The sequence below is a fragment of the Calonectris borealis genome, chromosome 13 (genome assembly GCF_964195595.1).
Source record: "Calonectris borealis chromosome 13, bCalBor7.hap1.2, whole genome shotgun sequence".
Lineage (NCBI taxonomy): Eukaryota > Metazoa > Chordata > Aves > Procellariiformes > Procellariidae > Calonectris > Calonectris borealis.
In genome coordinates, this window is record NC_134324.1 from 11,626,050 (window position 1) to 12,745,013 (window position 1,118,964).

The 1,118,964-nt window shown below is 51.8% G+C and overlaps 38 protein-coding genes, 2 long non-coding RNA genes, 5 other non-coding genes and 1 pseudogene across 83 annotated transcripts; 22 read left to right on the forward strand and 24 right to left on the reverse strand.

Moving 5' to 3' along the window:
- Positions 1-184,971: 184,971 nt before the first annotated feature.
- On the reverse strand, positions 184,972-192,602 carry BRCC3 (BRCA1/BRCA2-containing complex subunit 3). Its single transcript, XM_075162193.1, has 8 exons — positions 192,455-192,602; positions 191,895-192,015; positions 191,169-191,255; positions 190,397-190,485; positions 189,692-189,747; positions 188,973-189,104; positions 188,368-188,411; positions 184,972-187,415 (listed from the first exon to the last, which is right to left on the reverse strand). Exons 1-8 carry the CDS (start codon positions 192,557-192,559, stop codon positions 187,264-187,266), a joined length of 786 nt encoding a protein of 261 aa, XP_075018294.1. The 5' UTR covers positions 192,560-192,602; the 3' UTR covers positions 184,972-187,263.
- Positions 192,603-196,718: 4,116 nt separating this feature from the next.
- Positions 196,719-203,511, forward strand: MTCP1 (mature T cell proliferation 1). 2 transcript variants are annotated; one of them, XR_012675560.1, is made up of 5 exons: positions 196,719-196,938; positions 197,040-197,210; positions 197,364-197,415; positions 198,615-198,682; positions 202,013-203,511. XR_012675560.1 is itself a non-coding variant. In XM_075162195.1 (4 exons), exons 1-3 carry the CDS (start codon positions 196,831-196,833, stop codon positions 197,409-197,411), a joined length of 327 nt encoding a protein of 108 aa, XP_075018296.1. In that variant the 5' UTR covers positions 196,719-196,830; the 3' UTR covers positions 197,412-197,415; positions 197,497-197,679. The 2 variants fall into 2 exon arrangements, 1 of the variants encoding a protein (XP_075018296.1); XM_075162195.1 differs by lacking the exons at positions 198,615-198,682; positions 202,013-203,511 and adding an exon at positions 197,497-197,679.
- Positions 198,615-203,511, forward strand: CMC4 (C-X9-C motif containing 4). The gene is made up of 2 exons (XM_075162196.1): positions 198,615-198,682; positions 202,013-203,511. Exons 1-2 carry the CDS (start codon positions 198,625-198,627, stop codon positions 202,180-202,182), a joined length of 228 nt encoding a protein of 75 aa, XP_075018297.1. The 5' UTR covers positions 198,615-198,624; the 3' UTR covers positions 202,183-203,511.
- Positions 203,512-204,225: 714 nt separating this feature from the next.
- On the reverse strand, positions 204,226-211,437 carry FUNDC2 (FUN14 domain containing 2). Its single transcript, XM_075162194.1, has 5 exons — positions 211,364-211,437; positions 210,739-210,889; positions 209,296-209,371; positions 207,810-207,944; positions 204,226-207,144 (listed from the first exon to the last, which is right to left on the reverse strand). The coding sequence occupies exons 1-5, from the start codon at positions 211,380-211,382 to the stop codon at positions 207,067-207,069; spliced, it is 459 nt and encodes a 152-aa protein (XP_075018295.1). The 5' UTR covers positions 211,383-211,437; the 3' UTR covers positions 204,226-207,066.
- Positions 211,438-220,743: 9,306 nt separating this feature from the next.
- On the forward strand, positions 220,744-247,504 carry F8 (coagulation factor VIII). 3 transcript variants are annotated; one of them, XM_075161807.1, is made up of 26 exons: positions 220,744-220,892; positions 223,961-224,085; positions 224,387-224,509; positions 225,034-225,246; positions 226,252-226,323; positions 226,786-226,893; positions 228,827-229,048; positions 229,328-229,562; positions 230,654-230,828; positions 232,358-232,456; positions 234,013-234,219; positions 234,515-234,665; positions 234,815-235,024; positions 236,249-239,021; positions 239,332-239,500; positions 240,355-240,561; positions 241,117-241,345; positions 241,442-241,624; positions 241,831-241,947; positions 243,209-243,280; positions 243,612-243,697; positions 244,190-244,345; positions 245,175-245,319; positions 246,205-246,353; positions 246,677-246,853; positions 247,090-247,504. In XM_075161807.1, exons 1-26 carry the CDS (start codon positions 220,744-220,746, stop codon positions 247,243-247,245), a joined length of 6,708 nt encoding a protein of 2,235 aa, XP_075017908.1. In that variant the 3' UTR covers positions 247,246-247,504. The 3 variants fall into 3 exon arrangements, with proteins under 3 accessions (XP_075017908.1, XP_075017909.1, XP_075017910.1); XM_075161808.1 differs by having other exon boundaries at positions 232,358-232,451; positions 234,008-234,219; positions 239,335-239,500; XM_075161809.1 differs by lacking the exons at positions 220,744-220,892; positions 223,961-224,085; positions 224,387-224,509; ... (8 more) ...; positions 234,515-234,665; positions 234,815-235,024 and having other exon boundaries at positions 238,533-239,021; positions 239,347-239,500.
- A 6,863-nt stretch (positions 247,505-254,367) lies between these two features.
- On the forward strand, positions 254,368-272,640 carry MPP1 (MAGUK p55 scaffold protein 1). Its single transcript, XM_075162202.1, has 12 exons — positions 254,368-254,625; positions 260,273-260,416; positions 260,755-260,833; positions 261,861-261,946; positions 263,105-263,173; positions 266,128-266,324; positions 266,598-266,704; positions 267,625-267,705; positions 268,272-268,352; positions 268,824-269,026; positions 269,662-269,736; positions 271,292-272,640. The coding sequence occupies exons 1-12, from the start codon at positions 254,524-254,526 to the stop codon at positions 271,466-271,468; spliced, it is 1,401 nt and encodes a 466-aa protein (XP_075018303.1). The 5' UTR covers positions 254,368-254,523; the 3' UTR covers positions 271,469-272,640.
- Positions 272,641-273,092: 452 nt separating this feature from the next.
- Positions 273,093-289,384, reverse strand: DKC1 (dyskerin pseudouridine synthase 1). 4 transcript variants are annotated; one of them, XM_075162201.1, is made up of 18 exons: positions 288,752-289,384; positions 287,391-287,445; positions 286,776-286,895; positions 285,570-286,362; positions 284,316-284,377; positions 283,945-284,031; positions 283,266-283,357; positions 282,541-282,725; positions 281,977-282,041; positions 281,273-281,399; positions 280,759-280,889; positions 279,620-279,763; positions 279,051-279,171; positions 277,648-277,766; positions 276,419-276,522; positions 275,902-275,968; positions 275,008-275,166; positions 273,093-274,497 (listed from the first exon to the last, which is right to left on the reverse strand). In XM_075162201.1, exons 7-18 carry the CDS (start codon positions 283,334-283,336, stop codon positions 274,426-274,428), a joined length of 1,365 nt encoding a protein of 454 aa, XP_075018302.1. In that variant the 5' UTR covers positions 283,337-283,357; positions 283,945-284,031; positions 284,316-284,377; positions 285,570-286,362; positions 286,776-286,895; positions 287,391-287,445; positions 288,752-289,384; the 3' UTR covers positions 273,093-274,425. The 4 variants fall into 4 exon arrangements, with proteins under 4 accessions (XP_075018302.1, XP_075018301.1, XP_075018300.1 ...); XM_075162200.1 differs by having other exon boundaries at positions 285,570-285,641; positions 286,263-286,362; positions 286,776-287,445; XM_075162199.1 differs by lacking the exons at positions 285,570-286,362; positions 286,776-286,895; positions 287,391-287,445; positions 288,752-289,384 and adding an exon at positions 284,639-284,726.
- On the reverse strand, positions 277,272-277,347 carry LOC142087937 (small nucleolar RNA SNORD83). Its single transcript, XR_012675675.1, has one exon. It is a non-coding gene; the product is annotated as a small nucleolar RNA SNORD83 (small nucleolar RNA).
- Positions 278,547-278,793, reverse strand: LOC142087932 (small nucleolar RNA SNORD17). The gene has a single exon (XR_012675672.1). It is a non-coding gene; the product is annotated as a small nucleolar RNA SNORD17 (small nucleolar RNA).
- LOC142087930 (small nucleolar RNA SNORA36 family) lies at positions 280,458-280,592 on the reverse strand. The gene has a single exon (XR_012675670.1). It is a non-coding gene; the product is annotated as a small nucleolar RNA SNORA36 family (small nucleolar RNA).
- On the reverse strand, positions 280,993-281,068 carry LOC142087936 (small nucleolar RNA SNORD83). Its single transcript, XR_012675674.1, has one exon. It is a non-coding gene; the product is annotated as a small nucleolar RNA SNORD83 (small nucleolar RNA).
- Positions 281,625-281,871, reverse strand: LOC142087931 (small nucleolar RNA SNORD17). The gene has a single exon (XR_012675671.1). It is a non-coding gene; the product is annotated as a small nucleolar RNA SNORD17 (small nucleolar RNA).
- Positions 289,385-291,742: 2,358 nt separating the features above from the next.
- On the reverse strand, positions 291,743-294,149 carry LOC142087691 (40-kDa huntingtin-associated protein-like). Its single transcript, XM_075162203.1, has one exon. It carries the CDS (start codon positions 293,030-293,032, stop codon positions 291,956-291,958), a length of 1,077 nt encoding a protein of 358 aa, XP_075018304.1. The 5' UTR covers positions 293,033-294,149; the 3' UTR covers positions 291,743-291,955.
- Positions 294,150-294,333: 184 nt separating this feature from the next.
- On the reverse strand, positions 294,334-297,892 carry LOC142087913 (putative G-protein coupled receptor 34; annotated as a pseudogene).
- Positions 297,893-299,943: 2,051 nt separating this feature from the next.
- LOC142087693 (40-kDa huntingtin-associated protein-like) lies at positions 299,944-301,242 on the forward strand. Its single transcript, XM_075162210.1, has one exon. The coding sequence runs from the start codon at positions 299,950-299,952 to the stop codon at positions 301,027-301,029; it is 1,080 nt and encodes a 359-aa protein (XP_075018311.1). The 5' UTR covers positions 299,944-299,949; the 3' UTR covers positions 301,030-301,242.
- Positions 301,243-301,334: 92 nt separating this feature from the next.
- Positions 301,335-312,061, forward strand: TRMT2B (tRNA methyltransferase 2B). Of its 6 annotated transcripts, XM_075162205.1 has the most exons (14): positions 301,335-303,366; positions 303,532-303,853; positions 303,966-304,233; positions 305,540-305,594; positions 306,090-306,209; positions 306,623-306,722; positions 307,741-307,811; positions 308,267-308,413; positions 308,554-308,648; positions 309,191-309,405; positions 309,521-309,622; positions 309,803-309,922; positions 310,888-310,987; positions 311,806-312,061. In XM_075162205.1, exons 3-14 carry the CDS (start codon positions 304,052-304,054, stop codon positions 311,930-311,932), a joined length of 1,434 nt encoding a protein of 477 aa, XP_075018306.1. In that variant the 5' UTR covers positions 301,335-303,366; positions 303,532-303,853; positions 303,966-304,051; the 3' UTR covers positions 311,933-312,061. The 6 variants fall into 6 exon arrangements, 5 of the variants coding, with proteins under 5 accessions (XP_075018306.1, XP_075018305.1, XP_075018308.1 ...); XR_012675561.1 differs by lacking the exon at positions 303,532-303,853 and having other exon boundaries at positions 309,803-309,972; XM_075162204.1 differs by lacking the exon at positions 303,532-303,853.
- A 1,937-nt stretch (positions 312,062-313,998) lies between these two features.
- Positions 313,999-317,552, forward strand: TMEM35A (transmembrane protein 35A). Its single transcript, XM_075162211.1, has 2 exons — positions 313,999-314,239; positions 317,036-317,552. Exons 1-2 carry the CDS (start codon positions 314,120-314,122, stop codon positions 317,420-317,422), a joined length of 507 nt encoding a protein of 168 aa, XP_075018312.1. The 5' UTR covers positions 313,999-314,119; the 3' UTR covers positions 317,423-317,552.
- Positions 317,553-320,240: 2,688 nt separating this feature from the next.
- CENPI (centromere protein I) lies at positions 320,241-350,065 on the forward strand. Of its 2 annotated transcripts, none has more exons than XM_075162214.1 (21): positions 320,241-320,387; positions 322,149-322,475; positions 322,770-322,907; positions 323,882-324,000; positions 325,149-325,256; positions 326,492-326,540; positions 326,858-326,904; positions 327,607-327,696; positions 336,245-336,373; positions 336,637-336,801; positions 337,064-337,184; positions 337,390-337,481; positions 337,815-337,932; positions 338,032-338,096; positions 338,582-338,679; positions 339,110-339,245; positions 341,054-341,178; positions 342,250-342,298; positions 342,455-342,688; positions 344,343-344,384; positions 345,214-350,065. In XM_075162214.1, the coding sequence occupies exons 2-21, from the start codon at positions 322,277-322,279 to the stop codon at positions 345,343-345,345; spliced, it is 2,256 nt and encodes a 751-aa protein (XP_075018315.1). In that variant the 5' UTR covers positions 320,241-320,387; positions 322,149-322,276; the 3' UTR covers positions 345,346-350,065. The 2 variants fall into 2 exon arrangements, with proteins under 2 accessions (XP_075018315.1, XP_075018314.1); XM_075162213.1 differs by lacking the exon at positions 320,241-320,387 and adding an exon at positions 320,660-320,955.
- A 5,653-nt stretch (positions 350,066-355,718) lies between these two features.
- On the forward strand, positions 355,719-382,997 carry DRP2 (dystrophin related protein 2). Its single transcript, XM_075162212.1, has 23 exons — positions 355,719-355,871; positions 364,139-364,292; positions 368,790-368,923; positions 369,705-369,861; positions 371,034-371,154; positions 371,678-371,946; positions 372,453-372,599; positions 373,125-373,203; positions 374,419-374,479; positions 374,893-374,954; positions 375,237-375,311; positions 377,261-377,462; positions 377,658-377,743; positions 378,480-378,637; positions 378,777-378,943; positions 379,256-379,367; positions 379,749-379,885; positions 380,098-380,163; positions 380,959-381,024; positions 381,322-381,465; positions 382,131-382,368; positions 382,512-382,632; positions 382,779-382,997. The coding sequence occupies exons 2-23, from the start codon at positions 364,185-364,187 to the stop codon at positions 382,913-382,915; spliced, it is 2,847 nt and encodes a 948-aa protein (XP_075018313.1). The 5' UTR covers positions 355,719-355,871; positions 364,139-364,184; the 3' UTR covers positions 382,916-382,997.
- A 3,601-nt stretch (positions 382,998-386,598) lies between these two features.
- Positions 386,599-390,964, reverse strand: LOC142087697 (uncharacterized). The gene is made up of 6 exons (XM_075162215.1): positions 390,499-390,964; positions 389,587-389,766; positions 389,294-389,482; positions 389,041-389,217; positions 388,768-388,909; positions 386,599-388,236 (listed from the first exon to the last, which is right to left on the reverse strand). The coding sequence occupies exons 1-6, from the start codon at positions 390,592-390,594 to the stop codon at positions 386,966-386,968; spliced, it is 2,055 nt and encodes a 684-aa protein (XP_075018316.1). The 5' UTR covers positions 390,595-390,964; the 3' UTR covers positions 386,599-386,965.
- A 187-nt stretch (positions 390,965-391,151) lies between these two features.
- On the reverse strand, positions 391,152-397,083 carry TAF7L (TATA-box binding protein associated factor 7 like). Of its 2 annotated transcripts, XM_075162219.1 has the most exons (11): positions 396,664-397,083; positions 395,880-395,958; positions 395,584-395,717; positions 395,069-395,195; positions 394,802-394,860; positions 393,703-393,775; positions 393,175-393,291; positions 392,787-392,975; positions 392,590-392,702; positions 392,216-392,275; positions 391,152-391,606 (listed from the first exon to the last, which is right to left on the reverse strand). In XM_075162219.1, the coding sequence occupies exons 1-11, from the start codon at positions 396,727-396,729 to the stop codon at positions 391,562-391,564; spliced, it is 1,062 nt and encodes a 353-aa protein (XP_075018320.1). In that variant the 5' UTR covers positions 396,730-397,083; the 3' UTR covers positions 391,152-391,561. The 2 variants fall into 2 exon arrangements, with proteins under 2 accessions (XP_075018320.1, XP_075018321.1); XM_075162220.1 differs by having other exon boundaries at positions 392,590-392,975; positions 396,664-396,963.
- LOC142087698 (magnesium transporter NIPA2-like) lies at positions 397,038-401,595 on the forward strand. Of its 2 annotated transcripts, XM_075162217.1 has the most exons (6): positions 397,038-397,215; positions 397,812-397,868; positions 398,605-398,695; positions 398,836-398,996; positions 400,284-400,898; positions 401,430-401,595. In XM_075162217.1, the coding sequence occupies exons 1-6, from the start codon at positions 397,077-397,079 to the stop codon at positions 401,549-401,551; spliced, it is 1,185 nt and encodes a 394-aa protein (XP_075018318.1). In that variant the 5' UTR covers positions 397,038-397,076; the 3' UTR covers positions 401,552-401,595. The 2 variants fall into 2 exon arrangements, with proteins under 2 accessions (XP_075018318.1, XP_075018319.1); XM_075162218.1 differs by lacking the exon at positions 397,812-397,868.
- A 913-nt stretch (positions 401,596-402,508) lies between these two features.
- TIMM8A (translocase of inner mitochondrial membrane 8A) lies at positions 402,509-403,970 on the reverse strand. The gene is made up of 2 exons (XM_075162221.1): positions 403,750-403,970; positions 402,509-403,353 (listed from the first exon to the last, which is right to left on the reverse strand). Exons 1-2 carry the CDS (start codon positions 403,870-403,872, stop codon positions 403,192-403,194), a joined length of 285 nt encoding a protein of 94 aa, XP_075018322.1. The 5' UTR covers positions 403,873-403,970; the 3' UTR covers positions 402,509-403,191.
- Positions 403,971-404,074: 104 nt separating this feature from the next.
- BTK (Bruton tyrosine kinase) lies at positions 404,075-416,109 on the reverse strand. 2 transcript variants are annotated; one of them, XM_075162222.1, is made up of 20 exons: positions 416,029-416,109; positions 414,746-414,812; positions 412,606-412,788; positions 412,337-412,435; positions 412,003-412,071; positions 411,346-411,427; positions 409,642-409,770; positions 409,469-409,536; positions 408,754-408,935; positions 408,373-408,435; positions 408,069-408,123; positions 407,658-407,740; positions 407,418-407,545; positions 407,194-407,268; positions 406,666-406,837; positions 406,182-406,398; positions 405,491-405,555; positions 404,890-405,008; positions 404,617-404,774; positions 404,075-404,480 (listed from the first exon to the last, which is right to left on the reverse strand). In XM_075162222.1, the coding sequence occupies exons 3-20, from the start codon at positions 412,744-412,746 to the stop codon at positions 404,409-404,411; spliced, it is 1,977 nt and encodes a 658-aa protein (XP_075018323.1). In that variant the 5' UTR covers positions 412,747-412,788; positions 414,746-414,812; positions 416,029-416,109; the 3' UTR covers positions 404,075-404,408. The 2 variants fall into 2 exon arrangements, with proteins under 2 accessions (XP_075018323.1, XP_075018324.1); XM_075162223.1 differs by lacking the exons at positions 414,746-414,812; positions 416,029-416,109 and having other exon boundaries at positions 412,625-412,713.
- On the forward strand, positions 404,948-411,352 carry LOC142087704 (uncharacterized). Of its 2 annotated transcripts, none has more exons than XR_012675563.1 (4): positions 404,948-405,031; positions 405,664-405,801; positions 409,413-409,560; positions 411,223-411,352. It is a non-coding gene; the product is annotated as an uncharacterized LOC142087704 (long non-coding RNA). The 2 variants fall into 2 exon arrangements; XR_012675562.1 differs by lacking the exon at positions 411,223-411,352 and adding an exon at positions 409,661-409,749.
- Positions 416,110-416,654: 545 nt separating the features above from the next.
- Positions 416,655-419,470, forward strand: RPL36A (ribosomal protein L36a). The gene is made up of 5 exons (XM_075162225.1): positions 416,655-416,761; positions 417,076-417,181; positions 417,430-417,497; positions 419,194-419,316; positions 419,401-419,470. Exons 1-5 carry the CDS (start codon positions 416,759-416,761, stop codon positions 419,419-419,421), a joined length of 321 nt encoding a protein of 106 aa, XP_075018326.1. The 5' UTR covers positions 416,655-416,758; the 3' UTR covers positions 419,422-419,470.
- A 2,876-nt stretch (positions 419,471-422,346) lies between these two features.
- On the reverse strand, positions 422,347-428,457 carry GLA (galactosidase alpha). The gene is made up of 7 exons (XM_075162226.1): positions 428,263-428,457; positions 427,749-427,923; positions 427,341-427,518; positions 425,741-425,832; positions 424,673-424,834; positions 423,854-424,051; positions 422,347-423,631 (listed from the first exon to the last, which is right to left on the reverse strand). The coding sequence occupies exons 1-7, from the start codon at positions 428,430-428,432 to the stop codon at positions 423,368-423,370; spliced, it is 1,239 nt and encodes a 412-aa protein (XP_075018327.1). The 5' UTR covers positions 428,433-428,457; the 3' UTR covers positions 422,347-423,367.
- A 611-nt stretch (positions 428,458-429,068) lies between these two features.
- Positions 429,069-432,372, forward strand: LOC142087706 (uncharacterized). Its single transcript, XR_012675564.1, has 3 exons — positions 429,069-429,276; positions 429,364-429,432; positions 432,346-432,372. It is a non-coding gene; the product is annotated as an uncharacterized LOC142087706 (long non-coding RNA).
- Positions 432,373-433,264: 892 nt separating this feature from the next.
- Positions 433,265-442,221, reverse strand: LOC142087507 (glycine receptor subunit alpha-4). The gene is made up of 8 exons (XM_075161810.1): positions 442,143-442,221; positions 441,688-441,755; positions 440,689-440,912; positions 440,474-440,556; positions 440,081-440,221; positions 439,783-439,997; positions 439,322-439,471; positions 433,265-435,568 (listed from the first exon to the last, which is right to left on the reverse strand). Exons 1-8 carry the CDS (start codon positions 442,219-442,221, stop codon positions 435,281-435,283), a joined length of 1,248 nt encoding a protein of 415 aa, XP_075017911.1. The 3' UTR covers positions 433,265-435,280.
- Positions 442,222-458,553: 16,332 nt separating this feature from the next.
- Positions 458,554-465,646, forward strand: PLP1 (proteolipid protein 1). 2 transcript variants are annotated; one of them, XM_075162227.1, is made up of 7 exons: positions 458,554-458,692; positions 460,794-460,980; positions 461,470-461,731; positions 462,546-462,714; positions 462,930-463,003; positions 463,114-463,179; positions 463,614-465,638. In XM_075162227.1, the coding sequence occupies exons 1-7, from the start codon at positions 458,689-458,691 to the stop codon at positions 463,683-463,685; spliced, it is 834 nt and encodes a 277-aa protein (XP_075018328.1). In that variant the 5' UTR covers positions 458,554-458,688; the 3' UTR covers positions 463,686-465,638. The 2 variants fall into 2 exon arrangements, with proteins under 2 accessions (XP_075018328.1, XP_075018329.1); XM_075162228.1 differs by having other exon boundaries at positions 458,556-458,692; positions 461,470-461,626; positions 463,614-465,646.
- A 5,089-nt stretch (positions 465,647-470,735) lies between these two features.
- On the reverse strand, positions 470,736-477,474 carry RAB9B (RAB9B, member RAS oncogene family). Of its 5 annotated transcripts, none has more exons than XR_012675565.1 (3): positions 474,713-476,567; positions 472,574-474,161; positions 470,736-471,388 (listed from the first exon to the last, which is right to left on the reverse strand). XR_012675565.1 is itself a non-coding variant. In XM_075162229.1 (3 exons), exon 3 carries the CDS (start codon positions 474,124-474,126, stop codon positions 473,521-473,523), a length of 606 nt encoding a protein of 201 aa, XP_075018330.1. In that variant the 5' UTR covers positions 474,127-474,161; positions 474,713-475,645; positions 477,368-477,474; the 3' UTR covers positions 470,736-473,520. The 5 variants fall into 5 exon arrangements, 4 of the variants coding, with proteins under 4 accessions (XP_075018330.1, XP_075018334.1, XP_075018333.1 ...); XM_075162229.1 differs by adding an exon at positions 477,368-477,474 and having other exon boundaries at positions 470,736-474,161; positions 474,713-475,645; XM_075162233.1 differs by adding an exon at positions 476,790-476,883 and having other exon boundaries at positions 470,736-474,161; positions 475,015-475,084.
- A 15,813-nt stretch (positions 477,475-493,287) lies between these two features.
- On the reverse strand, positions 493,288-956,762 carry LOC142087719 (thymosin beta-15A homolog). Of its 2 annotated transcripts, XM_075162254.1 has the most exons (4): positions 956,750-956,762; positions 494,775-494,799; positions 494,263-494,367; positions 493,288-493,780 (listed from the first exon to the last, which is right to left on the reverse strand). In XM_075162254.1, the coding sequence occupies exons 3-4, from the start codon at positions 494,360-494,362 to the stop codon at positions 493,743-493,745; spliced, it is 138 nt and encodes a 45-aa protein (XP_075018355.1). In that variant the 5' UTR covers positions 494,363-494,367; positions 494,775-494,799; positions 956,750-956,762; the 3' UTR covers positions 493,288-493,742. The 2 variants fall into 2 exon arrangements, with proteins under 2 accessions (XP_075018355.1, XP_075018357.1); XM_075162256.1 differs by lacking the exons at positions 494,775-494,799; positions 956,750-956,762 and adding an exon at positions 504,053-504,142.
- On the reverse strand, positions 495,623-516,015 carry PRPS1 (phosphoribosyl pyrophosphate synthetase 1). The gene is made up of 7 exons (XM_075162253.1): positions 515,740-516,015; positions 512,659-512,842; positions 512,227-512,325; positions 506,844-506,968; positions 504,907-505,080; positions 504,053-504,212; positions 495,623-502,001 (listed from the first exon to the last, which is right to left on the reverse strand). The coding sequence occupies exons 1-7, from the start codon at positions 515,859-515,861 to the stop codon at positions 501,909-501,911; spliced, it is 957 nt and encodes a 318-aa protein (XP_075018354.1). The 5' UTR covers positions 515,862-516,015; the 3' UTR covers positions 495,623-501,908.
- On the reverse strand, positions 529,197-557,093 carry FRMPD3 (FERM and PDZ domain containing 3). Its single transcript, XM_075161811.1, has 10 exons — positions 556,986-557,093; positions 556,315-556,446; positions 555,639-555,758; positions 555,357-555,493; positions 554,397-554,520; positions 553,596-553,685; positions 551,886-552,065; positions 540,496-540,640; positions 532,860-533,681; positions 529,197-532,060 (listed from the first exon to the last, which is right to left on the reverse strand). The coding sequence occupies exons 1-10, from the start codon at positions 557,088-557,090 to the stop codon at positions 529,197-529,199; spliced, it is 4,719 nt and encodes a 1,572-aa protein (XP_075017912.1). The 5' UTR covers positions 557,091-557,093.
- On the reverse strand, positions 623,227-635,591 carry DNAAF6 (dynein axonemal assembly factor 6). Of its 5 annotated transcripts, XM_075162243.1 has the most exons (8): positions 635,065-635,591; positions 634,723-634,834; positions 632,951-633,014; positions 631,298-631,403; positions 629,366-629,462; positions 628,497-628,582; positions 625,924-626,083; positions 625,280-625,732 (listed from the first exon to the last, which is right to left on the reverse strand). In XM_075162243.1, exons 2-7 carry the CDS (start codon positions 634,813-634,815, stop codon positions 625,954-625,956), a joined length of 576 nt encoding a protein of 191 aa, XP_075018344.1. In that variant the 5' UTR covers positions 634,816-634,834; positions 635,065-635,591; the 3' UTR covers positions 625,280-625,732; positions 625,924-625,953. The 5 variants fall into 5 exon arrangements, with proteins under 5 accessions (XP_075018341.1, XP_075018342.1, XP_075018339.1 ...); XM_075162240.1 differs by having other exon boundaries at positions 623,227-626,083; positions 635,379-635,591; XM_075162241.1 differs by having other exon boundaries at positions 623,227-626,083; positions 635,295-635,591.
- On the forward strand, positions 635,617-653,553 carry LOC142087710 (nuclear pore glycoprotein p62-like). Of its 4 annotated transcripts, XR_012675567.1 has the most exons (13): positions 635,771-636,195; positions 637,043-637,431; positions 638,150-638,260; positions 638,656-638,784; positions 640,171-640,266; positions 641,392-641,497; positions 641,644-641,788; positions 642,046-642,095; positions 648,844-648,978; positions 649,677-649,788; positions 650,665-650,731; positions 650,840-650,998; positions 653,328-653,407. XR_012675567.1 is itself a non-coding variant. In XM_075162236.1 (12 exons), the coding sequence occupies exons 1-12, from the start codon at positions 635,915-635,917 to the stop codon at positions 653,417-653,419; spliced, it is 1,713 nt and encodes a 570-aa protein (XP_075018337.1). In that variant the 5' UTR covers positions 635,617-635,914; the 3' UTR covers positions 653,420-653,553. The 4 variants fall into 4 exon arrangements, 2 of the variants coding, with proteins under 2 accessions (XP_075018337.1, XP_075018338.1); XM_075162236.1 differs by lacking the exon at positions 650,840-650,998 and having other exon boundaries at positions 635,617-636,195; positions 653,328-653,553; XM_075162237.1 differs by lacking the exons at positions 640,171-640,266; positions 650,840-650,998 and having other exon boundaries at positions 635,769-636,195; positions 653,328-653,553.
- LOC142087709 (nuclear pore glycoprotein p62-like) lies at positions 655,558-665,024 on the forward strand. 3 transcript variants are annotated; one of them, XR_012675566.1, is made up of 13 exons: positions 655,558-655,989; positions 656,837-657,225; positions 657,944-658,054; positions 658,450-658,578; positions 659,965-660,060; positions 661,186-661,291; positions 661,438-661,582; positions 661,840-661,889; positions 662,012-662,146; positions 662,845-662,956; positions 663,835-663,901; positions 664,025-664,183; positions 664,803-665,024. XR_012675566.1 is itself a non-coding variant. In XM_075162234.1 (12 exons), exons 1-12 carry the CDS (start codon positions 655,709-655,711, stop codon positions 664,892-664,894), a joined length of 1,713 nt encoding a protein of 570 aa, XP_075018335.1. In that variant the 5' UTR covers positions 655,558-655,708; the 3' UTR covers positions 664,895-665,024. The 3 variants fall into 3 exon arrangements, 2 of the variants coding, with proteins under 2 accessions (XP_075018335.1, XP_075018336.1); XM_075162234.1 differs by lacking the exon at positions 664,025-664,183; XM_075162235.1 differs by lacking the exons at positions 659,965-660,060; positions 664,025-664,183.
- RBM41 (RNA binding motif protein 41) lies at positions 666,227-673,898 on the forward strand. The gene is made up of 7 exons (XM_075162244.1): positions 666,227-666,298; positions 667,265-667,381; positions 667,973-668,165; positions 670,432-670,636; positions 672,017-672,393; positions 672,944-673,091; positions 673,450-673,898. The coding sequence occupies exons 1-7, from the start codon at positions 666,291-666,293 to the stop codon at positions 673,605-673,607; spliced, it is 1,206 nt and encodes a 401-aa protein (XP_075018345.1). The 5' UTR covers positions 666,227-666,290; the 3' UTR covers positions 673,608-673,898.
- Positions 675,945-708,654, forward strand: RIPPLY1 (ripply transcriptional repressor 1). Of its 5 annotated transcripts, XM_075162245.1 has the most exons (14): positions 675,945-676,160; positions 677,697-677,886; positions 682,351-682,530; positions 682,720-683,741; positions 685,735-686,411; positions 693,131-693,332; positions 700,754-701,056; positions 701,472-701,547; positions 702,170-702,240; positions 702,325-702,563; positions 706,361-706,402; positions 706,606-707,256; positions 708,188-708,372; positions 708,456-708,654. In XM_075162245.1, exons 7-10 carry the CDS (start codon positions 700,965-700,967, stop codon positions 702,545-702,547), a joined length of 462 nt encoding a protein of 153 aa, XP_075018346.1. In that variant the 5' UTR covers positions 675,945-676,160; positions 677,697-677,886; positions 682,351-682,530; positions 682,720-683,741; positions 685,735-686,411; positions 693,131-693,332; positions 700,754-700,964; the 3' UTR covers positions 702,548-702,563; positions 706,361-706,402; positions 706,606-707,256; positions 708,188-708,372; positions 708,456-708,654. The 5 variants fall into 5 exon arrangements, 1 of the variants encoding a protein (XP_075018346.1); XR_012675570.1 differs by lacking the exons at positions 675,945-676,160; positions 677,697-677,886; positions 682,351-682,530; ... (5 more) ...; positions 702,170-702,240; positions 702,325-702,563 and adding exons at positions 703,566-703,908; positions 704,382-704,477 and having other exon boundaries at positions 708,188-708,654; XR_012675571.1 differs by lacking the exons at positions 675,945-676,160; positions 677,697-677,886; positions 682,351-682,530; ... (5 more) ...; positions 702,170-702,240; positions 702,325-702,563 and adding exons at positions 703,566-703,871; positions 704,382-704,477 and having other exon boundaries at positions 708,188-708,654.
- Positions 696,780-698,069, reverse strand: CLDN2 (claudin 2). Its single transcript, XM_075161813.1, has one exon. The coding sequence runs from the start codon at positions 697,934-697,936 to the stop codon at positions 697,241-697,243; it is 696 nt and encodes a 231-aa protein (XP_075017914.1). The 5' UTR covers positions 697,937-698,069; the 3' UTR covers positions 696,780-697,240.
- On the forward strand, positions 710,375-713,473 carry PRRG3 (proline rich and Gla domain 3). The gene is made up of 2 exons (XM_075162700.1): positions 710,375-710,605; positions 711,144-713,473. The coding sequence occupies exons 1-2, from the start codon at positions 710,375-710,377 to the stop codon at positions 711,678-711,680; spliced, it is 768 nt and encodes a 255-aa protein (XP_075018801.1). The 3' UTR covers positions 711,681-713,473.
- Positions 714,550-725,432, forward strand: LOC142087715 (mitochondrial fission factor homolog B-like). 2 transcript variants are annotated; one of them, XM_075162249.1, is made up of 7 exons: positions 714,550-714,644; positions 717,933-718,160; positions 718,729-718,895; positions 719,696-719,784; positions 720,736-720,897; positions 724,641-724,719; positions 725,193-725,432. In XM_075162249.1, the coding sequence occupies exons 2-7, from the start codon at positions 717,965-717,967 to the stop codon at positions 725,322-725,324; spliced, it is 825 nt and encodes a 274-aa protein (XP_075018350.1). In that variant the 5' UTR covers positions 714,550-714,644; positions 717,933-717,964; the 3' UTR covers positions 725,325-725,432. The 2 variants fall into 2 exon arrangements, with proteins under 2 accessions (XP_075018350.1, XP_075018351.1); XM_075162250.1 differs by having other exon boundaries at positions 714,630-714,648.
- Positions 727,386-739,338, forward strand: CNGA2 (cyclic nucleotide gated channel subunit alpha 2). 2 transcript variants are annotated; one of them, XM_075162247.1, is made up of 7 exons: positions 727,386-727,465; positions 730,475-730,631; positions 730,828-730,938; positions 731,446-731,616; positions 734,584-734,691; positions 735,135-735,241; positions 735,927-739,338. In XM_075162247.1, the coding sequence occupies exons 1-7, from the start codon at positions 727,456-727,458 to the stop codon at positions 737,348-737,350; spliced, it is 2,088 nt and encodes a 695-aa protein (XP_075018348.1). In that variant the 5' UTR covers positions 727,386-727,455; the 3' UTR covers positions 737,351-739,338. The 2 variants fall into 2 exon arrangements, with proteins under 2 accessions (XP_075018348.1, XP_075018349.1); XM_075162248.1 differs by lacking the exon at positions 734,584-734,691.
- Positions 807,995-848,968, reverse strand: LOC142087716 (gamma-aminobutyric acid receptor subunit gamma-4). Its single transcript, XM_075162251.1, has 9 exons — positions 848,831-848,968; positions 843,332-843,480; positions 843,061-843,128; positions 820,445-820,665; positions 819,764-819,846; positions 818,234-818,371; positions 816,535-816,687; positions 811,559-811,761; positions 807,995-810,444 (listed from the first exon to the last, which is right to left on the reverse strand). The coding sequence occupies exons 1-9, from the start codon at positions 848,884-848,886 to the stop codon at positions 810,151-810,153; spliced, it is 1,365 nt and encodes a 454-aa protein (XP_075018352.1). The 5' UTR covers positions 848,887-848,968; the 3' UTR covers positions 807,995-810,150.
- GABRA3 (gamma-aminobutyric acid type A receptor subunit alpha3) lies at positions 876,536-956,878 on the reverse strand. The gene is given in 11 exon segments (XM_075162252.1): positions 876,536-885,032; positions 892,853-893,064; positions 895,664-895,816; positions 897,355-897,498; positions 901,224-901,306; positions 911,067-911,287; positions 915,171-915,238; positions 942,598-942,719; positions 947,117-947,245; positions 956,713-956,851; positions 956,854-956,878. Coding segments are annotated over 11 exon segments (1,626 nt in total). The 3' UTR covers positions 876,536-884,702.
- A 40,932-nt stretch (positions 956,879-997,810) lies between these two features.
- Positions 997,811-1,073,751, forward strand: LOC142087720 (gamma-aminobutyric acid receptor subunit beta-4). 2 transcript variants are annotated; one of them, XM_075162258.1, is made up of 9 exons: positions 997,811-998,798; positions 1,002,862-1,002,950; positions 1,025,927-1,025,994; positions 1,049,389-1,049,609; positions 1,063,148-1,063,230; positions 1,067,536-1,067,673; positions 1,069,318-1,069,470; positions 1,072,222-1,072,466; positions 1,072,967-1,073,626. In XM_075162258.1, the coding sequence occupies exons 1-9, from the start codon at positions 998,719-998,721 to the stop codon at positions 1,073,342-1,073,344; spliced, it is 1,455 nt and encodes a 484-aa protein (XP_075018359.1). In that variant the 5' UTR covers positions 997,811-998,718; the 3' UTR covers positions 1,073,345-1,073,626. The 2 variants fall into 2 exon arrangements, with proteins under 2 accessions (XP_075018359.1, XP_075018358.1); XM_075162257.1 differs by having other exon boundaries at positions 997,824-998,798; positions 1,072,222-1,072,478; positions 1,072,967-1,073,751.
- Positions 1,073,752-1,118,964: the final 45,213 nt, after the last annotated feature.

Below are 1,118,964 nucleotides of genomic sequence, written 5' to 3' on the forward strand. Positions count from 1 at the left end.
TTCAGTACCTGAGCCCCATGTAGAAGGTGGCCTCTTCTGAGCTCGGCCCTGATGAGGGTCAGGGCTAGGTTGAGGATAGGAGGGAGAACAGAGACAGAGTCCCGTGTTGGTGCGGCTGAGCAGGGGCTGCCAAGAGATCGTGAGGGCCAGCATCAGCCTTGATTCCTGGCTACTTCAGTGCCTAAGCCCCACGTGGAGAGTGGTCGCTTTGGAGCTTGGCTCCGAGGAGGGTAAGTGATAGTTTGATGTTAGGTGCGAGCGGAGACACAGAGCCTCGGTGTTGATGGGGACGATAACGGGGTGTCAAGAGATCGTGAGGGCCAGCTTCAACCTTGGCTCCTGGCTACTTCAGTGCCTGAGCCCCATGTAGAAGGTGGCCACTTCGGAGCTCGGCCCTGATGAGGGACAGGGCTAGGTTGAGGATAGGAGGGAGAACAGAGACAGAGCCCCGGTGTTGGTGCGGCTGAGAAGGGGTTGCCAAGAGATCGTGAAGGCTAACATCAGCCATTGTTCCTGGCTACTTCAGTGCCAAGCCCCATGTGGAGAGTTGTCGCTTCGAAGCTTGCCCCTCATGAGGTTCAGGGCTAGGTTGAGGTAGGGTGGGAGAACAGGCACAGAGCCACGGTGTTATTGGTGCTGATAAGGGGCTGCCAAGAGATCGTGAGGGCCAGCATCAGCCTTGATTCCTGGCTACTTCAGTGCCTAAGCCTCACGTTGAGAGTGGTCGCTTTGGAGCTTGGCTCCGAGGGTGGTAAGAGATAGGTTGATGTTACGTTCGAACAGTGACACAGAGCCCCGGTGTTGGTGGGGACAATAACGGGGTGTCAAGAGATCGTGAGGGACAGCTTCAACCTTGGTTCCTGGCTACTTCAGTACCTGAGCCCCATGTAGAAGGTGGCCTCTTCTGAGCTCGGCCCTGATGAGTGTCAGGGCTAGGTTGAGGATAGGAGGGAGAACAGAGACAGAGCCCCGGTGTTGGTGCGGCTGAGCAGGGGCTGCCAAGAGATCGTGAAGGCCAGCATCAGCCATGGTTCCTGGCTACTTCATCCCCTAAGCCCCACTTGGAAGGTAGTAGCTTGGCTCCGACGAGGGTAAGGGATATGTCGAGAATAAGTGGGAGAACATACACAGAGCCCCGGTATCGGTGTGGCTGAGAAGAGACTGCCAAGAGAGCGTAGGTCCAGTATCAGCCCTGGCTCCATCAGTGCCAAGCCGCATGAGGAGCGTGGCCACTTCGGAGCTTGGCCCTGATGAGGGTTTAGGTTAGGTGGGAGAACAGAGACAGAGCCCCGGTGTTGTTGGGGCTGAGAAGGGGCTGCCAAAAGATCGTGAGGGCCAGCATCAGCCTTGATTCCTGGCTACTTCAGTGCCTGAGCCCCATGTAGAAGGTGGCCTCTTCTGAGCTCGGCCCTGATGAGGGTCAGGGCTAGGTTGAGGATAGGAGGGAGAACAGAGACAGAGCCCCGGTGTTGGTGCGGGTGAGCAGGGGCTGCCAAAAGATCGTGAGGGCCAGCATCAGCCTTGATTCCTGGGTACTTCAGTGCCTAAGCCCCACGTGGAGAGTGGTCGCTTTGGAGCTTGGCTCCGAGGAGCGTAAGGGATAGGTTGATGTTAGGTGCGAGCAGAGACACAGAGCCTCGGTGTTGATGGGGACGATAACGGGGTGTCAAGAGATCGTGAGGGCCAGCTTCAACCTTGGCTCCTGGCTACTTCAGTGCCTGAGCCCCATGTAGAAGGTGGCCTCTTCTGAGCTCGGCCCTGATGAGGGTCAGGGCTAGGTTGAGGATAGGAGGGAGAACAGAGACAGAGCCCCGGTGTTGGTGCGGCTGAGAAGGGGTTGCCAAGAGATCGTGAAGGCCAGCATCAGCCATTGTTCCTGGCTACTTCAGTGCCAAGCCCCATGTGGAGAGTGGTCGCTCCGAAGCTTGCCCCTCATGAGGTTCAGGGCTAGGTTGAGTTTGGGTAGGAGAACAGGCACAGAGCCACGGTGTTATTGGTGCTGATAAGGGGCTGCCAAGAGATCGTGAGGGCCAGCATCAGCCTTGATTCCTGGGTACTTCAGTGCCTAAGCCCCACGTGGAGAGTGGTCGCTTTGGAGCTTGGCTCCGAGGAGCGTAAGGGATAGGTTGATGTTAGGTGCGAGCAGAGACACAGAGCCCCGGTGTTGGTGGGGACGATAACGGGGTGTCAAGAGATCGTGAGGGCCAGCTTCAACCTTGGCTCCTGGCTACTTCAGTACCTGAGCCCCATGTAGAAGGTGGCCTCTTCTGAGCTCGGCCCTGATGAGGGTCAGGGCTAGGTTGAGGATAGGAGGGAGAACAGAGACAGAGTCCCGTGTTGGTGCGGCTGAGCAGGGGCTGCCAAGAGATCGTGAGGGCCAGCATCAGCCTTGATTCCTGGCTACTTCAGTGCCTAAGCCCCACGTGGAGAGTGGTCGCTTTGGAGCTTGGCTCCGAGGAGGGTAAGTGATAGTTTGATGTTAGGTGCGAGCGGAGACACAGAGCCTCGGTGTTGATGGGGACGATAACGGGGTGTCAAGAGATCGTGAGGGCCAGCTTCAACCTTGGCTCCTGGCTACTTCAGTGCCTGAGCCCCATGTAGAAGGTGGCCACTTCTGAGCTCGGCCCTGATGAGGGTCAGGGCTAGGTTGAGGATAGGAGGGAGAACAGAGACAGAGCCCCGGTGTTGGTGCGGCTGAGAAGGGGTTGCCAAGAGATCGTGAAGGCTAACATCAGCCATTGTTCCTGGCTACTTCAGTGCCAAGCCCCATGTGGAGAGTGGTCGCTTCGAAGCTTGCCCCTCATGAGGTTCAGGGCTAGGTTGAGGTAGGGTGGGAGAACAGGCACAGAGCCACGGTGTTATTGGTGCTGATAAGGGGCTGCCAAGAGATCGTGAGGGCCAGCATCAGCCTTGATTCCTGGCTACTTCAGTGCCTAAGCCTCACGTTGAGAGTGGTCGCTTTGGAGCTTGGCTCCGAGGGTGGTAAGAGATAGGTTGATGTTACGTTCGAACAGTGACACAGAGCCCCGGTGTTGGTGGGGACAATAACGGGGTGTCAAGAGATCGTGAGGGACAGCTTCAACCTTGGTTCCTGGCTACTTCAGTACCTGAGCCCCATGTAGAAGGTGGCCTCTTCTGAGCTCGGCCCTGATGAGTGTCAGGGCTAGGTTGAGGATAGGAGGGAGAACAGAGACAGAGCCCCGGTGTTGGTGCGGCTGAGCAGGGGCTGCCAAGAGATCGTGAAGGCCAGCATCAGCCATGGTTCCTGGCTACTTCATCCCCTAAGCCCCACTTGGAAGGTAGTAGCTTGGCTCCGACGAGGGTAAGGGATATGTCGAGAATAAGTGGGAGAACATACACAGAGCCCCGGTATCGGTGTGGCTGAGAAGAGACTGCCAAGAGAGCGTAGGTCCAGTATCAGCCCTGGCTCCATCAGTGCCAAGCCGCATGAGGAGCGTGGCCACTTCGGAGCTTGGCCCTGATGAGGGTTTAGGTTAGGTGGGAGAACAGAGACAGAGCCCCGGTGTTGTTGGGGCTGAGAAGGGGCTGCCAAGAGATCGTGAAGGCCAGCATCAGCCATGGTTCCTCGCTACTTCAGTGCCTAAGCCCCACGTGGAGAGTGGTCGCTTGGTAGCTTGGCTCCGATGAGGGTAAGGAATATGTCGAGGATAAGTGGGAGAACAGAGACAGAGCCCCGGTGTTGGTGGGGCTGAGAATGGGCTGCCAAAAGATCGTGAGGGCCAGCATCAGCCTTGATTCCTGGCTACTTCAGTGCCTAAGCCCCACGTGGAGAGTGGTCGCTTTGGAGCTTGGCTCCGAGGAGCGTAAGGGATAGGTTGATGTTAGGTGCGAGTAGAGACACAGAGCCCCGGTGTTGGTGGGGACGATAACGGGGTGTCAAGAGATCGTGAGGGCCAGCTTCAACCTTGGCTCCTGGCTACTTCAGTACCTGAGCCCCATGTAGAAGGTGGCCTCTTCTGAGCTCGGCCCTGATGAGGGTCAGGGCTAGGTTGAGGATAGGAGGGAGAACAGAGACAGAGTCCCGTGTTGGTGCGGCTGAGCAGGGGCTGCCAAGAGATCGTGAGGGCCAGCATCAGCCTTGATTCCTGGCTACTTCAGTGCCTAAGCCCCACGTGGAGAGTGGTCGCTTTGGAGCTTGGCTCCGAGGAGGGTAAGTGATAGTTTGATGTTAGGTGCGAGCGGAGACACAGAGCCTCGGTGTTGGTGGGGACGATAACGGGGTGTCAAGAGATCGTGAGGGCCAGCTTCAACCTTGGCTCCTGGCTACTTCAGTGCCTGAGCCCCATGTAGAAGGTGGCCACTTCGGAGCTCGGCCCTGATGAGGGACAGGGCTAGGTTGAGGATAGGAGGGAGAACAGAGACAGAGCCCCGGTGTTGGTGCGGCTGAGAAGGGGTTGCCAAGAGATCGTGAAGGCCAGCATCAGCCATTGTTCCTGGCTACTTCAGTGCCAAGCCCCATGTGGAGGGTGCCCGCTCCGAAGCTTGCCCCTCATGAGGTTCAGGGCTAGGTTGAGGTAGCGTGGGAGAACAGGCACAGAGCCACGGTGTTATTGGTGCTGATAAGGGGCTGCCAAGAGATCGTGAGGGCCAGCATCAGCCTTGATTCCTGGCTACTTCAGTGCCTAAGCCCCACGTGGAGAGTGGTCGCTTTGGAGCTTGGCTCCGAGGGTGGTAAGAGATAGGTTGATGTTACGTTCGAACAGAGACACAGAGCCCCAGTGTTGGTGGGGACGATAACGGGGTGTCAAGAGATCGTGAGGGACAGCTTCAACCTTGGTTCCTGGCTACTTCAGTGCCTGAGCCCCATGTAGAAGGTGGCCTCTTCTGAGCTCGGCCCTGATGAGGGTCAGGGCTAGGTTGAGGATAGGAGGGAGAACAGAGACAGAGCCCCGGTGTTGGTGCGGCTGAGCAGGGGCTGCAAAGAGATCGTGAAGGCCAGCATCAGCCATGGTTCCTGGCTACTTCATCCCCTAAGCCCCACTTGGAAGGTAGTAGCTTGGCTCCGAAGAGGGTAAGGGATATGTCGAGAATAAGTGGGAGAACATACACAGAGCCCCGGTATCGGTGTGGCTGAGAAGAGACTGCCAAGAGAGCGTAGGTCCAGTATCAGCCCTGGCTCCATCAGTGCCAAGCCGCATGAGGAGCGTGGCCACTTCGGAGCTTGGCCCTGATGAGGGTTTAGGTTAGGTGGGAGAACAGAGACAGAGCCCCGGTGTTGTTGGGGCTGAGCAGGGGCTGCCAAGAGATCGTGAAGGCCAGCATCAGCCATGGTTCCTCGCTACTTCAGTGCCTAAGCCCCACGTGGAGAGTGGTCGCTTGGTAGCTTGGCTCCGATGAGGGTAAGGAATATGTCGAGGATAAGTGGGAGAACAGAGACAGAGCCCCGGTGTTGGTGGGGCTGAGAATGGGCTGCCAAAAGATCGTGAGGGCCAGCATCAGCCTTGATTCCTGGCTACTTCAGTGCCTAAGCCCCACGTGGAGAGTGGTCGCTTTGGAGCTTGGCTCCGAGGAGCGTAAGGGATAGGTTGATGTTAGGTGCGAGTAGAGACACAGAGCCCCGGTGTTGGTGGGGACGATAACGGGGTGTCAAGAGATCGTGAGGGCCAGCTTCAACCTTGGCTCCTGGCTACTTCAGTACCTGAGCCCCATGTAGAAGGTGGCCTCTTCTGAGCTCGGCCCTGATGAGGGTCAGGGCTAGGTTGAGGATAGGAGGGAGAACAGAGACAGAGTCCCGTGTTGGTGCGGCTGAGCAGGGGCTGCCAAGAGATCGTGAGGGCCAGCATCAGCCTTGATTCCTGGCTACTTCAGTGCCTAAGCCCCACGTGGAGAGTGGTCGCTTTGGAGCTTGGCTCCGAGGAGGGTAAGTGATAGTTTGATGTTAGGTGCGAGCGGAGACACAGAGCCTCGGTGTTGGTGGGGACGATAACGGGGTGTCAAGAGATCGTGAGGGCCAGCTTCAACCTTGGCTCCTGGCTACTTCAGTGCCTGAGCCCCATGTAGAAGGTGGCCACTTCGGAGCTCGGCCCTGATGAGGGACAGGGCTAGGTTGAGGATAGGAGGGAGAACAGAGACAGAGCCCCGGTGTTGGTGCGGCTGAGAAGGGGTTGCCAAGAGATCGTGAAGGCCAGCATCAGCCATTGTTCCTGGCTACTTCAGTGCCAAGCCCCATGTGGAGGGTGCCCGCTCCGAAGCTTGCCCCTCATGAGGTTCAGGGCTAGGTTGAGGTAGCGTGGGAGAACAGGCACAGAGCCACGGTGTTATTGGTGCTGATAAGGGGCTGCCAAGAGATCGTGAGGGCCAGCATCAGCCTTGATTCCTGGCTACTTCAGTGCCTAAGCCCCACGTGGAGAGTGGTCGCTTTGGAGCTTGGCTCCGAGGGTGGTAAGAGATAGGTTGATGTTACGTTCGAACAGTGACACAGAGCCCCGGTGTTGGTGGGGACGATAACGGGGTGTCAAGAGATCGTGAGGGACAGCTTCAACCTTGGTTCCTGGCTACTTCAGTGCCTGAGCCCCATGTAGAAGGTGGCCTCTTCTGAGCTCGGCCCTGATGAGGGTCAGGGCTAGGTTGAGGATAGGAGGGAGAACAGAGACAGAGCCCCGGTGTTGGTGCGGCTGAGCAGGGGCTGCAAAGAGATCGTGAAGGCCAGCATCAGCCATGGTTCCTGGCTACTTCATCCCCTAAGCCCCACTTGGAAGGTAGTAGCTTGGCTCCGAAGAGGGTAAGGGATATGTCGAGAATAAGTGGGAGAACATACACAGAGCCCCGGTATCGGTGTGGCTGAGAAGAGACTGCCAAGAGAGCGTAGGTCCAGTATCAGCCCTGGCTCCATCAGTGCCAAGCCGCATGAGGAGCGTGGCCACTTCGGAACTTGGCCCTGATGAGGGTTTAGGTTAGGTGGGAGAACAGAGACAGAGCCCCGGTGTTGTTGGGGCTGAGCAGGGGCTGCCAAGAGATCGTGAAGGCCAGCATCAGCCATGGTTCCTCGCTACTTCAGTGCCTAAGCCCCACGTGGAGAGTGGTCGCTTGGTAGCTTGGCTCCGATGAGGGTAAGGGATATGTCGAGGATAAGTGGGAGAACAGAGACAGAGCCCCGGTATTGGTGGGGCTGAGAATGGGCTGCCAAAAGATCATGAGGGCCAGCATCAGCCTTGATTCCTGGCTACTTCAGTGCCTAAGCCCCACGTGGAGAGTGGTCGCTTTGGAGCTTGGCTCCGAGGAGCGTAAGGGATAGGTTGATGTTAGGTGCGAGCAGAGACACAGAGCCCCGGTGTTGGTGGGGACGATAACGGGGTGTCAAGAGATCGTGAGGGCCAGCTTCAACCTTGGTTCCTGGCTACTTCAGTGCCTGAGCCCCATGTAGAAGGTGGCCACTTCGGTGCTCGGCCCTGATGAGGGACAGGGCTAGGTTGAGGATAGGAGGGAGAACAGAGACAGAGCCCCGGTGTTGGTGCGGCTGAGCAGGGGCTGCAAAGAGATCGTGAAGGCCAGCATCAGCCATGGTTCCTGGCTACTTCATCCCCTAAGCCCCACTTGGAAGGTAGTAGCTTGGCTCCGACGAGGGTAAGGGATATGTCGAGAATAAGTGGGAGAACATACACAGAGCCCCCGTATTGGTGTGGCTGAGAAGGGACTGCCAAGAGAGCGTATGTCCAGTATCAGCCCTGGCTCCTGGCTACATCAGTGCCAAGGCGCATGAGGAGGGTGGCCACTTCGGAGCTTGGCCCTGATGAGGGTTTAGGTTAGGTGGGAGAACAGAGACAGAGCCCCGGTGTTGTTGGGGCTGAGAAGGGGCTGCCAAGAGATCGTGAAGGCCAGCATCAGCCATGGTTCCTCGCTACTTCAGCGCCTAAGCCCCACGTGGAGAGTGGTCGCTTGGTAGCTTGGCTCCGATGAGGGTAAGTGATATGTAGAGGATAAGTGGGAGAACAGACACAGAGCCCCGGTATTGGTGGGGCTGAGAATGGGCTGCCAAAAGATCGTGAGGGCCAGCATCAGCCTTGATTCCTGGCTACTTCAGTGCCTGAGCCCCATGTAGAAGGTGGCCTCTTCTGAGCTCGGCCCTGATGAGGGTCAGGGCTAGGTTGAGGATAGGAGGGAGAACAGAGACAGAGCCCCGGTGTTGGTGCGGGTGAGCAGGGGCTGCCAAAAGATCGTGAGGCCAGCATCAGCCTTGATTCCTGGGTACTTCAGTGCCTAAGCCCCACGTGGAGAGTGGTCGCTTTGGAGCTTGGCTCCGAGGAGCGTAAGGGATAGGTTGATGTTAGGTGCGAGCAGAGACACAGAGCCCCGGTGTTGGTGGGGACGATAACGGGGTGTCAATAGATCGTGAGGGCCAGCTTCAACCTTGGCTCCTGGCTACTTCAGTGCCTGAGCCCCATGTAGAAGGTGGCCTCTTCTGAGCTCGGCCCTGATGAGGGTCAGGGCTAGGTTGAGGATAGGAGGGAGAACAGAGACAGAGCCCCGGTGTTGTTGGGGCTGAGAAGGGGCTGCCAAGAGATCGTGAAGGCCAGCATCAGCCATGGTTCCTCTCTACTTCAGTGCCTAAGCCCCACGTGGAGAGTGGTCGCTTTGGAGCTTGGCTCCGAGGAGGGTAAGGGATAGTTTGATTTTAGGTGCGAGCAGAGACACAGAGCCCCGGTGTTGGTGGGGATGATAACGGGGTGTCAAGAGATCGTGAGGGCCAGCTTCAACCTTGGCTCCTGGCTACCTTAGTGCCTGAGCCCCATGTAGAAGGTGGCATCTTCGGAGCTCGGCCCTGATGAGGGTCAGGGCTAGGTTGAGGATAGGAGGGAGAACAGAGACAGAGCCCCGGTGTTGGTGCGGCTGAGAGGGGACTGCCAAGAGAACGTGAGGGCCAGCATCAGCCTTGATTCCTGGCTACTTCAGTGCCTAAGCCCCACGTGGAGAGTGGTCGCTTTGGAGCTTGGCTCCGAGGAGCGTAAGGGATAGGTTGATGTTAGGTGCGAGCGGAGACACAGAGCCCCGGTGTTGGTGGGGACGATAACGGGGTGTCAAGAGATCGTGAGGGCCAGCTTCAACCTTGGCTCCTGGCTACTTCAGTACCTGAGCCCCATGTAGAAGGTGGCCTCTTCTGAGCTCGGCCCTGATGAGGGTCAGGGCTAGGTTGAGGATAGGAGGGAGAACAGAGACAGAGTCCCGTGTTGGTGCGGCTGAGCAGGGGCTGCCAAGAGATCGTGAGGGCCAGCATCAGCCTTGATTCCTGGCTACTTCAGTGCCTAAGCCCCACGTGGAGAGTGGTCGCTTTGGAGCTTGGCTCCGAGGAGGGTAAGTGATAGTTTGATGTTAGGTGCGAGCGGAGACACAGAGCCTCGGTGTTGATGGGGACGATAACGGGGTGTCAAGAGATCGTGAGGGCCAGCTTCAACCTTGGCTCCTGGCTACTTCAGTGCCTGAGCCCCATGTAGAAGGTGGCCACTTCGGAGCTCGGCCCTGATGAGGGACAGGGCTAGGTTGAGGATAGGAGGGAGAACAGAGACAGAGCCCCGGTGTTGGTGCGGCTGAGAAGGGGTTGCCAAGAGATCGTGAAGGCCAGCATCAGCCATTGTTCCTGGCTACTTCAGTGCCAAGCCCCATGTGGAGAGTGGTCGCTCCGAAGCTTGCCCCTCATGAGGTTCAGGGCTAGGTGGAGGTAGGGTGGGAGAACAGGCACAGAGCCACGGTGTTATTGGTGCTGATAAGGGGCTGCCAAGAGATCGTGAGGGCCAGCATCAGCCTTGATTCCTGGCTACTTCAGTGCCTAAGCCTCACGTTGAGAGTGGTCGCTTTGGAGCTTGGCTCCGAGGGTGGTAAGAGATAGGTTGATGTTACGTTCGAACAGTGACACAGAGCCCCGGTGTTGGTGGGGACAATAACGGGGTGTCAAGAGATCGTGAGGGACAGCTTCAACCTTGGTTCCTGGCTACTTCAGTACCTGAGCCCCATGTAGAAGGTGGCCTCTTCTGAGCTCGGCCCTGATGAGTGTCAGGGCTAGGTTGAGGATAGGAGGGAGAACAGAGACAGAGCCCCGGTGTTGGTGCGGCTGAGCAGGGGCTGCCAAGAGATCGTGAAGGCCAGCATCAGCCATGGTTCCTGGCTACTTCATCCCCTAAGCCCCACTTGGAAGGTAGTAGCTTGGCTCCGAAGAGGGTAAGGGATATGTCGAGGATAAGTGGGAGAACATACACAGAGCCCCGGTATTGGTGTGGCTGAGAAGAGACTGCCAAGAGAGCGTAGGTCCAGTATCAGCCCTGGCTCCATCAGTGCCAATCCGCATGAGGACGGTGGCCACTTCGGAACTTGGCCCTGATGAGGGTTTAGGTTAGGTGGGAGAACAGAGACAGAGCCCCGGTGTTGGTGGGGCTGAGAATGGGCTCCCAAAAGATCGTGAAGGCCAGCATCAGCCATTGTTCCTGGCTACTTCAGTGCCAAGCCCCATGTGGAGGGTGCCCGCTCCGAAGCTTGCCCCTCATGAGGTTCAGGGCTAGGTTGAGTTTGGATGGGAGAACAGGCACAGAGCCACGGTGTTATTGGTGCTGATAAGGGGCTGCCAAGAGATCGTGAGGGCCAGCATCAGCCTTGATTCCTGGCTACTTCAGTGCCTAAGCCCCACGTGGAGAGTGGTCGCTTTGGAGCTTGGCTCCGAGGAGGGTAATGGATAGGTTGATGTTAGGTGCGAGTAGAGACACAGAGCCCCGGTGTTGGTGGGGACGATAACGGGGTGTCAAGAGATCGTGAGGGCCAGCATCAGCCATGGTTCCTGGCTGCATCAGTGCTAAGCCGCATGAGGACGGTGTCCACTTCGGAGCTTGGCCCTGATGAGGGTTGAGGTTAGGTGGGAGAACAGAGACAGAGCGTCGGTTTTGGTGGGGCTGAGAAGGGGCTGCCAAGAGATCGTGAAGGCCAGCATCAGCCATGGTTCCTCGCTACTTCAGTGCCTAAGCCCCACGTGGAGAGTGGTCGCTTGGGAGCTTGGCTCCGAGGAGGGTAAGGGATATGTCGAGGATAAGTGGGAGAACAGACACAGAGCCCCGGTATTGGTGGGGCTGAGAAGGGACTACCAAAAGATCGTGAGGGCCAGCATCAGCCTTTATTCCTGGCTACTTCAGTGCCTAAGCCCCACGTGGAGAGTGGTCGCTTTGGAGTTTGGCTCCGAGGAGCGTAAGGGATTGGTTGATGTTAGGTGCGAGCAGAGACACAGAGCCCTTGTGTTGGTGGGGACGATAACGGGGTGTCTAGAGATCGTGAGGGCCAGCTTCAACCTTGGCTCCTGGCTACTTCAGTGCCTAAGCCCCACGTGGAGAGTAGTCGCTTGGGAGCTTGGCTCCGATGAGGGTAAGGGCTATGTCGAGGATAAGTGGGAGAACAGAGACAGAGCCCCGGTGTTGGTGGGGGCAATAAAGGGGTGTCAACAGATCGTGAGGGTCAGCTTCAACCTTGGCTCCTGGCTACTTCAGTGCCTGAGCCCCATGTAGAAGGTGGCCTCTTCGGAACTCGGCCCTGATGAGAGTCAGGGCTAGGTTGAGTATAGGAGGGAGAACAGAGACAGAGCCCCGGTGTTGGTGCGGCTGAGAACGGATGCTAAGAGGTCGTGATGGACAGCATCAGCCATGGTTCTTGGCTACTTCACTGCCTGAGCCCAATGTTAAGGGTGGCCTCTTCGGAGCTTGGCTCCGATGAAGGTGAGGGCTATGTCGTGGATAAGTGGGAGAAGAGAGGCAGAGCCTCGGTTTTGGTGGGGCTACCAAGGGAATTTGAGGGCCAGCATCAACCTTGATTTCTGGTGACCTTAGTGCCAAACTCCACGTGGAGGGTGGCCACTTCGGAGCTCGGCCCTGATGAGGGTCAGGGCTAGGTTGAGGATAGGAGGGAGAACAGAGACAGAGCCCCGGTGTTGGTGGGGCTGAGAAGGGGCTGCCAAGAGAGCGTAGGTCCTGTATCACCCCTGGTTCCTGGCTACATCAGTGCCAATCCGCATGAGGACGGTGGCCACTTCGGAACTTGGCCCTGATGAGGGTTGAGGTTAGGTGGGAGAACAGAGACAGAGCCCCGGTGTTGGTGCGGCTGAGAATGGGCTCCCAAAAGATCGTGAAGGCCAGCATCAGTCATTGTTCCTGGCTACTTCAGTGCCAAGCCCCATGTGGAGAGTGCCCGCTCCGAAGCTTGCCCCTCATGAGGTTCAGGGCTAGGTTGAGTTTGGGTGGGAGAACAGGCACAGAGCCACGGTGTTATTGGTGCTGATAAGGGGCTGCCAAGAGATCGTGAGGGCCAGCATCAGCCTTGATTCCTGGCTACTTCAGTGCCTAAGCCCCATGTAGAAGGTGGCCTCTTCTGAGCTCGGCCCTGATGAGGGTCAGGGCTAGGTTGAGGATAGGAGGGAGAACAGAGACAGAGCCCCGGTTTTGTTGGGGCTGAGAAGGGACTGCCAAGAGAGCGTATGTCCAGTATCAGCCCTGGCTCCTGGCTACATCAGTGCCAAGGCGCATGAGGAGGGTGGCCACTTCGGAGCTTGGCCCTGATGAGGGTTTAGGTTAGGTGGGAGAACAGAGACAGAGCCCCGGTTTTGTTGGGGCTGAGAAGGGACTGCCAAGAGAGCGTATGTCCAGTATCAGCCCTGGCTCCTGGCTACATCAGTGCCAAGGCGCATGAGGAGGGTGGCCACTTCGGAGCTTGGCCCTGATGAGGGTTTAGGTTAGGTGGGAGAACAGAGACAGAGCCCCGGTGTTGTTGGGGCTGAGAAGGGGCTGCCAAGAGATCGTGAAGGCCAGCATCAGCCATGGTTCCTCGCTACTTCAGCGCCTAAGCCCAACGTGGAGAGTGGTCGCTTGGTAGCTTGGCTCCGATGAGGGTAAGGGATATGTCGAGGATAAGTGGGAGAACAGACAAAGAGCCCCGGTATTGGTGTGGCTGAGAAGAGACTGCCAAGAGACCGTAGGTCCAGTATCAGCCCTGGCTCCATCAGTGCCAAGCCGCATGAGGAGGGTGGCCACTTCGGAGCTTGGCCCTGATGAGGGTTTAGGTTAGGTGGGAGAACAGAGACAGAGCCCCGGTGTTGTTGGGGCTGAGCAGGGGCTGCCAAGAGATCGTGAAGGCCAGCATCAGCCATGGTTCCTCGCTACTTCAGTGCCTAAGCCCCACGTGGAGAGTGGTCGCTTGGTAGCTTGGCTCCGATGAGGGTAAGGAATATGTCGAGGATAAGTGGGAGAACAGAGACAGAGCCCCGGTGTTGGTGGGGCTGAGAATGGGCTGCCAAAAGATCGTGAGGGCCAGCATCAGCCTTGATTCCTGGCTACTTCAGTGCCTAAGCCCCACGTGGAGAGTGGTCGCTTTGGAGCTTGGCTCCGAGGAGCGTAAGGGATAGGTTGATGTTAGGTGCGAGTAGAGACACAGAGCCCCGGTGTTGGTGGGGACGATAACGGGGTGTCAAGAGATCGTGAGGGCCAGCTTCAACCTTGGCTCCTGGCTACTTCAGTACCTGAGCCCCATGTAGAAGGTGGCCTCTTCTGAGCTCGGCCCTGATGAGGGTCAGGGCTAGGTTGAGGATAGGAGGGAGAACAGAGACAGAGTCCCGTGTTGGTGCGGCTGAGCAGGGGCTGCCAAGAGATCGTGAGGGCCAGCATCAGCCTTGATTCCTGGCTACTTCAGTGCCTAAGCCCCACGTGGAGAGTGGTCGCTTTGGAGCTTGGCTCCGAGGAGGGTAAGTGATAGTTTGATGTTAGGTGCGAGCGGAGACACAGAGCCTCGGTGTTGGTGGGGACGATAACGGGGTGTCAAGAGATCGTGAGGGCCAGCTTCAACCTTGGCTCCTGGCTACTTCAGTGCCTGAGCCCCATGTAGAAGGTGGCCACTTCGGAGCTCGGCCCTGATGAGGGACAGGGCTAGGTTGAGGATAGGAGGGAGAACAGAGACAGAGCCCCGGTGTTGGTGCGGCTGAGAAGGGGTTGCCAAGAGATCGTGAAGGCCAGCATCAGCCATTGTTCCTGGCTACTTCAGTGCCAAGCCCCATGTGGAGGGTGCCCGCTCCGAAGCTTGCCCCTCATGAGGTTCAGGGCTAGGTTGAGGTAGCGTGGGAGAACAGGCACAGAGCCACGGTGTTATTGGTGCTGATAAGGGGCTGCCAAGAGATCGTGAGGGCCAGCATCAGCCTTGATTCCTGGCTACTTCAGTGCCTAAGCCCCACGTGGAGAGTGGTCGCTTTGGAGCTTGGCTCCGAGGGTGGTAAGAGATAGGTTGATGTTACGTTCGAACAGAGACACAGAGCCCCGGTGTTGGTGGGGACGATAACGGGGTGTCAAGAGATCGTGAGGGACAGCTTCAACCTTGGTTCCTGGCTACTTCAGTGCCTGAGCCCCATGTAGAAGGTGGCCTCTTCTGAGCTCGGCCTTGATGAGTGTCAGGGCTAGGTTGAGGATAGGAGGGAGAACAGAGACAGAGCCCCGGTGTTGGTGCGGCTGAGCAGGGGCTGCAAAGAGATCGTGAAGGCCAGCATCAGCCATGGTTCCTGGCTACTTCATCCCCTAAGCCCCACTTGGAAGGTAGTAGCTTGGCTCCGACGAGGGTAAGGGATATGTCGAGAATAAGTGGGAGAACATACACAGAGCCCCGGTATCGGTGTGGCTGAGAAGAGACTGCCAAGAGAGCGTAGGTCCAGTATCAGCCCTGGCTCCATCAGTGCCAAGCCGCATGAGGAGCGTGGCCACTTCGGAACTTGGCCCTGATGAGGGTTTAGGTTAGGTGGGAGAACAGAGACAGAGCCCCGGTGTTGTTGGGGCTGAGCAGGGGCTGCCAAGAGATCGTGAAGGCCAGCATCAGCCATGGTTCCTCGCTACTTCAGTGCCTAAGCCCCACGTGGAGAGTGGTCGCTTGGTAGCTTGGCTCCGATGAGGGTAAGGGATATGTCGAGGATAAGTGGGAGAACAGAGACGGAGCCCCGGTATTGGTGGGGCTGAGAATGGGCTGCCAAAAGATCATGAGGGCCAGCATCAGCCTTGATTCCTGGCTACTTCAGTGCCTAAGCCCCACGTGGAGAGTGGTTGCTTTGGAGCTTGGCTCCGAGGAGCGTAAGGGATAGGTTGATGTTAGGTGCGAGCAGAGACACAGAGCCCCGGTGTTGGTGGGGACGATAACGGGGTGTCAAGAGATCGTGAGGGCCAGCTTCAACCTTGGTTCCTGGCTACTTCAGTGCCTGAGCCCCATGTAGAAGGTGGCCACTTCGGTGCTCGGCCCTGATGAGGGACACGGCTAGGTTGAGGATAGGAGGGAGAACAGAGACAGAGCCCCGGTGTTGGTGCGGCTGAGCAGGGGCTGCAAAGAGATCGTGAAGGCCAGCATCAGCCATGGTTCCTGGCTACTTCATCCCCTAAGCCCCACTTGGAAGGTAGTAGCTTGGCTCCGACGAGGGTAAGGGATATGTCGAGAATAAGTGGGAGAACAGACACAGAGCCCCCATATTGGTGTGGCTGAGAAGGGACTGCCAAGAGAGCGTATGTCCAGTATCAGCCCTGGCTCCTGGCTACATCAGTGCCAAGCCGCATGAGGAGGGTGGCCACTTCGGAGCTTGGCCCTGATGAGGGTTTAGGTTAGGTGGGAGAACAGAGACAGAGCCCCGGTGTTGTTGGGGCTGAGAAGGGGCTGCCAAGAGATCGTGAAGGCCAGCATCAGCCATGGTTCCTCGCTACTTCAGCGCCTAAGCCCCACGTGGAGAGTGGTCGCTTGGTAGCTTGGCTCCGATGAGGGTAAGGGATATGTAGAGGATAAGTGGGAGAACAGACACAGAGCCCCGGTATTGGTGGGGCTGAGAATGGGCTGCCAAAAGATCGTGAGGGCCAGCATCAGCCTTGATTCCTGGCTACTTCAGTGCCTGAGCCCCATGTAGAAGGTGGCCTCTTCTGAGCTCGGCCCTGATGAGGGTCAGGGCTAGGTTGAGGATAGGAGGGAGAACAGAGACAGAGCCCCGGTGTTGGTGCGGGTGAGCAGGGGCTGCCAAAAGATCGTGAGGGCCAGCATCAGCCTTGATTCCTGGCTACTTCAGTGCCTAAGCCCCACGTGGAGAGTGGTCGCTTTGGAGCTTGGCTCCGAGGAGCGTAAGGGATAGGTTGATGTTAGGTGCGAGCAGAGACACAGAGCCCCGGTGTTGGTGGGGACGATAACGGGGTGTCAAGAGATCGTGAGGGCCAGCTTCAACCTTGGCTCCTGGCTACTTCAGTGCCTGAGCCCCATGTAGAAGGTGGCCTCTTCTGAGCTCGGCCCTGATGAGGGTCAGGGCTAGGTTGAGGATAGGAGGGAGAACAGAGACAGAGCCCCGGTGTTGGTGCGGGTGAGCAGGGGCTGCCAAAAGATCGTGAGGGCCAGCATCAGCCTTGATTCCTGGCTACTTCAGTGCCTAAGCCCCACGTGGAGAGTGGTCGCTTTGGAGCTTGGCTCCGAGGAGGGTAAGTGATAGTTTGATGTTAGGTGCGAGCGGAGACACAGAGCCTCGGTGTTGGTGGGGACGATAACGGGGTGTCAAGAGATCGTGAGGGCCAGCTTCAACCTTGGCTCCTGGCTACTTCAGTGCCTGAGCCCCATGTAGAAGGTGGCCACTTCGGAGCTCGGCCCTGATGAGGGTCAGGGCTAGGTTGAGGATAGGAGGGAGAACAGAGACAGAGCCCCGGTGTTGGTGCGGCTGAGAAGGGGTTGCCAAGAGATCGTGAAGGCCAGCATCAGCCATTGTTCCTGGCTACTTCAGTGCCAAGCCCCATGTGGAGAGTGGTCGCTCCGAAGCTTGCCCCTCATGAGGTTCAGGGCTAGGTTGAGTTTGGGTAGGAGAACAGGCACAGAGCCACGGTGTTATTGGTGCTGATAAGGGGCTGCCAAGAGATCGTGAGGGCCAGCATCAGCCTTGATTCCTGGCTACTTCAGTGCCTAAGCCCCACGTGGAGAGTGGTCGCTTTGGAGCTTGGCTCCGAGGGTGGTAAGAGATAGGTTGATGTTACGTTCGAACAGAGACACAGAGCCCCGGTGTTGGTGGGGACGATAACGGGGTGTCAAGAGATCGTGAGGGCCAGCTTCAACCTTGGCTCCTGGCTACTTCAGTACCTGAGCCCCATGTAGAAGGTGGCCTCTTCTGAGCTCGGCCCTGATGAGGGTCAGGGCTAGGTTGAGGATAGGAGGGAGAACAGAGACAGAGCCCCGGTGTTGGTGCGGGTGAGCAGGGGCTGCCAAAAGATCGTGAAGGCCAGCATCAGCCTTGATTCCTGGGTACTTCAGTGCCTAAGCCCCACGTGGAGAGTGGTCGCTTTGGAGCTTGGCTCCGAGGAGCGTAAGGGATAGGTTGATGTTAGGTGCGAGCAGAGACACAGAGCCTCGGTGTTGGTGGGGACGATAACGGGGTGTCAAGAGATCGTGAGGGCCAGCTTCAACCTTGGCTCCTGGCTACTTCAGTGCCTGAGCCCCATGTAGAAGGTGGCCTCTTTTGAGCTCGGCCCTGATGAGGGTCAGGGCTAGGTTGAGGACAGGAGGGAGAACAGAGACAGAGCCCCGGTGTTGTTGGGGCTGAGAAGGGGCTGCCAAGAGATCGTGAAGGCCAGCATCAGCCATGGTTCCTCGCTACTTCAGTGCCTAAGCCCCACGTGGAGAGTGGTCGCTTTGGAGCTTGGCTCCGAGGAGGGTAAGAGATAGTTTGATGTTAGGTGCGAGCAGAGACACAGAGCCTCGGTGTTGGTGGGGACGATAACGGGGTGTCAAGAGATCGTGAGGGCCAGCTTCAACCTTGGCTCCTGGCTACTTCAGTACCTGAGCCCCATGTAGAAGGTGGCCTCTTCTGAGCTCGGCCCTGATGAGGGTCAGGGCTAGGTTGAGGATAGGAGGGAGAGCAGAGACAGAGTCCCGTGTTGGTGCGGCTGAGCAGGGGCTGCCAAGAGATCGTGAGGGCCAGCATCAGCCTTGATTCCTGGCTACTTCAGTGCCTAAGCCCCACGTGGAGAGTGGTCGCTTTGGAGCTTGGCTCCGAGGAGCGTAAGGGATAGGTTGATGTTAGGTGCGAGCGGAGACACAGAGCCTCGGTGTTGGTGGGGACGATAACGGGGTGTCAAGAGATCGTGAGGGCCAGCTTCAACCTTGGCTCCTGGCTACTTCAGTGCCTGAGCCCCATGTAGAAGGTGGCCACTTCGGAGCTCGGCCCTGATGAGGGACAGGGCTAGGTTGAGGATAGGAGGGAGAACAGAGACAGAGCCCCGGTGTTGGTGCGGCTGAAAAGGGGTTGCCAAGAGATCGTGAAGGCCAGCATCAGCCATTGTTCCTGGCTACTTCAGTGCCAAGCCCCATGTGGAGGGTGCCCGCTCCGAAGCTTGCCCCTCATGAGGTTCAGGGCTAGGTTGAGGTAGCGTGGGAGAACAGGCACAGAGCCACGGTGTTATTGGTGCTGATAAGGGGCTGCCAAGAGATCGTGAGGGCCAGCATCAGCCTTGATTCCTGGCTACTTCAGTGCCTAAGCCCCACGTGGAGAGTGGTCGCTTTGGAGCTTGGCTCCGAGGGTGGTAAGAGATAGGTTGATGTTACGTTCGAACAGAGACACAGAGCCCCGGTGTTGGTGGGGACGATAACGGGGTGTCAAGAGATCGTGAGGGACAGCTTCAACCTTGGTTCCTGGCTACTTCAGTGCCTGAGCCCCATGTAGAAGGTGGCCTCTTCTGAGCTCGGCCCTGATGAGTGTCAGGGCTAGGTTGAGGATAGGAGGGAGAACAGAGACAGAGCCCCGGTGTTGTTGCGGCTGAGCAGGGGCTGCAAAGAGATCGTGAAGGCCAGCATCAGCCATGGTTCCTGGCTACTTCATCCCCTAAGCCCCACTTGGAAGGTAGTAGCTTGGCTCCGAAGAGGGTAAGGGATATGTCGAGAATAAGTGGGAGAACATACACAGAGCCCCGGTATCGGTGTGGCTGAGAAGAGACTGCCAAGAGAGCGTAGGTCCAGTATCAGCCCTGGCTCCATCAGTGCCAAGCCGCATGAGGAGCGTGGCCACTTCGGAACTTGGCCCTGATGAGGGTTTAGGTTAGGTGGGAGAACAAAGACAGAGCGCCGGTGTTGTTGGGGCTGAGCAGGGGCTGCCAAGAGATCGTGAAGGCCAGCATCAGCCATGGTTCCTCGCTACTTCAGTGCCTAAGCCCCACGTGGAGAGTGGTCGCTTGGTAGCTTGGCTCCGATGAGGGTAAGGGATATGTCGAGGATAAGTGGGAGAATAGAGACAGAGCCCCGGTATTGGTGGGGCTGAGAATGGGCTGCCAAAAGATCGTGAGGGCCAGCATCAGCCTTGATTCCTGGGTACTTCAGTGCCTGAGCCCCATGTAGAAGGTGGCCTCTTCTGAGCTCGGCCCTGATGAGGGTCAGGGCTAGGTTGAGGATAGGAGGGAGAACAGAGACAGAGCCCCGGTGTTGTTGGGGCTGAGAAGGGGCTGCCAAGAGATCGTGAGGGCCAGCATCAGCCATGGTTCCTCTCTACTTCAGTGCCTAAGCCCCACGTGGAGAGTGGTCGCTTTGGAGCTTGGCTCCGAGGAGCGTAAGGGATAGGTTGATGTTAGGTGCGAGCAGAGACACAGAGCCCCGGTGTTGGTGGGGACGATAACGGGGTGTCAAGAGATCGTGAGGGCCAGCTTCAACCTTGGCTCCTGGCTACTTCAGTACCTGAGCCCCATGTAGAAGGTGGCCTCTTCTGAGCTCGGCCCTGATGAGGGTCAGGGCTAGGTTGAGGATAGGAGGGAGAACAGAGACAGAGTCCCGTGTTGGTGCGGCTGAGCAGGGGCTGCCAAGAGATCGTGAGGGCCAGCATCAGCCTTGATTCCTGGCTACTTCAGTGCCTAAGCCCCACGTGGAGAGTGGTCGCTTTGGAGCTTGGCTCCGAGGAGGGTAAGTGATAGTTTGATGTTAGGTGCGAGCGGAGACACAGAGCCTCGGTGTTGATGGGGACGATAACGGGGTGTCAAGAGATCGTGAGGGCCAGCTTCAACCTTGGCTCCTGGCTACTTCAGTGCCTGAGCCCCATGTAGAAGGTGGCCACTTCGGAGCTCGGCCCTGATGAGGGACAGGGCTAGGTTGAGGATAGGAGGGAGAACAGAGACAGAGCCCCGGTGTTGGTGCGGCTGAGAAGGGGTTGCCAAGAGATCGTGAAGGCCAGCATCAGCCATTGTTCATGGCTACTTCAGTGCCAAGCCCCATGTGGAGAGTGGTCGCTCCGAAGCTTGCCCCTCATGAGGTTCAGGGCTAGGTGGAGGTAGGGTGGGAGAACAGGCACAGAGCCACGGTGTTATTGGTGCTGATAAGGGGCTGCCAAGAGATCGTGAGGGCCAGCATCAGCCTTGATTCCTGGCTACTTCAGTGCCTAAGCCTCACGTTGAGAGTGGTCGCTTTGGAGCTTGGCTCCGAGGGTGGTAAGAGATAGGTTGATGTTACGTTCGAACAGTGACACAGAGCCCCGGTGTTGGTGGGGACAATAACGGGGTGTCAAGAGATCGTGAGGGACAGCTTCAACCTTGGTTCCTGGCTACTTCAGTACCTGAGCCCCATGTAGAAGGTGGCCTCTTCTGAGCTCGGCCCTGATGAGTGTCAGGGCTAGGTTGAGGATAGGAGGGAGAACAGAGACAGAGCCCCGGTGTTGGTGCGGCTGAGCAGGGGCTGCCAAGAGATCGTGAAGGCCAGCATCAGCCATGGTTCCTGGCTACTTCATCCCCTAAGCCCCACTTGGAAGGTAGTAGCTTGGCTCCGAAGAGGGTAAGGGATATGTCGAGGATAAGTGGGAGAACATATACAGAGCCCCGGTATTGGTGTGGCTGAGAAGAGACTGCCAAGAGAGCGTAGGTCCAGTATCAGCCCTGGCTCCATCAGTGCCTATCCGCATGAGGACGGTGGCCACTTCGGAACTTGGCCCTGATGAGGGTTTAGGTTAGGTGGGAGAACAGAGACAGAGCCCCGGTGTTGTTGGGGCTGAGAATGGGCTCCCAAAAGATCGTGAAGGCCAGCATCAGCCATTGTTCCTGGCTACTTCAGTGCCAAGCCCCATGTGGAGGGTGCCCGCTCCGAAGCTTGCCCCTCATGAGGTTCAGGGCTAGGTTGAGTTTGGATGGGAGAACAGGCACAGAGCCACGGTGTTATTGGTGCTGATAAGGGGCTGCCAAGAGATCGTGAGGGCCAGCATCAGCCTTGATTCCTGGCTACTTCAGTGCCGAGCCCCACGTGGAGAGTGGTCACTTTGGAGCTTGGCTCCGAGGAGGGTAATGGATAGGTTGATGTTAGGTGCGAGTAGAGACACAGAGCCCCGGTGTTGGTGGGGACGATAACGGGGTGTCAAGAGATCGTGAGGGCCAGCATCAGCCATGGTTCCTGGCTGCATCAGTGCTAAGCCGCATGAGGACGGTGGCCACTTCGGAGCTTGGCCCTGATGAGGGTTGAGGTTAGGTGGGAGAACAGAGACAGAGCGTCGGTTTTGGTGGGGCTGAGAAGGGGCTGCCAAGAGATCGTGAAGGCCAGCATCAGCCATGGTTCCTCGCTACTTCAGTGCCTAAGCCCCACGTGGAGAGTGGTCGCTTGGGAGCTTGGCTCCGAGGCGGGTAAGGGATATGTCGAGGATAAGTGGGAGAACAGACAGAGAGCCCCGGTATTGGTGGGGCTGAGAAGGGACTACCAAAAGATCGTGAGGGCCAGCATCAGCCTTTATTCCTGGCTACTTCAGTGCCTAAGCCCCACGTGGAGAGTGGTCGCTTTGGAGTTTGGCTCCGAGGAGCGTAAGGGATTGGTTGATGTTAGGTGCGAGCAGAGACACAGAGCCCTTGTGTTGGTGGGGACGATAACGGGGTGTCAAGAGATCGTGAGGGCCAGCTTCAACCTTGGCTCCTGGCTACTTCAGTGCCTGAGCCCCATGTAGAAGGTGGCCTCTTCTGAGCTCGGCCCTGATGAGGGTCAGGGCTAGGTTGAGGATAGGAGGGAGAACAGAGACAGAGCCCCGGTGTTGGTGCGGCTGAGAACGGATGCTAAGAGGTCGTGATGGACAGCATCAGCCATGGTTCCTGGCTACTTCACTGCCTGAGCCCAATGTTATGGGTGGCCTCTTCGGAGCTTGGCTCCGATGAAGGTGAGGGCTATGTCGTGGATAAGTGGGAGAAGAGAGACAGAGCCTCCGTTTTGGTGGGGCTACCAAGGGAATTTGAGGGCCAGCATCAACCTTGATTTCTGGTGACCTTAGTGCCAAGCTCCACGTGGAGGGTGGCCACTTCGGAGCTCGGCCCTGATGAGGGTCAGGGCTAGGTTGAGGATAGGAGGGAGAACAGAGACAGAGCCCCGGTGTTGGTGGGGCTGAGAAGGGGCTGCCAAGAGAGCGTAGGTCCTGTATCACCCCTGGTTCCTGGCTACATCAGTGCCAATCCGCATGAGGACGGTGGCCACTTCGGAACTTGGCCCTGATGAGGGTTGAGGTTAGGTGGGAGAACAGAGACAGAGCCCCGGTGTTGGTGCGGCTGAGAATGGGCTCCCAAAAGATCGTGAAGGCCAGCATCAGTCATTGTTCCTGGCTACTTCAGTGCCAAGCCCCATGTGGAGAGTGCCCGCTCCGAAGCTTGCCCCTCATGAGGTTCAGGGCTAGGTTGAGTTTGGGTGGGAGAACAGGCACAGAGCCACGGTGTTATTGGTGCTGATAAGGGGCTGCCAAGAGATCGTGAGGGCCAGCATCAGCCTTGATTCCTGGCTACTTCAGTGCCTAAGCCCCATGTAGAAGGTGGCCTCTTCTGAGCTCGGCCCTGATGAGGGTCAGGGCTAGGTTGAGGATAGGAGGGAGAACAGAGACAGAGCCCCGGTTTTGTTGGGGCTGAGAAGGGACTGCCAAGAGAGCGTATGTCCAGTATCAGCCCTGGCTCCTGGCTACATCAGTGCCAAGGCGCATGAGGAGGGTGGCCACTTCGGAGCTTGGCCCTGATGAGGGTTTAGGTTAGGTGGGAGAACAGAGACAGAGCCCCGGTGTTGTTGGGGCTGAGAAGGGGCTGCCAAGAGATCGTGAAGGCCAGCATCAGCCATGGTTCCTCGCTACTTCAGCGCCTAAGCCCAACGTGGAGAGTGGTCGCTTGGTAGCTTGGCTCCGATGAGGGTAAGGGATATGTCGAGGATAAGTGGGAGAACAGACAAAGAGCCCCGGTATTGGTGTGGCTGAGAAGAGACTGCCAAGAGACCGTAGGTCCAGTATCAGCCCTGGCTCCATCAGTGCCAAGCCGCATGAGGAGGGTGGCCACTTCGGAGCTTGGCCCTGATGAGGGTTTAGGTTAGGTGGGAGAACAGAGACAGAGCCCCGGTGTTGTTGGGGCTGAGCAGGGGCTGCCAAGAGATCGTGAAGGCCAGCATCAGCCATGGTTCCTCGCTACTTCAGTGCCTAAGCCCCACGTGGAGAGTGGTCGCTTGGTAGCTTGGCTCCGATGAGGGTAAGGAAAATGTCGAGGATAAGTGGGAGAACAGAGACAGAGCCCCGGTGTTGGTGCGGCTGAGAAGGGGTTGCCAAGAGATCGTGAAGGCCAGCATCAGCCATTGTTCCTGGCTACTTCAGTGCCAAGCCCCATGTGGAGAGTGGTCGCTCCGAAGCTTGCCCCTCATGAGGTTCAGGGCTAGGTTGAGTTTGGGTAGGAGAACAGGCACAGAGCCACGGTGTTATTGGTGCTGATAAGGGGCTGCCAAGAGATCGTGAAGGCCAGCATCAGCCATTGTTCCTGGCTACTTCAGTGCCAAGCCCCATGTGGAGGGTGCCCGCTCCGAAGCTTGCCCCTCATGAGGTTCAGGGCTAGGTTGAGGTAGCGTGGGAGAACAGGCACAGAGCCAGGGTGTTATTGGTGCTGATAAGGGGCTGCCAAGAGATCGTGAGGGCCAGCATCAGCCTTGATTCCTGGCTACTTCAGTGCCTAAGCCCCACGTGGAGAGTGGTCGCTTTGGAGCTTGGCTCCGAGGGTGGTAAGAGATAGGTTGATGTTACGTTCGAACAGAGACACAGAGCCCCGGTGTTGGTGGGGACGATAACGGGGTGTCAAGAGATCGTGAGGGCCAGCTTCAACCTTGGCTCCTGGCTACTTCAGTACCTGAGCCCCATGTAGAAGGTGGCCTCTTCTGAGCTCGGCCCTGATGAGGGTCAGGGCTAGGTTGAGGATAGGAGGGAGAACAGAGACAGAGTCCCGTGTTGGTGCGGCTGAGCAGGGGCTGCCAAGAGATCGTGAGGGCCAGCATCAGCCTTGATTCCTGGCTACTTCAGTGCCTAAGCCCCACGTGGAGAGTGGTCGCTTTGGAGCTTGGCTCCGAGGAGCGTAAGGGATAGGTTGATGTTAGGTGCGAGCGGAGACACAGAGCCCCGGTGTTGGTGGGGACGATAACGGGGTGTCAAGAGATCGTGAGGGCCAGCTTCAACCTTGGCTCCTGGCTACTTCAGTGCCTGAGCCCCATGTAGAAGGTGGCCTCTTTTGAGCTCGGCCCTGATGAGGGACAGGGCTAGGTTGAGGACAGGAGGGAGAACAGAGACAGAGCCCCGGTGTTGTTGGGGCTGAGAAGGGGCTGCCAAGAGATCGTGAAGACCAGCATCAGCCATGGTTCCTCGCTACTTCAGTGCCTAAGCCCCACGTGGAGAGTGGTCGCTTTGGAGCTTGGCTCCGAGGAGCGTAAGGGATAGGTTGATGTTAGGTGCGAGCAGAGACACAGAGCCTCGGTGTTGGTGGGGACGATAACGGGGTGTCAAGAGATCGTGAGGGCCAGCTTCAACCTTGGCTCCTGGCTACTTCAGTACCTGAGCCCCATGTAGAAGGTGGCCTCTTCTGAGCTCGGCCCTGATGAGGGTCAGGGCTAGGTTGAGGATAGGAGGGAGAACAGAGACAGAGTCCCGTGTTGGTGCGGCTGAGCAGGGGCTGCCAAGAGATCGTGAGGGCCAGCATCAGCCTTGATTCCTGGCTACTTCAGTGCCTAAGCCCCACGTGGAGAGTGGTCGCTTTGGAGCTTGGCTCCGAGGAGCGTAAGGGATAGGTTGATGTTAGGTGCGAGCGGAGACACAGAGCCTCGGTGTTGGTGGGGACGATAACGGGGTGTCAAGAGATCGTGAGGGCCAGCTTCAACCTTGGCTCCTGGCTACTTCAGTGCCTGAGCCCCATGTAGAAGGTGGCCACTTCGGAGCTCGGCCCTGATGAGGGACAGGGCTAGGTTGAGGATAGGAGGGAGAACAGAGACAGAGCCCCGGTGTTGGTGCGGCTGAGAAGGGGTTGCCAAGAGATCGTGAAGGCCAGCATCAGCCATTGTTCCTGGCTACTTCAGTGCCAAGCCCCATGTGGAGGGTGCCCGCTCCGAAGCTTGCCCCTCATGAGGTTCAGGGCTAGGTTGAGGTAGCGTGGGAGAACAGGCACAGAGCCACGGTGTTATTGGTGCTGATAAGGGGCTGCCAAGAGATCGTGAGGGCCAGCATCAGCCTTGATTCCTGGCTACTTCAGTGCCTAAGCCCCACGTGGAGAGTGGTCGCTTTGGAGCTTGGCTCCGAGGGTGGTAAGAGATAGGTTGATGTTACGTTCGAACAGAGACACAGAGCCCCGGTGTTGGTGGGGACGATAACGGGGTGTCAAGAGATCGTGAGGGACAGCTTCAACCTTGGTTCCTGGCTACTTCAGTGCCTGAGCCCCATGTAGAAGGTGGCCTCTTCTGAGCTCGGCCCTGATGAGTGTCAGGGCTAGGTTGAGGATAGGAGGGAGAACAGAGACAGAGCCCCGGTGTTGGTGCGGCTGAGCAGGGGCTGCAAAGAGATCGTGAAGGCCAGCATCAGCCATGGTTCCTGGCTACTTCATCCCCTAAGCCCCACTTGGAAGGTAGTAGCTTGGCTCCGACGAGGGTAAGGGATATGTCGAGAATAAGTGGGAGAACATACACAGAGCCCCCGTATTGGTGTGGCTGAGAAGGGACTGCCAAGAGAGCGTATGTCCAGTATCAGCCCTGGCTCCTGGCTACATCAGTGCCAAGGCGCATGAGGAGGGTGGCCACTTCGGAGCTTGGCCCTGATGAGGGTTTAGGTTAGGTGGGAGAACAGAGACAGAGCCCCGGTGTTGTTGGGGCTGAGAAGGGGCTGCCAAGAGATCGTGAAGGCCAGCATCAGCCATGGTTCCTCGCTACTTCAGCGCCTAAGCCCCACGTGGAGAGTGGTCGCTTGGTAGCTTGGCTCCGATGAGGGTAAGTGATATGTAGAGGATAAGTGGGAGAACAGACACAGAGCCCCGGTATTGGTGGGGCTGAGAATGGGCTGCCAAAAGATCGTGAGGGCCAGCATCAGCCTTGATTCCTGGCTACTTCAGTGCCTGAGCCCCATGTAGAAGGTGGCCTCTTCTGAGCTCGGCCCTGATGAGGGTCAGGGCTAGGTTGAGGATAGGAGGGAGAACAGAGACAGAGCCCCGGTGTTGGTGCGGGTGAGCAGGGGCTGCCAAAAGATCGTGAGGCCAGCATCAGCCTTGATTCCTGGGTACTTCAGTGCCTAAGCCCCACGTGGAGAGTGGTCGCTTTGGAGCTTGGCTCCGAGGAGCGTAAGGGATAGGTTGATGTTAGGTGCGAGCAGAGACACAGAGCCCCGGTGTTGGTGGGGACGATAACGGGGTGTCAATAGATCGTGAGGGCCAGCTTCAACCTTGGCTCCTGGCTACTTCAGTGCCTGAGCCCCATGTAGAAGGTGGCCTCTTCTGAGCTCGGCCCTGATGAGGGTCAGGGCTAGGTTGAGGATAGGAGGGAGAACAGAGACAGAGCCCCGGTGTTGGTGGGGCTGAGAAGGGGCTGCCAAGAGATCGTGAAGGCCAGCATCAGCCATGGTTCCTCTCTACTTCAGTGCCTAAGCCCCACGTGGAGAGTGGTCGCTTTGGAGCTTGGCTCCGAGGAGGGTAAGAGATAGTTTGATGTTAGGTGCGAGCAGAGACACAGAGCCCCGGTGTTGGTGGGGATGATAACGGGGTGTCAAGAGATCGTGAGGGCCAGCTTCAACCTTGGCTCCTGGCTACCTTAGTGCCTGAGCCCCATGTAGAAGGTGGCATCTTCGGAGCTCGGCCCTGATGAGGGTCAGGGCTAGGTTGAGGATAGGAGGGAGAACAGAGACAGAGCCCCGGTGTTGGTGCGGCTGAGAGGGGACTGCCAAGAGAACGTGAGGGCCAGCATCAGCCTTGATTCCTGGCTACTTCAGTGCCTAAGCCCCACGTGGAGAGTGGTCGCTCTGGAGCTTGGCTCCGAGGAGCGTAAGGGATAGGTTGATGTTAGGTGCGAGCAGAGACACAGAGCCCCGGTGTTGGTGGGGACGATAACGGGGTGTCAAGAGATCGTGAGGGCCAGCTTCAACCTTGGCTCCTGGCTACTTCAGTACCTGAGCCCCATGTAGAAGGTGGCCTCTTCTGAGCTCGGCCCTGATGAGGGTCAGGGCTAGGTTGAGGATAGGAGGGAGAACAGAGACAGAGTCCCGTGTTGGTGCGGCTGAGCAGGGGCTGCCAAGAGATCGTGAGGGCCAGCATCAGCCTTGATTCCTGGCTACTTCAGTGCCTAAGCCCCACGTGGAGAGTGGTCGCTTTGGAGCTTGGCTCCGAGGAGCGTAAGGGATAGGTTGATGTTAGGTGCGAGCGGAGACACAGAGCCCCGGTGTTGGTGGGGACGATAACGGGGTGTCAAGAGATCGTGAGGGCCAGCTTCAACCTTGGCTCCTGGCTACTTCAGTGCCTGAGCCCCATGTAGAAGGTGGCCACTTCGGAGCTCGGCCCTGATGAGGGACAGGGCTAGGTTGAGGATAGGAGGGAGAACAGAGACAGAGCCCCGGTGTTGGTGCGGCTGAGAAGGGGTTGCCAAGAGATCGTGAAGGCCAGCATCAGCCATTGTTCCTGGCTACTTCAGTGCCAAGCCCCATGTGGAGAGTGGTCGCTCCGAAGCTTGCCCCTCATGAGGTTCAGGGCTAGGTTGAGTTTGGGTAGGAGAACAGGCACAGAGCCACGGTGTTATTGGTGCTGATAAGGGGCTGCCAAGATATCGTGAGGGCCAGCATCAGCCTTGATTCCTGGCTACTTCAGTGCCTAAGCCTCACGTTGAGAGTGGTCGCTTTGGAGCTTGGCTCCGAGGGTGGTAAGAGATAGGTTGATGTTACGTTCGAACAGTGACACAGAGCCCCGGTGTTGGTGGGGACAATAACGGGGTGTCAAGAGATCGTGAGGGACAGCTTCAACCTTGGTTCCTGGCTACTTCAGTACCTGAGCCCCATGTAGAAGGTGGCCTCTTCTGAGCTCGGCCCTGATGAGTGTCAGGGCTAGGTTGAGGATAGGAGGGAGAACAGAGACAGAGCCCCGGTGTTGGTGCGGCTGAGCAGGGGCTGCCAAGAGATCGTGAAGGCCAGCATCAGCCATGGTTCCTGGCTACTTCATCCCCTAAGCCCCACTTGGAAGGTAGTAGCTTGGCTCCGAAGAGGGTAAGGGATATGTCGAGAATAAGTGGGAGAACATACACAGAGCCCCGGTATTGGTGTGGCTGAGAAGAGACTGCCAAGAGAGCGTAGGTCCAGTATCAGCCCTGGCTCCATCAGTGCCAAGCCGCATGAGGAGCGTGGCCACTTCGGAGCTTGGCCCTGATGAGGGTTTAGGTTAGGTGGGAGAACAGAGACAGAGCCCCGGTGTTGTTGGGGCTGAGAAGGGGCTGCCAAGAGATCGTGAAGGCCAGCATCAGCCATGGTTCCTCGCTACTTCAGCGCCTAAGCCCCACGTGGAGAGTGGTCGCTTGGTAGCTTGGCTCCGATGAGGGTAAGTGATATGTAGAGGATAAGTGGGAGAACAGACACAGAGCCCCGGTATTGGTGGGGCTGAGAATGGGCTGCCAAAAGATCGTGAGGGCCAGCATCAGCCTTGATTCCTGGCTACTTCAGTGCCTGAGCCCCATGTAGAAGGTGGCCTCTTCTGAGCTCGGCCCTGATGAGGGTCAGGGCTAGGTTGAGGATAGGAGGGAGAACAGAGACAGAGCCCCGGTGTTGGTGCGGGTGAGCAGGGGCTGCCAAAAGATCGTGAGGCCAGCATCAGCCTTGATTCCTGGGTACTTCAGTGCCTAAGCCCCACGTGGAGAGTGGTCGCTTTGGAGCTTGGCTCCGAGGAGCGTAAGGGATAGGTTGATGTTAGGTGCGAGCAGAGACACAGAGCCCCGGTGTTGGTGGGGACGATAACGGGGTGTCAATAGATCGTGAGGGCCAGCTTCAACCTTGGCTCCTGGCTACTTCAGTGCCTGAGCCCCATGTAGAAGGTGGCCTCTTCTGAGCTCGGCCCTGATGAGGGTCAGGGCTAGGTTGAGGATAGGAGGGAGAACAGAGACAGAGCCCCGGTGTTGGTGGGGCTGAGAAGGGGCTGCCAAGAGATCGTGAAGGCCAGCATCAGCCATGGTTCCTCTCTACTTCAGTGCCTAAGCCCCACGTGGAGAGTGGTCGCTCCGAAGCTTGCCCCTCATGAGGTTCAGGGCTAGGTTGAGTTTGGGTAGGAGAACAGGCACAGAGCCACGGTGTTATTGGTGCTGATAAGGGGCTGCCAAGATATCGTGAGGGCCAGCATCAGCCTTGATTCCTGGCTACTTCAGTGCCTAAGCCTCACGTTGAGAGTGGTCGCTTTGGAGCTTGGCTCCGAGGGTGGTAAGAGATAGGTTGATGTTACGTTCGAACAGTGACACAGAGCCCCGGTGTTGGTGGGGACAATAACGGGGTGTCAAGAGATCGTGAGGGACAGCTTCAACCTTGGTTCCTGGCTACTTCAGTACCTGAGCCCCATGTAGAAGGTGGCCTCTTCTGAGCTCGGCCCTGATGAGTGTCAGGGCTAGGTTGAGGATAGGAGGGAGAACAGAGACAGAGCCCCGGTGTTGGTGCGGCTGAGCAGGGGCTGCCAAGAGATCGTGAAGGCCAGCATCAGCCATGGTTCCTGGCTACTTCATCCCCTAAGCCCCACTTGGAAGGTAGTAGCTTGGCTCCGAAGAGGGTAAGGGATATGTCGAGAATAAGTGGGAGAACATACACAGAGCCCCGGTATTGGTGTGGCTGAGAAGAGACTGCCAAGAGAGCGTAGGTCCAGTATCAGCCCTGGCTCCATCAGTGCCAAGCCGCATGAGGAGCGTGGCCACTTCGGAGCTTGGCCCTGATGAGGGTTTAGGTTAGGTGGGAGAACAGAGACAGAGCCCCGGTGTTGTTGGGGCTGAGAAGGGGCTGCCAAGAGATCGTGAAGGCCAGCATCAGCCATGGTTCCTCGCTACTTCAGCGCCTAAGCCCCACGTGGAGAGTGGTCGCTTGGTAGCTTGGCTCCGATGAGGGTAAGTGATATGTAGAGGATAAGTGGGAGAACAGACACAGAGCCCCGGTATTGGTGGGGCTGAGAATGGGCTGCCAAAAGATCGTGAGGGCCAGCATCAGCCTTGATTCCTGGCTACTTCAGTGCCTGAGCCCCATGTAGAAGGTGGCCTCTTCTGAGCTCGGCCCTGATGAGGGTCAGGGCTAGGTTGAGGATAGGAGGGAGAACAGAGACAGAGCCCCGGTGTTGGTGCGGGTGAGCAGGGGCTGCCAAAAGATCGTGAGGCCAGCATCAGCCTTGATTCCTGGCTACTTCAGTGCCTAAGCCCCACGTGGAGAGTGGTCGCTTTGGAGCTTGGCTCCGAGGAGCGTAAGGGATAGGTTGATGTTAGGTGCGAGCAGAGACACAGAGCCCCGGTGTTGGTGGGGACGATAACGGGGTGTCAATAGATCGTGAGGGCCAGCTTCAACCTTGGCTCCTGGCTACTTCAGTGCCTGAGCCCCATGTAGAAGGTGGCCTCTTCTGAGCTCGGCCCTGATGAGGGTCAGGGCTAGGTTGAGGATAGGAGGGAGAACAGAGACAGAGCCCCGGTGTTGGTGGGGCTGAGAAGGGGCTGCCAAGAGATCGTGAAGGCCAGCATCAGCCATGGTTCCTCTCTACTTCAGTGCCTAAGCCCCACGTGGAGAGTGGTCGCTTTGGAGCTTGGCTCCGAGGAGGGTAAGAGATAGTTTGATGTTAGGTGCGAGCAGAGACACAGAGCCCCGGTGTTGGTGGGGATGATAACGGGGTGTCAAGAGATCGTGAGGGCCAGCTTCAACCTTGGCTCCTGGCTACCTTAGTGCCTGAGCCCCATGTAGAAGGTGGCATCTTCGGAGCTCGGCCCTGATGAGGGTCAGGGCTAGGTTGAGGATAGGAGGGAGAACAGAGACAGAGCCCCGGTGTTGGTGCGGCTGAGAGGGGACTGCCAAGAGAACGTGAGGGCCAGCATCAGCCTTGATTCCTGGCTACTTCAGTGCCTAAGCCCCACGTGGAGAGTGGTCGCTCTGGAGCTTGGCTCCGAGGAGCGTAAGGGATAGGTTGATGTTAGGTGCGAGCAGAGACACAGAGCCCCGGTGTTGGTGGGGACGATAACGGGGTGTCAAGAGATCGTGAGGGCCAGCTTCAACCTTGGCTCCTGGCTACTTCAGTACCTGAGCCCCATGTAGAAGGTGGCCTCTTCTGAGCTCGGCCCTGATGAGGGTCAGGGCTAGGTTGAGGATAGGAGGGAGAACAGAGACAGAGTCCCGTGTTGGTGCGGCTGAGCAGGGGCTGCCAAGAGATCGTGAGGGCCAGCATCAGCCTTGATTCCTGGCTACTTCAGTGCCTAAGCCCCACGTGGAGAGTGGTCGCTTTGGAGCTTGGCTCCGAGGAGCGTAAGGGATAGGTTGATGTTAGGTGCGAGCGGAGACACAGAGCCCCGGTGTTGGTGGGGACGATAACGGGGTGTCAAGAGATCGTGAGGGCCAGCTTCAACCTTGGCTCCTGGCTACTTCAGTGCCTGAGCCCCATGTAGAAGGTGGCCACTTCGGAGCTCGGCCCTGATGAGGGACAGGGCTAGGTTGAGGATAGGAGGGAGAACAGAGACAGAGCCCCGGTGTTGGTGCGGCTGAGAAGGGGTTGCCAAGAGATCGTGAAGGCCAGCATCAGCCATTGTTCCTGGCTACTTCAGTGCCAAGCCCCATGTGGAGAGTGGTCGCTCCGAAGCTTGCCCCTCATGAGGTTCAGGGCTAGGTTGAGTTTGGGTAGGAGAACAGGCACAGAGCCACGGTGTTATTGGTGCTGATAAGGGGCTGCCAAGATATCGTGAGGGCCAGCATCAGCCTTGATTCCTGGCTACTTCAGTGCCTAAGCCTCACGTTGAGAGTGGTCGCTTTGGAGCTTGGCTCCGAGGGTGGTAAGAGATAGGTTGATGTTACGTTCGAACAGTGACACAGAGCCCCGGTGTTGGTGGGGACAATAACGGGGTGTCAAGAGATCGTGAGGGACAGCTTCAACCTTGGTTCCTGGCTACTTCAGTACCTGAGCCCCATGTAGAAGGTGGCCTCTTCTGAGCTCGGCCCTGATGAGTGTCAGGGCTAGGTTGAGGATAGGAGGGAGAACAGAGACAGAGCCCCGGTGTTGGTGCGGCTGAGCAGGGGCTGCCAAGAGATCGTGAAGGCCAGCATCAGCCATGGTTCCTGGCTACTTCATCCCCTAAGCCCCACTTGGAAGGTAGTAGCTTGGCTCCGAAGAGGGTAAGGGATATGTCGAGAATAAGTGGGAGAACATACACAGAGCCCCGGTATTGGTGTGGCTGAGAAGAGACTGCCAAGAGAGCGTAGGTCCAGTATCAGCCCTGGCTCCATCAGTGCCAAGCCGCATGAGGAGCGTGGCCACTTCGGAGCTTGGCCCTGATGAGGGTTTAGGTTAGGTGGGAGAACAGAGACAGAGCCCCGGTGTTGTTGGGGCTGAGAAGGGGCTGCCAAGAGATCGTGAAGGCCAGCATCAGCCATGGTTCCTCGCTACTTCAGTGCCTAAGCCCCACGTGGAGAGTGGTCGCTTGGGAGCTTGGCTCCGAGGAGGGTAAGGGATATGTCGAGGATAAGTGGGAGAACATACACAGAGCCCCGGTATTGGTGTGGCTGAGAAGAGACTGCCAAGAGAGCGTAGGTCCAGTATCAGCCCTGGCTCCATCAGTGCCAATCCGCATGAGGACGGTGGCCACTTCGGAACTTGGCCCTGATGAGGGTTGAGGTTAGGTGGGAGAACAGAGACAGAGCCCCGGTGTTGGTGGGGCTGAGAATGGGCTCCCAAAAGATCGTGAAGGCCAGCATCAGCCATTGTTCCTGGCTACTTCAGTGCCAAGCCCCATGTGGAGGGTGCCCGCTCCGAAGCTTGCCCCTCATGAGGTTCAGGGCTAGGTTGAGTTTGGATGGGAGAACAGGCACAGAGCCACGGTGTTATTGGTGCTGATAAGGGGCTGCCAAGAGATCGTGAGGGCCAGCATCAGCCTTGATTCCTGGCTACTTCAGTGCCTAAGCCCCACGTGGAGAGTGGTCGCTTTGGAGCTTGGCTCCGAGGAGGGTAATGGATAGGTTGATGTTAGGTGCGAGTAGAGACACAGAGCCCCGGTGTTGGTGGGGACGATAACGGGGTGTCAAGAGATCGTGAGGGCCAGCATCAGCCATGGTTCCTGGCTGCATCAGTGCTAAGCCGCATGAGGACGGTGGCCACTTCGGAGCTTGGCCCTGATGAGGGTTGAGGTTAGGTGGGAGAACAGAGACAGAGCGTCGGTTTTGGTGGGGCTGAGAAGGGGCTGCCAAGAGATCGTGAAGGCCAGCATCAGCCATGGTTCCTCGCTACTTCAGTGCCTAAGCCCCACGTGGAGAGTGGTCGCTTGGGAGCTTGGCTCCGAGGAGGGTAAGGGATATGTCGAGGATAAGTGGGAGAACAGACACAGAGCCCCGGTATTGGTGGGGCTGAGAAGGGACTACCAAAAGATCGTGAGGGCCAGCATCAGCCTTTATTCCTGGCTACTTCAGTGCCTAAGCCCCACGTGGAGAGTGGTCGCTTTGGAGTTTGGCTCCGAGGAGCGTAAGGGATTGTTTGATGTTAGGTGCGAGCAGAGACACAGAGCCCTTGTGTTGGTGGGGACAATAACGGGGTGTCAAGAGATCGTGAGGGCCAGCTTCAACCTTGGCTCCTGGCTACTTCAGTGCCTGAGCCCCATGTAGAAGGTGGCCTCTTCTGAGCTCGGCCCTGATGAGGGTCAGGGCTAGGTTGAGGATAGGAGGGAGAACAGAGACAGAGCCCCGCTGTTGGTGCGGCTGAGAACGGATGCTAAGAGGTCGTGATGGACAGCATCAGCCATGGTTCCTGGCTACTTCACTGCCTGAGCCCAATGTTATGGGTGGCCTCTTCGGAGCTTGGCTCCGATGAAGGTGAGGGCTATGTCGTGGATAAGTGGGAGAAGAGAGACAGAGCCTCCGTTTTGGTGGGGCTACCAAGGGAATTTGAGGGCCAGCATCAACCTTGATTTCTGGTGACCTTAGTGCCAAGCTCCACGTGGAGGGTGGCCACTTCGGAGCTCGGCCCTGATGAGGGTCAGGGCTAGGTTGAGGATAGGAGGGAGAACAGAGACAGAGCCCCGGTGTTGGTGGGGCTGAGAAGGGGCTGCCAAGAGATCGTGAAGGCCAGCATCAGCCATTGTTCCTTTCTACTTTAGTGCCAAGCCCCATGTGGAGGGTGCCCGCTCCGAAGCTTGCCCCGCATGAGGTTCAGGGCTAGGTTGAGTTTGGGTGGGAGAACAGGCACAGAGCCACGGTGTTATTGGTGCTGATAAGGGGCTGCCAAGAGATCGTGAGGGCCAGCATCAGCCTTGATTCCTGGCTACTTCAGTGCCTAAGCCCCACGTGGAGATTGGTCGCTTTGGAGCTTGGCTTCGAGGAGCGTAAGGGATTGGTTGATGTTAGGTGCGAGCAGAGACACAGAGCCCTGGTGTTGGTGGGGACGATAACGGGGTGTCTAGAGATCGTGAGGGCCAGCTTCAACCTTGGCTCCTGGCTACTTCAGTGCCTAAGCCCCACGTGGAGAGTAGTCGCTTGGGAGCTTGGCTCCGATGAGGGTAAGGGCTATGTCGAGGATAAGTGGGAGAACAGAGACAGAGCCCCGGTGTTGGTGGGGGCAATAAAGGGGTGTCAACAGATCGTGAGGGTCAGCTTCAACCTTGGCTCCTGGCTACTTCAGTGCCTGAGCCCCATGTAGAAGGTGGCCTCTTCGGAACTCGGCCCTAATGAGAGTCAGGGCTAGGTTGAGTATAGGAGGGAGAACAGAGACAGAGCCCCGGTGTTGGTGCGGCTGAGAACGGATGCTAAGAGGTCGTGATGGACAGCATCAGCCATGGTTCCTGGCTACTTCACTGCCTGAGCCCAATGTTAAGGGTGGCCTCTTCGGAGCTTGGCTCCGATGAAGGTGAGGGCTATGTCGTGGATAAGTGGGAGAAGAGAGGCAGAGCCTCGGTTTTGGTGGGGCTACCAAGGGAATTTGAGGGCCAGCATCAACCTTGATTTCTGGTGACCTTAGTGCCAAACTCCACGTGGAGGGTGGCCACTTCGGAGCTCGGCCCTGATGAGGGTCAGGGCTAGGTTGAGGATAGGAGGGAGAACAGAGACAGAGCCCCGGTGTTGGTGGGGCTGAGAAGGGGCTGCCAAGAGAGCGTAGGTCCTGTATCACCCCTGGTTCCTGGCTACATCAGTGCCAATCCGCATGAGGACGGTGGCCATTTCGGAACTTGGCCCTGATGAGGGTTGAGGTTAGGTGGGAGAACAGAGACAGAGCCCCGGTGTTGGTGCGGCTGAGAATGGGCTCCCAAAAGATCGTGAAGGCCAGCATCAGTCATTGTTCCTGGCTACTTCAGTGCCAAGCCCCATGTGGAGAGTGCCCGCTCCGAAGCTTGCCCCTCATGAGGTTCAGGGCTAGGTTGAGTTTGGGTGGGAGAACAGGCACAGAGCCACGGTGTTATTGGTGCTGATAAGGGGCTGCCAAGAGATCGTGAGGGCCAGCATCAGCCTTGATTCCTGGCTACTTCAGTGCCTAAGCCCCATGTAGAAGGTGGCCTCTTCTGAGCTCGGCCCTGATGAGGGTCAGGGCTAGGTTGAGGATAGGAGGGAGAACAGAGACAGAGCCCCGGTTTTGTTGGGGCTGAGAAGGGGCTGCCAAGAGATCGTGAAGGCCAGCATCAGCCATGGTTGCTCGCTACTTCAGTGCCTGAGCCCCACGTGGAGAGTGGTCGCTTTGGAGCTTGGCTCCCAGTAGCGTAAGGGACAGGCTGATGTTAGGTGCGAGCAGAGACACAGAGCCCCGGTGTTGGTGGGGACGATAACGGGGTGTCAAGAGATCGTGAGGGCCAGCTTCAACCTTGGCTCCTGGCTACTTCAGTGCCTGAGCCCCATGTAGAAGGTGGCCTCTTCTGAGCTCGGCCCTGATGAGTGTCAGGGCTAGGTTGAGGATAGGAGGGAGAACAGAGACAGAGCCCCGGTGTTGGTGCGGCTGAGCAGGGGCTGCCAAGAGATCGTGAAGGCCAGCATCAGCCATGGTTCCTCGCTACTTCAGTGCCTAAGCCCCACGTGGAGAGTGGTCGCTTGGTAGCTTGGCTCCGATGAGGGTAAGGGATATGTCGAGGATAAGTGGGAGAACAGACACAGAGCCCCGGTATTGGTGTGGCTGAGAAGGGACTGCCAAGAGAGCGTAGGTCCAGTATCAGCCCTGGCTCCTGGCTACATCAGTGCCAAGGCGCATGAGGAGGGTGGCCACTTCGGAGCTTGGCCCTGATGAGGGTTTAGGTTAGGTGGGAGAACAGAGACAGAGCCCCGGTGTTGTTGGGGCTGAGAAGGGGCTGCCAAGTGATCGTGAAGGCCAGCATCAGCCTTGATTCCTGGGTACTTCAGTGCCTAAGCCCCACGTGGAGAGTGGTCGCTTTGGAGCTTGGCTCCGAGGGTGGTAAGAGATAGGTTGATGTTACGTTCGAACAGTGACACAGAGCCCCGGTGTTGGTGGGGACAATAACGGGGTGTCAAGAGATAGTGAGGGACAGCTTCAACCTTGGTTCCTGGCTACTTCAGTACCTGAGCCCCATGTAGAAGGTGGCCTCTTCTGAGCTCGGCCCTGATGAGTGTCAGGGCTAGGTTGAGGATAGGAGGGAGAACAGAGACAGAGCCCCGGTGTTGTTGGGGCTGAGAAGGGGCTGCCAAGAGATCGTGAAGGCCAGCATCAGCCATGGTTCCTCGCTACTTCAGCGCCTAAGCCCAACGTGGAGAGTGGTCGCTTGGTAGCTTGGCTCCGATGAGGGTAAGGGATATGTCGAGGATAAGTGGGAGAACAGACAAAGAGCCCCGGTATTGGTGTGGCTGAGAAGAGACTGCCAAGAGACCGTAGGTCCAGTATCAGCCCTGGCTCCATCATTGCCAAGCCGCATGAGGAGGGTGGCCACTTCGGAGCTTGGCCCTGATGAGGGTTTAGGTTAGGTGGGAGAACAGAGACAGAGCCCCGGTGTTGTTGGGGCTGAGCAGGGGCTGCCAAGAGATCGTGAAGGCCAGCATCAGCCATGGTTCCTCGCTACTTCAGTGCCTAAGCCCCACGTGGAGAGTGGTCGCTTGGTAGCTTGGCTCCGATGAGGGTAAGGAATATGTCGAGGATAAGTGGGAGAACAGAGACAGAGCCCCGGTGTTGGTGGGGCTGAGAATGGGCTGCCAAAAGATCGTGAGGGCCAGCATCAGCCTTGATTCCTGGCTACTTCAGTGCCTGAGCCCCGTGTAGAAGGTGGCATCTTCTGAGCTCGGCCCTGATGAGGGTCAGGGCTAGGTTGAGGATAGGAGGGAGAACAGAGACAGAGCCCCGGTGTTGGTGCGGGTGAGCAGGGGCTGCCAAAAGATCGTGAGGCCAGCATCAGCCTTGATTCCTGGGTACTTCAGTGCCTAAGCCCCACGTGGAGAGTGGTCGCTTTGGAGCTTGGCTCCGAGGAGCGTAAGGGATAGGTTGATGTTAGGTACGAGCAGAGACACAGAGCCCCGGTGTTGGTGGGGACGATAACGGGGTGTCAATAGATCGTGAGGGCCAGCTTCAACCTTGGTTCCTGGCTACTTCAGTGCCTGAGCCCCATGTAGAAGGTGGCCTCTTCTGAGCTCGGCCCTGATGAGGGTCAGGGCTAGGTTGAGGATAGGAGGGAGAACAGAGACAGAGCCCCGGTGTTGGTGCGGGTGAGCAGGGGCTGCCAAAAGATCGTGAGGCCAGCATCAGCCTTGATTCCTGGGTACTTCAGTGCCTAAGCCCCACGTGGAGAGTGGTCGCTTTGGAGCTTGGCTCCGAGGAGCGTAAGGGATAGGTTGATGTTAGGTGCGAGCAGAGACACAGAGCCCCGGTGTTGGTGGGGACGATAACGGGGTGTCAATAGATCGTGAGGGCCAGCTTCAACCTTGGCTCCTGGCTACTTCAGTGCCTGAGCCCCATGTAGAAGGTGGCCTCTTCTGAGCTCGGCCCTGATGAGGGTCAGGGCTAGGTTGAGGATAGGAGGGAGAACAGAGACAGAGCCCCGGTGTTGGTGGGGCTGAGAAGGGGCTGCCAAGAGATCGTGAAGGCCAGCATCAGCCATGGTTCCTCTCTACTTCAGTGCCTAAGCCCCACGTGGAGAGTGGTCGCTTTGGAGCTTGGCTCCGAGGAGGGTAAGAGATAGTTTGGTGTTAGGTGCGAGTAGAGACACAGAGCCCCGGTGTTGGTGGGGATGATAACGGGGTGTCAAGAGATCGTGAGGGCCAGCTTCAACCTTGGCTCCTGGCTACCTTAGTGCCTGAGCCCCATGTAGAAGGTGGCATCTTCGGAGCTCGGCCCTGATGAGGGTCAGGGCTAGGTTGAGGATAGGAGGGAGAACAGAGACAGAGCCCCGGTGTTGGTGCGGCTGAGAGGGGACTGCCAAGAGAACGTGAGGGCCAGCATCAGCCTTGATTCCTGGCTACTTCAGTGCCTAAGCCCCACGTGGAGAGTGGTCGCTCTGGAGCTTGGCTCCGAGGAGCGTAAGGGATAGGTTGATGTTAGGTGCGAGCAGAGACACAGAGCCCCGGTGTTGGTGGGGACGATAACGGGGTGTCAAGAGATCGTGAGGGCCAGCTTCAACCTTGGCTCCTGGCTACTTCAGTACCTGAGCCCCATGTAGAAGGTGGCCTCTTCTGAGCTCGGCCCTGATGAGGGTCAGGGCTAGGTTGAGGATAGGAGGGAGAACAGAGACAGAGTCCCGTGTTGGTGCGGCTGAGCAGGGGCTGCCAAGAGATCGTGAGGGCCAGCATCAGCCTTGATTCCTGGCTACTTCAGTGCCTAAGCCCCACGTGGAGAGTGGTCGCTTTGGAGCTTGGCTCCGAGGAGCGTAAGGGATAGGTTGATGTTAGGTGCGAGCGGAGACACAGAGCCCCGGTGTTGGTGGGGACGATAACGGGGTGTCAAGAGATCGTGAGGGCCAGCTTCAACCTTGGCTCCTGGCTACTTCAGTGCCTGAGCCCCATGTAGAAGGTGGCCACTTCGGAGCTCGGCCCTGATGAGGGACAGGGCTAGGTTGAGGATAGGAGGGAGAACAGAGACAGAGCCCCGGTGTTGGTGCGGCTGAGAAGGGGTTGCCAAGAGATCGTGAAGGCCAGCATCAGCCATTGTTCCTGGCTACTTCAGTGCCAAGCCCCATGTGGAGAGTGGTCGCTCCGAAGCTTGCCCCTCATGAGGTTCAGGGCTAGGTTGAGTTTGGGTAGGAGAACAGGCACAGAGCCACGGTGTTATTGGTGCTGATAAGGGGCTGCCAAGATATCGTGAGGGCCAGCATCAGCCTTGATTCCTGGCTACTTCAGTGCCTAAGCCTCACGTTGAGAGTGGTCGCTTTGGAGCTTGGCTCCGAGGGTGGTAAGAGATAGGTTGATGTTACGTTCGAACAGTGACACAGAGCCCCGGTGTTGGTGGGGACAATAACGGGGTGTCAAGAGATCGTGAGGGACAGCTTCAACCTTGGTTCCTGGCTACTTCAGTACCTGAGCCCCATGTAGAAGGTGGCCTCTTCTGAGCTCGGCCCTGATGAGTGTCAGGGCTAGGTTGAGGATAGGAGGGAGAACAGAGACAGAGCCCCGGTGTTGGTGCGGCTGAGCAGGGGCTGCCAAGAGATCGTGAAGGCCAGCATCAGCCATGGTTCCTGGCTACTTCATCCCCTAAGCCCCACTTGGAAGGTAGTAGCTTGGCTCCGAAGAGGGTAAGGGATATGTCGAGAATAAGTGGGAGAACATACACAGAGCCCCGGTATTGGTGTGGCTGAGAAGAGACTGCCAAGAGAGCGTAGGTCCAGTATCAGCCCTGGCTCCATCAGTGCCAAGCCGCATGAGGAGCGTGGCCACTTCGGAGCTTGGCCCTGATGAGGGTTTAGGTTAGGTGGGAGAACAGAGACAGAGCGTCGGTGTTGGTGGGGCTGAGAAGGGGCTGCCAAGAGATCGTGAAGGCCAGCATCAGCCATGGTTCCTCGCTACTTCAGTGCCTAAGCCCCACGTGGAGAGTGGTCGCTTGGGAGCTTGGCTCCGAGGAGGGTAAGGGATATGTCGAGGATAAGTGGGAGAACATACACAGAGCCCCGGTATTGGTGTGGCTGAGAAGAGACTGCCAAGAGAGCGTAGGTCCAGTATCAGCCCTGGCTCCATCAGTGCCAATCCGCATGAGGACGGTGGCCACTTCGGAACTTGGCCCTGATGAGGGTTGAGGTTAGGTGGGAGAACAGAGACAGAGCCCCGGTGTTGGTGGGGCTGAGAATGGGCTCCCAAAAGATCGTGAAGGCCAGCATCAGCCATTGTTCCTGGCTACTTCAGTGCCAAGCCCCATGTGGAGGGTGCCCGCTCCGAAGCTTGCCCCTCATGAGGTTCAGGGCTAGGTTGAGTTTGGATGGGAGAACAGGCACAGAGCCACGGTGTTATTGGTGCTGATAAGGGGCTGCCAAGAGATCGTGAGGGCCAGCATCAGCCTTGATTCCTGGCTACTTCAGTGCCTAAGCCCCACGTGGAGAGTGGTCGCTTTGGAGCTTGGCTCCGAGGAGGGTAATGGATAGGTTGATGTTAGGTGCGAGTAGAGACACAGAGCCCCGGTGTTGGTGGGGACGATAACGGGGTGTCAAGAGATCGTGAGGGCCAGCATCAGCCATGGTTCCTGGCTGCATCAGTGCTAAGCCGCATGAGGACGGTGGCCACTTCGGAGCTTGGCCCTGATGAGGGTTGAGGTTAGGTGGGAGAACAGAGACAGAGCGTCGGTTTTGGTGGGGCTGAGAAGGGGCTGCCAAGAGATCGTGAAGGCCAGCATCAGCCATGGTTCCTCGCTACTTCAGTGCCTAAGCCCCACGTGGAGAGTGGTCGCTTGGGAGCTTGGCTCCGAGGAGGGTAAGGGATATGTCGAGGATAAGTGGGAGAACAGACACAGAGCCCCGGTATTGGTGGGGCTGAGAAGGGACTACCAAAAGATCGTGAGGGCCAGCATCAGCCTTTATTCCTGGCTACTTCAGTGCCTAAGCCCCACGTGGAGAGTGGTCGCTTTGGAGTTTGGCTCCGAGGAGCGTAAGGGATTGTTTGATGTTAGGTGCGAGCAGAGACACAGAGCCCTTGTGTTGGTGGGGACAATAACGGGGTGTCAAGAGATCGTGAGGGCCAGCTTCAACCTTGGCTCCTGGCTACTTCAGTGCCTGAGCCCCATGTAGAAGGTGGCCTCTTCTGAGCTCGGCCCTGATGAGGGTCAGGGCTAGGTTGAGGATAGGAGGGAGAACAGAGACAGAGCCCCGGTGTTGGTGCGGCTGAGAACGGATGCTAAGAGGTCGTGATGGACAGCATCAGCCATGGTTCCTGGCTACTTCACTGCCTGAGCCCAATGTTATGGGTGGCCTCTTCGGAGCTTGGCTCCGATGAAGGTGAGGGCTATGTCGTGGATAAGTGGGAGAAGAGAGACAGAGCCTCCGTTTTGGTGGGGCTACCAAGGGAATTTGAGGGCCAGCATCAACCTTGATTTCTGGTGACCTTAGTGCCAAGCTCCACGTGGAGGGTGGCCACTTCGGAGCTCGGCCCTGATGAGGGTCAGGGCTAGGTTGAGGATAGGAGGGAGAACAGAGACAGAGCCCCGGTGTTGGTGGGGCTGAGAAGGGGCTGCCAAGAGATCGTGAAGGCCAGCATCAGCCATTGTTCCTTTCTACTTTAGTGCCAAGCCCCATGTGGAGGGTGCCCGCTCCGAAGCTTGCCCCGCATGAGGTTCAGGGCTAGGTTGAGTTTGGGTGGGAGAACAGGCACAGAGCCACGGTGTTATTGGTGCTGATAAGGGGCTGCCAAGAGATCGTGAGGGCCAGCATCAGCCTTGATTCCTGGCTACTTCAGTGCCTAAGCCCCACGTGGAGAGTGGTCGCTTTGGAGCTTGGCTCCGAGGGTGGTAAGAGATAGGTTGATGTTACGTTCGAACAGAGACACAGAGCCCCGGTGTTGGTGGGGACGATAACGGGGTGTCAAGAGATCGTGAGGGACAGCTTCAACCTTGGTTCCTGGCTACTTCAGTGCCTGAGCCCCATGTAGAAGGTGGCCTCTTCTGAGCTCGGCCCTGATGAGTGTCAGGGCTAGGTTGAGGATAGGAGGGAGAACAGAGACAGAGCCCCGGTGTTGGTGCGGCTGAGCAGGGGCTGCAAAGAGATCGTGAAGGCCAGCATCAGCCATGGTTCCTGGCTACTTCATCCCCTAAGCCCCACTTGGAAGGTAGTAGCTTGGCTCCGAAGAGGGTAAGGGATATGTCGAGAATAAGTGGGAGAACATACACAGAGCCCCCGTATTGGTGTGGCTGAGAAGGGACTGCCAAGAGAGCGTATGTCCAGTATCAGCCCTGGCTCCTGGCTACATCAGTGCCAAGGAGCATGAGGAGGGTGGCCACTTCGGAGCTTGGCCCTGATGAGGGTTTAGGTTAGGTGGGAGAACAGAGACAGAGCCCCGGTGTTGTTGGGGCTGAGAAGGGGCTGCCAAGAGATCGTGAAGGCCAGCATCAGCCATGGTTCCTCGCTACTTCAGCGCCTAAGCCCCACGTGGAGAGTGGTCGCTTGGTAGCTTGGCTCCGATGAGGGTAAGTGATATGTAGAGGATAAGTGGGAGAACAGACACAGAGCCCCGGTATTGGTGGGGCTGAGAATGGGCTGCCAAAAGATCGTGAGGGCCAGCATCAGCCTTGATTCCTGGCTACTTCAGTGCCTGAGCCCCATGTAGAAGGTGGCCTCTTCTGAGCTCGGCCCTGATGAGGGTCAGGGCTAGGTTGAGGATAGGAGGGAGAACAGAGACAGAGCCCCGGTGTTGGTGCGGGTGAGCAGGGGCTGCCAAAAGATCGTGAGGCCAGCATCAGCCTTGATTCCTGGGTACTTCAGTGCCTAAGCCCCACGTGGAGAGTGGTCGCTTTGGAGCTTGGCTCCGAGGAGCGTAAGGGATAGGTTGATGTTAGGTGCGAGCAGAGACACAGAGCCCCGGTGTTGGTGGGGACGATAACGGGGTGTCAATAGATCGTGAGGGCCAGCTTCAACCTTGGCTCCTGGCTACTTCAGTGCCTGAGCCCCATGTAGAAGGTGGCCTCTTCTGAGCTCGGCCCTGATGAGGGTCAGGGCTAGGTTGAGGATAGGAGGGAGAACAGAGACAGAGCCCCGGTGTTGGTGGGGCTGAGAAGGGGCTGCCAAGAGATCGTGAAGGCCAGCATCAGCCATGGTTCCTCTCTACTTCAGTGCCTAAGCCCCACGTGGAGAGTGGTCGCTTTGGAGCTTGGCTCCGAGGAGGGTAAGAGATAGTTTGGTGTTAGGTGCGAGTAGAGACACAGAGCCCCGGTGTTGGTGGGGATGATAACGGGGTGTCAAGAGATCGTGAGGGCCAGCTTCAACCTTGGCTCCTGGCTACCTTAGTGCCTGAGCCCCATGTAGAAGGTGGCATCTTCGGAGCTCGGCCCTGATGAGGGTCAGGGCTAGGTTGAGGATAGGAGGGAGAACAGAGACAGAGCCCCGGTGTTGGTGCGGCTGAGAGGGGACTGCCAAGAGAACGTGAGGGCCAGCATCAGCCTTGATTCCTGGCTACTTCAGTGCCTAAGCCCCACGTGGAGAGTGGTCGCTCTGGAGCTTGGCTCCGAGGAGCGTAAGGGATAGGTTGATGTTAGGTGCGAGCAGAGACACAGAGCCCCGGTGTTGGTGGGGACGATAACGGGGTGTCAAGAGATCGTGAGGGCCAGCTTCAACCTTGGCTCCTGGCTACTTCAGTACCTGAGCCCCATGTAGAAGGTGGCCTCTTCTGAGCTCGGCCCTGATGAGGGTCAGGGCTAGGTTGAGGATAGGAGGGAGAACAGAGACAGAGTCCCGTGTTGGTGCGGCTGAGCAGGGGCTGCCAAGAGATCGTGAGGGCCAGCATCAGCCTTGATTCCTGGCTACTTCAGTGCCTAAGCCCCACGTGGAGAGTGGTCGCTTTGGAGCTTGGCTCCGAGGAGCGTAAGGGATAGGTTGATGTTAGGTGCGAGCGGAGACACAGAGCCCCGGTGTTGGTGGGGACGATAACGGGGTGTCAAGAGATCGTGAGGGCCAGCTTCAACCTTGGCTCCTGGCTACTTCAGTGCCTGAGCCCCATGTAGAAGGTGGCCACTTCGGAGCTCGGCCCTGATGAGGGACAGGGCTAGGTTGAGGATAGGAGGGAGAACAGAGACAGAGCCCCGGTGTTGGTGCGGCTGAGAAGGGGTTGCCAAGAGATCGTGAAGGCCAGCATCAGCCATTGTTCCTGGCTACTTCAGTGCCAAGCCCCATGTGGAGAGTGGTCGCTCCGAAGCTTGCCCCTCATGAGGTTCAGGGCTAGGTTGAGTTTGGGTAGGAGAACAGGCACAGAGCCACGGTGTTATTGGTGCTGATAAGGGGCTGCCAAGATATCGTGAGGGCCAGCATCAGCCTTGATTCCTGGCTACTTCAGTGCCTAAGCCTCACGTTGAGAGTGGTCGCTTTGGAGCTTGGCTCCGAGGGTGGTAAGAGATAGGTTGATGTTACGTTCGAACAGTGACACAGAGCCCCGGTGTTGGTGGGGACAATAACGGGGTGTCAAGAGATCGTGAGGGACAGCTTCAACCTTGGTTCCTGGCTACTTCAGTACCTGAGCCCCATGTAGAAGGTGGCCTCTTCTGAGCTCGGCCCTGATGAGTGTCAGGGCTAGGTTGAGGATAGGAGGGAGAACAGAGACAGAGCCCCGGTGTTGGTGCGGCTGAGCAGGGGCTGCCAAGAGATCGTGAAGGCCAGCATCAGCCATGGTTCCTGGCTACTTCATCCCCTAAGCCCCACTTGGAAGGTAGTAGCTTGGCTCCGAAGAGGGTAAGGGATATGTCGAGAATAAGTGGGAGAACATACACAGAGCCCCGGTATTGGTGTGGCTGAGAAGAGACTGCCAAGAGAGCGTAGGTCCAGTATCAGCCCTGGCTCCATCAGTGCCAAGCCGCATGAGGAGCGTGGCCACTTCGGAGCTTGGCCCTGATGAGGGTTTAGGTTAGGTGGGAGAACAGAGACAGAGCGTCGGTGTTGGTGGGGCTGAGAAGGGGCTGCCAAGAGATCGTGAAGGCCAGCATCAGCCATGGTTCCTCGCTACTTCAGTGCCTAAGCCCCACGTGGAGAGTGGTCGCTTGGGAGCTTGGCTCCGAGGAGGGTAAGGGATATGTCGAGGATAAGTGGGAGAACATACACAGAGCCCCGGTATTGGTGTGGCTGAGAAGAGACTGCCAAGAGAGCGTAGGTCCAGTATCAGCCCTGGCTCCATCAGTGCCAATCCGCATGAGGACGGTGGCCACTTCGGAACTTGGCCCTGATGAGGGTTGAGGTTAGGTGGGAGAACAGAGACAGAGCCCCGGTGTTGGTGGGGCTGAGAATGGGCTCCCAAAAGATCGTGAAGGCCAGCATCAGCCATTGTTCCTGGCTACTTCAGTGCCAAGCCCCATGTGGAGGGTGCCCGCTCCGAAGCTTGCCCCTCATGAGGTTCAGGGCTAGGTTGAGTTTGGATGGGAGAACAGGCACAGAGCCACGGTGTTATTGGTGCTGATAAGGGGCTGCCAAGAGATCGTGAGGGCCAGCATCAGCCTTGATTCCTGGCTACTTCAGTGCCTAAGCCCCACGTGGAGAGTGGTCGCTTTGGAGCTTGGCTCCGAGGAGGGTAATGGATAGGTTGATGTTAGGTGCGAGTAGAGACACAGAGCCCCGGTGTTGGTGGGGACGATAACGGGGTGTCAAGAGATCGTGAGGGCCAGCATCAGCCATGGTTCCTGGCTGCATCAGTGCTAAGCCGCATGAGGACGGTGGCCACTTCGGAGCTTGGCCCTGATGAGGGTTGAGGTTAGGTGGGAGAACAGAGACAGAGCGTCGGTTTTGGTGGGGCTGAGAAGGGGCTGCCAAGAGATCGTGAAGGCCAGCATCAGCCATGGTTCCTCGCTACTTCAGTGCCTAAGCCCCACGTGGAGAGTGGTCGCTTGGGAGCTTGGCTCCGAGGAGGGTAAGGGATATGTCGAGGATAAGTGGGAGAACAGACACAGAGCCCCGGTATTGGTGGGGCTGAGAAGGGACTACCAAAAGATCGTGAGGGCCAGCATCAGCCTTTATTCCTGGCTACTTCAGTGCCTAAGCCCCACGTGGAGAGTGGTCGCTTTGGAGTTTGGCTCCGAGGAGCGTAAGGGATTGTTTGATGTTAGGTGCGAGCAGAGACACAGAGCCCTTGTGTTGGTGGGGACAATAACGGGGTGTCAAGAGATCGTGAGGGCCAGCTTCAACCTTGGCTCCTGGCTACTTCAGTGCCTGAGCCCCATGTAGAAGGTGGCCTCTTCTGAGCTCGGCCCTGATGAGGGTCAGGGCTAGGTTGAGGATAGGAGGGAGAACAGAGACAGAGCCCCGGTGTTGGTGCGGCTGAGAACGGATGCTAAGAGGTCGTGATGGACAGCATCAGCCATGGTTCCTGGCTACTTCACTGCCTGAGCCCAATGTTATGGGTGGCCTCTTCGGAGCTTGGCTCCGATGAAGGTGAGGGCTATGTCGTGGATAAGTGGGAGAAGAGAGACAGAGCCTCCGTTTTGGTGGGGCTACCAAGGGAATTTGAGGGCCAGCATCAACCTTGATTTCTGGTGACCTTAGTGCCAAGCTCCACGTGGAGGGTGGCCACTTCGGAGCTCGGCCCTGATGAGGGTCAGGGCTAGGTTGAGGATAGGAGGGAGAACAGAGACAGAGCCCCGGTGTTGGTGGGGCTGAGAAGGGGCTGCCAAGAGATCGTGAAGGCCAGCATCAGCCATTGTTCCTTTCTACTTTAGTGCCAAGCCCCATGTGGAGGGTGCCCGCTCCGAAGCTTGCCCCGCATGAGGTTCAGGGCTAGGTTGAGTTTGGGTGGGAGAACAGGCACAGAGCCACGGTGTTATTGGTGCTGATAAGGGGCTGCCAAGAGATCGTGAGGGCCAGCATCAGCCTTGATTCCTGGCTACTTCAGTGCCTAAGCCCCACGTGGAGAGTGGTCGCTTTGGAGCTTGGCTCCGAGGGTGGTAAGAGATAGGTTGATGTTACGTTCGAACAGAGACACAGAGCCCCGGTGTTGGTGGGGACGATAACGGGGTGTCAAGAGATCGTGAGGGACAGCTTCAACCTTGGTTCCTGGCTACTTCAGTGCCTGAGCCCCATGTAGAAGGTGGCCTCTTCTGAGCTCGGCCCTGATGAGTGTCAGGGCTAGGTTGAGGATAGGAGGGAGAACAGAGACAGAGCCCCGGTGTTGGTGCGGCTGAGCAGGGGCTGCAAAGAGATCGTGAAGGCCAGCATCAGCCATGGTTCCTGGCTACTTCATCCCCTAAGCCCCACTTGGAAGGTAGTAGCTTGGCTCCGAAGAGGGTAAGGGATATGTCGAGAATAAGTGGGAGAACATACACAGAGCCCCCGTATTGGTGTGGCTGAGAAGGGACTGCCAAGAGAGCGTATGTCCAGTATCAGCCCTGGCTCCTGGCTACATCAGTGCCAAGGAGCATGAGGAGGGTGGCCACTTCGGAGCTTGGCCCTGATGAGGGTTTAGGTTAGGTGGGAGAACAGAGACAGAGCCCCGGTGTTGTTGGGGCTGAGAAGGGGCTGCCAAGAGATCGTGAAGGCCAGCATCAGCCATGGTTCCTCGCTACTTCAGCGCCTAAGCCCCACGTGGAGAGTGGTCGCTTGGTAGCTTGGCTCCGATGAGGGTAAGTGATATGTAGAGGATAAGTGGGAGAACAGACACAGAGCCCCGGTATTGGTGGGGCTGAGAATGGGCTGCCAAAAGATCGTGAGGGCCAGCATCAGCCTTGATTCCTGGCTACTTCAGTGCCTGAGCCCCATGTAGAAGGTGGCCTCTTCTGAGCTCGGCCCTGATGAGGGTCAGGGCTAGGTTGAGGATAGGAGGGAGAACAGAGACAGAGCCCCGGTGTTGGTGCGGGTGAGCAGGGGCTGCCAAAAGATCGTGAGGCCAGCATCAGCCTTGATTCCTGGGTACTTCAGTGCCTAAGCCCCACGTGGAGAGTGGTCGCTTTGGAGCTTGGCTCCGAGGAGCGTAAGGGATAGGTTGATGTTAGGTGCGAGCAGAGACACAGAGCCCCGGTGTTGGTGGGGACGATAACGGGGTGTCAATAGATCGTGAGGGCCAGCTTCAACCTTGGCTCCTGGCTACTTCAGTGCCTGAGCCCCATGTAGAAGGTGGCCTCTTCTGAGCTCGGCCCTGATGAGGGTCAGGGCTAGGTTGAGGATAGGAGGGAGAACAGAGACAGAGCCCCGGTGTTGGTGGGGCTGAGAAGGGGCTGCCAAGAGATCGTGAAGGCCAGCATCAGCCATGGTTCCTCTCTACTTCAGTGCCTAAGCCCCACGTGGAGAGTGGTCGCTTTGGAGCTTGGCTCCGAGGAGGGTAAGAGATAGTTTGATGTTAGGTGCGAGCAGAGACACAGAGCCCCGGTGTTGGTGGGGATGATAACGGGGTGTCAAGAGATCGTGAGGGCCAGCTTCAACCTTGGCTCCTGGCTACCTTAGTGCCTGAGCCCCATGTAGAAGGTGGCCTCTTCTGAGCTCGGCCCTGATGAGGGTCAGGGCTAGGTTGAGGATAGGAGGGAGAACAGAGACAGAGCCCCGGTGTTGGTGCGGCTGAGAGGGGACTGCCAAGAGAACGTGAGGGCCAGCATCAGCCTTGATTCCTGGCTACTTCAGTGCCTAAGCCCCACGTGGAGAGTGGTCGCTCTGGAGCTTGGCTCCGAGGAGCGTAAGGGATAGGTTGATGTTAGGTGCGAGCAGAGACACAGAGCCCCGGTGTTGGTGGGGACGATAACGGGGTGTCAAGAGATCGTGAGGGCCAGCTTCAACCTTGGCTCCTGGCTACTTCAGTGCCTGAGCCCCATGTAGAAGGTGGCCTCTTCTGAGCTCGGCCCTGATGAGGGTCAGGGCTAGGTTGAGGATAGGAGGGAGAACAGAGACAGAGTCCCGTGTTGGTGCGGCTGAGCAGGGGCTGCCAAGAGATCGTGAGGGCCAGCATCAGCCTTGATTCCTGGCTACTTCAGTGCCTAAGCCCCACGTGGAGAGTGGTCGCTTTGGAGCTTGGCTCCGAGGAGCGTAAGGGATAGGTTGATGTTAGGTGCGAGCGGAGACACAGAGCCCCGGTGTTGGTGGGGACGATAACGGGGTGTCAAGAGATCGTGAGGGCCAGCTTCAACCTTGGCTCCTGGCTACTTCAGTGCCTGAGCCCCATGTAGAAGGTGGCCACTTCGGAGCTCGGCCCTGATGAGGGACAGGGCTAGGTTGAGGATAGGAGGGAGAACAGAGACAGAGCCCCGGTGTTGGTGCGGCTGAGAAGGGGTTGCCAAGAGATCGTGAAGGCCAGCATCAGCCATTGTTCCTGGCTACTTCAGTGCCAAGCCCCATGTGGAGAGTGGTCGCTCCGAAGCTTGCCCCTCATGAGGTTCAGGGCTAGGTTGAGTTTGGGTAGGAGAACAGGCACAGAGCCACGGTGTTATTGGTGCTGATAAGGGGCTGCCAAGATATCGTGAGGGCCAGCATCAGCCTTGATTCCTGGCTACTTCAGTGCCTAAGCCTCACGTTGAGAGTGGTCGCTTTGGAGCTTGGCTCCGAGGGTGGTAAGAGATAGGTTGATGTTACGTTCGAACAGTGACACAGAGCCCCGGTGTTGGTGGGGACAATAACGGGGTGTCAAGAGATCGTGAGGGACAGCTTCAACCTTGGTTCCTGGCTACTTCAGTACCTGAGCCCCATGTAGAAGGTGGCCTCTTCTGAGCTCGGCCCTGATGAGTGTCAGGGCTAGGTTGAGGATAGGAGGGAGAACAGAGACAGAGCCCCGGTGTTGGTGCGGCTGAGCAGGGGCTGCCAAGAGATCGTGAAGGCCAGCATCAGCCATGGTTCCTGGCTACTTCATCCCCTAAGCCCCACTTGGAAGGTAGTAGCTTGGCTCCGAAGAGGGTAAGGGATATGTCGAGAATAAGTGGGAGAACATACACAGAGCCCCGGTATTGGTGTGGCTGAGAAGAGACTGCCAAGAGAGCGTAGGTCCAGTATCAGCCCTGGCTCCATCAGTGCCAAGCCGCATGAGGAGCGTGGCCACTTCGGAGCTTGGCCCTGATGAGGGTTTAGGTTAGGTGGGAGAACAGAGACAGAGCGTCGGTGTTGGTGGGGCTGAGAAGGGGCTGCCAAGAGATCGTGAAGGCCAGCATCAGCCATGGTTCCTCGCTACTTCAGTGCCTAAGCCCCACGTGGAGAGTGGTCGCTTGGGAGCTTGGCTCCGAGGAGGGTAAGGGATATGTCGAGGATAAGTGGGAGAACATACACAGAGCCCCGGTATTGGTGTGGCTGAGAAGAGACTGCCAAGAGAGCGTAGGTCCAGTATCAGCCCTGGCTCCATCAGTGCCAATCCGCATGAGGACGGTGGCCACTTCGGAACTTGGCCCTGATGAGGGTTGAGGTTAGGTGGGAGAACAGAGACAGAGCCCCGGTGTTGGTGGGGCTGAGAATGGGCTCCCAAAAGATCGTGAAGGCCAGCATCAGCCATTGTTCCTGGCTACTTCAGTGCCAAGCCCCATGTGGAGGGTGCCCGCTCCGAAGCTTGCCCCTCATGAGGTTCAGGGCTAGGTTGAGTTTGGATGGGAGAACAGGCACAGAGCCACGGTGTTATTGGTGCTGATAAGGGGCTGCCAAGAGATCGTGAGGGCCAGCATCAGCCTTGATTCCTGGCTACTTCAGTGCCTAAGCCCCACGTGGAGAGTGGTCGCTTTGGAGCTTGGCTCCGAGGAGGGTAATGGATAGGTTGATGTTAGGTGCGAGTAGAGACACAGAGCCCCGGTGTTGGTGGGGACGATAACGGGGTGTCAAGAGATCGTGAGGGCCAGCATCAGCCATGGTTCCTGGCTGCATCAGTGCTAAGCCGCATGAGGACGGTGGCCACTTCGGAGCTTGGCCCTGATGAGGGTTGAGGTTAGGTGGGAGAACAGAGACAGAGCGTCGGTTTTGGTGGGGCTGAGAAGGGGCTGCCAAGAGATCGTGAAGGCCAGCATCAGCCATGGTTCCTCGCTACTTCAGTGCCTAAGCCCCACGTGGAGAGTGGTCGCTTGGGAGCTTGGCTCCGAGGAGGGTAAGGGATATGTCGAGGATAAGTGGGAGAACAGACACAGAGCCCCGGTATTGGTGGGGCTGAGAAGGGACTACCAAAAGATCGTGAGGGCCAGCATCAGCCTTTATTCCTGGCTACTTCAGTGCCTAAGCCCCACGTGGAGAGTGGTCGCTTTGGAGTTTGGCTCCGAGGAGCGTAAGGGATTGTTTGATGTTAGGTGCGAGCAGAGACACAGAGCCCTTGTGTTGGTGGGGACAATAACGGGGTGTCAAGAGATCGTGAGGGCCAGCTTCAACCTTGGCTCCTGGCTACTTCAGTGCCTGAGCCCCATGTAGAAGGTGGCCTCTTCTGAGCTCGGCCCTGATGAGGGTCAGGGCTAGGTTGAGGATAGGAGGGAGAACAGAGACAGAGCCCCGCTGTTGGTGCGGCTGAGAACGGATGCTAAGAGGTCGTGATGGACAGCATCAGCCATGGTTCCTGGCTACTTCACTGCCTGAGCCCAATGTTATGGGTGGCCTCTTCGGAGCTTGGCTCCGATGAAGGTGAGGGCTATGTCGTGGATAAGTGGGAGAAGAGAGACAGAGCCTCCGTTTTGGTGGGGCTACCAAGGGAATTTGAGGGCCAGCATCAACCTTGATTTCTGGTGACCTTAGTGCCAAGCTCCACGTAGAGGGTGGCCACTTCGGAGCTCGGCCCTGATGAGGGTCAGGGCTAGGTTGAGGATAGGAGGGAGAACAGAGACAGAGCCCCGGTGTTGGTGGGGCTGAGAAGGGGCTGCCAAGAGATCGTGAAGGCCAGCATCAGCCATTGTTCCTTTCTACTTTAGTGCCAAGCCCCATGTGGAGGGTGCCCGCTCCGAAGCTTGCCCCGCATGAGGTTCAGGGCTAGGTTGAGTTTGGGTGGGAGAACAGGCACAGAGCCACGGTGTTATTGGTGCTGATAAGGGGCTGCCAAGAGATCGTGAGGGCCAGCATCAGCCTTGATTCCTGGCTACTTCAGTGCCTAAGCCCCACGTGGAGATTGGTCGCTTTGGAGCTTGGCTTCGAGGAGCGTAAGGGATTGGTTGATGTTAGGTGCGAGCAGAGACACAGAGCCCTGGTGTTGGTGGGGACGATAACGGGGTGTCTAGAGATCGTGAGGGCCAGCTTCAACCTTGGCTCCTGGCTACTTCAGTGCCTAAGCCCCACGTGGAGAGTAGTCGCTTGGGAGCTTGGCTCCGATGAGGGTAAGGGCTATGTCGAGGATAAGTGGGAGAACAGAGACAGAGCCCCGGTGTTGGTGGGGGCAATAAAGGGGTGTCAACAGATCGTGAGGGTCAGCTTCAACCTTGGCTCCTGGCTACTTCAGTGCCTGAGCCCCATGTAGAAGGTGGCCTCTTCTGAGCTCGGCCCTGATGAGGGTCAGGGCTAGGTTGAGTATAGGAGGGAGAACAGAGACAGAGCCCCGGTGTTGGTGCGGCTGAGAACGGATGCTAAGAGGTCGTGATGGACAGCATCAGCCATGGTTCCTGGCTACTTCACTGCCTGAGCCCAATGTTAAGGGTGGCCTCTTCGGAGCTTGGCTCCGATGAAGGTGAGGGCTATGTCGTGGATAAGTGGGAGAAGAGAGACAGAGCCTCCGTTTTGGTGGGGCTACCAAGGGAATTTGAGGGCCAGCATCAACCTTGATTTCTGGTGACCTTAGTGCCAAACTCCACGTGGAGGGTGGCCACTTCGGAGCTCGGCCCTGATGAGGGTCAGGGCTAGGTTGAGGATAGGAGGGAGAACAGAGACAGAGCCCCGGTGTTGGTGGGGCTGAGAAGGGGCTGCCAAGAGAGCGTAGGTCCTGTATCACCCCTGGTTCCTGGCTACATCAGTGCCAATCCGCATGAGGACGGTGGCCACTTCGGAACTTGGCCCTGATGAGGGTTGAGGTTAGGTGGGAGAACAGAGACAGAGCCCCGGTGTTGGTGGGGCTGAGAATGGGCTCCCAAAAGATCGTGAAGGCCAGCATCAGTCATTGTTCCTGGCTACTTCAGTGCCAAGCCCCATGTGGAGAGTGCCCGCTCCGAAGCTTGCCCCTCATGAGGTTCAGGGCTAGGTTGAGTTTGGGTGGGAGAACAGGCACAGAGCCACGGTGTTATTGGTGCTGATAAGGGGCTGCCAAGAGATCGTGAGGGCCAGCATCAGCCTTGATTCCTGGCTACTTCAGTGCCTAAGCCCCATGTAGAAGGTGGCCTCTTCTGAGCTCGGCCCTGATGAGGGTCAGGGCTAGGTTGAGGATAGGAGGGAGAACAGAGACAGAGCCCCGGTTTTGTTGGGGCTGAGAAGGGACTGCCAAGAGAGCGTATGTCCAGTATCAGCCCTGGCTCCTGGCTACATCAGTGCCAAGGCGCATGAGGAGGGTGGCCACTTCGGAGCTTGGCCCTGATGAGGGTTTAGGTTAGGTGGGAGAACAGAGACAGAGCCCCGGTGTTGTTGGGGCTGAGAAGGGGCTGCCAAGTGATCGTGAAGGCCAGCATCAGCCTTGATTCCTGGGTACTTCAGTGCCTAAGCCCCACGTGGAGAGTGGTCGCTTTGGAGCTTGGCTCCGAGGGTGGTAAGAGATAGGTTGATGTTACGTTTGAACAGTGACACAGAGCCCCGGTGTTGGTGGGGACAATAACGGGGTGTCAAGAGATAGTGAGGGACAGCTTCAACCTTGGTTCCTGGCTACTTCAGTACCTGAGCCCCATGTAGAAGGTGGCCTCTTCTGAGCTCGGCCCTGATGAGTGTCAGGGCTAGGTTGAGGATAGGAGGGAGAACAGAGACAGAGCCCCGGTGTTGGTGCGGCTGAGCAGGGGCTGCCAAGAGATCGTGAAGGCCAGCATCAGCCATGGTTCCTGGCTACTTCATCCCCTAAGCCCCACTTGGAAGGTAGTAGCTTGGCTCCGAAGAGGGTAAGGGATATGTCGAGAATAAGTGGGAGAACATACACAGAGCCCCGGTATTGGTGTGGCTGAGAAGAGACTGCCAAGAGAGCGTAGGTCCAGTATCAGCCCTGGCTCCATCAGTGCCAAGCCGCATGAGGAGCGTGGCCACTTCGGAGCTTGGCCCTGATGAGGGTTTAGGTTAGGTGGGAGAACAGAGACAGAGCGTCGGTGTTGGTGGGGACGATAACGGGGTGTCAAGAGATCGTGAGGGCCAGCTTCAACCTTGGCTCCTGGCTACTTCAGTGCCTGAGCCCCATGTGGAGGGTGGCCACTTCGGAGCTCGGCCCTGATGAGGGACAGGGCTAGGTTGAGGATAGGAGGGAGAACAGAGACAGAGCCCCGGTGTTGGTGCGGCTGAGAAGGGGTTGCCAAGAGATCGTGAAGGCCAGCATCAGCCATTGTTCCTGGCTACTTCAGTGCCAAGCCCCATGTGGAGAGTGCCCGCTCCGAAGCTTGCCCCTCATGAGGTTCAGGGCTAGGTTGAGTTTGGGTGGGAGAACAGGCACAGAGCCACGGTGTTATTGGTGCTGATAAGGGGCTGCCAAGAGATCGTGAGGGCCAGCATCAGCCTTGATTCCTGGCTACTTCAGTGCCTAAGCCCCATGTAGAAGGTGGCCTCTTCTGAGCTCGGCCCTGATGAGGGTCAGGGCTAGGTTGAGGATAGGAGGGAGAACAGAGACAGAGCCCCGGTTTTGTTGGGGCTGAGAAGGGACTGCCAAGAGAGCGTATGTCCAGTATCAGCCCTGGCTCCTGGCTACATCAGTGCCAAGGCGCATGAGGAGGGTGGCCACTTCGGAGCTTGGCCCTGATGAGGGTTTAGGTTAGGTGGGAGAACAGAGACAGAGCCCCGGTGTTGTTGGGGCTGAGAAGGGGCTGCCAAGAGATCGTGAAGGCCAGCATCAGCCATGGTTCCTCGCTACTTCAGCGCCTAAGCCCAACGTGGAGAGTGGTCGCTTGGTAGCTTGGCTCCGATGAGGGTAAGGGATATGTCGAGGATAAGTGGGAGAACAGACAAAGAGCCCCGGTATTGGTGTGGCTGAGAAGAGACTGCCAAGAGACCGTAGGTCCAGTATCAGCCCTGGCTCCATCAGTGCCAAGCCGCATGAGGAGGGTGGCCACTTCGGAGCTTGGCCCTGATGAGGGTTTAGGTTAGGTGGGAGAACAGAGACAGAGCCCCGGTGTTGTTGGGGCTGAGCAGGGGCTGCCAAGAGATCGTGAAGGCCAGCATCAGCCATGGTTCCTCGCTACTTCAGTGCCTAAGCCCCACGTGGAGAGTGGTCGCTTGGTAGCTTGGCTCCGATGAGGGTAAGGAATATGTCGAGGATAAGTGGGAGAACAGAGACAGAGCCCCGGTGTTGGTGGGGCTGAGAATGGGCTGCCAAAAGATCGTGAGGGCCAGCATCAGCCTTGATTCCTGGCTACTTCAGTGCCTAAGCCCCACGTGGAGAGTGGTCGCTTTGGAGCTTGGCTCCGAGGAGCGTAAGGGATAGGTTGATGTTAGGTGCGAGTAGAGACACAGAGCCCCGGTGTTGGTGGGGACGATAACGGGGTGTCAAGAGATCGTGAGGGCCAGCTTCAACCTTGGCTCCTGGCTACTTCAGTACCTGAGCCCCATGTAGAAGGTGGCCTCTTCTGAGCTCGGCCCTGATGAGGGTCAGGGCTAGGTTGAGGATAGGAGGGAGAACAGAGACAGAGTCCCGTGTTGGTGCGGCTGAGCAGGGGCTGCCAAGAGATCGTGAGGGCCAGCATCAGCCTTGATTCCTGGCTACTTCAGTGCCTAAGCCCCACGTGGAGAGTGGTCGCTTTGGAGCTTGGCTCCGAGGAGGGTAAGTGATAGTTTGATGTTAGGTGCGAGCGGAGACACAGAGCCTCGGTGTTGGTGGGGACGATAACGGGGTGTCAAGAGATCGTGAGGGCCAGCTTCAACCTTGGCTCCTGGCTACTTCAGTGCCTGAGCCCCATGTAGAAGGTGGCCACTTCGGAGCTCGGCCCTGATGAGGGACAGGGCTAGGTTGAGGATAGGAGGGAGAACAGAGACAGAGCCCCGGTGTTGGTGCGGCTGAGAAGGGGTTGCCAAGAGATCGTGAAGGCCAGCATCAGCCATTGTTCCTGGCTACTTCAGTGCCAAGCCCCATGTGGAGGGTGCCCGCTCCGAAGCTTGCCCCTCATGAGGTTCAGGGCTAGGTTGAAGTAGCGTGGGAGAACAGGCACAGAGCCACGGTGTTATTGGTGCTGATAAGGGGCTGCCAAGAGATCGTGAGGGCCAGCATCAGCCTTGATTCCTGGCTACTTCAGTGCCTAAGCCCCACGTGGAGAGTGGTCGCTTTGGAGCTTGGCTCCGAGGGTGGTAAGAGATAGGTTGATGTTACGTTCGAACAGAGACACAGAGCCCCGGTGTTGGTGGGGACGATAACGGGGTGTCAAGAGATCGTGAGGGACAGCTTCAACCTTGGTTCCTGGCTACTTCAGTGCCTGAGCCCCATGTAGAAGGTGGCCTCTTCTGAGCTCGGCCTTGATGAGTGTCAGGGCTAGGTTGAGGATAGGAGGGAGAACAGAGACAGAGCCCCGGTGTTGGTGCGGCTGAGCAGGGGCTGCCAAGAGATCGTGAAGGCCAGCATCAGCCATGGTTCCTGGCTACTTCATCCCCTAAGCCCCACTTGGAAGGTAGTAGCTTGGCTCCGACGAGGGTAAGGGATATGTCGAGAATAAGTGGGAGAACATACACAGAGCCCCCGTATTGGTGTGGCTGAGAAGGGACTGCCAAGAGAGCGTATGTCCAGTATCAGCCCTGGCTCCTGGCTACATCAGTGCCAAGGCGCATGAGGAGGGTGGCCACTTCGGAGCTTGGCCCTGATGAGGGTTTAGGTTAGGTGGGAGAACAGAGACAGAGCCCCGGTGTTGTTGGGGCTGAGAAGGGGCTGCCAAGAGATCGTGAAGGCCAGCATCAGCCATGGTTCCTCGCTACTTCAGCGCCTAAGCCCCACGTGGAGAGTGGTCGCTTGGTAGCTTGGCTCCGATGAGGGTAAGGGATATGTAGAGGATAAGTGGGAGAACAGACACAGAGCCCCGGTATTGGTGGGGCTGAGAATGGGCTGCCAAAAGATCGTGAGGGCCAGCATCAGCCTTGATTCCTGGCTACTTCAGTGCTTGAGCCCCATGTAGAAGGTGGCCTCTTCTGAGCTCGGCCCTGATGAGGGTCAGGGCTAGGTTGAGGATAGGAGGGAGAACAGAGACAGAGCCCCGGTGTTGGTGCGGGTGAGCAGGGGCTGCCAAAAGATCGTGAGGGCCAGCATCAGCCTTGATTCCTGGCTACTTCAGTGCCTAAGCCCCACGTGGAGAGTGGTCGCTTTGGAGCTTGGCTCCGAGGAGCGTAAGGGATTGGTTGATGTTAGGTGCGAGCAGAGACACAGAGCCCCGGTGTTGGTGGGGACGATAACGGGGTGTCAAGAGATCGTGAGGGCCAGCTTCAACCTTGGTTCCTGGCTACTTCAGTGCCTGAGCCCCATGTAGAAGGTGGCCTCTTCTGAGCTCGGCCCTGATGAGGGTCAGGGCTAGGTTGAGGATAGGAGGGAGAACAGAGACAGAGCCCCGGTGTTGGTGCGGGTGAGCAGGGGCTGCCAAAAGATCGTGAGGGCCAGCATCAGCCTTGATTCCTGGGTACTTCAGTGCCTAAGCCCCACGTGGAGAGTGGTCGCTTTGGAGCTTGGCTCCGAGGAGCGTAAGTGATAGTGTGATGTTAGGTGCGAGCGGAGACACAGAGCCTCGGTGTTGATGGGGACGATAACGGGGTGTCAAGAGATCGTGAGGGCCAGCTTCAACCTTGGCTCCTGGCTACTTCAGTGCCTGAGCCCCATGTAGAAGGTGGCCACTTCGGAGCTCGGCCCTGATGAGGGACAGGGCTAGGTTGAGGATAGGAGGGAGAACAGAGACAGAGCCCCGGTGTTGGTGCGGCTGAGAAGGGGTTGCCAAGAGATCGTGAAGGCCAGCATCAGCCATTGTTCCTGGCTACTTCAGTGCCAAGCCCCATGTGGAGAGTGGTCGCTCCGAAGCTTGCCCCTCATGAGGTTCAGGGCTAGGTTGAGTTTGGGTAGGAGAACAGGCACAGAGCCACGGTGTTATTGGTGCTGATAAGGGGCTGCCAAGAGATCGTGAGGGCCAGCATCAGCCTTGATTCCTGGCTACTTCAGTGCCTAAGCCCCACGTGGAGAGTGGTCGCTTTGGAGCTTGGCTCCGAGGGTGGTAAGAGATAGGTTGATGTTACGTTCGAACAGAGACACAGAGCCCCGGTGTTGGTGGGGACGATAACGGGGTGTCAAGAGATCGTGAGGGACAGCTTCAACCTTGGTTCCTGGCTACTTCAGTGCCTGAGCCCCATGTAGAAGGTGGCCTCTTCTGAGCTCGGCCTTGATGAGTGTCAGGGCTAGGTTGAGGATAGGAGGGAGAACAGAGACAGAGCCCCGGTGTTGGTGCGGCTGAGCAGGGGCTGCCAAGAGATCGTGAAGGCCAGCATCAGCCATGGTTCCTGGCTACTTCATCCCCTAAGCCCCACTTGGAAGGTAGTAGCTTGGCTCCGACGAGGGTAAGGGATATGTCGAGAATAAGTGGGAGAACATACACAGAGCCCCCGTATTGGTGTGGCTGAGAAGGGACTGCCAAGAGAGCGTATGTCCAGTATCAGCCCTGGCTCCTGGCTACATCAGTGCCAAGGCGCATGAGGAGGGTGGCCACTTCGGAGCTTGGCCCTGATGAGGGTTTAGGTTAGGTGGGAGAACAGAGACAGAGCCCCGGTGTTGTTGGGGCTGAGAAGGGGCTGCCAAGAGATCGTGAAGGCCAGCATCAGCCATGGTTCCTCGCTACTTCAGCGCCTAAGCCCCACGTGGAGAGTGGTCGCTTGGTAGCTTGGCTCCGATGAGGGTAAGGGATATGTAGAGGATAAGTGGGAGAACAGACACAGAGCCCCGGTATTGGTGGGGCTGAGAATGGGCTGCCAAAAGATCGTGAGGGCCAGCATCAGCCTTGATTCCTGGCTACTTCAGTGCTTGAGCCCCATGTAGAAGGTGGCCTCTTCTGAGCTCGGCCCTGATGAGGGTCAGGGCTAGGTTGAGGATAGGAGGGAGAACAGAGACAGAGCCCCGGTGTTGGTGCGGGTGAGCAGGGGCTGCCAAAAGATCGTGAGGGCCAGCATCAGCCTTGATTCCTGGCTACTTCAGTGCCTAAGCCCCACGTGGAGAGTGGTCGCTTTGGAGCTTGGCTCCGAGGAGCGTAAGGGATTGGTTGATGTTAGGTGCGAGCAGAGACACAGAGCCCCGGTGTTGGTGGGGACGATAACGGGGTGTCAAGAGATCGTGAGGGCCAGCTTCAACCTTGGTTCCTGGCTACTTCAGTGCCTGAGCCCCATGTAGAAGGTGGCCTCTTCTGAGCTCGGCCCTGATGAGGGTCAGGGCTAGGTTGAGGATAGGAGGGAGAACAGAGACAGAGCCCCGGTGTTGGTGCGGGTGAGCAGGGGCTGCCAAAAGATCGTGAGGGCCAGCATCAGCCTTGATTCCTGGGTACTTCAGTGCCTAAGCCCCACGTGGAGAGTGGTCGCTTTGGAGCTTGGCTCCGAGGAGCGTAAGTGATAGTGTGATGTTAGGTGCGAGCGGAGACACAGAGCCTCGGTGTTGATGGGGACGATAACGGGGTGTCAAGAGATCGTGAGGGCCAGCTTCAACCTTGGCTCCTGGCTACTTCAGTGCCTGAGCCCCATGTAGAAGGTGGCCACTTCGGAGCTCGGCCCTGATGAGGGACAGGGCTAGGTTGAGGATAGGAGGGAGAACAGAGACAGAGCCCCGGTGTTGGTGCGGCTGAGAAGGGGTTGCCAAGAGATCGTGAAGGCCAGCATCAGCCATTGTTCCTGGCTACTTCAGTGCCAAGCCCCATGTGGAGAGTGGTCGCTCCGAAGCTTGCCCCTCATGAGGTTCAGGGCTAGGTTGAGTTTGGGTAGGAGAACAGGCACAGAGCCACGGTGTTATTGGTGCTGATAAGGGGCTGCCAAGAGATCGTGAGGGCCAGCATCAGCCTTGATTCCTGGCTACTTCAGTGCCTAAGCCCCACGTGGAGAGTGGTCGCTTTGGAGCTTGGCTCCGAGGGTGGTAAGAGATAGGTTGATGTTACGTTCGAACAGAGACACAGAGCCCCGGTGTTGGTGGGGACGATAACGGGGTGTCAAGAGATCGTGAGGGCCAGCTTCAACCTTGGCTCCTGGCTACTTCAGTACCTGAGCCCCATGTAGAAGGTGGCCTCTTCTGAGCTCGGCCCTGATGAGGGTCAGGGCTAGGTTGAGGATAGGAGGGAGAACAGAGACAGAGCCCCGGTGTTGGTGCGGGTGAGCAGGGGCTGCCAAAAGATCGTGAAGGCCAGCATCAGCCTTGATTCCTGGGTACTTCAGTGCCTAAGCCCCACGTGGAGAGTGGTCGCTTTGGAGCTTGGCTCCGAGGAGCGTAAGGGATAGGTTGATGTTAGGTGCGAGCAGAGACACAGAGCCTCGGTGTTGGTGGGGACGATAACGGGGTGTCAAGAGATCGTGAGGGCCAGCTTCAACCTTGGTTCCTGGCTACTTCAGTGCCTGAGCCCCATGTAGAAGGTGGCCTCTTTTGAGCTCGGCCCTGATGAGGGACAGGGCTAGGTTGAGGACAGGAGGGAGAACAGAGACAGAGGCCCGGTGTTGTTGGGGCTGAGAAGGGGCTGCCAAGAGATCGTGAAGACCAGCATCAGCCATGGTTCCTCGCTACTTCAGTGCCTAAGCCCCACGTGGAGAGTGGTCGCTTGGGAGCTTGGCTCCGAGGAGGGTAAGAGATAGTTTGATGTTAGGTGCGAGCAGAGACACAGAGCCTCGGTGTTGGTGGGGACGATAACGGGGTGTCAAGAGATCGTGAGGGCCAGCTTCAACCTTGGCTCCTGGCTACTTCAGTACCTGAGCCCCATGTAGAAGGTGGCCTCTTCTGAGCTCGGCCCTGATGAGGGTCAGGGCTAGGTTGAGGATAGGAGGGAGAACAGAGACAGAGTCCCGTGTTGGTGCGGCTGAGCAGGGGCTGCCAAGAGATCGTGAGGGCCAGCATCAGCCTTGATTCCTGGCTACTTCAGTGCCTAAGCCCCACGTGGAGAGTGGTCGCTTTGGAGCTTGGCTCCGAGGAGCGTAAGGGATAGGTTGATGTTAGGTGCGAGCGGAGACACAGAGCCTCGGTGTTGGTGGGGACGATAACGGGGTGTCAAGAGATCGTGAGGGCCAGCTTCAACCTTGGCTCCTGGCTACTTCAGTGCCTGAGCCCCATGTAGAAGGTGGCCACTTCGGAGCTCGGCCCTGATGAGGGACAGGGCTAGGTTGAGGATAGGAGGGAGAACAGAGACAGAGCCCCGGTGTTGGTGCGGCTGAGCAGGGGCTGCAAAGAGATCGTGAAGGCCAGCATCAGCCATGGTTCCTGGCTACTTCATCCCCTAAGCCCCACTTGGAAGGTAGTAGCTTGGCTCCGACGAGGGTAAGGGATATGTCGAGAATAAGTGGGAGAACATACACAGAGCCCCCGTATTGGTGTGGCTGAGAAGGGACTGCCAAGAGAGCGTATGTCCAGTATCAGCCCTGGCTCCTGGCTACATCAGTGCCAAGGCGCATGAGGAGGGTGGCCACTTCGGAGCTTGGCCCTGATGAGGGTTGAGGTTAGGTGGGAGAACAGACACAGAGCCCCGGTATTGGTGGGGCTGAGAATGGGCTGCCAAAAGATCGTGAGGGCCAGCATCAGCCTTGATTCCTGGCTACTTCAGTGCCTGAGCCCCATGTAGAAGGTGGCCTCTTCTGAGCTCGGCCCTGATGAGGGTCAGGGCTAGGTTGAGGATAGGAGGGAGAACAGAGACAGAGCCCCGGTGTTGGTGCGGGTGAGCAGGGGCTGCCAAAAGATCGTGAGGCCAGCATCAGCCTTGATTCCTGGCTACTTCAGTGCCTAAGCCCCACGTGGAGAGTGGTCGCTTTGGAGCTTGGCTCCGAGGAGGGTAAGAGATAGTTTGATGTTAGGTGCGAGCAGAGACACAGAGCCCCGGTGTTGGAGGGGACGATAATGGGGTGTCAATAGATCGTGAGGGCCAGCTTCAACCTTGGTTCCTGGCTACTTCAGTGCCTGAGCCCCATGTAGAAGGTGGCCTCTTCTGAGCTCGGCCCTGATGAGGGTCAGGGCTAGGTTGAGGATAGGAGGGAGAACAGAGACAGAGCCCCGGTGTTGTTGGGGCTGAGAAGGGGCTGCCAAGAGATCGTGAAGGCCAGCATCAGCCATGGTTCCTCTCTACTTCAGTGCCTAAGCCCCACGTGGAGAGTGGTCGCTTTGGAGCTTGGCTCCGAGGAGGGTAAGAGATAGTTTGATGTTAGGTGCGAGCAGAGACACAGAGCCCCGGTGTTGGTGGGGACAATAACGGGGTGTCAAGAGATCGTGAGGGCCAGCTTCAACCTTGGCTCCTGGCTACCTTAGTGCCTGAGCCCCATGTAGAAGGTGGCATCTTCGGAGCTCGGCCCTGATGAGGGTCAGGGCTAGGTTGAGGATAGGAGGGAGAACAGAGACAGAGCCCCGGTGTTGGTGCGGCTGAGAGGGGACTGCCAAGAGAACGTGAGGGCCAGCATCAGCCTTGATTCCTGGCTACTTCAGTGCCTAAGCCCCACGTGGAGAGTGGTCGCTCTGGAGCTTGGCTCCGAGGAGCGTAAGGGATAGGTTGATGTTAGGTGCGAGCAGAGACACAGAGCCCCGGTGTTGGTGGGGACGATAACGGGGTGTCAAGAGATCGTGAGGGCCAGCTTCAACCTTGGCTCCTGGCTACTTCAGTACCTGAGCCCCATGTAGAAGGTGGCCTCTTCTGAGCTCGGCCCTGATGAGGGTCAGGGCTAGGTTGAGGATAGGAGGGAGAACAGAGACAGAGTCCCGTGTTGGTGCGGCTGAGCAGGGGCTGCCAAGAGATCGTGAGGGCCAGCATCAGCCTTGATTCCTGGCTACTTCAGTGCCTAAGCCCCACGTGGAGAGTGGTCGCTTTGGAGCTTGGCTCCGAGGAGCGTAAGGGATAGGTTGATGTTAGGTGCGAGCGGAGACACAGAGCCCCGGTGTTGGTGGGGACGATAACGGGGTGTCAAGAGATCGTGAGGGCCAGCTTCAACCTTGGCTCCTGGCTACTTCAGTGCCTGAGCCCCATGTAGAAGGTGGCCACTTCGGAGCTCGGCCCTGATGAGGGACAGGGCTAGGTTGAGGATAGGAGGGAGAACAGAGACAGAGCCCCGGTGTTGGTGCGGCTGAGAAGGGGTTGCCAAGAGATCGTGAAGGCCAGCATCAGCCATTGTTCCTGGCTACTTCAGTGCCAAGCCCCATGTGGAGAGTGGTCGCTCCGAAGCTTGCCCCTCATGAGGTTCAGGGCTAGGTTGAGTTTGGGTAGGAGAACAGGCACAGAGCCACGGTGTTATTGGTGCTGATAAGGGGCTGCCAAGAGATCGTGAGGGCCAGCATCAGCCTTGATTCCTGGCTACTTCAGTGCCTAAGCCTCACGTTGAGAGTGGTCGCTTTGGAGCTTGGCTCCGAGGGTGGTAAGAGATAGGTTGATGTTACGTTCGAACAGTGACACAGAGCCCCGGTGTTGGTGGGGACAATAACGGGGTGTCAAGAGATCGTGAGGGACAGCTTCAACCTTGGTTCCTGGCTACTTCAGTACCTGAGCCCCATGTAGAAGGTGGCCTCTTCTGAGCTCGGCCCTGATGAGTGTCAGGGCTAGGTTGAGGATAGGAGGGAGAACAGAGACAGAGCCCCGGTGTTGGTGCGGCTGAGCAGGGGCTGCCAAGAGATCGTGAAGGCCAGCATCAGCCATGGTTCCTGGCTACTTCATCCCCTAAGCCCCACTTGGAAGGTAGTAGCTTGGCTCCGAAGAGGGTAAGGGATATGTCGAGAATAAGTGGGAGAACATACACAGAGCCCCGGTATTGGTGTGGCTGAGAAGAGACTGCCAAGAGAGCGTAGGTCCAGTATCAGCCCTGGCTCCATCAGTGCCAAGCCGCATGAGGAGCGTGGCCACTTCGGAGCTTGGCCCTGATGAGGGTTTAGGTTAGGTGGGAGAACAGAGACAGAGCGTCGGTGTTGGTGGGGCTGAGAAGGGGCTGCCAAGAGATCGTGAAGGCCAGCATCAGCCATGGTTCCTCGCTACTTCAGTGCCTAAGCCCCACGTGGAGAGTGGTCGCTTGGGAGCTTGGCTCCGAGGAGGGTAAGGGATATGTCGAGGATAAGTGGGAGAACATACACAGAGCCCCGGTATTGGTGTGGCTGAGAAGAGACTGCCAAGAGAGCGTAGGTCCAGTATCAGCCCTGGCTCCATCAGTGCCAATCCGCATGAGGACGGTGGCCACTTCGGAACTTGGCCCTGATGAGGGTTGAGGTTAGGTGGGAGAACAGAGACAGAGCCCCGGTGTTGGTGGGGCTGAGAATGGGCTCCCAAAAGATCGTGAAGGCCAGCATCAGCCATTGTTCCTGGCTACTTCAGTGCCAAGCCCCATGTGGAGGGTGCCCGCTCCGAAGCTTGCCCCTCATGAGGTTCAGGGCTAGGTTGAGTTTGGATGGGAGAACAGGCACAGAGCCACGGTGTTATTGGTGCTGATAAGGGGCTGCCAAGAGATCGTGAGGGCCAGCATCAGCCTTGATTCCTGGCTACTTCAGTGCCTAAGCCCCACGTGGAGAGTGGTCGCTTTGGAGCTTGGCTCCGAGGAGGGTAATGGATAGGTTGATGTTAGGTGCGAGTAGAGACACAGAGCCCCGGTGTTGGTGGGGACGATAACGGGGTGTCAAGAGATCGTGAGGGCCAGCATCAGCCATGGTTCCTGGCTGCATCAGTGCTAAGCCGCATGAGGACGGTGGCCACTTCGGAGCTTGGCCCTGATGAGGGTTGAGGTTAGGTGGGAGAACAGAGACAGAGCGTCGGTTTTGGTGGGGCTGAGAAGGGGCTGCCAAGAGATCGTGAAGGCCAGCATCAGCCATGGTTCCTCGCTACTTCAGTGCCTAAGCCCCACGTGGAGAGTGGTCGCTTGGGAGCTTGGCTCCGAGGAGGGTAAGGGATATGTCGAGGATAAGTGGGAGAACAGACACAGAGCCCCGGTATTGGTGGGGCTGAGAAGGGACTACCAAAAGATCGTGAGGGCCAGCATCAGCCTTTATTCCTGGCTACTTCAGTGCCTAAGCCCCACGTGGAGAGTGGTCACTTTGGAGTTTGGCTCCGAGGAGCGTAAGGGATTGTTTGATGTTAGGTGCGAGCAGAGACACAGAGCCCTTGTGTTGGTGGGGACAATAACGGGGTGTCAAGAGATCGTGAGGGCCAGCTTCAACCTTGGCTCCTGGCTACTTCAGTGCCTGAGCCCCATGTAGAAGGTGGCCTCTTCTGAGCTCGGCCCTGATGAGGGTCAGGGCTAGGTTGAGGATAGGAGGGAGAACAGAGACAGAGCCCCGGTGTTGGTGCGGCTGAGAACGGATGCTAAGAGGTCGTGATGGACAGCATCAGCCATGGTTCCTGGCTACTTCACTGCCTGAGCCCAATGTTATGGGTGGCCTCTTCGGAGCTTGGCTCCGATGAAGGTGAGGGCTATGTCGTGGATAAGTGGGAGAAGAGAGACAGAGCCTCCGTTTTGGTGGGGCTACCAAGGGAATTTGAGGGCCAGCATCAACCTTGATTTCTGGTGACCTTAGTGCCAAGCTCCACGTGGAGGGTGGCCACTTCGGAGCTCGGCCCTGATGAGGGTCAGGGCTAGGTTGAGGATAGGAGGGAGAACAGAGACAGAGCCCCGGTGTTGGTGGGGCTGAGAAGGGGCTGCCAAGAGATCGTGAAGGCCAGCATCAGCCATTGTTCCTTTCTACTTTAGTGCCAAGCCCCATGTGGAGGGTGCCCGCTCCGAAGCTTGCCCCGCATGAGGTTCAGGGCTAGGTTGAGTTTGGGTGGGAGAACAGGCACAGAGCCACGGTGTTATTGGTGCTGATAAGGGGCTGCCAAGAGATCGTGAGGGCCAGCATCAGCCTTGATTCCTGGCTACTTCAGTGCCTAAGCCCCACGTGGAGATTGGTCGCTTTGGAGCTTGGCTTCGAGGAGCGTAAGGGATTGGTTGATGTTAGGTGCGAGCAGAGACACAGAGCCCTGGTGTTGGTGGGGACGATAACGGGGTGTCTAGAGATCGTGAGGGCCAGCTTCAACCTTGGCTCCTGGCTACTTCAGTGCCTAAGCCCCACGTGGAGAGTAGTCGCTTGGGAGCTTGGCTCCGATGAGGGTAAGGGCTATGTCGAGGATAAGTGGGAGAACAGAGACAGAGCCCCGGTGTTGGTGGGGGCAATAAAGGGGTGTCAACAGATCGTGAGGGTCAGCTTCAACCTTGGCTCCTGGCTACTTCAGTGCCTGAGCCCCATGTAGAAGGTGGCCTCTTCGGAACTCGGCCCTGATGAGAGTCAGGGCTAGGTTGAGTATAGGAGGGAGAACAGAGACAGAGCCCCGGTGTTGGTGCGGCTGAGAACGGATGCTAAGAGGTCGTGATGGACAGCATCAGCCATGGTTCCTGGCTACTTCACTGCCTGAGCCCAATGTTAAGGGTGGCCTCTTCGGAGCTTGGCTCCGATGAAGGTGAGGGCTATGTCGTGGATAAGTGGGAGAAGAGAGGCAGAGCCTCGGTTTTGGTGGGGCTACCAAGGGAATTTGAGGGCCAGCATCAACCTTGATTTCTGGTGACCTTAGTGCCAAACTCCACGTGGAGGGTGGCCACTTCGGAGCTCGGCCCTGATGAGGGTCAGGGCTAGGTTGAGGATAGGAGGGAGAACAGAGACAGAGCCCCGGTGTTGGTGGGGCTGAGAAGGGGCTGCCAAGAGATCGTGAAGGCCAGCATCAGCCATGGTTCCTCTCTACTTCAGTGCCTAAGCCCCACGTGGAGAGTGGTCGCTTTGGAGCTTGGCTCCGAGGAGGGTAAGAGATAGTTTGATGTTAGGTGCGAGCAGAGACACAGAGCCCCGGTGTTGGTGGGGATGATAACGGGGTGTCAAGAGATCGTGAGGGCCAGCTTCAACCTTGGCTCCTGGCTACCTTAGTGCCTGAGCCCCATGTAGAAGGTGGCATCTTCGGAGCTCGGCCCTGATGAGGGTCAGGGCTAGGTTGAGGATAGGAGGGAGAACAGAGACAGAGCCCCGGTGTTGGTGCGGCTGAGAGGGGACTGCCAAGAGAACGTGAGGGCCAGCATCAGCCTTGATTCCTGGCTACTTCAGTGCCTAAGCCCCACGTGGAGAGTGGTCGCTCTGGAGCTTGGCTCCGAGGAGCGTAAGGGATAGGTTGATGTTAGGTGCGAGCAGAGACACAGAGCCCCGGTGTTGGTGGGGACGATAACGGGGTGTCAAGAGATCGTGAGGGCCAGCTTCAACCTTGGCTCCTGGCTACTTCAGTACCTGAGCCCCATGTAGAAGGTGGCCTCTTCTGAGCTCGGCCCTGATGAGGGTCAGGGCTAGGTTGAGGATAGGAGGGAGAACAGAGACAGAGTCCCGTGTTGGTGCGGCTGAGCAGGGGCTGCCAAGAGATCGTGAGGGCCAGCATCAGCCTTGATTCCTGGCTACTTCAGTGCCTAAGCCCCACGTGGAGAGTGGTCGCTTTGGAGCTTGGCTCCGAGGAGCGTAAGGGATAGGTTGATGTTAGGTGCGAGCGGAGACACAGAGCCCCGGTGTTGGTGGGGACGATAACGGGGTGTCAAGAGATCGTGAGGGCCAGCTTCAACCTTGGCTCCTGGCTACTTCAGTGCCTGAGCCCCATGTAGAAGGTGGCCACTTCGGAGCTCGGCCCTGATGAGGGACAGGGCTAGGTTGAGGATAGGAGGGAGAACAGAGACAGAGCCCCGGTGTTGGTGCGGCTGAGAAGGGGTTGCCAAGAGATCGTGAAGGCCAGCATCAGCCATTGTTCCTGGCTACTTCAGTGCCAAGCCCCATGTGGAGAGTGGTCGCTCCGAAGCTTGCCCCTCATGAGGTTCAGGGCTAGGTTGAGTTTGGGTAGGAGAACAGGCACAGAGCCCCGGTGTTATTGGTGCTGATAAGGGGCTGCCAAGAGATCGTGAGGGCCAGCATCAGCCTTGATTCCTGGCTACTTCAGTGCCTAAGCCTCACGTTGAGAGTGGTCGCTTTGGAGCTTGGCTCCGAGGGTGGTAAGAGATAGGTTGATGTTACGTTCGAACAGTGACACAGAGCCCCGGTGTTGGTGGGGACAATAACGGGGTGTCAAGAGATCGTGAGGGACAGCTTCAACCTTGGTTCCTGGCTACTTCAGTACCTGAGCCCCATGTAGAAGGTGGCCTCTTCTGAGCTCGGCCCTGATGAGTGTCAGGGCTAGGTTGAGGATAGGAGGGAGAACAGAGACAGAGCCCCGGTGTTGGTGCGGCTGAGCAGGGGCTGCCAAGAGATCGTGAAGGCCAGCATCAGCCATGGTTCCTGGCTACTTCATCCCCTAAGCCCCACTTGGAAGGTAGTAGCTTGGCTCCGAAGAGGGTAAGGGATATGTCGAGAATAAGTGGGAGAACATACACAGAGCCCCGGTATTGGTGTGGCTGAGAAGAGACTGCCAAGAGAGCGTAGGTCCAGTATCAGCCCTGGCTCCATCAGTGCCAAGCCGCATGAGGAGCGTGGCCACTTCGGAGCTTGGCCCTGATGAGGGTTTAGGTTAGGTGGGAGAACAGAGACAGAGCGTCGGTGTTGGTGGGGCTGAGAAGGGGCTGCCAAGAGATCGTGAAGGCCAGCATCAGCCATGGTTCCTCGCTACTTCAGTGCCAAGCCCCATGTGGAGGGTGCCCGCTCCGAAGCTTGCCCCTCATGAGGTTCAGGGCTAGGTTGAGTTTGGATGGGAGAACAGGCACAGAGCCACGGTGTTATTGGTGCTGATAAGGGGCTGCCAAGAGATCGTGAGGGCCAGCATCAGCCTTGATTCCTGGCTACTTCAGTGCCTAAGCCCCACGTGGAGAGTGGTCGCTTTGGAGCTTGGCTCCGAGGAGGGTAATGGATAGGTTGATGTTAGGTGCGAGTAGAGACACAGAGCCCCGGTGTTGGTGGGGACGATAACGGGGTGTCAAGAGATCGTGAGGGCCAGCATCAGCCATGGTTCCTGGCTGCATCAGTGCTAAGCCGCATGAGGACGGTGGCCACTTCGGAGCTTGGCCCTGATGAGGGTTGAGGTTAGGTGGGAGAACAGAGACAGAGCGTCGGTTTTGGTGGGGCTGAGAAGGGGCTGCCAAGAGATCGTGAAGGCCAGCATCAGCCATGGTTCCTCGCTACTTCAGTGCCTAAGCCCCACGTGGAGAGTGGTCGCTTGGGAGCTTGGCTCCGAGGAGGGTAAGGGATATGTCGAGGATAAGTGGGAGAACAGACAAAGAGCCCCGGTATTGGTGGGGCTGAGAAGGGACTACCAAAAGATCGTGAGGGCCAGCATCAGCCTTTATTCCTGGCTACTTCAGTGCCTAAGCCCCACGTGGAGAGTGGTCGCTTTGGAGTTTGGCTCCGAGGAGCGTAAGGGATTGTTTGATGTTAGGTGCGAGCAGAGACACAGAGCCCTTGTGTTGGTGGGGACAATAACGGGGTGTCAAGAGATCGTGAGGGCCAGCTTCAACCTTGGCTCCTGGCTACTTCAGTGCCTGAGCCCCATGTAGAAGGTGGCCTCTTCTGAGCTCGGCCCTGATGAGGGTCAGGGCTAGGTTGAGGATAGGAGGGAGAACAGAGACAGAGCCCCGGTTTTGGTGCGGCTGAGAACGGATGCTAAGAGGTCGTGATGGACAGCATCAGCCATGGTTCCTGGCTACTTCACTGCCTGAGCCCAATGTTATGGGTGGCCTCTTCGGAGCTTGGCTCCGATGAAGGTGAGGGCTATGTCGTGGATAAGTGGGAGAAGAGAGACAGAGCCTCCGTTTTGGTGGGGCTACCAAGGGAATTTGAGGGCCAGCATCAACCTTGATTTCTGGTGACCTTAGTGCCAAGCTCCACGTGGAGGGTGGCCACTTCGGAGCTCGGCCCTGATGAGGGTCAGGGCTAGGTTGAGGATAGGAGGGAGAACAGAGACAGAGCCCCGGTGTTGGTGGGGCTGAGAAGGGGCTGCCAAGAGATCGTGAAGGCCAGCATCAGCCATTGTTCCTTTCTACTTTAGTGCCAAGCCCCATGTGGAGGGTGCCCGCTCCGAAGCTTGCCCCGCATGAGGTTCAGGGCTAGGTTGAGTTTGGGTGGGAGAACAGGCACAGAGCCACGGTGTTATTGGTGCTGATAAGGGGCTGCCAAGAGATCGTGAGGGCCAGCATCAGCCTTGATTCCTGGCTACTTCAGTGCCTAAGCCCCACGTGGAGATTGGTCGCTTTGGAGCTTGGCTTCGAGGAGCGTAAGGGATTGGTTGATGTTAGGTGCGAGCAGAGACACAGAGCCCTGGTGTTGGTGGGGACGATAACGGGGTGTCTAGAGATCGTGAGGGCCAGCTTCAACCTTGGCTCCTGGCTACTTCAGTGCCTAAGCCCCACGTGGAGAGTAGTCGCTTGGGAGCTTGGCTCCGATGAGGGTAAGGGCTATGTCGAGGATAAGTGGGAGAACAGAGACAGAGCCCCGGTGTTGGTGGGGGCAATAAAGGGGTGTCAACAGATCGTGAGGGTCAGCTTCAACCTTGGCTCCTGGCTACTTCAGTGCCTGAGCCCCATGTAGAAGGTGGCCTCTTCGGAACTCGGCCCTGATGAGAGTCAGGGCTAGGTTGAGTATAGGAGGGAGAACAGAGACAGAGCCCCGGTGTTGGTGCGGCTGAGAACGGATGCTAAGAGGTCGTGATGGACAGCATCAGCCATGGTTCCTGGCTACTTCACTGCCTGAGCCCAATGTTAAGGGTGGCCTCTTCGGAGCTTGGCTCCGATGAAGGTGAGGGCTATGTCGTGGATAAGTGGGAGAAGAGAGGCAGAGCCTCGGTTTTGGTGGGGCTACCAAGGGAATTTGAGGGCCAGCATCAACCTTGATTTCTGGTGACCTTAGTGCCAAACTCCACGTGGAGGGTGGCCACTTCGGAGCTCGGCCCTGATGAGGGTCAGGGCTAGGTTGAGGATAGGAGGGAGAACAGAGACAGAGCCCCGGTGTTGGTGGGGCTGAGAAGGGGCTGCCAAGAGAGCGTAGGTCCTGTATCACCCCTGGTTCCTGGCTACATCAGTGCCAATCCGCATGAGGACGGTGGCCACTTCGGAACTTGGCCCTGATGAGGGTTGAGGTTAGGTGGGAGAACAGAGACAGAGCCCCGGTGTTGGTGGGGCTGAGAATGGGCTCCCAAAAGATCGTGAAGGCCAGCATCAGTCATTGTTCCTGGCTACTTCAGTGCCAAGCCCCATGTGGAGAGTGCCCGCTCCGAAGCTTGCCCCTCATGAGGTTCAGGGCTAGGTTGAGTTTGGGTGGGAGAACAGGCACAGAGCCACGGTGTTATTGGTGCTGATAAGGGGCTGCCAAGAGATCGTGAGGGCCAGCATCAGCCTTGATTCCTGGCTACTTCAGTGCCTAAGCCCCATGTAGAAGGTGGCCTCTTCTGAGCTCGGCCCTGATGAGGGTCAGGGCTAGGTTGAGGATAGGAGGGAGAACAGAGACAGAGCCCCGGTTTTGTTGGGGCTGAGAAGGGGCTGCCAAGAGATCGTGAAGGCCAGCATCAGCCATGGTTCCACGCTACTTCAGTGCCTGAGCCCCACGTGGAGAGTGGTCGCTTTGGAGCTTGGCTCCCAGTAGCGTAAGGGACAGGCTGATGTTAGGTGCGAGCAGAGACACAGAGCCCCGGTGTTGGTGGGGACGATAACGGGGTGTCAAGAGATCGTGAGGGCCAGCTTCAACCTTGGCTCCTGGCTACTTCAGTGCCTGAGCCCCATGTAGAAGGTGGCCTCTTCTGAGCTCGGCCCTGATGAGGGTCAGGGCTAGGTTGAGGATAGGAGGGAGAACAGAGACAGAGCCCCGGTGTTGGTGCGGCTGAGCAGGGGCTGCCAAGAGATCGTGAAGGCCAGCATCAGCCATGGTTCCTCGCTACTTCAGTGCCTAAGCCCCACGTGGAGAGTGGTCGCTTGGTAGCTTGGCTCCGATGAGGGTAAGGGATATGTCGAGGATAAGTGGGAGAACAGACACAGAGCCCCGGTATTGGTGTGGCTGAGAAGGGACTGCCAAGAGAGCGTAGGTCCAGTATCAGCCCTGGCTCCTGGCTACATCAGTGCCAAGGCGCATGAGGAGGGTGGCCACTTCGGAGCTTGGCCCTGATGAGGGTTTAGGTTAGGTGGGAGAACAGAGACAGAGCCCCGGTGTTGTTGGGGCTGAGAAGGGGCTGCCAAGTGATCGTGAAGGCCAGCATCAGCCTTGATTCCTGGGTACTTCAGTGCCTAAGCCCCACGTGGAGAGTGGTCGCTTTGGAGCTTGGCTCCGAGGGTGGTAAGAGATAGGTTGATGTTACGTTCGAACAGTGACACAGAGCCCCGGTGTTGGTGGGGACAATAACGGGGTGTCAAGAGATCGTGAGGGACAGCTTCAACCTTGGTTCCTGGCTACTTCAGTACCTGAGCCCCATGTAGAAGGTGGCCTCTTCTGAGCTCGGCCCTGATGAGTGTCAGGGCTAGGTTGAGGATAGGAGGGAGAACAGAGACAGAGCCCCGGTGTTGGTGCGGCTGAGCAGGGGCTGCCAAGAGATCGTGAAGGCCAGCATCAGCCATGGTTCCTGGCTACTTCATCCCCTAAGCCCCACTTGGAAGGTAGTAGCTTGGCTCCGAAGAGGGTAAGGGATATGTCGAGAATAAGTGGGAGAATATACACAGAGCCCCGGTATTGGTGTGGCTGAGAAGAGACTGCCAAGAGAGCGTAGGTCCAGTATCAGCCCTGGCTCCATCAGTGCCAAGCCGCATGAGGAGCGTGGCCACTTCGGAGCTTGGCCCTGATGAGGGTTTAGGTTAGGTGGGAGAACAGAGACAGAGCGTCGGTGTTGGTGGGGACGATAACGGGGTGTCAAGAGATCGTGAGGGCCAGCTTCAACCTTGGCTCCTGGCTACTTCAGTGCCTGAGCCCCATGTAGAAGGTGGCCACTTCGGAGCTCGGCCCTGATGAGGGACAGGGCTAGGTTGAGGATAGGAGGGAGAACAGAGACAGAGTCCCGTGTTGGTGCGGCTGAGCAGGGGCTGCCAAGAGATCGTGAGGGCCAGCATCAGCCTTGATTCCTGGCTACTTCAGTGCCTAAGCCCCACGTGGAGAGTGGTCGCTTTGGAGCTTGGCTCCGAGGAGCGTAAGGGATAGGTTGATGTTAGGTGCGAGCGGAGACACAGAGCCTCGGTGTTGGTGGGGACGATAACGGGGTGTCAAGAGATCGTGAGGGCCAGCTTCAACCTTGGCTCCTGGCTACTTCAGTGCCTGAGCCCCATGTAGAAGGTGGCCACTTCGGAGCTCGGCCCTGATGAGGGACAGGGCTAGGTTGAGGATAGGAGGGAGAACAGAGACAGAGCCCCGGTGTTGGTGCGGCTGAGAAGGGGTTGCCAAGAGATCGTGAAGGCCAGCATCAGCCATTGTTCCTCGCTACTTCAGTGCCAAGCCCCATGTGGAGGGTGCCCGCTCCGAAGCTTGCCCCTCATGAGGTTCAGGGCTAGGTTGAGGTAGCGTGGGAGAACAGGCACAGAGCCACGGTGTTATTGGTGCTGATAAGGGGCTGCCAAGAGATCGTGAGGGCCAGCATCAGCCTTGATTCCTGGCTACTTCAGTGCCTAAGCCCCACGTGGAGAGTGGTCGCTTGGTAGCTTGGCTCCGATGAGGGTAAGGGATATGTCGAGGATAAGTGGGAGAACAGACACAGAGCCCCGGTATTGGTGTGGCTGAGAAGGGACTGCCAAGAGAGCGTAGGTCCAGTATCAGCCCTGGCTCCTGGCTACATCAGTGCCAAGGCGCATGAGGAGGGTGGCCACTTCGGAGCTTGGCCCTGATGAGGGTTTAGGTTAGGTGGGAGAACAGAGACAGAGCCCCGGTGTTGTTGGGGCTGAGAAGGGGCTGCCAAGTGATCGTGAAGGCCAGCATCAGCCTTGATTCCTGGGTACTTCAGTGCCTAAGCCCCACGTGGAGAGTGGTCGCTTTGGAGCTTGGCTCCGAGGGTGGTAAGAGATAGGTTGATGTTACGTTCGAACAGTGACACAGAGCCCCGGTGTTGGTGGGGACAATAACGGGGTGTCAAGAGATCGTGAGGGACAGCTTCAACCTTGGTTCCTGGCTACTTCAGTACCTGAGCCCCATGTAGAAGGTGGCCTCTTCTGAGCTCGGCCCTGATGAGTGTCAGGGCTAGGTTGAGGATAGGAGGGAGAACAGAGACAGAGCCCCGGTGTTGGTGCGGCTGAGCAGGGGCTGCCAAGAGATCGTGAAGGCCAGCATCAGCCATGGTTCCTGGCTACTTCATCCCCTAAGCCCCACTTGGAAGGTAGTAGCTTGGCTCCGAAGAGGGTAAGGGATATGTCGAGAATAAGTGGGAGAACATACACAGAGCCCCGGTATTGGTGTGGCTGAGAAGAGACTGCCAAGAGAGCGTAGGTCCAGTATCAGCCCTGGCTCCATCAGTGCCAAGCCGCATGAGGAGCGTGGCCACTTCGGAGCTTGGCCCTGATGAGGGTTTAGGTTAGGTGGGAGAACAGAGACAGAGCGTCGGTGTTGGTGGGGACGATAACGGGGTGTCAAGAGATCGTGAGGGCCAGCTTCAACCTTGGCTCCTGGCTACTTCAGTGCCTGAGCCCCATGTAGAAGGTGGCCACTTCGGAGCTCGGCCCTGATGAGGGACAGGGCTAGGTTGAGGATAGGAGGGAGAACAGAGACAGAGCCCCGGTGTTGGTGCGGCTGAGAAGGGGTTGCCAAGAGATCGTGAAGGCCAGCATCAGCCATTGTTCCTGGCTACTTCAGTGCCAAGCCCCATGTGGAGAGTGGTCGCTCCGAAGCTTGCCCCTCATGAGGTTCAGGGCTAGGTGGAGGTAGGGTGGGAGAACAGGCACAGAGCCACGGTGTTATTGGTGCTGATAAGGGGCTGCCAAGAGATCGTGAGGGCCAGCATCAGCCTTGATTCCTGGCTACTTCAGTGCCTAAGCCTCACATTGAGAGTGGTCGCTTTGGAGCTTGGCTCCGAGGGTGGTAAGAGATAGGTTGATGTTACGTTCGAACAGTGACACAGAGCCCCGGTGTTGGTGGGGACAATAACGGGGTGTCAAGAGATCGTGAGGGACAGCTTCAACCTTGGTTCCTGGCTACTTCAGTACCTGAGCCCCATGTAGAAGGTGGCCTCTTCTGAGCTCGGCCCTGATGAGTGTCAGGGCTAGGTTGAGGATAGGAGGGAGAACAGAGACAGAGCCCCGGTGTTGGTGCGGCTGAGCAGGGGCTGCCAAGAGATCGTGAAGGCCAGCATCAGCCATGGTTCCTGGCTACTTCATCCCCTAAGCCCCACTTGGAAGGTAGTAGCTTGGCTCCGAAGAGGGTAAGGGATATGTCGAGAATAAGTGGGAGAACATACACAGAGCCCCGGTATTGGTGTGGCTGAGAAGAGACTGCCAAGAGAGCGTAGGTCCAGTATCAGCCCTGGCTCCATCAGTGCCAAGCCGCATGAGGAGCGTGGCCACTTCGGAGCTTGGCCCTGATGAGGGTTTAGGTTAGGTGGGAGAACAGAGACAGAGCCCCGGTGTTGGTGGGGCTGAGAATGGGCTCCCAAAAGATCGTGAAGGCCAGCATCAGCCATGGTTCCTCGCTACTTCAGTGCCAAGCCCCATGTGGAGGGTGCCCGCTCCGAAGCTTGCCCCTCATGAGGTTCAGGGCTAGGTTGAGTTTGGATGGGAGAACAGGCACAGAGCCACGGTGTTATTGGTGCTGATAAGGGGCTGCCAAGAGATCGTGAGGGCCAGCATCAGCCTTGATTCCTAGCTACTTCAGTGCCTAAGCCCCACGTGGAGAGTGGTCGCTTTGGAGCTTGGCTCCGAGGAGGGTAATGGATAGGTTGATGTTAGGTGCGAGTAGAGACACAGAGCCCCGGTGTTGGTGGGGACGATAACGGGGTGTCAAGAGATCGTGAGGGCCAGCATCAGCCATGGTTCCTGGCTGCATCAGTGCTAAGCCGCATGAGGACGGTGGCCACTTCGGAGCTTGGCCCTGATGAGGGTTGAGGTTAGGTGGGAGAACAGAGACAGAGCGTCGGTTTTGGTGGGGCTGAGAAGGGGCTGCCAAGAGATCGTGAAGGCCAGCATCAGCCATGGTTCCTCGCTACTTCAGTGCCTAAGCCCCACGTGGAGAGTGGTCGCTTGGGAGCTTGGCTCCGAGGAGGGTAAGGGATATGTCGAGGATAAGTGGGAGAACAGACACAGAGCCCCGGTATTGGTGGGGCTGAGAAGGGACTACCAAAAGATCGTGAGGGCCAGCATCAGCCTTTATTCCTGGCTACTTTAGTGCCTAAGCCCCACGTGGAGAGTGGTCGCTTTGGAGTTTGGCTCCGAGGAGCGTAAGGGATTGGTTGATGTTAGGTGCGAGCAGAGACACAGAGCCCTTGTGTTGGTGGGGACAATAACGGGGTGTCAAGAGATCGTGAGGGCCAGCTTCAACCTTGGCTCCTGGCTACTTCAGTGCCTGAGCCCCATGTAGAAGGTGGCCTCTTCTGAGCTCGGCCCTGATGAGGGTCAGGGCTAGGTTGAGGATAGGAGGGAGAACAGAGACAGAGCCCCGGTGTTGGTGCGGCTGAGAACGGATGCTAAGAGGTCGTGATGGACAGCATCAGCCATGGTTCCTGGCTACTTCACTGCCTGAGCCCAATGTTAAGGGTGGCCTCTTCGGAGCTTGGCTCCGATGAAGGTGAGGGCTATGTCGTGGATAAGTGGGAGAAGAGAGACAGAGCCTCCGTTTTGGTGGGGCTACCAAGGGAATTTGAGGGCCAGCATCAACCTTGATTTCTGGTGACCTTAGTGCCAAGCTCCACGTGGAGGGTGGCCACTTCGGAGCTCGGCCCTGATGAGGGTCAGGGCTAGGTTGAGGATAGGAGGGAGAACAGAGACAGAGCCCCGGTGTTGGTGGGGCTGAGAAGGGGCTGCCAAGAGATCGTGAAGGCCAGCATCAGCCATTGTTCCTGGCTACTTCAGTGCCAAGCCCCATGTGGAGGGTGCCCGCTCCGAAGCTTGCCCCTCATGAGGTTCAGGGCTAGGTTGAGGTAGCGTGGGAGAACAGGCACAGAGCCACGGTGTTATTGGTGCTGATAAGGGGCTGCCAAGAGATCGTGAGGGCCAGCATCAGCCTTGATTCCTGGCTACTTCAGTGCCTAAGCCCCACGTGGAGATTGGTCGCTTTGGAGCTTGGCTCCGAGGAGCGTAAGGGATTGGTTGATGTTAGGTGCGAGCAGAGACACAGAGCCCTGGTGTTGGTGGGGACGATAACGGGGTGTCTAGAGATCGTGAGGGCCAGCTTCAACCTTGGCTCCTGGCTACTTCAGTGCCTAAGACCCACGTGGAGAGTAGTCGCTTGGGAGCTTGGCTCCGATGAGGGTAAGGGCTATGTCGAGGATAAGTGGGAGAACAGAGACAGAGCCCCGGTGTTGGTGGGGGCAATAAAGGGGTGTCAACAGATCGTGAGGGTCAGCTTCAACCTTGGCTCCTGGCTACTTCAGTGCCTGAGCCCCATGTAGAAGGTGGCCCCTTCGGAACTCGGCCCTGATGAGAGTCAGGGCTAGGTTGAGTATAGGAGGGAGAACAGAGACAGAGCCCCGGTGTTGGTGCGGCTGAGAACGGATGCTAAGAGGTCGTGATGGACAGCATCAGCCATGGTTCCTGGCTACTTCACTGCCTGAGCCCAATGTTAAGGGTGGCCTCTTCGGAGCTTGGCTCCGATGAAGGTGAGGGCTATGTCGTGGATAAGTGGGAGAAGAGAGACAGAGCCTCCGTTTTGGTGGGGCTACCAAGGGAATTTGAGGGCCAGCATCAACCTTGATTTCTGGTGACCTTAGTGCCAAGCTCCACGTGGAGGGTGGCCACTTCGGAGCTCGGCCCTGATGAGGGTCAGGGCTAGGTTGAGGATAGGAGGGAGAACAGAGACAGAGCCCCGGTGTTGGTGGGGCTGAGAAGGGGCTGCCAAGAGAGCGTAGGTCCTGTATCACCCCTGGTTCCTGGCTACATCAGTGCCAATCCGCATGAGGACGGTGGCCACTTCGGAACTTGGCCCTGATGAGGGTTGAGGTTAGGTGGGAGAACAGAGACAGAGCCCCGGTGTTGGTGGGGCTGAGAATGGGCTCCCAAAAGATCGTGAAGGCCAGCATCAGTCATTGTTCCTGGCTACTTCAGTGCCAAGCCCCATGTGGAGAGTGCCCGCTCCGAAGCTTGCCCCTCATGAGGTTCAGGGCTAGGTTGAGTTTGGGTGGGAGAACAGGCACAGAGCCACGGTGTTATTGGTGCTGATAAGGGGCTGCCAAGAGATCGTGAGGGCCAGCATCAGCCTTCATTCCTGGCTACTTCAGTGCCTAAGCCCCATGTAGAAGGTGGCCTCTTCTGAGCTCGGCCCTGATGAGGGTCAGGGCTAGGTTGAGGATAGGAGGGAGAACAGAGACAGAGCCCCGGTTTTGTTGGGGCTGAGAAGGGGCTGCCAAGAGATCGTGAAGGCCAGCATCAGCCATGGTTCCACGCTACTTCAGTGCCTGAGCCCCACGTGGAGAGTGGTCGCTTTGGAGCTTGGCTCCCAGTAGCGTAAGGGACAGGCTGATGTTAGGTGCGAGCAGAGACACAGAGCCCCGGTGTTGGTGGGGACGATAACGGGGTGTCAAGAGATCGTGAGGGCCAGCTACAACCTTGGCTCCTGGCTACTTCAGTGCCTGAGCCCCATGTAGAAGGTGGCCTCTTCTGAGCTCGGCCCTGATGAGGGTCAGGGCTAGGTTGAGGATAGGAGGGAGAACAGAGACAGAGCCCCGGTGTTGGTGCGGCTGAGCAGGGGCTGCCAAGAGATCGTGAAGGCCAGCATCAGCCATGGTTCCTCGCTACTTCAGTGCCTAAGCCCCACGTGGAGAGTGGTCGCTTGGTAGCTTGGCTCCGATGAGGCTAAGGGATATGTCGAGGATAAGTGGGAGAACAGACACAGAGCCCCGGTATTGGTGTGGCTGAGAAGGGACTGCCAAGAGAGCGTAGGTCCAGTATCAGCCCTGGCTCCTGGCTACATCAGTGCCAAGGCGCATGAGGAGGGTGGCCACTTCGGAGCTTGGCCCTGATGAGGATTTAGGTTAGGTGGGAGAACAGAGACAGAGCCCCGGTGTTGTTGGGGCTGAGAAGGGGCTGCCAAGTGATCGTGAAGGCCAGCATCAGCCTTGATTCCTGGGTACTTCAGTGCCTAAGCCCCACGTGGAGAGTGGTCGCTTTGGAGCTTGGCTCCGAGGAGCGTAAGGGGTAGGTTGATGTTAGGTGCGAGCAGAGACACAGAGCCCCGGTGTTGGTGGGGACGATAACGGGGTGTCAAGAGATCGTGAGGGCCAGCTTCAACCTTGGCTCCTGGCTACTTCAGTGCCTGAGCCCCATGTAGAAGGTGGCCTCTTCGGAGCTCGGCCCTGATGAGGGTCAGGGCTAGGTTGAGGATAGGAGGGAGAACAGACACACAGCCCCGGTATTGGTGCGGCTGAGCAGGGGCTGCCAAGAGATCGTGAAGGCCAGCATCAGCCATGGTTCCTCGCTAATTCAGTGCCTGAGCCCCACGTGGAGAGTGGTCGCTTGGGAGCTTGGCTCCGATGAGAGTAAGGGATATGTCGAGGATAAGTGGGAGAACAGAGACAGAGCCCCGGTATTGGTAGGGCTGAGAATGGGCTGCCAAAAGATCGTGAGGGCCAGCTTCAACCTTGGCTCCTGGCTACTTCAGTGCCTGAGCCCCATGTAGAAGGTGGCCTCTTCTGAGCTCGGCCCTGATGAGGGTCAGGGCTAGGTTGAGGATAGGAGGGAGAACAGAGACAGAGCCCCGGTGTTGGTGCGGCTGAGAACGGATGCTAAGAGGCCGTGATGGACAGCATCAGCCATGGTTCCTGGCTACTTCACTGCCTGAGCCCAATGTTAAGGGTGGCCTCTTCGGAGCTTGGCTCCGATGAAGGTGAGGGCTATATGGTGGATAAGTGGGAGAAGAGAGGCAGAGCCTCGGTTTTGGTGGGGCTACCAAGGGAATTTGAGGGCCAGCATCAACATTGATTTCTGGTTACCTTAGTGCCAAGCTCACGTGGAGGGTGGCCACTTCGGAGCTCGGCCCTGATGAGGGTCAGGGCTAGGTTGAGGATAGGAGGGAGAACAGAGACAGAGCCTCGGTGTTGTTGGGGCTGAGAATCGGCTGCCAAAAGATCGTGAGGGCCAGCATCAGCCTTGATTCCTGACTCCCTCACGGCCAAGCTCCACGTGGAGATGGTCGCTTCGGAGCTTGGCTCCGAGGAGGGTAATGGATAGGTTGATGTTAGGAGCGAGCAGAGACACAGAGCCCCGGTGTTGGTGGGGACGATAACGGGGTGTCAAGAGATCGTGATGGCCAGCATCAGCCATGGTTCCTGGCTGCATCAGTGCCAAGCCCCATGTGGAGGGTGGCCACTTCGGAGCTTGGCCCTGATGAGGGTTTAGGTTAGGTGGGAGAACAGAGACAGAGCCTCGGTGTTGGTGCGGCTGAGAAGGGGCTGCCAAGAGATCGTGAAGGCCAGCATCAGCCTTGATTCCTGGCTACTTCAGTGCCTAAGCCCCACGTGGAGAGTGGTCGCTTTGGAGCTTGGCTCCGAGGAGCGTAAGGGGTAGGTTGATGTTATGTGCGAGCAGAGACACAGAGCCCCGGTGTTGGTGGGGACGATAACGGGGTGTCAAGAGATCGTGAGGGCCAGTATCAGCCATGGTTCCTGGCTGCATCAGTGCCAAGCCGCATGAGGACGGTGGCCACTTCGGAGCTTGGCCCTGATGAGGGTTGAGGTTAGGTGGGAGAACAGAGACAGAGCCCCGGTGTTGTTGGGGCTGAGAAGGGGCTGCCAAGAGATCGTGAAGGCCAGCATCAGCCATGGTTCCTCGCTACTTCAGTGCCTGAGCCCCACGTGGAGAGTGGTCGCTTGGGAGCTTGGCTCCGATGAGAGTAAGGGATATGTCGAGGATAAGTGGGAGAACAGAGACAGAGCCCCGGTATTGGTAGGACTGAGAATGGGCTTCCAAAAGATCGTGAGGGCCAGCTTCAACCTTGGCTCCTGGCTACTTCAGTGCCTGAGCCCCATGTAGAAGGTGGCCTCTTCTGAGCTCGGCCCTGATGAGGGTCAGGGCTAGGTTGAGGATAGGAGGGAGAACAGAGACAGAGCCCCGGTGTTGGTGCGGCTGAGAACGGATGCTAAGAGGCCGTGATGGACAGCATCAGCCATGGTTCCTGGCTACTTCACTGCCTGAGCCCAATGTTAAGGGTGGCCTCTTCGGAGCTTGGCTCCGATGATGGTGAGGGCTATGTCGTGCTTAAGAGGGAGAACAGAGGCAGAGCCTCGGTTTTGGTGGGGCTACCAACGGAATTTGAGGGCCAGCATCAACCTTGATTTCTGGTTACCTTAGTGCCAAGCTCACGTGGAGGGTGGCCACTTCGGAGCTCGGCCCTGATGAGGGTCAGGGCTAGGTTGAGGATAGGAGGGAGAACAGAGACAGAGCCTCGGTGTTGTTGGGGCTGAGAATCGGCTGCCAAAAGATCGTGAGGGCCAGCATCAGCCTTGATTCCTGACTCCGTCACGGCCAAGCTCCACGTGGAGATGGTCGCTTCGGAGCTTGGCTCCGAGGAGGGTAATGGATAGGTTGATGTTAGGAGCGAGCAGAGACACAGAGTTCCGGTGTTGGTGGGGACGATAACGGGGTGTCAAGAGATCGTGAGGGCCAGCATCAGCCATGGTTCCTGGCTGCATCAGTGCCAAGCCCCATGTGGAGGGTGGCCACTTCGGAGCTTGGCCCTGATGAGGGTTTAGGTTAGGTGGGAGAACAGAGACAGAGCCTCGGTGTTGGTGCGGCTGAGAAGGGGCTGCCAAGAGATCGTGAAGGCCAGCATCAGCCATGGTTCCTCGCTACTTCAGTGCCTAAGCCCCACGTGGAGAGTGGTCGCTTGGGAGCTTGGCTCCGATGAGGGTAAGGGATATGTCGAGAATAAGTGGGAGAACAGACACAGAGCCCCGGTATTGGTGGGGCTGAGAAGGGACTGCCAAGAGAGCGTAGGTCCAGTATCAGCCCTGGTTCCTGGCTACATCAGTGCCAAGCCGCATGAGGACGGTGGCCACTTCGGAGCTTGGCCCTGATGAGGGTTGAGGTTAGGTGGGAGAACAGAGACAGAGCCTCGGTGTTGGTGCGGCTGAGAAGGGGCTGCCAAGAGATCGTGAGGGCCAGCATCAGCCATGGTTCCTCGCTACTTCAGTGCCTAAGCCCCACGTGGAGAGTGGTCGCTTGGGAGCTTGGCTCCGATGAGGGTAAGGGATATGTCGAGGAAAAGTGGGAGAACAGACACAGAGCCCCGGTATTGGTGGGGCTGAGAAGGGACTGCCAAGAGAGCGTAGGTCCGGTATCAGCCCTGGTTCCTGGCTACATCAGTGCCAATCCGCATGAGGACGGTGGCCGCTTCGGAGCTTGGCCCTGATGAGGGTTTAGGTTAGGTGGGAGAACAGAGACAGAGCCCCGGTGTTGGTGGGGCTGAGAATGGGCTCCCAAAAGATCGTGAGGGCCAGCATCAGCCTTGATTCCTGGCTACTTCAGTGCCTAAGCCGCACGTGGAGAGTGGTCGCTTTGGAGCTTGGCTCCGAGGAGCGTAAGGGGTAGGTTGATGTTATGTGCGAGCAGAGACACAGAGCCCCGGTGTTGGTGGGGACGATAACGGGGTGTCAAGAGATCGTGAGGGCCAGCTTCAACCTTGGCTCCTGGCTACTTCAGTGCCTGAGCCCCATGTAGAAGGTGGCCTCTTCGGAGCTCGGCCCTGATGAGGGTCAGGGCTAGGTTGAGGATAGGAGGGAGAACAGAGACAGAGCCCCTGTATTGGTGCGGCTGAGCAGGGGCTGCCAAGAGATCGTGAAGGCCAGCATCAGCCATGGTTCCTGGCTACTTCATCCCCTAAGCCCCACTTGGAAGGCAGTAGCTTGGCTCCGATGAGGGTAAGGGATATGTCGAGAATAAGTGGGAGAACAGACACAGAGCCCCGGTATTGGTGGGGCTGAGAAGGGACTGCCAAGAGAGCGTAGGTCCAGTATCAGCCCTGGTTCCTGGCTACATCAGTGCCAAGCCGCATGAGGACGGTGGCCACTTCGGAGCTTGGCCCTGATGAGGGTTGAGGTTAGGTGGGAGAACAGAGACAGAGCCCCGGTGTTGTTGGGGCTGAGAAGGGGCTGCCAAGAGATCGTGAAGGCCAGCATCAGCCATTGTTCCTGGCTACTTCTTTGCCATGCCCATTGTGGAGGGTGCCCGCTCCGAAGCTTGCCCTTCATGAGGTTCAGGGGTAGGTTGAGGTTGGGTGGGAGAACAGGCACAGAGCCACGGTGTTATTGGTGCTGATAAGGGGCTGCCAAGAGATCGTGAAGGCCAGCATCAGCCTTGTTTCCTGACTCCCTCACGGCCAAGCTCCACGTGGAAATGGTCGCTTCGGAGCTTGGCTCCGAGGAGGGTAATGGATAGGTTGATGTTAGGAGCGAGCAGAGACACAGAGCCCCGGTGTTGGTGGGGACGATAACGGGGTGTCAAGAGATCGTGAGGGCCAGCATCAGCCATGGTTCCTGGCTGCATCAGTGCCAAGCCGCATGTGGAGGGTGGCCACTTCGGAGCTTGGCCCTGATGAGGGTTTAGGTTAGGTGGGAGAACAGAGACAGAGCCTCGGTGTTGGTGCGGCTGAGAAGGGGCTGCCAAGAGATCGTGAAGGCCAGCATCAGCCACTGTTCCTGGCTACTTCATTGCCAAGCCCCTTGTGGAGAGTGGTCGCTTGGTAGCTTGGCTCCGATGAGGGTAAGGGATATGTCGAGAATAAGTGGGAGAACAGACACAGAGCCCCGGTATTGGTGGGGCTGAGAAGGGACTGCCAAGAGAGCGTAGGTCCAGTATCAGCCCTGGTTCCTGGCTACATCAGTGCCAAGCCGCATGAGGACGGTGGCCACTTCGGAGCTTGGCCCTGATGAGGGTTGAGGTTAGGTGGGAGAACAGAGACAGAGCCCCGGTATTGTTGGGGCTGAGAAGGGGCTCCCAAAAGATCGTGAGGGCCAGCTTCAGCCTTGATTCCTGGCTACTTCAGTGCCTAAGCCCCACGTGGAGAGTGGTCGCTTTGGAGCTTGGCTCCGAGGAGCGTAAGGGGTAGGTTGATGTTATGTGCGAGCAGAGACACAGAGCCCCGGTGTTGGTGGGGACGATAACGGGGTGTCAAGAGATCGTGAGGGCCAGCATCAGCCATGGTTCCTGGCTGCATCAGTGCCAAGCCGCATGAGGACGGTGGCCACTTCGGAGCTTGGCCCTGATGAGGGTTGAGGTTAGGTGGGAGAACAGAGACAGAGCCTCGGTGTTGGTGCGGCTGAGAAGGGGCTGCCAAGAGATCGTGAGGGCCAGCATCAGCCATGGTTCCTCGCTACTTCAGTGCCTAAGCCCCACGTGGAGAGTGGTCGCTTGGGAGCTTGGCTCCGATGAGGGTAAGGGATATGTCGAGGAAAAGTGGGAGAACAGACACAGAGCCCCGGTATTGGTGGGGCTGAGAAGGGACTGCCAAGAGAGCGTAGGTCCGGTATCAGCCCTGGTTCCTGGCTACATCAGTGCCAATCCGCATGAGGACGGTGGCCGCTTCCTTCGGAGCTTGGCCCTGATGAGGGTTTAGGTTAGGTGGGAGAACAGAGACAGAGCCCCGGTGTTGGTGGGGCTGAGAATGGGCTCCCAAAAGATCGTGAGGGCCAGCATCAGCCTTGATTCCTGGCTACTTCAGTGCCTAAGCCCCACGTGGAGAGTGGTCGCTTTGGAGCTTGGCTCCGAGGAGCGTAAGGGGTAGGTTGATGTTATGTGCGAGCAGAGACACAGAGCCCCGGTGTTGGTGGGGACGATAACGGGGTGTCAAGAGATCGTGAGGGCCAGCTTCAACCTTGGCTCCTGGCTACTTCAGTGCCTGAGCCCCATGTAGAAGGTGGCCTCTTCGGAGCTCGGCCCTGATGAGGGTCAGGGCTAGGTTGAGGATAGGAGGGAGAACAGAGACAGAGCCCCTGTATTGGTGCGGCTGAGCAGGGGCTGCCAAGAGATCGTGAAGGCCAGCATCAGCCATGGTTCCTGGCTACTTCATCCCCTAAGCCCCACTTGGAAGGCAGTAGCTTGGCTCCGATGAGGGTAAGGGATATGTCGAGAATAAGTGGGAGAACAGACACAGAGCCCCGGTATTGGTGGGGCTGAGAAGGGACTGCCAAGAGAGCGTAGGTCCAGTATCAGCCCTGGTTCCTGGCTACATCAGTGCCAAGCCGCATGAGGACGGTGGCCACTTCGGAGCTTGGCCCTGATGAGGGTTGAGGTTAAGTGGGAAACAGAGACAGAGCCCCGGTGTTGGTGCGGCTGAGAAGGGGCTGCCAAGAGATCGTGAAGGCCAGCATCAGCCATTGTTCCTGGCTACTTCTTTGCCATGCCCATTGTGGAGAGTGCCCGCTCCGAAGCTTGCCCTTCATGAGGTTCAGGGGTAGGTTGAGGTTGGGTGGGAGAACAGGCACAGAGCCACGGTGTTATTGGTGCTGATAAGGGGCTGCCAAGAGATCGTGAAGGCCAGCATCAGCCATGATTCCTGACTCCCTCACGGCCAAGCTCCACGTGGAAATGGTCGCTTCGGAGCTTGGCTCCGAGGAGGGTAATGGATAGGTTGATGTTAGGAGCGAGCAGAGACACAGAGCTCCGGTGTTGGTGGGGACGATAACGGGGTGTCAAGAGATCGTGAGGGCCAGCATCAGCCATGGTTCCTGGCTGCATCAGTGCCAAGCCCCATGTGGAGGGTGGCCACTTCGGAGCTTGGCCCTGATGAGGGTTTAGGTTAGGTGGGAGAACAGAGACAGAGCCTCGGTGTTGGTGCGGCTGAGAAGGGGCTGCCAAGAGATCGTGAAGGCCAGCATCAGCCATGGTTCCTCGCTACTTCAGTGCCTAAGCCCCACGTGGAGAGTGGTCGCTTGGGAGCTTGGCTCCGATGAGGGTAAGGGATATGTCGAGGAAAAGTGGGAGAACAGACACAGAGCCCCGGTATTGGTGGGGCTGAGAAGGGACTGCCAAGAGAGCGTAGGTCCGGTATCAGCCCTGGTTCCTGGCTACATCAGTGCCAATCCGCATGAGGACGGTGGCCGCTTCGGAGCTTGGCCCTGATGAGGGTTTAGGTTAGGTGGGAGAACAGAGACAGAGCCCCGGTGTTGGTGGGGCTGAGAATGGGCTCCCAAAAGATCGTGAGGGCCAGCATCAGCCTTGATTCCTGGCTACTTCAGTGCCAGAGCCCCACGTGGAGAGTGGTCGCTTTGGAGCTTGGCTCCGAGGAGCGTAAGGGGAAGGTTGATGTTATGTGCGAGCAGAGACACAGAGCCCCGGTGTTGGTGGGGACGATAACGGGGTGTCAAGAGATCGTGAGGGCCAGCTTCAACCTTGGCTCCTGGCTACTTCAGTGCCTGAGCCCCATGTAGAAGGTGGCCTCTTCGGAGCTCGGCCCTGATGAGGGTCAGGGCTAGGTTGAGGATAGGAGGGAGAACAGAGACAGAGCCCCTGTATTGGTGCGGCTGAGCAGGGGCTGCCAAGAGATCGTGAAGGCCAGCATCAGCCATGGTTCCTCGCTACTTCATCCCCTAAGCCCCACTTGGAAGGCAGTAGCTTGGCTCCGATGAGGGTAAGGGATATGTCGAGAATAAGTGGGAGAACATACACAGAGCCCCGGTATTGGTGGGGCTGAGAAGGGACTGCCAAGAGAGCGTAGGTCCAGTATCAGCCCTGGTTCCTGGCTACATCAGTGCCAAGCCGCATGAGGACGGTGGCCACTTCGGAGCTTGGCCCTGATGAGGGTTGAGGTTAGGTGGGAGAACAGAGACAGAGCCCCGGTGTTGTTGGGGCTGAGAAGGGGCTGCCAAGAGATCGTGAAGGCCAGCATCAGCCATTGTTCCTGGCTACTTCTTTGCCATGCCCATTGTGGAGGGTGCCCGCTCCGAAGCTTGCCCTTCATGAGGTTCAGGGGTAGGTTGAGGTTGGGTGGGAGAACAGGCACAGAGCCACGGTGTTATTGGTGCTGATAAGGGGCTGCCAAGAGATCGTGAAGGCCAGCATCAGCCTTGTTTCCTGACTCCCTCACGGCCAAGCTCCACGTGGAAATGGTCGCTTCGGAGCTTGGCTCCGAGGAGGGTAATGGATAGGTTGATGTTAGGAGCGAGCAGAGACACAGAGCCCCGGTGTTGGTGGGGACGATAACGGGGTGTCAAGAGATCGTGAGGGCCAGCATCAGCCATGGTTCCTGGCTGCATCAGTGCCAAGCCGCATGTGGAGGGTGGCCACTTCGGAGCTTGGCCCTGATGAGGGTTTAGGTTAGGTGGGAGAACAGAGACAGAGCCTCGGTGTTGGTGCGGCTGAGAAGGGGCTGCCAAGAGATCGTGAAGGCCAGCATCAGCCACTGTTCCTGGCTACTTCATTGCCAAGCCCCTTGTGGAGAGTGGTCGCTTGGTAGCTTGGCTCCGATGAGGGTAAGGGATATGTCGAGAATAAGTGGGAGAACAGACACAGAGCCCCGGTATTGGTGGGGCTGAGAAGGGACTGCCAAGAGAGCGTAGGTCCAGTATCAGCCCTGGTTCCTGGCTACATCAGTGCCAAGCCGCATGAGGACGGTGGCCACTTCGGAGCTTGGCCCTGATGAGGGTTGAGGTTAGGTGGGAGAACAGAGACAGAGCCCCGGTATTGTTGGGGCTGAGAAGGGGCTCCCAAAAGATCGTGAGGGCCAGCTTCAGCCTTGATTCCTGGCTACTTCAGTGCCTAAGCCCCACGTGGAGAGTGGTCGCTTTGGAGCTTGGCTCCGAGGAGCGTAAGGGGTAGGTTGATGTTATGTGCGAGCAGAGACACAGAGCCCCGGTGTTGGTGGGGACGATAACGGGGTGTCAAGAGATCGTGAGGGCCAGCATCAGCCATGGTTCCTGGCTGCATCAGTGCCAAGCCGCATGAGGACGGTGGCCACTTCGGAGCTTGGCCCTGATGAGGGTTGAGGTTAGGTGGGAGAACAGAGACAGAGCCTCGGTGTTGGTGCGGCTGAGAAGGGGCTGCCAAGAGATCGTGAGGGCCAGCATCAGCCATGGTTCCTCGCTACTTCAGTGCCTAAGCCCCACGTGGAGAGTGGTCGCTTGGGAGCTTGGCTCCGATGAGGGTAAGGGATATGTCGAGGAAAAGTGGGAGAACAGACACAGAGCCCCGGTATTGGTGGGGCTGAGAAGGGACTGCCAAGAGAGCGTAGGTCCGGTATCAGCCCTGGTTCCTGGCTACATCAGTGCCAATCCGCATGAGGACGGTGGCCGCTTCGGAGCTTGGCCCTGATGAGGGTTTAGGTTAGGTGGGAGAACAGAGACAGAGCCCCGGTGTTGGTGGGGCTGAGAATGGGCTCCCAAAAGATCGTGAGGGCCAGCATCAGCCTTGATTCCTGGCTACTTCAGTGCCTAAGCCCCACGTGGAGAGTGGTCGCTTTGGAGCTTGGCTCCGAGGAGCGTAAGGGGTAGGTTGATGTTATGTGCGAGCAGAGACACAGAGCCCCGGTGTTGGTGGGGACGATAACGGGGTGTCAAGAGATCGTGAGGGCCAGCTTCAACCTTGGCTCCTGGCTACTTCAGTGCCTGAGCCCCATGTAGAAGGTGGCCTCTTCGGAGCTCGGCCCTGATGAGGGTCAGGGCTAGGTTGAGGATAGGAGGGAGAACAGAGACAGAGCCCCTGTGTTGGTGCGGCTGAGCAGGGGCTGCCAAGAGATCGTGAAGGCCAGCATCAGCCATGGTTCCTGGCTACTTCATCCCCTAAGCCCCACTTGGAAGGCAGTAGCTTGGCTCCGATGAGGGTAAGGGATATGTCGAGAATAAGTGGGAGAACAGACACAGAGCCCCGGTATTGGTGGGGCTGAGAAGGGACTGCCAAGAGAGCGTAGGTCCAGTATCAGCCCTGGTTCCTGGCTACATCAGTGCCAAGCCGCATGAGGACGGTGGCCACTTCGGAGCTTGGCCCTGATGAGGGTTGAGGTTAAGTGGGAAACAGAGACAGAGCCCCGGTGTTGGTGCGGCTGAGAAGGGGCTGCCAAGAGATCGTGAAGGCCAGCATCAGCCATTGTTCCTGGCTACTTCTTTGCCATGCCCATTGTGGAGAGTGCCCGCTCCGAAGCTTGCCCTTCATGAGGTTCAGGGGTAGGTTGAGGTTGGGTGGGAGAACAGGCACAGAGCCACGGTGTTATTGGTGCTGATAAGGGGCTGCCAAGAGATCGTGAAGGCCAGCATCAGCCATGATTCCTGACTCCCTCACGGCCAAGCTCCACGTGGAAATGGTCGCTTCGGAGCTTGGCTCCGAGGAGGGTAATGGATAGGTTGATGTTAGGAGCGAGCAGAGACACAGAGCTCCGGTGTTGGTGGGGACGATAACGGGGTGTCAAGAGATCGTGAGGGCCAGCATCAGCCATGGTTCCTGGCTGCATCAGTGCCAAGCCCCATGTGGAGGGTGGCCACTTCGGAGCTTGGCCCTGATGAGGGTTTAGGTTAGGTGGGAGAACAGAGACAGAGCCTCGGTGTTGGTGCGGCTGAGAAGGGGCTGCCAAGAGATCGTGAAGGCCAGCATCAGCCATGGTTCCTCGCTACTTCAGTGCCTAAGCCCCACGTGGAGAGTGGTCGCTTGGGAGCTTGGCTCCGATGAGGGTAAGGGATATGTCGAGGAAAAGTGGGAGAACAGACACAGAGCCCCGGTATTGGTGGGGCTGAGAAGGGACTGCCAAGAGAGCGTAGGTCCGGTATCAGCCCTGGTTCCTGGCTACATCAGTGCCAATCCGCATGAGGACGGTGGCCGCTTCGGAGCTTGGCCCTGATGAGGGTTTAGGTTAGGTGGGAGAACAGAGACAGAGCCCCGGTGTTGGTGGGGCTGAGAATGGGCTCCCAAAAGATCGTGAGGGCCAGCATCAGCCTTGATTCCTGGCTACTTCAGTGCCAGAGCCCCACGTGGAGAGTGGTCGCTTTGGAGCTTGGCTCCGAGGAGCGTAAGGGGAAGGTTGATGTTATGTGCGAGCAGAGACACAGAGCCCCGGTGTTGGTGGGGACGATAACGGGGTGTCAAGAGATCGTGAGGGCCAGCTTCAACCTTGGCTCCTGGCTACTTCAGTGCCTGAGCCCCATGTAGAAGGTGGCCTCTTCGGAGCTCGGCCCTGATGAGGGTCAGGGCTAGGTTGAGGATAGGAGGGAGAACAGAGACAGAGCCCCTGTATTGGTGCGGCTGAGCAGGGGCTGCCAAGAGATCGTGAAGGCCAGCATCAGCCATGGTTCCTGGCTACTTCATCCCCTAAGCCCCACTTGGAAGGCAGTAGCTTGGCTCCGATGAGGGTAAGGGATATGTCGAGAATAAGTGGGAGAACAGACACACAGGCCCGGTATTGGTGTGGGTGAGAAGGGACTGCCAAGAGAGCGTAGGTCCAGTATCAGCCCTGGTTCCTGGCTACATCAGTGCCAAGCCGCATGAGGACGGTGGCCACTTCGGAGCTTGGCCCTGATGAGGGTTGAGGTTAGGTGGGAAACAGAGACAGAGCCCCGGTGTTGGTGCGGCTGAGAAGGGGCTGCCAAGAGATCGTGAAGGCCAGCATCAGCCATTGTTCCTGGCTACTTCTTTGCCATGCCCATTGTGGAGGGTGCCCGCTCCGAAGCTTGCCCTTCATGAGGTTCAGGGGTAGGTTGAGGTTGGGTGGGAGAACAGGCACAGAGCCACGGTGTTATTGGTGCTGATAAGGGGCTGCCAAGAGATCGTGCAGGCCAGCATCAGCCTTGATTCCTGACTCCCTCACGGCCAAGCTCCACGTGGAGATGGTCGCTTCGGAGCTTGGCTCCGAGGAGGGTAATGGATAGGTTGATGTTAGGAGCGAGCAGAGACACAGAGCCCCGGTGTTGGTGGGGACGATAACGGGGTGTCAAGAGATCGTGAGGGCCAGCATCAGCCATGGTTCCTGGCTGCATCAGTGCCAAGCCCCATGTGGAGGGTGGCCACTTCGGAGCTTGGCCCTGATGAGGGTTTAGGTTAGGTGGGAGAACAGAGACAGAGCCTCGGTGTTGGTGCGGCTGAGAAGGGGCTGCCAAGAGATCGTGAAGGCCAGCATCAGCCATGGTTCCTCGCTACTTCAGTGCCTAAGCCCCACGTGGAGAGTGGTCGCTTGGGAGCTTGGCTCCGATGAGGGTAAGGGATATGTCGAGAATAAGTGGGAGAACAGACACAGAGCCCCGGTATTGGTGGGGCTGAGAAGGGACTGCCAAGAGAGCGTAGGTCCAGTATCAGCCCTGGTTCCTGGCTACATCAGTGCCAAGCCGCATGAGGACGGTGGCCACTTCGGAGCTTGGCCCTGATGAGGGTTGAGGTTAGGTGGGAGAACAGAGACAGAGCCCCGGTATTGTTGGGGCTGAGAATGGGCTGCCAAAAGATCGTGAGGGCCAGCTTCAGCCTTGATTCCTGGCTACTTCAGTGCCAGAGCCCCACGTGGAGAGTGGTCGCTTTGGAGCTTGGCTCCGAGGAGCGTAAGGGGAAGGTTGATGTTATGTGCGAGCAGAGACACAGAGCCCCGGTGTTGGTGGGGACGATAACGGGGTGTCAAGAGATCGTGAGGGCCAGCATCAGCCATGGTTCCTGGCTGCATCAGTGCCAAGCCGCATGAGGACGGTGGCCACTTCGGAGCTTGGCCCTGATGAGGGTTGAGGTTAGGTGGGAGAACAGAGACAGAGCCTCGGTGTTGGTGCGGCTGAGAAGGGGCTGCCAAGAGATCGTGAGGGCCAGCATCAGCCATGGTTCCTCGCTACTTCAGTGCCTAAGCCCCACGTGGAGAGTGGTCGCTTGGGAGCTTGGCTCCGATGAGGGTAAGGGATATGTCGAGGAAAAGTGGGAGAACAGAGACAGAGCCCCGGTATTGGTGGGGCTGAGAAGGGACTGCCAAGAGAGCGTAGGTCCGGTATCAGCCCTGGTTCCTGGCTACATCAGTGCCAATCCGCATGAGGACGGTGGCCGCTTCGGAGCTTGGCCCTGATGAGGGTTTAGGTTAGGTGGGAGAACAGAGACAGAGCCCCGGTGTTGGTGGGGCTGAGAATGGGCTCCCAAAAGATCGTGAGGGCCAGCATCAGCCTTGATTCCTGGCTACTTCAGTGCCTAAGCCCCACGTGGAGAGTGGTCGCTTTGGAGCTTAGCTCCGAGGAGCGTAAGGGGTAGGTTGATGTTATGTGCGAGCAGAGACACAGAGCCCCGGTGTTGGTGGGGACGATAACGGGGTGTCAAGAGATCGTGAGGGCCAGCTTCAACCTTGGCTCCTGGCTACTTCAGTGCCTGAGCCCCATGTAGAAGGTGGCCTCTTCGGAGCTCGGCCCTGATGAGGGTCAGGGCTAGGTTGAGGATAGGAGGGAGAACAGAGACAGAGCCCCTGTGTTGGTGCGGCTGAGCAGGGGCTGCCAAGAGATCGTGAAGGCCAGCATCAGCCATGGTTCCTCGCTACTTCAGTGCCTAAGCCCCACGTGGAGAGTGGTCGCTTGGGAGCTTGGCTCCGATGAGGGTAAGGGATATGTCGAGGAAAAGTGGGAGAACAGAGACAGAGCCCCGGTATTGGTGGGGCTGAGAAGGGACTGCCAAGAGAGCGTAGGTCCGGTATCAGCCCTGGTTCCTGGCTACATCAGTGCCAATCCGCATGAGGACGGTGGCCGCTTCGGAGCTTGGCCCTGATGAGGGTTTAGGTTAGGTGGGAGAACAGAGACAGAGCCCCGGTGTTGGTGGGGCTGAGAATGGGCTCCCAAAAGATCGTGAGGGCCAGCATCAGCCTTGATTCCTGGCTACTTCAGTGCCTAAGCCCCACGTGGAGAGTGGTCGCTTTGGAGCTTAGCTCCGAGGAGCGTAAGGGGTAGGTTGATGTTATGTGCGAGCAGAGACACAGAGCCCCGGTGTTGGTGGGGACGATAACGGGGTGTCAAGAGATCGTGAGGGCCAGCTTCAACCTTGGCTCCTGGCTACTTCAGTGCCTGAGCCCCATGTAGAAGGTGGCCTCTTCGGAGCTCGGCCCTGATGAGGGTCAGGGCTAGGTTGAGGATAGGAGGGAGAACAGAGACAGAGCCCCTGTGTTGGTGCGGCTGAGCAGGGGCTGCCAAGAGATCGTGAAGGCCAGCATCAGCCATGGTTCCTGGCTACTTCATCCCCTAAGCCCCACTTGGAAGGCAGTAGCTTGGCTCCGATGAGGGTAAGGGATATGTCGAGAATAAGTGGGAGAACAGACACAGAGCCCCGGTATTGGTGTGGCTGAGAAGGGACTGCCAAGAGAGCGTAGGTCCAGTATCAGCCCTGGTTCCTGGCTACATCAGTGCCAAGCCGCATGAGGACGGTGGCCACTTCGGAGCTTGGCCCTGATGAGGGTTGAGGTTAGGTGGGAGAACAGAGACAGAGCCCCGGTGTTGTTGGGGCTGAGAAGGGGCTGCCAAGAGATCATGAAGGCCAGCATCAGCCATTGTTCCTGGCTACTTCTTTGCCATGCCCATTGTGGAGGGTGCCCGCTCCGAAGCTTGCCCTTCATGAGGTTCAGGGGTAGGTTGAGGTTGGGTGGGAGAACAGGCACAGAGCCACGGTGTTATTGGTGCTGATAAGGGGCTGCCAAGAGATCGTGAAGGCCAGCATCAGCCTTGTTTCCTGACTCCCTCACGGCCAAGCTCCACGTGGAGATGGTCGCTTCGGAGCTTGGCTCCGAGGAGGGTAATGGATAGGTTGATGTTAGGAGCGAGCAGAGACACAGGGCCCCGGTGTTGGTGGGGGCGATAACGGGGTGTCAAGAGATCGTGAGGGCCAGCATCAGCCATGGTTCCTGGCTGCATCCGTGCCAAGCCGCATGTGGAGGGTGGCCACTTCGGAGCTTGGCCCTGATGAGGGTTTAGGTTAGGTGGGAGAACAGAGACAGAGCCTCGGTGTTGGTGCGGCTGAGAAGGGGCTGCCAAGAGATCGTGAAGGCCAGCATCAGCCACTGTTCCTGGCTACTTCATTGCCAAGCCCCTTGTGGAGGGTGCCCGCTCCGAAGCTTGCCCTTCATGAGGTTCAGGGGTAGGTGAGGTTGGGTGGGAGAACAGGCACAGAGCCACGGTGTTATTGGTGCTGATAAGGGGCTGCCAAGAGATCGTGCAGGCCAGCATCAGCCTTGATTCCTGACTCCCTCACGGCCAAGCTCCACGTGGAGATGGTCACTTCGGAGCTTGGCTCCGAGGAGGGTAATGGATAGGTTGATGTTAGGTGCGAGCAGAGACACAGAGCCTCGGTGTTGGTGGGGGCGATAACGGGGTGTCAAGAGATCGTGAGGGCCAGCATCAGCCATGGTTCCTGGCTGCATCAGTGCCAAGCCCCATGTGGAGGGTGGCCACATCGGAGCTTGGCCCTGATGAGGGTTTAGGTTAGGTGGGAGAACAGAGACAGAGCCTCGGTGTTGGTGGGGCTGAGAAGGGACTGCCAAGAGAGCGTAGGTCCGGTAACAGCCCTGGTTCCTGCCTACATCAGTGCCAATCCGCATGAGGACGGTGGCCGCTTCGGAGCTTGGCCCTGATGAGGGTTTAGGTTAGGTGGGAGAACAGAGACAGAGCCCCGGTGTTGGTGCGGCTGAGAAGGGGCTGCCAAGAGATCGTGAAGGCCAGCATCAGCCATGGTTCCTCCCTACTTCAGTGCTTGAGCCCCACGTGGAGAGTGGTCGCTTGGGAGCTTGGCTCCGATGAGGGTAAGGGATATGTCGAGGATAAGTGGGAGAACAGAGACAGAGCCCCGGTATTGGTGGGGCTGAGAATGGGCTGCCAAAAGATCGTGAGGGCCAGCATCAGCCTTGATTCCTGGCTACTTCAGTGCCTAAGCCCCACGTGGACAGTGGTCTCTTTGGAGTTTGGCTCCGAGGAGCGTAAGGGATTGGTTGATGTTAGGTGCGAGCAGAGACACAGAGCCCTGGTGTTGGTGGGGACGATAACGGGGTGTCAAGAGATCGTGAGGGCCAGCTTCAACCTTGGCTCCTGGCTACTTCAGTGCCTGAGCCCCATGTAGAAGGTGGCCTCTTCGGAGCTCGGCCCTGATGAGGGTCAGGGCTAGGTTGAGGATAGGAGGGAGAACAGAGACAGAGCCCCTGTGTTGGTCGGGCTGAGCAGGGGCTGCCAAGAGATCGTGAAGGCCAGCATCAGCCATGGTTCCTGGCTACTTCGTCCCCTAAGCCCCATTTCGAAGGTAGTAGCTTGGCTCCGAAGAGGGTAAGGGATATGTCGAGAATAAGTGGGAGAACAGACACAGAGCCCCGGTATTGGTGTGGCTGAGAAGGGACTGCCAAGAGAGCGTAGGTCCAGTATCAGCCCTGGTTCCTGGCTACATCAGTGCCAAGCCGCATGAGGACGGTGGCCACTTCGGAGCTTGGCCCTGATGAGGGTTGAGGTTAGGTGGGAGAACAGAGACAGAGCCCCGGTGTTGGTGCGGCTGAGAAGGGGCTGCCAAGAGATCGTGAAGGCCAGCATCAGCCACTGTTCCTGGCTACTTCATTGCCAAGCCCCTTGTGGAGGGTGCCCGCTCCGAAGCTTGCCCTTCATGAGGTTCAGGGGTAGGTTGAGGTTGGGTGGGAGAACAGAGACAGAGCCACGGTGTTATTGGTGCTGATAAGGGGCTGCCAAGAGATCGTGAAGGCCAGCATCAGCCTTGTTTCCTGACTCCCTCACGGCCAAGCTCCACGTGGAGATGGTCGCTTCGGAGCTTGGCTCCGAGGAGAGTAATGGATAGGTTGATGTTAGGAGCGAGCAGAGACACAGAGCCCCGGTGTTGGTGGGGACGATAACGGGGTGTCAAGAGATCGTGAGGGCCAGCATCAGCCATGGTTCCTGGCTGCATCAGTGCCAAGCCGCATGTGGAGGGTGGCCACTTCGGAGCTTGGCCCTGATGAGGGTTTAGGTTAGGTGGGAGAACAGAGACAGAGCCTCGGTGTTGGTGGGGCTGAGAATGGGCTGCCAAGAAATCGTGAGGGCCAGCATCAGCCATGGTTCCTCGCTACTTCAGTGCCTAAGCCCCACGTGGAGAGTGGTCGCTTGGGAGCTTGGCTCCGATGAGGGTAAGGGATATGTCGAGGAAAAGTGGGAGAACAGACACAGAGCCCCGGTATTGGTGGGGCTGAGAAGGGACTGCCAAGAGAGCGTAGGTCCGGTATCAGCCCTGGTTCCTGGCTACATCAGTGCCAATCCGCATGAGGACGGTGGCCGCTTCGGAGCTTGGCCCTGATGAGGGTTTAGGTTAGGTGGGAGAACAGAGACAGAGCCCCGGTGTTGGTGGGGCTGAGAATGGGCTCCCAAAAGATCGTGAGGGCCAGCATCAGCCTTGATTCCTGGCTACTTCAGTGTCTAAGCCCCACGTGGAGAGTGGTCGCTTTGGAGCTTGGCTCCGAGGAGCGTAAGAGATAGGTTGATGTTAGGTGCGAGCAGAGACACAGAGCCCCGGTGTTGGTGGGGACGATAACGGGGTGTCAAGAGATCGTGAGGGCCAGCTTCAACCTTGGCTCCTGGCTACCTCAGTGCCTGAGCCCCATGTAGAAGGTGGCCTCTTCGGAGCTCGGCCCTGATGAGGGTCAGGGCTAGGTTGAGGATAGGAGGGAGAACAGAGACAGAGCCCCTGTGTTGGTGCGGCTGAGCAGGGGCTGCCAAGAGATCGTGAAGGCCAGCATCAGCCATGGTTCCTGGCTACTTCATCCCCTAAGCCCCACTTGGAAGGCAGTAGCTTGGCTCCGATGAGGGTAAGGGATATGTCGAGAATAAGTGGGAGAACAGACACAGAGCCCCGGTATTGGTGTGGCTGAGAAGGGACTGCCAAGAGAGCGTAGGTCCAGTATCAGCCCTGGTTCCTGGCTACATCAGTGCCAAGCCGCATGAGGACGGTGGCCACTTCAGAGCTTGGCCCTGATGAGGGTTTAGGTTAGGTGGGAGAACACAGACAGAGCCCCGGTGTTGTTGGGGCTGAGAAGGGGCTGCCAAGAGATCGTGAAGGCCAGCATTAGCCATGGTTCCTCCCTACTTCAGTGCCTGAGCCCCACGTGGAGAGTGGTCGCTTGGGAGCTTGGCTCTGATGAGGGTAAGGGATATGTCGAGGATAAGTGGGAGAACAGAGACAGAGCCCCGGTATTGGTGGGGCTGAGAATGGGCTGCCAAAAGATCGTGAGGGCCAGCATCAGCCTGATTCCTGGCTACTTCAGTGCCTAAGCCCCACGTGGACAGTGGTCTCTTTGGAGTTTGGCTCCGAGGAGGGTAAGAGATGGTTTGATGTTAGGTGCGAGCAGAGACACAGAGCCCTGGTGTTGGTGGGGACGATAACGGGGTGTCAAGAGATCGTGAGGGCCAGCTTCAACCTTGGCTCCTGGCTACTTCAGTGCCTGAGCCCCATGTAGAAGGTGGCCTTTTCAGAGCTCGGCCCTGATGAGGGTCAGGGCTAGGTTGAGGATAGGAGGGAGAACAGAGACAGAGCCCCGGTGTTGGTGCGGCTGAGCAGGGGCTGCCAAGAGATCGTGAAGGCCAGCATCAGCCATTGTTCCTGGCTACTTCATTGCCATGCCCCTTGTGGAGGGTGCCCGCTCCGAAGCTTGCCCTTCATGAGGTTCAGGGGTAGGTTGAGTTTGGGTGGGAGAACAGGCACAGAGCCACGGTGTTATTGGTGCTGATAAGGGGCTGCCAAGAGATCGTGAGGGCCAGCATCAGAGCTTGGCCCTGATGAGAGTTGAGGTTAGCTGGGAGAACAGGCACAGGTATTGGTGGGGCTGAGAAGGGGCTGCCAAGAGATCGTGAGAGCCAGCATCATCCTTGAGTCCTAGCTATTTCTCTGCCTGAGCCGGATGAGGTGGGTGGCCGTTTCGGAGCTTGCCTTTGTGGAGCATAAGGGATAGTTTGAGGTTCTGCGTAGATAAGGAGATCCTTCTGCATTAAATGAGGCCACCCACAGCATGGACTCCAAACGAGCAGTAGCCCCTTCCCGGCCCCACCACCCCTCTCCCTTATTCTCAAACCTAAATATCAACCTTTGCCTTACCATCAGGAGAGCCCATTCCCTAAACGGCTTCCCACCAGAGGGCGCTCCAACACAGAAAGAACCAGCATTGAAAGCTGTTTCTTGCTCTTGCCTTTCGTGGCAGCCCTTTCAGAGGGAGCTGCTCCTGCTCTACCACCCAACCAGCAACCTTACCACAGCCCAACTGCAAAGCAGCCGATCCCCTCTTCGGGCTCCCATAAACTAACAGGCAGGACTGAAAGATGTTGGTGGCTCTCACCTTCCCTTGATAGACCCTTCTCAGCTGCCCAACACCCAGCCAGGTCCAGCACCCCAAATGTGCCATATCCACCACACCTAGCACTCCTTGCTACACATTGGTGGTGCCTGGTGCTAGGCTTGTTCCGTTGCTGAGTCGTGGGGGTGTTGGATGGTGGGGACTGGCTTCTTGTCATATCCTGGTGCTGGGTATTCTGGGTGCTGCGTGCTGGGCTCCGGGGCTGCTGGGCATGTCGAGGTGCTGTGCATTGGCGGTGGGTGTGCTGGGTTGTGTGCATGTGTGGGAATCAGTGCTGGGCCATGGGAGTGCTGGGCCCTGGCAGTGCTGGGTGGAGGGTATGATGGGTGCATGTCATGGTTTAACCCCAGCCAGCAAATAAACCCCGCGCAGCCGCTGGCTCACCTCCCCCTCCCCACCCCGTGGGATGCGGGAGAGAATCGAGAAAGCACGAGTAGGAAAGCTCCCGGGTTGAGATAAAAACAGTTTAATGATTGAAATAAAACGAAGTGGAACAGTAATAATAACAATGAGAACCACAACAACAAGAGACGATACAAAGCAGGCAATGCACAATGCAACTGCTCACCGCTGCCGACCGCGTGTCATGAACTGGGGGGAGGGGGGGAGGGGAGTCGTTCCCCCCCCCGCCCCCTTCCATTTTTTATACTGAGCATGATGTCACATGCTATAGGATACCCCATTGGCCAGCTGGGTCAACGACCCCGGCTGTGCTCCCCACCCCTCGCCCCCCCCAACCCCCCCCCACCCTGAGCCTCCTGTGGGAGGCCGAAAAGAGAAAACAAAAGTCTTCTCGGTGCAAGCACCGCCCAGCAACAGCCAAAGCGTTAAGGTGCCATCAAGGCTCCTCTCACACCAAACCCAAAAGCCAGCACACCCCCCAAGCTACTGGGAAGAAAGTTAACTCTGTCCCAGCCGGAAGCAGGACAGTGCTGAGTGCTGTGTATGTCCGGGTGCTGGGCATGTCTGGGTGCGGGGTACTGAGCACTCGGGGTGCTGGGTGGTGGGGATGCTGGATGGTGGGTGTTCAGTATGCTGGTTGCTGGGCACAGGGGGTGCTGGGTGTGAGATGTGTGGGGGTGCTGGATGGTGGGTGTTGGGGGTGCTGGTTGCTGGGCACAGGGGGTGCTGGGTATGAGACGTGCGGGGGTGCTGGATGGTGGGTGTTTGGTGTGCTGGGTACAGAGCACTGGGGGTGGTGGGTGCTGAGCGCTGCGGGTGCTGGGTGCTGGGCATGTCCGGGTGCTATGTGCTGATCACTTGAGATGTTGGGGGCTGGTTTGCTGGGATCTGGGCAGTGGTGTGTTGAGTGCTGGGCATGTTTGGGTGCTGGGCATGTCTGGGTGCTGGGTACTGGGTGCTGGCTGTGTGGGGCAGTGGTGGTGCTGTGTGCTGGGCATGTCCAGGTGGTGGGTGTTGGGCAGTGGGAGTGTTGGGTTCTAGGTACTGGGGTGCTGGGCCCTGGTATTGCTGGCTACTATACATAACTGAGTGCAGGGTATGTCTTGGTGCTGGATGCTGGGTACTGGAGGTAATGGGTGCTGGGTGTTGGGCATATGCAGTGCAAGGTGCTGGGCATATCCGGTGCTGGGTGGCTGTGCTGGGGTTGCTGGGTGCTGTGCTGTGAGGGTGCTGGATTCCTGGCATGTGCTTGTGCTGGGCCCTGGTTGTGCCGGGTATGTGTGGGTGCTGGGTGTTGGGCAGTGTGGGTGCCGTGTGGCGGGGCCGGGGCATGTCCGGGTGCTGGGCGGTCGGGATGCTGGGCGGTGGGCAGCAGAGAAGCTGCCTGCTGGGCATGTCTGAGTGCTGGGCATGTGTGGGTGCTGTGTACTGGGCAGTGGGGTGGTGGGCGGTGGTGGTGCTGTGTGCTGGACATGTTGGGCTGCTGGGTTTTGGGCAGTGGGCGTGCTGGGTGCTGGGTGTGTGCGTGTGTTGGTTTCTGGGCGCTGGGGGTGCTGGGTGCTGTGCACTGGGGTTGCTGGGTGCTGGGCATGTCCGGGTGGCAGGCATGGCTGGGTGCTGGGCCCTGAGGTTGCTACGTGCTGGGCACTGGGCTTGCTGGTGCGGGTGCTGGGGGCTAGGTGTTGTCCGAAAAGCGGATTCGTGCCCGGTGTGGAAGGAACCAATTCCACACGCTCAGGAGAGAGATTGTTTTATACATCATCCTAGACACATGCGCACTAAAACCTTTAGGGTCTCCTTGAGGGTCTCGGGTGGTCTCTGGTGGTCGGCAGGGTAGTGAACTCTTTGTGAACCTGTTCCTTTCTTTCCTTATAAGGTCGAGGTTTGTCTCCGAACACCTCTGGACCACGTTTGTTTATGGTTCTCGTTTCCAAGGTTACTCTTCACTAGAGTCTAACAATGCTTCCAGGAGACACGATTCAGACTACAATTCCACACACCTGCAAACACCACACCTGCTAGTTACCTAACTTCTAAGCCACAAGTCTTCATTGTGTAGAATTACAGAAGCGAGCAGTATGGAACAGTAGATACTGTACCTACTGCATCAATCCCCCCCTTTGAGACTTACAATGTTGAGCATCATGAGTCTCACATCATTTAGTTACAAGCATTTGGTCTACAAAAAGATATACATTGAATCATACAACAAGTAATTAGAACTAAGATGACGATCAGTATTGCAAATAAGAACAACTATCTGAGCCAATTTAAATTTGGAAGCCACGAAAATAACCAAGAAAGATCTTACCCTTCTCGTTCCTTAAATCCACAGGCTAAGTCCTTTAATTGTTGAATTTTCTTCGCAGTTAACTGTGAATTATCACCTAGGTTCTGCAATACAAAAAGAAGACATGTTGGTTACTTCTCGGGCTAAAAGTTCTCACATATTTTCATTTCTATCCTATTTTGGCAATAGAAATTGGGATTCAGATTTACTGAGCGTCATAATTAATATCAACAGGCTCCACATTTTCTACTCCTAAACCCACAATTTCCTCATTAATTTGGTTTCCTTTCTAACAATAAATATTTTAAATATCACAGATAATTCCGCAACAGCTCTGGTAAGTCATCAAGTACGCCTTCAAATTAATTGCAATGGTTCCTTAGGTGTAGATGTCCACGGTCTAGGAGGTATTTTGTTTATTCTGCTGTAATGAATCCAAGAGTCTATTTCTTCTAATTTTACAGCAGTGGTTGTTGTTAATAACGCTTGGAAGGGTCCTTTCCACTTTTCTCCAAAGGGGTCGTCCTTCCATCTTCGCAGGTAGACTTGGTCTTCTGGGCTGAATGAATGTACCAGAAATTCTAGGGGTAAGTGTGTCCTCAAAAGAACATATTTGTGTAAAGAACTCCCATTTTACTCAAAGACAAGAGAGATTCAGTTAACGCTTTTTCTCCTATTACGTGCATTTTTTCAAACCTTCCTGTTAGATTGACATTAGAAGGTTTACCACCCAGAATTTCAAATGGACTTACTTCTTCTTTAGCTCTTGGGGTTACCCTAATTCTTAACAAGGCAAGTGGTAAAGCTTCAATCCGTTTCAACTGAGCTTCCTGACATATTTTAGAAATTTGTCTCTTTAATACTTGGTTCATTCTCTCTACTTGTCTACTAAATTGTGATCGTCTTAGTGTCTTAATCACATTCTTAATAACCTCCGCTACAAAATGTGGGCCTCTATCAGAGGACATCTCTAAAGGGACTCCAAATCTTGAAATAATTTCTTTCCATAAGTGTTTTGTTACCTCTTTTGCCTTGTTGGTTTGCCACGGGGTGGGGGGGGAGGTGAGCCAGCGGCTGCGTGGGGTTTATTTGCTGGCTGGGGTTAAACCACGACATGCACCCATCATACCCTCCACCCAGCACCCCCATGGCCCAGCACTCATTCCCGCAGATGCGCACAACCCAGCACACCCACCGCCAACACACAGCCCCTGGACATGCCCAGCAGCCCCAGTGCCCAACACTGCATCGCCCAGCACCCCCAGCGCCCAGGACCCTCACTGCCCACCACCCAGAATCCCAAGTGCCAAGCACACAGCATCCGGACATGCCCAGCACCGGGACACACCCAGCACCCACAAGACCCAGCACCCGGTCATGACCAGCAACTGGAAATGCCCACAGCCAGCACCTCTAGCTCCCAGCAGCCACCCACCCCAGTGCCTAGCACTCAGCACCCAGTCGTGCCAACCACTCGGACTTGCCCAGCACCCAACACCCCAGTGCTCAGCACCCCGCACCCGGTCGTATCCAGGGCCCACCACACAGCACCTACACTGCCCAACACCCAGCACCCACACGTTCCCGGCACAACCAGGGCCCAGCACACAGCCCACACACGTGCCAGGAATCCAGCACCCTCACAGCACAGCACCCAGCAACCCCAGCACAGCCACCCAGCACCGGATATGCCCAGCATGAAGCACCGCATATGCCCAGAACCCAGCACCCAGTAGCTCCAGCACAAGGCATCCAGCACCAAGACATACCCTGCACTCAGTTATGCAGAGTACCCAGCAATACCAGGGCCCAGCACCCCAGTACCTAGCACCCAACACTCCCACTGCCCAACACCCACCACCCGGACATGCCCAGCACACAGCACCCCCACCACCGCCAGCGCCCAGCATGCAGCACCCAGAAATGCTCAGCATCCAAACAGGCCCAGCACCCAACACACCAGAATGCAGCAAACTGGCCCCCAACATCCCCACTGATCAGCACATAGCACCCAGAATGCCCAGCACCTGCAATGCCCATCACCCGCAGCGCTCAGCACGCAGCACCCCCAGGGCCCAGCAGCCAGCACCGCAGCAACCAGCATCCCCAGCGCCCAGCACCCGGTCATGCCAAGCACCTGGACATGCCCAGCACCAAGCACGCCTGTGCCCAGCACACAATATCCCCAGCACCCAGTAACCCCAGCACCCAGCATCCAGCAGCAAGAGATACCCTGCACCCGCTTACGCATAGTACCCAGCACCCACAGCGCTCCGCAGCCAGCATCCCCAGTGCTCTGTACCCAGCACCCCCAACACCCACCATCCAGCACCCCCACACGTCTCACACCCAGAACCCCCAGTATCCCGCACCCAGACATGCGCAGCACCGGGACATACACAGCAATCAGCACTGTCCTGCTTCCGGCTGGGACAGAGTTAACTTTCTTCCCAGTAGCTTGGGGGGTGTGCTGGCTTTTGGGTTTGGTGTGAGAGGAGCCTTGATGGCTGTTGATGGCCCCTTAATGCTTTGGCTGTTCCTGGGCAGTGCTTGCACCGGGGAGACTTTTGTTTTCTCTTTTCGGCCTCCCACGGGAGGCTCGGGGTGGGAGGGGGTTGAGGGGGTGAGGGGTGGGGAGCACAGCTGGGGTAGTTGACCCAGCTGGCCAATGGGGTATTCTATAGCATGTGACATCCTGCTCAGTATAAAAAATGGGAGGGGGCGGGGGGGGAAACGACTCTCCTCCCCTCTCCCCCCAGTTCATGACACGCGGTCGGCAGCGGTGAGCAGTTGCATTGTGCATTGCCTGCTTTGTATCGTCTGTTGTTGTTTTTCTCATTGTTATTATTACTGTTCTACTTCGTTTTATTTCAATCATAAACTGTTTTTATCTCAACCCGGGAGCTTTCCTACTTGTGCCTTCTCGATTCTCTCCCCAATCCCACGGGATGGGGAGGGGGAGGTGAGCCAGCGGCTGCGTGGGGTTTATTTGCTGGCTGGGGTTAAACCAACACATGCACCCATCATAACCTCCACCCAGCACTGCCAGGGCCCAGCACTCCCATGGCCCAGCACTGATTCCCACACATGCACACAACCCAGCACACCCACCGCCAATGCACAGCACCTCGACATGCCCAGCCGCGCCGGAACCCAGCACACAGCACCCAGCATCCCCAGCACCACATATGACAAGAAGCCAGTCCCCGCAGTCCCACCACCCAACACCCCCACGACTCAGCAACGGAACCAACATCTTTCAGTCCTGCCTGTTAGTTTATGGGAGCCCGAAGAGGGGATCGGCTGCTTTGCAGTTGGGCTGTGGTAAGGTTGCTGGTTGGGTGGTAGAGCAAGAGCAGCTCCCTCTGAAAGGGCTGCCACGAAAGGCAAGAGCAAGAAACAGCTTTCAATGCTGGTTCTTTCTGTGTTGGAGCGCCCTCTGGTGGGAAGCCGTTTAGGGAATGGGCTCTCCTGATGGTAAGGCAAAGGTTGATATTTAGGTTTGAGAATAAGGGAGAGGGGTGGTGGGGCCGGGAAGGGGCTACTGCTCGTTTGGAGTCCATGCTGTGGGTGGCCTCATTTAATGCAGAAGGATCTCCTTATCTACGCAGAACCTCAAACTATCCCTTATGCTCCACAAAGGCAAGCTCCGAAACGGCCACCCACCTCATCCGGCTCAGGCAGAGAAATAGCTAGGACTCAAGGATGATGCTGGCTCTCACGATCTCTTGGCAGCCCCTTCTCAGCCCCACCAATACCGGTGCCTGTTCTCCCAGCTAACCTCAACTCTCATCAGGGCCAAGCTCCGAAGTGGCCACCCTCCACATGGGGCTTGGCACTGATGTAGCCAGGAACCATGGCTGATGCTGGCCCTCACGATCTCTTGACACCCCGTTATCGTCCCCACCAACACCGGGGCTCTGTGTCTCTGCTCGCACCTAACATCAACCTATCCATTACCCTCCTCGGAGCCAAGCTCCGAAGCGACCATCTCCACGTGGAGCTTGGCCGTGAGGGAGTCAGGAATCAAGGCTGATGCTGGCCTTCACGATCTCTTGGCACCCCCTTATCAGCACCAATAACACCGTGGCTCTGTGCCTGTTCTCCCACCCAAACTCAACCTACCCCTGAACCTCATGAGGGGCAAGCTTCGGAGCGGGCACCCTCCACATGGGGCTTGGCACTGAAGTAGCCAGGAACAATGGCTGATGCTGGCCTTCACGATCTCTTGGCAGCCCCTTCTCAGCCCCACCAACACCGGGTCTCTGTCTCTGTTCTCCCTCCTATCCTCAACTTAGCCCTGACCCTCATCAGGGCCGAGCTCCGAAGTGGCTACCCTCCACGTGGAGCTTGGCACTAAGGTAACCACAAATCAAGGTTGTTGCTGTCCCTCAAATTCCCTTGGTAGCCCAACCAAAACCGAGGCTCTGCCTCTGTTCTCCCACTTATCCACGACATAGCCCTCACCTTCATCGGAGCCAAGCTCCAAAGAGGCCACCCTCAACATTGGGCTCAGGCAGTGAAGTAGCCAGGAACCATGGATGATGCTGTCCATCACGACCTCTTAGCATCCGTTCTCAGCCGCACCAACACAGGGGCTCTGTGTCTCTGCTCGCACCTAACATCAACCTATCCCTTACGCTCCTCGGAGCCAAGCTCCGAAGCAACCACTCTCCACGTGGAGCTTGGCCGTGAGGGAGTCAGGAATCAAGGCTGATGCTGGCCCTCACGATATCTTGGCAGCCGCTTATCAGCACCAATAACACCGTGGCTCTGTGCCTGTTCTCCCACCTAACCTCCACCTAACCCTGAACGTCATGAGGGCCAAGCTTCGGAGCGGGCACCCTCCACATGGGGCTTGGCACTGAAGTAGCCAGGAACAATGGCTGATGCTGGCCTTCACGATCTCTTGGCAGCCCCTTCTCAGCCCCAACAACACCGGGGCTCTGTCTCTGTTCTCCCACCTAACCTCAACCCTCATCAGGGCCAAGCTCCGAAGTGGCCACCCTCCTCATGCGGCTTGGCACTGATGTAGCCTGGAACCAGGGCTGATACTGGACCTACGCTCTCTTGGCAGTCCCTTCTCAGCCACACCAATACCGGGGCTCTGTGTATGTTCTCCCACTTATTCTCGACATATCCCTTACCCTCTTCGGAGCCAAGCTACTACCTTCCAAGTGGGGCTTAGGGGATGAAGTAGCCAGGAACCATGGCTGATGCTGGCCTTCATGATCTCTTGGCAGCCCCTGCTCAGCCGCACCAACACAGGGGCTCTGTCTCTGTTCTCCCTCCTATCCTCAACCTAGCCCTGACCCCCATCAGGGCCGAGCTCCGAAGTGGCCACCCTCCACATGGGGCTCAGGCACTGAATAGCCAGGAGCCTAGGTTGAAGCTGGCCCTCACGATCTCTTGACACCCCGTTATCGTCCCCACCAACACCGGGGCTCTCTGTCTCTGCTCGCACCTAACATCAAACTATCTCTTACCCTCCTCGGAGCCAAGCTCCAAAGCGACCACTCTCCACGTGGGGCTCTGGCACTGAAGTAGCGAGCAACCATGGCTGATGCTAGCCTTCACGATCTCTTGGCAGCCCATTCTCAGCCCCACCAATACCACGGCTCTGTATCTGTTCTCCCACTCATCCTCGACATATCCCTTACCCTCATCGGAGCCAAGCTCCTAAGCGACCAACTTCCATGTGGGACTTAGGTACTAAAGTAGCCAGGAATCAAGGCTGATGCTGGCCCTCACGATCTTTTGGCAGTCCCTTCTCAGCCCCGCAAACACCGGGGCTCTGTCTGTGTTCTCCCACCTAACCTCAACCCTCATCAGGGCCAAGCTCCGAAGTGGCCACCCTCCTCATGCGGCTTGGCACTGATGTAGCTAGGAACCATGGCTGATGCTGGCCCTCACGATCTTTTGGCTGTCACTTCTCAGCCGCACTAATACCGGGGCTCTGTCTCTGTTCTCCCTCCTATCCTCAACCTAGCCCTGACCCTCATCAGGGCCGAGCTCCGAAGTGGCCACCCTCCACATGGGGCTCAGGCACTGAATAGCCAGGAGCCTAGGTTGAAGCTGGCCCTCACGATCTCTTGACACCCCGTTATCGTCCCCACCAATACCGGGGCTCTGTGTCTCTGCTCGCACCTAACATCAACCTATCTCTTACCCTCCTCGGAGCCAATCTCCGAAGCAACCACTCTCCACGTGGAGCTTGGCCGTGAGGGAGTCAGGAATCAAGGCTGATGCTGGCCCTCACGATATCTTGGCAGCCGCTTATCAGCACCAATAACACCATGGCTCTGTGCCTGTTCTCCCACCTAACCTCCACCTAACCCTGAACGTCATGAGGGGCAAGCTTCGGAGCGGGCACCCTCCACATGGGGCTCTGGCACTGAAGTAGCGAGCAACCATGGCTGATGCTGGCCTTCACGATCTCTTGGTAGCCCTTTCTCAGCCCCACCAATAACGGGGCTCTGTCTCTTTTCTCCCTCCTATCCTCAACCTAGCCCTGACCCTCATCAGGGCCGAGCTCCGAAGTGGCCACCCTCCACATGGGGCTCAGGCACTGAATAGCCAGGAGCCTAGGTTGAAGCTGGCCCTCACGATCTCTTGACACCCCGTTATCGTCCCCACCAATACCGGGGCTCTGTGTCTCTGCTCGCACCTAACATCAACCTGTCCCTTACGCTCCTCGGAGCCAAGCTCCGAAGCGACCACTCTCCACGTGGAGCTTGGCCGTGAGGGAGTCAGGAATCAAGGCTGATGCTGGCCCTCACGATATCTTGGCAGCCGCTTATCAGCACCAATAACACCGTGGCTCTGTGCTTGTTCTCCCACCTAACCTCCACCTAACCCTGAACGTCATGAGGGGCAAGCTTCGGAGCGGGCACCCTCCACATGGGGCTTGGCACTGAAGTAGCCAGGAACAATGGCTGATGCTGGCCTTCACGATCTCTTGGCAGCCCCTTCTCAGCCCCAACAACACCGGGGCTCTGTCTCTGTTCTCCCACCTAACCTCAACCCTCATCAGGGCCAAGCTCCGAAGTGGCCACCCTCCTCATGCGGCTTGGCACTGATGTAGCCAGGAGCCAGGGCTGATACTGGACCTACACTCTCTTGGCAGTCCCTTCTCAGCCCCACCAATACCGGGGCTCTGTGTATGTTCTCCCACTTATTCTCGACATATCCCTTACCCTCTTCGGAGCCAAGCTACTACCTTACAAGTGGGGCTTAGTGGCTGAAGTAGCCAGGAACCATGGCTGATGCTGGCCTTCACGATCTCTTGGCAGCCCCTGCTCAGCCGCACCAACACAGGGGCTCTGTCTCTGTTCTCCCTCCTATCCTCAACCTAGCCCTGACCCTCATCAGGGCCGAGCTCAGAAGAGGCCAACTTCTACATGGGGCTCAGGCACTGAAGTAGCCAGGAGCCAAGGTTGAAGCTGGCCCTCACGATCTCTTGACACCCCATTATCGTCCCCACCAACACCGAGGCTCTGTGTCTCCGCTCGCACCTAACATCAACCTATCTCTTACCACCCTCGGAGCCAAGCTCCAAAGCGACCACTCTCCACGTGGGGCTCTGGCACTGAAGTAGCGAGCAACCATGGCTGATGCTGGCCTTCACGATCTCTTGGCAGCCCTTTCTCAGCCCCACCAATAACGGGGCTCTGTATCTGTTCTCCCACTTATCCTAGACATATCCCTTACCCTCTTCGGTGCCAAGCTCCCAAGCGACCACCTTCCATGTGGGACTTAGGCGCTGAAGTAGCCAGGAATCAAGGCTGATTCTGGCCCTCACGATCTTTTGGCAGCCCCTTCTCAGCCCCACCAACACAGGGGCTCTGTCTCTGTTCTCCCTCCTATCCTCAACCTAGCCCTGACCCTCATCAGGGCCGAGCTCCGAAGTGGCCACCCTCCATGTGGAGCTTGGCACTAAGGTAACCAGAAATCAAGGTTGATGCTGGCCCTCAAATTCCCTTCATAACCCCACCAAAACCGAGGCACTGCCTCTGTTCTCCCTCTTATCCACGACATAGCCCTCATCTTCATCGGAGCCAAGCTCCGAAGAGGCCACCCTTAACATTGGGCTCAGGCAGTGAAGTAGCCAGGAACCATGGCTGATGTTGTCCATCACGACCTCTTAGCATCCGTTCTCAGCCACACCAACACCGGGGCTCTGTGTCTCTGCTCGCACCTAACATCAACCTATCCCTTACGCTCCTCGGAGCCAAGCTCCGAAGCGACCACTCTCCACGTGGGGCTTAGGCACTGAAGTAGCCAGGAATCAAGGCTGATGCTGGCCCTCACGATCTTTTGGCAGCCCATTCTCACCCCACCAACACCGGGGCTCTGTGTCTGTTCTCCCACCTAACCTAAACCCTCATCAGGGCCAAGCTCTGAAGTGGCCACCGTCCTCATGCGGCTTGGCACTGATGTAGCCTGGAACCAGGGCTGATACTGGACCTACGCTCTCTTGGCAGTCCCTTCTCAGCCACACCAATACCGGGGCTCTGTGTATGTTCTCCCACTTATTCTCAACATATCCCTTACCCTCATCGGAGCCAAGCTACTACCTTCCAAGTGGGGCTTAGGGGATGAAGTAGCCAGGAACCATGGCTGATGCTGGCCTTCACGATCTCTTGGCAGCCCCTGCTCAGCCGCACCAACACAGGGGCTCTGTCTCTGTTCTCCCTCCTATCCTCAACCTAGCCCTGACCCTCATCAGGGCCGAGCTCCGAAGAGGCCACCTTCTACATGGGGCTCAGGCACTGAAGTAGCCAGGAGCCAAGGTTGAAGCTGGCCCTCACGATCTCTTGACACCCCGTTATCGTCCCCACCAACACCGAGGCTCTGTGTCTCTGCTCGCACCTAACATCAAACTATCTCTTACCCTCCTCGGAGCCAAGCTCCAAAGCGACCACTCTCCACGTGGGGCTTAGGCACTGAAGTAGCCAGGAATCAAGGCTGATGCTGGCCCTCACGATATTTTGGCAGCCCATTCTCAGCCCCACCAATACCGGGGCTCTGTCTCTGTTCTCCCATTTATCCTCGACATATCCCTTACTCTCATCGGAGCCAAGCTACCAAGCGACCACTCTCCACGTGGGGCTTAGGCACTGAAGTAGGGAGGAACCATGGCTGATGCTGGCCTTCACGATCTCTTGGCAGCCCCTTCTCAGTCCCACCAACACCGGGGCTCTGTGCCTGTTCTCCCACCTAACCTCAACCTAGCACTGACCCTCATCAGGGCCAAGTTCCGAAGCAGCCACCCTCCACGTGGAGCTTGGCACTAACGTAGTCAGGAATCAAGGTTGATGCTGGCCCTCACGGTCTCTTTCCAGACCCGTCTCAGCCCCACCAATACTGGGGCTCTGTGTCTCTGCTCGCACCTAACAGCGACCTATCCCTTACCCTCATCGGAGCCAAGAGCCGAAGCGACCACTCTTCGTGTGGGGCTTAGGCACTGAGGTAGCCAAGAATCAAGGTTGATGCTTGCCCTCACGGTCACTTCGCAGCCCCTTCTCAGCTGCACCAACACCGGGGCTCTGTGTCTCTTCTCCCACCTAACCTCAACCTAGCCCTGATCCTCATCAGGGCCAAGCTCCGGAGCGGCCACCACGTGTGGCTCAGGCACAGACGTGGCCAGGAATGAAGGCTGATGCTGGCCCTCACGATCTCTTGGCAGCCCCTTCTCAGCCCCACCAACCCCTGCTCCCTTCTCTTTGGTCTCCCACCTAAACATCAACCTACATCTTACATTCATCAGAGCCAGACTCTGAAACGTCTACCCACTAGATGGCGCTCCAACACAGAGGGAACCAAGATGACTGGTGTTCATTGCACTCGCCTGCCCTGGCAGCCCTTTGAGGTCCCCACCAACACCGGGGCTATGCGCTTGCCGTAGCACTCAACCGTAAACCTTGCCGCAGCCCAACTGCAAAGCAGTCAAGCGCCCCGTCGAGCTCCCACACACATTTAGCCAGGACTGAAATATGTTCGCGGCGCTCACCTTCCCTTTACAGCCCCTTCTCAGTTGCCCAGCACCCGGCCATCTCCAGCACCGCAAATGCGCAACATCCAGCACACCTAGCACCCCTTGGGATCATTGGCAGTGCTTGGTGCTGGGCATGCGTCGGTGCTGGGTCGTGGGGGTACTGTGTGCTAGGCCCTGAGTGTAGTGGGTTGTGGACATGTCTGGGTGCTGCGGTTGCTGGGTGTTGGGCATATCTGGGTGCTCAACATGTCCCTGTGCTGGGCACTGGGAGGATTTGGTGCTGGGAATGGGCAGGTGATGATCGTGTCTGGGTGGTGGATGCTGGCTCCAGGCAGTGCTGGGCACTGGCTGCGCTGGGTGCTGGTCATTGGGGGTACTGGGTTCTAGGCACTGGGCGTGCGGGGTGCTGGACATCTCTGGGTGCTGAGCATGTCCAGGTGATGGGTCCGGGGCACTGGGACTGCTGGGCAGTGGGGGTGCTGGGGACTATGCATATCAGGGTGCTGGGCATGCCTGTGGACTGAGTGCTTGGCGCTGGGTTCTGGATGCTGGCTGGTGGGCATTGTCTGTGTGCTGGTTATTGGGCACTGGCGGTGGTAGGCATGGGAGTGCTTGTTGCTGGGCATTTCCTCATCCTGGCTGTTGGGTGTTGGCTGTGCTGAGCACTGGGCATGTCTGGGTGATGGATGGAGGGAGTTTTGGGTGCTGGGCACTAGGGGTGCTGGCTAGTGGGTATGTCCGTGTGCTGGGCATGTCCATATGCCGGATGCTGTGCGCTGGGGATGCTGGGCACTGGGGTTAGTGGGTGCTGTGCACTGGGGTTGCTGGGTGCTGGGCGGCGCGAGTGCTGGGCCCTGGGAGTGCTGGGTACTATGCATAAGCGGGTGCAGGGTATGTCTTGCTGCCGGATGGTGGGTTCTGGGGCTACTGGGAGCTGGGGGTATTGGGTGCTGGGCACTGGGGTTGCTGGGTGCTAAGTCCTGTGGGTGCTGGTTGCTGGGCCCTGGGAGTGCTGGGTACTATGCATAAGCGGGTGCAGGGTATGTCTTGCTGCTGGGTGCTGGGGGTATTGGGTGTTGGCCACTGGGCTGTTGGGTGCTGGGCATGTCCTCGTCCTTGGCATGACTGATGCTGGGCACTGGGGGTGCTGGCTGCTGGGAGCTAGAGGTGCTGGCTGTGGGCATTTCAGTTGCTGGACATGACCAGGTGCTGGGCGTGTCCAGGTGCTGGGCATGTGTGGATGCTGTGTGCTCGGCACTTGGGGTTCTGGGTGGTGGGCAGTGAGGGTGCTGGACGCTGGGGATGCTGGCTGTTGCGGTGCTGGGTGCTGGGCACTGGGGCTGCTGAGTGGTGGGCATGTCCAGGTGCTGTTTGTTGGCGGTTGGGGTGCTGGGTTGTGCGCCTGTCCGGGAGTTAGTGCTGGGCCCTGGGGGTGCTGTGTATGTCTGAGTGCTGGGCATATCTGGATGATGGGTAAATGGGTTCTTGGGCTGTGGGGGTGTTGGGTATGCTGCTTTCTGGGCACTGGGGGGTGCTGGCTGCGAGACCTGTATGGTGGTGGGTGTTTGGTGTACTGGGTGCAGGGCACTGGGCATGCTGGGTGCTGGGCATGTTTGGGTGCTGGGCATGTCCAGGTGCTGGGTACTGGGCGCTGGGGGTGGTGGTCCCTGGGGGTGCTGTGTGCTGGGCATGTCCGGGGGGTGGGTGTTGGGCAGTGGGGTTGTTGGGTGCTGGGAATGTGCGGGGGCTGGGGGCTGGGCCCTGAGGTTGCTGGGGGCTGGGCACTCGGGTTGCTGGGTGCTGGCTGGTGCGGTTGCGGGGCCCTGGGAGTGCTGGATACTATGCATAAGCGGGTGCAGGGTATGTCTTGCTGCTGGGTGCTGGGGTTACTGGGAGCTGGGCATATTGTGTGCTGGGTATGTCCGGGTACTTGGCATGACCGGGTGCTCGGCACTGGGGGTGCTGGCTGCTGAGAGCTAGGGTTGCTGGCTGTGGGCATTTCAGTTGCTGGTCATGACCGCGTGCTGAGTTTTGTGGATGCTGGGCGTGCCCAGATGCTGGGCATGTTTGGATGCTGTGTGCTTGGCACTTGGGGTTCTGGGTGGTGGGCAGTGAGGGTGCTGGGTGGTGGGCGCTGGGGCTGCTGGGTGGTGGGAGGGCTGGATGCTGGTTGTTGGGTATGCTCGTTTCTGGGCAATGGGGGTGGTGGGTATGAGACCTGTGGAGGCTGGATGTCAGGTGTTTGGTGTGCTGGGTGCGGGGCACTGGGGGTGCTGGGTGCTGAGTGCTGCAGGTGCTGGGTGCTGGATATGTGAGGGTTCTATGTCCTGATCACTGGGGATGTTGGTTGCTGGTTTCCTGCGTTGTGGTGTGTTGGGTCCTGCGCATGTTTGGGTGCTGGGCATGCGTGGGTGCTGAGTACTGGGCACAGCGGGTGGGGGTGCTTTGTGCTGGGCATGTCTGGGTGGTGGGTGTTGGGCAGTGGGGTTGCTGGGGGCTAGGTACTGGGGGTGCTGGGCCCTGATATTGCTGGGTACTATGCATAACTGAGTGCAGGGTATCTCTTGGTGCTGGAGGTACTGGGTGCTGGGCATATCTGGTGCTGGGTGTGTGCTCTGGGTTTGCTGGGTTCTGTGCTCTGGGGGTGCTTGTTTCTTGGCACGTCCGTGTGCTGTGTGCTCTGCCCTGGTTGTGCTGGGTATGTGTGGGCGTTGGGCAGTGTGGGTGCTGTGTGGTGGGCACTGGGCATGTCTGGGTGCTGGGTGATGGGTACTGGAGGTTCTGGGCGATGGGGAGCAGGGAAGCTGCCTGCTAGGCATTTCCGAGTGCTGGGCACTGTGCGCTGGCAGTGGTGGGCAGTGGTGGTGCTGGGTGCTGGGCATGTCCGGGTGCTAGGCAATGGCAGTGCTGGGTGCTTGGCGCTGGGGGTGATGGTCTTTGGGTGTGCTGGGTGCTGGGCATGTCCCTGTGCTGGGCGGTGGGGGTGCTGGGCATGTGCGGGTGTTGGTTGCTGGGCCCTGGGTGTACTGGGTGCTGGACGCTGGGGTGGTTGGTTTCTGGGCACTGGGGGTGCTGGGTTCTGTGCCCCTGTGTTGCTGGGTGCTGAGCATGTCTGGGTGCTGGCCATGTCTAAGTGCAGCGTGCCGGGCACTGGGTGGTGGGGGGTGGGGGTGCTGGACGCTGAGTGTTGGGTATGCTGGTTTCCGGGCACTGGGCGGAAGTGTGTGAGACCTGTGGGGGTGTTGTATGGTGGGTGTTTGGGGTGCTGAGCGCTGCAGGTGCTGGGCATGTCCAGGTGCTATGTGCTGATCACTGGGGTTATTGGGGGCTGGTTTGCTCTGTTCTGGTGTGTTGGGCACTGGGCATGTTTGTCTGGGTGCTGGGCATGTCTGGGTGCTGGGTACTGGGAACTGGCAGTGTGGGGCGGTGCGCATGCTGTGTGCTGGGCATGTTGGGGTGCTGGGTACTGGGCAGTGGGAGTGCTGGGTGCTAGGTACTGGGGGTGCTGGGCCCTGGCATTGCTGGGTAATATGCAAAACTGAGTGCAGGGTATGTCTTGGTGCTGGATGCTTGGTGCTGGAGGTACCGGGTGCTGGGCATACACAGTGCTGGGTGTTGGGCATATCCGGTGCTGGGTGGCTGTGCTGGGGTTGCTGGGTGCTGTGCTGTGAGGGTGCTGGATTCCTCGCATGTGCGTGTGCTGTGTGCTGGGCCCTGGTTGTGCTGGGTATGCGTGGGTGCTGGATGTTGGGCACTGGGGGTGGTGGTGCTAGGTGCTGGGCATGTCTAGGTGCTGAGCAATGGTGGTGCTGGGTGCTTGGCGCGGGGGTGGTGGTCCCTGGGGCTGCTGTATGCTGGGCACGTCGGGGTGCTGGGTTTTGGGTGGTGGGGGTGCTGGGTGCTGGGCGTGTGCGTGTGTTGGTTGCTAGGCCCTGGCGTGCTGGGCGCTGGGGCTATCGGTTACTGGGTGCTGGGGGTGCTGGTTTCAATGCAGTGTATGCAGGTCCTGGGCAGTGGGTGTGCTGGAAGCTGGGTGTTGGGTATGCTGGTTCCTGCCCCTGCGGGTGCTGGGTGTGAGACTTGTGGACGTGCTGGATGGTGGGTGTTTGGTGTGCACTCTCACTGCCCACTACCCAGAACCCCAAGTGCTGAGCACACAGCATCCGGACGTGCCCAGCACCTGCACACACCCAGCACCCACAAGACCCAACAACCAGCACCTGGTCATGACCGGTACCTGGAAATGCCCACAGCCAGCACCCCTAGCTCCCCGCACCCAGCACTCCCAGGGCCCAGCACTAACTCCCAGACATGCGCACAACCCAGCACACCCACCGCCAACACACAGCATCGAGACATGCCCAGCACCCAGCAGCCCCAGTGCCCAGCATCCACCAGCAAGACATACCCTGCACCCAATTATGCATGGTACCCAGCACTCCCAGGGCCCAGCAACCCGTAGCCCCAGTACCTCGGCTCGCTTCTGTAATTCTACACAATGAAGACTTGTGGCTTAGAAGTTAGGTAACTAGCAGGTGTGGTGTTTGCAGGTGTGTGGAATTTTAGTCTAAATCGTGTCTCCTGGAAGCATTGTTAGACTCTAGTGAAGAGTAACCTTGGAAACGAGAACCATAAACAAACATGGTCCAGAGGTGTTCGGAGACAAACCTCGACCTTATAAGGAAAGAAAGGAACAGGTTCACGAAGAGTTCACTACCCTGCCGACCACCAGAGACCACCCGAGACCCTCAAGGAGACCCTAAAGGTTTTAGTGCGCATGTGTCCAGGATGATATAATATTATAATCGGTTCTCGGAAATTTAAGGAATATGTAAAAGAGAAACTTAAAATGTGTATGAGAAGCATGGATACAAACAGAAAGGTGATTAGACCACGTGTGCTTGATTTGTGGCAAGTCCACCGAGCACCCAGGCCTGAATAAAACAATCTCTCTCCTGAGCGTGTGGAATTGGTTACTTGCACGCCAGGAACGAATCCACTTTTTGGACGACAGTTTTTGGCGACCCAGATGGGAGTGCTGTGAAGCCTTGCCCACATCGACTTGCCGGCTCTCGGTGGGGAGACCCTGCTCTCCGGACTCCAGTGCGCATCGCCCTTTTGATCGGGGACTCCGTGAGTATTCTCCCCAACCAGAGCAGGTGAGCGACTCAACAGTGCAATGCTAAGGTAAAAGAGATGTTGTGCTGGGGTGTAAAATTGTGCATGCATTTGGTAAGGAATTGTGGCCAAAGGTAAAAAGGTTTATTCATATGCGTTTGACAGTGACGACTGGAGTATATGAAATCATGGTTAAGAACGTTCTTTTTGGGCAAAAATATGGGAACTCAATAGTCTAAAGTAACACCTTGCTCTCCCCTTGGATGCATCATAAAATATTGGGGAACATTTGGGGGAGATCCTTTGAGAAAGGAGAAATTAATTGAGTCTTGTATTAAATGGTGGCCAATGTATAAATTAGACGATGAGGAAAAACGGCCAGAATTGGCAACTCTGCAATATAATACTACCTTGCAACTGATGTTATTTTGTAGACAACAGGGCAAATGGGATGAGGCCCCTTCTGTGGACTTGTTCTTTCCCTTGAGAAATGATCATGAAATTCGGAAGGAATGTAAACTTTTAGACTCAGATTCTAATGTGATGATGATGATGATGGAGGACAAAACCACATTGTTCTTCTGCTTGTAGTCTAGGAAAACGGTGTTTAAAACTAGGAGAAGAGGAAGACGATACACAGATGTTAATGGCACCGAGTGAAAATGAAAGTTTTGAAACTGAAGCAAGGGGAAGTAATCCATTTAGTCCAATAGCTGGCAGAACTGGGACCCAAGAGGGGTCTGTTTTATTAGCACCCCTTCGTCAGGCTGTGGGCCTAAGGGGGGGACCAGTGTTTGCGAAAATACCTTTTACTACTTCTGATTTGATGAATTGGAAAGAATTGGCAGGATCCTATAGGGAAAATCCTGAAAAGGTGTATAGATCTTTAAAAACAATTATTAAAAGTCATAATCCCGATCAGCAAGATATTCAAATTCTTTTAAATAATTTGTTAACTCCTGAAGAAAAGAGGGTCGTATTGGAAAAAAACTAATACGGAAAATGAAAGAAAAAAGGGGGAAACGGAAAGCTGCAATTCTTGCGGCTGCTTTTGTGAATGCCCAAGGATCTGCTGGAGGTAGGGGCAGAGGATTTTGGAGAGGTAAAAGCAAAGGGTACTTAAGGGGCAGAGGTCGAGGATGTGGAAACATATTTGAACAGTCTACTCCATTAGGGATCAATCAATGCGCTGTATGTAAGAAGCAAGGACACTGGAAGAATGAGTGTCCAGAGAAGAAGAAAGTTGCTGTGATTCGGCCACAGCAAATTCCACCTGAAGCTGATCTCCTTATGATGGGAGAGGATTCTGAAGGATGGGGACTGGGGCAGAAAATTATATTCTCCCAGCCGAGGCCCTGGTTCCAGTAAAGCTGGGAAATAAAAGAGTCCATTTTTTAGTGAACACTGGTGCAAAATATTCTGTTATAAATACATGTAAAGGACCAATGAGTAAATTTAATGTATCTGTTGTTGGGGTCACGGGAAAGAAAGAGGTAAGGTCTTTTTTTTGAAAACTTTAAACTGTCAAATCGGAGGAAGAACATTGATGCATGAATTTTCATATATACCGGAATGCACCATGCCTCTCTTAGGACGGGATTTATTGAATAAGTTGGGAGCACAAATTAACTTTGAAAAAGGAAAAATCCATTTTTCTTGGATCCAAACAAAAGGAAAAGTTCATTTTCCTGAAGCTAATGCTTGGCAAGCCGAAGTTTATTTATTACAGACAAACACAGAAGAATCTGAAGAAATCAGTTTACCCTTCTGTTTGGGCGACAGACAAACCAGGAAGAGCAAACAATGTGGAACCGGTAAAAGTTGAATTGAAAACAGGAGTTCGACCGCTCTGGAAAAAAACAGTCAAAAGATTTTTGCCTTTGAATGGGAAGATCTGTCGACTGGGAGGAGAACTCAGCTCTGCTGGACTGTGCTGCCACGAGGGTGTAAAAATAGCCCAACCATCTTTGGAGCAGCCTTGACCAAGGAACTGGAACACTGGTCCGGTAAGGAAGATCAAATCACCCTCCTTCAGTGTATTGATGACATCCTATTGGGAGCAGATGCTATTGGGATCTGCAAAGAAAAGACTGTTAGCCTCCTCAACTTTTTGGGAATGACTGGGTACAGGCTGTCAGAAAAGAAAGCACAAATTGCAAAACAAACTGTAATTTATTTGGGATTTGGGATTTCCCAAGGACAACGAAGACTGGGAAATGATAGAAAAAAAAAGTCCATTTGCAAGATGGCACCCCCTCAATCTACAATATCAAGCTCCGTTAGTGGAACAAGATGACATCATTTTGAAGTAAGTGCCATTTTAAATCCTGCTTCTTCAATGCCAAGTGAAAAAGAGAGCGATCCTAACCATGACTGTTTACAAGTTATCAAACAGGCATATGCCAGCAGGCCAGACCTGAGAGATGTCCCTCTCCAGACTCCGGATGAAGAATTATTTACCGATGGAAGCAGCTTTGTTGTGAAAGGAGAAAGGAGGGCTGGCTATGCCGCGGTAACTTTAACCGAAGACCAAGAAGTAAAAGCATTACCTCCAAATACATCCACCCAGAAGGCCAAGATAACAACTTGGACAAGAGCTTTAGATCTGGCTAAAGGTAAAAGAGTTAATATTTAGACAGACTCTAAATATGCTTTTGGAGTTGTTCATGCCCATGGAGCGATATGGAAAGAGCGAGAACTTTTGTCTGCCAGTGGCTCACCTATAAAGTATGGAAGAGAGATTTTAAATTTATTGGAAGCAGTACAAAAAACCCCAAAGAAGTTGCTGTGATTTCTCGTAAAGCGCATCAAAGAGGAAACTTAAAAGTGATACAAGGAAATTGAAAGGCAGATGAAGCTGTCAAGCACGTGGCGCTAAATACCACAATCCATGTTTTAATTCCATCCAAAGAAATTCAAACAGAATCCCCAAATTACAATGAAAAAGAAAAGAAATTGGCTGAGCTATGGCAGTGCAAAAAGAATGATCAAGGATGATGGATTACTTCACATGGACAATGTATAGTAACTCCTGAAATCATGAAGAAATTGATGGTCACAACCCATGCTGAGACACATACGGGAGCAGAAGCAACGGTCGAGTCGGTAAAACGGTATGCAAAATAGGGACTAAAATGTTATTGATTGCTAAAAGTGTGAGTAATAAATGTGAGATTTGTCTTAGGAACAATCCGAAAATACAAATCCGACACCCTCCTGAAGAGGTAAGGGAAGGCATAACTCCCGGTGAGTATTGGCAAATAGATTTTTCAGAATTACCAAGGTGCAACCAATACTGATATTTATTGGTATTGGTAGATACCTTCTCTGGATGGCCAGAAGCTTTCCCATGCCGAACCAACAAGGCAAAAGAGGTAACAAAACACTCAGTTGAAATGGATTGAAGCTTTACCGCTTGCCTTGTTAAGAATTAGGATGACCCTGAGAGCTAGAGGAAAAATAAGTCCATTTGAAATTCTGTATGGTAAACCTTATAATGACAACCTAAGAGGAAGGTTTGAACAAATGCACGTAATAGGAGAAAAAGCGTTAACTGAATCTCTCTTGTCTTTGCGGAAAATGGCGAGTTCTTTACACAAGTATGTTCTTTTGAGGACACTTTTACCCCCTGAATTTCTGGTACATGCATTCAGTCCAGGAGACCAAGTCTACCTGCGAACGTGGAAGGACGACTCCCTTGGAGAAAAGTGGAAAGGACCCTTCCAAGTGTTACTGACAACAACCGCTGCTGTAAAATTAGAAGAAATAGACTCTTGGATTCATTACATCATAATAAAGAAAATACATTCTAGACTGTGGACATTATACCTAAGGGACCATTGAAATGAACTTTAAGGCGTACTTGATGAGTTACCGGAGATGTTGCTGAATTATTTGTGATATTTAAAATATTTATTGTTAGATGGGAAACCAAATTAATTGGGAAATTGTGGGTTTAGGAGTAGAAAATGTGGAGCCTGTTGATATTAATTATGACGACCAGCAAAGCTGAATCCCAATTTCTATTGCCAAAATAGGATAGAAATGAAAATATGTGAGAACTTTCAGCCCAAGAAGTAACAAACAGGTCTTCTTTTTCTATTGCAGAACCGAAGTGATAATTTACAGTTAGTTGAGAAGAAAATTCAACAGTTAGACTTAGAATCTGGATTTAAGGAACGAGAAGGATAAGATCTTTCTTGGTTATTTTCGTGGCTTCCAAATTTAAATTGGCTCAGACAGTTGTTCTTATTTGCAATACTGATCATCATCTTAGTTATAATCACTTGTTGTATGATGCAATTTTGTAGACCAAATGCTTATAAGTAAATGATGTGAGACTCATGATGCTCAACATCATAAGGAATTGATGTAGTAGGTACAGTATCTACTATTCCATACTGCTCGCTTCTGTAATTCTACTGCTCGCTTTTGTAATTCTAAACAATGAAGATTTGTTGCTTAGAAGTTAGGTAACTAGGCAGGTGTTGTGTTTGCAGGCGTGTAGAATTGTAACTGGTATAAATCGTGTATCCTGGAAGCATTGTTAGGCTCCAGTGAAGAGTAACCTTGGAAAAGAGAACCATAAACAAACATGGTGCAGACGTGGCTCGGAGCCAAACCTCGACCTCATAAGGAAAGAAAGGAACAGGTTCACGAAGAGTTCACTAACCTGCTGACCACTAGAGACCCCCAAGGAGACCCCAAAGGCTTTAGTGCGCATGTGTCTAGGATGACGTAATATTAGAATTAGTTCTTGGAAATTTAATGAATATGTAAAAGAGAAATTTAAAATATGTATGAGAAGCATGGATATAAACAGAAAGGTGATTCAACCAGGTGTGCTTGATTTGTGGCAAGTCCACCGAGCACCCAGGCCTGAATAAAACAATACGTCTCCCGAGCGTGTGGAATTGGTTACTTGCACGCTGGGCTCGAATCTGCTTTTCGGAGAATACTGGGTGTGTCCAGGTGCTGGGCATGTCCGGATGCTGTGTGCTCAGCACTTGGGGTTCTGGGTGGTGAGCAGTGAGGGTGCTGGGCGCTGGGATGCTGGGTGCTGGGCACTGGGACTGCTGGGTCGTGGGCATGTCTATGTGCTGTGTGTTGGCGGTGGTTGTTCACATGTCTGTGACTTAGTGCTGGGCCATGGGGGTGCTGGGCCCTGGGAGTGCTGGGTACTGGGCAACGGGATTTCTTGGTGCTCAGTGGTGCGTATGATGGGTGCATGTCATGGTTTAACCCCAGCCAGCAAATAAACCCCACGCAGCCGCTCACTCACTCCCCTCCTCTCCCACCCGTGGGATGGAGGAGAGTATCAGGAGGGCACAAGTAGGAAAACTCCCAGGTTGAGATAAACACAGTTTAATGATTGAAATAATACGAAGTAGAACAGTAGTAATAACAATGAGAATAACAATAATAACAGAATATACAAAACAGGCAATGCACAATGCAACTGTGCACCGCTGCCGACCGCATGTCACAAACAGGGAGGGGGGTGGGGGGTGGGAGACCTCCACACTCCTGGTTTTTCTACTGAGCATGATGTCACAAGGTATAGAATACCCCATTGGCCAGCTGGGTCAACCATCCCGGCTGTGCTCCCCCTGCCCTGAGCTTCCCCTGCACGTGGCAGGACCTCAGGTCGAAAAGACAAAACAAAAGTCTCCCCAGAGCAAGCACCGCCCAGCAACAACCAAAGCATCAATGGGCCATCAACGCTCCTCTCATACCAAACTCAAAAGCCAGCACACCCCCCAAGCTACTGGGAAGAAAGTTAACTCTGTCCCAGCCAGAAGCAAGACAGTGCAGTGCACTGGCGTTCTGAGTGCTGGGTCCTAGGGGTGCTGGGTGCTGCGTATGTCTGGGTGCTGGGCATGTCTGGGTGCGGGGTGCTGGGTAATGGGCACTTGGGGTGTTGGGGGTACTGGATGCTGGGTGTTGGGTATGCTGGTTTCTGGGCACAGGGGGTGCTGAGTGCTGCGGGTGCTGGGCCTGTCTGGGTGCTAGTGCTGATCACTGGTGATGTTGGAGGCTGGTTTGCTGCATTCTGGTGTGTTGAGCGCTGGGCATGTTTGGGTGCTGGGCATGTCTGGATGCTTGGTACTGGGCACTGGGGGTGTGGGGCAGTAGGGGAGCTGTGTGCTTGGCATGTCCAGGTGCTGTGTGTTGGGTGGTGGAAGTGCTGTGTTGGGCGCTGGTGCTGTTGGTTTCTGGGCGTGGGGGTGCTGGGTTCTGTGCACTGGGGTTGCTGCGTGCTGGGCATGTCTGGGTGCTGGGTGCTGGGCCCTGAGGTTGCTGGGTGCTGGGCACCGGGTTTGCTGGGTGCTGGCCGGTGCGGGTGCTGCGGGCTAGGTACTGGGGGTGCTGGTTGCTGGGCCCTGGGAGTGCTGGGTATCATGCATAAACGGGTGCAGGGTATGTCTTGCTGCTGCGTGCTGGGGCTACTGGGAGCTAGGGGTATTGGGTGCTGGGTACCGGGGTGTTGGGTGCTGGGCATGTCCAGGTGCTTGGCAGCACCGGGTGCTGGACACTGGCAGTGCTGGCTGCTGGGAGCTAGGGGTGCTGGCTGTGGGCATTTCCCAGTTGCTGGTCATGACCGGGTGCTGGGTGCTGGGTTTTCTGGATGCTGGGCGAGGTCCAGGTGCTGGGCATGGCTGGATGCTGTGTTCTTGGCACTTGGGGTTCTGGGTGGTGGGCAGTGAGGGTGCTGGGGATGCTGAGTGCTGGGTGCTGGGCACTGAGGCTTCTGCGTATGTCCAGGTGCTGTGTGTTGGCGCTGGGTGTGCTGGGTTGTGCGCATGTCCGGGAGTTAATGCTGGGCCATGGGGCTGCTGGGTCATGGGGGTGCTGGGCAGTGGGGTTTCTTGGTGCTGGGCGGAGAGTATGATGGGTGCAGTGTGGTGGCATCCTGAGTGCTGGGTCCCGGGGTGCTGTGTGCTGTGTATGTCTGGGTGCTGGGTATGTCTGGGTACGTGTGCTAGGTGCAGAGCACTGGGGGTGCCGGGTGCCGAGCACTGTGGGTGCTGGGTGCTGGGCATGTCTGGGTGGTGGGTGTTGGGCAGTGGGAGTGCTGTGTGCTAGGTACTGGGGGTGCTGGGCCCCGGCATTGCTGGGTATTATGCATAACTAAGTGCAGGGTATGTCTTGGTGGTGGATGCTGGGTGCAGGAGTTGCTGGGTACTGGACATATCTGGTGCTGGGTGCTGGCCATATCCGGTGCTGGGTGCATGCTCTGGGGTTGCTGGGTGCTGTGCTCTGGGGGTGCTGGATTCTTGGCACGTGCGAGTGCTGTGTGCTGGGCCCTGGTTGTGCTGGGTATTTGTGGGTGCTAGGTGTTGGGCAGTGTAGGTGCTGTGTGGTGGGCACTGGGCATGTCTGGGTGCTGGGTGTTGGGCGCTTGGGGTGCTGGGTGGTGGGCAGCAGGGAAGCTGCCTGCTGGGCACGTCTGGGTGCTGGGCATGTCTGGGTGCTGGGTACTGGGCAGTGGGAGTGGTGGGCGGTAGGGGTGCTGTGTGCTGGGCATGTCCAGGTGCTGGGCATTGGCGGTGCTGGGTGCTTGACATTGGGGCTGGCAGTCCCTGGGGGTGCTGCATGCTGGGCATACCAGGTGCTGGGTGGTTGGAGTGTTGGGTGGGTGCGAGTGCTGCTTGCTGGGCCTTGCGGGTGCTGGGCACTCGGGCTGGTGGTTTCTGGGTGCTGGGGCTTCTGGGTTCTGTGCACTGGGGTTGCTGGGTGCTGGGCATGTCTGGGTGCTGGGCAATGGCTGCCTGCTGGGTGCTGGGCCCTGAGGTTGCTGGGTGCTGGGCCCTGAGGTTGCTGGGTGCTGGCTGGTGTGGGTGTAGGGGGCTAGGTACTGAGGGTGCTGGTTGCTGGGCCCTGAGAGTGCTGGGTACCATGCATAAGTGGGTGCAGGGTATGTCTTGCTGCTGGATGCTGGGTGCCGGGGCTATCGGGTGCCGGGGCTATCGGGTGCTGGGGCTATTGTGTGCTGGGCACTGGGATGTTTGGCGCTGGGCATGTCCAGGTGCTTGGCATGACCGGGTGCTGGGCACTGGGGATGCTGGGTGCTGTGCGCTGCGGGTGCTGGGCATGTCTGTGTGCTATGTGCTGATCACTGGGCATCTTGGGGGCTGGTTTGCCGGGTTCTGGTGTGCTGGGCGCTGGGCATGTTTGGGTGCTGGATATGTCTGGGTGCTGGGTACTGGGCAGTGGCGGTGTTGGGTGCTGGGTGCAGGGCATTGGGGGTGCTGGGTGCTGGGCCTGTCCGGGTGCTAGGTGCTGATCACTGGGGGTGCTAGGTGCTGATCACTGGGGATGCTAGGTGCTGGTTTGCTGGGTTCTGGGCACAGGTGTGTTGGGCCCTGGGCATGTGTGGGTGCTGGGCATGTGTGGGTGCTGGGTGCTGGGTACTGGGCACAGGTGTGTTGGGCCCTGGGCATGTGTGGGTGCTGGGCATGTCTGGGTGCTGGGTGCTGGATACTGGGCACTGGGGCTACTGGGTGCTGGGTACAGGGCATGTCCAGGTGCTGCGTGTTAGGCAGTGGGAGTGCTGGGTAATGGGCGTGTGCGAGTGTTGGGTGCTGGGTCCTTGGGGTGCTGTGTGCTGTGTATATCCGGGTGCTGGGTATGTCTGGGTACATGGCGCTGGGTATCCTGGTTCTGGCTAGGACAGAGTTAACTTTCTTCCCAGTAGCTTGGGGGATGTGCTGTGTTTTGGGTTTAGTGTGAAAGTGTTAATGTTAGTTACATTCAACTCTAATCCTCAAAGTGTTATTGTTCTGTCTATAGCCCTCGCCCAGAACTGGGTTAAAAACCAGTTAATAAGAAATCAGAATGATGAAGTTAGTGAGTGTGTGTTTGATTGGAGGAGATCAGGATGTATATGTTTTAATTTAAGAACACTACGGTGATAGATAGTTTAGTTTGTTGTGGATTTTATATTGTTTGCTTCTGTAATTTTAAACAATGAAGACTTGTTGCTTAGAAGTTAGCTAACTAAGAGGTGTGTGTTTGTAATTGTGTGGAGTAGTAATTAATTATAAACTGTGTGTTTTAGAGGCATTGTTAGATTTAGTGATAATGAATTTTAGCTATGGAAACTATAAACAAACGTGGTCCAAGCACGGCTCAGGGACAAATTGCGACCCTATAAGGAAAGGATGAAATCAGTTCATGAAGAGTTCACTACCCTGACGACCACCAGAGACCACTCGAGACCCCCAAGGAGACCCTAAAGGCTTTAGTACGCATGTGTCTAGGATGATGTAATATTAGAATTAGTTCTCAGAAATTTAATGAATATGTAAAAGAGAAATTTAAAATATGTATGAGAAGCATGGATATAAACAGAAAGGTGGCTAGACCAGGTGTGCTTGATTTGTGGCAAGTCCACCGAGCACCCAGGCCTGAATAAAACAATCTCTCTCCTGAGCGTGTGGAATTGGTTACTTGCACGCCAGGCACAAATCCGCTTTTCGGACAACAGTTTTTGGCGACCCAGATGGGACTGCTGTGAAGCCTTGCCCGCATCGACTTGCCGGCTCTCGGTGGGGAGACCCTGCTCTCTGGACTCCAGCATGCACCCACCTTTTGATCGGGGGCTCCATGAGTATTCTCCCTAACCAGAGCAGGTGAGCGATCTCAACGGTGCAACGCTAAGGTAAATGAGCTATTGTTCTGGGATATAAAATTGTGCATGCACTTGGTAAGGAATTGTGGCCAAAGTTAAAAAGGTATATTCATATATGTTTGACAGTGACGACTGGAGTATATGAAATTGTGGTAAAGAACGTTCTTTTTTGGTAAAGATATGGGAGCTCAACCATCAAAAGTAACACCTTGTTCCCCCTTAGGAGGCATCATTAAACATTGGGGAAAATTTGGGGGTGATCCTTTGAGGAAGGATAAATTAATTGAATATTGTACTAGATGGTGGCCAATGTATAAATTAGAAGATGAGGAAAAATGGCCAGAATTGGGAGTCTTGCAATATAATACTATTTCACAATTAATGTTATTTTGTAGAAGACAAGGAAAATGGGATGAGGTACCTTATGTAGATTTGTTTTTTTCTTTGAGAAATGATCATGAAATTTGGAAAAAATATAAACTTTCAGATTCAGATTCTAATGTAATGATGATGATGATGGAAAATAAGGAACCAAAAGTTCATTGTTGTTCTGCTTGTAGCATAGGAAAACGATGTTTAAAACTAGGAGAAGAAGAGGACGATACACAAATGTTAGTACCACCAAATAAAAATGAAACTTCTGAAACTGAAGCAAGAGGAAGCAATACTTTTAGTCCAATAGCTGGCAGGACTAGAACCCAGCAAGGGTCTGTATTGTTAGCACTCCTTCGCCAGGCAGTGGCCCCAAGGGGGGAGCCAGTATTTGTGAAAGTGCCATTTACAACTTCGGATTTAATGAATTGGAAGGAGTTAGCAGGATCATATAGAGAGAATCCTGAAAAGGTGTATAGATCTTTTCGAACAATTATTGAAAATCATAATCCAGATTGGCAAGATATTCAAATTCTTTTGAATAATTTGTTTACTCCTGAAGAAAAGAGGGTAGTATTAGAAAAAGCAAATATGGAAAATGAGAGAATAAATGCAAGAGAAGGTCCTGCTCATTTTATGCCAACTCAAGACCCAAACTGGAATCCTAATAGTAATGATGGGAAATTGATGATTAAACAGTATCAACAATTAATTTTGTATGGAGTAAAGAATGGAATATCCTGCCCAAAAAATTTGGCGAAATTGACTCAAATAATTCAAGGAAAAACAGAGGACCCATCCACCTTTTATGAACAATTATGTGAGGCAGATAGGAAATGGACAGACTTAGATCCTGAGAATGATGAGAATAGAGCAATATTTACTACTTTGTTTGTAGGGCAAGCTGCTCCAAATATTCGAAAGAAATTGCAGAATGTGGATGGGGTTACAGGAATGACTATATCACAGTTAACTGAAATTGCTTATAAGGTGTATAATAATAGGGAAGAGGAGGAAAAGAAAAATCAGGAAAAAGAAAAAATAAAAGACAGGAAAGAAAAAGCTGCTATTCTAGCAGCTGCTTTTGTAAATGCCCAAGGATCAGCTGGAGGAAGAGGTAGAAGATATTTGAGAGGTAGAAGTAGAGGATATTTGAGAGGAAAAGGTAGAGGAGGTAGAGATATGTTTAAACAATATACCCCATTAGGATTTAATCAATGTGCTGTATGTAAGAAACAAGAACACTGGAAGAATGAGTGTCCAGAGAACAAAGCAGCAGTCATGACTCAGTCACAGCAGATACCACCTGAAGCTGATTTACTTATGATGGGAGGATATTCTGAATGATGGGGACCAGGGGTAGAAAATGATGTTTTCCCAGCTGAGCCCCTGGTTCCAGTAAAGCTGGGAAATAAAGTAGTTGATTTTTTAGCGGACACTGGAGCAAAATGTTCTGTTATAAACACATGTAAAGGACCAATGAGTAAATTTAATGTATCTATTGTTGGGGTCACGGTGAAGAAAGAGGTAGGGCCTTTTTTGAAACCTTTAAAATATAAAATTGGAGGAAAAACATTGATGCATGAATTTATATATATACCGGAATGCACCCTGCCTCTCCTGGGACGGGATGTATTGAATAAATTGGGAGCACAAATTAACTTTAAAAAAGGAAGAATCCAAGTTCATTTTCCTGAAAGTAATGCCTGGCAAGCCCAAGTTCATTTCTTACAGACAAACACAGATGGATCTGAAGAAATACCAGAAGAAATTGAAGATGCAGTTTACCCTTTTGTTTGGGCGACAGAGAAACCAGGAAGAGCAAAAAGTGTGGAACCGGTAAAAGTTGAATTGAAAACAAGAGTTCAACCTGTAAGAAGGAAACAATATCCTATTAGTAGAGAAGCTAGAAAAGGTTTGGAACCAATAATAAATAATTTTCTCAAATATGGACTTTTAAGAGAATGTCAATGTGATTATAATACTTCTATCCTTTCAGTGAAAAAGCCACATAACCAAGGATATAGGCTGGTTCAAGATCTAAGAGCGATAAACCAGTTAGTGGTGGACATTCATCCAGTAGTCCCTAATCCATATACGCTGCTAACAACTATCAATGAATCAAGTGCATATTTCTCTGTTATAGATTTGAAAGATGCTTTCTTTTGTATACCTCTGGAAGAAAACAGTCAAAAGATTTTTGCTTTTGAATGGGAAGATCCGTCGACTGGGAGGAGAACTCAGCTCTGCTTGACCGTGCTGCCACAAGGCTTTAAAAATAGCCCAAGCATCTTTGGAGCAGCCTTGACCAAGGAACTGGAACACTGGTCCGGTAAGGAAGATCAAATCACCCTCCTTCGGTATGTTGATGACATCCTATTGGGAGCAGATACTATTGAGATCTGCAAAGAAAAGACTGTTAGCCTCCTCAACTTTTTGGGAATGGCCAGGTATAGGGTGTCAGAGAAGAAAGCACAAATTGCAAAACAAACTAATTTATTTGGGGTTTGAGATTTCCCAAGGACAGCGAAGATTGGGAAATGATAGAAAAGAAGCCATTTGCTGGGTGGCACCCCCTCAATCCAAAAGAGAGCTGAGAGGATTTCTAGGAATGGCTGGATGGTGTCGCCTTTGGATTCCAAATTATCGTTTGATGGCAAAACCATTGTATGAGGCAACCAAAGGCCCTGAAGAATTGTTAGAATGGACTCCAGAGTGCCGAAAAAGTTTTGATGACATTAAACAGACTTTAATGAAAGCTCCAGCTTTAGGACTCCCAAATCTGACCAAACCCTTTGAGCTATTTGTTCATGAGAAGAGACATGTAGCTATGGGGGTTTTGACTCAACTTTTGGGAGACTGGAGAAGATCAGTGGCTTTCTTTTCTAAACAATTAGATAAAGTAAGCTCAGGATGGCCTAGCTGCTTGCGGGCAGTTGCGGCAACGGTTCTTATCATTCAAGAAGCTAGAAAATTGACATTGGGACAGAAAATAAAGGTTCACATCCCGCATGCGGTACTTGCAGTACTGGAACAAAAAAGACATCATTGGCTAACCCCTAGTCGTTTGTTACAATATCAGGCTTTGTTAGTGGAACAAGACGACATCATTTTGAAAGTAAGTACAATTTTAAATCCTGCCTCTTTAATGCCAAGTGAAAAAGAGAGTGATCTTAACCATGATTGTTTACAAGTCATTGAACAGGTATATGCCAGCAGGCCAGATCTGAAAGATGTCCCTCTCCAAACTCTGGATGAAGAATTATTTACTGATGGAAGCAGCTTTGTTGTAAAAGGAGAAAGGAGGGCTGGCTATGTCGTGGTAACTTTAACTGAAGATCGAGAAGTAAAAGCATTACCTCCAAATACATCCACCCAGAAGGCAGAAATTATAGCCCTGACAAAAGCCTTAAATTTGGCTAAAGGTAAAAGGGTCAACATCTATACAGATTCTAAATATGCTTTTGGAGTTGTGCATGCTCATGGAGCAATATGGAAGGAGCGAGGACTTTTCTCTGCCAGTGGCACCCCTATAAAATACGGAACAGAGATTTTAAATTTGTTTGAAGCAGTACAGAAACCTAAAGAAGTTGCGGTGATTCATCGTAAGGCTCATCAAAAAGGGGACTCAAAAACAATACAAGCAAATCAGAAAGCAGATGAGGCTGCTAAACGTGTAGCATTAAATACTATGATTTATGTTTTAATTCCATCAAAAGAAATTTAGGTGGAATCCCCAAATTATAATGAGAAAGAAAATAAATTAGCTATGCTATTACATTGTAAGAAGAATGATCAAGGATGGTGGATAACTTCACATGGACAATGTATAGTAACCCCTGAAATTATGAAGAAATTAATGGTCAAAACCCATGCTGAAACACATATGGGAGCAGAGGCAATGGTGGAATCAGTAAAACGATATGCAATAGGAATTAAAATGTTATTGATTGCTAAAAGTGTGAGTAATAAATGTGAGATTTGTCTTAGGAACAATCCAAAAATACAAATCCGACACCCTCCTGGAGAGGTAAAGAGAGGCATAATGCTCGGTGAGTATTGGCAAATAGATTTTTCAGAGTTACTGCGATGTAACTAATACCGATATCTATTGGTATTGGAGATACCTTCTCTGGATGGCCGGAAGCTTTTCCGTGTCGAACCAACAAGGCAAAAGAGGTTGTGAAACATTTGTTGAAATAAATAATGCCAAGGTTTGGAGTCCCTTTAGGAATATCCTCAGACAGGGGTCCACATTTTGTAGCAGAGATTGTTAAAAACATGAGTAAGACATTAGGGATTAAGTGGGATCTCCATACCCCTTGGAGACCTCAATCTAGTGGGCAGGTGGAAAGGATGAATCAAACATTGAAAAGACAAATTTCTAAAATATGTCAGGAAGCCCAATTGAAGTGGATCAAAGCCTTACCACTTGCCTTGCTGAGGATTAGGGTGACCTCTAGAGCTAAAGAAAAAGTGAGTCCATTTGAAATTTTATATGGAAAACCTTATAGTGTTAATTTGACAGGAGGATCAGAACAAATGCATGTAATAGGAGAAAAAGGACTGACTGAATATCTTTTATCTTTGAGTAAGGTGTTGAATTCTTTGCATAAGTATGTCCTTTTGAAGACATCTTTACCTCTTGAATTTCCAGTACACTCATTTAGTCCAGGGGATCAAGTTTATTTGCGAACATGGAAGGACGACCCTCTTGGAGAAAAGTGGAAAGGACCTTTCCAAGTGCTGTTAACAACAAGAACTGCTGTGAAACTAGAAGGAATAGACTCTTGGATTCATTATACGAGGATTAAGAAAATTCCTCCTGGACTGTGGACATCTATATTTAAGGAACCATTGAAGTTAACTTTACGGCGTGTTCAATGAGATACTGGAGATGCTGCTAAATTAGTGGAATTATTTGATTTTTTGAAAAGAATTAAATTAGGTAAAGAGGGACGATGTGGAATTTGTTGCTGTTAATAATAACGATCAGCCAGATTGATTCTCAACTTTTGTTACCAAATATTAGAAAATAAGTGTTATGAGACTCATGATGCCTAACATCATAAGTCTCAAGGGGGAAATTGTTAGTGTTAATTATAATCAACTATAATCCTCAAAGTGTTATTGTTCTGTCTATAGCTCTCGCCCAGAACTGGGTTAAAAACCAGTTAATAAGAAATCAGAATGATGAAGTTAGTGAGTGGGTGTTTGATTGGAGGAGGTCAGGATTATATGTTTTAATTTAAGAACACTACGGTGATAGATAGTTTAGTTTGTTGTGGATTTTATATTGTTTGCTTCTGTAATTTTAAACAATGAAGACTTGTTGCTTAGAAGTTAGCTAACTAAGAGGTGTGTGTTTGTAATTGTGTGGAGTAGTAATTAATTATAAACTGTGTGTTTTAGAGGCATTGTTAGATTTAGTGATAATGAATTTTAGCTATGGAAACTATAAACAAACGTGGTCCAAGCACGGCTCAGGGACAAATTGCGACCCTATAAGGAAAGGATGAAATCAGTTCATGAAGAGTTCACTACCCTGACGACCACCAGAGACCACTCGAGACCCCCAAGGAGACCCTAAAGGCTTTAGTACGCATGTGTCTAGGATGATGTAATATTAGAATTAGTTCTCAGAAATTTAATGAATATGTAAAAGAGAAATTTAAAATATGTATGAGAAGCATGGATATAAACAGAAAGGTGGCTAGACCAGGTGTGCTTGATTTGTGGCAAGTCCACCGAGCACCCAGGCCTGAATAAAACAATCTCTCTCCTGAGCGTGTGGAATTGGTTACTTGCACGCCAGGCACAAATCCGCTTTTCGGACAACAAAAGGAGCGTTGATGCTTTGGCTGTTGCTGGGTGGTGCTTGCACCAGGGCGGGGCAGGAGCTGGGGGGAGCACAACCAGAGTGGTGGACCCAGCTGGCCGATGGGGTATTCTATACCATGTGATATCATGCTCAGTGTAAAAACCGGGAGGGGGGGCTCGTCCCCCAGTTCGTGACACGCGGTCAGTGAGCAGCTGCATTGTGCATTGCCTGCTTCTATATTTTGTTACTGTTGTTGTTCTCATTGTTATTTTTACTGTTCTACTTCGTTTGATTTCAATTATTAAGCTGTTTTTATCTCAACCTGGGAGCTTTCCTACTTGTGCCCTCCCGATTCTCTCCCCCATCCCACCGGAGGGAGGGTGAGGGAATGGCTGTGTGGGGTTTATTTGCTGGCTGGGATTAAACCACGACAGTCCTTTTTGGCGCCCAATGTGGGGCAGCGAAGGGTTGAGATAACAACAGATGAATTAGAGCATATGAAGGAATTTATATCTGTTAACATATTAATTTGTTCTGCACCATGCTCTTGTTTTTACTGTACCTGTTAAAGATTGAGTTGGGTTTTGTAGTCTGCTGTGCTCTGCAGTGATTAATGATGTTTTGCCTGGGAGATTTGTTACTAAAACGCTGGCATTGGGGGTTATTTGGTATTTGGGATTTGTAATGAAGCCGTTTCTGTATTTCGGGTACTACCTCATGGAAACCATTAGTATTTATACCTCTTCCTCTGAGAGATTTTTTATGGAGGAAAGAGAGAATGGCACCCTCACTACCTTCCTCTATGATGTCGTCTCCTTTGTTAAAATAACTTGTCAGTACCTTAAACATCCCTGGGTAGTTAAGATACATCTATTGGTGCTCCTGGGGTCCGCAGTGTTTCGACGGGGGCGGCAATCGCGCCAGGGCCCTCTTGGCAGTCCCTTTTATTCTCATTCGAGGGCTGCAGTTTCCATGGCAATGACACATCTCCACATTCCTGAGTCTTGACCGTCCAAGCACGTGCCAGCCAGAGATCTTTCACACCTCGCAGCCGTTCTCAGCAGCCAAAGTAATCCTCACCCAGATCTACAATCCAGTCTTTCACACCTTGCCAGCCAGAGATCTCTGTGGCCTTGCAGCCATTCTTATAATATTCAGCAGGCAAAGGAAGCCTCGCCCAGATCTTTCAAACCTTGCAGCTGATCTTATCACATTCAGCAGCCAAAGGAATCCTCGCCCAGATAAGCAGTCTTTGAGACAACAGTTCTACAACTCAGTCTTTCACACTACCCCAACCCCCACGGCAGGCCCTGCGGCTCTCCCACCCGCCACGGCAGGCACGGCAGCTACTCCGCCCCCTGCGACAGAGAACCAACCCATGCTGGTATCAGTCGCCCCTATACAAAAAAGAAAATGCACAAGGAAATCAGCTCGTTTAGTAAGGGATGAAAATGAACTAGGGCCATCATGAGAACAGGAGGAGGAGGAGGCAGAACCCGTAAATGAGATGGTAACCACTCGATCCCTATCCCTGGTGGAGCTGCGAGATATGCGAAAAGACTTCAGTCGTTATCCAGGCGAGCACATTGTCACCTGGCTACTCCGATGCTGGGATAACGGGGCCAGTAGCCTGGAATTAGAGGGTAGGGAAGCGAAACAGCTGGGATCCCTTTCTAGGGAAGGGGGCATTGACAAAACAATTGGACAAGGGGCACAAGTCCTCAGCCTCTGGAGGCGACTCCTGTCAGGTGTGAAGGAAAGGTATCCCTTCAAGGAAGATGTTATATGCCACCCAGGCAAGTGGACCACCATGGAGAGAGGTATCCAGTACCTGAGGGAATTAGCCGTGCTGGAAGTGATTTATGATGACCTGAACAACGAGCAGTTATCCAAAGACCCAGATGAAGTCAAATGCACCCGACCCATGTGGCGGAAGTTTGTACGGAGCGCACCAGCGTCACATGCAAACTCATTGGCAGTAATGACCTGGAGAGATGGAGAGGAACAAACAGTGGATGAACTGGCTGGCCAACTCCGGCAGTATGAAGAAAGCCTCTCTTCCTCCCTACGGGCCTGTGTCTCTGCTGTGGAGAAACTGTCTCGGGAGGTCCAGCAACTCGAAGAGGATATGTCCTGCTCCCCACCTGCACGGGCCAGTGTTTCAGCCATTAGGAGCAAGCATCCCTCTGCTCAAGAGAGGAGACATCGTGGGTACACACCCCGGGGCACCCTGTGGTTTTACCTGCGTCACCACGGAGAGGACATGAGGAAGTGGGATAGAAAATCCACCTCAGTCCTACAGGCACAGGTACATAAGTTGCAAGGAAAAATAACCACAAAAGGGGCTTCTTCCAGGAAAACTGCTGCCCCAGTCTCCAGTGAGCAGTTCCCCAGACAGAGTAGAAGGGCTGATTCCACTTCCGACCTTAACAAAGGGACCTCTGATTCATACTTACAAGAAGTGGATAGCGAATATGATGACCAGGACCTTTTGATCGGGGGCTCCGTGAGTATTCTCCCCGACCAGAGCAGGTGAGCGACTCAACGGTGCAACGCTAAGGTAAATGAGCTATTGTTCTGGGATATAAAATTGTGCATGCATTTGGTAAGGAATTGTGGCCAAAGGTAAAAAGGTATATTCATATGCATTTGACAGTGACGACTGGAGTATATGAAATTGTGGCGCCAAAGCTAGAAAGGGTATATTCATATACGTTTGACAGTAACAACTGGAGTATATGAAATCACGGTTAAGAACGTTCTTTTTGGGCAAAAATATGGGAACTCTAAAGTAACACCTTGCTCTCCCTTTGCCCCTTATGATGCATCCTAAAATATTGGGGAACATTTGGGGGAGATCCTTTGAGAAAGGAGAAATTAATTGAGTCTTGTATTAAATGGTGGCCAATGTATAAATTAGAAGATGAGGTAAAATGGCCAGAATTGGGAACTTTGCAATATAATACTACCTTGCAACTTAGGTTATTTTGTTGACAACCAAGGTAAATGGGAGGAGGTCCCTTATGTGGACTTGTTCCTTACCTTGAGAAATGATCACGAAATTCGGAAGAAATGTAAACTTTTAGATTCAGATTCTAATGCGGTGATGATGATGATGGAGGACAAGGAACCAAAACCACATTGTTCTTCTGCTTGTAGTATAGGAAAACGGTGTTTAAAACCAGGAGAAGAGAAAGAAGATATGCAGATGTCGGTGGCACCGAGTAAAAATGAAAGTTTTGAAACTGAAGCAAGGGGAAGTAATACATTTAGTCCACTAGCTGGCAAACAGGGGTCTGTCAGGCTGTGGGCTCAAGGGGGGAAACAGTGTTTGTGAAAATAGCTTTTACTACTTCTGATTTGATGAATTGGAAAGAATTGGCAGGATCATATAGGGAAAATCCTGAAAAGTATATAGATCTTTTAAGACAATTATTAAAAATCATAATGCAGATTGGCAAGATATTCAAATTCTTTTAAACAATTTGATAACTCCCGAAGAAAAGAGGGTGGTATTGGAAAAAACTAATATGGAAAATGAAAGAAAAAATAAAAGAGAGGAAACAGAAAGCTGCTATTCTTGCGGCTGCTTTTGTGGATGCCCAAGGACCTGCTGGAGGTAGAGGCAGAGGGTACTTGAGAGGCAGAGGTAGAAGATGTGGAAATATATTTAGACAATCTGCTCCAGTAGGGATCAATCAACGTGCTACATGCAAGAAACAAGGACACTGGAAAATGAGGGTCCAAAGAATAGGAAAGTTAGCCAGCCACAACAAATCCCACCTGAAGCTGATCTATTTATGATGGGAGGGGATTCTGAATAATGGGGAGCGGGGGCAGAAAATTATATTCTCCCAGCAGAGCCCCTGGTTCCAGTAAAGCTGGGAAATAAAGTAGTTGATTTTTTAGTGGACACTGGAGCAAAATATTCTGTTATAAACACATGTAAAGGACCAATGAGTAAATTTAATGTATCTATTGTTGGGGTCACGGCAAAGAAAGAGGTAAAGACTTTTTTGAAACCTTTAAAATGTAAAATTGGAGGAAAAACATTGATGCATGAATTTTTATGTATACCGGAATGCACCCTGCCTCTCCTGGGATGGGATTTATTGAATAAATTGGGAGCACAAATTAACTTTAAAAAAGGAAGAATCCAAGTTCTTTTTCCTGAAGCTAATGCCTGGCAAGCCCAAGTTTATTTATTATGGACAAACAGAAGAATCTGAAGAAATACCAGAAGAAAGTAAAGATTGCTTGGGTGACAGAGAAACCAGGAAGAGCAAAAAATGTGGAACCGGTAGAAGTTGAACTGAAAACAGGAGTTCGACCGGTAAGAAAGAAACAATATCCTATTAGTAGAGAAGCTAGAAAAGGTTTGTAACCTGTAATAAATAATTTTCTCAAATATGGACTTTTAAGAGAATGTCAATCTGATTACTCCTATCCTTCCAGTGAAAAAGCCACATAACCAAGGATAGAGGTTGGTTCCAGATTTAAGAGCAATAAATAAATTAGTGGTGGACATTAACAACTATCCGTGAATCAAATGCACATTTCTCAGTTTTAGATTTGAAAGATGCTTTCTTTTGTACACCTCTGGAAGAAAACAGTCAAAAGATTTTTGCCTTTGAGTGGGAAGATCTGTCGACTGGGAGGAGAACCCAGCTCTGCTGGACTGTGCTGCCACGAGGGTTTAAAAATAGCCCAAGCATCTTTGGAGCAGCCTTGACCAAGGAACTGGAACACTGGTCCGGTAAGGAAGATCAAATCACCCTCCTTCGGTATGTTGATGACATCCTATTGGGAGCAGATACTATTGAGATCTGCAAAGAAAAGACTGTTAGCCTCCTCAACTTTTTGGGAATGGCTGGGCGTCAGAAAAGAAAGCACAAATTGCAAAACAAAGTGTAATTTATTTGGAATTTGAGATTTCCCAAGGACAACAAAGACTGGGAAATGATAGAAAAAAGGCCATTTGCAAGATGGCACCCCCTCAATCTACAATATCAGGCTCTGTTAGTGGAACAAGATGACATCATTTTGAAGTAAGTGCAATTTTAAATCCTGCTTCTTTAATGCCAAGTGAAAAAGAGAGTGATCCTAATCATGATTGTTTACAAATTATCAAACAGGTATATGCCAGCAGGCCAGACCTGAGAGATGTCCCTCTCTAGACTCCGGATGAAGAATTATTTACTGATGGAAGCAGCTTTGTTGTGAAAAGGAAGAGAAAGCAGAAAGCAGAAAGGAGAGAGGAGAGAGGAGAAAGGAGAAAGGAGAAAGGAGAAAGGAGAAAGGAGAAAGGAGAAAGGAGAAAGGAGAAAGGAGAAAGGAGGGCTGGCTATGCCATGGTAACTTTAACCGAAGATCAAAAAGTAAAAGCATTACCTCCAAATACATCCACCCAGAAGGCAAAGATAATAGCTTTGACAAGAGCTTTAGAACTGGCTAAAGGTAGAGGAGTTAATATTTAGACAGACTCTAAATATACTTTTGGAGTTGTCCATGCCCATGGAGCGATATGGAAAGAGCGAGAACTTTTGTCTGCCAGTGGCTCACCTATAAAGTATGGAAGAGAGATTTTAAATTTATTGGAAGCAGTACAAAAAACCCCAAAGAAGTTGCTGTGATTTCTCGTGAAGTGCATCAAAGAGGAAACTTAAAAGTGATACAAGGAAATTGAAAGGCAGATGAAGCTGTCAAGCACATGGCGCTAAATACCACAATCCATGTTTTAATTCCATCCAAAGAAATTCAAACAGAATCCCCAAATTACAACGAAAAAGAAAAGAAGTTGGCTGAGCTATGGCAGTGCAAAAAGAATGATCAAGGATGATGGATTACTTCACATGGACAATGTATAGTAACTCCTGAAATCATGAAGAAATTGATGGTCACAACCCATGCTGAGACACATACGGGAGCAGAAGCAACGGTCGAGTCAGTAAAACGGTATGCAAAATAGGGACTAAAATGTTATTGATTGCTAAAAGTGTGAGTAATAAATGTGAGATTTGTCTTAGGAACAATCCGAAAATACAAATCCGACACCCTCCTGAAGAGGTAAGGGAAGGCATAACTCCCGGTGAGTATTGGCAAATAGATTTTTCAGAATTACCAAGGTGCAACCAATACCGATATTTATTGGTATTGGTAGATACCTTCTCTGGATGGCCAGAAGCTTTCCCATGCCGAACCAACAAGGCAAAAGAGGTAACAAAACACTCAGTTGAAATGGATTGAAGCTTTACCATTTGCCTTGTTAAGAATTAGGATGACCCTGAGAGCTAGAGTCCAGATGCTGTGTGCTCAGCACTTGGGGTTCTGGGTAGTGCTCGGCACTTGGGGTTCTGGGTAGTGGGCAGTGAGAGTGCACACCAAACACCCACCATCCAGCACCCTCACAAGTCACACTCAGTACCCCCAGTGGCAGAAACCAGCATACCCAAAACCCAGCATCCAGCACCCCCACCGCCCAGCACCTGCACACGCCCAGCACCCAAAAGACCCACCACTCAGCACCGGGTCATGACCAGCAACTGGAAATGCCCACTGTCAGCACCCCTAGCTCCCAGCACCCCCAGTACTCAGAAGCCCCAGCATCCAGCAGCAAGACATACCCTGCACCCGCTTATGCATGGTACCCAGCACTCCCAGGGCCCAGCAACCAGCACCCCCAGTATCTAGCCCCCAGCACACGCAGCAGCTAGGTGCACCTGGCAACCTCAGTGCCCAGCACCCATCACCCAGCCATGGGCCGGACATGCCCAGCACCCAGCAACCCCAGTGCATAGAATCAAGCACCCCCAGCGTCCAGAAACCAACAGCCCCATCGCCCAGCAACCGCACATGCCCAGCACACAGCACCCCCACCACCCAGCACCCGGACATGCCCAGAGCCCACCACACAGCCCAACACCCAGCACGCACACCTGCCCAGCAAAACCAGGGCCCAGCACATAGCACATGCAGATGCCACGAATTGAGCAACACCCAGAGCACAGCACCCAGCAACCCCAGCACTGGATATGCACAACACCCAGCATGCAGTACCTCCAGCATCCAGCACCAAGACATACCCTGCACTCAGTTATGCATAGTACCCAGAAGTGCCAGGGCCCAGCAGCCAGCACCCCCCGCTGCCCAACACCCACCACTCGGACATGCCCAGCGCCCAAACATGCCCAGCACTCCACACACCAGAATGCAGCAAACCAGCCCCCAACATCTCCAGTGATCAGCACATAGCACCCAGACATGCCCAGCACCCGCTGCACTCAGCACCCAGCACCGCAACACCAAGCATCCCCAGCCTCCAGCACTGCCCACCACCCAGAACCCCAAGTGCCGAGCACACAGCAGCCGGACTTGCCCAGCACCTGGACATGCCTAGCATCCACAAAACCCAGCACCCGGTCATGCCCAGCAACTGGAAATGCCCACAGCCAGCACCCCTAGCTCCCAGCAGCCAACTCTCCCAGTACTTAGCCCCCAGCACTCGCACTGCCCAGCATCCAGCAACCCCAGTGCACAGCACCCACTAACCCCATTGCTCAGCATCTGCAGGACGCAGCACCCGGCATATGGACATGCCCAGCACACGGACATACCCACCAGCCAGCACCTCTGGTGCCCAGCACCCAAAGCTCCCTCCATCCATCACCCAGGACCCAGACATGCCCAGTGCTCAGCATCCCCACCACCCAACAGCCAGGATCAGGAAATGCCCAGCAACAAGCACTCCCATGCCTACCACCGCCAGTGCCCAATAACCAGCACACAGACAATGCCCACCAGCCAGCATCCCCAGCACCCAGAACCCAGCGCCAAGCACTCAGTACACAGGCATGCCCAGCACCCTGATATGCATAGTCCCCAGCACCCTCACTGCCCAGCAGTCCCAGTGCCCAGGACCCATCACTTGGACATGCCCAGCACCCTGCACTCGCAGTGCCTAGAACCCAGTACCCCCAATGATGCGCAGCCAGTGTGCAGCACTGCCTGGAGCCAGCATCCATCACCCAGACATGATCATCACCTGCCCTTTCCCAGCACCAAGACATCCCAGTGCCCAGCACAGGGACATGTCGAGCACCCAGATATGCCCAACACCCAGCAACCGCAGCACCCAGACATGTCCACAACCCACTACACTCAGGGCCTAGCACACAGTACCCCCACGGCCCACCACCGGCACTTGCCCAGCACCAAGCACTGCCAATGATCCCAAGGGGTGCTAGGTGTGCTGGATGTTGCGCATTTGCGGTGCTGGAGATGGCCGGGTGCTGGGCAGCTGAGAAGGGGCTGTAAAGGGAAGGTGAGCGCCGCGAACATATTTCAGTCCTGGCTAAATGTGTGTGGGAGCTCGACGGGGCGCTTGACTGCTTTGCAGTTGGGCTCGCGCAAGGTTTACGGTTGAGTGCTACAGCAAGTTCATAGCCCCAGTGTTGGTGGGGACCTCAAAGGGCTGCCAGGGAAGGCAAGTGCATCGAACGACATTCAATCGTGGGTCCTTCAGTGTTGGAGCGCCATCCAGTGGGAAGACGTTTCAGCGCCTGACTCTAATGAAGGTAAGCCGTAGGTTGATGTTTAGGTGGGAGACCAAAGGGAGGGGGGCGGTGTTGGTGGTGCTGAGGAGGGGCTGCCAAAGGAAGGTGAGGGCCACCATAAACCTTCAGTCCTGGCAACTTCTGCATTGGAGTACCATGTGGAGGGTGGCTGCTTTGGAGCTTGGCTCTGATGCTGGTAAGAGCTAGGTTGAATTCAGGTGGGAAAACAGATAGAGAGCCCCAATGTTGGTGGGGCTGAGGAGGGGCTGCCAAGGAAAGGTGAGGGCCAGCAGCAACCTTGAATCCTGGCTACTTCTGGGCCTGAGTCCCATGTGGTGGGTGACGTCTTCGGAGCTTGGCTGTGATGAGGGAAATGGATAGGGAGAGGCTATGTGGGAAAAAAACCACACAGCCCTGGTGTATGTATGTCGGGTGGCCAAGCAAAGGTGAGGGCTAGGATCAACTTCAGTCCTGACTAATTCTGGGCCTGAGTCCCCATGTCATGGGCGGCCGCTTCGGACCTTGATTCTCATGAGGGTAAGAGATAGGGTAAGGTTAAGAGGGAGAACAGACACAGAGCCCCGGTGTTGATGGCCAAGGGAAGGTGAGGGCCAGCAGCAACCTTGAATGGTGGCTACTTCTGGGCCTGAGTCCCATGTGGTTCTTTACCTCTTCGGAGCTTGGCTCTGATGAGGGAAAGGGATAGAGTGAGGTCAGGATGGAGAACAGACTCAGAGCCCCAATGTTGTTGCGGCTGAGAAGGGACTGCCAAGCAACGGTGAGGGCCAGCATCCTACCTTGAATCCTGGCTACTACTGTGCCTGAGTCTCATGTGGTGGGTGGCCTCTTCGGATCTTGGCTCTGATAAGGAAAAGTCTTAGGCAGAGTTTAGGTAGGAGAACGGGCACATATTCCCAATATTGGTGGGGCAGAGAGGCGGCTGCCAAGGGAAGGTGAGGGCCAGTAGAAGGCTTCAGTTCAGGCAACTTCTCTGCCTGAGTCCCATATGGTGGTTGGTGGTGTCGGAGAGTGCTCTGATAATGGTAAGGGCTAAGTTGAGGTTTGGGGGGAGAACAGACACAGAGTCCTGATAATGGTGGGGCTAAGGAGGGAATGCCAAGGGAAGGTGAGGGCCAATAGAAGGCTTCAGTTCATGCAACTTCTGTGCCTGAGTTCCATGTGGTGGTTGGCGGCGTCGGAGAGTGGCTCTGGTGAGGGTAAGTTGTGGCTTGGTGGGAGAACAAACACAGAGCGCCGATATTGGTGGGGCTGCCAAGGGAAGGTGAGGGCCAGCATCAGCCTTGAATCCTGGCTACTTCTGGGCCTGACTACTATGTGGTTCGTTACCGCTTCGGAGCTTGGGTCTGATGAGGGTAACGGAAAAGGTGAGGTCAGGATGGAGAACAGACTCAGAGCCCCGATGTTGTTGCAGCTGAAAAGGGACTGCTAAACGATGGTGAGGGCCAGCAACCTACCTTGAATCCTGGCTACTTCTGTGCCTGAGTCCCATGTGGTGTGTTATAGCTTCGGAGCTTGCCTCTGATGTGGCCAAGGGATAGGGTGAGGTTAGGTGGGAGAACAAACAGAGACCCCCCCCACACACACACCCACTGTGTAGGTGGGGCTGAGAAGGGGCTGCCAAGCCATGGTGAGGGCCAGCTTCAGCCTTGAACCTTGGCTATTTCTGTGCCTGAGTCTCATGCGATGTTTTGCGGCCTTGGAGCTTGGTTCTGATGAGAGTAAGGGATTGGATGAGGTTAGGAGGGAGAACAGATGCAGACTCCTGGTGTTGATGGTGATGAGGAGGGGCTGCCAAGAGAAGGAGAGGGCCAACAGCAACCTTGAATCCTGGCTACTTCTGAGCCTGAGCACCATAAGGTGGGTGGCTGCTTGGAGCTTGGCTGTGATGAGGCTAAGGGGTAGGATGAGGTTAGGTGGGAGAACGAACACAGAGCCCTGGTGTATGTCGGGTGGCCAAGCAAAGGTGAGGGCCAGCATCAACTTCAGTCCTGGCTACTTCTGGGCCTGAGTCCCCATGTCGTGGGCGGCCGCTTCGGACCTTGATTCTCATGAGGTTAAGAGATAGGGTAAGGTTAAGAGGGAGAACAGACACAGATCCCTGGTGTTGATGGGGCTGCCAATCGACGGTGACGGCCAGCATCAACCTTGAATCCTGGCCAGAATCAACTTCACTCCTGAATCAACTTCACTCCTCGCTACTTCTGGGCCTGAGTCCCATATGGTGGTTGGCAGCGTTGGCGGGTGGCTCTGATGAGGGAAAGGGATAGGTTGAGTTTAGGTGGGAGAACAGACACAGAGCCCTGGTGTATATTGGGCTGAAAAGGGGCGGCCAAGCAGTGTTGGGGGCCAGCATCAACTTCCGTCCTGGCTACTTCTTGGCCTGTCTCCCATGTCGTTCGTGATCGCTTCGGAGATTGGCTGTGACAAGGCTAAGGGATAGGGTGAGTATAGGTGGGAGAACAAACACAGAGCACCGATTTAGGTGGGGCAAGAAGGGCCTGCCAAGGAAAGGGGAAAGCCAGCATCAGCCTTCTGTCCTGGCTACTTCTGTGCCTGAGGCCCAAGTAGTGGCTGGCTGTTTCGAAGCTTGGCTCTTATGAGGATAAGGGTAGGCTGAGGTTACGTGGGAGAACAAAGGCATTGCTTTGCTGTTGTTAGGGCTGCCAAGGGAAAGTGAGGGCCAGCATAACGCATCAGTCCAATCAACTTCTGGGCTAGAGCTCTATTGATGTGTTGCCGCTTCGGAGCTTGGCTCAGATGTGGGTAAGGGATAGAGTGAGGCAAGGTGGGAGAACAGACACAGCACACCAGTTTTGGTGGTGCTGAGAAGGGGCTGCCAAGGGAAGGTGAGGGACAGCATCAACTTCAGTCCTGGCTACTCTTGGGCCTGAGCCCCCATGTTGTGGGCGGCCGCATAGGAGCTTGGCTCTCACAAGGTTAAGAGATAGGGTAAGGTTAAGAGGGAGAACAGACACAGACCCCCAGTGTTGATGGGGCTGAGAAGGGACTGCCAAAGGAAGGGGAGGTCCATCAGCAACCTTGAATCCTGGCTACTTCTGTGCCTGTGTCCCATCTGGTGGGTGGCGGTGTCGGACCTTGGCTCTGATAAGGGAAAGGGATAGGGTGAGGTTAGATGAGAGAACAGACACAGAACCCCAGTGTTGGTAGGGCTGAGAAGGGGCTGCAAAGGAAAGGTGAGGGCCAGCATCCTACATTGAATCCTGGCTACTTCTGTGCCTGAGTCCCATGTGGTGTGTTATAGCTTCGGAGCTTGCCTCTGATGTGGCCAAGGGATAGGGTGAGGTTAGGTGGGAGAACAAACAGAGACCCCCCCCACACACACACCCACTGTGTAGGTGGGGCTGAGAAGGGGCTGCCAAGCCATGGTGAGGGCCAGCCTCAGCCTTGAATCCTGACTATTTCTGTGCCTGAGTCTCATGTGATGTTTTGCGGCTTCAGAGCTTGGCTCTTTTGTGACTAAGGGATAGGGTGAGTATAGGTGGGAGAACAAACACAGAGCACCGATTTAGGTGGGGCAAGAAGGGCTTGCCAAGGAAAGGGGAAAGCCAGCATCAGCCTTCTGTCCTGGCTACTTCTGTGCCTGAGGCCCAAGTGGTGGGTAGCGGTTTCAGAGCTTGGCTCTTATGAGTGCAAGGGGTAGGCTGAGGTTAGGTTGGAGAATAAATGCACTGCTCCGCTGTTGTTAGGGCTGCCAAGGGAAGGTGAGGACCAGCATAAGGCATCAGTCCTATCAACTTCTCGGTTAGAGCTCTATTGATGCGTGGCCGCTTTGGAGCTTGGCTCAGATATGGGTAAGGATAGGTTGAGGTTCTGCGTTTGATAATGAGACCCTTCTTTGTTAGATAACGCCACCCAGCGCATGGGGATCCAACAGAGACGTTGCCCCTTCCCGGCCCCCTCCCTTAGTTCTCCCAACTAAATATCAGCCTATGCCTTACCGTCACCAGAGCCCATTTCGAAACGTCTTCCCACCAGATGGCGCTGCAACACAGAAGGAACCAGGATTGAAAGCTGTTTCTTGCTCTTGCCTTTTTGGCAGCCCTTTCCAGGGGGCTCTGCTTTCGCTCTCGTTCTACCACCCAACCATCAACCTTGCTACAGCCCAACTGCAAAGCCCCACAGACAAGTAGGCAGGACTGAAAGATGTTGGCGGCTCTCACCTTCCCTTGATAGCCCCTTCTCAGCCGCCCAGACCCAGCCACCTCCAGCACCCCAAATGCGCCATATCTGCCACACCTAGCACCCCTTGCTACACATTGGTGGTGCTTGGCGCTGGGCATGTTCTGTTGCTGAGTGGGGGCGGTGCTGGGCACTGCGGGGGCTGGCTTGCTGTCATGTCCTAGTGCTGGGTGCTAGGCGGTGGGGGTGCTGGGTGCTAGGCCCTAAGCACAGTGGGTTCTGGACATGTGTGGGTGCCAGGCATCTTTGGGTGCTGGGCATTTCCAAATGATGGGTCCGAGGCACTGGGACTACTGGGTGCTTGTGGTGCTGGGCATTTCCAAGTGATGGGTCTGAGGCACTGGGACTAATGGGTGCTTGGGGTGCTGGGCAGTGTGGGTGCAGGGCACTAGGTACTTGTGGCTGGGCTCTGGGAGTGCAGGGTACTATGCATAAGAGGGTGCAGGGTATGTCTTGCTCCTGGTTGCTGGGGGTATTGGATGGTTGGCATGATCGGGTGCTGGGCACTGGGGGTGCTGGCTGCTGGGAGCTAGGGGTGCTGGCTGTGGGCATTTCCAGTTGCTGGTCATGACTGGGTGCTGGGTTTTGTGGGTCCAGTTCTCGGCATGGCCGGATGTTGTGTTCTCAGCACTTGGGGTTCTGGGTGGTGGGCAGTGAGGGTGCTGGGGATGCTGAGTGCTGGGTGCTGGGCACTGGGACTGCTGCGTATGTCCAGGTGCCGTGTGTTGGCGCTGGGTGTGCACATGTCCGGGAGTTAATGCTGGGCCGTGGGGGTGCTGGGCAGTGGGGTTTCTTGGTGCTGGGCGCAGGGTATGATGTGTGCAGTGTGGTGGCATTCTCAGTCTGGGTCCTGGGGTCCTGTGTGCTGTGTATGTCTGGGTGCAGGGTATGTCTGGGTATGGCTGCTGGGTGCAGGGCACTGGGCGGGCCAGGTGCTGAGCGCTGTGGGTGCCGGGTGCTGGGCATGTCTGGGTGGTGGGTTTTGGGCAGTGGGAGTGCTGGGTGCTAGGTACTGAGGGTGCTGAGCGCTGCAGGTGCTGGGCATATCTGAGTGCTCTGTGCTGATCACTGGGGATCTTGGGGGCTGGTGTGCTGGGTTCTGTGCACAGGTGTGTTGCGTGCTGAGCACGTCTGGGTACTGGGCACTGGGGCTGCTGGATGCAAGGCATGTCCAGGTGCTGGGTGTTAGGCAGTGGGAGTGCTGGGTAATGGGCGTGTGCAAGTGTTGGTTGCTGGGTCCGTGGGGTGCCATGCATGTCCAGGTGCTGGGTCTTGTGGGTGCTGGTGTGTGAAAGACTGAATTGTAGGACTGTCGTCTCAAAGACTGCTTATCTGGGCGAGGATTCCTTTGGCTGCTGAATATTTTAAGAATGGCTGCAAGGCCACAGAGATCTCCGACTGGCAAGGTGTGAAAAGCACTGAACTGTAGATCTGGGCGAGGATTCCTTTGGCTGCTGAGAACGGCTGCAAGGTGAGAAAGATCTCTGGCTGGCACGTGCTTGGACGGTCAAGACTCAGGAATGCGGAGACGTGTCGTTGCCATGGAAAGTGCAGCCCTCAAATGAGAATAAAAGGGACTGCCAAGAGGGTCCCGGCACGATTGCCGCCCCCGCCGAAACACCGCGGACCCGCAGCTGCCGCCCACTGCCGAAACACCGAGAGACTTGGACCCCTCGGGACGCTGCGGATCCATGGTGGGGACTATTCTTGCAAGTCTATTCTGAATACTTGCTTGACTTCTGTCTTTTTACTCTATTCTATCCTATTGCTACTAATTATCTACTTTTGATATTAAAAGTTGCTGGTTTGGGTATATGGCATTTGACGTCGTTTTGTGTCTTAATCTCACTCTTGGGATCATATCGAAACCTCCCCCGATATCGGATCGGGACATTCCCAACATCGGATTGGGACATGGTGATGCAGTAGGTACAGTATCTACTATTCCATACTGCTCCTTACTGCTTGCTTCTGTAATTCTAAACAATGAAGACTGGTTGCTTAGAAGTTAGGTAACTAGCAGGTGTTGTGTTTGCAGGTGTGTAGAATTGTAACTAGTACAAATCGCCAGCTACGAATCCGCTTTTCGGACAACGGTTTTTGGCGACCCGGATGGGACTGCTGTGAAGCCTTGCCCGCATCGACTTGCCATCTCTTGATGAGGAGACCCTGCTCTCTGGACTCCAGCGCTCACCCACCTTTTGATCGGGGGCTCCGTGAGTATTCTCCCCAACCAGAGCAGGTGAGCGACACAACGGTGCAATGCTAAGGTAAATGAGATATTGTTCTGAGGTATAAAATCGTGCATGCATTTGGTAAGGAATTGTGGCCAAAGGTAAAAAGGTTTATTCATATGCGTTTGACAGTGACGACTGGAGTATATGAAATCACGGTTAAGAACGTTCTTTTTGGGCAAAAATATGGGAACTCTGTAGTCTAAAGTAACACCTTGCTCTCCCTTTGCCCCTTATGATGCATCATAAAATATTGGGGAACATTTGGGGGAGATCCTTTGAGAAAGGAGAAATTAATTGAGTCTTGTACTAAATGGTGGCCAATGTATAAATTAGAAGATGAGGTAAAATGGCCAGAATTGGGAACTTTGCAATATAATACTACCTTGCAACTTAGGTTATTTTGTTGACAACCAGGGTAAATGGGAGGAGGTCCCTTATGTGGACTTGTTCCTTACCTTGAGAAATGATCATGAAATTCGGAAGAAATGTAAACTTTTAGATTCAGATTCTAATGCGGTGATGATGATGATGGAGGACAAGGAACCAAAACCACATTGTTCTTCTGCTTGTAGTATAGGAAAACGGTGTTTAAAACCAGGAGAAGAGAAAGAAGATATGCAGATGTCGGTGGCACCGAGTAAAAATGAAAGTTTTGAAACTGAAGCAAGGGGAAGTAATACATTTAGTCCACTAGCTGGCAAACAGGGGTCTGTCAGGCTGTGGGCTCAAGGGGGGAAACAGTGTTTGTGAAAATAGCTTTTACTACTTCTGATTTGATGAATTGGAAAGAATTGGCAGGATCATATAGGGATAATCCTGAAAAGGCATATAGAACTTTTAAGACAATATCATATTGCAGATTGGCAAGATATTCAAATTCTTCTAAACAATTTGATAACTCCCGAAGAAAAGAGGGTGGTATTGGAAAAAACTAATATGGAAAATGAAAGAAAAAATAAAAGAGAGGAAACAGAAAGCTGCTATTCTTGCGGCTGCTTTTGTGGATGCCCAAGGACCTGCTGGAGGTAGAGGCAGAGGGTACTTGAGAGGCAGAGGTAGAAGATGTGGAAATATATTTAGACAATCTGCTCCAGTAGGGATCAATCAACGTGCTACATGCAAGAAACAAGGACACTGGAAAATGAGGGTCCAAAGAATAGGAAAGTTAGCCAGCCACAACAAATCCCACCTGAAGCTGATCTATTTATGATGGGAGGGGATTCTGAATAATGGGGAGCGGGGGCAGAAAATTATATTCTCCCAGCAGAGCCCCTGGTTCCAGTAAAGCTGGGAAATAAAGTAGTTGATTTTTTAGTGGACACTGGAGCAAAATATTCTGTTATAAACACATGTAAAGGACCAATGAGTAAATTTAATGTATCTATTGTTGGGGTCACGGCAAAGAAAGAGGTAAAGACTTTTTTGAAACCTTTAAAATGTAAAATTGGAGGAAAAACATTGATGCATGAATTTTTATGTATACCGGAATGCACCCTGCCTCTCCTGGGATGGGATTTATTGAATAAATTGGGAGCACAAATTAACTTTAAAAAAGGAAGAATCCAAGTTCTTTTTCCTGAAGCTAATGCCTGGCAAGCCCAAGTTTATTTATTATGGACAAACAGAAGAATCTGAAGAAATACCAGAAGAAAGTAAAGATTGCTTGGGTGACAGAGAAACCAGGAAGAGCAAAAAATGTGGAACCGGTAGAAGTTGAACTGAAAACAGGAGTTCGACCGGTAAGAAAGAAACAATATCCTATTAGTAGAGAAGCTAGAAAAGGTTTGTAACCCGTAATAAATAATTTTCTCAAATATGGACTTTTAAGAGAATGTCAATCTGATTACTCTTATCCTTTCAGTGAAAAAGCCACATAACCAAGGATAGAGGTTGGTTCCAGATTTAAGAGCAATAGGCATGTCCGGTTGCTGGGTGATGGTCACTGGTGGTGCTTGGTGCTGGGCATGTGCAGGTGCTGGTTGCTGTGTGGTAGATGCTGGGGCTACTGGGTGCTGGGCACGTCCCGGTACTGGGTGGTGGGCACTAGGGCTGGTGGTACTGGGTCCAGGGCCTCTCCGGGTGCTGAGTGCTGGGGTGCTGGGTAATGGGCTCTGTGGGTGCTGGTCATGTCCGGGGGCTGGGCACGTCCAGCTTCTGAGTGCTGGGCATGTCCATGTGTTGGTGCTGGGTGTTGGTTACTGTGTACGGGGAGCTGGGCATGTCCATGTGCTGGGCACTGGGGGTGCTGTGTGCTCGGCCCTGGAGGTGCTCGGCGCTGGGTAGTCCGGGTGGTGGGCAGTGGGGATGGTGGTTGGTTGCCACTGGGGTTGCTGGGTGCTTGGTCTGTCTGTGTGCTGTGTATGTCGATGTGCTGAGTGCTGGGCACTGGGCACTGGACATGTGCTGGTGCTGAGCCTGTCTGGGTACTAGGTACTGCATGTTGAGTGCTGGGCATGTCCAGGTGCTGGGTGTTGTGCCCTGGGGGTGCTGGGTGATGGGCATGTCCTGGTTCTGGGCATGTCCGGGTGCTGGGTGCTGGGTTCTTGGAGTGCTGGGCATGTCCTGGTTCTGGGTGATAGTACTGTGTGTGCTGGGAATGTAGAGGTGCTGGGAATATCGAGTTGCTGTGTGCTGGGCGCTGGGGATGTTGGCCACTAGGCATTTCTGGGTGGTGGGCATGACAGGATGCTGGGTGCTGGGCATGTCCGGCTACTGGGCATGTGCTGGTGCTCAGTGCTGGGCTCTGTATGTGCTGGGTGCTGGGCATGTATAGGTCCTGGAATGTCGAGGTGCTGTGTGCTGGGCGCTGAGTGTTGGGCACTAGTGGTGCTGGGTGCTGGGCGCTGGACATGTTGGGTACTGGGCATAGCCGGGTGCTGGGCGCTAGACTATGGCAGAAATGCGTGCTGGGCTCTGTGCATGCTGGGCATGTCCCTGTGTTGGGTACTGGATGCTGTGTACGGGGTGCTGGGCATGTCTGGATACTGGGCGCTAGTTGTGCTATGTCCTGGGTATGTCCAGGTGATGGGCAGTGGGGGTGCTGAGTGCTGGGCATGTCCAGGTACTGGGTGTTGGGTGCTCGGCAGTGGGGACTGCTTGGTGGTGGGCTTGTCCTGGTGCTGGGCATGTGCAGGTTTTGGGTGATGGGTCCTGGGGGTGTTGGGTGCTGGGCATGTCCGCGTGCTGGGCGCTGTGTGTGCTGGGTGCTGGGCCATGGAGGTGTTGGGTGCTGGGCATGTCCAGGTGCTAGGCAGTGGGGGTGGTGGTTGATTGGCCCTGGGTTTGGTGGGTGCTGGATTTGTCCGGGTGCTGTGTATGTCTATGTGCTGATTGCTGGGCACTGGGCGCTGGGGGTGCTGGGTGCTGAGCATGTCTGGGTGCTGGACATGTGCAGGTGCTTGATGCTGTGCCCTGGCTGTTCTGGGTGCTGGGCATTTCCAGGTGCTAGACATACCCGGCTGCTGGGTGATGGGCGATAGACTGTGGGGGTAATGTGTGCTGGACTCTGTGGGTGCTGGCCATATCCCTGTGTTGGGTGCTGGATGCTTTGTACACAGTGCTGGACATGTCCCGGTGCTGGCACTGGGGCTGCTGGGCCCGGTGGGTGTGGTGGTTGCTTGGCGTTGGTCTGGTCACTGGGTGCTGGGTTCTGGGCTCTGGGGGTGCTGGGTGCTGGGCATATCCGGGTGCTGGGCATGTCCGGGTGCTGGGCACTGCGTGGTGGGCGCTTGGAGTGCTTGGTGCTGGGCATGTCCCCGTGTTGTTTGCTGGGGTGCTGTGTGCTGGGCTTCTCCGGGTGCTGGGTGCTGGACGCTGGACATGCTGGGTGCTGGCCATGTCTGAATTGGCACTGGGGTTGCTGGGAATGTATGGGTGCTGGGCACGTCTAGGTACTGGGCAGGTCTGTGTGCTGTGTGCTAGACAATGGCGTTACAACGTGCTGGGCTCAGTGTGTGCTCGGTATGTCCGGATGCTGGGCATGTGCAGGTGCTTGAGTGCTGGGCATGTCTGGTTACTGGGTGGTGCACCCTGCACCCACAGAACCCAGCCACAAGCACCCGCACATGCCTAGCACCCAGATATGCCCCACACCCACAACACCCAGTGCCCAGCACCCGGACATGCCCAGCACCCAGCACCCCCAGCATTCAGCCCTCAGCACGCCCAGTGACCAGCACCAAGCACCAGGACGTGCCCAGCCCCGCGACATGCTCAAAACCCAGCACCACAAGTGCCCAGGACCCAGTACCACTAACACCCAGCACTGAGAACTTGGACATGCTCAGCACCCACCCATACCCAGCACCCGGACATGCCCAGCACCTGGACGTGCCCAGCACTCCAAGTGCCCAGCACCCATCAGCCAGGACCTGGACATGCCCAGCACCCAGATATGCCCGGCACCCAGCACCCCCAAGAGCCCAGAACCCAGTGCCCAGCACCCAGCGACCAGACCAACGCCAAGCAACCACCACCCCCACTGCCCAGCACCTGGACATACGCGGCGCTGAGCACCCCCAGAGCCAGCACCGGGACATGCCCAGCACCCGTACACAGCATCCAGCACTCAACACAGGGAAATGGCCAGCACCCACAGAGCCCAGCACACATTGCTGCCATAGTCTATTGCCCATCACCCAGCACCCGGGTATGCCCACCACCCGGAAATGCCCAGCACCCAGCATAGCCGGAGCACAGCACCGAGCACTCACACGTGCCCAGCACCCAGAAATGCCCAGCACCCAGCAACATCAGCGTCAAGCAACCACCACCCCCACTGCCCAGCACCCAGACTACCCAGTGCCCAACACCTCCAGGGGCAAGCACCCAGCATCCCCAGCACCAAACACATGGACAGAACCCAGCACACAGAAGCCAGACATGCCCAGCACCCGGATATGACCAGCACCCAACACTACCCAGCGCCCAGCACCTCCAGGGCCAAGCACCCAGCACCCCCAGTGCCCAGCCCAAGGACATGTCCGTGTCCCCATACACAGCATCCAGCACACAGCACCAACGCACGGACATGCCCATAACCTAGCAAACCCAGCGCCCAGCACAGAGGAGACAAACATGCCCAGCACCCAGCATCCACAGAGTCCAGCACTCAGCACCCGGAGAGGCGCAGGATCCAGTATCACCAGCACCGGGACGTGCCCAGCATCCACAGAGTCCAGCACTCAGCACCTGGAGAGGCGCAGGATCCAGTATCACCAGCACCGGGACGTGCCCAGCACCCAGCATCCAGTACCCGGACATGCCCAGCCCCCAGACATGCCCAGCACCCAACACCCCCAGGGCCCCACACCCAGCACCGCCAGTGCCCAGCACCCAGCGCTCAGCACACAGCACCTCAAAATTCCCAGTACCCAGCACCCCAGTACCCAGCACCCGGATTATCACACACTCAGCACCGCCAGTGCCCAGCACCCAGTGCCCAGCGCCAAGCACACAGCACCTCGACTCTCCCAGCACACAGCACCCCAGTAGCCAGCACCCGGATAATCACAGGACCCAGCATCCCCAGTGTCCAGTGCCAAGCCCCCAGAACCCGCACATGCCCAGCACCAAGCAACCCCAGGGCCCAGCACATTCCGAAGCCCAGAACACAGTACCCTCATCTCCCAGCGACGAGCACCCGGACATATCTAGCACCAAGCACACGCAGGACCCAACACCCACAACCCACACGTGCCCAGCACAGGGACATGCCCAGCACCAAGCACCCCCAGTGCTGAGCACCCAACTCTCAGTACCTGCACATGCCCAGCACTCCCACCGCCCAGCACCCAGTACCTGGACGTACCCAGCACCCCCACTGCCCACCACCCAGACAAACCCAGCACCCAGCAACCCCGGCGCCAAGCAACCACCACACCCACTGCCCAGCACCCAGACTACCCAGCACCCAGCACCTCCAGGGCCAAGCACCCAGCACCCCCAGTGCCCAGCACACGGACATGTCCAGCTCCCCGTATACAGTATCCAACACCCAGCACCACACACGGACATGCCCATAAGCTAGCACACCCAGTGTCCAGCACAGAGAAGATGAACATGTCCAAGACCCGGACATGCCCAGCACGCAGCATCCACAGAGCCCAGCACCCGGCACCCCACCACTCAGCACCAGGACATGCCCAGCACCCAGCATCCAGTACCTGGACATGCCCAGCCTCCGCACATGCCCAGCACCCAACACCCCCAGGTCCCACACCCAGCACTGGCAGCGCCCAGCACACAGAACCCACAGGGCACAGCACCCAGTACCCGGACATGCCCAGAACCCAGCACATCCAGCGCACAGCACTGAGCACCTTGACATGCTCAGCAACCAGCACCCATAGTGTCCTCCGCCCAGCACCTGGGCATACCCAGCACCCGGGCATACCCAGCACCCGTAGATGCCCAGCACACAGCACACCCAGAGCGCACCACCCAGCACCTGGACTTGCCCAGCACCAGGACATGCTCAGTACCCAGCACCCTGCATCCCAATTGCCAAGCAGCCAGCATGCAGCATTCTGAATCAAGCACTTGGACATGCCCAGCAGGCCCAGCGGCAAGCACCCAACTCACCCAGAGCCCACCACCTAGCACCTGGCAACCCAAGTGCCCAGCACACAGCACCCACTCTTGCCAGCACCCAGCACTTGGACATGTCCAGCCCCCGGGTATGCCCACCACTCAGCACCCGGACATACCCGCCGCACACAGCACGCAGTACAGGGACACGTGCAGCACCCAGACATACCCAGCACCCCCATGTGCCCTGCACCTGGATGTGCCCAGCACCCCATACCCATCATCCAGCACCCTGCACCTGACAGCTGGACTGCCCAGGACCCAGCACACCCAGCGCCCAGCACACTCAATGCACAGCACCCAGCACCCTCACTACCCAGCACTCGACTCCCCAGTGCCCAGCACCTGGTTAATCGCAGGACCCAGGACCCCCAGTGCCCAGCACCAAGCACCCGACACCCGCACATGCCCAGCACCTGCACATGCCCAGCACCCAGACATGCACAGCACACAGCACCCCAAGCGCACAGCACCAGGGGAAGCCCAGAACCCAGTAGCCCCAGCTCGCAGCGCCATGTCCAGCATCAAGCGCCCCCATCGCCCACCACACAGTACTCAGCACCCCAACATCTCAGCATAAACCAACCCCAGCACCCACCACACAGCTCCCACACATGCCCAGGACCCGGATATGCTCAGGAACAAGCACCTCCAGAGCCAATCACCCAGCAGCCAGACATGCCTAGAACCCGAACGTGCCCAGCACCTACCACCCCCATTGCACAACACCCACACCTGGACGTGCCCAGCACTCAATACCCGCAGGGCCGAGCACAAAACACCCAGTGCCCGGACGTGCCCAGCACCCACCAGACCCATTACCCAGCACCCCAGCAGCTGGAGAGGGCCAGGACCCAGTACCACCAGCGCCCACCACCCACCACCCCACCACCCAGCCCCCAGACATGCCCAGCACCCAACACCCCCAGGTCCCCGCACACAGCACCACCAGCGCGCAGCACACAGCACCTCGACATTCCCAGCACACAGCACCCCAGTAGCCAGCACTCGGATAATCACAGGACTCAGCACCCCCAGTGCCCGGCGCCAAGCCCCCAGCACCCACACATGCCCAGTACCAAGCAACCCGAAAGTCCAGCACATGGGGAAGCCCAGAAGACAGTACCCCCAGCTCCCAGCGACCAGGACCCGGACATATCTAGCACCAAGCACCTGCAGCACCCACCAATGCCCAGCATTTGTGTGCCCAGCAACAAGCACCGCCAGCGCCCATCACCCAGCAGCCAGACATGCCTAGAACCCGAATGTGCCCAGCACCCCCAGCGCACAACACCCAGCACCTGGACATGCCCAGCACGCAGCACCACAGAGTCCAGCACACATTACCGCCATAGTCTAAGGCCCATCACCCAGCACCCAGCATCCAGTACCCAGTAGCCAGACATGCCTAGCACCCCCAGTGCTCAGCACGCAGCACCCACAGGGCACAGCACCCAGTTCTCGGACATTTGCAACACCTGGACATGCCCAGAACCCAGCACCACCAACGCACAGCACTGAGCACCCGGACATGCCCAGTAGCTGGACATGCCCAGCATCCAGCATCCACAGAGCCCAGCACCCAGCACCCGCAGAGACCAGCACTCAGCACCCCCTCCACCTAGGACCGGGACATGCCCAGCACCAAGCATCCCCAGCACCTGCACATGCCCAGCACTGGGACATGCCCAGCACCCCCAGTGCCCAGCACCCAGTACCCGGACATGCCTAGAACCTGGACCTGGCCAGCGTCCAGCACACAGCACCTCGATATTCCCAGCACACACAGTACCATCACACAGCACCGGGACATGCCCAGCACCCAGCACTCCAAGAGCCCAGCACCTGGACATGCCCAGAACTAGGACGTGCCCAGCTCCCCCAGTGCCGAGCAACAGCACCTGGACATGCCCACCACCCACAGTGCTCAGCACCCACAGGGCACAGCACCCAGTACCCGGAGATACCCAGAACCCAGCACACCCAGCGCACAGCACTGAGCACCAGGACATCGCCAGTAGCCAGACATGCCCTGCACCCAGCAGCCACAGTGCCCAACAGCCAGCACCCACAGTGAGCAGCACCCAGCACTCCCAGCGCCCAGCATCCAGCACCCCCAATACTGAGCACCCGCACATGCCCAGTACCTGGACATGCCCAGTACCCATCACCCGAACATACCCAGCACCAAGCAACACCACCCCCACTACCCAGCACTCGAACATACCCAGTGCCCAGCAGCCCCAATGCCCAACATCCAGTTAGGCCACTACCCAGCAACCCCAGTGCTCAGCACCAAGCACCCACAGAGCACAGCACCCAGTACCTGGACACTCACAACACACGTACATGCCAAGGACCCAGCTCACAGCAATGAGCACCAGGACATGCCCAGCAGCTGGACATGCCCAGCACCCAGCAGCCACAGGGCACAACAGCCAGCACCTGCAGTGACCAGCACCCCCTGCACCAAGCACCCACCACACAACAACAAGAACCCGCACGTGCCCAGCACCGGGACACGCCCAGCACCCCCAGTGCCCAGCACCGGGATATACCCAGCACCCCGTACACAGATTCAGACGCAAAACAGGGAAATGGCCAGCACCCACAGAGCCCAGCATGCATTACCGCCATAGTCTAGTGCCCAGCACCCGAGTATGCCCAGCATCCAGTACCAAGTAGCCAGACATGCCTAGCACCCCCAGTGCTCAGCACCCACAGGGCATAGCACCCAGTACCCGGACATTCGCAACACCTGGAAATGCTCAGTACCCGCACATGCCCAGCACAAGGGACATACCCAGCACCCCCAGTGCCGAGCACCCAACTCCCAGTACCCGGACATGCCCAGCACTCCCAGCACCCAGCACCTGGACATACCCACCACCCAGCACCCCCAGTGCTGAGCACCCAACACCCAGTACCTGGACATGACCAGCACTCAGCACCCCAAGGGCCCAGCACCCAACAACCCAGTGCCCAGGACCCCAACATGCCCAGCACGCAGACATGCCCACCCCAGTGACATACCCAACACCCATCACCTCCAGTGCCCAGCACTCAGCATCCAGCATACTGCACAAGGGTATGCCCAGCTCCCACCGCCAGCACCCAGACATGCCTAGCACCCGGACGTGGCCAGCACCAACCACCGCCAGCACCCAGCACCCAGCACCCGGACATGCGCAGCACCCAGACATAGCCAGCACCCCCATATTCCCTCTACCCGGACGTGCCCAGCACTTATCATCCAGCACCCTGCACCCGACAGCCGGACATGCCCAGGACCCAGCACACTCAGCACCCCCAGTGCACAGCACCCAGCACCCAGACATGCGCAGCACCCGGACATACCGAGCACCCACATGTGCCCTGCACCCGGACATACCCAGCACCCAGACATGCCCAGAACCCTGCGCCCAGCACCCAGATATGCCCAGCACCCCACGCCTATCATCCATCACACTGAACCCGAGAGTTGGACATGCCCAGCACCCAGCACGGAGCACCCAGCACAGGGACATGCACAGCACATGGACAAGCCCGGCACTCCCCAGTGCCCAGCACCCAGTACTCACAGAGCGCAGCAACCAGCACCCGCACATGCCCAACACCCAGATATGCCCAGCACCCAGCAGCCCAGCACACAGCAGCCAGCAACCGGATGTACACAGCACCTGGACATGCCCAGCACCCAGCGACCCTAGCACCCAGACATGCCCAGCACCCAGACATGCCTCGCACCCCCAACATCCAGTGCCCAACACCTGGACATGCATAGCAAACTGTACACAGCACCCTACACCCAACAGGTGCACATGCCCATCACCCAGCATCCCCAGTGCCCACCACACAGCACCCAGCGCCCGCACATGTCCAGCTCCCAGATATGCCCAGCACCCAGCACCCCCAGCGCACAGCAGCCAGCACCTGGACATACACAGCACCCGCACATGACCAGCACCTCGCACCCCCAGCACCCAGCACCCAGCAACCCCAGTGCCCAGCACCAAGCACCCAAACATGCCCAGCACCTGGACATGCCCAAAAACCAGCACCCAGACTTACACAGCACCCGCACATGACCAGCACCTCGCACCCCCAGCACCCAGCACCCAGCAACCCCAGTGCCCAGCACCAAGCACCCAAACATGCCAAGCACCTGGACATGCCCAATAACCAGCACCCAGACTTGACTAGCACCCAGCAACCCCAGCGCCCAGCACCCCGACATGCCCAGCACCCAACACCCACACGTGCCCAGCCCCCAGACATGCCCAGCACACAGCACCGCCAGTGAACAGCACCCAGCACCTCGACATACCCAGCACCGCCAGCACTCAGCCCTCAACACCCCAGGTGACTAGCACCAAGCACCCGGATATGCCCAGCCCTGCAACATGCTCAAACCCAGCACCGCAAGTGCCCAGGACCCAGCACCCAGCATCCAGCACTGAGAACTTGGACATGCCCAGCACCCGGACATGCCCAGCAACCAGCACGGCCAGTACAGAGCACCCGGACATGCCCAGCACCCTGTACCCCCAGCGCGCAGCACCCAGCAATCCCAGCACCCAGCATCCAGCACCGAGAACTTGGACATGCTCAGCACCCAGCACCGCTAGTGCCCAGCAGCTGGATGTGCCCAGCACCCAGAAATGTCCAGCACCATGACATTCCCAGGAAGGAGCATCCCCAGTGCCAAGCACTCAGGACCCAGCATTCAGCACCCACCACCTCGACACACCCAGTACCCGGACATGTCCAGCATCCAGCACCCCCAGCGCCTACCACCTGGCACCAGGAAATGCTCAGCAACCAGCACCCACAGTGTCCACCACCCAGCACCTGGACATGCCCAGCACCCAGCACCAGAACATGCTCAGTACCCAGACATGTCCAGCACATAGCACCCCCAGCGACCAATACCCAGCATCCTGAGTGCCCAGCAGCCAGCGTGCAGCACTCTACATCAAGTACTTGGACATGCCAAGCACCCAGCATACCCAGTGCCAAGCACTCAGCTCACCCAGAGCCCACCACTCAGCACCTGCAACCCCAGCGCCCAGCACCCAGAACCCGCTTTTGCCAGCACTCAGCACCTGGACATGCCCAGCACCCGGACCTGTCTAGCACCCTGCACGTCCAGCATCCAGCACCTGGAGAAGCCCAGGACCCACTATCCCCAGTTCCCAGCGCCCAGCTCCCAGCGCCCAGCAAACAACACCGGGACATGCCTAACACCAACCACTCCAAACGCCCACGACACAGCACCCAGCACCTGGACATGGCCAGCACCCTAAGTGCCCAGCACTCATCAGCCAGGACTTGGACAAGCCCAGCACCCAGATATGCCTGGCACCCAGCACCCCCAGTGCCCACCACACAGACATTCCCAGAGACAAGCACTCCCAGCACCCAGCACCCAAACGTGCCCAGGATGCCATATCCAACATCCAGCACCCGGACATGCCCAGCACTGAGCACCCCAAGGGCCCAACACCCAGCAACCCAGTGCCCAGCACCTGGACATGCCCAGCACCCCGCACAGCTGGAGCACAGCACCCAACACCTGGACATGCCCCGCATGCAGCAACCCCAGCGTGCAGTGTCTTGCAGCCAGCACATCGACATTCCCAGCACCCGGACATACCCAGCACCCAGCACTCAGCACCCCCAGTACCCAGCACCCGGACATGCCCATCACCTAGCACCTGAGCATGCCCAGCAACCAGCACCCCAGTGCCCACTACCCAGTATCCAGACATGCCCAGCACTCAGTACCTGCACATGCCCAGCACCCAGACATACTCAGCACCCACTGAGCCCAGCGTGCAGTAATGCCATTGCCTAGCACCCAGCACCCAATACACGGACGTGCCCAGCATCCAGACCTGCCCAGCCCAGCGACATACCCAACACCCAGCACTCCCAGTGTCCAGCATACCGCACAAGGACATGCCCAGCTCCCACCACCAGCACCCAAACATGTCTAGCAACCGGATATGTCCAGCACTCAGCACCCCTAGCGCCTACCACCTAGCCCCAGGAAATGCTCAGCAACCAGCACCCGCAGTGTCCACCACCCAGCACCCGGGCATACCCAGTATCTGTACATGCCCAGCACCCAGCACCCAGTTCACCCAGAGCGTACCACCCAGCACCCGGAAAGGCCCAGCACCCAGCACCAGGACATGCTCAGCACCCAGACATGTCCAGCACAGAGCACCCCCAGCGATCAACACCCAGCATCCTGAGTGCCCAGCAGCCAGCATGCAGCACTCTGCATTGAGCACTTGGACATGCCCAGCACCCAGCACACCCAGCGCCAAGCACCCAGCTCACCCAGAGCCCACAACTCAGTACCTGGCAACCCCAGCACCCTGCACCCAGCACCCAGACATACCCGCCACACACAGCATGCAGTACATGGACATGCCCAGCACCATGACATACCCAGCACCTTGCACTCACAGCACACAGCAACCAACACCCAGACATGCCCAGCACCCATTAACACCCAGCACCCAGACCTGCCCAGCACCTGGACATGCCCAGCACCCAGACATGTCCAGCCCGGCGTCATACCCAACACCCAGCACCCCCAATGCCCAGAACTCAGGACCCAGCGTCCTGCACAAAAACATGCCCAGCTCCCAGCACCAGCACCCAAACAGGCCTAGCACCTGGACATGGCGAGCACCCACCACCCCCAGCGCCCAGCACCCGGACATGTGCAGCACCCAGATATGCCCAGCACCCAGATATGCCCAGCACACAACACCCCCAGGACCCAGCACCCAGCACCCGGACATTCCCAGCACCCAGCACCCCCAGCACCCACCACACAGCAGCACCCACAACTCACACATGCCCAGCACCAGGACATGGCCAGCACCAAGCACCCCCAGTGCCGAGCACCCAACACCCAGTACCCGGACACACCCAGCACTCAGCACTCCCTGCACCCAGCGCCCAGCACCTGGACATATGCAGCACCCAGACATACCCAGCACCCATGACACAGCACTCAGCACCCGCACATTCCCAGCACGCGGAGATTCCCAGCACCAAGCACCACCAGCACCCATCACTGAGCCACTGGATATGCCTAGAACCTGGACATGACCAGTAGCCCCAGTGCCCAGCACCAAGCACCCCCAGGACCCAACACCCAGCCCCCAGACATGACCAGCACCCTGTTATATCCAGCAACTGAAAAGCCCAGTGCCAAGCACCCAGCACCCAGCACGTCGACATACCCAGCACCCTGTTATATCCAGCAACTGAAAAGCCCAGTGCCAAGCACCCAGCACCCAGCACGTCGACATACCCAGCACCCGGACATACCCAGCACCCAGCACTGCCACTGCTAAGCATCCACTACTCCCAGTGCCCAGCACCCAGACATACCCAAAGCCCAGCACTCCAAGGGCCCACCACCCAGCAACCCAGTACCCAGCACCCAAACATGCCAGCATCCAACACCCCCAGTGCTAGACATTCCCAGAGCCCATCTCCCAGACATGCCCAGCACCCTCTACCCAACATACAGCACCCAACACCTGGACATGCGCAGAACAGAGCACCCCCAGCACCCAGTACGCTGCACCCCCAGTACGCTGCACCCAGCACCCACAGTGCTCAGCACCCGGACATACTCCACGCCCAGCACCCCAACGGCCCAGCACCCAGCAATCCAATACCCAACACCCGGACATGCCAGCATCCAACACCCCCAGTGCCCACCACAGGGACATTCCCAGAGCCCAGCACCCATACATGCCCAGCACCCTATACCAAACATACAGCACCCACCACCCAACACCCAGACATGTGCAGAACAGAGCACCTCCAGTGCCCAGCACCCAGAGCCCGGACATGCACAGTAGCTGGGCATGACCAGCACCCCCAGTACGCTGCACCCAGCACCCCCAGTGCCCAGCACACAGCACTCCAGACGCTCATCACCTAGCACCTGAACATGCCCAGCAGCTGGACATGCTTAGTACCCAACACCCCAGGGCCCAGTACCCAGCACCCAGCACACAGCACCTCAACATTCCCAGCACCCAAAAATGCCTTGCACCCGCACATACCCTCACAGGCAGCAACCAGCTGCCGCACATGCCCAGCACTCCCAGAGACTAGCATCTGGCCACTTCTGTATCGGAGCTTAAGGAGGTGGTTGTCCGTTCTAGAGCTTAGACTCTAACAAGGTTTAGTGTTGGGATCAGAGCAAGTTGGTGGGCTGTGAAAGGGCTGCCAATGGAACCGCATGAGCCGCCAATATCTTTCAGTCCTTGCTAATTCTGTGCGGGAGCCTGATGGGGTGCTGGTCTACTTCGGGCTTGGGCTCCGGCAAGGTTGATCGTTGAGTGCTACAGCAAGCGCAGAGCCCCGGTGTTGGTAGTGCTGTGAAGGGGCTGCCGCAGAAGAGGGCATGCCGCCAAGAGCTTTCAATCCTGGTTCCTTCTGTGTTGGCGCGCCATCTGGTGGGTATCCGTTTTGGAGCTGGGCGTCTGGTGACGGTAAGGGATAGGTTGATGTCAGGTGGGAGAATAAACGCAGAGGGCCGATGTTGGTGGGGCTGCCAAGGGAAGGTGAGTGCTAGCAACAGCTTTTGCTCTAGACAACTTCTGTGTGGGCGGCCGAGGCACCCGTCACCCGGACATGCCCATCACTTCCAGCACCAAGCATCTACACATGCCCAGCACCTGGACATGCCCAGCAGGCAGCACCCGGATTAGGTTAAGGTTAGCATCATGAGGATGAGGTTTAGGGATTAGGGTTGGCTTATCATGATGGTTTATGGTTTGCTTAGGGTTATGGTTAGCAGCAAGGCTTATGGTTAGAATTAGGTTTTGCTTGCCGGTTGGTGTTTCTGGTCCAAGCCCAAAACGCAGAGCCAACATCTTCAGCAGAAGTGGCCACCACTGCACAGAAGTGGCCAGGAATGAAAACGGTTGGTGGCCCTCATCCTCCCTCAGCAGTCCGTTCTCAAGCCCAACAACCCGGCGGCTCTGCGCTTGCTCTAAGCCTAACCCCAAACCTCGCTAGAGTCCAAGCCCAAAACGGACACCCACCACTTTAAGCTCCGATACAGAAGTGCCCAGGGATGAAAACTGCCTGTGGTCATCACATTCCCTTCGCAGTCCCTTCTCAGCCCAACCAACATGGGGATTCTGCTCATGATGTACAATTTCGACCTCATTATCTCCAGAACTCAGCTCCAAACCAGATACAAACCACCTCAGGCTGCCCACAGAGGTGGCCAAGACTGAAAGCTGTTTGTGGCTTTCACCTCTCTTTGATAGCTCCTTCATAGACACACCAACAGCTGGGCTCCGTGCTTCCTCTACCCTATATCTCTTACACTTGCCGGAGCCCTGATTCTACCTGGGAAACCAGTGCCTCGGATTTCCAAAGAGAACTGGGCAAGAGTGAAAACTGTTGCTGGCCCTCACCTTCCCTTGGCAGCCTTTTCACAGTAACACCTTTCAGTCCTGGCTACTTATGCATGGGAGCTCAAGGTATTGGTTCTGAGTCTTGAAACTAAGTGCTAGTGAATTTCAGAGGTACAGGGTAGAGGAAGTAAAGAGCCCTGTGTTTATAGGACTGCAAAGGGGTTGCCAGGGAAGGTGAGGGCTACAAGCAGTTTTCTCTCTTGGCCACTTCCATATCGCACCTGAAGGTGGTGGTGTGCTTTTTGGGCTTGGACTCTAGCAGGATTATGGTTAGGATTAGAAGAAGTGCAGAGGCAAGGTTTTGTTGGACCTGTTAATGGCGTGCCAAGGGAAAGTGAAGACCACCAACATTTTTCGGTCCTGGCCACTTCTGCTGAAGTTGGTGGCTCTCCATTTTGGGCTTGGACCAGAAACCCTAATCCTACACTAATCCTCAACCCAAGTCCTAGCCCCAAGCCTTAAACCTACCCCCTAAGTCTGACCGTCAACCTAGCCGTAAAACCTAATCCTTTGCTCTACCGTAAATCCTAAACCAAAAAATAAATCTTTCATATAGGCATACCCCTAACCACTAACACTAAACATTCCCTAATCCTTAACTCTAACACAAACCCTAAGCCAACAGTAGCCCTCACAACGAACCCCATACCTGACTCCAATGACCCTAACCTTAATGATACTAAACCTAACTATAACATTAATCCGGGTGCTGGATGCTGGCTGTTGTGTGCTGCGCATGTCCCAGTGTTGTTCATGCTGGGTGCTGGGCATTTATGGGTGGCGGGTTCTGGAGGTGTTGGGTGCTGGTCACTGTGGGTGCTGGCTGCTGGGCCCTGTGGATGCTGGGTGCTGACCAATGCGGGTGCTGGCTGCTGCTCATTTCCGGGTGCTGTTCATGTCCGGGTTCTGTGTGCTGGGTTCTGGGCATGTCCATGTTTTTGGTGCTGGGTTTTGGATGCTCTGTATGGGGAGCTGGGCATGTCCGTGGGCACTGGGGGTGGTGGGTGCTTGGTCCTGGGTGCTGGGTATGTCCGGGTGCTGAGTGCTGGGCGCTGGGGGTGCTGGGTGCTAGACAATGGCGGTAATGTGAGCTGGGCTATGTGGGTGTTGGGTGCTGGGCATGTGCCTGTGTTGGGTACTGGGTGCTGGATGCTGTGTATGCGGTGCTGGGCATGTCTGGGTGCTGGGCACTGGGTTGCTGGGTGCTGGGCCCTTGGGGTGCTGGGCGCTGGGAATGTCCAGGTGCTGGGCACTGGGGGTGATGGATGCTTAGCAGTGGCAGTGCTGGGTATGTCCGGGTGCTGGGTATGTCAACGTGCTGGGTGCTGGGTATGTTGATGTACTGGGTGCGGGGGGCTGGGAGTGCTGCGTTCTAGTCATGTCCAGATGCTGGGTGCTCGGCACTGGGGGTGCTTGGTGCTGTGCACTGGTGGTGCTGGGCATGTCCGGGTTCTAGGCATATCCAGCTGCTGGGTGATGGGCGCTGGTGGTGCTTGGTGCTGGGAATATCCGTGTGCTGGGAATGTGCGGGTGCTGGGTGCTGGGCATGTCCTGGTTCCGGGCATGTCTGGGTGATGAGTGATGGGTGCTCGGAGTGCTGGGCATGTCCTGGTGTGAGGTGCTGAGCATGTCCTGGTTCCGGGCATGTCCGGGTGATGGGTGCTTGGAGTGCTGGGCATGTCCGCGTGCTGGGTGCTCTGTGTGCTGCGTGCTGGGCACGTACAGGTGCTGGCAATGTCAAGGTGCTCTGTGCTGGGTGCTGGGCACTGGTAGTGCTGGGTGGTGGGCCCTGGGGATGTTGGGTGCTGGGCATGTGAGGGTGCTGGGCACTGGCAGTAGTGGGTCTTGGGCCTCTCTGGGTGCTGGCGTGCTAGGTGCGGGGCTCTATGGGTGCTGGGTGCTGGACATGTCCGGCTGCTGTGCATGTCCTAGCGCTCAGTGCTGTGTGTTGGCGGTGCTGGGTTCTGGGCATGTCGGGGTGTTGCAAATGTCTGGGTACTGGGTGCTGTGCTCTGTGAGTTCTGGGTGGTGGGTGCTGGGCACGTCTGGCTACTAGATGATGGGTGCTGGGCATGTCCAGGTGCTGGGTGCTCCGCACTGGGGGTGCTGGATACTGCGCTGTTCCTGGTCTAGGCAGGTCCGGGTGATGGGTGATGGGCGCTGTCTGTGCTGAGTGCTGGGCATGTATAGGTGCTGGGAGGGTCGAGGTGCTGTGTGCTGGCTGCTGAGTGCTGGGCACTGGCGGTGCTGGATGCTAGGCCCTGGGGGTGTTGGGTGCTGGGCATGTCCGGGTGCTGGGCATGACGGGGTACTGGGTACTGGATGCTGGGTGCTGGGCATGTCTGGGTGTTGGTGTTGTGTGCACTGGTTGTGCTGGGTGCTGGGCATGTTTGGGTTCTAGGCATGTTTGGCTGCTGGATGATGGGCACTGGCGGTGTTTGTTGCTGGGCATGTCTGGATGCTGGGTATGTGTGGGTGCTGTGTGGTGGGTGCTGGGGTTGCTTTATGCTGGGTATGTCTGGGTGCTGGGTACTGTGTGGTGAGCAATGGGGGTGCTTGGTGCTGGACACGTCCGGGTGCTGGGTGTGGGGTGCTGGGTGTTGGGAGCTGGGGGTATTGCGTTCTGGGCTTCCCCTGGTGCTGGGCACTGGAGGTGCCGTATGCTGAGCATGTCCGGGTGCTGGGCATGTGCGGGTGCTGAGTGCTTTGCGCTGGGCACTGGAGGTGCTGGGTCCTGTGGTTATCCGGGTGCTGAGTACTGGGGTGCTGGGTGCTGGGGGTGCTGGGTGGTGGGGGTGCTGGGTGCTGGGCATGTCTATGTGCTGCGTACTGGGGTGGTGGAGTTGGGCGCTGGGGGTGCTTGGTGCTGGACATGTGCGGGTGCTGACTGCTTGGCATTGGGCACTGAGTGGTGAGTCCTGCGATTATGCTGGTTCTGGGTGCTGGGTGCTGGGCACTGGGGGAGTCGGGTGCTGGGTATTGGGGGTGCTTGGTGCTGGGCATGTCCCAGTGCTGGGCATGTGCGGGTTCTGGGTGCTCTGTGGTGGGTGCTGGATGCTGGGCATGTCCGGGTGTTAGGCATGTCTGGGTGCTCAGTGCTGTGCTCCAGCAGTGCTGGGTGCTGGGCATTTCCGGGTGCTGGGTATAGCTGGGTGCTGGGTGCTAGACTATGGCGGTAATGCGTGCTGGGCTCTGTGGGTGCTGGGTGCTGGCCATGTCCCTATGTTGTGTGATGGATGCTGTGTACGTGGTGCTGGGCATGTCCCGGTGCTGGGTACTGGGCGTGCTCGGCGCTGGCTATGTCCAGGTACTGGGCAGTGGAGGTAGTGTTTGCTTGGCGCTGGCGGGGCTGGGTGTTGGGTATGTCCAGGTGCTGGGTATGTCCAGGTGCTGGGTTGTCGCGAGTGAGTCGTTTAAAGGCCGCTTAAAGAATCACCGTCAAAGAAATTAGTGGAAAGTGATTTTAATAGAGATTTATAAAGGTGTGACCTAATAGAATTCGATGGCAAGGTTCACTCTATTACTTATTACATGGGTGAAACATATAAGGAAAATCATCTAAGGGTTTATATTTCAGGGACAGTCTAGGTTTCATTCACAATCTAGCAACACTTAATTATCAACTAATCATTAACAAACTTTAGTAACGCCTAATCATTAACTATTCAATATTTGCAAAGTAGGTTAGTAAGTCTACTACAATCACAACTTAATTATAGATTATGCTTACTATTAGTTCACACACACAGAGAAACATATATATATATAACAAAATATACAGAAGGTATACCTGTTAAAAATTCCCCTCGATTTCAGTGAAGAAATATTCATGTCGAATGTCTAGGCATTCCCTCTCAACAGGCGAAGGGTTGAGCTTCAAAAGGGACTCACCCAGGACCCAGTGGTCCTCCAAATATTGTAGGCCTGAAAGATCGCAAGCTCCGAGAGGCGTCCCACTCAGAGGGAGATGCTGGGTGCAGCCGCTGCAGTCCAGGAGAGCTCAAAGGGCCTCACTTAGGACCACCATTTATCAGTTCGCAAGATGGTTGGCTTTAGTCATCCGTAAATTTCCATCCTGGCCACAGTCCCAGGTGGTAATTACTAAAAAATTCTCAAGGTTTCAGTGTTGTTCTACTGGACACCTGGGCCAGACAGTAGGAGTATGTTCCCAGCCTCAGCTATGCAGAGTTTCTGATACAGTCAAGGAGTGCTCAACTGCCAGACTCAATACACCAAGGCTGAGGTTTCATGGAAATTTCTGAGATCAACAGGCGGCTCAGATCAACAAGTGGCCCAGGGAAGAAAGGGAGGGTATGAATGCACCACCACATGGGTGCTGGGTGCTGGGGGTGCTGAGTGCTGGGCATGTCCAGGTACTCGATGTTGGGCGCTGGGTCTGCTATGTTGTGCGCATTTCCAGGTGTCGGGTGCTAGGTGCTGGATGCTGGGTACGGGGTGCTGGGCATCTCTGGGTGCTGGGCATGGGGGAGTGCTGGGCTCTAGGAATGTCCGGGTGGTGGGCACTGCGTGTGTTGGGTGCTGAGCAGTCTGGGTGCTGGGCATTTTGACGTGCTGGGCACTGGACGCTGGACATGCTGGGTGCTGGCCATATCCAGGTGCTGGGCATGTGTGGATGTTGGGCACTGTGTGGTGGGTACTTGGGGTGCTCAGTGCTGGGCCTGGGGAGCTGGGGATACTCAGTCCTGGGCTTCTTTGTGTGCTGGGGTGCTGGGTGCTGGACGTGCTGGGTGCTGGGCATGTCCGGGTGCTGGGAACTGGGGTTGCTGGCATGTCTGGGTGCTGGGTATGTCCAGGTGATCAGTGCTGTGCGCTGGCTGTTTTGGGTGCTGGCCATATCTAGGTGCTGGGCATGTCCAAGTGCTGGATGCTGGGTGCTAGGCAATGGCGGTTACTGCGTGCTGGGCTCAGTGGGTGCTGGGTGCTGGGTATGTCCGGGTGCTGGGCATGTGCAGGTGCTGAGTGCTGGGCGTGTCTGGGTACTTGGTGTTGGGTGGTGGGCACTGGGGGTGCTGGTTGCTAGGCATGCTCGGGTGCTGGGTGCTGGGCATGCACGGGTGCTGTGTGCTGGATACTGGGCACATGCTGGGTATGTCCAATGCTAGGCATGCCTGGGTGCTGTGCATGTCTGGATGCTGAGTGCTGGGGACTGGGGCTGCTGGGCATGGCAAGGTGCTGGGTGCTGGGCGATGGATGCTGGGAATTTCCAGATGCTGGGCATGTGCAAATGCTGGATGTTGGGTGCTGAGTGCTTGCACGGGGGTTCTGTGTGCTGGGCACTGGGGGTGTTTGGTTCTGGGCGCTTCATGTTCGGTGTGCTTGGCATAGCATCATTAAGGTTGGAAAAGACCTCTAAGATTATTGAGTCCAATGTCAACCCAACACCACCATGCCCACTAAACCATGTCCCTAAGCGCCATGTCTTCGCGTCTTTTAAATACTTTCAGGGATGGTGACTCAACCACTTCCCTGGGCAGCCTGTTCCAATGCTTGACCACTCTCAGTAAAGAAATTTTTCCTAATATCCAATCTAAACTTCCCCTGGTGCAACTTGAGACCATTTCTTCTCATCCTATCGCTTGTTACTTGCTAGAAGAGACCAACACCCACCTCACTACAACCTCCTTTCAGGTAGTTGTAGAGAGCGATAAGGCCTCCCCTCAGCCTCCTCTTCTCCAGACTAAACAGTCCCATTTCCCTCAGCTGCTCCTCATAAGACTTGGTCTCCAGACCCTTCACCAGCTTCATTGCCCTTCTCTGGACACGCTCCAGCACCTCAATGTCCTTCTTGTAGTGAGGGGCCCAAAACCAAACACAGTATTCAAGGTTCGACCTCACCAGTGCTGAGTACAGGGGCATGATCACCTCCCTACTCCTGCTGGCCACACTATTTCTGATACAGGCCAGGATGCCATTGGCCTTCTTGGCCACCTGGGCACACTGCCGGCTCATGTTCAGCCGGCTGTCAACCAACAACCCTAGGTCCTTTTCCTCTGGGCAGCTTTCCAGTCACTCTTTCCCAAGCCTGTAGCGTTGCATGGGGTTGTTGTGGCTGAAGTGCAGGACCTGGCACTTGGCCTTGTTGAACCTCAAACAGTTGGCCTCAGCCCATTGATCCAGCTTGTCCAGGTCCCTCTGCAGAGCCTTCCTACCTTCAAGCAGATCAACACTCCCACCCAATTTGGTGTCATCTGCAAACTTACTGAGGGAGCACTCAATCCCCTCATCCAGATCATTGATAAAGATATTGAACAAGACTGGTCCCAAAACTGAGCCCTGGGGAACACCGCTCGTGACCGGCCGCCAACTGGATTTAACTCCGTTCACCACAACTCTCTGGGTCCCACAAAACATTTTTTGTTATCTCTTATGACAGTGGCCAGATTGAGTTCTAGCTGGGCTTTTGCCGTTCTAATTTTCTCTCTGCATGAGAGAATTAACGAGATCCCTGTACTCTTCCTGAGTTGCCTGCCCCTTCTTCCAAAGGTGGTAAACTCTCCTTTTTTTCCTAAGTCCCAGCAAAAGCTCCCTGTTCAGCCAGGCTGGTCATCTTCCCCGCCCGTTCTTCTTACGGCACATGAGGACAGCCTGCTCCTGCGCCTTTAAGACTTCCTTCTTGAAGAATGTCAAGCCTTCCTGGACCCCTTTGCCCTTCAGGACTGTCTCCCAAGGGACTCTCTCAACCAGTGTCCTGAACAGGCATGTCCTGCTGCTGGGAATGTCGAGGTGCTGGGTAGTGGGAAACAGCCAGGGGTACCACAGCCAGCGGCCACCGAGAGCTTGTCCCACCTGCTCAGGGCATCCGTGGTGACCGAGGCACAGCTGCGAAGCTCAAAAGCCAGAGGCCTGCCACGCATGGCCTTGCAGCCTGTGCCACAGCTCTACAGGTCACAACCTGGTGCCTCATGAGTGAGGTCCTGGGCCAGGCTGTAAGTGCAAGCCGGGAACCCAGCCATCAGTTGGTGGCACAGCGGGACCGGGCACGTAGCACAGATGTGTCGAAGGCAGCAAGAACAGCCGAGGTCCGAGCGGCTGACGGTGGCGAGGTCCCTGCAGCTCAGCCCGCGCCTGATCCCCATGCACGTGGGGGCACCAGTGCTGCCGGCAGGGCCCCTGCATCAGCTTACCCGGGCAGGGACACAGGGCCAGGGCACTGGGAATGAGCGGCAGAGCACGACCCAGCAACACTGGCAGTGCGCTGGCAGTTACCTCAACGGTAAGTCGCTGCAGGTGTACCACGAGGCTGTTGCAGAGCATTTGGCCGTCCTACCCATCAAGACGGAGCCGCTGGAGGAGCTGGAGAGGAACTGCCTGGCCCGCACTGGGCACAGCCTGGCCCAGCTCAGGCAAGCCGGTCGGCAGGGACAGCAGGATGGCCCAGAGGAGAGTGCGCTCCAGCATCAGGAGGGTGAGGGGCAACTTTTCTCCCTAATGCGATTGGGGCAGCTCAATGTTAGACCCAGGCAGGTGAGTGCCAAGGATGGGACAGGAGAGGGCGGTGAGTCCCCCTCTGCCTGGTGCAGCACCACTGCAGCCGGATCATCCCTCATGTCCCTGTCTCAGCAGTTGTTGCTGGCAGGTCCTGGCAGGCATTTGCTGGTGGGAGCAAGGCTGCCTTTACAAATCCCCCTCTCTCCTTTCAGATCTGCAGGGTGAACTCATTTTTCAACCGGTGGCAGCTGGCGCTGACACACGTGGAGCTCCTGAAGGACTCCAGGAGCAAGCAGGATGTGCTGGAGTGCCAGTAGCCCATGCCCCCAGGAAACAGTGGGAATGGGCAGCAGAGGGGGCAGTCCTGCAAGTGCCGGAGGATGAGCCAAGGGCCTTGGCCAAGGAGGACGAATAGGAAGACAGCAGCGATGAACTGCTGCCAGAAGAGGAAGACATTACCGTGTCTTCAACACCTGGGTCAAGCCCTTGGTCGCGGAGCTCTTCCAGGACCCCCACGCTGGCTCCTGGGAGGGCCCCAGTAGCATGGGCACAGAGGCGGCAGGAGAGGCAGCTGGCGATGTGAAGAGCGCACCTCCTGTCCCAGCGGGTCCCACGACACCGAGCCGGCAGCTTCTGCCCTGGCTGGAGCTCCTGAGGGATAAGGGCACCACGTGCCTCTCACCCCTGCAGCACCTCAGGACACAGAGTCTCCATTGGCTGGAGAGCCTCAGGGAGAGGCCAGCCCAGCCCCTCTCTCCTTGGCAGAGCACAGCGCTGCAGAGGAAGCGGCATCTTTATTGTCTGGAGACTCTGAGGGAGAGGCCAACATTTCCCCCTTTGCCCCAGCAGGGCCTGAGGAAGGAGAAGTGGCTTCTCCTGTGTCTGGAGACCCTCCATGGGAAGCCTGGCTGAGAGTGCACGCCCTCCCACTGGAGAGGCCGGATGGGTCCCGTGTGCCTGTGGGGCAGCCATGGGAGCGAGTGGAGTTGTGCGATCACTTGTTGAGAACGCAAGATCAAGCCGGATGAGCTAGTGAACATGTAAAGTGGCCTGGGAGTCAGGGGGTGAATGGGTCGGTAAGGGCAGCTCTGGGTATGAGAGCGCCTGCCTGTCTTTCTCTAGGAGGAAGAGCATGGCGGGGGTTGGCAATGGGACACAAAGAGTTTTTCCCACGTGTGGGATCTGCAGTCCTGCAAGCACCAGAGGATGCGCCAAGGGCCTTGGCCAAGGAGAATGAGTGGGAAGACAACACTGACAGAGAGCTGGTTTGTGCATGTCCAGTTAGCGCAGTAGGTATTTCCAGCACGTTTGTACCTATTCCAGTTAGTGCAGCAGCTTTGTGCATATTCAGTTTCTGCAGCATTTTCGCAAATGGGCCATCTAGGACACTTAAAGAATCACTGTCACAGATATCAGCTAAAGTGGTTTTATTGAAATATGGTGTTGTAAAAGTGCGACTTAACAAAGTTCGATGTCAAGGTTCACTCTATTACTGTAGTGCACAAAGGATGTAACAATGATTCAAAATTACCAAGACAAAAATCAAAACTACCAAGACACAAATCAAAGTCACCAAGACACAAGGTTATGCGCAATATTGGTCGCTTACCAAAGATCTCTCACTGGTGAAAGCTCTCTCTGCCTTGAGGAGCAACCTTGAGATGTGTCCCAGCTCAAGGGAAGATCACCGCCATGCAGCCATGCTGCTTAGCAGGGAGAGTTCAAAGAAGGCTCACTTAGGCTGTCATATTTACGGAATAAAGTGGTTGGCTTGTAGTCAAATTACATGTGATGGAAAAGGTATGCATGAGAATCCTTGTTCCACAACTGTCTTTGTTCCTTGATAAATGAGTCTTGGAAAAGCCACCCACTAGTCATGTGTTAAATCGCATGATTGGTGTTCCAAGCTCATATGCATCGATGCTCACTGTGTCGCTCTGTTCCTTTGTGGGTTTTCAGATAACAGATTGGAATTATACAAGCTCTTGGCCTGGTTACGGCTTAGGCCTTTACCTCCTTTGGAGCCTGTACCAAACTACGAGTAGTTTGGTTAAGGAGTTGAGTGCATCCGTCACAAGCATATTTGTGCAGCAGATTTGAGCATAAACACTTGGTGCAGCAAGTTTTTGCGTATTCAGGCTGTGAAGCAGGTTTATGCAGCATGTGTGTGCATGTCCAGTTAGTGGAGGAGGCATTTGCAGGGGGATTGTGCCTATTTGGATTGTGCATCCTGATTCTGCAAATTCGCTTTCTGCAGCAGGTTTGTGCAGCAGGTTTGTGCAGGAGGCCTGTGCCTGTTCCGTTTGTGCAGCGGGTTTGTGACTAGCAACAAATTGCAGCAGCTTTTGCAGCAGGTTTTTGCATACTCTTCCTCTGCAGCTGTTTTTGTGCATATTCTGGTTGTGCATCAGGTTTCTGCATATGCTGCTTGTGCAGCAGGTTTCTTCAGCAAGTTTGTGCATATTCAGTTTGTGCAGTAGGTTTGTTCAGATTCAGTCTGTGCAGCCGGTTTCTGCAGAGGTAGTGTGCATAGTCAGTTTCTGCAGCAGATTTATGCAGCCAGAGTTTGTGTAGCAAGTCTGTCCTTATTCAGTTTGTGCAGAGGGTTTGTGCATACCCAGTTAGCATACCAGGTTTGTGCAGCAGGTTTCTGCATCTGCTGTTTTGCAGTAGGTTTGTGCACGGTTAATGTGTGCAGCAGGATTCTGCAGATTAAGTTTGTGTAGCAGGTTTTATGCAGCAGGTTTCAGCATATTCAGTTTGTGGAGATGTTTCTTTCAGCGCATTGCTGTGTATTCTATGGTTGCAGGCGGTTTGTGCCTTTTCAGTTTGTGAAGCAGATGTTTGAAGCTGGTTTTGCATACTCTGTGCAGCAGGTTTCTGCAGAATGTTTCTGCTTAGTCAGTGCAACTGGTTTGCACTTACTCAGCTTGCGCAGCAGCTTTGAGCATATCCAGTTAGCACAGCAAGATTTTGCATATTCAGGTTTGCGCAGCAGGTTTGTGCAGGTGGTTTGAGCATATCCACTTGGTGCAGCAGGTTTTTGCGTATTCAGGCTGTGAAGCAGGTTTGTGAAGCAGGTTTATGCTGCGGGTTTGTGCATGTCCAATTAGTGAAGGAGGCATTTGCAGGGCAATGATGGCTATTCAGATTGTGCATCCAGATTCTGTAAATTCACTTTCTGCAGCAGGTTTTGCTTAGTTTGTTTTACTTGCATGTTTCAGCGGCAGTGTGGTTACAGGTGTCAAGGCACGTAGGAGAATATGGGCAGGTATGTAGAAAGCTTGTCACCTCCGATGGTCTGGGACTTCACTCCCGAACAAGTGCGGGATCCTGATGAAGTGAGAGAATATTTGTGTTGTGGTTTAACCCCAGCCAGCAAAAATAAACTCCACGCACCCGCTCGATCATCCCCCCCCGGTGGGATGGGGGAGAGAATCGGGAGGGCACAAGTAGGAAAGCTCCCGGGTTGAGATAAAAACAGTTTAATAATTGAAATAAAACTAAGTAGAACAGTAATAATAACAATGAGAACAACAACAATAACAGAATACACAAAGCAGGCAATGCACAACGCAACTGCTCAGTGACCGCCGACCGCGTGTCACGAACGGGGCGCGAGCCCCCCCCCACCTGGTTTTTATACTGAGCATGATGTCACATGGTATAGAATACCCCATTGGCCAGCTGGGTCCACCACCCCGGCTGTGCTCCCCCCTCCCGGTGCAAGCATCACCCAGCAACAGCCAAAGCATCAATGGGCCATCAACGCTCCTTTCACACCGAATCCAAAACACAGCACACCCCCCAAGCTACTGGGAAGAAAGTTAACCCTGTCCCAGCTGGAACCAGGACAATATCCACCCCTTATTCTATACCATCTACATCATGCCCAGGTCTCACATTTTCCCATACCTTCCAATCAGTCACTACTACTTTTCCTGCCTTTTGATATGTACACACACAGAGATATCATTCCCTTAGTCTATGGGCCATCCCTCTAAAACGTCCGTTGAGTTCATTTAGTCCATGACTTCGGGTTCCATCTGTCATAACAGTCTTTCAGGGCAGGAGAGATGGTGTGTGGTGTTGGGCTCTTGCATGTGGAGGCCAGTTCTGGGCGCTCGTCCGGTTCTATCATTGCTGCACCTTGCTCAGTTTCATGGGAGTTCATCCTACATTAATCTGGGTGATTCTTACTGTAATACTGTTAATATGGCATATAGTAACCATAGAAGTGATGACATACAGTACTATGTAATAACTAACATCATACAATTCAGTTCATTGGTTATTTTCACCCAAAATTACCCTTGAAGTACACACCAGACTTCCCCATCCTTTCGCATCACCCACCAAGTGCACCCAGGTCCCTGAGCAAAAGCAATCCCATGGATGGGTTTTCCCCTGCCAGAGGCAGGAGTAACCCAGACTGTCTTCCCCAGCATATTTCTCATATGCACGACAGGGACTTATCCCCCTCTACAGTACGTAAGGGTTTGGATTGGGCAGGGCCAGCTCGAGTGACAGATCCCCTAGTGTTGACTAACCAGGTGGCCTTTGCTAAATGTGTGTCCCAATGCTTGAATGTCCCACCACCCATTGCCCTCAGTGTTGTCTTTAACAGCCTGTTGTATCGTTCAATTTTCCCAGAGGCTGGTGCATGGTAGGGGATATGATATACCCACTCAATGCCATGCTCTTTGGCCCAGGCATCTATGAGGGTGTTTCGGAAGTGAGTCCCGTTGTTTGACTCAATTCTTTCTGGGGTGCCATGTTTTTTTCTGGGGTGACTTGTTTTTCAAGGCCCAGGATGGTGTTCCTGGCGGTGGCATGGGGCACAGGATATGTTTCCAGCCATCCTGTGGTTACTTCTACCATGGTGAGCACATAGCGCTTGCCCTGTCAGGTTTGTGGGAGCGTGATATAATCAATCTGCCAAGCCTCCCCATATTTATACTTCAACCATCGTCCTCCATACCAAAGAGGCTTTACTCGCTTGGCTTGCTTGATTGCAGCACATGTTTCACATTCGTGGATAACTTGTGCAATAGTGTGCATTGTCAAGTCCATCCCTCTATCACGAGCCCATCTATATGTTGCATCTCTTCCTTGGTGGCCTGAAGTGTCATGGGTCCACCAAGCTATAAATAATTCACCCTTATGACCCCCCCTCCCGGTGCAAGCATCACCCAGCAACAGCCAAAGCATCAATGGGCCATCAACGCTCCTTTCATACCGAACCCAAAACACAGCACACCCCCCAAGCTACTGGGAAGAAAGTTAACCCTGTCCCAGCCGGAACCAGGACAATATCCACCCCTTATTCTATACCATCTACATCATGCCCAGGTCTCACATTTTCCCATACCTTCCAATTAGTCACCGCTACTTTTCCTGCCTTTTGATATGTACACACACAGAGATATCATTCCCTTAGTCTATGGGCTACCTGAGCTACCTGAGCTACTTCGATCTTAGCAGCCTGATCCACCTGCTGGTTGTTTTGATGTTCTTCAGTGGCCCGACTCTTGGGTACGTGAGCATCTATGTGACGTACTTTTACAACCAAGTTCTCTACCCGGGCAGCAATATCTTGCCACAGTACGGCAGCCCAGATGGGTTTACCTCTGTGCTGCCACTTGTTCTGCTTCCACTGCTGCAACCACCCCCACAGGGCATTTGCCACCATCCATGAGTCAGATAAAGTACTGGCCATTTTTCTCGTTCAGCAATATCCAAGGCCAGCTGCATGGCTTTCACCTCTGCAAACTGACTCGATTCACCTTCTCCTTCAGCAGTTTCTGCAGCTTGGCGTATAGGACTCCATACAGCAGCCTTCCATCTCCGATGCTTTCCCACCAGTGAACAGAGCATATTGCTTCTCATTTTCCGGTAGTGTGTTATATGGTGGGGCCTCTTCAGCACGCGTCACCTCCTCCTCTGGGGATATTCCGAAATCTTTGCCTTCTGGCCAGTTCGCGATCACTTCCAAGATTCCTGGGCGACTGGGGTTTCCTATTCGGGCCCGTTGTGTGATCAGCGCGACCCACTTACTCCATGTAGCATCGGTTGCATGATGTGTAGAGGGGACGCTCCCTTTGAACATCCAGCCCAGCAATGGCAGTCGGGGTGCCAGGAGGAGCTGTGCTTCAGTACCAACCACTTCCGAAGCAGCTTAAACCCCTTCATACGCTGCCAATATCTCCTTCTCAGTTGGAGTGTAGCGGGCCTCGGATCCTCTGTATCCCCGACTCCAGAACCCTAAGGGTCGACCTCGAGTCTCCCCTGGTGCTTTCTGCCAGAGGCTCCAGGTAGGACTATTCTCCCCAGCTGCGGTGTAGAGCACATTCTTCACATTTTGTCCTGCCTGGACTGGCCCAAGGGCTACTGCCTGAACTATCTCCTGTTTAATTTGTTCAAATGCTTGTCATTGCTCAGGGCCCCATTTGAAGTCGTTCTTCTTCCTGGTCACGTGATAGAGAGGGCTTATGATCTGACTGTAATTTGGAATATGCATTCTCCAAAAACCCACAACGCCTAAGAAAGCTTGTGTTTCCTTTTTGTTAGTTGGTGGGGACATGGCTGTTATTTTATTGATCACATCCATTGGGATCTGACGACGTCCATCTTGCCATTTTATTCCTAAAAACTGGATCTCCTGTGCAGGTCCCTTGACCTTACTTCATTTTATTGCAAAGCCGGCCTTCAGAAGGATTTGGACTATTCTCTCCCCTTTCTCGAAAACTTCCTCTGCTGTGTTGCCCCACACGATGATGTCATCAATGTATTGCAGGTGTTCTGGAGCCTCACCCTGTTCCAGTGCGGTGTGGATCAGTCCATGGCAAATGGTAGGGCTGTGTTTCCACCTCTGGGGCAGTCGGTTCCAGGTGTACTGGACGCCCTCCAAATGAAAGCAAACTGTGGCCTGCGCTATGCCACCGAAGGGATTGAGAAGAACGCATTAGCGATATCAATGGTGGCGTACCACTTGGCTGCCTTTGACTCCAGTTCGTATTGAAGTTCCAGCATGTCCGGCACGGCAGCACTCAGTGGCGGCGTGACTTCGTTCAGGCCACAGTAGTCTACTGTTAGTCTCCACTCTCCATTGGACTTTCGCACTGGTCATATGGGACTGTTGAAGGGTGAGTGAGTCTTGCTGATCACTCCTTGGCTTTCCAGTCGACGAATCAGCTCATGGATGGGGATCAGGGCGTCTCGGTTGGTGCGATATTGTCGCCGGTGCACTGTTGTGGTAGCGATTGGTACCTGTTGTTCTTGGACCTTCAACAACCCCACAACAGAAGGATCCTCTGAGAGACCAGGCAAGGTAGACAGCTGTTTAATTTCCTCCGTCTCCAAGGCAGCTATACCAAAAGCCCACCAGTACCCTTTCTGGTCCTTAAAATACCCTCTCCTGAGATAGTCTATGCCAAGGATGCACGGAGCCTCTGGGCCAGTCACAATGGGGTGCTTCTGCCACTCATTCCCGGTTAGACTTACTTCCGCCTCCAACACAGTTAACTCTTGGGATCCCCCTGTCACTCCAGAAATACAAATGGGTTCTGCCCCTTTATAGCCTGATGGCATCAGGGTACACTGTGCACCGGTGTCTACGAGAGCCTTATACTCCTGTGGATCTGATGTGCCAGGCCATCGAATCCACACAGTCCAGTAAACCCGGTTGTCCCTTTCCTCCACCTGGCTGGAGGCAGGGCCCCTCTAGTCCTGGTCATCATATTCGCTATCCACTTCTTGTAAGTATGAATCAGAAGTCCCTTTGTTAAGGTCGGCAGTGGAATCAGCCCTTCTACTCTGTCTGGGGAACTCACTGGAGACTGGAGCAGCAGTTTTCCTGGACGAACCCCCTTTTGTGGTTGTTTTTCCTAGCAACTCATGTACCCGTGCCTGTAGGACTGAGGTAGGTTTAGGTTTTCCATCCCACTGCCTCATGTCCTCTCCGTGGTCACACAGGTAAAACCACAGGGTGCCCCGGGGTGTGTACCCACGATGTCTCCTCTCTTGAGCTTGCTTGCTCCTAATGGCTGAGACACTGGCCCGTGCAGGTGGGGAGCAGGACATATCCTCTTTGAGTTGCTGGACCTCCTGAGACAGTTTCTCCACAGCAGAGACATAGGCCCATAGGGAGGAAGAGAGACTTTCTTCATATGGCCGGAGTCGACCAGCCAGTTCATCCACTGTTTGTTCCTCTCCATCTCTCCAGGTCATTACTGCCAATGAGTTTGCATGTGACGCTGGTGCGCTCCGTACAAACTTCCGCCACATGGGTCGGGTGCATTTGACCTCATCTGGGTCTTTGGATAACTGCTCATTGTTCAGGTCATCATAAATCACCTCCAGCACGGCTAATTCCCTCAGGTACTGGATACCTCTCTCCATGGTGGTCCACTTGCCTGGGTGGCATATAACATCTTCCTTGAAGGGATACCTTTCCTTCACATCTGACAGGAGTCGCCTCCAGAGGCTGAGGACTTGTGCCCCATGTCCAATTGCTTTGTCAATGCCCCCTTCCCTGGAAAGGGATCCCAGCTGCTTGGCTTCCCTACCCTCTAATTCCAGGCTACTGGCCCCGTTATCCCAGCATCGGAGCAGCCAGGTGACAATGCGCTCACCTGGACGACGGCTGAAGTCTTTTCGCATATCTCGCAGCTCCACCAGGGATAGGGATCGGGTGGTTACCATCTCATTTACGGGTTCTGCCTCCTCCTCCTCCTGTTCTCGTGATGGCCCTGGTTCATCTTCATCCCTTACTAGACGAGCTGATTTTCTTGTGCATTTTCTTTTTCGTATAGGGGCGACTGATACCAGCATGGGTTGGTTCCCTGTCGCAGGGGGCGGAGTAGCTGCCATGCCTGCCGTGGGGGGTGAGGGAGCCGCTGTGCTTGCCATGGGGGCTGGTGTAGCCACAGGGCCTGTTGCTTTGTCATCAGCTGCAGAGACGTTTCCTTCCCCTTGGGGGTTCTGAGTGGTGTTGAACAGGGCTCGGTAGGCATGGCCCAGGCCCCAGCACATTGTGATTTGTGTCTTCCTAGAATGGCCAGGGTGACAGCCTACTTCTTCCAAATATTCTACTAATTTTTCAGGGTTTTGCACTTGTTCAGGGGTAAAGTTCCAGAACACTGGGGGTGCCCACCGTCCTAGGCATTTGCCCATGCTATCCCACTCGCCCTGCCACTCATAACTATCCAGCCTTGGGGCAGATCTCTGGATGACATTCTTGAATTGCTTACTAACCTTGGATAAAACCACAACAATATTCCCAAGGAGCACCAATAGATGTATCTTAACTACCCAGGGATGTTCAAGGTACTGGCAAGTTATTTTAACAAAGGAGATGACATCATAGAGAAAGGTAGCGAGGGTGCCATTCTCTATTTCCTCCATAAAAAATCTCTCGGAGGAAAAGGTATAATTGCTAATGGTCTCCATGAGGTGGTACCCGAAATGCAGAAACGGCTTCATTACGAATCCCAAATACCAAATAACCCCCAATGCCAGCGTTTTAATAACAAATCTCCCAGGCAAAACATCGTTAATCATGGCAGAGCACAACAGGCTACAAAACCCAACTCCAGTTTTTAACAGGTACAGTAAAAACAAGAGCATGGTGCAGAACAAATTAATATGTTACCAGATATAAATTCCTTAATATGCTCTAAATAATCTGTCGTTATCTCAACCCTTCGTGCCCCACGTTGGGCACCAAAAAGGACTGTCGTGGTTTAACCCCAGCCAGCAAAAATAAACTCCACGCAGCCGCTCGATCACCTCTCCCCCGGTGGGATGGGGGAGAGAATCGGGAGGGCACAAGTAGGAAAGCTCCCGGGTTGAGATAAAAACAGTTTAATAATTGAAATAAAACTAAGTAGAACAGTAATAATAACAATGAGAACAACAACAATAACAGAATACACAAAGCAGGCAATGCACAACGCAACTGCTCAGTGACCGCCGACCGCGTGTCACGAACAGGGCGCGAGCCCCCCCCCCCCCGGTTTTTATACTGAGCATGATGTCATATGGTATAGAATACCCCATTGGCCAGCTGGGTCCACCACCCCGGCTGTGCTCCCCCCTCCCGGTGCAAGCATCACCCAGCAACAGCCAAAGCATCAATGGGCCATCAACGCTCCTTTCACACTGAACCCAAAACACAGCACACCCCCCAAGTTACTGGGAAGAAAGTTAACCCTGTCCCAGCCGGAACCAGGACAATTTGGAAAAAAGATGCCCTGGCTATTCCAGAGAGGCACAACGCACTGTGCTGGGGCCTGGCCTGCACCTACCGAACACTGCTCAGTACTATTCAGCACCCTCAAGAAGAAGAGACAATCTCTTGATCTGAAGACATACCAACAGACACCGTGGCTGAACCAGAGACCCAGCCTTCAACTATACCTGTTGCCCCTATAATTAAGAAGAAACAATGGAAACAGAAGTCAACTCATTTAGTAAGGGATGAAGAAGCTTCTCCTAAGAGGGAGCAGAAGAGAGAATCAGAAGAGGCTGCCTGTTCTGCAGCAGAGCAGTCACAAGAACAGGAGGGGGAAAGGACTGAAATCATAAATGAGGCAGAAACCATCCAATCCCTATCCCTAAGTGAGCTGCGATATATGCGAAAATATTTTGGTGGTCAACCAGGCGAGCAAATTATCAGCTGGTTACTCCGATGCTGGGATATTGGGGCCAGTAGTCAGGAATTAGAGGGTAAGGAAGCCCAGCAGCTATGGATAAGGCCATTGACAAAAGGACTGGCAAAGGGGCAGGAGTCCTCGGTCTTTGGAGGCGACTTTGGAGGCGAGTCCTCTCGAGTATGAGGGACAGGTATCCCTTCAAGGAAGATCTTGCAAATTCCCGAAGCAAGTGGACCACCACTGAGGGAGGTATCTAGTATCTGAGGGAATTAGCCATGGTGGAGGTGATCTATAGCAACCTGTACGACAACCAGGTATCCAAAGACCCGAATGAAATCCAGTGCACATGGTCCATGTGGCGAAAGTTTGTACAAAGTGCACTGACGTCATATGCCAACACAATAATGAGTTGGACGGACACAGAGGCATCAACTGTGGATGGATTGGCCAGACAACTCAGAATTCAAAGAGAATCTTGCCTCCTCCCTACAGACCTGTGTCTCAGCTGTGGAGAAGCTGTCCCAACAACTGTCCCAGCAATTAAAGGATAGGTCTTCCTCACCCATACCGACCAAAGTCTCAGCTATTAAGTCAGCTTTTTTCTGTTCAAGGGAGAGGGTACCAGTGGCACACACCACATGCCACCCCTGCGTGACCAGGGAAGGGACATGAGGAAGTGGGATGGTGAGCCTACCTGGAGACTAGAAGCTCGCATACAAGAACTGCAAGAAAAAACAACAGCCAAAAGGCATTCATCCAGGCAAATTACTGCTCCAGTGCCTGTGGGGCAGAGTAGAAGGGCTGATCTTACTTTTGACCCTGATGAAGGGACTTCTGGTTTGCAGTTAAAAAAATCAAGTAATGAATACTCTGACCAGGAATAGAGGGGCCCTGCCTTCGGCCAGACAGAGGAAAGGGACAACCAAGTTTATTGGACTGTGTGGATTCAATGGCCTGGCACATCAGCCCCACGGCAGTATAAAGCTCTAGCGGACACTGGTGCACAGGGTACTCTAATACCATCAGATTACAAAGGGGCAGAATCCATCTGTAGTTCTGGAACGACAGGAAGATCCCAACAGCTGTCTGTGTTGGAGGCTGAAGTAAGCCTAACTGGGAATGAGTGGCAAAAGCATCCTATTGTGACTGGTCCAGAGGCTCAATGTATCTTTGGCATAGACTACCTCAGGAGAGGGTTCTTCAAGGACCCAGAAAGGTACCACTGGGCTTTTCGTATAGCTGCCTTGAGTATGGAGAAGATTAAGCAGTTGTCTAGCTTGCCTGGTCTCTCAGAGGATCCATCTGTGGTGGGGTTGCTGCAGGTTAAAGAAGAGCAGGTGCCAACTGCTACCGTGACAGTGCACTGGCAACAATATTGCACCAATTGAGACTTCCTGGTTCCCATCCATAAGCTGGTTTGGTGATTGGAGAGTCAAGGAGTGTTCAGTAAGACTCATCACCCTTTAATAGTCCCATATGGCCGGTGCAAAAATCTTGCGGAGGGTGGAGGCTAACATTGGACTATCGTGGCCTGAACGAAGCCATGCCACCACTGAGTGCTGCCATACCGGACATGCTAGAACTCCAATATGAACTGGAGTCAAAGGCAACCAAGAGGTACGTGTTTTTCTTGATCCCTTTGGCAGCAGAGCTCAGGCCAGAGTTTGCTTTCACATGGAGGGGTATCCAGGACTGCCCCAGGGGTGGAAACACAACCCTACTATTTGACATGGATCACTACAGACTGCACTGGAACAAGGCGAAACTCCTGAACGCCTGCAGTGTATTGATGACATTATTGTGTAGGGCAAGCTGCCCCTAGGGAGGTCCCACTGTATGTGCTGACACAGACTCCGAGTCATGTGAGGCTCAATTAACCCCTTGGTCTTGGGTGCCAGGAGGGCTGCAATAGCACTGAAAGCAACTTTATTCATGTTTGTTTCGAGCAGTGCCTCGCTTTTACAGTGTGTCTCGTTCTGGACTCAGGGCTTGCATTGGCTCTGCCAGGTTGCGGTGCCTTCTTGAAGGCCAGGACAGTCCTTTCCGAAAAGCCCTGCTTGCACCTGAACCATTGCCTTCCGCCATGCAGCAGACTGGGGAGCTCATGAGGGTTGTGACTGGAAGGGGCGAGCCATGGAATAGGCTCTGCTCTTGCCAAGGACTTGATGCTACCTCCCCACCTGCTTTTTGTTTAGAAGAATGGTTTGCTCTATTTGAGTCTTGTAGGTCCATGTCCTTTGGATTGAAATTGATTTGAAATTCTTTTAGAAAAACTTCTTACTGCAGTATTGCTCTCCTCTTCAAGCCAATTCCAACTGTAAAAACCTTTTGCAGCCTCTTGTGTTCAGGTTTTGGTGGTGAGGGAAGGGTATTTTGGTTTTAAGTTCAACACTCTTCCTCAGGGAATGTAAATGAGACAGGTGTATTATTTACATTAGAGCTTCCCTGCTGGGCTTTTGTAGGACAATTTCTGTTTGGCCAAGCTCTGGGAGGAGGATTTTGCCCCTTTTTCTTCCTGTGAAGGAAAGCTCTGCTCCCACCTGGGTTTACTGATGGGACATGGCTCCTTCTCCCTTGTTTTTCAGTGTGTCAAGCTGTGGCTTGTCCTGCTCTGCTAAACAAGGATCTGCCTGATCACCACTGAAGAGAGACAGATGCCAAATAGCGCACAGGTAAAGTCTCCAGTCAAGGAACATTTATTGAGCAGGGTATGGGTGGTGGCGGGGGTAGTGTGCCCTATGAGGCAGGAGGCCAGGGACTGCCCTGCACTGGTCAGTCAGCCCAACACAAAGAGGCCAGAGGTACAGAGGTGCAATAAGCTGTATCTGCTGGACTGAACAGCTGAAGGGCACTCACACATTTCAGTGCACACACATACTGCGGCCATCTGATGAAGTCCAGAACCCAGCTCTGCCGGCTGGAGAGCCAGGCTGTGGATCAGCACAGAGTAATTAATAACTCATTCTTCTGTCATTGGGATTACAATACAAAAATCACCATTCTAGCCATGCTTTGACTGTGCTCCAATCAGAGCAATGCCCTTCTTGCAGGCTGCATCCATGGGCAAACGCAGGATTTCAGCTTTGTCCTGGAGCTCAGACCACATACAGCTCCCATCAAGTATTGGGAGTCTGAAAGGGCAAAACTTGTTGCTTGGGGAGTGGATAGGGACTGATTATGCTCAAAACCAAACTGCCACCGAAATTGAGAATAAACCTCTTAATGCTGCATTGGGATTAAGAAGCAGGCATTCTCTTTATTACAGCGCTGAATGCACAGGGGATCGTTCCACCTAACGTGCATGCAGCATGTTGCATCAGTTAAAGCTTATATCATCCTACATCATATATATACACATCGATTTCCCTGAAGAGTTATACATAATTCATTCTATTTCCAGGAACTAATTGTCATATTTACATAGTTATTACGCATGCGGCTTGGGTCTCTGAGGGACCTCCATGGGGGTCTTTGGTGGTCTCTGTGGGCCCCTTGTAGTTGCTGAAGAGGTTTCTTTTAGCGTCCTTTCCATGAACTCTGAGTCTTCTTTTCCATATATGGTCTTGTCTTTGCTTATCTCTCTGTTTGTAAAAGTTCTCAAGTTCCTTATCTTGGGGTCAATTGGTGTCTGCTGGTTTATCTACACTCCTCCAGGATGTACCATTCACAGTTGTAAATTATGTCTTTGGGTGCATTCTTGTTTGAGGCCCCTTATAACAAAACTAGCTTCTATCTACTGTAGGCTGTCTGTAACCTCAAGTGGGAATGGCCCCTAGCCTCCCTAGAGAGGAATGACAATCCAGAGATCCTGGTTGGGATCTTGGGAGAAGCAAAACAAAACAAATAACGGAATTGCAGGCCTGGACTGCAGAAGAGCTCCTTTCGGCTTTATCTGGGATGTACTTGGCAGGATGCCCTGTGAGATTGCACTGGAGGGCCATGAGGCCCAGAGCTGCTGGGTGATCTCCAAGGAGCTCTCATCAAACCTGGGGGCAGTGAGGCACCCACCCACCTTCCTCAGCAAAGATCAAGGTAAGGAGCACTTGAACTAGAAAACAGTAACAAAAACAACAGAACAAAGACACTGACCCTTCAAAAACTAATTACAGAAAAATACCATTCACAGCACTTTTAAGGAAAAAGAAAAGCAGTGAGCATTTTACTTCAAATTTTACTTCAAAGTTCTACTGTTTGGACTTTCGCTAATATCAACGCAGAAACATTGAAAAACAACTTTTACAACTTCACATGTCAGTGAAGTCTGACAAAAACAAGCTGGCTAAAAGGCTTCCAGGTCTGACAGCAATTTACAGTTGCTAATCAATATTGGCTATTCACTGGAAAGGGAGTACCTCTTTCTCAGCTATGTTACTTTCATCCTCCCAAAACAACAGTCAAGCTAATGAGTTGTCAGGAATGTCACAACCTCCATTGCAGTAATGCGGGCAGCTCATTTTCATCTACTTGAGCGTGTAAGGATTTAGATTAGAACCAAGGAGTTGAAACAAGTTTTAACTGTGCTGTTGGTTCCTTCACTCACATGAGACAGACTTCACATTACAGAACGCAGATGATGATGTACCTTATGGGGGATACTCTGAAATGCAACAGCAAGAACATGTAAAGGATTAGTTCAACAACAGCTATTTTGTTTCATTTCAGTCTAATGAAATTTCTGCAATTAAGTTCAGCATGTAAGAATGACAGGCTTGCATATCTATCAGTTCTCTTCTCAGCGTCTTAACCTTTTTCCCGCTGGGAAGGAATCACACTCCTCCCACCGAGCCAGCAGAAACAGTTCATTTTGTAGAGATCCTCAGTGCTGGACATGCAATAGCATTACATGAAGTAAAAGAATACAGACTGTGTCCAAAAAATGCAGGCACTGGCACTTCATAGCATCCATTTCATTTCTATTCCAAACAGCTCTGGTTTTGGAATTCTTTATTTGGTTTGAAGTATGCTGAACACAGATCCTATGTCAAAGTTCCGCCAGGTCTCTTCCCAAGCATCCCTCCCACCTCTTACCTGCCTGGGTGGATAACCAGTAATCCAGAACATTACTAGATATAAGATCACAGTCAACTGAAGCTACTAAAAGAAGGCAGAAGTTGGCAGCATCAGATATGACTGCAGGGACACATTTTTCCCCTCTAACCCTCCTGTTCTAGGCTCCTGGAATACATGTAAAGCAGTAAGACTTCTGTCACAATATAGGGGAGGGAGAAACAACATGTTCCCTAGGCCTGTGCCCTCCAGAACTGAAGTCTCTTCAGGTGCTGCCCAACCCCACCACTGAGGTAGAATTGCACTGCATCATGCAGCACCTGGAGAGATACCACTGCTTTCCATCAAGCTGGGGCGGATAAAGCCCTTATCCTTTGGAAGTGCTCTTTGCTGCATGGGGCAAGAGAAGAGGCACAGCTAGTATCTTCACTGGAAGGCAATGTAGGGCCACCCTTCAGGCAGGAGTAGGTCTTGTAGAGTTTTTTCCATGTCTCTTTTCTGAAGGGTCTGCATTTCCTCCTTCACTCTAAAGCAGCTAGTTCCTCCAGGAGCTGCTCTTTCTCCTGCTGCAGCTCCTGCACCCGCTGTTTGTTCTGCTCTAGTCTGTCCTCCAGCCACTGAAGGAGCGGCCCACTGATGGCAGACATCTGGCTGCAGAGGTTCTTTGTGAACACTGGAAAGAGCAAGAACATATCATGCCAGTGCAAACACACAAGACACCCAGTGTGCTACAACAACCCCAAAGCCAGGAGCATTAGAGACAGCCAAGGAAACCCTCCAACATACTGTCCAAGGCAACCAGACATCCCCACAGGAAAGTCAGAATCAGCAGCTTGCTAAACAGGGAAACAAGCTATTTTAATCTGACCTTTAGACACCCAGGGGAGGGATGACAGATCTACAACAGAAATCTGGAAATCTGCATATAAGTCATCATTGATGCTAATTAATTTTTAAATTCAGAAGCAAAGAATGCCTCATTTATTGAACAGGTGAGAATGGACAATGGGGTATTTATCTGGGAACAGAAGCAGGATTAGGATTCACCCTATGTCACTGGCAAAAGCAAAGATGTCATATGCACATAATATACAGGAAGTGCCAGGAGATGCAAGCATGCGTATAGCTCAGCCAGACACTACTTTAAGATTCACCAAATCCAAAATCCCCTTGCTGTTATAACAGCAAAAAAAAAAAAAAATCCAACCAACCCAAAAAAAACAACCCAAAGTCTATTGTAATTTTAACCAATTGTACAAAGGTCAAACAATACAACAGGATTCATAAACCCCAGGATTGGGTTATTTTACAGCCCTTGATGTTTTCCTTTAAAACATTTAGTTACAATTCTGTTCCTCCACTAGACTTTATGTAACCAGGTACCAGTCTCAGGGAATTCTCTGGGTTACACAGTGTTTGTGATTGGAAGTGAACTGTATGGCAAAGAAAAAGACATGCTTTTATAGTTACTTACAAGTGCCTTTTATGGCAAAGGGAGGACTGTTACACAGCTGTGGTCTACCGTTCCCCAAAGTTAGAGCCAAACCAACTCCTGCTCAAGACTCTACTGTTTTGACTCTGGGAACAGCATCCTGGATTCTCGCATGCCGAAAAAGAATCCTTACCTGAGCCATTATGAATCTTGGTTACAGAGTCTAGATGGGTGAGGCTAAGAGAATGAACAGAATGCAAGTGAGTGACAAGACAGCAGTGAATTGCATATTAGGCAAACCCAGGCTATAGAACCAGCTACCTACAAGTCACTGACACTGCAGGCACATCTAAACCTCTTCACTTGTTGAAGCCCTGTACATTCACAAGGATAACAAAGAGCTTACAGCACAGAAATATCAATGTTGAGCACCAGAGGCAGAACAGAAAAAAACCTGATATTTAATCTCATTTTTCAGACTTCTTCTCAGCACTCTTACCCTGGTTAAACACTAATTACTGTCACACACAGGCACATCACTGAAGTGCCACCACACGCTCTAGCTCTTTTTCTGTTGCAGCAAAGGAGCAGTTACGCTTAGCTCTTGTGTGCAAGGCTGAGAGAACTTGAACTCCTTAATGTGAAGGTATTCAATCAGTTCTCCTACAAAGGCACATGAGCTGCTAATGCTTCTTATTTTCTATACCCGTGCTAAGGTTATGATACTTTAAGTACAGCAACAGTAGAACATGTTAGCAAAGACAGTCTTGGAGAGGGGTGCAGCCCCAGTGTTGTTACCTGTGAATTCTCCTGTAGGCATCTTGCTCTTCTTGGCAAAGGATCTTGGGCAGCTCTACAGCTGATTCCAGACACACTTTCCCAATGGTTTCATGGGGGACAACATGAATAGGAATTTCAATCCTTTCATATCTAAAAGGATATCAGATACAATTAACTTCAAAGCAGCAGAGGAAAAAAAAGGACTTCTACAAACCTGCAACAGTCTGTCCAACACATGGCATTGCTGCAGGTTTACTTTTGGGAACACATGCCTGAGTTGATAGGCAAATGGAAGCCTTTTATAGCCACGTGCTTATCTTAAATTTTAATGATAAAATGCTAAAGCAACTAGATGGCCAGTACTGACAATATGATGCATAGCGTGTGCAGTTGGTGACTCTACACCATGCAACCTTGAAGCCTCGACCTCTAGAGTTGAAACCAAAGGGTGGGCCTTCTACACAACAGATTACAGCACAAATTCAAAACCAGACTACAGTGTCCTACACCAAATCTTAAGCTACTAAATTATCTAGGCTAGATTAATCAGTTCTAATCTTTAGATTCTCCTCAAGCAGCCTGCATTAGCAGAAGTAAGGAGACCTCGTTCAGCCATCTCTATACAATATTTGCTCCTCATGATGAACCCAGAAGCCACTTATTTGAGACAACCCAGAAAGGAGAGACAAGACAAAATACAACCTGATGCTGACATAATATTCTTCTGCTGTACTCACTCTGAGCTCTTCTGGGCCTGAATAGATTGGAAACAGGTATAGAGAATCCTGCCTGTCTAAGAGAGACAGCAGAAGGTCAGATTCCAAGAGCAAAAAATCATCTAAAACCACACATTCCTTTAGGAAGCAGAATATGCTTTCAAATAGCATTTTAACAGGTTGCAAAGGTACAATGCTTTTCGCTTTGATTGGTATGCTGGAACTGTTTACAAGCAGATACTGACAGACCCATTAACTATGAAAAAAATCTTAAACAGTAGCTTCCTTGAAAACCTAGACACAACGCAGCACTGTCAGGTTATCTCACACTGTCAGCTTATCTCACACTATAGCAACATCTCCTAAAGAGGCTAGAGGCACAGAGGTGCAATAAGCTGTATCTGCTGGACTGAACAGTCGAAGGGCACTCACACATTTCAGTGCACACGCATACTGCAGCCATCTGATGCAGTCCCAGAACCCTAGTACCAGCCCAGATCTGCCGGCTGGAAAGCCAGGCTGTGGATCAGCACAGAGTAATTAATAACTCATTATTCTCTCATTGCGATTATGATCCAAACATCACCATTCTAGATGTGCTTTGATTGTGCTCCAAGCAGAGCTCAGTGCTTCTTGCAGGCTGCATCCAAGGATTTCAGCTTTGCCCTGGGGCTGATGTTTCTCATGAGTTCTTGGAGGGTTTATTGCCATTTTTAAGTTGCCTACCTTTGTGTTTTTGTCCTCAATGAAGCAGGAAAAGATAAGCCCTACAAAACCTTGGTCCATCATCTGATACATAGCTTGTGTGCGGACATCTGCAGACAAAGAAGTAAGAGAATGAGAACTGCACCGGTCACCTGAAGGAGCGGAAAAAGATTTGCCACCTTCTGAAGGGTGACTTGGAATTTGGTAACAAATGTCAAAAGCTTTATTTTAAAGTACTTACTCAGGTGACTAAGTTAAAAAAAAATTGATCCAATTTAAAATGTAATTAAATAGCAAATCTTTAAAAATACAAGATGAGTTAACAAAACAAGAAATGATCTTAGCATCAGCCTGGTGCCACAGATCACTATATAGCCATAATGTCCAACACGTATAAGATACTCATGCAATTCTTTCAAAAAAGTTTTTGGTTTTGCATTAACACTCACAGTTGTCAAAAATCATCATAGCAGGTCTATGATTCCCATAGCTTGTTTTTTTTTTTTTGGCTATTCCCCACACCCTAGCTCTAGTTTTCCTGCCTGGAAGAACAGTAGTACTAGTAGTAGCTGATCTGTGACTACTGAGTCACGTGCAGTTTGAGCACCAGGGGCATACAGGCAGGAATGGGACTATACTGAAGCCCACCCAGACAATCTTGTCCTACCAGAGGACGTCTGAGAAACCAAACCTTGATAGTTGGGATGTGCAGCTCTGGAAATCCAGTAAATTGAGTAATACAATTAGCCAGCTGTGAGTTTTCATATAGAACCTAAAACAAGAGTGCTCTTACCGACATGCGATGGCCAGACAGTAATATGAGGATGAGAGTGATACCAGCCCACAACTCTCATGGGACGTCCTGTCATTTCAGCCAACCTGTGTGTGAGTCAAGGTGCTTTTGAAACCAATAGACCAAATGGAAGTCAGTTTTTGTACAAGGAAAACCAGCAGAGTTTTAAAAGAGTTTCTCATCAGTCAACAGAATTCCAGATTCCTTCAGAGGGATGACAAGATACGCAGCAGGAAGCTGATGGAAGCCTCTTCCCCAGCACTAGCAGGATGCCACTGCTGCAGAAGCAAATTGGATTTTGTTTGCACGTGGCAGTAAGTGACATGGCAGCAAGCTGTCCAAAACAGCATCCTTGAGTGTATGTAGGGGAAATGCTCTCCAGTGCGCCACACTTGGAAATAGAGATTTGTCAACCTTTCATCTTCTACTAAGTCTCCCTGCGGAACTGCTGCCCTCCCCCAAAAACATACTTCAGTTTTACTTGTGACCAAATAACGAAGAAATTATAAAAAACAGTTATAACACAATTCCACTGCAAACACTGGAACCAACAAAGATTCCAGAGAATGGCAACTGCCAGCACAGCCCTCCAAACCGAACAGTTGTAAAAGGGAAACAGCAGACAACTTCAAGCCAACTAGAACAAGTCTAAAACACAGCACATAAAAAGACGTCTGAGGTAAACCACTCCACTGGCGAGTTTGCTGCTGCCTCTACTAAAGGATATCTCTGCTTCAGTAGAAGCAGCTGAAAGCTGCTCTGGCGAAATTTCCACACGATCTTTTCTCTTATCAGAGCGGCGCAGGATGATCACAGAATGGATATGAACAATTCGGCTGGTATCAACCTAATGACACAGAAGGAAAAATCGATCATTCCTCTGCTAAAGAAATAGCCACCCTCAAAGAAAAGGCCGGCTCCTGTACCTTCAGTAGGGAAAAGGTAAGCATGAGAGTACAGTCAAGCGTGCAGATGGGAAGCTTTCCTGACTCTAAGCTTTGGCTTTCACAGCAGCTGGAACTATGAGTCGGCGCTAGCCAGGAGCGGAGAGCGGAGGCCGGAGGCGGAGCGGCACGGCTCTGCCGGGGAATCGCCCCCACACAGGCCTGTACAACGCTCCCTGCCGCAGTGACCGAGCCCCGCTAGGAAGGTAAGAGTCCGCAGACGGCTATCCCACGGCTCGCACCAGCGCAGGCCATGAGCCCCGCCCGGGCAGCATCTCCTCCCGCTGTGTCCCCCGCGAGCCGCCCGTCTCTCCCCAGGGCAGCCCTGTCCGGCCCCAGTACCTCGCCGATGCAGAGCCCCATGACCTCCTCCTTCTCGGTGCTCAGCGCGTGGTTGAGGCACACCAGGAAAGCGTCGGCCTCCAGATGCACCGCCTGCACCGCCATCTTGCCGCCACCCGCCCGTCTTCCCTCACCACCCCGGAAGTAGGCGGGGACAAGCCTCTCTTCTCCCTCCCGCACTCGGCAGCAGGGCCAATCCCAGCGGGGCTCGCTGGCCCTTCCAGCCAATCGGCGCGGCCAAGGTGCAGTCTGGCTTCCGGAGAGGCGAGGGGTGCCGCGCGGCGGAAGCGCCGTGTCGCCCACGCGAACGGCGGCCCCGGGGTTCCGTGCTGCAGCCGCTGCCCGGGGCGGGGCGGGACAGGGCGGTGCGGTGCGGTGCGGGCGGTGGAGCGGAGGGGGACGGGACGGGGCGGCGCGACCCGACCCGGCTCGGGGCGGCGCTCCGCTGCGCGCCGGCCTCTGGGGCCTGCGAGCAGCCGAGGGGAGGCTGCGGGGTCAGAGGGGAGGGCGGGGGAAGGCTTTGCTCGGTGCACACGGCGCTGGCTGTCACCTGGCGCGGGGCTGCAGGTAGGTCACGGGCGGGCGGCCCGAGGGGCCTGGCCCGGCGCCTCCCGCTCCGCCTGGTGCCGTCTGATGCCGAGGGGCGGCCGCCGAGCCCCGCAGGCCCGGCCCGGGTGGGAGGCGGTTGCTATGGAGACGTGCTGCGCCCTCTTCCCGCCGCGGCGGCCGAGCCTCCCCGGCCCTTCCCGCCTCCTCCCCGCCACGGCCGGCCCGCCGTCCGCACCGGTCCCACATCCCCTCCCCATCCTGCCCTCCCTGCTCCCCTTGTCGCCATCACCCCCACACGCCCTCCTCGGCCTGCCCTTCACTAGGCCCGGCTGCCGCACCCCTTTCCTTGTCCTCCCCTTCCTTCTCCGGGGCTCCCCCACACACTATGTCCATCTCTTTTTGTCTTCCTGTTTCTTTAGATCCTACCAAAGCTAGACCTTCCCTCCCCAAACTGCTGGACAGCCCCGGCTGGTCGGTGAGCATCTGCTACCCCTCAGTAGGTCGGGTGGAGCGGAGAGTGGAGTCCTGGAGGTGCTTGCTCGTGGCGAGTGCTCCAGGCAGAGTAGAGTCCAAACCCCCAAGAAGAAGCTTTAGAGTGAGTCAACATGTTCTTACATCAGCAGACAGCTCATCTGATCCCTGACTTGTTGCAAGACGCAGGCTGGGTTTTTCAGGAACGCTCAGCTCCCTTTTAGCTCCCCAAAGGCTGCGTGCACAGAGGTGTGCAGGCAGCTGCACAGTCTCCACCGGAAGGCCAAACTGGTCAGCCAGCCTTGGTCAGAAGCTGTGTGGCTGTGTTAGCACAACATCGTGCCCAATTCACTAAGCCTCAGCATTGCTTTTTTTCCTTGGCGCCTAAATGGCAGCTGAACTCTTCTAACAATCTGACCCAGTCCCCTTTTAAAATAGAATGTAATAAAGGGTGGAATTTTTTCAGCATGCTGAGCTCCAGCTCTGGGGATGGTCCAAGCGGCAGCTGGAGCAATTTCTTTCACTGTTTTCGTAAAATATTTTAATGTACCCAATTTAAAAGCAAATAAATTGTCTTCACCACAAGATGCAGTCCTCCTCCTGGCCGTTTTCACATTTATTCATATATTGTATAGCTCAGAAATCCACCCAGGTCCCAGAACAGCATTAAACTTCCAAGGCCTGATGCTGACATGGACAGAATACCTGCAAGTCTTGTTCCTGTCTGTGGGGATTGGGCTTTAAATCTCCCCAAATCAATACCTTAAACAGCTCAGACTTCTGCAATTATATTGATGGGAACATTAAAATCTGTGTCAAAGGATGATGCTGCAATCCTGCAAATTTAAGCTGATTGATTGTTTTTTTGTTGGATGTGGTGTTTTTTTAATAGATTATGAAGCAAGCAATATAAGAAACAGGTTTTACAACTTGTTTTAAATATAAGTAAGCTTACTTCTCCTTTCACCCATGTCTTCCTTCAGGCTTTTTTATTGCTTTCTGATAAAATCTGCAAAAATAGGAATTGTGTATGTTTTTCCCTTCTTAAAGTTTCAGGTGCAAATGTCTAAGCGCATGCTTTTTCAAATCTCTTTGTTTCTTTTGTATGTTTGAGTACTAAAGACAGACCTGTCTTACTTGAAACCCAATTGACGGTTTTGCCTGACTTCAAGATTTTATTTGTGGCACTAACTGGGCACCTTCATAACAGTCTTAGAGACTGTTGAAAAGAGAGGCCAGACTGGGCCATTGAACTTTGGCAACTGAACTCAGACCTATGGAGTTCGGAGGAAGTTTAGGACAAATTAGTGGGGCAAAGGGTGAAAACACATGTGAACTGCTGCCTATTCTGCACAGTGTCCTCTGCATGAGACCTTGTTCTGTCGGTCCTGTACCTATCATTACTACCATGTTCATACACAATAAACAAACATACATGTTGTGCTTTAGTCCTCCGACCTGTAGTTCAGCAAGACTGAACCGGGTTAGTATTTGGATAGGAGACCTTCCAAGAGAGTTTACTTGCTGTAGGAAATAGTGTTCACTTACTGAGTAATATTTTTCCCATACTGAAGTCAGTCTTGAGTCTTCTGGTTCTGGGGATGATAGGCTGTAGAAATTCCGCTTTGAATGGAATAAAAGCAAGTTCTTGAGCATTTTTGGTCATGATGGAGCTTTTGGCAGTTTACTGCAGAGTAGGAGAGTATCCTGGCCGAATTCCAACCTGGGTGATTACATTCAGCTGACTGAAAATTAGCACTGGCGATTGCTGCATTTCACTGTTGGGCAAAGTGATTTCCACACATGGGCTTAAATTTGTAAAGTGACTTAGGGTAAAGCAGAATGAAAAGGGCTTACAGAAATGTCCCTTTAACTCTCATAGCTTATTCTTGAACGCCTTGTGAGGCTTGTCAGTTTGCTGTCACATTCCTCTAAATGCCAGTGATCCAGCTGCTGGGGCATTGCTTGGAATGGCTGTACCGCATCACAGGATGGTCTTCAGAACAGTGGTGCTTTTTATAATGCACATACACATTCCCACACATCAAGCAAGGAAACAAACAGAATGGCAGAAAAAGAAATAATAAAAAAACATTCAAAGTTTTCTTTGTTAGAAATTAAAATACTGTGATAGTGCTGTTCAGGCTGATCCGTGGTTGGTGTTTTGTTTTCAAAAAGGCTAAGTGATCCTTTGATTCAAAAAGGTAGAGAAGCACTGATGTTAGATATAGAAGGCAACATGGAAGTGTATTTCCTGTTATATATGTATACCCCAATGTATAATAATTTTTTTCTCTCCCTGACTTTCCCTACTTTATTTTGTACCCAGATTTTCTTGCTCCTGTCTGAAATATGCCTTATAACTTTACAAGTTTTCAGAAGACCACTGTGTTTCACTGGGATAGGAATATTGCATCTGCTTCATAGCAGGAGGATGTTATATGTATTACAGCTTAATTCTGTTCTACTTTAAACCTAGATAAAGAATGAAGACTGTCTGTACCATTTTGATTACCTCTTCTAGGGTTCAAAGAGAGAGTCATTTCCCCTGACCTTCATTTGCTAATGGCTCAGCTTGATCTAACTGGTATACAGATAAACTTGCTGTTAAACAAAAATTCCGGTAGGAAGAACCACCTCAATGTCCAAAATTCCTTTGCCCCTGCTGGTATTGGTGGCTCTCTGTAACCATCTAAAAGCCGAACTACGCAAAGTCACGAGAGCTAATCACGAGAAGCTTGTATATGAATGGACAATGCTGCCATCCTCTTGAGAGATCAGACGAAGGACCCTTCACAATGAGAGTTCTGCAAGTTCCAAATATGAGAGTCGTGCATACGGAGTTTCATGCTTTGTCTCCAGAGTGATCTTCGTTCTTGTTAAGTTAATTTCACCTCTTGTCACAAGTTTTGCTTTTGGGATTTAGACCATCATTAGCCACGGAACTCCTGTGTAAACCGCTTTTTTCTTTTTCTTTTTTTTTTCCCCTATTTTACACAAAGACTGTTAATAGGACTGTTAGTGGAATAAGCAAAGCCAATATTCACAGGGTTTAACTTTGTACCAATAGCACCTTTTGCCCCAGAATGCCTTACAAATGCCATACAGCACGCATGTCCCAGTGTACGGCTTGTCATGAAATTTCTATTCACTTAGGCACCACCTTAGTTTCCCAAGCTGACTTTTAGGGACATTTCAGCACATAGCATCTCATACAATAAGTCAGACGCCACCCAGAGGTGCCTTTCAGGTCGAGAGCTTTCTCCGTGAATGTATTCAGAGCTAAAGAGACCATGTGTGCATCCTGCGGGTTGATGCCGTCCACCTAACGGGAGCATCCTGAAGTGACTGAGGGAATGGCAGAAGGAGGGCACGCTGGCGCTCCTCCTGTCCGACTGTGGGTGCGACGCGTAGGTGTTTACTGCGATGAGCACCGCAAAACGTGGCTTGTGGCTGCGGAAGAGGCAAGTGTCCTTTGAGCTTCCCAGTGATTGTAGCTTTGCTATTGCAGGTGCCTCTACTGCATTGCCAGTAACTGCCTGCTCTTTTTGTTACTTTCCCCCAGGAGGAAGGTATGCTGAGGGCTCGGATCCAAAGAGTTCAGGTTCCCCTGGGTGAGGCGCTGCGACCCAGCCAGCTCCCCCCATCCCGGCTGCCTCATATGTGGCAGCTGTCCCAGGGTGAGCAGTACAGGGATAGTAACTCTCGCGTTTGGGAGATAGAGCACCATCTCATGGTAAGGATGGTGGCAACAATAGACCATAGTCATGCCTGTTTGTGAAGTCATTTGAGACCCTTGAGGGACGGCAAAGGACTGTTATTTTGTTGAAGTCCATTAGCTCAGCCACAGTAACTGTAGACGTATTGAACTTTTCCTTGTCGCTTACAGCTTGGTGGTGTTGAAGAACTGCTGCTTAAACTCGTGCCTGGTGATTAATCTGGTATGTGTAGACATTACCCCTGCTTTGTACTGTGCTCTGTTTATTCCCAGTCATTCTTTAATATGAATTTTTGTCTTTCAGGAGCAGTGGCTCTAGGAAGATGTCGTTGTATATTTTGTACAATAAATGATTCTCTCTCCACTGAAATGCAGCCACCTCTGAGGTGGAAGCAGTTAAACAACACACAGCAACATCACACAAGAGTTTAGGACAGGCAGTGAAGAGGAGTATTGTGTCCAAGTGAAACATCAGGGGGAGTTCTAGGTAGGCAGAATGTAATTGCCCCAAGTGGAGTTTGGCCAGGATGCTGGAAATAATGCCCTAGCGATACTGAAAAGTGCTGTGGGCCGGTGAATTATCAGAAATTTGAAAGGCAGCACCTCCCTAGCTCTGGGCAGGGGCAGGAGCTGAACTGTGGCTCAGAGGGAGCTGACGTCCCACCACCGCTTTCAGTAACAGCGGTGCTTTCCTATAGAGGTCTCCCATCCAACTACTAGTACCACCCGTTTTTGCTCGTCTTTTGATCTCTCACGGAAGATCACAGTTACAGGTGTCACAGCTGAAGAAAGTCAAATTGAGTGTCTGAAATCCTGCTTTCTAGGGATTTGAACAAGATGAGCTGTCCTCCAGTCTGTTTTTTTTTGGGGGGGGGGGGGATTTCCAAGAGACTTTCTTCTGGAACAAAAAAAAAAGCTCTCCTTGTTGTCTTTATGGGACATACACAACTAAGTTGTTTTGTTTTGTTGTTTTTTTAAATGCCTCCTCCAGCTGCAGTTGTATGACTAACACCAAATCCTTGGTTGTGTAGAGCTCACACAGAGGGCTTTTACATAAATATGTGTTTTAGTATAAGAACTGTTAAAAATTAGTCAGCCATGTTAATTTGAATCTTTGCTGGAATCTTTGTGCATCCAAGTGGAAAAGGACACATTTTGACCAGAGAAAAGAAAAAGGCCTTCAAGCCTAGCAACATAAAACTTCCCGTATTCATTGTCGACATTATCATCCTTTAGCCAGACAAACGGAATTCTTGTATGTGTTGGCAGGCATCTGCAAGCAGCAATAGATGTTTTCTGAACTGTCTGTGACAGAGAGGGAAATTAGGAGCTCTTTAAAGCCTTGGCTTTAAGACAGTGTCTTGCCCCTCTGCCCTCTGAAAAGCACGTTGTTTCTACAGTAACATTTTCCTATCATTTTAGTTCTCTGAACATGTCCCAGAAGGATCCCTGCCAGAAACAAGCCTGTGAAATACAGAAATGCTTGCAAGGTACCAAGTGTCATTTTGTCTTTTTGGTGTCTTGATTTTTTGTGATAAAGTTAATTTTTTTAACTTAACCCTGTTCTCCTTTCACCTTGAGAAGGAAGAAAGCAAGCACATTAGCATCACCTGGTTGCAAAGCAAACAAAATTATAATGTCTGGTTTTAATAGAATTCCTTTGTGCTTGATTGTAAATAACGAGACACCATTAGTACAAAACAGAGCGTTTGTAACAGTAATGGGCTTATTTGAGTATACTCCATGCTGGTAGTGAGATCCCGTGTGTAGTCTTGGGACTCAGTTGTAGGCGGGGAGAGCTAGACATTATAATAAGCTCTCTCACAGAGTGGGTAGTGAGGTAGTGGGTGGATTGTATGAGAAGACTGCAGAGCTTCTAGCTCCAGGGGTATTTTAAGAGCAGGTCAGACAGATGTCTGTCAGGAACGGGTTAGGTATATGTGATCTGGCTTTAAGGTATGAGATGGTCTCCCTCCGGAGACCTTTAACAGCTGTTTTGTATTAGCTTAGCTAAATATTTGTAGGGGTGAGGGAGACTATGTGATAATGTGTTTTGGGAGCCTGAGTTGGGGAGAGCCGGCTTGTTACTTGCAGAGGACAGTATTTTTTAAAAAATTTGGTTGCTTCTTGGAAACGGATTTGCCTTATGGAATGAATAAGAGAAAACATTCATCTGTGTCAAGGCAACTCAGCCATATGGGAAAGAGTTCTTCCTAACTCACCTGGTGGAGCCCTTAGCCAGCATGCTCTGAGCTTCACATGAGAATAACTCATGGTGTCAGCCCAAGGACAACGAGGCAGGAGGCTAGCGATGCCACAGCTAAAATTAGCCAGACCAGTTCCACAGCAACTCATTTCTGCTTTTAATTTATTTGCAGACTACAAGCAGGTTAGCTAAAATACAGCAGGGAGGGAGGAGGGGGTCCTGCTGGGGAAGTAGCGGGATGGCTTTGCAGGCTGCAGCAAACAGTGATTGCAATCTGTGCAGATAACACAACAACCCCGGTGGCTGGGGAGGAGCATAGGAAGAAAAGCATGTGGGAAAAAGTAGGGAAAAGCAATAGTCAGTTATTGGTAGATGTCTGTCTTTCCCAGGATTGTTTTTTGGAAGCTGTGCTCAGCTCAAAGCAAGAGCTCAAATAACCCCCTCTACACGTCCCCAACATTTGTCTAGATACTACCTTTTACTCTCTTTGTGGTTTGGAGCCTTCTCCGCCCATAGTAACTGCACTTAAAAGCTAGTGTTTGACCCTGTTTTGGTCCCATCTGTGACAATGTTCTTTTTATAACATTCATGGAGATTATTCCAGGTGTTTTACCTGTCTAGGTTTGTGTACAGATTTGATCTGAGTGGTTAAGTGTTAGCAAAGAAGCTCTTTGACTCTGCTACATGCACTCTCCACTGTCCACCACTTCTTTAGCTATCATTTTGGAGTGCTGTTTATGTTTTATCGTGCTGTGGAGTTGTCTGAGTTGCACAGATGAAGCAGCTGAGTTGACAGCAAAGCAATTTTCCCCTGTAAGAATTAATGTGATAGAGAATGTATACAGAGCCTTAACTGACAAATACGCAGAGACAGTATACACAGTGTGGAGGATGGAGGGCGGAAGCAGGACCTTTGGGAGGTGCTGGCTTTTCAAAGGCTGGTTTTGGAGTGGGTCATTGTTCCAAAAGATCTTGCCTGCTTCCTCTGTGAGACTGAATGCCCACTGTAAATTTATTTTGTGTTTTGCTTATCCATTGTATGACTAACCATTGTGCTTTTCAGGAATGCATCCCTGACAGATAGCAGGGTGTGCCTGTACATAGCTGTAGTTTTAGAAACAAACCTGCACAGGCAGAGGAACAGTTAGGAGAGCCTTGGAGCACTCATCACCGGCAGGTTATGGCAGAGAGAGATTAGCTCTCCTCTCCAAGGGCCTGCCATGCCTCCTAGGCTGCCAGCTTGCACAAAGCAGTAACATCACCATAACCTTTTTCTCAGGGGTGGCTTCTGTGCTTGTGTTACAGGTCACTCACCAACACAGTTAGGGAATTCATAGCCCAGCGATCAGAGCAGGCTGGCTAGCTTGTTAACTGGAAAGTGTTCACTGCTGCTTTCTGGGCTCTCCAGCGGGTGCTGTGTTTGTCTCACATTGGGTTGCTGTGGCTTCTTTTAGTCTTTTAAAAATCAAGGGCAGGTGAGGGGGGTGAGTGCAGCTTTATTGTAGTTGTGCAGCTCATCCAAGGCAGAGTGGGTAGCTCTGCATGCCCTGCGCTTCTATGCAGACAGGCAGGTAATTATTAATTCAAGCCACAGACTCAGTCTGCTCACATACCCGCAGGGCTTCTCTCTGAGAGCCTGGTGGCCAGCCTTGCAAAGCACTGTGGGCTTTGCCACCTCAGCCAACAATGGCAGCCAGCAAAGTGCTAGGGCAGAAAGGATGCTGGACAAATCACCTGTGTCCTGCAGTGCCTGAACCTGCCAGCGCAGTGAAATCTCTCCAAGTCTGAAACAAAGGCAATATGGAGAAAGTACAGAGGTGGGCGTAGCTGTGCTGTGCACAAAGACGTGAGCCCAGTCATTCCAGGTCAGACGAGGAGTTTATTTAGCCCTGTGTCCGAGCTCTGGCAGTGTCCAAGAGGAGAAGCCTAGGAAGGAAAGTGAGAGGAGGTCAAGGAACAGTTGTGTGGCTAAGGGACCTCCTGAGCTAGAGGTGGGACCTTTGTGTGGAAGGTAGTTGTGTCACTGGCTCTGTGCAGTTGGATTCAGCTGCTGGCGTCTGGCTAAGCATTCCTGCTAGCGTGCTGCCTGCTTTGGTTATGCTGCAAAGCTACAGCCTGCCCACAATAGGCCACCGGTAGGAGGTTGGCAGTCACGCTCCTCACTCCTTCCTTTTACAAACCCCGCAGTGCTGAAGGGTGCACATGTCCCTGTTTATACCAAGTCCTCTTTGGATGCTCTTACCTGTAAACCTTACAGTCATATGGCAGCTGGGTCGAAGACCATGGATGACAAGATCCAGCTTAAAAGCACACAGGCTAAAGAAAGTAAGGATTGAATGGCAGCAATAAGTGAAACCTCATTCTTACTGTAGTGAGATGCGATAGCTACAAAACTGGGGGACTGAAGATGCTCCCAGATGCAAGGCTGCATTTGCATGGCTTTAGATAGCTGAAACTAAAGAGAGATTTTTATAGAGCAGAGAAAGTGATGAAATGCTTGTAAGCAGCTCTTGCTTTTCAGAGAAACCCACTGAAGGGCTGGGCTAGATGTGTCCCCTCTGGGGACAAAACCTGTTCCCCTCTGCAGACTTAGTGTCTCCTTCTTATTTTCCAGTGAACAACTACATGGAGTCTAAGTGTGAAACCATGCTTCAGGAAATGCGGAAGTGCTGCGCCCGGTACCCCAAGGGCAGATCCATCTGTTGTTCAGGGTTTGAGAAAGAAGAAAGGGAGAGAGAAAAGTTTAAGATGACTTCAGAAGGAATTCCCCCACCACCTCAGTAACACAATACAGCTCCAGCAGGTGCCGGAGCACAGACTCACCTGCAGAGCTCGTGTGTGTTTTTTGAAGCCTTCTTTAGACTTCCAGGAAAGCCAGATCGCTCCTAGAACACACCATCCGGCACACCAAAAAGTATAATGCAGTACCAACAGATGGCCTGGTTAACAGACTTTATTTTCTGTACCAAAACATCATCTACATTGTCTTTGCATCGCACCTGTGTCTGTGAAAAGTCAACTTGATGTTTTTAGAATGCTTACCTTACTCTAATCCATCCTTGCTCTCAAAATGGAGAACTGGAACCAAGTTATTCTGGCTTTTGGAGCAAGAGGTACAGGAAATGAGCTTAGAAGAGTGAGTGAGTTTAAGCGTGACACATTAAACAAGCCCATCTTGACACAGCAGAAGTATTGCTGCCATCATGCAGTAGTTCCAGACAACATTTGCCTGTCCAGTGGTTCAAGCTCAAGAATGGGAATCGGGTCTGGGGATTGTTCCTAGGTCTTGCATAGATCATGAGTGACTACAAGTCACTTTGCCTAAGTGCCTCACTTTCCCACTGGACAGACTTTTGGTTACTTTATATTTGAATTGCCTACACGCTGCTATTTGCATGACAAAGATGTTACAGAAACATTATTTCAGGGATTGCTACAGGAATAGGATTTTTTTTAAAAAGCAATATTCATTTGAAAGATCTGACTGTTGATATAAAATTTATAAATTTATGTATAGTTGAACACCTTTAAGCAATATGTAACGAACCCAGCGTACTTCAACCCGCTGGTACCCAGAGGCCTGTCACAAAGCCCTGGGCTAGATCCAAGAACCGATTTAGGTGCTGCTTACTGAACAAGCAGTTGTAGGCACTTGCTTTCAACACAGCATTCCAGACTCACTCACAAGCTGGCTGTGTCTGGACCCCAGAGAGAGATGGCTTTTCAGAAGCTCTCACCTGTGCAGCAGAATTTCCTGTGACCTGTAGGAAGAGCTCGATAGACAGGTTCCTGTGTCACCCTTCAGAGCTGCCTAAGTCTCTCCGTCCCCTGTAGCAGGAGTCCAGGCACCTCAGTGGGTGCCAAGTCCATTACAGGGCCTAAGCACCTAAAATTCAGACTTCGAACCCACTAGGCCCCTATCTCTGTCATTAGATCTAGCCGTAAAGGACTTTTGTGCTGTGATCAGGTACAACTTACTCATGAAATACAGCTTCTATAAACAGACCACTGTAGTCTAGGCACAATAGTTGAGTGTATTGAAGCCTAGAAGAGGAAACCATCTGTATTCACTGCTCTGAAATACCATGATACAAAATAAATGACTGGAACAAATTGTAGTCTCAGTTTGGTTGTTTATTGAGAATACAACATAGCTGCAAGCTGGGCAGCTTGGCTGCCATTCACAGTCCAGAGCTACATGTGGTATCATCATGTTTAAATAGAAGCTGCTTGGTATTTTTATAACCGGGGCTCAAGATCAGAATAATTCAGGGCTAGCCTTCCCCTCCCACTCCCCTCCCCCCAAAAAAAAACCCCTTAAGACAAAATAGGGGTTTTAGTATTCTTGAAAAGTAGGGGAAAGTGATGACAATGTTGTGAAGCAGCTCAAACACTTGATAAGTAGCTTATTTTTCCCTTTTGCTCTATCTGAGGAGCAGCAGTGGAAAGTAAGTCACTAATAGATGATAAAAAAAAAAATATTTAGGCTTCTATTGCACCTATTAAAAATAAAAGCCTCATCTCCATGCCCATTTTACTGAGGTGGAGCAAACTTGATCAGCAGGGAGGGGCTGAAGCCAGGCTAACAGCAGAATCACTTCCTGCTGCAGAAGCATCCCACCTTTTGGGAACATGGGCGATTGGTGCCAGGATCATCAAGGTGAGGGATTTATTAAGGCAGCCCTGGTTACCTGCAAAGAGGGAAGGCTGGTGGCCTCATGCTACCGGACAGGTTTTAACTGCTCCTGTGGGTCAAACGCAACATGCAGGGCAAGACAAAACCATGCTGGTTCCCAAGAAGTCAACAGACCTCAAACATAGAAGCTATTAGAGCAAAACTGTTTAATAAAATATCACTTCAACAAGCATTTACATACAATATATAAAAACACTTTAAAAGCCTAGTGTGTTTTAAACCTTCTCATACTGGAACAGACACCAAAAGTTATTGAAACAAGACCAAAAGGAGCAGGGGCGGGGAGGGGGGGGAACACCTCATCTTGGCACCTGCAACAATGAAAATGCATCCCCACAGAGGTTGATTCAGCATCAAAGCTTCCGGTGTGGGCCCACAGCATCAAACGGTGCCAGCCACAAGCCTGACGCTGGCACAGCAGAAGCCAGATCCTGATGTCCATTCCCTGCCTGCATTCACATCAAACTCAACATTAATTTGTCATTTGTTTCCCCTTCCAGCAGCAATTGAGGCGTTTTAGCTCCCTCTCTGGGCCGTTTCTCTCCATAGCAGCAAGTCGGGACCCTGTGGAGCAGAACCCAGTATACCTGGGGCTGGGCAGAAATAGTGACTTATTCGAGCCTGAAAAACGTCCCTAGGGTCTGTTAATGATTTACTTTGAGCTTTGTCGTTGGAGAAAGCTTTGTAGAGTTTAGTGCATCTCACAAGAAGTTGTACTATGCAGCACACCAGGCAGAGGGGCAGCAATGCTGTTTTCCTACAGAAACAAGAGATACACTGCAATGCAAATGTATCAATTCATGCACGTTCAGCCCTGCAGGGTTCCAAAAAAAAAAAAAACACCCACAAACAAACAAACCAACCAAAACCACCACCACCATCATCTGTCACTCCACTCCCAAACACCAATTTACTGAAGATCTACTTGTGGCATCACATTACTCCTGCAGTCCTGGATGGCTTTTAGGAAGACCATCATTAACAGGACGTGAACCCATTCTCCTTGGCCATGTATGGCAGGACAGGAGCAAAGATACCAAGTTCTGTTTCCTGATTACCAGCAGCCTCTTTTCAGATCCTGATGGTAAGAAAACCTCAGATAAATCAATGTGTTGCTACACTGACACTTCAATCAACAGAGCTGAAACAAAATTAACAACTGCAAGTGCTCATCCCAAAATCTCTGGTGGAAGAACCCACAGTTTCAGCTCTTCCAGCAGCTCTTGGGGGAAGCTACCCATTTCTAGCCATACTGAGAGCAGCAGCGGATGACCAGAAAGGCACTACTGGAGCACTGGAGATGGGGTGCAGCCGCTGAGCCAGGTGCTGTGTCCTGATCACCCATGCACATCATCATTCCCTAGCATGTTTCCCATTGAAGGATGGGAACTTTCACATAAAAAAAACATTCTTGGCAAGAACTCCTACATGTACCTGCTGGAGGACATCACCCCACTGTCATGCAAGTCCCCGCGCTCTGAAAAGTAGTAATGCCAGTCTGGCACAGCCAATGCAGGACACCTCTAAGGGTTGGGTTTTTTTTTTTAATCTTCTCTTGTAGATTAGAGTTCTGCTCTGCACACAGCTGCACTGGGACAGACTGTCCAAAACCAGCTGAGCTCTGCACCTGGGCTGCCTCATCACCTGCAGGAGAAGGGCTGCAGCTGATGGAATTAAGCAAGCAGGTTTTTTTGTGGAAATGGTAAACACAAAGAAGGAAGGAACACAACCAATGCAGAAAGTATGGAAATGAGCCACTCCTGCAAGAGCACAACCTGGTTTTCCCTAACAGTTTTGTCATTTCAGTTGCTTGCAGAGACCAGGGAGATGGTGTTTGTGCTCTGCAGAGGCAGGTAAAGGACTGCACTCCAGATTTCACATTTTCCCCCGCCCCCACTCCAGTAGAGCTGGCAACAGGGACACTGGACCAGTACAACATACCTTGAACAGGGTTGCATTTCCTGTCTACAATCCTGTCCCACATGGTTATAGCTCTAAGAGCACCACCAATGCCAAAGAGGCCAGAGAAGGTCATGATAGACCTAGAAACACCAGTCTGAGGCCCAAGGTGATTTACAGTACAGCTGAAACGTACACAGCCTGTGCCAGCTAGCCTGACAGACAGGTCAAGCAGGCTGGAAGCCTGCCCACCACAAGAGAGCGCCTGAGCTCATTTCAAAGGCTGAGCACTCAGCTAGCAAGTGAGAAAGGCGCTCTTCGGTGACTTTCAGAACACATGATGAGGAAAGGGCCTGGAGAGTCACCCACGGTACTCAGTTTCCATCAGCAGTGCCAGTGCTGCAATTCCAGTAAGGGGTGTAAGTAATAGCAGAGGAGAAGCCAAACGGCCATCTACATGCAGTGCAATGGCCAGGGGAGGGCAGGAGAATCCCCAGCACCACATATAGCATGAACTTGCTCCGTATCCGCCTGCCCTGGACACAGCCCCTGACATTTTTTCATCCAGCCCAGGACAGCCAAGCACATTTTGGATTGCACACACCATCTCTGTGCAGAAGGAAGCACATTCTTTGCAGGTACCGGAGCAGAAAAAGTGCAAGCTAAATAGCGGTGAACAGCTGACAGCTGTTGTACACATATACTGGCAGACAAACGTGCATGTAACAGCCCCAAGCACCTGGGAAGAAGCACATTTGAGAGACTGCTCTGCCACTACATGTTTATGAGGCTGCAACTCATCAGAGAATTTGGGACTGGGCATATTTGTTGGGGAAAGGAATCACAATGATACACCAGGAGTCATAAGCTCTCAGACCAATCCCAGCACCCTAACAGCCCAGACAGAAGAAAAAATTGGAAATCAGAAGCAGCAATGTAAGAAATAAGGGCTGGAACTTGGGAGCAGAAGGGACTGAGCCTGTCGGCAACATCCTTTGACTTCTAAGTGAGAGAGAACAGCAGTAGAGGAGGGCAGGGGAGGCTAGGCACAAAGGGAGAGTCGAGCGCAGTTTTTAGGATGCCATTCCGAGGAAGAATCCTCCAGCAAACCCTCCAGTCAGGATAACATTCTTCTTCAGAAATATGATCACCTAAGCAAGGGAGAGAAGAGCCAACAGTGTTCAACAACAGCAGGTCACCCACCCACCCTCCCCATAAGAAGACATCCCTCAGGCTGTTCTCCAAGGTGAGTGATGCTCAGAGGGAGGCCACTGCTAGGATCTGGGAAAGTATCCTACCTAATGACCTCCCCTCCCTGATCTCCCTGCTGTGTGTAGAGCTCCTGAACTGATCCACTCCCAGTGCAGCCCAGATCCTCCAAGAGCTGCAGTCTGAGCCTACATGCTCCAGGGCTCTCTCACAACCAGCACAGTCAGTCTGACGGAAGGGGCTGCTGACCAAACGTGCCAGATCTGGGTACAGCAGAGTCCAGGGTAACTAGACCACTCTGCTGCCAGATCTGCTTAGCTTTTCTTGTCAGACTGAAGAGACACTTCTCCCCACAAACCCAGCATGTTTCCTCCCAACCCCAAGAAATTTGCAGTAACACATGGTGAGCTGGTGTCACGTCTAGAAGCCACCCTGGCTGTCTCAAATACGCATAGATAGCTTTGCCATCTCTCCAGTTTTGCTATCATGCAAGCATTCCCTCCTTGTATTTGCACAATGGAAGATCCATTAGAGCCCAGGAGTCCATCCCGTTTTCTGCTGTCCCTCCAGCTAAGCACCTGCACACACCCTGGGAGAGTTGTCTCACCTCATCCACTCTGCTTTTCACTTCCGGAGACATTTTGTTACCACTGCTGTGAAATTTCAGCTGCTGCTTGGCTTTGTTCACGTCCCGTTCTACTAGCTTCCAGTCCACTTTGATGTATCCCGTGTGGTTTGCAATCTAGAGTTTTGAGGGGTGGAAGGAAAGTTCCTGGAGTAAAGTCCTGCGTGACCATGCCCCACCCACCTTCCCTGACCACAGCCACCTCCCACACACTGGTCCAGTGGGCTGAGATGATGAGCACGCTAGCTTAAAGATTGGACAAAGGACCACCCCTGTAACTGCATTAACTATCCTGCAACATCTGTCTCCCACCGTAATCCCCTAACAGCAGGGCACACATTGCAGCTTAGCCTGTTTCAGCCTCTATTCTCTAATGTAAAGCTGGCATCACCTTCCCCTCACAACTGCCACATATATCGTTGGGACTCTCTGCAGCTCTCCTGCTGCTGTGGGTGGACACAGCTATTAATAGCCTGTTCCTCTCTAAATATTTTATCCGGTCAGGATGATTCAGCAGTGAAACTCTCCCTGCTCAGAGCAAGCTTTTGGCTTTCAGCAGAACAAGCAGAGCCAGAAGAGCGAGGAGAACGAGTAACACAAGACAGCGCCTGAGAAGCAAACAAATAAGACTGCTGAGCAAGGCCTGAAAGCTGTTCTGCCTCCTGCAGGATGTACAAGCTAGATGTCCACATACAAGCAGCTCCCCTCAGTGCCAGGGTTGTTGGAAACCAGGAGAAATGGTTGAGGACAGAGAGAGACCTCCATTTCTCTCCTCTTCCCCAATGCTTTACAGAGAGCCCCATCTGTGCTGGCCTGACTCCTCAGGTAGCCAGTTTGACAGGAAGCGTATCACAGACATGGACAAATCCCTCTTGACATCCAGGGCTGTTCCTCCAGGGACACCATCTCCACAGGCAAAGGACTAAGTACAGTAGCCAGTTCTGACCAGACAGTCCTGCAGCAGCAGTGCAGTTTGCCACAGCTGAAGGCTGCCTCCCGCTTCACTCAGGTGCCCCTGCGGTAACCACCCCCACGTGCCTTTGGCCTGGCCTTCATTAGCAGACACTAAGCGGATAGCACCTTTCGGCAATCCTTAAGTTTATACAGATTGATCCTGCTTTGCTGTTGCATCTATGTACCCCAGAGAACACACACCATGTGTGTTTCCCAGAGGTTGGTGCATGATGGGGGATGTGATACACCCAGTCAATGCCATGCTCCTTAGCCCAGGTGTTTATGAGGTTGTTTTGGAAATGTTTGATTCAATTCTTTCAGGGGTGCCATGTCGCCATAAAACTTGCTTCTATGTATCTCAAGGGAACATACGCCCTTGACATCTACGGCCACACAGAGCTCCTCGCAGAGCAGGGAACTGGTCCCACACGTCCCAACAGATAATGATCACTAGATAGCCCTTTGTCCCCACCAGCACAGTTCTCAGAAAGCCTGGCCCATTGTTCATACACACCTGAAGTAGGAAAAAGCCACCTCCCACTGCTGTCGCTGCCAGCTTTCCAACTTTCTGGAAGATGAATCCAGTACACCTACAAATCAACCAGGGTCCAGTCAGGAGAATGAGATACTAAACACACATTCCTTAGCATGCTTCCCACAGGCAAGGCTGCCTTTGGCAGCAATTACCCAAGACTCAGAGACAGCCTGACGAATGGCAGAAGAAACCCACGTGCAACCACAGAGAAAGAGAAAGGATTTGCACCCAGCCAAAAGTGACGCTTTATAGCTTTTTACTTCTCACTATCGCATTTCAGCCTTTTGCAATTTTGATTCTTATCTCTTCAAATCAACCTTCTCCCAAAAGACTAATTGGAAACACGTGATTTCACCAAAATCAACAAGTGATTTTAGCTTTTTTCTTTTTTAACCGGTATCATCTCTGAAGGGAAATTAGGCAGCACATCTGCTGCTGCTCCATGATAGAGCACGGGGACCGGATTACAAGGCAAGCTTCTTTGTTGCCCAAACAACTGCTCACTTTTCCTTCTCATGTCTCAGAAGAGAAACATGCTGAAACAAGCAGACAGCAGTGATCTAAAGCTATACCGGTCTCCAAACTGGGTTACACATTCTCAACATGAAATACATCACTGCAACCACCAGAACTCAAGCAAGCACCACCCCATTGCTCAGTCATGCAGCAAAGGGCTAGTGTATTGTATCACCCAAAACAGACTTTACTTTGACCACAGTTTCCTTATCAACACTGCAAAACAACACAGCAACCTGGTCTTACCCATTTCTGAATACATACACTTAGTGAAGATACAAGAGAGAAGTGGGCAGCTCATATTTTTATCAGAAAATGAAGATCTGTCATACACTTTTAAATGGTTACCCCTGAGCCAGACAAAGAAGACAGGCACAGCACGAAGCAAAGCAGTGTGATTACACCAAGTTTTCAACTCAAATAATGCTGCTGTGGGAATGAAGTTGCAAATGTTGCAAGTGTGCAAAAAAAGCCACAAGCACTTGCTACAAGCAACATGAAACCCCAGGAACCATGCCCACAGGAGGTTTTTGTGCAGATACCTGAAGCACATCCACCTCCAGGGAAGAAGGTATCCTTGTTCCAAGAGACTCATACTTGCCTGTCCTAAATTCCACACCACCACTTTATGCCAGAAGCTAAAGAGAATTATCTCACCTCAAAAATTAAAGCCTGATGCCATTTTCTTCCCTAGGAGATAGTCGCAGTTTTTCAGCTCCATGTTAGAGACAACTTTTAAGATCTCCCACAGTTTAGCAGAGCATACGAGGGCACAGTGGGCTAAGCAAGCTAGACACCTGCCTTCTCTAAGACTGCCAGATGACCACCCTGCACCTGTCAGTGTGTTCCCAAAAGCCCGGCTAGTGCCTGCAGGCATCCAGCAACAGCAACCCCAGCACATCTTACCATCCCGTGACCCCTCCAATCACCAGCTGCGTGGCCACATTGTATTTCTCGGCGCTTGACCCTGAGCTGGGGGCGAAGACCTTGCGCCACCAGGGCCGGTTCTTGGTGTACTCCGCCAGGTCCAGCACATTGAATGAGTCCTCCTTCACACCTGCAGGCACCTGGAGACGCTCAGTGCCAGGACTGCTGTCCCACAGCCCCTGCCAGCTGCCCAAGGCCTCCCCGGGGACACGGAACCCCCTGCCCAGTCATACAGCCCACGGGGCCTGGCATTCCCCCCGGGCGCGTTTGGGAACCCCCAGGCCCCGCGCCCTCCACCGAGGGCCTCAGACCTCCCTCGGTGCTCCCACAGGTCATGCCCCTGAGCAACGGGCGCCGGCTGAGGAACCCTGTCCCGGGAGCCGCCCCCAGAGCGTCCTGCGGCGATTCGGGCCCTCAGGCCGCGATATCGGCCGCCGCGCGTTGCCAGTAGAAACGGCGCCGCGCCGGGCATGGGTCCCGCTCTCCGCCGAGGGGGCCGCGCTGGGGGAGCCGGGGACCCCGCCGCCAGAGGAAGAGGAGTGGGACGACCCGCCGCCGCCGCCGCCACCACCGGCCCGGCCCGGCCCGGCCCACCCCACCCCACCTCCGCCCGGCACCGCCATGACGCCGCTGGGCTCCGCTCGCCGCCGCCACCGGGCCGCCGCGGGCACGTGACCAGGCTGCGCAGACGCAGGCGCGCGGCCACCGCCTCACGTGGCCGCAGCTTGCCGCGCCCCCGGCGCGTCACTGAGAGAAGGAACGCGCTGGGAGGAGGCGGGCTCGTAGCGGCGGCGCGCGTGGGGAGAGCTCGGGCACGCGCGTGGGTGTAGCCCGGCCGTGGCCATGCATGTGGGCACGCGTTGGCCTAGACTGTGCGCCCACTGCTGTCCATCAGTGTGCCCCTCTAAAAGATTGTCCCCTCTGCTACTGCAATAGCATCACCTGCTCAGGTGTGGCTCCACGGGTCCCCTCAGCCCCGGTGTCCCTGGTGCCGTGGGTGGCTCTGCTGTGGGGTCTCCCAGGAGGACTGGCTCAGGTACAGAGTATCAGCGCAGCACGAGGGGGCCTGTGGCATCCAGGGGAGGGACAAAGCGGGCTGCAATGGTATCTTAAAAGCTTCTTGAAGTCCATGGCGGCTTGCTCCCCCTGACAGGGGAGGCTCTTGCTTGACTGCGAGCTGTCATTCTGCAGAAACGGCACCTTTTGCCATTTGCTTAAAACAAACACAACCTTCCTGGGCAGCTCAGCACCCTGGCACGTGGGTCACACAGAGGAGCGGGGCAGGTGTGTGGTGGAGCCGGGGACTCAGGCATGTTGGAAGCAGCGTGGAGGGTCTGCTGCGCTCTGTCTAGCAAGCGTACCCAGCTCTGCCTTGATGGGCCCCTCCCTGCCCCTGAGCCGGTTTGGGCAGCCCAGGCATGCTACCTGGTAGGAACGGATCTTACTGTCTGCTCTGAAACAATGATCCCTCCAATTTCTGAGCCGTTACTCACTTGAACTCATGCAGAACAAAACCGACCTGCTTCCCACCTGGGGACACGGCTGCCCAGGGAGTAGCAAAGCCGGAAAACCTGAGACACAACAGGCAAAAAAAAAGAGATCCTCCTGGAGAGATCATAAGCGAAGAAGTGGGCTTGACCCTTCTAGTGCATGAGTGGGAGCAGGAGTGCAGGCCGCGTGGGCCGGGTGGGGGAACAGACAATGTTCTGGGAATCAATGGCAGCAGTCTGCCGCGGTGGCCAGGACATCCTGCTCGCAAACTGCCCGGCACCTCCTTCCCCCTCGCAGGCAGGCGGGGAGGTGTCGGGAGCCGCAGCAGCATCGCATGTGTTTCCTGTGCTGCCCTGATTAGGAGGAACCGGCTGGAGCAGTGTGTGCACACCCAAACCAAAGTGGCGGGACAGCGGTTCCCCGGGGACCAAAGCATGATGTCTTGCACACAGTCATCCTCAAGGGGTTGGCGGCTGCTGCCCACAGCAGGTTTGGGCCTTGGGACTCGGCCGTCTGAGGTGCCGAGGGTCAGGCAAGGCACAGCTGGAGGGATAGGTGCCATGGGGGTGCAGAAGGAGAGAAGCCAGGAGTCCAGCCCTTGAGCCCCAGGGACCCTGTAGATAGGATGCTCCAAAGGGCTTTTGCTCTCATAACCACCTGGAGAAGGAGACTGCACTCCACAAGGGTTTATTTACTCTCTGGCAACTGGAAAACTCCTGCATTTACTGTCCTGGGCAGCTGAAGCCTCATGGCATTGCTCGGGATCAGGGCTCCTCTCTGCCCACACCACGGTCCCAGACAGCCTTGGTCATCCTGTCCCCAGCAGATCAGAGGGCAGCTCCTGTGAGTGCAGCGTGGTCACCCTTTGGTGACCCAGTAATCAGATGTAGCTGTTAGCGAGACTGTCGGACAGATCCTACACCAACTACTGAGCAGCCAAGAGCACCATGTCTCTGCTGGGTCTCTGCCTCGGCTCTAGGCAGGGCTGGCAGTGAGCAGAGCAGCTTCCCCTGGGAAAAGAAGATGTGGTGGCCGGGGAGGGGATGGCCTATGGGGAGGCATGGCTGGGGGCAATTGGGCACCTGGCAGCAGTGTTTCATCTTGGAAATCCTATCTGAACACCAGTGTCAGGTGGTACTGGGATCTGCTTCATGTCTGGTACGTGGTGGGCTCCCATCCCTGTGCAGCACATGTCCCTGGTTTTGTCTCCCTGCCCTGGGCAATGGGCTGCCTCCGTACCCTGGGGCTAGGCAGGGTTCCTCTCGTGCCTCCTCCCCGGTGCCAGCTGGGGGGTCCCCCACACACGTGGTCCCAGGGGCACCCACTGGCCTGAGCATCTGCAGCATGGCCCCATCTTTCCCAGCACACATGCACCAGGGTAGGTGTTTGGCTTCCTCCTGCAATGGGGAAGGAGCTGGGCTGACAGGGGGCTGGAGGGGCTGCAGGGCTGGGAGCTCCTGTGCAGCAGGGTCAGGCGCAGCTTGGTACGGAGGTTGGCACAGGAGCCGGCAGGCGCAGCAGCAGAGCCCACCACTAGCATGTTAGGACCCCGCAGCCACTGGGGCTCCCTGCAAGGCACCTTCCTGGCAAGTAGCCCTGTCAGCTCAGGAGACACAGGCACAAAAACCCATTCCCTGTCTCAAAGGCTCTCCCTCCCTACCAACACCACCACTGCCTCCCAGCTTGTGCGGCCAGGCTGAGCCACAGCTCGCCAGCCCACGTGGGCTTCCAGCGGCCGTGCGCAGTCAGGACGAGCTGTACCGGGCAATAACGCAGTCAGCAAAACCATGTCCCCACAGTGAGTGTCCACTTGTAGAGCCCCCAAAAATGCTCTGTAAATGGACCTACAATGCCCCTCCGGGCGCCTCAGTGACGCACCATACCTGGCCATCTTCGCCAGATGCCAGGGTCCCCCGTTGATACGAAACGTGTCCCCGGTGCGCGGGGACCTGGAGGGCTGCAGTGTCCTTCGGCTCCCAGGCTGTTACTCCAGTGCCTCAGCATGATGTGGCCCTGACGCTGCTGGCCTCGTGGCCCTGGCCGCGTGGCGCTCTGCCAAGGCTGCCACCGTGTCGCTGCTTTTAGTATGGTGAGAAGCAACTTCTGAATTCCCCTTTCCCCGGCTGGGACATCCATGCTGGTGTCACGCAGCTGCGCAGGGACAGCCCCGGCTTGGCGGCTGGCCGGGGGCATGCTGCAGCTTGCAGAAAGGAAATTTGCAGCTCAGCCCCATCAAAGCAAAAGCACGGGGATTTTCAGCAGGGTTTCTCTCTCTGCTGCCATCTCTCTCTTTTATCATTTTCTGGAAATGAAACAAACTCAGGCTGCAGCCCTTCATGCCACTCGGTGTCTATGGGTGGGGGCGACAGCCCTTCTCCTTCACTCCCCCCAAGCTGCCATGGGGACTTTTCAGCGTAGGCCTGCTCTCCTCCAGCCTCCCCCACTTCCACGCTGCAAAGGAAGGGGCTTTCTGCTCCCTCCTGCCAGCAGCTGGGCTTTCTGCCAGCTAGGTTTAGGGAACAGGAGGTCAGGCTGAGCCACTTGGCGCCAGGCACAGCGCTATGCTGAGAGCAGCAGTGAGCCCCCAGCCACCCCTTGAGCCGTCCCTCCTGCCGAGAAGCGCTAATTTTGGATAGTGAGTGGATACAGACAGCCTGAAGCACAGCAAATGATACCGAGTGACTGCTCAGGTGATATAGGTGCTCTCTTTCTGACTTGCTGCTGCCTTGCAGGTGACTGTGGGCAAGTCTTGCTGCTCCCTGCAGCAGTTTCCCCAGCTGTAAAAGGTGAATAACAATTCTTGGATGCGCCGTAATCTCCTCATTCAACTCTTGCTTGTTTTCTGCCCCTTTGACCGGGATCCTGGTCCATCTTCCCTAACAATCACTCCATCTTGCAAGTCTGCACCCTCTCCTGTCGCTGCCTGGCCAGGAGGCACCCCTGCCAGCCCCAAAGCCTGGGCTGGGCCAGTCGGGACAAGTCAAGCCCAGTGCAGAGACACCCAAGGGCGCTAGCTGCAGCGGCATCCTTAGGCTTAGGGCTCTGCCGCAGCGACAGGCACAGCCCAGGGCTGGCGGGGCAGCTGGGTGGAGGGCTTCAGGCTGTGTGAGAGCTTGCTACAGTTCCCTGCATCCCGTTCTCCTTTCTTGGCAATGATCGAGAGAGGAGTTTTCTGGGACAGTGCTTCTCTTAAACAGCCGGTCCTGTGGAGCGCTGTTAAATTCCTGTTGTTAAATTTAGCTCCTTTTCTGGCTTGCCAGGAGCTCTGTTGGTGTGAGGATGCCAGGGTCGAGCAGTACTGAGCATTGGGGGAATGGATAAGGCAGGGCACCACCGTGCCCCTTCCCCACGGCCCCAAGCACAGCATCTGTGGAGGAGAGCTGCTTCTTGGGAGATGCAAAGGAAGCTTTGCTGAATATGAGCAGCCCTGGGGGCTTGGGGCTTATTCCAGGAGGTTTTGTAGCAGCCAGGGTGTCTCAGCAGATGAGCTAAGCACAGCGCACAACAGACACCAAACACCCTTCAGGAATGTGACCCCCATCTCCAGGCTGGCCCAGCAGCAGCAACCCTCAAAGCAAGCCCGGGGGAGACCAATTGCTCTGAGCTTCATTTAATCAGTCAGGGTAATTAGGTGACTTATGAAGCACGTGTGTGCCTGGAGGCTTGCCCTGCTTTTACCCGGGCTGACACTTGAGGGGCAAAGATACTTTAGCAATAGCCATGCGAAGCCAGCGGCCGTGGGGAACATCCTCGAATGCTTGTCCTCCCCAGCTCCTGCAGGCGCAGCCCCCCGGGCTCCCTGTGTCAGGAGCGTGGCTGTTGTGCTCTCGCTGCCTGAATCATTCAGAGACACCTCCGATGTGAGAAATGAGAGAGAAATGAGAAATGCCCCGCTGACCACTGACTGCAGAGAAAGCCAGGGGAGGAGATCAGGCTTATTTTTTGGACCTCGTCCATGTCGGCATTTCTGCTTCGGGGCTCAGGGAAACTCAGGGCTAGATTTGCCGGATACTCACGGGTGTTGGTGCCATCAGCCCCACTGTGCTGCTGCTCCCTCAGGGTCCTGCTGTGTGCGGGTCAGCCAATCTGTGAGCTGCACGGGACTGCAGGCCTCTTTGCTCCATCATTGCTGGGATGCGGCAGCCAAGCAAGGTCTGCCAGGCATTTCTCATCCAGCTCGGAGCTTTGGTTCCAAAGGAGGGAATTTTTTCCTCCAAGGACAGGTGTGGGCTTTGCTTCTGCTGTGATTTATCTGCACTAGGGCCAGGGTTTGTCTCTCCATCTGGGCTGGGCTGGTTTTGCAGCAGCCTGGATGGAGACAAAAGCAGCAGGAGAGATGTCTTTTTTGGCTGGTGTGTTGGTGGTTTGTTTTAGTTTTTTTCTTCCTAACTGAGACAGTGGGTTCTGAAAAAAGGAGCTCCCCTAAAGCACCTCTGCCATTGCAGAGCATGGTGGGGCTGGTTACATGGGATGAACACATCCCCTGTGACTAAACCCCAGTGCTGGCTCCGGAGAGGAGCTTGGAAACTCCGACAGCATCCTTCACTCCAGCTGTGCAGGGAGGTGCTGGAAAAGTGACAGGGATTTCCTGCAGCGTTTGGTGAAATGAGTCAGCGTGGCAGGCATCCAGGTAGGCATGGCTGGCGGGCTGGGCAAGAGCCAGCTGGTGGCGCATGCCTGGCAGCATGGGAGGGAAGCGTGGCAAGCCCACGCAGTGGGGACTTGCCCAGGGCACGTCTGTAGAAGAGAAGGGATGTGTCCTGCCAACCCTCAGGCTGCCATTCCTCTTTCTGGAGCAGTTGCGCACCATAACAAGCCCTTCCTAGGGCAGGCAAGGTCCAGGTGGGATGCGGGCAGCAGCGGAAGATGCTCCAGCTCAGAAGTGCTGGTACAAGGGGCCATGCCTGGTCCTTCCGCCAGATTGCCAGTGCCACGTCAGTATCTCAGTGCCCTCTGCCCATGTGAGTGCTGGGAAGGGTGAGTGCCCCGTGGGTGGCTGCTGCTTCTGAGATACTCTGCATTCCTGAGAAGCTGCCATGAGTCACTTGCTTGGCCTCTCACATACACACATATACACACAAAAAAAAGTCCCAGGAGAGATTAGACATGGCTCACTTTGTTCTGAGTCATTTTTATCTGTCCTAGCCCTGTATTGAGCTGAGAACTGCACAATTCGGGGAAACAACCAGCGCTTTCTGCATGAACATGGGTCCTTGGCTCTGGCCAAGCAGGTTTCTCTGGGACTCTCAGTGGCAGGAGCCTGTCCTGGCTTCCTCATCACATTTGCATGGGAGGACAGTGCCCTGGCATTCTCACAGGGAGGTTTGGGAATGGGCAGATGTGCTCACGCTGTACCTCACCCCAGGCAGAACAGGGATGCCAATGCCTTTCTGCAGATCTCTCAAAGGCGCAGCCATCTGCTACTGCCTGGCCCATCCCGGCACAGCCATGCATGGGTGATGCTGACGCTTTGCAGTGGCACCCATACGGGTTTGCAGAGCCCTCGGAAGCGCCAGGGCTGCTAATGCCGCCCCACCTGGTAGGGCCACGCATGCTCTTGCTGGGGCATGTGGACTCTGGCTTAGCAGGCTCCCTGCGGATGCCCAGCTGTCCTCAGCACACTTCACTCTGCACTGGCTCTTGCATGCCTGCACAAAGCTACCCACAGCGTGCAGCGAGTGCCAGGATCTGGGCCTCCTCCCCAAGTTATTTCCAAGTGTCCTCCAGTTTCACACCTGGATTCCCCTTCCCACAGCCCTGAGTATCTTGATAATATAATTTTCTTTCTGCTCCCTCAGGTTAGACCCCATCTCTCCAGTTTACTCTTATGTCTCTGGGTCAGGAACCTGGAGCTGCCTCCTGGTAGCTGAAAATGGTTAAACCCAGCAATTCAGCACCTGCCAGTGTCACAACCATTAATTTCTGACTGTGTCCAGGCTTCTGCCACTGCAGCCCCCAAGGGAAGCTTTGCCTGACTCCCCTCCATGATCCCTGGATGTTGTCATCCCACGGTACCTGGAGCATCTTTGCCAGGGTTAGAGGCAAGAGGCCCCCATGCTGCTCCATGCAGATCTCCAGAGCTGAAGCACCCCTCCTGACAGCCAACTCCAACCCTCCCACGTGTCCATCCCATGCTGCCACTCCCCGATTGCCGTCTTCATGGTCATGTTGTCTGCTTGGTGACGTTTTCCCCATCTGCTTGTTTCTGGAAGAAACACCTTTTCCAGCCTTTCCGGGTGAGCACAGTCTCACAGCACTGGGAGATTTCCAGATAGGATGACTGGAATAAAGTCACGTCCATACTGCAGGGGACACTGGTGCCAGAAGCACAGCCCGGACCTTCCATGTCTCTCCCAGACCTCCAGACAACCCTTTCCCCTCCAGTACCCCTCCTTCTACTTCACTGCTCCAGGGCAGGTGGTGCAAAGCACCCAGAACATCCCTGAATGTGACACACTGCTTGTTTTGCCCCAAAATACTAGCTGGAAAATGTGGGGTGGGTTGTTGCTCATCTTCCTCGCAAAGAAAAGGAGCCCCAGCCCGGGCGTGGAGCCAGCCACCGGCGCACGAGCTGGAGGAAATGTGTTTCTTGTTGGCTTTTTGCCTTTCCAGGAGCAGGCTGGGTGGTATGCGGGGAGCACTTTCTGCCCTGGCTCCTGCTGCATCAGCCAGCCCCTAGGTGAGTGCAGGAAGGAGTGGGCAGCCCCTCAGCAGGTTGGGGTTTTACACGGGCCAAGGGGGAGTCCCCCCAGGTGCTCCTTGCTGCTTCTGTGGGAGCCCCGGCCAGACACAGCCCGGGATGGTTTTCCCCCTTGGGCCCAGGGCTGCCATAAGGAGAGGGAAGAGAGTCCCCAGCGAGGTGGGGAGGGGAGGGGAACAGAGAGCCGTCACCGACCCCATGGACATGGGGTGCTCCTGCACGGTGAGCCTGTGGGTCTGGGATGCTCAAGGCTATGCTGGGCTACATGGGGCCATGGGGCATCGGGGAATGTGTTCCCACACCCGCTGGGATTGCCCCTACCCAGGCCCCTACCACTGTGCTTGCCCTCCCTTTCTTTTTGTTTTTTTCAGGCTCAGCTCTTGTCTCCCATCCCGTCCCCCACCAGTCCCACCCTCCCCGTACTAAGAATTTGTGTCTGGGACCCCAAAACATGCATCCCTCCTTTATCCCCACTGCCTCCCTTTGTTGCTCAGGCATCAAGACCTAAGACATGGATGCTTCTGCACTCACTGGGACTATCACCAAAGGGGTCATCACACCTGTTGCACTCCTGCTGCCCTACAGCATGATTTATGGGATGTTTATGGGACCTCGCTTACTCAGCAGACACTGGGACCATACAGGGCGTTCCTCCTCATCTTCCTGCCTTCATGAGCCGAGGGAGAACCACGTGCCAGTGTGTGTACAGGAGCACATGTGTGTGCATTTGAGGTAGTGGTGGTGGATTTCCTGGGTTTTTAAAAAGAGATATTGAAAATTTGTGAGTTTAAAATGGAAGAAATTTGCAAAAATGTTTCAGTGCATCTTCTCTGAGCTGTTCTGCAGGACCCTGGGAGAAGAGGAGAAGGATAAGGAGCAGCTGGCAGGAGGGGGACTCCCAGGGATCACCCCAACCCTCTCTCTCTCATGTGGCTCAAAGCGAGGTTGTGTGGCTAAATCATCACTGCTTGAGGTGCAGGCACAGGGGGGACAGGGATACACCCCACGTATGTACATGCATATGTGCATCCCTGGCTATTTCCTCACCTCCAGCCCTGCCCCTGCAGATGCAAAGTGCCCTGCAGGCTCCCAGCACTGGGGGGCACAGGGCAGCCTCTCCTGCTTTGTAGCAATAAGCCATCTGCATCCTGAAGGCAATTTTTCCCCTAAATTGCCATTTCCTCAAGCTATGCAGGCTAGCAGGTACAGAAGGTAGCTGCTGGCTCCCTGGGGGGCTCCAGCCCCAGGTACAAGCCCAGACTGACTTGCAGGGGAAATAAAGGCTCCCGTAGCCTGGGCAGCAGCAGGGTGCTGGCCTGCAACCTGCTCTCCTCCCTCCCCTCTGTGGTGAGAGGGAAGGTGGGACCACGCGGAGACCACACCTAAATTCCCCTTCCTCTGCAACCCTCCCTTTCCTCACCTCGCTCTCGGACACGGGCCAGGACATCGAGCCAGCTAGGTCCTGCAGCGGAGCTTACCACTGTGCTTGCCCTCCCTTTCCTTTTGTTTTTTCCTCTCCTCCTGTCACTGGCACCCCAGAGGAAGAGAGGGAGAGTCCATCGCTCGCACGCTCCTCTTTGCACTAATCCGCTTGAGCGATTCCTCTCCTGATGTCTTTGAGAAACTCTCCAGTGCTCTGACTGAGCCTGTGGATGCTGACTTTAAATCATAGTCTCCCGTGGATTACAACAGCTGGATGAGAAGATAAAGGCTCTTCTCTCCTCTTTCCTTTCTCATTCCTTCCTTTTCACTTTTCCTCCTGAAGCCAGAGCAGTTCCCAGCCTGTGGACACGATGCTGGTGGGAGTCCTGCACAGCGTCCTGCTCCTCTGCCTGGTTGAGGAGAGCATCAGCAAGGTCAGAAGATACTACATCGGTGCAGTGGAAACCGCCTGGGACTACATGCACAGCGACCTGCTCTCTGTGCTGCAAGCGCCTGCAGGGTAAAGCTCTTTCTATTGCAATTCCAGCACCCTGCTATGGGTGTTCTCCCACCCTGGCATGCACAGTACTGTGAGCTTGGGTCCAGGCAGGCAATTGCGTGGGGGTAACCTAGCAGGGTGGGTGCACTGAGCTGCTGGTACAGCTGGGAATGGGTGTTTCTGTGCAATTGGGAGTCACTAAGTGCAACTCCTGATAATCCACAGGTGGAATAAATCTGCAGAGAGATACGCAGACCTGCTCTGCACTGCTGCTCTGCACTGCTGCATCTTAATGCCTGTGACCCTTTAAAGTCTGTGCCTGGAGCCAAGACCTGGTTCTCCAGCCTGTGCTTTCTCTTCTGCTCTGCATCCTGGGAGCTTTGGGGAGATGTGAGGGGAGATGGAGTCCTGTGCCTCCTACCTGGGGGCTGCAGAGGAAGGTTGACTGTGCCCCCTTGACATAACTCAGAGCAGCAAAGGCTCTCCACTCTGTCTGCCCCTGGTAAAACCCAGGTTTAGTTATTTTTATCTTTGTGTACATTACATTGCTGGGGCTGAAAGTTTTCCTTTAGGGAATGAAAATATTTTTTAGTATTTGGGCAAAGAATGGTGTTTGTACACAGTAACAAGAGGAAGGAAGGCATGGTGGTTTTGCCCAAATACTTTGGAGTAGGAAGGAAAAGTGGCAGTTGCATTGCTCAGGCATCAGACGGTGTTATCTGGAGACACAGCTGCCTTGGACACATATAGCTGTGAATGGGCTGTTCTGAGCTCAGCATGGGGAGCAGAGCTGGATGGCTACCTCCCCCGTGGATCAAGCCGTACCCCTTTCCTCTGCACCTCACTCTGTGAGGGCACAGGAAAACAGCCAGGCTGGGAAGAAGGGGCATGCAGGAGCGAGCCAGGAGAGCCTGGCAGGAGCAGAGCTGCTGCCAGAGCTGGGGTGCCTCTGAGCTGTGCGTGGGGTGTCTTCTGCTCCACCCATTCTCCCTCGTGGTACCAGCATCTTATAGCAGCCCCCAAGGGTGCGCCTCCAAACAGGACCTCCAAAACCCCTGTATGTATCCAGTGGTTTCTCTGGCACATTTGTGGAAAGCTCTGCCAAATGAATGGGCTACGGCACACCAGGCCAGAGCTGCTTACGCCTTTCCCATGATTTCAGTTTCTCTTCCTCCCAAACACAACCCTACCCTGCAACGGCCCCAGGGATCTCAGCTCCAGCTCAGAGCTGGTGGCCATGTAGCAGCAGCCCGTGTTTGAGTGCTCTGGCAGCGCAGGGTGTTTACCTTGGCTGTCTCCCAGCTCCGAGAGATGAACAGATAGTGTGACTAACAATGCTTATCAAAGGTGCCAGGAACTTATCTCCCTGCCTTGGCTTCAGCCGCCCTTGGAGTAGGAAGTCCATAGGGACCCCAAGTGCAGAGGACTGGCCAGAAGCACTTGGATCAGACGTCCCTGTGCCAAACTCTGCCTCCTCGTCCCCTGCAAAGGCTGTGAGGCTCTACCGTGCCAGCTGGGACCTGACGCTGAGCCCTAGTGTCACCAAGTCTCCTCCCAGCCATGCCCCCACATGCCAGCGAAATCCCCCTAGCTCCAGAGGATTTCTGCCTTGTTTACCGCAGAATTAGCAGGACCAGACCCCCATATCTCAGGGATGTATTTTCAAAGCTGGGCTTTCTGTGAGTTAGAGATTAAGGCACAGTTTCCCGACAGTGGACAGCCCAGTGCCAGCAACCCCGCGGCACTGCCACCTCCCAGCGTAGCGTCACCCTGGAGAGCAAAGCTTGGTCCGGACCCTACTGCCATCGAGCCAGGAATGATAATGGCTCATGAGCAAAGTCAGCTGAATGCAGTGGCCCTGCTCACTGTGGCTGTGTCTGCTCGGGGCTTCCTGCCAGCCTGAACGCAGGGTTATAGCCATGGTGGGAAAGGCAGGAGCTGGGCGCACGTGCGGTTTTCATGGGTGCCCATCCTGCTCTGCCTTTGGGGAGGGTGAACCCCGCTCTCCCCACAGCATTCTCCAGCTGCAGGTGGCTTCCAGCCGGTGGCATGGGGGCGAGTGTGCGTCGCCCTTTCCTAAATTTGAGTCACTCTGGCTCCTTCCTCTTCCTCTTGAGGAAGAGTTGCAAAAGGAACTGCTGCTTGAATGAAGGCTTAGTCAGAGGCAGAGAGCAATCCTCCCTGCTTCTTCAGAGGGAAGAAAATACCACCTGGCTTTTGCTCCAAACAAAACAAGGCTGGAAGCAGTCTGTCTGGTTACTGGAAATGGTCTCAGTCCCAGGACTGATAAGACAGCCTCTAAAATCCCTGGAGAAATTTATGGCTTTGTTATCCTGATAAACGTGCTGGATTCCTTCTGGAAAATGAATTTGTTAAGCCTCTTACAGATAGAAAGAGGTCAGTGGAGATAAGTGGGATGTGAAATACGTTCAGGGCTCCTTTATCCTCCTGCTGCAAGGAGTAGTTTTTTAGGGGCTGGCTGTAAATCCCAGTTTGGTCAGAAAAGCAACAAATGTGGGGATGTTGCTCAGACCGCAGAACAAACTGCCGCGACCTGCCATGCAGCCTGACAGTCTCTTTCCCAGGGGGAGCTGGGGAGGATGCTTGAGGTTATACTTGATGTGATGTGTCTGCCACACCTGAAGATGCTGGCGATGGGGTGGGGGGTGGCTATGGGGCAGAGGCCACAGGGAACTGCTATTGCAGCACTCCCAGTGCCCCGGGTCTCTGCTGATGGGGAAGCACGACGCCAGGCAAGGCATGAGGCAGGAGGCTGGCAGCGATGCCTGCAGCTGTGCCCACTCCTGGCTGCAGCTGGGTATGGCACTGTACCTCCTGCCCTTGTGTCTTCTTCCATCGTGACTAACGCCGTGACATTAATCAATGCTACGTTGTCATCCGTGAGCTGAGCAAAATGTTTCCAAACACTCCTGGGGGTTGTCAGGAAACCCAAAGGACTCAACAGGGTGAGCAATCCCCAGGGCTGGCACAGCACAAACAAGCTGGCGGGGAGGGGAGGAAGAGGATGGCTGCTGCCTGACCATGGTCAGGGCTGCGCAATCAGCCTTGGCTTTTTCTTCCTCCTGCAGCATGTCGGGGCACCCGGGCCCACGGCCCCCCATGCCTGGTGTTCCTCCCCGGTACAGGAAGGCCGTGTTTGTGGAGTACCCCAATGCCTCGTTTGCGCAGCCCAAGCCCAAGCCAGCGTGGATGGGTAAGAAGCACCTGCAGCGCGGTGAGCCCTAGCTCTCCTTGACAGTGGCCAAACTCATCCTGGGTTGGGTGCTGGCAGCTCCTCAGCCAGGAATGGGAAAGCACCTGGGTAGAGTCCCAGTGTGGCAGAGCTGCTGGGGATGCAGGGAGCGTTGCTGGTGCCAGAGCAGTTGATGCTGCCATGCTACGTGAGGGACAATTGCTAATTGTGCAGGTGGAAAGCCCAGTCCCTTTGGGGCCCATGGCTGGGTGTGAGCTGCCTGACCCCAGCTGCCTGACCCTGTTGTCTTCACCCGCTTCAGGTCTCCTGGGCCCCACCATCCGAGCAGAAGTCTATGACACGGTGGTCATCACATTTAAGAACCTGGCCTCCCGCCCGTACAACCTCCATGCCATCGGGGTGTCCTACTGGAAGGCGTCGGAGGGTGAGTCAGGCAATAGCCAGGTGCTGCAAGCCCTTGCGCAGCACCTCCCGTTCTGCTGCCTGCCTGCCAGGAGGGAGTGCATCCCTCCTTGACCCTGCTATTCACGTCCTTCTACGAGGACACACAGTCACAGAGATGGCTTAGCCTGCCATCTAGGAACAACAAGACCATGCCCAGCCCAGAAATGAGCTGAGATGAGCAAACAGCCCAGAGCAAACCTGTATCAGTTATAGAGGTAATACATAGGTTAAACCTGAGGTTGGATACTTAGGGCCAGGAAGACTGTGCCCTCCAGTGTCAGGGCAGGTGGTGGGTGCACAGCCCAACAAGTGAGTCTCTGGCACAGCTCTGCTTACTGCGCTGAGATCATCACTGGTGGGAGTCAGGCTGGCCCCAGGGGCTGTGGTGGAGAGGGGCTGGAGTGGAGAGAGACTGTGCTCTGGGTTGGGGGAAGAGGCATTTCTGTAGCCACGGTGTGTTGGGGATGAACCTTCAGTGACATCTGGCAGTTCCTTTGGCTTTAGGTGCAGGGTATGAGGATGAGACCAGCGAGCCAGAGAAGGAGGGTGACAGGGTGGATCCGGGGAAGACACACACGTACATCTGGGAAATCCAGCAAAACCAGGGCCCGACAGATGGCGATTCACCGTGCCTGACTCACTCCTACTCCTCCAACACCGACAGTGTGAAGGATATCAACTCCGGTTTGATCGGAGCCCTGCTTGTGTGCCGACCTGGTAAGGACAGCATAGGATGGGGACAGGTCACATGCAATCGTGAACTGAAAAGCAGAAAAATCAAAGACACTTTCCAGAGGCTGAACATGGCAGTGGAGTCAGTAAGCTGTGGTCAACGACAGCACTTTCCTCAAAGAGTCCCTTCCAGTGCAAGAGCCAAACACACTTTGGACTTCCCTGCTGGAGAGAAATCAGTTTCTTCCTTCCTTTGCAAGATTTCAGACCACAGATGAAATCTTCCACCTTGTATCTAAATGTTTGTCTTTCCTTCAGAGATTAACCAAGCTGTGATCATTCGGTGTCAGCCAGGATGCTTTGTCAAACAGGGTTTTGTCGGAAGAACTAGAGGGAAGTTTGTATCAGCAATGGTTAAGGATCAGGCAGGAGAGAGAGGCAGGACTCCTGGGGCACTGGCTGGTGCACAGTACCTGTGCCTGCTCTCCTTCCTTTGGTAAACATGGAGGTGATGAAATCCTGACTATTAATACTTGCTGGGTGCAAGGCACCAAGAAGTGTACCTGGGGTGGGATTGGTCACCCTTGGTTGAGCCATCTCCTGGAGGCAGTTGTCCAGACCCCTCTGTAGTCACTGGAGAGGAATGGGCACGAGTCACCTCCTCCCAGGGCACTGTCTGCAGGCTCCAGTGACTCACCAGGAACAGTTTCTCCACTGACAAACGAAGTATAGACAATGACTGCAGATGATGGTCCTGAGGGGGGGACTAGATAAAAATGGGCTCTTCCAGGTGACTAAGTGGATCCTGAGAGCCTGCGAGGGGAAGGCAGCACAAACTGACCTTTCGATACCTTCTGAGGGCAGCTGCCTCTCAACCATGGGCTTTTGGGGACAGCAAGGCTGGAAACAGGGCTATGCTAGTCGTGACAAAAACAATCCACAGCCTGGCCTTGATTCACCAGTTCTTGGAGGGCACAAAGGGAATTCCCTAGGGAGTTGGGCATGGTGCTTGCTGACCTTTAAAGAGATCCATTCCGTGGTATCTTGCAGGGACCATGGCGAGTGACGGGAACAAGGATGTGCAGCAAGAGTTTGTGATGCTCTTCGCAGTGTTTGATGAAGGTAACTACCCTGTTGACTGGTGTTGGACCCTGAATTCAGCCTGGTCTGGGACGCATGCTTTGGTAATGGTGTGAGTGCAGCTGCTCAGCTCCCATGCTGCCTCCCAAGGGTTTGAGCCTTGTACAGCCCCCACAACCAATGTGCTCCTGGTGCAGTACTGCCACTCCTTCTGTGCCCCAGGTGCAGGGAGCTTGCAGCCCCACCAGCTTTCCCATCCCATGCCCTGGCCTTGTTCCCATCACACAGGCTAAAGCTGAGGAGGAGTAATGCCCTGCCACGTGCAGTGGTCACTACCACATTCATGCAGAGCTGTAGCCAGGTCTGCTGTGGATTTCCAACAGGCACCACACATCTGACCTCCCTGGATTTTGGCTTTCATACTATTTCACCCCATTGGGAAGGTTTCCTTTTTCTTTGAAATGCTCTCAGGTGAAAGCTGACTGCATCCTCCTCTCTCCACAGGGAAAAGCTGGTACTCTGAACCTGGCTCCCCGGCAGCTCCTCAGCCCCTGCCTAACAACAGGACAGAGCTGCACACCATCAATGGCTACATCAATGGCTCGCTGCCTGGTGAGTACCGGTGTGCCGGGGACAGGGATGGAGGGCATGGGAGGTGCTAAGAACAGGGGTGTAGCCAGGTCTGTAAACTCAAGGTAGCTTGTGAAAGGATGTGAGGAGGGACATCAAGAGGAGTTTCCAGGTGATGGATCTGTTAGACTATGTTCACCCCAAAGGGACTATTACATCTCAACTCCTTGACCTGCCTTGCCCATTTACAGTGGGGCAGGACCTGTTTCCAGCTGTCTGTGTTGTCAAGTGCAGCTGACCTCCCCGGAGGTCTCCAGGAATAGTGCTGGTAGCAAAGAGTTTCATCTCTTGTAGCCCTGTGAATGAGGCTGGAGGTAGCATTGAGGGGAAAATTCAGCTCTCACTAGCCTGGCTCTGACAACACACCTCTGTAGGATTTGGGGAACAGAATGATAGAATCATTTAAGTTGGAAAAGACCCTTAAGATTGAGTCCGACTGTAAACCTAACACTGCCAAGTCCACCACTAAACTATATTCCTAAGTGCCACATCTACAGGTCTTTTAAATACCTTCAGGGATGGTGACTTAATCGCTTCCCTGGGCAGCCTGTTCCAATGCTTGACAACCCTTTCGGTGAAGAAATTTTTCCTAATATCCAATCTAAACCTCCCCTGGCACAACTTGAAGCCATTTCCTCTTATCCTATCACTTGCTACTTGGGAGAAGAAACCAACACCCATCTAGCTACAACATCCTTCCAGGTAGTTGTAGAGAGTGATAAGGTCTCCCCTTAGCCTCCTTTTCTCCAGAAAAGCAAAAGAAAAGGCCGTTTGTGGTCTCAGTGAAGACAAAAGTTGGCAATTTCTGATGTTCTTCTGGGACAAGGTCCAGAGCTGCCTGAGAGTGAAGAATCTCCAAGGCAAACTGGGAAACACTGTCAGGAAAGTCATTACCATTAGCAACCTTGGTGAACCACTCCCTGAAACCTCCCACCTGGGTCTGCCATTCTCCAATAAAAGGCAAAAGCAAAACTTCCCTCAATTCCCTGTCCTGGTGGATCCATGGAGCTTAATCATTGAGTAGACCTCACAGTCAGCTGCTGTGTCTGCACAGTGGGTTTTCCCTCGAGAAGGTATCCACATCCGCCCAGCAACCCCTTGTCTGGCTGCGGGACGTGGCCTGAAAGGTGTCTGGTGGAGAGGTGGCAATGGAGAGTGAGAGCTTCGGGATGGAGCCTCCACCCCGTTTCCTCCCAGGCTCTTGGGATCTGTTCCAGTGACCTATCGCACTCAGTGCCAAAAATAAGTGCTTGACTCTGTGTTTGACTTTGTTTGGCTTCAGCTTCCAGGAACTTGTTCTTGTTATTCACTTCCCTGCTAGAGCCCTTCAGCACACACTAATTTCTCCCCAGGAAAATATTTTTACAGTGCAGTCAAGTCCTCTCCCATTTCCTAAGCACACTGAGTCTCTCCAAGGAAGGAATTTTCTCCAGCCTTCAAATAATCCTAGTGACCTCTCTCTGCCCTTTTTGGGGTATTTCAACTACTGCTGAGGACATGCTGGAGCCCTGCCCCACATGCAATGTTTTAGTATCGGGCTTGCCAGTGTTGTGATCAGGCAAATGATTCCCCTTTCTAGTTCCCGATTCCCCTATTTATAGAATCAAGGAGCACATCTACCTCTTTTTTGCCACTGCATCCAACTGTGAGCTCCCATCAGCATGCCTCCCAAAACTCTTGCCAAAGTCCCCCACTCTGTAAATCTAGTCTTATCTCAGGGGGATGATGTGGCCTGTGCGTCTGTTTTGCTCAGAGAGTTCACATTCACATGCGACTTCTCTAGCTTGGAGCCACCACCTTGAAGGGCAGGGAACTCTACTCAGCATGTGTCAGGCTCTGAGTCCATGACACCAAGAGTGGGGACAAGGGATAGACACAGTGCTGACTCCTGGGTACTTTCCTTCTCTCCTGGCAGGTCTCACACTGTGCCTCAAGAAGCAGGTCCACTGGCACGTGATCGGGTTGGGCACTGGGCCAGAAGTTCACTCCATCTTCTTCGAAGCCCACACATTCCTGGTGAGAAGCCACCGTCTCAGCAGCCTAGAAATCTCCCCTGCCACGTATCTCACAGCCCAGACCATGCCAGGAACAGCTGGCTGGTTTCGGATGTTCTGCCAGATACAGTCCCATCAGCAAGGTAACCTTACTCTGCAAGAGCTCGGGGGAAACAAAGTTCAGGGGATGGCCCGGGCTCAGGGTTCTGTGCAGTGCTGCAGCTCCAAGGCCCTTCCTGCTCCATAGTGTTACATCCATGTGCAATCTGGCCCATGACCAGGATGGCATAGGTTGACCCATGTGATGGCCCATTTGATGGGGACAGTAGTGGAGAGGACATCTCCCAGGCAAAGCCTGGGGGAGTGCACACCTGTGCTGGCATGTCAATGTGACCCTTTCTGCCTGGCTTGTCTGAACCCAGCTGGCATGGAGGCCATTGTGAAGGTGGAGGAGTGTCTAGAGGAGCGCCTGATGAAGATGGGGAAGCTGTCAGACGAGCCAGAGGACATGGATTACCCTGAAGAAGATGAGGAAACTTATCATATGATCCAAGTGCGCTCTTTTGCCAAAGAAAACCCTGTGACCTGGACTCACTACATTGCAGCTGAGGAAATGGACTGGGACTATGCCCCTGTGAAGCCAGTGTCTCTAGACAGGTGAGAGTGGGCATGTGTGCCCATGACGCTGCCCCTCGAGGCAGCCCTGCCAGCTCTTCCCCTTTTCCCCAGAAATTTATTTTCCTTCTGCCCAACCTGGACAATTTTGTTCTTCCTTATTAACACTAACAGTATGGATGCAGGACAAGGATGGTCTTGGGGAGGCCGTGGGAAGGTAGGACCTGGCTTTGCTCCATTTTACCAAATGCCCCACAGAGGCATTTGTCTCTGGGGCATTTGTCTCTCTGTTGCCCAGGTCTCTGGGGTCAGTCCCTTCTGAGCAGGCAGCAATGCCTGGTGATCCTTCTCACCCTCCAGCCAGGAGGCCCTGCACAGCCAGGACATGTGCCCGCAGCCCCAGAGTGTGGGTCTCCTTGCCCTGTCTGAAAGGACCTGCTCTAGATGGCAGAGGCAATTAGCCCCTGCTGCTGCCCCACTTTTTGGAGGGAGAGGTGATGCAAGTGTGATATCTCAGCAGAAGTACCTTAGTCAGCACTGCATGGCAACGACACTTGTCACCAGTCCCGATGTCACTCTGCTGACACAGGCTGTGTGGGCTGGGGCTGGCTTTGTAGTGGTGTCACCGAGTTGTGCCGTAGATGGGGATCCCAGCCAGCAGCTGCTGGAGCAAGGTATGTGGGGCAGAAATCTCTACCTGCAGCCTCTTGCAGGGTAAACCAGAGGAGGTGTCCTCTCCAGCTTAGGGCAGGCCTTGCTCCTGGGAAGCAAGGAATGATCAAGAAAAGGCAACTGCTCTGTTGCCTTATGCCCGCATACTGGGGGTGTTCCCCAGCACAGGACCACCTGCCATGCTCTCAGCTCTCACAGTCACCACTTCCCTCCAAGACAGGGCAGTGTCAGCCCAAGGCTGCTACTGTGCAACCTAGTTGAAGCTTTCTCCATTAAAGAAGCACTGAATCACTTGAAACTTTATTCCCAGGATGCATATTGTGATTGCAGGAATGGGTGTCCTCACTGTGCACTGGTAGTCCCTGGGCAGCTGTGTAGGTCCTTGGATAATGGAAGGTCTTGCTCTGGTTCTGACAGCATCCCACATGTGGCTATTTGCTCTTTCTCTGCCTCGCCTGCAGAAACATCACAAGCCTGTTCCTGGAGGCTGGCCCTCAGCGGATCGGTTCAAAGTATAAGAAAGTGATGTTTGTGGAGTACGAGGATGCAACCTTCAAGAAGCGCAAGGTGTCAGATCAACTGGACAAGGGAATTCTGGGGCCTGTCATTAAGGGGGAGGTTGGAGATCAGTTTAAGGTAAGAGAGAGATTGCTTTCCACAAAGAGGGACTGGAAGGGGAAACTTCAAAGCTAGATGCTGTTCCTCCTAATAGCTCTTGGTTTAGGCTAAGGTCTGACGTAAGTCCTTGAGGTGTTCTATCATAGAATCATAGAATCATAGAATTGTTTAGGTTGGAAAAGACCTTTAAGATCATCAAGTCCAACCATTAACCTAGCGCTGCCAAGTCCACCACTAAACCATGTCCCTAAGTACCACTTCTACATGTCTTTTAAATACCTCTAGGGATGGTGACTCAACCACTTCCCTGGACAGCCTGTTCCAATGCTTGACAACCCTTTTGGTGAAGAAATTTTTCCTAATATCCAATCTAAACTTCCCCTGGTGCAACTTGAGGCCATTTCCTCTTGTCCTATCGCTTGTTACTTGGGAGAAGAGAACGACACCCACCTTGCCACAACCTCCTTTCAGGTAGTTGTAGAGAACGATAAGGTCTCCCCTGAGCCTCCTTTTCTCCAGGCTAAACAACATCCGTTCCCTCAGCTGCTCCTCAAAAGACTTGTGCTCTAGACCCTTCACCAGCTTCGTTGCCCTTCTTTGGACACGCTCCAGCACCTCAATGTCTTTCTTGTAGTGAGGGGCCCAAAACTAAAATTGGTTGTTTGGTAAATGTCCAAAGTCATGTTTGGTAATGTCCAAAGTTCACCAGAAAGGCAGGTGTTACTGAAAGCTAAAGCTAAATACTCTCAGTGAGATCAGCAAAGATGCACAGGATATGGCCCAGTCCCCTTGATTTGACGTCATTGCAGGCATCTTAGGAATAGTGTGAATTAATCTATGACACATGGCATCCAGCACCTTCCTCCGAGGCAGGAGTGTCCTCTCATCCTCCACTCTTCTCCATCTGTGTGCTTTTACCATACAGTATTGGGGACTGTTGCTTGTATCTCCCCCAGTGCCTCTACTGACCACTTGACTTGTTTGCTGCTAGGAGGAATGGGATGGTTTCCAGGAGCTTCACATTTCTGTTCCCTGCCTGGGGGCTCTCTGTGCAGTTGTGGGCATGGAGCTGAAGGTAACGCCTGTGGCAAAGCCCCGACAGCTATTTAGAGAAATAAATTAAGGGCTTCATGCAGTGAAGTGGGGAGCACCTTGAAGCTGTTGACTAGTGTGCATACTTAGTGGCTCGGTCCTGTGAGGCCTCCTGGATTGACACACCTCTTCTGTCTCATATGCAAAGTGAGACTAAAGACAGCAGCTTTGCCTTTAATAAATCTGATATTTTCATGCCCTCCCTAAAATGGACACCTCCTGGAAAGATGGACAGTGTAGACTGGTAGAGAAATAAACAGTCATTTCTTCTATTCTGACTCCTACTTTGTGGTCCCAGACACGTCTGGGTTCCTCCCTGTTGGACACTGGCAGGTAGCTGATCCCAGAGTGTTGCTGCCCAGCGTTTCCCTCCCTGCGAGGACACTGAGGGCAGGCTCGAGGGCTTACAATTTTAAGAAAGCATTAAACGTTCCTGTTGGCTGTCCTCATTTCAGATCGTGTTCAGGAACCTAGCAAGCCGACCGTACAACATCTACCCTCACGGCCTTACCAGCGTAAGGCCATACCACGCCATGAAGCCCGCTCAAGGTAAGGCAGGCCACGAGAATTTAGGACATCACTTGGCCACTGCCATTGTTCTGGGCCAGGAGAGCTTCCTGCAGCCTGTGGTAAGACTGGTTGTCCAACCCATCCAGCCAAGCACCTGAGCCCTGCAATCCCAGAGATGATGATGATTCTTGGCTCATGTCCCGCTTGGTGCCGTGTAACCCTGTCTTTAAGGAAGGCTTGGATGATGGCTGTAAGAAGGGGCATTGTCAACCAGGGAGCTGGGACCGTGTTGTTTGGTCCATCCTGGAGGCCTCCACTTTCTCATGAGGCAGGAACCACCCTGGTGATCCTACCTGTGTTTGCCAGTTTGCTTACAGTCCTCATTCCCTGGGCTCCCCCCTGCCCTGCTTTAATGTGGGATGTTCGTTATGATTCAGACTCTCCCTCTCACAGCTTTGCAGTTTTTGCTCTGGGGTTGCTGAGTTACCAGGTCCCTTTCCCAGAACTGCTTTCATTCCCTGCTGGCATGCTCCCAGGATCACAACTTGTGCAAGGACATCCCACATCCCACCAGGGCAAAATTGTACCCCATCCCTCTCCCCTCCTCCTCTCTGCCCTTTTGGGTGTATCACAATGACGGGAGCAATTGTAGAGGCTGGAGAAAAGCTCTTCTGCTGCAGCAGAGGTGACAGAACCAGGATGGCAGCCACTAAGGGGTTCAGCGAACTAGGTCAGCTTTGTGACCTGTTACTATCTAAATTAAGGTTTTCCTTCAGGAGAGTTAAAAGGGCAAAGTGGCCCATTGGCTGGCAGGACTAAAGGAGCCAAGCCACACAAGGGGGCTGGGAGCCCTGTCCCTGCCCCTCTGTCAACATCCCCCAGCCAGACATAGCTCACCAGCTTTGCCAGCGATTCAACTCTGTGAAAGCGGGCGAGTCGTGGTCCTGGAGCCACAGGGATAATGCTTTTTAGGGGAGTATAAATAGAGCTATTCCTACCCTGACTGACACATAAGCTTTGTAAACCATGCTCTTAACAGTGGCTCAGCTAGGCACTTGGAGCAGAGAAAGGTCTTTTCCTAAAGCTACGTCAGTGCAAGATCCTGCTGAATGCTCAGAGGATTTATTTGCATTTCAGTTTTCCTTCTGTTCCTTCCAGATCTCCTCCTTGCTTTTCTCATGGTCTAGCTGTATTTGCTTAAAAACCTATCTTTCCATGCTTTGTTTTTCACCCATTTCAGCCCCATCCAGCTGTGTACCTTCATCTGCAAACTCCTCTAGGCAGCCCAGAGCCCAGACACAGCTGAGACTGGGCAAATTTTCCAGTTTGCAGGAGTTTCAAGGGCTTTCAAAATTAGGCATATGCCTCTCCATCCTCACCTGGTCCCAGGGGCTCCTATTGTCCAGATCAACTTTCCATGCAAGTGCATGTTAGCAGCCAGTGTGCCATCCTGGGGTGGGCATGGGTTTGGGTAGTTTTCCATGCAACTTGTGTGGTCAGGAAACCGCCTTTCTGAGCTCTTTTAAAAAGCAAGATCACCCCTTGCAGGAGCAGCCCAGACCTAACTGATCTGCCTTTGGGCTGTGTGTTGCCAGATAAGGACGTGAAGGACGTTCCTATTCCCCCTGGCCAGTCATTCACCTACAGCTGGAGGGTCACCACTGAGGATGGGCCAACACAGGCGGATCCTCGCTGCCTCACCCGTTTCTACTACAGCTCCATCGACCCGGTCCGAGACACAGCCTCAGGCCTGATTGGACCCCTCCTGATCTGCTTTAAGAAGTCCATGGATCAGAGGGGAAATCAGGTGGGTCCTTCCTTTGTCAACTCAACTACCAGGCTGAAAGGCTGGAATAAGTGCAGTGGGTGAAACATTTGGGTAAAACCAAATTTGTCTGTCCTGTTCTCTTCAATACCTACCATCAGTCTCAATGCCCCTGCCTTCCCCATCCTCCCTTGCATATTCCCTTCTCTCCAATCCTGGACTCTAACTCCTGTGAAATAGCAGGAAACTGTTCCCAGGCTAAGACCTGGCAGCTACACTGGGCCCTGGGGGTGCTCTGATGAGACCAGGAATAACAGCTTCCCTCTCCACCTTCCAGATAATGTCAGATAAGACGAGGTTGGTGCTGTTTTCGGTCTTTGATGAGAACCGCAGCTGGTATCTGGAGGAGAACATCAGGCGGTTCTGCACTGACGCAGCCCATGTGGATGCCCAGGACCCCCAGTTTTATGCCTCCAATGTAATGCACAGTGAGTGCTCAGCCAGGGGCCCCCTCTGCAAAGCCCCGGCAGACACAGGCACATCCCTGCCCCAGGGAACAAGCAGGAAACATGCAGCAGCTTGGTAGCCATGGGGGAATCAAGTCCTGATGAAATGTTTCACTCCTTCTCTCTTCCAGCTATTAACGGCTTTGTGTTTGACAACCTCAAACCAAAACTCTGCCTGCACGAAGTTGTGTACTGGTATGTCCTGAGTGTGGGGGCCCAAACAGATTTCCTCTCCATCTTCTTCTCTGGAAACACGTTCAAGCGCAACATGGTCTTTGAGGATGTGCTTACGCTTTTCCCGTTTTCTGGAGAAACGGTCTTCATGAGTTTGGAAAAGCCAGGTTAGTAACATGAGCTATTCTATAAACCATGGGCTTGGCATCACAGCAGAGATAAGTGAGCACCTCCAGCCAGGTCTCTGGTATCTGATTGCATTTTGGCAGCCCTGAGAGCAAAGGGATGCACAACCTGCTGGAACAGCAAAGTGAGAGGCAATGATTAAATCCTTCCAAAGCCTGATTACTTCATTAATAGGGTGCATTAAGGTCACACATGCTGCCAAGCCAGTAAGCTAGCAGCAGTAACGTGAGCTTCGTGAACCTTGCATCTGCACCCTTGGCTCCAAGCTCGGAGGTCAAGGGGAGCAGCAGTGCTGTCCCTGCTGTGGGTTCCGCCGCTGGTCACGGCATCCCATATATCTCCACACCTTTGCAAGGACAGAAATCGCAGCCATGGAGAAGTTCTGGGGAAGGATTTGCTTCAGAGTTCGGTTTTATTTCCCCCACTCAGCATTTTTTCCTTAGCATTTGCAAAAGTGGTGCTGTTAACCATTTCCTCACTCACAGAGGAAACGTAGAATTTACCATGTGATTGCAAACATGGATATGATGGTCACGAGCATTGCACCTTGAGCCAAGGGTTTCTCGATACCCCAGGAAGCTTTCTAAAACCCAGCCAAATATTGCATCCATTTGAGCTCTGCCAGCAGCAGATGACAGCTCTCTCCAGCGTCCGAGCCTAGTTATTACACACCTCCTCATCCACTCTTGGCGCCTGGAGAAGAGGTGCTCGCTGTGGGGAGCAAACGCATTGGCCGGGGATGTGAGCAAGAGGCAGCCTTTTCATTTCTTTCTCCTTGAGTGGGAGAGACGTGACGACTATGTCTGGGAGAGAGGTGTATTTGACAGCACCAGCATGTCTTTGGGGGTGGATTATGGTGATTACTCTGCTGCTGGCAATAATCCTGGAGGCTCTGTGGGTTCTCAGTGCATTAACTGGTCTCACCAAGCTATTGTTGGGGCCTCACAGGTGTGTGTAGGTCGCTATGTTCTGGCAGGAAACACCAGCCTTGCTGATGGTGCTTGTCAGGAGTGGCTCTGATGTTGCCAGCAACCCTGATGTCTTGTTAAGTCCAGCTGTAAGATACTCTAGGGATTATGAAAACATGAAATCACTACCATGAACCAGAGGCTGCCTGAAAATACAGGTTGCACTAGCAAGGGAGCAGCAGGGGGATGGCAGACTGTGGTGGGCTTATGGTGTCCTCTTGGCCTCTCTTGAGACAGGTGTCTGGACGCTGGGGTGCCTGAATCCTGATTTCAGAGACCGAGGGATGCACGCCAAGTTCACAGTCTTGCAGTGCCAGCATGAACAATACCCTGATGGGGAAGATTATGTGGATTTCGAGGAAGAGGAGGGCGCCTTTGACTTCCAACCCAGGGGCTTCTCAAAAAGAAAGAGATGGCACAGACCATGTGTGAATGAGCAACTGAACAATGTCACCTCTTCCAGAAATGAGACAGAAAACCCGAAATTGTGCTTGACAGAACCCAGCCATGGGGCCCTCCTGAGCAATGGCAGGATTTCTGATCCCCCTTCCAATGGCACATCAACACTTTTAGGAACAATTCCACATCCACCTGATATTTCCATGTCTTCTCTGCCAGAGACAGACTATGAGCCAGTGCCCTATGAATCCTTCCTGGAAGATGAAGAAGAATTGTCAAAATTCATCAGCCAGGGTGAAGGGTTTGGAGCTCTCCCACCTGGAGAACACTTGGCGAGTGTCAGTGGAAGGGTCCATGGTACTATGAGCTCAGAAGAAAGTCAGCAATGGCTGCACCAAGCTATGCCAGCTCCAGAAGATGCTCTGGCAGGAAAGAAGGTGACAAAAATCTCAGAGGTGCAGAAGCCAGTAAAAAGGACAATGGTCCAGTCTGGTGGTACATTAGAGATAATGGAAGCAGAGTCTCAAAAGACAACTACTCATGCAACAAGCTTGTGGGACTCAATTGCTTATGCTGCTAGCAAAGCTCCTCTTCAAGAGAACAGGAGCTCATTTCACCAGAATGACCTGGAGCATAATCTGGGACTTCAAGACACACCTTCACAGGGTGCTGAGGACAAGTTGCTAAGAGGGGTTGATAAAATATCCTTAAATCTATACAAATCAAAGGAGACAATCAATATAGAACCGGCTTTAAGTACTGATCATAACTCTTCCTCTACACTGGACAATCCTTCTGCATCTTCAGACGAGACAGAAGACAACAGGACTTTTCATGCTGTGGTTTACAGTCACACTAGAGAAAGCAATTATTCATCAAATGAGCTAGATGCTAGGCTGGAAAAAACACCTCACAAAGTGGTTTCGCAAGGCTTTTATGAATCTTTTGAAGGGAAAAATGTTTCTTTCTCAGACCTGGAACCCAGCAAACCTGTACAAGAACAAATCCTCACAGATGAGAGTAACTCGCCTGCAAAAAGTGGCACAGAAGAAGAAGCCAGTGAACTTGCCAAAGGCACAAGCCTTCCAGAAACCACCTTTGCACATCCCAATGACCTTGAGCCTTCCAGCTATATAATGACGGAAGAGAGGGATGAATTAATCTTGGAGGCAGTGTTTCAGGATGCTACAGCCGCTAAAGAATTGCTGGAGCTGGACAGTCTTGCCTTTTCTGAATCGAATGTTGTGGCCAATGACACAAGACAGTTCCCAAATGCTTTCTTAAACAGCCCTGAGGAGTTTCTGAGACACAGAGCTCCAGCCCCACGCATGAGTGGCCCTGACTGGAGGCCTCGACAAGCCAGGTCATTGGAGAGCAGAGGCTTGATGCATGGTCTGGGTCTTCCCAACGCTAGTTGGCCTGGCAGCAGTGAGCCTCTCTCTGAGGGTAACAGAGCAGAGCAGGATCTGGCCAGCCAGACCCCTGAGACAGCAGTGAATAAGAAAGCCCCAAAGGTGTGTGGACCTCATTCCCCTTTTTGCAGCACTCACTTCAAAAACAGGTCCCTGATATCAAGTGACACTTTGCCCGAGGTGATGGTGGCCCAGCAAAGCCTGGAAGAAAAATCAAACATGGTTGAGGGGAGACTATACCCAGGCAGGGATGCTCCACAGGCTCTGCTTGAAGATAGTGCTGACGAGATGCATCCTGAGGGGAGGCCAAGCACCGATGGGGGTGTATGGAGCAGCAGTGAAGGGGCCCAGCACAGCAGACACTCCTTCCCGACTCAGGGAGCACTGGGGAGCGAAGCGGCAATGGCAACAAGCAGCTCAGAAACGCAGGCTGCTGCTGTGGCTGCGGACCTGGCCTCAAACTGGGACCCGGTCTCCCTGGGGGCAGCAGGACACGCTGGGGGCTTGTGGAGCCCAGCTTTGGCCAAGCTGCAACCGGGCAGAGGTGCTGTCTGGGGGGCTCCTGGGAGCAAGCAAGCTCAGGGGAGAAGCCAGATGGAGGAGGAGACAAACTCTGTGGAGCATCAGGGTCAGTTCAGTCCTCAGCCTCAGCAGCTCAAGGCCAATGCCGTGGAGGATTACGTGCCTGAGAACACATCTGTGCAAAGCCCAGAAGAAATCCCTATGAAACCAGCCTCCAAAGAGAACTATTCCCTGTCTCCAAGCATCCCCACTCGCAACCACAGCACTACCAAAAAACCAGCCGAATATGTGCAAGCTAACCCGGATGGATGGCAGGTGCTCAGTGGGAAAGATGTCCTCAGAGAAACCGGGAAGAGAGAGGGCCAGAGCCTAGAAGAGCCCAAGGAGGATGGGGAAAGCAACAGCACTGCTGAGAAGAGGAACCATGTCCCAGGACATAGGGAGAGACTGGCTCTGAACAACAGGACCCATTTCAGCCCCTCGAGGCCAAAAGCTGACAAGCCAGACTACGACGAGTATAGTGACACAGAGCAGACCATGGAGGATTTTGACATCTATGGGGAAGAGGAGCACGACCCGCGCTCTTTCCAGGGGGAGGTACGGCAATACTTCATTGCAGCGGTGGAGGTGATGTGGGAATACGGGAACCAGAGACCCCAGCACTTCCTAAAAGCCACGTAAGTGTGACCGTCCCTCATATATTCCTCCTGCACTGTGTGGCATGGCTTGATGCATGAGTTGGCATGTCCTGGCAGGCAGGATCACAGGCCTATGACTGTATGACCCAGCCAAGGAGCCCGAGGAAGGATGCTCCCAGCGCCTCCCCTCCACTTGGGGAGTTTTGTAACTCCAGCAACCTTGAGCTTCCTTGCAAGTGGGTCAGGGATGCTCTAGGCTCTGCATCACCCCTGCCCTGCAGCAGCCCTGCCATGGCTGCCCTCCCTATGGGACAGTATCATCTGACTTGTTTAACTGCCCTCACCCCAGCAGGGACCCCTGGAGCAGCAGGAGGAAGCCTTTCTGGCAGTACCGTAAGGTGGTTTTCCGAGAGTACATGGACGATTCCTTCACGCAGCCGCTGCTGCGGGGAGAGCTGGACGAGCACTTGGGCATCCTCGGGCCATACATCAGGGCAGAAGTTGAAGATGTCATCATGGTGAATTGAAAGTTCCCATTTCCTATAAAACCTGAAATCCCCCCATTGCTGGCTGTGCTCAGCCAGAGGGAGTGCTGAGGTGGGCCTGCCAGCTCTGCGATGCCCATGGGTTCACCTTCAGGGCTTGGAGGCAGGAGCTGCCTCGTTGGCACCCTGCATAGCACATGGATGGCACCAGGTTGGGAGGCAGAACCACCATTCAAAGGAACCTCAGTGGCTGGAGGGATGGGTCAGCAGGAACCTCAGAGTGTTCAGATGCAAAGCCCTGGACCTGAGACAGACCCAACCCCTGTAACAGCACAGCCCGAGCAGCTCCTGGGCTCCATGGGGAATCTTTTGGGTGAAGGGATTGTAAAAAGAGTAATGAGCTAAGCAGGGTTCAGTACAGCTTCTTTGGGTGCTCTATGTGAGGGCAGGCTCGGGTTTCCCTCACCACCAAAGGTCCTTCAGCACCCACCTAAGGAAGAGGTGAAAGGCTCTTCACCAGGCTCAGGACTCATATGACTGGAGAAGTTGCCCAGTTTTCCCTGAAATCTTCACTAGATGGATTCAGCACCTTTGGGCTCCAGAGACAGTAGTGCAGCTGACCTTGCTCCCATTGAGCAGGGAGAGGGCCTCATCCTGCTGACATGACCAGGATGCGCTTTTCACTGGGAATCACACTGCACAGCCACAGCTTGTGGTTCAGCAGGGCTCGGCCACTACATGGGGCCCAGCTGGAGGTCTGGGCACTGGAGACATGGCTGCCTCCTTCCCACCAGCTGGTTGGATCCAACCCCAAGGTCCAGGACACTCTCAGCACTGCATCTAGCCCCCTCCCACACTCCCTTTGCTTTGCCTTCCCTCCGGTGCAGGTTACGTTCAAGAACATGGCCTCACGGCCCTTCTCCTTCCACTCCACGCTGCAAGCCTACGAGGAGACACAAGGCGCAATGCAGGGTGGAGAGGTGGTGCAGCCTGGCGAGCTCCGGAAGTACTCCTGGAAAGTCCTGCCCCAGATGGCACCCACCACACAAGAGTTCGACTGCAAGGCCTGGGCTTACTTCTCCAGCGTGGACCTGGTAGGTGGAGGCTGGCTCCATGGGCAGCACACCTGGGTTCTGGCTGTGAGGTCAAGGCTTTTCCTGTGCTGAAAGCAGCCTATGGCGGTGTAGATTCTCAGGTGTCTAATACAGTGATGAATGCATGCTGGTGCTTTCTCTGCTCTTCCCTTCTCTTAATTGGGTTTTTCCCCCTTTCCCCAGTTGTACCGGCTCATGAGACTTGTAAGAAACTAGCATTCTGCAGTCCCCTACTCCTCTGCCAAATCTGGCTGAATTTGGCTCATGGGTTTCAATGTTAGTGGGGTAGAGACTGTTGGACAGACAGACACCACTTCTCTTGAAAGCACATGCAAACACTTGCTGCATAGCCTTTCTTAGCTAGGGGTAGAGTGGGGATCCCCCAGTGAACCCAGGATGTCCTTCCCACACTGCACGTGCCATGCCCTGTGCACGAGTGGGAGCCAGGCCAGGGATGCAGACAGGGCCACCGCTTTCCTCGCTGCTGTGCCGCTTGCGGGTGTCAGCGCTGCCTCCCCCTCTGAGGCAAACCCTTCTTTCCCGGCTCCCTGGCAGGAGAAGGACCTGCACTCGGGCCTCATTGGGCCACTGATCATCTGCCGCCGTGGGGTGCTGAGCTTCATTTTCAGGCGGCAGCTGGCTGTGCAGGAGTTCTCCCTGCTCTTCACCATCTTTGACGAGACCAAAAGCTGGTACTTCCTGGAGAACATGGAGAGGAACTGCCGCCCTCCCTGCCACATCCAGCAGGACAATCCTGACCTTAAAAGAAACCATTCCTTCCATGGTGAGGAGCCTTGCCCTTGCCCTTTCCATCCCACAATCTATATTGGTATGGAAGAACCTGCAGCCTTGAGCCGCTCCTGACCTCTGCCTTCCCCAGCCATCAACGGCTACATGAGTGACACACTGCCTGGGCTGGTGATGGCTCAGCAGCAACGGGTCCGATGGCACCTCCTGAACATGGGCAGCACTGAGGATATCCACTCCATCCACTTTCATGGGCAGCTGTTCAGCGTCAGGACTAGCCAGGAGTATCGCATGGGTGTCTACAACCTTTATCCTGGTGAGATGCAGCGTGGGCACTGTGCACAACCCAGCTGCCAGGGCTTCATGTCCATACCTGTTAGGAAGTGCCAAGCCTGCAGTGGTATAGCAAGGAGGGGGAATGGATCTGGAAGAGTGTGGCTCTGTGTTCGCACAGTGCTTGGCACTGCGGCATCCCCTTACAGCTAGTAACTCCCCTCTGCTCTGCTCTCCATTCCTGGCCAGGTGTCTTCGGGACGGTGGAGATGTGGCCCTCACATGCTGGGATCTGGCGGGTAGAGTGCAAAGTGGGCGAGCACCAGCAAGCCGGGATGAGTGCTCTCTTCCTTGTGTACAACCTAAGTGAGTGATCCTCTTTGTACCCTGGCCCTCTTGCTGCCATGGCCATGGCCAGCATGTTTTTGAGCTCCCTCCCCCAGGGCTCTCAGCATTTCCCCTGGGGTGGCCCAAGTGGGGTCTTTGGGGTTTTCACTCTGAAAGAAAGTCATGACTTCAGCCCTTGCCACCCTACACAGCCCAGAGCACAGAGTCAGGGACATGGTTGGGGTGAAGGCTGGGAGACCAGCTTCATTAGCCTGCAAATATTTGCTCCCAGAACTCTTGTTTTCCAAAACTGAGGGTCCCTGGACCTCCTGTAAAATGCACTCACCCCAGCAACTGCATGCACATGCTGGTGCCTACCCGCATTGTCAGGGAGGTACAGTGCCCAGCTGCTTAACCACATATCAAGAGGTAAACTGAGGCATGGAGTGATGGCAGGAGGCAGAGAGCGACGCTGCCTGACTACAGGTTGCTCTGATAGAAGCAGCCTCAAAAGCAACTACAAAATCCACAGGAAACCTCTGACTCCATTCACCCCAGAACAATATGTTTCTACCTCACCATAAGGAAGCACTGGGGGAAGTGGTTTGTGAGAGTAGTATTTTATCACACAGTGACAGTCTCTCTCTTCTTCCTAAAGGAGTATTAAATGTCAGCCAGAAAATGTTTCCATAAGTTAAAAATCAGCTTAAGATTTCAAATTCGCATTTTCCCCAGAAGCATTTGCCATGCAGCGAAGATGCCAAGATATGACAAGTTGCTAATAATAATGGTTATTATAAGAGACAAACAGCTCTGTGCTCAGCAGACTAGAAGAGAAACACGGAGAGATAGGGGTGTCAGGCAGACTTTCCTTTAGTGACATGATATTTGTTTTTAAAAGATGCTGCCTAGCAACAAAAAGGCCCAGGAGCAAGACATGGGTGTAAGGAAGAGACACTTGTCAGCATTGCTGGGAGATCAGGGCATGGGAATGAGAGGTCAGGGACTCAGGGACAGAAGTTTGGCAAGAGGCTGCTATGGCTGATGCTGGGAACTCTCTGCTGCTGACACTGGGGTCGGGAGCAAGAACTTCCAGCACCCCTAAAATTCAGGGATGGATGTGGACGCGTCTGAAACCCACCACTTGGTGTGAGACAAACAAGCCTGGGGGCTCCTGGAGGCTTGAGACAACCTCCCTGAGTCAGGAGGCTGCTACCCAGCCTAGGCTTTTCCTTCAAAAGCCTTGTTATCTAATCAACTCTCCCTGGTTTTCGCCCTCCTTCTCCCTGTTTGGCTGCAGACTGCCGAAATGCCCTCGGCCTGGCCTCGGGCCACATTGCAGACTCTCAGATCACAGCGTCGGGGCAGTATGGTGAGTAGGGGTTGTCACTGCAAGAAAGGCAGGTGAGGTTGGGGCAGCTTCAGCCAGCACAACTCACATGCTTGCCTGCCCAAGGCTCTGCTACACCGGGTCCCTGGCAGAGTCCTTCCTCCATCCGTGCCTATGTCAGTGTCCCACTCGGGACCTGGAGGTGCCTTCCCACATGTCTGGCACATCGTGTCAGTGCTCTGCCACCCTGTACGTGGCTATTAAACCCTAAGGTGATCCTCAGGCCCCATCCTGCGGATGGACTTCTCACTGCCTCGGGCTGGGTAGCGTCAGGGGCCAGCAGCACCCTCATATCTGTGCGCTCTCCTCACAGGGCAGTGGGCTCCTTACCTGGGCAGGCTGGATAACACCGGCTCCATCAATGCTTGGAGCACTGACCGCAGCAACGCCTGGATCCAGGTAAGAAGGGTCCAGTGGCTGGAGGCACTGCTGGGGTCATTGCAAGGGCATGCTCGTGGCTGATGCACTGTGCAGAAGCACCTGCATGGATGGCCAGTGTCTCCCCAGCTATGTCCTGCTATTTCCCCTGATTCCCCTCTGGGAGGGGAGTCCTGAGATTCTAATGGCAGTTGGTCTGGCCATGGTTGCTGCTGGCCTGATGCCCAGATCCATCCTCAGTGCAGCAGAGGAATCACTTGATGGTCTGGCTGCAGCATCGGATTGTGCAAAAATCCCCCAAAGACCAAGTGAGAACAGCTCGCCTCTCCAAATAGCTCTCCCCTGCCCTCTCCCAGCTGTTGACTTTGTGCCCTTATGAATGACTATTTTACCTAGTTTCATAATCTGTGCTCCATTACATCACAAGGAAATGAGTTCCATGGGTTTACAGTGCATTGCCTGAACACGGCTTGGGTTTTCCATCAGAAATGAATCCCTGACTTTCGTTCTCAGGTGGACCTTTTGCATCTCATGATTATTCACGGCATAAAAACCCAAGGGGCCCGACAAAAGTTCTCCAGCCTTTACATCTCCCAGTTTGTTGTCTTCTACAGCCTTGATGGGCAAAGGTGGAGGAAATACAAGGGGAATGCCACCAGCACCCAGATGGTAAGGTGAACAGGTCTTGAGAAGAGTGTCTTCCCAGAATGGCGTCTCTTGGGGTAATGAGGGCTAGGGAGCTCTGTACACAAGGCAGAGATCTGCTGAGCCCCTGAGATATTTGATTAGGGCAGGAACAGTGAGCATTCACTGCCAGGATGGCTGAATCGCAGATCACGGATTTGCAAGGGACTTGCTGTCTGTGTCCATCTGTCTCATTTTAAATTGACTGAGCTATTTCTTTCCACGATCCCAGGTGACTCTGAGATCCACTGCTTAACGTTATGTTGCGTGTTACTTAGAGCTAAGCATAAGATTTTGCTTGAATATCTTTTTTGATGCCAAAGGCAGATTTGGCTTTCTAAAAACATTGTGCAGATGCAGATGATTTGGAGGATCTCTACTCATTAGAAAAAAACACAATCTAAATATGCATAAGCTGATCATTCTAGCTGGAGAAGAAAAGTATCCAGAAAAGCCTCCATCATGTACACCAGCTGTGGCCAAAACTTTTCCCAGGTTCAAAAGTCCCAGGACTGACTTTTTTTTTCCTTCTTTTTCTCCCCTCTGTTTGGTGAAAATATAAAAACATGTTCATTTGCGCGGACCCTAAGTTTCTCCTCCTCCTGTTTCTCAGTGATTCACCCTGATTTGGCCTATTCACACTTCTTTGGTCTGAATCACATCTCAAATCATTTCCCTCAGCTGCCATTCTCTTTTAAGGATAGTGATAAGATACAGAAGTGCCAGACAGAAATGTTCTTCTCCCCACTAATCCTTATCCTGTCTAGCTCTCTTTCCACTGGTACAACAATCCTTTTTCTCCCTTTCCCTGCAGCTGTTCTTTGCAAATGTGGATGCAACTGGAGTGAAAGAAAATTGCTTCAACCCTCCGATCATAGCCCGGTACATCCGCATTAACCCCACTCACTACAGCATCCGGACCACGCTGCGCATGGAGCTCATTGGCTGCGATCTGAACAGTACGTCCCACCTCTAGATGCCAAGCACCAAAGCTGGGGCCTGATCCAGTGGGGTCCTGACCACCAGCTCCACATGTTTCAGGACTTCCCAGGCAGTTGTGGAGAGGGAAGGAGGAGGCTGGAGATGGCATTGAGATGTTGGGGGAATAAAGCTGGAAAATCTCATTATGGTCTTAGAGATAGCAATACCAGAGGGAGAGCATGGGGCCAGCTCTCACCACCGCTTTTTCCTGATCCCCCAGAAACCTCCAGCAGCAGCTAAGTTGATAGCTGGGGAGCTGCTCCTTAGTCTGGGGGAGCAGGGAACAAGCAGAGACAGGTGCTATTGGCTTTGCCTCTGGTTTTGCCACTCCAAGGCGAGACTGCTCTGGCCCACAGTGTGACCCAGGGCAGTGGTGCTCTGGGATCCTTTCTTTAGCTTCGTACACCAGCAGGGCAGAGCCTCCAGTAGCTACAAGCAGCAGCGGCTCTGCTGTAGCCCAATGCCACAAGCCTGGCAGCTGGCTCTGAGGCAGCTGCACACATGCACACCTGATCACAGAGTGTGCAGGATGTCTCCCTGCCAGGTATCCTTGTTCTTCCCCTGGAGACAGGTTCTCCTTATGTCCTGGCAGATGCACAAATTCTTCACATTCCCCCTAGATAAAATCTCCAGGGACAAAAGAAGGTGGGACTAGTGGCAGGTGTAATTTGGCACTCCCCAGCCAGAGCCATGCTGCACACAGGGGCCCTGAGCAGTGCAGGGACCATGACACTGTAGCAAGGCACAGGAGAACCTGTAACCAAGGAAAGTGCATGGAGGGCGGCTGGAGCAGTGAGCAGCCAGAAGGCATCTCCATGATGGGTCTGTTCCCCGCTCCAACATGCATCGCTCCACTCTTCTAGGCTGCTCCATCCCCCTAGGAATGGAGAACAGAGGGATCCCTGACCAGCGCATCTCCGCGTCCTCTTACAGCACCAACGTCTTCTCCAGCTGGTCACCCTCCCAGGCCCGCCTGAACCTGCAGGGGAGGACCAACGCATGGAGGCCAAAGGTAGCTCATGCAAGGAGATCCCCAGGCAGTCAGGTGGGGCATGGGCAGGTAGGTGGGATCCCAGCAGGCAGGCAGGCTGGATGTTTGCAACCTCTCCTAGCTAGGGCTGCGTAGGGAGTGTGTACAGCCACATGCACCAGGCAAGCTGCCTGCACACAGGCAGGAGAGTTGTCGCATTGATTTAGTACCCAGCAGCTCCAACCAGGTGCCTCGTAGGGCAGGTGAAGCCCAAGACTATGTGCAGGGCTAGCTTGGCTTCAGCTGCAACAAACGTATCTTTCTCATTGCTGCTGAAGGGTTGAAGGCAGTCTGTCCTTCCCCAGGGCAACAGCCCCAGTGAGTGGTTGCAGGCGGACTTTGAAGTAACCAAGAAGGTGACTGCAATCATAACCCAAGGTGCCAAAGCTGTCTTCACCCACATGTTTGTGAAGGAGTTTGCTGTCTCCAGCAGCCAGAACGGTGTGCACTGGAGCCCGGTCCTGCAGGACGGCAAGGAGAAGGTAGGCAGGCTGCTCCATGGCCAGAAGCAGCCCATGGCCACCCCCAGGGCAACAAGCACAGCCCTTGGCAGCAAACATGCTCACAGGATTTTTTGCAGGAGCAGTGAGCCAGGCTGTGCTTTTTCCTCCCTAAAGCATTGCCAAGTGGTGCTTGTCTGGGTTGATCATGTCCTCAAGTCATGGGCTCACTATACTAGCAGAGGAGAGCGCACCCCTGATTTCTCTCTCCTCTCCAGATTTTCAGGGCAAACCAAGACCACACCAGCACAGTGGTGAATACCCTGGAGCCCCCCCTCTTTGCCCGTTATGTGAGGATACACCCCCGCCAGTGGCACAACCACATTGCCCTGCGGATAGAGTTCCTCGGCTGCGACACTCAGCAGGAGTACTGACAGCTGCGGGGCCAGGCATGGGCAGCGCCGCCCTGAGGACCCGCATCCAACCTGAGACTGAACTCTCACCAGGACCGGAGCCAGCCCTCCAGGGGCCTGGCCACCCCTGCTGCCAGGGAGGAGAAGGCCTGCAGAGCTGTCACGGTGGCTGGCTTGTTATCAGCCTCTTCCTGTCCCTCACCTACCAGATGCCGTATAGTCATACGTAATGCTGAAGAATTAAACAGTAATTTTCCAGTGTAATGCTGAAGAATTAAACAGTAATTTTCCAGTATCTCTCTGCACTTTCTCCAGCCTTGAGGTCCCTGGGGGCTCAGTCAGCATTACCAGCAGCTAGTAATTAATTAGCCCCAGAGCTTCTCAGCTTTGTTTTGCGCAAGCTCCCGCTGCCCGGGCACAGTCCTGGAGGAGGAGGAAGCAATAAAGATAAAGGCTGGGGGAGGAGGCCTGCTCCAGGCCCCAGCATCCCCCAATCAGTGGGGATCAGTGGCTTGAGGGAGGCAGCACTTGCTCAGCCTGACTCAGCACTGTGCTTTGGCCCTCAACTTCCCTTCATCTCCTTCCCATAATGCTCCTGCTGCTGTGGCAGGGTGCCACCATCCTGCTTTCCATGGCTGCCTTGAGCAAGCCCTCCTTGCTCACTCACTGGAGGAGTTCTGTAGGTGCCTGTGGCTCCCAGGGGCTCTGGTGTGATGTTGACCACTGGATGAACTGCCGCCTTACTGTGATCCCCAACAAGGTGTGTCATGGACCAGAGCCATCTTCCTGCCACCGGTGGCTCTCCCGCTCCCTGGCACCCACCCCACACAGTGGCAGATGTTTCCTCTCCCAGGAATGGTGATGAGTAGGGTGACACTGGCTCTTGCCTCATGCCTCTCATGGGGTGGGGACCTTCCGGAACAACGGCCACCTCACAAAGGCCCGGAGTGCCCGATGAGCTCTGGAGCAGGCATGGGGTCATACAGCACTTCTCCTCCACAACAGTGGCAGTGTTGTCACCACTGCTGGCTCATCAGAGCCTGTGCCAACTCATCCCCAGCTCTGTGAGTCCTCCCTCTGTGGCGGGGGAGCTGGGCAGCCCCACAAACACCTCTGGCGTGGAGTGGAAAGCAGGGTTATGAGGGGGCTTTGGAGAATGGCGGAGGTCAGCCAGGTGCTGGCTGCCATCACAGTGGGATGGGTGGGGGTAGCTGTGCCAGCCCAGCAACAGCCAGCGATTGGCTTGTGAATTCCCATGGCGCCCCATCAGAGTCAGGTCCCATCAGCAGCCTCTGCTCACACCTATAAGAGATGCAGACTGGAGCAGCTCTGAGGAGAGCTCCGCCAGCAGCACTGGTGAGGACCCCAGGGCAGGCAGGGTAGTTGTGCAAGGAACGGCTGCTCTGAGCCACCCAGCTCCTGCCCACCCTTGGGTGCACTGGGCTGGCTGTTGTGCACACAGATGCTCTCCTCCACGGCCTGAGTCTGGAGGAAGCAGGGACATGCACTGCAGATCAGCCCGGTGGTGTGACCTATCCAGGAACACACACCAGTGGAGATCAGCAGCTGGTGTCTCAAACGAAGCAGGGCTGAAGAAAGCCTCATGCAACTGCTGGGCTCCACATTGCTGTACAAGGAGCCTTTGCTGGGGCCCTGGCAGTGATTACATTACAGCCCCAAGCAGGAGATGCAATCACCCTTTGGCTTAATTACATTCTGACAATAACCAGGCACAGATGTGAGGAGAGGCTGCCTGGCAAGTGCTGGCCAGAAGAGAGGAATTGGAGCCATAAGCTTCTCAAAGGGGAACACGCCTGCCTGGGACAGGGTAGCCTTCAGCCTGGGAGGACAAAACCTGCCACTTCGGGCCCTTCTCAAGGCAGCCTTCCTCAGCTCCAAGGCAACTACATCTCTCCTGAATGCAGTGGCCAATGCTGCACAAAGACAGCTGGCTGTAGTCTCTAGACTACCAGTACAGAGGAGCTTCCCAGGCATGGTGAAGGGCCTGATGGTAGAGAGAACAGAGCAGAGACATCAGCTCAGCCCCAAACAGCAGCTGGACTGTAAACAGAGACCTGCACACACTCGCTGAGGAACTGGCCCGGTCCCCCATGTTGATGCCCTTGGACAAGGCTAGACATCTGTACCCTCTGCCCATGGCTACCACTGCAGGCCAGGCTGGGCCTGACCAGCTGAAGCTTAAATACTCATCAGGGTGAGGGACTGATGGGGATTGGTCAAGAGCAGGGGGTTTTGGCAACACAAAATTGGTGAGAACCAAAAGCCCACCCAGGAGCTGGCTAAGACACAGGTTTAGTCAGTTGCACAGGACTGGCTGTCCCATATGGTCCTGGCTGCCTTGTTTCTCAGGGCTGGTACCCAGCTCTGCTTGGTGAAGCAGGGACACAGTCCCTGCCTGTACCAGTGAATGCTCAGGCTCATCCTGTCTCCAGAAACAGGCTGCTGTGTTGTGGCACATTTGTCCAGTGACACAGGGTTAGATCAGAGAAAAAGCTATGTACACCAGAGCCCCCTCTGGATCATTTTCAAAGAGGAAACAGGGCTGAAATCTCTGTTATCTGGTGTCTCCAGGAATCACATCCCTGCCATCCCTTTCTAGTATAGCCCAAGCAGAGATTATTTTGCAACCCAAAGTTTGTGAGGTGTTTCAATGCTGAGCCCCAGCCAGATAAGCCATGGGCCAGGGCTGCTTCTGAATCTGGCTTCTCCCGTGCTGGATGGAGAACACCCAGTATGCAGCCCCTACCTGAGCCAGACATGGAGGATGTATGCAGGTATTGCAGCTGGGCAGAGAGGCACCATTTTCAGAAAAAGTTGGCAGCACATAACAGAAACAGGCAGCAGCGTGCTGAAGAGAGCATCTGAGCAGGGACCACGGCCGACAGGGAGCAAAGCGAACTCAGGAAAGCACAGCTTAATTCCCAGCTCAGCCATGGAGCTAGGGCCAAACTGCTCACCGCCTCCTCCGTCTCAGTTTCCTCGTATGTGACCAAGAGGGAATGAACAGACTTAGATTTCCCTTTTGTGTCTGTCAGGTGTCTCTTGTCACATTTCTCCCTCCTACTACATATTCCACTATTAACTGCAGGGCTTCTCTCTGCTCTATGCCTCTCTTGCCTCCTACCCCACATTGTTACCAGCCTGTTTCTAAGCCGTGATTGCAAGAGGAGCCTGGAGCCAAGATGTCCTGCCTCCAGGATGTGCTCAGAGCAGCACGTTTCAAAGCCATGCCCCACGATCCCACTGTATGTCCATACTCCCCAACCTGCTCCCTCCAGGAGAGGTGAGGCTTGTTCTCGATAGGTACTCCTCCTCCCGGGCTGCCTCAGCAGCTGGATAAAGATGCTCCAAAGTGCTCTGCAGATCCTTCTTGGTCAGCCAGGCAGGGCTAGGGGAGATGATGGTCCAAGCAGCATCCTCCAGCCTAGTGGGCACATCTGTTGGTGCTGAATGCAGTCAGGCACCCCGGGACTTTTCTAGGCCTCTGACTTAGTCCATTATTTTCTCATCTAATCTGATTTTACAGGCTTTCCAGGGAACCCCGCAGACGAAGTCTGGGCCGCAGGACCCACTGTGCCCAGCTGCAAAACATGGCCCTCACAGCTGGCTGTCTTCTGCTCTTGGGACTGACTGCCCTGATCTTCTACCATCACTGCAAGCCTGTTGTGGGATTTGGTATACTACTTATACAGAACTTACTTAGGATTAGTAGCTAAATTTGCTGAAGCCTTAGGCCGCAAGCTGTGAACTTTCACCCAGATACACTGAACTTTTACCTAGTTGAGTAAAAGAAGGCCCCAGAGCTGGTTTGATGTGGAAGATAAGGAAGCAAGGAAGGCTACTACCATCATCAGCTCACAGCAACCTTAGAGATAAGAGAAGAAATGGCCTGCCTAGAGACAATGAAGGAACCCAATGAAGAACGGGAAGACCCCAGACCCTAATACTACTGGTCAGAACTGTCGTGTGAGGAGCAGGGAACTTAGATTGTAAGGGTATAATTGCCCAGGGATTTCTTTGTTCAGGGTCCCTCTTTGGAGGCACCCAGCTCAAGCTGCTCTGCATGTCAGATAAATAAATCACTTATTTACTCAGCAGATTGGCGACTTGTCTTTTTTGAGCAGGAACCTAGGGCCAAGCCCTGTTGACTGTGGCATAATTCCTGGCAGGTGGCATAATTCCCTCAACAAAGCCCAAGGCCACCTCCCAGCTGGGCAGTGTGAGGCTGAGCATAGGGCAGGAATTGGATCTGGAGCTACATGTGGATGATGCAGAAGACTCCAGCCAGGTGATCCCACATAAGTGCACACAGCTGCCACAGGAGAGGGACTTATGGGAAGAGCCTGCCCTGAGCAGCACTGACTGCCCACTCCAGCCATCTCTGAGTGGCAGATCCATGGGTTTCTGCCCCTTAATCCCCATCCATTTGACGTATCTGCTGTGGAGGAGAAAGGGGTGGGGAGCTAGCCCTACGGGGCAGTCCTGGGCTGGAGACCACTGCAAGAAGTTTCTTGGGAACTATGAGGTTTTTCAATGCTGGAGGGGTGGGCACAGTTGTGCCCCTTGTGATCTGGGAGCTCCCTGTCTACCCTGTTGGCCTCAGCCTGCAGCAGAGAAGGCATCCAGCAGCCCCGACTGGGGAATGCTCTTTGGGTGGACCCTCTCATCCTCTGTGTATGGGGATGTACAACTAGGCTTGCTCTTCCACTTGCTGTGCACGCAAGTAAAACCAGTTTGCACAGAGGGCACTGACTTTGTCCTGGGGCTGAAGTTCCTTATGGTGGCCCCAGAGCAAGGGAAGTGGCGTGTGTGTGTGTGGAGTGAAAGGGGCTGGATGCTGCACATGAGCAGGGAAGAAGGCCTGACCCTGCCTCAAAATACACTCAGATCCAAGAAAAAGGAGGGTTTCTAGTGTCTCTCTGCTCTCCCCAGTAGAGTTTTGCTGCAAGACTCAAACAGCTTCTGGGATCAGAGGGATTCGTTTTGGCAGCATCAGGCATGTGAAATCTGAGTCAGGATTGAACATCCGCGGATCTGCCACCAGCAAACCCCTTGAGGCGAGCAGCCCTGACTACTGCCTGTCCCACAAAGACCTCCTGGGAGCACGGCCCCTGGATCACATCCGACTCCCATCACTTCCTCGCAGTCACTAGGACATGTCTCTTCCGCAGGCACTTGCTGGTCCTGACTGTCAGACTATCTGAGCGACATGTGGTCTCACCTCTATGAGAACTCCCCATGGGCACTCCTGTACATCCTCCCCATCACCCTGCTACTTCTGCTGCTCCTCTGCTGCCTCATGTACATGTGTGTGTCACCCAGCATCTGGTGGTCCCTTTCTCTGGGGCAGGTTTGCTCCTCTTGGTCGTGCTGTCTGGGTTATAGCTCTGAAATCCCCACCGTCATGAGCAAGACGTGGCAGCGAGGAGGTGCACCTCTGGCCACCTGTGTAAGATGCAGCAAGAGAAGATTTACAAGGGAGGATGCTGACCGAAAGCTAGTCCCTAGTCTATGAGACCATAGTTAAAAGTAAGTTAAAAAAAAGCAGACAGGGCCCCAGAGCACAAAGCTTATATCAGAACTTTCCCCAAGTTTCCAGATCAGGGTGTCTGCTCAAGAAGTAAGCTTTCTGGCTCTGTTTGTGTACAAAGATGATGCATTCTCAGTGACACGGTCTGAATTCCCCTGTGGGATGTGTTGGGGGCAGAACCCCAGCACCCTTCCCGCCTCTGAGCACCCTTGTGAGTACCTTGTGAGGGGCAGGGCTTACTGCAGCAGAGCTCTCTCCTCGCTCCCTGTCCAGGCTGTGCTGCTGGGGCTCTTTCCTCCTGGCAGCGTTAGAGCAGCTGCCGGAGCTGGTCGCATCAGTGCCTGCAGCTCCCACACCTCCTCTTCCCTGCATCTCACAGCACTCTGGGCTTTCTGATAGCCCAGTCAGGAGTAGTTTTATTCCCACAAGGTAGGAGAAACTTGCTGTCAGAACAAGATGGATTTTTCTTTTCTTTTTCTTTTTCTCCTCCTCTTATTCCCCTGCTTTCCTGTTTCCTTTCTCTAGGGATTTACACCCTTCTTTTCCTTGTATTTCTTAGGGTAACTTTAGGCTGAGGCAACCTGGGGAACTCATCTAGCAGCAGTGTGGGAGTCCGGTGCAAGGAAACCTCAAAACCTCCAGGATCCCAGCGATGGTGTGAAAAATCTTTTCAATGATTATCTTAAAGAAGATTCCACCAGAATTAACTTCCCATCACCAAATAAAGCTCAGACTTCACCTGAGGCTCTGGCATCAGTAAGACTCATAGCGAGGGCACAAAAAGTTTGACAACAGCCCTTCGCACGACGCACAGCTCATGAATGCAGGGATCTGCCATCCAACCCGTAGCCATGCGAGTTGCAGGTGCACGAGGAGGTGGAAGACCCAGAACAGCACAAGGAGAACAGGGCTGTCCCTGCCTCAGCGCAAAGAAATCCCCAAGTCTCCTCACCTTGGAGGCATGCTGGAGGCCAGCACAACCCGCTCTGCACATGAGTGGGGCCCACGGATGACCGTCGGCTTGTGAGAGCCAGGTATGCACCAATGATGCTTTGAAGAGGTGCTCCCCATGTCCTTGTGGGGCCTCTGCCCTGGCTGTGAGGAGACAAAGGCTCTCTCAGATCCAGCCTCCTGCCCTGGTTTTGGCAACCACGTGAGCTGGTGTGAGGGGTGCAGCCAGCCCCCCCCGCAGAGACCCATGAACGCCCAGACTTGTCAGCACCCTCCCTGGCGTGCGCAGGCTAACAGCTCTGCTAGTGCTTGGGCACGCCCAGAGGCTGGCACGGGCCAGGGGCCGTTCCCAGCAGAGACACGGTAGGGACACTCTGTTTCACGGCGGAGAAGACCCCACGCGGGCAGCGAGGCGAGGCTATGAGTGGCAGCTGGCGGTGCTGAAGTGCCGCTTGTGCGGGGACGCCGTGCCCCATCCGTTCCACTTCAGGGACCGGCCCGCCCCACTCCCCGGCACCGCCGGGCGCTGGCTGCTCGGCTCCGACCCGGAGCCGGCGGGGGGACCCAGCGAGGACATAAGCACCCGTGCGCCGGCGCTGCCCACGGGGCCGGCGCCGGCCCTCCCCCGGCCGCGTGGCTCCGCCCGGCGCCGCGCCGCCGGCCCGCAGGCCTGCCCCCGCTGCCACACGGGCGGAGCGTGCGGGCAGCCCGCGGAGCTGCTGGAGCCGCGACAGGGCCGCTCTGTTGGAGCCAGCGGAACCGGCTGCAGCTGCTGGCGGCAGCGGCGGAGCGGCGGGATGACCCTCAAGTCGGGACGCAGCGCCAGCGCTGGCAGCATGCGAACGGCACTCTCCGACCTCTACCTGGAGCACCTCCTGCAGAACCGGGCCAAGCCCGAGGTGAGCGGCGGCTGGAGGGCAGCGCTGCCCTCCAGCCCCGATCCGCCCCCGCGGCGGCCCCGGCATCCCCAGGGAGAGCGCGCCCTTGCCTCCCCGCCCCCCTCCCCGCAGAGGCCGGGCAGGGAGCCCCGGCGTGCCTCCCCTTCCCCGCGGGCCCTTAGCCCAGCACCCTGCGCCCAGCTCAGGCCCAGCACGGAGCCCCCGGGGGTCCCCCTCCATCCTGTCCCTCCTGCACACGCAGGGCCCTTAAGGCAGAGACCCCACGGCGGGCAGGAGATGGACATCCAGATACGTGCCCTGTATGTGGCACTGCTGGTCCCCAACACCCCAGGAGTGGGGCTACTCGCTGGGGTACATGGGGCGCCTTGGGGGAATGGTCAGCCAGCGTGCCCGGCACACGTGCCCCTTCCGGGCAGGGAAGAAGGCGCTGGGTGGCGGGGAGGAAGGCTTCAGCATCCTGCCACGGAGGAGCTTGTGCTTGTTTTGCTGCAAAGTTGTAGCTGGTCTGAACTGGAACTGCCTGTCACATGAGCTGATTCAGCTGCTGAGCAACCTCCAGGTCCATAGCACACGCTGCAGGGGGGGTGGTGGTGGGTCTCGGCCCCAGAGAAGGAGGATGCAACCAGCCCTTCTCACACCTACCTCGGGGCAGGGAATGGGCCGGGAGGGCGCACGCACCCCACCTCCAGCGGAAGGAGAGCAGGCTGCACCAGTTGTCTTGGTTATGCTGGAAGGTCTCCTTCCCCAGCCAGTGTCGTTTGGGGTAGCTTGGGTGCAATGGAGGGAAGGTCAACAGTTCCTGGTGCTAAGCAGCTGGTGCTTTTCTCCCAGCAGAGATTCTCAACTTTGAACAGGAGTCCCTGACGGAGCCATGGCATAACGTGCCTGGGCTGAGGTTTCCTTGTGGCTGTGGGGAGCCTCTGAGAGCAGGGAAGAAATTTCCCTGAAGTGCTGTCCTTGACCCATCCTGTTGGACACTACAGCATCCAAAAGAGGCTTGTCAGATCTGTCCCACACCAGTGGTTCGTGCGCTTTTTATGGCTCAACCCTGGCAGAGTGCTTTAAAAAAAAAAGAAAAAAACTTTTAAAGCAAAGTGCCTGGATCAGGCAGCTGCTGAGAGGAGCTCTCCCATCCCTCTGCCTGCAGGATCCAGGCAGAGAACCTGCCTGGCTGCAGGCAGAGCAGGAATAAATCACCAATGGCAGCGGGGTATGGAAAATGTAGGAGCTGGCCTACAGCTCCCTGGCGTTACGGTATATTTATTCCAGTAGAGATAAAGAGAGAGATGGCGAACTGGGATCTGTCTGGGGCTTTTTAAGAGGAGCTCTGTGGGGTTATGTGTCCTGAGCTTGCCAGTTGCTCATGCGCTTGTCCCCGTGTTGCATGCGTGCAGAGACGGTGCTGGCCCATGGTGGCTGTGGGCCCCTTTGTGGGACAGTAGGGACATCGCCCAGCAGCAGCTCTTGGGAGGGGTGCTGGGACCGACTGGCTGCTCCTTGGCTGGAGTCAAACAAGGCAGCTGGGCGGTTTCTCTTCCCCATTTCCTCTGGGAGAGCCATGTGCTGGGAAGTCCCGTGCTGTGTTCCTCCCATAGCGGCAGGGCATGCAAACCCTTGGCGAGTGGAAGCTGTGTCATTGTTAGAAAACAAGCTGAAGTGGAGGAAGCCACTTGCTGTCTTCCCTTGAGCTCCACCACATGCCTGCATATTTTCTCCTTATCTCCCAACTGGCAAATACAGATTTACTAAAGAGGTGTGGGCTTTATTCCTAGCTGTGCACCTGGTTGGCAGGGTGACCTTGGGCATGTCCTCTTATCAGCCGTGACTCAGTTCCCCAGCTGTAAAATGGGCAGCGAATGTCATGTTTGGGAGTCTGGTGGAGGTTGCTGGGCCAGGACCTCTCTCACCAAATAGTGCCCCCAGCCTCCCTGCATACACCCATGGTGATTATAATGTGACGGGTGATGGTTCCTGGAGGGAGCTGGGATTTTGTTGCTCACTGTGGGCAGCGGAGCATGTCTCCCTGCCAGCCGAGAGGGTAGTCCTGGGGGATTCCAGCTCCAGGGTTCCCTCCTGCATCTGAGCTGCTGCACTTCGGGGCCCCACTTGGCAAAGCCAGCAGCATCTGACCCTTCTCCATGTGCTCGCCAGGGAGCCCTGCTCTTCCAAGGCTACCTGATATTGAAGTCTCTTGGTTAGAGCAGCAAGGAGAGCCCAGGAACCAAACCACCGAGCGTGCCCTTTGCATTATGGTGCTACTTTCCCCAAGTGCTGCTTCAGCCTCCTGCAAACAAGCTGTCCAGTTAATGTTTGATTTGCCCAGTGGCGTGCAGCCTGGCTGAGCCAGCGCAGCAGCAGGAGCAACCCTGGCAGACGACGCTGACCCCGCTGGGGGACAGGACGCCAAGCCCTGGGCTCCTCGATGAGGTTTGCTCCACACTCACTGAATTCCCTGTTGGCAAACACTGCCTGGGGAGCTGGTGCCCTTCCATCCAGGGAAGGAAAACCCCAGGGAAATCCAGGGTCTTGAGGAAAATGCAGGCAGGGAGCTGGGGTGCACCTCTTTGACCCATGGAGCTGGTGGATCCTCTGTGCATTGCCACCTGGAGCAGGATTTGTGCATGAGGATTTGTACCCTTGCCAGCCAGCTGCAAAGCACCCATAAGGCTGCTGGGTGCTGGGCAGAGCCGAGCAGCCCCAGCCCCCCAACCTCCTTGCCCCATGTTTGCCTGAAGGCTGGCCCCAGCAGTGACCAAGCCCAGGGCTGTGCAGAACCGGCAGTGGCTGGTAGCCACGGAGCCGGCTCTTAGCAGCACTCACAGATGTTTCCTGCAGAGTAGCACATAAGTAACAGCGTCTGGCCTGCTGCCAGCGTGACTCGAAAGGCTCTTGAGGTCACAGGCTACACTGGGCCAAGCTGGCCAAGAGCGTGATGGCTGCCAGGAGAGTGCAGGGTAAGTGATCTGGCCAGCTGGCTCACGTGCACGGAGCGTGAGAGCCGTGCACGTCTCCTGTCTCCAGCTTCTAGATGCCCAACACCGGGGCTGGAATCTGCCACCCTGTGGGTCCTGGTTCTCCTCGTGAGCTGACTGTTTTCCCATCCCCATCCACCGGCTGCCCAGTGTTGTTAGCAAAAGCCCAAGCCATCCCAGCGTGGCTCTGTTTGGGGCAGAAGGAGTTGCCAGAGGACCCTGCTGGGTTCAGAGCTGCCATTAAGTGACTGGTGGCCATCCCCAGGTACAGCAACGAGTCTCTGGTGACAAGGCTTGCTCTCTGGGAGTCACCAGGGTGACACTGGTGCTGCGTCAGCGTCAAGAGCTAGGTGTTTTCTCCAGCTCTCAGCAAAAAGCAAAGGTCAGGGCTGGGAGGCTCAGCTGGTGGGGATGGTGGGGACGGAAACTCCCAGCCCTTGGAGCAGACTGTGCTGTGTCGTGGGTCATTGGGCTCTGCTGAGCCTAGAGGTGTGAAGCTGAGGATTGCACAGTGTAATGCTTTCCCAAAGCATAACTAAGATAAGTGTGATCTCTGCTGACTCAAACCACCTCACGGGCACTTTGGCCTCAGGCAGGGCTGCAGAAGTTCCTCGTCCTCCTCTTCCTCCTCCCGCCTACTGGCACGGCAGAGCCGGGACAGCAGGCAGAGAGCCGAGGGCCAGCTCTAGGCACCTGCGCTGCTGGATCTGACCCTCTGCCCCACGAATGGCACAGCAGCATCGTGGTCTGCTGGGGCTGGCTAGCCAGGCTTGGGGGCTGCGAGTCACACTTCCTTCTACCCTGTGTGTCCTTGGCCCAGGCACTGCTCTGGGCTGGGATTCAGCCTCCTCCTCCATGCCGTTGGCAGCTGGAGCCCACGTGGTTGCCTTTTTCCTCTGAGGAGGAGGTTGGTTGACTCTCTTAGAAGCAGTTGGCTTAAAAATAAATCGCACATCTTCCCTGTCGCTGCAGCATGGGCACACGGCTCCTGGCGTCCTTCCTGCTCCGGCCCATCCCCGCCAGCGCCCTTTCGTGCCCGGCTCAATGCTGGTCCATCTCTCTCTGCCAGCGCCTCTCCCACTGGCCCGGCTAGCCCTGGCTCTGCCGCCCCTGCCTTTGGCTCCCTCCCTGCTTTCAGTCGTTGCACGGGGCTGGATCGCTGTCTCAGCCCAGCAGCACTCTGGCATATCCCTACCAAAGCTAATTTTGTTGTGGTTTAGTGCCATGGCTGCACCCCACCAGCAAATGCTCTTCACCCCAGTTGTACCTGCACGAACCTCCCTATAGCCTGGCTGGATCTCATCCCTTGGCGGCATGGGGCTGTAGCCTCTTCTCCACTCCAGGCTAGGTGTCTGCGGTGGGTGAGAGCCATCCAGGGTGGCAGGGTCAGGCTGCTGCTTCCCCAGCTGCCGGCATGGAGCCCCGGAGCCCAGCACCTGGTCGGGTATTGGCAAGTTGGTGTGCAGCAGGGAGAGGTGTTGGCTCTGCCTGGCTGGGCATGGCATGCTGCATTGCTGATGCAGGACTAAAGCCAGCGAGGACCTTGCTGGGTGTCCCTGCAGGTTTGCTGGCTGTGGCTCCCAACCTGGGCACTGCTGGGAGGGAGAGTGCAAGCTGCAAACTGGGCAGCAAAGCTGGCAGCCTGGTGTGGAGTGGGCAGCCAGGAGGGTTTGCTTTGCCTTGCAGGCTGGCGTGGGGATTTGAGCGTGCCGACAAGGCGGGCAGGGACTGCAGATCAAAGCTGGCATGGGTTTTGTTGGGCCAGCACCTATTTCGGAGAGGCACTGCACTTGGGGCCAAACGGGCGCATCTGCAAGCTGTGCAGAGATGTTGCCCAGCGTGCCCGAGGGGTTTAACAGGACTGCACCAGGCTTTTTCAGACTGGGAGGTGGCAGCTCACTTTGCAGTGTCCCTGTTGCATGGCAGGGCAGGTTTGGAGGTCTCTGCCTGGGACCCCATGCACTCGCCACCTGCCCTGGTGCCAGCACCTGCCGGAGACGAACAGAGGTTTCCCCATGGCTGAAAGCCCCTGTTTGGCTTCCCAGTGCCAGCCAGCACAAACTGGCCTGTAGCTGGGAGCTGGGGAGGGGAACGGGGAATTTCTGGCTGGCTTGGGAGCACATTGCCTTCAGTGCCTGGATGTGGATGTGGCTCTGCACTGTGTCGTTTGCCCATTGACGTAGATGAGGAAAGGTTGAACTTGCAAACTGAGCAAGAGCAGAGCCTGGCCCCAGGGGTGAGTCCCAAACTGCTCCGTTCACTCGGTGAAGCTGTCCTGGGCTTTATGTTCTGCAACAAGCCAGCTGTGGGCCAAGTGCTGCTGTGACACACAAGTAGTGTTTGGGACTTGTTGCTGCAGAAGATGATCAGCTGTGGACTCTTTTGGCTTCTGCTACCTATAGCTTTTCCAAAGTTTTCTTACCTCCTGTGTTTCCCGGGCTGGAAAACTGCAGATCAAGCCCGCATCTTCAAGGGTGAAGCTCTTTTGCTCTTTTTCTTTTCTTGCTTTTGCTGTCCTCTCCTCCAGCACATGAGTCTCTCCTCCCCCTGTGCCCCACATGCACCCCAGGCACCCTAACACAGTGGAGTAGCTCAGCCCCACAGTGGGGAGCCAGCACTCCCAGGCCCTGTTCAGGTGGAGCCCCTAAATGCTGGTTTTTGTTTTGCCCCAACAGGCCATCACTCAGTCCCCGAACGCCATGACTGAGGACATTTTTACCAATGGCTCAGCGACTCTGGGCAGCCCATCCCACAGCAACGGCCGTGAGGTGCGGAAGATACGCCTTGTCCAGTTTGAGAAGGTCACGGAGGAGCCCATGGTGAGAGCTGGCAACATCCTAAGGCCTGGTGGCACCCAGGGGGGCAGAGGGGCAGGTAGAGCCATGCGAACGGCCTGGCCTTGGGGGAAGCAGGAGATTGCTGGAGACCTCAGCTACAGGAAGAGGGTGCTGGATCCTGCCTCCTGACTGGGGACCCGGAGTGAGCCCCACCAAAGGTGACACTTGTGCCAAGAGGAGCTGCAGCAGGCTGTGCCAAGCAGGGGGCTTCCCCCCAGCCACTGCACAGCCCACCGTGGACATGGGCCTGGAGAGGACTTTGGTGAGAGCACGGGAGCTCTCCCCTCCAGTGAGCAGTCATGGATTTTCCTATCTTGCAGGGAATCACACTGAAGCTCAACGACAAGCAGAGCTGCATGGTGGCCAGGATCTTCCATGGGGGCATGATTCACAGGCAAGGTAATGAGGCCATCGTAGAGGCAGTGTATGGGGTGCATGTCTGCAGCTGGTTTCTTTCCGTGCAGAGATAAGGCAGCCGCGCTAGCGCTGCTGGCTTTCCCCTGTGACGTGGACATCTGTGTCTGTTCCTCCACTAGTAATATGTCAGGAACTCAGGACTTGCTGGTGTCTCTGCATGATTGTCATGTTAATACACTGGAGGCTTTAGGGAGAAATGAAGGGTTGGGGGAAGGGCTCTTCCAAAAAGGAACCAGAGACCGTCTGTCTCTGTCTCGTGATGAGGTCACTGTAACAAGAGATGGATCATACCCCAGAGGCTGTGGGGGAAGCTCTTCCCGTTCCTAAAGTGCACAGGTGGGACAGGCTTGCTGTGGATTGGCTCTGCAGACCAAAAGAAGGTGCCAAAAGAAATCAATAGGTGCTATTTTCTGGTTTTGGATCTTGCCAAGGGGGCATGGAAATGAGATGTTCTGTCCTTAGAAGATGCCCCTTTTCCAGCCTTGGACCCAAAGGGGAAGTCTGGGCTTACCGCTGCGAAAATAACCCAGGAGCCATTCCAATAACGCTACTGGAGCCTGATTTATAGCAGGATATCTGAGGCTGTAATCTGGCTGGGTATATAAACTGAAAACACACGAAGTCAAGAATGATTGTGTTAAGGGCCCTGTAAGGAGGCTGTCATTTGGCTTCAGGTGAGGTACTTGGGGTTGGGTTTGAATAACTCTGAAACAGGTGCTTTGACCAGTCTAAAGCGCTGAAGGACACACAGTGGAAAGCAACCTGATGATCTTCAGATAGCATGAAGTGTGTGTATTGGGTGGAGGAGGAAGAATTCATTCCCCTTGTGCTTTAGTCCTATGTGCTTAGGTGACATGTGTGGCTCCACAAGCATTGCCCAGGCAGACACCGCAGTGTCCTGGCCTCAGCTTGCCCAGGGGGTCGGGAGGCTGCTGGAGCTGTGTAGTTTGGGTTTGGTGAGCGGCTCTTGTCCAGTCCTGCATTTTCATGTTTCTCCCATTGCTGGCAGGCTCCCTTCACGTGGGTGATGAAATCATAGAAATCAATGGGCAGAGTGTGAGCAACCACTCAGTTGACCAGCTGCAGAAGATGCTGGTAGGTATTTGTGTTTGACAGGGCTGTTCCCCAGGAAGGACCCCTTTGGCCTGCAGATGTGCATGGAGTACCCTGGCAGGAGCCAGGGCCACTGTGCCAAGTCTCTGTATGCAGCCTTGGTGTTCTGTGCTTGCTGCTTGATTCTGGCCTCCTGAGAGCAGCAGCGAAGGCTGTTGGCTGGGTCCCTGACATGTGCTGATGTGTGTGGGGCTTAGAAACCACTTCTGCTTGCCGAGGCTGGTGTACAGCTCCAGCCCAGGGGCTGGCTGCTCTTGCAGACCTGAGCCTCTCCTGCAGGTCACCTTGGTGCCATTTTCCTGCTGCTGAGGTCACAGTGATCCTGCCAGGCCCTTGCTAGAGACAGCTTTGGACAGGGTCTCAGAACTCCCGTGGGTTCAGACACTGAGGCCATTCTGATGCATGCCCAACATGTGGGACCTGGCTGGAGGGACGTGGTAGTGGTGCTGGGGACACCCACCAGCTGCCTAAGCAGGAGGCCTGGCCCTGCTGCAGTGCCATGGTCCTCTCCTGCCTGGTGGCAGGACATCCCTACTCCAGACAGCAGGACCAAGGAGGAACTTGTCTTGTCTGCCTCCCGAGAAGGGCGATTGGCCCAGGAGGCCCCTGCAAGCCTCCAAATGTGGTTGTCCCCATGGGACCATGTAGGTCTTATGAAGCACGTGGGGCAACAGTGCATGTGGCCTGTGACAGGCAAAGGAGTGCTGTGCCTCTGGTGTCACCAGGAGGGCAGGAGCGAGAGGCCAGCATGGAGGGGACAGGTGGAGGGGACCTGGCAGAACCAGCCTCTCCTCCCAGGCTCCTCACTGGGGCAGCCAGGCCAAAGATGATACAGATCTCCATGTTCATTCTGGTGATGCTTAGCAGTGCCCACTGTTGTGGGGGTGTTGGTGTCCCCCCATGGGAGTGGGACAAGCACGACAAAGCTGTGCTGCCACAGCTCTTAGTCCAGCTCCAGCAGAACTGTTTCTGGCCAGGCTGTGGTGTCCCCCCAGCATCACAGTGTGGCTGGGAGCACCCAGGAGCCTTGCCTTTGCGGGTCCTGGCACTCAGCAGCTCCCTGCACAGGTTGCTGCTGTCAGGCTGCCTCCAGGCACCACCTCCTCCAACCCTTCTTTCTCCCCTTCCTTTGTTCACTAGAAAGAAACCAAGGGGATGGTCTCGATAAAAGTCATTCCCAACCAACAAAGCCGCATCCCTGCTCTCCAGGTAAGTGCAGCCTCCAGACCCGCGGGCTGTGCTGGGACATGGCTGTGGGGCCGGGTGGGACCAGAGCAAACCACAGGGGACCAGCGCTGGGGAGAGAGCTGTGCTGAGGCCGGGGAAGGACAAGGGGATGGCTGCCCAGTCACCTTGCCTGAGCTGCTGGAGGATGAAGGGACGTGTTGTGTGCTTACGTTGCTGCAAACGAGCAGATTTTTGCCCTGTGTGGATGTATTTACCCAATGTGTATGTAGGAACATGGGCTGGGGGTGCCTGAGCCACAGCGGTACATGTGCGCAGTGTTTGGTGATGCAAAAGCAGCAACGTGTGCACACCAGGAAGCGCAAGTTTCCCGCCACCTTCATAGCCGCGGCCGTTAGAGCCACATCCCCGTTACAGGGCCACAGCAGCACCTCCAGGTGCAGCACTGGGCTCTCACTGCTCCCTGCGTCACTGATGCCCAGTGCATCAGCCGCAAGGAGGGTGACGTAGGTCCGGATGCCGCCAGCACGCTTGTGAGCAGCGAGTGGGAGGAAGGAAGCAGTGGGGGAGAGGAAGGCAGCTCCTTGTGCCTGCTGCCACTGCCAGGGTGGGGGTGACGTGCTGTGGCAGGGGGTGACACCTGCCTGGCTTTGCCTTTGGAGTCCTGCTGTGGCCGAAATACTGAGGATAGCGGGGAGAGCTGGCTCCTCTGCCAAGATTTCAGTGCATGGTGGCTTTTGACTTTAAAGACCAGGGCTTCTCATGCTGGAGCCTTCTTAGTACCTGGGCTTCCAGCCCCAGGCAGGCAAATAGCTTGCATTTGGAGCTGGCCCTTTGCAGTCTGTGGGTGATGCCTGGAGCTGTCTGATGCTAGCTTCTAATTGGTGTAAGGGAGGGTCTTTCCAAAAGTGACCTGGCTATGTCTGGCTTGGGGTACCAAGGCTGCGAGAGCAGAGGGCTCCAGGCAGGTGCCTGGGCAGTGCTTGCTGTGTGTCCCTTGTGTGTTTGTGTTGATGACCAGCTTCCTGGTGTCAGTGAGTGCTTTCAAAGCAAGCATCAGTCCTCATCCTGAAAGGAGATTCCACTTTTGTTGTCTTCCATTGTGAGAGATCTCATGTCACAGCTTGATCCATATGCTCTGGTTTTCTGGCAGTGAAAGGGAACCTGTTTGTGTCCTGCTGGCCCTGTGCCTCCAGCAGCACTGCTGAAGGAGGACATACTGTGGGAAATTGTTTTAATGTGGAACAAGGACAGCATGGTCTACCGTACCCAGGGAGGATGACTTTCCAGGCCCTGCCTATCACATATGAGGATAGGACATAGGCATCACCCCATGTGAATCCCTTTGTCCGCTTGCTACGTGCTGCATTTCTGGAATAAATAACTTGATAGCGTTGTGCTCAGGGGAAGCCTGCATTAGTGCGAGCATGAGGCTGGGTCTGATATAGTGCTGCTTCCTCTGTAGAAGGATCTCCTGCCAGTGGCATGACTGCTGGGCAGCCCCAGGCACGCTGCCCAGCACCCTCCTGAGTGGTCACAGAAGTCTCAAGCAACAGGGAGCACTCGTGATCTGTGGGAGAGCCTGCAGGACTTCGCACCATGACTGGGGACTTCCAGCAGCCTCAGGCCCACAGGACAAAAAAACCCAGGAGGGGAACAAGGGCAATGTGAGGTCTGTGCTTAGCCACAGCCTTACTTTGTTCCCTAAATGCTGCCTTTCACTCCCCATCCTCCATAGCCTGCCTTGCCCCCAGCCTAGTCCTGACCTGGTCCTGATCTTGCTGGCTTTGCTGGCCAGAGACAATTGCAGCTGCAGCAGGGTTTCAGATGAGAAACCATTCATCCAGGCATGGAGAGCGAGCGGCAGTGCAGAAAACGCTGGGTGCACGTGCATGGTCTGCTCTCCTCCCCGGGATAGGTGACCCTCATCCATCCTGTTGCTCTCTGATGGTCTGTTCTTCCTGAACAGCCTGCCTGGAAAACAAGGTCTGTGTGTGAAAGCCACATGCCGTTTCTCTCATGACCTTGCAAAGATGCTCGGGGGCAGCAAGAGCCCAGGGGTGCCTGCTGGCTTCAGGAGGGCTTGAGGCCAGGGGAGGGCAGTGGGGTGGGCTGTAGACTCCCTCCCAAAGAGCTGAGCAAGCAGAAGGGATAGGGAAAGGCCACTTTCTCATGCCTCCCTGGTCCCCAGGGCCTCCCCAGCCCCAGGAGTGTGACACAGTGGCCTTGGAAGCAGCAGCAGCTCATTTCCAGTTGCAGCTGTGATGAACGTAATGTTGCAAGAGTAGCTGATGCTGAAGAGGCCAGAACAGACCCAGGCAGGAATGGACATGACACCACAGCCTTGGTTCTCCGAAGGCCCCGTGCCATGCAGGGGAGTGCCCAGTGCTGGGGAGAGGCCAGGGCACAGCAGCTGGGGATTGAGATGTGGCCTTCCCTCGGGTCCCCAGGACATGGGATTCCAGGGTGCTCCATTGCGATGGCTCTTCTCTGCTCACCCCTCTGCAGACCCCAGTTGCTGTGCACCATGTTGGTCCAGGTGGTGGGACTCATGTCCAGCTGGCTCGGCTCACCAGCACTGTGCAGCACCTGGGAGACTGCAGAGCGGCTACATGTCATGGTTCGAGCACCAGCTGTGGGGCATGCAGGCCTGCCTAGAGGCAGCAGCCATTTCACTGGCTCCCAGTAGAGCCAAGATGCTGTCCTCCTCCCTCCCTCCCTCACCCACCAGCACGTCTCACTGCAGCCTCATGCCCAAGAGCTTCCCCCAAGGCTTTGTGCATATCCTTTCTCCCCCCGCAGCCTCGTGGGGCCTGGAAAGCAGCAGGGACTGGGGTCCCTCCTGGAGCAGGGACCTTGTGCCTAGAGCTGGCTCTGCAGTCGCTGCTGGGGGATGCAATGTGGGGCCGGGAGCTGGACACGACCAAGTTCAGCCACCCTGCATGGTCATGCTGACTCTGGCCTGCTCTCTTTTGCAGATGTTCATGAGGGCACAGTTTGACTACGACCCCAAAAAAGACAACCTGATCCCCTGCAAGGAAGCAGGGCTGAAGTTTCAGACCGGCGATGTGATTCAAATCATAAACAAGGATGACAGCAACTGGTGGCAGGGCCGGGTGGAGGGCTCCTGCATCGAGTCGGCAGGACTCATCCCTTCTCCGGAGCTGCAGGAGTGGTAGGTCCCTGGATTTGGCCAGAAGGGCTGAATTTGGGAGTGGAGGCGGGAACTGTGATCATATGCTACCAGTAGCATGACCGTTGTTGGGTAACACCAGCATCACTGCTGGGAAAAGGAGGCAAATGTCCCCTTCATCTGCCACAGGGTGAGCCTTTACCTGTCCTAGCAGCTACCCTGCTCCTCTTGCCCTTGAATGTCTGAGGGACAATCCTGCTTCTCGCCCAGGGCTTGGGGTGACAGCTGGACCATGGTGGTGTCCTCTCTCGGCAGGCGTGTGGCGAGCATCACCCAGTCCAGTCAGAGTGAATCCCCAAGCTGTAGCCCCTTTGGGAAGAAGAAGAAGTGCAAAGATAAATACCTGGCCAAGCACAGCTCAAGTAAGTGTGAGCAGGGCAATGGGCTCCCGAGCCCTGGCCATCGCTTCTGCCTCTGGGCAGGGGCGGGTCTGTCCTCCATGAGAGACCAAATGGCCCAGCTGTGTTGGCAGTGGGACCTCGGGAGGATACCCCTCAGCTGTCAGCTTTTTTGAGTCCCTCCTCCAAAGTCCTCGTACTCCTCAGGTGGCCACAGCTGTATCCCTGTGCAGCTCTGTACAGGGCTGGTTCATGCAGGAGCCAGGCACTGGGCACCCATGCTCTCCTGTGGTGACAATCCCTGGCACTCCTGGCCCCAAGCTCCTTGGGAGGTCAGGCTCCCAGGCCTTCAAACCCCGCAGGCTGCTGAACACAGGGCAGGTGGTGGCCTTGCTGCTGCTCAGCAATTAGGGAGCAGCCCGAACTGCTCCCCACAGCTGCCAAGCCATGTCCCTGGTAGGGCAGCTGCCCATGCAAATGCCCCGTGCTAAGCATGCCCTGAGCCAGCAGAGGTGGGTGCCTGAGGACGTGCTGGCTCCTAGCCCGGCCTGCAGCTCCAACCAGCAACAAACAAGGCTGTAAATCAGCAAGATAAATAAAGCTCCCCCAGCAACAAGCTCCCTGGAAGTGTCCTGCCGCCTCCCCACCCAGCTCCCAGGTCCTACTGTCCTGAGCAGAATTACTGAGCAAGAGCAGCCCTGGCTTCAACTTCGGCAGCTGCTGGTCGAGCTCCCCAGCACGTCCTCCACACCTCACATGCTGCTTGCTGCTGAGGCTACTGCCCTTTTCCTGGAGCAGCCAAACAGGGATGAGCTCCCAGCTCAGTCCTGATCACTCCCTCCATTTTGCCCAAGGACTTGTCTTCGGTCTGACGAGCATGCGGTCCTGCTGCTGCGGCTGAGCCAGCTCTGACCACTTGCTGTCTTGTTTCTCCTCCACCCCAGTTTTTGACCAGCTGGATGTGGTTTCATATGAGGAGGTGGTGAGGCTGCCTGCCTTCAAGAGGAAGACTCTGGTGCTCATCGGTAGGTCCTGCCCCAGGCATCCCCGGAGCACAGGGGCTGCGTGCGGTGGGTCCTGGGGGGAACCGGGACTGGACAGGGACTGCTTCAAAACCTAGCAAGCTCTGGGGAGCCTTTCTTTTGCCTGCAGTGGTCACCAAGCAGGCTGACCTCCTCCATGCAGCATTGTGCGTGGTCTGGCACCTGCATTGCAATGCTGAGGTAGAGTTAATTCAGTAGTTTCCAGCTCATAAGCATCCTTATGGATAATTTTTACTGAAAGCAGCTCTGGTCTATGCAGCTGCAACAAAGCAAGGACTCCCATGCTGTGGGTACTGAGCACTTATCCGTGGACACTGTGGGCACAGGCAGCCCACACAGCCCAGCTGTGCTGGCTGCTTAGCAGGCACCGGTCCCATCTTCCACTGGGGCTGGAGGTGAGCATGCCCAGGGCAGGGAGAAGAAGACACCTGGGCAAGGCCCCAGGAGCTCTGCAGCTTTCCTTAGACCCAGAGCTGCAGAGGGGCCCCAGAATCTCCTGCCAGGCTTCTCTGAGCCCGCCTCCAGCATCCATCCCTCCTTCTCTGCAGGGGCCAGCGGTGTGGGCCGTAGCCACATCAAGAATGCTCTGCTCAGCAACAACCCGGAGAAGTTCATGTATCCACCCCCATGTAAGTACCCAGCCAGGGTGGAGGGCAGAGCACAAGGTGCGTTTCCTCTCACCTCCTTGAGCTAGGACCTTCTGACAGCAGATGGGAGGTGGGGAGATGTTCCTCCAGCACCACCAAGCCCCTGATGTCAGAGGCCACCACGCAGGGCACTGTAGGGCCTCCCTGCCATGGGCTGAACCTACCCACAGATGGCTGCAAGGCTGCTATGGCCCGCATTGCAGAGACACCTCACTCTTCACATCCCAATGGCTCTCCTCGGGCTGGCTGAGTTCCCTACTTGTCCCAGGCAGGAAGGAGTCGAAAGGGGATTAGTACAGCCTAGCCTTGAGGTACACAGGCCCTCCGTGCCCTAGCCCCACGCTCAAAAAGGGAAGGCAAGATGCCCAGGTCACCCAGAGCGGGGGCTGCCTCCTCCGCTCTGTTCCCTAGTCCTTCTCGGGGCCAGCACTCACTATCTCCCTCCCTCCCCAGACACCACACGCCCCCAGAAGAAGAATGAGGTGGACGGGAAGGACTACTACTTTGTCTCCACTGAGGAGATGACCCGGGACATCTCAGCCAACGAGTTCCTGGAGTTTGGAAGCTACCAGGGGAACATGTTTGGCACCAAATTTGAAACAGTGCACAAGATCCACCAGCAGAACAAAGTTGCTATTTTGGACGTCGAGCCCCAGGTAGGGAGCAGGGGAAGGGGTGGGCAGGACGGGGGCTGCCACTGATTAATTACCTGTGTGGTGGCTGTGACTGTCCCTGCCTTTCCAGTGCACTGCCCACCTGCCCTTCCCCCCAAAAAAAAGCTAGGGAGTGCTGGGGTGGCATTTCCATTCCCAAGACATGGGTGCAGTGAGGGTATTCCCCATCACAGCAAGCACCTGGCTGTGACAGCAAGGCCAGGGCCAGGCTGCTGTGGGAGTGGGGGTGCAGGCCCCAGCACAGGCTCCGCACAGGGACCATTTCCCCTCTCTGACACCAAGCACGTGGGTGCTGCTTTGCAAAGTGGCGGTTGTGTCCAGTAGCTAGCCCAGAGCAGGGCTGGGGATGCCCTTACATTCTTCCCCATGAGGTGCAGGGGAAGCCATGCTGGGACCCCTGCTACAGCTTCACCCAACTACCCCTGCATCACCCGACTACCCCCAGGCTCAGGAGTCCACCCAGAGAGCCCATGGCCCCAGACTAGGGGTGGCCCCTTTAGCCTACCATTGCGTCACGGGCACCATCGCACCCTGGCTGGGGAGCAGCGTGGGGTAATGGGGGACAGCTCCCACCGTGAGGAATGGCCACACTCTGGTAACCACCCCTCTCTCCACAGACCCTGAAGATCGTCCGCACGGCCGAGCTCTCCCCGTTCATAGTCTTCATTGCCCCAACAGACAAGGCAGAGCAGGTGGGTGGCAGGGTGCCGAGGTTGAGTCCCCCTCTGGCCAGGTTTGCCTGCCCATGGCAGGGGGGCAAGGAGCCCGCTGCAGCAGCCCAGGACTCTCTCCCTGTTCCACATCAGCTTCTTCCTGTCTGCATTGATTTTTGTGGTCCAGGAGAGCACTGGTGCCACAGTTAATTCAGACAGCGCCAAGCACCGCCACACGCTGCCATTTCCTGGGAAGACCCCGATGCAGGGAGCAGTGCTGCCTACCCTGACTTGCCACAGCCTGGACCAGCTCCCCTGAGGGCTAACCTCTGCAGGGAGACAGGAAGCAATGGGAGAACAGGGAAACCCACAGAGCTGTGCTCCTCCTGGACTCATGGCCAGCCAAGGCTACTTCTCCCAACCTATTAATTTGGGGTTCGTAAAGCTTAGGATACAGATAGTTTGCAGGAAGGATATTTATGCAGCCTTCAGAGCAAGCATTGCACAAGCATTTAGAGGCACGTTAACCTGTAGAGGATTGTAAAACCAGGTGCAGCAGGCTGAGGGGGGGAAAGGGGAGTGAAACGGGGGGCAAGTGTCAGAGCAGAAAGGGCAGTTAGGCAGGCTGCTGCCCCCACCTCCATGCCTCATCACCCACCGCTGCCTCCAGACAGAGGAATTAACTCCTGCCGCAGTGGGCAGGGCCAGCCCCACTGGTGCAGGCACTATATATAGCTAGCTGCGGCAGCTCAGGTAACTGCTTACTAGAAGGGATGCAGCAGAGCGAAGATGTGACCCAGCAGAGCTCACATGACCCAGGCACACTGCTTATTGCTCTCCCCTCTCCACCCCCAAGAGCTGCCAGGCAAGACACAGCAGAACTGCAGCAAGCAAGCACAGCACCCCAAGCTCATCTCCGCCCCGAGGCACAGAAGCAGGGAGCCACCTGTGTTTCAAGCTCCATTAGGGAGATACGTGGAAATCAGTCTGGACTTCGCTGTTGAGGGCACAGCTGCCCACAGGGACACACTCCTGGGATGCCCCTGCTAGCTGAGGAAGTGTCCAGACTAGCCACACTGGCAGGAGGGGGCAGGCCGCTTTGCTTTTACTATGAAGAAATTTAACTCGCAGCCAAAACCAGAAGAGGGAGGCTGGTACAGCTCTGCCAGGCAGCGCTGTTCTGGTCAAAAGCCAGTGGGGAGTGACCATCCTGCAGGGATCCTACCTTGAAACCAGCCTTAGGCCTTCAGCTGGCTACACTGCATAGCGTAGTAATGAGCAGCCTGCTGCTCAGTGAACCTTCTCCTCCCAGGGAGCTGCCACAAAGCATTTTAAAGATAAATACGAGACCAAGCAGGTCTGGCCTCACTGTAGCAGGTAACCTGATGCTCCCAGCATTGCATACAAGTCCAGCAAAACTCCCAGAGATTGGACAACAGCTCCTAGCTTGTCAGACAAGCTGCAGGGATGCTCTGTGCTCTGATACTTAGCAACCAGTTGAGTTGTTTTGGTGGTGGGAGGGAGTTTGCCTGTTGGGGTGGGCTGTGAAATCCCCCTTCTCAGCCTCCTGAGCACTTTCTGCCATTTCTTGCAGTCAGAGGCTTTGCAGCAGCTCCGGAAGGATTCAGAGAGCATCCGAAGCCGATACGCACACTACTTCGACCTCTCGTTGGTCAACAATGGGGTGGAAGAAAGCCTCCAGCTGCTGCAGGAAGCCTTTGAGCAGGCCTGCAGCTCTCCACAGTGGGTGCCCGTCTCCTGGGTCTACTGAGAGGGCATCCGAACCCAGCCGCTTCTCATCAACCATCCTGCAGCCATGGGGAGAAACCTTCTCCTCAGCTCCCCCTCATCCACACACAGCCCAGCACAACTCCGTTCCTCTGCTGCTCCACAGACATGGTCTCAATTGGTTGACACACACACACACAGAGGGTCTCCAGACCTCCTCTCTCAGGGGAACGCAGGACAGACTGCCCAAGGGACACCACCTCCCACAGCATTGCAAGGCAGTGGTAAAGTTAGTGGCTATAGCAGAGCCCAGGGCATTAGCTCAGAGCACAGCTCCCCACCTCACTGGGCAAGGGAAAGCACAGTCCTGCTGTAGCACCTGGCTGATCTCTGCATTGGTCCCAAGGCAAGTGGTAGAGCAGAGGCTTTCCAGGCATATGTCCCCTGCCATTGTAGGAGCGCACTCTACGCCATAAACACCTTGAAAGCTGTCCACAAGCTTTGGAGGCTTCACACAGACCACACCAGAGTTCTACATCCAAGGGTTTCCCCTCACAAATGGGGAAGAGCAGAAAAAGGCGAGCATGGATTTGACGAAGATGAAGCATGCCACCCCCAAGCAGGTCTCGCCCTGCGTTCTGAGGTTGGAGTTTTCTGATCCACCCTGTGCCACTGTAGTTGTAACAACTCACTGTATTTAAATTCTCACCATGCAGCTTGGATTGTTACCGCCTGGCCGAAGAAACTCGGCAGCAGCTGAAGAAGTCCCACACACCAAACCCGAGGGACAGTTCAATGGGTAAATTAGATCCAGCCACAAGTATCTGTTGCATGCAGTAGAAACAGTGTCTCTACAAAGATCATCCACACGTGTTTTCCAGAGTCTAGGGTGCCTCACGCACTGTATGCAAACATAAAAGCCACCCACACAAAGGTGTTCCTTCTTCTGCAGGAGTGTACTGACGCACAAGCCCCACCATGACCATGTCTAGGAAGCATCACTATGGCTCCTCGGCAAACGATAGTCATCATTTAGGTGAAAGAATCTCATTTGTATGTTCAGCAGTCAGCTAGGGGAAAGGGGAAGGGGGTTAAGAAGTCTTGCGCAATTTTTTAAGGATGCCAAAAATAAAATCTGTTGATGTGCAATAGGGACCTTTGTTCTCATCCACTGCAGGGAAACAATAAGCAGCAATAAACATGTGCTGAAACATTGCTGTGACTGGTGTTTTACCTCTTAGGCTGAGAACTCGCTCACAGCTGGAAGTCTGTTCCCACCTCCCTGACCCTAACACACTCAAGGTTAGGCAGGCCAGGACCAAACAGTCCCTCCAGCCACTGTCAGACCTCTCCAGCAGCTCGCTCCAGCACAGGCAAAGGAGGAAAGAAAACACTCAGCTTCCAGGCACATGTCCCAGTGGGTTTTACCAAAGCGGAGGGTGGCCCCCTGAGCACCTGCGAAGCCTGACCAGCAACAAAGGCCTGTGATGGTCCACGTCAACATGGCCAGTTCTCTGCACCAGCAGCTTCTTCAGGAGAGCAGCACAAAGGCTGGACAGAACGGGCAGCCATTTACCTGCCCAGCTGCAGCACGCACATGCGGAAGCTGCCTCCTCTCCCCATGAACAGACCACTGACCTCTTACAGGAGCCAGATGAACAAGAAAATCACCTGTTCAAAAATAGGGCTTTTATTTTTATGTAAAAAAGAGTAAATAAAAATGGACTTTTTTTTCTGCTGAGGTTCTGACAGCCACCAGCTGCTGGCCCCACCGCCTGTATGTATCTCTAGCATTGGAGGGGAGAAAAGTCAAACGGTTAAGACAAAAGCAATGCACGAGGCTAAGACAAACGTTACAGAATCTCTGCAGGGATGAAGCTCAGAACAAAGCAGCCTGGATCCTTCCTTATTAAAAGGGACTAAAATCCTGGCTCGGCACTACCCCTGTGACAGAGGAGAGACCTCCTGCCCCCAGCGAGCCAGCCCAGATAAGGAAATTAGGACAAGTCTTTCTGAAACTGCTCAAGCCCCACACCCAGTGCCCCATGCAGAGCTGCCTCTGGCCAAGCTTTTCCTCATGAGGACTCCAGTCCCAACAGCCCTTTAGAAAATTATACTGGCCAGCCACCTTCTGGTCATTTCACTTCTGTCCCCTAGCAGCATCCCCACTTCTAGCCTTCAGAGCATATTAGATATCAAACCAGCGAAGGCAACTGAAAGCGCTGTGGTCCCATTCCAACAACTGGGTACAGAAGAGCAAAGAGCCAGCAAGAGGTACACACTGACAAGGTCACTGGGGCACTGGGTCTGGGGATCAGCCGACAACTAACAAGCAGGTCCCCGCACTATAAAGCAAAAAGCAGGAATTTAATGTTCTAATCCTTTTATGATAAAGCTAAAAAAGAGTACTGAAGAATATCTGGGTGGACTATTTGAGCTCATCTAGCTGATGGTCAAGCCAAGCATACAGCCAGGTTAAACAAACCAGAGCCCTTCAAATAACCAATTTGACTGTCCCCATGCAAACCCATTCAGACGGGCCATGACAAAGCCAGTCCTCCAGACACCAACACATTCTGCAACTGTCAGGTAACAGCTCCAACCTTGGAAGAAAAGGAAGAAAGAGGCAGGACAAGAGAGGGGAGAAGCGTTATTCCTCCCTGTCAAGGTGAAAACAGAGACACCAAGTAAGAGCCAGGAGCGACAGCTTCCCTGAAGATACCACTTCTATTGGCATCATGGTGTTCAGCTTTAGAGAGCAATCCAGTGCAGGGACAGTCAGGCACCCCACTCCTCTGGCAACCCTTAAAACAGGATGAGGAGGGGTACCTGAGCAGGGCATATCCTGGGCAAACACACCCGCTCACTAGTATACAACAGCAGAAAAGAAACTTGGAAATTGCTGGCCCCTCTGCCACACAGCCAGTCCTCTTTTTCTCAAGGCCTCAGACTCCTCCCTCCCTACCGACGAGGTCACCTGCGCTGGACAGATCCAGTTGCTTACTCCGAGCTCTCTTCTACCTCCTTTTGTTTCTTCTTCTTCTTCTTCTTCTTAGTGCTGGTCTCACTTGTCTGTGAAGAGGTTGGAGATGTCAGGAAGGAATCAAAAAGGAATCCCCCACTGCTCATTTCAGGAGGAACAGTCCCACTCCAGAAGCAGTGCAGGCTCCCCATGGCCACAATCCTCCCTCACCACCATACAAGCACTCAAGCACGCTGACTGAATGCCAGCACCATGCCAGGCACCATCCTCCCACCGGGGCCTGTTACAGGGCACCAGAGCACAGAGGTGGCTTGGCAGGAATGTGTACCCACCAACTGCCCCAGGGCACAAATGGCTGCTCACCCCATCCCTGCCCCACTGCAGATCCACCCCAAGCCTCATCTGCCTGATGTCCCACCACCCTCAACCAATTTAGTTTACAAATGCGCCTATATAGACATCTTTCTCTGCCTGTGGGGAGCCTGGCACTTTGGGGACATGCACAGCAGGTTGCTGATGTGTTTATCCTGGAGGTATTAGGGAGAGACAGCAATATCTCCCATGCTTGGACCATACCATGGCAGCACCCAGTTACATACCACGTCTATTTGCTCTCCCCCACTCTCAGCTGCCTCTTTGGCCTTCTTCTCTTTTTTCTTCTTTTTCTTTTCCTTTTTGCTCAGCTCCTCTGGTGGTGGGGTGGCAGGGGATGGTGGGGTCACAGCCTCCTCACTTTCACTCTCCGATTCTCGCTTCCTCTGTTAGGGGAACACATTGTCAGACACACCATGTTCTAAAGGAGCTCAAGAGATGGGAAAACTGTTTGCAAGCCCATTGCAACTATTTTGCCTGATTCAATCAAACTTCACAGTTAACAATGCTTTAAGCAGGAAGGTGAGCTACAGACTGGCAGTGGTCCCCTCCAGCATACACTGTCTAGGATTTGCTTCTGCCAGAATTGCGCCCCGTATTTCTCAGTGTTTCCTGCACCCCAAATGCTCCAGATTTTCAAGCACTGCTGCACCTTTCCAAGTGCATGCACAAGCCCTGACTTAGGGAACTTTAGATGCAACTCTTGCATGGACATTTCTGCATCTGTAGTCTCCAGAAAGGTTTTCTGGCACAACAAACCTCCATTGTGGCTCCATACAACATATTTCCTTGGATGCTGCAGCTTGTACATCACAAGTCAGAGCTCCTCATTCTCATACTGTGCTACAGGACTTGCACGCAAAGTACAACATCCCAGAGACAAACACACAGGCATAAAGCCCTAAACAGGTCACCCTACAGATAGCTCATGGGCCACGCAACTACAACACATGTTCAGGTGCTAGGCTCCCAGAATATGAAACACTTCCCCCTGTAAAACAACCAACCAAAGCAGCACACAATCCAGCGCCTGATACCAGCTGCCTAAAGGAACAGGTGCGTATCCACTCTTCATCAGGGCCCAACCAACCTTACAGCCAGAGAGCACTAACAATACTCACTTTTGGAGTCCTCTCCAGCTCTGAAACAGCTCGGGGAACAGCAGCTGCCTCTTTCTTGGAAGCATCCCTGAAAGAGAAGATCCCCAGGCTGAGTAGAACAGCCGCTGCCTTGCACTGCAAGTAAAAAGCCCCTGCGCGCAAGGGCTCCGTAACCCACGGCAGGCTCTTGGTGGGGAGGCTGGTGTGGGGAAGACCTGCAGCCTGCACCAGGGCCAGCTGGGCTATGCAACAGCAAGGCCTCCCCCATTTAATTTAGCAGACTGACTCCCTCTAAAACCACAAGCACAGGCTAGAAAGGGATAACCATCTGCTCAGGACCTTTCCTTCTGGTGCTGCCCACTAGCAGCACGCTCCCTGGGACTGCAAGAAATGCCACCACACCCCATGGGTCCGGACAGCCAACAGCCTTGGGCCAGACTTAACATGCTCCAAGCACAAATGGCAGCACCCAGCCCAGCCCTCGCTGCTCGGAGCTCCTCTCTGATGACCATGCAGGAGCCACACACCCTGTACCCACCTATAATCCACATACTCCTTCTTCCAGGAATCCGGTGTGCTCTCATTGGGCTTTCCATGCTTGTCCAGCAGACCCTTCTGGATCATCATCTTCTTTTGACTGGCCTGAGAGCAACATGCAACAAGTCAGACTGTAGCTCTAGGGAGGAGAAATCCTCCCTGGGGCTTCAGCCACTTGGCCTAAGAGGAGGTAATCCAGGAACAAGCCAAGCCAACAACTACAGCATTACTGATGTAACATCTCTCCAAGGACCTTCTAATAAATCACACAGAACATCCCCTGCACAGCAGCCTACAAATCTCAGACAGGAGGCATCTTCATCAGTAAATAAGGGCTAATTTGTGGGGGAAGTAACAGCAGCAGAATAAGATGACTCTGCACATCATGGAGCTCAGATCTTTGACTGGGTTTCTCCAGCTTAATGACTGCCGCATTTCAGCTGAACCACTCCAGCTGCCAATGCAAGGCTTTGTTAAAGACTCCAAGATGCTTGAACTGGCCCACGTTACCTCACATTTGCTGTGAGATAGATGTGCATGCATCCCCACAGCTTTCTACATTTCATCTGAACCACAGGAATAGAATAAGCCACAGCAACTTGACACCGAGTTTTAAGTCTGAGCAGCATCACTCGCCACAGTGAAATGCCAGTCTGGCTGCAGTTAAGCTAGCACTGGTGACCTGCTGATTTCCATGACTACCACATGCTTGAGATGGAAGAGAAACCCAACAATGGGTGTTCCCACTGCTCCTGTCCTTCAGGCACAATTTAGTGTCTCACAAGACAGTTTGTATTTTGGCACTGTTGCAGTTGCACCAGAAGAAAAAGCAACTCCTTGCCCAGCCCCTCCAGAGCCATCAGTATGGGGCGATAGATGAAGGTCATCCTTGCACAGAGTGCTAATGCCATCCACTTCACATCATTTGGCTCTTTACCAGAGGAGGGCTGCTGCTCCTGGTACAGACCTGAGAGGCCCACGCCTAAGCACTAGCAGCAGCCCCAGCTGGGCCTCGGGTAGAGCTGGCCAGGCTCTGTTGGGAGGGAATGCCTCGCTCCCACCAGCACTGGGAGTTGGCACCATCGTGGTTCCAGGAGAACACAGCAGAATTACACCGAAACCCTGGAGAAGACACGGGCACAGCTCTGCCCGAGGGGTCTGGAGTCCCACACCCCGACAGTTGGGCTCCCACCATCGCCCTGGGACTGACCACACCCCCACGCTGCTCACCTTGGGACCGAGACCCCATTTGCGGGGATATGTGTCTCTCTCCATGATCACTCTCTTGATCTTCGCCACAATGCCGTGGTCGCAGGTAGAAATGACTGCTGTGGTCATCAAGGCAATGGCTGCAGAAGCAGGCAGAGAGTTCATTAACTCTTTAACAGCAGAACTGCGGCAGTGACGCAGGAACCTGCTGCATTCAGCCTGTTCTTCCTCTGTCAGCACAAAGAGGAGCAACACCCCCCCACCAGTGCCATTTCACCCCAAAACCTCTCTGGAAGCAAATTCCAGACTAATGCTTCAGAAAGCTGCGTTGCTTAAAGGCAGCAAGTGTGTCAGTCATGGATTAACCACACCGTAAGCACAGGCCTCTCCAGCTTACACCAGAAGACCGGTTCTGGATCAGTGAACACAGTAAGACCAACCATTTCCCAGAGCAGCACGAACACCACCACTGTATGGGGAAGAGCTCTGTGAACAGCTGCTAGAGCACTTCCAGGCAGCTTAAGGAACCACGCCACTATAGAAAGGAGCAGTGCTGCTCCTTCATCAGCTCCCAAACCTTGCAGAGCGAAACTAGAGGAGACTAATCCTACCAATAAATTGTTTTTCTTGCTGGGTCTCCGAGATGACCAGAGTGCAGGCAGTACAAACAACAGAGTGGAACAGCTTGGCTGTGTAACACCTCCAAGGCCCCTCAGTCCCATGGGTCTGGACAGAGCATGAGGCCGTGCAGCACTGAGCACCATGACAGACCATCTGTACAGTATGTCAGCACCTGCCACCTACACAGCTTCTTTGAAGACCCTGGTTAGAACAAAGCACCCTTTCAAGACACTTCACAGAAGCTGGTAGTTGCTCAAGTCCTTTTACACTGATCTGCTCAGGAAGTGTGATGTGCCAGTGTGATCAGACATCATCCCTCATCTCAGTGGGGACGGAGCCCCCCAAAGAGGGGCTCCAACCCTGCCAGCACCACTTCGCTCCTGCAGGCAGCCAGCCACACACCACAGCAGCCCCCAGGAGGACACTGGGAGACCGGAAGGTCTCTAGAGGCTGCACAGCACCCAGACCCTAGAACAGGAATCGGGGTGCTGCAGGAGGACAGCACCACTGCACTCAGAGAATGGATAAACTTCGTCATCACCTCACACACAGAGCACATCTGAGCATCACGCAGCTGAAACCAGGCTGAGGAACTCTTCACACCTTGCCAAGGACTGATGCAGCCCCTGTTTCTTAACATCCTTCCCAAACCAGCTGCCTTGGGCCACACTAACCCACAGTCCCCATCACGAAGCACTATTTAAACCTTTTGTGCACGGGAACTCATTTGTTGTGCATTCACTGGAACGCAATCTGTTACTTCTGCAGTTAGCTGGGCACAAGAAGAAAAAGAAGTTTCATACCTAGGCAGATAGCTTCTCCTTTCGTAGTGATGACAACAATCTCCTGATTAAGCTCAATACCATCTTCATACCTCAGGACACCAGGCAGCATGATCTTGGCTCCATAGCAAATGGCATTAACCTGAAAATGTAGGGAACAGGAGGGCTTGTAAGCCATTACAGAATACAAACAAGGTAAGAAGTGCCTCTAATATTCTAGCTTCCCATTGCCATTACTGTCCCAGCAGTACATATCTGTTTCTTATTGTCCACTGTATAAAACTTGGGGGCTTTGGAAAAAGCAAGCAAAGCAAAGCACCTATCACAGCAAACAATGTGTGAGGCAGATCTCTTATAACCATCAGCATCCTCCTGAAGTGAGGAGAGCAGCTTCTCTGCCACTCAATTCTTTGCTCTTGCATCTTACTGCTGATTTGGCAGTGGCCCATACTAGGTCCTACACAGCTCACAATCAGGACAGCACTCGACACCATGTGGATCCTGATCCCCCATTTATTATATTAGCTGTACAAGTTAGGAGGACACTTTGCAGTCTCTGGCTGTCAACCGGCACTATCTCAGGAACTCACCGCACTGTCTTTCATGACTAGCCGCTTGTGTGAAATCAGCAGTTTCTCCAACGGCAGGATAACTCTTCGCAGGTAGCTGTCATCCTTGTTGTTGTCATACTGCCACTGTGCATCCAGTACATCGTGCATAGTCACCATGTTGTCCTGCAAAGACACAATCCCTCTGAACTCTCCTACCAGCCACCAACGCTAAACACACAAGAAAACAGCTGAAGTGCAACAGCAAATAGTGTGCTGAAAGGAAGTGAAAAACAGATGCCCAATCAGAAGCATCAGAAAAGCAACCTAAAAGAGGCAAGAATACCTTCCATCAACAGCTTGAGGTCAGCCTGACTTGTGCTGCCAGACTTCAACCTTCCTAATCTCAGACAGCACTTGGATCTAGTGTATAAGGTCTGTCCACATGAAACTTTGAAATATGACCAAACTTAAACAAATACCTGGGACTTCTAGACAAAGATTAGTGAGTAGAAGTTTAAATTAACCAGCTCTTCAGTCTGTGACATGGAATAAATTCTTGAAGCACCCAAGACCTGGAATTCAGAAATTAATCACTGCCAGTGATTACAGCTGTGGTAAGAGCAGACTGCTGGGGAAACACTTGCACTCTGACACTCTTGCTTTGGAAGGAAAGAAATTAGTTCTGGAGTTTGGACTGGCAGCAGGATCCAGCTATGACGAGACTAAAAAGACTGTATACAAGTGTTCAAGATCACACAAGACTGCATCTCCCAGGCTCATTTCGATGAAGCACATTCCCTGCATTGTGCCCTGACACCAAGCAGTCGCAGATTGCTAAGCAGACAGCTCACACGCCTGAACTTGTGGCACATGCATGGTTTGTAGGCTGAGAAACACAGGTGGCATAAAACAAACTTTCGGTCACCATGGTGCACTTCCCAGTCACTCACTGTCCCAAAGCTTAATTACCAGAACAGGGGCAACACCCTGAACTGAACTCAACACTTTGGTTACAGACGGTCTACGGCAAAAGCTCCCACATTTTTAGGGCTATTCATAAAACTCTTCCCAGCCACCTATACTTTCTCCTAACACTGTAAAACTAACACAGTTCCAAGGAACTCTTGCAATTCTGACAGTTTAAAATTTGCTCGTTATAGTTAGGGCTACCACTCTACCTTCTCTCCCAGGATGCCTGAGCGCACTCTGCGGAGCTCTTGCATCTGGCCCCCTACACCAAGCAGCAAACCAAGGTGAACACAGAGTGTTCGGATATATGTGCCTGCTTCACAGCTCACCCAGAAGATACCTGAAATGCAGGACAGGACAGAACAGTATTTAAATACATATCTAGAATTGAACCACATCTAGAAGCTCCCTCCGAGAGAAGCTGTATGTCCAATCCTTCACAGAGCCATCAGCCTGGGGTGATAGATGAAGGTCATCTTTGCACTGAGCGCTAATGCCATCTAATTGACATCATTTGGCTCTTCAATGAAGGATGCAGCAGTACCAACAACAGATGGGATTTGCTTCTCAGCACACCAAAGTAATGCATGAAGCAGTTACTGCTTGATGGTGGTGAGGATTTATGTCCTATGACATCTGCCAAGAAGAGGAAACAGCCCATTTCACAGGAAATTTTATCAGCTGTCAACTTAAGAGAAAGAAGGCAGGAAATCCCTGTTTTACCTAATCTTCTCTCAGGATCATATTCCACCAGCTTGCTCTCATAGATGGTTCTGACTCTCAGTTGTCGTTTGACAGCAGCAATGAGGGGTGGTCGCTGAAACAGCGCACCTGTCAGAGTTTCTATTGCCTGAGGGTAGAAGCAGAAGAAGTAACCGCTCACACCTGTGCCCTAACGTAGGAGCACCTCAGGGTTGCCAGCAACTACAACCACTTCCATGAGTGAGAAACCACAAGGTTCATCATAATTTGGTGATGTCATATCTAATAAAGCCAATCTGAACCAGTGATGTGGTCACAATGCTACCCTAGCTGCCAGTGAGCGCAGCTGGGCTTCTTCATCAGGTGCCAGTATGTGATCAGACATCATCCCTCATCTCAGTGGGGACGGAGCCCCCCAAAGAGGGGCTCCAACCCTGCCAGCACCACTTCACTCCTGCAGGCAGCCAGCCACACACCACAGCAGCCCCCAGCAGGACCCTGGGAGACTGGAGGGTCTCTAGAGGCTGCACAGCACCCAGACCCTAGAACAGGAATCGGGGTGCTGCAGGAGGGCAGCACCACTGCACTCAGAGAATGGATAAACTTTGTCATCACCTCACACACACAAGCACACCTGCACTCCACTCCTACCCTCTCCTCTCCCACCAATGCTGAACACTTTGCATATAAAGTGCCAGCATGGCTAAGAGCATGCCGAGACTTACCCTGGCAAGCTGAGCCTCACTTTCAATTGCATTGTGCAGCCGAACAATTCCCACATACTCTTTGCCTGAAAGAACGACAAGAGCAGTCAGGAGTGGCTGCTTGCATTTAATGTTGACTTCAAGGTCCACACTGCTTCACAGCCACACATCCACAGAGCCCTGAAATTTTCACCACCACCTCTCCTAGGAAGTGTGCACAGTTTATTATGGAGTTGGTTATTCTTCCAACAAAATAAATCTAAGCTACATTTATTTCTTCATCAAGTTTTATTTCACTGGACTGGTAGAGGCTGAGGCCATAAATTCAGTTAGTACAAGAAACCAGTCTGTCAGAAGTGTTTTCACTGACTTAAAACAGCACAAGCCCCAGAGAAGCAATCAAAAAAAACTTATGAGAGCATGGATGCACCCTCACTGCCTTGGAGTGAGAAGGATAAGCAACTCTTAAGCTCAAGGCACTGAAGACCAAGGGTAGCCCTTTCAAACACTGGAAATCTCCATTTTGTCTCCAAAACAACTCCACACCTCCCCATTTGCTTAGACTGTAAATGGCAATAAACATACCTGCGCTCTGCTGAGATTTGACCAGTCGTGTTGCCCTCTCAATGCACACAATAAGGCACCCAGTCACCTTAGGATCCAGAGTGCCACTGTGTCCAGTCTTCTCTACTCGAAGGATGCGTCGGATCCACGCAACCACCTCGTGGGAAGACGGATTGGAAGGTTTGTCGAGGTTAATAAAGCCAGACCTATAGTGCAAGATAACAGAGAGCAGGAATTAAGCATCAGGGCAAACACAGCAAGAGTGCAAAGACTTTGACAATATTTGTCACGACTGCAAAGAAATGTATTTCTATACAGCCAAATAAGCTATGAACCTCACAGCTGCTCTCAGTGAGCACACGTCGAGCTGCTCTGCGCACAGCAGGTGATATATTCCACAAAGAATTCTCTTCTCCCCAGACTGCTCATCGCTACTCTGCACTTAAACCAAACCAAATGCTACAAACAAACTCCAAGCAGTCTCAAAGCCTAGCAGGCCAAAGGACTTTCCATAAGACCCCAGAGAATTTCTCAAGTGTTTGCATGTCCATCCACAGACCAGCCACAACCCCAGAACAGAGCAAACTTTACAGGAAGTGACCAGCGGGTCCTATTTAGACATTTACTGGTTAGTAGCAAGGCACTGAGTCAAGCAGAAAGATACAAGGGGAATCCAGAACAGAAAATATTTTGAAGATATTAAGTGTAAAAGAAAAACAAACCACTCTGGTCCTTAATACACTCACCTAACATAGTCAGAAATCTCTCTCTTCAGGGGATTAGCACCGGAAGAAAGAGGCGTGTAGTGTGCTGTCATCACATTTAACTTGTCAAAGTTCTACAAAATCCAAGCAAAAGTGACAAGTGTTCTTGAGCTCACCTTGGTTTCAGCGTTGCTTTGCCCCAATACATCTCCCCAGTTACACAACGTCTGATTTGTACGTTTAAGTGAAAGAGCCTCTTCCAAAGTGAAAATGACCAACAATGAAACCACAACGTTTTACAGAAAGAGAAAGAAACACAAGTCCTGCACTGAAAGAGATGGGAAAGCAGCAGAATACCAACCTTTACAATGCAGGATAAATCCAGGCTGCCCCAGAAACTCAGCCCAAGCAACTCAGAAGTCTACACAGACCACAGGCCACTATCAGACTGAAATCAATAGCTGAAGAAATGTGGTGGGGTCTTTTTAGGAGACGGTAAACTTAGAAAGTAGGCATGCAAATGATACTGCTGAACAAACTTTATAAAATGACTTCTGCATGCAGAGGGTTTGCCTCTGCTTTGAATGTCATGCATGCTGTTTCTTAGCAGTAGGGTTACACAGAGAAGAAGCTGTGCATCTCCACGGGCCTGCACTGAGAGAGGACAAAAGAAGGAACAGGAGCAGGGATGGGCCACGAGGTTGTCTATAACCCGCTCTACCTTCAGCAGCAAGGGCCACTGAGACGTGTCCAGCTGGGCGATCCGGGACTCGGGCTTGATGAAAAATTCCTCCGTGTGCTGAATGTCCTGAGGGTGGATGAAGATACCCGAGATCAGAGAAGGGAAACCCGGAGGCCCGCGCTCCCGCCCGCTGCCACGCGCCGCCTCCACGCGGCCCGTGAGCCGCCCCCTCTGCCCGCGGAGCGGCCACGCTCCCTCCGGTGATGGCGGGGAGGAAGCCCGTTTGGGCACGCCGCGAGGCACCGCTACTCCCCGCCCTACCCCCGGGCCCCACGGACCGTCTCCCCGCGCCGCCACGGATCGGCCTGGGGAAGCCCCCAGGCACCCCGGGCCGGCGGCTCCGCACTTACCGCTATATCCTCATCGGGAAGCACACGCTTCTCCTTCTTCCGCCGCTTCTTCACGCTGGAACCTGCGGGAGCGACACGCTGAGCGTCCCCGCCGAGGTCCTGCGAGCCCCACCACGCCGGGAGCGGGAAAGGCCCAGGAGGGCGTCCGCAGCACCGGACCCCTCCGGGCCGGGCCCGCCGCCGACCGTCCCCCACGTGGCGCCATGGCGGCCCCGAGCCCCGCGCGGACGCCTCCCCGCTGGGACTCCCCGAGCCCCCTCCCGCCTATGCACACCGCGCCCAGCGGAGCGAGACGCCACCCCGGCGGTTCCCTCGCTGCGCACCGTCCTCGTCCGCCATGGCCGCGCCGCGTGGTGGTGCCGCCGCCGCGCAGAGAGCGGAAGGGCCGCCCCTTCCCGACAAGCCCCGCGCCAGCACGTGACCGCTCCCCGCCCAGCGCTGCGCGGGCCGACACCGCCCCTGCCAGCGTCCGCAGTAGCCGCCTCCCGCCCGCCACTGCGCGCCGGCAGCGCGGCCGGTCCGAGCCAGCGGGTGCATTTTCACTTCGCGCAGAGCTGCCGGGCCGTGCTCGCAGCGCAGCGAGTGCCCCTGCCCTGGGCCGGACGGGAAGCGCGGAGGGAATAGGCAGCCAACAGCTGCCCCGGCCGCACGTGAGCGGCCTCCACCAGCCAGCGCGCTAGGGCTCGGTTAGCAGCAGTCATTTAACCGGAGAGTGATGAATCGAGTTATCCTTTTCCGCAACCTTTACAGCAACGTAAGAAGTTAATAACACAGCATACAGATCCTGCCATTTAGGGTCCAACTATGTTTTGCGAGAGTGGACTTTTATCATTACTGCATCCCCAGACACTTAAATTCCTGCTGATACTGGTTGAAACCATCGGGCTTCTGCCCTATTTTCTTGTAGATGTTTTTGTATCCCCAGTACAAATCCGGTGACTCATTCACCTCCATGTAGGAGGCCGGTCCTAGCAGGGACAAGATCCCAGGTACAGCTAAATGCCTGCCAAACACTATTTCTGTTGGTGACAACCCTGGAGATTAGCGAGGGGTTATTTCTAATATCCCATGGCACTATTCCTAAAAACTTCACGCCGCAGCGATTTGCGCATGCACAATGGCACAGTGTCCAGGCAGCTCCGCGACAGTCCGGCACCCGGAGCACCCCTCCTTGGGGAGCGCTGCAGAGGATGCCGGCAGCCACACAGGGCGTGAGCCCATGCTGCGGAGCAGGGCAAGGGAGCTCCTGCTTACGCCCGTCCACGGGAGCAGCACCAGTCGGTGTCACAGCAACTCACCCCAAGTGGTCTCTGCCCATTTGGGCACCTGAAACAAAGACAGCAGCAGTGGGTGCGATCAGGCTCCAATCCTACACTCTGCTGTCAAAGGTGAAATGCATCCATGGAATTATTTTTTCAGTGAGAAAAGTACACAGTGACCACGCCAGCATCTCTTGCTATGGATGTTAAGAAGCAAAACCTAGTATCGATGGTGTGATCGAGTTCACCACTGAGCAGCTTGCAAGGAGCACACAGCTCACATTTTCATCGCACAAAACCAAACTGCCTCACACATCCCAAATGCTCCAACGTTGCTCTGCTGCCTATGGACATGCACACCCCGCCATGCTCTCCCTGCTCAGCACAGGCTCCTGGAGCACGCCAAAAACATGGGAACAGCATAATTAAGAATAACAAAGCTAAATCCTGGAAGGGCGGCTACCACAGCTGTCATCCTTACCGCTGTGTTTAGCAAATTAGAAGCTGGTGTTTCTTAAGAAGCTAACAAACTGAGGTTTTAAAATTGCTGCCCCAGACTTGGTAGTGTCTCTGTTGGCATCCCCCAGGATTCAGGCTTCTAACTCAGGTGGAGGCTGTCACAGCAGAGCCTTGCCCCAACCCAGCCCATGCCAGCAGTTTTCTACCCAGCTCCTTGTCCTGTGCTGACCTCTGCCAGTTCCCACATACAACCCCACGGTTTTGGGGTTCCCATCCGGTCCTCGGTTCACAGAGAAAGTAGATTTGTTTCGGTAGCCATTAATGACGGGCTGAGGGAGAAAAGAAGGAAAAGTAAAGCTTTGGATTAAAAGAAAAAGTAATGGAGGAAAGCCAAAACCCAGCCTGGTTGTTCTGTTGGCAACACAGGAAGATACACGTGAATGTGCAAAACACAGAAACGGAGCTTGTGCGCGAGACCCCCAGTACCTCCCCCTTGGGAAGAAGAAACGGCTCTCTGACAGAATGGTGACAGGTTTGTCAGGGAAGGCTTGAGCACAAAAAATGGTTCCTAATCACTGGGCTTGTTTCACTCTCCGGCAGTCACAGGCTGCAAAGCAGAAGCTAGCAAGGACTGCCACAGACACATTCTCTGCAACCAAGTAATCCCCACCATGAGACTCTTCGGCAGTGGAGAGAGAGACTGTTGGTGGCTCAGAGGGGAGCGTTCCCATGGCATACTCACAGAAGGGACTACAGGCCGGAGAGGACAGCAGAGTCCACCAGGTTTCTGCGCATCTATGCCCAGCTCCTCGAGACGAGATGCCAGTGTCTGCAAAATCTTCCTCTGGCTTTCATATTTCACCTGCAGAGGAGTCCTAAGCCAGGAACACTCTCACAGGACCACACGACGGTGGGCAGCTCTTCATCACCCACCTCTGGGAAGGCCAACAGGAGGGAATACTGCAAGTGGGATACAGCCCCAGAGGAACTCTGCTTTTCTCATCACCACAGCCGCTTGGAGCAACAGGGAAAGAGAGAAGTCCTGTTCTCCGTGGCCCCAAGCACTGGCCTGGAGCATTTGGTCCAACCTGAAGCCCCAGTGAACCAGCTGTCCCGCACTGGACAGGATCACTATGTGAGTGCCCATCCTCTGTGCTGTTGGTGATCACACACACCACCCACAGGGAACCTCCCAGTTCTATCCTTCACAATAACTGAAAAATCAAAGCAGCAGTAAATGGCGTCTGAAGAGTTTGCAGCATTAAGCGACTAAGATGCCAGAGGCTGTTGCTCAAGGGGGATAGGAGGGACAGCTGGGGCAACATGACAGAGAAAAGTCCACGTAAGCACATCTTACCTGCAGCTGCTCTTGATAGGGAACTCTCCACAGTGGAGTCGCTGCGTTCGCTAACCTGGAAAGCACAACATCACAGTAGTGCCCAGAGCTACTCGCCTCCTGATACTTATGGCATAACATCCCTGCCAGCTGCTTCATGGGCAGGACCATTTTGGTACAGGCTCTGCACCAGAGCTGGCTGTGAACGTCCAAACTCCCTTTTCATGGCACCTTCCTGCTGCAGAATACTCGTGGCTGGAAGAGGGACCCAGGAACCACAACGGCCAGCTCTCCAGAGGACAGGCTGAGCCTTTGGCAGAAGATTGACCAGCGATACCTGGGTGTCCTGGGCAACCCAGGTATCTTTCTGATCCCCCTTTAGAGGACAGGGCCAGGAACAGTGTTTCCCCCGCACAGGGACCCAGAGAGACCGTGCTGAGCCCTGGGCGAGATCTGATTCCAGGCTCGTAAAGCCAGGGCAATGAGTATTCAAATGTTACTGGGGTCAGAGGGGGAAAAAAACCAAAGTGCAGGCAGAGAAGGGAAAAAAAAGATATCACATTGCAGCTTCAGATGGGCTCTGTTGCTTTCTCCCACTGAATCAGAGGCTTTGGCCATCCCTTGCTGCTCCGAGGACAGCCTGAGTCCCATCTCCCTGGAGTTTTCCCCTAAAAGAGCAAGATGCTTCTCTCATCACTCAATGCATCCATCCTGCATCATCTCCCTGCTCGCATTTCCAGCCACTACTACATCTTTTTTGCTAATGCTGTACTAGATTAAATCTACCACAGTGAAACACACAGTTTGTGTGTAGCAGGCAGGGAATTACAGGGAATGCCCACTCTCACTGACCCGGCCACCCGTGTAGCGGCAGTTTAGAGATAAACCTTGGAACTTGCCACTACTTGTATCTGAGGCAGGGTGAGCAAGAACATAAAAGCTGATTTAAAAAAAAAAAAAGACAGAGTAAGGGGTGAAGCGGATACGATCCAAACTATCATAACTATCCATCAACTACTGACTCACGGAGCCCACAGCTAGATAAGCTGCTGTTATTGCTTACTGGGATTTTTGGAGCTGCTTCCAAAGCATCCAGTGCCAACTACTTTCAGGCACAGACCTGCAAATCAAATGGACTATTACTTTTTGCTTGCCAGTATGGCAACTGCTCTGCTCCTGATCCTTTCTTCTTAGACCTTTTCATTTGTGTTTTCCATTATTCCTCTATCCACGCCAAGCTCCAGAGAAGCCAGCTGAGCCCCTAGCTCTTCTATTCCTACTGGGGAGAGGCGAGTGGAGGTGAAACCACCAACCCACTGCTCTAACTGCTTCAGCTGCTTGGTGCTTTGAAAGAGTGCTTGGTCATTTTGGAAGAGCCGTACCTCTCCTCCCAAGAGGAACCTGGCAGGCTGCAGCCCTCCCTGGCCTTTTTCTTCTCCTTCCACTTTGCTGCTGTCTTCTTCTCCGTCAGCAGGCTGCGGTCCTGACCGGGCAGGCTGCTCAGGAGAGCACTTGAAGGGCGAAGGTGCCAGCACGGTAGCCTCAACGCGCAGGACAGAGCCATGGTGGGAAGGAGAGGGGCTGCACCCCTGCAAGCAGCACAGCGAGCCCACCGTCAGCCTCCCAGAAAGCGGCACATCAGCTACGCACCTGGAGACGGGTTGAGAAAAACACCATGCTCATGGCCAGCTCCGCTCCAGAAAGTCAACCACTTAGTTAAAAAAAACCCACGGCCGGTCTGACCCAGCGGGTGCATTTTTACTTCGCGCAGAGCTGCCGGGCCGTGCTCGCAGCGCAGCGAGTGCCCCTGCCCTGGGCCGGACGGGAAGCGCGGAGGGAACAGGCAGCCAACAGCGGAGTTCCCTTCCCCGGCCGCACGTGAGCGGCCTCCACCAGCCAGCCCGCTAGGGCTCGGTTAGCAGCGCGCGCTGCCGGTCCTGCTTGCCCTGGGCCCTTACGGTGCTTTCACAGCTCATCTCTTATCTCGCGTGATGAAAAGCGCTCTCCTTCCCCTCGCGGCCGATCGCCTCCCCGGGCATTCCGGTCTCACGTGGCGGGATGCGGTGTGCTGCGTTTCCGCCGCCCTGCGCAGCGTTTACGGCTGAGAAACCTCCCCGGGCCGCGGAGCTCCCTGCCGCTCCGCGAGGCAGCCGAGCCCCCTGCCAGGGAGCCAGGGCCAGCTCCCCCCACCCCACGGGCACTTCTGCTCGGTGGCGAGTCCCGCCGCGCTCCTGCGGCCCGAGCCTTACCTCCCGGTGCAGCGCCCCAGCACCGCTGCAGGCTCCCAGCCCGGCACCCTGCGCTCTCCGGGTCCGTCAGCAGCAGAGGGGCGTTGTGGTGCCCCGGGGCAGCCCCGGGGACAGCACGCGCCAGCCTCCTGCTCGCGGTGTGGGGGCCCGGCACACCCCGGGGTCGCAGCGCTGCACGCCGCAGCGGTTTGCGCATGCCCAACGGCACGGCGTCCAGGCAGCTCCGCGGCAGCCCGGCACCCGGAGCGCCTCGCCTCCTCGGGGAGCGCTGCAGCGGATGCCGGCAGCCACGCAGGGCGTGAGCCCACGCTGCGGAGCAGGGCAAGGGGGCTCCTGCTTACGCCCGCCCGCAGGGGCGGCACCAGTCGGTGTCACGGTGTCTGCCCATTTGGGCACCCGAAACAAAGACAGCAGCAGCGGGTCCGATCAGGCCCCGATCCGTTCTGTCCCATGATTTGAGTGTCTCGGAGAATTCTGCAGAAGAGCGGGACTGCGGGAGAAGAAAACTGCCCCGGGCCACCGCCCGCACAGACCCCAGAGCCTCTCCCGGGGTCCTGCTGGCGGACAAGGCTGTACAGCAGAGCTCGTCTGCTCGGTTTTGCCGGCACAAATTGCAATTATTGTAGTTACGGTCGCCTCAGACCTGGTGCCTTGAGGAAGGTTCTCGACAGTGACCAAAAGTTATCCGTATGCAGTTTTCAAGTATTCTGATTTCAGGTAATCTAGGCATCTTAGAGACGTCCCTTGCCTGGGAATTAACTCTACACAGCTATCGCTCCAGCCTCTAAAAAGTTAGAGTTAGAACAGTCACTTTTTTTTGGATAACCACCACATAATATTCTAGTAACAGTTTCATCTATTTTAATTGAAAAGGAGGGGGTCATAAGTACTTCTGATGCATGGATTTTTATTTTTGCTTCACAGCATGGCACATCCATAGCTAACCTAACTGTAAAATAACATCAAATTCTGAATTAAGCATTTATCAACTATAATGTCATCTAGGCAAAAAAAAGCTTTGTGGTAATTAACTCTTCTTAAATATCGTGGGAATGAATGTTTGCATTTCAGCTAGGAAAACTGCAAGTTCCTAGTTACGCAAGTGTGGAACCTGAGGAACATCTGAAAAACAAACATCAGAAAAGCATTTGAAAAAACTGCTGTTTCTAGACCCAAATATCAAAATCAGAAGTACATGCAATGCCACTGTAACACTAGAATTGCCTCTTGCCTCCGTCTTCTCTCCTAGGTGTGCAAACGGGATTGCTCTCTCTCACAAAGCCTCAGCCCTCTGCAGGGTCTCTGGGGAGTGTTTGCTGCAAGTGTTTGTTTCATTTACCATTAGCTGGGTGTACTAGAATTGCTCTTTATTTACATGACACACACAATTATTTGGGGACCACCAGGGCATATCTGGCTTCCAGAATAAAGCATCCCCTCCTTGACATTGCATCTTAACACTGCAGAAATTTGGCTAGGCCTGTAGGCAACAGCTGGGTCCACCAAAGACAGCGGGTTCGTTTCTTTTCTGATCTAAAGACTAGCCTTCTTCACCTAAATCCTGGAAAAGGTCCCAGTAAGCAGAAAGGAAGAGGCAGAAATGCCCAAGAGCAGAGAACAGTAGCTGAAGAGAACTGAGCAAACAGTCCATTCCAATAATTCATCCCTCTCCACCTTCACCATTAATTTTGCTCCTAACTACCCTCAGCTGTAGTAGATTTGCCATCTTGCAGTCTCAGTTCTCTAGGTTAGCAGCTGTTCTACAGAAAACGTAGTCAGGCTGCCACCAGTCCCCAGGCAACCACTTGCAGGTCAGTAACCAACTCCTTTCATCCACCATGAGAGCCAAATGCATGGCCTCATGTTGGCTGCAGTGTTTTTTGTTTTCAGGAGGGGAAAAAAAAAAAATCTCATTTTAATGTGTTTTTTTTTTTAAAAAGCAACTCCAGCAACATTTGATTCCTAGATGCGCAAACCCTCCAACACATGCACCCCGGGTGATGTCCCCCTAGCAAGTGTTCCTGTCTGCAAAGTGCAGCCAGTTCTTTCAGGAACAGCGTGGTTCTGCCTTGAATCAGTGGTTCTGGCTTGGGATTACACTTTTTCAAGCATGACAACTTTCAATACATACAGCGAGTAGTTTACTACGACACAAGATAAACGAGCAGATGAACACATTCGCTCATCATTACTTGCTTCTGTTACAGAAATCATACTAAAAATAAATAACGAAATCGAGGATACGCTGACACAGGTTGCGGCTTAAGTAACAAGTCCAAGCCCGGCCCTGCCGCCCTGTGGAAGCACGGCAAGGCCCGTCCGTGCCGCCGGCGGCGCTCAGAGCCCCTGTCCGGCGGGGCTGAGCATCTCCTGCAGCACCAGGTGCAGCAGGTGGTTCTGCTCGGCGCTAAGCAGCGGCCAGAGCTCCACCTGCAGGGCCTTCAGCGCCTCCGCGTCCTTCTCCTGGCACGCCAGCACGGCCGACTGCAGCAGCAAGAAGAGCTCGGCCGGCAGGTAGCTCGCCGCCGGCGGCAGCCCGCCGCCCGCCCCGGGGCCGCCCCCAGGCCCCGGCCCCGGCCCCGCGCCGCCCTCCGGCGCCTCCCAGCAGTACTGCTCCAGCGTCCGGGCGTGCTCGGGCAGCAGCTTGGCGGGCGGCGGCTGCAGCAGCAGCAGCAGCAGCACCCGCGACACCTCGCAGCGCGCCACCACGTCCAGGAAGGCGCCGCCGGGCGCGCCCCCGCCGCCGCCGCCGCCCAGCCCGGCCCCGGCCAGCGCCTGCGCCCGCGTCAGCGCCGCCAGCGCGCCGGCGTAGTCACGGCCCAGCAGCAGGCAGGAGGCGCGCTCGGCCAGGCAGCGCAGCGCCTCCAGAGGCAGCCGCGCCGCCGCCAGCAGCTCGGCCGCCCGCTGCAAGTGCGCGGCGGCGCGGGCGGGCCGGCCCGTGTCGCGCAGCGCCGCCGCCAGCTCCAGGCACAGCCCGGCCGCCAGCGCCGGCTGCCCCCGCTCCAGGTGCAGGCGGGCGGCGAAGGCGCCGCAGCTCTGCGCCGCCGCCACGTGCTCGCCGAAGCCGCCGCGCAGCCCCAGGCGCTGCCGCAGGTCCCGTTCCTGGCGCAGGAAGAGCCGCGCCGCCTCGGCCAGGGCGGCCGCCTCGGCGGGCCCGTGGAAGAGGCTCTGGGCACAGCGCGCCACGGCCAGCTGGCACCAGGCCGCGTAGGGCAGGCTCTCCTGGGCGCGCAGCTCCCGCGCCAGCGCCGCGAACTGCTCCGCCGCCTCCGCCACGTTCGGCTTCCGCAAGAACCGCCGCCGCAGCTTGGCCGACACCAGCCGGTACCGCGACAGGAAGTCCCCGTCCCCGCCGAGGCCCGGCCCGGAGCCGCCCGCCCCGCCGGGGCCGGAGCTGCCCGCCGCCGACAGCATCGCGCGCCGCCCGGAACTGACGCTCCGCCCCGCCTCGCTCCGCCCCGCCTCGCTCCGCCCCGCCTCGCTCCGCCCCGCCTCGCTCCGCCCCGCCTCGCTCCGCCCCGCCTCGCTCCGCCCCGCCTCGCTCCGCCCCGCCTCGCTCCGCCCCGCCTCGCTCCGCCCCGCCTCGCTCCGCCCCGCCTCGCGTGCCGCCGGCCAATCGGCGCCCGCTCCGGGGTCACGCGGACGGCGGGGCGGAACGGGGAGCGGAGCAGACACTGAAGAGGCGGAGCTATATCGTGGGCGTGGCCGTATCGTGGGCGTGGCTAGTGCGGCGGTGTTGGGGCTGCGGCGGTCGCAGCGCCTCCGCGTTGGAGCCCGGCCTCCCCCTCGGCCGTTCCCTCGGCGGGCCTCGGCCGGCCCCGCGCTGTGCCCTCCCCTCCGGGCGCGCTCCCGAGCGACACCGCCCGGGGCTGCAGGGCCGGCGCCCAGCTCTGTGAGGGCGGGACGTGCCGAGCTGGGGGGAGCCGGGCTTGGAGGTGCCCCTCGCTCCTGGAAGGAGCTGGCCCAGCCCGCCTCTCTCGGGGCGGGGGGGAGCAGCAGCAGGAGCTGCCTTCACCGTCAAGGAGAGAAGACATGGCGTGGGGCACCTGCCTCCCGGGAGTGAGCGTCAGCCCCTTTGCCCTCTGGCTTCCCCTACCGCCCCGAGGCTGCCTCTGCTTCCTTGCCAGCCCCCCCACCTGCACTTGGGGTCCCATCTCCTCTCACCTGCACCGTCATCCCTCTCGTCTCCCCCCAAAAGGGAAACCTGCACTGGCGCTGTGTCCCCTGCATGGCCCTCTGCTGCGGAGCGGGGTGCGGGCTGCTGGCCAAGTGCGGGGTCATGAGGATTTCTAGCCTCTGTGCTACTGTACAGGCAGGGAGGTGTCGAGGGACTCCGCTTTACAAGGGGGAAACTTGACTTCCCACAAGCTGTATAGGGCACACACACTCTGGTGTTGCGATGCTGAGGCTTCTGAACCACGTATCGTTTCTGCTTTCACCCTTGTTAACGCTAATCGGAAAATGAGAACAGTTTTGTGATCTTTATTTGCAGCTTTCCACAGGAAGAGCTTGGCTTTCGGTCTTTCCTCCCACCCCCATTAAAGAGAAAAATATCCCTCTCCTGCTCTTAATGTTTTTAGTAGCAGAGATGAAAGAGCACAGTGAGTCTTGTCCTCTGATTTTTAAGGTGCTCCTCAACAGAGCTACAGTGGGGCTTGCGGTTGCTTAGACCTTAACTCAGATCAGAGGACTCAGTCTTTAACAAAACATTTTATTCTCCCAAGTATTATTCAGGTGTTTGAGCTAAGCAGTTATTAGAACAGTTTGCAATCTGAATGAAAACCCTCCCTTCTCCTCATTGCCCAGGCTGTGTTTGCCTGATGTCTGAGTGGCTCGGTCTGTGTCTCCAAGTCTGCAATCTTCTAAAATAAGCAAAGAGATGAGCATATGAAATGGAAAAAATACAAGCAGGGAAATGTTTGCTTCTGCAGGAAGAGAATGGACACCAAAGAATAAGAAAGGCAGAAAATCTTGCTAGGCACTTCTGTGGTGCACTCCCTTTGGCCGTTGGACCCCTTGCTGGATGCTCTCGGCATGGTCCAAGCATCAAACAAGTGCTGTGCAATGGCCAGGCAAAGCTGCTGGTCCTGGGTGAACGTGCCAGTGAAATGAGCAAAGGGAAATTGCTAATGGAAGCCTGGAGCTGTCTGTTTGAATAACACAGAAAAGTGAGGCTGACCTGGAGTTACAGAGACTGCAGTAACAACAAGAGAGGAAAAGTTATCATTGTCCTGCATCGGGGTTATGGGTTTGCAATGTTTCCTTGCATGTCTGTCCTCCAAGCCCCGCAGTGCACATTTCTGGGCTCCATCATGGAGCAAAATATTCACCCACTCCCCAAGCAATGTTCTGATGGGTGCCTCCCTCTTCTTCTCCCAATGCTTCTGCACTCGTCGTCTCCCTTTCCCTTTTCCTGCTTTCTCTGGTGTGGGGGCGATGTGGTGCTTAGAAAACATTCACAGCAGATTCCCATTCCCATTCCTCCCATTGTACAAGCCTGTCTCAACCCAGGGCTCTGCACCTGCCCTTCCCCAGGCTGGGTGGAGACCCTAGACCAAGGCTGTTTCTCCTTTGACACTTCCAGCCTTCATTCTTCCTGGGAAACATGTTCTTCAGCTGCGTCAGCAGAGCTGGTGCAGGAAAAAGTAAGGTCCCAGTTATCCTTTCCTCTTCATTTACTCCCCCAAGAAAGCTCTAGCTCTGGTGATGTCAGCGGAAGAAATATGAAGTGGTTCCAGTTTCTTTCTCCATCTTCCCAGCAAGTCATGTCTGGTAAATACCAGCAGTCAGAGCAAATCCTTGATGAGAAGGTGCCATGCCCAAGACCTTGGCCCCACTGGAAAGCCTGTATCTCTGTCACAGGCCTGCAGTGGCTCAGCCTCCCCTGGTTCCTTAGGAGAGCGCTCTTCAGCCTGCCCCGGATGGTGCAGAGCGCAGCCCTCCAAAAGCTGCTGGACAAGAAGGTGATGACTGGGTTAAGGCAGCTGTTGAGGGCTGAGATGCAGAGCACAAGCTCATTAGCTTCCAGGGCAGACTATAGAAATGGCCCCCACTTGCACAAGGATGTAAGGAATGCGGACAATGTGATAGGGGGTGAAGCATGCAATGAAGATGATCAGGACTACGAAGGTCTTGGCAATGGCTCTCATGCTGGTCCTCTTGTTCAGCTGCTGAGCTTTCGCTGAGGAGGCTCTGTGGAGTTGGCAAATATCTTGCTGTAGAAGTAGGGGAAGAGAAGTAGAGGAAGAGCAGCAGCAGGATGAAGAAAGTGGCTACTGCGACCATGTTAAAAGCTGCTGCTGTGGTGCTTTTGCTCCTGAAGTGGAAGCATTTATGGCGACAGGGCCCTTTTCCTCGGATCTGGCAGCAGGAATTGCTGAGTCTATGCTATCCACTGCATTAGCCCCGCCCACAATAAGGCCACGCCCACGATATAGCTCCACCTCTTCGGTGTCCGCTGAAGCGCCCCGCCCCGCCCTCCGCGTGACCCCGGAGCGGGATAAAAGCTGTTGAAAAGAAATAGGAAAAAAGCCGTTGAAAGGAAACGGGGTAGAAGCTGTTGAAAGGAAACAGGATAGCGACGTCGCATAATCGTCTCTGCGGGACAGAGGTGAGCAGCCGCGGGGAAGTTACGTGAACTTTATACATTAGTCATGGGGCAGTCGGCATCTCAGTCACAGAAGCTTCAACTTGCCGAGAACATCGTCCTTGGTTTCTTTCTGAGGGAACCATAGGGTGTTATGATTTAGCCCTATGGCAAAAGGTGGGAAAAGAACTGCAGACGAGGAAAATTTTGCAATTAGAAGTTCCAGAAGGAATACTGTGACCTAGCGAATTGTGTATACAGCTCTGCAGAAGCTGCGTCCTGCAGAGCAGGTATTGCAAAACGTGACTGATTCAGCAATACTGGAGGGAGAATCAAAAGATAAGAAAGATTCATTTGAACTTGCGCCAACGGCGGATGAAATTTTACAGCGACAGAGACTAAAGACACTTTTTCGGTCTTCCATTGTGAAGCCAGCACCATTTGTTCCCCCCCCCAAGCACACATATCAGCCTTTAGGTATGGTAAAAAAAGAATGACTGCACCATTTCGCCTGTTCCAAAAAGCTAAAAGAGCCCTGCATACAGGAAACTCTTTCCCCCCTCAGTTGCGGTGTCTGTATTCTTTTGTGTTCTGTTTCAGTGATGTAGAGTGATCCTAAATCTAACACTTGATTTTCCTTGATGATGTTGTCTGATGTTCTAGAGGAAAGCGAACTGTGTGATGGGGAATAGGAAAAAGAATTAGAAGTGTTAAGTTTGTCTTTGTATTAGAAGTGTTAAGTAAGTTAATATTTGTAAGTTTACACATTGTTGAAAAACTGTTGTTTTGAAGATGGAGCGCCAGAGTATGCTCATTTACCATATGAGGTGATTAAGGAGGTACGCAAATCAATAAAATATGGGTTACAGGTTTCATTTACTATAAACTTATTGCAAGCAATACGGGAATCGTATACGATGACTCCTTTAGATTGGCAGTCTATATTACGCCTTGTTTTGTCAGTGGTGCAGTATTCTGTGTGGTTTTCTGAGTATTGTGAACTTGTTCTTGTGAATATGAACTTGTTCTTGTGAATGTAATGGACAATTTGGACAACTTGCAACTACCCCATGGGCACGATGAAATGTTAGGTGAAGGGAATTGGGTGTCACCTGCTGCATGAGCTGCCTTGCCTTGTGAAGTGCTTACACAGGTGGCTGATTTGGTTATCGATTACAAACTGCTATACCATGTCAAATAGAGCCTTCTGAAGCTGCCGAGTTGTTGCTTTTTTCAGCTTGCAATTGAGAATGCTACAAAATCATAAACAAAAAAGGGGGAGATGTGGAGAAGAATTAAGAGGTGGCCTAATGAGCACCAGCTGAATCAAGAGCTGAAAGAGGTGAAGGGAATTGTGAGCAGACCTGTGATCGTTGCTGGAAGGAAGATATAAGGGAGACAAATCGGGTGAGAGAGAGACAGGGGCAATGGAGAGAGAGAGATGGTAGGGCTGCCCCCTTATGATAAAGGCTGTGCATGTATCTATCAGACGCCACAGTCTCGGATCTGACAGCAGGAATTGCTGAGTCTATGCTCTGTGAGCTGGCTAGCAGGAAAGGGGGTGCTCGGGGAGTCCATCGTTAGGGCCACGGATCTGGAAAGAAAAAATGCAGGAGGTGTTGGAGCGGACATCTGCATGAGCTGGCTCCATATAGGCACCATCACTTGTAGGTATGGAAGACCCCTGCAGTACCTCTGTGGTTCCCTGGTGCCCCAGGTCAGTGCAAACACAACTTTGCGGTCCCCCAAACTGTTACGTGAAGGCCACCAGCTTGCGTAGCACGTGGAACACTGGACTGGGGACTTAGGAGCAGGAGCCTGCCAGGCTCACACGCTGGCTTTTTCGCACTGCCTTCTCTCCCGTGGGGCTCAGGCCTGCAGGGAAACCTCCACAGAGAATCTGCCCGTTCAACACTTGGTGAGAAAACAGGCCACCACACTCCTGCCACAGGCTGGTCCGGGTGGCCGGCAGCACTCTGCTGTCCCAGGTGTGGTAACCGTCTTTTCTCCTGGCTTCTCTCGTGCTGTTCTGTGCTACCCTCTGCTAAGGAAGGATGTGAGACTGGAGTGGTGGAAGTTGGCTGCTGTGTGCTAGGTAAGCACACCCTACTAAATAGCAAAATCTGGGGTTCCTCAGCAGGGGAAAAACACATTTTTGATTGTACATGAGCAACCAAATGGGTATAGCAAACATGAATTCAGACCACATGCAGCGTGATACATATGGGTATCTTGGCGTTGTCAAGGGACACTGCTGAGGTGTCAGAGCTCCTTACCATCTCCTCTGAGGCTGGGAAATCAAACCCACACCCGGCTGTTCCTTCATTGCCGTTCTGCTGCTCTCACGTCAGATTCCTGGGCTTGCCTCAGGAGCAAGGGCCCCCTGCACCAGACTCTTCCCTCCCGCCCAGCTCTCTCTCATGCCCATCCCTTCGCCCCCGGTGCTCCCAGTGCTTGCAAGGTGCCGGAGAGTGGGACAGGGCTGCAGCTCTCGGCCAGCAGTGGCGGTGCGGGGGGTGCGCTCGCACTGCTGGTCCTGGTGCCTGGGCAGGAGCTCTGACTCTGGGCGCGGCGTGCGTGTGCGTGCGTGCATGGTTTTGGTCTCAGCCCTCTTCTTATGACTTTGCCCATAGCCGCTTTTCTGTCCACGGTGCAAGGCCATAGGGCTCCTCCGCACTGGGAGCACCGGTCAAAGGGTCAAAAGGGTGAAAGCAGAAACGATACGTGGTTCAGAAGCCTCAGCATCGCAACACCAGAGTGTGTGTGCCCTATACAGCTTGTGGGAAGTCAAGTTTCCCCCTTGTAAAGCGGAGTCCCTCGACACCTCCCTGCCTGTACAGTAGCACAGAGGCTAGAAATCCTCATGACCCCGCACTTGGCCAGCAGCCCGCACCCCGCTCCGCAGCAGAGGGCCATGCAGGGGACACAGCGCCAGTGCAGGTTTCCCTTTTGGGGGGAGACGAGAGGGATGACGGTGCAGGTGAGAGGAGATGGGACCCCAAGTGCAGGTGGGGGGGCTGGCAAGGAAGCAGAGGCAGCCTCGGGGCGGTAGGGGAAGCCAGAGGGCAAAGGGGCTGACGCTCACTCCCGGGAGGCAGGTGCCCCACGCCATGTCTTCTCTCCTTGACGGTGAAGGCAGCTCCTGCTGCTGCTCCCCCCCGCCCCGAGAGAGGCGGGCTGGGCCAGCTCCTTCCAGGAGCGAGGGGCACCTCCAAGCCCGGCTCCCCCCAGCTCGGCACGTCCCGCCCTCACAGAGCTGGGCGCCGGCCCTGCAGCCCCGGGCGGTGTCGCTCGGGAGCGCGCCCGGAGGGGAGGGCACAGCGCGGGGCCGGCCGAGGCCCGCCGAGGGAACGGCCGAGGGGGAGGCCGGGCTCCAACGCGGAGGCGCTGCGACCGCCGCAGCCCCAACACCGCCGCACTAGCCACGCCCACGATACGGCCACGCCCACGATATAGCTCCGCCTCTTCAGTGTCTGCTCCGCTCCCCGTTCCGCCCCGCCGTCCGCGTGACCCCGGAGCGGGCGCCGATTGGCCGGCGGCACGCGAGGCGGGGCGGAGCGAGGCGGGGCGGAGCGAGGCGGGGCGGAGCGAGGCGGGGCGGAGCGAGGCGGGGCGGAGCGAGGCGGGGCGGAGCGAGGCGGGGCGGAGCGAGGCGGGGCGGAGCGAGGCGGGGCGGAGCGAGGCGGGGCGGAGCGAGGCGGGGCGGAGCGAGGCGGGGCGGAGCGTCAGTTCCGGGCGGCGCGCGATGCTGTCGGCGGCGGGCAGCTCCGGCCCCGGCGGGGCGGGCGGCTCCGGGCCGGGCCTCGGCGGGGACGGGGACTTCCTGTCGCGGTACCGGCTGGTGTCGGCCAAGCTGCGGCGGCGGTTCTTGCGGAAGCCGAACGTGGCGGAGGCGGCGGAGCAGTTCGCGGCGCTGGCGCGGGAGCTGCGCGCCCAGGAGAGCCTGCCCTACGCGGCCTGGTGCCAGCTGGCCGTGGCGCGCTGTGCCCAGAGCCTCTTCCACGGGCCCGCCGAGGCGGCCGCCCTGGCCGAGGCGGCGCGGCTCTTCCTGCGCCAGGAACGGGACCTGCGGCAGCGCCTGGGGCTGCGCGGCGGCTTCGGCGAGCACGTGGCGGCGGCGCAGAGCTGCGGCGCCTTCGCCGCCCGCCTGCACCTGGAGCGGGGGCAGCCGGCGCTGGCGGCCGGGCTGTGCCTGGAGCTGGCGGCGGCGCTGCGCGACACGGGCCGGCCCGCCCGCGCCGCCGCGCACTTGCAGCGGGCGGCCGAGCTGCTGGCGGCGGCGCGGCTGCCTCTGGAGGCGCTGCGCTGCCTGGCCGAGCGCGCCTCCTGCCTGCTGCTGGGCCGTGACTACGCCGGCGCGCTGGCGGCGCTGACGCGGGCGCAGGCGCTGGCCGGGGCCGGGCTGGGCGGCGGCGGCGGCGGGGGCGCGCCCGGCGGCGCCTTCCTGGACGTGGTGGCGCGCTGCGAGGTGTCGCGGGTGCTGCTGCTGCTGCTGCTGCTGCAGCCGCCGCCCGCCAAGCTGCTGCCCGAGCACGCCCGGACGCTGGAGCAGTACTGCTGGGAGGCGCCGGAGGGCGGCGCGGGGCCGGGGCCGGGGCCCGGGGGCGGCCCCGGGGCGGGCGGCGGGCTGCCGCCGGCGGCGAGCTACCTGCCGGCCGAGCTCTTCTTGCTGCTGCAGTCGGCCGTGCTGGCGTGCCAGGAGAAGGACGCGGAGGCGCTGAAGGCCCTGCAGGTGGAGCTCTGGCCGCTGCTTAGCGCCGAGCAGAACCACCTGCTGCACCTGGTGCTGCAGGAGATGCTCAGCCCCGCCGGACAGGGGCTCTGAGCGCCGCCGGCGGCACGGACGGGCCTTGCCGTGCTTCCACAGGGCGGCAGGGCCGGGCTTGGACTTGTTACTTAAGCCGCAACCTGTGTCAGCGTATCCTCGATTTCGTTATTTATTTTTAGTATGATTTCTGTAACAGAAGCAAGTAATGATGAGCGAATGTGTTCATCTGCTCGTTTATCTTGTGTCGTAGTAAACTACTCGCTGTATGTATTGAAAGTTGTCATGCTTGAAAAAGTGTAATCCCAAGCCAGAACCACTGATTCAAGGCAGAACCACGCTGTTCCTGAAAGAACTGGCTGCACTTTGCAGACAGGAACACTTGCTAGGGGGACATCACCCGGGGTGCATGTGTTGGAGGGTTTGCGCATCTAGGAATCAAATGTTGCTGGAGTTGCTTTTTAAAAAAAAAAACACATTAAAATGAGATTTTTTTTTTTTCCCCTCCTGAAAACAAAAAACACTGCAGCCAACATGAGGCCATGCATTTGGCTCTCATGGTGGATGAAAGGAGTTGGTTACTGACCTGCAAGTGGTTGCCTGGGGACTGGTGGCAGCCTGACTACGTTTTCTGTAGAACAGCTGCTAACCTAGAGAACTGAGACTGCAAGATGGCAAATCTACTACAGCTGAGGGTAGTTAGGAGCAAAATTAATGGTGAAGGTGGAGAGGGATGAATTATTGGAATGGACTGTTTGCTCAGTTCTCTTCAGCTACTGTTCTCTGCTCTTGGGCATTTCTGCCTCTTCCTTTCTGCTTACTGGGACCTTTTCCAGGATTTAGGTGAAGAAGGCTAGTCTTTAGATCAGAAAAGAAACGAACCCGCTGTCTTTGGTGGACCCAGCTGTTGCCTACAGGCCTAGCCAAATTTCTGCAGTGTTAAGATGCAATGTCAAGGAGGGGATGCTTTATTCTGGAAGCCAGATATGCCCTGGTGGTCCCCAAATAATTGTGTGTGTCATGTAAATAAAGAGCAATTCTAGTACACCCAGCTAATGGTAAATGAAACAAACACTTGCAGCAAACACTCCCCAGAGACCCTGCAGAGGGCTGAGGCTTTGTGAGAGAGAGCAATCCCGTTTGCACACCTAGGAGAGAAGACGGAGGCAAGAGGCAATTCTAGTGTTACAGTGGCATTGCATGTACTTCTGATTTTGATATTTGGGTCTAGAAACAGCAGTTTTTTCAAATGCTTTTCTGATGTTTGTTTTTCAGATGTTCCTCAGGTTCCACACTTGCGTAACTAGGAACTTGCAGTTTTCCTAGCTGAAATGCAAACATTCATTCCCACGATATTTAAGAAGAGTTAATTACCACAAAGCTTTTTTTTGCCTAGATGACATTATAGTTGATAAATGCTTAATTCAGAATTTGATGTTATTTTACAGTTAGGTTAGCTATGGATGTGCCATGCTGTGAAGCAAAAATAAAAATCCATGCATCAGAAGTACTTATGACCCCCTCCTTTTCAATTAAAATAGATGAAACTGTTACTAGAATATTATGTGGTGGTTATCCAAAAAAAAGTGACTGTTCTAACTCTAACTTTTTAGAGGCTGGAGCGATAGCTGTGTAGAGTTAATTCCCAGGCAAGGGACGTCTCTAAGATGCCTAGATTACCTGAAATCAGAATACTTGAAAACTGCATACGGATAACTTTTGGTCACTGTCGAGAACCTTCCTCAAGGCACCAGGTCTGAGGCGACCGTAACTACAATAATTGCAATTTGTGCCGGCAAAACCGAGCAGACGAGCTCTGCTGTACAGCCTTGTCCGCCAGCAGGACCCCGGGAGAGGCTCTGGGGTCTGTGCGGGCGGTGGCCCGGGGCAGTTTTCTTCTCCCGCAGTCCCGCTCTTCTGCAGAATTCTCCGAGACACTCAAATCATGGGACAGAACGGATCGGGGCCTGATCGGACCCGCTGCTGCTGTCTTTGTTTCGGGTGCCCAAATGGGCAGACACCGTGACACCGACTGGTGCCGCCCCTGCGGGCGGGCGTAAGCAGGAGCCCCCTTGCCCTGCTCCGCAGCGTGGGCTCACGCCCTGCGTGGCTGCCGGCATCCGCTGCAGCGCTCCCCGAGGAGGCGAGGCGCTCCGGGTGCCGGGCTGCCGCGGAGCTGCCTGGACGCCGTGCCGTTGGGCATGCGCAAACCGCTGCGGCGTGCAGCGCTGCGACCCCGGGGTGTGCCGGGCCCCCACACCGCGAGCAGGAGGCTGGCGCGTGCTGTCCCCGGGGCTGCCCCGGGGCACCACAACGCCCCTCTGCTGCTGACGGACCCGGAGAGCGCAGGGTGCCGGGCTGGGAGCCTGCAGCGGTGCTGGGGCGCTGCACCGGGAGGTAAGGCTCGGGCCGCAGGAGCGCGGCGGGACTCGCCACCGAGCAGAAGTGCCCGTGGGGTGGGGGGAGCTGGCCCTGGCTCCCTGGCAGGGGGCTCGGCTGCCTCGCGGAGCGGCAGGGAGCTCCGCGGCCCGGGGAGGTTTCTCAGCCGTAAACGCTGCGCAGGGCGGCGGAAACGCAGCACACCGCATCCCGCCACGTGAGACCGGAATGCCCGGGGAGGCGATCGGCCGCGAGGGGAAGGAGAGCGCTTTTCATCACGCGAGATAAGAGATGAGCTGTGAAAGCACCGTAAGGGCCCAGGGCAAGCAGGACCGGCAGCGCGCGCTGCTAACCGAGCCCTAGCGGGCTGGCTGGTGGAGGCCGCTCACGTGCGGCCGGGGAAGGGAACTCCGCTGTTGGCTGCCTGTTCCCTCCGCGCTTCCCGTCCGGCCCAGGGCAGGGGCACTCGCTGCGCTGCGAGCACGGCCCGGCAGCTCTGCGCGAAGTAAAAATGCACCCGCTGGGTCAGACCGGCCGTGGGTTTTTTTTAACTAAGTGGTTGACTTTCTGGAGCGGAGCTGGCCATGAGCATGGTGTTTTTCTCAACCCGTCTCCAGGTGCGTAGCTGATGTGCCGCTTTCTGGGAGGCTGACGGTGGGCTCGCTGTGCTGCTTGCAGGGGTGCAGCCCCTCTCCTTCCCACCATGGCTCTGTCCTGCGCGTTGAGGCTACCGTGCTGGCACCTTCGCCCTTCAAGTGCTCTCCTGAGCAGCCTGCCCGGTCAGGACCGCAGCCTGCTGACGGAGAAGAAGACAGCAGCAAAGTGGAAGGAGAAGAAAAAGGCCAGGGAGGGCTGCAGCCTGCCAGGTTCCTCTTGGGAGGAGAGGTACGGCTCTTCCAAAATGACCAAGCACTCTTTCAAAGCACCAAGCAGCTGAAGCAGTTAGAGCAGTGGGTTGGTGGTTTCACCTCCACTCGCCTCTCCCCAGTAGGAATAGAAGAGCTAGGGGCTCAGCTGGCTTCTCTGGAGCTTGGCGTGGATAGAGGAATAATGGAAAACACAAATGAAAAGGTCTAAGAAGAAAGGATCAGGAGCAGAGCAGTTGCCATACTGGCAAGCAAAAAGTAATAGTCCATTTGATTTGCAGGTCTGTGCCTGAAAGTAGTTGGCACTGGATGCTTTGGAAGCAGCTCCAAAAATCCCAGTAAGCAATAACAGCAGCTTATCTAGCTGTGGGCTCCGTGAGTCAGTAGTTGATGGATAGTTATGATAGTTTGGATCGTATCCGCTTCACCCCTTACTCTGTCTTTTTTTTTTTTTAAATCAGCTTTTATGTTCTTGCTCACCCTGCCTCAGATACAAGTAGTGGCAAGTTCCAAGGTTTATCTCTAAACTGCCGCTACACGGGTGGCCGGGTCAGTGAGAGTGGGCATTCCCTGTAATTCCCTGCCTGCTACACACAAACTGTGTGTTTCACTGTGGTAGATTTAATCTAGTACAGCATTAGCAAAAAAGATGTAGTAGTGGCTGGAAATGCGAGCAGGGAGATGATGCAGGATGGATGCATTGAGTGATGAGAGAAGCATCTTGCTCTTTTAGGGGAAAACTCCAGGGAGATGGGACTCAGGCTGTCCTCGGAGCAGCAAGGGATGGCCAAAGCCTCTGATTCAGTGGGAGAAAGCAACAGAGCCCATCTGAAGCTGCAATGTGATATCTTTTTTTTCCCTTCTCTGCCTGCACTTTGGTTTTTTTCCCCCTCTGACCCCAGTAACATTTGAATACTCATTGCCCTGGCTTTACGAGCCTGGAATCAGATCTCGCCCAGGGCTCAGCACGGTCTCTCTGGGTCCCTGTGCGGGGGAAACACTGTTCCTGGCCCTGTCCTCTAAAGGGGGATCAGAAAGATACCTGGGTTGCCCAGGACACCCAGGTATCGCTGGTCAATCTTCTGCCAAAGGCTCAGCCTGTCCTCTGGAGAGCTGGCCGTTGTGGTTCCTGGGTCCCTCTTCCAGCCACGAGTATTCTGCAGCAGGAAGGTGCCATGAAAAGGGAGTTTGGACGTTCACAGCCAGCTCTGGTGCAGAGCCTGTACCAAAATGGTCCTGCCCATGAAGCAGCTGGCAGGGATGTTATGCCATAAGTATCAGGAGGCGAGTAGCTCTGGGCACTACTGTGATGTTGTGCTTTCCAGGTTAGCGAACGCAGCGACTCCACTGTGGAGAGTTCCCTATCAAGAGCAGCTGCAGGTAAGATGTGCTTACGTGGACTTTTCTCTGTCATGTTGCCCCAGCTGTCCCTCCTATCCCCCTTGAGCAACAGCCTCTGGCATCTTAGTCGCTTAATGCTGCAAACTCTTCAGACGCCATTTACTGCTGCTTTGATTTTTCAGTTATTGTGAAGGATAGAACTGGGAGGTTCCCTGTGGGTGGTGTGTGTGATCACCAACAGCACAGAGGATGGGCACTCACATAGTGATCCTGTCCAGTGCGGGACAGCTGGTTCACTGGGGCTTCAGGTTGGACCAAATGCTCCAGGCCAGTGCTTGGGGCCACGGAGAACAGGACTTCTCTCTTTCCCTGTTGCTCCAAGCGGCTGTGGTGATGAGAAAAGCAGAGTTCCTCTGGGGCTGTATCCCACTTGCAGTATTCCCTCCTGTTGGCCTTCCCAGAGGTGGGTGATGAAGAGCTGCCCACCGTCGTGTGGTCCTGTGAGAGTGTTCCTGGCTTAGGACTCCTCTGCAGGTGAAATATGAAAGCCAGAGGAAGATTTTGCAGACACTGGCATCTCGTCTCGAGGAGCTGGGCATAGATGCGCAGAAACCTGGTGGACTCTGCTGTCCTCTCCGGCCTGTAGTCCCTTCTGTGAGTATGCCATGGGAACGCTCCCCTCTGAGCCACCAACAGTCTCTCTCTCCACTGCCGAAGAGTCTCATGGTGGGGATTACTTGGTTGCAGAGAATGTGTCTGTGGCAGTCCTTGCTAGCTTCTGCTTTGCAGCCTGTGACTGCCGGAGAGTGAAACAAGCCCAGTGATTAGGAACCATTTTTTGTGCTCAAGCCTTCCCTGACAAACCTGTCACCATTCTGTCAGAGAGCCGTTTCTTCTTCCCAAGGGGGAGGTACTGGGGGTCTCGCGCACAAGCTCCGTTTCTGTGTTTTGCACATTCACGTGTATCTTCCTGTGTTGCCAACAGAACAACCAGGCTGGGTTTTGGCTTTCCTCCATTACTTTTTCTTTTAATCCAAAGCTTTACTTTTCCTTCTTTTCTCCCTCAGCCCGTCATTAATGGCTACCGAAACAAATCTACTTTCTCTGTGAACCGAGGACCGGATGGGAACCCCAAAACCGTGGGGTTGTATGTGGGAACTGGCAGAGGTCAGCACAGGACAAGGAGCTGGGTAGAAAACTGCTGGCATGGGCTGGGTTGGGGCAAGGCTCTGCTGTGACAGCCTCCACCTGAGTTAGAAGCCTGAATCCTGGGGGATGCCAACAGAGACACTACCAAGTCTGGGGCAGCAATTTTAAAACCTCAGTTTGTTAGCTTCTTAAGAAACACCAGCTTCTAATTTGCTAAACACAGCGGTAAGGATGACAGCTGTGGTAGCCGCCCTTCCAGGATTTAGCTTTGTTATTCTTAATTATGCTGTTCCCATGTTTTTGGCGTGCTCCAGGAGCCTGTGCTGAGCAGGGAGAGCATGGCGGGGTGTGCATGTCCATAGGCAGCAGAGCAACGTTGGAGCATTTGGGATGTGTGAGGCAGTTTGGTTTTGTGCGATGAAAATGTGAGCTGTGTGCTCCTTGCAAGCTGCTCAGTGGTGAACTCGATCACACCATCGATACTAGGTTTTGCTTCTTAACATCCATAGCAAGAGATGCTGGCGTGGTCACTGTGTACTTTTCTCACTGAAAAAATAATTCCATGGATGCATTTTACCTCTGACAGCGGAAGTTTAGCATTTAAACTGAAGTGGGAATGCTGTCTTCCAGGTAACCTAAACTGCTTTGCTGCTACAAGCCCACACCATTATTCTCCAGTTAGAAAACCAGCTTGCTGTGCTTTGCCTCCCTTAGTTTAAGAACAGTGCAGTGGCTCCTTTGGGAGTTGCTAGAGGACATTGAAAAAGCTCCCAGAGCTCCAACCTCTTCATGGAAGTTAGTGACAGTAATCACTGGCAAAGGGAATTCTGGCAGGTCCTGCAGACTGTGGGCACCCAAAACATCGCAGGATATAGTGGGGCACTTAGATACTAGTTTATTCTTTTTTCTTCTTTTTTTTTATTGTACAATGGGAGAATTCAGGGGAAAGGCCTCTCCACAGTTTATCATGTCAGATGCTACAATGGTTCACGTGCCCTGAAACAAAACAATTAAATACCTGTCTGTCTCTCTTCAGCAAGAAACATTGTCTGTGTGAAAGCCAACCACATGGAGAACATACCCCCAAAACACAAACAAGTCGCCCAGGTAAATAAATAAGTCATGTCTGTCCCTAGACTGTGGAATAGAGTGACTGCCATAACTCTTACTTGGGAGAACATTGTAATTTTAGTTACGCTGGGTTTTCAGGTCCATTTTCATGTTCTGAAAAGTTTCAGGCCTGACTCTGGTTGATGTATAAATATTTTTTTAAAACTTGCATGTTAATGTTGCAGTCTCTAAACTGTTCCAAAGAATGAAGTTAATCAAGTGACAATGAATTCCTGCCAATCTATTAAAATACATAAGAATCACAAATTGAAATTATTAAAATGTCTCGTCTTCCAAGAACTTGGAAAGATCTTTCACTCAGTGTATTGAAATCAAACAGAAAAAACAGATGATACTGGTAGAAGAGCCACCTGTTTGGGGTGCATAGAGTTATGCTAAGACCAGGGCAGTTGTTTTTGCTGTCCTACAAGTGCTGTTTCCCCTCCACTCAGTGCTATGAGGAGTTTATCCGTCGCTCCCCCCTAAACCCCTGCATCCTCTTCCATGAAGGCGGACACTGGCGGGAGCTCGTGGTACGCACCACCAGCTGTGGCCACACCATGGCTATCATCACCTTCCACCCCCAGGAGTTGGGCCACGTGAGTACGCAGAGGACAGGGCCCCTTGCAAGGGGCACATCAGGCATCTGGCTGACCTGAGCTTGCTGGGTGTATCGCTGGGGAGAGGTGTCTCATCAGATCACCCAAACAGCCAGATTTTCCTTTCTCACTCTTGATAGGAGGCACTGGCTACTCAGAAAGCATTGCTTAAGGAGTTCTTCATATGTGGACCTGGAACAATCTGTGCCTTGACTTCACTTTATTTCCAAGAGAGGTATATGTCTTGACACAGGGAAAGAGTGGAAACAAAGCCACCTCCTTTTTCTCCCTTCAATCAAATTCAAATTCTACCAGTTCAGGGAGTGCTTGAAGAAAATGACAGATGTTTGGATGCCTCTTGCAGATGTGGTTTTAAGATGGCCACATCTTTGGTTTTCCAGACCTGAAATAGTTGAATACATTATGGCTCTAGCTCATGGGAGTTATGAGCTTGGGAAACTAAAGAAAAAAACCTACAGTGACTTTCCCAAGACAGTAAATCACATTAGCAGCAAAACTGGGGAATAGACCCTAGGACTGCTGCCTTCTGTGAAGTCATTTTGCTCCTTTTAATGAATTCTAGGCTGTGCAAGTTACAGATCCTTTACAAAGAGTCAAAATTCTTTGATCCTGTTGAAAGGCTCACAGGAAATACAAGTTGGTGAGGGGAGAACCATCCTCCCCTCTGCACATGAGCACCCCCGGAATGGAAATGGAAATGGAAATCGGCTGCCTCTCTGCTGCCTTCTAACAGCTGTTTTTTGTGTGTTCTGCTAGCACCATGACACGTTGCTCCCATGAGCAGTCCCCCTTCCAGCTCCTTCACGGAGAACCCCATATCTTCGAAGAAGTGCTCGGCCTGAAGTTTCGCATCTCTCCAGATGCCTTTTTCCAAGTAAACACGGGTGGAGCAGAATTTCTGTACCAAGCAGTTGGGGAGCTGAGTCAGGCTGGTGGGGACACTGTCCTCCTCGACATCTGCTGTGGAACAGGTGAGCAGTGGCCGTGTGAGCCTGTGTCCCAGGGCTGGTGCTTTGTGTGCCCACTATCTAAAGGCTTGTTTCTTCAGCATGGATGTACGGAGTATTTTGTATCCTTCATTTCCAGGCACAATTGGTCTCTCTCTGGCTCAACAAGTGTCCAAGGTTATTGGTATTGAGGTGGTGGAGAAGGCAATAGAGGATGCCAGGTGGAATGCAGCATTCAATGGTGAGTTCAAACTCGCCATGGCAGAAGTTTCAAACTAACTGCTGAAAAATCGGAAGCAGAAGTGAGTGGAGGGATTCTAACAAGTTACCTCCACACAGCAAAGGGCGGTACTTCATATTATACCCAATGTCTGGTGAGACTGACTCTGCTCAGTTCATGTGGTTGCTTTTTGCTTCACAGGAATTTCAAACTGTGAGTTTCACAGTGGAAAGGCAGAGGCCGTGTTACCACAACTCCTGTCATCGTGGGAGGATGCCCAACCCCTTGTTGCTGTGGTGAACCCATCTCGGGCTGGGCTCCGTGAGAGAATATAATATTTATTGTCATCTTGAAAACAGAATTTTGAACAAGTTCTGTGAGACCTGTTATACTGGTTCCAAACCCTCTGCTCGCTTAGTCTCTAATTTCTTACCTTGTTGCTGACAGCATCTAAAATCCCATAGTCTGCTGTTTTCAGTGCCTTTACTGTGCTTTCTCTTTAAAGCAGACAGCTCTAATCTTTTTTCCATCTTTCATACGCTTACAGAATTATTTAGGAGAGAAGGAGCCTCTGGAGGTCCGTGGTGCAATCTCCCAACTAAATCAAGGCCAACTTCAGAGTTGTATAAGGGCTATAAAGCCCAGCTGAGGTTTGAATGTGTCCAAGGGTGGATACCATCTCCTGAAAATGTTTTTCCTAATATATTTAATCAGAATTTCTCCTTGCTGCAGTGCAGCTGTTGCCTCTGAGAAGATTCTGGCTCCGTCTTCTCTGTAATCCCCTCATGAGGCCCTGAAGATAGCAGATGGATCCCTGCTGACCTTCTCTTCCCCAGGCTGAATAACCCCAGCCCTCACACTCTCCTTGTGCATGCCGTGCCCCAGCCCTCTAACCATGCCTCTAACACGCTGGACTCACTCCAGTGTGTACGGGGAAGTCCCAAACTGGTTCTGGTGCCCAGATGCGGTCTCACAAGTGTGTGTGGAAGGCTTTACGTGCCTCTGCTTAATTAAGTAACATTTTTTCTCTCATCCTTTATCCCCCTGGGAAGCAGAGGGATTTATCCCACTGCTCTACCCTGCCACATCGGCTGAGTGTGGGTCGCATCCCTGGCCTCCTAAGAGCCTGCATCTGAGACAGGACATGGCAAAATGTGTATACTCTTTTTTTTCGTGTATTTTTGACAGTTCAGTGCAGTTCTGTGATGCTTGTTGTGCAATCATTCCTTCTGGAGAGCTCATGGTGGTGGTGGGTCACTGGGAAAGCATGGTATCTGTTCTTGCAGATTACAGGGTTGTGCGAGCCATCCGAAACTGCAAGTCCATCCGAAGGCTGCTCTATATCTCCTGCAAGCCAGAGGGTGAAGCCATGAGGAACTTTCTTGAGTGAGCACCCTCCCCTCTTTCTTTCCACTGACCTTCATGACAGACCCTATTATGTCCAGGCGAGGCCATAAATATCTGACCTTGGCTTAGGAAGGTTTTTGTTGCAACTGAATTTCACTGGGTGAGTTTTGCAGGTGTGATCCGGGAGTAGTCAGTGCATGGTCAGAAGTGGTTTATGCTTCTGTGTTACTTTGGGTTTACCTGCAAGCTGCACTCGCTGGTTTAAGGTAATGGGTATTCTTCGGGTTTTAGTTCCAGCAGGATGCTTTAGTGCATCAGTAAGGAATAGAAAATAATGCAAACATGCTATAATGGCATCATGCATCCTTCCTCAACAAAACAGCACATCTGGATGTGGGATACGGAGTCCACTGGGTTCACTGCGGGAAGGTTGGCCCCTAGCCAATGAAGTGAAGCCAAGGGGATTAGTCACCTGCTTAGGGTTAATCATATAGCTAAGTCTTTATCTGGGACAGGCCCGTTTGCAGGTGATAAATCTGTCTGCAAGTAACCAATGAAGGTAGTGCAAAACTGAGGATTATTTCCTAAGGGTATTAAGTGTCTTTCAGCTGGGATGGCTTGTGAGAAAGGGAGCTTTAAACCTGCCTCTACCCTTCAGCTTGTCCATGAGGTTTTCAGAGCTGGTTTGGGATTCAGTATTGATGGTTCCAGACCTCAGCCAGTGTCAGCTGCAGACTCTGAGGGATGTTAGCCAAACACATAATACCTCCTTAGTACATCCTGTGTGTATTGTGCTACCGATAATAGTGGAAAGGTTTCTGCTACTGTCTAAAGGATGCTCTCTTTGCTTTCCACAGGCTGTGCTGCCCACCTGACCCAGGGAAGAAACTGGCAGGAGAGCCATTTGCCCCCACGTTGGCTATACCTTTTGACATGTTTCCTCATACTGTTCATTGTGAGCTGGTGTTGCTGTTCACCCGCTGACAAGGAGGCAGGTATGCCAGCTTGGCAAGCCACCTCCTACTGTCCTGAAGACTGGAGTCAATGTAGTTAGGATTTTAACTTACTTTCTTCAAAGTTGTATAAAAGTCAATAATTTTGCTTTTGCTCTTACTTTGGGTTGCCTAACTACACTATTCTATGAGGAAACACTCAGATTTCTGGGATGAAAAGGTTCTCTGTAGCATTTCATCGCCCTTCCCCCCCCTGCAAACCTCCTCTTGGGCTGCTGGTTAAAGCAGCCTGGAAAATACCCTCTCCCTGGTATTGTGGGTTTTCACCATCAACATATGAATACGAAGTACTAAAATCCACTGTATTTTCTAATACTGCCATGCCATTAGTTCCCTGCTTGCTTCAAGGATATTTCAGGTGTTTTTCAAGTTGATAGTGAACTTGCTATGAAGAAACTGTAGGAACTAGAAATCCTTGTGCTTCACTGGGCAAATGTTGACTTTTGGGGTCAGGGAAATATTTCCTGTATAAATTTCCAAAACCAATATTGAATTGCTGTCAGTCACATGGGTAAGTTGGAGGCAATGAGAAAGATTTTTCTATAAAATGAAATGAAGAGAAAACAGATTTCAGTGTCTCTCCTTCCACACCTGCCTCCTCCTTCTCCTCTAATGCTTGCTGATACCTACATATGAAGTGCCATGTGAAAATGTCAGCAGCAACAAGTTATTTCCTCATCAGGTTGCTCTGCAATAGCTAATTCAAAAATTTGGTGTGTTTTGTATCTGTCCTGCCATGCTCACTGACTGGCAAGCTGTGAACTTCAGTGTTATACTAAGTTCTTTCCAGCTCTTCAAAAGATAGAGCTGCTACAACCTGAAGGTGGGTCCGAGTGAGCAGAGTTCCCTTATGTTTTGTCAAGTCCTCATTGTTTTGAGGGCTCCTTTTATTTTTTACTTTTTACTTTTATGTTGAAGTTACCTTTTGGTTTACTCTGGTCATCTAGGCCAGGCCAGTAGCAGAACACATTTCTACAGTCAGGCTGTTAAATTTGACTCTTTCCTCCGAAAGAGGAGTTCCCTATCTGATTTGGGTGAATCAAGGCTGATAAACTCTGAAGGAAACAAGGAGAGCTGCCTGTATTTTTCAGACTTTTTAACTCCAGTCTTGAGGAACCCTGAGCTTGGACTAATAACAACAACTACCAGTTCTCAAGGGGGCTTAAAGTACATGGCTTTAGGACTGGAGACTTACTATACCAGAAAGGGAGGTGATGGGGAGATTCCCGACAGGCATAGGAAGCGTCACTCTTGTACTATCCCATGAGTGTAAGATTTTTGCACACTGTATAGCCTCTTGTTTTCAGTTTATAGCGAGGGATGCAGTTTTCCAGCAGTTCTGTTTTGTATAATTATACCTTGGCTTCTTGCTGTGAGGTCTGAATGGATTTCTGCTTAGCCCAGCTATGCTTTTGTCAAAAGGAAATTTGTTGCAAATTAGAGGTGGAGAGATAATGACTTTAAATCAGAAAGTAATAGAAGATCAGGAAACCTTTCCACTAGTCTCTGGAGAGCTGAACATACAGGACAGGTTTTATCTGCAATGGGGGAGGGTAGCACAGTGGCCTCACCATCCCTTTTGGGCATCAGGCTCCAGGAGAGCCACAGGGGCAAGACATCGTGTTTTGCTTTTCTGGGGCAAATATATTAAACAATCTGTTGTTTGCTGTTTATTAGTGTCTGAGCATCTGAATCTGAAAGCTGCCTATGTACAAGAGACCTCTGACCACTTTCCCTCCATAGCAGGTTACTGCTGTGCCCTCTGCTAACGTGTCCTCGTTTTCCCACTAGTGAGCAACTGTGCTGTGCATTTGGCTGCCATCCTGCATCCCTAGAACTGGCTTAGTTTCAGCTTTCTGTGGGTAATTTATGGAACGTGCAAGGAAACAGGATGACTTAATGGTAGGAGGGGTGGGAATGCTCATCGCTCAGCAGGTGCTAGAGCTGCCTGGCTCTGGCTGCATGGCTGCGGGGCATTAGGACCCGGAGGTTGCTGAGTGGAGGAGGCTGAATCCCCCTCCCGCTGTCATCCTTGCTGCCTCTGCAGCTTTATTCCTCATCTCCTTCAATGGTGACTGACTACCTCCTGCCCGGGCTGGCAGCCAGAGCGAGAAGGCCTCGCTAGGACTGGTTCCCAGGACCGGTTCCCGGCGGCTTCATGGCATCTCCCAGGACTATCACCATCGTCGCCCTCTCGTTGGCCCTGGGGCTCTTCTTCGTCTTTATGGGGACCATCAAACTGACCCCTCGGCTCAGCAGAGATGCCTACAATGAGATGGTGAGTACAGCAGTGGCAGCATGGAGGCAGACGCATTAGGGCTTTCTCCCGTCAACCTTGTGGCAGAAGCAGTGTTTGCAGTGGGATACACGGAGGGTGACTGCTCTGGAGCCCTGAGTGATGGGAGGGAGAGGGAAGAAGCTTATCTCTCTCCTTATTTGATGGACACAGAGAGAAACAAATAATACGCAGTGCTGAGGGTATCGTGGCAGCCCTCGCCTGGGCTCCATCTGAGCTTATCCATGGAGAAACCTCTTGTGGATAAGGACAGGGAGGGGAGGCAAACATGACAGGGTAGCACAGCACACCGATGTCTGCAAGAAGATGGGGACACGAGGGTGTCTGAAAAGCAAGGTCTGAAGAAGTGCCAGACATGTAGCAGGCAGGTACAGTTGATCCCTGGGAAAATACCTCTCCCCTGGACTGGGGGTAGGAAAAGCAGATGCCTGCTTTGGCAGACAGAGGATCATCCTCAAAATTCTGTCCTTTAAAGCAAGGATAATGACATTGACTGTCTCTACCTCACCAGACTTGTGCAGGGATTAATTCATGACCGTGAAATGCTTTGAGATTCTTAGCTGGCAGAAGGAGATATTATTAATAGTCACCTTATTATTCTCTTTAGCCTGGGAAATGAGCCTCTCCTCTTCTTGCCTAATGGGAAAGGGGTGAGGAGAGGAAGGAGAAGCCACTGTGTGCATTTCTCAGCTGGTGAGCTAGTTTGTGCTACTCTCTGCCCAGGGCCAAGCCTGCTGTAGAGCTTTGCCGGCTGCAAGCCGCAGGCAGGCGAGGGACTGGCTGCCATGTTTTGCTTCCTTGTCTATGTATGTTTATTCTTCTGCCGCCCTCCTCTTCCCCTCCTCTCTGCCCCCCATTATATTTATTGCAGTGGCTGAAAAGTGTTGGTATAATTTTTGTGCCTCTCAAAAAATAGTGCTGGAAGTTTCCAGCATATTCTGTTCTCTCCCTTCGCTCCACCTGCCCAGCTGCTTTTCCTTAGCTCTCAAATAGCATCTGAATCGCAGTGCCTTGTCTGCAGCGCTGCACAGGGATCTCACAGAGGAGAATCACCAAGAAGTAACTCTGGAGCAAGAGACTGAGATAAAATGCCCAGAAAACAAAGCTCTTAAGCTTCTGCTACGTAAAGGACAGAAAAAAGCACTGAGACTTTAGAAGCATTGCAAAATCCTTGCTCTGTAAAATATCTCGCTTCTCTGTCCCTTTCTGCTTTACCAAGAGTCAGGCCTACAGGTAGCAATGATCTCCGTCTTTACAAAGAGAAAGCAGAGGCACTCAGATATTGCACAGCACCATCATTCTTAATAGCCCATATTATAATATGTTCATGGCTCATTAGGCTTTCATGCTTTTGCTGTGCTGCGTAGGAGGGTGGTCTGTCATGTAATGGAAACAGTTAGTGAACTGTCTTGGCAATCAATAAGCATGGCTTCTTGCTCCGAGCAAATAGAGAACCTCTGTTATCTACCTACAACGCCAAACTTGCAGTTTTTCATTTAGCAAAAGTGACACACTAGTTTGTCTATTAAAATACCAGAGTATTCTAGGACAGGCTTGATAGTACATTTCTTTATAAAGCTGTATTTTTCACAACTGTTTAAAAAATACTCTGCTCTGAGGAAAGGATTTATTCACTGAGAGTTTAAAATGCAGCCTTACAATGCATACACTTAGAGTAAATGTGTCATGAGATCTTCAGTTATTTAGCAGCAAAAATGACAATGCTGTATATTTTTTAACCACATGTGAAGTATCAGCTCCTCTTAGAAGGAAGCAACAAAATTTACAGAGAAGTGGGGAAGTTCTGTGTGCCTGTAGTGCAGGTTTCCAAAATCATGTGGAAGTAAATCTACAATCTGATCAGCACCTGTGAGAGCTGAACAACTTTGTACCCGATATTCATCTTCCATTTCCCTCTCCCTGATTAGAAAGTAGAGAACACAATGGCAAGAATATCTGCAGGAGCTTTATTAAAAAAAGGAAATACTTGATTGAAAAAGAAAAACAAACAAACAAAAAACAATAAGCCCACAAGCACCTAATGTTCAAATACAAGAACCTGAACGTGTCTAAGGACAGAGGTTGTTTCTTCCCTGAAACAATGAGGCAGCAGCGTAAGGAGCCTGAGTCTTGCAACTTACACTGCTTCTAAATCCAGCATAAACCAGGGAGCAAAGGATGTCAAATGTCAGCTGCTTTCATCTGAGGAAAGAAAGGATTATAAAAGTATTAAGCATAGGATAGGCTTGGTGAATCTCAGCTTTGATGTATATAAGATGCTAAGATTGTACTGCTCATAAACACTGGGATATTGCAAGTTGCTTTGAGGTAGAAAGAGATGTCTGGTTTTACGGCTTGTGCCTTGGCTTTGCAGGGAGTAGGTGTATTATTTAATTATAAAGGACAAGGTACTCTTAGAGAGAGGTACTTTTTTTTTTTTAACAATAGGGTTCTGCATTGCTAATTCTAGCAATCGTAACTTCAGATTTCAGGAGAAGGTACACCTGGCCTGGTCCTAGCTCCAAAGATGGGTGCTAGGTTGCAGAACTGTTTTCCAGCAAGGAGACAACAGCTTATAAAGGGGAAATTGCAGGTTGATGGTGTTAATATCCCTCCAACAGAAGCTTTAGGGTACAGATTGGATATTGTGCCAGAGGGGTCTGTGATGATTGAAGTGATCTTTAGGTCATACTGCACATCAATCTATTTCAGTGGAAGTCTCCTTTGCCTTTACTTTCTCACGTTATGGTGTTCTATGCTATTACTGCTTGATTTCAGAAACGAGCATACAAAAGCTACGTGCGGGCCCTCCCCATGTTAAAGAAGATGGGAGTCAGCTCCATCCTTCTCCGCAAGAGCATTGGTGCCCTAGAAGTGGCATGTGGCATTGTCATGACACTGGTGCCTGGTCGCCCCAAAGATGTGGCCAACTTTCTCCTCCTCCTCCTTGTGCTGGCTGTGCTCTTTTTCCACCAGCTAGTGGGGGATCCACTCAAGCGTTACGCCCATGCCCTAGTCTTTGGGATCCTGCTTACCTGTCGTCTGCTTATTGCCCGCCAGCCTGAGGAGCAGCCACCAGAAAAGAGGATCCTGTCAGTGAATGGGGATGAGCAGCCACTCATCCATGAAGCAGCTCCTGAGAGAGGCAAAATGAAGGTATCCTAGTTAACTGCGTGTGAGAAATACGGACCCTCGAGGCAGCTCTCTCCAAAATCACCCAGAAAATCAGTTTTTTATTTACCTATTTATATTTTTTGTCTGTCTAAATAAAGTTGAACTTGGGGTCTGAGAGACACATGGTATGTCTACACTGTAGTCTTGCTTTTGCTGCTGCCCTGTAATGTAGAAAAATAGAAGCTAACTTTCACCAGGACAGCTTGGAAGCAGTAAGCAGCTTGGCTGGAGTAGCGCTGGCCTCAGCAGGAGCTGCAAAACCAGCCTGAGAGCATGGGCAAAGACTTGGGCAGGTAGTCACACTAACTTGGCACTGCTTCAGTGGGGAGATTAGTCCCTGAGCATCAGCATCATCATGGCAGTTGAAACCTAGTCTGGATGCACTTCTGCTATGTGACAGTCTCGGCAACAGTGGCTGGGTAGAACATAACGAGAGTGTCCCTGTGCTAGCTTGTGCAGCCCCATCCACAAATCTACATTTCCTTTTCCATAGTCAAGGGGGGAGAGGACCCTACCGAGCATAAAAGTGCTGTTTGTTGTGTTTTGAGAGAGGGATCCCTTAGTCTCTGCTGCCTCTGTGCCCAGTCCTTTCTTTGGTCTGGTTATCCAGGGAAAACATGGGATGCGCTATTTGCATCTTCCTGGATTTCCACACTTTGCAGAGGCTCTGAAACTGGGACAATGGCCTGATAACGGTAATTTTTTGCCTGCTTCACATGAGGCAATGGCATCTCTTTACCCCTCTTGGCAGAGAGTGAGGATCCTTGGTGAGGGGATAGGGAGCAGAACTGCCCAAAGAACTCCAAAATTTCTGTCTGCTGTTAGCAAATAGCATCATGCTCCCTATTTCCTTGCAAGAAAAAAATCCCTTTTTCCACAACTACTGCAACTTTATAGAATTGTCAGTTATTGATGATAGATGAGGTGTCCAGGTACCTCATTGTTCATCCCACATACAGCTTTGGTGAGCTGGAGGAAGTCCTATCACCAGAGCCTGAATCCCTGTGTGTTGTATCTGAAATCTTAGAGTGTCATAAGAAGCATGTGTTACCTCTGAGTTTCTTTGTTTTTCTTGATGCTTGTCTGTTTTCAGTTTTTCCTTATTTTCTTAATTATTCATGAAAATAAATTTTTTGAAATTTGGAGAAAAATGTCTTGACAGAAACAAATTTCTTTTTTGAAAGACGATTGAAAATATTTTTCCTGTGCTTAAACACTGCACCTAAAATGGGCAGAATCACATCAGGGATATTTCAGAGAAAGGTGATGCAGGATGGAAGCCATCTGTACACTACTGGGCTATATATTAATAACCACAGGCATTTAAAAGGGACATTTGAACATTTTCATGAAACAGTCTCAAATAAATTTCTGTTTCAGTACAATGTGGCAACGAGAAAAGATATTAGAACTCCAGTAAAATATCAGTGTTGTATCTCTATAAAAATTGATGATGGATGTTCATATGCAGTATATCCAGTTTTCTTCTTATGTTAAGTTTGCTGCTGAAATGGATGTAGTCCCAAATGCATATATACTGAAAAATCCTCCTCCTAGAGCCCCAAAGAGTGACTAATTATCTCTTATCGGATGTGCACCCTGAACAAAGGAACTACCAACAGGCCACCTTTGTTAGACAATCTCTCGTCTTTACAGACTACCTGAAGGTCATCCCAAATGTATATAGAATTTGCTTTACTTCCCAAAAGACACTTCATCTACCATGCCCTGACTGGAGTTATTAATCACTTTTTAATTCAAAACCAAATAAAAATAGCACCAACTCAAAACCACACCATGATGTGTATTCCTACACAAAGTACTCACAACTGAATTGGTGCAGCCTTTTGGCCAGCTGCCCCTCAAGTGTTTATCTAATTCAGTAAACTTTTGGAAACAAGTGTTTTGTGTTTGTCTTTTGTAATGCTCTTCACTGAAACCTGTATAGATGCTATAATAATGAATGTAAAATATTCTGCATAGCAAAGCTTATCCCTGCAAAACTTTCAGACTGTAAGTGAATTCTGAAAAATGTCCCCCTCTTCACATTTGCAACAGTATGAATTACTGATCTGTAGTAGTGGCTACATGTTCTTTATTACAAAGGAAGACAAAATGAAGTCCAGTAACAAGAATTCTGTATTTATCAGTATTGGTTTGACCTACATGATTGCCCCCCCAGCATCAGCAAACTATTTTTGGAAGCTACCAGTCATCTTTGCTTGCTAGAGGTGATAAGGCACCAAGAACTGCTTTAGTCCTTTTGTAAGACCATGATGCTAATTTACTTTTTTTTTCCCCCCTGTGCTTTTCTTTCTTCTTTTTATCTCCAAGCCCATAATTTCATTCCCGTCAATCTCATCCAATCGCTGCCATGGCAGGCACCTTCTAGCGGCAGTGTTTTCCCAGCTGCAGCTTGCTGCGGGGCTAGGGGTTTGTCAGAGGAGAGGTGCCTGAAGCGCGGCAGGCCTGTCAGCGGGCAGAGCTACGGCCTACCTGAGGGCTCACCAAAACCGCCCAGCCGCCCGCGGCACCGCAGGACCTGCCTGGGCACCTCTGCCTGCCTGTTAAAGAGGGATGAAAAGGACCGCTGCCCACCACCTGCCCTACTCGATTTCCAACCTTTCAGGCCCCATCCCCCACGGGCGCTCCAAGCGCCACTTCCCCCCGGCAGCCCGGCCCCCCCCAGCAGGCACGTCGAGGCCACTGCGCACGCGCTGCGCCGCCGCGAGACTGCGCATGCTCAGGGCCACGTGGGACGGAAGCGCCGCCGTTCCCACCCGCAGCGTGCTGCGCTTGCGCGGGAGGGGAGAGGAGGAGGAGGGGGAGGGGAAGGGGGAGGGGGAGTGGGCGCGCCCATCGGCCGCCGCGGTCCTGCGTGGCGGGCAGTGCGCATGCGCGGGTTGTGGCGCGGAGGTTTGAACTGCGGAGCGGTTGGAGCCGGTGTTGGCGGGAGGTAACTGTGGTGGGGGCTGTAGCCGTGGCAGCGGGCCCTGCGGCCGGGGCCCCCCCCAAGAGTGCCCTTGCCGCCGCTCTTGGGATCCCGGAGCCGGCGTGCCTGAGCGCGGCGGTGGGGCTGGGCCGGGAGGGCCTCGGCTCCCTCCGTTCCCTCAGAGCCGCTCCCCACGTCGGGCGGCCAGAGCATCACAGACCGCTCTGCGGGGGCGGAGGGGAGCCGCTGTGGGGAGCTGGAGGGAGAATGGTGTGCGTGCGTCGGCTGGGGAGGAGGAGAAGGGATGTTTGTGCCAAATATCTGTGTGGAAGTGTCTAGTACTGAAGAGCTGTGCAATGGTGGGCTCACTATTAGTAAGAACTGGTGTTCCAGCCTATCTGTTAGTTCCGCTTTAAGGTCTGATGGCGCTCTCTTCCCCACCAAACCTTTCTGGTAGAACTCCTGCAAAACTAAAGAAAAAAAAACAAGTAGAGAAGGTGCTACAGAATCTGTGAGAAAGCTGCTGTTGTACTCCAGAGTGTGGTTACTGAGGAGCTCGATCTGCTTCCTGAACCACTTACAGTGTGCTCAGGTGATTTAAGATGCAACAAGCAAGATTCCAGAGCGTTTGGGGTTTTCTGTAATTCTTACACGTCAGTCCAGCTCATGTCTATCTAACCACAGTATAGCCACTATCAGGAATTCTCACTGTTTTGAAGCATCTCAGTTATTGTTAGTCACCATCATGCAAAGCATCTTTGTGGGAGTTCTGATATGCTTGGTGTTGTCCTTTAATACTGAGGGGGTATATTTCACCTGAAGTCAGTAGATTTCCTTTGTAAATGTGAACGCCCTGTGTGTGTGTATGTGTGTGCTTCAGAAGAGGTCTTGACATAGCTAGCTAGAAATTTGTTCTTGGTATGCTGCACAGGGATGTTAGTGACAAACAAACCTATAGGAAAATAGGGATAATTCTAACATCTTAAGGAAGTGAGAGCTGAAGAGGGAGTACAAATTGAAAATCATTCTGTTTTATTGTGTCAGGAAAGCTAGGAAGCAAAATATAGGCTCCAGCAATCCAGGGACATGCATGCATACTCTACCAAATCCAGGAAATTGTAGCAAAATTTCACATTTTGTGAGTAAAAGGTTGATCTCTTCAGCATATTGAGGAGAAAATGCCACTTTTCATGGTTATATTTCACCCAGAGCTAGGTGGTTTTGCAGTGTTGGTAGCTCTTGTGCTTCACTTGCAAGTTTACCAAAATTTCATATTTTTTTCAACCCTAGCTGCTAGGTAGAAAAACTGCAAAAGAATCTAATTTTTGTAAAATAGGATGATAAGTATTGTTATGATCCTCTAAAATCTGTGCATTACCTTGCAAGAAGTCATGACCTGTTGACTGATTACATTGGCATACACTATAGAAGTAATGAAACTGATAATGCACCAAATAAACTCAGAAGAAAATTATTGATTGTGTTTTGCTTACTTTCTGGTTATGTTAATTTTTGGATCAAAATACTATATAAAATATTATCAGATAATTTTTAAATTGAAAGGAGTTTGTGTTAATTTTTACTTGTGAATTTTTTCTTCCCTTTTTTAATGAAAGAAAGAATGGAGTTTTGATACACTGTTGTCTGTGCATCTTCTGAGTATATTGTCTGATCTTTTTGGGGGCAGGTGTCTCTAAATTATTTCCTCTGAAGTTACTCTGTTACATTATGCAGGATCCCTTTAAAATCAGTGTGTTAGGAAAATAAATCTTTCTTTTCTTGCAGGGAACCGGCTCTCTGATGTTCTTCAGCTGTTGGAAGTTGATCTGTTTTCTTGCTTCTTCGTAATGAAGCATTGGAACCCACAGGACAAATGAGTAAAATTCTCCAGTCTCAGGTGGGAGTCTGAAAAGATGCAGCGAAGGCAGAGTTCTAAGACCCCAAAGCAGCCTCTGCAAGTTCACCATAAAAATCAAACTGATCTCTCTGCATGGCGAAAAGGAGGGAGAATTGACCCTGAAAAAAGTGTCCAGAATCATCAATCTCCTAACGATCAAAAAAATGACAGCAAGCAAGACTCCCTTGAGCAAGCTTTGAGCTACTTTGAGAAAGGTAAGCGTAGTTTTAAGGTTAGCTACCCAGGATTGAAAAGATAACAACTGATTTCTTAATAACAATAATAATAATAAAAACCCCCTAATTTTACCTGCTGTTTTCCCTCTTTAATGCCTGAACTTTGTAATATTTCTTTAATGTCTTAAAAGGTTTTCCCCTTTCTGTTACTGTGCAAAGAACCCAGCAAAAAGGAATATATGTAGGGACAGTTCAGAGAAGTTTAAAATAGTTCATTTTCAGTTCAGAAGTTGTTTCACCCTTGTGTTTGTTGTCTTTTTTTTTTTCTCCTAGTTCAAGACCGTGTTTCACTGAAAAAGAACAGTGTTCTGCAGAAACACTTGACTACAGTGGAAAGCATTGCCCTGCAAAGAGGGTTACCCCCTGAAGGGTTTGATGTATTGCTAAACGTGGCACTCAGTGGCAAACTTGGTAAAATGTTTATATCCTGCTAGCATGTCTTCTGTGAACGTCTCTTTCCCCTCTAATCAGACCTGCTTGAGATAATGTGTTTATGGTGACTGTATTGTTAGGTACTTCAGGGTAAAATTAATCTTTCTGGCATGCTTCAGAGTAATTTCTGAGCTCATGCTAAAAATAACCTCAGTTCTTGCTAGAGGGGAGTGATACCAAGAAAATTATTATGGCTTGTTACAAATTTTTTTTGAAAAGCTTATTTCCTTTGTTCATAATTCCAGGTCTCTGAAAGGTTTAAAGTATGTTCTTAGCAACCATTGTGTCTTTTCCTTGTTGTAACTGTTTGTGTATGTTTCTTTACCCCAAGATCAAAATAATTGAACAAACTGACATAGTTATATTAGTGAAACTTGCTAAAATTAATTGTCATCCTAACAATCAATTCAGCAGTGTCAGTGCAGCCCTCATGCAGCTTTCTTAGAAATGGTAGCCACCATTTATACTTCTAAATAATGAAATATTCAATGAAAAAACCCCTGAACTTTCCCCTCCTTCCAACCTAAGAGGAGCACACAGGATTCTTTCCCCATTATGCAAGTGGTTTAGTGCTTTTCTTAATTTAAAATTACTAGCTTATCTCCAGAACACTAATCTGCTGATGTTTGGCTGACAGTCATATGCTCTTTGCTGAAGGAATTGGTCATTTAATATTACCAAAAATTTGTGTTACTTTTGGTTGTCTTGCCAAGAGTCTAAAGGCTATTTCAGTACTAAAATACTCGATATTCCATTTTCTTTCTTTAAGCTGGAAAGAAATATTTCTCATAATTGTTTCAGGTATAGGTAAGTTCCTACTAGATTCTTGTGCACTGTTACTTTAAGCAAGGAAGCTCTGAATAATCTTGTCCAGAGGGAATTTTGACCTAAGCTGCAAAACCGTATCAAAGAACCTGGTACATGAGCACCATCTTATTTTGTTTGTTTTCCAGCTGATACAGTGAATACTCGTTTACTGAAGAGCCTCGTTCCAGCTTCAGTAATACCAGAAACTTCTGTGGTTTCATCTGTATCTTGGCTCTGTGTCGGCAAATGCTCAGGCAACACCCAGGTAACTTAGTAAATGTTCACAGTAGTTATTGCTTCTGCACAGGAATGATGAGGACAGATTATTTTCAGGAAGCAAAAATCCTGAGACTTTAATATACAAGGTTCTCGCATAAGATACTGTCCTTTAGAAAGATTGGCAGAGACACGCATTGCTGGAATGGCAGTGGGAACTGAGGAACACTTTTCAAGTGAGAGTGGAAATTTGGACAGTTCCTGTTTGTCTTGTATCTCTGAATTCCTTAGGAATAGTTTCTCCACCAATATTTCTGTGAAATACTTCAGCTATGTGAGGCATTCTTCACCAACTTCAGCAAGGTATCCCTTAGGCTCTGTGTACCTTAGCCGTGGCAACATGACAATGTTAGCAAAACATTTTTTGTCTTTTTTGTCTTCATGTAGTCTGCTCAAAGGTTTACATCATAGAATCATTTAGGTTGGAAAAGACCTTTAAGATCACTGAGTCCAACCATAAACCTAATGCTGCCAAATCCACCACTAAACCGTGTCCTTAAGTGCCACATCTACGTGTCTTTTAAATAGGGATGACAACTCAACCACTTCCCTGGGTAGCCTGTTCCAATGCTTGATAACCCTTTTGGTGAAGAAATTTTTCCTAATACCCAGTCGAAACCTCCCCTGTCGCAACTTGAGGCCATTTCCTCTCATCCTATCACTTGTTACTCCGGAAAAGAGACCAACACCCACCTCGCTACAACCTCCTTTCAGGTAGTTGTAGAGAGCAGTAAGGTCTCCCCTAAGCCTCCTTTTCTCCAGGCTAAACAATCGCTGTTCCCTCAGCTGCTCCTCATAGGACTTGTTCTCTAGACCCTTCACCAGCTTTGTTGCCCTTCTTTGGACACGCTCCAGCACCTCAGTGTCTTTCTTGTAGTGAGGGGCCCTCAGATCATATCTGAGGGTTAGCATACATTCAGAACTGAGCTGCTTTGTCCATTCTGATATGGCAGTTGGTGCTCCTGGCAGACTTTCTTCCAGAGCTGAATTATCCCTGTACTGTTCATCTGTAGCTATCTGATTGTCAGATTGTCCTTGATGTATCCTTAATGATTGTGTCTCTTAAATTGGCTAGTGACTGGTCTGTCTTGCTTTTGCTCATCACTTAATGTAATATGGCTTTTTTCCTATCTGCAGCTGCTTTTTTTAAGATGGCTGATCACAGTGTTTGACTTCATTGATCACAAGGAACAACTTCATGCCCTCTATGGTTTCTTCTTTTCCTTCCTGCAAGATGAGAAGATGGTAAGGAGAGCTGAAGAATATATGGAATTGACAAAATAAACCTAAATGTTCATTAGTAATATGCATATTAATGCTAGAATTAGTCTGGAGTAGCTATTGGTTAGAGATCATTTTCTGATGGCTGGAATTTATTTTCTTTTTTTTTTTTTCATTTTGCATTCTAAGATTGCTGGGTAATTTAGATTCAGAAACAGGGAAGTACTGTAGGATTATTTTAATTTCAATGCTATGGTCTGGCTGTTTAAACATGTTTCGAGAAATTGCTATTCTGCATCACAGAGTGACAGTATATTCTGTCTAAGTTCCCAAGAGTAACTATGACGCTGCAGTCTCTGGGATTGCCTTTGATGTCAGACATCAGCAGGTGAAGTCTCCTGCTCCTGGGGAGAAACTGACTTGCATACCTTGGGCAAAAGAAAAAAACCTTTTAGAGCAATGTTTATTTAAAGGTGAGAAACTCTAAACGCTGTTCTACTTAATTGATTTGAAATGTAGCTTAAATGAGAACAAGTAATCAGGAGATTTCTGGTATTTCTGTAAAATCCAGGTGCTGGAATATTGAAGTGTTTGGATTCAGTTCATATTAAGATGATCTTGTCAGTCATGTTAGATATGAAATTGTTAATTTTCTTTCAGTTTAGGATATTTTGTGATTAAGACTTTTAAAGTTCCCAAAGTTCTATTTCTTGCAAAGTTTTAAATTGTTTTAGGTTAATGTTATCTTTTCATAAAACTAGATTTAAGTTCTTACTGTTTCTTACTGAAAATAGCATTTTCAGGCATGATGGGCCAATTGGAAAGTGCAGCAGAGTTGGTGTGAAACTAATTTAAGACCGGTACAGCCTCAGCTGTAGTTAGAAGCTCTAATAAATTACTTTGATTCAAAGGTGCCTTTCTTTTTGAAAATGTAATTGTACTTTCACTGCTGACTCCTGAAATATCTAGACCATGTTCCAAAACCAAGATCCAAGCTCACTGAATAGCTTGATTACTATAGGGACTGCTCATAGTGCAGAAAATGTTTCTAAATAAAATTGACATATGTGACATGTAAAAACCATGCTACTTCCTAAGGGAAATAAAATATGCTCTGCCCCAGTGGGAGCGCAGTGATGACTTGAGGCACCCAACTGAATGAAACAATATTAGCTTGTGAAGCCTGTATGTCGCTTTTAGTGTATCCTGGTTAGCAGTCTGCACCAGCAGAATAGTTCATAGCTGCCTTTTCTTTGCAGTGCCCCTATGTCTGCCACCTGCTCTACCTGTTGACCAGGAAAGAAAGTGGTGAGTCTATCCAATTGTATGAGATGGAATACCATTTTGTTTCTTACTCTGTTTGTTGGCACTGCCTTTTCTTCCAATGGAGCTAATACAAAGACTGGCCAATATACTGCTTTTAAGGCAAGGAAGCATGAGCGGTAGTTCAGCCTGATTTATGTAACACTTTCTGAATTGGAAACCCGTCTATTAGCCTAGAAATAAGACTGATTGGTTCTGCTTGCTTTGCCATGACTTTCTATAATAAAAGTGATATTGCATTTTTGCTTAAATGTCTGATACAGTGGTTTTTAAATCCATTATGTTCTTAATTGTATTTCCAGTCAAGCCTTTTCGGATTAGGAGACTGCTTGACCTCCAAGCAAAAATGGTGAGTTTATTTCAAATCTTGTAGAGTTTGAACTGTGGTTAATAATGCAGTTTGTAAGACTAATGTCCTTACAGGATGGAGAAGAGTGGCTAGTGTCTCAGGACAGGGTTAGGCTTGGAATTGTAGGTTGTAGTCTTTGTAGCATCAGGGCTTGTCTATCTTGCATGTGCATCCCTAACTTTCATTTGTATTTTGTGAGCACATGCAATGACATGCACAAAGCTATACGTTTTATGGCTATCCGTGGTAAAATCTCTGAAGGGGCAGCTTTATTTATCTATTACCATCTTTAATTTTCTATTCATCTTCCTTTTCCAAGTGGTATCAAAAATGACTGAGAAAAAAAAAGATTGTAGAGGATATTGCTCCCTTCTTTGTAAGAAAAAACTGTAGCTATGATAACATATTTTTGGAGCATTTAGACAGAAGACCGTATTTTTCATAGTTTTGATTGTTAAATTCCTTTTTATTAGAGTTATGACTAGAAAGTTCCTTCTTCAATCCCCTCCCTATGGTATTTCATTAACACAGTTTCTGTTCTTCCTTTCATTTTCAGTTGTTCATCTATGGTTACTTACTGACATAGAGCTTTAGAAAGCTTTTAGTAATCACTGGGGTTTTTTTGCTTCTGGAATACGGTATTCAGTTTCTATATTAAAAACATACCCCACATGTTTTTCTGCTTGTTCTGCTATTTGACAGGGAATGCAGTCTCATTTGCAGGCTCTACTGTCACTTTACAAACTCTTCTGTCCTGAGCTGGTGACCATAACCCTTCCTGGAAAAATGAAGGTAAGGAATTAGATTTAATCTATTGGGAACTAGTACTTATGACAGTATTTGTACCGAGCTTTCCATTTAAGTTATAGCATGATTTAGTGGTGAAGATTAATTCTATTTCCTCTTTTCACTGAGTAAAATCAGGTTTAGAGGAGGATTCCTTGCCTTGCATTTTGTTTCCTCTTCAGCACAATGAGATGATATGGAGTGGAATGGCATCTACCTTTATCCTTATGAGGATTACTTTAATCTTCCTTTTGGTGTTCTTGCTGGTTTTGACTTGTTTCACACAATGTTAAGTTCTTCAGGAAACAAACTGTCTTATTTGTACAAGGCATTGTCCAAATTGCTGACTTTCTCAAGTACAAATAACAGCGGAAGTCAGTAAGTAACTTCCCACTTGGAAAGTCTATGTCATAGGAATGAGAAAAAACGTGGGGAAAAATGCGGTAAGCTGATTTATCAGAGCCTCAAGGTAACAGCAAAAAATATGACTCCACTTTCAGAGAGGCCTATGTGTATGCTTAGCCCTTTGACCAAGTAGAATGTATGTAGCAGAAACTGAATATATAACAGAAAATAGCAGCAGGTGAGACCTAAATTCTGCAATAAATTTTCTTTTGGTACTTCCATGGAATAGACTTGGGGTTTGTGGTTTTTTTTTAGAAGAGACATTTAATTTATATGTAGGCAAGTTGTGTTTCTATAAAAGAAAATTTGTTTTACTTCAATCTGCTTGTGTACTTACACTACTCTATAAATTTATACTTTGCATTGTGCTGCACAGTCATCTATTGGAGAATTTACATTTTTTGGCATGCACAGAAGTAAGGTAAATAACTAGCAACTAAAACCCAAATATGAACACACTGTGTTAACTTGTATCATAAAAGCTTGATTACGTAGGCCCAAACCAACCTGAATACTTTTGTGGTGGTTTGGCACTTGATTAGGATTTAAAGACTGATTGCAATTGAAGTGACAAAAAATAAGTTTTGTGCAGAAAAGGTGTTGGGTTCATTTTTCCAGTTTTCTTTTTAGCTGTATGTCCTGGTTTCAGCTGGGATAGAGTTAAATTTCTTCCTAGTGCTGTGTTTTGGATTTAGTATGAGAAGAATGTTGATAACACTGATGTTTTCAGTTGTTGCTAAGTACCCTGCTAGTCAAGGACATTCAGCTCAAGGAAAAAAAAAAAAACAAAACAAAACAAGCGTTGGGAGGGAGCACAGCCAGGACAGCTAGCCTAGCTGGCCAACGGGGTATTCCTTACCATGTGACGTCATGCTCAGTATATGAATGGTAGGCATGTTCCAGGAAGTAGCGATCGCTACTTGGTTATCGGTCAGCGCGGGTGGTGAGCGATTGCATTGTGCATCACTCATTTTGTATATTCTATCATTATCATTATTATTTTCCCTTTTCTGTTCTATTAAACTGTCTTTATCTCAACCCACGAGTTTTTCTCACTCTTACCCTTCCGATTGTCTCCCCATCTCACTGGGGGGGGGCGGGGAGGGGGCAGGGAGGGAGCGAGCGAGCGGCTGCGTGGTATTTGGCTGCCTGCCAGGTTAAACCATGACAGTCCTTTTTGGCACCTAACGCGAGGCTTGAAGGGTTGAGATAACGACACATCTGACCTGAACGGGTTAAGACAAATTTGTTATAAGCATTCATTGTATCAATTTAGTACTCGCTGGTCACAATGTTGGTTTATTTGCTCTCAGAGTTGTTGGACCTGTTCTTGGAGTTTTGGTATATAGCACCTTACTGGCTGTCTATACTGCTGATTATCAGTTTTTATGTGGGGTTGGTCATCTCTGGGAAATGGATTAAGGTCATTGCTTTGCTATACTGTGTGACACTGGTTTATGTTATGATAAAATTATTGGTCACGAGCCTGTATTCAGCACTGCCATCATTCCTGTTCTTCGGGAGCTATCTTTTGGAAACTATTAATAATTACACTTTTTACCTCTTCACCTCGGAGAGACAGGATAGGACACTTTCTCCCACTTGTTCATCTTCCCTTCCATATCTTCGGAAACTCCTTTTTCTTTTATCCTCTTCATGAAGATGTCCACAATATTCCCTGAGAATTTTGAATATCCTTGGGATGTTCAAACAAGCATGTTCATATTGCTATGTCTCCTGAATGTGGTTCAGGTCCTGTTTAGGTTTAAACAACAATTCAGGAATACTGTCCAGAGATCAATCCCGGCAACAGACACAGTGGCCACTTCAACCCCCGTGACATCCACTGTGGCTACTTCAACCCCCACGACATCCACTGTGGCTACTTCAACCCCCACGACATCCACTGTGGCTACTTCAACCCCCACGACATCCACTGTGGCTACTTCAACCCCCTGCGACAGGCACTGTGGCTACTTCAACCCCCTGCGACAGGCACTGTGGCTACTTCAACCCCCTGCGACAGGCACTGTGGCTACTCAAACCCCTGCGACAGGCACTGTAGCTTCTCAAACCCCTGCGACAGGCACTGTAGCTTCTCAAACCCCTGCGACAGGCACTGTAGCTTCTCCAACCCCTGTGCGACAGGCACTGTAGCTTCTCCAACCCCTGTGCGACAGGCACTGTGTCTATTCAAACTCCGGCAACAGTCACTACAGTTACTCCAACCCCCGTCACAGGCACTGCAGCCACTCAAACTCCGGCAACAGTCACTACAGTTACTCCAACCCCCGTCACAGGCATTGCAGCCACTCAAACCCTGGCAACAGTCACTACAGTTACTCTAACCCCTGCGACAGGCACTGCAGCTACCCAAACCCCAGCAACGGGTACTAGAGCTGAACCAGAGGACCAACCCTTGCTGGTATCCGTCGCCCCTGTGCAGAAGAAGAAATCTTTGAAGTGGAAGTCAGGTCATTTAGAAAGGGATGATAGGAAAGCAGGGCCATCACAAGGAGGGGAGGAGGAAGAGGAAGAACTCATAAACGAGATGGAAATCACCTGAACCCTATCCCTGGGTGAGCTGTGAGGTATGCGGAAAGATTTCAGCCATCGTCCAGGCAAGCATATTGTTACCTGGCTGCTCCGATGCTGGGATAATGGGGCCAGTAGCCTGGAATTAGAGGGGAAGGAAGCCAAACAGCTGGGATCCCTTTCTAAGGAAGGGGGCATTGACAAAGTGATTGGAAAAGGGACACAGGTCCTCAGCCTCTGGAGGCGACTCCTGTCAGGTGTGAAGGAAAGGTATCCCTTCAAGGAAGATGTTATATGCCACCCAGGCAAATGGACCACTATGGAGAGAGGTATCCAGTACCTGAGAGAATTAGGCGTGCTGGAGGTGGTTTATAGTGACCTGGACAATGATCAAATGCCCAAAGATCCAGATGAAGTCCAGTGCACGTGACCCATGTAGTGGAAGTTGGTACGGAGCATACCAGCATTGTATGCCAGTTCGTTGGCAGTACTGTCCTGGGCAGAGGAGGAAGCACCAACGGTGGATGACGTGGTTAGCAGACTCCGGGAATACAAAGAAACTGTCTCCTCCTCCCTTGTCTCAGCTGTGGAGAAACTGTCCCGAGAGTTCCAGCAATTCAAAAAGGATATGTCCTATTCTCTACCTGTACGGACCAGTATCTCAATCATCAGGAGTCAACATTTTTCTGCTCAAGAGAGAGGCTATAGAAAGTACACACCACGGGGCACCCTGTGGTTTTACCTGCGTGACCACGGAGAGGACATGAGGCAGTGGGATGGAAAACCTACCTTCACCCTAGAGGCATGGGTACGTGAGTTGCAAGGAAAAACAATGACACAAGGAGGTTCTCCCAGGAAAAATGCTGCTCCAGTTTTCAGGAAAAACCTGTCTCATGACAGCCCAGTTTCCAGTGAATAGTTCCCCAGACAGAGTAGAAGGGCTGATCTTACTTTGGATTGTAATTGTAATGAAGAGATTCTTGACTCGTGTTTGCAAGAAGTGAGAGATGAATACTATGACCAGAACTAGAGGGGCCCTGCCTCCGGCCAGGTGGAGGAAAGGGACAACCAGGTTTACTGGACTGTGTGGATTCGATGGCCTGACACATCAGAGCCACAGGAGTATAAGGCTGTCATAGACACCGGTGCACAGTGCACCCTGATGCCATCAAGCTATAAAGGGGCAGAACCCATTTGTATTTCTGGAGTGACAGGGGGATCCCAAGAGTTAACTGTATTGGAGGCCGAAGTGAGCCTGACCGGGAATGAGTGGCAGAAGCACCCCATTGTGACTGGCCCAGAGGCTCCGTGCATCCTTGGCATAAACTACCTCAGGAGAGGGTATTTCAAGGACCCAAAAGGGTACCGGTGGGCTTTTGGTATAACTGCCCTGGAGACGGAGGAAATTAAACAGCTGTCTACCTTGCCTGGTCTCTTGGAGGACCCTTCTGTTGTGGGGTTGCTGAGGGTTGAAGAACAGCAGGTACCAATCGCTACCACAACAGTGCACCGGCGGCAATATTGCACCAACCGAGACTCCCTGCTTCCCATCCATAAGCTGATTCGTCGACTGGAGAGCCAAGGAGTGATCAGCAAGACTCGTTCACCCTTTAACAGTCCCATATGGCCAGTGCGAAAGTCTAATGGAGAGTGGAGACTAACAGTAGACTACTGTGGCCTGAACGAAGTCACGCCGCCACTGAGTGCTGCCGTGCCGGACATGCTGGAACTCCAATACGAACTGGAATCAAAGGCAGCCAAGTGGTGCGCCACAACTGACATCGCTAATGCGTTCTTCTCAATCCCTTCGGCGGCAGAGCGCAGGCCACAGTTTGCTTTCATTTGGAGGGGCGTCCAGTACACCTGGAACCGACTGCGCGAGGGGTGGAAACACAGCCCTACCATTTGCCATGGACTGATCCACACCGCACTGGAACAGGGTGAGGCTCCAGAACACCTGCAATACATCAATGACATCATTGTATGGGGCAGAACAGCAGAAGAAGTTTTCGAGAAAGGGGAGAGAATAGTCCAAATCCTTCTGAAGGCCGGCTTTGCCATAAAACAAAGTAAGGTCAAGGGACCTGCACAGGAGATCCAGTTTTTAGGAATAAAATGGCAAGATGGACGTCGTCAGATCCCAATGGATGGGATCAACAAAATAACAGCCATGTCCCCACCAACTAGCAAAAAGGAAACAAGCTTTCTTAGGCGTTGTGGGTTTTTGGAGAATGCATATTCCAAATTACAGCCTAATCGCAAGCCCTCTCTATCAATTGACCCGAAAGAAGAACGACTTCAAATCGGGCCCTGAGCAACAACAAGCCTTTGAACAAATTAAACAGGAGATAGTTCAGGCAGTAGCCCTTGGGCCAGTCCAGGCAGGACAAAATGTGAAGAATGTGCTCTACACTGCAGCCGGAGAGAATGGCCCTACCTGGAGCCTCTGGCAGAAAGCACCAGGGGAGACTCGAGGTCGACCCTTAGGGTTCTGGAGTCGGGGATACAGAGGATCCGAGGCCCGCTACACTCCAACTGAGAAGGAGATATTGGCAGCATATGAAGGGGTTCAAGCTGCTTCGGAAGTGGTTGGTGCTGAAGCACAGCTCCTCCTGGCACCCCGACTGCCATTGCTGGGCTGGATGTTCAAAGGGAGCGTCCCCTCTACACATCATGCAACCGATGCTACGTGGAGTAAGTGGGTCGCGCTGATCACACAACGGGCCCGAATAGGAAACCCCAGTCGCCCAGGAATCTTGGAAGTGATCGCGAACTGGCCAGAAGGCAAAGATTTCGGAATATCCTCAGAGGAGGAGGTGACACGTGCTGAAGAGGCCCCACCATATAACAAACTACCAGAAAAAGAGAAGCAATATGCTCTGTTCACTGGTGGGAAAGCATCGGAGATGGAAGGCTGCTGTATGGAGTCCTATACGCCAAGTTGCAGAAACTGCTGAAGGAGAAAGTGAATCGAGTCAGTTTGCAGAGGTGAAAGCCATCCAGCTGGCCTTGGACATTGCTGAACGAGAAAAATGGCCAGTACTTTATCTCTATCCTGACTCATGGATGGTGGCAAATGCCCTGTGGGGGTGGTTGCAGCAGTGGAAGCGGAACAACTGGCAGCGCAGAGGTAAACCCATCTGGGCTGCCGTACTGTGGCAAGATACTGCTGCCTGGGTGGAGAACTTGGTTGTAAAAGTACGTCACATAGATGCTCACGTACCCAAGAGTCGGGCCACTGAAGAACATCAAAACAACCAGCAGGTGGATCAGGCTGCTAAGATCGAAGTAGCTCAAGTAGGTCTGGACTGGCAACATAAGGGTGAATTATTTATAGCTCGGTGGGCCCATGACACTTCAGGCCACCAAGGAAGAGATGCAACATATAGATGGGCTCGTGATCGAGGGGTGGACTTGACCATGCACACTATTGCACAGGTTATCCATGAATGGGTATCCATGAAACATGCGCTGCAATCAAGCAAACCAAGCGAGTAAAGCCTCTTTGGTATGGAGGACAATGGTTGAAGTATAAATATGGGGAGGCTTGGCAGATTGGTTATATCACACTCCCACAAACCTGTCAAGGCAAGCACTATGTGCTCACCATGGTAGAAGTAACCACAGGATGGCTGGAAACATATCCCATGCCACCGCCAGGAACACCATCCTGGGCCTTGGAAAGCAAGTCCTATGGCGACATGGCACCCCAGAAAGAATTGAGTCAGACAACCGGACTCATTTCCAAAACACCCTCATAGACACCTGGGCCAAAGAGCATGGCACTGAGTGGGTCTATCACATCCCCTACCATGCACCAGCCTCTGGGAAAATTGAACGATACAACGGACTGCTAAAGACTACGCTGAGAGCAATGGGTGGTGGGACATTCAAGCATTGGGACACACATTTAGCAAAAGCCACCTGCTTAGTCAACACCAGGGGATCTGTCACTCGAGCTGGCCCTGCCCAATCAAAACTCTTACGTACTGTAGATGTAAAGTCCCTGTCATACACATAAGAAATATGCTGGGGAAGACAGTCTGGGTTACTCCTGCCTCTGGCAAGGGAAAACCCATTTGTGGGATTGCTTTTGCTCAAGGACCTGGGTGCACTTGGTGGGTGATGCGGAAGGATGGGGAAGTCCGGTGTGTACCTCAAGGGGATTTGATTTTGGGTAAAAATAGCCAATGAAGTGAATTGTATAATGTTAAATGTTATATGAAATTGTATATAATTATTTCTATGGTTGCTATCAATGGTATAGCAGTAAGAATCACCCAGATTAATTAAGAATGAACTAATTCTGATGAAACCGAGCAAAGTGCAATGATGATACAACCGGACGAGCGCAGCAATACTGAAATGAGAACTGGCCTCAGGATGCAACAGTCACACACCACACACCATCCCTCCTGCCCTGAAAGACTGTTATGACAGATGGAGCCCAAAGTCATGGACTAAATGAACTCAATGGACATTTTAGAGGGATGGCCCATGGACTAAGGGAATGATATCTTTTGTGTGTGTGTATATATATATATATAGACGAGGCAGGTGGTGGTGATTAATTGGAATGTATTAAAAAATGTGAGACTTAAGCATGACGTAAATGGTATAGAATAAGGGGTGGATATTGTCCTTGTTTCGGCTGGGATAGAGTTAAATTTCTTCCTAGTGCTGTGTTTTGATTTAGTATGAGAAGAATGTTGATAACACTGATGTTTTCAGTTGTTGCTAAGTACCCTGCTAGTCAAGGACATCCAGCTCAAGAAAAAACAAAACAAAACGAAACAAGCGTTGGGAGGGAGCACAGCCAGGACAGCACAGCTGCTAGCCCAGCTGGCTAATGGGGTATTCCATACCGTGTGACGTCATGCTCAGTATATGAATGGTAGGCGTGTTCCAGGAAGTCGCGATCGCTACTTGGTTATCGGTCAGCGCGGGTGGTGAGCGATTGCATTGTGCATCACTCGTTTTGTATATTCTATCATTATCATTATTATTTTCCCTTTTCTGTTCTATTAAACTGTCTTTATCTCAACCCATGAGTTTTTCTCACTCTTACTCTTCCGATTCTCTCCCTGTCCCACTGGGGGGGGCAGGGAGGGAGCGAGCGGCTGCGTGGTATTGGCTGCCTGCCAGGTTAAACCCCAACACTGTAGTATCGATGTTAATTTGACAATTCAATTACTCATTGAAATGTTCTGTTTGGCGGATATCACTGATGCTGAATTTGGGAAGCTTCCCTAGTAACTTGCATAAGCATACCTTGGTCAAGTTTTATTTTAATGTATACTTGAGATTTACTCTATGGATTATGATTGATCTGAATGAGGATTATAAATCAGAAGTGTTGGAGATCTCTTCTGAAAAATGGGACATAATTTCAGAAGGAAATAAAAGCATAACTGTTGAACTATAGTGAAAAGGTAATTAAACAGGAATGATGAGAATTCTGTGCTGTGAAAACCTAGCCTCTTGGTCTTTCAAGCAGAGTTGAGTATATATACATCACTGTGGTGGTGTTTATCAGATTAGAAACTGATCTTTCTGTTGCTTTGTCTTAGTTTGTCTTAGTTTTCTTGCATAGATGTCTGATTTATGTTTTCAGACTTACTTCAAGAATTCAGAGGGCCCGTGGAAAGCAGCAATCAACACAGTAAGGCGAAGAAACCAGGAAAACTGTTCCCTGTCCCAGTCACTGTTTTTAGGCACAGTTCAACCTCAGTCACGAAAAAGGGTAGGTTATGGGCCTACCTAGGTAGGCCCTAGAAGGTGGCAAGCAGCTGTTTTCATTATGAATATTGGCAAATAATGGGAGTCAGGCTTTACTTCAGCACTGGGAAGGGTGGATAGCTATGTAGAAATGCAGCATTCCCATTATAATGAAAGCCTGGATACTTTTTTTGCAAAACAGGATCTTTATGGGAACACTGGTCACAAGTGCACTTGACTGCATTGGAAACAGAGTCATTGCTATTCATTTGTGCTTCTTTTATACAGAAATGGAATACCCAGTTGATTATACCTGCAAGCAGTACAAACAAAAATAATTCAGAAGAGGACAGGGAAAAGAACCGTGTTGATTTGTACAGTATGAATGAGTCTTTTCCAGTGGAGCAGCTGCGGACTTTTTCTCAGCTCCTACAAAATATCCACCGCCTAGAGGTGAGTTTCAGGAAGGTCTTGGTAAGCTCACTGAATGCTTTGAGAGATTGGAGGATATTCCTCTATGCCCTGTTTATATGTGAATAGTGGGTGGGCTACCTAGTTCTGACAGAGCATCTAGTCCTACCTGAGGGTGATGAATGAGTCCTGGAGATGGTCTTGTTGCTGGTAAAAGGATTGGACAACTCTGATAGAATGAGATTCTCTGGCAGTTTGCTGATGTAAATACTGAATAACTCTTTTTTCTTGATTTCTCTTGCAGTTTCCTTCCCAGATGGGTTCAGTGCTAACAAACCCTTTATTGCTTCACTACATGAATTGCATCAAAGATGAATCTATTTATCTGAGGCTCTACTATTGGATGGGCCAGACTCTTCAGGAAGGTAGGAACTTAGTATTATCTTGCATAGTAGGGAGGTAAATGATGTCTGAGGCTTTTCACATTTCAATAATGGTACTTTGCTATTCAAATTTATAGTGACAATCACATAGCGTTAAAACAACTACTGGAGGAGAACTGAATTTTGTTTCTGATTGTGCTTATTCTTGCTGTGCTCATATTCAAATACAGTATTCTCTCCTGTTTAGAATGCACCTGGTGTGTGGCTGATAATAATGGATATGAAGAAGAATTCAAGGACTTCCTGGAAACTGTCTACAAGACAGAGTGTTTCTTGCAGGTAGGTGCCTGTTTTGTGGAAACCAAGGGTTTCATGAAGTTTTCCCTTAAAGTACTTGGGACTTGCCTGTTTCCTGTAGTATCTCTGAGAATTGACAGTGTTTTAAGTAATAAAAATACATATTCCTACAGCAAGTCAATATTCCAGAGATGACCTTGTTTTCTGCAGGAAAGATAATTTGAGAATGATACTGAGAATGATAATTTGAAATGTCCTGGTGAACTGTATGGCAGGAAGGAGGTGTAAGCCTCTTTCTTTCTCCAGGGTGAAGTGAGCATGGCAAGGTGCAGGCATATGAGATGAGTTTTTGAATGTTCATCTTCTGCTTTGTAGGAGGGATTTTCTTCCTGTGAAGAGTTCCTGTATAAAAGCCTTCCTCTCTGGGATGGCTTCTGCTGCCGATCACAAATCCTCAGACTTGTGAGTTGGATCCCCCTCAGCAGCTTCTCTGGTATGTGTTGCATATCCTTCGGGTGAGGCTGGACAGTATCCGATCTTGGGGGATAGAATTTGTGCACAGATTATCATGCTGCTTTCTCATTTGTTTCAGAAATGAAGTCACATCTCTATGATCCCCTGGCACAGCTCTTTTTCACATCATCCCTTTTCTTTAAGGTAATTTAAGTGAGTACAGTGGCTGTTTACTTCTAGTTGGTATTACTATCTGCCTTTGTGCCAGGTGTAGCAGTCTGAGGGATTGCATAGGGGACTTCTTTTGGGGAAGTCTGTGCCCAAATAAGGGTAAAATATATACTTACAATGTAATTTCTTTGGGAATTTGAGTGCCCTTAAGATATTTTCTTTTTTGACTGGAATTAAACTGAGGGTCTGGAAATAAAAAGAATTGATAGTACAGAAGACAACAGTTAGTTTGTTTTATTGCAATTTTAACTCAGTATTTGAAACTCGCATTCTCCAGGAAAAGCTATGTAATGCATACATTCAGTTCAAGGGGACATGCAATTATCTCACCGCTCTCTGTGGTCCTGAGAAACTCCTGATATCTTTCCTTGTATGTGTCAATTGTCATGGCGTTTTTTGTTTAGTATTATTCACTTATGTAAATTGTCATCAACCTGTTTTCTTTTTGCCTCTTGCAGTGCAGTGTTCTCGAGAGCCTGAAAGAGCTGTTGCAGAACTGGTTAAATTGGCATGTGATTCATCTGGATTCAGAGTCTGACTCTCAAGCCCATTCTTTGTAAGTTTGTCTGAAATAAATGCAATGCAGTGTTCTGTGCATTGTTCACTAGTGTATTTAGATATATATTCTAGCCCTATTACCTAGCATAAAGACTGACTAGAAGGTTAATAATGTTCTAATGTTTCTGCTATATTGTAAGCTCTCTTGTCAATCCTGTTCTTTCTCTTTCTTTAAAAGTATTTCTATTGACACTGAAAATTGAAATGTCCAGAAGTCAAAATCCTTGTAACACTGACATGTAACACTGGGCCATGTTTGTAATAATGTTGGTAACAGTATGTTATTGGGTATACTGAAGAACAAATGCATGGTTGCTGTATGGTTGGTGGGGCAGAAGGATAAACTTCAGTTTCTTTTTTACCACTTGTCCTTTTTACTGTTTGCAAAGAGGTCTATATACTAATGTATATACATGTCATTGCTGCAGGAATACCACCCTTTCTGGACTAGTGAATGTGGTGGCTGAACTGATCCACTTTGTTGGATGGATCTCTACTGTTGCACTGCGTTTGGAAAACAATCCTACTTTCTTGCTGTACTTCATCCTGGATTTCTATGAGACTGTATGTATCCCATTCATTTTGGCTTTCAAAATCACAATACTGTAAGGATGTTTGCATTTTTTAAGTTAGAGCATGAAAACACCTTCCTCGTTATAGTTTACAGAACTTTGTGATTAAAGGCAAGAATGTTCCAAATACTTCGTAGATCTACAAGTGATAGCTGCTGCTGTTGCATCCATAGGCAGAACTAAATATGCTGCTAGAAAGCTTAAGTCAGAGGTGAACTGTGGAAGGGGAAGTAACAATATAGCATAACATCCTTTTTTAATGCTAATCTTATAGGAAAGAACAATATTCAGTTCAATTTCAAACAACATATCCTGATTTTTTCCTTAAATATTCCCTTAAAAAATGAAGTTTTTTCCCCAGTTTGTCTTGTAGACATACTAAGCAGCATCAAATAGGCTTAAGCCTATTCTCTAGCTTCCTCACGTCCTCTCTGTAGATGTGCTTACTGCCATGTGAACTCCAGCCATGCCGTTGTTGCTCTTACAATTTGGATAAAATTGTGAAGACTTGAAAAAACAATGACAGTTCTGGGATCTACTTGTAACTAAAATGTCCATTAAAATGCACAAAACTAATGGGCAACAATATTTGCATAAGACAGTGTGTTTAAAATAAGTAAATGGTTGTTTTATGGGAATATAGAGAGAATCATGCACCCTTCGATATATGATTATTGGTGCTTTAGCAGACAACTATGATTTGAATTTTTTCTTGATGTTTTGCTTATGTATTCAGAACTCTAGAGAATTCTAAAATCATGTAGCTGAGATATTAAGTAAAGAGTCTAGATTTCTGAAAATACCAGTAATTCAGTTACATACAAATATCTGCGTATACCTTACATGGTATAGCTGTACTGAGGGCAAGAGGAAAGGTGAAGGTCTGGCAAACAATCCTTAGTGAAAAGTCTGTTATGAGATTAGGGGAAGGAGTCCTAAAACAATTGTTGTGCCTAATTTAACAAAATGTAAAAAGTATCCATCTTCAAGATGGCGGGCTGTCACAGTTTAATTGTTTATGGTCTGAGCTGTAGTAATTAGATATGCATATTCTTACACCACTACTCTTCTGAGAATGATGCATACCTTCTTGAAGAGCATACCTTTTTGAATAGTTACTGTGGCTAAGGTATCGAGGACAGTAATGTGTTAAGTTACAGCAATATTGCTTTCAATTATTTATCCATACTTTAAGACTGTCATCATAGCTGAAGATCTTGTTAAATCTGCAGAAATTTTAAAATGTCTTTTTTTCTTGAAACTGAATCTTAAATTCTAAACATGAGTCTGATAATAAACCCATGTTTTATGGCCATATCATCTTTTCTTAGAGCAAAGCTTTATTGTGTGTTCATGCAATTCCAGCAAGGTCAAATAGAAAGATTTCATTTCCTAATTGGAAGAGATGTGTGGTCTGTTTGGCTTGCTGGTATCAGCAAACCAGACTAGGAACAAGGTCAGGTCTAGTGCAATCCCAGCTACATATGTCGGAATGATCTAAAAGATCAAAAAAAAATGGCTGCTGCTTTTTTACAGGGATCTGGGTAGATTTGACTCAGCAAGTAACCATGTCAAAACATATAGTATACCTAAATGGTTGAAGCAAAGACTGAGATATGAACTGGTGAATATGTCTCATATTGAGAAGGAAACAAATGGAATTGCTTCACCCTGGCCTTCCCTCCTAGGTGAAATTGATGGACCTGGCTGGAATGCAGTGTTATGCTCTTTTGCTCTTTGATTTGGGGTTTGTTGATGGCAGTAATAATCTGCCTGGATTTCCTTCATTCCTTCCTGCAGGTGTGTGACATGTATCTGAGGTACAATCTGCCTTTGTTGATAATGCCTCCTGCTGGAGTTTTCTACCCAGCGCTTCTCAGCATGGATTCTGTCAGCTTGAATCAGCTCTGCTACATTATGTACAGGTACTACAAATGGTGTGGGCTGTAGGGACTCCTTGTCTTCTCTTTCAATCTTTTGGAAATGAAATTACTTTGGTGTAAAATCTGAAATCTACTTTTTCTTACCATGCAAGGCAAAGGTGAAAGTTCCAGTTGTGCCCAGCTTTCACGATACAGGATTTTATAGCTGTAGTTCCTACTCTTTTTTTTTTCAGTCTGTTATCCAAAATAGCAGGATTCTGACCTCTTTCCTAGTATTATTTCCGTATCTTTGATATGTGAAGGAAGGAGTTCCCATATTGTTTTGAGAGAACTTAAGTCAGCCAGCTGGAATCACTAGTAGTTAACTGTGCAACTTTTCACTCTGTGCTTTGACCACTAGACTTGAGCTTTTCCTTACAAATTCTGTAATGTGCTGAGTAGGAGGCACTTCTGCCACCTCCAAACTCTGTGGGAATTTGGGACTGCCTCAAAACCAGCACTGTTTAGCTCTCTGCAGGATCCCCCAACATGTCTGCGGTTCTTGGCCTTGTTAGTTCCAGTGGTGGCATCTGAAAAGAAGAGTAGCCAATTGCTGACAGCTGGTGCAGGGCTCTCTGTGTGGCTTTTTCTCTAACGAGTCTGCAGGGTAATTAACATGATAGGATGGTCTCTGGGAAATAAGAGGATCTTTTGCTTATTATATAGAACAACTGTCAAGTTGCATTACTTCCAGTGGCTTCTGTTTCTTTGTTTAGTGAATGAAAGTCTCCCTTCTTAAAAATACACTGCATTTTTCTGCTGATTTTAAGGCTGTATGTCAATTCTTGTGTATTGCCTCTATGAAGGTGACTGTCCCAGGCAAACCAGTCACGTCTTAATCATTTAAGAGATGAATATTATTGGATGTCTCTCTACTTTGCCTGGAAAGGATGGGTCTATGCCAAGTGATAAAGCCCCTCTGGATTCTTTTTCATGTCTCTCTTTTACCAGTAAAGTTTGATCTCTTTCGTGGAGGAAATAAGCTTTCTTAATACATTCCTCCAGCTTTTTTCAACACTGGTAGGTAGTAAAAATTTACAGGCACCTAACTTTCTCTTTTGTTTGTTTTTTCAGGTATCGAACCAACTTGGTGGCTGCAAAAGAAAATGAGCTGAGTAAAAAGGTATTGTGGACAAATCTGCTATGTGCTAGAACAGACTTTGGCAAGGAGTTGGGTTGAATGGAGGGGAGGTGTTCTGATGGCATTCTTTTAAGGACTGGAGGGAGCACACAACTGCTTTGAGGATGCTATTTATTGATTTGTTTTCTTGTCCCTCAGAAAATACTGCAATTCAAATTCAGTAGCCAGACATACCAAGAGTACAACCAGTACATAATAGCTATGGTGGGTTGTCTGTGGACATCCAGTGCATTCCAGAAGGATATTCATCCTCAAGGTCTTCGTATGGATGATGAACTGCTGAAGAAAGCCACAGTGCAGGAATTCAAAACCAGCTTTAACATTGTCTACCACCCAGCCATGATGGGCTATGCTGTCCTCTTCCTGCAGCAGGTAATGGTGTAGGCCAACATTTGGGCCTTTGGCAGCACCAGATGTTCTATCTTGACCGTTTCTCTAGAGAAGTGTCTCTCAGTGTACTGGCTGATTTGTAGAGTCAACTGCACTTTCAAAAGCTGGTATGGCATTCTGTGTTTGTATCAGATCAGTGGCACAATTTGAATAGTCTTTGTTTGCGTGGTATGAAAGCATGAATGTAACAGTTTTGGATGTGAATTTGTACTTATAATCTTTTTCAGAATAGAACTAAAATAGCTAAATAATGAAATAAATGACTAATTCAGTAAAAGCTTCCCGATAGTGAATCCTGCCCCACAAAATATGGAGTGTGACCCAAGCATTTAAACTCCAGAAGATCGAGAAATACGTAGTTAAATTGTATACAGGTGTGCATGGTAGAACTTTTAGCAGTGCTTTCTGGCTTTTGCAATAGCTTTTGAGAATGGCTTATTAAAAACGCAATACAAGTAGCTACTTCACGTACAGAAGTAAGATAATATGGTGCTGTCTTGTACTGTCTGATATGAGTTCTGCTAGTAGTTGTCTTGAATTCCGGGTGCCATCATGTGTTCAATGCAGCTACTGAATAGTGGAGGGAGCAGCTTGTCAGAGTTGTTCTGAGATGTGCATGCTGCTCTGAGAAATCAGGTTGTGTAGGCTATCCAAGGGGTGCACAAAGGAGCTGTTTTGTTGTGAGGAATGTTGGCGGACTGAAGGCGTGCGTAGGTGCGGCTCTTGGAATGAAGCAAGGGAAACCTGAGGTTAAAGTTGAAGCAAAGAATGCTGGTTAGGAGCACTTCACAAATTTGCCTTCATTTATATACTCAATGTCCTGAATCTAGGTAGTTTGTCTCTTACTGCTGATTAAACCTGAGTTTTGACTTTGCTAGAGGAGGCGGTTTTATTTTTGTTGTATACAACTCCTTTTCCTTGGTCTTTCTGCTGTTGTAGCAGGATTCGTTTTTCATATCTTTTGTCTAGATCCTTTCCGTTCTGAAGCTTCTTGATTCTTCTTTGTAGCTTTTGTAAGAAAAAAAAAACACCAAACAAAAAAACCCCAAACAAATGAAAAAAAAAAACCCACCCAAAAAACCTAACCCAAAACCTTCTGGTGGAGAATTTTTGTATTCTTCCTACTGCAGAACCAAGAAAGAGATTTTGCTTAGCAGTTATCACAGGTGTATCTTAAGACAGGAAAAAATATTTAGCTGCAGTGCCATCTTTTCTTAAACATTTCAGTGCTGAGCACCAGAGGGCACTGCTCTGCAGCACGCTCAGAGAACACAAGCAGTAATATAAATGTCAGTAGGTTCTCTCCTCTTGCTCTTTCTCATTGTTGGGAATTATCTATCTAATGTTTTGAAGGGGTAGCTTTTACACTGGAGAGAGACAACGGTTAAAGATACCTATAAATATTCTCTGTTACTATCCAGTAATGCTCCAGCACAGAACAAGAGGGTCTCCACATTACTTTGCCACTTGTGGACACAGTATGATGCTGGAAGCCCATTCTGAAGCATGATTAAAAATGTCTGAATTTCTTTGCACACCTGCAATTCCTGATTTAGGAGGGGACTAAGCAGAGGACCAGCAACTCTGGACATACTTTTTATCTGACTTGATACTGTTTTTATTCCCTCTCCTTAAGGCTTGGCCAGATGATCCCACGTTCAACTTCAGTTTAATTAAGGTAAGATTTCTTGTTTTAGTGAAGTGAAAACAGGCAATTTTCAGCAGCTGTGTAGAAGAGGATGAGGTGAAAATATTGACCATTTCCACAAATGCTCTATAAAAATTTTGAAAGGGGAAAGTTCCAGCTGTAGACTTTGGTTCAGTCTCTTAACAGGGCCAAACATGAGCACATCAACACCTGAGAAGTTATATATCTAGCCATCTGTGGGTAGCAGTCTGAGATTTTTATGTATTTCCTCCATGAGTCAGTGCAGTATCAGGACAAGGCTGTTTATTGTTCTCTGCAGGCTTCAGAAAAAGTTATATTTTTGGTGTACTTGAAGCAAAATTTCTATTATCGATGAACTTAATATTAAATTTCTGAGATGGATGTGTAGCTTTGTTATAACTTTGAACAGGGATCCTCCACTGAGCACATACAGTGGCAGTTTGTTTTCATTCCTGTATCACAGTGTACTTCAAACCTGATCTGGAGGAATCACCATCAGTGATGGAAGGAAGGCTTTAATATCCATGTTCTTTTGGTTCCTGACATCTTCACTGTTGTTGCAAAAGACTTTGCTCTTTTTAGAACTGGGATTTATAAACACCTTCAGTATTAAAAAAAGATTGTGATTTGTCATGTTCAAGCTAAGAATGTGTAATACATAAGTGAAAAGTTTGGGCATTTGGGAACAAGATGTGACCTTGTATACCTGTGGGTATTTACAGACTAGGATGAATGTTGTCAAACCTTGGAAGGCGATATTTGCAGACCTTTTCAGATTGGCCTAAGAAAGAGACAAAGCTATGTCCTGCACATCTGACTATTCTTTCTGTTTTTATAGGGAAAGAAGTGGAACTGGTATCTGGAATATCTCTATGCACAAGGTCTAAAGGGCCTGAAGGTCTTTATCGAAAGCAGCATCAATCGTGTTTCCCAGGCCTCTCACAGTAAAGCAGGGAATGTGCAAGTGTGACCCTGGGACTCACTGGAGTCTTTTTGTCATCTGGAACAGGAAAGCAGAATATAATGGACTGTGTCACTAATTCTTCCTTCCTCAGAGGAAAGAAACACAGCAATTACCCTCATCTGTATTTTTGTACTGACATCTATTTTAGGAAAGTGAAGACACGGAAGGAATGCTTAGGCTGGCTTGGTTTACTAGCACTGACCCCCCTCTTGTCCCTGTTGAACTTCTCTGGTCTGAAGCTGCTGAGCTCATATGTTATGTATCATCTGCATTTTTCATCCTCATTTTTCTCTGTCGGAGCATCTGCTTTGATTGAGAAACAAACATTTTCCATCTCAAAACTGCAATGAGCAGTGCTGCTTCATTTATAAGTCATGTTGATCCCTGATCTGCTTTGCCTTCCTCGACAGTGGGTCATGAGAAACAATTTAATCAGCCTTTCAGGGATACTGTATATGTACTGGATTGGAGCACTACGAGTTTCCCAATTCCCTGTTGTACCGTGTTTATACTGGCTTTTAACAGCTGACCAAACTGACCTTCCTGAACTTCATTTTCATTATGAAGCTACCAAAAGAGACTTTTTGCTAAAGTGGCTTATAATGTTCTAATGCAGCTAGAAAATTTGGTGCTCAGTTGATGGTTTATTGATGATTTGAGCACTTGAACAATGTTGCCACCAGCTCACCGTTTTCTATTGATAGGTGCAAATGTAGCTTTCCTTTTTGTGTTTTTAGCTCTGTATGTGCTGTATATTATACGTGTACATATATATAATTTATATTCTGTAAAATGTTTTCAACATGCCATTTTGAAGGAACTCTGCTACAAAATCTTCCCTTATCATTTCTTTTAATACTGAGTAGAAGTTGGGAGAAGCTGAACTCGGGTCTCCAAAATTTGAGTGAACTTTATTTCACTGCTGTAAAACGAGGTTGTAACCACTTGAAAGATGGGTCAGAGTATACTGAATTTTGCATTGTGAATCTGTACTTTTATCCAGTAAAGAAATCAGTCCTGAGAGTAACTCCAGAGCCACTAAGGATGTATTTGGTTTCTTCATCCTCTCAAAATCAGACTGGTTCTAGGTTGAGTACCATACTTCTCGGCTCAAATAGATGATCTGGTTAATATGTATATATATATTTATATGTGTATACATATTCTCTCCGGAGAATAAGAAAATCTTTCACTGAAGACTTTGAAAGAGAGAGATTTGCAGAGCGATCTGCTTAGGCTGAAGTATTGCCCTTTCTCATCTGGCTGTGTTATTCCAGCTAGTATAAGTGCTGCTTGCTAATTTCTGTCAAGAGAAACAGCTCTTCAAAAATCCTGCTTATATTTTCTCGACAGGGGAAACTCTACAAATTACAAATTCCTCCAAGTGTATATGTTTCAAGATGTGGCCCTAACATATAACCAGTTATCTCCTTTAAAGGCTGGTACTATTGTTTTGGACCAGCTCGGCTTGTTGGCTGAAGACTATCCCAACACCACTGGCTGGCAATCCCTATCATAATGTTGCTTATTATTTGTTAGACTCCTTAAAGGTTTCAGCTAAGGACTCAAGCAGGAGAGCTCTGTAGCTCCATAGTTGTTTTTATAATTTTTCTATGAAGCTACCTTCAAAAAGGTATTGGAAATTCTAGCACTTATGCTGGAAAGCCTGTATACTGCATTCCTTAAGGACAACTTAATCCTTAGCTTTTGTCCTTACACCATACAATTGTCTTCAGATGTTGACCAGACTTGTATTTCCATATTGCTGCACTGGGATTCTGTATAGGAATAGGGCTGGAGGGATTGACAGCCCTAGGAAAACACGAGGTGAAGACATGGACCCAGTTATAGATCTGTGTATGGCAGGCTCATTCAGCGGGGAAAGGAGCAAATACAGAACATCTCAAAGAAGCATTCCATTTTGGCCAGGAAGACAGACTTCATGTTACCTGGGTGCCATTTGGAGTTTATGTTGGAAGGAGCAGAGCTCTGTAGCATTCCTGTCAGACTGGAAGGTGCTGCCAGAGGCTTTGTTTCAGTTGTGAAAGGTGCCTGGATTCTTAAGAGTGTGTGGGATATATATAAATGTATTTAAAGAGGCTTATAGCAGAACCCTTTAGGATATACTGAACATTGTATAGTTATTGGTCCCCGAGATCAGTTTTCCCTTGAGGCTGGTGTTTGGTTGAGAAAACACAGAATCATGTTATGGAAGACTGATGTTGCAGCATCAGAGGTCTTTTATTATACCCTGTGTTACAAAATTCTTTAAACAAATTGTGTACAATTTTGTGATTCAAGTGCACAGGCTGGACGCTTAGAGGTGCAGAAATAAAATAACAGGGCATATAACTTTCCTTTAATGTCAGCTTTGTTAGTCAAGATGGCTGTTTAAAATCCTTCCCATGCAGCAATGATGTGCCTAGTATTACTGGGCACTTGAGATGACTTTTAGCCTCTTTGTATGTCTTGGTAGTTCTTGTCTTCTTTTACATCTGGACATTTTTTCTTCTTTTTTCTCTAAATATCTGACTTTACTAACATTCCACTTGAATGGAAGAATGGTTCTTTTAGGGAGGAATGTGCTGCTGTACGTCTTTGTGGGTTTTTTTGGTTGTGTTGTTTGGTGTTTTTTTTTTTCCCTGCTTGCTCTTCACCATCTAATCACTGTGGTAAATTTTGCAGACCATTTTCTATTACAAGTATATGCTCAAAGACTTGGCTGACCACAGCATCTGTTCTGAGGACTAAAATGGACATAGTCAAGACCCATCCATTTCCTGGTAAGTGAAAAATCGGTGACTTTCCTCTAGTGCCCTTTGCTGCCTGTTGTAAGGTGCCTGCCATATGCACGCACTATGAAAGTGTAGCAGAAACAACTGTTTTGTGGTACTGTTTGATAGGAACGATGCAGGATGAAAAGTTCATTTAAGGCTCACATTCACGTTGTCAGTCAGCACCCGAGAATATTTAAGTTTAGGTCAGGCCTGTAATCTCACTCTGAGGGGATTATATTCAACATGTTTCACTAGAAAGAAAGTACATGCTTTCATGTCACTTGAGTCTGCTCTTGAGTGTGTTTTTTATTTCTAGAGGATGCTGTTTCAGTGTCTAAATTTCTAGTCTCAGCTGATCTGGGGGAATGCTGGTTTGTGTCCTGTCTCCCTATAAACAAAAGTTGATGATTTGCTCCAATATCTGTCTGGCCTCCCTTCCTGGGAGGCTTCTACATGCTTTCAGTTTAGGAGATTTGTCATATTACAAGCAGGTCAGGGCCGCAGTCATTCCAGCTCAACCACATTCTGCAGCTTTTCTAGTAGCCTGTTCAGATGCTTCCAGAAAGCAAGGCCTTTCCCTTTAGAAAAATCTCCAAGTGGGTATTAGATAGGATTTCAAAGTACAGGGCCAGAATCCTGCCTGGGGTAAGCAGGCATAACTCCATGAATTTCTAATGGATCTATGTTCAGTTGCACCAGCTGAACATCTGGTTCACAGTTCACAGAATCAAAGCCATTAACCCCTCCCATGTCAGGCACATTGGCCTGAGCATTATGCATCTGAGAATGCAAATGCCTCGGGCTAGAGTTAAGCTGAATTCTTTTTCTGAAGCCATGTTTGCTTTGTGTTTCTGTTAATCATGATTTTAATTTGTGGGGAGAGACTCATTTGTGCATTTTTATGCAACAGGCTGTGTTGCCCTTCCAGAGAGAGCTTGCTCTGAAAGAGTTAATAATTTCAACCTGTTTTCAGCTGGAATGAAGAAACTAGTTCCTCTGTGTCCCTGCTTTCTATTCCCTTGTTGGCCTACTTCCCTCTGCTTGCATTTTGCATTCCTAATGCCATGAATAAATCAGGACCCAAGGATTTAGAAGGTGGTACAGCTGTAGCCACTCAGAAAATTGAACCTCTGAGCCTTGTACTGCAGCTCTAACAACTGCCAATATGTGTGCTCCTGAACTCTTCTAATAACATTTAACTGGTACCAAAATAAAATTAACTTTGCCCTTTTTATATAATGTTTAAGTTTTTTGTGCCTCAACCCAGCGTCTCCTTACTTGGCTCCCTTTGTCTTTTAGTTAAAGCTGAGTTATAAGCCCTTCAGGGCAGGGCAATCGCCTTCTGACTGCTGTGACAAAATGGTTTATCACAAATCTTTGCACAGGAGAAAAGAATAAGGGAAACTGAGGGATCTGACCTGGCTAAGAGTTCATCTTCTCTACAGAATTACAGCACAGTGAAACTCCTGTCTGGTTGTGGTCCTAGATCCTGCGATAACTTGTCATTAATAATACACACCGGATTGCTTTTATTTGTAGCGCTGTGGCTCCTGAGAGTGTGTGAGGGAGCTCTTTATGTGCTCTTTAGTCAGAGGATATATCCAGTCTGAGTGAAGAACAACAGGCATTGGTAACAAGCTTGCTCTGGAGGATGAATATTTTGAAAGAACAAAGTCTCCAAGTTTTTCTTCCAGGGAAGATGATTTATGTTGTACCAATGGCTTTCCCCCTTTTAGAATAAAAGTAATGATTTTGGTCTGATGGTGGTTTGATTTCACCAAACTTTGCTTTTGACTAAGAAGGTCTTTTATGACCTTCTTAGCATATGGTGACGTGGTTTTTGGCACAGGATTCCTGAGATCTGTATCTAGCTGTTAGACCTGCCTGAGTAACTCCCAAGTAATTATAGTTGGCAAGGGAGTTATTGAAGTACGTAAATAAAGTTCAGTAAAGTGTGTATCTTGTGATGCTGTTTCATTTCTCTGCTTCTCAGTTTCCTGTCTTGTAGGAGTAAAAAGTCTGCATAGCAGAGGGTAAGATTTTAAAAAAATGCCTTAATTATTTTGGCATCTAATTTCCATTTTCAGGCTCACTACAGTCTTGCACAAACGTAGAAACTGAAACAGTTGGTCTTCAAAAAAAGCTGCAGGTAACTTGCACAGGCTTTAAATACTATTTTAATCTTGACAGCATTTAGAAATCTGTAGGCTCATACGTGATCCCTTTCTACAGCTTAATGAGTGAAAATGTATTAGCCAAGCTTTGGTACCTGCCAGAAATGTGACACAAAATGGACTGTTCTAGTACAGGCTAGGTGATGGGATATAAAGTCACTGTAACGTGGCTAAGCTCCTGAGCCTCAGGCACTGGGTTTAGGTACTAATTGCAACAGATAATTTTGAAAATTCTATTCCCTGCCTAAATCATTTGGGCTCTTCCTTTAAAGAATTTGGTGATAAGCTTCTTGTTTATATGTATATTTTTATATGCAGCTATATCCCCATGCAGTTTGACTTGCTCTCCTCCAGTACCTGTGCTGCTTGTAAGTCTTGAGTGTGATCTCTGCAGGAAGAGGCTCCTCTTTGCAGGTTTTCTCCCAGCCCTCTCTCTAGAGTCTCTAGGCGTGTAACATTCCCATCATGGTTTGCTGTACACGGATCACTAAGCAGTTTCCTTTCTCTTAGGGCACCTCTGTTGTATGTCGAAGTGAATCTTCGGCAGCTCCTGTGTGATTGCTTTACTGCTCCTTTGTGTGCACAGCCCAGTAAATAAGGAGGGGGATGGAAAGCACATTGTAAATGTGTTGACAGCTTTTGAAGAACAAAATGGCCCTGAAAACTACCTGTCTGCCTTTCCCTTCTCTCCTGCATGTTTTTGCTGTCTTTTCTACCATTTTTTCCTTTCTCTTTTCTTTTTCCCTCTCTCTCCCAAATTCTTTTACACTCTTTTGACAGCCACCCCTCATTCTTTTGGTGCTCGCTGCTCTGAAAAGATTGCCTCTCTCCCCTATAGTCCTCATTTCTCATTCAGGGGGGACTGTTTCAATCCCTATGCAGGACCAAATGAAAAGGGGGATTAATTCTGTTTCTGAGTGCATGTCAGCTGTCTGCTTGTATCAGTTCTCTACCCATTCTCCTCTCTCACCCCAGGTACCTTGCTTTTAGAAAGTATCCTGCTGTTTTTCTAAACACTTTCAGCAAGATAGAATCTGTGCTTGGAAGATTTTTGTGCTTATTGATGCTAGCAAATAAGGTGCAGTTATTTATTTGACATTAGTTATTTAAAGAAAAAAAGGAACAGGATGGTACAATATCTGGGCAACCATTCTTGGATTCTTCTCAAGCTGAATTTAGGGCCCCTAATTCTAGCTTTGTTCTTGTTGAAAGAGGCTCTTTGTGCTCTACTCACAAGCATGCTTGCCTATCTAATGTACTGGAGTTGACAGGCAGGTCTGTCCCTTTGTGCAAGATCCGTTCCTTCTGGCTTTCCCTTCGCAGGTAGGCACGGCATAACCACTGAGATCAATGATCCTGCATCAAAACCAAATTACTGTCATTTTGATATGGTCGGCTGTGCAAGAACTCAGTCTCATCTATTACTTCAATTAGGAGGAGATCCAGTTGAGAGAGCCCTGTGTCTCAGGAAAACAGGGATTTGTAAGCTGTTGGGGAGAAATAGGATTTCTTCAAACCATAAGGGACCTTGTCCTGACTCAAAAGCCTTTCACCAAACCTTTCTTCAGCAGCTGGATCCACAAGGACACTATCGGTGCATCGGGTCTAGGGAAAGTGCTCTTTTTTTCTCTCTTCCTGTATTCTCCTTTTAGCAAGGATGCACTTTCATATATATTCTCAGTCAATGTTTAGCTCTGTTCTTTGGTTTACGTGTTTGGCATTTGGAGGCTGTTAGGATAACAATGACTTGTTTCCGCATGTAGGAACTTCACAACCTCCAACTGCTTCTCCAGCACTAGTTTGGGAATTACGCTCATCAGGGTCCACCAGCTGCTTCTCTGCTTGAGATGCTGCACAGGTTCCTCATCAGAGGTTGCTGCACAAAATGCCGCAGCACTTTGTGCAAGGCAAAGATCAGTTGAATACAGGTGTATGAACATGCTCTAACCTACTGCCTTCCTTGCTGCTGCTGCGTTGTGCTCCCTGAAGCCTTTCTTCACTTTGCATTCTCTATGTGTGTTCTTGGTAGTGCTCTGTATGAGGGATTTTTGAGAATTTATTCCACACTGGTAAATTGTAATCTTCCTTGCACAATCTACATTCTAGGTTCCTAGGTAAAGCATCATTCTCTAAAATACTTTAATTAGCATAAATTGATAAATTTGAGCTTTACTCAGAAAGGGAAAGAATCTAGCAAAGTTTCCAAAGGATGGTAACAACACTTCCTCTTCTGTACATGAGGGAAGATGATCCTCCTCTTTCAGGAGATGTGAGATTTTAAAGAAGGGAAGTTGCAGTGTTTGAAGAGGAGAGAGAGTGCACATTTTGGGAAACAATTCTCTGCAACAAGGACTATTTTAGAAGGGGAAGTTAACGGGTAGGAGGTTACGGGAAGTAAAAAATAAAAGTAATAGCCTTTAACTGTATCAACACCTGAAGTATTGTGTTGAAAATGCAAATGCTAGAATTTTAGTTAATGTTTTTATTGGTTGGTAATGCAAGATACTTAGTGTTATGGATGATCCTGCTCACGAGTGATTTGGCCAAATTAATATTGACTTTGAATAAAGAGAAAGTAATAGAGACTTTAGGGTCAGGCCAAACGCAGCCCTTATTTCAAGCTTTTTAAAATTTTAGAACTAAAAATACTATTAGTATATCTCCATATAGCACAGTTTTCACCAGTCATTTTCAGCAAATGCATTTGTATTCAGGATATTCTGCTTTTGTGACTTAGTATGTTTAGTCAGTGTGGCTGATTCTGATTTCACAAGTGTGAACTGGAATCTGTTTCAATTATTTAAATTGATTTAAACTCCAGTGTTTTGAAGGGAGTGATTCTGGTGTAAATTAGAATCTGATTTCAATTTCATGTTCATGCCTTAGAAAACCTGGTTTGATTTTTATCTATTGTATGTTTGTATGTTGAGATGTCCCTATTGGGTAGGTGGAGATTCTTAGTTTTGCTAACAAGGTACATATTTGCCATTTAGTAAAACATAAAATGTCTGAAATGTTTTGTTAGGGAAAGGCATACGGTAGGTACCGTGTCTTCTGGAAGCTGGGTTCTTGGAGTTCTTTGGGAGATTTTTTTTGATTAAGTTCTTTTCAGAAATCAAAGCATACCAAATTTAGCATCCCGTCTTATAAACCTTCCCATACACTTTAAGAAGCTGTAGTGCTTATGTGAAAGGCTGCATTTATGACAAATCTGAGTTTGTCTCCCTGATTTCCTTTGAGTTCTGAATTGCTCGGCTGTTTGTCCTAATTATATCCTTAAAACAGAAGGTGTTGGGAGACTTAGGAAGATGCTCCCAGCCATGGAAGCAACTCTTTCACCAGAGATTCTGGTTTGTCTCAAAATTTAAGCTAAACAAGATATTTTTTCCTGCTGCATTTTGCTGTCCCAAGACTATCAATAATTTAGGATGTGTGTACTGCAAAGCACCTTGTTTTTGTGGTTCATGCTGTTTGTAAGTGTTTCTGTGCTCATGTATGTCTCGTGTGCATGTGTAACTTGGCTTGATATGTACTCACTTTGTTTATCCATGTTGTCATGTCCCTTATAGATACTGTTGGTGACAGATGCATGCTGCAGTTGGATTTGGTCATGTCTTTCTGTAGAATGGTGTGTTTGGAGTTGCCTGGATAGCACTTCCAGCACTCTGTTGTTCTTTTCCCTCTCACTCTCCTTACTTAACCTAGACTTATTATTTGTGTGTGTGTATGTATGCACAAAAATAGCCCAGCAGAGACTCTGCTCATTTCTGTCTTCCTATCCATATCTTTTTTTTTGGTCTAAATACAGCTTTTCAGAATGAGTTTTGTTGCATCAGTACAGCTATTGTGGAAGCAGAAGCTATTGAAGAAGCTTTTAAAAGCAGAAGATGTGTGGAGTGAGTACGTATTCTTGGGTTGGTACTCAAAGTATTCAGTGTTGCTCCTTTTGGAACCAACTATAAGGAGGTTACTATTTAAAAATCTCCCCCTTTCAGTGTAGTTACATGAGGTTTCTGTGCATCTTGCCTCACTATGTGCTGATAGGTTCTGCTCCTGACTCCTGGTTCACCTACCTAGGATGAAAGGAGAGGTTCCTCAGGGTCAGCCACCCACCTGCTAGAGGTTCTAGCTGGTACCACTGTGACGAGCACACTGGTTTCTTGAGGACTCTCTCAAATGTATTTTACTGAAGATCAACTATATTTTGACTGCCTTCTCCAGATTTAAATTGGTGACCTAGAAAAACTTTTGATTCGTTCACATCCACGTTCCAACAATGGTGTGGGATTAGAAAGTTTTGTTCTTAGGGTCCCAAAACTGGCTGAAGGGTAGAGTTGGCCTCCCCACCACACTGGTCACAGCAGAGGGCAACTGAGGTGGGTTGGGCACTGCTGTTCTATCCGACAGCATTTCCTGACCAATGTTCCTTCAATGCACAGCCCACAGGAAGCCCCGTGCTACTGCAAGTAGTTTGCCGGTTGCGTTTTCCACTGCTGCAAGAGAAGTGTCTTGGCCAGAAATGATTTTCAGAAATGTAGTGGAATTGTGAATCCTTTCTGACCAAGTCTTTTAACTCTGTTTCTTTTTGTGTAATATGGGAATAACACCACTGGCATCTTGAGCAGTTTGAAATCCTTGGATGGAATGTTCTGAAGGACTGCAAATTCGTCATTATGTAGGGACTGAAATCCCAGCTCCAGGTCTGCTTGTGTTCTCAGCCAAGTTAGCAGCTCAAATCCTTCTGTTTCTCGTGAGCTGAGACAAGATACCCTGACATTTAAAAAATCTTGGATCAGGATTTCTCCCCAGCTTGGAGAATTGGCTCTTCCTTTACTTATTTTTATTTTCTAAGAAGAATAGGAAGCATATCTGAAATTAAGTGATTATCCTATTTTTGCTCCTTAACTTAATTTTAAAGTGGGCTGTTTTTACGTTATTAAATCTTATGCCAGACACGCAAATTGCGGTTAAGAAAGGAGGTGAATGTGTCTGGCATTTTCCAGCACACATGGCCATATCTAACCTAAAATGAGAGCCGCCAGTCCTGAAAGGCGGTGGGGAGATGTCGGCAAGCAGCGGGAAGCGTGTCTGAGCCCAGCAGCCTGTGTCAGGTCTCTGGAGGTCAGACCACAGTGCCTTTTGTGTGTTTGTATTTCTCTCCCCCTCCCTTTTCTTTCTTCCTCTCCATGTGTATTTTGTCTCCTCCTCCTCCTGTGCATGTATCTTTCTTTGCATCTCCACTCTTCTCCCTCCCCTCCTCTGGACCACTGGCTGAGGAGACCTCCAAAGGGCCGGGCACTTTGTGGGATCGTCCTTGTTCCTCCTGCATTTGCCGAGTCAAGGGTATCTCTTTGCAGGCTTGGAGAGATGCTGTTACGCCTGGTGATGTGATTGCATAGCAACACAGCAGCGCGCGGCGGTGGAGGAGGAGAGGCAGGGAGCGTGCAGACAGCAGCGCTCAGCCTCAGCATGCATCCCTGTCACAGGGACTCCTTTGCTGATTCACAGAGGCAGCCCCAGTCCCTGCTCCCGAAGCCCAGCGGCTGCTGCCCCCGCGTCTCAGACCTGGTGGACTCAGAAGGTAGGCCATGACAAAATTTGTTTCCCACTCAGATCCTGGCTGGGCTGGAAAAGGGGAAAATATCAATGGATGTTTAACCTCGGAAATACGCTCTTTGGGCGTGTATGCATGTGTATATCCCTTCACAGTAACACTGTCCATGTATGTGTGGGTGAAGAAACTTGCAGAGAAGAAAAGAAGGGTGTTGGGGGGACACAGTGGGAGCAAGAGAGGTGGCCAAGACTGTTTCCACAAGGGAGAGGCCAGGAACCGGTAAGTGATGCAGATTCCCAAGGCAAACAGTAGTAGCCAGCATCCCGATTTCACCAGCTTTGATTCTTTGCACACTGAAGGCTTATTTACGCTGGCAGTATCTTCACCTGAGCTGAAGGACTGCTCCAGGCAGGGTGCGTGCTGGCCTTCTAGCATCCTCCTGGGAGGATTAGACAGCAGGGCAAGGCAGGTACCCAAATATTTCTTTAGTAGTAAGCTGGGATCAGACTCTAGTCCCAGCTCAGCCCTTTTCATTCACTGCCTTGCCCAGTCCAGCCTTGCTCCTTTATGCGTCCGTCCTCCCCTCCCCCAGCTTCTCCCCAATCCCTTTCACTCATTCCTCCTCCTCCTCTCTCAAGGCCTTATATTGCCACTGCTGACCTTCACTTTGATGCGGGCATACCTGACTGGCTGCAGAGCAGCCCGCGGGAGGCATAGGACCTTTCCTGCTCCCCAGGGCTCAGCACTCGGCCTCCCCCTCCGTGCCAGACAGGGCAGCCTGGGCAATGGTTCACCAAGATTTAGTGCCACTTTGCACAACAGATTATTACCGGTCCCCAGCCCAGCCCGTTCCCTTCAGTCTTCTCTCTGGCATGGCACCGCAGGCGTAGAACTCTGCTGGTGGAATTGCCAGCATCGTATTCACGGGGTCTCAATGCTGAGATTGCCCGTGTGCAGTGACAGGAGTGTGGAGCAATTACTCCCACACTTTTAAACGCCATGCTGTCTGTGGGAGAAACCAATGTTTGTTTGGGTTTTGGTTTTTAGCATTGAAAAAAATATCAGTCAATTCTTTGTCAGACTGTGTTTTACCTGTGCCCTAATCTGAGGTCCCTCACACCTTCTCTCCTTCTGCTGCTCACCAATCTCTCTGGAGCCGTAAGAGTTGTTGCTTGATTATTTTCTTTAATGGCCTTTATTGCCCCACCATAGTACCCCACAGCAACACGCTGTGTGAAGTCCCAGCTACAAGGCTCAGCCGCACCGGGAGGGTTTCCGTTTTTCTGGCAGCCGTGTGTAGTACGTGTGCCTGCCGTGGCTCTGGTGCTATCTCGCATCCTCCCCTGCCAGTTCCCCATGCTGAACGCTGCTTTCTCTGCTGCTGCGGGGATGGCCAGGCAGGGCTCTGGTGACAACAAACGTGTGATGGCACTCCGGAAAGGGACCGGACTATAGAGGTGCAATTTCAAACTATCTTGTTTTGCAGCATTGTGCCCAGGAACGTGGGTACCTGGAGTGCTGGGATGGGAAGGCATTGGAGTGGGCGCTGTGATGTGATGCTATGTTCAGGTCCTCTTTGTTAATTGAAGAAATTAAGATGAGGACTATCTCCCTCTGGATTAATACCTGAGATAGATCAATCCTACTCGCTAAAATTGGCCAGGACTGTAACTGTGAATGGGGTTGCTCAAGTTGGAGTGACTCTTCAAAACTAAACAAAGTGAGATAGGGAAGGGATTAAATGAATGGGCTCAAACAAAAGCCCTGAGTTCTGGAGAGGTATGGTGAATTTCTGATTATAATACTATTTTGAGAAATATATTCAAGGCCTCCACTTTAGGCTGGATGCCTATGATAAAAGCATAAAAGAGGAATTGTAAGTCTCATGAAACAAGGCATACTGACCGGAAAGAATTGAGTCTTCAAAAAAAACTCATTTTCACAGGTGTATAAAGATGAATCTGAGCTCTTCTGAATTGAGCCAAAATATCTCCATCCCGTTTTCCTTTGCTGTTTCCCTTAGCATAAGAATAAGGTCGCTCTGATACATCTTAAGGAAGGAAAGGAAATGTGACTTCATGTGGCACACAGCCTGCTTATAAAATGCATGGCCTCAGAAGGTCAGAGAACCCCGTGCTTTGACTAGGAGTTTATTATAACGACAAGCTTGTTGGGGGCAAGGCAGAATATTCAGTACAGAGAAATAGATATTAGTTTGACACTAAGAATGAGAAACAAAGCGTCAAGGAAGCCAAAAGCTAGCATAGCATTACCTTGGCTATCGCTGTTTGGTGTGTGTGCTCTTCAGTATTGCTGATCAGTTATATAGTATGGCAAATGGGTGATGCGTTTTTCGCCATGCAGCTGGTGAAAGACTGGTTTCCTGCCTCTGACAGCAGAGAAGGGAAAGCTGAGGTTCTTAGAGGAGAAAGAGAAAGACAAGACTCAGGATTTTTAGTGGGTTTAAATAGGCTGGTTTTAGGGCTACAGGACACGACCGAGTCTCTGACGAATTGGGTTCAGTTTTTACGGTTGGTGCAACCTTGTTTCAGTCATTAGGCAAGTTATTGCCCCACTGCTGTCCCTTTTGGGAGGTTGGAGGATGTTTGCTGCTTCCCCTGCAGGGTGTCAGGTCTATTAGACAGCAACTTCTCTGTGTCCAGCACAGCAGGGCTGTGTGTTTACAGCTGGGTCCTCAAGGTGCTGGGGTAATTATTTGTAGTACTTGTCTAATTGAAGGAGGAGGAGAAGAGATGGGAAGAATTTCTAGGCAAAGTGAGTTTTGGAGAGAGCAGCTTAAAACCCAGCTGGGAGTCTGAGACGGCATGTGAAAGAAATTTAGATTTCAATCTTTCTAAATAAATTCTAAATAAGTGATTTTTAAGCAGAGAGAGGAGCAGTCAGTTCTGTATGGCCATGTGGGCATGCACCCACATTCACCTGGTTAGCTGGGGACATCATCGTCCCAGTTTCCTGGTGCAAGACTAACGAGTGAAATTTTTCAGCTTGAGTTTTTGTGTGCATGTGTGTATTCTTTTGCTTGGGAAAATGGAGAGTGAGTAGCCAGTGGAAGAGATGCTGCTTCTTTGTGGCCCCTATTTATACATTGGATTAAAATAACATTTTGGTTATGAGTTCAAAGTCTAAGTGGTCATTTAAAAATGCAGCTCATTAGATGTGGGAGTGCCCCACTTCACCCACCCTCAGTGAATAAGGCATCTTCTGTGCCACTTGCTCACTACCAGGTACAGCAAAGATTTTATGTTACTTAATTGAATGTCCCTTCATTCTAATTAGTGAAGAGGACCTGGTACTTAGGTGGAAGTGCAATGTGAAGCCCAGCTGCAGCTTTGGCATCTGGGTTTTTTAACCCTTGGATGACGAGGTTGTAAATGCCTGCTCATGTGGAAGATTGCTAATGGTCCTTTTCCCCTTTCCTTGTACACAGGAGCAAGTGAGAATCAGGAGACTGTTGGGGTGATTTTTTTTAAGGAGTGTGTTTGGGTATCTATTCCTGGTTTGTAAAGAGATGGAAACTAAGGGCCTATGCCCTACGAGGGAGTTGTGTTGTTTCTACGCTTGGTCCCAGTGGGACAAAGACCTCTCTTCCTTCTCTCTCACCTAACCTTGACCTAGTGGGGTCTTGGGAAGTAGGTCTGCTGGCCCTCGATCTCAGGCTTAAACTATTTTCTTACATGTGCAGAAAACAATTTTTGCTGGAACAGGATGTGCTATTGCGCGGTTGAGAGAATCCTGCTGTCTGCCAGCTTGGGAATGCTCCCTTTGTTAGCATCTACATGGGAGCTGAACTTGGAAATATTCACCAGCCTCCCACCTTTCCCCTTAAAGGACATTGAGCATGCTGAGCTAAAATGTTATTAGTTCTCTTGTACAGTAAGTTAAACAACAACAAAGTCATTAACATTTCCAGCAGCAGGGAATGTGTTTGTATTTCCATTCCCCTCATGGGATAAAGGCTGAGCTGCCTTGCCTCAAAATGTTGCCATATTTTTTCCTTGTAGGCCAAGATCTGAAGTGGAAAGTTTCAGCCCGGAAAGAACGTTTTGGAGGAAATTAGCAGTTCAAAGCATAAGCCTTATGATGGAGAGACCTCTTGACCTACATGCTGTATTTGCTGCTGTTAAATGTGGTAGAGACCTGGAAATTCAACATCTGACATTGGACCCTAGTTTCTGCCACAAGTCCCTAATCCCTGGGGGTCACCCTTAGCGATGCAGGTCAGCTGCAATGTGAATTCCCTTGACGTTTGGGAGAGTTTGGATCTGGGTTTGTATTGGGAGGATATTAAACAAATGCAGCAAAATGGCAGAAATACACTGTGCAGCACTGGTGGCAAGCTGTCATCTTACTGTTGGCTGGGATGGAGAAGAGATGCTGCAGGAGATGGGGCATAGCCTGTGCACCCGAGTGCTGCCTCTCTGGCCAGCCAATGTCGCTGCTGCAATGGGTCTGTAAGTAGGAAGAGTGCAGAGATCACTGAATAGAGCAGTAAGTTGTGTGGTAGAGCTGAAGCAGAACTGGTTGAGAAAAGGCCATTCCAGCTGCCTTTGTCAGATTGCCTAGAAAGCAGCGTGGTGAGCCAGGCTCTCCGGTGCTGAATTTATAACAGGTACGGCTCATGTAGGAAGAGGAAAAAGGCAACTATTTTGATTTGATGCCCAAGCATTCAATTGTTGAAATGTAACGTCAAGATTTTTGCCTTTCTTATTTTGCAACTAGAGCATCATCATGGTCTCCAACTAGGCTAAGCAGTTGTGGCTTGGTTACTAAAGTGTTTGGAAGCTGTGAAACGTCTAATGCTTTGTTTCTTAAGGTGTACTAAGAGCAGAGGCAAATGTTGGGTGCTTTTCATGTGGGAGGATTCAAAACAGCATCATGTAATGAGGTTATACCTGATCCTTCTGAGGAAGGGACTGATCACCTTTGGGCCTGGAGTGGGGACCTCCAGGAAAGACCAGGTGAGACACAGCAGTGGGAAAGATTTCATTCCTTGCTCTCTCCACTGTATGGGTGCAGTGCCCCAGTGCCTGTTCTGTGGTGACTGTAAGACTGCTTCTTGCAATGTCCTCCTGGGGAAATTCTCACCTGCTTCTGCTTGCATGGGCCTTGATGTTTTTCCTTCTTGCACAGAAATGTGCCCAGGGAATCAACCTCACTTTAAATCTGGTTGACTGCCTGACCATGTTGCTCCCTGAGTCATCTAAAGGAGGGTTTTTCAACTCCTTTTCAAGTAGCGGCTTGTAGTAGGCTGCGGGGATGGTCGTTTTAGTTGCCAACACTTAAATCTCTTTTGTTTGATGTTGTCCCTTGACAGTAGCATGCTGGGTCTCTATCACCAACCTGGAGCAGAGTGCAGAGGGTGAATGCTGGTGTGGAAGAGGCAAGGTGGATCACAGGTTCGGTTCTTGACAAGCGTAGGCAGCAAGCAATAGACATTTAGCCAGGAAGCATCCACAAAACAGCTACTCCACATGCTGCAGCGCCCAGACATAGTGCTGTACTGAAGCACTAAAGTAAAACTGCAAGAGTTGGGGGTATTTCGTGTGCCACAGCAGAGGAGCAGAGCACATCAAGAGCATTTCCTCTTGCCTAGTTCCTGTACTAGCAGAGAATTTGGCAAGGAATCATATGTAGCTGTTGGTTTGCTTGCAGTTGTGCCTCACCCTCTGGTTGTCTCTCTCTCCCACTGAATGTCCTCCTTTGTGCTGGCTGCCGTGCAGCTGAGTTATTTCCACATCATCTTGGCTTTTCCACATCTGGGCTTTGTCTTTGCTATTGCAGAGTGGCAAAGAGCAGCTGAGCCATTGCCATTAAACCTGCAATAAGGTTTCTGTGTCAGTAAGATATTGCACAGGACATGCTTGAGGTAGTGGCATTTGCTGGCACTTAGCTTTCCAGCTCAGTCGTGTTCTTTGACTGCTGCCTCAGACAGGCTTTAGTTCCCCTGTGCTACAGCTTTGTGTCCTGATGGACCTTGTCATCACTGAAGGAGTTCAGGAGCCCAGCACTCAGGAGGTGAGGCAAGGGCTATTCTTATTTCCATAATGCTGGCAGAGACCACGGAGACCCACCACATCCTACATGTGGATACCCGTAGGACATGATTTACCCATCTCTGTCTCCAGAACCGCACCCGCTCTGTGCATGGAGACCTTTCCTTGAGCAAAATGCCGTAATATCAGAGCTAGTGACCTTCCTGGTATTGCTCCGGTTCTGCAGCACTGGTGGGAGGAATAAGAGACCAGGCTGTGCTGGGAGGACTGGGAACAGAGGGCCCCTGTGTGTGGTGTTGGAGGGCTGGCTGAACCTGCCTGGCCAGCACACATCATTGCAATTACATTGCACTGTGCCACAGAAAAACTGAGGCCTCAGGATGGCAGCTGCAATGAGACATCGCAGAACCTCACTGGCAAAAGCCATAGATTTCCCAGTCATGCGGTAGAGCTCAATGGCATTCCTCTGATGGAGGCTTTGAGGCAAAATAACTTTTAATGCCCTGAGAATTGTATCTCTGCTAGATTGAGCCTCATTTAGAGGTCATTTAGAGGATCAAGGACAGCTCAGACCCCAAATAGTACAAGCATTGGAGGAATAGTACATCGTGTTACCTGCTGTCAAAGACAGAAATCATCCACTGTACCCTTGCAGTTGCATGAGGTGAATTTGCCCTGCGAGGCTGGGGGGCTTTGAAGACCCTGGAATTTATAACTATTAATGTGTCTTGATAACCCTGCCTGCACGGGGAAAGGAGCAGGGCGAGTGTGCTGCGATGCACAGTCTGCAATGTTCATTTATGCAAATGGGCAGGAGGGGTAGAGGACAGGACCTTGCATTATCGGCATGTTGGAGAGCTCAGCACAGGCTGTTCTGCTGGAGAGGGAGAGAACTATGGCTGTAGAAATTGCTACATTAAAAAAATCATAACAAGATAAGCGGTTCTCTTATTGTGTGTAATGGAGAGGGCAGAGGCAGTGAAAGCTCAGGCAGGGGAGTGAGGCATGTGAAAGTGTGAGAGATGGGCAGGTGTACCAGGGCCTGGGGGCTTTCACCTCACCTGGCTGTCCAGCGTGATTGCTGGCTGTGCAGGACATGCTGCCTGCTCCTGCCCTACCAGGACCAAGCAGGAAGTTTCTCAGCTGGTCCAAGTGAGCTGGGTGTGAAGGAGCCAATGACCTTCTCCCAGCAGCGTTGCTCCGTCTGTACCTTGGAAGCAACACCATCTCCTCTTAGATATGAGGTCTGGCTGCTGGAGCCAGGTGATTGTTTCCTTCTAAAAGTAAGAAAGCAATCACCAGGTTAGGCAGTGAGTTGGACCAGAGACAGCACAGTCCTTCAGCACTGCCTCTTGACCCATCACAGGCAGTATTCAAGCATCACTCTTGATTTGCTCATCTGACCTCAGATGTGCTGAGTGTGGTCTGGGCAAAGCCCTGCGTAGTGTTCACAGCTTTTGTACATTAGGTCTCCATCCTGCTGTGAACGTGTTGGTGCTCAGCTCCTTTCATGGTGCTGCCACTGGCCTAATGTAGAGTTGTGGGATTGTGCTTCAGTTCTAGAAATTTGCCAGATTCAGGTAGATATTACCTTACACCGTTTTCTCTGGGCTTTATTTTCTCATGGCTTTCTGTAAAACTGAGATGATGCTGGCAGTGGGATAAATCACTATTTTAGCTTAGAGTCCAAAAAACAAAAAAAGCAGCATTGTGACCAGAGGTTGCATTTCAGATCTGTAGAATAGTCAAGGGGCCACTGCTATCTGGCTTTACAGGTCATACAGTTTTAAAAATGGAATAAAAAAGGGAATTTTATAACTCATAATGAGTAAAAACTCATGAAAAGGTAGCTGATAGTGTGAGATGCATGTATGGGGGACTGAGGCTTCAGGCAATTTTCCTTCTGAACATAAAAGGAAAAAATAATATGTTTGAAGATATTGTCTGTTATGGGATATGTCTATTATGTCTAAACATAAGTGGTCATGACAGTGAGATCCTCTCTCCCTTCTTCCTTTAAACCCTGGGGATCTCCTGTAGTTCAAGAAACCCAACCCTTTTTAAAAATACAACATAATCTGTGGAACTCACTAACACAGGATATCATTACAGCAAATTGTATAAATAGATGCAAAAAAGAGTTAGACATTTAGATGAAAAAAAGTTGTAACATTAGTATAAATATATTAAAAGAAAAAAAGCATCCCTAGGTGGCTGGGAAGGGGGTCAGCTCCATGTGGAGGTGCAAGCTGACCCAGGGACTCTCACGCTGCTTTTCAGGTGCTCGTGCCCAGAGTTGTCTCCATCCCCATGAACATCGGTTCTGATGCAGCCCCTGGTGATGCAGGAATGGCCCTATGTCCTCCCACGATGTCCTGAGTGGCACGCCACAGACCAGGCACAGTACAGCAGCGCTGCCCACCCACTGTCTCAGGTAAGAGCTGGATCTGGGAGCCCTTCTCATGGCAGCTTTTTGCAGTGGTTTCAAATGTCTGTGGAGCAAAGCAGGATCTCTGTTCCTGGTGACAGGGAAAGCTGTTAGCTCCAGCCCCCCCATCGGCTTGCACTTAATGAAAGCGTTATCTCTCCTCAAGCGTTTTGGTGCAAAGTGTTTCCTAAAGTAAAGCAAGAGACAACCTGCAGAGTTGGATTTCAAGCTTCCTTCAAAATAAAGAGTAAGAGGGCACCATTAACAGCTCTTGTGTATTTGGTTGGGTTTACTTTTTTCCTGGAATCTTGGAAGAACGTCAGCTTTTGCTGAAAATGTAGGTTTCTAATCTTCCTGGTTGCAGAGAACAGCTTGGAAATAAGCCCCTGGTGAATGCTGTAAGGCAGAGGAGGAGTCTGATCTCTTTCTAATCTAGTTATCTTGAGGAACGGAGGGTGGGTGCTCACACTGCTGGTCTCACTCATCCTTCCTCCAGCATCTCTGAGCCAGCAGGCCAGGCTCCTCTCCGAAGCCAGGCAGAGAGGTGAAGGTCTCCGGGATCCCTGGGTAAATGGGAGGGCAGAGTGGAGGAGAACAGAAAGATGTGCTGGTGACTGTCTGCAAAGCTGCCTGTGCTCTGCACTGATCTGTCACAAGCTGGTTTAGCACCTTGTCCTGGGTCACACAGGACAGCAAGGCTGGGGAAACGCTGCCTCGGCTCTGCTAGAACATGGCTTCCCCTTTGCTGTCTGTAGCTGTTGGCCCCAGGGTACCTCTCACCTGGCAAGAGACTGACGGATAGTGCCAAAGTTTTCTTTGGGTGCTGGCAGTGTTGTTCCCAGGACGAATGAGGTCCCTGGCTCTGCCTTTTCCTTTTTCATTGTGCTTCAAACATGAAGAGCAAAGGCTGAGCCTGGGGCTCCTCCCTGCTGTGGCTTGCCATCAGCCTGGACCCATCCTGCCCCAGAAACCCGGGGTCTGCAGGAGGAAGGCAGACCTGTCTCTGGAGTGGCTCCAGCATGCAAGAATGAGGCTTACGGCTGGGGCAGGCTCTTGGTAGCTGAGTCAGGGCTTATTGGCCCTGGGGTGGCTGTTAGGTACCTGCTACCGGGCCAGCACATGGGTAGTTAATGAACAGCCCGGCAGATGAAGCAAGGAGGGAGAGGGATAGAATGAGATGAGCAGGCAAATGCCATCCTGAGCTGCCTGAGCAGTCCAAGTCTCTATGAGGGGACCAGAGCACTGCGGGGTTTGCTAGGAGAGGGGAGGGGAGCTGGGGCAGGATGCCCTGTGGGACCCACCACCACTGAGCTGCAAGACGACACACGGGGAGGGTGCAAACATCCTTAGCTCAGGTCATATCCACCACAGGTTTCCCTCAGTCCCTGCCTGAGCCTGGCTTTCTGCTGTGTGGGCATCAGTGTGTTGGGTGGCACGCACCAGCTGGCTGCAGGGTCCTACAACATTAATGAGAGCCTGCCTTGTTCAAAGAGTCTGCTGTGCCCTCCTTCTCACACGTGTAGGTGTTGCCACCTAGGAAACAGCCTTCCTCTCTTGTCCTTGCTTGTCCTGAAAGCTCCTGGCTGGCTGCAGACAGCCCATCCTTAGTTGTGCCCTGGCCTTGCTGAAGTTCCCTCCTCCAGTCTGGGACCTGGTCCTGCATCTGTCAGGCCTGGGAGGTGGTGGGTAGAGGAGGCTGGCTGTGCTAGTCCCAGAGGGAAAGACAGCAGCAGATGTGCAGGCAGGGAAGGAGGGGAAGAGAGGGAGAGATACAGGGAGCTTTTCATTCCCTCCCTGTAGGTGGAGGAGAGCATGGAAACAATGTTGGGTGGCAGGACTGGGGGGGGCACAAGAAGCCAGCCCAGAGTCTTCTGGCAAAAACAAACTATTTGCACCCAGTGCAGGCGGGCAGGAACATCTGTGCTGGCACCCAGCGCTGGGTTGGGGCATGCTGGGGGCAAGGAGGGCATCTTTGGCTTCTTGGGAGTTAGGTCTCAAGGACGTGACTATTTACCTTCCGGGTTGCCAAAGCTTGGTGGGACCATTCCCTCGGTAAATCTCTTCCCTGGCAAACACCCCTGTCTGCCCTGCATGTTCTCCAGCATCTGAGGGCAAGGTCTCTGCTGGTCACCCCATCCCAGCCCACCATCACCTTTGCCATGCCCTTGCAGATATGGATCTTCCCCAGTGCCCGGAGCAATCCCTCTGTGAACGGCCAGCTTTCCGCAAGGGGCTTTCCCACGCCGGGGTGCCCTGCAGCGGGCAGATCTCTGCCCCCTTTGTGCTTTGCGGGCAGCCACGATGGCACCACTGGGGTTAAGGCAGGTTGGAGGCTGCTGGAATGCCATCGGACAAAGCTGGGATTGAGGCTGTCTGCAAGGCATTGCCGCCTCCCTCCAAATTCCTGGGGGGTCAGTGCTGAGGGCGCCCCACTCTGCTAAGCACACGGCGCTTGCCTGCTTCCCTGCCGGGTGCTGCCTGGCGGCACCCGGAGGGGTGGGAGGCAATGCCTGCTCCTCTGGCGAAGCTGAGCAGCCCTGCGGCGGATCTGTGGCTAAGCACAGGTAGATGCGCTTGCTAGAGCTTGTGTGAGTGTTCTATGCCTGAAAATAAAGCTGTTCAAGGGCGGAGGAGCAATGCGGATCCAGGCTACCACTGCTGGGGTCTGGGGAAGGGATGCTTAGGGGATGCTTAGAGGGAAAGCACTGCTTTTTCCCTCTGCTTGCTTGCAGAGGTTTTGTCCTATGGGAGCAGATGTTCAGCACCTGGCCCCTGCTTGGCCACTGTCACTGGCTCATCTACTGGGCATGGTCTGTTAGTTGCAGGCTTAGTGGGCTTTTAACTTCTTTTTAAACAAGGCTGAGAGGACTGTGTTGTCTGCTTAGCTGTGCTGGAGTTGCATGTGCACCCAGGTAGAGCTGATCCTCTTTTGGTATCCCCTGGGATAGAGGAGAGGGCTGGAGTGTTCCCTGGCAGTGCTGTGGGGCTAACCTACTTCAGTGGCATGAGGATGTGCACATGCAGAGTATTGATTTTTCTACCTGCAAGCAGCAGTTTTAGCTTGAGTGATTTATTATTCATTTCCCCAAGATTCCTGTGAACTCTGTGGGTGATGGTCTTCTCTGTTTTCTGATCTGCTCCTGGAGTGGCAGGATGTTAGGTGTTTTTAGATGAAGCAAACTTAGCACCAGTCTCAGTGATCATTTGATTTCTCTCTGAGAACTGGCGTAGAGGGGGTATTGTTTTAGCTGTGTGGCCAAATTCCTCTTCTGGTGGTTTCCTTCTGTCTGTTGTTCTTCTTGGCTTGGCTGGATCTGTCCCCTGGACACCCCTTGGACAGAACAAGTGACAAGTATCCGCACATTCCCCTTGGAAGAGCTGCTGCTTTCCTGCAGAGGCAGCTGCCCTTCTCTGGCAAAGGGGTGCCTGTTGTATGGCCTGTTTAGAAAGTGCTAATGTAGTTAATTATGGTTGATTAATCACCTGGGGATTATTATCACAAATGAGCTCTAATAGTGAAGTAGCATTAGATCGAAATGCTGCCATTTCCCCAACAAAGCGCATCAACGTCTCACGTGTGGAAATGCAATGTGTGTGTGTGTTTCGCACAACAAACTATGTTTTTGGGAGAGGAAACTCCCTCTCACTCACTGAGTCCTATGTGAGATGCTTCTAGTCCTGCTGGTGTGTGTTGCTGTCGCCAGCAAGTGCAACGATGTCTTTGCTGCCATCACGAGCAGGCGCATGATACAGTGCTAAAGGCTTAGGAGAGGATTCATTCCCCCATCCACCAAGGATTTGCTGTCCAGGGATCAGCATCCGGTTTTCCAGGCTGAGTGGCTTGGTTCAAAGTGTGCTTCCTTTGCGTGCCTGGGTTAGGATTTGTTGTCATCTGCTCCATGGCCTCTCAGAGCATCCTTCCCATGACTGCTCGTTCTGGAGAGGTGCGGAGAAGTAGCATCTGTGGAGGAGAAGCGGCATCTCAGATTTGCTGTGCAGGCAGGGAATATCCTTGTCCTTCTGTAGAGGAGCAGGTGGCAGCTCCCAGTACTGGGGATGGCGTAAAGGAAGTTGGCAGGTCCCCTTGGTCCCTCGGAACAACAGTACCCACTGTTGTGGGTCTTCTCGAAGCACAGCAGCCCTGTTAGCCCTGCAGGGACCATGACACACAAGGGCCAGCTTTGATTTAATACCTAGCAGTGAGATAAGTTCATTGTTGGATAACTAAGGAGCATAGAGATCCTGCAGAACAGGAGATGTGCAGTTAGCCCTTCCTTCAACCTTTGCTCTTAGTGCTGCTGGAGCTGGCACTGCATCCTTCCTCCACATGTGGCCACGAGCTTCCCTGGAGCTGCTAACAGACCCCTCCGGGAGCAGGGCAGCCTCTTTGCGAGTTGAAAAGCCAGGCAGGGTCAAGATAGAGGGGGGGTAGGTGTCCCCAGGCAAGTGTTATAAGCACCAGGCAGTGACCTCTGGATGCAGTGTGGTTCTGTTTCTGTCCAGGTTGAAGCCTCACAGGATGGTGCAGGACCTTTGTGTGTAATCCCCCGGGCTCCAGGTGGTGCTACCGGGCCCCAGGCCCCTCTGGAGATGAATCTTTGCTGGAACGAGATCAAAAAGAAATCCCACAGCCTTCGGTAAGAGTCCCTGCCTGGAGCAAGATCTGGGGCTGGCCTGGCCTTCCAGCCTTGCCTGCTGCATGTGCTTGTCAGGAGGTTTTTGAAGTTTTTCACTTGATAAGCCACATGAATTCACGGTGACCTTGACTCGGTTTCCCCTCTTGTCCACAGACCTCTGAGTCTTTCTCACTACGCTGAAAAGCATCCCCTCCATTTCCACCCATCCTGTCCTCCTCTCCCTCCCCTCCTTCACGCTTGCTTTCTGCTGCTTTCTCCATCCTCTGCTGCTGCTGTCTCTGCAGCTTGTCTCTTTTTGCCCCACAGCCTTGCTGCCACCTCCTCTGTACTTGTCCCTTTGCTGGGAGCCCTCTCCACCGCGCGGGGGGAACATGCCTTCCAGACCGTCAGAGGTTGCAGCTCCACAGCCAGCATGATGGCGAGCTTAACTGGGGCGTGTTAATTGTCTCCTGCCTTAACGCAAGGCTCCTAGAAGCTGCTCAGTCATGTAAATGCCGAGCCAAGCTCCCTGTGCTAGCCAGAGCACAGCCCCAACCCACAGGCAAACGCGGAGTGGCTCTGTCCTCTGCTCTGGGCTCCAGGGTGATGAATAGCCTCAGCGTCTCTGCTGGTTGAGGGTCATGCAAAGCCCATGCTGACGCGTGCTGCCAGTCACTGGTAGGGTCCTGTAGGTTCCTGGGGGTCACCACCCCAGCCGTGGTGCTGTGCCTCTCCTCCCTGGGGAACCCGCTCCTCTCCTGTCTGTCTGACCACCGTCCTGCTGTCCTCCCTCTCCCGCTAGGGCTCGGCTGGAGGCCTTTTCTGACCACAGTGGGAAGCTGCAGGTGCCTCTCCAGGAGATCATAGACTGGCTCGGGCAGAAGGATGAGGAGCTCTCGGCACAGCTGCCCCTGCGGGGTGATGTCGTCCTGGTGCAGCAGGAAAAGGAGACACATGCGGTATGTTCCCTTGTGCCCCCCCTGCCATTGTTCACTGCTAAGATGAGCTGCAGGTGGACAGCCCTGCCTGGGACCCCCACCTCATATCACTGCCCATGCCCACAGCCTATGAGTGCACCAGTCCTTGCCTATCTCCATCTCTGCTTCCTGTGGAAAGGCAGAGCCTCAATCCCATAGCAAACATCCATGGCATGCAACAGGCGGAGCCCATCTGCTTTTAGACAATAAATCTGCATTACAACCTCAAGTCATCTGCAGGTGCTGCAGCTGGTAGTGGGCCCCATCACTTCTCCTCTAGTTTCCTCCTTATGTCTTACCTCTGCAACAGAGGGAATTGCCTCTCACTGGCCTCTGCTGCTGGGACCCTGGGGCCTGAGGAGGTCGGTTGTTCTAAAGGTGACCCGGTGGTCGGGCCATGAGTGATTCCTGCGGTAGCACATTATCATCATATCTGAAACTGGGGTAAACCCAGACAGATCAGAGTTTCCTGCTTCCCTGATCAGAGCATTTCCTTCTCTCTGCCAGTGGCTGTTGGACTTCCGTTGTTTTTACCTTGAAAACAAAACTAAACTGTTGCTTACTGTTGCTATCCCTCATCCTCACTGGAGCTAGCCACTTCCCTGGTCCACAAATAGCCTGTCCGGCACCAGTGGGGGGCTGCAGCTGGAGCGGAGGAGAGGACATCCTAAACTGGCCTACCTCCAAAGTCTGCCCTGGCGGATACGATGCTTTGGGGCATCCTGCTGTTCCCCTCCTTGCTCCTCCAGCAGCTGGACCTGTTGCTGAACAGCTGCTGGAAGGACTGTTTGCATGACCATGCTCTTGCTGCATGAGTCTCCAAGCAGTGCCTGTGAAACCATCATCAATAAAGCAGTTCCTCTTGCGCAGCCCTGGCTCAGCACACCCTTCTGGGCTCACTGTTCCACCTCCCCGCTCTAGCAAAGCTGCAGTCCAGACCTCTGCAGGAGCCACCTTCTTGCAAGTGGTCATTCCTTCCCCAAACTGCAAAAATATTTCCCTGTTAACTTCTCTCTGTGTCTCCAGTGAGGTTTGGGCCCTGAGGTTTGGGCCAGTGAATAAATCACTGCAGTCCTTGGCAAGGGGGCAGCATGGGCTCAGCTGCAAATTCTCCAGCTCAGCCTGCTGTCTTATCTCTGTGCTCTGCTCTCCAGGCTTTCATGGAAGAGGTGAAGTCTCGGGGACCATACATTTACTCTGTCCTGGAGTCAGCACAGGCTTTCCTTTCCCAGCATCCATTCGAGGAATTAGAAGAACCAACTTCAGAAAGCAAAGGTCTGTGGAGCTCCCCCTTCCTTGTTCTCCCATAGCACAGCACGGCTCCTCCTGGGCTGGACAGGAGAGGATGGAGTGGAGGTGGTTGGTGTGGCACAAAGCAGCACGTCAGTGCTCTGCCTCACACCAGGCTGTTTCCAATCCTTTGGCCAAGGTCAGACTGGTGCAGAGCTGTGCTGCTGTCCTGGGCGAAGGCAGAGGCTGCTGGCATAGTCAATGATGGGGTGCATCTCATGAGACAATATCGGATGGTGCTCTGGGGTAGGTTGGTAGGTTTTTAAAGGGCAGCAGGGCTTCTGCCTGTGAGGACAGACAGAGAGCAGACAGAGGTCTGTGGGCAGGCTGGATACCTAGAGGAGCAGAGATGGGATACTATTATCACTTGGTTTCCCTCCCTCTTTCCAGTTTTCCCTAGATTTTTTTTATCTCTTTTTTCCCTGCCCTCCCTTCATCTCTTGCCCACTCTCCTTTGGGCTGGGCTCTCATTTTTGCTTTCTGTTCCTGTTCTGCTTTGCCTTCACAGATGTCTCTCCCCGGCACCGGATCCAAAACATCAGTCGCTTTGTCTGGAAGCAGGCGAATGTGGCCAGTGAGCTGTGGGAGAAGCTCACAGCCCGGTGCGTAGACCAGCACCGTCACATTGAACGGACACTGGAGCAGCTGCTAGAGATTAAAGGGGCCATGGAGGAGCTCAGCATGACACTGGACCAGGCTGAAAGTGTGCGTGAAACCTGGGAACCCATTGGGGACCTCTTTATTGACTCCTTACCAGAGCACATCCAGTCGACAAAGGTACTTCTGGCTCTGAGAAGGCTCCAGCCTTGGCCCCAGAGGTGATGAGATGCTGCTTCCCAGGAGGGCAGTGCTACTCCTCCTGACTGCTCAGTCCAATGCAGCCTTGTTACTTGGGGTCTCAGGGGCCAGGTCCTCCCTCCGACAGCCCCCTAGCTTTGTGTGAGGATGGATTTGGCCTGCAGTGTCCTGAGCAATTGGCTGTGCTGAGCACATCTCATTGCACAGACCTTACACAGGTACAGTGGCTCAGCATAGATGAGCCATTGTCCATGTCCCACTTCTCAGGAGATTTTAGTAATCCAGTAAACTAGTAATGGCTGGTTTGTATTGGGTTTTTTTTCCCCACTAAGGTACCCTGTGGGAGGGTTAGTCAGCAGCATCTTGCCAGCCACTAGCCCACCCTAGCTTGTAGCAGGGGAATCAGACCCAAGTCCTGACCGCTCGCCTGCTTCTTTTCCTTCTTCCCCTGCCCTGTGCCTGTTCCCCCGGGCACGGGACTCCAGCTGTTCAAAGAGGAGCTCTCCCCCATGAAGAATGGGGTGAAGATGGTCAATGATCTTGCGCACCAGCTTGCCATCTCAGATGTCCACCTGTCCATGGATAACTCCCGTACCCTGGAGCAGATCAACACGCGTTGGAAGCAGCTGCAGGTGGGAAGGAGTCAGGACCAAACACTGCAAATAAACCACAGGTGGGGGGACGCTGGGGAAGGGCTTCACTACTGCCCTTCAAGGATGATGAAGTAAGGTTTCCATAGCAGGGGTGGTATAGCTGATGTTCCTGGAGAGGAGGGCATCAGTTCAGTGTGAGGAAAGTGGCTGGTGTGGTGGTCTTGAGGTAGAGGTCTTGAGCAGAAAAAGGCAATGGGAGGAACAAAGGATGCTGTCTGAGGAGAATTGGGATCTGATGGGGGGTCAGTACCAGCTGTGACTTTGTTAATGTCTGTGAAAATATGGATACAGGTGAGCTAGAGATGTGGCCTGTGCTGCCTCAGCCTGTGGGAGGTGGTGTAGAGGGCTGTGCGGACTGGGGAATGCAAATACCAAGGCAGGCAAGGAAGGAAGAGGACCTACATCCTGGGCCATATCCAAGTCCATCCACAAGCCTTCCTGAATGGGGCTTCAATCTGAAATGCCTGATGGGCTACCATTGAATTCTTCTGTCTCATTCTCCAGGCCTCCGTAAACGAACGCCTGAAGCAGCTCCAAGACGCCCACCGGGACTTCGGACCAGGATCCCAGCACTTCCTCTCCTGTATGTGAGCAGGTCCTTCTGGCTTCCTGCTGTGAGGCTGCCCCTGCAGAGTGGCTTAGCATGGGCTGTGGCACAGGAGAATGGGGTGCGGAGTCCTGTTGCTGAGCCCAGAGCCCCCAGAGCTATGCACACAGCTAGAAAAGGGCCCAGGCCAGTGCCTGGTGCACAGGAACCAGAACAGGAGGCATCTCCCAAAGTTAGCGTTGTGCTACCTCACCTTGTGGGACCAAGCGTGGGACATGAGTGTGGTTCCCCTTCAGAGCGCAGAGCTGTGACACTCACAGCAGCAGCTCCCAGGTGACACTGGGACTGTGCCAGCCTCAGAGACTGGGTGGGCATGACAACAGATGGCAGAAAAAGGCAGTCCCCCATATCCCATATTAGTCATTCGGAGGCCAAAAATGCGCACATTAAGGAGGTTTTCATTCGCATGGCGAGGCAGAAGGATGCTGTTCCTACAGAGCTGAGTTGCTGCTGGCTGACAGCTCTCAGACCTGCAAAGGATGGGCAGCAGGTTGTGCTCCAGAGTCTGGGGTCTGTCCTCAGAAATGCTGAGCCCTGAAGAGTCTCCAGGTGTCAGTGGGGTTTGTTGGCCTGTGTTTCTCTGCAGACCATGTCCTCCTATCTGAGAGGAAGAGTGACTTTTCCAGTTGCTGGAATTGATAAGCTGCCTGTGACAAGGGAAAATAGCTGAGGGTCATAAAAGGGCTTTCGTCCTCTAGATAACAAACGTAGAATGGCAGAAAACTGGTATGGGATGCGTCCTCATCTTCCCAAGATATTGCATCTGACACACAGAGCATGAGTAATGGGAACAGCAGATGCTGTGGGTGCCCAAGCCTGGCCATAACAGGCAGTTCTCTGTGTGTGCCTGAATCCCAGCTGCTATGAGCCCTGCCCACTGGTGACCACTGCGTTGCCTTAGGCATCATCAAAAGCATTAGGAACTGTCTCTTCTTGAGTTCTGAGCTCAGCCAGATTCAGAGCCCGTGTCTCAAGAGGCAAGACACCTCTGACAAGACCAGCAGTTTTGTGCCTCTCTTACAGGCAGCATCCGCTTGCCCGCTCCAACACCCCTGTTGGTGATTTGGGAAGGCACAGCCTCTTCAGAGGCACCCACCTGCTGGCACAGGCCTGCTGGGCTCTAATCAGAAACAGCATCAACCTAAAGGAGCGTTTGGTGTTGATCTGACATGTGTGTGTATCTCCTTGCAGCCTCTGTCCAGGTCCCCTGGGAGCGAGCCATTTCCCCCAACAAAGTGCCATACTACATCAAGTGAGTGTGCTCCCAACTGCAGCCTGTGGTCTCCTCTGGCCCAGTGGGAACAGGAACTGGGGACCAATTAGGAGCGGGGGGCAGTGAGCGGACTGGTCTGAGCACTGACCTCCAGTGAAGCATGTCATCCCGAACCTTGCAGAGCCAGGCTTTCCCTGCCCACTGAGATGCCCCAGATGAGGAGGGACGCTGGCTGGAAGGAGCGGGGGGCTGGCAGCAAGTGGGGGCATCCTCCTGGGGGCATCTTCCATGCTGCTGTGGCTGGGGAGTGTGCTTACAGGGGTGCAGCAGCCCCAGCATCTGCAGGCACTGGGGGACTCGCTCCCAGGGCTGGCTGGGTCCTTTGTTTAATCTCTCATGGCAGCTGCTTAATTCCCAGCTTGACTCTTGGTTTCCTTCTATTTTTCTTCTAGCCACCAGGCCCAGACGACATGCTGGGACCACCCAAAGATGACGGAGTTGTACCAGACGCTGGGTAAGGAGGCTGCCACAAAACCATTCAAGTAGCATCCGCCTTTTCGCAGAGTGGGGTACTATGTGAGATCCCCCCAGCCCACCTGCCCCCTTCTGTGGCACAGGGCCCCCCAAAGCAAAGGAGGGCACAGATGCGACCCCCTGCCAGGCTCTGCCCCTCTTCCTTCTGCACACACTCTGCTTCTGTTGGTGGGGCTGGTGTCTCAGAACTGCAACTGCTGCTTCCTGCCCTGGAGATAAGGATGTTGAGCTGCAGTTTTATTCTTTTCCTGTGTTATTGCAGCGGATTTGAACAACATCAAGTTCTCAGCATATCGGACAGCTATGAAACTACGACGGGTGCAAAAAGCCCTGCGATGTGAGTGCGGGAAGTATTTCTCTCCTGCTGGGTGTCCCTCGACAAAGGCATTAAACTGACACAAGCTTTTATCAGCACATCAAAGGCAGGGGACAGGTAGCTGAGGAGAGAAGCACTAGGAAGATGAGCCTGTGGCTGAAAAGCTGAGCAAATCCACTGGCGAAGTGGCTGTGTCAGTGCCTTTCTTTGCAGGCTTGGGTGGAAACATCTCAAGGACAGGTGTTAGTCAAAAGGATTTGAGAACAAAGTGGTCCAGCTCAGAGTTACAAAGCTGTGGGATCAGGCAGGGGCTCACCCCGGAGCTCCAAGGGAGCCTGGAGAAGCCGTCGATGTAATTGAGAGCAGAAACCAGCCTTGCTGGCAGGGGCAGAGAGGGTTCCACAACTTACAGAGGAGGAAGGGAGCCAATAAACCTGACTTTTGCACTGTTGGTACAACTCCAGTTAAAACGAGGACTAATAGCCAGGTGAATATGATGCGATAGGAGTTCAACATACATGGCTCTGCGAGGGACAGCTGCTCCTCAGAAACTGCTGAAGAGTTTCTGGGGGAATAGGTGAGCAGGTGGATGGGAATCTGATAGATGCAGCATCCTTGGCTGCTGGAGAGCTTTTGGTAAGGCCTCTTGCCTAAGACTGTCAAAATTAAACAGCGGCAAGATGAGGGAAAACCCCCTCTTGAATTAATCGTTCCCTATGGGGAGGAGACACAGCCAGGCGGCAGTGGGGTCCCAGGCAGACCTGTGCTCCTTGACATCTTGTGAAAGGCCTGGAAGAAGGCAATGAGTGAGGGTGAGAGGAGGTTTGGTACTTGGAGGAGTTGAACCCTGGCTGCAGAGCAGTTTCATGACACTGTGGTGACAGTGTCCCATACCCAGGGACATTCAGGGATGATGTAGTGCAAATGGGGGAAAGCAGCAGTTACCTTTTGCCACCCTGCAAAGATGTCTATGCAGCAGCAGCCGTAGACACACCAGCCACGGTGAGGAAAAGGGCAGAGCGCAAAGCAGAGCCCTTCCATGTGCTGCTTGTGCATCTTTGGTTGCGTGTCTCTTGCATCTCACGTGCTGCAATGGCACCTTCTTCCCAGCCCAGAAATGATGTGGAAGAACGTGAATAAGTGCTTCTTATTCAAGACATACTTGAGAAGGGCAAGGAGGCTGCCAAGGCAGCTTCCCTATGATGAGAGGTTTGGTGGAGTGAGTGGCCATGTAGGAAAGAGGCAGTGTGGGACACATCAGAGCCATGTGCAGTCATGGGCAGTGTGAACACAAGGGTGAGCAGGAGTGATACTCACTGGCGTGTGAGTTGGGGGTCCTCAATGCAACTGTCAGCAGCTTTGACGGGAGAAGGGAGGACTTTTCTACAGAGTGAAGTTACAGTGTGGAAATGGCACATGATCCCCTGGGCACTGAGAACTTAAATGGTCTCAGAAATGGAAAGACTTTCAAGAAAGATTGCTAACTGCTAAACACAGTAGTACATGCAACCTGCAACCATAGAAATTTGAAAGCAGAGTAGCCAGGGTACCTCATGCTGTCCTAGCTCTGTTTTAGGTTTGTGCCTCAACACCTGCTGCTGGTCAGAGCTGGAGACAAGACTGCTCCACCTCTGGGCAGCTGCTCGTAGGGTCTGTGTGGCTCTATGCCCCCTCACCTCCCCATGCCAGCCCTGCCAGGGACCTGGCATGTGCAGAGGCCAGCTCTGGGAACAGGGAAGGAAGGTCATGCAGAATGGTGGCTCAAGTTGACTATAGGTGGAGATGTGGGTATTTTGGGAGGGGTGGGAGAGCAATTCTGGGAGCTGTGTCCATCCTGCCAGCATCTTCCGCACTGCAGTGGGGCTGAGACTCCCCCAGGTCAGGGCAGGGCTGCGTCTCCCTCCTCTTGGTTCTCACCTCTCCCATTTTCCCCTCTGTCTCTGATCCCTGCGCCTGTGCTTTCTGCACAGTGGACATGGTGACCCTGACCACGGCCTTGGAAATCTTCAATGAGCACGATCTGCAGCCCAGCGACCGGGCGATGGATGTGGTGGAGGTCATCCACTGCCTGACCGCCCTCTACGAGAGGCTGGAGGAGGAGCGGGGCATCCTGGTAAATGTGCCACTCTGTGTGGACATGAGCCTCAACTGGCTGCTGAATGTCTTTGACAGGTACTGGTCTCTCAGTGTCCCCCTGACCTGTGGGGCTGCCCATGCTTGGAAGGAAACCCCTGTGCTGCTCTTCCAGCTGGCAGTGCTGCAAAAAGGCCCTGGCCGCTAGCGAGGGTGCTGCCTGGCGTGAGCTTGCCTTGCTGACCCTCCTGCGTAAAAAAACCTCCAAAACATTTGCAATATCTCACCTTGCAGTGGCCGCAGCGGGAAGATGAGGGCTCTCTCCTTCAAGACGGGCATTGCATGTCTGTGCGGGACCGAGGTCAAGGAGAAGTTTCAGTGTGAGTCCCCCATCTCCCTCTCCCAGGGCCTGGTGTAGAGTAACCTGGGGAAAGTGGGAGTGCTTTTGTTTCCTGGCTTAGCCCTTCTTTGCCCAGAAAGAGCAGAGAAACAGCTTTCCTGCAGTGACTAATCTGCTTGCATTGCCACCCTTCCCTTCCTAGCTCCCCAAGCCTACGCTGCCTAAATTAGGAGGCATTTTTGCAGACTGACTGGTGCTGCAGTGATCTTGCTTGCATGGCACTATAAGGAACAGTGTAGAGAAGGCAAACAGGCAACAGTTATCCAGTGCTTCCCAAAAAGAAAAAACCTGGGGGTGCGTGGCTGGAAAGTAGGTTAGACAAATTAAAGGAAGCCCCTTTCCTCACTGCGTTTTAACCATGGTAGTCTCTGCCATGGGATACTGCGGAGGGGTTAGAGTAAGAAGCACCAAGGGGTTAAATAAAGGGATTAGGCAGATTCATAGAGGACAGGCCAGCTGTGGCTGTTAAAGAAGTGATGTATGTAACCTCTGCCTCAAGAAAACTCTAAACTGGTTATTGGGAGCTGGAAGGATACTGGTAAAGGTTATTTAATCATAGCTCAGTTTTTCCCTCTTATTTGAGCTCCCTGCTGGAGACAGGCGGCGGGGCCTCCGGTCTGATCCACACACCGCCCCGCCCCGTGCCTGAGTCCTGCCTGGTGTGTCAGGGCATCAGCCGTGTCTCTAATGGGGCTGTGTGTCTGTCCTGCCAGCAGATCTCTTCAGCCAAGTGGCGAATTCTGGGGGACTGTGTGACCAGCGGCAGCTTGGCATCCTGCTCCACGAGGCCATCCAGGTCCCACGCCAGCTGGGGGAGGTGGCGGCGTTTGGGGGCAGCAATGTGGAGCCCAGCATTCGCAGCTGCTTCCGCTTTGTGAGTAGGGTGCCGTGGCCCGTGCCGTACCCGTCTGCAGCAGCTGTGCCAGGGAGAGGCTCCCAGAGTTGGCGAGGAGCTTGCACCCCATCACAGCTGGGTCCCAGCTCTGAGCAGTCCCTTCCTCTCCCCTCCCTAGAGCAACGGGAAGCCTGCCATCGAGGCGTCCCAGTTCCTGGAGTGGGCTAACCTGGAGCCACAGTCCATGGTGTGGCTGGCTGTGCTGCACCGGGTGACCATGGCTGAGCAGGTGAAGCACCAGACCAAGTGCTCCGTCTGCCGCCAGTGCCCCATCAAGGGCTTCAGGTAGGCGTTGTGATACGGGAACTTGGCCCCCAAGGGAAGTACATGGTGTCCTGCAGGAGGGAGCTGAGTTTGCTCTGTGCTGTTGGGGGAACTTAGAGCTCTGCAGCAGCAGTGTTTCAGGCAGGTCAGACCAGGTGCCAGCAGAGGGGAAGGAGCAGGATGCTTTTCTGGTGACTTCAGCCATGAGCACTGTGGGTTCAGTGGCGTGCGAGAGCAACACAGACCACCTCTGTCCCTTGCTGAGCTTTCCTTGGGCTCGAAAATGTTTTTGCTGATTCTCACTGCCTCCCTATGGCCTCTTTATCACTTCAGGTATCGAAGCCTGAAGCAGTTCAATGTGGATATCTGCCAGACTTGCTTCCTCACCGGGCGAGCCAGCAAGGGCAACAAGCTGCACTACCCCATCATGGAGTACTACACTCCGGTACGGAGCTGGGCTGGGCTGGTCTTGACTCAGAGCAAGTCCCCATCAATGGCAGCAGCCTTGCAATGTTTAGGCTGATGCAGCTCCAGAAGTAGATCCCTTGTATGTTTTAGTTCTCCTCTGCATGCTGGAGGTCCCTGCTATTCTGGGGCTTGTGGTGAGCAGGATGCGTGGCATCCACCGATGCCCAGCTTGGCTTGTGCCAGGCCCCATGGCAGGCTGACAGAGCTGCCATGTGCCCGCCTTGCTTCCTCAGTTGTGTCTGCCTCTTCCTCCATGGAGCTTGTGCCCAGCCTGAAGGGACTTCTTTCCTGCGGATGCTGACCTGTGGTCCCCCACTTTTCATTAAGCAGCACCTTGGTAATGTTTGTGTCTCTGCAGACCACGTCCAGTGAGAACATGAGAGACTTTGCCACGACGCTGAAGAACAAGTTTCGGTCCAAGCAGTACTTCAGCAAGCACCCACAGAGAGGTTACCTGCCCGTCCAGTCCGTACTCGAGGCTGACTTCTCAGAGACGTGAGTTGGCTGTGAGACAGGGCTCCCATGAGAAGGCTGGAGGGGGCACTTCCTCTGGGGGTGATATGGCACCTAGTTCTTTGAGATTTCAGTCTCCCTCTCCGGCCTGTCCCTGGCTGTTCTCAGCCCAGGTGAGATCAGGGCAGCCCCTCCAAGCCCTAGCTTTGAGCAAGGACTGCCAAGCCTTGCTGACCAGTGTGTGTCTCTTCCAGACCAGTCTCCTCCCCGATGTTACCACATGCCGACACCCACTCCCGGATCGAGCACTTTGCTAGCAGGTATCACCACTGGGCACTGCTGTCACTCCAGGGCACAAAGCATTACTCTGATGGGTGTGGAGGGATTTTGGGGCAGATGCACGGTGAGTTCCTGCTGCCCGCAGCCCCCTCCACACTTCCCAGCATGCTGCCTGGCAGGCAGCGGCGGCTCAGGCTGCAGTGCCGTTGGGAAGAGGCAGCTGCAGGGCCAGGCAAACCTGCCTGCACCACTTTGCTCCTGCCTGGGACATGGCTGATGCCACACAAATTGGCAGCAAACACCATGCATTTGACAGCAGATGTCTTGGTGATGAAGCAGCCTCCATGTACCTTCCTGCTCTTCCCAGTATGAGCTGCTGATTGGATTCTCACCAGGCAGATCCCTCAATGTCTTGCTCTGCCTGTGCACTCGCACTGGTGCTGCTTGCACACTCCCATTGCTGCTGCCTTGTGGTTTGTAATGCCTCTGCCCTTACTACGGGTCCAGGCAGAGTGGGGACCCGCGGAGCACAGGGAGCCTGTAGCTCAGGCCCTAAGCTGGAGCTGGTACGCTTTCACCCTTTTCCTTTGCTTACGCAAGAGGAGGCTGAGCTGGCTGCATGGCAGCAGCCTTTTATTCCAGAGACTGTCACCCCAGAGCAGCAGTCTCTTTTGTTTTCCAAAAAGGCAAAACTCTCTAGAGACTGTAAAGAGGGGCAGACTGGTGCAGGCCAGCTGGGAGACCCTGCCAGAGAGGGGTCTTGCAGGGGCTGTCGTAAGTAGGGTGTATTGTGCAGACATTCAGGGTGTCTCTCAACCTGTTTCTTTTTCCTCCAGGCTTGCAGAGATGGAAAGCCAGAACTGTTCCTTCTTCAACGACAGCCTGTCCCCTGATGATAGCCTGTGAGTTCTGCCTCCTTTCCCTCCTCCTCACCTCCTGCTGAGTCAGGGCTCCTCTGGCTCCATCCCTGCCTAGCCAGGGCACAGAAGTGCTTTCCTTCCCAGCTCCTTTGAGTCTGAGGCTCTTGGGCACCCCCAGCTACCCAGGGGTGCTAAGCCACTTCTGAGCTCTAGGCCTGGAGCAGCCAGAACGAGCTCCCATATGAAACCATCTCCCTCCAGGCTGTCCTTCCCCAAGAGCACACAAATCTCTTGAGACTGATGTTCCTCATTAAGGTGTTTCTCCACCTGCTGCAACAGGGACGAGGACCAGTACCTGCTGCGCCATTCCAGCCCCATCACTGACAGAGAGCCTGGGGGCAGCCAGCAGGTTCCGGGAAACCTCAACATGGATGACAAGGGAGAGCTGGAGCAAATCCTGGCCCACTTAGAGGATGAAAACAGGTAGGGGCATGGGCAACTCTTAAAGTGGGGCTTATAGCCTAAGGGGAAGGAGCTGGAGAAGGCTGGCAGAACTCAGAGTAGAGCCAGGGGATAGCTGCTGGGGCTGGAGGTGGGGATCAGAGGAGCTGAGTGGGCTGGTTTGGAGGGTGTCTAGACTGAGCCCTAAAACCTTCATGGGAGCACTCGGTGAGGTTGTGCTCTCCAAGGAAGGGAGAAGACTCTGTTCTCCAAAATATTCCTGCCCCCATCCCCAGAACCTGTTCCCCTCCTGAACCCCAAACTGGTTGAAGTGAGCCTAGGGCACTACTGTCTCTCTTGTTCCTGAGCCCTCCGCTCAGTGGTGATGCTGCTCTGGACCACATGAGGTGAGGCTCTGGGCAGGGCAGCTCGGCTCAGGAGGAGGTGATGCTTTCCCTGCCCTTGTTCTCAGTCTCTTAGGAAGCAGTTGCATGTCTTTTTGTAAACCACCCAAGTGGGGTAGAGCTGCAGGCAGGCCACTCTGCGGCGAAGGGACAAAGTCCAGGAGCGTGCTGGTCCTCAAGCTTCACATGTGGCAAAGCCTCCAGGAGTGTTTTGTCATGGGTTGTCCCCAGTGCGCAGCTGTCGGGTGTTTCCAGCAATGTCTAGAAAGGAGAGTGGTGATGCTGACCTAGGCTATCTTGCAGGATCCTCCAGGGAGAGCTGAGACGTCTGAAATGGCAGCATGATGAGGCAGTGGAATCTCCAACCTTGGCCACAGGCTCCCCTGAATCAGTGCAAGACCCACGTAACGATGAGCTCCTGGCAGAAGCACGAATCCTCCGGCAGCACAAGAGTCGCCTGGAGACCCGCATGCAGATCCTGGAGGACCACAACAAGCAGCTGGAGTCCCAGCTGCTCCGGCTGAGGGAGCTCCTGCTGCAGGTACTCTCAGAGCAAGGATCTGGGGAAGCCCATCCTTGGGGTGGGCTTTGCCATAACAAAGCTGGGGCAGTGGCAGAAAGGGATGGTCAGAAGAGGGGGGGGACAAGGACAGAGGATCATGACAACCCCCCTTCTCCCTCCAGCCTCCAGCAGAGTCAGATGGCAACGGTTCAGCAGCCTCTTCCTTGGCTTCATCTCCACATCAGTCTGAAGGCAGCCAGGCAAAGCAGAAAGAACACAACACCCCTGACACCGAAGCTGCAGGTGAGGGGTTGGGCTGAGCTCTTGGCCCTGCTCCCTTGGTTCAATGCTGCAGGAAGCTGCCTGCGCCCTGCCATCCCGCAGAGATGCTGGCCGGCGAGGAGGATGCCCAGAGAGCCTGATCAATCCCCTGCCCTCTTTCCCTGCAGACGAGGTGGAAGCCAAAACCCAGGAAGTCAGCGTGTGCCTGGAAGACATCATGGAGAAGCTGCGGAGCGCCTTCCCCAACTCTCGAGGTACTCGAGTGAAATCGCCCTCTCTGGCCTCTTACTGCTCCCTCAGATGAGGTTTTCCCCACAGAGCCCTACCCCAATCCCAGCTTCCCTGCGACAGCTGATCCCCCAGAGCGCCTACAGCCAAGAGCTATGCTGCCACGGCGCTGCTGGGATTGGTGTGAGGCCTGGGCACAGAGAGGATGAGGAGGAGGTTTCACACCTGCAAGGAGAGGTGATCAGAGCTGCCAAGAGTACAGACCAACTAGATCACCCCAGATGAGCTGGAAGGCAGCCTCCTGCCCTGCTCGGGACCCCGCACCCTGTGGGGCTTCCCACTGCGAAGATGGATAGACCTGCCAGCATCAAGTCTGCAGTGATCACCTTGAGCGACCTCCTCACTTCGTCCCTGTGCAGACCCCTCTCCAGGAGAGGTCAAGGCCCCAGTTACCTGGCGAGATGGAAGCAATGGTGCAAGCTCTCCTAGCTGCTCATAGATGGCTCTTCCCAGCAGGGATAGGGACCGGAGGATGCATGTGTGGACGGCTCTCCAATCGCCCAGTGGGGTTTGGTGTTGGTCTTTCTGCTGTCTCTCTGTGCTCCAGCCCGGGAGCAGCACTCGGTCGCTCACCCAGGCTGCCCATGCGTGTGCTGGGGGAAGACATTGCTTGGTGCCAGCACTAACATGAGGCCGGGGAGAGCTTCCTTCTCTGCCCACGCAGACCCTTGCCCGCTTTCTGCCATCCCTGAGCAAGATACTTCTGGTTCTGCAGCAGCCCTGTTCTAACAAGGTGGCTCTGGGTCCTATTTTCTTGACCTCTCCATTTCTCTTTCAGGTATGACCTCCCTTATCTAACACCTCCTGTGAGTGAGAGGCTTTTCCTAACCAGCTACCTGGCTGCTTTCCTCCCCCTCCTCTCCCTGCCATGCTCCCTCTGCTGCATCAGACTCCACACAGACTCCCTCCGAGCCGGTCGTGCAGGATTCTTGCCAGCTCCAGAAGATCTCAGGGGAACATAGGTCATGCAGGAGCGGGACTGTGGGCTCCCCAGGAGGCTGGCTCGGTCACAGTGTCCAAGCCCAGGCGGAAAGGTTCAGAAGAAAGGACTGAAGCTGTGAAAGCTGCCTGTCTCCCCCGGCACTTGTGGGCTGCTGCCTTTGACAGCCCTCGGGGGATGCAGAGCTCAGCATCCCGCTCCTCTTCAGTTGTGCCCAGCAGCCTCCAGGTTTATGGGCACTAAAATACTCCTGGAGCCACCCAGTTTTTAAAAGAACTCTTTCTAACAGCATCCAGCTGCCAGCCTTACAGATTGAACTCTCTCTGCCACCCAGGGCTCTGCAGCCAGCCAGGCACATACCGTCTGGTGGGGAGAGTCTGCGAGGTTTACGGGGTAGGGTTGAGTCCATGTTAAAGCTTCAGTCCAGCTAGTAGCCTTATCTTGAAAGGGTCTTTATAACAGAGCCTTATAATTTAATTTGCATATATTTCTATATATTATATATATATTGTGTACTTAAATACTCTCATGGACTCACTCCATTAAATTCTAATACTGTAAGTGCAGCTGCCCTTCACTTTCAGTCCTGCCCAACATCTGCTCCCGTGGGGACCAGCATCTTCCCTGTTGCTGGTGCTGCCTTGGAGCAGGGCTGCTGAGGGGAGCTCAGAGGAGGGCCGGACTGGCAGCAGATACTCTGTCCTGCCTGGTTTCCTGGGGAGGTGTGCCTCTGCTGTGGCACAGACAGCCTGTCCTGCCCGGACCCGGCTCCGTCCCTGGGGAGCCTTGGCTCCTGCAGCCACTCATCCTCACAGCACTGTGGGAAGCGGTTTCTCCAGCCATAGCTCCAGCCCTGGGGCCACCAGAACGTTGGGCTGTGATGCAGAAGCATAGCAATGCGGGCAGGCAGCAGAACGGGCAGGGCACCTCCTTGCCACCCCCAAGAAGCAACTGCCATGCTGTTGTCCCCCAGTTTGAGCTGGGCTGAGGGGCCGGAGGCACTCGTTGGAAGCAGGCGAGTCCCACCAGGCAGTGGAGGAGGCTGTTCTGCAAGCTGACAGGGTAGCTTGGTGGTGGTGGCTCCTGGTCCCAAAGGCTCCCTCAGGCTGGCTCTCTCCTGCTGTGTTATGTCGAGAAAGAGGTAGAGTCAGGTGCTGTGGGGTGCCCCAGAGCGGAGGCTGAGATGGCCCTGATGCTCTGGGGCCACAGTCTGTGGAGGGGTGAGATGCCTGAGCCTTCGGGGCAGGGTGCAGGCAGGGCTGCATGATGGTTTGAAGCATCCCGCCCAAAACAGGGCTTGCTGCGAGGACATGGACGGGGCTGTTGTTGGTGGCTGGGACAGGATGCGGTGGTGAGCTGTTCGGGGAGGTTCAGACCAAGGCAGCATGTGGGGGACAGGGTTGTGCGGGTGGTTGGCTTCAGTGTGCTGGCTGAGGTGCGAAGCGGTGCCCACGCTGGGGATTAGGTGGTGCGAGCCTTACGGGCAGGTATTCAGGGTCTTGTGCTGCAGTGTCTGCTAGCAGTGGTGCGGGTTGCTGTCCTTGCTGTCCCCTCTCACACCTGGGTGAGCAGCAGGAGTGCAGCAGTGGTGGCATTGGTCTTAGGCTGGCTGTAAGCATGCTGTGTGTCAGGCTGCTTTTTTGACTGTGGTGAGGGACAACATGCCAGCCTGCGAGACCCGGCTGGACCCCCTGTTATCCCAGTGGCAGGATGGGGGGAACGTGGTGAAGGAGCAGGATGAGGGCAGAGCTGCTGGCCCTGGTGCCAGGTGTGGGGAGCAGCAGTGGCCAGGCTGGGAGCGCGGGCTGTGTTTGGGAGCCGGGATGCGGCAGGGAGGGGAGCAGGCTGGCTAATGCTCTGGTAACCATGTACTGTGGTGCTGCTGTCCTTGCCGCTTCGTGCCATCTCTGCTCTGGAAAGAGAATAAATTTGTATTTATACTGAGACCTGGATCGGTGCTCTGGCCTCTTCTATCCGTGCACCTCGGCTGAGTCAGGGCAGCTCCTGGCACTGTGCCATCCTGGCACCGCTCCTGCAGGGCTGCTGGGAAATGGATGTCCCTGTGCCCTGTGTCACCCTGGCTGGCCACACCATTCGAGGCAGAGCAGAAGCTGTGAGCAGAGCCCTGGGCTCTCCAGACACAGGTGCATCCCCTGACCACCATCTTCCTTCTTCCTCTTCCAGCAAGGTCTGCTCAGGGCCATGCAGCAGCCTGAGGGCAGGGACAGGGGCTGTGTGGGGACAGTCCCTCTTCTTCACCCGGGAACTTCTGCTGTAGGAAACCCTTCAGCCCCAGGAAGGATGTAGGCAGCAGTGGGATGCTGAGCAGGCAGTCGTCTCCCTCTGTGCTTTCTCCCTGGAGCCCCATTAGGTCTCCAGTGCCTAGAGGTATCTGGGTGCCTCTGCCCCAAGTGCTGCTTATGTTCCCCATGTCTCCATGGCACAGTGAGGGGCTCAGCTGAGGACTAGCCCAGGGCAAGGCTGGGGGCTCTCAGGCGCTCCCCGCTGCACAGGGTGCAGCTCAACCCCAGCTGATGGTGAAGCTGGCCCAGGACTAATACTTGTAGGGCTGGACCTGCTTTCACCCCTGCCTGGAAGGGCTGGCAGTGCTGCGCAAAGGCCTGACACGGTGCTACTGCAGGGAATTACAGGGACAGCTCTCACACAAGAGAGATTCAGGAGGTTAAATGGGGGTGGGATGCAGCTGCTTTAACTCCCCCTCTCAAGGGTAGAGCAAAATGCCCCACCTCCATCCCTGTGCCGCAGGCTCCGGGGCAAGGCAGGAAGTGCGGGCTGTGATCAGGGAAGCCGGTCACGCCCGGGAACAAATCCAGCACATAGTGCTAGGAAAGAGCTTTTATTTCTCAGCCAGCAAAGCTCAGCGGGGCCCAGCTGAAAGGCGCTGGAGCCGATGAGTCAGGGCAGGGAGGCAGCAGGCGCTGCTGTACAGCGGGGCTGGTGGTCCCGGCGGCGGCAGGGTGAGGACAGCATTGTTCCCGTGTCACTGCAGGGCCAGTCCCCAGCCCTGGGGCTCCCTCTCAGGGTACAGCAGACCCACTGCCTGTGCTGTGCCTCCTCGTCAGTGGCCTGGCAGCCTTTCCCCCCTCCAGGGGTAACCAGCTGTGCTCAGGGCTGGCTGCGCCCCAGGGTCGTGGCCCCGAGCTCTCTGCTCTCGCTGCATTGCCCTAGGGGCACATCACCCCCTTCCCTGGCTGCTATGGGGCAGGGGGGTACTTCTGTCCCTCCACCTGGCTCCTCGTCTGCCCCGGAGTGCCCAGCCTGGAGCACTGCCCCAGGGGTGAAGCCATCTGGGGGGATGTTGCCTTCCCCAGCATTTCCTCGGCCACTGCCTGCTCGCTGCTCCCTGCAGCTCCCCTCTTCCAGTGCCTCTCTGGGTGTTTTGTCCTCCAGCTCCAGGGGCCCCTCAGCTGGCTCCAGCCCCTCGCTGGGGGACCCCGGTTCTGGGGCTCTGCCTGGCTCAGCCCTGGCCATGCTCCCTATGCCAGTTCCCTCTGCCCCACTGGCTCCCTGCTCCAGCCCCTGCCTGAGCCCCACTGCCTCTGTCCCTCCTGCTGCCCCTACAGCCAGCTTTTCCATCTCTTCCTCTTTGTCCTCCTCCCCTTTCTCGTCTTCTACCTTCTCCTCCTCCTCCCTCTCCTCTTTTTCTTCCTCCTCCACCATCTCCTCCCCTTCTTCCTTTTCCACCTCCTCCCCTTTCTCCTCCTCTACCTTCTCCTCCTCCTCCTTCTCCTCTTTTTCTTCCTCCTTCACCTTTTCCTCTTCTACCTTCTCCTCCCTCTCCTCTTTTTCTCCCCCCTCCTCCTCCCCCTCCTCCTCCCCTTCCTCCTCTCCCTCTTCCCCCTTTGCCCCCCTCTCTGCTCCCCAGCTCTCTGGCTCTGCCCCACAGGTGCCCAGGTTTGCTTCTTCCCCCAGTCCTGTCCCATCCCTCGCTTCCACCTCTGCGCCCGCAGGCTGCCCCTGGGCTGCTGCTCCTCCTTCACACCCAGCCCTGGGGGTCCCTTGTTCTGCTTGGTCAGTCCCTGGTTGTTCTGCTTCTTTGGTCCCTGCACCCTGTTCCCCCTGCCCAGGGATCTCTGGGACCCCAACCTCTCGCGGGGGTGCCTCTTTCTGCAGCATCGCCCTGTCGCCCACCTCTCTGCTCTCTTGCCCCTTGCTGGCCCACGGCCCCTGGGACGACTGGAAGAGCCCCTGGTAGCGCTTCCGATCCTCCACGTGCTTCTTCCTCATCCTCTCCCCCAGCTGCTTCAGCTCCTTCTTCACAGCGGCCGCCATGGAGGGGTCAAGGTGAGCCACACGCAGGAAGTCCTCCCGTGCCTCCCGCTCATTCCAGACAGCAGCATGGGCCTTCGCCCGCTTGAAATAGGCCTTGGCGTTGTCTGCCACAAGAGGAGAGCCCCCAGTGAGGGTCCTGCAGCTCAGGGCCACCAGACACAGGAGCTGGAGACCCTGGGAACCCAGGGGGACATGGAGCACAGGTACCATCATAGGCAGGGGAATATGGGGTGGACACACTTGTAGGTAGGGGTACCATCATGAGCAGGGGACCTGGGCCATGCACGTACCACCGCGGGCACCACGGGATGTGGGGTGCAGGGATCATCATGGGCAAAGGGAATCATGGTGGGCAGGGCGATCTGGATGATGTGGGACAACATCATGGGCAGGGGACCTAGAGGGCATGGGGTGCAGGTGCCATCATGGGCAGGGGAAACCAGGGCCATGGGCACTGTCATGGGCAGGGGCACCTGGGACACGGTTCTGCAGTGGACATGAGGATCCAGATGACATAGGTACCATCACAGGCACAGGGACATGGGATGAGCATTGTCGTGGATGGGGGATCCAGAGGACAGAGTCCATGGGGGCTGTGGGCACAGCAGGGGACATGGGACGCAGGGCATGAGTACCGTTGTGTTTCTGGAGGAGCTCTGTGGTGTGCTCCAGCACCTCGTAGTACTCGCCCAGCTCCAGCTGGCACTGGCAGTAGTTGAGCACCAGCGGCGTGACCAGACTCTCCAGCTTCAGCCAGCCATCCTCCCACGGCTTCTCCTGCCCCGGGGAGCCACAGTAGGTGGTTCATGGCTGTGGCCATCCCCTCCTGGGCACCTAGGGCCCACAGGGGAGTGCTTTGCTGAGGAAACTCAGGCAGGGATGACAGGAGGTGGGCAGGTCCTGCTCACCTTGGCCTGGAGGTTCCTCAGGCAGATGACAGCCTCCTGATACTTCGCCGCCGCCTGCCCAAACTCCTTGCGGAGGACGAGGCGGTTGCCCTCGCTGTGCAGCACGGGCACCGCCGCCAGCTTCTCCTCCTTGCTCATGGCCCAGGTGTCACGCTTGTATGCCGAAGGCTCCTCCACCTGCATGGGCAGTGGGAGCTGAGCTGCCTGCCCTGGCCGTCCCCGTGCTGGCAGCCATCCCCTCCATCCCCCTTACCCGGAACAACTCCATGATAAAGATGAGGGGCTGCGGCGTCCGCTGCAGCTCGTCCAGGTCGTCATAGCCCGTGCTGTGGTAGTCAAACATGTTGCCCATGCCACAGCGGTGCTTCTGCCCTTCCAGGGGGTCTCGGCCCTCTGCGATCCTCCGCATGCCCCTGGAGACCAGGGCGTACATGCCCGTGTGCTGCAAGGAGGGGGAGCATCCTGCTCAGCTGCATGGAGACAGCCTGCACCCCCTTCCCCTGGTCAGAAAGGAGGGCAGTGGGCGCCCACGGGCCCCTCACTCACGATGGCGTCGCACCAGAACTCAGCCACCTCCCCGGCTCTCATGGAGCTGAGCAGTGTCTCCCAGATCTCTAGCTTGAACATCTTGCCCACAATGATCTCCATAGGGATGCCAGCTTCCCGGCTGTCGTCGATCACCGTCCGCTCAAAATCATCCTTCAGTGTCTGGAAGTGGAAGGTGATCTGCCCCGGAGAAAGCTCAGTGTTGAGCTGGGGCAGGCACTACAGTGAGAGCCCTCCATCCCCTCGCCAGCCCCAAATCCCTCTCCCACAGGGCCAGGACATAGGGCTAAGCCTGCTCCTAGTGAGGTGCTGGTTTGATTGGCAGCTCTCAATCCGCAGCAGGAGATTGTGCCTCCTACCCATTTGTCTTAGACAGCAAGCAGATGGTGGAGTGTCTTAACGCCCATCGGTGCTAGATCTTGCTGCTCTCTTTGGATCCCCCTTTACAACCCAGCAGAGAGCTCCCACAGCATGCACCAGGACGTGGCGGAACCCACACTGATCTGCCCATACCCACTGGCTGGGGAATCTCAGAAACCCCCAAGAACTCCCCACTGGCACCCCTCACTCCTGTTTGACACACATCAGGAGAGGCAGATTTCCAGCAACCCATCGTGGCCACTGAGGTCCGATGGCCCCAGGACAGAGGGAGGAGGCGGGTAACAGCACCAATGCAAGGTGAAGGCAGTGGGCAATGTCAGCCATCACTGTGAGGGCAATGCAGCTGCCTGTGCCCAAAACAGCCCTTCCTGCACCCCCCTTACGAGGGATCTCCCAGAGATGGGATCTCCCCATACCATAGACCTGGAGCTTGGCTTGTGAGCAGGGAATCTAACCATGACGGGCAGTGATGGCGGTGTCGGACCCACTCCCCTCTCCTAGGGCTTTGGGGTAACAACCAAGACGACTTACCTTGCTCCCATCCTGCAACTTTGGCAGCTCCCCTTGGCCTCCATGCAGAATCTTCTTTTTGACCCCTTCCACATTCAGCAGGTAGGTTTCCTCCATGGCCGGTCCCCAGGAGCAGGTCACAGGCACATGCACATGGGTGTGCTCTGGCCCTTCCTGAGCTCTGCGTCTTCCTCAGGGCATCTCCCTTTCTTGACTACCTGGACACACATCATCTCCCAGGGCTGCCGCTGGCCTTGCACTTTCCGTGCTGGCGGCAAAGCTTGGAAGCCTTCTCCCCTTCCTCTGCCCTTTGGGTTGCGAGAGGGGCGTCCTGCCGTGGCACAACCTTGCTGAAGCCTGCGGTGCCCTCTGTTGCGTTCTGTAACTGCCTTTCTAATCCTCTTCCCACCCTGCCAGGTTAATCTGGGATTTGCCTGCCTAGTCTGTGAGGAATTAAAGAAACTCCCTGATCAGGAGGGCCTTGTTCCTCCCATAGAGTGACAGTTTGCAGGGTCCCCTTCGCACACAGTCTCCCTTTGATCCAGCCACGCAAGGAGCATTTCAGCGAAGGAGCCCAGCAATGCTGGTGTGAGGACCAGCCAGGGGCTGTGTGTGGTCAGGCACAAGCTGGCAAGAGGCAGTGCCTGTGCTCCAGAGGCCACGGAGGAACAGAACAGGGTTGGAAATGGTACTTTATTGAGTCTGGTTTGCAGACACAAGCACTTCCCAAACCCAAGAACAAGCTCCTACCAGGCCACAGTCCATCAAGTCCAAGACTCAAGAAGATGCAGAAAGCTGCACCGCACTGTCCCAGGGAGAACTAAACCCCTCTGGGAGAATGGTGCTGAATACCATTCAGTAAATCCAGTGTTTTGGCTGCTCTCACAGGCATAGTCCAATTCTTTAGCTCCACTCAGCCAAGCCCAGCACAATGTATGTGAGAGCAGCTCTGGACATGGAGCGTCTAGCACTGCCCAGCAGCACATCTGGCAGCAAAGGTGTGTGACTAGAGCAAAGACTTCAGCATGGCAGATGAGCAACACTTCTGGCTCTACTCGCAGGTACAAAGACCCAGGCCCGCTCCTCACTTCTCCATGAGGGACTCCAGCTGCTCCTGCAGGGACGTCATCTGGGAAGAGGGAATGAGGCATTACAGTAAAGCATGGCTGGGACTCCTGGCAGCTCCAGCCCAAGCACTTCCGTGTTTCTGTGGATCTTCCACCTATGCCAGCGGCTGCTTTGCCTGTACATTGCAGGGACCCGTGACTGGGCACCTCTGGGCCAGAACTCAGCACTGCCCAGAAGATGAAGCTGTGCAACAGGAACCTGGGAGTGGGAACCTCCTGCCTTGGTACCTGGTTGAAACTCAGCAGAGCTGCCCAGACAGGAAATCTGCCACGACCCTACAGCTACTGCCCTTCTTGTACATGGGAGCTAGTGGGTTTCCGTGTCATGTTTCTCCCCAGGCAGCAATCCTAGCAGCCTTGGACTGCTGACTAGACATGTTTTGGCTCACTGCTCCTCCAGAAGGAAGGCTGCAATCAACCCCATTTCCTATACCTCCTTGTGCCTTAGGAAGCTCCATACAAGTACAGATGAGGTACAACCACACCTGACTTGTAACACTGGAGTTCAAAGCAGCTGGTGTGGTACAAGATACAGGAAACTTTGTCAGAGGCCAGGCCTAGAACCATGTCATGCTCCAGTCCTTCCCACTCCACTGTGGGAGCTTCCTCACCTGCTGCTTCTCTCGCTCTTCCTGCTGCTTGAACTCATCCAGCACGGCTTGGAGACGGGTCTGCAGAGCAAACATGCCACACCACAGTTACCAATTCAGTGTTCTCAACTGAATGGGTGCTGGCACAAAATGTCAAATGGTGCAGCAAGCCCCAAGCTGCACCGACAACCAGCCCCCTTATCTCCTACAGTTTCATGGATTGCTTTGCCTCCATGGGGAAATGCTGCAGTCTGTATGGTCACACCACAATTATTTTTAACCCAGCAGGCAAAGACCCCTGGGTTTTCCAGGGCAGCAGCTGAATCAGTCTGCTGGATCTAATGGCAAGGCAGTGCTAAGCAGAAGACTTGAAGAAACCCCAAGAGAGCTCTCACCTTCAGGGCTAGGTTCTCCACTTTCATGATGAGATCCTCCTGGCGCTTCCTTCTGTCCTGGGTCTCCTGGAGTTTACTTTTCAGGCTGTCAATCTGTTTCTGGATCCCCATGACTAGAAGAGAGAGCAGCAGCAGAGCTGGGCAGCGCAGCCAGCCTGGCACCGCGGTGATTCTGCTGTACTCTGCCACCCACTCACCTATCTGGTTGGACCCCTCATTCTCCTGTTGCTGCCCATCAGACTCATTCAGCTTGTCCTGCAGCTGCCTCTCCAAGTCCTCCTCAGTGTCCATGATGTTCAGGTCTTCATCATCATGATGATCCCTCTCATCTTCATCTTCGCTGCTGCTGCTGATGTCATTAAATATCTCCCGCAGCTCATCATGTTCTAGCAGGGTGCAAAAGGGAAGAGGAAAACCACAGCTGATAACCCTTCAGCACCCTTTGCCTGCCAGGGACCACGCCAGTACAGGGTACCTGTCTCAATACCCTCTCTCCTTTGCTCTGGTTAGGACTTAGCCCAGAGAGAATGAGCCCAACTGATTACTTAGTGGCTAGAAAGAAAACAACAGCTTTCCCCACTGCACCTGAGGAGCCATGGCCTTGCTTATGTCCCGACATCCCTGGGGAGGAGATGTCCAGGCTGGTGAGCGAACCGTGGTTGTCTACTTCTTTTGTTTCATCTTCAGCAATGACCTCCCAGCCTAACAGCAGGAACAGACGAGTCAAGGGAAAAAGAGAAACATGAAAGATGCAGTATGACGAAAGAATGCTAAAAACTGCAGGAGGCCACTGCTGCTCCAATAAGTCTGGCCTTGCAGCTATGGATATCCAGGACAAACCACCCCAGCCCCCTTTTTTGGTGATGACTACTCTGCTGTTACTTAAGTTCCCGCTCAATACAACAGTATAGTCTGCAGGGAAGGTCACCATGAAGAAACAATGAGCTTTGAACAAGGCAAAGATGAAGCTCCAAAACTTCAGTGCCTCTTGTGTGCTTATCTCCCAGTCTCTCACACCCACACAAAGCCTAACTTGTCTCTCCTTTCCACAGCTCCGAGGTCACACATAGTGTCCTGTCCTCCACTTGAGTTTTTTTTCTCCTAAAAGGATACGGACACTGACAGCTTCAGCATCTGTGCTCAGGAGACGCTTAACCTCTTTTTCCACATCAGGAGACTCAATATACTGGGCCAGAGAGGGAGAAGAGAACAGAGACACTGTTAAATGCCTTGTGCAGGCTGCTGGTGCTGGTAAACTCTAACCCTCCACCTCTGGACAGAGCCCTGTTTCAAGCCTTTCTTCTCTTACGCTTTCTGCTCAGCCTTTGCTCATGCTTACCCTAAAAGTAATTTATGCACCTCCAGAAAGCAATCCATCTTTTTTGTACAGAGCTCCTTGGTGGGTTGTATACTCTCACTTTTCTACTTATACTATTTATGAAATAAGACTTTCCGTGTGTATGCAGGAAGTCCTTGAGGTGCTGTTTCCTGATGGATGGTCAACTCAACTCCTTCCCATCTCACTCAAAAGAAGGTTTAACTTTTCACTTTCAAATTAGCCAGGAATCTTAATGCAGTGACATCAAATCTCTCCTGTGGGCTGTAAGAATGTCTTAAATAATTTGTTTCCCAAATGCCATGCAAAATAGCACTCCATCCTTTTCTCAGAAACTGCAAAGCAGAGAACAAGTCTTCCCAGCCTCATGGTGCTGCATCGCCCCAGCACCTTGCCTGGCTTGTGCCTATGCACAGAGACAGTCTCTGAGCTCCATCTGTTGTCACTCCCCCAGCTGACATAACAGTTATTCTATTTGTAGTGTTGCTTGTTGGGGAAGTGAACGGGTCATGCACAAAGAGAAGATTTCAGCTGGAAAAGCAGGAATGAATGAAGCCTCATTTCCATGTGAGTCTTCCTTTCTTCTCTATGAGCAGGAAGAGATGTGCTATGGCAAGGCAGCCACAGGAATGGAGTCCAGCAGTTCTCTGCACAGAGGATTTTCCCCTCAGAAGCATCTTGGAAAACATAGAGGAAGCACCCAAAGAAGTGTTTAAATCTACTACCCTCCCTTCACCCTCATCTTGGGCAAGGAAATATGTGAAGCAATGTTAAGAAATTACATGTTTTCTGGACTAATAGACAGTTACAGCTCTAATGTCTCTGCCTTCCTATCCCTTGGTTATCGCATCTGCATCTGTGTGAGAAGCAACTCACCTTCTTCTTAGCTGTCTTCCGGAATCGTCTCTTCCGTACATTTTTCAGGGGAAGAGTGACTGTGACAGAGGAAACAGATTGCATGTGTCAGGCAGATAGCCTAACGGGAGAGCTACGTGCCAAAAGGGAGAAGATCCCTTCAGAAACAGAGAGCGCACTGAAAACGGAGCAGCAGCACAGCTGGGACATGGCAGCGGTGACTGCCCTGCACAGCTATGGGGACACTGGGGTGGTGGGATGGAGGGGTTCGGCACAGCCTCTACTCACTGCCATGGTTCCAGATGAATTTCTTCTCTCTGTCCTTGTCCTTCTTCTTGTTTGCCTTGGGGTCAGTGCTCACAGTTTGCTCTTCCAAAGGGGGGTAGAGATCACCATCCACAGTGCAAACAAGCATCTGGAATCCCCGCATAAACACAAAGGATGCAAGGACAAAAGGATGTGAAAGCTTTTCTGGAAAATGAACAGTGACTGCCCACTGCATGTTGTGAGCCAAAAGGATTCACGGGCATGGAATATGAGAAACGCAATGTTTCACACCCAGCTCGGTTCATATCTAAACACAGCAGCAGTTAAGCTGTTACAAGGACAATCACATTTCATGCTTCAGAAATGGGACTTCTAAACACCAAGCGCAGTGGGGAATTTTAAACTGCTAACATTGTAAGAATACAGAAATTGGCCATGTTATACTGAGTGTCCAGCTGCCAAAGTGTACAAGGATTTTCCTGGAGAGGGGAGCAAGGAATTAAGCTGTTGGGGCAGGCAAGAAGGACAGCCCATACCTGGCAAATATCCGCTGTCTTATAGAAGGTTTTCTTGTCAATGGTTTTTAAGCTCTCGATGATGCAGGGCAGATCTACCAGCTTGGCCGCCAGCGGCACCCTATCTACGCGGACAATCCCGTGGCGCCCATCCGCTGCAGAAAGCCACGGGACAGGTTAGCGCTGTCGCTAAACAGCTAAACTGAGCAGTACATTCCTGGGCAGCAGAAATTTTACGGGAAAACACATGCAAGTTGCACAGCTTCACCTGTGGACAGTCAGAGGAGTTTTAAGATGCCCTGATCCTGCTCACTCACCGTGTAGCTCAATGGTGAGCCTGTCCTTCAAGTTGACATTCCCAGACTGTACCGCTCGCCGCACAGTGGAGGCATATTCCTGGGAAGGTTGGACAGACTTAAGTCACGACTGAGTGTGCTCCCTCCGAGAATCACCAAAAGCTTCTGTCCAGCCTACCCAGCATTAAACGCCCGTGCCATCCCAGTGCAGAAAAACAACCGCGAGAGCCGCAATGAAAACTGCACCCTCCTCCCAATACCACACATTAACCCTGTGGCTCTGCTATTCCCAGTGCCCTTCACACCCCCTGACGTGATACTGCTGCGACAGTGGTGTGAGGCCCCTGACAGAGATACCCTGCCAGAGGACCACAGCGCTGGGGGAAGTTACAGCTCCCCTTACCAAGCTCTCGTGGTCTTAGCAGGACACAGTCTCAGCTTTAAGCATCTAACAAATCGCATCAATTGCACCGACAGCCATAGCAACTGAAGACCCAGCACTTGCTAAAGCTCTACCCTTACAGAAATTTCCTCCCTAATCCTCTAAGCTGTCTTCCGAGCCTCCTGCTCTGTGTCGCAGGAGCACCTCTCAAGAGGTGGCCGTGGAAAATCTGTTCAAATAAGTGGGAATAGGCTACCCAAGGCCAAAAGCATCCTACCCCTTCCATGTCCCTTGCTAGGTCCGCAGATTTCCCATTGACTTCACCCTCTCCCATCCTCCGTGCTCGCCAAGCAAACCGGACTGAGCTGCGTGTAAAACGTGATGGTGGCCACTTCAGCTGTACCAGACCGAACGGTCTCTTACCGGCGGCAGTCGCAGCACGAACTGGCTCTCCAGCTCATGCGGAGCATCGTCCTTGCTCTTACTCATTCTTTCTTCTTCAGCTTGGAGAACAAGATACAAGGAGCCAAGAAGGCTCCTACAAGGTAACCCCCGCCCAACACCCCCAGGACCAGGCTCTCGCCCACGGGCGTCCGCACAGGGGCTGCAGCGGGGGGAGCGAGGGCCTTTCCGGGGCGCCCCCAGCCCCAAACCGCGCTGCTGGAACCTCCCCCGGCCCCGCTCACCCGCGCGCCGCGGCGGCCCCGAGCGGAAGCCACGCCCGGTGCGCCGGCATAAGCTTCCCCCGCCCACGCCGCCCGTTCCGCTCCACCCGGCGCCGGGGGAAGGGTGTTGGCGGCGCACCGGAAGCGGCGGCCGGCGGCGGCGGCGCTGCCATGGGGGGCGCGGGCGGGCGTCCCGGCTTTTACGTGGGGCTGGGCCTGGCCCTGGCCTCTAGCGCCTTCATCGGCGGCAGCTTCATCCTCAAGAAGAAGGGGCTGCTCCGGCTGTGCCGCCGCGGCCGCGCCAGGGCAGGTACCGCCGGCCCCGGGCGGGCGGCGCGGGGGGGAGCTCGACCTAACGGGGCGGGAGGGGCAAAACGCCCCAGTGCTTCCCCTGCGAGCGGCCCGTCACCTCCGCCTCTGGCTCGTGGGCAGGCAACCCCCGGGCTGTCGCTGCAGCAGCTCCCCCCGGCGGCGCGTTCCCCGGACACTGCAGGCCGCGTCAGCCTCCACCCGGACAGTCCGGCCGGCGCTGGGCCTTGGCTGCCCCCCCTCCTTGCTTGTGGGGCTTTTTGGTGTAAAAGTAGACTTTTTCCACAGGGATAGCCAGCCATCACCCATAGCCAACAAAGACACGTTTCTATAACCACTCACGCGTTCTTGAAACTGCTGTCTTTCAAACTCGGGAGAACCAGGGGATAAAATCTTTGCTTTTAGGGTAAAAGAATCAGTGCTTGCCGATGTCTGGGTCAGGCCAGTAGGTGACAAGGCAGGGAGACCCAAGGCAGCCTTGTACATAGAGGAGATCAGGCTGCTCCCGCTTGCTTCTCCGAGGCAGTTCTGGCAGGATAACGAGCCTTTTGTGTAGCTTCATGAGAGGTTTCTTGTTACTCTTTCTTCCTTACTTAGGGCAAGGAGGTCACGCATACCTGCAAGAATGGCTTTGGTGGGCAGGGCTGCTGTGCAGTAAGTAGCTGCTCTGAAACTGTAGCAAGACACACTTAAGAGTGTGTTTGTCATTGTTTCCAGTTGCTTTTGTGTTTTATTATTATGATCGTTGTTTGACTGCTTGATTTTTATCTGAGTGTCTGAGGATGTTGTTGATCTAATTATAACTCTAAAATACTCTAAAGTCTCATGCATTACCAGGTTTCTCTGCTAAATAGGAGTTGAGGAGCTGGTCTAACTGGGTTAGGTTAAGTGCTTCTGAAATGGCCTGCCCAGGCGATGTAGTTGTAACAGCACATCCAGCACTGTGGGTTTAGTGCTACAGCGATTTCAGCAGCTCTATTTTACACTTTTCAACCAATTGGTTAATAACCAATTGTATTTGATTTACCCTTTAAAAAGCTGTAAAAGCTGTTCCAGGAGAAGAACATGACTTAGAAATATGAAACGGGTCAAAACTCCTTTCAGCTTTGAGGACATTATGGAAATATTTTTCTGTGGTTACTGCTCAGCTGCATAGCTATGTGTAACTAAGGATCAGCATGCATAACCACGAGCCTTCTTTTCCCAAGAGAACCTATATCGGGCTTCTGCTTGTTCTTGCTGGTGCTGTTCTTTCCTGGTTGCACAACATATCTGAGAGAAACATGGGATGCTCAGGTGGAAACTAAGGCCCTCTTCTGACTGCACTCAAGCTTGTATTATGCTGAATTGCTCCTACTTTGATGCTCATCTGACAGAGTTTCTCTTGTAGTGGGAATTGGAGAAGCAGCAAATTTTGCTGCCTATGCCTTTGCCCCTGCAACTCTGGTAACTCCACTGGGTGCTCTAAGTGTCCTTGTTAGGTAAGCAGTCTCAGAAATACCCTTACCTCACCTACCACCCCTTAGTGGTGAAAGCAGTTGCCCTGCTTTCCTCTGTCTCTTCCCTCAGGTACTCCATTCCTTGGCCTAATTGGTTTTGGGGTTTTTTTACTATCTTTCAGTGCAGTTCTGTCTTCCACCTTCCTGAATGAGCAGCTGAATGTTCATGGGAAGATTGGCTGCATCCTGAGTATCCTGGGCTCCACGGTGATGGTGATCCATGCTCCACAGGAAGAAGAGGTTTGCAGCCTGGAGTCAATGGCAGAGAAGCTGAAAGATCCAGGTACTTAAATAAAAGGGGTCCTGTCAATTTCAGGCTTGGAAATGACAGCAGACGGTAGGATAGAACTTGGCTAGATTGGGAAGGACTGAACTAAGGAGTAATCGAGTTGTTTCTTGTTCTGCGCACCAGTGGAGATGCCAGGATAGCTTACGGGTTGCCTTCTGTGTTGGAGAAGGCTAGGGTCTCCACATTCTAAATATGAAAGACTGGTGACAGTCAAACAGCATTTAATGCACGTGCTCAGAGGATTTACACCTTATTAACTAGCTCAAAACATAGGGGGACATGTCAGTTTCAGAATGGCTTTTTAGGACTGTCAAGTCCACTTGACCTCAGGTTAAAGAAGCAGACGGGAACCCCACTTCACAGAGAGGGAGTCTGGATGATGCTCCCAAGTCACTGGGTCTATGCCGAAGCAAGGATGAGAACTTGGGTCATTAACAGTTACCAAGTGGGCTTTTTTTGTACTGTCTATGAGGTATAGATGCAAAAAGTGAAGAGCGTGGGAATTAGCTGCAGCTGTCAGCAGAAGGAGTTGGCCTGTGGCAGTGCCAGGATAGGAAAGGGAATTCCTGTACATGAGGGTGGCAGTGGTGTGGCTGAGGGAAGACAGAGGAGAAACTTCAGGCAAAGATGAACGAGCAATTCAAGGAGTTACGCCCAAGATCAAGTAGTCCTGATATTTATATTAGAGGATGAATCAGGTTGCAAGGGTATGGTTTGGGCAATAGCATGAATGGCAGAATAAGCCACAGGAGGAAGGAAGCACAGGGAGAAAAGCAAAGCAGAGTAACAGGTAGATGCCGCTGCTCATTAGAGGGAGCACGCTGGCAGGGCCTCGCACTCCTGTGATGTGGCGCTTTGCTCTTTATCCCACCACAGCCCGCAGAGTTCAGCTAGGGCTTCCCAAGCGTTCTGCCACCCTCCTGGGCCTCCTGCAGAGCTGTGCCCCCTTGTCTTCCTAGTCAACAAGCCCCCCACCTCTGCTAATGCCGTAGAGTCTGGCTGTGCCTCTACCCCTTCCAGCACAGACGGCTGTATCCTGACAGGCTGACTTGTGGGGTGGTGCTGTTATCAGCACTGTAAAGAGTTGCTGTTGTCTCTGCAACTTTGCTCAGGCTGGAGACCAACTCTGCTTCCCAATCCTGGTCCCTCCAGGTGGAGGCTAAAAAGACAGACTGACAGGGCAATTACCTGCCTGTCCTCCATCTCTACTTGCTGTTCAGTTACATCTGTCACTGGTGCTACTGTTCTCTGATAAAGCTCTTTAATTCTTCTTTCTCCAAGGATTCATTGTATTTGCTGTGTGTGTCCTGGTGAGCTCCCTTCTGCTTGTCTTTGTGGCTGGACCCCGTTACGGACAGAGCAACGTCCTGGTTTATGTTTTGGTCTGCTCTGCCATCGGCTCACTCTCTGTGTCCTGCGTCAAAGGCTTGGGGATTGCCCTGAAAGAACTGTTTTCTGGGAAGCCAGTCCTGAAAGAACCACTGGGCTGGGTGCTCCTGGTGTGCCTGGTGATCTGCATTACTGTCCAGATCAACTATCTGAACAAAGCCTTGGACATCTTCAACACATCTGTGGTCACACCCGTTTACTACGTGCTGTTCACCACAGCAGTCATGATGTGCTCTGCCATCCTCTTCAAGGAGTGGCAACACATGGTGCTAGACAACATCATCGGCACCATCAGCGGCTTTCTCACCATAGTGTCCGGCATCTTCCTCCTGCACGCCTTCAGAGACATACCCTTCAACCCCGACCTCCTGCCCCTCTTCCTGCAGCAAGGCAGGGCAGACCTGCATGCCTCCTGGAGGAGTGCAGACAGACATCAGTCATGTCAGCACCAGCCTCTTCTGCCCTCAGAGGACAAAGGCTCTCACAGCGCAGAGGAGGAAGAGGAAGGTGAGAGCGTGTGAGAAAGCCTCTGAACTGCTAGCTTTTTGCTCCCACTGCTGAGCAGCTCCACTGCCTCAGCTGCTGCTAGCTACTGCTGCACTAGCAGGAGTTGGCAGTTATGTCTACCTGCCCCAGGTGCGAGATGGGTGACCTGCCACTGCCAGGAGGCTGACAGGGACAGCAGCCTCCTGCGCCTACAGACAGGAGTCCTGGGAACTGCCCAGTTCCTGGGATCTGGTGCCTCTTCACTATTCTTTTACATGAAGAATTGATCCGCCCTCATCAGGACACAGGCTTTGGCTGTGCAGAGGCCCACAGCACTAACACAGTGCTAACCCTTACTGAATGTAAAGACCACGCATTTGGGGAGGCCTTACAGCATTTTTTAAAAATGTACTTAGAAGATTTAAGTTACAAAATAATCTAACATGGTGCTAAGATTACACAGAGAGAAGATGGATGTCTGGCTTTAATATTAATTCAAAAATTCCTCTGTCAAGTACTTGTTTTGCTCACTCTGCTAGAATTTATTTACAGATTCACATCCAAGAACAGAATACAGCCAAAAATGGAAAACTTCAGTGGTGCTGCCGCCACATGCTGCTGTGGCTCTTATGGAGGGACCAACCTCTTCTTGCAATGTCTCCTGTGCAGGTTGATGAAGCACCTGCTTACTGTATTCAATTAAAAACTGATTTGTTCAGTTACTGAGTGGCTAGTGATACATTTGTACCAAGAGCTGGGCCAGCACTGAAACATGTGAAGGATTACAGGGATAGGAAGAACTATGCGGATGCTCAAGAGAAACTCAAGATAGGGACAGGAGAGGGAATCGCTTACCGTGGGAACAGGAGTGACCTAAGAGTCCTTAGCTATTGAGGTAAGTTTCTGAAAGGTAACTAGACAGCTGTCTCCTCACTTACGTGGGTTTGTATCTGCATAGCTCTGTTTGACACATCCCGAATTTGTTCCCAGGAGGCCTGCTGGCTACAAGCCACCCGTGTTAGGAACTCACATGCCCTGTCCAGCCACTAATGGCACATGGATGTGTGTAGAACTGCTTTACCAGGTTCCTGTGTAGAGCTCCAAGCTCCTGTCAGTGGGTCACTCAAGGCTTCCCAGAGCCACGCTGTACGTAAATGCTGCTGAAATGCTATGCTGCCTTTTCAGAGGGTGGATCAGTAGTTTGTTGTTTTTCCAGTTAGAAGCTCCTCTCTGTGTCCTGGGGGCAGAGGTCCAGAAGACACAGCCATAGGCCTCCTTCCAGTCATCTCCACATGTAAAGATGCATGAGGTTATAAAGTGGCTGGTTACTTATTTCCTGCATTTAGTCTCTCTAAAGAAACTACTCCTTTACAGGACAGCAGGAGCTGTTAACCCTTTGGGGAAGAGGAGGAAAGGCCACAGCCTCTCCCAGAAACAAGTTTGATTCATGGGACCAAATTAATTGAACAACAAATCAGAATTTGGAGCAGACCTTCTAGCCAGAAGACAATTATGCCCCCTCCCCTACTAATTTTGCAATAAATGGGATCACTGGGAAGGAGGGGGAGTGACAAGAAGGCCAGGTTTTCAATTCTCAGTGATCATCTACCTGAACAAAGGAGAATCTCATGTTAAAAATTGACCCAGTTAATATTTATTACATTGACCAGGGGAAAGCAGTTAATGGAGCAAGTCAGTATTGACAGAGTTGTGCTGCAATTTGAAAATTTGTCACTTGGCCACGTGAATAATTTACTTATGGAAGCCTGAAAGTATTTTTCCAGTAGTGACACTGCCTGGGATGATCACTGTGCCCAACAAGCTCTTCTCGCTAAGGGTACCTGTACTGGATTGCACAGGGATGATGCCTGCAGGGGCTTGTTAGAGTCTACCCAAGAGGGTTCATTTTGTGCAGCACGGTTTAAGGCAGCGGTCGCAGGCTGGCCTTACCCAGAGCTGGGATTCACATCAGCACTGGGAGCACCCCCTGACGCGAGTGTCACCACCTCTCCATTCAGCTGAGCGGGTGTGTTCCAAACACTCCCTGTGTAGCATTGGTAGCCCCGGAGTCCCAGCACAAAGACAGCTGCTGGCCCGCAGGGCTGGGAGCAGCACATCACCCCGACGAGGAGCGACTGTGGCTCTGTTGTGGGTTCTCATCTGGCTGCAACTTCCCCGAGACTGGCATTTAATTAAATCCTAAACCCCAGAGCTGATCCTGGCTCATTCAGGCAGCAGAGTGACCAGGAGCCGGCGTGGCGGAGGGCCCGGCCTTGTGGGAGCTGGTCGGTGTCCCCCGGGGCGTGGGTCCCACTCAATCAGACAGGCTCTCTGAGAAGGCCGACTTGGACTTCTGTGTCTGCTCCAGCCGGTTCAGGATGAACTGGCTGGTGTCGATGAAACGCTCCACGCAGTTCACGAAGCACGTCTCGGCCCGGCTGTCCAGCTTCGGACCCGGCTTGTCCATGCACTTCTCCTGCACACAGCGGGGGACCCGTTGGTCCCAGGGGCACCGCGGCCCGACCCCCCCCCACACCAGGGCCGTGCCTCGTGGGGTTCTCCAGCCCACAAGCACACCGGCGCCATCCCCCCCCTCGGAAACCTCATCATCTCGGGCACATCTAGCCCGGAGCTCTTCCCGGCCTGTCCCCCCGGGCCCTCCCTTCCTTGAGAGCTCCCCCCCGGGCTCAGCGGGGCTGGGACTGCTCCCACGGCGGCTCCATTTTGTCCCCATCTCCCTGCTCCCTCTGGGGGCAAGGGTTAGCGCGGCGCCGCAGCCGGCCTGCCCCACCACCGCGACCCGCCCCACCTCTCCCGCCGCCCCGGTCACCGGAGCCGGCGGCCCCGCCCGCCGGTCGCGGGCCGCCCGTACCCAGCAGAGCTCGGTCATCTGGTGCACCAGCTGCTGGAAGCGCTGCTTCTGCGTCTCCACCTCGATGAAGCGCTGGAGCTGGGGGTCGGCGCCGCCCAGTCCGGCGGCGGACGGCGCGTCCATCCCGCTACCGGTACCACTGGTATTACCGGTACCGCCGCGCCGCGACCTTCACGTGCCGCGCCACGCCGCCGCCGCGCATGCGCCCCGTCCGCCCCGCGCATGCGCCGATCCCGCCCCTTCCAAGCGCACTGCGCATGCTCGCCCGCGGCACCCCTCCCCCCCCCCCCCCCCCGCCGGCGGGGCGGAGCGGGTGCGCGGCGGCAGCCACGGAAGCGTCGGCGTTGGGAACCGTTTATTGCGCACAGGCCCGGGCTGGCCGGCACCGGGGCTTCCCGGGACCAGGGCCGTCAGGGGCCGCGGCTCTGTCCTTGGCTGTGAGAGGCCCTGCCGGTGACAGGGGCTGCGGTGGCGGCCGTGAGGGCCCCTCAGGCCCCTGCTTGCCCAGGGGGTGGCCAGTGCCGTGTCCGTGACAGCAGTGCTGAGGTACCGTCCGGTGCGTAGGTCCATCCTGGCGGGCGGTGGGGGAGCATCAGCCCAGCAGTACCAGCCACCAGCACCAGGCAGGGGTCAGTGGTCCGGGCTGGCCCAGCCCAGGGTCAGGGCTCCTCATCCGTGATGTCCAGGATGCTGCCCAACAGTGCAGTGAAGGTGGGGCGCTCCTCGGCCTTCTGCCGTGCAAGAGGGAGGAACCCTGCTGGAGCCTGCCAGCCGCCCCACTGCTCCCTGCACCCCACGGGAGCTGCAGAGCCGTGTCAGCCCCCCCAGGGCAGCTGGGGGTGATCACCGAGGGTGACAGCAACTTACCTCATGCCAGCAGCTGTACATGATGGCATAGACCCGCTCTGAGGCTTGCTGTGGCCGGTAGAGGCGCAGGCCTTGGATGACGTGCTCTGTTGTCTCGCTGTTATTAAACCTCTCATAAGGCATCTTTCCCAGAGAGTAAACTTCCCACATCAGAACGCCTGTTACAGGAAACGGCAGGGACAGTTCATGGCATGGGAGTGCCTGTGGCTGAAGCTGGTTTGCAGAGGAGCTCACTGTTGTTGGGGCACCCTCTCTACCTGACCGTGCTCTTACCAAAAGCCCAGATGTCAGACTTGCTGCTGAACTTGCTGTACAGAAGCACTTCAGGGGGAGACCACCGCACTGGAAACTTTGACCCCATGGAGCTTGTATACTCGTCATCGAGAACGTACCTGCAGCAGATAAATGGATCAAGGTGCCCGGCCTGGATTTCACATTTCACTCCTCTATGCAACTGACCAAGCCCAAAAGGAATCGACAGCTCTCAGAGTGACCAGAGGTTGCACTCCGTATGGGTTTCAACAGGCAGAAATGTCCCTTTGCAAGCAAGTATATGTTAGTCAAGATTGGGAAAGGGATAGGGTGACACAAAAGCATAGCAAAAAGGGGATGTGGAGAGAAAGCTGCAGCCAGGAGACTAGAGGTGGAGGAAAGAAGAAGCAAAGAGAGGGGGGAAAAGGGATGGGAGAAGTAAGAAAGGGATGGTGGAAAGTGAAGAGGCAGAAGGTTGAGCCAGATAGGTGAAGCAGAAAGACAGAAGACTGAGGAAAAGCAGAGCTGGAGGATGGTGGGGAGAAAGACTAAAGTGCAGAAGAGACTGAAGGAGGAGATGGGGGATTGAGACAGGAAGGTGACACAGACGTATCTACCAGACCTGGAAAGGCCAAAATCTGATACTTTCACAATTCCTTGGTCGTTCACCAAACAGTTGCGAGCAGCCTGTGGATGGAGAGATGGAGGCAGTCATTCCTACCTGTTCCTACCTGTTCATCTGGAACTTCATCTCACCCCCACCCACTTAACACTTTGCCTCACTTTATCCTGCAGGTTCATCTGGTTTGGGGCAAGCTACAAAGTCATCAGCAAAGACAGCAAGAGAGGCCTCCAGGTATCTTGTTTATCTATGGAGGGACGACTTCCCTGACAGGATTTTGCCTGAACAAAGCAGCACCAGGAGGAGATCAGGTATGGCACCTAGCAATGCCAGCCCAAGGCCTGACAAACTGCAGGCTCAGCTTTTCACAGGGGTCAAGAAGTCCCTTTTCATGTCTCAGCCAGTGATGCTGCCTGTGCTAACGCAAACACTGCCCTAGCCGCAAATGCATTTCCCGTCCCCTGGAAAACTACCTAGTCCTGCCCTTTCTGCAGTCTCTGCTAACTCACTGCAGAGCAGTGACTTCAGAGCATCCCGCCTATGCTCAGGTGGGCAGGGAAGCTTAGAGGGATGTTCTGCAGAGAAGGCTGCAGAGCTGCCTCTCCTCATGTTGATGAACTAGCTGGACCCTGTCTAGGAAATGCTGTGGCTGTCACTGAGCTGGAGATGTGTCCTTCAGCCACAGCCCTACCAGGTCTCGGTGCAGGAACTGCTTGGATTCCAGGTACTCCATAGCTTCACAGACATCCTTGCACATCTCCAGCAGCTCCGCAGGCTGGAACCGCCGCCGAGTTTCCCTCAGGAAGTTCAGGAGGCAGCCGTTGGCCATGTACTCGGTGATGATGAAGATGGGACGCTGCTTCGTGCAGACCCCATAGAGCTGCACCAGCTTCTCATGAGACAGGTTCCTGTGTTGGGGGCAAGAAGGGCAATTCTGAGCATCTAGAAGGCCAAGCAGCAAAAGAAGCATCTGTGAATAAAGAGAGTTTGGGAAGGGAGGGTGCTCCTGGCCCAGCCGACGGTGGAAAAGCTCACCAGGGAATCAGCACAAAGGCAGAGGGTTCTCGGATGCATTTTGCAGAGTGTGAGGCTGCCTGAGACTGTCCCTCCACACCACCCAGGAGTGCAGCCATTCTGGCAAGGCATATCCAGCACTGACCTTGCTCACCACTTACATCATGACTTTGGCTTCGTCAATAAACTCATCCTCTGACATGGAGCCCTCCCTGATCATCTTGATAGCAACGTTGTACTGGCCTCTCCATTTCCCGTACTTCACCACACCAAACTGCCCCGTCCCCAGTTCCTTCAGGAAGGTCAGATCCTTCGGGTCAATCTCCCACGACCCTAGGACAGAAAGTGCGAGGATAATGTGGGTGCAGGTGACCTCCCTGCAGGGTGCTCCCAGTCATCTGATCTAGCAAGCCCAAGAAGAGCTCACGAGCATGTGCTGCCTGAAAAACCTTCCCAAAAAATCCATGAAATCTGAGATCTGTTCCTCCAGGGGATGGGGAGCAAAGTAGCTTGTGGCATCTCTTGGTCAGTACTGTCACCAGAGTGCCAGTGAGTGTTGGGAAGTAATTCCTGGGAAGGCTGTGAGCCCTGCTGCCATGGGACATCCAGGATCCCAGCCCCGGAAAGTTACTGCTGGTAGAGATGGGCCCTGCAACCAGGGAACCGTGAGGTAGCCCAGGCCCGCTTACCATAGCCAAGGCCAGCTGTGGAAGGAGCACTTTTCTGGTGTTGAGACACAGGGTACTTCAGTCTGGATATGAGCCCTGAAACACAAAAAGGTAGATTGCCACACCACGCTTACCTCCCATGTTCCAGCAGGGAACACAAGCCTCCTGCCTTCAGAGCAGGAAGGTGAGGATACTGTTGTGTCAGTAAAAACACTGCTGGCTTCACTCTGCCCCCATACACTGACCGGCAGAGTTGTGCTGATGGTATGTGATGAGCTCCGGGATGGTGTTGAACAGGTGCTTTTCTGCCAGGTAATACTGATTCTGGGGGGTGCAGCATACAACGTAATGGCGGATCGTGCCTTGGGGGTCTCTGGAGAGACAGTACGAGAGACAGTCAGCAGCATGGGGAGGACAGGCAGAGAGTGAGGGGTGCCTGGAGGGGCCCTCTGGGGTAGGAACGAGCTGTTCTTAGATCCACTTACACAGAGGACTTGGCATAGACGGAGACAGTGTACTTCCCTGTCTTGCTGGTGGAATCTCGGACAATGAAGCCCCCTTCCTTACCCTAAAACAAAAAGGGGAGAGAGGACGGGATAGTTGTGGGGAGGCGTGACTGTAACAGGCAAGACTTAAAGTGAGTGAACATCACAGCATGGCTGGAGAGGGTGCGTTAAGTCAGAGGAGTCCTACTTCCAGTCCTTGCCTGGGGGGCCACCTCCTGAAGTGACTGGCAGGAGGAGGTCACACTGGGGTAGAAAAGTTTCCTGGGGCTGTTGGGGCGACATTCCCCTCCCAGCGCAAGCCAGGGTTGGTGCCATGCTGGACACAGTGTGACAGCAGCCCACAGAAGGCTGGTGTGTAGAAAGGACCCAGCCTCTGCAGTCAACACTTACCTCCTGTTTCAGCAGTTGCTCTGCTTGGCTCCGTGTGATATTCTTTGAGTACCACCTGGAACAGGGACACAGTCTTCAGGGAGATGCAGCCACTGCTGTCCCCAGCCTGGTCTGACCCTGGCCCAGCAGTGCAGAGAGCAGGGCAGGGATGGCTGTCATGGGGCCAGAGGCTCTCAAAGGGTGTGCAAGAGGGAGGGCGACCCAGCCGGGCTGGGCTCGCAGGCTGCGTAGGTTAACAGAACTGAATGTACAAAGTCTCCGACCAAGCGCAACTTGCCATGTCCCTGCGCCTTCTCTTACTCACTCAAATATCTCCAGGGAATTGCTGGTTTCAGTGACATAGTTGCTGGGGATGTATCCTTCTCTCCTGCAGGAGAAAAGGGGCTGGTCACACACTGATGGAGGAGGCCAAGGGGAAAGCAGGTTCCTGTTCCAGAAGGCTGAGTAGAAATGGGTTCAAAAACCTTGGCACAAACCCATTTGGGTTCATGCTTGGGGAGGGCTGATACCACAGCCTGCTGCAGTCTCCCTCACGCTCCTCCTCATGTGCCATCCCACGCAGGAGCCCGCAGGCAGCCTGTCTTAAGCCCCGCAATGCTGAAGAGGTGTGTTTGCCCACCAGTGCCTTGGCACCAGAAGAGGTCACCGTTGCGGGGCGAGTGCTGTGGGCAGTGGGAGCTCTTACCCGTTCTTGTCACGGGCTTTCCACCAGGGCAGGTGGCTTTCCTCCAGGATGAAGTACTCCTCGCCCTTCTGCAGTTGCAGGTCCTGTGCGTTCATCGGCAGGTAGTTGTAGAGGGCCACCACCTTCTTCATCTCGCCTGCTGTGCTGGGGGCTGGCTCGGGGGGCAGGGGCTTCATCACCATCTTCCCCAGAGCGAGGGAGAGCGTGGGACACGGTGAGGCTGGCAGACACACTGTTTCCGAGGCGAGACCCTCCCCAGGCCTGGCAGGGCAGTGGGCTCAGGCCAGATCAGCGCAGCGTTTGTCTCAGCTCCCACACGTATCTCCACCAGGAGACCAATCCCCACCCAGCATTTTTTATTCCAACATTTCTCCCTTGGAGACCCGTCCTCACAAAAGATAAGTGTTTTCTCTCTACCTTTTGGCTTAATCTGTGACTCCTCCACCCTATATCAGGGTTTCTCTATCCTCCCAGCTCCCCCTGGGGAACCTCAGGGGTGAGATCATTTGACTTCCCTCCAGGCCTTTGGGCTCCATCCGCTGGTTCAAGCTCCTTCTCCCTTAGGGCACCATCTTGACATCCCTCTCAAGAGCAGAGCCCTGGCTTGTACATCTCTGAGCAATGCCCTGTCAGTCATTGAACGTGTTGGCTTTTCCCAGGTAGACCTTTCCTTAAACACCTTGGAGCAAACCCACATGCTGATGCTGGCCCCTACCTGGTCCTCCTCAGGAGTGGGGGGAAGAGGCTTCTTTGTCTTGCGATGTGACCGCCCAACTTTTAAACCTTCAGAACAGAAAAGGGACTAAGGTGAGAAGAGATCCCCAGCGTCGTGCTGCGGTGATCCCCTGGGCTGGGGATGGGACAAGAGGAGGGTGCCCAATGCCTTACTGCCATTCCTGCTTTCCAGGATCTGGCAGCCCATGGCATTCTTGGCTGTCTGGGAGCAGCACAGGTACTGGCCGTCAATCCAGAAGCAGGGATGATACTTCTGTACCAGGTCGCTGTTGTACCGGATCACTGTGGGAGAGGAGGGGAGAAGTGTGTGACCTGGGGCTGTGTCCCCAGCCTGCTGCGGAGAGCTCTCTGCTCCCTGAATGCAGATGATCAGCCCCATTAAATCATTTCATCCTCTGCTGTGCTACTGATACACAGTCACATGTGGCCCTGCTGCTTGGGTTTCCCTCAGCTTGTGTTTTGGTGCTGCAGCTGTGCAAACCCTGTGCCATGAAACCCCTAGCTCGGGGAGGGCCAGGCCTTTCCTCTCAGATTTGATCAAAGCTCTTCAGCAGCTCTGCAAAAGGACATGAGCGTGCTTGGAGGGCCAGGTCCTGCTGTGACCGGCCCTCCTGCCAGCTGAAACGTCCAGCATCCCCTGGGCTGCTGAGGTCCACAGTTCGCAGCTCTTTTGAACCCTTTTTTTTTTAGAAGTGGGGAGGGAGGCCAGTGCTGTGCCTGGGGCGAGCAGGGCACTGTCACCATCCCCTGCCTGCTCAGAGACTTCCCTTGCTGGGAGACTGTTCCCTTGCCAGGCAGGCGCCGACCAGCTTCCTCATACTTCTCTCCAAGCTAGAGGGACAACTGGATGTGCCTAAACACCACCGCAGCACGGTGCTGGCCCACAGCAGCTCCATGGGGTGCAGAGAGCCCCTTCTCTGGTGGAGCAGGATGAGGGCATCTCGCCAGCAGAAGGCCAGCATTTTCTCTCTCCTTTTCCCTGTGGATTTTACACTGGCTTCAGCTGCCACAGCAACCCCCCTCCTGTAGCAAGGAAGTGGGGGGAGGCCTTGCTGCTTGCTGGGGCAGAGCAGCAGGGGTCTCGTGAAATAACTGACTTCCCTGTTATCAGCCCGCTCTGTTTCCGCCTTGCTCGGGCAAACTTCCCTGTGTCAATTCAAGCAGCTAATCTCACCCCACCAGCACAAAGCCACAGAAAGATACACATACACCAAGAGACACATACGGGCAGCTCTAGCAGATTTCGACCAACTGCAAGCACCCAAGCCCCTCTGCACAGTGCTGCTGCAACATGCTCTCAGCTCTAGGAGGTGGCACCCACGCAGCTAAGCATCAGCTCAGCAGCACTGAGCGAGGCTCAGGGTGGGTTGTAAGAGACACTCCCTGGCTTCCAGCAGGCTTTTTGTCCGTATTTCCTAAAGCACTGGGGGCTCTACCCTTGCCTTGCATGCCAATACAGCTGCGTGGCCACATCTGCTATTTCCTCTTGCCCTCAATAACTTCTAAGCCTGCTTGAACTAATTTGGAACAGGCTTGTGAGAAGGCAAGAAGCCTCAGCTGAGGTGGCTGCAGTGCTGCAGAAGTCAGAGGGTAACAGAGGTGAGGGTCCACCTCCCCCAGGCAGGAGCGGCTGGTGTCAGCTTAGGGATTTTAGGAAGCATGCATGTGGGGGCATGGCCGTAGGGGTACGCTTGTCACAGGAGAAGTTTCTGATCAGTGCTTGCTCTTCCATAGACATGGGATAATGTAACCACGAGATAGCGAGCCTCCGGAAACCTGGTGCTCTGGGTCATGCCGCACGCACAGCCGATTGCTTGTGTCTGCTTTCCGAGGGAGCTGCACAGCCCCCAGACTCACCGTTCTTCAGCTGATGGATCCAGCGTTTGCGCAACTCCTCCGTCGGGGAGAAGACGTAGAGGGGCCCTTCGTCATATACCACCTGCAGGACCACACATCTCAGCGCCCCGGCCGGGGGTCTCCCGGGGAGGACAGGGGCAGCTGAGGCTTGTGGCCAGCCCGAGCAGCTGGTGCAGAGCACAAGTTGCGCCGGTGTGTGCTGGCCCCGCACAGTGCTCGCGGGACCGTGACGGAGAGGTTATAAATAAGCCCCCTCCCCCGAGACTTTCCACTTCCTTCTCTGACTTTCAGTGTGTTGGGGGCCTTGCTGGGTGCCAGCAGGGGCAGGCAGCTGGGTTGGGGGCTGAGCAGGCAGCCGGCAGACAGCATCCCTCCAGCAACCGCCAGGGGACTGAAAGGGGCAGGACAGAGCTCAGAAGCAGGTTTCCATCTAAGCAGCCCCCTTAAATAGAGCTGCCCAATTCCTTGGGGCTTGCGAAGGCTCACCTGCCTGCCCCACACAGCACGGACAGCAGCAGGGTGTCCCCAAATGGCTGAGTGACACCTGGCACTGGGGCAGCAATGTCGTGTTTGGCTCAAAGTCCCTCTGGGGTCCTCCCCCCAGCACCCTGCAGCCAGGCAGAGCAGACCGGCAAAGGGGGTGCAGTGAGGACTCACCTGGAAGGGGTAGGGGAACCGTTCGATGATTGAGATCTGCTCCATGTTGTTGTAATCCTCTCCTTTCCTCTGGAAGAGAGAGGCAGAGACGGACGCTGGCATCCTGCTGAATGGCTGCTGGCATCTCCCCTGGGACCCACAGCCTTTGGCGTCCCCCTGCTCCCCCTGCCCTGCATCAAGCCGGACCCCTGGTATGGTATGGGCTGTGGGTGCAGAGAGCCCCATGCCAAGCAGGGCTGTCCCCGTTCCCACTACCCCAGGGCAGGATAACTCTCTCTACTTCCCCAGCGAGGGGACAGCGGGACAGAAGCAGAGACCCCGGGACCTTCCTCACCGGGACCTGCCGCTCGGGGGGAGGGTTGTTTTCAGGCACCACTGTCTCCACACAGGTGATCTTCTCAATGTCCACTGAACCCTTCTTACTGCCGCGGCGCTGCAAGAGACGGGATTGGTTTGAATGATCGCCAAGGGGAAGACCCGGGGAGATTCAAGCCAACCATCCCTGTCCAACCACCCCTTGGGCTGGGTGCTGGTGAGAGACAACTGGTGACCCATGGGCACTGCCATGGCACAGCCCCTGGGGCCCTGGGGCCACCGACTCACCCCCCGCTCAAAGTCATACTCATAGTAGGACAGCTTGCTCTCCGTCAACAGGAACAGGCGCTTCTTGAAGTTGAGGGGAGACGTTTTCTTCTTCTGCTGTGAGCGCTTCAAGAAGATGCTCTCCAGGATGATGCTGGCCATGTCAGCCCCCCCAGCCTCCTCTGCGCCGTGCTTGCCTGGTTGCTGTGGGCAGGACAACACCGACACGGCACTTGCTCAGCCAAAAACCTGCCCACCGCTGGACCTCACTCAGGTGCACTCTCCCATCTGCCTGAGGGGCAGCCAAGGGGCGCTGGGACGTCCACAGGGGAAATCAGTTGCAGAGGTGTGTGGGCAGGTCAGTGCAGGGTATTTGCGATGTGACCTCTCCCGTCCCCTCTCCGACTCCAGGCTGTGGACCAAGCCACCACCCAGCCAGCTTCGGCCCCCGCCGGATGCCCGAGGGGCCCCCGGATGTGCAGGCGGACAGATAGACACAGGCAGCTGGAGAGGGAGGGAGCTGGGGAGGCTGCGAGAAGTGTAGCCCCGGGGAGGAGTGCAGAGCCTGAGCAGCAACACCCAGCAGGCTCCCTCCTCCCCTCCAACATCGTGCGTGTGTGTGTGGGGGGGCCGCTTCCTCCTGCTGCACCGCAGGCGCTCCGTGCTGGGGATGTGCTGACTTGGCAGTGTGCATGGGACGGCCATGGAAGGCCAGTCCCTAAAAAGTTGTGGGTAGGTCCTGGCTCCGAATAGTCCAGTGCTGTGCTGCCGAGAGCATGGAGTAGCCCTACAGTCATCCTTCCCCTCTGCATCCATGGAGCCTGCAGGAGTGCAGGGACGATGCTCAACCCCCTTTCCTCCCCTGTGAGCAGTGCTCGCTGGAGGCCAGGCTCGAAGGGCTGCCTCCAGCCAGCAACCAGAGGGGTTAAATCCTCCCCCAGCTCTCCTCAGAGAAGCTTTCCTCCTGAGCCTCTCCAGCGATGGTCCGGGCAGGAAAGGGCTCATGGGAGCCCCGCGTTCCACTGCTGCCCTGCCTTCAGGGGGCTGGAAATCCACCCTAGCCCATCTCTTGGAGCAGCCTGTCCATCCCACCCTGTGCCCCTCCATGCTGCACCCGGGCACTGCGACACCCAGACGGTTCCAGCACTCCACAGAGCCACGCAGCTGGAGCTGTGGACTTCTCCTCCTCGGAGGGCTGTAACCAACACCTGACTCCAGGCCTGGACCTAAGAGGGAGCTGATGAGCTACGTGGAGCCACTGCTGAACTGTGATCCCCTGGAGCCCTCCTCCATGTCTCCTGCCCCGACCACCTACGTGCCCTGCTACCCTTTCACCTCCACCTTGTTCCTTTTTTTCTCCCACAAACACAGCTTCGGAGGGCAACCTGGGAGAAGCTGTTTCCCTCCCCTGCTGCCCACAGCCCATCTCCTCCAGGGGAGGCTCAGAGGTGGGCCAGAGTCAGGGGTTGAGCCCCCTGCTACCCGGCCGGGCAGCCCATCCACTCCCCCACACAGGAAGCAGGCATTGGCTCACTCGCAACAGGGACCAGGTAGGAACCAAAGATGCCAGGCGCTGGTCCTACCCTCCAGGGCATGCCCCAGCCTGGGGGGAGGAGCAGCGGCACTCCCCCATCTGCTGGTGATGCCCAGACCCTCCCAGCACAGATCCTGCTGCTGCAATCCTGACCCTGACCCACTACAGTGGCTATAGCCAGAGAGACTGGGAATAAACAGGGCTCCCCGCTTCCAGGGTCCCCCCTTCCCTCCCCTTGTGGCCCACATGGCTCAGGCCTTTCCAGCTTGTTTGGGTGGTTTAAAAAAAAAACCAAAAACCTTAAAAAATGAGTTGTCAGAGTCTTTTAGAAAAAACAGCAGCCTCCGCTGGCTGATCCAGGCCTGGGCAGGAGGGAACAGGGCAGGTGGCTGGGGTGGCCACTGATCCCAGACTGCTGGCAGGGTGGTGGGTGAGCCCAGAACAACCTCAGCATCCCCCTGTAGCCCCATGCCTCAGTTTCCCTAGCTATAAAATGTGGCTGCCAGTCCTGTGTCCCAAGAGCAGGAGGGCTCCCATTGCCCCCCTGGCACAGACATAGGGGCTGAGCAGAGCAGCCCCGGGCTCCAGCCCATCCCAACTGCAATGCTGCGTCCCCAGAAGCTTTACCTTGAGTCGCAGCAGCTGGGTCACCACCAGCAGTGCCAGGCAGATGGACACGTCCTTGCTGGGTCCTCTGGGACAGTGCCACCAGAAAGGAAAGGATGATGAGTATCTCAGAGGGCTGTTCTTCCCCAGCATGGCACAGCTGCCTTGTCCCCAGCACAGCCTCCCTGTCCCCAGCACTGCTTCCTTGTCCTCAGCATGGCACAGCTTCCCTCTTCCCAGCACTGCCACCGGCCCCTCTCTGTCCCTGCCTGTGCTTTGGGTGGTGGGTACCCCGTGCGACTCACCCCTGCAGCCAGCCATTGCTGCCACGCTGTGACAGTAGAGATGGCAAGTGGGTGGGTGGAAGCATGTCCTGTGTGTGTCCCCCAAGCTAATGTGACTTCCTGCCACTGCACTGTGGTGTTCCGACGCCACCACCGGGGCCGGCACACACTGCTGGCCCTGTGCCACCGGACACTGTGCTCCACCACAGTCCCAGGGCCCTGCCTGTGTCCTGCTAAGGAGCTGCACCTGCCCGCCACCACTGGTTGATGGGGGGCTGGCAGGGGGCTGGCATGCTCAGGGCAAGTGGGAAGGGTGATGGGGTGTCTGGGAATGACAAACTCCACAGCCCCTGTGTTTCAGGTGCAGCCTGGAGGGTGACAAAAATGAAGGGTGGGAGGGACAGAGGAGGGAATCTCCCACATGGGAGAGACTCGGGAACAAACCCAGAGCGGCGCCCCAGCAGCGCCCACTGCAAAACCCACAAGCAACGAGTGGTCAAAGGCACTGTCAGCACCCTGATCCCCTGCTCTGGAGCACCCCAGGGGTCGCTGGCACCCACGCACCACCCTGACCCCCTGCTCCAGTGCACCCCTGCAGCCCCTGGCACCCACACACCACCCCACTGCCCTGCTCTGCTGCACCCCCATAACTCCTGGCTCTGTGGCCCCATGGCAGCTATCCCACCCCTGGTCAGATGCCACCTGCTCAGAGCTGCGACCTTCCCAGCTCGGCTCACCCACAGCTTGGCAGCACGTGGCCTGCGCCCAGGATGGCTCTCCCGCCCCCGGCAGGCGCCATGGCCCCCGGCACCGCCAAGGCAAGCAGAGGTGTGAGGCCACAAGCAGGCGCCGCATGGAGGCTCTCGCCTCCCGCTACCGTGACTCCCCCCCAGCAACATTAACGGGGCCGCGCTGGCACCCAAGGCACCGCCACCCTCATGCTCCCCACCGAGCCAATCCCTGCGCCACGCGGTGCCAGGACGCAGCTCCCCTGGGCCCCCTGCGCCCCGTCCCACTCACCGAGCCCTCCCACCGCCGCTCCGGCCAGCCGGGGTCCTGCTGCGCTCGCTGCCCCACACCTGCCCCGAGCAGTCCAGCCCAGTGGGTCAGGGTGGCTGTGGCAGCGGGGAGGCAGGGAGGCTCAGCGGGGTCGGCCACGCAGGGAGGAAGGACGGGGCCGGCCAACCCCACCCTTTCGGTTCCCCTTTTCTTGGTTTCTGACTCAAAAGCAGCAGCTGTGTTTCCTCCTGGAGACAGCCCGGCCACTTCTGTAGGGCTGCCCGGGCACTGGCCGCGGCCCGGGCCTGCCCCGCATGGAAAGGACGGGGGACCTGGACATGGCGCCAGGGGTGCGGAGCTGGGACGTGGACCGGAGAGCAGGGCCGGGGCTGAGGCCGGGCCGTGGGGCGGGCGGGGGGCAGCGCCATGTTCCTGCTGGCTGCCTGCCCCTGCTTCCCGCGTCCCACATCCTGCCCGCCCCACAGATCCCCCCACCCCACGCCCTGGCACCCCCACAGCCGCGCACCCCCACCCCCTACGCGCCCACTCCTCCGCAGCCCCCCCCCTCCCCGCAAACCCCGCACCCTCCAGCCCCCTCTGCGCCGGCGCCGCCGCCCCGCTCTCCTCCCACTGGAAGGGGGCGCTGGACGCCCAGTGCTCGCCCTCCCTACGCCCTTCCTCTCTATTGCTACCCGCTCCAATCTGCTTCCGCTTCCGGGGCGCTCCTTCTCTTCGGGCCGCAGTCGGCAAGATGGTGAGTGCTGGCGGCAGCGGGCTGCGGGTCCGACTCCATCTGCTGCCATCCGCCCCGGCGGCGGCTCGCTCCGCCCGCCCGGGGCGCCGGCCGCTGCGGTGGGTGCTTGGCCGGCGGCTAGGCTTGGTCGGGGCGGCGGGGGGAGGCCGTAGGCCCGGGACGGTGGTGCAGGGCCTCCCCGAGGGGAGGGGAAGGGCGGCCGGATTGCGCTCGACAGCGCCGGGGCGAGGGGGCCCCCGGAGCGCGACGTGGCGTCTCTCCAGCTCCCTGCGCAGTTGCTGGCCATACTGACTGGCTTATCCCTGTCCCTCCAGGTGAACGTCCCGAAAACCCGCCGGACCTACTGCAAGAAATGCGGCAAGCACCAGCCGCACAAAGTCACCCAGTACAAGAAGGGGAAGGACTCTCTCTACGCCCAGGGTAGGGACGGGTCCGCTGCGGGGGCTCTGGGGCACGGCCCGGGGGAAGCTGCGTGGGGCCCCAGTGGTCGTGCCCCACACCAGGGTGATGGTTGTGGGCCGAGCACGCGGCTGTCTGAGAAGGGGGGGTTGCTTCTGATCGGTTGTGCAGCTGCAGGCTGAGGTCTGCTAGGGTTTGGTAAGAGTGCCAAGAGCGTGCTTGTAGTATGTCTTGAGTTGCTGCCTAAACAGAGCCATTTCCTCCTGTAGGAAAAAGACGCTACGATAGGAAGCAAAGTGGCTATGGGGGCCAGACAAAGCCCATCTTCCGTAAGAAGGTGAGTGCTGCTCCTGGAAAGAGGACCTGAAACTTTCTTGGCAATCCACATGCCTAGCTGAAGAGGGACACTTCAGCTTCCTGCAGCCTTGTGGTAGTCGTGTGCTCAAGCCATGTTATGGCAGCTCTATGCTGGTAGTGCTGTCCGGGGAGTGTAAATTCCCCCTCCACATCTGCTCATCTTCCCTGCTGCTCCTGTCTCATGTAGATGCTCCTTTTTTTGCAGGAGTGACGTAGCATGTGTTTGCAGAGCAGGTTCTGCAGGGAGCCTTGATGCTGTAGGGGAGCAGGGTCTTACTGGAAGTGATGCTTTTAATGAAAGGAGTGTTTTCCTCATTGCTTGCCAAAGGGGAAGAGTACGGCAAAGGGAAAGGGAGCCTGTTGCTTGCTTTCCTTATGCTCTTGAAGTGTCAGTAATTTATCACTGGATATTTATTGGCAGGTTTGTGAGGCTCTGCATAGTGAGGCTGCCTTCACTGACGAGGGTATGATAGATGTAAAGCGTGTGGAACTCCTGGGGGTAGTGCAGAACATGACATTGTTTTCCTGCAGTCCGCTGTCTCCAGGGAAATCCTTATCGCTGAGCCGGTAAATGGGAGTTGCTGCATTAGGCCTTTCCTGAGAGTCTCAAAGCAGCAGTGGAAGGGCAGCAGAGCATTCTGTTACAAATGAGTTGCAGAAACCTGCTGCTGTCATCCTTCCTCTTCAGCGTGGGTACCTGAAACTGTAGTCTTGCAGCATGTTTTCCCTCTGCGCTCTGTGTACCTCCTGCCAACAAGTTGGGGGAATGGAGGGGGGGGAAATCTGTGGTATTTACAGCAGGGAAGCAAAACCCAGTGGGTTGATTTGTTATAGTTTTTATGTGAACTGTTTAGTTATGCTTATAGAGCTACTTGGCTCACTGTTGGAAGGCCCTGGTGTTCTGTTGGAGATGTTCAGGAAGTCTTCCAGCAAGAAGAAAAAAATGAGACTGCAGTTTTTCAAGTTGACTTTCTGTCAGGAAGCGGGGAGGCCTTGCAGAAAATGCTTCCGCGAACAGGGTATACACAGCAGCCATACTGCTTTCGCAGTTTGGCACTCTCCACCTGCACATTGCCATTCCCATTTCTGTTTCTTCCCAGTCAGCATTATATGGATGATGGCTGAAGTTTATAACTGGTGGTTACAGCTCTGTCCAGCTGCTACAGTAGCCTTGCAGCTTTGGATTCTTCCCTCTAGTCTTTTGGGTTTCATCTAACTTCGCGGTAGCTGCAGGTCTGCACTGAGGGCATTGTGTCACTGCTTCTTCTGGGGAAAGTTTGTCAGTGGTGCTGCTTTCAGGTGTTTCTTCTGCCTGATGTTCTGCTGAACTTGTCCTGAGCAGTGTCAGTCTGTTCTCCCACACTGCAAAAGTGCCTGTTCCTTGGTGTGTTCACTGACTGGCACAGACTTTCTTCCAGCGTGGCTGATCTCTGCAGGGGACCAGCCCTGCCCCACTGAGTGCTTTTGCCAGCGTCCTTTAGTGTGAAGGTACAGATCCACTGTATTCCTGTACTGGTTTTTAATGGAGGGAGCCTAACCGTGTTGGTAGTCTTTTTCTTTACACTTTGAGAACAAGCTGCTGAATCTTCAGGAGTGCAGATAACAAGCTTTTCCTGAGAGCGGCAATTTGTCTGCTTCTGGACATTTTGTTTATTGATACGCTCTGGTCCTCCCAGGCTAAGACCACGAAGAAGATTGTGCTGAGGCTGGAGTGTGTAGAGCCCAACTGCAGGTCCAAGAGGATGCTGGCCATTAAGAGGTGCAAGCACTTTGAACTGGGAGGAGACAAGAAGAGAAAGGTATGTTTGTGGACCGAGAGTGGCTGAGGAAGGGTGGTGACATTCAGTGGTGAATAAACTCACTCTGTCTCTTCCTTCTTACAGGGCCAGGTGATCCAGTTCTAAGCTCCATCCTACTTGGTGTTATGGACCATATTAAAGTATTTGGAAGTGATTTGTTGCTTGTTTTTGTGTATCTTCTCTTGTTGGTGGGGTGGGACTTGCAAGTACATCAACCCAACGGGAAGGTGTTGCTTGATTACAAACAAACAGTTTGTAATCTGAAGGCTTTTGAAAAAACCCTGCTGATCTCCTTACTGTGTTACCAAGAGGTGTTTTAGGATACGTGTAGAGCCTGAGGCTCTGACGGATTTTTGCACCAGTGGCTTCTCTGTGAGCGTTGTGCTGCTGCTTTTCTCCAGGCTTATTTATGAGCTTCCATGGTAGAAGGCTGTCTTCAAAAGGGCCTCCTCTAAACTTCTGCAGCTTGTCTCATTTAAAACAGTTCATGTCTCTATCTCAGCGGTTCCATTTCAGGAATGCTACAGTAAATTTGAATTGTTGGTAGGTGAAGTAGTGATTGGGGCGGGAGTGGGGGAAAGAAGCAGAGCTGACTGAGTAGGCCTTTTTCCTCTCGAAGCCCTTGCCCAAGAGGAAGAGGCAGGTAAGATTCCTTGCACCCAGCAATGGTTTCAACACAGTAGGGGTCAGGGTAATCCAAACTCACCCGAACAGCCCCTGCACTTGGCTGTAGGCCCTTCTTTACAAACAGGGAACAATTGTACTGCCCTAAGGGGCAGCGCGTGAACAAAGGCCCTCGAGCAGCTAGCAGGTTTAGAATCATAGAATCATTAAGGTTGGAAAAGACCTCTAAGATCATCGAGTCCAACCATCAACCCAACACCACCATGCCCACTAAACCATGTCCCTAAGTGCCACGTCTTCACGTCTTTTAAATACCTCCAGGGATGGTGACTCAACCACTTGCCTGGGCAGCCTCTTCCAATGTTTAACCACTCTTTCAACCTAATGTCCAATCTAAACCTCCCTTGGCGCAACTTGAGGCCATTTCTTCTCATCCCATCGCTAGTTACTTGCGAGAAGAGACCAACACCCACCTCGCTACAACCTCCTTTCAGGTAGTTGTAGAGCACAATGAGGTCTCCCCTCAGCCTCCTCTTCTCCAGGCTAAACAACCCCAGTTCCCTCAGCTGCTCCTCACAAGACTTGTGCTCCAGGCCCTTCACCAGCTTCGTTGCCCTTCTCTGGACACGCTCCAGCACCTCCATGTCCTTCTTGTAGTGAGGGGCCCAAAACTGAACACAGTATTCGAGGTGTGGCCTCACCAGTGCTGAGTACAGGGGCACGATCACCTCCCTGCTCCTGCTGGCCACACTATTTCTGATACAGGCCAGGATGCCGTTGGCCTTCTTGGCCACCTGGGCACACTGCTGGCTCATGTTCAGCCAGCTGTCAACCAGCAGCCCCAGGTCCTTTTCCTCTGGGCAGCTTTCCAGCCACTCTTCCCCAAGCCTGTAGCGTTGCCTGGGGTTGTTGTGGCCGAAGTGCAGGACCCGGCACTTGGCCTTGTTGAACCTCAAACAGTTGGCCTCAGCCCATTGATCCAGCCTGTCCAGGTCCCTCTGCAGAGCCTTCCTACCTTCGAGCAGATCAACACTCCCACCCAATTTGGTGTCATCTGCAAACTTACTGAGGGAGCACTCGATCCCCTTGTCCAGATCATTGATGAAGATATTGAACAGGACCGGCCCCAGTACTGAGCCCTGGGGAACACCGCTCGTGACCGGCCGTCAGCTGGATTTGACTCCGTTCACCACAACTCTCTGGGCTCGGCCGTCCTGCCAGTTCTTTACCCAGCGAAGAGTGCACCTGTCTAGGCCGTGAGCCGCCAGCTTCTCTAGGAGAATGCTGTGGGAGACAGTGTCAAAGGCTTTACTGAAGTCCAGGTAGACCACATCCACAGCCTTTCCCTCAGCCACTAAGCGGGTCACCTGCTCATAGAAGGAGATCAGGTTGGTCAAGCAGGACCTGCCTTCCATGAACCCGTGCTGGCTGGGCCTGATCCCCTGGTTGTCCTGCACATGCCTTGTGAGCGCCCTCAAGATGAACCGCTCCATAACCTTCCCCAGTACCGAGGTCAGGCTGACCGGCCTGTAGTTCCCCGGATCCTCCTTCCAGCCCTTCTTGTAGATGGGCGTCACACTGGCAAGCCTCCAGTCCGGGATCTCCCCTGTAACCAGGACTGCTGGTAAATGATAGAGAGTGGCTTAGCAAGCTCCTCTGCCAGCTCCATTTAGTATGAAGGGCTTCATTTGATGAAGTGTCACCTGCTCCATTAGGCGGTAGTTACGTTCTGCGGCTCAGCTATGACCTGTGTGTAGGCGCTGTGAGTGTTATGGTAGCTCAGAGATAGGAAAGGGATGGTGCCCATGGTTCCCCAGCTGCATGCTGTCACTCTGAAAGTGATGGTGTGACAGGCCTCAGCTGCCTGCCCCCTGTGTCTGACTACTGTTGGCACCTCTTCTTAGTATTTTCCTTAAAAGAAAAAGCCCAAGTACAGCACGGAAGTTTCAAATCAGTGGTGACCGATGGCCAACTACTGAGAGCGTGGTACGTTATGGGACAGCCTACCCTGGGCTTTGACGGGATCATCCACTTGGAGCAGCAGTGTGCTGCCTGTGAGTAGGAAGTCCAGCAGGTGCTGGGAATGCAATGTGGAGCTCTCTCTTAAGAGTAACTTTCTTGTAGTGGAAATAGAGCTGGAGGATGGAGAAATGCCTCTTCATATCTTCATAGGGACTGAGAGCACTTAGTCACCGAACAGCAACAGAATTTGTATTTTTGCTTAGTCAGTACTGGTTGATGTGATTGGCATTCTCAAACTCCTGCTGCTTAAGCTGTTAGCTGCAGTGGCTTTGGCCTCTGCCTGTGAGATGGACTGTATGGCTGCATTGTGTCAGCTTTACTGAGCGCTGTTTGTAGTAATCGTGACAAATTTCACATGAACTTAGTGACTGGAACAAACTGGCCTGTTTTCTAAGACCCGATTTAATTTCAGATACCATGCTGTACTCCTGTACAGTGGAACTAAGAAAAAGCTTAGCCTTTTTAAGGGACATTTTAATCAAAGTGCTTCATCACAGAAATAAGAACAAATCAAGATATCCTGATTGCGTAGTAGTCAGAAGAGAACATACTTGTACATGATGTTTGCGTAAGTGGTTAAGCATCCATCTCCTGTCTCAGAAGGGCCTGTGTTATTCAACCTAAAGGCTACTGCCAGCAGTGGAAAGCAAACACACAGGTATTTCTGGAAGGCAGCTCACTGAGGAAGGGGACCCCAATGGCCCCATGAATGGTGGAGAGGGAACTGTCATCTAAAGGGAAGTGACAGCCACTGGTGAGAGGAAGACTCCTGGCCTAAGGAGAAACCCTCAAAACCTGAGTCCTAAGGCATGATACTTAATCATGCTAATCAAACTAAGCAGGTAGTTGTCAGGAAAGCAGTTGCTAAGTGCAGTCCCTGAGTTGTCAAAAGGTGGAAGTAGATGTCCATGCTCTGAGGAGGGTGTTGGGTTTCTTCAGCGGGGGTAGGAGCAGCTTTTCTTGTTCTTGGACTGCGTGCCCCAGCCTGGCAAAGCAAGAGCAAGGCAGCCAGGGTGTGTTTCACTATCGTCCCTGAAATGCTCAAGGAGAGCTGTAAGATGCTGCATGTATCCTTTGCATTTCTTTGGCTGGTAGTGGCAGTGGGCATTAACAGGAGTTGCTGCCCTGCTGGGGCCCTTAGAGCTCCTTGGAGAAGCAGTTAGGTGAGATGCCAGAGAAAGGGTAAACAGAAGAGAAGCAGCACCCCTTTTTCTGTTATCTCTTGGTGATGGAGTGATGGGTATTTGTCACATTAGGTTGAAGGTTCAAAGTCCACATAGAAGCACTTGAGTAGTGAATGCCTGAGGAGAGAAGAAAGGCACCCTGCTTGGAGGAAGGAGACAGGCTTCTTGTGACAACAAGTTTAGACAGTCTGAGGCTTACGAAAAGATTGTCTTTGTGCTTCCTATAGTGCGACTACTTTCAACAGCACGGTGCCTGTTGGGTTCACCTCCACGCTCAGGGAGGAGACCCAGCTGTAAACCCCCCAGTCCCTGCTCGCTGGCAGGACCTGCCGGATGGAGCACACTGGGTTGCAGGCCAGTCCATTGCCGAGGAAGGTGAGGGACAAGGTGAAGTTCTGGGGTCCCCCAATCTCTTGCTGGTTCAGCACCGCCACGGCGTAGGCTCGGCCAGACAGGGGCCGCTCCCACAGCTCAAAGTTCTTGTCCTGCCAAGGAGAAAATAAACCCGGCGCTTACGTTAGGGGAGGCAGAACTGATGGTCTTCATGCCTGTCTGTTTAAGGAGGCTTCAGGAACAAGTGAGCTCACTGGGCTCCTGTTCCCAAACCCTGAGCACTCCTCTATACCCCATGTGTCCCCAGTGTCCCCTTTCTGAGAAGGTTGGCTGCCTGTGCCCCACACCACACTCCCAGCCCGGTCCTGCCGTACCTTGGTGATTTGGTATCCCTGCTTGCCCAGTGGATCCTGGTTGATGGCGATCACCTCTTTGTTCTGGAGCAGCCACTTGGCCTCAGGACTAATGTGCCGCAGGTCATTGGACATGAAGAGAGGAGCTGCCATAATAGCCCACATTGCCATCTGAGTCACCGCCTGGTCCCAGCTCAGCCCAAAGTTTCCAATCACCAGCTGTGACAAGAAAACAAAAATGCCCACTAACACTGCCTGCGGAGGAGAAACTGGGCCACCAACCCGAGCACTGGTAAATGACAGGATGCTGAGGGCGGGACCCCTATTTGGGGACTGGTTAGATAGGCTGAGCGCCAGGAGCAGGACCAGCTGGTTGGGAAAGGCAAGGCATGACTAGTGTGGCAATTTAGGAGGAACCACTGGTGGAGATGAAGAAGGATCCTTAACTGGCTAGGCAGCGTTTAAGAATCTGCTTTTGGATGCAGCTATTCCTTCCTTGCAATGCCGGCACCCAGCCTGGCAGCCAGGGGTTTTCCCTCTGGTGGGAGATCAGCACTTTGGAGACTGTCTCCCACTGCCATACTCGTGTTCTGAAGTGGCACTGCTTGTAGAGGCTGCATCACACAGAGACAGCACCTCCTCAGTACTGTCCGTAGCTGTAGTTCTCTTTCCCTTTCCAGCCAGGGACCCTCTCATCAAGTTCCTGATCCTAAGGCCCCGTCAGAGCTCTTCCCTCAATGTTTCTCCCCCGATTCTCTCCCTCCCCATCCTCCTCAGCCTCCTTCTGAGGAAATGATTTTTTGCTGGTGCTGCAAGGGAAGTGGGTATTGCTCTACTTGCCATGTCAGGATCATTCCAACCCCCCGGCCCAGCTATCTTCACAATGCTGTCCTGATGAAGTGCTGTCCAGTCCAAGATACTCTTGATGCTGCTCCAGGAATCATAGACATCAAAAAAGTTCCTCCAGTGATTGCAATACTGTTTGATCTCCGTGTAATTGGGCTGCCAAAACAATGAGTGTGATTAGCCAGAGAGCCTGACTGTACAAGGAGACCGTACACAAGGCTAGACTGGATCAAGGATAATTTGGGGGAGAACTATGATAACACCTTCCATTACCAGCTATCTGGATGATCTAGTGCATGTTGGTTCCCTAGTAACTCCAGTCTGCCATGCTCCAGACACCACTATTACTTCTCTTGGGAGAATAGTTGTGGCCACCTAGCTCTGTTAGAAAATTCCTTTGAGCACTATTTTACTGAAGGTGTGATGGGACCAGTGGGATTAAACTGTGACCAATAATTACTGCCATTTCTTGGGTTTACACCCTTCAGTGACTAATGCATTTAACTCCCAGTGGGAGGGAATGGCAGCATCCTGTCATGGTGGCACAGGGGAAGCCAGCTATGGGTGGAGAGCAACATGTCAGTCATGGACCCCGGCTGGCAGAAATCTGTCTGTAAACAAGGTGGAGAATTCCTATTAAATAGGCTGTCCTAAAGTCTCTCTCCTGGTCCCTAGAGGTGACTGGAAGGCTGAGTCTGCAGCACTCTGCGTCCAGGAGCAGTAACACCAGACTATCCGCTAGCTGTGTGTCTGCATTGCCAATGTTTTGTTGCTTGGTTCCTTGGAGACAGAAAGCAGATGGATGCTGCTGTGTTCTTTGGCATGCTCCGGCTGGACTGTGCCTTCCTTCTGCAGGATCCTACTGAATTCTTTTCAGCAGAGTAATGACTCGCCTCAGGTATACTTCAGGGCTCTAGAGGAAAAAGTGGTTTCCCTCCACCTTACAGTCTTGTTCTCTGACCAGAGAGCAGCAAGTTTCTTGGGAGGCTGTTTTGCAGTCTTAATGCTTTTCTGTTCTTTCCACTTTCAGCCCCAGGATAAGCCTTGACAAACACTCCTTACCTGCTGCACGGGCCTCAAGTAGAAAGGCCACTCACAGGAGTACACAATGCTCCTTCCAGTTTTGTTCAGGGCCAGAGACATGCGCCTGTAACCTAAAGGAGAGGACAGACAGAGGTTACACAATCTCCTTGGTCAAACAGAACTAATCCCATGTCACAGGTTTAGGTTTCAGTTCAACTCTTGCAAAATCAAGGCTGAACACATGCTCGCAGCTGAAACACCACAGGGACGACAGGGGAGCTTACAGTCTGCAGCCAGTCTCCTGCCTCCCAAGGACAGGTGAGCTTCTTCACAGCTTTGCGACAGGTCATGGGCAGACCCATTGCTCCAAGACTGCTGATCTCTTTGTACATACAGCCATGGGAAGAGGCTGCGGTTTTGCTGTGTGGCATTTTTTCCTCTAGATCCTGGGAAATACAAGTTGGTATCTATCAAGCTGCTGGGTACAGCTTCACTGAGTGACGTTGCAGGAGTATGTTCTTATGAGGCATTTGTGCCACATGGACTCGGCAGGAATGCAAAAGCACTAGCTTTTTCCTGTCCTTATCCCCAGACAGCCCTGTTAAGCCCCTTTTAATCAGCAGAGAGGGAACGAAAAGTTTGCTCTCTCCCATGGAATTGCTTCAATACAACTGGATTGTATCTGGTTTACACATATGATCCAATAAGAGCTTTCAACTCAGCTGTCACGGTCCTGAGCTGTGCTCCTGGCTGCAGCAGCTGGCGTATGCCCCATCAACTGACTTCGATGGGATTTTCACTTGGGCAGGTTTTCTCTGCCAGGCAGAACCAGGATTCCTGCGTGCAGGATTCCTGCTACCAAACACCATGGTGCTGACTATGCCAGCAGCGAGAGCCCAGACAAGAGAAAACTGCCTTCTGAGTTGTATCGTTCTTCCCACAAATCTGCTCCTGGGGCACTGGGATTTGCTTGTGCTTGCAGAGAGTCTGTAGCTGAGCCCCCTCGGCACAGTGAACTACTCAGCTTTCAGCTGCTGACTTGTCAGCCTGTGTGCAAGTAACGTCTGAACTGGGATTTACACTGGTGTGCTTTAAAATGAAAACCCCAGTAGCATTTTAGTGCCAGAATTCCCTTCATTTTTTTCTGTTAAAAGCCCCGATAACTGCCCTTTTTACAGCTGACACAAGCTGTTCTAGCTTCAAGCTGATCCGTGTTGACGTAGCCTCACCAAAGGGATTAAGGCTTAAGTGTGTGAAATGCTTTGAGCTCTCCAATAAAGGCACTGCAGAAGGGCAAAGCCTCTGCTGCATTAAGACCTGAGGCAGCAGTCTGCACAGAGAGCCCTCAGATTATGCAGTCATTGTTTCCGTGCTCGGCATGATGTGGTCTCTGGTGCGAGAAAGCTGATTTTTCAAGCTGTGCACACCAGTGAAAGCTCCAGGAGGCTGAACAGGTAAAAAACATTTAGGCCAGCAACACTCACTGCCTTGGGCTTTAGAACAGAGTCTCATACCTGCTTTTGTAATTAGTACGCTCAGGGAAAAGCAACTCCCTGGAGCCCACCCTGGGCCTAGAATTGCTACTGCCTGCAGAATATTCCCACCCCATGGCGCAGTGCTGCCTTGAGCCCTCACCTACCTTCTGCCAGCAACTCCAGCGTGCCAGAGTTGCAGCCATCAAACTTCAGCAGGTCCACGCCCCAGGAGGCAAATGTTTGGGCATCCAGTTCGTAGTGGTTGTAACTGCCAGGGAAGCCAGCACACGTCTTGTTCCCGACATCGCTGTAGATTCCCAGCTTCAGCCCCTTGGAGTGGACCTGCACTTGCAGACAGAAAGAGAACTGGGATGGGGCAGCTGTAAGGCAGGAGGAAGTGAAGCTGGGCCAGCAAGGGAAGCAAAACCCCACTCCGGCAGGCAGGGCCTTAGCTCAGCAGCCACACAGCTGTTCCCCACCCAGCCTTCCCTCTCCTCCCCTGCTCCCAGCACGGCTGCAGGTCAGGTCCCCAACAGCCGTCACTGCCCTACGCCGCTGCAGGTGGCACTCACGTAGTTGGCTAGCTTGTGGATCCCGCTGGGGAACCGTTTTGGGTCAGCCTGGAGCCTGCCGTGTTCATCCCGTGTCGGGGCCATCCAGCAGTCGTCAATGCAGACAAACTCGTAGCCTGCATCCCTCCAGCCCTCGGCAGCCATCACGTCGGCCATCTCCACGAAGAGCCGCTCGCTGGGCACGGAGAGGCAGCACGACCAGGAAAGAAAATGGAGAACGTGGCAGCCCGATTTCTAGCACCGACACGGCACCCGTACTGCCCTTCCGCCCAGGGGCTGGGCCGGCCGTGAGCACACAAACGGCAGAAGAGTGCGGGGAAGGCCCCGGCTGCGGCACGGGGGCGAGCCTGGCTCTCTGCCCCGGCATGGGGAAGGCACACCGGGTGCCAGGGGACAGGGCCGCAGAGCATCGCACCGCACCGGCTGTCTCCGGCCCTGACACCCCCAGTGCCGGTAGTCCCCACCCCACTGCCGGGCCGGGCTCCGGGGCACCCCCGCTCGCCGCCGGCGGTACCTGACGCAGCGGCGCGGGTCGGTGGCGCAGTCGGTGCCGCAGAGGAAGCGCTCCCAGTGCAGCCAGCCCATCGGCGGCGTCCGCGCCAGCCCGTTGTCCAGCGCCAGCGCCGCCGCCAGCGCCGCCGCCGCCGCCAAGACCCAGCGTAGCGCCCGCCGCACCGCCGCCATGGCCGCCAACGAGCCGCGCGACCATGGGCGGTGCTCGCCACCCTTCCGCCAATCCCGGGTAGCGGGGCGCACCGCGGCCCGCCCTCTCTTCGGGCGGTCACGTGGGGGTGGCGGTCACGTGAGCGAGGCGGAAGGGCACATGGCGGCGCCGCCAGTTCGGTGCTTGCCGGGGGACGCGTGGGCCGCGCCAGCCTTTCCCGGCTGCTGTGCTGAGGCTCCCGTGAGGTGTTAGGGGGACCGCGCCCGGAATGGGAGCTTATGCATGCGCCTCCTCCCTGCTGCCGGGTCCGGTCCTGCAGCAGCGGCGCCCCTGTGCCCGAGCTTAGGAGTGCTGGAGCTGCCCGGGAGGGCCTAGGGGGGGCTTGGGGCTGCCGTGAGCACAGGGGCGGGGTGGTCTGTGCGTGCTCCGTGGTGTCAGCGTTGACCGTGTGAGCACAGGGTCCTGTGGAAAGGGGGTTTGTTCCCCACGACTTGGTTTTGGCTCCGGTCTTGAGCCCTGCGTTGAAACCTGTGAGCAGCTCCTGAATGAACCCTCCGACGGCACCTCCCTTCTCAGAGCGCCTTCTTCCCCCTGTTCTTTTTCCTCTGTCACCACTACCCTCTTAACCTGCCGGGCTTCCTTCACCCCTCTGAGACCATCTTCCTCGCTTTGCCTTTTGCCTTGAGCGCTACTGCCCCTTGACTGTGACAGCTTGTCCAACATCAATGAAGGAGGAGGGGTTTGGTGTTACAGTGTTTCTTCGGACAGCATCTTGTGATGTGCCTGTCCTGGCTGCGTGGGGTGTTTGGAGCACAGGGTTCTTGGGTGCCTCAGCTGTGCTGTGGAGCTGGCGGAGTCTCTACGGTGAGCTTAGGGTGGTTTATGGTACTGTAGCTTGGGAGGTAAGGAAGGGGAACGGGGTCTCTGCAGAACCTGGCTCTTCTCTTGCAGGGATCCAAGGATCAGAGCGAAGCTTGGGGCTGGATCCAGCGCTGGCAAGAGGCCGATACAGAGCATGGGGTATGGCCAGGCTGTTCGCTGCCGCTCTGCCTGCTTGCGGGGATCCCTGAGGGGCTGGATCCAGCGTGTCTCTGCTTGGGGTGCCTGTGCCCATCCAGATCTTTGCACTTGAAGATTGTTGTCTCTCTTCAAACAAGTTCAGCCATGAGAATAAGTCATAGTCACTGGGCATTGCCCCATTTGCAAATCAGCTTGACTGGAGGGTGAGAGGAGAACCTCTGGGAAGGCACAATCCTGGTGTTAGCAGGACCCAGAGAGCTGTAAGGGGCACCTGCACCCCAGTCAGCATCTCTGAGATGAGCTCCAGATTTAATCCCTGTTTTTGCAGGAGTTGCACAGCACTGCTGGGCCTCATCCTGCTGGAGGTATCAGCATTGGCAGCATGTGTGGCCTGTCAGGGAGGCATGGAGGCTCTCACTGCCAAGTCATCAGTGAGAGCAGAGGGAAATGGGGAACGAGGAGCTGATTCTTCCCCTCTGTGCATCTCCCCCAGGGCTGGACCAGCCCCTGCAGCTCCACTGGAGTTCTCGTTGTGGGCCCTGCCACAGCAGGAGAAGGGAAGCAGGACGGGACCGCTGCAGGGCCAGGGCTGCCGTGGCGTCGGGTTCTGGGTGCCGCTGGTGTGCGGGGCCATTGAGGCATCTCGCTAGGTGTCCTCCGATCCCTGCTCTGGCGCATCCAGGGAACAAAAGATCTTCAGAGCCCATGGTTTGATAATTGCTCCTTGTTTAGGACTGTCGTGGTTTAACCCCAGCCAGCAAATAAACCCCACGTAGCTGCTCGCTCACCCCACCCACCCCTGGTAAGATGGGGGAGAGAATTGGGAGGGAACAAGTAGGAAAACTCCCAGGTTGAGATAAAAACAGTTTAATAATTGAAATAAAATTAAGTAGAGCAGTAATAATAAAAATGATAACAACAACAATAACGCAATATACAAAGCAGGCAATGCACAATGCAACTGCTCACCGATTGGGGCTGAAGTGCAGAGGCTTTTCAAAGTCAGACAAAACAAACCAGTTTGGGGGCGGGAAAACCTCATGGCTTTGTTTTTTCTCATGCAAAACCACAGCCTGGAGCTGGGCAGTTAACCCGAATTCCCAGGGCTTGGGAGTGCTGCAGGGCAGATCCCTGCTTGTCTCTGGGCTCCAGCCCTCATTCACTGCCCCCTCCCAGTGCCTGCCCTTGGGAGTACCTGGCAGACGCACACCGCTTGGGCTGGGGAGCATGTGGAGTGCCCTGTGGCCTGCATGTTCTGGCTGGCTTCCCTGGAGTGGTGCAGGCTGGTTCCAAAGCGATGACAGGGCTGGATGTGGCCATGAGGGTGTGGGGTTTGGCAGGGCACTGGCGAAGCCCCTCTGAGCAGGCGTAGGTGACGGGCTGCTTAGATGGCAGGGGCGTGCTGGAGGCCAAAGTGCCCCTTGGCACCTGAGGCTCCTCTGTCCGGAGGGCAGTGCTGGCAGAGCTGTGCTGAGGGCTGGGGTGCCAGCACAGCCACTCTGCCTGAGCGCCCTGGACCTTCCTTGTGGTGGAAAGATTCTGCCCCCATGGGGCCGGCCGCAGCACATCTGCGGTCCTGTGAGGGCCCTGTGCCCTGTGGCGTGGCCGGATCCCAGCAGGGCATGCTGCCAGTCTAGCTACTGGTGCTTTCCTCGTGCCTCGGTTTCCCCACCTGTAAGGAGCAGCCCTGGCCCACTCAGTACTGGCTGGCTGACTTTGGAGCTTGATATTTTCCTTAAAAAAAAAAAAAAAATCCGTGCCCAGGCAACATGCGAAGGGCGCTGAGTGCTCAGAGCCCCGGCAGGGCTGTCGCCTGTTCTTGCTGCATTGAACTCGCCTGGCTCCGAACCCAGTGTCCCGAACAGCGTGGGACATGCTGTCCTGTGGGCATCGGTTCGTCCAAACAGGGTGGTTTGCTAAACCTCTGGCAGTTGCTCCAAGGCAGCTCCAGACTGTGGCTGTGGGCAGGAGGCCCTGGTGAGGGACAGGGGAAGGAAGGGAAGGTTTGGCACCCCGATGCCACCATGCGCAGCAGCAGAGCTCAGCTCCAGCAGGATCAGACCCTCTGTGGTTGGCGGAGCAGGGGCCTGGCTGGCGTGCCATCACAGCCAAGGGCACGTTTCCTCGGCCCCATGCATGTGCCCCAGGGAGCCCTTGGGGCCATACTGCCCCAAACCTCTGTGTGCCCGTGGCTGCCCAGCCCTGGGTATGCTGTTGGCAGGCTGTCAGGAAGCTGCCAGTGCGGATGATGCTCATTTTACTGTCCCGTTAACCTGGTGTAACTCCATTAACTTCCATTTAAACCAGCAATTAACTTGGCCATGGCTGTTGGTCCCATGTCCACTACTGCTTCCTGTGGTGGCTGGGATGCGTCCCCCAGTACACGGCCTCGGGCGGGAAATGGAAAACTGACTCCGTCCAAAGTCTGTGGGCTTTGCTGGGGGACGGAGCCACCTGGGCTGGCCCCTGGCCACACTGCGACCTGCAGGAGGGCTCAGCACCCCCAGCCTGGGGGAATGCTGCAGTCCCCAAGATGTGAGGGATCCACTGGAGCTGTGTGCTAGAGAGCAGTGACAGCCCTGCATCTGTGTGGGTGTCCCAGCAGCTCCAAGTCCAAACTGGGCTGCTGGGAGGACGAGGGGCAGGGGCTGAGTGCTGCTCCTGACCCTGAAACTTCTCCCAGAGGCACCCGAACTGCACGGGTCTGCGGGGCCGTGGGGTAGTGGTCCCCCCATGCCTTTGCTATTGCGATGCCAGCAGTGAGATCCCCCACCTTGCCGCAACCAGCACTTCGACCCGGGGGCTTTAGCTTAGGAAGGATGTGTTGGGTTTCTATCATTTTCATTTTTCGGGACGTGCCGGGTCCTGGAGCTGGGTGGCTTAGGGCTGACTGCAGTGTTTATCTTCAAACAGGTGCCAGCTGCCCAGACCTGACACTTGGCAAGGTAGAGAAAGGAGAGCAGCGAGTGAAGAAACCGGGTGCACCGTGCTGGCGTGAAACAGCTCCCGGCTCTCCCCTTGGCCATGTCCTCTCTAGGTTTGGGGTCGGGGCAGGAGCAAGACCTCGGTGGGTTTGGTTTGTCCCATCTAAAGAACCCCAGCACCGAATTGGCATGGGTGCACCTCGCTTTTTCTCCTCCCCGCCACAGAAGACCCTGATGGGGCCGGGCGGGCGACGGGGCTGCGAGGTACCAACAGAGCCGGTCTGTGAAACTTGGCCGGGAGGACAGAGGGAGATTGATGTTTGCTTGGGCGCTCGGCCCTCAGCTGCGGGCTCTGCCTGCCCCCACGCCAGCTGGGGACAAAAGCGCCAGTCCTGGGTGGCACTGCAGGGCTGGCGTAAGCCCCCCAGGACAGCTGGCAGCTCTGTAAGGCTGGCATCCACCCAGCGAGCCTGCGCAAAGGAGCCGCGCGGGGGGGCTCGCCGTCAGGGTGCTTGCCCATGTTCGGGTGTCTGAGCTCCACCGCAGAGCTGGAGCCTCCCCTGGCCCCACATCGGCCCCATCTTGGGTCCTGGCCCCTGGCCAAGCCTGGATGGGGTGGAAAGGAGCTGGGGTGACCATAGGGAGCACCCCACCCGGCACTGCTGGCATCATCTCCCATGTGGGGGATAAAACCCGACAGTCACCACAAATTATGTCAGAAAAATCACCCATGGAGGTAACGATATCTGGGTGTAATCGCAAGTCAGGGCTCCTATCCCCTCAGGGCTCTTGTGCCCTTGTCCCCACGTCCCTCCCACACACAGGGGACCCCGCCGGCAGCTGGAGCTGGAGCTGGCCGCAAGGTCCTCAGCAGAGACAAACCCCCAGCACACCACTGAAAATCCCAGAAAGGCTTTATTTGCGTAAGAAGATTGATGCTGTTTAAAAACCCACCACTGCTAGAGGGTGGCTTGGCCATCCAGTATCAGTGGGTGCTGCCTGGGTGCTGGCACCTCCCTGTTCAGCGCTGCCTCGGGGGGCCGGGTGCCAGGCGAGCCAAAGAGACGAGGTGCACTCCTTCCTCCGCCTCCAAATGGGGCCTCCCCAAAAACAAGTCTTAAACGCCTGGCCTGGACACATGGTGGGGCCCTGCAGGGACCCTCACAGTGGGGAAGGCATGCATGGTGGTGGCGGTGGGATGGAGCTGGTTTGGCCCATCCTGGTGGGTCCTGGGCGTGGCCTGGGGCCGGTTCGCCTCTGCTTGCCCCATCTGTGAAATGGGTGCATGCAGCAGAGCGCTCTGCAGGGTTCGGGGGGCTGGGCAGGGGACAGAGAGTGCGGGGCTTTGTTCCTGGTGAATCGTGCGAGGGAGAGGGTGATGCCTGTCCAAGGAGTGGGGCCAGGGGCCATGGTGGGGGTTTCTGCCTGGGTCTGGCTTCAGCAGGCAGTGCTGGCCTCCCGCCCATGTTCCCCTGCCCTGCAGGGTCCCTTTTGCCATGACAGGCGAGTCACCAGGGCCCTCACCGTGCCATGGTGGCATCACAGCCTCCAAGGAAAGGGGCAAATCCTGTTTCCAACCTGCCCTGCCTGAAAGACCCTGGGCCCTCTCCTGCACGTGGGGCTGTGGGGCGACAGACCCCACCGGGTTGCGAGCTGCCCCAGGCTGGCTGTGAGCAGGGAGAAAGGAGAGCATCAACACGTTTCTCTCTGTAGTACCTACATAAACATCACCTACTGCTTTTATTTCCTGCTAAGCATGGAGGTTATCCAGGTGTGGAGGGCTGGAAGCCTTGCTGAGCTTGTCCTGTCGAGGTTTCGGATGCTCTCCTCTCTGTTGGAGGAGCAGCGGGGGTGAACCTGCCCAGGGGACATCGCACCTGGGCGCCGGGGTGGGGAGAAAGCTGGGGAACGGGGCGGTTTTCACCTCCAGTGCTTTGCTGGCACTGTGGTGCCGTGGGAATGCAGCAGTCTGCGGATGCCACCACTCACTCTACTCCTCCAAAGGGATCGGTCAAGCTGCCCCCACTACTTTCATCCTGAAAAATCTCCCTCGGAAGATGTGGGCCCTACCCTGCAGGTAGTGCAGTGCCGGCTCCCCAGTGCCAAGCAGCTCCCGCCTGTGGCTGCAATGGCTGTCTGCGCCCCTTCACCGTCAGTGGGACCGGGCTCACCTGCTGCCTGCCGGAGGGCTGGCGTTTCCTCAGAGGAAACGGAGCCTCCTGCCCAGTGTCCCTGCCACAGTCCTGCCTGCCAGCCACAGGGATCATGGGCAGCTCTGGGCTCTGCAGGGAAGGAAGCATCCCCAACCCACTGCTTCGCTGTGCATTTTTGCTGGCTCGGGGGCCAGGGGAGCCCTGTCCGTTGCTGGGCTGGGGGGTATGGGGCCATAGCGAGCACCCCACACAGTCCGGGTGCAGGCAGGGGTGCTGCCTGCTGTTTCCTGCAACCGAGGTCTGGGCCAGGGGAAGAGAGAGGACTGCAGCCTCTCACCTGGCTGCTTGTGGCCCACGGCTCAGTGATGCAGCCTGGAGAAGCAGCAGCCTGACATGGAAGGTGCGGAGAGGTGGAGGGTGTTTGGCTGGATGGTTGTGTTCCCTGGCCACCAGTTGTGCAGCATCCCGAAGTACCGGGCGCTCTCCTGTGCCATGGCAGCACAGCAGCCCCGGGTACCTGGGGGTGACACAATGCAGGAGGCAGGAGAGGTCCCTCTCTCCAGCTGACCATGGGGACCTGGGGTTGCTGATCCTCTCCCTCAGTGCCCCAGCATCCGAAGGGACATGGGAGCTGCCACATGTCCAGGCTCTGAGGCCCAGCCCGACTGTGCCGCTGCTCTGGGACAGAGGGAAACATGGTTCTGGCTCAGCTCGTGGCGCCCGGTCGCGCTGAAGGGGTCAGACCGAGAGGCAGTCATCCTTTTCCGGGCCTCAGGGCACCGAGTGGATGTCCTCCGAGCGCAGCACTTTGTAGATGACCCAGTAGAAGATATTGAAGACCAGGAAGGTGAAGGGGAAGACGGCTCGGGAGATGGTGTCAATGCGTTTGGCCCGGTCGATGTAGTGCCTGCAGAGACTCTCCCCTTCCCGCAGCAGCATGCTGGCTGGGGGTGGGCTGTAGATGTCGGGGCCCTCCCCAGCCCCGACCTGCGGCTGCAGGCAGTGGCCCAGCCCATAGCCTCGCAAGTAGAAGCGGCTCTCGCAGACGAGCTCTTCCTCCTGGTGAAGGGAAAGGCTGTCAGCCGGGGCACCCCGTGGGCACCCATACTGCAGGGTGAGCAGGTGCTTGTGGCTGCATGTCCCATACACCCCCCCGCTAGGCAATACGGTCGTGTAAGTGCCGGTGCAAGGTTAGGCACTTTTTCAGAAAGCCTGAAGCATGCAGGCAAAAGCATGGGGCAGGCAGGCTGCGAGCAGAGGCTGGCAGCAGTGTGCATGGGGTATGGGGGCAAGCACTGACCGACTGACTGGTCATCCAGCGCGTGTTTTAAGGGTGCATCCAAGGGCAACTCTGACCCTGGCAGCCTGACACTGATCCCCCCATGCCTCTTCCCAGCTCTGGCTTGGGGGCTTGGGAAAACCCGCTCTCCGGCAGCCAAGGGGATGGGGGTGAACTGGGGTGGAAGATGGGCACATGGGGGTGCAGGGGATGTAGGTTGCATGGGGTTGCAGAGCACATAGGGGTGCAGGGTGCATTGGAGTGTAGGGAGCTTGGGGGTGCCGGCACTGCTGTGGCAGCCATTTTGCTGCGGGGTGGAAGCGTGCCTGTACCGGTGAATAGGAGGGGGCCGGCAGCTTGCTGGGGCAGAGCTGGACAGGGATGCAGGAGCCTGGCTACCATCAGGGCTTGCAGGGCCTCCCAGTCCTTCCAAGGGCCCAGACCCCCGCTTCTCCCCACCGCTGCTTGGCGGGGGCTGCCCAGTGCAGCAGAGGAGGGAGGCTGAGAGAGCTGGACTCCTTGCTGGTCTCTCTGCCCTTGCTCACCCCATCTCCCCCCATGCTGGCGGGGGGCTGCAGGGAGGGCAGCATGCCTGTGGGGCCGCATGCCCATGATCAAGCCTGCAAAAGTGCCATGAGAGCCAGGTGCCTGCTCTCACCCTTGGTTTGCAGCCCACAGCCATCATTTGCGGCACAGCCCTGCTCGCCTCACAGCCCATTGGGTGCCGGCCAGCGGTGCCTGCGCTCCTCCCCACTGACAGCTGCACACTGTTAACGACTTGCCTCGTCCTGTTCTTTTATCCTTGGAGGGGATTGTGTGTGCAAAGATTTGTGAGGGATCGGCACATGCAAGCCCGGGCTGCATGTCTGTCTTCTCACCGAGCCTCCGGGCCACTCATTTGGTCTCTGTGGCTCATCCCCCGCTCTGCATTGCTGGTGCCACACCTGGCTGTGGTGGGTCTCTTCTCCCGGCACGTGCTGGAGGCCAGCCCCTCGCCTCGTGCCATGCCCACATGCAGCGCAGGTGCCGGATCCCAAACGCCATCTCCGACCGACACTGCCCTCCAAACCGCAGAGAGCAGCCTCCTTGCTGAGGTCAGCCTGCACAGGCGCTCAGCCGGCAAGGGGGCTCTCATGCGGAGAGCTTGTGCCCTGGCATCTTTATTTAACTCAGCAATCCGCCGGCTAAGCAAGATTTCCCAGTGGGAAGAGCAGCAGCAGCTCAAATTGCTGAGATTAGTTCTCATTTGCAGCAGAGTTTTATTCCCCTGCCCTAGGCTGAGTGCTTATGGCCACACTGGGGGACGCGGTGGGGGGGAGCCAGGGTGCCCTGCGTGCCCTGCAGCAGCTATTCCCTCAGCCTGGGGAGCCAGTGGGCCCAGCCAGGGCGTTTGGGGGAGAAGATGGCAAACTGGGAGTGCTGGTCCTCCCAGCTGGGTCCCTCTGGGCTGGGGCGGCCCTGGGGTGCTTACTGGGGGCCGAGCCTGGGTGCAGGGAGCTCCCTGGGCCCAGCTTTGTGGGGTCTGTGGGAGGGATTTGCCATCAGGCTGCGGCACCCAGGCTGTGCTGCGTCAGGCAGCACCAGCACAGGAACTGCGGGCAGCGGGGCTCTGCTCCAGTCTCTGACTGAGCAGCAACCCAGGGTGCTCCTGGCTGCACCCAGTGCCTTGCCAGCAGCACCCTGAGGTGGCTCTGCTGCACTTTGGTCTGTTTTAAGTTGGCAGATGGTTCCTGGGTTCGGCAGAGCCTCCCCCTCCCTGCCCCACTTGGGTGGGCGTTCATCTCCAGGGGTCGGTGCTCCGGGGCTATGAAAGGCACGGAGCAATGGAGCGCGCTGCAGGGAGCTGGGAAGCCTCTCCCGGCGTCCAAGGGCTGATGATGATGGAGGGGAGGCTCGGGGCAGCCCAGGGAGGCTCGGATGTGCCAGGCCTGATCTCCTCCCTGGAGCTGCTGTTGTCCCGCAGCATCTCCCCACCAGACTGAGAGCCTGCCCTGCCCCACTGCTCCTCCCTACACCTCAAGCTGCAAAGTGCTCGTGTGCCCTGAGCAGCTGCCCGCACTGGAGTTACTGCAGGTAGCCCCGAGTGCCTCAAACCTGCCTGCACCAGGAAAGCTGGGCAGGCGGAACCCTCACCCTGCCAGAGGTGTGGGCATGGCCTGGGGAGCTGGGCAGCAGCCCAGGAGCGGCTATCGGTCTGCCCCAGCATCACTCATCCCTTGGCAAAGAGGGCTGTGCTGGTCCTGCTTTACGAAGGGGAAACTGAGGCAGAGTGGGGGTGTCTCCAGGGAAATCTGCTCCATTCTCATCCCTCTCTCAAATCTCTTTTTGGCCCAGGGAGCGGCAGCTCCATCCTATGGGCACATGCTGTGTGCAAATCACTGCCCTGCTTCTTCCACGGGCCCTTGCTGGCCCCTGGGGCTGGCTCCCGAGGGGCTTGTTTTGGGGAGGGGAATTGAGGCCGGCTGGGGGTGCGGTGTGCTGTGCTGCACTGCGTGGGGGGCTGCTGGAGGGTCATGCTTTACCCGGGAGCTGGAGAGCTGCAAGAGTGTCACATAGGCATGCTCGCGGCCGTGCCGGCCACTCAGCTGCTGCAGGGACTCCAGGCTGGCTGTCCCACTGCTCAGGCCCTTTTGGCATCCGGCAGTGTGCACCAAACAGAAACAGGACAGCGGGTGACCGATGGCTCTGCCCCTGCCCCGGGGACAGCAGCTCTGGGTGCTGGGATAGGGACGGTGGGGGGATGGGGGCTCCGCGTGGAGGGGGAAAGCCCCCCCCAGCAGTGCCCAGGCACCGGGATCATCTTCAGCACATGCCGAAGGGATTTGGCTGCATGGGGCACTGCGAGCCTGTGCGATGTATACGTGTACTCGTGTTTTCCATGGAGGTCTGGTGCCTTGCAGTGCGCTTCGGCAAGAGAATGAGAGTGGGGCAGCCGCATGCCTTCCCCAAATATCTCGCAGGCCTGATGACTGCGCCGATGGGCTGACGGAGGGGAGGGCTGTCCTGCGAGCGTGGGACCCTGTGTCTCCAGGCCTTGCTGCACTCCCATCTCCAGCCCAGACCCTGTCCCTGAGTGCCACTAGTTCCCTTGGTGCTTCACCGCCCTGATGCAGCGGCGAGCCCCTGTCACCGCTGTGGCACAGCGGGGAGACCACGTTTGGGGCAGGTATGGGGAAAGGCTGTTTCCCCCACCCTCACTGTTTATTTTTCTGCTTTTTTAGAGGAAGCAGAGCCCGAAGATGTCCCGGCCGGAGGAAGATGGCACCCTGAGTGTGTTTGTGGACTGTGCTGGCAGGGTCTGGGGCACCTGTGCGTGTTGTGGACTGTGCTGCCCAGGCAAGCAGAAGGACTGCGACGCCTGTGGGTCCCCGATGTGCCGGAGGGGCTGGCTGCAAGCCCCGGGCAGCGGGACATAGCCCAGTGCCAAGCCCTGCCCCGGCGGCTGCTGAGAAACTGGCCCTGCAGCCCCGGGGTGTCCCCTCGGTGGCTGAGGACGGGCAGACTTCATGACAACAGTGGTGGGAGGGACTCACCATCCTCTGCCGCCTCTGGCGCCGGCGCAGGCGCATGAACTCCTTGTGCTGGCGGGAGACGAAGTTGACGGCTGCGTACTCCAACAAGGCGGCAAAGACAAAGAGCAGGCACACAGCCATCCAGATGTCGATGGCCTTCACGTAGGAGACCTGTGAAGGTGAGAGCGGCTCAGGGACCCACTGCCCCCCGTCTTGCTTGTCCCCCCCACTGCCAGCTTCGCCCTGCTACCAAGGGGCACAGGAGCCCTCTCAGCTGGGACACACAGGCCAGAGCTCACCCAGCCGAGCCGCACCGTGTTCCCCTCTCGACACATGCGGTGCCCCAGCTGGCAAGGCTACAGAGCCAGCCATTCCCAGGGGAAGGCGTCCTCTTGCCCCTGGAGCACTGGGGTTGGCAGCAGGTACCCCAGGTGCCCTGGGCAGGCTGCAGCGCAGGAGCCTCTCACGGGGCTGGCGCTGACCTTGGGCAGGGAGGCACGGGAGCCAGCGCTCTGCGTGGTCATGGTGAGCACAGTGGTGATGCCCAAGCCCACCCGGGCCGGCGCTGCGTCCATATTGATCCAGAAGGAGACCCAGGAGAGGATGACAATGAGCAGGCTGGGGATGTACATCTGGATCAGATAGTAACCCATCTGCCTCTCCAGGTGGAACTTCACCTCGATGCAGGTGAACTTGCCTGCAGGGAAAGACGGCCTTGATGGGTGAAAGGGACTTCCAGGCCGTGGCGGGGGGGTGGCAGCGGGTCTGTGGGGTGCTCACCTGTGTTGTAGTACTTGGTGCAATAGCCCAGGTCCTTCTTATCCCTGAGGATGAACTGTGGGAGTGTCAAGCCCTCTGCCACCTGCACGGCCTCCTGCTCCTCCAGCCACTCGAAGATGAGATCGTTCATGGTGTAGCCAACTGGAGGCAACAGAGGAGCCATGGGACTGGGAGGACACGCACCCCATTCATCCCCACCCTGAACGACTGCTCCTTTCTGCTCACCTCCCTCAGAAGCCGGGAGATGCCAGCCTGGGATGGGATGGGATGGGATGGGATGGGATGGGATGGGATGGGATGGGAGGACGGGACGGGACGGTACGGGATGGGATGGGATGGGATGGGATGGGATAGGGGGAATGAAGCATAGCTAGAAACCCCCTAGATACTCACAGCTCTCCAGCTGCATGTGGCACGTCTGGATGTCCATGGGGAAGTTCTTGAGGTCCATGGGGCAGGACAGGATCAGCGTCAGCCTGGAGGAGACAGAGGAAAGGAGGGGATTGCTGGAGGCTGGGGCAGTTGGCAGGGGGAAGCTGCCCCACAGGAGGCAAGAAGAAAGCTTTGCCTCCCCACTCGGGCACTGCTCTGGAGGAGAAGGGTTCTACCTAATGCTGTAGAGCACGTTGCCATTCTTGAAGATGCGCAGCAGCTTGTTGTCAGTGGTGACCTCGTGGAAATTGGCCCCTTTCTCGTTGGCGAAGAATAAGTCTGGCTTCCAGATGGAGTCAAGCATGGAGGGGTCGAGGTCAAGGGAGTCATCGGGGTACTCACGGTAAGCCAGGCGGGGGTCATTCCACTGCTGCCGCAGGAAGACGTTCACCCGGTAGTCCTGGGGCAGAGGGCACCGTGTCAGCCGGGAGCACCCCACGGTGCCCAGGGAGGAGAACAAGGAGGAGGAGGAGGAAGAGATGGAGGAAGAGGTGGAAGGGTGTCTCAGTCGAGACTCAGCTCTGCAGGTGCTGCCTGCGTGACACTAACCATGCATGGGGCAGGGGCAGCTCAGAAGCCTTCCCACACTGTCGGCAGTTAGGGGAAATTAAAAAGCCAAAGCCACAGCAGCCGAGAGAAGGAGAAGGAGGAAGAGGACCAGTAGCTGCTGCCTGCAATGTTCCTCGCAGGGCTCTGTGGCCCTGTGGGGGGTTGATGTGATGGTTGATGGTATTAAGGCTTTGCAGCAGCAGAAATAGGGAATTTTTAGTCCTGGGGCTTCCTCAGAGGAGTTCCTCATGCACCTGAGGAGGCTGGGGATGGTGGGGTCACAGAGCTTGCTTGCATTGTACGGCACCTGCCAAGCCTGCAAACAGCAGGGAGTTACGGCCGGCTGCCTCGCTCTGACCATTTGGGGTGTTTCTCCCAGCTCAGGCATGGGGAATGTGGCCCACACAGCCAAGCTCTGGTTAACTGACCCCAGAAAAGCCACAGCCGTTTGCTATGGCTCTGCATGTCCCCACCACAGTGCCAGGGCCGGCTCTGGAGAAGAGCTTACAGGACCCTCGTAAGCACAGCCATGGGCTTAGGCACCGGGACCTGCACGCTCCCCAGCAGAGCCACTGCCAGCCCCGAGGCACTGGGAGAGGAGCCTGTCGCGCTGGCGAAACCCTCACCATGGTGGTCTCGGTGACAGAGCCGAAACTGTTGATGAAGATGTTGCACGTCACGTTGACAGGTGGACCTGGAAAACAGCGTGAAGCCTCCTCTCACCACTGGCCAGGGAGACACGTGCACCACACAGGCACATGTGGGGACGCTGCCTCCTGCACGCGCTGCGCGAATCAATGCACACAAGCATGCCCCTTCCCACTGGGGTCACCCCCATAGTGTGCTGAGGTGAGCCCCAGCACACCCTGCAAGCATTGCAGATGCCCGTGCTGTCAGGCAAAGCAGGCACACGCAGGGCGGTTGTGATCGCAGGAGCAGCCGGGACTCTGGGGAGGGTGTTGGGACAAAGAGACGTGGGTCAGGGTCCTGCCCCCAAACCCATACCTGCCCATTCCCTGGTTTTGGGCAGCCATAAGCGTGAGATGCTGCCAGGTTTGGGAGCCTTACTTCCTCCCCTTACCTTTGAAGTTGGGTCGAATCCGGGCATCATACCCTGATGTTCGTCCCATAAGCTTGTCCAGGAAATCAGAGGGTGGCATGGGCTCAGGTGAGCTTCGGGAAGCAGCTTTAATTTCCTCCCACCCTGAGACGAGCCTGCAGGGCAGAGGAGGCTGATTAGCTGCCTGCCGGCAGCAAGGGTCTGCAGGCAAAGTTTGGCACCTCACGGGGATTGCCAGCTGCCAGGGGAAGCGGCTGTGCCCGCGCTGCATCCACTCCAGTGCTGAGTCAGCGCGCTGACCCCGGGACCCCTTCCTCCTTCCACTGTGATCCCAGTGGCTTCCCCCCTCACTTGCCACAGCCTGGTGAGGGTGCCCACGTTTTGCCTGTCCCCCTGCCAGCAAAGCCTCTGCGCACCATGGGTCTAGGGCTGCAGTGGGCATGGGGCGCAGCGGGCGATGGCCTCGTGCATGGCAGCCGGGCTCTGTGCCGGTGCTGGGGGGGGAAAGTGGGGAGGGTCTTTCCTGGGTTCAATTACCAATCCCAGCTTGACTTGCTGAGCAAACGTCTGTACCCTGCCTGGCACGGACTCATGGCTTAGGAGGCTTGGGGGACAACCCCCCCCTTCCCCAAGCCATGGGCTGGCCTGGCATAGGTGAGGAGGTGCCCAGGAGCACAGCTGGGGTTGTGACACCTTGCCAGGGGCCAAGACGACGTGGCAGAAGAGGAGCAGCAAAGGCCACCTCTGCACTGGCCGTGGCGTGGAGCTGACATGAGCTCTCCCACAGAGCGCTCCCAACGATGATGGAGACTTATTTAAACTGACCTTGGAGGGGATATTTTTGTGAACGCATCTTAGCCTGCCAGTTTCTCTCCTTCTGTCAGTCTATAATGATCATTTCAAGGAACAATGCGAGAGACGTTCGCTCACCACATTGCCAGGCACATGGCTGTGATGGAGAGGAATTAGCTGGAGACCTCCAGACACAAAGGGAGCTTTGAGCACACTGCTAGTGCTGCTGCAAGCTGCCTCATAACTCCACCAGGTCCATGCCCAGATGGGTCCCACTCCTGCTTGGAGCTACAACCCCGTTATCACAAGCAGAGGGTGATGCTGGGAGCTGGGATCCCCTGGAGTCCTTGTTCCTACCTCCTTGTTGCTACCAACACACTTTGTTCCTACCTCCTCTCAGGGGTGTGGGATTCACACTGGAGGGGCTTATATGCATCCTTGCCAGCTAGAAATGGCCACAACCACCACACCAAAATGATCTAGCTGGGCAGGTTTTCCCTTAATTGGAGATGGGCAGCAGAGAGTACCCGAGACTGGTCCTGGCCAAGAGCAAAAGGCTGGGAGAAATTCCCCCTCCAGGAGCTGCATTAGAGAGGTGCGCCTTTGGGAGGAGGGCTGCAGGAGGCCAGGGTAACAAGGAGTTAAGTCAGGCCTCTGCCTGCCACATAGCTGTGAACCATGTCCTCCTCCGCTGAAGAGGAGAATGAGGGTTCTCCCCTGGAGCATGTGGAAGGAAGGCTCCCTTGGTGCCGTGGCAGCTAGTTCCTTGAAGGGGCTCAGCTAACTGGCCGAGCAACAGCGGATCTGCAGCCCCAGCAATGCTGGGACCTTGGGGACTGCAGGGGGTGCAGAAATGCCCTGGGTGCAGCCACCTCCAGCGGCATCACTGGTAGGGCCATGCTAGCACACAGCCTCTGGGCACAGCCCCTGGGTCCTGGCTCTTCTCAAGAGCTTTGGCTGTAGCTCCCCAGTCCTGGGGGACTCTGCCACTAACCTGGCCCAGGCACCGTGGGGCCTTGGAACTCAGCACCTCTGTGGAGCGAGGGGATGGTGGGGCTGGAAAACACTCACGTCTGCCTAAAAATGCCACCCCAAGACAAGCAGTTTCCACATAAGAAGAGATGACATTTTGACATGATTTCCCCCCTGCCCGCCACAAATGCTGCGGTTCCCCCCCTGTGCTGCTCCAGCTGTACTGGCCGAATGGTGGGAGGGGGAGTGGGGGCAGGGAACAGGCTCAGCCCAGGGGGACTGCAGCCCCCCCAACCCCTCCCTGCCTGGCCCACTCTCCCCTACATCCCACCTTGTCCCAGATAGCACCCAGCCAGAGAGGGAAAAAGGGACCCGGGGGCTTTGGATTTTCCACCCAAGGGGCCAAGAGTTGTTCCTGCACCCATGGAACCTGGGGCACCCACTGGCCTGAGTGACCCAGGAGCTGAGTCAGTGACTGTCCTGAGCCCCCACCAAACACCCGGAGCCAGGAGAGGTCCTGGGCATTGCAGGGGCTTTGCAGCACTGGAGAAGGAGCTGCCTGGGCCATCACCTGGCTCAGCTCACCCCTTCTCCCACTGTGGCAAGGGTCCCCAGCTGGCCTGGCGCTAGGGGGACCATCGGGGACCCAGCACGGGGGCAGGGGTTGCTGGGGACAGGCAGAGACCGGCTGTGTGTGGGTGGAGGGGGAAGGTCGGGTGGGTCCCCGGGGTGCTGGGTAAGGGTCCCGGGGAATGGGGGGTGAGAATAGATTTGGGGAAGCTCCAGTGGCCTGCGGGGAGGTCCGGATCAGGGCTGGGAGGGTTCTGGCTGGGGGAAGCAGCCCCTGGAGAGACGTCCGGATCGGGGGTGGGGGTGCAGGTCCCGGGGCTCCTCCGGGTCTGGGAGGGGATGCCCGGGTCCCGCAGGGGAGATCCGTCTCCAACATGAGGTGATGCCAGGGTCCTGGAAGGGAAGTCCCGAGCTATGTGGGTCCGGGTGCCGAAGGAGGGGGTTCCGAGGGAACGGTGCTGAGAACAGCGGCCCCCGCAGCCCCACGGCCCGTGAATGGGAGCCGCCCCGCCGGACGCGCAGCGCCGAGCACCCGCGCCGTGCGCTCACCTGAGCGGGCCGCGCCGGGGCAGGAGGCAGCCGAAGAGGAGGAGGAGGAGGAAGCCGAGGGCACCGGCCCGGAGCGCGCCCATCCCGCCGCAGCCCGCAGCCCCGCCGCCCCGGGCGCACGGGCATGACCCGGCCGGCGGCGGCGGCGCCCCCGCTCCCGCTCCCGCCGCACCGGGGCCGCTGCCGCCGCCGCCGCTGCCGCCGCCCCCCGCGCGGTCCCGCTCCTCATAGTCCGGGCGAGCGGGAGCCCGCCGCGGGGTGGGCGCCGGGCGTCTGCGGGCCCCGGGAGCCGGGCGGAGCCTCGCCCGCCGCGGCGGGGAGGAGGCGGGCACGGCGGCGGGGGGCTACCAGCCGCCGTGCCCGCCTCCTCCCCACCACCTCGGGGACCTCTGCGCCCCGTCGGGGCTCTCCTGGAGCCCACGTCACCCGTGGGGGCTCCTCGGCGCGGGGCGGCAGGGCCCTGCCCCGGTAATGGGGAGGGAGGCAGCTCCCTGGGGGGTTTGCGGGTGTCCAGGGGCGCACCAGGGTCGGGGGGTGTGCCGGAGCTGGGGGATGCGCTGGTGCGTTGGGATCGAGGGATGCACCGGGGCTGGGGGATGTGGCAGGGCTGATGGCTGTGCTGGGATCGAGGGATGTGCTGGGGCTGAGGGATACCCTGGAAGTACTACCCGTCTGAGCGGGAGGGAGCAGCTGGGAACAGCCGGGCTCCTTCCTCCCTCTGCCTGGCCTGGCGGTGCCTGCCCCGGGGTCGCCTCTCAGGGCCGCGGGCAGGCTGGGACACAGACCCCGGGGTCTCAGCCCTCCTGCTGGGACCCGTGTGCTTGCCTTTCCCAGACGCTCAGCGGATGGGCAATCCTGTCCCTCGGTAGGGGCAGGTAAGCTCCTTGGAGAAGGCAAGACAGATGGTCATGTCTGTCTGATTCAGGGAGCTGCAGTGGCTGCCAGGGAGAGGGAAATCAAGGCAGAGGGAGGGGAGCTGCTTTTTAACCAGGGTGGCATAGGCAGGGCTGGGACTCAGGCTGCTCTGCTGCCCCTGCTCTGTCCCCTGGGGCCACCCGGCTGAGCCGCAGAGTCGCCTCTGGTCCTAGACAATCTGTGATTGATTTGCGAGGAAGTGAATAGCATTAAAAAAAGAGCAAAGTGCAGAATAAATGATTCCCACCGGATATGTCATTCAGGTTTCTGTTCACCCTGCTGTGGCTGGCTCACCTCGTTTATTTGTATTAATTACAGTTTAGTAATGGCTAGGAGCCACCATACAAAGCCATTGCTGCAGGGGTCTGCAGAGGAGGATCTCAGCAGAGGTACCCCCCTGCGCCCGCTCTCTCCAGGGCAGGTGAGGGGCTTGGGTCTGCGCCAGCTTCTCCTTGGCAGAAAGCCCATGCAGGATTTTGAGAGCTCCCCACGGAGTTTGCTGTAGGGAGGCAGCATGAGTGAGGGCTGGCTGTGTGAAGCCAAGCCTGGGGCACCTTGTCCAGTACAGGGAAGAGGACAGGGGGCTGTAGGCAGTGAGCACTTAGCTGCAAGGCAGCGTGCAGGAGTCCTCGTCTCCACTCATTGGCTCTTCCAGCACCAGGAGCTGGGAGAAGTCTCCTCCGATTTCCATTGCCATTAATGTTTATGGGGCCATGGTGCTGGGAGGCGCAAGGCAGGATCTGGAGCCCCAGGGTACGGAGCAAATGCACACTGCGCGACAGCTCCTCTTCCAGACACTGTCCGAGCTAAGTGGACCTGACACCGTCAGGAGGAGGGGAGCCAGCCGCATCCTCTCTGCCCTCTGGGGAAACTGAGGCACCCGTGCGGTGTGCCTGCATCTGCGCCTGCATCCGCCGAGGGGCCAAGTGATGGTTGGAGTGGCTGTGGAGCCAGTTCTGCAGGCGGCCATGGGCATGGACTCTCAAGATAACCAGCTACAAGCCTCAGTCACACGTGCTGCAGTCAGCAGGGCACGGGGGCTGAGCTAACGAGACCCTTAGAGAGGCTGGCAAAGTCAATGCGGCAATGCAGCTCCCTGACAGGCAGGGCTGTGGGGGACGGTGCAGCTGTAGCCCTCTTGCCCGCCTTGCAGTTCTGCAGGCAGCCAGCGCTGTGAGGAACGAACTGCTGCTGAAAATAAGATCTGAGAAAACGAAGGCAGCGAACATCCCATCGGGAAGGTGAAGGCAGCTGATTTTTTGCCAGCCTGGTCGGGGGGATGGAGCAGAAGCTGCAAAAGCAGAGCCCGGCCGTGCCCAGGGGACCGCAGGCACTGCACTGCATTCCGGCCAGGAGATTTTTGGGAATGACAAAGAACAGGCTTCTCCCCCATGTTCCTCAAATCAGAGCATGAGGTGGTTTCTCTGTAAACAGCAAAGATGCCAGCCAGCAGGCAGCTGCCAGTGATGGGCTCCCAGAGGCAGGCATCCACCACCAGGCTGCCCTGTGGTCGCTCTCCCCAGGGGCAGCAAGGCCGGGGGGGGGGGACAAGGACCACACTATGACCCAGGGTGTGGGCAGCGGCTGCCAGCCTGGAGCAGTCCCCGGGGCTGGCATTGGCATGGCCCTCTCTGGGGATCCCCGTGTCCCTGTCCTGAAGCCTTCCCCGTCACGGTGCCAGGCTCTGCCAATAGGAGAGATGCAGGCAGCAGAGGCTGGGGTTGCTAAGACAGGGAGGGAAGTGTGATAACTTTTTTCCCCTTTCCCTCCACTACCTCTGAGCCTGCATCAAACTGTTGCCTGGGGCCGGACTCTTACCTGGCACAAATCTGCCTGGATCCAGAGCCTGGAGGAGGGCTATGCCAATCCACACCACCTGGATCCTGACCCCTCTCTGCTGCTCAGCTCCAACATTGCCACATCTATATATTTAATCCCGCCTGATAAACCCTGTAGTGCATTCGCAGACCACACAATTCCCAGTGGCTGAGTGATTCAACCCTTGAAAACAGGTTTGTTTTTTTTCCAGAGAAAAGGTTGAGAGGTGCTTAAGCTCGATTTCGGGGTGAACAGTTCCCTGTAAGATCAATTTTGTGCTGTTCGTGTTGGGGGGGAGTGGGAAGGAGGGCAGGGGGCGAAGAAGCATGCTTTACTCTTCGTGTAGGGCCACAAAGCCCCCCTGGGCTCCCCCGCCAGCAGCCTTGCTCAGGGGCCGGGGCCAGGATGCTGCTGCCCACGCTGCTCCTTGGTCTGTCCTTCGGAGTCAGCTCAGAGCTTCACCTTTGCCCCAGAGCCAGGAGAACCTGCAGCACCAGGAGGGGCAGAAGCTTCAGATGGGCACAGGTTTGTGGTGGGCTTAAAGCAACCTGCTCCAGCTCCCCTCCAGCAGGCTCGGAGGGCAGGGCGCTCTGGGGGTGTTTTGATAGAAGCTTAGAAGCAGCTCCTGTTTTGGGGAGCATTGCGTGCTCTGCATCTCGCAGCGCCAGCCCCAGTGAGGTGCTGGCACGCGGGCCAGCCTCCCACCAAAGACAGGATAACGACTCTCAGATTTATCAGGGGCAGAGGCAGATGCTCTGGGAGATTCTGCTTATTTTAATTAGAGAGCACCACTCAGCAGGCACCTCCATCCCCTGTCTCCTAATTCTCTCCTGCCTTCCTTCCCTTCTCCCAAGGCTCCTAGCCAATCCAGCCGGCTCTGGAAATCCTCCTTTCTCTTTTGCCCTAGGACTGGGATTTTTTTTCAGAAACCAAGGTGTGAAACAGAGACGCTGAGTGCAGAGGGCTCTGCCAGCCAGCCAGTGTTCAAGCACTGCTGTGCGATTCTGCTCTGTACCGATCGCTTAAATGCTTAATGAACGCTGGGGAGCAAAGTGCTCCTGGTGAAAGATTCAAGGTCTCTATGCCTCCAGTTGAGGGCTATGCCAGCTCCCCTTTCCGTTTTTTAATCCTCCGACCAGTGAGAGCAAGGAAAAGCGGACACAGTCTCATCGCTGTTTCTAAGGAAACCAGCAAAACAAATAGGGACACCCTGTATGCCTGCATTCGGGAGAGGACAGCCCCTCTGCCCTGGGGTGGGCTTGGTTGCAGGCTCCACCGAAGCAAATGTTTTGAGGTGTCTAATTGGGTGTGAAATTAATGCCAGGGAACACACATTCTCGAGGGAGGCTGTGCACTGCTGCCAGCCTGTGGCTTTCCCTGGCCAACCAGTGTGCGCCCAGCTTGGGCGCTTCGTTCTCATTGAATGGCACATTCGTCTGGTTCCCCAGGGTCATGCTGGTCCTCGTCTTTCCCCGGAGAAGCTGCATAATGGGCTGCAGGTGCTTTCCTTTCCCAGCAGGAGCAAAAATCATCTTGGGGCAATAAATGCATGGCTAAGGGATGAACAACTGCGGTGGTGCTTTGGTGGGGAGACTGGGGCCCCGCTGGCACCAGAGCATGGCCAGAGAGCCCGAACACCCACCATGTCTCAGCAGGGCAAGCGAGCACTGGGTTCGGGTGTAGCTGCTAGTGGGACAGGGCAGGATGTCCCCTCCATTGGCCCAGGAAGGTGATGGGTGCCGCGGGGATGTGGGGCTGCTCCTAGGGGAAGGTGGCACCATGGCATGGGAGGAGAGGACAGGGTGGTGGCGGTGCTGGGAAGCCTAGTGGGTGCTTGGTGCCTATGCGGCAGTGCCAGTGCGACCCAGTGCCTTGCTAAGCTGGACAGGGTGACCTGGAGGAGATTGCAAGGTGAACCAAGACGTTGGTCCCAACTCCAGCTAATGTCACTCTGTGATTTTGTGGCGCTTTTCCAGGCTAAAAATACCCCTGCTGTTGGTGCGGTGTGAGGCGGGCACTGTGTATGGTGGCTGCGGAGGGATGCTCTGTGCTGCGGGACTAGCCAAGGGCAGCCGGCTGGTGGGGCTGGGGTGGCCCCACAGCAGCCATGGGGCTGGCCCTCCCACTCCCCAAGCAGCCAGACACAGAGGTCACCTCTTCTCTCCTCCTACTCTGAGGTGACCTGGCACCTCTCTCCAGGGCTGTGCCAAATGCAACTGCTCAGCCAGCAGTCCCCAAAATACCGTGTGAGGGGGAGAGCACCCTCAGTGACCTCTCTGAGCTGTGTTTCAGTCCAGCACTGGGTCCTTTGCTGATTGTGCAGGGTCACACCAGCTCATCTGGGTGCTCCTCAGGAGCTGTGGTTAGGACATATCAGCTCATCTGGGTGCTCCTCAGGAGCTGTGGTTAGGACATATCAGCTCCTCTGAGTGCTCCTCAGGGTGCATCTGGTCCATTTGGGGACCAGCCTGGGGGTGGGATGCTGCAGCAGGGCTCATTTCCCCAACGAGGGGCAGCGAGGCCTGAGGAGCTCAGCCCATCACTGTGTCTGTGGGGCTGCTGCATGGGCTAAGGAGATGTGCCTCTCGGTACAGCTGGGGGGGCGGTGTCGGGCTGAAGGACCTCACCTCTCCCTGTGTGTCAGAGCTGCTGGGGAGCTGAGTTTGGGACACATGAGCAGGTGGCCGGAGGGGACAGGGGTGGCAAGCCTCTCCCAGGCTTGGAGGCAGTCCCAGCATGGCAGGATCCAGCTAGGCCAGCCCCATCCACCTTCACCACCTTCCTCGCCATGGGGCCAGCTCAGCCCTGCACCACTCTGCTGTCGCAAGCAAATCGTTCAGAGCCGGGCAACGAGAAATGCAGGATCTGGCCCTGGGTCCATGTCTGCATCTGTGAGGGGACTTTTCAGGTGATCTATAGGGATTCGGTCCCCTGTGCCCTCATGCAGCCTTGAGGTATGTCATGCCATCCTGGGGACTGCTGTGACAGAGGCCGCGTGGGCAGAGCGCGGCTGCCATCAGGCTGGATGCTGTGCCAGATGGGAGCCGGCCAGGCAGCTGAGGGAGGGCCGGGGCATGTTGCAGCAGTCATGCTGCCGGTGGCTGTGCCGCTCAGCGCTGCCTTGGGGAGCTCTTCTGCGCTCTGTCGAGTTGGTTGTCGCTTGCACAAAGGCTGCCCAAGCCCTGCCCAGCATCCTGGAGCCCTTGGGCATCCTCCATGCAGGTTGGTGCGTGTTTCAGATGTTGCTCTCCTGAAAGCTATCAATGAAAAGAGAGTCCAACGCTTGTTCTTCAAAACCAACCCCTTATCTAACTGGTGCTTATCCACATGTCTAGCATATTTCTGACATTTTATGGCAGGTTCTCAAGGAAATATTTTGTGTATGTCCCCACCATCATATATGAGCAGAGGACTCCCACCCTGGCCTGAAGACATGGCCTAGATAGTTCCTTCTTGCCTTTTCCTGCCCATGGGCTGCAGACCTTGTGCCTCCTGGCATCGAATGTGCTCTGCTTTGGGTAAACTACGTGGATAGTATTTACAGATAGAGCAAGCGCGGAGGGAACTGCAGACAGAGGGAAGGCTGGAGCAACGGTACCGGCTGATCCTGTGACCTTGGCAAGCTGGGCACGCTGAACGAGGAGATTTAATTTAGATAAGTGTCAAGAGAGACTCTTGGGGGCAGCGGCAAAGTCTGGCACAGATGCCAAAACCCACAGCTCTTCGCCCTGCCTGAGCCTGCGGAAGGAAAGGAGCTACTGTGCAAAATCGATGAGTTGGCCAGTGCCGGGCTAAGGGGTGTTGTATCAGCAAAGGCAGGTGGGGGATGTGGGACAGGGTCAGCGTGGTCCCCCAGTCTCCTCCCTGGTTTGGGGTACCTGGCTCTGTGCATTCTTGGCCACGGTTGCCATGGCGATGCACATCCCTCGCTGCGGCAGGAGCGCTTGCGGGCTTTGATGAGCTCTGTTTGCTGTTCTTGCCTCCATGGCTCTCCTGCCCTCGGCCCCAGCAGTCTCCAAGCACGAAAGCGGAAGGAGATCACCGCGAGCAAAGCATGTGGTAGCGTTGCATGGTGCTAACCACAGGCTGCCCGCCTTGGTCTAATTGGACAGGATTTTTTTTTTCCACTAGAGACCCCTGAGAGGGACAAGTTTGGAAAATGAAACATTACGCATCTGTGGCATCAGGCGGCAAGCAGGGGGGAGAAGGAATAAGAAACCAGCCCTCCTGCCCTGTGCTGCCCCGCTGCTTCTCCCCCAGCACGGCTGCCACAGTGGAGATGAAGGATTTGTTTAATTAGATGGCAAATCTTTCTGCTGCTGCACGGATGCAAACAGCAGTGGCTCAGGCAGTGGCTGCTTCCCGGGGGAATCTTGGCTGCGGGAGCCGGGGTGCAGGGCCGCCATGATGGCACGTGCATCCCACAGAGCTGGTGGGTGTCACGGTGCCAACAAAGCCGTCGCTGGGGAGGGAGAGCATGCTGGGGACACCCTGGTGGTGGTTTTCATGTGGCTGCAGAGGATGGTGCCTGAGAAGCCTAGTGTGACCCCAGGTTTGCTCCCCCACTCTGTCCTCTGCCTCCCACATTGTTATGGGCTCTGGGGTGGCTGTCCTGGGGGTCCCTGCTGCAAGTGGCATCCTGGCAAAGGCATCTCATCCATCCCCAAGTCTCATCACCTTACCATCCCTAGGGAGCAAGGCTGATTCTCCCTGTGCAGCTGCCAGCACGGGGGGGCTGCACAGCAGCATCACCTAAGTAAATGTAACAACTGGAGCAGCAAATGAGTCCCCCGTCCCCAGAGCCACCCGGGAGAGGAGCCTGTGTGGTGTTTGTGGGTTGTTTCTGCCTGGCTCAGCTGCAGGGGGGACGCAGGAGGGTTGTGCAGCTGCTGCTCTCCAGCCGAGTCTCCAAGAGCCGCCTGTGTCTGCGACTCTGGGGGGAGGCAGTGGGTGCCGGGTAGGAAATGTCTGCATCTCTCATACACATCTCTTAGTCCTACCATTGGCTTTGCTCTCCATGAAATGCTGCAGTGCCTCTGTGGCTCGGGCACAAGGTGCTGTGACAGTAATGCCACCCCGAGGGCTCTCACTGCTGTCCTTCTGCTGCCCGGCCCAGCCGTCACCTCCCCAGCGCCCAGCTGCTCGTCCCTCGGGAGAGCCCTGCCGCGGCTGGCACCTGCTGGCAGTGGGAAGGGTCCTGCCAGCCCGGGGACAGGGCTCGGAGTGGCCGGGTCAGACCCTGTCCTCTGGCCCCTGGGAGAGGCACACGTGGGCAAGCTGGGGCTGGGGCTGGCACAGGGACAGGCAAGGGGAGAAGCATCTTCCCAGGCTCTGGAGGGAAATACAGGGAAAAGCTCCCTCTTTGGGTGGAAATCCAAGACCAAACACCACATGCACAACCTCTGCTGCTCAAGGATTGTCCTGGCTAACCCAGGACCTCCCTCAGCATCACTCTTCCTCCTCTGGGCTCAGGGAAAGGGTGGGACAAGTTAGCACCTCCTTGGCTGTTTGCAGGCACACGAATTCACCCGAGCCTTTCAAAATGGGTCCTGTGTGCAGCAAGAAATAGATGGGGGTGCCCCAGAGCTGAGCCTGGCCCTGGCACTGCCTGCACCCTCCCTTTACAGGCCCCGCTCCGGCTTTGCAGGAGCAAATAGGAACAGAGTGATCCTGGGCTGTGTTTGCTCTTCTCAGACACCATCGGGTCCAAGGAGGCAGAACGACATTTGTCTTTCCCTTTCAGGATTTTCTGAAAGGTAAATGAGAAGAGTTCAAGAATATGCCCCCACGAACGGCAGAGTGAGAGAGTAATGAACAGCCTGGAGAACATCAGCATGACGCATCTGTTTATCCTCCTTTAGGAACAAAATTAAGGAGAAAGGCAGTGGACGTGAAAGGCAAATCTGCTGGAAAATCAGCCAGGGGAAAAAAAATCACCTCCCCAAACCCGTAGTTAAGCCAGGGGACTCCCTGCAACAGACGCGGAGCTTGGTGAGAATTTGGGGGGGAAATTAGAAACTAGAATAAGAAAGCAGTTTGGACCAGCATATTATTCCCAATTTCTGCAGTAAATAACAGGGCTATTCGGTGGGTAAAAGGAGCAGTGATCAGCCAGCAAGCCCTCCAGCGCCTGGGCTGCCTCTCGCTGGGCCCCGGGTTGTGCTGCCAGCAGCTGCCTGTGCCCCTGATTCCCCTCCGGGTGCGGGCAGCCGTGCCTGCACACCTGCGCTGTGTGGCTCTGCCACGCTGGGCTTTACAGCCTGCGAAAGATGTGGGGACAGCGGGGCAGCAGTGGGGCTCCTGCATGCGTCGCCCCCAGGATGCCAGACACCCTGCCCCAAGCACAGCTGGGGGCTGGTCACCCTGTCTGCCCCCCAGGCTCATGGCTCCTCCTACACCAGCGAGCCCAGGCAGGGTGCACGGGCTGGACGAGAAGACCTTCCAAATTTTAAAACTTGGTATTTTAAAAAAAATCAGGCTCCTGCAGGGGAAAACATCAACCAGGACACCAAAAAGGAGGCACGGGCATCTGCTCATCTTCTCTAAAGGGTGACTAGGTGGGGAGGTGAACTCAGCTCAGGTGTAATCTCAGCTGCCTGGCATCTCTGTGGCTGCTGCTGTGGTCCCAGATAAAGTCCGGCAGCTGATGCAGGCAGGAGACAGGCACTGGTGCCAGGGAGGAGGGATCTGCCCCCAGGTGATCCAGCAGGGCTTTGTCGCACTGCCTGCAGCCCTACTTGCTGGGGCATCCTGAGAGCCTTGGAGCATCCCTGGGGGGCACAGGGTGCGGGGTCCCACTGCTGCCGACCCCCACACTCAACGCTGGTACCCATTGTCCAGCCCTTGGCTGAGCCTAGCGAGGGTTTTAGCCCACTCCTCTCCCGCACATCCCCTGCCCTTCCTCTGTCATCCCGTGACACTGGCCTGTCCGTCTGTCCTTCAGCACGCCTCTCCTGTCCTCTGACTGCTTCTTTTTTTTTTTTAATTTAATTTTTATTAGCACATTTTGCAGCCTTGCAGCAACCCAGGAATACAAATAGGACAGCGAGTGCTGCCAGGCCTGGGCAGCTGCGACTGGGGCTGGCTCTGGCGGGCGTCCTTGGCACTGCCGGGAGGAGGCAGCTGGACAGATGCTGGTGGTGCCGCCACGACCTTCCCATAGCCGCTGTCTCCTCTCTGCTTTGATGGGGGTGCCTGGGAGCGCAGGAGATTTTGCATGGCAGGAAAATCCCTGGGCATCCCTGGCTGCTGCAGGCAGCTGCCTGGCTCACCCAGAGCTGCCCTGGGATACTCAATAGCAGGACACATCTTGAGCTCCCTGGACAGGGAGTTTTTACCCCACTGATGGGTGAACTGAAGCAGCGAGGCGGGTGAAGGACAGTTAAAATCAGCGGCAGATAACGAGAAATTCAGCCTGGCCAGTGAAGTGGCTGCCTAAAAATAGCAGCAAGGTCCTCAGCTGTGACAAGATACACCGGGATTTCTCCTGCTGTCCCATGTATAATGGATAAGGGCGCTGCACGCACCGTCACTGGCTCCTCTTGGGTGTCCTGGGGTTGTGCCTGCATTTTGGGGGTGCAGGGTGGAGGGGCTTTCTGTGTTTTGCAGGGTCAGCACCCACTGAAGCGTGTGATTTCGGCCACCATATCTTTGAAAACCTGGCCCCATGCCCAGGGCAGTGCAGAAAATGAGCCCGTGAGGACATAAGCAAAGAAATCAATTAGGGGGGAAAAAAATCCTCCCTGAAACTGCGGGGCTGCGGCAGCCAGGAGCAAGCAGGAAACCACCTTCTCCCAGCTGGCCCCCACTGTGACTGGCCTCCCTGCTGCCTCCCGGCTCATCCCGGGGAGGGCTGCCCCTGTGCCCAACATGCCCAGTGTGTGCTCTGGGGCCAGGGCAAGCAGGAGGCTGTCCCGTACCAGCATGATGGGAGCAGGTGTAACAGGCCGTCTGTGATGATTACGGGTGATGTGGCTGCATATGGGGATGGGGACAGGGAGGATGCTTTGTTTCTCTGCCCCGTATGCTCCTGCTTGCTTTCCTGTCTCGCTTCATTGCCCTAATGTGGTGGAGCGGTGCAGATTGGTGGTGCCCGTGTGGCTCTCCCTTTACCATTGCTGTCACCTGCTTGTCCCTCCAGCCCTAAATTTGCCCTTCTTATAGCCCAGGGAAAGCCTTAGTCTGAGCTGCAGCTATGAAGCACTGAGGACGGAAGAGAAAAACCCACAAACATCCCAGAGAGGCTTTACCACGTGGTGGGGGTGTATTTAGAGGTGTACGTGTGCGTTTTCCTCTAAATACTTAATTTTGGTGCAGCCCATTCCAGTGTCTTAGTGCAGAGTGTGGGTGGCTGGGGAAGGAAAGCCTTCTCTGTGTCTAGCCCCTGGCATGCAGGGGCAGCGTGGCAGTCCTGGGCTCTATTAATGAGTGCAGGTAGCTAAGCTCTTAATTTCCCTGTGGGGGGTGGTTTTGGACATAACTGGCCACTGCCCAAGGGTCAGAACAAATGACAAGATGATCTGGATTGATTTATAAGCATGTTTATTTTTACCAGCCTGGCATGGCCCTCTTCTGGTTGGCAAACGGGGATGCATCTCCCCTTCCCTTCCCCGCCTGAGAAATAGCAGCATTTTCTCTGGCAGGGAACAGCAGACAAGGAAACTTTTATGCGGGCTGGCAGGCTCCCTGCAGCCGCACACTGCCCTCGGGGCCTCATCCAGGAAGGGGCTGAGCTGCAGGATTGCTCCAAGCATGTGGAAGCATGTGGTTACGCACTGAGGATTTGCAGGAGAGGCTCTTACAACCTCTCTAACTGAAATGCAAAGGGAGAGGGATGCAAGAAGGCCTTTTCAGCATCCTTGTGGCCACACATACCCCCGGGGCTCTGCCCCCTGCAGTGTGCGCACACAATGCGGTGTTTGGGGTGCGCTGTTGGCTGCCCACCCAGCTGCTCGGTGCAGGGTACCTGCCGCGCTGGCGGAGAAAAGGCAACCCCAACCACTTTCCTGCACACTTTCTTCTCCCTCAAGCCTTAGAAATCCAGGGAGGGGATTTCCCCATCTCCCTGTTTTGCAGTTCTGCTCTGGAGCACCCGTGGGAGCACTGCCGGGAGATGGGCTGGTCCCTACTGCCAGCAGGTGATGCTAGCGGCAGTGCAGAGGGGGTTTCCATCCCAGGAGGGAAACGCTTGCTGACAAACACTGCCCGATCACCAAGAATTTTAAGCCACTTTGTGCAGAAATTGCAGTCCCTCTTAGTTGCCCACTTTCTCCCCTATGGGATAAAGCTGCTGCTTCCCCCCAGGGTGTTCAGAAATTGCAGAGTCGGCAAGACTGGAATTTCTATGGAAAGAGAAAGAAGGGCTTATATTTTTTCCCCAACGATGTAATATTTTATTTTTTTATATTATGTTATATTTTATACATTATATTTATGGGGGGTTTTTATGTCCTATTTTTTCCTCCTGTGGCCAGGGGTCCCCCTGCGCTGCCCTGGGGTGCAGGCTGGGCCCTGCTGGTTTCCAGCGGCTGTAGGGGTCATGGTTATTTCCAAAGGGATGTTGCAAGGCTGTCACCCTCCCATGGCCATTACGAGGTGACGGTGGCTGGATGACATCACTGCCAGGCCACCTGGGCGCCACCTGGAGGGTTAAGGGAGGTGCCCAAGGATGCCACCCTGGTCTGTCGTGCCTCCCCAGCCCTTACTATCCCACGGCTGGCTGGGGACACCAGGCAGCCATCTGCCACCCTGCCTTGCAGTGGGAAACTGAGGCAGGGAGTGGTGCTGGAACGCTAGGAGCTGTGTCCCACCGATGCGGGGTGCAGCTGGCCACCATGAAGCCCCGGCAGCATTTGCACAGCTGCTCAAGTGCTGTTTCCCCCCAACCCATCTGCGGACAAGCCAAAGGGTGGCTGTTTGGGTGGGCAAGGAAGGGGCAGGGGTCCCCACAAGGTGGCCCACCCTGCTCCTGGCCTGCTGCAGCCCAGGAACCCCCCAGCCCGCCAGTGTCCCCAGCCCGAGGGACAGCCAGGCCCTGCCACCTCGCTGCCTGGCACAAAGCGAGGCATTGAGGGACACAGCAGGGCTTTGTCCACCCCGTGCCCGCCGGGAATGGGCCGGTTGCCCTCTGCAGGCTTTCCCAGCCCTGTGCTGGTTCCACAGCCGCAGCACCAAGGGGAGCTGGGGGCACCTATGGGAGCTGTGGCACCCATGGGACATGGGGCACCCAAGGGAGCTGGGAGCAGGGAGTGGGAGCAGGAGCACCCAAGGGAGTTGGCTCCATCTGCTGCAGCCCTGGAGCGATACCCATCACTTGGGTACCCCACAGCTGTGCCCACCTGAGCGCCGTTCCCCCACGGGGGCCAAGGGGCCAGGGAAAACAGCTGCAGGATTCCCATCAAAAGGGGGGAAGCTCCCAGTCTGGAGCCCCCAAAGCTGAAAGCAGGTCTCTGGGACGGGGGATCACGTTCCCCGCTGGTGGGTGCTGGGCAGTCAGGGAGGTGACAGAGGGCCATTAGTGCTGTCCTGTCACTGCCACAGTGGGCAGCCCGGGGCAAACACAGCCCAGCTGGGCCCAGGAGGGTCCCCAGAGCCACCGACAAGGGGACACCCCATGAACCTCCCCCACCCCCCAAGCTGCTCTCTTTCTTTTGCAAAAGCCTTTTCCCCTAAAACTCTGAGCAGGGCCGTGGGGTGGCTCTGCCCACACAGCTGCCGGGCACCCAGAAGCTGGCAGCCAAGGGGTGTTGGGGGGGCCGGAGGGGAGGGGCGGGGTCCTGTCCCTTTAAGGGAGGTGGCTGTCACTCAGAGAGCCCTTTTCTTTGCTGGAGAGCAGGACAGGCACCCAGAGGAGGAAATACAGGGCAAGGGACCGCCAGGCAGGCGAGGGCTCCTGCAGACAGCACCGAAGCAGCTGAACAGGCGGTCGGGGGAGTTGACCAAGTCCAGCGCCATGGGTGAGTATGGGGTGAGAGGGTGGCAGACACTCGGAGAGCTGTCGCTGGTGGCTCGGAGGACCCTGTCCCAGAGCAGAGCCCCCTGAAACTTTCCTCTGGCACCGGTCAGGTCCCAGTGGCCCCACGGTGGCCATGCCAGCCATGGGAGCTGCCAGAGGAGGATGCCTCAGCACAGTGGGGACAGTGTTTTCTTTTCCAAAGTGGTTTTCTGTCCCTGTGTGCTCATGCGCTGTCTGTGGGGACAGATGCCATCTCCACAGCTGGTCCCACCTGAGCCCTTGCCACATGGGCTGGAGAGATGAGAGCTCCTGCCCGGGGCTGGCAGGAGCTGGGAGGTCCAGGCAGGGCGCTGAGACCTGCCACAGCTTGTGCCACTTGTATGCCAGCAGCCTTGAGAAAATGGAGGGGTCCGTTTCCCTATTGATACACCAGAGCTAATACTTACCGGCATACCCCCCGGGGCATCAGGGGTGCTCTGTTCCTGGGGGTCCCATGGGCTGCCAGCACCCTGCCTCCTCCTCCTCCTCCTGTCTGCAGCGTATTGTTTGGCTCCGGCAGCAGCTGCTGAGCCCGGGTACAAGGCCCGGGATTGTGCGGCACAAGGGCTCTTTCTCTCCTCCCTTCCCCTCCCCAGGCTTCCCCAGAGCAGCTTCCCAAAGCCCAAGGGGCCAGAGCTGTGCCAAGGAGCCTGCCAGGCCCTGCCGCATCCTGGGACCTGCAGCTCCCCGGGAATGGGGCCATTCACTGTGCCCTAGCCCTGGGCACCTGCCACACCACTCCCTAGGTGACCAAAAATAAAAATTAAAAAAGGCATGTTTGGCCCAGCACCCCGATGAATGCACGGGGCTGTCCCTGTGGGTCCCAGCGAGGTTTGGGGAGCAGCCAGGAGGAGTGGGACCCCCCCAGGACCTGCCGGTCCAAGGCAAACAAGTGGGAGGGGTCCCAGCACTCCCCCATAGCGCTGCCTTTGTTCACTGTTTGCTCTCAGCAAGGGGTAGCCGCCGGGGTGGCAGTGCCAGGACAATCCCCCATTGTCCTCGGTGCCACTGCGTGACCTTGCTCCCAGTGGGGAGGGGAGGGCACTGCTGGTCAGGACCCCATGGATTTCTTGTCCTTTGAGGGAGGAGATGAGCACAGTGGGATCCATGGAGGGAGCGTGGGTTTGGGAACGCTTCCCATGGGTGCCTTTTTGGCATTCAAGGCACAAATGCTACGCCCAGACAGGATGTGCCAAGCCAGCCGCCATGCCCAGGACAGTGGGGTGCTGGAGCCCGCATCTTGGGGAAGGGGAGCAGCTTCCCTGCGCAGAGGTGTTGCACAGCCAGGGCAGCAGGTTATCGCAGCTTAGCTGGAGCCAAACTGACACTCCGGTGCAGAGCCACCTGGCTGCTCTCCCTCAAACTGGGCAGGAGAGCGTCTGGATGAGCACCTCCAAACCCAGCCCATCGGGAATCTGAGCTAATGATCCTGCATGTTAGAGCCCCAACATGCAGAAGGAGCAGGTGCCCATGGCCCCACTGCTGAAAAAATCCAGCATTTAAGCAATCCAAGCAGCATGCTGGCACGTGCCCTTGCTTTCCCTACCCACACACAGGTACATGTGCCCTCTTGCCAAATATCTGTCCTGGAGGACTAAATCTATTACACAAGCGCTGACGTTTGGGGAGCTAACACGGCTCCTCTCCATAAGCACATCTGCCCACGTAAGGGGGCTGCTGCAGCCCATTAGCAGCTTGTTTGCCAGGTCCCTCTGGCATTACGCTACATTGCCTTGTATTTCCATCTTGTTTTGCATGGATCAGCACAGCTGGCTCACCTCGGCTCCCCGTCCGCCTTACACCCAGGGGCTGCCTTGAGGCCCCGGTGCCCCATCCCAGGGCACACTTGGGTGCGATCCTGTCCAGCCGCTTAAAGAATTCTCAGGGAAGCTGCTGGGTTTGGCTCTCCAGCACCGCAACAAATCATTGCTGGGTTTTCCTTCAACCTGCTTCCCTCCTCCCACCGGGCACCTTCCTCCCCCGGCGCTTGCCTGCTCTGAGCTGCAGGCTCCGAGCATTCCCCGTCCCAGCAGTCCTTCCCACCTCACCTCTCTTCTCCCTAGGTTTGCTCGAGTGCTGTGCCAGATGTCTCATTGGGGCACCCTTTGCTTCACTGGTTGCCACTGGCTTGTGCTTCTTTGGGGTAGCGCTGTTTTGTGGCTGTGGGCATGAAGCCCTCACAGGCACCGAGCAGCTCATTGAGACCTACTTCTCCAAAAACTACCAGGACTATGAGTATCTCATCGACGTGTAAGTACCCTGTTGCAGTGCATCGCCCTCGTGCTGGGGCCCCTTGTGTCTCCGTCTTGCTCTGTGCCGGGAGGAGGTGTCTGGACAGGCTGGCCGGGGCGATGCTGTCATCTGGGCACCATGGAGACACCAGGCTCCATTTGCCATGTGCCAGTGCCACGGCTGCCTGGCAGGGTCCAGCGGCCACTTATTTCCATTTCACGCCTGTTTTTATCTGACCCTCGCTAGGTGCCCTGGCTAGTGCTGGACCTCTGCACCGGGTAGGTATGGAGGGCACCGGGGAGCCGGCAGCGGCCAACAGCCTTGCTTGCCACGGCTTTGCCCCAGCTCGATCCTCTCGCGGCTTCACCCTTTGTTTTGGTCCCCCTGGGGTGGCATGGGGAGGGTAAGTCACTGCGGCCAGGCTGCCCCAGCCGGGCTGCACGTGGGGCTGAGCTCCCGGGCACTGCCTCGGCGCTGAGCATCCCTGCCTGCTCCTCTCCCCGGCAGCATCCATGCTTTTCAGTACGTCATCTATGGCACGGCCTCCTTCTTCTTCCTCTATGGAGCCCTGCTGCTGGCTGAAGGCTTCTACACCACCGGTGCCGTCCGGCAAATCTTCGGGGACTACAAGACCACCATCTGTGGCAAGGGCCTCAGCGCAACGGTAACTGGGGGCCCGAAAGGGAGGGGAGCGCGAGGCCCCCAGCGAGCTCACTCGTTGCAGCGGGTGTGTCAGTGTTTGGGAAAGTGGCTAGGACATCCTGACAAGGTGATCTTAACTGGGGTTTGGCACCCCTTCGCGCGCCCGCAGCGGGTTCACCACGCTTGGCCTGGCCGAAGGGCAGGAGACTGCATCCGTCCGGGTTTCGGGGTATCCCAAAGGGAAGCGCAGCCCAGCTGCCCTCCCCCAGGCCTGCCATGGCCCCTGGGGACCAAAGCAGCCCAAATGGCCACATTTAACAAAAACGCTTCATGTTTAAGCATCAGCGGGGAGAGCCACGAGCATTCCTGCGGTGCCGGCAGCCCGAGGCTCTCCAGCACCCGGTGCCCCCAGGCTTGTCCTCTCCGCTGTGCTTGGGGACCATGACAAAGTGTTGGCAAGGGGAGCCCGTGGCCTGGGGGAGTGGAGGGGGATGGCTGCGGTTCCCTCGGGGCTGGTCGGGGTGGCACCGTGGAGGGAGGGCAGGAAAGGCGCATTTGCATGCCAAGGTGGGTTTTGCAGCTGCCCTCCCGCAGAGGCCAAACCCTGCTTGGCCGCAGCCGTGGTTTTCCCCCCCCCACGGGACGTGGCAGCCATCCTGCTGCTGCTGCCGGTCACCCCCACGCGTGCGTAGCTGGCCGCAAGCCTGGGGCTGATGCTGGCCCCGTGAGCTGCAGGGGCACCCGGCTCGGGCTGCTACTCCGTGCTGGCTGCTTGGGGATATGCCGGGTTTGGCGGGCAGTGCAGGGCCGGATGCAGGCAGCATCTCAGTCCCCTGCCTGCCCCGCGCCCTTTCCTGCCTGGGGACCCTTGTGCTCCCCTGTCCGTGTCCCTGGCTGTTCAGTCACCATGGCTCTGCCCCGGCTTGTCCTGCCCCTTGCAGTTTGTGGGCATTACCTACGTCCTGACCATCATCTGGCTCCTGGTCTTTGCCTGCTCCGCGGTGCCTGTCTACATCTACTTTAACACTTGGACCACCTGCCAGTCCATTGCCAACCCCAGCAAGACCTCGGCCAGCATCGGCACCCTGTGTGCAGATGCCAGGATGTACGGTGAGTGCCGGGTTCGCTGCCCAGGAGTCAGGGCTCAGGGCAGAGGAGAGGGGATGGAGGAGAGGGTCCAGGCAGATAAGGCTGGGATAAAGCAGGGGCAAGTGCTGAAGACCCCTGAAACACCAGGGTGGGTGTGACATGTGGCTGTGGGAGTCTGAGCAAGGCAGCCGGCTGGTGGCCATGCCCAGCTCACCCAGCTCCCCACATCTCGCCAGGTGTCCTGCCCTGGAACGCTTTCCCCGGCAAGGTGTGCGGCTCCAACCTGCTCTCCATCTGCAAGACCAGCGAGGTGAGCACCTCCTGTCACCTCATGTGCGCTCCCCTCAGTGGGTGGCCTCGGCACTGGCCTCCCCAGCTGGCACGCGGGACCCCGTGAGCTCACCCCCTCTTCCCTTGCAGTTCCAGATGACTTTCCACCTCTTCATCGCAGCCTTTGTGGGGGCGGCTGCCACACTGGTCGCACTGGTGAGTCGGTGCTCCCCCTGCCCGGCCGTTCTCCTCTGCCCGGTGAGGATGTGGGGGCAGAGGACAATGGAGGTGGTGGGCATGGACGTGACAGAGCCTGTGCTCGTGTCATTTTCTGGCACGTAAGTGCAGATGGTGAATTCAGGCCATAAAAAGGTAGAGGTGGCTGCTGGAGGGGATCTGGAGAAGCTTTAGGAGACCACTGGGGAGAGGTCCTGCTGCCCGTGCACTGAGTCCCCTTGCCTTTCCCTGGCTCTCCTCTGGCTTTACACCAGCCATGAAACACTGCAGTGTCCCACCGGTGCAGCGGGGCCACGGGACTCTGCAGGGCAACTGCCTTATTGGGGTGCTGGGGGATGCCACCTTGGGCCCTGCTTGCCCACGGGAGCTTTGTTTCTCCTCCTCCCCCCTCGCTCACTCTTTTCCACCCACAGCTCACCTTCATGATCGCTGCCACCTACAACTTTGCCGTCCTCAAGCTGATGGGCCGAGGCACCAAGTTCTAGCCCGTGCGGTGAAGCCCAGCCAGACCAAACACTCTTCTTTTGTCTAACCCCAAGGCTTTAACACTGCAGCCACCTGACACCAGGTCTCCTGCGTTAACTCTGCCTTCACCGCTGATTCCACTCCTCTTCCTCCCTCGCATCCATTGTGCTGAGCATGACCAGGAAGGAGAGCTTCCCACCAATGGACACCTCTTCATGCACTTTTCTCTCTCTGCTCATCCGTAACTGGTTTGCTCTAGGGCCAAGCCCATCAAAACCAGCCAGAGAAGAGGAGGGACTTACTCCAGTGTCCTGATGTTGCCTAGGGATGAGCAAAGGCCTTCATGCTCCTGGGAGGAGGAAATCCGTGTAGGTTGCTCCATGAGTAGCAAGAGGCTACCCGGAGAGAAAAGGAAGTTGGCCCAGTCCTTGTACCATTGCTAGAGACTCTCCTGGAGCTGTCTGCTGTCACCACCCATGGATGGAGAATAAGAGAAGGATTTTTTTTTTCCCCTTAGCAAAGAAAGATGAATTTACCCCAAATTGCCTGCTGCAGTCAAGGCAAAGGGAGTTCAGGGCAAGGATCTTCCCATTGCGGAGAAGAGAGTGCTGACCCCAATGCTGATAAAGCCCTAACCCAGCTGCCCCTATTAAAGCCTAAAGGAGTTTGGTGTCTCTGTAGACGAGGGGGACTCTTGGCTTTACCCTCCAGGCAGCAGAGAGGCGGCAGACAGGTTTGACTGAGGGGACATCTCTGCGCTGTGCCCTGGGAGTGTAAAGCCAGAGCCATCCCTCCGTAGGCAAGGGATGACCCTCTGGACTGCGCGCCTTCACCCACCCTTCAAGCGCCGCGCTCGCCGCACGCTCTCGTCCCTTCACAATGGTGCTCTTCTCTGGGGTGACGTCTGCTTCTCTAACCTCCGCTGCGTCAGAGAGCTTGATTTGTTTCTCACACATGTCAAATGTAACTTTCCCTCGTTCTGTCCCCGTCTTCCCCTCACTTTTTTCCCGCATTTCCTGCAAGTCAAGACAACTGTCTTGTGGCTGCCAGGGCAGGAGGGACTGGCAGCATCTCACTTCCAGCCGAAACCCATGAAGGAGTTGAGGAGGGAAGGAAAGGCGGTGGTTTGGATGTCACGGGGCGGAAACATGGCCCATCTCTGCAAACCAGATCCTTTCTGGTGCCAGTTCAGTCTTTTTCCACGGAGGGAGGCAGTAGAGCAAGGGGTTTGGTGGAGACAACCTCTCCTCCATGATCGCTCTCCATGGCAGCTGGAGGAAAGCCCTCTGGCTGGGTAGTATGGGTCCAGCCAGACCTGCCAAAATGCTGTTTCCAGTCCTCCCCACCAACTGGTATTTTGTTTTGCTCTTCCCTGCCTCTCCTTAGTGCTATTCTTAGTGTTTATTTATTGGAGAAACTACTTTCAGTGGCAGACTGTAACTCCATCTTGCATGGATTTTTTTTTTGTCTGTATTATTATTATATTTTTTTTAAGTGCCAGTTTCAGCAGGGGCAAGGATAAAGGAGTAGATCTGCTGAGCAGAGCATTCGAAGGATCCTTGCCGCTGGGAATGCTGAAACAGGTTGGCCAGGCTACCAACGCACATGGGCTGGGGAGGGGGGAGATGCCAGGAGGGACGGCAGGGTGGGGAGAAACCAGTCAAGATCTGGAAATTCACATTGACGCTATCTCTCTTGGGGGTTTGCTGGGGTTTTTTTGGTATCCATTTAACAAAAAATAACCAGATCCTCCTTCCCACCCTTGACCCCAGACCCCAAACACACACACACGCACACATGTGCACACACACACACAAAAAGAGAGTTAATCAACTGAAAGTGTTTCCTTCATTTCTGATCTAGAATTTCAACTTGTTAACAACCAATAAAAAGGAGCAACTTTTTAGAGACTTATCTTACAAGATGTATTTTATAAAAATTAAAGAAAATAAATTAAAATTAAGAACATTCTGAACAAGATATACATCTGTCTGTCCATTTGTTGTGCTGGCTTTCCAGCCCCCCTCCCATCCCGGCCAAAAAAAGCAGGGAAGGGGAGGCTGCAGATGAGAAGGTCCCAGAGGAGCAGTGCTCGCCAGCCCCACATGTGGGCCAGCAGCTCCTGCAGGACTCTGCCCACCCCTCCCTCCCCCCCCAGCCATGAGGTTCATAACCCTGATTTCAAAATCTTTGTTCCCAGCTGGGGAGCCCTTAAAACCTCTATTTCTCCTCCAGCCACCCAGAGGAAAGCTGGGGTCTTGTAGGAGCTGCTTGCTCATGTTTGGTGATGTGCTGCTGCCCTTAAATACTCAGCCTACGCAGTGACAGCCTCTGCCACGTCTCCTTCTGTAGCACCTACAGCACGACCACAGCAAAACTAATCAGCATGGCTTGAGCAAAGCTCGCCGGCTCGTATCAGGCAATGCACGTGGTACGAGCACATCCAGAGGACACAGGATGCGCGATTCTCTCACTTGTAGAGAGCCCTGAGTGAAATAGGATGGTCTTGTTTAGGAAGGAGGGCGGACTTGACTATCGCAGGGCCCTACGCGTCCTGTCCACGCGCTGTGTGGGTGGCTGCATGCCATTTGCCACAGGGTCGTTAACAGTTTGCACATTGCTGGTGCATGGGGAGGTCATCAGCTGGTGTCTTTCTGCCCCTGATCAGACGAATTCCGCCCTTAGACTTAACATCTCACAGTGGCTACTCAAAAATTATTAATTCAAATGTTGCTTCTCTTGGAAATTCCCCCCAGGAGCTGTGCTCAGGAGCCTCCAGGGAGCAAGGCCACAGAGGGATGCTCCTAGCTCCACGCTCAAACCCCAGCACTGCTCCCATTTGCAGCAGATCTGCCCGAGAGGCAGATTTCAGGAACAGCTAGGTGCTCACGAGCAGCAGGGCAGGCTGAGAGCTGGCAGGCTGTTACCTACCCTCAGCCAGGACCTTGCTGCTATTCCTAAATGGGACTCTATTCCAAATCCCACTCTCTCCTCTCTCCTCCAGCTTCAGCCCCCTCCGGGCAGGCAGCAAGGCTTCCCATGCAGGCCAGCCAGGGGAGGTTTAGCTCATGCAGTGCTGCTGCCCCAGCTCAGTGCACAGCTGTGCCGGCACCCCCTGCCTTGCCCCAGCTCACAGAAACCCGTGGGGCTGCAGCCAGCATCAATGGAGCCCTTTGTTCCCTGCGTTCCCAGATGCCATCACCCTCCTCTCCCCATGCTGAAAGGGCCCTGTGTGTGCATGATCAGCCGCAGGAGCGAGCTAGGGAACAAAACACCATCTCTTTCCCCTGGCAGAGACTGGTGCCCCCCGGCCGGGGTGAGGACTGGGGACAGCAGCGTGAGATAGTGTGTAAAAGCAGCCAGCATGGCCAGGACGCTGGGCAAGTCTGAGGGCTGAAGGACACATGTAGCTTCTTGTTGGGTGTGCCCTTGGCTGTGTCCTGCTGCCACCCCACCTGGAGACATGGGGCCTGCCCTCACAGCTCATTCCGTGGGCACCCAGTGCCCTCCAGGAACTGGCTGGTAAAAGACACGGAATAAACCCTGCCCCGTACCAAACCACATCTCTCTAAACTGGCCCATCACCAAGGAGGGGAGCCAGTGCAATCACACACTTTCCCCCGTCTAGCGGCAGAAATGTGGCTGCAGTTTGCTCCCACAAAGGCTGGACCAGAGAAAGGGACCCCGGAGCAGGTCCCATGGGCTGCCTTGCTGGCGAGCAGGCAAGGCGACTCCCACCCCTTCATCCCATGCCCCGTCACTCCGGGAGACGGCCCTGTGCCGCTGCTAGCAAGGGACACTGGGCAAGCAAGCCCTTGGGACAGTGAGGACAGAAACCTCCCCTGCGCAGGGAAAGGAGAGGGGAGGGGCTGGCGGCACCCACGGGTGTTCGTGCAGGGGCGGCCACGGGTCCCCAGCCCTCCGCTGAGGCAGCCTCCAAGAGCGGAGTGCGGCCAGGCTGGTGCTCCCTCCCGGCCGCCTCCCTCGGCCGGGGCGGGGCCGGCTCCCGCATCCCCGGTCCTCTGTCTCCTCCCCGCGGCCGCCGGCCGCAGCGGCGGCTGCCCGGGCTGGCGCTGCCGGGGCGCAGCGGGCGTCGTGCCCCTCCCTCCCCGCCTCCCTCCCCGCCCCCGGGACCTTGGCTCCCGTGAGCTGCCGGCCCCCCGCGGTGGCTGCCGCTGCGCTGCCCGTGCTTCCCCGGGGAAGCCCTCCCTGCAAAGGCACGTCTCCTGCTAAGGGTGCGCTAGGAGCCTCCAAAACAAAGCCAACCCACCGGCCACGCATCAGAAAAAATAACTACCGTCGCCCTCTAGTGCCTTCATTTACACTGGGCTCAGTCCTGCACAGTCCGGTCAAGGGAATAGCAAATAAAAGCTACACGAAACGTTCAGATGCTGCCATGCAAAGCCCATCTGCAAGCCCCTAACTACATGGCAAATTCCTGTGAAGCCACACAGGCAGGCACAATCCCCTGCCCCGCTCTGTTGGCAAGGGCTCGGGCTCAGCCCTGCGGTAAGGCTGTATGGGACGAGCAGGAAGGCCCAGGGAAAGGAGGCAGCGCTAGAGGCAAACCCGACGGCTGCCTGCTACCCCGGCTCAGCCCTCCGTCCCTCTGCCTGCACTAACGCTCAGGAGAGGAGGCAGCGGGCACACCAGCCGTGGCAGGGCACGCTGACGCTGCTCCTCTCTGGCAGCTCCCCCCAGTCCTGTCCTGGCTGCAGTTAGGGCAGGGGAAGGGCTGCGAGTGGCGAGCAATGACCTGGCAGGGGCGATAGCTGGCAAGCAGCCCTGCCTGCCAGGGCCACGGCATGGTACTGCCGCCCATCTGCCCTAGAGGAAGGTCTCACCTGCTGCCTATCAGGCACCCAGCCGGTTTCTCTCCATTTCTGCACACAGTTTGGCTCTGCTAGGGAGATGCCTGGAATCGAGGAGGGAATAGCAAGTGGGAAGACAGGAGAAGGGGTAACGGTTTTAAACTTAAAGAGGGTAGATTTAGACTAGATATAAGGAAGAAATTTTTTACAATGAGGATGGTGAAACACTGGCACAGGTTGCCCAGAGAGGGGTAGATGCTTCATCCCTGGAAACATTCAAGATCAGGTTGGACGGGGCCCTGAGCAATCTGATCTAGTTGAAGATGTCCCTGCCCACAACAGGGGGATTGGACTAGATGAACTTTAGAGGTCCCTTCCAATCCAAACTATTCTATGATTCTAAGTCCTCATGGAAAGGACTGACAATAGCACAGGCAGATGCTGTACTTGGCTGCTCATGAAGACAGGAGTCCTGCATCTGCACGTGGCCAAATGCACCAGCCCCTGAAGGACCCCTTGAAGCCACTAGGAAAGAGCTGCTCCACCAGCCATGCCTGCACTGGGGTCAAGGGGTATCTCTGTCCATACCTGATTGCTTTTGCCCAAGCAATCGCCTCAGGAAGTAACCCACCATTTTACTGACTTCATGGCATGTCCCAGGCCACAGCCTCCCAGTCGAGGGACTCTGACTCACCTGAGGCCTTTGGGCAACCACTGTCGGAGCTGCCATTGCCTCCCACCGCATGCCTCCTCAGCAGAGCGGGGCATGCTCCTTCCTCCAGAGCAGACCATGCCAGTGCCCCTGGCACCAGAGCTGCAGCAAATGCCCTGTTAAGAACTGGAGCCTGGAGTGGGGTTCAGAGGTTCCTGAAAGGCCATTTTTAGACTCTTTATATCTTTTTGCTTGTCCCCAGACACAGCTAAGAAAATGCAGTCCCCAGAGAGATCATGTTCCCATAAATCTCCTTACAGCTGTACTGCTGTGAGGAGCCTGCCTCCGGAGCTAGGGAGGAGCTGTACTCGGGGAAAGCATGCAGGTGTGAGCAGCCTGGCTCACCCAGAGAGCACAGCAACGCCAGGGCATCTGCAGCCATTTGGGGCTCCTCCGCTAGTGGTTCTAGAGAAGATTTCAGTTTCCTCAGCCCGCCAAGCAGCTGCACAGCCTTACAGCTGCGCTACCAGGCCCAGAGAAGCAAAATCCTCAAGAGGGCTGTGGGAGGGGGATGGATGGGACCAGAAGACTCCACACCACTCCTCCTCCTTTGCAAGCACACAGGGATACGCTACAGCATCTTGTTCCACACAGAAGCAGCTCACTGCTTTCCTTTGCAGACACTCCTTTACCCTCCAGGGATCCATCCTCTCCCCAGCCCACAACAAAACCCACTGAGCCCTCCACTATTGCTTGCGGTGGCAAAGTGAGGTATGAGGGAACAGCCCCACATTTTCTTACAAACGTCTCACATCAAGGGAGTCAGTGGTTCTGATGGTTTTAGACAGACGCTCACTGATGTGAGACAGCCTCATCCAACCCCCACGACGCCTCCAAGGCTGGGACCATCTCCCACTAGGTCACATTGGCTGTCTGTTTTCAGCTGTGTTTTGAAACAGCTGAAGTAAGATGCTGGAGGTCCCCAGATACTCCAGCCCACATTTAAAAAGCAGGATCTCCAAGGACTTGAAACCCTACTCTGCCTCTGGAATCGTGGATAGGCAAGCAGACATGGGAGAAAAATAAACTAAAAAGTTCTGCCAACCGAAACAGCAGGCAGGGACTCTGCAAACAGAGAAAGCCTCCCAAAATAAGCGACTATCCTGGCAGGACAGCGGAAGAGAACAGTCCCCATATGCTGATTTCTATCTCAGCGTCCTATGGAAATCATGCCTGGTTACAACCCCCTGGAGCCCGAGGGACCGGTTCCAAGATCGCAGGAAGAAATCAAAGGAAAGTACCCAGCTTGCTGCTGAGAGGCCAGGCTGAAAATGTAGTGACAGAGGGAAGCAATGTGGAATATTTCTGTTAAGAAAGCATTCTCTGATACACTCTTGAAAAGACAACTGGTCACTGGATTCAGCTGGTCAATACGTTATATTTCTTCAACTACTGATCTAGCTAGGTACGTTCAGGAATAACCAACCCCTTTGATCCCTTAGTGACTTCTCTCTGCCAGATGGTATAACCAACCCAGCTCCACATCCATCAGGAGAACAGGAGCCTACTTGAACTTTGATAAACCAAGAAGTCAGCCACTTCCTGAATTCACTTGAATACATCCGTGTTTTATTTGCTTAAATAAAGGTAGAATCTTGGTTTTACAATTCCAGTTCTGTAGCAATAGCAACAACCACACCAGCACGAATGGACACAGGGAGGGGATGGCTGTTGGCACTGAACTTTGCAACAAAGAGTTCAAAATTCTGGCTCCTTTGGAAATTGTGCGTATCATTTAAAATAAATTAAACAATTTAAATATATTATATTATACTTTTTTAATGCATTTTTAAAACACATAAGCCTAACAAAATAGTTTGGTTTTTTTAGAAGTCAATGATCCAATGTCTGTAAGGAATAAGAGATGCTGTGTAACACCCTCCAGCAATACATACCGTCTGCACAGCCTGTGCACAGCTGAAGCTCAAGAGCCTCATTATCAGCATCAACACGCACCCAGGGTACTGCAAACACGTGCTGCACCCGTACCTCCTACACCTTGGCTTGTTCAGTCTCTGCCCTCTCCCACAGGAGGTGCCAGTCCTCACGCAGATCCCATGAGATCCGCGCTGGGGAAGCGGCAGTGTCACCTGCAGGGAGGTCCCTCAGCAGCCCCTCCAGCAGGGCTGGGCAGTGCACAAGGGCCTGAGCCTGTTCCAACGCCGGGGCCCCTGTGCAAACCAGCTCCGGGGAAACGCATCTGTTCAGAGGTGTAAATCAGAACCACAGGTCACAGAGTCTGGGATGTTGAAGGAAGTATCAAGCAGTGTTAAACTGAAGAAAAATCTAGAGGCCTGGCGAGGTCAGACATTGGTAAATAAACAGTAACAATAACTTTAATATCCTGTAAAAATCTGTTGCACCTGTGGAGGCAGAGCCTTCTCTTATACCTCAAGGGACCTTGTTTTCCAGAGACTGCAAGCACTCCCTAACTATCCCCGTGAATATGAGTGTTCAGCCCTGTTTAGAAATCAGATCCCTCTAAAGCACTTTGCATTAAAGCTTCAGTCCCTTCCACACATGGCTGCCCTGCAGAGAAGGGCAGGATCACCTTGAGTTCCCCCAGAGGAGACTCCCTGCATGCTCAGAGACTGCTCGGTGATGGGGCTTAGCTGCCACCAGCCAGCGCGAGGGCAGAGATTGTCCTTTTCTAAAGCACAGCATAAGTGAGGCTGCTCGATTTGAGCTACAAAATTTACCATCCAGTAGCTCATCACAGTGGGAATTGCATTCAGCAGCTAGCCAATACGTACTCAGGGAAGCTCTCCCTGTGGCAGGCTGCTATGTGCTTATGGGCAAAGTCATAGTTTTGGACAAACGCTTGCACGGGAAGTTGCAGGACATGAGGTTATAATGGTAAAGACAGCAGTCTGCAAGCACTCATCTCTTTGCTACACAGATAGCTTGGGACTAAGATCTAGCAGGGGGCAAGAGCTGGGATCAGCAAAGCCTGGCATTGTTTTCTAGAAGGTTCCCTGCCCTCCCACCCCCATTTTTCAGCCACCTTGAACAGAGGTGGAACCAGTGCAGCTCTCTCCCCAATGGACTGAACACAGCAGCCATTAACAAAGGCCAGTTAATTGAGTGGACATCCTCTACCACTAAAGTCTGTCAGATGAGTCACAGGGAGTAAGGGCCAGGACAACGGCATGAGTTAACTGTGCTCAGCAGCACTGCACCTGACGCAACAGGTAATAAAGTGAATGGTTCTATGTTGCAGCATCCAGATGGGAACATCCGTGCTAAAACAACTGAAGACACTGATCTGCCAGCTAGTGAAGCACAGTGGTCACCGGCCCCGCACACCGAGTGAGTGGATTTAACAGCTGACCATGCATGACTCCCCCAGCCACCTGCACACCTAGGAGACATCCCACCCACCTACCATCTGGTCTGCTAGAGCATATCATCTGGACATGGTGATTACTTGTGACAGAAACCAGCTGAAGTTTCACGCTCCAGATCTCCTGAACTCCTGAGTAACTCTAAACCCTTTGACATGACCTGGCGAATGTCCACATCAGTATTTTTCATCCAGGCCTTCAAGGTATGAGAAGCGAGATCTGGTGTTGAGCCTCCAGAAGGGACAAGGAAACATATATTAAACAAGAAGCAGACAGTCTCTCCACAAAATAACACTCACACAAGACAAAGTTAGAGGTGAGGAAAAACAGACCAGAAACAGGCAGTTACAAAGAAGTGATGCTGCCACATTCAAATATAGGTCCATCTCTCCTTCCTATGTTGCTTCAGATCAGAGCTCTAACAATTCTCAGCTCAATTCAGTCTCAGGACACAACGCGCTCATCCCAAACAACAGATACACACATCTCAGCCACGCTAGTATTTGGCATTCTCACAGTCACATGGGCTAGAGTCTCTACAACAGGTTTCATTCAGTATGCTGAGCAGACTTTCCTTTGGCAGTAAGGTCATGAGTTTAGTGGGTCTAGTATTTTTTTGAATTCAGGACTAAAATACTTCCAAGAGTGTCTAGAGCGCTCTCAGCTTTGTTCCACAGGCAGTTCTTGGTACAGAATTCACCGTCTTTAGTGAATTTAAAGGACTTTAACCCAGTCCTTTAAACCTGCTAAAACAGGCAGAGATGGAAGCAGGACTACGTTCACATGCTCTTTTGACACCTCTCTCCTGTAGTTAGATCCTCTGTGCCCGAAAACTCCAGCCAGAATTCAGATGATGAGGCTGCAACTCTCCAGTGAGCAAACCACCTATTGTCCTTGTGGCCACTCTCCTCAGAGTGCCCCAGAGCTGCCTGCATTTATTCCGATCCAGCCGCTGGCTCAAGCGACGTTCCCGAAGCAGCAGCCACTCTTAACAACAGGAAGACCCTGATTTGGAGCTGGAGTGCAGGTCGATGGTGTGGCCCAGCATGCAGTGCTCTAGCTGCTCCTCCACCGCCAGCACCTGTCGCACAGCCTCCTCAAAGGCCACTGCCACATTGGTGTCATCCTTGGCACTAGTCTCCAGGTATGGATAGTTACCATTTTCCATGCACCAGGCCTGGGCCTCCTCTGTGCTCACTTGTCTCTCAAGTTTGTCTATCTTGTTGCCCAGGACTACAAATGGGAAGTGTTCAGGGTCCTTCACATCAGCATAATAGACAAACTCCTTCTGCCAGTTACTGAGGTTCTCAAAACTCTGCCGGTCGTCCACACTGAAGGTCAGCAGGCAGCAGTCTGCTCCCCTGTAAAAGGGGGTTCGCAGGCTCTTGAATCTCTCCTGTCCCGCAGTGTCCCAGATCTGGAGGGTCACAAAACGTCCATCCACCTCCAGGTCCCGGTTTAAGAACTCCACACCAATCGTGTGGAAAGCCTGCGAGTCAAACTTGTTGGTGACGTACCGGTTCATGAGGGAACTTTTCCCAACTCCACCATCCCCAAGAAGAATGACCTTTAAGAGCAAAGACTTCCCACTCATTGCAGCAGGATGGAGAGGCGCAGTACCAAGGCAATCTACAGGGTTCAGAAATAGTACAAAATAGCTATTTGACTCATGGATTCTGCAGAAAGTCAGAATGAATAGAATATGCTATTTCCATCCCCATTTCTGGACAAGTTTTGTATATAGGAGGTAATTTCTCTTATTAGAGAGATTAGAGCTGGGAATTGGACAAGCTTTCAGGCACACAAGTCCTCCATCGGGTCCAAAATGGAAGCAGCAGGTCACTACTGTAAGTGCAAGGTAAGAACAACTGTTGAGAGTTTAGTATCAATTATACCACTTTTGGTGAAAACTCTGTATCTGAAAGCTTGTCTAGTTTTTCCAAACATACCATCACTAGTTAAACATCTCTTCCTGCCTGTGTCCTCAGGCTATCACAGAAACAGCAAAATCACCAGGGATCACCGTCACCAGGCCTTCCTTTCCACTGTACAATCACTAGCTAAATAATTTCTCCTATCTGACTTGCTCTACTGGAAGGATGTAAAAGATGTACAGGCCTAACATCAATACAAGTCATCTGGCAAACCAGTTCTTAATCACTCCAAGAACGCTGACTCACCTTACAAGTGGTGCTGTGCTTGTTTTCTGCGTGTGATCTCTACAGCTTGCAAGGGGTTTCCCAGGCAGAGGCCCTGCTGCTTTGCTGCTCTTTTTTGGCAATGCTTTTCGCAGGCCAGTTTGCTAGGGCACAGGTGCAAGTTCACATTGCAACAACGCCAACACCACAGGTTCCTTAGTCAGCAGTTGCAACAGAAAGGCCAAGTGCCAACTTGTCCTCCCCCCTCCTAGGGACATTCTGCAAGCGAAGGTAAAGGCCTGACACGGAATAAGAGGTTTGTTTGGCTGTTGTCTGTACTGTACCTGCTCTAGAAATACAGTGCTTCTGTCTTCAGGACTGTCCAGGGAACACCTTCCTCCAGCATAACAGTCACTAAAAAACAAACATCAGTCAGTGAGGTTGCCAGAGCTGCGCCCGGTGCACTGCCCTTCAATTTGTAATGTTGACCCCGGCTGGAAGAACAACAGCAGAGCTCTAGGAAGCTGAAAGTGCAGTACCGATGGCTGGAGTAAAACAGGCAAGAACAAGGTGCTGAGGACAGAGTTTCCCTTGCCCTAAGTAAAATGGAACACAGCCCATTTCTGACCAGGGCAGAACCAGTACGTTATGGACGCTAAACACAAAATAAGAAAAGAATAAATTGAGGGAGCTCTGGTACGACTGCACAGGCTGTGTAACCCATGTCACCCCTCAATCCAGGGAATGTCGACAGCTTTGATCTGCTTGGCCTGCCTACTCACACACTCTGCAATCTGATCTGAGCATTGGACATGTACCTGAATCTGCTAACCAGAAGAGTGAGCCAGCTGGCAAGAGCCTGGTATGAAGAGAGACAGGATCTGGCTTGCTTACACCCGCTACCAACATTCCTGGGAAGGGTGTGGACACGTAGTACTGCTTAGTGATGTCACCACAGGACCAATCTCCAATCAACTGAAACAAGAGCATTCGACACTGCTCAGATCAGCACTCCTATTCCTTCCAGGCTAAAAAACACTTTCTGCATTAATCGCAAGGGGCCCTGTTCAATTTTGTTTCTGCTCTTTTGCAGCTCTTTCAACCAGTGCTTACCACAAAGCCAAAATCAGAAACTTCTGCTTCTGCTTCAAGTTAGTTTCTGCAGAAACTAACTAAAAGCTCACCAATTTCACTTCCCCTGCACAGAAACACCCCAAACCAAGCACGGCTGAACTAACTTGATGGGCCATGGGACATTTGAGAAGCATCTCTGCAACCCAGTGGTTCTAAAGGAAAAAACAAAATGCAAATGTCACAAGAGACAAACAGGAATTGCAGCATAGCTCCCTGGGGTGGCTTTTGGGAAATTCTCCCCTGAGCAGGTGAGCTGTTCAAAACCCTTGCTCTTCCTTTTCCAAACCCTTGCTGAGGGGGGTTTAAGATGGTCGCTGCCCCTGTCACCAAAGCCATTCCTGACAATGCCATCAGCCCTGACAAGAGTTTCCGTTTAGAAATGGTTTGCTAGGAAGTGACTAGCAGACATTTTAAAAATGATTAATGGGTTATGTTAGGCTACTCCAGAGCCTGGCAGGTCAGGAGACTATTGACAGACATGACACAGCCATGACACCGATGGGCATGCTGCCACCCATGACACCAACGTCAGCAATGCTGTTTGCAACCTGTGTTCACCAATTAGCCCTCTACAAGCTATTTGCAGCTGGATGGAAACCCCTCACGCAGGATGCCAGCGCCTGTTTGCATATAAAAACAGCGGGGTGCATGCGTGGGAGCTGCACATTGGGCCCTGCCCCGCCCTGCTCCCCAGGACCTGGCTCCCAGCTCGGCTGCAGGTGAGATCCTCCGGCAGGCCCTTGCCTGGCTGCCCAGCCCTTGCCCGACCCACAGCCGGACCCCCAGGCCGGAGCGGCGGAGAAGAGGCGCAGGGAGGCAGGACACGACCGAGGAGCTGCATCCCGCGAGGGGGGCGCGGGGCCCCCCACAGCCTCGGAGCGAGTGCCGGGGCCCCTCGGAAAGCGCCGGGGGAAAGGGGCAGCTCGCCAGCCCCAAGGGGCGTCTGGGGGCCGGGGGAAACAGCGCCCGGCACGCCCGCCCTTACCTCCCTCCGCGCCGCCGCCACCGCCCACCTGACCCGCCGGGCGCAGGTGCCGGCTCACCCCGCGCCTGCGCACCGCACGCGCCCTGCCAACCGTGGCCGCGCGAGGCAGCGGGGCGGGGCCAGGCTAGGCCTCGCCCCGCCCCCGCACCGCCGCGCGCCCTCCTGCGGGAGCGGCCGGGCATTGCCACTGCTGTCACTCGCGTCCCCCCACTGCCCCCGCCTGCCACCCGCTTGTCACCCCGCTGGGCCCCGCCTGGCCCCTCACGGCCCTCTCCTGTCACGCTTCTCACTCCTCTCCGCTTCAGACCTCTCCTGTCCCCTCACAGTCTCCTCCTGTCCCCTCACTGCCCTCCTCACAGTCCCCTCCTGTCCCCCTTTTGTCACTTCATTCCCCGCTCCCGCCACCCCACTGTGCCCACACCAGCTCACCGCTGCTGCCCCACTGCTGGGAGGGCAGACGCAGTGGGACCCCCACCCCGGGTCAGGCAAGCAGTACCAGGGGGTGCCCCGACGCAGTGGTGGGGCCTCCATGAAGCCTGTGTGAGGCCACGGCACCCTTGCCACAAAAAGCCCCTTACCTGCCTGCGGAACACAGTGCCCTATACAATGTCACTGCAGGCCGGTGGCAGTGGCTGTCCCCAGCCCCGTGGCTCCTCCTGCGCCTGTTCCAGCATGCTTGGAGGCCTGTTCCTTACCCTGCCGGCAGGAGCCCAGCTGCTGCGCGATGGGGATGTACAGAAATAAATTAACAAATACCCCAAATGGCTTCTCCCTGATTCCCCATTTAGCGCTGAGGGAGGCAAATGGCTAGCAGCTGCCTGAAGGAATGCGACTCCCCCCACCCTCACCATCACCTGTGGGACCGGGAAGGAGAATATCTTAAAGAAGGAGGTTTCTGGGGAAGAGCAGCAAATACAAACATTTCAGATGGTTGAAAGGAAAAATAGTGGCAAGGTCACCCCAGCCTGGGCTAGACAGCGAGAGATGAGGGGAGAGGGAGGGGGAGATCAGAACCCCAGCTGGCTGCAGTGGGGATTTTGGGAGCCACCTGCCCTCCCCGGGCATCATCAGCTTTTCTTCCCGCCAGTGTCTGGTGCCCCCCCAAAGATAGCTCCAAAACTTGGGGACACCTCTCGTTGGGGGCTGCAAGATGCCCCTGGGCACCTTACTCAGGGGGGCAAGAGCGGGGACCCCTCGTGTGGATGCCCAGGGTTTTTGGCCATCCGAATCCGGCACCAGCCTCCGGGCCGAGCAGGTGCCACAAAAGTGCCTCGATTCCCTCCTCCCCTCCAGAAAAACATGAGATGGGAGGAAGATTTAAATTAAGCCAGGGATTATAGTAATACCAGCCTCAGTGATCTGTCAGAGGAGATGAGGAAGAAGAGAAGTGTAGGGCGTGAGGAGGGGGTGGCAGGGCGAGGGCCCGAGGGCACAGGATGTTGGCAGTCTGGGATCAGGGGAGCCCGGCGAATACAGGAGTGCTCCTTGGGTGCGTATTGGTGGGCACCTGGCGTCCATTTGGGGCACCAATGTATGTGCCAGTGCCAGGGCCAGAACTGCAGGGTGCTGCTGGTACAGGCGGCAGACCCAGCTCACACCACTGGCTGGGGCTCGCTCCAAACCAGTCTGAGTCCCCACACCAGCCCTGCCAAGGTCATGGCGCTGCTGGGGTGAGCCTCCGAGCATGGCACACCGAGCTCGGCACACCGCCCCCGCCAGCTCCCTTTGCCTGGCAGCCGTTTAATCCCATTATTTGTCATTACTTATTTATTAGAGATCTAATTTAGCGTGTAAGAATACAGAGGCCAGGAGGGGCGAGACACCTCCTGAGCAAAATAGAACCACCAGGACAGATGCTGCTAAGGCAAAAGGGGCACAGTGCTCTGCAGCAGCACCGTGCCATGCCCTGACGCCCTGGACCACCCTGGGGCAGGGCTAGCAAACACCAAAGCCTCAGGGGTTGCTGCTTGCAGGGCTTAGGGAGGGCAGCATGTCCCTGCAGTGTGACCAAGGACAGCACAGGGCCAGTGGCCCCCGCTGACTGTGCCAGTGCTCAAGGGGCCTCCATGGTCCCCCAGGCTGAGCCATGGGCACCGGGAGCCGTTGGAGAGTCACCTGCCAGTCTGAACAGGGCTGTGCCTGGGCAGGTTTGGCTCCCGGCGGCTGTGCAGCTTGGCTGCCTTGCTGAGCTGGGCAACAACCTGTTTGACATCTGTAGTGGCTTACCTTGGCTGGATGCTAAGTGCCCACCAAGCTGCTCTATCACTCCCCTCCTTAGCAGGACAGGGGGGGAGAAAATAAGATGGAAAAGAACTCATGGGTCAAGATAAAGACAGTTTAATAAAGCAAAAGCAAAGGCCGCATGCGGAAGCAAAGGAAAACAAAAGATTTGTTCTCTACTTCCCATCAGCAGGCGATGTCCAGCCACTTCCCGGGAAGTAGCGCTTCAGTAGGCATAGTGGTTGCTCCAGAATACAAATGTAATAACGAATGCCCCCCACTCCTCCTCCTTTCTCTTAGCTTTTATTGCTGAGCAGACATCATATGGTATGGAATATCCCTTTGGTCGGTTTGGGTCAGCTGTCCTGGCTATGTCCCCTCCCAAGATCTTGCCCACCCGCAGCCTACTGGCCTTTGGGGGTGAGGGGGTGGAATGTTGGAGAGACAGCCTTGATGCTGTGGGAGCACTGCTCAGCAGTAGCCAAAACCCTGGTGTGTTATCAACACCTTTCTAGCTACTAATACAAAGCACAGCACTATGAGGGCTGCTAGGCGGAAAATTAACTCCATCTCAGCCACACCCAGTACCATCTCCACCCCTTATTCCATACGACTTGCGTCATGCTCACGTTCCACATAATTTAATACATATATAAATCTTCTAACCATCCCATTTTATTTAATTCTCATTACTGAAATCCCTTCTTACCAACCCTTACAAATTATACTACATACTTAAACCATCTTTATACCCTACATACAGATTTATACATTCTCATTAACTACTATCCTCTGTCCTTAAACAGATAGATATTATTCTGCCATCCATGGGTTTCCTCCACTCCTCCAAATGTTCATAAGAACAGGCTATGTCTTGGCCCCCATCTGTCAAGATGGGTGCTCAGTCCAGGAGAAGCAGTAGGTTCACTTATTGGGCACCAACACCGGCTTGGTTTGGGTCATCGTTGCACTCATCCAGTTCCTTGTGAAACTCACTTTTCGTAGGTTCAGGTCATTCCTGCTATATCACTTCCTACAACATACAACTCACATCACAGATTATTATTCCCCCAAGGTTAAATCTCCTTGAGACACACACTGGATCTCCCCATCCTTCCGCATTACCCACCAAGTACACCCAGGTCCTTGGGCGAAAACAATCCCATGAGTTTGCCTTTTCCCAAGGGAGGAGCAATCCACACCACCTTCCCCAGCCATTTCCCTATATGCACTACGGGGATCTTATCTCCTCCCACAGTATGTAGGGGTTTTGTTTGGGCAGAACCAGGATGGTTAGCAGATCCTCTGGTGTTAACCAGCCAAGTGGCTTCTGCTAAATTTGTATCCCAGTGCTTCCATGCCCCATTGCCCAACACTCTCAACATAGCCTTTAAGAGTCCATTATATCTCTCAATCTTTCCAGAGGCTTGTGGGTGATAGGGGATGTGATACATCCACTCAATGCCGTGCTTCTTGGCCCAGGAGTTTATGAGGTTATTTTGGAAATGAGTCCTATTGTCTGATTCAATTCTTTCAGGGGTACCATGTTGCCACAAAATTTGCCTTTCAAGGCCTAAGATGGTGTTTCAGGCAGTGGCATGGTTTACAGGTTATGTTTCTAGCCAACCCGTAGTTGCTTCCACCACGGTGAGTATGTAGCGCTTCCCTTGGCGTGTTCATGGCAATGGTCCAATGTAGGCCTTGCCATACTGAAAACCTAACCACTGCCCTCTATTCCAGGGAGACTTTACTTGTGTGGCCTGCTTAATTGCGACACGTGTTTCACATTCATGAATGACTGTGTGATGGCCTCCATGGTCAGGTCCACCCCTCAATCACAAGCCCATGTGTATGGTGCATTTCTCCCTAGATGTCCCGATGTTTCGTGGGCCCATCGAGCTACAAATAGCTCACCCTTATGCTCCCAGTCAAGGTCCACCTCAGCTACTTCAATTTTGACATCCTTCTCTACTTGTTCATTGTTTTGATGTTCATGCAGCTTTTGGACATGTGAGCATCTACATGACGTACCTTTAGACAGATGTTTTCTACCTGGGCAGCGATGTCCTGCCACAGTGCAGTAGCACAGATGGGTTTACCCCTGCGCTGCCAGCTGGTCTTCTTCCACTTGCTGTAGCCACCCCTATAGGGCATTAGCCACCATCCAGGAGTCAATATAGAGTACTGGCCACTTTTCTCATTCAGCAGTCACTAGGGCTAGTTGGATGGCTTTCAATTCTGCAAACTGAGTTGACTCACCTTCTCCTTCAGTGGCTTCAATGACTTGTCGCGTGGGACTCCACACAGCAGCTTTCCACTTCCGAAGATTTTCTACAACACGACAGGAGCCATCAGTAAACAAAGTGTAACGCCTTTCATCTTCTGATAACTCATTACATGGTGGTGCCTCTTGGGCATAAGCCACCTTCTCAGGCAATGCTCCAAAATCTTTGCCTTCTGGCCAGTCCATGATCTCTTCCAGGATTCCTGGGCAACTGGGTTTCCCCCGTTGAGCTTGTTGTGTGATCAACGCTACCCACTTACTCTATGTAGTGCTGGTTGCATGATGTGTAGAGGGGATGTTTCCTTTAAACATCCAGTGTAGCATGGGCAATCACGGTGCCAGGAGGAGATATGCTTCTGTACCAATAACTTCTGAAGCAGCTTGAACCCCCTCATATGCTGCTAGTATTTTTTTTTCAGTTGGGGTGTAGTGGGCTTCTGATCCTCGATACTCCCAGCTCCAAAACCCTAACGGTTGACCTTGGGTATCTCCTGATGTTTTCTGCCAGAGGCTCCAGCATGAGGAGCATGAGACCATGCTTCCCAGCTGCAGTGTAGAGTACATTTTGCACAGCTGGTCCTGACAGACAGGCCCAAGAACTACTGCATGAGCTATCCCCTGTTTGATATGCTCAAAGGCGTGTTGTTCTTCTTTCGGGTCACTCGATAGAGAGGGCTCACAAGCTGACTATAACCTGGAATATGCATTCTCCAGAATCCCACAAGGCCTAGGAAAGCTAGTGGTTCTTTCTTGTTAGCTGGTGGAGACATAGTTGCTATGTCTCTCTGCCATTTTATTCCCAAGAACTGAATCTCCTGTGCAGGTCCCTTGACCTTGCTTCTTTTTATGGTGAAACCAGCTTTCAGAAGAATCTGAATTACTCTTTTTCCCTTCTTAAACACTTATTGTTACCCCACATGATGATATCATTTATGTATTGTAGATATTCAGGGGCATCACCCTTTTCCAGTGCAGTTTGGATTAGTCCATGACAAGTGGTAGGGCTATGCTTCCACCGCTGAGGCAGTCGGTTCCGGGTGTATTGGACACCCCTCCACATGAAAGCAAATTGTGGCCTGCTTTCTGCTGCCAAAGGGATTGAAAAAATGCATTGGCAATGTCAATTGTAGCATACCACTTGGCCACCTTTGACTCCAGTTCATACTGGAGCTCTAACATGCTCTAACAGCAGCACTCAGCGGTGGCACGACTTTGTTCAGACCACGATAGTCTACTGTTAATCTCCACCCTCTGTCAGACTTTTGCACTGGCCATATGGGACTATTAAAAGGTGAGTGAGTCTTGCTGGTCACTCCTTGGCTCTCCAGCTGATGAATCAGCTCATGGATGGGAGCCAAGGAGTCTCAGTTCGTGCGATATTGCTGCCGGTGCACCGTCCTGGTAGCAATTGGCACCTGCTGTTCTCAACTCGCAGCAATCCCACAAGAAAGGGATCTTCTGAGAGGCCAGGCGGGGTAGATAGCTGTTTGATCTTCACAGTGGCTACACCACAAGCCCAGGATACCCTTTTGGGTCCTTGAAGTACCCTTTTCTGAAGTAGTCTATGCCAAGGATACAAGGGGCCCTTGGGCCGGTCACAATGGGGTGCTTTTGCCACTTGTCCCCTGTTAAGCTCACCTCCAATACAGACTATTCTTGGCATCCCCCTCTCACTCCAGAGATCCAGATGGGTTCAGTGCCCCTATATCCTGATGGCACCAGCATACGCTGTGCACCAGAGTCTACCAAAGCCTTATACTTCCGTGGGTCTGATGTGCCAGGCTATCGAATCCACACAGTCCAGTATACCCGGTCATCCCTTTCCTCCTCCTGGCCGAACCATCCTGTTGCTGGTCAGAGTATTCACTCTCTGACCCTTTCAGTGCCAGACCAGAAATCTCCTCACCAGGATCAAGGGAGGTGATCTCAGTCCTTCTATATCTAGGAGATCGTTGATTGCCTTCTTGTGTCTCTACAGCAGCTAAGCTGACCGCCTTCTCAGATGGCCCCTTCTTAACAGCTGTCTTCCCTCTCAGTTCGCATACACGGGCTTCCAGCTTAAAGGTGGGTTCACCATCCCACTCCCTGTTGTCCTTCCCCTGGTCACGCACGGAGAACCAGAGTGTGCCACATGACATGCGCCTGGGGCTCCCTTTCCCTCTGTCTGGGGCAGGGGGGGACTGACTTCTTGGGGCGCTCCTGACAGCCAAGGCACTTGGCCCATAGGGATGAGGAGGGACAGAGATTTCCTTCAAAGTTTTGGAGCCAAGACGACGCTCTCTCCACAGCTGGTGCATCAGTATCCAGGCAATACCTTGCTGCCAAGAAGTTAGAATGTGATGCTGGGGCACTTTGAATCATCTTCCTCCACGTGGCCCGTGTGCACAGGACATCCTCTGGATCTTTGGAGACCTCATCATTCTCTAGATCACTGTAGATGACTTCCAACACTGCTAATTCTCTCAGGTACTGGATGCCTTCATCTGTGGCAGTCCACTTTCCTGAGTAGTTCACAAGATCTTTCTTGAATGGATATCTTGCCCTCACACTTGAGAGGAGCTGTCTCCAGAGACTGCAAATTGTTGCCTTTTTTCCAATTCCTCGCTCAGTTCGCCAGTTCCTAGCAAGGGATCGCAGCTGTTGGGCTTCCCTACCTTCCAAATGCTGACTGTTGGCCCTGTTATCCCAGCGTTGGAGCCGCCAGGCAGCAATCCACTCACCTGGCTGGCGGCTGCAATCTTTCCTCATGTCTCAAAGTTCTGTTGAGGTCAGAGACAAGGTAGTTTCCGCTTCTTCTCTGAATTCCCTCACTCCTTCCTCCAATTTCTTTGCCGAAGGATCAGCTTCTTGATCAAACCCTTCCTCTTCATCCTCCTGCCTTACTAATCGATGACATGGATCCATTGACCTCCTGTCCACTGTTTCTTTTTCACTACTGGGACAATTACTGTAGTTGTTGTTTGGGTCCCTATCTCAACCATGGTGTCCTCAGATGCAGTTTGGGTTCCTATCTCTACTATCATGTCCTCAGATGTAGTGTGCAACCCGGTCTCAGTCAATGTATTCTCAGAGGTGGTTTGGGTCCCTGCCTTAACCACAATCCTCTGATAGTACTGATCTGTGGCTCGGTAAGCACAGGCCAAGCCCCAGTACAGTGCTAGAAGCTGCTGGTTTTCATTGGGGTAGGCAAGGCACCTTCCATCAGGTGGCGTGTCAGTTTGCCAGGGCTTCTTGCCTGTTCAGGTGTAAAGTCCCACGTTATGGGAGGTGGTAACCACCCTAGGCACCTGCCCAAATCCTTCCACACACCCTGCCACCCAGGGACTGGTCACCTCAGGGCACATTTCAGTATTGCCTCACCCAAAAGCTGTCTTCTCTCACCCCAGAATGACACCAGATTCCACAAACCCCATGTATGCCAACAGTGTTAATTAGTAGTATTAAACAGCTCACGTAAGAGTGAGCAAGGACCTCGGGAGCCTGCATGATAAAACCACCCACATCAAGCCCAGGCAGGAAAAGGGAGATGTATTCCCTCATCCTCTCCACAAGATAGCTCCCTCAGCACAGCAAGGCCATCAATGCCAGGGCAAAGCACGTAGCCATTGTGTGTACTAACATGTTCCCAAGCTCAGCAAAATAAAGAGGTAAGCAGTGCAGCCAACAAACTCCGTGACCCGCACAGAAGCTTGCTACTTAATAACTACTGTAGCTGTATCACGCTTAGTACAAAACTGCTGTTGTCTTGTGCCCCATGTTGGACTGTAGTGGGTTGACCTTGGCTGGATGCCAAGTGCCCACCAAGCCGCTCTATCACTCCCCTCCTCAGCAGAACAGGGGGGGAGAAAATAAGATGGAAAAGAACTCATGGGTGAAGGTAAAGGCAGTTTAATAAAGCAAAAGCAAAGACCGCATGCGGAAGCAAAGGAAAACAAAAGATTTGTTCTCTACTTCCCATCAGCAGGCGATGTCCAGCCACTTCCCGGGAAGTAGCGCTTCAGTAGGCGTAGTGGTTGCTCCAGAATACAAATGTAATGACGAATGCCCCCCACTCCTCCTCCTTTCTCTTAGCTTTTATTGCTGAGCAGACATCATATGGTATGGAATATCCCTTTGGTCAGTTTGGGTCAGCTGTCCTGGCTATGTCCCCTCCCAAGATCTTGCCCACCCGCAGCCTACTGGCCTTTGGGGGTGAGGGGGTGGAATGTTGGAGAGACAGCCTTGATGCTGTGGGAGCACTGCTCAGCAGTAGCCAAAACCCTGGTCTGTTATCAACACCTTTCTAGCTACTAATACAAAGCACAGCACTATGAGGGCTGCTAGGCGGAAAATTAACTCCATCTCAGCCACATCCAATACAGCATCTTGGGGAAAAATATATTTTATAAGTGAAAATAGACCTCTGAAGAGACTACCTGTGGCTTGATGGGTTGCAAACAGCATCACAGCCACTGCCCCATGGCTCTGCCACCCTGGTGCGGTGACACAGCCTGGCAGCACAACCCGGCATGGCTTGCTTGGCCATGCAGCAGGGAGAGGGGCCTGGGCCCTCTCCTGAGGAGGTCTGGCAGGAAGAAGGGGAGAATTAAATAGGAGGTGAATTGCTCCCTGCTGAGCCCCTGGAAGAGAGGAGTGGGAGGAAGGCAGTGGGGAGCTGGTGGGAGGGCTGGTGCTTCCCACAGTGCCTGGGAACCTGAGCCCTGGGCTCAAGGGCGAAGGAAGAACAGGCTTATCTGGGCATGACCTTGCACTCGGGAAGCCTGCCGAGAGCCGGTGTTGCCCCAGCACTGCAGGCAGGACAGGACCCTGGGCACTGCCACTGGTTGCTGCAGGGGGATTTGTCTGGACATGGGGACATTGCCCAGGAGCCATGTGCTGGGCAAGGAGTGCCAGGGCAGTGGGGGCAGCACCAGGGCAGCAGGGCAGGGACTCTGCAGGGCACCGGGCTCCTGGAGCACAAGAGGTTTTACTCCCTGGGCTTGGCTTCATCCCTACCCAGAAAGGCTGTGACACACACCCGCCGCCTGGCTCTCACTCCCAGCTCTGGGTGTTACAGCAAACACGGTGAAGCTGGTGCCAAGGTAAGGAGCCCTGATACAGCCTCATCCTTGCTGCCAGCCCTTGGCCATGCAAAGTGCTGCCAGCTCGTGCCCCGATGAACTCATCACACGTCCCGTGCTGCAGCTGGGACTTGGGCCTCTTCCTTTGTTCCAGCCCTGGTGCCCGGCTCTGCAGCTGCTTCTCCAAGGTCTGTACCCAGTGGCAGCTCCAGCCCACAGCATCTGCTCTGAAACACTCCCCAGCACATGTGCCCCCTGAACAGCCCTGCCATCCCTAGCCTTGGCCACCCCCATTCCTCCAAGCCTATGGCTCTGAGCAGTGGCTGCCAGGCACCCCGGCACCCATTTCCCCCCCTAGGACCAATATAGCTGGAGCAAAGCTGGGGAAGGCTCCCCCACGCATCCCCCTCTAGCCCACAGAGCTCAAGCTCTCCCAAAGAAGTGCCCTGTGCAGTTTTCGTGAGCTGGGCTGAGGCCTTGCAAACTCAACACTCGCCAGCTACCACACAGGCAGCTCAGGGGTGAGCAGCGTCCCCGAACAGCATCATCCATGGTGGCAAGACCACATAGCTGGTGACTGGCTGGAGATGGAGCAGCTGCCAACACTGCAGGGGAATTGGGACCATGGCAGCAGGGATGGGAGCTGCCTCCTCAGCGCCTCCTCCCGCCATGGCATTGGGATGCCGGAGGTGCTGTCGGAGCCTTCCCTGCGAAAGCTGCAGCTCTGTGAGGTCGCTCCCTGCTGAGCTGGGAGTGGCGTGGGAGAGGCAGCGGGGAGAGGAACGTGCCTGGGCTGCTGAGCCAACAACACTGCAAGTGGGGGCTTGTCCCAGCTCCATCGCAGCCACAGGTCTGGCAGCGGCAGAGCTGCGTGCCACCACTGCAGCCCTTGCCCTCACCATCCCCAGCTCATCCCTGGAGCCCCTTGGCTGGTTATCAGGGACGTGCTGGGTGACAGGGTGGTGGAGCAGGCAGCACCATAAGAGGAAGCACCAGCCATAATTTTACCCTTATGTAGGTGCACAGGCAGGTTGGGGCTTTGGGAGACAGCATGAGGCATCTGTTGCAACATGCTTATCTGCTGCTTATCCCTCCTGCACTGGTTCCTGGAAAGCCACGGAGGCAGCTGGCAGGCACTGGCTTGCACTCTTGCAGGGGGGAGCTTGGCCCTGGCTGCAGCGGGCTCTGCTCAGGGACTCACAGCAAAGACGCATGGTGGCAGAGTGGGCTTTGTGACAGGAGGGACAGAGGAGGGGGACAGAGGGGCACATGGTGTCCCGGCTGCCTCTTGGCAAGGAAAGTGCCTGGGCAGAGGGCCGGAGGGAAGCTGCTCCTGCCGCTGCATTGGAGGTGTCTCCACCCTGTTCGCAGGTGATTTTGGGGGAAGCAGCAAAGGGCCGTATTCCCATGCTGACCCCCAGCTCGCATCCTGCACCGCACCCTCTGTGCCCAGCTTGTACCCTGCACCATGCTCTCTGCACCCAGCCCGGCCCTGGTCCCCTGTGGGCAGCAGGACGTTCCCCACAGGCTCATCCAGGCAGGTTTGGACTTGTGACACCACATGGTGCCACCAGCACCGGCAGTGGGGCACCCGAGCTTGGGGACAGCAGTGTCCCTGGAGAGAGGACATGGACCTCTGTCTCGTCCAGACAAAGTGAGGCGACATCTCCTCACAGGTGACACCCACCATGGAAAGGCTTTGATCTTGTTTTTCCACCCCTCGAGGTTTCCTCACATAACGCAGGTGCTCACGCAGTCGATAGCAGTCTCGGGCACCCCTGGCGAACCCCAGCCGGCCGTGCTGCAGCTTGCACACTCAATGCACCCCTGCTGCCATCACTGCCATGGGTTTGAGCCCCCACCTTGTCTTCCCCCAGCTCCCCAGGGTGCCATACCCCAGCTGCTGCCTGCGGAGAGGAATAAATCACAGAGTGGGGGCTATGCATTGGGAGCAGGGGAACAAAACGGCTTTTCATGCCATAATCCTTTGTAATAAAGCACCAGGGAGAAGAAAAACGATAAACAATGTCTCCTGTGTGAGCCAGCTGCTTCCTAAAATAAAGCGCTCCTCTCCACCATCAGCTGCCCCGGCTTGGGCACAAGTGCAGGCACTGCTGCACGACACCGGAGCCGCGTCCCCCGTGGGAGCACGTGCTCCTGCAGCTCCCAGCACAGCCCCACAGGCCTGTGGGAATCTGCAGAATGCAACTGGAGGGGCCAGAAACGAGCAATTAATTCTGGCCGCTCTCAGGAGCAGGCTGCAAGCCACCGAAGGGCTCGGCACCTCCAGGCACCAGCAACATGCATGCCGCTTGGCGAAGGCATGCGGCAAAGCTGCTCCCACCTGCGCCCCGCGCCAGCAATAACCCAAGCAAATGCAGGGAGTGTGGCGGGTGGTGGGGTGGCTCAGTGCATAACTCCCCAGCTTTATTTAGACCTGAGTGCTGGCAGGAGCCCAGTCCTCGCTGGGGCTCTGGAGGAGAGGGCAGGAAGCTCTGAGCGTTCCTGGTTCAACATTACTCGGGCTGAGCCCTCGCTGGCAGGGGATGAGTAAGCTCCTGCTGGTAAACCTGACCTCCCGGGCATTATTTCGAGAGCAGCAATAACTTCTCTGCTGCTGGGGAAGTTGTCGGGGTGTACCGAGTGTGGCAGCCTGGCTCTGCCCGCACAGCCGCAGGCGAGTTTACCCGTGCGGGTGTCCGGAGGCACTTGGCTTGCTGTGCTGGTGCCTTTGCACCCACTGGTCAGGGACGGTGGCTTTCATGCCCCATGGCCACGGGGGCTTTCCAGCACGGCACTGCTCCCCGCTGCAGGATGGGGACAGCTTGTCTGTTAATCCTCCCCCTGTGTCACTGAGTGTCCCCAGGGGATGGTCTGACCTACAGTGCCACATTGCCCACACTCTCCCACCCTGTGGTAGCCTCCCCATCAGCTCCATTCCCAAAGGACCATGGTCGCCAGCTTGCACAACACTTTCATTTCCCTGTTACTGTTCAGCCTCTTCTGCTTTCCCCTTTTACAGCCAAACATATAACTACCCCTGTGCACACATGCACCTATCCTCCCTAACAACTCCCAGCAGAGGTTTTTGCTGGCAGCTCGTGCTTGCTGCCCCCTCACCTCCCCTCTCCACCACTGCCACCGCGGGGTTTGAGCTCTGTGCTTGCAGCGTGTCCACCCGGCCCGGGGCAGATCTGGCAGGGAAAGGCTGACCTGAGCGACACAGAGGCAGTGACATGTTTTCCCCAGGGATGTGGGGAGTGCTGGGGGGGAGGACCTGCATGTGGGGGAGCTGCAGCATCTGCCTGGCCATGCGGTCTAGCTTCGCCTTATCCTGTTTGCTCTGGTGATAAACCCACACCTTGCAAGGGGGTGTTTGCTTGGACCGACCGCGGTGGGGGCTGGGGCTGGCGATTTCCTGCTGTCCAAACCTGGGAGCTGCCCCAGGCCCTGGTCACTGCCACCTCTTAGCTCTCACCACTTTCTGCCACAGGTCCGGGGGCTGCCAGATGGAGAACAGCCAAGGGAAAACCATGGCTGCTGGCATGCAAAAGCTTCCCTTGCACTGGGCGATCTGTGCTGCAAACCAGCATGGTGCTATGGGATGCTGCAGAGGGTGCTGCAGCCTGGCAGGGTGGGTGCACAGCCAGGAGGAGGTGCACCTGGCTGTGGTGCACCAAGTGTGCACCACACTTGGGTGCCCGGTGCGGGGCCATGCACAGGCTGACTCAGACACCTACTTCAAGAGATGGGATTATGATCCTCCACACAAGCATATATGGGGCCAAATCCTCTCCCGGCTGAGTCAGAGGGGATGGAGCAGCGGCGGGGGCAGACGCCCATCCCAGCCGCAAGCCCTGATCTGAATTCACCTGTGCTGCTGATCACCAGGTATTTGCCCAAATTCCTCCTGCCGGTGACTCAGCCTCCTCCTCCCTCCTCTGCAGCACTGGCCACAGCTCACCACCAGATCGAGCGATGGGAAGAAACCGCCCCGGGAGCAGCGGGATGGGCCCTGGCCAGGGAGAGGCATGGATATTGCCAGGAGGAGCTAACACATATAACTTACCTGGTGCCTGGCAAGGGAAGGCAGCATCGAGTCCTGCCAGGAAGGCCCAGCTCCCAGGATGGCATCCTCTGTGCATGGGTGGCTGCTGGGGCAGCCCATGCTGCCAAAGCCACCATGTTTCTAGGGGATGCCTGGCAGGCATCCTGGCCTCCCACGTCACCGGCAGCCACGTGCCCAGGCATGCCGGGGTGAAAAAGGGAAAGTCCAGGGCAGGGAGGGAGGAAAAGTGTTGATATAAAGTGCTTCTCTGTAATGGTTCTCCCCTTACTGGCTAATCCTCTGCTGGCAGCAGGGACATTTTGGGCACTGGGTTGCAAAAGGGCTTTCTCTTTATCCTCAGGTCTGAGGATACAGGGTTTGGGCAATGTGTCTGGTACTTCCCCGTGCACCATTCTGGCAGGGATGTGGGTGGGAGAAGTGCCTAGACTGCCCTCATTTTGGGAGGACACAGCTGCATCAGCCATACGACCCACTGAGATAGGTTTGCTGGGGCCTGGGAGCTGACCCCAGCTCCAACGGGTGTCCCCGGGGCTGGGCTGGGGCTGCCAGCCCCTGGAGTGGCTTCCTTGGGGCACAGACCCGGCTGTGCCGGCACTTAACCCCATGTCTAAACCTGCATCGCTGCATCCCCAGGGTGGCCACAGTGAGAAAGCAACCCAAACCCGAGTGCATTGGCACCCCTGTCCTCACCCCATAGCTCCCCAGGATGCAGCAAGGTGGTCCCATGGCCCGGTTGCCCAGGCTCAGGGCAAATGCTGGAGCATCGCCAGCTCCTGGCACCAGCAACCCTGCCATTTGGGGCAACCGCTGGAGAGCTGCAGCCCTTGTCCCCGCTGGTGAACTGGTTGGCCCCATAGGAAGGGGGTGCACAGTCGGCAGGCATCTGGGGTGCCCGGCACCCCTGGGCAAAGTCTCTGCTGCCCGTGTGTGCAACACAGGCCGAGGAGGAGGTTTTTGTGAGCATGGCGGTGCTGGGGATGGGATGCTCCTGCCGTAACCTTGCAGAGGTCGGAGTGACTTGGGGAGAAATAAGTTGACCAGTGGTTTGCCATGCCCGCAGAGTGGCCCATTGCAGCATGACTAAGAGCGTGCAGGAGAGAGAGGCACTGGGGCAGTGTCAGGAGCAGCCAGGGTGCTGCAAGCAGCCGAGACCTCCCTATCCCCAAAAGCCCCGCTGAGGAGAGGGGATCAGCTCTGCCACTTTGCGTTTCCATCCCAAAAGCTTCACTTGGTTCAGCTTATGCTCTGGCTTTTGGGGATGGGGAAAGGGCTCAGGCTAGCTTTACCTCTGGGTTTGACCCAACTCCCAGCCTGGGCGCATCAAGTGGCCAAGGGATTGCAAATCCTCTCAGCAGGAGGGGGAAATGCTGAAGCAGCGAGAAGGTGCTTAACCTTTAGTGGTCTGCAAGTCCTGCCTGGTGCTCCCGAGCCAGCTCTTGCTGACGTGACCTTTTCTATCTTCTGTTTTCACAGAAGGGTCTGAAGAGGCCCCCTGCCCCCTCCCCACCAGGCTGAGCCTGCCCTGCCCAGTGAGAGAAACCACCCCCAAGAAGGGACAAGCCCTGCTGGGGTGATGAGTGGCTGCTGCCACCTTGACAGCCTGCCCCAGTAGTTGGCACTGGGAAAAGGATTCCCGCATCCAGGATAGGGTGCTGCCCTGGGGACATCAGGGTGCTGAGGGGGCACAGCCACCCTGGCACGTACTGAGCTTCCCAGTGCTCAGCCCAGTGTAGCAGCAGCCCCAGCATCGCTCCCCACTGCCCTCACCCCACAGGAAACCCCGCACGCTGCCCTGACAGCACACAAACACCAACCTCTTACCTTCAGCTCTTTAGATTCTGCTTTCTGAGGGGTGAAGGCAGTTGCAACCACACAAGCAGTGTTATTTGCAGCCCTTGGCAGGCAGTGTGGGTGGAGGTACTAGGCAGAGAGGCACCATGTCCAGACAGGCACAACAGCCCCATGTTTGTCTCCAGCTGACCAGGCTCACTAGGGACACCGGCCAAAACTGTTAGTTGGCAAGTCTGCCTCCACCTCCTCCATCAGCAGCCCGTTCAGTGACCCTGCAGGCCAGGTGGAGGTGAGGAAATCCTGGCAGCACCCAGGAAGCCTCAGCATAGACCTGGAGGCACTATCAGATCCCAGCTGCCCCTCACCCACACTGTGCTGGAGGCTGACTGCAGGACACAGGAATCTCCACTCCTGCAAGGCAGGGCTGGTATCAGCCTAGAGGGTACCCAACGGGTCTACTGCATTAATCCATCCTTACAAGGCTGCAAAAACCTCCCTCAACCAAGGGCAGGGGTGGTAGTGAAGAGGAGGGCTGTGCCAGGCAGCAAGGGGAGAGCTCTGCTCTGAGAACCAGGTGGACAGAGCCAGCCTGGCCACAGCACCAGTGGGACCCAGGCCAGCACCCACGCTGCCAGCACAGACACCTCCAGCCGTGCAGGTGAGGAGTCAGCCCAGCTCCACAAGTGATGTTTTAGGCAGGGGACACCAACCTCTTTGAAGCAGGAGGCTCAGCAGGCAGGCAGGAAGGCCCAGGTTATCCTCTACTTGAAGATGCACCAAGAAACCGCTATGGTGGTAGGATTGCTGGTAGAACACAGTGGCCCCTGCGGGTGGAACCCCCAGCCCCAGCACCACACCAGCAATGCTCCCAGCTCTGGTCTCCCCTAGGCCAGCAGGAACTGAGCCCTACACAAACACCTAGCTGGACTCGCCCTGCAGGGAACCATCCCATATAGCCCTTTAAGCAACACCAAACCGCCAGCGCTGCTGCACCAGGCAGAGACCTTCCCACCCCCCAGAGCTAGCCAGGCTGCAGCCTGAACCTTTGCCAGGGAAGAAGCCACAAGCCATAGGTAGGTCATTACATTTTTTTTATTTTATAATAAACTTCTCATTTTTCCCCAAGGAAGACAAAAAACTGTGAGTGAGGCTACAGAACACCGTCAGTGAAGAGTATGCGAGACAGGCCACAGGCCAGACCAGAAAGGATCCCCACTCCCCCAGGCAGAAGGGGTCCGTCCCCAGGAGCCTCCACAGCCCTTGCTCATCTCGCCACCGCATTAGAGCAAGATCAGCACTGTCAACGGGAGTCAGCTGACCAGCAGAGATGGGGTTGGGTCAGGCTATTGATGGACTGAGAGGGCCATGCTTTGCTCCCCCCACCCGCCAAAGCTGCCAGCAGTGGGACAGTGGGTTAGGCGATGCAGCTGTTTTCTATACATGTACATAATGTAAATTTAAAAAAAACACATGATTTAATTCAAAGCAAAAAAATCAAGTGGTAGCTCTTCCTGCCAGGCCATCTCACTCTAGGAAGACTTCACACATTCCTTCTCCTGCTCAATAGCTGCAAGAGAAGAGAGGTCTATTAGTCTCTGGCGCTTTTTTTGTGGCAATACCCACTGGAGAAGGTTGCAGAGCAATCACTCAGGCCGTGGTGCCATTTTATGGTTTGACCCCAAGTGGGGTAGACAAACCCTTCAAGTCGGAGGGTGATGAGACACACACACACACAGGTGACAGCAAGTTGGGCACCTGCCTTCAGCTCTCCTCAGGGAAGTCATGCCCTGATACCACAGCTCTCCGCACGCTCCCAGAGGGCCGTACCCTGACCCCTCACCTCTCGGTCAGTGGTCTTCTCTGGGTCTGAGCCTAACTGCCCCAAACTGCCTCTCTCCACCGGATGCCTCGGCGGTGAGATCACCACCCGAGGACACCCGAGACAGCACCACGGACTCCACCGGCCGTGGCCAACGCGTGCCTCCCGCACCGCCAAGCACCGGGGCCCCACCCTGCCCCGCCGCCCCCCGCGCCCGGTGCTGTACTCACTCTCCTTGGAGGGCAGCGTGTTCTTCTCCTCCGTGTTGGTTTTCTTCAGCTTCTTCTTGTCGAATTTCTCCACCTCCGAGAGGTCTGGCTTGTCGCACATTTTGCCTGCGAGACGCCCCCCCAGGTCAGCCGAGGCCCCCGAGGATGGGGATCGGCAGACAAAGGCGGCCCGCCCCGGCCCCCCCGCCCGGCCTCCGCCGCGGACAATAGCGCAGGGCGGGGCGCACCACCGCCCCGGGCACCGCGCCGCTCCCCGGCTCCGGGCAGCCCCGCACCGGCTGGGCGGCCCCTGGGGCGCCCCCACGGTGCCCGCACCCACTAGGGGAGACCTCCCCGCCCTCGCCAGCCGCGCTCCCCGCAGCACGCAGCCCGTCCCCGCCGGGACCCCCCGCGCCCGGAGCACCCGCCCAGGGGCGCCCCTCCTTGCACCAGCCCTGCGCGCAGCCCCCGCACCGGCACAGCCTGCACCCGCCGGCGCAGGCAGCCCCGCGGCGAGAGAGCTGGCGCCGTACCTGCTGCTCTGCTGCGCCCTCCCGCCGCTCCGCTGCGCGTCCAGGTGAGGCTGGAGCGCGCGGTGTGGGGCGGTGCCTTATATACCCCGGCCGCCGCCCAGCCCGCGCGCCCCATTGGCTGCCCGCCGCCCGCTGAGCCTGCTGGGAAGTGTAGTCCGCCCGCTGGCTGCCGCGGCCGCGCGGCCCCCGGGAGAACTACCGCTCCCGAGGTACCCCGCGGCGGGGGGAGGGGCGGGGGCGCGCCGCTGCGCGGGGCCGCGCGCCCGCGGGGATGGGGGGAACGCAGGGGCGCGGGGCACGCTCGGGGGTGCGGGGGGGTGCGTTACCCGTTATGGGAAGGCACGGACACGGCTCCCACTGCCCCCGCGCACGCACACATTCGCACCCAGCCCTGCACGCGCGCCCTGCGCGCGCACAGCCTGCACACAGCCAGCCCGCACGTGCCCGCTGTGTGCACAGGCACCCTTTGCGTACACATGCCCGCACGCAGCCCTGTGCGCACCCACAGCCACCCTGCGTACTCACAAATACACACCCGTGCCTGCACACTCGGCATGCACGCACTCCCGTGCACACACACGGCACGTGCGCACCCAGGCACACTCACTGCAGAAGCACACAGGCACCCCGCTTCACCCTCTGCACCTCCCCAGCATCACACCCAGCCCTGCTGCTGCCCCTGCTCCCCACACCTGGGTGCCAGCTCTGAGGGGCAGCACAGTGGTCCCCATGGGCCACCAGCCCAGCCCCAAACCCTCCCCAGAAGCAGGAGATGCTTCTCCACCACCCTCAACCTGTGGCCGCGCTGGCTCCAGCCATGGCTCTTCCTGAGGAGATCCGGTCACTAAAGCAGCAGCAGCAGCGTGGCTAGGCAAGGAGCAGACCATGCTCGTGGGCAGAGGCTCTCACTTGGCTGTAGCAAGGCAATAGGGTGCAGAAAGCCTGGGGGGCAGCTAGCACAGACCAGATGGGCTGGGGTGCATGTGGAAAAAATACCTTTGGGGGGAAAAAGCTGAGTGTAAGTGCAGGCAGCCTATCTGTTCCCAGCTGGGCTGTGGAGCAGGAACGGTAGTGGAGGTCCAGGGGGCACCTGCACCCTGGTCACCAGGATGGGGAGTGGTTGGAGGGCCAGGATGCCTGGGAGGCCTTGCAGTAGGGTCCTGTAGGTGCTGAAGGGAATGAGGAGAAAAAAACCCAAACATCCTGACCCCCACGGCAGGCTTGCCAAAACCCTTCTGCAGAGATCCTGGTGTCATGGCGAGCGGGAACCTGCTGTAGAGCACCAGGGGTAGCTGCGCTGCAGCAACTCTCACACCCGCCTCCACCTCCTCCTGGCCTGCCAGCCTCTGCGTTTCTCTCCAGGCTTATTGGAGATTTTGCAGAGAAAATCCCCAGCAAGCCTGAGGAAACATTTGCTTTGTGTTTTTTAGCTAGAAGACTGCCATCGTGGCAGGGGGACTTCATACTCGCCAGCAACAGCAGGTCTTGGCCGGAGATGGCCCTTTGCAGCAAGCATTGAGGACACAGGTACCTTCCCGCTCCAGCCAGCAAGGGGGCTCTGAATTAAAGAAATGCCAATGGTAGGTGTATGCAGAAAAGGCAAAGATCTAAGGTCCTAAGATGTGATTGCTACTCTGAGAGAAGTTTGGACGGCAAACAGCCTCGAGTCCCCATCCCCCGGTGGGAGAGGAAGATGCCCCAGGCCAGGCTGCTCCCAGAGCAGCTTTGGTTTGGTGCTGCGCCCCCCTGGGCAGGGCCAGGTTTGCAGAGTGCCACATAGCCAGGAGCAGCAAGCCCAGGCAAGGCTGCCTTCACGAGCATCCTTCAAACCCACCCTGCAGAGCCTGCATCACAAAGCCCACCCTGAGCTGACAAAGGCCTCATTTTTCCTACACAGCCAAAAGGAAACAAAAAACACACCCAGTTTCAAAATGAAAGCAGGAAATCCTTTTTGCCTTTATGCAAATAGTCAGACAAGTGTTTCACCGTGTGTTTACTCTCCAGCTGTGCCTGCCTTCCCCCCAGCTTCCCCCTCTTTCTATGCCTGTTCTCAGCTTCTTTGCGGATGCTGCACAGACTGCTGTAGCTTTTGTCCCCATCAGGCAGCGAGCGCGAAAGGATCTGGTTCCTGTCCTCCCCATGCACAGCCCCTTGCCAGCCAAGGCGCAGCCCCTGTGCGACATGTTGCATCTCCTCGATGCTGCAGCGCTTTGCAAACCCCGGGGGTCTTTGTCTGGGCACAAAGCTGCCACTATGGCTGCGCAGGCAGGGGAAGGGGAGCTCCCCCTTCCCCGAGCCAGCCACGGCCACACAGGCACTGCCACGCTCCTACAAACCACAGCCGGAGCAGCTTTAAAGCCAACCCTCTGCATTTCCAGCAGGCAAGGTGTGGGGCTGCTGCTGGGTAGCTCTTAAAACCCATCTTGCACAAAGAACAAGAAAGGAGCTTATAACCCAGCAAAAGCTTTTTCCCCTGACAAATTTGCAAAGCCTTCCATAACCGCACAACCTGCTTCTTTCTTATGTGTTTTGGTATTTCTGCTTTCAATAATTTATAACAAAAGAACTGAGACATCAACAGATAGGGGAAAAGCGAAAACAGCCCTGACCCGAAATAGAAAAGAACGACTGCCAGCCATTTTAGATGAGTTTTAAATCTCCCTCAGAACAAGGCTGTCAGGGCTCAGATACAGCCTTGCTGAGGGCCAGTTCCAGGAATGCTTTATTCTCTTCTACAGGAAGGAGGAGGCAGGAGGTTTTCTCTATCTGATCAGAGAGGTTTTTTCAGCCTCCTGCCTACAGGGACAGGCAGGGCACCACCGCAGCCAGCCAGACCTGACCTCCTTCAGCCACCACTGCCCAACTGTGAGCCAGTCCCCCTACTCCGCAGGGCCACAGTTTACTTTTTCCTGCTCATTTTTAACCCCAGCCTCCTGCCACGACTCTTTCCTTCCACCAGGGCAGGAGCAGAGAGCCCCAGGAAGCAGCCAGCACTCTCAGGCTGTTGTGTCTTACACCAGGGCTCATTCCTCCCTTGGATTTTGCTGCTCCTTGCAGTTCAGGCGAAGGGCTTTCTGTTAACTCTTACTACTTCCCCATTGCCCAAAAGCAGCAAGGCAAGCTGCTGCTTCTCTAGATCACAGAAACACCAGCTCTAGGAGATGAGAAATCATCTGTGCACTAGTAAGGCACAGGGAGAAGCAGCAGGAGGGAGCTGCTGGTGAGAGCAATTTGAGACGTGTCTCGTCTTGCTCCAAACAGCGGACAAGTCCTGCTGCCTGCAAGGCACAAATAGTAAGCCCAGCTTTCGCAGTGGCTTAAGGCATCCCCACTCTGCGTGTTAACTTCAGCTACCCAGGCAGGTGAGCTAGGCTAAGACACAGGACTTCTGATTGATGTGTTCCCTTCTGCTGCTGCTTTTACAGCAGGCAGCAGACAGACATGAGACAGCTACTGGCACCAGTATCAGCATCTGCACACCTGCAGCCACACTCTAGCTGTGTCTGTGGCACAGCAAGCTGCTATAGCTCTGTCCTGCTCTTCCAGCTCTCCAACTATGAAAGCACGGCAAATTACTCGCTTGGGATTTTCTCCTGGGGAAATGACCTGCTTTCTATGGTATTTCTTCAGCAGCTGTGAAGAAAGCCTGAAAAGACACCACACAATTCACCTCCAGAGCACTCTGCATGCTCCGTGCTCACTCCAGCAGCTCTCTAGGACAGCTGAAGAATCACCACCACCACAGCAGGTAGGTCAAGATAGCACAAGTGCTTCACAGCACAGCTGATGCTGCTGGAGCTGAACTTGCCTGGGCTTGATGATCCCTGCATCACTCCCAAACTTGGAGGACATTGGAGGAACTTGGCTCTCTGCCATTCACACCTCAGGGGCTGGTTTCCTCCAAGCCCATGCTGCAATGAAAGGACAGCCTTCCCATGGCTGCCTGGTACTACATCCATGATTGTCCCGGCCAGGGAGAAGAGTGCTTTAATTCTACTACGTGCATGTGTTAAAGGTAGCCATACTTACTCTAATAGCACAATGGTCACTTCTAGTCCATCAGTCACAACCTGCCTACAAATAGGTTTAGTAATTAGAAAGTTTTTTTTTTTAATTTTGGGAAGGAACTTTGATAAAGTGTCCAGCCCTTCTGATCTGAAGGAGGTCTCCAGAGCAGAAAAGTTTTACCTCCTTGGACAGTTCTCATACCCTGTGTATCACCCATCCTTTTAAGAGCTACAGTGCTGTCATACAGCATTATAAGTCTGTGCCATCCCCCACTCCAACCCCCAGCTTTTATTAAAGTAACTAAGAAAACAGTATATACACACCAATAGCAATGATCATCTTTGTGCAGATTTTTAGCTGTAAAGCTCATGTTCTGTTTCTTCTCTAAGGAAGGTGAAGTCTTCTACATCATGCTGACAAGACCCACATTACCCCCCCTGCTATTTGAGGAAAAAAAAATATACAGTTCACTTATTTGTTGACCAGTACTGAAATATATTTTAACACATGAATGACAGTAGTAATCCTCAGCAAAATTCTACCTGAGGCCATGGTCATGCTTCCTGAAGCAATGTTCAATCTAGGCCTGGAAGTCTATTGTAAGGCCAAAAACCTTTCTCTAGACCTGCCATCTCATCCTTCTGACTTCATTTATACTTTCCCAGTCTACAATACACAATGAGAAAGGATCATGGTTTAGTCAGAACAAGTGCTTCTCAGGACATAATCCTGCTGCCTCCGATCATTAGCTTTGTGCAAGATACTTAGCAATTCTTCATTTGTACTTGCTGAACTATTCAGGTTTTCCCCTGCCTGAACATTATGTGAACAGATCTGCTCAGATACGTAATTGAACAGTACAAGAGAAAATGCACTACCACCTCTAACAATTAAGTCTAGGAAATCAGATACAGACAAAAGCCGCTCCCCAGTAAGAAAAGTAGCTTGGTCCCAAGCTTTTTCTTCCATGCAAAGTGAGCACAGCCAAGCTGAACCTCAATCAACCCTGCTGCAAGAAGGTTAAACCAGATGACCTTCCAAGGTCCCTTCCAAATAACATTGCTCCATGACCTACCTTGCAAGTGACCCAACTCAGAAGATGCATATCACCTTTGTAAGGTTTTTAGAAGCATTTATAGGCAGAGGCCATATTTTTTAAATAAAAGTTTAATTCCTTCATCAGGTCTTAAGTTTAAACACAAATGCTGCTGAAAATCCTCACACCGCTGCTCCGATGTCCTGGCTCTCGGCTCGCAGGGCATTGGCAGTGCGGCAGCAGGGGCTCCAATACAGGAGGCAGGAATCAGACTCTCGGAAGAGCTCAGTGCAGGATGCGAAGCAAAGAAGCAAGAGACACACACTTTCCAGACAAACACCAATTCTTATACAAGAAGAAAAACTCTATACTGTAATAGAAGTGTTAAGGTTGCCAGGAGTCCTAGGAAGGTTGCCAGGAGTTCTAGGAAGGGAGAGAAGTCTTCAGTAAAAGGCACAACTAAAGAAGTACTTCCCTAGATCTTAACCAAGTCTTTTAGTTAGTTCCACTTATACCCCAGCCCCTAGCCTCTCAAAGCCATGCTGGTTACTCTAGCAAGTAACTTCAAGTTCCTTCTTTTCCCTTTTTCCCTTCCTCCAGCTCAAAAACAAATAAAAGAGGAGTGCTTATAAAAACCAATGCATAAAACAGCTTGGTCTATAACGCCATAAGAGTCCAGGAGAGACTTAACAGTTTACCTTACGATTGTCTGGTACAGTTACTAAGTATTCAAGTTTCAGATGATACTTATTACACCTGGGAGCCTCAGCCAACTCTAGTTTTGGTATTTTTCTTTCAGGCACTTTGCTGCCCGTCAGGTTGGTGTTAGATCTACAGTTTTCCCAGTACTATGTTTCACCAGCCTCTTCAACCCATTGCCGTAAGCACCCATTAGCAGCATCAGACCCACTCCAAGGGCTTCTTCAGGTTTTGTAGTCCTGCAACCTCCTATGCTCCTTGGTTTAAAGATCTTTTGCAAGGAGCAACGCTTTCAAGGCAAGGCAGACAGTGATCAGGACAAGCAACCAGAATGTGTCAGTAACTTACAGGACAACAGGATTGCAGGCAATGAGACGCTAAGACAGCTGGACACAAAGCTGTTGCGTATTAGGTCACTCCAGCGTCTGAGCAGGCACTTGCTAGATGCAACAACCAAGCTACTATGGGATAAAGAGGCTCAGTTTACTAGTGTACTGGTAAAAAAAGGATCAAGGATTTGCACAGCCAGTCAAGGTGCAGCTATAGTACATGACAGCAGTCCTCTAATCGCTAGCAAGGCTATCAGTAAGCTGTAAAAATGAGGAACTGGTTTTAGCCTACACTAGGAACTAAAGCACACAACCACCACGAGTCCTCTACATAAGAGGGAGAAGAATGCTTGTCCAGGATGCACCTTCACCACAGCAAGGCAGTACTGCACAGACTATACCCTCACCTTCACTTTGTGGTGTAGCACGCTAAAGGGCATTTTATTTCATTAATAATTAAGATGAATTCAAGTTTGCAAGCTACACTGATCTCCTTTCGTGGGAGGAAGCTGTAGCAGAACCACCTCCCAGGTGTTCCCCAGGGCTTCACCTAGGGTCAAGCTTTGCCAAGATACAAGCCTTCCCCACTGCTCTTCAAGGGCTTCTGTCAGGTATAGAGTGGTAAGACAGCCAGCAGTCTCCCAGACTCTTGCTGTAGATCCAGATCAACATGTCCTAGGGAGCTCTACTTCCCAAACAATTTAGGGTGCACGTGCCAGATCATCTAACCCTGCCCACAGACAAACCCTCTCCCTCCCCCCCACAAAAATAATTGTGGCAATTAGCCATGTGTCAGTCCCGCTCTCCACAGATCTGCAGAATTGAGTCAATACTACTCATGAGCCCCAATGCACAGGGTTGCTGGTGGAGTTGGGAGTGTTACAGAGATAAGCTTCCCCCGCCAGCCTCCCAGTGTTGGGATCAGTCAGTAAGCCTGACTTAAGCAGGAGGAGCTGTGGAGAACTGCACTGGAACAAACAGAGTCTTCTACTGAACTTTACAACAAGCTGAACAACTTTTGGTTTTAAAAAAAGCCATACAAGCAGCAGCTGGCATCTGTTGTTATAAAGGGACATGGCTGAATAGGTAGGAGACAGATTCCCCATTATGAGTCCTCCTGATGGCCTCTGCAAGGATCATTGAGATGTCAATCACCTGGAGGGGAAGAAAGATGCATCAGTGTCACTGAGAAAAGACATCAAGCCTGGAAGAACGGCTGGTAAGTTAGGAAGAACTTAAAAAGTAAACTCATCACTCAAATTTATAACATGCCAGATGCAGACAAATGACTTCTACACAGGATTGGGATTTAATTACGTATAAATCTGAAGATCTTCTACATACAGCACTACAAGAATTATTTCACTGCTGATCTTTGTCAGGATGACAGTCTACTATCACCTTTCTTTGCTGAGACTCCCTAAGCTCAGTCTGCTTACCCTAGGACTATCTTATTCACTTTGTGTAGGTTGTGGAGAAGTTAGGGGAGTCTAAATCAAGATCAGACCACTTCCCTTGAGTCATGAGACTTTACCATCACTGCCAGCAGTCTAAGAAAGATGAAGCTGCTGTGCTGCAGCTCAGCTCCCAGTCACTGTGCTGGCTCCACCTGGTGGGGTGATCCAGTTAACAGGAGGGAAAATCAAGTCTCAATAAAATTCTAGCTCTGAACCACAGCAGCTAAAGCATTTTGATATACATAGTCTCAGTAAGAAGCACCGTGTTCATGGTGCATTACGGAAACTAAGTGAAATCCACATTTAACATTTTCTTTCTTCTGGATAGTTTGCCTCCTAAGGAAGGAAAGAAAAAAAACTTAAGAGCTGCAGAGCAGACAGAGCATGAGACTTAAGACAAATCCTTTAGTTCTTTATTTCTCAACACTGAACATCAGATGTTAGTGTAAAAGAGTAGGATGTTAAGTGAGAACCTGAAAAACTACTCCACTGCAATCTTTGGCTACAGCTGTTTACATACTAATGACAAGTTTAACATTTTGCCTACATTAACTGCAGTGGGGAGCTTGGAAAGAAGTTGAACAGACTTCTTTCAGATGTGCTCAGTTGCAGGAATATCATCCAGAGGTTAATGCTGAAAAAAATGCAACCCAATAGCAGTTTGCAATCACCTTATAGCTTACTTCCAAAAGCAACTTAAAATTCACTGCAACTTCAACCAGTTGAGCTTCCTTTTCATCAGAACCCCAGTACTGGGGAACCTGCTACACTTACACACAGTAGCAGTGCCATTCACTTTCCAGAACTTCTCCAAATGCCTGTGTCCTACGTATCTGTGCTGTGAAGGATGCCCTTGGCTGTGTGTATGCTATAGCAGTAGCTGAAGCTTCTGATGGACCTATTATGCCTGAATGCTCAAAGCTGCACCTTCCAGCTGTCCATTAATACAGGAAATCCTCAGGTTCTGCCTGGCTCAAGTTGTACAGACAATTTTTTCCTTCCAGGAAGTCAGCCTCAGCTTGGGAAACAAAATGCCATAGTACTTTTCCTAAATGGAAAACCCAAGACACAGAGTGAGCATCAAGAGACCAGCTTTTAGCTTTCATCTGGATGGCAAAGTGGTTTTGTTTATCTTTGGCAAGTATCTGAACATTGTACTGTGGAGCTGTGTCAACTGCTTTTAGTCAAACCAGCAAGACATGTCCGTGGGACAAGACTGCACTCCCTCTCCAGCTCACCTGCACTGCTATTATGACCAGACATGAAACATTCACCCTCCCCCGACCAGGCCTACTTCGCTTCACAAAAGGAAGGGGCACTCTGCATAAAGGGCTGGGCATAGGTGATAGATACACAACTGAAGCTGGCATTACCAACTTCAGAAGTTCCTATCTACTTCTGCTTTAGTATTACATGTCATCAGCATATCACTCCTCCAAAGTGTACAGATACAACTGCTTGCTTACATCATGGTCCCATTAGATCACCGATCTGAGCTAGGTAAAATAAGTCCTGAAAAAAATTTACTTAAATGAACTGTTTAAGACGAGCTAGATTAGAAGCTCCATTTTATCAGTGTAACAGGTCTGTTACCCCACAGCAATAGGAATAAGAACTACTGAACACTGCCATTGATTCCAGTACCAACGAACGTGCTGTGAGCACCAGACAGTATTACAGGGTTTTCCCACCAACACGAGGACAGACAAGTGCCCCCCAGGAGTAACAGAAGAGAAAGTAGATGCTCACCTGGATTTTAGGGCACTGCTTCATCTTGTCCTCCTGGGGTATTGTGTTTGTGACTACAACTGCCTCAAAACAGGCATTGTTGATCCGAGAAATTGCTGGCCCAGAAAAGATCCCATGGGTTAAGATGGCGTAAACTTTGGTGGCTCCAGCTGACACAAGCCTACAGCGGGGGAAAAAGGAGAAGGATGAGAAATTCTTAGCAAGTATTAAACTGACATTAGCGCAGGGCACATGGTAAGCATGAAAGGAGACAATACCATATGCTTAGGGGACAGGCTACCTTTGATTCCCCCCCTCCAGCCCACTATTGATTTGGGGGAAGAAAACAGTTTAACAAGTACCATAAAATCCACCACAGGCAAAGTATACATTGAAAAAAAAATATCGTTCTTAGCCCTGGGACATTTGGACTAGATCATACAAATCACCTTCTGTGATTTTTGCCAATACAAGGTAGCAGATATTTAATACTGAGTGTTGCATATGCTGGTGTTTCCAGCGTAGAAGGCTTGAAAGAAATCAAAGCTTGAAAAGCTTACTTCTAATAGAAATTCAGATTTATGGCCTTAAGTTGATGGACCAGACAGCACTTACGTTCTACCTAGCATAGTCAGTGATGGTCTAGTGGAAGACATACAAGCAATTTTCAAATAAAAGTGACACTATGGCCTTTAGCTATTCCCACTCTAAGTACTTTAACTAGGTTTTTTACTTATTTTGTATGACATGAGATAGATAATCAAGAAACTGTATGTTACTTTACGAAACTTGACATGCAAATAATCTGACGAACTCATTACATAGCATTCACTAACAATAGGTTGCTGATTTAAGAATCAGTCAGCCCTACTCACTTGTCCGCAGCATGACAGATGGTACCACATGTGTCTGCCATATCATCTACCAGAATGGCCACTCTGTCTTTCACATCACCCACCAGCACCATGCGATCCACTTCATTGGCCTTCTTGCGCTCCTTGTGAATGAGGGCGAAGTCTACATTCAATCGATCTGCAATGGAGGTCACTCTGAAGAGAGAACAGTTCCAAACAACACTTAACTCCATACAACAGCTTCAATCGAATCTCTTAAAACTATTAAGCACAAACTGCCACTGCAGTAAGAGAAGCTGTCACCACATCTGTTACTGCTCCCAAGCAATTAATAGAAGAGACTCTGCCACCTTACTTTCCCTTCAAGAAGTTAAACTGCAATCTCTGATCTAATCTCTCCCGATGATAGCAACTAGATTAAGATAAAACAGTCTTTCATCCTGACCACTGTAATCAATTTGCATTTAAAGCTCAAAACAAACCCTACCCAGCAAGTTTGGCAAACCTGAAGCGATCAGAATGCTTGGGAAGTTGTCATCTTTGTAACACTACACTGGAGAGGCTTAAGTTGTGCTACAACAGGGATCTACTTGCACTCATATAAGCATTCAATTGTCATGCATACAGGTACTGGCACAAGGACAGTGGCAGGGGTACCCATCGAAGAAATGCAAGTCCACCACCTCACATTTACTTTGGTTAAAGTGACCACAGAACCACCTTACTAGAGGGACCTAAACTTTATATATTGATACTGATGAATAGTAAAGATTTTAAAAGCATTAAGAGTGAGAAGGAACAAAATACACATGCCTCTAAGAAATTCTACACTTGAGATGAGTAGACTCCTAGCCTCAGTAGATCAGACTGGGAGTCCTACACAAGATTGTTAAACTAAACTGTTCACTGAAGTATTTAGTTCTGCAGTATCTCCATAAAATATTGCACCAACTATGATCGACACATTTCAGTTTAAGTGGCTTTTGAAGAGTTTTTCAGGAGTCAGATTATAGCTCGCTGACTTGGCATTTCATATAGTGCATTAAGCAACAAGCTACAGAAGCAGCTGAATATACAACAGGTCTTGTCCGATACGTGGGCCACAACAAAGCTACAGGAAGACATACAGCAACCTACAGCAGTAGTATCTCTTGGCTGTTTGTAACATATAGCTTAAAACACTCTGAAGTATGTGAATCAGGGCAGCATGCACCAACATTTTGATGTGACAGTCCTGGATTAAAGAATACATCTGTGTTCCTTTGCTATTCACATGTAGCCCTTATACAGAAGCATCAAGGAACAGCCTAGTTTCTCCTAATAAGCACTGATAACATTCTGAACTGCCCACAAACTGACATATTTATCTGCAGAAAGATGGGAGATTGTCAGACTATCAAAGTAGAAATGTGCTATAACATATGCTGCTGCTTTTTGGAAAGGAACCATCTATCTTCCTTGCTCTCAGGGAAGAGGAAGAGTAGCAGCAGGCTTAAGTCCCAGCTAGATATTCAAATCAAGAATAATAAAGTAACAAAACGCCTCAACAGACTAACCTTAATTCTGCAAAGAAAACAGCCTGGATAAAAATGTATCATTAACCAGCAGCAGTAACCTTGTGTTGGCATAGGGGTAGGAGCTACATGATTCCCTCCTTCAACCTGCATAATTGCCCTTCTACAAAAAAAAACTGTTTTAGTCCAAGGTATGTAGTAATTGCGCAATTCCTACCTATGCAGCTGTGATTCTAGAAGCTATTTAATTCTCCATGTAGCCCAAGAAACCTTCTAAACATTCTCTAGGAAGAGTATCTGACCACTCTTTACTAGCTGCCACAGACTGTCTTACAGAAGGCAGGCTGGCAAAGGGAACGTGTCTTAAGAATAAGGTCACAAGCACTTTCAGGAATTCAAGAAGATACAGAAGCAGCACCTCAAGCTAGCTGTCTGACAGCTTACCTCTTGGCTCCACCAGCATCTGGTGAAACAATGGTGCAGTTCTTCCACTCTGCAATATTCTCTTTGATCCATTTCAGTACAGCAGGCTCAGCATATAAGTTATCAACAGGGATATCAAAAAAACCCTGCAAGGAAGATGACAGGAACAGATGTAGTTGAAGGTCACATTCCAAAAACGGTTGGAAGAAGCCTTCTATACGATCAGGCACGCAACCACTGCCTTTCCACAGCTTTCAGCTTTCCTTTCTACTTCTCTTAATGCAAGGACAGTAGCCTTTGGGATACACAGAATAGTAATGTAAGTAGTCTTCAGAGCCAGAAATGGTTTAGCAGCATAAATAACACTTTACATCTGACACCTTCACAACATGGAACTAGTTCTATCCTAAGGAGGTGCAGAAAACCAGCATCAAACGCACTCATTTGCAGAGCAGCTAGCTGCCTGTTTATAAAGTCAATCTTTAAAGCTCATTACCTACACTGTTTGCATCTACAGGAAACCTATGAAAGACGCTTGAGTAACATTTGTTTTTAAACTAATGCAGCTGGTTCCACAACTTTACACTGACCCAGCAGACTCCTCCAGGTAAACCTCAAAGGTCACTAAAAGCCAGAAGTTAATCCTGGACAGGGAGCAATAAGCAGGAGAGCGGGGGCAGCTACTCTAGAGGAACGCTTCAAGGTATAGGGGGTAACACATCTTTCCTACCATCATTCCTTTTGCGCTCAGCAACCCAGCAACTACAAGAATCAGGCTGAAACCAGCCAGATGCTGAAAGCTTATATACACAAACCCAATTATTCAATTGAATCTCATCAGTGCTGCTGGTGAAAGGTCAACGCTATGGCATTCATCACAACTCCAAGCCTCTTAGGGAAGAGGCATACCCTCTTGGGCTCTGTTCTTTTATTTCATGATCTTTCTGAAAGTCTTCTCAGCTGTGCCCCCATAGATTTTTTCCATCTGAGACAAAGTATTTCTGGGCAAATTATACTGGAAGAAATTATACTGAAGTGTGAATGGCTGCATTTTCAACTGTTAAAATGACAGCCAGCTCATCTACCTCATCAGGCAGCAGGTATCTTATCCTTCAGGATTCAAAGTGTTTGCAGCAATACAATAGATATCCTTCCCTCTGCCACACCCCTCGCAGTTGCACTGAGTTGGTTTCTTGGTCTCAGCGCACTTGCTCAAGGTAGAAAGAGGCAAAACTGATAACTTTACAGCTTGCTGTCCCTCCTCTCCCTGGTTTACACTCTTGCCACTTCTCTTACACAGCTCTGGACAAGATTTCAATTGCTCTGTGAGACTGCTCCCTTCTGAAGGGAACAAAGGGCCCAATATGCCGACCAGACCCCTCCCACAGGGAGGTCTGCTGCCTCCCTGGGGCCCGGGTTAAGGACATTACTAGGAAACTCCCTGGTCTGTAGGGCCCTCTGATTACTACCGACTATTGGTTGTACAGGCTGGCAGTGAGGAGGTTGCGGAGAGAAGTCCAGAAGCGATCAAAAGGGACTTCAGGGCACTGGGGCAATTGGTGGAAGGATCAGGAGCACAGGTAGTGTTTTCCTCAATCCCTTCAGTGGCAGGGAAGAATACTGAAAGGAAAACACACCTGATCAACATGTGGCTCAGGGGCTGGTGCCATCGGGGGAATTTTGGCTTTTTTGATCATGGAGAGGTTTACGCGGCACCAGGCCTGCTGGCAACAGATGAGTTCAGTTGTCTCACAGGGGGAAAAGGATTCTCGCTCACGAGTTGGCAGTGCTCATCAAGAGGGCTTTAAACTAGGTTCGAAGGGGGAAGGGGATAAAACCAGGCTCACTAGAGAAGAGCCTAGGGGTGGCACGCCAATGTTGGGGGCGAAATCAATAGCCCAGCTCAAGTGCATCTACACCAATGCACACAACATGGGCAGCAAACAAAAGGAGCTGGAAGCCATTGTGCAGCAGGATAGCGACGACTTAGTCGCCATCACAGAAACATGGTGGGATGACTCTCACAATTGGATGCTGCAATGGATGGCTATAAACTCTTCAGAAGGGACAGGCGAGGAAGGAGAGGCAGTGGGGTGGCTCTGTACATTAGGGAGCTCATGTATGTCTTGTCTAGAGCTCAACGATTGTGATAAGGTCGAGTGCTTATGGGTGAGAATGAGGGGGAAGGCCAACAAGGCAGATATCCTGCTAGGAGTCTGTTATAGACCACCTAACCGGGCTGGAGAGGCGGATGAAGCATTCTACAAGAGGCTGGCAAAAGGCTCACAATCACTAGCCCTTGTTCTCATGGGGGACTTCAAGTTTCCGGACGTCTGCTGGAAATACAACACGGCAGAGAGGAAACAGTCGAGGAGGTCCCTGGAGTGTGTGGAAGAGAACTTCCTGACACAGCTGGTAAGTGAGCCTACCAGGGGAGGTGCCTCGCTTGACCTGCTGTTTACCAACAGAGAAGGACTGGTGGGAGATGTGGTGGTCGGAGGCCAGCTTGGGCTTAGCGACCATGAAATAATAGAATTCTTGATTCTTGGTGAAGTAAGGAGGGGGGCCAGCAAAACCGCTACCATGGACTTCTGGAGGGCAGACTTTGGCCTGCTCAGGATACTGGTTGAGAGGGTCCCTTGGGAGACAGTCCTGAAGGGCAAAGGGGTCCAGGAAGGCTGGACGTTCTTCAAGAAGGAAGTCTTAAAGGCGCAGGAGCAGGCTGTCCTCATGTGCCGTAAGAACAGGCGGGGAAGGCGACCGGCCTGGCTGAACAGGGAGCTCTTGCTGGGACTCAGGAAAAAAAGGAGAGTTTACCACCTTTGGAAGAAGGGGCAGGCAACTCAAGAAGAGTACAGGGATCTCGTTAGGTCATGCAGAGAGAAAATTACAAAGGCAAAAGCCCAGCTAGAACTCAATCTGGCCACTGTCGTGAGAGACAACGAAAATGTTTTTACAAATATATTAACAAGAAGAGAACCAAGGAGAATCTCCATCCTTTATTGGATGCAGGGGGGAACATTGCCACTGAGGGCAAGGAAGAGGCTGAGATACTTAATGCCTTCTTTGCCTTGGTCTTTAATAGTCAGACCAGTTATCCTCAGGGTATTCAGCCCCCTGAGCTGGAAGACAGGGACGGAAAGCAGAATAAACCCCCCATAATCCAAGAGGAAGCAGCTAACGACCTGCTACGCCACCTGGATGCTCACAAGTCTATGAGGCCGGATGGGATCCACCCGAGGGTACTGAGGGAGCTGGCAGAGGAGCTTGCCAAGCCACTCTCCATCATTTACCAGCAGTCCTGGTTAACTGGGGAGGTCCCAGATGACTGGAGGCTTGCCAGTGTGACACCCATCTACAAGAAGGGCTGGAAGGAGGATCCGGGGAACTACAGGCTGGTCAGCCTGACCTCGGTACTGGGGAAGGTTATGGAGCAGATCGTCTTGAGGGCGCTCACAAGGCATGTGCAGGACAACCAGGGGATCAGGCCCAGCCAGCACGGGTTCATGGAAGGCAGGTCCTGCTTGACCAACCTGATCTCCTTCTATGACCAGGTGAGCCACTAGTGGATGAGGGAAAGGCTGTGGATGTGGTCTACCTGGACTTCAGTAAAGCCTTTGACACTGTCTCCCACAGCATTCTCCTAGAGAAGCTGGCGGCTCACGGCTTAGACAGGTGCACTTTTCGCTGGGTAAAAAACTGGCAGGACGGTCGAGCCCAGAGAGTTGTGGTCAACGGAGTTAAATCCAGTTGGCGGCCGGTCACGAGCAGTGTTCCCCAGGGCTCAGTTTTGGGGCCGGTCCTGTTCAATATCTTTATCAATGATCAGGATGAGGGGATCGAGTGCTCCCTCAGTAAGTTTGCAGACGACACCAAGCTGGGCAGGAGTGTTGATCTCCTCGAAGGTAGGAAGGCTCTGCAGAGGGACCTGGACAGGCTGGATCGATGGGCTGAGGCCAACTGTATGAGGTTCAACAAGGCCAAGTGCCGGGTCCTGCACTTCGGCCACAACAACCCCATGCAACGCCACAGGCTTGGGGAAGAGTGGCTGGAAAGCTGCCCAGAGGAAAAGGACCTGGTGGTGCTGGCTGACAGCCGGCTGAACATGAGCCAGCAGTGTGCCCAGGTGGCCAAGAAGGCCAACAGCATCCTGGCCTGTATCAGACATAGTGTGGCCAGCAGGAGTAGGGAAGTGATCGTGCCCCTGTACTTGGCACTGGTGAGGCCGCACCTCGAATACTGTGTTCAGTTTTAGGCCCCTCACTACAAGAAGGACATTGAGATGCTGGAGCATGTCCAGAGAAGGGCAACGAAGCTGGTGAAGAGTCTGGAGCACAAGTCTTGTGAGGAGCGGCTGAGGGAACTGGGGTTGTTTCGTCTGGAGAAGAGGAGGCTGAGGGGAGACCTCATCGCACTCTACAACTACCTGAAAGGAGGTTGTAGTGAGGTGGGTGTTGGTCTCTTCTAGCAAGTAACAAGTGATAGGATGAGAAGAAATGGTCTCAAGTTGTACCAAGGGAGGTTTAGATTGGACATAAGAAAAAATTTCGTTACTGAAAGAGTGGTCAAGCATTGGAAGAGGCTGCCCAGGGAAGTGGTTGAGTCACCATCCCTGGAAGTATTTAAAAGCTGTGTAAATGTGGCGCTTAGGGACATGGTTTAGTGTGCATGGTGGTGTTGGGTTGACAGTTGAACTCGATGATCTTAGAGGTCTTTTCCAACCTTAATGATTCTATGATTCTATTCTGTTCACTAAGCCAGCAAAACCCAGGAAAAATTTTCAATTCAGCAGCAGCTTGGAGGAGAACCAAAGCCAACTTATATGGAAGGGTGGCACTGAATGGATACAAGTGGCATTGCCCATCTTGTCAGCAGCAAGCTATCAGATCACTGTCCTGGTCAACTGAACCCTCACAAGCAGTTGTGCCAGTACATCTGGAGGCAGAGCTAACCTCAGGGCAGCAGTATTACCAGCCACTGTGTCAAACAGAGCACTGCTCACTTCTCCCTGACAACTCAGTAAATATCAGAAAGCTCTACTCAATATTTAAGAACACTCTTGATAAAGCCATTCTCCATCTCAAATTCCTCAAAGGACCAGTTAAGAATATACAGTGTCACTTGTGGCAATAAAGTTGCACAGATCATTTACTAACCCAACATTCATTTACACAGGACTTGTTATGCTTAGTCTGATCAAGAACAGCTATAATTTCGTTTACAGATGAACCTGTTACCCACCTCCCATCCTCTTCTGACTGATCCTACAAGTCCCTTCCAGTCCCACGTTCCCAAGTCCTGATCACTGCTATGTCTAAAAAAAGCAGATCACTGGAAAGCCTACAAGGCAGTAAAGAGGCTCAGACTGGAGCAGGTTAAGTACTTCCCTGATTTTAGCTCCTACCTGAATCTGAGATGCATGCAGGTCCATGGTGATTATATGATCTGCACCTGCCACAGACAGCATGTTTGCAACCAGCTTGGCAGAGATTGGAGCTCGACTCTAGTATAGGAAAAAACAGTATTTAAGACAAGTTCAACTCCTTTATCAAGATGTCAGTCTTCCACTTCTAGGCAATAATTCACAGTTACTAAAAGGAGTATTCATTAACATTGCATCTTTTCATCAACTGGCGATTACAGCTTGGTGTATTTTCAAGAACTAGATCTTTATGAAAAGATGAATTTGCAGTCCGATGCCCTGAGGTTTAAAGAAATGAAAATAGGTTTTATCTCCTCCTCTACATATTTAAATTCATCTAATCCCTATCCATCAGTCAGGAGTTTCAAGGTGTGCATTAATCTTCCCAGTAGAAACTTTTACCACATCTCTTACCTTGTCCTTTTTGTCCTGCCGAGCATAAGGGAAGCAGGGTATGACAGCTGTGACTCTGCTGGCTGAGGCAATCTTACAGGCATTTATCATGATAAGGAGTTCCATCAGATTGTCATTGATTTCACCACAGCCACTCTGCACAATGTAGACATCCTCCCCGCGTACACTCTCGCCTATTTCCACACTAGGAACAGATGAGGAAAGGAGAGTTGTATCCGAATACAAATTAAAACACAGCTATTACATCTGCCTGCAGAGCAACCAAGGGATTAGATTCCCCAGGGTCTGTGGGTGACAGCGTCATATAATCAAGGGTGCTGAACAGGAACGCTGTTCCTTATTTGCTCAGTAACTATTTTACATCGCTCACTGATCAAATTTAATGGTTCAGTCAGCAAGGCTAAAAGCACTCAGCTTGTACTCTCGATCTCAACACAAGCTGAGCATGTAAACACCCCAGAACAGCCCTTGTTCCCCCTGAATCAGAAGTACAACCACCTCAGCTAAAAGCAGTCATGTACAAAGGAAGCAAGGATGATGGCCAGTCAGCAGAGAAAGCCAAGCCAAACTTCTACCAGAAGCTACGCTGCAGCTGATGATTAGATTTAGATTCATAACAGCTATTCACTGGCTTGAACAGAGAAGCCCTCCAGCATTTCACTTTGGAAAGGCTTTTGGGGTTAATTTCCTCCTGGATGTAATGCACACTAATCCCTGCTGATGAAGAGACTGAACACAAGCCAAAGGTCCTGTTTGCCCACAGCAAACTGCCAGCTTCAGCGTGTGTATCAAGACACCTGCACCAGAGGCAGAGTTGGAAAGAAAGCAGTATCTTAGGTTTGAGGTTTCATATAGGCAATGCTGTACAAGGCCTTTCATAGGAACGGAATAACTACTAAATACTTGAACATTTCAGTTTAGAGAAGCCTGCCACAGATTTGGAAGTAACGCGAAGTCAGTCTACTAAGGACAAAGCTCTTCCACGGTTTCTTTCTTCTTGCATTGGAGATGCTCACCCACTTTGCAGACTGCTGCCACATCGAACTCATCGAAGTAGAGAGACAATCACCAAACCCACTCCTAATGGCTTCATTTACAGAGCACCTTAGGGTAGATTTCTAATTTTAATATTCCATTCTCTGACCTTCCTCCCCTCTTCTTCAACATGTTTTTGATGACTGCTGGGTATTTATAGTCTTACTGCTCAACATCTATCAGCAAACTATCATATTTACTGCACACTGACTTACATCATACACCAATCTCTCATGAAGAATTTCAGCCAGCATGAGAACTTTCCACTAGGTAAGTGTCTGAGTTAACAGTAGTTAGCATACAAGTGTCATCTCCAACTGTACTTACTAACAATCTAATATTAAGCTGATTCAAGACATTTATTGTTCAAAAGTATCAATGAACTATTCTGCTAAAACAATCTTACTTTTTCTGGGAAGCATCTGCTATCAGTTTATTAAGGTAAATAAAATGTCTATTAGGTCTTAAAGTCACATTACCTGCTGACATAAAAACCTGCTGGCTAGCCAACTGGATGGATAAGAACAGTTAATAACGAGCAATGAGAACAGTGCAATGGCAATGGCTGTAAACCAAACAGACTCTTTTCACAACTCTCTTCTACAACTCTTTGTACTATCTCCGAAGTTTTCAGTTACAATCAATACCCATGCAATAGAAACACAATATTCTACGTCACGTGTACGTCCTGGATTCTCCTGGAAAAAATTACAGTCTCCAGAAGAAAGGAGTGGGTTGGAGCAATCATTCAAGATTGTTTGTATTATACCGTGTGGCGTACGCATGCTTAGTGTACTTCTCTAAACCAAGCTTTAAGAGCTCTGAATAATTTTTAGCCTCTCCTTTCTTTTAGCTTCTTCAAGTAGGATGGCAGCAAAACTTATAAAGCACAGATACAGCAAACAAGACAAATCTTAGGTTTCAGAGCTCGCAGGGAACACGGACCGCAAGACTGCAACTGCATCATGGGCTGCAAAGTGGAGTCAGCCTCTGATCTTTCCTGAATAATTTTATCAACACCTTTAAGACTCTGATGCTCTTCGGAGTAGTTTAAAGGCACCAGCTACACCCTAAGCACAAAACTGTCAAGCCTCAAGTCACCACAGTCTAGACTGAGCATGGAAGAGGCTAATCAACACGGGTGAAACCCCGGGAGGTGCATTCCCATCAGCTCCTAGCTTTTGGGGTGGTGGGAGCAAGGTCCGGCTGGTGAATTCCGCCGCTCCAACATCTGTCATACCGGCCGGGTGACGCACACCCCTTCCTCCACGTGTAGGAGCACCGCACCCCCCAAGGCGCAGTGAAAACACTAAAACCGCCTGTGGGAAGCCCAGTACACCGTGGCACAGCCCGCGTGGGAGACAGACGCTTTTCAGCGGAGGCCGCTAGAGGCATTGCCGGGGCCGTGCAGCCGCCCAGCACATGGCTCACCGCCGCCGGGAGCTCTCCAGGGAGCACCGCAGCCCCGGCCTCTCCCCATACGAAAGCCCACCCCCCGGGGCTCCACTGCTCCCCGGGGTGCCACGCTTTACCGGGCCGGTTATTTCTGTTCCCTCTCACCCAGCACTCGGTAAACCCTGGCCCGACGGCACGATCAGCATGCTGCCCCATGCGTCTCTCCACAGAAATGGGCTCCGGGCGGGGAGCTGCTCAAGCGGAGCCAGCGGCGCTGCACGGCGGCCCCTTGGCTGAAGGACGTCCACGGGAGATCCGGCCCCGGCCGCGGCCCTGTCCGAGGGCTGCGCAGCGGCTGCCCGCAGGAGAAGGGCGGGATGCGCTAAAGGTCTGCGGCCCAGCAGGGCCCAGGCAGGAGTGCTCCGCGCTCAGTGGAGGTCCCCGAGCGCGGCCCCCGTTGAGTCGCCGCTCCCCCAGGGCAGGGCCCGGCCGCAGGGCCCCGGGCGCCCGAGCCAGGCCGCGGCTCCAGCGCCCACCCCACGCCCCGCACTACAAATCCCAGCAGACCCTGCGCGGCGGCTGTGCAGACCCCGGCGCGGCAGCCCCCCGCGGCCCGCCGGGAGCTGTAGTGCGGCCCCGCCCCCGCCTCACCATGTCTCCTGGTTACTGAACTTCTTCGTAACCACCTTGCCCAGCTCCAGGCCGAGGCGGTCAGCGATCTTCTGGGACAGGTCCTGGTGCGAGCTCCCGCTGAAGATCTTGATGTTGGGCATGGTGTCGGCTGCGGCAGCGGCGCCCTCCTCCTCCACGCTCCACCTCGTACCGCAACCAGCTGCCGCACGGCGACCCACCCGCCTCCTGCGCGGGGACGCGGCACGGTGAGCAAGAGCCACGCCGACTCGCACCTACTCCGCCATCTTACCCCTTCCCGCCAGCCGCGCGGGCCCTTTATAGACTCCTCGCCCCCATTGACACGCCTCAGCGCGCTTCCCATTGGCTCCGTGGAGGCCAGGGGCGGGGCCCTGCCAGCCCCTGCACTGGCACAAAGGGTGGTGGGCGTGGCTCCTGCCCCGCCCACCGCCTAAACAACGGCCCCTGGTGGCGGGGAGGCAGGGAGGCGTTCGCGGCTGCTCGCTAGCCCCTCGCGGGGGGGGCCGCACAGGCCAGGAGGAGGCTGCGATTGGTCATCGCCTGGCCGCCTGGCCTGCGATTGGTTAGAGCGGCCGCGGCCAGAGCTGGCCAACGGCCCTGCCCCACGTGGTCCGGGGGAGGGGGACGGGGTTCGTTGGTCGCGTGATTGGCAGTCGACCCCCCCCCCCCCGCCCATGGCGGCCATGATGGCTCCCCTCCCTCAGGGGAGGCCCCGGGGAGAGGCAGGACCGGGGAGAGAAAGTGGTCCCGCTCCCGCCGCACGGCGCCGTGCCCGTGGCCCCCGTCAGCCGAGGAGCCCCGCGGCGGCGGGACGGGGGTTACCTCAGCATTCCGGTGTGCCTGCGCCCGCTGCCTTCTTCCGCCGCCGCCGCGGGCTGCCAGGGCCTGCCCTGCCCTAAGCAGGCGTCACCTCGCCGGGCCGCAGTACCGCGGCGTAATGCAGAACCCCAGTGGCATGCTGTACGGGCGTCACCTTGCCCGGCTGCTGTACTGCGGTGTCACACTGTACAGGCGCCACCTCGCCAGGCGCAGTACCCCCGAGACAGGCGCTGCAGGCACCACCTCGCCAGTCTCTGCGCCCTGCGTAGCGCTGCACAGGGGTTACCCCGCTGCGTTTCGGGCAGCGCTGCGCAGCCGTCACCTCGCCATGCCGCCGGACGCTGCTTGTTGAACGGCTGCAAGTGACTTGGGGTGCTGCGGCATCGCAGCCACACGCTGTGTGGCTCCCCCCGGCTCGTGCTGTAGCTACCTGCAAGCAAAGCCCCGAGTTGTGGGGTGACGGCCTGCAGAGCCCTGGGCATGGCAATGCCCTGCAGTGGCAGCAGCACAAGCTGGGCACCTGCTATTTCACATTTCTCTGTGATTTTCACAGCCAATAGGTTTTCATTAAGAGAAATTGTAGCTTTTCCAGCACAAACAAGCTCAGGCACCTCAGCTGAAAGCCGCACAGAGTCAAGATCAGCAGCGGAAACGGGAGCTCTGCTGCCTGAGCAGCCGTGCCCAGACCAGCTGCACTGAGCCCAGTGGTTGGGACCGGGCCCCGGTTATTAGCTTCAAAGGTTGGGTGGAACGATGTGTTGACATTATCAAGTTGGAGCAAGTTTTTAATTATTGAAGGATAGTGCTTATTTTCTTCACTTGAAGATAAACCTTTTGCTTTTTTCTAGTCTACAAAATTACTAATAATTGATTTTCTTTGCCCTTTCCTTCAATTATGCTGTGCTCAGTCTCTTTTCCTTTGGCTGAATTGTGAATTGATCCCATTTCAAAAGTGAAATGATGGTAGCGGGCTTTATGTGCGAAGAGGCATTGACTTCTCACATATATAGCCAGTACAACTGGTCCCACTGAAAACTCAGTGAGAAAAAATATCATGATAGCCATAATCAACATTTTCTGCACTTGTCTCAGAATTTGCAGCAATGCTGTCTGCTATTTATTTTTCTGTTGGAAATAGCCTTTGGCCATGTTTTGAGATTAAAAAAAAATCATAATTGTGGTGGGTACTCTGAATTGCAAATACAGAGGTGTTTTTTTCTCTCTTCTGGATCATTGTTAAAACTTATGTGGGTACTATTTTAACAGCCCGTTTTGGGGTTTTGTACCTAATGGTGTAATTAGTCTTCTGTGAACTTTCAGCCTGTGTGTGATTACATTATGCAGATTAATTTAGCTTTTGCAAAAATAAACATTGTGTTTAAAGGCTTTTAAAAATACAAAATAAGCCCCAAACACCTTTGTCAAAATTTGCGTGCAGTTGTGTAATTCCTGCTTGTTCACTTGACTGTCTTATAGATAACAAACTTCTGCAATGAATTTGGCATTGATAAGTTATTGCTTTGAGTCTTTGAGAATTCAACCAGAAGATATAGTCCACAATTCACAGAGGCTGGCCACATTTTCTTTATTTCATCTTGCAACTACCCTGGTCCAAAATGCTGCTGTCACTATCCTCAAAGGCCAGTAAACTAATGACTACAAAATCATACTTTGAGGAGGTTTTCTATGACCCTTTCTAGGTTGTCATTAAACTTGGAATTCATCTGGATTAAAATAGATATTAATTCCCATACTTAGCATTGATGGGAATTGGAATATATGGTAATTTTGATTTTTTTTGGTGTAACTGTAGCAGCTTGTGAAATACTGTGACATACAGCAAATCTAAGGAATGGGAAAGGAAGAATACAGCCTTTTGCTTCTAATTTGTTGCTAAACATTGCTCATCTTAATAACATAGAAGAAAACTTCACTGTCAGATGGCTACCTGGTGGTTCAAGTGACGTGATTTGTGGATACCTCCCAAATTTCTAGCAGCCATATTCTTGCACAAAATCTACATCACTGTATCCATTCCCTCTAATGACTCCTGTACTTTTGTCTGGAGGACACCTAAAAAAATCCGGCAATTTTGTTGGCATTCTTATATGGGCCTTTCACAGTTCACAACATTTTTTTCAAATGATAGTTTGGGATAATTGCAAGTTTGCAGTGGCTGTTCTGTACATATTTTTCAGTGATAAAGCTATGTAGTCTAAAAATAACTTAAAGGCCTCTCCTCCCTGCAAAACACAGACTATGGAAGGTTTGTTGCTGCTGTTGCAGTTTGAAGAATTTGGAAGATGGATAACTTCTTTCCAGTCCCCAAAATATTTGTTTCTGGTTTTGACCGTTTGCTTCAGTCTTGGTGTAAATTCAATTTTTTTTCCTCCCTGCTCATGAATGCAGAATGAGTGTCTTCTGTGCCCCAACATCCCTGTCCCCTCCCAGTTTATTAGTGAACCAGGCACTGGGAACCTGAGGCTGAAGGCAGCAGAAGGTATATTAAAACATGCAAATTATGCCTCTCATTGATGAACTCTGTCTGAGTTTCCCCTACACAGTGGCATGTCTATCAGTTTCCTCCTGGCATCACGGAGATGGGATTTGCAGGAGTGAAAAATCTGACAAAAGATGAAATTAGATCCTTAATCCTGTAAACCAGGGACTGGCAACCTTTCATGTGTAAAATCAAAGACTCTTTTTTGCCCTTCTGAGCTAGAGGCCAAGGGTGCTTTCAGGAGCCCCAGTGAGCTGGCAGAAGCTGCCCCCCAGGTGGGAAGATTTTCCAGAGTTGCTGGTGGATGACACCACCTTTTCCTCCAAGGCAAACAGAACCAGGGGTGGGTGCTGTGGCCACTCATAGTCTCTGCAGCTCTGCGTTGTCTTGCTGCCTTGCACTGTTCACACTGGTGTTGAATGGCCACGAATGCCATCTCAGAAAAGTCTCTGCTACCCTTCAGTGTTTCAGCTACCACAGTGTCTTTGTAGGTTAGACAGCACTTTGGTTATGAGGACAAAAGTCCACCTACCTTAACGATATATCACTATCGCTAGCAAAGCTCTTAGAACAGGATAATCTCAGAGATTTGAGGAGAAGCTCTTAATGCACCAAAGTCTTAGTTAAACAAAGCCAAAAAGCTTGCTCATGATTCCTCAGCCATAGCTTGTCTATTAGCAGCTTGCATTGCCATTAACTGAACGAGACAGGACAAGGAGAACCAGCTTTGAAGAGGTTCTTGGTCTAAATGGGTTGAAGGGAGAGACTGTGTGGTTGAAAACTATTGGCCTGTGAGTCAGGTTATCTGTCAAAGGATGCTCAGGAAGATGATCACAGCCTAAGTGAAGTTTGGATGTGAAAGTGCATTGGAGTATGTCAACTCTTGTGTGGACACCCTTATTCAGAATTAAAGCACTTAATTCTAGTTGGCTTGCTTCATTCTGAAAGCAAAATATAATAAATTGAATTATCTACTTCCGATCTAAAGAATTTTATTTAATTTTCCTGTGGTTTACAATGCGGACAAGCATGAGTTGGTTTTGGTAGCAGAAATAACAAGCTTATAGCCTGAGCTGCTGTATTCCCTCATGTTTTGGAAATCGTGAAGTAAATTACTGTCCAACTAAGAAGAACCTGAAAGCACACAAATGGCAAGCCCCCCCTTTTTTATTTACCTGATTCTATGGAGATACATTTACTCAGAAATACTTTTTGTGTTTCATGGCCTGAGAATGTATTTTCCAGGAAGTTTTAAACAGTGCCTTAACACCATCAAATTTCATGGTGATGTCAATCAAGACAAGTTGACCTTGTCCCTCGCTTGGCACATTCCTGCATACAATTGCCACTCAATTACCACCAGCCACTTAATCAAGGACACATTTTCATGTAGAAAGCCTGTGGCTGAGGATTGTTTTTCCTTTTGCCATGTGACTGCACTGCCTCAGAGCCGGTTCTGTCAATGAATGGCACTTAGTAGTAACACAAGGCTCTGCCCTTTGCCTTGGTGGCTGAAATAAAAGTAGAAGCAGGAAAAAAAAGTGGAGGCCAAAAAGAGGTAGGAGGCAGAAAGAAAAGTAGAGGCAGAGAAAGGGTGGGAGGATGAATAGGAAAGTAGAGGCTGAAAAGGGGAGGGAGGCTGAAGGAAAAGTGGATGCCAAAAAGGGGTGGGAGGCCTCAAAGTGCTGTGAGGACAAAAGGGAGTGGGAGGCCAAAAAAAGGTGGGAGGCCAAAAGGGAAGTAGAGGCTAAAAAGATGTGGGAGAACAAAAAGTGGTGTGAGACCGACAAGTGGTGGGAGGCCGAAAAGGGATGTAGAGGTTGAGAAAAAGGGCTGAAAGGGGTGGGAGGCCAAAAAGGAGTCAGCAGCTCTTGGCGCTGGGACTCTGAGCGCACGACGTACACCAGCCTCACAAATGTCTCGATGAGGCTGCTTAGCACCTGGAAGCTGCTTGTGATGGCGGAGGGCATGTGGGTAGGACTCTTGTCGACGGCTGCCACGCGGCGGCAGGACGCCCGAAACTCTTTAAACTTGAGGGCGAGCTCTTGCTTGTACTCAGCCAGCTGGGAGATGTAGGGTTTGCAGTCCCGGACGTCAGGACTCACCACACACTGCCTCAGGATCGTCAGGAGCTCATTGGTGTCCAGCTGCACTTGCAGAAACCCATTGGGAAAGCTGTAGGCATGGCCTCGAAGGGTGTTGATCTTTGCCAAGCTCCCCTCAAAACTGGAGGTCCTTAAATCTATTTCCTGGGTCTGACTGTTACTGGGACTGCTGCAGGCTGTTGCGTCGGGAGCTGTAGTGCGGCCCTGCCCCCGCCTGACCATGTCTCCTGGTTGCTGAACTTCTTTGTGACCATCTTCCCCAGCTCCAGACCGAGGTGGTCAGTGATCTTCTGAGATAGGTCCTGGTGTGAGGTCCCGCTGAAGATCTTAGTATTAGGCATGATGAGGGCAGCAGTGGTGCCGTCCTCCTCCTCCACAGTCTGTCTCGCGCTGCAACCGGCTGCCGCACGGCGACCCACCCGCCTACTGCGCGGGGATGTGGCACGGTGAGCGAAGGCCACGCTGCCTCACACCTACTCCACCATCTTACCCCTTCCCGCCAGCCGTGCGGACCCTTTATAGACTCCTCGCCCCCATTGACACGCCTCAGCGCGCTTCCCATTGGCTCCGTGGAGGCCAGGGGCGGGGCCCTGCCCGTCCCTGCAATGGCACAAAAGGTGGTGGGCGTGGCTCAGAGGTCTCCTTCCTGCCCCGCCCACCGCCTAAACAACGGCCCCTGGTGGTGGGGAGGCATGGCCGCGTGCGCGGCTGCTCGCTAGCCCCTCCAGGGGGTGGGGCACAGGGCAGGAGGAGGCCTGCGATTGGTCGTCGCCTGGCTGCCTGGCCTGTGATTGGTCAGGGTGGCCACGGCCAAAGGCCAGAGGAAAAGTAGAGGCCGAGAAGTGGTGGGAGGCTGGAGAGGGCTGGGAGGCTGGAAGGAGAGTAGAGGCTGAGAAAAATTTAAGGCGTAAGAAGGGTGGGAGGCTGAAAAGGGGTGCGAGGCCGAGAAGGGCTGCATCTCCAGTGTTAGGACCTTCTGGGTTTCACTGCCCTCCCCTGACTCCCACTGAACACTTCAGAGACCTGAGGTTCTTCTGTGTGGGGGCAGAAAAACCAACCTTCACTTCTGGGAGCAGTTCTACTGGCTGCCCACTTTCTCCCACTTCTCTGTCTCTATCATTTGTTTTGCAGGGATTATTTTTAGCTAAATCCTCTCTTTGCTACTCAAAGCCACTTGGATGCAATAAGAACCGTCTCGGTTCGAATTTTTACTGACTTTACAAGAACCCCTTACTCTTTCCTTTGTAGAGGAAGATCACTTTATCACAGGTATCCCACTGGGTCTGATGGGTTGTATTTAAGAATGAAGCTCACCCATAGCACTGTAAGTGCTACTAGAGTTACACAGGATGTAGCTGAACCAGAGCACATCCACCAGGAAAAAAGCACACCATTCGTCAGGAAAAGGAGAAAACTTTGGAAAATAAATGGTATTTTCAAGTCTCCACCAGAAACGATACGGAATTAGGGATGAAAAGCTCTTTAAAGGATCCTGACTGGTCCCTTTGTGTTCCTGATCTTTCTACTCAGCTTTTTTACTGTGCCTTTCTAAGGAGCCAGTTAAAAGTATGAGGATGGAGTCCTGTTGCTCTAACAAGAGATGAATATTCATTAGATTCAGTATTTCCAAGGTGCTTTTCAAAAGTGGGATTTAGTGGAGCATTATAAAGTGTCCTGGACTGTGTGTGTAGACCCGGTGCACGTCCCCAGCCCTTTCATCTCTGCAGCCCTTGGACACAGCATGTTTGCTTTTTAATGACTTTATAGTCCAGCTGCAGAAAACACCCTCCCTGTGCACTCTGTATCTGGGGGGCAGGTGACAGCAAGGGGCACCATCTCAGCTAGGCTGGAAGGTTGTGCAGTGGCTGCAGTGGGATGAGGCGTGGGTAGGCTCCTCGTCTGCTCATGCCCTGACACGGAATTACATAGCCTGACACAAAAACCATTGGAAAAGTTTCCTATCATGTGTACGGGTGTCCTGGTTCCAGTTGGGACAACGGGCTGTTTTCATAGATACTAAATAAAGTTGAGTGATGTAAATAAGTCTTCCCTGGCAGACTTCTCCCATGTCCAATTAAAGCCTAGGTGTCCCAGCCAGCTCCACTGTGTCTGCCTACGCGAGGGATTTGTTAGGATGTTTTACACAGGAATCCAGACACTGTGCTTTAAATGAGGATAAAATTTAGACATTAGTCATTTCTATTTGTCAGCTTCCTTGGGTGTGATGAAAGCAGCAGTGGGTCCCAGCTATTCAGCTCGCCCCGCTGTTGTATCTGGGGCTGCTGCGATTCCTGTGTAGTGTTGCCAGAACCTTGGAGAGGATGGAAATCCTGACAAGAGAATGCGGCCACTACGCCGGGGGATTAGAGTTCAAAGTGCTTTAAACCATGGTGCCCAGTTGTTGTCTCCAGCTGACAATGACCAGCAAAGTTCACAGAGACAAAGCAATTTTATCCAAACCTATCTTGGGGCTACTGCTTGAGGTCTGCTAATTTTCCAGCTGCTGCTTTTGACACTTTTATGCCTGAAAGCCAGGTCTTCTGTTTTTCTCATGTGTATTAGAGGGACCAGCGATGGCCCAATTTTTGTTCCTTTTCTATCCATTGGCACTCATACAGCCCTGGTGAGGCCTCCTTGGGAGTGGACATAATTTAGAGAAGATTAAGAGAGGGAGCAGACTATGGGAGTGCAATGACATCAGATGATCACGAATGCATGTTGTGGCTGAGCAATGCTCATGGGAGCTGTGAAGGACCTGGAGGAAATCTGTGCCAGCTGTAACGCTACAGCAAAAAACTCAAGGCGAAAGCAGTATGAGAAGGGCAATTACTGCTGGCACTGCTCTGAGAGGGTGCTAAAGGGCAAGTGAACACAACCTGCCACGCTCAGGCAGATTGCTCTGGTGGGAGGGGATGGAGAAAAATTGATTTATCTTTATGCACACGCACCTGCAAAACAATATTGTCCTTTTCTGAGAACTGTATACTTTTGCTTTAACTTGCTGGGGGACAGTGGCTTCAATCTGAAGAGATGCTGATGCTAAATGAGAACAAGGCAGTCTGCAGGTAGATAAACTAGATGGACAGTGAAATGGGCACTAGATTTGGAAAAAAAAATATTTACTTTTAATTCTCTGTGCTGTGTAACTGAGATGCAGTTTTTTGAAAAATTTGTGATTCAAAAACATTAACTAGAACATTTTACCTGGATCATTTCCTTTCAGAGTATTTACAAGTGCCCAACAGAGTGAGGCTGCAGGGACAGCACCTAAAACATGAGTACAGCAATAATAAAGGCAAGGCTTCATCATCTTTCTCAGGTATTTACCAGTATAGCTCCTCCTTTCACACAGGGACATTTGACTGATCTTGGAGCACCTATTGCCACCGCTGTACAAATAATAACAGTGTGCTGTGAAGAAATAATTCCTTTCTGATGGGGTGCTGATTGCCCACTAGATGGTACTAAGCATTGACTCTGAAATTGCTGATTAAACTGCCTGCTGTCAATAATATTTTCATGCCTGGGGGGTTGTTAGAAAACCTCTTGGCTTTTCCATTTTTTGATCCATACCCAGCTTTATAAATAGGTAGGTTTTGTCCCATTCAGCGTCATCGTTAGTTAGTTCAGCATGGGAAATGGTGTGATGCAGATTAAAATAACGAGCCTGGAGGCACGGAGAACGTGTGTGAGTCTTTGCTGCTGCCTTTGCTTTAGACAACACATTCAACCCCCGTACAGAGAATGATCCAGTTCCTAAGTTTTTTTATGTTGGATCTTTATCAACCAGACTTGGCTTTTTTAGTTCCTGGAGGCTTTGGGGCACACAGAGGGCACACATCAATGCCTTCCTCCTTGATAAACAGAGAGTGGTTCATTGTGCCAGGCAAAACGTGTCCCCAGAGGGAACGGGATATTGGAAACATCATCTGTAGCTAGGAAACTGTTTGCCTTGCTCATATTTCTCCCCTGGTCTGGCATTATGCTTTTGCTGGGCTTTCCCCTGCAGACACACCTGAGCAGTCCTGCAGGGCAGCTGAACCATCAGGGCATTGATGGCGGGTCACACGCCATCACCACTTCCCAGGCAGAAGAGCAAACGCCAGGCAGAGGCTGCGACTGGAGCTCGTCAGTGGGTGTCAACTTCGCTCATCCGAAAGGGATCAGGCAGGAATTTGCTAACAGAGGGGGGTTAAAGCATGTCCCAGCTCTCCCCTGTGTTAGGGGCAGGAGGGTGTCCTGCGGGTACCAGGAGGACCACACTTGCCCCAGCATGGCCGCAGTACCCAGCGCCAGTGGTGAACAGGTGAGTGCCGCTGGAGCGTTCCCCTCCTGGAAGGGAATTAAGCCAAAACGCCCATTAACAACACAAAACCGTGCCAAGTCAAACAGTTCATTTCAAACTTGCATTTTCGCTGCTTCATGGCTTCCTTCATAGCCTGGTACTTAACTGCTGTGGAGTCCAGTGATGTTGTGGAGTCCTTAAGTCCTTAAGTCCTCCCAGTACGAAGATAAGTGCATTTCTATAGCAACAAAAATAGGGGGTTTTGCTTACGAACAGTGTTTTGTACAGCTAACAATAGCCACATTTCCACAAAGTTATTAAAAAAAAGACACAAATGCTAGTTTGGATATTAAGATTAATATATTTAATCTTTCTTGTTTGTAAAACAAGACATAAATTTGTATATATATATAATTTATATATTTTTTTATTTATATATACTATATACAGACAATAAAAAAATCTTCCTCTGTATTAGACTGAGAGATTTATGGAGGAACGATATAGGCATAACGGGGAGCTTGAAGAAACTCAGAGTTTCATAATAGATAATTCTCGGGGAAAAGAAAAGCACGTCTCCCTGTCGGCCTTCTGCATTATAACAGGTTTTGCCCACCACGGACTGAAATCCGAATTGGCTCTTCCACTGTATATTTGCTACATGGTTCTTGAAAGCAGGAGGCTGTCCCCACAGCAGGATCCTCTCTGCCTTGCTGACAGCAATGGCCAAAGTCCGGGACAGCCATGGGCCAGGGGAGGTTATTGCACTCGGTAGAGGATGCGCATGTTAAAAGCACATTGTGCATTTCCATAACTCCTATGGAAGAACGAGAGATTTTGAATGTGCGTATTTATAAAAAATAATAGAGATGGGAAGCAATTGAACATACGGAGATCCCTGATCATCCCCAAGCGCGGGGGCAAGCTGGCTGGGTTTGACAACCCGTCTCACTCCTGGCGCCATGAGGCCGATGCCACGATCTCCCTTTCCCGCCGGAGGTGGGTGCGATGGGGAGAGGTGCAGGGACCCCGGCAGGACCTGCTCTCCCCATGCACGCGTGAAGTGCAGTGAGTGGCAGAGTAAGGGCAATGTAATATGTAACCTTGCATTTTTCTCCTCGCTCTGTTTTGGAGGGTGGACGACTGCACCAATTAAGGTGGTCTGACTGATTAGGTCTAGAAGCTACACCTGGGTGGAGGAGGGGAACCTCAGGGTGCAAAGGGAAGCAATTGGGGATTATTTTACTGTTCACCTGGAAGTAAAAAAAACAATCCAAAAACCCCCAACTCCAAATAAATAACCATCACGCAGTACTAAATAATGCTTCTTATGGCAGTCAGTCTGGTGGAGACAGGAAAAGGACCCCAATGCCGTGGAAAGGAGGGCAGCTCCTTTGGCCGATGGCACTAGCACTGCCTGGCTCGGGGGCAAGCTGTGGCTCACAGACAAAACTAATCTGGGGTTCCTCTTTAATGGGCATGGTGAAAGGAAATAGGACAGGGTTTGGGCTGAGCCTTGGAGGCACGGACCTGACCTCTGGAGAATGGTATGAAAGAGGTCTCCTCCCAGCTGCTAGCCCAGCTTCTGGCTTGCAATAGTGAAAGATCAATCTGGGTTCCTTGCAGGCTCTCTAGCGTGGACACAGCCATCCAGCAGAGGAAGGGGAACACAGAATCATAGAATCCTTTAGGTTGGAAAAGACACTTAAGATCATCGAGTCCAACCGTAAACCTAACACTGCCAAGTCCACCACTAAACCATGTCCCTAAGCACCACTTCTACATGTCTTTTAAATACTTCCAGGGATGGTGACTCAACCACTTCCCTGGGCAGCCTCTTCCAGTGCTTGACAACCATTTCAGTGAAGAAATTTTTCCTAATATCCAATCAAAACCTTCCCTGGTGCAACTTGAGGCCATTCCCTCTCCTCCTGTCACTTGTTACTTGGGAGAAGAGACCAACCCCCACCTCGCTACAACCTCCTTTCAGGTAGTTGTAGAGCGCGATGAGGTCTCCCCTCAGCTTCCTTTTGTCCAGACTAAACAACCCCAGTTCCATCAGCCGCTCCTCATCAGACTTGTTCTCCAGACCCTTCACCAGCTTTGCTGCCCTTCTCTGGACACACTCCAGCACCTCAATGTCCTTCTTGTAGTGAGGGACCCAAAACCGAACACAGTATTCGAGGTGCGGCCTCACCAGTGCCAAGTACAGGGGCATGATCATTTCCCTGGTCCTGCTGGCCACACTATTTCTGATACAGGCCAGGATGCCGTTGGCCTTCTTGGCTACCTGGGCACACTGCTGGCTCATATTCAGCCGGCTGTCAACCAACAACCCCAGGTCCTTTTCCTCTGGGCAGCTTTCCAGCCACTCTTCCCAAGCCTGTAGCGTTGCATGGGGTTGTTGTGACCCAAGTGCAGGACCCAGCACTTGGCCTTGTTAAACCTCATACAGTTGACCTCGGCCCATCGATCCAACCTGTCCAGATTCCTCTGTAGAGCCTTTCTACCCTCAAGCAAATCAACACTCCTGTGTTGTGTCATCTGCAAACTTACTGAGGGTGCACTCGATCCCCTTGTCCAGATCATTGATAAAGATATTGAACAGGACCGGCCCCAAAACTGAGCCCTGGGGAACACCACTTGTGACCGGTCACCAACAGAATTTAACTCCATTCACCACAACTCTTTGGGCCTGGCCATCCAGCCAGTTTTTTATCCAGTGAAGAGTGTACCTGTGCAAGCCATGAGCAGCCCGTTTCTCCAGGAGAATGCTGTGGGAAATGGTGTCAAAGGCTTTACTAAAGTCTAGGTAGACCACATCCACAGCCTTTCCCTCATCCACTAAGCAGGTCACCTTGTTGTAGAAGGAGATCAGGTTAGTCAAGCAGGACCTGTCTTTCATAAACCCGTGCTGGCTGGGCCTGATCACCTGATTGTCCTGCACATGCTGAGTGATGACACTCAAAATGATCTGCTCCATAACCTTCCCCGGCACTGAGGCCAGACTGACAGGCCTGTAGTTCCCTGGATCCTCCCTACTCGCACGCATTAAGCCCTCGCCTTTTGCACAGGCAGTACCTGTGCTCAGGACTAGGGCATTGGTGCCTAAGCTGTGAGAGTAGAGCCTACTAGGGTGACCTAGCTCTACCCCAGGATTATGGCATCCTGCCCATCCTAGGACTACTTCCCAAGCCCTAGCATAGCAGCAGTGACTTGCACCCCAGAGATCCCTTCTGCTGCTAATTCTGTTGTACTTGTGGGCCAGGAAGACCCTGGAGGCAGAAGAGCTGTTTACGTGGCAAGACACTGGTTTGGCTCCAAAGTGCCCAAGTGAAGCCAGGAGATCTCAGCTCAGTTCCTGCTAACTCACTGGCCCACCACACACCGTGACAAAGGTCTTTGCACAAGTGAGGCCCAGAACCACATGATACCAAACTAGTGTGGAGACGGGGTGACTGTGCCCCCCAGGTACCATCACTGACAAGCCAGCATGGGAGAGCAAGCAGAGCAGCTGCTTGAGACCCCCCAATGAGCTGGATGCACAGCTTGCAACAGGGCATGAATTCACCCTTCAAAAACACCACCAACACAACCATCCATTCTGCAGAGATAAAAGAGCATCTTGGCTACTGCAAACCCCAGTAGATGTGGGCCTGTAGACATGCATCCTCATCAGACTTATGCAATTTGAGAACCACTAGCATATGGCCCAGCACACACTGGCTTGTTGGTTTTCATAGCTGGCTTACTTATTGATCAATGTCTTTAGGGAGCGTGTGAGCGTGCTCATGACAGTGGCAACCGTGGCTGATTGGCGGGCGAGCTGCTCCACCGTCTGCTGGTGGCTCAGCGTTCTGGCCGTGGACTCCTCCGCAGCCTTTAGGAGGAAGGTGTAGTTTCTCACCACTTCCTCCACCTTCGTTAGCAGCTCTTGGCGCTGGGACTCTGAGCGCACGATGTACACCAGCCTCACAAATGTCTCGATGAGGCTGCTTAGCACCTGGAAGCTGCTTGTGATGGCGGAGAGCATGTGGGTAGGACTCTTGTCGACGGCTGCCACGCGGCGGCAGGACGCCCGAAACTCTTTAAACTTGAGGGCGAGCTCTTGCTTGTACTCAGCCAGCTGGGAGATGTAGGGTTTGCAGTCCCGGACGTCAGGACTCACCACACACTGCCTCAGGATCGTCAGGAGCTCATTGGTGTCCAGCTGCACTTGCAGAAACCCATTGGGAAAGCTGTAGGCATGGCCTCGAAGGGTGTTGATCTTTGCCAAGCTCCCCTCAAAACTGGAGGTCCTTAAATCTATTTCCTGGGTCTGACTGTCATTGGGACTGCTGCAGGCTGTTGCATCTAGGACCTGAAGAGTCCTGCTCATGACTGGGACCATCTGATTGTCCAGCTTCATTCCCGGGAGTATCTGCATGGGGATGGAATAGGACAGCTCATCCTTCTCACTCCCATCATCTGCAACATCGCATTTCCTGTAGTAGAAGCAGTACCGGATGGAGCAGCACTTCTCATCCTCCACATCTTCATCCCGCAGTTCAGCAGGATTTGGATACATCTCCTCCTGGACAGAGAACACTGCTGAACCCTTCTGGTTCTTTTTCTCCTGGGCTATCTGGACATAGGAGGGGTCAGCCACTCCAGAGGCTTCCTGGATTTTGCTCTTCAGAACAGGACAAAGGATGCTGGGCTCAGGCTCCTTCTGGGGGCCTTTCTGCTTGGTTGTATAGATGTTCTGGTAGATGTCAGAGGACAAGGATGTCCTATCAGTCTTATCTATTTCACTGACACTGTAGCGACGCAAGAGCTTCCTGTAGTGTGGAGCACCCATGCACTCCCCCCGGGAAGTGCACGTTGTTAAACAGGACACGCTGTTCTCTGGATCTGACCGGTAGTCTCTGGACTCTAAACTTGTGGATCGTATCCGCTTGCCTTTGGAAGGGCTGCTCATGCTTGTCAACCTAATGGCTTCTGCCTGCTTCTGGTCGTCGGTGACTTTATCTCTCCCTCGCCTCTCCAGTTCTGGCATCACCAACTGGTTAGGGGGTGGCCTCACCCCTCTGCAAATCCGCTTGCAGTCGCAGCTGCGCCTTTGCTCCCTGGACATCCCTGGGACTTTTTGCACAGGACTGCTCCTTAGCTGGCAGCTGCAGCGCCCAGGGGCAGGAGGGTGCAGATACTCCTGTGGTGGGAGGTCACCTTTGCTCTTTGGCTTGAGCAGCTCTTCCAGGAATTCCAGCTCATACTGCTTCACCTTCTGCAGCTGGGCCTGCCGCTCGTCCGTCTCCTTCTTCAGCCGGGTCGGAAATGTTGCAGAGAATAGGTTCCTCAACCTGAAGGGAGCTTTTGGAGCTTTGGGTTTAGCTGGGACATCAGCATCTTGTTGGGTCACCTCCAGGACTTTTTCTACTTTTTTGGAAGGCACAGTGCTGATCTGCAGGCTCTCGGATCTGGGCACCAGCTGGATTGGCCCTTTGGGTTCCTCACTGGTGCTCCTGAAAGTGCTACCAGGTGATGGAGAGTGCAGATTGCTACTCTCAGCTTTCAAGCTTTTCGCTGAACTTTCCTGTTGCGTTTTCTGTCCTTGGTTTGAAGGAGCTATGTGTTTCTGAAAGATGAGGCCCGTGGCTTCACCACCTGCCTTCTGACCTGGCTCTCCACTTGTGGCTTTTCCTGGAGCATCCCTACTCACTTTTTGCTGGTAGCTTTTAGAGGTAAAAGTCTTACCAGGCATCATTTCCTCACCTGCTGAGGCGAGATGGAAAGCTTCAGCCTTACTGCCATGAGCTTCTTTAGGACTTGGAGAAACTTCACAGTGCTGCTGTGGAGAGAGTTGCTGCTGCTGCTGACAGTTGCATGATGTCTCTGCAGTTTGTGGACCTCCATTAAGTTTCAAAGGCTTGCTGCTGGCTGATGCACAGCTGCTGGTGCCATTCATGTTCTTGTCTTCTTTTGAGGCTGCTACCACTTGGGGAGCTGAGCCTTTTGCATTTGCCACTTGCTGCAGAGCAGCTGAAATGATGGCTGGAGTTACACCACTTTTTTGATCCAGGAGGAGCTTGGAGCTCGGCTGGACCTCTTTGGGCATTTTCTCTTGTAGATCCTGTGCCTGCTCCCTGTTCGGGGCTGCTGTGGCATGCAGAGATACCTCAAAGGCAGCTTTTGTGTGGCCTGCACCTTTGCATTCAGAGCCTGGCACTGGAGCCCCCCTGTTTTGCTCATTAAGCTGAGGGGTCAGCACCGGCTGGACAGCCAAGGTGTAGCTCCGCTCAGCATGGTGCTGCTCCTGTTTGCTCTTGCAATTGGTAAAGTTGGGGCTTTGGTGAGAGAAAGCTGGCTTCAATGAAGGGCTCGGCTCCTGGCGGCTGAGGGGATAGGGTGAGGTGAGAACAGCCTGGGCAGCACAGCTCTGGATTCGGAAAGGCAAGTCCTTTCTGGCCAGGAGGTTTTCTTTGTTGATGTGTTGAGCAAGGAAGTAGGCTGCATTCTGATGCTGCTTCATAGCAGAGACCATCTCCGAGACATCAGTTAGCTCTGAAGAGTTGGTTTCATGGCCAGAATCCAAGGATGACTCAGGAGTGATGGCAGCCAGGACAATAAGACCTAAGGAGGGACACAAACAAAACCACATGACAACACTTAAGCCACACTGCTACGTGGAGGAGAGGGGAACTCTATGCAGCAGGAGGGTCCCAGGAATGCAGGACACACCATCCCATCGGAGAAACTTTGGTGACTTCCCGCAACTAAGAGTGAATGCTTTTAAGAGAGATCACTTGTCAGCCCTGAGCGGGCTTGCTAGCTCAATTCAGCAAGAACTCTTGGCCCAGGAAGAAGACTTGGGAAGCTTTCCGGTGTTGGTGATAGCAGAGATACAGGGACTTGTCTGGAGCAAGAAGGAAAATTGGGTAACAGCTACTCTGCCATAGTGAGTAGGGCAACCAAGGCGGGGAGGGGGACAAAGGACTGCACTGCCAGCAAGCTGGTCCCAGAGACACCCATCTGACAGCAGGTTTGCCCTGCGAAGGGCTCACACACTGCAAAATCTGTGTGGGAACCTGCGAAAACCACAGGCTGAAGGTACCAGCTGAGTGGGGTCAGAGCAGGGAGACACTCATGCTCACAGTACTGGTTTGTTAGTGTCTCACCTCAGCATTGTGGCAGATATGGGATAACCAAGAGACTCCTTCAGCCACTGTCAGGGAGAGGAGTCCCACCTCACCTTCTTAGAAATCTTCTGAGCAGCAGCTTGGCTGCTCCTGCTAGAGCCTGTTGCCACAACTTAGTTTTTACTAGAAGCAGCTCCACAATTACATATAGGATGGGAGAAGGAGACTAAAGGGAAGGATGTACCATAGGAAAGAAAGGCTATAGGGAAAGAAAGTCACAGCCACTGAAATACCTGTTGTCTGCTGTGGTGGGGGATGCGGACAATCCTCTGAAGCAGCCAGGGCTTCCAGCGCCTGCAGGGTGGACACCAGGGCATCGTCCAGTTCTTGGGCATGGTCTCGGACCGTCCGCGGTTGCACGTTGTCTATCAGCGTGACAGGGATCTCGTCGTAGAGGATGCCACAGAGGTGCCGGCCCTGCTCCTGGCTCTGGGCAGCTGCCCGGCGCTTGGGGTCATCCTCGTCCGAGCTGTTGTCTCGGAAGCCGGGAGGGGGAGCGGCGATGGCGGGGAGCAGGGACGTCGTCTCGTCTTCTTCCTCATCGCTCCCGGGAGGGGGAAGTGACATCAAGTCCACCATATTGTCCCGGGTGCTGCCGGGCTTGCCCCCCTTGCATGAGGCCAGCCGGCTCTTGATTTTGGCTTGGCAGGACTCGCAGTAGAAGTGCGAGGTGTCGCTCCGCAGGTGGGTGTCTATGGTGTGTGCCCTGGCCCTGCTTGCCTGCCTGTCTTGGTCAAGGCCATCCACGTCGTACTCGTTAGCTGCCCCGTGGTAGCCTTGGCCAGAGCTTTTGGAAGTGGGGTCGGATTTGGTCCTGGGACGAGTTTCCTCAAAAAAAATCAGGTTTTCATTGATATCTGTCCTGCTCTCTCTTTCCTTCCTCTGCTCTCGCATGTGCAAGTAGCAAAAGCTGATGAGCTCCGAGTCCGAAGCCCTGGTGGCTGGAGCCCCAGCTGCTCCGGCACCGGTGGCAGAGCTGCCCACCAACCCGCTCTCTTTCTTTCCTGTGTGCTCCGCCGTGGCAGGCCGGTGGAGGTTGTGTGCATTGATGTAATCTAAACCAAAACCACAACAGGCACATTAACAGCAGCACCCCGGAGGAAGGGAAAACAGCATGGGGAAGCTCCTGCTCATCCTAGAGAGGCATCCATGTGCTCTCTGCCTTCAGCGTGCTGGACTGCAGTGGGACACGCGTGTTCCCTGCGGCACAGCCAGGCCACCTGGCTGGTCTTTTGAAAAACCATCTTCTGCAATACACTGGGCCTATCTGCCACTAATGAGTGCAGGAAGAAATGTCCTGCACATGCAGATCATAGAATCATAGAATGGTTTGGTTTGGAAGGCACCTTTAAAGGTCATCTGGTCCAACCCTCCTGCAATGAGCAGGGACATCTTCAACTAGATCAGGTTCCTCAGAGCCCTGTCCAACCTGACCGTGAATGTTTCCAGGGATGGGGCATCTGCAACCTCCCTGGGCAACCTGTTCTAGTGTTTCACCCCCCTCATTGTAAAAAATTTCTTCCTTATATCTAGTCTAAATCTACCCTCTTTTAGTTTAAAACCATTACCCCTTGTTCTATTGGTATAGGCCCTATTAAAAAGTCTGTCCCCATCTTTCTTATAAGCCCCCTTTAAGTATTGAAAGGCCGCAATAAGGTCTCCCCGGAGCCTGCTCTTCATCAGGCTAAAACCCCCAACTCTCTCAGCCTGTCCTCCTAGGAGAGGTGTTCCAGCCCTCTGATCATTTTCGTGGCCTTTCTCTGGACCCGCTCCACCAGGTCCATGTCTTTCTTGTACTGAGGACTCCAGAGCTGAACGCAGTACTGCAGGTGGGGTCTCACCAGAGCAGAGTAGAGGGGCAGAATCACCTCCCTCGACCTGCTGGCCACGCTTCTCTTTATGCAGCCCAGGATATGTTTGGCTTTCTGGGCTGTGAGTGCACATTGTCGGCTCATGTCCAGCTTTTCATCCACCAGTACCCCCAAGTCCCTCTCCACAGGGCTGCTCTCAATCCCTTCATCCCCCAGCCTGTATTGATACCGGGGGTTGTCCCGACCAGGCGCAGAACCTTGCACTTGGCCTTGTTGAACCTCATGAGGTTCATACGGGCCCACTTCTCGAGCTTGTCCAGGTCCCTCTGGATGGCATCCCATCCCTCAAGCGTGTCAACCACACCACTCAGCTTGGGGTCGTCTGCAAACTTGCTGAGGTTGCACTCGATCCCACTGTCTATGTCATTGATGAAGATATTAAACAGTACTGGTCCCAATATGGACCCCTGAGGGACACCATTCATCACTGATCTCCATCTGGACATTGAGCCAGTTGACCACTATCCTCTGGATGCGACCATCCAACCAATTCCTTATCCACCGAACAGCCCATCCATCGAATCCTTATCTCTGCTATTTAGAGAGAAGGATGTTGTGGGGGACTGTGTCAAAGGCCTTACAGAGGTCCAGATAGATGACATCAGTAGCTCTTTCCTTGCCCACTGATATAGTCACTCCTCATAGAAGGCCACTAGGTTGGGCAGGCAAGACTTGCCCTTGGCTGTCTCGAATCACCTCCCTGTCCTCCATGTGCCTTAACATAGCTTCTAGGAAGATCTGTTCCATGATCTTCCCCGGCACAGAGGTGAGGCTGACAGGTCGATAGTTCCCAGGATCCTCCTTTCTACCGTTTTTAGAAATGGGTCCAATGTTTCTCTTTTTCCAGTCACCGGGGACTTCACCTGACTGCCATGACTTTTCAAATATCATGGAGAGTGGCTTGGCAACTACATCAGCCAATTCCCTCAGGACTCTGGGATGCATCTCGTCAGGTCCCATGGACTTATGTATGTTCATAAGTCTCAGGTGGTCATGAACCTGATCTTCTCTTACAGCGAGAAGGACTGCTCCCCCAGTCCCTGCCTTGCGGTCCATCCACTCGAGAGGTGTGGGAAGAGAGGTTGCCAAGTGAAGACTGAGGCAAAAAAGTTGTTGAGTACCCCAGCCTTCTCTTCATCTGTTGTTACCAGTTTGCCAGTCGTGTTCATCAGGGTGGGGTAAGCTTTCTTTGAGTTTCCTTTTCTGGCTGACATACCTATAGAAGTCCTTCTTATTATTCTTTGTGTCCCTTGCCAAGTTCAGCTCCAGCTGCACCTTAGCTTTCCTTCCCCATCCCTACACAGCGGGGCAATGTTCCTATACTGCTCCCAGGATACCCGTCTCTGCTTCGACTGCCTGTGCACTTCCTTCTTGCCCTTTAGTTTGACCAGCAGGTCTTGACTCATCCATGCTGGTCTCTTGCCTTCCTTTCCTGATTTCTTACACATGGGTAACGAGAGCTCTTGCACTCTATGGAAAGCATCCTTAAAGATCTGCCAGCTCTATTCTGCTCCCTTATGCCTGAGGGCAGTTTCACAGGGGGTCCTATTGCTTAGGTCCTCGAACAGATCATGGGCTGGAAGGGACTTCAGGTGATCAGCTTGTCTCTACCCCACTTCTGAAGCAGGAAAACCGTAACTAAAGCAACCTTCATAAACGTGTGTGTGATGGAGGGGAGCACATTCCCATGGGCGGCTTTGTGTGCGCCACACTTGCCTTGGCCTCCCCACCTGAGCGCGTGGGTCTCTCTAGAGGAAAGGGTTAAGCCCTGAGGGATACCACGCATGTTGCCACCAAGAGCAGGAGGGGACTGCTGACACTGAAGACAAGGGACCTTCTGGCTCTGAGACATCAACCCCTCCCTGCAATAAGGAGAGAAGGGAAGACCTGGAAGAGGCAGAAGGGAGAGGAACATACAGAGATTTACATGGTGAACATGGCCAGCTCAAAAAAGCCTGCATGGTATCGAACAAGCTGACATGCCCTTTTTTCCTAAATCATTAAAATCTGGATTCTCATTAACAAAGAGCTGTTGAAAGTGTTCTAGTGAGGCCCTTAGGTGTGGCTGGGGTATAGTGATAGAGAAAAGCCTAGAGGGTGGCTGGATGGGATTTAGAAGCATTTGAACTCCAGCCAGCAAAAGCCCTGTGACACACTGATGGAGCAGGCCACCTCCTCGTGTGGTTTGCTCCATTGTCTCCAAAATGATGATATGCTATAGAGTTTAATCATATAATTTTTCTAAAGTTAAATATTATGACATTTACGATAAGAAAGTATTGACCCTAAAGCTGTTTTTTTTGCAAGGAATTAGATCAATGACACCATGGACCAGCAGCACAACTGATCAGTGCCCTTTTACAAACAACCTTTAGACTTCAGAAATATTGTCCTGTTCCTCCCTCTCCATCTCCCCACCCATCTCTTTTCTAGACTAACTGCAGCAAATCCCTTTAACCTTTCCCGACAGGTCTGTTTCCTAAATGTCTCAGCTGTCTTACTGCTCTGGGCTGGATTCCATCCATGTCAGCTATCTGGGAAAATGTCTTGTTTCTGTGCTGCGTGACAGCAGCAGGGAGAGGAAGCAAGATCCCAGTAGCTTGCTGGGAGGCAGAGCTGGGTAGAACCAGAGGAGGCTGGCCAGCACAGCGGGCACTTAGACACGGGGATGTGGGTGCCGCATCACCGAGCCATCAGCTATATTCAGAGGGCAATGGGAGCAGCCTGGCTGCATGCATGGACTAGGACCTTCAGCCTCAGTCTGCCAGTTCACGTGTTATACGGCAAGAAGGAATTGTTGTCACCATTTTTGCATAACGTTTTCCTCAGGAGACTGCTAAACGTGGTGCAATATTGCCTTTCAGGGAGACATCCAACGTAGCTTGGCTGACTTTGTGACAGACACTCCCCACCAGTCCCTTGTCCCTCGCTGCCCACAATCCATGCGCTGTTTTTGTCTGGCTGACAGCTATCAGATCAGGCTAGCTCCGAAAGAGCCCTCTGCTCTTGCTGTTAAGCATTTCCCTGTGACGGCCTCCCCTTGCTCCCTTGTGCGAAGCAAGTGGCTGAAATATTCCTTCAACTTCTGGCCAGTGGTCCAGCCGTCAGGAGGAACATCTGCCTGCATTACAGGTTGAATTGTGCAGCTGAGCTGAGAACGGCCAGGGGGATGCAGGCTCCATCTTACCAAGTATAAATTAAATCAAATAAATCCTAATTAAATTCATTAGCTCAACAAATTGGACAATTTGTCTCCCCAAACACATGTTTGTATTATACTGTTCATCACCTGCAATGCTAAAATCCCAATCAAAACAATATCTCTCTCATTTATGGACATACGGCACTCAGAAATGACAGCTGTGTGAGTGAACACAAGGCTGCTGCAGCTGGGGAAGTGTGTTCAGGGGTGGGCTGTGGTGGGGCGGCATGGCCCAAAACAGAGGCTTTCCCAAAGCCAGACGCCTCTGATGGGTCATGCTAGCACCCTGCCCTGCTTGGACAGCCTTGCTGGCTGCCCATACCGAGCCAGGGCCTGTTGCTGAATGGGGCCAAAACCCTAATCCAGCTGCTGGATGCTCTGGGAGAGAAGGTCCTGATGAAGAGCTGAGAGAGCAACCAAGGGCATGGAGCTGCTTGGCTGACGACGGTTGCTGATGGGAATGGGGAAAGGAAGGGGCAGGGAGGCGAATCGCCTGCGCAGCTCCAGCACGGCACAACCCTTCCTGCGGAGGGCAAGGGTCTGGCATACAGCTCCGCAGGGAAATGTGGAGAGATGGATCTAACTGACAGCATCCGGACAGAGCGTGCATTTCTAAAAATGTCTGCAGTTCAGCAGGAGGTTTTAATGGGCCTCAGGGAAGACGGATGTGCTCCTCTTCTAGGCAAAAAGCACGGGCCAGGGCTTGATTTTACATCTAAGATTCTGGCACAGTCTGCCTGCAGCCTGGAAAGTCAAAGCCTGGGCTAACTTGATTCACCCCAGTGGGGCTTTCTTACTGTTCCTGCAGACACGTGCTAATGATCAGCAGTCCCTGCTCCCTGTGATCTGCCTAGCTCCTGACAGCTCAGCCTGCAGCTGTAGTGAGACCAGAACCGTGAGCAGACTTTGTTTTCTCAATACACACTAAATTCACTCCTTCTGAAGGATGCCTTAGCGGCTGGGCTGAGTGTACTGGGTCTGCAGGGAAACTGTTCCACTCCACTGGTCAGAGAGGTTTGCATTGCACCCCTGGTGATAGACCAGGCCATCCAGAGAGGGGCTAGCTCTTTGGTATGAAGACCATGGATCCATTGCTCCATTGCTGTCCTACCCACACCATGACTTCCCCTCACACTCACTCCAGCCCCCTGCAGAGTGACATTGGTTTCTTGAGACTGTTAAGAGAAGGGCAAGATCTACTCCCCTTTTGGCATAGGTTTGGGCCATGCCCACGAAGCAAAATCTCCCCGAGGAAAGATCATGGCTATTATCACTGTTATTAGAATGTGAAAAAGCACCACTCGCATGTGCTGAGACATTCCCTGAGTGACCAGTAACTGTGGGCACTGCCAGCCTCCCTCCGAGTCCTTGGGGATGTTCTGGGATGCTATCCACTTCCTACTGCATTCCTCTGGCTCCCCACAGCATGTGCCCCATATGTCCCTGTAGCCCACCTCAGGGACCCAGGGAAGGACCACTCTGATGATAGCTAGTTATGTTGGAAACACCCTCCGCTCATAGCAAAATGTGACTAAATGTGTTTCTGTAGGGCACCCAGAGCAGAGAGCACAGTTACAGCTGTCAATAAGAGGCACAGGTGAAGAAACGAAAGGAGACCATGCGTGTATACTTACATCAACATCACCAGCCAGGTCTTTCCCTGGATTCACTGAGGTTGCTGCAGATGCTTTCCTGATGCCTCTTGTGAGTGTGTCCTCCTACATGTGCTAAGTCCGTGTCTGGGCACCTTCCTCAAACCTCAGAGGCACCGAGTCCTTTCCCAAGGACCCTGCTAGCTCTCGGCACTCCTCCCACCTCCCCCAGCTAGTCCCATCTTGAGGAGGCAGTTTTGACACTCTGCCAGCTAAACTGAAGACTTGTCACAGTCTCTGGAGCTGCAGTCACTCGGGAGGTCTGGGGACAACCTTCCAGAGTCAGCTGGGTTGGTATTTTGCCCATCTCCAGCCACTGATTCTGTATTTTGTATTTCCCTATACAAAACATTCAATGTGAACACCTGCATGGAACAACAGCATGTAGCTGATGGTTGGCTCTTGTTTGAAATCACTCTTGAGAATCGTCAATCATTTTGAGAGTGACTCACACCTGACTCACATCCATCCTCAACGAACAGAGCATTGGTGCCTGGTGGGACAGAACCTGTCTTTAGCTGTTCTGGTCTCCTCCTGTGCCCAGAGCAGCCCTCTGCTCCCTGCATCACGCTGGGCACCTGAAAAGCTGGGACACCAAAGTTTCCTTCCTGATTTAGGAAATCAGCAGAGCAGCCGTGCTTCCAGAGCTGCCCGTGCAGCCCAGACCCCCACTGATGAAGACAGCAGCGTCCAAAGGCAGCAGGAGCACAAGTCCCTGGCTGAGTGCATACACTCACGTTGGTCTCCGGAGCCGGGATGCCAGCCAAGGAACGTGTGCTGCATCCTTGCGGCAATGCACAGGCTGTTTTGCAAGGACCCAGCATTTAGCTGGCAGCATTACAGGTCTTTTCAAACAGCATCTCCTGGATCTGCTTTAGGAGCTGCCAGAAGAACACTTGCAGTGAGTGTTTAGGGCCCAAGCTGACACCACAAGTCAGAGCTTATCCAAAACGAGGACTTGTCTCCCTGCTCCTTGTTTTCTGGTTAAAAGGGGGTCTGCTGGTTCTGCAGGGGGAATGGGAGCAGAGGGGAGATGCCAGAAAAACCCTTCTCCTTTCTAATGCTGCAGAGCCCTGAGAGGAGGGAGGAGGAGGACGGGGAGCTGGGGAAGGGGCTCGCACAGAAAGCAGAGGCTGAAACGTACCTGCCTTGATAATCTGAGGCGGGGGCGGCTGGCTGGGGGCCCTAGAGAATATCATCTTCTTGGAGTCCACCAGGAGACGGCAGTAGCCTGCGATCAAGCAGGCGAAGTTGGTGGCTTCAGGCCACTCCATCAGCAATACCAGCGGCTGGAAGGCAAGAGAGGCAAAGCGCATGAGGGCCACGCTGCTCAGCTGACATGGGACCAGTGCTCCAAAGGGGTTGAGCCAGGGCCCTGCACTGGTGAGCTGGCTGGCACTTTTAGCACCCACACAGGAAAAAACAGCCAGGTGCATGTCCTTGCTCCAGATCACCCAACAAATCACTATGCACAAGAAAGCACCTCGCTGCAGCTGTAATTCCTGCTTGCTGACTCCCCTAAGGACGATGAAGGAGGTGGAGCCCCGCAGGGCACAGCCTGTGCATGGCAGGACCCCCATGCAACTGGCTCCTGATTGTTTGTCTGCATGTCAATGCTCTAAGCCTACCTGCAAGCACCACTTTAACCATCAGGCCCTGGGGAGCTCAGGGAGTTTGTGGAGCCTCCAGGGGCCAGAACCCCTGTTTCATTGCAGGCATCACGTTGCCCTCCCATAAACTAAGACATCTAGCTTCCAGCAAGATGCAGAAGGGGCAAAAACCCACTACAGGCTCCCCCAGCCACCAACTGTGGATCTTATTTAAATCTAACTCTTCAGAAAATTAAATTTGTGCTTAGGAGCAGATGGTGTCTTCTCTTTTAGGAGAGCATTTATTTGCACGCTAAAAAAGGTCTTTGCTTTAACGAGAAGAAAAAATCAGACACGATCTGTGTGCCACATATAACCTTACTGCACAATCTAGCGGCAGACACCGCAACTCCCTGACTCACGGCTTGTCCCAAGGAGAAGGTTAGCTAGCCGGGAAAGCTTTTGGGGTGGGATCCACTCTTACCCGCCCGGTGAGGTCCCATGCACTGCTGGGATCCGGCTGGGCAGAGCAGCCTGTGCCAGCACAGGTCGGTTGAGCGGTCCACGCTCGGTCTGAGGCCCCAGCACCGCTCAAGGTGGGCCCGTGAGATGGAAAAGAAATTGATGGTGCCTTCAATAAAGTTATTGCGTCGCAGCTCCAGCCCTCATCTACCCCTTCACAAAGCACCCCTACCTAAAGGACCTTTGTACTCAGATACAGGGCTTATCTGAGGCAACTGGGGGTTGTTTAGCTACTCGTGGCTTGGGTTGCCCGTCCTGCTGTGCTCGATCTCTTGCACACTGACAGCCCTCCAAGACTCAGAAGAACTCGTTTACCACATCCAGGGCAAACCAAGCCCGTTTTAAAAACCACTTAAGCCTACGCAGTGTGAAAAGCATTAAAGCTATTTTGGTTTTCTTGTTTTATAACCACAGGAGGTTCTGGTACCCACTGGTCAGTTCTGTGCTCTGCTCAACACTTGCTTTTTTAAGCCACCAAGCCAACTCTGGCAAAGAAAGACCTGGCCTTACAGCACATCACGCTCTGGACCATATAATGCCATAAACCTGGGTGTGAAGCCATCAGCTCTGGGCAGAGCCACGTGTGACCCCCAAGCCACGCCAGCCCCTGGCTGATTCCTCGTAGGGCCAGGGTATAGAAGTCCCCTCCTTGGCTGCTGTGCAGGAAGAGAAAGGAAAAGAAATAACCTGACGTGGAAGAGAAATAACCTGAAAAGCGAACGCGCTCTGCTGAGAGGCTCTACCCCTGTCCGCTTGACAAGGCTCTTTCTGCGTCATGGAAAATAAACCTGAGATGACACAGATCAAAGGGAAAGTATCAAGATAGAAAGAATGGAGAGAAGAGATTCTTCACATAGCTTGAAGGAGGCAGGCATGCAGTGGTGAAGGGGGGTGACACCTCTTAGCCCAGCTCCAGTCTTGACATAAGTGATGAAAGGAAACCATGTGTTCCAGTTCTGCCATATGAAGCATCCTTAAAAGAAGTGCCTTCTACATAGGGCTAAGCCTTCTTGGGTTTTTCAAGCCATCTGTTGAATAAAGAGACATTTGTGCATTTTCCCCCCTCTGTTATGCAGCAGCAAGGGTTTGAGTGCTAGCAACAAGAAAGGAAGCAAACACCAAGGGGAGGGAGGCAATGGCTGATGAGTATCCACTACTGGGAGGTTAAATGAAGAGGCCAAGGTGGGTTGAGAATTCCCTTTCAAAAGGAAAACTAGGGGGATAATTTCCACCATGTGGAAGTCACACACCAGAGATTCACAGCTAGCTCTTGGGGACATGAAGGCTGAGTGGCACAGAGTCATGGGCCTTCATTGCCTCCCTGTCAGCCGTTCAGCCTGCGGTACAGTCCCAGTATCCTAGCTGGGTAGCAGTACCTCTGAGACCCAGCCCTATTTCCGTCTTTGCTCAGATACCTCTGCTTCAGGATGCTCCCACCCATCCAGAGATGGGACTGTAGGTTCTTGCTGGCAAGAAGCAGCCCCTGGATCAGTCCTCCTGAAGGGAGACAGGACTGGGACACAACCAAACCCGACTGGTGTTTCTTGCCTACAAATAAAACACTCAATGCACCAAGATGCTGCGAGCTCCTGCCAGGTCTCTGAGCAAGCCCAGCCTCCAGACCGGCTTCCAGCAATCGGTGCGTGGCATGCTGGGGTTAATTGTAGCACTCTGCTCTGAAAAAGAGGAATCTTAATACTGATTAGCATTACAACTTAGCGAAGGGTCTTAGAAACGATTACTCTCACATCCTGGCAAGTAAGCAGCGTGAGAGTTCTCCAATTGTCAAGTGTTCAAATATTGTTATTAGGGATTAAATCACTTCAGGGGCAGCTTGAAGCCATCTACCCGTGCTGCTGGCAGCGCTCTAGCGAGCTCCCCGTGGCCTGGGACGCCCCGCTGTAGGGGCTCTGTGTCCTGCTGATGGATTATTGGTTATTTAAAAAGATATCGAATGTGAGCAAAGCTGCTGCAGTCGGGCAGTGTGTCTCCCCTGGCCTCAGTGGCTTCTCTGCTGCTCACTGGCAGAGGTCTGGCTGTAACCCTTTCTCACGTGGGGTTACAAGACTGAATTCCTCTCTTCCTAGATTACCTACCTAGGTAATTTTGCCGAGATTGTAGCAGCTCAGCTGCCTTCGAGACTTCCACCCTGCTGCCACATCTCCCTGAAAGTGGCTAACAGATCTGAAAGTGATTTGTGGGGTCAAGAGGCAAAGAGGCCACACGATCGCAGCAGCCTTGTTTCCTTGGGAAATCAGGCTACAAAGAGGAGGTGTCAGGGATGGCAGCTAACGGAGGTGTTATTTTTAGACATCGGCAATCTTGGTCACCCTGTTCCACGCAAGCAAGGCAAATGAGGTCTCATGGAGACAGCGAGGCACAGGCGAGCTGAGCAAACATTGACTTTCTGAACAGTTGCATGAAAAATTTCCAACTAATGTTGCTAAGGGTTTTTTAGATGGTAAATTCAAGGCAGCTTTGCAGGGAGCTGCTCTAAGTAACAACAACACAGGACTGTAGTCTGTGCTTTGGGCTTCCTTGCGATACCCATGTCTTGCGGCGAACGGGATTGACCTCTTTTCCTTTGGAAACATCCTGCAAGGAGCAGTGAGGGCTCGTGCCTGTGGTCAGTATTGGCCTGGTCCTCAAGCGGCTGGGGCTCATGCAACATCCCTGCCTCCCACTGCAATTTTTTTAACTCACTGCTCAATCTCAACCAGACCTGACAAAAAGGCAGCAACCTGAAGGAGCATGAATCTTCGTAAGTTTTCTAAACCCGGTGGTGTGGTAGAGAGGAGAGACTTCTGTGAGCACCCGGAAGGCAGGGAAAGGATGCAGCAGGAGCAAAACTGGTGTCGTTCCTCTAAGACCTGCTCCCTGTCCCCTCGACACTGATTTTTTTGGAATTGGCTACAAAATGCAGTACCTCTTTCCCAGCTGTTAATCAGGAGATGGTGTAATCACTGATGGGGAACAAGTTATTAACTAGGATAACCCTCTGGTTATCATCCCGCCATGCACTGATGGCGTGTCCCATGCCAACCAGCCCATCCTTTTCGTCCTCCTCACTGGCACGTTCTCGCTGCAACAGCAGCAGAGGCTCATACCTCGGTGGCCCAAGGGCTCTGCTTCCTTGGGACGCCAGAGCAGAAATGCCTGTCTGATTTTTGTCAGGGTAGCAGCACCTTCAGGATGAAAGCTGGTTTTACACAGAAGCAAACTTACTGGGATAATCCTACTGCTCTAAAAATGCCAAACATCAGATTCCCAGTGGGTTGCACAGGTAAAGGTTCATCTCTGACCTGTAATATGCCAACATGAAAAGAAGCAAATTTAAAAGAGAATGCTCTTTCTACATCTAAATGCATAATACCAGCCTGAAACTACTGATCTTTTACTCACGCTGGTTTTCTAGGTTTTCTAGATTTTCTAGTCCTAATGAGAAAAGGACATTTTTTCACTTAAAGTTTCCTGCTTGGCAACTAGGCTTTCTGGAAAGTAAAAAAAAAAAAACATTTACACTGGATATGAGAGATGAGTTTTCCATTAGCTTATTAAGGATATAGTGCTTTTTCTATTATGCCCTGCCTTCAAATCAAACCTCGATATCCTTCTGGAGGATATTCTCTTGTTCAGACAAAGGTGAAGGTTTCATAGAAGAACGTCTGGAGGAAATTTTATGGCCAGGGTTATGCTAGAGGATCTTAACAGTCCTCATATTTAAATTAATTTATGACCCGATCTATGCATGCTGTAACCCTTCAGCTTATGTGCATTTCCTTTTAATCTCCCCCCTTTATCATGTACTTTGGGTCTTAGCCTGCTTCCTTTAATGTAGTGCAGTAGAAAGATGGGAGATGAATTTACATAATTTATGTTCCTTGGTTTACTTGAGGTACACTGCCAAGTTTATATTTAATAATATAGGCATCAGGGCCTAACGAGACAGCAGTCAATTTTTCACTTGTACATTGACCTTTCCTTCCCTCCCTTTAAGCATTATTAACTCAGCTCTATCAATATCAGGCTGCTTGTGATTAGGACCATTATTTCCCATTTGTTAATCAATAAACCTCCTGCCTTTGTTAGCAGCAGACCTTCAGGTTTTTGCAGCAGCGTCTCCTTCCTTAGGGTTTGAGCAGCCGCCACCTCTGCCAGGTGAACCCTCCCTGTTCCCTGCATGGTCCCACAAAACGTCACAGCGGATGGAGAGGTACCTCTATAGACTGCAAACTTGTAGGTTTCTCCTTCTCTACTTTGATGGTGCTGCTGTGTCCCGGGGAAGGTGCAGGTCCAGCCTACACCTTCCCATCATGCTGCAGCTGCCACCCTGGCCGGCTTTCATCTCCCCGCCTGGCCACTCAAAGGGCTCATGCTCTTCCCTGTGGGATTTCTAATAACCAGAGCCTGGTGGTACTTTTGGCATCCTCTACGTTTCCTATTTGTTGAAGCAAGTTCTCAGCACTCCCAAGGTTGCAGCACCACCAGGCTGCGCTCATGCCCACAGCACTGGATGCCTGAGGTCTGCTTGTTTGGTTTTTTTCCTTTTTTTCTTATTTTTTTTTTAAATAAACAAATCAAATTTGGCTTTGCAGGCTTGGAAACTCATCCTCTCCACATGTTGTCTGACTCTTGTGTTTCTGGCTGGCTCCTGTCCTGGGTGCCCGCGGGCAGTGCTATGGGTGGTGCCGGGGCTGGCACCACACGCTGGTATGTGCTTTGCTTTACATCCCACTAGAAAAGCTCTGCGAGGAGGGAAGCTGCATCCACGCCTCCCACCCCAGGTACTGAACCAAAGGAAATCTCAATCCCTCCCTCTTTCCCACGAGATGACAGTGTTTCAGAATGGCTTAATGCAAATAAAGATGAATTCAGCTTAGGGAACCAGAGCCTTTAGGTCCATCATCACTGCAAAGCCTCGTTCTTCATGTAGGAGAAATCCGATGGGCTTCAGTCATTGCTTGCACGAGTGGGAGTAATGATGGCCTTATCTGCCCTCGTCAGTTTGGTGGGGCTCCCCACCATTTTTAGACTACAATTTGGCAAACGCACGTACGGCATCGGCCTCGGCACGCCCAGTGCGTCCCTGCCACACTTGGCTGGGGGAAGCACCACTGGGCTCGGGGCCGGCTGCGGCCCCACCGGCACCCGCTGCTGCAGGCTCTGGCGGGGAAGGCTCGGAGGCAGAGGGGTCACCATCCCATTGCCATTGAGAGAGAGGGGCGGCCGGTGGGCAGGACTTGGCTTCTTCCAGGGGAAGAGGAGAAGCCTGCACCCCGGCTGTGCACAGCAGCTTTTTATTTCCATGGCAGGCTGGAAGCATGCCGGGGCCCCTGGGACACCGACATCAATAGCCAGATTCCAGGCACAGCAGCAGCCAGGGACCTTTCTGAATTAATTATTCCTTTGTTTTCCTCTCAGCTAAAGCGCCGGCTGGCTGCAGGCCCTGCTGGGAGACATGAAGTCAATTACCCCGATTCCTTTGATTGAATTGTGCTTGGCGAGCAACCAGCCGCCGTGGGCTCCTGCCCCGCAGCCCGGCGCGGGGATGAAGCAGAGCCTGGGACAGCTCCTCTGTTAAACTGCAGATGCTTGTCCGGGCTCAGGTGATCCGGCTGCCTCACAAGCATTCCTCTTTCATTTCCATTTAGAGGGTTTTGGCAACTTTTTTGCCAATGTCAAGACTGTTAGTAATAAAAAGCCCAGAGGCGTGTACCTGTGTAAATCAGAAAGGAGAAATGCTCCATTTGAAAGGCATTTCAGTAAGAACAAAACCTTTGCTTCTGCAGGAGCTGCAGAGCCGCACAACCAGGGGTGCGATCTGGTGGAGCTACCTGGCTGGACATCAGGAGCTGGCTCCGATGTGCCCACGGAGCTGAGCAGCTCTCCCCATGCCTCCTGCACCGGGGAGCTTGGGTGAGCGTTGGGAGCAGCAGCCCCTCTGCCTCCTCTGCACCCCATCAGTGCTGCCGGGCTTGCCCGGATGCCAGGCAGGAGATGCTGACACTGCCCTTCCCGGGATGCTGGGAGGTAGAAGAGGACTTTGCAGTCCTGCTCTGGGGAGGAAGGGAGATGCATGCCTGGAAGTCCAAATTTGAGCTGGCTCAGAAGCATTGGCCGCTCTCAAATGCTAGTCCCAGCACTGCCGGGCAGCTGGAGGGGGAAGCCCCCGGGAGATGCAGGCCTGCAGGGCCCCCAGACCACCAAGACAAGCTGCATTTAATGCATGTGCCACCATCCTGTCCCCAGCGAATCTATGAGATCCAGAATCAATGCTCAAACACCAGCAAGTCCGGAGTGCAGGAGGAAGAGCGGATAAGTGATGGCCCCAGCAGAGAGGGGACTTTGCCAGGTGGGAATGACCACGTTATCCTGCAAAACACTCGCACCGCTGCAGCACAGCTGGGGAAGCACCGTCTTACCCCCAGCCGCGTGCTGTGAACTTTGTCAGCATTTCCAAGGAAACCTGCCCTGCTCCCTCCATGGCTGTTGAGGAGAAACCTGCTCCTCTCCTCCCAGCAGCTTCCTCGGACATTGCAGAGAATAAAAATCCTTCCTGCTTCCAGTAGCAGAAGCCTGCAGGCTTTTGTTCCTCTGTCCTGAGGTTGCGCAGCTCTTCTATGAGGGGTCCTGCCAGCATTTGCTCCCCCCTTGCCACCCTTACAGTGGCAAACAGCTAAAGAAAGCAAAGCAGAGGCACTAGCCCTGGGTTTGTATCCCACATGTGCTGTTTTATACAGAAACTGAAGCCCAGGATGGAAAAGCTCCAAAACAAACCAATTAACTACCCAGTGAATAATTTATAAGACAAACACTGTTTCTTTTCCTCCTGAACTAAATACAAACGGTTTACAATCTCCTCAAGCCTGCTTGTTACCTGAAAATCTTCCCCAGCTCCTTCCCGGCAGGTACATCTGGGCTGTGGTTGCAGGCAAGCAGCGGATAAGGACATTTGGGCGGTGCTGGCTGGTGTGGTCCGGGGTGTGCAGACTTGCCGGCTGATGGCTGGTCCATGACCTGACCCCTTTTTTTAACCCTTAGGATCAACTACACAACATCAATAAACCTGGCACTTAGAAATTCAAAATGGCCTTTCCGCACAAATCCCTTAACTGTCACTGAACATCTGCCGTTTCCACAGTAACCCAGCGAGCAGCTGCAACAGGCCGCTGCCACCCCACCGATCCAGGCTGGCTTGCCCGCATCCCTGCCGTTACCTGGGGAACGCACCGGAGCGGCCCCAGCACCAGCATCCTGCAACGCAGCGCCAGGCATCACAGTGCCACGGCCCCAGTGGGTCACCCCCACCTGCTCTGCAATCCAACAGGCTTCCAGGGGCAATACGGATTTGAGTGCAGGGCCCCAGAGCAGTCAGGACACTATTTCGAGCACAACCCTCTAATGGTTTACAGCTGGAGGAAATGGCGGAAACAGATTTATTTGCAACCCAGGGCTTTAGCCAGCAACACATTCAGTGCAATAGAATAATTGCAGAAAGCAGATTAAGACTGCGAGGTAATGATCTTTTTGCCTGCTTTTCTTAGCCCGTCTCATCCATCGCTGTCCTGCATAGGATTAGCATATGCCTCATTTTGGAGCAGACATTCTGGCTTTAAAATGCAGCCCTTTGGATAACAGTTAAATGAAGACAGATAACAGCAGCCTCTGCACTGGCAGGGTGCTGTTGAGCCTGCTGAGATTCACAAATGGGATGCTTGCTCCACTCCAGGCAGGCAGAGGGGCTTTCAGTGGCTGTAGGCAGCTGCCTGGAATTTCTCAGGGAGATAGGCGCCATGCATGCGTACGTGCTTGCGGGAAGTTGTATGTGAGCTGCCTTTTCTCCAGCAATTGGGAGGCTGGATAGAGGGGATACGGGAGAACGTCTACTCCTACAGCAGGAAAGGGCCGGTGGTGTTATGGAGTTAATTACTGCTGCAGAGCATGGCTGAGGGGAGCGGCACTGCAGGATCTGTGGAGAAGTCGAGTGGGAATTGCCACCTAATTTATAGCAGATGGACGTCAGCATCACCTCAGCCTCCAGCACATCTGCCGCTCCTGCGGCCAGTCTCAGCTGCGCACCGGACTGTGCTGGGGACGATGACTGCCCTCTCCCATGCAAGGGAGGAGACAGCGGCACCAGAGGGGCCCGTGCACCCCACCGTGAGCTTGATGCACTCCTGGGGCTGAGCAGCACCGCGTGGAGAGGAGCTAATGCTGCACATCTTCCTGCACAGTACTCACAGCCAGCAAGACGGCCATCAAGCTATGTGACTGCGGGAACAGGCCATGCTCCGAGCGCTCGCAGTGAGCCACAAGCAGTCAATCATGGGCTCACGACCAGTCTATTATTAATGTATTAATATCATGATTTATACACACATATCCAAGGGGCATAGGCACCAGGAGGAACCAGAAGGGTTACTCATAGTGCAGATGATATCCCTTGGTGATACCTGCTCTGTAAGCAGTAAGGAGGAGACCTGGGGCTCCTGCACAGCCCAGGCAGCCGGAGGGGCTGGACAGGGAGGGCTTCCACCTGCCCAGGCTGCAGGGAGGGGAGGTTTGAGAGTTTTGAAGGTAGGGACAGGCCCAGCAGGACACCAGGACTTCACCTGGGCAACGACTGACCTCAGTGGCATGCAGAAGAGGGAATATTACAGATATTACAGTTGACCAAATACCCACTGAATTACAAATGCAAAAAAAGGGCTTCACCGATGAGGCTGTTAGAGGGGACAGCCAAAACAGAGGGGATGAAGATGAGCGTGGCTCTGGCAGAGGCTACTGGGGTGTTACTGCAGTTCAGCAGAGCTACTGGACCAGGCACAGCAGCAGCAGGAAAACAGACTTGGAGGAATTAATGAGCCTGGTGGGAGGAGGTGCTAAAATCCACCAGGAGAGGAGGCAGCAGGAGAATCTTAAACAAAGCCACCATGATTACATCTGGGAGGCTATGGCTGAAATAGCGAGTGCAAGGAAAGGGCTGCAGAGAGGGGTGAGGCTTAGAGACCTCGCAGGAGACGAGAAACACAGAGGCAGCCAGCAAAGCAGCTCAGCTTCATCAGCCTTGGGGGGGAAAAGGATGAATGTGAGGGCAGCAAAACTGACCTACAGCCAAAGGCTCAGAGGGCTTGTGCAGATACACCGTCTGCTGTGCAGCAGCATCTCCATGCCCCACAGTGGTCACAGCTCCACTGTGCCAGATGTCATGGCATGAAACAGCCTCTGCCAAGCACTGCTCCTGTCTAATTTAGCCCAAACTCTATCCTAACTCTGTCCTGTTGAATTCAAGGTGGGAGGAGAGGAGAGGATGAGGCTTGGCATTTATCTGTCAGATCGCTGCCTCTTAGCTCTGTCCTTCCCCACGGGGCAGGGAAATGCTGGGCACGGGGAGGCAGTGAAACCGAGGATGCCCTGGAGCAGGCACACGGCTACCTGCCTGCGAGTCTGCCGGAGACATGTCCTATCTTATTAAAAACCTGAGCAGAGGCCAATGGAAGATCTCCTTAGGATCTTGTTGCTGCTGGACTAGACACCAAAGAAGTCAGTAAAGCTCTTACTGTATTGCTGACAGTCCCTCTGAAGGGTTTGGGAGCCAGGAGAGACAGGAGACTGCGAGGGGTGAGGAGGGGTGGCGGGGCCAAACCATGGGGATCGACTACCAGAACCAGCAGTGCACCATGCAACAACTAGCAGGGGATGGCAGGATGATAATGCACATGGCCCAGGAGGGCATGTACGCTGAGGAGTGGAAAGACTGCTCCGTGGGCTGAAGGGGAGGATAACAGAGGCAGCTGGCAAGATACCTGGGGGGTGGCTTACTGGAGCCAGGGACACCCATGCCCAGGGCGGCCCAGCGATTTCTTCTTGCACTCTGAGCCTGACATCCCCCATCCCATCATTTCCAGTTCATTCAACAATCCTGCATGGCTTGTCAAGTTCCACAAGCACTGCTAACGCATGAAACCCCACCAGTCCCCTCCAGTACCTGCATACCAGCCCAAGTATGGCCATGGCCCGCTCCTCCCCAGCCCTGAGCAGAGGCAAGGTGCTGTCCTGCCTCCAAAGAGCCCTGCTACCTGCCTGGCCTGTGTCACCCCCATCTGTCCCAAGGACCCTGCTCGAACCATTGGGTAGGTGTTTGGGTCACGGCCAGAATGCCACCACGCCTGCACCGCGCACCCTCAGTGTCAGTCCCTGCCTCTACGGCACAAGGAGCCAGACAGGCAGGGGAGATGCCGCAGACCACACGCCCTGTGACTGCAATGTGAAAGGGGCTTTTGAGTCCCTAGAAATCTCCAAGCAGATGCTCCAACATGCACTTGTGTCCTGAACCCCCTCAAAGGCGAGCACCGAACCCCCAACCACAGCCTCTGCATTAGCCCCTCTCCCCGGTGCCTGCCTCCGCGGCACCCATGCCTACCTTGGCATCCAGGATGCTCGTCTCCACCCGGGCCACCCCCTGGTTCTCCCTGAACAGCTGGATCTTGCTGACCTTGCTAAACTCCGACAGCACCGTGGTGAGGTTGGTCTTCAGGTCAATGACGTGGCTGATGCCATGCCGGGGTCCCACCAGAAGCGTGGTGGCTGGCTGCTTCTCATCCTGGTAGCACGAGCACATGGAGAAAGAGAGACAGACGGACAGGGGTGAATAAATGCACCCTGGGGCTGCATGGGCTGCACCTGGCTCTCTCTGTGGAGCCAAGCCTCGATGTCGGCAGCTCGGATGGGTCCCGGATGGCTTTTGCAGAGCAGCAGGTGAAGCTGGTGCCGTGAACCCCCCCTCCCTGAGCCTCCCTGCAGAGCTGGGAACTGTGTGCAGGATGCCAAGGCTATTTAAAAATAAAGCACTGAACTGACTGTCCACATGAAATATTCAGGCCTGCTGGTGTCACTACAGAAAAGTGAGAGCATGTTACAAATCTGCCTGATCTGACATTGCCTCCGAGAGAAAGAAGCAGAGGAGGGAGTGAATGCATTTTAGAAAAGAAGAAAGACTACAGCCTTGACTGAAAATAGAGATCTTTCTTGTTCGTGTCTGCCCAGGAAGGATGCTTCAAGACAGACCTGGAGGTGAAAAGGAGCTGGGCAGACCAGTGCAGAAGAGAATAAGGGAACACTTTTTACCACTTACACATCGTTCAACTCCTAGGCTGGCTCAGAGTCGTTGTTTTTGTGTGATGAGAAAAAAGGCAGGGCACCCACACCAGAGGTGAGTTGCCCAACGCTGCACACCCAGTCAGTGTCGGAGGCCGGCTCCGAGCGCTCAGCCACAGCACTGACCAGACACCATGTGGTTCTGCCTTCACCGATTTCCTACAGGCAGCCCTTTGAGCTGCGAAGTGAGGAGCTCTGAGGTGTGGAGGAAGCAGAGCAGATCAAAGGCTGCAAGAGATGGAACCCAGGAGGCAAAGCAAGGGAAGCCAGGGAAGTGCTGAGACCTTTACCAGGGGGTAAAGGCAAGGATGGCAGAGAGGTGACATTTCCATGGAGACCCCTGGATGGGGGGTGGAGCGAGAGGGATGGAGAGGTGAGCCAGACAGTGGGGAGCCCTAGAGGGTCCACCGTTCTCCTGTTTGGCTTGGTGGTTTTCCTCCTGCCATGGAAAAAGTGAGGTGGCTTGGGTGAGGAGTGGAGATGCCTCTGATGGAGATGAGAGAGGAGTGGGCCATGGCGGTGGCAGCTTCCTGAGAGCTGCCAAGCAGCGGTCGGGCTGGACCACTGCTGATGGAGTCAGTAAGGCCAGCCAGGCTATTCCCTGCATGGACAAGCAAGGAATGCTGTGGCCTTTGCCAAGGGTGGCCCTCCTCTGAGACAGATGGCAGGATGCTGCCAGGGCAGGATCGAGCTATAAGCACGTGTCTGAAACTACTCTGACTTCATTAAGCAGGTCATCTTGTTGCCCAAAAGGCTAGCAAAAACAGAGCTGACCCTAACCCTGCAGAGCTGAAGATCTGACCTACTGTCAGCAGAGGTTCTGAAGGCTTTTCTGGATGGGTTTGGACCCCAGCAGGGCAGAGCAAGAGACCAAGGGAAGTAATTTCTGTGGGAGCCACATCTCCCCTGGCTCTCCCCTCTAGCGCACACTCAGGACCAGTGCCAAGAACCTCCTAGCCCATCTGAATTACCGTACCAGTCCCACTGTGTTGAAGAGGACCCCAGCAAAGGTGGGCAGCTCGTTCAGGATCCTCAGGTACTGCAGCTTCGCCTGGGCCGTGGAGACCTGACAAAACACATCACACAGGTGATCACCACCAGCACATGGGGGAAGAAATGCAAGAGGCTGGTGAAAACTCGGGAGCTCCCAAGCAGGGGTGTGCAGCACGTTGGCGGGCATCTCGGGGCATGGGCTGTGCTGGCAGTGAGCCTCGGGGCTTGACATGGGGTGGAGGGGGTCTGTGCTCCCCTGCTGTCCTGGCCAGATGCTGGGAGATAACTCAGAGCAGAGGCACAGTCGGGGAGGAGCCCAGATGCTTGATGTATAACCCCGCCCTGAGGGATATATAATCCCCCCAGACACGTATAAATCTCCTGGGGGATATATAACCCCCCCCCGTGGAGCTCTGACGGCTGCAGGGACTGAGGCAGTGGCTCAGCAGCCTCCTCCAGAGCTTTCCAAGCCCAGAAGCAGAGATAATGATAAACACAGGCTTAATTGATGTGTGCCGCTTTGGCCAAGCTGAGAGGTGGCTCTTGGCTGATCTCACCCCACTGATCCTCGTTGCAGTCCCCGAAATCCAGATCAGCTCTCGGAAATGGATTCAGGAGAGAGAGTGGCTGCTTGGCTGTCACCCCGGGATTTATCTCCCATCCAAGGGGACTTAAGCAGGAATAACACCAGTCCCCGAGCAGCCGGGGACAACAGGATGGCTGGGGTGGAGGGCACGCTGCCGCCCCACCACCCCTGAGCCGTGGCCGTGCGGGTTGGGCTCACCTTGGTGCCGCCAGGCTGGTTCTGGTGGGCTTTGAGCTGCTGCGAGAGGGATTTCCGGAGGCTCTTCTCTTTGATGAGCTGCAGGAGCGAGGGGGGCAGGAAGGGCTCCAGGCCCCACTCCTTCCTGCGGGGAGGGAAGCCTGCCTGAGCCGCCAGGCCAGAGACCCCACTGATGGGCAGAGAGGGCCAGAAACCAGGGATGCTGCCCGAGAGCATCCTCTTGCCATCAAAGGGAGCCGGAGCCGCACCAGCATTTCCTTGATGTCACAGCCGGAGCAGCGGCAGCCCCCAGCCTGGGTCCCCGAGGGGATGGGACCCCTGGCTGGTGTCACAGCCACCAGCACCGGGCTGGGGAACGCAGCGGTGCCAGGCTCTGCAGCCAAGCCCAGCTCCCACTCACCTTCATGTAAGGTTAAGGGATGCAGGGCACATCCCCAAACCTCTTTTGGGGCCTCCCGGGGTGCCATCTCCCCCCTTCCTCCCTGTGCACACTGGGCAAGGCCAGCCGGCACAGACGAACTCCATATGGATTTAAGACCACCAGGAGCCACAGGAGGGCTGAGCCAGGGCTGCATGGCTTGGTAACGAGCTGAGATTACGCAGCCACAGCCTTCTCCTTGCCTTGGATGCCAGGCGGAAAATCAGCCCGGGTTCCCATGGAAATGATCCTGGGCTCGCAGCAAATGTCCCTGCCAGCCCTGGCAAGGCTGCTGTCCGTGGCTGGATGTCAGCATGTGGGGGTCTTACATGGCCCCGTGGTGGGACCGGGGGCTGTGTGTCACTGCTGCCAAGCCTGTGAGCCACCGGCCAGCTCCAGGGGGGCTCCCAGGGCATCTCATGCTCAGCACCCCAAAACATTGCTGGGAGCACCCCAGTTACGCAGGGGCTGTGAGCAGGAGCACAGGGAGGGGACACAGAGAAGGGCTGTGCGGCAGTTTGGGGAGAGGGAGGAGGACTCACTCCACGTTCTTGAGGGACACCTTCTGGCTGGGGCGGGTGGCTGAGACAGTGATGTAGATGTGGAGGGCAGCTAGCCCCAGTAGCATCTCTGGCTTGGGGTCTGTGCCGAAGCGCTCTCTGATCACATCGTTGCGGCTCTGCAGGAGGGAGGAGAGGTGTTCTCAGACAGCCACGGGGACAGGGCACCCGCCACCTGAGGAATGCCTCCATAGGGCCCAGCCTGGGCAGATGCGTGGGCCACGAGCACCATCAGCTCCCAGTTCCTAGGGGCGAGTCCCCTACCTGGATGTACAGGTACTCGAATGCTGCAGGATCCTGGCGCAGCAGCTCCACTGGGTCCTTGGGGAAGAAACTCACACGGAAGAGGCATCTCATGCCATGGTAGTGTGTCCTCTGCACAACCTATGTCAGGAGCAGAGGGGAGCAGTGAGCCCAGGAGCCACATATATTTACCTGCAGGGCAGGACACCCCCTCTCCTCTCCCCTGGGAGGAGGGAACTTGATTTCTCTCCTCCATGCACCACCTGATCTTTTCATCCCGGGAACAGCCCAGCCTTCCTTGGTGTGACAGCTTTGCCTGGTGCTGCACGGGTTTATGCCACCAAGGCTAATGCTTCCTCCACGATCCCCATTTCATCCCTGGTCTTGTGCAGTGCCAGCTTTCTGGCTCTCCCAGGCAGGCCAAGAATGTTCATGAATGCTGTCTGCAGCTGCCCACGCTGGAGCACAGAGCACCTCCATGGTGCTGTCAGGGTGAGATGGGTAAAACACTGATCATCTCCCTCTTTGGCCACCCTTTGCACCCCTGAGCCCACAGGACCATGCCAGAGGCAAGGAGAGGCTACGCCACCCCATGGCACAACCCCGGCCAAGCCCCACACTGGTGGGAGAAGAGTCTCTCTGTGCCCCAGCCACCGGCCACGGCCGTCCCAATGCCCTCCCGCACCCAGCGGCTTACATGGGCCAGTGGCTGCTTGTCCTGGAGCAGCAGGAACCGGTGGCTCTGCTCCGGGCTGGAATACTCCAAGACCAGGGCAAAGTGCTCGATGTGCCTCAGGGACAGGCGGTCCTGCAACGTCACCATCACATCCTGCAAACGCCATGAACAGCCTTGGGTACGAGGCACTGGCTCCCTCCCAGGGCACCCCACTGAGAGCACCCTCCTCCCTGGCACCTGCGAACACGCCAGTGCAGGATGAGGCCCTGCAGTGCTGAGAGGGGCTGTGGGGTGGTACCCAGCCACTGCTGGGTGAAGTGACCTTGCAGCAGGAGGTGACCAGTAGCCAGACCCCCAGCACCTTGTGTAACACTGTGGTGTTTTGGAAGGGGGCTGCAGGGAGCTGGCCCCTGGCAGGGGGACTCACAGGAGCATCCATCCTGGCTGGAGGGCAGGCTCACAGCAAGGAGAAAAGTTAGGACTGGGAGAAGGACAGCAAAAACCCATCCCTGCCAGCTGCAAAGCATGTCGCCCGGGGAGGCGGAGGGGCTATCTATCATGTGGTGGCAGTTCACAGCCAGCCAAGCGCCACTGCAGTGTTTGTGAAAGGAAGCAGGAGACAAGGAAAAATGAATCGGGCAGGAGGGAGGAGAGAAGCGTCATGATGCCGTGGGGGAAGTGGAGGGGCCCACCTTCACGGTGGTTCGGCCATCGAACGTAAATGATTTGATCTGCCCGTTCTCCAGGAAAACCTTCAGCACGTTGGGAATGAGAAGGAGAGCTTCTTTCTTCAACATGTCCTGGCACGCAGGGCCGGCAACGGGGGAGGCGAGGAGGATGGGGAGCACGGAGAGACGGAGGGAGGGTGCGGAGAGAGAACGAGTGTCAGTGATGGAGCAGTTACGGCATCCTCTGCTTCTCTGGGCTTATGTGCTAAGAGGCACATTTCTCTTGAAAATCCAGCGTCTCTGCTGAGCCATCGAGAAGTGCAGAGCTGGAGCAATTCAGAGCTGCCTGACAGATTCACCTCCCCAGCAGCTGCAGTGGTAACGGAGCATCCTACTCCGTCCAGCACATCCCAGACCCGTGCCCATGCTTGGCAGCCTGTCCCGCTCCCCAGCTGTTGTCCCAGAGGGGAGGCCATAGCCGGGGTGGCTCAGAGCTGATCCCCCTTTCCTGACCCGTAACCCAAGCCTAGCCCACCTCAGCCTTGCACATGCCCTGTGCAGGAAATTGGGTGAAGGCTGATTTTATTTAGCGAGAAGCGTTTTGTTCAGATAATTACTTAATTCAATTTGCTTAAAAATAGAATTTGCTAGAAGTGCTTTAACAGGGTTTTTTTCGGTTTTGTTTTTGTTTTTTTTTTTTTTTGGTATGCTGCTTAATAAAACCTTTCTGCAATTAAGAAATAATGGCACTGGGCTGCAATGCTACTGCAGCATAACAGCTTCCATTGCCATGCAGCAGTGCCTGGTCACCCTGCCTCACACACGGGTGCTCCTGCGAAGCCTTTGGCACGGGGTTGGAAGCCACAGACCTTCCTTAGGGCAGGTGCTGGCACTGCCTGGATGTCACCCCTGCGTGCCCAGGGGGACTCAGGTGGGACCAGGTTTCCAAAGACAGTTTCTGGGGCTCCATCCAGACGGAGGGACAGGGGTGGACCATGGCATGTCCCCCCAGCACCAACCCAACGCCTTTTGTGTGCCCAAGGGCATCTGCCCTGCAGGCATCTGGGGCATCTGCCCCAGGCCAGAGGGCTGCTCTCACCCACAGAGCCCAAATCAGGGGAGAGGAGTCCTGCGGCCCCCAGCCACCTTGTGCCCCATGGCCCCAGGGACGCCTCAGGAGAGTGAATCATGGAGGAAGGCAGGGCAGGACTTACTGGGTCCGTCTCGCCGACTGTCACCTGCTCTGAAAATCGGACCTTTGCCGGGTTGGACCTTAGCTTCGCCTTCTTGGCTGCACTGATGAAAGCAGATTTGGGAGACTGGAAAGAGAGCACCGGATAAATCACCTGCCTGCCCTCGGAGCCATGGCGCGGGGAAAGGCAGACGACACGGAGCCCAGAGAAAGCCTCTCTGAAGCCAGCATGATGATGGGGGGCGGGCAGCGAACCATGAAATGGGGGGGTGGAAAGCAAGTCCCCTTCGCTGTGGTTATACAGCGCTGCAGGCAGGGCCAGAACGATCATCAGCAGCCCCTGAAGTCACACCAGCACCCTCAGCGTGATGGGGGAGGCTGCACACCTAGTGGGCACATGTGCCCGGCACCCCCCGTGCAGGCTGAGCTCCAGCAGACATGAGCCAGGGCTTGCTTGGAGGCATCGGCACTGGTTCAGATGGGAGAGATGAGCCCCTCGGATGTGGGTCTGCAGCAGCGGGGAGGAGCCAGGTGGCTGGGAGATGGGAGATGGCAGGACCCCAGGCATCCCTGCGGGACGTTCTGGTGGCAGTGCCAGGTGCCGCGAAGTCTCTGCCTGCATACGCTCTGGCACGGACGTGGTCGTGCCGCAGAGCTGTGTGTGTCTGAGGGCGCTGGTGTCAGCTGAGCAGGCTGACCTGGCTGGCAGCCATCCAGTGCCAGGAGAAAAAAAGCTTTTTTGGAGCCCGGCACGCACCCTGCTCCTGATGGAGCAGCGCTGGACAGTGGCATCTCCTTCCTGCAGAGGAGGGGAACACAGGGGAGCTCTCACACTTATCTCCTTCACTGACATCAAAGGGCTCAGGAAAGCAGAAATGATGCCCTGCCAGCACTGCCACCAGCATGACGGTTCAATCTGCTCCAGCGCCACAGGCGCCGAGCCCCAGTCCACTATCACCACTCGGTGCCAGCACCACCGCCAGCTGCACTGCTCGGGGTCTGCAGCCTGGCACTCCCATCTCCCCAGGGACTCCCTGGACAAGCCTGCTGGGAACAGCCGCGGTACGTCCCTCCCTGCCGCCTCTGGCATGACAGGTCACTTCATCAGACACGCCTGATGCCCTCAGCAAACCCTATGGGTTTGGGGATATTTTTCCTCCCTCCCTCTTGCAAGGAGGTAGTGACGAGGACAAGGAGATGGCCGCATGCCCACACTGACCCTGCGGGGCTGTGGCAGCTCTCAGACCTGATGGCTTGGAAGAGTCTTGGGGTGGCAGGACAGCAGTCCAACACCTCACTTGAGCTGCCTGAGTGGTCCTGCAGGGCCTCCAGGGACCCCACCTCAGTCTCCCAAAGGGCTCTTAACCCCTGTCCTGGCTCCCCTGGGGCCGGCCATGGCCCCGCCGGTCTCACCTGGTGGGTGTGCAGAACTGTGAGGATGATGAAGTCCTTGGCCTTCCTGTGACAGAAAGGAGAAATGAAGGTGGACGGGACCTCACGGTGGTGGACTTCAACATGTGCATTTGGCTATTCAGAGAGCACATTCCACCCTCCCCAACCCGATGGTGGTCGGGACCTTCGGGGGCTCCTTGGGATGCTTGGTAATAGGGCTGTGGGTGCCCTCCCAGTGCTGCCCACCTCTAGGCCAGCCGGGAACGAGTATGGCACTTGCTCCAAGGCACTCCCCCTGCTCACGTTGAGGCTTCCTCACACCAGCAGTGACCACTGGTGACAGTGGAGTCTGGGGGTGTGCATCGACACCCCAATGCTCCGGTTGGCACAAGCCCCCTCCCCAAAGCCAATGAGGGACGAGTGTTGTCCTTACCTGACGAGCTCGATGAATCTCTCTCTGGGGGCTTCACTCACGTCCTCATCATTGATGGCCAAGATCTGGTCTCCTGGCAGGAGTTTATCCTCAGAGGGGCCACCTGCCGGGAGAGAGGGTCAGGGCCAGCCCAGGCATCCTGGGGCTGTGGGGTTGGGGGAAAGCAGAAGGGTCCCAAGCGCCCCCAAAGCATTTGCCCATGTATGTAGCTGTGGAGGGCATCCCGCAGGCCCACTGGAGGGGACAGGAGCCCAGGGAGGGGTCCCACCAGGGGAAGGTGCTGCTTTGCTTCCTGGCACCCTGCGGCCGTGTCCAGGGACCCCCACACCGCACACCCTACCTGCTGCCACCGAGCGCACCACCACTGGCCTCTCGCTGCCGGCCACAAAGCCGAATCCGAAGCAGGGGTGGCGCTGGACCGTCACCTGTCGGAGCGTGTCCGAAGGCAGCTGCCCACATTCCATATCATCGCCACCGCGCTCCTCCGGCATCACATGGCTGCGCTGCAGAGCAGAGGGGCAGGCTGTAATGCACCCATCATGGCAGCCCTTCCCGCTTGCCCCAAGCCCTCTGCGACCTGGAGGGCAGCCCCACTCCACCTGCCTCCTGCATTGCTGCTGGCACTGCGGGTCCCAGCAGCTTGCTGGGACATCCACAGCCCCCCCCGTCCTCCCTTGCAGAGCGGTGCTGCTCAGTGCCCACCCTTGCCCCAGCACCAGCAGCTCGGGCAGGGGGACATTCATGTCCCAATACCCCCAAGGGTAAATCATGCCACCCTCTCCCAGCATCTCACTGTCCCATCCCTGTCCCAGCATCTACTTCATTAGATGGGAGACCTGTGTGGGATCAACTCCTGGTGGTGTGACTCTGGCCATTACCTGAGGGATGCCACCGCCGCGAGGTTCAGAGGAGACGGCAGCCCTGGCATGGCCGGAGTGCCGTCTCTCTGCCCATTCTGCAGAGGTTCAAGAGCAAACTCAAGGGTTGACTTTTTCACGCCGTGAACACGGCTGCACAATATCAGATATGTGGAAACAAGTTCAGCCAGTCTGAAAACTGGGATTAAGGCAGGCTCAGCCATGGCTGCTGGCACTACGACTGAGTCTCTGCCGCCAGCCCCTGGGAATCCTTGAACAGCCAGAAGCCGGGAAGACCCAGCCCAGGGCAAGGTCATGCCAAACCTGCCCTTGCCATCCCAGAGCAACGCCAGCCGTGGCTCCGGGCCGCTTGGCAGGGCTGCAAGCCTGCTATCGGGGAGCAATCCCAGCACCATTGGGATGGCAGTGGAGCGCAGCACAAACAGATGGCAATGAGCATGGCTGCGACCAGAAAAATAAAGTGATGAAGGTGCTGTTGTTTCTGCGCTGCTCATTGCTTGTTCCTGTCCAGACTATTTAGCCTGCTTAAAAAAGATCCTTCCAGGCCTTTTGGCAACACATCAATTGTTCTGCCTCTTATCAGTTTAGGATTTGACACATCACCCATCTAATGCAATCTGTCTGCATTTCCGACACCCCCTGCCCACTCCCAGCGCCACATGTTGGCACCCGCTGCAGAGCGAAGAGGGACGGCGCGTGGGGCCGAAAGAGGACGTGAGATTCTTGCAGCTCTGCGTCAGCACACGTGCAGCTTCAGGCTTGAGCACATTGCTGCCAGGAAAGACAGCCCTGTGCCAGCCCTGATCCCCAGGTGACCTGTCCTGACATCCTTTAAGGGAGCAGTGTCTGGCCGTGTCCCTGCTGCCTTGTCTCCCACGGCAGCCAGGAGCGCTCTGAGCACCGGGCACCTCCACCCAGTGTCAGGGGTACAGCGCTGGCTGTGGATGAGCTGTGCTCTGTGGTGATGGGATGCCACCTCTGCCGGGTCCATCCTGACCCATCCCCAGTGCCCAGCCAGATGGGTACTCGTGGCTTTCCCCTCTCTCATGGAGCAGCACATGGCTGGAGAAGCAAAACAGTGAGACCTGGGGAAGGGAACTGCTGAAGAACAGAAGGGTGTGAGTATCTCCCTGGGGTGGGGGGAGTCCCACACCCGACAGCGGTCCCAGTGGGGGTGCAGCACCCGCAGGCGCAGGGTGCAGGGCCGGCTCCATCGCCAGGAGAGTGCAGCTGCAGGGGAACGCAGGCGAGACTGTCTCCCCTGCGACTGGCTACGCACTGCCTCATTAGCTGCTCTGCTACTCCCATGAGCATTTAAAAGAACAACAGCAACAACAACAACAAAAATATCACACAATTCAACCAATTTTCTCAAACGAATGTTATCCAAAGCCATTGTCTGCGGCTGAAAAGGGGACTGAACGTAGTGCTGCGTCTCCACATGCCTGGCGTGGCTGGGGAGAACACCTGCTGTTTGCAGAGATGGAGCTGCCTGCCAAAGACAGCAGAGCTGCTGAGCTTCTGGCTTCCCAGGGGAGACCCCTTTTGTCTCCCCCAAACTACCCACAGCAACTCCAGCCCCCCCATCAAACAAGCCCCTGCAGCGCATGAACGTGAGGATAAACTGTGGGGCTCAAAGCACTGGGATGCTTCAGAGATGTGGCTGAGCTCAGTGTGATTGCTCTGGGGAAACCGAGGCAGGGGTTTGCTCACTAAGTCACAGCCAAGTGGATGACAAGTCCCGGACTACAGCTGCCCAGTTAAAGCTGTTGTGTCCCCAGATCTGTCCTTTTGTGTGCAATTTGGGAGTGGGTCTCACCCCCGCTCCTCCCCACGGAGCCCACGGCTGAGCCATGACCCTCCGATGACCACGCAGGAACAGCAGCCTCTCACGCAACTGAATTACCATCAGAAAAGGTTAGCAGGGAAATCTTTGCAGCTTAAATGGACAAAAGGAAAAGAAAGCTGTCTGCCGTCCAGCGTTAAAGGGAAGAGGGGAATAAAGAGCTGGATACTGACAATAAAACTCCTTTACCAGGCTCTTAAGCTGCTCCTCTCCTGATAAGACTTTGACGCTGCAGAAGCATTACCAGGAAATTAAATAAAGGAGGACCAGTGTCCTCATAAGCAGGCCTTATCCACTCCTGGAGAAGCAGTAATGTGCTCAGCAGCAGGTATGACATGCCTTCTCCGGGCTGCGGCTCTGAATGTCCTTCCCGTGGCAGCTCTTCCACGCTGGGCTTGGGGCATGACATGTGCTCGCCCTGGACCAGAGCAAGAGGTCGCAGAAAACCAGCAGCAGCAGCGGGTAATGCTCTCCCTAACACTGGTAATTACAGCTTGGCTACACCCCAGGACCCCAGGAGCCATCGCTTCCCTGAAGCCTGTTTTTGTGTTTCTTCTAATTCCCGGGCAGAGAAGTGTGCTGGGCTGCAAATCTCTCGGCCTTGCTCTCACAGCAGGGAATGGGAGCTATAAAACAACCCCTGGAGCTCAGCAGCTCTGCCCTGTCAGCAGCATCCAAACCCAACCCCATCCCAGGCTCAGCCGCCAGTGATCCGGGCCACACTGCTTGGAAAACACCCGCCACCCCCCTCAGTGGGCACAGACCAGCACTGACCCCATCCCACTGCAGGGAGCAGATGGCCGTTCATGTCCGTGTCCCCATCCTGCCTATGTCCCTGCCTGCCTGCTGCCCACCCCCAGCCCGAGAGGCTGCACCGTGTCCCCTCGCATCCCTGGGGACCACCATGGCACAATGCCACCGAGACACAAGGTCACTGGAAAACAGTTCAGCACAAGGTAAAAGGACTCGCCAGGAGAAACCCCCCTGTGCCCATCCGCAGCAGGAGCCCACCACGGCCGTGCTGCTGTGGGAGGATGTCTGCTCCTCATCCGGCTCTTCATGGTGTCTCAACCAACATGGCATGAAGATATCTCCTCTCCTGGGGCTTGGTCGCTTATCTCCTGTGCTCAGAGCTCAGACACCGATCGGGTCACACTCTGCCGCCCAAGGTAAGAGAGACATCAGCTTCATCTGGTCACTCCCCACCATGATACACTGCCAAGGGATGTGCCTTCAGCTTCCTGCGCACCTTCAGACCTCCGCGCCACAGAGCAGGGCTGAATCCAGAGCCCTCATTCCCCCCCAGACAGATAAAGGCAGAGCAAGAGTTACTCCAAAATCTGACGCATACATTTTTAATTTCTTACTGCAATGAATCTCTGCTCCCTCTGAGGACTGGTTTTCTCTCTTTGCTTTTAGTGCTGACTGACCACCTCTGCTAGCGGGAAAAGCCACCAGAACAAACCAGTACCTGCCTGGGAGGAGCGGTGATCTCCATCTACCCAGGACACTCGCACCATTTCCAACCGCCTTTAAACAGGACGGCACGAGATGGAAACACTTTCTGCAGCTGAAGAAGGGCTTACAGCTGAGCCCCAGGATGGGGAGTGGGTATGGAAAGGTCTCAAGCCTTTTGCAGAGGGGCACTTTGCACAGATGGCACTGCAGGGGTGAGTGCCAGCTCTCCTCCCCCTTCCTCTGCTGCCATGAACACCCTGAGAACAAACAGAGCCTGTGGATTCCTGTCTCTCCTGCTGCAAAACCATGCCTAGCTCCTCCATCTGCCAGGCTGCAGTTGGTGAACGGCTTGTGAGGCATGTGGGATCCTAAGCACGTGTGGCAATGGCAGGAAACGCTGGGGAACGGGCCAAGAAGCGTTTTTATGGGGAGCATATGGCAGCTGCAGCCTCGCACGCTGGTCTCCATCTCAGATGGAGCCTGCAGGGCTGCCAGGGCACGTAGGGACCAACAGCGGGGACAGAGCTGGCCAGCATGGGATCCACCGCGACGTGCATCTCTGCTCTATCAGTCCTGCACATCTGCACCCAGCAATCATCTCATCACCATTTGGACCACTTTAACATGTCAGACGTCCCCAGCAAGGGCAAACAGATGCTGTACTTCCAGACCACCATGAAGCTGCTCAGACATGCAATGCACACAGAGGTGGCGTTTGATGGCCCAGTAATGGCTGCCCTTGCTTTGGCAGCAATTAACGGCTGGCTGAACCGAGGAGGGCTGGACCGAGGGCTGCCAGCCTGGCTGAGACTGACGTTAAAGGCAGCAGAATGACCCAGGCCTTCACTGCTGAAGTCCTTCATGGACCCAGTCTGGAGAACTGCAGCCTGCATACGGCTTTGCCATATGGCCCAGGACTTTACCCCCTGTGCTCCAGCTTGGATTTGCTGTCAATATTAGGAATTTAAAATCAGTAGAGCTCTTCAAAAGGGTTAGGAAGGGTTAGCTTTACCGCTGGCGCCAGGTCTGTCCTGAGCTGGCAGGTATGCCAGGTATGCTGCTGGTACAGAGGTTGGGTGCCAGATGGCAACTGTTTGAGGGCAAAAATACTCTGGCCTTTCAGCGCAGGAACAAGCAGGCGGTGAGCAGCGTCCCCCAGCACAGCCGGAGCTGAGCTGCCGGAGAAGCCAGTGAGCAGCCAAAGGCAGCTGTAAATAATGAAGCAGCAGCCTCAGCCTGTCTCCGGGCAGCAGCCACAGCTTTCTGCTGCTCAGCCTGCAGCTTTTTAAACGGTCCTGGCATCTCAGCTAGAGAAAAACACAGGCAGAGGGGCAGGGAGGGATGGGGCCCAGGTGGAAATCCCAGGACCTGTGATACCTCAGGGGTGGCAGAGAGGGATGGAGAGGACCTCAGCCCCCCCAGCAGGGAGTGGGACCGGCCTGACCTGGCGCCGAGAGCTGCATCTTGGAGGGTGAGAGGGGCCATTCCCAAAGTAATGCTGCTTATTAACAGAAAATACAGTGTTGAGCATGGCTGACAAAGACCCTGCACCCCAACAGACACGCTCAGGTCAACAGAAGAAACCGCTTCTGTGCAGGGAGAGGCTGTCCTGAAATAAGCCCTGTGAGACGCGGCCCAGAAGCACCACGGAGAATCTGAAGCCCAGCCTGGATCACCCCTTCCACAGGCACACACTCACAGACAACGTCTTCCTCATCTAAGACTTGGGCTCTCCAGCCTGGAAAGGAGAAGAGGAAGAGGGACTGTGATGGGGCCCCTAAAACCACGGGGCAGGGAGCCAGCACCGCGTGAGAACTAGAGGGCCCCTGTGGAAGGACGTTTAACACATGGAAAAGGCAGGACTTGGCCACCCAAGAGCCAGTTAATCCCTGGAGCTCGCCACCACAGGATGCTGGGGAGGCTGTAAATTCAACCGGGTTTGAAAAGCAATTTCCAGCTACTAAATTCAGAGGCCTCCAAAATTCCCATGCTATAACTTGCCAAAACCTGGGAGAATTTACACCAAGAAGAGCCTGATCGGGATGAGCCCTCTCCCTCAATACGCAGCGGGAGAGAGGACTCGAGCCCACCTCTCTGGCACACCGATGGGGCGCGTACCCACCTGCGCGTGTCAGGCCTCTGGCATGGGCTCCCTGAGGCGCGCGTGAGCGTGGCAGAGATGGGACCCCCCTTGCACGCGCCCGAGTGTGCCGTTGGGTGCCTTCAGGAGGCAGCAGGGCTCCAGGGCAGGCGCTCGGCAGCAGCGCCGCGGGGCATCGGGTACCTGCAGGAGCGAAGGATGCTGAGCGTGAGATGATGAAGACCTCCAGGGTGTCTGCACACACAGCCTGGCCGTGCCCGCACAAATTGGGAACAGGCTGGGGTGCTGTGCAACCTGTCTGAATGCCCCCCAAAGACAGACGTTTGCCTCATTTGTGCGGGTTTCCACACTGTTACAGACACCATTCTCCTGTAAATGTGAATTGTTTTTACCTGGGGGCTCCCACCATTTTCTCCTCCAATTTTCCACATGATTTTTGGCCGTTTAAGGGATTTTTGTTCTCCCCAGCTGGAGAAGCACCTTGCCGAGAACAGGATCAAAGCAAAACCCTTTAACAACAGGGTCAGGCCCAGAAGGCTCGTGCTCCTGCCTCACCCAGCAGCCGGCAGGGGAGCCGCTACCCTGGGCCTGCCGGCAAAACTGAGCTGAGCTGGAAAGCCTGGACCGGAGGAGAGGGACTTGGGACAGGCAGGGCTTCCTCGCAGAGCTCTAACAATCTCCTGCAATGAGCGAGGGATGGCAAGAGAAAAGCCTGTCTCCTCTCTAGTGCATTCAGCATGTGCCCTGAGCATAGGCTGCAAAGCCACACCATGGGACAATTTTTTTAGGGTATTTTTCTTTCCCTTCGGGGATGCCCAAGTGGCTGGGCACTAATCTAGGGCCTGGGAGAAACTGGTTTCCAGCCCCTCCTCTGCTACTGTCCTCCGCGGTGACCACTGACATGTTACCTCGGTCCTCTCCTCTGCGGTGCTCCACCGGTGTCAGCGGGCAGAAGCCCCTCTCGCCCAGCCAGGGCAGGGCTGGGGAAGATGTTACAGACTCGGAGGGATTTTTATCTCTGCGAGGACTATAGGAATACAGTAAACAGACAGTCAACACTGGGCTAAAATGAGATGAACACATAAGCGGATTAATCAGAGATAAGGAGTGATGGAATAAAATTCGCAGCACTTTTCTCCCTTATTTGAGTGACACTTCAGCTGCGTGATGGGGGCTTGGAGTGACACCAATTCCCCACCACAGCCTGGCCGCTCTCTGTTGCTCACTTACTGCTGCTGGTTGAACACTCAGCTCCAGCGTCCCCTGACTTTAATTCAGGAGACCTTCGTGTTGTATTAACTTTGCTTTCTGGCAGTACTGGAGACAAACACTCTCAGCCCCGTGGGGAGGGCGGGCTTACACCAGGCAATGGGTGCCAGCCCCGGGTGCTCCTGCCCCTCTCATGCTGGCACGAGCAGTTTGAACCCAAACCGAGCCTCTCCTGCAAGAGACCCCAAATGCACACAGTGTGTCCCCAGAGCCTCGCGCTCCTCAGGGACAGGCTCTGGCTGCTGCACCGCACAGCGGCTCCTCTCCGGCGGCGAGGCAGCAGGAGCACGGCTCCCTCCACGCCTGCCCGGGCACCAGGCGAGGGACCCTGTAGCTGCCCGCCTTGCTCTGAAGGATTTGCAGGAGGAGAAATTTATTGCTGCATATAAAGTCCAGAGGGGAGTTAAATAAAGGGGGCGAGAGTTACTGATCCTTTACATCCCATTAGCGAGAGGGCACAGTCCGGATCCCCTCCCAGGTGGCAGTGAGGAAGATTCAGGGAGGCTGCCAGCCCCTCTCTCCCAGCGCCACAGAAAGAGGCTTGAAAATCCAATCAAGCACTTTCCTTTGGGCCCTCACGAATCCCAGGACTTTCACTCTGGATTTACAGAGAGCAATTTGCTCAGCTGATGACTTGCTGGAGGTTTTCAGGACTTCTATCTCCACGCAGCGCAGCGCAGCAAAGGGGCCTGGGGGAAGGGATGCCAATGGAGCAGGCAGGACCACAGAAGCAACAGCAACGTCCCCAGCCCAGATGGCTGCGTGACAGCCCCCGGGTGCAGAGGGAGCGTGAGTCAGACGCAGTGAACTCACCCAGCACCTCCCAGTGTGGTCCAGCGACCCACGGCTCAGCCCTGCCAGCCCGTCCAGGGTGAGAGCTCACCTTGACATAGAGATGGCAAACCCTGCAGCATTTCTGGCAGCACAACATTGGCAAGAAGGTTCCCAAGCCACAGCAGAGCTGGCCCATGAGCTTGACTGCGTGGCAGCGGGGAGTGTCCCACCAAGCCCCCGATACTGTCACCAGCCTTGAACAGAGCTACACAGGAACCTGCTTATGGGAGTTGACAAACACAGCATCACTGGGTTCCCCTCCACCCCTGCCTTTTCTGGGAGCCCTTTCCACGCTCAGGAAAACTCTTGAGCTGATACCAGATGATAGAGGCAAAACAATTACAAAAAGAAAAAAGCAAAGGAGCAGGGGAAGCTTTTGAGCACAATGCTTTCAGCCTGGGGCTGCCGGCATTTCTAGCAGAGAGGCTTAATTTATACTTCTTTATAATCCCTTTATAACCTGCTCCAAGCTCTGCTGCCTGTGCCAGCGTGCTCCTGGGGGCACAGGGAGAGGAGGGGACTCTGCAAGCTGCAGCGAGCTGGCTTGTGAGTGCAGCGCGCTTCCCAGGTAGCCAGGCCTATATTTAGAGGCACACCCGCCCACGCGTACTCTGTTTTCTACACGTGTGTGTACAAACATTGCACCGAACCAGCAGCCTTGGGAGACAGCGTCCCTGTTTGTTGACAGGAGACACGCGCGTCTCACCAGCTGCACGCCTCCTCGCCCACAAGTCACCTGAAGGCGCTCGCCTGGGGAAACGGCGCGGGCACAGGGACGTGGAGCTGCTTCTGCGGCGGCATGACCTGACATGCGTGCCCCGGGGTCCCCATGGGATGCACGCAAGCACGCTTCCCTGTGAGATGAAGGCACCTGTGGTCCCTGTGGGATACAGGCATACATGGTCACCCGTAGAATGTGCACACATATGGTCCCCCCATGGGGCACAAGCACTTGGGGTCCCTGTGGGATGCATGCACACATGGTCCCCTGTGGGACACAGGCAGGGGTGCTGGGAACACCCAAGTGACCTCCCTTCCACCAGGCCAAATGCCACCCAAGATCTACCACCTGCCTACGGCACAAATCCCTGCCGGTCACCCACCAGGCTGCCTGCCCGCTGGTACACAGCCCCCGTGCTCTGCCAGGGCTCCCAGGCAGCACCCAAGGTCACAATCGCCCGGCTGTGGCAGAAGAAGGACCGCAGATGCCAGCGCAACCTTTCGGTCCCCGGCATACCAGATGAGACCAAATTACCAGCAAAACCGAGATGCTCATTACCCGCATGCTGTGTGGGTGGCCCCCACCGCCGGTGACTCGGCTCTGCCCGCGCTGGCAGGCGCTGCTCCGCGGGGCCATCACACTCCGCACGCACCACAGCGTTTGGAAAGCATTGGTAATGCAGAGAACCACCCTGACAGGTTTCTAAACCAAACTAAATGATTTATAAATTATCAATGTCATGAGTCTGCCTCCCCTGTCAGATGAGGGAGAGTGACAGCTCCGGCTGCTGCTGGCAGGCAAGCAGCGACTGCCTCAAACGGAGCCGGCACACTGGCCACGTCCTGCGCGCGGCTCCCGACGGAGATGCCGGTGTGGCTGCTGCTGAAGGCACGGTAATACTGGCAGGCATCTACACACCGAGCTTCATAGCAGCAGATCTCAGCACTCCTGCTGCATAAGAATCTGATGATTTTCCGAGTTCCTGCTGTAGTAATTAGCTTGATCAGCCCATGCAAATCAGTTTCTATTTGAAATCAGCCTTATTTAATGGGATCTGCTCAGCATTTGCCTCCTGAAGTTTTCACACAGATCAATCTTCCCCATTTCAGCTGTGAAAGGCAACTGGGGCAGGGAATGGTTTCACCTGCCCCAGCACAGGACCCAGCTTGGTGCTCGCCGGCAATTTCTTGGCTTCATTTCTCATGCGCAAGTTGACGTAGTTTCCAGAGACAAAGGGGCTTAGGCTCTGAAAACCCATCTCCTCTGGCAATGGATTATGTCGTTAGATTGTTCCAGTCATTTAGAGGAGCATTTTGGATAACCCAATTTACGCAATTTAGCCCTTGGTGGGTTCAGAAGGAGAGCCCCTCCACCGCTGCCTATTTTGAATATGCAAATCAACCGTGCACAAGGAGATTCATTTTGTAAAGTGCAAGCTGAAAAAGCAATGCCAGTTCTCATCCGTTTCTGGCTGACATTTTATTTAATAGGCTATTCATTTGCCCCGATGTCCCCGGCAGCAGTAACAACCGCCTCTTCAACTTCCCATAACTCACCGCGAGCACCCTTCCCAGGAGCCAAACCAGGGGTTCCGGTGCCTCGGCAGGATTTAACCCTCCTGATCCCACTGGGATCATGCTCATTCTCTGTCTGGCAGTTAATGAGCTCTCGGGGCAGGGGTTCGCCTGATAGCTGTGTCCTGGAGGAAGCTGATCGCATTAGCAGTGGTGAAGGCGTTATGACAGCAACCTGCCCCAACCTGTTCAATGCCCCGTCACCAGCGCTGGCTCCAGGAGCTCTTGGACTGTGTCATGTCTTCCAGCATCGACTGATAACCCCAAATGGACAGATAATCCCCAAACCTCATCCCTCAGTCCTGATCTCTCCAGGAATGCAGAAGCCTGAACCTTCTTCGAACCGTTGAGTCAGGGGTCCCCTGAACTCCTTAGAGAGCCTGGGCTGGAGCCCAAGCCAACCCATGCAGACTGTGTCTCGCTGCACAGACTTTCCCCAGCTCCATGGACCCTGGACCAGGCATTTTGGCGTGCTGTACCCTGAGATGTGCGCAAGCCCACCAGCAAGTGAAACCTCTGGGGATGCACACAGGTCTGCTCCGAGCCCCCACCCAGGGCCCAGGACCCCTCTCGCTGGCTGTCCTGCTTGGGTTTGTCTCGCTCCCTCCTACCTCTTTTCTGTTCGTCTCCAGAGCCCCGTTACGGTGCTCCCAGCTGATCTGCAGGGGCTTTAGCTCACCATCCACCGGGCTGGACTCGGCGTATCAGCCCCAGCCAGGGCAGGTACAGAGAGCAGGTCTTGGAGGTTGTGCTCTCGGCACTCCCAGTGCTCCCAGACCAGGCTCGTGCAGGGCAGACGCTAAGCCTAAATGAGCTTTGCCGAGGCGAAAAACCCCTCCGGCAGCAGGGAAGGGGGATGTCTGGAAAGGTGTCTCAGCCCTGCAAGAGAAGGGGACAGGGCTGTCGGGAAGGAGCTGGGCAGCAGGGCAAAGAGCTGCCTCTGGGAAGGGAGCCTGTGCTTGAAGCAGCCAGCTGCCCTGGCAGACCACAACCGGCACGGCTCTCCCCACCAACTGCACTGCTCACCTCTTTTTTTTTTTTTTCCCCTCTCCTTTTCTCCAATTTATCTTTTTGACACATTCAATGATGCTCCTGCAGACTGAAAACAATAGAGACAGAGTTTCAGCCAAGGCAATTTCGGAGCTGAATCAAAGCTAAAATAACCTATGCACAGAGCAGCTGAGCAAAGACAACTCGGCGAGGGGAGACAGAGCAGTGTGGGTGCCCTGTCCCTGTCTCCCTCTGCAGCTCTGACCACCTGGCTCGCTGGCATGGGGGACAGCGAAGCCCATCCAGGAGCTCAGTGTGTCTCGATCTCTGCTCGCCTACCATCCCCTTCTGGCCCTGATAGCATCATTTCCTCCCTCCCATGCATGCAAGCCCCCACACCAGTGCAAAGCTGACCCTTGCAGCTGCAGCTGAGTAAGTACCTGCTTACCTGGCACTCCGGCTCTGTGCTCTGCGTAGCAAGCACCAGCTTTTGCTTTCCTGACCTTACAGCCCTGCAGAGCAACCCAAATCTTCCAGGCAGAGATTTTTTTTTTCCCTACAGATGCTACTCTGCTGCTACGTGAAGGAGCTGCGAGGGATGGACGGACAGACAGACAGGTGGGGAGAGGTGGATGATGAGCTGATTTCTGCAGAGCGAATATTGTATCTGGACTTTTAACAAGGAACAAGACACAATCCTCAGCACGACTCAGCCTGGAAACACATGCTGCTTCCCAGCCCCACTGCTGGGACTGGCGCGACCCCATTGCTCAGCCACCATCCCACGAGGGAGCAGCCCACAGCTGCCGCCCCAGCGCCCACCCCAAATGCATTGCATGGCCAGGGCAGGTAGAGCCAGGCAGCTCCTGAGACGTGGACGTGAAAGGCAGCTGGGCAAAACGGGAGTTGATGCTCTGCAGAACGAGCTGTGCGTGGCTGACACATTGCTCGGTCTCTCACAGACCTCCTGAAAGCAGCTGTCAGAGCCTGTCTTGTTCCAGCTCCCTGCCTCTCCAGACACGCCGGTAATTCTGCTTCGCTGTTCGTGTTCTTGGTTTGTTTCTCTCTGAGAAAGAGTTTGAGCACTGGCAGCCTCACTGCTCTTTGAGAGCATCAAGAGTACCCAGCGGAGCAGAGAAATGGAAGGCATGGGACCGCAAGCATCCCCCTGGGCTGGTCCATGATGGCACCTCGTGCCCCAGAGCTCCTGCCAGGGGGACAGTGGTCCGTACAGGACGCTGCTCACATCCTGGGTCAAGTTCAGGGGGCTGTGGAAGGCAGCAATATGTCCTTCTGCTCCTGCGTTTTATTTGTGGAACTCCACATCCAGCTCCAGGGTTAACTGTGGGGCTGGGCAGGAGCTCCCTCAAGCGCCTTCTCTGGGTGAGCCCCACGTGAGCGCCTCTAGCCCCTTCCTTTCTAAAGCATCTCCCTGAGCCTGGCAGAGTTCAGTGGCTACCTCAGCCCCAAGGAGCCGATGCCATCCCCACCCACTCCCCAGCCAGGGCACCGTGAGCACCGTATGCTGCGGCAGCCATGGCTTGCCCAAGTGGGTGCAAAACCCCTGCCCTGGAGCAGGGCACGACAATGCTCAGCTCCTGCCAGAGCCCTGAATCTTCTAAGGGAAGTGCTCGGCATCACCTCCTCGGACCAGGGGGATGTTAGACCCCCTCCTCTCCGCCCTCCCCCAGCCGGCTCCATCTCTCTGGAGGATACAGCCCAGAGCTGATTAACGCGGAGCTGAGCATCTTCCTGAGGATATGCAAATAAAACCACAGCCCTTCTCACTCCTTAAACACTGGGGGAAAGAGTTACCCACGCCACCTGTTTACGATAAATGCTGTAGAGTGGAAGCCAAAGAGTGACAGCTCCGAAGATGGCATGTCGGCTCCGGCTGTCCCGGGAGGACCTGTCAAACTGTCACACAGCATTAGCTGCACACATTACTGCACGGCACCCTGCAACCCGCACCACCATGGGGCTGCAGCACCCCTGCTATGCCACAGCACCCAGAGCCCCCAGCATGTGGGAGTGCTGCCTCCCCTCCATTACCTCTCTGGGCAGCCCCCTAATCAAGGGGCACCGGCCACTGCTTTTGTCACCTTGCATCTCTTCTGCAGCAGGATGCCCATGGTCTGCTGCCCGTGGGCTTTGCAGACCGTGATGGACCGATGGGATCAGGCTGAAACAACCAACTGGCTGCCACTCGACCACCTGGAGCTGGGGCTGGCATGGGGGGCAGGGGGCTGGGGTTGTGGGTACAGCAGGGGGAGTGATGGAAGTCCCGTGTGATGGCCCTGGGCCACCTCACACCCACACTGCAACAGCCCTTCAGAAACATGTCCCCAGGGAGGAAGCTGGTGGTGGCACAGAGAGCTTGGGATGGGGCAAGACACCTCCCCATGTGAGCCCTGGTAGGGCTGGCCGAGTCCCCTGGGATGCAGCCCCGCTCCCCATCCCCATCCCCATCCCCTCCGTTGCCACACGCTACCTGCCCCTGTCTGTGCCCCCAAGCCGCTGCAGTGTGAAGTAAACAGATCTGCCTACAGCACCGCTACTTTGCTTTCACCAAAGGGGATTGAAACAAACCCATTTTGTGGCAGGCTGAACCTGCTGCCGGGCAGTGGCCAAGCCTCGGAGGAGAGGTGGCACAGCCCGGCACGGCAGCGGTGGCTCCCTAAACCTCCATGCCCGTTCACACCATCCGCGTTAGCATCCGGAGAGCATCACAGAGCCAGGATCTATGCTGCTCCTCATCTGCAAGTGAAACCACTGCCCATGGTCTCCACGGCTGTCACCTTGGCACTTTTGGTGAATGATAATTCGTAGCCGCTGGCGAGAACACATCAGATGACTTTGTCTGTCTTGAGTCACAAGAAGCGGGAGGGAGAGCTGAAGCTTGGCCTTGGGAGCTCGCTGCCCCTTCCTCTGCCTGCTCAGATCGATGCCTTGAGGCAGCGACCGGCTCCGGGCAGCTGTGAGGCCGGGGTTAAGCATCACTGGCTGTTTGGGCACCAGCTGGGCCGTGGATAACACAAGGGGCAGCTGCAGTCCCACGAGGCCAGGCCAGGAACACCTCTCCCTGACACTCCTAGCTTGGCCAAGAACATCAAAATCACCTCCCAGAGACGTGGATAAGGAGCCACCAGCCCCCGCCACCTCCTCGGCAAGCTCTGGGCACAGCTTCTCCTATTTCCTTCTCCTACTTCACTGTCCAGATTAAAATCCTTCTGCTAGCCTATAAAAAAGGTAATCAAAATGATAACAACAACAAAGCTCTCAGCAGATGAGCCAGTTGGTCCTTAATACCTCCTGGCTGCCAGCAGCTCATTGTCATGGGGAGATGGGAGCTATAAGCTCTGTCCTGGGGCTAGGATGGACATCCATCTGGGAAAGCTGGGGGGCTGCCGGCACAAGGAGTGAGAAGAGACAGGCTGGGGGTTTGGCTCCAGCCCCGGGGTTCAGTGATGACTGGAGGGGTGGCCAAGCCCTCGCTGCAGGGGAATGTTTTTCATAATAGCCCTATGCAGTGAAGCACAAAGGATGGAAGGCTACCAGGACGGGTGGAAGGAAGGCCACCAACCCAAAGGGCACCCTGGGAGAAGGTCAGTCACAGCCCCCCAAACTCTTCCGACTCAGAAAGCCACCCGCCGGGCAGAGGCTGGGAAGGAGGTATGTGCAGACCTCAGGAAAGAGGAGCCGGGCTCCAGGCCCACCATCTTGTTGCTAAATCCATACAAACCAGCCTCTCCCCCTGCCATGATAATGGGCTCTCTGCAAGCATGGGAAGGGGTCACAATGAGGTTGGAGGGGAGCAGGCAGCCTGCCTGGCCCCAGGGTAAGGTGGCTAGCACAGACCTCTCTCATCGCTGAACATGCTGGGATGCTCTGGCACCCTCTCAGCACTCAGCTAGCCAGCTCCTCCGAGCTGCAAAGGGAGAGGAGCCTCCAGTCACTGACTGCTGGCAGGGAGCTGCATGGGTGCCGGGGAGGAAGGAGAGCTCACGGGCTTCCCGCGCTTGTGCTCAACCACAAAACCAATTATCCTCATTGCAATTAAAAAGGAGAAGAGACAAAACCCCCTGACCCAGAGCATCTGCAAAGCCTGGAGCCAGCGCCCACGGCAGAGGAAGGAGGGGCAGATCTCCCGGAGGCATGGCTCCCCGCCAGTCCGTTTCCACACTGGGGACGGATTACGCAGCAGCGCTTTCGGTAACGACAGGTGGTAACACAAATTTGCAGGACAGAGATGAAATGCTCCCAAGTCCTTGGTCACCTTCTTACAGCCCCGCCAGTCCTGCAGACGTAGTGGTCGGTAGGTACATCAGTGGCTACAGACAATAAGATGTTCAGGGTCTAGGGGCAGTTTCCAAATGACGCCTAGGGCTGGGGGTATCACTTACACCCTGTGCAGGACTGGGAGACGAGAGACTTATCTGGCCCAGCTCTTTCATGGACAGGCAGGAGCAGGGGTCTGCAGCCAAATCACACAGGGGGTGGGAGACCCACGGTCTTTGCTCTTCATGCCAAGCAGAGCGATTCCTGGGGAAGCAGCCTGCACTGAAGCCTGGGTAACAAACTGCCACCTTCTCAGCAGAGGAGCCTGCAGGAGCTGTGGTTAGCACACGTGAAGTTCAAGCCATTTCCACAAGGACCCTCTGTTGAAAAAGCGCCAGGTGAAGGAGCAAGTGATGAGACGCTGTCATCTCAAACCAGCCTGGGAGACAGACCTTCCCCACGTGCCACTGGCTCTCCGTCTGGATGCTAGCGTGATTCCTCCTGACCACATGCCCCAGCCTTGCTTTATTGGTCCTGCAAAACCCACACGCAGCAGCTCGCACGCGCCAGCATCCCTGCTGACACCTCATTTGCAAGAATATTGCCAGGGGCAGGTAAACACAGGCAAGCATTAGCGGAGACTATCTAACTTGGATCTCACTCTGCGTGAACAGGTAGCAAGGGAAGGCATTGCCATAAAGAAATCGTCCTCTGAAGAGCTGAGACAAAGCAAATCCCGGCATCCTTCTCTTACAGAGCCAAGGGATGGGTGCTGCCACCAGAGCATCCAGCTTCTCTCCCACAGCCACAAGGTCTTTCTCCCTCCCTGGAGGATCCCACAGCTCCGGGACGGCCCCAAGTCTCTGGGGAAGACTCCCTTCCCTCCCCCAGCTCAGGCCTGGGTCCCCTCTGGGACTAGAGGATTTTGACTGAGGAAAGCACTTTAAAAAAAAACAAAAAAAATCAGTGTTTTATTGCTGTTAAGCATCAGTGAGGCACACGCTGGGCTGTGTTTGCTGCAATCATAGAGACCCCCAGGTTGACAACGGCAGCTAACGGAATAGGGATGCTGCTCGCAAGGTCTCTTCTCTGTGTCCCCACCCCAGGCAGGACCAGGTATCTAACGCCTTCTCAGAAACATCTCTCTAATCTGTAGGGTTACAGCAGGAGCAGACCCAAGGTTCCTGTGCTCGAGTTTTCCGTACAGCCGGTGAAAAGAGGAGTCTCACGAGAGCTGCTTGGAGGTGACACGGCAGCAGCCAGGAGGAGAATTACCAGCTGCTCCACACACAGAATACAATTCCCATTAAAGGGAGGGGAAAAAAAAGCAAAGCACAAAAACCAACCGAGCACCGAACCACTTCTAAGTGTCCTCTGTCTAACCTGAAGAAAGGATCCTCTGCCAGCGAGAGCCCACAGCCTGGGAGATGCTCCCAGCACAGCCTCCCCCCACCCCACATCCCACCACCTACCCTGCTCGTGAGATGGTAACGAGCTGCCTCCCAGGGGGGCTGCAGAGAGAAACCTCCATGGGGTCCGTGGGGTCCATGGGGCCTCTGAGGCAAGGCGTTGGGTGCAAAGCGCTTTGAAGCCCTACCTCGTGCAGGAGGTATTGCCCGCCTCCCCCTGGAAGGAATCAAAGCGGGGGGTCTGCAGGGTGTGGGGCAAACACTGCCGCAGTGTCCCAGCGCCCCAGGCTCACCCAGCCCTGGATTTGCCTGGGGATGGCGGGGACTCTCTGCTAGAGCTGGGCGCTGGGGCCAGCTGAGAGCTGCCAGGAGGAGAGGGCATGGACCCCATCAAAGCCAAGCCTGTGCGCCCCATGAGCCAGCCCCTGTGGCCGGAGCACTTCTGTGGGGAGAAGGACCAGGTGAGGAGCCACGAGGGGTGGTTAACTGGGCATCCTGCTAATGGGAAAGGGAATTAAGGGCTTCCCAGAGAGACCGGCACTGGGATCCGGATTTAGCAGCATTGTTCCTTGGGGATTGCAAAGACAATGTAAACTCCTAGGGGATTAAACCTGAAGAGGATATGAAACTAGCAGGGAGAGAGGAGAGGCCAACACCATAGGAGGGACAGCGATTACAAAATTACCTGCCAGCCTTTAGGAAAATAAATGACATGAGATTTTATACAGATAAACCAAGACTTAATGCAGCTGGGGAGACGATCAGTGCCAGGGCAGGAGCAGCCTCCGCCACCTGGCTGATGGCAGCGCAGAAGCAAGGCCTGGAGGGTAGAGCAGGCAATAAGGAGGAGCTGGGTTTGCATGGCAGAGCCACGCTGGGAGCGATGCCAGTGCAGGGGAGCAGGGACAGTTGCAGCGCCCCGCTCCCACCCAGAGAAGGATGGGGGGATGGCACAGCTCGGCATGCACCGCGATCGGTGCTGCGAGAAACCTCAGCCCCTGCTTAGCAGTCAGGTCAGGCAGCACCAACACCGCCTGGGTGCCTGGAAGAAGATGCGCTGTTTTTTCTCTTGCAGTCAGAGAGCACAGGGATAGTTTAATCTCTGCACCGCGGGCCAGGCTGGTTTCTGCATTGCTGCGTGTCCCAGACCCACAGGCATCCCAAGACCTGCGGACAGGACACATGGGCTTCGCGAGAGCAAGGCACAGAAATAATTCAAGACCAGAACAGGCTCTGCTTCCCCACACTTAACGGGCAGCAAACCCGAGAGCCAGCTTGCAAGCCTGCAGAGAGCTGGCTGCCTGCCTCTCCTTCTCCGGGACTGAGGATGGCTGAGCCCTCGGAGCTGGGCATTTCCCTTGCTCGCTGCCACTTCCCAGCCGGCAAGCAGCCACCTCCTCATGGCCTTTCCAACCTTTGCCAATGCTGGGCAGGACCAGGCTTTGCTGCTTTCCACTCCAATGCAGGCTGCCTGGTTTACCACTCCAGGCGCGGGGGTCCTGTCCCCCAGCTGGCTGCATACCAGCTCTCCTTGGCAGGGGGGAGCGTGCACGCTGTACCCAGGCCCTGGGGACAAGGACCCTGGCTCCCCATTCAGCCGTTGCCATTCGGAGACATCTCCTCGGTCTCTTGGAAACGCTGCCGCGTGGGAGCTGCCGCTTGGGGAGTGAGTCACGCTGCTGGGCGGGCGAGGGCGGCACGCAGGGATGCCAGGCACCGGCCACCGCTCACCCCCTGAGACTCCCTGCTCCCCCGGGTGCTGCGCCATGGTGGCACAGGGCAGAAAGGCAGGGTGTCCCCATGGAGAGGCATCTCCCGCGGCTGGGTGACAGCCCCATGCCTCCCACCCCTCTCCGCTGGTCTGGTAGCTGCTAAAGCACTGCGAAGCATTTCCCAGTGGCTGCTTTTCCATGCCACGGCATCAGGGAGAGAGGGAGCAGCCCTGGGAAGGCAGCTCCTGCAGAGACAGAGACCCCGTGTCCTGCTGCACAGAGGCACGTGGCGTGAGAAAATCCTCCCAGCCAGCTCGGAGGTTCTGGGGCTAAGGGGAAACTGAGGCACAGGACGAGGAAGGGACTTGCAGCAGAAGATCACTGGTGGTGCAGAAGCCCATGGGAAAAAGGCTCCCCTGAGCCTACTCACCCTGGGGGAGGCATCCCCCAAGCCACAAGGCAGCAGCCCAGCCACCCCCCTTTGGGGACCATCTCCTCACCTGCCTCAAAGATAGCACAAGCTCCCCAAAACTGATGGGATGATAAGCACCTCTTTTGAAAGGGAGCAATTACCAACAAAATACAGATTATGCAAATACCTTGGTTACCAAAACGATGCTCCCTGAATGCTGAGTAGGAAAGAAAAGAGCCACGGAGAACGAAAATTCAAGAGCTGCATCACGTCTCTTCAAAGCGCTGAGAGGCGGAGAGGAGCCTCCTGGGGCACAGGGGCTTTAGGAGGCCACCACAGCCCACTGACCGTCACACCAGGGACAGGGGTGGTGCTCAGCGTTTCCCTTTCCTCCCAAAGCACTTCAGAGCCGTTACTATCGCTCCCCTTGGAAGAATGCGGAAACCGAGGCTCAGAAGGAGAAGGCATTTGGCCACCGAGACCCAGCGTGCAGAGACAGAGAAGAGGTTAAGGTGCTGCTGCTGGGATGCCCCAAGCCAGGCATGGAGCGGGGCACCCCGCTGCATCCCATTCCCCCGCAAGCGCTCCCAGGCAGCTGGCATTCGCTGCTGTGGCATGACGAGTCGGACTTGCCGGAGTCGGCTTTGTGTGGAGCGGAGGTGTTGAGAGAGGCAACAAGAGCACGGGCTTGGGGAAAAAAACTATGTGGGCTACTTGGGATGGGCTGGGATGGCAGCAGCCACCATGGCAGGCAGGAGGCTGGTTAGGAGAGGGCTAAGGGGGGATCTGTGAGTTTTGATTCAACAGGCAGGGACTGCCCTGCCTTGGCACACGCTCCCTGGCACGGAGGCAATGGTGTTCCCAAGGACTGATGTTATGGGCTCGAGAGGAGCAGGGCTCAGCGTGCCACCCACTACAGCACAGCTCTGGCCATGCTCCTCTGCTCTGGGTTTCTTCCAGCCTCATCTGCCACCATGGTGGGTCAGTTTTGCAACCCCAAGCCCTTGAGCGGGCTGCGTAGCTGGTGCCAGAGCCACAAGGGTGAGCATGGCTACCCCACTGCTGAGAGCAGAGCGGGCCACAAGCGTGGTGCCATCCTCGGTGGCGGCGGAGGACCCTGACAGCCGTTTCAGCCTTGCAAACAAGGCAGCTTTGGAAGGATCAAGTGCTGATTTGGAAGGATGGAGGGTGACACACGCGAGACAAGGGCCATCAGGCAGCACAGCAGCGGTGGCAATGTTTCACACCTGGCCACCACATTTCCCCCGGTGCAAGGTGGGTCTAACAGGGACAGCTGATACGATACTGCTGTGCCATAACCACACAGCATCCCTGAGCAGGAACTCTGCTTCTCTCAATGTCGCTGGAACCACCAGACCCTCACACAGGTCTGAGCTCCCGGCACACTGGTCCCTGCCCTGCGCACGCTCACCTGCCTGGCAGTAGTCACTCGCCGAGTCCCACTGACGTTGCACAGGGAGTAAGGACAACTCATGACGCAGTAAATGCCAGCAGAGCCAGCCGCGCGATGCTATTTCCTATCCCCGTGGAGCAGAGAAGCCATAAGTCAGCGGGAATGTTCTTTGCATCGTCCCCACACACCAATGCCAGGCAGATTTATGGTAGCAGCGCAGGCACTGCCGTGCCAGTCTGGCAGCCCAGCATCCTCTCCAGCAGACAGCGGCAGGAGCAAGGCCCCAGTGCGAGTCTCTCTGTGGGCAGCCCTGGTGACCTCCTCCCACTGCCAGCATTGTCTGACCAGAGATAGTGAGGCATCTCCACTTCATGGACTTTGCAAAATCTGGGTCCCCACCCACCCTGGAGCACTGGAGATGCTGGACCGCAGCAGATAGCCAGCCCCTGGCTCGGCTGCTCCCGATGACCCGGCTGTCCTGCCATGTGGCACCCCTGTGCCCTGTGCTCCCAGTCCTGCAGGAAGTCCTTTTCCTCCCTCCTCTTGTCACAGCCCCTCTTTGGGCACCTTTCCAGCACAGCCTGTGTGCAAACAGCCTGGTGCAGCTATCGCACACGTAGCTGGTGCCACGTGTAGACCGGTGGCATCGCTTGCCCAGGAGGTCCGTGCCTCCTCTGGCTGCTGCCCTGGTGCAGGTGGCTGCCCCGGGGGCTCAGGCAGCAGGACAGAGCCCAACCCAAACCAGCATCGGGAAGAGCTGCAAAGTCAGCTGAGCCTTTTCCATTACCAGGGTGAAATGCCTGCCTGAGGACCAGGATTTTGCCCACTTGGACTATGACAGCAGTTGCCTCTTCAAATCCATCTCTGGATTTGAGTGCCCCAATGATATTTCCAGAATCCAGGAGTTCTCTCCCATGCTGAGGGAGAGATGGATCTCACCCCCAGCTGCTCCACAAGCCCCTGCCCAGCTGCCCAGCCCTTTCCCAACCCTGCCTTGCCCTTGGGCAGGTCTCCTCCACCACAGAAAGCCATGTTTGGCCTCTCAGCCCTCCTGCGATGCCAGTGTTTGTTCACAGCAACATATGTGTTGGATTTGCTTTTGATCAGCAAAAAACCACCTCCTCCTTATCTTCCCTCTGACCTGAGCTCACACTACCTCAGGAGAGACAGAAAGTTAAATTTGTGGACAAGGTGAGAAAAGCCAGATGCCTCCTGCTATGTATAACCACAGCAAACAGCGCAGGCACTTTGCAGATCCCCTGCGACACCAGTAATCCCACCTGCTACTGATACAGCTCCTGTCTTCTCTCAATTGGCTCTAACTCTCTTACTCTTTCCCAAAATCAAGCATCCTGTGCTCTGCTGGGGGAGCAAGGGGCTTGCTGGAGGTGCCAGTCCACCCAGCAGGACTAACCTCAGTTTCTACCCACTTCAGGTGGAACAAGCCTGGCCTTGACTGCTACACAATGCTGGGGACCAAGTAACCGGGTGGCAGCGCCTGGTCCTCCCTCCCATCCAGCACCCCACTCCTGCCTGCTTCAGCATCCCGCAGGTTGCTCCACCACCTTCCTTCTGCCCAGCAACCCCGCTAGGCTGCCCCCAGCACCCCACCCCTGCTGCTCTGGCATCCAAACCAAGGGATGGGTTTGAGGAGATGCTGAGCCTTTATCTTAACATGGAGCCTTAACACCAGCTGTGGGCGGCTGGAGGCAGGGAGGATGGCAGATCCGCTCACAGCATTGGTGGTGCTGTGAGAGCAGGACACTGCTCCGGCACGCTGGCACTTCGTGGCTTCACACCAGAGATGGCTTATGGAGGAGTGTGCAGGTCTGTCTGCTGGGAACGGAGCTCCAGCCTCCGGTGCGGACAAGGCGGACTTGTTTCCGGCTGCCTGTCACCTCCCAGCCACACTCACTCACTCTGCCAAAGAAAGGGCTTAGCTTTGGGGATCAGAGCTCACATCCTGGTGAGCTCCGCCATGGGGTCTCTCCTCCCTCGGGCTCAGGCTCCTGGGGGTTCAGAAGACCTGGAAGGAGCCCTGCTGGTGCTGCTCATCTCTCCCATTGACATCAGCTAGCTACAGGGAAGTGTCCCGGCACTCCTCCCCATGCTTTTGCTGATGGGGATGAAGGCAGAGATCCTGCTGTGCCTCCTCCTATGAACATAGAGCAATCCTACAGGGGCTTTCTGCAGACAGCCAAACCCCTCAGCTGCCCACACACCACCCATCTCCCCAGGCCAACAAGCTGCAGCCTGTATTTTCGCTGCCCTCAGGAAAAACAGCTCAGGCATCCAGGCACTAAGATCCCCCTGGGTTGTATCTGAACTTTTCCAGGCACCATCGTGGTCCTCTGGAGATGTTTGGGGATTTTTGCTGCCAGCCCACTTAGAGACACCCATCACTCATATGACAAAGAGCCGCTAGATCACTCCCAGTCCCTGGTCAGAGCGCAGCACTGAGCTGGGAGAGGCTTGCATGATCGCTAGCCCCGGTAGATACCACTCAGACACCATCTCAAGTCTTCTCCAGAGAGATCTGGGTCCAACCCCAGCAGCTGGGAGGAGGGATGTGACAGCCAAGGCGGGCTGGTTGTATACGCTGATGGCAGCATGCTCCTGCGGACCTCCCAGCCCCCCTCCCACCAGCACCGCATCAGCCTCCCGGCACCGTGAGCAGCAGCAGGAGGAGCATTTCCAGCTCGTGCTTGTAAAGGAATGGAGAGAGCAACCTCCAAACCGCTCCCCGTGGAGGGACAGATTGCTTCAAGTGCCTGTGGACAGTGCCTTCCCATCGATGTCTCCACCCGAACGCAGCGCTGCATGGTAATTTTCAGTAATGACCAGTCCATGGTCTTCACATGGGCAAGCCCCTGCATTGCAGCCCGAAGTCAATGGGAGCAAGCAACAACAAAGATGAAGAGAGGGGGAGGGATGCTCAAAGGTGGCTGCAAACAGTGTCGGAAGTGGGTGCAGGATGCAAGGGAGCATCAAAATAGCGGAAATAAGGAGAGGCAGAGCAAGGAAATATGACCTGAAAGAAGCAGTTAAGCCTCCAGAGAGGAAACGCACGGCAGGGCATGGACCGAGGCTGGATATCTACGCATGGAGACGGACCCACCTGATCCACCTGTTCCCAGGCGAACAGAGCACTCGCTGTAGGCTATGCCACAGCCAGGCAACACCAGGGAACAGATCTGCTCAAAAAAGGTCCCAAAGCTGGATGGAGGCTGGAGGCACATCTTTTGTGCAGGACCACATCTTTTGCATCCTCTGCATCTGTCCCAGTGCCCAGCTGAAGAGCTAGCAGGACAGCAGTGCCCTGTACCCAGCCTGCCCGCAGCACTCGTAGGAGCAGGCTGGGAACCGGAGCTGCCTGAGTCTTGCCAGGCCTCTGTAGGCATTTCAGCTGAGACATGCCTCCAGGTTTGTTAAAGCACTTATGATATGAGTGATGGCAGAAGGATATTGGCTACACCACATCGGCTGCCCTTCCCGTGTCCTTTTTAGCGTTGCTCCTTTTAATAACTCCCGTTAATATTACATGCCTCTACCAAGAGTCCTTTTAGACCAGCAGCCTCCGAGTTGCTTGGAAACTGTTTGCTGCAGCGACTGAAAGCCGCTGTCGGGAGGGGTCAACGCCAGCCCGCTTCCCGGGGCTGCCAGCGCTAGGAACCCGGTGGAACAACCATGATCCCGTTCCTGGCATGTGCTGCGAGCCGGAGGAAGCAGAGATGAGATGGGAGCTGCTCCGACATGCACCGGGGACAAGAGAGCCAGGAAAAGCTTGGGGACCATGGGGCTTGTCGGGAGGACTCGGAGATCCCACGGCTGCATTTCAAAATGTTCCCGGCCAGAGGGTAAGGGCGAGTTTCCAGACCAGCGTTCACGGAAAACCTGCTTGGCCTCGCAAGATTTATTTGGCCAAATCTGGACATGGAATTCAATCATTAAGAAGTGAGAGAGAGGGTTTTGCTTTACGGGCAAGTCTCGATGTGGCCTTAATGGTGAAGTCATTTACCGACACCTCCGGAATACTCTATGAATAATTAGGTATCTCTTCCAATTTACGGCTGCTAGTTTTGGAGACAGCACTTTTTTTTTATACTGTAGCAATGACAAAAAGCATATTTTCTTGCAGGAATGGCAGCGTAAGTATATTTATCCATTGGCCAGGATTCTGTGATATACTTTCCTCTCTAATGGCTGTACAAACATATATACATCCCAGATTTATACCCAGATTTTCCATACTTTGCTTTTTAATTTACATAATATGTAAAATTGTGAAATAAAATGGAGAAGAGCACCGAGCCGTTCTTGCCAAACCACCCGCCTGAATTCAGCGCTCCTCCGTCTCGCACCGCTCCTGTTTCCCTATGGTGACAGTGCTTCAGGGATCCCACAACCGCCTTTGGGATTCCACCTTTTAGCTCGGTGCTGCTGGGGAGAAGGAAGGCCGAGGGGGGGTGGGCAAGGACCCTAGGGCCAGCTCAGCGCAGGAATTCCCAGGAGAAGAAAGGTGAGGGGAACAGGTTCTGCCAATGCTGGTGAAATGCATCTCCAACACCATCCCACCTGACACCTTCTTCCATCACCCCAGTAAAGCACTGTCTTTTTTTTTTTTTTTAAAATATTGTGGAATTAGAAGTCTGATTGATATGAATATGTAACAATGCTGCTTTATTAATAGCAGCTACATTATCAGTTCGCTCCCTGCTATTGGCAGGCGATCTGGGACAGTATGTGGTTTGAAAACTAAAGAGAAATGCAACCCGCAACGGCAATGGCAGCAAGATAATTTCATTCCTTTTCCCGGTGAGCAAGCCAGGCCGATACAAACATGATGGTCACCGATGCATCACCATTGCTCTTTCTGCCTGGTTGCAGGAGCAGGCATTGGGACGGCTCCACGTCGTGGATGGTCCCAAGCATACCACACAGCCATCTGCAAAAGGATTTGCAGCCAAGGCCCCCAGCACAGGCAGGAGACACCCCTTCAAGCTGGGGAGCACCACAGCCAGCTTTAACCTCTGCAAATTGAGGTCATTTGGTACAGAGCATCACGCAAATCTCCTTGGCACGGGTAATAAACTCCCTTCGCAGTTTGCTTTCCTTACTCCCCCCATCACCACCCTGGAGGCTTAAATGAAAACAAGATTACAAAGGAGATTGGATTGGACATATTTCTGGTGTGCTATTTTAGCTGTAAATTATGCCAGCTTCATAAAACCCCAACTGTTCTTTCCCGAGATCCCTGCATAGATTGGCTTGCTAAGATCAGGCAACCAGGCACTTGCTGCAGGCAGGCATTGTCTGGAAAAACACTTACGGGGTCCAAACAGCAGCAAGATGCTATAGTGCTACATATATATACGTACATACACACACACACACATATATGCATGTACACATAGGCATGACAGCACCCAAAAATTTCCCATGCCTGTTGATTAACTACACAGTGACACACACAGACAGGTCTTCCAAGCCCCTATCTGCCAGGCCTCGGTGATCCGACCCTCCAGATTGGGTGTGCCATTTCAGCTGCCTGTGCCAACGCAGCTGACGTTTTCCTCAGCCTTACCTAATCCCAGGAGAGAGCAGAGTATCAGACAGCGTGGTCCGAAGCAAGGCTGGACGCAAGGTACGGGACATGGGGCCATGCTCTGTCGTGCTGCACGGAGTGAGCGTGAGTTGCACACGTGGTGAGGCGAGCAAGGCTTGCTGCTGTGGCAGCCGCAGGGCTCCCAGCCCCGGGCAAGGCTGGGGAGTGCGGCTCTGCAGCACCAATGCAAAATGGCCACAGCCTGAACTTTGCTACAGCAAACCTCGCAAGAGGATTTGCAATTCCTCTCACGAGCATCACTGCACCTTGGCTGTGCTCCACGACCCTGGAGGACAGAGCAGCCAGGCTCCCAGCACACGGTGCTGCTTCAGGGAGAGTCTAGCAGTGCTGCCCAAAACTAAAAGGACAACAGCTCGGTTTACACTCAGCTCCAGTCCCCAGCCCCTCTCCTAGAGTGGTACCAACACCCGCTCCCCCCCACATTAGGGGCTGCCTCCACACTGTACTGCCTGCGCTACAAAGGTGAGGTGTGCGCAGTGCAGGCAGCTAGGCAACAGGGACCTTGAGCAGAGTGCCACGACTCCGGCTGTTGCAAGCACTCTGCCACCTCCAAGGGACAAGAGCCACTCTGAGGAGACGAAGCCAGCGAAGCCCCACAGCCCACGGGACCCCTCCTCCACCCGTTCCCCGTTACCTGGAAGGAGACGGCTCGAGAGCGGCAGCACACTTTGCCTTTCCCCGAGCAAACACGGCAGCGAGCCGTCTCCCCTGTCACACTCCCACGGCTCCACCTGCTTGGAGCTGAGCCTGATCCCACCACGCTTCCCGCACGCATCAGCTCACAGCCCGCGCTGGCAGACCGGGGAGCGACACAAAGAAAAACCCTCCCTGGCAGGATGGGTCCAGCCAGTCTCATCCATCCTCCTCTCCAGCTGGCCCCTCTGGGCAATGCTACAGCAGACCTCGTCTTGCACATCTGAAGTCTCCCACGTGAAGAATCCCTGCAGGGTCAATGACCTTTGAGGAGACCATGCAATTTGTGGGCAGACGTCTGCACGTCTTCTCCTAAGGAAGGATACAGCATCCTACCTCCAAACCAAGAGGCAATGCAAGCTGGCAGAGGTGTTTGCATCACAACGTCACATATTAAGAAGAAAGGGTCAGAAGCTCAAAAGTGGTCAAGGCAGCACAATAATGCTGGACAGATGCGAAAGGGTTCGTACCCAAAGATCCTGGGGTGCCTCACCTTGCTCTCCAATGGGGAGCTGCATCTCCTTCACGTGGACACACATGCATGTCCCCACCTGCGACAAGCCATCTCTGCATGTTACACTGTGCCTTTCAACACCAGGACCTGGCATGGGGCTTGTCTGCATGTGTACGTATCTATCAATACAAAACCAGGCTTCCTAGGCAATCAATAATGCTATTTAAGAGATAAATCTCACTATTGACTGGTTGCTGAGGCCAGCTCCTGATTAATTTAAAAGAGAGAGAGAGAATGGCGATGGAGCTCCGAAGTGTTCCCAATGTCACTGGGCATCAGTCCTGCGTGCTCAGGCTGTGCAGGCGGGGATGGATTGGGCCGGAGATGGATTGGGCCGTCTGTCTCGGGGTTACAACAGGATGGGGCTGTGCAGGGACCTGTCTTCTAAGGGGGAGGCAACTCCACACCAAACACCTTTGTGACCCAAGTCCAGAGCCTTGGGTCCCTTTAAAGCCAGCAGGGACCACAAGGTATGGCTAGGCAGAGGCACGCTGATTTTTACACAGCTGAGGACCTGTGCACCCTTGGGGAAGAAAAGGCCCATCTGTGAATGCGTGCAAGCACTCACTGTGCCATGCACAAATTAAAACCGGACATTGCGTTCCCTGAGTCCAGCTGTGGTTGTGCCGGATTTGAGGCTCCTCTACCATCCCACACCCAGCCTTGGTGTTTTGATCATCACTTTGAGTGGGTCAAAGGGACTTGTTGGCTGCCAAGTCCTCAAAGGTGGCTTCTCTGGACACCATGTCTCTGTCCTGCCTGCAGAAGTCTCTGCTGTGGTGCACATAGGGCCTCTCCCAATCCACCTCCAGCCCTCCATTTTTGGGAAAGGACAACTCCCACCAGAATAGGTCAGAGCAGGGGATGAGCAGAGCTCACCCAGCCTCGCAGGGGAAGGCTGGTGAAGGAGCCATCCCTCTCCTCCCTGTGGAGGAGAGCCATCCCTTACAAGCATTCGAGGGAGAATGACAGAAGGGAAAGCACTGCTGAACCCAAAGGACAGTACTGCCACGCCAACAGACTCCCACTGCACTGCCCAGAGATAATATTCAGCCAGATCAGAGATTTCCAGCCTTCCAAGCAGCAAGGATCTGAACAGACCCCCAGCAGGAGCCACAGAAGAAGAAAGACTCTGTTTTAGGTAGGCTGGATCAATAGGAAAAAGATGTGTCCTTCAACAACACAGGGGCATCTTCCAGCCGGCAGTGCCTGAGGCCACCGCTTCCCTAAGCTGCATGACAGGAGGATGGATAGTGCCACATTTCCTTCCATGTTCCCATGCATTCCTCCCTGGCCGATGTGGATCTGTGTCTCTGTCCCCTAATTTCAAAGCTGGAGCAGCCCAACAGCACTGTGGATGGGTGCTGGATGGGCAGGAGCGTCCAAACAAGCCCTGCTCTGCCAGGGAGCAAAAGGCCCCATTACATCAGCTCATCTCCCTCCTCCCATTGCAGGCTCTGAGACATCACCCAACGATGTCACGGCTGAGCCCTGGGAGGGGAAGGCGGCATCTCAGCATCTCAAAAAGCATCTCAGCCCCAGGAGATTCGAGCTGCTTTCTGCCCCACGGCAGGAGAGATGGGAGCACTCCTGCTGCCCCAGGCCCCAGTGATGGTGAGGGGCTCATTCGGTGGATGACATCCAGATGATCTGAGCCTTGTTCCAGCCGGGCTCCTCAAGGCAGCAGCCGACTTGATCATTACATAAACACTTTTTTCACTCCAGAAACGTGGTGCCTGTGGGCTGGAGCTGCCCTGGCAAATGACACTGAACTCACGGGTACGAATCAGAAGAGGGGCTTGCTGCTGATTTCAGTGGGTGAGGGGAAGGACCGGTGCTAAGGCAGAGCTGAGGACTTGAGGCTTTGTCCTTCAGTGCCAGGGAGCAGCTGCCAAGCAAACCATAAAAGCATCTTCCTGGTATCACGGGGCTGTGTTTGGAGGCAAAATGCCAGCCCTGCAGACCCACGGGCAAGTCCCAGAGCCCTGCTTCCTGCTCGCCCCCAGTGTGCAGGTCAGCTCCCACGAGCTCAGGCGGTGAAGCAAAACACAAAGGTGGCTGGTGCAAACAGTGCCTTATCCCCCAACTGCTTCCTGCTCGGGGACTTCTCCTGTGCTAGATGGGGCTTTATGCTTTTAGGCTTCAGTTCAAAGCTTGAACTAGCTTACTTCAAGACAGAAATGAGCTCCAGAGCTCGCTACAAGCACACTGTTTTTCACTGCAAGCATCAGGCCGCCCTCCTGCCTCAGGGAGCTTGAGGCCAATGGCTCCCTGTCCACTCTAACTCATCAGGTGGCACATCTTCCATTCCCCAGCCTCATCTCCAGCACCCTGCTCCTTGGCTTACAGAGAGAGGGACCAAGCCTGAGCCCATTTCAGTTGCATCCCCCCACCCACCACTATACAAAGAGGATGTGGTTTTGCATCTGCTCCACAGGCCCTTCCTTAACAAGTGATCCCAATTCCCCTGTGCTGGGAAAGCCTCCCTGGAAGCTGAGTCAGCTGCTGGCAGCCAGCGGCATTGGCCCCCAGGACGGGATCAGGGACTTCACACCGGGACAAGCCGCAACAGCCGGGGCTGCTGCAGGGACAGCCCTTGGTGCCAGTGGTGCCAAAGCCCTGGGAAGAGGCAGACACGCTCAGACTGTGGAGTGCCAGCAGCTTGCTGCTACCTGCGCTAGAGCACCTAGCCAGCAGCACCCCATGTCGTCTTCACGAGTGGGTCCCGCAGCAATTGCCTGCAACGATGCTGAAGTTGGGGCTTCGAAGCAGTGCTACAGCACAATGGTGGCTGTTGACATGCCAATCAAGCGGGCAGTTGGCAGACTGAACTGCCAAACCAGGAGAGCAGCCACGCTACTGGAGATGGACCCAGGCCAGGGTGCCCTGGGGGGCTGCTTTCCCCCGTGGGCTCCTGCAGCAGCATCGAACAGCCCAAGGAGCTCAGCTGCTCTCGGCTGATGCCCTCACCAAGCACCAGGCGCTCCTCGGTGCATGCAGCCCCCGGAGCCTGCTCCTCATCCCACCACAGTCCCCAGAGCCCGCTCCCTGCCCCACCGCAGCCCTGCCCCGTCGCACCCCGGCTCCAGCCGGCCGCTGTTTACAGACACGAGCGCCAGCTCGTCCCCGCCGCTCCGGCGGCTGCGTGGCGACAGCCGCGCTGGAAGGAGGCAGACAGCGTGTCAGCAAATGCAAGGGAAAGTTCAGCATCGGGGGGGTGAGCACGGCAGCAGGTCCTCAGTGAGCAGCCAGAGAGCGGGAGGCTGCAGGCTGCGTCGCCCGCCGGTGCTCAAAGGCACAGGGAGAGGGCACTGTCTGGGCAGGCGATGACTGGAGGGGACATCGGAGCAGTCCCTTCTTAAAAAAAAAAGAAATATTAAAAAAAAAAAGATGTTTTTTTGTTTGCTGCTCAGGTGCGGCATGAACTCCTCGCTGCAGGATGACATGGATGCCAGCAGCTCACGCAGGGGCACAGATGAGTCTGGAGGGCTGCTAAGCAGAGGGAAGCATCCTGCCCAGGTCTCTGCCCAGAACAGAGGCAGTGCCAGCCCTCCCCTGCCCTTAGCACCTGCCTCCACCCAGAGACGGGCCACAGGCTCAGCCTCCCTTGGGCCTGACCCAGAACCTCTCTTGCCCTCGCGGCAGCCTTGTGCCCAGCGAGGCTTTCACACACAAGAACACACATCCCATCCCGCTCTGGTGCAAACCAGCTTTTCTTTCCTCCACCCTTCCCTTGTAGACATGTGGAAAATGAGGCACAGAAAGGTGGAAGGTGGCACACAGCTCACTGGTTGTCATGAGAGAAGAGAAAGATGCAAATGTTTTCAAATCGCTTTTCCCGAAAAGCAAGCCACGTCTCTACCAGTCCTGCTGCCGACAAGGAGGAAAACTCATCCCATCCAAATTGCTCTAGAACAGGGAAATGAGGAAAAAAACCCAAATAAGCCCCAAGCCAGAAGCCAAGTGCGTTAATTTCTGTTCTTTCAGCTCAATCAGCCACGATCCATGACGGCGACTGCCACAATACTGGACTAACAACGAGAATGTCGCCACCCCAGAGAGTACCAAGGTGACCTGGGGGGCAGCGGTGGAGCTCCCTGCCCTGTGCTCCACTTTCTCTGCACAGCCTTGCCCTGGCCAGGGGCCCTGGGATGGGGAAAGCCATCTCAGGTGAGAGCGGTGCTCAGCAGCACTGATCTGATTCAGACCATGGGAGCCCCGCAAACCAGATTCCTCCTTCTGTGCGTCACGGCGCGTACCTCCCGCAGATACACCGTCTGGGGGCCACTGAGGCTGTGACAGGGAGATGGAGCAGCGGGACGGCCAGGAAGGGGATACCCCATCACCACCCTGGCACCTGCGGAAGGCCACATGCATGTCTCCAGCTGACCCTGCAGTCCGGGCTCTCGCAGGAGGACGAGGCAGAGCCCTGCTCCAGCACCTCCATGCTACTGGCAGCTTCTGGGCACATAGAGCCCGGGGAGCTGGGCATCCCTGCCGACACGCCGTGGGAAACACGGAGCCGCCTGGCATTAGGGTGTTAGAAAGTGCTTGGGGAGGAGACGGCAGGCCTCCTGCCTCCTCGCAATCACTTGCTCCAGCCAGCGCATCCCCGGGGTAAGCCAGCTAACTCCCGCGAACTGCCAGCACCCCCGACGGAGCGCAACACCGACGGGTCTCCCTGCCGCCGCACACCCCAGCAGGCACCGCTCGCCCCCCGGGACAAGGGCTCACCTGGGTTCCGCCGCCGCCGCTCCCTCCGAAACCCCCCGGAGCCTCAGGCGGGCGGCGCGGCGGGCGGTGCGGCGTGGCGGGCGGGCAGGGCAGGGCACCCGCAGCCCCCCGCCGCCGCCGCCCCCATGGCCCGCCGCTGCCGCCGCCGCCCTCAGCGCTCAGCCCGGGCCCGCCGCCTCTGGTGCCTCCGCCCCGCAGCGCCCGCCCCCGCCATGCCGGCCCGGTCCGGTGCTCCCCGTTCCCCCCGGCCGGCCGGCGGCGGCGGGCGCTGTGCGCGGCTCTGCGGGGCGAGGGCGGGAGGCGGCGGCGGCGCGGGGCGGGGCACGGGGCGGGCGGAGGCGGGCGGACCCCGCAGCCCCCCAAAGGGGGGCCTGGGGAGACGGCGGGCATTGCCCCCCTTTCCCTTCCGGACGCGCCTGCACGATCACCTTCGGTGGGTACCGAAGGACCGGGACTCCATCAGCGGTCACCGGAGGAGCCCCTCGTCCGCCTCCTCACGCCCCCCGCGGCGCGCGCTCCTGCCCGCCGCCAGCTCCATCCGCAGCCGAAGCATCTGTCCGGTCTCTCCCGCTGGGTCTCTCCCGTCCAGCCCCGCACCGCTGGAGGCAGCCCAGGCAGGCCTGCAGACACAGCGGCAGGCAGCCACGGCAAACCTCCGCTCTGCACCCTTTCCCCTTCCAAGCAGCCTGGGTGCCTTTCCCACCGTTGCTGGGTGCTGAGCCAGCCTGCCCAGGCACCCGCCTGCAGCGGCGGAGGCTCCTTCCCCGAGCAGCAGCCCATTTCAGGGCCACCGCTGTGCCTGCCCTGCTCCCCCTGCAAGTCCTTTGCCTGTGGCACTTTTCCTTGAATGCCACTTGCCATTTTGTCATCCGCTCACTCAACATCATAAGACCCTTCTGCAGTGCTCCATTAGCTTTTTTTTTTTTTAGTTACCTTTAGACATTATGTATGATGTGCAAACATTGACACCTTACTCTTCATCCTCTTCCAAATGCACGGGACTGTCTGCTCGCCCATCCGTAGGTAACTCCATGGTAACCTCTTTCCCAGTCTGGAAAAAAAAATCAACAAAAGCTCTTAAGGAATCTGTGTTATCAATGCATAAAAGGAGGTTTGTGTGCATTTCTTATTAAAAGATTGGGAAACGAGGGCTGGGAGGGAGGTTACCATGGATTTGGGGAATTCAAGTACACTATTAGCTTGCTACCATCCCCAAGAAAGAATGTTAATAGATTTGCAAGCCACAAATTTCTCCTTTGAAAATCTGACTGACTTCCATTATATAATTTTCCAAATCTCCCCATTCAATTCTTTATCAGAGCTTCAAGCAACTCATTCGCTCTGTACAGAAGTTGGACTTTTTAATAGTTTCCTGGCTCTAAGCTCTTACAAAAATTGCAGTCCCACTTGCTGCCTCCCATTTCTATGATACCAGCGCTCATCTCAGCAGCAGAGTACCTGGCCCCATTGACAGCTCAGTAGCTCCATGCTGCTCTTCCTCCAGAGCCCTTAGGGAAATCCTGCCTGATCCTGGCAATCCCTTGCTCTCCATTTCATCAGTATTTTCCAAAAACCTCTTTTTACATTTCAGTTTGAGAGAGTTCTTCAGATTTACCTGCCACAGGAAAGGGCACAGTATGTGAATTTTCCAACATCCTCCATGGCAGATACTGATGTAAAGAAATTAATTTTGGTTTCATGTGATGCCCTTATCTCAGAGGGCAGCCATGGAAACCCAACAGGCCAGCGTAGCACTGACTGCCTTCCTTCTAATGATGTTGGCATAGTCTTCATTACACGTTTTTATGCTTTCAGCATGTCTCACCTTAAAACTTATCTCGTCCTAGAGGTTTACATTTACCTCACCCAAATTTATGTCCTGTCCTATTTTCCTTGTTTGAACACAACATGCACCTTCTGAAGGCTCTCTGTTGACATCTAATTGTCTCCTTTACATGGCTATTTTAAACATGTTGGCATTTTTTTGGCTCTTTACAGATACAGCTATGAAAAAATATTTCCAGAATGAAGACTGAGAAAAAGATATAACAAAGCTCAAATGGTTTTCTAGATTTTAATATCAGAATTTTTTCCATAAAAAAACATGCCCTCTCTCTGCCTGCCTGTACATGAAGACATCCCTCACAAAACAGAAGCTGTACATTGCAGAGTATTAGGATTTGTTCTTTGCACCCACCTGCTTATATACACCTGTCACTTGTGCTTTCTTTCAGTCTGGATGCTGGTATAGAGCCTGCTTAAAAGCAGGAGCTAAGTGCCTCAGAGCAGCAGTATAATCTGTGAGAATTTTACTCTTTCAGCTGCTTCTTTGGCCAAGCTTCCTTATTTTTGCACAGCTTGTTTTCCAGAAGGCTGTTCTGTGGTTGGTGTTAGGCGAGAGTTGGGAAGTGGTCCCAACAGTGCTGCTTGTCCTGCACACTGCCTGGGAGTGAAGCAAAGTTACTTCTCTTCCTTGGGTGCCTGAATAGTTGCTCCGGGGGTATACTCTGCCCTCTTCAAATGTTTTAAGGCTGATTGCCAGGTACCGTTAATTCAGAGACTCTCCTCTGGCATCTCACAATGTGACAACCACACACATTATCCATTTCTTAGCCCACGCTTCCCATGGATGCTGTGGGCTTGCTGGCAGTGCCAGTGCAGTGCCCCGCGCTGCATGTCCCCAGCTCCTTGCTGCAGGATGAGACAAAGACCGCTGGGTTCACACTGCAACACTTGCCGCTCTTCCACGCTTCTGCTCGGTGCTGGATTAGCCTCTCGTTAATTAGCTGCTTTATTGCCCTCCCCCCAGGGACTCTCACTGTTCATGATGACAAGATGAGGTGTTTCACTGCAGAGCACAATACTGGAGGAACCTCAGATGAGACTCTGCTGGGATTTTTGATGGTCAGAAAGAACAGCAGAATGGAGGTGAGACCAAGACGACAAACATACACCACAGGGCTCATGGAAAGCAAGAAGCAAACTTCAAGGGGGCTTTCGTTCTCCAAAGAAACTGCATACCAGCAGGCACAGCTACCCCAGCAGTGGAGGCTCAGGTAAAGGAAGCCACACCAGCATGTGGCAGAGGTGTCATGGAGCCAATGTGTACAGCCACCGATCAAACCAGTGATGCTGGTGGTACCAATTGCTGTTGTAAGAACACCTGCCCTGGCACAATCCTCACTGCCCCGGGAGCAGCACACAGGGGGGACCAGATGAGGACAGAAGGTGGGGACCACAGCAAGTGTCACACTTGTGTAAGGAGGATAGATGAAAAGGGGATCTGTGCATACCTGAGTTTTCTCTCTTCTATGAGAAAAGCAGAGCAGCCCCCTCCTACTCTGTCCCTCGCTCCAAGCCAGAGCGAGTAGGAGAAATCACGACTACCTGATGGCTGTTTGGCAGTTGTCGTGAAACAAGCCTGACAGTTGTCAAGCCAGATCCTTGTCGCCTGGTTATAGCTGCACTGTCACGACATGGCAGGACTCTGGCGCACGTCCCAGCCTCAGCCCTACCTGTTCAAGGCTGAAGAGTCCTCAGACTCCAAATGAGGAGCTTCTTCCCTGGGCAGAAAGCTCAGCCAGGCACAAGCCCTCTCAGTGGGATTTGGGGACCAGCATTCAACCCCAGCAGCACTGGGAGCTGCAGCAGGGAGGGAGCTCGCATCTGCTCCTGGCTCAGTGGGAAAGTCAGAGCATTGTTGGGGTGATGGTTCAGAGTCCCTCCTGCCGGGTGTTGAGGGAAGGCTGTTGTGGAGTAAACATCCCATTAAGCCAAGAAATGATAAAATGAGCTTGCAGAGCCCAGTGGGGTGGGAAGCAAACAGCTCTATCAGTGCTTGAGAGCAAGCAGTTTATATAAGCAACAGGCTCACCAGCTGAGAGGAGAGCAGCAGCATAAGGGAGCAGAAGTAGGAGCAGGGGGAGACCATTGCCTTTTCCAAAGGGTTTGCCACCAGCAGGCAGGGCACACTAGCACCTGCAATTATTTCAGGGGACTATGGAGATGCTCCTCTGCGTGGGATGCCGAGGAGAGCCGCAAGCCCCGGGCAGCCCAGAACTGGCAATTTCAAAGCGGCAGCTGTGAGGAGGCTTCTCCCTTCTCCTTCCCCCTGCCCAGGGTCACTGACAAGCAGCGAGGGCATGAAGCTTTCAAGCCACCTGCTCCACAGCTATCACAGCTAGGGAACCTGTGGCACGCACAGAGCCAGGCTGAAGGGACCCGCAAGGCGGGCACAGGCACGCTGCACAAGCCGGGGACCGGGAGTCCCCAGGGTGACATAGTGACTCCTGAAGAGTCACGAGGATGTTTGGTAGCAGCATCTGCCCCGCTTACAGGAGTGAAGTGCCCAGTCTAGGCCTGGGGAGGAAAGTCCAACAGCGGCCATGGCATAGGGACCACCAGCCTCCAGGTAATTTTCCTGCCTCTTCCAGATTTGTCTCTCTGCGTGCCCAAAGCCCATCTTCCATGACACATTCCTCAGCCCAGCCTCTTCCTCTTCAGTCCCCAAAGGCCTCAGTTAAACATGCAATTAGGAATGCATTCCAATTACAGCAAAATAGCCCTTCAAACTGGAAAAAAAGAGTGTTCTTCACACAGCAATTTAGTCAGATGAGTGCAAGTTTGCACGTCCACAGGAGCAAAGCCCAGTGTTTCCAGCAGAAGACAAGTGATTTTGTCTGTAAAGAGTTATCCTCCTGTTTGGCAGGACTGCAGTCCAGCTGGGGGCTGACTCCTCCCCCAGGAGTTGTACCTGGACTCACTTGTTCCTTGTGAGGAAGCATCTACAGCAGCCCAGGCGCTGCCTTTACATGCGACTGCGGCACAGCTTTGGGTGCAAGGCAATGGACACTCACATCTGGCCATCACAGCAAGGTGGATGTTTTTGGCTGGGTCTATACAGTAGTTGTCAGCTCAGTGCTATCGCTATAGGTGTGCTAGGGAACCTTTCTGGTCCAAACAGACTGGGACAGCCCTGGATTCACATCTCACGCTCCTCCCAGGACAGGGATGCTCTGTACCAGGGATGCTGCAGGCGCTCATGTCTGGTCCAAATGAACAGAGTAGAAAGACAGGGCTTTGACAAGTCCCAAGGAAGGCCATTTCCCTGCGGATTTGTCTCTCAGACCTGAAATCAACCTCCCTTGAATATGTCAGCCTGAAGTGAAGCTTATTTGGGAGGGGACACTCAAAGTCTCCCATCTGGTGTTATTAAGGAGTCATTAATCTTACACAGCAGATTTTTTCCCCACCATGGAGGGCAGGAAAAGGCATTTCTGGCATCCACTCAGTTGCTGATTTTCAAGAAACCTGTCAGATATCATATTTGGGATCTTAGATTTAACCTGGTATGTGGGTTCACCCCAAAGCTGAGGGCAGGCCAGGGGGACCAAGCATGCACAGGCAGCACAGCCGCCTGGGGAAGCCAGGCTGAGAGAGCATGAACCACGAGCACTCACAGCCCAAAGCCATGGGGCAGAGCAAGCTGCTCAGCTGGGGCTCCAAGCCCAGCCCCTGCAGGGATGCAGCACCCAGGGAACGGCACCTCCGTGGTGCTGCCATGGGTGCTGATGCACTGGGAGGCCCTGGCAGGATCAGGCTGGATGCAGGAGAGGTGATAGATACCGGCCATCTGCTCCCACCTGCAGCAGCGATTAAAGAGCAGAGAAATGCCAGAGCTGGCCAAGGAGATGACAGCTCTCCAGCTCCTCACCTGACTAAATTGGTCCATCTGCACAAAGCTGCTGGGGCTGCCAGTCATCTCACCCAGCCCCTTCCAAAAGCCAATGGCGATGGGGAGTGGTGCTGGGAAGCTAAATGCCTTTGCTAATTGGATCTGTTACCCTGGCTTTTTTTTGTTGTTTTCCTTCCAGGCTGTGGTAGGAGCCTGCTGGGGTTATCAGGGACCTGCCAGGTGCTCTCACCCATGTTGGGATGCAAGACCTGGAGGGCAAGGCGTTAAATTATCTTGAAGACCAAATTCCTTTGCCCATCCCTTTCCCCATGCCACTGACGGGGAATGCAGATCATTCCCCCAGCAAGGCTTGCTGCGGTCCAGGTGCTCCCTTGGCAGGGAGGGTCAGTGGCCTCTGTCCCCTCCGTGTCACATGGGGCTTGGACCTCATGGTGCTATTGATCCTGCTACAAGGAGCTATAGGGGCTTCTCCCCTCCTCGCTCCTCCTGCTCCTTCTCCTTCCTGTTAAACTAGTGGTAAAACAGAAGTGGCTGTATCTCAAGGAGAGAATAAATAGCTTTGATTTGGCCATGAAAAGGAGATGGAGGCATTTGCTAGAGAGCATCTGACAGCTTGGGGAGAGCAGGCAAAGCTGGCTCTGGAGGAGCTGTGGTAATTAGAGTCTGTGTTTGTACTCACTCTTTCATTTAACACCAGAGGTTGCCATACTTGAAAGCAGCTCTGCCACTACTAGATTACGGGGCACTACAGCTTACACCCCGTCTCGCTGAGACGCTGCTACACCAGCATCTCAACACGGCTGTCTGCTGGGAGGCATCCTGGCAGCGCGCAGCCTCCAGCGGCCAGGCAGCTCTGCCCCTTCCCTGCTGCACCCCGGCGCAGCCCCAGGGCACCCCTGAGACCCGGCTGTGCTCCTCCCCCAGCACCCTGCACCGGCCGCGGGTCAGACAAGGAGCGACACAGCACGGAGCTGAATCACCACGGCATGCACGCTGCTCATTCAGATTTACCTCCGCGATGGCAGGCTTGATTCATTACCCTTCTCCCCTCGCCCTGTTACTGGAGGAGCCGGCAATGAAATTACACCTTCTGCTCCACACCCCCGCATTCCCTTACCGTCTCCTGGCCAGACTCTGCTGCCTGGTGTTATTTTTAGCTCCCAGGAACTCTGATCTTTTTCTTAATGGGACACGTGTGCTATGAAATGTGCGCAGGCAGATCGCTCCAGCCGCAGCCTCGTGTGGAGAGCTGCCGGGCCGTCTCCCCTCTCTGCAGGCATGGGGAGGGAGCAGCAGGTCCCGCCACAGCGAGCGCCTCTGGGCAGGGACCGGAACGGCATCGCTTTGCCCCCGTGGCTCCCTTTACACAGGGCTATGGCCCCAGCTAGGTCTCCACGCTGCTGGCTGTATCCAACATGCTCCTACTGCATCAGTTACCTGTCATGGGATGGAGAGGGGTCAAACTGCTTCGGTCCCTCCCAGAGGCTGGGGAGGCCACGTGCAGCAGGGAGGTGCTACAGGGGCACTATGCTGGGGTATCAGAAACCGCCTGGGGCATAACCAGGCTCAGGTGCATCCCTCAGCCACCCTAGGGATGCTGAGGCTGGTATCAGGCTACTTATTTATGATGCTGATTAATAGCTGCTGGAGCAGGCACTTGCCAGCCACCAGGCTCCTGCAGCACCAGGAGGGCTCTCCCCTCCAGGGATGGGAGAACTGCTGCAGCTCCTGCTTTTCCAGGCCCTGACTTCTACCCAGGGTAAATCAGGGATATGGGAGGATTTGGGCTTCTTACACCTGGTGCTGCTGGATTGCTCCAACATGCCCAAGAACAGAGCACCTCTCTGGAAGCCTCTGAGTGCTGAGCAGTGCTGGGGAGGAGAAAGAAAGAGGCAAACCAGTCTGTTTATTGAAGTACCTAAATTAGCAGGTGGGAGTCTAATTTTAGGCACCTGGTGTTGCCCTTCAGCGTGATGAATTAAGCACTGCAAGGGCTTGGGTGTGCATTGCTCCTTTCCTAATGCTGTGGGAGAGAGCCTGTGTCTCTGGGGCTGGGGCAGCACCCCGCTGAGATCAGCCCTTGCTGCCAGCCTGGCGTGTTGCAGGGGCACTGGAGCTGCTCAGACATGCTGTAACGGACTTGGGACCCCATAACCCTGAAGAGTGACTTTACAGCCTGTTTTGCGATTGAGCCCACCTGTGACTCAGCAGCAGAGGAAACCAAGGGCTATAACCAGCCGGCGCTGACAGCATGTCCCTTCCGTCAAGCAGCTCCCTGGGGCTGGAGACACCTTCAGCTGAGCCGTACCACCGTGCCCCTGCAGCAGAGCCAGGCATGCTTCATTAATGCTAATGAATTAAGTCTCCCAACAGCCCGTGAGGAGAGGAAAGCTGAGCTGCTGTTGTGCTGGGGGTGAAGCCAGCACACAGAGGTACTGAGGTCAGGAAAGGAGATAGCGGGAGCGGAGACCTCCACCACCCTCTGCATCTCAGCTGGGGACAGCCACTGTTCCAGCTCCACACTGCCCGTGGCAGGACAGACCCTTCCCATGATTTACATTGCTTCATGGTTACCAGGAAGCAGATTTGCTGCTCATAACCCAGCCAAATGCCAGACCTCCACCCTGCCCTGTCCCACAGGAGGACCCCAGGGCCACCTGTGGCAACCTCAGACAGCCCGGGCAGCACGAGGAGCTTGAAACCATCTCGTGGCTCGGCAGAAAGATAAATGGAGAGCAAAGTGCTGCACTGGCAGATTGCTGCTAGGCAATTGCCCCTTGGAGGACACCTTCTCTGCAGCTCTGCTGGCCCGCTGCTCTCGTTCAAGACTTTCCAATCATCGTAATAGAGTGAAACCTTATTTACTGCCCTCATCCCAGCTTTCTAAAGTGTCCATGGGCGTACCGCAGACCTCTTTCCTTCTGTACTAACAAGAGCGTCTTAATGGCTTTTCTGCCACAGCACAAATCAACCCTAAATAAACATGGGCGCTGGGGGAAGGCTGTAAGTGGTGGCCAGGGAAGGGGAGGGCAGGGGTGGCCAGGGGTCTGTCTGGCACCTGCAGGCAAAGGTCTAACCCTGAGCAAGGGACAGTGAGCTCAGCAGGGTGGCCACAGGCTTCAGCTGCTGCTGGGGAGTGATGGCACGTTCATCCATGTTTTAAATGGTCCCATGATTCAGCTGGGACTGAAGGGCAACAACTGGCAGACACCAGCAGGGAGCGGGGGTGCTGCCCCATGCTGAGCACACACAGACTCATCACATGTGGGCTCACTGCTGGCCATTGCTTTGGGGAAGCCTCATGCACAGCACTGTGTCCATGCCAGGTGGCTGGGAAGCCCTGGGATGTGCACAGTGTCCCAGGGACATGTCAGGGCAGAGTGGCTTCCTGGGGCCAGGCAAGGCTGACCAGGCAGGACCTCACCCCCAGGCAGATGCCGGGACAGTGGGAAACCCGACAGGCAGCGCTGCCTGTACCCAGCCCCCAGGGCTTTCTCCCAAAATGGGGTTCATCGAAGCCTCCTTTTCCAGGAGGTATGAATAGGTATGAATGGATCTGCGCCTTCAGAAAAGGCAGGGGTAAAACCAGGGAGCCCCACTCTTCCACCCATGCTCTGGTCCCATGTGGGGCCATAATGATGAGACGGGAGAGTGGAGGTGCAAAGAGGCACTGAATCACAAGCAGGCACTGCAAGGCAGGCACACCTGTGTCACACCACGGCGTGAGGATGGGGGTGCATCCCACCAGAGCTGCCTGCCGGGGCAGAAATGCTGCGTTTTGCAAGAGCATCTCAAGGCTGCTGATTTCCTGTGAGAAGCTTCTTGGCCCAAACCTCTGCAGCGTTAGAAATGCAAGAGCATTTTCCTAATCAGCCAGCTCCATCAGTGCGGGGGACGCCAGCTCCCCATCAGTTTGGTATGACACAGCCTCTCAATTACCGTGCACTAACCAAGGCTCCACTGAGAGCCTCATCAGGAGAGAAAATTCCCATAGAGTCAGGGAAGAAATACAGGTGCGGAGAAACACCGGTGCCCCTGTCGGGGCTGGACCGCTGCAGCCACAGAAACAGCACCTCTGGCTCAGCCGTTTGGGTACGGGGCAAAACTGCTCCCGAGCAGATTAGCAAAATGGTGCTCAGAAGGCAGAGACACCCCTGTCCCCAACCCTGCAGGAGGGGACCCCCAGCCCAACCCTGTCTCAGGCAGTCACTGTCCCTGCCGGGGTTATTGATTTGCCAAGGCTCATCCTTGAGATGCAGGACGCGCACGGTGGAGCCGTCCTCCGCGGGTTGCCATGGCGATGTGAAGCACTGCCACCTCCCCATCCCTGTCCCCGCCGTGGGACAGCATGGTGCCCAGGCAGCAGGTTTCCCTTGGGGCAGGTTTGGGGCTCGGCATGCCTCCCGTTGCACAGCTCTGGGGTGCATTCCACGTCCTCCGTCCCACCAGTGCAGCCACAAGCGAGTGCTCAGCGCTGGCTGGCCTCGTTGCTGGTTCAGGGAGCCACTGGAGCTGGAGAGGTGGGGGAAGGAGGTGCTGGGGTGAACCAAGTGGTTTCTTTCCATTTTCCTTCCTTTCCTTTCCGTGCTTCTCTCTTCCCTTTTCTTGCTTTTCCCAGCCCTGTGGCTGGACCAGTTCTGCTCCCATCAGATGTGCATCAGCGTCACCAGGAGGAGAGCGGGCTTTGCAGAGCCGCGGATGGGGCCTGGAAAGACAAAATGCTCTCATGCACCAGAGAGTAATTTCGGTTTGAGCTGAGGCAGGAGGAAGCGAGAGGCGAAGCATTGGCTGGAAGAGAGAGCAGCTGGGCTGCTGCCAAACTGCCCATGCTTTCTCCCTCCAGACAGTCAACAAGGAGGGTTTCCTCCAGGAGTCCCCCTCCTTGTGTGCCCCAAAATGCAGACACGTTCTGGCCAGATGCGATCAGAGGAATGCATCCCATCCTCTCTATTTCATGGGTGGTTTAGAGGGTGTCTGACCTGCAGAGCTGCATGCAGCTGCCCTGGGAGGGGTGGCCTGGTGCCATGGGGCTGGAGATGCCCTGGCGAGGTGGGGAGTGCAGACCCTGCTTTGTCCCCAGCCAGAGGCAAGGGCAACACGAGGCCTGAGGTGACATCCCCCTCCTCAGCCCTGGGCTGTAGTGACATGGTGCACTGCCCACTTGCTCGTGGGAGGGGGACACTGGGCTCCCGGGAGTGATGAATTACTCAGTGTAGCCGCTGCCTCCTGGTTGTCTCGCTCCGCATGAGCCGCACTTCACATATGCCTGAGCTGCAGCCAGGGATGTACTCAGCACCTTTACATCAGGGGAAATGGGAAAAGCACTTTGATGGATGGATGGAGCCGATGTGGATCGCTCCTGTAACGCCAGAGAAGCAGATGCTGCCAGCGCGTGCCTGATTCACGCCCAGTGCCCAGCTTGGCGTGGTCATGGAAGGTGTGTGTGCAAGAAGCCGGGCTGCCCAGCCCGGTGCAGTGCTGCGTGGGACGGCATCAGTGCAACCAGGGAGCCCTCCTGCCGGGGGCTTCCTTGCCTTCCCCTATCCTCAGCCTTTTCCCCATCTGGCCTGTGCTACCCTGGCTGGGGGGAACCATAAGCACAGTGGACACATGCCTGCTCCCTGTCTTCTCATCTCTGGACCCGCGCTGCTCCCTCCCCTGCCCCACATATCCTTTCGGGACCCTGCGGCCTGCAGCGGTCCTGGGAGATGCTCTGCTGGGATGCATATGCATTGCCAGTCCAGTGTTCAGATGTGTGTGTGCTCTCCCCCTTGGGATGTATCTTTGCCCTCATGGTGGATACTATGCTCCTGTGTGCCTTTGACGTAGCCGCGGGCAGCGGGGGCTCTTAGCTTGGCTCCTGCACCTGCTGAGCATCCTGCTCGTGCCAGAGCAGCTGCAAAAGCCCCGCGTAAATGGCCAGGGTGCCATCGCCCTGCAGAAGCCGTACCATGCTGCTGTCTTTAAAAGCAAAATGGGCAAAAAAGGTTTCGGCTCTGCAGCATGCTCCCAGGCTGTGCGAGAAAAGCTTTCATGATAGTTGACGATTCAATGCAAACTGGGCACTGAAGGCCAAAGGCTCTTGTAGCATAAAAAAGACATTTGCTGAAAGCAAGAGCTGATTCATACTGGCAGAGATGGCCTTTAATTTAGGAAAGCTTAAAACCTCAGAAACCTCTCACTCCTGTTGCCTCTAACAGGATGTAACCTGCCTGTTCAGGGCAAATAACACATTTACAACACCGTCTCTCTAGTGTTGGTGTCTAAACAACCACAAATCCACAGCCAGAGAAAGTGCGGTGGTGAAATCAAATACAATTCAGCCAGACCTGGGCTCACAGTCGGCATGGAAGGGCGCAGGAGCTAGCACAGTCCAGATCCCAACGCGGGCAGCACCGCCGGAGCCCCGGCAGCAAAATTTTCCCCAAGCGAAACCAGAGGCTGCCTGTGGCCTTCCTTATTTTAATCTATGTTGCAATGAATTAAACATGTTTTAATATCAAAAATGAAAGATCAAGGATCAGCAGTAATAAATCCTCCACACTCATTTTCCGTATTAAGCTGGTGTGTACCCAGGGCAAGCGCGATAATTAGAGTCATGCGGTGATTTATTTGGAGGAAGGAACTGAAGACATTCAGATATTGGCATTCTCAGTCTTGGCGCGTGTTCGTGCCCCAGTTCCCTGCCTACATTATAAATCCCTCTGTGGTGGGGACCCCACAGGGGTGGGAGCGCTGGTGACAGCGGGAAGCGTGGGTCTGGTACGTGCAATGAGCCTCTAGTCCCAGGCGCTCTCTGCCAACATGAATCAAAGGGCACCCAACGGGCAGCAGGCTGAAAGGAAGGATGTATCCGGCCTTTGCCTGTCCCAGGAGGACTATAGCTGTATTCCCAGGGGGCTGGTGGGAGTAACATCACCCAGGAAGGCCCCTTCACTGAGGATGGGGAAGGGAGCTGGCTCTGGCAGACCCCAGGAGAGGCTTGAGCTCATGCAAGCAGATCTGGGATGGGGGATCATTAGTGTTCCTGGGCTTTCGCCTCTCTGCCCCTTGCTCAAGCGCTCCCCACTTTTGGCACAGGGACTCCCACCCTGGGCCGAGGATGCCACCGTCCCCAGCATCGTCCCCAGCCCCAGGAGCGGGAGCATTTTCCTGGGCTATTTCCCAGGCTCCGGCTCCAGCACAGTGGGACCAGCAGTACGCATCTGCATTTCAGGCGTGCACAGCAGGGAGGAAGCCATGGTTACACATGTATTTCTATTCCCAGCAGTCATTTTTGGAGTTGCTTATAACTTTTTTCTGTCTTTTCACCTTTTTGGATAGGAGGTGGCATTTTTTTTTCAGCATGGGTGTGAATTCTTGTGGGCAGTTGTGCCTTTTTGAAGGCTGGAGAGGACTTCTCTCACTGGGCAAATGCGACTGCAGGCTTTCCTCCCCAACCGCTCCAGCCCAGCAGCAGGCAGCGGGGCTGTGAAGCGTGATGGGTATTCCTCGGGTGGCAGGTGGGCTTTTGGGCAGTCTGCTGAAAACCTGCAGATTCCCCTGCAGCTGGATGAGGCCATGAGCTTGAAAATGTATGAAGCGGGAAGGGACCTTCAGCTGGACTTGCAAATATCTGGAAGCTTCATGCCGACGATTCTGTGGCTCAGGGTCTGCCCCACCCCTTGGCAGCCAGAAACCACACATGAGAGGCTTTGTAGATGCCTTTGAATTTTCCCTGGGAGGCACAATCCCTTCTGGAAATTCACCCCACACATGTACAGACTTCAGACACTTTCTCTTTTTCCTTACCCCAAGCAGTAATCCATGGACGCCCCAGGTCTGTGGATCACAAGCAGAAGTCCTTGCCCTGAAGAAAGTGGAGACTTTTGCCTCCTCTTCACATGGGAAAAAGGGGAACATCAGTAGCTACTCAAAGGCCGTGAAAGCACAAGGTCCATCAGTTCATGCAGTGGAAAGTGTGGGGGTTGTGGGAAACATGCGGCTGGCACTACTGCAGGGGCGTATATGTGCACTAATGTCACCGATAATGGGTCCCAAAAGTCGAGGAGATCCCACACCTCATGCTTCAGGGCTTGTGACAGCCTCTAATGCATGGAGTTCAAGACCAGAGCGCGGGTCGCTGGAGCACAGAAGCTGCCAAGGCTGGCTTTGTCCTGCCAGGGTGGGCAGCGGGGTGCCGACCCTGCCGCCCCAGCCCTGCTCCTGCACAGCAGTGACCCTGTGCCCACCCCAGCACTGCAGCCCCGGCTCCTCCTGCAGCAAAACCACTCAGCATTGTGCTCTTTCAATCAACATTATAAATGCCCTGGACTGGCACAGGCCGTCACTGCCCCAGAGGAATCGGCACAGGGCTCCTGACGTCCCGATCCCATCAGCATGAAAAGCTGCTGGTTCTCACTGTCTCACCACATGTCTCATGATATTTGTTTTTTCCTTCAGACCTCAGCCTCCAAAATTACAGGACTGCATGAGGAACTGAATTTTTAATGTATTCTTTAAGGATTAAATTTCAAGATCTCATAAACACCAGGGAGGCTTAGGGATACACACCTAGAAGCAAAGGACAAGAATTCAAGAGCTGGTATTTAAAAATGAACGAATCGAGGTTTTCAAGTCAATCCTGCTATATTTAAAAGCCTGATTCTTGAAGGACCACTGCTTGCCACGAAAGCACTCTGTGCTTGGTGTTGGCACCCAGCAGAGGTGCAGCACAGACGCCCCACTGCCAGCAGCGAGGGCATGAGCTGCTGTAAGCACTCGGGGGTCCAAATCTTTCCAGGGGAGGGCTCGGGTGGGGGTTACAGCTTTCCTTGATACGGCACTGAAGGATAATAACTTGGCATAATTCCTGCCAAGGGCGGATCACTACAAAGGTTTGTGGGGAAAAGTAAAATTTAGACTAAATGTTCTCAAGTCTGCTTGAGACCCCACATGGGAAAGGTGGAGCAACCCATCCTTTTGCGAAGGGGGAAGTCCACTCCTGAACCATGTTGCTGGAGCACCTGGAACTGGATGGTGCCAGGTCCTAAATTAACTCAAAACAAGGAAATTTTTCCTTTCCTTAAGCAGTGGCAGCCATAAAGAAGGTCCAGAGGATCCTCGCTTTTTGGACAGCGCCTATGGCGATGTCCTGGCTGCTGCTCAGAGGAGGGAGACGCTTTCCCTGCCCTCAGAGGATGGAGCTGGGAGAAACCTCCCATGGCTGTCCAGTGGAAGAGACTACGTTTCTTCCAGATTTAAAAATTCTCAATAATTCCCATGACTCCAGGAGCTGGGGCTTACTTCAGCCACTTGATATCGCAAGACTGATGCTTCCAGGGCTGGCAAAGGTGCGCATAGCTCTTAAATGTCCTGCCATTAAATCACAGTCTCCTTCAGCTTGTCTTGGTAGATCCAGGGCACTTGGCACTGCTAGGAGCCCAAAGCAGAGCACTGCAGCAGCATGGAGAAAGAAGAGGAATACATTATTTTTAGCTGCAAAGCATTTGTTTTTTCTCCTGTTTTGCAGAGATGGGCTGAAAACAGTGAGAACAGCCTATTGCATTGAACTCCCCATCTAACACTTCATCACTGCCATCAAAATAGAAACTTATCTGAGATCTTACAAAAACGCATGGGGTTGGGTCTGTCTTTCCAGCACGGAGGAAGTGAAGCCCTGGGACGAGCAGAGCTGACCCGGGGGTGGCAGGGAGGGTGGTGGGCTGCTCCGCTCAGAACAGCCACCGCGTTTGGCTGCGAGCACCTCTCTGTGCCTGTTACTTGACATGCTAAAACGGATAGAGGTGCCTTTTGATGTTCCCTTTGAATTGTTCCTCTCTCTTCCTTCTTGTCCTCAGGGTATTTTATTGGACTTTGTAATAAAGCTGGAGGGGGGGCAGAGGGAGAAAAGTTCTTTGAGCTTATTGTAAATGAGCAGAATCTTATCATCTGCCTGCTTCCTTTTTAGATTTACCCTGTAATCTTATCTACAAGCTGAATACCAAGTGCTGGAGTAATCAGTAGGTGATCAATAACTGAGAGAGGCTCCTTCTTCATCTGCAATCATTTAAAGTCAATCTGTTCACATGCATGCAGGCATGGAAACTGCTTTTTGGGTGGAAAGGTGCTGTCATGAGAGTCCAGCATGATCCCCTCCATGCAGAACGAACCAGAGGTCTGACAAGCCCCAGTCCTCCTCCCAGGAGTCCTCCTCCCTGAGCCACCAGCCTTGCCATGAACTGAATCCTCAGCACGAGCCATGGTTTGGGGGTGGGATGCAGTCAAACCTTGCCCAGTGGGCATCCCTTTCCCCTGCCTTGAAGCAGCACGGGGGGACCACGGTCACCACCTATCCTTCCACTCAGCCCAGTGTAAATCAGGAGCAACGCTCCTGAAACACAGTGATGTGCTTCTGCTTGGGGAGGTGGGACCAGTCACTGGATCCACGGGAAGCTTGGGCTGGCGTGCTGGGGAACACTCTAGCCCCTGCCTGCTGCTCATTAGCATGATTGCTCTCCCCTGGGATTGCTAATCTTACTGTTTCTTGCTGCCCCCTCTTTTGCATTCAGCTTTGCTTTTCATTTACCTGAGGATGCTGGCAACCCCAGGGCAGTTTTAATTAAAAAAAAAAAAATCTGATTTTTAAGAAGGGCTGCAGGAAGGATGGAGAGAAGACTTGTACTTGTCATCTCTTTGTTAACCTGTAGTCTAGACCTGGCAAAAATCAGGTGGCTAAATTCTGATGTTACCTCTTGCATGACTGCCTCAAGCAGAGGGGACCGGGACACGGATACTTGCCCAACCTGTCTGCCCAGTGCCTCCCCCTCAAGCTTCCTTGCTGGCTGGGTAACAGTTGGGACAGTGCCTGCTGGGTCCCAGCCTGTTGCTGCCTCCCTCTCACTGCCTTCTCCTTACTCAGCAGTAGCATCCCCCCCAAGTTCATCCATCACCCCGGATTAGCCATTAGTAAAGCCACCCATTTGCGGGGCTGCAGCTCAAATGAATTGTGTTAGTATTCCAGCTACCGCAATGAATGGCCTGACATAGAAACCATTTTGGATCACAGAGAGAAAGCAGTCAATCATTTCATTCCCCTGCCTGCTGCCAGCACCCAGGCATGCAGGGCTGGAGCACACTCTGATCCCTTAATGGCATTTTGAAACCACGGTCAAGAGAACGGTGCATTTCATTTCGCTCCATGCATGGCAAGCGCCAAAAGCCTGTTATTGTAACCCGCATTGGTGGGACAGGCTGTCCCTGCTGCTCTCTGCCGGTCCCTGCACCCCTCCTGTATGGCACTGGGTGCCTCCTGCTCCCTGCCCAGCAACGCACACCCCTGCTCCCCTGCAGCCGCCTCCTGCCGCGGGGAGCACTGCAGGTAGTCCAGTCTCCCAGGCAGGCAAAGGAAAGGATAGTAATTATGTGCAAAAGGAAGAAACTTAACTGGAGTGCCCTGTCTCTCAATTCACCCACCTAAGGCCACAAGTTCCCAGCACCAGTGTGTGTGGGAACTTGCTCGCTTCCCCTATCTCATGTATAAATATAGCAGCAACGATTAGATGAGAGCTCTTTGCCCTCTCACTGGCATCTCATTCTGCGCAGAGCACGCTCAGGCAGACGGCACAGCATGTGGTCCTCTGCAGACCCAGCCGGCCATGCCAGGCAGTGGGCTGTAGAGCATGTTCTGGACACATGCTCTCCTGCTGCAGCCCGAAACACTCTTCCCGTGTGGGAAATGGTGTGAAATGGCTTCAGTCACCCGCTGGCTCCAACATGATACAGCATGGATCAGCTGTACCATGTATAGCACGGCTGGGCTTGCCAAGGGGAAAGCATCTTCTCTGCCAGATGCAGGTCGCTCAGGGTCAAAAGAGTGACTAGAGGCGATTGTGCCGTGTCTTGTTTTAAGGCACCATGTCCTCCAAACACTGTCCCTCTACATGGTCGTCCCAAAGCCATGGTCATTGGGAGGGGATGAGCAGGAGGGACAATTTCCCTGCCGCTGCCTCAGTTTCTGCAGTGCTGGTGAGAGCACAGCTCTTGGTGGTGGAGCCAGCGTTCACTGAAGACAACTTGTGCAACAGTTTCTGTTCCTGAGGCTGTGTGTAAAGAGAAACAACAGGCTGGGACATGCTGGGCTGCTCCTGGTTCCCTTCAGCTGGTGTTAAACCCAAGGAATAATGATTTCAGGGCAAACAATCCCGTTTCCTGGTTTACAGCACTAATTTTCAGAAGAAGTCTCCAGTTCTTTGGGATCCTGAGCAGACACTTTCTCCCCTTGCTGAGCTCTGCCTTTCATGCCCCATGAAAGAGATGCAGAGTTCATCTCACACTCTCATAGTAAGGGGGACTCCCAACTGCTCCCTCCTCTGCTCGGTGGCTACGTGCGCCTTAATGACTTTGTATGTGCTTGGAAGACTTTTTCACTCTGTAACGATGCACAAAGCGAAGGATACTGTCATAACTGAGCTCAACAGCAAGGCAAATGCTATGGGACATGATGTTCTCCTTGACATCGCGTCCCAACTCAGCTGCAGCGGCAGGGCTGGAGGGTAGTTTTCAAATCCTTCTGTGAACAGCATGATTGCACAGCTTTTCTCCATGCAGGTGTTGAGCAGGCTGAATGGAAGGTACCAGCTAAATATAAGCTCTGATTTAAAAGATAAGTGAAGGTAGGTGGTTTCATTGGGAGCAAGGACCTCCAAACTGTTCATTGGAAGATGCACAGCCAGCCCCAGCAGAGCCAGTAATTAAAGATAACTGTACCCAAAGCAATTACAGCACTAATAAAGCAAGGAATGGAGATTACGCTCCCCCTGCTGCGACTGTAAACCCAGCACTCTTCGGCAGCATGGCATCTGAGGGAGTACCTGGCTGCAATTGCACTGAAAGCGCTAATTGGAGAGGAAGATTTCTCTCCATCGTTGCTCACAGGACAGTAAGACAGCCCAAGGAGCAGTCCTGTGGGAGGAGGGGAGAAACGCAGATGCTGCAGCTGGAAGAAGACCAGAAATCCAGTGCTGGTAGCCTCACCCACAAGCTTTTTCCCCCGCATGCCACCCAGAGAAAGCCATTTTTGCCCAAAAGGGTGAAAAAGGGTCACAGCAGCACCAGCTGAACGACACAGCAGCCTCCTAAGGATCTGTGTGCCCTGGGAGGTCGTTCACCAGCCCCTCCAAGCGCCCACGGCAGGGCCCCGGCCGATGGGCGGCAGCACTGTCCAGCTGCCACCCGCCTGCCCTTCACCAGTCCCAGCACCCCCACCGTGGAGAGCGATCCCCAGCCTCCTGGCCGAGAGGGAAAGCATGTCTTGAAGCTGAAGCATTTCACTGCGCTCACTCAGCCTTATCAGGTTTTGGAGTGGGCTGCAGTATTTAAATAAGGTGAACTGGAAAGATTTGAGAGGCAGCAGGAGGCCTCTTGAAGAGAATGAAAGGAATCATCTACAGCAATGGAGAGAAGAAACAGCGCCTGAACGGGTAAGGAAAGGAAAGCTCTCACAAGCAGTGAGCGCAGCACTAGTTAGACACTCGCAGCACAGGGGACGCTGTGCACGTCTTTCACTTGCCACAGCTGCGCTGGCAGCGATGGGAATCCCGCAGCTTGACGCAAGCGGAGCGCGTCCATCTGCCATGTTAGCCTTCTTCACAGACGATCTTCCATCCTATCCGCAGGTCAGGAGTCCATGCAGGTCCTAAGGTAACTTGAGTGAGGAGGATTTTCTCTTGCAACTCCTCTTCAGGACATCTGGTGAACTTTACTTGAAAACCAGTCAGCTTTGACAAAGGGATGGCTTCTTCATGCGGGGTGAGAAACACCTCGTTGGTCGCAGTTGTAGAAGTCCCCAAGCATGACGGGACCTCGGTACTCACAAAACTGAGGTCTTTAGACCTCTGCTAGCCCGCTTCTGCAGAAGGTAACAGTGTTGTCCCTGCTTCACAGTTGGGGAAACTGAGGCACAGAACAGCTCCAGGATTAAAAAAAACCAACCAAACAACAAAAAAAATCACCCAAAAAAACCCCAACAAAACAACTCAAAAGTGAGATCAAAGGAGTCTAGAGCAGCAAAGGGACAAAACACATAAAGGCACCAACAGCCCGCAGCTTCAGAGTGGTGTGCGAGAGGTCTGAGCGTGCTGCTGGGGGTCTGCGTTACATGTCCAGCAGTGGCTCTGAGCTGCTGACAAGCAGAGCCTGGGGGAAAGGAGCCCGTGGGAACACCATTGAGGCTGCTGCAGCCTGGCTCCAACCCCACCCACCACAGGGAAGCAGCAACCTCCAACCACCAACATTTTCTTGCCCCAGCCCTGCTCCCCTCCCTGGCCTTTCCAGGGGAGGGGACATTGCCTTGGTGCTCTGGCCACACAGGGCGTTGGGTTGCTATCTTGGAGAACAGGAATGACTGCTCACCCCTGGCCCATGGGGATTTTCAAACACAAGCATCACCTCAGTCCCTCCCATCTCAAGTTACGTAAAGAGGCTGAAACAATTTGAAAGCCAGGGCAGATACCATGAAGCCTGGATAGCAGGTAGATAACTCTGTAGACATCTAGATCCCCTTGAAAGTTTGAAACTGGCTTGTGAGTGGGATTGGGGTCTTAGAGTGTATAAGCAGCTTGATCAGAGCGGCTTGCCCAGGGGAAGCTCGCAGCCAAGGCAGGAGCTGGAGGCAGATAGAGCGAATCCCAGATGCATGCACTAGCCTCAAGCTTCCCTCCCAGCCTTTGCTTCCCTCCCAGCTTCCCTCCCAGCCAAGCTTCCCTCACAACTTCCCTCCCAGGGGCTTTGCAACCCCCTTCCCCGTGTTCTCAGCCACGGTTTGCCTCCTCTCCCCTCCCCGCATGAAAGCTGAGCCCTGACATCAGCAAAACTAAGTACCTGTCCAGGGGAAGAAAGTAAGATTGATTTGACTCCAAATGCTGCCAAATGCATAAAGCCAACACACTGGGAAAAATAAGGCAGGCAATTTTGTCCTACTCGCTTTCAGCAACAGTGACATTAGGTGTTATTTGATACAAGAGAAGAGCCAATATTTCCAAACGGAAGGGCAATTATTTAAACCGGTGTCTTTAGAGGATCTGGAAGCGGTTCAGAACAGGAGTGCTGGGGAACAGCTTCTGACTCAGGATGGTGTTTATCAAGGGCCCAACGTGTTTCTTGATGGTTTCACCCTAGTCCAGACTTTCCATTTAAAGAAAACCTTGAGCAAGGTTTGCAAAAGCAGCATTGTCCTGACTCCTCTCTGCCATCCGTAACCATCAGCTGGATCAGTGCTAACAGGCAGCACCAAAAGCTTTTGCAAACCCCGTATTTCCAGCTAGGAGCGAAGGAAGAGCCCTGTTCACCTCGCCGAACACGAGCTCTGGAGCCCCAGCCTAATAACGTAAATGTCAGTCGCTGAACCTCCAGCCGGCCTTTGTGGGCGTCTCTGGCACAGTAATGCATTGCCAAGATTGTGAAATATTAAATGAGGCGTTAGAGTCAAAAGAACAAAATTATGCATCTGAAGGCCACTTTCCAATACCCTCAGGGTTTGGCTCCGACTGCCTGTGACGTAAATGGGTATGGATTTATAGCAAACCTGCCCCAGCACAGGCGCCAGTGCTGGCAGGGAACAGGAGGTGGCTCCTGCTCGGTCCCCGAGAACCCATGTCTCACACCTGCCGGAGGCGAGTGCATGTCCACAAACTCCAGCCCCATGGTAGGTGTGCTGCTGCACTGCCCCTTGCTAGGTGCAATGGACCTGCACTGCCAGGTCCCCGGTGATGCTCAGAGTCCCCCCAGCTCCCTCCCATTTCAAACAGGAGGTAGGGCTTTCAGGGCTCAGAGTTCCCCATGGAGCCTGAGGCAGAGGAGGGTGATGGATGAAGGCTCCCCAGTGCCAGGCTATTGCTTTCCCCATAAGTCCATTCCATTTTGCCACAGGAATAGCCAGCAAGCCTCAGCAGGAAGCTGCTGTAGGTGCTTGTGAAAAGCCCCAGTCAGTGCCTTGGTACCTCCGCTAGCACCAAAGCAGCTTTGCAAGATTGAGCTTCACAGACCTGATCTGCCAGAAATGAAATAAGGAAGCTTTGCCAGAATGGCAGAGACATCCTGGACAGCAGGCAGGAAAACAGAGCAGGTACAGAGGGGAGAGATGCTGAGATACTGCAGGCGTGGAAATCCAATTCCTTGTTAAATTGGAAAAAGCCAGGGCTTTGAAGATAATGCTGATGATAGGGTAACATCTCTCAAACAGAGATGAGGCTGCAGGTTGGAGATGCAGAAAAGCATTCATGTGTGTACACATGGGCATGTAGAGCAAGATGACTGAGAGAGCCCATAAGTGTAATACTGGAAAATATGGAAATTAACACAGAAAACAGCCTGGGAAATTCAAATAACCAGTGCCATGCAATGGGCTGAATGCATCTTGAGCAGCAAGCTGCCGAGTGCTCTGCAGCTACACGAAGGAGGTGTGACACCCAAGATACCGGGAGCAGCCATTAGGATCACTCAGCTTCTGAGGCTTTTTAGGAGCTATTTTTGCAGCTTCCAGTATTGCATGCATACGGCTTGGGAGTTTCAAAGGGGGTTAAGGGCATACAGGTCCATGTCTTCCTAATCCTAACTCTTTTCATCCTACTTCTCCTAGGAATGAATCAGCAACAAACCCCAAACAGCTCTTCTGTTTGCCCAGGTGAATTTACCACAAGAGCTGGTGAGCTTTGCTCTGCAGTCCTGTCTCAGCTCCTACACGGCCTATGAGCAGCCCTTAGCAACTGTCTTGCTGACTATAGGTAGTCTTAACTACAGGCTCACGTTGTGCAGCTGGTCCTTTTGGTTTCTGCCAAGTATCTCTTAGGACAGATTCCTTCACTCGCAAAACCCTCACAAGTATTTTTGACACTAGCTCTCCCACAAAATTATTTCTTCATAAATAGTTACTGTCCTCTGCTTGCAAGTATTTTTGTGCCTGGAAATTTGTTGACTGAAGGAAAGAAGGTCCCTGCAGCCTCAACACCTGTCCCTGAACTTGAGAGCACCATTTCTGAACAGTGCCAGACTTTTCCCAGCCTAATTAGGGCTGTCTGAGTCTGAATAAAACCAGTCCTTCCTTCTGTGGCCAGATGTCGCATTGTGCCGCTAGCCCAGAGAGAAAGCAAGCAACTTAGGCTATACTGACAGAATTCCTAATGGAATAATTAAACTCAAATAATTCAATTAACATTGCAATTGAGTAATTGCATTTAGAGCATTGCTGTAATTGAGCAATATTTGTATTGTCCCAGCAATGAGGATAGGCACAATTGCCTTTCAACAGGCAGAGGGAGACAGATGGCGCTAATGAAGGGCAGAAGATAAATGCGAGGTCACTAGATTAAGTGCTCTTCCTTTTTGGCTAGAGAAGAAAGTCAAGCCACTGTGATCCTGTCGCCTTTAAAAGCCTAAGTAACAGAAATAGAAGAGACTCTGCAGGATTGCAGGAGTTTGCTTTACCATTAATTACTTTTTATTGAAAGCTCACAGCCCGCTTAGAATTGCATCAAAAGGGCAGCCGTGGTCCCTGCCCAGCTAGTCCGTTATCTTAATCGAACGCTGCTTCAGAGTTCAGACATCAGCAGCAAATGGGGACCTAAGACTTTTTGGGACGAATTTCTGCCCCCCTTAGCAACCTGAATGAGCCTGCAGCAAGTGTCAGGCCAGAAGTCAGGAGACCAGATCTCGGTAAGATAAAACAGAGACAGAAAAATAAAACATTCAGTTTTAGGATGCTGTACTTGTTGTACTTGCTACAGGACTGAGACCAGTGAGGATGCTCTGGATCAGTGAAGATGGCAGTTAAATTACCACCCATGCCACCCCCACTTGGATTGCAGTCCAGTTCTGGGGAAGAGTGTCCAAACTGGCTGCCCCACTGTCTGTCAAGTTTTACCCAAGCAAATCCACTAATTCTTCTTTCCCTTAAAAAAAAAAAAAAAAAAGGTGGTATTGCAATGAATGTAAAAGCCAGTATCTCCTGTTTACCTGTTAGTACAAGGGCTTCAGGTGTTTGTCTTTCCCTTGAGGCTCAAGCTGATGATCAGCCCTGGGAGTACAGGCAACTTGGGTTTTCAAGGATTAGCCTCTAACCAAACAAGAGCTGCAGCTTACAGCTTCCTTGCCTGTATTTGGAGATACGAGTGTTTCCTGGGAACCCAACTGTATCATGTAGCCTAAGGTGCTGGGAATGGAAAGCATGGTTAACCCCTTCAGGTCTGTGAAGTCACTGCAAGCATGATGTACATCACCTCTAGCTACTCTGGTCTGGATTCTTTGCAGCTTGTAACAGTACCACAAATCTGCCTTTCTCTTCCTCTCCCCCAGCAATTTCGGTTTTGCTTCCCCACTCCCAGAGCTCTCTAAGTAATTTAAATCTTTTTGGCAGTTTTGTTTTTTTTTCCCTAAGAAAGAGGCAGCTGATATTGTTGTGCTGTTTGCAGCTCCTCTCCCCTCCCACTCAGCAACTTCTGAGCTTGGTGGTTAATTACTATGAGACCTCTATGTCTTTATCAGTGTTGGCTGGAATGATGGTTTTTTTTATGCCTTGCATATCAACAAGCAACTAGATGGAAGATAAACCTACAGATGCTCCCACTGTTAGGGAAACCAGTGTGCTGATTCAGGCTCTATCAAGCATCTGAATGCATGTGGATGACAGGCACATCCTGCTCTGCAAGAGAGCTCTGATCACCAAGGTCCGTATTAGGTTCTCCTATGTCCACTGCAAAACAAATCCACAGAAACTAGGCTTTGTTAACGCAGCTCATTGCTCTCATTTGAGGCAAGCTGTCCATACATGCAAAGTTGACTCAGTTTAACTGTACTTGAAATATATTTTGACGGTCTTTTCCCAGGCAGCCATAGCCAGGAAGGAGCACAGGACCCTCTCCGGGTGGCAGAGCACTGCTTACAAACCCAGGGTTTCTTCCAGCCTGTGACTCGGGAGGGCAGCTGGCCGTGGGCTGCCTGCATCTCAGTCCCCACGCTGCCACTTGGGTTTGCAGAAAGAGAAAACAGAAGGTCTGTTCCTTTGGGCGCTGAATGTCTTGCTGCAGACCCGTGGCAGAGTAAGCCTCAGAACTGAGTTCTGACTCCTTTTCCTTCAAGGCACGCAGCAACGCAAGCATGAGAGGGGACAAACGTGTCCTTGTGACTGGAAAGCCACATGATGGTGATGAAGCTGGATCTGACTCATAGCCCAAGCAATGCTGTAATATACCACCACTGGCCTGCTCTGTCCACCTGAGCACTGAGGCAGAGCTTTAACATTCATGTCCATATTTACCGTAGGACCCCATTTTCCCACCACAAGAGCAATCCCAAATCTAGGGGGAGAGTTATCCTTGCTTACTGCAGCAGCTTCTCTTCCGATTAAGATCTTGCACACAAACTCATTCCCAGCTCTCTCAGGGAAATATTACCAGTGTTTCTTCAGTTGTGCTTGGGCTTTCTGTGTGCTTTAGTTTTATCAGGTGTTTGAGTAAGAACAACTAGCATGCTCCAGAAAATCCCGATGTGCAACTCCAATAAGCCCAACACACGCACAGTGGCATCATCATAGGAGCAACCCTAGTAGCTCTCTCTCTGCACACTCCCTTTGAAAGTGGGGACTGGATTAACAACAAAAGCAGCAAAATCCCTGCAGTGGCACTGTTTTGCACTGAGGCAGGTCACCTGAGCTGACTGATACTTCCAATAAATGTCAGAAAAATCTCTGCTGGTTTGACGAACCCTGCCCTAGACTTGGGGGCTAGCAAGGTCTCATTGCCTCAGGAAGGTCCTGAGCAGATTCTCATCAAGAGCTGTGTACTGCGACAGTCGATTCCTAAACTAAATGCAAACAAGAGTTGGGCTGTTCCAGCATATTGCATGTTTGCTGGAAAAGTGTATGTTTTGGGTTTTCGAAGCTGCATTCTGGCTTCTGTAGGTGGGAATGTAGTTGCCATTAGCCCCTGTTTCTGCCAGTAGTCCATAGTTAATATGCTTGTTCAGAAAGTGGGTAGATAGCTACTGGAACTTTTTTTTATAAAAGAATGGGTGAAAAGAGTGCTTGTTGTCTGTGTGTTTATGTACACGTGAAACATACAGCTCAACATCAGCAGGCGACAGTGCACGTACATCTCCCATCTCTCTGACTACCCTGTTGCACACTAGCTGGTGGAAAAGCACTCACTACCAATCTCAAGAGTCTAGTCTCCAAATTCCCTCACTTTCCTTGAAGAAACCCCAAACCAGCTTATTTTTCTTCAGACTGAAAGATGGATTTCAAGTTGTGGAAAACAACAACAGAAAATTTCTTTTGGCAAGGAAAAAGGAACTCATAGTTTTCCCTTTCCTTTGGCTTTGATCTAAGTTGAATTTTTCAGTTGTGCCACTGGTCTTGAAGGGTGGGGGGTGGGAAATAATTATTTGCAAAGCCCAATTTACTATCTGATGACTTGTTTCATATCAGCCAGTGAATAGCCCATTTGTACTTGGAAAGGTATCCAGGTCCCAAAAGCCACAACCACTGTCATCTGTCAGAGTCAACAGCAAGTGCCAGAAGCCGGCTGCATGATGAGGAATAAGCTGCTTTCCATCCCTTTGAGAACCCCTCCAGATCAGTGGGCCACTGCTTTTGGCTTTGCTGCAGACCCATTCTGCAGCCTTGGGGAAGTTGTCCTCCCCAGCATAAAGACAGGACTCAGCTATTCTGCAGCTTCCAGTAGTAAAATCTCCACTGCACAGAAGAAAGAGATGCCTGCATGTCTAGCAGGAACGGTTTGGGAGAGACCGAGCAGCGTGGCTCTCTCTGGTGGCGTGATGCAGTACGCCAGCTTTCATTTCATCAGGCATCGCACCCTCTGCCTGGAGAAGGAGAAGCTGTCACCCAGCAGCACTTGAATGCTCTGCCACCTCTAAGTCGGAGAACTCGCTTTCTGAGGATGGGTTGAATATGGCACACCCTCTTCCCCCTCCTGTCCTCTGCAGTGACATCTCCTGCCTCTGTGCCTGCAAATCTGGAATTAAGACCCTCCAACTCCTAGTACTAAGCAAGCTGATCACACAGGCTGCATCAAGGCTCACATGCAGGGGACAACTGTCTCCCTACCATATGTTCTAGTGTTGTATTGTGTTAAAGGTTGACAGTATACTCTTTCTTCCCCTCCAGTTTGACTGACAACATTTATTTTATAAAGATCAAAACACCACTGCAGCGCTGTTGATCCGTAAGGGCTGAATGGCACGGTGCACAGTAGGCCTACGAGTTAACTTGATCTCAATAGATATTCTCTGTACAGAGGCCTCAAGTCCCACCAGTTCAAGTGTCCACAGTGTGTAATGCTTATCACAGAAGCAGCCTTCTCCACGAATCTCTTGACAGCATCCCTCTGAGGGAAGACATAGCCCTCACCCCTTCTATGCCTGTAGGTACAACGTACAACGGGTAACTGGCCAGCAGAGAGTCCTGCAAGTTAGAGTGTTTCCAATAGAGAAATGCAGACATAGCACAGTTAAAGACCACTGCCAAAGCTGTAGCAACCAGCGGGGGAGTGAACTCAGGGTCAGGGCTCTAAACTGCCACATGCCCTTCAGTTGAGGAACAAGGTCAGAGTCCACCAGGACTCCTCCAAATCAAGCGCCAAGTGGAAAGACCTGCTCAACAGATTGCTTCCTGCAGTCCATCACCCCATCTTGCTCAGTAGTTCACCCCACAGGTGCTCTGATTTCAGTCCCATGCAGATCACGGACACTTTCCTCCAAGTGAATTTCATGAGCAGGCTAATGCCTGAAACACAGCGTAGGGGTCAGCCCCATCTCCACTTCAGTCTTGCCCCCTCCAGTGAGTACCAAAGCATTAGTCTGCCTCCAGGTAACAAATTATTACATAAAAACCCCCACTACCCAGATGGTCTTTTTATTTTGTTTTTCCTTTTGGTAGGGCATATAAGCAAGTAGATTGTCCCTTTTGCTCCATATCACACTTTCTCCTATTTTTGTCACGTACACTTCTCTATTACACAGCATACGTCTTTGTACCAAGAAATACTATAATAAACTCATATGTAAGCAGTACTTAAGCTGGTCCATGATGCTTCCAGAGAGAACAATACCAACAGAAAGAAATCTAGCTTGGTAAACGCTGCCCAGGCAGCTCTGATCATCCTTACGCTGCGCTGCACTGCACAGCCTTCATTAACTTACAAATGAATTCCTGCTGTGTCTCATGGCTTTCTTCAGATGTTGTTATTCCAGCCTCCAAGGACATAAACAATTCTCTTGATTTAAGGAACTAGGCTGAGATGCTGCTTGACTGTGGCTTGGGGAGGGGCAACAGCATTGGAAAAGATGTTTTATTCAAGAAAACAAAAAAATTACTTCCAAATAGAAGCAGAGGTCCAATTTAAATAAACTCACAGAGCATAAGCTGGGGAATTCATGGTTAAAGAGAACAACAGAAATGGGGTTTTGTATTACTTCAGCTATTCTCTTCATTCAGGACCCATATCACAGCAAACAGTTGATCACCTTCATCTCTCTCATATAAGCATTAGTTCAGGACAATCTTGCAGGATCTTTCTAGATGATTCTCTTCATCCAAGAGATGCCCTGCCCCGGTCTGAAGGTAGCACCTTGCTACAGAATAAGAACAACTCTAATCCCCTCATTTACCTATTTACCTACTGTTCTTAGAGCAAAGGCTTCTTTTCTTGTGTTTTTTGGTTGATTGGTTGGTTTTTGTTTGGGTGGTTTTTTTGTTTGTTTGTTGTTGTTTTTTTAAATAAACCAGGCTTGCTCTAAATAAGGAAAGGGATAGAGGCAAGAATGCATATGGGTGTGGGCCTAAAACTAGATGTGACATCCACTGTTTCAGGCCAGGGCACAGCAATCTGTCACCCAGGCACTTCACACACTAACTCTGCTTACCCAGAAACAGGTGCAGCAAGGACAATGCAAAGAGACAGGATGTTGTAAGCATTTGAGAGGGTTCATGAACTGCAGTCACATTTCCCACTTCTCCCACACCAATTCCCCTTTCATCCATTGTTGATAAAAGTAATTGCCATGTGCCACCTTGGGCTGACCCCTGGAGTGAGGCAGGGCTCCCAGATCAATGGATCTACGTGACCTTAGCACTCAGGTCCTCTTGGAGACCTTATAGCTATTCCAGGCACAATCCCCTTTCCACAGCTTCTTTTGGCACAGGATTTCCAGCACTGGTGACATTCTAACAAAGGTATCTCATCTGTCCTGACCTTAGGGTGATCAACCATTTGCTCTGACCTTTCCCTTCAGCACAGTGGTTTTAAAGAAACTTTGATAATTTCTTTCTCCTCCCAGTTGTGCTTTTGCCCAATGCACATCACTCCCCCACTTTCACTGTCTCACTCCGTCACCACACACACCATTTAGCTTGTCGCTTACTGCCTTACAACACAGCTCCAGTCCTACGTGACCCCCTACACCCCTAGCCCTGAATTCCCATATAGCTCTGCCTGCACCCTCCAGCCCCGCTGGTGCTCTCTGTACCAAGGCTCAGAGCCCTGCCCAGCTCTCCGCCACACACATCAGCGATGGCCTGCAACACCTTCACGCACATTAGTCACTGCCCTCCAAGCAGCTCCACAGATACACTATCATCCAGATCTGGCAGCAAGTTACTAAAGGCAAATCACGATGCAAGTGGTACTTGGGGCTGGGGTGGCATTTTCAGTGTTTTCCTGTGACCTCCTGTAGCTCCTCTCACCACCTCAGGTTCCCCCCAGAAGCTTGTTATAGTTCTGACAGTTGCTGCTGGCCAAGGGCCATACATCCAGCTAAGTCACACTGGCACTCCAGCCTTCATACACTGCCCATAGCCCATAACAAAACCAGAAATGAATCCAAGCTGCAGGTGCTGCAGAGAAGAGGGTGAAGGTCTGCCAACACCAGCAGGTTCAAAGGCATCTGCTCCAGCATGAGGAGATGCACAAGCAATGGATATGTAAGCGCGCAGTGAGCCTGCTGGACATATTCGAGGTGCTGCCTGCATGGCTTAGCATTGGTGCGTGCCCCTGCCCATCGGTCTGTTTTGCTGTATATCCAGTAGCCCATGCTGCCAAACATCCAGAGTAGATACTGCTAAAAGCAGACACCTGCTACCTGAATGAGAAAATCTGGGAGGCCTTGGGGACAGAGGTTACTTCACTGAGAGTTTCCTTTGTGTATTTGCACTGCTCTGAGTGTCAGTGTGCACCGCAGCCTGCAAGGGATGCTGCAGAGCTCCATTTTGCCTACAGGAGTCCAGTCTCATGCACTGAGCGTCAGAGCCCAAGGTTAGATGAGAAAGACAGAAGCAATACCACTCTGGTCCCCTTCCTTACTCTGTAGGCGAGAGATCTTTCTGTACACAGAGATACAGCTTAGTTATTTTAGATAAACTTTATCCGGAGGGAAGCAGATACCGATAAAGCAGTGTTTCACACAATGAAAGAAGTACATAGAAATTTTGGATACAAACTTTAAACTGAACAACAGAAAAATGAAGTAACCTTCCTTTTAAAGCAAATACAAGGGGTATATGATGATACTAATAACAGACCTGGAGGAAGATGGGAATGAGAGCAGCCCAGAAGCTAGACTGCAGGTTTAAGGGAAAAATCTAAATGTAAGTTTTTGCTCTGTCTCAGGTGTTTATATGGAGCAACTCTTCTGGGTTTTCTCTTTCTCAGGCTGTAGAATGAGGAAAGTATCTTTGCCTCAGAAGGTCAGTATGTGGACAAAGGGGAATATGAAGAGAGGTGAAACACACAGAGCAAGCTGGGCTGTGTACTTTAGCACAACACCACAGTTCTGACAGAAGGCAGGAACAAGTCAAAATGGGAATGGTGGCTGTGCCACCACAACTGGAGGACAGAATGCATGAACAAGGCAAGATGCCAACCTGCATTTTATTGGGATACTACTGTAAACAGCCTCGATCTCATTTCCACAGCTACAGTACCCTCTACTTAACTGCAATACATTTAATCAAGATGTTTCTTAGGGAACCAAATAAAGCTTGATGATGCTTAATGGCTGGGGCTTAATGGCTGGGTTGTTTAACTGGGCTCATTATTTTGATTAATTAAGATGCCTGCAGGTGTTGGAGAGGTACTTAGGCAACAGCTTTGACATTCAGAGGCAAAGGGGGGTTTGTATCCCCTTCAAAAGGATTTCTGCCAGTGCTAGTTCAGCAAAGCAAAACTGCTTTCAAGCCCTTGCATAAAAGTTAACTCTCTTGTAGCTGGCAGTAGCCCCCAGATTTCTGGGAAGCTTGGCAGCCTGCATGTCCTTTTGTCCCGTTTCCTCTTGGGATGATCTATGGAAAAAAAAAACCAAACAACCTTTTGACTAGGGCAGCCTCTGTCTCCTCGATAGGAAGAAAGTAAAAATGTGAGAGGATCTGCAGGTGGTGATAGTGAATTCAGGACCCAATCAGAACAGCAAATTGCCCACCCCCAGACCATTGTTTCTACTCTATTGAAAACAGCAGCAGAGCTTGTCCTTTTGAGCAGTGGAAAATACGAAGCCTGGCTTCCTATGAGTTTGTCCCCTGTGTTCATATACCCTAACACTGTGATTTCAGCTTCCCCCTGCCAGCATATCTCCCTTTCCCTGCAATACCTTCCCTATCCTGCTACGTCACCAACTTGCCAGCTTCCCCTCATGGAGTGGTGTGGATGACCTACTGTAGCCTGGAGTATGGGTGTACAGCGTGACTGGCCACAGGTGCAAGAAATCACGCTAGAACTTCCCCCTTAGGCAGTACTAATTTGTATTTCCTTTTTCTATTCAGCAGCCAACTTTCTTATACTTACCTCAGATTTTTGTCTCTTGAATGCAGATAAAATACCCCCAAGTTAAAGAATATTTGGGAAGAAAATAGGACATGGATACCAATGTGGCATATGCGCATTTCCATAGGAAACTAAAACCCCGGAGAGAGGCACAATGAGCCAAACTCATCGTTGTTTTCAGTATCAAACATTAACATTAAATTAAGCAGAACTTGATGATTTAAGGCTTAGTAAATTACTACTGCCAACAATAAAGGCAACATTACCTTATGGATAGAGCACCAGAATAGGGCTCAGAAGAGCAGAGTTATACTCTGCTTTGCCATGGATTTACTGAATGAATTTGGTCAAATGTTATCATCACATGTGTATAAATACAGGTCAATCTTCCACTTTTCTTGTAATCTGTATAAGAGATGCAAAAATGAAGCAGCATATTGTCTAGGGACCACAAAGATTTTTTCCAAGAAACAGCCTTACTGTAACTTCTAGGCAACCACAGACAGTACAAACTGAGTCAGGAGGAATGATCTCAGCCTTTTCATACATCTGCATTGTTCCCCTCCACCACAGCTTTGTAGAGTAGGAATAAGAGACGTTCAAATGCAATTTATGGAAACTTAAGCAAATACAAATTGGAGTAGCCTCTTAGAGTTATCAGCGTATTCAATAGCTTGTGATGAATCACAATCTGCTTTCTAGTGCATTAACACTAAAGCAGAGGTTGGGTAGTATTATTCTGACCCAAGCAATGGGTCCACTTTTAAGGGAAGTGGTTGAAACCACTGGTTGAAGCTGGTCCAGACACCAGCTTAATTTGTCCTAGAGTTATAATGCAGTACATTACAAACATACTGTGAATTCTGAAAATTCCTGACAAAACAAAAAATATACCTGGAAATTCACTGTCAGTATCTTCAATCCATCATGGAGAATTCATCTTCTCATTACAGCCTGCCACAAATTTAACTGCATGGGTACTGCCTGCAAGCTAGCTCATCAATTATTTTCCCCTACTTCTACACCAGAAGAGTGCAGGACCCAAGCCATTTTGTTTTTAAAGTGCTTACAAGCTTTTGGTTAAATGTACCATCAACACGCAAGGCCATACTTGTCCTCTCCATTGAGCAAATACCTTTGTTTCCTGCATGATTAACAATGTTAAACGAATATATTTGCCCAGCAGCTAGTAAAAGAAACATTTTGGTTACCCATCTCTGTAATTCTAGATTGGACCTGAAGGCCAAAGAAAAGCTTTTGCCGCATTTCAGCCCTTTAAGTGATGCTTTGTTATGCAAAATTCCTCTTATCTCACTTTTAGGAAGTCTCTTGGGCCATAATACAGAGAAGGCAGAGTGAAAGGTAACTGGAACTGTTCATTAGAACACATTATTTTATTAATCAAGAAAGATCAGAAAAATAGCTGGAGGGACAGCAGGTGAATAGATGACACTGAACCATACATTATCAAAAATTGTTCAAAGGAGCTGAGCTGTTCAACAATCCAACTATAGTTGGTTACCTTGTTCTGCCACTGTAAAGAAGCCTCAGATGTGGATATGGATTCCTGAAGAGCTTTGATCTTCTCATTAAGACGTATCTAAGAGGAGATTCTGAACTGGCCCCAGTCAAAGCAAGAATATTACCACTTGAAGGTCTTGCAACAGTAACTAAGCACCAGACTCATTGGTCAGAGCTTCATTGTGCTGCTTATCAGCCATAGCCACAAAAAGACTTTCTCTGGCTTACAGAATTGTAATCTGCTATTTTCTGATTCACAGAGCCTGAATCAGACTGAAGGAAGCAAAACGTTAACCAGAGCAGTGGAAGAGCTGGATAGCCTCAGCTTATAGAACCTATGGGTGCTATGTTCCTCCTGACTCATTCTATTTCTCCAGGGATATTCCCCCTGGACTGTTCAAGGGAAACAATCTACTATTTCATGACCAGTTAGGTTTCAAGAAGACTTCAAACTAAGAGATTACTTTTTGCAAACTTCTCTATTTCTCTATCCATCAGAGAAAATTTATGAAATCAAACTTCCTTGATACTCTCAAGGTGACTTCCAAGGTCTCCTCTTCAGAGAGAAAACGAGCTTTACCATTCTTGCTGTCTACACAGTAGGGGAGGTGCAGCAGCAGCTTCCTGTAAAAGAGGACACAGTGAATTTCAATGTCTCAGACCGAGTGAGCAATTGAGATGGCATTGCAAGTTACTCTTGCAATTCACCAATCAGCATAACAAGGAATGTTCTTTTGGTATATCTTGTTCTCATGATAGGTTTTGGGGTTCCTGCAATACCCAGTGCACAGCTATACAGGCCCTGAAATACTTCCAGCACTATTCCTTTCTTTTGGCTGTGGCTATGACAACCGTTTCCAATGATGGATTGTGGGCTCTCTCCACTGTTCTTGCTTTTGCACAGTGCTGCATTTTAAATGCAGAGGAAGGAGGAGCTGCATTGATAATGCTCTCCTGGTGGTAAAAATCTGAATAATGCTTAAAGCCTGAACGTGTCTTCAGGAGTTTGTCTTCTCTAGTAAAAAGAAATAAGTAGTGCAGCCTGATTAGAGATTCTGGCCAGTCCAGTTTCACAAAGGATATGTCTACACTGTAAAGCACAGTTCAGGTATGAGAATGGACTTACAATTATGAAGTTGCTGGGATTTTAACATACTTTGGAGATTAATTCAGTGATCCCCTACCTGTGGCTCAGGCACATAATACACAAAGAAAGGCTGGATCTTGGACTCAGGAACTATTCCAGAGTCCCTTGCTATGTTAGACATACAGCTTTTTCTGGAATAGCTGACAACCCTTCCGGTTTATCTCCTCATGAGGATGTCTCAGTCTGGACCCATTCAACTCTTCTCATTGACAATAGTTCAAACTTACTTGCTCATGCAGAATCTGGACTCTTTCCCCTCTTATCCCAAGCTTATATATTAACAATACGAATGATGGGCCAGTCTTGGACCTCCACTCTATTGACAGTGCAAACAGAATCAAGGACACTTTAGAATCGAGAGATCTGCCCAGCCAAACTCTATAAAGCCCAACATGACAACATGATAGCATAGAGGGGGATTACTTTAAATTGAGGTTTAAGTCATGCTGATTCTTTTTCAGACCTTTTCAGCTGTCTCGTAGGAGCCATGGCTGAAAAAGGTACAATCAAAACACCTTTGCACCACACCTACTGAAGGCAGCCATTTGCTACAATTTGGAGGAGTCCTTAAAATCAGCTTGGCTTAGAATCAGCCCCAGGACTACAGAGTTAGAAACAGTTCCTTTGAGCCCTCCTACACACCTGTGACAGTACAGTGTTTTTCAGTGTGTAGAACTTGAAAGCTTGTTTGTTTCTTTCATACTGAGACGACTTGCACTTTTATTTGTGAAAGCAGCACTGGCTCAGGCTGTACCCAAGCAACCATTAGATTTATGGCAAACTTTTTATTTGCTAGGCTTGTGACTAGAGTCAGCTGGATACTAAGAAGATAACGGCAGACCTGAGTCACCAAAAAGATAGAATTGCAAAAGAAAAGGAATGCTGAGGTTTTCCTACATCTGCAGTATTGCATTAAGCTACCTGTTTTACTACCTATAGGTTCTGCAAGTCATTAGCTGAACAATTATTCCTCCTGATTTTCCAGTTTCAGAGGTACCACTTCCAAACATTCTTCCATTCCTGTTGCGTCTTTGGGTTAAATCCAAGCAGGGGGTAACCAACTCAGTCTGGTTTTGTCTGTGAGAAAGGTGGCTTTTCTATAGTTAGTCCATTAGGGACAGAACTTATTCCACAGCCTGCACCTTGAATTTATTTGCAGGAAGCTATTCACATATGGATCTTCCCACATCCTATTCAATGTAGCAAGTCAGCCCAGAGAGGATTAAGCTTTCTTATGAAAGCACTCTATTGTGAAGAAGGACTTAAAGCAAAACAGACATGGGAATTATCTGGAAATCTCAGGCAGGGCAATTGCACACTGAGGGAAATATGGAGGAAGACTGAGAAGTCAGAGTATATCAGTCAGTTGATTATTTTCGTAGGTTTGAAATAGCCCTATAAAAAAAAAGAACTCAAAGGAAATCTCTTTAGGGAAACCTTGTAACATTTCCATCTCTGCACCCATGCCTGGATATGTTCACAATTTGGCTTTCAACTTCTGAATATGTATCTGCACATTTTTGACCATCTTCAGTTATATGTTTGTACAAATTAGTATTTAGAAGGCAAACTCTCGAGAAGTCCTTCAAGACCGTGGGCAGTTTTTTGCCAGACATTTTGGGCCCTTGAAGCCTTGCTGTTTAAGTAGCCAAAATCTGTCTTAAAGCTGTTTTTGCTAGAACAGTATCACAGATTCAAAGCTAGCCCACTATACACCTACAGATGAACTAAGGTTGGTTTTGTGTATATCTATTTCTCATGTGCAATTAATAATCCGATCATCATCTTTAGCTTTGCTTTCCACACAGCGTTCAGTTGTGGAATGCTCCTTTCAAAACCTCCTTTCAAACAAGATATTAACTGTACTTCTATCAATTGTGTTTCACTTACTTTTTGGGAGTTCGAAGGTCAAGAACCTTGTCCTGGATATCTAATGTGATGTCTGCGTACTTTGTCTCTGGGAGCTTGATTTTAATCTGAAATGATGGTCAGAGGTAAAGCTGTGATCAGATATGTAGCCCTACAAACCATAAAAGATCTCATCTTCATGAATATTTTGATGCTAGTGTCAAAGAGCAACATTCTGAGTAGGTAATTTGTATTAGAGAAAATATGACGGTGCTAATCATTGCTTTCAATAGCTTAGTGATGTGTATTCATATCCTATTTTCTTCAAAATCCTGAGCTGATAATGTACTTGACAGGTATTCTACATCCAGCAAAACCCCCTGGCTTTGTGTATTCCAAGGACAGCATGGTTCTTCTAGAAAAATTGCACAGCAGTTCTACCTGTCCTGAAGTTCAGAAAGCAGGGAGGTCTTTGATCATATAATAATGGGACAGGATCTGATATCTGTAACTTTAAAGACTGTCAGTATTGTAGCATTCTGCTAACTGTCATACCTTGTAATAAATGCAGGCAGATGAAAACCATCTCCTTCCCAGCCCCTCTCCCCTCAAAAATTGTGTCCAAGATGAAACTTCATCTTAGAGGTACTTTTTATTTCCCTCAAGTCTCTATGTGGCATATGCATTTGCACAGATTCTCTTGAGTACACTAGGTCCTTGAGGAGATACATATGATTTCCTCAGGCTAGCAAGTGTAAATATCATCTACAAGTGCTTGAAGAACTACAAGAAAATCCTACAGGAGGCCAAAGGCAGCAATACAGCTTGGTGTTTACATTCAAGAGGGCGGCAAGATTGAAAAGGGCAGAGAAAAAGCACAAAGAAGGGATGGAGATACAGGTTCAGCTCACCACCATATCTTCACAGCAGGCTGTGGAGGGGTCTTTCCTGCTCATCCCAAAGAAGACGTCCTCTGTTCCCACACACTGTTTGAATAAAATCTGATACCTGAGAAAAAGAAGTAGTTGCCTAATAATACCGGAGAAGGGGAGGAGACTAAAGGAGACTATTTCTCAGAGGACCATAAATATCCTCATCGCATTGTCACTCCTCCTTTTCAGTCTCCCTTCACGTCTTCAACCCATCTGCACTGGGTTTCTCTTCAGAGCCATGACTGAGTTAGCTAGAAAACAGGTGAAGATCATTCACTCCACCTTCCAGTGCACTCACTTTGCTGCCTCTACTTCACTAACCAGCCTTTGCAGGATCAGGAAATGCATCCTAAGTGAATATAATACTTATCAACTAGTCAAACACCACAAACTCTTGGGAAACGGATTTGAAAAGGACGCTGTCGCAATTACATGTGTTCTGTTCTGTCATTCAACATATTCTTGCAGCATAACACTCTTTCGTCAAATTTTAATTCTTTTGCATTCGGCCAACATTTTCTACCCCTCCACATCTACAAAATGTAGAATCATGTACTCCCTTGCTCTTGATACTTAATGAATGCAAATACAAACTAAAGATTGTATTTAGAACATACATTACTCCTACTGAATTGAGCAAAATAAGTGGAGTGAGTCACATCTCTAAGCTGTGTGAAACAGCGTATGGAAAGACTTTTTCATATCTCCAGTGTTTATATGCATATGTAATAATTCCTAAGTCAATGAGAAATCTGTCTAATAGCTCTGGATGCACCTCTCTAGCCACTTGTTTTCCTTTTGGGCCATTTTTCTTGATTCAATTTGATGAACTGTTACAAAGACTTATACTCCTTTTTCATCTGTGCAACACAGTTTATAATTGCTTGAGTGCTAGAGAACCACTGCATTTTACCCAGCATGGAGGGGAAGGGTCAAAAAATGGCATGAGAAAAGCTTCTGTTGTGCCCACAATACAAAGAGAGCAAGTTTTATACCTCACAGGTGACGGTTTCAAGAACAACTGTATGTGAGGTTATAGGTGAATGCCAAAACATTTTCAGAAATGCTGAGTCTAAGTTCAGGTGGGTCTCAGTCAGGAAATTGAACACCTAATGGCATGACTTATGTGCAGAGAAAAATGAGGATTCTGGACTACAAACTAGCGTACAATACGCAGCTTCATGGGCTTCAGTCCATCTGTCCAGCGTTTAGCACTCCAGGATATGGCATCAGAACACAATGATTAGAAATGCAAAGGCTGCTTTGTGGATTGACCCTGAAGGCTTTCTGATCTCTACAAACTACAACTAACATGCCTGATTGTTTCTATTTCAAGAACATTTTTGTTATTGTTTTTCTATGAGCAAGGGAAAAGACTCTGGTTTTAGGCTATCCCTTGACAGACTAAGATTGAATGACAAGATTTAGAAGTTCAAAACTGCCTTCATATAGCCTTCCTTCCCATAGTACTATTTGTCTCTAAAGAGCTTAATTCTTTGAAATGCAAATATAAGTTGGAGTACTTTATGAATTTATGAATATGAAAAATGAATGCATCTCAGTTGCAGTGGGAAAAGACAGGTATTTCACACAAATGACATATTTGAAAGGTAGTAAATCGTTTTGCTGGCCTACTTCCCCTCCTAATCTCACTTTATACAAGTATCTGACCTGCAAGTAATATTATGATGGGAAAAAACAACTCTACATTTCTGTTATGAGATCAGAAGGTTTCCAAGGGAGAGGTTAAAATCACTGTTGCTTTAGATGCAACACCGATATCCTTCCTTTCTCCTTCCATGACACAAGCTTTTCAGATGGCTGTTTCACTCAAATGCAGTAGGTGCTGTTTAACTCTGTATTTCCATTAATGCTATGTAAAGCCCATGCAGGCAGTCTCAGCTCACTTACTCTGGCTGTTCTCTAGGGTCCCAGGTATCATCAAATTCAGATCCTTCTGGGACCTCCTCTGTATTCCAAATAGTTTTCCTGTTTTCAGATTTCACTTGAAAAGTACCTGTAAGTGATGAGAAGAATCACACTGTCATATTTTGGAATGTCTCTGTTCCTCTACGTTTGCCAAAAACTTAGATTTTTCTAGGCTTTAGAAAAATCTTTGTATTAAAAGTATTCTAGTTAATGATTACAGTTTCCTTCACCTCAGTATCGTATGAATGAGAATTTGCAGGAGGAGGATGTTTTCTCTTCCTTTCCCTTAAGTCTCCTTTACCCAACCTCTATGTCAAGGAAATCCTCCTTTCAGGCATAAAATATCTAGCACTTCAAAATGAGTAAAGTGTAGAAGTATGAAATATTAATCTTCCCCAAGCCCCCCAACATGAGATTTTTAAGTGAGCAGAGTCATTTATAAAAGGACCTCCTCCTCACATAGAAATCCAGTTCTTCCCATTAATTATTGAGCAGAGCCCAGAGAAGGTACTGAAGACACATGAAAGTTCACTGGCAGAGTACTATGGTTTATGCCTGTCCTACATGGAAAAACATATTTTCTAGTAAGCTGGTAAATCTGCAACTTGAACGTTTTTATAGTAGAATCTCTGGTTATTGTTGGAATCCCAAGCAAAACTACTCTATTTGTTATATTTGCCACTGTTCCTTTCCCACTACACTCATCCTGGTTATTGTTTGAATCCCAAGCAAAACTACTCTATTTGTTATATTTGCCACAGTTCCTTTCCTGATACACTTATCCTGGTCCTTGTTGACCTTTCTTATGGCTCACAAGTAAGCTGCCCAATAATGTGACAGCATTAGTTCCAGGAAGAGCTTTACATTAACTTGGTACTTTCTTTCCTGAGTACCGTCCAAGATGTTGACACAAATTTAGGAACCCTCAAGATATTTGTTCTCATTGTCTGAGAGTCTGCCTTTCTATATGATGCCAGAACACCTGGAGTCATGTAAAGCGTGTAATTGACTGAGGTTTCCAGGCAAAGCACTAGGTGCAGGAAGGAGAAAAACTGAAAAACATCTCTCGGTCTGTTGAGGGCAGCACTGAACAAAGCTTCTATTTCTTCCCATGTGTGGTCTATATAGGGTTGTGAAACTTTTTGGGGGAATATCGTATGATGGTGTTTCACGGTACACTTCATAGCTCTTCCTCCTCATAGGCGTAGGCTCAGTTCCATGCGGTTTACTCCATGAAGATCCTTTCAGGTGAGTACTTAGAAGTCCATCTTCCTTGTTTGCTCTAAGTGAGCATTAACAATTCCATTAGAGTACTTATGTAGAGCTTTTTGCTCCTCAGTTATGATTCCCCTCAGCCCGTGACCAGGCTGTGCTCTGTATTCTGTTTATCATCACCACTTGAGGCTGCTGTGCTCTGGAGTTACCCTTTCTGCTTCTCTTTGCATATTTTGCAGTTAAGCTTTCAGGAAAAGAAGAATTCTACAGTGTAATTGTAAAAATGTAATGCTATTTCCATCTCAAAACTCAGTGACCACTCTTTTATTGAAGCAAACTCCATCAGTGGTAACTTACTACAGCTGTTATAGTCTGCTAACATGGGACTGAGTGCTAAAACATACAAACACTCCCCCTTACCAGTGGTCTCTTTCTTTACTGGTCCAATAGTACCAGGAGTCATGGCTCTAACAGAACAATGCGGCTGCAAAAAAGGCAAATGGAAATTCAATCAATTTTCATAGAACCCAGCTCAGTAACAATGATAATGTCAATAAATATAAAATGTTATCTAAGGCCAAACAAATCCCTGCCAGAATCCAAAAAATATTATCCCACAGTTTCATGACCGAACCACTGAAAGTTCTCTCTTTGTCACTCTCACTCAGCAGAAAGTGACCTTGACACACTGGGTTTAAGCAGAACTCCCAGAAGCACAGTATTACAGACAGATGTGCTTTTTGAGTATTTGTTTCCATGGCATTCTGGCAAAATTTCCATGCTTTGCCTGCCATGAAAATATTGCAGGAAACCAAGGGTGCTACGTGAAAACCCCATCACAGCATTTGGATTCCTTTTGACAGTAGAGATCATATGAGGCAACAACATTTTCCTCTAATTATGAAACAATTTAGTGCTAATAGGCCAATGTGAGGCATTTCTCTATATATGAAGATTCCTTGGTTTGATAAAAGTGCCTCATATGCACAGAACATTAAATTAAATCAAAATAAAGATTTCAATTTACCCAGATTGACTCAGACTTAATTGACATCCCTTGTGGCAATTTTCCATTTCTGTCTCTGAAGTGTCATTCATTTTATTAATAAGATGTAAACAAATTCTTTTAAAATCAGGATGTTTACTGCAAAGATGTACAGCAATAATGCTAGTTTTAAAAGGCAGGCATTAAACAGCTGAAGGGTAGTTAGAGTGTGAAGGACCACATCTACCACCTACTGAAAAGAAATTTCAAAGGATACACACCCCTTTTATCTCAAATATTACTACCATTGCCACCACTTGTGCACAACTGCTGGGTCAGCCAGCTGGCTCTTTGTTGAGGAGTGATTTGGAGGAACACTGAGGCATTTGCCTTTTTTGTTATCCATGTCATAACATGACTTATTCAAAATCCTAAGAGACTTGGCAAAGTTTTGAGGCTTCACAGAGGCCTTCTACATTGTGATTGTTGGCACCTGTGGCCCTCCTGGGATATTTCTCCCCAGCACACATGCATGCCTAGATAAAAGCAGCAGTTGCATATTGCAGGAACAACGCACGTTTTCCAAAAGCTGTGATTTTCATCTAGTCCTGAGATGAATTGATATAGAAGAATGGAAAGCGATTTCTCTCATTAATCATTCACCTTAGAATGATTACTCACCCTTCCCTATTCTACAATCACCAACATATCTATTGTACTTCAATGATCAATTATCTCTACAGTTCTTCAATGCCTGGCACATAGAATTAGTACACTCAGTCACCTCTGGATATTTTAGTCTTTACTCAGAAGTTGAGCAGCAACTTTTTTCCCTTCATATGAAGTATTTAGCTGTAATTGCCTTCATCTCTGGCAGACTTCAGGGAAAAGTGGGGTGAAGCCTAAAGTATCTAAAGCTCTTTCAACTACATGTTCTCATTTCCTTCAGGCTGAAAAATTAAATCTCCCTCCCATTTTGTGGTCACAATCTCTCCCTGTTTTCCTGGGGCATCTTCCTTATTTTCTCCCTCGAGGACTTGTTACCCTAAAAGTATCTTCTAGCTATTTCAGTCAGTCCAAAACCTTCTAAGGTTCTCATTCTCTTTTTACTCACTCTGGGAAAAGAAAGATTCGTTTCTCCTCACTTAACAGGATTAGGCTATGGTACAACATGTAAAAGAAGCAGCATTTCTTATGGAAGACTCACCACATGTTCATCATCATCATCATCTTCTTCTTGAGCATCATGAAGCAGTTTGGCAAGGAACTGCAGAGAAGAGCCTGAGGAAACACTGTCCATATCCAAACCCACTGCTCACCTAAGCAGAAAAAACAAGTGACAGATGAAAAAGAACAAAATGTGTTCTATACTGTCCATAAAGCAAAATTTTTCTGCTGTGTATTCTGGAAGGATAAAGTTTAGCCAAACTCTTACATGCGTGATGTCAAAATATATATAATGGAACATAATCAACCTTTCTTCTCTGTGCTCAGATTAGAGACTCTTTTGCTCCACAGGCATTAGTTGCAATCACAGCTCAAGCCTTACAGTGACTATTAGCTCTGGTAGACCCCATGTCAACATGGATTTGCAACTACTGCAGTCAGGGTAGGGCAGCAGGATGCCTTGGCTCAGGCCTGGCACTGAGGGACCAGGCAGAGGTCTTCACACAGGCTCTCTGCCCATCCGCCTTGCTCCAGGCAGGCTTAGGACAGCCCCAGCTCCAGGCCCAAGCTGAGGGCGAACGGAAACACAGTGTCAGGGAAACCCGCCCTCACCACGGCCCCGCTTTCAGGCTGCGCAGCTGCTCCCGGCCCCGGGGAGCTGCCCCACCGGGGCAGCCCACCCTCCCGCAGACGCACCAGGCGCGGCCCGGCTCGGCGGAGCGGCCCGCCCTGGGGCAGCCGGCTCTCCAGCGGCAGCAAGCAGCCGCTCTGGCCCGCCCAAACGCCCCGGTGCCGCCGCACGGCCTACAGCCGCCCACGTCCCCGTCCCCACAGCAACGGTGCCGCCGCGCGGCCTACAGCCGCCCGCCGCCACCGGCCGCGTCCCCGTCCCCACAGCAACGGGGCTCCGCTGCCCCTCCCCGCCTCTTGTCGCCTCGCGAGCCAATCCGACCGGGCCGCCCACGAGCGGCGGCGGGACTAGCCAATAGCTGTTGAGGGCGGGAAGACCCGGCCGGTGGTTGGGAGGCGGGAGAGAGGGGCGGGTGCAGAGTGGCGGTAAAGTGCGTCATTCCTGTGCGCGCGCGCGGCGCGTGGTGGCAGTCGCGGCGGTGGCGGGCGCGGCGCTGTGCGGCTCGGCTGGGCGGTTGGGGCTGGGCCGCGGGAGCTGGGCCGCCGCCCCCGCCCGGGTCTCCTGACGGTGGCGGTCCCTCTTCCCGCAGGCCGCAGCCGCCATGAACCAGTTCAACCTCGGGTCGGGTGCGGCGGGAGGCGGCTTCACTTTCGGCACGCCGAAGACGGCCGCCACAACGGCCACGACCGGCTTCTCCTTCTCCACGCCTGCCGCCTCGGGGGGCTTCAGCTTCGGGAGCGCGGCCCAGGCGCCTGCCAGCAGCCAGCCCGCCGGGCTCTTCTCCTTCAGCACGCCGGGCACTGCCGCGCAGCCTGCCAGCTTCAGCTTCGGGACGCCGGCCACGGCCACCGCGGCTCCGGCAGCGAACGTGTTCCCGCTGGGGTGAGAGGCCCGGGGGTCGGCCGGTGCCGGGGTGGGGGTGTTGGCTTTGCTGAGCGGTCCTGGCCACGGGGGACTGTGAGTGGATGACGTCCTGCTCGTTGCTTTGGAAGGGCTTTGGAAGTAATTCTCAAGGGAGCAGACCTGTTGCTCTTGTGCCTTAGAATTCCCCCTGCACTGCAGCGCATTGGGAAAAGCGTTCAGCGAGACCTGTTCTTTGTCGGTGCTGACTTTTTCGGATGAGTATGAAGAATAAGCTGTTCCACACTTGAGTCTGTAATTGGGGTATAGATGCTTGCATGAAGAAATGCTAAAACTTTGCGTCAGAGCATAAAATGTCTTGTCCTTTCTGATCTGAATCTGGAGCGCTCAGAATGTTTCTTCAGCGGCGTGCGACCGTTTTGTCCTTAGGAAAGGCTGTAAGCTTTGAGGTGGTTCTTCAGAACTGCTGTTATTGAAGCTTGCCGGAAGGGAGCAGTGGGAAGGGAGCTCAAGTGGGGACTAGCAGTAAAAGTTAGTTGAACAAAATGGTCTTCTGTAGAGGAAGTGAAAAGGGTGCTTAGGAGCCGAGAGAATAAGCACCTTCACTTACACTGCCATAAATGTCTTCTGGTGCCTGGATGGGTGGAGGTAATTAAGGGGGAGTCAGTATAAAGAGACTTAACAGAGGATTGCAGATGGCAGGAGTTGCGATACAGTCTTTGTCAAAATTGAAACATAAACCCGGTCAAGTGCACATCTTTTTGAAAGGTGGTTTCTGCTGTCAGCAAATGGTCTGTAAGAAAGCCGACTTGGTACTTGACTGGATGTACGTCTCAAACAGATTGGCCTCTTTTCTTTTCTTCTCTAGGGCAAATGCACCAAAATTAAACTTTGGAGGCAGCACTGCAACTCAAGCTGCTGGAATCACAGCGGGCTTTGGATTTGGTAGCTCTGTACCAACCAGCGTGCCCTCAAGTCAAGCAGCAGCCCCTTCTGGCTTTGTGTTTGGATCTCCTGCCACCACCACCACGACCACCACCACGGCTCAGCCTGGGACAACTGGAGGGTTTACTTTTTCCAGTGGTACCACAACTCAGGCCGGAACAGCCGGCTTCAACATTGGCACTGCAGCTCCGCAAGCAGCGCCCACAGGGTTGACCTTTGGAACAGCATCTGCAGCTGCTGCCACCACTGCTGCCACCTTAGGAGCTGCAACCCAGTCAGCAACCCCCTTCAGCCTTGGGGGGCAGTCCGCAGGTGAGTGCCTGGGCTTGAAATGGCCGCTGGAGTCAGGAAGCCTGTCGGCAGGGAGGGCAGCTGGGGATGGCGTGGAGGTTCTGCAGCCTCCTGCTTCTGCTGGTGTGAAATGAAGCGAGTGGCTGGAATCGGTGTTTTTTCTGGTATGCTTTTCCAGGGTCTTCAGTGATGAGTAACAATTGCTATTTTGCCTTTGGGTTTGGAGAGTGAGGCCGAAATAATTTTGCTGTGTGTGTAGAAGTGTCAGCTGCCATTTGATGCACTTATTTAAATGTTTGTAGCGGGTTTGCTGGTGCAGAGGGAAAGGGCTCAGAGTGGTGGGGAGGGGTCACCGCAGGATGCACTGGGCCCACGGTGTCAAACCACTGTTCATCTCCCTGACAGCAGGAACCTGCCCACTCCTGCAGAGTCCAGCAGAAGTTTAGTTTGCAGCTTTTGATTTACTTGTTGGTGACAGTGCAGGCCTCGGAGGGAAGGTCATCAGCTCTGGGGTGAGGGTGATGTTCGTCTGTGTTAGAATCATTCTTGCAAGTCTCTTTACGTAATGAGCTTGTTAGCCCTAGTTCATTTCCTGGGTAACGCAGAGTATTTGTTGCATTGAATATTAATGTTTTTCTTCTACTCTTATTGCTTCTAACTTGACTATTGCTGTGATCAGCGGAAACTACAGCGTCTCTGTAGTAAAAGGTTTGTCTTTTACTTACGCTACTTGTTCCAGGTCTAAACTTTGGGTCATTGCCTTCGACAGCAGCCACTAGTGCAACCACGGCAACGCTGACCACTAGTACCAGCCAGGGACCCGCTCTGTCCTTTGGAACCAAACTTGGAGGTAGGAGGTTGTTTTAGGAAATAATTACTCAAGGCTTAGTGAGTCTGCTGTCCTTCTGGGAATAGTTTTCTAAACTGGTGTCTGGAAACGGGCTAGAAGTGTTTGTAACTGTGAATTTGCAATGGCATCAGTAATCTGTGACGGTTCATGCAGCCATTGAACTTAGTATTCTGTATTTTTTATTGTGTCCCACGTGCCAAATGTACTTCTTGCTGGAGCGTAGTGGATGGGAGCCACAGGTTTCAAGGGTACATTGGAAAAGAAGGAGAGCTGAAGTAGAATAAGAGGAAAAATAGTTTAAAATTCTTACATCCATAAAAACCTGGTGTAGATAGGCAAATTTGTATCGCGTTCTCAGCATGATTGTACAAGATCAACGCTTTTTCTGTTTGTAGTAACATCCACAGCTGCTACAACTGCTGCTACGACCACAACCTCCGTCCTTGGTTCAACGGGGCCTACGCTGTTTGCGTCTATAGTGAGTTCTTCAGCACCGACGTCGTCTACCGCCACGGGCCTCTCACGTAAGTCACAATACACGGGTTTTATCTGTTGGGGGAATAAATGAGCAGCATGGTTGGTGCTACCTGTCAGTAGTGGACCTGCAGATGCTGGGGGAATATGGGAGAATTCAAAAGGCCAGCTCTCCCCGCTGTTTGCCACCCTCCTTCTTTGTGATTTCTGGCAAACGTTCTCCGGTGGTGAGGCATGGAGCACCATGCACCAAAGCACACTTTAGGTTCAGAGTGGGCAAGCAGCACGGGGCAGTTTTAGCTGTGTGTGAATTTTTTGTTTCTGTGTCTGGGTAGTACTGCCACAAGTGAGCTTTCTAGTGATGTTTTAGGTGCTCTCCTGCAGACCCCAGTGCCTTGCGTCTGGTTACGTGTGCCTTTGACTCTTGCATTAAGAACAGTGGCCTGTGGCAGTGGAGGTGCAGTGTGCTAAAAACAAGTGTTCACACAGCTGTATGTTTGCAAGTTCCTCTGGTAATAACTGGCAAGTTTCCTCTTGCAAAATTATTTTTATGGCAGGAAATAGCTTCTATTTTCTGATAGCTTTAAGGCAGTAGCCCACGTTTGAAGACAGTCCCAACAGCTTTCTTTCTCGATCTGCAGTGAGTTGTCAACGCTTCAGTTTCCTTTGATTATGGAGACTAGCTAGAGTAAATGTCAATGTTTACCAGCGTTAATACAACTATTCCATACATAATGCTGTCTTACACTCAGCTCTGAAAATGTGGGCAGCTGCTCCCAAGAACCTTCACGAGTTCTGTGTTAAAGCCAAACTGATAACTTTTAACTAATGAGCTGCAATTTGTAGATGCCCTATATATACCAGCCTAACAACTTGTATTTTCAGTAGCTCTACAATGCTTGCATTGCTACTCTAGTTCCAAAGCTGACCTTAATCTTGGTGTTTAAGAATGCTTTTAAGCTAATGGACATTCTCTGTTTATCAGGGTGCCTGAATCCTTGTTCTTAGATGATAATAGGTGGGTTGTTTCCAGGCAGCTGAGATGTGGCCAGCGTGTTTCCTGTAGTATGTGCAATTGTATTGCTTTAGCAAGTAGACTCATTCCTGCCTGCCCGTGTCCAGTACCCTTTGCTTGTGTTAGCATTTGAGAGCGGTTAAATGTTAGATAATTCAAAATAGGTAAAGAGCAGTGACAGTAGCTTGGCCCCTGGGTTGATAAAAATTTCCTAGGAGATTCGCAGAGCATTCTGGCTATTTTATAGCTTCAGCCTGCCTTTTTTCATGTCGTGTCTGGATGATCCGTCACCTAAACAGTGATCCTGGTTAATACAAATAAAGACCAGATGGCGATGGGTGAGCAGGCAGGGTAGGGCTTTTCAAAGGGGCACTGTATTTAATGGGTTACGCAAACTCTTAATGTTGTCTTCTGTTTACAGTTGGTGCCCCTTCCGCTGGGACTGCCAGTCTTGGAACGCTTGGGTTTGGATTAAAAGTTCCTGGAACGACAGCTGCCGCAACAAGCACTGCCACTAGTAAGAACTAGATGCTGAAAGTAGCTGAAGAGAAGGAAGGCTGACTTCAGCGCTCTGTCGTAGCGTAAAGGGCCACGCCAGTGTAGCAGCACAGCAGTTCTAATCTCTAATGCCCTCCAATAACTGAAAATAACGCAGTATTTCTTTCTCTGATCCTCCTTTTCCATCTCCCCAAATGCACAGTTACTTATGACTTCTGAGAGCCTGTCCACAGCAAAGGGACTTTGGGCGAAGGAAGGCCTGTAGGCTTTGATGTACTCATCTGGAGCAAGTAAATAGATCAGCTGCTCCTTCTCTAGCCTGCCTGCGCAGGTGCAGAATTGCTCTGAGAGGTGAGGGAGAGGTGTCCCAATGGGGGAAAGGAGAGGCCAAAGACTTGCGGGCATGTTAGGGAGAGATGTTTTCTGTTTCAGTTCTGCCCCATGAATCGGTTTCTTCCATATTATAAGTTTCAAAGTGTAGGATTTCATTAACTTTTCTTCAAAAAAAAAAAAAGCAGAGATGAGTGCTGTGTTTAAGTGGCAAACCTTGTGTGAAAACCTGCAGTGGAATTTGCTGCTGCACGGTGTTGGGAATTCAGGTCTGAACATCCTTTTCTGGATGCAGTTACCGGTCAGTTTTCAGTGTAATAACGTGGATGCTGCTCAGCTCTCAAGGTCTTTGTAGAGCTTGTTTCTGGAGCAACTGAAGAATTTGAGCTGAGTGCCTAGAAGTGCCATGCGACTGGCTGACAGTACCATCTTTTGGTAGATGCTCTTAGCTTTGTGAAAACGTAGAAGTCTCATTTTCTGCAAAGACGCAGGAGAGGGGAACCGAGTGTGCTGGTAGTTATTAAGTCTAGTATTAAAAGAGGAGGAGATTGTGAGGGGTGTGTGGGCTAATGCTGTGTTTCTTTGAATAATGCCCGGGTTAAGTGCAGGCTGACGGGTCCTCATTTTACTAGAACTACTGGTCAGACATTTACAGTCCACTACGTTTGTGTCAAGATGTGCTTCGTTCCCTTCTTGACAGGCATGGGATTTGCTACTTGAGCAAGCGCATAGAAGTGTATATTGGACCTGTTCTCAATTCGTTAGATAGCAGATGTGTCCTTTTCTGTCGCTTGACTTGAATCTCTTCTTTCAGGCACCTCTTCTGCTTCTGGCTTTGCTTTGAATCTTAAGCCATTAACTACGACTGGTGCCATTGGAGCTGGGACTTCTACAGCTGCCATAACCACAACAACAACCAGGTGAATATTTTGTTATAACTGACTATTTTGCGACTCAGGCAAGAGGCAGTATTAATGCTGGTGTCTAGTGGAGGAAGGGGAAATGACTGTTGTCATGTTTATATTTTGGTTTTTGATCTTGTGTTCTGTCTTGCACTTCCTCTCAGCGCGCCTCCAGTGATGACTTATGCCCAGCTAGAGAGTTTGATAAACAAGTGGAGTCTGGAACTGGAAGACCAAGAGAAACACTTTCTCCATCAGGCTACGCAAGTTAATGCCTGGGATCGGACGCTGATAGAGAATGGAGAGAAGGTAAAGTGACATCCAGTGTAACCTGATTGGCTTGCTTAGATCCTTGAAAGGCGTTCAGTGTTACAGATGCAGCAAGCCATCTAGTGGGACTTTCTACTTGTAAAAAAACCAGATGTGAATTATATCTGATGCTTGTGAAAGACTTGCTGTATGTCTGTTCTGGTCTTTAGGCTTTGAAGCCTGGAAATTTGTTCTGTGAGTCTACACTATGGTAACAAGTAATTTTCTTAGTACAATTAAGTGTCTTCTGTTTCCAGATTACTTCATTACACAGAGAAGTAGAGAAAGTGAAGCTTGATCAGAAGAGGTACGAAACTGTGAACGCTTGAAATGATTTTGTTTCTTTTTTGCATCTTCTCGCGTTGTGGTATGGCAGATCTAGAATGTTGTCCTGGATCCGGCTGGGACAGGGTTAACTTTCTTCCCAATAGCTTGGGGGGTGTGCTGTGTTTTGGGTTTGGTGTGAAAGGAGCATTATGGCCCATTGATGCTTTGGCTGTTGCTGGGTGGTGCTTGCACTGGGGTGGGGCGGAGGGGGTGGGGAGGAGGGTGGGGGAGCACAGTCGGGGTGGTGAACCCAGCTGGCCAATGGGGTATTCTATACCATGTGACATCATGCTCAGTATGAAAACCAGGTGGGGGGGGCGGCCTTGCCCCCGCGTTCGTGACATGTGGTCGGTGGTTGGTGAGCAGTTGCATTGTGCATCGTCTGCTTTGTATATTCTGTTACTGTTGTTGTTCTCATTGTTGTTATTACTGTTGTACTTTGTTTTACTTCAATTATTAAACTGTTTTTATTTCAACCTGGGAGTTTTCCTACTTGTGCCCTCCCGATTCTCTCCTCCATCCCACCAGAGGGGAGGGTGAGCGAGCGGCTGCGTGGGGTTTATTTGCTGGCTGGGGTTAAACCACGACAGTCCTTTTTGGCGCCCAATGTGGGGCAGCGAAGGGTTGAGATAACAGATTAATTAAAGCATATTAAGGAATTTATATCTGTTAACATATTAATTTGTTCTGCACCATGCTCTTGTTTTTACTGTACCTGTTAAAGATTGGAGTTGGGTTTTGTAGTCTGCTGTGCTCTGCAGTGATTAATGATGTTTTGCCTGGGAGATTTGTTACTAAAACGCTGGCATTGGGGGTTATTTGGTATTTGGGATTTGTAATGAAGCCATTTCTGTATTTTGGGTACCACCTCATGGAGACCATTAGCAATTATACCTATTCCTCTGAGAGATTTTTTATGGAGGAAATAGAGAATGGCACCCTCGCTACCTTTCTCTATGATGTCATCTCCTTTGTTAAAATAACTTGCCAGTACCTTGAACATCCCTGGGTAGTTAAGATACATCTATTGGTGCTCCTTGGGAATATTGTTGTGGTTTTATCCAAGGTTAGTAAGCAATTCAAGAATGTCATCCAGAGATCTGCCCCAAGGCTGGATAGTTATGAGTGGCAGGGCGAGTGGGCAAATGGGCATTGCATGGGCAAATGCCTAGGATGATGGGCACCCCCAGTGTTCTGGAACTTCACCCCTGAACAAGTGCAGAACCCTGAAAAATTAGTAGAATATTTGGAAGAAGTAGGCTGTCACCCTGGCCATTCTAGGAAGACACAAATCACAATGTGCTGGGGCCTGGGCCATGCCTACCGAGCCCTGTTCAACACCACTCAGAACCCCCAAGGGGAAGGAAACGTCTCTGCAGCTGATGACAAAACAACAGGCCCTGTGGCTCCCCCACCCCCCACGGCAGGCACGGCAGCTACTCTGCTCCCTGCGACAGGGAACCAATCCATGCTGGTATCAGTCGCCCCTATACGAAAAAGAAAATGCACAAGGAAATCAGCTCGTCTAGTAAGGGATGAAGATGAACCAGGGCCATCACGAGAACAGGAGGAGGAGGAGGAGGCAGAACCCGTAAATGAGATGGTAACCACCTGATCCCTATCCCTGGGGGAGCTGCGAGATATGCGAAAAGACTTCAGCCGTTGTCCAGGTGAGCGCATTGTCACCTGGCTGCTCCGATGCTGGGATAATGGGGCCAGTAGCCTGGAATTAGAGGGTAGGTAAGCCAAGCAGCTGGGATCCCTTTCTAGGGAAGGGGGCATTGACAAAGCGATTGGACATGGGGCACAAGTCCTCAGCCTCTGGAGGCGACTCCTGTCAGGTGTGAAGGAAAGGTATCCCTTCAAGGAAGATGTTATATGCCACCCAGGCAAGTGGACCACCATGGAGAGAGGTATCCAGTACCTGAGGGAATTAGCCGTGCTGGAGGTGATTTATGATGACCTGAACAATGAGCAGTTATCCAAAGACCCAGATGAGGTCAAATGCACCCGACCCATGTGGCGGAAGTTTGTACGGAGCGCACCAGCGTCACATGCAAACTCATTGGCAGTAATGACCTGGAGAGATGGAGAGGAACAAACAGTGGATGAACTGGCTGGTCGACTCCGGCCATATGAAGAAAGTCTCTCTTCCTCCCTACGGGCCTGTGTCTCTGCTGTGCAGAAACTGTCTCAGGAGGTCCAGCAACTCAAAGAGGATATGTCCTGCTCCCCACCTGCACGGGCCAGTGTTTCAGACATTAGGAGCAAGCGTCCCTCTGCTCAAGAGAGGAGACATCGTGGGTACACACCCCGGGGCACCCTGTGGTTTTACCTGTGTGACGACGGAGAGGACATGAGGCAGTGGGATGGAAAACCTAAACCTACCTCAGTCCTACAGGCACGGGTACATGAGTTGCAAGGAAAAACAACCACAAAAGGGGCTTCTTCTAGGAAAACTGCTGCTCCAGTCTCCAGTGAGTTCCCCAGACAGAGTAGAAGGGCTGATTCCACTGCCGACCTTAACAAAGGGACTTCTGATTCATACTTACAAGAAGTGGATAGCGAATATGATGACCAGGACTAGAGGGGCCCTGCCTCCAGCCAGGTGGAGGAAAGGGACAACCGGGTTTACTGGACTGTGTGGATTCGATGGCCTGGCACATCAGACCCACAGGAGTATAAGGCTCTCGTAGACACCGGTGCACAGTGCACCCTGATGCCATCAGGCTATAAAGGGGCAGAACCCATTTGTATTTCTGGAGTGACAGGGGGATCCCAAGAGTTAACTGTATTGGAGGCCGAAGTGAGCCTGACCGGGAATGAGTGGCAGAAGCACCCCATTGTGACTGGCCCAGAGGCTCCGTGCATCCTTGGCATAGACTATCTCAGGAGAGGGTATTTCAAGGACCCAGAAGGGTACCGGTGGACTTTTGGTATAGCTGCCCTGGAGACGGAGGAAATTAAACAGCTGTCTACCTTGCCTGGTCTCTCAGAGGATCCTTCTGCTGTGGGGTTGTTGAAGGTTGAAGAACAACAGGTACCAATTGCTACCACAACAGTGCACCGGTGGCAATATTGCACCAACCGAGACTCCCTGCTTCCCATCCATGAGCTGATTCGTCGACTGGAGAGCCAAGGAGTGATCAGCAAGACTCGCTCACCCTTCAACAGTCCCATATGGCCAGTGCGAAAGTCCAATGGAGAGTGGAGACTAACAGTAGACTATCGTGGCCTGAACGAAGTCACGCTGCCACTGAGTGCTGCCATGCCGGACATGCTGGAACTCCAATATGAACTGGAGTCAAAGGCAGCCAAGTGGTACGCCACCATTGATATCGCTAATGCGTTCTTCTCAATCCCTTTGGTGGCATAGCGCAGGCCACAGTTTGCTTTCACTTGGAGGGGCGTCCAGTACACCTGGAACCGACTGCCCCAGGGGTGGAAACACAGCCCTACCATTTGCCATGGACTGATCCACACCGCACTGGAACAGGGTGAGGCTCCGGAACACGTGCAATACATCAATGACATCATTGTATGGGGCAGAACAGCAGAGGAAGTTTTCGAGAAAGGGGAGAGAATAGTCCAAATCCTTCTGAAGGCCGGCTTTGCCATAAAACGAAGTAAGGTCAAGGGACCTGCACAGGAGATCCAGTTTTTAGGAATAAAATGGCAAGATGGACATTGTCAGATCCCAATGGATGTGATCAATAAAATAACAGCCATGTCCCCACCAACTAACAAAAAGGAAACGCAAGTTTTCTTAGGCGTTGTGGGTTTTTGGAGAATGCATATTCCAAATTACAGTCAGATCGTAAGCCCTCTCTATCACGTGACCAGGAAGAAGAATGACTTCAAATGGGGCCCTGAGCAACGACAAGCATTTGAACAAATTAAACAGGAGATAGTTCAGGCAGTAGCCCTTGGGCCAGTCCGGGCAGGACAAGATGTGAAGAATGTGCTCTACACCGCAGCCGGGGAGAATGGCCCTACCTGGAGCCTCTGGCAGAAAGCACCAGGGGAGACTGAAGGTCGACCCTTAGGGTTCTAGAGTCGGGGATACAGAGGATCCGAGGCCCACTACACTCCAACTGAGAAGGAGATATTGGCAGCATATGAAGGGGTTCAAGCTGCTTCAGAAGTGGTTGGTGCTGAAGCACAGCTCCTCCTGGCACCCCGACTGCCGGTGCTGGGCTGGATGTTCAAAGGGAGCGTCCCCTCTACACATCATGCAACCGATGCTACGTGGAGTAAGTGGGTCGCGCTGGTCACACAACGGGCCCGAATAGGAAACCCCAGTCGCCCAGGAATCTTGGAAGTGATCGCGAACTGGCCAGAAGGCAAAGATTTCGGAATATCCCCAGAGGAGGAGGTGACGCGTGCTGAAGAGGCCCCACCGTATAACGCACTACCGGAAAATGAGAAGCAATATGCTCTGTTCACTGGTGGGAAAGCATCGGAGATGGAAGGCTGCTGTATGGAGTCCTATACGCCAAGTTGCAGAAACTGCTGAAGGAGAAGGTGAATCGAGCCAATTTGCAGAGGTGAAAGCCATCCAGCTGGCCTTGGATATTGCTGAACGAGAAAAATGGCCAGTACTTTATCTCTATACTGACTCATGGATGGTGGCAAATGCCCTGTGGGGGTGGTTGCAGCAGTGGAAGCAGAACAAGTGGCAGCGCAGAGGTAAACCCATCTGGGCTGCCGTACTGTGGCAAGATATTGCTGCCCAGGTAGAGAACTTGGTTGTAAAAGTACGTCACATAGATGCTCACGTACCCAAGAGTCAGGCCACTGAAGAACATCAAAACAACCAGCAGGTGGTCCAGGCTGCTAAGATCGAAGTAGCTCAGATAGGTCTGGACTGGCAACATAAGGGTGAATTATTTATAGCTCGGTGGGCCCGTGACACTTCAGGCCACCAAGGAAGAGATGCAACATATAGATGGGCTCGTGATCGAGGGGTGGACTTGACCATGCACACTATTGCACAGGTTATCCATGAATGTGAAACATGCACTGCAATCAAGCAAGCCAAGTGAGTAAAGCCTCTTTGGTATGGAGGACGATGGTTGAAATATAAATATGGGGAGGCTTGGCAGATTGGTTATATCACACTCCCACAAACCCGACAGGGCAAGCGCTATGTGCTCACCATGGTGGAAGTAACCACAGGATGGCTGGAAACATACCCTGTGCCCCATGCCACCGCCAGGAACACCATCCTGGGCCTTGAAAAACAAGTCCTATGGCGACATGGCACCCCAGAAAGAATTGAGTCAGACAATGGGATTCATTTCCGAAACACCCTCATAGACACCTGGGCCAAAGAGCATGGCACTGAGTGGGTCTATCACATCCCCTACCATGCACCAGTCTCTGTGAAAATCGAACGATACAGCGGACTGCTAAAGACAACACTGAGGGCAATGGGTGGTGGGACATTCAAGCATTGGGACACACATTTAGCAAAGGCCACCTGGTTAGTCAACACTAGGGGATCTGTCACTCGAGCTGGCCCTGCCCAATGCAACCCCTTACGTACTGTAGAGGGGGATAAGTCCCTGTCGTGCGTATGAGAAATATGCTGGGGAAGACAGTCTGGGTTACTCCTGCCTCTGGCAAGGGAAAACCCATCCATGGGATTGCTTTTGCTCAGGGACCTGGGTGCACTTGGTGGGTGATGCAAAAGGATGGGGAAGTCCGGTGTGTACCTCAAGGGGATTTAATTTTGGGTGAAAATAGCTAATGAACTGAACTGTATAATGTTAGTTACTATATAATACTGTATGTCGTCACTTCTGTGGTTACTATATGCCATATTAACAGTATTACAGTAAGAATCACCCAGATTAATGTAGGAGGAACTCCGATGAAACTGAGCAGCAAGGTGCAACGATGATAGAACCGGATGAGCGCCCAGAACTGGCCTCCGCATGCAAGAGCCCAACACCACACACCATCTCTCCTGAAAGACTGTTATGACAGATGGAACCCGAAGTCATGGACTAAATGAACTCAACGGACGTTTTAGAGGGATGGCCCATGGACTTAAGGAATGATATCTCTGTGTGTGTATATATCAAAAGGCAGGAAAAGTAGTGGTGACTGATTGGAAGGTATGGGAAAATGTGAGACCTGGGCATGATGTAGATGGTATAGAATAAGGGGTGGATATTGTCCTGGTTCCAGCTGGGACAGGGTTAACTTTCTTCCCAGTAGCTTGGGGGGTGTGCTGTGTTTTGGGTTTGGTGTGAAAGGAACATTGATGGCTTTGGCTGTTGCTGGGTGGTGCTTGCACGGGGGGCGGGGGGGCGGGGGTGAGCACAGCCAGCGTGGTGGACCCAGCTGGCCAATGGGATATTCTATACCATGTGACATCATGCTCAGTATAAAAACCAGTTGGGGGGGAGGGGCCTTGCCCCCTGTTCGTGACATGTGGTCGGTGAGCAGTTGCATTGTGCATCGTCTGCTTTGTATATTCTGTTATTGTTGTTGTTCTCATTATTATTACTGTTCTACTTTGTTTTACTTCAATTATTAAACTGTTTTTATCTCAACCCAGGAGTTTTCCTACTTGTGCCCTCCCGACTCTCTCCCCCACTCCACCGGAGGGGGAGGGGGGGTAAGCAAGTGGCTGCGTGGGGTTTATTTGCTGGCTGGGGTTAAACTATGACAAATCCATATAATCTCTAAGTAGAGTAGTTAACATTTTCTCTTTTCAGACTGGATCAGGAACTAGACTTCATTCTGTCACAGCAGAAAGAGCTTGAAGACTTGTTGACCCCTCTGGAAGAGTCTGTGAAGGAACAGAGTGGGACTATCTACTTGCAGCACGCAGATGAGGAACGGGAGAGGACGTAAGAGAAAAATCTTCTTGGAACCTGTGATGAGCAGGCTAATTGTGGTGATGATCAATGAGCAAGAAGTTGAGTTGGGATGCATGACAATATTGAACTATCAACGGCCTTTGTCAAATACGTAATCCGGTTTTATGCATGGCAACTTAGATTTTATGCGTTAGAAACAGGGAAATGGCAACTGGTGGCCCTTGAATCAGCATGAAAAGCTCTTTGGATGTTGGTCTAATCAGCTGCCTGGGAGAAGGTTACTAATTTTGGCATAATCTCTGAAAATCAGTGATTATTTAGTGATAGAAGTGAGGAGAGCAGAATGCACTGTGTGTGGCTTGAGCATCCTTGTAAGCCTTAAGTGTTGAATGGTAGCGGGGTAATTAAAAGAAGTGTTTGTCTGGTTCAAGAGAGATGAATCTTGAAGAATCCAGACTAGCTGGTTCCTTCAGTTCTGACAAAACCTTCCAGAAAGCCCTCCAAACTATTGCTTGTCTGTCTCCATGTATCTCTCAAGAGAGAAAGAAGTTAGGAGTTACTTCATCTGTGTGATAGAATGCCTCTCAGGGTGCTGTTCCCACATATCTGTCAGCCTTGGTTGAAAGGCGTGGAAGCTAATTCTGATTGCCCAGAGTTGGTGTGACTGGGAGCAGGTCTTCTGAAGTTCACTTTAAATATTCTGTCCTTGGTTCCCATGTGTTTTGCAGCTATAAACTGGCTGAAAACATAGATGCTCAGTTGAAGCGTATGGCACAAGATCTGAAGGACATCACTGAGCACCTGAATACCTCAAGAGGCCCAGCAGACACGAGTGACCCGGTAAATCCGAGCTTCGTTTTTTTGTATGTGGGTAAAGAGGCAAAGGATATTTAAACAATTCTAACTCTTCATTTGTCCACTCGTGGATACTCCACTGCTTGAAGCTTCAACCTTGGAAGGGTGTTTTGTTTTGTCCTTGGGTTGATTCTTTTTTGGTAAAACTTGCAGTATAACACAGCACAAGGCAGCCTGACTCATGTACTTACTCTGCAGTTCTGTTAATAGTTTTCAAAGTATCTCATTCTGGTATGAACTCTGGTTATTTGCTTGTTGTCTAATTTTTGCCTAGATTACAGCTTGTTTCAGAGGCATTTCTTAACGCTGATCCGGCTACCTGCTCCACCGCTTGCATCTTTCTTGTGGCAAATCTAAATTTTGTTCAGTGCCCTCCGTAGCTGCTGATACTTTTTCCTTATACTACTTTTGTATCCTCATGAAAACAAGATCTGAATTACCAGCTCTTTCTGATATGTATTAAATGGATCTTGATATTCCTTGTGGCTTTTCTGAGAGGCTTTTTTTCAGTAAAAATTTCCCTTCAGTATTGCAGACTGAGTTTTTCCCCATTCCTTTTTACTTTTGCCACCTCAAGCCTAAGGTGATTAATGTTGTGGTGGTTCCTAGGTCTGAATTGGAATAAGCTTAAGCCACAGGCATATACTCTAAACCAGTCTGTTTTCTTGCTGGGAAAGAGAAGCAAAGCAACACAGTTGCTCCACCGACTTCCTGGGAAAGTCGCTGCTAAGTTAGTGGAGCTGTACACATGAGAAATTTGATTGCATCATGTTCCAAAGGCAGGGACGGGCAGGCTCTCTTTTACTGCTCTTAGTTTTTATGTAGTGTAACGAATGACTTGCACCTTCTCTTTCTGCTCAGCTTCAGCAGATCTGTAAAATTTTGAATGCGCACATGGATTCGTTGCAGTGGATTGACCAGAACTCAGGTGAGTCTGGGAATGTGAATAGAGGCATTGTAGCACGTGTGCAAGTGTTTCTTGAATGTAAATGAATTCCTGAAGATCCCTGAGGAATCTTCTCCTCCTCACCTTCAGTGACACAGTCCCTTCTGTACTGAATTCTCCTGACGTGCATTAGAGGCCCCTGCTGAGAAGTAACTCCTGGTAACTGCTGATGTTTTACAAAGAAGCTTGAAATGCATCAGTGCAAAGCAGAGGACTTGAAAACCTTATGCTTTGTTCCATCAAACTAAGGTTAAATATTTCAACTTGTAAAATGTTGTGAGGTTTCCCTTAGGAATAGGAAAATTGGAGGTGAGGGGGGTGTGTGTGTGTGTGTGTGTGTTTAATGTTGTCATCATCCCCCCTGCAACTGGAAAGCCAGGTCCTGGTAAGACTGAGCAGCATGCATTTATCTGCGGGCGCGGTAAGTCTGGAGTAGTAGTGTGGAAGTTTCACAATAGCAGTAACTCGAGATGTAGTGCAGAGCAGAAGATACTGGATAGTGTAGTTTCTGTTGTTTCTTGTCTTGGACTCACCCTTAACTAGTATACTATGGTGCCATACTAAAATCAGACAGAAGAAAGGAACTTTTCTCACAGGGAGTGCCTCCTTGTGAGGGATTCAAGAATTGTACAGGGTTTTGATTTTAATTGATCTTAGCAGCCACAGGGGGGCATGGCAGAATAAAGCTGTGCTCCTCACCAGCACCAAATTGCAGTGCTGTGAAAGTGCTTGCACCTGATGTACTTCTTGGATGAAAGCAGGTGTACTACTATCCATGTTTAAATAGTAATATTGGCTTAGGTCAGGATTTAATTTGGCTTTTTCTTCCAGGACATATATGCTAACTTCCGCATTCCAAACATGCCGTTATTGGGAAATCTGATGCAGCTCCTGTGGCATCAGGATTCTAGCTTTACAGAATGTGTGTGAAAATAGCAACCTGTTTCCTTTAAATTCTCCTAGAAAGGAGACCCATTTTTTCCTCTGTCATTCAGTACCAAAGAAACTGTCTTATCAGTTAATAACGATTCATTCTCTTTGCTGGGAAATGTACATCTAAAGAAACAGTTCACCTTCAAACAAGAAAGAAGCAATGAGCCTAAGAAATTGCAGTTTTTGTAAGAGGTTAATGTGTCTGTTTCTGTGGGGTTCTTAGCAAGGAGCAGAATTCCTGTTACTGTGTGCACTTAAGTGGTACGGTGGAAAAACAATGCAATTTTGAAGTAAGCTTTCACATAGCCCTTGCCATTAGTAAATTGAGTAGGCCTGGGAAGGACACATTCCTTAACATTCTTTTTCTGTGAAAAAAATATTAAACCCTCCCCCCTCCCAAGCAGAACTAGGACATCTGTGCTGTAGGTGATTTTATCAGTTTTGTTTCCTGTGGAACTCCTCCAGGACTGTTTCACAACAGCCAGTGATCTTCTCTGGGCATACTCATACACTGTGGCTATTAACTTGTCTGACTTGTGAAACAATTACGTGCAACTGTGGCACTTTATTCAAATTACTGTTAACCTACACTGCCACAATTAAATGGACTTGCTGAACATGGACGCAGGGTGGTGCTGCTTCCACAAGTGAAAGGAGTGTTTGGACAAAGCTTTTTCTGACTTTCTGCCTCTTCCTGAGAGAACTAGAAAGTCTTCTCTTTTGTAGTTGCCACTGAATTCCGAGTTGAGCGAGAGAGATCTGTGAGACAGTGAAGCAGACTGCCATTTTATGCCATAATCATTTTTGCATGGTGAATTTTTGAGAAGTGTCAAACTGAAATGTGTTGCTTAATATGTCACTGGAAGATTCCGAGTTTAGCATGCTGTATGAAATAAAACCTAACTGGGAATATCTATCTCCAAGCCACAGGCTGACATAATGCTGTAGCCCTGTTGAATGGCTTCTGATAAGCTTTCATGGAATGAAATTAGAAATTGCTTTAGCTTGTGCCAAGGTTGTTTGTATATTGTGACGCCTGCTGCATTTAAAGTTGATGATCAATCAGTGGCTTACGTGTTTCCAAATTGGTGATCTGCAAATAACAGATGATCTGTGCTGTGGCTGCAAGTGCTCTGTAGCTCTTCTGTGCAATTGCACTGTCTGTTCTGTATTTACAGTTAAAAGCTTGTTATGGCCATGTGATATCTTGCAAGAAAATATGTATATGCTTCTAACAGATTGTGTGGTTAACCTGTAATTTGCATAATGCAAAGCGAGTTTAGCAGGCGGTGGGTAGGGTAAACTGGTTTACAGAGCAATTGCTTTTTCTCAAGCTGCAGACCAGCTTGCAGTTCCTGTTCAGGGAGGGTTTGCTCTGCTCTTTGATGCAGTGTCCTGAAACTGCAACATGTCCCAGGACTCTTCTGATTCTGCCTGCCAGTCCCTGAATGCCTCAGAATACTTTTTAGGCAATCGTCTTTGCCTTGGAGGGTTAGCAGTGCTTTGTGTTGGTTTTTCCTCCTTGTTTGTGCACTGTCAACTCTGAGTGTCTGTCAAAATGTTTTTCTTTCTCCTTCTGCAGGCTAAACTGTGCAGGGTTGTGTTTTAGGGTGGTTGCAAGATTAATGACTTGTTTCTCCCACAGCCGTGTTGCAGAGAAAGGTAGAAGAGGTGACAAAGGTTTGTGAGAGCCGCCGCAAGGAGCAAGAGCGCAGTTTTCGGATCACGTTTGATTGAAAGACTCAAGGTTTAAAGGATTGACCTAAAATCTCCACAGAAAAGAGAGGTTGTTGGGATGTGGGTCTCAAATGGTCTCAAACGTGGGTTTGTTTCTTTTCTTGCAATAAAACTTGTTGTGTGTTCCAAAGCCAGTCTTTGCAATGTGTGTTTGGAATTCACCCCCTCCAGTCTGAGAGACTGCATGAATTTTGTGCAGAAAGCATGTGCTCTTCGTCTCTGTTCTTTACGACTGCATGCAGACTGGTGAGATACAGAAATGCTGCCCTTGAGGGATTTAAGCAGTATGTGATGCCACGGCTGAGCTCTCCAGTACTCAAGTGTAACTTGAATATGTTCAACCGGGACTTCACAAGTTTTTATTCAGGTCGTTACAGAGATGGTTTAATGAAGAGCTGTCCTCAGAAGGAGCTGCAGCAGTCTGAGAGACTCAAGTTCCTCATACTGCTAGCTGGAGTTTGTGTTTAAATTAGGTATGCTTCCACTTGTGAAAGCGGGCCTTGTCTTCTGTACTTTTGGCAATTAACTGCTTTTGTGCTGGTACCTGTAAGCAGAACTTCTACGCAATTAAAAATTATTAGATGTGCCGGTAGAAAAATGGTGCTTGTGTGGTGATTTGGTGTAGCTTGTTCAGTCTCAAGGGTGCGGGAAAGAATATGGTCAGCAAGTCAGCTGGGAAGGCTTTTCAAGAGACAGAGTCACATCCCTGCTTTTTGATAAAGTGTGATTATAATGCACGTTCCGATGTATCTTTACTAATAGAGGGAAGTGAATGATCACATATTGTCGTGGTTTAACCTGTCAGGCAGCCAAATACCACGCAGCTGCTCACTCACTCCCCCCACCCCCAGCGGGACGGGGAGAGAATCAGAAGGGTAAGAGTGAGAAAAACTCGTGGGCTGAGATAAAGACAGTTTAATAGAACAGGGGAAAAAAGGGAAAATAATAATGATAATGATAAAATATACAAAATGAGTGATGCACAATGCAATTGCTCACCACCCGCGCTGACTGATAACCAAGTAGCGATCGGTACTTCCTGGATCACGCCTACCGTTCATATACTGAGCATGATGTCACATGGTATGGAATACCCCATTAGCCAGCTGGGCTGGCTGTCCTGATTATGTTCCCTCCCACATTGTGTACCTAGCTCAGTCAGTAGGCACGGGAGCTGTCCTTGGACTAGGAGGGCACTTAGCAACAACTGCAAACATCAGTGTGTTATCAACATTCTCCTCATACTAAATCCAAAACACAGCACTAGGAAGAAATTTAACCCTATCCCAGCCGAAACCAGGACACATATTTAGCAGAACTGCCCTCATACTCCTTTGTGCTTTGTGCTTTTATTCAGCAAAATGCTGAAGGAGCGAAAATAATGCGTAATGGGCTTTACTTTATATTTACCTTCCTCCCCTTGCACCCCATCTGCCTTCTCTTATGTATTGTCCCCTGGAAAAAAGGGAAGGGCCTGCTAACTAGAGTAGTTTACTGACTTTTGTGAGAGTTAAAACTTGTTAGTTGCTTGTTAACTTGGCTTAGGGCAGAGGTCTTCACACAGGCTCTCTGCCCATCCGCCTTGCTCCAGGCAGGCTTAGGACAGCCCCAGCTCCAGGCCCAAGCTGAGGGCGAACGGAAACACAGTGTCAGGGAAACCCGCCCTCACCACGGCCCCGCTTTCAGGCTGCGCAGCTGCTCCCGGCCCCGGGGAGCTGCCCCACCGGGGCAGCCCACCCTCCCGCAGACGCACCAGGCGCGGCCCGGCTCGGCGGAGCGGCCCGCCCTGGGGCAGCCGGCTCTCCAGCGGCAGCAAGCAGCCGCTCTGGCCCGCCCAAACGCCCCGGTGCCGCCGCACGGCCTACAGCCGCCCACGTCCCCGTCCCCACAGCAACGGTGCCGCCGCGCGGCCTACAGCCGCCCGCCGCCACCGGCCGCGTCCCCGTCCCCACAGCAACGGGGCTCCGCTGCCCCTCCCCGCCTCTTGTCGCCTCGCGAGCCAATCCGACCGGGCCGCCCACGAGCGGCGGCGGGACTAGCCAATAGCTGTTGAGGGCGGGAAGACCCGGCCGGTGGTTGGGAGGCGGGAGAGAGGGGCGGGTGCAGAGTGGCGGTAAAGTGCGTCATTCCTGTGCGCGCGCGCGGCGCGTGGTGGCAGTCGCGGCGGTGGCGGGCGCGGCGCTGTGCGGCTCGGCTGGGCGGTTGGGGCTGGGCCGCGGGAGCTGGGCCGCCGCCCCCGCCCGGGTCTCCTGACGGTGGCGGTCCCTCTTCCCGCAGGCCGCAGCCGCCATGAACCAGTTCAACCTCGGGTCGGGTGCGGCGGGAGGCGGCTTCACTTTCGGCACGCCGAAGACGGCCGCCACAACGGCCACGACCGGCTTCTCCTTCTCCACGCCTGCCGCCTCGGGGGGCTTCAGCTTCGGGAGCGCGGCCCAGGCGCCTGCCAGCAGCCAGCCCGCCGGGCTCTTCTCCTTCAGCACGCCGGGCACTGCCGCGCAGCCTGCCAGCTTCAGCTTCGGGACGCCGGCCACGGCCACCGCGGCTCCGGCAGCGAACGTGTTCCCGCTGGGGTGAGAGGCCCGGGGGTCGGCCGGTGCCGGGGTGGGGGTGTTGGCTTTGCTGAGCGGTCCTGGCCACGGGGGACTGTGAGTGGATGACGTCCTGCTCGTTGCTTTGGAAGGGCTTTGGAAGTAATTCTCAAGGGAGCAGACCTGTTGCTCTTGTGCCTTAGAATTCCCCCTGCACTGCAGCGCATTGGGAAAAGCGTTCAGCGAGACCTGTTCTTTGTCGGTGCTGACTTTTTCGGATGAGTATGAAGAATAAGCTGTTCCACACTTGAGTCTGTAATTGGGGTATAGATGCTTGCATGAAGAAATGCTAAAACTTTGCGTCAGAGCATAAAATGTCTTGTCCTTTCTGATCTGGATCTGGAGCGCTCAGAATGTTTCTTCAGCGGCGTGGGACCGTTTTGTCCTTAGGAAAGGCTGTAAGCTTTGAGGTGGTTCTTCAGAACTGCTGTTATTGAAGCTTGCCAGAAGGGAGCAGTGGGAAGGGAGCTCAAGTGGGGACTAGCAGTAAAAGTTAGTTGAACGAAATGGTCTTCTGTAGAGGAAGTGAAAAGGGTGCTTAGGAGCCGAGAGAATAAGCACCTTCACTTACACTGCCATAAATGTCTTCTGGTGCCTGGATGGGTGGAGGTAATTAAGGGGGAGTCAGTATAAAGAGACTTAACAGAGGATTGCAGATGGCAGGAGTTGCGATACAGTCTTTGTCAAAATTGAAACATAAACCCGGTCAAGTGCACATCTTTTTGAAAGGTGGTTTCTGCTGTCAGCAAATGGTCTGTAAGAAAGCCGACTTGGTACTTGACTGGATGTACGTCTCAAACAGATTGGCCTCTTTTCTTTTCTTCTCTAGGGCAAATGCACCAAAATTAAACTTTGGAGGCAGCACTGCAACTCAAGCTGCTGGAATCACAGCGGGCTTTGGATTTGGTAGCTCTGTACCAACCAGCGTGCCCTCAAGTCAAGCAGCAGCCCCTTCTGGCTTTGTGTTTGGATCTCCTGCCACCACCACCACGACCACCACCACGGCTCAGCCTGGGACAACTGGAGGGTTTACTTTTTCCAGTGGTACCACAACTCAGGCCGGAACAGCCGGCTTCAACATTGGCACTGCAGCTCCGCAAGCAGCGCCCACAGGGTTGACCTTTGGAACAGCATCTGCAGCTGCTGCCACCACTGCTGCCACCTTAGGAGCTGCAACCCAGTCAGCAACCCCCTTCAGCCTTGGGGGGCAGTCCGCAGGTGAGTGCCTGGGCTTGAAATGGCCGCTGGAGTCAGGAAGCCTGTCGGCAGGGAGGGCAGCTGGGGATGGCGTGGAGGTTCTGCAGCCTCCTGCTTCTGCTGGTGTGAAATGAAGCGAGTGGCTGGAATCGGTGTTTTTTCTGGTATGCTTTTCCAGGGTCTTCAGTGATGAGTAACAATTGCTATTTTGCCTTTGGGTTTGGAGAGTGAGGCCGAAATAATTTTGCTGTGTGTGTAGAAGTGTCAGCTGCCATTTGATGCACTTATTTAAATGTTTGTAGCGGGTTTGCTGGTGCAGAGGGAAAGGGCTCAGAGTGGTGGGGAGGGGTCACCGCAGGATGCACTGGGCCCACGGTGTCAAACCACTGTTCATCTCCCTGACAGCAGGAACCTGCCCACTCCTGCAGAGTCCAGCAGAAGTTTAGTTTGCAGCTTTTGATTTACTTGTTGGTGACAGTGCAGGCCTCGGAGGGAAGGTCATCAGCTCTGGGGTGAGGGTGATGTTCGTCTGTGTTAGAATCATTCTTGCAAGTCTCTTTACGTAATGAGCTTGTTAGCCCTAGTTCATTTCCTGGGTAACGCAGAGTATTTGTTGCATTGAATATTAATGTTTTTCTTCTACTCTTATTGCTTCTAACTTGACTATTGCTGTGATCGGCGGAAACTACAGCGTCTCTGTAGTAAAAGGTTTGTCTTTTACTTACGCTACTTGTTCCAGGTCTAAACTTTGGGTCATTGCCTTCGACAGCAGCCACTAGTGCACCCACGGCAACGCTGACCACTAGTACCAGCCAGGGACCCGCTCTGTCCTTTGGAACCAAACTTGGAGGTAGGAGGTTGTTTTAGGAAATAATTACTCAAGGCTTAGTGAGTCTGCTGTCCTTCTGGGAATAGTTTTCTAAACTGGTGTCTGGAAACGGGCTAGAAGTGTTTGTAACTGTGAATTTGCAATGGCATCAGTAATCTGTGACGGTTCATGCAGCCATTGAACTTAGTATTCTGTATTTTTTATTGTGTCCCACGTGCCAAATGTACTTCTTGCTGGAGCGTAGTGGATGGGAGCCACAGGTTTCAAGGGTACATTGGAAAAGAAGGAGAGCTGAAGTAGAATAAGAGGAAAAATAGTTTAAAATTCTTACATCCATAAAAACCTGGTGTAGATAGGCAAATTTGTATCGCGTTCTCAGCATGATTGTACAAGATCAACGCTTTTTCTGTTTGTAGTAACATCCACAGCTGCTACAACTGCTGCTACGACCACAACCTCCGTCCTTGGTTCAACGGGGCCTACGCTGTTTGCGTCTATAGTGAGTTCTTCAGCACCGACGTCGTCTACCGCCACGGGCCTCTCACGTAAGTCACAATACACGGGTTTTATCTGTTGGGGGAATAAATGAGCAGCATGGTTGGTGCTACCTGTCAGTAGTGGACCTGCAGATGCTGGGGGAATATGGGAGAATTCAAAAGGCCAGCTCTCCCCGCTGTTTGCCACCCTCCTTCTTTGTGATTTCTGGCAAACGTTCTCCGGTGGTGAGGCATGGAGCACCATGCACCAAAGCACACTTTAGGTTCAGAGTGGGCAAGCAGCACGGGGCAGTTTTAGCTGTGTGTGAATTTTTTGTTTCTGTGTCTGGGTAGTACCGCCACAAGTGAGCTTTCTAGTGATGTTTTAGGTGCTCTCCTGCAGACCCCAGTGCCTTGCGTCTGGTTACGTGTGCCTTTGACTCTTGCATTAAGAACAGTGGCCTGTGGCAGTGGAGGTGCAGTGTGCTAAAAACAAGTGTTCACACAGCTGTATGTTTGCAAGTTCCTCTGGTAATAACTGGCAAGTTTCCTCTTGCAAAATTATTTTTATGGCAGGAAATAGTTTCTATTTTCTGATAGCTTTAAGGCAGTAGCCCACGTTTGAAGACAGTCCCAACAGCTTTCTTTCTCGATCTGCAGTGAGTTGTCAACGCTTCAGTTTCCTTTGATTATGGAGACTAGCTAGAGTAAATGTCAATGTTTACCAGCGTTAATACAACTATTCCATACATAATGCTGTCTTACACTCAGCTCTGAAAATGTGGGCAGCTGCTCCCAAGAACCTTCACGAGTTCTGTGTTAAAGCCAAACTGATAACTTTTAACTAATGAGCTGCAATTTGTAGATGCCCTATATATACCAGCCTAACAACTTGTATTTTCAGTAGCTCTACAATGCTTGCATTGCTACTCTAGTTCCAAAGCTGACCTTAATCTTGGTGTTTAAGAATGCTTTTAAGCTAATGGACATTCTCTGTTTATCAGGGTGCCTGAATCCTTGTTCTTAGATGATAATAGGTGGGTTGTTTCCAGGCAGCTGAGATGTGGCCAGCGTGTTTCCTGTAGTATGTGCAATTGTATTGCTTTAGCAAGTAGACTCATTCCTGCCTGCCCGTGTCCAGTACCCTTTGCTTGTGTTAGCATTTGAGAGCGGTTAAATGTTAGATAATTCAAAATAGGTAAAGAGCAGTGACAGTAGCTTGGCCCCTGGGTTGATAAAAATTTCCTAGGAGATTCGCAGAGCATTCTGGCTATTTTATAGCTTCAGCCTGCCTTTTTTCATGTCGTGTCTGGATGATCCGTCACCTAAACAGTGATCCTGGTTAATACAAATAAAGACCAGATGGCGATGGGTGAGCAGGCAGGGTAGGGCTTTTCAAAGGGGCACTGTATTTAATGGGTTACGCAAACTCTTAATGTTGTCTTCTGTTTACAGTTGGTGCCCCTTCCGCTGGGACTGCCAGTCTTGGAACGCTTGGGTTTGGATTAAAAGTTCCTGGAACGACAGCTGCCGCAACAAGCACTGCCACTAGTAAGAACTAGATGCTGAAAGTAGCTGAAGAGAAGGAAGGCTGACTTCAGCGCTCTGTCGTAGCGTAAAGGGCCACGCCAGTGTAGCAGCACAGCAGTTCTAATCTCTAATGCCCTCCAATAACTGAAAATAACGCAGTATTTCTTTCTCTGATCCTCCTTTTCCATCTCCCCAAATGCATGGTTACTTATGACTTCTGAGAGCCTGTCCACAGCAAAGGGACTTTGGGCGAAGGAAGGCCTGTAGGCTTTGATGTACTCATCTGGAGCAAGTAAATAGATCAGCTGCTCCTTCTCTAGCCTGCCTGCGCAGGTGCAGAATTGCTCTGAGAGGTGAGGGAGAGGTGTCCCAATGGGGGAAAGGAGAGGCCAAAGACTTGCGGGCATGTTAGGGAGAGATGTTTTCTGTTTCAGTTCTGCCCCATGAATCGGTTTCTTCCATATTATAAGTTTCAAAGTGTAGGATTTCATTAACTTTTCTTCAAAAAAAAAAAAAGCAGAGATGAGTGCTGTGTTTAAGTGGCAAACCTTGTGTGAAAACCTGCAGTGGAATTTGCTGCTGCACGGTGTTGGGAATTCAGGTCTGAACATCCTTTTCTGGATGCAGTTACCGGTCCGTTTTCAGTGTAATAACGTGGATGCTGCTCAGCTCTCAAGGTCTTTGTAGAGCTTGTTTCTGGAGCAACTGAAGAATTTGAGCTGAGTGCCTAGAAGTGCCATGCGACTGGCTGACAGTACCATCTTTTGGTAGATGCTCGTAGCTTTGTGAAAATGTAGAAGTCTCATTTTCTGCAAAGACGCAGGAGAGGGGAACCGAGTGTGCTGGTAGTTATTAAGTCTAGTATTAAAAGAGGAGGAGATTGTGAGGGGTGTGTGGGCTAATGCTGTGTTTCTTTGAATAATGCCCGGGTTAAGTGCAGGCTGACGGGTCCTCATTTTACTAGAACTACTGGTCAGACATTTACAGTCCACTACGTTTGTGTCAAGATGTGCTTCGTTCCCTTCTTGACAGGCATGGGATTTGCTACTTGAGCAAGCGCATAGAAGTGTATATTGGACCTGTTCTCAATTCGTTAGATAGCAGATGTGTCCTTTTCTGTCGCTTGACTTGAATCTCTTCTTTCAGGCACCTCTTCTGCTTCTGGCTTTGCTTTGAATCTTAAGCCATTAACTACGACTGGTGCCATTGGAGCTGGGACTTCTACAGCTGCCATAACCACAACAACAACCAGGTGAATATTTTGTTATAACTGACTATTTTGCGACTCAGGCAAGAGGCAGTATTAATGCTGGTGTCTAGTGGAGGAAGGGGAAATGACTGTTGTCATGTTTATATTTTGGTTTTTGATCTTGTGTTCTGTCTTGCACTTCCTCTCAGCGCGCCTCCAGTGATGACTTATGCCCAGCTAGAGAGTTTGATAAACAAGTGGAGTCTGGAACTGGAAGACCAAGAGAAACACTTTCTCCATCAGGCTACGCAAGTTAATGCCTGGGATCGGATGCTGATAGAGAATGGAGAGAAGGTAAAGTGACATCCAGTGTAACCTGATTGGCTTGCTTAGATCCTTGAAAGGCGTTCAGTGTTACAGATGCAGCAAGCCATCTAGTGGGACTTTCTACTTGTAAAAAAACCAGATGTGAATTATATCTGATGCTTGTGAAAGACTTGCTGTATGTCTGTTCTGGTCTTTAGGCTTTGAAGCCTGGAAATTTGTTCTGTGAGTCTACACTATGGTAACAAGTAATTTTCTTAGTACAATTAAGTGTCTTCTGTTTCCAGATTACTTCATTACACAGAGAAGTAGAGAAAGTGAAGCTTGATCAGAAGAGGTACGAAACTGTGAACGCTTGAAATGATTTTGTTTCTTTTTTGCATCTTCTCGCGTTGTGGTATGGCAGATCTAGAATGTATATAATCTCTAAGTAGAGTAGTTAACATTTTCTCTTTTCAGACTGGATCAGGAACTAGACTTCATTCTGTCACAGCAGAAAGAGCTTGAAGACTTGTTGACCCCTCTGGAAGAGTCTGTGAAGGAACAGAGTGGGACTATCTACTTGCAGCACGCAGATGAGGAACGGGAGAGGACGTAAGAGAAAAATCTTCTTGGAACCTGTGATGAGCAGGCTAATTGTGGTGATGATCAATGAGCAAGAAGTTGAGTTGGGATGCATGACAATATTGAACTATCAACGGCCTTTGTCAAATACGTAATCCTGTTTTATGCATGGCAACTTAGATTTTATGCGTTAGAAACAGGGAAATGGCAACTGGTGGCCCTTGAATCAGCATGAAAAGCTCTTTGGATGTTGGTCTAATCAGCTGCCTGGGAGAAGGTTACTAATTTTGGCATAATCTCTGAAAATCAGTGATTATTTAGTGATAGAAGTGAGGAGAGCAGAATGCACTGTGTGTGGCTTGAGCATCCTTGTAAGCCTTAAGTGTTGAATGGTAGCGGGGTAATTAAAAGAAGTGTTTGTCTGGTTCAAGAGAGATGAATCTTGAAGAATCCAGACTAGCTGGTTCCTTCAGTTCTGACAAAACCTTCCAGAAAGCCCTCCAAACTATTGCTTGTCTGTCTCCATGTATCTCTCAAGAGAGAAAGAAGTTAGGAGTTACTTCATCTGTGTGATAGAATGCCTCTCAGGGTGCTGTTCCCACATATCTGTCAGCCTTGGTTGAAAGGCGTGGAAGCTAATTCTGATTGCCCAGAGTTGGTGTGACTGGGAGCAGGTCTTCTGAAGTTCACTTTAAATATTCTGTCCTTGGTTCCCATGTGTTTTGCAGCTATAAACTGGCTGAAAACATAGATGCTCAGTTGAAGCATATGGCACAAGATCTGAAGGACATCATTGAGCACCTGAATACCTCAGGAGGCCCCGCAGACACGAGTGACCCGGTAAATCCGAGCTTTGTTTTTTTGTATGTGGGTAAAGAGGCAAAGGATATTTAAACAATTCTAACTCTTCATTTGTCCACTCGTGGATACTCCACTGCTTGAAGTTTCAACCTTGGAAGGGTGTTTTGTTTTGTCCTTGGGTTGATTCTTTTTTGGTAAAACTTGCAGTATAACACAGCACAAGGCAGCCTGACTCATGTACTTACTCTGCAGTTCTGTTAATAGTTTTCAAAGTATCTCATTCTGGTATGAACTCTGGTTATTTGCTTGTTGTCTAATTTTTGCCTAGATTACAGCTTGTTTCAGAGGCATTTCTTAACGCTGATCCGGCTACCTGCTCCACCGCTTGCATCTTTCTTGTGGCAAATCTAAATTTTGTTCAGAATGCCCTCCGTAGCTGCTGATACTTTTTCCTTATACTACTTTTGTATCCTCATGAAAACAAGATCTGAATTACCAGCTCTTTCTGATATGTATTAAATGGATCTTGATATTCCTTGTGGCTTTTCTGAGAGGCTTTTTTTCAGTAAAAATTTCCCTTCAGTATTGCAGACTGAGTTTTTCCCCATTCCTTTTTACTTTTGCCACCTCAAGCCTAAGGTGATTAATGTTGTGGTGGTTCCTAGGTCTGAATTGGAATAAGCCTAAGCCACAGGCATATACTCTAAACCAGTCTGTTTTCTTGCTGGGAAAGAGAAGCAAAGCAACACAGTTGCTCCACCGACTTCCTGGGAAAGTCGCTGCTAAGTTAGTGGAGCTGTACACATGAGAAATTTGATTGCATCATGTTCCAAAGGCAGGGACGGGCAGGCTCTCTTTTACTGCTCTTAGTTTTTATGTAGTGTAACGAATGACTTGCACCTTCTCTTTCTGCTCAGCTTCAGCAGATCTGTAAAATTTTGAATGCGCACATGGATTCGTTGCAGTGGATTGAGCAGAACTCAGGTGAGTTCTCTTGCAGCGTTTTGGGAATGTGAATAGAAGGCATTGTAGCACGTGTGCAAGTGTTTCTTGAATGTAAATGAATTCCTGAAGATCCCTGAGGAATCTTCTCCTCCTCACCTTCAGTGACACAGTCCCTTCTGTACTGAATTCTCCTGACGTGCATTAGAGGCCCCTGCTGAGAAGTAACTCCTGGTAACTGCTGATGTTTTACAAAGAAGCTTGAAATGCATCAGTGCAAAGCAGAGGACTTGAAAACCTTATGCTTTGTTCCATCAAACTAAGGTTAAATATTTCAACTTGTAAAATGTTGTGAGGTTTCCCTTAGGAATAGGAAAATTGGAGGTGAGGGGGGTGTGTGTGTGTGTGTGTGTGTGTGTTTAATGTTGTCATCATCCCCCCTGCAACTGGAAAGCCAGGTCCTGGTAAGACTGAGCAGCATGCATTTATCTGCGGGCGCGGTAAGTCTGGAGTAGTAGTGTGGAAGTTTCACAATAGCAGTAACTCGAGATGTAGTGCAGAGCAGAAGATGCTGGATAGTGTAGTTACTGTTGTTTCTTGTCTTGGACTCACCCTTAACTAGTATACTATGGTGCCATACTAAAATCAGACAGAAGAAAGGAACTTTTCTCACAGGGAGTGCCTCCATGGCAAAAAGTGTCAACAACATGTCCCAGGACTCTTCTGATTCTGCCTGCCAGTCCCTGAATGCCTCAGAATACTTTTTAGGCAATCGTCTTTGCCTTGGAGGGTTAGCAGTGCTTTGTGTTGGTTTTTCCTCCTTGTTTGTGCACTGTCAACTCTGAGTGTCTGTCAAAATGTTTTTCTTTCTCCTTCTGCAGGCTAAACTGTGCAGGGTTGTGTTTTAGGGTGGTTGCAAGATTAATGACTTGTTTTCCCACAGCCGTGTTGCAGAGAAAGGTAGAAGAGGTGACAAAGGTTTGTGAGAGCCGCCGCAAGGAGCAAGAGCGCAGTTTTCGGATCACGTTTGATTGAAAGACTCAAGGTTTAAAGGATTGACCTAAAATCTCCACAGAAAAGAGAGGTTGTTGGGATGTGGGTCTCAAATGGTCTCAAACGTGGGTTTGTTTCTTTTCTTGCAATAAAACTTGTTGTGTGTTCCAAAGCCAGTCTTTGCAATGTGTGTTTGGAATTCACCCCCTCCAGTCTGAGAGACTGCATGAATTTTGTGCAGAAAGCATGTGCTCTTCGTCTCTGTTCTTTACGACTGCATGCAGACTGGTGAGATACAGAAATGCTGCCCTTGAGGGATTTAAGCAGTATGTGATGCCACGGCTGAGCTCTCCAGTACTCAAGTGTAACTTGAATATGTTCAACCGGGACTTCACAAGTTTTTATTCAGGTCGTTACAGAGATGGTTTAATGAAGAGCTGTCCTCAGAAGGAGCTGCAGCAGTCTGAGAGACTCAAGTTCCTCATACTGCTAGCTGGAGTTTGTGTTTAAATTAGGTATGCTTCCACTTGTGAAAGCGGGCCTTGTCTTCTGTACTTTTGGCAATTAACTGCTTTTGTGCTGGTACCTGTAAGCAGAACTTCTACGCAATTAAAAATTATTAGATGTGCCGGTAGAAAAATGGTGCTTGTGTGGTGATTTGGTGTAGCTTGTTCAGTCTCAAGGGTGCGGGAAAGAATATGGTCAGCAAGTCAGCTGGGAAGGCTTTTCAAGAGACAGAGTCACATCCCTGCTTTTTGATAAAGTGTGATTATAATGCATGTTCCGATGTATCTTTACTAATAGAGGGAAGTGAATGATCACATATTTAGCAGAACTGCCCTCATACTCCTTTGCGCTTTGTGCTTTTATTCAGCAAAAATGCTGAAGGAGCGCAAATAATGCGTAATGGGCTTTATATTTACCTTCCTCCCCTTGCACCCCATCTGCCTTCTCTTATGTATTGTCCCCTGGAAAAAAGGGAAGGGCCTGCTTACTAGAGTAGTTTACTGACTTCAGTGCGAGTTGCTCGTTAACTGTTTCCCCTGTGTTTAAAGGAGAGGGGAGGGGAGTCTCAGAGATGCTATAGATGAGGCTGTTGTTGAGGGACATGGGTAACCCTGAGAGAGGGCTCCAGGCACTTCCCTATGGGTTTTCAGCTGGGAGCGGAGCCATTTAACTGCCTCAACGACTCCTAGCAATAACTGAATTTTAACTTCGAGGCTCGCAGTGAACTGGAAGATGGAAACGCCAGGGTAACCCCGGTGTTCGGCGCCGGTTTTCCCCCGGGACAGTCCCTGGCAGGGGCTCGGCGCCGGGCCCGCTCGGCCCTTCCGCACTACGACTCCCAGCGGCCCCTGCGCCGCGGCTGGGCGGTGCTCGCGGGCGCTGCTGGGAGTTGGAGTCGTGGGCGGCGGCGGAGGCCGGGAGGGCCGCGGCCATGCGGAGGTGAGCGGCGCGGGCCGGGGGCTGGGAGCGGGCCCGGGCTGGTCTCCGCTGGCTCCGGGCGAGGTTTCCTCGTGTTCCAAAACAGCGAGCGTGGAGCTCCTGTCAGCCTGTTCTCCGGGTGACAGCACGGCCCGGGGGCTCATCTGGCGCCGCACCGGGCACGATGCTCCTGCGGAGACGGCAGTCCCTTGGAAAGCTGCTTTTTGGGCCGTGCGCCGGGGGCGTCAGGCCCTCCTGGAGCTGCCGCGGTCCCAACAGCGGCAGCGAAAGCTTTCCCCTGAAACCGGGCCGCCTGCCCACCCCTCGCCGGTGCCGAGTCGGCCCGAAACGGCTTCCCGGTAGAGGCATGGGCTTCTCCTCCCGGCCCACGGAAGGGCTGAGCCGAGCTGGTGCCGATGGCCTGGCTCTGGGGCACCCCACGGCTCGGCAGAAGCCCGCGGTGTAGGAGCGCCGCCTCCAGAAGAGGGGTGAGCAGGGCCCCCGCTGCCATGCGAAAACGGGCGCTGGCTGCGGGGGACTGTGGAGGCGGTGTCTGTCTGTCCGCGTGGAAGCAGGTGACCCCCGGAAGGGGAGAGGAAGCTTTCCGTAGAGCGCTGCTCAAATTCACTGTTTCTCTTCTCCCTCGCAGTTTTCTTTCTTTCTTTCTTGGGTCATTTGACACTAGTAACATCTGTTTAGATACTGATACAAAACAACTTTCCAGCAATAAAAATAAGATTGTATTAACTTTTTTTAAAAAAAAAAAAGCTACCTGGCGTATTTTTAATGTTCTCCAAGTAGTCCCAAATCTGTTGGCTTTTCTGGTTAACATTAGTGGGAGCTTTGGTTAAGCATTTTGGTTCCTTGTTGTGCTTTAAATTCCGTAAAAACAGTCGAGGAGCTAGAGAGGCTGTAGTGGTGGTGCGTTTTGAGCAGTTTTCCCTGTTGCCTTACTGATCACCTCCATGCTGTGCTTGTGTGCCCCAGGGTCAACAGCAGCCTGTCCAGCGATGAGCTCCTCCTGGAAGACTTGGAGACGGAAGGGGAGAGGCAGCTGAAGAGCCTCCTTCACCACCAGCTCGATACTACTGTCTCCATCGAGCAGTAAGTCCAGATCTGCCCCTGGGGGGCTGCCAGAGGGGCTGGTGAGCGGAGTCTGGCCATGCTAGGGGCAGCAGCAGTGTCGCCTCACTGGGGCCTCTTCCCCGGGGAGATGTTTGGTGCAGGCTGTTGTCTGCCAAAACAGCTGTGGAAATCCTTCCTCTTCTGCTTGGTCTCCTGCCTGGACACCCCAGCAGGAGATAAGCACTCCTTGTCTCCTGAAGCAAATGCTGGCAGTAACTTATTTTCACCTGGTGAAAATAACCGATTTGCCTGGGCCAGATGCAGGAGTGAGTTTCTAGCCTGGTGAGCGTATCCCCACCAGGCTGGTCTGTGTTTGCACCTGCAGGGTGCTTGGTGTTACAGAGTCATGAGGTGCCCCTTGTCCATGTTGGGGCAGCATCCTGCCCTGTTGGATCTCATGGGCTTGGAAGAGGGTCGTGAGAGTGTAGCTCAGTTGTGTTTTGGAAACATGGCATCTCTGCCTAGTTGCAGCAGGGCCAAGCGTGGTTGGGGAGAGAGGCCAGCTCCTTCCTATTCCCCCAGTTTCTCAGTGCTAAGTTGTTTCTGCTGTTCTGTTGCTTTGGGTTACAGGTGCAAGTCAAAGCGGAGATGCTTTGCCCCTGCAGCTTTTTACAAACCTTTTGGGGAAGAGGCTGCGGGGGCTTTGACCTTGTCGCAGTTCCAGGCCCTGCAGGAGAGCAACAAAGAAACTGCCTCTCTCCGGGAACTGGGGCTCTCTGACTCAGAGATCCTGCTCTGGAAGAACCGGACTTCAACAGGGAAGGTAGGCATGCTCTGCTCTGATGTGAACGTGGTGAAGTCCGTCTAACGCCATGGCCTGTGGCACCCTGGTAGAAAATTCAAGTCCTTTGTAAGCCCTCTGGTAAAGAATGGCTGCTCCATGTATCTCTTGCCTTTAGGCCAGCATGATCACACATTTCTTCTGGCCTGTTTTCTTTGGTGGAATGGTCTATATTAAAAGCTATGGTGGAGAGAAGAGATGGTCCTTTGGAACACAGCAGGATCTGACTATATTCCTGCCTCTGCCTTGATGGTCTCAAGCAAATCATTTCACCTGTTTATACCTGTGTAAGAAGGATTTAAAGGATGGAGGAGAAAAAGGAGGAAACATTTCAAAGTGCCTCAACCTCCTCTTTCTGTATTCTGACACATGCCTGGATCCCATGGCTGGCTTGGGATAGCTGTCTGTAGGGAGGGTTTTGTACGTTCTCCTCAGGGGCTTGCAGATGCTTCAAGGGACTTGAAACAGCCGTGTAAAAATAGCAGTGTAGAGCTGTTAGACCAAGTGTGTGATTGCAATGACATGTTCCTCTTTGAGTGCAGTTTGCAGCAGAGCAGAGCCAAAGCAGGTTTCTCCCCTTCCCCTACCTTCACCCTTTCCTTTCACATTCCAGAGACAAGGGGCTTTTGGGGTTGTCCTGTGTCAAGTGCACTGAAACATCCAGCTCTTAATTTGCTAAACCAGAAGGTGCAAGACAGGACTTGGGCTGACCCTTGGCTTCCCTCTGTCTCTCCTCCTCTTCCTGAGCAATAGTTGTGCACAGGAGGAAGCTGTCTGCAGTAATCATGGGTTCGCCTCTCTTCAGCTGAAGTCATTACTTGCTTTGGTGTTTAAATGCACACCAGCCCTGGGGTGGCTTGCATTAAAGCTTGGGTTAGAGAGGGGTGGTGTTAATTTAAGAATGAAAATTAATGTCAACAGTACCAGCTCTTGTATTTGGTATGAAATCAGTTCTGGGATGTTTAGAAATAAAGATTAGCATGAAAAACACTACTTTGACAGAAAGAACCAGTGACATTAGGGTCCATCTTCTACAGCTTGTGAGAGAAGAAGAATATTTAGAGAGAAAGCTCAAGTCAGGTAGCGATGTGCGGCTTTGTATGTGGTGGCCCTGAGTGAAAGATTCCACCAAGGAGGAATCAGCTGAGACAGAGAGGACTTCAGATTGCCTTCAGAGAGCTCTCGGCAAAGTGCTGAGTGCAGGCTTCTGTTATTTTCAGCTGCTAAGTTGCAGCTTTTTTGAAAACAAATTACTACAAATGATTTCCCAGAATTGCTTTTACATATAAACAGCCTTTTGTGCCCCAGGGAAGTTGTGAAATGGTGAATGGAAGCCGTGCAGATGTAGGCCCATGCAGTCAGGCAGGAAGGGAGAGGTACCCATGGGAAAGTCTTTGTTAGATTGTGCTCAGTGCAGGGAGAAAGCCTGGTTTCTTGCCTGAGGCAGAAGGATCTGCCACAGTAATTCTCAAACTGAATTTGAGAAAAGAAAATCCACCTACAGCCCCATAAAAGTGTGTTCTCTGGATTCTGATAGAGGTAGATGGGTGAACAGAAATGCCACTCCAGAAGTTGGGGTATGTCTCTGTGCTTTGGCAGCATGCGTCTGGTGAATCTTAGCAGTGCCTTGGCCCTGTGCAGTGAGGTTTATTTATACAGGAATGCTCGCTCTTAGCCAGGTTAGCTCTGAGGTCTGTGCTGCAGTAGCTAAGTAGTTTCTGGGAACTGGCTCATTTGAAGCTGGTCAGGGGTTTAGTCCTCAGCATAAACCTACCCTCAAGTGCCAAACGACAGCTTGGGGTCCTCTTTTCAGCAAATAAGGTCATAGACCAAAAGCTTGGTGGAAACTTGAGTTCAGGGATGCTCTAGGTGGGGCAAAAGAAATGCCAAAGCGCGTTTGTGCAGTTACTGTAGGTGGCCTTAGAAAATGGCTATTGGCAGGGGCAGGGACTGCTGGGACAGAGGGACACAGGCACCATCAGGCAGCGAGGCCAGGGGAAGGAAAGCGGCACAGAAAGGTCAGGAGAAAGGGGCTGTTTTTCCACTTCTCTCAAGAACTGATGCTTACTGAGTGGTTGTATTTCTGTCCTATCCTTGCAGTAACAGGATGTCTTGGTGACCTGCTCTTTGGGGGATGGTTCCTAGTTGCACCCACTCCAGGGCTGAAGGATGTGAAGTTTGACTGCTGGCTGAGTCTCTGAAAAGGAGGCACATGCCGTATCTGAGCAAAGCTGTGCCTGTCTTCCAGGGCTCTGGGCTGGGAGCAGCCCCGGAGGCCACGCAGGACCGACTCCATGCCATCCAGGAGAAGATGGAAGAGCGTCAGCGCATACTTGCCCTGCCCCAGAGGTTTGCTGGCAGCAAGCAGCTGAGCCGGCGGGAGATGGAGATTGAAAATGCCCTCTTTCAGGGAACAGACCGCCACTCCTTCCTCCGAGCGCTCTACCACCAAGGTTTGTGGGCTCAAGACTGTTCCTGCCTTTGCTCCAGCATGGAGAGACGGGGTGTGTGGGAGTCCAACACATTTCTGTCTGGCCTTCTGTCCCTGAAGACATGGTTCTGTTTTGGCACTGTGTGGGAGGAGATATTTTCCTCTCTTACATGAGCAGATAGAGAGTGGGCTTTCTGAAGGGTTTAATATAGAGGCTTGTAAAGTCCATCTCTGTTTGGAGAGCATAGATCTTGTTGATGTGCTGCATGTACTGCAGAGCCCAGCTCGGTATATGGAAAAGGAGCCGGGGTTATGCTTTCGGAGGTCCCCACCGAGCTGCACCGGGTGACATGAGGTGCCTGTGTGGGGCTAGAGATCGTCCCTTCTATGATTTAACTGCAGTCTAACAAGGGTGGGAGGAAAGCAAAGGCACAGAGCAGGAAAGAGTAGGAGTGACTTGTTAAAGGCCCCTCCCAATAGCCGAAGTGGAAATGGAGCCCAGTTGCTGATTCCCAGTTCTGTGTCCCCGGGAGACTTCTCGCCCCAGCAGTGTTGTCCCTGAGCCTGTGGCTTAATGTGACTTTTCTGGATGGAAAGTCAAGTGTTTTCCAGGGATGGCAAAAACTGCTCCAATCTGCTTTAGCTGGAGAACATGCAGGCATGAAGCTCCAGCCCAGGCTGATTTTTGTATGTAAGACAGTATTAAATAGAAGATGAGGAAGAGCTTCTAAACTCCAACTCCTAACTCCTAAAACACTACTTTGATCACCGTTGGTGCTGTTCAAGCTATAATGTCCAGCTGATCCAGCGTCCGCTGGACCCTGCTCCCTCCTTTGGTGTCAGTGTTGTGGCAAAACCAAGAGGCAGCAAGGTTGAGGCTCATAGGCTGGGAGGTGCCCCTCTCACTTCTGTCCTCATTTCCATTAAATAGAGTAAAGGAGATATCATTGGTCAGTCCATGCCATGGACCTTCTTTAAACCCAGAAGGTTAATTTGATGTCCCTGGAATCAAAAACTTTATATTCCACATAGTGGTGTAGAAAGGCAGTGTGGCACATCCTGGCTGTGGATGGAGGAGGAGAAAGGTGTGTTGAAAGAGTCACTAGAATGTGCTGAAATGTGGCTGCAGATAAGCTAGTGAGGACATCTCTGGAAGAAATGAGCTCTGTACAAAGCACTGGTGGAGCTGCTGCTCTCTGCAGGTTCATCTTGAGCTGGGGCACCAGCACTTTCTGGCTGCTGCGGCTACTCTTGTTTTAAATAACCTGCAGGGCCTGGTTGGCAGATGGATGGAGACTGGGTTGGAACAGGGTTTCTCCTGTCTGTGTCTCTTCCTGCAGTCTGTGCATTTTCCAGGTTCTTGGTGGTAGTCACATTACCATGTTTCTCCATTGTGGATTAGATGACACTCAGAAGGGGGTAACAGATGAAAAGGACCCCATGGTTCATCTGGAGAGTGTTTATCAAGAGCTGTTGAGCAAGAAGTGGCCTGAAGAAGTCCAGCCTACCAAGAGTGACCCATGCTTCTGCCCTTCCCTGGCCCCGCAGGGACCTGTGGCTGAGGAGTCATCACTTCCAGACCAGGAAGAGCAGGCAGAACAGGCAAGAAGTCCCAGCCTTCCTTCAACAAGGCCCCACCAGTCCCCTCCAAGGCTTGTGATTATCAAAGAGCCTGTAGAGTTTGTCCCGGAAGAGGAGATCTGTAAGAACCGTCTCTCAGAGGAAGAACTCCGGAATATACCCAGGTTCTCATCCTACCATCCTGGGGAGCCCAACAAGGTATGTCGAGATGAACCAGGATTTATTCTTCTTCCTCACTAGCATGCCCTGAAGCTGCTTCAGCTGGGAAAGGCTCCTCTTTGCTATGGACTGGCTGTTGCCTGGAGGGTGCTTGGTTGATCCTCCCGGCCAAATGAGATCAGCCTCCACTCTGGGAGGGAAGGAGACCTTTCGATCTATTGGGAAGTCGCCCGGCCTGGCAAAGAGCTGTACTTCAGACCTCAGCCCTTCCTGGCTCTGGGAGGTCACTGTTTGGGCCTGACTGAGACCAGCTGTGACTTTACTCAAACTGTGCTTAACTGGTAGCTGGAGCTTGTTGCGTTTATAAATAACTGGAGATATCAGCACTTGGCGCCCGCAAGCATAATGACGCCTTGAGTCCAGAGCTGCCTTTCTCCGTACACCCACCTGTCTTCCAAACTCCACTGTGTCTGGTTGTGCAGAGGGGCTGAACTAATTCATACCTTCGAGGTGTACGGACTTGGGACCAGGTTGAAAGGTGTCTGTTTGCATGGCACAGGCTGGCTGACCCTCTGTCTCTCTGGAACAGGTGCTGTATTTGAAGAACCTGGGCCCTCGAGTGACGATGAAGGACCTAGTGTCCTTGTTTGCTCGGTTCCAGAAGGAGGACAGCCCACCGATCCAGTTCCGCCTCCTGAGCGGCCGGATGAGGGGTCAGGCTTTCATCACCTTCCCTGGTGAGTTGCTGTCTCGTGCCTCTCGGTTCTTCCCTGGCCCACGAAGGTGCCACATCTTCCCGCAGGGCACTGGGGTGGTGCCAAGAAGAAGGAGGGGAGTTCACTCCCTCTTCTTTCTATCATGTCATTCATAATCTTTTCCCTGGACTGAAAGAGGATTCATCAAAACAGAAGGAATGCAGTCTGTTATGTGCCATATTTATATTCAGCACGTCACTCTGGCTGGAGGATCCCAGCGCTGCACTGGATTGCAGTGCAGGCTGAGGGTCCGTGAGCCAGGAACATCTGTGTGAAGACCACGTGTGCCTGTGCCAGAACTTGCTGTGTAACCTGCGCTCATTTTGCTCTCTTGTTGCAGATACTCAGTTGGCCCAGGATGCCATGCTGTTGGTGAATGGGTACAATCTGCAGGGAAAGCCGCTGGTGATTGAATTTGGGAAAAACAAGGGGCATTCACTAGAGGCTGACTCTGCCATCCCCTGCTCCTCTGCTGGAGAGAGCTCCCCTGCCAAGTAAGGGATGGATAACTGGGAACCTTGTGGATTTGCATGGGCCATGGGAGCTCCTTGGTCGTAACTGGGACAGTGAAGGACTGTTGGGAGTTAACATGCGGGTTCATAAATCTCAAAGTGGGGAAGGGAGAGAGCTGGGGACTAGGCTCTTCCTTGAGAGAGATGGGCACTGTCTTTACACTGTTGGGGTGTACTGGCTTTTTCCTCCTGTTCTACATGTGCGTCTGCCTTCTCAGCCCTTTGTGGCAAGAAGGGGAGGAAGGAAGTAATGTAAATAAATGTATTTATTATGGTATTTCCTCAGTGTGCGTTTATTCACCTGTGTCCTGTGCAAGTCTTCCAGAGCTGCACTTCTCGTGTGCTGCACTCTGCTGATGCAGGACTGTGTCGGCAGAGTTCAGTCCTGGCCACTGTGCTGGAAGCTGGATTACCTGACTGATGCGGGGACTGGGGGGGCTGCTTCCCCATCTCTGGTGGTGGCAGATATGTTGCTTTAGGACAAGAAAAAAGGCTGCCCCTTTTCTTCCAGACACTTTGGCTGCACAGGTATCTAATTACACAAGTGCTTTATGATCACAAATATGTCTTGGCTCCTCACTATTGATCCCCATAAAGCCCTGTAGCATGGAGGATGGTTGCTCTGGTGGGGTACCATTGTGGCAGACGCCATGGTTTATCTGCTGACCTGTTTTAGTGCTTTTTGTGAACAAGGCAAGCTAATGTCATATGCTTCCCACAGTATCCCAGCGCTCCTGGGAGAGCAATATCTGAGCTCTTGGTGAGGGAAACCAGGCTTTCCCAGCAGAGCCGAGTTGCAGGCTTCCTCTGCATACCTAAATTCAGCCATGTGGAGAAGAGGAATGTTCCCAAGAGCTGTTGTTTTTCTCCCTGCTGCCATCTCTTCCTCACAACTGTCCTGGTAAATGCACTTACAGGAACACATACACCGATCTGGCCAAGGCTGTGCCAGATCTACAAAGAGGTGATTCTGGTTCAGAGCAAACTGAAAAATTAAAAAAGGGGCTGAGGTGTTGCTGAGCACCAGCTTTGCCCTGGTGCTGGCAGGCTTTCCCCTGTCCAAGCTCCAGAGGAGCTGGCGTCGCTGTGGGTGGTTCTGGGCTCCAGTGCCCCAGAGCTGTGAACACACTACACTCTGCCCGCCCTGTCCTGGTGGGAGAGCAGGGCCATGGCAGAGGTAGGGCCCGGGGCTGCTTTCAACCCCGTCCCTGGGAGAGTCACCCAGGCCTGTCCGGCCCCACCGGCCCCTGGAGCTCTGTGCCCTGTGCTGAGGCTGCTGCCGGCTGCCTGCCCAGGCTGGGGTCTGCTGGCACCACCTCTGCCAGCCCGGCCCGAGTACTGGGACGGCTGCCGGCCTCTGGTTTCTGGCACCTTCACCCCCCGAGGGGAGAGGCTGGGGCCTCCCCACGCGGTTCCCCCGGTGCTGCCGGCTCGACGCAGCCGCCCCTCGGCACCGGGTGCCGCCATCTCGCCGCGCCCGGCGGGGGAGGGAGGGGCGTTAACGCTTGCAACCCCCGCCCGCCCGCGTGGGAGCCGCTGTCGCGCCCTAGGGCGCCGCCCCCGCAGGGGCCGCCATCCTGTGGCAGGCGGCGGGCGGAGGGAGCCGGGGGCGCGGCCATGGCCAGCCAGGCCGGCACCGAGGTGCGTCTGCCTCCGCGCCGAAAGTGCGGGCCGGGCCCCGCCGGCGCTGACCGCCGCTGCCTCTGTCCCCACGGATAGGCTCCCGCTACCGGCAGAGCTGCAGCGCCATCTACGCACGGCCCTTCAGTGCGTTGGCCGCGCTGCTCGGTAAGCACGGGCACCGTGGGGAGAGGGGCCCCAGCAGGGCCCCACCGGCCTTGCCCCCGGGCAGGGCTCGGTACGCCCTGACAGCAAGTCCGTGGCCTGCGCCCGGGCTTCAGCCCCGAGCCCAGGCTGGCCAGGGTGCCGGAGGCGCCAGCGCAAGCTCTGGTGTTTTAAAAAAGGATCCACGTGGATTTACCAAGCAGCCTCTCCGTAACGTGCGCAATGCACTGAGGGGATGTGGGGGTCACGGAGATTGTATTAGTAGTTGCTGTGGTGATCGCCGGGTCAATTCGCACAGCTCGCCCGCAACTCCCTCAGCCCCGGCGGCGGCGGTCCCCTTTGTTGGCGTCCAGCCGATGTCGCAGCGTGTCCCCACGTGCTTTGTGCTGCCTGGCGCCGGCACATCCGCCCCGCGTCACTGCTGGGAAGGATGTTCCCTGTCCCCAGGAGCTTTAGGCCGCGTGCCACCTCCCGTCCCAGGCACAACCTCCCGTTTGGAAGAGAGGAGGTTTGGGAAATCACTTTTGCTCCTTGGAACTGACCTGAGGGCAAATAGGGTTTGGGAGGAAATGAGGGTGAAATACCGTTGTTTTTTACTGCCCAGATTTCTTCTTTCTGTAGGCAATGCTTCGCATCGCAGTGTGGCAGCTAAGCTTTTCTGCGTTGATGTTGTGGAGCTCAAGGGTCACCTTTGTCCAACTTTTATGGGTAACAGGATAGGAATGACTCCTTGCAAACTCTACTGCATGCTCAGGTAATGAGTTATGAGCCCTCCCACCTCCAGCTGCTGGGCTGGATTCTCCTCTCTCCTCTGAGCATTGCCATTGGCCTTTGGCTTCCTATTGTAAGCATCCAGCATTAATGTATACACCTCTCCCTGCTTCTTCCTTACCTTCCCAGTATGCAGAGGTGTAAAATAGCTGCTTTTATACATGTACACAGCCTGCCTCAATGTGTAATGGGTGGTCTAGGGACTAATAGCAAACTTTTTGCTTGTCATTAACCACCCTAACATAAGCCATTTGGCTCCTTAGTGTGCAAACTGTGTAATAAGCAGAGGAGGCGCTTTTGTGCTGGGAGATAGAGAAGGTCCACATAAAACTGAATATATGTGCCTGAAGTCAAACCAGGAGTCCTTTTCTGTAGACTTACGTTTTGGAGGCATTTGCCCTCTTGTCTTTCTTACCCTGTGAATGCTGAAACGAGTCATGGCTTTAAAGGACGTGTTTATATCATGTTAATCTTTCTATGTGAAGTATTTTTCTATAGTGATGAGAGAAAATGAGGCAGGCTAGTGGCAAGGGATTTTAAGTGTGACATTGTATGATGAGGAATTTCAGTTCAGTAGGGCTTGTCTTTTAATTACATAACTAACTTCAGTCAAAACGGGTTTTAAGCTTTTACTTGAACACAGTGATGCGAACCTTGCAGAGAGGGTATAACTTTACCAGGGCATTTTGAGCCCAAACACAGAAAGGCCTTTGCCAGGATGAGGCTTTTTTGCCAAAGCAGCTCTGCCTTCGTGATGGTCGTTTGGTTGCCTCTTGGGCTAGAGGTTTTTTAGGGCTGGAGGAAGGAGTCTTTTGATGTGAAACTCCTGCCCTTTCGCTTTTGCTATAGCTTATCCACAGGCGTGAAGGGACTGGGACTTGGTTTTGTTTCTGTCTGACGATTCTGTTTGATATAAGCAAAATGCGGGGGAGCAAAGCAGAGAAAATTCTTTCTTTAAATGCAGAAGACACATAACCACAGCACTTCAGAAAAGTGAGTGGGGTTCGGGAAATAAAAACCAGAGGCCCTGTCACCTTCCTGCCCTGTCATTGTGTGCATTGTTTGCTCGACAAACCGTCCCAGAGGTGACAGTGAGAGGTGGAGCTTGGTGCAGAATTATGAAGAACAGGCACATGGGGTTTCCCTGGCCGGCTGTAGGCCTGGGTGTGCAGTGCTGGAAACAGATTGCCTTGCTCCTCTGCTTCTTGATTTCCCTGTCTGTAATGTAAAAAATGTTGTGGAGGTGCTTAGGATAAATTAGGGTTTGGAGTCCTTCCCTAGGTGCTAAAGAAATCGTCCTTGTCAGTAACTCTTCCTGACCATTTATGTGGTTCTTCGGTGGTGAAGGCGGTATAGGACTGGCAGGATTTGGCTTCTTTACCAGCACTGCAGCCATCTTGAGTCTTCCCTGTTGAACAGGAGCTAAGCTCCCTTTGTTAAGAGCGGTAATGTGGACGCGTGCCTGGAGTGAGGCAGGCGCTCCCCATTTCCAGCCCCTTTCGGCTTTGCTTGCTTTCAGCTTTGGTTTCACGGAGAAGACTGTGAAGAGAGATCACCTGTCCATTGGATTGTATGGCTTCAAGTCTGGCTCCATGTGGCTGGGGAAGGATGCCATCATCTTCACCAAAACTGGAGGGGCTTTCAGCATGGGGCTGCTTTCCCAGACCTACAAGGACCGTGTCCATGCTGAGACAGTGATTATCCCACGGGTATCATTCAACCATCAAAACGGTATCCTTCCTTGGCCAAGTGGCCGAGCTGCTACCCTCCACCAAAGGGACATGGGGGGCCAGTGGCACTGCCACGATGCTGAGGGCACAGGCTGCCTGTGGCTGACCCTTGGCCACGTGTGCACAGCACAATGTTTGGAGAGAGTGAGAATAACTGTAATCGGTGCTGCACCCGGAGAATCCCTGCAGCAGGCCGTGCTTTTAACACACTGCCATGCAGCATTATTCCTTTTTCCTTGGGTTAGAACTTGTCGTGTGTCTGCTTGGCATCTGCTGCTAACCTGGCTCCTGGAAAGCCTTTGCAGCCCCACCAACCTATGGGCTACCCGTTTCTGTCCCTTTCCCCCCCACCATGCAGACCCGTGTACACATCCCCAGCCCAGGAGCTATGCTCTCTGTTGCTTTTCTGCACCTGTAATGGCCTTTGGTGCCACTTGGACGTGCTGGCATACTTCCAGGCTGTGTTTCCTTCACGCCAAAGGAAGTTGAGAATATACAGCTCCCTGGCACTGCTTGTATATTATCAGGTGGCATGACATTGCTGCTCCCCACTCAGCTTGATACTTTTAAGTGTTTTTCTTCAAAGCATCCTACTGTCATGTCTGTCCTGGCTCAGTCTTTCTCTGAGACCATCCTCCTGAGTCTCTTCTGTGTCAGACTTCTCTGGAGCGTCAGGCCTGTGGCCAGGTCTTTACAGCTGGATTTTTTTTGTGCCCCTGTGGCAAAAGGGAGGTAGGTGGACTGGGCAACCCTGTTCTCCTTGACTCCTGCACTTCGGCCCCAACAACCCCATGCAACACTACAGGCTTGGGGAAGAGTGGCTGGAAAGCTGCCCAGAGGAAAAGGACCTGGGGGTGCTGGTTGACAGCCGGCTGAACATGAGCCGGCAGTGTGCCCAGGTAGCCAAGAAGGCCAACGGCATCCTGGCCTGTATCAGAAATAGTGTGGCCAGCAGGAGCAGGGAGGTGATCGTGCCCCTGTACTCGGCACTGGTGAGGCCGCACCTGGAATACTGTGTTCGGTTTTGGGCCCCTCGCTACAAGAAGGACATGGAGGTGCTGGAGCGTGTCCAGAGGAGGGCAACGAAGCTGGTGAAGGGCCTGGAGCACAAGTCTTATGAGGAGCGGCTGAGGGAGCTGGGACTGTTTAGTCTGGAGAAGAGGAGGCTGAGGGGAGACCTCATCGCGCTTTACAACTACCTGAAAGGACGTTGTAGCGAGATGGGTGTTGGTCTCTTCTCCCAAGTAACAAGCGATAGGACGAGAGGAAATGGCCTCAAGTTGCGCCAAGGGAGGTTTAGATTGGACATTAGGAGAAATTTCTTTACTGAAAGAGTGGTCAGGCCTTGGAACAGGCTGCCCAGGGAAGTGGTTGAGTCACCATCCGTGGAAGTATTTAAAAGACGTGTAGATGAGGCCCTTAGGGACATGGTGTAGTGGGCATGGTGGTGTTGGGTTGACGGTTGGACACGATGATCTTAGAGGTCTTTTCCAACCTTAATGATTCTATGATTCTATGATGCTAGAGAAAATGATTGTTACTGAAGACTCTGTACCTAGCCTAGAGGCCAACCTGGAGCATATCCTCTTCCACACTAGGGAGGAGCTGCTGGCACAGTTGGATGCCATTCCAGGCAAAAAGGGCACATGCATCCTCATCTGGAACATTCGCAGGTACAGGGCTGGGGCGAGCGGTGAAGTAGTGGTACCCCACGGATGCGGAAGAGCTAAAAGCAGAGACAGCTTCAGGACAGCACCTGGCCTGGGTGGTTTAAGCCCGCTGTCATCCAGCCTGGCCACTGGAGGAACAAATGCAGGGATTTCTCCCCCCTCTCTCTGTATGACTGAGTGCTTGAGGTGCCACACTGGGAATTAGGAGAGATGCTTACGTGGAGCCTCCAGTTAAGGGGTGCAGCAGAAGCAGGCAACGTCCTCCCTCCAAGCACTAGCCCCTGCTCTCCTGGAGATGCAGCACTCCACACTTTGGGAAAGGCTGCACTTGGGGAAAGGGACTTGTAACCTGGATTTTTTTATGATGATATTGGGCCATTTTTTTGCAGCTGTGGGATGGGTGATACAGAAGGTGCCAAGGTGCCAACCTGAAACCTGCAATCACGAGTCTAAGTCAAGTTCTTGGGGAAGGCGTTCATGTTTGCCCTGGTTGTTCCTTGTGCTGCCTGTTGTGTCAGGGGGAGTTGCCCGGCTTATAGAGTTCTTTGTTCCAGACGGACGATCGCTGTTCTGAGACAGAAACATCAAAACCACTTCCATTAAGAAAAAAAAGACAGGTTATTGTCATAGGAGACTCTCTTCTGAGGGGAACAGAAGGCCCAATATGCCGACTAGTTAACAAGTTTCCCTGGGAATCTGCTTTTGAAGGTATTGGGGTCCATGAACGCTGGTCACTTTTTAAGAGCCATCTCTTAAGAGCGCAGAAGCAGGCAATTCCGAAGTGTTGAAAGTCAAGCAAGCGGGGCAGAAGGCTGGCTTGGATGAGCAGGGATCTTCTTCTAGAACTTAGATGGAAAACGAAAGTGTACGGACATTGGAAGCAAGGACAGGCGACACAGGAGGACTACAGAGGTGCTATTCGCCATTGCAGGGAGAAAATTCATGCATCCAAAGCTCAGTTAGAGTTCAAGCTGGCTAGTACTGTGAAGGACAACAAAAAGGGCTTTTTAAAATACGTTAACAGAAAAAGGAGGCTCAGAGATAACATTGGTCTGTTACTTGATGAGGTCAGTCACTTCACAAATAGGGACGTAGACAAAGCGGAGACGTTTAATGCCTTCTTTGCCTCTGTCTTCAACACCAATGATGGGCCCCAGCACCCCCAGAGCCCTGTGTTGGAAAACCGTGACTGGGGTGATGATAAACTCGCAGGTGAACCTGAACTTGTTTGAGCCGTGCTGCTCCAGCTGGATGCACATAAGTCTATGGGGCCCAATGGGATTCATCCCAGGGTACAGAAAGAACTGGCCGATGTCATCATGGGACCTCTCTCCATTATTTTTCAACGGTCTTGGGAGTCTGGAGAGGTCCCAGTCGACTGGAAGCTGGCAAATGTTTTTCTAGTTTTCAAGACAGGTAAGAAGGAAGACCCTGGTAATTACAGGCCTGTCAGTCTCACTTCAGTGCCTGGTAAAATTATGGAGAGTTATTATTCTGGGAGTTACTGAAAAACACTTCAGAGACAATGCAGTCATTGGTCATAGCCAGCACAGGTTCACGAGGGAAAAGTCCTGTTTAACAAACTTAATTTTCTTTTATGACAAGATCACCCATCTAGTTGACCAAGGGAAGCAAGTAGATGTGGTGTTTTTGGATTTTAGCAAAGCTTTTGATACTGTCTCTCACAGTATCCTTCTGGATAAACTGTCCAGCACACAGCTAGACAAGTCCATGATATGATGGGTGAACAATTGGCTGACGGGTCGGGCTTAAAGGGTTATGGTAAATATCAGGCTGGCAGCCAGTCACCAGTGGGGTTCCCCTGGGCTCAATTTTAGAGCCAGTGCTCTTTTAAATTATCTGGATGCAGGAATCAAATGTACATCAAGTAAGTTTGCTGATGATACTAAACTAGGAGGAACTGTGGACTCCTTCAAGGGTAGAGAGGCCTTAGAGAGAGATCTGGATAGACTGGAGAGCTGGGCAATCACCAATCATATGAAGTTTAACAAGAGCAAGTGCTGGATTCTCCACCTGGGACAGGGCAATCCTGGTTATACACACAAATTGGGGGACGAGAGGCTGGAGAGCAGCCCCGTGGAAAGAGATCTGGGGGTTTGGGTTGATGGCAAGTTGAATGTGAGTCAACAGTGTGCCCTGGCCGCCAAAAGGGCCAATAGTGTTCTGTGGTGCATCAAGCATGGCATAGCCAGCCGGTCGAGGGAGGCGATTGCCCCAATCTGCACTGCACGGGTGCAGCCCCACCTCGAGTACTGTGTGCAGTTTTGGGTGACTCAACGTAAGAAGGACATCAAACTATTAGAGTGTGTCCAGAGGAGGGTGACCAAGATGGTGAAAGGCCTCCAGGACAAGACTTATGAGGGGCGGCTGAGATCACTTGGTTTGTTCAGCTTGCAGAAGAGAAAGCTGAGAGGGGACCTCATCCCAGTCTACAATTTCCTCAAGGGAGGCAGTGGAGGGGGAGCTGTTGATCTCTTGCTGGTGACCAGCAATAGGACACGAGGAAATGGAATGAAGCTGCGTCAGGCAGTGTTCAGACTGGACATTAGGAAAAGGTTCTTCACTGAGAGGGTGGTTGGTCATTGCAACAGGCTCCCCAGCGAAGTGGTCGCAGCACCAAGCCTGTCAGAGTTCAAGGAGCATCTGGATGATGCTCTAGCTTTAGGTAGTCTTGCGAGGAGTTGGACTTGATGATCCTTATGGGTCCCTTCCAACTCAAGATATTCTATGAGTCTATGATTCTACTTTACAGATCAAAGGTAAAGAAAGCCACATGCCTCAGTGGTGGAGACAGAGGAGGAAGAGAATTGCAGGTCCTTAATACACAGGAGCAGGAGGATAGAAGGAGTGGGAGAATGTGAGAAGACCAGTGGAGAATATTTTTGTGGAACGGAAGACTATTCCAGCAGAGTGGGATGTGCTCCAGTGCAAGGTAATGAATTTGTGGCTGTGCATCCTGCTGGTTTGGAGGGTTTTGGAGAGAGCAGGTCAAAGTGGGTTGAGAAGGAGTGATTTCTCCATAAAGAACGTAGTGGGCTTCTTCCTTGATCTGTTTACTTTTAAATTCTTCAGGCCTGGCAAGGCTCTTTTTATCTTACTGGTTGATATAATTCCTGTGCAGGCACCCTCCTCCCATTTCAGGTGGAGAAAAACTGAGCATGAGGAGTGTTGCCTGAAAACAGAGTTTTTGAAATGCCAACAGGAACTGGCAGAACTCAGAAGATGGAAGGCTTGCCCTGCAGCAAGAAATACACGTGTTACTGCCAAGCTGTGTGGCAGAAGCGGAAAGCAAAGCTGGCCAGGTCTGCAGAGGAGAAGGCTGAACTGACAGAGAGACTCAGGAATAGAGAGATGCACTTAGGGGTGCTGAGGGAGGCACAGGTTTCCTGCAGGGGCCCAGAGAAAGAAGACGTGAAGAGGTCAGAGCTGTGGGTTGGCTGGTTGGCAGTCCCTGTCATCCCTAAGGTGGGGGGAGAGGGCAGGAGTCATCATGGGCTACTATTTCGATAGGACACTGCTTCCCTGGTATCCATCACCCTGCTGTATAGGTAACTGGGTTGTAAGTGAGGGTCCTGCTGTTGTGAGGAGGTGGAATCACCAGACGAATCCAAATAATTGATGCAGCTTCAAAGATGCCCTACAGAAAGGTGCCTGCTCCATGCTGTGTCTGTCCTATTCTGTGGCACCTTGTTGCTGGATCCCTTGCACAGTGTTTGGTCTGTAATGGAAATAATGTCCTCGGTAGCCAAACGGGTGTTAGAAGGACTGGGAGCTGGTTGAGTCCCAAGGATGGTTATTGCTGGGGGATCTTGGTTTAATACCTGGCTGGTGGAACCTGCACAGAAGAGGCTCAGTTGTCTTACTGTGCCTCTTTCCCCTTGGCTAAGGCTTGGTTTCCTGTGGTGCAGCTGACATATCGAGTGCTGTCGTTCACACTTTTTAACGCTCACTTCTTCCCTAGGTGTTGTCTCCTTCATCAATGCCCTGGCCTGCTTAGACCAGCAGTTTCACCTGCACTGTGAAGCTGGAGGCTGAAGAAAAAGGTGCTTACAGGACTGCTGCCTTTCCCCCTTTTCTCAAAGAGATGACTGCGGTCCAGAGAGGAGATGGACCTCAAGAGAAAACCAGATCCTCAACAGCAAGGTAAGTGGTTGCAGGCGACTGCCACACGCTGTGTTCTGTCTTCTGTCCCTTGTTTGGGGTCTGTACCGAGACCATGTGGAAGATCTTGGTGAGATGCAGTTTGCTGGAAGGAGCCCTGGCCAGAGCTAGTGGATCTGTCCTGGGTAGTTTTCTCTTCCCTCCCTTTTTGAGAGAGGGGTCTGCAGGACTCAAATGCTCCTTCATCCTTCTCTGTCCAGACACAGAAGGGGAGCAGGGTGGAACAGAGGGAAGAACAGAAATCCTTGCCAAGTTGGTGTTTTTAAATCCTCCTGGTTTCTGTGTATCAGTGTTAACACCTTCACGCCCCTGTGAGCTAAGTTCATCTCCATGCATACGGTTCTCCAGCCCCGTGGTCAGTCTGGATGGCAGCTGACGTGACTGCCTGTCCACTGCTGGAGCATTCAGCTCTGTCTGTCTATGAATTGCTCTGTACAGAGGACATCTTTACCCAAGAGAAGCTAGATACCTTTTGGCTTCCAGCAAGGAAGCAGGTTTCTGGCTGAGAGAATTTCTCTGGATAAGTCTCACATTCTCTTTAACTTTTGGGGGGTGGGCTTGAGATATGATTTATTTATTTATGTATATATTTTCAACGTCTCTCTTGCAATGTGGGCTGCTCCCACACGGTGGCACTACTTGCCTGGCTGAGGGGCTGCCTGGCTGTGTCCCGCACGTGTCCCTTCTTCCTGGCCACTGGGCCTGCCCACCGGTTGCCCAGGGAAAGGCCTGTAATGGGGCTGCTGGGTTGTCATGAGAGCAGTCGAGTGGACCTTGGCATCTCTCTCTCTCTGTGGCCCTCTGCACATGATGCAGCTGGTTGGTGGATTACAGATCTATCTGGTTGACCTTCTGCTCCTCCTTGCAGGATCTTGGGGAGGGAGAAAGGCCACTGGGTTACACCAGCTTTGAAAATATTGTGTGATAAGAACAGTCCTGCTCATCCCTAGCTGGCTCAGAGCAGTAATCCTCAAAGCTGCTTCTCTCATCATGATGGTGGGGCCAAACACCTCCTGTTGCTCCTGTTTGCCTTGCCTGAGCTCTTCCCCAGGCCCCTCTTGTTTCTCTTCACTGCGGCCATGCTGAACTACTTTTTCCAAACATGAGCTCTCCACAGCACCTCCAACAAGCTCCATCAACATCTTTGCCCTCCAACCCTGTTCATCTCTCCCAACATCCCTATAACTACCCCACACTTTGCTTTTTCCTTTGCTGCTCCTTGTGCCCACATTCCTTGTCCTGTTTGCCCAGCAGTGTTGGGAATCCATCTGAGGGCCTGGGCCGTAGCACAGGCTTGCAGATGGACTGACCTTTCCCTTCTTGAAATCAGGCTTTTGATTGTGTTACAAATGGGTCAGGTATCCAGGGCTTTGATAGGCACAAGATCTGGTTGGGTTTATGGACAAACACGCTCCAAATGATTTTATAGCTGAAGAAGCTTGGAATGGCAGCCCATCAGAAACATACCTGCCTGCCATGTTTAGTGAAATGCGTCAGGCAGATATATTTCAGACAGTACATTTAGCAAATTTCTGTGGGTTTTTTCTTCAGGGACTGCAGTTCAACCCCACTGCTCTCTCAGATGAAAGACAGGCAGTGGGGCTGGGTAGGTAGGGAGCCAGGGTCTTCGGGCTTTGCAGCTCTGCTGCTGACATGTCCCCTGCATGAAATGAGCACGACAACTGCTTGTCCTAAAATGAGAGCGAGCATCAGGAGCATTATAGAGAGAGAGCTCTCTCTATATAGAGCCCAGCTATAGAGAGAGGCTGATGCCATGAGATTCCTTCAGCAGCAATCCTCTGTGCTGGGACAGCAAACACCTGGCCAGGAGGAGGATTGATCCCCACAGTCAAGGGATTGGTAGTTTGCTACCAGGTATTGAGGTCTGAGATCAACCGTGCTGTGAACTGGGGGCACTCCAGCCTGCTCACCCTCTCTTTGTCTTTCTTCTTTTTCTTTACTTTTCCCCTGCAAGCCCAAGTTGACCATAAAAGAAGAAATACTGGAAAAGCATGGGGACGTAATGGAAGCTTCACCCCCAGACCTGACTTGTCCTAGCCCCCCTACTTCTTCCCTTCAGAAGAGCTTTGCAGTACCTTACCAAGAAAGGGAAAAACTTCTGCACATAGAACAGGAGGATATGAATGTAGGTGGCAGCTTGCACACCTGTCTGCTCAAAGAGCAGCGGGGCGCTCTGAGCAGCACCAGCCCTGCTAACAGTGTATCACGCTGCCCCAAGGCAGAGACTCCAGCATTGCTCAGCAGCTCAGCAGGAGATCAGAACGAGACTGGTGTGGTCCAGGGGAAGCTGGAAAAGCAGGCTACAGACTTGAGTGTGTGTGTAAATTCATACAGGAGCACAAAAGACATAGGCAAGGGATTCTTTGTGTCAGTTGGTGCTTTGAAGACTGCTGCAAGTGGTGAAGCTCCCATTCAGCTCTTCCCTTTTGGGTGGAAGGCAAGACTTGACAGATCAAAGGTGGAGAAAGCCACATGCCTCAGTGGTGGAGACAGAGGAGGAAGAGAATTGCAGGTCCTTAATACACAGGAGCAGGAGGATAGAAGGAGTGGGAGAATGTGAGAAGACCAGCGGAGAATATTTTTGTGGAACGGAAGACTATTTCAGCAGAGTGGGATGTGCTCCGGTGCAAGGTAATGAATTTGTGGCTGTGCATCCTGCTGGTTTGGAGGGTTTTGGAGAGAGCAGGTCAAAGTGGGTTGAGAAGGAGTGATTTCTCCATAAAGAACGTAGTGGGCTTCTTCCTTGATCTGTTTACTTTTAAATTCTTCAGGCCTGGCAAGGCTCTTTTTATCTTGCTGGTTGATATAATTCCTGTGCAGGCACGCTCCTCCCATTTCAGGTGGAGAAAAACTGAGCATGAGGAGTGTTGCCTGAAAACAGAGTTTTTGAAATGCCAACAGGAACTGGCAGAACTCAGAAGATGGAAGGCTTGCCCTGCAGCAAGAAATACACGTGTTACTGCCAAGCTGTGTGGCAGAAGCGGAAAGCAAAGCTGGCCAGGTCCGCAGAGGAGAAGGCTGAACTGACAGAGAGACTCAGGAATAGAGAGATGCACTTAGGGGTGCTGAGGGAGGCACAGGTTTCCTGCAGGGGCCCAGAGAAAGAAGACGTGAAGAGGTCAGAGCTGTGGGTTGGCTGGTTGGCAGTCCCTGTCATCCCTAAGGTGGGGGGAGAGGGCAGGAGTCATCATGGGCTACTATTTCGATAGGACACTGCTTCCCTGGTATCCATCACCCTGCTGTATAGGTAACTGGGTTATAAGTGAGGGTCCTGCTGTTGTGAGGAGGTGGAATCACCAGAGGAATCCAAATAATTGATGCAGCTTCAAAGATGCCCTACAGAAAGGTGCCTGCTCCATGCTGTGTCTGTCCTATTCTGTGGCACCTTGTTGCTGGATCCCTTGCACAGTGTTGGGTCTGTAATGGAGATAAGAATGGGATGGAGCAAGAAACCCCAGTGCACATGGTACTCCTGGTGGGAAGGGGGATAGCCGCTGGGTGTGTGATGGGAGGTATCAGATCCTGGCTTTCGCCACTGACTTTCCTCTTGGCTTTTGCCCTCTTGCCCACAGTGTTATGGAGAAACTCAAGAACCTCCATATGAATGTGAGCTGGCTTCTCTCGTTCATGCTCCCCCACTTGGAGCTCCAGGATATTAACTTTGAGTCAGATCAGTGGATGAGATCTTGCAGGCCGTGCTGGAGGAGACAAACCTCATGCTGGAATAGTCCCCTCTGTCCTGCCACTGTGCCTTTTGCACATGATCGTTAATAAAACCCTGGTGTCTTTACTTGTGCTCTAGGTCATCACTCTGGTGGGGCAGGGGGTTCTCCTCAACCTCCTCTGGTCTTGCATGACTGGCATGGCTCTTCTGCTCCCCATTGCTGAGGGCTGGGGTTCCCCAGGCGGTGGAAACCCAGAGGTAGTGTGAGCAAGAGGGGACTGCATCACGAGCATGGCTCTGAGCACAGCCAGGCTGGGTCGTGCCTGGCCAGCGGATACTCGCAATGGCCTCTTTGCTGCCCTCCTTAGCAGTCTGCGTTGAGTAGCAGAGAGGCAGGGAGACCTTGGCGGTGGCTGCCCGGCTCCTGGTGCAAGAAGTATCCCAGGAGACTGCAGCCCAGGCACTCCTCTGTGGCTGTGCTGGAGACTTCTTATGACTAACACAGCTGACTGGCTCGGGCTAGAGCAGCATGGTGCTGAGGTTTGGGATTTGGGCCCTTTCACTCTGGGAAGCAGTCTCGAGTTCATAGGTCTGATCAGCCCACGCAGCAGCTAAACTGGGTCCCTGCCTGTGTTTTTCTCTTGAGTGTGTCTATTTGTTTGTTAAATAATGTAGCAACACAAGGTTCTTTGAACTAAATTTATCTTCTCGTGTAGCTATGGGAACAGTCAGTGGTACGGTGACGCTAGGGCTTGCAGTTAGATCTGCTGCAGGGCTCTGGGCTAGTGTGGCTGAGCCCAGCTTCTTTCAACAGATGCTGTCCTGCCTGGGAGCTTCGCCTTTAAACTTTCTTTTCAGGCTTATCTTCTTAGACTCTTCTTTAGCCAGCAGCATGACTGTCCTTTTAACCTGGGCAATGTCAGGACAGTGAATGTTTGGAGGAAGATGTGGGGTTCGAGAGCAGCCAGACATGATACAGGGAAATGACTGCACTCAGACCAAAGGATGCTGCAGCTCCCTGTCCTGCCTCCAGCATGGTTCATGGGAAGAAACTAAGGGCAAGAGCAAGTGCATATAGTGCAATGTTGTTCAAGCCTGTACTTATTTCCAGGTCAGAAGCTTCATGAATCAAACATGGTTTCCTACAGGTATAAAATGACTGGCTTAAAGGAGCTGAGGAGAAACCCTCCTTACAGTCATGCATTCACTGTCTTTTCTGAAGCGTGTTCTCTTGCCCACATGGTAGGTATGGAGGAGGTGCGTGGGTGGCCAGCACAGCATTGCTTCTTTGACTCAAACACTTCATTTATCCTGGAAGGGCACGAGACCATGTGACAGAAACCAGCGGCTTAGGTGGTATCACCAAACATGTAGTGTGTGTTGCCTGAAAGTCAGAGTTGAGCAACACAGCTATGTGGACACAGTGCGCCCCATCCTGTGTGGTAAGGACTTTGCCACGTCCTTTCCCCCATGGCTGGATTTACACACATTACTGCTTAAGTTACTTTCACTGTTGCTAGTGGAGATAGAAAGGACGTATCTATACCACTGTGTTTTTTCTGCAGTCTGTAGGTGCTGTCTCTGTGTCTACCGTTCCTGATTTCCAGTCTGGTTGAATCCTGTTTTGTTTTCAGTTCGTGTTTCTAGATCTCAGAGCTGTTTCTGTGACCTCTCTTGACATTTTCAGATTGTGCTGTTTACTGTGTTTTCAGGTCAGTACTGCGGGTGGTAACACTTGAGCTTGAAGGTAGCTCCCTTATCTCCCTCCATTCATGGTTTGAAGGTAGCATTTCTTATCTCCATTCATGTTTGTTTTTTTGCTTTTGACATCTTGCCAGCTGGTCCTCAAACCACAGGACTACGCCCTCATCACATTTAATTTTCAATAGAGCTGTTGAGGAGATTGAATCTGCACCAGGATATTCCAATGAGTCAAAGTTTCCTTTCACAACGTTTGGGACACTTGCACTAGTTTTTATGGTTGCATGAGGTGCAACCTCACCTTCTGAGGTGCAAAATAGCCAGCAATCTTGGGGAGTTGTCATGCTTCTGATCATGCTAGGAAGTTTTATCCCAAAAGCCAGTCATCCTTTGAAGCATCTACCCTTGGCAGGGGAAGAGACAGACCTTTATTTTCTTCTCCAAAGCTGCTTCTAAAGCAGGAGGTGTCCACACCTCCTTCAGACTTGATCTCAATGCTCTTCACAGCACATATGTGTTGAGCTAGTAATCTTAGCTGCTGCTGCTCCTCTTTACATCTTGTTTATTTCATCCCATTATAACTAGTGCTGGGATCTGAACTTTATCCCTAATACTACTTGACCTTATTTTTTTAGAAAAGTATTTACAGACATCCCCAACGTTTGTCATGTCATGTGCGGAGCCCTCGGGCTAGGCCCTGTCTCTGGGAGGGAGCCATGGCAGAGCCTGGACAACTCAGAGCTCCTCCTGGTTAATTCCTGCCACCCAGGGAAAGGAGAACGTGTTTGCGTGATGTACAGAAAACAGACGCTCAGGCATTAGTGATAGGAATGGGCTTTGCTGAATGAGGAGGTGGTGAGCAAAGGGCAGCTTTGATGCAAGCATCAATCGGCAGAGATCTGTGAGCCTATGGAAGCGTTTAACAGCTTTTGAACAGTTAGCAGGCTTCATACTCTCACTTCTCTGTGTCTCGCATTACCAGCAAGGCAAAATATATGCTCCTTAGAGCAATACGTGGGTCTTTTGACATTTCTTGAGCTGATTTTTTTTCCTCAGTGTAAAGAAATAACACACAAAGCGGTTCTGTGATGGAGCATTTCCTAAATAGATGTAACTTGGCAAACAGTGCAGCTATTAATTTTCCTTAGATAAGCTGGTATCGAAGTACCTGGTTTTGAAAGTTGGCACTTCTCTCCTGCATCTTTCAAAGCTCGCTCAACAGTGCCCGTGCCAGCAGGTTGATGCCATAGTAGTTTGGGGGGATTAAGATGTGTAGTGAAGATAAATACTTATTGCAGGTGAGGAGGTCAGAAAAGCATCTCAAAGATAAGGCTGTTTGGCAAAGCTTTCTCCTCCCAGAGCTCCCCATGTCCTCCCTGTTAGTACTGTGCTGTGCCCCATGAAGTTCTGGGGCTGTAGCTGGCAGCCCTGGAAAGGCTTGTGGGGGGAAACCCAGCCTGTCCTGCCCTTGCTTTCCAGCGTTGCATGAGAGGTGTGCAGGAGCAGGCAGGTGATGCGAGGAGCCAGGGAGAAGCAGTGCCGCGTTTCCCCTTGGCTCGCGCTGCCGCGGGCAGCGCAGCTCTCTTCATCCCACCGGTGAGCTGGGGGCTTTAACACTGTATTTTGTGGGCAGCCTCCCTCTGCTTTGCAAAGATCTCCCATGGGAAAGGGTAGCTGAGCTCAGGGACAGCTGAGGATAAACTTGTCTCTTCATATAAGACTGGGCTGCCTTTACAGTGTGTTTTGCCCTGGTTATTCCCTTTTTTCCCCCTGAGGCATTTACTCAGCCAGAGGTACTGAAGTTGGATGGATTAGCTGCATCTGCCTGTGACCTGGGCGGTAAAACTTACATATTTTCAATTGCAGACTTACAAGCCAGAAATCAGCCCATGGGGCTTATGTGGGATGCTCCCTCTGGCAGAGGGGATGTTTCGGTTTTGGGAAGGAGGCCATAACTCACAGCAAGACCTTTGTTTGTGAGCAGGCGCTGGGACGTCAGCTACAGGGACAAGTCTCCTGTAGACAGCTCTGCCTGGGGAGGTGGAAGTTTAATGTGTGTTAGCAGGCTCCTGGCAGCCGCAGTTCTTCATGTCTTGCTCCCTGGGGCTGAGTTACGGGGGCTTTGTACTGGGAGCCCCTTTCCCCTTCCAGGGGCTTTGCTTTGCAGCAGAGAGGTCATTCCCCTTGCCAATGAAGGTCCCAGGTCCCGAAGCGCCTGCTCTCCTCACCTTGAAAACAAGGAGCTAATTGTTTTTTCCATCTGCTGTCTCTTACCTGCCGGCCTCCCCCAGGCGCAGGCAGCCTGTGCCTCCTCTGCCTGCACCGAGATGGAGAGCAGCCTTGCACAGGCCAGTGGCTGGAGCTGGGGTGAAACGACCTGCCAGTTGGCAATCTGGAAACACCATTAAAATAAGGGTGGGTTGGGAAGATCAGAAGGCCAATGGGGAAGCATTCAGTCACGGGGAAGATCAGAGGTTAATTGCCTCCTTGCCTACCTAGACTCTGCGAGATGCGGTGCCCGGTCTCCGCTGCAGCCGGGGGAAAATCCAAAGGCAAAGGGCAGCACCCTCGTTCCTGTAAAAGTGTACTGGAATAGCTCAAAGGGCACGGGAGCATCACGGTTGTGGAGCCAGCAATGGCTGCGGTCTGCCCTTAGCTCTGTAATGCCTGCGGACTCCCTGGGCTACGCCTTGGAAAATACTGAAGGCTGGAATTGCTCCCACCCCCCACAAAAGGAAAGGGCTAAAAATGCATCTGTTGGAGCAATCTTGGGAGCACCTGCCAGGTATAGCCGGTGATGTGGGACTTTGCTCCAGTGACCTGAGAAACTAGAGAGACAGCTTTTCTAGGAAAGCAAGTTCAAGGCAATCATGCTGTTTTGTGACGTGGGTCTTGTCCTGGTTTTAGCCTTTTTTAGCAGGCTGGACATCCCAGAAGTAGAGGGTGTTGTAAGTTCTGTGAAAAAAGGCACCTGCCTTGAGGAAAGATTAGTTCTCCAGTGTGCGAAAAGCTTCATCAAAGCACACCTTTCCTCTGAAATCCTGAGCAGAGATAAGAGGCAACCCCAGAGCCGGTGAAGCCTTCCTGGTTTCTCTGCTTATGGGGTGACTTGTTGTTTCTTCCAGACTCCCAGCGCACAGCAGAGAGCTTGGAGGGGCTCAGCTGTGTCTGGGGTCTGAGCATCTTCTAGGTATGAACCTAGGTTAACAGCTGCTGAAATGTTGGTGCCCTCAAGTATACCCTGAGCATGGAGACGACAGGCTGGTAGACTGGATTGCTTGGGATGACTCTGTGGACTGGCTAATGTGGTTGCAGCTCAGTTTGTCCATATAAAGATGTTTGGGATCCTCTGGTCTTCATCTCTTCTGTGCAGTGCGGTGCTGTTTAACCATCAATTGGCAGTGGAGCTGCCGAGGGTGCAGGACAATTTCTCTTCAATTCTCTAGGCTAGTTCTACAGGGCAGATTTTGACTAGAAATGGAGTCTGGTTTCACCGATATTTCTGTAAAATCCCTGGAAGAGCTTATGTTTACACCACTATAAAAGTGTGTCTTGCTGATAAAGCTTATTTTGCTCACTGAATGGGTGTAGATTCTACTGATAAAGCCTGCTCTTGCTGCTACAGATTGCATGTGTGCTAGGTTTGCTGAGATCGCTAACCTGAAGCTCCTCTAGTGTAGGTTAGACTCAAATTACAGAGAAGTCTGATTGTGATGTTAATGTGATGCCTGGAAGGTCAAACCTCTGTATCCTCTTCACAGGTATCATGGTTTTCTGAGAGAAACACTTTTTATAACTCTCCTGGTAGATTTCTGAGCTGCTGTTCAAACCCAGCCAGGAAGGTACTTTCTAGCAATCTCCTCTGGTGCACCCAAAGGTTTCTGTCCCCTGCAGTGCCATGGAGTTCATTCCACTCTGTTTCCCTCATATCCTTCTTCAAAGACCAAAAGATCCTTTAAAGTGCCTTTGAACATATCTCTTCCAGGAGACTATCGAAAGCCATGAGTTTGTGGACAGGCTTTTCCTCCGACTGAAGGTGTTTTCTGAAAAGGAGCTGGTTTCTCACTACCCCTCACCTCCATTGCAACGTCTCCCATGAAAACCAGAAGGGCCAGGCACCAGCAGGCTCATGGCAGTGTCCCAGCTGTGTGACTCCAAGGCTTCGGGAGGGCAGGAAGTCTTTGGAGGTAAAGTGTGAGTGCAATTGCCAGCCGAGCATCATAGATGCCCTGAGGTGAAACCATGAGGCTGTTTCCTGGGCTAGAGTGTGACCACCAGCGGGGACATTAGGTGGGGCCTGGGACATGGCTGGGGCGGGGGGTGCACCTCCTATTCCCACCAGCATAGTCCGTGACTTGAGCTGTTGCTTAGCCCAGCCCGGGAGTCAGGATTTGAAATGCCTGAGAGCAGCCCCTCTCCATACTGTGTCCTCTGCTGCTCCTGAAAAAGCTGCTGTACCACCATGGGTAAGAAGAGTTTGTCTTCTTTCACGCCAGCCCTGGCTTGCCGAGGGGCTGGGAGGCTCCGGAGTGGCGTGGGAGGCAGCTGGGAGTGTGCTGCAGCTGGGAGGAAGGTGGAGGAATGTGGAGGCCCTTTCCAAGTGCCTCGGCCCATTGGGAACTTGGCCTGAATTTTCTTCCGCCTCCTGCCCCTCCTATCTGAGCACTTCCCGGGGGCTGCGGGCAGAGACGGGCTCTCCCAGCACCTGGCCTGATATTCCTCAGAGAGCTTGCATGGATTATTTGCTGCTGCTTCAGACCAGCTGTGCTAGGCAGGAACGAGAGGCAGGTTGGGGACGCCACAAGGTGCTAAGCTCTGCTTGCCTGAAGCATTTGCTTGCCTGAAACGTGCTGGGAGTTTATAGTGCCTCTATTGCTTTTGAAGATAAGGGCATGTTAGTATTTTATTGTTCCCTTTCTTCATCTGAGGCACCATCCAGAGCAAGAAGAAGAGAGGGGAAGGACTCTTTTCCTTGTGACGGGGGATTAGTCATCACAGCCTGGCCCTCCAGCGAGGGGCTGCAAGGCTCCCTGCTCCACCATGCCGACCTGCGAGGCAAGGGCTCCAGCCCAGGGGGCTCAGAGGAGGGAGCCTTTCCCCACTTAGCCTTCTTCAACCCCTCCTCTGCTTTCCCCCTGGCTGCTCGTCCCCCTCACATCCCACTCCTGTCCTGAGCTGGGGCCAGAGCACCCTCAGCTTTTCCCACTAAGCTGGTGAGGGCAAGAGGTGACCGAAGGGGCAAGAGGTGACCCGAGGGGCTGGTTCTGCACCGTGCTGACTGGCTCAGCTCCATCGCTTCGCTCGCGCTCGCTGTCGGCAGAGCTGGCTCCTGAGGCGCTCTGGGTTCCCGTCCTCTCTGGGCTGGGCTGGGCCACATCCAGTCTGCCCTCAAGGACCCGGCTTATCGATAACGGGGAACATGGCTATTGCATGAGGCAGAGATAACCATTGCCACCACATTTGTGCACTCGGTGTCCTTCCCTTCCACGTCCTCCACTCCTGCTGGTAAAGAAGTGGAAAATCCTTTTCAGCCTGCCTTGCCCTGTAGCCAAGTTTCACATCTTTGGGTGTGTTCAAGTTAAAGGCCAGGAAAGCTGGAGGGGAGAAACCTTCCCCGCCCTGAGCCCACCCATGCCTAATGCAGGGGTTCCCCCTTGGCAGGGCCGCAGGCCCAGGGAGCTGGGGAAAGGCTCGCCCCCTTTTCAGTGTGATGCTCGTCAGCTCCTCTCCTGCTGTGCCGCAGCTGAAGCCGGCATGCTGCACCCACGGAACAGGGGTCTGGCATTGCACAGGTGAGAAAGAAACCCGAGGGGCTGTTGGGGATGTTGGGGCCCCTTGCAGTGCCTTTGCTCTGCGCTCCTCGGTCCAAACCACGGGTGTTTTCTGTACCTGAGCTCCTCGCTCTGCCTGCCCTTGCCTGTGCCCGCTGCCTCTCTCCTGCGGCGGGAAGCTGTGCAAAAGCTGACTCCTCTAAAATCAGAAATCCTCCCTTCTGCTGCTTGAATTAAAGTGTTAATAAACCCAGCAGCAATCACTCTGAATTGAGCATTTCAAATGCCCCTTTGTTTAATTAGCAGTGCCCCTGCCCACAGATACAGGCAGTGCTGTCTGGCCCTGCAGCCCAGGGTGGGAGGCAAGGGAAGAGGACGCGGCGCCCAGGAATTCCTCCTCTTTGGAGGCGCGACCTCTCGTACCAACTATTTTCTCGCCTCCTCTCTGCGTCAGCTGCCCAGAAACAAAACATTTACAGCTGAAGGACTTAAGTGAACTTGCTGCATCTCCTGCATGCTTTCCATCCTCTGCACCCAGGGCTCTCTTTTCCCCGGGGCAGCAATAAGTTACTCAGCTGGCCCAGGGCTGAGACAGCACTTTGTCCCTTGGCTGTGGAAAAGGGGTGACTGGCCTTTGCCTTGAAATCCACCCTGGTCCCCTCCAGCGAGCGTCACCCTGGGGATGGGTCCCCAGATGGCCCCTTGCTCAGTGAGGAGGGGAGAAAGCGTGACTCGTCGTTATCAGGAGCATGTTAACCCCATGGCAAACACGATTTCACTGGTGTAAGGGTATCGGTGGTGACGTCTGAGCAGGGAACATGGTCCCCTCCTTGCTGGGACCTAATCTAAATTGCTTTATGAGGGGCCAGCAGGAAGACCAAAGCTTCCTGCTCCCTGGGGGACAGGGAGCCAGGGCAAGGGGGTCCCCGGGCGGCCCTGTGCTGTGCAGGGGTTATCTCGCCTCCGGTGGTGGGACGTCGGAAGGAGCATGGTGGTTAAAACGTACTTGCTCCTTGGTGGGCTGCGGGATTGGGCTGCCTCCGCCTCCTCTGCATCCCGTGGTGCCACCGGCAGCCTGTGCAAGCTGTCACGCTGCTGCTACTGTGCAGGGCTGCAACCACGCAGCGCATCCTGCCCTGCCAAAGGGTCACATGGAGCAGTCTTGGTCCCTGCCTGCCCATCCCTTGCGGCTTACCGGTGTCTCACTGGTTTTCTTCCCAAAACAGCCCCCACAAGGACTCCCGGGCTCAGGGACCTGCCTGTGAGACCCCTCTGCAGCTGTGTTGGGGTGCTCAGCCTCCACGTGGCCAGTGGCTGCCTTGGGTGCTTGGGACTGTGTTGCGTCCTGGGTGCCAGTGCTTACAGCATCCTGGGATGCAGAAGCGGTGATGCTGGGGCTCTCCCCACTGCCTGGGGACCTCGAAGGGCCACATTCCCCCGGGGGCAGCGAATGCCCCTGTGGGCACCCCGGTCCCAGTGATACCTGCACCCTTAGAAGCAAGCAGGGCTGGGGGGGAGGGGGAGGGCGGGGGCGTCGCCTGCCATTAGCCCCCAGGGAGCCATGCTTGCCCTGGCTGGCACCCTCGAAGTGGTGGCACATGGCAACCTCCCAGTGCGGTGCCCAGGGACAAACCATGCAGGTGAGTGACCCCCCCTCCCCCTGCCCAGACAGTGCTCCCACCCGCCTGGGTTCCTGGGTGGCAAAGCCCTGGGAGAGGGGGAACACGCCCGAGCAAGGGCCGGCGGTGCCCTCTGCACTGCGGACCCACTAGGCAGGCAAGCGCGGCCCCCACCACAGCCCACCCTGGCAGGGGAGCTGCCAGGGCCCCTCAGTGCCAGAGGAAAGCTCAGCCACAGCCTGGCTAGAAACACAGATTTATTGCGACATTGGTTTGCAACTAGCACTCGACCCCCCCAGTGGCGACTCTGGACCCGTGCAGACGCCGACCCCCCTGTGATGCCTCCGTGGCCAGCGGGCTGGCCCCTGGGGACACAAGCCCACCCACCCCCATCCAGGCAGGCTTGCTGGGGCTACGGGCTGGGGTCCCACTGTGCCAGGGGCTGCCTGCGGGCTGGCAGCACGGAGGAGGGAACAGAAGCTGGATTTGGGGTCCTTCACTGATGTAAGCCACCAGCTGGGATCTCTGAGCAGTTGTAAGGCTCTCGGGATCCCTGGGGAGAGAGTGGGGTCAAACCCCACCAAGCCTGTGAGCAAGAGGGCTGAGCATGGGAGGTGTCCTCTCCTCTTACCGCGCTCCCTCAGTGCCAGCCTGGATGCTCTGGGGAGCCGGGAGAGGTGCCAGCCTAATTCCCACCCGCAGCTGCTACACGTATCCTGTCAGGTTGTAAGAGTTGAGCTCGCTCTTGGTCTTCTGCGTCTGGCTGACAGAGGGCCGGGGGCTCTTGCGCGTCAGCAGCTGGGGCTGGTAGGTGCTTGTGTAAGTGGTCGTTGGGTCCCGGGCAGGGCAGGAGGTGCAGAGGATGAAGCCGCCGACGAGGGAGAGGAGGGAGGAGATGATGCCCAGGTAAAGCGCCTCCCCAAGCTCGAACTTCATGCTGTCAGGGAGGACGGGGTTGCGGAAATCCCGCAGCACCACATGGATGTTCCACACCAGTGGGATGAAGCAGAGCAGCCCCCCGAGGATGAAGACTGCGCCGCCCGCCACCGCCACCCGGTCCTTGCCCGGTGAGCCCTGGCTGAAGACAGTGCACCTCATGCCCACGACGGTGAGGAGGCAGGCGAGGGAGGAGACAGTGCAGGAGCTCACCATCAGGGCTTGGGCCGCCTGGACGTCGGCGGGCAGGTTGAGCAGGGAGCTGTAGATGTCGCACTGGGTGATGCCTGTGCTGTATGTGGCGCACTCCATCCACAGCCCCTTGGTGAAGCTCACGGCTGTCACAATGCTGGAGCCGATGTAGGAGCTGGTCTTCCAGCTGGGCAGCAGCATGGTTGTCAGCGTGCCGATGTAGCCCAGGAAGGCCACGGCGTAGCCCAGCAGCTGGAGCCCCATGGAGACCATGGTGGGGGCTGGCTGTCACCTCCCCGGGGCTCGCGGCTTCTTGCCTGGCTCGCCAGCGGCTCGCTCCCGCACGCTTACCTTCCCATGGCCCTGCTGGCGGCTCCGCTCACTGCGCTGCAGCTCCACCCCACTCCCTGGGGTGCTGGTTTTGTGCGGGCGCTGGCACGTGGGTGGGAGCCGGGGGGAGGAGAGGTTACCTGCAAGAGTGGAAAGCAATCCCTCCCCGATTAACGATTGACCCAAGCCTGTGGAGGAGCGCCAGGCGCCCTTTCACCTCCGCTATCTCCCCAGCCAGACTTCAGAGGCAGAGCAACGCTGCCCGGGAAGGATGCCAAAGCCCTCCCTTGCGCCGGGGCCGCGGGCAGGGATGGAGAGTCAGCCGCTGGTGGGGGGAAAGTGCCCGCTGCCTTCCTGGGGGTCCCTTGTCTTCTGTGATGTCCCGAGCCAAGGAAGCCAAAAAGCTACAGTTGCGCCATGTTATTTGGGACCTGCCGGAGGCGATTTCAGGTGGTGGCCCTGAGGCTCCCCCAGCCGAGGAAGGGGGATTGTGCCTCGTCCCCATCTGCGTAGGGTTCACCCAAGGCATCTGCAGCCACCCACCACCCATCCCAAGCTGCTGAGACTCTGGCGGGACAACGGGATGCGCCCACCTGAGATTGAACCATTGCTATCAGCCTTTCCATGCCGCTGGGGACAACGATTGAAAGGGATGCATGTGACAGTGACGCCTGTGTCCCCAGGAGAGCCCGGAGGTCCACGGAGGGCAGAAGTACATCAGGGCAAAGCACGCTGGCAGCACCTCGGGGATGCTTCCCCAGAGTGCCCCGGGTTGAGTGGGGTGGCCTGTCCCTCGGTGGGGTGAGCACACTGGGGTGCAAGCTCGTGCTTGCTGCCGTCAGCGTGGGTTTTTCTGCTGGTGCCATCTCCTGCCTGCAGCCCTGGGTGCGGGCGGGGCGGTTTGGCAGAGATGGTGGAGTGGGGTGGTTTGTTTTCCCTCTGCCTTGTTTCAAAATTCCCCCTCCTGCAGCATCTTGCGAAACCGGACTGAGCCCACACCACACCGCACCGACACTGCGGCCAGCAGCCTCTCCCCCTGGAACACTCCTGGCTGAGAGTGCCGCCACGGCCCGCTGCCTCCGCTCCTCTCCCCGTTCCCCCGCCAGCTTGGTACCAAAGTTTCCCAAATTTCTGTCTCCTTTCCCGTGCGCTAACCAAGACCTCCTGCTCTGTCTCTGGGGTGTTGCTGCAAAAGAAACACCTGGGGTGCTCGGGGTGCTGGCAAAAAGGCACAGGAGGGTCATGCTGGAGTTCTGCGGTACTTACGGAGGCGGCTGGAGACGTGGTGCGGGACCGAGGGTGGCCGCAGCCGGTGGCCACCCAGTATCAGAGGTGGCTGGTTGGGGCAGGGTGGGTGGCCAGGGCCCCAGCCCGGGGGATCAGGGGCTGTGAATTGGTTAGCTACAGCTTTGCAAAATCCACCTGCAAATCTCAGCCTGGATCAGAGGCTTACTGCAGAACAGAATTAAACCCTTTCAGCGTCAGGAAGGACTGGGGAGCTGGGATGCCTCGTTTTGCTTGTTGTCTATTAATTATCAGGGTAGGTTTGCCTAAGTGGCTCAGGTCTGTGGCTTGCTGTCACCTTTCTGGCCAGCCTTGGTGGCTGGTGGGTGACTACGTGCCACTGTCCGTTTGTCTGCTTCGGGTTGTGTCGCCCGTGCTGGGGTCAGAGAGGCAGTGAAATGCCAGCAGGTTGAACTCCCCGTGCCTGCAGGGTGAGCTCGGGCTTTCGGTTCACTCCTCCTGGCCCTGCTTGTCCTCCACGGGGTTTGTTGTTGTAAGACTCCTGGCCCAAATGAGGAGCAAATGGAGACGGGAATGAGGGCTGCGCTGGCCCCGTGCCCCCTCCTGCTTGCCGGCTGCTGCAGATGGAGAGGGGCAGGGAGGGCCCCTGGTGACAAATTATCCTTGGAGCTGAGCAGGGTCAGGCTGGTGTTTGAACAGGGGTGTTTGGATGCTGATAGCAGAGCTTCAGCAGGGACCATTTGCTATTTTCTTTCCTTGTCCCAAATTGAAACCCTCCTGGGAGCAGGAGGTGACCTATCTGCCAGCCTCCAGCGCTTGGGCAGGAGCAGTGAGCAGGGACAGGATGCATGGCAGTGCTGGGGAGGCAGGGGGGCGAGCCTTGCACCCTCGTATCGAGAGGCTTTTCTGTACCTCCTGGTATGCTCCACATCTCAAAAAGCCAAAGGAGAGGGCAGGGACCACAGAGAAGCGCGAGAACGGGGCTTGGCAGCTGCTGGGGTGATCCGAGCAGGGGCCATGGATGCCTGAGCAGGACCATTGCCCTGCCTCTGCCTGGGGTCCACCCCTGCTGTCCGTCTTCCCTCCCTGTCCTCTCTTGAGCATCCCATCTCCTGCCTCCTGGTTGCTCTGTGCTTGCCACCACTGCAGCCCATCACACTCTCCCCATCACATGCCCACCATGCTGTCCTCATCATGCCCATCACCCTGTCCCCAGGGCATGCCCATCACATGGTCCTCATCATGCCTATTGCGCTATCACAAGTCCACCACGCCGTCCCCATGGCATGCCCATCAGGCTGTCCCATCACATGGGCATTGCACTGTCCCCATCCCATGCCCATCATGCTGCCTCAGCACTCCCCATCCCCTCCTAAATCCCCCCCCTTATGCAAATGGCTACAAAGGGCACTTAATCATCCTTGTTAATTGTCTCAGCCCTTCCCTGTCCCCCCCTGAGGATTTTCTCACAAATGGTGTCTAACTTTTCCCTTCTGTGTTTTGTTTTTCCACCAGAGATCGCAACACCTCCGCCCCCAGCCTCCCCCCAACCCTCTGTTTACACAACTGGGACAAATTTCACACCCTGTCCCCGCACCCCTAGTCCCTCGCTCTCCTGCACTTGCCCCTGCCCTGAAGAATTTGTGAGTCACTGGTTGGGGCAGGGCTATAAAGGTCTCCTCACCAAGGGTCTGCAGCGTTGGAGGGGACACCGTTGCCTGCCACCATGGAAGCTGCTGCCTGTTGCCTGCCTCCCCATGGGCTCTGGGTGCCTGTGGCCAGTGCTCACCCAGCCCCAGGGGTGGAGCAAGGGGAAAGGTACCTGGGGGCTGCGCAGCCTGCGGGGACTGGGCAGGGCAGGGGGTGCGTGGGAAGTGGGATGCGGAAGGCTCCAGCTGGATTCGGGTGAAGGCTGTGCGGCTCCCTGCTCTGATGGAGACCCCTCTGATCCTGGTGGCCGTGGGTGGGAAAGAGGGTGCAGAGCCCGGGGAGCAATGCTGGGGCCTCCCAGGGGTGCTGGGGGGGCTGGAGCAGGGCGAGGAGCGCTGAGGCCGAGGTGGTACGAGTGCACCTGCATGTGCCCGGCACCCCAGCCATGCACTGGGCTGGGGCTGAGCCAGGCGTGCGAGACTGTGGGGCTGGGGGTGCGTGGCTGTGGTGGGGGGAGGGCAAGGCAAGAGGGGAGTGGGCCAGGGTGGGCAGCCGTCGCACTGAACCTGCTCTCCGCATCCAGATGCCTGCCTCTCTGGAGACCATGGCTGCCCCGAGAAGAGGAGGGAACCGAGGGGTGGAGGGAGCAGACGGACACTGTGAGTTATACGCTCCCTGCTGGGTTCCCCCTAGTTTTCCACTGTCAGGGTTGGGGTCCCTGTTTGGCAGAAAACCAGCCTCTCGCCTCAGACTCCTTCACCCCTGGCACTGTTGCACGGCAGCACTGTGCCTGCCTCCAGTGGTGCATCGCCCCTCTGCCCCACAAGCCATGCAGCCTCGCCGGGGCAGGGCCAGGCAGACCCCCCCGGGCAGCCACGGCCAGCAGAGTCGCGCCGCGGGGGCCTGAAAGGGCTGCCTGTTCCCAGGCCTGGCGGGCATTCCTCAGGGGGTTAGCGGGACGCCTGGGCATGAGCTTTTGAGCACGGGGGGGAGATTACACTGGCAAAAAGCCCGTCGGAGAGGGGGGCAGACGCCAGCTTCCTTTGCGGGGGCATGAGGACCTAAACCCAGGGGCAGAGGAGGGGGGGAGAAGCCGGTTTCAGGGCAGGCTGACCCTGCAGGGGTCTGCCAGGTCTGTGGGGCATCACCCCTGCCAACAGGAGAGAAAGGTCCCTGCCCTCGCTGCCAGCTGGGGTCCCCGTGCACCCCGCTGCCGCCATGCCAGGCGGAGGGGGCAATGGGAGCCCTAGGGCAGGTCCCACCCTGACTGTGTCTCCTCAGGCTCGGACTCGGGCGGCGGCAGAGGATGGCGGCTCCGACAAAACGCTGGCGTTTTTCCACCACCCGGTCAGGTACGTCCCCTGCTGCCGGGCGCCCCGGCCGGGCCTGAGGGCAGCAGGCAGGCTGGGGCTCTCACCCCGGGTCTCCCCACACAGCCTCCTCTGGCCCAAGTCCAAGTCCTTTGACTATCTGTACGGCGTGGGGGAGAAGCTGCTGGAGAACTTCCCGGTGCAGGCCACCCTCTGCCTCTACGAGGACTCGGGCAGCGAGGAGGAGGAGGAAGAAGAGGAAGAGGAGGAAGAAGAGGAGGAGGAGGAGGCAGGCGACATGGTGGCAGGTCCCCCGCCGCAGGCAGGCAGCCCGGGCAGGCCGCTGTGAGGGAGTGGGGCAGCAGGTGAGGGCAGGCCCGCTAAGGCGCAGGTGAGCCGCAGGCAGATGCCTGCCCCGCAGGCAGCATGCGGGCAGGCAGTGGGCACCGACCCCACCGCCCGGGGTCACCGGCCCCAGGTCTTCGCAGTGGCCGCGGGGCCGCGCCCGCCGCGCCCGGGCTCCGGCGGTGACCGCGCCCCAGCCGGCCCGGCCCTGCAGCTCAGCGCCGCGACGGGCAGAGGACTACGACTCCCAGCAGCCACTGCGGCACCTCCCGGCAGCCGTAGCCTTCTCTCATTGGCTACCAGTCTCTCGGTTGGGGGAGGAGCGTGTAGCCCCGCCTGCTCCCCCCGCTCCGCGTTCCTATTGCAGCCGCGGGAGCAGGAAAGCGCTGCGCGCTGGCTGCGGGGGGCGCGATCGGCCGGGGGGCGGTGCCGGGGCGGGAGAAGGCGGGGCGGGGGCGGGGCCTTCCCCTCCCCTCCCCGTCGGCGGGAGGGAGCGGCTGCGGCGGGGCGCGAGGCGGCCATGAGGTACGGGCGGGGCGGCGCTGCCGGGGGGTATGGGGCGAGGGAGGCAGGAGCCGTGGGGGGGGTTATGGGGCGAGGGGGGCCCCGGGGCGGCAGGCAGGGTCGTGGGGCGGCGGGACAAGAGCTGTGGGGCCGGTTATGGGGTGCTGAGGCGGGAGGGAAGGGGCTGGGGCCGGGGAGGTGGGAGTCGGGGGTCGTGGAGCTGGCAAGGGGGTTCTGGGCTTTTGGGGAAGAGAAGAGCTGCGGAGGTGGGGTGTGTCGGTGGGGCAGGGGGTGACAGTGGGGCCGGGGGTGTGGTGGTGGGGCTCCTCTGGGACTAGAAAGCCCCGCTCAGTTGGGCAGGTTCACATTTGGGCTGATGGGGCAGGTGAGGTGGGGGGGACCCTGCTGTGGGGTGACACTAGAAGCTGAGGGCAATGGAAATAATTTGGAGTTGGGTTTGGGGAAGGCAGGGCTAGTGCTGGGATGGAGGGGCTGGGGTCTGGGGCGGAGGCTGGCCCGGGGCAGTGTGAGGGCTGCCCGTGTGGGATCGGATGGGATCCGAAGACTGTTTTGGGAGGGTGAGGCATCCTGGCACCCCATGGGGACCCTGTGGTCCCTGGCAAGCGGAGCCGGTGCAGCCTTTTCTCCTTGCTGTAGATCTTGGCACGGAAAACCCCAAATATTGCTAGGATCCTGCTGAGCGGCTGGCAGCCGCGGCTACGTGATCCCAGGAGAGCCGGCAGCCTCCCTGCGTGCTGTGGCACGTCACTGGCATCTGTGGATCTCCCCCGACCTGTACCTGTGCCCCCCGGCCTAGCGAGGAGGTGCTGCCTCCCAGTGTGCCCACCATGCCCGCTCGAGGTCTGCGGGAGGCCGGCACTGCGCGCGCACCATATTTTACCAGCACGATTTCCTCCTTTGGCATTGGTGACGGGAGCGGGGGCGGAGATGGGGGGAGCCCGGGGGAGACACAAATGTGCGACTGCAGCATCCTCACTCTTACGGCTGCATCCCTCGCGCCTCCTCACGGTTGCCTTAGCAACCTCCTATCGATGGGGTATTTATAGAGGAGGCAAACGCGTGTTGGGAAGCTGGAGGGGGGGACCAGGACTGAGTGGGCGTCTGCTAGGTCAGTCTCCAGCTTCAGGCTTCTCTTGGCTTGCGTGGTTGTGCGGAGGCAGGAGGGATGCTGCTTGCCTTGGCGTCAGCGCGTGTGGTAGTCTGGCTTTTCCTGCTCATCGGAGCTGGGGGAGGTGGTTAGGAATTTGCGCGTGGAAATAAAAATAAGCGTCTGGGATGTCTGCCTTTCTCACAGGCATCACTCGTGCTTGTAGGCTTGTGTAGACCTGTCTTATTGTTGCACTGGAATAAACCATTTCTGAGCTCTGACACTGGGTGCACTGGCACAGACACTTGGAAAAAAGTTAAAGGTAAAATCTTCCTGACGCATTAAATGTGTTGCCTGATGTATGACGTGGGTTATGGAGCTGGGGGTCTTGACAAATCTGGTCTTGAATATCCTCATTTCTGCATCTCTGTTCTCTGCCTATCAAAGGGGGAGAATGCCTGTAACAATGAGTGATACAGAGGTTTTGTGTGGAAACTGTGGCAAGTTTTCCATGCTGTGCGTTCTTTTATCCTGTGGGTTTGGGTCTCTTCATAAAAACTGATGACAACAAAAGCAGGTCAGGTGGTCCTTGCTCAGAGCTGATGCAGCCTGTGGGGGAGTGCACGGATCCGGGGGCCTCTCAGCTGCTCTCACATCTCCCAGGACGGCTCAGAGAAGCGGGGTTGGGTGTGCAATTTCTCGAGAAAAGGCCTCCTGGTGTGGGCTGTGGGGCGCAGGAGGCGGCAGACCCCTCCTGTGTAATTCTGGAGCTTCTGCTTTCCCTTGCTCCTGCTTAAACTCCAGACGGAGGTTTGCAATCTGAGTTTCACAAACTGTTGGAAAGAAGCTGCTTTCTGCCTCTGGACACAGCTCCAGGCTTGCTTGGCCTCTTGCCACTTTTGGTGCAGGAAGCTCAGAAACCACAGGAAACCTGATGTTGGCAGGGAGAGGTGCTAGATTTACTGAGAAGGTGGCTGTGGGTGAGGTGTGGTAGTGCCCGCTGTGGTGATGTGCGTCAGCCCTTCTGTGCGTCTGGATGCCTGCCTTTTACGTGAAATGAGAAATGTGTTTCTAGCCCCGCTGACCCCGTGAATGGCCCTGTGCTGTCCCTAACCTCGCTCCAGCTGAGCGGATTCAAGTGCTTTTGGGATAACTCTGCATATCTGAAGTCCTGGACCTAAGACCAGCACGTGGTTTAGTTCCTGCTGTTTCTAACCATGTTTGGTCCTTCATCCGCAATAAATCCCTGTAGGAGCTGGTTAGTCCTGTCCCTCTGTCTCCTGACAGAGTTGTGGCTTTGCCGCAGCAAGATGTTGCACAAGGTGAGAGGAGATGAGTGTGCCCAGGATAGTCTGATCAGTGGGGATCGAGCAGGGAGAAGACAAAGCGTGAAAAACAAGCGAGTGAAACTCCTCCTGCGAGCAGAGAGGGATATACTCTGCTTCTGCAGGACTTCGTTTCACTCTTGTGGGGTTTCGTTTAGTTTAGTTTTGCTTTTGAAGCACAAAAGGTGCTTTTCCAGCTGGAGAGCTGTTGTCCTGGGTGTGCAGGGAGCTCTGTCACTCTTGCTGCTGCCCTTAGCTTGGCCCAACAACCTTTAGGAGATGCATATTCTTTTCTCTCCTGCTGTGTAGTCAGCTTTATGGCAGTGGAGAAAACAGTATGGCCCTGTTTATTGCAGGTTGTGGGTAGGAGTTGCAGAAGTGAGAACTGGCACGGCTGTGAAGTTGATTTAAAACAGGATGACTGCTTTACCTGTATCCATCAATCTCTTGTGGAAGGGAAGAGCACCAGGCTGTTCCCAGCAGCTTCTAACACGCAGGTCATCTTGTCTGCTGATGAGATATGGGGACTTTCCATCCAGTTCTTCCCTTCCTACTTCGCTCATCTGCAGCCCTCTGGGCTTCTTGGGCAGGGCCCTGGCCCTCCCCGGGCTGGTGCAGCACAAGTACGGCAGAGACCTGCTCCGGGCTCTCAGAGAGCTGAGGGTGCCCTGAGCCCCTCCAGTCCTTCCAGCCATGCGATGAGTGGGGAGGGAGCGTGAGTCCTTGACTCTCTGAAGCGGCGCTGCTTGGCTGGGAATGTCGTGGGTCCACTGGACAGCACCCTGCTTTCTGCATGAGTCTGACCTTGGGCAATGGAGGTCTTGGGTTTAAGGGGGTGAAATTTAAGCTGTCGGTGACTCTCCTGTTTTCTTCCCTGCAGGTAGGCAGGAGCCCCCTGTAGCCGAGTGAGGCAGCATGGCAAGTAAGTGTTCCCCAGTCAAGACGGAGAGGTGGCGGTGGTGCTGGAGGAGAGAAGGGGAATGTTTGGCAGCCACCTCTCAAGGAAGGGGTGCCTGTGCTTTTTGGGGGGTGTTACTCTCTGTGGGGAGCAGATGCCATTGGCTGTTATCCCTGGATGAGGTCTGAGGTCTGGCCTGACTTGTGCTTCTCTCTCTCCTGTGCAAGGTGGGAGTCGAGAGGAGATGCTGAAGGGCTGACCTCTCTGGGACTCCCCGTATGCTGCAGCATTTCTTTATCTGCGTGATGCTTGCTGTGCAAGGCAGGCCTCCCTGAGGCTCTTTGGACTGACTGGCCCCTCTGCAGAGGTTGCTGGTCTGCGCTGACATCTCCTAGCAACGGTGCTCCTCATGGCCCACGGCTGGCATCCCACGAGCTGCCCATCCTGGGGGCCACACTGCCTTATAGCCTGTGTGGCTGGTGGCACTGGGGCTCTGAGTTCCCAGTGGATGGGCAGCTGCCCAACTCGGCCCCGCCGGGAGCTCGCTGCATCTTGGCGTCTGAAGGAGCGCCTGGCAGATGGGGCTGCTCGGGGCCAGCGGCTAAAGCTGGGCTGAGACTGGCGAGGGTGCAGGGTGGAGGATGGCATGTGGTCTGTAAAGAGCTGGACTCAACCCTCCCTCCTCGCTCTTCTGGGCAGCCTGCGTGGAGGCTGCATGCAGCGATGAGATGGGAGCTCAAGGAGGACGGCAGTTGTGAACAGGGAGATGTAGAGATCTGGCTGGGATCGTGGGATTTGCTCGGGGTGTTGCCGGAGCCAGCTGTGAAGGGTGGAGGCAGTAGCCATGCTGGGCAGGAGGAGGACCCCAGGGATAACAGGTATGCCTTCTTTCATTATCTGTGCTGTGCTAGGTGGGGGAGGGAGCAGAGATCTTCAGGAAGTATTTTTAAAAGGCAGTTTTAATCTTCTGTTAATGAGGAGGGTACCCAGCTGGGTCCCTGCCTTCCTCCACTGCTGTCTTTTCTCCCCCCTGGAGCTCAGGTGCTGGCTTACCAGCCCTCACTGGTTGTGGGAGGTGTCCCTTGTTGTCAGTGTCCCCCGCCAAGCAGTTGCCTTTGTGGTGACCCTGACGTGCAGGAGAGGGATGTGGTGGTCAGCATGTTCACCATCATGTGCTCTCCGGCAGCGTGCAGCCCTGGCTGTCCCTCCGCAGACACAGCCGCATCTCATTCTGCAGAGAAGCAGCCCCGGGGTGTCCACACAAGCCGGGCAGCAGTGGGGTAGCGGTGTGGCCAAGCCTGCCTGCCACCAGGGGCCAGCAGCACCTCAGGAAACCCGGCAGGGATGCAGTGGACCCGGCCCTCGCTCCTGCTCCCCCTGCCTAAAGCTCTGATCTTTCCTGAGCACCGGTTCTCCAGCTGGTGTGGGGAGACTTGGAGAGGCACAAGGGGTCAGTACTGAGGCTGCTGGGCCTTGGGAAGTCCCCTCTGCCCTGCGGTTTGGGGACAATACCTGCTCAGCTGTCTGCTCTGCCTGTCAGTTGGGGATCCAGGCTGGAGATGAAAGAGGCTCTTGTTTCCTGAAGGCCATTGGTTTTCCTGGTCCCTAGGCACATGGGAGCTCTTTGCACTTTCCATGTAAAAGAGAGGAGGGAGCAGTGACTTAGTTTCTGCTCTTCTGCCATTTCTAGGTCCCTGAGGGAAATTGGATGTGGGGAGAGGCACACACCTCCATCGCAGCATGCCTTCAGTCGGGACATTGCTCATGAAACCTGCCTGCCTGTGTGTCTGTTTTTATTTCCCACTATAGTGGCCAGTTCAGCACGGCAAAGCAGGGTGACTGGTATCTGATCTGATGGAAAACCCTGACGGTGAGATCTGTGGCCAAGCTTGTTGCTCCAAGGTGTGCTGAGGAAATTGGAAAGAGGCTCAGACTCAAGTGCTGAGGCGGGGAGAGTTAATACCACAGCCTGATCAAGGCGGGATGCAAAGGAGGTGAGGCCAGACTTCTCCAGCAAAGGATGGGACGTTTGTGGAATGGATGGTGTCTTTGTAAAATTTCATCTCGTTCTGGAAAGGCTCAAGAGGAGGTCGGCCTGCCAACCTGCTCCCTCTCCAGCCAGGATAGCTCTCCTCAACTGCGAAAGCCAAGCCAAGGCAAGCTGATCCCTGCCCTCCTGCAAGATGCCTTCTGTGCCTCTTGAAAATGCTTTTCCAGTTGTCCTTGTAAAAAAAAAAAAAAAAAAAGTTTGCATAATAAAGTCGATGCCGAGGGAAGGTCTCTGACTCACATCATTCATGCTGTTCTTCATTCACACCTCAGTGGCTCAGCCTTCTGCAAACTCTCTCACTGAAGCAAGCCATTAATAAATCACAGGGGAAAAATGCACCTACACAGCACAAAAAGAGCACAGTGCCTCCAAGCACGGGATGGTGTAGCACAGTAGTAGTTGCTTATGCCATGATCTTGTTCCTGCCTTGATATTTACAAATACTCTCACAGATACCTTGCTATATTGTTTTAGGAGCAGGATACTTGGAAGGTAAAGCAGAATGAAACTTGCCGGTCTCTCTGGTAGAAGGCTCCTCATGAAACAGTAGCTTTTCACTGTTACGTTTGATCTTCACCAAGCTCCTTGTTGAAGGAGTATTTCTGTGTTACAGCCAAGCTGGTCTAATGGGTGACTCTGTGCCTGTCCCCTTGCCTCATCGTCCTGCATCTGTTGATGTTGCTGCAGCGTGAGTTGGTTCCTCTGGTTGATCCAATGGAAGACTGAGCCTGAGGGTGAAGGAGGTAATTTCTGTGGATCAGCCAGCTGAACCGATTCATCTTCCTCAAGGGAAGCAGCACAATTATGTGGCTTGGTGGGAAGAGATGGTGCCAGCCTACAGCTGAGTGTGTTGAGCTGCATTACAGAAGCACTCTTTTACGAAATGCTGCATGGGATGTTTGGATCCTGGAAGGGTTGTGGTTTGTGTGGAGTTTCTGCTTTCCGGGCAACAATTCATTTGCCTCTTCTGTGCTGCCGCAGGTCCCGGTAGGTACTTGCTCCCTGCACCCCATGGAGGTCTCCCTCCTGCAGGATATGGGGGGAGAGGCTTTGAAGGGCTGTGTCTCTGGCAGGCAGGAAGGTGCTGTTCCTGCTCAGTCTGGCTTCCTGACTGCATGCTCTGTGGGAAGATCTGATGTGGGCCACAGAGTCTCCCAGGCTTTGGGAGCAGAGGCAGCTTTGTGAGGCCTCTGCACTAAAATGCAGTAGGGATGAGAATGTGATGCCATGTGAGGAAAGGTTGCTCAGGCCCCTTTCAGTACCTGACTCATGACCCCCTGTGCTGTCCCTGTATGTTGGGACTGTTTGCCCTTGTTGGGCCTGGGCCTGGGAGAAGACACAGTGGTTTCTCTGGGACCTGAAGAGAGTCCCTGAAGCCACCTGAGCTTGCATGACCCCAGAGCAGCAGGGACACCAGCTTCCAGCAGATGTCTGCTGTCCTCCTGGGGGGCTGTGGAGGTGTGAAGCAAGAGAGGAGGCTTTGGGGTGATGCACGGGGGGACTGTGGAATGATGCACAATGCACTATGTGTTGAGAGTCCATCTCGGTGCTGGCCCCGTGTCTTGGCAGAGAGGTCTGGCTCTGCGTCCCAGCTCTGCGGGGTCTTGCTCGCCCGGTGGGATCTCCCTTGTCCTGCAGCAGAGGGGCAGAAGGTGAAATCCTGTCAAGGGCAGGAGGTTGAAAACAAGTCTTTTTGGAGCCTTCTGTCTCTTCTTCAGCTGCCATGTGTGGTCTGCAGCTGCCGCTTCTGATGTCTCTATCATCTCAGCCCTGCTGGAAGGATGCTCCTGGTGCCGTATGTCTCCGGGCAGACCCCAAGAGCCTTGTGCCCCTCTGGGTGTGCTCTCCCTCAGCGGGCACTGTGCTGTGCTAACTGAACTGTAGCCCTGGGCTTTTGGTGTTTGGGATGCCTGTATCACCAAAATCCTGTGGGAAGCCAGGTGGGAATGGCTGGCTGGGCAGAGGCCAAGAGTGGGGTTGTCCCTGCTCAGCATGTCTCTGCCTTATGTGTTGCAGTGTTCCTGGGGGCCAGGAATGCCCACTCGGTCCTGAAGCGCTTTCCCCGAGCCAACAGCTTCCTGGAGGAGATCCGGCAGGGCACCATCGAGCGGGAGTGCATTGAGGAGGTCTGCAGCTATGAGGAGGTCAAGGAAGTGTTCGAGAACAAGGAGAAGACGGTGCGTTTGTCCTGCCCTGCTCCCCAGTGGATGTGTGAGGCCTTACGCCTTAGCAAGCTGGGGGCAGAGAAGGAAAGCACAGGGGGAACAGCCTCTTCTGTTTCCTTTGTCCTGTTCTGTTTGCAGTCAGCATGCTGTGGCCTCGTTTTCCAGCATGACTTTCCCTTCCCAGGCAACGCCCTCACTTTGATATTGCCAGGACACCCTGCCCACAGCTGCAGGTCGAGCTGGCACTCCCATGGCATGTGTGGGAAATTTGTGCTGTTGTCCCTGACTCTCCAGGCTGGGGTTGGTGTTAGCCAAATTTCTCCCTGCTTGGTGTGGGGGCTGTTGGCCGCTGTTGAGGGATGTTCCCGTGATCTTTTGTGTTGGTTCCCACAGCGCCTCAGATGCTGGCAGCCCTGGTGAGAGTGGTGGGGATGGCTGAAAAACTGCCTCTTTGTGGGCCTAGGGAGGGCAGTGATTATTGCTGGTGATGGTCAGGGGGTGCTTGTCCCACCTGCAGCACATGATGCTTGCTTCTCTGTTCCTGCCACAGATGGAGTTTTGGAAGGGCTACACCAACTCGGTCTACTCTGTCAAGGACCCCGGGCACAGCACGGAGCGCTCAGACGCTATGTACGTGGTGGTGCCCCTCTTGGGAGTGGCTCTTCTGATAGTTATCGCCCTCTTCATCATCTGGAGGTGCCAGCTTCAAAAGGCCACCCGCCACCGCCCTTCCTATGCCCAGAACCGTTACCTGGGCAGCCGAACGGGACGCAGCCTCCCCAGGGTCATGGTGTACCGGGAGCGGTCACAAAGCCAAGGGGAAACTCAGTATCAGCGAGAAGCGAGCAACCGTGTGGCTGGAGACGGCAGAGCCGGGGGCATGCCCCAGCAAGACAGCACCCTCTACCCGCCGGAGCATTCAGTCTCCGTCCTCTCCAGACTGTCCAGTGCCACCCCTCCACCTTCCTATGAGGAGGTGACGGGCCACCCGGAGAGCAGCAGTGGCGAAGAGACCAGCGTCTCCTACAATGACCCGCCGCCCAAGTATGAAGAGATCGTGGCCACTGCCCCTTCCGCGGGCAAATAGCGGGTCTGCCTCCTTCCTGCCTCTTCACACACTTACTCTCACCCACCCACCCTCCCTTTGCCGTGCCCGCGACCCCCTTCAGGTGCCAGTTGGCACCCCATCTCACCTGTACAAGCTGGTGCCATCACACAATAGCCTTACCCTCCTAACCAAAAATAGCTGTCCCCAAGCGGGGTGAGGCTGGGCTGCAGGGATGGCTCTGGAGCCTGCCAGCCATCTCCTGCCCCTCATCCCTGCTCACATAAGTGCTGTAGCAGCCAGAGCAGAGCAACAGCTTGTTCCTGGCTCAACGTGGGGGTCTCCCCATGGTGCATTTGATTTCCTCACTTCCCCCTCAAATAGACATAACATTTCCCATGATTAGAACAGCCTCGCTGCCTCCCTGGGGCACTGCTCAGCCTTACCCCATGTCCTCACCAGGCCCCATTTTGCTGCTCGGGGTCTGATTAGGAGTTGGGGATGCAGGAGAGGTGTGGCGAATTTCTGTCCATCCCCACAGTCGGTGCCCACACTCTGTGTTTGGGGAGAAAGTGCCTCCCTTGTGTGGATTTGCTGCCAGGTGGGAGTGGGGAGTCCGGTCCATCCTGTGGTGCCTGTAGCGATATTTGCTCTCTGGAGATCAGAGAGGAGCCGTCAGGGAGGTGCTCTCTGATCTCCTAGATCCCTTTGAGAAGGGGGAAAGGCTCGTGTATGTGAAGTAAGTGACTTTGGAGTAGCAAGTCCTTTTCCTGATGCTCTCCGCTTTCCCCCTGCGGGGTGCCAGGCAGCTGGAGGTCTGGCTGCAGCAGAGCTGGCCAATGAGCAAAGGTGGTCTCATGGCTTTAAGCGGTGGGAATACTCCTCTTTCCTGGAGCATGGCCTGTCTGATGTCTGCCCCAGGGGTGGGATGCCAGTACAGGGAGCCTGCGGACGGGCCAAACCTCCCCTCTCCCTACCCCAAACCTCTCCGTCCTGCCTGGCCCCTCTCTTTGGGACTCTTGGTCCTCCAGAGCAGATAAAGGGGAATGTGAGACCCTACTCTCCTCCAGACCCCTCTGATGGGCAGAGTGCTTGGTGGCCATGGCCATGGCGTGGAGGGCCTGCTGACAGAGGCGGCTGCAGAGATGAGAGCTGGCTGATCACGCCACGACCCGGCAATGCCAGTGGGTTGGGAGTAGGGCCAAACCCTGTTGCGCCTGACCACCGGGTGGTTGTGGTGCCAGGGCAGGGCAGAGCCGGGTGCTTTGGTGTGGGACCACAGTGTCCCCTTTACCTGGGCAGCTGCTTTTGGGGTCCAAGCAACAGGGCTGTCCTTTCTCAGTCATGTCTGATGGGTTAAAAAGGGGGTTGTGCTCACCAACCCCCCAGGAGTAGCCGAGAAACTCCCAGCACTGCCACCCCTTGGTGTTCACCCCAGCACCAGTCTCTCCACCAGCACCGAAAGGCTATTGTACATCCATTGGCTGCCTGCACCCAGCTCGGTCCCAGCAATGCTCTCACAGCAGGTGCCCTCAGCCCAGAGCTTGCCCAGCGTGGCCATTCCTGGGGCAGGACACGTGGGGTTGGCAACTGCTGGCACCTTGTCTGTCCCCTCCCAGGCCTTTACTCTGCCTTTCAGCCTTAGCAAATAGGGGTTATGGGAAGACCTGACAGTGAGCGTCAGGGTCAGAGCCTGGAAAAGACCGGAGGGAGACAGAAGGGCGCTCTGCATCCTCTGTCTTTAATGCTCGGTCATTATCCCTGGAGTTTGTATTCTGTAAAACTAGGTATATTTCTGTGCAAAAAAAGGTATTTATTAAAAAACCCTCACTGTCTGAGTGGCACAGGGTGGCTTTTTCCCACAGGGGGGATGTCTCACTGGGCAAAGCCGGATTGCCATCTCATGGGGGTGCTGGGGCTCAGCTCTGCGGGGTGATGGAGGCAGCTGCAGGATGATGGCACCAATACACTCCCCAGGTACAGCTGCAGCACAGTCCACAGTGAGGAGGGGACCATCTCTGGAGATCAGGTGTGTGCTGCTGTGGGGGCTGGGAATGAACCCCACACATCTGACAGGAGCCTTTGACTTCCCTGGGCATGTGGTACAACCGTAGGTGAGAGCTGGACGGTGTCCTGTGAGTCCTGGCCAGTTGGTCGGTGAAGTGTGAAGGGATTTCCTAAGGTCTTTGGGGGGATTTAGGTGCACAAGTTGTCTTGCTGTTCCTCTGTGTGCTCCTAAACCTCTTAGATAATCCCCTTTAAATAGCAAGACTAGGGCAGCGTGGGATTTATTTTAAGCCCTTTCAAAACCAGATTTTACGGTCAGGTCTTGGACTCTGTGCCCATTCAGAAGTGTTTAAAACTGTCATTCGTCCCAAACGGATCATTTTATCGCTGCAGACTCCACTGACAGGCAGGAGAGATTAGCTCTGGCACAGCTCGGTGCTTGGATGGCTGCTGTCTCTGCTCCTGCCCAGGCTCCCACGGTGGCATGAGGACGTGCTGTGGCTGGGACTGCCACGGGTAGTGGCATTGAGGTGCCAAGAGGAGACGAGCTGAGACCTCACCTCGAAGCGTGGGTTGATTTGCCTGCAAACATCCCTGGGCTGCGTGTGCGTGGGTACGGGAGGGAGCTGGTGAAGCTCCTGGGTTTGCTTCTGTCCCCCTGTTTTGCCCCTGGCAAGAGCAACCCTTTCGCTCCGGCAAACCTCTTACCTTCGTGGGCTGGGCTGGGCTGGGCTGGGCTGGGCTGGGCTGGGCTGGGCTGGGCTGGGCTGGGCTGGGCTGGGCTATGCCCGCTGCCCCTGGGGAGGCGCCGCACTGATGAGTCGCAGCTCTTAATTACACCGGCTGCGGCTTTAAGCGCGGCGGGCGGGCTGCCGGGAGGGCGGGCTGCCGGGAGGGCGGGCTGCCGGGAGGGCGGGCTGCCCCCGCCCCCGCCCCGGCTGGCAGCGGGCGCAGCTGTTTACGGCTCCGACAGTCGCCTTGGACTGCAAAAAAAAAAAAGTAAGTGCCCCCCCACTCCTTCCCTTGCAAGCCGCAAAGCCGGTGGGTGCTGGAGCCGGGTGCCGGAGCCGGGCAGCCCCAGCCCCGGAGGGGGAGCGCGTCCGGCAGCGAGAGGCGCTGGGGCGTCCCCGGGGGGCGCGGGGCGGGATGCCTCCCCGGGGAGAGCATGGGAGCCCTCCGTGCCCTGGAGCCGCCCCCCAGCCCCGCTCTCGTCCCGCCTCCCACCCCACGGGTGGCCGGCTCCTCTCACGCGTGTCTCGTGGCCTGAGTTTCTCAGCCCCCCCCCGCGGCAATCAGAGCCGGGGCGCTGTGTCTGGGATCCCCGGGACCCTTTGCCCCTCAGTGCATCCCTGAGCTGAGGCCGCGGGACGTGGGGGGCAGAGGGGTCACCCCGGCTCTGCGTGGCCGGCTGCGCTCTGCGGCTTGGCTGTGGCCAAGGACCTGAGCCGGGTGGCAAAACCCGTTCCCCTCTCCGTTCACCCCTCTCTGCCGTGACAAGGTACAGCCCCAGGCCGAAGGGGCAGAGCTGTGAGCGAGGTCAGCTCCTTTAGCACGGGGCTGCTCACCCCAGCACCCCATCCTGAGAGGTGAAGGTGGGGGTGCTGAACCAGGCTGGTACCCCCGCTTGCCTTGTGTGGAACATCCTGGGCTGCGGAAGGTCGGAGAGAGGGGGTTCCCTCCCCAGGGCAGGTTTTCCCGGCTTGCAGGACTTAAACCTAGTGACAGGCTTAGTGAGCCGGAAATTCCCTGTCGCTGCGTATACAAGGAGAAGTGCCAAAGCAGAGGCTGAGAAGCAGTCGTCTTCCGCCTGGCGAGGGGGGGTTGCTTGGCAATAGCTAGAAAAAGCCCTAAAGAAAGTTAAAGGAGGAAATCCAGCCACTTAAGCATTTTGTTCTTATGGGTTTTGACAGCTGATTTTTTTTTTCTTTTCTTAATAGCTTAGTCTCTCAGAGCCTGCTTCTCACTCCTCTCCCATCCCTCTGCTCTTTGGGAGCTGCAGCAGTTTCACAGGTGGTTAGAAAATGAACTGATCTGCCCTCTCCAGATTTATTGTTATTAATGGTTTCCCAGAGAGCAGGCTGAAAAAGCAACACAGGGTGTTTGCTCCTCTAAAGTACCAAAAATGTGAAGGAGAAACCCGGTGGTTGTGGACCATGGGGCTGGGTGTCTGATGCAGGTTTCTCCTGTGGGACCATCCCAGGACTTATGGGACCGTCCCAGGACTTATTGCCCCGTGCCCGAGTGGGGGGTTCCTGCAAAAATCCACTTTCTTCGAGGTTTTGGGGAGAAGCTGGGTGTGTGTGTGTGTTGTAACACCCATGGGTTGGTGTCACCCATGCCAGTGCTGGATCTGGGCAGGGTGGTGGAGAAGGTGTGGGGCAGCCAGGGGTTGCTGTGCCCCTGCACACTGCATCTCCGGCAGCGCCTCTGGGGCAGACCCGGTTGCAGAGACAGGGATCTCATCTCTATGTGGCTGGAAGCAGGAAATTGCCACAGCTGATGCTGGGCAAATTTCTGTCTCTTTTTAATGTTTTAAGGTTTTTAATGACAGAGGAGGAGAGAGCAGCGCGAGGCAGGTGATCACTGGAAGTGCTGGTTATTGCAGATGCGGAGCTGGTTCTGCCGCCCTCGTGTACCTGGAGTTACAGGGCCCGGCTGCTGCAGGGGACGGGATGGGTGGCTTTGGGCTTTGGGAGGCAGTGCTGCTCCCCAGGGATTTCCCTCTGCTCCTCTGCCTTGGGTGATATCCCAGGGGGTGGCAGGTGGCTGGAGCAGGCAAGAGGGCCCACAGCGCCCTGAGAAGCAGCAGCGAGGGGGGTGGTGGGCAGCCCTGGCTGCTGCTGGATGGGAGCAGCCTGGTAAGCTGGAAATGCAGTGTCAGAGACCCGGCTGCTAAATATAGTCCCCGGGCGTGATCAAAGAAGGCAGGGCCTCTGCACACTCCCGCTTGCTTGCCTCCTCCCGTTTCCCCCCCTTGAGCTTTGAGGAGGAAAACCTCTCCTTCCTCTGGCTGTTTGGGCTGTGCTGGAGCAGGCAGCCACTCTTACGGTGGAGATTTTGACCTAGAAGCAAAGGGGGACCTTTTTGGGCATGGTGAGCTCAAAGGGCGGCAGCAAGGAGGGTGCAGGGGCCTGTGCATGCATGTGGCACGTCTGGGATGCCAGGGCAGCACTGGGGTCCGGCTGGGGTCTGCCAGCCTCAGCAGCCCTCGCTTCTTGGGGTTTTCTCTTCGGCTGCAGCTTTTTGAGAAAGAATAAAGAGTGCAATTGCTGGGAGCCAGGAAGGTGGTTTTCGGGGCTCCTCTCCCAAAAATGTATGTTGATTGCCCTCTGCTCGCATCGCTTAGTGAAAGCATTGGGACTCAAGGGCACTTCTCAAAGCCCTGGGACTTGGCAAAGGGGAAACTGAGGCACGGGGTAGTTGTGCATCCTGAGCAGCTGCAAAGCCCCGGATAGTGTCCGTGTCCCATGTCCTGCTCCTGCTGTCGGCTGCCCCCAGGAGCAGTGAGAGCTGGAGACTGTGTGCCTCCTCAGTGCTGATCCCCTCCTGGGAGAGAGCCGAACCAGCGCTGGCCTGTGGGAGCTGACATGTGCTTCTCCTTCCCCTGTGGGAGGATGGTTCAGCATCTGGCAGCCCTGCTCAGGGCAAAGTCCGTCTTGTTCAGCTTGGTGTTGGCCACCCGAGGAGACGGGTGCTGGATTGGGTGGGGAGTGGGGTATGGCCCTGGGGGATACTGCAGCGAAAGTGTGTGCAGAGAAAGAGTTTAGTGCTCAGTTTTTCCTGTGGTAACCTGGAATCTTATCACTAAAATGTGTGTTTTGTTTTTAGAAAACCTCATTTTTCCTTGAACGTGTATGAACACAAAACTGTGTTCCCAGCCTTCCAAAAAACTTTACTTCTGGATGGAAAATAATTTTTTTTTTCACTAGTTTTTAGGGTATACTGAACTGCTCTTCTCCCACGGGTGAACTATTGCCCTTTCCTTACTATCAAATGAGGCAATAGATGCTAAGCTCATCCTTTGCTCCCAGGACACATAGGAGTTTTTTTCCTTTCTCACCCTGCCAGGCAGCAGTTCCCACCTGCAGCAGCCCCGCTCCCTTGTCCCTGCCAGCTGGGCTCCCAGACACCCCGTTCTCTGGGACAACTCCGTCAGTGTCTGTCTTTTGGGTTGTTTCTGCCTGTATTTTAGCTGTCTTACAGCACGTGTGTTGTCCCTGTGCAGGTGTCAGTTTGGAAGAGCTACCACTTTTGCTCAGCTTTCTTTTTCTCTGTGTGAAACCCCAGGGTGCTCAAGCAATCTGAGGAAATCAAAAAAGATGTGGCCGTTTTGGGGACTGGACCTGAACCGAGTCCGCTGTGACCTGCTCTTCACAGAAGCCATCAATCAAAGGATGCAGGTTCCCAACAGGCTGAAAGTAGCAGATAGCTTCAGCCCTGTGGACGAGGAGCCAGTGACAGAGGATGTCCCTCCTTCCTTTCGGATGCACATCCCTGATAGGATTTCTCTTGCAGGTAATGTCCTGGATTGTCTTTTGGGGTGGCTGAAGGTTGGTGGGGCTCTACAACATCCTAGGGAGTAGGATCCCTTTATAAAGTCCCCAGCGGTTTGCTTTGTAAGAGGAGAGGACAGGGGCAGATATTGTAGTCAGCTTTCTTCTGGAAGTGAGGACAGGGTGGTGGAGAGATGCTTGGGGAGAGGTGGGCAAAGGTGACCAACAGAAGGCAGGAGGGGCCTTAGTTCCAAAAGATGAGGGGCAAAATGTGGAGGCATCTCCCTCCACATCTCTTACAGTTCCCTCGTGGCCTTTGGTAGGCTCCCTGCTTTGGGATGCAGATACATATGGCCCTGTTTCTTTGATAAACAGCTCCCAAACCTCAGTTTCCTGGAGCAGCGTGTCCAATTGCTTTCCAGTCCATGCTCCTCTGGGCTGTCCTGCCGTTCGCACCTGCGGGACATGGTTTCTGATGTACGTCTAGTAACACTAGACACAGGGTTGGCTCTCCTACATGGAGATCTCTCTTCTCTCCTGTCCTGAGGGCATTCAGGTTGGTTTAATTCTTCCCTCTCTCCTCTCTGTAGAAATATCAGATGCCAGTTTGAGGCCCATCCTGCTGAACCAGCAAAGGAAGGTCCCCTCTGTCATGGTGCACATGTCCCCGGACTCCTCTGCGCAGCCCACCTGCCTCAGGGAGCTCCCTTTTCTGCACATAGCCAGCAGATCAAGCTCCCAGAAACGCAAACGATCGGTACTGTATTGAGAGCGGACGGGGTTGCCTGTGGTGGGAAGGGGGAGCAATCCCAGTGTTGGGTTTCTCCAGAGGTCTGTTATCAGCCCAAGCCAGAATTCATCTTCCAGAGTGCTACCTCCTCCTAGGAGGCCCTAGGAGTCCTAGGAGCAAGGGTGTAGGGGTGGTAGTATCTCTTTTTGTCCCATAACCAGTACATACCTGTGTGCTGGGACATCGATTCAGCCAGATCTCCTACCGCATTTTGTGAGCAGGAGATAGGCTGAGGTAGGTGAGTCCCCCCGCAACCTCCTTCTGCTACTTTTGAAGTCCCTTTTCAACCACTGTTTCTCCTGGATGAAGTACGAGATGGAGCTGTTTCATCATTGCAGCGTAGAGGGTTCTGGTGTCAGAGCTGATAGCAGATTTTGACCTTGTGTGAAACTAATTCAAAGAGAGGCCCCTGACATGGGCAGGCAAAGGCTTGGTTTGGCTGCTGGAGCTGCTGCTCTGCCTTCTCAAGTGCTTTCACCTCCCTGAGATTAAAGAGCCATTCCCGGATGCATTAGGTTGAGGATTTTTGATCTGAATAGAGATCAGATCAGCAGGCTCCTTGCTGATGATCCTCACCCTGCTCTGAGCATGTCACCCCACCCGCTCCAGCATCAGCTCACCAGGTTTGGGGCTCATGTAATGCTCCCACCACCGAGTGCTTTCCCCGTGCTGACGGGCTCCTGGCGCTGCAGACCACGCAGGGCACAGGGCTGGGCTCACCCCGTGCAGGGTCTCTGCGCTCACATGGTTGTGTTTGATGCCAACAGGGCCATCACAGCAGCAGGTCGCGGCGGGAGAGGACTCCAAGTGACTGTGCCCAGCTGGCCTTGCACAGCCCGGGCCAGCACCATGAGCGGTGAGCACGAACCCAGAGCCGTCTGGGGTGGGTGGGGATCAGCATCTCCAGTTGTCTGTGCTGCTTTGATGCTCTCTGGTGTCAGTGCCCCGAGGTGGGGGGTATCCAGATCGGGGCAAGACAGTGCCTGGCAAGTCCTACTCTTGCACAAGAGGAACATGGCTTCTGGCGTCAGAGAGGTTTGTGCCAGGCAGCATTGAAGGCAGCTGCGTTCGTCCCCAGGGCGATGAGCTCTGTGCTGAGACACAGCGGGAGAGCACGTCCCCTCTCACAGCAGGCTGGGAGCGCTGTCGATCTTTGCCTGGCCGCTGGGCCAAGAGGACCTTGTTGCCCACTCTCTGGCTTGTCCCGGTCTCTCTGGCTCTGCCCATCTTCCTCTCAGCATGGCAGAGTGCTGGGGGCTACGGGCAGGTGATCACTGGCAAACGAAGCACCAGGCTTAAACGGGTTTCTACAAGAGTTATTGAAACTTGCGGTGCCTTGCAGACAGGGTGGGCTAAGAGCACAATTGTGTTTCAGCTCTTTGAGTGTAGCTTGTGAGCAGTAGCATGGTGATAGTGATCCTCTCCTCATGGCCTTGGGCTCTGGAGTCTCTCCAATGGAGAAATTGTCTCTAACTTAATCCCAGAGCAGAGCCACCTTTCCCCGTCGAAGTCCAGGTTGTCCTGGGCGGCAGGAGAGCTGCCTTCTGCAACCCCTGTGAGAGCAGCTGGTGAAGGTCTGGTTATCACACAGCCATGGTTGGCTCCGGAGGAGTCAGGCGACTGCCTCTGAGCCTGGGGGCTGCTGGAGGGGGTTCTCCCACCTGGTGACGTGGGGGTCTGGGTGCTGATGGCATTGCCCAGAGATGCTTGGAGCTGCTGAAGAGATGAAGGGCACTGCCAAACGCCAGGCTGTGCCCATGCTGTACGAGGCCAGGAAATAACAGGCATGATTCTGTGTGCACCCCAGGCCGGATGCGTGCCCCCTGCCCGCGCGCAGTGCCCCGCTCCCCCTCCTCGCGGAGACAGGCAGGATCTACTCCATGCAGAACATCTTCCAGACCATGTACCTCCTGGGCCAGGTGCTCTTCCACCGTGTCCAGGACTCTCTGCAAGACCCAGTGCCATCCAGGTGAATTCGGCTCGTCTTGAGCCACCTCCCTGTCACTCTGCAAAGACTTGCCTTTGCCTCGCTAAGGCATGAGCCAGGCACGAGCTCTGTGAACGGCAGGCTGCACGGCGCAGGAGCAGGATGGTCCTGCATGGCTGCCCCAGACTCTCCTCCTCGCCTCTCCTGTCTGCCAGCTCTGGGTGCCGGGCCCAGGAGCGCCTGGTGCAGCCAGCCTGGGTGCACCTTGCTAACCCAGCCCAGCTTGTGTCTCCTGCTTAGCTTAACACTGGTCCCCCGGGCATCCCGAGGGATCGAACGCCGCCTGTGACATTGCTGGGATTTCAGCTGCTCTTCACTGCTAAGCAAGCGCTAGTTTTTCTGCATGCCTTGATAGCTTGATGGAGAGAAATGTGTGAAGGGAATCAAAATCCAGAACAGATGGCCTGACCCAAGCCCTGTCCCCGAGACACCCTCTCCTGCAGGCTCCCAGCACCCTTGGCTGTATCTTGGTCACTCTTAATTAACCTTTTCTATGAACTGGCTGCACCAAGTTACTCATCCCGTAGCCGATGCCCCTGGCCAGGGTGCAGTATGCCTGCGCGCTCACTGGGGCAGTTATGCAACGACCTCAGTATCTCCGGATGTGCTGGAGCAACCATCTCCACCACACTCTGATCCATGCAAGTGCAGTAAATTTAACATGTTCAAAGACATCATTGCAGCCTTAAGGTGTCCCCACTGCTCTAAGGCTGCTGAGCACCCGGAGGAACGTCTGAATACTTCTAATTCTCCTTGAGCAAAGCCTCCAGGCAGAAAGGGAGGAGAGTGAGCATCCATCATCGGTGCCATCAGTGACACATCCTGCCTTCCCTCCCCAGCTGGCGCAGAGGTGCAGGCAGCAGAGCTGGCTTCTGCCTGCGGACAATGCAAAGTGATGTCCCTGCTTTTAACCACAGTAGGCTGACTGTCTTCAAATTTCACTTGTTTTTAAACAAAGTCTGGGCATGCCAACAGATCTGGTTAGTGGCTATGTAAGACCTTCTTCCTCCTCCCATCAGCAGTAGAGGAGGTTTAGGCCATGGTACCATGAGAGGTGGTAGCTTATGGAGCTGCTGTAAGGCAGTGGGGTGAGTCTCTGTCGCAAATGAGTGTTTTAGAGGCCACTTAAAGAATCACCGTCAAAGGTATTAGCAGAAAGTGATTTTAATAGTAATTTATAAAAGCGTGACTTAACAGAGTTTTATGGCAAAGTTCACTCTACTACTCACTACGTGGATGAAACATATAAAGGAAAATTGTGTTATAATTGAGCTAGAATGAGACTGAGGACAAAAAGGGTAAAGGACACCTGAGTCACGAGGTTCAGAGTAGACCCGGCTGGATCTACCCTCAGACCCAGACTTGGTCAACGGTTTATGTCTAAGAGATGATAAGTATCTAGCAGCAGTCTAAGGTTCATTCACAGTTTTAAGGTGGATCACAAGATTTTAGCAGCACTTAGTCATTAACTAATTTAACATTTACAAAGTAAGTTAGTAGAGTCTACTACAATCATGACAAGATTATGCTTATTCTTAGTTCACACACACACACACAGAGAAATATATATAAATGTACCTATTAAAAATTCCCCTTGAGTTCAGTGAAGAAATATTCACGTCAAATGTCTTGGCATTTCTCGACGGGTGAGGGTTGAGCCTCGAGGAGTGACGGGTTTCAGCCCAGGTCCCGTGGCAGTTGGCGACAGTCCTCCGAATGTCGCAAACTTGGGAGCTCGCAAGCTCCGAGAGGCGTCCCACTCAGGGGGAGATGCTGGGCGCAGCCGCTGCAGTCCAGGAGAGCTCAAAGGGCCTCACTTAGGACCACCTTTATAGGTTCACAAGATGGTTGGCTTTAGTCATCCGTATATTTCCGTCCTGGCCACAGTCCCAGGTGGTAGCCACTAAAAAATTCTCAAGGTTTCAGTGTTGTTCCACTTGAGCTACGACTCAGATAAGGGTATCAGGGGATGACACCTAGGCCAGGCAGTAGGAGTACGTTCCCAGCCTCAGCTATGCAGAGTTTCTGATACGGTCAAGGAGCGCTTAACCACCAGACTCAGTACACCAAGGCCAAGGTTTTACGGGAATTTCTGAGGTCAAGAAGTGGCCCAGGAGAAGGGCCGGGGGGTGGGGGTGGGGAATGCACCACCACAGTCCATGGCCTCTCCCCGGGTCTCAATCTCTCTTTGAAACCAGCCGTCTTGAAACACCTCTTCTTGGTATTTGCATCACTTCAGATGCACGTGGGTATATCTCTTCGATACAACAACTTTGTAACCCTACGCAACAATAAAAATAAAAAAATGACTGAGCTGACTTGTTTGTCCTGAAATTTTAATACAGAAAAGTCTGGTCTCAGATAGAGACTGGAATATTTGCCTGACAGTGACCTCTTGAAGGGTATGAGTCATCGGAGGGTAATTTCTAGTCTCGAAAGGGTGTTCACCTGTATCAACTGGGATTTTTCAGACAAAAGCTGCAGGATGTGTCCCTATTTAATGGCTCTGTGCTGGGGGAAATTGGATTTTCTTTCTATTGTGACTTTCATTTTACACTGCAGCTACATTACGTGGAGGTATTATCTCACAAACATATTTTCAGACAGAGATTCACTGAATCTCCACATGCAGTTCTGGCTTGTCTTCAGCGAGATCAACATCATGTTGCAAACAGGAATAAATATCCTCCCCTCCCCAAGGTCTCCGAAGGAGCGGTGTTAGATGCTCGGTATCAGCAAGTGCCCACGCGAGTTATTGGTGTGCATAGGGGAGTTTTGATTATAGAAGAACTGATGTAGGGCTAGTCTATGATGATAGGAACAACAGACCGAACATGGCAGTTTTGATTTTTCTCACTGTGGATCTACTTTATTTTGTGGCGCAGTGCTGTGGGCCCTGCGGCAAGGCTGTGTCTCCAGGGGATGCCCTGGAGATCCGTGGTCTGTGTTGCCTCTGCCAGTGCAGCAGCTAATCCCAGCGGTGGCCCCTTTGTTTCCAGGGACGGAAGAAAGTGGTGCATGCTTGGGTTGCTTGTTTATGTTTCAAGTTCCAGGTAAAATTTGCTATAAGAGCAAAGAGGATACTTTTTTTGTTGGGGGGGAGGTGGGGGGCGGGGAGAGTGAGCTTGTGCTATCTGGAGATACTGGAGAGGAACAAATCCTTGTCTCGGCAAACACAGGACCCTTTTCTGCTGGCTGATGCACTTGCTCAGATAGTTCCCCCCAGTTGATGGCTGCTTCCCACCAGCGGGATCCTCACCTGCTGAGGTAAATGAGATCATCCCTCCATTTCGGCATTAGCCCTGTGATACGTATTTACCTGACTGGCTCTAAAGATGATTTATCCAACCCTCAATGAAGTCCTCTGACTATAGAGAATGGATGCTCGGTAAATACCATGTTTTCTCTCTGTTGGACCTCTAAAGAAATACAAGCATGCATTTTCCCTGTTGTCTGCCATGGCATGAGCTCTATGTTTTGTTGTGATCATTATGGGGTGCGTGGTGGAGGGCTATAAATATGCGTGATGGGGGTTAAGAAGTGATGAGTAGATGCTGTGCACGTGCTGTTTCCTTTCTCCTGATGCTGCACCCAGACAGCACATCCTGGGCACGCACACGCGACCTGCATGGCTCGGCTCCCCGTGGCTGTGCTGCATGTGCGAGAAGGCAATTGCACCTCTCAAGCAGTGTTTGTCCGTCTGCATCTCTGTTTTTCTTCCCCAGTTCCCAGGAGGCTGGCCCAGCCCCGGAGAATGCCTTGGAGGAGGTCGGAGTGGCTGAGATGGCAGCAATGAGAAAGCAGGTGAGATGGGGGTGAAGGGCTGCAAATGTTTTCTGGGTAAGCCATAGGAGTGTGGGAAAGGGGGCTCCAGGGGTCTGTTGCTCAGTCCTGATGGGCTGGTGTTGCCAAGCTAGTCTCAGCTGATGCTGCTAATGGAGAAGCACGGGAGGACTTACGTGTATGTTGACTCATCAAGCTCCTACCCTGAGGGGCTGTAGGGCTACAGGAGGCAGCCAGACCCCTCCATCTGCTGGCAGTAAAGAGCTCAGATGCTCTTCTGATGGGACGGACCTCTTCCTGAAGCATCTGCTCAGGAGCTGAGGCACTGCTGCTAATTCTCCCACACAAAGATAGCTGCTGCTCTAGAAAAGGAGGACCTGAAGGAGATGGCAGCTCCCATCCCTCTACCTCTTGCTGTCCCACACCTCTGGGGTGTAGCCAGTGTCCTGCACTTTGCTGCAGGGTTGACAGCGGCCCCACTGCTTCCCTTGCAGCTGACGAGGATCTCGGGGAGGCTCCGCGTGCTGGAGGAGCAGTGCAACACCTGGCGTCAGAAGGAGGCCCTGGTCTACTCCGTGCTGATCTCCGCCTGCCTCATCAACACGTGGCTCTGGCTGAGGAGATAATTTCCCACGCCCCGACCTCCCTGCCCTACCCTGGCAGGGTGGGTAAGGGCAGGGAGAGAATCCTTGCTCACGTACTTGCAAACAGTAAAACTATGTGTTTCTTCTTAACTTGACCTGCTTTTTGCACTGTAGGCCCTTGAGGATCTGTGTCCTTTAGGCCCTGATTACCATGAAGGTGCCATCCCTCTCCCATGCTCTAGTAGGTAGGTGAGGGAAATGATGAAGCTGGACCTCATGCCACAGGAGCTGGAGATGGGTGTCGGGGAGGGGTGGGGTACAAGGAGTATGGCCCAACAGGTGTAGTCCCAGGGCTGGGCTGTGGCTGCAAATGCTCTGTGTACCCTAGAAACCACCTTGTATGTTTGATGGTGTCAGTGCTTGTGTGGGAAGCTGCTGTGAAGAGCCCAGGTCTCATAAGAAATTGGTGGCTGATTCAGGAGGTGTCTGTCCTGCACAAAGCAATGGGAGACCCTCTGGCCCTTGGGCTGTCTGCCAGAGGAGATGCAAAACCAAGGCATTGAGTGTTTGCGGACATGGGGTCCTGTTACACTCTTAGGCTGTGGTGGGCCCAGTCCCCTGACCACGTCGCAGCTTGGATAACTCAATTCTGACCCCATAAAAGTCCTCAGCCAACTGCTGTGGTCTGTTCCTCATCTTCCACCTCAAAAGCTTGTGTAGAGTGGTTGAGTGTTTTTAAACTGCTGGTAGATTTTCTTTTCTTCCTTGCGCAACTGCTCTTTGGTGGAGGTAGTACTGCCAGTTCTCCCATGCCGTACCCCCTGCTCTAGGAGGGATGGAGCTGGAGGAGCCAGGAGCTCGCATCCCTGCAGCTGCTGCTGTGCCACCGTCTCCTCGGCTCCCATCCTGCTGGAGGCAGTTCAGCAGCAGGTTTGCAAATGTTCAGATCCAAATTGACTGTAAGAGTGTTGCTGAGGTCTGGGCTTACCCAGGAGGTTGGCTCTTTCCCAGAGAGATTTAAATAGGAAACCTCCCCATGGTGACTGTCTGGATTATAAGACCTTGTACCAACAGTGATAGCACCAGACAGACCATTGGGCAGCATTTGGGCAGCAGCAGATATTTGTTAGGTTGCCAATGCCAGAGGGCAGGATCGCTCCCAGGTCTGCTGCCAGGCTGTAACTTCAGCAATGGTGCAAGAACACAGGTGAGGGGAATTCTTGGCTCAGATGCTCTTTAGCTAAAAACAAGCCCAGTTCAACAGCTTTGCTGTTTCTTTCCTTCTGTGGAGTTTAGTAACACTTGGATCTGAGGTGATTTTGAGACGCTTTTGGTCGTTCATCCAGCACATCTGCTGGAGTTGTGCTTGCAGGCTCTGGGGGCAGGTTTTGGCATGGCCTAACAGGACCTCTCTGTTCCACCTATAAATAATTGTAGCTGGATCTGCAGGTCATCCAGATGTCCCAACGGCTTATTTACAGACATGGATGCTTGGGTGTTTTCTGCCTGCAACTGCATCACGCATCTGTGACTGTAAATCTGGCAGCTGGACACTGACTAATAAATAACTGTCCCACAAGTAATTGCAGGTCTGAACCTGTGGCTGATAGCTGAGCTGAGGAGAGCACTGAGATTTATTGCAAATGAGAGCCAGGATGGTGTGGTGGGCTTGGCGTGTCGTGCCGTGGCAGGGTGTATGTAAGGGATAGGAGCACTGGTGCAGGGGTGGCTCCTGTGGTTTGTGGCTCAGGGATGTGGCCAGGGTTACAAGGGGACCTTACACAACAGGTCTGTGTAAGGGGGCTGTGACTCGTGCCAGGGAATTGGCTGGTTTCTCTTCTCTGAGAGGTGCAAACGTGTTTTGGAGGAAGCTTGTGTTGGTTTTTTTTTTTTAAGATGTATTTTAGGGTGAGAAGGGCTGACCTTTTGGGGGACACACCACCTTCAAAGTGTGGATTGAAGATGTTTGGAGCAGAGGTGATCAAGCTGTATGTGTTCTCAAAGGCTAATTATTGGCAGGTTGCAGGGGACACAATATGACTTTTACGTAAAGCATAAATCCTCGTATAAATCTGGAAACACTGACCCATAAAATGCATATTTTAATAAATTGTGTGTGTTCTGGACGTGTTTCTTCTACCAACCGTGGAGGCTGATCCTGGTATCGCAGTGGATGGGGACAGGTAAGGTTTATTCCCTTGGCAGCAGGACTCTGACCTGGTGCTGGATGTCTCAGCCACACATGCTTATTTAATCAGATGCTGGATTTCTGACATCTCTAGAGCTACAGGCCGTTTGGCCTGCTGGTGTAAAACACGCATGCCAGCCGCCCTGGCCGGAGGGGTCTGGAGGAAGAGAGTTTCTGGTTAATGCCGTCCCTGTTGGGGTGCGATGCTTTTATTTATTTCCTTTCTCTCTTCCCTGCCTCCTCCTCCTGGCTCTTCTTTGTCCCAGGGCAGCACATTTGGCAGGGCTGGCTGTCTCCTAGGGTCACTGCCACAACGACGTGCATGGAAAATAAAGTGTCTTGTGCAATAAGGTGCTCGAGGGAGCTGTGAGGGAGCAGCTCCTGGAGTTCCCGTGTTGCTTTTGAAGGCAGCTGCAGGCAGGGAGCAAAAGGAGAGGTGGAAGGGGGACACATGCCACTGCTGGTGCTCCTGGTCTGTGAGCTGTCCCCAGGGCCAGGGTGTGTGGCAGGGGAACAAGAGCAGGGTGATGCATCCCTTGCTGCTGAGTGCTCACCCAGGCAGCACCCAATGTTGCCAGTAGCCCCAGCCAAGGCTGCAAAAATCCCATTTCTTCCTTCGGGCTTCCTGCTGTCCGGGTTCTCAGTGAGATCAGAACAAGTGGAATTTAAGGCTTTGAAGGAAAAAAAAGGTAAACCTTTGATAGTGAAGGGACTCCAGGTGCTGGTGCTTTCGGATCAGCCCTGCACACGGTGCAGGACTCCATGCGCACAGCAGGGACTGATCCAGCCTCAGCCACTGCAAGTGGCTAGATGCTGGAGGAAGGGGGTAAAAATTAACCTCTTCCTTATTGCCTTGGAGATGCAAATTTTTTGCTAACTGGTTATTAGAATGGCTTTGTGAACAAAATACGAGGGCAGAAATTGGTGAAAGATGCATTTCATGATCATCTTCAAACTCTGCAGCTCTCTTTGCCAGGACTCCAGAGCAGCACATTTTGTCTCCTGCTCCCTAAGCATGAGAAGAGGTAACTGCATGGGAAGGTGTTAAAATGTGGCTACTTCTGCAAATTTTCCATCATAGCAGTAGCTATGGCACAGCCTGTGAAGCAGGGAAATAGTCACCAGCTTTGTTTTTCGCTAGGGCAGAGGGCTGGGAGGGGAGCAGGCAGCCCGGGAGGCAATCCCGGTCATCCCCTTGTGCAGCAGGACCTGAGCCCAACTGGGGGTCTGTGGCTGTGCCTGTCCCCGGGTGGGCAGTGACCCTTCCCAAAGGTTTGCTGGGGACTCCGGAGCCGCTGGACCCAGAGCTGCTCAGGATGGCTATGATCTCCAGCCAGGCTCTGCCCTGAGAGGTGTCTCGGGGTCCCTCCAGCCACTGATGAGGTGGCAGGGGGAGAAGGGGACGCGTGGTTAGGGAAATGGAGCACCCCTGAGCAGCACGTTTCCCTCCTCCCCATTCATCCCCCAGACACAAAGCTGGCTGCTATTAACTCCTCTGAAGTGTGCCTTGCTGCTCAGGGCATCGAGGATGCTCAGGGGATGGGCGTGCTGTAGTGACGAGACGCATGCACACGCGCGTGTGCATCCTCCCCATGCACCGTGGAGGCCCCTCTGCCACTGCCAGGGTGCTGCCCAGCCACCTCGCCTGCTTCTCTGCTTGGGCAGAGGAGAGGGGTAGGAGTGCAGGCAGCTCTGCTTGTGCTGGCTTTGCTTTGCAGCTCAACACGCGTTTTAAAAGCCTGAGTGCTCCGGAGACAGCCCGGGAGGCTCCTGGGGGAGGGATGCTCCCCAGCTACCCCTGCTAGCCCGTGTTAGGCAGCAGCCAAGTGTTGAAGGCTTCGGGGGACACCAGGCTCGTAAGTGGACGGTGGTGGCTTCTCGGCAGCGGCTCTGCTGCCCCGGGGAGGTGGCTCGCCTGGGTGTGCATGACTGTTCCTGTGCACGTAGTGTGGATGTAGTCTCTGTGCATGTTGGTAGAGGTGTACAAGGCATTGTCTTCCGCAAAGCAGAGCCTTGGCCATGGGCTGCACTGTGTGAGAGCACGAGCGTGTTGTCTCCAGGAACCTGCCTCATCTGTGCATTGCGGGTATGAAGGGTGTACTCTGCCCCGGGGGGAGCAGGCAGGGCGGCCAGGGTGGGAATATGTTGTCTAGGTAGGGCTGGGCAATGCCTGCATGCCTTTGCATCTGTGCATGTGCAAGTCTGTGTTTCTGTGAGGTGCTTTTGCATGGTGTGGTCTATACTGGGGTGCAGCTGAACAGTGAGGGCTGCATGGGATGCTGGGGCTGGGAAAGCCCCGTGGGCATCTCTTGCTTTTTAGATAAACAAACCCCGGTGAAATCCCACACTTAACAGCTCCACAGAAGCCTCCATGTATTAATGTAGGGTCTTCTTTGCTGCTCTCTGAAACCAGAGATGGTAGCTCCTGCCAGCAGGAACCTCAGCAAGGCTCTTTTTAAATAGCAAACATTGATTTCCAACGCAGGGAAGATTTCTGCGATGACGAGAGGTGGGGAGACCACCAGCAGGTTGCAGTGTCCTGGGGAAGGAGAGGGTTGCTTGGGTGCAAACACCTTTGTACATGCAAAGTCTACACTGTGCTGCTGCACGACAGCATCTCCCCACCAGGGCTGGCCTTGCACTTACATCCATTACGAGTCTATTTTCTTGTTCTTGGGCAGGCAGTGGTGCTGAGAGCCGTGGGCTTGTTGTTATGGCACGGCTCGCTGGGGATGCTGTTGCCCCGGCAATGGCTGAGGAGCCTGAACGATGAGGAGAGCATCGTTCATGGGCCACGGGCAGATGTGGGATCTCTTGGGGAGGGGAAAATGCTCTGCAGGACTCTTACTGCAGCATCAGTGATGGCTGGTGGTGGAAAACATGGGGTGGGCACATCCCATGGGGTTTAACTCTCTCTCTTCCCATGCTGTCCTGTATCTCTGTGTTCAAACTACATGATATGTCCTGCATGGCTCTTCTTGTGGCTGTTTTCTGCTCTTTGCAGGTCTCTGGGGCAGGGTGTGTGCCCGTGGTCTCCTCACATGGAGAATGACAGCCAAGAGTAATGGTCTGCACAGCTCACCAGCCAACCACCACTCCTGCCCACCCACCCAAGCCCAAGTGGATGGTGATGCGGAGGGGACAGGGCTCAACACCAAGAGGTCAGGCTGGTCCTTGCTTTGGTTGAGGGAGGCAGCGGTGGGGCAGGGGAGGGTGAGCTCGGTGTGTCTGCCGAGACCTGGCATGGGCAGGGCTGTGATGCCAAACCTCAGCTGCCTGCTTCCTCCAGTTCATCTGGCTGTGGGCAGGTGCCACAATGCACGGTGTGGCTGTGACCCCCCCTTTTCCCCACTGCAGGACCTGCTCAACCCAGGATGACACCTCCTCAGAGCTGCGGAGAGGGGCTCCCCCGGATCGGGGGGAGCAGCCGGCTGCCTCTGCTTTCCAAGGCAGGCGAGCCTTGGCCAGGTACCTGTGTGTGCCGCTGGCCTGGGGTGAGCCTGAGCCTTTTGTGCCTGGCTTTGACACTGGGGACATGCGTGGGGTCAGGATCCCCTTGTGCTGTATGGCATTCAAGGGTTGCAGGGACCAGCGTCTGTGAATGCTGCTCTGCATGTGCCAGTGCCCATGGAGAGGGCTGCGGGAGGGGACAGCTCCATCACCTCTGGGGCCCCGGGAGGGCTCAGGGGCTCCTTTCCCTTGCAGGCAGTCTCACTCTGCCCCAGTCACCCACACATTCCTCGTGTCCCTGTGGGAATGGCAGCAGGACTGGGGAAGGAGCCGTGGGACTCTGCCAGGGTGGGCTCTCTTGCTCATATATCCTTGGTCCCACACTGTCACTACAAGGGGGGAAAAAGGAAATGTTTGGGCTTGAGAGGGAGCTGTGAGAGTTTTCTCCTCCCCTGCTTGCTCTCAGGCTTTTGCTTTCTCCTTGCTCCGCAGACACCTCCTGACTCTGCCTCTCTCCCCATCCAGGGTAGTCCGGCTGGTGCTGGTGCTGAGGGAGTGGGCCAGCAAGAGCTTGCATGAGGAGCAGCAAAGGCCAGACCCTTTCCTTGAGCGCTTCCAGGGCCCCGAGCTCCAGACAGTGGCTGCAGGTGCTGGCAACGATCTAGAGGATGAGGAGACCGAGGAGGAAAACAAAAAGTAGGGTCCCTTCCCTGTGGCCCCAGCCATCCTTGGCTGGAGATCAGCCATGCATGGTGCTTGGGGGCTCCCAGCGGTGATGGCTAATGGAGGTGGATGGGGATGGGAAAGGGGGAGGTAGGACGCGATGGGAAGGGTCCTCCCTGCCGTCTCCAGCCCCTGTCCTGGCAGCCAGCCTGGCTTTGCTGGGCTGTTGTGCAGGCACACAGGACCTGGTAGTCTGTCCCTGTGGAAAAGACCTGGCCTGTGGGGTCTTCTCTGCCCTGGTCCATGCCCTGGTAGGAAGCACAGATTGCATGGCTCGTGACATCTAGCAGACCTCCCCATTTTCAGAGCACTTCAACACTACAGTTGGCATTTGGAGCCAACCCTGGGTCTGTAAAGAGATGCACCTTCAGCTTGTGTGTATGAGGAGCTTGGGACAAGCCTAGGGATGCCAAGTCTCCACCCAGGAGACCACATGTTGTGGTTTAACCCCAACTGGCAACTAAGCCCCACACAGCTGCTCGCTCACTCCCCCCCACTGGGATTGGGGAGAGAACAGGAAGAGCAGAAGTGAGAAAACTCGTGGGTTGAGATAAAGACAGTTTAATAGGTAAAGCAAAAGCTGCGCACACAAGCAAAGCAAAACAAGGAATTCATTCACTCCTTCCCATCGGCAGGCAGGTGTTCAGCCGTCTCCAAGAAAGCAGGGCTCCATCACATGTAACGGTTACTTGAGAAGAGAAAGGCCATAACTCTGAACGTCCCCCCCTTCCTTTTTCTTCCCCCAGCTTTATATGCTGCGCATGACATCATATGGTATGGAATATCCCTTTGGTCTGTTGGGGTCAGCTGTCCTGGCTGTGTCCCCTCCCAGCTTCTTGTGCCCCCCCAGCCTACTCGCTGGTGAGATGGTGTGAGAAGCAGAAAAGGCCTTGATGCTGTGTAAGCCCTGCTCAGCAATAATGAAAACATCCCTGTGTTATCAACACTGTTTCCAGCACAAATCCAAAACATAGCCCCATCCTAGCTATATGAAGAAAATTAACTCTACCCCAGCCAAAACCAGCACAGCACAGCAAGCACAAACACATGGGATTTGCCAGTCTCATTCACCACCTGCAGGAGGAAGGGAGATGAAGGGAGTGCGTTTGCTGCCCATGCCCCCTCAAAAGCAGACACTGTGATGGCAGCTTTCTGAAAAGGCTCTTTCAAATCCAGCCCTTTCATCTCAGCTCACATTCCCAGTGAAAAGCAATAACCTGGCTTTTCTTCTGCTGGCTAATTAAAGGGCAAAGCTCACAGACTACTCTGGACCCTACCATTATACATGGTAATTAAAACACCAAAAAATAATTGTTTTCTGTAGGAGAAAAATATCTCAGCCTTGTATCTGGCTCTTTACTAGTCATGGAAAAAACCATTCTGCCCTGAGAGGTTAAGGGGAGCTTGTTAATTATCAGAGGGAGCTGAAGCGTGCTGTGAAAGGGCTGCTTGGTGCCAGTGGGCTCCTGGGGAGATGGTGGTAACTTCTGCTGTTTTCTAGGTCCTCAGCTCCACAGGTAAGAAGAGCCCCAAATCTGGTAACTCTGAATGTGAGCTGCTCTTCATGGCCGTGGGAGCCTCCACAGTTGCAGGCTTGGGTGCAAAGCCTTTGGGAAGAGGCAGATGATTATTCCCTCTTCGTGGGTTAACCCAGAGCCCTGGTTTTCCAGCCCTGGCTCCACTGTCAGCGTAATGTCAGTGACTCTGGCCACCTGCCGTGGGCGATTTAAAGCTGAAATTACCAATGTAATTAACACTGTTATTGAGGTTATCAGTGCTTGTGCGTGTTACAACACTACTGACTAGCTGCAGGTGAGTCAGTGCTTCCTGTGCCCTATGTCCCGGAGAGCAAAGAGTCCCTTTCTCAAAAAACATTTAAGTTGCACTTTCTGAGCAAAAGATAAGCACTTTTAATGGGGAGGTTGGACCACCTGCTTGTCTGTGGCTGTACCCAGAGTGAATGTGAACGACCAACGCTGGCTTTGCGCCGAGTGCCAGTCCCCACGCTCTGGGCACCGCGGGTGCCGCTGCCTGTGCTGCTGGGGAAGGAGACTTCAAGGCAGAGGTTTTGCTTTTGAAGCTGTCAGAAGCAGTGGGGTGGGCACGGAGAATGGGTTGGCAAGTGGGTTGTTTTTTTCCTGTCACTGGAGGGAGTTCTGTATGTTCAAAAGCTGGAAAGGAGGGAAGGATGGAGGGGGAGAGAGAGAGTTTTGCCCTACCAGGCTGCAGCAGCAAAGCCTATCAGCCCAGCCGCAGAGTTTCTCTTCCCCGGCTTCTCCAATGAGATCTGGCGACCAGAGCACACACATCTTATCTCAGAGTCCCAAGATGAGCAGGATCAAACACTTGGGAGCAGTTCAAAGGCTGGACCCAGAACTGAGCAGACTGCAGGCAGGCAGCTGCGAGCAGCATGGTGATGGCAGCCTTGCAATGCCAGCTGCTCTCTGGGTCGCTGCTCTGGGGCTTGGGCATCCCCTCCTGGTGCTCCCACTGATCTGCAGGACACTTTCCTTCCTGCTCGAATTAATCTTCGCTTAAGATCTGTCTGGCAGCAATTTGTACCTCATCTGGGAGAGACATCGTCATGTAACAAGAAGTTTTCTGATCACCCTCTTCCATACATCTGTTTCTGGCTCTGCCACTGGGGTGCTGTGTGCATGTGGGCCACCTGCTTTGCCTTACCGTCCCACAGTTTCCTCTTCTGGTATATTACTGAGCCCAGTTTTGGGGATAAAGTTGCTTAAACAGTGCTGGACATTTTTTGCTCAGCACTGCTGGGACTGGTTTTAGCTTACAGACTGGCACTCAAGCTGCAGCTATGTTTGAGCTAGTCTAGTGCAAGGGATGAAGGATGTGGCTCAGATGGTTCCTTCCAACCCCATTTTCTATGTTTAGCCCTTTATTCATACATTGCCAGCTCTGGCTTCTCTCTGCTTCCAGGAAGAAATGGCAGATCTTTGTGGTGGACCCTGCAAGGGACTGGTATTACCGTTGGCTGGCTGTCATTGCAGTTCCTGTCCTCTATAACTGGTGCTTGCTCGTAGCCAGGTGAGCTGGGAGGTTGTAGGGTCCCTGTCTCCTCTAATCCTCCTGTTCACCTGGTTGTTGTGGCTCAGCCAGGATCAGACAACTGACAGTGGTGGTGCTGGGGCTGGTGGGAACCTAAAGGAAAGGGATCCCCACTATCACTGTGACTTCTGCTGTGCAAAGGCAGAGCATCCATCCTCTGGCCCCAGTTGCAAAGGACCATGATTTCAGGGTAAAGCTGCAAGGTGCATTTGGGAGGTGGTTTCAAGACGTTGCTTTACCTAGGTCAAGGGAGGGCAGATTTTTGAGAGAAGGGGGTTTTAATTTCTAGGAGAAGAGGGGCAAGTGGTCAAGCTCTGTTGCAGAGTTAGGAGCCTCAGAATCAGCCTATATTCAGCTGTAATAGTTGGAGATGAGATGGAGATTTGTTGGTCTCACCACCCTGTTTTATGACCTTCCTCCAGGGCTTGCTTCAGTGACCTGCAAAAGACCTATCTTGTCCTCTGGCTGGTGTTAGACTACATCTCGGACTCTATCTACATTGGGGACATAGTGATCCGCCTGCGCACAGGTAAGCAGAAGCAGCATCCTGGCTTGTGAGTGCTTTGCTTTAATCCCCTAAAAGTGGAGATGAGCTGCAAGGGAGAGGCGTAATCTACAGCTCCATTAGAAGGAGGGTTTTGTCTGCCTTGGCACTTGCTAGTACGAAGCAGTCTCCAGAGAAAGAATCTAATTAAAAGATCTGAGAAATGGAGTAAGTTTCAGAATGAAAGATTAATCATCCCAGCTTTCAACTTCACCTTTGAATAATTGTACAAAATTACCTGCATTACTGTTAGTATTTGGGCATAGTTGAAGGTCTGTATCTCTGATTTTGCATCAGTTCAGCGAATGAATTATCTACATGGAAAAATGGTAGAATTTAATGTTCTCGGAACGCGGTAGGTGGTTGTACATTTTCTGTCGGAACTGCAATAATTTATGATCTGGAGGATGGAAACATTTGTGTCCCCATTTCTTTGTGGCAAGAGAGTAAACCCCTATGTGATATCTTTAGGTGGCTTTTGCCAGATGAATGGCTTGAGTGATAACAAAAGCTGAGTAGATCAGGTGGAACTGGTAATATTTGGATGACCCTATGTATATATGCACACATGTGCATGGCATACCATAAAATATTTCTCAGAAGCACTTACAAAGCCTGCAGAAGAGTTGAACATAAGCCAAGATAATTCTATCATTTGCTTTTCTGTTAGGTTTCTTGGAACAGGGCCTCCTGGTTAAGGACCTGAAGAAGTTACGGGATAACTACATCCACACCTTACAGTTCAAGCTGGATGTTCTCTCCATCCTGCCCACAGACCTGGCATACTTTGCTGTGGGATTGCACTGCCCTGAATTGCGTTTCAACAGGCTGCTGCACTTCTCCCGCATGTTTGAGTTCTTTGATAGGACTGAGACCAGAACCAGCCACCCCAACATCTTCCGCATCAGCAACTTGGTTCTTTACATCCTGGTCATCATCCACTGGAATGCATGCATTTATTACGCCATCTCCAAGGCCATAGGCTTTGGAGAGGACACCTGGGTCTATCCCAACATCACAGACCCTGAATATGGGTATCTGACCCGGGAGTATGTCTACTGTCTCTACTGGTCTACATTGACTTTGACTACCATTGGAGAGACCCCTCCCCCTGTGCGTGATGAAGAGTACCTCTTTGTGATCTTTGATTTCCTCATTGGTGTCCTCATCTTTGCCACCATTGTGGGGAATGTGGGATCCATGATATCCAACATGAATGCCACCAGGGCAGAGTTCCAGGCAAAAATTGATGCCATCAAACACTACATGCAGTTCCGCAAGGTGAGCAAAGACATGGAAACTAAAGTCATCAAGTGGTTTGACTACCTATGGACAAACAAGAAGGCAGTAGACGAACGGGAAGTCCTCAAGAATCTCCCTGATAAGTTAAGGGCAGAGATTGCCATCAATGTTCACCTGGAGACACTGAAGAAGGTGAGGATTTTCCAGGACTGTGAGGCAGGTCTACTGGTGGAGCTGGTGCTGAAGCTTCGCCCTCAGGTGTTCAGCCCAGGGGATTACATTTGCCGGAAAGGAGACATTGGGAAAGAGATGTACATCATCAAGGAGGGGAAGCTGGCGGTGGTGGCAGATGACGGAACGACACAGTATGCTTTGCTCACTGCAGGAGGCTGCTTTGGTGAGATCAGCATCCTCAACATTAAAGGGAGCAAAATGGGCAACAGGCGCACAGCCAACATCCGTAGCTTGGGCTACTCTGATCTCTTCTGCCTGTCAAAGGAAGATCTTATGGAAGCAGTCACAGAGTATCCTGATGCCAAAAAGGTCTTGGAGGAGCGTGGCCGGGAGATCCTGATCAAGGAAGGGCTGCTGGATGAGTCAGCTGCAGAGGAAAGCACGGAAGGGAAGAGCATGGAGGAGAAGCTGGACAGGCTGGCCTTGAACCTGGACACACTGCACACCCGCTTTGGCCGGCTCCTGACAGAGTACAATGATGCCCAGATGAAGCTCAAACAGCGCATCACTGTTCTAGAGTCCAAGATTAGGCAGCAGGATCTGGAGGACTTCTTCTCTGATAGCTCAGACAGTCTGCTGGAGGATGAGGAGAAAGCTTTACCTGGTGGGATGCAATGAAGGGGTGCAGCGGTCAGCTAGGTGATGTCTGGCCCTGTGCTGAGACAGTGTTTGCTATTTCACAAGGCAGATCCTATGGCTGCCTTGCCAGGGACTTCTCTCAGGTCCTTAGCATTGCTGCTGCCACTGCCTTGATGGCAGCTCCTGAGATTGCTCCAAATCAGGTGATTGTCCTAGCTCCTCTTCCGGCCTGTCACTTTTCTCGTTGCCTTGATCTGAGACCTTGGACTTGGATCACTAAAAAGAGGAGGATGGCTAATGACACTGCTAATATTTCCTTCCAGCTTCTGCAAAAGGTGCCTGTTACACTTCCTTCCTCCTATTTGCCTTAATAGAAGGTGAGACTTGAACATTGCATGGAGGGGAACCTGGACATGCTGACCTCCCATGTATATTGAGGAGATGCACAGTCACGGTGGACAGAGCCTGCCATGTGCCACCTACCCATCCACACAGGGACCAAGGAGGAGACAGGCTTTGGAAGATGCTGCATTCTTTGCAGATAACAAAACCACCCCAAAGAGAGAGACCAAAACACAAGCCAGATATTTACAAATGCATTTTGGGTTCAGCGTTTATAACTCACTTTAGGTAAATAGTCTCCACTGAGTGCCTGCGGACACCCAATCTGCACCGAGAGACTCCTTACCCGCGAGATACCAAAACTCAACTAAGACAGCCCAATCTGTACCTCTTATGTCTGCAAATGGAGAGGCTTGTCTGGGTCACTGTCACTACCTAGGTCATCTCCACCACCCACACTGAGGCTGGACATCTGGCTGGAAGGGCAGGCAGCTGTCATCCTCCTGCCTACCTCTCTTTTCCCTTCTGCTATATTTGGTGCTGTCAAATAGCACCGGGTGTGGTTGGCTCGGTACTCTGAGCACCGCACCGTCCTGGGGGATGGTGTTCCCAAGCCCACCCGCTGCGGAGGCAGTGTGATTTCCATTTGGGCTATGGATGTCTGTAGCAAGTACCAGTACAACACAGAGGTAAAGACTGCAGCTCACCGGCCCAACAGCGCCTGTTGTGCTATGTGCAGTAAGAAGATAGTAACTGTCTCTCTCCTCTATCTAATGATGGCCAGATGTGCCAGGAAGGGTTTAACTGAAATGACACATTTTTAAGGAACAAAGCAGTGGTGGGACCCAACTGTGCCTGTATTTGCTTTGCTGTAGGTAGCTCAGAGAGAGCACAGAACACATTTATTTTCTCAGGCAGGAGGTTTTCTTGTACTCAGTGGGAGTTTTGGGGCTTTGCAGGCCAGTTGCCTTCTGGAGGACAAATGAGTGGCAGAGCCACAGGGACACATGTGTAAGGGTGAAAAAGTGGCACCATCACATGTGCCAGCAAAGCTCTGCCAGGCTGTGCTGCAGCCCTGCAGGCTCCACGGTGTAAGCAGCTTGTTGGTGAGACGTGCAGTGCAGGAAAGACCACCAAAACCCTGCAAGCGACAGCAACTAATGCCTAACGGTACTGTGCAGGTGCTGGGACTGGGGGATGCAACCTCATTTCTTGCTTCTGTCATGTAGCTTGCCCTGTCGCACGCATAGGCATCTGGGACCTCCTGCTCCTGACCACTGGGTCCATGGGGTGGGCTGGGGCTCGTTTCCAAGGAGGAGAACATTTGGTGGAGAAGGGAATTTTGGAGGAATTCATGTTCTGGGTCAAATTCAGCCAATAGTTTGGCTAAAATAATGGGATGACACATGGGGAGGTATCAAAGAAAGGTTCATGGTGGAAAACTGAGGGTATTTGCTTTGTCCTTTCTTTTCCCTGCAACGTAAGACTGTCTGTTTTATTTGTATGAGAATTTTCCATTTAAAAATAATGGCCTTCCTTTTTGGGACTGGGGGGGAGGGAAGGTTAAATTACCAAAATTAGAATTTGAGGTAAGATAAAAAGTTTTTGTCATCTCTAAATTAAATTGTAGGGTTTCTGGCGTTTTTTTTTTTTTTTATTACTAAGATGATTTTTGTTGAAGATGAGATGGTTTCTGTTCTGCTTTTTCTTATAACACCAGGAGCCCCGGCTCCCAGCTTTCCCCTTTCCTGTGATTTATCGCTCCTGGATTTGCCGCTCGTTCTTTGCCTGCGGCAGGCGGGGCGGGTGCGGGCGGCAGCGGGCAGAGCATCCCCCCGCCCGCTCCGCCGGGGGAGCAGAGGCGGGCGAGCACCCTCCTCCGCCGCTGTCGCCCTGCGGATGCGGCCGGGGAGCCAGGAGAGGGTGCTGTGAACCGCCGAACCGCCGCGCCCGGCAGCCGCGGCACCCAGACCCAGCGCCCGCCCGCGGCCGTGGGCTGCAGGGGGCTGCATGCGGCCCCGGCAGCCGGGACCCTCCGTGCGGGCTGTGGGTTCGCAGCCACTCGTGTTTCAGCTGCGGGGAGCCGAGCGTTTGGCAACGCGACATTGTTTCCCGATGGATCTGCAGCTCCTTGGAGGGCGAGTTGGAACCTCTTCCATCACCCCGGCGCTTCTCAGTTCCCTTTTGCCAGCCCCACGCACCTAATCCGTGCCCCTCTCCGTGGGCGGCATGTTGAGAGCCTGTGGGCTTTGCTTCTCTGCTGCTGTGGAGCAGCGGTGGCCGAGGGATGCAGCCAGCCCGGGACAGCGGGTGCCTGTGCTCCTGCCTGGCCCCGCTTGCCTCCGGGACAGGGCAACTCCTGCCTCCGGGTTGGGGAGCTGCTGGCATCTTAAGGGATATTCTGGTTTATTCCAGGGGAGAAAAAAAAAAGAAGCAAAAAACACTCCCTCCCCCAGTTTTAATCCGAGATAATAATCCACTCGGGAAACTTTAAGCCTTCAGACAAATTACCCCAGAGGATGGCTTTGTGAATTCAGAGCAGATCCTGCTTGTTTCCTCACGGCAGCAAGCCAGAAAATCATAGATTGATGAACCGCTTGATGGGCCTGCTAATGAAATTAGCAGCAGCTCCATGATTTTTTCAGTTAGCGGGATAGGCAGATGTTGGAGAGAAGCACACAATGGCACAGCTGCACTTGCGGGCTGCCTAAATTCCCAGCAGAGTGGACACGGGGCACAACAGATACAGCTTTGGCTGCTGCACATTTTACAAGTGGTTTCAGTACGTACCTTCCCCACCATAAGGCTCTCCTGGAGATGGGAAGCAGAGGGCTGCCAAAGGGTGCTCCCCAGGGCTGGCATCCAGGACGAAAAGCTGAGGGTGCCCACTGGAAGGGTCTGCTCAGCACCCTGCAGACACTTGCCCATGTACCACGATACATTAAACTGCTTTGTCTGCATATTCTCAATCGTTTCCTTCTTTTAGATCTCTCCCATGGCAAAAAATAATTCCCTATACAACGGAAGCTTTCTCAGCTGTGTGTTGTGGGTGGGAGACATCAAATATGGAGCAAATATATTGACCTCCAGAGAGGTCAGACCGGGGGGGAAACGTGTGTGCCCCACCAGGCAGCCGCCCCTGCCAGTGCCATCGAACCAGGGAAGCCCCCTGACTTCTGTGGCAGATGTTTTCTGCAAATCTGCTTCTACCAAAGGGTGCATCTTTGGATCTCACCTGCCTCTACCGGAGCTGCAGGAAAAGGGCTGGGACTCTTGGGTGAATCAACCATAAATGCGTTGTGTGGTACTGGGTTTCCCTCCTTCTCTCTGAGCACCACTTCTAAGAATGAAATAATCATCGCTGGATGATACCCACAAAAAGCTCTCTCATCGGCCTCTGTAAGTACCCATTTCACAGGTGGGGGAAATGGAGAGAGCTTGCCAGGACACAACAGTGATAACTCCTGCCTCCTGGCTGCCTGCTTTTTGTTGTTCTTAAGATGTTCATGAAGAGGCCATTTTGGTGATTATGAGCAAGGCCCAAAATAACCTCTTTTCCTTAGGCTGTGGACAGCAGGGCTGGAGACTGCAGCACAGGAGACCATCTGGCTGTGCCCCTTCTCCAGAGGTAAGTTAGATCAGCAAGCTGAAAGCAGGTTTCATATGAGTCTGGACCATTGGATTTGGGGATTGCAGAGTGGGCCTGGCTTCAAGCCCAGGGTCTGGCTGCTGAGTTTTGCAACACAGCAGGCTCACCCTGGTGAGAAGATCTGGTGTGGTGCATGCAGTGCCAGGGGAAATGGCAGAGGTTGTGGGGATGTGGGGTTGTGGGGCTCATGACTCACCAGGATCCCCGATGACTGCGGTTCTGGCGTGTGGCGTGGCAGAGGCAGCAGTACAGCTGCTCTTGGTGCTGCTGAATTTGGTGATGGTCTTCTCCATAGTGCTGTGCCGCTGCAATAGTCTGCTCTGCACTGCTGAGATGGGGTCTGGCTGTCGAGCCAAGACCTCAGTGGTGAGAAGCAGTGGGCAAGCTCCAGTCTTGCCCTGTCTTCCTGACTGCATCGTATCTCTCCTATGGGCTCAGCTGGACTGAAGTCTCTTGGAAATCAGGGAAGTTTGGAGGCAGCTCCAAGCTCTCCAGCACGAGCCCCTCTGAGTGCTCCCCAGCTCCTGACTCCTCTGCACTCAAGGGAACCAGGACTGCCTGTGTGCTGCTGGTGCTGCCTTTCCAGGAGTGAGGCACTGCATGCAGAGGGCTGCTATGAGAAAGATTTCCACCTGTTCTCCAGGGGCTGGGATATGGAAGTGGTGTAGAAGGTCACCAGACTGCCACGCAGCTATTCCGTGGATGGGGGGATGGCTTACTCGTGATCATTTGGATTCAATAGCTCTGAAATCAAAGCAGTGCCTGCTTCTCCTGCAAGTATGAGTGGAGTTTCAAAGAAAAGGCTCTATGCTCAGCTTGTTCTCATGGCCCATAGGCGATGCTGGATGTGCTGTGTCCTGGGGCTGCTCCTGGGAAATGGCTGGAAAGGACAGCCACCACCCATCAGCATAAGAGCTACCGTCAAAGGGTTTTTGGTGGCGCTAGGCAATGTGTGTTTTCTATGCAGCCCCTGAGGAGTATCTGAGGACCTTCCTGAGGTGTTTCAGTGAGTCTTGACTCACTGGGGTGTAGTCTGCCCTTTGGAGGGGAAGGTTGGTGCGGAGTACCCAGCACGTCATACAGACTGGTGTGTGCTCAGTCCCAGTTTTCTCCTGTGGAGCTCAAGCCCTCTATCACCCCTGTTTTCATGTGTGGTCTTGGTGTGGCATGGGGGCAGCATCACCATCCCCATGAGCACGTTTCCTAGCCATGAGGAGCAGAGCCAAAGCGGTTGACTATTGCACCCCTCTTGCAGGTGGCAGGAGGCTGCAGACCTGCACATCATGCAGGTCCAGATCAGCCTCTCTGTGAGCTCCTGTGCTGACTGTCTTGCTTGCTCCCCTCCTCCTTCCCTGTTCAAAATACCAGGGTGCTGCCTCCTCCTTGGTTAAACAAGCAGAAGTACCCATTCGTTCCTGAATCGAAGCGTGTGTTGCCATGACAGCAGCTCAGGGCGATGGGTGAGCAGGAGGTGAAGCCACCTCAGCCATCTCCCTTGGAGGGATGGAGGGAAAACCCTGCCATGCCTTCCCAACACCCCTTCTCCCCCTGACCCACCAGCTTGGGGCTCCTGAGGATGAAGGCTTCCTTGCCCCATCATGGGGCTCTCCCTGGTGCCCTCCTCAGCCCAGCCCTGCAGGTGGTCTCCTAAGAGAAACTCCCCAGGCTGGTGGTCCATGGGGGAAAGGCTCAAGCCATGATGGTGGTCAGTAAATCAGTTGGTGCAAGGTGGGGTTAGGGAGAGCCTAGCAGACTCTGCCCATTGCTGGGAGCTCCATGGTGCGGGTAAGCTGTGCCAGGGCAGCACAGGGTGTTGGAGCCAGGCAGCCTTGGCAGGGTTGCAGTGGTAGGGTCTCAGTTGGGTCTTGAAGCCAGGATCCAGGCATGGGCTGGGTGACATTGGCACAGGACTGGTTGCCTGTAAGCTTGCCACCTCCTGTGGGGACATCCACCTTGGCTGGTTCCTCCAGCCTCTGGGATGGGAGACATGTCTCCTCCACGCAGTTGGTTTAGGGTGAGAGCCTGCAGAGCCAGGGTCTGCAAGGAGGGATGTTTGTAGACTGCAGGTCTCCTTCCTCTGAGACTTCAGTCACCCTTGCCCCTCCCTGCCCCAAGCGACACGTTTTTCCTGGAACTGTTCCTAGACGTTGCCTTTTGGTCTCAGCCACATGTCACATCACATCTTCTGGACTAGAGGGTGGAGGGGAGGGAGGGGAAATACCATAGAGGATTTAGGCTTATCCTTCTTGGAGCCAGATAAAGTCTGCAACAGAGAGTGAATCCCTCTGCCTGCCTGCCTGGCTGGATTACCTGCAGTAGCAGGACCTTCCATCTCCTCCCGCGCTGTAATCCCTGCGTGTGGTGTGGATGGGGCGGGGGGTGCCAGGGGAGTGGCACCTGGCCCTCCCTGCGTCTGGCTGTGCTCTAGGAAGAACTGCCTGGGTGCTTTGCTAGGCGGGGTGGTCTGCAATAGCTTGGGTAGAGCAGGCTGCTGTCTGGGGAAAACAAGGTAGGCTGGAGGAAGCAGTGAAGAAGGAGCTTAAGTGTGTGCCTGCAATCGCCCATGGCTTTCCCTGGAGCTCGGAGGAAGCCCTGATAACACACCAGGCAGAGGGTGAAGAGCCTCCCAGGGCCCATGCAAACCTTGCTAAGGAGGCTGCCAGGGCAGTTTTGAAGGTAAAAAGTTTTGAAGGTAATCTGGCACTTCTCTGAGAAGCTTTTGGAGCATATCCAGAGCAAAAGTCCTTGCCTGCAGGATCATCCTTGCTTCTGAGTCCTCAGATGGTGATGCTGCACTTGGGTACCCTGCTCCCTTTGTAATCTAGGTCATGGTGGCATCTGCTTGGTGTGTGTGATCAGAGGGATGGGGAGCAAGCTTTCAGTCCCAGTTTCTGGCTCTTTTCCAACCCCATGAGGACAGCTGTTGGTAGCTACACAAGAGGGGTGGGGCGTCGGTGACATGGGTAATGTGGAGCAAGAGACCGAGCGGCAGTTTCTCACCTCATGGGTGGCTGCGAGTGCTTCTGAGTCTATTCATAGCTCTGTCACTGGCAGAGCGCTGTCTAGATGCTCTTCACTTGGCTTGTGTCTTGAGACACAAAGTTTTTGCTCTTGTTAAGTGAGGATTTAGCAGCCACCTTCCTCTCCAGATAGACCCACACTGGCTAGGCACAGGCAGTCTCAGCTCCCATCTTGTCATAAGCACTTTCCTCATCTAACGAACTGGGTGTTTCTACTGAGAGAAATCTAGCCACGGCAGACACCTGAGTCCCTGGTTGATGGCCTCCATCTCCCCTGCTCCCATTCCCATGCAATAGGCACTGACTTTGGTGCTAAAAACCATCTTCTTGTAACAGGGAGATTCAATGGTGTGCACAGCGGATGAGTTGTGGACCATCTAGACTGGAAGTTGTCTGGATTTGCTGGCCCCAGGCACCCTCCTTGTCTTTCATGTACCCGAATCACAAAGACAACGTGTTCTGTGGGTTTGCATATGGCTTCACAGATGTGAGGGTCAGAGGGGATTGCAAGCCGTAGCCTTTGAGCATGCTGTGCCATTGCTGTAGAAACACATCCCAGCTGTGCTTTTCCCCCATTTCAGGGTTTTTGTCTGCTGACCATCAGCTAGTCTTAAAAGCACACGGGGCATGCCAAGCTTCAGTGAGGGTTCACATGGAGCTGATGTAATGGGAATCTTGGAGACTTCTCTGGTAAAGAAAAGACCCAGTGTCTTGGGGACAGTGTGTTGTAGGAGCAGGATTGTTAGAGCAGAAGAGTCCTTCCCATGGTAAGAAATCACAGGGAGCAAGGATATACCCATCTGGAGTATTGCAGCCCTGCTATCCCCTCTTCTTCTTCCAGGCTCCTCATCCCTCTTTCCCCCCTAGCTTGCTCTGGATAGTTTTGAATGCCACATGAATCGATACTTTTAATTAGCTGCCATTCCTCATTTCTGCTTTATTGCTTGGGAAAGCAAATTAAATGTGAGCATGCTGTGGTGAACTGTTACCCTGGGTGGGCTGTTTCTTGCCCCTGGGAGGACTGGGAGGCTGCCAGGCACTGTGACAGGGGCTGAGGGAAGGGCGGGGGGGGGGCCTGCAGAGGAGCTGGAGAAATGCCTGGCTTGTTTGGGGTGCTGGGGAGAGCTGGGCAAAGTGCCCCTGCTTGAGATGAGGGACCTAGGGCCACCCAGCTCTCTGCCAGGTGGCCAAGCTCCTCTGTATTCCTCCACCTGGTTTTCATCCCTCCACCTGGTGTGGGAAGCCTCCGGACTGAGAAGGTGCAGCTGGCGTGGGCACACAGAGGGGTTTTGCCGGGGTTAAGCAGGCCCACACAATGCCAAGTTTTGGGATTGCACAGTGGGGAACAATTTGGGGGGCTGTCAGGCCCATGCCAGCCTTCAGGATGGTACCTGTCACATCTGCCCCCCAGGAGCATCCTGGGGAAGGCTGCAGGAGATGGAGCAAACAGGGACGGACCCTGCTTGGGGCTGAGCTCTTGCTTGCTGGCAGATACCCTGAACTCAGCCTTTTCTCAGCCCCACAGCATCTTTCCAGCCCTGCTCAGAGCCAGGTTAATGTTGTGGTCAGATCCGTGGTGTCTGCAGGCGGGAAGCCCCAGCAGTCACAGGGGGATGTCCTCTGCCCCAAAAAGGGAACCTGCTGATCCCCATGCATGGGAGCAAAGGGCTCCCTGCTGCTACAGGGGCTCAGCATGATGTAATACTCTCAGAAGCTTACACAAACTGTAACAGGCTGCATGGGTATAGAGATGCTTTCCCATGGGCAGACTTGTCCTTCGCACAGGTTTAAAGCTTCCCTTTGGTGTCTCTGTCCTGGGCTGCTCCTGGGGATGTGGCTCAGCTACCTGGAGCACAGCTGATGTGAGCCAGTCATTGCTATCCCCTTAACCTGCCTCTGCAGCGGTATCAGCAACAGACTGGGATTAAAGCTCTGTGCTTTTCTGCTGTGCCTTCGCGTGCCAAGGCCTTTGATGCAACGCGGCGACTGGTTGCTGAAGGGGCTTTCAGAAGTCACAACGGCCGCAGCAGGCAGCTATGCAAGGTGGAGGCAGTGAGTTAGTCTATGCCCTGACCCACAAACGTCGCTTTGCAGGGGGGAGAGCTGCGAGGCATTAGCTCTGACTTTGCCTCGAGAAGGGTCTCTGTGAAGGGGGTGGTGTTGAGCCACCTGGAGGATGGCAGCTCCCTGCATCCCATCCACCCCAGGAGGCAGGGCAGGACACAGATGTGTAATCCGAGCCGGGGGATGTTATCCACCAAAAGCCAAACACACCTTCTTATGCCAAACCAAGAATTTATTGTTAGTCTAAATAAAACTTTTAACAATATAACCAAAAATGCAATGAACCGTTGTTATTATTAGTCCAGTTAAAATGATACTAACACTGACAGCCTATCGATTCTGCAATCAATACTTAACAAATGCCATCAGCAGTGCTGCAGTTACAAGCTGCTGTGCAAGTAAAAGCCGGTATTTCCCCTGTGTCCCTGGCGTTGGGCTCCCCCCGGGTGCCTCGTGGTGCAGGGAGTGGGGGCAATGAGCCATCACCCTCCTCAGCTCTTTGCCAGGAGCAATGTGCCGTTCACCGTGTTCCTCCTCTCACTTGGGTCCACTCGGGGCTGGTTTTATGTGTTTTCCAACAGGCTCGGCTCTTTCTTCACTGGTCTGCGAGTTCACATTGCATCTGACCTGACTAAATCTGTTGCCTTGCGCATACGCGGGACATCTGCTCTCTGATGTTTCTGTTACCCCTGGGAGGGATTTTGCTCAGCTCCCAAGCTTGCATTGCCATCCGTGAGATGTGGGTAGCCCTGAGGTTTTTTGCATCATCTGTGCCCACATCTTTGAGGCTTGAGCTTGTAATGCTGCCACTGCAGCTTATTCTGGGACCTTAGGTAGTTCACCCTACCTCAACTAAGGATTTTTTAATCATTTATCTATATCACAGTTATGAACAACAGGTGCTATACTCCACAATGAGCCTTCTCTGCTCCCCTCCTGCCCTGGCGGTCCCTTCTCCCTCCTACCCAGTCTCCGGTCCCCGTCTTATGGCTGTCCTGAGCAGGTGTCCCTGGGCCACCCCTTGCATCCTCAGTGGACTCATGAATCTGGGCTGGTGTTTGTTGCGGAGCCCAGGCATGGCTGTGCCCGCCTCCCAGCCCCCTCAAGGAAAGGAAATTTCTTAATAAAGTGTGCTGATACAAACTCTTCTTGGAGCTAGCCCCCCATGATGCTGGCTTGTGCACGGTTTGCTCTGGGTCGTGTCAGCTGTGGTCCCTGCTCGGGTGCCGCTCTCCAGAAGGACTGGCAGGAGCAGAACAAGTTCCGTGTGGAGTTTCTTCACTGTGCTTAGGGCTGGAGGAGGACCCCTCACCCAGCGACCAGGCTCTTCTGCCTGCTCTACAGTCTGCAGGTGATGCAGAGAGATGCCCTCCTTGAGAAAAGGCTTCAGGAACCCTGCCATTTCCTGATGCTCTCCTCTGCCTGCTCACCTGGGACACAGTGAGTCTTATTCCTATTCAACCCCCTGTCATCCCTGCAAATCTCACCATTATCTGGATGCTCCTAAATTTGGGACTGTTCTGTATCCTGCTGCCTAGATAATGTCCACTTTGAGATTTCCTACTGTGGCCACATACTGCAGCATCTCCTTTGCAGTAAATTGAATTGTAAGACTTCTCCTGTGTGAAGTTCTGCCTTTTGCTGGTGCTCTCTGGTTTCTGATAGTGCGCTGGCCTTGAAGGGAAAACTCCGTTAGGAAAATAAAAATGTTGAATGTAAAACCTTGAATGTAGCCGGGAGGCAAAATGTGGTCTCAAGTTCCTTTGGCTTGTCAGAGCCTCTGAGTAATGGGTGCCAGTGGGCTGCTGTCTTTAAAAATGACCTTTCGTGAAAGACAAATTGAGGGAAAATGTCTCACGAAAAAAAAAACAACCCAGCAGTTTATGGAAATCTTTCTACTGCAAAGCAATGGCAAAGGTTCCCTGTAAATTGGCCTTGGCTTGATTGCTTTCTGTCAGACACGAAGGGCATAGCTTGTGCTTTCTGTGAGAGCTCAGACTTATGGACCTGTTGCATGGAATAGTTGGCTGTTATTCCTTTTCCCTTCTCCAACTTTGGTCTCAGACCAGAAGGACGGCGAGGCTCTGCTGCTGATAGACCTCACCTGAGACGTTTCCTAGCTGCTCATCGGCACAGGTCATGTTATCTCAGGACCCAAGCAACAGCCCAGAAAATTTCTCAGCTGCCACCTCCAGACCCAGGTCTGGCCGGGACCGGCGAGAGCTCCAGCGACCTACCCAAGCTGACTGTCCTGCTGCCATGCATCGACCCGCCAAACCCTCCCTCTTGCTCCAGCATGGGATATTCTGCATTGGTTTCTGCCAAGGCAGCTCGTGACTTTGCCATGCAGCGTTATGCTGGGTGCCACCATGCTCCCCAGCCGCTGGTTGGTCCTGTGCCCTCGTGGCTCCACATCCCTGGGTGCCAGCCGCAGCTGGGATGCAGGGGAGGAGGATCACGTCAGCTGGAGGGACGCAGGCTAAGCTCGGCATCTCCAAAGGCCCTGCCAAAGCAAATCCCAGTGCCTAGGGCCTCACATCCCCATGGCACTTCACTACCCGCCTAAACCCATGCCCTTCCTTCCCAGCCTCTTCTCTCTTTTTGGAGTGGGTTGGCTTTACGCTGCAGGATCTTCAAAGATTCAATGAATCGTATTGATGTTGTTAACGTCCTCTGTAAATTCAGAGAAATTACCAGATGAATATTTGATGAGGCTAATTAAGGCTGAATTATTGTCACACTCCTCCTTCCCTTCCCTCTGTTTTCTCTGGAGTGTGGATGACCATTTGGTTCCCTAACATGTCCTGTCCCCAAAGCTTTGGTCTTCTGGGTCACGAACCAGCCGTGGCCCATGTTGTAGCACAGCAGCTTTTAAACCAAACAAGTCAGCTCAAGAAGTCCCTGGAACTACAACTTGCTGGAGGCTGGAAGCATGGCGCAAGTGTCCGTGCCTCCTTGCTCTGTTCCTATTCTCATCCCATTTTTCTCCTGGTTTTCTCCTGGGCCCTGTTACAAAACTGAAGATTTTCGGGGTCCTGGTTCTGCACTGGTCAGATTTACAGTTGTTTTGGCCTTTGGCTGCTGTGATGGTTAGTTCAGACAAGAGCTGGCACATCTGGGGAATCCTGGAAGGATTTCCCTACCGCAATAAAGCTGGAGGTTACTTATGACAACTGCAGCATTTAACAGTGTGAACTTGGGAGGCAGGAGAGGGAAGAGCTGCTGGGATGGTTTCACTGAAGGTGAGACGTGTCTGAGAAAGTGAGACTCATACCCCAAGGCTGTAGAGCTTTTCCACCCCAGCACATGGCAATGGCAACGTTGGAGGTGCCAACGAGCTTACAGTGGAAAAGTGCGATAATGAGCTGCTCAACGCCAGATAAGGGAGGTGGAGAGCCTGCACTTGTGCCTGGCAGGATCTAGCTCTGCTTGTCATGCTCTGCCGCTGGAGGTGGGGGAAGGACATATGAGAAGAGGGATCTGGTGAATGGCTGGTTCCTGCTGGAGGTACTGGGAGTACCCACTGCTGTGTAGCCCTCTGCAGCCCGGATGGAGCATCCCTCTGGGGCAGCAATGGAGTCCAGTCACCGTTACCCATCCAGAGCTCAGTTTCTCTGCCTGGGAGGATGTCAGAGAGCACCAGGCCAGGCTGTGGTGAGATTCTTGCATGGGAACCATGAGTGTCAACTTTCAAAGCCCCCCAGCTTGCAAAGAACATGGGAAGAATTTGAACCATTGATTTTGAAGCCCTAGAGTGCAGTCTTATACTAGAATACCCAAAGCCAGAATATAAACCTTCTTTGCATCCTATCCCTTTTTCCTGACCTTCCCAAGAACCCAACAGGACTTTTTAAATAAGGACATATCCTCACAGTCTCGCTGTTACTGTTTTTTTTCTGTGAAAGCAATTTCCAGTTGAAGTGCTGGGACTACAACATGGGGACAGTTTTTATTGGAGGCATGAATCTTCTCCAATCTCTGCCTGCCACTGGTGATTATTTCCTTATCTCTCATTCATGGCTGTGGCAGGAGGCCAAAAAATGGTCTCTGCATCAGTGTCTTGGTTGTTGCTGGCCCAAGCAGGGGCAATTTGGTAGTTCAGACAGAGTAATGGGGATAGCATCATCATGTGGAGAACAACAGGGCGCTTTACAGTTAGGAGCCATCCTTAGGAAAGCTGAGAGAGACACTGAGGACACACTTGCTGAGGGTCCAGATGTACCTTCTGGCTGGGGTCTGGGTTTCCAAGACCACCTTGTCTACCACAGTTAGCTGTGGTGGCTGTTGACGAGTTTGAGCCTCTGTTAGTGCTCCAAGCCCAGTTCCTCAGCAGAAGGTAAGCCAGTCCCTGATTGCCTTCATGACAGATGGACGTCCCAGTGGTTTTGGTGTCACTCGCGATATTCTACGTACACACTAAACATGTGCTTTGGTGGTGTCCAGATATGGGGCCTCCAGCGTGCTCAGTCCCACAAAGAAGCATGAAAATATAGACCAGACCCCTTGCGAGGGTTTCAGCCCTGCCAAGCCCCGGGGAGGGATGGCCAGGCAATCTGGGCATCCATCAGCTCAAGCCCTCTGAAAAGTGGCTGCGAAGGGTCTTTATTCTCCTGCTTTGAGACAGAAAATCCTTCTCCTTCCCCTTGTTCTGCTTGCCACAGCATAGCCCACATTAACAATAATGAGTTAATGAGCCAGGCTAAGTGATGGGTCTTTGTTCTTGGCCTCTCTCTTTCCCAGTTCACCTTTAAAGACATGAAAGACAAAATAAAACAAGAGCAGCTCTGTGGGCACACCTCCATCCTCCCCCTTTTCTCAGTCTTTCTTTTCTCCTTTCATACACCTTTCCCTGTTCCCTGCTTTGCCCTGCTATGCCCTGATCAAGCCAGCACGGAGAGCTGACACCACTGTCAAAGATGCCCTTATCTTTAAGGGTATGGCTGGCATTTCGGATTCAGAGGTGGCATTAGGATCCCTGCTTGGTGTCCCTCCTCACCGGGGAAGGGGAAATGCGAAAAAGGAGGCCGACATGAGCTACACATTGTAAAACAGGACAGGTGTGCTGTGGCAAATTGAGTGGCAGGCAGAAATAAGCACAAAAGAATTAGATGGATAGATAGGAATAAGGGATCAATAAACCGAGGCTAAAGATAGCAAGAAAGATGCACTGAGGGCTGTTGACAGAGAAATAGATGTTGCAGCCAGAAAGATCCTCAAATCAGAGAAACATCGAATGAGAGAGATGAAGCTTAGAGAAGGGTCATTTTAAGTCCACTTCACTGCTGGGCCGGGATTAGCCCAGACAATACGTGTCTAATGCTTCCTTTTTCTCTCCTTGTTTTAACTCCCCTGAGTGGTGGGATGGGAGCAGCTCCACTGGCCCCACTCTTGGCTACAGGATTCAGACCTCCATGTTCGAGTCAGCCCATTGCATGTTTTGAAATAATCCTTTCTCGTGCACCAGCTTAGCCTGGCTTTACCCCGTCCTCCCAGCCCAAGCGAGGGATGCTGGTTTGGTCCTGTGTGCTGGTGAAAGGCTGCTCGGAGCGATCTCGTGGAGCCGGGCTGCATAACTGCTGCTTTTACGGTCTCTTGACCAAATGTGTGTGCTGTATAGCCAGATTCCACATTTAAATCAAACTTAGCCATAATTGAAACCTGCCTTTCTCTCAAGCCTGACACTGCCAACTAGAAGGAGTGGCAGTTTTGGAAAAGGTAAAAAAGTGTAGAACAAGCAGCATTGGGGTGCTCAGGTACAGGATGTCCTGGAGGACACAGTTTGGTGGGGTGAGGAGTAAAGGCTTTCCAGGTATTGATCCCTGGCAGGTTGATTTGTTGCACTAAGCCTGGATTTTACTGGCTTTGGTTGTTTTTCACCAATCTAATGACCAGTGCGTTTGTTAGGGAGTCCCTGAGGCATCCTATAACACCTGTCCTTAGGGGATCCCATTCCCCAGGTATTCCCAGCATGGCTCTCTGCCTAAAAGCTGACTGAGTTTGAGGAAACCTCATACTCTGTAATTGCTTTACTTCTTAAGGGCTGGTCTGAGAAAGGAACAAAACAGTTCAGCAGCTTCAGAGCAGCTGTTAATTTCCTGTTGTTTTTATTAATTAGGCAAGCTACTCCCCATCTCCCTCCTTCTCTCTGGGCATTTGCTTAAACCCTGTGAAAACACTGAAGGCAACTGAAGTCCACCCTTCTCTTCATGCGTCCTGGGAGGCCCAGCCAGAGCAGACATCCCCCTGTGATGTGATGGAGGCATCTTCTCTGGCTTCTTTCTCAATCATCTCCTCCCCAGCAGAAGACCCAGAGCTTCCAGCTCTGCTGACCTGCAGCCTGCCGGCTAGACAGAAGAGAATGGCCATGGATGGGGACAAGTGACAGTGCACCACAGTCTGCAGAGGTGGGCTTGTCTACACTGCCCTATGGCTGGCTGGGAGGGCGAGAAGCGGTGGAGCGACTGGCACTGGTGGTGCTCGGGAGCACCCGAGTCCCCTGTGACAAGGGATGGGAGAACGGGGGACCAAAATGCTCTCTCATGCCGAAGAAGTGTTTGCAGAGGTGCTTGGGAGAGATGATAAAAGGAGGTGGCTGCAAGTCCTTCTCTGCCAAGGCTTAGGAAGCTTGGGAAGCCTCCAGCTCCTCCCGTCTATTGGAGGCTTGGGCACCCTGCCAGAGCATGCCGGTGTCTCACAGTCACTGTCCGGTCACTGTCACACTGCACCCTGGCTGGCGTCTCTGCAAACCTAGCAGGGCTGAAAAGCAAGGAGGACTTGGAGGGGTTCATCTGCTCCAAACCTGACCTGAAAAGGGAGAGGGTAGACATGAAGCAAGAGCCGGAGGGGACTGATTTATCTGAGCATGGCTGAGATAGATAGCATCTCCGGGAAGGTGTCTCTGTTTGGTGGTAAGAGCAGGGGACAGGATGAGCTGCGAGAAGGGAGCGAGCCTGTCCTGCCTGGGAGATGCCTCCCTCCCTGGCTGCCTCTGGTTTAGCCCAGCATGGCCCTTCCTGAGGGAGGTATCCATGCTCAGAGCGCTTTGTTCAACAGGCTCATGGTCATCAGCGCGCTGGAGCCATTTATCAGTCCTGATGCATATTTAATGCCAAAATGGTGAGCAGAAGTGGAGCAGTGTTTGCAGATGGGCGAGCTGGGGAGCTTTGCCGTGGCCGTTAACGGTCCTGCATTAATTATGATAGAATAAATAATTCACAGGGCTAATAACAAAGGCTTGTTTTTAACGGTTATGGAAATCCTAACTTGTTCTTGGAAGGGGGAGTGAGAAAGCAATGTCTGGCTCTGCTTCTGAACCAAGTGGACAGCAGAGCACATGGGATCTGCTGGGGATGCTGCGCTGGCTGGTGACATTTTGGGGGACCTGTACCCCTTGCTGGCCCACGCACAACCCAGGGGCATCGTGCCTCTCCCCAGCAGCTGCCAGTGCGTATGGAAAGCCCGGGGGGATGAGAGCAGGAGGCATCAGCTTCTCCTGTGGGCCCAGGCACTTGTTTTCCTGCTGCTCATGTTGGGGAGCAGGGCTGCAGCCAGCTTGTTCCCCAGTGCTCCCTGCGCACTCCGCTCATGTCCTGCACCGAGCATCTCTGCTGCGACACCTCCGTAACCCCCCTCCTCCCCTCCCCCCTCCCTCCTTCTCCCACCTGGTGCCAAAGGTTGTCTAATTTTGCCTCTCCATTTAACCTTGTCAAGCAGGAAGCATGCCCGAGCTCTGCAAGGGCATCGATCCCATGGGAATCCTCCCCTGGGAGAAGCAGCTCGTGCTTGGCCCCTGCCTGGCAGCTCTGTGGTTTGTCCCGCCTGTATCTCCTCTGTCTTTCCTTCAAGCCATTCATTTCTCCCTTCCTTCTCCCCATAACCAGCTCTTTTACTTCTTCAAACATTAATATGGATGTTTTCTTGTGCCACTATTGTCCTTCAGCTTAAATAGCTTTTTCCCCCTCCCTGATGTTTACTCTCCAGATGTATTTATACAGAAAAAAATCACATCACTGCCAGTTTGCTTTACCAAGGCTGAGCAAGTTATGTTCTTCTATACTGCTTTTGTACCATGTGCCCTCCGTTCACCAGCTTACTCAGGAGCCCTTCTCTGCTCCTTTTTAACCTTCTTTAATGTGGATAGCCTTCTAGCTTAGTCACCATGTGGTGAGTGACCCTGGGCAAACAATTTCACTTTTTCTGCCTCAGCTTCCCCACCTATGGCATGAGGTGGGTTAGATGCTACAGGAGGTATAGGTGCTTTCTCCTTCCCAGCCCTGGTCCTTTATGGGGGCTCATTTCAATACTCTGTGAATTTACATCTCAACAGAAACATAAACTGAAGTGATATGGGACATGGGTCCTGTCCCAGACCATTGCAGGCAGCCTCAGAATAGCTGAGTACTCCAAACGAGCATCCAGAGTAGGCTGAATGCTGGTGACTCACCCACACATCACCAAACACATCCTAGGTCCTGCCATAAACTAAAACTGGGGAAAAAAGTCATGACAAAAAAGTTTTCCAGGGAAAACAACAGCAGCTGGGAACTTGTGTGATGCCACCTCTCCAATCTGTTGATGCTGAAGGGTTTTCCTGAGGGTCTAACCAGTGCCCCATAGACTGCTGTGAGTGGGATTGTAACACCTCCCCTAGACTTGCATGTCTCTCTTCTGGGGTCCCATCACACTCATAGTTTACCAAGGCTTTCCTGGACTCATAGACTTAGATCATTTTCCTCCTTGACCCTTCCCAACTGATGAACCCTTGGTGGGTGGTAGAAACAGCTGTTCCTAACCCCATGCTCATGATCCTGAGCCCTGCACACTGCACTCCTCGTTACCCCTCCTGGTGGGCTCCAAGCTGTCTTCTGCTGGGTGATGGGCTGTGCACCCTCCATCTGCTCCTGCTGCCTCCTGGCTTTGTACCAGTGTCAAATGTCATCAGCATGAGGTCACCGGTGAAAAATTTCTATGGGTCACAAACCCGCTGTGCAGGGTGCTCTGCTAGTACCTTCCCTCCAGCCTCATTCTTCCCCTTCCAGGACTCACTTTTGGCTGTTCACACTCCCTGCATGTTCCTGCTTTGGTCACCATCTCCCATGGATCACCAGCACTAAGACTAGAGAGGTGAGACTGCTCTATTCCCTTTGCCTTTCTCTTTCAAGACAGTTAACAAATTAACCTGGGAGGATTAACCCACTAGTGTTTTAACCCCTTTTTCTTTTGTGTCTATGCAGTTCATCATCCTTTTCTTCCTACTCCTGCTTTGCAGCCCCATCTACTGAGATGGCACAAGGAACAGAGCGCACCTAAAAACTGCCCATACAGGGGATGCATTTGCACGGATAAATAGCCACCCTTGGACTGTTCCCATCCAAGACAAGAGAGGTTTCAGAGGAGACCAGGACAGCCCCAAGCACCGACACTGTTGACCGAGGAGAATGCAGCAGATTTCACCTGGAAAGTGGCTGTTTGAACAGAGGAGCGCAGCACAGCTCAGAAGTGCTTATGTCTGGAGAGTGGATGTTTACACAGGGGAATAGTGCGTTCGCCTTGCTATTAGAGCACAAAACAAATGTTTGCCCAGGTAAGTGCAGATCCCAAGCTCAGGTTTTGCGTTGGGTGTGCGACTTTGGAGCGTACACACAGGGAGGCATTGCCTGAGCGAGTCGCAGGTTAAGTGTCCTGCTCCGGATGTCTGAAGGCGAAGCAGGGGCTTGAAGAGCTGCTCCTGGTCTCTCCCCGGGCACCTGCTGTGCAGATGGAGTGGGGTGAAGGGCTGGGCCTGGTCGGCTGCATTCACAACCAAAGCAGGGCTGGGGAGGCAGGACCCAATGTCATTTCTCAAGAATTAAAAGCCTGGTGAATATGCTGGTGAAAAATTGCTTTTAATATTATTTTTATTAGACAAATTCTCTCTCCCTCTCTTTTTCTTGTTCCAAGAGGACTTGGTGAAGAAAGCCCCTGACAGATTTCCTCTCCTCTCCACTTTAATCAAATGAATACATTTTCACACCACCAAATTCCTATCTCACTTGCCCGAGTCTTTGGAGAAAGTTTTGCGGCTGGCACCTGGGATTAATAGCAATGCTCCTCTTGCACCTGTGGGAGGTGGCAGCTCGTGCCTCTTTGCATTCAGCGATGGTAAGACACCATGTCTCACCATCGCTGCAGATGCTCTGACAGTTAAAGAAGATACATCCCCGTCCTCCCAACACTGCTCGCACATCGTGGTGCAGATACTGCGCCTGCCGTGGTAGAGAGTGGCTCTGTTGGCCGAGCACTTCTCCCATGGCACAGGGAGGATAAAAAGAGGAAGACACTGGAAAGTGGGGTGGCTTGTTGCTCCGGGTGGGCTGGCGGACGTGTTGTGTGGGGTAAGGGCAGCAGTGGGGATGCATCCCGGTGAGATGCTCTGCTGCTGATGGGAAGGGCTCATGTTGGGAGTGCTGCAAGGCGGCGCGGCTGGCAAGGTGGACAGATTCCCCATTGCATTGCAGCCATTGTTTTAATTTCAGAGCAAGCATTAGTATTTAGGCTGTTAACAGGAAAGGGAGTGGACTCAGCTCTTTTCTGTCATGGGTGATAACAGGAACAAAAAGTACCAAACAGCTCCATGAGATTCGGGTGATGTTGCAAGGCATCCTGCCATCTCCGTGGCCCTAAATGTGGTAATCGCTCTGGTCCTTAGCGGGAGCAGCACCTTCCAGGAGCCGAAAGACCCCTCCACTCTGCCAGAAGCCCCTCTCTTTCACTGCAGTGCCTGGGAGGCATGCGAGCCTTTGCAGGTAGTGGGGGGGTCACACCCAGGGTTGGGGGTTTCTGCCCCAGCCAGCCAGGTGAGTTTGCGTAGGTTTTTGTTGCAGCAAACATCAGTTACTGTGGGGATCAGAGGGAGCCGATTGCCAAAACGGCTGTGATGAGGGCTGCTGTTGTGGTTTCTGTGCTGGCGCTTGTGGGCTGGAGAGGAGGAGGCAAACCAAAATATTTATACCATAAAATGTGCACTTATTTTGAGCTGAAGCTTGGGCAGCATCCCAGCCCCTCCATATGGGCTTGTAGACATTGCTTACCTGATTTCTTTCTTTCTCAGGGAGAGCACGACGTGGCTGATTGGTTGCAGAGCGGGAGGCAGGTAGCTCCCATGGCCAGACTCTGGGGACGCCGGGGCTGCAGTGGCTGTGGCTGCTCTTCCCCTGTCCCCTTTTGCCCCGGTGTCCCTGGCTGGAGCCCAACGCTTCCTTCCGTGCTGTTGGTGCTGGCCCTCAGGAGGTGGCAGCAACCTATCTCATGTGGACCCCAGGCTCGGGGGGAGGCTCCTGGGTTTGCCCTGTTGCTGCTGAGTTCACGCTCCCCAAGTCCTTGCCATGAAAGCTCTACCCACCAGGCACGTCTGCCTGGCCTGTGGGCTTGCCAAGCTGCACAAGGACCTGAGGGCTGGGATGGAGGGGAGGGCATGTGCGGGGTGTGGGCAGAGCAGTGTGCGTGCACCCCGGCGTGGGCTCTGCTCAGCGGCACCAATGTGATGCAGGGAGAGATGAGTGGCTTGGAGTGGGGGCAGAGGTTTTGTACACCTTGTGCTGGTGAGGAAAGGACCTTCTCAGGATCTGGCCCTCCCAAGCCCTGGGAAGCTGCTGCAGGGCTGTGTCCTCTTTCCCGTGGCTGGGACGAGGGGCACTGCAGCGGCTGGGCTGGAAACGCAGCGTCGTTAATCAAGGCTGTGGGAGCAGGGATGTGTGGGGCTGCTCGTGTGTGCCACTGGACGGGACCGGCGTTGACTTCCTCAGTAGCTGAGTCTTTTGAGCCTTTGAGCTGAGCCTCTTTTGGTGCATCCTGCATTTGGGCTGCAGCAGCCTGGCAGCATCCTGACCCTCCTTGGTCTTTGGGAGAGATGCTGAGCCTCTCTGCAGTGACTCCTGTGTTTTTTAACCTCCCTCCCTTTGCAGCTGGCCGAGAGCTGGCCCTTTCTGACTGCGGTGGCCAGCGCTCAGCCCTAACCAGCTCTGAAAGCACGGGCAGGAGCGTGAGCCCCTTCCCATGGAGTGGCAGCCAGTGCGGGGCGGGCTTATTTTGTGATTATGCTGCGGAACAGCGGCATTAAATCTTCCAACCTGTCCACCGGAGACGGCCCCTCTCATCCTCCCTCTGACAAGATTTAAGATGGTCATGGATAACTGGCTTTCATTATTGCTGTGGTCATAAATCCTTCCATTATCCTCTTTCAGGCAGGCTCCTGCTGTCACCCACACAGTGGCCGCTCTCCGTCTCCAGCAGCGGGTAACCTCCCCCTGCTCCCCTCATCCCATGGTCCCTGCCCATCCCCACTGCCCCCCACTTCCATGTGCTGTTGGCTGTTGTGCACTTGGTATCTTGTCTGTCCCATCCATTTCTCCTGTCAGGGCCAAACTCTCTGCAGGTACAGGAGCTCTGGCTGGATAATTTTCCCTGCTGTTGCTCAAATGGTTTCCCACTGCTCCTCCACCCTTGCATCTAACGTCCGATGCCAATGAATTCCCCTCTCCCAGGCACCGGTCTCACAGCTCCCATCCTGCTGGGGCTGTTCAGCCAGGCAGGGCACAATTCGGCCCTTCAACACGCCTTGAGGTTTTGAATGACATCTCTTACTTTCTTCCAGTTCCCAACTCATTTTTGACATGTTTTTGGCTCTGGCTGCCCAGTGGTATTGATTAGACTTTTTATGGAGTGAGTGATCTTCCTGTATTTAGTTATCATGCAAGACGCATTTCTGTGCTACAAGAGCTATAGGATTAAAACAAACTGAAAAAGAAAGAAAGAAAAAAAGCCTCCACATAAAACCAGACCTTATGTCCTAGTACTCTAATTGCCTGTGAGTAGAGATGGCAAATAAAAATTCTTCAAGGCTTATTTCATTTTTAAAAGCATTGCTTTTTGCAGACCTCTGGTCCTAAACACAGGCTGACAAAGGTTTCTTTTGGGTATATAAAGACCGTAACAGTTCCCTCATCCCTTGAGAGCATGGTAACCCCACTCCTTTCTTTTCTCTAGAAAGGGGAGCAGTATGGACTAGTGATGGGAGTTTTACTGCCAAAGGGACTGGCTGTGTGCAAAGCATATTACAGGTTTGTGTAGGGGAAGACTCGGATTTCAGTTTCTAGACATTGGGATTTAAAGGTGGCAGCAAAACCCCTGCAGCCCCTCTAAGAGGCAGCTTTGGAAAAGCAGCGCTGATCACAGGGCTGATGCATCTCAGCTGCTGCTTGACCTTGAAGCAGGATGGGAGAGTGCATGGTGGGGCTTCCCCCCCAGGACAGGCCCTGAGGTGGGACCCCTAACCCCCGATACGCTTGTGGTGAAGCAAACCTTGTCCCCCAGGAGAGCACCTGGGTCACCAGTTTGCAGTCAGTTTTAATGGTTAGCTGTGGTGATGGAATGGGGATGCGCGGGGCTGCCTGGCTGTGGGCTCGCAGCTGACACTGTGGGTGCTCGTCCATCCAAGGAGCTGCCAGATTTAAAAGAGGGGGTGAAGGAGGCACCAAAGGGGTCAAAATGAAAGACAGCACAGCAGAAAAAGCCAGAAAACACCCACAACTTTATGAATGGCAGCCAGGAGTTGATTAGCACTGACTGCTAGCTACAGACCATAGCGGGACCCCCGCGCTAAGGGGTCACTGGGGGAGGAGATGAGGTGAAACAGCCATAGATCAAGGAGAATGGTTTCAAAGAGGGACTGGTGGGGGAAATGCAGAGGGCCATGGCCAATGCTTCGGGATGCTGCCCTGGGAGCAAGGCCAGCCCTGGCAGAAAGTGTGGGGCCACTGATGCCAAAAATGCAACTGAGGATGGGAGCCAATGGAGGGAAAAGCTGCTGAGCATCAGATTTGGTGCATCCAGGTGAGGAAATCCCAGAAGCTGTTGCGAGAAGGACCCCCTCCCTGGCCTTGGTGGGCAACGCAGAGTCTCATCCACTTGGCTCACAGCTGCTCCTGCCAAAATATTTGCATTTGGGGTACGGACACCTGCCAGCCAAATTTGGGTTGGCCTGAACAGCTCTCTGTAGTGGCCAAACAGCCACAGGAGATGGAGCTGGGCTTGCTCACCATCTGTCTGAACTAGTGGCAGGGCTGCCAAAGGGAGCTGAGCCTCGCGTCTGCGCCGGGGCAGAGCCCCCGGGTGCGGGTGTCCCCCTGGCCAGCTGTGCCACACCACGAGGCAGCAGGGAGGCCCCGTCCCACCACCAGTGGCACAGGTGAGGCTACCACGTCTGACACTGCTCCTCTCCCCGGCCATTGCCAGCTGAGCAGGAGGCTGGTTGGGATGCCAGGTTGAAAACGGAGAGGAGTCCTGCGCTCCGTGGGCGCCAGTTTGGAAGGAAAGCACTGATCCTGAGCCAGTTTTCCAGTCCATTTGGTTTCTCTGTGGCTTGATGGGGACATTAAATGGCAGGCATTATGTGCCAAGCTTGGGCATCACGTCCCTGTGTGGAGAGGCCAATGATGAGCAGTTCTTGGGCATGGACACAGCGATAAACATTAGCAGAGCTGACTGTAGTCGTAGCGAGAAGTCTATCCGCAGTGAGAAACAGAGCCAGTGTTCACCGCAGGAGCTCGCGGTCCAGTCCTTCCCCAGCCCCGGCCTGGGTTGTTTGGGCTCGAGACAGAGGATTTGATTTGTGGACTGCAGCAGTCGGGGGAGAAAATGCTTCTGCAAACGGACTCTGCCTTGCTGAGCTCCGGGTGGGCCGTCGCCTTCAGCTGCACATCCCCGGGATGATGGTCAGTAACCCAGGGAGAGCAGAGCAAGGACTGCACATCTCTGATCTGCCCCAGGCTCGCTCTGCTTCCAGCAAATGAACTTTAAACAAGGTATGTTTTTCCCCTGTTCTTGCCTGCTCATGGACTAGATTTCCAATAAGATCACTGCAGTCTTAAGCAAAGTTTCCTAAGTTAATCCCCCTGAACATAATAATCAGAGAAAGCCTTGTTTTTGCCTTATGCTTGTTAGGAGGTGAGCGGCAGCAAGCTGTCACTGAATAATTGTTCTCATTAACTCGTCTTTGTACCTTTCTTTTGCCTGATGAAACCCTCTCTCCAAAATGCAGCCTTGAGGGCTGCTGAAAAACAAAGCAGACAAAAAAAAAAGAGCTAACAAAGCGGACAAGGAGAGACAGGACCAGGGAGGCTAGAAACTCTTCCCCCTCCTCCTCCCATAGAGAAAATTTAGAGGAAGAACGTGCCTCAATTCCTGGTCCCTGCTGGGCCTGAGAGGACAGAGCGAGCTAGCTGCACAAGCTCCTGGGGCATGGCCAAGGTCACCATCTCTCCCATCCCTTCATCCCTCCACCTGCTGCCAGTGACTCCAGCAGAGACCTCGTTACCACTGCCCCTACGCTGGCCTGTTTCCAGCCCCTGATGAAAAACTGCCCACATCACCTGGGGCTGTTTTTTTAAGAAAACTCTTGTAAATTCAATGTGAGCTTAATTTTCAGGGTATGCTGTTTTGTGATACTTTTTGCAACCCCAAAAGCCACTGGAAGGGTGCTCTTAGACTCTGGTCCCAGCTGTAGGTCAGCAGGTCAGGGTTGTAGTTCTGGCTCCGCTACTGGTTTCAGTGGCATAAATGATGTGGGATCCCAAGTCCCACTGACTCCTTCTGCAAACTACAGAGACCAGTTTCTTGGCCATGCTTAGAGATGCTACCAAGTGAGCAACCATGAGAAAATAACTTTACGTCAAGAGTTTCAAGCTTAGACCTCAAAGTTAATTCCTGAATCCAGGTTTTGGTATACTCAGTGTGGCACTGGGGTCTGCGAGGCATCTGGAGCTCTCACAGACCTGCTGGGACCTCTCCCTACCTCTGTCTCCGCTTCCTAACAGCCCTTCTTTGCCTCCTGCCATTCCTAAGACCCAGCCTCCTCCCAGCCTGCCCTGAGCTTCTCCAGCTCCAGCATTCAAAGGAGGGAATTGCATATGGTCTACTGCCATTTCTGCCTGCAAATGGTGAAATACTCAAACAAGCAGATGCAGAGGGAGACTTGGGGCAGGAAGGAGTAGTCCTTCCTCTAAGGAAGGCTTCAGGGGCCTTGAGCAGCGAAGATAAGAGAGAGGCACCAGGGCTCCAGGCAGGACAGGGAAGGTGGGGCAGTGGGCTGTATTTCTGGCTGTGAGCCAGTGATGCAACGCTCAAGATTGAAGGAGATGTGGTCATATGAGAGTGATGGAGAGAGCAAAGGGACTTGGGTACTAGAGGGGTCCCGATGAGATCTGTGGGAACGGCGCTGTGACAGAAGTGTAAGGTATCGGGGTTGTTTTGTGGCATAGCCAGAAGGACCCTCTCCTGTCCCCACACTGCAAACTGTTCCTAGGTGTTTATATCACTCTGGGGACTTTCCCCCTCTGCCAGTCCTCAGCCTTTCAGAGAAGCGGATCCCTGGGAGCCCATCATGAGATGAAGAGCTATCTGCCTCCTTCTGCTCTTCTCGCTGCATATCTCTGTGACACTGAGCAGTTCTGACTTTTATTTGACCAATGGTCTCCTGCTGACAAGGAGCATAAGGCCAGGGAGGGTGCAGAAGGAGAAATGATAGATTATTCTTAATTGACTAGAACAGGCGAAGCTGACCTTCAGAGAACAAAGCCATGAATCTTCAGACAATGAAGTGAGGGCCATGTGGATTTACTGTCTCTGGCTTTAAAGGCCTGACCTCCACCACTCCTCTCCTGCTCTTGCAAGAGAAGAAGGACTAGGAGGATGTGCTGGGCAAAGCCCTGACTTACAGGTGTCTCCCGGCTACAAGTCATGAGCACACATGAGCTTTCAGGCATATTTTCCTTGCAAGCTTCTCGCAGCTAATGGATAAGAGGGAGAGCAGACAGATAGACATGGAAACAGCACAGCAATAGATGGAGGGACACAGTCTTCACCAAGGTTTTCTCTAGCCTTCTCTGGAGAAAGAAAATCTTCTAAGACCAGCAACCTCATTAAAGAGCTCTAGAGGAACCTGTTATTTTCCTGTTGGTGATGGTGCCTTGATAGTTCAGCTTGGGGGAAGGCAATACACCTTCCAAAAAGGACTGAGAAGTTTAACAGGAAGATTTGTTAAGCTTTGGGTTGCTGAGGGGAAACCCTACCCTACAAACCTTGCAGTGCTTCATCACTGAGGCAGCAGGGACCAGTTGAGCTGGGGTAAGTGTCACCTCCAGAGTGACCTGAAGGATCCCAAATCTCTTGCTGTCTTTGAAAAAAGGTACTGTGCTCCTGCGAGGACAGAGGGAGATGGTACAGCATCTGCCTTTCCCTCTGCTCGATCAAATCTCATCCTCAACATGGCTGGGAGCAGCGGGCATAGCTGCCTGTCACTGTGGCTCCAGGGCTTGAGCTCTATACGGAGAGGGACGAGAAGTCGAATGTGATGGTAGGGTCTTTCTGTGTGGTTTCCACTTCTGCAGTGCCAGTAATCACCAAGCATGCATTGTTGATGTGGGAGGATTCCTATCAGATGCTTGGTCACTCTGAATCAGAAAGGCTGTGTTGATGTGTACCAGCTGCAGCCTGGCCCCTCCTGCAGACTCTTGGTTGTGCTCAGTACCAGCTAAGAACCAAGAGAAGATGACACAAATAGAAAAAAGGGAAAAAAAAGCTTTGCTGCCTGAGAGCAGCTCTGTGAATATCAGCCAGGTTTTTTTGTGGGCAAAGCCAGAAGCATGGCCAGGGTTTGTTTGACTAGCTCAGCTTTTCCAGGGAAGAGTCAGGGTGTTTGTATGTCCAGGGAAAAGGCATGTCCGGACCCTGAGCATCTCACAGGGGCTGCCAGGGCCAGGAAAGCAAGTGGCAAGAGGGGACAGTGTGTCGACAAGGGAAAAACCAGTATGTTAGCTGCAGTCTGAGCATGATAGTCTCTCCGGGAGCTGTGTGTATGTGTGCTTTTCTCGCTCCTGTACTGCTGTGTCTTGGTGTTCATCTCTCCCATCTGCTCTTCCTTGGGGCAGGAACGGATCCCATGGAATAAGGGAGAGAAACTCTCGCCACGCTGCTTGGTGTCAGTGCACTGACAAAACACATCTACTGCAGAAGGAAGGCAAGGTTTTCAGAGGGCGGCACTGCTGGCTTTGCTAGTAGGCAAGACAAGCTTCTGCCTGGCAGCTCCATCATTTGCCATCTGCAGAGTGTAAGGGAGGGAGAGGAAATGGGGATGACAGGTGGACCCTCTGGGTGGTGAGTATGTCTGCACAGAGGAGGCACCAGGAAAGAGCCAAGGAAACCTTGGGCTGATCTGCAATGCTGGAGGGTCTTCTTATGGTAGGAGGTCCCCTCCCAGCTCGCTCTTGCCTTGGGCTGCTCCATGAGATGCCTCAAGACACATGTGGAAGTGTTAGGGGGTGATTTTAATGGCCACTGAAGCTGTGTTTCAACTGATTGCCCAGATGTCCCCTGTGGACCGCCTGCTCACTCCCACATTTCCAGTGAGCCCATGACACCTGCAGCTCAGCGGTGCCCAAAGCTACCCCCATCTGCAAGCTGCACAGCCCCTTTTCCATTGTCTTTGCTACAGCAGGCTCGTTGCTGGGCTGCCCTCCTGCCCTTACAACTCCCTTCCTGAGCAGATCCTCCCCCCTCCCTTGGCATCCATCCCGGCCCTGCTCATCCTGAGCCGTGATGATGTGATTTTGCACATGTGGGACTGTGGCTCCAGCTGCCAGAACTCAGCCTTGGGGAGCAGCACCTCTCTCTTACCAAGCAAAGGGGTTCATCCGAATGATGGGTGTCTCTGAAGCATTTGATCATATGAACACAGGGATGACTCTGAGTGTCATTTCCCTCAGTGGGGCGAGGTGGGCTTTGATCATAACTAATTTGGCTATGCAATCAGACTGAGTGTGTACAGACTCAGGCTGTGCATCAAAGAGGCTAATTAAAAGCCAGAGCCTTTGATGCGGGATGGTGGGACAGAGCGTGGTGAGACAGAGCATGACTCCCGCTGGCACAGGGGATCAACATCCTCTGGGGGCTGCTCCCTGCAAGGCTGCCTGCAGTCCTGGCTGGGTTGGAATTGTGCCAGACGGGTGCTTAGGAGAAGTAAAACTGGCAAGAGCTGGGCCAGGAAGAGCAAAGCGGCGCAGTGCCTTGGGGCAGCACATGATCTATGCACTTCCCTAGCTGATGGGATGCAAAGGTGCTTTTGCGTACTGTTGTGCTGATTCCTTTTTGCTCTGCGTCCTCTCTAGGGAAAAAAAACCCTCTACTGTCGACCTGGAGCAGCTGAGTTGAATGGATCCATCTAATAGCAGCTTCTGTCTTGTGGCTTCTTCATAGAGATCAGGTTGGTACCATCAAGAGATGAAGGCAGGAAACATCCCATCCTAAAGTAGGAGGATCTACACACAGTGGATCTGGAAAATTATTCCCCTGCACTGACTGCATACTGTCCCCCACACTGTTAGTATGGCCTGGATCACCTTTAGGTGCAAAGGGAGCCACGGCGACTGGCTTGTCTAGAGTCACCTGTGTGTAGGCACCTGACGTTAGGGGAGATGAGTCCCACCTCCCGCGTTTGCTCTGCAGCAGAAGAGCAGCCTCTGGGGCAGATGTGGGCGCAGAGGCCACATCCACAGCTGCCATTTCTGTGGTTGTGTACTGTGAAAATCCATTCTGTGGTCACAGGCATGCTGACCAGATCTCAGGGTGCAAAGCGGGTGGGAGAGGTCTTGAGGAGGCAACCAGACACCCTGAACGGGTAGAGCAGACAGAACAACAGGATCTTTGGAGTAAGACATCAGCCCTTCACTGCTGCAGCCTTAGCTGGGTCACCAGTGCAGTGGGCTTGGTCTGGGGTCTCCGGGGAAGCTGCCCTAGGACAGGACTCTCTTTCCCTAGCCATGTTTTGATGTAAGTAGTTCCAGCTGCTGGAAAACTGCATGTTCTCTCCCAAGAAAGAGCACTAAGGACTTTTTCCTTGGTCCTAGATAGAAATAGAGGCAAAACCTACAGGGTTCAATCTCTTGCACTACATTAGGGTGGCATAAAGGGAAAGGAAAGAAGTGTAGCTGTTATAGCACGACACAGCCTTTCCCTGGCTGGATGACATGCTCCTGTGTTATCAAACATCTGGTGTTACAGCTGGCAGAGAACAATGATGTCCATAGAAGGCACGTTGTCTGGCAGTGCGGAGATCAGAGAAAGCAATTTTGCAGAAAGGTGAGTGAAGGGATCAGACCTTCTAGGGATGAACCCTGGATCCTGGGGTTCCAGCTCCATCCAGATATATGCACCAGAGTTGCTGGGACTGGCTGTATGGGTACCTTTCTATCACACTTTTGTAATCTTTATAGTCTGGTCCTGCAACACTTGCTGCTGAGAGGGACTGCTCTCCCCAGGCAGGCAGGCTGCAGTGGTCAGCAGGGTGCTGCATGGGCTTCTGGCAACTGGACACAGGGTCGAGGCTCAGGCACTAACTGGCTCTTTCCTCCTGCTGTCACATCTCTCTCAGGTCCTGCTTATGCTGCCAGGCACAGCTCTGCCTTTGCAAACTGATTTAATGCTGCAGTACCTGGGCTCATGCAAAGCACGGCTCTGGGGAAAAAAAAGCTTCTGTAAATCACCTTGGTGGTGTTGGATTCCCAGGGTGGGCAGCTCCAAGGACTGCAGTGGGGGGCAGGGGGCAGGCTCAGCCCTGGCTGATGGAGCTGCTCTGTGGCAGACAGGTAGACAGCAGCTCTGTGCTGTTTGCTCCTCATGTGTGTCTTGGGGATCTGACATAGCCACCTATACATGCTCAGCTACAACCTGCAAGTGGGGCTAGCAAAGGTCGTCTTCTCTAAAGGCATTGGAGCAATGCTAGGGTGGTTGGGAGCATCGTGAAGATGGTAGGGAGCATTGTGGGGATGGTTGGTAACGGGGAGCGGCAGGTGCTGAGAGCTCTCCCAGGGACTGGAGTGATGAGACCTATCTGAGAAACTTGAACCCTGCTGCTCTGTTTGGAGATCATTCCAGATCTTGCTGATCCTCAAATACCAGGCTGCATCTTCCCTGGCAGCATGCTTTTGAAATCCAACTCTGTGTGACAGGGACCCCTTTCCCATCATCCCCGCTGTGTTGCACATTGAATTGTGCACAGAGGATGATCACAAGGGCAAGCCCCTTTGTGAGAAGGAAGAGTGTCTTCTTCAAAAGGGACGTTCAAGAGAAATCTTGGATCCTTCTGCAAATTACTCCTCTTCCAGTAGTTCCAGCAGTGGCTGCTGCTTATGTATTTTTCCCAGGCTTTCCACAGGTTTATACAAACTTCATATTATAAATATGAATTAAATTGGGGACTTCTAGGTTAAATCCTCCAAGTGGTTGTTATTTTACTTCTTCCACTTGGGATTTCTGGAAGAATGCAGTCCCTAGTACACATATAAATGACAAGAAAGTGCAGGAAATATTACAATCTTTTCTACCTCTATTTCATTAACCTCTTTGCTTTCTGAAGGACTGGCAGCCTCATAAGAGAGCGGATTTTCACAGTACAGGGTACTGTTGTCATGCCTGTCAGGAAGTCTCACCAGAATTCAGAGACTATCTGCTTCTACTTTTCATGTCCTAATTTTTTTTTCTTTTATTATTATTGGTGGGCCTGGGCACCTTTTCATTCATTCCTTCCACTTTCAATTAACGCTTCCCATTGAAGAAATATCCACAGAGTAGACCTCTCCCTCTCGATTTCTGCCCCCCCAACAGACCCTGTAGCACATCCACTAACCTCTGAAGAGTCCCTTGGAGTTTTTGCTCCATGGTTTCCTTTGCCTAGTAGGTGGTGGGCATATTTCTGCCTTATTTGTATCCCATTATTCCCAGCACAGTCCCATCAGTCTTGCCACACTTGAGGTTTACTCTCATTGTTAGCGCTATTATGTTTATGGTTATACCTTTTCATATAGTGATGGTGTTGGGTTTTTTTTGCTCCCAGGTCTTGCTAAGGAGCAGACGTGATCTCACATGAGTGCAATCTTCTTGCAAGAAAATAAGGTATTGTAATTCTTATTCCTGTTATGCTTTTTGCCTGTTATCTTGGTGCTGTACAAACTTGTAAGTCAGGCTTCCCTGAAGAGTTTCCCAACTAAGCAAGCACGGCAAAGGAAGGCTAGGAAGGAGGATGCAGCATGCCTAAGTGAGGATTTTGTATTTTGGTGGGGGTGGAAGTTCACTGAAGATGATGAACAATTGGGAGTAATGCTGCATTTTCAATTATCTGACATCTTTTTCAAAACATGCATGTAAAATGACAAACTCAGAGCAGTATTGGCTGAAAGGATTGGTCTTGGAAGCAGTTATTAATTCTCAATCACCTGCATCCTGTAATAAGCCTCACAACTGCTTGCATTATTCAAGGTGGATGAGATAGCAGGCAGCGAGACAGCATGAGAAGCATGGCCCCAACAACAGATACTGAGCTGTGAATTTGGGAGGTTAAAGTTTCACAGCAGAGTTAAAAGGAAAATACTGATAGGTAAACACTGATAAACCAAACTATTCTGGGAGCAGCAGAATGTGTGCAGCCTGGTGATCCGGGGCTCCTCGTGCCGTGGGGCTTCTCCAGGGTCTGCAAGGGAGGTTATGCCCAGGCTCTGAGATTGCTCTGGGGTGGGAAAGTGCAAAGTGGGGTCTCTCCTCCCTCTTTGTTCATCACGCATGTGGGACAGCTCTCTGCTGCCTCCTCTCCCAGGGGTTCACCCACACACAGCTTGGCACATACTCCCCGAGACAGAGGAGAGGATGGAGGAGCAGAGGGAGGTAAAAGGAGGAGAGCTGGAGAAGTTTTCGAGTTTGGAAAATTGTTTTAAAGCTAAAAAATGGAAAACTAAAATCCCCCAGTGGGAAACCCCTTGGAGGATACCAGAAAACAAGGCCGAGCAGTTTCTTTGGATCCTGTGGAATTTAACGCAGACTTGTCATCTAGCTGTCAAACCCACTAGAAATGTCTCACTCTCTATTAATAGTTTCATAGATTTTAGAGATTTTTCAGCTCAAAAGACCATTCTGTTCATCTCTTCTTGCATAAAATGGGCTATTCCTGTATCAAGCCCATCCACCCTGGCCAAACAGAAGCTTATCTTTCCAAAGGATCTCTGCTGAGATTTAAACACTTCCAGGCACAGAGAATCCATCATGTACTTGGTGAATTCTTGCAGAAGCTAATTGCTCTCACAATTAACCATGTCTTTCTGAACATATAAAGCCTTCCAGCTGCCGCCTTTGATCCTGCAGGCAGGGATTCAGCTAGGTTAAAGAGCTCTTAATCATGAGGTTCCCCATCTAGGGACTTGTTCACTTCAGCAGCTTTTAGTCTGTGGTCTGCTGAACTGTGGGACCTTTCTCAAAGGGTAGTGACAAGGAACCTGGGAGCAGCTGGCATGTCAGGAAGCTTCAATTACATGGATCACCACCAGAAAAATATCAGAGATCCGCTAAAGGGAAAGGGCCGAAACTGTTGGTTTGTGGGTCTTTGGAGAAATAGAAATAGGATGCAGTTGTTGCAGTGTCTGCACCCATGTGTGGGAAGGTGTGGGAGCAGTGGGGAGCTGCTGCTGGAGCTGGTGGAGGTGGCACAGTGCTGGAGTGCTCCTCCTTGCTGTTTTCTGGAGAATCAGCTGCAGAGAATTGTGCCAAACCTCATAATTAAGAGCCAGTAAAACCTTCCCCTTGCTGCTGTCGCTTCTCCATGTGGCTTGTTACGGCTGCAGACCGAGAAGCTGATTTAGAAGTGTTATTGGGACTGGGATGTTTTTATGAGGTGCTGCTTTCACACCCCACTGCTTGGGAAGCCCAAGCTGCCTTAATTAAAGACCTGGACGTACACAGCTACAGCTACGGGGTTAACCAGGGACGCCTCTGCAGCATCTATGACCGGGTTCCTAAAGTAGGATGAATGCTGGTCCAGGACCCCCTGAGTGCCCAGCTCTGCCCCGAGGGGTCCAAGGATAGGGCTGATGCCTGAGGAGGGGAAGAAGGACACATTTGTAGTGCAAGATTATTTTTCAGGGCTCGTCTTCTCAAAGCCCGTGGAGTGTCGCGCTGGTTCTGCCTGAGGATAATCCATCATCAGGCAAGTCCCTCTTCTGCACTGGGCGGTATTGTACAGTGATTGTCCTTGGAACCTACGTAGTTAGGAAGTGTGACTCCAGCAAAAGTGAGACCCAACAGTAAATGAATGCAACTATGGGCTGGAGTGGAACTGCTCAGCCTTTTTGTTTGACGTAGCAGCTATATTTTCTCCAAATTAAAACATATTCCACTATCTGCCATACCTCTATCTGTTCTGCCAGTTGAATGCTCTGATTCATAAAAATCTGCACATGGCCCATATTTAATAAATTATAACAAAATCATGCGTTAATTTAGTTAAATTTCTTGAGACAAGCAGCCCAGATAGACATGTTCAATGCACAGATGATGACAGAAATTTGTATTTTTCAAAAAGAACAGCAAATCTAATCTGTCCTTTCTGATGGAGAACTTAATGAATTGCACAATCTCCAAATGCTCTTTAGCCATTAACCCTAATTACTGGAGCTAGTTACATAGAAATTTACATTTGCAACTGGGAGAGCAGGAAATCTAAATATTTAAATAAGTATATAGATCTGTCAATTTTATTAACCCTTCTTCTCCCCGCAGACAGTGGTGTGAACTGAAAGAAAGAAAGTCCAAGAAGCCTTGTATGTGTGATGTACTCTGGTTTCTAACTGCCAAGCAGGTATGAGCTGCAAAGCTCGGTTTCAGTAATGAAGCATCTTCTTTTAGTTTATTAAGAGTAGGTTAAAGGTGATGTGATAATGGTCTGGAAGTAGCTACATTCAGGGGGAGCTTCTGGGAGGCTCTTTAATCTCTTAGACAAGAACATCGTGAGACTGAAGAGTTAGCCAGAAAAAAGGTTAAAGGTATGGCATGCAATGGGAGTTTAATTATCCAGAGGAACAGCTCCCCAAGGGTGATGTGTGCTGCCTTCAACGAGACTTATTTTGGAAAAGTGACACAGAACTGCTGGTGGGATCCTGCAGGGAGCCCCAGGAAGCAGCTCCCGCCACCTGCCCCCAGTGAGCCGTCCGGGCAGAGCGAGTGCGTTTATCTGGGAGCTCATCTCAATTCCCAGGCTTCCAGGTGGGACTGGCATGTCGCATATTTGTCCCAGGGTTTTGGACAATTGCTTTCTTTTCAGCTTACGGGTTGATGCATGGTTCACAACAGTTCCTGGGAATTTATGATAGCCTGGGAAGAGCTGGTGAGTCAGGAGGCAGGCAGTCATTAATTCCCAGTAATGCCTTGGACTGAGTTCATTACTGTTATCAGAAGATGAAATTATGTGAAAAGTAGATGTATTTATTTTTCTGAGGCTGATGCAGTTTGCTTTTGGAAGACATTGAGCCCTGGGGAAAAGCAGTGCCAGTGCACTGGCAAGCAAGGAGCCTGTATCCTCTTGCAGCAGTTTGTTCAACGCAGAACTGTTTGCTGTGTGTTTGAAGCAAGAGGTTGTATCAAGGTCACTCTAGTGAGATTCAGCTTTGCAGTCTCTGTGAAAGGAGAGCTCTCGCTGTCCTCGTAGATCTTTTTTTACTCCCCTCCACATGTAAAAGGCAGGTCTTGCAAGCTCTTGCAGAAAGAATAAAAGGTTTGCAGAATGGGACTATTACAAAATGTCCTGCTATAATGTCCTGCTCTGAATCAGAAACTGCATCTGTTCCAGAAACTGCCTCTGTCTTTCTCACACCCTCCCTCCGGGTTCAATCCTTGCCTCCGCTTCGCTGCCAGGAGGGCAGTTTGGTGGTTGCAGAGATGATTCAGGGCAGAGGATTCCCATACCAGACCCTGCAGGGTGCTGAGGAGGAAATGGAGAGGTACCCGTTTGAAAAGCATTCAGCAGATTACAATAAAATTAATCTGGCAGTTGCCATAAAACCTTCAGGAGCCATCCTCACAGAGTGTTTCCCTTCTCTTTTTTAACGTCGCATGGAGGATGCACGGACGGTGAGACCAGCAGCGTTTCCCACTGCCCTTCCAACCCATGCAGAAGCAGCAACGCCATTCAATTCCTCTGCTCCCTGTGCTGTCACACTAGGCTCGGGAAGTCAATCTTGGTTTGAATTTCATTCCTTTCCAGCAACCTAATGCAGGCGGAGTGTGTCACGGTCACCCTCCCTTCCCGCTCTGTTGATGCCACAGGGAGGGAAGCAGCCCGGGACGGACTGAGCCCCGTGAGTGCAGCCCCTCCTCGTGCCAGGGAGGGTGGTGGGGTTGTTCTTATGCTGACGGGGGATGTGGATTAATTCAAACACTGCCAGCACTGAAGAAGAGACAAAAGCACTCATCCAGGCTGGAGGCTGAGCAAATAGAGACACTGATCGCTGGAAAGTTTTACGAGGATAATAAAAAACATCATAATAAATGGCCATGAATATTTCATGGCGGGTGTAGCGCTGATATGATGTATCATAGAGAAGTGATAGGGTTTTTCAACATTCGGATGCAAATGGGGAATGTCTTCTATATTTTGCAGGTTTCTCCCCAGACACGATATGTTTTCTAAAAATCAGATTGACTGGGAGCTTTTGATATGAGAAACAACTTCAGGGCTCTGGTTAGAGTTAAAAAAAAAGCACAGGCAGTATCAGAGGATTGTCGGTGCTAAAGATGAAAAAATCCCACACAGATCAAGTAGCCCATCTCCCTAAACGTCAGGGGAAGCTAGGTAGGAGTTACCAAAGGGAAATTATGCGCTGTGCTGTCCTTGGAACTGGGAGCCAAGTTCTCTACGCAATAACAGCAGCCCCTCTGTGCTGGGGACTCCGAAATGTGGGGTGGCTGCGGCACAATGCAGCCACTGGTACCCGGGAGAGGAGAGGACCAGGTATGAAGTGGAATAAGCTGAAGGAGACAGCCTGCAGGCGTGTGCTCTGCTTCATCAGCCGCGGGATAAACTTGGCTGTTTTCACCCATTGCTTCTTCTTTCTCTGCTTCTGTTTTCCCATTTCTAAGGCAGGGTGAAGAGCACTTCCCCCTGAGTGAAGCATTGGTGAGGAGGACCTGCAGATATGCACCTCCTAACAGTCAGATCCAACAAATTACCAGCTACGGCCACTTCCAAAGCCTGCTTTGCCACCCAGCACTTCTGCAGGGCGCTGTTTTCACCAACATGTCAGTGAATAAATGGGTCATAGCCATTCACAGAGCAAACCTTTGCTGATGTGTTCAGCCAGATGGCATCTCAGTGGAGTTGGGCCCATCAAACTGCAAGTACCTTTCCAGAAAAGAAAAAAAATGGAAAAATAAATAGAAAAAATGCACTTGTTTTTAAAGTCTGCACAGCAAAATGATGCTGTGAGCTAATTTTTCCCAAACTGGGTGTTGTCAGTTGATGAAAACTCTTCCACAAAGGTGTTAAGCTCACTTGCTGGATCAGAAATATTTCTTCTTGGAGAGTGCTGATGAGATCGTGCCTTGATCAGCCAAAATGGGGCTGATTTGAATGTGCGATGCTACAAAGCAGTCATTACATTTCGCTTTAGGATTCAAATGAACATTTCCTCCATATTTCAGCTGTGCTGAACTGGCTTTGCAAAGACCCCTCTAGGCATTTGCTTAGGAACTGGTGAAATTACCCTGCCTAATGGCCTCCAGAAGTTAAGTTATCCAAGCGGAAACTGTGCCACGGAGGTCCCAGGAGCTGTGTGAAGCAAATGGCATGTTGGTTTCTATGTCAGTCTCAAGGTAGCAGCTGAAGCATAAACTGGGGATGCTCACACTCTTTGTTGTTTTGTTTTGGGCTCTCTTTGTCCATTAATTTGTCACTGCTCCTCCTGGAAAATGTGTGGATGGGAAAAGCAGCATTTGTCCGTTAGTCCCATCTGCTCTGCTAACACCTCGGGTCAGGAGGGCTGGGGCTGCCGTCAGCAAGTCCCATGCTGAGTGACCAAGGGCAGTGGGTGGAGGCCGGATTAGCTGTGCAAGTGTGGGAGACCCTTCTGCCACCTCTCTGATTGCAGGACCCTGTAGCAGAAGAGGCTCAGGCTTCTTGCTCACTATAGACAGGAGCGATTTGGCAGTGCAGCGAGGTAGGATGAATTCCAGTTAGCTGTTCTATGCGGTGATTCCTTCACGTGGAAACTGGTGGGATAAATCCACAGATATTGACCACACAAATGCCTGTCAGCTGGACTGACAGTTTTTGGCTGTGGCTCTCCTCCTCCCAGCCCACTGCAGGAGGAAGAGCTCTCTCCGGGGTGAGCATGTACTCAGGTTTCTTTTGTCAAGGTTGAGTTTAGCTGCCATAAAGTGTAACGACAAAGACAGCCTGCATCAGCTTCAAAATAGCTAGCAGAACTCCAGATAGTATTTTCTACAAAATTTGAATCAAATCAGACAAAAGATTTCTCAATTAAATTCCCCGAAGTACGAAGTTATAGTTAGGAGCTCATGGGAGTACTTAGATGTTCTGGTTTGTCACTTGGAAAGACATTGGGGAAGAGAAATGCTGGTAACCAGTATTTTGTAACCAGCTGCAAAGCAGCTACAGAGAAATCACCACTGTTAATATGTGGGCCCATCATCAGTGTCACCCCCTTCACCTTCATGGGGCTTCTCTTGTTTCTTCCAAAGCAGGAGGCCAGCTCTGCACTCAAGCTAGAGCCTCTTGGCTCTGCAGAGGCTTTTTGGACCTGTTGAGAGCTCCAGGAGGTTAACTGTGAATTAAGGATGTTATGAATATACGTAGCTTCAAACCTGGGGGCTTCTTGATTTCAGGTGTCTGCCCTGGAAGGTCTGGGGTCCTGTGCTGTTTAACAGCATGCTCCCACTGGAGCACAGAGGGGAGCCTCTGGGAGCTTGCAGTGATTTACTCCCTCCCCGTGGTGATGTAGCTGTGGACTCAGAGGAGGAAATCTCTCCCACACAGGTTGGGGAGGAGGTGCAGAAGAGGCAGGTTATGGGTGGAGGAAGAGGGGCAGTTTGCAGGGAGTGCTTTGCCTCTCCCCAGGGAGATGTGGGTGCCACAATTTTCCTTGGCTGGGGGTTCTGCAGCCCCTCGGCTGGCAGGGGGAGGTTGATGGTGGGCAATGTCAGTGCTCCTGGGAAGGAGGTGCGTAGTCTCACTGCTGAGGGCTTTTTTATTTTTCAAACCATCAGTTACCTGGGTAGATTTGGCAAGTGCTATCATGCATGTGAAAGAAGGAAGAATGATAAAGCATCATTAGAACAAGGCCTGGCTGATTGGGAACTCCATCACCAAACGTATGTACCTTCTCCCTGCACTGGTTTACTCAAACAAGTCAGAGATATTGCAGACCTCTGAGATTTTCTCTCCTTACATTTACAGTGACTAGCTGTAAAAGGAGACATCTTTTTTACTTGTCCTGTGTTAAGCACAAATGAAGTGCTTCCCTTCTAAAAGCATTTTAAGATGAAATAATTAACAAGCAGGAAAACAACCACCAGTTTGGAGCCTTGCGAAGCTGTTTATGCTTCCCCCAGGACTCTTCCTCTCTCTCATCCCATTTCTCCTGCTTCCCTTGCAGTTTATGGCCCTGAGCTGGTAAATCACATTCAGGCCCATGCCTCGCTCTGCACAGAGTGGTGTGATCGCATGGAATAAATGTGTGTGATGAGAGTGCCTTTAGCGAAGCGCACTCCTGCTTCCCCCCGTCAGTGCATCGCCCCCAGGCTTGGGAGCACTCGGCTCGCAGGTTTATTATTTATCTTCGTGAGCTGTGTTCAAACCTGAAAACCTGACTTCATGCCCCTGAATTACTGCACCAAATCTGCGCGTAAGGACTTGAGTTTCAGCAGTGACTGATATGAATAGGTCTGCCTGCAGCTAAAAATAGAAAGCACTGGGCAGGCTTCCTGGCAGAGCTGTAGTAACTTCTAATATAAGGTGGCTCGGCAGCAGTTCCCATGGCGAAGCTTCCTCCAACACGGTGGGGAAGGCTGTAGCGTGCACTCAAGCCAATATTAGACAACAGAGATTCCTTGTGGGAACCGACTTGTGAGGCACAAAGGCTAATACTGAGTTTTGAAGCTTCCTTCTCCCTAGTACAGGGGTGTCCTGCCCTGGAGAAATGACTCCTTGGCTTTGTATTTCTCTGTGCCTCAGTTTCCCCTCTGCAAGGGGGTCTGGGTGCTGCCTTTTAGTTGCACGGTTTTCTTGCTCTCTCTGCAACAGGGGAGGCTGCAGCACCTGGGCAGATGTGCAGACCCCAGCCCACTCCCCAGTGAGTCTGTTGTTCTCCATGGCTCCACCCTGCACTTTTATTCCTCCTCCTCCACATAAGTGTTTGCTCATTCCTCCACTTCCAAGCCCAGCAGGACGATGCACTTTCTCAGCACCCCTGGCTATTCTGCCCCAGCTATTTCTATGGCCTTGCTTGCAAAGAAGTGTTTCCTTCCTTGCAAGGCCAGACACGTCTGTTGTAACTCTGTAAATCTCCCACATCACGGGAAGTTATTTCTCTGTTCATTAGGGCTTATCTGCTGTGAAAATCTGCTCCCCGCCAACTCCCCCAGAGTACTCGTGCCATCAGTCATGACAATGGTTCATCACAGCGATGCTAATTGCAGTGAGTGGCTCATTGTCCCCCGTGCTGGAGCATATGGTCTCCTGCCTTAACGCTGCCCCATGCAAAGGCTTCTGCACGAGGAGCAGCTGTGAAAAGGCTTAGTGGATCTCCCCAGGGTCGGCCAAGTGTTAATATCCATAAGGAAGAGCACTAGACAACTGTGTGGCAAGATGAGGCAGCAGGAGAGCAGGGACAGCTCTCAGGAGCATCGCTGTGGCTCCAGAGCAGTTCTCCTCCTTCCCCAGGAGCAACGGTGCTGAAACGCAGCTGGCTCTGGGGTGGAGGGTAGCAGCAGGACAGCATGACAGGGCTGAGGGAGGCAGGGCGAGGAGGAGGTCTCGGCCACTGCTGCTGGGCTCAGCTTCATGTTTGTACAAAATGAAAGTGCTGTGATCTTTTCATCCTAGGCAGAACACTCTGCTCCTGCATCAACCTGAGCAACCCCTTGGTGTAGGACTTGGTTCCTCTGGAGCTGAAGGGAGCTGTCAGGTGGAAGACTTCTTGGGGCTATTGTGTAGACCACAGAGTAACCCACAGGGCTGGGACCTTCACCTGCAAGGGTGCTTAGTCCCTACATCAGCATGAGAATAAGTGTAGATGAGTGCAGTGGATGGAGAAAAGGGCAGACCCTGCTCTCCAGGGTGTGTGACTTTGGAGGGGAGGGAGGGCAAGCGTGTGCCTCCCAGCCAGTTCATCCCGAATCCTCCCCAGCTGGGGAGCGGGCTGCCAGAGCAGCGTGTACACTGATGTCTCCCTGGGCACCCTCTTGGCACCACTGCTGGGGTCCCCTTGGCTCGCTGGTGCTGCAAGAGGGTGGCATAAATCTGAAGCTTCCCTGGTCTCTCTGAGCCTCATCCTGCCACCTCCCTGGGGAAGAGGCAGGAGAACAGGGCGGGTAATCTTTATTTCAAGGCAGAGCTCAGCAGGAACAAACAATCCAGCTTTTGGGCAAATGGGTTGCATAGGACAGGCTGCCATCACTTTCTTGTTCTGCCCTCTCCCCTGCCAAGTAATTTTTGGCTGCCTGTAGTGAGGAAGTTCTCCTGGGGTTTTTTAGGTGGTGAAGTTGCTGGATCAGGGCTGATTGCAGCTCTTGCATGAGCACGTCTGTGGTGTGGAAGTGAGTAGTTCCAGAGTGTTGTGGGTACCAGGGGCCTGCAGGGGGAGGAAGGGGATGCCAGGGAGGGGGTGCAGAGATTAGAGATTGGGGGTGTGCTGTGGGTAAAGACAGCCCTTTACTTGGGATGGGAGCCCTCCACACCTTTGCTCTCCTGTTTCTCTGGTTTCTGTCCTATCCCCAGAGAGCTTCTGGGAAGCCCCAGGACTGTTGCTTTCCCAGTGCAAACAGAGGCCTTGCTGGGTAAGCACAAAATCCTCCTTGTAGGAAGGCTGTCATTTGGTGGTGTCCATCATTTGATGCTGTCTCTACTGCATACAGATGAAAGGCAGGATGGAGATTTGCTTATGGCTGCCCATGAGACCTGGTCACTCACAGATCCATCCCCAGGGCAGCTGCGCTCCCCAGAGCCCCTGCGTGGGGGGTGGCTTGAGCAGAGCCCAGCCTTGGCAGAGTGGACCTCCCCCGATCACTGCTTAGAAGGTCTGGCAGTGTCCATAGGGCATGTTTTGATGCTGCTAGAGATCAGGCATGCTATCGAATGAGTCGTCCTCGATTTGCTGTGATAATGGCTTTGGAACTGTGGTGTGACGGATGCACTCCTCCTGTTTGAACTAACTGAACTTTGGTCCAGGCAGGTGCTCAGCAAGGAGTCTAACTGAAGTTAATCCTATTGTGTGAGGCTATCAATAAGAACTCAGCACCAAACCCCCAGAAAAACGTTTGGCTGGAGAAAGCGTCCGAAACTCCATTAACACAGCAGAAAATCTGACTACAAATCAACCACTTTACGCTATAAATATCTGCAGCCATGAGGGTCCATTGAGCTCTCCCTCCATAGCAGCGGGCTGCCCGGCAGTGACCTCCCCTTGAGTAGGGACACCTCTCAAGGTTACCCCTCGAGGCTGAGAGATCCCCTACCTGACACCAGACATCGATGGATTGGCAAGTGACATTTTTTGCATGCATGTAACATTTAAGATACGTATGGTAAGGTTAAGTGATAATCTTTGTACCCCATACTAACTTTAAGTGTAGTAAATAGTAGAGTATTGACTGCCAATCCATCTGTACTTATTAAATATTTTACATACCTAAATTTACTGATTAGAACTCAATAAACTAACTGCTAGCTTAGATCTGTCTGAGTGATCTCCGACTCTTCTCCTGCGACACTGTGGTTGGCATTCATTGAGTTGAAGGTGCACTGTGGGATTTTAAGTCATCTTTTCTCCAGTTCTGCTCTGTTTTTTCCCTTGATGAGATCCTGCATCCTCTGTTGGTTCAGCTCACAGGGAGCTTTCCAGCTTGCCGTGAGATGGATAGCGTGGATTTCTGTTCTGGGATCAGCGTTAGCACCCTGGTCCCATGCCAGCTGAGAGGGGACATTAAGAGGTTTCCAACACTAAGCCAGTGAGGGAGCTGGGATAACACTGATTCTACCTGGAGTTTTCAAGGCCTGGAATAATGGAGAGGGATGGGCTGTGAGATGGAGAGCCACTTACCGATGTAAGGTGATGAAGGCAGAGATGCTGCGGTTGTTGTGGCTTGCAGCTGATGGTGGTGGTGCAGAGCACAAAAAAGAGTCCAAACCCACCTGGGTGTCCCATCCCTACCCAGAGGTGGCCCAGGCAGACTGGGCCTGCTGCAGGAGATCAGCAGTGCTTTAGTACTGCTGCATCTATAATGTGGCTGTATCCAACTCTTTACAGAAGAACAAACCTGATCCCATTAAAATGAATAGACTTTGAGTCCCTCGATCCTTTTGGTGGCTTTGAAGAATTCTGCCCGTATGGTCAGTTCAAAGAAGTGCTGCTATGCTGGGACTTAAAAGTGGCATCTAAGGGATGGTCATGAAGTGTCTAGGGAGGAAACCAGACTTTAAACAGCTGCAAAGATGACCAAGGTCTGGGAGCTGAGCCCTGTTACCTGTACGAGTAAATCAGCATTGCATTAGACAGAGCCTGGCTATTTGCAGAGAGCTGATCATACTAGCTGAATACTTGGCCCACTGCATCATCTCGTCCAGAGTGGAGAAAAATAGCTGAACAAATGGAGATGTGCAGGTGATCTGCAGTTCAGGGACTTGCTTTCTGTCTTGTGGTTTTTGGCATTTTTTTGTTTTATTTTTTACTGCTGAGCTCTGAAGGGATTTGGATGGTTGACTCTCCCCTGCCTGCTGGCCTTGGCAAGAAGGCTTTAGCTTCTCAGCACTGAATAAGATAACTGTGCAAGCACGAGTGTTTCAGCCAGCTTGGACGTAGGGCTGATTTATTACTCAATAGAGCCATTGAGGAGCTGGAAATTGGATGTGATTTGTACTCAGGGCGAGCGCTGGCTTGCTGGGATGAATTCTGTTCAAGGTGTCACCTGTGACTGCAGTCTTCCCTCCCTTTGGCTTCCACAGCAATAATACCGAAGGGTTTTACAGTGACCTGCCCCTCCCCACGGCGGGCCCAGGCGACAGTGGGATCCCCACTGCTGCCTCCCCATGTTCTTCTCCCTGCCCACAGGGGATTAGCCAGCCCAGATATAATCTCTTCATCCCTACTGAACTGCTGAGAGATCCTGTGCCGGCTGTTTTTGGGCAAAAAAAGCTCTTTGCTAATTCACAAAACTGAGGGGGGAAAAAAAAAAGAAAAAGAGACTAGGGAGAATAATTGGCCGAGTCCCGGCATCCTTGATGGCTGCTCTTAAGCAATTACAGGGACTCAGCAACACCCGTATCACAGCATGTTCTTGGAGATTAACCGTCTGCTCAGCTGGCAATTAGAGCTGGTTAAATGGGAAGCTGCCACTTAGCTTTGACTTTGTAGCGGCTTTTTTCACTTCTCCAAGTCAGGCTCCAGGCACTGAAGGGAGGGATGTGAATATCTGTGGGGAGGATTAAGTGTGAGCTGCCTTTCCTATGCTGGGAGAGAGGCTTGTGGACAGGGAGGCTGGAAAGGAATTAAAGCTATGCTCTTTCTTTGTTGGTCCCCCCCTCTTTTTCTGTCAACTTGGAAAGCACAGGCTGCTCCTCAGTCCTACGTTTCCTCCTGTTCTAACTTTCCCTCCATCTTTATTTGCGACCTTGGAAAATGACTTAGCTTGCTGGTACCATCTGTGAAAACACCAGCGCTGTGTGTTTATGTGCTGGCCTCATTTGCACAGGAAAAATGCTGAGCTGAGAGACACGGCTTCATCTCTCTGCCGGGGCCATGGACCTCCCGCGAGATCCTGCTCAGGTCAGTAGGGTGTACTTCATGGCTTCTTTGCTACCGAAGAGGCTTACGATTTTCCTGCCTCTTGAGCTGTGGTGCATCAGAGGACCCGAATGATAAAAAATCCTTTAGCCTCAATTGCTTCAGTGACTGCTGGTGTATTGCTTCAGTGCTTCATGTAGACCCGCTGGCCCAGCCAAGAGGGTGGCAAGCCCTCATCTCTCTCCACCCCAGAGCTCCATGGGGTTTAGTACTGCACTAAGGCAGCACTAAGACTCTTGCCCAGTTCCTTTGGTGGGGTTGAGGGTCTCGGACAATGACAGCGTAAGGAAAGGACAGGAGTACGGAGGCCAAGACAAGTCCCTGCTGGTCCTCTTCAGCCCTGTTTGTGTCCTGCAGGCATGCAGAGGCTTGGTATGGCCCTGGTTGGTGAGTCTGCGCTGCAAGCACGGTGCATTGCAGATTGAACAGCCGCCCCCATCCTGCAGAGCAGGTCCCCTGCTCGTGGGGAAAGCCATGCAGCCACCTGCTTTTCTGTGGCTATAAATCACGCTGACATGAAGGGCTCTGGCAGCTGCCAACTGTGGCTGGGTGCTGGCCACAGAATGCTCAGCAGCAAGGAGTCGCAGCAGGAGCCGGTGCTACGTGGTACCTCTCTCCTGTGGGCTCAGCAGGAACCTCGCACTTTGGAATTAGCTTCAGTTTTTTTCTTGCTGATTTGTCTTTTGAGTTTTCTAGGCCAACTGTCCTCCTTTATTATCCTCACACTAGCTATTTATCTTGTCTGCCCCCTCTTCTTCCCGCTCTCCTCCCTCTGGTTGCCTGTCCGTTGCTGAGCTCTTGCCCGCCAGCAAAAACAAGCCACAGCGGCGGAGCGTGACGGACCCCGCTGAAGACACATCGGGCCCGACAGCTGAGGCCGAGTCAGCAAAGCTGGTCCCTGCTCGCTGTCCCCCAGCATCCATCGCGTGGGAGGAAACCCCCGAGGTGCCCCACCACCGCGAGCACCTCGAACACATCCACCGTTCCGCCTGTGCTGTTTCTGCTCTGCGAGGACAACCGAGGTGCCTGAAAACTGCAGGTAGGAAGGCAGTTGCCATCTCCTCTATGTGGTGCGCTCAGGCCAGCTCCTTCCCTACCCCCTCCTTTCACCCATGCTCCCCCGACAGCCCCAGGCTGACAGGTTGAGGGGCAGATCCAGGGTGGTGCTGGCCCCAGCAGACACTATTAGGCTGCAGATCACTCTTCCTGGAAGTCCTTGATTATGGTCTCTGGGCCTCTAGACATGGCCTTGGTGGTGACAGTAGAACCTGTTTGCACACAAACAATAATAATAATAATAATAATAATAATAATAATAATAATAATAATAATAATAATAATAATAATAATAATAATAATTTTTTTCTTTTGTTCTGGGCATCTTGTTTTCAGAGAGATCGGCTGGAGGGGTGAGATGGAGGAGTTTGAGGCCATGTTCAGATGAAATAGTCCTGGTTGTCTGACCCAGAGTGGCTGTGGATATGAGGCAGAGCCCAGGGGCCCATCATCTGGCCAACCAAAAAAAAAAAATCACCTGTAGGTGCAGGTGCTATAAACACAGCCTTTGCAGCACTCTGCTTTAACTTACCCCTTGCTTCTACTTCTGCCGACCTCAGCGACCGTGCACAGCCACGAACTAAACTACAGGGGCCCTTCAGTCAAAGGAGGACCATGGAAGTAGATGTAGTAAACCCTGTCCCAAAATACCCTGTGTTTAATTTTGCTCCCTCTTATCCCACATGCCAGCTCTATCCCACAGCAGGGCTCCCACCTGAAATGAGAGATGCTGATCAGAAGTAGTCTGGTGCTTCAGAGATGTGCTTTCAGAGCCTGGACAGGAAACCAACCCTTCATTGGCCACAGCTGAAGGACACCATTGTGCTGAGACCTGGCCCTTTCCAGAGACATGTTGTGCCTGTGTTAGAGCTGTGTTTTTGGGAAGCTTAGGGATTGCATGTGTATTGACTGCCAAGAGAAACCTCAGCACATCCTCAGCAGGATCCCGGGGGAGACCTCATAGTACAGATGACTTACAAGCTCCAAGCCTCTGGGATAAGGCTGTGCAAACCCGTAACTATGCCTCCAGATGTGCAAACATCATCAACCCCGCTGGCAAGGGGAGCAGGAATGAAATTGAGATTGAACTGAACTTTCCCGCTCACACCCTCTCCTTCTTCATCCTTCTGGCATTGTCAAACTTTGTCAGGAACTTCCTGTCAAAGTTTTGGGGTAAAGGCAAGAAAAAGCAAGTAGTCAAATTCCTTTTAACTTCTGGAAGCAGCAGGAAGGCAGCAGAGCCTTCAATGTCTTGTTCAGCTCAGCAGCCAGAGTTGTTCCACATGGCTCTGTCTCAGCACAGCTGGAGCAGCGAATGAGCCACATCTGCGGTGCTCAGTGCACCCCTCGACGGAAAGCACAAAGGGCTGTGTGCACTATGCCACCTGCCTGGAGTTTTAGAGAAGTAGATGAGGCTTAATCAGCATGAATCCCTTTGGAAAAAAAACAACAAAAGCTGTGTGGCAAAGACCCTGCCTAATGGTTTGAAAATGTGTTTGCCTGCCTTAGATGGGCAGGGAGGGTGGGGAGAACTCTTGAAGCATTTGGAGATATGAATTGTCCATCAGCAAAAGGACAGACCAAGTCAAAAAGATCTGGAGGGGAAGCAGACCTCATTCAGCTGTACTTAAATTTGCAGGGCTGCTAGAAGTAGACAACATGGTAGCTGTCTTCCTACCTCCCAAACTAGAATTAAATTTGGAGTCTGGAGGTTCCTCTGGGGAAAGTTAGGGCTTGGGAAGGAGGATTTCCTGGCCCAGGTAGGCTGAGTTCCAACACTGCAAAACCAGGAGCCCTTGCTATTCCAACAATGACCTCTCATCAGGGGTTTAGACTTCTTACCACTAGGCTGGAGACTGCTTTGGACTCCAGTCCCCCAGACCTTGCCTTGGTCTGAGGCCCACAAAGCCTCCCACAGACAAGACAAAGCATTGAGGTCCAGGCAGGGTGGGTGTAAGTGGGTTGCCACCTGCTGTGTGGCTGTTCCCACCAGGTCACACTACTCTCTTCACCTTCTTCACGGAACGGAAAAATCAACATACCCGAAGTGCAGGTGAGACTATAGGTATAGCAGGGAACTTCTTTGCAGTGATAGTGGTCAAACATAATTTTGCAGAAGTCATTATCAGCAAACCCTTAGGTAAAACCGTGCAACTGCAGTGTACCGTTCCATTGGGCAAACTATCTGCTGCTCTCGTGGGATCTGCTCTTACCTGGAATGCTACACAGGAAAGGCAAACGCTCGGGGGAAGAAAGTCAACAAAAAGTGTCTCATACCATACAGAAGGCAGGAGCTGGATCTTTTTGTTGATGGAAGTAGTGCCTCCACCTCTGTCCTCAGTGCCTAGTTCCATCACCAGAAAGCAGGCTGAGTGCGCCAGTGCAGACATTTTGCAGGCCACTTGCACATGATGGGCTGGGGTATTTAAGTATTATTTTTAAGACATCCAAACTTTTGCAGAGAGAGAGGGCAGATTTTATTTTAGCAAGGGACTGCAGAGGCTGTGGGTAATTGCACTGCTTGATGCTATTGTGCTGGGCTCAAGGTTAAAAGGGGCTGGTAACCTCTAGCAGGATTAGAGAGAACATGGAAAGGGGATTCCTGAGTTTGGATTAAAGATGTTTAAAAGTCTCTTGTACCAGCAAGCTCTTTTCTCTGGGAGAGATGAGGACTGCAGCTTCTCTCGGCCACTCTGTTAATCTGGTCTCCATGGAAACAGGATGATGTTCATGGTGACGCTTTCCCCTAAACGGCTGCTCAGCAGCCACGTTAGAGGGGGAGACTGGCTTTAGTTTGTCACCCAAATCTTGTTAGCTTGTCCCCTGTCAGTCCCTGACAGCTGCTGCTGGGGGAATTTTTGCTGCTTGTTTTGTGCTGGTGGAACCTGCACTGGTGACCCTGTGCTGCAGATATTTTGCTGGAGAGTTCACAGACACAAGTCTTCACACCTCACTCAGCCAGTCCAGAAAAACCCACAGACATTTACAAAATCATGATTTTACTGGTGCTCCTGAACGGGACAGGCTATGGCTTTCTTGCAGATGTGGCGGAGCTGTATGTCTCCCACCCTCCTACACTGCTCTGTGTGACCGAGGTACCTCCCTATCTTGGGACCATATTCGGGAGGTCTCCTGGGTCTGCTGCAGTGACCACTCTGGAACGGATATTGCAATGCAACCTAAGGCATTGAGGAAGAATTCAGGAAACTTGCCTTATCTTAAAGCAAGTCCAGCCTTGCAACACTAATCGCTGAGGCAGACCTTATGAGGCTTTGCTCTGTGCCTCTCTGTGCTAGGGACAGAAGAAATGCCTGTCCCAGGGATTAATCTCAAATGCTGGCCCGTCTGGCCTCTAAACGCAAACTGGAAGTGCTATTGTGGCCATCCAGGCTGAGGGTGAAATGGTGGGTGGTTTGTAAACGTTCCCTGCATCGTTCTAAATCCCTTTTCATCCTGAGTCACACGCGGAAGGAGCGTGGGTGAGTGTGAGTAGGCAGAGAGAGAGGGATGGTAGGGCTGCATGAATTTGGATGTGCACATCAGCTATCAAACATAGTGCAAAATTGCTGTGAAAGCAAGGGAAAAAGATAAATTTCATGTCACAATCTTCAGATGATGAGCTACTGCTGTTACTGTTTTCTGTGTTAGCGGAGTTAAAGTGGGACTTGTTTGTTGAGATGAGCAAGGGGTCTTCTGCACCTCATGTCTCCTCTTCCTAACCCTTCCCTCTTTTTTTTCTCTCCACTGCTCCACAGTTGCATTTCCCAGTGGATCTCAGCCAGGTGTGTGGGACTGCTGCTGCTCCTAGTCCTTTCAGACCAGCCACGGGTTGGCTAAAGAAAGTTGAAACAAAGCAAACAAAATGTAGATGACCTTTCTGCCTATCTGATGCCAGCTCCTGCTTCAATAACATTTTATGCCATCAGCTAATTCCACCTAAATCTGGAACTGTATACTTATAAACGTCTTAAAACTGAAAAGTCAGGGGAGAGACTTTATCTGTAGTCTTGTTGGCCTCACTGTGAGGTCAACCCTAAATCAGACCTCAAAGATTTTCATCCCAGAGACAACTCCACAGGGATCCAAGCTTCCCTCGCAGAGCAGCTCACTGGCTTCCTGGGTCCATCTGGAATTGCACTGGAACAAGTCCATGGGTGTTCCCTCTAAAACCCATTGCTTTTTCAGCCCTTGTGAAAGTTTTCATAGAAAATGTCTAGTCTAAATAGCCACTTCATATTTAATAGATGAGTGATGACTAGAATAAAAAAACAGCTACAGCAGCACAGTGTCAGCCAACACCAGGAAGCCTATTAAAGAGAGGCCCAGCCCTGGTCTGGCTGTGAGTGAGAGACGGGTCTCTGCACACCCTGCCCAGGTGGCCCCTTCCCTGCTAACGAGCCCTGCGGAGGGGTCCTGCAGCCTCATGTATCATGTAAAGAGTCATTCTGCTTTGCAAAGCAGGCAGCAGCTCCCATGTGAGCTATACCTCAGCAATCGTAATTTGTCCCAGTTTATAAATAAGATGTTTTTCCTTGACTGCCAGGTCCCAGTGACATTTACAAGGCAAGCTGTGATCTCTGTGGCCTGTGAATCATCACTGATAATGGTGATCCTGCCAGCTGACTCCTACTTTTGCCAGCTGTACAGCACCAGAGTTTGTGGATGCACCCAGAGAGAGCTCCCTGGCACTACAGCAAGGGAAATGGCCTCTTCCTTCTGGAGCACAGCCCAGATGGAGATCACCTGGGAGGGATGCTCTTATGGACAGAAGGGTGGTACAGCTCACCTTTGCTGTCCCTGGAAGGTATTCCTACCTCCCTGACCCAGCCTGGGGAAGGTTCGGCCTCTCCCTTCCCCTGCCTTAACGTTCATGGCTTCTCCCAGCACCAAGACCAGATTAAGTATGAATTTTCTCTTCTCTTGCCCTCAGAACTGTTCACTGCCTGGCCCAGGTGGTATAGTCTCCAGCAAAAAGGGGCAAACTTTGGCTGTTCTTTGGGTCTCAATGTCTCCTCCTGCTCCTCCCTCTGGAGCATCAGCATCTTGGCCTCCATCCCTGGGATGGTTCCCTGCTCAGTTCAGAACTCAGGTACGTCTGCTCGCTCTGTGTGTCAGTGTCCTCTTTTCTGTGGTCATAAGAGCATTGCCCTTTGTCAGAGTGCAGATAGCATCAAAAACTGTGGGGCTTACTAATGGACACCAGCTACATCTTGTAGGGTGAGAGACTGGAACCTGTGCATTTGCTGGGAACAATGCTCAGACGATGCTGGAGGCACTAGCTGGTGGGTGAAGTGTCTTGGGTCCTCTGTCTGCCTCCACTACACCTGTCTGGCACAGCTGATGGTGTGTTAGTCGCTCTGCATCTCCCTTACAGCCAGGATAACAATACCTTGTGGGGGTGAGAGTAGATGTTCATTGGTATTTGTCATCAGCTTGGCTGCAAGCACCCTGGGGAGGCCTATAAATAAGTGGGGGGCTGTGATTCAGCAGCCACTGGAGGAGCAGCAACTGCCACTGTGTCCATTTCATGATCACTTCAAAAGCCTAAAGTCTGTTTTTGATTTGGGTTTTTGCATTAAATTTGCAAGAGCCCCCTCCCCAAGTGGAGCAGGGGAAGGTGATCTGCTGTGCCTCTGGGCAGGATGGTGTGGAAGTAACCACTGTGGTAATGACACAGCCCATGAGACTGATTGCAGGCTCCACCACAGCACCCTCATTCCTTATTGATGTGCACCTGCTTTCATGTTTCTTTCTTCTTCTGTTTGCTAGGGTGGGTTTTCCTGATGTCTGTTATCACTGAGCAGAGAGAGGCACTAAAAGAAATTGTTTAGGTCAGGCTCGTGGAGAAGCAACCAGGTATCTGGATGTGTTATCAAGGTAGCAGCGCTTCTGCATCTGCAAAGTCAGTGATGGGACTAATATAAGACTGAGTGATCTGAGCAAAAAGCACAACTGTACATCTCAAGGCTCTGAGCAGCAAAATTGCAGCTTGGATTTAGGTTCAGATCGCCAAGTTCAGCTTTGCTCATTTAATTCACCCAATGCTTTGGGACATTACTGACAGTCATGCTTTTGTAAGGTTGTGTGGGCCTGTGTCTGCTGAGACATGCTGAAGTAAAGGTCCTTTTCTGTGTGCACGTTGCGGGGAAAAAAGTGTCTGTGTGTTTATGAACTTCTGTCAGCTACAGCATCGAAGCAGCTCTGCTCTCTATGGCATTTTTATGGTCTGTCCTCTGTTAAAATAACCTTAGTGAAGGCCTTGGCTTTGTCTCTGTTTGGGAGGGAGGATGTATGTCTGTCCCTTGTGTCAGGGTGTAAATGCCCCCACAGTTTGATGGGGTAAAGCTTGCTGAGAAGAGTTGTCCATCTCCCCACTGATGAAAGTGGGAAGATGTTTTGTGGGCAGCAGGAATGGGAATCAGTTGGCCCAGAGGGAGGTAAACAGTAACCATGAGAGCACAGGTGAGACCTGTGATGCCCTAGGAGATCCTAGTGACTCCATGTGGACCTGACAGCAGCAGCTCCACTACTGGCTCAAAACCGCTCAAAACAGTCTCATGACGTGTTTGCAGCTTGGTGAATGAAGACACACTCTATGCCCTAGATGAGAACATGGGGCAACAGCCACAGAGGCATCACACAGGCTTCTTGCTGAAGCACAGCCAGTGGGGAGGGAAGATCTCTCAGTCAGGTCATCCTGCAGCTCTCACCCTTTCTAATGAAGCCTTGCTCCTGGTAGCCACTCAGCCCTTCTGCTTTCAAGTCAACAAATTACAAAGAAGGTAAAAAGCAAAGAGGAGGAGAAAAAGACAGAATGATAGATTTTTGCGCACACTTTCCCACTCCCTCTTCATTCCTTTGAGCCATTTTTAACCCAAGCTAATTCAGCTGGAAATATTAATAACCCTATAAGGACACCACCTCCTTGTAATGAAGTGTAAAGGTCACTTCTGCTCAAATCACACAACTCTTTCATTTTGTTCTCTGCGAGGAACAGCTCCTCTCTTTAATTATTCAGTTTGCTTTTATATTGCAGTCGCTGCTCTCTTGTCTCTAATCTCTGACACTTCCCCATTACGCAAGTCCCTGGGAGGCTGGGCGATGCGGCCGGCTGGGTCGCACCGAGGACCGCGGATGCTGTGAGCAGCAGTCGGGACTTGCCTGGGGGAGGAAGGAGAGGCTGGATGTGGAGAAGGAGAACTGATTCTTGGTTTTCAGAGTTATTTCTTTGATGGTGTGGGTCCACTGGTGTTTCTTCAGGGTGTGGGCATTGTAAAATATGTTAATTTTTGGTTGAGTTAAATCGTTATGCATAAGGTGCCACTTGATGTGATGGGAAGGAGAGGGGCTGTAGGGGAGTTGGGGCATTCCTGCCCTCTGGGCTCACCTGATGGGTCGATGGAGGTGGGAGGCTGTGGGATGGGAAGTGATCTCTGGCTGTTGGCTGCTCACTGAGGAATGTAGTTGCTTACAAGGCCCTGAGATGAAGCAAAATCTCTGGCATCAGTGCAATGTCCTCAGTCCTCAGGTGTCTCTTGGCCCATGATGCCCACGGCCAGGGAGAACAGAGGGAGAAATCACAGCAGCATGCTGCAAATGTGAGGACCCCTGTGACAGGCCGTGGGAGTCACCAGCACAAAAATGGGTGATGGATTTGGGGAAAGCCGTTCTCTGGGGATGAATTTGGGGTCATATGCAAGTTCTTCTTGGATAGATGCCCAAGAAAGGGCTGGGGAACAGGGCCAGCAGGACCACGCCATAGCTCCCCATTGCCCCCAGAGAGGCTTTGGTTTAGCAGGCCCTCAGGGTCCTTCCCCAGTCCGTGCTGGCACCCAGCGAGTCTTGCCAGGAAAGCCACACATCCAAACCACATGCTCCCTGCTACCCTCCCATGTGGGAGCAGCTCCCATTGCCCTCCACTCCAGGCCCTTGTTCATGTACTTGGAGAGTGGTGGGGCCCTGGCTGGGGTGGTCCTTTCTCCCTGCTGGGGCCACCAGCTTTTGCTTTCTCAAGGGTGCAGTAGGGAGTCTAAGACCACAGGCAGCGAGGCAAGAGATTGCATGGGAATCTGTGAGGTCCTGTAAGATCTTCAGGGTCTGGAAGGGGCTATTTCAGTGGCTGAGATGATTATTGCACTAATTATTACTGTAGCATCCTAAATAATTAATAACCGTAATTACTTGTATGGACCCAAGAGAGGCAGAAACAACTTTTGCAGTGGCTGTAACCCCTACCTCCCCCGAGCACTGCTCCTTCCAGAACTTCTCTGTGGTGTTTTATCTCCCTGCATGTTTAAATGACTTGAGCAATGTGGGGTTTCCTCCATTTCCCCATGGGACTCCTCATTCTCTGCTCTAATTATAACATTGCAGCAGCTATTAATGCCCATAAACAAACACAGGTCCTCGGTAGCTGGGATGACTTAAGGTTTATATAATCATGTGAAGATTTGAGAGCTGAAAAGCCGGTCACTGTGCATTGCATTAATCATTTAAAAGGAGCCTGACTGATGGTTTTTGCATGTGTGTGTGGTTGTTTTCTTTTTTCCCCACTCCCCACGGAGTCCAGCTGCTGTTGGCTATACTTGGTGGGCTCAGCACCAGCCAAGCCATTGCTAAAGCCAAAATGATTTCTGAAGACTCATGTTCACATTAATCTGGTGATGCACTCATGTAAGTCATACACTGAGGTTGTAGTAAAGCAGCATACCAGGACCTCTGATGAGAACTTGTAAAAGTTTTGCTTGTTAATGGTAAGACATATTCATGGTATAAGAAGTCTCACACTGAAAGGATAGAACTGGCATGGTCATTTCCAAATTATAGCTGGCAGCTGAGGCACAGAGACATGAAGCAACACTGGCACAGGCACATGAGAAGTCTAATGAAAAGCACAGCACTGACCAGCTCTTTGGCTGAGGATGGAGATGTCCTCTTCCAAGGTGTGCTAGTGCCAGGGGTTTGCCCTCTCATTGTCCCTTTTGGACATGCTGCGGGAGCAGTAGCATCATGGTTAAGTCAAGCTACCAATTTAAACTTCGAAGCTATTTTCTCTGATGTTGCCTGAACACTGGGCTTCAACAGCAGCCATCCTTGACACAACTAGCTGCAGAAGATAACTGTAATCCATAGCATAAGTTGCGTACCAGCATCATCCCTCGTTCCCTTCCCTTCTATGATTGCTTCAGCAGACCATTAACAGCAGTGCAATATGCAGTAGCGCAGACCAAATTGGGGCACAGTTTGTTCTGTGTAGAGCTACAAAAGTAGCTTGGTTCCAGCTGACAGGCTTATATGACCTCACCTCTATAAAACCTGATCTTAAACATGTACCACTTATTCATTCAAAACCTCACATGGACATAAAATCCAGAGTTCAAAAGCTGTAACTTTCCAGAGACAGGGGAGGGAAAAAATAGCTGTGCGTTTTTAGGTGAAAATCCAGAAACATTTAACTGTGGTTTTGCAGATGCGATTTCTATGCTGCATCCAGGATGAAGTTTGGAGGGTACAGTGTGAGGTTCAACACCTCTGCTGCCACCATTCTTCTTCCAAGCCCCTCCTTCCAAGCATGGCTTCTGGTAACGAGATTTAAGGATATCAAATACCCGTAGAAGAGCTAAGGAAAGACAAGCAGGGTTAGTGTGCTGACAATGGGGGAAGAAGCTGAAAGAGTGGGGGGGGCTATGGCCAGGGTGGCCGAAATGCCACTTTCCAGAGTCATCATTAAGGCAAATCCAGTCTTCTGGCTGAAGATGTGGACTGTTTTAATAATGAAGACATTGGGATTAGAAACAGAAGCTGAGAAAACAACGGGACTTGCTCAGGCCTGTAGGTAGTAATGCTCTGGGAAATTCGTGTCCTAAACCTGTTTGTTTGAAAGCATCTGAAATTGATATGGCAGGTATTCCTACAGTAACCATGTTATGATGCCTTCTAGCCCCAGCAAAAATCATTGCAATTAAAGAAACAAATGTTGGCTTTTTCTCCTGGTCTTGTTTAATACCCCAGATGTCTGGTGCGGTACTATCTTGCTCTTTGGTGGATGGTCTGTGCTGCACAGTGACAGCCCTCACCTGGGTGGAAACGCTAAGCTGTGGCACGCAGGGGCTGGCGTAGCTGTCTGTAACCCGGGGGAACAGATGGCACTGCCTGACAAATGCAGACTGTTCCCCCCTTCCCTGCTCCTTTCTGCTGCAAATTGAGGCCTTAAAGAGGATTGATGGGGCTAACAACAACCTCATCTAGGATGACTCTTTGGGGGATTAATGACTGGTCGCTGGGGAAAGGTTTAATGGTCCAAAGAGATCAGCAGTCTCAAGCCAGTTTATTAATCAGCTGGGGCTAAGGCCATTATAGCTTAATGGCTCAGCTTGCATGGGGGCACAGGAGGCAAGGGGCAGCAGTGATCCATCTCTGCACAGAAACAAACCAAACAAAGCAAGGAGATCCCTGAAATCCGGTACAGAAACTCACTGATTGTCAGGGACTAAGTTTTAGCAAGGAAATGCAAAGAGAAAAGGGAGTAACGGGCTTGTTTCATTTACGCCTGATACACTGCAACCCATCTCACTCCCTCCTTACTGCAGCAGCTCCTGAACAAGCCCAGGGGCTTCCAGCCAGCTTTGTCTCTAGTGATGGCCACTAGACACCACTAACCCTATGCTGTGGCCTGGACAGTTGGGGACTACTATTGGGAGAGGGAATTTCTTTCTAACACCTTGTTCAGAGATCAGGTTTCTGCCCTGGAGTGTGAAAACTGAGGTTCTTATTATTTTTATCACAGCAAGTCGAAGCGCAGAAGCTATTCTTATTCATATAAATGTCTAATCCTACTCTGATTCCTCCTGAGCTGTTGCATTTGCTTTGATTACTTTTTCCAGTTATAGCTAAAATAAATTTTGCAGTATAATAATCTGCTTTTACAATGCAGTAGTCCCTCAGATGAGGAAAGGAGGCACTGAGCAGGTCCTGCTAAGGACCTTGTCCCATCTCGGGGTTCAGGGAAGGCTTGGCTGTGTCCTGGCTGCCCTAGAGAAGTTAGATGCCATTTGTATGGAGGAGGGGGCTAGTGCTATTCCTGGACTACCTAACGCAGGGTCTCAATGCCTGAACCTAATTATTTGCCCTTCAGTTTAGACCTTTTGGGGGTAATCTATAGCAGGATGTCTGAATACAGCATAGGGATAAAGCAATTTCCCCTGGGGCACAATGCGGGTGAGCAGAAGGATCGCTGGGGAAGGAGCCCTGCTCCCAGGTATTGGAGGTCTCTGGAGCAATTTTCAACTGTCTCCATGCAGTGGGACTGTTTAGGAGCCACTGACCTATTCTGGCCAGGCTGGGGTCTGGAAAATATTACAGCAAGCTGGTATGGGCAGCTTGGGGTCAGTAGGCTCCTTACTTGCTTGAAAATGAGGTCCCTGTACTTCATCCTCACAGAGTCTGTTTTAAGCAGCCTACAAAGAGTCTGATCTTGTGAGGAGAGCTCTGACTTTGCTCTAGAATCTGACCACAGTGAGAAATTGTTTCCATTCTGATACATTTTTAGGTGGCCGAAATTTTATATTATTTTTGGATTTTTTTTTTCTGTCCTTGCTCCATCCAAAGTCATGAACTACATGTGACAGCAGATCCCTGATCCCTTATCTACATTCATCAGCTGCCTTTTTGGGTAAAACTTCTTCTAAACTCATATTCTGCTCTTCCTCTTTCTTCCTGTAAATGCATGTATCAGCCATATGCATTTTTGCTCCCTTGAGACCCTTGCTGGTTCACTCTTGCTTCCCTCTGTAGAGCTCCTGGAGAGCCTGGACCTCTGCTGGCCTAAGATGGTGAAAACCAGCATGCCTCATACACTCCAGTGCCCCAGCGTGAACAAACATCACGTACAGCACTACAGGTCTCTCCTGACTCGGTGTTTTCAAGAGTCACCGAGACAAACTCTTCCCCGGAGAGGAGTCTCGACAATCAGCAGGTGAAAGCTGCTTCTACAAGAGAGAGTTGGTGGCAAAAAGTGTGTGGTTTTGTGTGTGTGTGTGTGGCTTACGGAACAAACGGGGAGCAACTTCCTGTGTCTTTGCATGGTTTCTGCACATCATTTAATAAAGATTTCCAGTTTGCAAGGGCAGTAGCCTAAATTTAATGAATCACAGAGCAGAAAGAAGTGGCAAGCACCAGGGACAGGCTGAATTCATGGATTTCCCTTTCCGGAGTGCTGTGACTGGGCCTCACTGCTTTTTATCCATCTTTTCACCAGTGGGACAGCGTGTGTGGACTCAGTTTTCTGTACTTTTGGATCCCAAGAGTTCCAAACTAGATGTTTCTATTGCTTTAGCTAATGAAGGATGGGGATCAACATGTAGCATGCTGTGAGCTGTGATTCTGTAAGATCAATCAAAACTTGGTTATGAGACTTTGTAGCATGTGGCAGAACTTTATGTCACTAGTTCAGCTTCAGAGGTGACAGTTCTTCGTGGTCTTGCTTTTTATGGCTATAGAGGCTCATGTTATTGAGCCTGATAATGATGTTGGCAAGCCAACGCATGGACCTATTGCTGAAATTAATACAGTATAAAATCTGCTGGGTTCTGATTCTTGAAGACCGAGGGTTGTAATAACAGGGGGAGCTGTAGGAGCCAACAAGTAACTCCTTTACATGAGCCTGAAGTCTCTGTGCACCATGTGGAAGTGGAAGAGCAGAGCTTCCTCAGATGAGGTACGCTGGCCCTGCTTGGACCTCCCCTTAGACCAAATTCTGAGGTTCCCTGGGAGATGAAGAACGCATTGAAGAAACCATGTTAGAAATACGCTGAACTATGTTTCAACCTGCCAAGTTTTCCCCTAATATAAACATATGTATTGGTGCTGAATTTAAATTCAGGTCCTAAACACTGTAGAAATGTTGGCTACCTATAGTCCACGTGACCCTATAACCCCTAAACCCAGCAAACATTTCAGTCTCTTCAGCCAGGGAGAAGTGGGTTACTTTGTGAATATCAATGCAGACCAAATAAAACTTATCTCAAGGACAAATGTATTTGTTCTGAAAATTTGGCCAAAGAAATCAGAAATGGTTCTTTAAAATGTATCAGCCTAGAGCAAGTTTTTATCTTCCTTTTTGAGCAGTGAAAGTTGGTGATCGAGCCATAATTTTAAATATGTGGTAGGATACAGCAAAATCAATGCCATTGAAAATGCCTTGCAGTTTGGACATATGGATCTGAAGATTTGACAAAAACATGTTCTCTGTTCTACAAACATTAGGCTGTTTTCCTTTCATTTGACTTCATATATATGTAGCCACCCTGGCTTGTTTTGCACTGACCACAACTGCTCTTGTGTTTTCTTTGATGAATCCACTTGTTTGGTTTATTTTGTTTGGTTGGGGTTTTTTGGGTTGTTTATTTGTTTGTTTGTTTGTTGTTGGTTTGGTTTGATTTGGGTTTTTTTTTTGGGGGGGGTCATATTGGGCATGATGGCAAGTGTTTTGGGAAAGGGACAGTTACTTTATTTCATACATTTGGCATAACTGGGCCATCAATCTCAGAAAAACATGTACAAGGTGTCTAAGTAGAGAGATAGAAAGATGCAATTGCTGTTTTCTTCCTTTACTTATGTAAAATGAAAGTAAAAGTTTTGCCGTGTTTAAAAATCCTCTTTTCTCCTCTGGAGTGAAGTGGTTTACGCCTGCAGCAGGAATAGGTACCTTCTGGTTCCAGGCTGCGTGGAACACTCCCGGGGCTATCAGCAATGTTGGAAAGGGAGAGAGAAAGGAGGGAAGATGATGACTCACAAGAAGTTTCCCTCTCTGTTACGATTTTGCTTTGTCGCTTTGTGTTCTCTGGATGGCTCAGGGAGAGATGCTTTTCCCTCATCTATAATTTGCTGCCAGATAAATATATTGAGAAGCAGGATATTGAATGAGCTCGGCATGTTTCTCCACTCGGCTGTTAGGCTTTCATATCCCAGTGGTGTTGGGCAGAGGGGGCATGCAGGGACTTTGAGATGGTTCCACAAGAGTTGTGTGGTTCCTTTTGCTTTTTGGTTTAGTACCAAAATAGGACAAAGGGTAATGGTTTTAAACTAAAAGAGGGTAGATTCAGACTAAATATAAGGAAGAAATTTTTTTACGATGAGGGTGGTGAAACACTGGAACAGGTTGCCCAGGGAGGTGGTAGATGCTCCATCCCTGGAAACATTCAAAGTCAGGTTGGATGGGTCTCTGAGCAACCTGATCTAATTGAAGATGTCTCTGCTCATTGCAGGGGGGTTGGACTAGATGACCTTTAAAGGTCCCTTCCAACCTAAACTATTCTATGATTCCATGATTCTACCTGCTTGGCCAAAGCACCAACCTATGGTCTTACTCACAGATTTAGTAACCTAGCACTGTCCATATTCTTTTGAGGTGTGATAGTTCTAGTGTACTGAATTCTTCCTACAGCTTTTTCTTCTCACACATGGTCTTGACTTTTTACCCTGAGCTGTTGATCTCTGTTGGACGCTGCTGGGGGCTGGCTGAAGCTCTTCGATAGAAGGGTTGGTTGGTGAATGACATTTCCTGGAGAGGAGCAAAGGAGATCGCCATTATGGCAAGGACCACAGCAGGTACCTACCATTTTCAAGATGCTGACTGTAAACTCTTGGGTAGGGATTTCTGTTTTTCTGGCCTGGTGAGTCTCTGCTGCCGTACATATTCTTTGAGGCTAGTGGGAGTTTCTGTGGCTAAAATGGGAGAAGATTGTAGGCCCAGTTCTGCCTTAAAATTGATTTCAGGTCTGCCTGAACATGGTCCAGCTGTCAATATGGCAAAAGACTTTTCTCTTTATGATGGACACAGCTGAAAGCATGGCTGCCAGCAGCTCTGAACTGCATGATCTTGAAAAACAGATTGCAGTGTGAATGCCTGAATTGCTGCCACAGGTATTTCTTTGACCAGACCTAATGTATTTCTCCAGGAAGTCTGACGTATGCAAGGAAGCTAGTACTCCACCCCTAGAGGGGAAGTTTTGCCTTCAGCTCGGCTCTGATTCAGGTAGTGTTTTACCCTGAGGACATGAAAACACCAAGAGAAGCAGAATAATGTGAGGAAGACATCTGTGTTTCACCTTGCGTTTGGAAAGGGGAGGTGTCAGAAAAGATTGCCTTAGGAGGTCTGTCAGGGTCGGTTACATGAGAGATGCAAATCAGCCCAACGGCAGCCTGGCAATGGCTCAACCCTTCCCTACAGCCTGCTTTGCTCACGTGTGTGACAGAAGCTATTGGAAAGCTGGCTTTCTGTGTTACTGCTACACGAGGGTCTTACCCCCTTCCTTGGGCCTTTCATGCTGCAGACTGATGAAGGGCAGGAAGCTTATGACAATAGAATAAAAGCCACGTCCCAGCAGCTGTGAAACACAAATCACTACCTTGTTTTTCCACGGAGTCTGTGACTGGCCTTGAAAGAGCGTGCTGACACCCATGGGTGCCATCTCCTGCTCACAGCGGTTGCTTTCTCTTGGAGCCCTACAGACCTGTTATGGCATATGTATCATCCAGAAACCTCACCCTGGGGCACCCACCATATGCCCTGTGGATTTCACACCACATGCAACTTGTATTGATAAGATGGGTCCGTGTCTTCTCCCCTGCTCCTGTACAGCTGGCTGGTGCACCTCAGACCTGCCAACCATTCGAGTCCAGCAAAGGGCGACCTGATCGCAGGAGAGGTGCTGCAGTGGCATTCAGCAGCCAGGGTAGGAACCTTCTCTCATAGATGACCGGGTGGCTCTACCATCTGATTTCAGAGTTGTCTGCCTTGACTGTGCCTCGGTTCAGAAGGCAGTCAAGAGGCCTGAGTTCTCTCAGATAAATGGCTCAGCTTGGAGCCCTGTGGCTTGATGTTCCTGAAGCTGCTAATCCTAATTAACAGCTTTTCTGAGTCCATTTTATACCACTCCAGCAGCCCAAGTGGGCTTTAAAGTGAATGGAAATGACCCCATGGAGAGCTCTCTCTGGAGATGTTGCTATGCCGACCTGCTTACAGCAATTATTAAGGCTTCGGTTGCTCTCTTCCAACCTGCAGTGTTGTTATTGTCATATGGAATCAGATGGTGCCAGAAGTGTGGCTGGGATGGATGAGGGCTGGACCCTATTATTTACTTTTTTGGAAGATGTGGGGAGAAGTGGAAAAAACAAGGAGAGAGGGGTAAAATCATGTCGGGCAGCAACATAAAGAATCAGCAACAGTAACAAGAAAAAAAAAATCAACCTGAAAGACCTGATATTCCCCTGACAGAAAATTGAGTCAATTTTCTCTTGCACAACCCTAAAAAAACCCCAAACCCAATATTTTTTACCAAACACACTTCTTTATTGAAGGTCTGCAGGCCACAGGGCATTTCCCTGGATACCTGGCTTTCCTCACCCAGTCCGATGGGAACACTGGGAGCCTAGCCATGTTATATACACCCCAACACTTCACAGCGGGTACCTCCAGCCCCTAATGGGCTGCCAGAAGTCGTGCTGTGCTTTCGGCGGTTGATGCCATTCTTCCAAGAGGAGACAAAGATAAAAAATTGGTGTGGTGTAGCAGTCACCCCGACACAGGCCTGGGGTGGCAGCTCCCATCCCAGCCGCGCTGAGGCTGTGCAGGCAGAAGTGTTTATGTCCCCCCCTTGCCCTGCAGCACACAGCTTGAAACTTTTTGGCCACGCTCATTCTCCTTAAATTCAATCTCCCCAAAGCCTCTAAATCTGAGGCATTAAGAGGCAGATAAATTATAATGAATGTATTTCAGGAATATAAAAAGTAACGACTTAATATAACTTTTTCTTCTCCCCCCCACCCTCCCCCTTCACCACCTCATGTTTTTAACATTTTGGGAACTGTCAGAGCTTGAAGAGATATAATGTGCTCCGGAGAAAGGAGGGAGGTTTCCCCTTTCCGGGCTGGTGTGAGCTGTGCCCGCGGGGAGCTCCTCCCCTGAGCCGAGGCCCCTCTGCCCGAGGGCACTCGGGCACCCCGGCCTTCCCCAGAAACCTCCTTCGCTGTGCTTCAGACAAAAATAACGACGCCTCCTGTTGGCACTCAAAAGTGGGAAAAGAAAGGGGAAAAAAAAAACCACCTTAGAAATACAACGATTTGATAGTTCCAAGGACCGGCGGCAGCGCCGCGGCCTAATGGTTTCCACAGCGACGGGCGGGGGGCAGGGAAGGGGGCCGTCGTGGCCCCGCTCCACGCGTGCGCGGGAGAGGCGGCCCCGGGCCGGGCGCCGGTCGGCGACGTGAGCCCTGGTGTGTTGGGGAAACCCCGGGCGGCCCGGGAGAGGGCGGGGGGCAGGACGAAACAAGCCCCCAAAGAAAGATTGAGAGGAAGTAACATAAGGGGGCGGGAGGCGGCGTGGGCTGCGGTCTCTTGGAGGCGGCTCAGCCCCCGCCGTGCTGCGGGTGAGGTGAGGCGAGGCGAGGCGAGGGATGGCGCGGCCACAAGCCCTGCAAGTTCATGAAGCAGGGGTGGGTTGCAGAGGAGAGGCGCAGGAGTCTTCTGGGGCAGCAGGCCATCCTCAGGCAGGCCTCGTGCAACGCGTTGTGTGTTAGGACGATCTTGTGGACTTTTTAAGGGGCCGGGCGGCTCTTTCCTCATCATCGGTGCTCCCTTTCCTTCTTCCCTCGGTAAATTGGATGTTTAGGGGAGGTTATCGGGGAGCTTCAAGGCCGAGGGCGTGGCGGCAGCCTGGCAGGGCCGCGCAGGATGTGCGGAGAGAGGCGGTGCTGATGGAGGGAGACAGCGTTTTGGTGTGGGGGGGGAATAGCGAGAGGCCAATTAATTTCTCTAGTTCATCAGGCATGACTTATGAATGCTTCTCCAAAGCCGCAAAGAGTAAGGTTTCACATACGTGGCTGTGTGGGCCTAGGGCTGGATTCGGCAGCCATGCAGGCACTCTGGCCTTCACTCCTCCATGTGGTTCGGGGACAGGAGGCTGGCTGGCTCTTGGGGGAGGCCTTCTTCAGAGGTGGGGTTTTCCTTTTGATTATGATCACCCCAAAAGTCACCAGCATTACAATGGGGAGCAGAAAGGCCAAAATAAAGGCCACCAAATATGAATGCCAACCCCTCCCCCCAAAAAAACACTTGGGGAAACACTGGTATTTTCCTTACAATGGCAACAGACTGAGGGGACCAAGCAAGGGTTTCTCTTGCATTAGAAACAATGATTTTAAATGGTAGAGACTGCTTCTGAGTAGTGTTCATTTGAAGCAACTTCTGTCTGTCTTAAAAAAAAAAATCAGAAAAATCCCCCACCCACCCCAAAAATATCAGACCAACATTTTTCCTCACTTCCAACAAGATATTTTTCTCTAGGGAAATGAAAATATTAACCAGCTCCAGTAACTCCCATCAGGAGGGGGACAGGGGACAATTTTTAGCCTTCTTACGAGGTGTCAATAGACAACGGTGTTGAAGACAGGTAGTCCATACTGTTGTTTATTATCTATAATAAGTAGCATCCAGAAATCTCAGTTAAGGATCAAGACCTAGTGTGCTAGTCCTTGTACAAACACACAATAAGAGAGTCCCTGCCCTGACGAGCATACAGTTTAAAAATGGTTCCTTACACGGCATAATTTGGAGGGGAAGGATAGGAATTGGAGACAGAGAAATGAGAAATCAACCTTTTTCCGGACTTCCTTTCACCTTCCAAACAAAAGCCATAAAACATAAATGCTGAGATCATTGTTTCCAGTCCCTATCATTAGCCAGATGTTAGAATCATAGAATCATTTAGGTTGGAAAAGACCTCTAAGATCGAGTCCAACAGTAAACCTAACACTGCAAGTCCACCACTAAAGCATGTCCCTAAGTACCACGTCTACATATCTTTTAAATACCTCCAGGAATGGTGACTCAACCACTTCCTTGGGCAGCCTGTTCCAATGCTTGATAACCCTTTCAGTGAAGAACTTTTTCCTAATACCCAATCTAAACCTCCCCTGGTGCAACCTGAGGCTGTTGCCTCTCGTCCTGTCACTTGTTACTTGGGAAAAGAGACCAACCCCCACCTCGCTACAACCTCCCTTCAGGTAGTTGTAGAGAGCGATAAGGTCTCCTCTCAGCCTCCTTTTCTCCAGGCTAAACAGCTCCAGTTCCCTCAGCCGCTCCTCACAAGACTTGTGCTCCAGGCCCTTCACCAGCTTCGTTGCCTTTCTCTGGACATGCGCCAGCACTTCAATGTCCTTCTTGTAGTGAGGGGCCCAAAACCGAACACAGTATTCGAGGTACGGCCTCACCAGTGCCGAGTACAGGGGCATGATCACTTCCCTAGTCCTGCTGGCCACACTATTTCTGATACAGGCCAGGATGCCATTGGCCTTCTTGGCCACCTGGCCACACTGTCAGCTCATGTTCAGCCGGCTGTCAACCAGCACCCCCAGGTCCTTTTCCTCTGGGCAGCTTTCCAGCCACTCTTCCCCAAGCCTGTAGCGTTGCATGGGTTTGTTGCGACTGAAGTGCAGGACCCGGCACTTGGCCTTGTTGAACCTCATACAGTTGACCTTGGCCCATTGATCCAGCCTGTCCAGATTCCTTTGTAGTGCCTTTCTACCCTCAAGCAGATCAACACTCCCGCCGAGCTTGGTGTCGTCTGCAAACTTACTAAGGGTGCACTCGATCCCCTCGTCCAGGTCACTTGATAAAGATATTGAACAAGACCAGCCCCAAAACTGAGCCCTGAGTGATGCAGGAAGGTGACAGCTTGGCAGTGAGTCACACTGCTGATGTTGACACCATTCATCTGAAGAATACAGTCCCCAGGTGTTGTTATTCCATCTGCAGCAATGACAGCATTCCACAAGACTTCCTGAACAACAGTGTTTCCTAGTGGGCTGTCTTTACCCCCAGCTATCCTCATCCTCAACTCTTCCTCCGGGTCTTCTCGGTGAATTTGAATTGTGTTCGCTTCAGCCATAAGACTAACTCTCAGAGGAAGGTTGTCTTCAGTCTCCCCAATAGCTGGATTAACCAGTCAGGGCTCTGCAGTCCCTAACGATACCACAAGCAGCTGCAGAGCTTTCTGCCACAAGTGACGATCCTCCACTTGGTACCTCTGGATCCTTGGATGTGTTTGTCTCCACGTTGGTAGGGAGATGATCCTTCCCTTTGGAAATGGAATTCTTTTTCTGCTGTAGTTCAGATTTGTATGTCTTGAAACCAGGACACCTGTTCTGCAGATGAGCTTCTAGTTCACACCACTGCATTGTCTGCCGACACTCTGCCTTGAAAGGACAGAAGACAATCAGCTTGTCCAACAGGTTTCATACTAGAAGGCTGGACTTGTGGCACTGCTGGAGAGAGAGCTTTTTCTGATCCGCAGGATAAATTTATACTCCTGCATGCAGTTTTCAAGGCATTTGAAACAGTACATGTGTCCACAGGAGGTGTCCATAGACTGGAGCAGAGCCTAAAGGCAGATATGGCAGATGAGTTCATCGTACACTTCATCCCGGAAGTTGTAGAAATGATTGTCCAGCAAGAGGTGGAACTGACCACATTCAGAGCAAAAAGTTCACTAACTTGGGATGCGTGGTGTTCTGCTATGGGATCAGCCATGATAGCCAGCATCAGGCAGCCTTGGGCCACCAGCAAGGCGTGTCATGTAGTAGCGTCTGACAGAGGTCCTCTGTAGGCGCTGGGGGCGGGAAGGTGACTTGGTCATCCCTGGGAAGGGGAGGAAGGAGGTGAGGGAAGCCCAGGGCCAACTCGCCTGTGATGGCGGCAATATGTGACGACTCCACCAAGTTTCTGGGTGGGGAAGAAAGTCGAAACCTACGTGAGAGGAGGAGGCAGTGCAGCCACCCAGGTGTCATGCAGCCACCCAGGTGTCTCCGTCCCTCCTGCCTGGTGATGCACGGCTCAGCCCCGTGTTCTCGGGCTGTGTCCCCTGGAGTGAGCTAGTCAGACGCTGGTGAAAAGGCAACGGCTCTCCCGCGCAGAAAGACGCTGCGGTACCATCACCCACTCCAGCATGATGGCAGAAACTACAGCATGCAGGAAAGGGCAGGTGGTTTATGCCAGTCTAGGAGGGGACCAGTGGGGCTCGGCTCCCACTGTCTTGCTGAGCAGGGCCGCACACGGCTAACTGGATGTCTCTGTGCCCTCGATTCCCTGCTGATAGCAGGGAAAACTTTTTTCTGGAACTTCGCAAAGTAATTCCAAAAAATGGCATTTTTCTTTATGTCTTTTCTTAGCTTTCCTTTTTTGAGATACTGTACTTAAAAATTTAAACACATGATTGAATTCATGCATGTCTTTATTTATTGAGCTATTTATGATGGGCACAGATTTCCCTAAGCCAAAAAGCCCCCTCCCTCCTCCTTCCCCAGCCTTAGTAATCAGCTTCCTTGTGCTCCAGCCCACGCTAGGCTATTTTCCTCTGTCGAATCCTCCATCATTGGTTAAATTACTTAGGTGTGTGTTGGCTTTATCTTTTTTTTGGTGAAATCTTATAATCTTTCAAGTCTACTTTGCCCAAGTCCATGTCATCCTCTTAGGTCTCTTGTACACCCTGCTTCTCTCCTGGCTGATGCTGTAAAAGGTCTAATTTCATAGAATCATAGAATCATAGAATCATTAAGGTTGGAAAAGACCTCTGAGATCATCGAGTCCAACTGTCAACCCAACACCACCATGCCCACTAAACCATGTCCCTAAGCCCACATCTACATGTCTTTTAAATACTTCCAGGAATGGTGACTCAACCACTTCCCTGGGCAGCCTGTTCCAAGGCTTGACCATTTTTTCAGTAAAGAAATTTCTCCTAATGTCCAGTCTAAACCTCCCTTGGCGCAACTTGAGGCCATTTCCTCTCGTCCTATCGCTAGTTACTTGGGAGAAGAGACCAACACCCACCTCGCTACAACCTCCTTTCAGGTAGTTGTAGAGAGCGATAAGGTGTCCCCTCAGCCTCCTCCAGACTAAACAGTCCCAGTTCCCTCAGCTGCTCCTCATAAGACTTGTGCTCCAGGCCCTTCACCAGCTTCGTTGCCCTTCTCTGGACACGCTCCAGCACCTCCATGTCCTTCTTGTAGTGAGGGACCCAAAACTGAACACAGGATTCGAAGTGTGGCCTCACCAGTGCCGAGTACAGGGGCATGATCATTTCCCTGGTCCTGCTGGCCACACTATTTCTGATACAAGCCAGGATGCCTTCTTGGCCACCTGGGCACACTGCCGGCTCATGTTTAGCCGGCTGTCAACCAGCTGGAAAGCTGCTCTTCCCCAAGCCTGTAGCGTTGCATGGGGTTGTTGTGGCCGAAGTGCAGGACCCGGCACTTGGCCTTGTTGAACCTCAAACAGTTGGCCTCAGCCCATCGATCCAGCCTGTCCAGGTCCGTCTGCAGAGCCTTCCTACCCTCGAGCAGATCAACACTCCCACCCAATTTGGTGTCATCTGCAAACTTACTGAGGGAGCACTCAATCCCCTCATCCTGATCATTGATAAAGATATTGAACAAGGCTGGCCCCAAAACTGAGCCCTGGGGAACACCGCTCGTGACCGGCCGCCAGCTGGATTTAACTCCATTCACCACAACTCTCTGGGCTCGGCTGTCCAGCCAGTTTTTTACCCATCGAAGAGTGCACCTGTCTAGGCCGTGAGCCGCCAGCTTCTCTAGGAGAATGCTGTGGGAAACAGTGTCAAAGGCTTTACTGAAGTCCAGGTAGACCACATCCACAGCCTTTCCCTCAGCCACTAGGCAGGTCACCTGCTCATAGAAGGAGATCAGGTTGGTCAAGCAGGACCTGCTTTTCATGAACCCGTGCTGGCTGGGCCTGATCCCCTTGTTGTCCTGCACATGCCTTGTGAGCGCCTTCAAGATGAACCACTCCATAATCTTCCCCGGCACCAAGGTCAGGCTGACCGGCCTGTAGTTCCCTGGATCCTCCTTCCGGCCCTTCTTGTAGATGGGTGTCACACTGGCAAGCCTCCAGTCATCTGGGACCTCCCCAGTTAACCAGGACTGCTGGTAAATGATGGAGAGTGGCTTGGCAAGCTCCTCGTGCCAGCTCCCTCAGTACCCTCGGGTGGATCCCATCCGGCCTCATAGACTTGTGAGCGTCCAGGTGGTGTAGCAGGTCGTTAGCTGCTTCCTCTTGGATTATGGGGGGTTTATTCTGCTTTCCGTCCCTGTCTTCCAGCTCAGGGGGCTGAATACCCTGAGGATAACTGGTCTGACTATTAAAGATTGAGGCAAAGAAGGCATTAAGTACCTCAGCCTTTTCCTCATCCTCGGTGGCAATGTTCCCCCCCGCATCCAATAAAGGATGGAGATTCTCCTTGGCTCTCTTTTTGTTGTTAATATATTTGTAAAAACATTTTTTGTTATCTCTTATGACAGTGGCCAGATTGAGTTCTAGCTGGGCTTTTGCCTTTCTAATTTTCTCTCTGCATGACCTAACGAGATCCCTATACTCTTCTTGAGTTGCCTGCCCCTTCTTCCAAAAGTGGTAAACTCTCCTTTTTTTCCTGAGTCCCAGCAAAAGCTCCCTGTTCAGCCAGGCTGGTCATCTTACCCACCCGTTCTTATGGCACATGAGGACAGCCCGCTCCTGCGCCTTTAAGACTTCCTTCCTGAAGAACGTCCAACCTTCCTGGACCCCTTTGCCCTTCAGGACTGTCTCCCAAGGGACTCTCTCAACCAGTATCCTGAGCAGGCCAAAGTCTGCCCTCCAGAAGTCCATGGTAGCGGTTTTGCTGGCCCCCCTCCTTACTTCACCAAGAATCGAGAATTCTATTATTTCATGGTTGCTAAGCCCAAGACGGCCTTCGACCACCACATCTCCCACCAGTCCTTCTCTGTTTGTAAACAGCAGGTCAAGCGAGGCACCTCCCCTGGTAGGCTCACTTACCAGCTGTGTCAGGAAGTTCTCTTCCACACACTCCAGGGACCTCCTAGACTGTTTCCTCTCTGCCGTGTTGTATTTCCAGCAGACGTCCGGAAACTTGAAATCCCCCATGAGAACAAGGGCTAGTGATTGTGAGCCTTCTGCCAGCCTCTTGTAGAATGCTTCATCTGCCTCTCCAGCCCGGTTAGGTGGTCTATAACAGACTCCCAGCAGGATATCTGCCTTGTTGGCCTTCCCCCTTATCCTCACCCATAAGCACTTGACCTTATCATCACAGTAGTTGAGCTCTATACAATTGAAACACTCCCTAACATACAGAGCCACCCCACCACCTCTCCTTCCTTGCCTGTCCCCTCTGAAGAGTTTATAGCCATCCATTGCAGCACTCCAGTCATGAGAGTCATCCCACCATGTTTCTGTGATGGCGACTAAGTCGTCGCTATCCTGCTGCACAATGGCTTCCAGCTCCTCTTGTTTGCTGCCCATGTTGCATGAATTGGTGTAGATGCACTTGAGCTGGGCTATCGATTTCGCCCCCAACATTGGCGTGCCACCCCTAGGCTCTTCTCTAGCGAGTCTGGTTTTATCCCCTTCCCCCTTCGAACCTAGTTTAAAGCCCTCTTGATGAGCACCGCCAACTCGTGAGCGAGAATCCTTTTCCCCCTGTGAGACAACTGAACTCATCTGTTGCCAGCAGGCCTGGTGCCGCGTAAACCTCTCCATGATCAAAAAAGCCAAAATTCCCCCAATGGCACCAGCCTCTGAGCCACATGTTGATCAGGTGTGTTTTCCTTTCAGTATTCTTCCCTGCCACTGAAGGGATTGAGGAAAACACTACCTGTGCTCCTGATCCTTCCACCAATTGCCCCAGTGCCCTGAAGTCCCTTTTGATCGCTTCTGGACTTCTCTCCGCAACCTCCTCACTGCCAGCCTGTACAACCAATAGTCGGTAGTAATCAGAGGGCCCTACAGACCAGGGAGTTTCCTAGTAATGTCCTTAACCCGGGCCCCAGGGAGGCAGCAGACCTCCCTGTGGGAGGGGTCTGGTCGGCATATTGGGCCCTTTGTTCCCTTGAGAAGGGAATTGCCTATGACAATTACCCTCCTTTTTTTCCTAACAGAGGCAGTCGTAACGCGTGGGGCTGACTGACTCACCCTAGGCAACCCCCTAGCTGCTCCTGTCAGGCTAAAGTCTGTACTCCGATGCCCATGATGATCATCTGTGTCCATCAAGGCTCCCAAGTGCTTCGAAGCTACAGTGAATTGCAGATGTTTAGACTCCTTTGCACATGGATGTTAAATTTTCCCTTCCGCTGTCTCTTTCTTAGATGCTCCCCTTCCAGATTTTGCTGCCTGTGTCCACTGCAGCCTACATTGCCTGCACACCTTTTATGCCACCGTACTGTTAATGAGCATATTTGGCACGGGCCCTGGTTTGCCACCAGGGTGCCCCCTCCCACGCACACACTGGCAGCTGCCTTCTCATACGTGAAGACATGCTTCACTCAGAGTCTGTCGCGTGAGCCAGTTTTAATATAGGATGCTCTTTCCTTTTGGCTCCCCACAGAGATCACAGAACCCTGTTTAATCCAGCTCACTGTCGGTGTACGGTTGAGTCATAGAAGGTTTTTCTGTTGCTACATCTAATAGCGCTTTGCCATCAGGAGTGGAACATCAACCCACTTGGCTGGGAGTCGGCAGTGTCACCCAGCAGCTCTCCTTGTCTGGAAGTTGTTTTGATTCTTTTCTTAGACTTCTCCCTCTCTGTGTCTTTCTCTCTAAAACATTAATTTCCTCTAATTAGAGCCTCCTTAACAATTCTTTTTTCCCATCTCCTCAGTTAATTTCCTCTAATTAGAACCTCCTTAATTCTTTTGCTAAATCAATTTCCTCAGTTAGAACCACCCGCCATAATTTCTTTCCATCCTTTCAAAAGCTGTTGGAGTAGCTAAGCAAATTATGCTTCTGGGTAACCTTTATCTGTTACTTGGTATTTAAAAGAAGGACTGTAACAGGTTAGCCAGGCACAATTTCCCCTTCCAGAGCTATGCTGGTCTGACCCCATTAGGTCATACTTAGCTGTGTGTTGTACTATTGTATACTTAATTAGGCGCTCTAGATGTTCCTCTGGAATCAAGATAAGGCTGTATTTATGAATGAATTAAACATGACACTTCATTATTCAGATCAGATTTAACAATATCAAAATCCACCTTTAAACCAGATCAAATTGCTCTCTAAGAATATGTAAAACCTCCTGCCCCTGTTAGCTGTCCTGTGAATCAGCTGTTCCTAACTTTTTCTCTGCAGCCATGCCAGCTTTCTTCTCGTGCCAAGCCTTCTAAGTACTAATTGTTTCTAAAACATGCTCTTTTTAAAAAGATTTTTTTTTGTTTGTAATTTACACAGTAAGTAACTATTAATGGCACATTGCTTTTCACAATCATGCTGTGGCCACATCAGCAGTTGGTATAAATGGGGAGGCAGCTGATTTACACATTACGGACCTTGGGCCTGAGCTTCCTCTTCTACATTATGTGGTTTCTTCCCAGTTGAGACTGTATTATGCCCTTTAAGATGGACCATAAGGAACCATCTCACTATGTCTGACCTTTCTGAAATCTACCAAGGACGACTCGCTCTGTTTCCTGATTTTGGGAAGAAAAGGGCCAAGTATTGGTGGCAACTGGGAGGAGCCATACAGTTTTAATGAAGTCTGGTTTTTTATGTAGTTATTAAAAAAAAGAAGTAAAGAAACACATTTGAGCTGCAGGGACGTTCTCTCCCCACCACTGGTAGGTGCAGCACTGGTAGCTGATCGTGTTCCCTTTTCTAGTACCCCTTTCTCAGATTAGCACCTACTACCAAGCACAGATCTGATGGTTTCAAGAAGTGTCGTGAAGGAGAGCACTGCCCTGCTATGATGCATGGTACAACAGGGCCCAGCTCACATGAGACAGGCCAAAGAAAGCTACCTCACAACTGGCTCATGAGACTGCTGCTGGTCTTTGTAGCACAAGGACTTTCTCCCTTTTTTGGCTATGCCCAATGTAAGCTGCATAGCCTGCTCAAAGTCCTGATCACAAAGCAGAATGTCACCGTGGGCCCTGAAGAGTCTGCCCCAGTAAGGCAGATGGGCCCTTCAAACTTGTGCAGTGCTTTTTACCACCATCTGATGAGAATCAGCAATGCCTCAGTGGGTGGATGCCTTGGGTGCCACTTGGTACAACAAGTGGAGTGATCCATGAGGAATGCTCCACAGATATTCTACGGGGAGCTGGTTGAGGCTTGCAGCTACTCCATCCTTGTCGGTGCCGCTGTCAGCTTTCTGGGCAGATTCAAAACATTTTAGCCAAGCCCAGCTACTGTGGGAAAGCCATACTGCTGCCCTCTTCCACACTTCTTTCCTTCTGACCTTTCCAAGCCTCTAGCACTCCACAAAGTCTATTCTGGTGGAAGTGGTGCAGAAGTTGTAAGATCTACTTTATTTCTTTTGCAGTCTTAATAACTGTGCAGAAAACTCCATTTGCCATCACTTCCCATGGAATTTTGGAGTAGGATTGGATGGAAAAATGAAACACATTAAGGTTTTTGTTTTTGACAAAATCCCTAATGTTTGAGATGGGAATAGGATGTTTTTGGGCAATCTCACAAGGAGTAAAATGCTGGTGGTGCTGGAGAGGGGGTTGTTTGGGAAGGATAGATTCTCTAAAAAGATATGTTAGAAGGCTAAAAAAAAGCTGTCTCGTTCTTCTCAGAGGAGATGAGAGAGCAGGAAGAGGGAATCACCAGGTTGGATTGCTCAGACTGACAATCGACTACAACGGAATAGCTGCTGTTCTCTATGCTCCTTGAGAAGCCCATCTTGCTGGTCTCCAGTCCATTCCAGCTGAGGACGAAGAATGGCTAGAGATAGAGATAGGCAATCCAGTAGACAATGTTGAAGAGCAGGAAGGCGGTGGGGAAGAAGACGCGAGAGTAGGAGTCCAGGCGGGAGATGTGAATGCGGACCCTCCCCTCCCTCCACATTCCTGTCTGACAGTCCTCAATGCAGCAGAAGAACCTCTCACATTCCTTTCCTTCCAGGCACGGGGAGCCAGGGTCTTCATCCTCGTCCTCCTCTATCTCCGGGGGCCAGTGCATGATGTTGTTGATGTTGATGGTGGTAAAGGATGGCATCACCTGTGCGCTGGCAGGCGGCTATAATGAGGAGAGGTAGGTGAATTAAAGGGAAGGAAAAGACAAGAAAACATGTTATAGACACCAAAACTCATCCAATTGGCAATAGATCAGATCATAGCATAAGTGCAGTTCAATGGAGAGGGATGACTGATCATCCCCCATCTCTGCACCTGGCTATAAATCACCACCTTGGCCTACTGTGGGGACTGGCAGCTCCCTGCGTGACTCTGAGTTTCCTCCCTGGCACCCTAGGGCATAGCCATAGTCAGCAAAGATCTAATTGCTCTGATTCACCATCTCTGCCATTTACAGTGAAGAAGCAGGACCTGTTTGGATTCAGCTGTGCTAGCCTCTTCCCTCATTCCCTTGAGCTCAGCTGTCTCTGAAGACACAGCACACAGTCCGGATGTGTCTTCTGGTTGCTGTCAGTTGCTGGAGAAAAGCTGGGGAACGGCTGTGTGTGACTCATAACCTCTTGGCCCAGAAGAGGCATATCATCAGCCTTATGGAAGAGCTCTCTCCACCTGTGCTGGGAAATGAGGCTGGCACAGAAGTTGGTTTCAGTTCTGTCCCAGTTCAGAGGCCTGTTTCAGCTGATGTGTCAGAAGTACCTGCCATGAGCTTGGGCAGATCTCAAGAGGATGATGACCACTCTGGGTTCACTATCCCCACACTCAGGAGTGAGATGGACAGACCACAAAAGAAAGTAGGTTTCTGCATCTCTGTGACCTAAGATACCTCTGTAATCCACAGAGATCAAACTGGTACAGGTGGAAGAACCTGGCTGTGGATCACCCTGTCTTAGAGTGGACATTTACATTTGGTTATGTGAGTCATTCTAAACTGTACTGATAAGCTCTCCAGCAATTTTGAAGAGAGCATAGGGTGCCTGCTTCTGACAGGGACCTCCTTGTTTTAGGGGAGCCTCAGCTGCTTTTTCTGGTTGTATCTCACTTTTCAGGTGCTCAGATGCAGCACATAGAGTGGTCTGAGGACCACTTATGAACTTATGAACCCAGTATGGGTCAGGCATTAAACCACGTCAGCAGTTTCCAATGCAGGCTCAGGAGGGTTATTTCTAAATAGCTTGGGGTTCTAGCAGCATCCACCTCTGCTGGCCCCTTTGACCTACCAGCCTGGCTTTCCTGTTGTTGTGCTCAAGTGGTTTCTTGTTTCCCACCAGGTAGTTGAGTGTAGCGTACTCCATGAGAGCTGCAAAGACGAAGATGAAGCACACAGAGACAAAGAGGTCCATGGCTGTGATATAGGAAACACGGGGAAGGTGTTTGCGGGAGATGGTACTCAGGGTGGTCATTGTTAGCACAGTCGTGATACCTAAGAGAGAAAAGAGCTGGTTTAAGTAATGAAGAGGAGCACTTCTGTCTTCTACATGCATCCAGCCTCCAAAACATCCCCATTTCCCCTCTCCTGTGGGAGAGAAATTCCTCTGGTTGTCTGGTCCCATTTTTGCTCTGCTCAGCAAGACTCTGGTCTTGAGGTGCCCTCTGACAATGCTCTATGGAAAAAGAGCTGTTCAAAACCCGGGTGTCACACAGGCCATCAATGTGGACTGGTAAAGGAGTGGGGAACTCGGACTCTGCTTAAGGCTGTACACAGGAACAACTGGTTGGATGATGGGAGGAGAGTCCAAAGGAAGGACATGCTAAGAGGCAATAACACTGGATGGATGGCTTTGGGCAGGCAATGGGTGAGTTGGGATTCAGTCAGTGATGTCTGGCTGAGTCAGCAATAACCGTGGCAATGTCTCAGATGACACAGGCTATTTCTGTCTGATATGAACCAGAGCTGGAATGCAAAGGCCTCTGTTCTTGTTCTCCTTTTGTCTTTGAGCATTTGCTCCCAGGATGAATTCAGCCCAATGCAAAGCTCATCATAGAATCATAGAATCATAGAATAGTTTGGGTTGGAAGGGACCTTTAAAGGTCATCTAGTCCAACCTCCCCGCAGTGAGCAGGAACATTTTCAACTAGATCAGGTTGCTCAGAGCCTCGTCCAGCCTGACCTTGAATGTTTCCAGGGATGGGGCATCTACCACCTCCCTGGGCAACCTGTTCCAGTGTTTTACCACCTTCATTGTAAAAAATTTCTTCCTTAGATCTAGTCTAAATCTACCCTCTTTTAGTTTAAAACCATTACCCTTCTCCTGTCACAACAGGCCCTGCTAAAAAGTTTGCCCCCATCTTTCCTATAAGCCCCCTTTAAGTACTGAAAGGCCACAATAAGGTCTCCCTGGAGCTTTCTCTTCTCGAGGCTGAACAACTCCAACTGTCTCAACCTTTCTTCATAGGAGAGGTGTTCCATCCCTCTGATCATTTTTGTGGCCCTCCTCTGGACCCGCTCCAATAGGTCCATATCTTTCCTGTATTGAGGACTCCAGAGCTGGATGCAGTACTCCAGGTGGGGTCTCACCAGAGCGGAGTAGAGAGGCAGAATCACCTCCCTCGACCTGCTGGCCACGCTTCTCTTTATGCAGCCCAGGATACGGTTGGCCTTCTGGGCTGCAAGTGCACATTGCTGGCTCATGTCCAGCTTTTCATCCACCACTACCCCCAAGTCCCTTTCCACAGAGTTGCTTTCAATCCCTTCATCTCCCAGCCTGCATTGATACCGGGGGTTGTCCCGACCAGGTGCAGGACCTTGCACGTGGCCTTGTTGAACCTCATGAGGTTCACACAGGCCCACTTCTCGAGCTTGTCCAGGTCCCTCTGGATGGCATCCTGTCCCTCAGGCGTGTCAACCGCACCACTCAGCTTGGGGTTGTCTGCAAACTTGCTGAGGGTGCACTCGATCCCACTCTCTATGTCATTGATGAAGATATTAAACAGTACTGGTCCCAATATGGACCCCTGAGGGACACCACTCATCACTGATCTCCATCTGGACATTGAGCCAGTTGACCACTATCCTCTGGATGTGACCATCCAACCAATTCCTTATCCACCGATCAGTCCATCCATCAAATCCATATCTCTCCAATTTAGAGAGAAGGATGTTGTGGGGGACTGTGTCAAAGGCCTTACAGAGGTCCAGATAGATGACATCAGTAGCTCTTTCCTTGCCCACTGATGTAGTCACTCCTCATAGAAGGCCACTAGGTTGGGCAGGCAAGACTTGCCCTTGGTGAAGCCATGCTGGCTGTCTCGAACCATCTCCTCCATATGCTTTATCTTCTAGGAGGATCTGTTCCATGATCTTCCCCGGCACAGAGGTGAGGCTGACAGGTCGATAGTTCCCAGGATCCTCCTTTCTATCCTTTTTAAAAATGGGTCCAATATTTCCCTTTTTCCAGTCACCGGGGACTTCACCTGACTGCCATGACTTTTCAAATATCATGGAGAGTGGCTTGGCAACTACATCAGCCAATTCCCTCAGGACTCTGGGATGCATCTCATCAGGTCCCATAGACTTATGTATGTTCAGGTTCCTCAGGTGGTCATGAACCTGATCTTCTCTTACAGCAAGAAGGACTTTGCTCCCCCAGTCCCTGCCTTGTGGTCCATCCACTCAAGAGATGTCAGAAGAGAGGTTGCCAGTGAAGACTGAGGCAAAAAAGTTGTTGAGTACCCCAGCCTTCTCCTCATCCGTCGTTACCAGTTTGCCAGTTGTGTTCATCAGGAGCAGTACACTTCCTTTGACCTTCCTTTTCTGGCTGACATACCTATAGAAGCCCTTCTTATTATTCTTTGTGTCCCTTGCCAAGTTCAGCTCCATCCGCACCTTCGCCTTCCTGACCCCATCCCTACACAACCAGGCAGCATCCCTATACTCCTCCCAGCATACGTGTCCCTGCTTCCACTACCTGTACATATCCTTCTTGCCCTTTAGTTTGACCAGCAGGTCTTGATTCATCCATGCCGGTCTCTTGCCTTCCTTTCCTGATTTCTTACACCTTGGGATCGAGAACTCTTGTGCTCTTTGGAAAGCGTCCTTAAAGATCTTCCAGCTCTATTCCTGTTCCCTTGTCCCAGGGGGTCCTATTGACTAACTCTTTGAACAACTGGAAATTTGCTTTCCTAAAATTCAGGGTCCTGACTTTACTCTTCGCGTGGCCCATATCCCTCAGGACTGCGAACTCCACCAGTGCATGATCCCTGCAGCTCAGGCTGCCTCCAATCTTGATGTCACCGATCAGCTCACTTGCGTTGGTGACCATCAAGTCCAGTATTGCATCCCCTGTGGTAGGGCTGTCTATTACCTGGCTTAAGAAGTTATCCTCAGTGCCCTCCAGAAGTCTCCTGGATTACCTACAGCTTGCCATGCTACTTTTCCAGCAGATGTCAGGGTGGTTTGAGTCCCCCAGCAGCATGAGAGCCTGTGAGCGCAATGCCTCCTAGAGCTGGAGTAAGAAGGCTTCGTCAATAGGCTCCCCTTGATTGAGCGGCCTGTAGTAGACACCAACTGCAAGGCTGCCGTTGTTGCCTTGGTCTCTAATTCTTACCATAAGCTTTCAACCTGCTTGTGGCTATTCTTCAGAGACAGCTCTTCACAATCTATCCATTTCTTGACGTAGAGGGCAAGTGGGTAGGAGATGATAAGGAATCTCTTTTGACTTGAATGGGGCTTGGAATTGTTTTTGCAGCAGCAGTAATGCTTACAGACCTGTTTCTAGAGGTAAAGTATCAGGAGCCAACAAAGGATCAGCTGCAAGAGTTGGTATCGTGATCTCATCCACTGCTTTTTGGGATGTGGAGAAGAAGCAGGAACTCTACCTGTTCCTCCTTCTCTAGCATTCATCTAAATCCATCTGCCACCCTTTCCTGGGGTCACCCCAATGGCTCTGGGTGGGAGCATGGCAAGAGATTTTAATATTTTCCTGCTGTATTTGCATTAGCAGATGTGATGTGACTTCCCATATATTTGAAATGCCAATGGAACTGGTCCGGTTTACATCTCCCTAATGTAGGCTGACAGGCTTGAAATGTACTGGGGATCATTTGTATTAAGTACAACAGGGGCTGTGGAGAGAATACATTACTCTTGATGTGCTGAGGTCCCTTCCCACAGACAGGGGCCCCCATTCTAGGGAAACTTGCCTTTGTTTTTTGAGACAGCCACCATAGTGGTGTCAGCCGTGCAGAACATTTTGCCTCTTGCTGTTCATTCCTTTCCCAGCCACAGACTATGGCATACCCTCACCTCCATTGGAAATGACGCCCCACTCCTCCTCCTGCTCTCTCCGTGGGCACCAAAGAAATTGATTTTGACAGGGAGGTGGGGAGAAATGGTCAGAATGGATGGGCTCTGAATAGCCCTGCCTGATGCTGATGGCTCCTCGCCTCTCCTCTCCCTCCCCGCAGAAGCCTGCAGGCAGGGCTGCGAACGCTACCTCCAATTAAAGGGAAAGTCAGCAGGGCTGGTGGGAAGGACAGCGCTGGGAAGCAGAGCTTGCTGCAAAATGCAGATACAGCCAAAGTGCATCAAAGATTCGTAAAGACCTCTCTACCGCCTATCAGAGCAGGATTCCATCAACATAAGATTTTTCCTGCCTCAAAGAGCCACTGCAGGTTGCTGAGAAAATCTAGACAATAGGCAGAGCAGTCCTGGACTTCCACTGTGGTGTGACTGACCCCATCAGTCACAGAAAGAGAAAGGCTGTACCTACAGGGCTTCCACGTCCTGCCAGAGCCTGGCCAAGCAACTTTGCTCATTACCCTACAACCTTCATGTCACTTAGTCCTACACTAAGCCCATGAAAAGTCATGAGGAAATGCAGAATACATGCATGTGACAGGAGCCCTTTGGCCAGCATTGCAATGCCACAGCTCACCCCTTTCCTCTCCCTTTTGGTGCATGAGAATACCACATTGTCAATTTGGAAAAGACTGTGTTCAGGTCTCAGATCAAGATATGAGAGTGTTGTGCTATCCTGAAATAATCCAGTAGTCCAAGCCAGGACAGCTGGAGATTCGGTTGAGCTTGAGGATAGGTGTTACAAACCGAAAGATGGAGGAGTAGACTATCCTCCAGTAAGCTGAATAATGCCAGAAAATGACAAAGTGCTTTAGGAGATTTTGTACTCCAACACCGCCAGTCTGCTAGCCTTGCAGAGTTTGACAAGCATCAGACATGCAACAACCTTTCTCTTACCTAGAGATGTCCTGGCTGGCGTAGAGTCTCTCTTTATCCAGAAGGAAACCCAGGAAAGAACAACAGTCAGGATGCAGGGAATGTAAGTCTGAATGGCAAAATAACCCATACGTCTACTTAGGTCAAAAGAAACTGTCATCACCATGTATTCCCCTAGGAAAAAGCAATAGAGACATTGAAATCATAACATGTGGCTTCCTAAAACACAAAAATGAGCAAAGTTTCAGAATTTGGAGTGCTTCTGATGAGGTTTTCCTGTTGCTTTAAGTGCCTGGCCAGCTGGTTTTCTGGCTGGCTTTGTGGCTGCCCAGATTGTTAGCTTCATGGACAGCTGTGTGGCTGGCTAAGTAGGTTTGGTGACTTGCTGGCATTGTGGCTGGCTTGCTGGTTTTGTGGCTAGTGGACTGTGTGGCCACCTGGCTGGCTCTGTAGCTGTCTGACTTAATGTCTTTGTCACTAATTTAAGAGCTGACTTTGTGGTTCCCCAATTGGCTATCTGCCTGGCTGGCTATGTGGCAACCAGGCTGCATTTGTACTGGCTTGGCTGTGTGTCCAGGCACACTGAAAAACAGACCGCCTGGAAAAGTTTTAGGGAAGAAAACTATAGAGAATATTCATCTTCAGCTGATTGCTGCAAGGGTTTTTCTTCTATAGAAGCTATTTAGCTGTAACAGGCTACATGGCCTGGCTTCCCAACTAACTACCTGAGCTGTGACAAAGGAGGTGTCCTTCAATCACTTTCATCAAAACTCTGGTTCTGCCCCTGGAAAAGTCATGTGGTGCTGTACATCCTAATTGCTCATTTGGCAACTTGGAGCAGAGGTTCTTCCTCTTTTTCAGAGGCTCCTAGTGAGTATTGGAAGAAAGCCACCCAACAGCTCTAGGGTTAAGATGGAGCTTGCAAGCAATTACCAGAAAGAGAATTACAAATGTCAGACAGCCACTGGTGCATTCAAGACACTTTCACTGCACCACTTCTTGTCGTGGTTAGTGCTGCCTTTCTACCCGTGTTAGAGGCTGGCTGCCAGTGTTGGCAACAGCAGCTTTCTGTAGAGTGGGAGAAGCACTACCTGAACTTGCTGCTTCAGAGGGCTTAAGAATATGAGCTCACCCCACCTGCAGGAACCCAAAAAGGCTTTCCTCAGTTGTATGTGGGAAGGAAAGGGGATGTGAGTATTGTGAGGAGGAGGAGCTGAAGGGCCTCCATTCCCTGGTTTCTTCACACATGCAGCCTTGTTCCTGTCTCTTAAAGCATAATTCAGGTGTTCATCAGCCTCATACAACTTTACAGAAGGAAAGATTGAGACCTGCAAGTTCTGATTTCCCCACCCCTGTTCCAATTATAAGCATCACCCAGGGATCACATAGTACGCACATACTGCAGCAAGAGGGGATCTGAGCTCCATCTCCTCTCCCTCCTGATCCTTCAATTAGGGATAGCTTCATTCACATCAGCATTGTCACCCCACAGTTCACAGATGTCAGTGGTTCTGGCCTACCCCTGCTTCATCTTCCCCTCACCCTTCATCTCCATCACTTCTGCTCCCTCTAGCAAAGATCCATCCCTTCATTCTTACGTTTCTCTAACTGTGCTGTTGTGACCTTCCTCCACCATTGTGGGGCTGTCTGATGATTCCTTTGCCTTCCACGAGGTCTCCAACACACTGGTGTTTCTGTGGGCTGTCTCCCTTTGCCTCACCTGCCCCAGTCCTGAGAACTTCCGAGGTGTTCCTCAGCCCCGTGAAGTCAAACTGGTAGAGCCTCCAGGTGCGCTGGTCAGAGACCTCAATGGAGTAGCGCCTCCAGCGATAGATAATCTCCTCGCGTGGGTAACCATCTGGGGAAAGGGGCAAGGACATCAATTAAAGAGTACATCTTGTGCCTCCACTTCATTCACCACCCTGACTGCAAAAGCACTGGCATCTCTCTCTAGCTGTTTTGTAAACATGAAGCTTTCAGGCAGGTATTTCTCATGCCTTTTGTTTAGATTTCCTTAGGCATCCCCACATGCAATGGAAGGTCCCCTTGCTTCAAATCCCAGGGATGAGAAAAGCAATGCTAGAAACGGAGCCTTTCTAAGGACTGCACTGGTTGGAATGAGACTTGGGTTGTTGTAAGAGGACTCCCCCAGCCTGAAATCTTTAAGGGTTTTAGCTCCCTGGGGCAGCATGGAGCCTTCACCACTCCTCATGACTACCTCCCCTTCCCAGGCATGAGTACCCCAGGAATACAAAGCTGCCAACATGGGAGGTAGCATGGCTGTGGCTGCTCTGACTATCTCTGTACCTTTCACCCTGGGAGTATGGAAAAGAAGGGGTGCATTCTCCATGGAGAAGGAGACCTGGCTCCTGCAGGCTGGAGCACGGCTTCTCCTGGCTCTGGCTTTCTTGACAAAGAAACAAGCCTGCTGTTCAGCAGGGACCTTGACACCTACGAGGGAGTTCCTTAGAGGAGGGAAGGAGCAAGAGCTTGGCAGTTAACTAAAAGCGTGTTTCTAATTACCAAGTATGTATGGCATGTACTGTTAATTAGCAAAGAATGAGGGATGATGGGATACAAGGGGACGGTATCTCCTCAGCATGCTGCCTCCCTCTCAAGCACCTCAGAGCCATGTGAGCTGCATCTCTTCAGTGGCACGGGAAGCGGGAGAGACGAACCCGAGCTAAGATGACTAAATCAGATTTTCAGCCAACGCATAAGGACAGGAATCTCTTGGTGCAGAAAGGCTCCCCGCAAAATTACCAGTGGAGATGTGCCAACATCAGCAGCCCTGTCTGCTGATGAGAATGGAGAAGTGGGGACTGAGAGGGGAGGTCTGAGTACTGGGTGCAGAAAGTGGCCCTATCTCTGGGCTGAGGTCTGGAAAGCCAAGCTGTCCCCTCAGAGAGCGGGAGAAGGGGGAAGATGCAAGGCAGGACAGGTGCCATTTGTCTGCCAGCTGAAGGGATATATTCAGAGTGACCAGAAGGTCAGTGAAATAATCACCTCCAACTGTCCACTCAAATTAAGGAGAAACTCAGAGACGCTGTGAATCTGTCCCTGAAGACCTTTGCTAGCCCAGGAGTGGGAGGATGCTTCAGGGCATGATGGGTAATGGTGCAGGAAGAGAGTCATAGACATTTGGTGAAAAATGTAGCTAAAAGGGAGGATGGTCTCCCCAGAAGAGTTTTACTCTACTGCGGTTTCTCTACTTGGTTTCTAAAACTATTTTTAAAATATGTATACTCACAACTGGAAAAAACCAAAGGGCAGGAGTGAGTGTCCATTGGGAAATTCTGCAGCTGGAGCAGACATTCAGCCTCGATTGTCAGCCTGAGAGAGGAAGAGAGAGAGGGGGAGGCTGAGATTTTATGTTGGTGAAGGTGGTTTGATTCCAACACCACAATGTGACAGAGGGATTCTCGCTTCCTTGAGACAGAAACACTAATTTGTTGAAGATCAGTCTGTTTGCACGAACATTTCAAAACAGCAGCAAAACAAAACATATGTTTGGATATTTTCAAAGTGAGAAAAAACATCTAATTTTCACATTCAAAAAGCCTTTTTGTTTAGTGAGCTTTTCAGATTCATTTATGGGAGTGAGAGTTTATGGGAACAAAAGCCAAATGTTTATTATCAGAATGAAATAGCTGGACTGACCAACATAAACTTTTAAAGGATTTTGGTTTAGGACACTATTTGTAGATTTGACTTTTTTCTAGGTATGATATGGAAGAACAGTTTGATCTTTTGGAAGCCTTCATCCTGGGAAGAGGAAGCCCATTCTGCAACCAGTACTGCATGTGTACTCCCATCAGCACTGGGAGACATCTCCACTACTCTGTTCCAGGGCATCTGGAGACCTCCTCTACTTTGACCAGCTCCTTGTTCCCTCACCTCAGCAGCCAGCTACAATGCCTGCTGGATGTACCTGAGCGTGTAGAGCACTTTTCCGTCATTCCAGATGCGGAGGAGCTGATTAGGAGTGGTTATCCAGTGGGAATCGGCTCTCTTGGAGTTCCTAAAAAAGGTATCTGGGATCCAGATGCGGCTCACCATATTGGTGTTCAGCGTGAGGGCCTTCAAGGTGCTGTTGAAACGAAGACGCCGGTCATACCACGTCTGAGCAAAGAAGATATCAATGGTGTATTCCTGTGAAAGAGAAGGAAGAACATGTCTTTCTGAGGTGGATTCAGGCAAAGCAGAGCCCTGTCCTCTGGTCCACAGGCCACCGTTTTGGAGTTACAGCCTGAACGTTTGCTTTTAAGTCTGGGAGCAGGTGTTGGTGACCACTGACACCTTTCCGGTTCATCTTTAGCTTGGGGTCAGAACATCCATGGCACACTTAGGAAGAGCCAAAGACTGTGTGTTGACTGGCGGGCTGAGCTATAGCATGTTTGGCCTGACCCATGCCTGGAAAGCCAAGACCAAGGGCTTGGGCTTCTTCTTGATGGACAGCTCAAGCCAAACACTCCTTTTAAGCACAGGCATGAAGGGGCAGTGTGGTCGTTGGCTGAATCCAGTCCTAAGTTCAGCTACACCTTTCAAACACAGGCAAGGAAAGCTACTCACCAGCTTACCAGAGAAGGCAAGCAGACAGCTCTTTCTGTTATTTATTAGGATACAGCCCAGCAGTGCTCCATACACCTGATTTATACGTACAGCAATATTAGTGTTGTGCATAAACCTAATGAGAATCCATCCCTTGCTGCAGGACTTATACTGTAAATGGTTTATATGAAAAAACGGGGCTCTAAGGTTCCTGGGCAGATACCCCTTGCTGAAGATTAGAAAAGGAAGCTGGGGCAGGGGCTGCTATGGACCCAGCTCTTGCTGCAACCAGTTCAAAATCTTGAGTCTTTTGCAGACAGAAAACAGAGTTTCCACCATAATGAGGACCTTTGGTTTTGGTGAAAGACAAAGTGTCCTAGCTTACCCATAACTAGCATTTCTGGCAGGCAGCACCTGTCTGGATTGGACTGGCAGTAGTCCACATCATTAGCCCACCGTTCTGCTGCTTGCTGCTGCAAGCCAATTTGCTCCTTAGCCTCTTTTTCAGCCTGCCTGAGAAGGTGCTAATTAGTGGCATGCAGGAACATGTCTGGCACTCAGTGGCTGTCTGAACCAGGCCCCCAAATCCAGTTCCACCAGCCCACACTGAAGGCTGTCACCTGCTCCTGACAGCTCCTCTCTGACTTGGACTTTGCTCCCTTTCACTCCTGTTAAACCCCCATGACCACAGAGGCATTGGCTACCTCTCTCCTGTGGGCAGAGATGAACAATGTCTGACTTTGCCATCTCTCCCTCCCATTCTCCTCCTCCCTCTATTGATTTATCTTGGTGGAATTTTTATGACCGCAGCACACCCTCCCCCCACTGCCCTCGTTGCTGGTTCAGAGCCAACTTCCTCAAACCATGCAGTTAAAATAGATGCAGCACTCTTAGCGCGCTCCCTTGGACAGCATGTCCTGCCTGAGGAGGCAGAGCAGGGCAGTGCACGACTCCCCAATTCATTTTCCTTGCCCTCGCTCCACTGTCAGCCAACCGGTGATGACTGATTGGTACCAAAAACATCCCTTGCATAGGAATGAGATCATGAGAAAAGAGCATTTGCCATCAGGCAGTTGAGTCACCCTCTGGGCTGATCCTTCACCCTGGTTAGACACAGGGATGAGCAAAGGTGATGGGGATGAGGTCCTAACATATCTCTAGATGGGGACAGATGCAGCATGTTCAAAGTGATGGTGTGGCCTCTACAGTTCATTCAAAACAGACACGAGGAGACACAAAGCTAGGATATCAGCAGCCCTCAAAGCCAAGCACAGAAGCATGGCCACTGCCTGAAAACAGGAGGTGGGGAGAGCCCATTCCAGCATTTGAATGCTCTGGATCGCACTGGGTACTGCTTGGACATAGGGTATGTAGTGATGAAAGCATGGATCAGATTGTGAAACACTGAAATAGAGCCCACAGGCGGGCAAAGAAGCATTGGCACAGCAGGGACAAGACGGGGTAATGGCAGCCCAAGAAAACAACATATATGGGGAAGGCTGACTTTATTCTGCTTGGGGCCATTTTCTTTTCCTTGCCAGCTGTTGGAGCCAAAATAACACAACATTTGACATATTCTCCCCCATCCCTGCAAACCCTGTTTGAGCCAGTATGAGCTTACATTGCTCCTCCTCAGCAATATCTCTGGTGTAGGAGAAAGCAACCAAAAATGCAATGATAAATCCATGTTAGATGCCACTATCAGTTTCTAACTCCTAACTGGAGTCACTTGTGAGATCTCACTTCTGGGCTGGCTGCTCAGGTCAGACGTCCCACTGTAAAGTTCAGCATTCAGGTCTGGGATAACCGATGCCAACTTTTCGGGAGAGTGGAGGGTCAGCTATCCCAGGGGTTTAGTATTTGTTGTCAAGCCCAGATTTTCAGAAGGGATCAGCATTAAAGAGCTCCTCTTGTGCCATTCATAGCCAGCCTTTGCAAAAGGTATAGTGCACAAGTCATTCAGCTCTTCTGAAAAATCTGAGCTGTTATTGTCACTGTCCTGTGGTTTGATCTAATTTCAGTGGCTATTATAAGCACAGCTATTCATGAGGAAGAACTTCCTAGCTGAGCTGGCTCCCTTGCCTCTAGGTTGGGAACCCATTGGGAAATGGCATTTACAAATGTATTTTCATCCAGAATTATCTGAGGCAAGATTTGTACAAAAATGCTCCAGCCTTTGGGAGTATAGAATCATAGAATAGAAGCATAGAATCATTAAGGTTGGAAAAGGCCTCTAAGATCATCGAGTCCAACCGGCAACCTAACACCACCATACCCACTACACCATGTCCCTAAGCGCCTCATCTACACGTCTTTTAAATACTTCCAGGGATGGTGACTCCACCACTTCCCTGGGTAGCCTGTTCCAAGGCCTGACCACTCTTTCAGTAAAGAAATTTCTCCTAATGTCCAGTCTAAACCTCCCTTGGCGCAACTTGAGGCCATTTCCTCTCGTCCTATCGCTTGTTACTTGGGAGAAGAGACCAACCCCCACCTCGCTACAACCTCCTTTCAGGTAGTTGTAGAGCGCGATGAGGTCTCCCCTCAGCCTCCTCTTCTCCAGGCTAAAAAACCCCAGTTCCCTCAGACGCTCCTCATAAGACTTGTGCTCCAGGCCCTTCACCAGCTTCCTTGCCCTTCTCTGGACATGCTCCAGCACCTCCATGTCCTTCTTGTAGTGAGGGGCCCAAAACTGAACACAGTATTCGAGGTGCGGCCTCACCAGTGCCGAGTACAGGGGCACGATCACCTCCCTACTCCTGCTGGCCACACTATTTCTGATACAGGCCAGGATGCCATTGGCCTTCTTGGCCACCTGGGCACACTGCCGGCTCATGTTCAGCCGGCTGTCAACCAGCACCCCCAGGTCCTTTTCCTCTGGGCAGCTTTCCAGCCACTCTTCCCCAAGCCTGTAGCGTTGCATGGGTTTGTTGCGACTGAAGTGCAGGACCCGGCACTTGGCCTTGTTGAACCTCATACAGTTGGCCTCAGCCCATCGATCCAGCCTGTCCAGGTCCCTCTGCAGAGCCTTCCTACCCCTTTACCCTTCCGATTCTCTCCCCCATCCCATTGGGGGGGACTGAGCGAGCGGCTCTGTGGTGCTTAGTTGCTGGCTGGGGTTAAACCAGAACAGTTCCTGAAGACTTTAGCACCTGTTCCCATCAGGTGCGGTTTGCATTGATGCTGCGGAACCTCGCAGGACTGCAGTTCTACACTGATTAGCTGTAGGACAGTGCTCAGACCTTTCTCTGAGCATTAATCAGATCCCACTTAGCTGTAGGCATCTGACCAAGGTGATTAAAATAGGAGGTGTTTGACCATGGGTTCCCTGCAGTCATTGGAGAGGGGTAGGCACTTCTGGAGGGAGATCCCAATATGAAGAAGTCCAAGTTGTCTTCTGGAAATGCCTTACACTCTTACTGACCTTAGAAGAGTCCAGGCTGATCAAGGCTGAATAGCTGAAGTTTGGCAGGATGAGCTCAGCCCCTCAAACTTACAGCAGTGATGTTTCTTGAACTCCTGCATCCCTATAGTTTCTCTCTGCTCCTGATTCATTCTCAAGCATCAGAAAGAGACTTCTCAATACCTCAATTTCCCCATGTGGAAAAAGGTTATTGTAAAATACGCCTCCAACATTACTGTACCATCTGCTATGCAACACATGGAGGTTGTTAACTTCTCTGAAAAGCATGGGCTTTTAAAGTGTTTTCAACAAAAGGAGCTAGCGAAAGAAGAGGAGTCACTCTAAGAGTTAGGTTGTGCCATTTGGATCACACGTCGGGTAGTGCACACATGTTGGCATGCATGCAATATTACATCAAACTTCAGTCATAAAATAATAAATCAAACTACCCATAAGGCAAACACTGAAGACTGCCTACCCTAAATACTATCACATGAGTTTATCCAATGCTGAGGAATGCCCTGCAGCATCACTGCTGCTAGTTGTGTGGGCTCATGTCCAACTCAGCCTTTCAACATGTGGCCCTTGGTCACCGTCATCACCTAGCACGGCCGCACATCACTGATCAGTCCTTGTTTTCCTCATGTGGGCAGCACAAATGCTGGTGGAAACCCAATTCCAGAAAAATTGGGTAAAATTCAGTAAAATTTGAAAACATTTAATTGAAAAAACCCTGTCCTGTAAAAAAGCATTTGTGGGAAATAAGGGGATGTGGAGTTGACAAGAATATTTCATCTTGGAAGAAAAAAAAAACCAATAACAATAACTGCACTCTCAAACCCTTTCACTTTTAAAAACATAGTTTAAGTGAAAAGCTATGGAATTTCCCTGTGAAAAGTCATTTCAAAGAAAATCCCAAATTTTTCAATCCAAAAGAAAATAAACAGGTTCGGAAATCAGCCTGTCCCCAGCACAAGAGAGTTGGGGGCTGGCCACTGTTCTCATTGTGTGCTACCCTAAGCCCTGTTCCTTGGGTGATCCCAGCCCCAGCCGCTCTGCCCTAACCTTCACGGCCCTGGAGCACCTCCCTGTTCCCCATCCTGATCTCCTCAAGGATGATACAGCAAGGACATCCAGCCTGGCCACAGTTAGCTCGTCCCTGTGCCTCCTCTCTCACCTCTGTGTGTATGATGTGCACACATGGGGAATCAGCCCATATTTTCAGTTGGATTTGGCCCCAAGAACTCTACTTTACACTAAGTTCCACCCTGGGTTCAGAGCAGATATGAGTTAGGGCCACCCAGTTTCAACTAACAGCTTAAACTCACAGGGTTAGCATGACACAACTTGAAATTAGCAGTTTGTATTTTCAGGTTACCTTATGCACCAAATAAACACAGCTGTGCACTGCCAGAAGATCGTTTTCAAATGGCTCAAAGCAAGTTTGTGTGTGCAGTTCAGCTGACCCCTCTCAAGGCTGCAATTAGTGGGATATAGAGGAGTTGGTACCCAATGGTTCCTCCGTATCCATCTATGAGCGTCTTTCTCTGTGTTCTTTAAGAGCTCAGCTTTCTGACAAATGCCAAAGAGAGAAGCAAAGCCATAAGATGAAGATGTCTTAGATGTCTTCCTAAATTAGGATAAAATTAAGGATTTAAAGGTGTTTTTTGCAACTTCATTTGTATTCAACAGCAATAAGAAAACCTCCAAATAGAGGAGACAGAGACCTGGAAACAGGTTCCTCCATTTTCCTCTGCTGGAGAGATAGCTTGGAAAAATCCCAAGTAACAGTGGGGCTGAGAGATTAATATCCTAGCCAGTCTCATTCTAGCTTTTATTGTTCTGATATTTGTCTTTATTTATAGAGCCCCCTTCCCTCTGCACCTCCAAGCAAATCGCTCATTGCAGTACAATAAAGCAGGCTGCTTTCCTGGGAAGCATGGCCAGCATTTCAGGTGGGCTGATGTGAATCTGATGGGTCTGTGCTGTCAATCACAGAGGTAAGCAAAGCAAGTATTACAGGCAAACTCTTTGGGGTGCTGCAATTCAGGAAAATCTAGGGAGTTATTGGAGGAGACCCAGGAATGGGGTGTATTTCTTTCAAGAGCTGGTAGGTCGCTCTGTGCAGTTTGAGGCGGGCCAGGAAGCCTCTCTTCTGCAAAACAGGGGTCAGCCCAAGCATCCCTCTTTCAGACAGAACTGCGTTCAGCAACTCCACACCCCCACAGCCCTGCACAAGCGAGCATTTTCCTCTCCACGACATCCCACGCATCCCTCCCAGCATGCAAACATCTCTGACAAACCCTGGGCGGCTCCCAGCAGCAGCCTCCATGTCCCAGGGAACACGCTCAATAATAGCAAAAAGTCTGGAGACACTCTCCACACTCAGATAACGAAATAAAATAACTTTATTTTAGAGTAATTTTCAAATCTGATGCACAACTTGCCCCACAGCTTGTGGGCAGGAATGTGCTTCTAGCATGACATGTGCAAGCACTCTCCAAAGGCAGCAAGCAGAGAGGACATGTACTAACAGCATACGCTAATGCCTGACACTGGCCACTGCAGCGAGCGGTTGGGCAGCATCAGGCTTCTCTCAGTTCTCCCATTAGTAGTGTGAGACTCCTCACTTGTGGATGCCTCTGTGTCCCTGCTCTGGGTGAGTTTTGTCTCCCCAACACGAAGAGCAGAAGAATGAGAATATAAGTTTCATTATGTTTCCAAGGTCCTCCTCTCTCCAAATCAGACGCCAGAGAGCTTTCTGGAGTGACAAGGGGAGCTCACAAGGACAAAAGGAGCAGTGCTCTGACAATCTGTGTTTTCAAGGTGACACACTGAACTTCCCATCTGTTTCACTTCTGCAGCAACAAGGGCAGCGCTGTCCTTGTCTGAATGTCTTTCGCCTCTGCCCAGGGAATCTCAGTTGAGACAGCGTTCTTTTTATAATACAAACTCACTGTTAAAAACCATCACCACGTCCTGTGCTCGTGCCAGGAGCCTTCAAACAAGACATGCTGTACATGCTGCTCTGTCGATTGCAAACTTCTCAATCATGGCTTGCTCACTCTTGGAGCCTCTGCAGACGGCAGCTGGACAGGGCTTTCAGAACCAAGTGCTGGCTTCTGAGGTCTCTACCTGCCCGTTCCCACACACTTCTGCTCATGCCTGCTCCCATATATGTGCAGGCAGGGACATCTAAAAGGCAGGCTTTAATACTCATGGCAGCCAACCACATCAGACTGTTTCTTTCCCCCCAAACCCTTTCTTCTGAGCTGTTCCCTTGTACCACCGCTTCCTGTCCTTCAGTGATGTTATGTCCTCACATGCAACCCCAAGATGGCTGCTGATTGTCATGGTGCCCATCCTTCTTTCCATGGGAACATAGCCTGACACACAGAGTCTCTCACTGTGAGCCCCAGGGGCATGTGACCTAGATGTGTATGTTTTAGCATCTGATTAACAGTCATTACACAAAGGATCAAGGAAAGTCCTTGAGTCGAGACATGACATCAGCCAGACTCTGGGTTATAGAATCACAGTCTGTCTGCACTGTCCCTGACGAGGTTATTACTGAAAAGGCAGAGGCGCGGACACAGGATGCTATATGCAGATGGGGAAGAATTAATTAAAGGGGAAGATACTGAACACTTCAATGAAGTATTATGCAAAGCACCACAGGGAAGGAGCCACCTCCTTTTAGTTTGGTTTTTCACCACTCTTAGGACAGGACATGGCCTGGGTGGAAAGTCATGTGTAAGCACCTTCTGATGCAAACAAGGCTGCAGCCCAGTTACCATGATCTCCAGAAAATGCCTGGGCTGCTTGCAGAGCAAAGCCACATTTGTCCAAAGTCTTGTTTGCATGTCAAACCCTACTGCTAAATGCTTAAATGCTCCCCACGATGTTGGGCTTGAAGTAACTTTGTGACGGAAGAAGCAAGCACGTGGGGGAAGAGAAGAGGTGAGGACAGAAGCAGATAGGATAACTGGAAGAGAATACTTAGCACTTCAGGCAGGTGCTCTTGTTTATTTGTCCTTTAAGCTCATGGGGTGTTTTATGAGACAAAAAGAAATTTCCTTCGAAAGGGCTAGAAGATAAACCTTCTTACTGCATACAGTTAACTCCCCAAGATTGCTCCTCCAGGACAGCTTGACAAGGTTCAGATAAGAAGCTGGAATTTCTTTAATTGCACTTCCCATTCCCATGCCACTCACTGCGATTAAGGTGAAACACCGGGATGGGCAGTCTAATACTGCGCAGATCTGGGACAGCAGCTGCTGCAGCTCCCCTGTACCAGGCAAAGGAAGATAGGAGGTCCCACAGATCCCCCAAGGTGTCCAGTCCTAAACACTCCTGGGGAGGGGGGTCTGGGATGGTCAGATTGTCCCCATGGAGACATCTGCAAGTCTACCATTGCCTGGGAACATGATCTGTTCCTCCAGCTCTGACGTGCTCCTTGCCCCATCTCTCTGTCCTTACAAAACTCACTGTCCTGGGCTGCTGGATTCCCATGAGGCTGCCTGCAGGCTCCTGCTCAGTTCAGAAGCTGGACCCTGCAGCCTCACTGCCTCCTCCCTAGGATGGAGAGGCAGGAATGAGAGCAGTATCCTGTTGTGGCAGCAGGGAAATGGCCGTCAGGTGAAGCGAAGGAAGCCAGGAAAGTCCTCCAAACATTAAATGACATGAGTACCTTCAACTGTCAGAGGCATGTGGTTTTGAAGTATTAGAGCAAGCATCCTCCTAGGCTTAGGGCTCACCAGCTGGGCTTGACTCCCTGCCTCCAATCTGGTACCTCATACAGAAGGGACCACCACTGGCATCACCACTGGCTTTGCCAGACCCCAGTACAGCCTACTGCTGCTGCTGGCTCACCAGATGGACTAGGGGGTGGCAAAGTCAACATTGCCTCTGAGATTTAGGGTCTGATTCTCGTTTACATCCAGTCCCTGTTTGGGGGGACTGAGGGTTTTGGAGAGGTAGAGTAGTCCATAGTAGTCTGTAGACCTTTGTAAAGGTCTCAGCATCTTTCCTTGTCTCCTCAGGGACTGAACAGCCCACGTCTGCTGCCCAATTTCCTTTGCTGTTTTTTCATCTTTCCAGGCTTTCTTGGGTTTTCCCTCTTTTCCCTTCGCTCCTGGTCTAGTCGTCTTTCCTCCTCTCCATGCCCCTCTCCACATTCTCCTTGGTCTGTAGCTCAGCGCTCTGCTTCTCTGCCTCAGCAAGAAAGGCATTACCACCCTGCCCACACCCCTCCTCAAAGAGAAACAGCTTCAATCGTAGTGGCCCTATTCAAGCATCACATCATTTCCCACCCCCTTCCCACCTTCTCATGGGACTTTGCTTTGTCTAGTGAGGCCGTATGCTCTCCAGGGCAGGGACTGCCTCTCTCTATGGACTGAAAGGTGTCTAGTGATCAAAGCTGGATGCCGATTGTCATGCAAAGAGAACAGACGACATCCCTCCCACTGCAGGCTTAGTGATGAATAAATTGCTACAGAAGCTGTGCTTTGAGGTCAAGACAGGAAGGAAAGGGTGGCAGAGACAGGGAGCCATAGGAGCTCTGCTTTCTGTGTGGATCAGAGCCAGAAGCATCCTTCCAGTGCAGGAATTGCATGGCATGGCACAGCAGCATGCAGAACCAGAGGAGATAAGAATGGGCAAACAATGTCAGGCAGTGTCCCTCTGTCCCAACAGCTTCCTACAGTGGCCAGTCACAGGAGCTTAGGGACAGAGTATAAGGAGCAGGAAAATCACTACAGCCTTCTCCTAAATATGCCCTCCTCTGTGAGAACCACTCGCTTCCAACAAGCACTGAGCTCTGTCAAACCACCTTCACGGGCAGGACGTTGACAGGGTGGAGAAGCCAGCAGAGCCCAGAACTGGCGCTGAGGAAGCGATGCTCACCACCAGCCATGGGAGCTGCGCGGTGCCTGGGAGATGAATCACAGGCTGCGGTGGGCTAATGGGCTGCCCCACACGAGGAGTCATGACACAGCACAAAGCATCACAAGGAAATTGGCCCTGGGTGGGCAGTAGGGTTCAGGTCTCCCAGAACCAGTGAGCCAGGGTGGCACCTAAGAGAGAGGCCCACCTTCCAAAGCCTGTTGCTACTCTGTCCTCCTTCTACCAAAACAGGTCTGAGAAGCCACAGTGCACTCACATCCCTGGGAGTCATCCATTGTATGGAAACGCCTGTGGTGGCTAGGAGGAAAACCACTGTTTGCCTATATAAATCCCTTTCTAATCCTCATCCTCAAGGAAAAAAGCACATTCAAAAAATCTGAGAAAGTTCTGCTTTCACAAAAGCGGAGGGTTTTGTGCCCTCTGCAGAAATCCTCACTCCTGACGCTGTTCTCTCCTGGCCCCAGATGAAGGAGGTGGGGACAGTGTACTCTGCTCCACTGACTCTTTCAAGGAAACCTGTTTCATGATGTCTCTCATGCCCCCTTGCTGTGCTTGGCAGCTGCCTCTTCCTGCCCTGCCAGTTCCTTGATTTAGCTCCTTCTCCCTGCTTCGTTTTGTTTTTCCTTTCGCAGTTCTTTTCAAGCCACCACAAAATCACAGCCCAGCCTGAAGGAGATTTCAAGGGAGCAGCAGGCTGAGGAAAGCAGCTGGGAGAAATGAATCATGTTACAGAGAAAGAACAACTTCTTTCTGTCTCCCCTGTTGGGTATTCGAAGGGCAAAGCAAGCTGGACTGTAGTTACAGAAGGGACACCAGGCCAGCTGATTCTCCTTTCCAGGCATACATCTGCACTTCAGGCCAAGTGTGGCGGTCATTTGGAAGCCAGGACACCAGCCACTGGGCAAGCAGGACCTGCAGAGCTTGCTGCTCTGGGCTGCTCTCTTCCCATGGCACCTAGTGGATGCAAAAGACTCTCCTCAGAAACTGGGCCGGTATTCCCAGTCCTTTTTTCCAGCTCCCAACTATTTTGTAGAGACCCAGCCTACTGCAGATGCCTCCTTTAAAACTCAATCACTCTACCATCCCCAGCTCCCCCAGATGGCTTTAGGACATTTTTGGGGAGTAGTGAAAAAGATGAAGGCTCAGGTTTTCTACACAGAGGTATAAGGAATGCACCGGCAGAGCTTGTATATCCCAGAATCATACATACAAAGAAACCAAACAATTTTTGCTCTTGAGCTTAGTCCAAAGTTCCCGGGAGCTGGACAGCCCATTCTCTGCTGCTCCTTACTAAATCCCAGCACTTGGACCTGCCTTTGGCTGTTTGTGATAGCAGCATCACTGAGGTATTTTCATCTCCCCTCTTGCTGATGCAGTGAGAGAGGACCGGCCTCTAAGCAGCCCCTGACCTCACTGCTGTAGAACTGGACTGAAGCTTGCAGCCAGCTCTGCAGGAAGCTGCATGCAGACCTCACATCTGAACAGCCCTGAGCAGTGGGAAGGGAGCTTGGCTTCACGCAACGTCTCACTCCTCCCTTGCAGTACAAACTGGGTGCCCCAACATCCCCGTTCCCAGTGCTCCTTCCATCCCCTACCTTCTCTGCAGAGACCCTTCCTTCCCAAGCCTCCTGGTGAGATTTACTCTGCAAATCCCTCTGCTCCAAGCCATGTCACCCCTGTGGTCTTCATTGTGGCAGGGGGAACCAGGGTCCATCGTATCTTTTCACAAGGTGCAGATTCATGTGACAAGTAAAGGCTGCAAGCTCTGGACAGGTCTGTCAGTCCACTACTGCCAGATCATGAAAGGAAATAGTTGTCTTGAATATTACGGTTCTCTTTGCCTTCAGCTTTTTTTTTCGAGGAGCAAATGAAAAGCAGATCAGCCAGTTATCATCTTAACTTCACCCTCCTACCTCCCTGCGGCTGGCAACCTAACTCCCACAAATTTTTCCCACTTCTCTACCTCACTGCTCCGCTTCCCCTCCTTATCCTCACTATGCTACTACGATGGCTTTGGGTGTCTGTGGAGGAGAATGACAGACCAATGGACACAGGTCTGGTGTGGGAGCTGTAACAGGTACACTGGCAAAGCTGGAGGGAAAGAGAAGCAGATCAGGGGGAAGTGTCAGAAACAAGGCTTACAACATTTCCAAAGGCCCTGCTCTGACCTTCCCTGTTCCCCAGCCACATGGAGACAAAGTTTTCTCCCACCCACACTCCTAAATGTTTTGGTTTACACATCCCATGTGCATGTACCTGCGAGTGAGCCACTATCACTGCCTGCAATTCTCCTGTTAAGCAAAGCTGATCAGATGGTTACAGCCATTCCCAGCTAACTGCAGGTCAGAGGACAACCACAGAAATCCTCACAGCAAAGCCCTCTGGACACGAAGATGGACAAGCAAGGTTTATACCAGGGTCCTCAGCTACCATCAGCTCCATGCTACCAGCACACAGCAAGCCCAGCACGCAGCAAGCCCAAGGCCCCTGACCAGACTTATTCCCCCACCCACAGTGCCCCATGCAGCCAGCATGATTTCTCTGGGGCTTTGAGGAGCTGTTGCATTGGGAATTGGTGGGCCCAGTCTCAGCAGTGCTGGTGTGAAACGACTGTGGCGTCAGCAAACCTGTGGTGGGTAAGGATGGGCTGCTGCCGACCAGTGTGAGGCATCGCGGCAGATGACTCTGAAGATCTGCTGGCCCACCCATTTGCTGACCCTAACACGTATCTCCCCTACCAGCACAAAAGACACCAAGCTGAAGACACAGAGGCACCGAGGAAGTGCCTGGAGGCACGGAGGAGATGCGAGGGGTTGCAGAGAGGAGAAGCAAAGCGCTGCCTCAGCCCAGCCAGCCCCGGTGCCCCTGGGAGGCTCAGGCTGGCAGTATCACCACTCCACTGCTGCTTGCTTGCAATTTGTATCATGGGCAACTAAACCCTTCCCGTGCACGGAGATGGGATGCAATAGTCTGAATATTCAGCCTTTAACATCGAGGCATGAAGAGGTCCTTGAAGCATATTGCCTCTGGTCACCCACAGCCACTGAATTCTGAGAAATGGTCTCCATTTCATAACACATTTATAGCAGGCAGATTTCACATCAGCCTTTTAGGGGAGATGGTAGGACTGCTTCATCTGGGGATGCAGAAAATAAATAGAACCGATTTCTACTGAAAAAATGAAGTTTTGTTGAAAAAAAAAAAAAATTGTCAAAATCTAAAATGAATGACCTCAACCTCATAATTTAATTCAGAAACTTTTTTTCTTCCGTAAGCTAACAAAATATTTTGCTTTACCCTTATCTGTTTTATTCACTTCAGTTTGACTTTTATTTTCAAATACTCATTTTCATGCTTTACTTATAGGACAGAATTTATCACTGTATGAAAAGCAAATCAAAACAATCTGATGATACTAAACATAAATGTTTTGATTGTCCCTAAACCCATTTTCCCTCAGAAATGCTTAAGAACTCTGGCTGTTTGTCCCAAGTGGAAGGGGAGAGCGAGACCCTCTCCCCTACGATGCTGGCTGTTTGCCGTAGACCAGAAACCCTGGCCTCCGACCAGCTCTTTGACTTGGCTCTCATGCACCTGAAATATCCAGACCTCTCCTGTGGAGAGATCTAAAGCCTTCAGTTCAGATAAATCAACTCTGCCTTAAAAATAATTCAGCCCATGGAGAGACAACTATTGGTAGAGCTCAGAGCCTATAGCTTTCAAATTTGACACAATAGTGCTTTCCCTTTGACTTGGAAGAAACAATTTAATGAGGTTCAGAGCACAGGTCAGTACCCGAATCAAACACATGCTTCCTGGCCTGTCCATGCACACGTCTCTGTATGGAGAAGTGGGGCCATTGGGGAACCACAGAGCAACTCCATTAGCTAACGCGCTTGTGATGGGGATGGCTGCATCCACGCTTTTCTCTGCAAGATGCAGCTGTACACAGCAGCTCTGAGCCTGAGCCCGCATCTCCCAGGCACATCCCTACCAGTGTGCGATGGGCGAGGTTGCATTCCCACCGCCCAGCGACTGCAGCCATGTCCACGCCTGTGCATCATTGGCAAAGCCTCTTTTAATGTCCTGCCAGGGGGCAAAGCTCATATCAAGCCACGAGAGAGCTGCTAGCTGCCAGGGTTGCCAGGGCAGGGGACATCCCTCCAGCCTGGTCCAGACCCCAGTAAGGAGAGTCTCCTAGTAGCTGGAAAACTGTCATCATGGTCTATTAACAAGCAGAAACCCAGTTGCTGGCAGAAACCTCTGGAAAGGGAAACCAGGAGCAGCTGCTGTGGTCATGAGCTGCATTAAAAAGGTTTTCTGTGAGTAAGAGTGAGGAATTACGAGTTACAACACTCTCAGCTTGGGCACGGCGAGCACGTTGGCTACTCGGGAAGTGCCTACAGTAAGCATCCTTCCTGGGCTGCCTGCAAGGGTTCAGGGCAAAAAAACCCTTTGCATTCAGCCTGGCTGAAGAAATGTGAGTTTTCTCCAAAGGCTGGCACGAGATGAATGTGGGATTGAGCCATTCCTGCCAGCAGAAAGCCGGAAATTGGATTCGTGAAGGAATTTACAAGAGCCGCTTACTTAATTGTGAACGTTGATTTATCCCGTGTTGCCCGAGGGCCAGAGGCCACCCGAGCTGTGGGCTGTGCGGTGGCACCTGTGTGCCAGGACTGACACTGCGGTTTAAGAAACTTGACTGAGTACAGCCACGTTCCCCATTTAGCGTTGGACTGGGGAGCACAGATTTTAATTAACTTTAGGGCTTTGCTCTCTAGAAATGCCTCTGAAGAAAAGTGCTTTTCCCCCAGGAGGCCACTGTCCAGATTTTCATATTTTATTTAGCTCCAAATTTTAAAGGCAAAACCCTGCTTTTTGTTCATTTTCCCTGATAACAGACTCCTTGTGTTTTCAGCACAATAAACAGCCTATAAATAAAATACCGACATGGATGTCACAGAGAAAATAACTAGAGGGGATTAGTGTATGTTCTGGATAATAAAAGGAGCTGGTTGAATTATTCATAGCGAATAAATCATCCCTTTTCCAGTTTGGGAGCAGACCCTGAAACTTGCAGAAGCTCTTGGGATACATTCAGGATGGGAGTAACTAATTTATTTCATTAGACCTTCTGCTGTGGTTCATGATTTGTCCCTCAAGTCACACATGATTGGTGCTATTCCTCCGTGGCCTCATGATTTTTTTTTTCTTAAGGCAGCGATGACAAATGATGGCTACAGGATGGCCGCTGCCCTTCTCCATGTACCCGACCTTACCACCATGCAAGCACGAGCAGCTACGTGAGGAACAATCACTCTTCTAGCACTTGGGCACACAGGAATGGGCTCAGGTGACCGTTTCTGAACATCAAGAAATCAAGAGATACGAGTACTCTCCAAGCAAATGAGTATTTGTGAAGACGTTATAAAAGCACCACCAGCTCCGGCGGCTCTGAGCCATCACTCAGGCGTGAAAACTAACGGCCAGAAAAAGCACTGGGGCCCTTAGTAAGCAATACCGATTTCCCAACATATTAAATTTCTACGATATGCATCTTTATCAGAGACCAAAACCCGACCTAGCTCATTACACGAGTGCACGTCCTGTGCGACTTCACTAGATTTATGCTGATGCCTGACTCTCGCTCCACACCGGGCAGGCCAAGAAGAGCGTGCAGTCCTTGGCAGAGCATTGCGGCATGCTTCAGGCATTGCAATCCACGCTAGAAGTGGGTGCATCTGGGCTATTGCCTCCTAGACAGATGATTTGTGAAGCATTTTAAGTCCTTTTGGTTGAGGAAGTGCTGTGCAACCACTGGAGTCTATTATTATCAGGGAAGAAGGGGGGGAGTAACAAATTTCCTTTACCTACAGGCTTATCTTGTGCTCCAGAGCAACACATTCAAGCATCTTAAAAAGTGTGCCATTTTCATTTCATTTCCTTCCTACTTATTCCAAAGCAGCCAAAGCTAAGTCTAATCAAGACTTAAGTGTTCCTCAGAGCCAGACAATTATTACCGGTCTCGGTTTCCCCATCTATTAAGAAGAAACGAAGATATTAACCCGAGCCTTGCAGCCTACAGGCAGGGCTGTAACCCAAGGCTTCCCACTGCAGCTCCCACACTAACTGCCTTCCAACCAAGCACAGCCACCGTTCCTCAGGATGTGGCTCCGCTTCCATGCAGAGATGCCTCAAAACGCCTGAGGGCTCTCTGCATGGGGGGCTTAGCCCTGTATGGCTTTTGTAGAGCCTAGCTCCTCTCTTGGGGATCTTTGCCCCTGCTGCTGGGGTAGCTCAGCTGTTCACAAGCAGCTGCTGGCTTGCTGCATGCTCTGAAAACGTGGCATCGATGGGGGTTTTACTCAAAGAGCCGTGATTCAGAGCTCAGCCACCCGCAGCTCTGAGCAGGGAGGGAGCAATCCCTGGAAGAGGGTTGTGCGAACAGCCACTGCCTCCCTGCCCCGCTAAGCCATCCCTGCATGGAAAGCACCCACGAGCAAAGACAAAGCGCCCCAGGTCCCCAGGCTGGCTTTGTCACAGCAGCCCCTTCCTCACAGCTACTCCTTGTCAGCTTTAACTTTGAAAGCGAAACCTCCCTCCCTGGCTCCTCAGGATTTACATGAAAACAGTCAGTGGGGAGTTCTCTTCATTCATGCTGGGCTTATACTTCTAAATTATAAAGTGTGTCAAATGAGGATTTAATTTATATTTAACAAGACAACGTTTGTAAATTAATTATTCATCAGCTGATAACGAATAAACATTTCCCCCTTCCCTCCCTCCCTCCCCCTTTTTCACAGTGTTTTCACAAATGCACCATACATGCAAATTTATTAAATCTATACTGCAGTACTCCAGACGTGGGAAAATATGTTCTTCACAGAATCATAAAATAGTTTGGGTTGGAAGGAACCTTTAAAGGTCACCTAGTCCAACCCCCCTGCAGTGAGCAGGGACATCTTCAACTCGATCAGGTTGCTCAGAGCCCCGTCCAACCTGACCTTGAATGTTTCCAGGGATGGGGCATCCACCACCTCCCTGGGCAACCTGTTCCAGTGTTTCACCACCCTCACTGTAAAAAATTTCTTCCTTAGATCTAGTCTAAATCTACCCTCTTTTAGTTTAAAACCATTACCCCTTGTCCTGTTGCAACAGGCCCTGCTAAAAAGTTTGTCCCCATCTTTCTTATAAGCCCCCTTTAAGTACTGAAAGGCTGCAATAAGGTCTCCCTGAAGCTTTCTTTTCTCCAAGCTCTGGGGAGTTGGCTAACCCCAACTGTTTGAGCCTTTCTTCATAGGAGAGGCGTTCCACCCCCCTGATCATTTTTGTGGCCCTCCTCTGGACCCGTTCCAACAGGTCCATGTCTTTCTTGTGCTGAGGGCTCCAGAGCTGGAAGCAGTGAAATCCTCAATTTTGTTAGTGTGTCGCATGGTAACGAATGCAGCCAGGCACAGCATTATGAATTTAATACTGTGTAGCATCTCCTTCCTAAAGAGGGAAGGGGGGAATATTCAACATGTGTATTTGGACATAGCACCCTCTCTGGGTTTCAGTCCCCCACTCACAGGCAGAGCTAAGAAAATAATTTGCTGTAATAATGGAGGCAGGAGCTTAGCCCTACCCCCTGGAAATCACAGGCACTTCAGAGGCAGCGGAATCTGTCCTCTGACTGACGGAGGCCAGTTTTGCTCTTTCCATCTTTATTATCATTAAGTAATGAGACTGAGGTGGTGCACAACCCCAGCAGAAGACCTGTCATCAAGTTTTTCTACAGAATTTGGCACACAAGGGCATCTCCCAAGGCACATATCAAAGAGAGGAGTCTCCAGCATCTAAATTAGCCCTGGCTGCACTGCCTCTGATACCAGGCACTTGAAGCAGGTAACTAAGGCAGGTCCCTGGATGAGTGACATGTCTCCGTTCACTTCGGCCAGGAAGCTACCACAGAGTTTGGGTTATGTTCTCTGAGTTCAACTCCTCGAGCCTCATGCTTGGTTTTGCGCAAGAAAGGAAGAAAAGAACGTTCAGCTCTGACCTCTGGGAGGAATCTGAGAAGCTCTGGGCAGGACTTGTTCCATCCCCAAGCTTGGAACAGAACTTCTTCCACTCCCACCCTTGCTGGCTCTCATGGACACTTCACGGACATCCTCAGGACTAAAAGACACTCAGTCCCAATAGTTGGCAACCGCTTTACTTCTACAGCATCATTTCCTGAGAGTTAAGCGTCCCTGAAGGAAAGTGATCCAGAACTCGAGGTGCCCTTGACACCAGTTAAAGCTATAATCTATAGCAATAAAGCCATTACAAAACAAAACCAGGAGCAAATCCCTCCAGCAAACAACCAGTCAGCGAAAAATTTGAACCCAAAGTCTCCTCCATCAGTCCCTGCTGCCGCAGCCCTCCCTGGCAGCTCTTCCCCAAATATGCTCGGAGAACCAAGGTAGGTCTTTGCACCAGGCTCAGCTTAGCGATAAGCCGAGGACACATAAACACTCTCTGTGTTAATGGGAATCTAATTGGGCGTCCAGATCCGTGACACAGCTTGGAAAGCTGTGGTGCTGTGGGTGATAACTCATTTGGCTTGAGGTGCTGCTGGCTGGCACCCAGGGGCAGCAGGCAGCTCTGGAAGGGCTTGTGGCCAAGCTCATCCTTTCCCTGATGGTGTAAATGCAGCTTCCCACCACCCTGAGAAGCGCCAAGTGCCCTAATCCCACGCAAATGCAGCAGGTTCATGGCGATGGGGAGGAAACCCGAGTCCACACAGCAACTGGAGCAAACAGCTGTGGGACCCGATGGTCCCACTTTTCTGCACCCTTTTCCCTCTCTGCCCATCCTCTTTCAACCAAGCCCTGTCCCGCTTCCTATCATTTAACCATCTCCTAGCTTTATTTCTGGTTACTGCCACATTTTGGCTGGCAGAGCAGAGAGGGTCCTTTCCCCAGGGAGGAGAGAATGTAAAATTTGCTCAACTACCTAAATGGGAAACAAGACTGCCATTCTGGTCTACAAAAGATACCAGGAAATCACTTCACATTTCTTCCCCCTCCAAACCTGCCTGCCTTCTGCTGACTCCTGAATGTTAATGTTATTTATGACAAGTGATTGATGAGGGGGATGCAGAATTCACACCCAGCCCAGGGCATTTTCAAATCACCTATTCATTTTTAAGGACCGGAATCAGTTTTGTATCTTGACATGATTTATAATGTGGAGGTTGAGCAGCGGCTACGCAGGGCCAGCTTCCAGGCCTTGACAGAGCATCACCAGGCTGAAGGCAGCGGTGAGTAGTTAACCCTTTGAGGGGTAAGTAGAAGATCACAGAACACCAGTACTCAAACCACATTGCTTAAGTTGGAGCCTTCTATTCCAGCAGCATGTCAGGCCATCGTATAGCCTTCAGCTTCAGATGCACAGACCATGCTGGTCCAAGCTAATAGCCTCAGTAATGCTGCTATATTTCTGAAAAGAACTAGGTTTTTATCTTCTACATAGCCTGGCTATGTGCAAGAGAGATATTTATGTAAAACGCTGTCATCGCAATGCACCTAGGAGAGATCGATGGGACGTTTCCCCTCCAGTGGACCTTCCAGCCTACATAAGCCTTTGTATCTACGGCAGAGAGAACTCTCACCATGGGCTCAGGAGAGGTCTAGCTCCAAGTCAAATTCTGGTTCCTTTCCCTCGGAAATGTGCATTTCCTCAGGTTGTGTATGGGAAAAGGGAGAGATCAGGGACAGGCCTGACAGCTGGGAGAAGGCAGAGCTTCTCAGGTTGGGAGAAGCTATATAAAAAAGGGACAAAGTGGGAATGACATGTCCCCAGCAAAGACAATCTGTGTCATACGTTTGATGCCAGCCTGCCAGTGGCTGGCACCACCCACAGAATGAATTAATTCGTTGCATTAGCATGGAAAAGCAAACAAACACAAAACAAGTGGGTGAAGCAGCCAAGTCCAGAGGTGACACTGTGTCAGCTTTGTCACAGCCCTTTTCTCTTGCTTCAGGAGATGCTATAGCACGATGCAGCCTCTCTCATGAGCAGGGGGAGGTATTCAGAGTACAGATGGCAGAAAGTTGCTATCCAAGGCTAAGAGACCTGGGTCTAGCTGTCCTCAGTACCTTTAATATCAGCCCAGCATCTCAGGGAGAAAGGTTTTAAAGCTCAAGGGCATCACAGATTCAAGCTTAGGAAGTTACCTAAGGGGACAGGGAAGGGGAGATGTCCATAGAGAGTCTACCTGGGGAGTCATATAGAGGTGTCTTCAGATCACTGTTGACTGTTGGGACCCAGCAGGGACCCCTGGACTTGTAGCATCTGGGCACTTCAGAGAGACAGTGCAGCCAGTTGTGACTGACGCCACAAAATCCCTCAACTGTCACTACACTGAATGGTTTCCTCCCCTGCCTGAGCAGCTCCTCACCATGCCATTCCCACAAACGGCAATACCTTCCTCAGGTGGGAAGGCTGCAGATAAGTAGATTAGCCCCGTGGCAGCAACTTCCCCAGCAGATGTAGGCAATTCCAAGTGCCAGTCTTGCCTTCACACTCCTGGCTTGCATTAAGTGCACTGGGATCCCCTGGGATCCTGTGCAGTTGTGGAGCCCCACTTCATGAAGCATAAAAGCTTCTCCTGACTCTTAGAAAGAGCTAAACACATGGGTTGAGCTGCTCTAGGAACAGTCAGGGCTGTCTTCAGCAGCACTCTGCCATATGATTCTCTGGTGTCTAGTAAGGGTTGAGTTCACACAACAGTTTTTCCCCTCGGTGGGGATGGCTGTTGTCACTGCCTTGCATCCTGTTTTCACAAAAATACTGGAGGTGCTGAATATGCCTGAAGCTCCTATACTGCAGCCATATATGGTTGGTATTAGCCCAGTGGATCTAAAATACTGAAAGATTGAGATAGACGTACGTGCATTCTCACATACCCATCTCCATGGCATAAGCTGTGTTTCTTAGGAAACCAGACTAGCAGCAGTGCCTGGTATCTCCGTTTAGGAGAAGAGATGAACCCTGAATGCAAGGCTGGATGTTATAAGCCACTCTCTACTGCTACCACCTGCATGGCTATGCAGTGCTCCTGCAACAGGGAGGAGAGCAGAGCTTCCAACAGGGGTGGAAAGGGGTAAAGTAAATGGATGAGAGGGAAAGAGAAGGAAAGAGGACGCGCACTGTGGTTTTGCGTGGTTTTCTTGGGCAGTGCAAAGCAGATGGGACAGCCACCTATAACATGACTCTTATGCTCTACTTCCAGGCACAGCACTGGCCAGGGAGATGAGTACATCCAGCTCCTGCACCCTTCCCTCTGCACTGCTGCTCTTATGTTGCTGTGGCTTCATGTCAACACACCCACATGGGATGGAGGAGCTTGCAGTGTCTGCTGGCAGCGAGGGATGACATCCACATGGCTTGGGCTGTGGTTCTCCTCCTGGAGACTGGGCCCACAGGAAGAACGAAAGGAAATTTTTTGCCTTGAGGCCATCCCTGCTGGGCATCCTGATGGTGCCCTCATCATGCAAGCGAGTGCCCAGCCAGATGCCCATCTGGTGGCTCATGAGCAGGCGCTGCTTGGAGCCACATGCTCGGCGGTGGTCAGTCAGAAGGGCTGCTTCAAAGTGCTTTTTGGAGCGAAAGTGGTAGTACAACTACAATGCCATTCCTCCATCCCCAGAGGAGTTTGTTCAATGGAAATTTTATACTTGGGGAAACTAAAAATAACATGCCCATCCCGAGAACTTTCTTTTTTTGGTTTAAGGCGGCTGGTTTTGTTTCTGCTCCGTTTTGCATTGAGAGAGACAAGAAAAGCCAAATTGCCCTGGTTGTACCTCTCCTTTGTCCTCTCCACCCCACTGCCCAGTGGGCCAAAGAAGTCTTTCAAAACCTGACAGCGGTCAGGTTTGTTTCATGCTAGAAAAGAGGTAAAAATGACTTTACAGGGAAAATAATAATGGAATTTTCCTGTGGAAAATAAATAATCAACAGTTGCTCTCCAGTGTGTGGCCTAAAGAGCATCTTTGCTGAGTGTTTCTGCAGCTCCCAGTACAGCGGGGTCCTAAGCCATGAGCAGAAACCATCGCAGTCATGGTGGTATCAATCTAAGGTGCTACGTACTAAAGAAGAGCCGTTGGACCCGAGGCACCCTGCCTGCCCCTCCCCAGCACCACAGGCCAGGCCTGGGCACCCAAGCTTCACACCATCAGACCATTGCCATGGAAACCATCTCCAGGTACCTGTTTCAGTCCTCCTGGGAAGCGCGCTGCTCCCCCTCCCAGCCACCACTGCTCTGGCTCAGCCAGAGCATCCTGCGCCCGCACGCTTCCCAGGCAGGAGAGGGCAAAGCCACCAGGCAGAGGTGTCTGTCCACACATTGCCAGTGGAGACCGAAGAGCATCATCATCCTTCTCCCTGAACTCCTGAGCATGGTAGGTTTGCTGAGCTCACCAAGGGCACTTGAGGACCTTGCTCCTAACCAGGGATGGCTGTCAAGCCTTTCTAGCACCAGCTATGAGCGGGTCAGAGCACCTCTTCCCAAGGGAAGGGAAACAAATCCACCTCTTCTCATGACAACACCACCTTCACACCATGTCTAGCTAGCATGACACAACTTGCCAGCAGTGCTGGGCCAGCCACCTCCCACGCTCTCAGTTGCGGTGATACCGCGACCCTGCAGCAGTGACACAACTCACCATCTGGATGACAGACACCGGCCCGATGCTGTTCACGTAGATATCCACATCGATAAATGTGGGCTTGACTGTAAAGAAAATAAAATAGGTATGGATGAGCTGGGGCTGAGATCCTTTGTGAAGCACTGAGGACCCGGGGAGCATCTGGGATCAGTGTGGCTCCATCTCACCAAAAATACCGACTATAGCAGCCACAAAAGCATGGAAAACACTGGACACAGCCAGGTCAGGTCACCATCTGTGGCCACAGGGAGCTTCAGGGGACACTTACTGCCAATGTCGGGTCTCAGCTTGTTGTCATAGTTCTTCAGCAGCAAGTTGAGGATCTGTGTGGCATCAGTCTCCTGTGCCTTGGGGGTGAGGACCCAGGTTTTATTGATGCTGAGGTAATCATAATCGTATTCCTCTGTGCTCTCACACCTGGAGCGGAGGGACAAAAGGAGAGAGACATCGCTGTGGCATCTCTCTGGCGCTCTGAGGGAGTAGGGGCACAGCTGGGTTTCAGAGGTACTAGAGGAGGAGGATGCGGCGCTGCTAAAAGGCAGAACATAAGGAGCTCAGGGATCTCCTCACAGCCACGCTGCTAAGAAGACACAAATCACCTGGTGCCTTCAGGGTCCCCAGACATGCAGGGGCCTTGCTGCCAGTGGTCAGGACTAGCAGGCATGGGATGCTCTACATCCTCCCCGGCTCCCTTTGGAGGCACACTGCTCATCCCCAAAGCGTGGGAGCCAGTCCCTGCCCTCCCCTGCCCTGTTCCTGCCCATCCTGCTCCAGGCCCTCCTCTGCTGCCAGCAGCTCCTGCTCCTGGAGCTGCCCGTTAACCCCTAATACCTCAGCTGCTCTGCCTGCTGCTTGCACCTGAAGAGGGCTTCCCCTGAGGAAGACGACAGTGACCAAACAGCATTTTTGGGAAGCAAGGTATTTACAATAAAAGCATTTCAGAGAAAAGAGGTCCTCACACTATCAAGCAGGCAGTATGTCTGGCTTGCTAGGAACTCAGCCATCTGCCCTGCACAGATCCTGGGAAATTAAAGCCTTATGCAAACTCCACTGCTCTCAGGCCAAGACCTGCCACAACCCATTCCCTGTACTCACCAACCCTTCCTCCCCAGCCTTTGGCGTGAGCTCCCACTTAAAGATGCTCTATCTTCCTGATCTTTGAGTTCCAAGCCAGGTGAGGAAAGCTTGCATCCTCCTTTGGACACAATCCACTAAGCAACAGCTTCTCCCACTGCCTTTCAAATCTGCCCTCTCTAAACCTTTCACACCCTCCCTTTTCCTAAAGGAGTTTTCCTAAGCCCTCTAATTAAATAAGGTCCACATGATCAGCTGGGAAATTCTAACCACCTGCTGCTGCTCTGGGCAGCTCCTTCACAAGATTGTCCCCAGAACGACACAGCCACATGCAGGAAAGGATGCCAAGCAATCCCACACCCGGCACACCCCCCGACGTCTGCCATGTCAGCGCGTCACATGCTCCAGCACCAGAAAGGGTCTCGCAGCGGGAGCTGCCATTGTGTTGACACTTCCCAGCTGGAGCCTCGCAGCTCTGAGGTGCAATCAGGCACCACGGATACACATCTCCCTTCAGTGCCGGGGGAGGCAGAGCCTGGCAAAGGTACTTGAAGGAGGAAAAAAACCATTAAATTGACATGTTGCAGTCAATTTATCAGATGCTCCTCTTTTAAAACCCCAGATAAAACTTGCTTTCATAATCGTTTTAAAACTGTCTGCATCTCCCCAGCTTTCAGGCACCAGGATGGGTCCCCCGACAAGGGATGGGCTGCGTGCAGCTGGCTGCCTGCCGCTGCACGTTAGGTATTGGCACATCAGCTCGTTGTTTCCTGTCTAATTGCGCTGCACTTTCTAACGATGCTTAAGGAGTCTTAAGCAATGCTGTCAGGATGCGCTTCCCTATCTGAGCAGCGTCAGCGCGGGCTCACTTGGCTGTCATGCTGTCGTGTGCCTTCGAAATGCAGCCAAGCCGACAGCTCCGCGGCATCCAGCAGCTGCAGAAGGCACAGGGGACCACCGCTGTGCCCACCTGAACGCTAGCCAGAGCTGAAATCTGGGGCCGGCCCCGCTCCTGCGGAGTACAAAGAGGGACACGTGTGTCTGCCACAGCCCAGCTCAGGGCAGGGGAAAGCAATCCTAACTGCTTTCCCTTGCTGCCAGTGTTTTGTGTGATGCAGGCTGCCTCTAGCTGTAGGGAACAGCTACACCAAAACCTTATCTCAGTGTTCTCTTGACCCTACTTGAAGTCAGCCCAAGACACGTCACCTGCCAGCACTGAACTCTGCGTGTCCCACCGCCTTGCCAAAACGCAGTTTCTGAACGCCGTAAGGGCACAGTAGAGTCTGAAACATCCATCCAGGGCCGAACAAAACCAGGCTGGTTACTCTGACCTCAGCCTTCTAGCTTCCCCCCATTTAGTGTCACTGATTAATACGCTAAGGCTTGGGGTAGCATGTCCAGGGAGTCACATCCCTGTTACAGATGCAGTGACACTACCAAAAATATGCTTTTTGCTAATGCAGATAATCCTGGACTACTAAACCATTCTAAGCCATCTTAGCATAAGCAAGCCAGCTTTTGCTGGAGAAAGTATGCTTTTGCTGGGTATCTGCGCACACACACACACACACCAGCTCTTGCTGGTCAGGAGTGTGACTTTCATGCCACCCTATGCAAGCCCCTGCCTCCTCCCCAGTCTTTTTCCCAGTGGCCCCATGTCAAATCAAGAAGGGAAGAGTCCAAGAGCTATTGCAGAAGAGAGGAATTAAGGTGTACATGTCCCCGCACAGCTGCTAATGGAAATGTCACACTGCAAACCTGCAGTGATCCCCAACGCGCTGTGAACACTTGCCGGCCCGGCAGTCCCGTCTCCTTGCGCAAAGCGACTGGCTCGGTGACAGGGGACAACCAGTTCTTGTATGTCTCCATGCAGCCAGGAGGAAAGGTAGAGCCACGTTTCTGCTCTCCTTTTGTTGAAATGTCAAAACATCCACCTCGCAGCACTGCTGCGGTCGTCCACGGGGCTGGGATGCAGCTGCAGGGTGTGGGCAAGGCGTGGGCAGGGGGATGATGGCGGGGCAGAGCTGGGGACATTGCGAGGAAAGCCCTGGTCTGACAGACGTGGTTGGGGCCGTGGCAGCTCCTGCTGGTGCCCAGAGCAGGAGGCCTGCACAGCAGGGAGGTATCCTTTTGGATGCGCTCACGTATATGGATGGAGTTGGGCAATCCTCCTTGGGCAGCCCTTGGTATTACAGCAGGACAGTGCTCTGCCTTGCCTCCCTAATTCTGTTTTACTCAAGCAAACACCTGTTTTGCTGAGGTTTCCAAGCACACTGATGGTCAAAGTAAAAGCCACGCAAAGAGCTGGTGGCTGGCTCCCTCCCCCAGTGCCCAAGCTGTCTGACAAGGTTTCCCTTGGCAGGAGGACAGGAAGAGCAACATGTGCCACGAGCCCTCGAAGACACTTCTGCTCCTTGCCTGGTAGGACAGCCGATGGTGCTTGACCAGGATGCATACCAACTACTAACCTGGTGTGTTAATGAAGTCTGAGACCAGTAAAATTTTGTACTGAGCCCTGCACCCACTGGGGAGGTGACACACAGCCTCCTAGCCATCCCCAGCCCTAAGGCAGGAATGTCCTGGAGCAGATGCAGATACCAGGGCTGTGATTATCCAGCCCCTCTGCAAATGCAGCTCAAAGCCTCCTCTGCTCCTGAGGAACAGACAGCAACAAAATGCAAGAACAACATTTCCCTCGGTTGAAAAGCACTGTGGTCAATCCTAATTACCACATGCTAATGTGTCCTAGACACCCATCCCAATGCCTCCAAGAGTTGTAGGCACAGGGATGTTCAGGCAAATTACTCTAAATTAGAAGCAGGCAGAGGATTTAAGGACAGGGGGCTCGCAAAACTGTACCCTACCCGTTTCACATGTCTTTGTACCTCTCCTTTCACAGCATGCTCCATGAAGCCCCAATGGTCAAGTCTGCACAGTTTAACCATCCGTCACACCCAGCTTTCCAGTGGTGTGATCCTGCTTTCAGGGCTCAGAGTTGGGTGCCTTGGTCCCAACCGAGGCAGTGCCCTGGGAAAGGCTGGTGAAGTAGGCTCTGCAGTGGGGGGACTGTCTGGGGAGTGCTGAGTCACCCGGCACAAAGCATCCAGCCCGCTCCAGCACCAGGGGATGGGTCTTGCAGCTTGTGCCAGAAGAAAAGCTCGCACACACGTGGCACCTGAACAGGGCTCCTCACCCCAGCACTCACCATCAAGTGTAGGGCAGGCGAGATTCACTCCCTGCAAGCTGTAGCCAGGAAAAATGCAGTGATTGCAGAGTAAGACCCTGATATAACTTGCTCCTTTTTTCCTTCTTCTCCCACAGGCTTCCTCTCCCGCTCCACCACCTCCCCAACATGCACAGACACTGCTCCTGGCAAAGCGGGGCTGAGGGAAGAGGTAGACGTGAGGGACTGGGCAGAAGGGAAGCCGGGCCAGCTACGGGGTAAATCTTCCTGCTCAAGGGCATGTGAATACACGACTTAACTGCTCCTCCATGTGCTCTTGCAGCTTACGACTCACCCTCTCAAAACGCAGTGCTTGTGGCAGTGCGCTGCAGAGATGGTAGGACAAGGAACCAGGACCACCACCGACCCCCCTCTTGGCCCTCAAATGCCCCCCAGCACCAGCACACTGGCGAGAGGCGGCTGTCTGGGCACGAGCCATGGAGCAGCTCTCGCTGCCTTGACCCTGGGAAGGCTGAGACCCGGAGGACCGCGGCAGGGACGGACTTTCTGTCTGCACCCGAGGTCGGGAAGCCTTGGCAGAGCAGACCATTAGTAGCAGGATTCATAATCCCCGACCCTGACTGCATTTGTAATGGGATTTGATTTGCTTTAAGGCAGCTTATTCTGCCAATTAGCTTCAGCCAGTAAAATCCCTCTTCCCCCGAGCCCTGGGGGCAACAATCTGCTGACAACATGTTCTTTCCCCGATCTAGCCATTAAACTCACCAGGAGGGCTAGAAATAGTAAAAAAAAAAAAGGGAAAAAGAAACTTGAAAACCCCCTGTGCGTGGGGCCTTTCATCGCTGTTTACAGAAAAGCGCTACGAACCGCTGGCCCTGGGAGAGAACCATAATCTGCCAGCCCCACGCCTCCACTCGCCTCCTCGCAGTGCGCTGGTGGCATCGGGCTGGCATCGGGCTCCCAGCCGGCACCCTGAGTTGGGACCTGGGGCCAACCTGTAGAGCAAGGCAGGAGCCCGCGCTGCCCTCCTCCTGCTGGCTGCAAGCCCTGCCGGGGCTTTCGGGGTGCCAGGGGATGGAGTGCAGGGAAGGGGACGCAAGCTGACTCTGCGTGGAAATGCCCCGGCGATGGATGGAGCCCCCAGCAGGTGCCGAGCTCCCTCTGGTCCTGTTCTGGGCACCTCCAGAAGGGGCTCAGCTCCCGCAGGATTCAGCCAGCGAGGTGATAGCGGCGTGGAAAACGGGATGTCCTCTTGATTCTCGGCATGCAAAGGGGGCACCTGGGCTGCAAAGGACATGCAGGCACTAGGTGCTGCCGCGACCAGACCTGATCCTGCGTCGGGGCCGGCTGGAAGGAACCGCTGGGGCACAGAGGTGCCCAAACCCCCGCTGAAGCCGGGGTGGGGGAGCGTGGGTAGAGATCCTGCGACTCCAGCCCCCTCCCCTCCCATTGCCCCGACGGGTGAACTGAGGCGGGGAGGGGGCGTCCCGGTCCGCGGAGGGGGCTCACCTGGCGCGTAGGGCCGGCCCGAGGGCCAGGCAGAGCAGCAGCACCGTCCCGGGCATCTCGGCGAGGCGAGGACCGGCCCCGGGGGGGGCGGCGGCGGCGGTGCGCCCGCCCCGGCGGGGCTCAGCGCGGGGCCGGGGGGGCGGCGGGGCCCCCCCGCTGCCCGCTGCGCCGCGCTCCAGCCCCGCCGCCGCCCGCCCGGCTCCGCGCTCCGCGCACCGCTCCGCGCCGCCGGGGAGGAAGGGGAAAGTTGGGCATCTCTTCTCCGACTCCGCGGCGGGGAGGGGCTCGGCGCAGGGTCCTACCTCCCCGCGCAGGGGCTGGCCCCCCCCGCACTCCCCCGGGGGCTGAGCGCCAGCGGCGGGGGGCGCACGGCAGAGTCAAACCCGCGCATCTGCCTGCCGGGGAGCGAGCACCGTCAGCTGGTGTAAGGATCTCTCGCTCCCCCTTTGCGTAACGAGGCGCTTGATTTCTCTTTATAGTAGCTTTTTTTTTAATGCACAACAGTTGGGGTTTTTTTCTAAAAAAAAAAAAGAGTGAGTAATTATTGTTAAAATATGCAAGGCGTCAGTCCCCGCTGGCTGAGCTGCAAGCAAGACGCAGCCGGGAGAGGGTCCTTTCCCACCTGTTGCGGCTGCTGTCCCGCAAAAAAACCCAGGAAGGTGCGTGGGTAGGAGCTGTGGGACAGCCGGGGGTCACGGGTGGGCTGTGTGTTTTCCACGTGTCGTGCTCTGCTCTCACGGTTTGCCGAGCTGCACTTGGGCATTTCTTTTCACTGCTGGCATCCGACTTGTGAAGAGGAATAACAGATTCCTTCTTGGCGAGTTTTGGGTGAGAGTTGCTCGGAACCAACTTCGTTACAGCTACATGAGGTACCAATAATTGTCCTTCATCATCTGGTTACAGCCGTGAGTTGCAGGAGCCCATCCCCAGAGGGGCCTGTTCCTGCATCTCCCAGAGGCTCTGGTAACACTGGTGACAAATGGGGATTTGGTGCCACCCCTCCGGACTGGAGTGGGACCAACCCTGGTACTGGAGTGGGACCGCGGACAACTGACTGTCTCACTCCTGGCCCTGTCACAGCCTTCCCCACACGAGCATGGGCAAATCACTTCTGTGCTCTCCATCTGCAGCGTGCTGGTAACCACTGTCAGCTGGGCAGGATAGGGAGATACCTGTTCCCTGGGCACGTTCAGTGCCTAATAGGCAGGACCAGTCTTGGTGGGGACTAGGAGTGCTACAGGAGTACAAGCAGTAAATAACAGCAGCACACCTGGCTGATTTTTCAAGGCTCTTCCTACGCAGACTTTCTCTTGCTGATTCTTGCAGTGATCACCTCAAGCCCTCAAGCATGAGATCTGAGCAGCCTCAAAGCCATAGGAGCCAGCTGCAGGCATCACAGCTCCGAGATGGCATTTCCCTGTAACGAAGCAGCTGCAGATTATGTTTCCTTTACTGCATGCAAAGAAGCCAGCTCTGGGATGGCAGAGTTTACAGGAAGCACATGTCAAAAGAGTAAATAATGAATATCAAAGCAGCAGTGAAGGTGAAAAGAGCCCTTTAAGCCTCAAAGCAAGCTGCTGGATTGCCCCAGAAGTCCTTCAGGGATCCAGATGAAGCCAAAGTTGGGAAAGGTGCAAGAGCAGCCGCAGCGAGGACATAGCTGTCGAGGATTCTGGTCATGAACAGATCACAGAAAATCCAGAGGTTCATATATGTGCTCTCAGCTCCCCCTCAAGACGCAGGATGTGAAATGGTATGTGGGGAAATTCACGGGACTGATTTCTTTTGATGACCCCTTCTGCTACCTGAGAACTGAGAGATCTGGGGAGGACTGGTGCTTGGAGAGCTGGAGATGGTCTGAGCAGTGTTAGGGAATCACAACATCCATTTTAGATGCTGTTTTGGGGACACCTTCCAGGCAGTTGTATGCACTAGGAGCATCCGAGCTGCTGTCCTCCCCAGTTTCTCCTTCATCTACAGTGGTTTCTTGTTGTAACTGGTACCGAGTCTTTTACTTGGATAAGAATGAAGTGTGTTGGTGGTGTAGGAGAGCAAGGGGAGAGCACTGCTTTTCAAGGAAACACCTTATTTATCAACAGCACAGGCTTAGCCTGGGAGAAACCAATTTCATATTCACAGTGAATGATTTTGAGCAGAAAAAACCACCCTCAGTCCAAATGCTGAGAAGGACAAAATGTCCTGCACCAGTGTTTTGGGAGGAAACGGCCCCTATTTTCCACTTTGAAGAGACATTTATTGTGAGGTCTACTGTCATGGGATTCTCCAAACTTAAACAGGAGATGAAATGTTTTATTCAAGATGCTTTTTGTCCCTTCTGGTGTTTCAGTTTAACTGGCAAACTAATAAAACCTATAATTTACAGACTTCTCATGAGCACAGAGCCTGGGGGGCCATGCTGCCACAATAAGTGAGGGTTTGATCGTGCAGTCCTCACTGCAGGATTTAGCCCTGGGAGATGAGGAGACAATTCCAGCGCTGGCCCAGGATCCCAAACCTTGCAAGGTTGGCAGTGCTTTCAGAGGGAGCTGCCCTGTAGCCAGAGTCCTATATGAGTCTGGGCACATCTGCAACCCTTTCTGAATCCTGCTGCGCTCTCTCAAAAGCTCCTTTGCAGTGTCAGTCATGAAATCTGTGCTGCCTGCTCCTGCGTTGGTGGGTGGTGTTTATGACTGCAGACTGGAGCAGCAGGTGAAGGCAGGAGGCAATGCTCTGCCCTCCTCTTCCTTGTGCAAAGGGCTGGTCACTCCTTGCCTCGGGCAATGCCAAAGACAAGGAGTGCCTCTCTCCAAGGAGACTTCTCTTCTTCTGGGCTACGTCAGGAGTGCTGTACTGAGGGAAAATAGATACAAGTGGAGAGAAGTATTAACCCAAGGTGTTCAGGAGCTCATTTCCGAGAAAACTCAGGCTGTTGGCATTTGCAAAATCCTCCTTAGATAGATATCTTTCAAGGGTGGAGGAGCAAGGTAACCCACGGTGGGACTGGAGGACCCTGGGCAGAGACAGATACCACAGGGCTCTGCAGGAAAAGATCAGGCTTGAAAGCACTGCTGGCAGAGCTGGGGACGCCAGGACAAGGAGCTGCCAGGGTATTTGCAGGCAGCCACTGCCAGGGCCATGTAGCAGACAGCTCTGAAGGGCTGCATGGAGGTGAATTTGCCTTCCCCTCCTCCCGTCACTGCTCCACGTCATCTGTCTGAGGACAGAGCACAGTTAGAGCCACTGTCCTTGATGCTTACTCTCCTCCTGGAAACAAACAGGGGCTCGTGCTGTTACCTAGCTCTGCTGCGTGCTCTGGGAGCAACGCAGGTTCCCACACCAAGGTTTCCCAAGGATCTCCTCCCCCTGCCCAGAGCTGTGGGTTCTGGCAGAAGGCAGAGGCTGGTCAGGCTGCAAGTCTCCTACAGCAGCATCCGTGAGGCTGAGTATGCCGACACGCCTGGGACGAGAGCGGTGAAGGACATCCGAGGAGAAGCTGGTTACAGGGTCCCTTTGGAAAAGTCAGAGGATGAAAAACCCTGTATAAGTCTCAACCCTTTTCTCCGAGTTGGGGCACGTCCTGCACAGTAGAAACATTTGTTTACTCTACCAGGGCATTTGTTCAACATAGCCGAGGTTTTGTCTTTTTCAGGCTCACAAGGCAGACCGGGCACAGCAGCAGATGCTGCATTTGGGCTCACACGACATCAATAACCGCTCCACCTGGGCTCTGGCTTCCCACCATTATGGACAGTGATGATATATGAAGCAGACAGGACACAGTTTGGTTTTTAGGCACTGGAATCAACTTGCAGTGCTGACAGATAAAAAAAATGTGTTTGGAGCCTGAACAAATGTGACGTGAACGTTTTCCGAGGAGAATGAAGGGTGTGGGAGGACAGCCCAGACCGTAGCAAGAGCTGGTGCAAGCTGTCCCAGAGGGTGACAAGAGCGTTGACGGGAGCGAGAACGTTACTTTCATCCTCTACTGCTACATCAGACCAGGCCTGAAGGAGTCTCCACGTCTCTTCCACTGTGGACAGTCCCTCTTCACAATTAGTTGCTTAGTGGGAAGAGGTCACCAAACTGATAGGTGATCTGATCCTGGGTGTCAGAACAGTCATCCTGGGAATGGGAAAGATGCCATTTCCTGCGCTTTTATGGTTCTGCTCTTCTGGCGCTTTCCCCAGCTCAGGGCTTAACACGTTACATTCCTCCTAGGGATCGATACATGAAAAGAGAAAACGTACATAGGAAAGGGTGGGGAGGGGAAGGGAATTGGCAGTAGTTGACAGAAAAGGGAAAAATCTCAGCAAGTTGAGCACCAGGTGTTTCAATACTTTTTCGCAGCTGTGCCATCTGTACATCTGATGTCGTACGTCCAGTACAGGACCATGAGCTGGTAGTTTGGCATCTCACATCTCAGGCAGTACATTCATATTTTAAATACTGTGCAACTGCTGACGCAAACTTTGGGGACATGGAGCTGCAGGAACAAGAGCAGCTGCTTCTCTTCACTGTAGAAATGCGGCTGCCTCTGGATGGAGACACAGTAGCTCCTTGTCAAGCTGTGCCACAATAGTTCAGGGTAGGGGAAAAGGAGCCAGGAAGGTCATGGAGGCAACAAAAAGTGTCATTGGGATGCAAACTGTATTTCACACAGTGATTTGTCCCAGGGTTGCTCAATAGCTGGGAAAAACCTGGGCTTGGGGCTCTCCGGAGGACATGCTGGGATTCAGAGCAGAGCCTACACATGCGGAAGATGGTGCTCGTGACCAAAACCCCATGGATGGACCTGGCCAGCTGTAACCGTGCGTGACCCTTTCCATACTGCAGCTCTGAAGGCACAGCTGAGGGCACATCATCACCCACTGGCCTCCCTGGCAGGATTTAAGAGAGTGAGAAAGGGAGGCACAGTTGCCTTTTATTGTTAATACCCTTAGGCATTTCTGTCCAGAGATGCAGGGATTTCGACGACTTCTCTCTACACTGGCTCGGGAATGTTTATACACCAGTAAATAATGTTAACTGCTCATCTGTGGCTGAGTTTAGCTGTTGCAATTACAACTGTTTCCAGCAGCTGGTCTGGGTCCTGCGCTCTGCTTTCCCTCTTGCCCCGGCTCTGCGGTTTGCCTGGCAGTTTGGCATTTTGTCAGCTTGAGGATAACGCAGGGCGGTTGGCAAGTGGAGAAACCAGTGAAAGAAGAGGCAGAGCCGAGGCAGAATGCAACCCTTCCTGTGGCAGGTACCAGGTGATCTGGGGTCACACGAGCTGTGTTGTTTTGCTGTCTGTTATGGGTCTGACTCTGAAGCCCTGGGACAGATGCCTGCAGCAGGCCCGTATTCTCACACCTCTTTCCTTCTTGGGAGCTACTAGGCATTTTCAGGGCCTCTTTATTTTTCTCCCCTGTGAAGCTCTGTTGTCTCCCCCAACAAGAGGGGAATGCCCTTCTCGCTCAAGTGCCTGAACTCAAGGGATGAATTTTGGAGGGGCTGGATTTTGTTGTCTTTTAGGGAGGCAGTGCTTGGGACTGTGGCTCGTTTGGCACGCCTCCATGCACTTTGCCCATCCAACGTGTGGGCTCCCCAGCACACACCTGCTCAGGGCAGGGGCAGTGCCTGCTCCTCGCCTGGAGCAGCTTGGCAGCCCCTCTTCCACCTCTGGCCCAAAGCATCATTCATCCAGGGGGAAGAGATCATCCTCTGTGCTGCTATTACCCACTCCCAGATAGGAGGAAGCAACAGGACTGCCTCTCCTTCCGTCTCATCTTGGCCCAGGTGGGACACAGCAGGACAGTTGCCCCCGTGGCAGCCCTGAGAGCCCCCCATGGTCATACCACCAGGGTTTCCCCTGAGTCCATGGCAGAGCAGGGCTGCTCTCCCAGTCCAGACTCCATCCAGTGGCCAGCTGCTCTCCGCTGCTGGCACTGCCATTTGCACCCTTTCCACCTCCACACCCTTGTGAGCATCCGTGATGCTCCTCAGCCCATGCCTGCATGAGTACATGGAGAAATGCCAGCACTGCTCTCTTCCTCAGCTCCAGGATCTCCCGTGAAACACTGACCTAGATCAACCCTGTGCCATGCACGATCTCAGCCTGTGCTGCTGTGGCTGCTGGGCACAGCAAGCCTCACTGTCCTGGTTTTGGCTGGGATAAAGTTAATTTTCTTCCTAGCAGCTTATATAGTGCAGTGTTTTGGATTTAGCATGAGAATAATGTGATAACACACTGATGTTCTAGTTGTTGCTAAGCAGTGTTTATATCAAGTCAAGGACTTTTCAGCTTCCCATGCTCTGCCAGCGAGGAGATGCATAAGAAGCTGGGAGAGAGTATAGCCAGGACAGCTGAGCCAAACTGGCCAAAAAGATACTCCACACCATATGATGTCATGCTCAGTATACAAGCTGGGGGCAGTTGGCCAGGGGGCAGCAGTCGCTGCTTGAGGACTGGCTGGGCATTGGTCGGTGGGTGGTGAGCGGGTGTGTCACTTGTTTTCCCGAGTTTTCTCTCTCTCTCTTTTTGTTATTTTCCTTTTCATTACAATTTTTAAATTATTATTATTAGTATTTTGTTTTATTTCAATTATTAAACTGTTCTTATCTCAACCCATAAGTGTTCTCACTTTCACTCTTCCAATTCTTTCCCCCATCCTACTGCAGGGGGGTGGAGTGAGTAAGCGGCTGTGTGGTGCTTAGTTGCCAGCTGGGGTTAAACCACGACACTCACTCAAATCCCCTCTTTGGGATTTTACTTTCCAACCGAATAGACCTCACACCTCATCGGGTGGAAATCCAGATGCCGTCCAGCCAATGCAGGCGGTGCCACAATGCCCAGTATCCACCGTTCCCCTCACCCTCAGTTTTCTCCCCCTCCATCCCAGCCCCTCTGGTTGCTGAAAGCAATCAGTGGCAGCTGAAGTGCAAAGAAGCCGACACTGTGCACTGCAGCTTTTGTGCTCGGTGCCCTCCAGCTTCCACACTCCCAAAGTCATCGGAGCAGAAATGCCTGCACATATAGTGCCTCTCCAAAAGAGAGATGCTGGCATTAGGATCTGGTAATTGCCAGCATGTCAGGAATGAGAGATGTCCTAATACTCACTAAGCTCCAATCTTAATCTTGTTCGTCACTGTTAAGACTCAGGGAAATCGGGCCGATGCGTTGAAAGGAGGTAAAATAAAAAGATTCAAGAGGAGGCTGAAGTCTCTTCAGAAAACTGAAGGAAATAATCTTCAAAGGTTCCCACAAGCCTGCATACCCCGGTCTGGAAAAGCGGAACAGATAAACACTAGAACAGCAGCGGGAGCCTTGCTGGAGTTGTTTTTTAGTCCAGTATTTTGTGGGAGGAGACGGAAGAGTTAAGGCTGGAATATCAGAAAGCAGTTACGGGATCTCAGCATCCTGGGACCCCATCCCTGGGGTCACTGCTACCTGGCAGGCTTAGGTCCCCGAGGCAAAACCCAGTTCCCGTTTCCCCACTGGGCTGGAGACCAGAGGGAGCAGTGGCACATGAGGGGCTGGACGCTTTTCCCTGTGTGAGACCCCCCCAGGCGGGTCTGTGGTCCCTTCCCACTGCCCCACCTGCGAGCAGGATCCAGCCAGTTGGAAAGAACTGCAGAGAAACAACCTGTTCTGGGGGGATGGAAGGAGTCGCCTCAGGCAGACAGCCTCTGCCTACGTCCAGGCAGGGTGTTTGCTGCCCATCGTCCCAGGCTCTCAGGACAAGCAGCACCTTGCTCCCACCACCCTGCCTCGGGCTGCCTCACCCCTCATGCATCCCATTGCCTTGCAGCATCCCTGCAGACAGCCCCGTGCCAGCACCCTCTCACTGGGGACACCATGGAGGGGTCTCCTCTCTCCTTGTATCTTCCCCTCAGGCCTGGGGGTTCCTGCAGTGGAAGCCACTTCCAGACTATGTACTGGTCACTGCCCGCTGAGCTGCTGCTGAATCCCTTCCTCAGCTCACAGGTACTTTTAGCCTCCCTGACAGCCCAAGGCAACACATGTTGCCATTAAATAAGGCCCTGCTATGAAAGGTGCTGCCCTTTCACCTTGCAAAAAGTACATGTGTGTGTGGAAGAGACCAGGGATCATCCCTGGCATACTCCAAATGCACCCCAACAACGTGCACACCGAGCACGCGCACCTTTGTCCCACGCGCTGCAGAGGGACGTGCCCAGCCCAGGGGTGTTCGCAGAAGGGGTTGTGGTGCAGAGATGTAGATAAGCTGAACCAGATCGTGTCTGTGCAAGCAGGGTGGGATCTGATGGGGATCCCACAAAGTGGGGGCAGCCTGTCTGCAGGCTCTCGGGTAGAGCCTGCGGTGGAGAGGCAAAGCACCGACGTCTCAGGCAGCTCTGACAGCTTCAGGCTTTGCAGCAAATTTTACCTTTGTCATTGCCCATGTGTTCGGTGGACAGGGGACTCCTGTCTTCTAGGAGGCTGTTAGAAAATGCCTTTCAACAGCAGTCAAATGCATCCCCCCCCCCAAAAAAAGAAGAGTAAGCCATAATTACACCCACACAGCTCTCCACACTGTGCTAAGCTTCACCCCCCTGTCAGAACCGATAAAGTGGGTATGTTGATTAAAAGTCCCCCAAAATGAATAGATCAAGAGAAGTCTGCCATACCCCTGCAGCAAGGGTGAAGTGCTTTTTAATTAAGGACAAAGAGATGCAAATGTCCTGAATCATCGCAAGCAAATAGCAAAATAGCACCTGTCAGAATACTAAAAAACAAGCACTCAGCGTTCCCTTGTGATCAGCTCGAAGGAGGCCTTGAGTTAAAAAAAAATAAAATTTCCACAAAGAGTTTAAAAATGTAATAGGCTGAGAGCGAGCAAAGAAAATGGCTCGATAAAAACAAGCGGGTATTACTTGCTGGTGATTTTGGTGCGGGAGCGTGTCAGCGCGGCCGACAGAAGCCACATCCCTGACCCCAGGGCAGCCTGCGCCGGACCCGCTCGGAGGCTGGCACGAACGCCTGCTCGGAGGTGGCACGAGGCACCATTGACCTGCCCAGCCTGCAGGCTCCTTCCCATCAGCGGCAAAGCCCTGCTCCTCCCAGGTGCGAGATCCCTGCCGTGACCCTACAAAGGCCGTAATCACAAGCGCTCAAATAACTCCAGTCATCTGGGAAAAAAATGACTTGATGCACACTGAAGTGCTTTGCTGAAGGATCAGCCTCAGGGTCTGCTCCATTCCAATCCCCTCGCCCGTGTCAGACCTGCCCGTGCCGAAGGAGAGGGGATTTAAGTCTTTCTGGGTAATGAAGGTGACAGGGTTGCATTTCAGAGCCGTGCGACAAGACCCCGTAAGTCATTCTCTGCCTTGCTGTGCATTTGTTTGCAAGGCAGCCTGGAAATGCACAGGAAGGGTCCTGTATATGTCCAGAGCCTTTATTATTAGGACTGATTACAGGGGAAACTGGCTGGCAAGGATGCCTGGATGCCGATGCTGCTGGGGAGAGCAGGCAGGTGGTCTTAGGTTGATCAGCGCAGACAATTATTTTCCCAGAATAAAAGGGTTCAACAGGGAGTTTGGGGAATTCTTTTGCATTTTGGATGCTTTCATTGTTATCGTTGCTTGCTTTCACCTAAAACCAAACATGGGGGGACATGGTGCTGCGAGGAGTGCCCCACGCATGCAGCCTCCCCTCTGGCCTCCAGCTGCTGGGCTGCACCCCAAAACGGTGGCCCCGGCTTAATGACATGGCTGAGGCCACTGCTGTCCCCACCACTGTACTGGAGCCGGGGGGGATGAGGGCCGGGAAAGGCAATGAAAGGAGCAACTGTTGGGAAGCACAGTGAGAGCCAGCGCAGCCCAGAAGCAGTGACAAAGGGCCGGGGCTGTGAAAGGAAAGCAGAGCTAAAGGGAAATGCCTGGAATAATAAGTGACGGACGGATGCCTTTGAAGGGGACTCGGATATCTTGGGTCTCCTGCCTGACCTACTTAAAACTGGTGTAATCTGATGAAGGAGCATCCTCCGGCTCTAAATAGAAACTTCGCTCCTCTCTATTTAAATTCCTTCCCCCTGCCACCCAAGGGTAGGACTGTGGTCGACAGCTGGGTGCAAGGCACTGTACATATTGTGTAGGTCCCAGAGTCCTGCAGAAAGGCCCCCCTCCCTGCCCGGGGAGGGCTGGGGACTCCAGGGAGGCTGCTGGGCTCTTTTCCCATGAGAACGGGCCGTGCAGCAGCAGAGGCACTAGCACAGAGCCCAGAGGCACAGCACTGGCATCGCACGGTTTTCTAGCAGCCTATTTACAAATAGGAGCAAAACTGCACTGCACAGGGCATTGCCTATAGGGGAATATACCTGATCTCCTTCTATGAGCAGGTGACCTGCCTAGTGGCTGAGGGAAAGGCTGTGGATGTGGTCTACCTGGACTTCAGTAAAGCCTTTGACACTGTCTCCCACAGCATTCTCCTAGAGAAGCTGGCGGCTCACGGCTTAGACAGGTGCACTCTTCGATGGGTAAAAAACTGGCAGGACGGTCGAGCCCAGAGAGTTGTGGTCAACGGAGTCAAATCCAGCTGACGGCCGGTCACGAGCGGTGTTCCCCAGGGCACAGTTTTGGGGCCAGCCTTGTTCAATATCTTTATCAATGATCAGGATGAGGGGATCGAGTGCTCCCTCAGTAAGTTTGCAGATGACACCAGGTTGGGCAGGAGTGTTGATCTGCTCGAGGGTAGGAAGGCTCTGCAGAGGGACCTGGACAGGCTGGATCCATGGGCTGAGGCCAACTGTATGAGGTTCAACAAGGCCAAGTGCCGGGTCCTGCACTTCGGCCACAACAACCCCAGGCAACGCTACAGGCTTGGGGAAGAGCAGCTGGAAAACTGCCCAATGGAAAATGACCTGGTGGTGCTGGTTGACAGCCGGCTGAACATGAGCCAGCAGTGTGCCCAGGTGGCCAAGAAGGCCAACGGCATCCTGGCCTGTATCAGACATAGTGTGGCCAGCAGGAGTAGGGAGGTGATCGTGCCCCTGTACTCGGCACTGGTGAGGCCGCACCTCAAATACTGTGTTCAGTTTTGGGCCCCTCACTACAAGAAGGACATGGAGGTGCTGGAGCGTGTCCAGAGGAGGGCAACGAAGCTGGTGAAGGGCCTGGAGCACAAGTCTGATGAGGAGTGGCTGAGGGAACTGGGACTGTTTAGCCTGGAGAAGAGGAGGCTGAGGGAAGACCTCATCGCTCTCTACAACTACCTGAAAGGAGGTTGTAGCGAGGTGGGTGTTGGTCTCTTCTCCCAAGTAACTAGCTATAGGACGAGAGGAAATGGCCTCAAGTTGTGCCAAGGGAGGTTTAGACTGGACATTAGGAGAAATTTCTTTACTGAAAGAGTGGTCAGGCCTTGGAAGAGGCTGCCCAGGGAAGTGGTGGAGTCACCATCCCTGGAAGTATTTAAAAGACGTGTAGATGAGGTGGTTAGGGACATGGTGTAGTGGGTATGGTGGTGTTGGGTTGACAGTTGGACTCGATGATCTTAGAGGCCTTTTCTAACCTTAATGATTCCATGATTCTAATTACGGAATGCACTGCTGTCAGGTAGCCATTCCTAGTGCAAGCTGCAGAAAACTGCACATCAGGACCTCAAAAATCAGGGGTCTCCCATTATCTCCTTGTATATGCGTGATTTGCAGTCAAAGATTTTTCATTTTAAATGAACTGCAAATCTGGTGCGCAACAGAGTCCTGAGACATCTAAACAAGTGGCAAATTTAGGCAGAATTTGGCAATTAGTTTAAGTGAGAAGAAAAACAAACAAAACCACAATCCAAGAAAAAACAGCTGCAATCAAAGCACTTTTTTCAACCTGTTTTGAAAGAAAATGTTTTGCTTAAGAATGCCAAAATGTTTCATCGATCCATTTTCTAAATTAAATGCTTCAAGTTTTTCCACTTCAGCACACCATTGTTCATTTAAAACTTGCCTTTCTTTAAAATAAAAAGGGTAGAAAAAGAACCACTGTTTTGCTTTGAACAACACACTGAGGTGACAAGATGAATTTTTTTCATTTTTCCTGTTTCACTGGAAAGCCATATTAAAAAAAAAAAAAGATGTTTTGATTCAATCTGAACCAAATTTAATCCATTCCTCACTCTGCTCCAGAGCAATTTCCATATCTGCAATGTGTATTCCCTGGAGAGCTGCTCTCGCTGCAGCCCCAGCCCCGTGTGCACTCTCGGCGTGCGCAGCCGGAGCCAGCACAAAGGGGATGTTCAAGCACCACTCGGCCAGTTTTGTTCAAGCAACTCAACAGCGACCACGTATCCAGCATGGGGCCAGCTTTGTGAGAGAAATAGTGACCGCTGGTGCTATAAACCCCAGCAGAAATTAAGACCCCTAAGCAGTGCGATGGCCGAGGGCAGAGCAGGGGGAGCAGACAGCCTGGCCCCGCTCCCGTGGGAAGCCCAGCAGCAGCATGTCCCCAGCTGAGACAGGGACACTGTGCTGTCCCCAAGCAAGAGCAGCTGCCATCACCCTGGACTGTTGGGCTATAGCCAGGGACGTTGCATCTCTGCTCTTGTCCTTCCTGCAAGAACTACAAAGCCAGGACATGCCAGGAGCTTCTGAGCTCCAGGTCTTCCCATCGCCATGTGGGGAGCAAGGCAAGTTTGGTGAGAATTCCCAGCAGATCAGAGTAAGACTCATAATATTGTTTTATCAAGGACTTTTGTCAAGCCCTTACAGCTCCCTAAGGATATAAAATTTCCAGCTCATAGACTCAGACTGTATGAGCTATTTAGGAACCTTCATATGCTTTATTCAGCTTCCTTGCTTTGGTGGCAAAAACGTATGTGGGATTAGAAAGGAGAAACAATTAAATTAAAAAACAAGTCATTACAGAAAGCTAGCAAGCTGCACATCTCTTAGTACCGCCATCAGAATTAGATGAGTTTGTTCCCTTTGTGGAGATAGGCCCCGTTAATTTTCTTGGCAGGATCTCTCATGTTAAAGCAACAAGGCAAATGTTTGCTTTGACTTTTTGACAGTATTTGTGAACCCTGGGAAGCTTGGAGGGGGAAAAAAAAAAAAGAGAAATTCTCTTAATCTGAAATGCTATACATGTTAATTTTTGCAAAGCTCAAATTTAGGGTCAAATTCGAACTGGCAGAGTCTCCTGAAGGAGGAGGAGGGGCAAAAGATAATATTTGGTAAAGAGAAGAGAAAGATGAGACAGGCAAAGTGGATTTTTTTAAGCTTGCAGGGAGATACTAAGCTCAATAATCAGACAAGAAAGGCAACGAGCAGATATCAAAGCAGCAGCCGTTTTAAGAGCTGTACTCATCTGAAAGCAACTTTTAGTTCTTGTGAAAACTGCCGCCTTAACAGCTGTCCCAATTAGAGCCAGCCGGAAATTTCCCAATAAACCAACATTTTTGTCAGAAAATAATTCGCTGAGTCTGAAATGCTCCAAGTTGGCTGACCTTTTCTTGAATCGAAAAGCAGGGCTCCAACTGGGTCCGGCGCTCAGCTGCCAGGTTTGCACCATGAGCGGCAGCGCTGACGGAAAAGTCAATTTTGCTGAGCAGCTGCAGGCACCAGGAAACGCCTGGTTCCCATAATTTATGTTTGGGATTTGGTTTGAGATGAAAAAAAAGATAGAAAATCAACTGAGTTCCTTATAAACTTGAACTTGAGCCAGCCGAATTTGCTCATGCCACGATCCCATATGCCTGACCCGTTTTAGGATCTGGCGGTTGGATCTGCGAGAAAAAAAAACACCATAAAGTGCTGTGGAGAGGCCAATGCTGGAAGTGGCTCGGGGCAGGAGAGGCGTCTCATGGCCGTGCCTACGTCTGCATGGCCCCAAGGCCAGCAGGTCTCCTGGGGTCTCTCCTTCCCTGTGGTGGCCCTAGCAGAAACATCCGGATGCCACCTTCCTTCTCTTTTCTTCTGTTTTTTTTTTTTTTTATTATTTTTTAAGTATAGTGAAAGCAATGACTACAGTTATTAGTTTTTTTCAGCTACATCTTTGCGAACTGATGTGTTACCACTGGATGTATCACCGGATTTGTTCCAGCTGCCTCACTACATCAGAAACTTATTGAAAGAAGGAAAAAGTCAACAAGACTTAGCCTAGGAGACCCTATGCAAAGCTTTACTATGAGCCTGGAGAGATTTTAGATAGCTGTATTTAAATAATATTTAAAAAAAAAAAGTCACCAGGCAGGACAACCCAGACTCCCCCCAACCACCCTCCAAGGGGCTGCCAGGCTCCGAGGCAGCTGCTGGTGCCAGAGGAGTCCCTGGGTCAAACTGGAGCTGTGTTTGCAGGGGAAAAAAGCTGGTAATGCTCCGTGCAACTCCTGACTAGCAGAGAAAAGCTTTCCTGTGAGCGGTGATGATTAATTACTAACGATAATTAACCTACAACAACAGTGGCACTCGGAAACTAGAGCAGAGGCACACGTCCCATCACGTGCAGCTCCGAATGAAAACAGAGCCCCTGCCCAAAGGGATTTCTTTTTAAAAATGACTAGAGGTGATGACTGACACAACTGGAGCTTTTCCCCACGCGAGTGCTCCCCAGGGGCAGTTCGCAGGGCGCAGAGCCCGCTTGTAGGTAGCAGTCTCCCTTCCCACGCTGCCGGCTGTTGCTCACGGAGGGGCTCTGCCGCTTCTCCGGGTGGCTCTGAGGGCATCCCCACAGGTCTCTGGTGCACCAAGCCTCCCTGTGCCCCAGGGAGAGGTGCTTCATTGGAGCCCCGCTGCCTCTCCATCACCAGTCCCATCTGGTGTCCATCACTCGCTGGCCCCATCACCGTGCAGGCGTGGTACCAACACTGCCCATTGTGCTGCCACGTACACCAACAGAAATGTAGGGGTATGGGGCTGGAGCTTGAAATCATCCCTCCTTGGTCCGTTAAAGCGATGCTAAGGGCTTCTTGCTAAGGGCCCTCTGAAGCTAGAAAAAAAAAGCATCTGCCACATTCTCCATTTCATCTTGCAGGCTGTGAGATCCCACCCCTCTCACTGCCTATCCCTGCTGACAGCCGTGCTTCCTACAGAGCAAATGGGCTTGAAACTCTGCGATCAAAGTCATTTGCATTGATTTCCATGGCCTGGTTTCTCTGCCTGGATTCTCCCCGTCCCTGTAGCCGCCCTGCCCCTTTGGAGTGGGAGCACCAGTGTCTTCCCTATTTGGGGTTTTGCTGTATCCCTGTTTCCTTCCCCAAGGAAGAAAACAAAATATTGGTGCTGGATGACAGTGTTTACCTGCAGGTTTAGCAGCACATGGACCGAGCTGCTTTTGCTTGACCCAGTCTCAAGGCGGAGGCGGATGTTTCCCCGCACACTGTTTCCCGGCCAGCTTTCCCATCTCTGCTCCCTCACAGGTCACGTCAGCAGCTCGCCTGTCCCCGGGCTTTCTGTTTCCTACCAGACCGGCTCACTCGGCAGCCCCCGTTCGTGCCCCCTAACCAGCCTGCCCCCTCAAAACCTCTCAGACAAAAAGCTCAGCCCCCAATGGGTTTTGCCGTAGGGCCAGTTACCCCAGTGGGTGGCAGCTGGTGTCCCCAGCCCAGTCACTCCTGAAAGGGCGGCTTCTACTTTCTGTCCTGCTCAGAAAAGGACCGTAACAGCGTCTCTCACTCTGGGAGAAAAGAGGGTCTCCATGGCAGCTAGGAACAGCACTAGCATGACAGCAAGACTGTGCAAGAAACTTGATTTTTTTTTTTTCTTAGAGAAAATGCTTCTATTTTTGACAAAAGGCCTTTTTGAGATATATGAAACCTCTTATGAAACTTCTCCCACATCACTGCTTTACATAAACGATTTTGCTGTAGTTGTGTTATTCATTGCACACATTTTACACCAGCATGAACTAGTTTATCTCCAGAGAATGGAAACCAGAGCCTGGCTGTGGGACAGGGCATCCTGCAAGCCACATTCTCTGCAGGTCATCTCGTCCAAGCCATGCCTATCACAAACAGCACTTCAGCCTGGGGCAACTCCTCCGAACAGGGCAGAGCTGCACTACAGAGTGAGAAAAGGGTCTCACCAGCATGAGCATCACCGTTAGCTGTGCAGGAGGAGAGTGTAAATGGGCCAGGAAACATCACACCGGTGCGCCCTGGTCACAGCCTCTACTGGTGGGAGCTGCAAAGGTGAACGGCATCACGCTGATGTGCTCCTGAAGAGCCCGTGACCCTAAAGCATATGGAGAAGACAGCCAGCTACATCCTCATAAGGATTAACAGGGTGAAGAGTCCATTCATTGCATTAGTATCGCAGCCTTATTTTTTTTCTCTCTGAGCCTGAGATGTCAGGGCTGATAGCAGGTAGTTTGTTTCACAGCAAATGTACAGCAATAGGTCAGGGGAACAAGTGAAAATGCCACCTTTGAGGGGAATTAGATCATTAAAATGTCACCATAGTACCTTGGGAAGCCAACTGGAGATTCCAGCTGCAGTTTTTTGCTCCCTCTGCTAGGAAAAATAAATAACATCTGCCAAGCAAGACCAAGCCTTTCTTTTCTAAAGAGATTACTATTTTTTTATATCATCATTGTTTCACACCACTCTGCCAGCACGAGAATCGTGATCTCACTTTTCCATTGCCACAAAGTCTGATTTTGGGTGATTTTCCTCCAAGGCTGGACTAAAGGATAAAAGGAGTGCTCTGGGGACAGTAGCACAGAAAGGAAACCTATACACCACCCCACCTCCCATCACATCTGATGAATATTAAATTAATGGCAGTGCTGTGCTAGGGTTATTCTCTTTTCTAGCTTTTCAGTGCATTTTTTCCAGCAGCGATTTGACTCAGTGGGTCTTTGTTCCTGCTCCCCCATCCACACTGCTATTGCTCGCCATCTAAGTGCTCTAGAGATTGCCAGACCCTCTTCCCATCATGTGAAGAAGCATCGTCCATTGAAAAATATCATGGTCTAGGGCTGTTTGCAGCTCTGAAGCTGTCTTGGTTGGAGCCTGCAGGGGATTTCTTGGTGCTCAGCTCCCCAGCTGTGTAATGGAAGAAATAATTTATCTTTAGCATGTGCCCTTAGCACTGAGGAACACTGCGCTGCTATCATCGACCACTGTCCGTGTTAGAAATTTTCTTTCCAAGTACATATGGAAGGAGATCTGCGTAGTAATAACGCATTTTAGAAGAGGCCACAGTAGGTAAAGCCAAGTCCTCACTGTGCCTCTTGTCCCATCTCCCAGTGGCTGCCCAGAGGAGATGCTAAGGAAAGGGGCAGGTATACGGACGGTTCCTCCCTTTCCAGGAGGACCCTCCATGTTTCAGCAAATCATCTCTCATGAGTTGCCGTTGTGCCGTTGTCTCCTTGCTTTCCCAGGCTCTTGCTCCCCCCTCTCCTTTGGCAGGGCTGGGAATTTCTTCCCATACCAGCTCAGGATGGAGAAGTGGACCCAAAAAAGACTTTGAGTGCTGTCAGGCTACCTTATCTAGGTAGCCAGTCACAGGACAGCTGATGGCAGCAGCTGCCACGACTCCTGGCTTTTCTCTGCATTTCTCTCCTCCTGCTTCCCCTCCAGAGGACCAGCTCCACAGCCAGCCCAAACCTTCCTAAAACTCGGAGCACTCAAGCCCTCGAAGTGGTGACCCCTTTGCTCTCCCCCTACACAGCACCTCAGTGCCTAATTGTTCTAATAGTTTTTCAAAGACTTCATTCATCTGCTGCCATAATTCAGGTCTTTGTTCCATGCCATGGTGTGGAGGAAATAAAGCAGGGTGAGGACAATGAAAAATCAGACACCACGGGGCAGATGACTCTTTCCCTTTGACCGTGCACACACGGAAAATCAAAGCTACCTGGGTTTTTGTTTGTCAACACCAATCTGGTCCAGGCGAGATAATAACCACAAATGCACGGGGCTGGGGTGCAAAGAATGGGAAGAGAACACGCTATTGTGGCTGGCTGAATGGTTTGACTGCTGGCAAAGCAAAGCCTTTTGTCCACTGATTGTTTTTTTTTCCTTGTAGATTACTTTATTGGTTACCTTCTGTGTTTCCCCTCTCTCTTCCCAAGCATCTTATTACTCCATTTGGAGGATATTTCCAGAAGTTTAGGGGTGGCCAGGAAAATGTAATTCAAAGCAAGGGCTTTGCTGATCTGAACCCCTACTTCTAAAGGGGACATTAACTCTGCATTGGAGTCTGACTGCATCAGTTGAATTCACCCTGGCAAATTTTTAACTCTTTGCCTGGTACTTTTGATGACCCATTTTCAGCCTGTCAGGCACAGATTAACCATTGGGTTCATCTGTCTGCAACGGGATCTTTGTGCCGCAGGGTCAGCCAGCGAAGCCCCAGCTAGCCCTTTCCTGTCTTTGATTGGCTGATGGGATGATTTTTCATCAGAAGAATCACAGATGGCAAATAAATGAAAAATTTCAAAAGAACAAATTAAGATTTATTTATGCTAAAATTCACTGTCCCTTTTGTTTGCAACATACCTGTGCATCAAGGGGATTGCAATTGTTTTGAACTTCTCTTTGACCAGCTCTAGCCCTGAGCACAGGAAATAAGCTGGGAAGATTTGGAGTCATGCCACACAAGCAGGTTCAAGGCAGGGAGACACCTAAGAACCAGAATATACTTACAACTGAGGCTTTTATTCTCCAATCCTCCTGGTGTTTACAAGGAGGGGGAGAGAGGGATCATTTAACTTTGGAATTCCAAAATGGCCTTGGCATGCACAAAGATTTTAGAGAGTTCTTGCAACACAGCAGGAGCCAGGGATTAAGCTCTAAATCCATGTTTTGTCTCTGAAAAGCTGTCCTGATCGCTAATATAGTGAACTCCATGCTCTCAAGAAATATTTGTCTACATCATTAAAACTCCCTGCTATTGTTGGGCATGACTGGCAGTCAGCAGCCAGCAGCAAAACCGTAGAAGCCCTTCAGCTTGAGCTTGAAGTGCTCCTGCTGAGCAGAGCAAGGGCGAAGAGAGGGTCAGAATAGCTGGGGGTGCCGATGGGGACGGAGGTGCCTTGTCAGAACTGTGACAGCATCATTAGCAGCCCGAGCCAGAATAGCAGGGAAGCTGGGGTCAGGGCAGAGGGCCACCGCTGGTGCTGCAGAGGGAGGCTCAGACAGCACCTCCATGCACCGCCACTGCCCCCACATAGCTGTCATCTGTCCCCCATTTACATAAGCCTCATCTACCTCAAATGCTGCAAACAGAGGAAGGAGCTGCAGCGTGACAATACTCATTCAATTGGCTCTTGCAAAACACAGCACTTTGCAAAACAGGCTCTCCTCTTCCATAGCTCCTTCCAGGAGGTGGGGAGCCCGCAAGCACAACAGATTGTGACTCTGCAGCCTGTAAGACCAAGGGGAGATGTGACCACTCCCCAGAAGGGAGGGCTACAGTCAACTCCTGGTATTGAAATTTTGTCTGGGAAGCCACTTTGCACAACCAGTGTGAATACCACAACCTGGGCAAGACTATTACAGAGCTGCAGCCCTTTCAGGCAGCAGGAAAGCAATGGAGCAAGGGGACCATGACTGTATGCCGCATGAAAAGTCCTAGCATGTTCTGGGGTTTCCCAGGCTGATGTGAACCCATTTTTTTAAAATACTGTCCTAGAAACCACCCTCTGGTGTGCTGCTGCAGGAGCACTGCATATCCCACTGGCCACGGGGAGATCCTTGCACATGGGCACCGGAACTTGGGGTCTCTGCTTGGAGGAAACATCTCCGAAGGTACTCCAAAAAACCTTGAGTCAGGGACCGAGCAGCAGGCACACAACTGAATAGCACTGGACCAGTATCACATTAACCCTGCCTCTGTGGGCACTGGCCACACATACACCATGCTGCAGCTCCCCAGCACTCAGCTTTTGCTCAGGAGCTGCTGTACTCAGAGGCATAGGCAGAAGGAAGCACACTGCGCCTTCGTCCGCCATGGACAGCACAGCTTGTCCCAGCCAGATCACTGGCTACGCAGATCCCTTGACTCTGTCGGCCCCCAGAGACATCACCGAGATACTTGAGATGGGATATAGTGCATAAAGTTCAAGTGTATAGTTGTGTGAGGCAGGCAGAGGATAGGCAGGGATCAAGGGTTCAACTTCTCTTCTAATGCAAGCACACAAGGAGACATCAAATGGAAGGGGAAAATCACAGCCCCCAAACCTAAATGAAGTGGTTCTTTATACCACAATTAAACCAGGAAACTCCTTTCTGTAGGATGTTGTGGACACAGTTGATATGAGTTCAAGGAGCAGCTGGACCAACTCACAGAACAACAACAACCACCACCCATCAAGAGTTATTAGAATAGAATATTTTTAATTGGAAGGGACCCACAATGATCATCTAGTCCAACTGCCTAACCACTTCAGGGCTGACCGAAAGATAAAGCAAATTATTAAGGGTGTTGTCCAAATGCCTCTTAAACACTGACAGGCTTGGGGCATTGACTACCTCTCTAGGAAGCCTGTTACATTGTTTGACCACCCTCTCAGTAAAGAAAGGCTTTCTAATGTCCATTCTAAACCTCCCCTGGACAGCTTTGAACCATTCCCGCATGTCCTATCACTGGATACCAGGGAGAAGAGATCAGCACCTCCTTCTCTACTTCCCCTCCTCAGCAAGCTGTAGAAAGCAATGAGGTCATCCCTCAGCCTCCTTAACATAAGGATAACATAACAATGAAACACAAGGATATGGCTTTTACAGGCAAGTCCCTGAGCTACAGATTGCTGTAGGCTGGGAGCATACCCTACTGAAGCTCTGCAAGGTGCATGAGAGTGAAAGAGAGCCTAAGGTTATAGAAAGCATCTGCTGTTTGACTGCTATCAGGAATCGGACACTGTTTTGACAAGGCTTTGGGCTCTCCCAGTATAGCAGCTCTTCTGTACTTGCAAATTGTGAGCCCAGCAAACACTTGCACTAATGTTGGGTTAATTTTAGGAATACCTGCCTTTTCTCCTGCACATAGCTGGGCAGTATTTTTTCAGCAAATGACTTATTTGCTTTAAATAAGTGCAATTTCTAGGCATCCAAAGTGATGCAAAAATTCAGGTCAAATTCCCCGAATAGCTTCCGCCACCAAAAAAAGCAACAAACACTCTGAAGTGTTGAGCAAATCACATGGAGAAGGGTTGGAGTCCTTCGGAAGCGCTCCTTTTTTGCTATTTCCAAAATGCTTCTATTTCAAGCACTTCACATATATGCAAGGGATAGGCTCCTTGCAAGCCCAAGAAGCACAGACCCAATTTGCTGCTCTCCCCTGGGGTTACATCCCCCAGAGCTCCCTCCTCACCACCATGCTCCATCCTGCCGTGGGAACCTGCTCTCAACCTGCCAGGGCTGGTGCAATTCACAGGAGCTGCTTTGAACATCCGTCAGGCTGGAGCAGGACCCTGAACAGGCACAAGGCAGTTCCAGCTCTGCCACAGTCCATGCACCAGCTGCAGTCCTCTCCAGTCTGCTCCCCAACCATCAGTTGCAGCTGAGCTGAAATAGCTTCCTTTCCAACATGCCTTGAAGAAAATGACATTTTCTATGCAAGAGTTGAAGTGCCACGGGATTCTTTTAGCTTTGGAGGAAAGTTCCCCCAAACGGCCACCCTATTCCAGACAAAGGAAGAGACACAGCATTTCAGGGGGGTATAAGTTATGCTGAAGAGGATTTGGATAAACACTGCAACCCAGATCCTGGTAACACCAATGCACCAGGTTCTCCTTTCACACTATGGTCTGGCCAAACAACTTCACTCACAGATCCTTGGATGTCCCCTTGGAGAATATTTAGGAAGCTACAGAATCAAAGACCCCTGACCAAAGTGTTGGCTGGATCCAGATGCCAAATGTTGACTTTTGCCTTTTGTGGCATGCCTTTGGGTTCAGGCTGATTTTCGCTTTGAAAGGAAGTCAGCACTGTAGAGCTTTTGTTGATTTTACACAGCATCTCCAAACTGGAAATCTCTCTTCAGAAGCCCAGGGCTTTCCAGCTGGAAACGTCTCCCTGCAGCCCCAGTTCAGACTAACTGATATCCAGAGGGGCTAAAATCATCCTGGTTTGATTTTCAGAGAAGTCACAAATATTCATAATCAGATCTCCAAATAAGCATGTAGGTATGTAGCTCTGAGTGAATATCTTGGCTTCCAGAGTATTTTGGCTAATGTAGTACACATATTGACTCAAATTTTGGGAACAGAGAGGCTCATTGATTCAGACTGGGTAAAACACAGCACACTTGTGAGGGATGCATTTGAAACTAAAGATTGCTCCCATCAGACCCGCTTCTGTCCCTCTTCATATCTCCCCAGTACATAGGTCTCCTTACTGGGCTAGCCCTGAGGGCCATTGGACTATCTCCCCTTACAGGAAAAGGATCTCTTCTCTCCAGGGCTGAGTTTTGGGGAACAAAGCAGCATTAGCACATCCTTATTGTGTTTAACTCCCATTTTGTAGAGTGCTTCATGAAACCTTAGTTTTTCTAAAACTATTTTCTTCACTAAATCCCACTCCATTTTCTTCAGGCAATAAATGAATTTTGTTTACAAAGTACTTCAACAAGCCTTGAAATTTCATTTATGGAAAATGGGCCTCAGACTTCCGAGGCATTTGAAACCATGCTGAAATATGGCAATTTCAAGCACTTACCTGTCTCCTTCCCGCAAGTCTCCGAATCCAAGGTTACCATGACAACAAAGCCCACTGTCAGTCCAGCAGAATGAATTGTTTTTATGTGGTGCCATTATTAGCCAGGACCCAACAAAATTACGCAAATGAGATCCCCAGACAGCAGGACTGCAAAAAGCCCAAACAAGCAGCATTACGCTCTAAACTTAGCAATGGAAGGAAAATGTCACCCAACTCCCCAGCAATAATTCTTTAAAAGTCATACCAAAAAGGCTGACCTCCTCCCAGTACCCCCGCAGGGCTACAGAAGTAGACCAGCTCTGCCCTGTTACAAGTTGGACTTGGTTTCCTCCCTGGGAGGTGGCACAGTTGCCTGCACATCCCAGCAGACAGCCACTAGTGTTCCCAGTGGGGACACCAACTCCCAGCACGCTCTCAGGAAGCTGGTTTGCATTATGCTGTCTACATGGAAACCCAAAGAGGGAGAGGAGTTGCTGCCTTAGGTGAAATGCAGCTTCTTGCCACCTTGAGCTCCCCATGGCCTTTGCATGATGCACCCATGGCTCCTTTCCCCCAGCACCTGGAGCATCCTTACCCCCAGATAAGGAACTCTGCACATCTCTGCTTCTTACCCAGGACATCACAAAACCACCATGTGATGACAGACCCCCACCTCAGGGCTTCTCCTGCCCAGGACCACCTGCAGATCAACCTCCACATCTCCTCTGGGCCAGGGCCCTCACAAGCCAGGTGCTTAGGGATGCTTCCCTTTATAATCACAGTCAGGTGAACCCAGTTCTCTCCTCCCAGTGAGGATGTGGGTGAGGTCCTCTGATCCTAGTTGATTGAGGGTTCACACTTGAAAATTAGTGTATTCTGGCAGCAGCTCTTCTCTAGAGGAGGGAGAGGAAGTCGCTAAGCAATGAGTTGCTATAGATGGTAATTCAAGCATAATAAATCCTCCTTATCAACCCTGTCTTGCTACCCCTCGTAATTTAAGCTGGGTGTAATAAGGCAGTATGAAAGTAAAGGCTAGTTTTACAGTCAAACTGGGGATTACAGTCTGGCACAGATATTTAAAGATTCACAATAGCAAAGAGAAATTGTAAGGGGAGCCTAAACAGCTTCCCTCAAATGCCAGGAGATGGGCTGATGAGTTACGGTCATTTCCAGCACAGGTCTGGATTGATGTATAGCTGAGCTGGGGTCAGACCAGAGACGTACTGCTCCCAGGCTTCTTGAGCAAGTGTAAAACCTGCATGGGCTGAAAAAATTGTGCATTGACTTTAGAGAATGTTCCGGTCTGTATTATATGCATTTTTATCTCTTTTTTTTTTTTTTTAAATCCAGATCACTGCATGCTTTTCTTTCTTTCTCTGAATAAACTCAGCAATACTATTTTGTCTCTTATTCTCCCCCATTCTTCACAAAAGCTCAAGAAGTGCCTTCCCCCTTATAAGCAACTTGCCATTCTGCATAGGAGCTAGAGCCCTTGCTTTCTGATTGCCTCATTAATGAAGCTAGCCCAGACCAGTCCTTCCCAGGCCTTCTCCCCAGCTGTGCTATCTGTGAAATGAAAAAATACTGCTTTTTCCTACCAGCCTTGCCTCACTTGTCCTTAGACTATCACGGCCGCAATACCGCCTCTGCTGAAACCACTATCAACTCCTAGATTGCTATTTATCAGGGATCCCAAAGTACTTTCATAAAATGCCTAATGCTTAGCTAGCTCCTACACCTCTCTCCTTCTGAAGAAAATCACCCGGTACTGTTTTTCAGAGACGTTTTCTCTCTGCTAACCAAAAGGGTGGCTGTGGGGATGGGGGTGGCGCAGCCCTGTTCAGCCCAGGGTCCCTGCTGTCCCCGGGCTGGCTGACTCTCCTGTCCCACCTGAGTGCCCCACGGCTGTGTTTTCCACAGCCCCCACTGCAAAACATCCATCATAGCCCCGGGGTGGGGTGTAGGGAATCCCACCGCGGTACTCCTCCCCTGGAGCAGGGACCACAGCAGTACACAAGATAGACACCTTCATTGTTGGTAACACTGAAGGGTTGTCCAAGAATAAGACCCAAGGAGCCCCACAGTTCCCACACTGGAGATGTCTCCCCTGCCCTGGGGTCAGAGCAGGGCTGGAACAGGCTCCTTCTCCTGCTTCCCCTGACCAGGGGGCTCAGGGAAGCATTCCCTGCTGCTGTGGGGTGAAGGAGCTTTGCTGTGGTTGACACCCACGCCCACCGCTCCAGGCACATCACCCAGTCCCCTCTATAGCCCATTGCTTGCTGCCTGCTTAGGGGCGGAGGAGGACATCTTCATCACCACGAAGGACACTCAGGATCTGCAGAAGGAGCTGAGCATGTCCATGCTGGGAAGACCCTTGCTGCTCTGGCTGCTGTTAACACATCACCCGTCTGCCGAACGTGAAAATGGAAGGTGGTGGGGGCAGGAGGAAAGTCACTTTTTCCCACCTCTGATTGCAGTGAGCGTGTGCTTGTGGTGGTAAAGCCTGGGATCCCCCGCGAGGCCCCTGCAGCCCTCAGCCTGCCAATGCGTAAAAGTGGAAGGGAGAATGAATGCCAGCAAGCCACACATGTGCTAAGTGAGGGTGTTCTCCATGGAGTGGGGCAAAGTCTCAAACCATATTCCTGCTGACAAGCTGCTGATGGATGAGTTTGGTCAGGAGGAATTGTGCTTTGCAGAAGAAAGCATTGTTTGCTTACAAGGCAGCCAGCACAGCGCTGGTCCTGGGAAGAGCCCTGCGAATGGGAGTCGTGCAGCATTGGACCTACTTGTCTTACAGGGTGAAGGAACTAGAGAAAAGAGTTCCTTCCACAGAGGGGTGGAAGGGGTCTCTGATCATACCACCCAAATGCATGAAGGCTAGTTTAGAGCTGGCTTTGGGGCACTTACCCCACCTCATGAGGAGCTGGTTCGCAGAAGAGGTTTCTGGACCAGCCACCCTTTCAAGGCAGAAGATGACCACTGTGCCCCAGGGAACCCTTTCCTTCATGGGGCTGTGGGGCTGAGCTGTTGCCGTCGGCCACATTACAGCCTGGCATAGGAGACACATTTATCTGCTCTCCAACATCCGGCACCTCAGGAGCCACACATCAATGGTTCCCCCCGAGCACTGCTGTAGTATAAGCACCTAATAATAAAACCCAGCTATTGCATTCCTAAGACACCTGTCATCCCGAGCACTAAGTGCCGGGGTAATAAATACTTGCTCAGCGATGCCTCTTCTCTGCCAATTCTCCTGGCTCTGCCTGTTTTCATTAGTATTTCTTTTCTGTGGACACTGCAATTACACTCTGTTCCTCTTCAGGGCCCTTGTTCCAGGTTCAAATAGAGAAGTGATAATGCAGGGAAGCTTTTCACATTGCTGTTTATTTTTGTCTTCTGAGTCAGGAAGATCTTTTCAGGCTGGGACCAACCCTCGTGCCGTTTTGATTGAGGAAGGACTCTGGCAGGGGGGTGGCGGGGAAAGAGGTGAAAACTTCAGGTTCCAGCTTTTATGATTTAAAACAATGGTGGGCTCCTTCCTTGCCTGTTCTTGCCGAGGTCACAAGCTATGCTCCTTCCTCAGAAAGAGGTAAGTATGCAGCCTGTACTGCTAAGACCCATGGTAACTATCCATCTGCCACAGCAGCTGTGAGCCCCAGCGCTCCCAAGCCTCTTCTGTCATCCAAATCTCTGAGCAAGAAGGAGGATTTAGCTGAATGCAGCAAATTCAAATGCATAACTTTTTTATTCAAGGTTGCAATATATTTGGAGATATTGTCCCACCAGCAAGTCCCTGGTGCAGCATCCAGATGGTGCTCAGGGAATGGGGGGAAGGGGCGGGGGTGTGTTTTGTTCCTTCTTCAGGCGTGGAAAACAACTGACGATGTCACTAGAGTTATTTGCTTCTCCTGCTATTTCCCAGTGATAATTGAGGGGGGAAAAAGTCCTCATTGAATATGTGGGATTTGGGTAAATCATCAATATTTTTAACTAAAAAGTAGCCAAAAATGCAGAAAAAAATCACTGGGGAACATAGGATGTTTCAAACTTAGTGCAATAGGAAGAACTTCAGCATTTTTTGCAGGTGTTTTTTCTTCTGCTTTTGCATTTGAAGAGATTTACTTCATTTCAGATCTTCGTACCCAGTGAGAAAAATCCTTCTTTCTATTAGTTGCTAAATATAACTTCTCTTGCATCCAAGAAGATGCAATGAAGTGTCCAAATGAAGCCCCTAGACCTTGAACTTCCTTGCCAGCAGACCACAGAGTCACCTGCACATGTCACGCTGTCCGAGTGATGTGGCATGGCCAGCTATGTGCTATTAAATCTCCAAAAACAGGGTAGCCACAATCAAAACTCCCTGCAGCAAAGGTGTCTGGACCATGGTAAATCCCAAGTCATGCCTGGAAGCTATTTGGGTGGACCAAAGCTGGTGGAAGTGGAAGTTGTTGTAACACCTGAACAGCACAGCAGGGTGGGTTGAACTGCCTACAACCTTTCCTTGGCACACATTCAATTTACCACATGGCCAAAGATATTTGGGCTAAGGGCCTCCATATCCTTCTCCCCACCATAGTCTCTTTAAGACATGATTCAGCTGGAGAAGTGTATGTGGTGGGTTGGATAAACCAGCCAAGGCTAAGAACTCTTCTGGTTGCCCCTGGAGCAGCAGAAACCTTGATTCATGTTGCACACAGAGAAATGCCAAAGAGCTCTACTAGAAAAGCAAAGTCTAAGTATGGGCCACACGCTGCAGGGAAAGAGCACGCCTCAGGGTCTCTTCTTGCCCACTCACTACACCACCACTATCCCATTTTTGAGTTGGTTCCCAAACTCCCCAGCCAATCTGCCTTGAACATACCTTGTGTCCTCCACTCCCCTGCCATTGGAAGGGAAAGCATTTTAAACACGACACGATGGGAACCATGGAATATTTTCAAGCTCTTTTATTTTCCCCCGGAATATTTATTTTTTCATGGGTAGCTTGTCTGCTCATCACTGGGACAAACTCTCCAGATATGCAGGTAGCCTGAAGCCCAGAGGACTGTCTCCCTAGGCTCCCCATCCCTTTGTATGTCAACATCATTTGGCTTTGAGAAACAGACCATGGAAAAAACAATGACACAGATTTTTTTAAAATATGAATTTTTATTTGTTTTGTTCAGAGTTCGAGAGAGTGAGTAGAGTGGAAAAGCGGAGTGATTTAATTCATTGAAGAGGTCTAGTCCTGCCTTGTGTGTTAGATCAGGAGGTTAGTAGGTGGTCAGAAGAGTCCTCCTCCTCCACTCAGCTTGCTGATCTTATTCATGTAGTTCTTGTTTCTGATGTTTTCTAATCTCTCTTCAGAACTTCACTGTAATTTTTTGAGACATTTTTCTGTTGCTTTAACTTATTGAAAAAGCTAAAAGCTGAAAAAAATTGCAGGACTCAAAATCCTGCCAATTAGAATGGGCAAATTTTTTTTTTCCAGCAAAGGTTGAAAAATACGATTCAAAAATACAAACAGGCATTGAACATTGCACCAAAAAGCATTTGAAACACAAATTTCAGAAAGAGAAAGAAAAAGAGAGAGAGAGAAATAGAGAGAAGAAAGGTCACAGTTTCCATGAGAAATCCCTTAAGAAAGTGGCTACCAGCTAGTCAATAGATAAAATAAAGTCAACAAAAAATTTTTAAAAAATGCAATTTTCTTCTAGTTGTTAATTATTTACAGCTGTAATAACAGGATTGTCATGCATTAAACTGCTGCCGGCTAGGTTCTTTCTCATAGTGGAGCAAAGAGAGTCTCACAAGACGGAAAACAAAGCAGAAGACATATTGGGGCACAGATTGAACCTGAGGCAGTGAAAATGAGCGTATTCTCTGGTGATTTGTTGTGGTGTGCGCTTTCCCATGATGGCCTGCCCTAGTGTGATGCTAATGCAACTTTCCCTACCCTGGCACCAGGGCTGCAGCTAAAGAAGCAGCAGGTCCCCTCACCTTCAGCTAGGACATTCGCCTGCGGCTATCCCCAAGTCAGTCGACAGTGAAAATCTAGTTGATGAAGGGATACTTGTGGCCACCTGACTAGATTTGGTGGGCTGAGAAACTCCCTTGTGATAACCGAGAGGAGCCCTTCAACTCTAAGTACAGCCTGGCAAAGGCAATGTGGCAATGACTCAGGTTTTCCAACTCGGCTCTTTCTTACTTTTTTGTGGTTGCAAAAATCAAATCATTCCATGTATGATTGCTGTTACATTTGCTGGGTGCCCTGCAAAAAGGCAGGAGAAATCGACAGACTTTTCAGGGGAATCAGAGTGCTGCTAGCAGTGTAACATGAGCCATGGACTTATCAAGTTGACAGGACCTTCAAGCAGCAATGAAGAGAAGAGCCAAGAGCCTTCGAAGACTGTGGGAGCATCCTGGCTCACGTAGCACCTGGGACCAGGCTTTCCTCTCTAGGCAGATGGGATCATTAAAGCTGTGTACAGAAGTGATCTGCACGGGTGGGGACCAGGACAGTGGGGAATAGGAAAGAGTAGCTAGATCGTCATATTTTGTTCTAGATCGTCATGAGCAAAAACCAGCATAACCCCGCTTGTGGTGAAGGATGACAGGTCAAACGTTAGCAGTAATCCAGGCTCTCTGCAGTTTAAAGCAGCACGGATTCCTGCAGTGGGAGGCAGGTATAGGCCCAGAAAGAGAACCGGCTTTGTTTGCTTATGGGTGGTGACATCCTTCATTCTCATGGCTGGGACATCACAAGGCACAGGTGGCGATCGCGGCTGACCACAAGAGCCTTTCTCCAGCAGCAGAGGAGGGAATATAGGAGCTACGAGTTCAGTTGCAGAATCACTGCCTAAACGTTTCTCCTAAGACGGGGGAGATGAAGGAGTGACACTAAGGGAGATGACACTGGGTTCCATTGCTAGGGGCTGCACACTGCTCACTTACCGTGGCCCCACTGGTCTCAGGCTACCCAGCAGCTATCGTTGGTCCTGCTTGGGCTGAGGTGAGATCAGGTGCAGGTCCAGGACACAGTGGCAACGAAGGCCTATGCTTTGGCTGACCCCTCCCACAATTAGCACATAGTCACATATCAGCACATAGTCACATATCAGCACATCCCACCTGGATGAGCAGCAAGCAGTGGCCAAGTGCCAGCACTTCCCTTTGCTTTGCAGAAGAGCCCAAGCTGAAGCACAGCCCCTGCCTGTGGTTTTCCTCTGGCCAGGGACAGCTGGAATGGATCCCACCAGGTTTTGTGCTTCCTCCTGAAGCAGGCTCAGGGTGGAGACCTCACACCCCTTTGCAATTCTCAGCTACACATTCCCTGGTTGTGCTATGGGATGAGGACTAATTGCTTGTGGCATTTAGCTGTTGAAAAGCCATGCTACCTTCCTGGGAACATCCTAGTGTTTGGGGCAGGACAAGGGCTGTGTTGGAGAAGTTGCAACATCTGGGACTAAGTTTTCCTGAAAGGTGCTGGGCAGCATTGCCAGCAGTGACCTTGGTCCAGGCAGCAAGCTGGAGAGAGGCTCTTCTCCCTTACTCCATTTGTTTCCTATGCCTCCCAAAGCTATCTGAGAACCAGAGATGGATGCACCTCCTTCCAGAAGATTTAGCAAAGAGAATGACAGGGAAGTAAAATAATTGAAAGTGGCCATTTTCTCTTTCAAAGAGAAAGAGGTTTGACTTTTAGATATAAAGAGTTTGTGAGCATAAATACACACACACACACACACATATATATATGTAAAAACCTTTGGCTGACTGAATATTAACAAGGTCAAACAATAAATATTTATATCTAGAAGCCACCAATCTCATCTGTGCTGTGGCCTCTTGCCAAAAATGCCTTCAGGAGTAGTTTAGCTTGATATAGAGAGAGGATTGGTGAATTGTTTGGGGGTTTTTCTCCCTACTTTGACATTAATAGAGCATTTATGTTTTCATGAATGTGCTCCTCGCCCTGGCTGAGCCCTCCCCACTCCCAAGAGCCACCAAGGAGGCAGGAAAATGTTTCTCGCCAGTCTGCAAAATCCACACAGATATTGGATTGGGTGGGTTAAAGTGTAGCCCCAGAGAGGCATACAATTTGGGGAAGAGGGCCTGGAGTGAGGGCTGGCCTGACACTGCATGCTGTGATGGTCCAGTCCCACGGCCCCATGCCAGCTCTCCACCACCCTCAGGACCAAGCACTTGGAAGGGGGGCACTAGCATGTCCCTGCCAAACCGTTCCCCAGGTGAGCCTGTCAGGAGCTGCCTGGTCCTCTCCTGCTCGTGGCACGCCCTGGCAAGCTGGGAGAGCGTGGTACTTGTCCTCAATAGCCACTCGCCTTTGACTGTGATCCTTCCTTTAACAGCAGTGTGTGTTTAACTGCTCTGTTCCTCCAGCAGCTGCAAAGAGCACTGCAAAGAGGCCGTTTCTACAGCACCCTCCAGGAGAGGCAACAGCTCCAGGTTTCTGAAAGTCTCAGAGAGGTTCTTAGCAGAACAGAGGGTCTTCCCATGTGAGGTGATCTGGAGCAAGAGAAACCCCTTACTGGTATGTGATGCAGCCTTATAATCCTTCCCAAGGGAAGGCTGAAAGGAATCTAAGATATGGACAGAAGAAATCAAGGCAGCAGGTGAGAAATGAATGCACCTGTGTCCATAGGATAGGCTTGCAGAAACAGGCTGGTTGTGACCTTGTTTGCATGCATGGCTTGTCTCTGGGAACAGCAAGCATGGGGTCTGCTTGCGCAGGGGATGTCCTACAGCAAATGATCTAGGACCCTGCCAGTGGCACCGAGCTGGTGGGCATCAGGACGGAGGTGAACTGTGTTGGCCACAGCACTTGTCTGTAAAACTCAGGGAGTGGCAAAGCCAGCTTTGCTTATGTTGAGCTTGGTGCATGGAGGAGAACCGGGAAGCTCTGTCTTGGGTGTCACAGTCCTGTTCGGTGATGTTCAAGAAGCTTTCGAGACGTTGTATGGGGGTAACTCCATCAGCCCTTTAGAAGAACGGGTGGGACTGAGGGACCACTTATCCCCAGTCCCTCTCACATCACCCCGCAGAAATGTCACAGCACTAACACAGCACTTGCAGCTACCGCGTGCTGCCTCCCCTGCCCGCTTGGAGGACCTCAGCCGAACCATCCCCCACCTCCCCGGGGTGTGGAGCTCCCAAAAGCTGCACTGCTTTTGCCCATGTGTGGTTTCTGAGGAGGGAAGAGGCAAGCTGCCCGTGCCAAAACGTCCCTCTGACATTTTCAGAAGGAATGCAACTGCAGGCTTGGACTGCACTGTGTGTGTCCCAGGTGGTGCAAGCTACAAAACAGGAGCGCGGACTGAACAGATCATTTTTATCACCCTCAAAGACTTCTAATTTCTGTCTGGGAGACTCTCATCAAGTCAGGGGAGCTTTGGGCCTTGCCAGAAGAAAAGAAATATTGGAGTATTGAGGTTCACAGCACAATGAAACGCCCACTCTGTGCACAACTGTGGATTAGACTGTCAATGGCCACGTACAGATCTATTCCTATACAGGACCAATTATAAAAATGGAGCCCTTAGGTACTATCACAGCAAGCAGTAATCCCCAGTAACTGATGCCTAGGTTAGCTCTGGCCCAGTGTGCCCTTGGAAGAAGCCCCCATCAGCAGCCTCGTGTTAGCTGGGAAGGAAATGTCCCAATTTGAGCCGCTGACAGATTTCAAAAAAAAAGAACATTATCTTCTCTGTGATGTCTGCTGGCAGGAGATGTTAAACTACTTATTTATAACTATCTTCCCAAAATGCTTCCCTGCTTGGAAGCCAAACTACAAATCCTGTTTGGTTTGTTGTCTTTAACCAAAGGATGCTGGTATTTCTGCTTCCAGCTGGCAAAAAGACTTGGAGCCAGTGCCAGGCTTTGGTGGGAATAGACTTGGCTTTCAAGGCATGCTAAGAGAGATCCAGGAAGGCAGCCTTTTGTCAGGCAGAGAGCAAAGTTTTTGGAGTCAGGAAGAGCAAAGATGAGCCAACAGACAGGTGTCACTGGCAAGCCAGATCGGTGGGCTGTGTCCTGGGGAGGGACAAGAGTCTCGGCATCACAGGGAGGGGAGGACTGGGGGAAGAGACAGGCAGGAGATTCACCCTGACAGTTCGGTGAGACAGACTGGATCACCCGCAGGAAGGGAGGAGGCTCAGATGCTGCCTGCTGGCACCGCAGAGGGGTCCAGCCCCGGCACCTTGATCACCACCCTGCCGCACTGAGCCTGTGGGGCCCCGGGCGGGCAGCAAAGGCAGCGCCTGCGGGTGCCCGGGCTGCTGAGAAGCCGATGGTAAGACCTGACAATTTACAGAGAGCTCTACAAAACAGGCGCCAACAGACACATGTAGCGAGGCGATGCGCAGTAGGTCATGGCCCTTCGGACACAGGGGATTTTGGGGAATGCCCAGGCTAGCAGAGACCTCCTCTGCACCGGGGCCAGCTCAAGTCAGCTAAGTCACTGGATCCCATATTTAAACTTGCCTTTGATGTAATTCTGTTAGTAAACACAATATACTCTTTGTTACCATTTTATTGTGTTTGTTTTGTTTTTTATAGGGTTTCTATTCCATTCACTTAGGCCTGAGTATTATAGTGACATGAATGTTTTATGAGATACACTTCATCCAGCTTATTTAAGAAAATGACATCCAAGTAGTTTCCAAAACAAACAGCCTCATGGCCGGTTAGCACAGCACTTCCCGCTGGAAAGCCTGGGGAGCAGAAGGGCGGCAGCAATGGCACTCACTGCTGGAGGAGATGGTCCTGGCGTGGAGGGAGCACAGGGGGCCGCGGTACAGGGCTGCGTCGGGGCAGTGCTGGGGCGGCCGGGCTGCCGGAGCGGGGTGGCTGCAGTAGCAGCAGGCAGCCACTGCAAGGAGGAACCAGGTGCCCCAGGTGCAAAAGCAGCTGGGATGTCCCCCCCTGCCTGGAAGGAGGGCTGGGGTTGGTGCACCCTCCTTCTGCTCCTCCAACCCGATGCTGGGTGCAAAAGGGGAGAGCTCCTGGGCTTTCCCCACCTCGCCATGCAGCGGGAGCCCTCGGGGATGAAAGGCACTGTAGAAATGTCATGGGGTGGGGGTGCTGGGGGCGAGGATGGGGGAGAGAGCTGGTTTCCTTAGCATTGGCTTGGGGGGAGGTTGCCACCTCTTGCCCGATGCTACCTGCTGGTGTGGATGCACTGGGGGCTGAGCTAAATGTCTCCGAGCTCCTCACCACAGCTATAGGCAGTGGGAGCGATTGCACTGCTCTTGAACCAGCAAGATTGGTAAGGGACGGGCAGGACACGAACCAATGCCACCCACACTGCAGGACAAAGTGCCCTGGCGTTCCCCGCTCTGTCCTGCCTTCTCCATGGATATTCCAGGTGGGGCAAATCCTGTGCCTTGTGCTCAGCCCCGCTCCTGCATGGGCAAGGGGAAACTGAGCTTGGCACAGTGGCTCAAAGCAATGCTGAAGACATCACGTTGGGGTGCTGGGGCCTTGGTCTGGCTGCATGCACCTAAAATGTGCTGGGGGCAGCTCAAGGGGTGCAGCTGGAGGGTCAGAGGGAGGCCTAGGAAAGAGGGGGTGCATCCCACCCTGGGAGCAGGGCTGCTGGCAGGATCAGTGCTGCCCACAGGCTGGGGATGAGAACTCACCAGGCACAGGACGTCCTTCCTTGTAGCAGGACAGCGTGTCCATGGGTCCAGACACCAAGGAGGGGGGACAGATGGCTTGGATGCCACCATCTTGTGCTGCTTCTGGGAAGGGGACAACCACTGGTTTGGGTCCTTGACTGTGGTGCCTGGGAAGGGAGAAAAAGCCTCTCTCCAAAGCACTGGAGGGCTTTCCTTGGAAGAGTGTGTAAGCATTAGAGTGGGGTCTTATCTCAGTGGCGTTGTGGGATGGCACCTGGCTCACATGGTTCTCCGGGACAACAGTATCACCCTGCTGTTCAAAGAGCCCCTTCTGCTGTTCTCCCATGGTGCTGAGGATGCTCAGCTGCATCTGTTCAGCAGGGGCAGGGAGATACTTGGGGACCGCCTGTCCCCTGACTCACCCCCACAGGTGGCAGAGTGGCCCCTGGTGTGTCCCTCAGGAAACAGCCTGCACCTGAGCTGGCCTGAACCAACATCGCTGCTGCTCTGGTGCACCGGAGCAGGGATGCGCCATGAGCTGGACTTCCCCAGGCTGTGCTCCTCCCCGTCAGTGTGGCTTACCTGAGAGGTAGGGGCTTCTCTGCCTAAATCCACCCGTGAGCAGTGAGATACTACTGAGGGCTGCTGAGTAGCCAAAGGAAGATGAATGGGGAGCTGGAAGAAGGGGCTGGGACAGAGAGGAGATGCCAAGAAGGATAAGTGGATGGGGCCAAGAGAAAGTGATAAACCATCCATCTGAACACAAACTCTATGGCTTCCAGTCCTGACGCTGAATGCACGCGGCCTCACAGCTACTATCTCCTCCAAGGCATTATAAAGCTCCTGTCTTGACTTCCTGACTGACCCTGAGAAAAATTATTTCTCTGGTAGGAACCACCCCACCCTCTAACATGAATTGCCCCAAGAGTGCAGGATGGCAGACAGACAAGACCTTTCCCACCTGTTCTTGTCTGGGGAGAGACATGGAGGAAAACAGCAGCTGGGTTTGGTGAAGACATAGAGGAAGAAGGCCTGTAGATACCTACAAGATGCTGCCACCCTGTTCCACCCCTGCAATGGCTCCACTGACCACAGCAGCGGTGGGTTTGCCTCCAGTAGGCATTCGGCTACAAGCTGGCCCATGCCACACTGCTCCCTCAACAGCCAGCTCACCTGCATCCACAGCCTGGGGAGTACCACCTAGCACAAGCGGCAGGCCCTGAAGAGCAGCTGACTGACTGACTCTGGAGGCCTCCTTGAGCCCAGGCCACCAGGAGCATCCACCATGCCAGGGCAGTCCATTGCAGAAGAGAAGGAGGGGGGAGGACAGCAGCAGCCCCCAGCAGAGCGGAGCGTGGAATGGCAGTGGCATGCAGTCTGTGGGAATGGCAGGAGGTGGAGGAGGAGAGATAGAACCACAGGGTGATTTGGACAGATGGGGGACATCAGACTCACGATGTTAGAGGCACAACTTGTTATGATCCTTTTTTTTTTCCTTTCATCATCAGAGACAAAGTAAAACGAAACTAAAGTATATGGGATTAAATTAAAATCACAGTTTTGTTTACATTATAAAAGAACAATCTAATAATAATATCAAATGAACAATAATAATTAAACAAAACAGGAAGGAAGAAAGCCCTGGAGAATTCCTGCCTGGATGGTGCTCACTGATGGAAGGTTTGTGTGACCGGTTTTATTGTTTGGGGATCATTCCCTTGATAGCTGACTCCCGGTTTACATATGTGGCCCAGTAGACTAAGTTGAAAATGGCAAAGAGGACTGGAAAGACGATGCGGGACATCTTGTCTACCTTGCTGACGCTGTTGTATGTCTTCTTACTCTCTGGGAGCTTCTCCTCTATGCGGGGCATCTTGGGGGGTACGTTGGTGGCAGTAGCAGTGGCAGCAGCACTCTTGGAGATGGTGGGCAGGCCAGGGTCCTTGGCAATGTTGAGGGCATATGTGGTGCCAACAATGTTGTAGGTGTTGTTGGTTTTCTTCGCTAGTGCCACTGGCTCTTTTTTCTAGGGAAGGTGGAAGAAAAAAACATAATAGAGATGAAGTGACTGTAAAATTGCATGGAGAATATTTTGGCCTCTGAGTTTACCTGCTTGCCCGGATGAGAAGATGGAAAAGGGTGCGAGGAGCAAGAGACCAAGAAGGCGGCATTGTGGAAGGGAAGGAAGATGTGGTGAGAAGATGGCCAGAACCCACGACATCTGCCACTTGAGGGCTGCTGAATCATAAGGATGTGCTGGACTAGCTACTTCGTGTAAGCCTGGCATGCAGCACTTAGCACAAAGAGATCCTGGCCTGGCAGCTAGGTCCTGCTGCAAGTCAAATAACTGAAGCCACATAGCTGGGTTTGTAGCCTCCTTGTGGACCCTTAGATCAGAGTAGTGGTATAAAAAGGCATGTGCAGCTGCACTCGGACAGGAGCTGCCCCAGATGGGTGACTCCTTGATTGGCCGAGTGCTGCCAGGTCTATTGCGTATTGCCAGGTCAGTATAAGTGAATGCAGGCTCAAACTATATAAGTGAATGCAGACAAACTCCTTGTTTTCTCTCACAACTGGGCAGTGTTATCTATTGCATGTAAGGTTCAGCCATGGAGAGGTGATGAAGGAATTCTTTAGAAAAGAATGATGATTTGATTTTCTTGACTAGGACTTGATTGCAATTCATGTTAGAGGGTGGGGTGGTTCCTACCAGAGAAATCAATGGACTTGATTTTCTGCTTTGCTGGCCTGGGTCAGGTGAGAGGAGGAGGCATCACAGAGGATTATAGTTCTATTATAGTTCTATTTTTTTTTTTCGTAGCAGAAAGCCAGTGGCTTTAAGAATGTGGGTGACAGCATTGCAATATTTTTGCACCATATTACAAGGCCCTATCATACACTGCCTCAGTGCCCTGAATACCTCACAGGAATACCTCACAATTTAACATCATGATGTCCAAAATGCCTCTGGGACCCTTTAGAGACCCTCTGGGACCTCTCAACCTACCCAGGTAAGATACAGAACAGATGGAAGGCATTTGCACTAGCCCTGGATTTCAAGATTGTTCAACACGGCACTATAGGGCAGAGGGAAGCCTTTCATCTTGCCTTCATATCTAGGGGTTGCTGCAAATCAAGGGAGATAAATGCACCCCTCCCACAAGGCTCCAGTGACAGCCACGCTGTCCAGGCTGAAATGAGGAGAGCTTACACAGCAAATGGCAAAAGAGGCACTTATGTGTCAGACATGATGTACTGAAGGATGATGGAAGATGCTGACGACAGAGGGTTCAGATGTTAATGAAGATGAGTGGACAAGAAGATGAAGCTAGGAAGTCATGATAGGTCTTGCCCCCCCTCTGGCGATCTTCCTGTTGCTGTCGGGGAGCTGAGACCAGCTGCACCATAGACCATATTGTATAAAGCAATCCAGGTCTACCAGGAGAAGCCCACTGAATGAAATCTACTCATATGCAGACATCAGGCACCCTGCATGTCCCAGCACTCATGTACTCCATGCGATGTCCACTGTAATTACACACCAAGAGCCAGCATTAGACACAAAAATGACTCATGGTGGGAATCTAATATCTAAACTCAGAACAAGGTGTGACTTTGGATCTCATTTTCTATTCAAAAGCAACTGAAACACAAGGTAAGGCTCATCCAGGCATTTCCCAGGGGTGCTTGGCATGGTCTGGCATGTACATGTGAGGGAACCATGTACAAAGTGACCGTTAGGAGAAGGGGAAGAGCGTGCAGCCAGCAGGACCTGTTCATCTCCCCACCCTACCCTGGAAATTGGTACCAGGCAGCATTGCTGGGTAGCACTGGGAGCTGGAAAGGCCAGATTTGGCCAGTCTGCTCTGCAGAGATACTCCAAGGGCTTTAGCTTTCATGCTGTACTTCGATTTTAAATGTGTCCACAATCACCACAGATATTTCTGATTACCTTAGGAAATGAATTTTCCACAGTGATTTTCAGAGGGACACTAAAAGCAGACTTCCGTGCAATCTTTAAACCCCTCTCCAATAACATCATAGCCAGGCTGGCAGCCTCATAATAATGCCAGCAATTATAGAAATTAACTTGCTGTTAGAAGGAGGTCTAAATGTCTTCAGACTCCAGATCAGACTAAACCCGTGATCAGACCATATTCATACTCTTTTATGGGAGAGGGTGTTATGATCTTTAATGATCAACTGAGCGACTGATTCCTGCAATCATTAGAGGCATGTTAACTTGTACCCCCTGCATAGCAGGTGAACTTTTCCTGCTAAAGAGCTGACAAGAAGCAAATAAAGGACTAAAGATGTTTCACCTTCTAAAACATTTAAATATGTTTAAGTATGATTACTTATTAACACAGCTACAGGAGGTAATACAATAATTAATAATCAGTAATGAAATGAAAAACAGATTGTTGTTCACAGAATGTAATTTGAAGTGCACTCTGATTATTTTAGTATTAATTGGCCACGTTACTCGTTTCAGGAATAACATGACTACAAATGACATGACACTTTCAATCCGGCTAGCTTTTCTGCCCCAGAGCTTGCAAAGTGGATCTGTCTTGCCTGGCCAAAGGCATCTGAAAACAGCAGGCTGAAATGGAGGAAAGTCAGGCAAATATGAATGCTGTAGGTGGTGATAACAAGCTACTGCTCCTGTCAGTGTGACCCAAAGCCCCCAGGCATCAACTTGGGCTTCTCTGGACCTCAGATCAGGCTGTTCACGTAGTGCAGGGGCTTGGGAGCCTATAGCCAGGGCCTTTTTCCAGCTGGCTGTGGGGCAGGTCTCCCTGATCAGAGCTGGGTAGCCTTTGGGAAGCACCCAGAGCACACACTGCCTACACCAATGCACATGTGTGTGCTCCAGATGTGCTCTGCTCCTGAGATGTCAGAAGAAATGGTGTAGCCTAAAGCTTACTAGGCTGTGCTTTATAAATAACTGTTTCAGGCAAGATTTTGACAATCAAACAAAGCAAAATGTGCTTATTGCTGTCAGCTGCAAAGTAGCACCCAGTCTTCCCCCTGCACCTTTACCTGTGAGGAGTTCCACGTCCTACTGAAACAGAAGGAAAGAGTGGAAAAACAGGAGGAAACCCCACACTTGCTTTGAAAACTTGTCCTATTTAAAACATCTATGTTGCAAAGCAATTCCTGTGTTTATGGCCCAGTTTGGGCACAGGGAGACTGAACCCCTGCACAAAGCTGTCCCTGCACTGCTCTCCTGAGAGAAAAGCCGTGAAAGCTGGTCTAGAGATAAATATGTTCCCTGGATATTGCAATCTGACAAGTTCTTCCACAACATGCATACTGGAAAATAATAGCATTTTTGTTAAATATTCTTGTCTTCAAGCCTCTCTGTTGAGGAGCTAACAGCTGAACCTCTAAATTATGGGAACTACTGGTTCTGCCTATCATCTGCTGCAGATTTATTTCTCTGCACCTGCTCCTTGGCTAGAAATTTGGGTTGGAAGCACTATCCCTCTGACAGGCCACTCTGAAGGTCACCATCACTAATATCTGCAGTACTTGAGAAATGCAAGGTCTCTGCCACTTGCCATTCTAGACAAAAGTCACTTTAATGACCTCCAAACAGCTCAAGTCTCTGACATACTTGTATCCTATAATTCAAAGCCCAGCAACTGCAGCTGCTGTTCCAGCAAACATGCCACTCCTTCCTTATGCCAGCCAAAGTTCCCCTCTGCAGTGTGCCAGAGACTTGATCCTATCAGAGAATAGCAGCAAAGTGTTTTATGCTGAGACGCCTGTACCCTGAGCAGAGCCAAAGGCTCCGAACAATGCAATCTTGCATTAATAAGCAGGCAACGTCAATGCCAGGTTACTGTCAGCTGCTGGTGTAACCTTTGGCATCACTCATCCCTCCCATCTCTTCATTCACGTTATGTGGGACTGAGCCCAATGATCTTATGCTCTTTGGATCACCAGACAAAGACTCAGGGGTTGGATGGAGTCAGTAATCAGCCCAAGAGAGAAAGAGGGTGAAATGTTGTCAAAGAATGATACATGGACTCTAGTGAAGATGCTGAGAACACTTGCAGTGCTATGGAGGGCTACAGGTGATTGCAAGTGCAGTAGGATAAAGATGACATGGGGTGCACAGCATGGTCAGCAAGGAAAAGTCCCAGCAAAAATGGATTTACCATAGTGGGGCAGAAAACAAAGAGATGGGTCTGAACCACCCTGTGAATCTGTAAGACTTCAAACTGGTTGAAAATGGTGGCCTGTCAAGGTTGGTTCTAGTTCCTCTCTGTTGGCAAGGAGGGGATTGAAATAAAAATGCCACAGATGGAAACAAACAAAGAAGGAAGAATGATTCCCAAGTGACCTGGATCAAGGGGAAAACTTCAGAATTGCTGAAGAGTAGGTTGGACAAAAAGCTAGGCTTTGCTCGGTCAGTGGAAAAGGCATCTAGTGCAAATGGCGAGCATGCCTGTTACTTCCAAAATACAAGACAGAAAACTATGATGATCATACCAACAGAGAGGTTTGGAGGATGCTTTTTGGTGACTTTCTCTTAGTGAAAAGGCATGTGGAAAGAACATAAAAAGCCTGGATCTAACCTTCTCACCATGCACTACAGGATTATTGTCTTAAGGATGAGAAGGATAAAGATCCAGGACTATTCCTCCGTCCAAAGTGTGTTCTTCCTTGTTCTCACGTGTCTGACTGCAGCTACTTGTATTGTTTTTGTTGCTTCTTGCCACCCAGGATTTCAGGGCAATGTCATACAAACACAGATACAGAGCTAAATCTGATTTTATGCATAGATATTGCGTTGCAGGTGTAAGTGGGTTTAAGTAAGCATCTTCCAAATATTCAAAGCATCTTCCATTCCTTTTTGCAGGGAACTCCCTGGTAAATGTCATCCTTGCAGTCTTCATGAGTTTCCCAGTGGTGAAGTCACCATTAATGGTTGTCTCTCTGGATCCTCACTGTAACAGCCGCTCAGGAAGTGACCTCGTTGGCTCCAGAGATGGCCATCCCTATGGTTGGGATGGATGGGATGCAATGGATCTCACTCTGTTGAGACACAGCTCTTCTGTCCTGAAGTGGATCTTTTTAACAAGATATTTTGAGGATGCTGGAGATAGGGAGCTTTGCTGGCTACTGAAACCACTCATCTTTCAGTCTCTTTGGCCTCTCACTCCTCCCCAACTACTAGCATCTCCCACCTTCCTCTGATGATGTTTTTTTAAAAATCATCTTTACTAACAAGTTTTCCACATTGAATCCAGATACCTCTTTCCAATTTGATCTGCACCTCTAGGTTGGTTGCAGCCACTCTGCCATACAAAAAGAGAGGAAATCCTTCATCCACAATTAGCGATTACCGGTGGCAGGCAGGAAAGGCTTGGAAAATTTTTGGGTCCAAGAAGCACTAGTCAAATCTTATCAGAGTGCGCGCTAAAGGGAGTTTCTGGTGACATCTATGGTAATACCTGCCTGTTTTTTATTAGAGGAAAACTGCAGAGAACGTGCAGAGTAGCTCCCAGCTAGAACCAGAACCCAACTGTGGCTATAGCCAGAACATCATCATGATCAGTTATGATGCAGAGATCAGCGATTCACCAAGATCAGCCCATCATGTTAGATTCTACTTGAAAAAATGCTCTGTTCCAATCTAAACTGATGGGTTGGCTGAAGGGGAGAAAGAAGGAATGGAACCAGCTCTGAGAGAGTGAACGCGCTGAGAGTGCCTGTCAGCATCCAGCAGCTTTTGCAAGGTAGTGATTTCTTTCAATTGGGATGGGAGGCTTTGCTGCTGCTTACATTTGGGTTGAGGGAAGGGCTGATGCTTATTGATTTTTTTTTTCATGTTCATGCAAGGAAACAATCAAACCTGGAGTGAGGCTCTGTGCCATCACATCAATAAAGAGTGTTCTTTTTGGCTGGGGGAAGGCTCTCCAGAGACCAGGGCTTGTCACTGGTAGTTTTACTCCTGGTACAAACACTTTAAAATGCCAATAGTTATCCTTCTGCCTCCTCTTGCTTTTGTGGTTTCAACCACCTGGCTTGTCAATTGTTTCAAGAAGAGCTAATTAGAGGCTGAAACTGAGCCAGTGAGGCACCTTCATTGCGTAGCAAATTCACTGCTTGGAAATTTTCAATGGAATAAAGATGAAAAGCAAATAGGATGACACATCGTATTCCCAAGCTCCCTGAAAGCCCACCAGTCTTCAGGGAGTTCTCTGAGCTGCAGAGACCAGGAGTGGGTTAGCCTTCTAAGATAAAAATCAGGGTTGGCTTGAAAAAGCATCCACAAATTTAGAGTCCTTCCTGATTCTCCAGCCTGATACCAATTGCAGCAAACTCACGAAGAGCACTCCCTCTGAAACATTCCTGGTCCTGCTTTGTTTTTTTGTTTGATTACCACATGCGCAAACATTCTGCATGCTCTTACCCTATTGTTTCAGCACTGTTAGTCTCGCAATGCTGGGTCAATGAATAAATTAAGGAGCATGCTGCTTCTATGACAAACTGAAGCTTTTGAGCCTTTGCTGCTTTTTCAGCTGTTCCCAGTTCACATAATTGTGTGAATCCTGTGCTAATTTGCCCATCCCTAAAAGGGACATGCTTGCATTGAGGACCTGTTCTGATCCTTCGCTCATGCCAATGACCTCGGAAAGGCTTCTCTCATCTCTAGAGGCCAGATTAGCATTATTGTTCATGATGGAAGTGGAAGACCATCAACTGGCCTCCTCTGGAGCCCTTCTGCCATAAGTCTGTTGCTCAGACCACAGCTGCAAAAGCAAACAGATAGAGAGAGTGCAAGAAACACAAGAGAGAGGCATTCAACACCCAGGGATGGCTGTGGTTCTCCATAAGGCTTCTGTTCTCCTGCTTTGACCTCCATACCAGAGAGATGACTGGCTGTTGTCTTCCCAAAAGTTACTGCAATTCTGCCAGGTATTTGCATACAGCCCCACAACAATTTTAAACAACACATTAAAATGCAAAGGAGTAAAATATAAAGGCTCCAGAACCAAGAACAAAGCTGATTTTCAAATTGATTCAATAAATATAAACAAGGAGCGGCATGCTACAGTAAGCGATTTCTCTGCACAGCTGAGATTAAATCAGTTAGGAGGGAGGGGGCACGAGCAGGGGTAGCGGTGGCTGTCAGGAAGGAAGCTGCCAGAGAGGCTGATCCCGAGCGAGAAGGGAAAACGTGGGTGATGCCAGGCACTAATTTACTGCCAGTTGCTGTTTCTCATTGCTTGCTTCCCACCCACCCTCTTGGCCCGAGCTTACAAAGCAGCAGCTGCCAGCAGCTGTGGGCAACAGCACGAGCGTTAGACCTCCCCATCGCTGCACCATGCTTGCCCATGCCAGGGGAGACCAGTTGGGGATAGCAGCTGCAGGGGACACAGCAGAGTGGGACTGTCTCCACTGGCGAGGCTGGCATCCTGTGGCATATTTGGGTTTGTGTCGCATGCCGGCAACATGGAGTGGGGCATTTATGAGTTGGAGGGAGAAGAAAGGAGCAAGGAGACCACCGGCGGAGCAAGACCAAGAAATGCACGCATTCACGTTTCCACTGGCAAACGGTCGTGCAGAAGGACAGAGGGAAAAGTGAGTAGTCATGCCTGGGTGATTTTCTCCAGCTAAGCACAGTGACCAGCCCTCCAAGCCCTTCCGCCTTTGACCCTCAAGAACCGCTCCAGTCGAGACCTGAGCTGGGGACCCCAGTAAGTAGCATCCAGCCTCCCGGAGTGCTGTGGGGCTGCATGTTACCCACTCCTGGCCCCGGTGCAGCTCTCTCATGCAGCGTTTCTTCACCGCCCCCTCTTCCCTGGCCTTGGCCACAGGGCTGACCTTCATCTCTTGGGCCTCCAGCACCTTCTTGCCATCCCAAGCCCAGCTGCGCTTGGTGAAGTAGTTGACGGTGGCAAATTCGATCAGCGCAGAAAACACAAAGGCGTAACAGACGGCTATGAACCAGTCCATGGCCGTCGCGTACGCCACTTTAGGTAACGAGTTTCTTGCGCTGATGCTTAGTGTGGTCATGGTGAGGACGGTGGTGACACCTGTGGAAACACAGCAGGAGACAAGGATGGTGTGAGACCATACACTCGTACCCACCCAGTTTCTCCTCAAACCACACAGTTGGCATTTCCATCATGTAAATTCAGGAGCCGTCCTCTAGGCCATGTGGCCCACATTTCTGCTGTAATTAAGGGAGTCTTACCCAGCACAAGTCCGTGGTGCAATTCATAGAATAACGAAACAGTCCAGATTGAGAGAGAAGTCAGCTTGTCAACCCCTGCTCGAATCAGGGCCAACTTCAGGTTGCTTAGGGCCTTCTTTGGTTCAGTTTTGAGTATCATCTCCAATTCATATAATCAATGGCAAACATCTGCATTAGGATGAGATTAATATTCCCCAAACTCCATCGACTAGATCTCTGCTAACTATAAAAGAGTCCTAGCTCGTAGGTAGGATTCAATTCCTCGTCTGCTAGTAGGGTAAGTTGTGTGATGCTAGACCCAGCTCCTTCATGTAGAATATGCCATGGAGAAGCCTCTGGTTGCTTTTGCAATGAAATAAAAATAATAAAATAACAGTATAAGGGACAGCTAGATGGTTGGAAACTTCATGAAGGACCAGAAACTGGCCACTCATCCAATGTGGTTCTCTCAATATTTTGGAAATAGTGTCTTGTGACCTGCATGGACGGACACCTGGGATCCTGGGTCCTGCTGGCATGGCCAGGCACCCATCAGTGGCCCAAGCTGCCAGAATGAGTGTCACTATGATTTATCTTAAAAAAATGATCTGTTGCAAAATGCCTTTTAAAGCTTTTTTCATTAAAGCAAGCAACCATTGCTATCCATTTTCCCCAATAATGTGCTTTTCAATTAAAAAGGCATTAGAAACATGATAAAAATATTGACTAATTTTTACTTCCCTTAAGCCATACTCCTGGTAATTGAAGAGATTCAATAATATTGTTGACAATACTTTCTGAGGGGCAAAAAAAAAAGGAATAAACAATTGGAGTTCTCATTATTTTCTTAATAGGAAAGCAAGGCTACTTGGGAGGAAAGACATTTTTCACAAAGGTAGGTTTTAATTTTTCAATCAGCTCTCTCCTGCTCAATCTGAGCTGCTACTCGAGGAAACCTGTCTAATTGCAAATCTCAGGATAACATAGGAGGGAATCAAATACCCTCAGAGAAGGGCTCACCCCCAGTGTCGGGAGTGCAGAGACACTCCAGAACCGATGCAAATGTAAGAGCCCACCTGGGGCATGGACACACATGGGGTCTGGGTGTGCACTCTGTGGGGTTTAGTTGCAAATGATTCACAAATAGATGAGTGAGGAAAGTTCATCGATGACTCTCTATATGCCTGAGCTGGTCCTATTTTCCACGTGATTTCTGTCTGAGCCCCCCCTTTTCCATTCTGCTGGATGAAAACACCAAAAAGTGGGTGCTAAGGGACTGTATCCCCTCTTCTTCACTGTTATCACTGTTCAGTGCAGCTCTTGCAATCTAGATCGTGCAAACCGGTTTGGTCATAATAACCGCCCAACTCCCCGCAGCTGCACTCGACCCTGGGGATTGCTGTAGGATTTGCATCACCGGGGAAGAGAAGGCAACCCGGTGCTAATGGGGAGAAGCTGGGGTCAACTGTAAATTTTAAAGCTTGTTCATGATCTACATTTCACAAGCCCCAGTGAACACAAAAATCATAATGATTCCCTTCTAGTTCATTTAGGAGGATGCAGAACCACCTGTGACCCTCCCTGCATCCCGTTCCAGTCCACAGCACAGGTCTGCAGAGAGGGTCCGGAAAGGAGGACGTCAGCCCTGTTGGGTTTGTGGGAGTATTTCTATCACAACCCTTGATACAGAGAAAAGGCTTCATGATCTTTGAAACCACTCCTCTTTCTGTCTTATTCCAAAACACGAGCAGGTGGTGCCATATATCCCCTCCCTGCTTGGTGTCTTTTGTCCGATATACTCTCTGTTAAGTGGTACCTGCTGGGCACTGTTATTTCCAGGAAATAAAATCCTGCAGCATCACACCTGGTCTGTGAGCATGTGTGTGTAGATCCTGAACTAAAGGTCTTGGCACGAAAGCACAAAGCAATTAAATGTTTATAAAAGCTATTAATATATGTGCAATGCCAGCCTGACACTTTGCCTCGGAGAGAGGATCTGAAACTAGCTGAAGACAATAATAACAATATATTTACCCTGCAGTTATACTGCCTCAGCCCAGGAACTTGTTATGTGGAGCTCTGACCAGGGGCACATTAGCAATTTCAAAGGCAGAGCTTTAAATGCCTCCCCATGTACCTATCCTCTCCTCAACTCAAAAGCCAGTATAGATAAGCAGACACAGCCAAATGCATATAATTAGATGATCAATACCTTGATTGCTGTTAATATTTATGGCTTGGCTTGTAGCAGAAACATGGACAGGAGTATTTTTGCAGTGATTCAGTGGAAGCAGGGGCACTGGGAAGACACTGAGAGCTATTCTGGGAAATGACCAGCAGCTGCACTGGTGCCGGTCAAGGCCAGGAGAATACCAGCTCTGATGCTCAGTCTATTTCCCGTCATTTGTGGTGCCTTTTTCCCCTTACCTGAGAGGATGCCCCCGTGCTCCCAGACTCACCAAAAACTGTTCGGGCAGGAACGGACTCCCTGTTAAGCCAGAAGGAGACCTGGGACAGGATGACTGTCATAATGCAGGGTAGGTAGGTCTGGATCACAAAGTACCCGATCTTCCTCTTGAGGTGGAAGTGTGTGGTCATGACGACATACTCCCCTGCAGACAGACGGTTAGAGATGCTGAGCCACTGAAGACCTGTCCTGAGCAAACTTTCAAGCTCTTAGATGAAATTGCAGCCTGTGTGTCATATTGTTACTGGCTGGCATGCCCTGGTATCTTACAGGACTTCAGGCCACCCTGACAGCTGTGCGAAGGAGGGATGCATGCTGCAGCACACTGTCGGCGCTGGCTTTGCACGTCCTGCACATGCACACACAAAACACTTCTCTGGAGATTTCTGTAATTCACTGCAAAACGGTTGTGCGACAAAGGCAAATCAAAGCCAATAAGCAACCGGGCAATAGGCTTTCCCTGTTTCATCCCAGGCACAAGACACCTCTGGGGGTCTCTCCCGACCCAGCTCCCATCCCTTTTCTGCTCCAGCCCACGGAGCCACGTTGTGGGTAAGTTCCCTTAAGCCTAGAGAGACCCTAACAGTTCTTCGGTAGGATTTCAGGACAAAGGATTTTATTTTCTCTGACAATCCTGAAAATATTCCACCTTTCCTCGCTGTAACCATCTCAAAAATCAGGGCAAGTTCTGTCGTTAAAGGTCTGGGCTGTAAACCAAAGAAGCAGCTGTCTCTGTTTTCCCTCAACGCCCTATTCCTCCACTCAAAGCATTGGATATTTTGTTGGATTATTGTGCCTTTTTGTTGTGAGCGTGGCTCTGCTAAATCATAACACACAGGAGCCTTTAGCAGCTTTCTTGCCACTTCAGGTTATTCATCTGTACATTTTACTACAACTTAAGTAGAGAGATGGGCCAGATATTATGACATTTAGTTCCCTGGACTCCCCACATGTCCCCAAGGGAGGTGATATGAGTTGTTACAGACAGACACTATTAAAATCAAATGCACCAAAGAGGAAATATCTTCAAATGAGAGAACTACTGGTGCATACAGAAGGGAAAAAAAAAAAGAAAAGAAAAAAGAAAGATAAGAGACACACATGAGATAACAGAAGCCATCAGTACCTGGATTCAGAGGGGAAGGGAGGAGCAGCAGATGGGAGAGAAAGATGATTAATATTGGTCATTAATGAGAGGAAACATTTGTTTGGGATAATTTTCTATTAGCTATGATAATATTTGTGTAAGCATATGCAGTGAAAATCACACTGAACTTTATGTTGCATTCGCCTCCCCTGCTCACAATGCTCTCCTGAGGGACTGGAAAGGGATCCAAGACAAAGGAACCCACAGTACCAAGAACCAGCTGGGCAAGGTGGGGCAAATTTTCCATACAACAGATCATTTTTAGATGCTTGAAATCAGTTTTCTAGATGGTATGGGCGATAAGGCTCTTTCAGTGGAAACCACTAAAAGCTAAACCCTTTATTGCCTGTTGGTGACTGCTCCAGATGTCCCCAGCTATATTCTCCAACAGCACGTGGCTTGGGAAGTACTGTGGTGCTCACTGCCTACAGGTACTGCCTCTATAATTATGCCAAATCATGGCATTCAAAGCCCATGGGTCCATCTCGTCTGACAGTGTGCTCAGCCCTTGCATTGCATCGTGGTCTCACAAGTACCTGTGCTGGATCGAACCATCTCTGTCCCAACAACATGGCCCAGCAGGTCATACTGGTTCAGGCGAGACCCACCCTTCGCTACTTCCACTGATTTATCCTTCCCCAGTGTCCAGGTGTAGATCACCTCTGTCTTTGTGTAGGCATCTGCGGAGGAAAAAGAAGAATGAGGTTTGTGCTTCTGCCTGACCTAAAATATACCAAAATTAGCCTGTAGGCAAATTAATCCCTGCTGCGCGTTCCTCAGAGCCACATGGCTGAGCACAGCCAAGCATGGCCAGAAACCAAGGCAGTTCAGCAACTGTTAAATCAAATGAGCAAAAGGGAGCTGGGGTTTTCGGAAGGGAGCTGGAAGAGGGGGCAGAGCACTGTCGTTGAGAGACACACTGTCCCCTTGACATGCTGACTCTGCAAGGGCTGGCTCCAAGCAGAGACAAGATAAGAAGGCGTCCAGACCAGCAGACTGCTGGGGCAGCAGGACGGCCACAGCCCTGCCATGCCAGGGACCAGGAGAGTCACACTGGCAGCAGCTGGCGAGAAAGGCTAAATGCAAATGGGGTTGAATTTTAGGTTAAGGAGAAAAAGTTAAAAAATCTTTACCCTCACTCAGAAACAACCCTCTCCAAGCCTCTTAGCTTTGGAGGTGGTGTGCCCTCCCACCAAGATGCTTTTTCCCCTGCATGACCTTGTGTTTGCCAGCCTCCAGGCCAATCTGTCAGGCAGCGAGGGAGGGCAGTGCTGAGAAAAGCCTGCCCGCACATTGCAAGAGAAACAGCAGGCAAGTGCCGCTAGACTGCTGCATGGGGCAGCGCTGGGCTCAGGGCCAGGGCATCCTTCCAGGGGCTTGCAAATTCTCCTCTCTATCCCACCTGCCCAACTCCCCATATGCAAACACCTCCCTCTAACACACAGTCATCATCACCTTCACAAGCCTTTCTGACCAAACCCCTGCTTGTCCTCATAGCCACTCCCTTTCCCAACAGCACCCACACGCTCTTGGTTTTGCCAGTTCTATGGTATCCAGAAACCGAGTCTCTCCAGACTCTACTAGGAGCTACTTCTCCCCATAATGCCCAAGATTCCTGTCCATACCCACTCTGCACCGGTTTTTTAGGCAAGAACAAAGTTCACTAAAACAAGCCTTCAATTAATTTTTACAACGAGCTTCTCCTATTAAGACATTAAAGAATTCTGTGGGTGGGCTCAGGTCAAGCAGTGGGTCAGGTCTACTACAGAAATGTCTCAGCTCCTGCTTTGTGGAAGATTGTGTCCTGAGACAACCAGATTTCTCTGATCTTTTTAAAACAACCACTGTTATCCCTGCACTGTAGGTTTTGGCAAACCTGTTAAATACTAAGCAGGCGCTGTGCAAAGTGGGGGGAGTCGTTTTGATGATCAGGCACTGTTTCTCAGCACGCCAGTGTGCTGCCTAAGCACTTCTGATGCAGGCTGGCACCTCTCACCCGATGTGCAACATTCTGCTTTTCCAACCCCTCCTTCCAGCTCTCAATATGCTTCTGGAGACCTCCATCCTCTTTCAGGCTTAGCTTTGTACAGCTCTGGCAATGCTCTTCTGCCTTGATGGGGAGCACCTTCTGCTCTAGCAGTCACAGTTCACACACCGCCACTTGCCCACAGTTTCATTGCCATCATCCCTGAAAACACAGTTGTCTACATATCTGGTCATCTGGGACAGAAACATACCTGGTGTCATATAGGCCTGGCATGGATGCTTGAAACATATTTAATGCCATGAAGCTGTTTTGGTTCTGCTCAATGCCTTGCTTGCAATGCAGTCTAGTCCAATCCAAACAAGGACAGCTCTTTGACATTTAGTGGAGCTAATAACTTCAGCAACATCTTCTGCTAGCCTAGTCTCAGACAAATGTACAAATGTCCTATGACTGGCTTAGAAACAGTTGTTCTCTGCTGCGTACATCCATCTTTTAGGGAGCGTGGTGATAGGTAAAGCCATCACCTTCACTGCACTTGGTCCAACGAATGGTGCAGGTGGGCAGCTGAAGCTATCTGAAATGCCTGTTGCCCTTACTTCTCCTGCAAGCTCTCTGCCTTCCCTCTTTGGGTGGCTGCCATGGTGGTACAGGGACAGGAGGCCACTGATGAGCCATTCAGGTTGTGGGCATCACTGGAAGGTAGTTACTGAGACAAATTTGGCTATCCTTTGAACAGCATGTGTCTGGCCCTGGCATTGTCCTTCTACTTACAAATCTAACCCACTCTAAGCTTCTTGCAAATGAGCAGCTTCCAGCTGTTGACAGCTTTTTGGGGCAAACACTAGTCTAATCCTACTCAACAGAGGAGAGGTGAGCTCACATGCTATGCGGATCGGTGCTTTAGAAAGAGCTGTACTAATGTTATCGGGGCAGCTCTCTGAGCTGCTTGTGTCAAGACTCTCATCATTCAGAGGCCAAATCAGTAAAAATACCCAGAAGAACCCCAAAGGGTGTTCCAGCAGAAATACGCACATTAATCTCTCTTCCTCACCAACAAACATTATAAGCAATTGGATGTGGAGTAATCTGCCTTCCTGTAAGTCTTGTAATAATCCCAGAGTTTAGGCCTGAGGAATGAGATTTTATATCCCTCCTCACAAGGTCAATTAACATTAATAATTCATCCTTCTCTAAGGCTTGCTATTTTACTGGCCTTAGTGATATCTTGCGGCAATGAGTTCTACATTTAATTAGCTGTTAGAAATAACTTTTTTTTAGTAGTTTTGAATAATCCAGTTTCATGGATGCATTTTGTCATGAGGCAGAGGAGCAGATGTACATGATAAACATGATTTCTTCTGGTGCCAATCAAACTTTTCAACTTTCTCCTTAGTTAACTCCCAAATGGCTCCAGGATGGAAGTATCAGTTTAGAAAGGTTGTGATTTCTCTGTTTTCTTAGAGTCCAAAAGGGAGATTACTTGTGGGGGCTCATTTGTTATTTGGAGATGGGTAACTCTTCCATCTAACGCAATCATAGACTCAGAGTGGTGCTCAGTTCGTTGGACCTGGAGGATACTCCAGGCAGAGCGGGACTACAAAATTTATTTCCACATTATGGTGAACCAGTGGCTTAGAATTTGGTTCCCACTCACTTTAGGAACAAAACCAAAAGAAATTTAACTTGCAAACGGGAGAGAAGAGGGAACTTGTTCCTAGGCAGGGTATGGGAAGCCCAGGCAGATGAGCAGCTGCAAGCCCGGGGCTTTCAACTCACCAGCAGCCTGCAAATCTTCCCTAAACCAGGACCCTTGGGTGTTGGGACTGAGATTCCCAGAGTTTCCAAGCCTTTTACTTGAGAGTAGCCTGTCTGACAGACTGAAGAGGAGCAAGGGGTTTGTAAGCTCCATTGGAGCATGGAGCCAGAGCAACCAGGGATTTCAGGCTCTCCCCAGATTGGCAGGGGTGATGCAGGGAAGCTGGACAGGATACCTAGCAGCAGATACCACTGCTGTCTTCCCAAATCTGTCCCCCCAGGATCACCTTGTCATGAAGGAAAAGCATCTTTGAGTATTCCACCAACGCCGGTCCTGCTGAGGCAGCGCTGAAGAGGCAGCACTGCCTACTGAAGGCAGGGAGGGCAACGGGAAGCTGCTCTTCCCACTTCTCTTAAAAACTTACAGCAAAACCATAGGTGTCTAACCCATCCTGTGAGCCTGAATTGACCACAGATTTGCTTGCTGCCCATTTCTGATGATGGTAGGAATCGCATGAGATACCAGAAACAAATTCTTGGTCACATTATCATTAGCAATAATTAATAACACTGTTACTAAAATACTAGAAAACACTAGCCACACAAAGGACTGTTCTTTAGCTCTATACCCACCTCCTTGTGGAGGCTGATCAGGGTACTTACAGCTCCCAAATTTCAGTGGGCAAGCGTGCACATCCATTGGGAAGTCCTCCAGGTGCATGGGGCACTCTGCATGAATCGTTAGCCTACAAGACAAAACACAGGGCATGATCAGAAACACACGGCTGCGGAGGCTCCCACCTGGACCTTCTGCCACGGCATCTTTGCCCTGCATCCATCAAAGGCGACAAAGGTCTTAATGCAGTCACTAACCTCTGGGTCTCCGGGCAGAACTCCATCAGCTGTGGAGAGAACAGCAGGCACACAGATCTGGCCACCTTTACCATTGTATAAACTCAACATTATTGACTGAGTTCATCTTTATCCACTCAGTGCAATCAGAAAATCTGCCAAAGCCCAGGACTTCTGTTTGCTTATGCACTGTGCACAAAGAGCTCATTAATGCCTGAGGGGACATCTCATGGACCATGCTGGAAAGCAGAGGGAAAGGGCTGCCAGGGAACATGGCCTGTTCTTCCTGGTGGTCTGGAAGGAGCCAAGGGCTGGCAGATTGTTCAGTCAGAAAGCCACAGCGCTGCTGGGCTTGCTGAACAAAGTCAGTCAGAGCCATGAAGTCGCAGGTACTGCACCAGGGTACAACATACCCTTGTGCATGTGGGGCACCTCATCCCACCTCCCCCAGCTCTTCCCTTGCTGGTGGCACTGCAGAGGATGCTGTGGGCAGACGCAGAACTGCGTGTCCTGGGGCTGTTTGGGGGGGTGCAGGACAACTTCTGCACTTTACGCATCCACCAAATCCCAGTAGGATACCTCATCAGGAAGTGGTTTTGTGAGGGAGGCACAACCATAAAAGCAGTGTGCTGCAGAACATGGGGCCAGGCATAAAAGGATCCATTATAAAAAGCTCTAAAAAAAGTAACTTTAAGCTCATATTCCTTCCTGAAGTACTGCACAGCCTGCAGCCTTGGGGGGGGAGCCAGGACAGACAGCTTCCCAGGAGATGATCTTCTCTGAAGGAACCATGTGTAGAAAAAAGGATCCACTTCTGATGGCTTGGCAAAATAACAAATAAACTATGACAGGAGCAACATGTGGATGCAAAGGACAAGTGCACAGACCTAAGGCTGAAGGTGGCTTGTGGAAAACTCAGGTCAAGAAGCACAGTGGAAAGCTTCTATTGAGATATTTTCCTTCAGCTGGAAAAATGTTCAGGTAAGTTATTCTTCACAGAAAATACTGAGGCTTAGTCAAATGCAAAACAAACCCTGAAAAAAATAGAGTTCAGATTTTGTTTGCTAAAAGCAAAGAAGAAGAAAAAAAAAGAAATAAAAGAAAAATAAAAGTTATTTCTTTCAGATGGACAAACCTTAAATGATTCTACAAAAAAAAAAAAAAAGACGACTCTTTTTTAAACTTGGCATAAAAAAATTTGGTGGACAAAACCAAGAACTTCACAAATCGCTCTAAGAACCCCTGTGGGGGAAACAAAGGAGAACCACCATGGCTTGGAGGTGGCAGGGGATCTCTGAGGCTGCAGCGATGGTGGCTGCAGGCGGCAGATGGTGCTGTGACAGGCGACACCAGTGCAAGTGAGGGACGGAGCAGCAGCAAATTCCTGCACAGCTGCTCTGTGTCGGCTGGGAGAGCAGCCCAGGCTGCACTGGAAACTCTCCGCTGGCTGTGAATTTTGCTCTGCCATGTGGGGAAACGAACCTCGTGATTTCAGACCCATGTCCAGCCTCATCTGCTCCTTTCAGAGGGTATAGGAAACCTGGTGTCCCCCTGAGAGACAGGCAGAGGTATTAAATCAAGAAATGGAGGAGCAGAGCTGGAAGCTGCCGTAACTTCGATGGAGCAAGGTTGGGTGGCCAAAACCCTCCTGCATGACCTGGAGTCCCTGCAGCACCCACAGTAGGGGTTTAAATCCCAGTAAACCCAGCCTTTGGGAATGTCTGGGAGGTGAGGCACATGACCCCTTTGCAGTGGTCACTGGGGTGACAGTGCCGCAGAGCAGATTGCACCATGTGGAAGTCTACACCTTATTCTTCTATGAGCTGGCAAAGGAAAGTGGTGAATTTCCTACAGACATTCTGAACCCAGCGTTTCACAGTGTTTCAGTGGTACCTCCCTGCTCCTTCATGCGACAGCAGCACATTTCTGCTGTTTTTCAGTGCCAGGTACCACTGTCCTGTCTCCACTGGGCACATCCGCCCCACTGTGCCCCAGGAGCTACCCCACAGGGGAAAAAACCTACAAAAGCAACTCCCACAATCAGGACGGGTTCAGTCCCGATAAACAGGTCTTAGCTATTCAGCATCCGCAGGACATGGTCTCCGTACGCCCCATGGGGACTACTTGCACTGAAGCCCTGAGGGGCTGGCTGTTAAGTCACCATTCACTATTGGATCCCAAGGGCTCACAGCCCAACCATGGCTGGTGCAACGCTCCATACTCTGGCCAGGTTAATCACAGCGGGTTTATTGAGTCTATGCAGGCTGACTCCACCTCCAGTACAGGAGGCCAGGGGATACTTACAGAGAAGTACGAAACCTGAATTCACCTCTGGGTGAATTCAGAGCAAACCACACCTTGCTGTCGTCTCCCAGCAGCCGGTGGCTTACGGCTTCCATGATTCAGAGGCTGTATCCAGGCAATTGCGTGCACCAGAGACCAAGGACCTTTTCTACTCTGAGTCTGCCAATCCTTTCTGAATCCATGTACACGGATAGTGACCACTTTGTCCTGTAGTAATCATTCTACTGACAAAGAGGTGATGACGACTGTCCTGCTTGCACTATGTCTGGCCCCAGCTTGGCTTCCTCAGCCAATCCAAGAACCACTGTGTGGCCAACGTAACTTCCTTAGAAACAAATCGCTCTTTCTGGCTTGCTGATTTCTTCACCTCTGGACTGAATGTACCTGTTTTACATGAGAGAGAAGAAGACCTGATCTTTAGGACTTCAACCAAGACTCATTGAAGTAAATGGAAAGACTGACAGTGATTTTGACAAGCCTACAAGCACATCGTTGGAATGATTTTCCTCTGGACATTCGAAGGCCACAACGAACAAATTGCCCATTTGCTCTGATGCCTCTCTTTTGTAATCTGGATGAAGATTAGGATTTCAAGAAGCAGGTATGAAAACATGGCAGCAAGGTGTGGACTCGACAGCCTTGCTCATCCTGTTCTGTTTCTTTTGTGATGCTTTCTTCTGTCAGCTCGAAATTCACTTGGGGAGCTTCATGGTTGGCAAGCTTGTCAAACGTCCTCACGGATCTTACCATTCCATTCTTTCTGTGTCCTTTCCGACTGCAATGGACTTTTTGCTTCTAATATTTGTCACTGTCACTTGTGTAAAGGAAATGTTGATGCATTGCCCCATCTCCCTCAGCAGGCCACACAAGACTTTTCCTTTTTACCTTCCTATTCCTTCATTGGCTTCACTAATTACTTTATTATTTCAAAAGGCTTTCAGCTGGGTGTTTCCAAAGTCAGGTTTTCCAAAGGACCTCTCCTCTGATCGGTGCTTTCCTTCTGATATATCATGAACTCCCCCAAAAGCCAGAAAGGCCTTTTTCATACACTATACTCTTTGCAAGTCTTGGCTGTGATCAACAGCCACTACGAATAAGGCTGAACGACTCAAAGGACCACAGATTGTGGGTCCGGTGGTTGAGTGTCATTTAAAGCAGCCAGAAAAGCCTCAGAGGGGGCCAGGATGGCAGCAGAGACCAGCTCGGCACAAGTTGGCCTTGGCCATACTCTCCTGCCCTCTCCAGGCCGTGGCCAACAAGAGCAAGTGTTGTCAAGGGAAGGAGACAACCTTATACGGATGCTGGATGACTCCATAGGTGTGTGGGAATGCAGCAGTCACATTTTAAATCTACAGTGTGTTTTATTAGCTGAGCCAGTAAACATCACAATAAATCCATCAACAATCCACTGAAAAAGCAACCTAATCTGCCACTTCTCCACCTACAACTGAAGGAGCTTTTAAGTCTCCTGAAATTAAATAAAAAAGAAAATGCCATATCATTCCAGTGAGATGAGTCTGGTTCAGCAACTTCAGCCAGTCAGAAGTCAGCACGTTCACAGATAACACGCGAAGGGGGAAGCGATATAAGCATTCCCCCTCCCGGGTGTTCTCCCTTGCCTGAAACCTCTTCGCTTTGCCCCCACACATGTCGGGGTGTGCTGGCTCCCTGAGATGCTTTCCCCACGACCAGAGTGCATGTATTGCAGCTCGCTCCTGCTCATCCCTCTGCCCCCCGCATCCCTCAGCCATCTTTCGTCCCCCTCCTGCAGCCTCTTTTGCACACACTCATCTTTCAGAGCGCTAATTAGCAGAGGTATTTAGGTGAGCTGTGGAATCAATCACCGCTCAGGAGAGTGCCCACATTCCCCTTCCGCTCCCCCCGCCACTGGCCTTCCCCGCCACCTCCTGTTGCTGGCAAAAGCACCATATGCTTTGCCTAATGAAACATCAAAATGTCAAACTAAGAGGAATGTATCTCACTTCCCAGACAATTACCAATGCCTCTGCAGAATTTGGGTAAAAGAGCCTGTTGCAGAAATTCTCATCTTTGCCCCTTACCCTGTGCAAGGGAGCTTATGGCCAGCTAGCCACAGAGGTTTGCTTCATCGCTCTGATGACCTGTTCAGGTCCAGACATCTGAGCCCTGAAATGTCATTATAAAGCCTAAACAGTATGTGAAAAATAACCAAGCTGCCAGCAATCACATAATCGAGCTGTTGTATCCTTTGGCTCATCTGTCCCAGGCGCTAGCAATAACTTATGCAGAACTGTCTTGAAATCAAACCCCAAACTCCTCATGTTTTCTCTTCGCTTTGCCAGCACAATGGCACCAAAAGTGGAACATCCAGGAGAGAAACCATGTTTTTCTCTTTAAAGTCATGGGAACTCCTTTGAACTGCTCGACACAATGGCAAGAAGCGTGAATCAGGCTAAACATACCTCTCCCAGGGCTGAGGTACAACAAACCACTTCAGCTTCGTTCTCATGGTTACCAGGAGCTTAGCGAAGCCTTTGATGTGTCATTAGAGCCCCTGTCGTTACCTGCGTCGTGCTGCAGGATGAACGAGAGTCTCAGTCCAATTTCTGGGATGCAAATGTAATAATCCCTTGGTGTATGTGTGGTACAAAAACATGACAGCACCCTGCACAGCAGAACTGACTTTGTTTATGCCAGGGATATTGCTTGAGTTTTGTCCTGATTTCTCCTCTAGGAGATTCATTAAGTCAGGCCGAATAGTGTTTACGGTTTAGCCTGTGTGAGAATCTAGGTTAGGTTTAATTGCTGGGGTTTGAGCTTGAAAGCCAAATTGCTTCTAGGATCCTTGTGCTGGATCCAAAAGCACTGAATTCACTTTGCATCCTCCCCCAGCCCCTGGAGATTTCAGCCCATGATGGCAGAAATGCAGCGAAATAAGTTGATCTCTGAAGATTTCTCCCTCCTGGGACAGCTTCCTTACAAAAGTCTGCCTGCACAAAACGAAGCCTGGAAAATAGATCATTTCTGCCTTTGAATCCACTCTGAAATCTGTAAGGGAGGGAAAAGCAGGCTGTGCAAATCTCATCTCGTCTATCTGTCTGCTTGTGTGTTTAGCAGTCTAGCTTTGGTCTGCTCTTGTCCATTTATGCTGTTGTCTAGGATCAGCCCTGATGTGGGATGCAGCCAAATAGCTGCCAGTCCATACTACCCAGAGGAGCTGGTGCTGGGATGTCCCAGCTGCTGCCCTTGCAGAAGGGAGAATGATGGTTGCACCTCCATCATGTGGAAGGGTTCTGCAAGCTCCAGCCTAGAGCTCTCACAAGTTGCCCCGGGGTTAAAAAAAACCAGGCAGCAAAGACAACTCAAAGCCTTTGCTGGGAGAGACACTGTGAAGCTCTGTGATTTCAAAAAGCAGCCTGGGAAGCTCAAACACCTGAGCCTGCCACAGTAGGTACAGGACTTGTTATCTGGGGTTCAACAGCCCCAGTAGGACTGCACGTTCCTGGGTGCCTTTGTACTCAGCTTTCCCTCCTGTTCTGCCTCTGCCTCACCCAGGGGTTCACCAATCCTCCTTCCCAAGTGCTCGTGCACTGCCACTAAGGACTTCATGTTGTCTTTAGCAAGACAGGTTCTTGAGGCAAAGTCTTTGAGCATGCAGCTGAATACGTCAGCCTATCAGTTAAAAAAAATACTTTAAGTGCATAATTTGAGCACATATTGTCTGGGAACCACTCTGACAATAACCACAAAGCCTCAACATGCCACTCTGACAATCCCTGTGAAGAGCAGGAGAGCTCTTTAAAGCCTGGATTCACAAAGTTGAATCCCATTGGCACAGCATTAAGCTTTCACTATTTTCATATGCTTCAAGGCCAGGAAGAACCAGAACATTATCTATATGCCCCACACAATTTGAGCAAGAGAGTACATCCAGCGATTGCTGCAGCAGCTGAGTTTTTGTCTGTACCTCATGTAAATCCACACACAATTCCCAGTTTGCTGTACCACCAGAGTTTGGGCCACCAGAGCTTTGGGGCCCAAACTGGGCTTTTGTGGACTGCTTGGATCTTGTAGGAGCTCCACAAACAAGACTGCAGAGGCAGGGCTACATAAAAAAACTGTGTTCCCCGTGCTCTCTAAGGCAGCCGGAGTAGCAGGGAAGAGGCAGAGGGATCAGTAATCCTGTCCCTTCCTCAGCAGCCAGAAGGAGGGGAATAGAGAAATGCAATTTTGTGCTGCGGCCGCAAAGGCCATCTTGTCAGCCAGGTGCCAAGGCCTGAGTCAGTGATCAGATGTTTGCACCGTGACGTTGCACCGATCTGCGAGGAGGCTGTGCCATGACTAAAGGACATCTCTGGATGCTCAGCTACAGCTGGTGTGCGACTCCTTGAAGCTCAGGCCAGTGATAAAGAGGCTCTCTCCAGGAGCTATAAATATTGTCACACAGGTGTAATTTTGCTGGATGCATGTGTCAGAGTTGCTGTTCCACCAGAGCAACTTCATCTATAAATGTAAGCCTTGACTAAGAGAAGTTGGCTTTCACAGCAGGATAAATAGCACGAGACATGCCTCTAATTGCACATCAGCAGAGCTGATGCCTCAAGGGTATTGGCTGGTACAAGGTAAAGGAGTAAGATATGTCTCAGGAGTCAAACTGCATGGCAATGTACCAGTCTAGACTGAGCCTGCAAGGGATCACCTGGGCAGTCGTGCCAGTCCAGGGGAAATCTGGTGGAGGTCCAAGCTCGCTCCCTAGTCAGCAGAACAGAGCGTGCCTTTTTGGGATTTGCGCTTTGCTGGGTGTCAGCTATGTGGGGCTGAGATCGACTTCGTGGTCCTGCTCCTTCCTTTGAGAAGGACACACGTATGCCCCTGGGCATGGGGGAGAACAGCAAATGTGCCACTTGGACGTAAAACATGAGTCTCCTTCCAGCCCTTTCCTGGGCGGAGGTTTCAAAGCACTTAACAAGGGACGGTGATACCATCATCATCATTTTACAGGGGAATTGAGGTGTGAGTCGCAGAGCCAGGTAGGACTTGGTCTCTGAGCCTCAGCCTGATGCACAGTCCTGGACCACGCAGTCTGTGCCCTTGCATCTTCCTTTCTGAGCCCCCACTCAAAAGGCCCTGTGTGGCCCTGAGCAGACATTTCCTTCAGCAGCAGGGAAAAGGGCAACCATCAGATGCACCAGGACAGACATCCCATCCTGGACGTGTTGAACTGCAAACCCAGAGGAGCCCTGCTTTGCCCCTGACACGCTGTCTTGTGCAGTGGGCAGTGCTTTCCAGACGGCCATCTGGCCAGCTCTAACCACAGCTCCAGCATCAGGCTGGTCCAATACTGCCTGGAGCCCCACCAGGATAGCTTCACACACATCTGCACGGCAGCGATCTGTGCTGGGTAAGGAAAAGATCTCCATGCACTACAGTTCCTGGTATTGTGCAACATAACATGTGACAAAAGGCCTGATATCCAACCTTTGGGTATCTCTGAGTCGGCTCTTCACCTCTTACAAAGCCTTAGAGGTACATTTAAGGGGGACAGGAGCAGATGCAAAGGAAGGTCCAGACTCTCCTTCATCCCCCGCTTCTTTGGGAGACAGCTAAACTGAAGGATGTGTTAAATTTATTTAAAAAAATCCCATGACTCCATTTTCTTCAAGAAGCTCATTCTCAAGAGCCTCGTGATGCTGCCATCCTGGCACATGCCCAGCCCTAAACGGAAAAGTAAATCCAATACTTTCTCAGTCACACAAAACTCGCTGAAGCTAATGGCTGTTTGCTGAATAAAGAAGAAGTGAAATGATATAAAAGCCCTGAAATTGAGTCCTTTTTTTGCTCTCTTATGCCAGTAGCTCCTACAATACTTTACAGTAAGACAATGATACAATCAGGGGGAGTGTTAGTCATCCACATGCAGGTCAGAGAGCCGGGAGCAGAACCGAGCCCTTAAGTCAAGTTGGGCTTCTCTCTTCATTTATCCCATCTGCCTCAGTAACGTGAGATCACTGATGTGTGGAGACCTAAACCCCCAGGGCACTGGCAGGATTAGCTCATATTTGAGAACTGCTGCACAAAAGCAGAGCATTGTTTGTCAATGATGTAGGCTGTAAAACTTGCTGACACTATGTAGATTGATAGCCAGCTTAACTATGAAAAGATGAAATTCTGTCTGGTCCTCAAAAAACAGAGGTGAAATGCAGCACCTCAGCACACAATCCACAATGAAGCCTGTTATTAGGATCGGCTTGAAGATGGAGGCAGAGAAAATAATTTTTGAAAACAAAGATTTACACCTTTCCAAAACCAACTCAATACCTTTCTTGTGCATCTCTGAGGAGCCTGTTGTTTCATTTATAAGCCCATTTACCTCGGAAGGCAAATTAATACATCACCCCAGGTGGCAAACATTATTTACATGGGTGAATAGCTTACAAGCATACAGGAATATCTGAATAGTTCCAGAACGAATGTACCATTAACCCAAAGGTGTTTCTCTTCATGCTCTCCACCTGTTGCGGCTTAGTGATAACTGTATGTACCGGGGCTGTTCCTGAGAAATCCAGAGAAGATGACTGCCCAAGCATGGTTCCCCAACAGCGACTCGTGTTTTAGAAGGAAGACCCCAGCTGAGTTGGAGCTCACAGTGGGGTTGCACAGACTGTATCACTGCCTGGGGTCTCATGCTGCAGGGCTACCTCACGTTTGGGGCTCCCAGCGAGAGCTCAGCTGGGGACAACATGGGCTGGGTTAAACTGAGAACTTCCAATGGCCTCTCCAAACCCGGCACCTCCAAAGCACAGCTTTTAATAAGCTGGTGATTTTTTTTTCCTAATGACATGCATTGATTACACAGATTTGGATTTTTGATTCCATGAAGTAGGAAAAAACCCCCATTGTTCTCACAAGCAAGCTTAGGCTCATTAGGTGTTTCAAACAGCTCCAGTGTAATGTGCTGAACAAATTTAGACCTGTTCTCAAGCTGCTGGAGAATAACAAATTCTCTCATCCTAATGTTCCCCTACCAATACTGGAAACCTGACTTCATATCCCACTAGTGGTTAGGAACAAAAATAAGTCGAGTGGCGCACCAACTCCACAAACTATAGATCCCAACACTTCTACCTCATCACATAAAAGAAAAAAATCAACATGATTGATGAGAAAAAAGCTATCTGTAAAAATGTGCTTAAGTTGAGGATCAGTGATGCTACATAGGATAGTAGGGAAAGCAGCAGGGTAAGACTCAAGTGTGCTACCAGAGTCAGTGGAAGTCTGCACAAACCCTGCTGTAATGTACCCTGAGGTCCCATCCTTGTCTGCATGTGTATAGGGACCTGGAAGGCCCTGGCCCAAGAGGCACAAACTTACCTCATGGTGTACAGGAGAGTGCCATTGTCCACCAGGCGCAGCAGCTTATTGGGTGTTGTCATGTTATGGGCGACAGATTTCTTCCCGTTGTGGAAGAAGGTATCAGGAGTCCAGATCTTACTGGCCAGCAGGTTGTTCAGGGGAAGTATTTTCATGGGACCATCAAACTTCAGCCTTTCATCTCTCCAGGATTGCCGGAAAAAGACATCAATAGTGTATTCCTTTGTGGAGAAAGGAAAGAAAAGTAAGTCTTGTTTTACTCAGCTCTTCATTGCAAACAAGCCACTTCAAGAAATGGTAAATATCCTCGGTCATTGAGCATACTGTGTTTTGGCACACCTTGGTTGTCATGAAGCGTGATGCAACAAGAAGTAGGGATTAACGGCAGTGGAGAAATCTGTGGAGGATAGAGGGCATTTACCATATTTTGTATAATGACTTACATATGATGCCAAAATTTGCGTTTCTGACCACTACAGACAAACTGCTATACAGCCTACACTGGCCAGTGGCCAGTCCTGGGGTAGCCCTGCTGCACCACCACCTTCATCCAGATGTTTCAGGGAAGGGAACCATTGTGTGCAGCTACACGGGAATTTAAAAAGGCAAAAATAAAGTTCCTAGAGATGGAATTTGGCCAGTATACTGGTAATTATACCCCTGCTCATAAAAAAGTAAAGAAATAAAACTTCATGACATTGACTTAATGTTATTTTGTTCCCCAGGCCACCTCTCGAAAAGCATTGAATCAAGGACCTCACAAACTTGCATTACAAGATCCTGTGACTTTCTTTTCTTTTTCTTCTTTTTCCTTTTTCCTATTTTCCCCCTTTTTTCTTGTCTGTCTTTTTTTTTTTTCTTTTTTTTTTTTTCTTTTTTCCTCTTTCAGCTAGTGTAGAAACCCATTTCCTAGGCCGAATTCCAGTCAGGGCAACTAGAATTAATCTCTTTGAAACCCTGCAGCCACGACCAGCTCCTCACTTGGTGTATGCAGCCTCAGAAACCACTTGACCAAGGAGCAAAGGTGCTATGGCTCCACGGCCACCGCAAGGCAAAATTAAATCAATCTGCACGGTGTCTGGCATAAGGGACTGCTGTTCCCTGTGACCTGAGCCACCCCGTGTCCTCTGAAGGGTCCACGTCACTTGAGGGAAAGTCTTCAGCCAGTCAGCATGAGCTGCACTACCGCTCACCTCTACAACACACACCTCCTCTTGCTAATGAAGGATCTCATTAGCTCATGAGGCTTTCAGAGAGAGACAGGGGCTTCGGAAAATCTGTCTGTCCCAGCTGTTCTGCCATTGCAGATTCATAGTCTTTATTTATGAGTTCCTGGAGGCTGCAGGACCAACTAAATTTTGAGTGATTTTTTTCCTGCAGCTCTTCTCAGCATTTAAAAGCTGCTGTGCATCAGTTTCCTATAGGTCATAGAAATTCCTACAGGTTTTGCAGCAGATGGCAACTGAATGAAAGCATCTCGGTAAAGAAATTCAACCCTGCTCCCTGGCCACAGAGCCACTCCTGCTCAAATGTGAAGTTTCTGGAGCCTGGCTGGGGGAAGGAAAGAGAAGATCCTATGTTCCCACAGGCTCTGTCCTACACAAGATATTCTGACCCTTCATAGAAATGATCTTCACTTTGTGGTTTTAAGCTCAGTAAAGGGATAAAACCAAAGGAATGAGCCTGTGTGCAGTCCCAGGAGGTAGGTTTAGGAAAAGTCCTTATCAGGAGAAGAGCTACCTTATTCAGAAGAACTGCCTGTTCCTATTAAAAAAACAAAGAAGCAAAACTTTTATAACAACTTTCCGGACCCTGTTTTTCTTCTTTTATGCTAAGTAATCATTCCCAAAGAAAAGAGAAATCATGTTCAGATTCTTTCCCTTTTCTACATTTCTTTCCATGATAGCATCATTCCCAAGTCACCCCTTCCAAGGAGCACACTTAGTTCTACGTTATGCTCTTCACTGCCTTACAGAAGTGACCGAAAACAACAAGACTGAGTCTGTCTCCAGAGTCCATCCACCAAAGCATAAAACTCCCTTAAAGTGTTTTTTTTTTTTTTTTTGAATTTCCTGGGGACTGAGGCAAAGCTGCAAGAACTCACTACTGAAGATTCAGGCATATGTCAGGTCCTATCAGGCTCTACTTTCCAAACCAAACTGAAAGAGAGATTAGAAGTCCCTTGGAGCATCTCAGGGAAAAAGTCTACACGTCCTCCTCCACACTTTATAACCAGCTGCGCTCCTCTGCTCTCCACAGCAGCTTTACCTGCCTCTCCTCCATCATCATAATTACAGTCTCTGTCTGCATCAAGATGCGCAGGAGCAGCTTTCCATCGCAATGAGTAATGGCTGTGGGAGGGACGGGAGCGAGATCACCAGGCAGATGTGAGCAGGGAAGGAGGGACTTCCCCACTCCCGAGATGAAAGGAACCACCGCAGAAGAGCAGGCTCTCCCCACGCTTCCGGAGGAGACGGGGTTTCTCTCTCTCACGTTTCTGAGTGCATTTAGCACCAGAACGGCACGCTAAAACACATTCGCTATGCATTTGTAAAATACATGGAACTAAAGCATGCGAAGGGGAAATAATTTATTATTCTTTAACTGTCTTCCTAATTTTAAATTCATTTTGTCAAATCACATTGCAGAGAATACCTTCCTCTTTTCAATACCTCATATTTCTTCTTCACAGTTCATTATACATGCTCCCTTAATCAAATATGCTCCACCTTGGAAGTAATTATGAGATACTCCCCAAGGGCTAAGATTGCTGAATATATTATGGGTCTCCGCTGCGGTAGAAAAGCAAGCGAGATAGAGAGAGAACTCAGATGAGATTAATACTCTTGGCCACGCTGACATCAAGATAACTTCTAACCCTGGAGGGAGTGGTCTTTCCAAAGCAACATGGGGTTGCGTGATGGGGCTAGCACCTCAATGAAACACAGAGATTTTATTCTCCTGCAACTCCTCTGCTTGCTAGCACAGGACTGTCAGCGGGGCAGCTGAAGAGATGTTCATGGCCATGTGAGCACAGAAAATGAAACCCTCCCAGCTCTGGAGGGGCCGTGAGAGTCGCAGGACATTGCTCCTGCCTGACCCAGCTGGTGAGAGCAATGCCTGCTCCCTCTCCCGAAGTGTGCTCCCTCCAAGGGCAGGACTGCCCACCGCTGGCCTGGGCTATGCCAGCACCAGGTCACCTCAGGGACTGGTTGCACAGGAGGGTCTCAGTCCTAAACGCATGACTGTCCTCATGTGGCCCTTTGAAATGTTGAGCAACCATCAACAGCCAACTCTTCTCTGTGTGACTGGGCGCGTGTGGAATACGAGCTGCAAGAAATGCTGTTGAGAAAGCTCACTATTAATTACGCTCCACAGTCCTGTTTTAATTAGAAGACAAACTGTTGTGGGAATACAAGCCTAAATTCAGACCTCAGGCCTTTTCATTAATAATTTTCCCTGAACATGTCAAAATATGGCAATCAGCTCATTCTTTTTCTTTTTTCTCTTTTGCCTCCCTTCTGGTTCAAGCACTAAGGACAGTTTGATGGTGAACCGTTCTCTTCTGGCACCGCCACCAAAACAGGCCAGATTCTGGCACCCTCCCCTCTTCCCAGGGAGCACCCTCCTTCCTCCACGCACTGTCAGGTCAAGGAAAGCTGGCTACAATGAAGGTGTTTGTCAAAACATGTAATAGGTGTAGCATGCTATGTATAGGTCTTGGTCCTGTGGGCAGACCTTCCGATTTCATTAGGTTACACTTGCAGAAAAGAAAAAGACCCTAAAGCCTGCAGCGTGCGTGAGCGGTGCAAAGGCATCGACCCTCCAAGGTTGCATTTGCCATTATCAATTGGTTTCTAAAAGCCCAAATGCACCTGAGAAACAATCCCTGTCTACCACCCACACTGAGCTCCCCCTGGCCTTCGAGAAGATGATGACGCACATTCTTGCGCGGGCGGGCAGCTGGGATGCTTGCTCGTGTTCTTGTCGTTTATGAAAATCCTGCTTTTGCCCAGATAGTCCACGGATGAGGGTGGGACACATCCGCTGCGGCTGCAGGAGAAGCCATCCCTCCCCGTGAGGTGACCAGCCAGCGGCACCTACCATATCTGTGTCCGAGACAGGGCCGAAACTTGTCACGTAAATGTCTGTCTTGACTTCAGTTACGCTGTCTGGGGACAAAAAAGGGGAAAAAAAGCCATTAGAGAACTGAATTTGCTTGTACAGGGAAGGGTTTGGGTTTTATTACGCGGTGGTTTTTCCTGCTGGGTGCCTCCCTGGCGAGCCCTCAGCAAGCCGGCATCGTGCTCTCTGCTGTGCCCTGAACAATGGCCGATTTTATCACTCGTAATTGGGCAAATTCATCTCTGATGTAGCTCTGCTGCTTTCCACGCTTACACCGAGGATGAATATGTCCTGCACAGCCAGACAATGCGTATTTACAAAATGTATGCGGCTCCACGATACATAACATGGTACAGATGCACATGTTTTCAATACAGAGGTAAGCCCTGGTGCTTTGAAACCACTTTTACCTGAAATCCTTTTGTGTCTCCCAGCCTGATAAACAACCTAGCAATGTTCCACCAGTTTTAGGAAACCCTGGGTTTGTTACAGCTTCAGGCTTATCTGTATATAAAAAGAATCAATATTCTGATTGCCTTTTACTGCCATCGTGTTTGCTGTTCTCCTAAGTGCCTTGCTCCTGGCGAGCGGCTGCTCTTGCAAAGCTGCTGCTCGCCTGCATCCCACGCTTCCCTGCATCCCAGGCTGTGCCGCCCTGCCGAACAGCAGCCTCACTGCCCCAGCAAAACCACAGAGCCCCTGTTCTTGCCCTGAGCGCTAAAACCCAGGGGCAATCTTAATCACATGCCTTCAGGTAAAGATAAACTGAAGTGCTTTGCAGAACACAGTCACCAGCAGGTATTATTCATGCCAAACAGCACATAGAGCTCTCATTCTTGACTTCATTACTATTTCAGCGTGTTTCCTAATTGAAATCTCCACTGCTGTCCCATTTTGCAGGGAAATCAAGGCATGGTGATTTGCCAGATTCATGGTCCCACGCTCTGCCCGCTGGGCTGTACCAAAAAAATGATGGATGAGATGCCTTGAGTTTAGCACTACGTTACCATAAATCCTCACCACTTTAGGGATAGATCATGCCATTGTGCTCCTTTTGTATGGCATTAGCTGGCTCAGAGCTGCTTTCCCAATGAAAGAACCAATTTAGAGCCCCAAAGAAGAGTTCATGTTTTATGTGTAGTACCCCATTTTGGCCACCACAGCAGCTTTGCAAGTAGCCTGGATGGCCCACTGCTCAATTCAGTTATGGAAATCCTTCTGTCCCCTGACGGTTATTTTGCAGTACTATGAAGCTTAGTTTTGTGCTTCAAAGTTTTGTATCAAAAAATAAGATAATGCATTCTGGCAGGGTTTTCTCCTTAATGGCTAAAATATACGTATACATGTCTTTAGTTATTATGACTGGAAAGCTTCTGACGCAGCCTGTGGCTGATATTATGTGCTATATAAGTAACCCTTGATCTCATCTTCATGCGATAAAAAGAAGGTTAAAGAGAAATATGTATGCAGTACACTTTCTGAAACACCCAGAAGCCAACAAGACATCATCCTGAACAAAATGAGTTACATCTGTAAGACTTAAACACTCGGGGTATTTTCTCTGTCTCCCTCCAAACAAGTCCCCAAATGAGATACACAGCAGAGAAGAACATTTAGTGAAGCGAGGCTCTTTCTGCTGACACATGCGGTGAGAGAAAGCTAATTATGTTTTAGAGAAAACACAAACTCTCTCTCCCTTCCCCTTCTCCCTTCTTGGCATTCAGTTTGCCCAAGATAAATAATTTACAGCCATTGTTATCAGATCAGGAACCACGGCCGCCCATGGCCAGTGAAGCCAGTCCTTGTGAGGTGCAGGATGAATTGTCCCCTGCACCTGAGGGGGCAGAGGGACAGGGGTCCATGAAAGGACCCATGCTTTACAATGTGATCTTCAGGGTCCAAGCACGATGGAAGGGATTCAGGAAGTGATGAGGAGGTAAAAAGGCAGAACTAGTTTTGAACACCTTTTGATAGGATCCTGCTATCTTTACGTGAGCCTTTATGTCCTCATCATGCTGTAACCTGGCTGTCACAGAGCTCCAGAGGCCCCTTCCCGCTACTTCAATCTACTGGGAAATCCAATCAAAGATAATGGCGTTAATAAATGCCATTACTTTATCAATATTAATAATTTATTAATATTAATAATTAATTACAGCCCGGGTCTGAAGAGGATTGCCCATTTCCAAACTGCAGATGTACCCCCCAGGCCAGGCCATGCGAACCCGCCGAACTCAGTGGGACCCCTTTGCGCCTGCAAGGCAGTGCCGCGTGCAGGGATGAGCTGGGGGGCTGGCTTGGTTACTGGCTTATTGATGTCCCCCCACCACAAAATGGGGTCCCTGCACCTTTCATGGCAAAAGCCAGATGGAACTTCCCCTGTTAATATGTGCTCCTAAGGGCAGGATTTGGCTGGGTTCCAGCAGGATTTCTGAAATTAAATCATTGCTACGCAAGCAGGGATTTCAGCAGAGCTGGGAATTCCAGAGGTAGTAAACTACCAGCAGAACAGAGAGAGCTCCAGCCTCAGAGATTCACTTCCTTTGTGATCCTACAGCCCAGGAGCATCTGCACTGCTTGCAGCCCTGCCCGAGCTCATCACCTCTGTGATGGTGAGACCTTCTCCTCCAGAGGAATCAGGAGCTACTCAGCCAGCCTCCCCGCTCCTTACCCTCACATCTACCCATCCTGAGCCTGAACAAGAAGAAACTGCGTCTACTTTTGCAGCAAGAGAAAGCTGAGAGAGGAGCATCTCCTGCCTCTGCTTAGAGACATGGCAGGGAAATCCTTACCTCCTCCTCAATCTGCAGACACGCTCACACTGCAGCTTGGCTGCCTTGCCCAGTTCTCACCAAAGATTGAATAATTAAGGACTGTACTGTAGAGGGTTGGGCACTTTCCCTAGACCTGTTGCAGAATATTAAATGGCATTTTTTCCTTTCCTAGCATCATCCTTCCCTGTGACTCAAAGTTTTTTCACATGTACAAGTGATTTGAGCCTTCAAGCCTGCTGGGGTGGCAGGCGGATGCTGCCAGTCCTGTTTTGTAGTTGGGGAAACAGAAAAGGAGAGACTTGGTTCAGGTAGGAAGCCGGAGTGGAGCAAGGACCAGAGCCCAGCTCCAGCTGCCCTAGGGAAGGGCACAGGTTGGTGCACTAGTGCCCAGCGGAGGGCTCAGTATTGCTCTCGGCGTGCTGCACAAGCACCGTCTGGCCACAAGCACCAAGGAGCCTCACCGTGCCCCAAGCTGCTGCCACCTGGGGACCAGGAAAGCAAAAAAAGACCCTGAAGCAGTCACGAAACTAGAAGAGCAAGAGATTTTCAGGTTCAACGTTTGAACATGGGCAGAATTTAGAGACCCGAGTGGCATGCCATGTTCCTAAGCCATTTGTTTGAGGCTGATTCCCTCGTCTGGGGGCTTTTCCCATTTATAGGCTCAGCTTATTCCCAAGCTTCAGCACAACTGTGTTTCTAAAACCATTTGGAGCAAGTGTGTGAGCAGGAACAAGGTGCTACAGGTCCATCAGAGCTGCCCCTTCTCCCACACGGTACAAAGCCCCGTCCCTGCCTGCCAGGCAATGCTGCCTTGCTCCTGCCTGCAGAAATCCCCCACAGCTGGGCAGATCTGCAATGCAAATGTAAAACAAAAGCTGTAACATCCCTTCCCACAGTGTTACCATGGCACTCCCTACACCTGCCTGCTCTTTAAAAGCTACCCCTCTCTTTCTCCAAGAATTTGCTATGCCAGATCTAGCTGCTTGTGCAGGCGATAAACATCCCTATTATCTCTGTGTGGAGGGCCAGATCCTGCCGCCCCGAGCCCCCGCCAGCAGGGTCTGTTGCTTCCCTTGTGCGTGCAGAAGGTGTAAAGCAACAGTGGCTGCTGCTGAGGTGCTTCAGGGTTTCCATTTCACCTGCCCTCCCCTGTCCCCCCCTCCGAGTCCCCATGTCCCATCTTCCTGGCCCTGGCTCAAGGCAGATATCCCCCCCTTCCTGCAATCTCCCTTTTAAGTGCTCGTGACTCCCTGGGCCTGCGAGGAGATAGCTATTATTTACAAAATGACGGAGTGCTATTTTTACTTGCTTCTTGGAAGCACTAGGAGCAGTAGCAGAACCGGAATACAAATTACTCTGCCTCGCTGCCTCTCCCCTCACCGGCTATAGATTATAGGGCTGCCTCTACAAGTGATTATGGGGGGCGGGGGGCGGGGGGGGCACGGGGAGCTGAGGAGGCTCTTATTAAATATCCTGCTGCACTCATCAAGCGCTGTTTATTTAAGAATCTCAGCCGTAATATAATCGACTCGGCCGGTTGTGTTTCAGCTCTTGAGGTTTGCGGATGTGCTGAACACAGTCACGTTTCCCAGGCGGGGGTTCCCAGAGGCTATGCCGCAAGCTAGCAGAAATGATGTGCCTGCATCCAAGCGCTGGAGGCTCCCAAACAATGTGCACTATTAAAACAGGGGCGAAGCCACTGCGGCTTCGTGCAGGGGATTCCTGACTGCTGCACTGACGTCAGGGAGGCTGCACAGCCTTATCTCGGAGATAAGCTGGATGAGCGAGGGGATGGGGACTTCCTAGGGCTGTGCTCCTCGTGGCAGTGCTCCAGCTCTGCCCCAGGGCTGTGCTGGGACCTAAGGGAGCTCGGAGGTGACAAGCCTGTCTGTACTGGTGTTTCTGTGCATGATGACATGGCTGAGACTAGAAAGGAGGACAGTGCTGTTCAGGCTTTTCTGCACCCAGGGATACAAACCCCCAATCTGCTCTAGGCCAGCTCCTGGAGGTAGATGTTTCTGCACTGGCCTCCCTATGAACTGCTCTGGACTCCAGCCAGCCCAATATCCCATCTCCGACCGTGGTCACAACCTAAAAAATGCAGTAACAGGCTGATAATGCCCCTTAACACCCTCCTAGACTGCAACTGCATTTAGTGTCAGCTCAAGAGTTTCTCAGCTTGATGAGGTCCCCTTATTCAGTGATCCTCTTCCAAAGACCTGTCCAGTGTTCCCTCAAACACACGAAATCTTTTGGGAAAGACTCCCACCAGCCTTCGGTGAGGGCAGTGTCACCATGAAGAGAGAGGGGACGCTGCGTAGCTCTTCCCTACGTCACATAACCCAAAGCAAGCACACTGGACAGGATGGTGCTTTACAGCTAACCCAGCATCCCTGGGAAGGGAAACACAGGAATTTGGTTTGTGCTACCAACTTCCACCTCATGCCTTCTTCCAAATCCTTGCCATGCTAATTAATAAGCAGCAGAAGGTAATTTTTGCAGCTGCACACAGAAGCTTTTTGGGTGTTTCATTCTTCGTTTTCTCAGCCTCTCACTGGGGGGATTTAATTTTCCTTCCAATTTTAGCCTCTGGAACAAAAAGGGCTTCCATGACCTTTGCTACAAGCCCCATGAGCCCACTGGAGCCAAGCTGCACCACAACCCAGGGCAGCGCTTGCCTTCGGAGGCGGCACACTGCAGCCCCCAGCCAGAAGCTCCACCCTCGGGTCCCTCCTCTCACTCTGAAGCTTCAGTCCCACGCACCAGGGCTGCTGCCTTTGCCACTTCCTACCTTGGTTTTTCAGACAGCCTTTCAACCTGTGGTGCTGCCTTGTTTTGGGAAGTAGGAGCTGAGTTGTATCTCTTTTCAGTAAGAAGAGAGGCATTGAAGAAGGAAGGGCACATCTCTGGGTAGCGTGGCACAGGGTACTTTCTCTGTGGCTTTGCCCTCGGGACTGCCATGCTGGTACTGGGAGAGGACAGAGAGGCACAAGCAGAGGGGTAGGTGCCCAGGGGGAGAGGGTAATCTTGCCTCTCCCCACAACCAAAATACATATTTTCAGGTGTTGCTTGGCTGTTTTAGTGCCTCAGCATCCTTGAATACAAAATTACTTATTCAGAAGCAAAAGCCAAGTCTCATATCGCAGACGTTCACCCAGTTTTGACAAGTTCAGCCTGGGCATCTTTCCCAAAAGTGGACAGCAGCCTGCACATGTTCTTCTTAGAAGACGAATAACCCAGAACACACATAGGGTGTCCCGGTCCTGTCAGCAGCCTTCGTTACATAGGAATAAATTGTAACTGCCTCCATATATAAAATTATATATTGAAACAGTTGAAATCAGTAAGAAGCAAAGGCGTTTGGTAGCACACCACACAGCCTACAGAAGTTAATGCCAAATGGCAGCGATCATGGCCAAAAGTGTCACCAGGAGGGCTGGCAGCTGGTCCAATCCTTTGCAGGCCAGACAGAGCTAACAACGGCGTCAGGTTTAATTCCCCGAACTACCTAAAACACCAACACATCTCCAGGAAAACTCACTTGGGCAGAAGCATCAAGACACAACAGAGACCCCATTAGCCCCATATTGTCTATGACCAGAAGTAGGTCAGCCTACCCAGACCTGACACGCTCTGATAGCATCTACCTCTCTCTAGTGAATGTAGAGATGAGGATGATCAGGGTCCCATGGATGAAGGCTGGCCTTAGCCTCATGCTCCTACCTGGGACAACGTGGTTAAAGATGACGAGATGCTCATCTACTGCAAAGTGGGGTCAGCCAAGGACTGAGCAGTGGGAAATTTGTACTCCGCAGAATAAATGACACAGCAAGGAAAGAAACAACATAAATGTCTGAAACAAATGTCTTATCTCAGCAAAATCAGGGGTGAGTAAAAGCCTGCAGGGGATTGCCAATGAGACCTTTGGATCAGATCCGTATCTAGCTCTGCCTACCTGTGATGAACTATTTGTCTAATGCAGTTTTGCTCAGCTGTTTGCTTGCTTACAGAAATGGTCGCCCTGTCTCACTCATAAAGCTGAAATAACTCAGTCCGTGTAACAGATCTGACCCCCTCAGTTACACTCCCAGTGACTTCTGCAGAGTTATGATCAAAAAGGCATCACATTTGTACAAGAAACAAGGCTATATACTGCTCTGCATGAAAGTATCAAGCCTGTCTCTCCCATCCTGGGGTGCCAAGGCATCTTTTCACAGGGGTTGGCTTATCACCCATCGCTGCTGCTTGAATCCCCTGGGACTGCCAGTGTTTACTGTACAGCCAGTTCCCAAGGAGCTGCTCTGTGAGCTGCGGTGATGAATCACTACCTTCTCTCTGGTGTGATGGCACATCAGTGTCTACAATTGCATGTCCTCCAGCCGGACTAGAGAGAAGTCATCAAATCTATAAACACAGATACGCATGTGGTATCACTTCCAGCTGTGCTCGCTCTCCTTTCTCCCCCCAGCTTGGATATTTCAGCTGAGGGGGAGCAAGCTGTTCAAAAGGATTTCAGGGGCTCTCTCAAGAGACAGCTGACAACAAAACCCCTCATGCATGATGAGAGAGATCAGCATGGTCTACAATTACATGTGCTTAATTTTACAGCCCAGATGAAGTGAGATGATGCCTGTCAAATCCCTCAGAAAGACAGCCTCCTGCCCTGGCTCTCTTTCTTAGCAAGGCCGGGAGAGAGCTGATGCAATGAAGAGATTTATTCCCTGTCTCACACAGCATGCCGCATACGCAGCTTTCTAACACGGCTGCATCCAGTGTCCTCTGCAGGAACAAGATGCAGGACCGTGAAGTGACTCAGTTACCACTTGAGCATGGCTTGTCTAGGATTTATGGCACACTGTGATGCCTAGATGGATGTTTAATTCCCAGGTGATCCCTGGGGCACAACCCACCTGGGGCACAAACTCCTTGGGTTATGTAGGGAAGATCAGCTCAGTTCTTGGAAGAGAAATCCCTAAGCAGTCCCCAAATGCACTATACATGGGCTTGTGGCTCTGACCCAGGTCTGAGCTCTCTCCACGCCTACGTAACATATTGGCTATGGAGTTTGGATCAAGGCATAACTACTGCTGAAAGCAGAGGAGTCAGGCACACCTTCTTCATCCTTGCTTCCAAGTGAGCAGGGAGCCAGTGTCCCAGCACAGCGCTGAGAAGCACACAGGGCATCTGCTTGTCCCTTTTGGGTGAGAAACTGCACTCCCTCCCTAGCACCTCCACGTGAATAACAGCACAGTGTAGCCCAGTTTTCTGGTCTGAACACCCTGCACAGAGCATGCTACATTGCCCCTTTGTCTCAACACGTGGTGGATAAGCGGGCTCTAGGCATACCTGGCGTGGTGGGTAAGTCCATGTGTTGCTGTAGAAGGTGCTATAGGGATTTCACAGCCTCCCATGCTGGAGAAAGGCATTTCCTCACATGTACCAAGAGTGGGGAATGCAGGTTAGAGCTCTATCCAGCAGAACAGCCTAGGAGAGATGCTGCTCTACCAGTAGCGGAGTCAACAAACCCTGCTTTCCTGCAGATCAGCTTTTGCTGCCTGTTTTTCTGATGCCTAACACCAGTTGATCTCATCCAGTAACCTCTCTCCTCTTTGGGTCTTTTTCCACTCAGCTGCATAATTCCACAAATCTTGCAGGGTCTTAAAATCTCTGAGATATATATCTTTCTGTCAGATTTTGTTCAGATCAGCCAACAGGCTCAAAAGCTTTTAGAAGACAAAAGGCAGAAAGAAAGATGTGATAAACCTTACTCCATTAGGAGCCCAGGCAAAAAACTACTGCAAGACTCAACAGAACTAGGCATTTGGCTCAAGTAATTTAATTTAGCTTTCCCTCATTGCCCTGTGTAGGCGTGCACATGCATGTATTCTTATTACTGCATGAAGTGACATAAAATACACATCCAGAGGTTAGAATCAGGAGATGGTGCAACTTATTGATAAACATAAAGTCCAGGTGGAATAGAAGAGAGAGTCAGATAGAAGAGAGAGTCAGAAGCAGCAACTGCTAGAGGATGTGCAGTCATGGAGGCTTTACACACACCCCTCATTCTCACACATACAGACTACAAACAGAGACTACAAATTAGTTGAGCTATTTTTGCTACAGACAGAAAAGACGGAATAAACAAAGCTACTGTAGTTACTATTTTAAGGACTTAGGACACCCTCAGATGCTGTGAAGACAGAGGAGGAATATGTATGTGTAAGCATGCTTTTAGAGGTTCTACAGTGCTTTGAGACCCTGCGGTAATGGAAGAGAGATGCTACATAAACATGTTTGTTATATATTATAAACACAATGAGAAAATGTGTGAATATAAATTAGCATGCATAATTTAACCTATTCAGTATTAAAGTCTGTCGTTGATGGCTAAGCCAGAGGTAGTCAGGGAAGGGAATCCCTGCTGGTCCCAGTGGACAGGGAAGAGCATTCAGACAATGCCCTGTTGCTGGCTGGTACATGTGGCTGTGGCCCTAATGAAAGCAAAGCCAGGAGAATTTTGCTGACCACAGTCCTGCAGGGCGCCTGCATGGCTGTATGCACAGGAGGGAGCAATGAGATGAGGACAAAAATGCCAGACTGGTACTTCAGAATTAGGCTAACGTCTCCACGTTACCTGCAAAACACCTGTGTTTTGTTTTGGGCCTGCCTTCCTGACCTCATCTTCAGTTAATTTCCCTCTTTAGGGGTCAGTGACGATGTTCTTGTTGACCACATCAAGGGATCTTGGTGAACAGCACCCTCAGGGACAGACTGCAGCAGGTTCCGTGCCCCAGCATTGGGGCTGAAGTTGCACATACACAGGAGAGATAAGGCAGCGGAACAAAGCAGCCACTGGACTGCGGCCTTTGCTGTATCCCTTCACATGTGTGTAACTCAGCTGGGAGAGTCAGTCATTAGACCAGGCTTATCCAGAACCTGCGTGGACACAGTGCACCTCTGAAGTTTCTCCATCCGGGAGCTTGCAGGCTGGCCCCCGCAGGTTATTGCTTGCTCCCTTTCCAAAAAACACTGAACCTTTTGTTAACTCATTCTCAGCAAGTTCTTCTTTAACAGAAATCATCACCTCCTAGCAGGCCATTCACACGCTTGAAGAGGAGCTGCAAAAACTTCAGATCAGTGCCAGTAAAATCTTTAGCATTTGTAAAGCAATTACTGATTCATCAGAGCTCAAGGCAGATCCCCAGCAAAAAAGATAAGCACAAGGGTGCAATACAAAACTGCTATTTCTAACCTGATAATCATTGATACATAGAAAACAACTGGAAAGATTGGAAAGCCAGAAAGCAAGCAGGGAAATGCAAGAAAAATCAAGAGACCTACTGCATTGCATTAATTTTATGTCATTGCAGAGGGAGAAAGCATAAAAGATGTCTCAATCAAGTGCGTGGGGTTTGCAGGCTGAGCTCTGAGCTCCAGCCCCACCATTGGTCCTAATCTGCATTATGCACTGAGAATGCAATGCAGTTCTGCTGTGCCTCAGTTTCCCCATCTGCTTTCTAGCCTCAGTGCTGCCTTGCCATGCCTCTGGCTATATCTTGTTCCAGGTTGTTCTGCAAGCTGAGGATTGCCAGACCGCATGATGGACTGTGGTGTGCAAAAAAGAAAAAAAAAGAGAAAGAAAGTGGCTCCTGGGGCCTGTTGTATAGCTGAGAGGAAGAGTCCATTTAATTCTCAAGCCTGTCCCCTCAGGCCAATGCAAGGTACTGATACGAAGATACAAGAAAACCATAGCAGGAAGCAACACAGTAATTTGCACTCTGGTTCCCTTATCTCCTCCTCCTGGCTGGCATTTCCTTCAGCAGGAGAACTTAATCAGCTCCTGCGATGGTGTGCTTCCAGTGACACTTCTGGCATCCTTCACCACCACCCCCAGGGCAATGCAGACAAATGCTTTCCCTTCCTTACGCACCCCAACATTGTCTTTGCCTGTGTGACTGCTGAGCTGTGCGCGGAGCCAAGGTCTCCACTGAGCTGCCTCTTCCCCGTTGTGCACGGGTCGCTGGGCTGTATGGTCACTGCTCATTTAGTTTGCAGCAATGCCAATACATTGTACAAATAAATTTATTTAATTCACATTGCCTTGCATTGCTCAATTTAACATTTCCTCTGATGCTGGAGTCCTGTCACACGGCACGGCAAGCTCCCCTTGCCGCCTGGGCTCACGTAGCTCCCTGCGTTACCGCTGTGCATGCTGCTGCCAACGCACCAAGAAATGCATTAGACAGCACGGACTGCGAGTCCACCTCTGCCACTTGGAAATAACTCCTCTTGTGTTTGCTGTCCCAGACTTGCAAAGATAAACAGAGAGTCTCTGAAGTGCAAGATAAATCCCCAGACACGCACCGTGCCCCTCCATCACATCCCCTCTCCCCTGGCTTCCCAGTGCCTCCCAGGAAAGTCCTTGGCAAATGGGGCTGGCAAACCCCAGGAGCAGCGGAGTGATCCACATGCGGCGAGACAGGCTTATTTGTGCCCTTGGGCTGTTGTTTTATCCCCAAGTGCAAAACCCTTTTAGAGGAAATTCCATTATGGCTCTAAATCTTCCCCTCCCCAGCACTGTTCAGACACCAGCATTGTCTGTCCCGTGGACAGGAAGGCTTTTTATCAGAGTTACAACAATTCAGCAACAAATACCGAATTTTCAGTTCTGCCCACTACATGAATTATGATATGCTGCATAATATTCCGATACTCCCATCAGAGACAAGCAGAGGTCAGATGCCTCCAGATGTAATTTTTAATTTCCTTTGCTGGGGATAATGTTTTCTTGTTTTAGCGACGGGCGTTCAAAGCGTTCCAGTTCCCATGGCAACTCTCTGCTTCCACTGGAGATGCCCTTTTTCATGCCATCCCTTCAGAATTAGACATCTCCTAGTAGAAGTTTTGAAGAAATGTCTCTCTTAAATATATATTTATTAGAGACAGTGCCTGCGAGTGTGCTTTATTGACACGTTTCTTAGGCGACTCACAGCCTACAGAGGAGAAAGCTGTCTCCAGAAATATGCTGGCTGCCAATCTGCCTTTTCTCAGTTTCTGTTTTCAACCAGAACTCTCCCCTCTTTATCTGCCACATACATATTAGCCAGCATCTGCTCCCTTTTTTTTTCCTTCCTTTCTGTTCCCGTCACTCTCCCCCATGCCCAGTCTCAGCCCAGCTCCCCGGTAATGCAAGCACAGCAGGGGAGCGCCCAACAAATTCAGCACATGCTGGAAGCGTTTGCACCCGTTCACTGCCTGCTGGTACAGGTGCTGCCCTGGGACCCCCTCTTCTCCTGCAGGCAGAGAGCCATCACGGGCCTCATTATACGCTTGCATGCAGAGAAAAACCCGAAGTACTGCAAAATAGAGACCACTACAAGAGCCTTTTGGCCTTGGAGGGTGGCATCAGGAGCATCTGCACTGTCTCTGCCCCTGGCTGCTCTCCCTGTGCCATGTGGCCATAGTCCGCTGGGCACAGCGTGCCCTCCGGGAAGCGGTGAGCACAGCAGAGCACTGATCCTGCTCCCCAGTGCAGAAGCCTGTGCATGGGGCTCCCACACTGGCTGGGGAAACGATTCGTGCCCCAGGTCTTGGTTTTCTGGTGCCACTTGAGCACCCCTGTTGCAGCAGTTCACAGCGTGGCGGTACCTCTCTGGGCTCCATGGGTGTGGAGCCGAGGGATGCTGAGACGGACCCGCCTCCCTGCCTAACACACTGCCTTCCCTGCCGCACCGAGGCACGCCACCCGCCTCCGCTCCCACGCAGTCCTTGCCTAACCATCACACCGAAAAAACCTATGCCTCTGGCTCAGAAACCCCCTGCAGAGAACGTGAGATGCAACATCCCACCCACAGCAGCTTCCAAAGATTTTTCGCAAGACCCCCGGGGGACAGTTTCTATTTCAGGCTGCGCAGGCAGCCCCCAGCCCCGCTGCCCTCCAGGGGCAGGGAGGCCCCCTCACCCGCAGGGATTTCCAGTCTCCCCGGCTCAGCCGGGCCCCGGGTACCGCAGCACCCACGACCCTCTCTTGCACCGCGCTCAGCCTCTCCCACCCGAGCTCCCGACAGCTCATCGCAAAGAGGCGGCGCCAGCCCTGGCGGGGGTCCCGGCAGGAAACCGAGCGAGAGCTCTCTAATAGAGCTGTAACATTACAGCTTCAGATTGCCTTCCTTCAGCAGACAAATACAAGCAGGTAAATTGGTAGGAGCTGAGCGGATCTGGAGGTGATGGAGCTAATCCCAGGCATGTTTAAATGCAAAGGCCCAGGGAGCCTCGCTCAAACCCGACATGATCGCTAAAGCTCGCTGCTGTGCTTAATTCTCAGGTGCAGCCTGCTCGGAGGGGCATGAAAAGCTGAGGAAAAGGCAGAGCACTGGGAGCAAAAGCCACACACCGGCTTCAAGGTCAGGCCATCGGCCCTCAGCAAAACCATGCACCAGCCAAACAGCAGCAAAATAGCAGCTCCTGTTCACCCATCATGGAAACCACACGGGTAAACATCACTGTTGTCCCTCAGAGAAGTTTAGAAACATTTTGTTAGCCCAGCTTCCAGCAGGGACACACGGGCTCAGGGGACACTTATTGCTGATTCCAGACTTCACATTAATTGCACCGTCCCACCAGCCATTAATCAAACGTCTTCCACTGGCATTTTTATTGAAAATCAATTTAATAAAGTAGGTGGGAGTCCACATGCTTCCATAACATCAGATAAATATTCATGGGGGCTTGTGCTGCTTTAGCTAAATGAGTTTTTTAAATTTAACTAGTGCAATTTCCTTGTTCCTTAATATATAGCTTGGCTTGCCCTTGTTCAGGAATAGAGACGAGGTAGGACTCAGCCCTGTGCTGGCTCACTCTCAGGCACACCAAGGAACAATCCTTTGCTATCCAAGCCAACACCTTTTGGCAAGGATATTGTGATCCGTAATTGGGAATATGGGTCTGCCGGGGTCAGTGTCACCTGGTGCGAATCCCCAGAGCCAAGGCTGAATTCAGACGAGCCATTTGGAGTTGAAAACGCATTTCCAACCACTAAGAGCGTGGCCATCATTTCTACCTCTGTGGGTGTGTCATTTGATTTCTGCTTTTCCCTCCCTGTTTAAGCAGCTATTGTGCTCCAACAGAAAAGCTGATGAACGCCATCGGAAAACGCGTTCCCCTGGTGGTTATTGAAGGGGGTTAAAAGGCTTCCAGCTACCAAAATATACAACGCACCAGTGAAAGAACCGAAACACACCCACACAAAGCTTCAAAATTTTTGGGGCGCATGAGTCCTAGGAGAAGGGATGAGCACCAAGCTCACCCTGAGACAACCTCCAACTGTAGCCCTGGCTGTAAGCATCTGCCCTGGGGAGAGCAGGTTAACCCCTCACTCCCCAAGGAGGCTGCAGCCATGACCGAGGCTCCCTACTGCAGTCCTCCTTCTCAAAGACAGTTATTAGAGTCCAGACAGAAGAAAGGGAAAATGTGACACATTGATCAAATTTAGTAGAAAGGCAGGATTCAGACAGTCCTTATCAGTGAGAGATTTTACAGCATCTAACGGCTTCTTTGTTAACTGGAGCAGTGAGGAGCTGCAGCTTCCAAAAAGTAGCAATGCAGGGCAATTCAACCACTGCCAGGACTCTTGTCATGTTATCCTAGTGATACCCTTCTCTTGAAAGGCAGTGGTTTAGAAATCAAGTGCATCATCATTTTCCCTTTGTTATTAACGCAAACCGACTTGTTTTCATCGTTATAGCCTCGACCTAATTCCCCGCGCACACACTCCCTACAGCAGCTCAGATCTCTGGAAGGGATTTGCTTTCCCTGTGCTTTAATGACATGAAGGTTGTGACTAGCCCCACAGACATGCACAGACAGCCCGAGCCCAGGAATAGGGTGCAAACAGCCCTCCCTGCCCCGTGCACCTCCGCACATGAGCTACTGAGGGTTACGTTTCCCATGCGCCAGCTCCAGGGTGGAGGTGGTATGAAGACGAATGGAGTCCATGAAGTGCCACCATAATCATTTTCCCCTCAACCCCAGCAGCTACCGATGCAGCAGAGGTGGGCAATGCCCACTTTCTGATGCCATGAGACAGTCTAGTCACTCAGTTCCTCCCAAAACACAGCATCGGCTGCAGGGACAGTTTCTCCTGCAAGCCTCTGAGCCTACTGATTTCTCTGATCTCCCCCTTATTAAGGCAGCAGTTCTGCTTCTGAGGGATCACCCTTGCTGGAGACAAACTGCCTGTCAGCAAACAGCATTAAATACAGAGTATCATATTCGACAGATAATGGCATGCTTTTAGTTTTTTCTCTCTTGGACGCAGGTCACACAACTGATGTCATCTCCAAACGCTAAAATCCTAGATGTGAAAAGGTAAAGCTTAATTGCCTTGAACAGCAACTCTTGTATTGACTCCAACATAAGGCCCATAAATATTAATACAGCTATATTTAGCCCCTTTCAATTATACATACAAAATTAAACATCTTTCTGGGAACAAATCAGTCCGGAAGGGCTTGGTTTTTTTCTCTTTTCCCTTTTTAATGCATTCTGCGTCAAAATAATACTAATTCTAATAGAGCTTAGGCTTTAAAAAAAAAAAGAACAGTGGATGGAGGCAGAGGCTTAGATACTTTCCCCTGGCTCAACCAACTTGCTCTGCAGGTATTCAGAGGCACTTGCATACTCCTAACCTCACCCCTGCCCCACCTGGTTCCCCTCTTATTTGTTGGATTCAGTCCCTTTTCTGGCTGGCAGCAAACCGGGACCCACTGAAGGTGTGTGCACAGAGGGGAGCACACGGGGGAACTGGCCCAGCCTGGGACCTCAGGGTCCCAATACCACCGCTGGGGAGGGGATGCTTGAGGAAGGACTCCTGCCCGTCCGGAGAGCAGAGGTCCCATCTGCAGCATGGCCATGCCCACATAATGCCTTCTGCAGTTAAAGACCTTCTCTTTTGTATAAAAATCACATCCACTTTCCTTATTTGCAAATTAATTATACGTTGCTTTCCTTGCCAAAGTGGACTTAATGGTATTAACATTACATGACAAAGAGAAGCTATCAGAAAGCTTCTCTCATAATGATGGCTAGATTGATCAGGAAAGAAGAAAGATTTCATCCTTTTGTTCTTTAACCCTTCCTCACGCAAGCTGACACGGCCCTTTTCTAGGAAAAGGCTTTTTCAAATTCTCGGGCGAGACCAGGTGCATCCTCCAAAGCGAAGAGCTCTAATCTTTCAGGCACAAAAGCCTGTAATTCAATTTCCACATGTGCATAGACCCTTTCCAGAAAACACAACTTGTGGAAAGAAGGCTTTGCACCTTCATTTTTTTGCAGGACAGTGGCCTTAACTGGCTAAAGTGACATTCACAGCTCTCAAGGAGACATGTCTTTAGGTGAGTAAGTAGGAATGCAGGACTGCAAAAATCTGATCTGGCCTGTATGGACACAAACAACTTCCTCGACAAGAATTCAGATGGGTGCAGTAAGCTTTGTGCAGACCCTCTGTCACCTTGCCCTTTGCAAATTGCTGTGGTTATGGGTTTTTTTAATGGTCATCAGATCCTTTCCTTGACAAAGTTTCTTGTATCAGAACTGATCCTTGCAAAAAACAGGCATCTAAAATGACTTTTTGCAAGGTTGAAATAGCATCTTGAATTTTCAGACACAATTTATTTCGCTCCAGTCATGAATCATTCCATCCACTGATTCAGTTTGAACTTTGTCATCAATAGGATTTTCCAGCAGGTTTAGGGGGAAAAAAAATAATATGCTTTTTCCATGCCTGTTGTTCTCATCACTTTGGTTTGAATTATGTTCTTCCTGAAGATAAAGTGAACGGGTATCCTTTTCTCACGATGCAAATTGCAGATTAAAAACTCTCTCTAGGCTATACTCTATGCTTACAATTGCCAGTACTCCACAAAGACTTTTTTTTTAATAAACATTAGCTGTATGTCCTTCAGAGGCAGATTTTTGAAGTAAGCTACAGGTTAGTACCCATAGACAAAGAAATCATTACATGAAATTCCTGCCCTGCAGTGAGAGTTTTGCCATTTACTGCAACAGGGTGAGAATTTCAGTCTGACTTTTAACAGTATTTGGTTAAGGGACCCTGCACAGTTTAGCCTCATAGTCTTGCAGCAACTCACTCCGCAAAGCCCCATGCATCTTCCAGAGCCTCATGAACACTCCAATATTTTTATTTAATCAAACAATAACCTTTAAATAAATGAAACAGCATTAACAAGCTAACAGGTCTGAATCAGCAGCATTAATCCCCCCACTAAAGGGGGCCCAGGTAGACATGATTTGATTGCTTCTTCCAGATGGAACCAGGCTGAAATTCACCACCAACATGATCAATGACTTTGCCTCATCAGACATGATCAGTGCGTCTGTATGGGTACACGAACTGCTGCAAACATTTTATCCTCTAGCTCAATGAATAAAATAACTGCTGTTTCCTCAATATTTGACCAGTTGTTTCACCACCAGCTTCCCAGAATAAACCAATTAAAGTTGTTTTTAAACTCTATAATACCTAATAAAAAAAAAATCTTATTTCACAGTCCATATCGAAGACACATTATAAATCCTTTACATGGGACTAAACGAATGGAAATTCTAATAAATGAGTAGCTGCCATAGTCCAACAGATCAATAAAGACATCCTTGCAAGCAGTTTATAGCCATCTATAACATCATCTACTAATATTCTTAAAACCATCTAACACATGTTCAACATACTTAAACATCAGCTCCCCCCTTCCAAAGTCATTACAAAGAAATAGCGTCATCCCGTCTCCAACACGCACCCACCAGCTTCCCCTCGGGCAGGGATCAGCTGCCTAACATTCACACTGGTTCTAGCATTGAAGCTCTGAGATACTACTCCAGTACAAAATTGGGTAAAAATTCCTCCAAATGGATTCACTTTCCTAGAAAAATTTCTCACCTTTTGGGAAAAATCTTACTTCTTGCCTACATGCGTGGATATATGGAGGGGTTAGCAGCTTGGGGCAGATTCCTCATTGGAACCACACACAGGAAATGGAGGTACCATCTAAAAAAGGCATCCAAAATAGCATGAGAAACACCTTCCCCTCCACAACCCTGGCAGACCGGGGGCTTGGTTGCGGCCCCTCTGGAGACCCCAGGACTGCGCAGCCCAAGGACAGCCTCGTCGCTGGTGATCGACTTTGGCCACACGACTGCCCCATGGAGAGGGTGGCTGGGCAGGGACCCGCTGAGGTGGTCCACTCCCTCTCAAGGCACTGCAGGGGCACAGGCAGCTGTTGAGATGCCCCCAAAGGACCCAGTGCTGACCTGAAACCCAGATCTGTTTCACACCAAAAGCTATGAATCTCTTTTCACAATGGGTTTCTCACCACTCCGGAGTCTTTGTGATATCCCTGAATCTTTGATACAGTCTTGTTGCCCTAAGCAAATTCATAACTTATTTAAAAGAAGACTTTCACCCTTAGGCATACTGTCAAGCCCGCATTCCTCACTTGCCTTCTGATGTGTGCATGCCTTTTCACACAGAGCTCCCTCTCCCTATACACCGTGGGTTTAAACAGCAGCACTACTGGGATTTCTGCATGAGAGAGGAGAGCATCGGGGCTGTGCAAATCCATGGCAAAGCTGCCTTTGGAGAGCTGGACCCAAGGGGAAGACAACCTTTTTTTAATTTGTTCATAGATCTTAACTTCAGAAGTTTGACGGGACAGAGCAGGGTCCCCGTTGCCCAGAAAGGTAAATAGAAGAAAACGCTGTTCAGGCAATGCCTCAGCTTCAAATTAAAACTCATCAAGGAATCTCAGACAAAGACAAAAATCTGAGATAAGACATGGATTTTTTCTAAGAAAGGATCAAATTCCTCCCTGGAGTAATCAATACAAGGCATGAAGTCAGATCAGAGAGAAGAGATGAGAAGTTGGGAGAGGTGGAACATTAAGACAGAAAAACAGATTAAACACAGTCTTGAAACCCTGGAAATCATAAAAAACCACAAAGGACCACTGGGTTTGTCATCTAATGTTTCTCTTGCACAAACAGTAGATCTAGATAATGTTTATGACAAACTACAGGCAGCTTCATCACACATAGGTGAAAAAACTGCAGAAGAGCTCAAGGCCAGACTGAGTCCAGCCTGCCTGGACACCTGGGGACCAGCTCTGCTGCAATGGGGAGTGGGACACACTGCAGTGGGACTCTGCCACCCACACTTAGGTGTCCCCACAGAGACAGGCAGTGCCCAATGCTTCTGCCAAGGGACCAAGAACAGCCCTGCCTCCACCTCTCTGCCCACCACCGAGCACCCGAAAGCTGGGCTGCTGCACACTGCGACTTTACATGCACCCAAAGAGCTTGCGAGGGTCCCTTCCCCAGGGCTTTGCAAACTATCTGCAGAAGAAAAGGACAATTTCAACACTTCATCCAGATTTTAGGAAATAAAAGTTCTCTAAACTTCAATCTGGACAATTTAACAATTTCTACTACTATTATAGGTTACTCTCACTGCAAACAGATTTCTTCTTGGATCTTGCAAGGCAGACAAGCCCTCACTGTTTCAGCTTAAAGAGCACTGTACTTTCGAGAGAAGGCAGTTCTATAATTTAATTATTCTGACCATTTCAGCCCCTCTGCCTTAATGCTCACATAATAACGGAGAAGCCCTTACCTGCAGGAGGTCAGGACAAAACGACAGATGCACTGAGGTGTAACACACCAAGCATCTCATGGGAATGTCTCAACCTAAAGGGAGCCGCTCTGAACATAAGTCCAAAACCTCTTGGCTATCAGCACGTGAATCAGTGAAATACAGGTGGCAAGACAGGGATACAGATGTTTCTCGCTTGCTCAGAAGCCATCCTGCCAAACTACACCGTCATTAAAAAAGCAGGAAGAAACACTGCAGCGCAGAAAGAAGAGACAAGAAAAACTTCAACTAAGGTGCAGTTCACTTACAAAAGAATAAAGGGAATACATCAGCAGGATAAATATTAACAAGTGGCTACAGTTCAAAACCATTAGCAGGGCAGAGCTGACATAGTAAGGCCAAATAAAAGGCACCGTAGGCCCATGTCGGGCATCCTTGATTTGAGTCCTATTGCGAGCAGCAGAGCCTGACTGCATCAAAACCTGCTCGAGCCCAAGGGTGTCTGCGCTGAACCCAATGTGGGCAGGGAGATCTGACACCAAGCCACAAAAAGCAAACCAGTGGAGATGAGGAAGAGGAGGCAGCCAGGAGCCTGGATTGCTTTCACTCTCCAGATATATCCAGTTGTGAAGGTACAAACTGGGGTTTCCCCTCTGCCTGGATGGGACCCACTTGCTGCCAACCCTGAGGACAAGGAATGGGCGCCATGCCCTGTCCCCAAGGAAGAAGAAACAAAAGGGACCAAGTGCCTTGTTCTGCCTAGGGAATTGCATTGCTTTAATCCAGTTGCCTGTGTTTGCTCGTCCCAGTAAACCCCATGCTCTGAAAACTTCAGTAGGGTCCTAACCCTCAACTGTCCAGAAGCACATGTGCGGACACAGACCAGCAGGATGCTCGCCAGCCACCGCTCCCTCAGCAGGGCCTCGTCAGCCATTTAGGGACTCCAGAGACACGTGGTAGAAGCTTCAAGGAAATACCGTGAGTTACCTCGTAATCGATGCTGCATCCAGGAGGGATAACACCGGTCGATCCTAGCCTAGCTGCTTAACATAGTACAAATTACTTTTTAATTGCAATTAGAGAAACTGGCTTATCTAGAAAATTTATGACCCATCTTTTAGAAAACTGAAGAACCTACTCTCTCCTTCTCTTCCTTGGGGCAAAATCTTTTCCTCCTTGGCATCCCCCTGGAAAAGGCCAACATTTTTCTGGAGCACAGGCTTTCCCCCGACCACCCGATACAGAGACTTTGTCCACCACTTCTCCAGATGCCCTCTGGGTTCCCCATCCTTACACCAAATAGCCCCTCAGACACACCCCTGGCACCCGTGAAGCAGACAGTCTCTGGCTGGGCTGGAAGAAATCCCTACCCTGTTGTGCAAACAGCTACAGAAAGGCCCCACGTGCCTCCTCCCTGAGCAGTAAGGTGCTCCCTGATAGCTTTGTATTGCCAAAGCATGTTAAAAGGATTCTTAAGGCTAAGGAAGGAAAAGGCTGGGGCAAGTCTGGAAACCTCCTATCCTGCCCCTCCCCAGGCATCCACAAGATGGTTGTGGATGTGGTGTGTCCATCCAGCACAATGGACCCAAACTTCATCGGTTAGGAAATAAGGCTGCAGGAGGTACAGCTGCACAGAGACCTTCACTGAACCTCAAACAACCCAACCACTGCATCCCCTCGCATGGTAACTGTGCTGGACATCACGCTGGCCGTGTAAGGATTGCAGAACTTCAATCACTTCACAGTAAGCAGCACAAGGATATACAGGGTATTTTTGTGCATCAGTCATTCTTGGAGGATCATTTATGCTCCCATTGCTCACATCCCACTCCTTAAGCATCTCTTCTTTTTGGGTATATGATGTCTTTCCCTTTGTCAGCCAGTTCTACTTCTTTCTCCTGGTCCCATCTCCTCTCTCCTACTCTTGCAAGCAAGGTAAGCTCCAGGTTCAAAACTGAGGCCATGTGCCAACTCTGCAGGGAGCCCCAGCAAAGAGAATTTGAGAGCTATAAATAGATGCCCCTCACTGCAGCCCCCATGGGGCAGGGCAGAGGATTGGCTCCAGACCAGGAGTGGAGGCCAGTGCTGTCCATAGAAACTCTCTCAGTGGGAGACTTTCTTATCCTGCAAGGTTGGCCATGACAACAGATGTCTCCATCCCCTCGGGGTCCATTTCTGTTCTTCTTCTGACTTAATAACCAATCTGCCCTGTGTTTTCCCAGGGGAAACGCAGGTTATCTGCTGACAGTTCCTTCCTCTCCTCCCCCACTCTGAGTCCTATAACATGATCTATTTATGCAGCTACCCCTTCCCCGAGCCCTGACTGTATTTCAGTGGTCATGGGGCCAAACAAAAGACTCAGCTCTGTCCCTAAGAGCAAGCCAGCCCCAGCTCACCTGGCAGAGACAGGGACAAACCTCCTACCAGCCACAGAAGACTTCTCTGTGACACCAATGGTCATGACCCCAATGCTATGGGGCATTCCTGCAGAAGGAAGGGTCTGATAGCCACCTTACCCCCGCACCTTTCCTCTTCTAAGCTAGCCTGGAGTATGCTCACAAACCTCTACTCGCTGTCAAGGCTGCAAGGAGTTCTCGCTAGAGAGAATGGCCTGAGCCACCTCCTGGGGGCAGGAGCAGCAGCAAGGCACAGGACCACCCTTGCCTGGAGCCTGGCTCTGCAGCGTGGGCACTCCTGAGCAGCCTCAGCACTGGTTTGCTTCAGTTTGTGTCTGCAGCATCCTGGTAGAAAGAGGAGCTCTGGCATGGGAGCTATTAGAGTGGGTGGCAGCAGATGGTGAAAACAGAGGGGATAAGAAAATAAATACAAAGAGGCTATCTTGAGGGGAGAAGTCGCCACATCAACACTCTGTTGCTTACACAGTCTCTTTTCCCAAAGCCTAAACAAACATTGCTCAGTTCCTGGCGCACAGGGAAACGGCTCTGCTGAACGCGAGGGACAGGCACCTGGGCACACACAGCACGGCGCAGCCCTGAGGGGTGCTGCAGCCCCGCACCCCGCTCAGCCCTTCGTATCCCAACCCAGTGTTTTCAGGGGCATCTGTCTCATACAGAGCAGGGAAACCAAGAGAAAGAAGGGAGCCTGCATGTCCTGCTTCCCAGTTACCCACAACGTAGGCCAGTCCATCTTTTCATTAGCCTGTGCACGGGCACAATACCACCATGTCTGCCCTTTCCACGGACACCAAAGCAGGACTGCGTGGTGCTAATGGATGCTTTTACCTGACATCTTCAGAAAAGCAAATGGAAGATATTCCCGAGGGCAATGGGGAGAGCCAGTGCTAGGTCTACAGGGACTGCCCAGTGCTGTCTCACAGGAAAACCAATGTACCTTGTAAGTCACTGAATCACCCAGCAGCACAGCTGCTAAGTTGAAGCAAAGCAATCCCTTTCACAGATCTCACATAACCTTGGACAGCAGGAGCCCATCTCTTGCTGACTATCACCCCGGGCTATTTAATTAACCCCTAAGCCTGGAGTCTGCAGCAGGACCATTTCTGCTTCTCTGGCCACCAGCAGCAGTGGGAAAGGTCTTTCCCTCTAATGCTCTTCCTGATAGCAGCCCTGACAGATCGTCAAGGACGCCCAGACTTGGGGAAAACAGGTCCAGCTAAAAGTGGGGGGAGCCTGGCTCACCAGGCTGCCCCATTGTTGTGGTCTAACCCAGCAGGCAGCCAAACACCACACAGCTGCTCACTCACTCCCTACCCCCACAGTGGGATGGGGGAGAGAATCAGGAAAAAAAAAAGTAAAATTTGTGGATTGAGATAAAGACAGTTTAATAGAACAGAAAAGGAAGGGAAAATGAAAATAATAATAATAACAACAATAATGATAGAATATACAAAATGAGTGATGCACAATGCAATTGCTCACCACCCGCTGAACAATGCCCAAAACAGCCATCACTACTTCCTGGACCACACCTCCCATTCATACACTGAGCATGACGTCACATGCTATGGAATACCCAGCTATGCTCCCTCCCAGTCTCTTGTGCACATGGCAGAGCATGGGAAGCCGAAAAGTCCTTGACTAGGAGGATACTTAGCAACAACCAAAACCATCAATGTGTTATCAACATTCTTCTCATACTAAATCCAAAGCACAGCACTAGGAAGAAACTTAACTCTATCCCAGCCGAAACCAGGACAGTATCCACCCCTTATTCTATACCATCTACGTCATGCCTAGATCTCACATTTTCCAATACATTCCAATTAATCACCACCACCTTTCTTGTCTTTTGATATATATATACACACAGATATCATTCCCTTAGTCTATGGGCCATCCCTCTGAAACTTCCATTGAGTTCATTTAGTCCATGACTTTGGGCTCCATCTGTCATAACAGTCTTTCAGGACAGGAGAGATGGTGTGTGGTGTTGGATTGTTGCATCCTGAAGCCAGTTCTGATTCCATTATCACTGCGCTTGTCCAGTTCTATCATCGTTGCACTTTGCTCAGTTTCATCAGAGTTCATTCTTCATTAATCAGGGTGATTTTTACTGCAATACCATTGATAGCAACCATAGAAGTGATGATATACAATATCATATAACAATTAACATCATACAATTCAGTTCATTGGCTATTTTCACCCAAAATCAAATCCCCTTGAGGTATACACTGGACTTCCCCGTCCTTTCACATTACCCACCAAGTGCACCCAGGTCCTTGAGCAAAAGCAATCCCATGAATGGGTTTTCCCTTGCCAGAGGTAGGAGTAACCCAGACTGTCTTCCCCAGCATATTTCTTATGTGCACAACAGGGACTTTATCTCCATCTACAGTACGTAAGGGTTTTGATTGGGCAGGGCCAGCTCGAGTGACAGATCCCCTAGTGTTGACCAGCCAGGTGGCTTTTGCTAGATGTGTATCCCAATGCTTGAATGTCCCACCACCCATTGCTCTCAGCGTCGTCTTTAGCAGTCCACTGTATCGTTCGATTTTCGCAGAGACTGGTGCATGGTAGGGGATGTGATAGACCCACTCAATGCCATGTTCTTTGGCCCAGATGTCTATGAGGGTGTTTCGGAAATGAATCCCGTTGTCTGACTCAATTCTTTCTGGGGTGCCATGTCGCCATAAGATTTGCTTTTCAAGGCCCAGGATGGTGTTCCGGGCAGTGGCATGGGGCACGGGATATGTTTCCAGCCATCTGGTGGTTGCTTCCACCATGGTGAGCACATAGTGCTTGCCCTGTCAGGTTTGTGGGAGCGTGATATAATCAATCTGCCAAGCCTCCCCATATTTATATTTCAACCATCGTCCTCCATACCAAAGAGACTTTACTTGCTTGGCTTGCTTGATTGCAGCGCATGTTTCACATTCATGGATAACCTGTGCAATAGCGTCCATGGTCAAGTCCACCCCTCGATCACGAGCCCATCTGTATGTTGCATCTCTTCCTTGATGGCCTGAGGTGTCATGGGCCCACCAAGCTATAAATAATTCACCTTTATGTTGCCAGTCCAGATCCACCTGAGCTACTTTAATCTTAGCAGCCTGGTCCACCTGCTGGTTGTTTTGATGTTCTTCAGTGGCCCGACTCGGGTACGTGAGCATCTACGTGACGTACTTTTAGAACCAAGTTCTCTACCGGGGCAGCAATGTGGCAGCCCAGATGGGTTTACCTCTGCGCTGCCAGTTGTTCTGCTTCCATTGCTGCGACCACCCCCACAGGGCATTTGCCACCATCCATGAGTCAGTATAGAGATAAAGTACTGGACATTTTTCTCGTTCAGCAATGTCCAAAGCCAGCTGGATGGCTTTCACCTCTGCAAACTGGTTCGACTCACCTTCTCCTTCAGCAGTTTCTGCAACTTGGCGTATAGGACTCCATACAGCAGCTTTCCATCTCTGATGCTTTCCCACAAGGTGACAGGACCCATCAGTGAACAGAGCGTATTGCTTCTCATTTTCTGGTAGTTTGTTATATGGTGGGGCCTCTTCAGCACGCGTCACCTCCTCCTCTGGGGATATTCCGAGATCTTTGCCTTCTGGCCAGTTCATGATCACTTCCAAGATTCCTGGGCGACTGGGGTTTCCTATTTGGGCCCGTTGTGTGATCAGCGCGACCCACTTACTCCACATAGCATCGGTTGCATGATGTGTAGAGGGGACCCTCCCTTTGAACATCCAGCCCAGCACCGGCAGTCGGGGTGCCAGGAGGAGCTGTGCTTCAGTACCAACCACTTCCGAAGCAGCTCAAACCCCTTCGTGTGCTGCCAATATCTCTTTACCCATACACACACACTCACACTGAGGACAACTCATTGCCAGCCAAGAGTCCCCAAAACCTGTAGCCCTTGTCAAAACCTCCCATCTGGGTCCACGAGAGTGCTCCATGAGGGGAAATCAGAGGTGAAAGCAGTCTTTAAACATGCAACGTCTGGTTCAGGCAAAGGCAATTTATTATGTTAAGCATGTTATTAAAGGATCTAAAGCAACAGAGCAGAGATGTTCCGTGAAAGGTTTTAACTTGCCCAGCAAGGGGCTCCTGGGAGTCCTCTTGTTAATACTTTGCACGCGGTTGTCTGCAACCGAGCCTACGGTGAGCATAAATGCCCCCTCAGTCCGCTCTCAGAACTCGTTTCAGTTAAATCAATACAGCCATCGGGGAGACTTGAGGAAGCAAAGCTATTAGTGGGACCGCAGTTAATTCTGGGGGAAAGAAACAAGCAACAAAAGCAATAAAACTGATGGATGGCTTATGCAGACACAGTAACCCTTTCCTGTCCGGGTAGCCCATCAGAGCATGGCAGCCCATCAGAGGTGAGGATGCTCACTGGAGAAACCCATCTTCCCCAGATTTTGCATGGTCTCTGCTTGGGATCAAAGTACTCCCGGACAGGTGCAGGGCAGCGGGCCATGGCACAGAGGTGGACGTGGGCTGGGAAGAGACAATGAGGCAGCTCTGAGGAACGGAGGGTGCAATCCCAGGCTAGCACTATATCACCAGAGCCCCCATCAGCACGCAAGAGCTCAGGAAAGCTTGTTCCCAACCTCCCTTGGCAGCGGGACCTTCAGGGAATGGGAGAGCACACAGTGACTCCAGCTTTGGGTGGGAATCATGGTCCAGCAGCACACCTTTGCAGCCCAGCAGGAGAGCTCAGAGCAGTGCAGGGACATCACCTCAGCAGCCCCTGTGGCACACAGTCGCCGGCACCTGAGAGGGGTCATCTTCTCTGCCACAGCAATGCCCCTTGGCAACAACGCACCAAGAAATCACACAGGCCCATGTCTCCCTCATCTCACCAAGAAAACTCATGTCTGTCCCCCCCACACATCTCCCCATTGCTTCTGCCTCCTTGCATCACGCTAAATGTATGCCATAAGCACTGGGAGGGACGGTGACTACCATGGGTTTGCTTTCTAAAGCACCTTAAACATCTGTAGGTGCTTGGAGAGAAACTCAGCAGCAGTAGCTTAATGGCAGCAGTGTTAAAAGCAGCTCAGGAGACAGCAGAGCCCGGCTGACTGCCCGGTGCCCAGACCAGCACACAGAGAAGAGTTTGCCAGGTGACAGCTACATAGGAAATAACGGAGAAGATGTCGAGATAGAGGCTCTGTAGCAAAGCTCACTGACTAAAAACAACACCAACACGAGTTGAAGGTCCTGCAAACTGGTAGTATCATCATTTCTGAAACGGTAATGCCTATAAAAGTAGCAGAAATAAGTTTAATCATATTTGCTCCATCTGCAGGCTTATCAATGTAATGTCACAGAAGACTACAACAGTCAGAGACTTGCACCTCTCACCTCACAAAATATCAAACAACAAGATAGTACGGACTCAAAATGGGGAAACCAGCAACAGACTGAATCTGGCACTGAACCAGCCTCTCCTCCAGACAGCACCAGACATTAAAAAGCCATCTGTGCAGCCCCTCATTTCTAAAGCTACACAGCTGTGGAAAACATCATCTCTCCACGCAACTGACCTCCAAGTCCGGGTCTCAGGCGGTTGTCGTATCCATCCAACAGCCTGTCCAGGATGCGGGTGAAAATGGTGATGTTATCTTTGCTGTCATCGACGACGTCTGAAACATGCTTCTGAGAAAGCCTGGCACGTGGGGGAAAAAAAGGAAAAAACATCATCAGAAGAGAAGCCTACTCTTTACACGCCCTGAACCGTTGCTGGAAATGAAGGGATGTTGGCTCACGCTCCAGCCTGTGCTGCAGCGGGCCCTGGACTGCAGGATGGGGCACGCCTGTTGATAAGGCAATGTGCTTGCAGGACTCCCCACAGGGCATCTCGAATCAACTCCCCGCTGCCACCGCAGCCCTCACCATGGAAGCTGAGGCATCCCCGCTGCCTCCTCCCCACCTGGCCACGCTCAGGGCCAGCAGCACCCTGGGCAGCAGTTTAGGAGCCCTGTTTTTTCAGGGAGCCTTCCCCTGTCCCAGCATCCCTCGCCTGCCCCTAAGAAAGGGCATTTTACGAACAGAGGCTTTGGGAACCTCAGTTACTCAATGTCAGTATCTCCTTATAGGCAGCATGGAAGAAGTTATGCCAGTTATTTACCATATCGAGCCATTTCCAAGTTATCTGCTCCTGGGAAGAGGGAAGGGAGGCAGAAAAGTAGGAATTCAGTAAAGCAGGCTTGAAGCCTGAGACAATCATTAAAACTCTTTGTGAACCATTTCTGTGTTTTGTTGAACTCTCCCTGTTTATAAATCCAAATGAGTTCTCATGTTCCTATCTCTGCACAACGCAAGAAGCCCCCAAATAAGATGATTTCCTCAGGGCATTTTCTGCCCCAGGTGGAATAAAATAAATAGTAAATTTCTCAAACAAAGCTCATCTCACCAAACAAAATCTTCAATGCAGTTTTGCAAGCCCAAGGGGCTCAAATAATACATTTGCATTTTGCATCTCCCTTTCAATCAACAGAAAAGGAGCCTGCAAATCCTTCTGAAACTGGCTGTCTCTAAAAGATTTCAGACAACACAGAGTACCAGTACTGTGGCTCCAAGCACAGCTTTCCCCAGCAGAAATAGCTGTTAGGACCAAAACAAATGGAAAAGCAGAAGATTAAGTAACAGAAAACCAAAAGAAAAATCTATAGAGATGCAGAGATTGCAAGGAAGATGGAAGAGGAAATAAAAAAGACAGCAATGAGGCCAAAAAAAGATTAAGAGGCACAGACAGGCAGCGGGATGGCTGAGGAAGCCCAGCCAGGCAGGGGGAAAAAAGGCTGCTGGAGCAGAGGGATCCTCAGCAGCGGCACCAGGAGCCCCTCGGGAGCAGGGCAACCCCCACTGGCAAATCAGCCTCATGCCACTAACCGGAGAGATAAGCGACTGGGGAGCACTGCCCAGATGAAGACCACGAATGCAGCAAACTAGAGAGACATCGGTGGTGCAAGACGTGGGCGCAATTACCAGGGAGGGCACCCGTGACCCTCTGAAGCAGGGTCCCACTCCCCACAGCTGGGGGAAGAGAAGCCCCTAAATTGTTGCTTTCTAACACTTCTGCCCCTTTCCTTCTCCTCCCCAGCCTCGTTTTCTCTTGCTCCAGTGGATGTGTGCAGCCACTGATTTAAACATGCATCAGGAAGTAATTGGGGGGAAAAAAAACCAGAAAGAGGAATATCATTTAAGGAGTTCAAAGCTTAATCCTGCTGCAGCCCGTCCAGTTAGACTAGTTACCCCTGACACTACTGGTCGATTTGTAAACACTCTGTGAAGGGTCAGTAGGATGACAAGTAGCAGAGCTGGCTTGAAGTTTTCTATCAAAATGTTCTCCCAATAGAAAACCCAGCTTCTGTGAGATAAAAGAAGAGCAAAAAGTATTTTCTAGCAAAAAAGGAAAAATTGAGAGCAGGGTATGGGTATTTTTAGAGTCAGGCTGAATCAATACTATTCAGCATGCTGCAGCTAATTGAAATATTCCATTTTGGGCAATTTTGACGTTAATTTGCATCGGCATCAATGACCAAACACTCTGGGAAATTGCATTTCAAGTGCTTGAGGTTCGCTTCTCCAGGGATCGGATCCCACTTCTCACAAGGCCGCTTGGTGTCTGGTTTTTAGCAAACCAATACCTGCTATCATGGGAGAAGTGGTCAAGCCAGGAACCTCAGCCTACAAGAGCTCAATGAGGGTAATAAAGTGCTTAAACTGCAGTTCCCATAGGGTATGGGGGGTGAGGCATGGTCGGGAAAACACCCGTCCCAGTCCTAATGTAACTTGTCAGATCCGAAACATCAAAACACCGCTGATTGATAGTATGAACTGCATCACAGCCTTCAAGACTTCCCATTCGAATCAAAACACTGGTTTTGGCTTTTCATCTGGACTTGAAATATTTGAAATAGCTGAACTCCCTGCAGGTAGGTAGAATTTTGAAGAATTTAACAAATGCCTACAGAAATTAGTGAGGTTTCAATTGTACCAGCTTTCAATAGATGTCATGGTTAAAAGCAGTCTGTACCAGTGTCTGCTGATGGGTATATAACCATCTATAACTTATGAATAGCTAGCATGCTCATGAAAACTCATTCATTAATGTTTTATAAGCTATCTTTAAAAATTACCTGTAATATAAAGAGCGAGAGATCAGATTTTTGTGAAGGAACTCCTGGCAGAGGCTCAGCAGTGATGCGAAAAATGAGTTTACAAATTTCAAAGCCGTTTTACTTAGCCTGACATTTGAGGTTTCAACTTCAATGTGAGCAGCGTGGGATTCACTCAGTAGGCACTGGGGAAAGAGCGTCACAGGCAGGGCGAGGGAAAGGTGCAGGCAGGGGCAAGCCAGCACTGCCTGGCACCTGATTTGGGCTAATTCCCCAGTCCAGCCAAGGTCTGGGCTCGCTCACCTAACCTTAACATAAAGCTAAAGCTGCCCTTTGGCAAGGCGTAAAAACAGGTCTCATTTATCTCTCTCAAAGCCCCAGTGAAGAACTCTAAGGAACTGCAAGGAGGTATGGGGATCATGGTTTTAAAATAATTAAAAGCCTTTAGGCAGGGAAGACAGAGGTTTACAGCAAATTTAATTAGGATAGACTTGAGGAAAAGTCATTACCTCGCCACCCGTCCCTGTGCACATGCTCTCTGGAGAGCTGGCTTCCACATCGGCATGCTAACCTCCGAACAAGGGCTCCCTCGTATGCAATTTAGGAAACAAATCCTCCCGTGGACCAGAGCGATACCCGCATGGCAGGTGGCGGGGGAGCAGCGGCAGCAGCGGCAGTGAATATGTGACGGGAAGCAAAAGGGCAGCGGTGGGGAAGGCAGAGGCAGGGCTGCAGGCACAGGGGCCGCTGACTCCCCCGCCCCGCAATCAGCATGGGGATGGGGACCCAGCCCCAGCGGGCTGGAGGGGAAGGCGAGGGGCCAGTGCCCCGTGCAGGCAGGCAGGGGCAGGCAGCCGTACGGCGATAGGAGGGTCAGCATCTACTTGTCAAGGCATGCTCGGGATGCATTTGCTTATGCAAAGTTAGATCCAAGCAGGTGAAGCAGCGTGGGCAGGACAGCGTAGGAGCGTGCAGCTGGGCAAACTGCTGCACGCAGAGGGGTGCGTGGGTGAAGTAGAAGTGGCAGCACTGACATTTGTTCATGCATGAAAATCCTTGATCGCTGCTGGACTTGTAACTCAGCAGACAGCATTTCAGTGTCCGTACCTGGCACTCTAAAGGCTTTTCTAAATTTTTTATAGAAGTCATGTATTATTTGCACTTCTCTCCCTCTGCACAGAGCTCCTCCCTCCCCGCAGTTGGCAGGCTGTGCTGGGGATGTCTCTGCTTCCCTTCCTCGAAGGACTCTCTGAGTTCACTAAGCCTCAGCAGAGGCTCCGGCAGGATGCAGAGGCGGGCTGCAGAGCCTGTCACAGACTAACATGCTTTCGTCTTCTCCCGACGGCTCCCAGAGGCTGGGAAGGCGAGGCTGGTGGCAGCGCTCTCTGTGCTGGGACAGCCAGAGCCTGCACGCCCAGGGACACCAACCCAGGCAGAGGGCAAGCAGCATGCCCAGCCAGGGCTGGCCAGAGCCCCCCCGCACTGCTACAGCAGATCAGGTGTGCTGCTTGTGTGTTGTTATACCATGAACGGCCAAACAGCTGAAGCAGTTTCATTTTCTTTTCTTTAAAAGAGTATTAAAAAATTAAAGGGAGGGGGAGTCTCTCTTCCAGGTTAAAACTCATCCAAGCCAAGTCCTTGCCCAGAGTGAATTGTGCAGACGCCAAATCTGAAAATTGGTTTTGTTGCAAGAAATGCTGACAACTGTCCTTCATGAGAGCACCTCAAATAATGCTAATGTAATCAGTCAGCTCAGCCACGAGGGACTGAACAGTCCCTGGGTGAAAGGCATGGGGATGGGCACAAGGGGAGGGTCAAACACAGCAGAGGCACTTCTAGTGCTTTGCCCTGGACTACTTCACACAGGTACTGGCCCCGGGATATTTAAGCACAGCAAGAGGACTGCAGCCTTGGCCAACAGCCTCAGTGCTCACCACCTTACCCAGCATCAGCAGGGAGAGCCAAAACCAGGACTAGGACTCCAAGACTAATGAGAGAGAGCGACCCCGTTCTCGGGAGCCTCAGTGCCATGGCGTCAGCACACGGTGACCAGCAAGCAAGCCTCCAAAACCTGCCAGGGTGGGCACAGAGGGGAAGGAGAGAAGAGAAAAGAGATTTTATTTACTAGGAGGAAAGCAATCCGCTTAGTTCAATTTTTCCCAGCAGTTCATCTGTCTCAGCCAGCAGTCAGTATTTCTGGAGTCCTGTATTCGAAGTCCCAGAGACCCCCCAGGGACCAAGGGCAACAGCATCCCCTGCAGCACTGCTGGCCCCCCCTGGGGCAGCATGGGGTCAGAGCCAAGCGTGTACATACACATACAAACCCTCACCCCATCTTCACAGCACATCCAGCAGCTCCCCAGGTGCTTCAGCGCCTGGCAGCAAGTGCATAGCTGCACTTCCAAAATGACTGCACTGGTTCTTCTTCTACCCATCACTTCCTCCTCCTCCTCACCCCATACTCTCAGTCACTGCCCTCCCTTTGCAGCGGTTCCCAGCTTCCCCCACTACCTGAGCTGCCTTGGGGACACCCACACAGCAGAACCACTTGCAAAGTCTCAAGACCCATTTTTTCCAAACATCTTTTTTCTGGACAGTTAGGCCCTCATTTAATTCGGATAACGACACTGCCAGAAATTATTACTAAGTTTGGACACTGAGGCCCAAGGTAGTGGGAGTGTTCGACTGCACTGCACTTAGTGTGCTCAGATTTTTCATTAATGCTCAGTTTTACTTTTATTGTGATGTTATTGCACATTTAACTGCCTTCTCCTTTTATGTATCTCATTATGTTGATGCACCTTGGAACAGCACTGCCAAGCAACAGCCTATATAAATACAGCTTGTCGTGACGTCTCCCCAACACGACACCTCATGTCTGCCACACACGGGATGCAGCCCAGCAGAGGCTCAGCACCATGGCAGCCAGGGACAACCGGCCAGTGCAAGCCCCCAAAGCCATAAATGAAGGCTCACTTCGATCACAGCCTGCAGAAACCAGGGCAAGATGTTGTTGCCAGCCAAATCTGACCTCTGGATTTCCTCACTCAATAGGCACCAACATCGCAGAGCCTCAGGCAGCTCCTTCCAGCAACAAAGGAGATGCTGGGCTGAAAGCCAAACCCCACCACCTGAATGGCATTTCTCAGCTAGCCGAGGGTGCCCCAGGATGAAGGGGGCAGGTGAGCTATGCAAGTGCTACCAAGGAGCAGGGGTTTCTGCACACAGACATGGGAAATGGGAACCTCCAGCAGAAATCCCATGCGGAGGGAGCTCAGCCGAGCATGATGGAAACACCTGGAGATCATGTATATCATGTATGTGCAGCAACATGTATCTAACTACCCCTGCCACAGACGACTGGAAGAGAAGGGGCACAAGACCAGTCTGGGTCGTGTGTTATGCCACAATTCTGCATTTAGCTACCCCTGGTCTCCCCACAACACTTTGGCCCTACAGTCTTCCCAGATGCTGTCCCTGATCCTTGCTTTTTAGCTCGGTACACTCTAGGAGGACATGAGCTGCCACGCAGGCAGAAGGTAAGAGCCAGACACTACAAGTCCTTATCCACCCACCTCAGCTTTTGTTCTGGCAAGATATTGACTAATGGCAGGCACAGGAAAAAAAATCCGTAGCACTGGGCCTTATCATTGCCTTGCATAGAGCATACTTCAGACATGTTACCTTTCTCTTCCTCCCCATCACTCACTTAAAATCCTTGCAAATATCAGTGCATGGATCAATTTTGTGCATGTGAGCATTTGCCGGTGTGCTCAGGCCTTATTTAATCAGGCCTTATTTAATCAGGATGCTACCTAGGGAAGCGCAGCCTTCACGCCAAAGGAGCACACGCTTACCGGAGGCTGCGGGAGCCTTCTGGCATGGGCACACCTACGCTTCTGGTGAGACAAGCCCTGATTCAGCATGGCTCCTGTGGCTCCTGCCACCCTCCAGCTGAGAAGGGACATGCAGTCTTGGAAAGTCACGTATTTGCTGATGAAGCACAAATTAAGAGGCTGAACATCTGTTCTGTGGGAAATTCCAACAGTTAAGGGAGACTTGTTCCAAATCACAACAAGGACAGCTAAAATGTTGATGTTTCTTACAAGGCAAATTCAAAACTCCTTCAATTAGCAGCTCCTCAACAGATTTCCTTTCAACTTCTCCTTTTCATTTCACTTGAACTTGCATATTATACAATAGGATTTAACTGATTTTTTTTTTCTAAGGCAATTTCAAACACTAGCCAAAAGCAAAAAAAAAAAACATTGCTGGCTTCCCTCTCCCCTCTCCACACCACCATTGAAAAATTTCATTGAAATCAACACTTTCCCATTCAACTGCTGATTTCAATAAATGGTTTGTTTTGGCAGAATTTGCACTGCCAGCAGGTTTTGACCAGGGATATCCCCACCAATGAGGACCCTTTGGTTTTGCAGCAGGTGCCTCCTGGCTCTGCAGGAACTGTTCTGACTCCTCTAGAACAATTTTGACCATCTTTATTAGATTTGGTGAGACCATGGGCTGGGGAGATTACACACCAAATGTGGACAGAGCGGCTAAAGAAAAGAGGACCAGAAAATGAGGCAGCAAGGTAATTCAGAAAGAGATAGGGTCAGGAACAGTCAGAAAAGCCAGAAGCACTTACACTTTCCATGTAGATGTGTATAAGACATGCCTGTCTGTGCCAAGAAGCTCTAAACAACTGCATTTCCACCAAACCTTGCTCTTACAGTTTTTCTTCAATATTATATGAAGATGAAGGACTAATTTTCTGCTTTGGATAGTTCTGTTGAGGAAGGTGCTAGCCAAGGATAACAGGGCTGCTTGAATAAAGTTAAATACATGATTAAGTCTCATTTTAAGGATCAGAACCATTTCTATATACCTATACTGGGAGAAAAATCTGTTTTCACTACTTGCCCAAGTGATTACTTTGCCAGCCACAGCTCAGTTTGCTGGCACAGAGAATGCCCTCAAAATGGGGTGTGAGAGTACATGGATGCTATGGCTGCACTTACAGACTCGGGAAGGACAACACAGCATGGAAAATAGCTTGGCACTGTTTTCTACCAGTTTCCTTTGGTTCTTGTATTGTATTTTTCCTGGGGAGCTAGATAGAAGAGGCTGTACGGCATTTTCCTTGTTCTTTGGCTCCTTTACACTTAGAGATGGATTAAGAAGCAGTCCCGGTCCTGAGGACTGTGGTTGACATTCCCGATTAACACAGAGTCTTAAACTGTTGGTGATGAACCCTGGTAGCCTTGTGACATTGAGCCAGGGCTGGCGAGGCAGTGCTGGGGGAGCAGCAGAGGGAGCAACCCCCTTCCAGTGCTCGTGCTCATCACCCTATTGCCAGGCAGGAAACATGTTTCTGGAGGATGCAAGGAGGCTTTTGCAGAGGAGAAGGTTTCACCCTTCATACAGTTTAAGGGATCTTCCAAAGCTCCCCATAGCCAGAGTCTAGTGTGGTCCCCACGGCACAACAGCTCTCAGCATCACCTCTCCCCTTTCCCCGGGCTCTTGCTAGTCCAGGCCCAGCACCAACCACCGGGACACACAAAATCTCAGCTGGTGCATGTGCTTTATAAGTCCAATAGCTACCGGCCACACAGCCTCTCTAATAACAGGGTTTCTGGCCTGGCAGGTTTGTAAAACCAGTCCTGAGCTCCTCAGATTTTAGCACAAAAGAGTTGCTCTTGGAGAGGACTGCCTGCCCCATAGCAGTTACTGCTCGCGGCAGAGCAGGCAGGAAGGGGTCCCTCGGTGCGCAGCACTATCTGGAGCAAAGGAAAGGAATGGAAACACCCACAAGCGTGCCTCAGGAAAAGTACACTGGGGCTCCTCCAGCCCGAACTGGTGCTGTCCTTGCAGAAGGTGCTTAAACAAAATGCTATTCAGCTGTCACTTCCCGCTCAGGAAGGCTCTGAAACAGTCAACGTCTTGATCTGAATACCTGCAGGGATCTGTGATCCTCTGGGAAGGAGAGGGAGAATGCAGGCAACATGCATTTAACTGCATGTAACTGAGTGAGGGCTTAGGAATGTTAATTGGATGGTAATAGTCTCAAAGAAGAAAAAAAAAACCACGTCTCTTACTAGGTCTCACTGAAAGGAAACTGCATAGTATCCATGAAGAAAAAAGCAGAATGCAAAAATTTCTAAGCTCAGAAAAGAGTGGTACAACTCCTTAGACTGACCCTTCTTTCACGTAAGTTAAAGAACATCACCCTATAGCTTCTGGTTCTCGTCTATGCCTATGCAAGATGGAGTCTATAGGGATGGTACATGTTCAAAGCAGCTCTGCACTTCCTTCCTCCATCTGCCCATTGCTCATTTCTTAATGGCACAGTTAGCAAATGCATTCATCACTAATTCTGCAGTTGCTGGTAACCTCCACAACTGAATCAAATGCAGATTTTCTAAGGAGCGTGCTAACACTTTGCAGCTGCAATCCAGCAATACTTGAAGTTTACAATTCTGTGCACTCTGGATTTTGGCAGGTCTCTTTATAACCACATATGCCTAAAGGCATCATAACGACATACCTAAAGGCATCATAAACATACCCACTCCTCTCCAACACACGCAGTCTGTCCAGTCTCCAGAGCATCATAGCATAACAACACTCCTGAGAAATACATCCTTCCTGTTGGATGTGCAGTTTTGGAACAAGGAATTGGAAAAGCTTCCTTCTCCCCAAGACAGCAACATGCTCCAGCCCCTGTTCCTACTGAGGTGGGTTTGGGAACCAAAAAAGTGCTGGCAGCTTCCAGATCAGCAAGGTACCCTAGTAACTCTGTTACCATTGGGTATCTCCTGACTTGGCATACTGAGCCTGATCTTTTCAGAAATCCTTATTCTAGAAACAATTAAATATTCTGAAATGCCTTCCTAGGAAAGAGTGATTAGCACAGGCTTGCTGCTGACAAGGGAAAGACAGATAGAGCTCTGGAGGTGGAGACTGAAAGGTAAAGCTTGCAAAAAAATCTGGGAGAACAGCCCAGAGAGGGGGAAACTGCAAGCATCAGAAAGGGAAGGAAGACAGAAGAGGCCCATAAACTCACCTGGGTACATTTGTGAGAGTCACATCAGTATCTCTCCCAAATAACTGCCTCCTTGGAACATGCATAGCCAAGGGAACAATCTGATTCACTTAGCAATAGTCTCATCATGCAGGTGGCATTCATGAAGCAGCCCAAAGGACATATTCGCCCCATCACTGCACCCAGAGATGCTGTGTACCTGCAGCATACTTCGCTCAGCATGCCCACGCACCATGCACCTACACCAGTGGCATCAGCTGAAGGAGTGCTGAGCACTTACAGCTCTCACTCAGCCCACAGCCCCCAGGACCTGCAGCTGCTCCACATCTTTGCCAAGTCAGGTATCTCAGGGAGGGGTGTGCAGTGAGGCAATGATGCTGGGAAGCTAGCTGGAAAACAAACTGGGAAGTAGAGGCAGCCTCAGTCCAAAAGCCCAGATAGATACAAGCACTTCCATGCAGGGAGAAGAGGGTGATCCAGACCTGGTGGGTGCCAAGCACATCCACCCACCTGCACAGTAGCACAGCCCAGCACAGCACTATAGGTGACCTCACAACACCTGCATATTTACCCCCAAAATCAGGTGTGCACAGCACAAGAAGCTCCTTAAAGTCCTTCCTCATTGCACTGGAGCCTCTGCAAAACAGGTCACAAGCATCAGAAGTCCTTCGACACCCTCAAGGATTCCAAAATCGTCCAAATCACATGGGCTGTACTCTGCCCAACTGTCCCTGATCCTCCGAGAGCACACCAGCCTTGTGGTGATCACTGCTATGCCTCTTCTAGCATTTCTTTGGGTAAAGCTCCAAGCTCTTTCTGCAGAGACGGGCAGCCAGCAAGCACTCAGTGCAGCAGCAGCAGCAATAAATGCAGCCCTGTGTCCCCGTTGGGGAGGTTTTGCTTCAGTTCTCAATCACTTCAGCTAAAAAGGAGGGTCCCTTGGAATAAAACTATCTTTTTATTTGAGGGCAGGGGCAGCAATGAGCAGACATGGTTCATCTGGAAGCCTGGAAATGATGGAATAAGACACCATGGTGTTTTACAAGACCCTTGTCCTACTGGTTGTTTGCATCCCTTCTGAAAGGAGCTAACTGGGATGCATGTGTACACTGCACAACGCAGGCAGAGACACCCAAGCCAGCGCATACTGGAAGCACTTCAGCCCTGCCAGCATCGCGCTCTACCTGCACCAGCCAGCGCAGGGGGAAGGCTGAGTTTGTTAACCTGGACCAAGGGGAGTGCTCTGCTTCCAGAATCTGAGATAGCCCGGATTTCTCTGACTTGCCTCTCAGTTTAGCTTTGTGCTGTACAGATGCTGCTGAAGGCCAGAAGCTACTACAGCGTTTTATGGGAATCAGAGAGCAAGAAACAGGCAGGAGTACTTCTGCCTACCTGAATCAAACTCGCTGTTTACCATCTTCTTAGAGAAACAGCACTGGTTCACAGCAAGAGGCACATGGCAGAGGAACCACACAGTCTTCAACTCACAAGCATGAAAATGTTTGTGCTTACCTACCCGAGAGGCACACATTGGCTCGTCCCCACAAATACACACACTGCACAAGCCATAAACAACCTTCCCATGAATCTGCCACACGCATAAGGTACAAGGCACACGTGACGGTTACCAAATGCGTTGTCTGCAGCTCTGCAAGAGATGCCAGCAGAAGACAACACTCGGAACCACAGGCACAAGGCAAAGAAATTAAAGGTTCAGATCAACATGGAAATCTTGGGAGCAAGCCTTAAAGTGGATCTCTTCTGTAGAAAGCTGGTAACGGAGAAACAAGCTCTGTGCCCAACTCCCAATCCAGCTTTAATTTTTCAAAACGAGAAGTCGCCTGACAGTTTTTCCTCATCAAAACAAAATTAATGCCGGTATTGCATCTCTGTACTCAAAAACACATCCAGAGGGACTGTAGAGTGATTCACACCCACAACCGCTACAGGAAACCGTTTGCACTCGAAGTGTACAAGCCAACACTGATTCACCCACATAATTACAGGCAGACACTGATTCACAGCTACTGCAACTGCAGACAGACTGACTCACAATCAAAGCAACTGCAGACAGACTCAGGCTCACAAGCACAACTGGAAATACAACCATGCTGACAATACCCACAATCTGCAATCATATGTACACGCAAATCCTTGGAAAACTAGCTAGCACCCTAACCAATGCAAACATGGCTAGCCAAGCCCTGCGCTTTTTGCTGGTGCTCTTGACCTTCACCCCACAGCCATCTTTCCTTCTTCGATGGAACAATATCCACACCTCAGCAATTGTTCCTTCCCTGACAGCTCTCGCACTTGCCCAGCACAACTGTCAAAGCCTGAACCCAGAAGCAGAGCTGTATGATGCATATTCAGACACACGATGCATACAGGCACAGTAAGTCTATATGGTGCAAGACATCAACGTACATCCACTTTGCTGTGGATGTATCTGTGCACTGACTGTGCTGACTTAGTGTTTCCAGAATATAAGTAAAAGCAAGTATAATACATTTAGCCCACGGGCAAAGGAGATGGCAAAAAACTCACCACTGGGCAAAAGCTTGAAAAGCAGGATTATTTACTACACTCTCTGGCTGGGTATGTAATTATGTCAGTGTTCAGCTTGGGTATTGTGCTACTTTTTGTAAACAGTTGGCAGAAATACTTCTACTGAGATGAGGGGCTGGGGCTGTTTCTCCAGTGTTGAGAAGAGCAGGCTGAAGAGGACAAGGTCTACTTAGAGAAAAAGAAACTGAGGTGAAAGAATGGATTAAGCAGAAAAAGACGAAGGAGAAGCTGAGTGTGAAGTGGGACAGGTGGCTGTCTACAGACAAAGAAGAAAAAGGAAAGGAGAAAGAACAGAAGGAGGAAAGCTGCATGATGCAGACTTGTGATAAGAAGCTCTAGAAGCGAGGAAAAGCAGCAGCCTCCCGGTGCTGAGCACGCCTTGCAGCGGTGCAGAGAATGCATCTGCGCATACCCACGCGCTGAGCTGTGCTGCGCGCTGAGAACCAGGAGATTCCAGGGGAAAGGACGCAGCTTCCAGCCAAGCATGTGCCATGGGGCCCAGGTGCAGCTCCAACCCCTCCAGCTGCTCAGAGCTCTCTTGGAAAAGAGCAGGAGTGTTGGGCTCACGCTCTCCTGCCTCTCTGCATGTGTGTGCGCACGCTGCAGGGCACCCAGCCACCACAGGCACAGGCTGAAGGGCAGGCTGGCAAACTCCACCAAAACAGCATCACCTCAAAACAGCCTGAAATCCTTTATCCTCCAGGGTAAAGAGGAAGTTAAGAGACAGACTACAGGAAGGAGAGGGCTTGCCTGAACCACACGTAGCATCTTCTAGTTGTAGGCTGGACCTGCCTCACCACCTGTTATTTTTCTTCTTCACACTTCCCACAAGGAAGCTAAAAGGACCAAGAGGTGAGGGAGCAAACCTGCTCTGCTGCTGCTGTCAGAGCAACTCAGAGCTGCTCTTGCCGGCTAGCCCACCACAACGGGAGTCTCACCAGGGGGTCCCGGTTCTCCGTTTCTGCCTGAGGACGCTGCTGCGTTTGCAGCCTGCCAGCAGCAGATTCAGGGGAGAGACTACAGATGCAATTGGCCGGGGAAATGAACTATTTGTCCAATTATACTTCTCTTGTCCAGACAAGAATCGCTCTGGCAGAAGGCAGAGTGAGGAACAATGGATAAGTGTTGCAGTGGGGACCGTCTAACGCTTAATTGCATTACGCTACTCCTTTTTAATGATCCATATCTCAGTCCTAGTAACTCTGGGAGGAGGAGGAAAGATCTGGAGCTCTTTTCCCTTTCCTCCCATACCAGCCTCAGAGACTGCAGCCCCCAAAACTCCTTTCCCTCCCCCCTTTCCTCCCCAGCCCGACACAGCATCAGTGCCCATTAGGCCTGGCTGCAGGATTCAGGGGGAAATTTGACTTTGCTTTACTACACCGTTCTCCCCGTTCAGCCCTTCCCCTGCATCCCCGTCCGGCTCTAGGAACGGGGCTCAGTATTGTTCTCGTCCAGACGGTTTCCACCGCAGCCGCGTACACCTCTCCCCACTCTCCAGCCGGCAGTGCCAGGCGGGCTGGAGGTCCGGGGGTTCCCAGCGGGGGGGGACCCCGGCACGGCTCGGGCGGCCGCTCTGCTCCGCAGCAACACGCTCCGGAGTTGCTGCGGGAGTGGAGATGCTCCGACCCCGCGGCCGCCCTCCCAAGCCCCCCTGCCCGGGGGATGCGAGCAGAGCCGAGCCCCCCTTCCCCCGCGGGGCCGCTTCTCCCCCTATTGTTCACCGGCCCGTAGACAATAGCCGGGGGGCGGCGCAGCACCCGGGAGCCCCATCCCCGGCCGGGGGGTCCGCACTGCCCCCCCATCCCCAGCTCGCGGCGGGGCGGTTATTCGCCTCTCGGTGCAGCCGCCGGGGAGGCGCGGAGCGGAGAGAGGCGACCCGGGGGGAGCAGGGACGCGAACCGCCGCCGCACCCCGCACGCACTCACCGCCGCGCCGGCTGCCCCAGCCGGGGGGCAGCCGGAGCCCGCTCCGCTCCGCTCCGCCGGGCTGCGCGCCCCCGAGCCCGCCGTGCCACCCGGCCGGGGCTGCCAGCCGCCGCCTGCGCGCTTCTCCGGCCGCGGCGAGAGAGAGAGGGAGGGAGGGAAGCAGCATCCCCCCGCCTTCCTCCTCCTCCCCGCGCCCCGGAGGAGGGTTTACCCATCGCTTTGTGCGGAGCTGCCCTCCCCACGGCGCGGTCGGCGGGGACGGGGCGCTGCCGCCCTCCCTGCCCCGGGTTGGGGCCACCACCTCAAGCGATGCCCCTGGGCCCTCCGCCAAACCCCGGCCTCACAGCACCGCGGCAGCCCCCGCCATCCTTTCCGCGCAGGAGGATGAGCAGAGCAAGGCTGGCTGCTCCCAGCGTCTACCTGTTGAAGGGGGGAGCTCCCCAAGGCACTGGTGCTCTGCAGGGAGGTGGCCAGCACACCAAGGGGTGCGCTGCGCCCCAGCTCCTGCAAGCCCGCTTCTTCGCTGCAAGGCCTGGCCAAATCCCGGGTTTGCCGGCGGGGCAGGGAAGTTTGGCCCGCAACTTGAAATTGCCGAGGTTTATATCGCAATAAAACGGCACGCAGAGGAAAACAAATGCGGAGAAAGGGGAGGAGGAAGAGAGGTTAAAACGCAGCAAGGAGTAGGCAGTGAAAACAAGGACAGGTTCAGCGTGGCAGTGCGGGGATCCCAGAGGAAGGGCGATGTGAGATGCGCTGGACAGAGCTGGGTGGGCTTTGGCGGTTTTGCAGAGCCACACGACAGTGAAGCTGGGAAGGCGAAAGCTGACAGTAAGGCGCACTCAAAATATATTGTCCCTGCAGAGCTCGCCTTGTTAAACACGCACTGCAAGACTCGGCTGCAGCTGTGACTCCGAGGTACATAACCATTCCTCCATCACTAAGGATGCGGGATGAGATAAAGGATCATAACTGCAGGCATTACTGACCACTCCAAAATTTCTCTAAAATACTGTTGGTTTTGAATGCTTAAAATAATATGCAACCATACTTCAGGGCAAGGGCCCTCAAGGCATGAATGATTAAATCCGGTTTAACTGGCAGTTCTCTGCATTTTGATATCAGAAAATGACCCAGTTCTTGCTCCCAGGAGAAAGTTGGGGGCAATCACTGTTCTACCTTATCTCTACAGACCACAGCCATCCCAACTTTGGTGAGACAGGAGCATTCATCATGACTTGTTTCTGGACAGTAGGGAGAGAACATAGGCTCTCTTTCAAAGCAAAATTTCAGCTCCCTATGGTCTTTACTAACCCAGGTATCCAGACTTACATCTGTTAGCAGCAGTTCAAATGCCAGTAGAGTTCTGCTTTCCTCTCCTGGATAGGGGCCATAGGCAAGACCTGATGAGCCTCACAAGATCTGAAGACCAACATCTTGAGCAAAAACTGAGCTTAGTCCAACACAGTGCCCCCACAATCAAATCTGACATCTCTTAGACCAGAAGAGGAAGAGTCCTTAGTGTTACTGCAACACTTGGCTCTCTTACAGGAACTTTGTGGCTACCACAAACCATATGTAATCAAGGTAAGTTTCTCCAGCCCTCAACACCACATCCAACACTAGCCGATGAAGATTAAATACTCATAGGACAATTTTGAAGCATCAGCAACCAGGCCTCCAAGTTACTGTTTTCTGATCCCTGAAAGATATTTTGCCTGAGCTGCAGGGACCTTACTTTTGAGATCTTGTGTGGACAGCTAACATTTTAATTGTCCTTAGACTGCTCATACATGAATGACAGCAACCAGTACATGGTGTGGGGCAGCTCCCATTTTAAAAAGTCTGTTTCTGCATTGAATTCCTCCTGCCATAATTTAAAGCATCACTCAAGAAGAGAGCTGTGTGTGCATGCCAGCGAAGGAGCTTTTTTGCTGGTCTCCACAACTGGGGCAAATCATAGGATTATAGGAAAATCCACATTGGAAGAGATTTCAGGACATCATCTAGTCCAACCTTCTACTCAAAGCATGGTCAGCTAAGGAAGAGCCCCGTGAGCAACATAAGTTGGCCATACTTATTCACACTGAATTTCTGCTTACATCTAAGTTTCCTCCAAGGCACGTCTTCCGTTCCTGATTTATATGCTTGTGAACACAAGAGTGTTGGCAAGGGAACAGGGAAGAGCTCAGAGGGAGTCCCAAGGCACAGCCATTCACTTGGCTAAAAGCCGCAAGGATCTCGTCCACCATCTTCCCACTGGAAGGTGACACTCCGTTGGAGAATATCATGATGACCATGCCCAGAGATGGGACCAGACACAGGACCTGGCTAACTCAAGAACTTTGGTTGCCTGGAGGCTCAGAGCAGAAAAGGCCCTAATACTTGTTCTTTCTCCTTTCCAAACTGACTCAGCTGCTGGCATGAACTGCCTTGGATATGAGAACAGGCATGAAACAGAATCAGCGAGACAAGCATATCCGGAGACAGAAATGACTCAGGATTTTAAATGGCTCATATTGAAGAACATTCCAAGATTTACAGATTTAAGTAGTGCTAACAATATTCACAGACAATGGAAACCATGCTGCTCTTGAGGCCTGTTCATCCATGAGCAACAGACATACAGACTTCCCCAGGAACAACATATCTCACTCCACTCTGAGATACCTTCTCCAAAGACTGCCTCCTCTGCTCAGAGGTCTCTGACAACTGCCAGCAGCCTGAAATAGTCCTGGGCACGATGCCCTTTACTGGAGAAGTTTTTCCAAGAATCTAAAAATCAAATTAAATCCCTCCCCTTGTAACCACACCACACGCCAAGTTCTCTTCACAAAGGTGGGGGAAGTGGCCATAATTGGGGTCAGACAGGAAAGAAAGCACAAGGTAAGGAATTACAAGGGTGTAGCCACATGAACAGTGAGTTGCTAAGAGCAGAGCAAGAGATACAGCACTTAAAAAGCACCCTAAATGAGGAGGTCAGTGGTCATGCACATTGCAACCCTTTCTGCCTCTCCAGATGTGCTGATCCACACTATATCAGCTCATGCAAATCCTTGGCAGAGCAGGCACCTCTGCACCACAGCAAGGCCTGCTTCTAGCTGCCAAACAGCAATAATCAAAATCTCTACCAGCCAAATCCTTCCTGGATTATAGAGGCCGCACCTGACAGACTCCAAAACTTTGCATGATCTGTGCCCCTTATGGTTTGGCTGCAACAATAAGGGCCGGCTGGCTCACCCACCAGCTAGCCCTGCAGAGACATCAAGGGAGGCCCTGTTAACGATGGAGGCAGTGGAATTCCTCCTTCATCCCAGCCAGTGCTGAAAGCCAACTGACCCGTAAGGGAGGGGAGTACTCCTACCATCTGGCTAGTGCATGATGACAGAGTTAAAGACACAAGGGCTATTCAGCAGTAGCACAGGATGGCTTTGAACAACAGGGGATGCTGTCGGGGGGACGGGCTTTGGCCAGGGAAGAAGGCATGAGCTAGCTCAAGAAGTCCAGCTTTAGACAACCTTTTCTTTGGGGGGTAGAGGTAGTCTTATCAATAGTTGGCATTAGCTAGCTGGAATTGTCTTGATCTCTGCTCTGCTCAGAAGGAAAGGTAACCCTCCACTAAGAGCATCAGTCTCTGTGGATGCATCCATCAATTTAGGAGGCATAAAAACATCTTGTGAAGCCTGTAAGCAATTATCTTTTAATGCATCACTCCATCATAAGGCTTTTTATTTCCTTCTCAAAATATACAACCTCCCTCCCCGCTACCCTGCTCTCCTTTACCTGCTGGGACACCTACCAGAACTCTGGCACACTCCAGGAGGAGATGGCTCTGAGGCAAAACTCTTTTTATGGTGATACAGGTTAAAATATGGCTGTCACCATATTACTGAAGAGTAATCTCTCAAAATGGAAGTATAGCAGCCTGGGAATATCTTGCTGATAATTAGCTAAGCCTTTCCCTCCCATCACCCTGCTCAACTAGTCAGAATAAAAGTATGCTTAGTTTCAGGTCCGTGCTATAGTACCCTTGAACTCAATGGGATTGCAGACTTAACCCCTACTATAGCAAAGCAGGAGGGTCCTTTCTGAAGGTGCAGGCCAGAGCAAGAGCTTAGGGATGTGCAGCAGAGCTCCAGTACACCCACCTGTTTGGAGGCAAGTCCATGCCATCCCCACTCATCCCACCAACACCCATACTCGGCATCCAAGGGAGCTGGCTGCAGTTATGTTGCAATGGCTGGGATGGAGAACAGAGCCAGGGAACAGGTGACCTTCCCCAATGCTGAAAGGCAGAAGGGCAGTGTGCCGAGGAAGACGTGTCCCGGTAACACACAGCTCCCCAGGGGCACTGGGTGGTGCAAACCTGCTCCCAGACTGAAGGCTCATCAGCACAGGGAGGGCACTGCAGTTAGAAAGGTCCTGGCCACCTTGTGTGCAGGCACCTGCCTTGGCATGGAACAGGTCCTGTTTTCCCCACACATAAGCTAACCCTGAGCACAGCAGAGTCCATTGCACCAGTCCTGTGTGAGATGGTCTCTGCAAGCTGACATCCACATCCACTTTGAGGTCCTCTCCTGCTGCTGGGGGAAACAGCCAGCCTACAGTCACTAAGCAGACAGGTGGTTGATGCAGGCAGGAGGCCAGAACAAAAGACACTCTGGCTGTATAGGGGTCCAACCCCTTCCCTGAAAGCTGCTGGTCCCACTCAGCACCAAGGAGCACCATGCTGACATCCCCCTCCTAAAGAGCTGGGAAAAGGGGGATCTCTTCTTCCATCACCCCTTCCTCTCTCAAAGCACCCAGGGCCATCTCAACATCCCTACAGACCCAACTCCTCTCCCGCTCTCCTGGAGCTACCCTGTTCTCATTCTCCATCCCCACCGGGCCAGCTGCCCCTTCTCCCACCCACCCGCTCCTTGCAATCATAGCAGCGTCAGAGCCGGCTGCTGCCTGGTGCTTTATTAGCCCATCTCCATGGCAACTCGCCTACAGCTTAACTCAGAGAGACCCCTATCTTGCCTCGGCCATAAATCAGCTACCCGCCGGCATCCTCGGTCGGAGATGGGGGTCACTGCTCATCCTGCATGCTGCTGGGAGCCTTGCTGCCACCGCCCCAGCCTCCCTGCTGGGGCTGTCCCATGCAGGCAGCAGGCACAGCAGACCTGCTGTTTGCCCTTTGTGACACCACATTTGCACCCCTCAAACTAAGTCTAATAGTCATGCAAAGAAACAGTATCAAAAAGCAGGCAAACTGGAGCCACCCATACAAACCAGCAATGAGCTGGTGCTCTTCCTCCTTTGGGCAGAGAGCAGAGCGCTGGGCCAGCCCCCAGCAAACAGGCATAGCACGGGGCTGAGGCAGAAAGGCAGCATCTCCTTCCCCCATGGTAAGGCAGCTCCCTCCCCTCCTTGTCCATGGTGAAGCCCTCAAAACCTGCCAGGAGGGAACAAAGAGCCACCTAAAGTGCTGTGCTGTGCTGTCCCTGGTATCCAGAAACAGCTCAAGAGCAACCTTTCCCCTAGCACAGTTCAAAGGCAAGGCTCCCCTTCAAAGCGTTGAAGGGACTGTCCTTTGGGCACCACCTTACCAGTAAACCCACTGGCTGTTATCTCACATGTGCTGGTGAGTTAAAAGTACGTGACTAGTAAAAATCTGCTGGTCCCCACAAGAGCAGACTTCTCCACACACTTTTTCCCTGTGGCCCTGGGAAGGGGCTGCAGCCCATGTTGCTTTTTTCACCCTCTCAAACACACAACAAAAATGTGTTTTTGCTGCTGAAACTCTCCACCTCTAAACCTTAGACTTAGAAAATGGAGAGAGCTTTTCCCTTGTATTGCATGTTATGCAGTTTGTCATTTCATCCATATATTTCAAGCATCTGGTAATGTTGGGGCTAAATCTTGGCAACACAAATGCACCACTAGAAGTTTAGTGTACAGAAGCCTGGCAAAGTAAGCGAGAAAGGAAGCATCATCTTTAGAAGCTGTTGGGGCATTGCAGGGCTGTGCTGGTGGGAAGAGAAAGGTGATGGGCTAAGGCAGAGTCATCAAATGGCTCACTTGAGGTCACAGACACAATCCATGACAAAACAGACAGGTCTAACATGCACTAGTGGAAAAGATGATAATTCTTCCTCACCTTTCCATATTCCCTGAGAGGTACTGATCTACAGATATAATCCAAAGGGATGCTTGAGGCACAATGCAGTGTTTCTATACAAGATCACATAATCCTTGCTGCTTTACATAAGGACTCCAGTATATCTGGGGTTTTACCCATCGCTTAGACATGCCCAAGGAAATCCAGAAGTGGGCATTGGGATAGCTATGTATCTTCGTTTTGCATAGATGCTCAGCATGTATACCCACGCAACAACTCAAAGAGCTAAAAACCCCTTCTTGCAGGACACTGCAGAGCTCAAGGTCTGTGTCGCAGCAGATCCTGCCAGAGCAAAGAGCTGGAGCCTTGTTTCTATGACAAAACATGTCCATCCAAATCTCCAGAAGCCAAGTCCAACTACATGGAGAAGTACCAGAGCTCTTTCAGCAAGGGTAGCTGTCTCGAATTTCAAAAAGTATATGCTGGCAGTGGAACAAATTCATAAAAGCTAATGGGCCTGAAAGAGACTGTATTTGTCCTGCAGTCCCTTGGCAAGGGCAAAAATAAACCTGGAGAGAAAGACTTGTTCACATACTCTTTCTATTCTCTTCTGCAGTTACAACAGCAGCATCAGTTCAAAAATCCCCCTGTGGAGTCATAAGGTTTTAGATGCCTCAGCATTTCTATTTCTAACATTGCGCATGCTTGTCGAGTCCAAATATGCTTAAGCAATTTAGGTACCTAACACTCATCTAAATCAAGTGCTGGCTTTAAGAGTCCTGCCTGTTTGCTTTTCTGATCCAGGGTCCTTCTGGGTTTGTCTCTGCACCCACAAAGCTGTGAGCTCATTTTTTGTTTCCGAAGGAAGTGGAGGGTGGCATGAAGCCAAAACTTGGCACTTGAAAAGGGGCCAAATATGAGGTGCAACTCTGGTGCCCCCAGGAACCTACCACATCTGGAGACTGACTGTACTTTCATCGAAACAGGATCCTCTCCATCCAGCAGGACAGTTAGCCACGCAATACAGTTGTAGATAGAGCCTGTCAGCAAGAGAGCAGAAGTTTCCTAAAGACTTCAGCTTGTGCTGGTTTTGGCTGGGGTAGAGTTAATTTTCTTCATAGTAGCTAGGATGGGGCTGTGTTTTGGTTTTGATGGAAACAGTGTTGATAACACAGGGATGTTTTCGTTACTGCTGAGCAGGGCTTACACAGAGTCAAGGTCTTTTCTGCTCCTCACACCACCCCAGCAACGAGTAGGCACAAGAAGTTGGGAGGGGACACAGCTGGGACAGCTGACCCCAACTGGGGGTCCAAATGGAATCCAAAGGGATATTCCATACCATATGACGTCATGCTCAGCATATAAAAGCTGTGGGAAGAAGGAAGGGGGGGACGTTCGGAGTGATGGCGTTTGTCTTCCTAAGTAATGGTGGCGCCTGATGGAGCTCTACTTTCCTGGAGATGGCTGAACACCTGCCTGCCGATGGGAAGTGGTGAATGAATTCCTTGTGCTGCTTTGCTTGTGTTTGTGGCTTTTGCTTTACCTATTAAACTGTCTTTATCTGAACCCACGGGTTTTCTCACTTTTACTCTTCTGATCTCACCGGTGTGGGGGACTGAGCGAGCGGCTGTGTGGTGCTTAGTTGCCGGCTGGGGTTAAACCACGACACAGCTGAACCTGCTACTTTAACAAGAGCTCTAAATATCACCACATTGCCTGTGCTATGGTCCCTGAAAGGATTAATATCTTGTCATGTTCGGTAAACTTTACAAGGACCACAGGAAGCTGAGGGACAGGCAACTGCCTAACGCTGAGTGGATCTCATCAGCTCTAATTAGCCGAAACAAAACAGCAGAGACCCAGGTAATAAGAGCTCTTCATGATATTAAGGTGAGTGGTGGCTGCAGGAGGCAGGACACTGTAACCGCTGGCTCGTGGAGGCACCTATGTAGGAAGCTGAAGCTGAGCCAGAAGCTCAGTAGTTAATGAAAGGAGGAAATGCTCAGAAATGGTTCATGTGTTAGCCTTGTCCTGGCATGTGATGAAGCACAAAAAAGGGCCAGTTCAAAGCCCAACAGCTGTCTCTCTGTCACTCACACAGCTTCTCATACACCATCTGCACAGCTGGTGCCAGGGGTGGAAGCATGCCGGAGGACTGGCTTATCCATCAGTCCAAGTCCCCTCCATCCCTAACTTCATTAGGATTGATGGTGACCCCCACTCTCAGAAACACCTTCAGACATGTGCATTGGAAACCACCACACCAGTTGCCTGCCAGAATTGGGCCAACACTGAGGCAGACAGACATTAGGCTATGGGTCCCAGGGCAGGCAGCTGGGACTCCTTCCTGGCACAGTGCTTTGGAGAATCCGGCTGTAGTTGTGACTACAAATGTACCACCGATAGCCAATGCTCTCCCAGGGCTTCAGGAGGGTTTTTTAGTGTAAACAGATCAGAGACAACCAGTAAGAGAAATTGTGCATTTGATGATAAGAAGGCACACAGCAGAGCAAAGCAGCTATGCATGGGAGGAAGAGTCACAGGGCACAGAGACAGGCAGATGTTTTGCTGCTGCTATCAGCTGTCTGGCAATGGGACATGGAACCTCTGGAAATGCAGTCAGCCTCAGCCAAACAGGAAAACACAGGCCCAGGGAAACAAAGGACACTCAAGATGAGAAAGGAGATGATGTAACGGCCCCTAAACCAGCAATACTCTTAACAGGCCAAGTTGCATGACCCAGAACAGCCCTACACAGAGGGAAGCCCTGAGGCTATTTGGACTGTGATGAGCATCACTGCTTCCAGTCAGCCCTATATCCCAAAGCACACCAACCTTCAATACTGGGAAATTTCAAACAGTGACTTTTCCTGAGTCTTCTCCCTCCCACACCAGGTGAAAACAATCAGAACAAGACAGTCCTACAATGGCTTGGTCAAACACCTACCAAAGATTCAGGTTAGTTATTTCCTTCATATGCCTCCCTAGTCCCAGGTCCTGGGCTATTCAGGTGACTCTAAAGCAGCAACCAGTCTGAGGCAGGGTCCTGGCTCTGAGTCACCCCCAGTGCTGATACACTTCACCTGCAGGGCTGGACATGGGCCCCAGCTGTTAGAGGGCACCAGCTGCAGCATCTGAGCATCAAACTTTGCTGGATTTACCAGAGAAAGCTTTACTTTGTTCCAACTGATAGGAGGGGAGAGGATAATAATTAGCAGGATCCATTCTGCTTTTCCAAGTCCAGCCAGCCCACCATTAGGGAGGAGAGTTCCTCCTGTCTGGGAGCCACTGCGCACGCCACCCTCTTGATTTGTAATTAGTGGAATAAGAATGCTCAGTCAGCTGGGAAATCTGCCTGAGTAAATGACATCCTCAAGTGCTTTCTAATCTGAGGAAGGCAGCCTCTCACTTCACTGCTAATGGGTTGCAGTGGGGAGGCACTAAAATTTCAGCTGTGGACCCACATGCATCCCAGAACACTTCTTTAGCTAATTCTCTCCAGGATCCATGCCAGCAGCCCCAGCCGGTCACCTGGGAGAACCTGCTAGGTCCCGCCAAGAGTTTGTGTCAGTAATTAAACTGCCTCAGTCTCACAGCACTTGCTCTCTCCTCAAGGCATCGTGAGCATATACTGTTTCAGGAATGGTCCAGGCAGAGGGGACTCTTGGGTCAAGAAATATGGGAGCTACAGAAAGCCCAGAGGCAGGTTCAAGGACAGTGGAGGTGCTATTTCCATGGACAGGACTTCAGAAGTGAAAGAACAGAGGTTACGAGTCGAGACAGAAGCTGCACAGCACCTGGCAAATCACACACTGGAATATTAACTAAAATAACCCTCTGCCTCATCTCTTTTAAATTCAGATGCACAGGGGAATCCATCAAGATAATTTATGGTGTGTAGCTGCTGATATGCCAATCAAAGGAAGCCCAGAGTAACAAGTGTGTTAAAAGAGACCTCATTGATTGTTATCTCCACAAACACAGGCTTAATTCCTTCAATCCCAGTTAATCAGGCTACTTTGTTACATTCCTTATACAAAAGGGTAAGTGATCAGTGGGAAGCATTAGGCATTAAATATGCAACCCCCAGATAGCTTCCCTTGTCTGGAGGGAGACTGTGGAGGTGGTGTTTAGTAGGGCACATGTTCTGGAGCAAATCTGAAAGGTCCCCAGCCAGAGGTTTTCAATAGGACATTTTTTTTTTTTCTTTCATGAGTGGAAATTTATCCACATTCAGACCCCCAAGATTTTGATGAAAACCTGACAATTTGCAGATGCAGAGATGATAATTAGGAAGGCAGAAAGAAAAGAAAGAGCTTTGCTAAATTCCAGGAGCCCACAATCAGCTTTCAGAGAGGGAGCAGGCTCACACGTTCTGCCAGGAGCAGCAGAGCAGACCTTGCTCTGTGGTTTGCAGATCTGGAGCCATCCAAGGTGCCAGGAGCTGCGGCAGGGAAAGTACCACTACAGCAGCTTCTCTTTCCACCTTCTGTTTAACAGCACAAGCAGAGGTCTCTTTTCCTAACTCTGATATATTTTTTTTTTTTACTTGAAAAGAAAGCCATTCTGACCAGATTGGTAAGGACCTTTTCGCATGGATTGATGTGCTATTGCATTACTGTAAGCTGTAACATCACGGCAAACTAAAAAGTGTTGAGAGAGCAGGAGGTAATGCAGCGATCAGGACTAGATCTAGTCTTATTAAATGTAATAATCACCGATCTGGAAGAGGGAATAAGCAGCACATTAATTAAGTTTGAAGAGGATTTGAAACAGAGGAGCTGCCAATAACAAAATTGAAAAAAGCATATAAAGAGGAGGGAAAAAAATCATGTGAGACGAAAGCACAACCCATCAGCAAAGGAAAAGACACTAAAGAGAGCCTGGGGGGGGAGGAGGAGGTTAACCCTACCTCACCCCAATAGCCCCAGAAGTCCCTTGCTTATCTCTACCTTTTTCCACGAAGCCAAAGCAGCCCTAAGGTGGAAAGGGCTTTGGCACACCATTGTAGGAAGACAAGTCCTCCCAAGTTTTTTACTTCATCCCTATGTTGTAGTTTAACCCCAGCCGGCAATTAAGCACTACCCAGCTGCTCGCTCACTCCCCACCACTGGGATGGGGGAGAGAATCAGAAGGGTAAAAGTGAGAAAACTCATGGGTTGAGATAAAGACAGTTTAATATGGAAAGTAAAAGCCACGTATGCAAGCAAAGCAGCACAAGGAATTCATTCACTCCTTCCCGACGGCAGGCAGGTGTTCAGCCATCTCCAGGAAAGCAGGGCTCCATCAGGCGTCACCATTACTTAGGAAGACAAACGCCATCACTCCGAACGTCCCCCCCTTCCTTCTTCCCACAGCTTTTATATGCTGTGTATGACATCATATGGTATAGAATAGCCCTTTGGTCAGCTGGGGTCAGCTGTCCCAGCTGTGTCCCCTCCCAACTTTTTGTGTCCCCCCAGCCTACTCACTGGCAAGAACCTGACGCTGTGTAAGCCCTGCTCAGCAATAACTAAAACATCCCTGAATTATCAACACTGTTTCCAGCACAAATCCAAAACACAGTCCCATCCTAGCTACTATGAAGAAAATTAACTCTATCCCACCCTAAACCCACTACACACTATCAGGAGGGAATGATGGAAGCTTTGTCCCCAGATAAGATGGGAAACTTTTGCCCACTTTTAGCAAAGGTCCATTTTGGGAACCTGCAAAGATTCATCCAAATTCAAGTCTCTTGCTGCAGGGCATGGCAATAAAGCACAACATCGCAGCCTTGCACACAGACCAGCAGAAGAGACTTGCAAACTTCACCCCTTCCTAAGGATGAAAATGTGGGACTTTGGGGGTTTTTTGTGTGGGTTTCTTTGAGAAGTTCAAAAGCTACAAAAAGCTTTCAGTGAAGCAGTCTTCAGATGCCAAGGAAGCCAGGGAGTAGCATGCTGCAGAAAAGCTTTTGCTGAGCTGCAGTATAACTGGACAAAGCTGCAACCTCTCCAGGACAGAGATACGCTCAGAAAGCCCAAGTATCTACCCTCAGAGAGGCACAGACACACACCTCTCTATCGAGTTGCAAAACTCCCTTTCCCTGCCCTGACAGCGACATTTCCAGCTTTGCTATCGCTGTCTTAAGCTGCTACATGTTATAAACGTCTTTAATGCAGATTACTTTGTTGAAGATTATATCTACATCCGAGGTGATGTTTCAGCTGGCCTGCCCTGGAATTGCTAACAGAATGACATCACCACTAATTAATCAACCTCTGTCCGGGGCATTTCTCAAATTCCCTGAATTCAAAGCACAGCAATTAGTCACACATTCCAGCAGGAATTGCCACCTTCCTTTTCTCTTGCTTTCCTCTCCCGTTTCTTGCTCACACACATGCTCTGTAGCTGTGTTGCTGAGCCAACACAAGCATGTATCCACAAGGAAAATGATCACATGGTATTGCTTAAAGTCCATATTAGCCTTGCTCATCATCATCCCTGATAGAGTGTTGGCCAACATCAGTATTAATAGAAGCAGAAATGCAAAGGACAAAGAAACAAACATTTCCCATACTGCTGCAGAGAGCTGGACTCCACTCAGCCCCCGAGCAACCTTTCTGAATGCCCTTCAAAAAGCAAGGGCGTAAGCACATACTGAACATGCACAGTCGGAATTCCAGATTAAAAGGGACAAGAGGGAGTTCAGTGGCTGACAGCTCTACCTGCCAAATCAGGGCTGTTGGGACTGGCTGGGGAGGTAGGAACATCTGAGACAAGGCCACATTGGTCAAATGCTGGGCTGAAGACATAGGACCCCGGACCGTGAACAGCAGCCAAAGCATGTGGAGAGGGGACCAAAATCCATAAACACTGCTATGGCCACAAGTGTCTGCTGCCAACAGCCTGTGAATCATAGAATCATAGAATCATTAAGGTTGGAAAAGACCTCTAAGATCATTGAGTCCAACCGTCAACCCAACACCACCATACCCACTACACCATGTCCCTAAGCGCCTCATCTACACGTCTTTTAAATACTTCCAGGGATGGGGACTCAACCACTTCTCTGGGCAGCCTGTTCCAAGGCCTGACCACTCTTTCAGTAAAGAAATTTCTCCTAATGTCCAGCCTAAACCTCCCTTGGCGCAACTTGAGGCCATTTCCTCTCGTCCTAGAGGAAGCCTCTCCAGAAGCAATACCCACAAGGCTGTAGAGTCAAGCACTTAAATCAGGAGTGCCAGAATTCAGAGCAGCCCTGATGCCCTTACATACAGATCTAAGAGCAGCAAATTATGATACTGTTTAATTATATAATCCTATTACTTCACTACAGGACTTCCAGCTCTTTCAGCCAGCCAGATGCATCTATCCCAGATTGAATTAGCACAACGAAGTAGCAGCAGTTCCTGTTTACAAGGAATTGCTATTTGCTGCAGATAATGATGAACAAATAGCAGATAGCCATAAAGCTGCAGAAAGATAGGGGATGCTCATCTTGTGAAGGCACATTGTGGGAGCAGGTGCTGCCTCTGGCTCTTACAGAGTACCAACAGAACCACTCAAACCCAAGTTTCCATAAGGAGCCACTTACTTGGCTTTCCAGAGGTATACGAGATCTCCAGGACCTGCCTTACAGATGTGCCAGGCACCCACTACTGTTACTCAGGAGCAGCTGCACTGCGGAGAGCCCTCTGGGGTTAAGTATTCCAAAATCATGACCCTAGATATCTTCAGCTTGACAGCCGAAAGCATTCACTGCTTTTCTGCTTTAAGCTCTGCATGTCAATTCTCACAAATTTAAAGAGAGGACAGAAATAACCTGTCTTCCAGTAGTGGTGGTGTGAAATTAAATTCATTACCATGTGTGAGGCAGGCTCATATAATAGTGATGAGTACTACCGTGCAGCAAAGAAGCAGATCTTACAATAGGCAAAAGAAAAAACCTAAGAGCCACACTGAATGCAAGCACTGGGTATCCTGTGCACTCAGTGAGGCAGAGGTGCTTCAGAGAAGATCCATGGGGGTCAGGTAATGGGGCTGTATTGATGCATATGCACAGCAAGGGGTGGGGTAAGGTGAAAGAGGCAGATTCAATTTTCATCTCTCAACTCCTGAATGTCAGGTTTCACTGCCTGAACACTTCAGTAACATCAGCATATATAGTACAGAGAAGCTTGGTAAAGAGCAGATTAAAAATGAAGCTAGGGGAAGAAAAAAGAAAAGACCTAAGCAAAAAAGTTGGGCCAAAAAGACTAATGAAATCAAGGTAGAGAATACAGGTTTGCAAAAAAACTTGGCTACTTACAAGGAAGCACAACTTCTTGAAAAGGCTGATCTAAGAGGCAGTATTTCATTTACTCTAAAACCCACAGCTATAAAAGAAAAGATATATGGAGCGTAGAGGTCAGGGGAAAGGGAAGGTGGGCAAGTAGAAGGGTTTGCGCCTCTTGGTGGGAAGGCACACATGTGAAAGCAGGGCTATCAGCGTGACTCCAGGCATCCTAAAAGCCATGCAAAACACACTCAGCAAGCACTGCTAACCCCTCCTATGATTGCAACACCCATGAGGTCTCACCACAGACTCTGGGGAGTAATTTTCAGCTGTCTGATGCCTTTGCCTGGCTTGCATGTTGCTGCTGTGGCTTGAGCCTCACAGATCAGCAGCCAGCTGTCCTTAGCCTCCAGCCCATAGCAAACACATCTGGAACAGATGGCAAACTGCTGTTGGCCAAGAAAGGATTCATCATGTGGATTTACTTTACTGCCTTCTATGCGATGTTTTTAATTGGAAGCGTAAGACAGCCACACTCGTGGTCACCTATGCAGGCAGCTGGTTGGGCTCTGCTCTGGACACCGCATTTCTGTGCCTGGGAGCCCCTGAACTACTGCAACAGGCTACGCTGGTCCACTTGTAGCTCTTGGTTTCTTCAGTGAATTAGTCTTTCCCATCTGAGTCTCCTGCAGGCAGAGTCAGACTGCTTTCCATCCCAGTCATTTGTTGGTTCGATGCAAGCCAAAGCTCTTTGACTTTATGTTCCAGCTTCAGAGGATCTTGCCTATGACTCCACTTTCTTTTCTAGTATTTTGTCTCCTATATAAAGTTCATCCCATGGAAACTGATAGCAGCCTTGTCCTCATTCACATTTATAAAATGGCAGCACAACTTACAGCTGTCTCCAGCAAAAGCTCTTTGCCTCAGTCTCACCTGCTATTTGCTGCTCCAAGCATGAGGGAACTCAAGCTTGCACTCAGGATGCTGATTAACACATTTAGAAATAGGATTATCTGAGGTCTCTTTCCTGCCTGGCACGAGGGGAGGTACAACTGACCTATTTTTCCCCCCTCACACTGAGTTTCCATGCCAAAGCTTAGATGATTTTTTTGGGCTAGTTTTCATTTTGTCTTGACTCCATCTCCAAAGCACCTCCATGGGGCATGGCACTGAAGCAGGTGGTCAGCTTTCCTGTTGCTCTTGGGGCACACAGACAAGGCCAGCAGGTGAGGGGGCTCCAGATTCCTTTGAAGGAGATAGAGGGGAATTAGGAGGAAGAGACATGGTGCAAAGGGGCAATGGAGCCGAGGAGCCTCTGTTAAGAACCAACCAGACCTCACTGCACATCAGCTGCACCAGGCTTCAGCACTGGCCTGCTAAGTTACAGGGATGTTACAGGATCCTGAGTTACAAGGATGTGATGCTGGCAGCTTTTTCATTTTAAAACAGTTTCTGCTGGATTTTCTACTTTTTTGAAAAAACAACAACTTTGACTTTAAAAATGTGAAATGAAACTTCCGAAAAACTGCATTTTTCTTCAAGGTCTTACATTTCCACTTTAAGCTCTGTATCAGCCAGAACAGCAGTAAGAAAGATGAGTTTTTCAGAGGAAACAGAACTATCTTTTTCAGTTCTTTTCTCCTTTTTATTCTTCTATCTTCACCTGAGCGACAAAGAAGTCAGAATATTTGAGCAAGTAGCTAGTGCCTTAGTCCCTTTCTTCACTCCCATTTTACCAACTAGAAAAGTGATGAGGGGTTTCCATCATTTTGAGGAAGGTGGAAAGGCCTGATAAGTCTTCCCATTAGAAAATAAAAAATTAAACCAGAATGAAAAATCTTTGTCAGGTGAAAATGGATGAGAAAATTCAAAGAAAGAGAAGGCTATTTCTCACCAAGAAACCACCCATTTGAACCAGCTTCAAATCTTGTGCTAAGACATTCCTCTCAAAAAAAAAAAAAAAAAAAAGAAAAGAGGATTTAGTACTTGCTGCTAAAGGTACTTTTTTTAACCTGGGCTGACAATATCAACTACTTTGCAAAACAAAGCCATGTGATGAGACAGTAAAGAGAAACAGCAAAGCTGTCTTCACCCCTTCACAGACAAACCTCAGAGCCTCCAGAGCCAGGCAATGCTGTGCACTGATTGCTGCACTGCAAGGAACAGACCCAGACCTGGTCCTGGGCATGAGGACAGGGCCAAGGAACACCACCACAATCCGCAAGAGGTGTTTTACAGTGGGATTAAACACCTGTGAAAGTTACTCAGATATTGGGAAATTATATCCTGCATGAGAATAGCTGCACATTTTCCTAAAACGCTGAGGTAAGGAAAGCCACATCTGGGGTGGCACTGGGCTGTGCAGATCAGGACCTCTTTCCAAAAGGGACTGTTGCCCTTTGGCAATGACTAGCACCAGAATACCCTGTTTCAGGAGACCTAGAAAGAGGCATCCATAAAAAGAAGGTTACTGAGGGATTCCCTCAGCTATTGACACACCGAGATACTTGGCAAGATGCTCGCTCTGGAAACTGCAGAGATACAGATGCTGTGCAAGCTCCCTCTGGGGCTTTTAAGAAGTGTCTGACTCAAATGGAAATCAATGCAAGGCTGGAGTCAACTACTCTGGAGAGAAAAAGCTCCATCCAGAGCCAAGCCCAGGCCAGCCTCTTTGTGCTGCCCTGGGGCCAAGAGGCAGTGTCCTAGGGCCCTGCCTAGCTTGTGGTGAGGGACCAGCACACCAAGGGCAGCCCAGGGGTTTGCACCAAAGGGTTTCCAAGAGCTTCCCTTCACCATAGCACTGAGTTCTGTGCCCCCCCCCCCCCAGCTTACCTCCCTTCTGCACTTCGTCTTTATTTTCTCAGGCTCTACCCACAGCCCTTGCTGGTCACACTGTCATCCCTGTACCTTGGGCAAGACTGTGCCTTGGTCCCAGGACAGCCTGTGGCCAGCACGCTACAGTGCTGCCTGCAAGGGTGCAGCAGACCTCCTCCTGGGCATCACTGCACAGACTAACCAGGGTCTGGGAAGTTTGTTTTGCCAAAACCAGCTGCTTCTCTCCCAGTTCCCAGGTAAGGCTGGAAGGGGAAATTATTTGTACTGCAAGGAAAGCTCCCTAAATCGCAGCTGTATCAGGAGCCATGGCAGTAAGAGATATGCTTGAAGGGCCAGCCAGGCCACAGTCCTGCTGGGGAATGACACTGCTATGAGGCTGATTCCTAACACGGGACAGAAATGCATTTGCTCCAGCCAAGATCCTGCTGCTTTCTGTGCCTACATACCAGCAGAAGGCCCCCTGCAGATAGCACAGACCCTCTCAGCAGGCACAGAGATGAAGGCAAGAGGCACTGCTGGCAGCAACAGCATCTGCCTTGGCTTGCCCAAGGAAGAAGCCTGGAGAGAGACTGGATGAATCCAGTGGAGGAGCTCACCAAATAGGCCGGGCTAACCGCAGCAGACGTTGCCCATCTCCACGACTCTGATCAGTCCCCAATACCCTTGCAGAAAAAAGTGTTTCCGCACCCGCCCCGGGCTGGCAGCGAGGCGGCAGCGGGGCAGAGCCCGGGTGGCGCCGTCCCCTCCCGGCCCGTTCGGGGCTCCGCCGCCGGTTCCACGGCTTCTGCTGCCCTCTGCCAGCCACGGCAGGGAAGCGCCGCTGCTGCGGCAGGGCAGGGCCGGGAGAGGGGCTCTCGGGACACCGGCACAGGGACTGCGATGGGTCCACGCAGGCAGGTGTAAACATCCCCCCATTAAACAAAAACAGACTCTCAAAGCAGCATCAGGCAGAGAGGCCTCCGTCCTCCCCACCCATCCTGCAAGTGCCAGAGCTTACAGAGAACCACACCTCAGTCAGGCCACAAGACACTCATCCAGTTTTCAGACCAAGGCACCTGTTAGACAGAAACCTCTGCACCTCCACTGGTGGTAGCAGATTGCCAGATAAGCATTGCAGAGCAGAAGCAGCAGTGATCTGGGTGTACAAAGATACAACTTGTTTTATTTATGCATTTATTATTTTATGCATTTTATTTATTCCTGCAAGGAAGCAGGCAGGGAGCTCCCTGGGAATTTCTGTGCAACAGCAGCACCTGGTTCCTAAAGGAGACTGGTTCAAGAGCCACCCTCTGGACTCCAGCAAAATTCAAGCTCTGTAGCTAGATGGATACAGTCCTGTCTTCTCAGAGAGGCTTTCCCACTCCCCCACCCCCCCTTTACACAGCACTTCTAGCAGCCCTTAACACATGGTTCCCAGAGTGTCTTTGCTAAGCTCCTTGCTCACATGCTAAGAAAAGCTGTAAAGCAATAATAGTGTCACCTGCAGACATGTGCCATTCAGATCAACCAGTGCAGTGATTCTATGATTCTATGATTTCTGTTAAGTGGACACGTCCACAGGAGACCTCTGCTTTCCCAGATGAACTTCCATTATAAACTGAAGCTTATTCAAGCATTTACATGCCAGTGATGCATGGAAGTGTCCTTCTGCAGGTAAAGTGACTGTAAGATGGCACTTGCGCGTATCTGGACTTTTTTTTTTTTTAAATAAGCTGAGCTATGGATAGTTCTTCAAGTTACTGCTTTTCAGTAGAGTTAGGGTTTGAGCTACAAGCTCTACTGCCCAGATGGGGCAGACCCCAGCCTGTAAACCTACCCAGCAAGGTAAGGAGCAAATCCAGAGGGCTAAACCCCTACCCAGCAACTGCAGATCTGCAGAAGTTCCCTGCCTACACAACTGTCCCAGTTGGACATCTGAGAAATCATTGGCTTTGTTTTTGAGGGATAGGGAAATTCAGTCTCCCCACACCTGTGTTAACACCCCGCAGACAGCTGGCAGCACCTCTAATCCTGGCTCTGCTGGAAGAAAGGGCTTCAGCACAAACAAGCTTCATCCCTGCAGCTCTCAACCATGCCCAGACAGCAACTCAGCACTAAGCATTTGCCAGCTTATGCTACTGCAGACATAGCATCAGCTCACTGCAACAGGCTCATGCCTCTCCTTCAAACTCTCCCTGCCAAGCAGGCAGCAGGGCCCATTGGAAGACAGGTCAGTTCACTGCCCTCAGAGTAGTTCCCCCCACCAACCCACTGTGGTCCTAACCCTGTGTCTGCACGCACTATAAGCCATAGAGGCACAGGCCCTCTCTGAAAGCTTGCACTGCCATGCACTGCTGTAAGCTCTGGAGACCCCATAAAACCATGGGTTTTGCTTTTCTTTCGCATTAGAACTCCTTGGCTACTCACAGCTTGTGGGCAAGTGGGTTGAAAAACCTTGGTTTGATCTCCAAGAGGAAGACCAGCTTTTAAGAACTGTTCAGACAAATTGTGACATAACAGGGTATCTGTTTCTTCAACAGATCTGCTTCCCTGCATTTGTTTGAAGTCTGACCCGATTATTCTTGCAATTGTATTTTTAATGCTCATCAGGTATCCTTAGAGAAATGGATAGTCGCTTTTTTTAGATCATGCATATGCAATCAGACAAACAAAATATAGCTCACCTGCCCTGTTCTTCCCCTCTACAGCAAAAAGCACATTCTTAACAATTGCTCCAGAGAAAGCAATAGCTATTCAGATGGGACAGAGCACCAGTTTCTGATCTGCCTTGGGCACATGCACCAGAAGTGACATCTGTCTTCATTGTAGGGACGAATGTTGCCCTCATACTGGAATAAACTAAAGAAAGTTGTTTCCCTGTCACCCATGCATTTGCCCTACTCATATTAGTTCATGCATACAATGCCTTCCTCTAGTATCGTTCTCACATATTTGTACAAGTTTACCTAGATTTTTAAATTGGCAAGTTCAGCTCCATGGGTACTTTTATTCCTATTTTACACAGTCTATTAACCGTTGTCTGGACAAGACAGAGGCAGGGAGGATCACTCTTGGTACTTTGCAGTAGTGACCTTGCCACGAATATGCCACCGAAAGGAGAGGGGCAGTAATTCAGCAGATGACTCAGCATCAGTTCAACACTTTATGGCTGGTGAGATGCCACCCACATGTGCTGGGTCACACCCCCCTCAGGCAGTATAACCTTAGCACTGGGGGAATGAGGAAGAGAGACTGGAAGACCTGCTGAGGAGGCAATCACTTACAGAAGCTCAGCCAGCCCAGCCCACAGTGTGAACCTGGGACGTCAGCTCCAACCTGTGAACACACCCCAAGCCCCTCTGGTCTGAGCTTGGCATGCGTTACAGTTCTAGGTCACACAAGAAGATCCATAGGCAGCCCCTGACATCAGGAAATGCCATCTCACCCAGGTGCCTGATCAGCTCAGCCCCCAGCCCTCTGTGAGCTGCAGCCAAGGCTCTATCTCTCAGCCTTGCTGTTGAGCAGCTGCTCTGTAACAGATCAACATTCCCTCTCAGTTCCTGCCTCAGCACTCCCTTCCCTGCTATTAGGGAGGGCTGGGATCAGGGTCAGCAAGCCTGGGATGCAGGGGAGCTCCACACACCAGTCTCAGCAGAAAGAGGCACAGAAACCCCCCTCCAGGCCTGAGTCAGAGGCAGAAAGTTTGAGATGCTGCAGAGTGCTGCCGTAAGCAGAAACCATGGACACAGGCAGTCTCTGCACCTCATAAATCATCAGGAGGGGGCAGAGAACTAGCCACCATCTCATCAGTTAATTACAACTGTTAATCATATTTTCATTAACCTGAAATGAAGCTGCCAGCATTCCCCCTTTTTCCACCCCAGGCCCCAAATCCCATTTCTAAGATAGCTATTCTCTATCAGCCAGGACACACGCTGTCCTTTGCAACATGCATCTGGCCAGCCTCCCATTTACAGTAATTTCCAAACCATCTTGCTTCTCCACATCTGCATACGCACCCCCCTCCTAGGCCTCAGCAGGCACACATGCTGCCATTGCTATAAAGGTGACAAGTTTAACTCCCATGTAGTCTCCCAACTCTGCTCATAAAACTACTGCCACCCTAACCCTGCTTAGGATGGGGAAAGCCTGCAAGGTCTATACTCTTGACTGTCAGACTTGCTAACATATTGAATATGTTGCTATAATAGCATGCCTCAGTTTCCCCTAGTTTTTAAAAGGGTCTGGTGCTATAAGCCTGCTCCTGTAAAGCATTTTGAGCTCTCCATGTACACCTGTAAACAGAGCTGTTGATGCCAGATATCCCATGGAACTGAGACAGGCAGGAGGGACAGGGAAGCCTTGACGCTCCGCAGGGCAGGAGGTAACTGCAAGGGCTACTCTGCACTCTGCCAGGGATGGAAAGCGGAGTTAATAGCTCAGTAGAAATCTTGCAACAGTTAAGACTTGCTCACCGCCTGCCTGCCCCAGGGATGGGGGAGTGGGCTGCAAAGCCCCTGCCCCACACTGCTCAGTGCCCCTTGTGCAGCAGCAGCAGCCACTCTGCGCTCCAGCAATGCTTCCGCTCATGGCTCTCCCCATGAGAAGGGGTGTTGATCAATGTTAATTGAAGACTTCGGATGCTACACCTTCCCCCAGGGTACAGAGAAATAATGAGCAGCATGACATTTGAGGTCCCCTTTGCCTATGCTGTTACAGCAGTGCACCTAAGACCTGCCTGAGGGGACAGCTCACCTCTGGGGGGAGAAGGGGATTCAGCATCTCCATACCTTAACTGCTCTCCCTTCCCTGCTCTAGCACTCAGCCCCAAGTCTGGAAAACTTCCTCTTCCAGGCTGAGGCATCATATCCCTCATGTCTTTCTGCTCTTGGGAAAGCAGCCCCTGAGCAAAGCCCAAATGCTCCCTAGGGGAGTAGTGCTATCCCCAACCCTGCTAAGCACAGGGCACCACATCAGTGGAGCAGCACTTACCAGAGGGTGCGGGAGAGGGAGGACGTGAGAGCAACCACAGAGCTTAGAGCTTCCTGCTCAGCTTGCTCTGGTTCAGTCTTGGTCTACCAAGGTCACTCCCAGTCTGAACTAGGTGGCTTGAGGGAAAGTGGTGACCACCCTGGTCAAAGCCAAGCCCTACAATGGGCAGGACAGCACTTCTTCAGCCTCCAGAGCTGTCCCAGACTTCTTAGATGGGCATGTTGCACCTCTTCCTCCATTTGCTTAGTCTCTTCACCCACTCCTAACATCCAAGAATGAACTCAACTCTTTGCTTGCTCCACTACCTGCGGGGCTGAAAGGAGGTCAGAAAGCCAGCCAGGGAAGGGAGGAGAGCTTGGTTAAAAGCCAAGACCAAAGGCTCCAAGCTCTGCAGTTGCTTTTGCCTCCCTCTTCTCTCCCCCACCCTCAGATGTACTAAGCAGCTTGTAAAGGTGTTAATGGGGAACGTATCACCTCGGTCACAATTGCAGTGCAACATGGCACCCAGCACAGAAATGAGATATAAAGAGTGTACTTACTCTCCCAGTGTGAAGACTGCTGGGTTAAATATAACAGAGGCTTGCTGGCTCCAGGAAGCATAGCTGATCTCTTCATTTGATGGCAGAGTGCTTACTTTGCCAAACAGCCCTCAATCCCCATGGAGCAGGCAATTTCTCCAGTGTTAAATGTGTATATACATTACCAGGTATGATAGAGGTGCACAAATTGCCTTCATTATATATATTTCCATGGAAAGTGTCACAACACAATGTCTCACCAGCCAAGCCCTGCTTTTTTTTTGTTCAGTGAGTTTTTGATTTGGTCCAAGTAACACTGGTTTCTGCAGATGCAGAACTTAATGAAGGAGGTGTGTTGCAAAGAGGGACCAAGAAACTTTTGACACCTCCCTGGCAGCCTCAAGCTGAGAGACAGCAAATAGGGCACAGGATTGCTACTAGTAAGGACCTGAATCTGTGGCAGCCTTGAGAGTTAGCATCTGCCTTCCAGTTAGAGCTTTAGCCACAAATTTCCTCAGCTCTTTTGTGCTTACCTGACCCATTAGGCCCAGACAGAGTCCTGGGCTGGGGATAAGCTGCATTTGTAATATTCCATCATGCTGACATCACAGGCTACTTGGCATTCACCCTAGGTCTTCCACAGGATCATTTGTAATCCCTTGGACTCGAGTCCAATGCAGGACATCCTTATCAGCTACCAGTGAGGAGAGCTTAAATGCCAAATAAACACTCCCATGAGTTATAGACCAGCTCTCCCAGCTAAGCAACTCCCATACCTTACACCCATGTTAGGAGACCACAGGTGCTCACCATCATTAAAAACAAAGCACTCTAAATTCAGCAGAAAGCTGATTTAGCTTAGCCATGGGCAAGGGGGAAGAGGGTGAGGAACAAGACTTGCTTGCCTCAGTTCTATCAGAAATAAAAGTGACCTTCAGAGCTTGCAAGTAGCAAAGAAAAAAAGTCACAAACCCAACATTTTTAATGGTGAGGGTAATTAAATATTGCATTCCCTGCAACTGCATTCCTTGTCTATCTGGTTGCATAGGAGCTTCTGTTTACAAGAGGTCTGCAAATCAAAATACAACCCTTCTAACAAGCTGGCCTTGCCAAACATCTACACTGCCTTCATCCAGCTAAAGTTATTGGGCTCATCAGCTGAGGAGTGTCAACCAGTTAAAACTGCAGGACACCCTAGATAGAACAACTTATCAAATTACCCCTTCTGGCCTCGAACTCCAAAGGCTCAAACCTTCTTGAACCCTTATCAAAAGTTGAGGCACTATAAGTCATTTCTTACACCAGAAACAACTAGCTAATTGCCAAAAACTTAGGAACAGACCGCTCACCTTAAAAAAAGTCAGCATTAATATTTACCACCTGAATGCAAACTGCATAACAGCTCTTATCTGTGCTAGGTTTAAGAGCAGCCCAATAAAGACATGTCAGCAAGGCTTCTTTTTTAAAAAGGGTGCCAAGGGATCTTGTTGTAAATGAAGATCTTTGAGAAAAGTGAGGAGATTCATTGCATTAAGTGCATGGTATAAACTGGGTTAGAGAGGACTGCTGTCCCTAGGGAGGTGGCTTTGCCAGTAACCGGGGGGTAATTATCTTCTAGAGAAAAAACAAACCATCCTCAGTATTACCAAATGCATTTAAGACCATGGCCCTTTACCAACCCAGTTTTCCTCCTCAGCTGGGAGGACCAGCTGGGTGGATGGCACCCTCAGCCCTCCCTGTGTGTTATCCTAGCTGGGTGAGGGCATACCACAACAAAAGGCATAAGGCTACCACCCTCCTAACTCCCCTGCCACAGCCCACATCTTCAGGGCAGCTACAGCTTTAGCATCACCTTCCTTTGCAATATGTTAAGCTAATCCAGGTCATTCTCTATAAAAACCCTGAATAGTAGGTGCTAATAGATCCCAGCCCATAATAATTTTCTATCACTTCATTTTATTACCTACCACTGTGACACAGAGCAGTGCAGGCTGCAGCTGGAACACCATGCCCAAATTTGCAGCAGCATCTAAGAGACTGTAGACTCACTGCCAGGAGAACTGAAAAGCAACAGAGGCTTATTAGCCTTGTTTCTTCAGGCTGAAAGAAGTGCTTTGAAGACACAGGCAACAAAGGGGGAATTTTCAACTCACCTGAAGCATTTTGCTAAAAATAGCTACTCTACCCCCATCACAAGCTTGTGTTAAACTGCTATAGTATTTTAAAAGAAAGGTTATACATACAGCTTCCTTCTCTTACCTCACCAAATTTCTGATCAGCAGCTGCAGCACAGATGCTTTACAGCATGCACAGCACCCTGGCAACCATTCTGCCTTTAGGGCTCCTCACATATTAGGTCCAGCTCAATGGGCAAAACCTAACACATTTGCTATGAGACAGTAATTGCTCAGGTCCCCTCAACACTTTGCAGAGGAATCACAAAACTCAGCAACTCACTACAGAAAGAAGGCGGTTAAAATAAAAGGCTGAAGCAGGAAACAGTACCTAATTAGAGCAGGGACTACAAAAAAAAAACATGCTCTGCAGTGCCTTAGACCCTTGCCTTTGAGGGCACCTGGTTGTACTGCTGACTTTGGGTCCCTCACCAACGTCCACAGCACTCTGCCCCTCAGCTCTGCTGCAAGGATGAACCAAGTTGAACCTGTGAAACCTCCCAGAGAAACACAGCACCTACCAATCAGTAAATATGCTGATTGTGATCTGCAGGTGATTAATTGCAGATGATTTTACTGCTGTCTGTGGGGTGGATACAGGGGCTCCCTACAGTATCAGAGTGGGCATGGTTTGCTGCTGGAGGCTGGCACCTCCCTGTGGCTGGAGAGGAGATGGATGCTGGCAGCAGTGCCAAGGCTGCTGCTCCCAGGCTCCGATTTTGTTCCTCAGGCTGGGAGTGCCCTGGGTGAACACAGCACTTTGCTAAGATAATCAGTGCTTAGAATAATTCCTCAGCAAACACCCCACCTGGAGAGCAAAGCCTTCCTCTCTAATGCCCTGGTTTTACAACAAGATGTTTTTGTAGGAGGGCTTTAAAATCATCTAGTCTGCTACAGATCATCAGTGAGAGATGTTTGGGCTAATGCTCAGCTACATCTCCTAGGGCAAAGGCCAGGGAGAAATACTGCAGGAGAGCAGAGAGGGAGGGAGAGGAATTCCCTGAGCAGAAATTATTTTGAGCAGAGAAAGCTGCAGAGCAGTGTGGAGTGAGGCAGAAGAAATGCAGGAGAGGGATGTGGCTGTGCTGAGGGAGACAAAAGAACAGAGGAGAGTGAAAACTCAAAAGGCTCCTTTGGGGAGGATTAGGGGGGGAAGGTAGGATGCTGGTCAGTGTGGGTCTGTAGAGGATCCCTGTCAGGGCTCAGCAGTGCTTCCCCCTGCAAAGGGATTCCCTCTGCCACCTGCTATTGGTCCTGGCGCAGCAATGAGCTGCTGGAGTGGATTTCTCTTCCCTGCAGATGTGGTAGAGGTATGGGAAAACAGCAGCCCCATCCACCTTCGCTCCCCTTCAGAGAAGCACAATTCCTTCCTCTACCATTGTTGGATGCTCTGCACCAGGGCTGAGCACTCACACAAAACCACACAACCTGCCTTCAAGGAAATCCACCGGGGTTTGTGCTAGCCTGTCTGCAAGATGCAGGGGGAAAAGTTGGTGTGCCAACAGAGCACTGGGGAAGGGATTCAAAAGCTCAGTCCCTGGTGAGAGCCAACACATCTCCATCTGCTGCTGGCACAGAGACACCCCCCAACCCCACAGCCACGCTAGGGTCCTGCCTGTCCACATAGAAGCAGATACCTGGACACCAAGTAGTCTTGCAAAGCTGTTGTGCTCCTGCATGTGCAGAAGGTGCAAGCAAGGCAGCCCAGGAGGTGTGGGACCTGGGCTGCATGCTTCCCACTGACCAGTCCTCCTGCCTATTCCCACTTGTGAAAGAGGGACACGACTGTCTACTTACCTATTCAGGATCATGCCCAACCATGTCTAAGTGCAAAATATTACAGCCTAAAACACTATCTTAAGTTCAAGTTGTATTTTAGTGACAAAACACTGGTCTCTGACATAGTCTTTGTGACCCTCTCCTTTTCTTGTCCTTCTTGCCAAGGGAAAGATCTTCTTCACTTATTACCTTGAGGGCTGCTTAGGAACAGGAACTGGCTCCTGCTCTGTCCAGTCCCATGGAAGGCTCTGCCCAGCTGGGAAGTACTGCAAGGGAAATTGCAGTGTAGGGGACTCAACTGGTGCCTTCTTTCCAGGCATACATCTGCTATCTGCCTTCCTCCTCAGACATGAGCTACAGAAGGGTCCTCAGAGAGCTGCTCCCACTGAGTGCTGGGGAAGCAGCAAGAGCAGGAGTGCTCCATGAGGGGGAACAAACCAGGAGCCAAAGGTGACCATGGCACAGAGAGTGCCATTACCAACCGGGGTGCATCCCCACTGTACCTGAACATGGTAGGGCAGTCTCCCACACAAGGCAAGGCAACAGATCAGATTCAGGGAGCCCAGCCAGAAACAAGGCTGCAAAACACATGTGAGAGCCCTCTAAGAGACAGAGACAGATCCAGAGACAGCTACAGCACAGCTCAAAGCAAGGTGTAGCACTGTGGGCCTGAGCTTAAATGGAGTCATGGCCCAATGGGTGGGTGGGTGTCAGTGGACATCCCAGGTGGGGTTGGTTGGGGCAGTTTGGGCCTGATGGTGCGCTCAGGGCCCTGACACAGCTGCAACAACATAAGGCAAAACTCTCCAGGGGTGGGTGTCCCGGTGGTTGGGCGCTTTTGGTTGTCACAGGTGACTTTTCTTCTCATCACAACTTGCTTTACGCTGTTGTCTATGGTTTGGGAAGGAGCAGTACACAAAGTGCTGGTGTAAAGTCAAAGCCTCACAGAACCATTGCAGAGCTGGATGCTGCTCAGAGGCTGGAGGGAAACCTCAGTGAACCCTTGCAAGAGACCTGAAGTGCAACCTGGACCAATCTGCAGTCCTGGCCAGGGAGAAACCAGAAGCAGATTGAAACATCGCCTTGACATACCCAGACAAAAAGCAGCAGAATATTTAGCCTGGCATTAGCCAAAACTGTGTGAAACTGTGTGGTGTGTCACACTTTCCCAAATTATGTGCATGAGGGTAACACGTGCCTGCCTGCGGTGGGTGCACGGACAAACTCCTTTGGGTTGGGAGGTCACCTCCAGGGTGGGAACAGGGACTGCTGCAATTGCCATTTGCACGGGGAGTCCTGGTGTCTTCTCCAGCATCTCAGAGATCCTGTGTGGAAGCAGTGACAGTTTTGGCCATGCAGGCAGACCGGCTTTTTTAACCCCTCTACCTCTTCACTCATCTTTGTTCCTTAGGGAATACTCTGCATGATTTTTAGCAGTGAACAAGAATTACTTAATGCTTGAAAAGACCAGGATCTTGAACCATTTAAAAAAAAATGTAATTCAGAGTCACCCTCTCCATCCTGTAATGGGGAGGGTAAAGCAGTCCAGAGTGGTGATGAGATTCGTGGGATATCACGGCACAAACAGAGCCTGGCTCTCCTGCTTGCACCACAGATCCCTGTCCACCACCCGGCTTTGCCTCCCCACGGAGAGTTGTTGGGAAGAAAATGGGGGGATATCAGGAAGAAAAGTGGTTAAACCCTCTCTCTCCCCTCTCCCTGACAGCCGGGGTACAGATTATGCTGTTTTTCTCCCATCACAATAACATCGTTATTCAACTTGGCAGCACAAGGTGGAGTGAGTGAGTGAGAGAGGGAGAGTGCGTGCGGTTGGTATTTTTTTAATTTATCAAACATTTCCCCATTCTGCTGATTGCAAACTCCTGCCCGGCCGTCCCCGCCACAGCATCCCGCGTTGCCATGTCAACAGAGGCTGTCATCCCCTGCGTCGTGAGGGAACGCTCTGCTTTCCTGGGGGCCGTGGGCTGGCGACGGAGGGATGTGCACGTGCCCTGCTCATGCTGACCCCTAACCGGGGCATTTTTTCAGAATTCTTCGCCAGACCTTCCAGTGCCGGGAGATGATTTCTCCCTCATCAGCTCCTTTAAGATGTCATCATAAGTGCTTGACTTAATCAGGACATCTTGGCATGAAAAACAGCCTTCTCCTGACCCCTGCGCTTCCACTGCGAATTAGATATAATAAAGCAAACAGCTCTTCCACTCCCCGCAATGCCTCACCACCTTTCTGCCCTCGCTGCAGCTGCAGGGGAGCATGCAGAGCTGGAGGGAGCTCGTGGATTGGGCCGGGCTGCCGGGCCTCTGTCTGCTTATTTCTGAGCTCTCCTGTCCTCCTCCTCAGGAGCGGGGAGCGGAGGCACTGCAGAGCCAGGCTGCCCAGCCCGGTGCCAGCACGGTTTCTTTTAGAGCGTGTTTAAAGCACCAGCTTCCCAGGGAGATGTCCTGCAGGGCTAGTCAGGAAACAAAGGAGAGAAAGTTTGATGAGCTTTGCTTCTTTCTGGCAGGGTGAAGATGCTTGCAGAAGAGTTGTAGATGTAAATGTGAGTGCCACCACCAGGAGATAACAGCCTCCCCCAGGGTGTTGGTTGACTCCAAGGACAGGGAAGCAGTGGATCTGCTGCCTGGACCTGAGCTCACACCAGGCTCTCCTCCCTTCTGTCCCTCGGCAGGGAAAGTGTCGGCATGGCAATGTGGGGAAGGGGTACAGGGCTTGTGTTGGAAGAGAAAGCAATGGCATGCCAACCAGCACTTCTCTGAGACTGGGAAAACAAGAATCCCCTTGGATTGGGAGTGTCCCTTGCTTTGTCTGCTGGTTACAAGGTGTGGATGGCTTGCAGTGTGAGGGGAGGTTGGACTAGATGATCTCCAGAGCTCCCTTGTAACAAGTGTTTCTATGATTAAATCTCTGGGCATCACCAACTTGTTGGTTCAGTTTTCTCTGCACTGGGCAGTTATTGCTGGAAGAATTGTTATGTTGATGGTCTGGAAAACAACTTCACAGCCAGAAGCTGGGACGGTGGGCTGGGAAGCAGGCTGGGAAGCTGCTGCTTCTACTGGGAGGTTGCTGGCTGAGGCACCACCGTAGGTGCAGGTTCCCTGGGGACACAGGCATCCAGCTCTGTTGTTGCTCCTGGGATTGCCTCTGGAGGCTGTCCCTTATGGTTATGCCTACAAAGTGCTTTGTGCTCTCCAGCTGTGGAAGAAAAGTGGCCCCTGCTCTGCATAACAGAGACTGGAGGAAGGGGATAGCAGAAATACAGGTCACCTCACTTCAGCGTGGGCAGTGTTGTGCTGTGTCCTCCTTTGAAGAGGACCCAAGAAGATGTGAAGGTCTGGATTTAGCTTGAGCTGTGGATTATTTAGGCTTTGCAGTACACATCCACTAGGGCCCCTGGGGAAGGCAGCAGTGGGATTTGCTTTTATTCAATTAAAGAAACAAAACAAAATGCATCACTGATATCTGCAAGCCCAATATGGCTAGCTGCTCGCTTTGGAATATCACGGCCAGCCAAATGTGCAACCATATCATGCCTGTTTTTTAGCTTAGCCTCTGGTCACCTCCTATAGCCTTTTGGTTTGCAAATGAGGGCCAGAAACTCCAAAGAAAGCAAAGCGAAAGATGAAGTTTCCAGGAACTGGGAGTTCAGGGTCAAACGGCAGCCTGCGGGAGCATAGCAGAGGCCAGCGAGGCCCTGGTGTTGGCACCCACCACTGACCCAGCCAGGGTTTGCTGGGTCCCGGGACAGCACAACCCAGAGGGCCTGCTCGCCTGGGCTGCTGCTCCTCCCTGCAGGCCCCTGCCTGCACATCCCACAAGAAGGCTGAGCACTGGGGCCATTCCTATTTCCCATTCATAAAGGAAACTGCCTTTCCTTCCCGGAGGAGGTTTGTACTGAGTAGCGTTGCAGGAATGCTTTATACTTCCCCTTCCAGTTGCTCTGTTCTCTTGCCTCCCTGCAGTTTCCTTGGAAAAGTTAGTTTTCCCTATGGACTTTAGATGGAAACATTTCCCCTCAATGGGCTTGGTGAGCACAGAAAACATCAGTTTGGAACCTGAATGGAAATAATTTGAAACACCTCGGTGAAGAAAAATGGGCATGCACTGAGAAAGCTTGCAGTCCTATATCCATGCCTCCGTTCACAGTACATATGAGATATGGCATAAATTTATGTCAATAGCTTTCCAAAAGCTCTTGTGCTAGCTTCAGCTCACTTTCTACTACCTTCTGCAGCAGCTGGCACCAGCATAAAGCAAATGTAACATGCTACCAAAGTGTTATGTCTTTGTACTCACTTTAGGCTGGTGCTAGCTGCAGCAGGAGGTGTTGGCTGGTGGAAAATCAGATGTTTCAGCTATTGCTTCAATTATAGATAGCTATTCCTGAGAAAAGACTTTTCTGCCCGAGAAAAAGGCAGTGGAGTGAGAGGGACAGCAGCCCAGCACGAGGACAGCTGAGAAAGGATTCATAGTTCCTCTCCACCCTGCACAGGGAACACACTGTAACCCTCCTCTCTGTCAAGTTTTCTGGGTATCACTCTTAAAAAAAAGATCTTTTCCTTACGAAGCTCAGGCTATGGCAAGGACAGACATGGTTAGCAACACAGCTGACACAGGCAAACTCAGTGTGGCCAGTGCACATCCTGGTCTCACTTCACCCTGCAAGCACCAGCCCAAGGAACGCTGCTTCCCCTTATGCTCTCAGGTGCTGTGCTGAACCTTAATTTTTAAAAAGAAAGCAATAGATTAATTTTCTCAGAAAACACTTACAGTACAAAATGGAAATGTTCTGTGGAGAGAGATTGATTTTTTTCCTCAATACTCATGAGAGAAGATTGTAATAGGCTTTGTTCTGATAAGTGTTGCAGTCCTTATCAGTTTAAATTTAGTATTGCCTCATATTAGAAATGACAAGGAAGGCACAGCTAAAACAAAACTTTATCCCAAACATCTCAGAAGCAGCAGTACTTAGAAAAAGTATTTTTGCTCATCTTTCCAAATTGGGATAAATCAACTACTGGATTTGGGATTTCCTGCCAGGTTGAAGTCCTGTTACAACGCTGTTTTCAATCAGGCTGGGTGGAAAAGCATCAAGATGGAAAGAACTGGGCTAAAAGGTTTATCTTAATTATTAAGACTTCAGAGCTGAGCACAGGGAAACTATAGCCTATTGCAACCCTATTACTCCCTCACTACTCTCTCGTATAAGCGCGAACAAGATACCTTGTTTTATGTGTCCCAAGGCAACATGGATGAATGTCTCTTCCTGAGGACACTGCAAGATAGTGTGGTTACTCTAAAAAAGCAAAAGAGAAAGCCAGAGGGTGGCCAAAGGGACGGCTGATGTCCTTTTTTGCAATGTGTTCTGTACAGGGGCAGCCTTGTGTGGCATCAGGGGACTGATGTGGAGGGCTGAGCTGTCAGGCTCCTGTCCGATTCAGTGCTAAAACCAGCTGAAATGCAAGCAGAGAGAGGTGGGGAAACCTCACGCACGGGACAAAACAGCACCAAAAAATGTCTTTGGGATGTCTGGGGCAGAGGTCTGCAGCCAGGACTCATGGTGCCGTGCTCCAGGCAAGGGGGATTACAGACATCCCCTGGGGAGGGATCAGCAGTGCTGAATGGGTGACCTACCAACAGGCTGGGATTTCCCAGTTAGAAAGGACCGAGTGTCACTTCAGTCGGCACGATGGCCTTCCCCAGGGATCTTCCCCGAGGGCTGGCTGTACCTGCTCCCTACTATCCCTCTCTGAGCCATCACTCAGCTCCAGGCAGGGAGTCCCCTCCGGTCTGCATGTTGACGTGGGGAAAGGGATTCCCAAAAGTTGTGGACGCAAATGGGAGGACAGAGGTGCAGGAAGATGTGTGGCTTTGAGAGGGATTAACCAGACCAAAAGTATTTAGCATGGATGGAAACCAATTGCTTTCCTTGTCCATTTACCCTATTTCTCCCTTCCTCCCTTTCTCCCTTTTTTATTTCCAGGCAGTTAAAAGTAAAGGAAATGAAGATTAGACTCACACTCCCTGTGCTGGCCAAGCCTGACCCCTCAGCCTGAGTGTGGTCCCTTTGGGACAGCTGAACTGGGGGTGGGATTCTTTTGGGGATTTGTCTGAAAGGTGGTGGTATTCCCGGTGAAGCCTTGTGTGGATGCTCCTTGCTCAGAAAAAAAGTCCCTTACCCCAAATCAGTGCAATCAACTTTGAAACTTGTCTGAAATCTTTGGGGGTTGCGAGGGCAGCAGGATGTGAATCCCTTAGAGGTGAAGAAACACTACTGACGCTCAGAGGAAAACTGCATTTTCCTGCAGTTCTTTGGGTCAAAGCTAGGACACATCTGAAGAGAGACTGCAGCTGTCCCTGGGAGGTGACAGCCAAGAGCCCTCACAGCTCAGTGAGTGCCCAGATGTCTTCCCAGGGCTCCCTTTCCCTCTCTCCCTCTCTGACTTCTCTCTTTTCCCCTACCCTCAGTTAGACTTTCATCTCCCTCTTGGTTCTCATGTTTTTGTGCCTTTGCTCCAAGACACGTCCCTCTCTGCTGGAGCATGCTCCCCTTCCCCCTGCTACGTGCACACACATGCAGGCACCGTGGCTGGAGATGCTCCTCTCCAGCCCAGCCCTGGAGAAGACTTGCCCTGTGCTCTATCACTCCCGGCCCGTTGCCAGGCAACACAGCATCACACGGATTTCACTCGCAAGCTCCAAAATAAACTGTATATACAGGGGATTTTCCTCCTGTTCCTCCAAAGAGGGACTTTGCAGACATGGGGACTGGCAGGTCTGAGAGGGTGAGGGGTCTCCGGCAGTCACTGTTGGCTGCTGGCTTTGCTGGGGTGCTGCTCTGCCTGGAGCAGGAAAGCTGGGACAGAGTGGGGTAGTGAAGACAGAGAAGAGACACCTGTAACTCCTGCTGGGACCAGTCATAGTTTCCTGGTCCCCCCTGTGCAGCTTGCTCATGCTTGACATCTACCTCCCATGCTGAAATCACAAGGGATTGGCAGCAAGACTTGTGCCAACCTGCGGGACCAGCGCTGTGTTTTCTGTTACACTGGTTCAGATCAAGGCAGTTTCTTACCAGTGTAAGAGGGAACACAGAGCCCATCACAGTTCTTTTCTACTCCAAGGCGGAGGCATACTTAACACACAACTCATCCCTTCACCTTCCCATCTGCCAGGTTTGTACCTGGGAAGTCCCACACTGAGTTTTGTTTGAAGGAAGCGGATCCCTCCAGGCACAACCCCACAGGTGGCTGGAAGTCAGACACGTGGGAATGTTAGGAAACACTGTCATGATTCTTGTCTCCTGCAGGGATTTGTTTAACAGGTGTCCCACCTTCATCCTGCACAGGACTGGCAGTCTGCAGGCTTTAATTTGGGGCTTTGCATACTTACACAGGAGTTTTGTTTTCAGATCTACAGAGTGAATGCTAAAATGACTTCAGAAGTTGAGGCATGACCCAAGCTTACAACAGCAGGCTGATGGACTGTCAGACCTATTTCAGGAGCGAGACACATGTCTCACTGTCTTCCATCCTATAATGTACAAATTGCATTTCCTGACAGCCATATAACACTCCCGAGAGCAAATTTCGGCACAATTATCACCCTTTTCAGGTCGTAAAAGTCACTCAGCTCTCAGCCACCTGTTTTAGAGCTGTCAGCCAAAGTCCATTGCAAGCACTGCAGTGGTTAAACACCATGGGAAAGCACATATGAATATTATCTCACATAAAATGCTGAATTAACGAGGAGCACACATCATGTTCCCAATGAGAATGTGTTGCAAATACCCCATCCCAGACAGGAGGATTCCTAGAGGAAGCATGCCTTTCCCAAAGCAGCATGTGCCTTCAGAAAGCACATTTCATATGTGTCCTCCTGCATTTGCACACTAAAATCTGGACTCAGTATACTGTCTCCATCACAGAAACAAGCCGTCTAGTTGGTTTGGGTGTCCAGTCAAAACTGAGAGAGACCAAATTTGGGAAGTCAGAGACCTCCCAGCTGGGAATGGAATACTTGCAACTGAGCAGAGCGGCTTCCCAGCATGGTGTGACACTGGAAAGCTGTGGGCTGACAGTGCTGTGGTGCAGGGCTTTCTGCTGTCATAGTGTCCATGGTCTTTCCTACAGGGCTGTACTGTGCTAAATGCTCTACAGGCACTGGGACACAGGAACTTGAGTGCCTTCTCTCAAGGGGGGAAACTGTGGTGTAAATCTCTCTGGAGGGAACGGTCATTGGGATTGGTGCCACCTGACACCAAGGGAGTTTTTCCGCCCGGTTTTGCACTCCTCACATAAATAATCACCCCTGCCCAGTCTCTGTAGCTCAGAACAAAATCGGAGCCTTCCCCAGGGCACAGACATGGCACCTGCCTCGCCTGCCTTACTAAAGAATTTTGTACATCTGATCAGCAGAAGTGTACAACTTTTCATTCTGAACCAGAACTATGTACTAAAAACCTCTCTGAGCTGAAATATCCCAGTGACTGAAAGACCCAAAGAACTAACCTTTGCCTTTTCAACCGCATAAGTCGTGTTTGGGGCTGAGACGCTCTTGCAATGTGACATTGCTCTGGCTGTGCTTTCCTGGGTTTTTGGTCCCTCACAGAGCTGCCCTTGGACAGACAATCTCCTGGCTCCCAATTTAAACCATCAACTTGGGCAAAACTTCTCTTTCTTACCGTCTTTTTTTTTTTTCTGTTAATCTCAAATGTCATTTTACGAAAGTCCAGGGTTTTAAAATCTTCTACAAAGAGAATACTCTTATAGTTGAAAAGGAGGCAGGAGTTTTAGAGGACTGAAATTGTGCATTGTAGGCAGGTAATTAAGCTAGTATCTGCCTCAATTTCCCACCTGAAAGATAAAAACAGGAATTTATGATGAACAAAGGAGTAGGGTTGTTCCTTCTGCATTCAGTCTTGGAAACTTTGAATGCAGTTTTATGTTCTCTCTTTCAGCTCTGCTCAGAGTAGAAAGCCCAGATGGGCACCTTGATGTGTGTGTCCTTCACTCGTGTCACAGCCTGGGGACTTCATGCATTTGCCTCTCTCTTTGCAGCTCACACGTCTTTGGGATGCTGCCTTCAGCAATACGCTTACTCAGGCACCTTCTATATGTTCCCCCCATGACATCATCACTTGACACTGCCCTCTACCCATGACTTCAATGGTCATCTTTCCCTGCCATTGTCCAGACTGTGACTCTGCCTGGGTGACCCCTACAAGACCCTATGCATGGCCTCTCCTGTGCAAAGGGGACTCTGTTTGCAAGCAAACCCTGAGCTGGTGGCCCAGCCAGTCCCTGCTGAGCAGGAAAGTCATGGGAGAGAGCCCCAGCTGTCTCCAATCACCGGGACATTGCCTGTGGAGGACACCACCATAAGCTTTGTCATGGGATAAAATACAGACGAGGACTCGCACTCTCCTACGTGACTGGGACACAGGAGACGTGGGCTTGACCTCCCTGAGGCTAATGGGGGAATTGAGTACAGATGTCCCGTACTGTGCAGGAACTATCTCTTTTATCACATTTGCTGTGGCCCCTCAGTGCAGGTGGTGGATGCTGCAGGGCTTTGGGAAGAAACAGCTCCAGGTGGCACCTGCTCTGGGAACAGATTGTCCCCGTGGCCAGTAGGGATGGACATCTGGGTTTCTCAGCTCCTCCTGCCTCCTGGGTGATGGTGTTGAGCCCTGGCCCTCCTCAGAGCAGAAGAGGTGCAGGGACAGAAGGAGAAAGAGGAGCTGAAACCATCCACACCTCCACGTGGTGGTCAGGAGTGGAGTTTTTTACCTAGATCCTTGCAATCCATTTCACTGCTGCTTCCAGCACTTTTTGTTGGATCTCCATGACTCAAACCAGGAGCTTTGACTCAGAAGGGGGCTTCTCTGCTGGTGTAAATGGGAAGGAGCACCCCTAGCAGCAAGAGGTGCTACACCTTCTGGAATGGGGATGCTTCATGAGAGAGATGGGCCCAACAGACACACTCTGTGTCAGAGCAGATCTCCATCGTTAACAATAATGAGCTGGGAGGCACTTTTTGGCACTTCTTAACTGTCTGCAGGGGCTGAAGGGCCTTTTCCTTGCCTTGGGCTCTTCACACTGCTGGTTGTAATATGATCAGAAATGCCAGTACCAAAGGGCATCACTGCCGCTCCTAACCACCATAGCAGAAATGCGAAGAGAAAATAAACTTGAGGCCTTTTATGTGCTAAACTCAAACCTGAGCAGGCCTTTGCCACAGATCGGGAGTTTGTGTTTACAGTCCTGAGGTAAGATGTGCAAGCGGGATAAGTCGATGACACACCACTGCAACAAGCAGGGCCAGGCAGCCTGACACTGCTGAGGAGCTGATCCCCACCTCTGCAGCAGTCAGTAGCCAGGGGACATACAGCCATACATGCATTCACGAGATGACTAAGGCTCTACATCCCTCAATACGCATGCAGGAATAAATTCACACCTCCTGGGGTACCACAGCTCCACTACGGCTGTGTGTCAGCCCTAAGGCTGCCCTGCGAACCCAGCTCACCCACCTCTCTCATCACCAGCCTTCAGGTATGGCTGGAGCAGATTGTCCCTGTACATGGGGAGACCAGCATGCATAGGGCTGTTCTTTCATCGTAGACTTGGGAGCTAAACCTTCTCAACAACCGCAGCTATCACAGCACTTCTGCACTCTCATAATCAAAGGACCTTCATTTGGCCATACCATTTTTCAAGTGAAGGAAAGCCCAAATTAAACTGTGACTGCAGCCTCATAAGCTAAAAGACAGGCTGGAACGGGAGCTGGTGCATGAACCCATCTCCACGGACAATCCTTTCTCCTTTCCCTCCACACTTTCCATTCTCTAGAGGAGATACATGACTGCATGCAAAGCTTTGCTCACCAGTTCCCCCATTCACAGTTCCTAAAAATGGTCAAAATTTCCACTTACTCTGGAGAAGTCTGCACTATCTTGCAAGGCGATGAAGGATCTTTAACTCAGCAAACATAGGGAACCCTGTATATATACTATGTCTTTGGGATATATTTCCTCAGGAATATGTAATATCCAGCATATGGTGTGTCCAAGCAGAGAGGGTCCTGGGCTAATACATTAGGAGTGATTTCTGAGATAGAGGACACGGAGTTGCCAAAACGACAGTCCCAGCTGTCCAAGCAGTTGCTGGTGGCTGTCAGCCCCCTTAGTACATGGAGGTGGTGACTTGTGGTCTTCTCTTGCCAACGGCTGAGGGTGATTAGGTGGCCCTGTAATTGCTGATGGAGCATTTGTCCTGCAGGATTGATTGAAGGAAAACCTTTCCTGCCAGAACCTGGAGCTGGAGTTGCAAAGAGTCTCTGGCTGGGTGAGTTCAGTCCTGGACGCAGCTACAGCAGGAAACAGAGGCTGTGTGCTACACCAGGTGGGAAAGCTTCCCTTGCCTCTGTCCTCTATTTCCACCTCATGAGGTATACTTTTATTTATTTTCAAGGTATTTTCCACCTTCCACACAGGAACGCCGGCTCTGAAGCTGAATATTTTCTCCCTTCCTGCAGGGCTTTTATTAAACTTCTGGTTTAGTGCCTGGTTTGTTTTGCTTTCTCTTCTCTTGTCCTTTTTCTGCTTTAGAAGAACAACCATCTTCTGCTGGGAGTTGTTGGCTTGACAGAAGAACCAGCCATCCCGCCGGTGGGGAGAGGGAATTGGGAACATTTTCCACCTTGATGGCAAGCTCTTGGGAAAAGCAGCACTTATATGATAATTGTGATGGCAAAGGAAAAAGCTCCTTGTTCCCTCCTGCTGCAAAAGGGACACATGACACCTCCTCAGGGCAGGAGGTGACACAGCTAAGTGGTACTGGTGGACCTGTATTTTGAATGCTCCCTCGTGCTAGTTCTAATTATGGTATTTCCTAATGTTGGATACTTTCTACTGAAGTTTCTACCCAGAATCCATTTGCTGAGTGCATCTGCATGCTTGGAGAGGAGGTCTAAAGCATGCCTTGGTGCTGGCAAAGCTCAGCCTCCTTCTCTTCCTCTGTTTTTGCTAAAAGGTAGAGACAACCTGATTCACTGCCTTACTGCTTTACTTGTGCAAACCCCTCAGGACAGCACTGATCCTTCTCTCCCATGCCGTGAACCCAGAGATGAAGGTAGCACACAGGTGAAGACCCAGCAAGTACTCAACTGTTAGACACCATGGAGAAAAAAAAGAAAAAAGGGGAAAAAAAAAGAAAAAAAGAAAAATATAAGGAAACTGCACTGTCTCTGGTGGCCGTAGACCATAAGCCATGATATGTAGAGGCTTTTGGCACAACACTGTCACACTGACTGCAACCTGGAGTCAGGTTAAGTCACAGGATAAGAAGGGAGGACAGGGTGTGGAGCTTGCAGCAGAGTAACAAATAAGAGAGGAGTGAAAATGAATGATTTAATAGTGGAGGACAGCAAATGGCCATGAACGTAGTCCTCCATGGCCTCTTCAGGGTGATTATAGCCACAGCATGTCATCTCCAGCAGCCTCTCACAGCTCTTTTCGGACTCAGAATATGAACTTCAGAAAAACCCATTGCTGGGCTCTCACTGGAGAGCAAACAGCCCCCAGCAGTGGAGGGAGACCCAGCATTTGGGATTCTGGGAGGAGGACGCCCGTCTTCTGGAGGGCAGGAAAGAAACACCTCAGTGAGCATCATCACGTATCAATGTGCATCAGCCTTAATGAGACTCAGCAGACATGGGTGACTAATTCCAAAGCAGTCCTTTATTCATGAACATGGCTTCAGGTAGATTATTCAAGAGCACATAACAGCTTCTTTGAATGCATTCACTGCTAAGCAATCGGCTTTCCAAAGTTTCCCGTTGTGGCCGAGTGGTCAGATAATTCATGTGACACGGTTTCTGCTCCCGACTGGGTGAACTTGCAAGCACAAATGTCACCATTTATGAGCATAATTTTTCCTCCTCATGTATGCCTCTGACATTTGCTTTCCATTTACCTTTTTGCCAGTAACATGCAATCACAGCTGGTGGGAGAGAGCAGTGTTAAGGGGCCAGAAAAGGGAGGAGTGGAAGGGCCCAGGAGGGGCTAAATGGGGTCTCTGGTGCCCTCAGCTTTGGAAGAGGCACATGCTTCCTGTCTTCCCAAGAATTCCTCCCTGGTAGTCAGCAGCTTAATTCCTTCCTGGTAGGCAGAATAAGTGCTTCAGAAACACATTGCTGCCAGGAGACCTGTGCGCTGGCAGCAGCAGATAGAGTAAATACCATACCTGTACAAGAGCCAGCACCTGAGAGGAGCCGGAGCAGCTCATCCCAGGGAGAAGGGGATGCAGAGTTTGTGATCTGTGGTGTGCCTCTGATGAGGAAACCACAAAGAGCCATGCCAAACATGAGGGAAGGGAACATTATGAACCCCAGAGCCAAGGATTTGCCCAGTCGGGGCTGGGACAGATCTCCCCGCAGGGAAGGGCAGGATGAGGGTGCATTGCCCTGTGCCTCTTCAGAGGCATTTTGGACCTCGTCCTGCCCAGCTGCAGTGACACATCTGCTCTGCCCTCTTGGCCCAGAGGGCTTTGGAGACCATCCAGACACTGGTGCTAGGGGAGGGGAGACCCACCTGCTCAGAGGATCTGCTCTGAGCTGCCAGGCAGGTAGAGGAGACAGCATCTGGGAAGGTCCTGGCGTGAGAGCTTGGTCATTTCCTCCTTGAACCACAGCTTCTGCTCTGCGTTCAAAGTGCTGCTGGATCTCTTCTTTTTCCTAGGAAAAAATCCTTCATGGAAATACATAACTGCACGCCGGATGTAGAGATGTAGAGCTCCTTAATTATATTACATTTTTAAGATAAAGATCAGAAGCTGATGCATAGGAGATTGTGACTGTGAAGATTTCAATGGCTGTTACCATTTCAGCAGGCAAAGCCACTGCACCAGGAGCTGGTCCTCAGCAACATTTCTGGAAGTTCAGGCTCCCTTTTCCCACAAAATTGTACCCGTAACACAGCACCCTCCAGGGAAAGCTGAGCATCCCTACTGAGCTGGGCTTCCCTGGCCTGAGGAAGTCTCCAGCCCCACCAGAGGCTTCAGATCTTCCTCAGCGCCCCAGGAGGAGGCCACCAGGCCACTCTGCCCCATGGCACAGAGAGAGCCTCAGTAAATCACCTTCTTTTTTCTCTGTGGCTGAAGGAAGAAGCTCAGCCTTTGCTGATCACACTATTTCAGGCAACCACAGCACCCATCAGCGCTTGCAGCTAAGCCACTCTTGTCCAGGCGCATCCCCCTCCACTTGCCAAAATGCCATCACCTTTCCCATCCTCTCCTCTGCTCCCACCTCCCTGGGAAAAAAGAAAAAAAAAAAATCCCCTCTGCAGCCAGCAGGGGTTAATGTTGTCAGCCATGACGTCAGGATCCCAATTTGCCCGGAGAGTCCCCCTCCCCATCCACAAACTCCCTCTCTCCTCCCCTCTTGTGACTTTGCAATGAGCAGCAAAACTCCACAGGAGCTGCGGCAACAGCACTAGGGAAACATCCAATTCCCCCTCGGAGAGCAGCTCTTTCCGCAGGCAGGGATTTATTTTTTTCTTCTACACATGCATATATGTATTTATTTATTTACTGGGTTGCATTTGTTTTTCCTTTTTTTAACCCTTTCAGAAAAGCCCCAAACCATCCAAGTGACGAGCCTGAGATTTCCTTAAAATAAAATAACAGCACAGTGGGGTTGGGTTGCTTCCCCTTCCCCCTCGGAAAATAAAGAGGGAGGGGGGAGCAAGTAGGTAAAATACAGAATAAAATCATATTGCTGGATAACTCACACCTCCCCCCTCACACACACACACTCTCTCTCTCTCTCTCCCCTCCTCCTCCTCTTCTCTGAAGGTGGGTAGCAGGAGCCATGCAACATCTGCAGAACCGGATGGCAAAAGAGCAGGAGGAAAAATAATCCAAGTGGAGTGCTCAGGGGACACTGAGTTCTTTTTTTCTTTTTATTTTTTTTTGTTTTTTTTTTCTTCTTTTCCTTCTTCTGTGTACCTGTGAGATTCGATTTCACATTTTGCTGAGCCCATTTTGGGGCATTTTATTTTTGTTTCTCTTGGGATTTTCTCCATTGCCAGAGGATGTCTCTTGTTGAGAGGATGCTGAAAGGAAGAAGAAACGAATTCTTTGACTGGCACTGAAGGAGGGGGGGGGATATTTTTCCCCCACATTTTTTAGGTTTTTTTCATTATTCTTTTTCTTTAGGAAATCATTAACTGGGGGGGGTTGGTTTCTTTTTTCCCTCCCCCCCTTTTTTTGGAGGGGGATTTCAGAAGATCCATCCTTCTTTCCCCTCCCCTCCCCTCCAAAGATTTTTTTTTCATCCTTCGTCTTTGTGGAAATGTGGACATTTCAGGCAGACAGATTGAGTGGAATTGTCTCTGCATTAGCAGCTCTTTGTCTTGCCTGCTGTGCGCAAAGGTAAGGATTGCGATCCCACGCTGCGGGGACAGGGGGGCTGATACAGGATTTGTTTGTTCTGTTTGGGGTTTTCTCCATTGATCTGTATGAGGGAAAGGGGAGGGGGTTCTTTCCCCAAATTGCTTCCCCTGCTGCCTGCTGTTGTTATTTCCCAGTCCGTGTCATTTTAGGGGGAGGAGGGATGCTCATACATGAGATGTGGAGCAGGCTCTCTGCAGACGGAGCCCACCTCGCAGCCCACTTGCAGCACGTCCCCCCTCCACCATACGCGACCTGGGGGAAAATGGCAAAATGAAGCGTTTTGCTGGGGAACATGGTGTCTGTAGGAGCCGACGGAGGGCATGGCACCGAGCTGTGTGCATACGCACCCCGGCACAGGGCTGCCTTGGCCATGCCTGTGTCTGCACGCACACAGTACACACGCAGCCACACTCACATCCAAGCGAACTGTGCCTGTACCAAAGCCCTGGCTCTGCGGTGTGCAGGAGGTAATGCCTATGTCTGTGCCTCCACGCAGATTTATGGCATGCAACATAATCAGTTGTGGGTGTGATCCGTTCAGATACATCCCTGCATGTGCGCATTCATCCATGCCCATTTGGGTGCACAAAGGTGTATCACAACACACCTACCGAGCACAGCACGTTTTACCTGCTCTGCATGTAGCCACGTAAACGTTTGCACTAATACCCTGCATACTCAAGCTGCAGCTACTCCTGGTGTATGCCTTGAGCACTCCGAGTGATCCAAGCAACCAGAGGTGCAGGCACCCATCCAGCCTGGACAAGGTGTGCAGAGCACACCTGTTTGCTCCGACACAGGCGTTTATCCACTGCCTTCACACACAGGAGTAGCGCTGCCTACTCCTCCTCACCCTCCCTTCTCACACATTCGGGCAGGTGGGTTTGTACCTCTGTGCTGACGGCGTGCATGAAGTCTGCTGGGGAGGGAGCTGTGGCATTTCCTTGCTCAGCCATGCACACTGAGTGGTGCGTTCCCGACACACACATGCAGGTCCCTGCACAGGCTTGCAGGGATACATGTATATACATGTATATACAAAGATTTATGTCCCCATAGTTATAAACATGCACATGCGCAGATTCATGCCCACCTTACCCACACCATTCATGCATGGTTTCACTGTGTATGGACACATACACAAACATGCTTAGAGACAGTGTCCAAGCAAATGTGTAAAGAGCAATACCCGTATCAAAAGCCTTTGCTCAGATGTGTCCTTGCATGTGTGTTTGTATCTGCTTATGTGCAGGACTGATATTCACCTATAGTCTGCATGTATATCTGTGCACACCTTGGAGACAAAACACTCTCCCATGTGCACATCCCTTCAGCTACTCTCACACATCCCAGCCAGAAGCACGGTGCGCATATATGTAGATGTTTAGCTGCAAGTGTACGTGTATATGCAAAACACATTCACACCCACACAGAGTCAGGGACACAGTATTCAAAAATTCAGTTCACAGGCTGGATGTACGTGCTCCCTAAGTGGATGCAGACCCACATTTGCCAGAAATAACAGTTACACGCAGCTGCTCACCCACAGCTGAGCAAATGTACAACTTGCCTGTTCAGCGGGAGGGACGTGGCTTTTTGGATCAAAAGGAGCACTGAAAGGCAAGAGACGTTGCCCTTAATCACGATGCCAGTTTATGCCCTCACTGGGCCAACTTGTAGCTGATGAGGAGGAAAGAGCCCCTATATCCCTCTTCCCACTCTGCCACTTTCTGCAGGGCCCCTAGCACATTGGTTACTGTCTCTGCCTCAGTTTCCTTGCCTATATTAAGGAGGTAACACTGCTTCCTGAGATTATGTCCTGTGTGAAGCTTAACAGAAGTGTCTAAATCCCTTGAGAAATACAGTCTATATTATGAATATGGGAATCTATGAATATGGAAATCTATGTACCTAGGAATGGCTGGCTAGACATGAACAAATGCTGGTGCACACTATCAATCCACAGTGAGCATATATACATAAGCATGTTGCAAAACCTCACTTACCTGCATAGAAATCCACAGGTGCAAGCAGACCTTGCAAGCCTAGACACAGTGTTGTGAAAATGTCCACCTGTGCGCACCTCTCTGGCCTTTTTACAGTGAATAAAGCAATGCAATGAAGAGCTGTACCCCTGTAAGGTGCACGCTCAGGAACGCAGCTCAGACACTTCCCCCTCCAGCACAAGTGCTGAACGGTTTGTCCGTGCACCAAAGCTGGGCCTGGGAAGTGTGCTGTCTCATATTCACACATCCCTGTTCGGGTGAGAAACCCCTGCACATACACAGCCTGTGCATCCTGAGCCTTAACGCATGCCTAGACTCCCCAGTGGTCCCACATGCCTCCACCCACACCTATACAGAGAGTCTGGGCACCTGGGAACCCAGTCTCAGGCACCCACAAATGCCTGTTTCTGTGCTCCTGGATAAAATGTGTCCACAGCCCAGTGTCTCATCATAACCCAATGGAGCAAGATCTGCACCCACAGTCACCTCCACGCAGACTTGGATGTGGTCACACATATGCACACACGTTTGTGCACGTTTCACAGCTGTACCCTTGAACTCCAGCGCTTTCTTGTGTCTGCATGTCTGTGTGCACAGGCAGGGAGTCCGAACATTCTCCGTGCAGTCAGGAGAGCATGCACGTCTCTGTGTGTGTGTGTGTGTGCAGACACACCGACATGTCAGTGCAAACCCGGCTGTCCAGTGAGGCACGGGGCTGGCTGGCAGAGGTAGTGCTATAGTGCAGCTTTCCAGCTTGACTTGGATGGATGTGGGAGGCGGTGTTGACAGGGAGACATGCTGTTGTGGTGGGTGACTGCAAAGAGCAGCAGTTGTCACTGGCAGGGTCTCTTCTCATGCAAAGCAGGGGACGAGGGTGGCACAGAGGCTGGGTTTTCAGGCAGAAAACCTATATACCCCGCAGCACTGAATACGTTCAACATTTTCAGCATCCTCTGCTTTCTGGCTTTCCACCTGCAGTTTTGCTTTGGCTCTTGGGCTGTTATTAGAGGGAGCTCCCTTCTTGCTGAAATGGCTGGAGGAGCTGGATCAGTGTTAGGGAGGACGGCTGCCCCTGCTGCGTGCAGGTCAGAGGGTTGGGAGGGAAAGAATTGCTGCCCTGGCACAGAGAGCAAAAGATGGACTCTCCTTCCCTGTCTCTGTCTCTTGATTTACATTGCTAAGAAGTCACGGTGATGCTGAGTGACAGAAAACGAATTTTTACATGCCAAAGATCAGCTCTATGTTGAGGCCATAGGAAAAAAGAAGCGTTGTTTTTTCCTTTACTTCAATAATATGAAGAAATACCTAGGTGCACTGAGAAGCAGAGGTTACACTGGAATGTGTGACAGTGGGAGCACCTGCTGAGAGGGGACTTGTGTAGTGGGGACCTCAGTGCGTGACAAGTCTGTGCTGCGCAGTGTGAGATTGGGAGCAAGTGCCCAGCGTGGCAGGGCAAGGGGAGCAAGCCCTGCAAGAGAGAGGCTGCAGCCACCCCGTGCACGCCTTGGTGGAACAGAAAGCATAATTTCTGCCTGCTTGTGTGTGGGTGTGCACCCACCTGTAGGCAGGGTGCAGCAAGGCATCCCGAGTGTGCAGGTCAGTGGCCGGGGAGAGGGCGTGCGTGATGAGTGGTGCCCGTGTTGAGGGGTATGCCAGCCCAGCGGGACCGCTGGGATGCAGGCACACACCAGGCAGGAGCGCGGGGTGATAGAGTTTGGAGTACCCAGGAGTCGGGGTGAGCCGCAGAAGAGGAGCCAAAATACCTGCTGAGAATCCTGTGCCACAGCTTAGGACCCCTGGCTGCCCCATGGGGCTCTTGTGCAGGCTGGGGGCCAAGAGCTGCGCCAGGGACAGAAAATAAGAGTGAGAAAGGCAATGGGGAGGCTGTGCCCATGGCTGGGGTGTCTGTCGCACACACAGGCGCTTTGGTGCCGCGGGGCACAAGGGATGCTCTGGCGGTGCTGCCCAGCCGGGACCCCCTCCCGTGGGGCCGGTGGCACACAGAATGATGAGGACTCTCTTCTTTTGTTTTTCAGCCCATCCACTGGGAATATTTCTGTGGTGAAAGAGATTGTGGACAAACTGCTGAAGGGCTATGACGTCCGCCTCAGGCCTGACTTTGGAGGTATGGCGATGGCCGGTGGTGGGGAGCAGAGCACGGGGGCCGTCACGTATCTGTGCTGCTGGCTCGGCTACTCACAACATGCACTGACCTCGCGAAACGCTCCCACCTGACTTCTCCCCCCTGCACTGTTTGCTAGCCCCATCTCCTTCTTGCCTTCTCCCTCATGTTTCTTTCTTGCCTCCTGGTTTTCCTCTTCCTCTCACCAGCTCCTCTCCTCCTGCCATAACCAGTTTCTGTAGACAGCTGGGGGTTGTCCATGGTGTGATGTTTCTGGGGACATTCTGCTGGAACAGAGACACTCTACTTTTCCTCTACTCCAAACTCTCCTCCATCACGGACAACAGGTCACCCTCCTCCACCTCTGTTCCCAGTGTCAGATCTTTTAGCTCTTTTCCCTGCAGAGGGTTGGGGTGTCCATTGGCAGGGCTGTCAGTCGGTCTGCCAGGCTGCCCTCTCAGCAACAATACGGGATAAAATATTCCGTGGGGAGCTGGTGGCCTCGCTGCTTATTCAGTAGGAGATGCAAGGATCTGCAATTCCTCTCTTGTGTCCTGTGAGCAAAAAGGAGAATGGGAAGGGCCTTCTCTTTGTCGTCCTGGTGGAGATGAAACATGAAATAATCCTTGGGTACTCCTGGGTCGTACTCCAGGGTACATTGAGGTCCATTTGTCGGAGAGGAGAAGGCAGTGGAGAACCACAGCTGACCACATGGGGAGGGGGATTTCGAGGACTTCTGGCTTCAGCCTGCTGAGCCTGGCTGTATTCAGTCTTTTCTGGGCAATGCTATTTCCTCCTCATGAGGAGATGTGTGGGGTTGGGGAATCTTCAGCCTGCAGGAGAACAGGAACGACATCGAGATGTTCTTCTCCAGATGACTGCTGGGAAGCAGATTCATGCTTGTGCTCTCGAGGGGTAGAGATGCCAGGGCCAAGTCCATGGTGATACAAGGGAGGAGTTTTCTCCCAAAGGGCCTGATCCAGAGTTCCTTGAAGCTGGGAGTGGGGGAATATCCCCACTGATTTCATCAGGTTTTGAAGTCACCTCAGTGCATTCCAGTTTCCCATGGCCCCATGAACGAACCCGTCTCTCCCCAAAACCTCTAGTTTCCCTGCACCTCACCCAAACCTGCTCCGATCCACTCACTGCCCCTTTCCCTTTGGCAGAGACTGCCTTCCCTCCCCATGCACACCATCCCCACTGCCCTTGCCACCGCGCTTTCCCCCAGGGTGGAGCAGGGACTTTCAGGCAGCAGCACCAAGTGCTGCTGGGCTCTGGCCTCATGGAGGACTTTGGGGTGGAGGAGAGGCTCATATCTCTGTAGTGCACGGGGGGCACCTGGGAGGTCACTTCAGTGCAGTGGGGAATGCTTTGGGGAGGCTTGCAGCACTCTGCAAGGGAACAGGGGTTCCCACTCTCCCTCCTCTCCTTTGAACATGGGATTTGATTTAAAGGCTCTGTCTGGGAAACATGAAATGTCCCTATTAGCTGACCAGCCCCAATCACGGGAATTGGTGCAGTCACACTTTATGAGAGGGAGAACTGCAGATATGACATAAAACCTGCAAGAAAACCATCTTGTAAGCCATTGAGATGATTATGATACAGTAAAACAGCAGGTGATCTGGCTCCACGGAGACACAGAGCAGAGGGGTGCAGCCAGGAGCCGTGGGGCTGGAGGTCCAGCAGCCCAGGTCCATTTCACAGCCTGTGTACTCTGATACCAGGTCCCCAGGGCATCCTACCACCCCCCCCCAGGACACAGTCCGCCCCTTCCTTCAGCCTGGGCAAGGCGGCACAGGGCTTGGTGCAGGCGGTGCTGCTGACCCTGCCAGGTCTGTGTGGTGCACTGGTTGGGCTTGGCAGGCACTGCATCCTTCCTGACTGTAAAATGGATGTTTTTGGGCAAGCATTGTATTTAATTTGATTTTACTCCGAATTCCCAAAGTACAAACTGCATTTTCCCTCACTCAAGAAGAGAAATAGAAAGACAATGATAACCCTCTTTCCTACACTCATCTCACTGTTGCCTTTCACCCTTTCTTTTCCTTTCCTCTGCTCGTGAGTGCGAAGTCCCAGCTGGCAGCACCAGCGAGGTGCCTTTTGTGCTCAGTGTGCAGGGATGCCCTAACTCTCAGCACGTCTGACCCCGTCCCACTGAGGATAAGCTTATCTGCACAAAATTTCCCCTGCAGCATTTACAGATGAGGGAAGAATGGGCTGAGAGGTGAGTCTGAAAGCTGGAGATCATTAGCATTAGAAGCTCAGGGGAAAGGGGTGGAAGTTTCCTTGCACCACTGCTGTCCCCAGAGCTCACCAGTTCTCTGAGATTTTGGGCCAAATCCATTCCTAGGAGGAATCCAGTGGGATCATGCCAGGATGCATCTAACCCTTTGTGGCTTCTAGTTCATCCACAGCCCTGCTGTGGAGAGGGTGAAGTTCCCCCCAATAAATTGCATACAGCTGGAAAAGGCACACTTTGGGCAAAGTCCTGGAAGCTGTGTGTTTGCAGACCTGCCATCTCCCAGGGATGTGTGGGACTGGACTGAACCCCAGTCCCACTGCCCTGCAGCCCCCCTTTGTGTGCCACTTGGACCGTCCTGCCATCCCTTGGCTGCCTTCCAGCTGGGCAAGATGGGTGTAAGCTATCTCTGCTGGGGGAGGCGATCATTCTTCACCCACTTGTGCTTTCGCCCTGGGAAGACCAGTCAGGGTTTGCTGCAAATGGCCAAGACAGCATCTCGAAGAGGTGGCAGGTCCTGCTTGGAGCCATCTTCCCCAGAGGAACAACATGGGGCTGTCTCAGGGCTGGCCCGGCAGTGATTGAGGGGTCTGGCTGGACAGGCAGCTGCCTACAGGAGGAGTGGACAGGACTGGAGCAAAGCAGCTACCGCTCAGTTTCCTGTGAGCCAGGCTGAGCTGCTCCAGAGAGCACCTCTACAAGCCAGAGCTCGCAGCCCTCTGCAGCTGAAGGATGAGGGCATTGGGGGCACGAAGATCAGAGCAGCCGGTGCTGGGCATCCTGGAGGTGCAGGCAGAGAAAGACGCTTCCCAGACAGATTCCCACGTGAGAAATGCAACCCATAAACCATGCTGCCCTCCCTTTCTCCCTTCTCTGCTCTTTCCCTGCTCACTTTCCCCATCTCTTCCTCCTACAGGAGTGTTGTTTCCTTCTTGCCATCCTTCCCCCACATCAATGCCTGGTGGCAATCACCCCTGCACTGTCCCCCACCAACTGAGCCCTGTGGGCAGGGTGCCACCTCTGCATCCTGCACGCACCCACGGTTGCTGCCTGCAGAGTGGGAAGGAGCTGGGGACCTTTGGGTGTAGAGGCACTGGAAGAGCGTGATCCTATATACCATTTGTGCTCCTTGCCATGGTGAGGCAGATCTTGCACTTCTCAACCTTTCTAAGAGAGCCAGTGCTTCCATGGCACAGCAGCCCCAGGCTGCCCTCCTCGTCCCAGCACCCCCACCGTCCCCGGGATGCAGTGCTTCAATGGCTCCAAATGCAACTCACGGCTCCCCAGTCCTCTTTTTTGAGAGAGAAAGAGAACTCCGACTAATGCCAAAAGGAGGACAGGCCCACTGGGGATTGCAGTTCACTTTTTAATTTTGAGATGCCTCGTTAGCTCTGGGCCAAGCTGAGTGGCTGAGAAGCGTCAGCCACTCGCTCTCCTCCCATATCCCCCACCCCCTTGGAAACCCATTAGGCCGATGAGCAGGTCGGCTCTCAGGGGTGGTGCTGTGGCAATGAGTATGACGTGCTCATCTGGGGAGCTGGGCTGAATGGGGGGACACACGGGAGAAAGGGAGAAAGTTGGAGCCATATGGGAGTGACGGGAAAAATGTGGGAGCAAGTCCTCCAGAAAGCTGACCTGACTCAGTGGGGGCAGCCCAAGGGGGTCAGGCACCAGGTGAGATGGAACGCAGAGGGTGGCTTGAAGGGCCAGCAGGTACATCAGTCCTTGGGGTGCAGGTGATAAACCGTTCCAGCCTGGGGAGCCCTGAACAGTCCCCTCTTACTTCTCAGCCGCAGTCCCCCAAGCCTAGAGTAGCACACCAGGTTGGAGAGATGTGGGACAGTGGCAGGGTGGGACATGTAGGGACCACAAAGCCTGATTTTCATGGGCTGAGCAAGGAGATGGCCTGGGACTGAGAGGGCAGGGGGTAATTGCAAAGCGGGTCTAAGGGGTTTGGCCAGGATTGTGGTGGGGATTTGGAACAGCCTTGGAGGAGGGATCTGCAGGATCTGGAAAGATCCAGCCAGGGCTCTTGGTCTGCTGAAGAGGGAGATCTCTGTCCTAGTACTGCAAGATCAGCAAGGATGTAGAGCGAGGTCTTTTGGCAAGGTGTGCTGGGGAGCCTGCTCAGCTCTGGGGGAGGAGGGCAACGTATCTCACAGGGAGATCAAATCACAGGTGAGTGTCATCCAGCTGGCCCTGGCCTGGGGAATGGACAATATGGGGGGCAATATTTCGTGGGTATGTTGCAAGCCAGACCACAGTAAGGCAAGCAGGATGCTCACTATTTAGGACTGGATGAGCAGGGGATGCTGCCGATCAGGTCTGGGAAGCATTGCAGGGCCACGGGTGGGGGAGAGAGGGAGCTTTCAGAGCAGCACCTTGGTTCTTGTAAGTGCTCTTAGGCACTCACTTTCAGAAGCATTAGTTCTATGGGAGAAAAAAAGAAAAGAACGAAAAAAAAGAAAGCAAAGGAGGACTGTATTGCCCCAGGGTAGAGAAGGTGGTGAAGGAATGGCAGGAGGATCCCACAGTGACTCAGCTGCTCTCTGTTGGTGCAACATTTCCAGCCCAAAACTTTGCAAGAGTTTCAAGCAAATGGTTCTGCTTCCCAGGAGCGGATGGAAAGGGGACCCGTTATGGTTTCCCAGCATCATTTACAAATCTTGTTAGCCAAAAGCAAGGTGAGGACATTCTCTGCTCCTTGCCCCCAGCCCATCTAGAGTGCAGGGTTCCTAGTGTTGCTCCTGGGTGGTGTGCACAGTGTCCGAAAATGCCTGGTGAAAAAGGAATGACTGGGAAGCTCTCAGGATTACACAGTAAATCCTATGTTTCCATGACTGTGGATCCAGCAGCATGGGTCCAGCATCCCACCCAATTTTTAATTCAAACTTCCCTAAGGAGAATTAGCACTTAGGGGGTCTTGGATTGAAACGAGCCTGTGTCCTGCAACTCATCTGCTCTGTGGCATGGACCTGGCTTCCCAGCTCTCATCACCCTCTCCCAGTCTCACCCCTCTCCTTTGACACCCAAACCCCTCCATAGCTGCACTATCTTGGCCTCCCGCCTTTCTCTCCCCTGCCCCTCCTGCCCTCAGCCGCTCTCTGCTCCAGCACACCTGCACCCTCTTGGGGACCCAGCCTGCCCCCATGTCCAGCTTGTTACCCAGCATTTCTTCCTCAAAGGCCACTCCAAATTAGGTGGACCTGGATGAAATCCTCAGCCCTTCCTTGCGTAACAGCATCACTTGAAACCCAGAATTGTAAAAATAAATGATTGCTGATGCATAAAGTGTTGCAGTGAAGCATCGTCAGTAGTTCAGGGCTCTGAAACTGGCGGGGCTGGCAGGCTGAGCAGCTGCGTTGGCTGGCACAAATGCGGCAGGAGGCGGAGGGGGGCCCGAGCCCTGGCCCACCAGCCCTGTGTGGCTGGGAAACAGCTGGTCTTAGTGGTCCTGTACTGGGAGGAATGGGAATTTGGTTTCTTACGTAGTCAAGGCTGGTGGTATTGCACATTGTTAAGACTTCCTGAAAATGTCCGTTTTCCACTGCGTATAAGATTCAGGCACAGTGGATGTGTTTTTTCCATGCAGCTAGCTTGCTTTGACTTTTCGAAGGGGAGGGGAGAGATTTTAGGCAAAATGATTCAGACATTTCTGAGAACAAGCCAAGGCACGTATGTGCTGGGTTTTTTTCCTCTCCTAAAATGTTGGGGGGTGAAGCTGGCAGCACCTCCAGCAGGGCTGGCCCAGGTGCATGTGTAGCAGGCAGGTGCCTGGGGCCAGCGACCCAGCTGGCACAAGCACCATGGCCCCACCACCTCCGGTGCTGGTGCAGCATCCCAGAGTGGTGGTGCAGCTGCAGGAGGGCCAGGGTGTGGGACTGGGAAGGGGGCAGCCTGGCAGGGGAGTGGGCGCTGGTCCTGGGCTGTCTGTCCCAGGGGCAGTAGGAGCTGCAAACTTGCCTTCCTAGGGCTTAGTCCTCAGCTCTCTAGCTCTCTTCCCCTCCACTTCTGTGGCAAAAATGTTTAAATCTCAGAGCAGCCAGATTCAATTTCCCCTACGCTTCTGAGATGCCTTGAGCCAACTCTTTCGCATGCTTTGGGGCAGGGAATTGAGACTTAGCAGGAAGGCACTCCTCCCGCCAGGGCCGTCTCCTTCACTGTCCGCAGGAGAAATTGCCTAAGGCTGAACACAGGGTTAACCTGAAATGCTGTGCTTCACAGAGCCTTATTACAGTGGGAAATATCACCCTTCCCTCCCTATACCCCGGCAGGGAAGAGGAGCAGCTCTGGATTTGAAAGCAGAGGGGTGAATATGGATCAGATTGGGGAAAGGAGTAAATTGAGGAAGGAGAGGCAGGAGCTATCTGGAGAAGTCTGCAAACCCCAGTGTCACCCAGGGCCAAAGAAGTGGTGGATATGCCACCAGGGCTGCCAGTAGTCCCACTTTCCTTCCTGAGAAAAGGGTGTTAAGAAAAGGATGTTCTTCGTCAGTAAAACTGGCTGCAGCTGTGCAGCCCTCACTTCCTCCCCCATTTACATGACTTCTGGCTCCAGACCATGGGTCACATCCTCTTAAGGGCTAATCCAGAAGGAAGATGACAACCTCCTGCTGTTGTGTCTTACTTCATTAACTGAAGTGGCAGGAAATGAAAGGATCCAGTCCTTCTTGGGACATATGTGGATGTTAACACATTGCCACATGATGGAATTTCTATTTTTTTCACTTTGCTCTTTTTATAGGAAATACATACTGTGAAAAGGACTTTGAGGCTGTAAAGTCAGACACTCAGGACTTCAGAAAAGCCAGAATTGGAGTTTCTGCCTGGATCTATATTTGGTTCCCTTGTGAGGGTGCATCAGGAGGCAAGGTCCAACAGTTGCTTCCTCCTGAGCACCTCTACAGAGCACGCAAGACATGCCATTTATACATGGAGCTGATCTTTCTTGTTCCCTTCATTCAAGAGGGGGACAGGCTGGGAGCATGACAGTTGGGACTAGCTGAGGTGGTCACAGCAGGTGATTAGGACAGGTGGAACCAGACTGGAGTGAGATGCATGTCTGATGCAAAGCCTGGGACTGAGCAGGGAAAGACCATCTTGGACTCATGCTTTCTTGATTGCTCTGTATTCAGACCTGCTCACAACACAGAATTAGTTGTTTTTATAACTGCTGTCAAGCACACCAGTACAGCATGAACATGTTCACACCTCCCCTCCAAGGAGTCAAAGGTATCCCCTGCTGTGGGGTGCCCAGCCAAAACACCTGATTTTCCAGAATACTTAGCAGCATTGTAGTCAGCACACTGCATGTTTGAAGCACAGCTCCTATTGATTTCAGCCACAGCTGTGACTGCTCAGCCCTGGTGCCCCAAGAGAGAGACATGCAGAGTTCATGAAAACCTGTGAGGCTTAGGTGACGTGCGTAGGAAGGAGCATGTAGGAACCCCTGTGACACATCCAGTCCTGGACAACAGGACTCAGCTACACAAACATCTTCTTTCCTTTCCTGGAGGCCTCCCCCTCACTTACTGCATGGCTATCAGCTTCTTCAGCAAATCAGGCAGGGACCCCACTGTCAGCACTATCCTCTGGTATATAATCCAGCGTCATCCTCAGAGCAAATCCATCCTCTACCAAACAAGGAAAAGGAATGAACAAGGATCCTGTGGACTGTTTAATTAAGAACTGCTGCGTAACATCCATTCAGCAGTGGGCATCCTTCCACCTAACTTTCATCCATTTTGTTTTCTCATGCATTTTTTTTGAGTGCAATAATATTTCAGAATATTAGACAACTCCCTTCCTCCAGTGTCATAGGGCTTGCAAACTTCTTGCTGCATGTTGAACATATTTGTGCATTCATCTGTGGCCCCACAAGATCCTTATTATCCTCCTTCAGGCACAGGAAGCTCTGACACGGAGCGGTGGAGGGAGTTTTGGGTGGCGTGACAAAGACAGCAATGAAGAGGGATTCCCCCGAGTCTCAGCCCAGAGTCAAAGTGGACTTGGGTTTCTGAGCAATCTGTGTGCCTGCCCTAGAGCTGTGCCTGCTAGTACCAAGCATTGTTTTCTAGATTTGGTATCCGGAGGAGGACATGAAGTCTTGCTGGCATCCATTAAGTCAGTATACATTCACAGGAACTGGAGGAGATGTTGATTTTCATGCTTGTGCCAAATCCCATGTTGGATAATTGCATCTGGTTGCCCTCCTCCTTCCTTTTCACCCTTGGCTGGTGCAGTCTTTTCCTGCAGCTCCGCTCGGCCCCTGACACAGCTGCTTTCCAGCGCTGCTGGAGCAAGTCCACTGTAGTGGCTAGCAAGGGGCTTTGAGATATCTCTCTAAAAGAAAGATGTATCATCATTTTAACAAAGCATTTATTCCATTAATTTTGCCTCTTAGTCATAGATTTTTTTTCACTGAATACAATGCATTCAAGTTATTGATTAGTAGAATAATTCCTATACTTCTCAATTAATTAGCTGATTAAAAGCAGATTGTTGTTTATAGCCAGTCTGAAGGATGTTTGCCATCTCACCTGGACCTGTCTTCCTCCTTGACTAACATCTACGTAACACTCACCATTTCTGAGATTATTCCTGCTGGTAAACTTGCCTTCGAGGGACTGCCACTGAAAGCAAAATGTAAAAAGAGTGTAAAACCCATTAGTATAAGTCCTTTTGATTACTCAAAATATATTCCCACAGCCCTAGAGCTGTTCATCAGAGCAGCTTTACATATCTGCATTGTTCATTTCCTAAGACTCCCAATATCCCAGTTAGGCAGAAAAATGTTTTTAACCCACATAGCACAAAATATAAAAGCCAGGGAATATGCTGTAGTTTTACTGCTACATGAAAGACAGACTGTGTGTGCATGTCACTTTTCTCACCTATGTCTGGTTCAAAGAAAAAAAGTTGGAGGCTACTAAAGTGTCAGGCTGAACTGATGTAAGATGGTTCTTCAGCAGTAGTGACAGCTTTTGGTGTGGAAGTCTGCAAGATCCATTCTTGTGGATAGCCCTTGGTGGAGTTTGTTAAGTGTCTATTTATATCTTGATATTTCATGTGAAATATTATGCACTTGTTAAAACATGACTAGAAACATGGACAAGACAAATGATGTGCTTAATGATGGCATAAAGCCCATTAAAGGAATTCATAGCACATATGTGAGAAAGAGAAATGTTGGACGGTGGAGCCCTATAGCACGAACATATCGGTCAAATAAACAGGTATTCTGGAGATCTAGTGATTGATCCTGTTCCCATTAAATGGAAAGAACCACAGCTCTTCTCAGTCAGCCTTTCCTCCCAGGCTGTAGGAGCACTGCTGTTTGCTTTGAGCAGGGTATGAATTTCAGGCTGGTTTGAGGAACACTGATCATGCAGTTCCTATAGGCTATTCTACTGGTTTTGTCATTTATCCTTGGTTCTGTGTCAGAGCTAAAACTCATTTTCTTCTCTGATCTTTCCCCCTTCCCCTTCCTGTTTCTCCTGCTCTTTACAGTCCTGCAGGAATAGTGCTGTTAAGTAATTGTGCATTTATAGATGTATGTGCTTGTGACAGGGGTGAGCCTCAGCCAAACCTACCATGGCTTGAATTTCCCTCCACAGACCTCAGGACCTTTTAGTTCAAGTCCGGGATGACTCCGAGTACAGTTATAGTTGGAAAAGAACCTCTGTGAAAATTACATCTTGTTGTTCCATATTTATTCTCCCTCAGTGGTTTCCATGTCAAATTTGCTCAGTTTACCAGTCAAAACAAGATATTTCTACCTGCCAGCTCTGCCAGCTCAGCCTGGGCTCTGGAAATCAAGCTGTGCTCTCTCTGCTCTGGACATCATCACCAGCCAAAAAGGATTCTCGAATCAGGGCTGAGCTGGATGTGATTTTGATTATGCACGAATATAATTTGTTCTCAGCTAGTATTATGGGCTCTGTGTGACAGATAGCAGCAAGGCTCCTGTGCTGTACAAACATTGACTAACAAATCTTCCCCACTACCTGTGGGATGATGGGCCACCGCTAGGTCCATTTTACATCTAGGGGGCACCAAGAGTAGGCAGCTTATTGGGGATGACACAGAAAACCCGTGGCAGCGCAAGGAATAGCACTGGGAAGTTCTGCTTCCTGGTATTGCTCTTTATTCATGAGAACTGGCCTGGGCACCTTCAGTGCTCTGGTCCACCAAACCGTGACCTTTCCTTCAACTGTGGTAGCCTGTGAAATCCCCAAAGGGAACAGGCAGGTGGGCCCACTTCTTGCTGCAGAGAAATGGAAGGGGTATAGGAAAGCCGTAGGAAAGGTTCTCACATGCAATGGGCATTAATTTTGTTCACAAATAGTTCCCCTTCTGGTGGATGGAGCAGGAAGGCATTCCCCACTGTCCTTTTCAGAAAAACTGAAATTTTGAAAATTTGATCATTGGCTGAGTATTTAAAGAAATTATGTGTGGCAGATAATATATTCACTGAGTATAATCATGTCATATAGTAGAAAAAGTGGGAAGGGTGTCCTGGCTATTGCACTAGTTCCAACCTTCACTCTTCTTGTGCTTCTGTAATGAATCTCACCACGGGCTGTCAGCAAGAAGGGACACCAGAGCCTTCCCTGTCCCAGTGCGAGACTCCACTCTCTGAGCCCGCAGGGTCATTTTAGCTACTAAAAGCTGTGGTAGGCTTTTATCTGCTATGCAGACCAACCCCTATCAAGAGCAATGACCCAGAAATACTATGTCTTACTTGGTTCCTATGACAGTTTATCATCCCGTGCTTGCATTTGGGGCCAAGGCTCATCAGGCAGCCAAGAAGTGAGAACACTGAACTGCCCCTTCCTCTTCCACCGGTCGTAACGGCAGCTGCGCCACAGAACCAGGATGGGTTTTTTCGTCAGGACATCTTTCCAAATACATCTTTTCAGCTACCAGGCAGCTTCCTTGTGTCCTTCTTGCTCTTCTGTTACATGTTGGCCACAGCAAGACAATCCACCTGCAGGCTTCTTTCTTTAAGGAACTTTGTGTTAGTGAAACCACAGCAGATGACTCCTCCAGGTTGGGGGAAATTTGTGCCATGGGAAAGACCAGGTTCAGGGGCTGCACTGGGCAGTTCAACAGGGGGCTGTTTGAGGGGGCTCCCCATTGCAGGTGGCAAAGCTCTGGGTGTAACTTCAGAGGTTGCCACACCAGGAGAGGAGGCACCCAGGTTACGGGTGGGAGCTTACTGGTGGGAGATTGTCACCCGACGAAAGAAACCTCCTCCAGCTGGGGAGAAGGTCTGCAGGAAATCCCAATCTTCTGGCCTCTGGGGAAAGGTCTCAGCTTGGTAGGAAATTTTTGGAAGTGAGGGAGAGGGTAGGCTATGAGCTGATTTTTTTTTCTTATGTTCCTTTCATAGCAAAAATAGAACATTCATCACAAGTTCCCTTACATGTTTTTCTTCCCTATTGCACACTAGCTCCTTGCTAGTATTTGAAGCTAGAGAAAAAAAAGTTGATGAGTACTCAAGTTAATAATGCGTGATTATTATGTTGATGAATTGCTGGAGATGAATATATATGTAAAAGCTCTGCAAGATTCGCTCATCCGTGCATCCTGAGTGAAAGCAATTATTTTGGTGAACAAATGGCAGTTACTTCTATCTCTTAATAAGAGGTGCTGGGGTAAAAGGTAACCTGGTAACATTTGTCCTGCTGAATTTCCAGGACACTTTTGCAAATCAATTGTTACTGAAATGATGGAAACCCCAGAGGTCAATCTTTCAAAAGTGACCAACTTACAAACTGGAATTCTTCTTACTACAAAACTCTTGCAGTTCTCAGTCATCACTGAATTTAGTAAGATTTTCTCTGTCTTGAGGCTGTGGAGAAAAAGCAGAACAACCTGAACAAGGCACATCCAAGAGACTCCGAAACTGGGAGATGAAAACATATAATCCCATGTATAACATTTGGAAAGGGGGAGGCTTGTTTGTGTGCGTGTTTTGCTTCTCATGATTTCTAACTCAGACTCATGATTTTAATGTGAATGTCATGATATTTTCAGGCCTTACTCACTCCTTTTTTTCAATACTTGCACTGTAAATTGTCCTGACTGTCACTGAGCATAAGCCTTGGGCACTGTATGACCCCAAAGCTATGCATCTGAGCTGAGCCAAAGGGCCATGTGCCCTTCATAGGGTAAGCAAAGGACCAGGTACGTGGTATGGGGAGGTGGTGGTAGGAGGCATCTGAAGTCAGCATTAAAAAAAGCCCTACCAGCAGGCTTTATCGGGAAGGATAAGGTGGGCACGAGGAAAGGGCTATATCTTCACAAAGGACTTGACAGAGGTAACAATAAAGGAGTGACTTTCTCTCCTTTGGAGACCCCAGCCATTGACTTTGTGATGTGCTGGGGGAGGAAGGGCCATGTCCAGCACCATCAAAAAATCATCTCATGGAGGTATGGCAAGGAGGCCACAGCAGGGCTGTGTGCTGCTGCTCCTGGATGTCCCAGCCCTGATTTCTCTATTTGTGCAAATTCGGTGTGTCCTGACCTGGCCATCTTGTTTCTTTTCTTTTTTCCCTGCATGCTGCGCATGTCCGACTGGATTCAATCCAGGAGTTAGATGCTGTGGTATCCTTTAAAGACAAGAGTCCGTAAACAGTGATGAGGAGGTGTGACTAACTCATTAAAAATTGAAAACGGGGAAAAAAAAAGAAAACACCTTCTTGTTGTCACTTTGATAAAAGTGACAAGTCCAGATATTTTGTTGTTGTTACAAATACTTCCAAGGCGGAGTAATGGATTTGATAGGAACGGAGAAGCTTGTGTTAACCCATTTAAATTAATTTGGTTTGGCTCATTTTCAGCTAAGGGGATTAGATAGCTCAGGATTTGGTAATGTGTGAGAGTGTTTTCCCAGACAGGTCACATACTCAAGTATAGGCCAGGTCTGCAGTTGTTTGGGGGATGATATTTCCAGCACACATAAGAGAGAGGCTCCTCCACGTAGCAAATGTTTATTGGTAATGTGCCAGAAAAGCCCAGCACTGAAAAGGTGGGTCAGGACCTTTGTGCCCTGAGTGGGCAGATGAGAAGTGAGACAGACTGATGGGCAACATGGGAGAAATTTCCACAGCTGCCAGCAGGTATGCAGGAAAAATTGCTAAATGACCTCACCTGTGTGCCACCCTGGCAGCCCCACCTGAGGTGAGTGGAGGGTCCTGTGGAGGGAGGGAGCCAGGTGGTTGGATCCTGAATCAGTCCCCAGCAAACTCTGGAGTGGGATGAGGTGGGATGGGCTGGGATAGCACCACCCCTGCCATTGGGAGTTGTTTGGCTGTGGATAGGAGGATGGTGCTGCGGTTTCCTCAGGTAGTTTGCTGCATTCCTACCTGCTGGGCTGCTGCAGGAGTGCTGTGGGGGTCCTGGCACTAGGGGTTCAGCCCTAATCCTGCTTAAAAATCTGTGCGTTTGTGGACCTTGTAGCACTAGAGCTTGTGCAGGAGTCCAACATTTTGTGTTGTAAAGAGTGTTTTCCAGGCTGTGAGGGAGCCCTGGGAGTGGGTCTGTTCTGAGACTAACCTGGTGAGCTTGAGATGAGGCAGGAGGGGACAGCTGCCTGTGCTGAGGCTTGTGGTGAGTCTGCTCTGGTGGAAAGCTGTAGGGAAATGATTAAATACCCTGCTCCCTTTTGCATATTTACCTTCGGGGTTCAAAATACTCAGTGCCTGTGCGCAATCCTTTCTGAAGATCTGCCCTCTTCTGTGTGCCTTAAAAAACAGGGTAACAGGTGATGGGCTAGGAAATGAGGAGCAGCAGGGTATCAAAGGCTTCTGAACCTGCTCAAGCTGGGGGAGTGGTGGGAGCAGGAGGGTGCTGATGGCTCTGGGAGTGCAGAGAAGTGCCCAGGCTGGCTGTGAGGAGATGGAGTAAATGTAAGTTCTGAGGACCTGAGTAAAATCAAAAGGGCTGGACTCCTCCTGAGTCCCCCACGGCTTCCCAGGTGGGCAGAGCTGTGCCCCAGGCTGCACTGGCAGAGTCCAGAGGGGAGATGTGCTTGCCTGCCAGGATCCTGACAGAGGTAGGAGGAAAGTCTTCTCAGGTGGAGAAACGTAGGGGTGGCTGACCAGTGTGGGTCTGATGCTTCACATTGCTGCTGGGAAAAAAATGCCTGGCTTGTGTTGACCTGCTGTCAGTCTAAAATATACGCTTGCTTGGGAAGCCCTGTTGCCTACTCTTGGTGGAGAGTAAGAGCTGAAGGGATCTGGGATGCTCAGTGCCTCTGCTTTTCCCAGGGTTAGCTCAGTGTAACCACAGGGAAATGCAATGTTTCATAGAAGTGCCCTGCTCTGCAGGGAGGGATGTAAAAGAAAACACAAAGTGTGTGTCCTGCAGACTGCAAAGCCAGGGAGCTACATGGGGAAGAATGGGGAGAACATGGGGAAGAATGTCCCTGGAAGGGCAGGGCAGGTGACCAATCCTTGCTCTAGTAGTACAGTCCACTAGGAGGTCAGTGCATTGCCTTCATCTCCTGATGGTCAGATTTGGATCTGCCTTCTGCAACCATCCTGCTCCGACAAAGAAACTGATGGCTGTGGCAGCCCTGCAAAGTACACTGTGTGTGGTCTGAGCTGGGTGTTGCCTACTTCAAGGAACGGACGGTAGTTGGGAATTGGTGTTCCTGGTAAAGTCACTCTTAAAAAGTTGATTGCTTGGGACCCACTAGTGGTGGGTTGATAATGATCAGGTCTGGTTAGGTGATGCAATTGTGTATGGCTGTAAATGAGAGCAAATATGCAGTTTGACAAACCTGGGAACCTATTTTCCCCTCACTTTGCTGTAACCTTACCAAGTGTGCATCACCCAGGCAAGAGATAGGCATACGGAAGGCTTTGGAAGACTATCTTCGTCACTGAGGATGAAACAGCTTTAAAAATCTGTCTTCTGAACATTGTTCTAGGCCTCTCCCAAGAACAGATGGTATTCTGAGTAGTCAGTGATTTTTCTCAATGCTGAAAGCCCTGTGTGTGTGTACAGGTGCTTTGCTGGACTGAGTCCACCAGTAGTACAGATTCTGTAAGCGTTGATGTCTACTCTCTTGTTCCATTTTTAAACCTGTACATTTGAGACCTTGTTTTTATTCAGCTTGGGTAGCTGTCTACCAACATCTTTTAAAATCAACCTTGATTTAGCTTCCTCTGTAATCCTTCAATACCTCTGGGACAACCTTTACACTGTTTTTGCAGCCAGTTGATTGTTCTCTCTCACTTCCAAATTTCCATGGGATATTTGCAATATCCCACTCTAATACCTACTAATCCATTAAAAATACCCATGAGATAGATTAGGTAATCCACTGTGCCTCACAGATTGTGCTCCTTAGCTCTCTGCTTTCCCTAAAACAGTCACAGAATGAGTGCTACATCTGCATTGGGAAAGCATTGTTCCTCCAAAAGGATCCCTCAACACTGGCTCACAAGCAGGCACAGCTTACTTGAAAAAATCCTCTTTATCTATTCAGATCTACAGGGATAGTTTCATTTGACAACATGCTAGAAATGTGGCAGCCATTATCAAGGTTAACCTGTGTGTTTGCAAAGAGCATCGCAGGATAGCAGTACGTGAGCGGTCAGTTCTGCCTGCTCTGCAAGTGCTGTGTCTCTTGACTCCTTGCTGAAGAATTGGCCTCATTGCTTGCTTGGAGGAAAGGCTGTCTCTTACTGAAGCTCTTGATTTGTTCAGCATTTGGGCATTCCAAAGGTCTGGTCAAGAGCTATGTTATGGTTGTACACTCCCTTAGATGTTCCCTCAAACCTGTCCTTGATACCACCATCTTGGTGAGAGCTTGCTCTAACTTTTCATTTCTCTTGGGAAGTCCCTAGTATTCCCCCTTCTTAAATGAATAGTGCAAACTTAGTCATCTGACTGGATGAGGTGAAAAGCCAGGCTTCCAGGAGAGCAGATTGGTATAGGCTGGAAATCCTCGTTAGCCTCCTTGCACAGGGTATTGCTGTGTCTGGTCTGATGTGGATGGATGGGAAGCCTAGCAAGGTTAGACACAATCTTGTTCTATACGCAGGCTCAGTGGCTTAAAAAGTGCCAAGCTCTCCCTAAAGAAGTATGGCAAAATGCAGGAAACCTGTCAGGCAGAAGCAACTGTTTTGTGCCAGACCTACTCGGAGACTAGCTTCAATCTCCATGAGAATCAGTGGTGGTAGATACCCTCCTGCCCTGCAGAATAACGTATCTGTGGGGAAGCAGCAGGCATTGACAGCCCCAGATATTCTGGAGACCAGGGCCCTGTCTTTCAGCTCCAAAATACCATGCTTGCTTCATGTGGAGGAGATTCCTCAGCAGCAAGTCCTTCATACTCCCCGTTTCCCCACAGACAAGAAGGCAATGACATATTTGCTGACTTGCCAAGAGACCATCTCTCTTTCTGGTAATGTACAACAGTGGCCAAAAACGTAATGTCATGGTACACTTTGCTCTTTTAAATCCAACAGATGTCATGGAGTGACCTGCTAAGAGTAGGGGGAAAGCTTTGATATCAGCCTCTGAATGTGTGTGTTCCTGGCTGTTGTGCACAGCATTGGCTGCAGGTGGGGGCAATAAGAGTAAAAAAAACAAGTGGAAAAAGTGTTGGAGAGTGTTTAATGGGTATTTAACCTAGATTTTTTTTTGAAAAGTTTAAGTAGGTTCTTAAAAGACCCTGCTGAACTTGGCCCTTCTAGATGTCACTGCAAATCAGAGATGCTGGATGAAAGTGGTTCCCAAAACATTTCTGTTTTTATGATACATGGTCAACTTTTCTTGCTCCTGAAGCAATGTTAACTCTTACTAACTTTGTGCTTGATACTGTACCTAAGCCAAAAAAAGGAAAGGAACTGGAAAATTAGTGTTGGGAAACTTCTTTGTGATTTGGCTTGTGTAGCCTGCTGGGATGGCATCTTTTAGACATTCTTCTATTAACTGCTGTAGCAGAGCCTCAGTCTTGATCTGTGAGCACAGCTATTATGCAGACAGCAATTTGTGAACTCCTCTTACAATCCTCTTATACGGTGAAAACCCAGGAGCATTTCCATTTCCCCTATCCTGGGGGGTAGGTATAGACTACTCCACAGTGAATTTGATTGTCCTGATAGTAGGCTGGCCTCTGAGTTATCCTTTGGGTGGGTTTAAAAAACTATGGCCCAGGACTAATTAGTCCATCAGCTGAAAATTATTCAAGGTTATCTGTTTTGGGAGAGACAGAGTGGGATTTCTTAAGAGATTGTATGGTTGCACCCAGGCAGCGGCTCCTCAGCTGGTGACAAGCCTCGTGCTGAATGTGTTGCCTTCTGCACCTCTGATTACCTGGGAGGTCTTGCCTCTTAACTAACCATGTCTGTCAGACCTTGTGTAACCAACTCATTGCTGCACGTAGCAGTGACGTGGGTCATGGTTTTAAGTTGTAAACATAAAACCAGGGTGCCCTGAGGTTCAGTGCTGTGAACAAAGCAGAGGCAGCGGCTTGGGCAAACCATTTTCTGCAGAAAGAGCAAGGAGATACTGAACAGTTCTCCCTTGTTCGGGAAAGTGGGGATAAGACTGAAGGAAAAAGTGCTGGGAGTAATACTACAGTCTGTGTGCTGGTCATGCCTTTGGCAAGCCTGAGAATATCCTAACTGCTGATCCTGTTTGGTGTGGGGGTCATTGAAAATGCAAGTCCTGTAGCTACGTAGATCAGCAAAGCTTGTCCTCTTCATGCCTGCCTGTATCGCCCTGCATTTGCAGAAACAGTTCTACCAGCCAGTGCAGGGCAACCTTGTCTGGGACTTGCTGTTTCTGGGCTCTAGTGCCACTGCTGTCCTCTGGCTTCTGGAGAGCTGGAGGTGAGGAGCAGGGTTTTGCATGGACAGTGTCTTATGCCTGTGGGTATTTACCATTGCAGGGTAAGGCACAGACCTGTTCTATATGTAGGTTTAGTGGCTGAAACGTCTAATTTTCTCTGGTTGGCTTTGTTTACTCAGCAGAAGACCTTAGAGCAGCTTTCCTGCTGCTGCAAGGATCTCAGAGACTGGTGATGCCACAGGCAGGGTGCAAGCAGGGAACGCTGGGGCTCATGCACAAAGCTGTCTTTAATAATCTTCCCTCTTGTCCAAAAGAGACAGTGCTGCACTCCCTCTTCCTGCATGCACTTTAATGGTGAGAGCTAGGCTGCCCCTTTAACATATTTAACCTCCTACACAAAGTGAGCAGCTCCCAGGATGGGTGCAATGCGTTTGGAAAGGCTTCTGTGGTTTTATGAGAATGCTGTACATGGGAGGTTGCTTTTTCTTTTCTCTGTACTGGTGACGTGTCATCTTTGCTTCAGTGGCTGGTTTCTGGACAACATGCTTTAAAATAGAGATGTAGACAAATTGGCAAAAGGCCAGAGGAGAGCAGCACTAATTGTCAGAGCTTTAGAAAACATGACCTCTGAGGAGAGGTTGAAGAAATCAGGTGCATTTAATCTAGGCAAGACAGTTTTGGTGGGGGAGGGAGAGCGATGTAATGGTTTCTCAGTACATAAAAGCTGTTGTTAAGGAAGGATGATTAATTTATTCTTTCACTATCATCGGGGGGAAATGAGACAAAACTACATTTACACTGCAGAGAATGTTTAGTTTGGATATTTAGGAAAAGCCTTCAGTGCAGTGAAATACAGGAAGAGATTGTCCAGGGGAGCTGTGGAATTTCAGACACTGGTGGTTTAAAGAAACTCCAGTCTGCTTTCATGAAAGGTACGGGCTGTGCAACCTCCCAAGATCCCTGTTAGTGCCTTTGTTCCTGTAGTTTAGGCTAAAGGGTAGGTTTGAGGCTGATGCCTGTCCCTTAGCAACCGCAAGTCTTGGCTCTGACAGCATTGCCAAGTTCACGTGGTCAGAAATGCATGAACCAGACTCCTCAAAGCATTGGCTGTAGTTTATAAAAATGGTGTGGCTTCAGTGGATGATAATATAAAGTAAGCTCTGTTTATCTGCCCACTGTTTTTGAGTCTTTTTGGCTGTGTCTATATTGCAGTTGGAGATCTGATAGCAGAAAAACCCAAGCTTGCTCTAGTCTAACTTTCTTGAGTAGGAGTGAAGAAAGGGCAGCTTGGAACTGAGTACAGGGCAGTTGCCCAAGTAAGCATGCACTGTCTGGAGACCTATTACACTGAATTTTCAGCTCTCTGCAGCTGAGGTACCAGGGTGAGAGCTGGAAGAGATGTCCTGATCCAGGCTGCCGTTACCTCTGGCTGTAGTGCAGGCAGACACAGGCCTGGAAACATGACCTTCCTCTGCAGTCGTGTCGTAGGAATTCCTTCTGTAGCAACATGACTCTAAGTTCTGTGGCTTTTAAGCATTATAAAATAAAATGTGAAAGTAATAACTGGTTGCTGGGAAAATATTGCGGATTAGCACAACTTGTTCTCTACCTTGACTGTTTTTATATTTGACAAGTATCGCTTGCAGAAAAAGGACAGGTTTTATTATAACTCTTTTGTCTGCTTCCCTTCCAACTTCCCGAGTACATTTTTTGCAGGCATCAAACTACTTTCAGGACAAAATGTTGGTGATTTCTCCAGTGGTGGTGAGAAACGGGGACGTGTGAGGGTGCTGTTCACTGGTAAAAGTGGCAGAATTTCTCACACTCCCTCACTCGTGATCTTGCCTATAAATCTTTTCTAGGCATAAGCTTTTTCTTTAAGGGGAGAAGGTCTATTGCCTTGGCAAGGCACAGATAAAAGCATGGGCCTTTAATAGAAGGTTTGCTTCTTTTGCCTTGTCTCAGATCCACAAATGCAGAGTTCTGCCTTTTTGGACAAATTTACAGATGACATTATCCAATATTTTAAATACCCTACTTTTGTATCCCTCTTGCCTGAAGCTATTAACATTGGCAGAATTGATGTCCTTTGTTTATTTTGTGTACTACTTACAGCCTGAATGTTGGATGCCAGCTGGTCTAGTTTTTTGTTGGGCTGCAGTAAGAGGTAGGGCATGCTTTTCTTGTTGGCTGTGTACGTGCTCTTGCATCCCTGTCCAGAGGAGGCTGTGAGCCAATCTTCGCAACAGGGATGGAGAAGGTGAAATGGCTTCCCTGTGATCAAGCCTAAGAGTAGGTCCAGTAAAGGCAGGACTTTGCATACCTTCATCTTTGGAGTATTTGTATGACAATCACATGCTTCTGCCTGTGGGTTGATGGGCACATACCTCAGTGGTTGCAAGCAGGCAGTGGAGCCTCCCGCTTGCTGTGATAGATGGGGTGTAGAGGTCTCGGCAGTGCCCAGAGTGGCCAAAAGGAACATCGCTGACTGCGCATGGGAGCTAGGTGCAGCTAAGCCCAGGCTAATGGGGAGCAGCGTGGCTGATCCCCCCTCCAGCGTTCATCTTGGAGCTGGGAGTCAGGAGGTCTGGATCTTATCCACAACTCTGACACTGAGTCACTGCATGACCTCAGGCGCTCAGATACCATGGTGATGAACACAGCACAAATGTCTAGACAGATAGATGAGATTGGATAGACTCTGTATTTGACAAGTATTTGTATATCACCACTGTCAGTGCTCCCCTGCTATAACCACCCAGCCTGGTGGTTTCAGTGGGTCTCCTACACAGCAGGGGGGAAGAACCACTTTTTGCACTGAGGAAGGACGGGACACATAACCACAGTGACACAAGTACTTGTGGTGACAGATTGGAAGCAAAGCAGGCAGTAGGGCAACTCTTGGAGGAAACAACACTGCATGGCAGAAAGGCTCAGGAGTCGGAGCTGGCTTCTTCCCAGCTCTGCTGCAGTCCTGCACATGGCCCCGTCCTTCCTCCTGTAACCGATTAGTCTGTAAGATCCTCGGGGCGGTGACTTCCTCCTCCTGGTATGGCTTCTATCACAAGGCCCTGATTTCAGGAAAAAAAGACAAACTACCGAAGTAAGACTTCCTTAAAAGCTTTCCTGTGCCACTGTCAGCTTCTGGCACAAGGGAGGATGCAGGAGAATCGGCTGTCCCCGGAGTGACTCTTGGTTATTTTCCCACCTGGTTCCCTTGTGAAAGATGAACGTAGCAGTACAGCAAAGAGGTGCCTAGGAATGTGCCCATGTAGGGATTTTCAGAGGCTCTGCAAGGTCTCCTGAGCACTCCTGCCTCGGGCACCCCTGACAGTGAGCCAGGAGTGCTGGAGAAGAGCACTGCCTCTTTAAGGAGATTTACATAGCAGGGCCTAATTACAGTTGTTGATTCTGATGTTTTCAGTGTTGTTCATATTCCATTAAAGGATAATGCTGCTTAATTTGCAGCAGAGGGTCTTGGTTAAGAGTACACCCAATCACAAGGCAGCCCTAATGACACTACTTCCCTACTTCTGGTAACACATAATTAAAAAATCACTTCATTTCCAGTTGTGCGGTTCTCCCCTCTCCCCCAATCTCCTAATTACTTTCTAAGCCATTTCATGATTATCTGTAAATATTTCAGCACTTAGATCTACTAATGAGTCCATGGAAGAGTTAATACCTTGAGTGGCATAACTGCTTGCCATTCCCTTTCTAGTACTGCATTGCAAGGAATCATTTTCCACATTGCACGTGCGAGAAGAAGGGCTTTGCTTGTGGTGGGATTGGGTTTGTGCTCTGGCTTTGGGGCTGTGGGGATGGCAGGAGAGGGGTAGCACTCAAACTCCATCTCAAGCTACAGGAGTTTTTTTGCTGGTGTTGGTAGTGGATATGTATCTCTCTGCAAATTGTTTTATGTGGCTTAAATCCCACTGAAAGGGCTGTCGTGCTGCCTGGCTGTGGGAGCTGCTAGTCAGAGGGGCTTAGGTAGAATGGGCTATGAGTCTAGATCTAGCTGGGATGCCCACACATCTGGAAGAATTGGCCGAAATGGTTGGTTTCTACCCTGACTCTACAGTTTGTGGGAAATGGTAATGCAGCTCTTGCTGCACTTGGGCACGAGAGGGCAATAGGTGTGTCTGTGACTGCCCTGATGTCGTGTTTCTTCACAAGCTTATATTGCATTCCCCAGTCAGTGGCACTTACTATGGCGTGAGGGTAGCTTGGTCACTGGGTAAGGGAATAGCTGAATTTCCCAGCAGACATGTGCACAGATGTCTACCACAGCTCCGTGGCTGCAGGCAAGAGGATGTGGGGTAACATGTGCCCTGATGCCCATGGTAAAATGGGGAATCTGTTCTCTAATCCAAGTGCTGCTCTACTCTGAAAAGCTATACAAATGCTGCTTTCTCACTTCATAGAACTGGTCCCTGTACTTGTCTGGTATCTTGGGTATTAAAATTCACTTGGGGTTTTCAGACTGAGCACTCAAAACTGACAGAGTGATGGAGGAGTGAGCTGGAATATCTTTCCTGCCCGTGTGTTGCATGGGCTTGATTGCTATGTTCTTTGTATGGACAATCAGTAACACCTTATGCAAGCCCACTGGGAGCCTACTGATGGTCTCTGAAGGCATTATTTGGAATAACCAGAGATAATTGTATAACTAGGGGGTAATTAACTTCCAGGAATTAAAGAATCAAGCTTAGGCTGCACTTACTCCTAGGGGTGAGTCTGTAAGGCTGGGAGTTAGAGAAATCTACTCTTCTCTAATCATTTGAGCACGTGACTTGGAAATCCTTGATACTTGGGGAATGTGAGGCTGCTTCAAATAATATCCATGCATTTCTAGGCAATTCCTTAATAGCAGGTAGGGATGGAGGGCTTGAATATGGTCCTAACCCAATCCATTTGTGTTTCAGGTAACCCTGTCACAGTGGGAATGAGCATCCATATCTCCAGCATTGACCAGATCTCTGAAGTTAACATGGTAAGTTTGGAAAGAAAAAGAAACAAGCCTATTAGACTATTCTTCCATTTTCTGGTTGAGATGTGCTTCTAAGACAATGGCTTCTTGGAGCCACCTGAGATCTCGGAGTGCTCTTCTGAAAAGCAGGGTAGTCACACCCCTGCTTCCTTTACCTCCTACTACAGATCTTCCCTGCAGCTGGGAAGTTGTTGGAGGAAAAGTGACATTAGTCTGATACTGAAGAAGTATTTTTTTTCTTTTGCTTTGGACACAGAATTTTGAGGGGTGATGGGAACTCTGATTTAAGACAGAATTCTTCCTCACTAAAACATAAGGAATTCAAGGATGATTTCTCCATGTGTAGTGTGATGAAAAAGAAAATCAAACACTTAACTGGGCCATAAGAAATGAGGTTTTCTTTCCAAATTTCTTTCTCAGCATCCTGGTTTCAGTCTGAGCCTTTCTCCTTCCACCCACTGAGTGGCCTGTGTCACTGGGACTGCCCGTCAGTTATCCCCACAGCCTCAGCCCAGCCCCAGACTGAAACAATCCTGAACTCACTGAAACAACACTTGCAAGACAGGACTGGCATGTGGGACCTCTGTGGTACACATCTACACCTGCTGATGGCACTTGTGATGTGGTTGGACATGCTGAAGGATTGTAGTTCACTTCCTAATGTGGGGTAAATTCTAGTAGGGTTAGTGAGTGTCTGCACTGGCACACTGAAGTATCCCTGGTATTATCTGTGAACATGTGAATGGAGGATCTCTGCTGGCATATCTGGAGTTAGTGGCATCTTATCCAGAGTAGATTCTCATCCCTTATCCTTCTGTGCTGGTTGCACAGCCACCTCTCCGAGCCATTAATGCTTATGCCTTAAAAGAGTAGATGCAAGTTGTATTCTTTGTTTGACACAAAGGCAGTGATGGCTTTACAGTCAGCCTGTGCCTGCCAAGCTGAAAAACAGTCAGTGGCTTTTCATGCTTGCTGGTGGTAATTTGGCATTTATTTGGAGATCTGTACTGGAAAGGGAGGAATCTAATGGAGATGTGGTTTTGGTAGCATTGATAGACTGGAGTTTTTCATATTGCCAAGAAGAAAAAAATTATCTGCTCAGATAGCAATGGTTTGGGGTGACATTTGTTAATTATTTTGGTCATGGGTTGGGTACACATCCAGGCCTGTGTTATCTGTCTCAGAAGCGCTTAGCACCCATCAGAGGACATGGATTGTGCTGATCATTGCCTAACCTTGCCTTCCTCCCTCCCTCCGAGAGGCTTTTCCTCCAAACTCCTCTCCTTTCCAAAAGGCTGAGCGGAGTGGAAGGCTGGTGAGGACCTCCTGGCAGCATCTGTCCTGTTCCTGGGTTCCTGACCCGTGCAGGAGAATCCTAGGCCAGTTTAGAGCTCTTGCTGTTAAAGTCAATTAAAACCTTGGTCTCCCAATGCTCCTGTCCTATTTATCTGTTTCTGGATTCTCCTGCCCTGTTTCTCTGGCCCAACAGCTATTCTGCTGTTGCATGGGGGGGAGGAGGGGAAGCGAGACAATCTGACTAGTCGTTCTGGTTTCCAGACTGCTTGAAAATCCTGAATGCATATGTTGATATGACCCAGGGTGAAGCGTCAACCATGAACCTTCAGGTTCTCATATGGAACAGTTTCTTTTGCAGACTCTCTGTTATCGTCCCACCATCACCGTAATTATCTACATGGCATGTTACACCTCACCCTAGTTACAGTGACACTGGACAGTGTGTACAATCGGAAATTCAGGTACAGACCAATGTCCCCATTGCATTGGGTAGCTGTGCTTGAGGTTAGGCTCAACTTCGAAGAGCCAGATGGCTAACCTGGCTTCATCTATCTTGCCTGTCAGGGCAGAGCTCAACTTTGAGTCATCTCCTCCCCTGATCTCAACTTGGACCTGAATTATTCTATGTGGTGAACCACCTGTCACCCTCCTTGCTAAAGCCAGCATGAACAATTTGGGGTCTGGGCCTGTAGTTTAAGACCCCAGCTTGCACAAACAAAACTGGGAGGGAGTGAGGGATTTGGTTCTCAGCTTACCTGTAGCAACTGCCCTGATCTTCCTCTGTAGACCTGAGAAGAATAGCCGATCACTGCAGAGATTGGTTCAAGATGAACCTCCTACTGGAGATGTGTCCATGGACTATAAAGTCTGATCAAGTGCTTTGTCATACACCTGTTGTGAGCAGCTGTGTCCAGGCATGCTGTGTCCTAGTCTATACTCTCTTAGCAACACTTTTCAACCCTTGCCAGGTGAATGCGATGCTCTCCTCTCTCCAGTGAACACCTGCTTCCCTCTGCTGCAGGATGGCTGGGGCAAATGTGTGTGCTCAGGGCTGGGGAGAAACAGCAACAATAATATCTCTGTGGGGTGCATGGGAGAGCAGGTTTCCCGGCATGGACCTTTATCCATATGCTGCTCTGGATCTTGCAGAATTTGGGCAGCACTATTGATGGACATTGAGTGTTTTGATCATTGTGGCATGGCACTTCTCTTGATCCTGTGAAAGCATGTCACTTCTGAGCTTTTGATTATCCCTCCTGGCTCTCTGTTTGGCTTGACAAGCATAATCTCCTGCCCATCCTTCCTGCATATGTTGGGGCGCAGAGGGCATGGAATGGGTGCCAAAGTGACTATATGTGAGAACCTACTTAAGACCAACACCTATAAGCACCATGGTGAGGCAGCTTCAAAAAGGGGTTAAAAAATCAGAATTATCTTAAAGAACAAACATTTAGGGAGCAGAAGAGCTCTCATGTGATGTAAGTTTCCAGGCTGAAGGGATTTTATGTGCATCATTCTTCTGTGTGACAGATACCCTGGGGAAAGGGCTGTGTCTTACCCCTGCTCTGGACATGGATACTGGCAAGAAAAACAAGGCATTTTTTTGGCATCGTGTGTGATTGGGAAAGGGACTGTGCAATGAATAAATTAAAGGCACACAAGTGAAGCTGGGTTGTCATGGCAACCAAATAGCTTCTATTGTTCCACGAGGAGTGTTATTACTTACTGCCCCTTGTAGGATAATTAATTAATCCTCAGACATCCTTTTGGGAACAATGGCCCTAGTGCTGGGCAGGCTGAGGAGAGCCCCCAGCTCTCCCATGCCTTTCCCTGGGACTCTTGGCGTCTGCTGGTTTGCATGATGGTGGGGAACAAGTGCTGTTAGTGACTAGCCGTTGCATGATTCAAAAAGTTGTTTTCCACAGGAGTCCAGCTGGATGTGGTGCTGTAGAGGAATACAGCTCCACCCATGATCTAGGGAGCACTCCTTGCCTTCACTCCCATGGGAATTGTATTCCCAAAATGATGATGTGGTGACATTTCAATCCTGGAGGATACAGTGCGCTCTGCAAAGGCAACACAGTTATGTCTTTATGCTGGAAGTTCCCGGACACTCTGATATACAGAATGCTTTGCAGCTGTCTGTACATGCTATGTGTTTCCTGGTGCCTTGCTATATGAAGTCGTTGCATCTCCATCTCCTTGGGGGCCATGCCCAAATACTGTGCCATGGTACAGAATATGGAGTCATGTCAGGGTGCAGGACATTCAGAGGTACAGTGCTGGCTTTATAATGATCTCCCAATGATGAGGGACCAAAACTACAGTCCTTATTTTAAAAAAAATGGCACCTTCTTGTTCCTCGCAGCTGCTGCCTGTGTGTGGTCAGCCGTATTTTCAAGCTCACTTGCTAGATTAATGCTTTATTACTGTGTACTCTTCTTAGCCCTGCTAAGCAACACTGAGCTGCAGCCTCTGTTCTTGTCAGTGATTAGAAGGATTATTTGCTGAGCCAAGATCAGTGACATCAATTGAAATGCCTGGGAAAGGATGCTAGGGGCCAGGCCAAATAGGTATTGGGGCGGGCACATTTGACTGGCAGACCCTCTGGGAAGTGCTGATCCATGAAGATGAAAGGCCTAGCTGGAGTCTTTTCATATCCTGTATGAATTTGCAAGTTGGGGATTTAAAGGCAGGCTGAAAGGAGGAACGTCTTCATAATGATGTTCAGTAGCTCAGATGATCTGCAAAGAATGCAGATGATCTAGTTCTTCTTAAAGGAAATGGGCTGGATATGTTATCTGGTAAATGCCATTTTGCTACAGGTGGTTGACTTGCAGTAAGTATGGAATAACATGCGGGTATTTATAGATGCTTCTTGGAGTATAGCGGTACTTGGACAGTGCTATGTTCAGACCTTTTAGTATGGTACCCAAGTTACTGAGGAGTCTAGCACTACTTCTGACCCAGAAGAGCACTGGCAGTGTGGAGCTCAAGTCACTCTGCAGCTGAAGCAGAAGGTTTCTGTCCTTGTGGTACGTGGCCTGACTGCTGCCCAAAGTCACTATCAGCTTAATGGTCTATTTCAACCACCCTGCTTTGGTGGATCCAATTCTGATGGTATCCAGTACCAATGGCTTCAGAATGAGCTCAAGTATTCCCCCGCTCCTGTATGTCCTTTCAACAGACAGCTGAGGACTGGCCAGTTCAGGGTATGTTGTACTTGCTGCATGGTGGGACTAGAGGCTAATACTTCCAACTGCAGCCTTCTCTCTCTCTAGGTGATCTTTGGGGACATATTTTTCTAGTACCAGGCAGTTCAGACTCCCTTCAAGCATTAATGAACTATTTCAATAAGGAAAACAACCAGAAGTTTTGTATGCATTTGAAATAAGAGATGGTTACCCTTCATAACGCTTCAATTTTCCTGCCCTATGATCTGTGCAGTTCTAAACCTGCTCCCTCCTGTGTATCTGCACACCGTAGATAGCTCGGAGCATCCAGCCGTTATAGTTGCGATTTCTTTGTGGCTCCTATAATTTATTCATCCCAAGATGCTCACCTACATCTGCAATAACATTGTTTCAGTTTGTTATAGCACTAGCTTTAAAGTTTTATAAACCTGGTGACAAGTTGAAAAGTTAAAAGAGGATTGTTGTAGAGGGCTAGTGTAAGAAACAAGGCTTCCAAATAAAAATTTTGCAGGAACATACGTGTTAAAGGAATGATGCCTGTGGGATTGGCAATACCTTTTGCTGGGGGACAGTCTGCAGTGCAGATAGGTTAGAGATTGGTGAGGATGCTTGGAAAAGCTGACCTTGATGCTTCGCTTCATTGCTTCCTGCTTCCTACTCTTGTATCACCTGTTGCCACACAGCTGTCTTGTCGGAGTGACTGCACTCGCACTGGCATACTGGATCTCTTGGGAGCTATGGAAGGAAGCATGATGTCTATTTCCCAACTTCCTGAAGCTTGCTTGAAAAACAAACTGTCTTGTTTGGCAAAGAAGTTTTCCCTGTTCATGAGAGATGTAAAGCATGTCCCAAGACAGCAATGAGCTGCAAGGGTTTTAAATTGACTTTTAACACAAAAGAAAGTGGTTCAGGTTGTGTGTAAGGGTGTTCTTGACCAGGACAGTTCATCTTACAACCTGTTATGCTATCCTCAGTGGGGCATCACTCTTCTCACTATGTCAAATTTTCCATCTATTAGGCATGCTTGAAATAGCCTTTGTGGTGGAATCTATCCTGATCAGGCTTTGCAGTTCTGTTTTCACTGGAGTATGAATATGCAGTGACTAGTTGAATCTCAATTTCAGTATAACCCATGCACAGTAATATATGTGCTTGACTCTGCTGTATGCTGGGTGTAGTTGATGAAAGAAGGCAGTGTGGGTAACTAGGCTCCATACAAGAGTTTTTCTTCGGTACACAACACAGCAGCCTTTTAGGCCGTACGTTCTCCTGGTCAGAGCTCTTGACCTTTGGGCCCTTTCAGGAAAGGGGAAGGGAAAGGCAAGAAAATGCATATCAATGTGGGATTGCTGATCTGGATGCATGATGTCCAATCCATTCTCGAACTATTCTGACAGGCGGCTCATGGCTTATACAGGTGTATTCTTTGCTGGGTAAAAAACTGGCTGGACAGCCAAGCCCAGAGAGTTGTGGTGAATGGAGTTAAATCCAGTTGGCGGCCGCTCACGAGCAGTGTTCCCCAGGGCTCAGTTTTGGGGCCAGTCCTGTTCAATATCTTTATCAACGACCTGGACGAGGGGATCGAGTGCTCCCTCAGTAAGTTTGCAGATGACACCAAGTTGGGTGGGAGTGTTGATCTGCTGGAGGATAGGAAGGCTCTGCAGAGGGACCTGGACAGGCTGGATTGATGGGCTGAGGCCAACTGTATGAGGTTCAAAAAGGCCAAGTGCCAGGTCCTGCACTTCGGCCACAACAACCCCATGCGATGCTACAGGCTTGGGGAAGAGTGGCTGGAAAGCTGCCCAGAAGAAAAGGACCTGGTGGTGCTGGCTGACAGCCGGCTGAACATGAGCTGGCAGTGTGCCCAGGTGGCCAAGAAGGCCAATGGCATCCTGGCCTGTATCAGAAACAGTGTGGCCAGCAGGAGCAGGGAGGTGATCATGCCCCTGTACTCGGCACTGGTGAGGCCGCACCTCGAATACTGTGTTCAGTTTTAGGCCTCTCACTACAAGAAGGACATTGAGGTGCTGGAGCGTGTCCAGAGAAGGGCAACGAAGCTGGTGAAGGGCCTGGAGCACAAGTCTTATGAGGAGCGGCTGAGGCAACTGGGACTGTTTAGCTTGGGGGAGGCTGAGAGGAGACCTCATCGTGCTCTACAACTACCTGAAAGGAGGTTGTAGCAAGGTGTTGGTCTCTTCTCGCAAGTAACTAGCGAGAGGACAAGAGGAAATGGCCTCAAGTTGTGCCAAGGGAGGTTTAGACTGGACATTAGGAGAAATTTCTTTACTGAAAGAGTGGTCAAGCCTTGGAACAGGCTGCCCAGGGAAGTGGTTGAGTCACCATCCCTGGAAGTATTTAAAAGATGTGTAAATGTGGTGCTTAGGGACATGGTTTAGTGGGCATGGTGGTGTTGGGTTGACGGTTGGACTCGATGATCTTAGAGGTCTTTTCCAACCTTAATGATTCTATGATTCTATGATTATGTATGCAAAACCCTGGTTTCCTTGGGGCTGATGCAGCTTTGGCAGTAGCCTTTGAGGACCCTCAGCAGACCCTCTGTATGCCTGCAATAACGGACAGAAACAACTTTGCTGCAATATGCCCCTGAAAAGTATTTTCCATTGGTATAGATGTTTTAAGCTTTAAAAACCAAGATTTTTAAGAAGAGGTTTTTACTATTGTATTGTACCTTATACTACCATATATTCTTTTCAAATATATCAGCATTTTTCTTATTCTTAACTGAAAGTGTTCTGTTTTGTTGCCATCCCTTTTCGATGGAGAAATGACATACAGATATTTCCCAGTCAGTCTATTCTATGTCCCTGGATATCCAAAGGTTTTAAAAAAGCAAAGGTTAAAGCATTTAAATCCTACAGTTAGAGGTTTCTGGAGTTATATGTTATGAGATACAAGTATGACATGACACTCCAGTGCTGTAAATGTTTCCCTATAGCCTAGGGTATATCCAGCCCCATGATATGTGGTATCTAAACTGAGAGTGTGTGTACGTTACATCTTGGTATTTGAATGAGCTGGTCTCTTTTGCAGGCAGGAGGTACAACTGCCTGCTCTGTGGCTCATTGAGATAGATGGTAAGAGTAGAAATGTACTGAACTCCTAGAAACATACTTGCAACAAAACAGGTGTCAGGGACCCATCTTATCTGCCATCGCTAGATTTGAGATTACTTTGTTTATCCTTGGGGTGGTGACATCCTATGACTGCTGAGGCTCAAGGCGACCTTCACCAGCACTGATACAGTCTAAAAAGTTAAGAATCAGGTGTGGATATCTGCTCACACCACATTATGCTTTTCTTTAACAGAAATCCCACTAATTGTGCTGAAAGATCCCTTGGACTAAGGTAGTGTGTGTGAGGAGAAGTAAAGCATCTGGCCCCAGGGGTGCTCTGCAGTGTGATGGTATGGGGGAGTGGATGCTCAGGTTTAAACAAGCAGTGGTCCCCTTTCTGCCTGAAAGACAGGGATGGTCCTTCCACAAGAGGGTAGGGTTCTTGCACAAAATATTTAAGAATAAAGCAAACTTGTGAAGGGGCCTGAAGTACTCCCCATTCATTGGTTCTGAAATTGGTTGCAAAGAGATTGTCCTGGCTTGAAAACTAGAAAATAGGACAGGGTGACTCATATGTCAATATTTACTGCATTTATGGCAACTTGTAGAAGGGGAAAATCTTACCTGTCTTCCATAATATTTCACAGATTATCCCATTCCTATGACAATTCTCCCTATGCCCTTGGTCCTGGTGTTGCTTGACTGCAGAGACTGCCCAGTAAATTCACTACATCTTAGAGTCAAGTTGCTAAGTAACAACCCAAAGATCACCATACAGTCTCTTCAAATGCTGTGGCCAGCTGAAAGTTAGGATCTACACAAAGCACCAGCAATTCCTTCTGAGACAGAAGGACTCAGTGCATGTGTAGCAGAGAGCAGCCTAAAAGCAGCAATCGTGCCAGGTCCCTGCCACTGTACTGCCTGGAGGTGTCCTCATGCGAGAGGGGACAGCTTTATCGCTTCCCCTATAAAGGGGTCTCCTATGCTTGTGCTGAAGGGCTCTGATGTTTTGAACGTTAATGATGCCTTGAAAGAAATATTTTTGTTGGCTGAATTGCATGATTTTGCCATGTACATAGATCAGTAAATGGTGAACTGTGGAAACCTTGCTGAAACAAGCTCTCAGTGGAAGAAAGACTGTGAACAGCTGGACTAGAGAATGACTCTCTGCCCCTGAGGCTTTCCATTCTACCATGCTGGTTTCTTCCTAGGGATCTTGTAGTATTCACATGATATGTTAATGGGAGGGTTTCCAGAAAGCTCTTTGTCTGCATAACTGGAAATTCTTGGTTATGGGAAAGCTGTTGGGTAGACTGGCTGATTCCTGCAAACTTTGGGTTTTGCAGCACGAATAAAATGTGGTGGCAATGCTTGTTGCAAATGATTCCTCCCAGTGCATCTTTCCATGATGCTGTTATCCCTAAGGAGCCGCTCTGCAAGTCTTCCAGTATCACAGGTTGCAGCCTCAGGAGGGCTGAGTCAATCCTGCTCCAGCACTGAGAAACAGAGTTCACATGTTTTGCTCACTAGGTGATTTTCCAAATGAGAACATTTCTCTGCTTTCCCTGAAGAGGCTAAGTTCACTCTCTGTTTCGTAGGTGACTCCACCCCATGGCAGGAGAGAAGTCATGTTGGAGGGGATGAGAGTCCATGGCTATATAGTTTGCAGCATGCTTTCAGCTGAACAGTGCTATGTATTGCAGTGCTCCATCTGTTCCTGTATCAGCCAAGTTATCTTTAGATCTGAACATGTCAGTGTTGTATGGTGGTGGTATGAACCACTTCAGCTTGCACGCCAGCATTCCTGTAGTAGTTAGAATTGCTACTGCAGAAAACTTTGCCCAGGATAAAAATGTCTTTTTTTTTTCCTGCTTAAGTTTTTATTCAGGTTTTTACACAGAACTCCCACAGCCTTTTTATATTTTTTTACATATATATATTATAAAGCTGCCTGTATTGAGAGCAATGTTCCAAACTGCCACCTGTTTCAATAGCAATGCTGCAGCATTGGAGACGATTACTGCAGAATGCTAAAGTGTCTTCCCACAAGTGAAAGCTTCATCTGGTTTGATTGAAAACCAAATTAGATCTTGAGAATCTGACCTTCTGACATCCTGTCATATATATGTTTAAAGCATCTAGCAATAGAGTGTATGTGCGCAAGAGTGCCAGCACCTCAATATAGAACCTAGATCCAAATACAAGTGTGTGCGTGTTGTGTTGCTATTTGAATATGTAAATAAATGAGCCTATATATAGCTCTATATGTTATGTACATGTTAAGTGAAGGTGGTAGATACGACAGCTGAATAGCTTTGCTGTTTCTGAATGCTGGTAGATGCTCCCTGTGTGCTCCCTACATCTCTCGTGCTTGCTCCTACCCCTCTCGGCCTTTCTGCTATCACATTTTTCAGGCCTCTGGAGAAGATCGTGTGTGGGGACAGGAGTTGTTAATATTCTGAGTCTGTGCTGAGTTGCTAGGCTACAGAGAAAAATGAACATTCAAGGAAAAGGGATGGTAAAAGGAAGAGGATCTGCTGAGCTGTTTGGAGATCCAGAAAGGTCCTCTAGTCAGATGAAAGGGATGATTTTGGGGAAGGAGGGTGTGCATGCATGCATGTGGAATGAAATGTGGGCAGTCCCTGCTGCCCTGACACAAGCAGAGTCTCAGGCCAGCTCCAGCCAGAAAAATGGCAGAAGAGGGAGTAAAAGGCAAGATCCACTGGCCCCTTCCACGTCACTGCTTGCAAGGTGTGCACAGCTGGCCTCCTACTATCTGTGCCACGGCACAGTGGGTCACCAGGCTGGAGTATGCCCTCTTATATATCCTTTGCCCCCTCTTTGCAGGGTGCACTGAGCTCCCATCTGAGGCTCTAGTGAAGAGGGAAGCAAACCCAAAACATATTCACTGCTTACAGATTGGACCTCGTCTTCCTTTTCCACTGCAGCAACCTGCTACCACAGTATCTCCTTTAACTTCAGTGTGACTGCAGGGGAAGGCAACCTGTGGGTTGTATCTCCCTGTCCATCTCCTTTGACACATTCCTAGATCATGGATACACAAAGTGTTGACCCTTTTATGCATCAAGAGTTTGCAGCTAAAGTTTAAGGGGACCTGAAGTTTTACAATACACAAGCTCCTGTCCGAGCCTAGTTTTCCTGAACACAAACCTTCTTCCTTTTCAGCTGTTCTCCCACATAAATGAGTGTCAGGTATTTAGCTGTACAGGCTGTGAGCCATCAGACTTACCAGGTGCCTTGTGTTCCACTCTTCTGGAAGGATGGCTTTGCCCTGTGCTCCTGTTCCCGTCTGCAAGATTTCTGTTCCCTCTCAATATTACTGGCTGTATCAGAACCCTCAGAAAAATTAAACAGCGCCTTTGGGTATTTTTATTATCTGGATACTTTATTTACCGAGCTCACATGGGCTCCCTGCCAATAACTTTCAGCCAGCTCTGCAAATAGAGCTCCTTGGCTCCAGGACTGTTGGTCCTGGTACTGCAGAGAGCACTCACTCAGCATGGACAGAGACTGCAGCTTGTTCTCCGCCATCCAGTTGGCCGTGAAGTCAAAGTCTGCTTGCTTGTGAACCTCCACAGCCTGCTGAAATCTCCTTTTTCTTCATGCATTCTGTAATAAGCTTGATTTGTTCAGCAGAATCAGGAGTGTTTCATACAGCTGCATTTTGAATGGTATTGTCAGTTAACTACACTGCACCCGTCCATCAGGTTTATGATCCCACAGCCAAGACTTGGATTACTAAAGTGAAAGAACGATAGCCTGGGCCATATTGTGTGCACTGCTGCTGGTGTCAGCCTGGTTCCCTTGGCTTTACCCTGGCATAACCAAGGGCAGACTAACCCATGGATGGAGGCAGAGGTAGACTAAATCCATGATGATATCCTGTCTGGTCAGTACCTTTGACAGTAGAAATTGTTTCCTAGAACAGATGAGTTGATACTCCTGTACTTTTTGGTTGTCCCAGCATGACTATACAGTGCTCTGTTCACACCACAGTTGAGACTGTTGATTGCTACCCCTTTTCTCTTACTCAATCTTACTGAGTTTATCAACTTAGGGGCCACAGATACAGCTATGCAGAATATGAATATTCATATGTAGAAGCAGTCATCCTAGGTATAGAACTGGATGTCTGTGTGCAGGAGTCTTAGGGTTTTCAAGTCAATAGTTTGCACCTGGTTTGCTTGGGCTTGTTGAAAAGTAGGCCTTGTTTTTCAAACCACAGGGTTGACATCCTCTACCCTTAGAAGACCACCCTTTGCCTAACTGAACCCTGTTGCCAGAAATACGTTCTGCTCTTCTGCATTTCACCATCATATCTTCTCACTCCAGGTTATTCTTCTTACATGATCAAACTTTGCTTTCTACAGGAAATAAACACCATTCTAGCCTTTTGGTCAAGACAAACTGTGCCAGCCTAGTTGAGGTGATTGTTCCACCCAGGACATGTTAGTTGTCTTACATCATTTAAAGGATTTGTTTGTGTCTGGCTACCTCCTGGGAAATGACATCTTTGTGGCAGTTTTTGGAACCTGGAATATCAAACCTTCCTTCTCTAAGTTAAAACAGTATCTGTAAAGTACTGTGTGCCTTGATATTGTTGCACAGTCTCATGGTTTCAGTGCTCAGAGCTGTATATACAGCATTTTATTCTGCCATTTTATTCTGCCGTTTTATTCTGCAAAGTAATACTGCTTCATTCATAACATGATTCCCTACCTATGCAGCCCCAAACTGCATTGGCAGTCTTGACTGCCACAAGCTCTATTTAATTTTTTCCCCAAGGAGAAAAAGTAATTTCTGTTCATTACACACTTAGCACTTGCCTAGAAGTGTGGGGATCCCAAACTGCAGCATGGAGGCAAGTTAGCATCAGTGTCTTATTTTTACAGATAAGAGAAAATGAGGCATAAGTGAAAGTGCCCAAAGTCTCCTACAGAATTATCATTGAGTGAGCTGAAATTGATATCCAGAGGTGTTTTGTAAAGTACCTAATTCCAATGGGCTACTAAGCCCCTTAACTCCTTTAATTCCCCATTCCTCCATCCTTTTTTCCCCATGATCTCTACTAGTCAGTGTTTATGTGGAGGGCTGCCGAACCTCTTCTGTTTGGGGTAGAGTCTGACTGGATTGATGTCCAGTAAAACTCTTGGCAAGGTGAAGAGGATGTTTCATTTAAATATAAAAAAGGTGCAGAGGAGTGAAGAGTTCTGGGAATATTTTGGAGAAAGTACATCTTTCTGTTACCAGGTTCCTCCTGCTAGAAAGCCTATTGAGTTTTAACCACTTGAAGTGAGCATCTCTCAACAAGCAAGAGGTAAGAAAGTCACTACAAGATGAAAATTCTCTGAGGATACACGTAGAGGCTGTGAAGCCCCTTTGAAAAGGTCTGGTCTTCCAACATCACCTTTCCCTTGGCATAATCCAGTTTTCTTCCCCCATCCTTCTGAGGGCTTTTGAAACTGATATCTTCACTAGTCACTGTTCAAATGTCTCACTCTAATTTAATTTACTCTAATAGGATAGTTGTTGCATGTTTAATTAAATACAAAGTGATTATTAAAAACATTTTTGAGCTTTAATGGCTGTATATTAGATATGCCCATATGTGTATGCAGGAGGGCACTGGCAACACATGCTGTAAGGCAGTAAGGGTAGTGCTGGGAAAGTACAAAAAGATGAGTTCAGAGAAACTAGGTGGAGGGGTGAGGAGAAGAGGTGGGATACAGGCACCAGCACTGTCCCATGGCTTGTAGGTGTGCAGAAGGCAGTTGTGTAGCATACTAGATTAGTGCAGGCAAACAATGGAAGGTAAAGTTGGCCTTTCTGAAAGCACCAGGTTTTCCTGTCATGGATCAGCAGAAGCCTATGGCAGCATCATCTGTTTTAAATTACCAAGTACTTCAAATGAGAAAGCTTGTTGTAATATAAGCATGCCCTCGGACTCCCTTTCCCAGCTATGCAATGCATGATTATAACACTTCTCTGAGACTCCACAGAGATAGTGCATTAATGCTTGTGTGTCTCATACTGTGGTAATCAGTGACCTTGTGCATACCTAGAGAGAGGTTAAGAGAATCAACAAAAGGAGCTAAGTTAAAATTTTGCCTTAAGTAAATATGGTAAGAGAGAAGGGATTTGAGAGACTTGATGAAGCCATTTGGAGAATCTGATACACTAGCAGAGCACAGATGTAAGCAATAAGCCTGTAAGGATCTCCAGGAGGGGGAAGAATCCATGTTACCTGCACTGGGACCCATGTCATTCCTAGGACAGATTTCACTTGGGAAAACATACATAGTACTTCTCACAGACTTCCAATGCCGCCTTCCCTGCACTATCTCAAGCTAGTCACCCCTTTAACTTGCCATTTTCCTGGAAGAAATTACTCAGCTGGGGACTTGCTGCCTGAGCTCCCTCCTTGTTTAACAGAGCATCTTACTTTTTTTTATCTCTCCTGTTCCTACAATGAGTTCTTACCAGTTCCCAGCCCATCTATCAGTGAGAAGATAGTGTAAGCACCATCCCTTTGACTTTCTGCCCGAAAAGTGGTCAAATTCATGCATCACCTTTTTATGAACTTAATGTATGGCCTTGCTTCTCTGACCTTAGTTGGCTGTCTGGACAAAGCACGCCCTTCTGTGCTGGTTTGGCATGGGAAGGTATAGATACCAAAAATGAGTTTTACCATTTCTCATTAAGTGGTTCATCTCTGGGAAAGACAATTTCTCAAGTTATGATGAGGTCTGGAGTGAAAGCTAGCTGGTGATGCAGAAATAGGAAGGTCATACAATCCTGGGTTTGGGGGTAGAATGGGCTCTGGGTTTTGCCCAGCTACTAGTTCATGAGGAACCAAGTGAGGAGTCCAGACCAGCAGAAATGGTATGCAATAGCTCACAGATTTTATGGCTTAAGAATAGAAACTGCCTAGCATTGTTTTCTAAGAGCTTGCCTGAGGAAGATGTCATGCTGCAGGTGGTGATTTCAGGATTACTGCCTGTAACACTGAACAAGGTTGCTATTTTGCATGTTCTCATAGCATGGATGATACTCATCCATGTGCCCATCAGTTCTGGCTTTCTCCTCTTGACCTCTGCTTCCAGCATGGCTGGGGCTGTTAAGCAGATGACATACGGTGCTGCCTCCTGCTCAGGTAGGACTTTGATATATAGGCTCAGAAGTTTGAAAGCCTTGTCATGGGCAGATCAATACCCTTTTGGCTTAGGACCCAGGTACGTATGTCCTCTATCTTACACCTGCAGGACCAGCACCAATCCAGGTGCTGCAGGGATAGGGCATGGCAGGAGAGAAATAGGGCAATAAAGTGACACTTTACTTGCACATCCCTAGTTGTTGAGGATATTGCTGATATCCGTCCCAGTTTCTGGACATGCATTCAGCAATTAAACACATGCAAATTAGTACAAAAGTAGATCAGATTAGTGAGGGGAACATCTCCATGCAAAGTACTTCTCAGGTCCTAATGAAAATGAGTTCAAGAGCACAAAGACCTGCAGCACAGAAGGGCATAGAGCATATCCTAGAAGCCAATACATTCCTGTCCCTTTGCATTACTGGCAGAGAGATTACAGGTGGAAGCTGCTCTTCCTGATCCCCAAGTCAGTGCTGACATCTGGTTATTAAAAAATAGGGGAGGTGGAAAGAAATTGTGGCTTTCTCACTGCTAAGCTGAAATGTAAGGAGAAGGGCAGTATCTAAAATAGTTGTCACTTTATCTAGAACAGTTGTCATGCAGAACTTCAGACTTATAAACTGACCACTGGCTTGCACCAAAAGAGAAATTAAAAGCAACATTTTGGCAGAATACTCTCCCCATGAGAAATAGTACAGTAAGTACAAAAGCTGCTGCCTCCTGCCCTAAGCAAAGGTGAGAGTCTGAACAGGCTTTATGCTGTTTAGAGCTGGAAAGACTGCTATCAGATATTTACTTATGTCAGATTAACTGGTACTTGTAAAGGTCTGGGACCCGTTGATTTATCTGTGTGGAAATGGACAATCCCTTATGAGGGCAAAGTGGTTTTCTTAAACAAGCTTGCTAAGGAAGAAGTGTGGCTGTCTTGCTCTGTCCTTCATATATTCTCCTGTACATCTTACACTGCTCCAATTCTTTGCAACTGATTGCAGGCACATCCTGTCTCCTCCCCTTAAAAATAATTCCTCTTATTTCCCCTACCCCCTCCTTAAAATGAAACATACTTGAGGACTACTTTGTCCTTTAATTTCTCTCCCAAGAATGACGGGAACAGGAGCTGGTGTTTAATCATCAAAGAAGTTGAAGCCAACAAACTGTTCATTAGTTTCTGGCAGTGGCAGCTTGGTTTTTACTAAGTCAGATGTTCCATTTTTCTCTCTCTTTCTGGAGCATCTTGGCTTTCCTAATGTTCTTTTGTGATCTTGGACAAGGAGACCATATGTCATTTGCTTATACGGGGAAGGACTTTTTTTTTGATCACTTCTCCAAAAGGAGGTGCTTTATCAAAGTCGGGGTGGAGAGGAAATGGGGCGGGGGAAAGTCAAGTGGCACAGCTAGTGCTAGAGGCAAGTTGCAAAACCTCCTTTAGCCCTCATGCCCAAAGTCATGCAACAGCAGAAGAGCAGTGTGCACTCTCCCTTGCAGAAATGTTTTTGCTTCCAGTACCTTTCAAGTGCTTGGTGGAACACAATCTCCACTAGCAGCCTGGAATAGTCACCTTACTTCCAAAGCCCCTCTGAAAGGTATCTGAGTCCATTTATCATCCATAAAAATGGACTAGGCACAGGAGACATCCATGTTGCCAGAAATACTGTATTTGGAGCAAAGATTTGACCCTTTCACAAGCATTATTCCTTCCATTTCTAATCCTGGCTTCTGAGTCTAGCGTAGCTCCCGATGAGCATGCACAATTCTGCCTCTGGACGAGTTTAATATTGGGGACTCTATAGATCACAACACAAAAGAAAATGATCTGACCCAACCTGCCAACGATCCGTGTCTCCCAGGAGGTGTGCTGAGGGTTTATGAAGCAGCCTGCCTGGGAGGGATGCTTCTGGTGACTTTCTGTTGGAAGACGGAGCTTCTGCCTTGCAGCAGGAGCTCTGCGTCCTTGGGCTATTCTTTCCTGTTAGTCCCTTCTTTTTATGATTTGGACTGTATTTTCCACATTAATGCCTAGACCTTCCAAAATACTGTTAAGCTCCTGACTTCATGCTTTTGTAACAGCAAATTCCACAGGCTCTGTGGAAAGTTATTTCCATTACCTTGCCTTCAGTCTGTTCTTGTGCAACAACCTATTGCAGACCGTCAGACACTGTCATCATATGGCTCTGTTCTGTGTTTAACCTGTGCTACTGTTCTCCCCCTCCCTTGCTGCATCCTGCCTCTATTGGATCCTTTCTACTACTTTTGAGAGTGCATGTAGTTATTTGTGTTCTGCTCAGTAACCCTTAAGTATCTAAAAGGGGGTGGGACCCTGTAAGCTTGAGTAACATAGGGTTATGATTATTTACTGGCTTAATGCAAGCACTACAGGGAATGAGAAAAGAGTAAGACTGATTTGTACTTGTTTTAAAGTGATGTAAATACAGTGAGAGTTAAACTGTGCAACTCACTACCACAAGATTGCAGATGCCAAAGGCTGAATATTCTGAGAGATAAGACAAACTCTCAGAAGAGAAACTGAGTATCTTCAATTAAGAAGGTACAAGCTCTGGCTCAGGAGATCCTTAAGCCTCAAATAGCTGGAGAATTAAGTATCACAACAGAGAGCCTGTTTTGCTTATATTCCTCCCTGCTATTCTCTTTACTGATATTGAAGACAGGATACTAATGTAGAAAGACTTTTGGTCTGACACAGTACAACTGTCTCTCCAAAATCAGCACAAGCACACTTATAAGAACATCACTTGGATACACCATGTTGATGTTCTGCATGCTGACGTGAGACTGCACAGGAGAAGGGCAGCTTTTTCTGGGGAACAGGGGCTCCTTAATTTTGGAGCCCTTCGCTCAGACAGGGAAGGGCTGTGTCCCAGCAGAAAGGGACACATGATGCCCAAAGGGGCATGCGTGAGCCTAGGGACTCTACAGCGTGTCACTGCGTGCAAAGGAGTGCCTTAGATGGCTTTCCAGTTGAAGACTGAAGCTGCTCTCTGCAAAGTGCTGCCCTTGTTACTGAGGTGCCTTAACTGGTCCTGCTCTACCCCTCGCTGTTCTTTGATCCGTAGACAAGGAAGTTCAGGTTCCCACCCTGAACTGACTCCCTGAAGTGTTGTGTCCCTTGGTGGTCTGGGTGCATCCCTGCACGCTGCTCAATGCGCGTGGCTGGCCCACAAGCAACTGGCCACATGCCCATGTCCTCACCTTGGGTTGTGGTGGCTTCAGATAGTATCTGCTACCCACAAGCACTCCAGCTTCCTCCTGCCCTCCAGTCTATCAGTGCGTCAGTGGCAACCAACCTGTGCTCACAGCACCAGGAGTGACCCACTCTCCTGTATTAGTCCCCTTTCCTGGACCCACATGTCTTCTCACTGACTTGGCCTCCTCTGTACAAGTGGGTTTGTTCCCATTAGGCTCAGATCTGGCATCCTCCTCCTAGGGCACTTCTGCTCCAAGAAGCAGCTTTGGTCTCCTGTGACAGTGGGCTCATTTCTGCTCCCAGACTGCACAGAGCCAGCACAAGTGGGGAAGGGTCCAGGGTGAGTCCAGGTTTGCTTTCTAAGTATAGGTGAGCATTGCACTCCCAAAGGGGCTCTGTGAGATGGTGGTGGAGCGGCTCGTATGGTAGATATTAATAAAGGTGTTTGGAATATGATCCAGTGGAAATTCGTTCTTGAATTCATACTAATGGTGCCAGCTTATTTCCCTTCTTGCCGTGCCCCAGCTACTGTTCCCTTAGACTTATCTACCCTGTCCTCTGAGAAACTGGGGAATCCCTGTGCATGCTTGACTGAATTTGTTGCCTCTGGGGTCCTGCAGGAAATACCTTGCTCCATGCTCTCGTGTCAACATTTCAGTCTTTCACTGTTCTGTCCCCTTACATTGTCTTTGGTTTGGGGTCTCTGCTGAGTTTCAAGAAAGGCTATAATTATCAGTCTCCTTCTCTTGTCTGGAGATATCAGCCGCCCTGTCCTCAGTATCTGGGAGGATGCACTGTCATTTCATGTGAGGCCCCCAGGTAAGTTCCTCTTCCTTCTCCAGGGCTTTTGTCAGCCTCTAAGTGAGCTGTCCTCCCTCCTTGCAGGGAGGCATCTCTGCAACATGAGTATCTGCCAGCTCCAGGTGTTGCTCTCACCTCTGTTTTGTGTGCGTCATGCAAGGAGGAGAGAAAAAGAGAGCAAAGCCTTTGCAAAACCTGGGAGCGGGGGAGGCGAGGGGGGCTGGGGCTGACAGCTCACAAGGAGCTGCTCGGCAGAGCAGGCTGAATGGAGGCATGTGGAGGGGGGGGTCCCGTGGGGACGGTCATGCTGTGCAGCTTTCCAGCAGGCTCAGGTGCCATCTTGGCTTCGTGAGGGGCTGAAGGGGAGCTCTAGTGCTGACTGCGGTCCTGCACGCAGCTGGGCCGTGAGGCCTGCCTTGCAAAGCAGGGAGGGCACCACGGGAGTACTGTGGTAAATAAAAGGAAGAAGCATTGGAGCTATTGCAGCTTGTGAGCTACTGGGTACCAGACTTCTGGGGCAAACCAAGCGATCTAGCCACTGCTGGGCAAGCAGAGGTGGAGGAGAGAGGAACAGCTTGTTTTGAAACACACAAGCTCTTTTGGCATAAGGGGCATGTGATTTGTAGGTCAGTGAGACTCAGCAGGGCTCATCTGGGTCTGAAACAGGCTTTCCCCTTGCCAGCGCTGTTGGCTATAACGTTTCAGCTTCCCGCAGTGGGATGCTGGTCAGGGTAGGTACAGGCTGACATGGCCACTTAAGCTACAGTAGCAAAGCCTAGGTAGAAAAAGTTTGCAGGTATGTTTGGAAAGCTTGCTTTTCCTGGGGGTGGAAAACAGAGGACCAGCTGGAGGCACCTAACTTCTGGTCATGTCCACCCTTCAGAAGCCCCTTTTTCCTTGTGCCAACCTGTGTTTTTTAAAAACTGAAACCTAAGTTCACACTGAACGATTTCCAAAGGTCTTTTCAGTGCAACCTGCATAGAGCTTCTGATGAGGAGTGGTACGTCCCTTCCTCCACGTTTGCCTCTCCTCCCGCAGTAGCCACCAGATGAAGCAGGAGGCGGCATAGGGTGGCCTGGCACATGCATGCCCTCTCCAGCGTGGGTCCCACCTTTTCTCCCTGGTGCAGTAGGTATACCTGGCAGGGTGAGCTCTCCCATCCTTGCCACAGCAGTGACTGGCCTTGGCCAAACTCTGGCCCTGCCTGAGCATTTTATGGTCCTCCAGAAAGATTGAATGGAATCCATAACAGGAAATTTGGAAGCATTTTTGTTGCTACTAGAGCTGCACTGGTGCAATGTGGAGAGGGTTGAGGCTGCTAGTTTAGAGGCAAGTGGAAAGCCATATTTGCCTGCACTGCCTGCTTGCTCCTCCAGCAGCAGCAGTGGAGAAAGCTGCTTATTGGGTACACATGCATAGAGAAAGCCCCCTTGCTTATCCCTACCACAGGTGGCAGGGAAATTCAGCTGTGTTGTCCCACTAAAGTGCTTCAGTGGTGAGCTGGAAGCAAGAGCTGGAGGGGTGCATGCAAACCAGGTGTGTTTGGTTTTGAAGCTCTTCATTGAGCCTGGTAAATGGGCCAAATTTCTATCTGCTGGTGATGCTGGGAAACCCAGCTTGTGGTATATCTGTGGCATCAGTAGGCTTGTGAATGTCAGTGGTTACTGGGAGGTTTGGGAAAGCCTCGTATTAGCCCAATGACAGATAAAACCCTACAACAAAGGGATTGTTGTTCAAGACTTGGAGGAAAATCAGGCTTATTACTTCTGATTCCTGAACTTATGAACCACTGCATGCATTGGCTCCATCTGGCCATTCTGCTTCTGCAGAACGATGTCACCCTTGGTCATTATTTTATCTGCCTCTGAAAGAAAGGCTATGATTAAGATCTCATCAGCTCTGGAGCCTGTCCAGGTGGTGATGCTAGGGTGTCACGCGGGTACTTCATAATTGCCTGACCAGTCTATGGGGTATAAAGGGGAAGGCAAGCTCACTGCTTTCTCTCCTGAGTACTCACTTCTTGTAGTGAGCCATATCAGTGCTTCCTCCAGCCCCCTGGTCTGTGCCCTACCTTCTCCCAGGGGCCTGGAGGCAGAGCATCCCTCTTCCTCATAGCTCGGTGCTGCGCCCATCAGTATCTCAGCGGCACCTGTCCTCCCAGGGAGGACCGACCTCTGTGGGGTGGACACTTGTCCTGCTCATTTCCTTCTGCCCAGAAATCCTGTCCACTGTTCAACAATGTGATGGGGTAGGGAGAGCAGGAGAAGGAGAAGTGGAGCACAGGAAGCGGCAGAGAGGGGGGCTGAGGGAAACCTTGGGCACTAGATGAACCATGATTATCAAGTGCTCCAGACTTCCATGATGCTGCCCAAGGAAATCTATGGTGCCAAGAAGCCCAGGAAGATTGGAGAACAGAACTCAGCCCTGGGCTGGCTGTTCTTCCTCAGAAAGGTGTCTGCACCTGAAGAACATCATCCTGATGGCTAGGGTGTAAGCTTTTATTTCTTCACCTTTCTTAGTTTGTTCCCATCGTGGAAATACAGAAGATGGGTTTAGAAGGTGTATCTCTTAAGCTAATGACTGTTCACTTTGTAAGCATCTTGCCCTTTTTGACTTCTGGAGATCAGTGCCACCTCTTGTCTGCTGCTGCTGCTTGAAGGCTGGAAGGAGCCTGCAATGACAGCAGGGTGGCCTGGTTAGGGGTGAGGTGTTGCAGGACTCTGTCAAGGATTAGGAAAATGCAGGTCAGTGAAGCAGCTTGCCAAGTTGTGCGGGTGGAGTTCTCAAAGGGGAAAAATGGAAATGATGCCTCTGTATCCGAGTTTCCCACAGGCAGGGGAAGAGTCTGTTACCAAGGAGGGGAAGAGCCTCCAGGAATTCAGGCACTCTGCTCCTCTGTGCTTTCACTGCAATGCAGGTCCAAACATCCTGGGAGGGGTACTGGGGAGAACATTTTCCTCTGCACGTCTTGACCAAAATGAAAATGTTTGTGCCCCTGAGAGATGGACTGTTTTGCTTCTGAGGCAGGAGTTTAACAGTCCTTTAAAAAGTGAAGCAGAACAGTTTCTTGGCCAGAAAGCTGTCACTGTGTTTTTGTTCTTTTCAATATAACACAGAAAGTGACAGATATAGCTTTTGTATCCAGTCTACACCCCAGATTTACTCTGTAACCTTTCGGATATGCATGTGGACCTAGATTTCTGAATCATAGTTAGATACCCAAAAGCTGGCATATGCATAATGTGGGATTATTTGAGCTTGTTTTCAGAGGTGCTAATCAAACCTGGCTTCGAGTGAAGTCAGTGGGAGAAGTCAGGCGGGCAGGATGCCTCTGTACTCAGCCCAGATGCTAGGGCATGAGCAAGGTCCTCACCAGCCCCTTGCACAGAGCTGGAATTTGCAGAGCAGAAACGCCCATCGTGCAAAACTGTGTGGTCAGGAGGATTCCTGTGGCACTGTAGGTATCTGCTTGCAAAGAGACACTGCGTCTCTGGCCCCACCTATTCTGGATCATTTGCATGCATTTGCAAAAATGCTTTTTGTTTAAGGACTTGTGAAAAATCACTGACTTCTGTAAGGCCACTGTCAGCAAGACTTGTGCCCACTTTCTAATCAACATTCTGTTATTTTAATGATAGCTGTTTTATCCCCCAAAATCTTGGTTCCTAGCCCTGTTGTGAGAATGTTTTCTGTCATTGGTGTGTACAAGACCCCTTCTTGTACTATTTGTTTACCTGAGAAGAAATAATTGTTCTTCTAATATGGTGCCACAATACTGTGTCTCTGAACAAGCCAATGTGGGGCCTCTGGATCTCCCCTGGATGTGCTGTTACTGTCCAGCAACTAGTATGGTTTCTGCAGAGCTACAGCTGTGGGCCACCAAACAGCTCTCCCTGCCCTCTGTAAAATTCTTGTCTTAGCAGCAATTTTAAGTGTCAACTTTTTACTATTGAACAGGAGAGGAGCAGGAGATATGTAATGCATTGTGCTAGCTGGGATTGGTTAGGGAACTGCCCCTTTACCAGTGGATCATGCTCCACTGGTGACAGATTTCCTCCACATATGTCCCTTCCTGAGAATTACAGTGAACTCCCAACTTAGCTCATATAACGAGGCAAGTGCTAATAGCTTGTCACGGCTGGCCGGGGTTGACTTTGAAACCTTGGCCTCGAGGTGAGATTCTCCTGAGTTTCCGCTCAAAATAAAATTGGCTTTTACAAACTGTATGGTAACAAGCAGTGGCTGAGCGTGACTGCATGGTGTCCAGACACCTTTATGTGACTTTTGGGAGATCAATCCTTGAAGTCTTTGGTGCGGTGTAGCCCACTGTTGGTTGACACCCTCTAGTGCTATTGTCATCCTAATTACTACTAGTTTTGCAGCCAAACCCTGAGCAGGCTGGGACAACATGAGGGGGATGCAGTTTTGTTTGACTGGAGTCATGTCATGTCATTTTGTCCCCTACAAAGCTCAGGCTTGTTTCCATTTTCCCACAAAAAGGCACAGTCCCCCCCAACTGGTTGAGGTGCGGACACAAACGTTTGCGTGCCAAGGAATTTGGAGACCCACCAAAGGTCTCGGCAGCAGCAGTAGTGAAGGGACTGAGTTACGTCCCTACCCTGGAGCCAGGCTGACCTTTGCATGTTTCTCTCTCAGGACTACACCATCACCATGTACTTCCAGCAGAGCTGGCGGGACAAACGTCTGGCATATAACGACCTTCCTCTCAACCTGACCCTGGACAACCGGGTGGCTGACCAGTTATGGTTGCCTGACACCTATTTCTTGAATGACAAGAAGTCCTTTCTGCATGGAGTGACGGTGAAGAATCGCATGATTCGGCTCCATCCTGATGGGACTGTCCTGTATGGCCTGAGGTAAGTCTAAGGGGAATCTTTGTTCGTTGTGGTCGAGAATGACATCTCATCTAAACTTCCCCCATTTCCAAAGATATTCTGACAAGGCAAGGACCCAAAAGCCCAAAAGATCATAGAATCATAGAATCATACAGGTTGGAAAAGACCTCTAAGATCATCGTGTCCAACCGTCAACCCAACACACCATGTCCACTAAACCATGTCCCTAAGGGCCTCATCTACACGTCTTTTAAATACTTCCAGGGATGGTGACTCCACCACTTCCCTGGGCAGCCTGTTCCAAGGCCTGACCACTCTTTCAGTAAACAAATTTCTCCTAATATCCAATCTAAACCTCCCTTGGTGCAACTTGAGACCATTTCCTCTTGTCCTATCGCTAGTTACTTGGCAGAAGAGACCAACACCCACCTCACTACAACCTCCTTTCAGGTAGTTGTAGAGCGCGATGAGATCTCCCCTCAGCCTCCTCTTCTCGAGGTTAAACAACCCCAGTTCCCTCAGCTGCTGAGATATTCAAGATACCTAGATATTCAAGTGTTGCACAGTTTGGAAATAGTTGTTTCCTTCAGGACTCCAAAGTTTCCTGTGCTGCTATAGACAAATGTTGGAGATGGGAATAGTCTGCTCTGAGCGTTTCAGGTCACTGTCGTTCATGTTGCATAACACTTCCATTTGAAACACTCATTTTCAGTTGCTTATAATTTTCTGCAAGTTTGGCCTATGGAGATGAGACTTCTTTACTCTCGTATCTAAGGCTGAATTTCTGTAGCATTTGAGTCAAATCACTTTAGTCATTTTTGAGTATGAGATAGGAGACGTGTTTTTGTACTGTTAAAAAAATGTCTCTTTACCAGAGCAATTCTGAATATTGAGGCTTGAAACTTGATATCTAGAGGGGAATGGTCCTTAGTGAGGAGGCTTTCCGTGGTGTCTGGAATAAATTAATGCAGGCAAGTCCACAGCCTTTGAAAGTGCTGTGCTCGTGTGTGGTGGAGGTGGCAAAGGTTGGGCTTACTGTATTATCTGGATATGTGGAGATGCCAGGGTAGGTAAGAAAGTTAAATGGAGGGCTAAAAGGGGAGCTTGCTGCTATAGGTAAGAGTACAGGTTTTGGATGCTGTAGCTGAAATCTAGGCAAAGATTTTCCCAACCCTGCTTTGAGCATTTCTCCTAGGTTTTTTTTTTCCCTTTTCAACTACCAAAATTCACAGCTGGCTTTTTAGACCTGCCTCCACATTCACAAATGATTGTGATAGCAGCTCTGGGCTTATGTCCCAGTGCAGCAAAGGGGGAGGGAAGACCTTTCTCCTTCAAAGAGGGTACACCCACCCTTCCCATTTACAGTATCAGCTCCTCTGCTTCTTCGTGTTTTGTGGCAAAGTCTGACTTTTTATGATTTTTTTTTTCCCCTCCTCTTTAAGTAGCAGGGGTGTTTTGGGGAGGGTAGGGCTGGGTGTAGGCATAGCAAAGTAGGAGACTGCCAGGGCAGCAAGGTGGCTGTGTCCAGTGTGTTCCCTATGGCAGAGCCCCAGGAAGCCAAAAAAGCAGCAGTCACTGCTGGTGCTGAGGGACAGGCTGCGGTACATGGAGTGATGTATGTGCTACTTTTTCCTTGCAATTAGTGGATGCCTCTTGCTCCAGGCCCAGCAAAAGGTGCAACAAGCCCAGCTGTGTGACTCTGTCCCAGTTCTGTCTCTCCCTTCCCGGGACAGTGACATCCATCTCTCTACCTTGGGCCAGTGATGTTGTTTGGCTGATACTGCCAGGGACCCCTGAGCCAGCTTTACTGACCCACCAGAAAGATTGCAGCCTTCCTACAGCTGACTACCCCGAATTTCCTCATTGTGTTAAAACAAGAGTGAAGACTTGGCAAGAAGATTCTTTGACTTGGGGTAGGTAGGAACGTAAATTCAGCCTGTTGGGAAGGAGGGGGCAAAGAGTGCTGTTAAGCTCAGGCTGCTGTTTGCTGCTGAGCCAGCCCACCTGAGTGTAGAGCTGCCACCCCCAGGCTGGTGGGAAATCTTTGCACACACCTGCACAGCAGAAGAAGCAGAAATGCTAGTATATTTTTATCAGCTGCCATTTAGTCAGCTCGAATAACGAGCAGTGTGAACCCTGCAGCACAGGTGACAGGCAGTGCAAGTCCTTGAAGGGTTTGCACTAGAGCTGGCTCGGGCTGGGACACTGCGCAAGCACCTCCTGCACCGTCCCTTCCCTTCCCCTCCCGTGGGGTCCAGCAGCGTGGGGAAGGGAGCTTGGCTCTCTCGCATGACCTGTGTAAACGGGTGAGATGAGGAAAATTGTATCCAGGCCAAAAGAAGGAAAATGACAGCTGTTTGCCCCTGTTATTTCCAGGGCCATAGTAAGAGCTGCCTGTGTTGTTTTAACTTTTGGCTGGTTTTCCTGGAAGCTGTTCTCTTGCCCCTGGAGAAAATGACAATTGCAAAAATGAAGCACTGAGCAACTATGGCTCCTGTTCCTGAACTGTACCTCAGGTCAGGATGGCTGGCTTTTACTGTCCTGAAAGCACTGGGGTTTTGGGGGACAAACCAGGTGCCCTGAATGCTTGAAGTCCCTCTAGCTTTATTCATAATCGTATGGGCAATGTTTTCTTTAGGGCTGCTTTCTGTACTGACTCCTGCACCTGCGATTTTGCTGACAACAGAAGTGCTAGGTGCAGTTTTGCAGGTGCAAATAACTGTGATCCTATTCAAAAACATATAGCCACTTGCACAGCAGGTGTAAGCAGGTAAGAAAACAGTCATTGAATATTCACCTCTGTTCCCTTTATCTTTGTAAAAAATGCACCCATGCTTGTCCAGCAAACAGGAAGAAAAGTTCAGGTCCTCCCTGTGGTTTGAAGCCTGTTCTTGTCTTTTCCTGCATGTTTTGGAAGATTCATAAAATAGAGTTGCCCTGATGGAAGATAACCAAAGGAGGCAATTTCTGTTTCTTTTCCTTTGTTTGCCTGTTTGTTTTTCCCCAAGCGAGATACCACAGCTCTACTCTGACTCCTGCTATCTTCTCACCAGTCACTTCCCCCTCCTTTGAGCTGATCCTGTAGCAAAGTGACTCAATCATGCTATTTGTGGCACAACAGTCATTTTTCTTTCCAGCAGTCTCTGATGTCAGAGACCGGGGAGAATGACACCCTGGCAGGCCCCTGCCTTCAGCAAGTGTTCAAGCGACCGGCAGGATCAGGCTGAAGTGCTGGATCAGACCCCAAGGTCCAAGTTAACTCACATGAAAGTCAATGGGTATTTGGTTTCTGACTTCAGTGAGAACAAGATCAGGCTTCAGATAACTTGTTTGCATGAGTAAATGAAGCCCTTTATTCCTCCGCTCTGCTCCATTGTGCAAGTTGTATGTCAGAAAAGCATATGCTTGGTTTTGGTAGAATTAGCAAATTAGCGGATGAAGGGAGTGCACCAGATGTAATACAGTTACATCTTAGGAAAGCATTTAATACAAAAGCTTACTCCAAAATTAATTCACACTGGGCTCGGATTAAAAGCTGGTTGCCAGGTCTCCAACAAAAGGAACGCAGAAACAGCAGCGGGCTGCACTTGGGCGGCGATGCTGGGCTGCTGCAGGGCTGGAGTTGGGACTGGTGTTCCCTACCCCCTTCCCCAACGAGTTAGCAGATGGCATAAATCTCAGAAGGCCAAATGGGGGCCTGAGCCCAATCCAGCCCAGAGGGCACTCTTACCTCTGCAAACATGAAGCAGGAGGTGTGGTCTGCAGTGGGAGGATGCAAACTGGCAGAGCTGACAGGGTTTTTAGGAGGTGTAACCTGGGTGATGGTGCCTGAACTCGCCTGGCCCCCGAACACCTTGCAGGAATTAAAAGTGCCTGTGAAGCATAGGAGAGCTGGTCACCTGTGGCATGCAGCAGGAAAGTGCTAAAATGATGTGGAAAATCTGCAACATGAAGGGAGGCTTAAAGGAGCTACCCACAAAGACAAAGCAATCAGCTATTGGGTAGTGGAGGGAGGTGGATAAAATAGTGAGGAAGAGCTGGATAGCACTGGCTGGATTCAATATATTTTTCCTCCTAATGGCTTTTTGTCAGAAATTGCATTGGTTTCATCAAATTTTAAACAAAAAATTAGGGAGAAATTTTTCATTTAAGAAAAAGCATTTCAGAGAATGTTGATGTTTCACTCCTAATTTTATGTAGAGAATTTTTCACTTATGTCAATATTTCCCTCACTATTTCAAGCTGCTTTACTACCACTACTGATGGTTGAGAGTAACATAGACAATCATCAAAGGCTTTCTCTGGACCTCCAGAGACTGTCTAGTCCACCTCTGCCACAATATTCAATAAGCTTGACATTATTACACATACAAGCTACACATTACAGTCTGAGATTTTTATTTCCTTTTCTAGACCATGAGTAGTATCCATTTGGTAGTGAAACAAATTGACACTTGTCAAATGCTGATGTCATCAGTATTTTGCTATCTGTTTTCAGAGACCTAAAAATAGAAACAACTGTAACAATGCTGAAATTCTCATATGGTAATTTGAAATTATATTTGAAACCAACCTTAAACCATCCTTTTTTTAAAGGGAAATCTTTAAATCTTGAAATCTTGAAGCCATTTGATTTCATTCTAATTAGGGAAATCTTGAAGCCATTTGATTTCATTCTAATTAGGGACAAAACTGGATTCCAGCAAAACAGGTGCTTTAAGGAGCCCAGACTGCATCCCTGAGCTCGCAGGGGGAGTGGGATGCTGGGAAGCAGGAGCGAAGCCGGGTGGACAGCAAGTGAGATGCAATGCCTGGCTGGCAAGGAGCCCAGACAATGTAAACTGAGCAAATGAAAAACTGCAGAGGAATTTGATGATGGAGACTAAATCCTGTGCAGAGAGAATGAGGGATCTCCTCCTGCGAAGGTGGTAGTGGTAGTGGGGAGCATGTGCATGTTTGTGGTTTTTTTATTCCTGTCCATGATAGTCGCTGCAATGAGGTGTGTTTTAGAGATGAGGCAGTTTGGATGCATGCAAGGGTGCCAAGGCATAGCAGGGCTCTGAGCCCAGTGAATGCCCTCCTGAGGAAGCAGACCCCTGCTATCCTCATCAGTGTAAATATCTGTTCAGTGCCTAAAGCAAGGGGGAAAGAATTGTCATATTTCAAACAACTCAAAATTTGCAGTTTTAAACTGAGAGAAGCTGAGTGTATCTTCTTTAGCAGCACTTAATTTCTGCTTTTCATGGGGGTAAGTTCCCATCAGTCAGCTGCTCCTTGCAAGGTAGCGGCTCCTGGGGGACATCAGCCCTCACATTGCAGCAAGCTACTGCTGACCTGCTTGTGGACCAGACCTTGTTCCTGGGCAAGGCAGCAGCTAGAGCACTGCTTCTAGCTCACCTGACATAGGGAAGCAATGCAAGTTAACAGATGTATGTCAAACATCCCACCCACTCGCTCATCCAACACCAGGTATGCTGTCAGAGCCTCCCATGCCACCCTGCTGTGTGGTGCCTCCAGGGCTGCTCTGACTGCTCCCCATGGTTGGGGCTCTGCTGGAGCTCATTTTGGAGACTTCTTTATAGCTCCCGTCTCCAACCTGCTTCTTGATCAACCTGCTTCTTCTGTCTGTATTACATTCCCCAGGTCCCAGCCTGGGGTTATTGGGTTCTCCAGTTGGTAGAAGGGTTTCTCCTGCTCCTGTCTCACTTGAAGCCTGCTGTTTGCAGCCATGTCCTTGTTCTCTCCATAGGTGTTATTTGATTTCCTGCAGAGAAGATGGCCTCATGGGTTAAGTCAGAGGAGTTTTTTTCTGTACTGAGACCACTGAGCAATTTTCTTCTCCCATCTCACAGGCCAGAAGGGAAGAAATCCGTGATTTTTGCTTCCCCTTCCCTCCCCGAAAGAGGTTTCTCTAGGAAACTGAGAGATAATTCAGGCTCTACCCTGTCTCTAGTAGCTCTGCCTGCTCCCTCTGCAGGTTAGGCAAAGGCAACAGAAATCTCTCCTTTGGCAGCTTGGGTACAAAGAGTTGGGCTTATGTCCATCCAGCCAGCCCCTTGGAGCTAGTCCTGCAGCCTTGTACTGCTCCCACCACGGAGCTCTGCTTTGGGCCAACTCTTTAACACAAAGATATGGGGATGGGAGAAGGTTTGTTAGGTGGGTGAGGGGAAAAGAGAATTTAATTAGGAGCTCAGCTCCCCAGTTGAGGTTAAGGACAGATCCCCATCTGTATTTTTGCCTCCTAGGATTGGGATGAGGGACTTAGCTGGAAACACTGGAAGGAAGTTTAATAATATGGAATTTCAGAATAATCTTAGAACCTGTGGAAGAAATTGGAGTTCAGTAAAACAGGATAAAGCAGCAAGCCAGAGCTGCTCCTCCATCCTTAATGTTGCAAGAACAGAGGCAAGCATCATCAGGGCCTGGCTGGAAGTGCTGTCTGTGCTACATCTCCTGTAAGTTTGACTTGTTTATTAGCAAAAATAGAGATCAAGGAGTATCCACAAACAGCTGATTCCCACTATCTCCTCACAGATTACTGAAACAGCTTGCGTGCTCTGAACCACCGGCTCACCCTGGCAGCACCTCTTAGTCTTCCTGCTTATCCTATCCCAGCCACCAATCTAAGCTCATCCCTGGACCCTGTCTATTCTTTCCCAAATCCCACAGGTTTAAGTCATGGTTTACTGTTTTAGTAATCCAACTTCATCCCAGCCCGATGCTGTTGAAGTAAGAGACCTCCTGCTCTGTTAAATGCAGGTCACTGTTGTCTGAAGCAACTGTAACAAATGAGTTTCTTTTTAAACATGTTCCTGTTGGGTCTCTTGTCCCCCAATCCAGCTGACAACCTGCCAGACGCACAGCGCATTTGGAAGAGAATAAAGAGGCAGAAAAGCAAAACCTTGCAGCCAAGGCAACTCTGCTTTGTACTCTTCCAGGGTGGAAAAACTGTTGATTTAGGTGACTGGTACCCTGAGTACTAGTTTGGAAGAGCTTTTTTTTCCTCCTCCATCTGAGTGCAGTGCACACTGTTATTTATCAAAGGATGCCTATGCAAGCAGAGATGCTTTTGGAAACAGAGTGACCTTAGCAGGATTGTGCCAAGGCTTATGGAGTCAGTTTTAGACAAACAGACACAAGGGGAAAATATTCCATATCCTTGCCTTGCTCTTGGTTCTAACATGACCTCCAGGAGTTTACAAAGATCAGACCGTGTTAAAAGAATGGCAACATTCACCACGGGTTTATAAATCCCTCCAGGCCCTTCAAAGTTTGTGCTTACTGCCAGGCAGAAGGTGACATTTGCCAGCATGTTTTTATGACTGACTTTGAGAATGTACAGAGTAAAAATTCAGTTTTGCTTTTTTCCTGTGTTCAGCAAAACAGCAATTTTGCCTCTCTCTACTCTTAGTCACCAGAATTCCCTTATGAGTCTAACTTGCCCCATGGGGTGAGCCTGCACAAGTCCTGCAAAACCCGAGCTGCCTCCATCCATTCTCCTTATTGCTGCAAACTGCTGTGAACTTTGGGAGTCTGTATCCTGGGGGAACAGGAGCATCTTCAGCTTCTCGGGAGATCTGAAATCCAAAAAGTTGCAACCAGCAACTTAAAAAAAACGTTTACCTTTTGCTGTGACAGCGTTTGTGTTAGTCCCTGCATAACGACACTTAATCCATACCTGCAAAATAGGGTAAGTGCCTGAACTGCTGGCTCTGTCTCCCCTTGAATCAGAAAGGCAATAGTGAGGGTATTTGTGTAATACTCCTCCTATTCTCATCTATGCTGAATTTTAGGCAGCATCCTTTCGAAGCCAAAGGTATCAGGGAACATTCCTGGGCACTGGACATCAGTGGCCTGCATAGTCAATTTGTTTCCTTGTTTTGGTCTGTGGCCATGAACAGTCTCTTGGGCATTTCCCAGTTAGAGCACAGCAGAGGCTGGTGACCATTCTCAACAGGCATTTTACACGCAGCCAGACCCAGAATTTAAGTGTAGACAAAGGCTGTTCCATACCAATTGACATTGGCCCCAGAAACCAGTGCTAGGCATGTTAATTTGCTGGTATAGACACAGTTATGATGCAGACAGTGCAGTAGTTTATTAGGATGAGTTTAAGGGGAAAGGGACCCCATTTGCTTTAGGAACCCCTCAAAGGGGTCATCCCCTCTCTCCCACCCAGTCCTCCTTAGAGAGTCTGGACCTGCTCCTTTTGAAATCAGATGGTATTTTGGGGAAGTCATTTTTTGCTGCTTACACTTGTAGCTGGTGAATTTGGTTCTCCCAACAGACTGGAGATGATCTAGAGGATGAATGAGTAGCTGAGGGCCTTCAGAGCTGAAGTTTGGTAGAGGTCGATCTGACTGGAGCAGGAGCTGAAAGGGCAGCTACCTTGGAGGTGGCCAGCAATGGGATAAGGAGGAGATGGAAAGAAGACATTCAGCCATGGCAGGTTTTAATAGCATGTTGGAGCTCTATGCTGCTCTGTGTCTGTAAACTTATATAATCATTCTAAATAAGACAGAAGAAGCCATCAACAAGTAAACAGTGATGAAGAGGATCAGAGAGGGAATGAAATGGCTGGTGGTGTAGATATCAGAGAACTGAAATATTTGTGGAGGACTGATGGTTTAGAGAAACTTGAGCATTCCCTTTTGAGCTGCAGCTGTGGTGGGACAGCCCTCTGCTGCTGCCAGGTTCAGCTTGCAGAGCAGGCAGTGACGAAGGGACAGCAGGGTGAGGTTGTATTACCCTTTCTGTGCCAGCATCTGCTTTGTCAATACAAGCTTCAGGTGGGCAGAGCTTTCTTCATTGTAACAAATAGAGACCTAGCACTCACCTGACTTAGAGCTTTGTGGCTGCTTTTCTAGAGATGGTCTCTACATCTCCTGGGGTTGAAGGATGCTCTCCAGAGCGAGGTATCCATGCTACTTTGGCTTCTGCTTGGATCCACTGGGTTCTGGCAGAGAAGGCAGTTCTCCATCAGCCCACAGCCTGCCAGAGCTGCTCAACATCTCATGAATGCATGTCCCTTTTTTCCTTTTTCTTTTGAGATGTACAGTGGTTTCTCCACAGCCCTGTCTCCCCCAGATGAACTGTGCCTGCCAGCTGTGCAGCAGAGTAGCAGGGCAGTGAGGACTTGTCTGCTTGATAGCATGACTGCCCACAGACCTCAGGAGAAAAGATTAGGGCGAGGGCATGAATGTCTTTTTCGTGGGGAAGGACGTATAAAGGTTGTGACGTGAGGGGGCTGACCTGGAGGTCCACAGGGTGGGCAGAAATTGAGGGAAGAAAGGGGAGCTGGAGACAGAGGGGGGTGGTGGTGGTGGCCAGGCTCAGCAGCTGGAGGGAGCTGGACCGCTTCGTTGAGCGCGTTGTGCAAAGCACAGGCGAGCCTCTCCCCTCCAATGGGCAGTGTCTCTGTGAATCGCTGTCAAAGCAGATGAAATTTCACACCACACAAATTTTTGAATTTAAAAGGGGAGGGACGTGGGTAGAGAAGCGGGAGAGGAGGAGGGGGAGGGAGAAGACGCAGCCTGGCTGGGCGCCAGCGCCTCTTGCTAATGCCACGGGGAAGGTGGCATCCTTCCCTGGCGTTCCCTTCAGCCCCCACGCTCCCTGCTCCCTTTCACTTTGGTCGAATCTCCCGGAGGCAGCGTGCTCTCTCTAGAGCTGTTTACAGAGCGATGGTTTGTTCTCTGTCTCCTTATCTCCTTTCTCACAGAGTGAGTATCCACTCCTCCTCTGCTTTCTGTCTTTTAACCTCTTGTTCTTCTCCAGCTCTCCTTCCCCAGGCTGCTTTACCCCTTGCTTCCCCTGAATCCTCTTCTCTGTTCCCTTACCCTGGTGGCCTCCTGTCCTGCAGTATCTGCTCTCCCGTTTCTCATCTCCACTCCTGCCTCCCCCATCAGTGCTCATGCCATCATCATGCTTTAATCCTCTTCTCGTTTTTTCCACTTCTTACTTTCCTTCCACCTTTATGGCCTGTTAACCCTGTTGAGACACCCAGGAGCTCCTTAGTGTTAATCCCCCCCATCTAACTCTCCAGTCCTCCCCATGCCATCTTCTACGTGCCAAGCAAACACATCTCTTAACACAATAGCTCAGAGCATATCAAGGTAATATGTTTATATCCATGAAAGCATGAGGCAGAGGTTGGTCCTGTGGCCTTCTGGACCAGAGATGGCATGTGCTGTGACTCCACAACGTTGCTGGCGTGCCTGAGTTTTGCTCCCATTCCCCTTCGGCTGTGAGAGGTGAGTGGAGTCTCTCATCCTTTTATGAGTCCCACCCACCCATAGTACACAGCCACCAAAGGAGCTAGAGAAATCTCTTGTTGGCCTCTCTAGGAGCAAGCGAATGTTGAGTCAGTCACAGAGGCCACAGGTGGATATTTCAGCAACAGCGGCAGGTGCTGTAAAAAGCAATGACAGGTTTGTGATGCTGTGGGTCATTCATGGACTTCAAGCAGGGTATGGCAAAGGTAAGCTGATGTCCAGGATGTTTTCTGAGATCTGAAGTCTAAAGAATTAAACACCTCCTTGCTCTCTGGGATACCACTTGTTTTATCCCAAGTAGGGCTGGTTTATCAGGGTTTAGGAACCCCAGAGGCAGGACCTGAGTTGAACCTGGTGCCCCAGGCCGGCTGCCCCTTGCATCTTGTCATGCTGCAGGAGCCCCACATCCAGGTGGTCCTGTGGTGCTAGTGTCCCTGGGCTTGCTGGGCGCACCTCACTGGGGGTGTGGCACTGCAGCTGAAATGCTCCAGATGAGCAGGTGGCTATAGCCCAGCACAGTTGTGTGAGGCTGTGCTACCTCTGCTATGCGAACAGAGCATAAACCTTCACCCTACATGGTCCCAATTCTCACCTGCCTGAGCAGCATTACATGGGCAGATCATCAGGAGTTTGGTGCAGCCAGCTGGGGTATCCCTGGAGGATGGTGAACTGTACAGTGTGGATACACCTGCCCTTTAATCAGAAGAAGAGAGAGAAATTATCTGACTTTTGAGGACAGATGCCCTCTTAATCTTGTTTTTCTCCTTTCTGTCCTACCTGTCCTGAGGTGCTCTTCTTTTTGAATCAACAGGGCTAAATTCTGCCCTGATGTAAATCTCTGCTGCTATAAATTGGTGTGATCTTGCAAAAATCATTGGAGTGGCTCTGGATTTATGCCGGCTGTTAGTGTGAGCAGGATTTGGCGCATGGAGTGTGGTAGCCATAGCTCACTGTGTCGTGCTCTGCATTTCCAAGCAGCACTGCAGGTGATAAGCAAATCCTGTCGAGAGGCGAGAGGGTCCCTCTTGAACCACAGAAGGCTTCCCCTGAATGTCCTTTGTGTGGCCAAGTTAGCCAGCCAGGCTGCAATTTTGGGATGGACACTGTGGAAAGGTTTTAGCCCACGGAGTCCCACAAATGGGGTGGAAAATTTTCATTTAATACACTTTTGCATCTCACACTTTAGGGAAAACAGGAGAACACATTTATAACTGCTATTTCCCACGGGTGCAGTATAATATATACAGTATATGCCGTGTGCGGCATAGGGGGATGAGTCATACCCGTTCGTGACTCTTTGGTCTCAGTGCCTGGCCAGAATGGACTCTGCACCTGCCACTTTGGGCTTTCCTGCCAAGGTGCAGCTCCTCCCAGGTGTGCTTCAGATCTGCTCCTCCACCGTGGTCTCCTGTGCCCAGCTACCCTGGTCCAGGAGGATTAGGGTGGGAGAGGCATTGAGTTTCCATCAGCCCTCCTAGAGATGCCAAACTGGGAGGCTGTAAAAGCAACACATGTAATCCCAAAGCCACGGGGATAATTTTTAAGTGGCCTTCTGCCCTGTCACCCTTCTCCCTCTCTGAGCTTTCTCCTCCACCCCAACCGCATTACAGATAAAAGGGTTAAGAGCTCACTTGGGCCCCCTGCTCAGAGAGAGGGCAGTTGCAATGTTGTATCTAGACCCAGTGAGGATATATATAAATTCCCTCCGTCTCTTCGGATCTATTTATAGCACAGCAGGCAGTGGCAAAGGCTCTCCTCAAGGCTTAATCTCCTACAAACAGTCTTCACAGACAGCAGAGAGATAAATTTAGCACACGAGATTTCTTAAAGAGCCAGCAGCTCTGCGGGGTGCTCGCCTGCCCTGCTATAGCCCCCACCCTGATACCCCCACCGGGGCAGCCCTCTCCTGCAAGTGCTTACCCCCTCCTCCCCCGCTTTCCAATTTTCTGTCCGGCTTCACCCATTCTCTCCCCTTTCCTGGTCTCTTTTTCTTTCATTGACGTTTTTTCTTTTTTTTCCTTCTTTTTTGCTGGTTCGCCATCTCATCTTCTCTGCTTTCTTGTTTTTCTTTTTTTCCTCTCTTCTCTTCTTTCCCAGGCCACAGGGCTCAGAAGATAAAGCTTTCTCGTTAACAGTTCACTGGTTATGCCTACATAGTAAAAATGTGTAGCTTGATTAATGCCTTCCAGATGGTTAATTGAAAAAAAGACGGGGGGGAATGCACCAATCTCTCCCCCCCTCTTCAGCACTCTGCACACATACATTGCACAGGAAGAAAACTGCATTAAAGGGTGAGGTGAGCAATATATTTGAGAAATAGGGGCAGTCTGTTAACGCCAGGGTGGCGTTGCCAGGCTGGTGAGTTAGCTGTTGATTTGCTCTGTCCCTGCTTCATGCCCTTTTCCCTCATCTATCCCACCCCAAAATTCCCCATCCCAGGGAACGATGCTCCTTCATGTACAACATGTAACACAAAAAAAACCCTCCTCATACCCTCATGTGAACCCCATTGCAGGCGCTGTGCTGCTCTGCCCCCACCCCTTGCTCTGACACCCCCAAAACAACACCGACCCTCATTTTCTCCCCATATTTATTTTCTGGGGGGATGCACACACATATATATACCCATGTGTCTTTCATGAATCTTGATCATGTAATTGGTTGCGCAAGAGTGACTCTCTTACCACAGCTGTGAGCCACAGAAGAAGAAGGGCCCCGTCAGTGGGGTCTGGGCTTTTGGATTTGGCAGTGCCGAAGTGGGTGCAATGGAGGGGGCATGGGTGGGTCGGGAGCTTGCAAGTAGGGTAATTGGGGCAACTCAGGAGGAAAGGGTGGTGATAATGCGGTCAGCTATTCTTCTCCATTGGTCATTGCTGGGCAATTTAATTAGTGCGTCTTCTGTTTTATGGACACATGTCGGCTGTCTCCCTCTTACAAACTGACATGCCTGTCCTCTTCCTACCCCTGCCCGTAGCTCTGCCTACTCCCGGTTTTTTTGTCTTTCTCAAGGGAGAGACAGAGGAGGAACACAAATCCCTCCCCACCCCATTAATAGAGATACTGCCTTGCTGGCATGAGTCACGAAGGGTTTAAGCCGTGCAGTTGAGGGTGAGCTGCATCCAACCCCCCGCCCCGCACACCTCCCACCATGGATCTCCCTGGTTTCCAGGGAAACAGCGGCCCCAAATGCTGCCTGACTTTCACATCTGCCTTTCATTTCTCCTTTTTTTTTTTTTTGTGAGAAAAAACACATAACTGATTTTTTTTTTCCCCTTCCCCTTACAGGATCACCACCACGGCCGCTTGCATGATGGACCTGCGGAGGTACCCCCTGGACCAGCAGAACTGCACGCTGGAGATTGAGAGCTGTGCGTATGCCTTGCACCCACCCTCTGCCATGCGGTGCCACCCGATGCTACCCGCCCCAGCCGCAGCTTCCCACTCACGGGATGCCTCCCAGGGGTGTTACGGGCCACCCCTCCTGGAGGGTGTCCCCTGGGGCAGGACCAGGCTTCCTCATCCCAACTCCATCCTGAGGGACCTCGTGGGTGAAATGCCCAGGAAAATGGAGCTCTAGCAGCAGGCTAGGCATTAAAATCACTCTCGCCCTCAGAAGGGTGGTGGAAACATCCCTTAGCCCTAAGAAAGGGATGGGAGCCTGCCCTTGCTCATGGCTGGCCCTGCTCCGCGTGGGAGGTGAGACCCGAGCCCTCCCACAGTCTCTCCCCACCTGGATCTTCCCTTGACTCCTATAGAAAGCCTCTCCTGACCGTGCTGGCGGAGGAGGTCTGGCTCTCCTCATAAAAATGCACCGCTGTATCCCCACAGGAGTGGTCCAGAGCAGCAGATCTCACAGTAACGATGATGCAGCTTCAGTGGTGATTATCAGAGAATTGCTTTTTTCATAAAAGAGGTCCCACAGTATCCAGAGTTGGAAGGCGCCATGCTGCCTTCCCAGCCCTGCCTGCACCTGCACCTGGGAGCCCCTTTCCCGCTCGCCGCTCGGGTTGCTCAGGATGCACAGCCATCGCAGCCCTTGGCGTGGCGGGTAATGGGATGTAAATTAGGTCCTGCTGGAGACACTAATGACATGTCATTTCTGGCACTCCTTAGCATTTTGAGAATAGTTTACGGTACAACCAAGAAAACAGAAGGCAGAGAATTACCCACAGTTCCCCATGTTGCAATTTTGTTCTTAATGGGACATGTCAAGCCAATTTGTTAGTCGAAGCTACGTTTCCTTACAGTATTTCTAAGATCCACGCAGAGATGAAGAGATTCAATTGTTTCCTTCATCAGAGCCTTTGTCTTTCAAACACTTGCACATTTGAAATCCGCAGGGCTCCATTTTGTTTGCTTCTAAGTCCACACAACTCTGGAATAACAGTCCTTTCATGGCTGGCTTAAAAAACAAAGTATATAGAAAAACCTGTAAAACACACCACCAAAATAGCCCTTTTGTGGGTGCTGGGTTTGTAAAGCAGCAGTGGGCAGCTGGGATCTCCTTCCCCACAGCAGCTTGGGGCACTTACCTGCAGGAGACAAGCCAGTGCTGGCACCGCCTGTTGATCCCATCCCTCCATCCCGAAAATAGCCCTCATCACACATACCCCTGCCTAGCTGTGTGCCAGGATTCAACAAAAACCTGATGAGGCAGGCAGCAAACAGGCTGTTAATTTGATGTTTTAAGATGTCGTATTAATAATTTATGATATTTCAGGTTGAAATGACTTGTCTTTGTGAAAGTTCTTTTACTTTTTAAAAGTAAAATGGAAATTTGGTTTTCTTTTTAAAGCTAGAAATCAAAGTGAAGCATTTATTTTTAGACTGAACAACCTTTCCCTTTAGAATCACTTTAAATATGGCTTCCCAAAAAACATGTTTGATTTCACATTGCATAATGTCATAATAAAAAAAAAATACAAAAATTGGTACCCAATACCAGCAGGTCGTAGAATAAATGGAATAGAGCTAGTTAACTGTGAGGTCTCCTAAAATTAGTTACTGTAATTTGACATTTTCATTGCTGATCAGGAAGTGAATTTGAAGTCACTGCTGTTAAATTTGTGGATGATGAAGATAGCAGTCTGCGTGGCTTGCTCGCTGCACATTTGAGTACTCCCAATTTGACTACATCCAGAATGCATTTGAATACAGCTAAATGCGGAGGTCTGCGCCTGGGTGCGGGAGCGCAGGCAAGGCTGCCAGACTGAGGCACTCGTACCCGCACAGGTATCGACCGGGGGAAACGATGAAGCGATGGCAGCCCCGAGCACCGCTGCTGGAGGTTTCGTAGCAGGGCTCTGACAGAAAGGGCTGGAGCGAGCCTTGGTTATATAAACCAGGGGAGCCGTGAGTCAGAGCAGGGAATCGATTGGCCTCTGAATATGTCGCTGGTGAGACCGGGAAAGGGACTCTGTCTATATTTGGTTTCCAAAATTTAGAAAGGAAGTCAAGAAATCAGAAGAGGTTGGGAAAAGATGCTAAAAAGCAGTTCAAGGACTAGAGCAGGTGTTTTGCAGTAAGAAACCTAAACAGCTCAATTTGTTTACTGCAAAGGAGGTGGAGAGGTGACTTGTTTACAGGCTGGGTACACCTCCGCAGAGGGCGAGCGCTGGGTGGAAAAGGCTTGGTAACCTCCTCGAAAAATTCAGAACAACCACCAGAGTCTGAAAGTCTGAACCAGATAAATTCAAATGTAAAATTGCACACGATGTTTTTAGCTGCGAGAGAGTTTGAGCCGCTGGAATCAACCACCGGGAGGAGTGGGGGACTTGGCTGTTTCTTGCTGCTTTCCACACTTGGTCTCAGTGCTGTGGGAGAGACGCTGCAGCCAGATGCAAATACCAGTTCTTGTGCACAAAGCTGGGTACTCAAGTCAGTGCAACAGCATGTGACACGCCAGTGTCTGCAGCAGATGAGATGATGACCTAAGGATCCTGAATCTCTGTGGGCTCATGGGTGTGAGTGCTTTTCTGCTTACTGCCATGGGAGCAGGAGCAGGCCATGGGGGAGGAGGTGGAGCCCTGGCTTAGGTGATTTACACCAGAAGCAGATCTGGCATGGCATTTGGCAGATTGTTGTTATTTTTTTAGCACCCCTGAATAAAAGTAGTAATGACTGAGAGCGCAGGATGTGGGCTTGGAGACTACACAGTCATCAAACAATTCAGTTTGGGAAGAGACCTCAGGGTGTCTCTAGTCCAGCCCCCAGCTCAAAGCAGGGTCAGCTATGAGATCAGACCAGGTTGCTCAGCTCTTTGTCCACTCAGGAGCTGCAGGATGACACCATCCTCAAAGGTTCAGCTCTAATCTGGGGTAATCCTTGGCCCCTAAGGCTAGGTAGAAGAATTTCTCCTCTATGGTACATTCAACAGCTCTTCATTCCTCTGATCCCACTAATACACTGGTGCTGGTTTTGGTGGCAGCTCTCCCTAGTGGATGTTAGCCTTGCTGGGTGTTGCTAGCCCACTGTCTCTGCTGCGAGGGCTTGTGGACAAGGCAGGTTGTCATGCTGCGGTGCAGGTTGTGAATAAAAGCTGTCTGTGGGCATAGTTGAAGTTCGTGCTCTAAAAGAAACCTTGCACCATGCCGCACCAAAGCCTGTACATATCTTACTGCTTCTTTGCACATAGAGGTGCTCCCATGCAGCTCTGCACTTTGCTTAGAATAAGAGGCCATCCCTTGTACAGCAACGGCCACAGTTCTTTAAAACCCAGCTTGCTACAAGCAGCATTAATTTTCAAGTGGAGATGAATCCTTGCCCACAAGGGCAGCAGGCAGGGCTGTGAACGTCACACTGATGAGAGGGGAGCTGCTTGATTTCGTCCCCTGGGTCTCATTCCCCATGAGTCCAGAGCATCTGGGGAGTCTTTCTCCTGGGACTGTGGCTTTAGGCTTCTCAGTACTTCCAGCCTGTGAGTCCTGTCTGGCATAGTCCATGTGTAACCTGTTTGGGGTTAAAGTAAGAGGCTGTACTCTTGACTGAGTTAACAAACCCATTACCCTGAAACGTAAGGGATGAGTATTCCTTACCAGCCTGATTCCCCCTCCTCTCTTCTCCCATTACTGCTCTTTTCAGCCAGCACTTGGTAAAAGCCCCTGATCTCAGAGACGCTGTCCACTTCCTGGCTCCAAATTTTGACTGAGAGTACTTAGAAGAGGGAGATGCTCTGATGCTCAAATTTCTTTTCAACTGCTGTTGTAAATCTTTTTCTCTCTGGGAATTTTTGATACTTAGATGCTCTGTTTACCTAGTCCCCACCAGAATGTATTGTGTGGTCTCCCCCTTCTGGTAAAAGGAGGCAGTTTTTGAAAAGCAAAATGTCGTGTTTGGTGCATTTGACAGAGGCTTCTGATTCACAAGTCCCTGTCATGTCAGCTATGGAGATTATGTAGCCCAAGTCAAGGCTTGATGGACCACTTCTCACCTTTTTCTCCTGAATTCTAACCAGAAGTGGGAGTTCTGACCAATTTTTTCCTCTTCTCCTGGGGACTGTACTGCCAAGCTCAGCTGAAGAAGAAAAGTATGTCAGCAGGGAGGGGCTATGCTTGCTATCTGATGGTGTGGGCTTTCCTTTGGATCCTCTTCCAGATCACTTTAGTGAAAATGGGGGTGTCATCTGCTCGAGCTTGCCAGCTTAGTTCTCTCTCTGTGCTTCTTCATCTCTGCAGATGGTTACACGGTTGATGACATTGTCTTCTTCTGGCAAGGAAATGATTCTGCTGTCACGGGGATGGAGGTGCTAGAACTGCCCCAGTTCACCATTATCGAGCAGAGGCTCGTCAGCAGGGAAGTGGTCTTCACCACCGGTGAGTGTCTGCTGAAGGGATGCGATGGAATGTGCAAACCTTCTGCTGATCAATGTCAATGCGGTTGTTCCTCTGATTCAGATGCTGAGGCACTAACTTAGGATCTAGGCTTCAACTTAGGGTCCTGTTCCTTTGGAAAAGAGGCATCTTCTGTGCCCACCAAGTTTGCTTTTTTTTTTTGGCTGCTTCTCTTTAGAGACTTACGGGGTCATTTTTTTGCTGCAGTTGTTTTCATTTCTTAGTCAAAACACCAACTGAGCTCAAAACAGAACCTCTTTAGAAAGTTCTCATCCTTTACCTTATTTTTATGTGGTTTGCAACTGGCTCTTGAAGCTAATGTAGGTGCAATAGTAAGCAGAAGAATGTATCAGTTGAAAAGCAAGTAATCTATGAAATTATGCAAACCCATCTGTACACGGCAATAAAAAGATTTGGAGAGAATACCTTGGACAACTCAGATACTGCGAGTTGGAAAGTTGAGGAATTTGGAAAGTTTGGATTTTGGTTGCTGTCTTCACTTTGATCTGGCATGGAATTCACTGCCAAAACAGTGTGCCATACACCTGTTACATAGGACAATTTTTGAAATGCCATGAAATCACAGCCTGAGTCTATCAGTGGTGGTGGCAGACGGGGATGTTGTTACAATAGTGTCTCAGGGGCATGCTGGGAGCAGGGTCCCATTGCAATGGTAATCTAGAGATCCACAGCAAGAGGTAGTATTCCTCCAAAAGAAGTTTGCAGTCTAAATAGGTAAGACCTTCAAAAAAAGACTGGTGAAGTACTGTGTTCAAGCTACGCAAATGGCACATAATGGTGAGAGAACATAACCTCCTTTTTCCCAGTCTACCCCCTTGATCATTAAAGACTCTTGTTCTCTTGTTGCTTTAGCTGCCAACCCACGATTACACCCATATTTCAGGCTGCTGTGTTGCCTAAGGGACGGAGCTGAGAAGGAGGAATGACTTGGACTTTGTTTCACAGCAACGAGAGAGGCCCTGCTTTGTCCCTGTCAAAATGACCCTGCTCCAGTGGAAGGACTGTAAAAGTACTTATTGTCATCACTAGCCCCATTGGGTTTACTAAAAGATTAGAAGGAAGTTGCAACAGCTTGGGAAACAAAAAAAAACGACCTACAGATTAACTAACAGTACTCTATTTGCATATGAATTTGCCCAGTCTGACCATAACCCATTTTTAGAACAACATGGGAAAAATACGATTCAGATCTTCATTGCTGTTTGGTGGAAAAGCTATCACATGAAACATTGGAAAATCATCTCACTGCATCCAGATACAGGGTTAAAGTCTCCTGTGTAAGCCTGTATCAAATTGGCGCGTACCATAATAGCAATTTCAGCACTGAAACAGACATTCTCCCATGATGTCTGATATAATAACGTAACTTATGTAGTTTCCTTTCTTCTTAATATTCTGAGCCAACTGAGCAGACTCTGAAGAGCCCCCTTCCAAAAATTGATGAGTCTGCAAAACCAAATGAAGAAAAAAAGAGAGATTTCTCATTATCTCTGCCTCTTGAGAACACTTTCCAAATAAAATTTCAATTCCTATTCTAATCTTTTACCATAAATACAGCCTTGCCCTCCTCTCAAACAACATCTCCCTTTAATATCTCATTGACAGGTTCATATCTGCGCTTATCCTTGAGTTTCCGGATTAAGAGGAACATTGGTTACTTCATCCTGCAGACTTACATGCCATCTATTCTCATCACCATACTGTCCTGGGTCTCCTTCTGGATCAATTACGATGCTTCTGCTGCACGAGTGGCACTGGGTATGTATCTTTTCATTATATGTTGAAGAAGGTGTTTTTTTTGAGGGAAATCAGCTAGGACAGCTGTAAGAAAGAAAATACCTTTTTCTGTATGAGGTAGCAGCTAAGCAAGCCACATAGGTCTGCCAAACTTGCGTCCCAAATGAAGGACATTTTTTCTGAGAACAAACTTCAAATTTTCAGCCAGAAGAGCTACTTTTTTTTGTTCAGAAGTATCAGTACTTCCCAAGATTGAGTCTGTATTATTTGAATCAGTAAAAATTCTACCATAAATTTCTGGGGGTGCAAGTTTAAACTCTATAACAAAAGCATAAATGGTCACAGCTTCTTAGACATCTGAGACACTGACATGCCATGAGCCCGCCAGTTCCTTCACTCTGGTTTGTACTTGTTTTCTTAAGAAGAGAAGTCTGGGCACCTCTTGGTCAACAGGTCTGCCAGGACTGGTTATTTGGATGATAAATGCTGAGGGTGGGTGGCCAAAGAGCAGTAAGAATGGTGATGGAATGGCTAAAATATGAAAAAAACAAAGGAAGTGGCATTACACCTTTTCATGATAGTTTAGGCCCCAATACAGACACTTTTTTTTTCTAGCTGAAGATCTTCATAACCAAGGCAAATGTGGGACAGTAGTTAAAGTCCAAGTTCTTCTTAAGCACATGTTCCTCTAAATAGGAAAGCGGAAAAAAATGAGGTCTTTCAAGCAACAGAAGGGAAGTGGGGGTGGATTGCAGATGAGGATTTTGAAGAAGAAACAGGAGAAAGGGGGGATGGCTGGCATATGAGAATGGGGCTGTGCAACATGATAGAAAGTTTAGAGGAAATAGGAGAGCCAAGGAGGGAGAAGGATTTAATCTGTGAGTGGTAAAAGGTTCAGAGAGGCAATGGAGCATAGGTAGAGGCTGGGTCTTACAGAAAAGGTTGGGGGCTTAAATTATCTTTAGGAGAAGACAGAGTTTGAGAAGACTCAGAGGAGAGATGGTTTGTACAAAGATATAAAATGATGATTTGGCTGTGCTTGCTTGGAGAGGCTGGAGCAGGGAGACAGGGAGGGAACAAGAACAACATGGTAAATTAAAAAGGTAAGTTGCATTGACAAGAGTATCATCAGTGAGAGAAGGAAAGACACCATGGCAGACATTGCTGGCACAGTGAAAGTACAAGCAGAAGGGTGGACATGAGATGCACAGCTGTTGAATTTCTGCTGACATCTGGATTCAAAGCAGAAGACAGAAGAAAAACATTGTAGATCAAAACTGGAACAGCTCTCCCTAAACTATTCCTGACAGTTCTCCATCTAACTTGTCCTTAAAAAGCTCCGAAGAAGGAGATTCCACAGCCTCCTCTGGGCACTTTATCTCCAGATTTACCTGCTCGTACAGTCAAAAAGCTCTTCTTTGCCTCTGTCCTAAGTCTCCATTGCAATTTGTCCAGTTCTTAATGGAGACGTGGAGAACGTTCTATTCCCCCTTTCTTTGCCCCAGATTTCTGGATATTTAGACAGTAGTCTAAATACAGACAGTATAATGTATATATATAAATATATCTCCCTTCTGTTTACTCTTCTGTGAACCAAAGACTATTCGTTCTTTAAATCTTTTATCAGGGATGACACTAAAGACACGATGAGGGTGAAGGGGAAACAGGACAACCAGAGGATGCACAGAGAGGTTTGAGAGCCATCACTGTAGAGGCAGGGCTGAAACTAGAAGAGCAAATTAGGGTCATGGAGACTAAGAGAAATGCCAACAGAAAGATGAGGAGGAGGGACACTAGAAGAAAAAGAGCTCAGCAAGGTAGTAAGAAAAGCAGGACAGCTGAGCTAGAGAAGTGGGAGAAGACAATTACGTTGAAGGGGAAAAGTTACTGCCCCCAAAAGAAGCATGAAGGCTCATTGCCATGTTTTTGAAGCTGGCAGAAGACTGTCAGAGAGACAGATCTGAGGCCACTCTTACAGTCCAGAGAAGGGAAGAGGCTGAGAAGAAACCAAAGAAGAGGACTGAAGCTGTAAGTTTAATCATGGTGCACCAGGCTCTTGGAGACTGAGTAGAGGGGGAAAAAGGGGTTCAATAAGATCAAGAAATGTTTATTTAAGATGCAGGAAATATGAGTAGGCCTAAAAAGAAGAGCGTGAGAACCATGGGAGGAGTGTGTACAGATGATAATTAAAGAAGTGAGCGGTAAAGCTGGTGAGAGGAAAGTGGGAATTGATGGGGTCAATGATGTAGACAGAAGCCTATGAGGCGGGAAAAAAGAGAGTGTCATGAAGAGGGAATCTCTTCACTCTTTCTCCTATTCATGGCACTGGAAAGACACAGCAGATTATAAATTCATGTCAAGGATACTGAGGCATTCAGTAGTGCCCAGGGAAGCCTGATGAGTTCATGAAGTGGAAAAAAGGGAGGAGAAGAGGTTGAGATACTGAGAGCAAAACTGAATGTTTCCTACCACATTGAGAGAAAGAAGGAGGATCAGGGAGGACTTAAAGAACCAAGGTCCAGCGAACGTTGATCCTCATTGTCCTGATAATACTCAGCTTTGATATTTTTTCCCACTGTTGGCGGCTGGTTTATTTTCTGCAGCGATTTGTACTGGGCAGCTGGGCTTAGAATAATGACGATTTTCTTCCCAGTTGCACTGCTCCCATCCCTCCTGAGGTTGTCCAGCTGAGAGGAGGGATGGGGAAGCTGAGAGTGGCGTTTCAGAAAACCATCCCACCCTGGTAACAGAGCACCTACCCTCTCCTTACAGGGGTCACCACGGTACTTACAATGACTACCATCAACACCCATCTGCGGGAGACTCTCCCCAAGATCCCTTACGTCAAGGCTATTGATGTTTATCTCATGGGCTGCTTCGTCTTTGTGTTCCTGGCCCTCCTGGAGTATGCTTTTGTCAACTACATATTCTTTGGGCGAGGTCCCCGGCAGCAAAAGAAACAGAGTGAACGGATCAGCAAGGCCAACAATGAGCGTCACCGTTATGAGGAGAAGAGGGTGAGAGAGCAGGTTTGTCTCCTTCTTTCATTGTGGCAGGAGAATTCAGACTCTCCACTGTTCATTTAGTCCTGGGTGAGCTGTGGAGCAGCCTTTCTTCTCTTCATGAGAGATGAACTCCTGTTTCCCTGTCTGGTGATTACTGGGAATTTTTTCTCCGTGATGATTTTGTCATTATCCTCAAGCCAGTCTCATCAGGACCATCCTCTTGCACGGGGCAGGTGTACCCAAAAGTACCCGTGTGGCTTTTGGTCCTACGGTGTTGGCAGAATCACACTACCCACTCAAAAGCTTGCTGCGAGCACATGTGGCTAGTCCTTCAACTCCAGCATCATCCATACATTTTCAAATGCAGAAGTCCAGGTTCAGAGCTCACAAATGACCCAATCAGTGGTACTGTTATACAGAAAACAGTTCAAAATCATCCCTGATGGTGTGGCCCTGTGTGCGTTTTGCACAGGACATCCCCACTACCTTTCTCTCTGTCTTCCTTGTTCTAGGTTGACCCATATGGTAACATCCTCCTCAGCACTCTGGAGATGAACAATGAGCTGCTGGCCACGGACATGATGAGCAGCGTTGGCGACTCTCGAAACTCTGTCATGTCCTTTGAAGGCTCAGGAATCCAGTTCCGCAAGCAGCTGGCCTCTCGGGATGGATTTGGTCACCACCCAACCCTGGACCGCCATGTCCCGCTGACCCACCACACCGCGGCCCGCAACCGTGCCAACTGCCGTCTCCGCCGGCGGTCATCTAAGCTGAAGCTCAAAATCCCAGACCTGACAGACGTCAGCACCATTGACAAGTGGTCACGAATCATTTTTCCAATCACCTTTGGATTCTTCAACCTTGTTTACTGGTTGTACTATGTAAATTGATGCCTGCAGCCTCTGAGAGCGATAGGGACAGACACTCAGACAATGACAACACAGGAGTGTTGTGGTCTTTTGGGTTTGGGTTTTACTCTTTACTATCATTATCATTTATTCCTTTGATTCATTAGATTTATTCTAAGCTTACTCTTCTCTTTTCAGCACATGTAGAACCATGGAGTGTGGGACAGGGTAAGGGAGAGAAGGGCATACGGGAGGGGGTTTGGTTTCAGGGAGGGATGTGTTTGTCTCAATTTTGGTTTCCTGCTGAAGGACTTAAACCATTGTAAAAAAAACAAAAGCCACCAAAAACCAAAAAAAGAAACGAAAAAAAAGAAAAAAATCACAGAAAAAAGAAAAAAAAACACACATAAAAAACAACAAAAAAAGAAAAGTTTAAAAAAAGGGGGGGAGATTTAAAGAAATTGAGTCAAAAACTGGTGGGGGGATAGGTTACCTTTGGCTGTGCTCACTAATGCGCTATTCTCACTTCCATTTCATTATGAATTTCATCTTTCTCTTCTCAGTATTATTATATTTTTTTAATCTTTCTTCTGTCACTGCTCTTAACCTCTTCATGTTTATTCTTTCATGAATTCATGAGGTGGTGGGGTTTCATTCTCATGCTATGAGATTTTTCTTTTCTTTTTCTCTCTCCCTCTCTCTTGCTTACAAGCCTAAAAGAATCTTTTAAACCAACAAATAAAAAGAATATTTATTTTGGAAGAGCTGGGAAGGGGGGAGGACAAGGCAATTATTTGGGAGGGAAAGGGCAATGTGGGGTTATGGGAGGGGGGGAGGAGGGAGCTTATCAAAAACAAAGGCACATTTGCAAGTTGCCTTTTTCCACCTTCAGGAGTTTGCAAGCTGTTTTTCCTGTATGAATGTGTGTGTGTGTGCGGCGCATCTCTGTGTGTGTATGTGCACATGTATGTAGATACGGATGTGTGTGTGCAAGCATGTTTTCTGGGGAGGGGAGCTGGGGAGGGGGGTTTTGTAATGTCTTTTGTAGAAAGAGAACACAGATGACATTTAACCGGCAGTGTTTTGGGGGGAATAGCAGGGTTTTGTTTGCTCATTGCAACTTTGTGAGGTTGGAGTCCCAGTTTGAGTTAGAGCGACAGAGCTGGGGAGGTAGATTGTGCAAATATACGCTTGCTGAGGAAAGAGAGGGCTTTGGGGATCAGCAATGGAACAGTGCTGCTGTTCACCACTGGCATCTGATCTCTAGTAGACTAAGCTGATTCAGTCCTGAAAGGAGAGGTTGTTCCTAATCATTCCCACCCTGCATCTTTCTTACTGAGTTTGGGGAGAAAAGCAGTTGCAGGACTCTGAAAACTCAACCCTTTCCCCCCTCTACTTGTTCCTTGTGCCAGACAAGGGACGTCACACTCCAGCCCACTGAGTGACCATAGCCTACGGCAAGGTGCAGGAAAGCGTGGATGTCGTTTAACTTCGTTGTGTTTCAGGACAAAAAAATCCAGGAATGATAACTATCCCCTTTCCTAAGAAGTTCAGAAGCAAATGGTGGGCTGGCACCCTCTGATCTGTACTGCTTCCATCAGGCCTTCCTTTATGTCTGTTAATGCATGTAGAGTGTAGAGAAGAGCACCCTGTGCCCCTTCTTGCAGAAGATGTAACTAAGGATGCAGTAGAGTTCCATGGAGCATCATCCCACTGGAAGACTATGGTCTTCAAAGACCAGGCAGGGTGAAGGTTGCAATGAAAATGCTGAGCTTGTCAGTGCTTGTGGAAGCCCCTAAGTCTGTAGCAGCTTCCATCCACAGGCACTCATTATAAAGGTGCAGAAGGGTAACTTGGCCTTGGACAGTAAGGTCAACTTTTTCCAAAGGAGCCAGTGACTTTCAGGAGAATCACTGAATTATTGGCCACTTTGGCAATCACTGATGATGGATAATCTCCCTTATAATATTAATAAAAGCCATGAAAATAATAAATTCACAAGTGCAAAACTTTAACCCTAGGGTCATTCTGCCATTCCTGGAGTAATGACGAGAACCGTGTTCTTACCTGATGGAGGTTTTTACATGCCAGACACACACACACACAACACACTGCCTTGAATCCAACCATCCCTTTATTTTCATGCTAGCATTTTCTTCCTTTTTCGTTGATTGCCATTGCTTGGGAATGATCCTGGAAAACAGGAAACTCCTGGTTTTCAGATGACAGATGCATGTAATGCACATCTTTTCGTTCACTAATTTATGTCTGTACAGTGCTATGAAAATGTGAATCATTATAGGCCTGACCTAGTAACACTGAAGTCATGGAAAGTTTTGCCTTGACTTGGTTGAAACAGGATCAGGGCTCATCAGAGTAATAAGTATTGTTATTTTTATATCAGTAATGTGTCTTATGCATTTTCCACTAAGCAGAAGTAAAGCACCCATCCTCCTCAATCACCCCCAATCTCTGTCTCCCTCTCTCATGTTCATGCATGCACATATTTGGTCCAGGCCTCCCTGGACTCACCAGGGTTTTAGCACAATTGTTAAATCAGACTTAGATTCCCAGCTGCCCTGCAAAACGGTCTCCTGCTGGTTTCCACATTCAAGAGCGATACTGTTGAAAATGGGTTTTCCCAATGTTATTGCAGTTTATGGTCTAGATGGATCTGTATAGGAATAAGAGTCTGAAGAGTGAATGGAGCTGGATGATAGGGCTAGGGCTGGATTAGGTAGTTTCCTCTACCAGATACGCAGGAAGTTAAAGCTTGGCCACTGGAGAAAGTTACACTTTCTAGTGGGATTCTATTTGGAAATGGCTTTTAATGTTTTAATGGAAGTCATAAAGTTGTGTTTTATGGCATCAGCAGTATAATGTAGGTGGATATATGCATGTCAGATGACTGCGGTTCCCAGAGGGAGGCTGCCTATCAGCAGGTTCAGTTTTTAAGGGGAGTCTAACCAGCTGATTGATGATTAAATACAATATCTAAACACTTACCCTTTATATATGTGATTGCAATGTAAAGGGTGGTCAGAACGATAGAAGGGAAAAAAAGAGGCAGTTATAAGAAGCCTATTAAGATTGGAGGGAGAACAAATGGCCATGTGGTAAGAAATTATGAAGCTGAGGGAGATGACTCAGGAACTCCAGTAATTTGATAGTTGTAATAAAAGCCTGACAAATACGTGGTAGGAGTTAGGCACCTGAGAGCTCTCTCAGCTGGTCCCAAAGACCAGCAGTGGCACACAGATGATGCAAAACCCACCTGTGCTCTTTGCTGCTCGGGTGCTGAGCCCCACATGGAGTGGGTCCTGACTGACCCCATCCAGCACCCTGCAGGTACAGCCCAGGGCCTCCAGCAGCTGGAGATCAGGCGCAGGAGGGCTGTGTTTAATATTTGAGGCTTCAATCAGAGATTGAGCCCAGAATTTCATAGCGACAATCCAAAAGCTTTCCAGGGAAAAAGCACTGCTCAGCTTATTTCTTCACCTGCTGGGACTGGGAGCCAGACTCCTTTGCTATTGCCTTGGTTCTCTGTTGGCTGGGTTCTCTTTCTTATCAGGAGTCATCCTAGTTTCTCTCTTTGAATGTTTCTGACCTGGTATTACCAGGTCAGTTTTACTTCATAGAGTCAGTCTTAGTATATCCAGACATCTGGACTTTTTGGTCCTACACAATAATCTTTGCCAAAGAGTGTGCAGTCAGGACTTCTCACAGTTCAGGAACTGCCTTATAATTTCTGGTGATGGGGCAGAATGCTGGAGAACAACTGAGTGTCCTGTGAATCAGATGAGTAATAGAAAATGTGTTCCCGTACAGGGGTGAGGGAAGAATGCTGAAGGCCTTTAGAAATGCCCTCCTCCAGAACCGAGGTGGCACCTCCATTTTCCCCCTCCATAACCATCTGTGTCCACCCCTAAGAAAGGCAACAAACCTGTGTCTCGTTTTGAGGTCTAGTGATCCAGAAAGGAGATAGTGGAGAAAAAAAGGCATTTTAATCATACTCAAGGCTCAGAAGTTTCAAGCCATCACAAGCACGAGGAAAGGAAAGGCATGAACCTCTCTTGCAGTGGGTACAAAGCTTGTGTTATTGGAAAGGTGGAAAAGATTTCCACGCTGCAGCTTGTGTGCCCACTGCTGTCCATCTTTTCTTCACAAAGGGAGAGCAGTGGGGAAAGGAGGAGGAAAGAGTGAGAGTGCTGTTCCAAAGTGGAGCTTCTTCTGACTTTCACTGCAGTGGTGCAGGAGGCAATTCTGATCGGGGCTTGGTTTGTTTGCAGCTTGGGACAGGATTGCTGCTTGCTGGGTCGTGTTTTTTAGCAGAGACTGTAACACGAGCGTGAGGGATGGTCCAGGCTGCCTGAGGGAGCTGGGCTGGGGGAGAACGTTTTGCACCTTTCCCATGCATAACAGCCTAAGACAGGCACGTGGAGGAGGAGAACAAGGAGGAGAAATAGAAATGAAATCTCTCTCAGGATATACATGGCCAACACAACTCTATCGCTTCATTTTCTGATATTGTATAGTGCTGTCACTCAGGGACCTTTAGGAACTAGGACCTTGGGACTGTAATCCTACTTGTCCCCCTCCTATCCCCCCTTCACCTTGAGTATTAAGAACTGAAGAGAGAATGAGAGAAAGAGCAAAAGAGGAAAATAAGAGCCCTGGTAGCAAACCCCTGCTATTCCATGGGTAAAATAAAGCTTTGGTTACTAAGGTAAAAGGAAAATGTATACCTTTATATTCATGTCTTCAAGCATAAACCAGCCCGTAGTGTATATAGGGTAAGTTCACAGTGCATGAAACAAACAGGACTGTAGGTCTAACTGGCATCCAGCTTTCTTGCATGCACATCTGACGCCACGCCAGCAGCTTATGTCTTGCAAATAAGTAGGGAACTTGCCAAGGCTTGGCACTTCCTCTGTCCAATGGACAGCACATCCACTTCCCAGAAACAGAGCTATGCGGGGAACTGATCTGGCCAGTCTGTTTGACCAGATCTGCTCCAGAGGCTCTGGCAGGAGAAGATAAGGGGTGGGGGAGGGAGTTGGTTTTGTTTTCTTTCTTGTGGGGAGGAGGAAGGCGTTTTAAATCTCTGAGCTGTTATCAGGCAGAAGAGAAACCTCTGGAGCTGCAGACCAAAGGACAGTGGCTTTAGGGAAGGTGGTTACTGAAATTCTAATGGAGAGGATGGGATGTGGAAGAGGTGGTTGTTGGGAGAGAGCTGTAACTTCAGAAGCAGAGCAAATAGGAGAGAGGTAGTGAAAATATATGTGCAATACAATAGATTTGAAGGGACTAGAGCACTGAAAACGGGGGACCTCCACTGAATCAGACAGGCTGGGTGCAGCTGCAGGCAGCACTCAAGGAAACCCAGCCATGGCAGCAGTCCCTGGTGGGCAGAGGCTGCAGTCTCTGGGAGATGGTGAGGTCAGGAACAGGGAAAATAGAGGGACACTCATGGTGCTCTGCCATCAGTATGAGCTCAGTCCCTTTAGGCAGGGACAATCATTTGCATCTGGACAATGTTGCAGCAGCTGGGCTGGGATGCAGAGGGGTGCGACCACCGTGCCAAGCTGCGGCAACGGCTGAGCTCTACCCTGGTGTCAGAGATCAGAGCCAACTGGGCAAGAAATGCCATGTGGGTTACTAAATGCTTTCTTGGAGATGAGACTGGGCTTACCAAGCAGGGTGGGATGTCTTTACAGTAGACATAGAAATTGGGTCGGGGGCATGGGTCGGGTGAGAGATGTAAAACCTATGTGTTGGAAGCAGGACCTAATGCAGATGCTGGGAGGGAGGGAGGAAGAGTGGGAGGGAGGGAGGGAAGGGAATGGAGACTGGGGAGGAGAAGATGTATATAGTGTTGGGGCTTGGGTTTTATTTTTCATTTGGTTTTTGTTTGGTTTTGTTCTTTTTTTTGAAAAAAAAAAAGATGTTTGATTTCTAATGTCTTGATGTAAACCAAATAAAAATGGTTCTGTACATTCAGAAGTAAAGAACAGCTGAAAGGTGACAAGTGTAATAAAGAAACACTGTCCTCCAGGCTGATACTATAACGCATTTCCCCAGACTTTTCCGACAGGGGTTGGAGGGCAAACCTAAACCTGTGCCTCTGCCTGCTCGGAGGCACAGCCCGCCGGGATGGTGACTTTAGGGCTGGCTCCCTGATCCACCTCCAAGCACAGTAAAGAAGAGGTGGGCGGTAGAGGTGGAAGTGATGGTATGTAAGTAACTTTTCAGTGTTTGATCCCACCATCCCTTAGGCCAATGGGAGGAGGCTGTGTATTAGACTCTAATCTCTTACGCACATGATCTCTTCCTGGAGAGCTAACCTGCACTATGCCTTACTGTATCTTGGGATGTAGTGAAGGGGGTGAAGATAATACCAGGTATCACTTGCATAAATGAAGTAATGCAGATGGGGTAATGGCAGTATGAGCCTGAACTTTCTTTGAGAAGCTGTTGTTGCTGCTGCTGCTTTCTACCCTGTGACTTAGTCTAGGGTGACAAGTGCTAGGAAATGTCCAGCTGCTCAGAAGAGGTACAAAGAAAGTCCTCCATGTGAAAAGATTTATCTTAACACCCTTTGCAATTCAATAGAAACTTGCCTGTGGGTTCCTGGCTATTTGTGAAGGATGAGTTTGGAAGAGAGTGCAAAGCAGGGGCCTTGTGTTAAGCTTAGTTATCTGTTCTAGTGGCCATTGGCCCTGCAGAGACAAATTCTTCAGCAGAAGTACAGAAGGTCAGAAGTACAAATGAGTGGGCTCAAGTGTAGGACATTTGATTGAATTTGGACTGAGGGACACCTGCTTTCTGTGCTGCTTCCACTTAGCAGAAATGAGTAATGGGGAATGCCAAGGATGATGATGGTAGTAGGTCTGAGACATATAGGTAACCCTCTGTGTTACAATCCATCTTTGTCTGGACTGGGAGGAGTGTCAAGGGTAAAAAGCAATATGAGAAATTGCCTGTCTGTCTTGCCTCCATGCGGCAGAAGTGTGGCTTCTTTCTGCAGCTGGGCCAATGAATGTTGTATTGTTTGTGTTACTGCAGTGAGGCTAAAAGAAAAAAAAAATTACATGGAAGGCAGACCAAAACGAAGTCTCAGTCCTCTTAGGAAAAGCCATTCTTCAGCAGTAAGGCTTCTCTCCACTGCAGCTGCCACTCCAGCTAGAGTGCATCTGTATGGTGCAGCCACACAGTCCTGACTTAGCCATTTCTGCTGATGAGCAGGCCAAGGACTGATGGGTAAGCAAGGACAGGTGTTTTGCAGAGACAAAACAAGGAGGAGTTGTGTGAGCATGAACTCCTGCACTCCATTGTGCTCTAGTCTAGAAAACCCTGGAACAAAATGCGGTCCCTTGCTCCAAGAAGTTTATGCTGTCACCATCCCACTCTAGAGACAATGGACCCAAACCTCCTGTTCTCGACTCATGCTGTGGGCTGCCTGCTCCCATCTAAGATAGCCAGAACTTGCCAGTGCCACAGGCAGAAAGCATTTACAGAGTAATATTGAATATGTGTATGACAAAGTGGGAAGGTGAGAGGTGGTAGACCCATTTATGATACAGGGATGCACATTTTATCATTTGCACAGGCTGAGCATTTATACCGGCAGACTTTTCCCCCCAAAAAGGATGAGATAGCACAGTGGTGAGTAACATTATTTCTTTGAAGAGGTGATAATTTCTCCTCCAGTATGTGTTTTAAACAGTAGATCAGCATTGGTTTGCCTTCTGTAAAGGCTAATGCCTCCCAGATCCCAGTGCTATGCCAGCTGAATTATGTGGGGCAGCTCCAGGGTTAAGTGCCATATTCAGTTAAGTGCTGGGGGGGGGACCTTGTGCTTATTTGGGGACCTTGCTGGGCATCCAGTGGACAGAGTGTCCAGGCAGGAAGGTCAAAGATCTTTTCCCTGACTTTCCCACCCCTCTGGACATGCCTTTGACTGCAGTGTGCTTCACTGGGTATGCTGTCACGTGGCTCACGCTGCCCAGCTACTCAGATAGCCCTGGCACTGCTGAGTCTGTTGGGGACGACTTGGGGACCAACAGGCTGGGAGAAGCCAGGCCAACAAGAAAGGAAAACATGATTGCCTTTGTTGTGATGCCGGTGCTGCTTGGGGACTGAGACAAGGGGCAATGGCCTGTTTTTCAGCATCAGGAACACCCTGTCTCAGGTTAACAGAGGCATCTCTTTGTGGCTGATCTCAGCTCTCCTCTGCAGAAAGGAACCGGTACTGCCTCTTTGCTGACAGATGCTCTGCCCCACATTGGGATGGACTCGCTCGACCCCACTCAGTCCTTGAGCAGATCCTCTTTATTTTTGCCTGTAGGGGATGGTGCATATGGTGGGTCTCTTCTTTCTCATCACCATCTCCTGACTGAGCCCAGGGCCATGGAGACTGTGATGCTGCAGCACCAAGCCTTGCTGAGGCAATGGCCATTCCCAGCAAGACTAGAGGGTCTCAGTGGTGAGTGCAGGAGGTGAGCAGGTAACTCCTCACTGCAATGATGGCTGTTGCGCGATATCATGACATGTCAGGTGGGAGGCCAAAGAAGAGGCACGCCTCGTGAAAGACCTGGTGCTGGCATAGCTGGCAATGCTTAACCTTGTTTCTCCAGACACAGTGGCCCACAGGACCTGAAGTTCTGGGGACCGCTGTACCACCTGCCTCAGGGACATCTGGGGACCCATCAGGGGTGTTTTGAACAGGAATATATCTTCTGCTAGTGCAGCTTCAGGTTGTTGGCAGAGATCTCACCAGCCTCGTGCCCCATGAATTTGGAGGCAGAGAGAAGGGAGACGTGTCCCAGAGCCTCTCAGAGACAGAGACTGGGCAGAAATCCCTGAGTTTCAGCCCCTGCCAAGGCTAGGTGATGATGAAGGAATTGGTTAACAAGGGAGGTGAGGTTGCCCCAACCTTCCTCTCTCCCATTTCAAATGCACTGAAGCAAGAAGGGGAGGATGGGCAAAGCAGAGAAACACAGTGGGATTAAACTCACACCATGCCCCAGTCCAGCAAAGCACCATCCCTTGCTCAACTCTGAGCACAGGAGCAGTCCTGACGACTGCGCATCTGCTTAAAATCATGTCTGGATCCAACAGCTTCACTGCGTTGGGGCCAATGTGCTTGGCAGACCAAAAGGGAAGATTCTTAGAGAGCAACCCCCTAGAAAGGCTCAGCAGTTGTCACAGAGAAGAATTTCTAACATCTGGAACAATGAATAGCTAGGTGCTGGAGAAGAAAATGAAAAAACTGAGAATAAAGGAGAGCCTCAAGAGTTACCCAGAAAAATCCCATCCGTTGGCAAGTACACATGACCCTGGTGGCAGGACCGTTGTCCAGTCTGCAGTATTTTTCTTTCCATTGCCTGGCATGTCATAATATTGTGTCTTTGTGTGAAATCATGTCACCTTTCAGAAGAGAAACCAGTTTCTGAAGGACAAATGCACGTTCATGATGTGCTCACCACAGGGATGCTATGCCAAGAGGTATGGAAGCAAACAAGATTAGACCTCTAAGGCCGGGGCATCATTCCCAGGAAAATCTAGACCATTTATGCCAATGTATCATCCTCTCAAACTGCACCCATCCATCTTCATCTCAAAGACGAAGAAGTGGCAACATCTTTTCTAACTGGGGACATCTTATGTGGCCTGAAATTCAGACAAACAACTAACTGAACAACAATGACAACAGGACAGGGAGATCAATGGCAATGTCAATGTATACTGTCAAAGGGACTGCTGTGAACCATCTTAACATACTCTGAGTGGCTGCGTTGCATCCTGTACAGCATCACAAAAGAAAAGAAACAAAAAACAACAAAAAAACCAGAACAAAATACCCATTTTTATGATCTTTAATTTGCATTTTCTGCATGAAATAAGACCTTGATCCTTGTCTTTTTTCACAAAAGCAGATTCTGCTTTAACTAATGTAAAAAAAAAAAGGAAAGAAAAATAATGTTTCTAGCAAAGTGATTTAGATGTAGAAATTTTTGTAAAAAAAAAAAGGGAAAAAGAAAAAAAAAGGGAAAAACAACAAAGAAATAAAATAAAATTACCTAAAGAGCCATCTTTGTCTACTCTAGAGGTGGGAAGGTGTGATTGGTGGGTGGCACTTTCTGCTCTCAGAGCCGTCCTGTGTCAGTTGGAGAGGCGTCCGAGCCCACGCCGTGCTGCGGGAGGGCTCCCAGGAAGGGTGTGCTCACTAATTACTGCCGGGTGCTTTCAAAAACTGTCTCCTTCAGCTTCTTTTAGGTAGAGTGGGCAGGAGGGCAGGGGGAAAGGTGGGAAGGGGCAAAGAGAGTTGCCTTGATTTTATTTTGGGGTTTTGTTTGGGATATTTTTGTTCCTGCAGTGACAGTTTTTGAAAGGTGGTGATGAACAAAAGTAAAAACAAACAAACTTGAAAATAGTTTACAATTTTGTACAAATCATTATAAATACTAACAAATGTTTTTAAAAATGGTCCATACCAGTGCCAAAATAATGTAATGTGTACATTAATTTCTTCTCTTTTTTTTTTTTTTTTTTTTGAAAAAAGATGTTAAAACACAAAAAATACTTCTTTTTTAACAAATGCTGTATGTGGACATAAATGTACTTGAACACTGTTAATTATTAATTGGTTAGGAATCTTTCTTGGGCTTTTGGGTTTGCTTTTTTTTTCCTACCCAGAACAAAAATAACACTTATAAAATACAGCCTTTAATGGAGAAACAGTCAACTTTTTCTCTGCTGGTACATGTTTCCATTTTCAAGGCCAAACCTGTATTACCAGCCTCTAAAAAGCAAATCAACCTTACCATCCAAGGACTCAAACTTGTCCTTAACTTTAAACATAACTGTACTGATGCCATTTGAAATGTGTGTCCAAAGGACTTTGCTAAGACTTAAGCAAAATTTTCTGCATGTTCAAGCGTTCTGCTGGGTTGAACCAGGAGCTGAGGTACGCACAAGCTCTATGGCACTGCCTAGAGGAGAGGGGAAAATTAGAATAAATCCCCAGTCTTATTTTTCCACCATAAGGTGAGTAACTTACTCTAACTTTGAGGAACAAAGATCAGAGATTACATTTTCAAAGGCTCTTGAGTCCTATTTCCATAAGCAAATGAAGTACTCAAGCACTTCTAGACTTTGCCATGCTAACCAAAAGTGGATTAGACAGGACCATTTTCAGAAATAAGGCATTGAGGTATTTTATGTTAATAGGCTGAGGCTTAAGCTCCTAAATTTATTTTTAAAAGTTTAAAAGTCTTGGCCTTTTGACATCATCTAGAATTTTTTTGCATGTGCAAGTAAGGCTGTCTGGACAGCTGTTGCAGAGTGGGCGAGTGTGTTGAGCGGCCGAGGTGCTGCAGCATGTTGGCATCACTCAGTGAGGGGCTGTGGGGACACGGGTGGGTGCTGTTAAGGAGGTGGGATGCGTGGTGAGCTATGACCGCAGGTAAAAAGAGGGAGCTGGCTTTGAATCCCCACTTCCCTGTGGTGCAAAGAGATGTTACCACTCCAAAGTCTCTCACCGCAGCTTCACTGGGTGTCCATGCTCCATCCAGGCTGCGTTCTTCACAGCTTGGTCTGTGGCTTTATGCTTTAAGCATACATCTAAGCATTAAAAATACAAGGAAAGTGAGTAGTGCAGGGATGCTGGTGGGATGCTGGAAGTGTGCTTGCCACTGATGGGACTATCTTTGCATCCCTGAAGCAGAGAGATGCTGTCTCCCCCACACTCAGACAGGAAAATAAGAAAATTTACACTGCCTGATATGCTCCAGCTGGGCATTCAGGTGTCTGTATCTCTTCTCAGCTGGGACCTACTGGCAGTGGGATCAGTATGGATGCTAGGATGAAAAGTCAGGAATAAAAATGGTGCTAGGAATTGCATTCAGCACTCAACATGTGAAATCCAGTCCTTGTTCCCTCCTCCAACACCGACCAAAGCCAATGCCCATTCAGCAAACCGACTGTATGATATTTGGCAGGTAATGGCGAGGAAGGTTTCTTTTTTCCCTTTGGATTTTTTTTCACTGAAGTATATATATAATATAAAACCATGACCTTGCTTTCTTCAAATATGACAATTCAACTTTTAGCTCTCCTTACCAGCCATTAGGACAGTTCTTGTCTTTAAAAGCCCCGAAGCCCTGCTGAGCTGAGAGGCTGCCCTTTCCTTACACAGCTGCAGCACTGGGGAGGCCCCGGTAGCATTACTGCCCTCTCCTCTTGGACTTCCTTCCCACTGACCCCATATTTGCTTAAAGCTGAATCTTTTCAAAACCTAACACGTGAGCTAGAGGTCCTCAGTCTTGGATGTCCAAACTCTTGAGGGTCTCAGCCTCACCAAAATCATAGATGAAAGCTAAAGAGGCTTTGCCGCCCAAAAGAAACAGTAAAAGCCAATTATTTGGTAGCTTTAAAAGAAAATAGCAAGTCGATAGTGCCTGCTGAGTTTATGTTTAAATAATGGGAGAATAGGGAAGAGGAGAGCAGCACAGCGGAAATCTTTTCAAGCTGTTCAAGTTCCTGCTAACCTGCCACTCCGGAGAGCTTCTCTGATGCTCTTTTTCCTCCTGCCTTCATTTTATTAAAGAGATAACTGTGTGTATGTTTAGCTGCTGGAAAAACTCCTCATCTTGCTGTCTCATTTAATTTAAAGTGAGATTTTAGCCCTGTTAATCTCACCTTACCTTCCTGTTCTCTTCTGTTTAATCTATTGTCCCCTGGGTTTCCATGGCAAGATCTCACACTGCATCAGGGAAAAAGCTTTAATGATTTCTTCTAGTCATAGTTCGGGACAAGGTGCTAATGACCGCTTCACATCCATAGATAATCTTCAGGGTTCACACCTGCCCAGGATAACTACCCTCTGTCCTAGATTAGAATTTCAGCAATTTTGCTGTATTAATCCATATCCTTAGTAAGCAGCACCAGTATATACCCAAACATCCTGGAAGCCCAAATAGGGTAGGTCTACACTGTTTGCAGCAACAAACACCCTGTTAAATTCAATACCTGTCCACCTCTGTTATGGGGTACCGAAAGGATTTTTTGTTAATAACAGCAGGGATATTGTTATCATTAATGGTGCTAGTAAACTTATTGAATATTTAAATAATGATAGACCTCCACCTTTTCAAAAGCCCTTACGTGACTAAAGCATCCAAGTTCCTCTGACTTTTCAATGGCTTGGGCATTTAAGTTGCATAATAGTAATATCCAAAGTGAAGTGATATGAAAAGTTTGTAAAAACATTAATAGTGTGTTCAGATTGATTTATTCTGGAAATTCTCTTGCTGTTGGAAAGAAGAAATCCTCAAGATCAGTTTGTAAAACAGCATGCAAGAATATCAATACACTCCCTCCTAACTCTATTTGCAGGAAATACCACTGCAGATCAACCTCCAAAAGTTTGGAAGATAGCAACAAGGCAGAGTTTAGTGCATTGTTCTGCCAAATATCATGCATTAAAGTGAATGTATAGCCTCTTAAATTTGAGAAAGAACAGACATTCTAAAAAAAGAGTTGTTTTGGAAATTTCAAACTAATGTCTTTAATGCATGTGAAATCTTCAGTGTCAAAAAGGTTTCATTTTTTGTTGATATATATTCGGAGCATTTTGTGTCCAAGAATAAATTATGTTTTGACCTGTATCGACACAATTTTCATTGACTAATTTCAGACAGGCAGAGGCAGAAGGAGGGAAATTCAGAAAAAAATTGAGAGCAAAATGGATTCTAAAACTTAAAAGAAATAAAGTATTATTTCAAGACACCTGAAAAACATGTCATTCGAATCACCATGATTTCACTGTTTTTTTTACAACTTTTGAAAAAATGCAGATTTTTGAAGAAAAAAATAAGAATAACAAACATTTTCTAGCCAGTTATCTTGTGAAGTCTCATCTAATAGACCCTGTGCTGAAAAGCCCTTGTAAGTCACTTTCTGCCTGGAGAGTAGAAGGAGCCAAGCCGAGTCAGCTGCAACCCAAACACGTGGTTTGAGGGAGCCTAGACGTTTTGTGGTTGCTGTTTAGATCATGCGGCTTTCCCCCAGACAATACATTTCTCCAAATGAGGGTGACGCTGAAGCAGCTGTCTAAATCGGGCACTGTGTCAACAGTTTAAATATTAACTGTTCCATGTGTTCTCACCAGCCCGTGGGAAATGCAATATTAGCCAGAGGATTCAACCTTGAATCCCGCTCATGGACTTTTTCCCCTAAACAGAGCTATTCAGTCACAAACAGCCTGGAGATAGCCCACATTCCCTTCCAACAGCAAGCTCTGTCACTCTGTTTCTTACACCAAAAGGGCTACGTAGGAAGACAGGGCTTTTCCATGGCTGCAGGATCTGTTTGGGCAGGCTGCTGCAAACACAAGGCAAAAGTAACTCAGCATCCCAGGACATGTCTGTTGAAGGGATGAAGGCTCCTTCTCCATGAAACTGAGGACCTATTACCTCCAAAGGTTTGAGGCCTTTGGCTATTCGGCCAAAAAAACCAAACCGTAAAACCTGCTTCCTACAAACCACTAGGAAGCTAGCATGCTTGGGGTCAAACAACCCAGCAATGGGTATTGCTGACAAGCATCATGTCAGGGTTTACACCAGCTTTGATTAATGGGTGAGTTTAAGTTTTGACATCATACTAAGCACAGTGCAAGAGACTGGCCTTGCAATAATGAAGGCACAAATTGTTATAACAAGGTCTATAGCTGGAAAAATAGTCTCCATAGGAGTTCCTGGTTAAAAATGTGATTTATATAAGCTGTTATGGACAGTGGTTTTGTATGATCATCTCAGTTTTAGGACTGAAAATTCACCTCTGATAGTCTGTATGTTAAATATCACTCTCATTTGTGTTGTGTATTTACAGGTCAGGTCCTAAATCAGGATTTAGAAGAGCTCCCTAAAGCTCATTATACTGTCTCGGGAAAGGGTCTGACTTCAGCCTGTATCCACTATATGGAAAAAAGATCTACCCATCCCTTTCCCCTGTCATTTGTGTGACAACAGAAGAGTTCAGCTTTAGCACTCACACCACTCTCTCAGGAGATGTTGTCAGGTAAACATGCAAGACCAATTAGAAAGTATAATTTGTTGAAATAAGAAGCAGTATCAGCAGATATGGCAGATACGAGGCTATGTTCTTCAATGCTATGCTCCATGTCTAAAATCTCTGCTGTACAAGCCCTCAGGAAAGAACTCTCCCCATGCAGAAAAAGTCAGCATTTTGGTGTCATCATACAGAGCTCACAGCGGTACTGTTTTGAGATGGCCCATCTACCACATACCCGATCCCACAGGGTAGATCCATCCTCACCCACCCACATCCTCACACTGTATATTCTTTCACTCTGTGGGTTTATTGGTGAATGATGAGTACATTTTCAACTGGATTCATGTTTCAGTTGCTATGCAGACATGCACCCTCCTCAGGGAGCTGTGAAGATCACAACAGGAGCTGCTGCCCAGTTTGTTAAAATACTGAGTTTAAAGGCGGGTGCTGCAGGTACAGATGGAGCCTCTTTTTAGGAGAGGGGCGGGAAGTCAGCACTCTGCTGAGCACCGCCGGTCACACTCCTGCTGGAGCAGGAACCCCTGCGGTGTCTCGGTTCTGCACCTGGATGTCATCGTTGCCTGACAAAGACATCCCTCCCCTGCCATGCACCTGCAGGCAGAGCCGCGGGCAAGCCGGTTGTTCTGCTTAACACTGGATGACCAAGGAGGATACACAAATACTACTACTATTTCATATGTCTATTTCTAGTCTCTGTTCCTTTTCCCAAAGGCAAGCTCTGTTTTCTTTTTCTAAAGTTTGAGCAAAATCCATTCTGCCATTTTGAAGTCAGATGGGTGAAAATGAGCCAACTTTAAATCCAAGTTGCCGAATGGTTTAATTTAATACGGTGAATTAATCATGAGCCTACTTCTAAGTCCTTCTTCAAAAAAACAACAACATGTTCTTCGATTCATGGGAATACATCCAGGGCTGTGTTTGCATTTAAAAACAAAAAGTAAGTTTCTGTCATGGAGACAAGCTCTCATAAATGAGACTGCTGGAGCCTGTTATCAGAAATAAATTAAAGGAATCTGCCATTAAATGTTTATTAATTAGGTAATAGGTTTCAAGTCAAAATCAAGATTTTGGAGAAGTGAAAGGGCAAATAACAAACAATTATTGAATATTTGTGTCTAACAGTATTTTTGTACCCAGTCCAAAATCTCCAGATCTCCCTTCCCCTGCAACATACATATATGTGTATACCCCCCCACCCCCACAGAAGATTTTAACTTTCTCATCTGGACATCCCTCACAACAGTGCTTCTGATCAGCTTTGCTGGACAAAGAAATAACCATTGTTAATGCAGTGGAAGCATTGGTGGTATAGAAGTACATGACTGCTCATTCTTACATTTTTGTTGGATAAAGTTTCCACCTGGCTTCATGTTATGAAACAGCGATGATGATTCACATTACAGGAGCACGTGAATGCCCCAGGAGGTAAGTAAGCAGAGCAAGGGGGAGCACCCAAGAGTGGTATAAACAAGAAAAACAGAAATGTAGAGTTCAGGTCTCCAGATCCCCTGGTGCAGTACCCTATCCACTGGAGCATGGCAGAATCAGAGAGCATTTGTAGTCTTGATGGGGAATTTACAAGGATTCCGGCTGCAGGGAAGAGCTTGTTCCCCCTCCAGTGATGGTTCAGAAAGAGGAGATAGGACCGTCATCCCAATCAGCCAATGTTATTTAGCGGTAGAACTGTCCAGCTGGAGTCGGGGGAAGCATTGCGGTGTCCTTGGTGGCAGGATAAAGTATCTGCTGTGCAACTTAGGGAGAAACTCCTACAACCTATTATGACAATATGCGTGCAGCATTGACAGAAGCCGTTGTGCACCCTGGGTCACTCTAATTGTATGAAAAGGTTGTCCATAGAAGGGTGTCAAGAAGGATAAACCAGAAGAGGATGTTTCACCTATCTTCTCACTGACCTATGTATTTGCACACATATTGACCTACTTGCCAGGTCACAAAGTTTCTAGACAAAGTCATGTTGAGGTATTGGGGTAGTGAAAAGCATCTTCTTCACAGACCTTAGAGGTGAGCAGACTGTGTTTTACAGAAGAGGATCCTTTCCCTGAAAATGTCTTCAGATCACCACTTTGTCATCATTCCTTATGGCAGGGAAGGGGTTGATGTGTAGACAGGCAAAAGGAGGATGAAACTGCTCACCACTGAGGGAGTCTTTTGCAATTTCCCCTCAAACATGTGCCCAGTACATTTTCTTAAAGAAGGTCATTCACAGGAAAATCCCCTTCCATATGCAGCTCTCTGGAGCTTGCTAGATGTTCCTATATGGCTCATAAATCATAGAGGCAGTTGTTACCATCAGCATTTTCCTTCTCCCTTGAAGTACTAGCAGCCACAGCAGCTGCTGAGTCTGAAGTTAATTTCACAAATTAACCTGAGAGTACCCCACAGTCTCAGGACAGCAACCCTACCTGCTCCATGCATCTTCCTGGGAGGGACAAAGCTTGCAGCCTCAGCACTTCTGTAAGCTTTCCAGGAGGAGGGGAAAATCTTAGGAGGGGGAAATCTCAGCTGGTTAAGTGTTTCAGCCAGAAGGCAAATGGAAAAGACAGGATGCATTATACAAAAGCAAAACACAGAGCAGAAATAAAAATGAGAGAGGAGAAAGGCTCCTATGAGTATGAATTAAACAAAGAAGATGCATAGTTATCAGTTATACTTAGAAAAGAAAGAAATAAGGAGTAAGGTTGGGGCTGGAAGAAGTTGGTACCAGTGACAGCTAACCAGGTCACAGGGGCCAGAGTCCCTTGGCAGGTTGAATACCTTTGTTTTGTTTAATGTGCTGTGAATTTTTCAATACCATGGTGGACTCACACACACCCACCAAGTTTGCCCATGGAGATTTGTCTTTGCTCGGTTTTGTATCTCTGGGGTGTGGAAGCTTCTTGTGAACCCAGCCCTACATCTCCCCATTTCAGCTGTAGGGACTAAGCCACGCAGCTCATTATTGTGCTCTGCCTTTTTTCCACTCCTTTTACCAACACACCTTCATTCCCACCAGACCTTGGCACAGGGGACATTAAAGCCAAAGAGAGAAAGGAAGACGAGTGGCTTTTCTCTCTTTCCTTGGCAGGTATTTGAAGCTGCTGTGCTACCCCAGTGAGCTGCAGAAGGTGCGGGACCTCCCTCCTGCAGCAGGCTGTATGCTGGGGGTCAGCAGGCAAACCCACTAAAGCAAACTGGGTACCAGCAAGGCATGCACACCTGAGTCAAGCTGTTTGCTCTCCTGTGTCAGGGCCCTGCCTGCACTAACAGGCTTTAATTAGCCTGAAGAGCCTTACCTGGGACCTAGTCCTGGTATGAGCTGTGCTTGCTGGTGGGTCTGTGCTCAGCTCTGTCCTGGCTTGCTGGTGGGATTGGCATTGGATTTGTCTCTTCACCACATTTGTCTCACGGTTACTGGGCTGTCAGTTGATCTCATTGCCAGCCCTGCTCTGCTTGGGTACTGTGGGACTGTGGTTGCTCTTGCCACAACTCATGGAGCAGCTCTGCTCTTGCTGCTTCCCATCATTGTAGAAGATCTAGTGGCATTTGGTAGCAGGACTGCTGGGACAAGTCCTCACATTAAAAGGGTAAAATCTGAGACAGCCAAAACACATCTGATGAAAGCCCTGCCCTCCGAGGCTGGGGTGCAAGAGGTCCTGAGTTCTAGGAGAAGGGGTGAGGTGGCAGAAGTTCTCTAAGGAAGCCTTGAAGTGTGCAAGGGACTTCCTGAGGTGTGTTAAATGTCCTCCATGGTGTCCAATAGTTCAGAGTTTAGGTTTGCACAGGGTGTTTCTTGATATTGAAACTGTGGAGATCTGTCGTCTTCTTGCTCATGAAGTAGTGGAAAATATGAAGGCAGTGGACATTGTTAAATGCCATGCATAATTCCTGCAGGCACTGCACCTGCGTGGTCAGGGCCTGGAACAGCAGGCAAATGCACTTGCTAATGTAGATGAATGAATGGTGAGCTCCAGTAATTGATTTGGGTTTCTGTCCCTAGAAACACAGCTAGTGTTAAAATCCATTACCTACATGGGGTTTGTATTTCTTCTTTAAGGTTGATTAATTAAATGATTTCTTTTTGTAAGTACATAGCAAGAGGGAAGGAAGGTGGCTGAGAGAGACTGGAGCACACAGAGCAGGCTCCCTTCGATCGCTGAAGAATGCCTGATTTCCTCGCTCCAGCCATGCACTCAGGGGAGTCCTGTCCTCCTGCCTAATCAGAAGGTGAGCGATCAATATTGCCAAGTGTCTGGGTTGCTCCTCAGTTCTTCATAGACCAAATAACTCTTTCTGGGATCTTGGCAGAAAGGCTTGAGGAGTTGTCTCCTGGATGTGGTTACTTCATAGTGTGTGTGGTGGAAGTCTGCATGACTTCCTGGTCTGGTTCCAGCTGGTTTGTGGAGTGAGAAATCTGGGCAGTAAATGTAGCCTTTTCCTGAGCATCTTGGAATTTACCCTGCTAAGTCCCTCACTCCACTTAGTGGGGAGGAGGGGGGTGTGTGCAGGTGCTTTTCTTTTCTCCTTGGTCAGCAGTCTGCTTTGGTCAGGACCTTTTCTATATGGTGCATGGGGTGATCTCATGATATTCCCACAGGTAAGGAATTTCCCTGAACACACAACAAAAAAGGCCTTAAAGGCAGGCAATGGAATAGCAGAGGGGGTATTAAGCCTGCCTGCTTCCTGCCATTGCCCGATCCTTTCCTAGGCGCAAGGTCAAAGCCACTCTCTACCTGCTGCTGGAGAACATGCTCTGGGGATGCAGTCCATGGCCTCTACCTCCTGCAACAGTGATCGTTTTGTTACTCATGTAAACTGGAAAGCTTTCAAAATGGGAGAGGTGGAGCAGCCTGGTATGCCCTCCCCCGCTCCCTCTCCCCCTCTCCCCCTGAGAAGTGGGACCTGCTGCTTCAAAGCCCTTTGGGCAGAGGAGGGAGCTGAGTCTGCCCACATCCTGGCTGTAACTACTGAGCCTATGTTGGGATCAGGATTTTTCCTCCTGCCCTGGTTCTGTGAGACTAGAACTAGCCCCCCTGCACCCAGCTGCAGGACCTGAGAGGGATGTGTGCTAGAGGAGAGCTCAGCCCTCACATCTACTTACGCTTTTGCTTCCAAGAATTGCTCTTAGGTAAAGAACACTTTGATTAAAAGAACTAATTTACAAAGCAACAATAAGCAAAGAAAACCCTTCTGTGAGCTCTGTACGACAGTCGCAGCACCTCATTGCTTCTAAGCTCAAAAGACCAACTTGACATTTCATGCTGGCTCCTGTGATGAAGCAACAGGAATAATGGGGACCAGAGAGATCATGCAAACCTTCGGTTCTCTGGATCCTTCAACAACCAGCTCCTCCTGAGCAGGGCTATGGTTACCCCAGAACAACATCTTGTCATGAAGCAGTGGGGTCCCAGTCATTCTGTCCTTCAGATTCCACTTCAGAGGGTTTCCTATATAATGTTAAATTTACACCTCCTATCTGCTTCTCTATTGTCTTCTTTAATAAATGTGTTACAGGGCTTTGTATTAGTCTCACACAGTTTTCCTAGTTCTTTTTCTTCTTGATGTCTGTCCCAGCTTTCTCAGTCAGGACCTTCAAAAAGAAATGCCAGTCTTACAATTGAAGGTCCACACCTTGATCCTGCTCTGATACATGATGTCCCCTGGCATCTTTAGGACCTGATGCAGGGACAATAATGCAGAGTCTGACCCAGCGTGTGCAGCTCTAGCCTTGGGTTCCTCTTCACACATCCTCTTCTTCACCGTTCTGGTATATAGGCAATGCCCTGCTGCATGTCCTTCCACACACAGTGTTGCTTTGGTGATGTTGACTCAACTGGTCACAAACATCACCATTTTTGGTCTCCATCTGGATTTTACCTTAGATGTCCATGGCTGGAAGGAGAGCACATCAGATTCAAATAGAGAGTCCCTGTGGTTAAAGGGGTAACTGGTGGCACTATGTTGGGAAGAGTGGGCTAACCATCTCAGAAGATCCAACACTGTATCTATGTTGAATACTGGAAAAAGAAGCCCCTTTTGGGGAAGACTGTGGAGAGACTGCTTTTTGAGAGTCATATCTATTGGTGTAGGTAGCTACACACATCTTGATCTGGAGCTAAATCCCCAGGAAGTCTGACTCATAGAACACCAGGTTGGAAGGGACCTCAAGGATGATCTGGTCCAACCTTTCTCGGCAAAAGCACAGTCTAGACAAGATGGCCCAGCACCTTGCCCAGCTGAATCTTAAAAGTGTCCAATGCTGGGGAATCCACCACTTCACTGGGTAGATTATTCCGATGGCTAATTGTTCTCATTGTGAAAAATTTTCCTCTTGTGTCCAGTCAGAATCTCCCCAGGAGTAACTTGTACTCATTACCCCTCATCTTTTACATGTGACTCCTTGTAAAAAGGGAGTCTCCATCTTCCTTGTAGCCACCTTTTAAATACTGGAACATGGTGATAAGGTTTCCCCTAAACCTTCTTTTCTCAGGGCTGAACAAACCCAGTTCTCTTAGCCTTTCCTCATATGGCAGGCTTCCCAGTCCTCGGATCATCTTTGTGGTCCTTCTCTAGACCCTCTCCAGCCTGTCCACATCTTTTTTGTATAGCAGGGACCAAAACAGAACACAGTATTCCAGATGTGGCCTGACAAGTGCTGTGTAGAGTGGGATAATGACTTCTTTATCTCTGCTGGCGATGCCCTTGTTGATGCAACCTGGCATCAAGCCTTCTTTGCCACAGCAGCACTGTTTACTCATATTGAGCTTGCTGTCCACCAGGACCTTCAGGTCCCTTTCCACAGAGCTGCTCACCAGCTGGGTAGATCCCAGCCTGTGCTGCACTCCTGGATTATTTTTTTTTCCCAGGTGCAAGACCTTATATTTGTCGTTGTTGAACTTCATAAGGTTCTTGTTAGCCCACTCTTCCAGCCTATCCAGGTCTTCCTGCAGGGTGGCCCTCCCTTCCAAAGTGTCCCCTTCCCCACTCAGTTTGGTATCATCGGCAAACTTCATCAGGGTACGCTTGATCCCATCATCCAGATCACTTATGAAGATACTAAACAGTGTTGGGCCCAATATTGACCCCTGAGGGACCCCACTTGTGACAGGTTGCCAGTTTGAAACGGAGCTATTTACCACCACCCTCTCGGTGCAGCCTGACAGCCGGTTCCCCACCCACCACATGGACCACTTGTCTAGCCAGACCGCAACATATCAGTTTCTCTAGGAGGAGGCTGTGGGAAACCGTATTGAAAGCCTTGGAGAAATCCAGGTGGACAATGTCCACTGCTCACCTCACATCAACCGAGCAGGTTACTTTGTTGTAGAAGGCGATAGGGTTTGTCAAGCACAATTTGCCCTTGGTGAATCCATGCTGGCTTTTCCCAGTCATGTGCTTCATTTGACTTGTGATAGCCCCCAGGAGGATTCACTCCATAACTTTCTCAGGGACTGAAGTAAGAAAGAAGTGCTTATAATTTCCTGGATCCTCCTTTAAGCCCTTCTTAAAGGGGTGATATTAGCCTTCTTCCAGTCTTCTGGGATGTCCCCTGATCTCCACAACTTCTCAAAGATTATGGAGAGCGGCCTCACAACCATGTCAGCCAGCTCTCTTAACACCCTCGGGTGGATATTGTTAAGGCCCATCGATTTGCAGGGATCAAGCTCCTGTAATAGTTCACATATCAACTCTTCCTTCACTGACGGTGGGTCTGTGTTTGCATCAGCCTGGATTTTTGTTCCCAAGGCCTGGGGCCTAACAGGGCTGGTGAAGACAGAGGTGAAGAAAGTATTGAGAATCTCTGCCTTTTCAGCATTGCTGGTGACTAATTCACCTCTCCTGTTTAACAGCGGGCCAATATTTTCCTTCTGTTTGTGCTTGTTGTTCATGTACCTGAAGAACCCTTTCTTGTAGTTTTTGCCATCTCTGGCCAATTTCAATTTGAGCTTAGCTTTTGCTTTCCTAACTGCATCTCTGCACGCCCTGGCAATGCCCTCGTAGTTCTCAATGGATATTCATCCACTTTTCCATCTCTGGTATGCTTCTTTTTTGGTTTTGAGCAGACTTAGAAGCTCACAATTAAGTCAAGGGGATGTCTTGCTCTGCCTACTTCCCTTACCTTTAAAGGGGATGAACTGTTTTTGTTCTTCCAGGAGAGCGTTCTTGAAAAACTCCCAGCACTCACTGGCTCCTTTATCCTCCATGGAAGCTTCTCACGGAATCCCTCCCAACTGAGCTCTGAGCAAGCTGAAGTTTGCTCTTCTAAAATCTAAAACCTTTGTCTCAGTACTAACCTTCAGCGTGCTCAGCAGGATCCCAAACTCCACAATATTGTGATCACTGCAGCCAAGGCTGTCACTAACCGAGATATTACAAAGCAGGTTTTCTTGGTTTGTGAGTAGCAAGTCCAGCAGTGCCTGGTTGGCACATCTAACATTTGTATGAGGAAGCAGTCCTCTCTGCATTCCAGGAACTTGATAGATGACATGTGAGCTGCTGTATTGTTCTTCCAACAAATGTCTGGGTAGTTGAAGTCACCCATAAGAACCAGGTTCTGTTGACCCGAAGCTTGCTTAAGTGACCCAAATATTGTTTTGCTGGCCTTATCATCTTGGTTTGCAGGTCGGTAGCAGGTGCCTACTCAATCTGCGGTTTGGTTTGGGTATGCTGTGCTCAAAGCTGACACAGTGCTGTGCACCCCACTTTTCACAGAGGATCGAGATCTCTTCTTCGGTCTGTGTACTTCCTTTCTGATTTAATTTTGTCCTAATTAATTTTCACAGTAATAGAATGAGAGGCAGGATTGCAACAGGGGAAATTCTATTAGATAAAAGGAAAAAATTTCCACGGGGAAGGCAGTTAATCATCAAAACACAGGTCCAGGTGGGTTGTGAGATCTCTGTACTTAGAGATACTCATTATTTGACTGGACAGACCTGAGAACCTAAGTTAACTTCAAAGGTGGTCCTGCTTTGGTCGGGGGTTAGACCAGAGACCTGCAGAGCTCCCTTCCCACCTGAGTTATTCTGGGATGTTGTGAACTCTGTGTTGGCCCTTGCCTTGCTTTCACCTGCTCCTCACCCTACACCATCAGCCTTAAGTGCTGGGGATGTCGCTGGCACCACAAGACCCAAGGGCATGGTCCAGACCAGGGGAAAGAGCTCGGGTGTGCAGACATGACTCTGGAATAGGATTCAGTGAAGCAAACTGATTTGGGTGGAGGAGAGTAAAAATAAAGCACTGCTTTTATCAGCGGGCTGTGTCCAGAGGCCAAAGAATTAAACCAGAAATGGACACAAGTGTTGGGATGGGGGGTGACTTCATTAGCTGGAACTAGCTGTGGGGTTTGTCGCTTCAGCTTTTTATGTTCGGAGTGATTACAATTAAAATGACTGCTTAAGTGTTCCCCGCTAATTGGGGGATCAGTGTGCTCTCTTTTCCCTTTCTCCTCTAATTTATTTTAAGGCTTTGTTTCCAGTGCAGAAAGTGTGGAGGCCCAAGAATTTGAAATGAGGCAGAGAGAGTTGGGAAATACCAAATCAAAACTGTGTGGACAATTCCTCCAAAGCTGAGGAGGGAGGGAAGCACGTGGCTTTCCCTGCATAGGGAACAAATCTTTCCAAAGGGATGCAATAATCCTGCTTTCCTCTCCCCTGTTTACTTTTTAAGCCCTGGTCCAACAGCTCTGGGATTTAATTGAATGAGATGGGTTGGTCAAGCGTTTGCATGTTTTTGCAGCTAGAGTGTGGCACTGTTCCTCAGAATAGCCAGGGACCTTTTCTTCACCAATGGGTGCTTTTCAAGGGTGAGGTCCCTGGTTTTTGGAGAGGGTATCTGAAGAGCTATCACACCAGTCTTTTCATATACTTTCATACAAGCAACTAGCAGCCCATGCCTTGCGTTCACGAGGTAGATGTGGGCAGCAATTAGCACACCAACATGGCTGCCCCAAAGCAGCATGATGCTTCTTGTGCCTGGAAAGGGGAAAACCTGCTTGGGTTACCTGGCTGAACAGTGAAAGGGAACAATCTAAGGTCTCCGACGTGCAAGAGAGCACAGAGTAGAGATTTCTTCATGCACAAATGGTGTCTGGGGAAGAGTCTTGAACATAGTGTCAAGGCAGTTAGTGATGGGGCCAGTCCACAAGTCCAGGCAGTGCACTTCTGCTCCTGATGCCAGCTCTATTTTGGGCCACACTTAAGCACCCAGCAGGGACCAGCTCTGTGGTGGGGTCAAGATTCAGGGGCATTGAGGCACTGGCATCACAAAAAGAATAACGTCAAGTGCCATTATGGGCAAATGCAGCTATTCCCACCCAAAATTTGCATTGTCAGCTCTGCTTCACAGAGAGCTGTGGTCAGCAGTGATGGGGAGCTGGGCAAAATCACTGCCATCTGCTGAATTCATCTTTTAGGTAGCTGAATGCTCCTTGGTAACCTTCTGTTTGTGCCCATCACAGCCCCTTGACATAGTGTTATGTTACCCCTTTCTTTTTGATGGACAGCTGAGGCCCAGAGCACACCTGAAATCCAACAAGGTGACTCCGGCACATCAGGGAGCAGAGCTAGCAAGAGCCTTGATAACCATCATGTCAGAGGCAAGGAGTTTACAGAGTGCAGCGAGGACCGGCAGAGTGAGAGCCAGGGATGCAGCGAGTCGCAGGCTGCTCCACCAGCTGCTTGGGAGGGCAAACAGTCCTGGAGAGCCCCTCTTCAGAGGAGGGTTATAGCGATCCTCTACAATCATCTTGACAGGCTCTAGAGGAGGATAGGCATTTCACATGCTCAGTATCTCCTTACTGGGAAGTAGCTGCAGCACTTAGCAAAGTAAATAAAAACCCAGGCTCCCCATCTTAAATTCCCCTTCCCTGGACAGGTTGCCCGCATGCTGTGGGGCTGGGGTGGGTGACCAGGAAGTGTTTGTCTCCAGCTGGAGACCAGGGGTGGCTCTGAAAGGGTTGATGGGAGGTGGATCCTTCTCAGAAACGTGCAGAGGAGAATGAGCGAGGGGTGCACTGGGGCTGCACTGCCTGCGCCATGACCAGGGCCCACAGGAGTCCTCTGTCCCTAACGAGCCCTTCTCACGCCCCGCCAAGCACGTCAGCAGAGCAGCCCCGTCCCCGGGGAAGGGGAGAACGAGTCCCGGGGGCTCCGCTGCAGAGTACCCAGCGAGTCAGCTCCTGCTCTCGCTCCAGTGGTCTCTGGAGATGGGCAGCTGAGTGTGAAACGTGTTCATCTTTTTTTCATGAATTCAGCAAGAATTACCACCAGGAAGGGAGGAGGGAGAAAGGAAAATATCTTCTGATCTAGGTTGGGCAGGGGGGAAGCAGAGTTGTGGAGGGAGAGGAGAGCAACTGAGGAAGCTGTAGCTGTTAGAGCAGAGGTACCGTGAACCCACTGGCTGTTGTCTATGATGGTTTTTCCTCCTCCATTGCACATGCTTCTCCCTGTTTCCCCTCAGGCAGAGTTTGCCTCACACATGGGATACAGGAGCTCACCACCCCGAATCCTGAGCTGAGCGTCAGCTGCAGCAGGGGATGGCCGTGTGTGTGAAGTTCTCCTGGGTGGGCTGTGGTGTGCGTGCATGGCCTGGCCGAGCCACACATGGACACCGTTCAGAACCAAGTCCAGCCGTGTCTCTACCCATTACTCCTCCTTGGCTGTGTTTCTGCCTGTCAGCACATCCCTGTCCTGTCCACGTGCTGTGAGCTGGAGGCAGTCACTGCTGAACACAGGGCGTTAATGTACCTCATACTGAAAGGAGGAGCAGTTGCTTCTGAGTCATATCATCATATTCCTGTTATTTTCCTTGCTTGGGGATGGTGGGGAACAAGTACTTTCATGTTCAGGAAGCAAGATGGTGGGTGCTGGCATCAGCCTTTCTGTATTTTTTTGTTGTTTAGCAGCTGGCACCCTGGGGTCTGAGGTACCCAAGGAAGGGGCCATGCCACTCCAGCAGGGTCTCCAGCATTAAGTCTCTTCCCATTGGTGGGGCAGCTGCAGAAACCAGCTGCAGAAACTGGCTCCGGCACATGCACACTGAGGACTGTAGTTGTTTTCAGATCTGGAAGAGTTCTCCATCCCTCGTGGTACCTGAGCACTCAGGGAGCAGTGCAATGAATCGGGTCCTAGCTTTTTCCTTGCTGCTACTCAGCAGATCCTATCCTACTTCAGACTTGGAGGCAGGCTGTGTGAGGCCAGGGAGAGGTTTTCTTCTGTTCCTACGTAAGCTTCCCAAAGATCTGGAAATTTGGCTTGAGACAAGAGGCAAAGTTTGAGATCCAAGTCCTGGGAGCACGTTGCCCTCATTGAGAAGTCCACAAGCCACCTCCTGTGCTTTCTCCTGGACTGAAGGTGTGACCCAAGCTGCAGGGTTGGCTGGTGGACCCCAGATCCTTCTGGGAACAGCTGCCCTGCAATTCTGTCATTGCTTTCCTCCCAGGACCTGCCAGGCCCCTGCTGGCAGGTCCATAGTCAAACAGGCATGCAGCAACTGCAAGCAGCATCCATATTTCCACTTGGGTGGATGTCTCAGCTGGCTGTACCCAGGACTGACTCCCTTTGGAGGTGCAGGTGTGTTTGGGCTGATGCTACCAAACAGCCAGGCAGAGTAGGTGGGGAGGACTGGAGCAAGAACAACATGCAGCGTGGTGTGGGGGAGAGATGACTTTACACACAGCTCTCACTTTCCTATGACCTCCAAAGCAGGAGGGAGATATTTAATAGAAATGTGCTGGACTGGCAGGGAAGGAATATTTTTTTAGCGTTCCAAGTCACACTGCTGCAAAAACAGGTGTTGCTAAGGCAAGCTCTAAACTAAAGGGCATGAGGGCTTTCAACCTCTCCTCCTGAAGGGAAACTCAGAGGCAGAGAGAAGCAAACCCTTCTTGCCTAGAAGCCCCAGACTTTTCTTTTTCCCCCTTCAAACACCTAAGTGGAAGCACAGAAGGACATGTCAGCAGCATTACCAAGTCACCTGGTTGAGAGCAGCCTTGGGCAGCAAAGGGACTTTCCGGAAACCACAGGGAGAGCAGGCAGTGTGTCTGCTAGGATCACACTGGGCTCTGTAGAGATGTCTTCCCTTCAAAAGGAGCAAGAAAAAATCAGCCATTTCATCAGAGGCTTGTTTGTATTGAGGCTCCCTGTACTGATGCTAGTCCTGGTTTTTTGAGCGGCAAGGGAATGGAGGGAAATAGTCTCCTTGCAGTAATATAATGTGGGAAGGCAGGAGGGCAGAGCTGGGATGAGGAGGAAACACTGGTGTCACTCTCGTGTGCTAGACCAATGTACAACTGGGATGTTCTACGGGATGTCCCCAAGCTCTGGAGCAGCAAGTACTTAAATGTTCTTATAAGGGAAACCTAATGTGCCAGCTCCTAAAGACCAACCTGAGAACATCCCAATCTGCATAAATACAGAGAGAATTGCATTCAGAGATGACACTTTTTGCAAAGTGGAAAGTGCCATTAATGGCTGTTTTCCTGATTACAGCAGAGCAGAAGAGAGAGGGAGCCACTTGCCCCAAAATGAAGGTGAAACTGGAACTCCAGTTCCTGGCTCAGAGAATACCTTCTGACCACAGCAGGTCCATGGGACTTTTCCTTGTGTGGGCTGGTTCCTTACCTCAGAAGTAATTGGGGCAGTAGGACAGGGTTGGCCTCTTATATCTCACTGCTGTCCAGTGGGACATGTAACTTGACCCATCAGCACTTGGTTGTATTTGGAAAGAATTTGGGAGCATCCCTGGGAGCCAAATGGTGCCTCTGTCATGAGGCCTTGGACGCTGCTGTTCCTGGCACTGTGATGCTTCTGGAGCCAGGAGGGAGAACAGCCGCTCAAAGAAAAAGTCAGTTTCCTTGTTCTCCTGACAAATGAATTTAAATTGAAACAGAATTTTGAGTGAAGCTGATAATAGCTGTGCTATTTTAATCCATCCGTGTCTCCCTTGCCTCAGCATCAGCGCCGACGTCAAAGCCTCCTCAGCCAGGAAAGACCCTGGTCGGATCTCCTGGAAGCTGGCGCTCTCAGCAGCGGCACGGGAGGATTGCAATGCGCAGACAGCTGCAGCCCTGTCTCTGTTAATTGGCTCTGTTCCTCTGGATGTAGCACTGAATCCTCTGCAACTGAGCATAAAAAATGTGAGGACGTTTCCTCCTGCAACAACAAATCTCAAACCCATATAGCCTTAATAAATAAATAAAGTTCCACGTTCTGCTCCCAGATGCCACTGTGGAAATTCAGAATAAGTTCAGTGGATGTATTCCAAAGATACCAGTGTCAGGGAGGGCCGAATTTAGCCTGAATGGCAGAGGAGGGAAATGGGATGCTTTTGCTCACTGCATTGAAGCATAAACATAATTTCCCTTGTGAATTTTTATAGTGATTCTCTGAAATACAACAAAAGGAAGATGTGGCTCCTCAGCATTGTTTCTTTTTTTAGCTGCCCTTTGCTGATTGTACCAGAAGCAATATGTTACCTGTGTGTCTGAGGCGCAGTGCCACAGAAGAGCACGTCTTTGGGATTGTTAAAGCCAAGCATGTCCCAGGTGGGCTCCCTGACGTCAATGATGCCTGTCATGGCACAGGGAACAGAAGTTGAAAGGCCTACCATGATCCTGGCTGCAGTCCCTTCTGCCTAAATTTGAACCCCATCTCTGGTGATACTCGAGAAAAATCTCTTCTTTGCCACAAATTAGGGCAAAGCCCTCCTTGATCTTTGCATGAGGCAGATCAGCTGAGCACATGAAAATTGTAACAAAGGCAGAGGAAACGTGCTTTTACTTCTTCAACCTTTTTTTTTCTTGTGACTTGCCTCGTTCCAGTTCCAAGTTGATTTTTTGAGCTCAATTATCTTTTCCCTTGTCCACCCCAAAATTTAGCAGAAGGCTGTGTAAAAAAAAAAAAAATTAAGTGAAAACCTGCAAACAACACAAAGCCAAAAAGAATCAATGCAAAAGAGTTTCTTTGTAACCAACGTGATGTCAGCATCTGTGGAAATGAAATATTTAGCCCAGGATTGAATGTTTATCCTTCTGGTATCAGCTCTAATCTGAGCTGCCACTTAAGAAAATGAACAAACAAACAAAAAATAGTCTAACCTTTTTCCTTACGATGATAGTTTCAAAGATGTAAATTCAGGACTTGGAATTCATCATAATGAGTTTCTCTGCATATACCAGATTGTTCGGGGGAACTTGTGATGTCCCACCATGGCTTCTGTGGCTCATCTGCACCATTGCGTCTCTTCCCTCCCTACCCCCAGCTTCCTCTCCATGTGCTCATCTCGTTCCCAAATGCCAGTCCTGACATATGCCCTGGGGGAGCAGCAGCTTCAGGCCCTGTGGGGCACCAAGATTTCTGACTTAGTTATTTTGTTATTTGCTATCACTGCTGCTCTAGTCCAGTGATGGATAGCCCTCGGCTCTGGTTGGCACCAGGGCAAGGGAGCATGCCTGCAGAGGGGAGAGGGACTTGCACCTCTCAAGACCCGTGCCAAGCTCCAGGCCCGGTTGTCCTAATACAAACTTAATAACCCATCTTGTAAGGACTCTTTAAATTGACCTTTAAACAACCCCTAATGAGATTCTGTTTGGGGATTTGGTTTTGATTTATTTTTGACAGCAGTAACAACCAAAACCCAAATAATATTTTTAGCTTTGGACACCCCAGGAGCCTTAACAAATCCAAAAATATTCCTGAAAAGCAAGACAGTGGTGGTCTGCTTTTCCCATAAATGCCACAAAAATACTAACCCCAGGAGAAACTTTTTTTAATGCTAAAAGCGAATACATTTTCAGCCAAAATAGAAGTTGATGTAATAGATTTGACCTTCCTTGCTTGATCTTGCACTGTGCCGGTGCTTTTTTGCTAACACACTGTTAATCTGGGGCCTTACCACACCACAATTCAATCTTGCTGTATCTCAGACATAACATATCCCCTGTCATGAGGCTGCAAGCCAAGCTGGGGGTGCAGAAGAACCCACCAGCTCCAGGGTTTGCCCAGCTTGGGGGAACCCTCTGTCTCTCTGCTGTTAGCAATGCTGAGGACGCCTGGCTAGTCTTGCTGGAGTCTGTTGAGAGGTCACCTTCAGGTGGCCCCTAGGTGTCCATGCCTTAGGCACTGGTGGTGGGGGCCATCCAGGCCAACCTCAACATGGGGCTGCCACCATCACTAGACCAGGTCAGTGTGGCTTTGTCTTGTGAAAAACTGATGAAACAGCAGTGATGATGGGAAGCCAAGGGAATAATGTGCTTTTATTCCAGCTGAGGATCTTGCACTGATAATTTATGCCTTGGGGATAGAGGTTTGGTCTTTCCTCCGTTCTCTAGGGGATGGCTGGGTTCCTTATCTAGAGTCTGGTCTGGAGAGTGTCTTCATCTCAGTCAAATAGGCCAGTTGTCCCCACCTCAGAAAAGTTATGGACTCCCTGGAGGGCTGCTGGCTGTCACCTTGTCCATCTGCGGGGGTGTTGATTCTGGGAGTCAGCGTGCTCTGTTTGCTTTTAATGACCACAGCAATGTTCTCATTGCAGATGAGCCTGCATGTGTTTAAAGCAGCAAAATGAAATTCCCCCTGACCTCCGTCCCCAGCCAAAAATGAAAAGTACAGCAAGGTTGGAGGGGAAACAGCACAGCTGGGTGTCCTGTGTGCTCGCCTCCACTGGAGGCGTGAGCCGTCTGTCTCTTGTGGAGTTTCTCTGAAACGGGTTCCTCTCCAATCAGCCAAGCCCCGTCTCCCAGGGCTGGGGAGGGAAGGGGTGCTGGTGGGCAGGGCGGGGACTGGCAGCAGGGTGGTGGCAAGGACATGGAGGAGGGAGTACAAGCAGAGGCCTGAGAGGCTGCATGAGGGCAATAGCGAGGAAAGGCACCAGAGCAATGGACATATAGCATCTCCATAAATACCCAGCAAACAGCTCTCAGTCCCCCAGCTTGCTGGAGGCACCTAATGCAAAGGCTGGGCACTGCTCTGCAAAGCAGAAAAGGCCTTTTCTCCCCACACACCAGTGTGGCACAGCTCATGGTGCCTGCCCTGCTCCTGCTGTCCCCACCAGGAGTGGGAGATGACTGCCACCTTGTTGGGGTTGGACCAGGGGGAAGCGGTGTCCCCAAGAGGGCAGCCCAGCACAGCAGTGGCCACTGCAGAGTGGGTGATGTGCAACTGCAAGCCTTTAGGAGCAAGGCAGTGTCTTTCCTTCACATTTGTGCAATACAGAGCACTCTGGGAGTCTAGATATAGGGTCCCTTGGGTATATGAATGTAGTCATGGCCTTGCCTTACATAGTCCTTTCAGGAAGCCAGAGAAGGGTTTTGAGTGTCTTGGTGAATTCTTTTCTTTTTCAGTAATCAAAGACCAATTCTGTAAAGCCAGAAGTAGATGTGGGACAGGGAAGGACTCAATAAATTATGCATTTAAAAGAAAATTCAAAAAACCCCTATATAAACATGCTCTAAACAAAAAGATCAATCTTTTTTCCATAAATTTATATCCATTCATAGCTCAAAATACATGGCATTTAAAAGATCAACAGGGAAACGAAACACAAAAATTACCAGGACAATGTTCCAGCAGCTCAAATGTGCTTATTTGGTTCATTTGAGAACTTATTTTTCCATTTGAAATTTTCATCCTCATTTAGGCTGAAAAAATGCATATGAAACATGCACATATGAAACCACACCTGAACTGGAAAAATTATTTCCCTCTGCTTTTGAATGGCTCCTTTCCCAGGCTGTCAGCCACCCACCCAGCTCTTTGCAAAGTCCCTTTGGGCACGAGCAGTCTGCCAGCAGCTCATTTCTGCAGTCCCAGGCCTGCAAAACGCTGCTGCTGTTCCCACAAAGGCCTGATCTCTCAGTGGGATGCCTCAAGAAACATCCTGCTGAAAAGCCACCGTTGGCTGCTCCATGCACTTAGCTCCCCGTGCCCCTGCTCTGCCTGCAGCTGCCTGCGGTGCTGAGCTCCTGCCAGCCAAAGGCATGTGGTGCCCGTGGTTGGCTTTGTGCCTTGCTCTCCACATCCCTCTCTAGTGCCACAGTCATGGCCATGACGGGAGCTTGCACAGCTCCTTGCAAGGCCAGCAGCGCTGCTTTAGCCACCCAGCAGAGGACACTGGGGGGTGCTCCTGGCACCTTTCTCCTGAGTCTGAAAGGAAATGGGGCCACTTGATACCTGAGTCTTGCTGACCACAGGAGGTAGGAGTGCAAAGGAGAGGTACGGAGTGGCCATCCACTTTCTTCGGGCTGGCTATGAAGCCCTGAGACTAGCAATGCTGTTGCTGAGGAGCAGGAAGAGATGCATTTGGCACTGAAAGCTTACACAAGGGGTGCCAAGAAGAGGGTTTGTGCAGGTGTCTGTCTTGGCTTCAACACCATGTTACGTAATACTGATGCAACTTTTCTGTGCATACGAAGCCTCTCCTGGGTAGAAAGGGTATATGAGAGATTCGAGTTTGAGAGAGCATGAGGAACAGAAAGTGGAGGGTGGGGATTTCTGATTCAGCCCTCATTACTCTAGGAATTTCAGCAGCTGCAAAAAAAAGCTCCTGCATCTTGAGGAAAAGTGACTTGTAACTCCCCACAGGACCTGGCTATAACAAAGCCCAGTTGTAGTTGCAGCAGACAAATGTGCAATTCTGAGCCTTGGCCCTCTCTCTCCTTTGAGATATGTTACTCTTAATGCAAACCTCTTCTGCTCCTTCCCAGCCTCCTTGAGGACAGCAAAAACCATTTTCTCACCCCCAGCTTTGCTTACAGAGCAGAAGGGGAAGCCCATGTTAGATTGAGTGCTGTTTAAACTGGACACTAGGAAAACAGTCCAGGATAAGCCCGATCCCTGTATTTCTGCTTCCTGTAAACAGCTGACAACCTGGACTGTTCCAAGAACATGGGCCAGATGAAATAGCTGAATGGGTCATTGCTCTCTGTGTGGAGAGCAAACCATCTCCACATAGCTCAGGTTCTGCCTGCACTGGTTATCTGAACTGGTAGCTGATTCAAGTGAACAATGCCAGTCTGGGTGCTCTGAGTTTGGATTAAGAAGTGTTTAGTTTGGAGGCAGGGGAGTTGATTGTAACGTTTTCCTCATGGGCTCAGACTAAATTGCAATAGGAAATTAGGGCATCCTCACAGCATTTGCATAGGTCTAATGAAATGCACTTAAAAGCCTCAGCTTAAAGCTCACCTAGGCAGTTGTTGATTTTCTTTTGGAGTTGGTTTAATTATATTGGTTTAGAAAACAAGGTCTTCAGCATGTTGGATGCTCCTGTGAAAAAGTTATTCTTTGTCTAGTTATTTCACTAGAATTATGCTGGTACAAACGCTTCACTGAAAATATAGAAAAAAGAACTGGAAAGGACCAAGAGAAGTAATCTAGACCCAACCAAGCCGTCATCTACCCAAACCCCTCCAGAAGTACTTGTCCTGCTGGGCTCAGCCTCTTGCAGTCAGCACCAAACAGCACAGAGACAAGATGTCTCCAAGCTGCATTGGGTAGGTGACTCACCTGAGCTTGCTGGGGACTCCCCAGCTCAGGTGCAGCCTACAGGGAACACCATGGGCAGGTCCTTGCCTCTCCTGAGATTTTTGGACTCTGGTTTCAGCACTGACCAAAGCTCAGAAGCAGACATCCATGAACATATTAAGTAGTGGGCAAGTGAAGAGAGCAAGTTAATTCAATCATATTACAGCTGAGGTAGATTTAGATCTCTACAAAGTCTGGCACTGGTTCCTATTTTTCACCCAAAGTGTTCTCTTCAATCTTAAAAATGGCTTTGATATGTGCTGGGTACCAGAGAGGCTGTGATCAATTTGTTAGAATGAATTTATTAAAGAAGAGAATTCCCGGAAGAAGAAATTGGGAATGTGGCAATTGTAATTGTCTCCATCAATTGAGATGGATTCTGAAAACCTGAGCTTCCCCTCTCTGACTTTGCTGCAGCTCTGGTGTTTCACACACAAACTGCATCTCTGAGCCATGCTGGTTGATCTGCTTTTCTCCTCTAAGTACTGGGTGATTCCTTCCCCTTCCCTTGCCACCATGCCATGAATAATCAAAACAAACATGCCACATTGCTGAAAAATTTTCTTTTTGAGGTAGACCCAACCTGTGTGCAAATTTGGGTCAAATTCAACAAGGAGTTTCAGCCAAAAGCATGCAGGACATGTTGAAACATTTTTGTTTTGACATCAAACTGAAATGTTTTGAAATGGCCTTTTTTAAAATTTCAAGACGGATGCAAAATTTGTTTAGCCTAATATTAAAAACCAGACTAGACAATAAAGGAAATTTTTCTCTTCCTGTTGAAGGAATCACTTAGGCTTGACTTTAATGATCTTCAGGGTCTTATTTTGTTTTGCCGAAACGGTTGACCCAAATTTCCTCTGATTGCTTTAGGTTCAGCCACTCGCATGAAAAATAGTCTGTTCAACCAGCTGAATTTCATACATCTCTTCCAGTTTCTTGCCTTCTGCCCTGGTTTTCTCCTGCATCCCCCATCCAGTTTGATGCCAGTCCTCACTAAACCCCCTCGGTTTGTGATACACTCCCTCCTCTCAAGTCTGTTGCTCGGTGGAGGGCCATTTAATTGTTTGGCATAATTCTCTTATTATGCAGCACCACGCACGTATGTACACATAATAGGAATGAATAATGGATGCTAATAATGCATAATTAATTCATGATAAGTGTCTGTTACGAAGTCAGCATCAGAAGTGGGATCACCGCAGGGAAATTCCCCATCCCTCTCTCTGGCTCCCGATGAGGGGTTTGAAAAGACCTGAGCTCAGTGTGCACCACAGTGTCTCTCTGAATTACGGAGCGGTGGACCGGGGAAAGGAGGAGAGACCATCCCCACGTGCTCAGAGCAGAGGGAAGGGCTGAAAACTGCAGTGCCAGGAGCTGAGTTACTCCCACATAGCACTGTGTGAAACTGGGCTGGGGACCAGTTCCTCTCCTACCTGCTTCTCATCCTTCCCAACCCAGGGCAGGACATCATATCAACACCAGTTTGGAGCTGCTCTCCAAACTCCTACCATTGTCAGGGAAGACCTGGGCAGAGCCTTATCCCTCCTGCTTAATCATATTTGTTCCCCCATGTCACCATCACTCAGGTTGGCACTCGCACATGACAGCTTTCATCTTCCCAACTGTGCTGCGGGAAGCCTGGCAGGGCCAAGGTTGCCTGCTGAGGACCATTAAAGCCTACTTGATAATGTAGCTGATGTCTGAGGCTCTTTGCACTGAGTCCAAGAGCCAGGATTAGGCTTGGAAACGAGCACGAGTGAGTTCCTACAGCTCACAAGGCCTGCGCTGCTGTCCAGGGAGCACTCACGCCTCCTCCACCGCTTCTGCTTTCCAGTGAGCATGAGCAAGGCCACAGATCGTTTCTGGCTGGAACCAACCTGGAGGATGTGTATGTGATGGGGAAGGAGTCTGCAGCACAAAGCTATTCCGTCTTCCTGAGTGCCATGCCTGTCCCCAGTTAACAGTTCCTGTCCATGTGAACACGGGCAATATCTCTCTGTAGTTCACAGGGTCTGCTTGTGTTATAAGTATGGACCCCATGTGTGTTCAGAAGAGTCCTCATTTGTTCCCTGACAAGAAGGCAGAGCACTGTTTTGTCCAAGTGAATTGTAGGCATGGCTGAGACCATAACTTCATGCCCCATCAGCCTATACATCATTGTCACATCTGTGAGGACAAGAGATGCAATGCAACATAGATGGTCTTAGTTATGGCCTGTAAAGGAGCTCGGTCAGGCTCTGACCTCAGTCACAAGCATGGGGGACCCCAGCACCACCCACCACCAACTTCTGAAGGCAGCAGTCAGAGGGTCTGACTCATGCCTTGGAGGAAACCTGCTCCCACCCCATTCCCACTGCTGCAACCAGGCTTGCGAGGATCAGGGACTAATAACAGCTTGAAATATCCTCACAACAGCACCAGCAGTGCTAGTGCTGAGCAACCATACAAAGTCTTGGCTGAGATGTTCAACAGCTTCTCTGCTGTTCACTTTCCCCTGACCCTGCTTCCCACACGTCCCCGTTTCCAGTTTGGTTGATGCCAAAACTAACAAGCCACTGCAATGCTGCTGCTCTCCATTACTGTTCCTTCTGCTCCTCCTTCATGTTCAGCTCCACACTCCTCTCCACTTGTCATCACCGACAGTGGAGCAGCTGCTGTCAGCCAAAGCTTTACTTAAGGGAAAAAAAGTTTAAATTGCTCCAAGAAGGATTCCTCTGAAGATTGGCTGAAAGAAAATTAGTTTCTTCAACCAAGTCATCAAATACAGCAGTAAGCAGGGAACCCTTGCATGCTGCAAAAGGAGAGGCAGAAAGTGCAAGAAATCCCCTGCAAGAGGGATCTGACCCTGAGTTATGCTGAGGACGTCCTTTATGTGGGGCCACCCTCGCCAGCAGGGACAGGGAGAGCTAGGGACAGAACTGGGCTGTGAAGAAGCCCTAACTAATGGAACTAAGGGACCTGCATCTCACCTATGGAACTGCAGATACATCTTCTGCCAACCCAGCATACATCCAATTTCACAGGAGCATTTGTATCTTGCAGAGCATGGCTGCTCTCCCTTCCATTGCCCATGGGACAATTACCAAGATTTGACACTTCCCTCCCCATATCTTCTGGGACACGTACTCTCTCTTCAGACCCTGAGGCCACACTGCCTGGCAAAGCAAGACACATTTATCCCTTACAGTGTGCAGGCAGCCATCTCCTTGCCATGGTCTGCCCCCGCCACCCATGTGTCCTCTCCTCCCTGCTGCCCTTTGCACGGGCCCCCATGCCATCTGCCAAGGGATGGGAACACCTCTCCTGTGCCAGCCTGCAAACCCAATGCAAGGGAGCTCTGCTGATCCCTGGGACATGCTCCCATCTTCCCAAAGCCAGCAATACCGCCAGTACAGCTCGCCTCCCGCTTTCCCAAGTCAAGACTCATACATATAGTACAGTCCCATCATGGCAAACTGCTCTCTTCCTAACCTTGGCACATGCTGCCTCCAAACTCCCTGCCTCAACGTGATGTGGTACAGCACCAGCACGCAAAAGGTCAGCTTTCCATTATAAGCAATTCAAGGCATTTAATTTGTATCAAACGCAGAAAAAGCACATGATTCTGCACCACATAAAAACATGGTAAAATTGCAAAAATGTGTTTGACAAATCCATCAAGTTACATCAATAAAGCGCCTGGTGTTTCTGGATTTCTCCATGCATGCTACTGAAAGCAGTAGGAGTTTGCCAGAGGCTTTCACCAGAGCTGAGCTGCACCCTGGAAATGCAGTTTTCCACAAGCTAATCATATGCTCACAGTCAAGCACATGAGCTGTGTGGTCTTATCCCCTCCATCTTTCTGAGGTCAACAAAAGGGCTGTGCATGGAACAGTAGAAAGTGTGGTTCATTGTATTGCCCACCCACCAGCTCACTCATTTCTTTAATTTCTAGATTTGCCTGCTGCAAACAACCATCACGTCCTGGCTCAGCCTTTGCTGTTTATCCAGTGACAGCCAGAGCACGGGGGCAGGTTTTTCTTCTTCCATCCTCCCTTTCCCATCTTGTCTACCCATGAAATCTAGCAGGAAAGGAAAGCCAAAAAAAGGAAAACCAAGCTGGGGGCAGAGGGTGACCACAGTGCCAGCAGTACCCTAACCAGCCAGGGTGCAACCTCACCACATTGAACAAGGCAAACTCGTAAGAGGCTCTGGTGAGCCTGTGGTCACCATCAGACAAGGGATGGGATATTGCCCATGCAGCAGTTCAATCAGAAGTTGTTGAAGACAAAGCTAGAAACTATGCCAGAGCTTAAGTATAGCTCTTAGACCCATGGGTGATGGGTGGGGGTCCCAGATGAGACTGGTCCAGGCAACTAAAACCTGTTAGTGCACACAGAGGCCTGAAAAAAAACTTGCATTTCCCTTTCTAGTGTAATATGTGTAATTTTTCCTTTATCAGACTGTCTGATCATCATGTACACTAATTGTTTTCCCAAAAGAGATAAGTGCTACAAAAAAGACGCAGTACCAAGGGAAAAGCAAAGATGCTGACAGAGCCCCAAGTGGGGAAAGCCGTGCAGGCATTTGGGTGAAGCAAGTCCTACCCCTCCCCACAAAACACTGCAGAAACCACTCAGTTAGGGGAAGGCTTGGTGGGAAGGAGGTAAATTGAGGTGTCAGTGTCAGCCCTCAGCCAGAACATGACCCATATGCTAGGAAGAAACAGACCAAAGTTGTCAGTGGTCACCTGGCTGCCACCATGCCATTGTTCCCCTTTGCATGGAGGTTACACCTCCCCCAGCCCTAGCAACTGTCACTGCTGCAGTTTCTGCAGCGGCTCTTCTTGCTCTGACAGCAAAATGAAACTGAGTACGAAGGGTGAAAAGCTGGCATCCAAGAATAAGGCACATGAGGTGGTCGTTAGACGTTACGGTATGATAGCTCTTCAAAAGCCTGCGTAGGGAGAGATAGCTGCCTTCAGACAGAGCTGGGCTGGGGTACCTCAGAGTTTCTTTTTCCAGCTCCCAGGATAAACTCAGGAACTGTTTTCAAATAAATATTTAGGAAAAAGGTAGCCTATTATATGGAGCTGAGGGAGAAGGAAATGTGAAGGTCTGACTGAAAATAAAATTAAGCCTTGATGCTTGCTGCTTCTCTTCCCTGCCTGGTGTCCAAATCTCTCCTTGGACAAAGCTGGTTGTGCCATCAGTCCTGCACTGGCCTGGCTGGAAATACTCCACTACAGTCTCCCTTGGAGTTGTAATCCAAGATGTGTGGGAACAAAATTTGCCCTATGGTGCTCACTTAAAGAAACACTGAGGGACTTGTGGCCATCTGGCCATGGATAATAGCAGGGCATATTTGTATGGGAAATGTATGCAGGCGGAGAGTTAGTATCAGAACATCTTGATGGTCTTGTCAAGAGAACACATTATTTTTCTTTAAGCAGTGTATTGCATGTGATTCCCCTGCTTGAATCACTTGTGTATCATGTTGGATCATATTGTACCCAAACTAATCTACTGCATCTATCAATCCATCTGTTTGTGTTGAAGAATTCCCAGAATGGGAACATGTCTTCAAATGTTTATTTAAAGTATTTGGCCTGGTTAAAGACTTCATATAATCTTCTAGGAAATGAAGAGTGTTGCCCTTGGTGCAGCTGTGCTGCAGATTGCAATGAAGGGATGTGTGCTGTTCTGAGCCATTAAATGGCCAGATTGGCTGGAGTGAAATGGAGGATGGATTGCTTCTTAAGGATAGGAGATGGCAGATAGATAGCTTTGACATCTCACGAATTAGGAAATGTAAGGAGAAGGATCTTTGTTGCTAGGAGAACTATGTCCCAGTCCCCAAATGATCTTAATCCTGGGAGCAAGCAGCAGTAGGAGCTTTGTTTTATGATACCTGCAGATACTTTGTAGAGGATCATCAAGCCCTGTTGTGTTGCTACATGAACAATGCTTTCTAAACAGCAGGTATACTTCTCCTTGACTTCCTGGAATCTTAAATTTGGAGGGGGAAAAGAGGTGATATTTGGTTGTCCACCCTCCATGCTTACAGAGTGCCTCATCTCAGAAGAACTGGTTTTCACATACAACAGGGCCGCCAATCACCCTGTTGTTCACCAGCCCTGTTCAGTCAGCCCTGCCTGCCACAGCTGTACTGAGTTAGAGCTAAAAGGGACAAAGCAGGAGAGGGCTACTTTAGGAGGGAGGTTGGACTGGTGGAGTTTGGAGAGTAGTTTCCTGATGTAAGCTTTTAGGTAAGTATTGGGGTGTGCTGTGTTGCATTATTGGCTAGGGGCTGGGTGAAGCAGGAGGGTTCAGTGTGAAGATGAGGGTCTGAAGATGGGGAGCTGCTGCTAAAGATTTGCCTGAGATGTTGGGTAGGTGGTGAGGAAGAGGAGGAGCAAGAAAAATCAGAGAAGAAAAGGCAAAGTAAGGAGTGAATTGGGGAACAGAAAAGTTGGTTTTGGCTTTATCTTAGGTCTGGAACTCAGAGCTGGGGGTGGTTTTTTTAATTTTCCCCACCAGTGCTCAGGGATGTGTTACTGAGGGGATGCAGGGTGGTACCAACAGGTGATCCACAAGCGGAGCAGTTGGCAGACAGCTTGCTGCATGCCGGGGTACAGGATTTGACCAGGCAGGTTTTGAGCTCTGCAGGGGAAGATCAGGCTCAGAGCTATGTCTTGTATGTGCCTGCACCCTCCCAGAGGTGCAAGGACATGCTGCAGCCCTATGGGCCCATAATGCCTCTTTTCACAGAGGAAAACTGGATTTCCATGGTTGTGTGGAGCCAGAAGTGGGAGGGCTGTCTGGCTTTTCACTGAGTACTAGCTCTACCTGAGCCTGGCCTGAGAGTGCCTATGGAGCCTGTGGTCTTTTCCCTCCTACAGAGTGATCTCTGCTGGTGGCAGTTTGATTGTCTGATGGTCTGTTGACAGTTAATGATTGTCACAATTTAAAAAAAAAAAAGTTATTTACCAATTTTCTTTCCTGTGGAGCTGAAAATAATGGCAAAATCAATCTAAACTACATAACACTAAGAAAACAAATAGATTATCCAAGATGACCAAATTAAGCTGCACACAGAACCCATGTGGTTCTGTTCAGCTGTAGCCATGGGACTCCAAAATAATTATTGCTAGCTGCCAAATGTGTGATGGGTTGGGACTTTTTGGGGGGAGGGTTGATTCTTCAGCAAGGGCTGGGAGGAGGGAAATACAGACACTCCATGCAGTCTGAAACATGAAGATAACTGCTGGTATCATATAGGTTTAATAGCACTTAGTGTTGGATGTTGGATTTTTTACTATTCAAAAGAAGTACACAGGTAATAACAGTGATATGAATGATACTTTCCAAGGTGAAATGCAGAAAACAAATTCAGATTTTGAATAAGTCTGTCTGGTAATGATGTGGAGAGTCTGTTTTCTCATAAGGCTGGGTGGGGCAGTGGGGAACCTACAGAAATACTAAAGCAAAAACATCATCTTTTAGGAATGAAAGCAAAAGAAAGGTGAGAAAAGGAATCAGAGTTGTTGATTTTTTAATTTTTTTTTTTTTTTTGCTGACTGTGTCACTTGCAAGACCACATTTTAGCCGTGATACAGCCAGGGTGCTAGACAGCATGCTCTTGAATTTTTTGCCTTTAATGAGGTATTCCTGGAATGCTGTTTTATGGTGTTAAAGATTAAGCTGAGATGCTGAGACGGAGGGAAGAGTGAGGCCTGCAGCATGGTGGGCAGTGGATTAGTAGGAGAGAGGCTTCTAATCATAGAAAAATGTTTCCATTTCTTTGGAGAGTGGCATATCTGGAATAGCTACAGGATTGGACTGTCATCTCTGAAGGAAAGCTCCTAGAAAGGAAGAAGCACAGGTAAAGAGAAGGGAGGTGAGAGGCAGTGCAAGCTCTTCTGAGGAGAGAGTTGCAGACGGAGCAAGAAACAAGGGTGCAGTCCCAAGGGGATGTATTTGTGCCAGTACTGAGCCTGGGGAGATGAGTTCTGTAGATGTCAACAGACAAAAGGTTTGGAGCACGGACTGTACTCTCTTACCCAAAATGCAGCAGCAATCAGCATTTTGATTCTGATTTGCTCAGGTATTTTTTTTGCTTTATCCTCACACACACTTGAATGACTTACTGGTGAGGTCAGACCTCCCCTGGTTTGTGTGCTTGGTGCAGGCTTAGAGCCAGGTCCTGTTCCCAGCAAATGCTGGTTGCCTGTCTCTGCTGTACAGCAGCCGCCAGCCTGGGTACAGCTTTGCAAGATGTGCAAGTACAGTCTCTTGTTTCTATGGCCTGTCCAGGTGTTCATTGCCTTTGCATTGCTTGTGATGCAGCTGGCTGAAAGTTCACCCAAGGCTGCAGGATACTTGGATTTTGTGAGCAACTGGAGACCCCCTGTTAGCCTTAAATCAGCCATTGGGGTCCTTCAAGTTGGCAAAGCAGCTGGGAGGGAAGCTGGGAATAGCTGCTAGTCCCATTCCACACCTGGGACTATTGGAGTGGTGAATTTTAAGGGCACTGACACCACAACTGCTTAGGGTAAGAGTAAGAGGTTGAAGCTGGTCTTTTAGGAAAAAATACAGGGAAAGCTGCACAAGCTGAAATATGGAGCCTTTATTTGCCCACCAACAATTACTCTTAAACTTCTACACCTTTTCTCCTCCAGTAAAAATTGAGACATATCTCTCTTCTCACTGTGGCTCTGTCTAAATCTAATGTGGTTCCACCTATGTTTAATTTGGCTTTCTATTACCCATGTCCTTTTTTTTAAAAGAAAGTAAAAATTTCCTAGATTTAGCAACACCAGTGATTTCTTTTTCTAAAGACACAGCTTGAGGAATTGAGGCAAATTTGCTGATTAACTTCAGCTGAGAAAAGGAAAGAAAAAGTTGAAATGCTTCCCTTGGAAAACAACAGATCTAAACACCTGGACACTTCAGTGTGAAGTGGCATTTTTCATTTTAAAATTGGCTCTTTTTTTTTTTTTAAAACAGTGGTTAAGTAACTCAAAGAACAATTGAGTTATCAGGTGGGAATACTACCTTGAGTGAGTGCTGCTACTGCAGACTGCCTGTCCTGATATCAGGAAGATGCTCAGCTTTCTCCCTTTTTGATGAATGCAGGTGGCTCCTGGCTTTTAATTTTTATAGCCTTCATAGTGGAGAGAAAATTGCTTTTGGAAAGCCTCTGCCACTTTCCTTTGACAACTGGGCTCCTGTAGCTTGAGGCTGGTTTTAACGTTATTCTGTGTAATTAAGCGGAGCAAGAGAGGGGCTTCTGCAGCCACAGTGACGTTCCCTTGAATGTGGAGTACAGTTAAAACAGGATTAGCCAGCAAGTTGATTTAGGGGATGGAGTTAGACAATGCAATACCCCCAATTCTGGCTTTGCATATGGAAAAGGAGCTTGAGGAAGAAGGGGCTGAGGGCAGACCTGCTGCCTGGCTGGTAACACGGGGCCAGCCCTCCCCTGCTATCCCGCGCTTACCTGAGGGAAAAATATGCAGGTTGAATGGGGAGGCACAAACCTAGCAATCTGGGAGGTTGCTTTTGCAAGGAGCAAAAAGAGACAAGGACTTGGTGAGGCCCATGGGATGAGTGAGCAGAAGCAGGTGGGGCTATGGGTTGGAGTTGGGGGGTGGGGGGAATATTAGTGGAGGACGACTTTGAACAGACATTGTAATGCAGCACACCAGTGCCTGGTCACCCCGCTGCTGCAGCTTGGAGTCACTTGCTGTCTTGCCAAGGGAGATTTGTATGTGCAGCATTTTAAAGAGGTGTATCCCATCTCTCTGGATGTGCTGTGGCATTCCCTGGTCAGGGACAATCGTGTTCTCAGGTCGCTGAGACAGCAGACCTCATGCCCCTGAGAGCTTGTCACCTCCCCAACATGACATGCAGATGAAACGAGGCCTTTCCTGGAAAGAAGAGCTTTCGGACAGGTGGGATAAAAGGAAACGGTGTGTTTACCACAAATCAGATTATAATTCCAGGAGGCTAGAGGGAGGGAGGAGGGAGGTGGTGCTTGGAATTTGAAATGAGATTTAAAGGAATAATTAAGGGTTCTGCCACTGAACAATGCCAATGAACTGGCTGGGAATAAATCAGATTGCACTTGAAGGAAGTGACCTGGAAATATATTACTGACTGTCCCTTAGCCAAACCTCATCACCATAGGGCGTCATTGAATGGAGGGTGAGGTAACCAGGGGGGGCTCAGTTGGGGAGTGAAACCTGCTGGGCAGGGGCTTGGGAGCCTCTAAGGTGGCCTTTGTTCCAGACCACAGAAATCTCTGCTCCGAGTAGACCAGCACTTGTTGGTACGATTTTGCCTCTTGAAAATGCACACAAAATCTTTTATTAAAAACCCCGCAGATGAGTTAACAGCTGGGAGAAGCTGGAATATGATTAATGTCTCGTGAATTAGCCCTGGAGATACTTTATGGAAATAAGATTTACAACACTATTACACGCAGTCCTGAATGTGTTTTACATTTTTAAATGAGGAGAATGAATGTTTCTCTCTGCTCTGCTCCCTTCCCCCTTGGGCCCTTGCAGAGGTACAGAAAGACAATCCTGGCCGATTTGGGATGGGAGGTTTTGGCACTGGGGGAGGTATTGGACTGTGCAGTTAATTGAATGATCTTACTGGCCCCAGCGTTTTATCAAGAAAGGAATCAAAATGTGTCCTGACGTGTAGGACACAATTACAAGTCATCAACAGAGAAATTATAGATGCTAGGATGGAAAGAAGGGATTTATCAGGCTGCTTTGTCCATCCTCTCTCTGCCAATGCAGGATTGCTCCTGACAGCATATCGTTCAGTGCTTCTGGAATAATTTAGCTCCTGACACCTTCCAAGCAGTGCAGTGCTTCGAGCAGTCCCATTTATTTCAGTGTTTTAAACGTTCTACTTAAGATTTTCCTTCCAGACTGCTCAAGTCTTGCTAGAGGGAGAGGGTAATCTCTGTGGAAGCAGCAGTAGGTGGAGCCCCTGCCTGGGTACATGTGCCATACTGAGGGGGATGCTCAGTGGAGACCTTCCTTAACGTGAA

Excerpts from the sequence above, each read along its gene's own strand:
- BRCC3 (XM_075162193.1), bottom strand. The coding sequence starts at position 192,559 with ATGGCGGTGCAGGCGGTGCATCTGGAGGCCGACGCTTTCCTGGTGTGC. Across the intron at positions 189,748-190,396 it reads TTGAGGACAAAAACACAAAG|ACAGGCAGGATTCTCTATAC; the intron begins GTAGGCAACTTA and ends TGTCTCTCTTAG. Across the intron at positions 188,412-188,972 it reads GCCTACAGGAGAATTCACAG|CCTCACCCATCTAGACTCTG; the intron begins GTAACAACACTG and ends TCATTCTCTTAG.
- MTCP1 (XM_075162195.1), top strand. The coding sequence starts at position 196,831 with ATGGCAGAAGGAGGGCACGCTGGCGCTCCTCCTGTCCGACTGTGGGTG. Across the intron at positions 196,939-197,039 it reads GGCTTGTGGCTGCGGAAGAG|GAGGAAGGTATGCTGAGGGC; the intron begins GCAAGTGTCCTT and ends ACTTTCCCCCAG. Across the intron at positions 197,211-197,363 it reads AGATAGAGCACCATCTCATG|CTTGGTGGTGTTGAAGAACT; the intron begins GTAAGGATGGTG and ends TGTCGCTTACAG.
- CMC4 (XM_075162196.1), top strand. The coding sequence starts at position 198,625 with ATGTCCCAGAAGGATCCCTGCCAGAAACAAGCCTGTGAAATACAGAAA. Across the intron at positions 198,683-202,012 it reads AATACAGAAATGCTTGCAAG|TGAACAACTACATGGAGTCT; the intron begins GTACCAAGTGTC and ends CTTATTTTCCAG.
- FUNDC2 (XM_075162194.1), bottom strand. Across the intron at positions 209,372-210,738 it reads ATTGGAGGGGTCACGGGATG|GTGTACTGGATTCATCTTCC; the intron begins GTAAGATGTGCT and ends GTTGATTTGTAG. Across the intron at positions 207,145-207,809 it reads TGAAAAGCAGAGTGGATGAG|GTGATCATATTTCTGAAGAA; the intron begins GTGAGACAACTC and ends TCCCTTGCTTAG.
- F8 (XM_075161807.1), top strand. The coding sequence starts at position 220,744 with ATGCTGGTGGGAGTCCTGCACAGCGTCCTGCTCCTCTGCCTGGTTGAG. Across the intron at positions 224,510-225,033 it reads CTACTGGAAGGCGTCGGAGG|GTGCAGGGTATGAGGATGAG; the intron begins GTGAGTCAGGCA and ends CTTTGGCTTTAG. Across the intron at positions 241,948-243,208 it reads CTTCCTTGTGTACAACCTAA|ACTGCCGAAATGCCCTCGGC; the intron begins GTGAGTGATCCT and ends GTTTGGCTGCAG.
- MPP1 (XM_075162202.1), top strand. The coding sequence starts at position 254,524 with ATGACCCTCAAGTCGGGACGCAGCGCCAGCGCTGGCAGCATGCGAACG. Across the intron at positions 254,626-260,272 it reads AGAACCGGGCCAAGCCCGAG|GCCATCACTCAGTCCCCGAA; the intron begins GTGAGCGGCGGC and ends TTGCCCCAACAG. Across the intron at positions 269,027-269,661 it reads TTTTGGACGTCGAGCCCCAG|ACCCTGAAGATCGTCCGCAC; the intron begins GTAGGGAGCAGG and ends CTCTCTCCACAG.
- DKC1 (XM_075162197.1), bottom strand. The coding sequence starts at position 284,654 with ATGGCGGACGAGGACGGTGCGCAGCGAGGGAACCGCCGGG. Across the intron at positions 284,378-284,614 it reads GCAGCGAGGGAACCGCCGGG|GTTCCAGCGTGAAGAAGCGG; the intron begins GTGGCGTCTCGC and ends TCGCTCCCGCAG. Across the intron at positions 275,969-276,418 it reads AAGGAGTATGTGGATTATAG|GGATGCTTCCAAGAAAGAGG; the intron begins GTGGGTACAGGG and ends CTTCTCTTTCAG.
- LOC142087691 (XM_075162203.1), bottom strand. The coding sequence starts at position 293,032 with ATGCTGTCGGCGGCGGGCAGCTCCGGCCCCGGCGGGGCGGGCGGCTCC.
- LOC142087693 (XM_075162210.1), top strand. The coding sequence starts at position 299,950 with ATGCTGTCGGCGGCGGGCAGCTCCGGCCCCGGCGGGGCGGGCGGCTCC.
- TRMT2B (XM_075162205.1), top strand. The coding sequence starts at position 304,052 with ATGGCTCTGTCCTGCGCGTTGAGGCTACCGTGCTGGCACCTTCGCCCT. Across the intron at positions 306,210-306,622 it reads TCCGGCCTGTAGTCCCTTCT|CCCGTCATTAATGGCTACCG; the intron begins GTGAGTATGCCA and ends TTTCTCCCTCAG. Across the intron at positions 309,623-309,802 it reads GTGGAATGCAGCATTCAATG|GAATTTCAAACTGTGAGTTT; the intron begins GTGAGTTCAAAC and ends TTTGCTTCACAG.
- TMEM35A (XM_075162211.1), top strand. The coding sequence starts at position 314,120 with ATGGCATCTCCCAGGACTATCACCATCGTCGCCCTCTCGTTGGCCCTG. Across the intron at positions 314,240-317,035 it reads GAGATGCCTACAATGAGATG|AAACGAGCATACAAAAGCTA; the intron begins GTGAGTACAGCA and ends GCTTGATTTCAG.
- CENPI (XM_075162214.1), top strand. The coding sequence starts at position 322,277 with ATGCAGCGAAGGCAGAGTTCTAAGACCCCAAAGCAGCCTCTGCAAGTT. Across the intron at positions 322,476-322,769 it reads TTTGAGCTACTTTGAGAAAG|TTCAAGACCGTGTTTCACTG; the intron begins GTAAGCGTAGTT and ends TTTTTCTCCTAG. Across the intron at positions 336,802-337,063 it reads AAAATATCCACCGCCTAGAG|TTTCCTTCCCAGATGGGTTC; the intron begins GTGAGTTTCAGG and ends TTTCTCTTGCAG.
- DRP2 (XM_075162212.1), top strand. The coding sequence starts at position 364,185 with ATGCAGCCCCTGGTGATGCAGGAATGGCCCTATGTCCTCCCACGATGT. Across the intron at positions 364,293-368,789 it reads CTGCCCACCCACTGTCTCAG|GTTGAAGCCTCACAGGATGG; the intron begins GTAAGAGCTGGA and ends GTTTCTGTCCAG. Across the intron at positions 379,368-379,748 it reads TCATGGAGTACTACACTCCG|ACCACGTCCAGTGAGAACAT; the intron begins GTACGGAGCTGG and ends GTGTCTCTGCAG.
- LOC142087697 (XM_075162215.1), bottom strand. The coding sequence starts at position 390,594 with ATGGAGGAAACCTACCTGCTGAATGTGGAAGGGGTCAAAAAGAAGATT. Across the intron at positions 389,767-390,498 it reads AGTTGCAGGATGGGAGCAAG|ATCACCTTCCACTTCCAGAC; the intron begins GTAAGTCGTCTT and ends TCTCCGGGGCAG. Across the intron at positions 388,910-389,040 it reads TGAGGAACCTCCAGGCCAAG|GAGAAGCCGTGGGAGGATGG; the intron begins GTGAGCAGGACC and ends TCCCCGGGGCAG.
- TAF7L (XM_075162220.1), bottom strand. The coding sequence starts at position 396,729 with ATGAGTAAGAGCAAGGACGATGCTCCGCATGAGCTGGAGAGCCAGTTC. Across the intron at positions 395,718-395,879 it reads GCTCACCATTGAGCTACACG|CGGATGGGCGCCACGGGATT; the intron begins GTGAGTGAGCAG and ends GGCTTTCTGCAG. Across the intron at positions 394,861-395,068 it reads ATTCATCTGGAACCATGGCA|TCACTCTTCCCCTGAAAAAT; the intron begins GTGAGTAGAGGC and ends CCTCTGTCACAG.
- LOC142087698 (XM_075162217.1), top strand. The coding sequence starts at position 397,077 with ATGGGGGGCGCGGGCGGGCGTCCCGGCTTTTACGTGGGGCTGGGCCTG. Across the intron at positions 397,216-397,811 it reads CCGCGGCCGCGCCAGGGCAG|GGCAAGGAGGTCACGCATAC; the intron begins GTACCGCCGGCC and ends TTCCTTACTTAG. Across the intron at positions 397,869-398,604 it reads GTGGGCAGGGCTGCTGTGCA|TGGGAATTGGAGAAGCAGCA; the intron begins GTAAGTAGCTGC and ends TTTCTCTTGTAG.
- TIMM8A (XM_075162221.1), bottom strand. The coding sequence starts at position 403,872 with ATGGACGCGCCGTCCGCCGCCGGACTGGGCGGCGCCGACCCCCAGCTC. Across the intron at positions 403,354-403,749 it reads AGATGACCGAGCTCTGCTGG|GAGAAGTGCATGGACAAGCC; the intron begins GTACGGGCGGCC and ends CGCTGTGTGCAG.
- BTK (XM_075162222.1), bottom strand. The coding sequence starts at position 412,746 with ATGGCCAGCATCATCCTGGAGAGCATCTTCTTGAAGCGCTCACAGCAG. Across the intron at positions 408,436-408,753 it reads AAAGCCCGTGACAAGAACGG|GAGAGAAGGATACATCCCCA; the intron begins GTAAGAGCTCCC and ends TTTCTCCTGCAG. Across the intron at positions 408,124-408,372 it reads AATTCCCTGGAGATATTTGA|GTGGTACTCAAAGAATATCA; the intron begins GTGAGTAAGAGA and ends TCCCTGTTCCAG.
- RPL36A (XM_075162225.1), top strand. Across the intron at positions 417,182-417,429 it reads GGACTCTCTCTACGCCCAGG|GAAAAAGACGCTACGATAGG; the intron begins GTAGGGACGGGT and ends TTCCTCCTGTAG. Across the intron at positions 419,317-419,400 it reads GAGGAGACAAGAAGAGAAAG|GGCCAGGTGATCCAGTTCTA; the intron begins GTATGTTTGTGG and ends TCCTTCTTACAG.
- GLA (XM_075162226.1), bottom strand. The coding sequence starts at position 428,432 with ATGGCGGCGGTGCGGCGGGCGCTACGCTGGGTCTTGGCGGCGGCGGCG. Across the intron at positions 427,519-427,748 it reads TCCACAAGCTAGCCAACTAC|GTCCACTCCAAGGGGCTGAA; the intron begins GTGAGTGCCACC and ends CTGCAAGTGCAG. Across the intron at positions 424,835-425,740 it reads ACTTGAGGCCCGTGCAGCAG|CCCAATTACACGGAGATCAA; the intron begins GTAAGGAGTGTT and ends TTGTTTTGGCAG.
- LOC142087507 (XM_075161810.1), bottom strand. The coding sequence starts at position 442,221 with ATGCCACCCTCTGATTTCCTGGACAAGCTTATGGGACGAACATCAGGG. Across the intron at positions 441,756-442,142 it reads GATTCGACCCAACTTCAAAG|GTCCACCTGTCAACGTGACG; the intron begins GTAAGGGGAGGA and ends GCTGTTTTCCAG. Across the intron at positions 439,998-440,080 it reads CACCAAGTACTACAACACAG|GCAAGTTCACCTGCATCGAG; the intron begins GTGAGCACCCCA and ends CTTTCCCTGCAG.
- PLP1 (XM_075162227.1), top strand. Across the intron at positions 460,981-461,469 it reads TATGAGTATCTCATCGACGT|CATCCATGCTTTTCAGTACG; the intron begins GTAAGTACCCTG and ends TCTCCCCGGCAG. Across the intron at positions 463,180-463,613 it reads CTGCCACACTGGTCGCACTG|CTCACCTTCATGATCGCTGC; the intron begins GTGAGTCGGTGC and ends TTCCACCCACAG.
- RAB9B (XM_075162229.1), bottom strand. The coding sequence starts at position 474,126 with ATGAGTGGGAAGTCTTTGCTCTTAAAGGTCATTCTTCTTGGGGATGGT.
- LOC142087719 (XM_075162254.1), bottom strand. The coding sequence starts at position 494,362 with ATGTGCGACAAGCCAGACCTCTCGGAGGTGGAGAAATTCGACAAGAAG. Across the intron at positions 493,781-494,262 it reads CACGCTGCCCTCCAAGGAGA|CTATTGAGCAGGAGAAGGAA; the intron begins GTGAGTACAGCA and ends CTTCTCTTGCAG.
- PRPS1 (XM_075162253.1), bottom strand. The coding sequence starts at position 515,861 with ATGCCCAACATCAAGATCTTCAGCGGGAGCTCGCACCAGGACCTGTCC. Across the intron at positions 512,326-512,658 it reads GGCAGGACAAAAAGGACAAG|AGTCGAGCTCCAATCTCTGC; the intron begins GTAAGAGATGTG and ends TTCCTATACTAG. Across the intron at positions 504,213-504,906 it reads ATCTGTCATGCTGCGGACAA|GCTTGTGTCAGCTGGAGCCA; the intron begins GTGAGTAGGGCT and ends CCCCCGCTGTAG.
- FRMPD3 (XM_075161811.1), bottom strand. The coding sequence starts at position 557,090 with ATGTTGAAGAAAGAAGCTCTCCTTCTCATTCCCAACGTGCTGAAGGTT. Across the intron at positions 553,686-554,396 it reads ACCAGCCTGGCGGCACCAAG|GTCTCCACGGCCCAGGCGAA; the intron begins GTGAGCCCAACC and ends GTGTTTTGTCAG. Across the intron at positions 533,682-540,495 it reads GCCTCAGATTATCAAGGCAG|ATTACATCAATGCACACAAC; the intron begins GTACGTTTCAGC and ends GTTTTGGTTTAG.
- DNAAF6 (XM_075162240.1), bottom strand. The coding sequence starts at position 634,815 with ATGGACAGTGTTTCCTCAGGCTCTTCTCTGCAGTTCCTTGCCAAACTG. Across the intron at positions 633,015-634,722 it reads ATGATGATGATGAACATGTG|CCGCATTGTTCTGTTAGAGC; the intron begins GTGAGTCTTCCA and ends CCTTTTTTGCAG. Across the intron at positions 631,404-632,950 it reads AGTAAAGAAAGAGACCACTG|GTACTTTTCAAGTGAAATCT; the intron begins GTAAGGGGGAGT and ends CATCACTTACAG.
- LOC142087710 (XM_075162236.1), top strand. The coding sequence starts at position 635,915 with ATGAACCAGTTCAACCTCGGGTCGGGTGCGGCGGGAGGCGGCTTCACT. Across the intron at positions 638,261-638,655 it reads CTTTGGAACCAAACTTGGAG|TAACATCCACAGCTGCTACA; the intron begins GTAGGAGGTTGT and ends TTCTGTTTGTAG. Across the intron at positions 649,789-650,664 it reads CAGCAGACACGAGTGACCCG|CTTCAGCAGATCTGTAAAAT; the intron begins GTAAATCCGAGC and ends CTTTCTGCTCAG.
- LOC142087709 (XM_075162234.1), top strand. The coding sequence starts at position 655,709 with ATGAACCAGTTCAACCTCGGGTCGGGTGCGGCGGGAGGCGGCTTCACT. Across the intron at positions 661,583-661,839 it reads TGATAGAGAATGGAGAGAAG|ATTACTTCATTACACAGAGA; the intron begins GTAAAGTGACAT and ends TTCTGTTTCCAG. Across the intron at positions 662,147-662,844 it reads GATGAGGAACGGGAGAGGAC|CTATAAACTGGCTGAAAACA; the intron begins GTAAGAGAAAAA and ends TGTGTTTTGCAG.
- RBM41 (XM_075162244.1), top strand. Across the intron at positions 670,637-672,016 it reads CCGAGCGCTCTACCACCAAG|ATGACACTCAGAAGGGGGTA; the intron begins GTTTGTGGGCTC and ends ATTGTGGATTAG. Across the intron at positions 673,092-673,449 it reads GGCTTTCATCACCTTCCCTG|ATACTCAGTTGGCCCAGGAT; the intron begins GTGAGTTGCTGT and ends CTCTTGTTGCAG.
- CLDN2 (XM_075161813.1), bottom strand. The coding sequence starts at position 697,936 with ATGGTCTCCATGGGGCTCCAGCTGCTGGGCTACGCCGTGGCCTTCCTG.
- RIPPLY1 (XM_075162245.1), top strand. The coding sequence starts at position 700,965 with ATGGAAGCTGCTGCCTGTTGCCTGCCTCCCCATGGGCTCTGGGTGCCT. Across the intron at positions 701,057-701,471 it reads GGGGTGGAGCAAGGGGAAAG|ATGCCTGCCTCTCTGGAGAC; the intron begins GTACCTGGGGGC and ends CTCCGCATCCAG. Across the intron at positions 701,548-702,169 it reads GGAGGGAGCAGACGGACACT|GCTCGGACTCGGGCGGCGGC; the intron begins GTGAGTTATACG and ends GTGTCTCCTCAG.
- PRRG3 (XM_075162700.1), top strand. The coding sequence starts at position 710,375 with ATGGCTGGCTGGGCAGAGGCCAAGAGTGGGGTTGTCCCTGCTCAGCAT. Across the intron at positions 710,606-711,143 it reads TCGAGAACAAGGAGAAGACG|ATGGAGTTTTGGAAGGGCTA; the intron begins GTGCGTTTGTCC and ends TTCCTGCCACAG.
- LOC142087715 (XM_075162249.1), top strand. The coding sequence starts at position 717,965 with ATGTGGCCGTTTTGGGGACTGGACCTGAACCGAGTCCGCTGTGACCTG. Across the intron at positions 719,785-720,735 it reads CCGGGCCAGCACCATGAGCG|GCCGGATGCGTGCCCCCTGC; the intron begins GTGAGCACGAAC and ends TGTGCACCCCAG. Across the intron at positions 720,898-724,640 it reads CAAGACCCAGTGCCATCCAG|TTCCCAGGAGGCTGGCCCAG; the intron begins GTGAATTCGGCT and ends TTTCTTCCCCAG.
- CNGA2 (XM_075162247.1), top strand. Across the intron at positions 730,632-730,827 it reads ACAGGGCTCAACACCAAGAG|GACCTGCTCAACCCAGGATG; the intron begins GTCAGGCTGGTC and ends TCCCCACTGCAG. Across the intron at positions 734,692-735,134 it reads TGGTGCTTGCTCGTAGCCAG|GGCTTGCTTCAGTGACCTGC; the intron begins GTGAGCTGGGAG and ends ACCTTCCTCCAG.
- LOC142087716 (XM_075162251.1), bottom strand. The coding sequence starts at position 848,886 with ATGCCCGGGACGGTGCTGCTGCTCTGCCTGGCCCTCGGGCCGGCCCTA. Across the intron at positions 843,481-848,830 it reads GGGCCGGCCCTACGCGCCAG|GTGTGAGAGCACAGAGGAAT; the intron begins GTGAGCCCCCTC and ends CCTCCGCTCCAG. Across the intron at positions 811,762-816,534 it reads GCCAGCCAGGACATCTCTAG|GTATCACGACTGTGCTAACA; the intron begins GTAAGAGAAAGG and ends TTTCTCTCTTAG.
- LOC142087720 (XM_075162257.1), top strand. The coding sequence starts at position 998,719 with ATGTGGACATTTCAGGCAGACAGATTGAGTGGAATTGTCTCTGCATTA. Across the intron at positions 998,799-1,002,861 it reads CTTGCCTGCTGTGCGCAAAG|CCCATCCACTGGGAATATTT; the intron begins GTAAGGATTGCG and ends TTTGTTTTTCAG. Across the intron at positions 1,063,231-1,067,535 it reads CACGCTGGAGATTGAGAGCT|ATGGTTACACGGTTGATGAC; the intron begins GTGCGTATGCCT and ends TCATCTCTGCAG.